The 1,153,433-nt window shown below is 38.6% G+C and overlaps 50 protein-coding genes, 4 long non-coding RNA genes, 2 other non-coding genes and 1 pseudogene across 94 annotated transcripts; 35 read left to right on the forward strand and 22 right to left on the reverse strand.

Annotated features, from left to right (window-relative positions):
• Positions 1 to 17,492: 17,492 nt before the first annotated feature.
• Positions 17,493 to 21,075, forward strand: si:zfos-1056e6.1 (uncharacterized protein LOC107988029 homolog). Of its 2 annotated transcripts, XM_059357646.1 has the most exons (9): positions 17,493 to 17,615; positions 18,997 to 19,064; positions 19,157 to 19,204; positions 19,362 to 19,426; positions 19,530 to 19,567; positions 19,732 to 19,811; positions 20,440 to 20,502; positions 20,597 to 20,647; positions 20,853 to 21,075. In XM_059357646.1, exons 1-9 carry the CDS (start codon positions 17,540 to 17,542, stop codon positions 20,904 to 20,906), a joined length of 543 nt encoding a protein of 180 aa, XP_059213629.1. In that variant the 5' UTR covers positions 17,493 to 17,539; the 3' UTR covers positions 20,907 to 21,075. The 2 variants fall into 2 exon arrangements, with proteins under 2 accessions (XP_059213629.1, XP_059213628.1); XM_059357645.1 differs by lacking the exon at positions 20,853 to 21,075 and having other exon boundaries at positions 20,597 to 20,834.
• Positions 21,076 to 21,580: 505 nt separating this feature from the next.
• LOC131992169 (probable E3 ubiquitin-protein ligase HERC1) lies at positions 21,581 to 73,371 on the reverse strand. The gene is made up of 80 exons (XM_059357644.1): positions 73,310 to 73,371; positions 67,170 to 68,172; positions 65,563 to 65,658; positions 64,905 to 65,087; positions 64,577 to 64,789; positions 63,612 to 63,710; positions 63,377 to 63,473; positions 63,119 to 63,262; positions 62,595 to 62,722; positions 62,074 to 62,218; positions 61,736 to 61,907; positions 61,340 to 61,474; positions 61,061 to 61,226; positions 60,342 to 60,467; positions 59,743 to 59,964; positions 59,456 to 59,608; positions 59,232 to 59,364; positions 58,533 to 58,736; positions 58,157 to 58,378; positions 57,240 to 57,401; positions 56,903 to 57,017; positions 56,668 to 56,785; positions 56,186 to 56,387; positions 54,954 to 55,254; positions 54,822 to 54,870; positions 54,700 to 54,745; positions 54,072 to 54,322; positions 52,997 to 53,194; positions 52,685 to 52,805; positions 51,132 to 51,372; positions 50,843 to 51,009; positions 50,573 to 50,725; positions 50,375 to 50,472; positions 50,196 to 50,288; positions 48,815 to 48,982; positions 48,477 to 48,716; positions 48,295 to 48,378; positions 47,844 to 48,069; positions 47,023 to 47,308; positions 45,952 to 46,649; positions 45,167 to 45,380; positions 43,797 to 43,966; positions 42,928 to 43,011; positions 41,875 to 42,061; positions 41,622 to 41,749; positions 40,733 to 40,938; positions 40,305 to 40,564; positions 40,091 to 40,143; positions 39,786 to 39,983; positions 38,244 to 38,409; positions 37,903 to 38,152; positions 36,862 to 37,090; positions 36,475 to 36,752; positions 36,028 to 36,155; positions 35,695 to 35,822; positions 35,207 to 35,434; positions 34,947 to 35,074; positions 34,578 to 34,777; positions 34,032 to 34,146; positions 33,704 to 33,835; positions 33,492 to 33,590; positions 32,983 to 33,156; positions 32,609 to 32,893; positions 30,588 to 30,653; positions 29,942 to 30,067; positions 29,707 to 29,845; positions 29,365 to 29,546; positions 29,059 to 29,214; positions 28,824 to 28,946; positions 28,518 to 28,620; positions 27,127 to 27,296; positions 26,887 to 27,025; positions 26,625 to 26,794; positions 26,297 to 26,466; positions 25,429 to 25,594; positions 25,244 to 25,320; positions 24,902 to 25,154; positions 24,656 to 24,808; positions 23,579 to 23,884; positions 21,581 to 22,167 (listed from the first exon to the last, which is right to left on the reverse strand). The coding sequence occupies exons 2-80, from the start codon at positions 68,139 to 68,141 to the stop codon at positions 21,982 to 21,984; spliced, it is 14,352 nt and encodes a 4,783-aa protein (XP_059213627.1). The 5' UTR covers positions 68,142 to 68,172; positions 73,310 to 73,371; the 3' UTR covers positions 21,581 to 21,981.
• Positions 73,372 to 74,703: 1,332 nt separating this feature from the next.
• esm1 (endothelial cell-specific molecule 1) lies at positions 74,704 to 77,030 on the forward strand. The gene is made up of 3 exons (XM_059358238.1): positions 74,704 to 75,249; positions 76,073 to 76,216; positions 76,401 to 77,030. The coding sequence occupies exons 1-3, from the start codon at positions 74,832 to 74,834 to the stop codon at positions 76,493 to 76,495; spliced, it is 657 nt and encodes a 218-aa protein (XP_059214221.1). The 5' UTR covers positions 74,704 to 74,831; the 3' UTR covers positions 76,496 to 77,030.
• Positions 77,031 to 91,842: 14,812 nt separating this feature from the next.
• On the forward strand, positions 91,843 to 177,075 carry arhgap24 (Rho GTPase activating protein 24). Of its 2 annotated transcripts, XM_059358213.1 has the most exons (10): positions 91,843 to 92,268; positions 105,907 to 106,134; positions 124,926 to 125,013; positions 163,062 to 163,184; positions 168,853 to 169,060; positions 172,432 to 172,564; positions 173,760 to 173,833; positions 173,917 to 174,038; positions 174,127 to 175,312; positions 176,152 to 177,075. In XM_059358213.1, exons 2-10 carry the CDS (start codon positions 105,922 to 105,924, stop codon positions 176,420 to 176,422), a joined length of 2,418 nt encoding a protein of 805 aa, XP_059214196.1. In that variant the 5' UTR covers positions 91,843 to 92,268; positions 105,907 to 105,921; the 3' UTR covers positions 176,423 to 177,075. The 2 variants fall into 2 exon arrangements, with proteins under 2 accessions (XP_059214196.1, XP_059214197.1); XM_059358214.1 differs by lacking the exons at positions 91,843 to 92,268; positions 105,907 to 106,134; positions 124,926 to 125,013 and adding an exon at positions 141,641 to 142,103.
• On the reverse strand, positions 168,767 to 170,567 carry LOC131992594 (uncharacterized). The gene is made up of 2 exons (XR_009396230.1): positions 169,866 to 170,567; positions 168,767 to 169,033 (listed from the first exon to the last, which is right to left on the reverse strand). It is a non-coding gene; the product is annotated as an uncharacterized LOC131992594 (long non-coding RNA).
• Positions 177,076 to 180,010: 2,935 nt separating the features above from the next.
• On the reverse strand, positions 180,011 to 225,226 carry mapk10 (mitogen-activated protein kinase 10). 14 transcript variants are annotated; one of them, XM_059357527.1, is made up of 14 exons: positions 225,023 to 225,226; positions 210,885 to 210,973; positions 208,237 to 208,406; positions 202,815 to 202,944; positions 202,285 to 202,343; positions 201,633 to 201,771; positions 200,611 to 200,776; positions 199,193 to 199,264; positions 194,575 to 194,757; positions 191,268 to 191,392; positions 190,425 to 190,451; positions 188,754 to 188,817; positions 188,518 to 188,595; positions 180,011 to 185,149 (listed from the first exon to the last, which is right to left on the reverse strand). In XM_059357527.1, the coding sequence occupies exons 3-14, from the start codon at positions 208,356 to 208,358 to the stop codon at positions 185,007 to 185,009; spliced, it is 1,308 nt and encodes a 435-aa protein (XP_059213510.1). In that variant the 5' UTR covers positions 208,359 to 208,406; positions 210,885 to 210,973; positions 225,023 to 225,226; the 3' UTR covers positions 180,011 to 185,006. The 14 variants fall into 14 exon arrangements, 10 of the variants coding, with proteins under 10 accessions (XP_059213510.1, XP_059213509.1, XP_059213505.1 ...); XM_059357526.1 differs by having other exon boundaries at positions 210,876 to 210,973; positions 225,023 to 225,222; XM_059357522.1 differs by lacking the exon at positions 199,193 to 199,264 and adding an exon at positions 196,302 to 196,373 and having other exon boundaries at positions 210,902 to 210,973; positions 225,023 to 225,218.
• Positions 225,227 to 230,780: 5,554 nt separating this feature from the next.
• Positions 230,781 to 277,409, forward strand: ptpn13 (protein tyrosine phosphatase non-receptor type 13). Its single transcript, XM_059357945.1, has 49 exons — positions 230,781 to 231,148; positions 236,911 to 237,030; positions 239,935 to 240,101; positions 241,237 to 241,302; positions 243,181 to 243,366; positions 243,627 to 243,714; positions 246,156 to 246,788; positions 252,375 to 252,467; positions 254,419 to 254,512; positions 255,247 to 255,463; positions 257,355 to 257,429; positions 257,549 to 257,720; positions 258,785 to 258,935; positions 259,065 to 259,203; positions 259,543 to 259,695; positions 260,168 to 260,350; positions 260,470 to 260,632; positions 261,034 to 261,469; positions 262,156 to 262,262; positions 263,085 to 263,138; positions 263,998 to 264,087; positions 264,264 to 264,371; positions 264,504 to 264,635; positions 265,340 to 265,824; positions 266,228 to 266,344; positions 267,587 to 267,680; positions 267,781 to 267,866; positions 267,963 to 268,131; positions 269,508 to 269,722; positions 269,818 to 269,916; positions 270,004 to 270,374; positions 270,479 to 270,638; positions 270,729 to 270,884; positions 271,441 to 271,612; positions 271,701 to 271,911; positions 272,036 to 272,121; positions 272,210 to 272,271; positions 272,466 to 272,621; positions 272,854 to 273,019; positions 273,180 to 273,269; positions 273,449 to 273,555; positions 273,644 to 273,699; positions 273,782 to 273,879; positions 274,187 to 274,335; positions 274,915 to 275,005; positions 275,116 to 275,453; positions 275,529 to 275,744; positions 276,619 to 276,681; positions 276,795 to 277,409. Exons 2-49 carry the CDS (start codon positions 236,916 to 236,918, stop codon positions 276,870 to 276,872), a joined length of 7,713 nt encoding a protein of 2,570 aa, XP_059213928.1. The 5' UTR covers positions 230,781 to 231,148; positions 236,911 to 236,915; the 3' UTR covers positions 276,873 to 277,409.
• Positions 277,410 to 279,692: 2,283 nt separating this feature from the next.
• LOC131992777 (uncharacterized) lies at positions 279,693 to 283,655 on the forward strand. Its single transcript, XR_009396247.1, has 5 exons — positions 279,693 to 280,162; positions 282,760 to 282,848; positions 283,142 to 283,223; positions 283,424 to 283,488; positions 283,580 to 283,655. It is a non-coding gene; the product is annotated as an uncharacterized LOC131992777 (long non-coding RNA).
• A 116-nt stretch (positions 283,656 to 283,771) lies between these two features.
• Positions 283,772 to 289,452, forward strand: LOC131992047 (ubiquitin carboxyl-terminal hydrolase 37-like). The gene is made up of 10 exons (XM_059357391.1): positions 283,772 to 283,820; positions 283,971 to 284,039; positions 284,371 to 284,502; positions 284,591 to 284,714; positions 284,808 to 284,959; positions 285,155 to 285,254; positions 285,371 to 285,447; positions 285,635 to 285,743; positions 285,889 to 285,949; positions 286,175 to 289,452. Exons 3-10 carry the CDS (start codon positions 284,399 to 284,401, stop codon positions 286,330 to 286,332), a joined length of 885 nt encoding a protein of 294 aa, XP_059213374.1. The 5' UTR covers positions 283,772 to 283,820; positions 283,971 to 284,039; positions 284,371 to 284,398; the 3' UTR covers positions 286,333 to 289,452.
• Positions 289,453 to 290,787: 1,335 nt separating this feature from the next.
• On the forward strand, positions 290,788 to 294,260 carry LOC131992560 (uncharacterized). Of its 2 annotated transcripts, none has more exons than XR_009396225.1 (5): positions 290,788 to 291,292; positions 293,255 to 293,375; positions 293,520 to 293,653; positions 293,738 to 294,044; positions 294,206 to 294,260. It is a non-coding gene; the product is annotated as an uncharacterized LOC131992560 (long non-coding RNA). The 2 variants fall into 2 exon arrangements; XR_009396226.1 differs by lacking the exon at positions 290,788 to 291,292 and adding an exon at positions 292,317 to 292,541.
• An 80-nt stretch (positions 294,261 to 294,340) lies between these two features.
• Positions 294,341 to 300,891, forward strand: LOC131992559 (G2/M phase-specific E3 ubiquitin-protein ligase-like). Its single transcript, XM_059358174.1, has 9 exons — positions 294,341 to 294,432; positions 294,575 to 294,608; positions 294,701 to 294,771; positions 295,015 to 295,101; positions 295,995 to 296,302; positions 296,378 to 296,559; positions 297,592 to 297,764; positions 298,185 to 298,392; positions 299,075 to 300,891. Exons 1-8 carry the CDS (start codon positions 294,341 to 294,343, stop codon positions 298,357 to 298,359), a joined length of 1,122 nt encoding a protein of 373 aa, XP_059214157.1. The 3' UTR covers positions 298,360 to 298,392; positions 299,075 to 300,891.
• A 365-nt stretch (positions 300,892 to 301,256) lies between these two features.
• Positions 301,257 to 308,810, forward strand: sdad1 (SDA1 domain containing 1). The gene is made up of 22 exons (XM_059358725.1): positions 301,257 to 301,480; positions 301,605 to 301,709; positions 301,954 to 302,052; positions 302,174 to 302,284; positions 302,896 to 302,967; positions 303,079 to 303,179; positions 303,264 to 303,321; positions 303,414 to 303,488; positions 303,586 to 303,687; positions 303,774 to 303,843; positions 303,938 to 304,041; positions 304,778 to 304,835; positions 304,915 to 304,973; positions 305,061 to 305,137; positions 305,255 to 305,352; positions 305,468 to 305,544; positions 306,437 to 306,566; positions 306,683 to 306,771; positions 307,197 to 307,387; positions 307,509 to 307,593; positions 308,321 to 308,482; positions 308,596 to 308,810. Exons 1-22 carry the CDS (start codon positions 301,391 to 301,393, stop codon positions 308,641 to 308,643), a joined length of 2,061 nt encoding a protein of 686 aa, XP_059214708.1. The 5' UTR covers positions 301,257 to 301,390; the 3' UTR covers positions 308,644 to 308,810.
• A 2,299-nt stretch (positions 308,811 to 311,109) lies between these two features.
• klhl8 (kelch-like family member 8) lies at positions 311,110 to 323,723 on the forward strand. Of its 4 annotated transcripts, none has more exons than XM_059358400.1 (12): positions 311,110 to 311,199; positions 314,800 to 315,019; positions 315,334 to 315,395; positions 316,535 to 316,700; positions 316,811 to 317,131; positions 317,343 to 317,529; positions 317,838 to 317,981; positions 318,871 to 318,982; positions 319,954 to 320,122; positions 320,207 to 320,366; positions 320,839 to 321,040; positions 322,331 to 323,723. In XM_059358400.1, the coding sequence occupies exons 2-12, from the start codon at positions 314,822 to 314,824 to the stop codon at positions 322,452 to 322,454; spliced, it is 1,845 nt and encodes a 614-aa protein (XP_059214383.1). In that variant the 5' UTR covers positions 311,110 to 311,199; positions 314,800 to 314,821; the 3' UTR covers positions 322,455 to 323,723. The 4 variants fall into 4 exon arrangements, with proteins under 4 accessions (XP_059214383.1, XP_059214384.1, XP_059214385.1 ...); XM_059358401.1 differs by lacking the exon at positions 311,110 to 311,199 and adding an exon at positions 311,352 to 311,505; XM_059358402.1 differs by lacking the exon at positions 311,110 to 311,199 and adding an exon at positions 314,084 to 314,131.
• Positions 323,724 to 328,278: 4,555 nt separating this feature from the next.
• Positions 328,279 to 351,766, forward strand: LOC131992357 (macrophage mannose receptor 1). The gene is made up of 49 exons (XM_059357915.1): positions 328,279 to 328,726; positions 328,805 to 328,917; positions 329,407 to 329,546; positions 330,550 to 330,773; positions 330,864 to 330,970; positions 331,051 to 331,169; positions 332,285 to 332,420; positions 333,599 to 333,681; positions 333,774 to 333,893; positions 333,984 to 334,085; positions 334,727 to 334,885; positions 334,975 to 335,057; positions 336,073 to 336,217; positions 336,307 to 336,351; positions 336,437 to 336,604; positions 337,719 to 337,838; positions 337,939 to 338,049; positions 338,154 to 338,186; positions 338,586 to 338,720; positions 338,805 to 338,951; positions 339,097 to 339,231; positions 339,345 to 339,502; positions 339,898 to 340,042; positions 340,318 to 340,372; positions 340,878 to 340,944; positions 341,044 to 341,177; positions 341,257 to 341,300; positions 341,383 to 341,556; positions 341,702 to 341,856; positions 341,988 to 342,101; positions 342,239 to 342,354; positions 343,153 to 343,307; positions 343,391 to 343,596; positions 343,703 to 343,880; positions 343,963 to 344,187; positions 344,298 to 344,467; positions 345,285 to 345,355; positions 345,503 to 345,603; positions 345,700 to 345,819; positions 346,787 to 346,924; positions 347,007 to 347,161; positions 347,317 to 347,416; positions 347,539 to 347,774; positions 349,040 to 349,232; positions 349,348 to 349,596; positions 349,743 to 349,913; positions 350,070 to 350,132; positions 350,313 to 350,458; positions 351,102 to 351,766. Exons 1-49 carry the CDS (start codon positions 328,532 to 328,534, stop codon positions 351,144 to 351,146), a joined length of 6,504 nt encoding a protein of 2,167 aa, XP_059213898.1. The 5' UTR covers positions 328,279 to 328,531; the 3' UTR covers positions 351,147 to 351,766.
• On the reverse strand, positions 351,490 to 377,265 carry aff1 (AF4/FMR2 family, member 1). Its single transcript, XM_059358638.1, has 21 exons — positions 377,260 to 377,265; positions 376,885 to 376,944; positions 374,579 to 374,637; positions 370,234 to 370,354; positions 368,840 to 369,670; positions 365,740 to 365,781; positions 363,196 to 363,285; positions 362,423 to 362,456; positions 360,855 to 360,912; positions 360,324 to 360,465; positions 358,516 to 359,529; positions 358,336 to 358,424; positions 357,976 to 358,192; positions 357,697 to 357,794; positions 356,437 to 356,500; positions 356,216 to 356,352; positions 355,961 to 356,032; positions 355,497 to 355,590; positions 355,311 to 355,345; positions 354,986 to 355,224; positions 351,490 to 354,461 (listed from the first exon to the last, which is right to left on the reverse strand). Exons 1-21 carry the CDS (start codon positions 377,263 to 377,265, stop codon positions 354,337 to 354,339), a joined length of 3,627 nt encoding a protein of 1,208 aa, XP_059214621.1. The 3' UTR covers positions 351,490 to 354,336.
• Positions 377,266 to 381,383: 4,118 nt separating this feature from the next.
• Positions 381,384 to 385,369, reverse strand: gsdf (gonadal somatic cell derived factor). The gene is made up of 5 exons (XM_059358502.1): positions 385,108 to 385,369; positions 383,847 to 384,004; positions 383,671 to 383,763; positions 383,451 to 383,581; positions 381,384 to 382,917 (listed from the first exon to the last, which is right to left on the reverse strand). The coding sequence occupies exons 1-5, from the start codon at positions 385,218 to 385,220 to the stop codon at positions 382,774 to 382,776; spliced, it is 639 nt and encodes a 212-aa protein (XP_059214485.1). The 5' UTR covers positions 385,221 to 385,369; the 3' UTR covers positions 381,384 to 382,773.
• Positions 385,370 to 393,352: 7,983 nt separating this feature from the next.
• LOC131992688 (serine/threonine-protein phosphatase with EF-hands 2-like) lies at positions 393,353 to 402,696 on the forward strand. 2 transcript variants are annotated; one of them, XM_059358348.1, is made up of 15 exons: positions 393,353 to 393,818; positions 394,250 to 394,304; positions 394,453 to 394,628; positions 394,723 to 394,837; positions 394,950 to 394,996; positions 395,168 to 395,334; positions 395,901 to 395,937; positions 397,395 to 397,544; positions 398,210 to 398,563; positions 398,656 to 398,841; positions 399,935 to 400,077; positions 400,254 to 400,360; positions 400,457 to 400,620; positions 400,710 to 400,797; positions 402,175 to 402,696. In XM_059358348.1, exons 2-15 carry the CDS (start codon positions 394,274 to 394,276, stop codon positions 402,357 to 402,359), a joined length of 1,950 nt encoding a protein of 649 aa, XP_059214331.1. In that variant the 5' UTR covers positions 393,353 to 393,818; positions 394,250 to 394,273; the 3' UTR covers positions 402,360 to 402,696. The 2 variants fall into 2 exon arrangements, with proteins under 2 accessions (XP_059214331.1, XP_059214330.1); XM_059358347.1 differs by lacking the exon at positions 393,353 to 393,818 and having other exon boundaries at positions 393,882 to 394,304.
• Positions 402,697 to 403,039: 343 nt separating this feature from the next.
• nup54 (nucleoporin 54) lies at positions 403,040 to 414,754 on the reverse strand. Its single transcript, XM_059358349.1, has 15 exons — positions 414,691 to 414,754; positions 412,616 to 412,726; positions 411,569 to 411,652; positions 411,358 to 411,393; positions 410,754 to 410,840; positions 409,394 to 409,552; positions 408,405 to 408,631; positions 408,127 to 408,314; positions 407,496 to 407,692; positions 407,353 to 407,407; positions 406,307 to 406,400; positions 405,610 to 405,717; positions 404,924 to 405,043; positions 404,364 to 404,474; positions 403,040 to 403,615 (listed from the first exon to the last, which is right to left on the reverse strand). Exons 1-15 carry the CDS (start codon positions 414,731 to 414,733, stop codon positions 403,487 to 403,489), a joined length of 1,749 nt encoding a protein of 582 aa, XP_059214332.1. The 5' UTR covers positions 414,734 to 414,754; the 3' UTR covers positions 403,040 to 403,486.
• Positions 414,755 to 416,727: 1,973 nt separating this feature from the next.
• On the reverse strand, positions 416,728 to 442,109 carry LOC131992246 (lysosome membrane protein 2-like). 2 transcript variants are annotated; one of them, XM_059357746.1, is made up of 13 exons: positions 441,614 to 442,109; positions 433,716 to 433,873; positions 432,588 to 432,735; positions 432,224 to 432,415; positions 430,992 to 431,083; positions 430,213 to 430,332; positions 424,632 to 424,810; positions 421,425 to 421,543; positions 421,048 to 421,121; positions 420,893 to 420,944; positions 419,996 to 420,148; positions 419,807 to 419,848; positions 416,728 to 418,998 (listed from the first exon to the last, which is right to left on the reverse strand). In XM_059357746.1, exons 1-13 carry the CDS (start codon positions 441,734 to 441,736, stop codon positions 418,888 to 418,890), a joined length of 1,563 nt encoding a protein of 520 aa, XP_059213729.1. In that variant the 5' UTR covers positions 441,737 to 442,109; the 3' UTR covers positions 416,728 to 418,887. The 2 variants fall into 2 exon arrangements, with proteins under 2 accessions (XP_059213729.1, XP_059213730.1); XM_059357747.1 differs by lacking the exon at positions 419,807 to 419,848 and having other exon boundaries at positions 441,614 to 442,108.
• A 9,704-nt stretch (positions 442,110 to 451,813) lies between these two features.
• LOC131992219 (basic proline-rich protein-like) lies at positions 451,814 to 470,856 on the reverse strand. Its single transcript, XM_059357708.1, has 3 exons — positions 468,737 to 470,856; positions 453,229 to 453,317; positions 451,814 to 451,969 (listed from the first exon to the last, which is right to left on the reverse strand). The coding sequence occupies exons 1-3, from the start codon at positions 470,036 to 470,038 to the stop codon at positions 451,957 to 451,959; spliced, it is 1,404 nt and encodes a 467-aa protein (XP_059213691.1). The 5' UTR covers positions 470,039 to 470,856; the 3' UTR covers positions 451,814 to 451,956.
• An 851-nt stretch (positions 470,857 to 471,707) lies between these two features.
• On the reverse strand, positions 471,708 to 475,116 carry LOC131992221 (uncharacterized). The gene is made up of 2 exons (XR_009396202.1): positions 474,980 to 475,116; positions 471,708 to 472,082 (listed from the first exon to the last, which is right to left on the reverse strand). It is a non-coding gene; the product is annotated as an uncharacterized LOC131992221 (long non-coding RNA).
• Positions 473,576 to 488,478, forward strand: amacr (alpha-methylacyl-CoA racemase). Of its 2 annotated transcripts, none has more exons than XM_059357709.1 (6): positions 473,576 to 473,988; positions 474,982 to 475,238; positions 476,414 to 476,557; positions 478,897 to 479,057; positions 485,773 to 485,959; positions 486,813 to 488,476. In XM_059357709.1, the coding sequence occupies exons 2-6, from the start codon at positions 474,992 to 474,994 to the stop codon at positions 487,220 to 487,222; spliced, it is 1,149 nt and encodes a 382-aa protein (XP_059213692.1). In that variant the 5' UTR covers positions 473,576 to 473,988; positions 474,982 to 474,991; the 3' UTR covers positions 487,223 to 488,476. The 2 variants fall into 2 exon arrangements, with proteins under 2 accessions (XP_059213692.1, XP_059213693.1); XM_059357710.1 differs by lacking the exon at positions 473,576 to 473,988 and adding an exon at positions 474,057 to 474,769 and having other exon boundaries at positions 486,813 to 488,478.
• A 12,583-nt stretch (positions 488,479 to 501,061) lies between these two features.
• On the forward strand, positions 501,062 to 521,422 carry slc45a2 (solute carrier family 45 member 2). The gene is made up of 7 exons (XM_059358361.1): positions 501,062 to 501,740; positions 504,551 to 504,727; positions 511,976 to 512,343; positions 515,479 to 515,622; positions 518,210 to 518,333; positions 518,912 to 519,117; positions 521,139 to 521,422. The coding sequence occupies exons 1-7, from the start codon at positions 501,281 to 501,283 to the stop codon at positions 521,358 to 521,360; spliced, it is 1,701 nt and encodes a 566-aa protein (XP_059214344.1). The 5' UTR covers positions 501,062 to 501,280; the 3' UTR covers positions 521,361 to 521,422.
• Positions 521,423 to 528,428: 7,006 nt separating this feature from the next.
• rxfp3 (relaxin family peptide receptor 3) lies at positions 528,429 to 530,107 on the reverse strand. The gene has a single exon (XM_059358300.1). It carries the CDS (start codon positions 529,897 to 529,899, stop codon positions 528,670 to 528,672), a length of 1,230 nt encoding a protein of 409 aa, XP_059214283.1. The 5' UTR covers positions 529,900 to 530,107; the 3' UTR covers positions 528,429 to 528,669.
• Positions 530,108 to 542,398: 12,291 nt separating this feature from the next.
• btc (betacellulin, epidermal growth factor family member) lies at positions 542,399 to 549,291 on the reverse strand. The gene is made up of 5 exons (XM_059357260.1): positions 548,973 to 549,291; positions 546,852 to 546,959; positions 543,770 to 543,890; positions 543,423 to 543,569; positions 542,399 to 543,228 (listed from the first exon to the last, which is right to left on the reverse strand). The coding sequence occupies exons 1-5, from the start codon at positions 549,010 to 549,012 to the stop codon at positions 543,081 to 543,083; spliced, it is 564 nt and encodes a 187-aa protein (XP_059213243.1). The 5' UTR covers positions 549,013 to 549,291; the 3' UTR covers positions 542,399 to 543,080.
• A 3,529-nt stretch (positions 549,292 to 552,820) lies between these two features.
• On the reverse strand, positions 552,821 to 555,108 carry gng10 (guanine nucleotide binding protein (G protein), gamma 10). The gene is made up of 3 exons (XM_059358595.1): positions 554,490 to 555,108; positions 553,074 to 553,201; positions 552,821 to 552,970 (listed from the first exon to the last, which is right to left on the reverse strand). Exons 1-2 carry the CDS (start codon positions 554,568 to 554,570, stop codon positions 553,076 to 553,078), a joined length of 207 nt encoding a protein of 68 aa, XP_059214578.1. The 5' UTR covers positions 554,571 to 555,108; the 3' UTR covers positions 552,821 to 552,970; positions 553,074 to 553,075.
• Positions 555,109 to 556,735: 1,627 nt separating this feature from the next.
• On the reverse strand, positions 556,736 to 557,893 carry alkbh1 (alkB homolog 1, histone H2A dioxygenase). Its single transcript, XM_059358594.1, has one exon. The coding sequence runs from the start codon at positions 557,891 to 557,893 to the stop codon at positions 556,754 to 556,756; it is 1,140 nt and encodes a 379-aa protein (XP_059214577.1). The 3' UTR covers positions 556,736 to 556,753.
• Positions 557,894 to 558,767: 874 nt separating this feature from the next.
• Positions 558,768 to 562,207, forward strand: nxnl2 (nucleoredoxin like 2). The gene is made up of 2 exons (XM_059358106.1): positions 558,768 to 559,467; positions 561,370 to 562,207. The coding sequence occupies exons 1-2, from the start codon at positions 559,166 to 559,168 to the stop codon at positions 561,536 to 561,538; spliced, it is 471 nt and encodes a 156-aa protein (XP_059214089.1). The 5' UTR covers positions 558,768 to 559,165; the 3' UTR covers positions 561,539 to 562,207.
• Positions 562,208 to 566,710: 4,503 nt separating this feature from the next.
• Positions 566,711 to 603,261, forward strand: csgalnact1a (chondroitin sulfate N-acetylgalactosaminyltransferase 1a). The gene is made up of 8 exons (XM_059358105.1): positions 566,711 to 566,865; positions 578,600 to 579,871; positions 583,289 to 583,505; positions 586,699 to 586,800; positions 596,728 to 596,906; positions 597,868 to 597,962; positions 598,174 to 598,255; positions 600,608 to 603,261. Exons 2-8 carry the CDS (start codon positions 579,061 to 579,063, stop codon positions 600,895 to 600,897), a joined length of 1,776 nt encoding a protein of 591 aa, XP_059214088.1. The 5' UTR covers positions 566,711 to 566,865; positions 578,600 to 579,060; the 3' UTR covers positions 600,898 to 603,261.
• A 1,656-nt stretch (positions 603,262 to 604,917) lies between these two features.
• plpp1a (phospholipid phosphatase 1a) lies at positions 604,918 to 621,906 on the forward strand. Of its 2 annotated transcripts, none has more exons than XM_059357275.1 (6): positions 604,918 to 606,140; positions 612,262 to 612,413; positions 615,523 to 615,803; positions 618,752 to 618,809; positions 619,705 to 619,881; positions 620,615 to 621,768. In XM_059357275.1, the coding sequence occupies exons 1-6, from the start codon at positions 606,083 to 606,085 to the stop codon at positions 620,732 to 620,734; spliced, it is 846 nt and encodes a 281-aa protein (XP_059213258.1). In that variant the 5' UTR covers positions 604,918 to 606,082; the 3' UTR covers positions 620,735 to 621,768. The 2 variants fall into 2 exon arrangements, with proteins under 2 accessions (XP_059213258.1, XP_059213257.1); XM_059357274.1 differs by lacking the exon at positions 612,262 to 612,413 and adding an exon at positions 610,546 to 610,700 and having other exon boundaries at positions 604,920 to 606,140; positions 620,615 to 621,906.
• Positions 621,907 to 622,056: 150 nt separating this feature from the next.
• On the reverse strand, positions 622,057 to 643,895 carry mtrex (Mtr4 exosome RNA helicase). Its single transcript, XM_059357272.1, has 27 exons — positions 643,742 to 643,895; positions 643,216 to 643,356; positions 641,988 to 642,054; positions 641,608 to 641,670; positions 641,223 to 641,335; positions 640,941 to 641,115; positions 640,708 to 640,798; positions 639,669 to 639,793; positions 639,416 to 639,514; positions 639,018 to 639,135; positions 638,785 to 638,916; positions 634,477 to 634,556; positions 633,886 to 633,996; positions 633,078 to 633,179; positions 631,724 to 631,849; positions 630,914 to 631,064; positions 630,260 to 630,432; positions 630,101 to 630,169; positions 629,896 to 630,021; positions 629,701 to 629,811; positions 629,405 to 629,593; positions 627,426 to 627,589; positions 626,266 to 626,371; positions 625,160 to 625,216; positions 624,908 to 625,070; positions 623,570 to 623,674; positions 622,057 to 622,330 (listed from the first exon to the last, which is right to left on the reverse strand). Exons 1-27 carry the CDS (start codon positions 643,840 to 643,842, stop codon positions 622,278 to 622,280), a joined length of 3,111 nt encoding a protein of 1,036 aa, XP_059213255.1. The 5' UTR covers positions 643,843 to 643,895; the 3' UTR covers positions 622,057 to 622,277.
• dhx29 (DEAH (Asp-Glu-Ala-His) box polypeptide 29) lies at positions 643,871 to 659,182 on the forward strand. Its single transcript, XM_059357271.1, has 28 exons — positions 643,871 to 644,228; positions 645,122 to 645,195; positions 645,396 to 645,509; positions 645,604 to 645,733; positions 645,823 to 645,962; positions 646,045 to 646,188; positions 646,658 to 646,784; positions 646,861 to 647,013; positions 647,378 to 647,558; positions 648,713 to 648,833; positions 648,923 to 649,306; positions 649,392 to 649,658; positions 649,783 to 649,926; positions 650,596 to 650,772; positions 650,915 to 651,055; positions 651,142 to 651,286; positions 651,381 to 651,501; positions 651,598 to 651,682; positions 651,901 to 651,989; positions 653,006 to 653,134; positions 653,263 to 653,338; positions 653,708 to 653,932; positions 654,792 to 654,928; positions 655,876 to 655,966; positions 657,106 to 657,408; positions 657,578 to 657,709; positions 658,248 to 658,344; positions 658,719 to 659,182. Exons 1-28 carry the CDS (start codon positions 644,075 to 644,077, stop codon positions 658,763 to 658,765), a joined length of 4,128 nt encoding a protein of 1,375 aa, XP_059213254.1. The 5' UTR covers positions 643,871 to 644,074; the 3' UTR covers positions 658,766 to 659,182.
• A 347-nt stretch (positions 659,183 to 659,529) lies between these two features.
• Positions 659,530 to 671,236, reverse strand: pstpip2 (proline-serine-threonine phosphatase interacting protein 2). The gene is made up of 14 exons (XM_059357273.1): positions 671,122 to 671,236; positions 669,488 to 669,588; positions 667,096 to 667,170; positions 666,084 to 666,118; positions 665,869 to 665,975; positions 665,722 to 665,784; positions 664,856 to 664,954; positions 663,849 to 663,894; positions 663,491 to 663,570; positions 663,308 to 663,406; positions 661,419 to 661,515; positions 661,179 to 661,263; positions 661,062 to 661,093; positions 659,530 to 660,505 (listed from the first exon to the last, which is right to left on the reverse strand). Exons 1-14 carry the CDS (start codon positions 671,152 to 671,154, stop codon positions 660,450 to 660,452), a joined length of 1,008 nt encoding a protein of 335 aa, XP_059213256.1. The 5' UTR covers positions 671,155 to 671,236; the 3' UTR covers positions 659,530 to 660,449.
• Positions 671,237 to 676,622: 5,386 nt separating this feature from the next.
• On the forward strand, positions 676,623 to 676,860 carry pmaip1 (phorbol-12-myristate-13-acetate-induced protein 1). The gene is made up of 2 exons (XM_059358640.1): positions 676,623 to 676,635; positions 676,736 to 676,860. Exons 1-2 carry the CDS (start codon positions 676,623 to 676,625, stop codon positions 676,858 to 676,860), a joined length of 138 nt encoding a protein of 45 aa, XP_059214623.1.
• A 1,309-nt stretch (positions 676,861 to 678,169) lies between these two features.
• On the reverse strand, positions 678,170 to 686,211 carry LOC131992669 (Golgi phosphoprotein 3-like). Its single transcript, XM_059358306.1, has 5 exons — positions 685,805 to 686,211; positions 685,195 to 685,326; positions 684,125 to 684,239; positions 682,172 to 682,332; positions 678,170 to 681,114 (listed from the first exon to the last, which is right to left on the reverse strand). Exons 1-5 carry the CDS (start codon positions 686,015 to 686,017, stop codon positions 680,851 to 680,853), a joined length of 885 nt encoding a protein of 294 aa, XP_059214289.1. The 5' UTR covers positions 686,018 to 686,211; the 3' UTR covers positions 678,170 to 680,850.
• Positions 686,212 to 707,041: 20,830 nt separating this feature from the next.
• Positions 707,042 to 763,835, forward strand: itga1 (integrin, alpha 1). The gene is made up of 30 exons (XM_059358381.1): positions 707,042 to 707,306; positions 728,028 to 728,148; positions 733,122 to 733,231; positions 737,321 to 737,409; positions 739,111 to 739,225; positions 740,811 to 740,938; positions 741,625 to 741,773; positions 742,825 to 742,975; positions 743,255 to 743,429; positions 743,858 to 743,931; positions 745,552 to 745,699; positions 746,462 to 746,607; positions 747,183 to 747,326; positions 747,784 to 748,035; positions 749,017 to 749,147; positions 749,744 to 749,919; positions 750,432 to 750,583; positions 753,005 to 753,115; positions 755,208 to 755,284; positions 755,972 to 756,098; positions 756,186 to 756,263; positions 756,354 to 756,430; positions 756,546 to 756,635; positions 758,668 to 758,770; positions 758,906 to 759,022; positions 759,687 to 759,782; positions 760,921 to 761,025; positions 761,161 to 761,256; positions 761,362 to 761,475; positions 761,762 to 763,835. Exons 1-30 carry the CDS (start codon positions 707,267 to 707,269, stop codon positions 761,816 to 761,818), a joined length of 3,549 nt encoding a protein of 1,182 aa, XP_059214364.1. The 5' UTR covers positions 707,042 to 707,266; the 3' UTR covers positions 761,819 to 763,835.
• A 1,589-nt stretch (positions 763,836 to 765,424) lies between these two features.
• On the forward strand, positions 765,425 to 775,935 carry kcmf1 (potassium channel modulatory factor 1). The gene is made up of 7 exons (XM_059358708.1): positions 765,425 to 765,621; positions 767,802 to 767,969; positions 768,213 to 768,352; positions 770,973 to 771,074; positions 771,195 to 771,378; positions 772,078 to 772,372; positions 773,805 to 775,935. Exons 1-7 carry the CDS (start codon positions 765,606 to 765,608, stop codon positions 774,067 to 774,069), a joined length of 1,170 nt encoding a protein of 389 aa, XP_059214691.1. The 5' UTR covers positions 765,425 to 765,605; the 3' UTR covers positions 774,070 to 775,935.
• Positions 775,936 to 781,289: 5,354 nt separating this feature from the next.
• Positions 781,290 to 802,566, reverse strand: ntrk2b (neurotrophic tyrosine kinase, receptor, type 2b). The gene is made up of 18 exons (XM_059358554.1): positions 801,859 to 802,566; positions 799,049 to 799,123; positions 798,887 to 798,958; positions 798,727 to 798,795; positions 798,493 to 798,644; positions 798,188 to 798,324; positions 796,070 to 796,202; positions 795,317 to 795,625; positions 795,210 to 795,227; positions 795,090 to 795,098; positions 794,962 to 794,996; positions 794,490 to 794,589; positions 793,327 to 793,515; positions 792,090 to 792,220; positions 791,811 to 791,983; positions 789,819 to 790,059; positions 784,269 to 784,427; positions 781,290 to 782,409 (listed from the first exon to the last, which is right to left on the reverse strand). The coding sequence occupies exons 1-18, from the start codon at positions 802,053 to 802,055 to the stop codon at positions 782,224 to 782,226; spliced, it is 2,385 nt and encodes a 794-aa protein (XP_059214537.1). The 5' UTR covers positions 802,056 to 802,566; the 3' UTR covers positions 781,290 to 782,223.
• A 4,879-nt stretch (positions 802,567 to 807,445) lies between these two features.
• Positions 807,446 to 825,872, forward strand: hnrpkl (heterogeneous nuclear ribonucleoprotein K, like). 2 transcript variants are annotated; one of them, XM_059358257.1, is made up of 16 exons: positions 807,446 to 807,580; positions 809,465 to 809,572; positions 810,688 to 810,785; positions 810,898 to 810,954; positions 811,737 to 811,780; positions 814,103 to 814,175; positions 816,135 to 816,248; positions 816,365 to 816,493; positions 816,622 to 816,929; positions 818,197 to 818,250; positions 818,497 to 818,536; positions 820,693 to 820,708; positions 821,143 to 821,175; positions 821,303 to 821,370; positions 821,485 to 821,654; positions 823,208 to 825,872. In XM_059358257.1, exons 2-16 carry the CDS (start codon positions 809,512 to 809,514, stop codon positions 823,236 to 823,238), a joined length of 1,296 nt encoding a protein of 431 aa, XP_059214240.1. In that variant the 5' UTR covers positions 807,446 to 807,580; positions 809,465 to 809,511; the 3' UTR covers positions 823,239 to 825,872. The 2 variants fall into 2 exon arrangements, with proteins under 2 accessions (XP_059214240.1, XP_059214241.1); XM_059358258.1 differs by having other exon boundaries at positions 809,468 to 809,572.
• A 146-nt stretch (positions 825,873 to 826,018) lies between these two features.
• LOC131992631 (guanine nucleotide-binding protein G(q) subunit alpha-like) lies at positions 826,019 to 840,818 on the forward strand. 2 transcript variants are annotated; one of them, XM_059358259.1, is made up of 8 exons: positions 826,019 to 826,382; positions 826,571 to 826,727; positions 830,884 to 831,068; positions 834,885 to 835,039; positions 835,320 to 835,448; positions 837,919 to 838,048; positions 838,530 to 838,683; positions 839,422 to 840,818. In XM_059358259.1, the coding sequence occupies exons 2-8, from the start codon at positions 826,592 to 826,594 to the stop codon at positions 839,610 to 839,612; spliced, it is 1,080 nt and encodes a 359-aa protein (XP_059214242.1). In that variant the 5' UTR covers positions 826,019 to 826,382; positions 826,571 to 826,591; the 3' UTR covers positions 839,613 to 840,818. The 2 variants fall into 2 exon arrangements, with proteins under 2 accessions (XP_059214242.1, XP_059214243.1); XM_059358260.1 differs by having other exon boundaries at positions 826,019 to 826,307.
• A 4,722-nt stretch (positions 840,819 to 845,540) lies between these two features.
• Positions 845,541 to 855,898, forward strand: LOC131992632 (guanine nucleotide-binding protein G(q) subunit alpha-like). The gene is made up of 7 exons (XM_059358261.1): positions 845,541 to 846,028; positions 849,741 to 849,925; positions 851,130 to 851,284; positions 851,515 to 851,643; positions 852,017 to 852,146; positions 852,289 to 852,442; positions 854,156 to 855,898. Exons 1-7 carry the CDS (start codon positions 845,908 to 845,910, stop codon positions 854,344 to 854,346), a joined length of 1,065 nt encoding a protein of 354 aa, XP_059214244.1. The 5' UTR covers positions 845,541 to 845,907; the 3' UTR covers positions 854,347 to 855,898.
• A 176-nt stretch (positions 855,899 to 856,074) lies between these two features.
• On the forward strand, positions 856,075 to 873,601 carry prune2 (prune homolog 2 with BCH domain). 3 transcript variants are annotated; one of them, XM_059358465.1, is made up of 12 exons: positions 856,105 to 856,174; positions 856,611 to 856,838; positions 859,169 to 859,235; positions 859,350 to 859,550; positions 861,322 to 861,498; positions 864,496 to 864,598; positions 868,114 to 868,245; positions 868,399 to 868,485; positions 869,700 to 869,798; positions 869,901 to 869,939; positions 870,389 to 870,439; positions 870,559 to 873,601. In XM_059358465.1, the coding sequence occupies exons 3-12, from the start codon at positions 859,181 to 859,183 to the stop codon at positions 870,590 to 870,592; spliced, it is 978 nt and encodes a 325-aa protein (XP_059214448.1). In that variant the 5' UTR covers positions 856,105 to 856,174; positions 856,611 to 856,838; positions 859,169 to 859,180; the 3' UTR covers positions 870,593 to 873,601. The 3 variants fall into 3 exon arrangements, with proteins under 3 accessions (XP_059214449.1, XP_059214448.1, XP_059214450.1); XM_059358467.1 differs by having other exon boundaries at positions 870,562 to 873,601; XM_059358466.1 differs by lacking the exon at positions 856,611 to 856,838 and having other exon boundaries at positions 856,075 to 856,111.
• A 643-nt stretch (positions 873,602 to 874,244) lies between these two features.
• On the reverse strand, positions 874,245 to 910,624 carry pcsk5a (proprotein convertase subtilisin/kexin type 5a). The gene is made up of 37 exons (XM_059358692.1): positions 910,227 to 910,624; positions 907,918 to 908,022; positions 906,204 to 906,377; positions 905,919 to 906,062; positions 905,561 to 905,625; positions 905,228 to 905,316; positions 904,962 to 905,134; positions 904,584 to 904,790; positions 900,920 to 901,020; positions 900,679 to 900,782; positions 900,165 to 900,285; positions 899,727 to 899,915; positions 898,020 to 898,156; positions 897,758 to 897,877; positions 897,467 to 897,569; positions 897,012 to 897,202; positions 894,384 to 894,468; positions 893,834 to 893,937; positions 893,571 to 893,709; positions 893,247 to 893,362; positions 892,154 to 892,256; positions 890,883 to 891,019; positions 889,335 to 889,535; positions 889,128 to 889,196; positions 888,930 to 888,972; positions 888,594 to 888,736; positions 887,029 to 887,229; positions 886,016 to 886,099; positions 885,683 to 885,881; positions 884,491 to 884,705; positions 883,663 to 883,905; positions 882,283 to 882,519; positions 881,986 to 882,163; positions 880,600 to 880,817; positions 878,969 to 879,063; positions 878,341 to 878,548; positions 874,245 to 875,141 (listed from the first exon to the last, which is right to left on the reverse strand). The coding sequence occupies exons 1-37, from the start codon at positions 910,374 to 910,376 to the stop codon at positions 874,654 to 874,656; spliced, it is 5,679 nt and encodes a 1,892-aa protein (XP_059214675.1). The 5' UTR covers positions 910,377 to 910,624; the 3' UTR covers positions 874,245 to 874,653.
• A 9,742-nt stretch (positions 910,625 to 920,366) lies between these two features.
• LOC131992683 (mucin-2) lies at positions 920,367 to 951,267 on the reverse strand. 2 transcript variants are annotated; one of them, XM_059358323.1, is made up of 3 exons: positions 947,424 to 951,267; positions 943,775 to 943,846; positions 920,367 to 921,292 (listed from the first exon to the last, which is right to left on the reverse strand). In XM_059358323.1, the coding sequence occupies exons 1-3, from the start codon at positions 950,537 to 950,539 to the stop codon at positions 921,103 to 921,105; spliced, it is 3,378 nt and encodes a 1,125-aa protein (XP_059214306.1). In that variant the 5' UTR covers positions 950,540 to 951,267; the 3' UTR covers positions 920,367 to 921,102. The 2 variants fall into 2 exon arrangements, with proteins under 2 accessions (XP_059214306.1, XP_059214305.1); XM_059358322.1 differs by having other exon boundaries at positions 943,775 to 943,849.
• Positions 951,268 to 969,827: 18,560 nt separating this feature from the next.
• zgc:73226 (uncharacterized protein LOC402792 homolog) lies at positions 969,828 to 978,117 on the forward strand. The gene is made up of 6 exons (XM_059358015.1): positions 969,828 to 970,059; positions 974,032 to 974,182; positions 974,441 to 974,522; positions 975,296 to 975,369; positions 976,109 to 976,255; positions 977,364 to 978,117. The coding sequence occupies exons 1-6, from the start codon at positions 970,017 to 970,019 to the stop codon at positions 977,410 to 977,412; spliced, it is 546 nt and encodes a 181-aa protein (XP_059213998.1). The 5' UTR covers positions 969,828 to 970,016; the 3' UTR covers positions 977,413 to 978,117.
• Positions 978,118 to 987,939: 9,822 nt separating this feature from the next.
• On the forward strand, positions 987,940 to 1,007,443 carry thbs4b (thrombospondin 4b). Of its 2 annotated transcripts, none has more exons than XM_059358574.1 (22): positions 987,940 to 988,203; positions 991,717 to 991,914; positions 992,917 to 993,167; positions 993,283 to 993,411; positions 993,553 to 993,621; positions 993,734 to 993,785; positions 993,904 to 994,055; positions 995,251 to 995,388; positions 995,601 to 995,678; positions 995,793 to 995,945; positions 996,042 to 996,146; positions 996,243 to 996,350; positions 997,244 to 997,403; positions 998,656 to 998,774; positions 999,506 to 999,558; positions 999,666 to 999,859; positions 1,001,611 to 1,001,789; positions 1,002,640 to 1,002,688; positions 1,002,773 to 1,002,969; positions 1,003,116 to 1,003,288; positions 1,006,249 to 1,006,388; positions 1,006,654 to 1,007,443. In XM_059358574.1, exons 1-22 carry the CDS (start codon positions 988,125 to 988,127, stop codon positions 1,006,710 to 1,006,712), a joined length of 2,835 nt encoding a protein of 944 aa, XP_059214557.1. In that variant the 5' UTR covers positions 987,940 to 988,124; the 3' UTR covers positions 1,006,713 to 1,007,443. The 2 variants fall into 2 exon arrangements, with proteins under 2 accessions (XP_059214557.1, XP_059214558.1); XM_059358575.1 differs by having other exon boundaries at positions 993,283 to 993,385; positions 993,539 to 993,621.
• Positions 1,007,444 to 1,013,959: 6,516 nt separating this feature from the next.
• LOC131992665 (urea transporter 1-like) lies at positions 1,013,960 to 1,018,872 on the forward strand (annotated as a pseudogene).
• Positions 1,018,873 to 1,031,589: 12,717 nt separating this feature from the next.
• zgc:122979 (uncharacterized protein LOC641576 homolog) lies at positions 1,031,590 to 1,035,338 on the forward strand. Its single transcript, XM_059358582.1, has 4 exons — positions 1,031,590 to 1,031,775; positions 1,032,408 to 1,032,666; positions 1,033,024 to 1,033,571; positions 1,034,526 to 1,035,338. The coding sequence occupies exons 1-4, from the start codon at positions 1,031,668 to 1,031,670 to the stop codon at positions 1,034,757 to 1,034,759; spliced, it is 1,149 nt and encodes a 382-aa protein (XP_059214565.1). The 5' UTR covers positions 1,031,590 to 1,031,667; the 3' UTR covers positions 1,034,760 to 1,035,338.
• A 1,696-nt stretch (positions 1,035,339 to 1,037,034) lies between these two features.
• hwa (huluwa) lies at positions 1,037,035 to 1,040,482 on the forward strand. Of its 2 annotated transcripts, none has more exons than XM_059358584.1 (3): positions 1,037,035 to 1,037,921; positions 1,039,158 to 1,039,344; positions 1,039,910 to 1,040,482. In XM_059358584.1, the coding sequence occupies exons 1-3, from the start codon at positions 1,037,334 to 1,037,336 to the stop codon at positions 1,040,074 to 1,040,076; spliced, it is 942 nt and encodes a 313-aa protein (XP_059214567.1). In that variant the 5' UTR covers positions 1,037,035 to 1,037,333; the 3' UTR covers positions 1,040,077 to 1,040,482. The 2 variants fall into 2 exon arrangements, with proteins under 2 accessions (XP_059214567.1, XP_059214566.1); XM_059358583.1 differs by having other exon boundaries at positions 1,037,036 to 1,037,921; positions 1,039,155 to 1,039,344.
• Positions 1,040,483 to 1,042,063: 1,581 nt separating this feature from the next.
• Positions 1,042,064 to 1,049,425, reverse strand: atp5fa1 (ATP synthase F1 subunit alpha). The gene is made up of 11 exons (XM_059358532.1): positions 1,049,293 to 1,049,425; positions 1,047,911 to 1,047,986; positions 1,047,653 to 1,047,822; positions 1,046,421 to 1,046,594; positions 1,046,080 to 1,046,246; positions 1,044,744 to 1,045,044; positions 1,044,433 to 1,044,657; positions 1,044,254 to 1,044,361; positions 1,044,019 to 1,044,163; positions 1,042,359 to 1,042,509; positions 1,042,064 to 1,042,268 (listed from the first exon to the last, which is right to left on the reverse strand). The coding sequence occupies exons 1-11, from the start codon at positions 1,049,350 to 1,049,352 to the stop codon at positions 1,042,190 to 1,042,192; spliced, it is 1,656 nt and encodes a 551-aa protein (XP_059214515.1). The 5' UTR covers positions 1,049,353 to 1,049,425; the 3' UTR covers positions 1,042,064 to 1,042,189.
• A 1,378-nt stretch (positions 1,049,426 to 1,050,803) lies between these two features.
• ark2n (arkadia (rnf111) N-terminal like PKA signaling regulator 2n) lies at positions 1,050,804 to 1,062,788 on the forward strand. 4 transcript variants are annotated; one of them, XM_059357762.1, is made up of 5 exons: positions 1,050,815 to 1,051,060; positions 1,051,938 to 1,052,849; positions 1,057,617 to 1,057,787; positions 1,058,252 to 1,058,366; positions 1,059,556 to 1,062,788. In XM_059357762.1, the coding sequence occupies exons 2-5, from the start codon at positions 1,052,006 to 1,052,008 to the stop codon at positions 1,059,743 to 1,059,745; spliced, it is 1,320 nt and encodes a 439-aa protein (XP_059213745.1). In that variant the 5' UTR covers positions 1,050,815 to 1,051,060; positions 1,051,938 to 1,052,005; the 3' UTR covers positions 1,059,746 to 1,062,788. The 4 variants fall into 4 exon arrangements, with proteins under 4 accessions (XP_059213747.1, XP_059213748.1, XP_059213745.1 ...); XM_059357763.1 differs by having other exon boundaries at positions 1,051,941 to 1,052,849; XM_059357765.1 differs by lacking the exon at positions 1,057,617 to 1,057,787 and having other exon boundaries at positions 1,050,813 to 1,051,060.
• Positions 1,062,789 to 1,067,742: 4,954 nt separating this feature from the next.
• On the forward strand, positions 1,067,743 to 1,086,497 carry ark2ca (arkadia (RNF111) C-terminal like ring finger ubiquitin ligase 2Ca). 2 transcript variants are annotated; one of them, XM_059357792.1, is made up of 8 exons: positions 1,067,743 to 1,067,854; positions 1,075,871 to 1,076,171; positions 1,077,009 to 1,077,134; positions 1,077,282 to 1,077,411; positions 1,078,257 to 1,078,361; positions 1,078,678 to 1,078,773; positions 1,079,094 to 1,079,194; positions 1,081,584 to 1,086,497. In XM_059357792.1, the coding sequence occupies exons 1-8, from the start codon at positions 1,067,794 to 1,067,796 to the stop codon at positions 1,081,699 to 1,081,701; spliced, it is 1,038 nt and encodes a 345-aa protein (XP_059213775.1). In that variant the 5' UTR covers positions 1,067,743 to 1,067,793; the 3' UTR covers positions 1,081,702 to 1,086,497. The 2 variants fall into 2 exon arrangements, with proteins under 2 accessions (XP_059213775.1, XP_059213774.1); XM_059357791.1 differs by having other exon boundaries at positions 1,067,751 to 1,067,854; positions 1,078,681 to 1,078,773.
• Positions 1,086,498 to 1,087,559: 1,062 nt separating this feature from the next.
• On the reverse strand, positions 1,087,560 to 1,120,520 carry loxhd1a (lipoxygenase homology PLAT domains 1a). 2 transcript variants are annotated; one of them, XM_059357548.1, is made up of 42 exons: positions 1,120,408 to 1,120,520; positions 1,117,778 to 1,118,905; positions 1,114,460 to 1,114,574; positions 1,112,021 to 1,112,101; positions 1,110,152 to 1,110,336; positions 1,109,181 to 1,109,279; positions 1,108,623 to 1,108,771; positions 1,108,408 to 1,108,531; positions 1,107,984 to 1,108,234; positions 1,107,771 to 1,107,906; positions 1,107,054 to 1,107,214; positions 1,106,851 to 1,106,937; positions 1,106,489 to 1,106,624; positions 1,106,217 to 1,106,371; positions 1,105,966 to 1,106,126; positions 1,104,338 to 1,104,414; positions 1,104,034 to 1,104,230; positions 1,103,757 to 1,103,949; positions 1,103,116 to 1,103,276; positions 1,102,471 to 1,102,804; positions 1,102,174 to 1,102,325; positions 1,101,589 to 1,101,722; positions 1,101,013 to 1,101,164; positions 1,100,737 to 1,100,841; positions 1,100,518 to 1,100,646; positions 1,100,261 to 1,100,428; positions 1,099,986 to 1,100,167; positions 1,099,706 to 1,099,822; positions 1,098,541 to 1,098,703; positions 1,098,035 to 1,098,189; positions 1,097,676 to 1,097,885; positions 1,097,096 to 1,097,225; positions 1,096,752 to 1,096,960; positions 1,096,430 to 1,096,615; positions 1,095,655 to 1,095,782; positions 1,095,441 to 1,095,558; positions 1,093,046 to 1,093,223; positions 1,090,254 to 1,090,439; positions 1,089,706 to 1,089,876; positions 1,088,777 to 1,088,906; positions 1,088,347 to 1,088,502; positions 1,087,560 to 1,088,269 (listed from the first exon to the last, which is right to left on the reverse strand). In XM_059357548.1, the coding sequence occupies exons 2-42, from the start codon at positions 1,118,508 to 1,118,510 to the stop codon at positions 1,087,789 to 1,087,791; spliced, it is 7,275 nt and encodes a 2,424-aa protein (XP_059213531.1). In that variant the 5' UTR covers positions 1,118,511 to 1,118,905; positions 1,120,408 to 1,120,520; the 3' UTR covers positions 1,087,560 to 1,087,788. The 2 variants fall into 2 exon arrangements, with proteins under 2 accessions (XP_059213531.1, XP_059213530.1); XM_059357547.1 differs by lacking the exon at positions 1,120,408 to 1,120,520 and having other exon boundaries at positions 1,117,778 to 1,119,404.
• Positions 1,120,521 to 1,121,657: 1,137 nt separating this feature from the next.
• st8sia5 (ST8 alpha-N-acetyl-neuraminide alpha-2,8-sialyltransferase 5) lies at positions 1,121,658 to 1,141,447 on the reverse strand. Of its 4 annotated transcripts, none has more exons than XM_059357550.1 (9): positions 1,140,682 to 1,141,447; positions 1,134,368 to 1,134,475; positions 1,133,925 to 1,134,014; positions 1,130,915 to 1,131,007; positions 1,127,697 to 1,127,783; positions 1,125,662 to 1,125,806; positions 1,125,456 to 1,125,568; positions 1,124,531 to 1,124,623; positions 1,121,658 to 1,123,923 (listed from the first exon to the last, which is right to left on the reverse strand). In XM_059357550.1, the coding sequence occupies exons 1-9, from the start codon at positions 1,140,825 to 1,140,827 to the stop codon at positions 1,123,461 to 1,123,463; spliced, it is 1,338 nt and encodes a 445-aa protein (XP_059213533.1). In that variant the 5' UTR covers positions 1,140,828 to 1,141,447; the 3' UTR covers positions 1,121,658 to 1,123,460. The 4 variants fall into 4 exon arrangements, with proteins under 4 accessions (XP_059213533.1, XP_059213532.1, XP_059213536.1 ...); XM_059357549.1 differs by having other exon boundaries at positions 1,127,697 to 1,127,855; XM_059357553.1 differs by lacking the exon at positions 1,133,925 to 1,134,014.
• Positions 1,141,448 to 1,148,435: 6,988 nt separating this feature from the next.
• rpl37 (ribosomal protein L37) lies at positions 1,148,436 to 1,152,061 on the forward strand. Its single transcript, XM_059358719.1, has 4 exons — positions 1,148,436 to 1,148,588; positions 1,149,348 to 1,149,483; positions 1,149,745 to 1,149,829; positions 1,151,749 to 1,152,061. The coding sequence occupies exons 1-4, from the start codon at positions 1,148,478 to 1,148,480 to the stop codon at positions 1,151,816 to 1,151,818; spliced, it is 402 nt and encodes a 133-aa protein (XP_059214702.1). The 5' UTR covers positions 1,148,436 to 1,148,477; the 3' UTR covers positions 1,151,819 to 1,152,061.
• On the forward strand, positions 1,149,194 to 1,149,273 carry LOC131993024 (small nucleolar RNA SNORD72). Its single transcript, XR_009396274.1, has one exon. It is a non-coding gene; the product is annotated as a small nucleolar RNA SNORD72 (small nucleolar RNA).
• Positions 1,151,092 to 1,151,171, forward strand: LOC131993023 (small nucleolar RNA SNORD72). The gene has a single exon (XR_009396273.1). It is a non-coding gene; the product is annotated as a small nucleolar RNA SNORD72 (small nucleolar RNA).
• Positions 1,152,062 to 1,153,433: the final 1,372 nt, after the last annotated feature.

The raw sequence follows: 1,153,433 nt of genomic DNA on the forward strand, positions 1-1,153,433 counted from the left end.
AGCTGAACAACCTGCAATCAAGGTACGCATACATGCTAGCACGTATGCGTACCTTGATTGACTTGCAGGTTGCTCGGCAGGTGTACAGGCAGGACTTCAACACTGTGCCTCTACCATCTGATCACCTCTGCCGAGACTCTGAGGTGCAGGCGCTGACATTTTGTGCTGGTGTCATCATTTGGACCCAGATATATTTGTTTCATTTTTGTACAGTGAGGAAGTGGAGTTGCATTGTCCCTCTTTATATCCAGACTAGGGTTCTTACTCAATTATTGTCCAGATATTCTAGAGCTTTCATGTAAATATTCTGCTAACTAAATATGTACGAACATATTAAGAATTAAACTTTATATGAGGCTCTTGACCTGTATTGACCTGCTTTTAAAGAAACATAATGTGGATCTTTAAATCCTCAACAATTACAGACATTTTTCTAAATTACAGTTTTTGTCAAATGTTCTTGAGTCCCTGGAAGTAACAAAATCAAACAAAAAAAAAAATTATTTCTACTTTCTGTAACTTAGCCAAATGTTTAAGTTAACTTAGAACAGAAAATCCGCTTATTTCTCTTCTGTTTGAAAAACAAAACAAAAAACATTTGACAGCACATAACTTGACTAAGTGTCTTCAATTCGTGTTTTACTCGTGTTGTAAGGCTTGGCAAACTTTCTTCGGCATGGAAACAAAGCTGTTTTTCTGTGGTTACAACATTTGATGGATTTTCCACTGTTATAAAGTAGCCAAGGAATTGCCATTTTGATTAGTTATTTATTTTGTTTCTCTCTTTGGGGATGGTCAAATACAAGTCCAACAAGCTATGTACCAGACACTGATTAATAATGAAAAACGGCCCTACAATTTAGATACGTGTTGAAATCATTTTGGTCAAGATTAGACAATTAAAGCCATTTCTGGTGTGCTAGAAAATTTTGTACTTCCAAAAATAGTTGGAAAATGTGAACCAACAGTTTGTGGTGACAAATCAATCAAGACTGATACAAATACATTTCCACACGCAATAAATGCTGTTGGGGACAGTGGATAGCATTTACTGTGGGATAGTGGATGTTCCTTTTTTCTATCATCTACAGCTTTCCCGTCTAAGCTTGCAATAAATCTGCTTTGGCGGGACACACTATGGATGACTCAGTCAGTCCACCTACTTACATCACACAGTCATGCATCACATGTGAAAAAAAACAAAAACCTTTGGCTCTGCAGCTGTAACCCCATTGACAGAAAGCTATCAAGTAAAACAGGAAGGCTCCAGCTGGGTGGATACGAACTGACGCTGTATTTCAGAGTCGGCGGTGGCGGGAAGCTGGCAGCGTCCCGTCATTGACTAATGTTAAAACCATGAGGAGGCTTTCAAGAAAATGAGGTTTCAGAGCCAGAACATACAGGCAGTGATGGATGGCTCTCAACTTTGCACCTTTATGGACATCAGGGCAGAGGGTTCCTTCCTCTCCCTTGTCCTTGTAATTCAACGCTCGAGTTGATTCAATAGAAGGTCAGTCTGAAGTCCCACTAAAGCAGAGTGGTGTGTGTCTCTGCCCAAGTGGATGCAAAGATGCACAGTCACAGCCATACATTTGGATCCCAAGGCGAAACGCCATGTTCCAAAGCGATGATGTAAACTCGCCATAAACCCGACATAATGTTCTGCAGAGCGGCAGCAAAAAAGTAAACAGCAGCTGTCTGGGACATGTGACTGAGCGACCGCCACGCAGGGAACGGGCTATATCATGATTGATAAGCCCCAACATTGGCTTAATTGACCACATTGTGCCAGCCATGCATATCAGCCCCAAACAAACACACATTTGTACACACTTTATGCATGACACACACTTTTCTCACAAGCACTGCCATTCATTTGCCGTCTGCCTTCACTTTCTTTTTCTCTGACATTTCCACAGCTTTTCCTTCTTTCTGTGGCTAACAGAAATCCCTTATGCAACAAAAAGCCTGTGTCCATGTATTATCCGACTTCATCATCATACTAATAACGCAGCCAGTGTAACACGTGGTGGACAGCTGGTACAGCTACCAGTCCAAATGCAGCCAGTTCCCACCCCCAGCATCCCTCTGCCAGCTTCCTTACCCCAGGAGGTCAGCTGTGCACCGTTCCCCTGGTTTCATCTCATTATGCAATTCTGGCTATTAATATGCTTCATGGTGATTCCAGGGTTTTCTGAGAGAGACATGAGACAATTTGTGCAATGTTAAACAGTTGTCTACATCTTATAAAGAGTGATTCTGTTGCTCTTTTACATGATGCAAAGTCTTTTTTTTTTTTCCATATAAATAGCGACCAATTAGAATCATCTAATCCCATATAATTACAATAATAAGGTTATAAGGTAAGGTTGTGTATCTTCTGTCACTTAAGAGCAAACACACACATGTTCTTGTACTTCTATGTCTGTGAGATCCCTTCACTGACATAATGCCCCGTACCCTAACCTAATTGTTACCTGATAACCAAGTCTTAACCCTCAAACCAGCCTTTAAAGAAGTGAGGACCAAAATGTCCTCACTTCCCAAAATGTCCTCACTCTATTGGTTAAAAGCATGGTATGGTCCTCACAATGTAAAAGGTACAAGTACACACACACACACACACACACACACACACACACACACCATTCATTATGGGAGGTCAGCTGTATGTAAACAAAACAGGCAACAGTTTCTTATCAGATCAATATATGTATAATATGACTTTTTGCCCACTTAGCTGCCATATTATTATCATTGTCACAATAGATTATGTCACTGTCACTGATACATTGTTATAAAAACAACACAGGTTAAAGTCACTTTAAGGTACCTACATAAACCCACAACAAGAAAAAATACTGCATCAAAGTCCTGAATTACCATAAAATTCTAAAACACATTCCATTAGGCTGAAAAAAGATGTGTCCCAGCACGGACCATTTGTCCATTTTAATTAACAATGTTATACTGTCCTTTATTACCAAGACATGATAGTTAGAGCACGGTAAATCCACTTTTTAATGATGAATGAGGGAGCCTTTGCTGTTGCTAATGGGCACAAGTGTTTCCTAGTTAGCAATTCTGTCTCCACAGACACTACTGGACCTTTGTGTGAATGTGTGTTTGTGTATATTTTGTTTCTGTGTATCCAGTCTTATTCTCTACTGTACATACAATGTGACATTTCCTCATTAATGTAAGCATAAAACTGCACATTTACATGATACATTACTGTAAGTTTGTCTACTTTAAATTCATTGTGTGTAAACTGGGAGACAACAGTGTGCAAGCTTAACTCTATGAGTAATGAACTAGAATTGTTTCTTCTGGAAAGGTGGGCAGAAGCTCTTGAGTTTCACTGTGCCAATTCTCTCTGTCTACGAACTGGGATGTGTTTACAAGTGCAACCAGGGCACCTGACACTTTGTGTGTAACACTAGAACAGTACCCACAACACTCACACCAGCACTGCAGGGTAAGATTTGATCACAGACAGCTCAAGTGCAAAGAAAGGACAATCCATCTCAGTGGAGACAAAATCTCTGGAATTGTAAAAGGGGACCTTTAAACTAATTTTGAGGTACATGCTTGTATTTTGGGTTTCTAATGTTTGCATGCTTCAATGTTCATAAAACATATCATTTTTTGTCGCTCCTTTGTAGGGCCTGTCTCTTTAAGGCCCCATCCAGGAAAAGCCCAGTCTGCTCTAATTGGTCAGTGTGTCCGGGTTTTCTACATTTGCGCTCTCTGCACCATCATTGCAGCCGGGGAATTATTGTAACACTGTAGTAGCACTTTCTACCTTTATATAGTATAATTGTAAGAAAGTCCTGACACAGTTTCTAAACCAAATCTGTGTGCATTTCTTTATGGATTGAGCTTTTTTAATACTTTTCCTGCCCAACTGCAACAAACAAAGAAAAAAAAAGATATAAATCTTACTTTTTACAATATTGAACCTATAACAAACAAATGCTTTATGCATGTGGAATTTAAATTTTTATATTTATACTAATATAACTTTTATGTGGACCAAAAGTGATTGTGGTAAAAATCTGCTTTTTTGCTCAGTTATTAACAGTCAGTTTTATATTATTTAATGGGCCAAATGCTTGAAAACTGCATGTTTAACAATCTCATCAACATCCACTGTAAACAAAAATGAGAAAACATGCAATTCTTCCCTGCAATATTTCTAAATAAACAAGTGCGTCACAGGCATGGGTTTTTTTTTTTTACATGTGCAGATTTTAGATCATACACGAGGCACACACAGTCCTCTGTATGATTAATATTGCAGTTAACCAAGAAGCTGAAGATAAATCACAGGCACTGCTTAAAATATAATCTTCGAGGCTTTGATGTCAGCACAACTGTATACAACGACTTTTATGTAGGTCAGGTTAATAAATTGTATTTTCATGGATATCTAACATACAGTGTAGGATCAGATCTGGAGGAATAAAGTGGCATTATTAAACTGTATATTCTCACAAAAAAAAATCCAATATGTTTGCTGAGGTTTGTACCTTTGCACTGTAGAGTCTACATTTGAGTTAACAGTACTAAAGTGCAACATTATAAAAAAGGAGGATTGTTTTTAATTTTTTAAAGAAACATGATGCAAAGCTGCTATTACATTAATTGTTCCAACAGTGCCTTGCTCCACCCACGTTCTCATACATGTTTTCAAGCAGATGCCTGCTCTGTGCACACACACATACACACACGGCAATGTTTGGTTGGCATATTAACAGCACACTCAAGTGAATATACAGCCCATCTCAAGCCCTCTTGACCATCACTGCTCTTTCCTGCTCTTCAGGCTGACACCCCAATGCAGCAGCCACTTGTACGTTCTGCACCAACACTCACTGAAGACACATTCATCTGCATGTTTATTTCTGCTTTTCTCATTCTACCATTAGCCAAGCATATTTCACAAACAATGCATATTTAGACCAGCAGTCTGCTACCAACATCAAAGTATATTCTGGTTACATTAGCACTGAGTCTGTATTTGGAATTAATTGCATAGAGTAAACATTTTTACTGCATGCATCTGCTGGCAGTCCTCCACCTAAGATGATGAGGTGTTTTCACATATAGCTGTAGTGTGCCTGCAGTGATGCATGTCGTCATGCAGCACACTGTACATTCTCTGTGCGTTTGTCACACACACTGTATGTTTGCACATACACAAACTGCATTGCAGCACTCCATACTGCCACCTCCCCAGCAGAGCCTTTGATACTCAGGCGTTCATTGATTCATCTCTGATGCTTTTTTCCTTTGGTTGTGTTATTTCGTATGGTAATCCTTATGTGCTTTTTTTTCTTTAGACTTTTAATTCCTTTTAAATGGCTCTGCAGACATGATAAAGTGTTGTTTGCTAATTTATGCTTATGTGGATGTATAAATCATGGATCAAGTGTTGAGCTCATAGAGACAGGACAGTGTGTTTGAGGTAATAGAGTCGACAGTAGTGAACGGTGTGGACTGTAAAGGAATATAAATGATGCGAAAGGTTGATACTCAGCTATTTCAGTCTGTATGATCGCCCTGCAGACACAGATTGGCAGCTGGAGCCGGCTGTTTCACAGCTGATTGTATGTGAGAGTGTGGCATACTGTTTGTGTGTCTGTGCTGTATGTGCATTATCCCAGGTGTCAGGTTTATACTGTATGATACAGCCCTACTTTGTTTGGTATTTTAAGCTCACAGGGAGCTTAACTAGGTCCCTCGCCGACACATCCAGCCCTTCCTTTTCTCCTGTGTCATCATCTCTCTGTCCCGACCCCACAGTATGTGAATAAAGGGTTGTTTGTGTTGTAGTGGAGATATATGGGCTTGTGTTGTCCCAGAAAATATATATCTCTGAGGGTCTTGAAGCCAGATAATATTGAGACACATCAAAGCATTGCCTCATTTATTTTTGCTGCCAAAAAACCCTGAGTTGTTTTTTTTTTTAATGTCCAACCCACCAAACAAAAGTACAAAAACTTTTCATTCATATAACACGTCACCGCCTGTGCTTGGAAATATTTTTACGTCACTAATCTGGTAAAAATAGCTCAGCCTAAAGCTTGTTCATTTATATGTCTCTCTTTTTTTTTTACTAATAATCATGGTCAAGCCCATCAGACAACAACATGGGCAGATGGCGCACACCAGATGTTCATGATTACTGAGAATACAAAATGATTCCCGATTTCATTAGCAAATAAAAAAATGACAGCGAGGGAGGTGGGTGAGAGAAATTCCTGTTTCTGGCTCAGGACCAACAAAGCAAATAGGAATGCCCTTTCGTGTTTTGATCCCATAGGGGGAGGTATTGATGTAATCACTGCTTTATCAAAAAAAAAAAAAAAAAAAAAAAAAGATGGGCTGGTGTCACAAGGTCCCTTGCCCAGATGCTGTTGCGTAATAGCTTATTGAAAATTAAAGCTCTGTTGTTTAGTATTGGCTTCCAACCTCTGGGAGCAGCCGGCCAGCTTTGGCTGTACGAAGCTGAGCCGATGCCCATTGCCAGCCGCAGGAGGGTAAAGCCGCAGCCATTGATGATGAACTGCCTGTAAGCCGAAAGGATGGAAGGACACTCTGCTGTGCAACGTTTGTAAGCCCCGAGATATTAGACAACTATATCTGCAGCTTCATACACATTTAGCAGATAATGATGTATCAGAACGTGGATTTGGGTTTCTGTGTCAGTTGCATTCAGGATGTCACAAACATTTATTAGAAAATGGACAGACTATAGCCTCTTTCAAATTAAAATAAATAAATAAATAATTTACTGGGAAAGATGGCAAAGCCGGAAGAGATGGCAAGGGACAGTCCTGCAGTAATGCAACACTTAAGAATGCCAACTGCCATAAAACCAAACGCAAGAAGAAGAAGATGGGGGAAAAAATGGATTTATGTGTGTGTGGTAAAATATGCCTTTTATTATTTGTTTGGTGTCATTCTTTAAAAAAAGATTTTGTATTGCTTGTTAGTTATCAAATCACCCATAAAAACATTGGCTTAAGTCACAGATTCAAAGCCGTTGTCAGCAGAGTCTTGTGATTAGTTCACTTACGATATGTGAAAGTGTCATATTTCCTGAAGTGTTATGAGGTCCTGAGGTGGGAAATTGGCACCACAGATTTCCCTGAATATCGATCCCTGCTCCCGTTCACACACAACCCCATGCAGGAAATGTTCCTGAACATTTCAGGGGTGGACTGTATATCTGAAAGGTGAAAAGGCTGAAAGGCTGAAGCTGGCTTAGACAAGTACCTTGACAAATGCTTGTATAGCTTAAAATGGAGAGAAAAAATTCTGATGGGAAATGATGTTAAAGCATGCTGAAACTGAAATTATTAATTTGTGGATCATCTGTGGGTAGTTTAAACAAAAAAAAGACAACGGAAGACACTGTTCATAGATTTATTTCATCTATGCTCCACACTGGAAATCTGAATACAATTAGATTTTGTATAAAAAGTTCATTTTGAAGCCATCTGAATTGACATTCAGTGTTTCATACAACTGCCAAAGTAGTGTGGCAGAGGAGCATCACTCTTTGGATGAGATTGCTCCGATGACCCACATGAGAAATTAGACTGTAGAAGAAGTAATGGTACTGAGCGGGAAAAGACAAATATAAATACAATGTACTGTAAATGCTGCAATGTAAATTATGATGCATTGTGACAGAAAGAGTCACACTAAACTAAAAATAGCAAATAATTTAAAAAAGCCAATAAATTAAACAGGTGCACCTGATACAAGTGTTTTAGAGACCTCTTTTGATTCATTCCAGAAAGGTCCAGCTGTATGAGGAGATTGTGTTGCTCCATCAGACACTGCTGCATTATTTATCAGAGCAGTCTCACCAGGTTCCCACCTCACGCCACTTAAATCCTCCTTAAGTCTCAAGACACACCTCTGCTTTTCACTCCACGGGCCAACCGAGGGGAACTACAACTAGAGAGCAAGTTAGTGCTACAGCACTTTTGCTCAGATAAGATTTTTTGTTCGGCTGTTCACATTACTTTTTTAAATGTGGCCTACATTAGACTCCAGTGTCAACTGTTCACGGGCCTGAACTGACCTGAATGCACAGAAGAACAACAACAAAGAGGTCACATGCGGCAAGCTGTGTGCAGAAGTAAACATGGAGGCTGCTGAAGTCAGCGTTTACAGTTTCATTCTAAAGTTGTTGTGCAGATGATAGCGAGGAGAAGGATGAGGAGAAAGAGAGCAACATTTTTAACGATGGCTTTTTGCAATGCCGTCTAAGCCTGTACAGACTTAATTTCTTTCAATATGCTTTCGTGCACAGACCGGTTACGATACGTACCCTCAAGTTTAGCTTGCACAAAAGTGTCACCCGAAATACTTCTGAAGGCTAAAATCTCACTGTCCTTCCACTGACCCCACAATGAGAACTGTGAAGATTGTCCCTCTAGAGTGACATAAAAGCAGCATGAAATGCACCATGACTGTTCTATTGTAGTCCCATTTAGCCACTTGTTAGCAACTGCATTCTATGTAAAAACTTCATATTCACAAGTGGGGGTATTTACTAAATATTTTATGAAGTACAACAAAACAAATTTCTTTAGCTTGTGTAGCCACAGACCTTAATTCAGGAATCTAACCACCAACCTATTCAAAATCCTCATTACGTATGAGGGGATAGACCCCAGGGCGCTAAAATACTTACTCCTGGTTTAAGAACTCATTCCTTTGGCGCCATATTATATTTTGAAAAAATGAAAGGACATCTTGAGTTTCTGAATGAGGTTAGACTGCCTGTTAGAGTGGATGGCAAGCTAATGTTACTTGAAGTTTTTTTCCCCCAGTGCATATACAGTCTATGGTATTTACTAAGCGTTACAGTAAGAACGTTGGATCTGCCTTCAAAATACAAGCAAACACATGTAGCTTTCAAAATAAGAACGCATGGATGTGTTAGCAGAGTCCGCCACTGAATTTACAAGAAGACTGTTAAAATATGATGCCTTGAATAAAACAGAAGAACCATTATTCTCCTTCACAATAGTGCATTAAAATATACAATGATTAAGATTGAATAGTAGCATTAGAATGTGCGAAAGGCACCAAATTTAGGGTTTAGGGCGAAAATTTTCTCCAGGGGGGCATGCCCCCGGACCCCCTTCATAGTCTCAGAAAATCCTGTGGAAAACACCGGTTCTCACGCTTGTTTTGCAGTAGAGTGTCTTTTTTTGTACTTTCACAATTTCAGATTGATATTTGCATGTGCACACAATCCAGGGGACAAATAACCCTTTAACCCTATAAAGCCTGAACCATTAAATAATTGCCAGAATTTTTTTTTTTTTAAACTTGAGTGTTTATTGAACCTGCTGACAGATAATTTAAAAAAAAAATCCAAAAACAATAGGGATATATGATTCTAATTTGTATCATATTTGATATATCAGTTCTTTTTGTGCAATTTGTTGCTCAGTTTGTTTTTCTTGAACTAACAAAAACATATAAAACCCAACATTTTTAACCTTTTAAGGCTTTACTTTCTTTTAACATTTTCCTCAAACATGCAAAATATTTTTTTTCCATATAACACAACATCATACATCTGCTGATATGAAGTTTCCACGCAGCAATGACTGATCCACCAGTGGAACCTGCATATAATTTTTGCTATATCTTGTATTTTTGTGCAATTTGTTGCTCGGTTGTTGTTTTTTTCAACACGTCAGGTTTTTCAGGAAAAAAATATCACACTGACGATGTATAGGTCTCAAAAACTTGTGTATCAAATATGATACACTTGGCTTTATAGGGTTAAACACTGCATTTACACCAACTTATAAGTGTATTTCCCAAAATGTCACACCGTTCTGTTAAGGTTTCTTTATGTAGGCTGTTACTGTAAAGATACTGTACTTCCAAGAACTGACATTTAGCCAACTGTAAATCACACTTTAAAACCTATCACCATGTCCTCAGATTCCTTCCTGTTGTCACACAACAGCCTGAATGTCAGTTGGTAGGCAGACAACCACGTCCCTATCACATCACCGGCTGAAACCGTACCAGAGTTTTAAGTGTCTCTGAGGTAGACGGGTCACACGCTGCCTGTCCTGTAATAAGAGAAGAGAGGGTGCCAGCCGGGACACTCAAACAAGCCCTTTGCCACCCAGGCACATATCACATCAGCGTGTTACCTCAGCAGTCCACTGACCCGCGCCCAAGTGCCCTTGTTTTCACAGCAGCCCTCATCCATTCACTGTCTACATGAAATGAGCTCTTCTGATTTAGGAGGGGAGCGGGAGGGTGCTGGGGGGTGGAGGGTGCTGGGGGGTGGAGGGGATCAGGTGACCAACCACATTCCTGTGGAGCCTCAGTGAGACTATGTAGGTCACACCCTCCTTTAACTAATTCAAAATTCAACATGGAGAGACCTGCTTCTTTCTCCGTAGACGTGAAAATTATTGTACTACAAATACAAAATATAATGTGTTTTGCAAAACACAGCTGTTAGTTCACAACAGGTGGCAAAATCTGTCAAACTGACCTAGATACATCTTAGGTAAAGCAGCAAAAAAGAAATGTTTACATTTTTTTGCCTTATTCATATGATATGTTAAGTATAAAAAAAAGGAATGAAATGTAGCTGCATCACTTTCTGACAGGAATTTAGCATAATATTACAAGACAATAACCTCTAATAAAAATATAATTTTCATAAAACTCACAATCAACCTCAGCCAATATAGCGGCCAGTGTTTCACAAACTTTTTTCTGGGGACCCAGTTTTTAAAAAAAATGAGGAACAATCATGACCCTATTGCCAAATTGTAAGTGAATTTGTGTGTAAATAAACTATTTTTGTCCATTGTTACTGCCCTTTCTCAATCATCTTACATTATCTTGAATGGGTTAACCAGCCAGTCAAAGATTGATTAATCAGAGTTTGTTTTATGCAGATGCTTAATGTGTTTTTAACGACAATTCATGTATTTTTTTAACTTATGTTAAATACCTTATAAATCAGCGTCGGCTTGTTTTTAAGTGCAGCTGTTGTTACCAAACAACCAATTAATGACATCAGGTCTATTCCACATCAGATCATTAGATATAATTTTATTCACAGCTTGCTAATGTGATGCTTGCTTTATAATATTGCACAATGAAAAATTGCTGGAAAATTATTGGACAACCAAATCATTCTCCTGCAACCCATGTTTGGGTCCTGAAAAAATCTCTGGGAATGACTGGCCAAGGTAACGCTAATTTAGTTTTCATTCTAGTTTTCCACAGTTTAATAAATGTAAAAGTAATGAAATAGAGAGACAAATTACACTAATAAAAGCAATTTCTTGCATTTAGTTATGACGATAATGATCAGATTATCTTCTATATGTGTTCCACTTTAGCTTCCACATTATTACAATTGAAATGACTTCATAGGCTTCAAATATTGACTATAAAAGCTAATGCACAACTTAAAAAAAAGTGAGTAGGAGTAAATGTCCAAATAGAAAAGGAGAGAAAACTCTGTTACAAACAGGTTTTTACCTTTTACCTGAGGAAGGCAGGAGGGTTTTTTTTAATCTTCTTTTATTCTTCAAATTAAAAGGTGTTATTTAAAAGCAGTTTTATAACAAAATGTTTTTCTATTGACACACAGGCAAACTAATGAGAGCTAAAGAACACTAGAGTGTGGAAGGAGGAAAGAGAGCCAGATATGTATTATTCAGATGACTTTGCACTTCTGTTGGTGGTTGTGTAATTTTATTTGGACATCTCAAAGATAATAGCATGCTCAGTGAAGCAAACTGGATCCTGTTTTTTTAATGCCCGGGGTTATTTTTCATGGCGAACACTTCAAGATGGTAGATGTTTATGAAATAAAGGAGGGCAACTGAACATGGTGATATTCTACTGTGATAATGCATTAATCTGTTCATAAACAGCTAAAACACAGGAGAATGAATGAGGACTGTTAAATGCAAAAAAGTGAAATTTGACTGGACATATTACAAGCGCCTAAATGAAGAAAGACAATAAAACCTCTGTTTAAAATGTTATTCCATAATATATAGCATACAGATACATTTAAAATGTAAAAAATACTACAACTGGTCTTTGTGCACTGGATGCCTTGCACAATATTTCTTGTACAAGCTGTGACATTATTATTTTTTAAGCATCACTTTAAGTCTTGTGTTTACCAGAAATGTGTTGATAAATGTCTTGGAAATAAGACATCCAGCTGGCCTGGCATCGGCAGGCTGATTCGCAAATGAATATTAGTCTGGAATCTCTCAGATCATCTTTGATTTCCAAGGGCTGTTATCAGCAGGTGCAGAGAAAAATACAGCTGAGTAGATCTACAACCAATCTGAGAAATAAACATGTGATGTAGCGCTGAGTGACACATGCAGGTACGGGCGGTCCCTGGTCTGTTCTGAAGCAGGAGAAACATGGCGGCTGGGTCACAAACTCTCAAATTACAGCTAAACAGCAAAATGTGTTTCTAAAAAACATTTGAGGCGACAAATACGCAATGCAGTAACAGAATAATGATTTATATTTGATCAGCGCTGTGGAGTTAAGCTGGAGGTCTATCCAACACGCTAACTGGCCCAATGGAAATCAGTCTGAGTAGTAGAGTGCCAAAGGAAAAATAAATGAGCTTGGTAGATTTCTCTGGGTTCCAGGCCAACATCCAGCATGAAGAAAGAATGACTAATCAATAAAAGACTAGACCAATCTGACCGATAAGTGGACTAAGCGGCCACTACAATATATATGTGATTTAAATTAATCTTAGACCACCAGCTAGTGGTTAAATGATTTGATCAAAATGCGTCTTGGACCCTGTTTTCACTCGAGACACATTTTAAAACCAAGTGTAAAGAGGTTCATAGTGACTAAGAGGTAGAAAGGGCGATATATTCTACGATATAATCATTAACATTGTTTTGACGATGTGCAATTGTACATTACTGCGTATTTATAATATCTCAAAAAGAAAACAAACGAAAGGCCACTCATTTGCTCATGCTTGTATGCTGCACAATTTACCTCAGGAGAGAGAACCTGAACGTTACCTATTTAATGTCTCTACATTGAAGTTTAACTGGGAGTCTCTTGAATGCTTAAGTTTAAAGAAAATAAACATGAGCTGGTGTTCTGAAACATTGTATCCAAGTGTCTTTAAGTATCATGTAAAGCGCTCTATAAATAAAAAATGTATAATTATTATTATTATTATTATTAATATTATCCATAGATGATCTGGTAAGCAAGCATTCTAACAGCTTTTTTTTGTAAAGAAATCACATTTTAAAGGATATCGTCAGATTATCGTTATCAGAAAATTAAAAAGAATAATAGAGATTTTTTTTTTGCTCATATCGCCCACCCCTACTAAGAGGGGGGTTTCCATTCTTTATGCTAAATTAAGCTTATCAGCAGCTGGCTGTGGCCTCATTCAAACATACAACAACAAGAGTGGAAACAATCTTCTCATCTCAAAAACATGTGTTACCTGAATGTCACACTGATCCTGTAACATGGTAACACCACAGTGTCATATTGTACGCCTGGTGATCAAATGTGTTAGATGCAGAGTATAAATATGTAGGTTCAGTGATGTGATATCTGCATGGCAAATGAAGACAGACCCATGAATAGCTCATTAATTAAAATTCATTTTCAACATATGTTGGCAACTAAAGGGAGCTCGCTTCCACTGAGCACATGCTGCACTGCTGCCACTGTACTCATGCTGAATTGCTTCCATGCAGTGTGCTAAATTATTATGTCACCCCCTCCTCTCTCTCTCTCCACGGTGCTGCTTTAATTCATGCAGCCCACTTTATAACAACAAACACGCCATGCTGAAGGATTGCTCCCGATGATGCAGGTCATGGATCACGCTGCAGCCTTGGCTTCACAAAGCTGAATCTCTGTGATTTTTAATGGATGAAAAAAGCCGGATAAATCAGGAGATACCCATGTGCCTCTTTGAAACTGAGCAAAGGCATTTTTTTGTGAATTGCACCTGGGTTGAAACAAACTGAGCTGGCCTAGTTAGAGTGGTGACACGCGAGCAGTCCTTGCTTTTTGGAAAAAGTTCCTGATACAAAAACTAAGGCCAGCTGCACACATTTGGCCAGAACTGGAACATCTCCATCCAAAGAGATCTATGTTTAGACAAACTTATTTTGATAATCGATTGAAATGAAGCGAAGATTCAAATCTCGAATATGGAGATTTCCCTTCTTTTTTTTTTTTTCCATATATCATATGAAATTGAGTTTGATCTGCCCAAGAAGGACGTTTGAACAGTTTTCTGACGTGTTCTAAACCAAACAATCAGGGAAATCGACAGATTAATCAATAATGGAAACACCGTTAGTTGCAGCCCTGGTGTCAGTGTACTCAGGTTTTAAACGGTGTAGTATCGGAGTAATTCGACCACGAACTGTTTGTCATCCAAGTACGTTGTCAACTATTTGTACGGATCAAATAGGCTGATTGGGAGGAACAGGGTGACAGAGATTAGCTGACAGTGATGTGCATCATCAGCTATACTGGATCTGTGTGTGTGTGTGTGTGTGTGTGTGTGAGAGAGAGAGAGAGAGAGAGAGAGAGAGAGAGAGCTTATTCTCAGTGCTCTCTTGAACTTGCTTTGTGCAGCAGTACATCTAAGTGCAGTAGCCAGACTGCCCTCCTGTGGGAACACAAAGTATTACATATTCATAAGCAGCTCTGTTCCCACTTTGATAAAGCAAGTCTGACAGTATGTCAACAATATTGATCTGCCACTCCTAATTACTTTATAGTAAAGATTCTGCAGATGTAGGAATATTAAATGTGGTTATATAAAATATGAAGTTTAAGACTTTGGCTTTTATGATTAACAGAGATCTGCTGAGTTTATAAGAAGTTTCCTATCTATGTTGGTGCTTTTGCACATTGAATCTGAATAAGAAAAAAAAAGTTAGAAAGCTTATGCAAGTCCACTTTTGGTGAAAAAAAAAAAAAAAGAGGTCTAAATTGGACAGAATTATGTATTTTTTAAGCATGTAATTCCAGCCAGGATTTGTTTGTGCGGCTGAAATAGTGTGTAGCAAAATCCTCTCCAGTCTCCCTGAATGACTCCTTTATCTGAACACAATTGCAGCAGGGTTTAATATGCAATAGCCAAAGGAATCTACAAAATATTTCAAACAAATTCCTGACTTTTTTCTGCCTTGGCCTTTCTAAATGTTGTGCACTTGTTAAGTTAATAGATGAGGGTTATATTTATCCGTGGTGAGGGCTCTCATGAAGAAGCCCCCCTCTCTCAGCTGCAGGGCTGCTGACTGCAGGTTGAATTCTGCCTTACTGGCCACAGCGCACATAGGGAAACAGATGGGTAATAAGGTCACAGCAGACGTACCTCTCAGTAGCACAGACAAATTGCAGACGCACCAGCTGTGCTGACTCAGGACAACATTAGACTCGGGAATTGAATTAAGATCTCTTTTTGTGAGGAGGGAAGTTGTTGCTTTGTGTTATTTGCCTTTCATGTGGAGGCGCCCGGGAAATGCAAATGTAATGAAAAAGGCCTGAAAACCTGTTTTCTCAATCAGTTTCTTTAATCTGAGTGCTGATTTTTCTACATAAACACGGTTTTCAGCCAAAGTTGCAAGAGTTTCTCATCTGAGATAGAAAAATAAAAGCACCACCAGCAGGTCACGGATCCCACTTTAGTGACTTTGGTACAGATATTCATGGTACCCAGAGGATGATCTGAAAAACCTCTGATCAGGATCAAAATGTGTGTTCATCCAGAACTTTATAACTAATTAGCAGCAGAGCTCATAACATTCCTACCAGCCCAAGCTGTTAACTGTGTTTATTGCTTATTAGCAAAATATACCAGCAAAACATGAACACTTATATACAGGAAAATAAATGTGAACTTAAATGAGAAAAAAATACAATCCATGTTTACATTGCGACATTATGGTATATAACAAATTTTACATAATTTGACAAAACTTTAGAAAAAAAATTGTTGTTTTAAGAATTTTTTTTCTCAATATTGATGAAATGTGTAAATGTAGAAATACTCGGAAATATGTCTTTTTAAAATGAAGTAATTATAAGTCCGCTTAAATACACTATAGGTGGATAAAGTATATTAAGTTATGTTAAGATATTTATCATTCTTTTGTGGTTACATCATTTGACATCTTGCCAATCCTTATTTGTCACTGAGCCACATACACAATAAAATAATCAGTACAACACCAATAAATATTTTTTTGCATCTCCTGAATAACAGCATTTTCATTTTTACTGCTGTCAAATTCAGAAAGAAATGTATCCCCTGTTAAAAGATCATGTTTGCAAACATTTAAGCATTCTATGAATCACTATTACTATTATATTTTTTGGTATTTTGAGTAATTTTCAGCCGATTGTCGAAGCTCAAAAAATAGTGTCTACATCACTGCTTTCTCCTTTTATTTCTGAAGTGCCCTCATTTTTGGGGCATTAGATTTAGAGAAGATTACTACTTAATTATTTATTAAGTACACTTGAGTATTCCATTATACAACTTTATACTCCTCCACTACATTTAGAGTCAAATATTGTACTTACTCTACTACATTTAGCTGCCAGTTTAAGTTGCTTTGCATACCTGAAGTACATTTGGATGCTGGCAGCTGTCAGTCAGTTGTTTTTTTGTTTCTATGAAAATATTCATTTTCAATTGTTTTTGATCTCAACATATAATGAATTATATATTTGACCTACTAAACTAAACTAAAGAATTTAACAGTATGTTATGAGCTATTGGTCGTTTTAAAATTATGATGGTGCAACAAGTAATTTGCACAGATGCAAAACCAGAAAATGACACAATTTTCCATCTGCAGTATTTCCCACTTCCCACAGTTTAATGGGCGATAATCCAGCTGAGCACATACCTGTTCTCTTGCTCCAGGTGTGCGCTGTCAGCTTGGGTAGCTTTGTTTACCTCGTTGTCCTGCTGCTTTCGTGTTTGCTATCATCTCAATAAGATGATTGAGATCCTGAAAGCCTGTTCTTGACCAGGTAGCATCCTTTCCGAGCACAGGAAGAACAGGCTTCTAGTCCAAAAACAAAAAAATCTTTGAGCACTGGTGGCACCCTCCAAATAATCGTTATTACACAAATTGTAGCAATTGCGTTGCATGTTGTAAAACAAAAGTAAAGTACAAGCAAGTTTCTAAAGTCATGTGACCATAGACTTTTTTTTGTTGGTTTTCTGTTGTTTTTGTCTCAAAAATACCAAAAAGGTGAATACATATCTTTCTCAAATATTTTATAATTGTTGTTGTTGTCGTTATGATTATGATTATTATGATTATTATTATTATTAGTAGTAGTAGTAGTAGTAGTAGTAGTAGTGTAATGATATAAATGCAGCATCAAAACACTTATTTTGAAAGTCAACGACCGGATGTTGCAGGTAGGCTACTCTGGGGTCTCGTGCTGCCGTGCGGATAAAATGACTAACGTCAGTTTTGATAAATCACCGCGTGTATCAAAGGCCTGGATCGCTCTGAAACGACTTGATAAAAACGGTTCGTAGGTTTCTGTAAGTTTTCCCACTTGTTATATATACTTGTTTTTATTGCAGCCTCTGTTGTGCTCAGCTTGTTCCTATGTGTCCATGGCAACAAACCACTTATAAAGACTTAATGTAGTTTATGCGCTCATTGTACAAATTCATCAGCATTATTAAAACACGAAATATCACTTTTGACTTCAGCATGTGGCCAGGTGATGTTGATGTCATGAACCTAATATCCATAAATGGTGAAAGAGGAGAGCAACAGCTGTCTGTGACTGCTGAGTGTTTCTGTCTGCAGCACACAGCTTAGTTAAGTGATACAAAGAGGGAATTAAAAGCCTGTTTATTATTCCTGCCAGCTTAATGGCTGGTTTGTGCTTGATTTTATTATTATTCTTTTTTTAATTCTCTTTTTATTGAAAATAGAAATTCACATTCATACATTTGTTGTCATATATTGAGCACATAGTTACTACATACTCTGGTACAGTAAGACAAATGGTGAGACAGGAGATGGAAAAATAAAATTTTAAAAAAGTAAATAACATAAAATGTGTGCATATTTAATGCTGTTTATATTATACAAAATATGGTTCAAAGCCCAAATTAAAATAAACAAATAAAATATAATAATAATAATAATAATAATAATAATAATAATAATAATGGAAAAAACAAATAATAATATATTATATATATTTAGTCTCCTAGTCTGATTTTGTATCATTTGAGGCAGTTGTATTCTATTCTATTTAGTAAGCTTAACAAGATACATCCAGAGACAACAAAAATAGTACAAAAAAACAACATTTTTTGTAGCTAATTTCTACTTTTCTTTTTTACTAAAGAAAAAAAAAATCATTGTATTTCTTTAATAAGGATTTTAGATGTTCCTTCAGTTTGATATTTTTAAAATCGGGTCTCAAAGGCTTCACATATCGTACCCATTTTCTCTATGTCGATGAACAAGTCCACCTTCAAGTTCACAGGGAAAGCAACCCAACTTATAAATGTCCATTGTCACATCTATCCAGAGAAAAAAACTTACTTAACCATCAGCATGCTTCAAGTATCAGTCAAGATGCATAAAAATATCTGGTTTGAAAAAACAATTTGTGATTCTTTCTTCCCCACAAAAACAGTGTTAAAATAATTTAAATCAGATTTACTGTTTCTCCCTCATTGAAAAATCCAGAATTTATGAAAAAGGAAATATTTTTTATTGGATTTTTTAAATTTTTACTTGACTTGACACTTAAATGTGTTGTTGTCCAGATGCCCTGCAGATTTTTTAAAATAGATGATTTACGATGCCATTAGTTACCATACATAAACACCTTTTAAAGGGCGACATTAGAAAGTGGAATAATCTCGTGCTGTATCTGTTGCAGACGACAGAGTGGTGGCTCTCCGAGAAGTGTCCATCCCTGCAGCAGCTGACGTCACCATGATGACGCAGGTGTGCAGTCCAGCTGTTGCTTTTTGTACCTGCCTTGTATGTTCTGTGGTATATTTCGATATTATATCTTTTGATATTTCATCTCTTTTTAGATTATCACCACTACCTTCGGGCTGAACTCCTCTGAAGTCATATTCAAGGTACATTTACTCTTTTGCCCTCATGTAAGAGATGCAGCTCTTTTTCTGAATTTTTCTAGGAAATGCATACATCTACAGAATATTGTTGAATAGAAGGGGGGGGGGCTGTTTTTACTTACAAAAACAGGCTAAAATTGTCAAATTGGTCTGTTTACAGATAAGAAACCACCGTGGCTGTCTAATCCCTCTGAACAGCTCAATCCCTGCTAACAGCAAGCACGTGTAAGGAGACAATTTGTCCTGTAATCTTTTACATTTACTCTGTTCATACTCCATTTATAAAGCACTTATTAATGTCAACATTGGGGTTTTTTGGTCATTACAGGCCTTATGTTCTTGAGGTCGTCAAGACTTTTCAGCATGGTAAGAGCGGATTCGCCTGTATTCTCTTCAATGTTTTTAAAAAAAACATTTAACGTCATTACTTGTGCATGATCAGTTATTAGCCATATCCATTCCTTACACAAGTGGAATAAAAAAAGGAAAGTTTTTAAAATCTGTAATGATTGCGATGTTGCTGTTCCCAGTGTGTCCAAAGCCCAGAACTGTTCCCATGACTGTGATCAACAAGAGCATGAAGACCAGGCTGCAGACTATTGACAGGAGGGTAAGACACAGTAACCACATAGCGCTTATACAATGCCTAGTGGTTTGGTTATTATACAGCATGAATGGTTAATTTACATTTATTCAGCAGGGCTGCTTCACAATAATACATTACCTTTTGAAATAGCCATTCAGTATGTTTTAATGTTATAATGAGCAGCTGAGAATAAAAGAATAATGCATCATCTCTGGTAAGGTGGAAGTAGTTTTCCTTCAGACACATATTTTTTTAAATTTGGGGTAGATCCAAAAAATAAAACCGACAGGAGACACACCATAACAAAAGAAAGTGCCAATTAAGGATAATTAAGATGTGAAGTGTGGATGTCTGTTGTGTAAGTGTACATGAGTGATAGATGTGTGGGTGTGGGTGTGTTGTAAGATACAAAACAAAGCATAAAATAAACTTGAGTAGAAAGCGAGAGAAATCTGCAACAGCAGCAGAACAGCAGACAGAAGTTCACCTGCAGAGTCAGCAGGGAGGCAGGTGAATCACACAGCAAAATGTATTGCAAAAACAGAAAGAAGCATCAATAAAATAACAATAAATAGTTAACAAGCAACATTAACAAGAAATATGAAAAATATATACAATCTAGAAAAACTCTATATATAATCCTGTTTTACAGATTCAGAGACTGGAGGAGTTGCTGCCTCAGATCAAACTCAGGCGCAATGAAAAACTAAGCCAGGTATTAGTGTGTGTTATCATTAAACCACTATTTTACGTTCATACTGTATTCATCTCTACATCCACTTGACCATGGCCTCTCTGTCCTATCTCAGGAGATTGACAGTCTCAACCAGAAGTTGAGGTTTCTTCATAAGAGAATGCAGGTGAGTCAAACAATAAAAACACATTTTAATCTCATTTACAATCATTGCAGCTCAATTATCACCTATATGTTCTGAAAAAAATTGCAATCTACAACAGTCTCGGAAACACTTATATTTTCAGGTATTCTTCAAGTCTCTGCATTGTTTCTGCAGTCTTCAAGTCATTCTTTTTCCTGTTTGAATGAACTGCGCTGCTGTCTTGCAGGTGGCTGAATCCCACCACTGGAAGGGCGTGCTAACCAGAGCCCCTCTGTGGTAAACTGGGAGTAATGGTTCTATTCGTCATTCACTGGAGATTTTATCCTGTCACCACATGAGGATGATGATCTGGATTTTTACGACTTATTTCATAAATCCATGTGTGCATGAAACTGTGGTTAAATTGTATTAGTATTTTATAAATACCGTACTGATGGGAAAGTTTTTCAGTAGATTAACTGCTCTTTATTCGCTGTAAAAAAAAGAAATATTTTCTTGATATAATTAAGGAACAACAAACTTTTTTGTCAGGCTTTACTAGAATGTTTTCTTGTGTGTACCGTGAAATCAATTAAATAAAGTAGATTAAGTGAGATTGTATTTTCTTTCTTAATGACTGAGGTAAAGCTTCAGATAGCAAAGTACCATTAGTATTTGTACTATTAGTAGCTGTGCTGCTTCATCAGTAGTCACATTATCATCTTGGATCTCTAAGTTACTACATTTAGCTGTTACTTTTCAGGTCAAGATTTAACATGAAAAAAAAACCATCATTTAAAATGATTATAAAATTTGGCTTAAAATTTGCTTCACATTTGAATGGAAACACAACTTTTGAAATTCCGCTGAGACAAGCAAGCTCTTGTATGCACTTGCTTAATATAATAGTCACTCAATTCCCAGTGTGAATGTATATTCTTCTCATGTTTATATTTTTCAGAAAAAAAAAAATAGAATTCTTATTTGAATGCAGAGATTTCGAAAACAATACAACAAAATCCTTATTTAAACACTCTTTTATTTTACAATAATACTGTCTGTGTGGGACAGGTCATTAAATTATTACATATTTTCAAACAAACAGGCACATTTACTCCTTTATTGTGGCTTTGTCACCTATATTTTTTTAAAAATCTTATTTTGTATCCCTGTAGTTTTGATTCATAGTAAGCACTGCAATAATTACAACAACTTGCACAGTTGGAAAACCAAAACTACACATATCTTTAAATCAACCAACATATAAACAGTACACTACCTTACAGGTTTGGCGAATAAAAATCTGTGTTCAGTGCATAATGTGCATGGCATGGGAGAAGATACATTCATCACCAGGTCGACCGCAGCTGGACGCTTCAGTCCTCGGTGTCGGAGCTGTCCGCTGGGTCGGTGTTGTGGGTCAGCATGTAGTTGTCCATGTCGATTGAGGGACAGTTGTGGATGGAGTACCGCAGACGCTCAGCGAGGATGGCCTGGCTCGTGTACGGGGGCAGGCGGAACAGGAAGAAGCAAGTCTGAGCTGTCGGGAGGCCGTTGACAGGCTGAAATAAAAACAAGGAGGAAATGTTTATTGAACAATGAACAAGAAATTGAAGAAAAAATGGCTGGTCAAATACATCTTTTCCAATACTGTACATGAAACACCTGCAATGCAATATTTTTCTATTCTTTGAAATGTTTTTTCTTTATTGTTTTACTATTTATTCTGTTTGATTTGAGACACATGTCTATGGTGAAACCAAAGAGGAATTTCCACTCAGTGGATAATAAAGTTTTCGTATTCGTATTATTGCTTGCAGTGGTGGAATGTAACTTAGTACATTTACTCAAGTACTGTACTTAAGTACAATTTTAAGGGTACTTTGAGGTTTAGTTATTAAAGGAAAAAATAAGAAAAGACAATGAAAAACATTTCCTTCTTCATAAATTCTGGATTTTTTTTAATGAGGGAGAAGCAGTAAATGTAATTTTAAGAATTTTTATCACTGTTTTTGTGGGGGGAAAGGAAACAAAACGCTTTTTTTTTTTTTAAAGCAGAGCATTTTCATGCTTTAAAACATGTCTTTTTAAACATTTACATCTTGACTGATACTTGATGCATGCTGGTGATTTAGTAAGGTTTATTTTTCTGATTGCTTATTAGAAAGTGAGAGACTTATAACCCTTTACAAATGACTAATTAACACTTGTATCTGCAGAACTGAGCATTTATTATTGACTTATTGGTTTGTTACGGTATAATCATTATTAAATTATTTATTAACCAATAAAATGCCACCATTAGTTTCCAATGGATGTAACTACTGTACTGAAGTACAATTTTGAGGCACACTTTGAGTATTTCCACAAATGTAACTTTATACTTCTACTTCACTACATTTTAGGGGCAAATATTGAACTTTTTACTACACTAGATTTAGCTGTCAGCATAGGTTACTTTTCAGGTCACGATTTAACATGAAAAAATAATAATAATAATTATTATTATTATTATTATTATTATTATTAATAATAATAATAATAATAATAATAATTTAAGTAATAATACATTCTATAAAATTATTTAAAATAGTTATGCATGTTTATAGAGCAAACCACATACAATTATATTAAGTAGTTAAATTAGCCCTACCTGGACAACAGTATGCTGTTTACATAAATGCATGAAAAATAATAATACAATATTACATTTAGAATATATAAAGAATGTATCTGAGTGGGGCCATTCTGCATAACAAATTGGATTCTTGAAGTACATTTTGATACTGATATTTTGTACTTTTACTTAAGGTTTTAAATGCAGGACTTTTACTTGTAATGGAGTAATTCTGCAGTGTGGTATTGATACTTTTACTTAAGTAAGGGATCTGAATATTTTTTCCACAACTGGTTGTTTCTACTATTAATATGTCTTTATGTACAGGTTTGTTATTTTGTGAGTGATGACCTCACCCGATCAACCTTGATGATCTGGAACTTCTGCGTGATGTCAGCGGGGTTTGAAGGCAACCTGGACCGGCCAGAGACGAAACGTAGGAAAAGCACTCGCTCCTCATTGGTGAACTCCTCCAGGCTCTGCCAGAACCAGCCAATAAGCTGGTGGCTCTCTGTGATGTCACGGTAGCGCACCAGCTTCTTCAGCATCTCGACGGACACCTCTGGCAGGCCGCAGACCAGCTGCTCCACCTGCTGCGCTGTCAGCAGGGAGAGGAGGGGCACGGGGATGATGGTGGACATGCCCTCTCTGACTGCTGCCACCTGGACACAACAGAACAACGTCAGCTTTGATACTTCTGAGGACCAGATAAAGGGAACAACAGCAGCACAACAGTCTGTGTAGTGAGCACTAATGGAAACTGGTGGGCAGACTCTGTGTTTAAAATGGATGAGTTTCAGATAGAGTAGAGAGGAATCCACACCAAAGTGTTTATTGTACAGGAAGATTGTATGTGTGGGTTTGTTTGTTGAATTTTATTGAAAGAAATTTGTTTAAAGTTAATTTGGTTCCTAAAGAAAGTATATGTATGCTTACAGGTTAAGCTTGGTATACAGTGTATGGCTTTAGAAATATTGTTTAATTTAGGGCTGTAACTAATTAATATTTTCAACATTGATTAATCTGCCATTTTTTTTTCTAAGTGTATAAAATGCCAGAAAATAGAGAAAAAAATCCATTCCTGCTTCTTGAAGTCCAACCTGTCTTTAATTGTCTATTGTTTTCTTTTGAACAACTCATGTGCTCACAGTCTGATCTTTAAATGCCAAATAGAAAAAATCGAAAATAACTGTGGATCATCTGTGGACTGTTCTGGCTGCTGATCAAAACTTCTGACATGTTAGAAATGAATTCAAATGGCCAGTTGGAGGCAGTTTATCCTAGCAGGATCGCTCTATACTCCCACCTGTACACTGCACAGTAAATGACATCCAATAAAGCTGGCTGAGACGTACAGTGCATGCTTAGCTTTTAATCTTAACAGGTCTGCTAAAAACACCAATATAATTCTCCTACAGTTCAATCCTTCAAACCTGTGAATCCATTTCATGCAGCCTGTAGTCCAGAGCTCTCTCCACATATTCAGTGCGGTTAGCAAAGGTCAGAGAGATGTTTTGACCTCCAGGAACGATAGGTACCAGCCTTCCATCTGCACTGTGGGCCATAAACGAGTCCAGTGGGATCATCTTTAGAGGGAGAAATGAAGAAAAAACAAGAAGAAAGGTTAGCATAGAAAAAGGAAGTGATAATGAATGAAAAGGTAGTAATTCACATCTCACCACATGGAAATTATCCTCTGTGATTCCACTGTTCTCCAGGTGAAGGATGCCTTGGAGGGTGCGGTAGGTGAGCAGGTCCACCTCTTCCAGGTCGGGTCCTCCCAAAGGCATAGAGCAGAGCTGTTTCCACACCCAAGGAGCTAGATGTAAGTCCAGAGGTTTCTTGGTGCGGATAGCCACGGCCATGAGAATGCCCAGGAAGCGAAACTGGACCATGTGATCCTCGGAGAGTGCCGCTGGGTTCAACAGGAACCTGTGAAGAAGCCAAAAAGAAAGATAGTTTTTTATGTTTTCTGTTCTTTAAAAGGTACTGTTTCTGTTTGTGACTAACACAATGTGCACCTGTCAGTGTTGCTGCCCACATCTGCAAAGCTGTTGGGAGTATGAATCAGAAGTTCCACAACACCAGACTGCAGCTCCTGGTGAACACACAGTTTAATCTGTCAGTTTAAGAACAGCCTAGAATATTGCAGCCTGCATTTATTCACTGTTGCCCTTAGACCTCCTCCGTGTGGTTTTCATCCTACCTGGCACATCTCCGTGATGGTGTCATCAAACACTCCTCCGGCATCGTCAGCTCCCTCTCCGACAAGCTTGACCTTCCAGGCTCTTGATGGAAGCCGCAGATCCAGAGGATTCAGACTCACCACTTGCTTTGCAATCTGCACAAAGATGGGCTTGCTCGAACGCCCTCTGTGGGAGAATAAGGGAGGGGACATCAATCAGAGTTTTGATTATGGCTGTACTGAATCAAAACAATGTTTTCATGTGAAGCTTCTATTGAGCTTCTGATCTGAACTCATTTAATCACATTATTCAAATTTTAATTTGTCTTGTTATTTTTTATTACATAAACTTTCTTTAATTAATATTACTCATCATTTTGCTGCTGGACCGCCTCATGAATACAAATGCTTGCCTACCTTTGTGTTTAAAAATTTTTTTTTAAACACAATGAAAACACTGTTTTTGAAAGACTAAATACCTACAATTATGGAATGAAATTGAATATTTTGTGGGACGAAAATGTGTGAATTTTGGAAATTATTTAATCTTGATTTCTTCACTTAATTTTGACTTTTGGACAACACTTTGGAGGTACTGGAAATTACATCAGATGTAGCACCACTGCAATTTATTTCTACAACTAGTATAATACTAATAACATTAGTGTAGTCAAGGCAACTGTGCAGAAATAGCAAGTTTAAACATAATAAAAAAAAAGATTTTTTTTTACTATCAGATAAAAAACAAACTGCAAATTGCGCTACAAAGAACAGACACTTGTCCTGTAATGTAAATAAGCCCTGCAGGCCTGTTACAAACGCAGCCATTATTTTTATTTATGTTTTTCCACTAGCTGACACCTGAAGGTGAACTGATGGTCATCCTTACCTTGTGGAAATCCGTTTCACAGTGATCTGTGGCCCATATGTTTTGCCCTGCGTCATTGTTCTGCCAATGGAGCGTACTAGAGGCAGCGTGTTGACCTTGGGTGATAGAAGACCTCTGAGATCACCTCTAATGATGGCTGTTGTCCCTGAACTATAGCGTGATGTGGACACCTGTAAGGGGAGAGGAAAGGGGGGCATTAATGAAGCATCACAATGAAAAATATGATAGTGAGGCAAAGAGAAGACAAACAAGCAGCAGGTGCAAGTTACTAGCAGGAATCTGTTCTTTAAACATGTTAAAAAGGGCAGGAAATGGGATCAAAGATTACCGGATTCTTGGCGTCCAGGTTGAGCAGCCTCCAGGATTTGTACATGAGATCAGAAAAGTGGTAGAGGATCCTGAGGCGCATGCTGAGGACATCAGGGCTGCAGTCTTTCAAAGTGTTGTACTGGGGAGGGACTGACTGGGGAAGGCCTATCTGGAAACTTCCAGAGCCACCTGGAGATGAAGGTAGCAAAGTCCTAAGTCTGTTCTCTTTCATGCAAAGTGCATTATGTCTGTGTACATGTAGTGCAGGACTGTGTGTGTACCTGAGTTTTTCATCGAGGTAGAGGGGGTGGTCCATGCTGCGCTGTGGCAGCGGCCAGCAGAGATCTGTCTGATGTTTTTACCCTGGAGGCTTGTTATGAGCGTGGGTTCCTTCACTGGGTTGGAGTGTCCAAGGCCAAGCTGGAACACACACATAAAAGACGGCAGAGCCTGTGAAGTGAAATGTATGCAAACTTGAGATTGTCAAAGTGTGTAATTTTATAACAGAGGATGTTGGCTACCTGTCCCGCACTGTTGAAGCCCCAGGCGTAGACGTCTCCAGTGGAGGACAGGGCGAGCACATGTTCACAGCCCACAGCTATGTCTTCGATGAACAGCCCCTCCAGAGACGGCACCACCTGAGGGCTCGATTTATTCTTCAGCATGGAGTCCGGCAGGCCGATCAGACGCTCTAAAGGAAGAATAGAAGGAAGCCAAATAATACAATAGCATATACAAGTCTGCTCAAAAATAAACAAGAAAATAAAATAAAAAACCCTGCATGCAACTCTTACGGTGTGTTCAGACCGGACGCGTAGCGAATATTTCGTGCGACAAGATTACATACAAAGTCAATGCAAACAGGCGAATAGACGCAAATTTTTGCCGGCGACGCAAATGACGCGAATGTCGCGGCGCGAATGAAACAACGCGAATTCGCATGAGTTCAATAAATTCAACTTTGGTGAAATATTCGCGTGACGCTGTGTCGGGACAGCCTATCAGCGTTGAGATTCTGGATGACAGTGTCCGAGATACATACATGAGAGAGAGGAGAAAAGAGGCAGGAAGGAGGAGTGGGTCGGCAGGAGGGAAAAAGGTTGAAGTACTCTGCGGTCCTCTCTCCGTGCTGAGTGCGCCTCCGGATGATGTCACTCACCCAGACACGACGGCGTGTTTTCCGACGTATCTCGGACTTCCAGAGCAGGTACAGGGACGCTATGCTTGTAATGTCAGCCATGGTTGATGACAGAATGAAATGGAGGGAATTATTTGGCGCTAAATAGTCTCTTGGGCGAAAATTCGCGAGTTATTTACTCGCGCGAGTGACGCGAGTTAAATTCAACTACCACGACGCGAAAATTCGCTACGCGTCCGGTCTGAACACACGGTTATTGTGCCAAGTCAGATGGTAAAATGATTTAGAAAAGATCACTGAAGGTAAGTATCAAGTAGAAATTTTGTATTTGATGAAACAAATCACTTTTAATAATCTGAAATATCCAATGTGACTCTAAGTATTAGTATAAAAAAGACAATCCATGTTTTTACTCCACTTTTTAGATAAAAAAATATATTACATCTTCATGTGTGTTTGTTTATTTATTTTTTTTTACAATATTTAGGTCTTATATATGTGAACAATTTAACATGAAAATATGTACATAAATAGACAAATAGAGATAATAATATAAAAAACTGATAATAACCAAGATAAATAACAAATATCAAAACTAAACATGGGTAGACATACTTCATATTAAAAATAACTATGTTTTATTTTAATAAACATAATTAAGTATGTGTATTTTTGTAGTGACAATGACACAAGAAACTGCAGGTTTTTATAAAAATAAAAAAATTAAGACAAAATATAACATTTTCACAATGCACTTTCAACGTTAAAACGTACCTTGTCCAAATGTGTAAACATGTCCATCGCAGGCCAACGCCACCGAGAACTGAGCTCCACAGCTGACCTTCTTAATTCCCTTGTTGCAAAGCTGCTCCACTTTCTGAAAATAGAGACAGCAAAAAATAACGTTTCATTTCATTTTATGAAAATATGTGAATAAATACTTAAAGCAATGGATACAAAAGAGGGAATAATAAGCATGATTTTTGGTATTCTCTGTTGCATTTTCCAGCGAAGCAAACAGGTGATGAAAATCTGCATTTTGCCTTTAAAAGATTCCTGAATTTGAGCCTTTGAACTTACCTGAGGGTAGTATTTTGCTGTAGAGGAACCTGTTCCCAATTTGCCGTAATCCCCATCTCCAAACGCCCACACGACCATGCCATCAAGGGACACCACTAGTGTGTGGTTGAGACCACACGACACCTGAGAAAGGTAAAGAAGGTGAGCTTTGCTGACTTATATCTGTCTTAAATTTTTTTTTTTTATATAATTTCACTGTGGAGACTTCATCACCATCAAACAGTCTGTTTCTCACCTGTGCCACATGATATCCCTCGAGGGCTGCCACCCTTTCAGGCAGCATCTTGTTGGATGTTGACCTTTGACCCAGACGACCAGATTCACCACTGCCGAAGGTGAACAGTTTCCCATCTGCTGTCACCACAGCAGAATGCCGGAAACCACAAGCAAGCTGGGAAGAGAAAGCAAAAAAAAACCCATATGGAAGTTTCAGAAAATGTAGAGATCAATAGTCTAAATAGTTTTACCAACACTTCAATTTCAGTTCTTTTTGATTCATATACAAAAGGAGTTTTATCTGACAGAGCAGCTTTATCTCTACCTGAATGACCTCCTCTCCTTGTAAGGCCTCTATTTGTTTGGGTCTCCTCTGCCTTTCACTGTTGCCGTGGCCCAGTTTTCCAAAATCTCCGTCTCCCCAACTGAACACCTCCCCAGTCTCAGTCAGAGCCATGGAGTGTCCATCGGATCCACAGGACGTCACTAGCTGAGTCACCACATAACCTGCCCACACATCAAACAGTCAGTAAAGCTCAACTTCTAAAACTTAAATAGAAACAAGTCGGTCATACAACATACATAAACATTATCTCCCCTATCTGGATAAAAACATTGAAGCAAAACAGCTCAGATTGGGTTCTTAGTCCTTAGATGAAAACTGTACCTTGGAAAGCAGAGATGATGGTGGGGATATAGAGGTCATCAGAATTCCCCTGTCCCAGTCTGCCATATTGTCCTTCTCCTACAGCCAGTACTGTCCCATTAGACTGGACCAGGAAGGAACAGTTCTGTCCACACACGACCTGAATGACAATGGAAAAACACCCACGGGGAGGGAAAATGAGAAAATAGTAGCAATGAAGGGCAAAGTCTGTGCCAAATAAGGAAAATGTTACTACCTGTTGTGTCTGTAACAGAGAGGGTGCAAGAGTCGGCATCATGAGGTTAGTTCCCATTCCTGCCAACTGTCCGTAACGTCCGTTCCCCCACAAGTACACCTCACTCTTACCCCCCAGCTGCCAGTCCTAGGACACACAGCAGGTGATACAGAAATTATAATCTATTATAACATTCACCAGAAATTGAATTTATGGTGCGTAACCACTGATATTTTACCATATTAATACTGTGTAACAGCGATCCCACAGTAATGAGCTCCGAATCATTATTGTGTCTCTACCCGTTCAATTTGCAGCCAAACAATACTTAAAATCAGTTATTTCTTTGTTAGAACAAAGACTAAAATCATACAAAATACATCAGAAGTATTAAAGTGCCGCATAAACTTCTGTCAGACACCAGAATTTTATTTTCCCATGTGGTTCGTGATGACAAAAAAATCCATCAGTCTGTATAATTTCATGTTTACTCCTCTTGGTTTGTGTTTTAAAGTCACTTTGAACAAGAACCTGATCAGAACCAAAATGCAACATTTTTTCCCTTTGTCCAGACCAAATAAACTGAGTTACAAGTCTGAAAGCACCCTTAAAGAATTAATCTTTATTGTGTGTATTGTGTACTGGTTCAAGAGGGTTAAGCTGTTACCTCGGGTCTGGTGGTGGCCCACGACATCAACTGTTCATCCATCCTGAAGCTCCACTTACTGTTGTCCTAGAAGAGAAAGAAGTCTCTTTACAGATGTCTACATTTGGGAAACGTGTGAATATTGTATTCATCATTTCCTTTATAAACAATATCACAAAGACAATTATCGAGAGTTACGTATGTAACTACAGTTCTATGAATTCTGGATGAGCGCCAGAGGCGGTGCTTTAAGCACTGGATATTCCATCTCGTGCATGCGCAGGTCGAGTAGTTATACCAACAAAGTCACCAGTGACCCCTGAATGACCCGGGAACATCTATAAGTTCCGGTGTCACCAGAGGATCTGTTCCAACTGGATCTTCTTGCAAAAATTCTCTCTTCTCTTCTCTCTCGCAAACAGAGATCCGAGTGACAGAGAACTCTGGCAGTCATCCAGAATTCATAGAACCGTAGTTACATACGTAACTCTCGTTCTATTTTATTCTTACTGACCGCCAGAGGCCGGTACTTTAAGCACTGGATGACTAATACCAAAAGGTCATGAAGATACTGACCAACTAGGGGCCTGAAGCTGTCGACAGGACAGCCGTTGCCACAGGATAAGGAGCAGCAACATTCACTCTGTGGAATCGAGCAAATGTGCACGATGAAGACCAGCTAGCAGCAGCACAGATGTCTTGAAGAGGAACCCGCTTCAAGGCTGCCTATGATGTGGACACACTCCGAGTAGAGTGGCCCCGCACGTTACTAGGCGCAGGTAGGCCCTGCGATCTATAAGCATGTAAAATCACCTCAACAATCCACCTAGAAAGCCTCTGTTTTGACAGAGGCTGACCTTTCCTACAACCCCCATAACAAACGAACAGTTTGTCAGATTTACGAAGAGGGGCTGTAGCAGCCACATATGCCTTGAGAGCCCGAACAGGGCAAAGTTGCTCTGACAGCACTGTTGCTTGCTGTGATGAGCTTGGTGGATTGGACGCTGCCAACTCAATTAGCTGACTTACATGTGAGGAAGGCCCCCTCTTTGGCAGGAAGGAGGGATTGGGTAGGAGTCTAACCCCCAAACCATCCGGATACCAACGCATACACATCTGGCTCACTGACAGGGCGTGGAGCTCCCCCACTCGCTTCGCCGATGTGATCGCCAGCAGAAATGCAGCCTTTGCAGACACCCACCTGAGTTCTGCCCCTCCTATGGGCTCGAACGGGGGCCAACACACTGACCTCAAAACCAAGGTCAAGTCCCATGACGGCACTACAGTGACCCTGGATGGCCTACGCCTCTGTGCGCCCTTCAAAAACTGACTAACCAGATAATATGACCCCACTGTCTGGTCGTTCACTCTGGCATGTCCTGCGAAATGGCCGCTGCATATACCCTCAGGGTTGACGCACATCTGCCTGCGTCCAATATCGACTGCAGGAACCGCAGAACCATGGCCACTGAGCAGGTCTCCCGCACACTGATCGTGGCCGTCCTCCGTTTGGAGGGGGGCCATACAAGAGATACAGACAGACAAGCTCAACATCTCATAAAGTGGGACAGCTTCCAGAAAAAACGAACAAAAAATGAACATGGTTGACACTATGCTGCACAATTACCAAGATAGTCACAGAGGAAACACTGTGCTGCACCCCCAAACAACAATAAGGTACAAACGCAACCGGAGTGTGTCTTGAGAGACAAGAGAGTGAGAAAAAAAAAAAAAAAAAAAAAAATATATATATATATATATATATATATATATATATATATATATATATATATATATATATATATATACTGTATATATACTGTATATATATATACACTGTCCACCTAATGGCGTGTTTATCTACTGCCGCTACAACCCACCGAAACGTCAAACAATGCAACGTGTAACATAACATGCGGCGAAAACACGTACAAGCTCAGCGAGCCGCAAGCTCCTAGCATCGGCTAACAATTAAAGCAATGTAGCTTACTTACCTGTACGGAGTAATTCATTCAGTATTAATGAAATAGAACAACACTCACTAGTGCCTTGGTGTTTTCAATGATGTCCCCCTCCTGGAGCTCTGACAGACTGAAGGATTCTGGGAAGGTGGTACCGCTGGCAATAGCCTCAGCACTGCGGACAGTAGTGGCGTAAGTGGCGAGCCAGCTCCACTCTGACGGGCAAGAGTGGACATCAGGACTTGTGTGGTGAGGAGGGCGTGGGTAATGGCACAGGTGTTTCTCTAAGGACAGTCCGACAGTCAAAGAGGCCAGGCTCTGCAGGAAGGCACTGTGGACTAGCTGGTCACCGGCTGCCACGTGGGTCTGCGTGAAAAGATGAAATTTAAATTCACCTCTCTCCTGAGGTCCATAAAACAACACAAAAACAACTTTTTCCAAGTTTCAATAATGACCCGCTCATAGCTGTACTGCTCCTGCAACAGCAAGGGCAGCCTCTCCAGGAAGACGGCCAAACAAGGAGCTCGATTTAGACCCAGGATGTTCTGGCTTCTGAGGACCATACGACAGGAAGCCAGCACGTGATTTTGACTGATCCAGTCAGGGGTGCAGCAGATCACCAAAACATCCTGGAAAAGAAACAATAACAAATCAGAAGTGTAGAGTGACACAAGCAAGAGAAAATATTATATGACAATAAGGATAGATATTATATATATATATATATATATATATACATATATACATATATATATAATATCTATCCTTATTGTTATAAACTGACTAGGTTTATATAGAATTTAACATTACTATAGAATAGTATGAACAAAAGTACTGTGATATTCTCTAAAACTTCTGTTCTTGCTTTCTTGAAAAGTAAAGATTGATTGCTAAACCAGGAGTTAGTTTAGATTAACTTAAGTACTAGAAACAAGGGTTGGAAGTTGTGAGAGATCCAGCTTACCTTTGATCTCCCAAAGCAGGCAGCTACACCGAGGTTCGGTATCCAGGTAGTACTGACGACTGAACCCATTCCTGTAGCAGTCTGTAAGACTGAACCATCCTGCAAGATGCACAGAGACACAATAATGGTCATTGTCTGGTAATGTTGATTTTTAAGTAACTGATCTTTGCACCAACTTCAGGTCAAGCAAGCAGTGAATGTTGTTTGCTGACCTGTAAGGACCAGATGTTGAGCAGTCCCCCTATCCCTCCAGAGACCAGAGCCATCCCACTGGCACAAAATGAAAGCGACTTTACTGCCGTAATGTGGCCATGAAGTACAAAAACACACTTTGTACTCTCCTGCTGTAAAAAACAAAACAAAGTTGGATAATTAGAAAGAGTTAAAATCAGAGGTGACTGTTGCAAACACCACCAGGCAAAATTAAATTTAACAAACAACTTGCACACAAATTCCTGATCAGATTTAATCATACCAACATTGACAGATATTAGTGAAACCAGATCTGCAAAAAGGAGCTCCAAGCAGATCCAAACTGACCTTGACATCAGTGCTTTTATCCTGGCCCGAGGAGCTGTTCAATATGTTGGGCAAAGATACAAAAGTTCCCCCCTGTGGCAGCGTCCAGACATGCACAGAGCCATTCTGACAGCCTCTATAGGAACATTGAGAACATTCAATGAGATCCTATTACATATTTCTATAAAAATATCACAGAATTTATTCTCTGGGCAATTCCATTTATTTGTATATTGCATTGTTACTGTTTTAAAGGGAATATTAAAGACCCAGCCAAAGGATTCTGACAGATATAATCCTGAGTCCCTGTGTTAAGTGATCATTTATCTCAAGTTATATGTCCACAAATTAGTGAGTTGTAGTAAAAGTAGAGTATTTTTACAGAAATCCCTGTGTTTTCTTTTCATGTAAAACAATTTGAAATGTTTGATGCAACTAAGCTTGCATTCAGGGGTGTTAAAAAAAAGGATGTGACTTTGATGATCTAACCTCTTTGTCACTGGGACTTAAAGAAAGAGAGTGAAAATTCCACAGAGAAAGAAAGACAAATTAGTTGTGTAAACTCACACAGCCACCATGAGCCTGGGGTCCGGTGCTCTGCCAGCGACTGGGCACCATTCAGCGATATTAACAGTGCTACTGTGGATGAGGGAGTGGAGGGTCACCCAGGTGCCCCCAGAGCGTCCCAGTATCTTCACCATCTCTGACCTCCCCAAGCAGAGCAGCAAGTGACCTGTGGGGTCCCATTTCAGAGAACTCACACTGTCCTGCAGATTGAAGGGAGGGAGAGCGGAGTGGTCAGTAACAGAAGAGTGGAGGAGGATTCTGCTTAGTTTTAGTGTCACAATTTGCAAGTCACACAAGTCAATACGGTGTAAATTAAATACAATTGTTTCTCTTTTACGTTGTTGTCTGATGTGCATTTTGCACACAAACCTGGAAGACAGACAGCACCACAGTCTGCTCATTCTCATAGGTCTCAGTTGTGGCCAAAAGGATCTTTCCATCTGTGTAGCCCACTGCAAAAGGCTCGTCCTCACTGTGCCAGGCAACACACTGGGGAGCTAGGAGACATCAGACAAGCAGATCAGTCTTTTTAACGAATAGATTGACATTTTTAAAGATGCATTTGCTCAGAGTTAGATGAAAAGATCAATACCACTCTCTAACTTATACTTTTCTAGAAGTCTCCTCACCCTCTTTCCTGTGGCAATGTGTGAGTTCAGTGCTCTTTACATTCAGGTCTATCTGCTGCATTGTGACCTGCAGCCAGCAGAGGGAGCCGTCCAGTCGTCCCACCAGCAGACTCTCGGCAGGTCTGTTCTTACAGGCCGCCAGCTGATCAAGAACCCACAAGCTGAAGGTCTGAGCCCAGCAGACGGCTGTGACCCGAGACACCTGAGCCTCCACGTGACAGTGAGATCCTGTGAAGTGTCAGAAAAATTTGAATTTTAAAAATAACTGTACTAATTATTAGCCAACTTACAACTCTTAGTAAAAAGTGAAGCTCTCTTTGGATAAATTTGGGTTGCTTAAGCTCAATGAAACAGAAACATTTCATGTTACAACCGAAAGCAACCGAAAAAAAGTTTTCTTACAAACATGAGCCCAAGCACGACCCTATCAGTGGTAATGAAATGAGGAGATATGCCGCAGTAGTTAAGAGACGAAAAGCCAGACGTACCCCTGATGTTCATTATGTTAATATGTTTGTTCTCTGGGGCGGCCAAAAAGTTTCCCCCTGTACTCCAGTAAACAGGAGACATGTGATGACATCTACCGGCTCGTTCACTGCTTGATCTGTCCGTCTTACTGAAGAAGAGAATCAGAAAAAGGGAATGTTTACATTTGAAAACAGTTATAACAAGCTACATTACAGTTGGTATGATAGTGAAACCATCAACAACAATATCAAGTTCAAGTACCCACATACATAAATGAAAGTGACCTTTGTGGACAGCATTTTACGGTTTCATGCTTATTGAAAAACACTCACTGGAGATACAAGCAGACAAACCTGGTAATGCAGGAGAAGGTGGTCTGTAACTCCACAGTGTTCTGGCTGATGCTCCACAGTTGCACCACTTTGTCCTGAGAGCATGTAGCCAGCAAACTCTGGTCACTGTTCCAGGAACAGCTGGTCACCTGAAAACAACAGAAATAATGCAGAGCTTCTTTTAACTTCACCTCTCATGTCTCACCTCTCTAGAATGTTACTTACCCGCATTAAAATGTCTAAAAATGACTAGATATATGTTTATGTTATAACCCAAGTATTCCTAACAATGTTTAAACCAAGAGAAACCAATACATTTTTAATGGTCATTTTTAAACTGAACCTAAAAAACAAACCAAAAATCTTGCTGTTGTGAGAACAAAGGGCACATTGTTGGGTCAGTACATTTACAGCAAAAACGTTAAACAAAAGAAAGTTATGATTCAGATTCCATTATGAGTCCCTCACCTTGTTGTAATGTCCTTCCAGTCTCTTGAGGGGACATTTGCGCAGGTCCCCAGCCAGGTCACTGTATGTTTGTGGCCGATTAGGACCTTCCCTTCCTGTGGCGGCTAGAGCCTGCACCAGCTGCTGCGCTGCCCACTGGCGGTGCTTACTGGTCAGCCTGGCGGAGAGGACACATGCTGCCAACGCATTCGCCAGCTCCAGAGGGCCCACTCTGGCACTCAGGTGGGGTAAAGGGGAAGGAGGCAAGGACGAAGAAGACACCCCTAGGTTTCCTGCATCTAGGTCACAGAGAAGAGCGATTATGAATAATAAATGGCAAGATTTTAAACACTGTAATAAATAATTACACATAACAACACATCTACTTAATAATCTACTCCTGTTCACCATTAGCCTCATGTTCTGTCTTATCTGGGCTGTAGCAGTGAACACCCTTCTCAGTGAGCAGGGACACCAGGTTCTGTGTGACCAGGAAGGTCGGTGGCGTCTGCTCGTGGTAGTCCTTCTGCTGCTGGGCTCCCTGTGCTGCAGCTGTTAGACTGGAGTTCAGACAGCCTCGCTGCTGTGGGTCAGTGATGGCCCCAATGTTCACTCCTGTAGCTGCTGCCATCAGGTCCTACAGGCAGCAATATTAAAAAGACATCCAGATTTTAGAATTTACATAATCATACATCATACATAATCATTTTGGATATTAAGGCTTAATAAACCAAATATAATTACAAATATTGCCTATTACAGACCACCAAAAATTAGGGAATAGTGACTTACTAGTACTTTTTAATTTCAACTTTTTTATTTGTATTTTGTATTATAACTTCAGCCTGCTATAATAAGTCTAAAATAAACTGTGTGGCAAAAATAAAGATGCTCAAACTCTTAAAGGGATGATTCACCCCAAAATTACCTCCTTAAATCAACTCAAGGTCATCCACAGACCTTCTTTTGAGCAGTTTCATGTAGCAACTAATATCACTGACATATTCCAGACAGTGGAGAATGAAAAACTTCCCCCTAGCATCTAATTTACAAAAAAAAATTGACATTTTTGTTGTTTTTTGTATAAAGTGGTATTACGGGAAAAAAAATTGAGAGTTAAAGGGTTTAAATTGTAAACATAAATTCATATTTGGTAGTGTTGATTAAGACTGAAAATGGTTTATATATGTTTTTTTGTTTTTGTTTACATGGACATTTTTTTCCTCCATCAGACACCTTTTTAAAGGGAAGAACAAGAGATATTCAGAAAAATGATCAAAAAGTAAGCCAGCACAAACATTTATTTAAAAAAGTATTTAATTTATTGCTGTCAAATACAAATACGACACTGATATATTATTGTGATGTATATTTTTGATCAAATTTCCCACCCATAGAATTAACTGTATTCAGTATTTATTATTAGAGGATTAACTGAAGAAAACTGACCTGAGTGCAGATCTCCACCAGCTGCCTGTACGCAGCAGGGCTGTGGGCCACCACACTGCCGATGGATGAGGTAAGGAAACTGAGGCAGGTGGAGTTGTTTCGCTCTGTTGTCAGCCCCTTCACACCAGTCTGTCTGTCCACACAGGTGTGAGCCCGGCCCCCCGCTGCTAGAGTCATTAAACGAACCAGGATACGGATATCTGCCAGGCCCAACGACTCGAGTCCGTTGGAGTGGCTGCACACTGACGCACTGCAGAGGAAGATAAAAGGAGACTCTTGAAACCACATTGAACAGGTGAAAAATCCACATCATCAAGGCTTTATATTCTTGTGAAATGTACCTGGAGGCAGTCTGAGACAGCGCTCTCATCACCATGCTGTAAGCTAACAGAATCTGGGCTGTGGAGGTGACTCTTCTTAAAGCCTTTAGTCTATCATGAGAGTCCCTCAGTGATACCGCCTGCTGTCCAAGACTCAGAGTTGTCTTCTGCTCAACAAGAGCATTTCCTGGTGATGAAAAACACACATAATAATATTACTGTAAATAACAAATCCCTGATACATCTTACTTAAATCAAACTTTTACACAACATTTTATGTAGGTATGCAACAAAGACAAAACACTGGATCAAATGGGACAACTGGGAGTTACTTTCTGTGTGCAGTGATGAATAAATGAGTGATGAGTCACTCTGCTGCAGTAAGTTTGACTGTGGTTGGATTCTCCTGCTGCCAACAAGCACAGAGGGAATGTGGGTGTGTGTTACAACAAGTTGGCTAAATCTCTCATCAGAGATAAAGTTACAGAAACATTCTGCAACATGAACAAGAGGACAGTTCACTACCAAGTAATTCCTACAGATATGGCCAGCAAAGTCCATTTAGAGCTGTGCAGATAACAGAATATTAATTGTGGTTGTGGGTGGTTGGTTGGTTTGAGGTCACACTGTCCTAGACGAAGGGTGGACCTGCAGAGAATGACTAAAAAATCATGCAGAGGCATTGTCAACCGATGCAAAAGTGTGCATTTTATTCCCATTAATATCTTTATGTTGCAGAAAACAATTCCAATCTCAACATTATTTTCCTCAGTGTTCCATGTTCAACATGAACATGAACATGCACTTAACTTGCTCTCTTTGCACAGACCAGATCGACACATATGGGTGCTTTGCCAAATGTCAAGGTTGCGTCCATTTTTGGGGTAACAGAAAAGTGAAGATCATGTAGAGGGCAATGTAATTTGATAGGTGTTTAAATGCCGCTACACTACATATCCAGACAACTATACATATTTGTCAGCCACAGTCTGATGCTGCTATACTATGACTGTACTGCAGCAGCCTCCCACTCAGGCTACAGTAGCTATTCATCAGTGGTATCTGTCACCAGCATCATCGAGTGATTCACCGCATTGACAGTGAATATTCACTCTGTATGCAGTTTATTTGTTTCACAACTCGCTACACAACAGCTTTCCGGCGTTTTCCTCTCTTTCTCTCCATATGTGATCATGTGATTTTTTCCCCTAAAAAGGGGGCAGCCTTGGCAAAAAGTGCTTAATGGTGCAAAGCCAGTCTGGTCTATTGTCCTTGAAACAACCCCTGCTCTTCCCTTTAAAGAGGATACTGTATGTCTGTTCCCTAATGAATAAAAAATGCATAGAACTGTTTTTTTCCTTCTTTTCTCCCCAGTAATTGTATATATCATAAATATTACATTTTATGCACAAGTTTCAAAAGGCATCATTTTCTAATCTTTGGCAATTCTGTTTCATCTACAAACATTTTTTTCCTTAATATTTTAAGACACTTTTGAACTCAAAGTGATTAAAATACATTCACTTGCAAGGACTTGGGTCTTTCTATACCAAAGCATAATACCTTTGGGAGCTACTGCTCTCGTGGAGTCAGCTGAGCTGTAAACCAGGGCTCCGAGGGGATCTGGCTCAGTGAAGGCGATGGGGTCTGGCACCGGCTTCTTCTCAGTCAGCCCCAGGGGTCTCAGCAAAAGCCCAAAGTCCTCCAGTCCTGTCAGCTTGTCTGTGTCACACTCATCTTGGTGGCTCATTTCCCAATCATCTGAGCAAACAGAAGCATGGTTCATATCTTAAAAATTATTTTATAACATGATTTTAAAGTTGTTTTGTTGTACATTTTTCCTCTATAGTAAAAGTGACAGTCCCCACCATCGGAAGTGCTGTCCACTTGGCCAATCAAATCAGATGTCAGACCTTTAATCCTGGGGCAAAAAGACAACAACAGTGATAAATAACAGACTCTATAACTAGTTTACTTATATATAAAAAATTTGAGAAGATAAAAAAGCCTAGAAGCACCATTATTGATCGCTATGTCTAGTGTGTTGCATGCATCCATCATTTCCTGTATTATCCACTTTACCTTTCATATTTAGAAGTTGGGTCGCTCAGGTTTGCAGCCAGATACTTTTCTCTGCAGGAGCTGCAGAGAAGGTAGAAGGGGAAGTTGGAGCCACACTCCCCTTTGAACCAGACATCCACGTAGGCCCCGGTACTGTCGTAACCCTTACGTGCAGCGCTCTGACCGCAGCCTGGGTGACGCCGCTTTATGTGATTATTAAATTGCAGGGTAAGGGTGTTGCACAGCTCGCATTTCACCATCTGACTGTGTTCTTCTCCAGCCTAGAAGGGTGATAAGGGGGACCAAGATATTTCTAGTAATAAGGACAATGAGCGATCAGAAAATGTATGTTTCAAACAAACCATGAAATGAAAAGAAATTCACAGGCCAACAAGCGACAAAGTGAATGATTGCTGTATTGTATTTCAAATAATGAGTTTATTTGTCACCTCCACTATCTGCAGCGTGTCTCTCTCCAAGCTGAAGAATGAAGGGGTGAGCAGGTCCTCGTAACTTTCTTCATGGTATGGGTCATCCATGTAGCCCAGCTCCGACTCCTCAGCAGAGTAAGGATGAAACTCCACCTGCTCTGGCCAATCACTGACCGAGGTGTGCGGTTGGTACAGCTGCGGGAGCGGGTTTGGTGATGGCAAGTCTGAAAAGACCGTGTTTGCATTAAAACTTATAGTCAGGGTTTTATTGTGAGTCACAAAACAAGTTGATCACACATTTCAATCAGGTAATTGGCTCAATACCAGCATATAGACATTAGTGTTGATTTTTTTCCTTTTTTAACAATGATTTTATAATGTCTTCTTTTAAAGGTGCAATGTGTAAGATATGTCTAAGATATGGGCAGAAAAAAATAACCATTTCTTTTAAAATACCTTAAGTGCAACTAATGACAACACAAACCACACCAAAAATCATCCAAAATTGTGAAAGTTATAATGTAAAGTATAGGCCGACACCACACGCTAAGATTATAAGTCGGCAGTGTTATTTTGACCGTCTCTCAGAGTTTGGGCAGATTTTACGTATTCTTGACCTAATGTAAGTTAGTTATTGGCTTTTTTATAAATGATGACAATACATTTATATTTGTGCTGATTGCATTGTTGTTATGAGATGATGTAGAATAGAAAGGCTTGGAAGGTTACTATATGTTTTTGAGGACATTGCAAAGTTTATTACGCATGTTTAGCTGCACACAGACTGGTACATTGCTGCCCCCTTTGGTTTGGAGCGTGTGGCAGGGTATTACATGTTGCACCAATAAATCAACAAGAGTTATGATGTGCATATTTTCATTTGTGCTATCAAAGCTGTGGTTCTGACCTGCCCTTCTGAATGAGGTCCTCTGAGTCGGGCCTGAGCGTCGCCGCCGTGCTGGAGGAGGTCTGTTCCTGGTGAGGTGGACATCCAAGAAGTTCTCCCTCTCTATCCAGTCCAGCCCAGGCAACAGACTATAAACACAATAACATAAAATACATAATTTTACTGTTTGCATTTGTAGAAATTATAATAATACCATAATGCCATTAGCAAAAATATAGTAAAAAATATCATTATGTTTGGCCAAACCCCTGACCTTTCAGTGGGTTGACTTGTGGGGCGCTCAGGGCATTGTACGGTCTCTGGCCCATCTGGCGACGGGGTGTCAGGAGCACCCTCCGGTCTCGCTGACTCAGCTGCTTGCTGCTCCTCTGTCAGGGGGTGCTCGAGCATCCAGCTGGCCAACACCTCGATAGTTTGAGAGTCCAAGTCACCTGCTACATCTGGGAGGGACCACAGGGAAGTTGAACTGTCAGAGTTCAAAAAGAAAAGATGGATCATGGAGTGTTGCATCTATAATTTTTGTTGGACATCACCACCAGATGATCATGCTCCTGTCTACTGTCTGAGGTCAGACAGGCACATCTGCTCTGAGGTTGCAGAGTGTGTGACAAGAGTCAGTGTGGGAAATAGTGAGTGCGGGAAGGAAAAAAGTTTGAATAATGTAGGGAGTGTCAATAACAAAAAGTTGATCTGTGCCATGCGTGAGCAAAGAATCAAAATTTGTATTCCTTTACCATGTGGTGAAATCTGCCCATATATAAAGCCGATATTTTCAGTTTGCAACATTTTTGTGAGAACTGGATTCCATGAAAGTCAAAATATACTTGGGTAAAAATATGAGCCAAAATGCTTTGAGGCTTGGATGATTTTTATCTTCCCTTTTCTCATGAGGAGTGGGTAAAATCTGAAAACTATCAAACAAATTGCATTGCTCCAGGAGGTACGGTCTCTGAGGTAAACATTGTTTTGAGGCAGAAAAACAGCAATAACAACATGAGCTCTTTCACACCCTACTAACCATTATACACATCAAATATAATTAATATAATATAATTCTAATTTGGTACTTGTTACAGAAGAAAATAGCAACATGAACTGTCTTATACAACTGGGAAGCCCCAGTTGATTTCCACTATAAGTAACAGCAACATGTTAATTATTAAACTAATCATTTCTAATGAATTTTACCTTTCTGTATACCCGATACTACAAAAAGGCTGCAGCACACAGTGAAGGACAGATGTTTAAAATAGAAAGCACATGAAGCAAAAGATTTAGCGATATCAGACACTCCACAAAGCAGTACCTGCTGCCTCCATGGCCCAGTAGATATGTCTCATAGAGAATCCCATTTCTAGCAACCGACTGGTGACAAACATTTGTGTCCGCTCTGGTGGTTGAGGAGAAAAGAAAAGGTACACAAAAAACAGAAAACAAAAACAAGCCCACAGCTCCATTTTTAAATGTTCATACCGTGTAGACTGCAGTTAATTTTGTCAGAATAATAAAATATTTTCACATTTAGTTTGGCTTGTTCCTCTTGGTTTAGGCTCCCTTTTATTACTTTATACTACAAAAATCCACTCCATCTGAAGTAAATCTATTAAATTAAGCTCTTATATCCACTATAAAGACTGATTGAACCTACCAATGAAGTACACTGTTAACCCCAATGTATCCTAAGATATAAAAGTCAGAATACCTTTACTTTAAAGCACTTCCCAGGACTGTTAAAAAATAACACCAACATAACTGATGATGAAAAAAATAGTGCCATTCAAGCATGTGATTGCACAAACTGTGTCATGCATGCATTCAATAGTTTAAATATCATATTTATCCAATAGCAAAGCAAAACACATGCTGTTTTGAGACAAATAGCTGAACATATAGGACCATGCATGAGACAGACAGATCCTACTGAGAAATCATGAATCTATGTGTTTTACTATAACTTAATTTTCAAACGATATTAGTAGCTTTCTGAATAGGATGTCAGCATGGGGAAAATGTTTGTTAAAAATGAACTGACCTGCAGGACTGCAACGGTTAGCAGAGCTATCCTCTTTAACATAGAATGACGTTTTTTTTTTAATTAGAGAGACATTCTTTTTTTTTGTCTATGTATTGATGACCAACAGGTTTTCCCCAATAAACAACTGCAGTTGTTCTTACCCAGGCTGCTTCTGGCCTGCGTGCTGCAGGGACCTGGTTCCATGAAGCTAGTCTGCTGCTCTGTGAAGGCATCACAAGAAGCAGAGCTGGCCAGGCTGAAGCAAGGGTGCAGCACAGGGGGATCGCTAACCAGGCCGGTAAGCGTGGGGAACCGAGTTAAGACCATGTGCCTGGAGGGAGTGAAGATACAGTATATACAGTAATAACACAGTGCAAGAGGTGCTACGCTGTCTACCGAAATATTTGAAATAAAACATATCTGATTGAATAAGGTGAGTTTTATTTAAAACAACTATAAGGTACTTTCATTTTGTGTGATTTTGGTTGCCCCTGTGGACAAAGGTGGTAGTGTTTCTGACTCGTGTTGTAAATATCTTCTAGCAAGTATGTTTGTTTCGGAAGCAAGTAAAGGAAAAACGCAACTTTTTTTTTTATTACTTCTTATATCTTTTTAAAACCCTGCTGTTTACAGGATGCACAATTTTAATCTTTTAAAATTCTGCAAATCTTTTGAATGGCCAACCGGTTGACTTTTTTTTGTTTTTCTGCCCCAGTATCAGCCATAACCACATTATTAAACATCATAAGTTAAAAAAAATAAATACTCACTGCAAAACTTGTGTAAAAATCTAAACATTCTCCTCCGGTCTGTGTCTCATTATTTGTTTCATTTGATTTTGAGGGGAATGGGACCCAGGGACAAAAATAACCGTGTAAATCTCCTTCCTGATGGTCTCATTTGCTGCTGACTGTCTCATTGCCAGTTAAAAACTCCTTGTAGTTGCTTTAACCTAATTTTACACTTGGAGAAGCTTAAAAATCAAAATAAACCCTTAATGTATCCTTATATGTCCATTATTTGAATCTCATTTTGCTCAAGCCTGGTATTCGTTGTTGTGGTAACAACTCCCATCCAGAAAAGGTGGCACAATATGTGATTTGCACTGTGAAAGTTTTTGGCAAAGGGCTTGTTGCTATTACTGTCAAAAACTCTCCTCGCTTGAGGGCTTCGATTTTTAAGTTCTGTTTAATCATATAGCATAGCACTGAGGCTGTTTGCCTCTTGAAAGCAGGAGTAACACTGACACTGTGGTCAGCTGGCTGGGTTAGGAGAAGAAAAAGCCGGCGGAGCTGCAGCTGAGGTTAAAGACAGTGCAGGCAGAATCTTCACTCTCTTTTATCAAATACATCCTAACTCACCCATTCCCTGGACTTCAGAATAGCTGCTGCTGCCAAAAGATACAGGTCTGTAGCAGTCAGTAACAACATGAGGACTGAAGGCAGCTCTAGTTATTGTGTTTGTGTCCATTCAAAATGTTTCTGAGAATGTGCTGGACTCAACCAACAGCCGAGACCCATTCTATACTTACTGGAGGAGACTGATAGGAAAGAAAGGGTTGAAATTATCGAGGGCATCTGCCTGCAGGATTGTTGGCAGAGAGCAGGCCAAGTCGGTGTTAGAGGACGAGGCTGAGGCTCTGTTTGATTGGCCAAAGATGGCAGTGCCTTCTGAACCCGCGCTGTACAAGGACACAGAGCTGGAGGACTTGGAGATGGGCTGAGAGGAAAAGTGGTTGCCAGAATCTGCAAGGACAAGAAAGAGAGGAAGGTTAGATTACAACCTTATTATTATACTATATATATTATTTTTTGTCTGTCTGTTTATTGACCCTGTCTACAATACAAAAAAGAGCTGTTTTTAAGTATGTCAGTCCAACTCCTGGAGTTGATTATAAATGTGTCAAAGTATTTCAACATTTTCCTTTAAAAGTATACAACTGAAGTTCCAAAAACAGAACGTTTTTGGAACTTCAGTTGTATTCAGTTGTATACTTCATACTTCATATAAATGTTCTGACCTTGTCTAAATTGTAAATAAAACAGAATGCAATAATTTGCTAATCCTTTTAGACATATATTCAATGGCAAACAGTAAAAAGACAGTTTTTTTAATGTGAATTGTGTACCTAAATCATCCTAAATTCCTCCTTTCAAGGTAATCAGATTAATTGAGAAAATAATAAGCGGATTAAACAATAATGGAAATTTAAAAAATCATTAGTTGCAGCCCTAATACCAAAGAGCTCTGCAGCACACTATAACAAACTAAAATAACCATCAAAGTATCTTCCATTTAAACTATAAAAATGGATACCTTTGTGTTCTTTGTCCTCCTGCAGTCTGCTGAGGGCTCCTTTGTAGATCATGACCTGAGCCCGTTCCAGGTCGACAAGAGACACACTCTGCTTGATGGGGCACGGCCTGACGGCCCACTTCACCATGCTCTGCACCACATACTGCAGCACCGATCTCAGCTCAGCACTCTCATCCCACTGCTTGCTGCTGGGCTTGGCCTGGTCAATGTTTGGGCTGGAGAGGGGACTCGTGGTGGAGTTAGGAGGGTCATGTTTAGGCACTAGGAGCAAATCAGATAGCTTCTCACAACTAAAAATGACAGTCAGGGTTTTTAAAGCTCCAATGAGAAGATATGAGACTCTAACTGCTCTCAGTTCATGTGCAAAGGCATCCGCTTTGGAGGTTTGGGCTGTTTGGGAAGGTTGGGGTGGACAGGTCATCTCCTGATGGTCACCGATCTTTGTGGCGTCTTTGGTTGAGGAGGGTGATGGGAAAGGGTCTGTCTCGACACTGCACTGCATCTCACTCTCTTTCACGCTCTCCTCTGAGTAATTCCTTTTGGGGTTGGAGCCTGGATGAGCCCCCAGCCACCCCTGCTCCTCCAGCAGCCCCATCAAATAAATCAGGTCTAACAACACTGTTGGTTTGAGGCCTCCGAGCGAGGTGACATCACAGCAGGATATGTCACAGGGCTCCAACGAGATGATCGGCGTGTCGCTGGGTGACCAAGAATTCATGGAGCTTAGTTATTGGGAAGGATGGGAAGAACCCACAGATACAGCATGGAGTGACACCAGGACGGATTCAACAGGGGTTAATGGATTTAAGAATGAAGAGGAGGAAGCAAAAAGAAAGTAAGATCAGGTGGGTGAATGGTGAAAATAAAGTAAGATGTTAGACAGGTTACAGAGGAGGAAAAATAAACACTAACAGAAAAGAATTATACAGAGTAATAAACATGCTGAAAGGACCAAGACAGGAAAAATATAAGAATAGTTTAATGGACGTTAATGAGATTTGTCATTTAAGAAACAAATGCAAAGATCATAAATAATGAGGCATATATTGTATGAATTTGTATTTGTAATACCTGACAGAGAGGTCCGCTTCCTCCCACTGTAGCTTGGCCAGGGAGCTTCCTTCTTTCAGGACTCCCAGCAGAATGGCTCTGCGCCCGCTGGGCTTGTGCATGCACAGACCTCCAGCCCGGAGACCGCTGTCCACTCCTCCGAGCAGGGCCAGTACCGGCCACACCTCAGTGCAAAGAGCAGCCAGCTTGGCCTCTGACAAGTACCGACGATGCGCCAACAATTCCCCTGTGTCGTCACCAGAGACCCTTTTATTCTCTTCCTCCTCAAAGTGTGTGGGACTGAGGCCTGTAGAAGGATGTGAGACAGTGAGAGGAAAATAACAAGTAATAGGGTTAGATATACCAAATTAAACACAGCTGGTTTCCATCCACCTTTACTTAACGCCAACCACTCATTACTTGGTCCACTGTAGCCCTTTTGTGGTGGACAGGGATTGCCTACTTCATTTTCATCATTGAATGATAATGTGAAACCTAATTTGGTCAAAGATAAAATTAAACTGGGTACCTCAGGGAGGGTGCTGTATCTATTGTGATGGATAGGCCTATTAAAATCTTAAGTGGTAGCATCACACAAGTCTGACTGACAAGGAAGTTCATTTAAGCCTGGTGAAGGCTGATGCACGATTTAGGAATACTGAGTATATTTGTAATAACACATTTGCTTTTCTGTTGATACTGTGAATTGTATTTGAAAGACAGATGAAGACATAAAGATTTCCTGTGCTGCAGTGTTTTTAATTAAATATAATCAAGGTCTTTTAACAAACAAAAACAGGCTAAACTTGCCATAAGTGACTACTGCAATAGTGGTTTCTGACCTGGATTGAAGATTCCTAAGTCCTCCTCTTTCAGCAGTGGACCGATGAGTTCCAGGTGGGTGTGGATGTAGTGGTTGATGTGCGAGGTCCACTGGTCACACTGATGGAGCCTCCGGAGGAGGTGCAGCGTTGACTCCAGCAGCACCGTGGTGCGAGGGCTGCACAGAGGCTCCCCTGGAAGGAGGTTACTGGGCATGCCTCGCATCTGGAGGTCCCGCAGCGCCACCTGTTAGAAATATGGAGGCACAGTTATGCTGCACCTCAAAATATTGTCAATAAAATCACTGTATGTGGAGTTTTAACTACTTTTCCTGGAACACCAAAGAAAACCCATCTTCTTTATTTTACACATGACTAAGCAAAATAGAAACCCACTGTATGATACACCCAATGCCTACATGTAGATTTCAAAGATGGGGAGTAAGTGTCTATAGTATTGTATTTAGAGTACCTTCTCTCCAGGATTACTGCTGTAGAACAACACACAGGGATACAGTTCAGAGGCAACCACACCTTCAAATGCCAACTTTGGCTCCTGGCAGAAAAAACAGAAAAAGGCAAAAGATTGCTCAAAAACCCGGACGTCAATAAGAGTAAAATCCCTAAATTCTGACTATGAATATCTATTCAGACCTTGTCATTCTTAGCAAATGATATGGTGTGAGCCTCCATGTCCAGGACGCAGGTGATGGTGTCACCCTGGGTGAAGGAAGGAAGCGTGCGGACCAGTTCTCCTCCATGGTACAGGTTGCCACTATAGGCCCGGTATAGCCACATGTCCGTGGTGGTGTGGTGGTTGTGATCTCTGACCGGCCAGCGTGAAACACCAATGCACGTGCCCTCATTGCCTCGGTTCTCTTTGGTAATGTAGAACTGAGGAGAGAAGTTTTGGTTATGTTTATGTTTGGTTATGATTAAAAGAAGAATAGCTGTATGAATGTGTTTTCATTGATGTAGATACTAGTCCTTACCTTCCAGATGAAACAGCCAGATGTGATGGCAGTGGTTGCCAGGCCGTAACCTTTCCCTCCTGAGCCATGGGACAGGATGTTCCCACTCTCCAAGGAACAGCAGATTATCTTGTGTGGGTCAAAGGAAAAATCTCCAATGGGAATACATTCATCATAGCTGCCAGGGTTCTGCAAAACAGGAAGAGAGTGGGGTAAAATGCACCGTTTAGCAGCATTCTTCATCAACTGAACGAATAAATAAAAATTGCAATGTGCAATAGCATAGTAATAATACTTTGCAGTTTATAAAGTACATTAAGAGCCTTACATGAACTTAAGTCTGCTACAATAGTGTCTTTGAAAAACAGTCTAAATACAGAATTTATCACAAGCTTTTACTTCTGTTAAGTGTGCTGTAAACAGATAAAAACATATATTTAAGAAACAGTATTATGATTATTATTATGATAGAATTTATGAATTACAGACACCAATAGAATGTAAAACCCTGACAGTCAAAAGAAAATGGAAAGGCTTACAGATTTATAAAAACAATTATAACTAACTAACTGGCTGACATAGTCTGAGTGTGAATAAATTAGCAGTGATTAGAAATAATAATTATCACATTATACTGTAGGGTTGTGTTTTAAATTCATGCTCTTTGTAATCTGACACTAATTAAATTTGTTTTTTTTCCCCATCCTCTCCCACGTGTCCTCCCACCCTCACCATGGAGAACAAGCCCATCTGTTCTAGCAAGTCGCCCTGCTGTTTTCAATTTCATTACTGCCAGGAGAGAATTTCACTTCTTCCTAAACATTGCATTCATTTTCTAAGTCTTGGATTCCTGCGATCATTCATAAATGTCAAAAAAGATCAACTCCTCCAACTCCTGGTATTCTTATGAGGGTTGTGATTGGCTTGTTATTTGGAAACATTTTGATGTAAATGTGAACACAAAGCTTAGGCTAGCAGGTAATTTATACCATTTAAATTCAAGAAAACGGGAGGAATTAATCAGTAACCACAACTTAATTTAAAGGGTTTGCAGGAAAAATTTGTCTTACTTTTACATAAGTTTAATGTTGGAATAGCTCAAACCTTTTCATATGAAATTACTGTTTGATTTTAGCCGATTTTTTTTTCTAGGCCAAAAATAAGTGACAATGTGACAACATGTGTGCAGATTATTATGCAAGACATGACTGTAGTGGTAGTTTGCTGACTGTAGGTAATACACCGACTATGGATATCTATACCATTCCACAAAAAACCCAAACTATTTCTTTAAATGTTATTATTACTGAAAGAAAGTCTCAGGAACTTGCAGAGACCACCGAGTGCTCATATTAGGGAATCGAGAAACTTTTTCCACAGTTATGAAAAACTACTGCATTACCCCCTTTTCTTTTTCAGCCGTCTCCTCGTGGTTCTTCTCTAATGGTTCCTTCCACATGTAAACAGACACAAGCTGAAAGAGTTGTTTAACAATCTGCAAGAAAACAGAGAAAAGAAAAAATGTCATGGATAACATCTTGATTATCACATTCACAGTTGTGTTGAATGTATGAATCATACCTGTTGAATTTGAACAGGTTCAGAACAAGAAGGTAACAGTCTTTCTAAAACATGGAAGGCCAAAAGCTTCGTTCGAAGGTTCTGGAAACAAGGAGATCCTGAAAAAAGGACAGGGGTTGTGAATTAAAAGGATTTAAAACAAACTATTCTGTTAACAACATCAATGCTGTCTTTAATCATTATTTTTAGGTGTCTTACCTGAAGAGCACTTGTGTGAAATAATGGCCATGAGTGGATCAATCCATTTGACAAAAGTAGAAAGTCTTTTCATTACTCTTAATGACAATACACGTCTTAAAAACACCAAGAAATCTGCAAGCTGGGATTCAACCACTTTGCTGCTTTCCACTCCTAAAAAAAGAGAACAAAAAAAAAAGCTTTACAGAGGCAACATCTGTTAAAAAAAAAACATATTTCATTGTGGTCTTTGTGACAAATATTTCAGTGAAGTTGAATATAGCTAAACACCAATTAGATTTGCGCTCTTGCTGCTGGAGTCCAGATCCGTGCCCTCAGCTGTTCCTCTCTCTGCTGCCTGCTGTTGGTTGAAAGTATACAGGATATTCTGGAGCTGCTCACACATCACTTCCATCAGAGCATGGGATACATCCATAGGCAGCAAATCTTCACAGGAGCTGAGAGCACAGGAACATTTGTTATGCAAATGTGAACAATTGTATATTGTTAGTGTATAGTGTATTTTCAATTAGTTATTCACACTTTATTTTAGCCATGTACGTTTTTTTTTCATTCTTACCTTGCAGCCACAGTCAATATCTGAAGAAGACGGGCACAAGCTAGTTTAACAGCCCCACTTAGCAGCATGGATCCAGATTTAGAGGCTGCAAACCAGCCCTGGTTCATCAGAGCACAGCTGTTGTTGGTCAGCATGGAAAGGATTTCCAGGATGCCACATTTGATGACCAGTACCAGGTCCACTGGCTGGTAGCAGAAATTCAGTGCAAACATTGTGGCAAGGAGGAGATGCTGGCAGGAACCTGGCATGATAGAAGCATAATCTCAACTACATGCAAAACTGCTGAGACAGGGAGTTGTACAGGGAAGTACGAATGAAAGCATAATGGCCGTCATTTATCAAACGAGCGTATGTCAGGAAGTGAGCGTAAAGTGGGCGTAAGATCATTTCTATGCAAGCCTCGGCATTTATCAATTTGGACGTGAGCGGAGGGTACGATCAGATCTCACGTCTGCTCTCAGCTCGTGTACGCAAATTTGAGTCAGCGTGAAGTCGACACGTCAGAGTCGGAGAATTGATCTTAGACTATGGTATCGATGCCTGGAGCTGATCAAACTCTTTGGCGTTTTGTTTTTTAATGGTGACAAAGCAAAACATGTTTAGACTACATCATGTATCATTTAAACATAATTTAAAATAAATACACCCTGAAATTCTTTAATCAGAATAAGCGCCGAGGCTATTTAATGTTGTCTTCTGCTATTTACCGTTATTATTATTATTATCCTGCTGGACACCGGAGCGTCAGCGTCTCCTTCACCAGCGGTGGTGCCCGAATAGAAACATTTCCAATCACGCTGCCACACACACCTCTGACTAGGACATCATTCTTAGTAAATGTAAAGAGGTGAATAAGATATCTCCGTCATAATAATAGCAATATTCGGATTTTTATATAGATTATTAGGCTTTATATATCACAGTGTATTAATTAATTACTCAAACTTCGCCGGGAGTTTAATAGTCCGCTACTCTGCTGACAGCAGCACTGATTTACTTCCTTTTCGCTTTTTATGCTGCCAAACAAAAGTGTTATGTACTTTAAAACATTGTTTATCTCCTTCAACCAAAAAGCTGTGAAATGTTTAAATCCATGCTCCAAATGTAAAAAATATTCAGTGAACTTGTTTGAGTTTATAACTATAAGTACTTTTATTTCATAAACCTCCGTCGCTGTGTATTTCTGTAATATGTCTATTTTGCCTCTGTTGTTATTTGTAAAGGTGCACTTTGCTAATAAAGTTGACTTTAGGAGGGGAAAAAATCCTCTTTTTGGCCGTATTGTGTCCTTTGGTGTCGTAAACTCTGGAGGCGAGCCATCTGAATCAGGTATATATTAGGGCGTGGTATTTAAAATACGCTTGTTTCGAGCTGCCACATTTATCAACAGCCGATCATTTTTACACTGTGATTGGAGAGATACGAATGTTTGATAAATCCCACATGAACCCTGTCGTAAGACCAAATAAACGATCAGATCTGTGCTCGTTTCTACACTTGTTTGATAAATGAGGGCCAGTGTGTTTAAACGTGTGAAACAGTAACAAACAAACCTGGATGTTGTTTCTCCAACAGGACCCTCTGTTTGAGGACACACACCACCTGCTGGTAGAAGGTGTGGGCAGCAGACTGCAGCTCTCTTTGTGTGTCCATAGAAGCTGAATGTGTACCAGACTGGATTAAAATAAAAGGGATTAGAGAGTCATTTATACAACAAAATGTTAATGTGGAACAAACATATCAAATGAAACAATATTCAGCAATTCTCCTCTTTCCATCTGGCTTAAAAATAAATATTCATTCTTTCTTTCCAGCTTTCATAAACATCTACGCAAACATTGTGACAGCATGATTACTAGATGTACCATGTAATGCTGCATCTCGTAATTAACTCCAGAGTGAGAGCCAATGATTTGAGTTCCCAAAGCAAAGCATCCAGAGAGGAACTGAAGCTGCACGGACTGCAGCAATGCAGGAAACTGAGGGGACACGGTGAACCCGCTGCTCTTTTCCTCCATCTTAGACAGGAAGGACGACATCTGACACAAGGCCTCCAGACGCAGCTGATCACGACAAAGAGGACAGTTGGGAATTAGTTAAGACCTTGAAGTGCATTCATAGGACACAGAAATACTCTAATTCCCAGCACTGCAGTTTGCATTGTTCTTGCATAGTTTTAATTATTTCCACATATACTAAAACCAGTGTGGCTGATTACTTCGATTACATTAATAAGATGAGACAGGAGCCTTGTGCCTCATGACAGACATTTTTAATGTAATTTTAAAATAATGTGTGACTTTCTTTCCCCTGATTTTGAAATTCCACCCTTAGCTCAGCATAAAATCACACATTCTGTTATATCAGGCTTATTAATATGTGGCCCTGGCTTCAAAATTGTAGTTTTTTCAAAAATATTTTCCACCAGATTGAGCCATTTTCTCATTTTTGCCCAATGGGACAAAAACATTCTGTTTCCCTGAAGTTGTATTATGAAGTGCTGCAGTGTTTGGTGCAATGTATCAAAATCAATGTTGTTTCTCATCATTTGTTTATCCCAGACTGAAAAAATATAAATTATCCCAGCATTTCCCCCTCGTACATTAAATATCAATAACAATTTCATTTTTGTGCGTCTGACATTATCTTAAAACTGGCATTTAAAGAATTACAGTTACTAAAATGAAAATTTACTTGGCAGTTAGGACTGAAGTTGGTTAAAAAATGTAACTCCATGAAAGTAAAATATAATATTTATAGATAGTTCAAGAGCTATTTTGAAAGCTTTTATCCTCCAAGAACATCATCAACAACATTTTTAATGTGAGACACAAGGGTTAAAACACTTAAAACAAGATGAAAACCGACAAATAACAAATAACTGCAGGTGTGTGAAACACTTGTAAAATGTTACAAAAAAAAAAAGAAACATTTTCTTACCTCAGCCCTCTGTTGCTGTTGCAGTATAGCAAACGTAATGGCCTTAGGATCTGCATAACTACAAGTCTGTCCACTCGGTAATGTTGGTGAGGGGGACACAGGGATGAGGCTCCCACAGACAAAATGGTACACCTGGTTAAGAATAGGCAAAGTGTTGTTGCCATAGTGGGACATGTTGGTGGTTGGGCTGATACACTGCCGCAGGCGATCCCAAGCGTCTTTCATGATGCCCAGAGAACAAAGAGGTAAACCTGAAACAGACAGACCAGAAGAATTAAGGCCAGTATTTTATTATTTTCAACACCTCTTACATCGGTTATCTTTCAGTATTCATTTCTGCATGAAAAAACTTGGTGTGATTTTTCTCACTGACAAAAAAAGGAAATTAATCTAAATAAGTTGTACTCAAAACAGGAAATGTACAATAAGAGACTCATTTAAAAATGTTTATCTCTGTCTATTCTAAGCTAACCTTAGTTGCTGGCTCAAGCCTTATAGCAGACATATATCTGAGAGTGGTATTGATCTTCTCATCTAATTCTCTGCTAATATATTCCTAAAATGCATGACTGTAGTTTTCAAATGCATGAACAGATCAAATATTTAGGAGTAAACATATTCCACCTACCCATTTTATTCTTGGAAGTTCCCACTGAGTTTTTGGATTGGTCAGACTAAGTAAAACAAAGACAACACATTAGCGCTGATATGAAGGCGTGGGGCCAAACTTTGCTTCAGTATAAGACTCACCTGTTTTCGGCCATCAGCAGCCGTCGTTAAGAGTTCTGCTTGTGATTTCCTACAAGTGATGCAGACAGTTAGTGCAAAAAACATTTCACAAAAAACAACAAAAAAAACAATGCTGCCTTACACTAACTCTACCTTGCTCCAGTGTTTACAGTTGGACTGTTCTCCCTTTCGCTGGGCTCCACACAAGCTGGCCTGACCCCAAGCAGGAGGAAGAGACAGCGGGACACCACCAGATGGCAGGCGGCAGGGAAAGACAAGCTTTCCTCAGACTCCCTCTGCTTGTCCCATTGCTGCGCGGGATCTAGCTCCCGATCGGGGCTGACGGGGCTCTCCATGCTGCTGGGGAGGGTCGAGGTGCCAAACGATTCGTACACCGTCACGTTCTGCTGTACTTGCATGGCCTCCCGGGTGGCCATGAATGATTCCAGGACTTCTGCAGACACAGGAAGGACATGTAAGGATCACATGTGTCTGAATGACATGAATGACTTGTGTGCATGTGTGTGTATTTCTGTCATGGTCTGTCTGCCGATACGTATTAAGATACCAAAATAAATTAAAGCAACTACAAGAAATATTCATTTGCTGATGATTTTGGCAGAAGATCTTAGCGATCTGGTTAGCGTATGCTTTTGTTTAGGAAGCCAGCAAAATAAAGACAACATACTAAAACGCTATTTTTTCTTTTTAAATCCAGCTGCAGGACACATGGCATTGAGTTAATGCATCTATTTGTGGCTATAGAAGATTAATAACTGCAATATGATGATGGTGAAACAAGCAAAATTGTTCTGGCCACCAATGTAAATTTATATTTTGAAGAAAAACAACATCTTGCAATGTATTTCAGTAATAAAAAAAGACATTTTGCATACCTGTCTAGGAGGAAAAGGGCCAATTCAGAATCAGTTGTGAATTCTCTGAATATCGAATTATCCGACAATAGATTGCGTTCTATTACTGTCGGGCTTTTTTTTTGTTCTTCAGTCAACTCTTTCCTTTTTCTGTTCACTGATCCTGCCCCAATATCAGCCATAACCTCAAAATGTAACGGCAAAAATAAAATTCTTGAAAAGAAAAATCTCCTCCTGCTTCCTTTTTACTGTCTAACGTATTACTCACTGCCAAAATTTGCTTTGGAAAATGAAAACAAAGGCTCTTTGTGTCTGTGTGCCGTCAGTTGTTTTGTCTAACTTCACAACCCGGGGACAGGCATTAAGAATAACCATATACAAAAAGCCAGCTTGCTCACTAATGGTCTTGTTTGCTCAAGTAGGAGACTGTTTCCGAACCAGTCAAAAGCTCCTTGTAGTTGCTTTAACATTGCTGTAGAAAGGTCAGAAATAGAGATATACATTTCTAACCTGACAGGTACATACGGCTGTTGCCAAATGTGTCCTCCTCTGTGACCTCCTCCTGGTTGTGGTTTGCTGTGGGGGACTGGGGAACCTGGACCTCCCGGCTGCAGTGACCTACTGACTGCTGCTCATGATCCTTTCCCACCTGCTCCACTGAGGTGCCTGGCTCCTGCATGTCTGCTTCGGGACTTTGTGGAGATTGGGGGGTCTGCAATACAAGAAATGTGTGAACTAAATGTAACCATTTTTTCCCATTTTACATCACAATATATTATTTAGTTTAGTGGTAGAATATATAATGAGAAAATGGCTTTTTAGTAGTAATTTTAATCAATCCAACAAAGCACTATTTTGCTGTAATATTTACAGAACAATTATTAAACTATATCTTGGTAATAAATCCCTCTGTTTTGTTCTAAAATAGTTTAACAGCTGCATTACATACAATTTGGTTATGACATAAAGTGTAGTCATTTTATTTATGGTACCTGTTTGACAGCAGTCTGCACTTGTGACATTCTTGGGGAGTTTTTGTGGGTCAACAGAATGCTACGGATTTTGTAAACAGTTTCATAGACATCCAACAGAATCTCACAGGGCTCATATCTGTTTCAAGGTAGAGTGGATACATAAAGTAGACAGAGCATTGATCAGCATTGCAGTATGGATCTTACACAACGGGAACAGGCATTTCAGTAAAGGTATTACATTTGTGTAACTGACCTGTCCTGCCAACAGGCCCCGTTCTGCAGTCCAGTGTGTTTCAGAAGAGCAGCCAGACTGCAGCGACAGACAGTCTGCAGCAAACAGTCGCCTGAAGAGCCTCCACTCTCCCATTCTGCTTTCACAGCACAACAACACAGCTGAATTACAACAAGGTCACAAAAAGACACACAACCTCAAGACCTAAATATAAAAAATCTAATTTATGACGTGTCATGCAGCAATTATCACAGCAAGTATGTGTATACAGATGCATAATATTAATCATTTGTCTGTTTTAATTTACATTATAGACTCAGTCAATCTCAGTCAAACAGATATGTGCAAACCAAAGTACCTTTGCTGTGAGCATACTCCTCCATATTCCGCCACAGGCCACCTGCAGCTCCTCTGGAGGATCCAAGCGCCAGTTCCAGTAAAGTCCTGGTTTCATCATTCACACTGAGGTCTGCCAGCCTGGCATCAGTACTACCCAGCAGTACCACCTCAGTCAGCCAGTCTGCAGGACAAAGAAACATATAGGACACAGAACAAGTAAAACTTAAACACTAGATTTAGAAAAGTTTATTTCCTCATTTGTATAATAAAATTATATCTCATGGTAAAGATGTCCTTTATGCCATCCCTATGTCCTCATGGTCTAAATTGTATACAACATGAGGTAAATTAGGTTACTTCCTTGTTTGTCACCCCCTTTGCTATATCCCCATGTTTCTTGTCTATCTCTACAGTCAACTAGCTAATAAAACATTAAAAAAAATCATAAACATTGCATTAGTTATTAATACTCATTGTTAAGGTTGTGAAAAGTAACCATACTTCCAAACTTTTTCAAAATCACATTTAAAACAATACAATCTCCGTTAACAATAAATTGGATAGTATTCGTTTACAGAAGCTAGGTAAACTAGGTTGCAGGTTTTAAATTTAAAAAAAGAAAGAGATTATTAAATTTTTTGTTTGAATTATGTTTTTTTTAGCCATAGTATCAAAAAAGATATTCATTGATATCATTTTTTTATACCAGTACTGTGACAAGTTTAAAATCTGGTATCATGACAACCGTAGTCTCTGTCACATCCTCTTTCCATCATTGGCAAAAATTGTGCTTTAGTTATTAGTGCCTCCAAACAGAAGCACTGTGGGCATTGTGCAATATTTTTCTGGAGACAGACATTGCATGCAGTCAATATCTACTTGGCAAGACATTGGCTGATATCAAATCATGGTGAGCAAGCTGTATGTTTTTCCTACCCAGCTGTTCAAAGTCCATTTCAAGCCCGTTCCTGAGGAGGACATTTGATAGCCAGAACTCTGATGTTTTCTCCTGAAGTGAGGGCGGCGGGCCTTGCAGCATACCACCAAGGCAACGGCCGACTGCCAACGCGACAGACCGTTCCAGATCCAGCAGCCAAACCCACATGGACTCCTCCTCCTGTTGCTGCTGTCCAAGGCATGTGTTTTCTTCACTTTTATCTGTGCGCAAGATCAAATGTTATTTTTAAATGTATCTATACTATTGTAAGTACAATCTTAAGTGTAAAAATGTGTCAAACTATACCTGACTGTTAACACGAACAAACTAATGACAAACTTATGGGTCAAGAAGGTAGATCAAAGTTCCTCTGACCTGAACAGGGTTTCTGAGCCTCCACCCCAAGTTCTTGTTCCTCCAGTAGTCCTGTCTCTGGCAGCAACCTGTTGAAGTCATTGAGTTGCTCCAACAAGGCCAGTAAATCGCTCAGGAGTGGCTGAACCGTGCCCAGGGGCAGCAGCAGCAAGGAGTACATTACTTGGCACAGCAGGCTGCCAGCCACTGAGTTGTACAACACCACTGGGACAAGAGTTGAGACAAGAGATGGGTATTAGATTGACTGATGATAATAACTGTGTAATACAGACAGACAGTAGATAAGAGAAGCAAAGTAGAAGATTAAATCATGTCTTTTTAATAATACAATAAATCATTTGTAGAATATATGTATGTGCTTGCCCTTCTGACACCGCAGCTTTGAAGGCATAAAATCTACAGAAAATAATTAAATTCAATGTGTTGTGTTGTGTTTTTTTCCCTCATTGGCAAGACGGTTCTTGGTTAAACGATTTCACTCAGTGAAAGTGGAAAATAATCTAAATATATAATTCTATGTTACTTTGTTTTACTTGGCCAATTTTGCCCTCTAAAGACATCAGAGGAACTATTTTTCAGGGATACATTTTGTGAATATAAGCACTTTGTGGTACAACTTGCATAACAACAAAAATATGTGGGACAGTAGAGTAAATTAGGTTATGATTACGCAAGCTTATTAACAGACATTCTTCTTACTGTGCAGTTTCTTGATTATTTGTTTATCCAGGAAACTCTCCTTCAACAGTTTGGTGGATCTCTTGAGTGTCTCGGCAGCACAGGGGAGCAGCAGGTAAAGATGCTCACGAAGCAGCTTCACACTGCTGTCATCCTACAGAACAGTGAAATTAGTGTGAACATAAACATACTACAGAGCTCTGGGGAAAATATTAGGGTTTGAATGTTTGTCAATAGAAGTGTACTTCAGGGCTGGAATGGATGAAGCAATGGGCAAGCAGGTGTTTGTGAAGTCCAGACAGCAGCTGGTGGAAGTGACAGGGAGGATCAGTCTGTCCCTGGCTTTCACTTGATAACTGTTTGTCACTGTTTTTCTCCAATTCCCCAAAGGCCCGCTCCTGCATGAACACACACAAAAACAGAAAGTGACTGAAAGAGTAGGAACATCGGCTCTAATTAAATGGAAACAACATGCACCAAAGTATGCAGAAAACATGGGAATATTTGTATAAAGAGGCCACATTATCCATACCGTGTAAAAGCCTATGCTGAGGAGCAGCGTTCTGAGCAGCACCTCTGCTAAGTGCAGAGGGTCATAGGCCTCTACAGAGCTGGAGGAGGGTGGCCGGACTGACATAGCTGGTGTCAGGGGGGGTCCCAGGGCTGTCACTTCCCCAAAATTGCTGTAACCCAGTAGAGAAGCTACATGGCTCTGATCCTGAAGGCTGCTGAGGACCATGTCTAACTGCAGACGCTTTTCAACATACAGAGGAAAGAAGAAGACATAATTGTTTGGTATTGGATCGTTTAAAAGAGAGGTCACCAAAAACATCTCTGCGGAGAAATACATTTTCACAACATTCAAGCAGTCTTCAACACACATTGCCTCCAAGTTGCTGCTGTGCTGTTTATAGCCAACCATCTGGAATGAGAAAAGCCATGCAGCAAGGTAGCTTAAATGTAATTGTTCAAATGTGTTCTGTATTAACACAAACATCCTAAAAAAACACATTCCTGCGTAATAATTTAGTGAGGCACAAATGCATAAAAGCCATGTATGGTCATGATAACCAGCACAATTATAACCACACATTGGAAATGTTTAACATGGCACATTAGGGATCTACATACCTGTCCTTTGGAGAGGACATTCAAGCTCTGAGGGCCCTGAGGAAGGAGGGACAGGAGCAATTCTGTCCTTTCCCTCAGTGGAGGGAGCAGCAGGGATGCACCAATGGACAGCGTGTTGAGAACTGCCTGAGGATGAAAAGACATCGGATATCAATGGTTAGGACGGACCCTGAGAAAGGCAGTGCTTGCAATCATTTTCTTTTATGACGTTATCATAGAAGATCTTGTTAATTAAAAAGAGGTAATTTCCTTCCCGACAGTCGTGACAACGACACTGAAGGCTGAAATAAGGTGTGATCAAATCAACCAGGCACTCATTTTTCTCCATACTGTAATTATTTTTGATATCAAGAGAATAATAGTCATTCTTTAATGAAATAGCATCTAGAGATCTGCATTTTGTTGTCTATGTATAGACATAAATTAATGCATTTCACTTGAAAATTAACTTTGTTATCTAGAGATAAAATAATTAGCCTGTGATCTCAAGATAACGCCATTAAAAACTGCAGGCACAGCCATTTTCTGCTTCCATAGTTTAACTTATGACATTATGAAAGCAACAAATAAAAAATATCTCACATCCTGCATCACACATCAATTAAGGCACAAAACCACCTTTTTTATCTTGGTTTTTACATTCCCAGACGACACCAAGAATTCCTCCAATTCCTCCTGTCATATGTCAACATTAGAATCTAGTAAGACTGTAAGTGTACCTGTTGTATGGAGTCTGGCATGTTGGTATCTATGAGCCGGAAGAGCAGGTTTCTGAGGGGTCTGCCCTGAGCTCCCAACACCATGGCACCAGTGCCCCCAGCATGGGCCAAGGACAAGTGGATGGATAGCAGCTTCATGCACAGCAAAAGAAACTGATGGTGGTCCCTGAGAAATGCATGCAGAGCAATAGGAGTGTGGATTAAACAGTTAGGAGGAGTGGGAGTCCATGGATCTTCTGTAATAGGTTATATTATCAAAACAGAGTGCTAATTTCATACCTTTTACATAAGAATGGGGCAGGGGGTGTGTCATCCCCGATGCCGTCACAGTAACTTTCTAAGAAGTTGCGTAGATAGGTGAACGTGCTCTCTTCCAAGTCGACACAAAAGGGCCTGTGCCATGCCACCAGTTGCCTGGAAAACACAAACAGGGAGTTAAAAAAAAGCTGTGCAAGCACAAACTTGTCAGATCTAAGATGACAGGGAGACGAGAAAACCAAAAGTTCAGCAGTATAAAACAATGCTGATGGAAAAAACACAGAGATACCATTTGAATACCAAGTGAATATGTCTCACAAAATGCAAAGGAAACACAGCTACAAAACAGTTACAAAAAGCAGACATGGACTTAAGAAAATAAAAGCTTAAATGTGTTTCAGATGAGTTGAGCGTTACCTGTCGGTTGGTACTGCAGTCCAAGCCAGACTGTGAGAAGTGCCAGCAGTGATTTGCTGGATGGACACTCCCTCCAGACCGAGCACCTTCTTGGGTTTGGTAATTGGTGTTGAAGTGTGACCTTGCCCACACTGGCCCATGGTGTTGTTCCCCCAGGCATACACCTCATTCTCTGATGAAAGTAGAACAGCATAACTTATAGACAGAGCATATTCACAATTTGAATACCCCATTAACAAACCTATAAAATTCTTAACCAAATTTAAAATACAATTCTGAAAGCAAGGTTAAGTTTTTCTTTAAACTGATCATCTGAATAACTGTTGAAGGTCTCTTACCATGCGTCAGAGCCAGACAGTGGCTGTCTCCACATGAGATATCAATGATTTTGGTGATACTCAGGTCTTCTATGAACCTGGGTCTCAGAGAGGTTGTCTCAGAGGAGCCACATCCTAAACACGAGCCACAACCCCATGCAAACACCTGCAGAAAAAAGAATGAAAACAAATTTACTTATCTCCTTTCTGTCTTTTTATTCCATCCTTATATCTATTTATATTTAGAATAGCCTGTTTAAATTTATGTTGGGGGTAACTGAAGACATTATCTATGCTCTTTTCAAAGCTACCAGACTCCATTGAGAAAAACAGTAATTTTACCTGGCAGAACATGCAAGTTGCTGGTCTACATTTGCCTTAATTGTTCAGTTTCTCTTAGCGATGTTAATATGCTTTTTCAAAATAAAAGCCTTCCACAAGCTTAAATTTGCTAAGCTGTGCTACTTAAAAACTGATGAGATATTTTGACTATTTTTCAGCTTTTTTGTCAGTTTTAGTTGCAGTGAACATTGAATTCTCACCTGTCCTGCAGAGGTAAGGGCCAGAGATGACTGGCTACCAGCACACACTTTCCTGATGATGAATCCATGCAGGGCCTCTATGACCTTGGGGCGATATACACGATTGGTGTCTCCATGACCAAGTTTACCTGCACGGGTGAGTCATGTCAGAGCCAGAATTAGTTCACACTAGCTAAAGATATTTCTGTTCAGATACTGTAGAGCACAAATGTTGCTACTATGGTACTATCTTTTAGATAAAGAAATGGACATGTGTTTTCTTTTTGGATACAATTTAAAACCTTTAACTCAATGTGTGATTTGCACCAGTTGACACAGAGCTTCATCATAAATGATGGGCTTAAAGCATTACACATTAGGAATAACTATATAGAAACACAGTAGCCAATCATCCCCCTGATGGTCCTGTTTGCTTATGTAGGTCATATAGAAGCATCAGGATTAAATTGAGGCAGTTTTATAACCAGAAAAAAACAAAACTTGTATCTGCTTAAAATCCAATTTTATATCATCTGTCAACATACCATTGTCCCCACCCCCAAATGACCACACGGTGCGTCCATCCTGCGCCACAGCAACAGTGTGGGAGCTGCCACAGGCCACCTGTCCTACACCACTGATGTCCTTCACTAGCGTGGGCACGTTCCGACTCTGACTGTCACTGTGACCTGATCAGGAGAAACACAGGACAACAGAGGTTGTTGCTAACACACCAGAGGAGGGATTTCTCTGAATATATTGAGACAAATGAGCACAAGAAACGTGAGAAAAAAGGTGCGTACCAAGTCTGCCAAAGTCGCCTTCTCCCCACGTATAAAGCTCTCCATCATTAGTCACAGCAGCACTGTGTCTGTAGCCAGCAGACACACAAACAACAACCTGGCAGAGACACCATAACATATGAAAGATTATGTAAAATCCCATGGCTTTTCAAATAAATATGTATGAATATAAGAAGAAGGCTTAAATTCCCCATCCATCTTTTCCCCCAACAAGCAGCGTTTTCTGCATGCTTACTTTGCCAATCAGCGGCCCTTGAATGATTTTTGGGTATTTCTGTGTAGCACTGTTGCCATGACCCAGTTTCCCATATTCTCCATCACCCCAGCTGAACACCTGAAAGAAATATTTTCACAGTTATGACTCACACCAGAGAGGAAGAGGAAGTGAGTGAAAAAGCAGTGTGTAAATCATGACTTTCACACCCTTTCAGTTAGTTTGACTTATTTAGCATGGTTTTGTCACTATTAAGAATTTACTGTAAACTAGTTATTTAACCCTCTGAACCCCACAGCCTGCCAGTAAATTTGAAAGGCATGTTTTCCTTTAAAAAAAATACTAAAATAACACTATTACTACTTTTAAATGATCATGTGTGATGAACACATCCATCATGCATAAATTCTGCACTCCTCGGCACAACTTGGAAGCCATACGTGACTCAGCTAAGACAAATAGCCACGTGAAAAAAAATAAAGTGATAGCTCCACAGAAATTTCGTCTGTTTAGAGCAGAGAAGAGAGGGCAAAATAGGTCCCAGTGAGTAAAATGTGACAGGAGCAAAAAAAAATCCCTAAAATTGCTTAGAGTTCAGAGGGTCAAAACCTTTGGGGAAATAGTCTAATTTGTGATAAAAAAAAATATCAGGTAGGAAAACTGTCCAAACTACTGTCTGCAGACCTATAAAATCTGTTGCAGGACAGAGAGATTCAAAAGATCCTTCGCTCCTACAGCCATCAGGCTGTCTCATTCTTCAAGAGCTAACAGACTAAATGAAATTCCCCTCAGGGAAGAATAATTACATTTTTGTATTTTTTTTAATTTAACCTTTATTTAACCAGGAAAGTCTTATTGAGATTAAAAATCTCTTTTACAAAAGAGTCCTGGCCAAGGCAGCAGCACAGTTTAAGTCATTTTGAATTTGAATTTATTTGAATTTGAAATATGTAACAGTACATATATAAGTCATTTCAACATGTTACCTCTCCCTCTACAGTGATGGCCAAGGTGTGACCATCAGAGCCCTTTGAGGAGGACACCTTCTTCATGTTCCTATGTGGCTCCAACACAAGTTTCTTGGGCATTGACTGGTTGTTGGAGTCCCCCAGGCCCAGACGGCCATAGCTGCCTTTTCCACATGCTTTCACTGAACCATCTGCAGACACTGAGAAGGTACAGTACTGCCCTGCCTCAATCTAAAAGAAAGACAAGGTGGATCAAAATTAGGACATTAAAATACAAATAATATCATGGATTATTATTTTTATTTAAGTGGAAAAATGTTAGTGCTATCCTTATGGGTAAGCATACCATTTGAGCATCACTGAAGCCCTGTGTCAGCTTTGGCAGCAGGATTTTCTCCAGAGTTCCCTCTGCCAGCTGGTGGCTGCTGTTGCTGCCCCACACATACACCATGACTGTGTCGCTGTCTGTACCAGGAGCAGCTGCATCAGTGCTGCAGGAGCACAGGCAGTAGGATGCTAGGTTACAGATCTGTCAAGAGGGAAAGTGAGGTCCATCAGGTGAGGTTAGTCACTGGAAAGTAAGTTTTTATGATCTTGTAACAGTTCTTAAAAGAGAAATTTGCCACCTTTAATGTGGATGTCCAATCAGTGCTCAATTGAAGCCATAAATTCCTCAGTGCACGCTACTGTATTGTACTGACTAAGAAACTGCTGCAAAATCTGTTGTTCTTCCTGCATCCAGTGCCTCCATTTGACGTGACAGTGAGAAACTTGGAAGCAAGAAGGGTCTATTTTTAGTTTGGACAGATGCAATGCATGCCGGTACATGTACACACGAATCCACAAGCAGGATAAATCAGCTTTCTCACTCAATATAGTATGCATTATTTCTACAATTAACTACATTTACTACCAACACTCCCTGGACGTCCACATAAAAGGTGTCATTTTTTTCCTTTAATAGTGCCCTATATGTTACAGCATGTGACTGAAATCTGTCCTACCTCCTCAAACAGGCAGAGAGCTGCCTGTGATAGTCGACAAAGTCCATCTGCGTCCTTCTTCAGCACCTGAGTATTGATGGAGTCCCCACGGAAACCCTGGGAAAAGCAAAAAAAAAGTTAGGTTAGACTTCAACGAACTGTCTGTTTTTACTTTAACCTATGGCTCACTGTGTGTAAATATTACATTGGTTTGGACATCATTTTATTATATTCCTAACTTGCAATTGCAAAAATGTCACAGCATGATCAGACAGAAGACGAAATCAACAAAGACATAAAGGCAAAAATGTTTCTGTTCCTAGTTCTTAAGTAGGCTTTATGTTGTTAAATCTCTCAGGACTTTATTTATTTACCGCAGAGCTCCAAATTATGCGTATGGCATACAAAATCAATCATAAGATTGTTGGCAATACCCAGCCCTTGTTGTCGTTTGTCCAGAAATATTGCAAAGCTGATTAGCCTGCTAAAGGATGACTCAATGTGCATATAGAGGGAGGGCAGGAAGGCTGGCTCAATCTTAATCCTTATCTGCACACTGATGCATCACTACAAGCTTGAAATGAGACTGTTCGAATAAAAAGAACAGCCTGCAGCGAGGATGGATGTAGCAGTGAAGAGCAATTCTCCCATTTTATCAGTCTGTTCATGAATGTGCATGTAAGTCATCTCAAATTACTTTGGAAATAACCACAACACGTCAATGCAAAATTACCTATTATAGAACAACCACAAAGTCTATTTTTCAACAGGCAGAAAACACCACTCATGTTGAGATGTCAGTACTTCTGAATTCCTTCCATGAACCATTGTTTGCCTTTCTCAATAATGCATCCATATTAGAGAACATGCTCTTTTAATAATTAAAAATGATGTGATGTCAGGACAAAGTAAGTTAAAATAAGTGGTAGCCTGACAAATGCTGACATCAGTCTGTAAATCAGATTACTGTAAATAACAACAGTAATGACTGAATAGTTAATTGAACATACGGTTAAAGGAAGATTATTCCAATAACACCAGCAGCAACAACAGTAGGGCTGCAACTAATTTTAATTTTCATTATTGATTAATCTACCAGTTATTATCTCAATTAATTGTTTTGTCAATAAAATGTCAAAAAATAGTGAAAAAAGCCCAAGGAGATGTCTTTGAATGGTATGTTTTATCCATCCAACAGTCCATCAATCCAATGTTATTCAGTTAAGTATCATGTAGGAAAAAGACAGCAAAACGAGTAAATGTTTGGCTTTTTTTTTGCTTAAAAATTGAGAAAAAAGATAATAGTGTTATATCTGGCATTTGTTTTGACATTTTGACTTTGTAGATGATAAGTTGAGAACATTTTCAGCTTTATGATAAGGAAAACAATCATTAGTTGCAGAGTTAAATAAAACAGCAACAACAGAATTTATGGTGTCTGTATAATAGCCTAGAATTAGTGTTCTAGAATTAGTGTTATATATTAAACTAATCAAACAATCTGATCCATTAAGAATCACATTCAATGATCAAAATAGTTGCAAGTTAACTGACTGATCAATTGATCGACTCGTCATTGCAGCTCAAAACATGAGACAAAAAACAAAGGTCGAATATTGAAGACATACCGAATATTGCTTCATTTGGAGAAGCGTTTGATGGATGACATCAAAGCCCACACCAGCTGAGTGCTGGGAGCTCAGTGAGGAGGTGGAAGACAGTGTAGAGGTGGATGAAGACATTGAAGCAGCCAAGGCTACCTCCACCCACTCCAGCAGAAACTTTAGAGAGCCTCTCTGCATGGCCAAGCCAAGCAGCAGCTCCAGCGCTAACCTCCGACCAGTCGGGTCTGCCCCGCCGGTCCCGCTGCTCACTGACGTCTTCTTCAGGAAGTCTGCCACCTGAGCCAGGCAGTCCAGCCCAACAGACGGGATCTTATTCTCATTGGCCAGTGAGAGCGGTGGCAGAGAAGTGAGCACAGAAGAAGCTGTGGCAAGCACATCGTTGCAAAGCACTGACTCCGGATGCACGGAGGCTGCGTACCTCCAGTTCTGCTGCAGTAACGAGAAGAGCAGACTCAAACCTGTCCTCACGCCCATCTCTATCAGAACATCTGTACCCGACTTGACTTTGGATGCTGCCCCCGGCAGGCAGGGCTCTGAGGCCAGCTCAAGTTGCCCACATTCGGTGCCGCTGTCTGTGGACTGGGAGGGCAGCTGCACACGGAATTTATCATGGTATTTGCTGTGGAGTGCGTAGTAGATCCTCTGGAGGATGACCAGCCTGTGGTGGAGGCCCAAGGTGTAGGAGGTTTGCGTCAGCATCCGGTGAGCCAGCCATCGCTGGCTGTGAAGCAGGGATGACAGGTACTCTTCTTTCTCCGCTGAGGCACTGGACTCGCACTCGAAGTCTGGCAGGCGTGGGCCGATGAGTTCTTGAACAGGTTGAGCCAGAGTCACTACTTCCTTGTTGAGAAGGAGCTTACTGTAGAGCGCAGCAGCTTCATGCCTCCTGGCTGTCTGTACACTGTCTTCCGCTGCCCAGGAGCTATTGAAGTGCTCCTGCCACTTCAGCAACACATGGGTCTGACAGGGCACCATGTCTGAGCATTATCTATACTCTGACATACACCTGGAAAAAACAGAGAGGAAAAATGATTAAAAGGCTACTTAATGATCGCTGTCTACTGGCATTGACAAAATTCACACATATCATTCCCACACGCTTGATTAACATAATGAAATGGCCTTTTTTTTTATCTTGGTTATAAATTTACAGGCAGCATTTGCAGCTGAAAGTCAATCCTCTAATGCATTTTCCTGCCAAGTACATTCAGAGTAAAGGTGTCAGGTTTCTCCTTAGTGTTGGAACTTTTCCAGCACACAGTTCATCCAGGCTAGTGGCATAGGCCCAGTGGGTATCACTGAAATAGGTCAGCTCACCCTATGATAACAGCTAACCAACACACCCACACTAATGAGGAGACTTGTCTCACAAGATGGTTTGTTGCACAATACAAAGGGGTTGATTTTTGTTTAATAACACTTAAAAAATATTTTTTATATTATAATATGGCCAGTCCATCAATTATTTATTTAACATCAATGTTAAAAGGTTTAAGGACCTGGCTAACTTCTTGAGTAGGCTATAATGAAGGGAATAAAGGTAGATTTTTAGTCCTGGTTTGAAGATATTAACTACATCTGCCTCTTTAACATGAGACGGAAGGTCCTGTGGGCAAATGCTCTGAAGTCAACAGATTTTTTTGTTAACTGAAGTAATGTAAAGAAGATCAGCATTGAGAGAGTGAAGATGGCATGCTGGTGTATATGGTGTAATGAGTTCAGATAGGTAGGTTGTTGCCAGACTATGCAAGCAGGCCTTATAAGTTAAAGAGGAACCTACAAAAGGAAGGCCAGAATGTGTTACGTGGTTAAATTTGATATTTTTTGTCAATATTTTATCTGCAGTATTGTACATTGTCATCTTCTCCAAAGGTTGTAAGCCCAAAGATGAAAACATTGCAATAATCAAGTGAAAAATACAAATGCATGGATTATAGTTTCAGCATCATACAATGATAGATTAAATCCGATTTTGGCAATATTACTAAGATTAAAAAACGCTGTCTTGGTAATACACTTGATATTGAAAGAAAAAGAACAAAACCTGCTTTGAGAGATTAGGTACACAAGTGATAAAAATCTGATCCTTCTTCCTATTCATTCATATTATCTGTCTCAGTCAAAATGCAGTAGTCATAGTCATCGTCTCCAAGTTGGTCCCCTGACGCACTGAAATATAATCTTCCTGCAAAGACCACTGGAGCTCCACCTCGCCCCCATGTCTGACTATCTGACTGTCTGACTGTCTGTCTGTCTGTCTGACTATCTGACTATCTGACTGTCTGTCTGTCTGTCTGTCTGTCTGTCTGTCTGTCTGTTTTTTAAACACATAAAGGTCAAGTTTGTTGCTGCTGTTCAATGGAAATCGTACATATTCACAGAAACATTTTCTTAGTGAATATTGTGCAGGAATGGAACTTAAAAATGATTAATATTCTATTAATACCAATACCATTATTGATCTTGCTTATCAGTCCAATTCTTCCCATAAATTCCTTTATTGATTCTTAATCAACTGTGTGGGAAAAAAGTAGGCATAAACCTATTCATGTTTAGTTTTGTTTACTGTTTTATTAACACTACATGAGTCTTAATAAAATTAGGGAATATTTTCACAGCATCTGTTTAAGAACCAAACCAAGTAGCCATGACACTCTGCTGTAGAGTGTCAATTACTTGAATTAAAGCCCATGTTGTGTGAAAGGTGTTTTAGCATATTGTTGCCGTTTCAATCCTTACTTGAAATTATGATTTTACAGACACTGCTAACAGCGCTGTTGTCAAAAGTTTCCAGTGTAGACGCATGAGTTATAAGTCATTGTTTTGCAATGGGCAACTTTCAGAAAAACATTCCAGTATTGATAAAAGTAACTGTAAATGTCTTGTAATTAGTCATCAATTCCTATCTCTATTGATATGAGTTTGACTGGATTTAACCCCTTGATAAACATGCATACAGGTTAAAACGTGCTAGTCCCCATAACAATCATAATACAGAAGTCAGCATTCATATGTTAGCGGGTGATTTCATGGGAATATCAGTTGCATGACATTCCCATGGCATTAGTTAAACCACATTCGCTCTACCAGATCTAAACTGTATAGAAGACTAGAGCTGATGAAAGAAGTAATTTGTCGTTCCTATTAAGCAACACACACACACACGCGCGCACACACACACACACACACACACACACACACACACACAGGTTGAGGATAAAATAACTGAAACCAGCTGTTCCGTTGTAGAACAGAAATCTGCAGTCTTCTTGGGTCATGGCTGGGACTTCTTCTATGGTTAAAACTTGTGTAAAACCGTTATGACTGACAGAATGCTAGTTACAGGCTGCTAAACATGCAAGCATGCCACCAGAGTCCACAGTCATCTCTCTTGCCTTGCCTGAAGCCTGTGGGGCTATATGGTTTCCACTCTGGCCAAAAATAACAGCAAGCATTGATATAGCAATGGGCTCTTCGGGTCAGACAACCACCAGCGAGCAACCAGCAGCAATGTAAGACGCAACAATCGCTGACTTATTGAGTATTCTCTCTTTATTCTATCTGCATACTGAACTTTAAATTTGAGGCTTCTTTTTAAATACAGTTGTTACAATACTAATCGGCTATAGTAGCAAATGCTCTTCGTTGGACCACGACAGTTAATAAAAAGTATGAAATATATTTAAATCTTGGCCGCAGCTAATAGGTGTTTTTTTCTTTTTTTGATTAATCATGTCTGTTTGTTTCTCTGTTCATCAATAGAGCTATACCGATTAGTCAATGAAGATTTCCTGCTTTTTTATTGTTTTATATCATATTAAACTGATTATTTTTGGGGTTTGGACTGAGAAAACAAGACATTCAAAGACATCACCTTGGACTTAAATAAAAAACTAGGATGGACATCTTCTAAAGAATTTTCTGATATTTTATAGACCAATTATCAATCTCTTCTAGAAGGGCTGCAAGATATGAAAAAATATATAATCGCGATTATTTTGACTGATATCGCACTTGCAAAGTAAATTCACAATATTTGAGGGAATGATCAACATTCACCATTATAGTATAATCATGATGTGGGACATCTTGCAGCACCACAAAAAATTGGAATAGTATTTTGACACATAATTTGCCCATGACAAATAAATATAGTAATAACATAAGATAATAATATTGCATCTTCCTGTGATTTTGGATATTGCACTAGTCCATTTTTGAGTAAAATTGTAGTTTAATGTGTAGCACTAATCGAGAAAATAATCAGCAGTTAATCTATAATATAAATATTCCATAGTTGCAGCCCAGTTTATTGAAGACTCTTGTTTGAAAATAGTGAGCTTCATTTCTTATTAATTACTTATTTTGTCCTACAAACATTCAAAGACCAAAAGATATTATATTACTGGAAAAAGACACACAGCTTTGCAATGTTCTTACCCGTACCTGTATTTGTTTAGTGTGGCTAAGATTAGAGCCTGACAGATATATTGGTTGACTGATATTATCTGTATATGCTGTCTGATATGAAAACTTTTTTCACATAATATATAATGTTAGCTATTCTTTTTTTAATTATTTTTTTCAATAGTCAGCAATTGACTAAAATTGAACAGTAATTATGTTTATTTAGCTATTTATTTTATTCCTATTTATTCCTTTTTTTCTTAGTTATAATTTATGGAATTGCCTGACCTTGTTTGTATAATGTGTAATAATGTATAACAATGTTAAATATTATTTAAGAAAGTTTTATGTTCGACAAAGTAGCTCTCTGGGTACCTTTGCGGGGTGTTGAAAAATCGGTGCACAATCCACATAAAAAAGGTCTATTTTCATTCCACCTCAGAAAATGACTATCAATTAATTTTCCCCTTTTAAAATCTGTATCTGCATCGGTCTCAAAAAAAAAATACACTGAAAAAAAAGATTTTTTTGACCCTGTAATTTTTATTTCAATCATCTATATAAATTCTACAAAGAAATATGAATTCAGTGCTTTTACTTTAAAATAGAATAATTCGTTCCAAGTAATATTCACTAAACCAGTTCATTGGCTTGATTAGTTGATATTTTCAAGTAAAATGTAATTGAGGGACATCAATGAATCTGCAATTTACTTTGTACTTTCATTAAAAAAAAATGATTCTATTAAATAAATATTACTTAGAAACAGCTTGAGTAAAGATCACACTTTCTGTGTGAAAAAACTTGCCAAGCTTTTTTAAGTAAATGTCACTCCAATTTTATTTCAGTGTATCAGCTAGAATTACATGTTTCTTGAGTATACCTGGCCTAAATCTACACACCAGTGAGAGGCTCAGGTATTTGGGAGGACCTCTTCCCCTGACAAGGACCAGCTGGAGGTTATCCACAATAAGCTGGAGGAAGTTGCCAAAAAGACGTTTGGGCTGCTCTGTTGCCACAACAACAGTGACCACAATAAGCATTAGACAATGGATGCATAAATGAATGGCTGTTAATCACAAACCGTGCTAATATTAGCACTGGATGGATGAATTCAGCACAATATGAGCTGCATAATGTCTGACAGCAACTTCATTATTATCTCACGATGCTGGGGGGGAGACAGTGAGCTAAAACACACCGTTATTATTATACAATGTCAGAAGTTAGAGCGGTGCATTCATGCTAATAGCATTAGCAGCAGGGATAATTTAATTAATGTAAAATTATCCTGCCTTGCTGTGTGGCTTCTTACTTTGAATCGTCTGTGAATATTTTGTAGCCTTATGTGTTTTTCATCCCTGGCGTCAGATAGCTTAATGTGACATTATAACGCTAGCTGTTCGCTACACCGACATAAACAACCAAATGTGTGGATTTAAAACGCAGTCCCCGCCGTGTCATTGAAAAACACCGGTAACAATATTATTGCATCTGCGGTGACAGCTGAGCTAACGCTGGCTGCAGTGCAGTTGCTAGTCTGCTCCATGGCTGTCAAAGCCGACCAAGCCCCTCCGCTTCTTGGCTGACAGCTCTCAGCAAAACACTCCCGTGGCTCGTTAGCGTCGGATTAAAATACTAACATGGTTATTATAGAACAAATAATAATAAAACCTAAAGACATGAAAGTTACCTTGGCTGTAAACCCCCGCAGATAAATAAATGGTTTGCGTTACCTGTCCCGTCCCGGTGAGGTCTCCCTTGGACGTGAATATCATATCAACCTTCTCCGCTTTCTTCTTCTTCTTCTTCGTCTGATGGAGATTTAACAGCTGATGGCAAACAGAGCTGGAGGACCGCCACCTGGTGTTTCGGAGTGAGGATAAACCATCATCATCATCATCATCATCATCATCATCGTCGTCTTATTCTTATTCTCATTCTCATTCTTATTCTTATTCTTATTCTTATTCTTATTCTTATTCTTATTCTAATTCTAATTCTTATTCTTATTCTTATTCTTATTCTTATTCTTATTCTAGCCATCCATATTCATCCAAAATCATACTTCAAAACCAACAACTATTTTGTTATCTTTGTATTGAACTTTATGATTTTTTTTATCTTTTCAATTTTTTTTATTGTTGTTCCTTTTTAATTATCACTCAATCACTTCTTAATCTGCTCTACAATAATTGGTGTGGGATTTATAAAGTATTGTCTTATCTTATCTTACGTTACCTTTCCTTATCTTATCTCACCTTGTCTTATCTTCTTATCTTATTTATTGCACTGCACACTGCATAAAATCCAGATAATGAAGAATAACAAATATGTCAGGATAGGTCAAGATCTCTTAGCCTCTGCTGCTTTGATTTTGACCATTTTGATCTTTTTAACCTTGTGAGTCCCCCAAACTTTATGGAATTGCAGTACTAAATGTGAAGGGCCCCCTTTAATGTAATGTTATATTTGATTTATTGTATATTTTATGCCCCAATAACATTAACAAAAAGCAAATTTACCAAGGAGTAAATGGTAAAAACAAAATCAAAATAAGAAAGAGACAGACTTTTTCTTTTTTTACACTTTACTCCAGATTCAAATGGTATAGCATGATGATAGCATGTTTTATTTTGTAATTTCATTGTTATTATGGTTACAGTATTAAAACAATAATGACAAATATTTGATTAAAATAATAATTTGCAGCTTAATATACAGTTAAAATAAGCTGTTAAGTTTCAAAACTTCATGTTCTTCTTTTTCTGATCAACCTTAGAGGCTTACAGATATTTTATTTAACTTTATTTTTTTACTGTCACTTTTGAACTTTGGACACAAGCTTAATTTATGAAAAGTCACCTCATTTATTCTTATGTAAGCCTTTAAGATTAATTGATTAAGCCAAAACTGATTTATATTTTTATACATTGTCAGTATGAATTCCAATCAGAGGATGTTGTGACTAAAAAACATCCTAACATCAAATGTGACTCTTCAAAGCTGAGCCAGTCACGAGGTTTGGAGAGGTTCCGTCAGTCACTAACACAAAAACAAACCAAAGATAACTTATGACATCAGGTCACACGAATTTCAATTCCTGGATGGCGGTCCAGAGTTAATCCCACTTCCAAGCCGGATTTCTAAAAAGGGGGCTGACTGGCAAAAAGGACGACAACACCGGAATGAGGAAATTGACGAGGGCAAAGCCATGTGCAAAACAAAGTTGTTCATCGCTGATAACCATACAACCTGATGAGCCGGAGGTCACTCCGCTCAAGTCTCCCAGAGGTGCTCCGCTTCTCTGTCTCCTCTTCCCGAAAAGACAGCAGCACCTTCCACCAGCTCCGTACCCTGCACCCAGTGATGTCTCTCCTCCTCATCACAGTGCTGTCTTCACTCATAGTGCACGATGCGGAGGCGTGGAGCGCCAATGTCAAGTACGCGGTGAACTGCCCGGACAGATGCAACGCGGAGCGGTGCGGCGGGACGCAGCGGTGCACACGGACCGTCCTGGATGACTGCGGCTGTTGTCAGGTCTGTGCAGCCGGCAGAGGGGAGCACTGCTACCGCACCGTGTCGGGGATGCACGGGGTGAAGTGCGGACCGGGATTATTCTGTGAGTTCTACAAGGATGAGGACGATTACGGAGACGAATATGGGATCTGCAAAGGTAAATTCACGTTCAACATTTTAATGTGCTTTGTGTGCTATTTTTGTCTGTATGCTGCGTTTTCAATGTGGGATGCCCTGCTGCACCAAATGCAGTACCCACGGTGTTATTGTCTTTTTGCAGTCTGATTATCACATTAAGAGCAGCATTGCCTTATAACGAGTGGTTATAAAGGCACATGTGCACCCTTGCTTCATAAGATTTAACTTGATGATCAGCTCATCAGAGGCTTGGAGTTCAGACATCCAAACATCAATGCTGATGCAACTATATTTGCAGTTTTGTGTCTAGGGTCCAGTTCTCTTGATGATAATAATGATAATTAATTTATTGGAGTTGTATCATGATGAAATCGTAGATCAAGATATCAACAATTATGTTGTCAAGCACATACTAACTCAAATTTCTCAGAACATCTAATTAAAAATAATATGAGGTAATATCATTTGAAGATTGCAATATTATTATTTTTTTTACATAAAACTTTACATTACCACTCACAAACTGGACTTGCAGTACTTTTTATTTGTCAAGTATCTATTTCACATACGGCTTACAAAATAGGCTTTGGATGCTTTTATATAGACTAATGACTTGTTTTACTTACAGAAAACATGCTATATTGTGAAGTATATTATGACTGAGGTATGAAATTACTATATTGGGATGGAGGATTTTGGCACCCTACTCTTGATCAGTGATTTTGACTGTGAAGCTGTAACACTATACATAATAGGGTGCCATATCAGATCAATTTCACAATCGGGATTTAACTGCTTCTGCAAGACCAAGCACTCTAAAATGATGTTTCCTTTTTTCACAGACTGCCTGTATGGAACCTATGGGGTCGAGTGCCGCAAGACGTGCAACTGCAAAGGAAGCATATGTGACAGGGAGACAGGAGCTTGTCTCACCCTCAAATTCTTTGCCAAAATCGCCAGCAAGCTCAAGACTGAGCCTCAAACAGGTAAAAACAGTTAGACTCCTTAGAATAATGATTCCTCATTCCGTTGGCTTTTTAGTGAATTCTCAGTAACTAAGCCGTAAGTCTTACTAGATGGACTAAATTAAGATCTAAAAGGATGTAATTTGTGAAATTGCACAGTTGCTTGAATTGAATGAGTAATGGATTGTTTCACTTGTATCTTCAGGAGGAGAGCTGGGCTCAGGAGAAGTTAGCGCTGCCCAGAGCACAGATCAACACACTGACAGATCCACTGCTGCAAAGCGGCTCATCCCTCGCTGACAAGTGCTGACAAAACTGAATCTGTTCAGTGTAAATGTAGCATTAACTTATAAATGTACTGAAAGATATATTTTATTATGTTAAATGATGAAAAAACTTTTTTACAGCATTTGGAAGTTTTATTTGGTCCTTGTTTGACACAAGCATCTTTTCTAATGAAATATGCGGACTATGTTATTCTCTCTCTTCTTCTTTCATTGTTCTTTATCTGTTTTTGAGTAAATTAATAAAAATGTGTCCTAGTTTGTTCTCATGAGCATCGGTGTAGACCTGATTGTCTCATTTAGTGTGCCTTCATTCAGTATAGTTGAGAAAACGAGTTACTGTCACAAGACAAGAACTTGTATTTATTTTCAAACTTGATACAGCTATTGTCATTCATTAACACATTGTAGTCCACTTACTGTTTTAAAGGTTTTTTTTTTTCCATAATGATATTTTATTTGTACTGTATATATGAAAATCAGACATGGAAATATCATGTATATGACACCAGCCAATGTAAAGAATGCTTTTACAATTAAACCAAAGTTATCACTGACCCTTGAAATGCTATCAATAACTTTGTAACATTGTTTTGTTTCAGGCAAAAGTTAATGGCAACTAAACAGACTTGACATTATACTGTGACTTACACTGTGCAGTGAAACAATAAAAGAGCTGTAAATAATCACCTGAGGGGAAAGACAAATAATTAATAAGTCAAGTACAAAATCAATTAAATGGGAAAATGCATGCAAGCATTTAGAGACTTGCAGCAAAGCCTCTCCAGCATAGTCTTGGTAGTACTTCAGTTTATTGTCACGTTACTGTAAAACAGATATCTTACATCAATCACAGGCTCTTTTCAAGGATCTTTGGTATTTTCTCTCTCATATTATCCATGTGATATCATCAGACAAAATGCTGGAATTAAAACCAACAGATAATCGTTCATCTCATAACAATTATATTTGCTCTAACTCTTTTACTTTAAAGGCCTGGCTGTGTGAATGCTGTGGAGACTGATGTCTGTCAGTTGTGGCATAAGACAGTAATGACAGACCTAAAGTAGTTTGCATAATCAGTATCATGATCAAATAGAGACTTGACATTGAACTTTTTTTTACTATGTAAAACACAATTTTGATAACAAATAAGATTGCTCAAATTAAAAAAGAAAGCCACGATGAAGCAAATAACACAATTTTAAACTAAGGGGAGTTATTTAATTGAAGACAGGTGTATTTTTTGAGGTGGAATTCTAAATCACTTGCAAGGGCCCTAATTTGCCCAACACATAGAGGGCTTGGATTCTCTACGGGCTCCCCTGAACAGCCTCCACCGCCAAAATTTACACTGCCATCAATCAGACAGACTTGCTCTCTTCAGAGGAATTTGAGGCCCTGTTGGGAAACAAAGTTCTCACTTAAATATGTTATCCTATGAGTGAATCCATGAATAAATCAATCAAATCAAATATTGGCTGACTTTAACCCATAAGAACCCATGGTGACACCCGTGTAACAAACCCCATTCTCCCATATTCAGCTTTATGCTTCACATTAACTCATTAAATCCCTAAGCGACGTAAACTCAACACCCTGGTGTGGTGGTTATGTGACTGTGACAAGAAGTGACTTCTCCAAAATGTTTAAACCCATTTAACAATTCTAATCCGTTAATAAGGTGTCCTGTATTGTATTAAACTTGTTCTGACCATATTTCTTGAACAAATTAAAGTCACAATTTTGATATATGTTATGGAGATGCAAAAGAAAAAGGCAAATTTGTGTCTCTGTAAGCAGAAAATGTGTCTAGTTTAAAATAAGAAATATCATTATCATAAATACCATAAATGCCCATTGTAACGTATATGTCACATCACAGATCTTTGACATTTAGGGGTAGTATATATTTTTTTTAAAACATCAGAAATGTGTTCTATGTAGTCCAGTTGTAGAACACATCCTTTAAGGATAACTGGCTCTGGGTTCTTATGGGTTAAGTATCTCTGACATGTGTGCTTTAGAACTTGTGTGTGCACTTAGCTATTTGCAGAGACACCTGGCACCTTTGAAAACCATGCAGACTCAGAAACTGAGACGAATTCAAGTCTGAAGAGAAGTTCTGTGGAAAAAAAGATGAGGAGACAAAAAATTATGCAGGATTACATTAGAGGGATTTATTTATGGGAAGAAATTTCTCTAAACTATGTAAAAATGCAAAGAAGTCTGGATAGAAATATGTCCTCCAAATAGAAGGAAGTCTTGTTTCCCAGGATGATGTGAAGTGGTTCATGAAAACTCAGCAGCAGAAAGTGCTGAGAATTTTTCAGGCATCCTTGACTCTTAAGTCGCCCTACTTTCTCAACTTCCACAAATGGCAAAATATTCTTTGTTCCCATGCAGAAAACATTTCTCAAAATACTTTCACCACTAATAGCATAAGAAGAAAAAGACTGGCTTTGCAAAAAAACCACAGGCGGGAAAGAATTAGGGGAAGTTTCTGTGTCTATGCAGCTACACAGAGAAGCTTCTCAATTAGCCTCAAAACAGAACTTAAATTAGCCAACATAGGGGAGAAAAATAGTTATTAATAGAAATCATTTAAATTTGGAGATATTGCTCAAGGTCTTTCTTGAGAAATGCACACATCATTTCCTTCCTGCAGGAAAACATTTTTTAAAGTCTCCCTGCTCCACTGAGAGTTACATCTTACACAGTGGAACTAAAATAAATAATTTTCCTGAGTGATCAGCCTAATTGTCCTCATATTGTAAGAAATGCATGACAAGGTAAGAATAGAAACTACAGCCATGAAGAATATAACCTTCAAGTGATTCAAACTGGTAAGAGATTCATAAACTTTACATATTGAACATTTATTTACCACTAGACCTATTATGTTATATTATAGGAGCAATCCCTGACACATGCTTCAAAGTCAGGTGTCAAGTCATTAATTGGCTTTGATCAGCTCCTATGAGCCTCATATTTATAGGTTAGAAGATACCTGCTCTTTAATATATATATATAATAATTACTAGAAATTGGCAACAAAGAATAAACAATAAATAAAACAGCCCATTTAATAGGCCGTCAGCATCCTTCTGGATCTAATACATATCACCGTAAGATTACCAATCTGAAAAGATGAATTCTATGAAAATGAAATCTAACATTTTTATGTTAGATTTTGTAACATTTTTATATATTTTATTGTATTTTTGGAGACTCCTCTCTATATGGATGTACAGCATGCTATGTTATTTTCCAACTGTGAAAAGTTTAAAGTGTAAAATTTTGAATGGACTCCACATAGAGAGACTGTGGTGTCCCTTTTTCTTCTTTTAATAAATGCACTCATATGCATATTGGTCTGTGACAAATGCAAAAATAATAATCTTTTTTTTTTGTTTTTTTTACTTTTTAAAGGTTATAATGAAACCTCAGGTCATCTGCGATCAAACATGATATGTGGCTGTTGATTACAGGAAGAGTTTCCTCTTTTACTACGTCATCCTGCTGTATTAAACATTTAATTGAGATTAAAATCATATTAAACATTATTGTCGAAGGTTCAAAGTAATCCTGTCCCAGCTAAAAATATCTCTTATTAGCCTCACCTCTGATTCTTACTGGTACACAAATGTTTTCCAGTATTCAGCTTGTTTATTTCCTGTGCTTCCTGACACCTGTGAAAATGGCCCTTCTTCCTGTTGTTGTTGTGTCTACCCAGGCAGGAATTTAAAAGCAAGGATTTTTTGTTTTTTCAAGGAACACTCTTGAAAAAGCCTGGAATTTATAAGTGACACACAATTGTGAATGCTCTGTCCTTTTGCTGAGAGATAGAAGAGGACACTTTTTAGAATTCGTATTCAAATAAAAGCTCAACGACAAAAAAGCTGTAATTTTTTAAATGATTTTTCTTTTTTTCAATTTTATTTACAAATGCACTGATGGCCAACCATTTTTAATCTTATCTATATATTTATTTAGGCTTTTTTTATTATTCTTTTTTTATTGTCACTATGTTGTATTTTTTTATGTACATGATTTCAATGAACAACAGTATTGAAATATACTTTAAAATACTAATAAATCAGATACAAGAGTTATAGTGTTTAGTGTTACAGTTTTATATTTTCACAAAATAAAAAAATAAAAATAAAGAAATGATTCATTGTCAGCTACAGCATCAAACTTTGAATTAATGTAGGTCATGTTTTGGTTCTCATATTGACATAATAATACAGTGATTATGAATTAAAACTGGGCCATTATTGTACTTCATTTAAAGTCGTATAGAGGATAAAGTTCTCTGAATTCACTGCAGAGATATATGTCCTCAGCCCAAGGACAAGGTGACGCACGCACGCACACACAGTGATGCAGACAGGTATGGGAGCAGTCTGTGTACGAGTGCAGGAGTGCTCATAAGTGCTCGGTGCTTAAATGTTCTACTCGTTCCCCTGAGAACAGACAGGCCGAGGCCTCGCAACCAAACAAAGGACCCTGGAAAACAACAGGAAAGCGTTGGTGAGAAATACCCTTTATCTGACTCCCTGAACACGTCACTGCCGCCTCTGCAGAAACAAAGGTGCGTGAACGGAGTAGTAAATAACACTGATTTACTGCAAATAGATGTCCTGGTATTTACAGTTTGTCCCTGCCTCAACAGGTTGTTTATTGTAGATGTAGCATGACAAGGCTCGATAGAGACGACACGTAAACACTGCAGACACGGAAATTAAGTGGTGAGATTGATTACATTGATAGCAGATATCTAAACTGAGGCCTGTGAAATGTAACAAGAAGCACTTTAACTCACAGGCTGTCACGTCATTCAAATAGGGCACAGCCTTAATTAACTCTTTAATGCAGAAGTCCGGCTCCTTTTTTTTCTCAGGAACATTCTGCAGTAAAGTGGAACAACAAGAGTTTGAAACCTTGACCTCAGTGACCTGACAGATGCCTGACCCCTGGAGGAATTGTCTTGTTTCTTGTCAATATGACGTGAGAAGGAACAGGTTTATTATCACACATCAGAATTACGGAAAGTTACACTGTCAGTAAAGGAAGCCAGTCAAAAATAAATCTACTCTCAGCTGATCTTCAGGTATTTGTACTAAGTTAAGCGTGGTTTCTTGTTAGAGGAATACTTCCCCTTAAAATTACTATTTTTTAATAAAAATGTATACTCACCCTGTGTTACTTGAGTATTTTAATTATATGCAACTCTATACTTCTATAACACTACATTTAGCAGACAGCTTAAGTCAATTTTCAGGTCAAATTTAAATTTTAAATTTTAATTAAAACACTACGTAAATGCAATAATACAAATCATCTAAATTTATATTTAGAATATATGTAACAATCTGAGTGGGTCCATTCTGCATAACAAGTACTTTTACTTTTGATACTTTAAGTACATTTTGATGCTGATACTTTTACTTGAGTAAGTTTTGAATGCAGGACTCTTACTTGTAGTGGAGTAATTCTGCAGTGTGGTATTAGTGCTTTTACTTGTGATCATAGCCACACAGGGAGAGCAAATCAATTATGACGACGGATGTTTTTATATTTCAAAAAATTGTGTCAAGAAAATACTTGACAAAAAGTGTTGTAAGCTCCATTTTATAGAGTTTCTTTACCCTACTGGAGACACTTTTTTAATATCGTCATGCTGATAAAATAATCACCTATTGTCAAAAATGTTTTTTTCCCTAAATCACCTCCTTATGACGCCGGCCACCTATGGTAAAATCGCCTACATCCTCAGTTGATCAGCTCATGTGATTTTACCCCTTTAAGAAAATGGCCTATGTCAAGTGTGTGACTTAAGCGGATTTATTATGCCTAAGTCAAAATAAAATGTGACTTAGGCAATTTTTTGAACATGCCTTTGTGACTTAAGCAAGATATGGTAACACTTTATTTTGAAGGTGTCTACATAAGAGTGACATGAGCGTGTCATAAACATGACATGGGATGTGTCATGAACATTAATGACAATTTGAAGTAACATTAATGCTCATGATACTTGTCATGTCATGTTTCTGACAGGCTTGTGTGACTCTTATGTAGACACCTTCAAAATAAAGTGTTACTATATCTTGCTTAAGTCACAAAGGCATGTTCAAAAAATTGCCTAAGTCATTTATTTCTCTTAAGTTACATAATTTACACACAGTGTTATTACTATGCCAATAGCCATCCTTTGTTACAATATTTTTGATTGAAATGATCAATAAATGTCATATGTTACACTTTTGGTGAAGTTTGTTGTGTTTCATGCAAAACTTGAGTTAGGCGAATATTTTAATTGGGCGACGATATTATTATATTATTATACACTAATAGAGCTCCAGACAATACGCCTCGTCTTGTTAGGTCACCACTTTAGCGGGAAACGTTGTAAAATAACAGTTAGCTATCAGCGTTCACTCTCAAGTTATAGGACATTAAACACTATAATGTAAAACTTGTTGGACCTGCATTATTCAGACGTCTACATCAACTTTCACTCGTCCTACTCTGGAGAGTCCCTGATAACCTACAAAGCCTGGGGGGATATACATGAACAAAATGAGGATAATATTCAGCTTTGGAGTCTACCGGCTAAAACTGCTTGTGGTCACCAGAAGGTAAATTTGCCTAGTTACCGTTAGCATTAGCAACAGTTGCTGGTGTGCTAACTTGTAAGTAGCCTTCAGCCAGAGCTGCCAAGTGTCACGCTTTGAGTGTGACAGTCACGCAATTTAACCCATTCTCACACCACACGCCACACTTGACATTTCTCATGCTTATATTTCCCCATTCAATACTCTGTATTTATTTTTTTCATGATAATAAACTTTCGTCCTCGCGGCTTGCCGTATCTCGAGTAACTCTGATTGACTGACCGAGATAACCAATCCCAGACCAATCCATCAGTCCTTTGTGCCTAAATCTAACCAACCGCGGAAGGCACCACGCAATATAAACCAATCAGAAGCAACGAAAGGCGGGTCTTGGCGTCTCTAACTTTCTTTCACACACAACAGCGCCGACATTTAAAACCCACTCGACGTTGCTTGAAGACAGATGGTAATTAACTACTCAATTTTGTTGACAGTTGATTCACTGTTTCTCCTTGAGTTTCCTAGTTAATATGTACTGTTTTAAGGCCGCTATAAGTCTATCACTGTCCTGTATTTGTTGCAGAGCTGTGTAACATTTATTTGCCTCTTCTCTTGACCAGTTCACACTTGAAAAAGAGACTCTAACGTTAGTCTCAATGTGTGTGTGTGTGTGTGTGTGTGTGTGTGTGTGTGTGTGTGTGTATGTCAGAGTTACAGACTTGTGAATATCAATTTAGACCCCCCTAAAGCAGTGTTTCTCAAAATTCTAAATTTCAAGGTCTATACTTAACTCTGACAGTGTACAAATGGAACCAAATTAGCTTTATTGGCATGAATGGTATCAACCTTTGTTGCCAAAAGCAGAACATACATACAGACATGCAATTCAATTACAATACAATTAATACAATACATTAAATATTAATACAAACATATTAAATATTTTACATTAAATAAATTTCATATTAAATCTCTCTCCTTCGCGCTCTCTCTCTCTTTTGGCAAACATGGCGGAAGGCGGAGCAGACACGCCCATAGACAAATAGACGCAGCATCAGCTGCTGTGACGCGAGAAATTCGGCCGCCGTCTTGGAGTGGTGATCCGCTCCACTCAGTGTAATTAGTTTGACAGGAGCATATAACTGTCAGCGCATTTAATTAATCTTACCTCACTGAATACTACTGATTTTCACGCGTTTTTTTGTCATACGTGTAGCTATGATAAAGGACACATGTTTTGGCATGTTTTATTATTCATAGTTGGCTTAACAGTAATTGAATATTCTTATATGCTATAAGTGACCAGACGTCTGAGATAAAAAAAAAAAAAGACACAAAATAACTAAAAAAATCACACAAAATGACAGAAAAAAACCTAAATTACTTTAAAAAAAAGAAAGAAAATGACAGAAAAAAAGACACAAAATTACTAAAAAAAGACACAAAATGACAGTAAAAACCTGAATTACTTTTAAAAAGACACAAAATTACCTAAAAAAGACACACAAAAAAACAAAAAAGACACAAAATAACTAAAAAGGACACAAAATGACAAAAAACTAAATTACTTAAAAAAGACACAAAATGACAGAAAAAAGACACAAAATAACTAAAAAGGACACAAAATGACCAAAAAAAGACACAAAATAACTAAAAAAGACACAAAATGACCAAAAAAAGTGCCAAGGGAAAGAGAGAAAGATGGCCTATATTTTGCATTTTGTTGTCCAAGTAGCTGTTACTTTGTTCAGTGACAATAAAGTTCAATCTAATCTATTCTAATGACTGTTGATTGAGGGTGTGTGGTGGCAGCGGGGCTCAATGGGTGCTCAGCAGCCCTAAAGCTCTGACCCTCGACTCGCCCCTGGCCGCTGGCATGTAGGTGAGGACATCAGTCTTAAGGAATAAATCAACGTTAAAAGGCCAAAGTCATCATGGTGCTAGAGTCTCACTCTTGTCATTTTCTGAAACTTGGCAGCCCTGCTTCAGCTAACAGTTAGCTAGTCTGTATCTTCGATAGAGTTACCTACATTGTTAGTGTCTGAATTAATTTCGAAAGGCAAACCCTCATACATGAAATCATACCTTTTTGATAAACAGCAGCTATCATGAGAGTACCATGAAATGTTTACTACAGGTGAATAATCTTGCGAAGATTTAACCCTTTTGAGTCTGGGGCTATTTTGTCAGTTTTTGACTCTTGACTCTCTATGCTGCTTTGTTTCTACGTTGTGACGTCATGAAGAAGTCGTGCTCCGGTGGACTCCAGGCAGTTAATGTGCCTTAGTTGAACTCATGAGTGGTGATCAGGAATGATGGGATTGTGTTAAGACCATATTAAGTCTGTTAAATTAAATAAATACAATATTTTCATTAGTAAGTGTTGTGTTCTGTACCTGCTATACTGACTACTCAATCCGTTGCTTGTGAGGTCCCAACACTCAGTTTGTTTCCAGCTTGTTTCTCTGCAATCAATTTGCAAATCAAAGGTGAAATTACTCATTACGCAGAATGGACCCACTCAGTTTGTTAAAAATTATTCTTAATGTATTGATGCATTTATGTAAGCAGAACTTTTATTTAGTATATGACTCTACTGAATATACTACTATGAGGTTAAACTAAAAAAAAAGTATAATCACTTTAAATGTATCATATTTTTTAATGTTAAATCTTGACTGAAAAGAAACTAAAGCTGCCACCTAAATGTAGTGGAGTAAAAATACAATATTTGAAAAAAAATGTAAATGTAATTGTATAAATGAAAATACTCAATTAAATTGCACATACCTCAAACTTGTAATTAGGTACAGTACTTGAGTAAATGTACCATTGCACATGCCAGTTAATTTGGGTGTCTGAATAATTATAACAAAAAAATATCCAAATACAATTAATATTAAGATGTTTGTCATGTCAACAATAGTAGCGTTTCATTGATAACACAAAAGGTCCTGACAATATATTTCACAATGCAACAAGACCACTCTGCATGATCTCAGTATCATACCTTTGGCATTGGTGTTCAGTTTAAATCATACTGTGCTGGACGAGTAAGACCTCTGCATATCCCAGGCAGTTTTTATGGAAGAGTGTGTCATGCAGAGGCAGGTAGCATTCATGATGTGGTTGGTGAGGTTACTAATTTAAATGTGTTTTTTTGTTTTTGTGATACATTTTTCATATTTGGTGCATACTCTGGTTGCACAATTATCACACTTACTTAAATCAAATTTTTGGAAATCTTTTTTGAGTTCCCTTTGTGCTGTGATACATGGACCTCTGGTGGCTCCTTGATGGTACTGTATCATATAGTTATTTTGTATTTATTTGCCCTTTAGTTTTTTTGTGAAGCTCTGACAAATACAGCAAATAGAGATTTTACTTTGATTTTCTTAATTTGGGTTTATGTCTGTCTATTTATAACAAGTACGCTAAGGATTTTACAGCACCAGCCCCATGGTAATTATAGGCTTAGAACTGTTATAATGTCATACTTTCTTATACCAATAATGTATTCGAATAGAACATTAACAGTATGAATATAAATTCATATGCAGATTTGAAAGATAAAGAGCAACATCATAAACAAGCTTGTTTAATCTAAAGACAAGAGTTTTACAAGTCACCAGCAGAGAGCAGCATTGTATCAAGAACAAGGAGGAGATAAAATGTTTGGGTTGGAGGGAAGCTTAAACTGCTGTTTCTGAAGAATAGATTAACTTTTAAAACTCTGATGGACAATTGGACTATTGCAGTAGTAAAGATCAGACTTTATATAAGATCATTATAAACAAACAACTAAATACTCTTTAGCATGCTGTTATACAGTATATTGAAAATTAATGTACCGTTGTATTGGCATCGGTAGAGGTTAAGAGATGTTTGCAGTTTATGGAAATCAAAGTCAGCTGGATTTTCCGATTCAGTGAAGACAGGAGGAAGGAGGGTGTGTTTGCATTGACCTTTTCAAAACAAATGTCAGGAAGTTAAGAGAAGGAACTGCAGCCTTCCTATGATATGTTTCTGTCTCCTCTGATGTCAGGAGATAAAATGAAACAAGCAGTGACGTGAATGAAACAAAGTTAAGGGTGACCTTAAGATTGACAAACAACAACATAATGTTCTACTCCACACGGATTGTTAACATTAACAATCTCAATCATGGATGATAATGACCTCTCACTTTATACATCAAACTTTATAGCTGGCTTATGGTGGCATTAACTGTTGCACTTAATGCTTTTAGAGATTAGAGTTGACAATATATATCGCTGACAGGAAGATGGGGTGAACAAATGGTCCCAACCATACTCTGTTTGGGTTAATGGTTGGCACCTTAAACCCAGAGGCCACCAGAGTGCCTCCAACAATAATGCATGTTTTTTTCACTTCTTCCAGCTGTGCTTGTCTTGTGACTCTTTTTCACCTTTTTGGATATTAAAACTGCAATAACTGATTGGCCACTTGGGGGGGCACCGGAAACAAGCCATAAACACAACATATACTTATTTATTAACTAATTTAAAGCTGTAGTTTGGGACCTTTCCAAACCAAAGAACGCCCCCATTCATTCAAACCCTCAACAACAAACAAGTTCACAAAATGATGATTAAGCATATGGCCGCCAGGGAGTGCTCTGTATTTTCACTTCACAGCTGTGGTGTCTGGTGTCTGTGGCTATTTTCCTGTGCTGGCACCCTGGAACTATCTTACTGCTCTTGGACAGGTTGGTATTTGTAAAATATTAGTCTAGAGCCTGTTCAAAACATGCTTGTTTTGAAGTATTTGCAGTGGAATATTTGCCCTCCGGGTGGCGAGGGAGAGTGTCACATGGGAGAGACAAAAGTTTCTCACTTAAGTTTTAAGTTACAATATTAAGACTTCTAGTAGATATGGAGAAACAGGCACCAAATACTTTGGAGCCATGTTGGTGTCAATTTATGCTATGCCACACATTAGAATTGAAGTAGTATATAGTAGTATATTGAACATTTACTTAAAGCTGATAGTACAGAGCAGCAAGGGGACAAAACAAAATACCACATATGAATGAACACATATTAGAAGCTCTAAAATCATGTAATCAAAGTAAATAAGTTCCAGTGGCATCCCAGTCCAATGGGAAAGGCTTCCTGTCTGTCTGTCTGCTACAGGCCTCCAAAGATTCTCATTATCTTCCCAGAAGTCACCAACTGTCCGAAACCTCTGACTGCAAGGCCATGAGAACAGCAGATCCACTGAGAACATTTTAATTCCCAGAGGCTTCCTCTGTGAAGATTCATCTTTTCTAATGCTATGAGTTATCTCCTATCGGATAAGGTCCCCCACAGTATCTCATGGGACTTGATGAAGCCCCAGTTTGTTTACAGATGGCCACTTCTCACGTCACAAGGTCACAGTGTTTCATGTTCGGCATTCCACGTCCTGCAAATATAATAAAACATGCTGAAGGATGGCTGAGGACAGATGGCTCAGAGCCTACTTTTGTTTGTTCTCAGTTTTTCATTTAATCTTTATTTAATCTAATGAGGCTTTTCATAACACCTAGAAAACTCATCTTCTGTGTGGAGATTAGACTTTATTAGGAGGAATAGATTTTACTGTGGTCCCACTGTTGGCTGTTAAATATAAATATATTTGCACAGCTGCGAATGAAGTAAAAATAATGATAAATTTTAATGACAAGCCTTTCATTATGACTTTTTATGGGGAAACAAAAAGTAACAGAGGATTTTGTAGCCAAAAAGTGATTCCTGTGCATGAGCAAGCATGAGTCACAACAGTTACACCAAAGTCAGTATGAAAAACTGTAGCAACAAATGGACAGCCAATTTACAAATAACAAGTGCTATCCATTACATTTAAGTAAGTCCTGGTCTCATAGCGGTGGCTGCAGAAGAATTTACTCGGGTTAGTGCCAGGAATTATTTAGATAGTTGATTCCAAACTCTGACAGGTCTCAGAATGTTTAAACAAATAGCTATATATTGTGTTATCATTCACTGTTTGATACCCTAGGAAAGTAATGTAAATCTTATATAACACACAGCCTATTGCTACCCATATTGGCATTTGTTGTTAGTGACCTCTAGTGGCCTTACTAAGTATTGACCGGAGCAAAAGAGGAAGTGAGCACTTTGAGTTGCATTTATTTGTATGAAAAGCGCTATATAAATAAAGTTTGATTGATTGATTGATTGATTGATTGATTGATTGAAGTGAAGCGAGTTATTTTAAACACTGAGAAAAGTCTGTATAGGGCAGGTGGGACTGGTGATGGATGGGTCAAACAAACACTTCACATTAACCCACTAACCTCCACCCCCATTGAGAGCAAAAAGATATTCTTTCATTTTTTTTACACTTTTGCCTTTATTTGATGTGCAGAAACAGAGATGGGAAATGGGGATAGAAGGGTACGACATAAAACAAAGATCCCAATGCTGGTATCCCATAATAAATATTGCTCGTCATTGCCCACATGATGTGCAGTATTTACTGACTGAAATACTTATTTTAACCAACACCCTGATTCGTAACCATAACCATGTAGGCTTGTTGCCTAAACTAGCTAAACTCTGCTTTACAGAACAGCAATTGTGTCATATGTGGTAAGATAATGTACAAACTGTTATGCATATGTTTTCGTAACATATCATACAAGCAGCTCATGAGAATATGTTGTGAAAAATATACATATATCTTGCCCAAAATTGTATTTATTAACATTTTGCTAATGTGTACTTTTTGTGAAATACTGCATACAACGGGCATTTGAAAATACTTAAAACAGAACAATATCAGAAGGAAAAATTACTCTTTTTAACTGTTCACATCACACATACATGTACACACATCAGTGATAAGTTGGTGCAGGTTAACAGTGATTTGTTTTAGGGAGGGCTCAGAAGCCAAACGTTGGGAACCACTGATCTAGATTGCTTTAAAGACTGTGCTGTAACAGAAAAAGTAATACATATGAATATTCCATCATTGCAAGGTGTCTAAGACTACAAGTAGTCCTGCTAAGTTAAACACTGGAGAAAATGTGGACAGATTTATCTGGCCAAAATCTTTTTATGGTGTGATCATTCAGAAAGTGTCAGTTTGAAGCTTTGGGCAGATTCATGAACTGCTGCTGCAGCTTTGATCAATCATTTGACGGATGCTAATAGAAGATCCAGATGTAATGTTGACCTCACTCCTGCCTCGCTGCTTACAGTCTGCCTGTAGATCAAACAAATCAATAATTCAGCCTGACCCCAAACTTGAACCTTCAACACCTCAATAACCCAAACAGGTTGACACCTCCTCCATATTCAACAGCATATTTCACAATACACACACTATCCAGCCATTCTCATATACCGTATGTCATTTTCTAAATGAACTAATTCTCATCCTGATTTGATTTGGAGAAGTAATTACTGTTGACACACCAGCCACCTCCTACATGGATTGGAATTTCCCTCCCTTATTAGTAATGAGTGTAGGAGCAGGGGATGTGGCGGACACGTGCCAGGGATACATTAAGGTTGTGTAAAGATTTTGTGTGTAATATCATACACGGGAGCTTATAATATAGATAGTAAAATAGATGTATTTTGGTGGGAATATTCTGATTCTTGATGCACTTTCTTGCCTTGTGTTTGACATCATATATCATTATGAAACATTAAAAAAAACCCTCTTTCATTCTTCATCATCTACATTAAAGTGTCTTCCAACCTTTTAACTTTGTATACAGTTCTTTCTCTTCAGTGAACTTTTTTTGTTGCATATAATTATACATAATCACTTAAAAATGTTTAGAGCTTGCATGACAGCCATACATTAAAACCTGTAAGAGAGTGAGATTTTTTTAATTTAATTTTGCTGCTCTCTTGCCATAAATCAATAATCATGTCTGGTGATTAAGCAGGTTGAGAGGAGTCGATAAGGAGCTTAATGATTGCATGATTGAGCTCAGGAATGTACTACATGTCTGAGTTCCTCAGTTGGTAACAGCAGACACAGTAATTTGCTGAAACTGAGAAAGCCTCACATTTTTAACTATAGCATAAAGGCTTTACCTATATTATCTCCATTTATCATACAATTCCAACAGATTTAGTTTTCTACATTACACAGAAAATGAAAAATGCTCCTACTCAGAAGGAACCACTGTGGGACTACAGAATAGGAACACATTTTAGACCACTCCCAGGTAAACAAGATGCACTTTCCACTGGTGTGTATACAGCTGGGCTTGCACCAAAGTGAGGATAGTGTCACTAAATAAATGTTTGTGGAGTTGCATGCACGCACTCATTTGTATATGACATCTTGAAGACTCCTTAAAGCTGCGGCAGCTTTCTGTGTTTGTGTGCGGAATTACTCACAGATGATACATGAGAAACTCTGGATTTATATTCCACATTATGAGCTGAGTTTGGGAGTTTCTTGGCTGTTAATGTTTGAAGAAGAGTGGGGCACAGTGTGAATGTTTTAAAACTGCCGGTTGCTTGTGTGCAATCTGAAATACAAGAGAAAGTCAGCTGCACTGCTGGAGCACTGCTCAGTCAGAGCTCAAGACTTCCTAAAACATGCTCACACACACACACACACACACACACACACACACACACACACACACACTTTCCCCTCCCTCTCTCCTCCCTCCTCCTCTCTGTAACCAACATACACACACACACACTCTCCTCAGACTGAGTGTGAGCGTCTCACCAGCCAGGATGACTGGAGGACTGCATAGGCTGCAGTGTTAGACTGTGTGTTTGTGTGTGCATGTGGGTGTGCATGTGTCTGGGCGGACTCCCGCTGTAATGCTGCCCCATGTGTGACTGTGCTGACCGCGACAGCCATCCTGTTCACAGCGGAGACTTTCTCAGCATGCAGATGGTGTGAGCAGTCAGGGGAAAAGTTTATAACAGCTCGTCTGAGCCTCGGCTAACTCAATCCACTCTGCACACACTTTGGTTTGTTCAGCAGGGGAGCAGCAGCAGCAGCAGCAGCAGCAGCAGCTGAGCTGGAGTACAACTTCTGCTCGTCTCAGCTCAGGATCTCTGTTGATGTTGATTGATTACCTGTCACTGGATTGGATACTAAAGGTGTGCATCACCACACGTCAGAGCTGAGGGATTCAACCAGGCTGCTGATTTGACAGGTGAGTCTGCTCTTTGAGTTTTATAGTATGTTTACGCCTCTAAAGTAATGTTATATATTCATGTTTTTTTGACACCTAATAGGAATGTGAAGATGCTTTAGGCGTCTGGCCTTACTGACTGCTTCAATCTTAGAGGGGTTAAGTGACAGTTTATGTTATGTAATATATATTTTAAGCAGGTATCCCTGAAACTGAACTTTATATAAAATTACAGAAGTAACAACCCAGTCTGTAGCATAGCAGTTTATGGTGGGTGTGATGACAGTTGGTGGCCTTTTGAGGGATCTGTTTAGTATTTTTGCATGCATTTAATTTGCTTGCACATCTGATCCCCGACCACAAACAGAGGTGGTCAGCATGTGTCTTCAATTTACTGAACAATGGTAAGACATCAATGCTTTTGGTAACTAAATTGGCCTTTTTTTCAAACCAACTTGCAGAATCTCTAATTCTCTCAAGCATTTGATCATTGAAGGTTCATTAATGTGATGTATTTCCACTGTGTTAAACTAGTGACTCCAGCTGTGCCACCAGCAGTAAGCATCATATTGAGATTGGAGTTGAGATGCACTGGAGGAAATAAGTGCATCTCAACTCCGTTTAAGTGACTCCGAAGTTTAAGTGATGACTCACACCAGGGTGGCCTGCTGGGGATCTGTAAGACATATAGTGAAAATTAGTTAAAGCTGCAGTCTTTATCTAAAGCATAACCACTCTACTATTTGCCTGTAGGTGCATACTGTAACTGAAACACTAATTTACTATAAGTCACAATAGCAATACTTGTTGGACAGCTGGGAAGCATTCATTTTCTGTTCTTTACCTTTTAGGTAATCATTTAAATAATATTCAGTGCACTCATTGTGCTGTCGCTCTGTTAGGCCAGCACTTTGCAGGGGCTTGCTAATTCTGGTGCAGACATACAGATGGCGAGACCGTTGCATATGCCATCCAAAACACTGACCCCCTGTCTGTCTGTCTGTCTGTCTGTCTGTCGGCTGGCCAACCCAAGAAGGAAACTCAATTATGTCTAGATTAATGTGCTAGTTATGCCACATGTACAAGGATGTCCCTGACTGTGTACCCACAATGCACAAGGGCTGCAGAAAATGACAAAGAGATAAGATTTCCGATAATGAGGATGTAAAGATGAGAAGAAAATGCCAATGATGGGCAGTGTTGATAAAATATCATGGAGGGCAGAAGAGACATCTTTGCAACTTGTGTCCCCTACCTGGCACATTCATGAAAAAGGAAGATGTGAAAGAAAACAAGGGATTGCTGAGGTAGGAGGAAGATATGATGACCCCCATGTGCCAGGAATGTCTGCAGCACACAAGCTGTGCTGCTGGAAAGACCAGGGATCAGGTTCCCCGTGTCAGCTGCTGCACTCGACTGTTCCCAGGTCTAACTCTGTGATATCTGTTTATTGGGAGAGAGAGGGGGGAGCGATGGAGACGAGCAAGACTGAAACTGCAGCAAAACTGCAGTAAAAATTCATAGGTAAAAGCAAAGTGTGACATTTTGAGAAATACTAATTTTACTTTCTGGCAGACAGATGAGAAAAATGATACCAGTCTCATGTCTGCCTGTTAAATATAAGGCTACAGCCAGCCGCTGGCAGCTTAGCTTAGCTTAGCATAAAGACTGGAAATGGGAAACATCCAGCTGTCCTCTGTCAGAGAGTAACAAAACTAATGCTCACTAATTAAGACATTTGCTGCATCAGAAATTCCACACTAACATGCTATTACATACACTTAGACAGTATGGGAAAGTTTTATTAGTTTTATTTAGTTTACCAATAGTAAGTTGTTAATATGCTAATCCTTCGCGACATATATTTAGTTAAAACTGTACACAGACATAATATTTACTGTTTGAATTGATAAACTTTTGTTTTTGTAGATATTCACTTTTAATTCTGAATTTGATTTACATAGCATCATAACTTTTTAGGAATCAGGGTTGTACAGTATGCAAACACTGAATACTACGTCTACATAAATATCCCAGAATGCAATGCGGTTGTGAGGACTAGTTCAAATCAGACAATGGTGGACAGTGACCAAGACATGATTTATTTATTTTGCATTAAATGTGTTTCCTTTTTATTTATTCCTTTCCTGCTTGGCACTGCTAAAAGTATGTTTAGCTGTGAGTATCTGTCACTGGTCTAATCATCTGTCTCCCATATAAAGAGAAGCTCTTGTCTGAGGAAAAATGAGCGATGTACTACAAATATGAAGTAAGTTAATGATGATGGTCTTTACAAATTAGGAGATATTCAAGGACCCTGATACCTTTCCACCTAGTTTGGTCACTGATGTTGGCGCCCATCTGGGATATGACATCTTTGGAGGCTCATGTCTAATTTACAAACAGGTGGACAAAATAACTTTGACAATTGCCAACTTACTTACATAATCATCTAGACAAAGATAAGATAACTATTGTTAAGCTAACTGATTGGTAACAAACGAACATGTTGGTTAATCATAAATAATGAATCTACTACAGCAAAATGAGACGCATTACAGTAGCCTACCTTTATTTCATATAATATCTTGAATCTTATTCAAGATATTATTCAATCTTATTGTTTTTGTTAGTTCAGCAGTTCTTTTGACACTTAGGAAACAGTCATTGGATGGCACTTATCCTCCACAAATGGCCAACTTGCTTCTGATGTCAAACTTTTCCTTTAAAATCTGTAAGTTCACCCACAGAATCTGCAGTAAGGTGACATTTATGAAGGTTAAAATGTGGAGTCAGCTTTCCCCAAACTGCAACAGCAACAAGAACATCTCTCAGGGGAAAATGACTATGATCACAGGTGTGATTTTCACTTCGCCCTCTCACTTCGTGACCGCAGCATCTTGTCTCTTATTTTGTCCTGAAAATATCCTACAGTATCATCATTACCAAAGATAGCCACATCAACAGTATCATTCACTCAGCTATAGCGCCATGTCCAACACATGTAGAATGAGTCAATGCGAAGTCTTCACACTCGTTTCTCCACTGCTCAGTTTCCCAGACATACTGTGACACATGGCGTGGAGGAAAATGGAGAGGGAGGGGTGGAGATGCTGGTGATGGGGTAACGAGTGTATCATACCAAAAGGGCTGCATTGTAGACTATGAAAGGGGGCCACATATGGCGTCTAAATCGGTGTGTAGACAAAATAGACACTGACTCATCACGTTGATTCATGCAGGAAAGCCAGGGAGTTTATTTGCCGTTGAAACAAAACGGAAAATTTATCTCCAAGAACTTATCCTTCTATGTTTGTGATACATTATATCACCCACCCTCACCTCCCATCCTCTCTTCCTGCTTTGATCCATCCACCTTTCTCCCCGTGACTCACAGTCGGCTGTGTGGGAAGAGACTGACAGTGGACTACCACGTAATAAAGAAAAGCTTCTGAGATCGCGACCTCACTTTATCCCCCTTCAACATTAAATCATGACAGACCTGAGCTGTGTGTGTATTGGATGGAGAAATGGATCAGGGTTTTGTTTTTTTCCGTGTGTGAGTACTTCCATCTGTGACCGCTCTGAAGCCCTTCCTCTTTCACATCCTATCCAACGATTAGCACACCAACAGCACAGCAAGAAACATGCCCTCCTCTCACCTCTGTGACTTTTCAGCAGGAGTCTAACAGAAACAGACCGCTCTCGAGGTAGCAGCTTTGGTAGCAGAGGGTTATATTTGTCTTTAACACATGTGGGTCACGGAGGCCCTACTGTGCAGACTTTAAGGGGGAAGGCTGCTTGGGGGATATTTAAAGGATTGACAGCACTGACTGGCAATTAGAAGTTCATGTTTCCTGTGTTACTTTCTTTTTTTTTTGCTGTTTGCAGAGCACTGTGCACATAAACAAATGAAAACAGGGTATTTGTCAAATCTGTTGGCTTTGATCTGAATATGCCTCAGAGGAATGGTTGCTGATTAAAAACACAGACAGACTTTATGTCATAGACGGGTGGATTCAATCAGCTGTCAAACATGCTGACTTGCATATGCTATGAAGTTGGCACATCCTGCCAACTTCCCACATGTCTATCATATGTCACTGCCAACTTTGTGGTGGTGTACTGGAGGAGAGAAACATCTGATGAAGTTTATTTCCCAGGAGCAGAAAGATAAATAATTAATGTGTTGCCATTCAGATAAATAGATGGATAGAAATATGCATTTTGGTGCTTCGTCGCATGTAGATCAGAATTTTATGGCTTATAACATCAAAGTGTCAGTTATCTTGTGTAATTGGGGACATGGCCAAAATAGCGCTGGTCCTTACCTTGCTAACATGGCTTGAAACATGTTTTCATATAAATGTCTTCACATAATTTTCCTGCTAAATTGAGGAACAGAGGACTGGAGTGATCAATGCATCATCCAACAGGGTAGCCTTTTAGAAATAGCAACATGTGTTTCTTTGCTTGATTAGCAAGCATCTCTTTGTTTGGTATAATCTTGACAGCACTTGAACTGACAGCGAGATTATTTTTAAAATGGTGCTTTTTTGAGAAGTGACAGGCCCAGGGACTAGGCCATAGATAGATATAACAATTCTAAGTGTCAAAAGATTTTTGTCAGACTTGATGAGGCTAAATGGTAGCACTGTTTTGACCCTCCACAGTGACTTTTCTGCTTAATGCACCACTGACCTTTGCATTATCCAAGGAAAGTTGGCACAGGCTTTACTGGCAAGCACCAGGGGCAATGTGGAGAACAGCAGCTGCTGAAAATGCAAAAACTGCAGACTGAAGACAGACAGATGGTAATGGGTGCTGTCTGCCACATGTTAAAGGACACGAATAAATGTCTGCTATTCATCAGTGAATCATTAAGCGTCAAGCAAGAGATTATTTGCATCACTCTGATCACTGATAATCTTTAATGTGAACACACAATGCACATTACTGCTGTGAGCTTTGAAAAAATTGTGACTTTTTATATATAGTCCTTGGTGACTGTTTGGCAAACCCCTCCCCCAACAACTATTGTCCAATCCTTACTTAGCAATCGCATGTCACAATCTGTCAAAGGGCAAGAGCATCCTAAGAGCAAAATACTTACTACTTTTTTAGTCTTTCTGAAAACCAAAAACTCAACAAAGAAAAATATGGAGATAGATATACAGATATGGATTAAACTTTCTGCTTTAAATTGAGCCTCTTTTAGCACAATACCATGTATAGGCATCGAGTGCATATTTAAGGCACTATTAAACTTCAAAATTACAGACGGAAACATAGAAACGTCAGCCAATCAATTAATCTAACTTAATTAATCAGCCCTGATTGCTTCCAAATTGGGTCCTGTTTACTGTGTTTCGGAGAAGAGTCCATATAAAAATGACCCCCTGTTTTGGTATTTATCACCTCAGAGGTGAAATTTTTCTGAAAGCTCATAAAATAAGATTACTTTATTAATCCCACAATGGGGAAATTCAACCTCTGCATTTAACCCATTCTTTTTTACACACAAGTGAACACACCATGTGAGGAGCAGTGGGCAACACATTACCGCGCCCGGGAAGCTGTGCAGGAGGGTTAGGTGCCTTGCTCAAGGGCACTTCAGTCCTTGACCTGTCAGTACTGGGATTCGAACCGGTGACTCTCCAGTTACAAGCCCGATTCCTAACCTCCGGACTGCCCATGAGGTGTGAGATGTTTTCAGAAATAGCGGAGGCCATTGAAGTTAATTTCTGTGTGTATGGTAACTTAATATATTGTAATTTTAGTGTAGTTGTTTAGTTCTTTTACTTGGTATATGTCTGAGGAAAATGTTGATATATTAGACTCATCTTGTTCCTCTTTCATTATGCCTTATCCTACATTATGCTACTTACTTGCTAGCATGCTAAATTGTTAGCCTCGGCAGCTTCTAAACGCCAACAGTAATGTTAATGTTCAGTTGCCCAGCAGCGTTTCTCATGACTTTATCACTTGAACACCAAGCATATTGTGTACACGACTTCCAAGGTCGTAACCACAAGCTCATGAGTTGCTTTTGAAGGCTGCAAAAGTTACAAATTTTTTAAATGTTGTACATGATGTCTGTAAAATGCACTTAGCACGTTCATGCGACCACAGGATGGGAAAGACAGTAGATCCAAATTTGTTGAGTGCACTTTTCCCTCGACAGACTGCTCCCATGCGGCTGTTGTGACTGGCCACTTCCTGTGGTCCCAGAAGATTTCCTACCACTGTCCCTACCCGACACAAACATTTTTTGACAGTTTGGGCAACAGTCTGTAAAGTCCCAGTTACGGGAATTGAATGCCCTTCTTTTTTTGCAGCCCAAAATGTATGATTGAGGTAACTGTTGTATTTTTACCCCCCCAAAAAATCTTCCAGAGCAAACTTTAATTTCCCAAAGGATGAGCCAGATTCAATATCCTTTCCTCCAAAGCAGCTCAATTCAAACAAAGCAGTGTCAAGCAGTAGTTCAGGCTTTCTGTGAGCTGTTGCTTCAGTACTTTCCCATATGGGGAACAAACACTCTGTGCAAGCACTGAAAAGTAGCAACCTCCTGATGCTGTGAGACGAGTCCTGTATTGACAAGAAGGTCTGCGGGATCACATCAAACCTTTAGGTATACTTATTTACAATTTTATTCATGATGTTGCCTCCATATGGTGCTTCATTTACACAAGGAAAATATTTTACTGATGTGCACATGCTGCTATCACTGCATGCTGAATTATCCATGCCATAGCAGTCGCCAAAACACAGAACCCCTTTGTTTTATCGTGAAAAGGTTCATCATCACAAGTATCAGTTTATATCAAATGTTCGTGTCCCAGGAAACAATTGAAAATGATTTATTGGGAAATCCAGTGTCTCCTTGGCTGCCCTGAGTACGACCTTCATCACCGAAGACACGTCCAGTAGCTGTATTTTACGATTTCACTGACAGACGCATTTTTAAAGCAACAAGGCGTTGTCCCTGATCCAGAGACGGCCTGGCTCAGAATTCATTTTCCTGATGGTCACAGACAGACAGAGAATACTAATACCTGCGTCCAAATGGAGACAAACACTTCTAGTGGAGTGAAAGATGTTTACCACTCACAGAAAAGTCAGACCATGCCTTTTTTCTGTTACTTGTGGAATTTATTCCATTTTATTCGGCTGCAGCAGAGCCACAAATAAACTGCATCCTGCTAAGAAATTACAGTGCATGCCACAAAACCTTAGGGGGCTGATTCGTGACTATCTATCAGTGTTTGTGGTATGTGTAAGTGCATATGTGTGTGTGGCCGTGTGTGCTGTTGTTTTTTATAGTGAAGGTCAGGTTGTCTCCTCCCACTGACTTCTTACTATGGTCAAAGTCCTCAGACATGCTGTGAGAAAATTCTGGGATATTCTTAAACTCAAGAGACAGAGTCAAGTGTTGCTAGACAAGAGCAGATGGCAACGCAGAGCGTTAATTGCCACTTTGGAGATGAAATACTCCATCAAACTGCCACGTTCATTATTCTAGAGCTCAGAGTTGATGTCATCACCAAACTTAAAGAAGAAAATAAGCCCCCATGTTGCTGTTTACTTTTTCTGTCTAGTGTGTAAAGAGTTTCATGTCAAAATTAGTTCTCCTACAGCAATTTTGAATAAACAAATCTTGTTTAATTTGAACTGTAACATACATTTGTAATACTTTTTCTAACAAGGCTGTTCAGTTGAGTATCATTTAAAAAGTTTTGATAACAGCAATAATACAAGTACCCTTAAAAAGTAAGTAACCCTGCTTTCCCTGAAATAATCCTTCCACATTTTATGCATTTATTTCTACCACACACAGACATGTAGTATAGCCAAAAATTTGAAAGTTTTGGTGCTATCTTGTACGTTGAACTGCAATCTCAATTTTACAACACCACAAACTGTGCGATTTGTAGTGGGCCGGTCATTGGCTCATCAAATTAAAGGACACTTGAGGTGATTGGCTGCATTGTAAACTAACAAATAGTCCTTTTTTTTCTAGATCTGGGTCATAACGGCTCGCCTTGTTAGCCACCTGTCAATCAAAGGTAGTCATGCCCCAAATCATACAATTCTTTATAATTTATTTTCTTCTAAATGTGGCCCTTATTTGAACTGTTAACATCCAATTGTCTTGAAGAAGAATTTTTTTACTAGCGATTGAGACTATAGTGTTATCCTAAAAAAATTTTTTTGAGGTAATATATCAAGTGAGAAGTTTTCTAATTTTTCACTGAAAAGAATGGACAGAATTTTTTTGCAGCCAAACTTAGCGCCCCCTGCTGGAATTTTCGGTAGAAAGCAGGCTTAAGGCACTTCCTGGTTTGCCTCCATGCTCAGACCCGGTGGATGCCGCCTGATCTGGGTACAAAAACAATTGGATGTAGGTATCTTTTGACTGGAGACTACTTGGTTATTTAGGTTGATACCTGAAAAGTATTGATCCCTTACCCAGCTACCCAGCCCTTGTTTTCAATTCGTTTGCACCTTAGAAATCTTTAATTTGCCTTGTAAAGTAGGTTTCTCTTTGTTTTAGTGTTCCCTTTTCAACCTCATTATGATGGGAAAATATTATACACTGTATATAGTATCTAGTTCTGCTGCTTATTTTGAGGCTCAAAGGGACAGAAGCAACACTACTGCCACACACAAAGATACAGTACAGACACACACCTGCACACGCAGGTGCTTTACAGTGACACATAATGCGCTTCTGGGAGGCTGCTTTCAAATGTGCTGAATAAACAAAACATTCAGGTAGTGATGTGTTCTTCACCATGGAGAATTTGCAGTTGCATCATAAAAGTGCTTACAACCACATCTGGCATCATCAGGAGGGCCACTGGAAAGTATCTGCAAAGAGAATGGCTACATAAAAAAATTCAGGTTTGAAAACCAGGTCAATTATACTGTTTTGCCCTGAACCCTGGTTGGGTTGTTGCTTCAGAAAAATCTGATAAATTCCCTTCAAAAAACTATTTGCTTTGCTAGCTAGCTCATTGGCCTGGGAAAACATCCTGTGTTATAATGACTTATAGTACAAACATATGTGCTTTGGTGCAAATGTGTTTATAATAAGACTATAATAGTTGGGCTGGTTATTAAACTGTATAAAGTAAGCAATTATTCAATAGAGCGAGCCAATGAGGAAGTGATCAGTTCCCTGTCAGATACAGCAGATGTTTTCTGAGACATTTCTGAACTGCTGCAACCTGTTCTCACTCCCAACTCCCAACAACACTCCACAATTCATGTTTTAAACACGTAGTTAATGTTGTGAACTGGCACCAAAACGACTTGGTTATGGTAAAGAAAAACATTTGGGTTTGGGTTAAAATAATAACTTGTCTACGTTTCAACTGGATGTAGTTATGTTTGCGATGTACAGCGTGATGTAGATTTTTGCTACCAATAGGTTTACATTGGAGTTGGTTGAAAGCCTGGTGCGTCTTTAACTGACCCAACGGATGTCAAAAACATTTCAAAGTATCTATGGTTTGCAAATAATACAATGCAACAGTTTGTCTTTCAACTGGGAAGCCAGACTTCAGACAAAACTGTTAATTGTTCTATTGTAACATCAGGGGATCATCCTCAGGGCACCACAAATATCTGTGAGAAAGAAAGAGATATTGGTCTAGACCAAAATGTCTCAACTAGATCCACACAACATGCCGAAAAAAACATTAGGTTTATTTGTTTAGCATTTCTTCCTTTATTTGATAGTGCAGAGACAGAGTCCGGAAACAGGAGAGAGAAGAATAAGACATGCAACAAAGGTCTCAAGGCTAAAATCTAACCAAGGAAGTAAGAGTAATGTGGCATGCACTGTAACCACTCGGCTGCCAAGCTTCTCCTAAAAAACAACATTGAAATGAATTACAAAAAAAGTACCTCTCCTCTATGTAATCTTAATATTCCATCATAAAAGAAGTTGCTTATTCCACCACAATTCATCTGTTGTGCATAAAATATAGCATTACTTTATGGCTGTTGTTAACACATCATTTCCCCGTGATTCTGTAAGATATGTCTGCTCCAACCCACAGACTGACTCTTAGCGGGAACATAAAATTAAAATGAGTAAGTTTCTAAAGGTCACAATTCATCATGTTGGCCAAAGAGCTGCTAACTTTTCTACTAATCTTACTCCATTTGTCTGTTGATTTATAGATTTTGTAATGATTATGCCTTCTATCCCACTATGACAATTTATTACCCCTGTACTAGACCTCAGTGTAATGTAAATTTTAAATAGTGTTTCTCCACTCTGCTAGCTCCAAGTTACTTACATTATGAAACCTCTCTCTCTGTTATTTACCATTCCACTTTGCAACAGCACAGGCCAGTCCCAGCAGTGCTGTTAACTAGACCCTGTGCAGGAGGCATGAAATTGTAAAGGGGCTGTGGCACCAGACTGGCAACACAGCAGGTGACTCCATCAGTAGATGGGTGTATCAACCCTAGACTGATTTATGCTGTGTGTGTGTGTGTGTGTGTGTGTGTGTGTGTGTGTGTGTGTGTGTGTGCTTACAGATTATTTAAACTAAGAGGATCAAGTGTGTATGAAGCACCAGGGATATAGAGGTTATTCTCTCTAATATTAGTGTTAAATGATCCCACAATATGAAGAATTTTCCGTAGCTCCGATGATAGCTTTTACCGCTGTTGAAATATGAACACTGGCCCCTTTTTTTCCCCACATTGATCCAGCAAGAAAGTTGAGCAAAGACGAAGTAGAGATGGACAAGACCTCCACAATTCAGAACAATTTTCTTATAGGAATGCAGAGCGTGTTTGTGCGTGCATACAGGACACGCTTACTTGGACTGTGTGCAAAGAACCGGAGGAAGTTTTGAAATCACAACAGCAGCCCCTGTGCACTTGCTCCGCTGCTGCCTGGAACACTGCTGGGCTGCATCTGGTCCTCATCTGGACCTGTGGGCTGTTTGGACTTTCACCAAGCCAAGCTCAGCCAGAGCCACTGATAACATGGCAATGCTTAAAGCTGACAGCAGCAGTCTGTGTGCAGCAGGGGTAGCATATGTGACTGAATGATGCAGATCTATTATGTGTATGGAAACTATGTGTAGGGTGATTTATTGCATGTGCTGTATTGTTTGTGAGTCAACCCATGTATGTATTGACTTGTGTGGAAGTTTTGGCTCAAGGAAGACAAGGATATTTTGTTGCATTTGTCTGTATATGTAACCATAAACTAACTTTGGGGAAGCAGGGAGAGCTGATTGTTAAAAGGACCACCCTTTCTTCAGAGGTCAACTTCCCACTTACATTAACAGTGCTTCCCCTGCTGATGTGCCTTTAAGCTAAGAATCGCTGCTAGGAGCCCTGGTCTTTAGGCAAGCCTGACATTTAACTCTTTAGTTAAAAAAAGGGGCATGTAAAAACAGGATCTCCATTTGGAGGATCAATGATGAGTTATCCGACTTTTATGAACCTCTGCCGGCAGCCTAATGCACAATCTCAGCCAACACTGCACTGGCACTGTTTTTAAAAATACAAGGACTAGACAGGAGAGTCTACAGCTGTTCTGTGGCTCAATGAAGCTGCACTTAGACACTATAGCATTGTTGCCATCATATCATCAGTATAATTACCTTCATCTTGCCAACCTACCAACTGATCTTCTTTTTTGAGTGTCCTTGTTCTGTTCTGTGTTTTTTTTCTATTGTTGTTTTTATTTATGCTACCTCAGTATTTTATTCAATTGTATTTTATTGTACTTGAGTACCGGACTGCTGTGACAACCGAATTTCCCTTCGGGGATGAATTAAGTAATCTATCTATCTATCTATCTTAGGCATATTGGTGCTTTTACCGTACAAGCTATACATGCAGTGATGCAGTGGACAGCTTTAGAACTGATCTGTCTGTCTGACATAGAAGGAGGAAGTTAGAGGCTCTAGAACTTCACATGTCTTTTTAACAGCAGATTTGTTGACAGGTGTAACTGATGGCTCTGTTCCATGCAAGTGACCCAGGAAATAAAGACGGTTTTCCAGCATGCACAACAGCAGGTTTATTTGTTATGAGTAACACCTGTGATTTTTCCTACCTAATGCCAGCTCATAAAAAGGCCTGTACAGTGAGCTGGTGGTTGGTTGTGGTGAGTGGGTCTGCATAAAGGTGCATCTATACATTAGAATATCATGGAAAAGTCCATTTTCAGTAGTTCAAGTCAAATAGCCCCAACCAAGTATTGAGTGCATATATGGACATACTTTTCAGAGGCCAACATTTCCATATTAAACATACTTTTTAAAATTGGTCTAATATTAAACATTTTTTGAGACACTGAATTTTAGGTCTTCATTAAATGTAAGCCATAATCATTATAATTAGAAGAAATTAATTAAATTAAGACATGAAATGTTTCATTCTGTGTGTAATGGATCTATATTATGTGTTATTTCCACTTTTTCGAATCGAGATCGAATCGAATCGAATTACTGACATAAATGAACTTTTTATGATATTCTAATTTATTGAGATGCACTTGTACTTACAGGTGCTGGTCGCCACAAATGTAATCAGTTTTGCAGGTACTTGGTCATAAACCAAAGTGTGGGATAAATTAAAACAGATAAAAAGTCAGGAGGATCACCAAATGTCTTTAAATTCATCCTGAGTGTGGTAATAATGTTAATTTCTTGACAACCCATCCAATGGTTGTTGAGACATTTCACTTAAAACTACAAATGTCAAGCTGGTGGTGCTGGAGGGAAAGTCAGCAGAATTCACCCTTTCATGGGGTTGTTAATGTCTGTGCAAAATTTCATGGCAATCCGTCTAAGAGATATTTCAGTTGGAGCCATGACCGAGATTTTTCACAACCTTAACAATGTGGCTTTAACATAACTATGCACTTACCATACAGCACAGACTCTAGATCTGATTCCATCTGCTTGAATAAAAACTGTTCTGTCATATACCAACTTCAAAACAGTTAAAAGGTTCAAAGAGACAGAGAGGCAATTTGTTACTCTGAGACAGGAGAGACACTGGCAGGCTGACTTATGTAGGTGGGTGACACAAGAAACAGATAAAAGAGATTAGAGGTTTGGCCTGTGGTCCTCTTATCTGGTTTATGAATTCCGCCTCCCACTTTTCCTCTGCTGCCCTTGTCTCCTCGCACTCACTCAACACTCAGCACTCTGTCTGCCTCTCATTCCATAATCTTTCTGCTTTAGCAAACCAAAAAAACAGCCCATAATATTTCTCCAAATCACAAAAATTAAAAAATTAAAAAAAAAAAATTTCACCTCAAGTGGTATGTAGCAACTGAGATAGTTTAGTTATTATTTTATGAGGTTTTGAGGAAGACATTTGATGCATTTTAGAACTGAAAATGACCTTCTAGAAACTCATTTGACAGGAAGAACTCTACTGAAAGTCTTTCTTATTAAAATAAAGAAAAGCTTAAATGAACACATTTATGTCAGACTGTGATAACTGTAATTATTAAATTCTCCCTATCGCACAAGTGCAGAAGAGAACATTTATAAATTCTGCAGCATCTGTTTGCAATATGTTGCAGGTTGTGTTGTTAAATGTTCACCCTTTCACGTCTTGGAATCTCCATCTTCTTTAAACAAATGTGAACTTTCCTTTCTGCAGATAAGAGTTGCTGTAATGGACGACCAGTGTGTGTCCCATAGCAGTCCCCAGCGCAGCGGATGTCAGGCCAGCAGCACAGAGATCCAGAAGCAGGGGCGGCCGAGTGTCATCAGATGTGGGTGGCTCAGGAAGCAAGGAGGTTTTGTGAAGACTTGGCACAGTCGTTGGTTTGTTCTGCGAGGGGACCAGCTTCATTATTACAAAGACGAGGAGGAGACCAAGGCCCTGGTAAGACTGCACACATAGTGACGGTGTTTACATGCACACTACTTTTCTGTTATTATTTCAAATGTGACAATATTCTCAATATTATTATATGGAATTTGATTCCTTTTGGTTTTTCTGAACATGGCCTTATTCTGAATGCAGCATTTTCTGATTAAGACATGGGAAATGCCCATATTAACCAGGTTTTATGAGCATTCTTTGCATATTTTCACAGTCCATTTTGGAATTTCCATCATATTTGGGGTTTTTATGCAGTTTGTGACACTGTCTACTGACGACACAGGTGTCTTGCCGGTTTAAGGGCAACTATGTGCATTTCTATATTTGTTGAAAACATAATGACTAACCAGTAGTTTGGGGTAGAGATGCATGCACAAAAGATAAGGCCATATTTCTGCATCAGAAAAGAAACACACCTACTTTAAAACATTATGAAACATATGAAGTGGATATCAACAGGTATTGGGGCATGCAAAAAAAGGTGGTTTAAAGAATGAAAGAGGGAGGCTGTGTTTATAGGGTAAAACTAACTTTGAAAAAAATCCTATTTTGATGCAATGAAACAAAATAGCAGAAGCAATTCAACTTGTCTTTGACTAAACATGTAATAAACAACATCTTAGGGACGAGAATTCAGCTGTTGATTTGAGTGTGAACTACTGCATTTCAGTGGGAATATTAGTGCGGTATTTATTTTCATGAGTAAACAGCTTAGTAGGAATATCCTGTGCAAGAAAATGTAATAAAGAAGTAAAGACTAGCTAATTTTGAAATTATGGAATCAAACATCACAAATTTCAGACTGCTGTGGCTCTCTACATGCCCCAAGTCCTTTAATCATGCAGGAACTTGTATTAGCACTATGAATATTCACATTAATCCATTTTGCATGATCAAATGCCAGAACTAAGTGAATGGAAATACACTGGGCTGCTGTACAACTATGTAATGTTGACAGATTAATCAACAAGTCAGTTTAATCTCCTCTGAGCTGATCAAGCTGGCAAACTGAAGTGGCTCCAGCAGTAAACTCAGCTCGTTAGCTCTTGAACACTGAGCAGTTTATCAGATCAGGGAGGTGAATGCTGCAGGTGGAAATATTTTGGTGCTGTGACAGCTGCTGCACCTGTTCTCAGTCGGGATAATTGATTTGGAACAAGTTAAGCATGGCCGCTCGCCGGCACATAAAGTCATAAGAGGGAAAGAGTCGCATCTGGACACACAGCTCTTTGTCCAGTCCAGAAGTGTGTGTGATTAAATGTGTTTTAATGTTAAAAAGCCAAACATTCATGAAAGCCAGGAAGTCCTAGAAATTAGGTCAAAATGATTACACACCTCAGGACATGTCCAGCCATCAAAGACAACACGTTAACAGATACAATCTGCATTCTCTTCAAGCAACAAGATAATCTGTGTGAGCCATCAATCACATCTCAGCCTCACACTGCAGATTTCATTACAGATAGCCGGGACTCCAACATGTGCCTGTTTTTTTAGTGGGTAAAATAATCCTCTGTGTCTGCAGCCAAAGTCACCCCTCCTATTACAGATAGTGTCTCTAGCCTGGATTTAATGGCATCAAAACAAAGAGAAAGATACAGCTATTTAAGGTAAAGATAAAAGTGATTTTTATTAAGACAAAAATGGCTAAAACCATATATATATATATCATGTTTTATTATGTAATTTGTAGCAAGTATTACAGTATATTTTCCATATTGAGGACAATTAAATTAGAATAAATGAAATAGAAAATGTGTGCATAGTAGCAGCATTATTACCAGTCCAAGCTTGAAGAAAAACGTGTTTATTTAGAGGTAAATAATATAGAGCTTGATGGCTTTATAAATCTTATTCAAATCACTCTCCAAAGACCAGAATGCATACTGGTTAATAATCAAGTATCTGGCTAATATCCTCTCAATTCTATGAATTTAAAATTACTTTTCTGTACTTTTGCAAACAAAGTACCATCTGTCGCCATCTAAAGCTTCACTTCCTGTAATTATGTTATTATGTTGTGCAGATTTGAATTAATATGTCAGAAAGTTTGTGTGAATGCTTTGACTTTCACATGGAAATGAGTCTAGAGACAAATTCTGTTAATCTCAAACACTCACAGAGTGCCTTGTCTCTGAAACAAAGGACACCTGGGGTCGACACGCACCTCGCAGCCAAATGAGACAACAAGATCCGACTCTGATTCAAATGAGCCTTGAGTTTGTTCTGACTGTTAGATGAAAAGTCAGAGTAAACTGTTGTGAGCTTGTTGTCTCTGAAGCCAACACATGGCGCTCTCCTGAAAGAAGAGGAGACAATGAGTGATGCAGACAATAAGGCTGTCTCTAACGTTACTGTAACCGGGCAGCCGCTCTCACTGAGCATGTGTAGACCGGACAAAGACGCAGACAGACAGACTTTGATTCTCATTACAGCGAGAAATCACAGACATGTGGAAGAGAAGGGATTCATTTCACAAGATTAGTTAAATCAGGGATGTTTTCTGCATGTTCTCTGCTGAGGTTAACTGACAATTAGAATAAAGCATACTTCAGTTTTCAGGCTGCTCGGGGATCAGTTTGCTGGGATTGAGTGTCAGGCAGCCAGGGACAACTGAATACAGAGTACAAGTGGTATTTAAAAAGAAGTTTTACAATTTACAGTCTTCTTTGCTTTCTTTGCAAAGTTAAAAAACACTTTTATACCTGCTGTTTGAATATGGAGCTGCAGCCAGGAGACGATTAAGACTGAACGCAGAGGTAAACACTAGAAGACCTTGAAAATACTTTTTAAAGATTAAAGTCTTTCACCCACTCACATGTGAGTTTTTGCAAAGAATCTGGATCTTGTTTTGCAAGACTAGATTCCTTTTGTGAATTTTTCCATCCTGTTTGTTCCTGCTGGAAAATATTACAAACTACCTTTAATAAATGCAACATATTAGTAATTCTTCATGTGTTGGCAAAATTCTATAACTCTAGAGACACAAGATAAACAAGGTCATATTGTGCAGTATTCCTGTCACCTAAGTGTTAATATGATTCATAAACATAAGCATATAAACTTTACATTTAGGATTCTGTCACCTTAAATTGCTACCAGCCTCCGCTGGTTTGCTGCGTTATTTTAGTGGAAAAAGATTATGAGAATGAGAGGCAAGCTGTTTAAAAATCAAGATTTCTCACTAAAATTATTGTCAGTGGATCAGATACACGTGGAATTAAACACCAACTCATAACACCGTCTTGTTCACTCCACAGTTCCACCAGTTTCTCCTTGCTTGCAACAGTCCAAGAGAAACGAGACTTGTTCACATTCTTGCACCTCCGACCCCGAGTTTCCTCAATGTTTACTGTCTACCAATTTACTGCTTTGTGATTGGTGCTTGGAAAGAGCGCATCTGTCGGCTGTTGACAATGTTCACATGACTGGATAGTATGAGTAGTATGAGCCGAGACTAAAAACGTACTCTTATCTCATAAATAAGATTTTATCTGAACATCAAGGGGAGAAAAGACTACATTTTTATGAACACCTTACACCCAACAACTGACATCATAAGAGCGTGTCACAACCTTCAGCGAAACTCTCACGATGCTATTCTGAAACTGTAAATTTATCTGAAATTGCTCGGTGAAATCTGTGTTTTTTTACCTTCAGACAGAGAAAGGCTTGTAGAACCTGATAATGTAATAAATTCCCGATAATGTAATAACCCCAATAATGTAATAAAAATCTACACTTGAGTCCATTGAAAATGTAATAAAACCTGATAATGTAATAACTTCCAGATAATGTAATAAAGTGCATTTCCCAATAATGTAATACACTTTTTTTTAACCAATAATGTAATAAAGCATAACATTAATGGAGGTTATTACATTATCAGGTTAGCCTTCATTTCGCAAGTCCTGATAATGTAATAATTCCCCAATATTGTAATAATTTAACAGCAGACCACCCATTACTTGATTTCAAGTGGTGATACTGTGTAGGCAACTCTAGCTCAAGAGCTCTAGCGCCACCAACAGGTCAAAGTTGAATGTTTATTAACTTTTGACCCGTTCATCCGTTTTTCACAAACAAGGTATCCATGACACACGAATGCATTCAACAGCTTCTTGAAATCTGCTTGGTGCTTGGTGTTATACTTTATTACATTATTGGTAAAAGTGTATTACATTATTGGGAAATGCACTTTATTACATTATCGGGAAGTTATTACATTATCAGGTTTTATTACATTTTCAATGGACTCAAGTGCAGATTTTTATTACATTATCGGGGTTATTTCATTATCTGTAATTTATTACATTATCAGGTTGTACAAGGCTCTCTGTTTGTACCAGGTTCAAGTCTTGCCAGTATGCAGATTTATAGATATCTAGAAGATACAGTATTATATTTGATTCAAAGTTCATCACAGTCAGCCTGTTAATTAATTTCTATTAATTAGCAGTTATTCCCTGATTTTCCCCCTAAATCTATTGGTAACTCCTTACTTATTTATTGTGGAGTGTTTATAGAAGCCAGCTGTTTCACACCAGAAGCTCTGTTCTTTGTCTGCACAAAAAAATACACAAAGGACCACAACCATTTCTAATATCTATTCCACTCAAACAATATCCTCTTTTTCCAGAGGAAACTGGAAAACACTGGAGCACAATTGAAAACTTCATTCTGCTCCTCTACCCACACATCTCTGTCTGGCTGATTTCCCAGCGAGCTCAGCTCAGCCAAACCCAAGCCACACCAGCAGCCCAAGTCTCTGAAGGTTAAAGCGTTCGACCTGAAGGTGGGACACTGGCCAGATACAGGGAGAGGAGATACTCCTCGCTGCTATTTCTGGGCAGCTCCGGTTCTTAATACAGAAGCACCAACAGTCTTGCTTTAGTTCTTGGTGCTGTGAATATCCTCAGGGAATGATGCTAATGCTGTGAAGCAGTTCTTGATAATAATTTACAGACAATGACAGGAAACAATTTGTTTCCCTTTGAAATATTCTTGCCATCTATATTTATCCACCCAGAAATATAATTCATTAATGTCCCTACAACTTCAGCTACTCTTCCATGTTTTGTAACTTTCTGTTCTTTCCTACTTCAGAAACGAAGCCAACATAAATTTCACATACCTAGAACTGCAGAGAATGGGAAATTTCAATAAAACTAGGTCAGACACAGAGCAGTGTGTTCAAAGTCCTTAAATCTTTGTGACCTCCAAAGCGGAGCAGGATGGAACAGCACAGAAACAACACCCTAACAAGACACAGTATCCAACAGAATGCAAGATAACTAGACGCCCCGAAAACATGAGCACATGTAGGGCAAACAGGAGAGAGAGCTGAAGAAGTTCCCGGTCTCTAACACTGACATTCAAGATCAGGGGACCATCCGTTAACTTAGAGTGTGAGCCTAGAGTTAAATCTCCCTGTCCTGAACCACAAAACGCAGGCATGTGAAGCCATATTTAGATCAGCTATTAATTAATTCTCACACGTGCTTTGAAGTCTCCATTTGTTACCTGTCACATTAGCCTAATTGCTGCTTCCTCAGTGGGAGGAGGAACATCTGCCCCTCTCTGTTGCCTATGAAAACACAGAGACCAACAAACCTTGGACTGATTAGACACAAAACAGTCACATAAAACACAAAAAGCCACAATTTCCTGATAAGCCACCTCTTGTAGTCATGCAAATAAAGACTGTTGTCTCTTAAGCGAATACGATACTTTCCACGTCACTGAGTTGCCTATAGTTGCCTACACAGAGCTAATACTCACACAGAAACAAGTTTTAAACACAATACATGTTTAGCTTTGAAAATGATTCTGCAAACTTGTAAGAGTGCAGTTGCCAATTTACACATGCAGAAAATATAGTGAAACATCAACCGATGTTGTGTTGCTAGCCACCTGCACTGCGTATTATTTGTTTCTTACGAAGATAAAACAATTTAGATTTAAAATTAAAAAAAAAAAATTTCTAAATAAAAAATTTAGAAGTGTTAGATAATTTATCTTGTTTTAAGAGTTAATTTCTTATTTTAAGCGTTCAACATGCTTATTCCTAGGTTTAACAATCTTAATTTAAGAAATCTTGTCAAGTGAAATTATCTGTCCATGCAGCAAGATCATTTCCATCAGATTGAGTGTTTTTATCTTGTTTTTAGACACCCCTTTTCTGCAGTGTGGTGACTGTACGTTTATCTCTGTTTTTGGTCTCCACCAACTCCCTAGGGAAAAAGTCTGGCTCTGAAGCAGCTAAATTAGGGCTAAGCAACCTGCGGCTCTGGAGCCACATGTGGCTCTTCAGTCCGTTTGCAGTGGCTCCCTAAGGCTGTGACAAAAAAACTATACAAAATGAAACAGTTGTTTAATTACATTTTAATTTTAATTTATCTTTGGTTTTAACATTTTAGTCAACAAAAACACGAAAACATGCACCAAGTCTAGTTTTGAGTTTCTCTGGCACACATTTCTTCGGTGTCCAGCCTTTCATTTGTACTTGGGTCCTTGCTGCATTCTGACAAAAACAAATTAATAAATGCTCATTATGACCTATAAGTAATGTTGGTAGGCTGATTTAGAGTTAATAGGCTGGTTTATCTTCATAGTAAGGCTTATAATAAGGTTTGTGGCTCCACAACATTGTTTCTCTTCTTTTGGCCAACAATGACTCCACTATTTTCACTAGCTAGTTGCTTACTATGTTCATCTGTTGTTTGGTGGGGGTACAGTGGGATTTGGTTGCTTTTTTGTTGAAAATAAATGCGTTCTTCCTTTTAAACAAGAACAGTAAAGGTACAACTGATGCGGCCAAAACAATGAGCTAAAAGAAGCTAAACCTTCGTAGAGTGGGGAGGAACTGTGGAGTCTGGTGATAAATCTTTGTGGGTTTGTTACTAATAGTGTCGTTAGTCATTTGAGCCTTTGTTATTATAAGAATATTGATTATAGCTGCTTAAAACTTACTAGAATGCTCATATGAATTGTTTTTGTAGTGGTTGCATGGTTTGTTTTGGACTCAGCACTTACAAATTCCTACCAGTAGGGGGGCATACAACAGGTTGTAATGGTAATAATGTGAGCTAAATGATTCTCTCCAGATTTAAGGATTTAATTTAATCAATTACTGTGTGTCTTATTGTGCAGGTGTTCATTATGTTGTTTTATGTACTTGTATGTACAATACACATCACATAGTAAACATACTGTACTAAACTGGTACTAATGAAATAAAGCGCGACATATACTAGCAATAAGTAACTTAATATATACATAAGATGTTTTAAAATGTGGCAGCTCAAAGGAATTGTGATGTTTGCAGATAACTTTATTAGCACAAGCATATTATTACTGTCAATACAGGGGACCATGTTGTGTCCCATACAGTCGGGGCCAAACCTCTTAGAGCAACTTGTGGAATCTGAGGAATGGGAGTCAGATGGAGGTGAAGGGTCACCCAAAAGCATGCGCAGGGTACGGCACGTGTGGGCTTAGCGTCAACATGCCATCTGCCTGCCCTTACTCGCCCATGGAGATGTATGCACGCACAAGCATGCATGTACTCACTCACATTCTCTCACACACACATACACACACACACACACACACGCTCAGATTTCATGTGGCACAGCCGTAAACAAAGACAGTATTCATTCAACGGGCAAAATGGTATGATTATTGTAATTTAAACCACTTAGCATCATATCTGTATTCCAGTGAGCGAGGTAGCATTATGAATGAATGACAGAATTGTGAATGAATACATTGAACCAATTTAGTATTATTATAATGTATTAGGAAATGAAAGACATATTAGAATGTGATTAGGATATTACGATTCTAGCCACAACAAGTCTTACAAGTTAGTCTGTTAATATTCATAGCACGAGGGGGCCGAGTCGGAAATCAGACAAAATGATCTGAAGGAAAGTGCTTTAATGAGAAATTGCATGAAATCAATAATGCAACAGTGCAATAATGCACTGCTTGAGCTGGAAACCGTTTGACCTTGGCATTTAAAGGGAGTAAATAAAATGCCACTGTGCTTCTGTAATTATTCATGCTGCAAGACTGTGTCGTCTTGCTGCTGTTTTGATGAAACATCAACACTGTACCGTTTGTCTGACCTTCGCCCGCTGCAGTTACTCTGTAGTCACTTTTGACACTGACAACCTCTTTTACAGCAGAATGTATGTGTGCTTGTGAGGTGTGAAGGTTGCGGTGAGTAACATTACATCCAGGCGTGATCTGACTTGAATGTCAGAGGAATGTGGACAATAACGTGGACATTATCCAAACACCCTCTTGTTTGCGTCAGTAAATGCACCCCTGACATCATCTTCTGGCTCCAGATCCAAACACAGACCTTACATGTAAGTGTGACAGTCAGTCTGAATGCTTATTTACACATGGCTGTGTCACAAAAGTCGACATAGGTGAAAACCCAAATACTGCATCTTTTCTTATTCCTATCATTATTTATTGGCATTATTTTTTTCTTCAGCAGGCTCAAAACTTTAGAGCAAGAAAAACTAAATTGTTACTGTTCTGGCTGTCAGTATTCCTCGTACGCACACAGACTAAATGCAGAGACTATTCCCGGTGTGGTGACTGCATGTCTAATAAGCTCTGTATTGACGGATGGAAAAGTCAATTAACTCTCCCTGGACTTGCAACAAGTTCCTGCAAGTTCTGTTTTCTGAGCACTTTCTCTGTCTCAAGAACCTTTAGGTGGGTACTACTATAAAGTTGAGGTATGTGCAGGTGTACTGGTATTTGTACAAGTGGGAGACCATGTTTCCTCTCAAGAATTGAGTATGCAGAGAGCTGCACGGATTCACATCAGAATTCTTCAAGCACAACAGCGGTTTCAGTTGATGTCCGCAGGCAGAAGACCATGTCTGACTTAAGATACTTGACTTTCTGGTGGCTACGTGCATTAGCCTGTACATTGTCCTACAGAATAGAGCTGTCAGTAGTTTCTTGTTTCCATACACTTTTTTATGGGCAGTTTGAAGAACTTTTGTAAAAAGTTATATGAAAATGACAGAATAAAAAAAAAGTCCTCAACTGCACAAAAAAGGTTTCACAGTTTTTAAGAGTTTATTTGCTAAAAAAAGATATGAAAATTCAGAATAAATTCTGACTGAACAGCTGTTTTCTCCGTCAGAACTTTCCGGAAATCATATTAATTTGTCTTCAAACAGCATGAAACATGACCAATAAATGGTGACAAGAAAGAACAATTTAAATTTGTCCAGTTCAACCAGATTCCGGAAGACTTCTCTCCATATTTCCCCCATAGAGAAGTATATTGACCAGGGTGATTCTTTTATTTCCAGTTTGGAAACTCTTTACTCTATTTGCGGAGGGATTACAACCATGTGTAGCTTATAGCAACTTCTCTTTACAAACTCTGCTGTAGACTTGTATTTGCTCTAAAAAACTTTGCTTTTGATACCTGAAGTTACAAGTTTCAAACCTTCTCATTTCTATCCGGCTGATGGTTTGCCAGATTATAACTTAATAAAATTAAATGTGGACACGCTAAGAGACATTTTAAGGTTCTATATTTGAACTTTGTGTGGCAAGCCACTGCAGTCAGTGACAGAAGTGACCTGTCAGACAAAAATGTGTATCAGCAGTATCAGTTCATGCCATATAATCCACCCCACTGTGTCCTCTGAGACGCCCTGCAGGGAGAGCTGAGTGCAGAATCAGGTATCAGAAACACAAAAAGATATCTGTTATAGGTATGGAGCCTATACATTTAGTTCTCAAATCGAAGCCTCAATAAGGTTCTCCACATCATCAGCTTAAGAGAAAGCTTAATGTGTAGCAGGAAGTAAAAGGTTTATATTACCACTAATGGTACATCAAGGTAGAGCATATGTGCAGAAGGACATATCAATACACACTATATGCACACATGCAGACAACTAACATGCACAAGACACAAATTAAATCCATTAACCAAATCCAATCTAAGTTAACACGTGGCCTTGCTGCATAGCAATACATGGTTACACAATTCACCAGAGGTGTGGACTCAAGTCACATGTCTTGGACTCGAGTCAGACTCGAGTCATGAATTTGATGACTTTTGACTCAACTTGACAAAATGTAAAGAGACTTGCAACTCGACTTTGACTAATAACTCCGGACTTGTGACTTCACTTGGACTTGAGCCTTTTGACTTGAAAAGACCTGCTACTTTCCCCAAAACCTAAAGATTAAAAAGTCTGTTACTAGGGACTAGTAACAGACTAGGCTCTATCTCTCTTTGTGTAAATATGTGCGTCTCTCGCTGTGTGTGTCTGACATGTGCTGTTGGCACAACATCCAATCAAATTCGATCCACGTTATTTTGATCCGACAGCATCCATCCAGTCAAATTGCAGGACAACCAAGGAAGACTGGAAACTGTCAAAAAATGGCGCCAGTTGGCAAAAATCATACCAAAGAAGAAAGAAAGAAAGTTTGTTCGGGTATAAAAACTATGAAGTGGTAAAAAAAAAAAAAAAGGAATTGCAGTATGCTCTTTTATGCACTTGATTTTTTTTTCAAATGTATTTGAAGAATGTTCTTGCAAAAAAAAGATTTGATAAATAAATACAGATTTTAAAAGCATACATGATCTGTGTAAATATTATTACTCTGTTGTTAAAAGGGCTTGAAACGATTCGAAACTCAAACTGTAGGATTTGGGACTTGACTTGGGACTTGACTGGGACGTGAGGGCTAAGACTTGAGACTTACTTGTGACTTGCAAAACAATGAGTTGGTCCCACCAACTCTTGAGGGGCGGCTGTGGCTCAGTTGGTAGAGTCGGTTGGCCCCCAACCGAAGGGTTGGTGGTTCGATCCCTGACTGTCGCAGCCTACATGCCGAAGTATCCTTGAGCAAGATACTGAACCCCAAATTGCTCCCGATGGTGTGTGAATGAATTCCCAATGGTGGCAGGTGGGACCGGTAGCCTCTGCCACCAGTATGAATGTGTGTGTGAAAGGGTGAATGAGCGCAGTCTGTAGTGTAAAGCGATTTGAGTGGTCGCAAAGCGACTAGAAAAGCGCTATATAAGTGCAGGTCCATTTACCATCCACCACAATAATGCAAAAGCATGCGATCATAAAATTCCTATTTTTATCTGGAATGTTTACTGATATCTCTGTTGCAAAGGGATTATATTATTCCCTGTAAGCAATAACTGACCCTTTTTCTAAGGGCAAGCAGATAATGAATGAAGACACCGGTATGTCAGTACTTTAGGATCTTTGAATCAAAGTAAAGTATAAAATTATGAAAGTAGCCTACTGGGGCTTTGCTGCATCTAGTACTTTGCAAAATAGTGTAATAAAATACAAGATATCAATATGGAAAATGAATAGTCACATTGAATCCCCTGTTGGTATTCATGCTCCCCAGAGGAAGAACTCTTCATAATTTGCTCAAAATCTCCTCTAATCTGTTTCCTGAAACTTTACCAACAAAATATTTATTTTTTTCATATTTGATGAAGGTCATGTTGCTCAAAATCTGTGCCAGTCATTTCCTTTGGTACACCCAAACTAAATGTCACCACATTATCATTTCAGAAGATAAAGTGTACACGAAGACTTTATTCTGGCCTACTTTTTTTTTTTTTTGGTCGCCGGTTAACTTCAAGTCCCGGGGATGTTTATCATCTGAGACTCCAGGCAGTCTGCTTTGAGATGTCACACAAACAGTATGGGACACCACCAACCTACAGTGGAAGAATAGTTAATGAACAGGAACAGGGTTTCTCTCTGTTCTGCGGTCGCTGCAGCTGTGCTCTAGTTTTTAAGGTGGGACTGTTACTGTATCCGAGGGTCCTGCTGAAACAGCTTCAAACTAATTTCACTGGGAAATAGTTGATGAGCAGGAATACGCCTCCTGCCTGTCCTGTGGTTGGTTATTTGTATACTTTGCAAGCCAAAGCAGTGATGCCTCCTGCAGCTGTGCTCTACTTTTAAAGGTGGAAGTGAGAGTTCAGCTGAATAAGCTGTAAACTTATTTCACAGAAAACATGTGAGATTCATATCTAGAATGTAGAGCTAGTACATACAGCATATGTTACATGTTGCATATGTTTTGATTAATAATATATACTAAATCAAGACTAATCACCATAAACAGTGTGATAAAGTTTACCCTTACAGTGACGCATTACTTTATATCTGAACATGTTTTATATATCATTGGCATCAGAAGAACATTAATCCATAAATCACATAAAGTTAAAGGAGCACTCTGACTTTAATAACATTACATAAAGACATTATTTATATATATATATATATTTAATAAGGTTAAATAAAGTCATTTAAAAACATTCTGCATGGCAAAGGAGGATCCTCCATTAGGGCGATATTCAATCCATCCTCAGAGTGTACATTTTGCCCATTTATATAAAGGATTGTATATAAAATGACAGTTATGCAATATTTTGTCTTGAAGCATGTCAAAATATGAGCAATGTATCCCACAAGGTCAAAAATCCTCATCATTTTTAATGAATTAGGTAAAGTTATTAACATTCTTGATCCATTACTTTCTTACTCTCTTCAGGTTTTATATTTCTACAGAGGACTTTCTACCCTTCAACTGCTATCATTTTAGTTTTTGTAAGATTTTAAAGTAATTGCTTTGACATTTTATTCTCTCTTTAAAAGGAAAAAAGAAAAAACCTTTCCGATCTCATCTTTCCTTACATTTCATGATTTGAAAAAGCTCAGACGAGCAGAGGCAGAGAGGGTGTTTTATGAAACTTTATATATGGGAGTTCTTCTTGGATGAAGATAAAGGGCCTCTGTGTCAGACAGGCAGCAGCAGTGACAGGTATTCCAGCAAGATAGTGACAGGACACCGTGCCTTTTCCAGCTGCTTGCACATACATCACTGTAGTCTTTCTTGTTTTTTAGGGATCTTGTAGTTTTTGATGGATTTGCTGTGTGAGCCCTTGTTGTCTGCCTCTGTAGCTCTCTGTCCCAGATTTTATTGCACATTGCACAGTTTTTTGCAAGAAGGTCCAGTATTGTGTTTGTATTTAGTGTGCCTGCATTTCAGCCAGACTGTAATGATTCACATACTTCAGCCTCAGCCTTAACCCTCCTGTTATGTTACAGGTAAATATTTAGTATAAAGTATTTTCGGGATAAAACTTCTTCTGCTTGGCTTAATAAGTGTAATCAACATATAAAATGAAAATGGTTCATTTTGAGATAACTCAATGTCAAGTAAAATCATTGTATTTTTATATGTAGGTCTTTCCAATTAAAACAAAAAAAACGTTTTAGCATGCTTTTTTTTTTTTTAAATGAAAGACGAGGGAATTATCCTCATTGAACCATGATCTGTGAGAGGTAAAAGAACACCTTAGCACTAAATATTGATTGAGATGGTAAGTAATGGAGTTACTCATGAAATATATTTAGATTTTTTGGTCTGACACTTTTGGATGAATAAAAACATGCCCCGGGTCAAGTTGACCCACCAACATTATTGCTGATCCTGAAAAACGAACATAACAGGAGGGTTAATGTGACAGTTTATTCTTCCTTAGTTACTGTTTTTAAAAAGCAACTTTTTTATTCCCCTTTTGTTCATTTTCGCAGTTTCATCTCCTGCTATTACACGTCTAACTTCTCATTCACTCACAATTAATCCGCAGAGTAAATAAAAATTTATGGAGAAGTCCTCTATTCTGTTCCACCCTATTGCGTTTGACTGGCATATTAATATTTTAGTGAATGTAATGCAGTCGCAGCTGTGGGTTTACTGAGTGTTTTAGTGGCTTTTGAATGAGGCTCAGCCAGTCCGAGCTGAACATCAGAGCTACCTGTTTTATAACTGTGAAATAATGATGACATTTATTGGATTGATGGACTCAGTGGAGCGAGCAGAGCAGAGCAATCGTTAGTAACTCTTTGCGATTTGAATAGACAGGTCTTATAGAGAAAAAGTAGAGATTTGGGAAGTGAAAAGAATATCGACAGACACATGCACTTACTAGTCCACACAGGCAAAAAATATAGGTACCGTCTCCAGGTCTCCCGCTGAGTTTGACTTCCTGTGTCTGAGAGGTCACTGACTCTGGATAACAGTAATTATTGGATAAAAGGACCCCTGATCAACCAGCCAAGGTTTAATGAGCACTTAAATGATCTATTACACCAATAACTTCTGGCTAATTGACTTCAGTGTCAGCATTTATCTGTTTGCAATCTGAAATCAATTTCTGCCCCACAATATATTGCTGGGTATTTCATTATTGGGCCACATGTCCCGTCATTCATCAAACCAGATCATTATTTAACAAAACAAGGTTATCTCTTAACTTAGACACAGTCACCAGGGGAGATTCCAGGGGCCTAATATTTACAATTCTTAAAGCTATAATCAATATTTTTATATTAACGATGGATCACATGACTACCTGAGAATAATCACCCAATTCTGCACTTAGCCTTTATAAAAAATCTACACTTTATATGTTATAGTTCACGCATATTGCAATAAACTACACATCTATAATTCATAACTTTAAATATTGAGTAAAGTTTAAAGTCCCAAAAAATGAACTAGTTCACGTTTATTTCTTTGTTTAAGTATTTATTAGTTTGTGTCTTTAAAAGCTGCTCCAAAATCACGCTTGAACTCGAGGTGTCATTTCAAATCCTTTGCCGATGCGGTTGACATTCAGTCCAGGTCAGCCTTGTTTTTTTAGAACAGATATTGTTTCAAAGACTGTTCTCTGGTCAAAAATTTGTTTCTCTACGGTAAAAATTATGACTAGCTGCTGCATTAAGCATTTGCTGCAAAAGTGGCAGATATTTCCACCAGGAGTTAGTGGAGACACAGTGGCCAGAAACACCTCTCCAAATGAACCATAATGTAGCTTTGTGCATATAAATAGACAACGTTTTAAAGCAATTTCCCCAAATGACAAATATTGCAGGTTTAAAGAAACATTACAGTGTTTTTCAACCTGTACCATAATCACATTATTGTGGCCTTTCTGTTGGGTTATGCTAACTCATAGCCTCCATTGAAAGCAATATGGGAAACAAGGATTTGGATTTAGGCAAAAAAAGTACTGTATATAGGTTTCAAGCTGTGCAAGTCTCCGAAAGCTTTCCAAGAAAACTTTAATATTGCAAGTCATTAAAAAAAGTCATTAAAAAGCATTGTTGCAAATGAAAACATAGGAAGTTGCCCAATAGATTAGCTAAGGTATCTAACTGCATAGGGATTTACCCAACCAGCTGCTTATTTACCCTTTGGACTTTCAGCATCTTCTTTAATATTTAAATGACATAATGTAATGGTATATGATCCTTAAAACAACATGTAGACATTCACAAAGGACAGCCTGTCATATGCCATGGTGTAAGACCTGGTCCCACTGTGTCTTCTTATCATTTATTGAGAAAGAATAAAGGCCACTTTTACATTGACTCTATAACTGTCAGTATGATCCAAACACACTTCTGTTCACAGTAGTAAATTGTCTGGTTTATGCCTAAAAAGATGTCATTAACTAACTGAACAGAGCTGATGTCACAGTCAGTATTCTGGTATTCGCTTGCAGTCTAGGAAAACTGTCCAAATCTGATTTCATACTGTTGGACACAGCCTCAGAAACAAGCTGGACTGCTGCTTCCAAACCTGAGCCTCCTGCTGTCGCTTTTTCTCTAACAGATTCCTCTGAGCTTCTTCCATCTCGTGTGTGTGTGTGTGTGTGTGTGTGTGTGTGTGTGTGTGTTTGTGTGTGTGTGTGTGTGGAGCTTTTTGGTTGAGAATAAAAGATAAGTGGGTTTGTGTCATTACACTGTTTCCAAAAAATGACCTCATCCTTGTAAACGACAATATAAAAATGCAGAGAACACCCCAAAATAGTTTTTTTTTGCCCCGATGGGTTGGGCCAGGCTGCTCTTTGCTTGGTAAATATTACTCTGTCTGTGGTTGCGTTTGTCTGCAGCAAACAACAGGCCACCAGGGAGGACGTCAGTATGGAAAGTGTGGCTGTGGCTTAGAAACGGATGGGAGGAATATCAGTGGTGTTGTGGCTTTACAATATTGAGGGACTACACAGTTCCTTTTCTTCTCTTCCTAAGAATACATACAGTCTATCTCACCCACACACAATTCATTTAAGTCATCTCATGTTTCCCTGGAATCAGTACATGACAAAAAGATCTGTGTTCACTGAAAAAAAAACTTCTTAAAGAAGCTTTAATCCCAAGATACTGAAGCTGAGCAGATTCTCTCGCCGACAACCACATCAAACAACTTTCTGTCCCTCATCCCTCAATTCTGGAGCATGTCTGTCCCGTCTTTATAACCCCCTTTAAAGCATTTCATCTGGGGGCCTCAGGTAGGGTTTCCACTTCCTGGTTGTCACAGTTATAGCTCATTAAAGAGCTCTCCCTCTCAGCAGGAAGGAAACTGACTCCCCTCAGATCCTGTTAATGTGTGTGGGTCCTTAATACGGATGCTGTCACCGACGCACATCTTGTCTGCGTTAACATTAACCCTGATAGAGGGCACTCTAATGACTGTCAGATGCTGCAGCGTGGCACTGATGTCCGAGTTGTTAATCAAGTGAAAAGTCACTGTTTGGATGCATAAAGGGTCGGCTGGTTGTGTTGTAATCTTTTTTATAGTCACCCTTATTAGGAGAAGATTGAGTGAAGTAAGCCACTACTTTGTAATTCTCATACAATTAACACATGCAAGTGCTTGATAATTTAGTTTGTAAGGTTACGAAATTGCTAATTGTGAGCTGTATCCAGTTTAAGGACTTCTCTTGTTCAGATCCTTTATACTGAACAGTCTGACAATTATATTTTTTTAACTTTTTAACTTTTGTCAATAAACTGTCAGAAAACATTAATTTGTTGTGAATCAAATTATGTTCCAAACTCAAAAAATATTGTTATAGTGGATTTATCATCAGAATACACTCATAAATCACATTCAAATACTTTATTTATTTCTGTTAATTCCAAAAAACAGAGAATCAGAACCTAAGAAGCCACCCAATAAGAAGTAATAGTCTTATTAGACTTTTTCATGAATAGTTGACTCATATCAATTAATAAAGAGATGTTTTCAAACTAATTCATGTATATTTTGTAACATTTAAAACATTTTAAATTAAATTTTAGAAATATTTATAAAATTAAAATTTTTAAACCCAAAAGTATTCAGTTTGCAATCATAGAATACTAAGAAAACGTCCATAAATGTTTAAATAAATGCATTAAGAAATTATCAAAGCTGCTTTAAATTAATTTTATTGTTTCAAGGATTATTTTTTTAATTTAAAATGAAATAGATGGCCATTCCATATTTTTATTTTTATTTCATAACGTATTACCATTTGAGCTTTCTAGTTTAATTAATAACAATGTATCACTTATAGGATGATCATATGTTTTGTCAGTAAAATGTTAATCAGAAAAGTAACTCATAGCTTTTTAAATACTGTTGCTGTTGAATGAGAGTGAGAAAAAAAATGTAGTGAGGGTACTTAAAACTTAAAAGTACTTAAACAGAAGCACATCAGATGTATTTAAGTACAGTACATGTAAATTAAGTCAAGACTCACATGCACCCGCAGAAATATTCTGTGACATTTGTTAGTCCAGATATATTAGAGGTAAATATTCAGACATCTTGTGGTAAGATTAGTGCTCTGTGAAGAATAGATACATGCAGTAATCTGCCCTCAGCCTTACTTACAGACAAGAAGTCTCGACAGTAAGGTTATTGAGAGGTTGGTTGCCTCGGGAAAAAACTGATGCTGATGCTCCTGCTTCTTTGGCCTTCAGTGTCACACGGATGATGCATCATTGTTGACAGAGCTGAGGCAGAGAGATGGTGATCCTCTATAATGCTGCCTCTTTGCCACATTTTATAACAGCTCAGCTCCATCATCCAGAGTCGTCCGTGGGGACCGAAGCACCGCCGTCTCTGCTGACAGAGATGCTGATACATGTGACAATGCAGAATCTTTGATAAACATGTCAGTGTTTTGAACATATTTTTCCTGTGATGATGTGTGAGAGCAGGTGTGCTGAGCTAAGGTGTGCTGCTGGAAAGGTCATGCAGAGGGAAACGGTTATAAAATGAAGGGCAAATTAAAATGATTAAAATGCGAAAATTAAATATATTGTGTTCATTTTCAGGTTCATACTTTGATTTGGGGTTTCTACTACAACATGCTTACATGCTTTCATGGGGGTTTTTGTACTCAACCTCTTGCTGAAATGCTCCATTTCAGCGCCCCTCTCTTTAAGTCCCCCTCTCAAAAAAGCCCAGCTCTGATTGGTCAGTGTCTCCTGGTCTTCTGCAGCTGCATCTCGGAATATGTGCACCATCATTGCATCGTTCACTGTGACAGCACTGTAGCCACACATTCGACCTATATAGTATCGTTGTGACATCACAACCTTAAAGAAATCCTGGTGGCTCATTTCAAGGCACAGTTTCTGGATAGTTTCTCCAAGGACTGAGCATTTTGATACTTTTCACAGTTTTTTTGCTTTATAATTTTAAACTTCTGGGACCTTTAAAGATGTGTCATTACGTGAAAAAAGACATTTAAAAAAAGTGACCAAAATTATTTTTTAAGAGAATATTTCCTTACAAAGCTAACCATGTTCACTAACCAAAATACAGTAATTTAGTTGGCATGTAGTCATAAATGGTCTGTTTGTCATATGATAGATTGTGATAATTCTGCTCTTTGTTCTCCACAGGGAGCCATTTTCTTACCTGGAAACAAAGTTTCAGAGCATTCGACCAGCGGTGATGAAGGGGGGAAATTTCTCTTCGAGGTCATTCCAGGTAGGAAAGTTGAGAGCAACAATTGAATCAGTTTTTATCTTTTACTGAGGACAAACTGATGATGTCAACGTCTACTGCTGCATGAGGAGGAACAGAAACATATGGTTTTACTCAGTCTTATCTGCAGGAAATACATTTGGGTGAATTCTTAAACTCTGAGAATCATGCAAAGAAGAGTTTTGCCATTGTCTGATTATATTCATGTTACTTTCAGATGCAGTCACAACAATTATTGACTGATGTTTATATAGTAGGATTGCATATACGAGGAGTTATAGGCTTATAAAATAATGGACTTTGACATATGTACTGGGAGTAATTTCTCTTTAAAGGGAAATGTTTTGAGGGCAATATGCTTGTTTACTTTCTTACCAAAAATTATTGAAAAGAAGATTGATACCACCAGGGCAGGAATTTGACCATGGCCCTCGTGCCCTAGCAATTTGGCCTCGTGCCCTTAAAAAACATATCTACCCTGAGGCCACTTTCCTGTCAACACAGCTTTGACACCTGCGACTTTTGAGAAAAAAAGCATCTTTTGATGATATTCATCATCAGCGGTGGGTTTGATTCGAGCCTGGCATGAACCACTCAGACGGGCTGTAATGACAGTTCGTCACAAACCTATCACCGGCCAAGCAAGGAGACTTCATCAAACGCTCATCTGTCCCGCCACAGTCTCATGTGCTGTGCTAACGTCACATTTCAAGCTACTGAAAGTTTTTTTACATGATCTATAATATAAAGATATTTTGTGTTGTGTTGTGTTGCCGTTGCTCAGCAGAGTGTCTGTCACCCGTCAGTCAGTCAGAACCCCGACCCACCTCTCGGTCCTGCTCCGAGACATGACAAGTTGTTTAAATCACACTAAACTGTGACTTACTGTTTTGAATAACTTCCTGTCGCTAAACGCATGCAGCCTTCAAAGAGATTGATGCATTTCACTTTACAAGGAGATGTTTCTTTACCTGCTTGACAGTTTCAACGGAGACTCCAAACTTCCTCAGAAGCGTCATTACTAGTCCTTAAATTAGTTTCAATATGAACGTGGACTTAAAATCATTGTTTTATTTTAGGGCCTTGGTGCCCTGGCTTTTGGCCTTTGTGCCCTCAAAAAATTGACAACACAAAAGGCCAAGTGGCCTTGCCCCGAAAATGACGAAATTACAGGCCAAAACATCTGCCTGTAAGCACACCTGTTTGTTAAATGCACACAGATGTAAAATTTTATGACTATATTTTTTTTAATAAAATTTAAATGTAAAACTGTTAAAATTTGGTTTTACAGTAATATAACATTCCATATAAACCCTGTTTCCAGTCTTTATGCTAGGCTAAGCTAACTGGCTGCTGGAATTATATTTAAGAGACAGATACGAGAACGGTATCAATCATTTCATCTCAACAAAACGAATAAGTGCACTTTCCTAAATGTCAGACTTTTTCTTCAGTTCAGAAGCTTGGCTCAGAAGCTGACTTCAACACCAACCACACACACATACACACACACACACACTCTCTCCCACACATAAACTCAAAGACTAACACATGCACAGACGCCAGGAGACTGTATGGAAACATGGTGGAATACAACACAAAGGAATAGTGGGGTATTTTCCCAGGCGGAGCGATGCCAGGAATGTCAGTCTATGGAATAGATATTTAAAACACACATGCACACAGGGGACACAGACACAGCTGCTAAAAGATACAGTAGCAGAGTGCAACAGGCGCACCAGTTGATCCATCCACATTAAAACACAGAAAGCACCGGATGTCTGCAATAACTTGCATTTTATTTATTTTTTTCTATTCCCTTGGGTGTGTGCGTCCACTACAGAGTTTCTCCCAGAGGAAAACAAATATTAGGTATCAAGAAATGTCTCACTTGATTTATGGCTCCCAACAGACAAATGCAAGCTTAAAAACAGAGTGACCTGGCAGATAATGATGCAAATGACATTTTTCAGTAAACGGTCAATTAAAGGCTGCCCACAGTGATGAGTAATTTGGGCAGTTGGTCAGAAGCAACAGACAAGAAGTCCATGTCTGTCACAGGTTCGCTTGAAAGACTCTCGTGGTGTTTTTTTTTTTTTGGATGCTGATGACCTTCCTGGTTTTTGTAATAGTTTCCACATCAGATGAGGATTAACAGTTCCCTGCAGAGATAATTTCACGCACTTTCAGTCGCTTCATTTCAACGCAGCCACATGTTCACATTGAAATGAGGCAAAGTCAACTTGTCAACTTGTGATTAATAGTTCTTCTGCTTGGAAGTGGTTGTGTTACAGAGAAACAATACAGCAGTTTAGTTTCCATATGCGTGTTTGCCTACATGGCATGCTAGAATACACTTTGATGTATCAGCACACATGTAGTGGAACAAAACACAAAACAGCACTCATTGTCTAAAGCATTAGCTATGAGGTGATTTGATGCTGTTTTTGATACTGTTTAATCATTTCAAGCCTAATTTACACTCCCTTTATGTATGAAAATAGGTACGTCCATTTCAAACGATGTAACCGTCACTGCTGGCATACTTTAATGTCTCTTTTGTTGGCATGGAGGGAGTTTGTGATAATGTGTCTCTTAAAGGCAAAAGCAGAGGCAGTGTGTAGACAGCGATGCTCTGTGAGGCCATTTAATACATAGATGGACAATTTTTTTCCACTAATATTTCCTCCAAAAGTCCCAGCATGCTAAAAAAATGTCATCATTGTGTCCTATGGACATGTCTTGCTTGAACTAAAACTCCACTGCCCCAACAGTTTCTGGTGGAACAGCTCTGTTTCATCTGTGTCCATAAACTTTCAGAGAAAATCCATAAATATGGACAAAAGTAAGGCAGAGTACAAACCACGCAGCAGCAAAGTGCTGCAAGTCGCAATGCAATGTGTAAGGAAGATGCAGCAGCCACTCTGAGCTGCAGCCATTTGATTCTGCAACAAATTGCAGCCAGCATGGGGAAACCTTAAGTTTAAGTGGCAAACTGCATCAGGCAAATACCAGCAGCCAATCGGTAAACAGAGTCATGTGACTCCTAGGATGTGTTGACCCATGGTACAAAGAATTTCTTTCGACCTAAAACACTTAAACACACGTTTCATAGCCACAGAAAAACATAATTATTGCAGCAAGGTGAACTTTGCCTCTGTTTGGTGTGTTTTTGTCAACACAGGGAGGTATCAGGTGTTGCTCAAATATATTTTTGACAAGACATGTAGCTCATGATACACATATTAGTTGCTGTAAGTTTTCAAACCTGCAGAGTGTATCCACGTAACAAGTGATGCTTCTGAATTTCTTGCAGTGTTTGGCTTCTATGGTTTGGCTACATAAAGCTGTTTTACAAAAAAGATAAACAGCTTTTGTTTTGTAAAAAAAAAAAAAAGTCACCCAAAGGAGCAAGAGGGGTAGTTTCAAAAACAAAACTTTATATTTTCACTTCTCTTTTTACTACGCATGCACTCTTTTAGAAGAGGCGTTTGTATGCAATGGCCATAACCATAGTAGCTACAGAGCGGAAGTTTATGGGAGAATCAGTGTGTGGCATATTATATCACACCCAACATTATTTAGAAATGCATCACCAGAACATCTGGTCTTTGAAAGCATTAGTGTCGTGATACATTTGAACAAACTTTTCCCCAGAATCAATGGTGAAATATTTTGATTACTCTCTGATCTGTGCCAAGTTCCCAGTTGCATCACTCTTATTCCCATACACTTTGTAGTAAGACTTTAAATATATTAAAGAATCAATCACATGCCTCACTGACTCACTGTGCCTGCATTCAGTCTCAGTTTCATTTCCCCCTTTTCAGGTGCTGCTGCATGAGCTGTAACATGTGAAGCATGTGAACAGAAATTGTGTGTGTGTGTGTGTGTGTGTGTGTGTGTGTGTGTGTGTGTGTGTGGTTACATAAAGCAGTAATTTTCCTCTGTTGGAATACATGGTGTATTGACAGCTTTTCAATTTCTCTTGACTTATGAGAGTCTGTGTTTTCCAGTCTCCACCTCTACAAACAGTTTTCATTTATTTTTTTTCCCTCTGTTGGACCAGACTATATTAGCTTCTGTTTGAAAAAAATAAATGAAAGAGGAAATTTGAAATCCAGTGACTCAGTTTTCTCTACCTGCAGCGCCAGTCATAACACAATTTCCACATTTCACCGGGTGCTGTTTCCAGCTGCCATTTTCCTCTTTACTCACCTCAAAAAAAGGTCAAATGTTGGAGTATCTGGTGATCGACTGTATGATGGTTAAATTAAGCAGCTTATTGAGTCTTTTGTGGCACTTTGATGTGATCAAAAAATCTGTCAGGGCAGTTTGTTAAGCAGCTCACCATTGCTTCAGTACTAAATGGCTTTGAGGCCATGGGGACAATTAATGGTCTAATATTTAATACAGTTACTGTAAATTAAATGTAAACCATGCCTATGTAATGTTCACAGTAACTTCATTGTATTGTTTGATGCTGGGGAAAGTAAAAAGCCATAATACCAACGGATTAAGTACTTTGAATATAAATAGTATATCCTTTTTTGGTCTCATATATGAGGTATATGAGACAATAATATCTTAGTTACCATGATGGAATAAATAAAAACAGATGTTTTCCCTCAAGCTTGTATCCTAAAGTGTTCATGGTGCGTTCAAGTTCAAAATTCAGGGGCAGTTACCTGTAGGATGCCCAAAATAATTAATGACTTCACCTTCAGATCTCTGTTTTTTTAAAACGAGGTCAGAAGTGAGTGATGAGGCTTTCATTATTGTATATGTAACTTTTTCACACTTTTTTCCTTATCTTGTTGGCATGTGTTCTTTTCCCTTTTTTTGCAGTCTTTTTTAGCATTTCTAAAGCTCACTAATTAATAATATCTCATTGTTTCATCTGTATAAAACAATGTGTAAAAGTGAAAAGGAAAAGAACACGGCAACTAGATAAGAGAAGTGGTATCAATCTTCTCATCTATCTTCTCACAAATGAGCAAATGTCCCAAAATATCAAATTATTCCAAGTACAGCTGTTGGTATTAGGTTTAATCACATCTGTATTTCTCAGATTTACACACAAATTCCACATTTCACTCAGCTTGCCACAGTGTCCGTAGTAAACTTCAAACTTTTCAAAGCCTCGGTTTGTTATGGTCGCCTCTCAGATGCCGTACACTTACTCATGCACACCAAAAACATGTAGATTAAAATGTTACTACCCGCATGTTCCCTGCATGGGCCTTGAGGCTTGTCAAAACAACACAAGCACCAAAGAGACTCAGATTCTTTAAAATACCACTAATACTTCCAAACTGTTTTTGCCATTCTGCAGCATCCACTACGCCCTGACGGAAAACAAGAACATGACTTGTTATGAGACGTCAAATAAAGAAGTCTCAGAGAAGCAGAGAGAGAGAGCAAATGAAAGGAAAACACAACACATATATTCCACTGGTCTAAATGGAGCCGTGCAGTTTGAACACAACACATGGACAGTATCTGGCAGACGGACAGACGGGATGTGATGGGGGGTGGGGGGGTTCGAGTAGGGGAAATGGGGTGGAAGTCAGAGTTGTACAGAGATGTCCGTTGTCTTGTTAGGGTGCTGGCGGGCTCTGAACACGAGCCGGGTGTCGGGTGACTGCCAGGGGCTTGAATAGAAGCATCGGGACATCTGTATGAAGAGACACTCTGCTCTCTGATCAACACATAACTGTATTTTTCAGCTTTTCTGGAAAGTTTTACTGTAGCTTAAAAACTTGAATATTTTGCACAATAGTTTTATTCTGTTTAATTCTGTTAATGTTGTGCATGCTCTTGTTCTTCTCTCTTGTCTCTTTCACTACACAAATCCACATCTGGATGATGTGTGTTGAACCTGCAAAGTGCAAAACAGAAGGGCCTCATAAAGCAGATTTACCACACGGCTAACAATATTTAGTCTGGAATCAAGGTTATGTCTTTATATTTAATTGTCTGACAGAGACACTCAGGTACAGACACAATAGGGCTTTTGTTTTGCTCACCCACACCAAGAATTTAAGCAGCGGTGATGTTCTTCCGTCACACTGACACGTTACAACATGTCCAAGCACACAGGGCTGGGCTAAAGGGAGGAGGAATAACAATAGAAATGCATGAATACAACTGTCATTAAATATCTACAACTCAGATTCCAAAAAAGTTGGGATGTTGTCTAAAATGTAAGTAAACCAGAAAGCAGTAATTTGCTCTTGCCCTTTGTGACATAAATTAAATTGAAACTATTCAAAAGCTGTTTATTTAACCTGTTAAAAAGGGTAGACCAAAAAAGCTTTTTGTATTTTTAAACTGTTGTAGTTTTGGTTGTGTTTTAGCCACGTGCTAAACAATAACCATTGCAGAAACTAGAAACGTTATCATTCAAATGAAGCCTTATTATCCTAATTGCCTAATTATGACCTAATCCTATCGGTCCCCTACTGCTCAACCTAACCGGTCAGGTGGGTTTCAAGAGGTTAATGTTCAAACTGACAACCTTTTGTTTTTTTAAATATAAACTCTGAATCCTGAATTTTATAAATTGTGTTTTTAATGTATGTTTTACACAGCATCCCAACTTCTTTGGTTGTGTTTTGCAGATTAGGACATTTTAATGCCATGCTTGAGGATTACATTACAACAGAAGTCATGTTCTGTTAAGCCATATTTGGATGCACCTGCAAACTATTCGAAATTCTGATAATTCCAAAGGGATCACAGAAAAAGTAAGAAAAAGTAGCTTCTTTACTGTAAGAGTATCTCTCACACACTGCCAGCACTGACAGAATAAAAACTGTATTCCTCTCAGTCCATATATCGGGAATATATATCAGAACATCCTGCTGCTCAGCACCAGCCTGCAGCTTTATCTGATGGCGGTGAATCCTCCAAAGAATGTCAGGTATGATCTGAATACAGCTGTGTGATATAACATAACTCTGAGGCTTATGAGACTGCAGTGCAGCGATCAAGCAGAGCCTGCCTTTAGCAAGAGATGAATTCAGACAGACTGTCACACTCTTCATTCATCTACCTGTCAGAGCTGAATACATACCTGTAACTAAATGTCACTTCCTGTCGTTCAACTGTGATTAATCAACCCACTCCTGTAAAACAGGAATCAACACTGGGAACACTCCCTGCTGTGTTTTTGATGTAGAAACATTGTGCTCCTCTATCCCCAAGCTCTAATAAACACATGGCTGTAGCTGAAGAGTTCTCTCTCTCTCTCTCTCCGCCCCGGGCTCAGTCTTTTGCTGTCTCTCTTTCTCTCAGTTTCTCTTGGTAGCCGGGTTAGAGTGGCTGGTCAGGCCACAGCAAGTCACTGTTGATGAATTACGGGAATATTTTCCTGCTCATCCCCAGAGATGTTTGGGGTCATGCTGCCATGTGCAGGTGGACAGCCTCAAGCCCTGTAAACAGTGTCTAAAGAGTAGAACCGTATCAGAGATTATGTGTGACTTCTGCTTACTGGACAAAGTAAAGCGTAGGTATCATCTCATTTTAAGTGTGAGCTGACATAGTTTTGAATGAAGTGAGGATGAAGTGAAGCTTCAGAGCTCCTGTCTAAATAAAGCTGATAGTGCCCTCATGTGGTTTTCTGAGTCACTGCAGTACTGGAAGAAGCTTCTATCAAGTCCTGTCTACAAGCCTGTAGCTGTTTGAGAAGTCAATACAAATCTGCTTTTTGACCTACATTCAATTCAAACAACAGTACAAAGACATAAAGACATTTATTGTTCTAACTTTTGGTTATGGGATCTGAATTCTAAATTTTAGTCTTTTTTTATGTTTTTGTACACAGCATCCCAACTTCTCTGGAATCATGGTTTTATGTTAATATTTTATGCATTGAATAAACTGTATATCATCCCAGAAGGAGGGCTCATAGTTGTGTAATTTAGTCTGCATTCAATTTGCAAGATTTTAGTCAAGTTTTTGTGCTGAGTTCATGTGAGTTCATGTCTAGATATGTCTATATATTTTTTATCTGAATTTGCTTAAGACTTAGATTAAGAGTCACATTTACTGACAAAGGTTTTGTAGAATAATGATGTGATTGCTTGTATTATATTCTGTTGGAATTGTTGTGGGAAAATAGTTAAATATATTTATTATTCAGCTTTAATAACTCTATCGCTGATTATGAATGCAGGATGCAGTTGAGAGCTCAGGAAAAAGCTACTTACTGGTCCTTGAGTTGTAATAATAATAATAATGATAATAATGATAACAATAATATTCTTCATTAAAACATTATGCACTCTAATTTACATATTTATATATTTTATGGTTAAAACTGGATCACAAACAATTCAGGTCTGTAATGGACTCAAAATATGATCATTAAAATAATAATAATTAAATGAAAATAAATGACCTTGAATCATTTTTTAAAAATACAATGAAAGGCATTAAAACATTTGTGAGATTTGTTCAAACTAACTACTGCATACCATTGTTTCATTGCACTTATTTGCAGCCTTATTTATTATTATTATTATTATTCAGAATTAGTAATTACCATCAGCACAAATCTTGTTAGTGATAATATTTAATGTATTTAATATGTAAATTCGTTTTTTATTATTTCATCTTTTGATTTAGTACATCTGATCATGACATGCATGCGTGATGGTTTGCAGCAGGTAGAGACCTCAGTGACCTCTGCAGTGACTTATGAGTGTCGTATGTCACTGAGGTGAATTTCTTATTTACACAGTGTGACTTGTGTGATTGAGTTATGATAATCACAATGTAAATATGAGTCAACAGGCAGGCCAGAGCGAGTAAATCAGACTCAGACGTACACAGATGGGACTGTTCTTATCGTAGTTATTTTGGTTAATGAGTGAGAAGTGAAAACTAACTGTCCAGGAATGTGCTTTATCAGGATATCATGCTAATCTTACCCACCTCTATATGGTCAGACTTCTAATTAAAAAGCAATGACTGAATGATCGCTATTGGAGGGTGAAGACAGAAATGTAATTATAAGAGCACAGACCTGTACTGTTCATTATGAAGAGGTTACATATAAGCTGGCACGTAGAATATAAGCACCTAAAGTTGATGATGGGGAGATAGATGGATGAATTAAATTTAAAAGAAAAAATGTGCCAAAGCCAAGGGGAGGCTTTAATAAGCCAAACAATTATTCCACTTGTTCATAGAGGGTAATAAATATGAGAATATTACCCTCCAGGCATCAGCATTTAAGGTTAAGGAAGTTCCCAGTAGAGTAATTGGGAGAGTATATTAATCTATGGCGCTGACACTTCAGTGTCAGGATGTATGGAGGTGGTTTTCAAATAGGCCCCCATGTCACATTAGTCATGGATAACTTCTGCTGCTGTCACTGGCTGTATGTGTGGATATGTGTGCCTATTTGTATAAACAGGTTCAGGGACCACTGGTGCAGCTTCAACTGTAATCATGTTTATTTTCTACTGTATTCAGTTTTAGCATCTGTAGCTTCACTCTGCACACATTATAATGGTGTTTATGGAGTGCCTGAAAGGCTGTGGACTATCTTAATCCCACAATAGGCTCACAGCTTCATTTGCACTTCTATTTATAAGGCATGCTCCAGAGAGAAGCAACCGGTTTGCACACTCTAAAAATCTTTGACTTGTTATTCTATATAAGAATAATATACAATACTTATTTATGCATTTACAATGCAGAGTTTTAAAAACAAACAAACCTCCTGCAACTCTCCCCTCTCTGTCATTAGCCCCTCGTACTAGATGAGCGCAGGCATATACTAGTTCTAGTCATTCATTTCAAACATGCTGATCCTGATCCATTTATATAACAGCAATCATCCTGTTTTCTTTGCAAACTTGAGGGCCTCTAAAGCCCTTAAAAAACTTACTCAGATTTGAGGCTCTAGCTTGCAATACATGTCAATATCGGCTGCAGCAGTGACCCTGTTTACACTTGGTTTTAAAATGTATCTTGAGCGATCGGATCACAAGTGAGACACATCGCTGTTTACACCTGTGTGTATCGTGCATCTCCAAGGGTGTCCAGCTGACCACTTGTGCTCAGATTTTGTGTCTAGCTGTGCCACTTCTGCTAGAAGGTGAAAGTGCCCCGCACACATTTATTGCATCGGAAAACAACAACAAGAACTGGAGTCCCTAGATGCTATCTTGCAAGTAATACCCTTGTAAACCGCCCTTTAGACTGAATCTTCGGCTCAAATCAAGATGATTAAACATCTTGTTTCACTCATACCCCAACAATGTACTTCACTGTTCCTCTCAATTTTTATTGCCGTTGGCGCTCTGTCATCAAAACGACCACCACACGGCCTGGAAGTGTTTTATTGTTGTGTCCTCGTCAGGGACACATCGGTGTTTACTTGTGGTGAAATGTGTCCTAGACCACCTAGGCAAGTGGTTTGAGTGATCCGATCAAAATACGTCTTGGACCCTGTTTACAGTTGTTATCCAATTTCTCGAAACACATTTTAAAACCAAGTGTTCACAGGGACAGGGAGCCTTTGGCTACATTTAGCTGAAGGGAAAGCCATTAGCAAAAATGTTCCTCCATTCTGACACACTTCCTACGTAGATATTGATATGTATTTCATGGCATTTATTGTCAGGTCTCCTTTAGACTCTTATTTTGAAAAGTCTAATTCTCTTTTTTTGGGGTTGCTTTAGCCAGTTGTTATTGTCAATGCTGTAATCGTAACTTTTTCTGCAGGAGTTTCACCATGTCAAGTGACATGCACATGCATCAGCATTTGAAGAACAGCCAGTGGGAAGGCCCTCTCTCTGAAATAAGATAAAGATAAAATAGCATAAAATGAATTGAACAGGAGAATTAATATTACAGCCCAGCCACAGTGCAGATAGATCAAATGCATACAATTATAATAAATCAAGCTAGAGAAGGTTTCAAAGAAAAGGGTCTGGCAGTGCAAATACGTTGTCCAAGATCAGCATCACATGTTAAAGGAAAAGAAAGATGATAAAGCAAATAATAATAATAATAATAATAAAAACATAGAGAAAAAAACGATACAACTAAAATGAAATACACTATTTCACAGCAGGCTCTGCTGTCAGACTCCAAGGAGCACAGAGAGAGAGAGCTCCACCCAGCTCTAATAAATGAAAATGCTCTAGGAAATAACATTACCTCCCAAAGAAAATATATATTAATCCATACACAAGTTTGATCAAATTAATCTGACACAGGATATAAACAAGAAGCAGCTTTCTGTTACAGACTCCATGTTGTGATATATTGATTCAATTAGCAGCTGGATGTATAGTGCACACACAGCTTCTAATGCATCATAAATCCAGGAGGAATAAAGCAGCAGTATCAGGGCATGCAATAAGAGGGAGAGCAGTGGAATTTATGGATATTACTTTGATAAAAATGACAAAGCCGGAGAGGCATGAGTGACAAGACTGTGTTTTCCATATAAAAGTGTCGGCAATCTTCATTTCTCTCTCAAGAATTCGCTTTGTGATATGACATTTTCAGAAAAGGTCAGCAATTGAGCCCCTCTCTGAGCCTCCTCCATGTGTGTTTGTATATGTGTGTGTGCGTGTGGCCATGTTTATGCACATGCATGTTTTCCCAGCATGCATATAAAGTCAATAACCTGCTGTCTGTGACACAGCAGCATATGGCCTCCTGGAGGAGTCGTGGCCCAGCAATCTGCTGCTGTTGACATTTCTTATGTGGGAGCTCAGAGATTCACATCCCTTGTTGTTCTCTTGATATTTGAATTTATGACCCCAGCTTAACGCTTCAAAGGAGCATCAGACGGACATATACAGCAGCTATCAACATCCTGGCAGCATGAAGTGATAAAAAAGTAAACACAAGTTTTTTTTATATTGAATTAGGTCATGATGACAGCCAGTTTTATATGTCTTTATATTCTAAACCCACAATCCAATCACTGTACAGTTTCCTCAGGGAAGATGTTTGAGATTGTGAGACACTGTGTTAACATTTCGGTAAACATACATTGTGTGTGTATTTGGTCCAGATTGAAATATCTCAACAACTATTCGACAGATTGTCAGGAAATTTTGTTCGCACATTGATGGTCCCCAGAGGATGAATCAGACTGACTCTGTTGATCCCCTGACTTTTCATTAAGCGCCATCATGAGCCTGGATTTTTTGTTTTTTATAGGGGAATATCTCAACAACTATTGGATGGATTGTCATGGAAGGTAAAACACAAAGTCATAGTCCCCAGAGGATGGAGTATAATGACTTTATTGCCATAAGCAGGTCAAACTTTTCATCTATCCAGTGCAATATCCCTTTTCAGGTGTCCTTTTTTTCAGCACTGACAGCTATGGCATTGATGGACTATGGAGTCTTGATTCAGTCAACATCTCAATGTTTTATTTTTCGCCTGACATATTTTCAAATTCTTCTCTAAAATCGTCAAACCTCTACTCTATTGATTTAACAGACCAGTCTCATTCCCAGGTCGTCAAATACAGTTTGTCACACCCCTCGGCATCTGTTATGGACGCACTTTCCACCTTTATGTCTGTAGAGACACCAGCTAACCTTTCAGCAAATTAAAAAAAAAAAAAAATTCTTTATACAGTCTGTATGCGACTATGTTTGAAATGACTATAACATGGTTGGACTTTTATGATCCCTTAACTTCTTTATCAACACCATCAGGTCAAAATCTAAAATTCATCCAGTTCTGCAAAACCCAACATTACCATTATCCTCAGCCGCACTTTGTCTTTGTGTTAGAAAATCTTAGCATACTAACACTTTAAACTATGATGGGCAACAGCTTGAAAACTAATTGACACTTCACCCATATTATTGGAACTAAATCTTTTAATTTGAAAACAAAGACGCAGCTGGATCCCAACCGAAATGTCTCTCACATCCTTCCTGTTCAAATATCTCTGCCAGGGAAGTGACTAATTGGACTTGGTGGGAGTTCAAAGTGCTGCTGGTTGATACCAGTGAGGACCAGTTCTCTCAGTCTAAAATAGGACCTCTGGACCCAGTTGGTACTCCTTATTCTGAAAGTTATTTGCAGGCCAGCAAGGCTGCTGCCAAAGCTGAAGCTTGAGTTGGGAGCAGATAATCGAGGCAGTGGAGGATGACTTTTACATGTTTCTTATCAAGTTCTGGAAAACGATTCAGTGTCCCGGAAGGCTATAGAGGACGTTGTTCAGTGTGTCTTTGCAAAGACGGGGAAATGTTGATTTTCAACTGGGGAAAAAGTTGGAAGGTGTAAGAAGTAGTTTGGGAAAGAAACCCCAGCGGACACATCCTTTATTCAGGAGAAAAATGTCTGAGTCTGAGAACATTTCCTTGGCAGAAGATACTGAGATAGTTAGAAAACACATTAATATCAAGGCAGTTGGCATGCATGAAATCTGTCTGGATAATGTTGGAATGTAGTGATTGAAAAGTGTCTTCACTGTCACACAGGGTTTAGGAGAAGCTTCACAGTACTGGCAGAAACTGGAAGCAGAACATTTTGGGGATTGTGTCGTCGAACAGATCGCAGACAACTCAAACTCTGTCCTCTGAAAGCCTGTGACAAGGTGCTGGAAAGAAAACTGGCTGACTGTCAAACGGATTTAAAACTAACAATGTGGACTCCTGTTGGTTTTCAAAGCAAAGGCAACATCCTTTTTACCCTCTCACAGATTGTTGAAAGGTTCAGAGTTTGCTAATCCTGGCTACATGTGGCTTTGTGGATTCAGGAAAAGGTCACTGACCAGGTTTCCCAAAGGTATCATTGCAGGAGGTGCCGCTGGGCTGCAGCAAGCTATTCAGTCATTGTAGACTCAAAGAGGAGATTCTCATAATGATCAGGTTTGTTATAAAGGGGGCAGTGGACTCTCGGAGAAGGAAGCCTCCCTTCTGTGTGGGATTCTGAGTGCTCATTAAGACAGAAGCTCTGGAGAGTGTTTAGTTTGGTAACAGGTGGGTGAATTTTCCAGTTTTTAGAAAATATTTTCCTTTCATGTTTGTCACATCAGTGTTTTTCTTGGTGAACACATGATTTTGCAACAGTTAATAAAGGTCATGCTGTGATTCAAGGCACCCAGCATGACGGTGTTGTGTCGAAGTTTGTTCCCCTGTGGAATAGTGTTTCCCTCCCATAGTTTCCTCCTGTTAAAATGATGTCCTGTGTTACAGTTTAACAAGTGACCTTGTTAACTGCTGACTCAGCTGAATGCGCTGTGGCTGCTCGGAGTGTCCAGCAGCAGTAAAAAAACACCAACAAAACATGTAAGAGTCCTTGTAAAAGCCTTTACTTGAATCAATTGGAAATCTATACTCATTTGTGGTAATCATCAAGGCCAACCGTATTACGAGCAACCACAGGCACTTCCGGCTTAAACACCGGCAGCCAAACGTACTTTTTAATGCAAATTGAACCCAAATTGTCAGTCACATCTGCAATGATTTTGAAACAACCAGTGGTGGTGAAAGTATTCAGATAAAAGTTAACAATTAACACACTGCAAAATTACTCCATTACAAGTAAAAGTCCTTCATCCAAAACTTACTCAAGTAAATGTACAAAGTATCAGCATCCAATTGTACTTAAAGTATCAAAAGTTAAAGTACTCATTATGCAGAATGGACTCATGGACGTTCATTTTATTCTATGTGATGTGAACTTTGAGGTTGTGAGGCAAAAAATAAGCGTTAATCTCATTTTATGTATAAAAGTGAATTAAAAGAGTGCTGCAGGAGTCCTAAAACCCAGAAACTAGTTAGAATTAAGCATCCAGTTCCTTCTTCTCAAAGTCAATGAATGAATATGTTTTTGATTAGATGCCTGAAATAAGTTCTGTAGTTAAGAGATTGTCACCTACGACATAAAATATGTGAATTTTCAAGCTTTTATACGCTTTTAAAATGCAGCTGCTAACAGGTGGCTAAATGAGTCTACAGCAGTTTTCTGGGACATTAAATGGCATCATCAGCTTAGTGGTGACGATGTTAAAGTCATGCAACTGTAGATCATTAATATCCTCACATTTATGCTTCATTATATATCTTATGATATATATGTTGTCCCTCATGTCTGCACACAAAGGATTTTACATTTTACCGTTTAACTGGAAGGCAACAACTTTTTAACAGCAAATAAATATGATTGATGGTTTTATATGTTGTGGTCTTTAACGGCAGTCGGATCAGTGGTCCTCTTATGTGTCTCTGCAATAGCAGAACGTGCAGTTTATGTATTTTAGTGATGGGACCAAAGCTCGTGGGAGCTCACATAATGGCCCAAACTGCACAGTGGATGATGAAGGCCATTTTTCATAAAGCCATGATTGATCAACCACTAAATAGAAAAAGGCAGCTGCAATAACCACACGAGAGGATAACGTGTAGGATGAGTGGACATCCAATGTTGCCTGCTACACTTTTTATATTGTGTATCATGTGGTTGCAAAGTATTCACAGAGCTGTCAGATAATGAAAAGATGATAAAGTAGCAGCTTGTGGTGGCAAATGGTTTCATATCTGAGCTGTGAAGGACAACGAATGGGACATAAAGTGTTGAACGAAACACAACCTTGGAATTTGACCCGTGCATACATTCTTTGTATCGCGAACAGACTCTTTTGTGATGAGCTGCTGATTGAAAAAGTTACGTGACAAAAAGCAGGAGAGCGGGGAATTCAGCATGTCCAAACAATAAGCTGCATATCTTTTGTATGTGGTAAATGTTTGAAATATCCGCCTCACTCTCATGAACGCTCCTGCAAGAGAATTCCAGGTCTTCCTCTCTTGTGCGTTATTATTCCTGTGTGTGTGTGTGAGTAAGATCCTCTGGAGGAAATGCACTGAGGCCTGCAAACAGGCCAAGGAGAGAGGAACAGGACAGGAAGCCTGCGATGCTTACATAACAGCCTTATTGAGGGGATCGGTATTTGACATGTCACATAGCAATGTCCACCATTAGCCTCCCGCGCTAACCCCCGTCCACAACCCCTGCTCCCACATGTATCAGGTTGGTCAGGTCTCAGCGAGGGCACATTTTGGCCTCCTGATGAAGTTTCTGCTCGGCTACTACAGCATGTTTGTCTGTTGGGGGACACTTGACTTGAATGTTCAGACCAGTGGTATGTAAACTGATTTCTGTCTGGATAAATATTTAGATATCTCCCCACAAGACATTTTTCCAAACCCTACTAAGTTAAATCCAACAGGTAGTGCTAAAATTTATCGCCCTCTCGGTTCAAAGGGCCGCTCTTTCGTTTGATGGAAGCCAATGATGTGTGGTTCGCCTTTAAGTCTGGGTGAGATTGAAAAACGATAAGGAGGCTATTAAAGACCTTCCTCCAGCAGGGAGAAACCCCAGTGTCTCAGGGTTTCTTGGCCACCGGTAGCAGCAGCCTCGTCGACCCTGCACGGCTGTATTTATAGAGCGCTGTGGATGAGTCATTTGGCCGAGCGCCCACTCTTCGTTCACCAGATTTACAGGTCCCCACTTTGGGGAGGGCTGCTTGATTTACGATGCGCCCCCTCCCCCTCCACCACCACCTCCCACCCCACCCCTCTCACTTCCTTCAGAGACCATCTTGCCTTCGACTTGCTGTCTCACTCGGTTTCATTCGGCTGCTCTCTCCTACACTGTGACTCTGTAATATGCTTCCTCTGCTCTTTCAGCTCCTTCTGACAGAACTGTATGCAGAGGGAAAGGCTTCCTGAGAGGCAGACAGACTAGCCTTAGCCTGACCTTCCCAAGTGCTGCTGATTGGAGTGTCACATTGACCTGCCTTTGACTTAACGAGATGAAGTTTTAGGTGAGAGAGTTATATGAGGTGGAGGAAAGCGAGAGGCAAAGGAAGGAGGAGAAGGAGAGCAGGAAGGATTGCAGTGAGTGTAGCGGAGTGTGTTTTTGCAGAAACAGAAGGAGATAAGTTTGTCTGTGGCACCGAACAAGAACAGATGAAGAGGTGGCACCGGGGGGCCGGCGGTCAGCAGCGACAGCGTGGCTTTTGCTCCCTAAACTTCCAGCTGAGGAGGGGGCACGTCTCCGTCTGCACCTCATGGATCTTAACTCCAACCCAGGTCTGTCTCTTTACAGAACAGTAATGCATTCTAACACGTTTCATTGCGATGGCGGTGATATTATTAGACTTTGTTTTAAGTTTTAGTTCCGGCTGAAAGAAGGGGTGGAAGGATTTCTCACATAGCTTCAATTGTCTTAAACTCACTCTTCCTTACTCTGTGTTCTTACTGAGGAAGTGTCTTTTCCATGTGCGGTCCATTCATCATGTCAGCAGATGGGTGTTTTACAAGTTACAGTGACAGTATGTTTATTGCAGCTGTGATTTCAGATGAGCAGTTAATGATGCTTACATTCCTGATTTTCCTGCAGACATCGCTGCAGGCTGCTTTTTATTTGCCCACTATACCAACATCTGCAAGCATGCTGCGTGAGTTATTACTCCTCACCAAAGGTTTTCATTTCATTAATGTCTTTTTATCGAGCTCTGTGGAGCTTTATTGATAAGAGGGGAATGACCATCAGTCTCTTGGAGCTTTCTGAATGGATATGATCCATTCATCTTCTGTTCATTTTAATTTTCAATACATTACATTTTCTACGTAGTTGCAATGCAGTTTAATTTAATTTTCACAAAGAAGATGATAATATTTGTTGTGACTTAAAAACACAGAAACATTTGAGCACATTACAGATTTTATAATACCAATAACTGCATTCAGCATATGAAAAAAAAAAGTTCACAGCCTTAAAAGAGTACTCCACTGATTGTACTCCTATAACAATGTTGGTTTCAAAATGGGCAGTTTTAAAACCAGAGATATTGTACACAGATGACCCAGAAGTTCCTCTTCCTCGTCAAAACTACATTTCCCACAACGCAACTTGACCACCAACAGTTTGGTGAGAGGCTGCGTTTCATTTTCCTCTAAAGTCAAAGCTGGGAATGTCATCACACAGAAGTTGCCCACATTTCAGTTGAAAAAACAAGCAGCAACACCAGTTCTAGCCAGGTTAGCCAGATTAGCCATTGTTAGCGATATCACATGACAGTACTGTGTGTACAACTGATTGAATGAGACACAAATAAAACAAAAGTTCTAATAAACTGCTACTGTTGATGCGTCAAGAAGCCATCTTGCATTTTGAGGTCAGAGTTGGTTTCTTCCAACTTTCTGAGTTGGAAATCCAACTTCAGTGGGAATTCCGCGGAAATTCCAACATCCCTGTTCAAATGTAACACACCTCCAAGTCTGTAATACTAGTAGCAACAAATGTTCTCCTCATGCAGAGAAGAATCTGATAAGTTCACATTTGACTAACTCCACATCTTCAGATTGTTCAACTGTCAAACGTGACGTCTTCATTCCCAACAGACACTAAATTACAGTCATGGAAAAAAAATATTAGACCATCCTTGTTTTCTTCATTTTATTGTTCATTTTAATGCCTGGTACAACTTAAGGTACATTTATTTGAACAAATATAATGATAACAACAAAAATCTTTCATAAGAGCTGAATTTAACAGCTGATTTCTAGCCATTTTCCATGGTTTTCTTGATAATGATTTTGGTTATTATCAAGAGAACCATGCATGGTCTAATATGTTTTCAATGACTGTATGTGATGTTCCTCTACAGCCTTAAAAGGTTTTATATTACTGCAATACCAGAGTTTACAGAGTTTTCCTTTAACACTTTCTAATATTCCAAAAGGAGTGAATATAAAAGCAGCAGTCTGTAGCGTTAACTTGCTGCCACGGCAGTGCAAAGATAATAAAGCATTTGCCCTTGTTAAATTACTTCCCCTCATTGTTGCTCTTTAGTGAAAATGCCATTAACCAATTGGGTAATGTGATTGCAAACTATTTGCTGAAATGGAATGCTGCCAGCCGGGTAAGAACAAACCACAGTGACATTTCTCACTAGCTAGTACAGAGTGCATCTCTAGCAGTAAATTCTGAGTTTTCTCATGTTTTACTGCACTGCACCCAACTGATTATGACATATTTCAACTTTAGGTTTAGCCGTTCCTATGTACACTAATAACTTCATAGTATTAAGCACCACTGACATCAGTGAAATGATGTGACTAGGATTTAACCAACTGAGCCATTAGAATAACTTGTATAATAACATAAGCTTTTAAACCACATATGTAGTTTAAAATGCCACCCAGGTGTGGTTGCACCAGATAAGTAGCTTTAAAAAAATCTTGCCAGAGGAAAGAAAATTATGCGAAGCAAAAAAGCATTCTCAAAGCTGGGTCAGATTTCACTTTGCTTGGCTGCTCGAGGCAGATAACAGAGCACACTCCTGAATTCATGGCTCCCAGCCTGCCTGTAAAACCATCCTGGTAAAGATGTTCTCATGCTAAAACGTGAAGCAACATATGTGAGAGGAAGAAATGCGGTGTATGTAGAATGTTGGAGCAAAAATTAGATTTAAAGAGTTGTTGATGGAAGTGAGGAGGAGGGTGAGGTTTTTTATGTGTTTGAAAAGCTGAACTTAAAATACTAAATGTGTATAATGTCAGTCTATGTGATGGTAGGAAGGGCTTTAGAATAATCTGCTGTTGAAATCGCCACATTTCTCGCTCGTTCACTGCTTCTGACGGTAGCAAGTAAAAAGTGACTATAATAACACTAAATGATGGGCAGTTATACTGTTGATCAGCTCTATTTGATATTTAGGTTTTAATTTTTGACTGCAAGTGAAACAGTGTGGCGGCGTTCACATGGTCAGATGGAGTGACACTAAAGGTTCAGAAACATCAATATCTGTATCTTTATTCTCCGTGTCTGTTTTTGGATAGAAGACGATCCTGCCCTGCAGAGGCAAAGTGCAGCAACTATGAAACAATGACTTCAAAGTTTGATTGCTGTCCCAACAAATTAGTACACATATGATAGATTATGGTTTCTGGCTTGCCATGCAATCATTTTTATCCAAGTTAAACCCAATATTCATACTTCCAGTTACAAAACTGTGCATAAATGACGTCATTGATTTCACTACACTTTAACTTAGTAGGGCAGCGTAAATTGGCGAGTTACATACTAGAGTCATGTTACATCGGGCCAATATTGATTGGCAATTTTTTTGTGACTTCAACCATCAACTTTAATATTTACATATAATTCATTATAAAGAGTATTTCCTCATATTGTATTTTTTGTTGTTTCAAGAAACACAATGGCTTTTTTCCCTCCGAATAATAACTATGGATATAAAAAATATCTGTTTCCGTCATATTATTTGTGCTTTTCTTAATAACATATTGTTTGAGTAACTTTTTGAGCAAAAATGCCAAAACTTACCGTTGTCTTATATGTCTTATAATATTGAATAACTTTGGTGTTTTGTACTGTTTAACTATTTGAAAACATCACTTCGGGGTGTGGGAAATCGTCATTGTCATTTATTTTCCAGGTACCAGATGATTAACTGATTAATTGACAAAAGCAGCAGATTAATCAAGACCACTTGCTACTAAAACCATCAACACAATATATACTGTGATCTCTCCAGTTAAATAAAGCAAAAAATAATGTTATTCAATGCAACACTGCGAAGCATATACTCTGATTTAAAAAAAAAAAAAAACTCTACATGAATGTGTGATAACTAAGTAATTATACCAGTGACTGAAGTTAATGACAGCGTTATTCAAGCTTCATAGCACAGGTCTGAATCCAGAAAACTGACCCAACAACATCAGCAACGCACACTCAGACACACAAAGAGCCAACCACATCATCAGCATTTCTGTGTCTCTCCACTTAGATCACCACCAATCTTTCTCTTTGACCCAGCTTTGCCTGCACTCCCCCCTGCACTGCAGCCCTCTCAGGCCCACAGTGCTTCGGCCAGCTTTGTCAGAGAAAACAACGAGGATGTGGAGCAGCAACGCAGACAGGACTGCTGCGATGGCCAAAATGAAAACGTGCTTATCTTGCCGAAGCTGTCTGTTGGCTGTCTAAATAATTAGGCGGCAGGTCAACAGGTTTTCATGGTGCATGCCTCACGCAGATATCTTCAATGTGGGCAGAAACACACTGAAAATATCTGGTACAAAGAGTTTATTACACAGAGACACAGAGGCTTCTGCTTCAGGAACACTTTCATCATTTCTGCATCAGAAATGGTGTCATTTATTTTCCAACTCATCAGTCACTCAGTAGAAATATGAAATGGTAGGAAAGGCTCTATAAGGTGATGATTAATGACTATCTCTGCTTTCTATCAGCAATAATGTTCACCCCGACAAGCCCTTCAATCTCCTCAAGCAATCAAGATAATGAAAATGTTGATTAATGCTTCTATGACATATAAGAGTGAGTTCATTCTGAAATTACTTCAGTTGAATATAATCACAAGAAACATTTTTCTTAAGACCCAGCTGTCAGGATTATTTTTCTTTAAATTTTTGTTGCATCTCTCGTCGAATGTTGCTGGGGGTTTTTTTACTCCTCCTTCGTTGCTTCTTCTCTTTGGTTTGCATGGGGGAAGACAGAATAAGTCACACAATAAACCAAAAGTCGGGTTTCTATAACCCTGTCTGAAAAGTTCAAAGGGCTTACCCAAAGGCCTGGCTGACTCAAACTACCAATTTTGGCTGTGGGGAGTGCAGGTGTGCATCTGCCCTAAGGCCCTCATGAGCACTGAAAGGTGATATTAGAAGGTATTAGTGAGCACAGCAACAGGTACTTTGTCAAGTCCACTCCTTGATTCTTTCTCTGGCCTGGATAAAGGGAGGTTCAGTCCCTTTGCAGAGTGCCAGGATGTTTGTCTTATTCATTGTTAGATGAGGGCTGTAATATCTAAAACATTTGTAAACAGAGAGGCAGATTAAGGTCTATGACGTGTTGTTCTGAAGAAAGAAAAAAGCACTTAATGGGAAGGTTTGGATATTTTCTGAAGTGGAGTTGTATGAGGTACTTATCCATAGTCAGTGTATAACCTACAATAGACACACGCTCAGTTTGGCCTGCTGTAGACATGGGCAGCAGTTAAACATTTTTTAGGAAACTCCCACTTTAAACAAAAATCAGTTAATTTGTACTTTAAAGTAAGAATATTTTCATAACTTTGCTTTTTCCCCAGACAGCCCTGTGTATGTGGAGGGGAAATTAAACTAAATTAAGCCACCAGACTCCATTGACAAAAACAGAAATTTCTACCTTGCAGAGCTTGTGGGTTGTTGATCTACTACTGCTTCAATCATTAAGTTTGTGTACGTTTTTGGGTGACTTTGGTGAATCTGAATTAACTTCCTAAATAACCAAAGTCACACAATAACACAAACAATCCAACGCGTCGAGACAGTAGGCCAGCAACTGCCAACTTCTGCAAGGTAAAATTACAGTTTTTGTCAATGGAGTCTGGTGACTTTGGCGAGATTATCAATGGCTTCAGTTCCCACTGCGTAAAGTCACACAGAGCTGTCTGAGGCTGTAAGAATATTCTACATATAGTGTACACTTTAACTGATTTAGAGTTTTTTAAGGTGGCTAAAATGCATAAACTGCTGCTCCTGTCCTTAGCAGCACATTGCTTAATTCTAGCAGTAGCTTCCTTATCTGCATCTGTGTGTGAGGTTTAGCACTGACAACATCCTGTATCTAAATCATAACAAATTTGGACATTGGACAAACATCGTAGGAGATTTTGGGTCACAGAGTACACAGTGAGTATGAATTCCTGGCATGTGTGATGACCCCTGCATATTTACAGTGTCAAGGCCGAGAGTGCATGATATATACTCTCTTCCAATCGGGGATCTGTCATAGTGAGATATGTTTACATAACCGTAAGGATGCCGACATGTTTCACACATACACACAACATCACATGTGTGCTACAGAGCACACACACAGCACAGGAAAACCCCAGAGAGTTTCAATTTCTTTGGCTGTAAATAAAAAAACATAAATTATCTGACAATATGGTGATGATACCCAGCTAAAGCTGCATTAAAAATGACTGCCAGCTTGACTTTAGAGAGGTTTTTCTCTTGGATCTGTATGTACTGCACCTTTCCAGAAGCTTCCTCTGAAGTATCAGTCTGCTTGTATCACTGATGTAATGTTTCAGCCTCCCAGCCTTGCGTGCAAGTGTTCAAGTGACAACAGCTGCCAGCCCTCACCAAAACCCAACGCTCCTAGCATTTTAATGGGATATTAATCCCCCAGTCAGTAGTCACCGAAGCTGTCAGTGGTCTTAATGGTTCACTCGTAAGGATTTTGGTATTTTAACAAACCTCAAAGTCTCGTCACGCATACTTTAAAAGATGTTTGGACTTAATCTCACGTTGTACTGCAAGTCACCACAGAAATAAACAGGTTGAAGTGAATGTTTGTGGTTTCATACCAATGGAAAAGAGCTTCTATAAATGTCATTTGCGATTTATATTTACAATGTCAGTTTGTGACTGTTAAGACTTTAAAACCAACTCTAATATTAAAGGATCACTCCAGGGTTTGTTTGTTTTATTACATTTACTAAATCACACATTCTTTTTCACTCCATCCAGCCATTTTCCGATGCAAACTGAAAAAACTCAAATTTCCTGGCTTGAAGGCTGCCACTGGTTTCCATTTCAGTGAAGTATGAACACCAACTTAAGGAAACCTGAAACTATCTTAAGATACAGCGTATAACCTGTCATAGTTAACTTGATGGACTGTTTTTTGTCACAATGGAAAAAGAGGAATGAATATAGTAAAGAAAATGCAGGTAAAATGATTCAATTCATTGTACAACTCACTTTTCCATCTGTATTTTAGTCTCTGGTCTTTATAATTATCACACCGAATTGTGTTCCAACACAAACGCTGGACTTTAAGTCAGGTCTGAGCCGTGTTTCCTTTTCCTAAAGTTGAAATTGATTCCACTTACATAATGGTATATTTACAGCCGCCTTGGCAGGACACACAGACACAGCTCTTTATTTAGTTGGCATGAAATCAGAACGGAGACGCTTGGCTTTTTGACAGCTCGGTGACCTCCCAGAGCGTACCGCTTCCCCTGTCTGTCCTCATGACAAGCCATTAAAACTCTGTTCACTCAACAGCAAGGTATCATGTTTGCCTTTCAGCAACCAAAGAATACAGAGAATTAAGAGTTGATGTGGCCATTATTCTCCATTTTTTGGTGCCATTACCTTCTTCCCTATGGGCGCCCGTAGAGGGACAGTAGAGCCAAACAATCCTTGTCCCCTTTGACCTCCTCACTTCTATTCACTTTGTTACTCATTCAGCATCAGATGGTAATGGATAGCCGTAGTAACTCTATGGAGGCTGTGTTCTCCACTAGACAATGTCTTTGGGGAGGCTAATGTTGTGCTGTCTGCCTTCAGATTATGTCGATTGACAGGCAACGACCACCGTGACACCAGGAAGAGAATTAGCCATCGATACCTTACTGGGGGTCAGGTGGAACTGGACACTCAGCACAGATACATGGGAAGATATGACTGCAAAAAGAGGAGTTGTACACCAGCAGCATAGAAATGTATCAGTTGTATGGAGAGTTTAGGATTTTGGGGTATGAAAGGGTAATATTTTGATTATTTTGTACTTTTTATATCATTACAGACGAATATATTATCAAATGGTAGGTGTATGTCATTTAGAGCTGAAACCAACAATTGGTTTCACTATCAATGAATACGTCAAAACCCATAGCTAGTAAATTTGCAATAATCTAGAACAGAAAAAGTAAAACAAAAATATTCAGTTGGAACTGGAAAATGTATTGTGTGTTTTTTAAAATGGTTATTTGATTATCAAAGTACTTAAAGTAATAATCAAAACTAATACTAACTACTATCAATCAGCCAATCTATTAATCACCAAATCATTGCATCTTAAGCATCTTAATGGGACATTTTTGCTGTGTAAAGCTGCAAGCCACCATTGTTATTCATTATAAACTAAGTTGTTTTTTTGTTGTTGTTTTTTGTCTAATTAAGTAAAAGTTAAATCCAATTCAATAATTCACAACCAGGGCTCCTGGGACACTATGGGTACTTCTACACTTACCAGTAACATGGAAATATCCTGGTGTTGTTCAAATGATTTTAAAACAAAACATATACATGTATTGTGTTAACTGTAACTTGAGTGCTTTAGTAGTTTGCAAGTGAGAAGAGAAGTCTAAACAGTTTGCTAAAAGAAATGTGTAGATGCTTACAAAGTAGCTAAAATAATAATTGTCCAATTCAAATAATTAGCTAGCTAAAATAATAAACATTGACTAATTGTATGAAATACAATATAGTAAAATATTGCAGAAAAAAAAATTGGGGGGAAAATAATATGAAATCATGATGAATACAAATTAACACATTAGTCCATTAAATGTCAGAAATATATATTGTTTGTTTTGTTTGATCAACAGTCTGCTGGTGCAATCAGACATAACTTTGTCTACATTAGTTTAACTTACCTATTGTAGTCTGTATGAACTGTTTAATAGTTTTTTTTTTATAAAAAAAAAAAATAATAATGTAAAGAAACATACTATCCATGCGATCATATTAATAATAGCAGAGATAATGCTGTATACGCTCTCACTCCCACATGCAAAAAGTCAATATACTGTCATTATGGTGCTCTAAACAGCTTGAGGTTGAATGTGTTAACAAAGCATTGCAGTGTGAATGGGACATCCCATGTTTGCTTATGGGGTCATGCCCCGAGTCAAACCAGTGGCCTTTCTAAAGCCTTCAGAGAGATCTGCCTATTGTTCCCATTACAGTGTTAAAGAGAACTATGTGAGTTTGTGGGTGAGTGTGTGTGCGTGTGTGTGTGTGTGTGTGTGTGTGTGTAGTCCCCAACCCCCTCTCCAAATCTCACCTCCCTCACCTCACCTCCCTCCCCTCCTTCCCTTTCTCTTTCACACCCTCTCAGCTGTGCTCACTCACTCATTCTGAGCCGGGCCAAAAAACCTGGCAGATCGTCTCCTCCGTCAGGAACTCCCGTCCTCAAGTTAACCCAGGCGGCCGGGACTGTACAACCCACTCAGGGAGCTTTTTTTGTGGACTGCCAGAGAGAGGAGTGTGGGGGAGACATGGAGGTGGTTCATAGTTTACCACAGTATGGATTATGTGATTTACTATCCTCAAATCAAGGTAACAAATGACCTGTCTTATTTGACTTTTTGGAGCTTGTTGGAAGCTTTTTAATCTAATTTTTCACACTTTAGTCTTTACTTTACACTTCTCTGTTGCAACACCAGCTGCACTTAGTGGAGCGATGAGATCATATGGAGGTGATATCACTCATGAATGAAACACTCTGTGTAAACCAAAGATGAAAATACGGTAGCTGTTGTTTTTTAACTTTTAATCCTCATCATCATTCCGCATGAATGAACAAACATTTTTGCATTGTCGCTGCGTGAGTGACTTCCTGTTCTGTTGGAGGTATTTATGATGTGTGGACTTCTGAGAAGACTATCATTAGACACAATATTGAATCTCAACTTGCCCCTGCTTGCATGCAAACAAGAAGACTCTTGCAGACAAGAGAGAACAGACAGTGATGAAGTCATTTAATCCCCCTCTGCAAACACACACACACACACACAGTCACTGGGAGAGTTATGACACATATTTTTGTCATTTGAAGCTAAACAAGGTAGTTACAGTGTCTGTATTGTTTTCTGGGCCAGCTGCAGCTGCTTCCTCCACTTGGCAAACAGCACAATCAAAGTCTGGAAGAACTTAACATTTTCTCCCACAAAATGTATTCCACTTTTCAGGGTGCTGAATATTTTTCAGGTAGTTTCTAATCCTTAAACATACTCCCCTTTTGAACTGCTTGAAATGAAGTGAACATAAGGGTTTATCACATTGTTGGATTGCTTAAAAGTTAGGAAGACAGAATATTTTCAGTTGTCATGGAATGACCATGTCAAAGGGCTTGTTTTAAATTTTGGAAAATGAGCAAGGCTTTCTGCAAAAAGAAGTTATTCAGAGTTATAAAAGAAGATATAAACCACTGTGTTTGTCAGATAAATATGAAGCTACAGAACAGGAAACAGCACAACAACTGAGGAGTCAAGTCAACAACTTGTAGCTTGACTGCGGGGACAAGTACTAGGCTAAGCCAAGCTAAGCATCTCTTGGCTGTATAGTTTCATATTTAACTGACACATTCAAGAGTGGATTAAATCTTATCACCTCACTCATGGCAGGAAGGAGAATAATTGTAATGCCAAATTAATTTCAGCAAGAAGACTCCAAGCCAGTGGTTTTTAAAGGAGTCAGCAAAAGAAGGAGTCAAATATTTACATTTTTATGACGTTTTTTGGAACAACAAGGAAAGAAACAGAGTCGGCCTTTCCGATTAATGATAATTTAACGTGATGCTAGTTTCTATTGACTGACTAGAAGATAAGACCAAATTATAAATTAATAATTACTCAGGGGGATTCCTTAAGACAAAATCCTCTCTGTGGGTTCTCCGTGATCTACTGAGTGTCTATTCTGGTACAAAAAGTGTGGAAACCCCTGTTCTGTTCTAAACAAAGCATACAGTTTGCATGTTCATATGCAAGATTTTAAACTACTGCTCTAGTGGTGTCGCAAGTACAACACCGTGTGGCCTCCTGTGGCAGTGATGGTAAAAGATTAATACTTTTATCTGCACAGAATGATTCCTCAGTGCATCACTCTGCATGCTTTAGAACGGACGCTGCATGTTGTTTTAAAGGACTTACTTACAGAGGTACAGTTCAGAGTGAAGTGTATCGGGGCTCCAGGTATTTGTGAGCAATTACAGCACAGTGGGATCCTTTGTTGTCTCCCACCTGTTTTGAGCCATTAGTTAAAGACCAGTCTGCAGCTGGGTTTGGCCACTTATTAAGACCGGTGGTCAGAACTGGAATGAACAGTTGTCGGCTGTTTGAACTCCACTCAGACAGTAACTGTGACACACACACACACACACACACACACACACACACACACACAGGGGGCAGCTGTAAATAGTGGAAGTTAGAGCTAATTAGCTATGATTCAAGGTTGTCAATGATATGTTAGGGTTTTGTCAGATGTGTTTAATTAATATGCTTTAATTAATACAATGGACATGCATTTTATTTTAGCAATATTTTTCTTTTGTTTGAAGTTGAAACAGGCAACTTTTCAGCTTTTACCTCCCTAGAATTTCCAAGTATACCAAGTACACCGGACACACTGCATTTGTTTTTTTTTTGTTTTTAAAACTGCACAATGGAGACTTTGATAGCATATTTTATGTTGATTTTCATAGGAACAATTAGATCTCCCCAGGCAGGCTGCTGATCCATTAACTTCTAATAGCAACTTGGCTACCGCTAACTGCCTTGCTGCTGTCCAGATCAAGAAATAAGTGTAAGTATCACAATTTAAGCTAGAAACCCTGATCTCAGTGATATGATAAAGACAAGTCAAACAGTAAAACACCTGGCAGGTTTAAATACTTACTCATAAAACTTAGTAGAAAGAACATGTTTTATCACTCTAGTGCTTTGCCTTCTTTTAATCTTTTTGCCAAGTTCAACAGTACTCAGCAAAAGGAAAATAATGTTACCTGGGAGCTGTTTTGTTGAGTTGCCTCTTAGCAAAATGCTCTCTGGTGAGCATGATGCATGTATGTCTAGGGCTTTTATTGTGAAAGGTAGGACTGGAAGGAGTGAGGCTGTAATGTGATTTGCTCTTCCTGTTTTATGCCATAAACTGAGCTTTTATTTTCCTGGGAGATCCAATGGGTGGGAAACAGAATTGCATGGTGGAAGTTAGGCTTATGGAGAACCAGTATAAACACGATGGTGTCATTATTCTTTAGCCATTACATCATGTGACCTACATTCCCATAATGATGATAAGTTTAAGGGAAAAAATGTGTCTATTGCCACTTTAATGCTGTGAACAGTTTTGAGGTTGATTGAATTAACCATCTGTCTGTGGCTTCCTGCATGTTAATAGCAGAATTTAAGTGCAAACTAAGTCGTCGTATTACACTGTAGAGAGTGTTGTCAAGTGAATTAAAGTTGAAATGTGAAAAGGCGTGGCGTTTTCTCTTTTCCTGAACTTTTTTCTTGGGGTCTTAGTCTCAAGGTGAATAAGGAATCCTGGTTTAATACAAGCCGTCCTCTGAAGTCCCAGTCTGCACGCCTCTGTAAAGCTGACAATTGTTCACCGCTGGGTTTATAAAAGTTTGGAGGGGTTGTGTGCTGAAGTGTGGCGAATCGGGGGAATTGTGACAGCTGTCACGGTTGTCTCTTCAGGTACAGTCGAGCTTTAAGTGAAGATCCTCGACTGTCTCTGGCAGCGAACTCCTGCTGGGATTGGTCTCATTTAAGAAGCAATGATTTAGAGCTTTTTTGAGACGCAGTGCCAGTCACAGAGAATTGTGTGGTGGAGAAAAATACCTGCAGGCGGCATCACCACAGCCAGTGAAGAATCTGTCAAAGGGGAGCCTCGAGTTATTTTATTTAATGGACCGATATGGAGAATTTACCTACAGGCAACAAGATAATATTTGAGCTAAATGCTTTTATCTCTCTGCTGCTGATGCTTAATTGACCAAAATCTGGACGGCTTTGAGAGTTGCAGATGACAGATTGAAAAGCTAATATTTGTTCTTCACAGGAATGTGGCCTCACTATTCTGTGATTGCATCTGATGGTTGTTTGATCCTGGAGACAAATCATTGATTGACCTTTGTGTGTGTGACGTCAGGAGACAATGCTGCAGGAGTTTATCTGGGAATGCTGTGTGTTTGTGATTAGGCTTAACATGAGTCTCAAGATAATTAGCACTTGTGCAGTAAAATTATTTTATTGCATCTGGCTAAAAAAAGGTCCCATAGAAATTTTTTTCAACTTAAAATCATCTTTGCCAAGTATGCAAATGGAACATTATTCATGAAAGCCTGGAGCCGTTTTTAGCACTTACATCATTCACAAACTCACGACTGAATCACTGCAGCTGCTAGATTTGAGTCTGTTTTTCCTATAAACCCCTTTGTGTTATAAATTCAGCTCTTGGGCACAAACACACACATCTCTGTCAGAGACTAAAAGTAACTGTCTGGACGAGACTGCCCTCTTCCAAAAGATGACTTCATAGGTCACTTGTACAACAAAGGACCCATATTTACATGTATTGTCAGGCTGCAACATCTAGTGGCTGTAGTAATTATAACATGGGCAGAGGAGGAGGTCAGGTGATGTGGTATAAAGAGCGACAAAGCCCATGTCAGGTTGATGGATGAAACAAAGAAAGGACTTTAATCCAGGAGTCCACTATTTGTGTCCCAAGCTAAACCAATGGTTCAACTTAACAGCATAATTAAGTTAGTAAGTATGTCACAAGCGTGAATTACAGGTGTCTGAGCACTCATGATGCATTGCCGTTACACTGAGAAGTGGTCTTGGCTGCAATTTACCAGTTTCTTTTAGCTTTGTGTACATGAATGTGTCCTGGGAGACATTAAAGACCACCTACTGTCAACTGACATGCTGCTACTGCTGTATTTCTCATGTCACAGAAACCACCAGTGTGAATTTTGTGTATTGAATGTTACTGTCATGCTGTCCTTTGTAACATAAGCACGTCTTGTTTTGTTCAGTTGTTCTGCTGATCTGATTTCTTCCCCGGCTCTCTGTAGCCCTATGCACCGTAAAAGGCAGCTGTTTCTCGGGGTACGTCAGTCGACAATAACCTTATATTTTGAGGTTCATAAAATGTACTTGAATTCATGAACATGTAGGATTTTACTACAAAAATTCATGTATTCTTTCCCGTTTAATATTCTCCGTATTAACTTTGTGTTTACTTTATTTGAGTATAGAACTCTGAAGTGAGATCTGATCACAAGTGGTCACTCAAGATGCATTTAGAAATATTTGACAATATTAGTTGAACATACTTTGAGCTGCCTACTTGTGATCAGATCATGTTAATGCAGTTCTGAACAGGAAAAAAACGTCCTTTGTTAAACCAAAAGTCAACTTTGACCTATTTTAACTTAACATAACAATGTGCATACTTATGTTAATATGTACTTATGTAGGGACGTGAAGTAAGGTAACAAACTATTTTACCCCAAACTGTGATGTCTTTCTAATCGTGCCTAATGAAATCTGTCTAAACTTGGACTTTTTCACAACGTTAGCCACGTGTTCAAAACTGTGACGTATGTTTAGGTATGAGCTGTGTTGATGATGTTGATGTTTTTAAGGAAAACTCTTGTAGGTCATATTAGGCGGTAGGAAGAAAGGATCTATGTGGCATTTATACTAGTAATAAAGGTTACAGGGCACTGGATGACATGATATGTTCCACAGCTAAAAAGAGATCTCAGGAACAGCTCTGTCACAGGTTTTAAAGGTTTTGTCTAAGAAGTTGTCTGTGTGCTAAGTAAGTTTGACATTTCTCTCGTCTTTATAAACAATGTGGCCAATTCAGCCACTGTGGAAGAAAGCTGAGCATCAACAGGAAATGGCAGGGGGAACAGGAGTGTGTTGTAATAGCCGTGGTATGCTGTATAATCCTGTTGCACGCTTGTTTAACAGCTTCACAACTGTTGTTTCCAAAAGGAAATACTGCCTCTCCATGCAAGTAATGGAAACAGAAAGGGCTGATTGATTTTAAATGTGGACAAAAGCACTCACAGGGGGACCAGGGAATCACAATTACTTTGCATGACAATCAATGCAAATGTGACTGAGAAACTTTTGCGTGCCAGATTGGACAATGTGACGAATTGTTGTCACTGTGGAATCCATCAGAGTGATCCACTTAACTGGTAGACACACAAGCATCAGTCTGATGGGGTGAGGGAGATGACATTTTAACCAAAAGTGTACAAAATGGTTTGGCATAGAAAGCAGGAATTTCAAGAATTTTCTGAAAATGTTGTCATCTTGTTGATACTGTCAGTTTGCTCTGTGGTGTTACAGCTGTGCTTTATGATGAAAATGAGGTTCTTTGTGATAGAAAATGAACACAGGAAACTTTTCATTGCACATGTTTTGCAACAAAGTGTTTTTCCCACGCACAGCCTAATTACTGCAAAAATAGCCTGCACCTGCTGTGACATGGTAACCTGAGAAGTGAGTTATAGCCAAACAGACAGAAGGCTTCCCTAATTGATATGAACCTTACATCTTTCTCTCAACGAGCCCAGAATGCAAAATATATCTCACTGTCATCATCATTTTATTCATTTTTTTAGGTGGCTTCTTTTTTTTCAGTGATTGTCTTAATCTAAATATTTTACAGGTGTTGGATCACCTTAAATATTCTTATCCACACCTTCTATAGAAAATGTTGCTCCACATTTGGAAAATATTTTTTTATTATTATTATTAATAATAATAATATATTTTCTTTTGAAGAGAACAAAACTATGGAAAGTATTAAGTAGTATTCAGTGGTGGAATGTAACTACTCCAAGTGTTGAGTAGTATATATCAACTTTACGTCAAAATGTGCATAAAAATATGAATGGAAACACGACTGATTAACTACTGTATACTCTAGTGGTGGAATGTAACTAAGTACATTTACTCAAGTACTGTACTTAAGTACAATTTTGAGGGCTTGTAATTTACTTGAGCATTAATATTTCTATGTAACTTATACTTCTACATTTTAGAATCAAATATTGTACTTTTTACTCCACTACAGTTACCTGCCAGTTTTAGTTACTTTTCAGATCTAGATTTAACATGAAAAACGTGATAAATTTACAATGATTATCATTTTTATAAATTAAACCACAATACAGTATATTAAGTAGTTAGAGTGAGCCCTACCTTTACAAAATTAAAGCACTGCTTACATAAATGCATCAATACAAATAATCTAATAATATATTTAGAATATGTATATAACATCTGACTGGATCCATTCTGCATAACAAGTACTTTGAATTTTGATACTTTAAGTACATTTTGATGCTGATACTTTTACTGAAGTTTGAATAGTTTTATATGAATGGCACTTTAACATGTTGTGTGTGGAAGGTCCCTTTAATTACTTTTTGGGGTAATTTTGTGTCTTTTTTGGTAATTTTGTATCTTTTTAACAATTTTGTGTCTTTTTTGGTAATTTTGTGTCTTCTTTTTAGTAATTTTATGTCTTTTTAAATAATTGTGTCTTTTTTTATAATTCTGTCTTTTTTTGGTCATTTTGTTTCTTTTTTTAAGTAATTTAGTTTTCTTTCTGTCATTTTGTGTCTTTTTTGGTCATTTTGTGTCTTTAAAATAATTTTGTGTCTTTTTTGGTAATTCTGTGTATTTTTGGTCATCTTGTGTCTTTTAAGTAATTTAGTGTTTTTTCAGTCATTTTGTGTCTTTTTTGTAATTTTGTGTCTTTTTGGTCATCTTGTGTCTTTTTCAAGTAATTTAGTATTTTTTTCTGTCATTTTGTGTCTTTTTTTTTTAGTAATTTTGTCTCTTTTTTTGGTCATTTTGATACTGCCTCCAGCGGCCCCCAGGTAATTTGAGTTTGAGTCCCCTGCTGTAGGCTATCCTCCTTGTGCTATACCCAGTACAGTGTCTTGTGTTGATGAATCCACTGCTGAAAATAGTCCCCAATGAATTCACATGTTACCCTTAATAAATGAATCTAAAGATTTATTAAATATTTGCATTTCCAGTAAGAACATTGGTGCTTGGAGCTGATTTGCTTCGGACCCTTAAAAAAGCTCGTCACGTCCCTGTCTGTCTCACACGGTCTCCCTCTCACAGTGGACACATCGATATCCTCCTCTCCCTCCCTCTCTCTCTGGATTAAAGCCTTTTTTTATGTGAGAGGAGTTCTTTACACGGAGGGCTTTAGGTTGTGAATGTAAACGTGAAGTCTGTGTGAGGCGGAGCTGTTACACCGGCTGAAGGAGCCACATGTGCGAATGTAAGTGAGCTGCTTATTCTCCGGTCGATCAGTGCGTTGCTTTGCTCTCGTTGTTGACAAACCGGTTGATTGGAAATCTGTTGCGCGTCGCAGGTTGAGGATAAAAAAAAAAAAAACATCGTGGGTGTGATTCCTGCGCTGAAGAGGTGAGCTGAAGCTGCCCCTCTCTTTAAGCTTTAGTCATAATAATAGTTTGAATACAAATGTTGCTTTGTAAGTCTCAGGATGGAGGTGATTAACATGCTTAATCAGTCGTGTCTCCATGTGAGCTGTAATTAATGGCACCTCTGAGGCTTAAGTCAATACCGGGTAGTGACTAATCACTGGATCAGGAGCAGAGGACACTAGCCACTATTGAGAGGAAGGACTTGCTTCCTGCCCATTGATTACAATATGGGTCCAAACTTAAATCTCTGCAAGCTTTAATTTGACATTTTCACTGTTATTTAAGGCACAATGTGGATGCATTCAATGATGAATGCTGCATGAATTGCAATATTTTGCAACCATTCATCTGGTTTACAATATAATTTAAACGGACTTTTCAAATTTCATCTTATCATGAACAGAAAATGTCATAATTTCTCTGTTAACAAAAACAAAATCAGATTCATAATGGATCAGATTGTTTTAATTAGTTTAAGTGCAGAAACGCTAATTCTAGGCTATTATACAGACACCATCAATTATATTGTTGCTGTTTTATTCAGCTCTGCAACTAATGATTGTTTTCCTCATCATAAAGCTGAAAATGTTCTGAAGTTATTGTCAACAAAGTCAAAATGTCAAAACAAATGCCAGATATTACACTTACAAAGATATAACACAAATACAAGCAGCAAATCCTCATATTTAAAAAGCACATCAGCTTACTGAATAAATAATCAGGCTCAGTGGAGAAGTTTTGTAATGCTGAGAATGACAAGTAACAACACTATTATAAAAAACGACTGAATATTTAAATCTGTTTTCCTCCTCAATACAAACTTGTTTCCTTATTGCAAACACAAAAAGACACTGAATCACCTGCTGATAGATGCTATTAGCTCCACCAGGTGAGGTATACAACTCCATAAACAGGCTGTTATGTGTTGCTTCATGATGTGACAGTAGAGCACCTTGCAGCAACTTAATGATGCTGAGAAAATTACATTTCTTCATGTTGCAAAAAAAAACAACTAAGAAAAAACCGCAACATGACATTGAATATCTGACATCAGCTCCAGTTACACTTTTATAAAGAATCTGAAAGCTCTCCTGACTCTGTGAGACATGTTGGCTGTGTTTGCTGTAACTCGATCATTGCCACAGAGTTTACATTGTGTGTATCTGTGGAGTGGATAAACATTGTGGACATGTAGGATGCCACGCAGGGCTAACGCTGGCATCTGCTGCCTGCTAATGAGATCTCATTAAGACTGACAGGGAGCGTCAATATCACTGGCAAAGTTTGGCTCCGAATCCTGGGCCATGTGCTTGATAAATTGATAAATTGACCAGATTTAATGTTGATAATTTGACATGAATCTGACATTTTTTGGTTCCTTGAAGCTGAAAAATGTTAGAGCAACACATTTTTAAGCATAAACCTGCTTTTGCGTACTCTTTGATAAACAGGTGGATCATAACAAAGACTCTAAAGGCTAAACATTATGTGGCAATATTCATTTGGCAAATGCATTTGTCCAAAGCTATTTATAAAATGTGCATTCAAGCACCCAATTCGAATGTTATCAGATGATTGAATGGGTGTTATTAGTGGTTATCAGCGCATAAGTGTTAACGAGTAGAGGCCTGCTCCACCTACTGGTAGGCAAGTAGGTCGTTATCAGCCCATTGAATTTGCTGTAATAATGAATGACGCCAAGGTGGAAGTGATGCTACGGAGACTGAGACCAAGGTTCATGTATGAAGTAACATCAGTTAACGGCGTGCATTACGCTTTTACGTGACCAGTGTAAATAATTCCCTTCTCTTCCTCTTAACACCTTAACTCCTGGCATTTATGTGCCTTTATTATACTTTTTAAACTATCTTTTATAACACCTAACCAGGAAGTCTGGTGCCCCCCACCTTTAGAGAAGTAGTTTTATTTAGAAAACTGCAGCCTTCCAACTTGTCTCCATACTTATGGGCTGATAACAGCTGATATCGTCCATTCAATCATCTGACATTACAATATTGTACTAACTAATCGATAAGTTGATTTAATGTACTGAGTCCTCTCTACAATTTTTTTTTTTACAAAATTACCACTTTAAATCTTATGTTTTCAAGGGATTGGTCAAAGGTTTCTGTTTTTCTATGTGTTTTTTTTTTTTGTTTTTTTTAAAGAAAGATGACATAAATAAGGGCTTGCAGCCACTGACATTTAATTTGACAAATTCACCTTAATTGCACAGCATTCAAAATGAAAGAACTTGTGTTTTATTGCTTTGTTGACAAATTGGAGATAATAACTTTTTCTGGGGAAAAAAATAATTAGAAGATTAATGATTAATGTGTGTCTGCTTGTGTAATTAGTGTCTAAAACTAAAGCGATTTCACTTACTAACTTACCTGCATTTTGGTTTGCATCAGAACAGTTTAATGTATCAATTTGTGCTTCATTTCAAGTCATTGAGACTTGAGAAACTAGATCCCTCACCATGTCATGCTGTGTTATGCAGTCTATAAATATTTTTTATATGCGACAGGCAGATCTCCTCCTGAGATACAATCAATGGAGCAGGATCCCTGGTGGTCAAAGTCATGCATAATTCAACAGTTTGTGTGGTGCACCATTCGTCTCTTAATAGCTCATCTCTCCCGATAATAGAACAGGTGCATCTCTCTGAAATGCCAGAAGCTGTTTGTTTGTTTGTTTGTTGCATCTCAACAAAGATGAAGTGGAGCGGTACAAATGGTTCTGTTGTCATAGTAATCGCTGCAACCAGATTTGTTATGTGAAACAGGACCGAATCCTTCGCTCCAATCTGTCCGGTATCACATGACAGTAGAGTGCTCGTGACCATTATGCTCAAGTAGAATCAGGATAGCTGAGCCTCTAATGGAACACACACTTCTGCCCCGAGATATAAACATTTCTTTAGATGTATTACTGTGGCAGAGTTAAAAAGGCGGTGTGCGAGTCCAAAATCATCCATTTTTTAGAGGCACTTTGTGTAATTTAAGAACATTTGAAGTAAAAGCTGTGATGGTAACAAGGAGGTCAAAATCTGGTTGGAGCTTCCTTAAAGGCATAGTTAGGATTTATTGACCTACCTACAGTAGATGACAGGCAACATGCCAACAGTTTGGAGAAGCGGGAAGGAGTACCGGCACAGGATCTAAGTAAGGTACTGCTGTGGACGAGGCAGAATGTAATTTAGCCACCTAAAAAAATCAATATTAGTTTAAGTGTATGCTATAATTTTTTCACTACTTGCCGTCAGACATCCCTGTTTAAGTTTATGCAAGGGGAACTCATGTCATTATCTCTGCTCTCCTTAAAGCCACCAGACTCCTTTGACAAAAGCAGTCATTTTACCCCACAGAACACAGGAGGATCTGTTCCATCGCTGCCTTCATTCAGTTTCTTTGTGTTACTGTGTGACTTTGGGGGTTTGAAGGGTTAGTTTGAATTAACCAAAGTCACACAATGACACAAACAAACTAACAGATCGAGGTAGAGTTAGACCAGAAACCCCTGAGTTCTGCAAGGTAATTTTTTTTTTTTTTTCTCAAAGGACTCTGGTGGCTTTGATGAGAGCATTGCTCAGCTTCACTTCTCCATTGGAACAGGCTGTCTGTCAGCAGATTTGGGATTTACTGTGCAGAATATTGTATCTTTAGAGTCTGATAGTAGAAGGATCTTTTTAAATTCAGCATGTCTGGAGAAGATTTCTACCTTCTGAAATGTGTTGAAAGTGGCTCAGTCCCATAACTCTTGATGGAATTGGACACAGACATCAGATTAGCAGAAATGCTGATGATTTCTCTTTGTGTTTGACAGTTTGATTCTCCACAAACTTACAGTACAGTGAGTTTTTTTTCCACTGAAGAGACTTTGGCTGCTATCCACAGGATGTTTTATTCATCTATGTCTCTGTTTTATCTGAACAGGGGGAGACAGAGAGCGGATGACAGCCAACCATGAGACCTACCTTCTTATGGCCAGCACCCAGAATGACATGGAGGATTGGGTGAAAACGATCCGCAGGGTCATCTGGGCGCCTTTTGGTGGAGGTCAGTACACACACAACTACTCACTGAATAACTTGTTGATGTTAGTGAGAGCCAGTTTGGCATTCAACTGGATGATTTTTAAAGTTTCCAGTAGCGTTGCTGGAGGATGGATAAGTGTGTGTATTCAATCTGTGAGCAAAGCCATCAAACTGCTGACTGTGTGGTCTGATCCCCCTGACAGAATGCATCCTTTATGTTGCACAGACTGTGTTTAACGAAGGATTGGAAGTACAAACCTGAGTTGCCTTGTGCACAATGATAATAGTGTAACACCAATCCATTGGTGGGTGCATGGTAGAAACGGGGACTTAGCAGTAATTTGCAGGTACAATACTGCATTTATTTATTTACACAATGCTAGCTAGATGTGGTTACATGTTTCAGGTTTTGCTATTTTGAATGGAGGACTACAAGACACATCATGCCACAATATTTTTATCCTAAATTTTATTGTACTGCGTCAAAAACAGGTATGTTTTCTGGGTTTGTTGATAGGCAGTTTTGGAATCCATTGACTATGGGACCAACCCCCATTTAGCCTTTCGGGACAAAGGCCAAAATGTTTTGGTGTAACTAGCGGATATCAGGATAACAGATATGCAGGCTATGACAATCTCTTTTGTGTGCCGGTCATTGTTTACAGTCTGATTAGCAACCTGAGACATAATAATCGAATCAGAGTTGAGAGGCAAAGTATAGGAGTAGGAATACATTCATTCATTATCCGTTTAACCGCTTATCTGCACTCAGGTCGCAGGGGGCTGGAGCTGATCCCAGCTGACATTGGGCGAGAGGCGCACTCACCAGACTATCACAGGGCTGACACATAGAGACAGATAATCACTCTCTCATTCGCACCTACGGGCAATTTAGAGTCACCAATTAAACCTAAGTGCATGTTTTTAGACTGTGGGAGGAAGCCGGAGTACCTGGTTAGAACCCCCGCTGACACGGGGAGAACATGCAAACGCCACACAGAAGAGCAGCAGGCCGTAGTCGAACCAGCGACCCTCTTGCTGTGAGGCAAGAGTGCTAACACTATACCACTGTGTAGCCCAAGTAGGACTACAGATATATTTAAAAAGGATAAATCGTTGTTCGACGAAAACAAGATTTCACTTGGTCCAATGCATTCCACCTCTTTTGCCGTCCACACTGGTTTACTGTTTATATGCATGCAAACAAAGCCCACTCAAACATGAATAGTCAGTATTACACGGACTACAATATAGATAGCCTTTATTGTCATTGTGTATGCATACAACAAGATTAAAAATAATTATCTTTGGTGCAACATAGAAACACAATACATTGAATAGGAACATAGAACAACAGAATAAATGCATCCTAAAACTAAAGTATATAGATCATAAACTCAAGTGCATAGATCATACAATAAATTTGCTGATTTACAAACAGAAACTACGCTTCTGATACCAAAGTCTTGCCCCTTTGTCTGCACTTTGCAGAGATTAGTCAGCAGGTAAAGCAACAGATTGTCTCCTCTTTTCCTCCTCCATTTTTGTCTCCACATGGTGGGAGTCCTGCTACATGTTGATTGCATCACAACAATGACTGACTTTACCATGACTTGATATATAGTGAGCTTTAGTCCAAGAAATATTGGCGGCACTAGTTTAAATCTCCACTCTCATGTTGGTGTTATCATCCTCTCCAGCCTGTTCATGCTAATAAACAAAGGAAATTAATTTGTCAAACTCACTTACGTGTCAATTAAACCAACAAACAATGGCGAAGCAGTAATCATCCAGTACCCTGTGAGTCATAGCTGAAGTGCATGATGTTGTAATTGCTCTCATGAAGTTGTTCCTGAGATCAGTGTGATGATTACCGAGTGTCCCGCTGCGCTGCTCCGGCCTGTTATTGACTTTACTGGCAGACATTGGCCTACATTGTGAATGAGCAGGGCACAAGTGCGGCATTTGAGACCGGACGGGCAGTCCAGGCAGCTCTCTGTGACATAGTGAATGGATGAGGCTGAGCTGGCCCCTCTGTTTTCAGTGCAGGCAGTTTGATGTCTATTGCAGTTGACTGCTCTTCAAAAGGACGAGCCATTTGTCAAAGATGCCACAAGAAAGGTGGCTCCAAGTTGGAGCGGAGCCGGGCTTTCACACACACACACACACACACACACACACACACACACACACGTACACATATTCCAGGCTTTCACATTTTGCAGTAGCAGCAGAGACCAACTGAACCCTGATTGGCTGCTGAAGTGTGATTACAAATTTTGTGTTCAGAGGGTGACAGGCAGGGAGGTGAACTCCCAGAACAACCCACAGAAGAGCTCGGAGCCCCTAAAGGTTTGCTGTCATGTTGTGCTGAACACTTAATTAATTACTGGCCAGTTTGAACAAACAGTTGGACAAGAGAAAAGTTTGAGAAATGTGCAGCTGTGGCCTCTCTATCTGGATCTTTGGAGATTTATTTCATGGTAATTACCAACTGTCCATTTTTTAGTTTTAAGAGTTTTGATTTTAACTTTAACTGTTGTTTTTGTTGGATTAATGCCATGTAGATAAATACTTTTTTAAATGCTAAAACACATGCTTTATATATTTATGTTCTTTTTATTTCCAGTCATATTTTGTATAGCTCTATTTTAGAGAAAATGACCCGTTGTCCTATTTTCTTTTAAATGCTCATACATGGAAATTGGAATTAAAATAAGTGTGCGGAAATGTATTTCTTGATTTTACATTGATTTTTTTGTTGTTGTGAACCAAAAGTTGTTTTCACAAGCTTGACGTGACGGTCACAGGCAACAAAAATCATTTGGCCCTCACTTACCACAGTTAAAGGTACTTCACAGTAATATATGATGTTTATCCACCTTCTTGTTGTGGATCAAAGTTCTTGACTTGCTCAGATTTGTTTGTATCAGTATATAAACTCAGTTGAGACTGTTTTGTTTCACTGTGAAGATGCAATTGGAAAAGTAGGGAAAGGCATTAATATCATGTTAATATGACATATTTAAGGGTTATTAAAATGCATCAGATTTACGATGCAGGTTGACAGCCACTGTAGTGCAAATCATTCCAATATAGTGGACTACATAGTGAATAGTGAGTGATTTTGGATACAAGGAAGATGAGATAGGAAGCCCCCAGAAAGGGAAGAACCAGATTGTGTGTGTGTGCAGCTGACAGAACCTGAGAGTGTTGAAGGAACCTGCTGAGTGTTTGCAGAGCGGAGCTGAAGTCTTTGTGGTTGTGGTCGGAGCTGGTGCAGTGGGAATAGCAAACATACATATAAACACATGCGCACACTCTTCATAAGCTGGTCCATGCACACAGTTACATGTGACCCAGGGAAAACATTCCCAGACTCATGACCAGAACGTCTGGAGGGATGACCTCGTTTTCATTCACTCACTTTCTCTCATTTGTTCTCTGATGCTCTTTTCGATTCATGAGGATAGTCGTCATTCTTTACTCCGGTTGAGCTTGATTTGTCTTTATTTCACTCTGATCCTGGATTTGGGAAATGGATAAACAGCTTCAAATATTTCTTTGGAATTTGCCACTATTCACTTGTTTTGTCTTATTTGGGTTGCTGTAAAGATTGAAGTGGAAAAATCCCTGAACCGACTGACCCTGAGGACAAAGAAAAGAACACAAGACTCCACTGTTAACTTCTGAGCTGCTTCTTTTCTACGGAAAGATGATTGAAAAACACTTTCTGAGAGATGGAAATGAAGAGAGTTTGACCAACCTGCTATGAAACTGATGCATCTCTCTTATTTTTGCATGTTTTTTGTTTTTGAGGCTGTTTGGAAAATGTTAGTATGCAAACACTTTAAATTCTGCACCTCTGGTGTGTTATCTTATCACAAATTTATTAATAGGCGTTTTTTCCGGAAGCTTACAAGTTGTGTCAGGTTCAAGAGAGGTGAGTATGACAACATGCTATTATATTTGTGTCTAGTATTGAAGCATCAGTTTACTAGTTTTAATGTGATGAAATAATAAAGCTGTAGAAAAACTGCAATTCAACATAAATGCCCGTTGGTTTTAAATGCACAATGTAATTTCCTGCTGCTGCTGTAATTTCCCAATAATAACAATAACAAAATACAGAGTTTTTAGTTACAGAGATGTCATAAAGCAGCGTTGAATCATGGGATTTGTTGTTTTCACCACCATTGCAGTCAGTTCATTGTTCAGGAGGTTTTTACCAGGAAACAAATTATTCGCAGAGGTCTCCTCCTCCAAAACAAATTGCCCCAAAAATGAATTAAAACTGGTAAAAACACAGATTAAAGCAGTTTCACATTTAAAAATCAGCGTTTCTCTGATGTTTTTCAGCAGTCACAGGACAGAGCAGAGTGGCTACGAGCTGAGCTGCTGCTAACATTTGTTCAGCTTGTTTCAGTGATAACTTATTATAAAGATGTGCAGGAGGTTTTTACCAGCAGCCAAATTATCTGCAGTCTTCTCCTTCTCCAAAACAAACAAAACTAGTAGAAAAAAGTAGCGTCACGTTAAAAAATCAGTGCCTTTTTTTGGCATAAACCGGTTGATAAGATAGACTGCAAATTGAGAAACCGCTAACATTTACTCAACTTTTTTCTCTGATAACTTACGGTCCAGACTAAAATCTTTCATCCAGTTAAAGTGGATTCAAAACGACAACTAGCTAAAAAGTGCAGTGGAGAATTTTATCTTAAAACTTGATAAAAAGACCATTTATGACAGCTTCTGGCAGATAACCACAATGCTAACACATGACGCCATTGACAGGCAACCATATGAAATGAAACCTTACTTTGATTAAAATTGCAAATTTTCTGGGCTTAAACACTGTTGGAGACATTTAGGATAATGTAGGCCCACAACTCAACAAAACACAAGTATAGTCATTTTAATGCAGAAAAAGTAACATAATATACCTTTAATCTATTTCTTGCTGTGTCAACTGTTGTCAGAAGCACGTGGATTGTGGTAAGCTCGGTTTAATTCAGTCGGCATACGGTACCTTGTCGTACCACGTGTGTGCATGTGTGTGAGTAGCCTCTGTCTGTCTTTAGAGACCGGAAAAGTATGCAGATCCAAATCTCTCAGGAAGGCTGCCTTAATCCCCTCTTGTGTTGCATCCACATGAGACGGCTGCAAATGGAAATCAGTCTCTCTCTTTTTTTTCCCTTTTTTTTTTTTTTTTTTTTTTTACGGCGACTGCCTCAGACAAAAGGCAAGAGGTGCTCAGCAGAAAGTTAGAGATTTGATCATCAGACTAAGGCTTTGTGGGTGTACATATTTTTGCTTGAACCGTCTGACCGGCCTTATCAGAATTTATTTTTTTCAATCGATTTAACCGCTCTCTTTGATGTTCGTTAAGCTGCAGATGCTACGCTAATGTTTTTTCTAATTCTTTGAAAAGTGCTTCTTTCACTAAAGAAAGTAAAACCGTATAGGACATTAAACAGTATTGATATTTCAAAGGATGAATCATCATTTCAGAATCATGCTTTGAATAATTTAGCCTTAAAGAGAGACTCAGGTTGAATATATCTGTATTAAAAACATCATTAAAGCCTGGAGAATGTTCAAATATCGGGTAAAAACAATGCTTATTTATTGAAGCATTGCCATTTATCAATCTTTTACCATCTTTAAACAATTTTTCTTGTGTTTTTCAGGGATCTTTGGTCAGAAGTTGGAGGAAACTGTGCGATATGAACGCCGGTTCGGGAACAAGTTGGCCCCTATGCTGGTCGAGCAGTGTGTGGATTTCATCCGGCAATGGGGCCTTCGGGAGGAGGGCCTATTCAGGCTGCCAGGACAGGCCAACCTGGTCAAAGAGCTGCAGGACGCCTTCGACTGTGGAGAAAAACCTTCTTTTGATTGGTAAGGAAACAGTAAGCGTAACCGGCTGCTTGGATTTCACTGCATTTTAATGTGAAGTTGATACATTCAAACTGTTGACTTGTCAAGTTCTGCACCTCTGGATCCACATGAGGGCTCCTGTAGGCCTGAAGCCCTCCATACGTTGATAAAAAAACTGAAGTGGGCAAAATGTTTAGTTGCATTTAGTCAGACTTGAATAGTAAAGGTTTTCAATACCAGTTTTGCATTTGAAACCTGTTTAACAGAACAAAGACATGAGGAAGGATCCCTTTTGACAAACCAAGAAACACTGGGAAAATTCTGAAAATGAAATTTAAAAATATTTAAATCTGGCTTCCAAATTAAAGCACAAATGTATGTATGTTGTGTTTGCTTACTCAAACAAAAATACAAATGGTAAAACTTAAGTTGAAAAAGAAAATTTTCTCAAATCTTGTGCACAAATGTATTTAAGGCGCTCTCGGGAGAAAACGAGAAAATATTTTATCAGATGTTTTTGTTTAGACGGCGACACCGTTTTTGGGGCTTAAAACAACAAAATTAAACCACTTTCAGAGTGCGAATCTTAGTAACACTTCACTGTTGCATTTCCATTTAACGGGTTGAAAATGTAAAAGTGTCGCGTACATGTTTACGTAACATCCATGTGCAGTCCAGGCAAACGACAACAAACATGTCAGACTATTTCCATCAGTCAGACATTCAAGTTGCCCTAGCAGCTCTGATAACTATCCAGGAGTCATTTCAGCAGTTAAGCAGAATTACCACAGATAATATGACAGAACAGAGAAAATCCATTAATTACCTTGGGCATTTTTTTTCTTTTTATCATTTTTTATTCCTATTCTATTTCGCTCAAGGAAGAGAAGTAGGAGAGAAGTGTCAACGTATGCGTGAGCTCTTGGTGGTGTTGTTTGGCAGTGCTTCACAGTACCACCTAGCCACCTGCTGCGCATACTACATAGACTTTTGTGTCACCATATGCACGCAGATTTCCCCCAAAAGACACTTGTTTAAACGCGGCATAAAAAGTGAAAACGCAATGCCACTTTTGTGGTTTCTGTCTTGATCGTCTCCATCCAAACAAGGCTTGAATCTGTGAGTCTACCAAGATAATCCATCCAGCTGACAGGTGTGACAAATCAAGGTTCTGATTAAACAGCATGATTGCACACAGGTGTGCCTCAGGCTGGTCACAATAAAAGGCCGTTCTAAAAACAGCCTCTGGTTTCACTCTGCCTCTGTACTGTGAGGTGTGTAGGTGGCCGTGCTGAGACACAGTGCTGCTTTTTAATGCGACAACCTTCATCCATAACTCAGGATGACACAGAAATGCATGAGTGATAGAACATGCCACCTCCACACTTCTTCTTCTCTGCCTCCCTCTTTCACTCCCACCATGTTCTCTAATGACCATCAATAAAACCTGGATAAAACCATCAGGATCCTGGACATGCATCAACACCTCACCACTCCTGAGAAACACAGGCTATGTTATCATGTTATACAACACAACTCATGTCATGTGGCACCAGCTCCCCCCTTCTCCGTCTCTACACATGTATTTAGTCCTTAACTGTCCCTCACCTTGCTGCTGCCCTGCTGCCTGCCTCACCAGCTGCCCCTCATTGGCTCATTAGTGTCTCTGAGCCTGCAGTGAAAATCCTCTCGCCTTTTAGCAGATTATCTCAGATGCCCAGTGCTGCTGTTGTTGTCCCCTCTGCGTCTCGTTGTTGTCTGTCCGTCTGTCTGTCTGTTGTTGTGTCTTGTTTGCTTTCTTTAGTTTGCTAAAGACGACGATGATTTGTCTGCATAAAATTCTTTAAAGCGCTGAAATATCTCAGTTTAAATCGTAATTTTTGGGACATTTTGATGAAGGCCAAACCAATTAACTCCATATTTGTACGTATAGTTTCTACTGTTTATATATATATTTTTTACACTTTTCATATTTTTCATTTCACATTTTTTTCATTTGACATATTCTTCATATTTTCTATTTATGCTGCTGTTTTTTGACTCAAAGTACTTGTTTTCTTAATATATATTTATTTTTATTTATATTGTATATTTAGTTCTTTTGCACCAATACACCACAGCAAATATATTGCAATTAAAATGATTCTGATTCTGATCTGGCACATAAGCCCCTGTAAAAAACTAAATTTGTAGTTCTACACTTTGATTTTTGAAGGAATCACACAGCAGGGTTTCTGTTGTTTTCAACAAGTACATTTAAGGGCTTTAATGGCATTTTAAGACCATTGAAAATGCAATTTTCCAATTTTATAGCAATACTGGCAACCAAAAAGGTTTATGAAGAAAAATCAGAGTCCCAGAATGACTTGTAAATTGACAGACTTGGCCCAAATTGTCCAATGAGCAACCCCTTATTTTTTGTTGTTGTTTTTTCTCTCTAACGCAATCTCTACTTCTTCTACTGTTTAGTGATGGATTAGCCTACAGCAATACATTACACCTCCATCTTCTGATTAAAGTATGTTTATGGAGCTATGTTTATTCACTCCAAACCAATTGATGGAAACTTCCCTAATTACATTTTCTTTAATGGAACATTTAAAATTTTTGCTTCAAATTTGCTTCAACTTGAAACATGGTTACTGTTCGAATCAGGGAACAGTGTCTGAAACAGCTTACACATGTCTTCATTTACATTCACTTCTTTTATATGACTGATGTTTAGCTACTGTGTGCAAAACTCCACATCAACTCCAGTTCTAGATTAAGATTAATTACTTTATTAATCCCACAATGGGGAAATTCAACCTCTGCATTTAACCCATCCTTTTTTACACACAGGTGAACACACCATGCAAGGAGCAGTGGGTAGCACATTACTTTATTATTAATTATTACCCGGGAGTTAAAGTGGAGAGTCGGTCGCAATGGGGCTTGACTTTGGTGACGCTAGCAATGTGAATAAAGGAAAAATTTTGGGTGATGGCAGGTGTTTGCTAGTGGCTTTTTGATGGCTTCATCATGTGACTCTAACACCTTTATTCCCACTGATCCTAATTTGGGGGTTTCTAGCTGAGGCTGTAGCAGGTTTCTAGCTGCACAGTTCTCAATCCAGATCTTAATAAACTTAAATAAAAGTTACACAACACACTTGCTGGCTGTGCTCTGACTGGGCTGCACAGTTTGCATTACTACGTATTTGTGTTGGTTTCCATGATGGTTTCATTTTATAGTTTTGCTACGGTGTAACCAATACAAGTTTTTCCGAAAAACAAATTTAAAAGCAAGACTGAAGTCAGTGTGTTTGAATTCAATTATGTGTGTCTGCTTCAATGACATGCACCCAAAATAAATGATAACCCTCTCCCGTCTCTGTCTTTTCCCTGCTGCAGTAACACAGACGTGCACACAGTCGCCTCTCTCCTGAAGCTGTACCTCAGAGAGCTGCCGGAGCCAGTCGTCCCCTTCCACAAGTATGAAGACTTTCTGTCCTGCGCCAAGCTCCTCAGCAAAGATGATGAAATGGTAGGAAAGAGCACTTGAGGTGTTTCTCTTTACCTATACCTTACATATTTTATTCAGCTACATAAAGTTTTTCAAAGGTTCAAATTGTGTATCACCAGGAGCGAGAAATGAAAAGCTCTCACATAAATCATCCTGTTCTGTGACATTACAGCTGCTCTCCTGGGGCCACATTCTGCTTTACTCTTTTCTCACACAATGAATTTGTTGTTCTGTCTGGACTTCTAATGTCTAAATAGGATTGTTTTCACACCATAAAGACAATGCTTGGAAGCAGCGGATGAGTCTTTCCCACACTGTCCAAAACATCTTTCTCTCATTCTCACTAAGAAGCTCAAATTTGTGCCTGTAATTCTGGGAGATTGCTTCAGTATATAAATCATCATTTTGTTTGTCGTTCGGTTGCCGCGAGCTAACATTAGCTAACAGTTAAAGTTGTTTTAATCACACTAAACTGTGACTTACTGTTTTGAATAACTTCCTGTCGCTAAACGCATGCAGCTTTCAAAATAAGAGCACAGTGTGTTAACAGAAGTGACCACAGAATTTACAAGAAGACTGTCAAAATAATATGCCTTAAATAAAATATACAAGAACCTTTATTCTCCTTTAAAATAATTCTTAAAATATGCAATGATTAAGATGAGTGTATATGATGGAATAGTTGCATTATAATGTGTTAGAGGCACCAAATTTGGGCTTTTATGGAAAAAATCAGAGCCAGCTATTTTTCCACGCTGGCTGGCTACTCCATGTCCTAGTGGAAAGCATGTTGACAGCAATTAAAAATGACACAGTATAGGATAACAAAGATTCTATAATACGGTATCTCCTGACTGTGAAAAATGTTATGTGAGGTGTTTGCTCTCATTTAGCTCTCAAAGTGCACAAGATTGATGCATTTTAGTTTAGGAGATGTTTCTTTACCTGCTTGACAGTTTCAACCGAGACTCCAAACTTCCTCAGAAGCGTCATACTAGTCCTCAAATTAGTTTCAATATGAACGTGGACTTAAAATCATTGTTTAATTTTATGGCCTTAGTGCCCTGGCTTTTGACCTTTGTGCCCTCAAAAAATACATAATGCTTACATAATATGCTGTAAACTCATGTAAACTCACACTGTTCATTGATTAGAACTTGTAGGAGTTCATATTGAATATTGTTCTCAACATTAAAAGCATCTACGTCATCTGCAGGGTATGAAGGAGTTGAAAAAGCTTGTGGAAAATCTACCTCCAGTGAACTACAACCTTCTCAAGTACATCTGCAGGTATTCATTTATAGTTAAAATCATTTTTTTCAATCTGGGATTGTTATCGAGCCATGAAAAGTTGACATTTGCTTATTTTCCAGATTTCTAGATGAAGTCCAGTCATATTCAGGTGTGAATAAAATGAGCGTCCAGAACTTGGCCACAGTCTTTGGGCCAAATATCTTGAGGCCGAAGGTCGAGGATCCAGTCGCTATTATGGAAGGTCAGTTCTTGCTTTCTGACATTTTGTTTGTAACGTTGAGCTCAATCGAACGATCGTTTTGTAATGATTCGTGGTCTCGTGTTCTCAGGTACTGTTCTGGTCCAGCAGCTGATGGCCGTTCTGATTGGTCGCCACGACGTGCTGTTCCCTCTGGATGAGGACAGCCCCACGGCCCTAGAGCTCGCCAACAACAACAACATCGAGCCACAACGGCGGCAAACCACCACAACTACCTCCGGCATCACCACGGTGTCCCAGAACGCAGAGAACAACAACACGCAGGTGGTGCGGCAGTGTGTCTGGGAAGCGCCTGAGTCTCCGTCGCACCGCCAACATGTCGACAACAGCGGCTCCCCGAGGTCAGCGAGCCCTCGCAACGGTGTCATAGGACGCTTTGACATCACCCGCAGCCCGCCACTGACTGTTAAAAAGAACCCAGCGTTCAGTAAGGGCAGTGGGATTGTAACAAACGGTTCCTTCAGCTCCTCGCCGTCTTCAGACCCCAGTCAAGAAAAGAGCCAGACTTTGACTGGAGGTGGGAGTCTACCGATGAGGCGCAGCGGAGCGCTCAAAGGCCCTGGCACAAAAATGGGCACCAGTGGCGTGACAAGTGCAAACAGCTCCGGAGGGAACGGGACCGGAGTTGTGCGTATGGGCATTTCCGGCACTGATGTGGTCACGGGTTTGAACGGCCGTAATGGTCTTTGGGTACCAAATGGCTGCGTCACGTTACGAGAAAACAACAAAACACGTGACTGCTCCCACGGGGATCACACATCCAATCAGAACCGTCTGTCCACGTATGACAACGTCCAGTTAAACCAGCAGAACCAGCAGAACCACATCGCCAACACATGTCTGAACAGCAGCTGCGAGGACAAGCAGAGCGTGGACAGCGCCACCTGGTCCACCTCCTCCTGCGAGATCTCTCTTCCGGACAACTCCACTTCCTGTCGCTCCTCCACCACTACCTGCCCTGAGCAAGACTTCTACGGAGGTCACTACGAAGACCTGGACGGACCAGCGCAGGACAACGAGGCCTCACAGTCCGGAGGAGGTGGAGGAGGAGGAGAGGGGGAGGGCAGGAGCAGCAACAGAGAGGGAAGCGGAGATGGAGCGGGGCGGAGCAGCCGGGGCACCAGCAGCAGCGATAACAGTGATGGTTACACTGTTGGTAACGGACCCGGTAGTCACAGCGCTCTGCACAGCTTAGTGGCCAGTCTGAAGCAGGAGATGCACAAGCAGAAGACCGAGTACGAAGCCAGGATAAAGAGGTAGAGACCTGTCTGTGAGAAATAGTGGGGGATTGAGTGAGAGCATTCAAAGATACATTAAAACAAAAGGCAAATGTGGTGCTATATTGCCTTAATCTCTAATTACAGTATTACATTTTTGGATGACTACAATAGAGCATTTCCTTAAATATAACTGTATAAGGCTGGAGACATACTTGCTGTTTAACCAGGCGTTTGCATAAACAACCAACTGTGTGGTGAAAGGAATTGTTCACATACTTGCTGGTGTACAATGTTTGTTACTGGAGGATTCCACTAGAGGGCGTCAGTCAGAACTTATAGAATTACTGTATTTGCAGGATGTAAATAACAAACATGGCAACACTACAGGAGGTTATATCTCCAGACTAACTACTGCTAGATGTCGGTAGACGATTCATTAAGGGTAGTGACCACAATAACCCAAGTTCTAAGTAGTATCGAAACTTATCAAGTCAAACAATACCTGCATTTGATCCTTTTTCGTACCCAGATCTAGAAACAGAAATAATTGTATGGTTTTGCCTGCAGCCAATAACTGCAAGCTATCGATTTAATGTGATTGGCCTATTACTGCAGCAACTTTAACTCATAGTTGTGCATGGTGTATTTGATTGAGTTGGCAGTTCAGCGTGTGATGTATACATGTAAAAATCACATGGACAGAAAAAGAGTTTTGGTGGCATTTTTCACTATTAAATAAAGTATCAGTATCACTATTGTATTTTTTTAAACAATACCCAGCCCCGTGTATAACAATGAAACTTGACCTAGTTAAACACATATTACAGTTTCCTTTGCTGTCTCCCCTCTCCTCCCCGTTTCCTCCTCCTCTGCAGCTTGGAGCAGCGTAACCTGGAGCTGGAGACGGAGATGGTGAGCCTGAATGAAGAGCTGGACCAGGAGAGGAAGAAGTACACCATGGCGGAGATCAAGCTGCGCAACGCCGAGCGCGCCAAGGACGACGCAGAGCGGCGAAACCAGATGCTGCAGAAAGAGATGGAGCAGTTCTTCTCCACGTTTAGTGACCTCACCGCGACCGGCAACACCCCAGCCGCCGCCACCGACCCCCGCCGACCAGATCGTAACAACACCATCTGGATACAGTGAAGGGAGACTGGAAATGGTTTATTATACGACGTGAACGTTACGAGGGCTCCAAACAGGATTTGGCTGCTGGATGCTGAAGGAAAAGTTGGGAAGTTACAGTGCAAAAGGTTAAAAGGCATGTTTTAATTTAAGAAAAAGGAGGTGTCGGGCTAATGCGAACCACCTGTATAAAGGTAGACATCACCTGGAGTGATGCCAGACTGATAATCTGTAAATACAGCGTTATTTAAACAGCTCACAGACTCATCTGACTGAAGTAAAGGCACAGAATACCATTATTATTTTAATTTAGCTCCCAGAGCTGTAGAGGAGGAAAAAAATAAAATGTTGGACATGAAAACACATAAAGACTAATGAATAAACGCCTCCCTTTCTTAATTCTCTTAAAAATCTAACCAAAAACATCTTATTGTTCCTTGTAATTGTGTATCTGTACATAGAGGGAAACAGAAAAACACAGTGTCATATGTATGTAAAAAGAAAGTAATACTTAAATGTTTATCTGATATTTAAGCATCAATGTGCGATATTTTATATTAAGACTTCTCCTTGCACTTACATGTTTGTTTAGTCTCTGCAAGGTGGTACTGGATGTTCTGTCGGTCAATGTGTGTACCATTTAGATTGGACAATATACTGTATATGTGCCTGTGCTTCTGTGCTGTTTCATTTACCCCATGACCAAAAAAAAGAGCCTGTACTGTAAATATTTTATAGATAATCATAGACACTACTTGTTAGTCTGCACTGTGGTGTTATTCAGATGGACGTGGCACGGATTGCAGAATGTTTTGTAGCTTGTAAAGGTAAATTTTAAGACTTGCACGATGAGTTATTGGCTCGAATCCCAAATAAAATAAAAATGTCTGTCGCGAAATTCAGAAGTTCAGTTGGCAAATTGTCTCCCTCCCCATTAGCAGATGTGTAGCTGCTGTCTCTCTGTGAATGCTCTTGGGAATTTCCGTCTCTGAGCAGTTTTAAAAATACTCTCTTGTCATCTTCTGACAATTTATCCACCTGATACAACTGGTTTTCATCCTAAACTAGCACAGAAAAACAACACAAAGTTGTGTTTGTGGGTCATAACTGTGAAAAGATTACAGCATCAAGTGTGTCAACACTGAGGACTTTAAACAGCCCGACGGCTCGTTTCAGTAGCAAGTGGTGTGTGCATGATGGTGCATGAGTCTGTGCAGGCTGGTGTACAATAAGTGAATGTCTGTAAAGTGACTGCATATTGATGAAGTCTTTATGAGTGTATTTATGTAGCTTTAAGCCAAATGTATACACACAATGTGGATTTGCTGATGGGTACAACATTATGGAGTCCTGGGAGTGCCATAATAAAGAATAAATATGTAAAATAAATAGAAAAAAATTGTGGAAAAACCTACAAAAAAGGGATATATTTAAAAAATAATTAAAATTGAAATGTGGGAATGTTAAGAGAAATAGATAAATAATAATTACAAAACATGCAACGAAACACAAAATATAAAATAAGTATAAGCATTTTCATTTATTTTCACATTTATTGTTTAATATTTCGATAATTTAAGTTTATATTTATTCGGTTTTTGCTTATAAATTTGGCTTTTTTCTGTCTGTTTTTTTAATTAAAAATAGGGAAACGAAAGGTATGGAAAAAATAATCACGATATAAAAATAAATAATATACAGCAAAATTAGATAGTAGTTGAGTAATTAATGTGCAACAAAATGAAATAAATTAATAACAAAAAAATGAAAATAAACAAATATTCTTGGGGGTTTTCTTTAACTGTCCACATTTTTTATTCACCCATTTATTTTCATATATTTACAGATTTTTTTTAATTTTTATGGTACTCCTATGACTCTGTACAACATACGAGTACAGACCTGAGCTGGACTGCTGCTGGCTGCTCTTCCTCTGAACACCAGGTCCCATTTAAACCTGCTGCTGGTCAATGCAGGACATCTGGAATGTGCACATGGAGGAGGGGAGGAGGGAAAAAAGTGCCTGAACAACTGAAGGAGGGAGGGGGAGCCTGTGCTTCTCATTCTGCACCCTCCACCGGGAAGTAATAGGCTTAAGCCGAGCTGACAGCGGCACCTCGTTCTGTGAATTCCTCACAAAAGAGCAGATTACGGACACGGGGCAGGAGGGAGAGGAGAGCTGGGATTGTGGAATACTTTCATGACATGATACTTGATACACAAAAGAACAAAAAAAAAAAAAAAGACTTAATATGAATAAAAATGCATTTTCACGTGAGTCTCCCTCTGTTTTTTACTTTTTTTAAATGTGTGTTAGGAGTGAAACTTTCATTATTTCTCATTTTAATGGATGGTTTAGTTAATTACATCGAATTTACAATAAATTATCACATTTGAGAAGCTTGAGTCATCAAAAAAATTTAAAAAATGTTTTACTTTTTTTTTTTTGACGGTCTGGAATAATTTCCAGGTGATGCTGTGTGATAATATCTCAATCAGAATTTGTTTAGAATATTTTTTATCACTGAAAAGGCTTATTAAAGCTAAACAGCAGCAATTAAATAGTATGGCCTGTTTTGACTGGGGAAAATGACAGTCAATAATAACACTATAATGGCATACATAATTTTATCTTTTATCTCCATATTGATATATTGTGACACATTTTCTGGGCCATTGCACAAGGAGCATATATTATAATAATATACTTTAAGTAAATTGAAAGTAGAGCTGCAATGATTAGTCAATTGATTGATAAGTTAATCAACAGAAAATGAATTGGCTACTCTTTTGATAATCTAAAAACTGTTTTAGTGTTATTTTATGCAACAACAAAAAAGCCCCAAAATTTGCTGCTTCCATGCTTCTTAAATTTGAAAGTAACTGTTTTAATGTGTTTTTTAATGCTTTAATCAACAGAAAAGCTTTGAATGTTTTGGATAAAGCAAAGCATTTGAAGATTTTACCTTGGATTAGACCTGTCTGACTATTTTCTGACATTTTATTTAAAAACAACAATGAATCGAGAAAATAATAATAGTAGTCCTCATTTTGATCCTCACACTTCTGTACTTTCATTTAAGTTTTAAATACAGGACTTGTGACAGAGTGTTATTACGGTGTGCTGTTGCTATTTTCACATAAGCAAACCCTTAATTAATAGATATAGATTAATTAATACCACTGAATTCTTCTCTTCCTTAACAAAATTAGATAATTTCATGGTATATATCATTATGTTTCCCAACTCTAACATAAAAGTGGAAAAGGTCAGTGTCATTTTTAACTCCTTCTGTCTGAGAAGTTCCTTTAAAGCCTTTAAACTGAGTCCAAGTCTGAGTCCAGCAGACGTGAGCGAGCCTGAAACATAATTAGTGTGTGTGGGCGGGACTCAGCATCACTGTGACAGTTTGGACAGATGGTAGAAATAAAACACTGAACTACAAATCCACTCACAGGTAAAATAAAAAGGTACACCATTGTCCAAGATCAAAGATTTTGTTTATTTTCAATCACATACATATACTATTTTTACATACACAGTTCCTTTAAAATGTTGTGTTTACAGTAACAGCTTTCAGTATTTTTTTTCTTTTTCTTTTGCATTTGTTTTGACTTTATTTGAAACGCTATAGCCTGAAGCTTTGAGATCAGCGTGAAACAGATACAATTCCTCTTTTTTTTTCATCATTTTTTCGTTTTTTAAACCTGACAATGTCAAAAAAGAATGATTCATTAAAACAGCACGGAGTAAAAGAAAGAAGAGAGAAGGAAATCGTAAAAGAATCAAAGAGAACAACATCACCTGATTCAGATGAGCTATACAGGGTTTCATCATTGTAGAGTTCCACATTTCAAGACTCTAAACATTTGTAGCTTCACCTGACCTTTGCAGTAGCTTGCCTCCCTGTCTGAGTGCAATAACGTGTTTATTGCATTGTTGGATTGTTGTTATTTACAATATGACTTGAAAGGAAAAGGTGAAAATCAATAAAATGGGGGTCACAAGTACTGAGTCCAAAGATTTTACGTTGGCACAGCTGAGTACAAGATGCATCCTCACTTGTGACTTCACATTGGCAATAAAATGATGGCTGAATAAAAACAAAGAAATGGCAAACAGACATGATTTTGGCTAAATCCTGAATCCACGAGAGATTACTTTACATCCCTCGGGACAAAAATTAGGAGCAGGATTGATCGACACATTTCTAATTCTAAAGTTTATGTGACTGAACGTGAACACACACATGAACTACTTCCAAACACACGACCGCACCGACTCTCCATTAACATTCTTAGAAAGCAATCCTACACAAAACCTTTGCAGTGAAAGAAAAATGTGAAAACATGAACTTTTCAATAAATCTGTCCACATTTCCAGATCACATCTTCCGATTCAACCGTACAGACAGTTTGTGTTGAATGCTGGTTAATCTGAAATCACACACACACTGATGACAAAGCAGAGCAGCAACAACGTGAGTGAAACAATTAATTTTCTACATTCAGTGCTGACAACCCAGCTGTTGGAATCACCTCGACTTCAGGTGCATTTAAGAACCAAAAGCACCTTTTTTTATTACAACAGAATTGTCTGGAGGAATGTCTTATAAAAAAGATCACATTCAAAGAAAGAAAGAAGACAGATAATGTTGTGATGGTTAAAAATGCCCCTGTAGTAATATCTGCAACAGTACTGTGAGTATCTGTGGTTGTAGGAGTCGGCTCAAAACACTGAGACCCCTTTGTGAGAGATTTTCAAAAAAGTTGCACCCTGTTTTTTTTTAAAGATTGCCCTGGCCAGACCCTGAACAGAAAGCCAAGCTAGCCATAGCTTATTCTGGAGACGCCGCCCTCGCTGACCCTCTCAGCTCTGTGAAGGTGCTGTGGTTTACTGTACATGAGCCACAGGCAGAAAGAGTGTTAACAAAGTAGCTGTTAGAAGTTATGTATATCATTTATGTGGGGAGACATTTTCTGTACAGCGGCAGGGTGCGTTATGACTCCACGCATTAAAATAAACCAGACTTGGAGATACTCTTAGACTGTCAGATGACATGTTAAGAAACAAATATGTGAAATGTCCACAGTGCTGAAAGTCGACTAATCCATCGACGGAAAATAATCGACGACTTAAAAGTAAATTTTCATGCAAAAGTTGCTGTTTTCAGCCACTTGATTGTGGTGATTTCCCGCTTTTCTCTGCTTCATATCATTAAGTTGAATATCTTTGGGTTTTGGGCCGACACAACAAGACATCTAAAGACATCAGAGAAGTTTGATTTCCACTATCTTCAGCCGATTAATCAGTAATGAAAATAATTCTTCACTACATCCCAAGGATGTTTTAACAATGTGTTGACTGGGATTAAACATTTATTCGACAGTAGTGGACTTATTGTATGAGCCATGCAACTTCCTGAAGGAGGAAATATTTTGATATTCAATTGTTGTAAATGGTGTTTTGGCTTGTTTGACACAAGCAGATGTCTCTGTTTGTTTTTTAATTAAAGCTGGGGTAGGCAGTTTTAATTTGGTGTCATTTGGCGATTTGTGAAATGCTTATTGGGGACGTTTCTATCAACTGTTTTAGAGCGAATGGCAGAAGATGGTGAAATGTATTGCTGTAGGCTAATCTGTCAGTTAACAGGAGAAGAAATAGAGATTTTGCAAGGGAGAAAAAACAACAACAAAGAGGAAGTTGCTAATCGGACAACTTTGGCACTCACAAGAGAAAATGGAGAGAAGTCTTCAGGAGTTGGATCGCAACTTAAAATTGTTCTTTCATGTCAACTCATCTTGACCAAACTTATTCGGAAAAATCGCTTCCATCTCCTGTTTAGTGGCATAACTATTTTTCAAAAAGACAAAATCCACTTCATCCACTTCTTATTGAATTTTGTTGTTTCCATCAAGCTTTTTTGTCATGCGAATCTGCACATTTGTTTATGTAAACAACTGTTGCAATTTAAGTGGTCTGAGAGAAAACTAGACTTGTTCACCTCATCTTGGCTCTGTTTTTATGGTTTCAGAAAATCTAAGCTGTGACAAGAGACTTTGGTCAATAAAAGGTATTCTCAGAGAGTGGGCATTCCTATGGGCTATTCTCCAGATGCTTGTTACTTTGGGTAGCCTGACTCTGTGGTGGAAACTCCTGCAGAAAAAGGGAAGATGGACTTATCAAATAGAGTCTAACAGATAAGAATCTGACAGTAAATGTTTTGTGTTGATTTTTTTGTGCCTTTTCTAGAAAACTGCCTCTCCCAGCTTTAAGGGACAGTTTAAGCCTCTTTCAGTATCTAATTACCTTTTACTTGTATGTTGACATTTATCTGATTTATTATGCATAAAGCATAGATTTTGTTTTCTTCACACAAACACAGCTCACAGTTTCTAGAATGTCTTTCCATCTGACAGCAGAAATAATTTCTTTGCCTGTAAAATTGGATTTCTTAACCCGGCATCTGTTCATGGTTCTTTGCCCATAAACCCACACAACCTGCATGAGAACATGGAATATGGCAGTGGAAACCAAGAACATGAGAATTATTAAACCAAGGATAAAAAAACAACTCATACTGTAGATCTTCTACTTCTTGTTGGAAAATATTTTATCTGAAGTATTAAAGAAAGCTGTAGTTACACCTTAAGTGCAATCACCCATTGCATATTCACAACTGTAGTGAAAATATAGCATGTTTTGACATGAGCTGGCTCCTGGTGAAGCGAAAAACAGATTACATTACAAAGTTGAATGCATGTAAGTGTTTGTGCGTGCGTTGGTGTCCCAGTTTGAGAAAATCTGGTCACACGATGAAGATTCACTTTAAAGAAGACGTTAAATAAAACGCAGAATGTCAGAAAACCTCTCAAGTCACGTCTTACTCCATATAATCTGAACAAAGCAATTTGATTCCACACCACAAAATGTCACTGTCACCACCTAGAACCTAAAGATAAAGTGCCAACATCTGGCCCAACGGTGTTTTTTTATTCTCTCCTGGGGGGGTTGGATAGTTTTAAGGCAGAAAAAGAAGAAGCAGAGGGAAAAATACCAAAAATAATATAATTTCTGCACTTGCAATGCTTCTTTCCAAAAGGCACTTGCCATATTCAAGTTCCATCTATCAAAATAAATTAATCAATAAATAAATCTTCCCGCTAAGAAACAATGTAGTCAGCAAAACTGTTGGGTAGCAACTTTTACAGCTCCTTCTTTATTGTTTTTGTGTGTTTTGTGATGCAATGATGTACATTGCTACGAGGTTAACACTCATCGCCCGCCTTTAAACTTCCCGCTGCATCGTTTTCATCTCTTTCTAAAAGCTTTCTGTGTCTCACAGTCAAATAAATAAGAAACGTCTCCCTGTCGGGGACGCCACAGTGAAACAGACCGACCTCCCGTGCCTATGAGGGGTTAATGGTACACAATGACATGCAGGGCTGTGGGCCAGCCCATGGGGTGATGGAGGGACCGATCGTACACAGCCAGGAGAAAAAAAAGGGACATTACACACAAATCAGACTTTTTAAAAACCCAGTTAAAGGTCATTTTAACGAAGTCTGAGCACAATCAAAATAATTTATCTCAGAGTGTACTGACCCTTTAAGTCCCGAACTCGAGCCCTGACATTTGCTCATGTCATCATGGCTTGCCTGTGGTTAACAAACACACACACACACACACTCACACTCACTCATCCTTTCCTGTGACCAGACCCCCCCATGTCTGGAGTTAGTTTATATATAAACAAAAGTCTCTATACAGACTCATTTTAGCATACAGTGAGATTAGCATTGTTTTAAATCTAACCATGCAGGACTACAGCGATAGGCGGGGGGGCAACTGAGGTGGAAAGCGGTGATGTGGCAAGGTGCGCTAGTCAGAAAGAAACTCCCAGTGTACTGGCCGTCAGTCCCACTCTGTGTGCCCCTTCAGCTGTACAGAATTACATTATTTACAAGTAGAGCAGGGAGCGGTGCTCTGCGTGAGAGCAACTACATTTCCCTGCAGAATAACCACATAAAAACACACGAATCAGGCAACCTTACGTCAGGGTTGTGTTGGATTGGGGATGAGGGCGTCTAAGACCAAGCCTAGAGGTTAAAATACAGCAGTGTCGTTACATAAGGGGCTGGAGAGGAGAAGAGGAGGAGGAGGATGTATTGTACAATAGTGATGAGCAGAATGGCAGCCCACCTTGCCACAATGATTGGAGCATAAATGCTTTTGTAAGGAATTGGGAGACCAGCAGCCAGCCAATATGCACTTTACAGGAGATGCAAGTCGAAGCATTTGGTCGTCTTTGTTTGGATGCCATATACAAGATATGTGGGGTAATATAAGCAAAGCAACTAGAGGATCATTAACATATATCTCAGCTCATTTACTTCAGTTTAAATACCACTGCTGTTTTTGAATGACAATGCACAGGCTTTAGATGTCATCATTTCAGATTCTGTGTTTCCATAACTTTTTTGTTCTGAATATATTTTGATCTTTACTCTTTTTCCTTTTTTTTCTTTTTTAAACGTATTTTCAGTCGGTCGTTTGGGTTCTTCACCTCCGGAAGAACATGGGGTTGCGCAGGCAGGCGGCTAGTCACCTGCAACACCCCAGGGGTCCTGCAGAGGTCTCCAGGCTGCTGTCAGTGTCTGAGGCCAGGGTCTGGTCGGTGGACATGGAGGAGATGTCGTTGATGGAGGAGGAGGGAGGGAGGCTCTCGCTGCTGTTCACGGCTGCACCTGTGCTAAGGGAATCAACAGCAGCAGGGGGTTACAACGTAAAAGAGTCCCGGGCAAAGACACAAGCAGAAATACAACCACAAGAGATATTTTTGTCAAGTGCACACAGAGAAATGTTGCAGCTGCATTTGTTTAATGAGCAACAACAAGGTGAACAACAACCTGTATGTCTGTAATGAGACAGGGGTCAGTGAGGTCTGGGTCCAGTGGATTTCACAGGAAAAATTGTCAAAGGCTGCAGTGTCTTTGACTTTAACATTTACAGAACAGCAAGTTCAAGTATAAACCTAGACACTGTTAGGATTTTATCTTATACTTGCAGAAGTTATTCTGTTTTGATAACACAAACATGTTTCTACATTTATAGCAGCATTCATCAGGGGTCCGAGCAGCAAAGCTTGTGGCTGGAGCCCTATTGTTTTTGTTCTCATTATTATTCGTCTTTGACTTTTTCTTTTTCTTTTTCTTCCAGACACATACTATTATACTCAATGGTCTCAATGATCATATTTACGGCATAGAGTTAAAATTCTTCCGTCTTTTTCATCTACATCTTTGCACCAAGGTTATTCTCTACACAAAAAAATGTCAGAGTTTGTCAATCTTCTCAATTTTTCCAAATTCCTATTTTCCGAAGTCACCTTTTCTGGGATACAAAGGTCCAGGTTTTGAAAACCCCTAATTACTACTTGCCACAAATGTAGCAATTCATGCATGTGGTATGTTTTCAAGTGCTCATTGAGGTCAGCCTGCTTTGATTGCAGCTAAAATTCATTAATGCATCACTACAGTTGTCTGATATGACTGGGCCTAGTAAGATTTATAATTAGTTTTCTAATCAGACATCCACCCTTTCTTCAATTATAATCTGATTTTCTCATATTGATCTTGTTTTGAAGTCAAATGTGGAAGCATCCGGCAGTAAACTTTTTGAGATTTCATTAAAGAACTCTTAATCGAGTCTCAGCTGCTTTATTTGTCATTAGTAATGCGTTTAACAGTTCATTAAAGACCCTGGACTGCTCTGATTTATTTATTTTCTCGCATAAACTGTCTCTTTTTGGACCTAACATGGTAGATACGTTATTTCATCTTCGTTTTTTGCTTATTATTATACTATCTCTCTGATAGTGAATGGATCTGGGGTTTAAACTTGGACAGATCTCCATTTTCAAAAAAAAGTCAATGTACCAAACTGCTCTGTGGGTTCAGACCGCTCTTTCATTAAGTCCTCGCTGAGCACATTCTGCTCTCTTTGATAAGTTTATGAGCAAATCAATAGAAAAACGGGCACTCCGCTTCTGCTACAGGAGACGAGAGCTTGATAAAAAAGGACGAGAATATAAAAGTATTGCCAACATGAAGAAATTGCTAAAACAACAACTTTTACGTCCAAACTTCTCCTCATCTCTGTAGAGGACATGTACGGTGCAGGCAAACTGTAAATCTGCTGTTTGTGTCTGTTCCCTGTGGGAGGTAATTGCTTAATGGAGACTGGTGGGTACTTCAGCTGACCCAAAATAAAACGCAGAACAAAGCAGGATTAATGGCTGGCATTAACTCCTGCAGTCACTTGTAAGTTTACTTACAGTAAATATATCAGAAATATCTGTTCAAAGTCGGCACGCAGGTGCAGAATGCATTAAAATTAATTTATCTTTAAGATGATTTGAGCATAAACCACACTCGCAGTATTATAACTTACTGAAATGGAAGATTAATTAAGCCTTTACATCATGAATGAATTAAGACTAATTTAGGTGGAACTCTGGCCAAAGTTGTGGTGTGAGATTATAACTCTTGTGTGCTGCTTTGGCACCGTTTCTCCATCGTGTACTGTGCAGCTACACTCAGTGAACTACTTTTCCATCATCCAGGAATGATAATTAATGTGTTAATAATAATATAGATTATATAAGAAACACCTGCTGTAGCACCGGCTTGGTAATATCTCTATAAATAAATAATTACAGCATTAAAGATGTTAAAATTTCCAATATGTAGTAACATAAAAAGAGCTCCAGGAGCCGTCTGGTTCAGAGTGATGGCATCATATGTGCACTAAGCTCTCCTGTTCTCCTGCTGCAGTAAAACTCTGCCTTCTGCAGCTCTGCACTGCACTGTGTCTGCTGCATCAGATGCTCAGCCAGCCCTGCTGCTTAATTACTGGTCGATAGTAAAAAAAGAAGAAGAAAGATGGAGGTCAATTTGTGAGAAACAGAAGCATAAACATATCGTCTTTGTACTGTGTTCAATTGAATATCGATCAAAATGGATTTGTAAATCACTGCATTCTGTTTTTGTTACATTTTTCACAGTAGTTGTGGTGTTTGTGTATGTTTTATTAAGATATTTGTTTACTGAAGTCACTTAACTTTACGTTTACTTTGTCTAAGTTGATTTTAAAAAGTGCATTTATGTGGGAGGAAAAATTGTCTTTCTTTCTTTCCACCCTTATTATTATTTTTCCTTATTCAGTTATCTATCTATTTACCTTATTGTTTATTCTAGCTTTACAATGATTAGTTACTCACTATACAATACAAATTCACAGGAATGCTACAAGTATGAAGAACATGATATGTTAACTAATAATTTCTTTTAACTCCTGCAATAAAGTATGAAAAAAATAAAAGTTCATGGATTTCACTGCAGCTTAAGCTCCTCTTTTTGCACATGGCACTTCACCGACCCTTATTTAGTGTTTACCTATGTTAAAAAACAATCAAGATTGAGTGGGATTCTTCATTCAGCACATCGGGCAAATTTGGATGTTTCAGATGGTTTTGTGCATTTGGAGTTGACTCTTCTTCATTTCCCTTTATGTTCACTTGCTGTTTCTGCAGGATTTAGCTTTCGTCTGCTTTCAAAAATCATCTTCAATCCTCAAATTCACCTATATTTTGTTTTTAATGTATGCAATAAGTTATTTTCACAGAGATGTCTGTGTGGCCTGATCAGTGCGCTAACATGACTCCACACTGCCTCTCTGTGGCCAACTATGAGAACAGCGCTGATTGTAGTTGAACAGTATAAAATGTCAGCTGCAGCCGAGGACTGAAATGTCCTGTGATGGACCCCAAAGGACCCAGGACATGTTAAACACACACACATACACACTCATTAAAGTGCAAACACCATGTGCTATTAAATATATATTCAATCTTTGCAATTACTGATTAGCTGTCCAACAAAAAACATTTAACAAATACACTTGACACAAACACTAAACAACATTTAACTTAAGGAGATGCAAAAGACAGAGACACATGGTCAACAACACAATGGGTTTCTCTATTTACAATTAACTCCAGTAAGGTTATAGTAAATTCACTTACAGAGCGATTAGGGTTATGCACTGAGAGTACCTGAAGGTGAAGGCTGTCCCTTCACAACGCCATTCTTCGTTCTCTCCTCAAAGTTCATCACCTCTTTGTAAATAAGTTCTGCAGGGAGCAAAATTGAGGAGAGGGAGTCATTAAAATACATAAAGAAAACAGTCATTTAAACACACTTTTCTTCACTGGTTTTATTAGTCATTAGTCCTCTAATATTTCCTGTTAATGTACAGTTTTTTGTTGTTGTTTAAAGGAGTATTTCTCACCTTTCCATTCATCAATGGAGTGTTCTCTTTCATCCAGTTGCTTGTCGTAGATCTGAGGTGGAGGCTAAGTGGGAGAGAGTACAAACATTTTAGTAACATTCCAACATCCAATCAACAAAGATCCATTTAACATGACATGAACACGGCTGATATCACTGGATATCTTCAGGGCGGATAATCCACACAAAAACGTCTCAAGTTTACGTAACAATGCATCAAATTTAGCAATCTGAAATTGCTGACAAATCAATATAAATATGAGGATGAAAAAAATGACACCCGACTATTAATTTGACACTTTTTAACATGTACATGTACATGTACAAAGACATGCTGGGGTATCCTGTATGCACATGTGGATTATGAGGGAAATAAATAATGCAAACGAAGGAAAATAAACAGTCGTAACATGCTTTATTTTAGCCTTAATGACATAAAATGGTGATTCATTCATAATTGAAATATCAATATATTTGTCACATATATCAGACATATTTCAGAGGAATTAAACAACTGACAGATAGTGAGAAAAAGAACAAATCTGAGATATCTATGTCCTTCACCCACAGGATTGTCATTTTATCTAACAGGACACAAATATGCTGTCGGCACCCAGTCAACCCTGCTGATCCCGACCCAGACTCTGACACCATAATCTCAGTGCAGGTGACAGGACCACCCGTAAATCTCTGGTTTGACCTTGGAGGGACAGTTACATTCAGTAGCCACAGCAAGACAGAAGTGAGAGGTTTTCCTCAAAATATGCAGAGTGTATTCTTTTCTCTAAAACATGTATATTATGATAATTCTTTATTGTGATGTTACGATTTACAGTGCTGAACCAAATATGTACGAAAGCCCTGAGAGGCAAGTGAGAAAAAACATTCTGGTGATCTTTTTTTATATCTGATCTTAAGAGTTTTCTCTCCCTTGTTTATGATTTAGGAACAGGTGAAAATAGGGTATTGCCAGGATAATTTAATCACCTTTAACAGGTGGAAAAAATGCTCCAGCTTGTTCATATTTCATTAAACCAATCACAATTGTCTTGGGCGGTGCTAAGCCCAGGATGTATTGATGGTGCTCTTGCAAAATAGATAAAGGTGAGAGCAGAAGGGGAGGACAATGACATGACATTATGCCAGTAGTCTACATTGTACATCAGAAGTCAATAGTCAGAATAATAAAGAAATAAAAGCATTCATGTTGCTTTCTAGGTCACGATTAAAGTGCATTTCATCTTCTTCCCAAAGAAAGACATGACAGCAATGTCACATAAAGGTCTAACATACAATATATGTTCCTGTGTTTCAAGATCAAGAAGAAAGTTAAAGCTCACCTTGAAGAAAACAGAAATGTGTTAGCTCAATTTAGAAAGTGGTGCACTTCAGCCTCTTGTGGCCAAAAAGAGTACTACAACAACAAACACATTTTATTTTATTTTTTTAACCTGCCAATTTTTTATCTTGATTTTTTTTTACAAAAATTACCTTGACAAAACATTTGTCACCTGTTCTTAAGTCACAGTAGGAAAGAAAGCAATTCAGATCAGAATTTTAAATATATGTATTACCAATTTGTTTCTTCTCACTCGCCTCTCAGGGCTAAATGATAAATATGTCTCCTTTAATCTTCACTTATTTTCTTTGATGTAGGGCGGTTGTTATTTACCATGGATATTTGGATGAGATCTCTGGCCTTCATCAGCATGAGATGACATTAGAGAAAGGGAAAACAGCAGAAAATGTGTTGAAAATGCCATTCACAGCCATATCAAACATACCACATCAACTCTAACAACAATGTCAGCATTAAAAACCATCAACAACTAAACAACGTGGACAAGCGCACAGTCATGAAATCCTCTAAAAATGAACTACAATGGAGGTGTGTCGTGTGGCGTCTTTATAAAACTATTACTATACTATTTATTAACCAGCGGGGTAATTATCACTGGTCATGCACTCATATCGGTTTCTGTGCAACTATATTGTGCTGCAGATGGCTTTTTCCCAATCTCACTGTCACCTCATACTAATGAGGCACTGATGAAGAAATTAGACTTCACCAAATGGACCAGAAACACCACCACTCTTACATTACAAAACAGAACAATGCACTAAGCAAAGCAGCAGTATTAACTTTATCTAAGGAGTAGCACTATTGGAGGTTATTCTTACTGAACATAAGAGCTATTAAAGTTAGATATCAAGAATAAAACCATAAGTGAGAGAAAAATGAAAATGAGATGCAAACCAAAAATTTAAAAACAATCATAAATGCACTGATGCAGCAATTATCACTGACACAGCTTGTAGTTTATTGTTGTTGTAAATCACTATAATTGCTTTTGTTTAAATAAAAAATAATAATAAATATGGAAAGTTATCATCGTTATTCTTTGTACGCCAATGCAAATGTAAATGTAAACAATGCTGACCAATCAGAGACAGAAGAGAGAGGATTAAGCTCGGGATGGTAATCAATACACAGCTCTTCCAAAGGCCTACTTACCGCCTCCACCTCAGCTGGATCATACCACACGTTGATGTAGGGGTGCTGTAAGGCTTCGTCCACCGATATCCGTTTAGCAGGGTCGATGATCAGCATCTTAGACAGCAGGTCTCTGGCCTGGCTAGCTGTGTTTTGAAGAAAAACGGAGAGAAAAAAATAACGGTTTAGCTCATGAGGCAAGAAAATATTCCCTCTATGTCACAAATACATGCCAAAGGGAAACTGGAGCACAATAAGGCAGAAAGGGAGGAAGAGAGAGAGAGAGGAGAGAGTGAAATGTCACGGATTAAAGAGAATAATAAACAACAGCAGCTTTCAAAGGAAAGCAGAATCTCACAAAGCCTCAGTCACATTTGGATTAGGAAATAAACACGCCGTTTTTACAGAGTGAGAGCTTTGCACAAGATATTTGCTATGACAGCTGCTCCATTATGGCACAAATAATGATCACAATTATTTCACTCAATACTGAGATCACGATTAGTGAACAGGATAAGTCACTAACTCTGAAAACATCATGCCTCTATTTTAAAAATTGTCTTTTTAACTATAATAGATATGACTAAACTGAAAAACAAATAAAAATAAACATTAAAAAATATGAATAAATACAATTATAGGCTATATATGAATAAACATTTAAACAAAAAATAAAATAATAATAAATAATATGTTGTTAATGTAATGTCATTAACATATATTCAACATTTCATAAACTATATTAAATTATACTATATTATATAAAACAAGACAAAAAGGGGAGCATCATTGTGAAACAGAAAACAACACAATCATCATTTTATCTTGGTTATCTTGTGTAAAATAAAAAATTTTTTATAACAAACAAAATTTGATAAATCACCCACCCTGTTTGCTTTTGCACTACGTGATTAAAATGGACCATAGGCATGGAGTTCAGATAATTCTGCAACACTTTATTGACCATCCAGATATCTTTGCCTTTTTTATCTATCTAATTGAAATTCATGATCCTGGCTCGTTCCATTTGCTTACTTTTTATTTGTAATTAATGCAACATGTAGGTCTCTGTGCTGTTTGTAACATGCTGATTCAGTCTACTTGTCTGAAATAATGAATGAAATCTAAGAAATGCTCTCACTGCTGTAGTCTTATAAGGGCACTAGTGTGTAGAATGAATCACTGTTTTTTAATTTAATCATTTGGCTTCCAACAAAATGAAATGCCTTCAGCCTCAGCAGTCGCTCACTTGGTCAGTGTCTCTACCCTCAGGCGGTCTTGGACTGATCTGAATTTGAGAACCCTTAAACCACACAGCAGCTCTCTCCTACACACACTGACCCCATTATAAATAGCTCTACAGCAGCAAAGGACTGAAGAAACTGAACAGGAAGAGACAGATGAGTCGGGCGCACCCGCTGCATTCTGCCTCAGCATCAACTCGTCAATAACAAACGGATTGTGAATCTGTAAAACGACTCCTCCATCGCTCTCCTTCCACCTTTCCTCATTCCTTTCCCATCTGTCTTGTCTCTGTCCTACAATACTGTCTGTCTGTCTCTTCCTCAAACAGTTCAAAATAACCAAAGCCCAGAGGATGTCTGCCTCAGTTCCTACCTGTGACAGTACAAAACATACAAAACAGCAGCACTTCAACCCGCTCTCACACCCTCCCACACTCACTCTCTCTTTAGGTGCATTTCCTTTAACACTGTCGCTCCGGCAGAGAGCAGCCAGAATACAAAAGTGATTCATGAGAGGAGCTTTGTAGTCTGAGCGGGGCAACAGAAAAAGCATATTTCTCTGTATCTCAATGGAGGGATTTTCCACTTTTTGAAATACTGGGAAGAGCTATTCTCAGCTGAGACAAAAAGAAGAAATGGTGTGTTGGTTAACGCTCTGCATAAGAATAGATTTAATTCACCAAGGCCCAGAGAACGGGGCTCAAAAAATAGAGTTAATGTGGAGGCCCAAAGGCAAAAATGTAAAATGAAAGGTTTTTTGGGGGTAGAAGTTGACCAAACAAAAGTTTTTCTCTCTTATATATGAAATAAACCAGAAGAAGACTCTACCAAGCACTAACCTCCGGGTCTGAATTTAAACCTGTACTCTTTCTACTGGCCAGCAGGGGGCGACTCCACTGGCTGCAAAAAGGAGTCTCGAAGAAAATGACCCTATTTCTTACTTTATTGGTTACTCAATCAACATATTTATATCAGTTTATGGTCTAAATCTTTAGTTTCAAGTCTTTCAATACAGCATGATGTGTTTTGTACAATATAATCCCATTTAGAGTAAAAAAGATGACAAAGCAGGGTACGCTTTGGGGCTGGGCTACCTTGTGCTTGACAAGTCCCTACCATTGCGCAATATGTGTTTTATGTTTGAGAATTTTTACCCTTTACAGAGGGTTTTCCATTTATTTTTTTTTAAGTATTTTGCAGCCTCGGTTGTACTTAAAAACATCCTGAGCCAGCTGTTTTGGTATTTTTTTTACAGTTAGTATGTTGTATTTAAAGCCTGTTTTTCGCAGTGGTGGAATTCAACTTAATTCTGTACTTTAGTACATTTTTGAGGTATGTGTACTTTGCTTGAGTATTTCCATTTTATCTCATTTTTATACTTCTACTCCACTATATTTTGAGGAAAATATTGTACCTTTTACTCCACTTAGCTGGCAGCTATAATTACTTTTCAGGTCAAATTTTAACAAGAAAAACATGATCAATTTAAGGTAATTAGCCTTCCTCATAACAGTAATATTAAGCAGTTAAAATGAACCCTCCATAAAACCATGATTTCACTTAAAACCATTTGCTGAATTAATCTGTTGGTTCTGCTAAAGAATATCCACAATTTCTCATTTGACAATGCAACACTGCTATCCTGTCAAAGTGTGTCCAGGTGCTTTGAAGCAGAGGTAGTGAAACCTCTCCACGGCTAAATAATTTATTGAAACATTTAATGGACAGACATCATATTTCTCGTATGATTTGTAGCAGGCATTGTAATTTTAACAGCATCACCACTCATGTGTGGTGTAAAAACTTCTTTTTACAGTTGCCCCCCATAAACAACTTTATATCTCACATTTTTATCTTGTGTGTAAAAGTTATTATGTCCTATATGGGAGATAAACTGTAACTTTTTACACTTTATGTTTCAGGGCTTCTGTTATAAACAAAGATAAAAAATTCGAGAGAGCTCTGCTCTGCAGTATCACACTTTCTATACAGATATGCTGAGGGTTTAAATTCAAATAATCAACCAAGTTCATACACTGCGATCTAACAAAATGGTCAATAATAATACAGTTTTAGGTTCTAACCTTTGAGTTTGTTGTGCTCAGAGTCAGCAGGAAAAAGGCAGTCAGGGAAGAGCTTGGGGAAGGTGAGCCCTGCATACTTTGGCCGGTTCTCGACGTAGTTCCTCACTGTGGGCTGAAGCTTCTTCATGAACTCTGGTGAGGGGGTTCCCAGCTGCTCGATCACCTTGTTCCACTGGTCGATGTCTGGTGTGGATCAGGGTTAAGGGAAACAAACACGGAATATGCAGCATCCTGTACGTGTCAATGTCCACTCAGGTACTTCTCCCACACAATAAAAGAGAGTTTGAATTAATGATAATGGAAGTTGTGAGACCAAATAAAATGTAAAATAACTCAAGAAAGAAAGAAAGAAAGAAAGAAAGAAAGAAAGAAAGAAAGAAAGAAGGTGGTTTGTTGGCAGACTATCATCTGCAAAATACAAAAAAAATATTCTAAAATGCATGGTCACCAAGTTTTTATTTCTGATCTCAAAGCTGATTTCTGAAATAAACCACCTGTGACGGCACCAACCTGTCACTCAAAGCATCCAGTCCCTAATATTACATAATATAAAGGCTTAAAGTTATGCATAAGGGGTGATTATTATAGTAATTTACCGTAAAGTTGCCCTCAACAGGGAAATTAGCTATAAAGGCCTAAACCATTTGTGGTAACAGGCTATAAACATGTTATTTTCTGCTGTAAAGTCGAGAATTTTAACATGGCTGTCTATGGGGATTGACTCACTTTTGGAGCCAGCCTGAAGTGGCCATTTAAGGAACTGCAGTTTTTTTTTTTTTTGCATTTCTGCTTTGGCTTCATTTGTCAGCCTCAGAAGTTGGCGCTTGAAAATGACAAAAGGTTGGAGTTTGTCTCATTGAGTGAAGCAAATTATGGACCTCAGATCGATTTTTTGCTCCCCTTTGTTACTTCATAATTTCCTTAAAAAATCATATGCAGTTTTCTTGGGATTATTATTTATTCGGGTTTACAAGGACTCCATAGATCTCTAGTGATCTGTTGCTCAACAACACATAATTTTGTGCCTTGATATTATCTTAAAATGCATAAATCACCTTCTGTTTATTCCCCTTACAATGTTGATCTTACCTAATAAGCACAAAATAAAATGAGTTTTATGAGTTATAAAACAATAGACCTGTTAATGAACCTGTCCTGACATGAATTTGTACGAATATTTTATTAAAAAGAGACATGTAGCTGCTGGTTGTGTTTGTGTGTGCAAACATGGCTGTAGGGTGTGTCAGCTGGTGTTTTCCTTCACTGTTGGCACTTCCTCTCTTACCCGTCCACACACTCCGAATGCCCCCCCACCCCTCCCCCTGTTCTCACAGAGGATGCCAGTTGAGGCAGTTAGCTGCCAGGGCCACCAGAGATCCCCATTACTTCACTTTGCTGGAACGCTACACACTTCCACCTCCTTTTTGTCTCCATTGCACATTGGCTATGATCCACCCAGTGCTCCGAGAGGCATTTTTTTCATCCTCTAAGGTTCTTATCCATGGCTCTTTAGGAAGTTGTTGGATTCACTCAGACAGCTAGAGGTGTTTTTCCACAGTGTGTCAGTGCCAAAAGCATGACGCTTCACTGTGCTTGGAGTTATTCATGTCTAGAATCAGGGCATCATGCACCTGAAGGCAACTGCTCTCAGGTGGTTTGGGGTTTCTGTGATATTCAGGAGCACATGTGAAACACAGTGAGAGAGCAGCGGGGGGTCAGAAGGATACGGTCAGTCCCAGGGAACAGCACTGTCCCTCTTATCACCTCTCCAAAGATGCAGCCCACTGACCACATGTCCACTGGGGTCAAACACACACACACACTCACATTACCATCATTTGTAAAAAAAATAATAATTTAAATGTATTTTTTGTTCATTGGAAACCAGCTTTGCGTCATTGCAGCGTGTATATGCAGATTAACATGTTTGACATCATGCAGCTGACTTTTAGTGCTGGCAATATAAAGGAAATTACAACACCATTTATCTGTATATATTACCCTCACTGCAATGACACAAAGCCGGTTAAAAAGTTTCCCTTGAACAGTTCCTCCTAAAAACGTAAAAAGTAAACCTCCTTAATGACCTACATGTAAGTACATATTGTGTTTCCTGAGTTCTAATCCAGTATCCCTGTGTTGATTTTTTTCTTATTCATTACATGCTAAATATGTGACAAAGAGAGAACTTTCATATAAAAATAATAAAAATATTTTCGATGACTCATCTTGAACTCAGTAGAGTTACATAAACGTATCCAATTTAAATAACATTTGGAGAAATGTCCAACTGTGGACCTCATGTTTTTCAGTGGCAGATCAATGATTTAAGGGGGAGACAGTAGGGTCCCAAAACCTGAGATACGTCACTTCTTTTATGGTCAGTAAAAGTGAGGTTAGGTATTTTTAATGTTATTAATATTTAACTTTTTGAAAACAGTAATTTTGTAAAATAAATAAATAAATGTATAGGACAGGAATTATGAGTGGTTAGTTGCAAAGAATGTAATACCTGTTTTTGAATATCATATGTCATATGTTATGATGCAAAACAGACATGTTGAATATTTGTGTAAGACTATTAAAGTTGTTTTAAGTTTAAAAATTACTTAAAATTTTCTTTCAATCCTTAAAAAAACCTTTGATTAAACCTCCTAAAAGTTGAAGTTCATTAAATGTATTTTATTCTTATTATTTTATATACATATTGCCATTATTTTTTTCATTATATCATTAATAATAATGTCTGCTATATTCCAAAAATGCAGAAATACTGTGCTTCTTCTGTGACATGACAATTTGCATTTCATGGCATCACACAGCTGTGCATCATGAAAATGACTTCTCAATGGTCATGCAGCATGTAAGCCAAACACAAAATACAATTTGAATTCCCTTGCCATCACTCCACAGCCACTTACTTAACACACTGCGGTACTAAATGGCCATTGAGCAGCCAGTCACCCTGAGGCTGGCTGTGCTGTGACCTGTGCAGACAAACTGCTCTTGTATATCATCATTTGACAGACACTCAGGAAGCAGCAGATAAGTTGAGCCAGGTCAATACTTCAGGCCAAAAAGTCTATGAAGTAAATTAAGATTAGCAACGACAGGGTACCAGTCCACAAGCTGATCTATAAGCAGAAGATTAACAAAAGTGTGCATGACTACCGTTCATTGATCTACAGTGAGGAAAGATGGAGTGTTAGCTGGGTGATAAGACTTTCAGGTCGTTGTGAGAGCAGAGACAGAAGGGGAGAGATGAGCTCATTGCAGGGGTTTTCTAGTTCTCCAGAGCATTAATCTTTCAGAGACGGTATGTTGCAGAGACCACAGTGTTCCGCACAAACAGCTGCAGAATCACTCCTTATCTGCCTGTAAACAACTTACAGAGATATCTTAATTTTGAATGACAAGGATGCCGATATCAACTCCGCCAAAGAGGTGATGTTACTGGTTCCATTTGTTAGTTTGTTGGCTTGTTTGTTTGTCTGTTTGTCTCCAGGATAACAAACAAACTAATGACCCAATTTTCATGAAACTTGGTGGAAAGGTGTAGCATGGGCCAAGGAAGAACCCTTTAAATTGTGGAGTAGATCTGAATCATGTCCCCAGAACCCTGGAGTGACAAACAGGGTAAGTCCTGAAAATCCTTAAATCCTAGAAACTCCCTTGTCAACACCTGATCTGCAGTAAAATATCATATTTATCTGATGTATAGGCCTAGAGTCAATCCTTGTGCAGGATCAATTTAGCTAATATGTATGTTCATTAGAAAATAAAGAATTTCAAAGAAAAATAAGGTATGTTTAATATTTTATCATATTTTTATTATAAATGTTTATGTATTAACTAGCACCAGGCCCTCTGTCTTCTTACAAAAGTGGCCCCCAGGCAAAGCAAGTTGAGCATCCTTTTAACCTTTGAACTTTTCTTGCACCACCAAGTGAGTTCAATTAAGCTGCTATTAAAGATGCTCAAAACGAATACATAACTCCTTCATTATTAATTCACTGAATGCTTAATAAGTGTCTGACTCACACATGTGGGCACCCTCAGATGGCTTCACGTGTGCTCACATGTGCAACTCAACATGGGGAATATTTATCCAAATCCATCCTACTGAAAGAAGTTAGCCCTCCCTCGCTGCAGAACACACCAGAAACACCCCAAATAGCACCTAAATACTCACATATAAAAGGAACTTATTCAAGGCCAAAGTATGAGACTGAATAAAGCTTAAGATTCAGACAGTGAACAAGAAGTATGATGCTTATTTTGTGATGTTATTGCAGGTTAAGTTAAAAGTGTTAAAAGAGCATCAGTTGGAAACTGATGTGGACATCTGTGTTAAAAAGAAGCCAGGTGTGAGCATGGTTATTCACCTCAGTAACATTCAGAGAACATCAGGCCAGACGAATCATAAGAAACAAAAAATAACCACATTAAAAGTATATTTTAGTTATTATTGTATGAATAAAACCTTTACAGGAATAAACCAAATGGCTGCTCATATTTAAAACAAATAATAATTGATTTTTAAACCAATTCTTCATTAAATACAGCAGATATAAACCTAGGAACAAAAAGTAGTGTTACCATCAGATAACAAGGATACAGTCCCGCCCAGGGAAGAGGATTTTGTGGCGCACCATTTCTCCCATAATGCACCCCACCGACCATATATCCACTGCACGCACAGAGGTGACAGTAAGACGAAGAGGGAGCAAAAGAAAAGAGAGGAAGGCAGAGGTAAGTGTTAGACACATCAAGCTTTCTGGGAGAAGCAACAGTGATTCAGGGAGGGAGTAATAATTAGTGAGGAGCATGTTACACAGAGATAAACTTGAATGAAGCAGATATCGAGCAGAGAGCAGAAGAAGAAACTAACTAGCGGCAGGAAAATTCAAAGAGTTTTAGTCTGCAGGCTTCTCTCCACAGGAGGAATATGGCTAATGAGTCATAGCTTAAACTGCCATTCAATCACATGTCTGATGTTCTGGGGGCTTTTAATCTGTGACTCATACCTCCAACACTTGAGTTCACTTCAGCTCATTTGCAAAGTGCAAATTCACCAGATTTGTTTGTGAGGCTTCGTAGATAAATGGGACCATTAATGGAAAACACCTGTGCAATTTCATCTCTTTTTTTTTAAATTGATTATTAAAGGAATACTCCCCAATTTAATGAATCGGGTGTGCCTTCAACCTTTCTATTAAAAGCACTTCCACATTAACTGCCACACGCTTGAGTGTATGCTCACGTTTGCTGTTTTTAAATAGACTCCATTAACTTCAATTCATCAAGAATTTTCTCAGTTTTAGAATTATTCATTCACTGTGGAGGCATGACAGAAAAACAAAGTTTTCCTCACAAATTCAAGGAATATGTGGTGAGTTATTGACGTACAAAAGATCAAGTATTCCCTTTATGCTCACAAAAAGACAAACTTTTTACATTTCAGAGGGCAATATTGTACATTTCAATTTGCTACATTCATTTAACAGATGATTTGCATACAAGTATGATCAATTTATGAATGGAAACGAATTGGCAACTATATTTGGTAACTCAATTTTTCAAGCAAAAAAAAATAAAAAATGTGAGAATTTTATTATACTTTTACTAAAGTAAAGGATCTTCCTTCACCACTACATACAGCTCACATAGATTTACTGCTGCTATATAATGTATTTCATCTCCTAAAATGACTTTCAAAAGTTTTTTAGTTGACTACAGGTAGATGTTGGCTCCCCTCTTCACTGCCACAGCAGTAAAGAAACCATAAAGTAAAGTGCTGTTTAGGGGGTATTGAAACTAGCCCCAATAAACTAATTTAGTGATGCTCTAAAACAGCAAATACTGCTAAACATACACTAATCAAATCTCTGAGCTGTTTTAGTCGACTGTGGTAATTTTGGACTTAAAATTAAGTGTGCAATAATAAAATGAGTAAACAATAGAATGCCTCCAGTGTTTAATATATATGTCTGAATTTGATACACGCAAACACACTCCATGACAATGAATTCTCACCATTCTCTTTGTATCCCATGCCTAGGATCACCTCTGGGGCTCTGTAGTATCTAGTCACCACGTAAGGGGTCATCATGAAGCTGGTGCCTGCAGTCCTCGCCAGACCAAAGTCCAGGATCTTCAGGGTGCAGTCTGACTTCACCACTATATTGCTTGGTTTGAGGTCCTGGAGATGGGAAAATATTGGCTTGAGAAACTGTGACAATCTCGGTTATTTACAGTCTTTCTTTTCTTTTAACAGGTTTCAATGATTTCCTGTCCTGTTCCTGTCCATGGGGGAAAAAATGGATGATTGATTGACAGATATGTACAAACACAATATCAAATATTTGCTTAAAACTTTTACTACCTGTGGTTGTTTAAATTTGAATATTAATCAGAACCACCTGAAACTTTAAACAGTGAAACTGAAGGAAATAATTTGGTAGTACTCAGCTTAAATATTTTAAAGGGGTCATGTTATATATTTTTTATGACCATGTTTGCATTTTGGGTTTCCACTAAAACGTTTAAATGTTGACCAGTAAAACACTCACTCTGTTTAGCGCCTGTCTCTTTAAATGATAATTTAAAAAAAGCATCTATGAAAATAAAAAAAATCATATCAAGAAATATTGAGAAATATCTTATCAAAACTCTTTTTGCAAATTAACCCTTCATGTGTAAAATCTATACTGAATATGCACTTCAAAGAATATATAGCATATAGCATATTACAAATAATTACAATTAACATAATAGAGGCCAAGAAGGGACACTGGAAACTGATAATTATGTCACATTATATATTCAATGTGTATTTTATATACATATATATATACACATGTGCCATTTTAGATTTTACTTTATTTGAATCCATCCTTTAATTCTTAATTTATTTTGTGCTAGTTAGCATTCTATTAAATAACTTACCCTTTATGTTATTTATTTATTTTTTATTATGTACTGTGTGATATTAATAATATTAATATAAGACAGTAAATACAATTTTAAGGGAAAAAAGAGGTGTCTTGCTTTCTTACCCTGTGAATAATGCCGGCTGAGTGCAGATGTTTGATACCACACAGCATCTGGTAGAGCAGGTAGGACATTCTCTCGTGGTCAAGCTCCATCTGAATCACCTGGCACAAGTTGGCATCCATCAGCTCCATCACTAGGTACCTGAAAAAAATATTTAATTTGAGCATTCCTCTACCATTTCTGGCTTAATTTGTTTATTTGATATTAACAAATGCAGTAAACACAGCAAGCTGTACAACCAGTATTCTATGCAATATACCACAGGATTTATAGCTGCTGCTAATTTCCCAAGCCCCTTCACTCGTATGACCTTTAAAATACAACATACAAAGACACATAAATCCCTCTGCAGCACTGTTTAGTAAGAGATTGTTCTAAACGTGAACTCATTTATCATTCAGCATGAGAACCGGATACCTCCAGTAGCCTCGGGTTACACCTACAGTACTTTCACTCACTACACCCCAGCAGCTGCCTGCTCATCACTGCAGGAGTTAAAGAGTAATAAACATTTAATGCATAATAAAATCAGTCTACTTCTCAGCCATGAGATGAGATTAAATGGAAACAGGTAGCTTTCCTGTTACATGAGCTAAATTAATATTTCATTTTCGTAGAAATGTAATCATGCAAATAAGGGTTTACGATACTCACACATCCTGGAATTCCTCTAATGATTTCTGTGGTGTGAAGACATTTAATAAACTGATAATCTGGAAGAGAGAAGAATATGGAGAAGATAAACATATAGCAGTCATACTAAGACAAAATCTGGGTTACAGCAGGGGACGGGGATATGTCAGTAATGACCCTGGTGAAGGACACTGCTGAGTAAGAGACTGAGTAAACCGAAGAAGTGAGTTAGAACAAAGGAGTGGGGATAAATGTGGAGGAGAGGAAAAAGAGACTCAAACTGCAGCACTGGAGATTACATTCGTGCCTTGAAGTGCTCTTTGTTTCTCTCTCCTACCAGTTCGGTACATTTCTGGAGGCATCGAATTTAGCACGGTCACAATGTTGCAGTCGCTCGTCTCCTTTTCGTGGCGAAGGGATTTATCAGGAACCAAAAATAGACACTGACTGGGGTATAGTCTAAAACTGTGCTCCATTCTGACAATGGATACATTTTTATTCTTCTTCTAAATCCCTCCCTAACCTTGTCACCCCTCAGCTGAATCACTTACATTTTTGTGATTGACACATTTCATGAGCACCAACTCCCGGTATGCCCTCTTGGCATGGGTCTGGTTCTGGAAGGGTCTGCTCAGCTTCTTGATGGCTACATTTCTGTCTAGGACAGCATCATAGCCCGCACTGCAGGAGAAGAAAAAAAACGTAGAGAGGAATGGAGCGATTTAGTATTCACAGTTGGTTGAATCACTTTGTATGATGCGGTGACAATCCACTCTGAATGTCATTGGTCGCAAAAACAAAATGATTATTCGTCACATCTCCAAGAAAACAAAGACTCATGGAGACAGATGACAGACCACTTTGTTTTGAACTGATAATTTTATCTGGAAAACATTAACTTTTTCTGCAGAGGTATGATCTTTCAGAAGAAACAATGAAAACATATTCAGTACGGCTGTTAAAAAAGAAAATAGCACAGGCATTTATTCATCAATCACATAAATGTTTCAACATTTTGGATAATATGCTTAATCATGTTCTTAATGAAAGATGGATGAGAAGATTGATATCAATCAGGATATCAATGCAGTAATATTCATTCTATTCAGATACAGTTTGTCAGTTGTTTATCTCAATCTCGCGAGATCTGATAAGAAAGAAAGTGTTGGCAGTACCCCCAAATCTCGCGGGAACACATAGCGTTAGCCAAACTGTCAAAGCTGCTAACGAACGTCCTAGCTAACCACTTTTCGTAACGCTAAATGTGACTGTTAGCTGTGTAAATATCTATTGTTGGAAAAGAAAATATAATTAAATCATTCTTGACGTTCACGCTACTTTAAAACGAGTGGCGGCAGATGCGACCACGCCCACTTCATTAAGGGTAAAGCCAGAAGCTAACCACTAACTGCTGTTAGCTACAGTCAGCCTGTTAATTAGCTCACTTGTTGTGAGAGAAAAAGGCTGCAGACAGACGCCAAGTTGGACCTCTCGATGTTGGACTAACAAGTAATACCAGCTAGCTCTCTGTGTCTTGCGTTGTTGCTCCTAAGTAAGGCAATCATAACAAATTCACCTGTTGCACCTACATCCTAATTCGTTCAAAGTATGAGGACAAACATCATCTGGTTATTTCATAAAGTGAAAAACAATGTCAAACAAAGAGATAGAAGTCCAAATAGACACTTAACAGCAAAGGGGCGACGCTCGTCTATCATACAAAGCCGGTTAGAGTGATATGTTGTCAAGATATAAATCCCAGCGCCCTGTCAGTGCTTTCTGTCAGGCTCAGAGAAAACACTCTATGGATGTACGCCGCCTGGCTTTGTCGAGAACTGAAATAGCACATTTCTATTTCAAATGTTCCAATAAAATACTGTCATCACGCTCTCACATTTATCATAATTTTGTGCAGATTAAATTTGTTAATTAGCTAGCTTTAGAGGTGCCTGTAGGAAGATATGTTGTACCAGACTTTTGCCTCTGTTTCCAGCCTTTTTTGCAAAGCTAAGCCAACTGGCACCTGGCAGTAGCATTATGTTTGCAGTACAGACATAAAAGTGGCATTAATCTTCTCATCTAACTCTCAAGAAAGCCAACTTCCCAAAATGTCAATTTCTTCAATTCCATGTACAACCATTCAGGTGCTACAGACTACCATAAACACTGACTTCCTCTATTTCTAATTACAAGTAATGATCATAATTGATTATCATATCATTGACATTATTGATGTTGCTGTGTTATAAATGAAGCAGTGTATTGGCAAAAATAGTGATTACAATTTATTATACTGCAATACTGTATTTCTTTATTCTTCCAAGGGGTGCTTTTACGCTACTTCATGTCTACCTGAGAGTGGAAGAGTCAAATGTCAGAAGATAGATTACAACACTATCTAGACCAAGTATTCTAGTGTTTGGTGGTTTAAACACAACTCAGGGAATGAACCACTGTCTGCAGGAATCTTTGCATCAGAAATATTAACTATTTTCTTACATACTTACATAAGTTATGTAAGTTATGTAAAAATACTTTTTTTTTTAAACTCGGTGCAGTGAAATAGAGGGAGACAGATGAGGTTTAAGTAGATGGCTTTTCCACAAAGTGGCTCAAACCATTTTGGAGGTCATTACACCAAAGTGAGTTCTCTGCTGACTCGACACAATCTCAACCCCTGAGAACCTTTGGGATTTTTCCTCTTTGTGTAGATTTATGTTTGTCTGCAATGAAAAGCAGTATCTAGAGAAAAATGTGTCATGCACATCACATCTTCAGCTGTATCTTAGACTGCGCCTTTTCTGACAAATTCTCTTTAAACGATGCAACAAATTTAATTTCAATTCTGTATGCAGACTCACTGCAGCGCTTATCAAGATGACACTGAGTGGGTTTGTGGATGGCTGGGTGGGATACAACTGTGGTTCATCACGTCTCTGGAGAGACTGCAGGCCAGGGATGGTGTGTGACCATGGAAACAGTGGAGCCTTCATAAAAGCATTGATCCAATAGGGATTTGAGCCTGTCATCACTTTTCTGGCTGAGTGAAAGATGATGTCATGACCAGCTAAACTACTTAAAGCCTTCATCCCTCCTAAGATGCTTCTGAAAGCTCATCCAGGCCGAGCGCACAAGTCATAAGGGCAGAGATGTGCACAGATTGGGATGTTTGTGGGTGACAACATTGGCAGAGTGAGTCTGAGCCGCGCCAGTGACACAAGTGTTCCCTCATTATCATGTTCTCAGACTTTACAGGGGCAATAGTCTTCTGATTGCATAAGAAAAGCAGAATGCATACTCGCTGTATCACGTATGAAAATCGTTTTGATAAATCCCTGATAGTAAGTATTGTAATTTGCATACAAGCTGTTGTGAGTGCATGTATGTTGGTAGAAAGGAATTTAACTGTGCAAAGTCAGACAGATGTTTATGTAGATGAGATTATGTCATCCATTTGGGGATTATGCTGATTATAATGCACAGTAGGCAAGTCAATCTTAATTATTTTATCATCATATTATCTCAGTATCAAAATAATTCATGCAACATTTAAATGCACATGTCACGGTCTTGCTGTTGATATGCATGTTAACATCAAAATGACACTATTTCCACAGTGTGTCCCATTTGATTTCTATAATCAGTACAATATTATAACAGTCTTTGGGCTTTTACGTGGTTTTCTCGTGGTAATACCGTCACCATATGACACCAGATGACAGCTGTGGGGAGAGCCAAGCAGCACACAGCAGAGCAGGTTAAATTAGATTTGCACTGTCCCCCCTGCCATCCATCTCTACAATATCCTTCAAATGGGCACAATCCCAGCATTAGCAGTTACAGCCTGCCCAAGCTCCTTTGCAAATGCACAAAATTGCTTTGGAGCGGAAGGAGAGAAGGACCGAGGGCATGGGAAGCAAAGAAAGGACAATGAAAGAGGGCGACTGGAGGGCAAGAGGGGTTTAGAGTGTTGAGAGACAGTCGTTCTTGAAACGCCATATTAGAAACGCAGATATAAAACATGTCAACTTGGCTCATCTCAGGCTGCATCTCTGAGGCACCTATATCACTACTGTGACACTGCATTAACATAAATATAACTTATAGATGTGTTTGGTCATTTGACAAACACTGTAAGATGCATTCCTTTAAGTGGAGCCTTGGCAGCGGCACCACTGCATTCTGACAGGGCAGGCGTGAGATGAATTACAATGGATCAGGCCCTCGATGCAATCCGGATTAAGGATTCACGTAAGTGCCCATCCTGTTAGGCCCTTATGGCCCACACATCCATATACTAAATAACAGGTATGTCCTCCGCTCATAGAGCTGGAGAGGATATGGGCCCACCATGAATCCAAATAGCATAAGTGGCCATACACTCCACATTTAAATTATGCTGAAAATCCCTATCCAGATTCCTCTGCTGAATACAGTGATACAGTGTGATTATTTATTTTCTGCATAATAAGAGTTAATTTACAAAATCAGATACCTATGTTAGGATTTATAAATCATAAATCATGTTTTATTTTGGTTTGTTTTGATAAGACATCTCAAAATGTTTCTATTTTGTTAAATCATGCATTTTGAATATGCAATCAGTGGGAAATATATGAAATGTGATGGAAATAACTCTACAAACAAGTTTTTAATATTTATCAGCTTTTGTTGAAAAACACTTCTGATATTTTAACGATTTATTATGAAGCAATAATAATCTTTGATTTTCACTCTAATTTTCTTGTTGGCTTATTCAGTATTTACCCTTCTAACCTTCTAAATGCTAATAAAACATAAATATCACTGTTTAATTATTTCATAAGATGAAACAGGTGTGCTTCTCAGTTAAATGCTTTGCTTCAAAAAGGTCAGGCAGTCAGTTGCAATATTTAAATTCATCCAAATGACCAGGATGAGAAGAGGTTTTTCCAATTGTTATTGCAGCCATTTCCCTGAATTTGGTTTCGGAAACAAACACATTACTACTTCATTACTTTGTGGCTTTGCTAAAGGATAATCAGCATCTTAATTACAAGTATAATCACAGTAATAACTGAAGATGTTGATAGTTTTAAATAAGGATTTTTGTGCCTCTCAACTGATCATGTTCTAACATATTCCTCTTCATCAGCATCACAAAATGTTTGATATTACATGTCATAGACAGATATGCACTGATGATTGCTGGTTAATATGTACAGTCATGGAAAAAAATATTAGACCACTCTTTTTCTTCAATTTCTTTAAAATGATAATAACCAAAATCATTATCAAGAAAACCATGGAAAATGTCTAGATATCAGCTCTTAAATTAAACTCTCATGAGCTGTGTTTGTTGTTATCATTATATTTGTCGAATCAAATGTACCTTTAGTTGTACCAGCCTTCTAAAATAAATAAGACATTAAAGAAAACAAGGGAGGTTTAATCATTTTTTCCATGACTGTATGTTGATGCCCAATCTCAAGTCTCTATTGAGATTGCTACGAGGCAATACAATAAATGGCAGCTACTTCAGGCACAAAAAAATCTGCCAAGACTGACAAACTGAGCACATCTGCAATCTGAGCATATTGCCATCAAATCTTGTTTATTTTGCTGCAAAGATGAGTCACATGGTTGCATGCTGTGCTTCCAGATGCTATGATTGGTCAGGCATAATGAAAACACATCAGGGTTTTCAGGAGAACTGAAAACATGGCTTTCTAATTACCAAATTAATAATGGAAACTTTGTACAATTTTCTAAAATTACATTTTGCAGCCCCTCACTCACACAACACGGAAAACAATAAGCCGAGATTCTCCTCCCTTAATAATCTCCCACAGCAATAAACTAAAAGACAATTAGAAAAACAACAGCGAAATGAGATAATCACACATTAAATACTGCATTAAAAATCATATTAAATAGCGTGATATGATGTAAAACAGGACATAAAATTAAAAAAAACACATGTTGAGCACTTACCAGACAATTCCCTGAGCTCCAGAGCCAATGGGCTTTAGATTCTGGTAACGTTTTAAAACTGTGAAGGTTGAGTCTCCCACTTCCACACTGTAGAACTGGTTGTCCACTTTGCTTTTGCTCATGTTGTAATGTTTGGCGATATATGACACATCCACTTGTTTTCCAAAACCCTGCATGAAGCAAACACAACAAAAAAATCGTTTAGGGGTGATAAGACAGATTTATGTGTTTACTTACCTGGGAAGTATTAAAACCTCTGAAAGAGAATCGTCAAGTCCCACAATAACAGAAAAAGGTCAAATTCATATCGTGCATTTTATGCTTTTAAATTATTATTGTTAACCCTTGTGCCTCACTATGCACCTTTCTGGCTTTCATTTATTTTTTTACTTAAATGAAAGCATATGCATATGCTATAAAAACATTGAAAGCTCAACCTCAGTTTCTATAATAAGTCTTAAATTTATGTTGTAGCCAAAATACAGACACTTAAGGACAAGAATGTTCCCATTGGGGAAAATACAACCAAATGTTGTTTCCACTTAACATATCTCAGACATTAGAACAAAAGCCATAATATGAACTAATTAATTTAATTTTTAAATACAACTGTAGCACGCTTTGAAGAAACTCTTAACATTTTGTAAATGAATGAATATCTTAATTACCTTTGTGAAAATTGAAAATAATATACTCTATTTTTACAGAAGATTTAGGAATTAAACTTAATTTGTGCACAAAAAGGGAGGGTTCACTAGAGGGAGGTTTTTTTTATTTATTTGACTTTACACAAAAATAAATGTGACTAATCATTTACATTTCCTGACTGAAAAATAAAGGAAAATGAATTATTTTTAGCAAATGAACCCTTTGGTCTTCATGATCATGAATTAAGTTTTTGACCCTTTAACTCAGTGAAAGTGGAAAATAATAATAATATATCATTTAATCAGAGGAACTTTTTTAAAGTGAGGCACAAGGGTTAAATCATCAATACATCAATGAAAACAGTCAATATTATCAACGCTTTGTCTGCATTAAATGAGTTCATATTCATACTTTTCTAAACAATAACTCAGTGTGTGTTGGGGATAATTGGTCAGGCTGGAGAGGTAGACTAAACAGGACACGACATACAGTACAGCTGAGTTTACACCGTTTCCATGCAGAAATGTAAACTCTATAATAGCCATGTAATGACATTTGTGCCACTAATGTCTGAACTGTATTCACTTGACTAAAGACATATTTCTTTCATGAATGTGCACACAATAATAATCAGGCTATAATTACTTGGGCAAAGCCACAACAAAAATATCAGTTAATTACAGACGAGGTAATTACAACACAGCTCAAAAACCAAACACAGCTGTGCCACTGTGTCTCACTGAGGGGTAAAATTTTGAAAGACTTCCCAAGAACACCATCACAAATGTATACATTTGATGTAATACATCTAAATTTACCATGGCTGGCAGGTCATCCCAACATATGATCTGATTACTGCAATGCATTGGACTGCAGCCTTTACTGTCCCATGCAAATCACCTTAATAAGTTAAATAGCCTGTAGCAAACAACGCAGTCCTCACTCACGCAGACTTGGGATCTAGTTTACAAAATAATGAATAATTTCCCAACAGGAGTTTTGCATTTACACCTTTTACAACTCAAGTGGAGATGGGCTATTAAGCTTCAGCTCCAAGACGTGCACTTCATTTTATTGTCTTTAGTTGAGATCTCAGTGTCAGATAAACACTTGAGGTGTTGAACTTAATTGAAAAGCAGGTCTGCTTGAATTATTTTTTAGCTTTGCATGAAATTAATTATCAACACAGGGCTACAAACTCTTCACCTTCTGAAGAAAATGATCCTTTCCGCAGGATATTGACACTAGAACTCCTAATCACATGTGTTACATTAACAATCTAACAGGATTATGCTTCTTTTTATCTTTATTCTTAAAGGGAAATAAAGTATTTTTCAACCTGGGCCCTATTTCCCCATGTTTTATGTGAAATTGACTAATGGGGAAAACTATTTTTTAAATTGGGTCAGCTGCAGCCAGCAGCCGCAAAACATATATAAAACAACAAAAGAAATATATGGGGATATATAGGATTTCAGAATTGAAGAAGTTTCTGCCCCTGGTTGAAAATACTTACAGGTGCATCTCAATGAATTAGAATATCATGGAAAAGTCCACTTCCAGTAGTTCAAGTCAAATAGCCCCAACCAAGTATTGAGTACATATAGATGGACATACTTTTAAGAGGCTAACATTTCCATATTAAACATACTTTTTAAAATTGGTCTTTTGTAAAAAATAAAAAAAATTAGGGGGAATAATTAGAAGAAAATGAAATAAATGAAGACATGAAATGTTTCATTCTGTGTTTAATGGATCTATGTAATTTGTTATTTTCACTTTTTTAATTGAATTACTGGCATAAATAAACTTTTCAATGATATTCTTATTCATTGAGATGCACCTGTGTTTCCTTTTAAGTAAGTGTTGCTATGTTTTTTTTTTTACAACTCAAACTGTTCTTGACTAATGTCATTTTTTAGACACAAAACACAACAATACAACAACATACAGAGCAATGAAGGGGAAATGGAAGTGAATGTGTACTGTACCTTTTTTACCTGTAAGGAACACACACCTGACAAAAGGCTATCTTCACATCCAGGATTGGTTGGCTGCAGTTATATAAGAAATGTCTGCTCATAAATACCTGCAAGACACAAACAGAAGAGAGTCCGGGAGTGAATGAGTGTCATGCGGACACCAATAACAGGAACTTACTGTATGTGAGCTGCTTCTGTTTCTCACATATGTATAAATTGTAAATTAACTGATCCCAATATATAAACTGTATGAGATGGACAAAGACATCAAAGAGTAGTGGTATATTCATCAACATCTGGATTTACCCTGAAGCAATTGTAACACAATTCACATTATATTCATTAGAGCTGTTTAATTTATCATGAGTAACAGTGATTGAATAGTTCTTTGGGCTGTTGTACTTCCATCTTTGCTGTTGCAGGATTGAATCCGCTGCTGTGTTTTCCCTGCTCGGGGCCCCATCATTCTCAATAAAGTGAGAAAAACAACAACCACCTGCCACTACCCACTCCTCCATACACCAAGAATAAACCAATACAATCGATTCTTCATCTCGGTACAATATAGCCTGGTTACATTGACCAATGTCTTTGTGTTTCAAGATGCTTGTGTGACTTGGGTTGAAAGAAGACCTGTATGTAGTCTGTGCTACAGAGGAGTGAAAGACAATATGGTAATGTTGTTGATGGCTTCCTGGCAAGCTGAGGCCTAATATTTCTCCTCGTACTCTCTTTTATCTGCAGTAAGGCTGATATCATAACATCACGTCATCATGTAACTACTTTCCCTTTTTCTTTCTATTTTTTTTTTAGCCTAATTGTATTGGCATCCTTTTCACTTTCACTCTGAGAGTAAGATTAGAAGATTGGTACTTTTGTCTATTTGTTAAATATGAAACTATTGCTAGCAGCCAGTTGGCTTAGCATTAAGTCCACAAGGGGGAAACAGCTACTCTGGCTCTGTCGTAAAGTACTAAAATCAGCCTATCACCTATAGGTGTTGTTTGAACTCGGGGGGACATGTGCAATTTTGACCCCATCGCTTTTTAAAAGCATACTTTGTAATAATTCCACAGAAAACACCAAGAAATGTTAACTTCCAATATGGAACACTTTGAAATAACGTTTATTTGCACATCAGAAAACATGCAGTGCACTGAAAAAGACTAATGCACATTGTCTAAAACAAGTAACCTAAACTAAAAACCAACAAAAAAACATCCAGCTGATTCTAAAATGATCCCAAAACATGCATGCAGCAATAATTTCCAGCTTTGAATTTGATGCATATGGATGATTGATTGGTCGAAGTATTTTCGTTTTGTCGCATTTGTTGTAGACTACACTATGGCCTTTTGATGCATCATTGTGTTCAATTCTGACCTCATTCCGATCCTTCTATTGCATTGCTTGAAAGCTACCAGCATCTTGAAATCAAATAATTACTTTATATCAGGCTTGTTTCATTTGTAGAAAAAAATTACATGTAACAATAAAAAGTTATGGTTTTGCAAAAGATTATGTGCCCAATTTTTCATGCAGATTTTTTTCCATAGTGAAATTTAGAGCTGGGAGGTTAATTTTGCTTTCTGTCTTAATGCTAAAATAATCTAAGCTAAACTGCTGCTTTTGTAGCTTGATATTTAGCATGCAAACATGATAGTGGTATAAACCTTCTCATCTTATTCTCAGCATGAAAGCCAGTAACCATATTTATAAAAAAGGTTGAACTGCTCCTTTAAAATTTAAAGCTGTGTCCCTCTATTGTCCACTGAAAGGAATGAAATATGTGACATATGAGTTCTGAAACTACATTCATTTGTGAACTATTTCAATAATAGCACGAAAAAAAATTGGCCAACTGTGAGTAGTCTAATTTAAAGTTAGAAACTGAGGAAATAATACATACATATTAAATACAGGTATTATAATACATACAATACCATCAGGCATTGCATATGCATAAAAGTAGTGTTGTTTAGTTCTGGCAAAGCTGGAAGACTTCTACTGTCAAAGAGAAGCTAATGGGTTGATTTGGCTTAAATGTAGATTCCCACATTTTCTGGCGATTTGTTGTTGGCAGATCAGTTTAAAAGATTGCATGGGAGGAATAAAGAGGAAAGGAAGCTCTGAGCGACAGTGGCGCCCACATTCAGCAGGAGCTTTAGGCTGCAGCTTTCGCCCACAATGACTCTGACTTTAAGGCTTTTCCAGGTAATGAAGCTCCTGTTGTGCTAATGAACACGTTTTCTGAATGAATTGATAGGTGATGTTAATGTTGGCATTGAAAATAATAGAAAAGTGATTTATGCTAGCTCAGAAAGAGTAGTCCTGGGGTCATAAAAGAGCGACAAATGTCCCCAAATGATTTGCCATCGTCCACAAAGTCTAGAATAGCAGTTGAAAGGATGTGGCTCTCAGGTAAATCTAGCAGTTTCTGGACACAAATGTATCACTTAGCTCCACCAGTCCTCTTTTAATGTCACAATCATGGCTTTAGTGTCTCTTCTAAATCCAAATGGAGCAGGGCAGCGTTACAAAAGAGATGTGGGACACAAAGGTGTGAGATTTTTGGTTTGGCCTATTTAGGCCGACCTTTTACTTTAAACCTTTGCAGTGTTAAAGTAGAAAGTGATGGTCGATATTTCTACTGTCTGCATTTTACTATTGAGCATGTTGCATTTATATTAATCATATGCCAAGCAATTTGATTCATTCACTATAGTGCCTGTAACTGGAATAATCATAGACTGAAATGTGAGTAAAAGGGAAGAGGAGCGAAATAAAAAGATGAGAGGTCGACATGAGTGAGAAATAATGCACAAGGAAGGATACAATTATGAGGAGAGAGGGTTTTAGATTAGATTTTTATGCACAATTCAAACATTAGTTACAATCCCTCAAACCACTGTTGCAATTTCACATCACAGCTGAAGTTTGACATGACAAATATCACTGCCACCACATTAACCAGCACAATATTTGCTATTAATCTAACAGGTCAACACTGAAATAAGCCCTGCCACCTTAGCTACATCTGTGCTGCTTTAATCTTTAGCCATCTGTGTACATTACATATTAAACCTCTCACATGGACAAAATGTTTGTCTTCCAGCAGTATACACTGTAATAATTCAAACACCACCTGGATCATCTCGTCATCATCATCTAGCTGTAGGCTGCGTGGGCGAATGCACAGCACATAGTTTGCTAGTAAGCCGTTCATTCATACACGACGGGCAAACATTTCTGGTTTAGATTCAAATACATAATCATATTATATCCCCGTAAAACATCAAAATAAATGTAGAAATTGGTGATAATGTTGCTAAATTGTAACCGTTCTATTCAATAAATAGATGTTTTGTGATGCATTTTTTTTTTATCAGGATTAAAAGATTTGCGCTGACCTTTCACCACCAACAGGGCAAATACATATATGGGGGATATATGATTTTACCATATTGGATGTACTTATTTACAGTATAATGACACACATATTTGGCTGAGAGGACTGCTCTGGGTTTTTGAGTGGAGGATCATGCTTTTAGGTAGCAGAAAGTCCTCAAAAGTCCTACAAAAATATATAAGTTGATGGTTTTCAAAAGAAAGAAGAAAAAAAAGAATGCTTTGTATATTGTGTAGGAACCAAAATGTGTACTTTGCCTGTGTTGTTTATTTGTTTAGACTGTTCTTTTTGGTTTGTTACTTCTGGTAGTTGGCATACGCGGTTCACATTATCTCCCTTTTCACTTGCATGGCCAGATATAGACAAAGGCACATTTTTAAATGGAAGTGTGTATAATACTGAATACTCAAACAAACATCATTTGACACCTCTGTAGTTACATTTTTGAAAAGGAAAGATAAACATGTATTTGATTCTCAGAGTCTTTTTTATATGTTTCCAAATTACAAGTGGACTGGGTCTTATAAAATATGGAGCCCAACCATAAAACTAGGCAGCATCTTTACTATATAAACAATTTACCCAGTAGCTGTCCTTTTAGGAAAATGTACACAGCATAACAATAATGAGTTATGAAACATGTGACTGTCATACCATGAAAAGTTGATTTGTGTAATTACCGGGAACATTTTAATCACGAAGATGCGATCAAAATGACAAATCAAATCGCGCTGCAGTTATTTATTCTTTTTGTGAAGCCGACAGCAGATTCTGTGCTTGTTTGTTCAACCTTCTGACCAGATTCTGCTGATAGTGGTTACGCATGAAATGCTGCTCTGGTTGCAGCTCATTCTACACTCAGCACCATTCCTTAAAATGCCCATTTATCATTCTGACTACAATAAGTCTCATCAGTACAAGCCAATTTCAGGTGATTGAGTGCTTGAATTTCCCTTTTTTACTCCAGCTTATTCTGTGGTACAAGAGTGTGGGGAGTTTAGGACGTGTTAAATTATAGCCATAAATATTATAATGAAGCATTATTTACATTTATTGCCAATAAACTTCCCAAAAACTACCTACATATATAAATATTAGCATGTTTTAAACCAAATTTTAGCTGTGAATGTAACTTACTCTCAGTAAGTCAGGATCAGTTAGTATCAGCAGGTGGTAAGGTGAAGGTCACTATTTATTTATAGAGCACTTTAAAGTGCTTTTAGTGCTTTGCAACAACATAATTGAGCAAAAAGACTATGACAAGACATGCATACTTCAATACATGTATAAATCCATAATGCACACATACACACGCATACACACATCTTAATATCAATGCAGAATGCAACTTATTTCAGCAGAGGCAAGGGAGTAAAAATGGATTTTATATATATATATATATATTTTTTAGAAGACTATTCTTGGAGTTTTGGTGCAGCTTCTGAGAAGGCCCTGTCTCCAAAACTTTACGACGAGATTATGGGATGGTTAACAACTCTTGATCTGTAGTTCTGGGGGCTGAGCTTTGGGATAGAAGTTGTGTAATACGTGGTCGGTAGCGTAGTGGGTTACGCAGGCGCCCCATGTGTAGAGGCTACAGTCCTCGCTGCAGCTCGCCCCGGTTCGAGTCCCGCATCGGACCGCCCTTTACTGCATGTCCTTCCCCTCTCTCTGCCCCCTGTTTCCTGTCTCTCTTCAACTATCCTGTCCATTAAAGGCATGAAAAAGCCCAAAAAAATACATTAAAAAAAAAAAAAAAAGAAGTTGTGTAATACTGCTTGGGGTGAGACCATGCTTAAAACACAAACAAAAGAATCTTGTGAGAAATTTGATCGCAAACAAGGATCTACTGCAAAGATGCAAGAACAGCAGTCTGTACCAGCATTAGTAATTAGTATAGTAAAACTGTAAAACTTTAAGTTATGAAAACTGTGACAAAACCGTAGTGCAACGCTGCTCCATGTGGGGCTTCTATTGCCTAGAGGCAAGGCACTTTACAGGTCTTGTCAGTGCTACTACATTGTTTGTTTGGAAACTCTTGGAAATCATAGCCTTGTATTGCATTAAGTGCCCTGTGGGGAATGATACTAAAACAATCTTTTTTTAACAGCCCAGTCGCTAGAAAGAAATGTTTGCTTTGTACGTTTCTGTAAACCCCAGATGCATTGATAAGAACTGTTTTTGGACCCTTTAGCTTTATTACCGTGATGGAGACATAATATAACGACCATCGCAGTCCACGGATGGAGGAGGTTGAGACGGTTGGACGGGTCAAACAAACACTTGACTTCCACCCAGGAGACTGGTGTTTTTGTCCTGTGAGAAACCTAAAGTCAATTTTAAGTTAGTTTTGTTACACTTATATTAACTTCTATATTTAAGACTCTAGGTAACCTCTGTAACTGTGACCAGAGGTCATGCACCCAAATGTTATTTTTGTTTTTTAATCCTGATCTTTTTCCCAACCGGAACCATGTAGTTGCATTGCCTAAACACAAACCAATACATTTTAGTTTGAATTCACAACGTTAACTACATGACACACCACATGAAGTGTTTCGTTATATTTTTTTTGTTGTTTTTCTCGAAGAAATGATTCAACGTATCGGTTTGCAGAAACATACAATGCCAACATTTAATCTGGTGACTGGGTTCTTTATTGATACCTTACTTTTGGATAATACGTGTAAACCAGTTGATCTGATCTAAACAAAACCAAATTTTCAACTTTTTTTCATATTTTGTTAGACACAATTTGGTTAGGACTTAAATAGTTCTGAATTTCTATATCCAGTCTTACTCAAAAGTTAGAAAATGAAAAAAAAAAAAAAAGATAACATAGTGGCTTGATCTTCAGTGGGAAAAATCAAGGAGCATGATATGAGCATCAACTACAATTTCTAAAAAGTTTTCCCTCCTCTATACAGCTTTTGAGGCTTGCTCAAGTGTGTTGCTCAGTGTTGCATCAGAGTTTAGAAAGCAAAGAGGCTTCTGTGGGATGTGCAGGAGTTTGGACTCTTTGCAGTATAGATTGTATATGAAATTGCCAATTTGTAGCAGTCAGTCGGGTGAAAGTAGGGCTGCCATTTCCTTCTACTTTAATTGACTGTTCATGTCTGATAGTGGTTGTTTTAATTTACCAGCCTGTGATCACACATTCAAACTTGTTTAAAAGCCTGTGCCAAAACAAGACACTCATGGTCTCTGTCTTCCTTTCTCTCAAACACATACAGACCAATGTATTGCACAATACAGGGGTCTGTTACACTGATGAGACAACCATTATTAAGAAAAAACTAAAGAAACTCAAGAATCAAACAGAAAAAGACGAGAGAGGAGGTTTTAATTATCTTTAATGGGCTACTGCATATTACTGATACAGCAGACCATTAATCTCCAGTGCTGCATGGCCTCGCTGATGCTGAATTGTGCTGCTGCTGTGTGTGTGTGTGTGTGTGTGTGTGTGTGTGTGTGTGTGCTCTGCAGTTGTGGCTGGTCCTTGTATTTGGATCCTGGGCATTCTGTTACATCCGCCCTCATGGGCACAACAATGCCTCAGGCAAACCAATGATCACGCTGCACGCTGGGTCCCGTTGTACATCAGTAGCTCTTAATCCCAGCACGATCTACCATAGGACACTTTTAGTTTTCTGTTTCACCTGCTAGTTTACTGCACATGCCTGACAACCAAGGTGCATGGCAGCCTCTGATTGGATGGCTGGATGACAAGGCCACTACTATTAAAAAAATGATGCTGTGATACAATGTTATTTAACTGTTAACTGTGCCAATACACTAGTTTCCCAGACGTATTGCAGTGTATGCTGCTTTCACAGTCATACAACGTATTCTCATGAACAAGTTTGTATATATTAAAAGTACTTCTGCACAACAGTTCATATGATATTCTTAGAAATAAGATTGTTTTATTTAATGTTGTGAAACAGTTGTACAGCAGCTGCTTTAAACATGACATTAACTCTGTGACACAGATTTACTTGGTTAGGTTTAGGCAACAAAACTAAGTGGTTAAGATTAGGAAAAAAAGAGCAGGAATAACTACTTCCATAGACACTGTTGCGATTGTGTTGTATTCACGAATGGAAGTTTATTAACAAGTTCACATACAAGATCAGTATTTATATCTACTACATCACTTCACTTCCTGCTTCGCTCCCATCACTCTCGTCATAATTACCATGACCACCAGAGGTCGCTGCCTGACAACAAATAAGAATCGCTTCCAGACTTACAATTAGATGGGTTTCCTACTGATCAAAGTGCATTATTTTCTTGTAGGTATTCCTATAATGGCCAGAGTCCCACCATATATACAGCTTAAATTAGCTATTTTTGTTGGCTTACCAAATACTATAGAGCTCCTATTAAATAATTTGAATTGATTATAATATTGTTAATATTGGATCGTATTTATATATTTAGTAACCATCAGCGATGGGGGGCCTTGTAGCTGTGTTTGCAGCAATTTGTAGACACTTCTGTAGGTCTTACACAATGTGGAAGACATAGTTGCTGTCCGAAATTTGCACTTCTTCTTCAAATCTTCATCTTGGAGGCTGATATGAACCAGCTTCACCAACTCATCTCATAATTCCGTTAGCAACCATTATGTGAATGCAGCATTATAAAAAGAGGCCTAAAGCAAAACAGAAACGTTTTTTACAATACCCAGACCTAGTGATTGGATAAGAAATTCATACAATTATACACATGGAGAACTCACCATATCTCCATCCCTTGAAAAATTACACATTCCTTTCTAAATATTACATTACACACCAGATCTTGTCAGGCATTTCTGTATTCAGAAAGATTTCTGGCATTTTCATATAATGAAGCCCAATGCCTAATTAACAAGATCACAAGCAACATACTCTACAATAAAATTCAAGCCATCCATATAAAAGTTTTATTATGCCAGGTATGCTCGCCAACAAAGCTGTGGTTCTGACTATAATCAGCAGAAACACTATGACATCATACAAGACTAACATTTTCTGGGTTGTTGCAAATGATTCTAATCTGCTTACAAAATGTGACATGAAATGCTTACAGCATAGGCTTTGGCACATGTGTGTGGGCTAATTCAAGTGATTTAGAGTTTTTCTTAGTGATATGGTATTAAATAAATAAAACCTACACACTATTATTGAAGGACAGGATATGAGATATTTCCTGTCATGAGAGTCCATTTCATTACTTGTTGTAGAAGTGCATCCAGGGGACATGTTTTGCCAATATCTACTGAAAATGTCTCTTGACTGAAAGCTGTATTTGACTGGAAATTAATTTGGTAGCACTTTCTATGACGCCTGCGTCTGTAATGCATTAAAAAATATTGTTATAAAAAGAACTATATGGTGCTATTAGCAGATTATGATACATTATAGACATGTGCGTCATAGAGAGTGCTACCAAATTAATAAAGTACACATACATTTATAACAATAATCACAACAGGCCAAGATTAATAAAGCTTCATAATTCTCGATCACTCACTGACATTTAAAAAAAACTTGTAATGATCATAGTGTATTATAATTCTTATATACATTTTATTTTATTATAATCATTGTTATAATGCATTATAATGTGATTAGAAGTCTGATACTATGACACTTAAAAGTGATTGCTTTAAATGTGCTACAACTGTTGATATAAAGCATAATGGATAATCAAATTATAATGCATAAAAATAATGTTTATAATGCAATATAGACATGGGCATTACTTTCTTAGAAATATTAGCAGTGAAATATATATATAAAAAATATCAACTTCTTTCATAGATTGGTGAAAAAAAGGAATATCATGAGCAGCTACAGTAGCAGGTATATGAAATATACAACAGTGAGGTGCACATCCACTTCACTCTGCTTGCAGAATGCATTTTACAGACTGCTCCTGACTCAGCACAGTCCACAGTATATACAGGAAGACATGCCATGGTGTGTGTTTCATAGGATTTAAGCTGAGTTATGGATAGTGTTTTATGTCTGCATTAAATAGGCTGATTGACAGATATAGCACCAAAGGGCTACTGTTAAAACAGCCTGCCTGGCCTACACACCAGTGTTATTGTTTCCTGTCGTATCCATCTTTGTTTGCTCTCCTCCTACCACTCCTCTTCCCTCTGTCATGCGTACAGGCTTATACACAGTTTGTGAATGTCACAATGCGCACCACAACATCCTCCATCTATGTCTTCATTCTTCCCCCCATCCTCAGCACTGATGGTAGCCAGTGTTCTCCCTTTTCCTGCCTGTCTTTTGTCCCTCCCTCGCTCCCACCATTCCTGCTCCCAGGCTCCCAGCCTCGCTGCAACCGTCTCCCCTCCCCCTCCCTCGGAGCTCCATTGTGAGTGCTTGGTTCAGCAGCCTCAGCCTCTCCTGCAGTATGCAGCCTTGCCTTTACTGTGCAGCCCGAGCCAAACGCAGCACAGCCTCCCATTTGGGCTCAGGGGAGGGGAAGGGAAGCACTTCAAACTGCAGATACAGCCAGGAAAACAAGAGACGGCACCGACTCCCGAGCTCATCCACGGGCTGCAAGAATCTGAATGTTCACTGACATCTTATTGATTTGTTTCTTTACAGCTGAAATACACTTCTCCTCTCTGTCTGTGCTCTTGTCTGTCGTCTCACTCACATCCCCTGATTCACTTTAAGTACACAACGGACATGTTAGCTGAAAAACTGCTTACACTGCAATTTTCTGATAAGCTGCATGTGGTGCTTTGGCAGGTGCATGAGCACATTCGTCTGATTTACAGTCTTACAGATCCGAAAACACAGGTTGAGCAGACCGGAATATTGCTGTGCCTTCAGTGAAACAACCTCCTGAATATTCATCCATAACACATGACATGGTAGAAATATTTCATTTGACATGATCACAGAGCTATCCTGATGCCATGGTTACAGTAGAAAATGCTTTCTAAAATAGATCACTGTTGCAAAGGTAGGTCTATTCTCTTGACATGTTTTTACCACACCTTGTACTTGATGTATTAATATATGTTATTTGTCCAAACCACTCATATGTGTATCTAAAAAATTAGATTAACTTCAGTATTTGCTGCCAGTGTTTTATAGCACCAATGCTTAAGGAGTGTTCATTATGGGAAAGTTTGGGGATATAATGCATGTTTGCAGTATTGTATTTAGTCTGGAATTAATGCCCTCTCTAAAATCCTTTGATGGCCTCGGAGTGGCTCCAATATCCGACCCTTAGTAACTCTTAAGTCTCATTACAGATGTGCTGCGAGCAGATTGGGACAGAATCTAACACAGCTTAAAGTCTAGCACTTCAGCTATCTGCAAAGCGCAAATAAAAGCTGCATATTTGTCAGATCAAATCCAATTATGTAACTGTGCATCTCACTCTGCAAGCACATTTCCCTGTTTGTCTGTAGTTGTAAGCAACAATGCAGCCTCTGGGAATCAACTGTCGTGCAGCAAGAATTTAATTTTTATTTATGAGAAGTTGTATCGGTATGAAAGAGTTTCCAACAGCTTTAAGTTCAGTTAGAAAAATGGCCAGACAAAACATTAATTGTCTGTAATAGTTATAATAATTATGTGTAATTGAATGCCAGCAGTTATGATCATAAAAGCATTAAGAAGCACATTTTGATCAGGCGGGGTAAATAAAACTCAATTGCGTGATAAGATATAATACTGTCGCACTGTTTCTTCTGGTATCAATGTTGGTTTAATTATATGAACTGAGCACTACATCGGTAATAAAGACACACACTCCTGCTTATGCAAACACAGCCAAGTGATGCTGGATAACTTATCTCCTCACCCTCATAAACAGTTATTTCTCTCATACAACCTCCTTAAACAGTCATTTGATTCATTTGTTTTACTCCTTGTATAGTTATGTACCATGACACAACTGTTGATATTACCATTATGGAGAGATGGATTATAAAGACCACCAATACGCAGCAAGTAACAACACTCACTCAGGGACATTGTGTGATGACGGACTATGCCAGTGTTTCTCAGTAATCCATCCTCTTCTAATGACGACTTTGACCTTCCATATAATAATGAGAACCACGTCAGAATGGCCCCCAAAAGACTGATGAGGACATTTTAGTAACTGATGGTCAGCAAGAATTGTTTGGGGGAAAAAGTCCTGAACTTCTCAGCTTCAAACCTTCATAAGAACTACCATGAACTGGACTGATATTTAATTATTTGTCCTTTTTTTATGTGGTTATACTTCATGCTGTTATTAGTAATTCTAACTCCTTATTCCTTGGTTTATATTCTGGTTTTAATTGAAGTCAAGCAAATCCTATAGACTAATCCTTTATATTAGAGCCTGACCAACATGGGATATTTGAGACTGATACCAATTATAAAGGGGAAATATTCACAGATTAATAATATGTCAGCCGATTTAGGGAATTTTTAAGATGAAAAAAATGTAGCTTTTTTTGTGTAGATTTTGCACCAATATCACTGCAAATTTTCTCATTAGGCTGATTCCTTACAGAAAATATTTTAACATTACGATACATTTCTGAATTACATTGGCAATCAATTACAAAAATAAACACTGAAATAATAAAGGATTAAAAAAATAGCTAAATAAACATCAGTACAGTATGTTCGGTATCAGTCAGTTGCTGAACATTTAAATAAAGGATAAATAAAATAAACAGCTAACGCCATTTATAAATCAAGCACCATTTTCGCCATTATATGTTCTGTTCTGATGCCAATATATCTATGCTGGAACAATTAATTGATAATCAAATAGATTAAAGTAATTTTTAAAATATAAAATATTCAACACTCCCTATAATGTATCACGCTTCTAAGTTATGGGGATTTGTTTTTTTTGCCTGTTTTACACTATTTTAAAGTGAATATGGCACATTTTTCACTATTTCATGTCATGAACATGCCTAACAAATTATCAATTAATCAGGGAAATAATTGTCAGATTAAATAATAATCAACAGATTCAATAGTTGTTGGCCTACTCCTTGCTTTGCTGATTAATCATGCAATCCCACCATTATCTCATCTAAATACATTGCTTTGTTACATAACAAAGGATTAGTATACTGATGTTGCGAAGTCTGCAAAACAAATGGTATTAAAACGCAAGCATCATCTACTGCAAGATAACATTAGTCTGCTGTTGGCTATTTCCACTGATGATTCTACATTGGGTAAACAAGCTGCCTACCTAAAAATCAATATCAGTGACTATCACTTTGTGTAGACCTGCAGTGGCCATCTCAAATAAAACGGATTGTTTTATAAACTGAAGCTACTTCAGCAGAAATACTGAAGAACTCACAATTTGCCACGGGCTGATAATGATGAAGAGGATGCAGAGACGTAACCTATTTATCTATTACAGTAAATCAATCTCGTCAGCCACTGCAGAAACACCCATAAAAAGCTTTGTTTAATTGTTAAGCGTGTTCCCTGCAGCACTTTCACAAGCATGGAAGCCTGCTCCTGAATTATTCAGCAGCCAAGGTCACAGCATTAAAACCTCTCTCTTCTCCGTCCTGTACGCGGAGAGTTTGTTGTGACTCCTTTAAAACCTTCACTGACTCACTGCCGGCATGCCACAACACCAGTAATTAGTCCATGACTGTGGGCATGCACCAAACAAGCACGTGGGGGAATGTGAAATTTTAAAATAAATGCAAAATAACAAAACCAAATGTTTTGTCTCAAAGATAACTAGAATCTCAGTTGATGAAACGCCTCTTTATTATACCCGTGCAATCAGCATAATAGGCAAGGCTGTTTTCCAATAATTCATGTACAGACAAATGCCAAACACAAATTTAGAGACATTACCATCCTCTGTGTCTGCACCGCTTTTAATCCAGTGTGCAAAGAATATAACCCACAATTGGGTGAATAACATCCCATCCCTTCTGCATTGAGGTTAATTTTAATGACAAAGACAACAGAAATCACTCCCAGTATCAACCACCACCATCAAAACACCAATATTAATCAATAAATCACCATTTATTCAGATTCTTTGCCTGAGAACATCTGCTTTTCTGGCACTTATGATGGATCTGAGGCTGGCCCCACATCCCCGGTGAAGTAGTGATGGACTGCATAATGCACAAGGTGCGCAGCTGACTTCTGAGGAGGAGGAGGTGGAGGAGGAGGAGGAGGAGGGACAAACTCTGCATGTAGGCCTACAGTATGTAGCCCATGTAAGCCTTCTGTTTTGAAGAGCATCATCCATTTGCACCACCCCTGTACTTCTAATCAAAAATGCATAACGTGCTTCTGAACAGTGTTTATTCGCCCTATAAAACTAGTCAGAATATGTGGATACAGTCCTTAGAAATAAATGTTACAGATATCAAAGTCAGATTATTAAATAACAAAAGTAGCCTGGATATTAGCCTATTATGTGACTGTCACAAATTAATGATCATTGCAGGTTGGCTGTGGATGGAGATTTTGTCAGGTCAAGACTAACGCATAATGAAATCCTCTGTTATAAAACAACATGCGCGGTGGTGAATGTATCAAGATGGAGTTGATTTATTCTTTTTTTCCTTTTTTTTTGGTAGCTGTCCCTTTCTCACCAAGGCATCGCTAGTGGACTTCATTAACCTTCCCTTGCGATCAATATTCATCACTCCACCCTCCTCCAGCAGGCAGCTGGGGCTGCAAGCATCGCACCCACATTAAACAAACCCACCCGGCCCTTTACTTACCATTCCGTGCCAGCTGATGACGATCCCAGTCCGGTGACAGTCCTTTTTTCAAAACATCCCGACGAGAAACGTTGCGGTGACCATAGCTGGAGGCTTTTAAACGTTCATAAAGATGGCGAAGGGTTGTTTAAAAAAAAAGAAAAGAAAAAGAAGACTCAAAAAAAGACGATGAGGAAAGAAAAGAAGCAGAGGTGGACGGAACCGAGGTTTGCTGATGCTGGCTGTACCATTGTGGACCTACGAGAGCAGAGAGGGAGAGAGAGAGAGGGAGGGAGGAGGAAGGGGGAAATATGTTGCCATAGCAATAGGAGCACGTCTGACGTCAAAGCCGGAGCACAGAGAGGGAGAGAGAGGAGAGAGAGAGGGGGAGATCACATGGATGCTGTGTCTCCGGATAGGAGGGGCGTGTAGGAGCATCTCTGATCCATCCTGCACCGTCCCGCCGCTGCGATCATGAGCCTCAGTGGTGTTATTGGTTAGGTTTGTGTCGTGGTTCAATGTAACTAAGTACATTTACACTGTAATTATTATTTCAATCATGTAGCCTATGAATTCTACAAAGAAATGAATGAAATTAATTCAGTGCTTTTACTTTAAAATAGCAGTTTTTCATGTAGTGCATTACTCAGTAATTGTTATTATGTATCCTCAGTTTTGTATGTAAATCTTTTTGTAGATGTGTCTGGATCAACAGCAGCAATAACATGCCATTGGCCCTTAAAGCCTCAGGTCACATCTGTACAGGTCAACAGGGTGTTAGTGTCGACCTGGTAGCCTAAACTAAATGCAAAATATAATTTTGGGTTTGGGTGTTACAAACTTTGTATGTCTGCTGTTTGATGTTGAGCAGGTAGACTAGGTAGTATTTAGTCTAGTTGCAGCCTTGAGTAAAGTTATCACTGTATGAAAAGGTGAACCACCAGCAGAGGAGCTTTTCACCAAATTCCATTAGGTGGAACAATAACAATGCATTAATTAAAAACATGGCAGCCTGAAGAGGGCTCAAAATGAGGTGGAATGATAATTGTCTAAAGTCAGGCTACAAGGTTGACTCACTGCCAACAACGAGATACATCCTGACCTCAGTTTAATAAGAATATTAATAAAAATTGTGACATTGTTGACCTCTACATCAGCTAGGGGTAATTGGAAAACATTTTTCTATGGTTTTAAAGCTGATTCCTCCTCCTCAGTCTGCTGCAGGCTGAATGTGTTTAAGTCTTGATTTGTTGCTGTGTCACATTTATTTAAATGACCAACATATATTTCAGGTGATTGTGTGCCATAAATGCTAGCACATCAAGTAGGGCAAAAGAGATAATCTTTATTAAATCTGTGCTCCTCCAGCTAGCACCAGAAAGATTGTAAACTCAGCTACACCTAGCCCAAGAGGTCAAGAGGGAAATGACCTGAAGAAGCAAAAGTTGCCAGATACCGACTCTCAAATAACAGTGAACAACCCTAATTTTTTTAACAGATAATTTATTTTAAAATATGTATAATATACAGTAAATATCTGTATTTTAACAATTGTATGCTGTATCTGTAGAATCACTAAAAGTTTATTTTTTCCTTATATTATACACATTTTACTGTTCTTTATGATTTATTTTTTATGTATTATTGATAACATTTTACATTAAATTTAAAAGTTTAATGAAAGAAGAAGTTTATATTATGAAAAAAATATTTAAAAAATGTTAATTTAACATTCAGACCATTAAACAATTGAATAATACTAAATAATCTATAATGTCCCATTATATTAATAAACAGATTTCAATGTCAATTTGTTTGCTTAACATTTGTAATAAAAACATTTACATTTTTTTATGGAGTGTGCACTTAATGTATAAAATACAAGGAACCCTGTAAAAAAAAACAGCAAATTGTTGGAAAATAACTTTTTTTCTTTTTACTGTGTATCTTTTGGCAGAACTACAGAACCATGACACCCAGACTGAACTAAGGAATGTTAATACTCAGCCAGCAGCTCCAGAGGGCAACGTTTCAGCGAATCATAGCCAGAGGTTAATGCTTGTTTGATTGATTGTAGCCTCATTCTCCGGTGACATAAGCCACTGGAAGAACTGGTAAAACAGTGACCAGTAGAGTCAGCCCATCTAACATGCCTCTGATTACAGACAGCAACACTAAGCATCAGAGTGGGAGGATGTCTCAAGTGGAGTTGGCTGCTTGAATAAGGCCCTATACATACAAATAAGCCTTTTGTAGTAGATTGGATTTATTGAAAAATATAAATCTAAAAAAACTCAGCTGCAGTGACTATTTCTAGAAATCATGACCTGGTTAGTCAAGATAAAAGGCAAAAGCAACATTACAATTGTGATAAATAATAACTATACATAAATTGTATGAATTATTCCACAGACAGCAATTTCATGTAGGAATCCATCTCTAGATAGATTTCACTTTCTAATGGTAAAGTAACAATCTAACTGAGCAATAAGCGTTCTTTAAGCTTTTTATTACAGAATGAACCCCAATGAGATATTGAAGTCTGTAATAAGATGAAAGTCATTAAAATGGTGATTAGCATTCAAAATTGTATCATGTAATTCACAGACATTGTATTGAAAAGTTTACAAAATTACAAGGCTGGTGGATTATCTTGAGTAACCGGGTCATGACTTCTGGAAAAAAGACATTGCTGTTTATTTTCTCAAACATATTTTTTGTGCAATTGTATTCAAGAAAAGGCAGACAACACTCTGCAACTCACACCAAAACAATCTAGACTGATAAAGACCACCACAGGTAAGGGGTAAAATATTTTTTTTTTTCTGGGAATAAACTTCACCTTTGAGGTAGGACTCACAGTTTTTATTTGAACTCTCCACAGACCGAGGAACTAATATCAAAGGCTCCAGGAACATTTTCTAATGCTCTCCAGCTGGACCCAAAGGCTAAACTCACCAGTCAGCAAACCACATGACTTCAATCCACCAGGTGCCCCACATTTTCAGGACTGTCAGAACAGACACAGCTTCTCTTTCACCCTCGGGGCTCAGACCAGCACTGATGAGGAGGTATTAAGGATATTACTGACAGAAATAGAAGGAAGAAGTAATCCCAAATTCTGAACCCCATGATTGCACTTTATGAGACATTACTTACCCAGACCCTGATAGCACCATCAGTCTCATGGTGGAGTATATTTGCCTCAGGTAATGAGCAGAAAATAAACATATTTAGTCAAATTAAAAATTTGGAATAAATTCACAAGCTCGCCAGAAGAGAAAAGCTAACTAAAGCCAATCCCTTAAAACAAGGATACTCAACTTGCCCTGCCCGGGGGCGACTCTTACTAGATAATAGGAGGCCAAGGACCAGTTAATGAAAAACATTAATGATCAATGCTGCATGAGGAAAAAATATCTTATGGCTATTATCATGATTATGATCTAGATGGCTGGGGGTTTGTGAATGTACCAAACACTTTGTTTTTTTAGGTGTGTAGAAAAATGTAGATTCGTAGGTTGGGACATGTTTGGAGCACCACATTACTTTATTCAATGTGATATTTTTACACATATTCTGCTTTTAACATGTCTGCTATGATTGGGCATGAATAAACACTAAAATGCCCATAATGCATCGGCAGCAGCCCCGTACATGTCATTGTGATTTAGAAAGTGGTCTAAGAGCCTCCTGGCACCATTGGGTGGGATCAGTATCACTGCCCTAAGCATTAGACATCTTCATAGTTGTAACTCACTAGCTACCAGGACAGCTCACATACCACGGGTAGGACCTAAAACTACCCAGTGACTCAACACATTCTTCTACTCCTTTCTTTGGAAATGCCATGACCTGGAGATGAGGAGGAGATTTCAAAATAAAGGTCTTGAAGCAAGAACACTTATAACATTTTAATCATTCATCCTAATAGTGAAGTGGAATGCCATTCACGCACCATCTGCACTGTGCAGTCTCAAATAAGTGTTAAAGCCACCTGCAAAGTTATTTGATGTTTGAGTTTTGGTTTACAAGCTGAGTCTAGTCACCAGTTTTAAATATAATGATGTTAAGAAATAAAAATCTTATTACAGCAAATCACATGTTTGGATTTGTAGCTATAGACTCCACTTGCTAAGTCTAACATTGTGAGTTGTTCTGTTGTGTTGCGTTGAATTGAATTGATGCAATAAATATAAATAAATTTGCATTGAGGAGATCTTGTGGTGTAGGTACAAAGTGCTCACATGTGCCTTTTTGCACAATTCCTATTACTAAATGTAGGATCTTAGAATGGACCTGAATAGTAATTGCTACCAGGAATGGCTGTTAGATTACAGTACAGATTAAAGTGTTACATCCGAAATGTTGTGTCCTTATGCAAAAGTAAGGACACACATAAATGTCAGACATCATGAGCAATAGCATCAGCTTCTGAAAAGTTTAAGAAAGTGAATATCAGATGTCATCTAGAGAAAAAAATCTGGTGTTAATCAAGTAATCCAGTCTTATCATTCCAGCCCATGATTGGTGATAATAGTCATGCCTTTCAGCTCTGGCAGGCACAGGCAGCAGGCAGAGATAACCTTTTCAACACAGCCACTTTTTTTTTAACATGAGGCAGCATGTAATGATGCCTACCAGACACTAGATGGCACAACATCGACCATGAATAAGGCAGCTTTGAAGTGCACCATAGGAAGGAAGTATTCAGCAGTGAATTGCTTCCTGACTGACTCTCAAGCAACTTTGATGTTGTGGGAAATGCTGAAATATAAGCAAAGCTGAATTTTTTAATGAGTTTGGAAAGTGTCCGCACCTTTACAAGAACCCAGGGGGGAAGAAAAGATTAAATCATACACAAACTGATACATTTTCTGAGTATATAGTGTATAGTGTAATAGTGTAATGGTGCATAAGAACAAACTTACTACAAAATACTACGAAATAGTAGTATAGTATAAAATAGTAAATATGAAGAATTGAAAAATTAAACATACAGAAAATATTTTAAAATATATAAAAATATGAACAGCTGAAAAATATGTAGAAATATGGAGTTATAAAAATTATAATCATATATAATCATACTAAATTAAGAGTAAAATTGGTTTCATTTACACCCGCACCTTTTTAACATATATGAGCATTTATTTAGGGATTGTTGCCGATACAAATGTTGGGAAACTACATAGGAAATATTAAAAGAAACTCCAATATCCAACCCCACTGAACACTTAACTCCATGGGTCTCAAACTCGCTGCCTGCGGGCCAATTGCGGCCCACGTGACGATATTTTGTGGCCCCCACCTTGATATGAAAGTTCAATGTTAGTTTTATATGAATGGCACTTTACCGTGTTGTGTGTGGAAGGTCCCTTTAATTACTTTTTTGGTAATGTTGTGTCTTTTTTGGTAATTTTGTGTCTTTTTTTAATAAGTGTGTGTCTTTTTTAATAATTGTGTGTCTTTTTTGTTAATTCTGTGTCTTTTTGGCAATTTTGTTTCTTTTTTAAGTAATTTAGTTTTTTTCCCCGTCATTTTGTGTCTTTTTCAGTCATTTTATTTCTTTTTTGGTCATTTTGTGTCTTTTTTTTTTGTTTGTAATTTTGTGTCTTTTTGGTCATTTTGATACTGCCTCCAGCGGCTCTCAGGCAATTTGAGTTTGAGACCCCTGCTTCCCTCCCAGTTGTGTGTGTTACTATAGAGACAGTTAAATGACAGAGAGCCAATGGACAGCCATAGTAAGGTGTCTAGTTACTCCCAGTCAGCCCACGCTAGCTGGGCTAAAGGAGGGGTTATTCCGCTCCTCGGCAGTAATGGTGACTCGGCTGCGCTTGATGGGAGTTCAATGCTGTGTTGTGGCCATCCAACACGACTTCTGAGCGATTCCCGAAGGAGAAATTTGTTGTTTTGCCGCCAGTCAGATAACAATTCGTGCCAGTGTAGTGGATTTGTGTTTAAAGCTAAATGCGTGGTGGAGACCTGTTGCTCGCCTGCCTCGCTGCTGCTGCTGCTGCTGCTTAGTCAACTACTCTCCAACATGTTGCTTTGTGGATGGGATGGCCTCTGGTCCCGCTTGTGTGCGCTCTCATAGCCTCGTCGGAGCTTTTACATTTCAAGTGATTTTGTAACTCTTCTCGACTGGTAAGTTTTAAGCAAAGTGAATGTGGAAAAAGTTAGCTAACTTTAGCGTAAATGTTGACACTGACCGCCCGTCCCCGGGAAAACTGTCTCAAACGTCGATCAGTCTTTTATCTAACGTTAAAAACACCCGCTGACAATGCGGTTAGCTGGCTACTTTAATGTGCTGTTTGTTGTTAATCATGTCTCGACATTACAGTATCGTCATATGGTGTGTTAACGTCTCAACAATAATGCTCCTACTGACGTGGGGCATCTTTGCCCACACCAGTAACTGTATTTTAAGTTTGGCAGGGAGGAGACGCCACTACAGAAATAACAGGGTGTCTGGCTAGCTAACCACCACCAGCACTATTTGTGCATTTTTGAGGAAAATGGCCAACATTTTTGTCTGAGCTTAACAAAGCCTTTTAGAGGCATTATGTGTCAGCACAGGCTGAAGGTTTTATGGGGGTTGTAGGAAGGCATTTTGTACCCCCTCCCCCTTCATTACCATAGAAAAGTAGTAAAGTTAGCTCAAAGTCAAAGGTCACGAGGGTTTTGAATATGCATAAAAGGAAAAGTGGGGAGTCTGTGTGATTGAGTAAGATGAGCATTCTCATCTAAAGTGGTTATGATGGAGGTGGTGTGAGCATCATCATAGGAAAAAATGGGGAAAATAGGCAGTGGGTTGGGTTTGTGTGTGTTGGGAAGAGGGGGGGTGTGGAGTGAGGTTTTGCAAAACCATGCTCTGCATGTCACGGTACTCATAGCAACCCTGTGATTAACAGAAATGGAGCGGATGAGGTCGAGACCAAAATGAGAAATGAGGGCCGTTGGTCCAGAGCTGGGCTGATAATCATGGAATAGTCATGGCTTTCTTTCTGGCTGGTCCTGACCCTGGTTGAGCTTGAAAAACAAAACACCAACAGCCAGGGTGGCTTATTGGTTCGGGAAATGAGTCCTCCATAGCTGGAAGTTAGCAGGTTCAGTGTAATGTAATTGCCAGTGTCTGTCAACAACCCAGTGTTCAGCTCATTGTAAAATAATCTGGTAAAGCATGTTGGCTAATTGACTGAACTGTAAGAGGGTTACGATTAATGAAAACCAACCATCGGGTTCCCCCTTTTATTTATGTGAGTCACTGTCTATTTTGTTCTCACTACTAAAGACATTTTAGTAGGAAACAGCTGTGAGGTCATTCACAACCCCTCTACTTGCAGTAAGGAAGAATACGTCACACATTGATTCACGATAAAGGAGAAGGTTATTTATATGTTTTCAGTATATCAGTCTAATACTGTAAAGTCTGGTTTTAGTTTGCAATATACCTTCTGAACACATCAGTCCTTACATCATCAGTCATGTTGTTTTCAAAAGATATTCTGATCCAGGCCTTCCTAGACATTGTGTGTGTTTTGAATTTGAATCGTGTGCTTGCAGGCTGCATAATACAGTATGATTCTGGGAATAGAGGTTCACTCAGAGTTTGTTGTTGAATTTTCCTGGCATGGATGACTTCAGGAAGATTTTCACCTCAGTGTTGGCGAAGAGGACCTCTTCTCATCGGCTTCTGTTCCAAATGTGTTTGCCAGCTGAGACCACAGTTCTGATGTTTGGAGGATATGAACAAATTCCTTCTCATATCTTATGTTACGAGTTATGCTTTTGGAAATAGAAGTGGAATCTAGTGTTTTTATGGGTGATTGCCTCGAAAGGGAATCTGCTCCCGTTTTTAAAAGCTTTAGGATCAAAGTACAGCTTAAAAGAGAAAGACATACATGTTTTGTTCCTGGCAAATATCAAGGGATGAGCAGTGAAGGAAAGCATCAGAAACTGAAATGATTTGTACCCTTACGGTACAGCTGAAGTGCAATTTTTTCAGGGGATTGTTTTCAAATCCATTTCATGGGTTGTAGCTGTGTCACAGACAGGAAGGTGGGAGGAAAGGAAAGCTCTACCTAAGTGCAGAGTAAAGAGCACTATCACGTTTCCAGGATTATTTTTCTTTAAAATCCTTGTGACTGTGGCCAAGACTTTCAAACACTTAGCAGCAGCAGAATAAGCCTTGTTTAGATTTTTTTTTCTTTCAAGCTATAGTGTGGGAATACCTGGGAACAAACATCCCCACTGTTTGAAAAAGAAGAAGAGAATGAGGCGCTGAAGTGGTGAAGGCTGTCTGCTCTCACTGTTTTGGGCCGCTGCCTCCTAAGCCCCCTCAATAATGAGCAGGACCATAGTCCAATGCGAGAGGAGCTGGCCTGCGCAGCAGCCTCGCTGCGGATAAAAAACATTCCACTGTAGGTCTCTGTTGAAATAACAAGGGCCGCAAAACAATCAGTCTTCACAGCACCCGCTCTCCCCATTCTCATGGGTAATGAGCAAGATGGGTAGTAACCCACTTCGCCTCAGACTTCACGCCTCCCATTGACTAGAATGGTTAACCTGCATTCCTGCATAAACATTTAGGCCTGTGACATGCTTACTCATTAACTCTCTTCTCCAAACTACGATTAATAGAAAGGATGTTCTTTCACATATTGCTTTCCAAAAATAAAGCCCAACACTAATGAGGCAGCTGACCCAGTTTATGTTAAAAGTTTATGGATGAGTGAAATGCTCAACTTGCTCAACAAAATGCTCAACTCATAATGCCAGATACACAACAACATTTGTGTATTGCTTCTTTAAAAAACAAAAAATATTGAGTCAACTTTTTTACTCTTCAGCCTAGCTAGCAATTTGGCTCTAGGGATAGCAATGTTTGCCTGTCATTCTGTCTGTCGAACATAATTGGCACAAAGTTTAATACTGACAGTTATGGTTCCTGGAATATATCTGCTTTTTTTCCCCATCTTTTTTTCCCCATACCTATTGTCTGAATATGCTTTTGCAAGCGGGTCCAGTTGCCCCATGATTATAAAGATAGTGATATAGCAATATTTACACTTTTATCAATAATATTGGATTATTGAATCAACAATCAGTATAGATTGCCATATTGTTAAACCCCTAGCTTTGTGTTTTGGCTTTACCTTTGGAAAAAAAAGTTGGATGAATGTGTGGGGGTTATCGGAAATGAACGTTGATGACATTCATTTTCATGTACTCAGGCATGAATTATGCTTGGTTGAACTTGCATATGAATTATGCCTCATGTCATGTGTTTTCATATTCTATGTTTTTGTGTTTGATTTATAATGTCCTGAGTAAAAGCTTTCCAAAGCTGTCCTAGCAAGTCCAAATATACTCTGTGCTGTGTTTAGTGTGGGTTTGCTCGAATTTGTGGGCAGAAGAAGACTGCAAAGTTAAAAATGTTAGAAAATCTGTCAAAATTTAAAATATGGATTTGTTTTCGTACAAGGTATCCTCGAGTTTCACAAGCTTTTTGGCTAAAAACAGTTTTGTACCATGACTGTCTGTCAGTGTCATATTTTATGGCTTAGTATTGGGAAATTTAGAAGATGCACACTATGTTTTGAGTCATTGAGGGCTAGATCATTGGGCAGGAGGAAAAGTAGAGGAAAAATAAAAAGGCTATCACTGACAGTAGGTTGCATTATGATATACTACAGTATTATCATGTATGATCCTTGAGGAAGATCATTTCAGAAGTGAGAAAAAATTTCGTTGACTTTTGTTTGTTAGCAAAATCAAATCTGGCAGTCTGGGTTGGTACAGTTAATCACGACTGCAATATACTTCTCCTCAGTCTTGTCTAGCACGTTGTCCTCTGTTAAACTTTTGCATTGTCATACACATCTGCAGAACTTATACAGAATACAGAAGTTTCCCATTTTTATATACTAGGAAAATTGTGACACCCACCTACAAACCAGATCAATATTCTCTTTAAATCCATATTTCATTGCTTGTAAAACAGATGTATTTCTAATTCTTTATATTTCCTTTTTAGTTTCCCAAAATTATTATCCTTTATTGGGCACCTGTAGTCTTTTTTTTTTTTTAACACAGCCTTGAGTATGCCAACATGCATTTCACTGCACATATTGTGTGAGCATGTAACAGATACAACCTTTCGATCTTGAAAGCAGGTGTCCTAACCTTTTAATTTTTTATACCCACCTGCTTTGCAGAGTATTGTGAAATAGCAGACTTGTTTTGGTTGGAGACGTTCCTTGTGCTCTACTATTGTGAAATTATGTTTGACTTGGTCCGAATGCACCAGTTTTGGTTGAAGTACCAAGTGTAATCAAAACGAAGGTATGTGTGGGCTGTCAAATGATGAGTTTCACCCCATTTTTACACCTTGAAATGAACACGGATCACTTATAATACAGATTGTCTGATGCAGCTACAGCCACCTTTGCTGCAATTCTTTTTATCTGCTCTATTAGATATATTTTACAGTCACCCCCCCACCACACACATTAACACCTACAAGTATTGTATGTGTGTGGATGCATGGCAGGTAGTTTCTGCTAATAGTTACTGCTCAGTAAGAAGTAGTCTGTCAAAACTGGAGCTTCCTGTTCTGCTCACATTTGCATCATGCCATGGGCTGGATTCTGAAGATTAAAACTCACTGACGCTGCAGCCCAGTAACTGGGGTTTAGAGAGAAACAGTGATAGATAAAAGATGAACCCAGCATGTGTCATTTTTCATTCTAACGACTTACGGCTGGTTTATGGCATTTTAAACCACAAATCCCCACTTAATTTGAAACACTTGTTTGGTTTGTAGACAGTTACAGCTGATAAAAGCCACCAAAACCTAAAAACGGATGTCTTACCTTTGTGACTTCATTTTAGAACTTATGGAAATCCTTTTCAAATGAAATCATATAAGACAGCCAGCTGTGGGTTACATGAGTTCAAAGTTTCACCCGTAGGCCAAGTGTGTTGTGACATATGTGCAATCTATATTCATGGGAAGCACTGTAGCTAGATACTGTCATAATATTATATTTGCATAAATTCCATCGTTGAAGTTTTTTTTATTACTGCCGTCCACAAGACAATATAAAGTACCTAGCTTGAGCTTGACCCAGTTATAGTTTTATGACTTATGACATGTTATCAGGAAACATAAGTTATTACTCATTTGTAGAGCAGCAAGCAGCTTTAAGACCACACTAAAAAAGTTGTGTTTTCTTTTTCTAGATTAGTGTCTACTTCAGTTGGAAGCTGCTGTCTTAACTCTTAGAAGCTTGTAGAGGCTCTAAGTAATAAATTGCTACTTTGTTGAATGGAAGTAAGTAAAGCAGGGTATGTGTCTATGTGTGCATGTGCGCATCATGTGCTTGCACTACAGTACGTCCTTAGTTGCAGACAATGATAAGACGATTTACGTTTAGATGATGTGGGAGTTTGCCCAGGGCCACGAGAGAGAGAAAAATGCGGATGTTAAGTGCGTTAATGCTCAGAGTTCTTGTAGTGATATGGCAATGTGGGCTTATTGGCTTTCATCTTAGACTGTCAGGCCAGTCAGAACAAGTAGGGTGTGGATTTTACAGGATTAGACTTGTGTTAGGATTATAATTCTCAACTGAATTAAAATCCATGTTTATTTTCAGTTGTTCATTCGAACAGAACATTTTGGCACGGTAATCAAAATTCAAGATTTGCCTCGGAAATTGAAGATTAAAAGTCTGAGGTATATATTTTTCTGATTAGCACACGAGTTGTAATGTGTAGATGTACTGGCCTGATTTGCCCTTGCACAAGGGGCTCCTATCATAAAGAAAGCATGTGCCCTTAATTCTGTATTCATGTGTGTTCATTTTGTGGTATAAATCAGCTGTTCTCTTTCTCTGCCTGCACAGGGAAGATGCATGTGTCTCTGGCAGAAGCCCTCGAGGTTCGAGGAGGTCCTCTCCAGGAGGAGGAGGTCTGGGCAGTGCTCAGCCAGAGTGCTGAGAGCCTCCAAGAACTCTTTCACAAAGGTATGTGAACATGTGGAATCAAGGCATTTTCTCCAAGTTACTGGCGGTACACACAAAAAAGAGCTCACTCTTATTTATCTTAATCTTACATACCACAAACTCTCTAAATCTGTCCACACTACTTTTTTTTTTAATGAAAGGGCTGAATGAAAATCTTCTGGTGTCCAGATCCCATGAATTGCAGGTGCCATTTTGTGCTGATAAACTGATGGGATCACTCACTGTCTTTCTCCCTCTGAAATGATTTAGTATTGTTTTTTTTTGCTGCAGTCCTTTAACTACCCTAACCAATCCATTATACATTAATGTAGAAACCAAAAGAAGCAACTCAAAACAAATAGAAAAAACAAGATGATTGTTTTCATAGTGGCTATATTTTGTTCTTCTTAAATTATAGATTGATTTAGTCACTCTTGGACTCTAAACTTTGTGGCTGCTGTCAGTGAAATCACAACATTGAATCAGTGCACTTCTGCATCACTAGTACAGTAGTTTGAACATTTCGTTTTATTATCACTTGTGTGAGTCATATGTGCCTGTAAGTGTCCATGATTGCCCTTGAAGCCAATGGGAGATAAGTCCGTCTTTGCAACTAAAGTAAACTTCAGCAGCGGATGACTAAGTGAGGTTTTAACTCTGGAGACACTGGACAGGATGTGAGTCAGCAGGCAGTGGCACAGCAGTGCCCTCTTTGTTGTCACAAAGCTTGGGTGGTGCCTGGTCTCATACGAAACTCCAATTGCACCTGATTGTTTTGGCTGTAATTTTGTACATTTTTTTTGGCTGTGTCATCTAAACTGCTCACCACTGGCCTGTGAATTTCCATGAAGCAGTAACCAACTTGACCTTAACTTCCAGTTTTGCTGACTGGTTTCAATGCAGACAATCTTGGCATGCTTTGGGAATTCCCTCTCATCAATGTGGCCTGTAAATATGCCTTCTATGCTGAGGTCACATTCACAGCAAAAGATTTTTTGTATAAATGCTCTTCAGTTATCGAGGCTTCTGAGATAAAATTCTGAACATATTAAGAACAAAATGCAAGGCTGGATACTTTGAGTTTTTAGATAATTTTACTTTAATCTTCACATGATATTGTGCTGCAGTTACTGTGATAGTGAACACTTTTTTCTTTTTCCTTCAGAGTGTAGTTGTGTAGCTATACTGAGTGAATTGTGGCCTATCATGTGTACAGTTTTAGACTGCTGAGTGAAGCTAAAATTTCAAGAGCAGATGTTGGAACCAGCTATTATAGAGTCACTGAGCTATGTAAAGAAGTGTGTTTACCACAAGAGTGGATAAATAACAGTAGCCAATTATATTTAGATAATTTGTTAGATTTCCTGTTCAGCTATGAAAAGTAATGGAGAAGTGGAGTTTTGTTACTTTATCCTTCAAAAGCATAAAAACAAGAAAAATCTGTTTTACTGAAGCAGATGAAACGCAGTAAATTTCATACTTTAGATGTATTTTGTCCGTGGTGCGGGGAAAGTGATTGCTAGGTTTCCTAATGCATAAAGGATGCAAATGTACTATTGACTTAACCCAACCTTTACCTTTTCAGACACGTTTTGGACATTGTCAAACACTAAACCACCAGCACACTTTTTTCTTGTATCTAAACAGTAGTGGTTAGTTTCTTTGTTTGTATAAGAATGATTTGTTTGAACAAGCAGTGTGTGAATATTTCTGATTTATTGGAGGAATTGCTCCGCATATTTTGTCCGTAATATATTTTAAATCACTACAAATGAGTTTCCAAAATGAAGTGCTGTTTTTGCTGTTTGTCTCTCTATCTGCTCCTGTGTTTGGTACTCTGCCGAGGCCATCTACTGCTCTATGTCTGCCAGCCTGTTGCTGTAATGGCATGTTTGCTGTGGCATTGATTGAATTCATGGTACACTGCACAGTTTGTAAGCATCTACTGTTAGAGAGCAGCCTCTTTATATAATAGTTCAGAGTTATTCCATGAGTTTATAGCTCAGATTGTAGCTTATCAGACTGATTGACAGACTGCATTGTTGAAGGATAAAGAACTGGTATGATTTGCTGTCCTTTTGAAGAGAGTAGAGAATTAAATGGTGCATGAACGAGTCATGTTTTTTTCTTTGTTTGGTTGAACATTCAGTTTTCCATCAGATATGGTTTCTGCTTGTATCTGCAGTTCATTGAAGGTGTTGATTAGTTTGTTATCCATCAAGGAACACATTTGCTCAGGCTGAGTCATGCACTTCTGCTCATCTTTTTTATTGCTTATTCAGAGCAAGAGTTTTGTGTGGGATACATCGTAACCCAGTCTCCTCTTGAGTAAGATCTTCTAATGTATGGTCACACAAGTTTTAAACAGGAAACTTATATTTACTTAGTAAATTCCAGCTTTTGAAAGCAGATATTTGGTGCCTCAAATCCAGTTCCTCTGTTCGTCTCACTGCTCTTCTCGGATCAGTCGAAGAAAAGAATTTTGCAGCGCTGCTCAAACATTCCTTTGTATATTTTTAAAACGTTCCCCAACCATAGCGCTGGCTGTGGCTTTGTAGGAAAAGAGAATTACGCTGTGTAGCCATTCCTTTCTGCTTCTATGCCTCAACAGTTATTTTCTTGCAGGCTAAGAAAGCAACATGTGTTTTTGTTTACTTCAATCTTCTTGAGTTTCCATAAACGCTGAAGCTTTAGCGAGAAACATCCACTGTGGTTGGATATGTCTACAGATGCTGCATTCAGGCTATAAATGCTTTGACAAAATCTGATGCTAGTATTGAGCTTGAAAACACAGTACTTCACTTTAACACTGTGTATGTGCACTGTGTGACAACGGCTGGGAATTTAAATCATTGAAGTGTTTGTTTTCTTGTTTTTATTCCTGATCATATCTCCAGTGGTTGAATTGTCTATTTCCCTCTCCAGACCCTGCAGCCATGGGCTTCATCATCTCTCCCTGGTCTCTCCTGCTCATGCCTTCGGGCAACATCTCATTCACAAATGAGTATGTCACCCAGCAGGACCTAAGAGCCTTCACTGCTCCAGAGGTCCTGGAAGGAGTCTCCTTGACCAACATCTCAGATATAGAGAAGGTATAAACCTTTACATAACCCATTTTACCCATAAATGGTTTAGTCTACGTCTTCTAACGCTTCACTGGTGTGAGATTTAGCACCTTGAGTTAGAGCTCAACTCTCTGTTTTCAGCAAAACCCTGATGGTAACTTGTAGTGTACTACATCATTAAAAGCACTGGAAATTTAACAGGCCCTGATTTATTTATTACTTTATTTTTCAATATTTGGGGTGGTGGTGTTGCTTTAATTGTTGCTTATAACAGGTGTTGAATAAGTTCATAGTGGCTTCATTAACACAATGCCACAAGAGATACCTATTCATTGTTTGCAGTTCTGAGTATGTTGTGCGATTTCAACATTCAGAACTGAAGTCTACGCAACCATATTATTTCCTGCAATGCTAGACTTCTTTTATATATGCACAGAACCACGCCTCCTCTCTCCGACTCTGCCCCTCTGGTAAGAAAACTAAAATCTTGCATGACTGGATTCCCGTCTCTGGCATGGCCCCACAGACCTCAACACAGTTTTGTGCTGAGTCAGTTTTCCAGCCCTGGTCTCGTCTCCCCAGCTGAGCTATTTCAGTGTAGAAAATCTAATCTGTTTCTGTCATTATCAGAGACTGTGGGTAAACATACGTCAGCTGTGAGTGCCACGATTTTCCTCTCACTTTTTCAGCATTCGGTGTGGTGTTGTTGCCTTTAATGGATGGCTTTTAAATTTCCACATTTTTTGAGAGTGAGTGTGTCTTTAAGTTTTGCGCTCAAGCTCTGTTCCTGAAAGACCTTGAAGGCTATGTTGCATTCTTTGGCAATCCCTGAATTATTCTTTCCTCTACCAAGCCCAACATTCAGGGGAAGTGATTTCTCTCCCAAGCAATAAGTGCAGAGTAATAAGGAGAGGAAAATGGAAATATGTTTTTGGATTTAGGTTTAAAGCCCCTGTCTTTTTCCGATTCAAATAAGACTGAATTCAACTTTTATTACACCCCAGCTCTAGCCTGGGTGCCTCTCTTTCTTTCACACAGGGCAGACTTTTGATCTTTTAATAAGGTTCAGTGCGTAGTTTATCTGAATAAAACAAAACTTCTGTAACCTAAACTTTCTATGTGGTCACTAATAAATGCTGGTTATGTGATATGTTTTTCACAGATGCACATGTACTCTCTGGGGATGACCCTGTTCTGGGGAGCGGACTATGAGATCCCCCAAAGTCAGGTAAATCCTTAACAAAGATTCTTCATTATGAATGAATAGGGGTTATAATATCTCAAACAGTGCTGAACCATCATATTGGTATTAAGTGATAATAAAGTGGTGAGACTGATGCTTGTGAGATTTGAGTGAATATGCGAGTGTCAGCTGTTTAACTAGCACACTTGGCAAGAATATAGAGTTCACTGGAACAGCCACACCCAAAGTACATTTTTGTCAAGGTTTAACAGTATCATGTTAGTGACTGCATATACATAATTTCCACTGCATGATACGGTTAGACTCAACTCAGTTCACTTTTGGTACAAGGTCCTTATCTGTACTTCATTTTCCACTGTGGATAGTAACCTAGTGCAGGCGGTTGCAATGCTGTGAGACATCATAGTCAACACAACACTTGCTGAATAGTCATCATTCTGCTGCAAACGAACACAGGAACGTCTGAACACGGTCAATTGTACAGTGTAGTTTTGCAGGCTTCCATTTTAAAATGTGTGTGAAGTGATTTGAAGTATTGCTGTTGCTGTTGATGGTAGATTGGTTATTAGAAAAGAAAATTTGTGCAGATGTCCCGTGTTGCACTACTGACGATTCGCTCTGATATCAATCAGTGATCTGCAGTGTTTAAACTCCCCCTTCTAGAATTGTTTTAGCTTGCTTAAAACCTTGTCTGATGTTTTATTTTAAAATGCACCATGTACTATCCACAACTTTTGCTGAAACAAAAACCAAGAAGAAACAGCACGTCGAGCTAAGTAGAGCTGTGCCATACCATGCAATGGAAATACAGCAAAACATTTCCAGTCATGTTGACACAATGAGGAGGTGGACAGTGTCCTTGAAGGAACAACTTTTAATACTTTTTGGTACTAGTCATTTAAAGGAGGAACACATTTGAATCATGCCTCATGATCACACTGAAAGCAGACATTGTATTTGTGAGGGGAATCTACCTTTTTAGAATGAGATTTGTGTCTGAATATCACATCTGGGTAAGAAAAGATACAAGCTTTTATGCACTGTGGAATGTATTTGTAGCTGCCAAGATCTTTGGAGATGTTTTGGCTCACAATACGTTCATATCTCAGCAAGAGGCAGCCAGGTGTAAACACAAAGTGTTCACATTCGTGAGAAGGTACCATGTATAGGCGAGACAGCATGACTCGTAGTCAAGCAGCTTAGCGTCTACTTCGCTTCACTGAAAGGCTCAGGCCACATCCGTGAAGGGGGGGCTTATAGTATTGCTCATGGCAGCTGTAAAGTTTGTAACAAACAAAGGTTTAAATACATTTTTGTGATGCATGGCTATAAAGTGTCATAAAAGACATGAAGTAGACACATTGCTGCATAGATAACCTCACACCCACTGTTTATTTTTACTTACAGTGCCACCTCAGTTCCGAGAGCTTTCTTTACATAATGTGCAAGGAAAACATTTAATCTAATTACATTCTTTGTATTTACATGTTTGTATTCAATATAACCTATAAATGAGGCCAATGGAGCATGGTGGTAGAGAAATCTGACAGTTCAGAGAAATCAGAGAAATATCTTGGAGATAGTGATTCAGTTTAGCATGACATCAAACACAAACTCTTGCTTTACCACGCTTTTACATATTCGGCAGTATTTAAGTATTTAACATCACTTTGAGTGAAAATAGAGGCTTAGCTTAATCTAAAACATGTCGTAGATGGATATCTAAAGAAGCTAATGGCTTTGTGCCATGCTTCCAAGGCTTAGCTCTGCCTCCTTTTCTCAACATAATGGAAGTCAACATGATAGTACAGATATCAGATTCAGAGATACCAAAAGAGCTTAATACCTTCTGCTCTTGTCACTGTTTGTATGTTAACTGTGTTCATTCTGTTTGCTGTGCAGCCTATGAAGCTGGGGGAACACCTAAACAGCCTGCTTCTCAACATGTGTGATGATGTTACATTGAGTCGAATGTCTTTGCGCACGGTGCTGGACATCTGCAGCAAACACATTAGAAACTCTAGTTGTGACCCTCCCTTCTCCTATATCAGAAAACTGGTCCGGTTGGTACTGGGCAGCCTTTCCCAGGTAAGCATTTTTTCCATGTGGGTCAAATACAACATTCTTGTCTATTTTCCAGAAAGTCCACACTGTAAACTTAAAAGGCAATTATGTGCTCTGTTAAAGCTCAGTAGGTTTGCTGAATTACGCAACAATAAAGGGGCACATGCTGATAGAACATCGTCTCTTAGGATGGATGACTCAGAGGGAATGACCCTCTGACTCCCCCCCCCTGCTCTTTGTTTTTCTTTCACTCTTACTTCCACTCGTCACTATCTTTCTCTCAGCTGGACGGTCTGCTGACTGACAGAGAGTCTCTTCCGGAGCGGAGTAAGGAGATTCGGGAGAGGCTGAGGGGAAAGGGCTTGCCCTCAGGTAAGATGACCTGCGTTGACACACACACATTGAGCACATAGCTGTATTTAGTTGTTGTGTTGTCAAAGAAACTTCTCTGTGGTGTAGAAATAGTTCTTTATTTACACAGTGATTCAAATTTCTTGGCTTCTAACACTTCATGATAACTGGTTTCTATTAGTCTTCAAAAACACTTCATATTTTTATGTGGGAAGTTGTTTACTTACTTTTATTCTGAGAGAATTAGATGTAAATGCCTTCCCTCGTTGTCAAGCTATTCATAACTTACATCCTCACTTTCTGAGTTTGTGGGAAAGAGGCGAAAGTAGACGAGGAACAACGCGCTGCAACCTCGAATCGGATTTAATTCAGGAAAATATGACCAAATCTTCCCAGTGGTTTCTAAGAGAACTCCGGCATTTTTCCAGGCCATGGAAAGGAGAGCGCAGCACAAATATGGCTGTCGTCCGGATTATGTAAGCACGGCATGGCATTGATTACAGATGCATATTTTGGAGTCACCAGTGAAGCTGCTGGTCTGCTGTTTGTATCAGTGCTTTGTTTCCTTGGTAGAGGACCAGCCAGCCCTAGGGAAAGTACATGCAAAGAGTATTACTCAGTTCTTAAGCGCCTCTCTTTCCAAGAAGCAGCTCTCTAACCTCCTGTATGCCAGTAGTTCCAAGTTGTAATTGCTTCTCAGGAAACTCAGTCATTGTCATTTTTTTATATTTTAGATATTTTGTGTTGCCATTTCTTCCTTGCTGTAGTCCACACAAGGGCTACACAACACCAGTATTCGCTGAAAAACTTGTGGCAACAATTGACTTCTTTGAGAAATAAAAGGCATTCTGTTGAGGAAAATCTTTCTCTTTTTTTCATTTTTTGCTCAATCTAGTCCTTGTGTGCTTCCATGAGTTCCTGGAAGACAGCCTGTCTGTCTTTTGATCTGTTTCCCTGTTAAGACCGAGCATATGCTTTGTAGATTAAAACACCACATGCAGCGTTTTTACAGGACTTATCATCTCCCCCTGCTCTCTCATTTTTGCATCTCTTCCTCTTGTTTTTGCTCCTGCTCATACGCACATGTTTGCCTTCTGTTTATCTCTTTCTCTCTAAAACGAGAGCTGTCACTGACAAATTGTTTGGAAAGGCAAAATCAGAATTTATGGGCAGTTGAAGAAAGCAACATTCGTTATTCAGTTTTAAGAAAGACACGGTGATAGATGGGTTAGACGGCTGTGCCAGAACTTGTTCGATATTGTGATGCTCCAGGCTCTATTGTTTGTTTTTAAATAATGGGGGAACTTATCTACTGAACAACACTATATAACTATATCAGGAAATGGATGGTATCCCTTAAGGTCAAGAGTAGAATGCTATTTTTCTTAATTTGCTTTTCCTTGTGCTGTTGTTGGTTTACTTTACAAATTAATTAGTTTTGCTTGCCATTACTGGTCACTGCAATTCCACCCATGGGGCTGTAAAACTTAAACTATTGCTGCTACTTATGCTAATTAAATGGCATCCAATCCAACAACTGATGATGGGGAATTCAGATGGGGCAGATTTAGAAACAATTTAAGGATTAAAAAGGAAGGAAGTATCTATAATCAGGCACTAGGCACACATTTTCTAGCCATGTATCACATTAATTTAACCACCATCATAACTTACAATATCATATCCTACGTCTCTTGGACAATTTGGGGACATACTGTATGCCTTTCGAGTTATTCATTTACTTTAGCTGGTTGTTTAATCTCTTAGTAGAATGTATGGGAGAGGCCTGCTGCAGGTGCTCATTCTGTTGAGGCCAAACCAGGGTATCAGAGCAAAGGAGAGGGAGTTTACAGCCGACAGCGCTTGTTTAGCTGTCATGTCATGCTGATGCTGTCAGAAATGGATGCCAGGTTGGACAGGCACTTAGGCATAATGAAGCGTGCTGTATTTATTTAAATCAAAATCCTTGTTAATCCTGCTTTAGGTCATCCTCTCATCATAAATACCACTTTCTGTATTGATTATAATGATGTGATCCACTTGGAATGATGTGCAATTAAGATTATCTCTCATAATGTCTGTTTTGAAAATATGAAAGATAAGAAATTATATCTGTTTGCAATCAGTTTTTTTTCTTTTGAATGCCTGCTTAATATTGTTGCACAATTTGGAAAAATATGTAATTGTGATTTTTGCTGATATTGCATTCTTTGCTATGGTCATTTGTGCATCGCTCTTATTTTTATCGAAACACGGTTTGATGCAATTTGGATGTTGTACTAGTCCGTATTGTGATTTTGATAAAAAGTTTCATTAATTTTGCAGCCCTAGTCCTACATAGTTTTACTGTGCTGATATTCAAGATGAAGATTGTGTGTTATTTGTGTTTTGAGGCTCTGAGTGCTTGTAGTGTGAACTGCTGCTCATTGTTCAATAATATGTTGGTTCTCTGCTGTTCTCAGGGAGGAGTGCCGCCCCCAGGGTTCTGGAGCGCTACAGAGCCAGGACTCAGGAGCAGACATCTCTGAACCGGGGACTCAGTCGATCTATGGGCTCTCTGCCAATCCAGGACCTGTTGAAAGGGGAGGATGGGGCGGCCCTTCAGTATGCCCCATCTGACTATCACCCCAACTCCGAATCCCCCACAGAATTCTACCCCAGACCGCCCTCACTCCATCACCAGCACTCCTATCCTTACCTGCACCCCCTTCACCCCCAGCAGAAGGGCCGGCCGGTGGAACTGGACCGGAGGTCTTTACCCTTCCACAGTGGGGACCTGGGCCCCAGTCAGGCAAGAAAGAACTGGGCTTCCTCTGTGGACTTGGCTTACATTGACCCAGAGGCTCTACGTTTTGGGGCTTTGGAGGATGCACGGAGGGGCAGCAGTGCCATAAGTACCCAATCCATAGGCAGGCGCAAATCGCCCTTGAGGGCATCCAGGGAGAGGGATTCTCACTTCTCTGAGTTTGCTGGTCTGAAGAGTAGGAAGCCTCATCACCACTCAGCCCTGTCGGTAGGCTCGGGCCTCACTGGTGCCTATGACAGGATAAAGGAGAGACAGAGGAAACTTCAGGTGCTAAGACAAGCAGTGGATGGTGAGTATACTTTCTCAACATACAAGTGCAGTAAAGAGGAGCTGAGCTAAATGTGCTCATAAGTTTTTTATTTGACTCCTCGAGTTGACTGTAAGGTCTTATGTGTTAATGATGTTGAAATTCCTTATACATTAAAATTTAAAAAGCATGGCTCATGTTACATGTATAAAAATCAAACTGTTGTATACTTTTGCTTACATGGCTCTTGCTTCTTAAAGCACCATGTGCTTTCTTCACATTTTTTTGATGGATGGTAGCAAGGCTTCAGACCAATGGCTGAATTTGTGGGTCTTTTTTGTCGATTTCTGTAACTTTTCAAAATCGGCAGTCTGACAGCTACACCCCCCTCAGGCTGTGACTGGCCAAGTGTGAAGAGGTGAAAAAGTAATCATGTTTTAAGCATCAAGCTCTCTTTTTCATACTTTACACAAATATTCCTGTCATTTTCATGGATACAACAGAGTGCATCTAGGAATGCCTTCCAGGATAAACTGACAGAAAATGTGTGCTGTGTCTCTGCCTTTTTGTTTTTTCTCATTGCATCATATTGCACTCACCTGGCCATAACTATATCAGGACAATGGGATTCTGGTGACAGGTCAGAACATGCAGTGAGTAGACTTCAACATTTAATGATGCAACATCAATATTATGTTTGATGTGGCACACAATTTTAAAGGCATAAAACCTCACTGAAGTTCCCAGCTTTACTCTGCTACTGAGACAATGAATAAAGTCAGTAAAATACAGCCTTTCAAGGTCCCAGCTTTGTCTTTAAGATATATAGGAAATGACAAACTGGGTGGTAAAATGAATTTATCAGGCAATAAAAGGGGGTACCGCAGCTTGGGTGAAAAGCCTGCAGGGAGCCATCAGCTGGGCTGATCTGAGTGAAAATGTGACAGCGATGGGATGACGTGAGCATTCAGACACCCAGACTAGTTACAGGTTGTGTGTCCATCTGTAACTACCATGTGGGATGGGAGCTGGGTGCTGGCTCGAATGGAGTATCGTTGGTGGTGGCTGTGCAGCAGTGTTTGGACAGAACGTATGAGTCACTGGTACAGAGGTTTCCAAATGGCTGATTCTAATTACAGACCCGCTTAATTCTAGCCTGCTGCTAACTGTCACAAATGCTATATAGCCAAGACTCTTTCTCTTTTTCCCCCCTCTAACATATGACTGTAAGCACACATACATGCAAGGTATTTACAGATTTAAAAAACAATCTTTGTACAATCACATGCTTAGACTGAGCACACACAACACAATTGTTTAACACCTCAGCAGTCAGCCCCAAGAGCTTTACATTTCCCTCAGGAGCTTATTGAATTCTTATAGGCAGGCTGGTTTTATGCAGAGTCACAAGTGCCTATAAGGGCCTGCTCTCCTGGCCATCTGGGGACAGTGGAGGGCACAAGGGATGAATGGTTTCATATAATAAACTGCTGTCTTCTTACCTCTTCTTCCCTTTCCTCCTCCTGCTGGTTTCACATACTCCCCACTCTCCAGCCCCCTCCAAAATCCAGCCTCACTGCTTTTCTGGCAGCTATTTTTAATGCTGACCGAGCCACCAACCGACGGCATTCTTCTCCTCGGCTGTGGCTTTTTATCCCCTGCAAGTCCTGCCTTCCTTTGCTTCCCTCCTCTTTGCCTTTTGCTGATTGTAATCAGAGGCACTTGGCATTTTTTAGTTCAGATCGTGTGTAGAGAGGATCTGAGCTTCAGTCAAAACAAGGACATTTGAATTCTGGATTGCCCTTGTCTATTGTCCCACCTTATCACACTGTATATGTATGCTTGTGCTTCCTTGGTTAAAATTGATAGGATTATCTTTGTGTATTTTTTGTGCTTCGGATTAATGTGAAATTATGGTTGATGTTAGACAAGTTACTGATGCAAAGGAATGTTTACGCCTATCAAAACTGACTAAGCTCGACCTCGAAGACAGATCCAAAATATTTTTGTATTCCATCTCGGAGCTATTTCCCTATAGCATGAATGGGGTCTAATTGAGCGCAGACCATTTGCAGGGCCTCGTGAATGTGTTACTTGGCAGAGACCTCCTTTTCTTCCCTTTTCTCTTACTTTTTTCTGTTCTTTTCTGCAGGAAAGTGATGGCGCAGCAGTGGTCAGTGCTCTCAGGTTTCACCCAGTTACACACTGGTTCTCTGCCGTCTGTGTGTGTGTGCATTTTGCAAAATCACGTTGAACTGAATACGTATTACATCAACATAACTAAACATTGTGTGTGTGCATGCCGGTGTGTGCATGGGCATGTTTATACCTGGTCCCCTATGTCTCACCCCAGCGCGTCCGCTACCTCCTGCCCCCCTCCTTGTTGGTGCCAAGGTGCTTCAATCAGTAGAAACTTTCCTTGCTGACCTAGAGGCTGTAATTGGAGTCATGCGTAGCGGATGAGGGAATTCCAAACATTATTGGACTTTTCCGGCACTTGGCAGCGAGTCATGTGGCTTTGGGCCGGGTTGGGTCCAGCTTGAACAATACAGAACTCTACTGCCTCAAGGGAAAGGGAGGTCTTCACGAAAGCAACCAAACCCCCAACTATTCATAATTATATTACAGTTTGGTCGTTGACTCCATTGGTTGCAACAGTAAAAGATTATAGTAGTTTATTGTAAAAAGAAACCTTGACCATTAGGATTATTTATGATCCATTTTTTAATTAACTGCCTGACTCATTTCCTCCTCATATTATGCACAATGTCTAAAACAAGCACTACGAAGGTTAACGAGTAGTGTAGAAATTTTATGAATAGACACTTATTTCCATAAGTGTTTTTCTTCTGAGTCATTTTAACTTTTCAGGGGAAACTTGAGGGTTTTTGTAAGCTATTATTCATTTTAGGGTATGCTTGAAAGGAAGTTCCTTCTTTCTCTCTGGGACCACCAGACTTTAAATAACCTCACAGTCTGAGTTTGTGTCTCTTCTCAGCTTGAACTGCCCAAAAGGCCATAGCCTATAGAAGCTGTTTGCTTACTCACAGAAAGCTCATGCAGAACTGTTGGTTCTGCAAGGAATCAAGCGGAGGGGAGAGAGGAGCAGGGATGTGGGAGAGGAAATGATGAGATAAGGTGAAGGGAGGAGAGAAATTAAGAGATAAATGCAGGTTGCATTACTTGTTCCCTGGAAATAACACTCTTACAGTTAAAAATGTGAACAGACTGTTTTTCTTTGTATGTCACTCCCTTAACAGAGAAAAAGACATGATAGAGCTGAGAGAGTGAAGTTGAACTTAAACTATTGCTTGTTAAACCTGACATGTATTTAATTTCTACTAAAACATGCTGACAGTGACTAAAAATGATCCTCTGTTATTTTCTTTCAATGTCTTTTTGTGAAATTATGTGTGTGTGTGCGCGCATGCTTGCTGCTTACCAATTGTACTCATTTTAAGGTAAAAAAGAAGTATATATTTATATTTTCTGGGAATGAAACAATAGCAATTCTGCCCGCCTGCACACTTAGTGAAACATTCACATAATCTGCAAGATATCATTGTTTATCTCTCTAATTAGCTGTGACCTTCTTCCTGTTGCTTTCCCCTCATTGCGTTGAGGTACCGTAGATGTTTTCTGGTTGTGATGAAGATTTATTTGGGCTTTCTCTTCCCCCTCAGGTTAATTGTGACTCTTACCACATTAGACTTGGCTTGACCAGAAACAAAAAATTTGCACACAGGTTGAAACAACATTTATAACTTTTTTCCCACTGTTTTTTGGTTCTGTGCTCTCAATGTGCAACAAAATGTAATGCAATTTAAACCCCCTGCACTATATTTCATAGTGTAGGCTGCGTACTTGTGCACAATAATTACATTTTTCTGCAGCCTGTTCATGTGTTTCAGTTCAATTCATCGCTAAAAGTTAAACTATCCCCAACTTTTATTTTGGCTTTCCATGGCTGCTCACCACACTTCACCGACCCTTGCTGTGTTTTCGGTGTTATTTACAAGGACAAACTACAGCATTAAAAAAGAACACCCAAAACCACTGCAGAATAAAACAACGCCTTAGACGTCTACAACAAATTGAGCTCCAACTAACGTTTGTCTGTTGTTTTGTTCAGATGTTCAGATCCAGGACACTTTAACTTGTATTGAGGTTAATGTTCTTTTAGTGCAATATATTTCCTCTTTTTTTTTTTTTTGCATAATTTTAAATAAAATCACCCCCAGATACTTTCTTGTATATGACAAGTATTTGAGAAATTTATAGTGAAGATTGATTAGTAGGTGTAAATGCATTTGCTATGTTGCTTAAATAAAACACTGCTGCACTTTTGTGATCTTTTAATATACTTTTACAAAATAGGTAGAGCTTAAAATACTTAAATTCTCTGATGTGTATCTTGTTTCCATTTACTTTTCTTGCCAAGCTGTGGTGGGAGCATAAAAAGCTTTTAATTGGCCCCTTTTGGAAAATCCTGTTGTTGATGGTGAGCTGATATTGTGACAGTAATGGGTTTGATGTTGTTGTTATTTTCTCCGCATTATCTCTGCCCCACTTCACCCTGTAGGTCTCCCAATATTGTGACGGTGTATGACAGTTGACTGCGCATGTGTGTGGGTATATGTGCATGTATTTATCAATGTGGGTGTTTATGCAAATTTGTAAGACCCTAAGAAGGTGGATCTGTTTGACTGATAAATAAGAAACTGTTCCTTTTATAATGTAGATGTTTTCTCATGACTCTCCACCGGAGATGGAAAACTATTTTTTGTTACATTTGAGCTTCTTTCTAGGTTATAGATAATAGTTGCTGCTTGGCCACGATGCATTTTGCTTATGAAGTGTCTGTTTGATTGACATCATTATAAAGAGATTTACTGTGAAACTCTTCTGAACTAAAAGTGTCTGAGCAATGGCAGGGGAATGCCATTCATTCAAGCTATGTAGCTGATACTGAACAGCAGGACTTTCAAGTTCTGTGTGCTAGGCAGAGAAACACATGACATGTTGGATTAGGGTTCAGGAAGTGTTGTTAAAGGTTTCTGCTTTATCTCTGATTTTCAGCTCATTATTGAGTTTATAAAGCATTGCTCAGAGAAAAGTAAATCATTGTGGTGGAGCTGGTCTGTACTTGCTGTGGTTCATCCAGTCAAGCGAGACAAAAGATAACGCCCTCAACACGAAACTCTCAAACCTGACAGGAGGCATGCCTGCATACACTTGTGCAGAAGCTGCTGTTCCTTGTAGTCACATGCGTCTTTCATTAGGAGTGTTTACCAACAGCATGACTAATGCCTGCCTTGTGTTACTCAGTCTACTGGTTTAAGGTTGCCATCAGTCATGTAGGATTTAGAGAGAACACACAGTAGCTTGTCGGTTCACCTGCTGTCCAAGTCTTATAAAAAGTGTTGCAACTTCTGTGTCGCCTGAAACATTGAAACATATACAAACTTTTCTAACATCCCTCACAAATGGAAAACAAATCAATATAACCATTTTTAAGTTGTGTCATGTGCATGATTGAACCATTTCATTGTTTCGCTTTTATATTACTGCATGGTTCACATTATATTCTGTTTAAAAGATGGGCTGATGGTCTTTCTCTTCCCTCAGATCCAGTCCACACCCACCAGAGGTACAACAGTGATTACAGTTCATCCAGTGAAAGCCCCTCCGTGACCTCCTCTGATCCAGACTACAGACAAGGTAAATACTTCTGTCTGCGTTGTTTTTCTCTTCATGGACACACATAAGTCCTCTTGGTTACGTTCATGCAGCAGAAATAAAAATGAAATATCAAAGTATCCTATATATTTTTTTTGAATAGCCAAACATCCATAAAAAATGTTGCATAATAACAACAAGAACTAAATTACTCAGGGAAAAGAAGTAGCCGCACTAAAGCATCAACGGCACAAACAGTGCTTTCTTGAGCCCTTCTGGTTTTCATTTTTAGCCATATAATCTTGGATATTTTTACACCAGGAATGGATAGTGAATCATTTAACAAAAAAATGACAGTTTGGCAGCAAAGCCTGGGATTGAAAAACACTGGCTAATGTTATCAATTACTCTCGGTCTCCGCTGACAGTGGTATGTCCTACTCGAAGTCAGATTCCCTGATGTCTTATTGCCAAACCTTACAGGGAAATATGGGGAAGTGCACCATATTTCTCTCATGTTATTTCCAGGTAACTGCCAAGTCATCTGTTGGCAGTCATTTACCTGGGCTGCTAATGGGATTAGATCATGATTTAGCTGAGTAGGATTGCACAAGATAACATACCGTCACTGTCTGTAAAATGTTATTGTGTGTGTATGTCATAATAGTGGGAAACTTGAGGCTGGCTATTGAGCAAAACTCATCAGCTCAGATATCCAGAATGTCTCAATTTACTGTTAATACTGACTTTACCATTTCAATGTGGTACAACTTGTCACTGGTTTTAAAGATGTTGCATGTTATTCAAAACTGTATAAACATAGTGATTTACACACAGTGTCATGAGGTAGTTGTAAGGCTAAGGATACAATATACTTGTTATATGTACGGTAACTATAGGCATATTTCTATATAACAAAATATTAGGAATGTACCATATATATCAATGCCAATAATTATCAGCCTACAATATTATTCAGATACTAAAATTATCAAATTATACAAAGCCAAACTGTTTTTGTTGACTTAAGAAGCACAGGATCTACACACTCCGATACAGGAGGTGATGGTGGCTCGTCGGCATTGAGTGTTTAATACATTGACATATCTCATTTGACTGATTATTTCGAAGCACTTCAGCTTAAATCTTAGAGAAAATATTCTTTAAAAGCCTATCTTCAAGTGTACATAAACTCCAGGTTATTGACTTCTTTATAAAATACCAAAATGTGAAATTATCTGTATCGGCCATGAGAAGCAGGTTATTATCAGCTATTGGCATCAGTTGAAAAACAAATACAAAATATATAGTGGCTCCTATACTTATATATACTGTTTTACATTCAATGTGGTTTTGGATTCTGCTTTTGTTTTTATAATGGCGAATAATAAGGATGAATTTACTTACAATTGTCATTGCAGTGGGAGTCAGCGCTGACAAAGGTGAAAAGCAAGTTTGTTCAGGACGACCTAACACCCATACTCCATTTATCAATACGGATTTCCCCTCTGTACAAAAGTTTGACAGTGAGCTCAGACAGCTGTGCAGAGTTTAAACATACTAGTGGAAACGGTGCCAGTTTTATTTGAAAATGGCTGAAATAAATTAGAAATGTTCCATTAAGAAAGGCTGCAAAGTACAATAAGTCACAACCAGTAAGAGTTCATGGAAAGGCTGTTAACGTACTAGATGACTCAGTATATTCCAGTGCAGTCTGACACATGCTGTTGCTGTAATGCAATGAAGGCATTTAATTTAACATTTCAACTCAAGACAACAGAGATCCAACAGAGATTTGTGGTGCTGATTTGACCTGATTTCTAGAACTGCTCCACCTCCTCAACCACATGTTCATGCAGGTACATGTGCACTGCAGCGTGGGAGCCTACATCTGGAGGAGTGTGTTTAATTGTGTACATGTGAAAACAAAATGTCCTCCAGTGTGTGTGTGTGCTTATGTGTGAACACAGCTAATATTCTCACGTCTCTTCCAGCTAAAAAACCAAGTGAGGCGAGGAGGTATGGCTCCCAGCTGGCACTTTCCTCTGAGCATGATGCCCTGTCGTTGACGAGTCACAACAGACACAGGTAACACTCAAACAAACGCACACCTATATATACAGTCAGCAATTTAACAAACATGGTACCAATTTTATGGTTTATCCCCTCTTATCTTCAGGGAATCTTCATTCCAAACCAGTTTTATTTTACAAATTCAGCTTATGGATCACTGCATTTGAACTTTATAGGAAGTGGAACTGAAGCAAGAATAAATTAATGTGCATTTCACTACTTTCTCCATTGCACAGGAGTGTGTATGTCTTGAATCTAATGTGTTTGTATACGTTTGCTTCCTCGTTCGCTAAACAGAAGAGGGAAGCCACCGGTGGAGCGGTCCTGTTTGGTCCTCTGGGCCACACACAGCTGGTGTGGCACAGCAGGGTCAGCCCCATGCTTCGCTAGTGAGGTCATCTAATGTGACATTCACATTCAGCAATCTCTATCTCTTTAATCTCTGGCATTACAGAGAGCTGGTGCCTGCTGTTGCTATGCCTGCTAGCAGAAAAACCATGTTTTCACTCTGTCCCACTGCACAGAGCGCTTGTTTTCCCCAGACACTAAAGGAAGATATATTGGCTTGTATTTTGTGTCTTTTGAGCGTGAATATGTTGTCTAACATGCCCCCCTCATGCTGTTACTTTTTACAATTTTTTTTATGAAAAGAAAGAAAAAATGAAAGTCAGACAAATCTCACAAGGCATCCTACGTCTTGTTTCCATTCAGCTTTTTGGCAATATCAGACTGTTCTCTTCTACCTTTAGGCTGTATGAGGGGGCAGCTGATGAAGGTCTTGTTGGAGCAGAGCTGCTCCTCCAGAGGCAGGAGGAGGAGGTGCAGCGGCTCCAGGCCCACCTGGCCAACAGGCTGTCCAGGGCCAACCTCTACCCAACAGATGACCCCCTGGCCCCATCTCGCACTTCAATGCTCGATCTTCGAGACCCCCTTCACACGTCTTCTGTGCCGCTTCGCAAACCCAAGGTTCTTGCTTTTAAACACCTTAAAGGGATAGTTTGTTTTTTAATTTGGGTAGTATGAAGTGTTTACCCATACTAGGTGTATTACCTTTATTGGTCCACCACTGCCTCGATCAGTTTATTATTTGTGTTATGTGTGACTTTGGTGATTTAAAGGTTAATTCTGATTCACTAACGTCACACAAAAACTCAAACAAACATACCAGTCATGACAGTGGTAGACTAATAAGTCTGTGTTTTGCGAGGTAAAATTACTGTTTTTGTCAAAGCAGCATAGAGCAGAGAGCATAGATAACACTATCTGTGCCCTCTCGGAAAGGGCTATTTGACAGCAAGGTAAAGTGGAGAAAATATTCTTCATGTGGCGTATACTTTTAGATGGGCCTGTTTTTTTTTTAAGCTGGCCAAAATACATTTAGCTGCCGACCGCCACCTACTGTAGGTAAAACACTGACTATGGATAAGTACCTCATACAACCTCACTTCTGATAACCTGAACTGTCCCTTTAACAAGCTACATTAAATGCTTCAAATGATAATCTGTGTTTATTATGTATTATGCCAATATTGAGGATAATTTCAGTTATCTAGATCTAAGTTTCCTTTACAATGAATACTTGTATTTAGGTTAAAAAACATACTTTTTCCCTAAAGAGGCACACCAAATATAAATACACACACATGACACAGTCAACTCCTGAAAGTAGTTAAACGACTTAATTTGAAAATACAATCTGAAAGGGGAACTCCCTACCATCCAAGCTCTGACTACCCATCGCTTGAAGCTTGTTTATGCTGCCATATTTGATGATGGATGTACAATTTTAACTCACTTGAGCTCATTGGCAGCTGGGCTGTTGCTGTGCTCACTGGATGTTCCTCAAATACAAATTGTTGACTGGAAAACATAATTAATGTCAGCCTCCCTGCGATAATTGCAAATATGTGATTGTGGTACATGTGGACTTTTTTTGGAGCAGTCTCATTCATCCCACCTACTATCATGAAATGTGTTCACACAAATCCTAAACACAGCAGCAAATCTGCTGATGCTGGCAGTAAACCTCAAATAACGTTACTGTACATCAGTTATATTCCTATTGGATGATTATATTGTACTTGCAAAAGCGAGACATATTTGCTGTTCATGGTAGAATTTAAATTGATGTAATTCTGGCTGTGGGGGTTTCCAGTTGGTAAAACACAAACCTTTGAGCTGAAGCAAAGGAATCTTGCCCTTCCACTTCAGGTGAGACCTGAATACAGCAGAAAAGCAACAAGGAAGTGTGTGTGCAAGAGTAAAAGGCATCACATGAGCTGTTGTGTCATTTTCATGATCACAAAAGCTTTTTAAACAGGTTTAAACTTGTGAGTGTTTTTGTGGGAACGGAAGTTGGTGACGTGTATCACGGATGTTTTTGTATATTTAGTCATCGCTGACAACAAGAGATCACATTTCAACCCTTTAAGAAGTTGCTCTGATGTCCTTAGAGGACAAAACTATATTAACATTATAATTTTTTTACACTTTACATAGTATGTAGTATATGTATGTATATATATATGTATATATACATATATATATATATATATATATATATATATATATATATATATATATATATATATATATATATATATATATATATATATACACTTCTTAAAGAAGCTGAGGTTAAACTTCCACAATTGTCAGAATGTATGCTATATGCATTGACAAACCAAAATGATAAAAAATAAAAACGTGGTCATAAATGTCCCTAGTGATGCACAAGGGTTATACACAAGGGTTATACACAATCAGTTGTCATAATAGAAAAAGATATATGAAAGAGGGTAAAGGTTTGAAATCTGTGTTCTCACTATGACACTTCTTTTCTTTACACCAATGGCAGAACTTCCACGGGCCTGAGTTTGTCAAGATGGCCAGTGAGCCCTGTGTTGCCTTATCTGTTCCCTCTTCAATAATGGTGAGGATGCAAATTTAATGCCAATTTTTGAGCCAATCTATCCACTGTGGTGCCACAGAAACTTGCTTTATTTCCTAATTGTAATCCATTATTTGTTCTTTTCTCTCTCTGCCCACAAGAAACGTGGTAAAGTGGAGGAAGTGCAGAGGAAAGTTGGTGTGGTGCTGCTGAGTGGCCAAAAGCTGGAGCTGAGCTGTGACATCAAGGCAGTTTGTAAAGACGTCCTTGATATGGTGGTTGCCCACATCGGGCTTGTGGAGCACCATCTCTTCGGCCTAGCATACCTCAGAGGTAGAGTCTGGTTCTCCTGTGTGTCTGTGGTTTGAGTTACCTGTATGCATGTGTGTGTCAGGAATATGTAGGGGATCAGTCCTCTATGTAGTGTGGACTGACTTGTTACCATAGTTGTTATTAGTTAACCAGTGTTTGCTCCATTAACCAGTGATCAATGGTGACCTTAAAAAATTCTTCTTCCTCACAAAAGAAAACATTCCAGGAATCTGGTGCTGCTTGTAGAAGACCTTTGACATCATTTATTCTAGAGAACAGTTTGCCTTCTGGACCCTACAACCCGATTCAGGCTCATGTTTCTTAAAAAAAAATATCACCAAAGTGACCCATTTATCATAGCCAGAAACTGTAAAAACAGAAATGATTATTTTTAAAATATTACAGTAGACTGAATCATGTGTAACAAAAGCTTCAGTTAAGAAAGTTAAGAAATATAACCAAATCCAAGCTTAAAATAGTAGTATTTATTCAAAATTACCTTATTCTAGTTGTCTTATTTATGATAAATGTTGCCAAAAAAAATTGCAGGGTGTTTACATAGAGCAGAGGGGAGAGGACAAGAGAGGCTGTAAAAATGTAAATAGTTCAATATGTATAGCATGTGTAACCCCCGTCTTTTTACAGTATTGGTAATGCTTGTGGAAAAGTTATTTCAATTTTTGTAAAATAAGTTATCCAAAAATTCAACTTGCAAAACAACTTTGCCTTTTTTTATTCCTGCGACCAAGAGAAAAACATTTTGGAGTTCTCCCTACTTCTAGCCATCATTGAGCTGTTTACTTAGTGCACTTCTATATATCTATATCAGAATTAGTTAAATGGAACGGAAGAACTGCTTGCGGTTCAGAGGGTTAAATGCAAAGTATAAAACAACAAGATCTTGTCTCAAGTATATTACATGTTGTTGTTTTTTTGTCTAGAGGTTCATGTTATTTTCATGTAAATTAATTTTCTTAACATGATGTCTCATTAAAGATGCAAAATGTTAGAGACAGACATTACTGATTCATTCCTTTTCACTCTGATACCCCTCCCCTCTCCTAACCCTCTCCTCCTGAATACAGAAAATGAGTTTTTCTTCGTCGAAACTGATGCCAAACTGTCCAAAGTGGCCCCAGATGGATGGAAGGAGGATCCTAAGAAGAAGAAATCTGATGTGCCTTTTAATCTTTTCTTGCGCATCAAATTCTTCCTTGATGACGTCAACCTCATACAGTAAGTGTATATTTTCATATGTGGGACCCTAAAATGACATAAGTTTTATTTGTACAGAACAATGGACCTGTGTGTTGCCAAATCACATTAAAGATTACCAAAAATATATATTTTTTCTCTGTATAACAGGCACGCTATGACCAAACATCAGTACTACTTACAGCTGAGGAAGGATATCTTGGAGGAGAGGATGCGCTGTGACACAGAAAATGCCATGCTGTTGGCTTCACTGGCACTGCAGGCTGAATTCAGTGATTACCAACCTGAGGTACCGAATCTGATTCATCCATCTATGTGTTATCAGTTCGTTAAAAATACTTGTTTAAACTGAATCGTGAAAATAGCAAAAATGTTTAATTTTATTTTAGTTGGGGAAGTCAGGAGATGTGTTTAAGTTGTTACTTGTAGTGTACAAAACTGTGGAAAACAAGCATCAGAATGGTTTTAAGTATTCAGTATGGATATGTGCCAATACTTCGATGTTTTTGCACACTAATTTGTTGAAGAGTGTAAGGATAGATGCTTTTAACAACATTTAGTTATCCTATTGAATTAGGCTTCATTAAATGACAAATTGAGACCCAAGTTGTTAATCTCTGCGCTGCAGCTCCACGGGAAGACCTACTTCAGACTGGAGCACTACCTCCCGATGTCTGTCCTGGATAAGGTGGACCAGACGACCATTAAGGAGGAGCTGCCGAAGCTTCACAGCAACTACTACGGAGCATCTGACTCTGAGGCAGAGTTTGAGTTTCTCAAGGTCAGCGATCATGGTTCCTGACAGGAGAACCAAACTATTTCCATGTGTATTTTTTTCTGTTTATTTTGTGGCAAACACAGTGAACATTTTGTTTGCATAAAATACCAGGTGTTCCAGGAAAAAAAAGTGCCAAATAGTTTACTTTGTGAAAAGAATGTTTACATTTGAGTTTATGTTTAACAGCAAACCAAAGATTACACTGTTGGCTCCAAACAAAAGTCGTTGTGTCTTGCTACTGCATTTTATTCTGTCCTCAGTCTACTAAAGCAGCTCTGTTTCCCGTCCCTGACCCAAATTGAATAATAATATTTTATGTAATCAAATAAAAGTCAGTGCACTCATGTTGGATCACTGACCCGATGAAAGTCTTCTCTGCATGAAAAACACAATCACACCCCTCCCTCTTAACTCAGTTCTCTGTGGGGTTTTTTTTATTTCAAGACTCTCCAACTCTGTATATATTGTCTTAAAGGTGAGCCAGAGGCTGACAGAGTATGGTGTCCATTTCCATCGGGTGCTTCCTGAGAAGAGGTCCCAGACGGGCATCATGCTGGGTGTCTATTCCAAAGGGGTGCTCATCTTTGAGGTGCTCAACGGAAATCGTACCCCTGTGCTAAGGTTCCCCTGGAGGGAGACAAAAAAGATTTCCTTTACAGTATGTACTTGTCTTTATTATCCAAACTATGTCACACTATAGCGAATTGAATTGATTCACTCTCACGTAGCCCAGTTTGTTCTCACTTTCACTTAAACGTTTAACTTGTCACCCTGAAGAAAAAGAAGATTTGCCTCCAGAACACATCAGATGGGATTAAGCACCTGTTTCAGACAGACAGCAACAAGACGTGTCAGTATCTGCTACAGCTCTGCTCCGATCAGCACAAGTTCCACCTGCAGATGAAGGCCCGCCAAAACAACCAGGAACTTCAAGACCTAGGTAAGGGAAGAAGTGAACAGTCACATGTGCCTAAGTGGGAAGAGGTCACATGATATGCCCTGGCTCAGACAGATGGGAATATTTGGCCAGCAAAGAGTAGAAGATTAACACGATTATAAAACTATTTTTCACACAGCAGGTTGAAAAGTAAGATATTACAGTGTTCAGGAAACTGCAAATCTCCTGATGATGTCAACATCAAGCTACACTGTTTCCAGCCACAGCTGCATGTGTCAGCCATCCCACATATCCTCTCCAGATGATAGCCCACACATTTCCGTCTTTCAATTCACAATGTATTCACAAGTAGTTATTATACATGAATAGGCTCCATTGAATATTCCCTTCATTATTTGTATTATTAACTAACCAGTTGCTTCCATGTCTTTTCTGTTAATCAGAGAACTCCCCCTTGAGCAGTCTACAGTACTCCCTGGACCCTCGGGGTGGAGACGCAGTGGGGAGGACGGTGAGCTCCGGCAGCCTGGCCCCCAGCTTGTCGACGCGCTCTAACCCAGACCACCTGAAGAGGATCTCCTACTCTGAGGTGGCTCTCCACAAGGCACCGTCTGGCCCAATACTGGTCCAAGATGAGCTTCACTTTCCAGGTTTCAATCCAGTGGCCTCCACGGTCCTTTCCAATCCGCGGGTAATGAGCCGCTCCCACCACAACCTCGGACAAATGCCAGAGTCTCCAGAGCACCGGGTGGCAGAGTCATACAGTGGCCAGTCGCACAGTCGGTTGAGTCAGGCGCACCCAAACCAAGTGGCCCCTCACTTCCAGCAACACCAGCGAGCCAGCTCAGACACAGACTCACTCTCGCACCCACAGGACAAGTGAGTTGAAGAGAAATGTTAAGCAGGAGCCTAAATACACTGGTATATAAGAGAGAGTAGCTCTTAGTGGCTGTTATATACGCTGACGTTATTTCATGACTTTAACATCTGTCACACTAGAGAGGAACTAGAATATTTTATGCCTTTTTACGCCTTTAATTTCTCTTTTTACAATCTTATTTCATGCTCAGTTCAGGAAATGGGATCTTGTGTTTATTAGTTGGCCCTCTGTAAAGTCTTCAGTGCCAGAGTCTCCAAGCTCACTTCAGGACAGGCTAAGGTTACTAAGTGAGGACTTGTTAGTGGGACTATAGCTCTGCCTAACACCACAGAGACACAGAGAACTCTACCTCAAGCCTCTAATTAAACCTCCTGGGGTGTGTGTGTGTGAGTGTGAGTGTGAGTGTGCGCCCTTGTGTCTGTGTTTTTCTGAGATTGTGTGTGTTCCTATTCTAATTTAGTAACAAACCTGTTTTTCAGCTAGTTGCTCCCTCTCCTGTCAGCTTTACAGATGACATGTGTGATTTTTAAGTGGAGTAAGCATTTATATGCATAAAAACCAAAATGTTAGTCGTTAGTAGGAAAAGTAAGTACACAATATTTGGCTTTCTTCCTCTGCCTGCCCCTGTTCAATAAGGAAAGTTCCCTCCTCAGGCTAAATCTTTTGTACTCTCTCTTCTTCTCAGATCTTTTAGCACGGTGTCCCTCAGCAGCCCATCATGGGGTCTCAGCAGGTCCAAAAAGGAATCTGACTCTTCTTCCACAGAGGATGCTGGCCAGGCATATGTAGTAGGTAAGGATGCTGAGATTTCCCACCTGAAATGTGCATTTGTGCTCCTATAAATCAATGTCATGGTAGTTGTGGTAGAGAACACATACTAATATAATTAGTCAGATTAGTTAATATATTTCACCAACAGTAAAGATAGTTAGTTATGTGCAGCTCCAGCTGTCTTCAATGAGATAATGAAAAAGTGGCGTTTTTATGAGGTAAAGTTTATTGCCATTTTTCTTTCCTTTTTGAAGAAACCTAGCTCTAGGCATTGTGCAGTTCAGAAATAATAAATAGGCATAGCAACAATAGATAATAAAATATACAGAGTCAATTATAAAAGTAAATTTAAAAAAATAAAAATAAAAAAATAAAATAAAAAAATATATATATATATATAATTATTATTTAAGAAGTAGTAAAACAAACATTATTTATTAAAATACAAAACAAAGGCACTCAAGGTAACATAAGAAATTAAAGGTAAACAAAAAGATATGGAATACACCATTATTTCGACTTGGAAATATAGATATACAATTTCCCCATTTTGATTTATAATATTCCCATCTGTTATCTGTCTTTCTATAGGAAACTTGTTTATCTGAGGCCAATTTTCCAAATTCTACAAGTCACTTCTGTCAGTTTTAATCAGTTGTGCATATCCACAGTCCTGATCATGCAGCACTCTTTTGCTTGTGTTCATTATTTATGACAATAAATGTTTGTAGGAGACGTATTGCCTATAAATGTGCAGAGAGACAGACAACAAGTTGTTATTGTTCTGTTTAATGTATAATAACAAAGTACGTCCTTGCTGATCTCTTGTGTTTCTGTTCCCAGGTGTCAGTATGCACAGTTCCTCTGGAGCACCTTCAACCCCAGCCTCTGTTAATGGTATGTGTGAAAATGTCAGTCTTTAATTTCTCCACATACAAAGATTCTGGATGTCCATGATTTGAGTACAGAAAATGTTCACATTGCGGGAAATATCCGACCCCACCACCACTTATTCTGTAACACTTTTTAATCCCCCCCCCTTCAATCTGTTGAACCATATGCTGATCGTGGCACAGCCAAGTACGGATATACAAACCAAAAAGTCTGTTCTAAATCACAATTATATAAAGCAGAATTGAGTCTCTGTCCTCCTAGTGCCGCCTGCCTGTGGAACTGGCTCCGGTCCCACCATTTTAATAGCTTCATGCTTGGCACTGAACTCATGACCTTCCCTTTCATCCGAGCTTAACCCCGTCTTTTCAGGCCCATTAGCCAACAGTGCTAAAGTAGAAGCCCTTCAGCAACACAGTATGCCTGCCTGAGCTGATTAATAGTTACAGTGTACATACACTAATCCCCTCAGAGTAGCCTACTGTATATCCCCTGTGAAATTAATTTACCAAATTGACATTGATATGTATCAATCAGAAATGACAGCTAATAATGTATTTTATGTTATTTGTCAAATATGTGGAATTACTATGGGTGATGGTATGATTTTTTTTCTTTTTCTCTTTATTCTGTTGTTTGAGACTGTTATAATTGTTATTTTTATTATTTTTACAGTAAGGTCGTTTTGTTTTTTTATCTTTTTAAGTACGTTTTGATATTATATATTAAAAAATAAGAAAATATCGCCCTGCTTAGATACTTGTATAAATAATGCTTCACAATAAAGATATTGGAAACAATATAAATGTATTTTCTCTAAATTTCAGTAAATATAACAAATGCTATGTATCCTTGTGCTGCACAGATTCACTCAAGAAAAAGCTCATTGCCTTACCATCTCCAGAGAGAGAAATCACAACTGTAAACCTGAAGAAAGATGTGAAATATGGCCTAGGTAGGGGTGTATAAGCATTTTCCTGATATAGTAATATCTCAATTTCACACCATCTCTGCTGCCACTTCTCAGCTGTCAGAGCTGACAAATATTCCTTGTGTGTGTGTGTTCGTGTGTTCGTGTGTTCGTGTGTGTGTTTGTGTGTGTGTTCGTGTGTGTGTGTTCGTGTTCTCCAGGGTTCCAGGTTGTTGGAGGGGAGAACTCTGGTCGTACGGACCTCGGCACCATCATCAGCTCCATCACTCCTGGGGGTCCTGCTGATGTCAATGGCTGCCTTAAACCTGGTAAGCCAGTGTTTATATAGTCTAAAGTCTAAATAGATAGTGATAGATTGTAGATATAAATCTTTCTTTGTTATCTGCTGTTAATGCTGATAATGTCTCTGCTTGAGTGTAACTATTGTAATGTTGATGCAGGTGACCGGCTGATCTCAGTGAACGATGTGAACCTAGAAGGGCTCTCTCATGCTACCACAATTGACATTCTCCAAAATGCTCCTGATGACGTTACTCTGGTGGTGTTGCAGCCCAAAGAGAGGCTCTACAAAGGTAAAAGCATGGATATGTGTATAATGTTTTGTTGGAAACAGATCATCTTTTTATCCCTCTAAAGCAACGACAGCTGTCGTCAGAGACTTTATGTTTTCAAGTTGTCCATATTTAAGTAAACATGATATCTTGGGAAAACCTTGAGGGAGTGGCACAAACATCCACTTGAACTCAGAGATGAAACTGGTTAGAATTTCAAGTTCACTGTGACCTGACAAAATACCTTTTGGGCCATAATGCAATCATTCATACACTTTCCTTTGACAACATAAAAGTTATTTTCTGGCCATTATTCTACACAATTGTGCCCCTACAACCACCAGGCTGTCTAATTCTTCCAGAGATTCTACCAGACAAACTGAGTTTCCTCTCGGGGATAAATAAAGTAATTTTGATTTGATTTGATTTTGAACAGCAGAGCTAAGTGGTGTGCCCAAAATCTTCTATCCCTATATATAACTTTTTATATCTTATTAACGATTTATATCCCAATATTGCATGTTTTCTGGTAATGAATAGTCTACATTTAATAACCACATGGTAAAGCATATTTTTGCTATACTACTTAGTAGAAAAGTTCTGAGTATTTTTCTGTAGTTCGCTCCAGCTTTGCTCCCATGCACAAGAATCAGAGGATTACCAGTGTTTTCTCTTATGATCAGACATCCAACTTATGTCACTGTTGTTCTTCCTTGTTTTGACAGAATCTTCTTCAGGCTATGTCCCCTACCAGGCCAAGTCCGCTTTGAAGGCAGAAAACTCTGGTCAGAGACGGGAACTAGACTTTGATACCTCTTCAGAGGAGCAGGTGGGAACAGGAAGCCCCAGCCCTCCTCCCCACAGTGCTGGCACGCCGTCATCCACCTCCTCCCCAGTGCACCAGCACACCAGCCTCAGTTCTCAGGACTCCAGGACGAGCAGTGCTGCTAAAATCACCCCACCCCCTGCTAATGGAGTTCACCAGTGCCTGGAAAGAGCTAAAGCTGCTGCTTCGGCTGCAACCGTTGTCCAGCATCACAGACCAGAACCTAACGTGGGTTTGGATCCTGCGCCACCGGCTCTGCCACCCAAAACTAGAAAAGTGAAAGTGTCAGAAGCTCCCAAAGTTTCCGAGCACTCCGACTTTGGTGATTCAGACATGGATGAGGAGACTTATTCCAGTAGTCAAGAGAAACTCAAATTCAAAAAGGTGCGGCTTTTCTGTTTATGAACTCATTTGTGTAAATGGATCCTTTGCTTTTATTTATCATCATACAGAGAAGTTGTCTGCTCAGCAGGTTTTTAATCCTGGTGGAGCAAAAATTACTCACCTTTTTTTAACGGAGCAGGATAAAAATGGTTCTTCCGCAAACAAGCATCACACATTATCTTTCAGATGCTTGGCACAACTAACTTTACCTAACCTTTGCCTGTCATTACATTTACGATGTCAATGCGAGGCACTTTGTTACCTGTACACTGCATGTCGTTCCTCGGATATCATATCTGCTCATTTTCTTCCCGCCTAGTTCAGCTTCCTCACTCTCCCTTGATCCCTTTTTCTCTGCATGTCACAGCTTGTGATAACTTAATACCCTGTTCTCTGTTTGCAGGAATACATCATGGAAAATTTAAATGGTAATGCCCCAGGGGTCAATAGTCTCTGTCCAGGAGAACTATTTGACGTTGAGTTGTCTAAAAAAGACAGCAGCCTGGGCATAAGTGTCACGGTACTGTTCGGCAAGGTTTTCACCCTCTCTTTGTTTTGCCCCTTCCCCGCTCATTTTGTTGTCTGTTTGTGTTTACATGTTGCTTGGTTTGGTCTTGCTTTCCCAACGCTGTATGTTGTCAGTTCTTGTGGGAGTATTTCCTTTTGCATGCTGTCGTTTTTAGGATTAAAAAAAATAAAATAAAGTCACACAATAACATTAGTACCTTCACAGTCAGGACCATAAACAATTAAAACAGGACCGTTAGTGAGCTTTCTTACAGCTTTCCTTATTGCTGCTGACTCTAGAGTGACTCACTGAAATGCCACTAATATAATTTCTCTCTGTGGGATTTTGAACTCATTGATTGACCATTACACTCAATAACAAATCATGTGACTGCGTGTCATCAGACACATCAGAGTTTCTGTCAAATGATTGAGTGTGTATTGAGTGAGTGTTAACAATAAACCCATCATCAGGACCATTATAACCAAATGACCACCGAATAGAAATTCAGATTGTCTCTGATTATAAGGATTTAACCTTTCAGCACTGTGTCAAATAACATCACAGTGGAGGATTTTTTCATTTGGAATTAATTCATAATTGTGATATGATAAAAGCTTTGTCTAACAAGCTCGTCCGCTGACACAGGTGGGAAAGTTAGCGGGTGGCATTTTTAAACAAATGGCAACACTGTCTGTCCGGAATCTGAGCCAGCTATTTTTCTGTAATCCTGTTGACAAACAGACAAGCAAACCAAATCGAAAACATCACCTCCCTCACTTTTCACTTCAGGGAAATTTTGGTAGTGAATGTTTTTGCCAATTGGTTTTCAATTATTTTTCCTGTGAAGTTTGGTTGATTTTTACTACCACCAAGGAGGATATGTTTCGGTTCGCTTAGCTTGTTTGTCTGTTTGTTTACTTCTTTGTCAGCAGGATTGCAGAAAAACTACTGGCCCCATTTTCACAAAACTTGGTAAAAGGACCAAGGCAGAACCCGACATGAGGGTCAAACACAAAAAAAATATAAACTTTTCTTTTTAACATTGTAAGATACAGCATGGCCCTTTGGGTCGAGGCCTCTTATAATGTTGGTGTGTTATAAAGACTATTATCATATTATAAGACAAAGCATTTATCATTTCAATTACACTTGAAAAAAACCCTCCACACCTGCCATCATTCCCCATAGAAAACACATAAAGAACCACTTTCTCTTTGGCTGGTTAGACTAAGAGGTGTGTTAATTTCTTAGGGAGGAGTGAACACGACCGTTCGACACGGAGGCATCTACGTCAAAGCCATCATACCTAAAGGAGCTGCTGAGCTGGACGGAAGGATACAGAGAGGTGACTGTCTTAAGACTTGACTATAACTTGAATAGGGATTAATGGTGCAAAGATTTGGACTCTTTTTGTGTTTAAACTGCTCTATCTGTCCTACGTTCAGGTGACCGTGTGGTGGCTGTCAATGGAAAGAGTCTGGAGGGAGCCACTCATCAGCAAGCAGTGGAGGCACTCCGAGACACTGGGCAGGTGAGGGCTGACATTTACCCTCAACACCCTGCTGACAAGCTGTTTATTTGCTACCCAGCTTGCCGCTAACGCTAAGCAAATCATTTTCTCCCTCAGACTGTGCACTTGTTGGTGGAGAAGGGTCATCCACCAGCAGAAAGTGTCCATGCTCCCCTTACACCTCAAAGCACTCCACGAACTGCTGCCAACGGCCGAGACGAGGCCAGGAATCAAGAGCAGCCACATGAGGTCAAAGAAAAACCAGAGTACAGCTTTGTTACGCCAGGTGAGGTGACAACACAGTGCACGAGCAGCATCATTATACATGCTTGTTAAAGCAGCTATAAGGATTTTTTAACAGGTTAAGAAACAATCTCAATTTAATACTGATGCCTCTATACGGCCTACATAAGCAATGAAGAGCATCAGTGAGAAGACTGGCTTTTTCTGTGTAAAATTCCCGATAAAATCAGAATAAAATAATGAACAGCATGCAGACCGGAAAACCCTTGTTTACTTTTTTCTCAAAGTTCGGCCAGTGGAAGAGAAACAGGAGGTAATTTTTCTTTAGAAAATGTTATTTTTTATGTAATATTTTTTGGTTATGGCTGATACTGGGGAAGAATCAGCAAACAAATGTATGCGCGAGTCACATCAAGGTCTTAACATGACAAGGCGCTTTCCTGGTTTCAGATCAGTGTATTTTTTGTTTTGTTTCCAAAGTAGTTTTTCCTTATAGACCTCATCAGAACACTATACACGTACTCTAGCGTCACACACGACTGCATTTACGTTGGTCACGGAAAGATTCAGAAGTCGGCTTAAATACATGAGAACTTTAATCACAGGAAGTTGTAATCGATTTTGAACATGTCGTGTTTTGCAGTGGGCTGACAAAACTGAAAAGGTACTAATAAAAGTCTTTATTTTTTATACATATACGTTTCTTCTATCCCAGAGTGACAAGTTGTGATAATATCGAGACAGTATTTCAACAGTAAAATAAACATTTTTTTGCTCACTAGTTTTCTTCCTGATCAGTGTTGTTATCAGCAGACCACGTGATTGGTCTATACTCTTTAACACTTACACAGGACTAGATGTGCTTGAAGAGTCCACAGGGATGGTTATGACCGTATACAGGAAAACACTCATTTCATTTAGCTCATATATTCTTTAACAGTGTTGCATAAAGACATAAAGTTCTCTAAACAAAGTAAGCTGCTGTTGGTAATCTCATTTGAAAGAAAATGAGCATGTGTGTACAGCCCATTAGCTGCAAGATTATTAAATCACTTTTCCTAGAATTTTTATCTTGTGCCTGTGGTGTAGATGTGCTACGTTATGTCTCTATTTCTGAATTTGTATTTCAGTGTTCGCTACAGATGTTGTTTTCTTGCTGATTAGTCACTTAAAGTGGGAATTAGGTACTAATAAGATTGGAATTTTGAAAGATCCTCACTTAATTGAAGCCTCACATTAGCTTCGGCTGAACTTCAGACTCCAGTTTAGCTCAGAATAGAAACTGTGGCAGGGAACACACTGGACAGGTTGCCAGACTGTCACAGGGTGAACATGTCTAGACAGCCCACATTCACACATCACATGCTGGCATTTAAACAGCGTCCAGTTCACTGTACCTGCATGTCCTTGTTCCCACAGACAACATGTTTGAGGTGTGCCTGCTGAAGAACACATCAGGGCTGGGCTTCAGTTTCAGCCGAGAGGAGAACATCCCTGACGAACGCCCCGGCTCCAGCATGGTGCGGGTTAAGAAGCTGTTTCCTGGCCAGCCAGCTGCAGAGAGCGGTCGCATCAACGTGGGAGACGTCATCATGCGAGTCAATCAAACGCCCCTCAAAGGACTCTCACAGCATGTAAGCAGCAAATCTCTCCCTGCTGCAGTCACATGCATATAAATGGTAGTCAAGTTAGAAAAGTGAGTTGTATGTCGTCCCATTCCTTCACATAGGAGGTGATATCAGCCTTGCGTGGAACAGGACAAGAGGTCACTTTGCTCCTCTGTAGACCTGAATATGGGGTTCTTCCCGAAATGGACACTTCAACGTTGGTGAGTCAGCAAATAATGCTCTTTTTTTCCCCATTCCTAACTACTGTGTAGATATTTCAAATTTATTTTAAACTGATTTCCTCCCAGACGCCCATGCCATCCCCCAGAAAGGAGCTGGCGACCCAGGCAGAGTCCAGCCTGAGCTTCGGCAGGACGACCTCCCCTCTGGGTACAGAAGGCAAGAAGAGTCACGTGGAGGACGCCCTGGAGAGGCTGCTGCTCAAAAGCCCCGGCCGACACAACAGCTACAGCGACAGCACTGATGGGGATGAGGAAGTGGAGGAAGCCTTCAGCCCGAGCCCTGTGGAGCACAGCAGGCAAACGTGGGACAGGAGCGTCTACCACACTCCCAGCACCGGACTGGGACGCTACGACAGCACTGGACAGCTGGACGACACCACCAACTCTGCTTTCTACTCCCCGAACCTGTCGATGACGAGATCAGACCTCAGTAAGAGGTAAAATAGTGGTCACTTCATCTGCATATTCTCTGATATCTTATCGTATTATTCTTTATACTTTGTAATTATATGTAATTTTGTCTTTGTGGTTGTTTGAGAAGGATTCCATCATCCCCCGTGACAGCTGATCTGACATCATCACCCCTGCACATGGTGTCCTCTCCTTCTGCCCCTAGCCCAGACCCCCTGCCCCCTCCACTGCCTCTGCCCTTAAACCTCACAGTGTCTGGCAATGGACAGGACATTGAGGAATTTGTCCCGGTAAGAACTAAGGAAAGGAAAATGGAAATTTTTAAAAATGTATTCCGACTAAGGATTATTCCTCTAACAGAGATTGATCTCTGTTTTTAGGAAGTTGAGCTGAAGGTCTCCCTGGTGAAGTCGGAAAAAGGCAGCCTGGGCTTCACCCTCACCAAAGGTAATGATCATGGATGCTACATTCATGACATCGTCCAGGATCCAGCCAAAGGAGATGGAAGGCTCAGGCCCGGGGACCGGATGATTACGGTACAAATTCATCTATCTATACATGATACATGTTTTGTTTTTTTACATGATCTAATTAGTGCAAACAATTTATTTGTTAGACATGTAGAATAAAATGATTTTGGTGAAATGTAATCATTTTAAGCTTAGATTTTTTTTCTGACGAAAAACATGTATCACATATGATTAAATCAAGGACTGTCAGAAATTTGAAATGCAACAATAATTTGTGGTTTTAAAATTTCTGTTTACTAGTTGTTATTCTGTTGTGTTGTGTTTGTTTGTTTGTTTGTTTTGGGGTTTTTTTTTTGGGGGGGGGGGGTTGCTTTACAAACTTGCAAGCATAAGGGAATTGTAGAATATTTTTGGGAAATACGCCAATTCACTTTTTAGTGAGTTCAATAACAACAACCAAATGCTTCTAGTCAGACTGTTTCTTAGCTTTGAAGAGACAGACTAGCTGTTTCCAGTCAATATGCTAAGCTAAGCTAGTAGCACAGTATACATGAGAGTATGAATCTTACCATCTAACTCTCTAAATACATGAAGTATTTATTTTTTTATTATCTGTCTCTAGGTGAACAACACAGATGTGAGCAATATGGGCCACACCGAGGTGGTCAATCTTGTGCGCGCGGCCCCTCGTGTGGTTGACTTGGCGGTAGGGAGGGTCCTGGAGGCTCCGAAACCGCCCATTGAAGCCCACCTGCTGCCAGACATTTGTTTCAAGGGCAGTCAAGAACCACTGGGTACGAAACGACTCTCATTGACAACAAGCAAGCTTTCCCAGATTTACCAACACAAATGAGTACTAAATACTACATGTTCTATCACCAGGTTTGGTGCTGGATGGCGGCAGTGACAGTGTGTACGATGTCTTGTTTGTGAAAGACATCCTGCTCGGTTCAATGGCCTTTGAGGAGGGCAGCCTGAGACCACTTGATCTAATCCACTACATCAACGGTGCTCCCACACAGGACCTGACTCTCAGTGAGAGCACCAGACTGTTAGAGCTCTCCCTGCACGACCTCACACTCAAGGCTACAAGGTAGCCTAACAAAGAGCGACTTGTGTAGTCGTTGTGGAATTTTACATGCTAAGTTAGTGTCGTTATTTGATCTGAATGGCATTACAAAATGCTCAGCTTTATTTTTCTCCTTTTTTCCTGGAAGGGATGGAAAGCCTGTTTCTCCCGGGCAGAAGCGTGTCTCTTTTCTCAACAACAACACTGGCCCCAAGGTTTCATCCAGCATGAATGGTATGTTTCAGACCCTAAAGGTGTGGCATATGAAAAAAAAATATTGTGTCTATTATGTTGCATTATGTAACATTGTTTTCTGTTTAAGGGTTTCTTAAAGGAGAAGATCTGAGAGACACAGAGTGTCTTGCAGCACTTTGTCCTTTAGAGGTAAGTTAAGAGATACAGTTTATTTTTATTCAATGCACATTGTGCTTTGTATTTGCATTAGTAGATGGAACTACTTATTTTATTTGTTTTCATTTTTTTGTGAAGGAAACAGATGGTTAGCAGACAAGCATTCTTATTATAACACTGAAGATTTCCATCACAGATTGATCGTGTTTGTTTTGTTGAATCTGCAGGAGGAGATCATAAAGCTGGACCTGGAGAAGGCACAGTCAGGAGGTCTGGGTTTCTCTGTGATTGGAGGAGAAAGGGGGATCTTTGTTAAGTCCATCACACCGGGAGGAATAGCAGAGTCTTCAGGACAACTGCAAGTGGGAGACAGGCTGCTGAAAGTAAGTGATGTTTGACATCTACTGCTCTGAATTAATTGTTGTATTAATACATTTACTTCTTTTCAACAAGATTTAATCCATATTGTTCATTTATTGCTGTCCTCTGCCCAGACTGAACTCAATTTATGACAAAATATTCAATCTGCCTCACATATTTCTTTTCTGTTGCATGCTTTGTTTTTGTGGCCACGTGTATTTAATACTGTGAATTGTCTGTCTTTTTTTCTTGCAGGTGAATGAAGAACTAATGACAGGAGTGTCCCACACCAAAGCTGTCACCACCATCCGTAAAGCTAAAGGCCTGGTGCATCTCATCGTGTCCAGACCGCCGGACCAGAACCCAAACACTTACCTGGCATATCTGCCCATTAACTCTGACAAGTGCAATGGAAACGCAGGTACGAGCAGAGGCATAAAACATGGTATTTCTATATGTTTTAGTGGCTTTCTCTTGTTAGAAAGATCTAATTCTGCTCTATTTAAAACTAAACTGTGACTGGTGGTATTAATAATCTGACCTTTTCTCTCTGCACCCACTCTCCTTCATGTTGCTCTCAGATCTGAGTGAGGACAGCGGGGTGAAGACGAAGCAGTTCACTCTCCGTGATGAGCTGAAATCTGGCGGCTTCCCTCCCATACCACCAATAGGTAAAAACAGGCTAGAAGAAGTACTGGAAATCTCAGTAAAATTACACAACATTAAACGTTAATTGAACGTTAATTAAACGTTAAACGTTAATTAATTCTGCTAAGAACTTAATTAACTTGTAAATCAAGAAATACAAATGTAAGTATTACAAACTGGACAACATTCCCATGTTTCACAGATTATGAAGATGATCCACTAGAACAGAAAAGAGAGACAGAGCACAGCGCAGAGCTTTCCGAGGACACAGACTGTGATGGCTCTTCTTTACCTGAAGACTCCCCGGAGGTACAAATCCATCCATCAGACTAGATAAAACAGCAAATTTATACGTAGGTTCAATTGGATTAAAAAATATGTTGTTCTTTCATAACAGAGTTCCCGGAAAGTGGAATGGCAAGAGGAGAATGTTGATGATCCAAGAAATGAAAAGTAAGATTATTATTTTGGATTTACACTTACGTCTGTTATTATATTCATAAATATCTCACTGTTTCTGTTTTCCAATCAACAGCTATCTGCAGATGAGTGCTGGCCAGCCAGAGGAAGATGAAATCACATGGGGAAGTGATGAGCTGCCAATTGAAAACATGAACCTCAAATCAAGAGATGGTGAGAGCGCCTTTGATTTTTAAAATTTGAATTCTTCAAGACGAATTAAAAATGACGTGTGATAGAGAAGTTTACAGTTTGGGTCGGACTATGAGATCTAGATTTAAACACCTTATTAGTAAATGAGAACAGTGAGGATGAGGTGTGGATAAAGAGGAAGTGATAGGTCACAGAAATGTTAACCCATATGGTCTGGTGTGTTAACATAAGAAGAACATGTATTAAGTTTCAGATCTCCTTTGTTTGTTTTTGTATTTTATGAATGATGTTTGTAATTCTGTTTCAACTGTTTTGTTGATTCATTCAGGTGGGCCAATCATCACGGAGGATGAGCTGACCTCTCTGCCCCTGGTCAAAGTGGTCCCTGACGGCCAGTTCACAGGACCAAAGCTCAACACTGTGGTCCGCATGATGAGGGGTCTCCTGGAGCAGAAAGTCCCGCTGCAGGAGTTTGAAGTAAGAATCTTCTTTGAATCTAAAAAGGTGCTCTTTCCATCCTTTTGTTTTTATGCAAATGGTCAAATTGTGCATTAAAGACCTGAGTGGAAATGCCAAAAATTCGCAAAAATCATAAAATTATGAAAAACGTTTTTACGCTGGCTAAGGTGGAAAGTTGGTGTATCAATAAAAGTCAAATGTAATTATGAATAACATGAAGCATGTGGCCTCAACGTCTACTGAAGCTTCTGCTCCGTTGAAGGAAAATTAAAGTCTCCTCATCGCTCCACACAGATCTTCCTCATATTAATGATATAATTATATTTCAGCTGTGGTTTATGTATGTCATGTTGCTGCAGCCTCTTCTTCTTCAATGGTTTAATGGTTTTCAGATTGGAGAATTGGCGCCTCCTACTGGTTATCTCAATGCACCACCTCCTAATAATCGCATAAAGTTAGTGGATGGAAATATCCATTCATTTCCATTTTCTTTTGCAGATTTTATCAAAATTAGATTAAATGTTGTCATACATTTGGAAGGATACCTGACTTACATCTGTGAATTTATTGCAATAATTGTGTTTTTATTCCCAACAGAATCTGCAGAATCTGCAGCCACTGGACGACTGTTTGATCGGCCAGACGAAGGAGAACAAGAAGAAGAACCGCTACAAAAATATTGTTCCCTGTAAGAAAACTCACAAATGTTATATTTGTAGTGGATCATAAGAGAAAACCTGAATGGTTTTTAAATACATTTGGATGCTTAAAAGATGTTTATGTACGTATCTCTTCTAGTTGACACGACTCGAGTCGTGCTGGGCAAAGACGGCGGCTACATCAACGCCAATTTCATCAAGATGTCAGTGAAGGATGAGAACTACTTGTACATCGCATGCCAGGGTCCCTTACCCACGACTCTGGGTGACTTTTGGCAAATGGTCTGGGAGCAGAAGTCTAACGTGATCGCCATGATGACGCAGGAAGTCGAGGGAGGGAAAGTGAAGTGTCAGCGGTATTGGCCGGACACGCCGAGGACGGCCGTGATGGTGGACGACAGGTTACAGATCACGCTGATCAAAGACCAACATCTCGACAACTTCGTCATCCGACTCATTGAGGTCAAAGACGTCCAGGTCAGTTTATAAACAGATTTAAACTTTTATACACTGTTAAAAGCCACATTAACAGAAGAGTTTCTCCCTCCTCAGACAAACGAAATACAACACGTGACTCATTTAAACTACACGGGATGGCCGGACCACGGGACGCCCTCACAACCCGAGCAGCTGCTCACATTTATTTCCTACATGAGGCACGTTCATCGGTCAGGGCCCATAATCACACACTGCAGCGCAGGCATCGGCCGATCGGGAACCCTCATCTGTATAGACGTGGTGCTGGGTCTCATCAGTAAAGACGCTGATGTAAGTAGACAAACTTTATTTTTTATATAGTTTATAAGGACGCTTCTGTGTTTGACGCCAAATGTAAATATTCAGTTAAAATTTTGTAGTTGATATATTTTTTATATTTTGCTAATTTTCAGAATTTTCACATTCGCATTTGAGACAGAAATTAATATAAAAATATGTTATATGTTATTGTTATCAATATGTACATATGTGTAAAAAAAAGGGGGGGATTAAATCTAAATATTAAATCTAAAACTAAATGAATGAACTAAAAAAATTAAATGTAAATGTATTTTTTTATCAGTAAACAATTACAATACAATTTTAAATCTGAATGTAAGTCAAAGTAATTAAATCTAAAACTTGAAGTTAAATCTAAATAATTAAATGTAAATTTAATACTTTTTAAAATTAATAACTAATGGAAATATAAAATTTTAAATCCCAATAATTTAATTTAATTGTAAATCTTAAATCTAAATAAGATATCTAAATATTACGTATAAAATAAAATGTTAAATCTAAATATTAAATCTAAAATAAATGTTTTATTAATGTCTAATTCAAATTAAATCTTACATTTTTATCTCAATGTAAAGTCTAAAAATGTTTTAATTTATAATATACCGGTAAGTAATAATTACATTTTTATGTAAATTAAATGTAAATGTTAAATGCAAAAATAAAAATGTTACATCTAAAACTAAATGCATCAAGGCTTTCATCATATGGTACATATAACCATATTGTTAAGTAAGAACATGCTGTTTTACATGAATTTCTGTTTCAAATGTGAGGAACATTACCATAATGTGACACCCCAAAGCTTCCAGTCTTATTTTATTTCTTTCTGCTCAGATCACAATCTCACAAACACTTTCTACAGTTTGATATTTCAGATGTGGTGAGAAACATGAGACTTCAGAGACAGGGAATGGTCCAGACAGAGGTGAGTTTTGATGTTTGCTTTTAGTATCAAGTTGCTTAACGCTTCACTGTTTTGACTCGGCGCTTCTTTGGTTCATGTTTTCTCACACATTTTGCCCTCTTTTTTTTTTACAGGACCAATATATTTTCTGCTATCAAGTGATCCTCTACGTCCTCAGATGCCTTCAAGCTGAGGAAAACATCTCAGGATAGTAGAAACCACAAACTGCCATCATGTCGAGGCCCGGTGACCGTTTCACAAAAACAAAAACAATAATGGAGGAGAGTTGACACAGGCAGACATTGCCAAATTACACTACATGTTTTTAAAATGCCTTAAAATATTCAGTTCTTCGAGAGTAAATCCTTTAAAGAAGTCTATATTTTTATGTTTTGCTTTTTCAGTTCTCTCTCTTTGGCTGCTACTCCCTTTCAATGCATTTATGAGAACTGCTGATTGTATTTCTTATTGTCACATACAAGAGAACACTAATGTTTTTTTTTTCCAGATTCTTGGATATTCTAAAAATAATTATGAAAGTGATCAATGAGTTCATATTTTATGTGGAACAAAATTGTACTTGTGTATTTTGAATCCTACTTCGATGCTGGAACATGCCTTGACAGAATACTATGTCAGTATTTGCTTTGTAAATCTATTATACAGTAATTGCTCACTGCCTGAGGTAAATGATAAAATTAAAAGTGTACATATTCATCTCCTGAAAATTAAACTGGATACATTTTAAATGTTATGTGGAGGAAAGATTTTTTTGTTTGTTTGTTATTCTTTAAATAAGAAATATTGTCTTTGTCATTTGTAATTTAAGCCAGTGGTGGAAGGAGTATTCAGATCCCTTACTTGAGTAAAAGTACTAATACCACACTGCAGGATTACTCCACTACAAGTAAAAGTCCTGCTTCCAAAACTTACTTCAGTAAAAGAACAAAAGTATCAGCATCAAAATGTACTTAAAGTATTAAAAGTACTTGTTATGCAGAATGACCCAGCTCAGATGGTTTTATATATTATAAATATATTATTATGATGCATTCATGTACGAAGCCTTTTTAATAGGGCTCATTTTAACATCTTAATATACCTTTACAGGGTTTGTTTTTTAAAAAAATGTCTAACTTAAAATTGATAATGTTTTTATGTTAAATCTCACCCTGAAAAGTAACTAAATCTGGCAGCTAAATGTAGTGGAGTAAAAAGTTCAATATTTGCCTCTAACTGTAGTGAAGTAGAAGTATAATGAAGTTACATTACATGGAAATATTCAAGTAAAGTAGACAGAACTCAAAATTGTACTTAAGTACAGTATTTGAGTAAATTTACTTAGTTATGTTCCACCACTGATTTTAATGCATAACATTGTTTAACATGCTTTTGAAACACCTAAATTTCATAATTTACTGTGTAAAAAGGTAAGCACCACATTCTTAAAGGAATTGATCAAAACATGAACCTAATTCAGCTGTTTCAAGCTTGCTACTTAAAAAAATGCTGAAATTTTGAGGATGGCATGCTAAAATTTATAATATATATAAATGTGGATACATAGTGTTAATATAGGTTTATAAGTATAAACAGATGAAATCCAGTGATATATCCTTTAATGTGTGTTAGTATCAGTTGGTAGTTCAATTTATTATTATTTTTATTATAACGTTACAACATTCTGGTAAAATAAAAATGAATTAATATGCTATGGCTTTTGGTTTGCGAAACGAAACAAGCAAAGATGGATGGATAGAGGTAAAGATAAGGGGCCTAGCCTAGCAGCCCATTTAAAAGATTCACTAATCAAAAAAGACATTTAAGAGGATAAAAGGTCTTTTAAAAACTGCACGTAGAACTCCATTTGAATTAAGGAATATCATAAGAAGTGGTGCTAGAAAAAGGCTAAGTTAAAGAGTCATGTTTCTGAGTCAATGTCACTATAAAGTGCCTTTTGGTGTCCTCATCAGAATCACTCAGTCATCATGAAAATATAGCAAAAATAATGAAACTCTGAGGTCTTATGGCCAAACATTTAGACATATCAGTACAGTGATAAGTCTCCTCAAATGTGTTTCCTTCATTTTGTACTGTTTTTTTTTTTCATGGGATGTAGGCTACATGATTTTTTTTATTTTTGCATGTCCCACACTGTTCCACTTACTACAGTATGAGTAATTAGTGGTTAAATGATACTAATTTTATTTTTTTAAATGACATGGTTATTTGATCAAACGAGCCATTTTGATCATATATATTCTATTTTCATAATCATATCAAACATTTTTCATGAGTCCTTGAAATTGCAGTCCACCCTGTCATTATGGAGAAACTGCCCTTTTAAGAAACCCTAAGAAGCTCTCAGTGACATTTCTTTCTGGTTGCAGAATAAGTATTTACGCTTATATTTTGTAATTTTCATCACATTATGTGTGTAGCTGAATGTTGTCAAGCTTAACATGTCCACCCTGTCATAGTGAAATATCAAATCATATAAAAACCTTTCTGAAATGTGAAATATATTTGCTAAACAGTACACAATCAACTTGCTAACTGACTCATGTTGCTAACTGAAGGTCCATCCATGCTAAATTAAATGCGAAAATTAGCCAAAATGTCCCCCCTGTCATGAAGTCTCAAAGGCACCTCATGGTGATATTGACTCTTTTAGGTTCTGACAAATTCAGCGGACTTTGCCTCTAATATCTTTGGATAGGCTGTTCCACAGTTTGGGAACATATCATTATTATTATTTTTTATTATTATTATTATTAGAATTATTATTATATTATTTATTTTTCAAACAGCAATACAATGCACAGTTAGAAAGAATAAGAAACGAGTTACAGAAAGATAAACCATGCAAAAAATAAAATAGAAGTGAATAATATTTAAAAAATAAAATAGAAGAATAATTAAATGGAAAAGAATGAAACAAAAACAAATAAATTAATAATAAATTAAAAATAAACAGACGCAAGATTACATGTTAAAGACATTAAACGCAGTGCATATGTTGGCAATCTTTACAGCTTTTTTCTTTTGTAGACGGGAGAGTTGAGATATACTGTTCAAACTCTGACTTCAACAAAAAGATATTTGGTTTTTTACTTGAAAACTTACATTTGCATATAATATTACATATTATGAGATCTTTCTGTGTCTCAAAAGATGCACGTGCGTCAGTAAATGTCATGGAAACAGAATGACCGTCACGTCATGTAGGCCTATTTAAAGGCCAGCAGACCTATCATTTCTCACTTTGCACCTGAACCTGGACACGAGCTGAAAACCTCTTGACCCAAACTGTGAAAACTTTTAGAAACTTCTACAAAGCGGACCTTGTTGAAAAAAACAAAACTACTGCTTCAAGCACCTTTTGTGTAAAACCCGAAGAGCCTGAATACTGTCTTCAGTGGACCACCGGTCGCTGAGGACCACCTGCTGGTGGGGCCCATAGATAGGGCCTACCACCCAGAGGTGGACGCTAACCCAGCAGGTAAGACCATTTTTAATTAAATATGAATTCAGTTTCATTTTAAATTGTTTCTAGTGTTTAGTTATGATATAATTAGTGATTACTTTCATTTGAAAGTTTTATTCATCTAAAAAAATGTGTACATTTGTGAAATTTAAGCTGACTACGTTACTAATCCTGTTGGAAAAGCACAAATTGTGGGGTAAAAACTTTCACTTGACGATTTCTCCGTGGGAAATGATTATTTCTTGGGGGAAAAAATATAAATTTCCCGGGGCGGGTGTGGAATGTGTGAACAAGTAGTGTATTGGTTTGAAAACATTGTTATTTTGGTTTGATGGCATCAAAACATCCAAATTATACATTGAAATTACTCAAACAAAATGGCGACCGGTCAGTTTTTTAAATAATAACAGTAATATGCGTCAGGACGTCATGACGTACCGGTGTAACTAAAGAACTAAACCAACACTTAAGCTTGACTTATCTGTGTTGTATCTGGAGCTGATACAGAAATATCTCCTTTTGTTGCAAAAGTAATCAGATTAAATAAATACATATTTTGAGATATTTCCCACAATACCCCAGCACTTTGATGTTCTTTAGTTAAGGACATAAAGTAAAGGGTGTCTGAATGTTTTTGGACCTTCAACCTGAGGAACTGTAAGGGTGTCGTGCCAAAAAGTGATTGCCTGCCAGAATCTGATTTCTGGCCGCGGGAGCGCGCACGGCAGCCCGTTGAGCGATAGCGTAAACACGTCTGCTTTTCTCTGGATTAAACGGATAATGTAAACACTAGAGCTCACAGGACAGCTTGGAATTCTTTTAAAGGACCATTACAACACAAAATAGGCATTTTCATTATGAAGTTCATGAATGAGATCAAGTCATATTTAGGCAGAAATAACCTTTGAGTAACTGTATCTGGCCTTCAATCAATTTTTGGCAGGTGAAAATGCCTATTTTGTGTTGTAATGGTCCTTTAAAGGGATTCCAAGCTGTCCTGTGAGCTCTAGTGTTTACATTATGAAGCTCATGAATGAGATTAAGTCATATTTAGGCAGAAATAACCTCTCAGTAACTATACTATGCCTTCAATCAGTTTTTGCGAGGTGAAAACTGATTGAAAACTGCAACACACATCCAAACATGGGAAGCAAACGCTATGTAGGGATCAGATCAGATAAAAAACAATGCAGAGTCACGAGGATCATTGCAAAAGTTATCATATCTTTATTGAAACCCCACCAATAAATCATATTCATTATTGTCTAATTTCCAAAGACAGGGCTAAACAAAGTCATCAGACATACCAAGCAAATAGACGTGTCTATCACGTAGTTGCCATGTCTGATTTTGCTACAAACTACACTTCTTTTGGCCACAGTTGTAATAATTACGCAACAACAAACGTTAAACTTTCGAAGCCACATGCCTTTGCTATAATTACATTATAATACAGTTGTGTGTATCTGCATATTAAGACCGTTTAATCCAGAGAAAAGCAGACGTGTTTACGCTACCGCTCAACGGGCTGCCGTGCGCGCTCCCGCGGCCAGAAATCAGATTCTGGCAGGCAATCACTTTTTGGCACGACAAGTGTCTGTAAGTGCGCTTGCTGCATACAGTTTGTATCCATCTCCTACGTTTACTGTGTCATGTCTTCATGAGTTATGAAGACAACTTATTATATTTCCATGGTCTGGAAATGGGGCGATGTGGTTATTTTGGATAAACGCTGTTAGTGTGCTTGGTTTAGCTACGGTTTACTCTGCGGTAATGGCGCATGTGCTGAAATACACGATAAATACATTATACAGCATTTTGTTTTTAATACCTTTAACCCCTTACTGTTTTTAAAAATATATGTTACTGTGACTATATGAGAATCAAATGTCTAAAATTTCTGCATTTGAATTTTAATAACTTTGTTCAGCATACTTCAGAATATTTATTTGTCTCTAATGGCTTTTATTAATCTCTGGCATTGTTTTATTTATTTTCATCCCTTATTTTTTCTATTTATAAGCTTTTCCTGTTGTTTTTGTTATCAGCCCTATATTGTGTTGTGTACTTGTTTGTGTCTGACCTGACATTTACTTTAAAAAGAAAACATAAAGTTACAATACAATGGTTTGGTGCTACAAATGCCTTTCCCAAGTGCTCCTTCAAAAGTTTATTCTGTTAATTGATGGACTGAGTCATTAATTTTGTCTGAGGTCTGTATCTGGTCATTGCCATTTCAATTGTGATGGTTTATATACCCCCCTCCCCATTTTCTTATTGTTGTTGCTGCCATTCATGCCTACGATTTCATTGGAAGAAATTGATTAATAAAGTTTCAAGAAGATATACACTTTATCTGTCAAGAATAAATCACATTGTCACATTCATATCATGGAATTAGGTTAAAAAATATATAAATATATTATTATATAAAAATATATATATATTAATAATAAATATTTTATGGTCGTCCATGTATATCATGAATATCAGAATGTCTCTGTTTTCAGAAATAGTTTTAGGTTCTGTTGTTTCTGAAGCTGTTTGTATCAACTGTAAAGGCACATCATGTTCCTCACAATATACAATTAAATTTGATTTTATTTCTTTAGCCTCTACAGAGAAAAGGAGACCCAATTGAAGCAGTTGTGGTAAAAAAAAAAAAAAAGAAGAGCAGACCATGCTCCTTCTCTAGTGGAAGGTAAGTTCCTTATGAAGAGAGTAAACTGAGTGACCAAAAGAATATAATCACATGTAGAATGTAATGCATTCTGTTGTGGTGTTATATGAGATTATTATGTACTGAGTCTGGAAGCTCTGTTTTGTTCATGTCACTTACACATTTGAAGGAAAAATAGTATGAAATTTAAGCTATGCACTGCTTCCAGACCATATTGATCATTGACTGTGAATAATCCATTTTAATGAAGTCTGAATTATCCTGAATTTGAGTTCACAGTTGAAAAAACAAATTGTATTTCTGTTTGTCACCAGAGATGCTGATGATGCTCCCGCCGCCAAGACCTCTGCAGAAAAACGCATAAGGAGGTGCCATAGACTGCTTCATTGACTCCTGGTATGTTTCACAGGAAGAACCAGAGTTTAATCATGGAATTGATTTGAGTTATTTGTAGGACTGTAATTTCCCAGCTTGAGATGAATAAAGTATATCTATCTATCTAATGTTTAATATTTATTTGTATAATGTTTAGTTAACATAAATATGTTTGACATGGTTTATTCTAATGTTTGTTTTTTGTTTTCACTCTACAAAAGAGACAAATATTCACCAAAAATCCTGTGGTAGATGAAAGTGGACAGCAGTCTGACTCACAGCAGAGGTAAGAAAACCCCTCACCCCCCTGTCAACAGGGTATACCATGTCAGTATAGAAAGCCGAACAGTAGAATAACCAGCTGTGTTTGTCAGCAGAGTCGCCTCAGATGCTCTGGCCACCCCAGCACCACTCTCAGATAAACAACAAAAACCACAGAAGAGGAAGCACAAAGTAAGTTTCACCAGTGATTCACATTAGCACACACTCACCTGTCTAGACTAATGGAAATCAAGTGTTTTTATGTATCATTACACTGAGAGGGTTTTTCTTTCCTCCAACAGAGAAACAACATCATGTGGCTCCAGCTACAGCCAACCAGGAGACATCCTCCAACAGGTTGGTCCGCAACTACATTCACATTTTCTTTATTCAAAACCACAAAAAATGGCACTCATGAGTCCTTGGCAGCCAGACTCTGAGCTTTTAGAGCATCCTCGTTTTATTTATTAATCATATGTTTGTCTGTGTCCCTCTTTTTTTCTGTAGTACTTAATAAATCAATGTTGCGCCCATCACCAACTCCCAGAGTCTCGAAGGGCAGCGGGACTGGCTTGGGTGAGAAAATCTGTACAAAAACACACAGACACAAGAGACAGTGCAGTTGTTTTTTATCCTTTACAAATTCCTACAAAAGAAGCACAATTTAACTACAATTAACTGCAGCAAATAATGTGTAATTATCCACTGATGAATGAATACCGGTAGATGTTTGTTTTCAAGCTTCAAATGTAGGCATCAAGTCAAAATTCATTGAAAAGAGGAAATTTCAGAAATATTTTGGCATTTTTGCAGTTTATGCATGTAACAGGACATGAATCAAGCCAACAAAACCACATGTGATGAAGGTGATGTTGATGTGTGTTCTGATGTGTTTTATTTGTGTCAGATTTCCAAACCCAGCTCAGATCTGTTATATGAACTCCGGCCTGCAGAGCCTGCTCACACTGACGGACTACATCAAAGACGTCAGCAGCCAAGAGGTGGTGTGGTGTTCATTGCGTGAGGCTAAACTGATCAGGTACAGCAGACAGCAGACACACACACCTGTTCCGGGGGTCAAACTGAAATAGAAGCAGAAACTCACCAATTTTCATTACCTTCTGCAGAAAACTTATAGACATCTTGAGGTGCCACAGATCCGTCGACTCCAGCCTCAAACTCAAAGCACTCTATTGGTCCAAGAGGGCGGTGTCTAAACAGGCTCCTGAGTTCAGGGATCACCACCAGAAAGTGAGTCAGGTTGTTTAGTAGTGCTTGTTGTTCAAACTCCTCCTAATGGTTTCTTCACAGCATCAATCCCTTTTTTTCTCTCTGTGTGTTCAGGATGCTCATGAATTCCTTACAACCATCCTGGATCAAATCAGGAATTTGTCCCACCTACTGCAGGGAGTAGCTGCCTGTGAGGACAAAAGCTACACATGCCCTGTTGAGGACCACCTGGTCTTTAGGATGCAGAACACCAGGACCTGTAAAAGGTGAAGTGAAAGAGAAAACACAGCAGCAGCTGACCACAGTTTTAGTCTCCTCGTCCATCACTCATTTTACACTGTACATACAGGCTAGAGATGTGGCTTGTTTTGTCAATGTGATGGGAAATTCATCTGGTCCACTCATTCCATTGTTATGACTCGTGTTGCAGAATTTTTATATTTATTGTCCCTTTAATACAGTTGTGGTGCCCAGTCTACCAGACAGGAAGACTTCAGCAACCTGTCTCTGAATCTTGCACCTGGAGGTTCAGTCCAGCAGATGCTCCAGGATTACCTAATGGTAAGATCCAACTATCCCCTTCAATGACAGCACAACATGGCCAAACACTGTCTGTGTATGTGTGTGTAGTTATCCAGTACATAAAACTGACAGAATCTTGTCTCTGTGCTGTTCAGGAGACGGCGCTGGACTTCCATTGTGAATGCGGGGGCAACAAATCTGGCCAGCAGTCCACCTTTGCCACCCTGTCCAAGTAAGTCACATCACATCCAAAATCCAACTGTCTATCTCTGACCTCATATTATATCATGTGTACTTATTAACCTTTTTTTTCATTTAGTTCCCAGTCATTCCCTACAGTAAGAAAATGTATCAAATCAACCAAGTTGTGATAGCACCTCCTGTTTAATCCTCTTCTTCTGTTTGTTTTGTTTCTACAGAGTCTTGATGCTGCATCTGAAGCGTTTTCACTTTACTCCGTTTCTGCAGCTGGAGAAGCTGAGTGACCCCGTTGACCTTTACAGGGAGCTGTTGGTGACCTCCGCCCAGGTAAGAAGTGACTCACCAGATCAAATACACATACATATTTCAATCATTTTTATTTATCTCCTTTTTAAACACATTTATTCATTATTATTGCTATTTTGCACATCTTTATTGTTATTTATTTTATCTTTTTTATTGTTCCTTTCAGGCTGACGGTTGGTACAGTCTGGCGAGCGTCATCAGTCATCTAGGCTCTGGAGGGAATGAAGGTATGATGATCACATACTGATTGTCAGACTGTCACTTTGAGTAGCATTCTGTCAGACACATTGGAGACACATAACTGTCTGTTAGAGGTAGAAAGATCTGTTTACACTTACCCTGCTTTTTTGAACGGAGGAGCTTTTGAGGAGTGATGTTTATTTTGAATTATGTTTTTTTTTCAGTAAATTGTGTCCGTTAACCTACACCTTATGATTTCTCCACTATTATAGGACACTATGTAAGTGACGGGGTGCACCCAGACACGCAGCTGGACGACCCTGCTGACCTCTGGCTCACCTATAATGACGCAATGGTCACAGAGACAACCGGGGCCTCCGTCTGCAAAAACGGCAGCGAACGGCCGACGTGTTCTACCAAAGACGGGTAAGAGGACAAGACTGTCAACCAGACTCTGATGTTGTTTAAATATAATCCACAAACACATATTGTTACATCCACCAGCTCTGTGCTGACTGAGTATTTTGTGTCTCCAGTATTTTGGGACTTTGTGTCACAGGCTCCAGAAGATGACCCAGCTGCAGGCCAATAGTCAAAAATAATTGTCCTATATTCATTCACCACTGTTCTCCTTCACAGTTGTCCTTGACCTCATCAAACAACATTAGGTCAAGGACAACTGTGAAGGAGAATTCATAAGGACTTAGGAAAAGGCAACCACCGGGCTAGGAGAATCTGACAGAACTTAAACTAGGCGATGCAACTGGAATAAACCGACAATGTTCAGAAAATGGAACGAGTTAAACGCGTCTTAGATATATCGCCCTGTGTGTTCTTACCATATTTCTATATGCAGGCTAAATAAACAGGGACAACCTGCTGAAATCTGGTACTTGAAATTAAATACAATATACAAGCTACAGTTACAAAAGTCTGTCCAAATTACACCAAATTTGTCACATTAGGAATGGCTGCTCACACTTTTACTATGACTATAGAATAATTGTTACAATTCTGCAAAATAGGCTAAAAACATCGTGTTTTCGTGAACGACCGTATGGTGCGTCGCTTTAAAAGTTGCTGCAATTATTAATTGGACCATATTTTTTAATACTTAATAATATTTAATACTAAAACTACTACTACTGTAGCATACCCTCCGAAAGATGGTGGACCCGACTGATAGTTTTCACAATGTTTATTTCCATACAAGTTCCTTATGAAGTCCGTATATCAAAGTGAAACCAACGTGAGAACTGTAGTACAGAAAATAAAGAAAATACAGTTACATTCCGTTCTCATTACTGTATACACAAAGCAATACACAACAACAGCAGGTACGCAAAGGTAACTTAGCATAGCTTTCCAACACAAAATAAATATGACCATAAACACTAAACACTCTACCTTGGGCCTCCTCGGGGGGTTGCTATTACAGCCTTCGCCGTTTTATTCTTGTGTTACCATCACGGCTTTATTTTCCTTTTGTTACCTTTATTTACTTAAGCCTTTACTGCCTTTACTGTCAGCTCGTACCGTTGCAATTTCTTGGTTTTACCGTAAGACACAATACCGCCAGGAAGTAAGAAGAGATTTAGCGATCCTTCAAAACAAAAGCTCTTTACAAAACAAAAGCTCATTTCTAACATTAGCTCAAAAATGAACAATAGGCACATAAAAAACAGATGAATTACATTTTTACCATAAACTTAAATCATGAATAATATTTTTGTACCCAAATCATGTTAGAATGTATTTTAAACACATTTTTTAAGGACTTTTTAGCTTTTTTAACCCATAAAACAAACACAAGCTGCCCTCTGGTGGACAAAACGAGAAACAGCATTTCACAAACCAAAAAGTGGTTAGTTACAACTACTAATACTAAAATAATGTATTCATTTATTTGCTCCTGCAACACTATTCTATCCTCTTTCACTGCTAAAATTCACAACATCCACCAGCAACTTGCTCCCAGTGCCTCTTACAGTTCATCTCCTCTATTTCCATCTGTGCCCCCCTCCCAGTCTCTCTCAGCATCTACCCTGCCCCCAGTTTCTGTAATTACTGATATCAAAAGTCATCAACCTGCCGTCTAGACCGTCTTCCAACTGCTCTTGTCAAAGCCACCGTTCCCTCTCTGGCCCCCCTCATCACACGCATAATCCACACCTCTCTCACTACCGGAACTGTCCCATTGCCCCTCAAAACAGCTGCTGTCACCCCAATACTAAAGAAACCTGGTGCAGATCCCAATGACCCTAACAACCCCCGTCTCCAATCTCCAATTTCTCTCAAAGATTCTGGAAAAAACTGTTGCCACTCAACTCCATTCCCACCTTTCCCGCACACACTTCATCCAACTCAAATCATTCACATCACAACCACTCCCAGTCACCACATGGGGTACCCCAAGGCTCTGTCCTGGGGCCCCTCTTATTCATCATCTACCTACTCTCCCCCTTGGTTACATTTTCCGGAAACATCACATCAACTTCCACTGCTACGCGGATGACACCCAGCTTCACATTTCCACTGAACTTCAGTCATCCTTCCCTCCCTCCTTCCTCACTGACTGCCTCCTCGAAATACAGTCCTGGTTTTCATCCAACTTCCTGAAACTGAACAGTAACAAAACAGAAATTCTACTCATTGGCACAAAAATCACCCTATCAAAATCTCCCAGTTTCACAATATCCATAGACAATTCCAACATCTCTCCATCCCCCCAGGTAAAGAGTCTGGGTGTCATCCTCGACAGCACACTCTCATACACCTCACACATCAGCCACATAACCCGCTCAGCCTACCTCCATCTCCGCAACATCAACTGCCTCCGCCCCTCTCTTACACCCCACACAGTCTCGTCACTTCCCCACTTGACTACTGCAACTCTCTCCTGTTTGGACTTCCGCAAAAAACTCTTCACAAACTACAACTGGTACAGAACTCAGCAGCCCGCATCATCACAAGGACACCATCCAGTCACCACATCACACCAATCCTCCAGCAGCTCCACTGGCTCCCAATCACACACCGCATCCAGTACAAGACTTTACTGCTCACCTTCAAGGCCATTCACAACCTCGCCCCTCAATACCTCTCTGACCTCCTCCACACTGCCACACCTGCCCGCCCACTCAGATCATCTTCCTCCACCCACCCCTCCGTCCCCCCTGCCCGCCTGGTTACCATGGGGAGCAGAGCTTTCAGTCGCTCTGATCCCTTGCTCTGGAATTCCCTTCCCCCTTCCCTTCGTAACATTACAGTCAGTTACAATCAGTTCAAATCACAACTCAAGACATACCTGTTCAGACTTGCTCACTCCATCTGATCCTCCGCACCAACCTGCCTCCTTTATTGTAATGTAATTGTAAATGTTTTCTATGATATTTGAATATATCTGATTGTATTTTGTCTAATGTATTTCTATTCTTATTTTCATCTTTATTTAACAAATTGTATGATGTTCTGCTTTGTTTTATCCATGCTGTGAGGCGACCTTGAGTTCCTTGAAAGGCGCCCTATCAAATAAAATGCATTATTATTATTTATATTTTATTTATGTAGGAATTTTCATAACATAATATGCAGCTCAAACTAAATAAAACTGGTATAAGAAGCAAAAAGATAATGGTGGCATTAAAGACTCAATGAACAATAAAAAAAAATACATTTCTAAAAGAATAAAACTTGTAATATTAATGATTCTAATAAATAAATATATAAATTGATAATAAAACAAATTTAAAATAATAAACCCATAAAGTATGTGAAATCTAAAATATATATTTAAATTACAATGATAGAAAAATACGGAATTAATTAAAAGCAAAATGATAAAGAATATGTTTTGAGCTGCATCCTAAAACTCCCAAATCTCAACTTAAAATGCTGTTTCCCTCAATTAAAAAAAAAAAAAAAAAACTTGGACCACAGCCAAATGAGCAGCCATGGTAACGTCACAGGTAAGGTTGTTGTTTCCCTCCCTCCCTGTTGTCTTTCTGCAGGTGGCTGATCGAGATGGAGTTTTAGGAGGACCAGCAGCTCATCTCGTGGACTGAAGCAGCAGGAGGGTTCCCCAGCCCTTAGGAGGAGGGGCTTCACCCAGACAGCCTGGTTCCTCTCGAGGTTTCTTCCTCGCCGTTGTCACCTCTAAATCTGAACCAGACTGAATCAGAGACATCTCCTACATATTTTGATTCTAATTGGGCAACAAATTGGACTGGAACTCATTATGTGTTATTATCATGACTTGGAGATGGGTTTGTCTGTGTTCACTTGGCTTGCTCTCTGGGAAAGACTTAAACTCAATAAATAAAAAGAGGGAAGTAAATAACAACATTTGTGTTTCTTGTATTTTACTCTAATTTCCTTTTTATGTATCTATTGTCTAAATGGACCTCAGTGATGTGTCATCATTTTCAGTAATTTCTCAACAAAAACACTAAATATTCAACATTAGAGTTTTATGTTAACTAAAGAGAGAGTGAAAGAAAAAAAAAAGATGGAAAACATTTTTGTGTGGTCACAGGAGTTATGTTTACATGCTACCAAACAGTTTTGCCTATTTTATTTTGGAGGAAATTTTCTCTAGCTGACTAAATGTAACATTACTGGTAGTAATTATAATAATCAAAACTTCAGTTGCAATCAGGAATGTTTCATACAAGACATGCAGTTTAAAGTGCTCTCATTAAAAAACCAAAACAAATAGGAAACAAATAAAATAGCGATAAAGATAAGGTGCTAGTCTAGCAGTCATTTTATAAGATACACTAATAAAAGACATTCACTAACCAAAAAAAGACATTTAAGCATAAAAGGTATTTTAATAAAAGACATTCATTAACCAAAAAAAGACATTTAAGCATAAAAGGTATTTTATAAACTGCATATTACGGAATAGATAAACTTGCTGATATTAAGTATTTAGTAGCCATGTGGACAATGCAGTCTCTTCACAATATGATTCCATCAGACCTTATATCTACACTGTTTAATCCAAGCTGGCACCTATGCACAGTCCCATTATGTTTTGCAGAAATTTTTAGTTAACTAATAAGGCAAAACATGTTTATTGTGCATTTTGTCAGGCACTTCCCTCAAAACAGCCTAATTAAGCCTGAAAACCTAAGTTTATCTAACTTGTTATCAGAGATAATAAGTTGTTATTATCACAAGAACAGTGCATACAAATAAAAAAATCCATGGCTGTTCTTGGCATCAGTAAAAGACCACAACACATTACGAAAATCGATGAAAAATAGACCGCAACACAACGGAAATGTTTCCGGAGTACACTTACAGGTGATGCACACATCTGGACATGCTTGACAGCTCTCCTAAGGATCTCCTCCCGTCAGTGGTGTTGGAAAATGACATAAAAAGTAAGTGTTTTTGATTTATTTTATACGGTGGCCCTGAGAGCTCACAGCTTCTGCAACTCAAGAAAACACATGCAAAACACTAGAAAATTGAGAAAACATCTTCATCGATTTGACAACACAAGCGCAGCATTTAGAAAACGCGCTGCAAAGACCAAAACAACTAAATTAGAAAACGCGCTGCAAATAGACCAGAACACAACATAAGTGTTTCCAGAGGACACTTAACATGAAATTATCATTATCATGAAATAAAGTGATAATTTCACGTTATAACGTAACGAAAATCATTATCTTAAAATAACATGATAATATCAAGCGGTTCCAGATTGGTGTGCATCACTTTCAAGCGTCCTCTGGAAACACTTCTGTTGTGTTCTGGTCTTTGCAGCGCGTTTTCTAAAAGCTGCGCCTGTGTTGTCAAATTGATGAAAATGTTTTCTCAATTTGCTTGTGTTTTGTGTATGTATGTTTCGTTTCGTGTCCGTTTATTTCGGTCAATACATGTAATTAAAAGAAAAGTAACAAACCAGAAAAAAATATCGATCAAAGTAAACAATAAGTAAACAGAGAAAGAAAATTGATAATAGACATTTGGACCGAAAAGGCGTAGGCTGAAGCATAGTTTATTACGCCTACCCTGTTACAACAAAGTTAATTTAAAAATGAAAAATGTACAATCAGCATAGCACGTGTAACCACTCATTACTCTAACTTATATAATCATCCTGTTTTTAAGTTCTTTTTAAAAAAAATAAGTTAATGGTATTTGTTAGAAAAATTGCATGAGGAAACCTTGAAAATTGATAATCTGTCACCAACAGAAAAAAACTCACCATTTTTCTGCGCAGTTCGTTGATGGGGAAATGAAGAGCTGGAGACGTCCGAGTTCTCAGTTTAACATAGTTTTATTACAATACGTCAAAAAATGTGCACTTTACAGAGATTCTCCGGGTTCAAAAACTCATGTCCCTGAATACAAACAGACATGTTTAAGTTCGTGAAGTCTGAACCACGACTCTCTCCCTGAACCCATTAAAATACTAACATTTGTTTACAAAACATGCTGGTCGATTTCTTCCAGGAAGTCCAGCCTTCTTGATCGCTGATTCGCCAGTCCCAATTAACACAACGGCACGTCATGCCAGCTGGGCATACGATCTTGCTGCCCCGGACAAGGCCATCCTGACCTGGCCTCTTCTCCAGAACATTCAACAAAAAACCTCCTGCCTTGTTTTGTCTTCCAAAGATAGTATGTCTACAGAGCCAAAGGTTTTTCACTGTCTCACATAGATTCTAAAAGTCTAAAAAATATGAAACAGACAATGAAATATATGTAGTCAAAGTTTCTAAACCAAAATTAACACACAAACATAATCATTGTATCAAAATCATATTGTCTGACTTATTATAAATGCATAGATATATTTCACCCAAGGTTTGACCTTTGATAGTGACCTGCATCACACACAGAGACAGAGAACAGAGACAGACACCAGGGAGTCAAACAGAGAAGCAGAAATCAAGCATAAAATAATTTACCAATATAGAAAATAATCAATTATTTTAACATATTGCATGTTTTAAGTCATTCTCCAATTTGTTCATGTGTTTTCTTGAGTTGCAGCGCTGTGAGCTCTCAGGGCCACTGTAATTTTTACATTGTGACCGCATGATTCAGATATTAGCCTATTGCTGATATTTGCTGTTAAACTAACATTAGCCTTTGGCTTGTAATTAGCCAGCTAATTCAAATCATGTGATGAAATAAATCCACGCGGTTAATTGTGAAAACATAGACTGTATAGTGTGAAACATGCTATGTTAGCTGGCTACAGTCACCAAGTACCATTCAAGGACTAAAACAAATTCCAAAAATACAATTTGACAGCATGAATAAGGTTTAAAACTGAAAGAACGGACAGCAGAAGACAATGTAACATGATATATAAACATCTTTTTCAGATCAAAATGTATTGTCCTTTCTGTGGCGTTGGATTGGATAACACGCCAAAATTCTGCTGTTTCTGTGGACAAGATGTCGGCTTTATATACGAGGCAGCTTCTACAGTATCTAGGACTGCAGGTGAAGACCATGGGTCATCTCAAATTGTGCCCAAAGCTAACATTATCTTACTGAACTGCCTATATGGGTTATAATTGTACCGCATTGTAATGTGGGATCATGTTTTTAGCTGGGAACTACTTTTAATCAGTCTCTCTCTCTTAGGGACTGATGCATGTTCCACCCCAGCAGAGTCACCAGTGCATCGGTTAATGAGACACGGAGATCCAAAAGAAAGGGGAAGGAATAAGAGGAAGACATGTTCAAAACCGAAAAAGAATTCAATAAAAACAGTCAAGGTAAATTCATTTTGATGTTTGACACTGTTAAGTTGCATTGTCTGACACAATAGTCTTATCATCTGTCCCTGATTTCTAATCTAGATTTCTGTTGGGATCATGGTTAAGACCAGGCATGGCTTTAAGCCCATAAGAGGGAAAACTCTACCAATACATGTTAAACCTCAGTGGTCAACAGACCAACTTTTGCCAGCTGCCTGTGAAAAACTAAAAGTTTTCAACCAAGACATGAATGATGAAAACTGTGCCTTGCTCTATCCTGATGGCTCGCTGATAATACATATCCCTGGGACTGAGACACCCTTTACAATTGAAAAGTACAAAGAGGCCATTGGAAAACCATATCAAAGGATCACATTGTACATCTACCTCCTTGAGGACTGGCCAGAGGGTAAGTATTGACAGACACAATACATATATATGCAAAATAAATCAGATTATTTTTGTGATTATTAGTTTGAGTTTCTTGGATTCCAGCTACAGTTTAGTTGCTTAGCATGTACTTTGGGCATATATTTTCAAATGGAGAGTGATCACAAAATCTTTTGTAAGGTGACGGAGATGAGGAGGAGGAGGTCTTTGTAAGGGTGCCACCCAATATTTCACCTCTTCCTGACACAGTGGTAGGTACATCTCAGATTGATTTGTACAGTACAGCTACAGTAAAATGTTCTGGAGATTTAAGTTATGAGAATTAAGCTTATGAATAAGTTAGTGTTTTTATGTTTACACCAGCTATGGCCAAGTCCTGAATGCAGTACACCAGAGTGTAGTCAGTGGTAAGTAAACATTTCTGCTAACACGTTATTTTGGTCCCTGTTCCAGCAATATGAATGTCAGTATGTCTCAGAAAGCATTTTATGTTCTCTACAACACAATGACAATTTCTACTAAGTTAATTTTAATTACTTGTATTTTTAGGTCAACCACAACATCCCAGCCATCTAATGGACAGGTATGTAATATTCTCTATTAAACTTCTTTTTTTTGTTTTCAGGTTATGTGTGTGATGTTCTAACTTTTATTGTAATGTGATCAATGATACAGGCCAAGAGTCTGACAAGGCCCCATCAGACAACCACCTCAGAGGATCAGCTTACTTCAAGTGACTCTTACATGTCAGTTATAAAACATAAGTTTTTATTCTGACATCTTTAGTACAGAAAGAAAGTATTTGGACAGTGAAATAGATTTTTATTGTTATGGATCTATACTGTAGAACAGTGGATTTGAAATTAAACATTAACTATCAGGTTAAATTACTGCACTACAGAGCCAAAGCAACAAAACATCTGATGATATGATATGTATCCCATTGTTTTATTCAAAAGGCAATTATTCGTGTACCTTCCTTTCCACAGAACATACACCGATATCTATGCACCTGGCATCATTGACAGCAGTTCTTCAGACTGTGAGGAAGGAGAGAAATTGCCAGAGAATCACAGGTACTATCAGCCCATAGTTGTTTATCTTAAGCCTTTCTTTTTCTAACCCCTCAGATAAGATATTTACTGTCTCAAACCAACTTAGACATTTGGAGTTGTTTTCAGTATAGTCCTATGATTTATTAAGTCTTGAAAGAACTGTCGAGCTGGTTCTCCTCTGCAGAAGAATATGGTCATGTGGACCTCTTACCTCTTAATGTATTGCTTAATAAAGATAGTCATGTCTGAATTATGCTTATCATTTTTGAGTGATTTTTGACGGATAGCTTACTCTCGATAAAAAGCCCATATACAGCTCTGAAAAAAAATTAAGAGACCACTGCAAAATGATCAGTTTTGCTGGTTTTACTATTTACAGGTATGCGTTTGAGTAAAATGAACATTTTTGTTTCATGCAATTAGAATATTGCCATTTCGAGCATTTATTGGCAGAAAATGACAAGTGGTCAAAATAACAAAAAAAGATAAGCAACAGAAGAAGCAGCAGAATAATGCAAAGAAAACATGTTCATATTCATTTTTAAACAACACAACACTAATATTTTAACTTAGGAGTTTAGAAATCATTATTGGTGGGATAATCTCAATGTTTAATCACAGCAGTGGTTTTTATAATCTTCCTCATAAAATCAGATTTGGTTCAGGTGATCATCTGATTAGTGTCTCATTAAGTAGAATTAGGAGGCTTGTGTTGGAATCGAACAAACACTGGAAACGACTGGCTGCCATAGATGTAGAGATGCTGATTTAAGAAACAATTGTCAGAGTGGTCTCTTATTTTTTTCCAGAGCTGTACTTAAAAATAAAGTTTCAGTCACAGTTTGAATAATCCACACAACAACAAAGAGGCAGACCTTTTATTGCCTTTAACTGACACTTTGCTTCTTCTACAGTGATGGACTGACAGCTGCAGATGTGGTGTCCAATTTGTCTCTGAAGCTTCACTCACGATCCTGCAGCAGATTCAACATTAACCGGGCCAATGTCTGGGATGGTGCCTTAAGAGGGTTCAAGCAATCCACATATGACCCTACCTACACCATGCTGGTGAGATTCTCAGATGATGTTGGGCAGATAGAAGAGGCTTTGGACACCGGTGGACCCACTCGAGAATTTCTTACTCTTTTGATTGACACCATGAAGACAAGACGGATATTTGAAGGCAAAGACAATGCCAAATACCTCTCATTTGATAGTAAAGGTAATTCTGCTTTTTCATGTTTTTACAATGTTGTAAATTAATTTGTCCTAACTTTGCGATATTGACATTTTCTAGCTTTGGAAGATGATGAATACTTCCACGTTGGAAGAATGATTGCAGTCTCTATGGTCCATGGCGGTCCAGGGCCTCGTTGTCTCTCCCCAAACTTCTTCCTGTATCTCGTTGGTAAAGTAAAGGCAATTGAGGCTACAATTGAGGATATCCATGATGATGAAGTGAGGAAGGCCCTCCTTGAGGTATGTTGTTGGTTTGGGATGAAAGTAATTTCAAGAAATCATAAAACTGACTCAAACGTTTCAATAAGCTGCAAATCTTATTTTAAGCCTTGCAATGACAATAAAACAGCCTGCTAAGTCAAAACTAGCCTACCAGCTTTAGTAATAGGTTATAATGAGCATTTATCAAAATGATTGTGTCAGAAAGCAGTGAGAACCAAAGTGCAAATGAGAGGCTTGACACACAAATATCTCAGGAGATTTGGAATCGAAAGCTAGCCTAGCTAGGGAAACTCAAAACTAGACTTGAATTTGGAAAAAAATGTGGAGGTTAAGGTGCCAAGCAGTAGACTTTCGTAAGCTATGATGCACATTTAAGTTGACCAAAAGGTTTTTAAAAAATGTTTCAATGCTGTATATAAACTGCACATTTTTAAAATTGAATACTAATTGCTTTGGGTCTACACCAATGTTAAATTCAAATTTAAATGTAAACAAATCACTGTTTCATTTCGTATAAATGTTTTGGTCACAGCCGCACGGAGCCGGAAGAGCCACATGTGGCTCTGGAGCCGCAGGTTGCCTGCCCCTGCCTTAGTATCTGTACAAACATACTGTACTACTGCTGTACAGATACTAAGGAACTCCTGAACCCTCAATGATGAACACAAAGTATATATATGTGTGTGTAAAGTATATAACTGAGTCAACTTGCATTATTTTTTAATCTGACATTACAGTTATATGCTGCTCTTATGTGTTGGGAAAAGGCTTGTAGATAATCCCATCTTCCTTTTTACTGACATGTTAATCTGACCAGCAGAGAGAAATCACAACAAATGCCTTACCAACTATGGTTTAAAAATTGATGAGTGGTCCCTCAGCCTCAGTCATTTATATAAATGTATTGTGCTGTTTAACTGTAGTTGTTTTGTTTTTTATTTATTCATCTATTAATATTTAAACTTGTTTTTTTTATTGCCTGCATGTTCGAAATAAATCAATCAATAATGAAAATAAATAAATGTCATTGCTTTATATATTTCACTCTAGATAAATAATACTACATCACTAACGGAACTCCAGAGACTTGCAGACAAACACTCCAGCATGCTTCAGACAGCAGGCTGTTATCGCTTCATGACATCACTAGACGACAAGAAGAGAGTCAAAGATGATTACATTCAGTGGTATTTCACCTACCGGAACCATCTTTCCATCCAGAGGTATAACATTTTCTGTCTATTTTGTGGGTCTTTAACATTTTTTTACATAGTTCTACAAATGCAAAACTTCATTGTATCACAACAAATGTGCTGGTCAGTGGAAAAACTGTATGAGGATGAGCTGAAAAAATGTGGGACTTTATCCATCATGGTTCATCTGTTCAATTATTTTCTTTTTGTTGTTTTTTTATTAGGGTTGATTTGTTTAGGCTGACCAAGTTAAATATCATGGACGCTGATGGCTGTAAATTGGAATTTTATCATGATGATTAGCTCAAGGTGGTGTCAGATTTTAAATATGTGGGAAATTTTTCTAGTCTATATATCCTCCAGTAATTGTTTGTATATCCGCAATGATTTTTCGTTTTTTTCTCTTCTTTTGAATTGTCTGACTGTCTCACAAATCTGTATGTTTTGTAGGTTCAAAGAGGGACTTGCAACTCTGGATTTTCTCAATGCCCTGGAACAGCATCCTGCACTGTTCATGCCATTCATGTGCTACAGTGAGAACTGTGTGATGTTGTGGAGAGCTTGTTTCATGTGCAGCTCAGTCCACCTGGTAGCACCATGCGTCAGGAGGAGACCAGAGCACTGAACTACTGGCAAGACTATCTGCTCTACGTTGAAGGTACAGTACTGATTATAATTATAAGAAATATTCAGAATCATCACTGCAACTATCAATGAGAAAGATATCGTTGGAAGACATCTTCATGTTTGGAACTGGGCTGAGGGAAGTCCCTTCTACGTCAATAAATCTACAGCCACAAAAAGCTTTCCAGAAGGGCGCAATTTGATTTGAATCTGAATTTGATTTTAATATTTAATTGGTCAGGTTTACGTGACCCAAAACTTTTACTGCGGTCAAGTGAGCCGTGACTCACTTCTCCGTAGTCAAACCAGCCAGCCGGCCCTATATATGTAGTGATATTGATGGTAAAGTCATTGAAACTGCTCCAAGTGAGCTGATATGAAGGAGAAATACTTAACTCTCATTCTTTTTCACTTTTTTTCAGTATAAAACTCTTACCCGCAGAGAGGAGATGAAGTATTAACTTGACCACGTGAAATAATTAAATTGCGTCGAAGTGCGGTTTTCTGTTTTTAGAATAAAGTGTTACACAGCCAGGCCCAAATACCACATAAATATGGATTTATTTGCGAAAATAATCTTGACCCCCCCCCCCCCCCCATTTATCTAAACATTATTTCCATAAATACCTTAATGTCCTGTGTGTGTGTGTTACTTACTACATACAGTGTTTACTCTGTGGTGTGTAACTCTGGACATACTTTTCTGTGTTTTCCAGACTGCTCGATGGACTCCACTTGGTCTGTCTGTGTCCCTGCTGGCATTTCATGTCCTCCTGCCCCAACCCCGGAACCACAGTGGGCATACACTGTACAACAGGATCACCATTATTGCAAGACGACCAGCGAAAAAGCTGGAAGAGATGGATGGATGGTGTATGCTGTGCGCTACACTGGCATTGCCCTGAACGTGTTTGACATCATGTGGCGACGGTGAAAGGACATGCCAGTGATGCATTCCCCATGTCTGTGCGAGATCAAGTTTTCATGACACTTATGAAGCTGAAGACCAACCGTGCCAGGAGTCATCACTGCTTGGCTGCTGGGGAGACAGTCCAGGGCAGTCACTGTCCACCCACAGCTCAAATGCTTACCAGTCAACTACAACCTTCCTAAATTTCTTCGATTTCTCATTGTGCGCTAATTGAAATTTTAGGCAAGTTGGTTAGTGCTGAAGCTACCCCCAGTTGGAAATCCCATTTTATCCCACAGATCAAGCTGTTCACATGTCCACTCACCATATTTTTCATACATAAATCTTGCTGGCCCAGCTAATGGAATTAGTTTTGTATTTTTTCCCAGTTAACAACCCATTTTCTTTTTACTTAATTTGATCACTAACCTTCTGCCCTATACATCAAATCAGGACAGACCTCACTTATTTACATGTTCCCCTCTCACATGGTGTTATCAGAGTTAAGTTCACAGTTTGAGTTTCCACAAGGCCTTGCTTCTTACATATCAAGTAGGTCGCCACCTACTTCATGTCCCACCATGACAGGAAACACCAAATTTTTCCTTCACACATTAAATCCACCACTCCTTGTGTTTTGTTCCTATCCATTTTTTTTACCATCATAGATTTTATCCAACCATCCATTTTCATATTGCAATCTGATATCACAGAACCAAGTGGAAGGAGATTTTTTGCTGCATTTTGCTGAACATGATTCGATTACCGTGGGACTCAAGTGAGAGGCTTGTTTCTAATGATACGGTTCACTTCCTGTCTTATTACATGGTTGTCTCAAACAGTCTCACCGATGTAGCGCCTCTTTTACTACCTCCGAAAGCAGTACAGAGCCGGGATCATTTGGTCCCCCCATTAGACTTCTGGGATGTTCAGACTGAAGGTGAATCGTCACAGAAGCGTATATGTCACGGCTTGAAACGCTATCTATCTAGCTGGCTGGCTGTCTATCTTATAGATTATAGATTGAAAATTGTTCGGAACAAAATACAGCTGGCACAATACCAATTCTGAATCGAGAATCTATGGCAGCTTTCAGTTTTAAATATTGAAATCAAAAGCAGTATTGGCAAAATGGAAAATTTCACAACAAGGCCTTAGTGTGGTACATTCCAGAGAAATATGGCAGGTTTATCACGTTTGGTGCCACGTAGCCATCAGACAATAAAGTTCTATCTTTAAAGAAGGGCATAAAGTCAATGATCTGTTGATCTTTATAAATCAAGATTCCTTTCCACTCCACATTATTACATTTTGTACATTATTTTTGTTTACATATTTATTAGTGGCATTATGTTTTCATCTGTTTTCATTTTTTTTTTACATTTGTTTAAGCAATAACTTGTTTTGTTTGGGACATTACCTTGGAAGAAGTATAAAAGATTGTAGCTGCTTGCACTATCAGCTTTTTACATATGAAACGTTTCTATGTGAATGTTTTTGTACTTTATATTTGCAGTAAAATATTGTGTTACAAACAAGTTGTACATCCTGTTTTTCTAAGATGAATCGACAGTGATGGCATGTTTGTTTTCATGATATTAAAAGAAAGTTATAATATAGACAGCCCAAGTTATCAAAAATTACATTTATAACATAACATTTATCATTGTGCCGCTTTAATGTGCAGCTGTGCACTAAACCTCGACCATTATCTAAAAGCTTCCTTCATCAAGCTTAAATCGTCCTGCAGTGTATTCATTTACAGGCTGAGGTAGCATCATGGAGAAATAGAAACGTCTTAAGTTCTTTATGTGCTTTCCTCACAAATGCGTCATCTTACTCCACAATAAATAAATCATGCTCTTGGTCATAGCTGGGACTGTGGCACATGCTAGAAATATATAACAAGTGTAATATAATGACGTTTAAATAATTTAAACGCTCAAAAACTGCAACTAGAGGTAAACACAAGCGTACGTGATGACGACATGACCGGAAATGACGTACGGACGTCACATTGCTGCGACCTAAATGGCAGCCTACACAACTGCCACGCTTGCCTTGTAAACGGTGCCGTTTTCTTCCATTTTATCTAATATACAGGAAAAAAACATCTTTAACAATGTCCGGGAGACATAACAACAAACTGCCAAACAATCTGCCACAACTGCAGAACCTTATTAAAAGAGACCCGCAGTCATACGTGGAGGAGGTAAGTGTTGTTAGCACTGGATGCTAAAGTTGTTTAGCTAGCAGTAGCTGCTGTTGTTTTCTGTCAGTTTAACACGAATAATTTAACGTACTGCAGTAATTAATCGCTGGTGTTTTCTGCACAGTTTCTGCAGCAGTATCGACACTACCAGTCCAATGTTCAGATCTTCAGACTGCAGCCTGACAAGCCCAACAAGGAGCTGGCTGATCTGGTCATGTTTCTGGCTCAGGTACCTACAGTACTGTGTGTGTGTGTGTGTGTGTGTGTGTGTGTTCAGGCTTGAATTTACTACTGAGACTGATGTGCAGGGGTTGTGTTCAGATCATTTACTGTAATAAAAGTACTCATACCACGTTGTAAAAATACTCCACTGCAAGTAAAACTCCTGCAAAACCTATTATTATATGTAAGTATTGCTACTGCAGTAAAAAAATTCTGTCAGTTTTGTAGTTAAAATTGTTCTTGTATTCCAGGTGGGTCATTGCTACCTGCAGCAACTGTCCACTTTTCCACAGGAACTGTCTGAGTTATTAATGAGTCACCACACAATGCTCGAGCCAGACCTCAGGATGGTGAGTCCGTCTGTCACTATCCATATTAAGTGATCATTTGCAACATGTGTTTGTTGATATTTTTTTTTTGCATATGTCTTTCAGCATTGAAATGTTTTTATGTGTTTCCTGTGTTTGTCAGACTTTCTGCAAAGCGCTGATTCTCCTGAGGAATAAAGATCTGATCGACCCCACCGGCCTCCTGGAGCTCTTCTTTGAGCTGCTGCGATGTCATGACAAACTCCTCAGAAAGGTTAGAGCATTTTACTGCGGTTGACAATCGATGGATTGGTGCTCTATTGCTTTGCACAAACAAACATGTACAACCCTGACTCCCAAAAAGGGTTTGATGCTGCGTTAAACAAATAAAAACAAAATGCATCAAAATCAGAATGAGTGCATATATTTACAGAAGAAAAATACCTAAATGGATTGTTTATGAAACAGTCGTAATTAAATACTGAATATTGGTTCTATGTAGTTATTCTTACCTGTCAACACTGACACCATGTTGCTAGAGGCCCATGCCGCATTACTGGGTCCAGTGGAGGGAAAGGATGCATAGGAGAACCAGAACCAGGACTGAGAGGCGCAGTCTGTTACACCCTGCTGCAGTAAAATAGAAGGTTTTTTAAAGGGAGTCTGGCAGCAGTGTTGGGGTTCATGTTTTTCTCCACAGCAGCCACCAATATTGACAAGAAAAGAAAATTATTTGTAGTAACTTCAAGTAGTTTCAATTTTAGCTAGAGAGGAAACCACTGGTAATAGTTTGGAGTTGTTTTCTGTATTGTTTGTTGACATGCTCTTCTGTTGTTTCTCTTGTTACCTGTCAGAAGTAAACATGTGATTTTACCCTTTCCGCAGACTCTGTACACTCACATTGTAGCAGATATCAAAAACATCAATGCCAAGCACAAAAACAACAAAGTTAACACAGTAAGTAGACACACTCACATGTGCTGCATGCTTCATGTTTGACTGTCTGTAATGTTGTGGGGTTACAGCAGATTTAAATAGTCTCCACTCACTGTCCAATGTCTGTTTTAGACTTTACAGAACTTCATGTACACAATGCTGAGAGACAGTAATCCCATCGCAGCAAAGATTTCTTTAGATGTGATGGTGGAGCTTTACAGAAGGAACATATGGTGGGTTTATTATTATGATTATTTTACAAGGAATACTGATCATTTTTCACTTTTTTAATCTGATTGTTTTTGTTTTTGTCACAGGAATGATGCAAAGACAGTTAATGTCATTACAACAGCGTGCTTCTCCAAAGTGACAAAAGTATGTTTTCTCACATTCAAAACAATGCATTGCTTATTATATTGTATTATGTTGAATATTCTACATCCTCACCTGCCTCTCGTCCTGTTTAGATCCTTGTTGGCGCTCTTAAATTCTTTCTGGGCAAAGATGAGGATGAGAAAAATGAGAGTGATTCAGATTCCGAGGCAAGAAAAAAAAAATAAAGTAGTTGGAGAAAGGATACTTTTCTCAGTCTATAAGGAAGATATAAAAATGTGCTTAAGAGCGAGTATTATCTTTCAGGCCGAGGGACCATCAGCCCGAGACCTCAAGGTGAGATTCAACACCGGCAAGAAAACCTCCAAGAACAAGAAGAAGCTGGAAAAGGCGATGAAAGTCCTCAAGGTACCACTCTTCTCACCACCACAGAGGCATCACTCATATTGTTACATTTGTGCTCAATAAATCATTGTTTTTAACTCTTTGTGCAGAAAAACAAGAAAAAGAAGAAGGTAGAAGTGTTCAATTTCTCTGCTATTCACCTGATTCATGATCCTCAAGGTGGGCTCACCTGTCCTCTCTACAACAACTACAGCAGAATGATTTATTTACAATTAAAAGAAAAGTTAACAATGAAATATCTCTGCTTGTTAAGATTTCTCAGAGAAACTCCTGAAGCAGTTAGAAGACTCTAAAGAGCGCTTTGAGGTGAAGATCATGATGATGGAGTTCATATCCAGACTGGTTGGAATCCACGAGGTGAAGTGACATGACTCTTATCATTTACAAGTTATTTAAAATGGCTGTAATCCATATTTTTTACATTAATGAAAGCTCACTTGTATATCAAAGAAATCGCTTGTTGTAATTAACTCACATGAATTATCACCCGACTCCGCACTTCCAGCCATATATATAAAATTCAGCTCATTGTTTTGTTTTTTTGGCTTTCAAAAATGTTCTAGTTCCCCGTTTAACAAACTCATAGCATCTATTTTGGCTGCAGCAAACAGACACTTTAGGCAACTAACTGATGAACCAGCCTGATATTTCCCTCAGGAGGTGGTGGGGATTAAAAACAGATAAAAGAGTAACTGTTGAAATTACAAAAATGTGAAGAAATGCAAATTAATTCTAATGTTGCTTTGTTCCTCTATTTGCTGAATGTTTAAATCGACTGTTTACTAAGAAACTAATACTCGTATCATATTTTTTATCATACTTTTCCTATACTTTTTAGATGGTTGTAGAGTAAAACATATTAATGATGATATATCAGTGTTTTGTTTACAGTTTGATGGAATTACATCTTGATGGCTGATGTTCAGAATAATCACTGCAAACATTTCTCATGAGTAGCACTCGGCAGTAACGGCATGTAACAGTGCTTTGGGTTTTGGGAATCATGCCTTGGACTCTGCACAATATTTAATATAAGTATAAATGAGGTATGAATAAGATTTTATACTGAGTATTTTACTTTCTTCTTTTCCAGCTGTTTCTCTTCAATTTCTATCCCTTCGTCCAGAGGTTTCTACAGCCACATCAAAGAGGTAAAAATAACTCCCAATGAAGTAAAGGAAGTCTTCTGACATGTTGATGAGACGTTTAAAACAAACTTTGTCTCTCTAGAGGTGACAAAGATTCTCCTGTGTGCAGCCCAGGCTTCACATCAACTCGTCCCACCAGAGGTACGTTAAGACCGAGAGAGTTTTTCTGTTAACATATGTGGATTTCATAAAGTTTGTAACACGGCTGCTACGTTCCCACTTGTGCAGATCATTGAACCTGTAATCATGACCATCGCCAACAATTTTGTGACAGACAGAAACTCCGGGGAGGTGATGACTGTGGGGTAAGGAGTGGCCTCTTCTAACTTTATAGTTTGTTTGAAAATGTATTTCAAAGTTGTTTTTTTCTCCAAAGTATTTCTTTACTGTTCTAATTATTTTACCCCCCTTTTCCCCTCAAGAATCAATGCCATCAAGGAAGTGGCAGGCCGTTGTCCGCTCGCCATCAATGAGGACTTGCTGCAGGACCTAGCCCTCTACAAGACTCACAAAGACAAGAGTGAGTGACTGCCAGTCGTTTTTTTTACCAGTGTACTTTTGTCACATCTCTCGGACGAGGTGTGCATGCATGATCCCTCACCAAACAACATGTTTGTGTCTGGATTTGTGTTCAGATGTGATGATGTCTGCCAGAGGACTGATCCAACTGTTCAGGAATCTCAATCCACACATGCTGCACAGGAAGGACCGGGTGAGAACGCTGTGACTTAACTGGAAAAAAATATTGAAAAAATGAAATAATGTCTTTAAAAGGCAAAAGGTACAGGTTTTGGGCTATTTTTCTCCCTTCTTCTTCTTTCAGAGTATTGAAAAGAAAACATCCAAAACAAACATTTAGGTGTATTTTTTTACTAAATTTGATCTGTTTGCGCCTGTAGGTTTGTCCTGAATTCACTAAAAGTTAACGTTCTATTGTAGCGTATAGTACAGCGTGTGTAGTCTAAACCTCGTCATCAGAGGCATCGTTAGAAAGCTCCCACTCTCCTGCACAATATTATTTGTTTTAAATGTTCTATATTGTTGTATAAATTATATTCAGTATTTTGTCTTGTAATAGTCATCTCAATTAAGAATATATGAAATCTTTAAAGGCCGTTTTCTCATGCTCTGAGCCATAAATCTCAACTTCAGCTCCACTTACAGACACCAAACATAGCAGTTTTATTCCTAAATATATTCTGAAGGTTTTTATTGAGGGGTTTCTCTATATATCATTCATACCCTGATTTTGTTTCCTAAACACATGATGAAAATTGACTTTTTATGTCTTTTGACAGTATTCTGATTTATGAAATGATAAAAAGAGATATCCTAATAGCCTTCGGTAAAAACATTTAAAATATATGCAAATTGGCTCCTATTTAATGGGTTCACACCTAATTTGCAAATATAAACATAACATTTCAGAAAACTTGTAATGCAAAAAAATATTGACTTAAAGAATAAATAACAAACTGCACAATTAAAAACAGTTATAATCACAAAATTAACTATTATTATTATTTTTATAATTCTGATTAAGCACTACATCAACATGTCTATTTGAATGCAAATAATGGAGAACTCTGCCATGTTTTGTCCAGGGGAGACCCACAGAAGCGTCAACAGAGGCCAAGATCAAAGACTACGGAGAGCTGGAGGCTAAAGATTACATCCCCGGAGCCGAAGTCCTGGAGGTGGAGGAGGAGAAAAAAGAGGGAGAGGAGGATGAAGGTGAGCAGCTGCTGTCAGGCGTGATCTATAAAACAGAATCCAGTTTCATATAGTGTGTGTGCAGAAAGAGATGATCATTACTAATATGCGTAATATGTTACCATTTTGTCCAACAGGCTGGGAGAGTGCCAGTATCAGTGATGATGATGAGGATGGGGAGTGGGTGGATGTTCACCACTCGTCTGATGAAGAAACGGGAGAAATGGTGAGAATGAATCTGCTCTAATTTTACCCTCTGAAACCCACAAACCACCTGCAGGTTTTTGAAAGGTTTATTTTTTAAAAATGACACTTTTTATCTTAGCCAGAAACTATAAAAGCAGAAATTATTGTTTGATTTTCACATTTTGCAAATCTAAACCTAAAATATTGATATTTTATCAAATCACTTTATTGTACATGTCTAATTTGAAATTTTGCCAAAAATAAACTCTTTGCACTAATTAGATCCTGTAAAAGACGTTAAATTCTGCACTCCTTAGCACAGCTGTGAAGACATGAATGACTCTGCTGACACCAACAGCCACGTGACAAAAATTCAGTGAAACTTGGGATTCAGAGGGTTAAAACCTTGGTTAATTCTGTACAGCATCTTTGTTTCATAAAAGGAGTTTTGTGTGTTTGGGTAAGGCGGAGAAGCTTCAGAATATGCCGGCTGAGGAAAGAAAAACCAAAGCAGCAGCAGTCAGCGGCAGCAGGCTCCTCACTCAAGACGACTTCAAGAAGATCCGTCTGGTTCAGCTGGCCAAGGAGGTCAACGCTGCACCAGGGAAGGGCCAGAAGAGGAAGAATGTGGATCTTGACGAAGAGGACGACAACAGGTTAGAAAACTATGTGAACAATAACAGAAAGCATTATTTGTAAAGATGAATTGTCTTTGGATTTTTTTGGGATTATGATAGATGATCACACTGAGGTTTTTGCATGTTTGTTTTTTATCAGAGGGGAGCTGCTGACCTTGAGGAATATTGAGAAACTCCACAAGAAACCCAAAGCAGACAAGGAAACACGTCTGGCAACAGCAATGGTAAAAACCTTACTCCAAATGTTGGACTATTATGATTGTACAGGTCCAGTCCTTTCGTCTACACTTGCATATTTGTCACGCTTAACTTTTTCAGATCTTCAAACAAAATTGAATATAAGACGAAGACAACCTGAGTTAACAGAGAATCCAGTTTTGTAGTAATGATTTTATCTGTTGAAGGAAAAAAGTTATCCATCACCGAAAAAAGAATAAGCCAAAACTCCTGCAGTGATCTAAAAGACTGATTATCAACCAGTTATCAAATTCATGAGGGCAATTACTTTGTATAATAACTTTTTTGTATTTAGTCAGAATGTATTTGTCTTCTATTTGATTTGGTTTAAATCTCTGAAATAAATAAGTGTGGAAAATCTGCAAAAATGGAAGGAATCAGGAAGAAGGCGAATTCTTTTTCACCGTAGTGTATATCGGGACAGTAACTAATGAGAAATGGGCTGCAAATAACTTCCGATATCTATTAGACTGCTGATTATTTTCTTTATGGATTGTTTGGTTAAAACATTGTCAGAAAATGATACGAAAGGAAAATCATTTTATCATTGAACACACAAGAAAATCGGAAAATCATTGTAGGAAGCAGAAACAGATAATTTATGTGTTTTTTCATGATTAAAACAGATTTTGAATGTATTTATTTTTTGTTTGTTATAAACTAAACTCCTAATGCTAACCATTTCAGCCCTAATGATGCGTTTAAATTTTCCAGGCGGGACGGACCGACAGGAAGGACTTTGTGAAGAAGCGGACCAAGCTGAACCCACACGCCAGCACCAGCAACAGGGAGAAGAGGAAGACGAAGAACTTCATGATGATGAGACACAGTCAGAACGTCAGAACCAAAGGCAAACGCTCCTTCAGAGAGAAACAGGTAAGTTACAACCTGTCGGAAAAGCTGCTGTATTTAACTATGGACATACTGATTTTTTAAATTAAATATAAAGTTGCATTTCAACTGAAAATATTTTATTTTTTCTTATCCAGCTTGCTCTACGGGATGCTCTCCTGAAACAGAAGAAGCAGTACAAGTAAAACATACAGACATAAAGTTGTATTTGCCATCGGATCACAAACAATGTCAAATAATAATGTACATCCTTTAGGTAGCCTGTAAAACATGATCAGTTTGTTAATGTGTTATTTTCAGTGGATATTGCAAAGATTTACACTGTTCTCAAATAAACAATCTTTAATAGTTATTGTGTGGACACTGGGTCTCATTGGTTTGTTTTGGTCTATTAATGCTGCATCTCTCACACTGAATTTACAAGAAGCTGATGTATCTCAGTTATTAAAAGTATAATCAAGGTTCTGAATTTTAATGTGGTCTTTTCAAGGTCTAAAAAGTGCCTGGGATTTGAATAAAGTGCTTGAAACTGCTTGAAATATAGGTTACACATGACGGCAAGAACAAACGTGAGACATTTAAAAATAAGCAGAATGATGTCATGAAGTTTTTTTGTTGTTTATAGCACAGTAACTTCTAATTTAATGTGAGGAACAGTTAAAAATATCAAAACATTGTATACTGTAACTATTGTATGAAAAAAATGCAATTACCACAGCTTTTAGGTGCTGGAAAAGCTTAAAAAGTGCTTGGAAAAGGTGTAAGAACCCTGATTGTCCCTGTGTTATTCTGGACAGCTACCCTTAAAAAAGCAAATAAACATAGTATCACTATATAAGAATACACTCCAGTTTAATTGGTTACATATTAGGCAACAGACACTGACAGATTAAATCTTTACTTTTAACTCCAGATTTTTTTTGCCAAATCTTTGTTCTGATATGATCCCATATAAAGAAAATTATTATTTACTCAACCTACAATATTTTTAAGTTTCCCAGTAACTATTTTAACACTGATTGTTGTTTCATGCAAATTGTGATATTTCAGGCACATTTGTTTTATATCTATGTCTCACCATTCTGTAGCTATATATATATATATTTTGTATAATTAATTGTAGATTGAGAATTTCATCCATGTGTATGGGTATCAAATCTGTCCATATTAATGTTCTGTTTTTAAGATTTCTGCTTTGTGTTTACAGCATAAATATGCAGACGCTGCACTGATGTATACAGTAAATAGAACTCAATCGGGATGTGAAGGTGATGTTAATGTGTAATTTCAGCAAAGATTTAAATGGCCAATATAGTTATATAACAATGCAATTGCAGTTTTACATTTCCTTACTTTGCACATTACTCTGGTTTAGTGCCTTATTTTGAACCTGTGGGTGTTATTTACTAGAGCTTATGTTCACAGACGGGAAGTTTCAATAAATCATGATGTGATAGGTAAGAGAGAAGAGACGGGTGTCTGTTCTGATCATGTACTTGTTCCTTTGTATTGGATACACAAATAAATAGTAAGCAAGTCCCATTTTACATTACTGCATGCCCTTATTTTAATCAGAATCAGAAATACTTTTTGATTCCCAACCTCTTTTGTAGAATAGATATACTATATATTTAGAAAAATATAGAGATAAATTATAAAAAAATATATAAATAAGAATATAGGTTGAAATGTGCAGTTTAAATGAATAAATACAGTCCCAATCCAAACTAATTATATAAATACATTGGACAGTGTTTTACACTTTGATGAAGCTGTCAGGCTAATCAGCTTCAGATAACGTCACACTGTGAAAATAATCGCCTAAGTCATTTTTTGTCAAAATTGATTTTTTTTTGCCTAAATCATCTCCTCATGACGCCGGCCACCTATGGTAAAATCTCCTACATCCTCAGTTGATCAGATCATGTGATTTTACCCCTTTAAGATCATCACTTCTTTGACAATTTGCCACATTCATAGGCATCAGATAAGAACCCAGCAAAGCTAGAGGGAGATTGTTTAGTTATGAGTTTAGTTTATCAGTGTTTTATTGTTGACACTAATATTGGTAACACTTTACTCTAAGGTGTCTACATAAGAGTGACATGAGCGTGTCATAAACATGACATGGGATGTGTCATGAACATTAATGACACTTTGAAGTAACAATAATGCTCATGATACTTGTCATGTCATGTTCCTGACAGGCTTGTGTGACTCTTATGTAGACACCTTCAAAATAAAGTGTTACCATTATCTTGCTTAAGTCACAAAGGCATGTTCAATAAATTGCCTAAGTCATTTATTTCTCTTAAGTTACATAATTTACACACAGTGTTATTACTATGCCAATAGCCATCCTTTGTTACATCCTTTTTGAGTGAAATGATCAATAAATGTCATATGTTACATTTTTGGTGACGTTTTTTGTGTTTCCTGCAAAACTTGATAAATTGAGTTAGGTAATTATTTTAACAGGGTGACGATATTTGAATTTGAATTTTATTTTCTCCAGTCTTACTTCATTATATTTGAATCACTTTGTAATTTTGTATATAAATAGTTATCATCGTTATCATTATTATTATTATTATTGTTTTTATTTTGTTAGTTCCGCTATAGTTCAGGTAACGCCTTAAAACTACAATACCCATGAAGCTCCTGGAATCACAACAAACGTGCCAATGCAAAACATTCCGCTCAATGAAACACCGGCATCTTTATTCTTGCTGCGACATGAGGTACCTAAATTAAACACTTTTGACTGATCGAGACGATTATCCGATGTTTCACACTCATCTGTACCCTTATACGCTTAGTGTTTTCCGTTAAATGGTTCCCGTTGCCTGTCCGCTAAGGTTAACGTTAGCTCGCACACGGAATGCTAGTCTGCCTGCTAGTTACTGTTAGCAAACAAGCTAACCGTTGAGGTTAATCTCATCCCTGTTATTAGCTTAAATAGCTTTATCGCCCTCTCTAGAGTCGATAAATGTTGTCTGGTTTCAGAGAGAAAAATCAAAATGTCATTCAACGTAAAAAATGCGACGGTATGCAGCTATTTCAACTACCATAATCCCAGTTTGTCTTCACAGGCTGTTGACGTGTGGTTGTGTGTGATGTTTTAGGTTTTTATCTCAGCTTTCTGTCAGTTGTTGAGTCGGAAATTATGTAGCTACTTACTTACCTGCCATGACTGGGTTTTGGTCTCAAACCCTAAAAGTAACATATTGAGACGTCAAATATAATTGTAGATGGCATCTGAAGATGCAGCTAGCTAGGTATGAGTGTTATTTGTAGAAACGTTACAATATCGTCACCCTGTTAAAATAATCGCCTAACTAATTTTTTCAAGTTTTGCAGGAAACGCAAAAACTTCACAGAAAGTGTAACATATGACATTTATTGACTGATAACGAAACAATCTCCCTCTAGCTCTTCTTTGCTGGGTTCTTATCTGATGTCTATGAATGTGGCAAATTGTCAAAGAAGTGATGATCTTAAAAGGGTAAAATCACATGATCTGATCAACTGGGGATGAAGGTGATTTCACCAAAGGTGGCCGGCGTCATGAGGAGATGATTTAGACAAAAAAAAAAAATTGACAAAAAAATGCGATTATTATCATAGTGTGACGACATAGAATTTATCTAAAATATCTGCATCCATTAGCTCTTCTTTTGATATGGTATTGTTCCAGGAGTAGCTGTTAAAGTCCCTTTGTTACACACACATGGGTGACCTTATTGCACATTTCAGACGTGCAAGAACAAGTAGCCTGCACACTTTTATACTTGACTAATTGACATGTTTGGCACATAATAGATAAGAAATAAAGGCTGGTTTGTAGGACTGCCGTCAACTAAATAAATTATCAGTCTTCTTCTTATCAACTAGTGGATTTAATTCACGGATGAGTTTCCCTTGAAACAATCAGGAAAGCGTACCAAGAAGAAGAAATCTTTCTCTACTAATTCAAGTAATTCATTAAGAGGGGGAAGCCATACTAGTTTAGTTAATTAGGACTAAAGATGCACCACTTTCAGACAGCAAGTAGAGCTGCAACAATCAATCAACTATACTAATCAATTTGTCAATTGATGGCAAACTATTTTGATAATCAAATAATTATTGGGGATTTTCAAGCAAAAATGGCTTAAGATGCTATTTTCAGACTCAACAATGTGGAGATTTCTTGCTTTACTCTGTTATATATCATATTAAACTAGCTTTTGGGGTTTGGACTGTAAAAACAAGACAGATAAAGACATCACCTTGTACTTTGAGAAGCTGCAATAGACATTTTATAGACCCAATAGTTGAAAAGAATCAGCAGATTAATTGATAATGAAACCACACAAAACAATTCTGTGGTGCTGCTTATACGATCTGATAAACAAGGTCTTTGAAGTGCAAAGATCAAATTATAAAAAGTGCATGTGTGACATGCAATGTGAATAAATACAACAAAAGGTGAAATAAATGCACAATGTACTTTCAGCTGACTACATAATAAAAGGTTCCCTTGACTTTTATCAGTCTTGCCTTATCCACAATCTCTTAAAAGGTGGTGAGGGAAATATAGTCAGTATGCAGGAAGTAAGCTCATTAGTTAGGTAATTACTGTCACAAACAATACTCTGATCAAAGGGCACACCACAGAAGCAAAGCATTAAATGTAGTTACTGCATGCTGTTGGAAGTGGGTGAAGTGATTTAAGTTGACAACAGTAGGTTCTCACGAGTGCACGCAGGTCTTCTGGGTACCTCTGTACCTGATGTGGTGTCCTGGTTACTTTATGGGAGGCCCTTTTGTACACAGATGCAGAGAATAACATGTATGCATTCAAAAACAGGATGCTGTTGCCACTTTTATTTTCCAGTTTGTACTCAGCAGAGTCGAGCAGTTGTGCAATACGTCTCTTTTGTTAAATTATTGACTCTCTCACTCCTCATAAATAATACAGCATGACGATGTTATCATCTTTAGGCCATGAAAGCGTTCCCTGAATCTGTCGTTGATTTAAATGGATATTACAAAGTCCCTACATGTGGTTTCAAAGATGAAGTCGATCCAGGACCTACAAAGTAGAACAAAAGTGGAAAGAGAGCCTTTGATCACTAGTGCATATGATGGGACTTGATGTTTCTGCTCTTATAGCTGAGAGGACTAGTGATGAGGGGGCGATACACTGAGTCTATTCAGTGTCAGAGACGTAGCTTAAAAGAGAGACACTGCATCATCTGTAAGGTGTGGGTGGAGCTTTGGCCTCTGTCTGTCTGCTCGGTTTCTGTGTAACATACCAACTGTGGAGATTTTTCATCCGAATCAGCAATAGGTAGGAATTTTTATGGGTTTTATTGCACAGTATTGTCTGCGTGGTGTGCCATGTTAGCTTGGAGGAATCTGCTTGTCCTGTTGTTTTTTTTTACATTTGGCTCCAGTCTCTGCTGAATGAGTAAAGAGGAAGTGACACTGAAAGGGGGAGAAATACTGACCAAACTTGCTCAGCTGGCAGGCAGTGTCCCCCGCCACTAATTTCCCTTTTGTTCCCTTCATTGAAGCCTTCAGAATGTTATTTGCACTGAGTTGGGCTTTCTGTTTCAGACAGCAAGTTATTCTTACATGATGCAGTCAAAGCAAGTGAAAGTTTTCTGTGCTTATCATTAGGGTTGGGTAATTATTCTTTTTATTCATAATTTATGTCATAGCTTGTTGTTGTTCGGACTATGAAAATGCCAGTTGCAAGTACCCAAAATTGAAGATGTGTTCAAAACACTCCAAATCCAACAATATTTTATATCAGTTGTTGCGGATTTATTTTCTGTTGATGCTTTTGATTGAAATGCTTATTTCAGTGTAATCAAGACTGGTGGTGAGTCTGTTTGTCTGTCAGGAAAAAATAGGTTCTTTTTATTTATTTATCACCTGAGAGACCTAGGTAGAGAGTGCACTTCAGGTTTTGCTCTTAAAAACTCAAATCTTCACCACTGCTGACACAAATATAGGCACTAACAATAGTTCAATATTTTAAACTTTTTTAAATTCTTTTTTTGTTGTATTTTTATCAATGATCAGTAGGTTTTATTTTCCCTCTAATATTGTATTTTTTCTCTTTTTTTTTTACTGTTATTGAGTATGTTTTTTAAAACATTTTATTTTACATAAATGATGGCACTCTATCCCTTTTTATGTCAATTTCATGTCTATTTATGTCATGTAATTCCCTTATTGTAAAGCACTTTTTTGCTGCATTTCTTGTATGAAATGTGCTAAACAAATCAGGGTTTTTTACTTTTATTATTATCATTGATTAAGCTATTCTTGAAATGTTCTCATGTCAGGTGTAGTTACCTGTAGCCAGCTATGGCACCAGGGGATGTGGTGCCAGAACATGCCAAGCAGCTGAAGCCCAAGGAGAAGCGGCCTGGAAACAGAGCACCGAAAGCAGACTGCGAGCCTGATGGGTCTTTTGTCTTTGAGGCTCATGAGGCTTGGAAGGACTTCCATAACTCCCTCAGGCATTTCTATGAAGTGGGAGAGCTTTGTGACGTCACACTAAAGGTAGGTCACTCGGACCAGACTCAAATGAAGAGAAACATTTGTCTGAGCTATATTTATATCTCAGCTGATCTAATTATTCAATATTATGAGTGGAGTGTGGTGGTTAGATTAATTTCCATTCCCTAAAAAAGCTGCAAAAATCACAGTACAGGCTGTTTAAACAAACTATATATATATATATATATATATATATATATATATATAGATATATATATATATATAGATATAGATAGATAGATATAAATATTATTAATAATAGTGAATACAGATGTGCCTTGTTTTTTAATATATTTTGTATTTGTCTCTTTTTGTAGGTTGGCAGTAGGTTGATACCATGTCACAAGCTAGTGCTGGCCTGTGTGATCCCTTACTTCAGGTATGAGACACTTTTATATATTTATATTTTTTCGTTCTAACTGGGCCCATAAAATACATTTTCAGTGGAGTACAGGCAGATAAAAGTACCTAGTTTTACTAGTGGGTGTATTTAATCTTCATTATGTTTCAATGGAAGCTGTGAATTTATAATTTTGTTTTCTTAAAGCCAAATATTACATGCTAGATAGTTTTTGTCACAGTCTGACTCAGAGTGAGGGTAGGTTCCCGTTTGGCAGACTGGAAAAATTCCTCCAAAAACCAATTTGTAAGGGAAACTAACATAAAAAAGAAATTTAAAGTGGGAAAATAATTTTTCCACAAGGGCAAGTCAGCACAGCTCAGCAGTCCCCCAGCAACTACCATAAGCAAGCAATACTTATATTATAAACCCTAACCTCCTCCCTTTGAAACAGACCATTTTAGGCAAATAATATTAATTCATGATTAATGTATACAAAACACTCAAATATTTCAGGCTTAAAAAGACATGGTAATACATATTCTACAATAATACTTCTACCCATAAGCCCTGAAACAAAGAGGAATAAAAGAAAGATTGGTTTAGTACAATTACATCCCACATTTCACACAGGCAGATAAAAGGGCAGCATTGAGTGTCCTCAGGTCCTTTCATGCACCAGGAAGTACTGCGGGCAGTAAGAAAAGAATGCATGGCAACAACTAAAAAAATTTACATTAACCGTGTTCAAAATAAATGTTGCCATAATTTCAGTCAGTTGTTGAGTTTTGTTTCTAAAGTTTGTCATGTGAGTCTGTAAATGTACCATTTCAAAGGTGTCTATCATAAGTGTCTTAAGCCTCAATGTAAGGTTCCATCATGTTCTGTTACATTATCAATATAAAGATGCTTCTGTTCCCTTATGTATATTAACATTTGGGTGGAAGAAACAGAACAGTTTGAACATGTGGTATTTGAAAAAATACCATAGTATAAAATAACAATATATGCCCTGTATGGGCCTCAAAACTTGATCCATGGACACCAGTGAAATAGTCCCTTGAAAGCTTCAGGACAACATTTCTACAATACTTAAATCTTTTTGCAGGACAAAAAGCTTTGTGGAAGGTGTTTCTCCTTTTTCTTTTCTAAGTGGCTCCTTCTTCCTCTGTCCTCAGGGCGATGTTCCTCTCAGAGATGTCTGAGGCTAAGCAAGAGCTGATAGAGATCAAAGACTTTGACGGTGATGCCATTCAGGACCTGGTGCATTTTGCCTACTCCTCCAAACTCACATTAACTGTGGACAATGTCCAGCCACTGCTTTATGCTGCCTGCATCCTTCAGGTAAACAAATGCAATCAATCAACAAGCCATGCAGGCATTTTATTCTCCTTATTTTTCAATAAGAGGTTCTGCATTTCTCCAGAATATCTCTATTACTGCTTGAATTAAAGGTGGAGTTGGTGGCGAAGGCCTGCTGTGAGTACATGAAGGCCCACTTTCACCCGACCAACTGCCTGGCGGTTCGCACCTTCGCTGAGAGCCATAACCGCGTGGACCTGATGGACATGGCCGACCGCTACGCCTGCGAACACTTCACAGAGGTAGTGGAGTGTGAGGACTTCACATGCGTGTCGCCCCAGCACCTGCGCACATTATTGTCCTCCAGCGAGCTCAATATTCACTCGGAGACGCAGGTGTACAATGCAGCTGTGAAATGGCTGAAAGCAAACCCGCAGCACCACGAGGCCTGGCTGGACCAGATCATGTCTCAGGTTAGAGTAAAGACATTAAAAGCATTATAGGGTGATGTCTGATAGCTCCAAAGGTTTTGTATTTGTGTTTGTAAGTACTTCTGTTTGTCTTTTATGCTTTACTGATTATCTAAAGGCTTAGATACATAACTGCATGTGTTATATATGTTTACTGCTTCATGTAATCACTTTTACAACCACGACACAATGTGTGTGCTGGTCTCTCCTTCAGGTGCGCCTCCCTCTGCTACCTGTAGAGTTCCTGACAGGAACAGTGGCTAAAGACGAGATGATTAACGGTAACCTGAGCTGTCGCGACCTGATGGACGAAGCCAGGAACTACCACCTGCACCTCAGCAACAAGGTGGTACTGGACTTTGAGTATACAGTCCGTACTATACCCCGGAAACACACTGCAGGTAATACTTTTATGGCAGTGTTTGGCTTTGAACATTTAACTACTGATTTTATTGTATTTGAAGAAACCTTCAACTCTTTTTCTAATATTCCTAAAAAATACACAGCTACATTTATGAAACCAAATGTCTTTCTGGGTGTCTCATAACACATTAGCAAATTCACAAAAATTCCCTGTTTATAGAATTTTTGTCATATCTTTGTATATCTTTTTAAAATATGTTAATACTATGGTTCTGTGGGCATAATGTCTGATGTGTGTTCTTCCACTTTACCAGCGGTTTGGTTTTTTTCCCTTTCATTTCCTCAGGGGTTTTGTTCTGTGTGGGTGGCAGAGGAGGTTCCGGTGACCCATTTCGCAGCATCGAGTGCTACTCCATCACTAAAAACAGCTGGTTCTTTGGTCCTGAAATGAACAGCAGGAGGCGACACGTGGGTGTAATATCTGTGGGAGGTAAGAAGGTTATAAATAATATATATGGCTACAGAAAGTAAAAGAAGCGACATGGAAAGTCTAAGCACTTGGGTTTAAATTGTACAATTAAAAAGTACAGGGAAATAGTATAACATGTTATACAGTTAGTTGCCAGTTTATTATGTACACTTAGTTTAAATGTATACAGTGTAATACAACAGTCTTTCAATAAATCCTCCACTCCTGAAGGTTATGATGTTCAGTTTTCAACAATATTGAAACGTTTATTTAACTTTGTAGTCATTTCAGACGCTTCAGTTTGTGATGTTGTATCACATGATACAGGGAGTTTCTATTATTTACATCTGGCTACTGAGGGTATACAATATAGACACTTTCTTAACCATAATATTTGAGTTTTGTTAAGATAGTTTAGAAAAAGAAATATTTGGATCAGTCATTTTTTTGCAGTATCCATCTGAAAGTTGAGTCAAGCCTTAGTTTGTTGTCACAGTATCAAGAACCATGCACTGCACAAAGTCAGCTGTAAAAAACAAAGGCAATAAAATCGGGGGAATATTACTTAAGATAAGCAAAGGTATCAGCCAACAAAACAGGAAAAATTCACCTACGAGTAAAAATATGTAGACGGATAGAACCAGCAGAAATCTTAAAACTAGTGCAGCCAGATAAATAACAAGTACATTTGTCTGTATATGAAGTAAAGATTCAAGAATTATTTACTAAATGTAAATGTGTACAGCAACACTAAAACAATTGCATTTGTTTATATACAAATAAATATTTAATGGTGATTTTGTCAATATGAAATAAATAATAAGAAATAAATGGAAAATCATTTGTAATGACTGTTGACACTTGATCATAAAGACTCATCCTCACATCTGTCTGATGGTGGTTTCCTTAGGTAAGGTTTATGCTGTTGGGGGCCATGATGGTAACGAACACTTAGGGAACATGGAGATGTTCGACCCCCTCACCAACAAATGGATGATGAAAGCCTCCATGAACACAAAGAGGTACACAGATACTGTGATATACTGAACATGTTCTTTGGCTTATATTCTGAAAGATGGTGCTATCTTAATTTTAAAAAAGCTGCTTTTTCTCTCCACTTTGGCTTTCCTAAGCCTGTGCTTTTCACACAAAAATCGCTCTCCAGACAACAGTCTTTCTTGGTTTGTCGTGTATATCACCAAAATATAAATAAATTATTTGGTGCTGGCTGGTTGTAGTAATGTTAAAAAGCCACATTTTTACAAACATCTTCTTATGTGATCTCTCAGTTTGAGCAGAATTGTCACAACAGCCTTCCACAACAGGGAATAATTCACACACTTGAATTGTAGTTGCAATTTTCTGCCTTAAAACTGTCACTATTTGACCGTTTAAAAGTTATTGTTTATTATTATTTTTGTATTTGGGCAGTCTGTGGCCTAGAGGTTAGGAATCGGGCTTGTGGAGTCATATCCCAGGACTGACTGGTCAAGGACTGAAGTGCTATTGAGCAAGGCACCCAACCCCCAGAAATGTGCTGTCCCCTGCTAAGCATGGTGTGTTCAAAAAGGATGGGTCAAATGCAGTGTTTGCATTTCCCTATTGTGGGACTAATACTGGAATCTTAATCTTAATCTTATCACTAAAATTAGCCAGAGCCAGTAGGATGATTGTCTCAGAGGCCAAATCCACTAAGATGACCAAAGTAATTTAAAATATGTAATGTAAAGAAAGCCTAATAGTCCTTGACACTCCAACAGCTGTTAGTCTGAGTTTAAAACTCTGCTGTTGATCTGTTAATCCTAAATTTCTGATTTAATTATCTCCTTTGGACTTAAGAAATTTAATTTTTTTAGCTCTTATATGCTCAGAAAAACAGATTGAAACCTAAATACTTCCAGTGCACCTTCACTATCTGCTGTAGTTACTGAGCTTGGAGTATTGGATAAATAGCAGCAATGCTGCTTTAAATAACAATATGTGTGTTTCTCAGGAGGGGAATAGCCCTGGCAGCTCTTGGAGGTCCTATCTACGCTATTGGAGGTTTGGATGACAACTCGTGCTTCAACGACGTGGAGCGATACGACATCGAAAGCGACTGCTGGAGCGCCGTGGCTCCGATGAACACACCCAGAGGAGGAGTGGGATCTGTGGCACTGGGGGTAAGACCGCTAAAGACGGCCAATCAGCTGTGACTGATACGTGAAATCTACTCTGGGCTTCACTGCTTTTACGCTCTTTGCCAGAGTTATGTGTACGCTGTGGGAGGCAACGATGGCGTGGCGTCGCTGTCCAGCGTGGAGCGGTTTAACCCACACCTAAACAAGTGGACGGAGGTCAGCGAGATGGGCCAGAGACGGGCTGGGAATGGAGTCAGCAAACTCAATGGCTGCCTCTATGTAGTGGGTGAGAAGATGAATTCTAACCACCTATAATCATCTATTAACAGAGTCATATTGTTAGTTTCAACCATAAGTTGTGGATGTATTTTGTCCACATGTGATTTTACTGCTGTGACTTGAAGTTCTGTATTTGATACACCCAGGTCACAAGCCTCCTACATACACACCCTATGATTTTACACACAAATGCGTGAATCAGGGAAGACAAAAGTTCACGTTTTGTGAAACGATCTGGTAACTGATTTACAGAGCGTGAGGATGAGCTTTTTTATTGTGCCACTTGAATTTTAAGATCATCTGTTGTGACTTTTTGCCTGGTCACTAGCTCTTTAACATTAAATCTCTTTACAGCAACATAATAAAAGTGTTAGTGGTTCTTTCACCTGAGCATGTAATTATTTCATGTAATATCAGTGTCCTGTGTGACCCTCAAACTTTTTTTACAAAACAAACTTTCTCTCTCGTCTTTCCTAAAGGTGGATTTGATGACAATTCGCCTCTGAGCTCTGTAGAGCGCTTCGACCCACGGATGCACCGTTGGGAGTACGTGTCTGAGCTGACCACGCCACGTGGGGGAGTCGGGGTCGCAACTGTAATGGGAAGAGTGTTTGCAGTCGGGGGTCACAATGGGAACATCTACCTGAACACGGTGGAGGCTTTTGAGCCTCGAATGAACAGGTGAGGACATGAATGAAGACAGTGGAATATGATGTGTTTGTAACATATCAAAGTGGGAATTTAGATTAATTAAGTCTTATACAGACTTGTGCCTGTATGTGCAATAATTTAAAGGGATAGTTTGGATATTTTGAAGTGTGGTTGTATGAGGTATTAATCCATAATCAGTCTGTTAACTACAGAGAAGCAGGCAGGAGTTCTGACACAGAAGCAAAGCAATGTACTGCTGTGGACGGGAAAAACAACTAAACACATTTTCAGCACCTAAAAAACAGTTTGTGTGTGCTACATTTAGAATATTTTCACTACTTTACCTTTCTAACGGGGAACTGAAGTTGTTATATCCATCTATGTTCTCTACAAAGCCACCAGACTTTGCTGTTTTAAAGGTGAGTTCCAATTCACCGAAGTCACACAGGCAAGACGAGGTAAAATTGCTGTTTTTGTAAATGGAGTCTGGTAGTTTTGATGAGAGCAGCTTCAGTTCTCTTAAACTTAATCAGGGCTGTCTGACGGCAAGGTAAAGCAGGGAATTCTGCTCGTTAGTTACAATAGTAGCTAAAGAAGAAAAGCGTATGAAACAAACTTTAATTAACATTCACCTGTTGACAACACAATGCTCATTTAAAAACAATTAAACCCTGTTACATGCACACTGCACAACAGGAGTTAAATATGAAAAAACAATATTCCAGATTAAAGATTACTGTGCCATTTTCCAAAATAAATTCAGAATTTCTGTTTGTAGCAATAAGGACAAAGACACTCAGACTCTTTGCACCCAGCAGAAAGGGGGACAAATATTAGACAAATAACTTGAAATAGATCAAGGAAGTATGTAAAGCATTGAAGGTTATGTGCAATAGAAATTATATTTAGATTTTTTTGGAATAAAGAAGAAAAAAAACTGGATGAAAGTTAATATTACCCTGGACAGCAGCGCACATTTGAAGCTGGTGCTATATTTCTTTCCTGATCCTGAAACACACTCTTACTTAAATAATTACACTGTTCTGATTTAAACAGTTTATATTTTGCATATACAGACCTAGCTCAAAAATCCTGCTGCATTGTTTGGGACTGTCACTCCGTCTTATTACAGTTTTGTTGTGATTCTTTAACATATAGCACTCCTGTAGCAATGACAGTTAGCTCTTAAAGTTCTGTACTTACTTGATTCCTGTGGTCTATGTCTAGTCCCATCAGGTTGAATGCACTTATTGTATGTCGTTTTGGACAAAAGCGTCTGCTAAATGACATGTAATGTAATGTAATGTTTCTGCTGTCCAGATGGGAGCTGGTGGGTTCGGTGTCTCACTGCCGCGCCGGAGCCGGAGTCGCTGTCTGTTCGTCTCACGTCAGCCAGATCAGGGACGTGGGCCAGGGCTCCAGCAACGTGGCCAACTGCATGTGACCGCCGCCCCGCTCCTTACCAGGTGACTGCTGACTGCCAGCTCCCCGTCAGATCTCATCACTGCACAGAAGCACGTAACACAAAGCACACAAAACGGTGACGGAGTGAATCTCGCCCCCCCAGCAGCTTCATTACCGTCACAACTGTCTGAACATCAGCCTCAATCACTTTCAGGCTGGTGCTCAGTTTGCACACAGTGATCGAGGAATATTAGGGACTGACTTGAAGTGCATGAAACGACACATTAAAGGCGTTTTTCTTGACTCCTGCTGGTGTTATTTGCAATCAGTGATGTAGTATTTTGTACTGTATTTTCTGCTATTTGACTGCCTTGACATAGTTTTTTTTAAGGGAACATAATAGCTGAGCCTATTAGAATTTAATACTAACATCGAGAATGAGACGTGAGTTTGGATTCAGTACTACTAGGCGAACTGCACATTATAAATGTGGACTGTATAATAGGCCAGTATGAACGCATTTCAGATATTTCTACCTTTGATTTTGTGAGAGATTTGAACAAAACACCTTCTTTGCAGTTCAGCGCGTGTGGTTATTAATCATCAGTCAATCTGAAACGCGGTGTGAAGATGTCAAATACATTTCCAAGACTTGTGCGATCTTATGCTGAGTTCAGTAACAGCATCTGTTCGAGGAGAAGTTGTTAAAGGTGCGTGTGAGAATTATTCTATCTAAGCTGGATTGTTTCGCAGCAGTTGTAGCTGAGATTTGCCTGTAATTGTGTTTGAACAATCATTTAAGGCTGATTGGGATAAATCAGTCAGAGCTGACGGGTCGGAGGAATTTAACTGCTGCAAGTGCCAAACACGAAACGTGTGCGTCAGCTGTTCTCAGAAGCTGCAAAACGCCTGCTGAATCCCGATTTACCACCTTTACCTTGACCTCAGAGTAGAGAACGGTTTCCTTCCTGACACTAAACCTGAGAGTCGAGGACCAATCAGAGCAATACGGCGCACCTCTCCAGTTCTTTTTCAGTTTTTCATTATTGTACAGAGATGTGTTCGAACTGACAGGGACAGTTATTCAAATTCAAGAATTGTGTTTGACGATAGCTGGACTGTCAGAAATCCTTTCAGATATGTATGAGAAGCAGCTGAGGTTTGTCTCTGCAGATGGTTGCATTATATTTTAATATATGGACATTTTGTATAATAATATAGGTGTATCTTTGGTATTATCCTTTACTACACTATCTAATCCATTGCTGTGCACTATTTTCCTAGATTAGATGTGAAGTCTGAGTATATTTTTGTCCTGAATGGAGATTTTCATGTTATAATTCATGTTATAAGTTTTAAGATGTTTATTTAACACTGCCATATCTATAAAAAATGTTTCTGGCAACAGTTTTCAGAATAGGCTGACTTTAAAACAAATGTTATGTACAGTTTATACTAGAAATATACATATAATATTGCACAGTTTGCATTCTGCCGGTATTCATTCTAGTGCATATTATCAACCTGGTACATCATTTCTACACAATGAGCCAGAAACTTCTTTTGTAAGTCTTTTGTAAACTTTATTGTTCTTTGTGTTGTTCTTCCTCCTCCCAACTGCTTCCATCTTGTGCTTTTTGTTTACATGGTATTGGTATAAATTCGTAAAATAAAGTTGCGTAAAGTTTATTGGTGGAACTTTTTTTCCTTCTTTTTTTCCTGCAACATTTTATGAACTTTTGCCTTCCAGTCAGTAATGACTATATGCTGTGCGCAAAAAACAACAACCCTTCAGCAATCAAGTTTAAAGTAAGGGCTGCTTGATTATGGCATAATCACAATAATTTTTGTCAATATTTAAATTAATTTAAGTATTTTCTATGTTTGTTTAACATAGAAAAGGTGTTTCTATCAGTTGATTTTCTTGAAATTTGAATATAAGACTAAAAAATAAAATTTAATTTTGAGATAAATGTATATATTTAAATAAATAATACAAAAATATACCGTACATTTAAAAAAATGTACATTCAAATAAATAATATAAAAATAATAAATAAGATAAACTATGTTTTAACATTAATTCCCTTCCACAATCTACAGAAAACCACTAAACATTTATTATATATTAATATATATATATATATATATATATATATATATATTTAATAAATGTTCAGTAGTTTATTTATATATATATACATAAGTCTGACCTAAATAAATTTGATCAAATATGTAATAATGCACTTACTGAAAGTAAAAAATATATTTTTGGTTACATTTTGATTCAAGATATTCACTTTTTACATTTTAATCTTCATTGTTGTTTTTCCATAATCATTGAAGCCAAAAAATAATAGTTAAAAATGCAATTAAAATAGATTAAATTTCACTTTCTGAAATGTAGGAATCAGAAGTTTTCCCAATTCTGATGTCTCTGTCTGCTGAGTAATATAACAAATGAATGAGAATTTGATATCAAATTTGCGTTTATCGTTTTGTAACAACCTACAATAACCAAGTTACACAGTAACAGGAGGCAGAGGTTTGGCTGCATAAAGTTTATTGACAGTTGACATGTGGTTATTGTAAATGAGGCCTTCTGGACTCTGTGGTTTCACTGTGTCAGATATGATGAGCCCACGCCCATTACCAACGTGTTATGGGTTTGGGCTCATCACATCTGACACAGTGAAATGTAATGTTATGGGCAATAAACGTGTTAAAGATTCTCCAGATTGTTTACATATCATCATAGTATGTGATGTTAAAGAAAGTATTTGTATGACCTCCTGAAGGTTTGTATTGTTTTGTAATCTGTGTGATATGACCCACAGAATTTCCACCATTTTCAACCCTTATTAATTCAGAAAAATGAAATGACACAAAAAATGCTTTAATCATAACATTACTGTCTATAAGAGGCTGAATGGTGAGGGAAAATTTGAAATGGACATTTTCAAGGGGGTCCCTTGATCTCTGACCTCAAGATATCTGAATGAAAATGCAGGGGTTCTCATGTAATATAAATGTTTTATTTGTATTTCAATGTTTCGGCATACTGGTGTCCCTAAACATAAATTGGGTATCACTGGAAACCTGAGACACTTCAGTTAGGCCCCACGGTAGCCAGTTCAATGCAATGAGAGCATTTTTTTTTAAAACTTGACCTCCCTGTATGTTATTACCTGATGTGAATCAGAGGATGTTTGGCTTTAGTAGGCATATTAATAATAAGGGGGTTTCTCAGCAGTTTACAAATAGAAGTGCTTACCATCCAATCACCAGAAAATGCAATTGATGAAGAAATCTCCAAAATGTCTAAAGTTTTTAAACCCAAAAGACAGCCTGAAATCTTCAGTGGTGTTTCTCAGGGTCTTAGTATCTTAATGTTGTATTCTGGAGGTATTTTTGTCTATCTCTATCCATTTTCTAGAGGGCAAAAATGTTTTAGGTTAGCACCAATCCTGTGTAACAAATTGTATCAAACCAAAATTGTTGCAACAACTTATGAGGCAAAATTGCCATTTGAATTGTCATCATCAACATAATGTTTTCAACCCTTATCCACTTTCCAAATATGAATAGGTACCTCAAGAAAACACAATGTTTATTGCAGATTTATGACTAGAAGAACTCAATATACAGTGCTGAACTAAAGATCCCCCGTCTCACCTAAAAGTACAGAAATAGGGTCTATGGGCTTTAATATGTCCAGCCTCTTATGAGGTAAGTGCATTTTATTTCTTTATTAATTTAGCAAGAAGTAATGTAGGAGGATATAATCATTTCCATCTTTGTTATGTTTTTTGGTTGTTGTTGTTGTTTTTATTTATTTATTACCATAAAAGATACATGTATTTTGCATTGTCACATTTGTTTTGTTTTTTGTTTGTTTTTTTTATTCTAATATTTTGTTCTTACTGTTACACATTGTGGAATCAAAATACACAACTCTGTTTTTAATCATTTAAGTTTTATTTGGTGGCAAGCTACCGCAGGTTGTAAAGAAAACAAAATCAAGAGTCAAGAGGTCGAGTGTTTGTCATCTGTGTTTTACTGCTTCCAGTCTTTGGACCCTGGACGGATGCTGAAAAGAGGAGAGCCACAGAGTCGATTCTCAGAGGTCTGATAACTGGGAGGTAGATCACATCACTCACACACAGTCTGCAGCACTCAGAGGAGAAACTTAAAGCTATTAGGATGCAAAGATACACACCTTGAAAGGTGAAAAAACTGCAAAAAATAAAAATGGACAGAAGACAGAGAATGCTTCTGCAGCTTCTCAGCTTTGCGGCTCTTCTTGCTTGTGGTAAGTTTCTTTTTACATTCATTTGTAGTTCTTGTCACCTGACCCCTGAGAGTGAAATGTATAACAATGCTGACCACAGGAAGGTCAAAGCCTTCACCTGCAAGGACTCGTTTGAGTTTTTAAATCTTTAAAATAAAGTCACAAGTATTTTTACTTTGGAGAATCATATGAAATATCAACTAAAAGTTGTGGGGTTTTATGCATGGTTTGATGTGAGGCAGCTTTTGAGGACATTACTTAAGTGGTTTTTGCTGTATTTTTAAGAAATTATTTAAAAAATATCCACATTTTATGCTCATGGAGCACATGATGTGCAGACCAGAGGTGGTAGGGAGATTTTGAGAACCAGAATCTTGTCTTGAATCTAAAAGTAATTTTTAAAAAATTGGTAGAAAAAAAGGATTACATTTTCACAGTTAAAATAATGGGGGAAAAGTAATAAAAGCAATATGGTCACTCATTGATATCACAGACTCTTTACTTGATTTATTTATTTAAAAAAAACAAAAAACTGATATATATTGTTGACATGAACCATACGATTAATAGTCGCCTTTATCAGAAAAAAGAAATAAAGGTATTGTTCAAGACACTTTGAAATGTTTAGTCCTTTGTTTTTCAACTATCAACTGATCTTGGTTGCTTCTACTACTTTGTGTTATAATCTTCAATAAAAAAAATCAGTTTCTTATGTTTAAACGTGAAGAAAAAAAGAAAGTGTCTCTTCGACACTGGATTATGTTAAAACATTTTTTAACAATTGTCTTTATAGTTCAGAAATTGTTTAACTGGCAGAGGAGTGTGATACATTTTGAAATAATCAGAATATTTTAACAGTCTACATATAAACTGAACAATGTCTGTTTTTGGTATCTGATGTTTCAGATGGAGAGATTGTGATTGTGAGGCTGTTCAACTTTGCATCAGTGGTGTTTTTTTCTTGAGGTCTTTCAACCCAATTACAGATGCGTGCAAAACATGTGATTCTATAATGTTTTAAAGTTGTTAAAGTCAAACATTACCTGCAAGATTTGTATGAGAGTGGGGTGAAACGGCTGGACTGTGGATCTGTCATGGGACTTTTACGACTGATGGGCATTCAAATGATTCACAAGCTTGTGACATACCTCATCAACTGGGCAACTTTTTAAACTTATCAACCATGAAAAGTAATCAGAGTGGTTTTATTGTACTATTCTTGCTGACTGTGAGATGTTATTACATCTTGTAATCTCTGTAATGATGTATCATTTCTGCATAAATCCATATTTAAGGCAAGGCAGTATAGAGAGGTTAAAACAACAAAATACAAAGATTGAACAAACAAAAAAAGTGAAAGCAACACAGTTTTAAAGAGCAAAATAGTATGTAAACATAAAATAAAAAATAGAGTAAAATAATACACAGTTATAAAAATATAGATAATATATAAAAAATATAAAAATGATGATGATGGTACAGTAAAAATAAGTCAATACTTATTTTAACAATAATAATAATAATAATAGTAGTGGATCTTTGTATTTTAAATATATATAAAATTCTTAAAATATATTAAGCAGCAAAATAATGTCTGGATTTTAAAAACCTGCAGTAGTTGGGCATTTTAATATTTAAATTAAAAAAAACAAGATTTCTTAAAGCAATGTAAAATCTTGATTGACAATAAACTAAAATCCTAGTCTTTCAGTCAGAAGCATTGTGGTATTTGGTGAGTAGCAGGAGGATATTTCTAATGTGCTGTGTCACATATTTTCGGTGTTTCGGTGTTCTTTCGTAACATCTTTTTTTCTATTCAGTATATCATGTTTAGTCGTGTAACATACCAACATTATGTTGTTTTGTTGTTTTCAGCACATTGCCAGTGTCCGTCAGGCTGGAGGGAGAATGAGGATAAATGTTACTACTTTTCATCTGACACAAAGTCGTGGATGGAGGCTAACGCATTTTGTTTGGCACAGAACAGCAACCTGATGAGCATTCAGGACATTCATGAGCGGGTGAGACGACACACAGAGATCTGAGGAATGTTCTCTTGTCAATTCACACACTGGCTTAATTTATTTGTATTTTTTTAGTTGTGGGTGAGAACACAAATCGGCACAGAAATCTACTGGATGGGCCTGAACGACCAGATCGCAGAAGGAGTCTGGGAGTGGAGTGATGGAAGTCCTTTCATAGAATACTTATCGTACGTAACACTGTAAACACTCAAATTCATATTCAAATTCATCATTGATTGAGAATTAATTTGAACACAAAATAAAAGATGAACAATTAAAAACAAATGAACAACAATAAATACAAGACAACAACACAAAATGAAACAACAACAAGACTCAACACTTATTTGTGTTCATAAGGAGCCATTTTTATCCCTATATCGTGTGAAGACATGCTCTTTATATTTGATTTTGAAGTGTTTAATGTTTGAACATTGTTTTAATTCTTCACACATCCCATTCCATATTTTTACTCCGCTGAATGAAATGCAAAACCTATTTGTACGTATTTTGATGACTTTAAAGTTATTTGACCCCCTCAATTGATATCCCCCATCTTGACCCTTAAAGAAGTTTTGCTGCTTTGTACATTATTTGTGCTGTTTGGAATTGAATTCTGTCTGTTAGTTTTAACTTCACACTGAAGTTTATCCAAACTGATCTCTCTTCTGGTTCAGATACTGGATGCAAGGCCAGCCTGATAACTGGGGCGATGACCCCGGGGAGGACTGCGCTCAGGTGGTCGGATCCAGCTTAGGACAGTGGAACGACGAGAACTGCAACGTTAAGAGGAAATACATCTGCAAGCACGTCAATCGTAAGTTCAGTAAATACTGTCAGTATAGTTTTACATTTGGATCTTGTTTTGTAATGCTCAAGAGCTGAAACTCTTAGGCTGTTAAGTTTCTTCTTCTTTTTTAAAGAGACAGTTTGAATTTTTTGGAGTTGAATGAGATTCTTTTGCATAGGCGTAGTACAGTGGTGGAATGCAACTAAGTACATTTACTCAAATATTTGAGTACTTTACTTGAGTATTTCTCAGAGTATTTCTATCTATTATTTTAATGTAACTTTATACTTGTACTTCACTAAATTTAGAGGCAAATATTGTACTTTTTATTCCACTACATTTAGCCGACGGCTTTAGTTACTTTTCAGGTCAAGATTTAACATGAAAAACATTATCAATTTAAAGTGATTAGAATTTTTTTTTTAAGTAGACCCATTCAGATTGTTATTTATATGACCAATATATTATACCATTATTTGCTTTTATGCATTTATGTAAGCAGTGTTTTAGTTTGTAAAGATAGAGCTCATTTTAACCATTTAATATACTGTTATGAGGTTTTATTTAAAAAAAAAAATGTATCGTGTTTTTTTATGTTAAATCTTGACTTGAAAAGTGACTAAAGCTGGCAGCTAAAGTACAATATTTGCCTCAAAATGTAGTGAAGTGTATAAAGTTACAGTAAATGGAAATACTGTATAGTAAAGTACACATACTTTAAAATTGTACTTAAGTACAGTACTTGAGGAAATGTATGTAGAGCGGGTATGTAGAGATACCCAGGCTACTTAGTTATTAAGTATTAATTAGTTATTAAGTATTAACTTATAAGGGAACTTTTCATCCTTCAGCTTATCAGAAACATCAAAATTGACACATTCTGAGATACATTATTTTCACTGGAAACGAAGGGTATAAAACAATGATTGTCTAGTAAAAGTAAAAAGATGCATAAAATGGACCTCGACTTTGCAAAGTAGTTGAGTAAATGCACTTAGTAACATCCAACATATCTTTCCCTTTTTTTTAGCCAACCCTGGCCCTCACTGTGACTTAGCCAACGGCTGGATGACGTATGGCTCCAACTGCTACAAGCTGTCGGCCGATATCAGGAAGAGTTGGTCAGCAGCGAGACATGACTGTGTGGAGGAGGGGGCAGACCTGGTGTCCATCACCTCTGCAGCAGAGGAGCAGTTCATCACAGGGACACTGGATGGATCGTGGGTGGACCTCTGGATCGGGCTTTCCACTCTGGTGAGAGGAACATAGAATAGTGTGGTATCAAGAAGTATCTGTTATTTTATATTGAGTGCATCAATGTGAAGATGAGCTTTATTATTCCAGAAATGCAACAAGATTTCATGCCAAGTTGAAGCAGGAAACACTCAGTACGCCTGGTCTGATGCTCAACAACTTGGATACACAAACTGGGCCGCCGGTGAACCGGCAGGGTGAGATATCATCATGTTGTGTAGCATAGATTTAAATATTAACCTGTGTACTAGATGTTAAAACACATGTTCTCCAACAGAGACACACAGGCTGGCGCGTGTGCTGCAATCATCAAAGATACAACAGAGGAGTTTGGGAAATGGAGATCTCATGTGTGCAGATATGAGCGACCCTACATGTGTAAACGGCCAATTAACAGTAAGCTGGCTCGTTTTATTAACCTCTTATTGTTCAAAGACCTTTTTGGTGGTTGTGGGCAGTGGATGTTTAGGGGGAGATAGCAGGTCAACAATAAATGCCACAGTGGTGAACATCATCTGAAAGCTGTGAACCTTAAGATTAATTTGAGATGCAGCTCAGCACTGTGTGTCAAGTTGTTCTGGTCAAAAATATTGAATTAAAATTACTTAATGAATTCATTATTTATTCATTGAAGCCTATTATGGTGTATAAAGGGTCATACCATTAGGGTAGGCTTTCTTAAGTCCAGTCCATGTTCAACTATGTCCCATAAGTTGTTGCAGCAATTTTTGGGTTGATACCATTTGCTCCACACATTTAAAATAAAAATGGTCAGAAAAACCCTCCAGAATATAACACCAATATGCCAAGACCTTTGGAACAACATAGAACAATCCATGCTGAGATTTGGGTTCAAAAACATTGGTCATTTTGGACATTTCTGTATTTTCAGTGATTGGATGACGAGCACTTCTGTTCTTCAAAATGCTGAGAAACCCTCTTATTGTCAATATACCGGAAAGCTGAATATCCTCCTTCTAGGTCTAGGCATTAATGTTACTTCAAAGTGTCATTAATGTTCATGACACATCCCATGTCATGTTTATTTGCGTATTTGCTCATGTCACTCTTATGTAGACACCTTCAAAATAAAGTGTTACCATATCTTGCTTAAGTCACAAAGGCATGTTCAAAAAAATTGCCTAAGTCACATTTTATTTTGATTTAGGCATATTAAATCCGCTTAAGTCACACACTTGACATAGGTCATTATCTTAAAGGGGTAAAATCACATGATCTGATCAACTGAGGATGTAGGCAATTTTACTGTAGGTGGCCGGCGTCATGAGGAGGTCATTTAGGCACAAAAAAAAACAATTTTGACAAAAAATGACATAGGCGATTATTTTAACAGTGTGACGATATTTAGTAAACTCCTACGAATGAGCCCGCTACGCCCTCCGAAAAAAAAGGACATCAGAACACAAAAACATGATATCTTCATTATAAAATTATAAAAATGTTGTCTTCTTTTTTTTTTTTGTGCTGTTTCTCCAAAACCTCTCCTCCAGCCATCTGCCCTATTGGCTGGATGAGCTTCGCTGGCAGTTGTTACTGGATGGTCAGTAACATTAATCTGTTGACCACCTGGCACGAATCTGTCACCACGTGCGACGGTATGGGGGCCCACCTGCTGATTATAAACAGGTAGGAGAAAAAAAAGGCCTTTCAACCACTTTGTAACTTTTAAAAGAGGAAATAGCGCAGTCTTCCTGTTGTAAATAAGAAGTTGGAAACGTTGCTCTGATGTTAGCACCAAAAGATTGCTATAAAATCATGTATTATTTTCCACTTTCCCTGAGTCAGCCAACAGATATAAATTATTTTTCATAATGTCAACCCTTTAAATGCCAGTTTATTTGCAATTTAAAATGATTTAATTTTACACTGGATGCTCGGAGGAATTTCTTTGTTTTATTTTTATGATATGTCAACAAGCAACAATATTAAATTGAAAAACACTGCTGTCCTTCATACATAATACAACAGCAAAAACCCTAGTGGAAATAAGGAAAATAGCCCCATAGGACAAATGTGAGAAAATGGCTCAATCTGGTAAATAATTGTAAAAACCACATTTCTGAAGCCAGGGCTCTAGATTAAAATCCTGATATAACAGAATGCATAATTTTATGCTGTAAAGGCCGTGGGATTTTAAAAATGTGCTTTTAAAGAGTTTCAGTAGGTCTGAATCTCTGCATTTTAGCTACACAGATTAGTACTGACTTATGATGAGAGTTGAGGTCCAACTTAAACATTAAATTAAATAAATAGACAATAAACAGCCAAGATGATTGAAGAATTACTGTAAAAATTAATATGCACAAGGGTTAAAGGCATTACCGTGTGAGTTTTGTTCCATTGTTTGATTTTCTGACTAGATATTCTGACCAGTCACAGTTACATTTTTCATGTTTTCTTTTATCAGAAAAGTTAAAATTATAGTTGAATTCAAGTTGAATACACAACACTGACACGGTATTTCCTTCATGAAGTTGCTATAGTTTAGTGTATAGTTACTGATTTAAAAATTAAGCAGATACAGAACAATGAGATAAAGGTCGAATATTCACCCTCTTAGCTCTGTTTTTGGTCTCCCCCCGCTTTTTACCAGCAAAATGATCCTCTCAGTTCACAAACAATCTTTTTTTCTGTTTGATGTTTATTGCTCGGTAGGTAGATGCAGTAGTTTTATCCAGGGTTTTTTACTTAAAACTGAAAACCAAAACAATGAGCTGAAAGAGGCTCAAATCTGAGCAGGACTGCAGGAGATCTGTATAAATCTCAAAATTGTTTGTTTCTTTAATCCCATTCCTCGTGAGCAGTGAAGAAGAACAGTTCTTCATAAATGGGAAACTTCCAGACTTTCACCAAGTGGATATACCTGACATCTGGATCGGTTTATCAGGTACTTTATCAGGTTTTTTCCTTTCTTTTTACAATAAACATGATTTCTTTTAATGCACTTTCCATTAATTTTTTGGTTTGTGATGTCACCAGATAAAGACAAGGACGGGAGTTTTGATTGGATAGATAAATCCGCGGTTACCTATTCCAACTATGGGCCCGGTTGGCCCCAAAACACTGTCGGCTCCTGGGACTGCGGGCAAATCTTCACAGGTAGAATTAACCACTCTGGCCCTAAACTGACACGCTCATATGTTTTCAGTTGAGGCCGGCATTATAGCATCAGTTTATGTTTTCTTTCAGGAAATTATGAGGGCAAATGGGAAACAACTAACTGCTTCAAGAGCCTGGGTTACATCTGTGAGATGACAGGTGGACAGAACCCCAGACCAACTACAACTCCTGGTCAGTCAGACTTCACATTCTGTCTCTGAGCTCCTTAAAACCCACCTGTCTAACCCAGCATGCTATAGTCTGGAGAGATTCAGCAACTAATAACTCTCTAGCTCCCATATAGTTAGGCCACAAAGGACTTTCTAGTTATTGTTATTCAAGTATGAGTTTTTATAGATGAGGTTTAAAATTACCATGTTTGAACTGTTCTAGTAAATAGAGGGTATTACCTTCAAATGAAGCCTGATACATGCATTTTGGCCTTACAGTTCCTCTGTTTTAAACACAGCCTGAATGAGATATGATTTTTGAGACTGATACTAATTTGAGAGGGGGAAAATTCACAAATGACAGATATGAGTAATTAAAAATAATCATTTTCTTCGTGGATTGTGCACCAATTATTCAGCATTATGACCATGCAAAGGTACTCAGAAGGCTGCTTTCTGATATTATACACCATTATACATTATAATACAATGTATCACAGTCAACAATTTCTGAAAAATAAAGAATACATTTTAAAAAACAAAAGCTATATAAACATAAGTACATATCCCAAAACAGGTGAAATTTTAAAATAAAAAAGGATGGGTGTTAAAAGGCTGTCTAAAGTTTTACAACTGTTAATATTAAAAAAATGTTTTATTCAGATTCCCACTGTGACGGTGGATATTTGTTGTACGGGGACTTCTGCTATCAGTTTGAGACTGAGGAGGTGAAGAACTGGCACGATGCCGAGGCTCACTGTGTGGGTGAGCAGGCTCACCTGGCCAGCTTCCACACAGAGGAGGAACTGAGCTTCTTAACGGGTGAGCAGAACAAAGCACTCATTTTTAATTATTAATGTAAATAAATTGTTTGAAATTGAAATATACTTGTTTCTGTCTTTAATCTGCAGCTCACATGCCGGGGGAAGCCTGGGTGGGTTTGAATGACATCAATGTTGAAAACCAGTGGGTTAACATCGATGGAACTCCTGCAGTAAGTGATAGAAACATGGACTTAATGTTTGACACCTTTAAATTATTATCTATTCATCACCATGACATTTAATTATCGTCTCCATAATTGAAACATTTGATAATCATGGGATTATTTGAATCATGTTCTTTCCTAAATGTTTAAGGATGGGTTAATGCAGCAGTGACTTAACTCCAACTCAATTTCAATTAAATATCACCTTTCATACAAACATACAACCCAAAGTGTGTCACAGAGCAAGATTAAACAACGCAGCCAAAAATAAACAATAGTCGACAATTAATACAATTTTGCAAGACCATAACCGGACACAGTAAAATGTAAGAAATCAACAAATACATGTCAATTACCAGGAATAAAAACAATGTCAAGGCAAATAATTTAAACTTAAAAACTAAGGCTGTAACATTACTACAAATTAAAAACTTGATTTAAAAACAGTATAATATAATATTATAAGATAATATGATGTAATTTGATACCTGAGTAATTTCTAATGGCACATTTCGAGTTTCCGCCTGAATATTCTGTTCTAAAACCTCACTAATTTTTTCTGCTTCACTTTATTAGTATAAAACTTGGCATTTGTAATATTTAGATGTTTTGATATATATATATATATATATATATATATATATATATATATATATATATATATATATATATATATATATATATATTTAGGCAGACATTAATGTTGTTTTATGCTGTGTTCTTACTTAATTTACTCTGACACAGTAACATATTTACTTATACTTACACCTCTGAATACAATTTCACAAGTGTCCCATTTATTATGATACCTTGATTATTTAAGTCGACCTTGTGTTTGCAGAGATATACTCAATTAGTTAGAGGCTCGTGATGAAGAGGTTGAGGGATATGAAAACAGAAGGCCGGAACATATAAAAGAAGAGCGATGGAAGACCTCAGGAAAATAAAATGTGAAAGGAGAACAGATGACTGAAGCTGCACATGTTAAATAAACTGTTTGTTTCCTTTCTTTGGATCTCAGGACCTTCTCCCATGGGCTCCCAACCAGCCAGACAACTGGCAGGGCAACGAGGACTGTGCTCACCTCCGAGGGATGACACACCCGGAACCTGGGAAACTCAATGATGATTTCTGCACGGCCACGAAGGAATTTATCTGCAAAAAAGGTCTTATACATTATATATCTTATCGATACCCCTCTTGTGATGTATTCATGCTGTATTTCATGGTGATTCTCTGTCTTGTCCCTACACAGCAAAGGGACAAGGACCTCCACCCCAGCCCCCAACATCTGGACCAGGTGACACAGATCAGTACACTTTAAGTATGATCTGAAAATTATATTATGTGTGTGTTTATCTGGATATATATTGTATTTGTTACAGGATGGAATGAGAAATGTGGCTCTTGGATGTCGGATCCTTACAACGACTACTGCTACCTGTTCAACTACCTGTCGATGAGGACGTGGGCGGAGGCTCGAGCCGACTGTGTGAACCAGGGAGGAGACCTCATCAGCATCACCGACCCCTTCGAACAGGCCTTCATACAAGGTGGGAACTTTATGTCTTTAAATATTCTGACGTGTGATTTGACTTACATTTGTTGTTTATTATTTATTAATTTCTTAAAGTATTTGTGTTAGTCCAAATATATTTTTTATTTCTTTTGTTTTATTATTATTTATTTATTTATTTATTTATTGATATATTGATATTGATATATCAGCAGGTAGAGGCTGAAAGTTGACTTGAACCACACGACATGTTAAAAGATTTAACTACTTCAAACTGCTAATTAGGGCCAAAAATGTTTTTGTCTTGCAATAAAAAATAACAAAAATTAATAAATAAATAAATATATATTGTGAGAAGAGAAATTTCAGTTCTTTAATATGTAACATTTCTGTATTAAAATGTCTAAAAACACTTGGCTGATGTTATACATTCTGTTGAATTGTGTATATACATCATCCAAATGTTTTGAACATGTTTGAAAACTTTTGTTTTTTCAAGAAAAAAGTTTATTTTCTAATACTTGAGTGGGCTGTCAGCTTTTATGTTTCATTCATAAATTCCTTATCAACATACAGAATAAAATTTTTTTTTATCAAAGTATTAAGATTTCTTGCTTGTAAAAGATGGAATTCATTATTTTGAAATGTTACTTTTTTTCCCCTAATGCTGATTTTTTTTTAAATTTCAAGATATTTCTACTTATGGTTTTTAATATCTGTTTTAAATAACAGTGACCCAAAAAATATTTTGTTCTCTAACTAGTTAAAGTGCAGTACATGGAGTTTTATATACTAGCAATAAACCACTTAAACTTTTGTGGTTGCTTTAATTTTGGTAACTTTTATAGCATCTTTAAATGTTTCTGATGGCTTTTGTTTGTAGAAAATTATGACAATTCTGGTGAAAACTGATCAAGTGTATGTGTTTCTGTTCTATGTGTTGTGGTGTGGTACTGGTATCTGCCACTGTGTCTTTTTTTAAAACCACCACCAGGGGGCGACAAAGAAAAAGGCTCAAGTTCTGCATATAGCGCCTTTAGATGCCTTTAAGTGCCAGGTTTTAAACTTCCTACTAGACCAAACTTTCTCTTGTATGAAGAGAATTTTCTGGATCTATTATTAACCTTTTTTGTTTTGTTGTTTCATCTCAGGTATCATCCAGCTGAGTCCCACAGGTATCTCTCTGTGGATGGGCGGGCACGACTCCGTCACTGAAGGCGGCTGGGAGTGGACGGATGGTTCTCCTTTCAGATATATCCGCTGGAATGCAGGTTAACATGAAGCTAAATATATTCCCAGCATCTTCTATTTAAAACAAAACACATTTCGTGTTTCCACAACTAAATTCCCTTTATTCATGCTTTTTCACAGGTAACCCAGATAATTATTATGGTGAAGACTGCCTCTCTATACTAATAAACAACGGCTTCTGGAACGACGACAACTGTCAGTACAAAAGAGGATACATCTGCAAACGGAGAGGTGAGATATGTTGTTGTTGTTGTTGTTGTTGACACAAATAGAGGACAATATTACAATAGTGTTAATACATGTTTGTAACATTAAACTTGTATTTCTTCTTCCAGGAAACACACCTGAGCCTCCTCCACCTCATGATGGTAACAATACCTCACTTTCTGACACAGTGACTTCTTTCTTTCTTTTAAAATTTTAACTTTTTATTTATTTTTCATTTTTAAAAGAACAGAATATTCCCTGATACAGAAACTTGTAAAAAAATATATTGAAAAATAATAATAATGATGATGATAATAATAAATAAATATATACTTATTTATAAACAAATAAATACATATTTAGTTTTTTTAATTTATTTTATATATCATGTATATATTTTTGACTGATACAAAAACCTCCTAAGAATAAAAATAAAATAAAATAAGAAAAAAACAATAAACTACTTAATAAATAAATGCAAATATATATGTATCAACAAAAATAATGTAAGTGATAGGCAGTGACACATTTGTCTTTATACAAACACTTTCCTGCTGTAGGTTTTATGACGGGTCTCGTGTGCCAGGACTCCTCCGCTGTCCTTCACTGTCCAGCTGAAAGTGTGATTAACATCCAGTCGGCTTTCTACGGACGAAAGAGTGCTGACATCTGTCCACACTTTGATGGATCATCAGGTGCACAGAAGTCTCTCTGTCACGAGTGTCATTAACTGTAAATATTGATGTATGTTTAACCATAAGATAATTGTTGTTCTGCAGGAAGCTGCACAGTGGAAGGTGTCCTTCCTTACTATAGAAAGACCTGTGACAACCATCCATTCTGCTTTGCGTACGCCCATGTGGACCCGGACCCCTGTCCCACTGTGTCCAAATACCTTGAGATCGTCTTCAGCTGTGAACAAAAAGGTGAGCTCTTCTTGTTCTTTGATTTATTTTAGCATCTTAAAATCTAACCTCCATGTCTCGTGGAGGAGAATCACAAAATGCCCTTAAATCTTGTACAATCACAACTTACGGTCAATCTTTTGTTTTGTGATGTGCCTGCTCACAGTGTGTCTGCAAGGCCTCGGTGTTAAGGACGGGAACATTACAGACACTCAGCTCTCTGCTTCATCCTCCATTGGTGGCTTCACTCCCAGCCAAGCCCGTCTGGATGGATCATCCTGCTGGATGCCTTCAGGAAGCCGTACGTACCAACCCAGCTGTCACACATACAAAATAATATTTTAATCACAGAATTTTGTCTCGATGTTGAATTGGTGCACTTACATTATTCTCATCTGATGTCCACGCCTCCAGCAACTTCTAGCTGGATCCAAGTAAATCTGGGCCAGGTCAGAAAAGTGACAGGAATAGTGATCCAAGGTTGTCCTCAAAATGACCACTGGCTCACCAAATTTAAGGTCCAGCACAGTATGGATGGAGCCACCTGGACTGATTACACTGCTGACGGGCAGGTGAGGACACAGAGATGGCCACCTGCAAAACTTAAACATGACCGGTCAAAACCAAGTTGTGGGGAAATAAAGGGGAGGAAAGTTAGACAAGAGAGGGAGAAAAACAACGGAAAGAAGGAAAGAAAGGGATTAAAAATCAGCAATTAAAAATCCAAGACCACTTTTTTTTCTGATTTAAACTTATATTTTTTTTCTTTTTCTGTCTGTTCTATTTCACATTATTACAATTGTATGGCTTAAAGGGTTTTTTTTAGATTAGTATATTGTTTTGGAGGGGGTAAGAAGTTACAGGACTTATTTCTATGTTGTCAGAATTGTGCTTTTTTTCTGTTTTCTGTCTGGGTTTTTTGTCAGTTAGAAAGCAGGTTGTCATTCTGAATTTTCTTGTTTTCCAGTTTTTTCCAGGCGCAACAGACAGAGACAGTCCTGTAACTCAGCTGCTGGGGACACCTGTGTCCACTCAGTACGTCCGCATCCTCCCACTGGAGTTCAATGGCCAGCCAGGCCTTCGTTTCGACGTCTTAGGGTGCACACCAGACTGTAAGAAAACCACTTTAGTATTGTTACAAGCCTCTCTACATAAAAACAGTTAAAATTAGCAATGTATATGTGTTGACATCACTAGATGGCACTCTTGGCTTAAAGAAAAAGGCTCAAAGATTAGCAATTCAGTGTGCTTTCAGCCCTTTGATGAACAGAGCGCCATCTAGTGGACTCAGAAAACAAAGAAAATGGTTCATGAAGCTTAATTTGCCCATCACTAGTTAAAATGTGCTTTGACGCTGATGTTCAATAATGAAAAACTGGTTCAACAGATGCGATCACATGCGCCAATAAGCCGAACTTCAACTTTGCCAACGATCGAATGACGTGAGTTAAACCTGAAATATTATTTTTTACACATGTAGTGGTGTATTGAATATAAAACATAGCATTTGTGTCCTGTAATATAAGAAAAGAGATAAGATAATCCTTTATTAGTCCCACAACACGGACATTTCTAGTGTTACAGCAGCAAAAGGTGTATAGAAAAAATAGAAAGAAGCGTAAATAAATGAACAGTATTAACAAGAAATATAAAAGTTTTAAAAATTTTAGCAAGAAGAAATATAAAATTAGAAACAATTTATACAATACAGACTGGCTCAACACCATTACACAGAAAAAATATTTATATTGCATTATAATACACCTGACTGAAGTATAGGTAGTTTGTATACATTAAAAGGCAGTTTTTGTCAGTTTTGGTGTTTGTGGTCTACTGGGAGCAGTGCTGGTTGTACAGTCTGACTGCTGCAGGACGGAAGGACATTATTTCTGTGATTTTTCCATTCATCATACACACTGAAGCAGCTCATTCTTGTGTGTCTTTCAGTGTCCACTGTCCAGCACGCTGTGCCAATGCTAATTATAATGTATACGGCTCTACAGTATATCGTGGGGTACGTGAGTGTGTTGTCTCATCTGTATCACAACTTCTGTACAGATTTTTTTTTTAAACTGTATGTATAATATTCTCTCTTCTCTGTCTCGTGTAACAGGACTCAAACATCTGTGCTGCAGCCATCCACGCTGGAGTGATATTAAACGAGGTCGGAGGAGACTGTACTCTGTTGAAAGCTCCAGGACAGAACTTCTATGCCGGCTCCACCAGGAACGGTATCACCTCAAGACAGTAAGCAGACAAACTAAATCCTTCTTCCCTGTGTAGACAGTCCTGGGAGGCTAATTCAATACCACTTTTCCCCCTGCAGATATGATGGAACCTATGCTGTGTCTTACACCTTTGCAGATGGGGGTGAGCTGCAATAGATTTGTAATTTTGCAAGTGTACTTTTGAGTTTGTGATGATTTTACTGATTCTGAATTCCCCCCTACAGAGCTGAGGTGTTCGGGGCCTGACTGGTACGAATTTGGAGAGTTCTGCTACAAACCTTTTGGAGACAAAAAGACATGGCACGATGCCCAGGGTAGTTGTAGGAGGTTGGGCGCTGAACTCGTATCCATCCAGTCGATGACGGAGCAGAGCTGGCTGGAAAGCTATCTCTACATGGGTATGGATCTAAAAAAATAGGAGGCTAAAGATGCTTTAATGATTAAAAAAAAAAGCTGATAGAAGGTTGAAGGAGAAGGTTTAGTTAAGCTCCTATTCACTCCCATATTTGGGTGTACTGATTCAGGTCTTGTCTGTTATTACAGCCACCAGTGACGTGTGGACAGGTCTGAATGACCTGGTTGTGCCTGGTATGTTCACTTGGTCTGATGAACACATGGTGACCTTCACTTACTGGGCTCCAGGGGAACCCAACAACCACGACGGGTTCAATGAAGACTGTGTTGAGATGTTACACCAGGTGGGAAAGATGCAGAAATCAGTCATTTTATTCCACAGATACGAAGCCAAACGACCAAAGTGCATCTTAATTCATTATTCCCTTCTTTGTGAGTGGTGGTTATTTTGATGTTAATTTAATCTTTGTTCCAGACTGGCCGGTGGAACGATGTGTCCTGTACAGAACTCAACACCTACACATGCAAAATGCGCAAAGCACATTACCCACTGCCCTCTGTACAACCCACTGTGTACGGATGTCCTCAGGTAGGACAAACACTAGACATACATCTCATTTTCTGTTCTGTTTTCAAGCTCAGACCAGAGTTATAATGCTTTTTAAGAGTGCATGTTGTGTGTTGAGATGGTCACTCTAAAAGCCTCACCTCTGTGATCTGTGTCAGGGCTGGGATGCGTATGGCTACTCCTGCTACTGGATGGAGGAGACCACCAGGAGCTGGTCGGACGCTAAAGCTTTCTGTAAAGACCTGGACGGCTCCTTGCTGCACATCGGAGACATGTGAGTGACGACCTATCCCAACTTCCTCAGGGAACACCTTATACTCTTTATATCATACTGTGTGCAAATTTTTTAATGGGTTGAGAATATCGATTATTTATTTTTAAACTATATCACTTGCAGCAGAAATTGTTAAAAACATTTATGCACACACTTTTCTGCACAGCAAGAGCATAATGCAGTTTTTTTTGCAGGGGCACAGTTGTATTTGTTACATCTTTTTAAGAAAGAATTTTTTGATGTTTGATTGATTGATAAGTTAAAAGGTATGCAGTCTTTATATTATTTTCACCCCTTTTCCCTTGCTCTCAGACAGCCTTGTTTAAGTTAAACGCAGGGTAAACTGAAGCTGTTATATCCATCTATGGCAGACTCCATTGACAAAAATGGCAATTTGTTAGTTTGTTTGTGTTATTTTGAGACTTTGGAGAATCAGAACTACACCTTTAAAACACTAAAGTCACACAATAACACAAATAAACTAAGTGATTGAGGCAGTAGTAGACCAGCAACTCCAGTGTTATGCAAGGTAAAATTGCCCTTTTTGTCAATGGAGTCTGGTGGCTTTGAAGATAGCATAGATGGAAAGATTTCACCTTTAAAGCAGTGAAAATATTATAAATATAGCACACACTAAAAAAATGTATTTCTAAAATATGTTTTGCCTCTGCTCCCATATTGTAGATAATACACTGAGTATGGATTAGTACCTCATACAAGCCCACTTGAAAAAGTCCAGACTTTCCATTCAAAGTTCCTGTCATAATTTTCTAATTTACTTTTATATTTGTGTTGCAGTTATGAGCAGGCACATTTTACAGTGACTCTGTCAGGAAAGACCGGTATGTGGTGGATCGGCCTGCGTGCTCATGGAGGGGCAATGGGAGGGGTCGACTACTTCTGGGACAACGGCTTACCTCTCACCTTCACTCATTGGGACAAGGATCAGCCAGGTAAAGGTCTAGCTCTAACCTTAATATACGCTAGACAAGATAACCCTATATACATATGGTAAACATGTCATTTTTGTCTTTAGATAACGGGGATGGTACTTGTGTGGCGATGACAACGGGTCCGATTGGTGGTTTCTGGGATGACAAGCCGTGTTTAGAGAAACACGCCTTCATCTGTGAGAAAGCCAGGCCCGACATCTCCCCACCCACCAAGGCCCCGACTCCTCCTCCTGCACAGGGCTGTGCTGAGAGCTGGACGGCTCTTCCTCACTTCAGAAACTGTTATAAGGTGCATAATTAGGTTGATTTAACCGCAAAATACACTATTTTCTGCAGCGAGAGTGAAGGCAGTGGTCAGTTTTACAGCATTGATTTATTTTGCTGATTTGTTGCAGCTCTTCCACAATGTGGACTGGTCCCTGAAGAAGAGCTGGGGGGCAGCTCACGAGGACTGTGTCGCCAGAGGAGCTAATCTGGTCAGCATCCACAATCAGGAGGAAGAAGAGTTCTTGGCTATGTACAGCAAAGGCACCAGCAAGTGGATCGGCCTCAAGCACAACCCCACAGAAGGAGGTGAGTGTAATGTGCGTTTTATAGAGTGGACCTTGGTGGAAGATAAGTGCGATACAAATAAAGACTATTCCCCTCCACGTAGGCTATTCCTGGAGCGATGGTACACCACTCTCGCACACCAACTGGGGTCACGGCGAGCCCAACAACCACGAGGGCCGTGAGGAGTGTGTAGAGATGGTGAGCAGCACCAACGGGACCTTCGCCTGGTGGAACGATCTTAACTGTGACGCTCACCAGGACTGGATATGCATGATTATGAAAGGAAAGAACCCCGTCCTGCCCCCAGTGCCCCCACCTCCAATCCCAGGTATCACAAGACACCTACAAGCTTTTGATTTCCAAATGTCAGAAAACCATTTCCTTTATTGGAGTCGTGAAAAATGCAATAAACTACACTTTTCATGTGTCATCCCTCAGCTCCTGACTGTGGTTCCAACCCTGGCTGGAGGAAGAACAACAACATCTGCTACTACTACAACGACACAGACGTTGTGGACTACCACACGGCCATGAAGCGCTGCTACGCTGAGAAGGCCTCACTCGTCTCCATCCTCAGCAAAGATGAACAGGCATATGTCAACACCATGGTACGTCTTCTTTTCTTGATTGATTGATGTTTATTTAGAATGTGTAAATAAATACATAAAAGGTTGTGCTTGAGGCCGAATAATAATAATAATTATTATTATCATTATCATTATTATTATTATTATTATTATTAATAATAACAATAATAATAATAATAATACTTATAATTTTAATAAATAAAAAAGAAAAAGAAAGCATACAAATTCATACAACCAAAAAATTACATGCAAGCAAAAAGAAAAAGGAACATTAATTCATTTGGTATACATATTCGAAAAGGAGTGGGAAAAAGTACAATTTATTTAATCCCACCACTTTTCTGTAATTATTAATAGTTAATCGTATAATTATGTAATTATTTCAGCACAATATATTGTGATATCACAGTCATAGTTTGGTGTGTCAACATAACTTTCAGGGGAATAAAAGGTCATAGTATAATATGTGAAAAAAATTCATGAAGAAAACAATCATAGTAAAGGACGTCATACATTTAATTAAAAACAATATAGTATAGTATGTTATCAATTTAATGAAAAAAATGGTCATAGTATACTATGTGAAAAAAACATTGAAGAAAAAAAAGCTCATAGTTTAGTATGTCATAAATGTCATGAAAATAGGCATATTATATTATTCATTCATTTTATTTAACCACTTATGCAAACTGGGGTCATGGGGACTGGAGCCTATCCCAGCTGACATTGGGTGAGAGGCGGAGTACACCCTGGTCAGGTCTTCAGACGATCAAAGGGTTTTGTTGTGATGTGTTACAGTGAAATATGTGTATATGTTCATGTTGTGCTGCTCTTCCAGGTGGGGACGGGCAAAGTGGCTGCAGCTTGGATTGGAATGATGATGTTTGGCATTGCAAATGGACAATACATGTACGTTTATTTCAAAATAAGGGGAGTTGAGGTAAACACCTCAACTTACCTTTTACTTGTTTCATCTGATCATCATCATTTTGAGGATTCTTCTAAGATGTACACATTAAAGATAAATACCAAGGCTTCTCTGTTTTATCTGCACAGATGGTTGGACTCCTCCCCTGTGACGTACACTCACTGGGGTCCAGGTGAGCCAAACAACGCCAACGGGGAGGAACAATGTGTTCAGATGAACAGACATCAAGGTACTGAAATTCCAAACAATTGAGACGATGTGGATCTGTTTATTTGCTATCCATTTTTACTGAACTGGAACTGACAGTGAACTCTGGTTTGTTTAGGTGGATGGAACGATGCCAACTGTGGTCGGGCTGGAGCAGGTTACGTTTGTAAGAAGTACCCAGGAGCTGACCACACCCCTCCTCCACCCACACAGCCCTGGGAGGGCAACTGTCCTGCAGGTAACACACACATATACATACTAATAGGACTTTTTTATGCCAATTTGAACCGATACTATGACTTTTTTTGTTTTTTTTGAAAGACATACTATATTATGACTTTTTTCAGATTTTGGACGACATACTATACTAGGACCTTTTTATGATTTCCAATGACCAATGATTTTTACTATGACCTTTTTACATTTAAATACATACTATAATATTATTTTTTACGTTTTTTTGAACGACATACTATTTTATGACTTTTTTCAGATTTCGAACGACATACTATACTATGACTATTTTATTTTGAAAGACATACTTTGACTTTTTTTGTGATTTAGAATGACACACTATACTATGACTTTTATTCTATTAAATTCATGATCGTTATGCCAGACCTCAGGAAAACCTGCGCACAGCATAAAAGATGACTCCCCCTTCCCCACTCCCAAGCATGACCAGTGCCAAAGAGATTCAGTCCAAACAGAATCAATTTATTTACATAACTCAAGGTAAACGTCTTCAGGTAGAGAATTGGCCAACACAACAAACAAAATCTAATTTTAATCAACTAACTTATCTAGTAACCCAAAAGAACTAAACAAAAGAGACAGTCTCCCTAAGCAACTAAAACAACAAAACAGGAGCCAAGAGGTAAAAAAAAAATCAGATGTTTGGACTATATTATGGTGTTTTTTATTTTAATGTAATTTTGAACATAGTATATAATTACTTTTTCGTATGCAATGTATGATATTCAGGGTGGGAATTATTGTGAATATTTTAATTCATACCAAACAGGACTAAAGTAGACTGACATTTTTTTAATGAAATATTATGACATATAATAGTATGACTTTCCTGGAAAAAAATGTGTGGCTAACTATTGTAAGATATTCCTCATGACATTTTTATGAAATGCTATACTTTATATACTCCTCAATGAAATATGATACAAGCCATTTACCTTTCCTACCTCCAGGTTGGATGCGTTTCAAGGATAAGTGCTTCATGTTTAAAGGGAAGGAAAATGACATTAAAGCCAACTGGTCTTATGCTCGGACCTGGTGCAAAGAACAAGGAGGAGATCTGGCAGTTATTGATAGCCAGTACGAGAATGGTAAGATAGAGTTATGTAAATTAATCAGTCCGGGGGCTGCAGTTCAGCGAGACCACTCTTTATAATTTATCATCTCCTCCAGACTTCGTTGCTAGTTACCTCAGGGACCTGAAACTTCCGACGTGGATCGGCCTGTCAGATCTTCTGTCAGAGAATCAGTATGCCTGGAGTGACGGGGTCAGCCCTGTGAAGTACACCAACTGGAATGACAAGGAGCCCAATAATGCAGGAGGAGCGGTGAGGATCATTTTCTTACACTGCAGTTATTTATATTTAGAGCGAAGCAGGTGGGAATCATTGTGAATCTTAATAATCACAAACAAGCAGGACTAGAGTGACGTGTGCCATGTTTATAGTTAGACATCTTTAAGCTTTCTTGTCTTTCCCAACAGGAACACTGTGTGGCGATGGCGCACAACCACCTGGTGAGCGGCAAGTGGAACGATGATGCCTGCCACAAGCAACATAGCTTCGTCTGCTACAGGAAGAAATGTCAGGAAACACTAAAATAATATTGATTTCATATAGTTACAGAAATTACAGAAAACATAAAGCAGCTAAATCCCTGTTCAGGCCTTACTTAAAAGATATTTTTCCATCTGCTTCCACAACAGCGAGCAGCATCGACCCTCCACCCCCGACCCAGAGCCCCTGCCCTCCTGGCTACATCTCATGGTACAATAACTGCTACAAGTTGGTGAAGGAGCCATTGACCTGGGACGCGGCTCAGACGGCCTGCGAGAAGGAGGAAGGCAACCTGGCCAGCGTAGACATGAGCTACGACCAGGCCTTCATCGCTGGAGTGGTGCTGCAGGGCGGAGAGGACGCCTGGATCGGACTCAGACGGAAGGTGCTGTCAGAGAGGGAACACACAATAGTAAACCTGAACTACCTGAGAATTGAAAAGACTTTAAAATCCTGAAAGTAAACCCAAACTATTCATCTATCAGTAAGCAACGAGAAAAGTTAAAAACATCCTTAGGTTGTATTTTTTTTTTTTTATTACAGCTAGTTTCAGGTCAAACCAAACAACCTTCTGTATTTATTTTTTCTAATCTTATCTTTTTTGTGAAAATAATTCAACCTCTTTGGGCATTAAGATTATTTAAATAATACCATGTAAAAAGCTTAGGGTGGGCTTTGCGATTCTTCCAAAACCTTTTCTTTGTAATTATCAGATCTGATAATTTAAGTACGGAAGCAGAGAATGACCATATGGCCATGGATTTTTTTATTTTTATGCACTGTTCTCCTGATAACAACTTATCTCGATATATCCTCGCCACGCAGACACACACTGCAGTCAATTCAACGTGACAGCTAACGTTGTAGCCTGTAATTGCAATTAAACCTTAACTCCACTCCACTTTGACAAGCAAATAAATCGGGGAGTGAAGTGAGACGCTCACAGCTCCATGCGCAATTACGCGCAGACAAAGACAGTGTTTAGTTAATAGCCAGTGTCAGGAACAGTCCAAGCATCCACACACCAAGCATCCATGACAACTTAACATGTTGACAGTCTCGCATACACACACAGACATCTGACTTGACAACTAATGTTACAATATAGCCTGTAAGTGCAATTAAACTTCACTACACTATTTCCAGCTCTGTGCATCATTTTACATGCAAGGAGATACAGTAAGCAGTGTTTATCTCTTGCATCCAGGTGCATCATATACACATTGGGTAGGTTTAGGCTGCCTGCAGACACCTTGATGGTCTACATAAATATTAAGTAGCCATGTGGAATATTAAGTAGCCATGTGGAATATTAAGTAGCCATGTGGAATATTAAGCAGCCTTATATCTACACTGTTTAACCCATGCTGGCACCGATGCACAGTCCCATTATGTTTTACAGACATTTGTAGTTAACTAAAAAGGTAAAACGTTATGTTGCATTTTTCAGGCACTTCCCTCAAAACAGCCAAATTAAGAATCAAAACCTACATTTATCCAAATTGTTATCATGCCATAACAATCTTTGTTATATTGAGATAATAAGTCGTTTTCACGAGATAACAGTGCATAAAAATAAAAAAATCCATGGCCGTTTTCGGCTTTCATATTAAAGTATTGAACCCAAGCTTATATTTTCTTGTAATGCAGGATGATGGCTCCTACATGTGGACGGATGGCTGGCCAGTTTTTTTCACTCAGTGGGGTCCCGGAGAGCCCACTAATACCAAGGACGAGGGCTGCGTGAGCATGAGGGATACACGTGGGTTCCACGGGTTCCACGGGACCTGGAACGACACCAAGTGTGAACTTTCTAAACCCTACATCTGCAAATACTCCAAAGGTTTGTAACGAAAATTTAATTTTTCTTCCTTTCTGTTTTGTCTTATACGTTAAAAAAAAGCTTAATTTAGAATCCAAATTTTGAAGCATTGTTGGTGATGTACATCGTCTCTCAGAGCAACCTCCGCCGACTCCCGCCCCTGGAGATGGAAAATGTCTGCCATTCTTCCAGCCCTTTGGCCACTACTGTTACTTTGTGTACAACGGTCAGAAAGGTTACTCTTGGGCGGACTCCCGACTCAAATGCCAAAGCTTTAGGGCAGACCTGGTGTCCATCCACAGCAGAGCGGAGATAGAGCACATCAGGAACCACAACTACACCAAATACCACCACGTCTGGATCGGCCTCACCAGGGACAGCCACTGTGAGTGTAAAAAGCAACAATAGGACAATGATACCAATGTTAATTTATGGGATTGTTTGGATCTGAGCTTTGAATTACACATAAATATATATATATATCAATATGTGGACTAACACTTCTGATGGAATACTTTGATGATTTTCTAGTTGGCTGGGGCTGGATAGATAAGACCCCTCTGGGATTCCTCAACTGGGCTCCCGGTGAGCCCAATACAGCTAACTTCGGCGAGGAGAACTGTGTGGAGATGTACCACGACGGACGCTGGAATGACAACAACTGCCTGCAGGAGAGAGGCTTTGCATGCCGCCACCGCCAGTGTAAGTATTTTTTTCTTTTAAGTGTATATTTTTATATTTAGATGGAGGACGGCAGGCTTTTTTTCAAAGCTCTCAGGAGAAAGAAAATTTAGAAAAGATTCTAACAGAGATATGACAAGCAGATTAACAGCTTCTCTGTGTGAAACCCTTTTTCAGACCATCACACAGACCCCAGTGGTGCACCCATTTTCCCCACTGATGAAGTACCAGGTGACGACAGTAAGTGTGACAAAATGTCAAATACAACTTTCTTAATCTTCATATTTTTACCTTCTATGTTGTTGTCAAACTAGAGTAGATGTCCCACCAGAGACACGTTTGAATGTTGAGAAACGGTTAAAATGAAAAATATGTTTTAACTCCCCTGCTGACACATCTGCTGTATCTCTCTTTGTACAGGTGCAGCGGTGATAGCCGGTGCCATCATTGGAGCTGTTGTGGTTTGCACCTTGATAGCCGGACTGCTGTACTACGTCGTCAGAGTGCGAGGGTATAAACTGAGCAGCTTGAGCCTGCCAACAAGAAAAAACACTCCTATTGATGTGGTGAGTTTTTGATTAGCCTGTTATGTCGAGCTGTTCTGAATAGTCTGGCGCTTTGTTTATAACGCTGAAATTTGAATTCTAAAACATTGAAATACTTAACAGATTCTTTTTTTTGCATGTAATAATAATGTTACATTTTAAACCAGATGTTTCTCTAAAGTTGCACGCTACACTAATATTATAAGTTGCATGTTTTTTGTAGAATAGACTCCAGTGGACTTGTGTAACCAAAACATTTCCAATAACAAGTCTAATATATATATATATTTTTTTGTTTGTTTGTTTTTTTCTCTTTAAGAAAATGTAATCACTTCCAAATTTGGCATTTTTATCTGTTGAAATATTCTGCTTCAATTCAATACATCTAGCAGCAATTTAACAGCACCTTAAAATACATTTAATCTGATGAACAACTTGATTCATTTTGAGGATTTCCTTTAAGGATTTAAAAAATATATATTTAGAGTTTTATTATATTTATATTTAGGAAGCTTTAAATGTCTCAGTAGAAGCTTTTAATGTGGGAAAAAAATTACATTATAAAAGGGCATTCAGTACAGTTCTACTATTACTTGATTGGGTGTCAACACTTCAAGTTTTTATGGGACTGTAAATGCTGACTTGTGTCTTTCTTCTGTTGCAGCCTGCTTTCACCAACCCCAACTTCCCAGGAGAATCAGACACTTAAACCATCACTCCAGTTTTGTACAGTAAATTGAGTTTTTCTTAAAACAAATCAGCAACAATTTGGTTTTAGGTCTCTAGACTACTATCAAATTTAAGTCTATTGTATATACTGTAATACACTAATAAATATATGATGTATTAAAACGGTTTCCTGTGTTGCACCTATATTTTTGAAGTGCAACAGTTTTGTAATGTTTACAACTGCATGACCAGAGTAATTCAGAAATGTTGTGCATGTAATTCACTGTTCATGTGTTATTCACTGACCTTTACCATTAAATTGTGTTAGTCTTGTTTCCTTTGAAAGAAATGCAAGTAAACAACAATAAATTAAGGACAATAAATTGATTCCCAGTGTTTATTTATCTCTGTACACTGCAACACAAATTCTTTACATATTTCACAAAAGGAAAAAAAGCATCCTTCAAAAAGCTTTCTGAACATTTTTCTAGTAAATAATTATTTGGACAAGAAGTGTAAACTTGTTGCGGAGTAATTCATAAATGAAGCACAGACAATCAAGGATTATGGAAATAAAGCCAAAGGTTGAAAAAGACAGGAAAACCATTGCATTATTCATGAATGTCAAATGCCAGAATGACCTTATGTGCAGTGTAGATGTCTACGGTAAGAAACTCTAAAGATCATTTTTAAAGCAGCCTGCTGATAATCGGTACATAAAAATAACCTCAAACGCCATGGCACCAGTGTACTCGCTCCGTACTTAAAAAAATATCACGATCATTTGTGTGAGAAAATAAAGTCAGGAACACTTTGTGATCCTCGTTTAGCCCTTTTATTGTGTAATTGCACACAGACATGCCAACTGAATTAACAAGCGAAACATTTCAAAACCAGAAATGTGCTATTTAAATGCACTAAACTACAGTAATGTTCCTTCTCCAACATCACTAATTTCATACTGATTATTTTGGAAACTCCCGTGAACTTGTGATAACAATGTCAACACCTCACTAAAAGTTTTGAACCAACAGAACTCGTGCTTTATTGCTTTGAATCAATAAACAAAGAGTAAAGACTAGCACAGTCCTGACGGTCTTCTTGGGAACATGGTGTTCTTTTTGTCCATCGAGGCTCTGAAATTAACTACAAATACTCAACAAAGTGCATTATTTTGTAAGCAATAGTTTGGCCTTTTATTGTACTCCCACAGTTATAGTAAACGTATTGCAACTCAATATTTGCTACTCAACAAAAGTGTGGGAAACAGAGGAAAGCAGCTTACTGGTGCAAAAACAAATAAAGTGAACACTACTGAAGTGTCATATCTGTTGAACGACCGGTAGTCCCGCTATACTTGAAAGGTAACTCAAACTCATGAGCACGACCAATGTCCACCACTACATCTACCACTATACCTACAGGAAAGTAGGGGATTTAAATTGACCTCCCCTTTTTTGTTTTTGCAAGTAGTAAAAAGGGAAGGTGGGATTTTTTCTTTAAGTGCTGTTGTATGAGGTACTTATCTACAGTCAGTACAGAAGATGGTGCTCAGCATGCCCCCAATCTGGAGAAGCGGGCAGGAGTACTGACACAGAAGCTAACGGATGCAGCAGCAGAATGTATTTCAGACACTAAAACAAACACACTAAAAAATTATCAATATCAGTTTAAGTGTGCAAGAGTATTGTCAGCGCTTTATCTTACTGTCAGACAGCTCTGTCCAAGTTTACAAAGGGGCGACTGAAGCTCTTATCTATGTTTTCTTCAAAGACAGCAATTTTACCTTCCAGAACACAGTTGATGCTGGTCTACCGCTGCCTTGATCGGCTAATTTGTTTGAATTATAGTGCAACTTTTGTGTTTTAAATGGTTAGTTCAGATTCACCAGTCACACAATAAAACAAACAAACTAACCAATTAAGGCAGAGGTAGACCAGCAACCTCTATTTTCTGCGAGGTAAAATTGCTGTTTTTAGCAAAGGATTTTGGTGGCTTTAAAGACAACATAGGTAACGGCTTCAATGAAGTGATGAAAATATTCTAAATATAGCATGCCAACCTCCATCTACTGTAGGTAAATAACTCATACAACCCCACTTCAATAAACCCAAATTATCCTTTTAAGTTGTTTACTTCAATTTGATGCTTCTATAACTTCCATTAGAAGGAGGGCACAAGTGCAATTTTTCTTAACAGAAGGACAAGAATAAAATCTGCTTTGGTCCAACAAACTAGTCACGACTCGTCATTATCAGCCAGATCCTGATCTTGAGCTGCAAACTATCAACCATCATAACAACAAAACCATGTGCCATCAGAATCTTGAGTCTGGCAGCTCTCAAAAACATTTCCAATCATCATTCGTAGCAACATGGACAAGACCTTTTCAATTAACAGTATGAACCTCACAGGTAAATCTCCCCTGAAGTCATATAACCTTTCTTACTCTGCCTCCTTATATCATTATTAATATCCAGATTTATCTTTGTTATAGGCAACACACTCAATCCATAATTCAACCTACATTCAATTCAGTATTTTGTATGGCACTTTTTAAAAATGATTATTTATAACGCACTTATTATTGCACAAAAAATGTGTTCAATCTTACCAGAGCTGTGTAAACACTCATTTGAAAAACTGAAAATACAGATGCCAACAAGGGATTAGTTTAAAATGAATCTGTTTAAAGAAAAAAATAAAGAAAAATCATGATCAGTGTCTTATAGAAACATTAGCTAAAGTGGTCATAGTAAATACGATCTGTGTCAGGACTTCCTCCACAACCATGTGATAAGGCAAGAGAGAATTATAAAGTTACCAAATGGCACTTCTGGTTGTATTTAACCTGCTTCCATCCAAATTTAGTTAAGGTCACCCCTGGATAAAAAAAAAATGTGATTCCCAAATTATTTCAAAAGAGAAACCAGAAGATACAATGTACGTGCAAGACATGAAATATGTGGATTACAGCAGACGTAACCCAGGTTTATAAAAGTGCCAGATAGACAGAGAGAGACAATAAATAAGAAGTGCAATGATTACATGAGATGACATCTTTGTCTACCTTCTCAATGAGATGAGTTGACGTCCATGAGAAGAAATGAAAACTGGGAAGAGTCTGAGGGACAGTTCATGTGGTTATCAGAGTCACACGCTGAGGTGAAGTAAAGGTAATGGGAGGCAGCTCTGAGTCTTCTGCAGGTGTTCAGTGAGCAGGTTGTTGGTCACTTTACCTTTTGGCTGTCCAGCCTCAGCCAGTAGACGCCTTGTCTTGTGTAACGGACCATAGAGCTCATACTTGACGTCAGGCTCAACGGGCCCATAACGGTGTCCAGCTCCGCCAGCAAACCTGAAACATACAGACACATTAAAAGGATTACACAAAAAAATAATCATGAGCAGTATGAAAACACCCTCCATAAAGTCAAACGTTGTTCTTCTTTTAAAATCAACTTTGGCTCTAAACTATCTAGAACACCGTCTACAGCTAGATCTAAAGAGAGCTTGGCGTCTGCTGCAGCCATGTTGGATCTGTAAGAAAACTACAAAACTACAAGCTTCCGTCTGTCGAGTAGTACGCGTCATCGTCTTGCCTTCCCTCCTGTGATTGGATCCCTAAAACAGGGCTAAGTAACGGCCATAGATTCCAGACTGTCTGCAGGTTTGAAATGAAATCGAGCCCGCAAGGCAGTATGGGTATACCCAGGCTAGCACACAGCACTTTGATACTTTGTTTTTGTAAGGACCTATACAAATATAAATTGTTGACAAGCCATATAGCAGTTATTTGGGGATCAGTAACAGTAAATTGTCTTAATTCACTGCATGTTAATGTTGTCAGTAGAAATATCAACACATTTTAATTCAGCTTACCGCTGCCTCTTTGTGCCAACTCCTCTGCCTGCTCCCAGGCCTCTTGAGAGTTCAAGAACAATGTCGTGATTTTGACGTAGGTGAATGCTACTTGTCCAATGGCCTGAGGAACTGCCACAGTACTGCAGACAGGGTCCACAACCAACCCGCTGCCACTGTGGTTGGAGGCGGGAGCTGCACTGGTAGATGTGTTGGCTGGAGACGGCATGTTGGGCTTGTAGGACGGGGTGTCTGTGACCCTTAAAGGAAAGAAGAAAAGATGTTGGCTTTTTATGACAGCTTAGTGTAATATTCCCAAATAACTGGTGGAACATGCACTACTTACTTTGGTGTTACCACAGAGACATCGTGACTTGAGTTCTGAAAGGGGTCCAAATTTAATAAGAACAACACATTAGTAATAATCTTTCCAACTCAGTAAAACTACTGAATCAACTTTGGTGTTTGTTCGATATCATTGCAAAACAATTACACTTGCTTTAAAGAGTTATGGTATCATATTAGTACTTACACTGAAGTGATCAGCGAGGGTCTTTGAATACTTGAGTGCAGTTTTGTGTTTGTGGCGAAACATGGCCATCTGCAGTAGAGACTGGCACTTCAAACTAGAAAACATAGTTCAGTGTTAATGAAGCATTTGTTATTCACAATTTGTTAAACAAAAAAAAAAGAACAGGATTCTTTAATGTCATACTATTGACATTTTTTATCACTTTTTTGACATATTACACTATGGCATGTTATTATGACTTTTTTTAATCATAATTTTTACCGCATACTACATTATGACACTTATTTAAGGCATAATGTACTCCAGAATGACAAGTGATTAAAAAAAACAATACTGAATGACAACAAATGAGAATTTGAATTGAATCAAAGTCTCCAAATCTGTTCTCACCAAAATAAAGCTAAAGAAAAAACAAATATAAGCACTAATGTTACAGGCATTAGAAAGTATCATCTACATCTTACCATAAAGCTAAAAAGTCCTTTTCAGAGGGTGTAATGGAGGCGTCCATTGAGCTTTTAAGCTTCTGCACAAACCTGTGAGGGTGAAGAATGTGGCAGTGAAACTAATGCATGAATCAAATTCAGTTGAGAAGCCAAAAAGCTTTATGGTATAGCTCGGAATTTAACTAAGACATATATATAAAAAAAGACTAAATGCACCATTTCAAACCTGTAAAATAATAACCACAGATAATAATGATAAAAGGGGGTTCGTACTTGAGCAGTTCCACCGTATCTGCAAACATAGTGTAGAAACCCTTTGAAATGTATGGTTCTTTTTCCATCGCAATGCCACTTTCAACGAAGAACATGGCTCCATCCAGGTAGTTGAAAGCTTTACTGAGCTTATCAGACTAGAGAGAGAAAAATAAACACAGCTTAGTTATGAGTTACTCACATAATTGCAGCCATTTTAATTAATAAAAGAGACTACCTACCTCTGCATCTGCTTTGTGCTTCAGTTTTTTGGCTTCCTTAATGTAATGCTTCACAGAATACTGCCTACAGATGAGAGAAGCTTTATTAGATGACTAACAACAATGTTAAATTATTACTTCATTACAATAGAATTTGTCATCACTGATGACACAGCTTTACTTAATAACAGTGTAACAATTTGGCAACAATTAGTTTTAAATCAGAGGCAATGAAATGTTGCAGTTTTCTCTTTGGACTGCTCCCACAGAAGAACTGGCATGCAGTACTCTGAGCAATAGTGTCCTTATTAATATATCAATTGCTAATTGCTGAAGAGACCTTAGTTTTTTTAAGACCACCCACTGTTTTGATTCTGGGGAGAGCTTGACACATTAGCTGCTACCTGTGCACCTGTGGGGAGGTATTGTGGGGAGACAAAAGACTGAATGTGGTTTTGTTACACACCACCAAGAACTGTACATACACCCTTTTAAACTGAACAACTAAAAAGAAGAGAAACACCAACACACTGTCTTCACTTGCCTAATAAAGATACTTTAATACAACGTTTCAATCAAAGACCTTCCTCAAGTGTGCAGGTGCTTTTACGCTGTGTCTTCTCCACCAACACACCTGTCCCCAGAACTTTTCAGGAGTGCAAGAGAATTTTCTGATGATCTAAACAACTACAAAGACGAGTTGACGAGAGCTGCACCTGAGAGGAGTTCTGCCTAGTCACTCAAGCAGAGAGAGCTGGTTGCTGAGACCCAGAACAGTGGCCAGTTAGTGAGTCAACCACAAATCACATTTTTTGCTAAAACGGCATGGTAAAGCTCAAGTTAAAAATTCTGTCCATAAATTATCAAACATGCAACACGAATGCTGCCTTGAGTCTGTTCATCCTGATGTGTGAGCTGTCCAAATTTAGAGGTTACTTACATCCAAACCGAGTGTGGAAAATTGGTCTCAAGTATGACGCACATTTGATCAAACTTGTAAAGTCATTTTGCCACTTAGTGTAGCTTTTAAAAGATCAGCTGGAGAGTTCCCATTACATAGATGGCACCAAGTAACTCTAGAGAGATCTCACATCTCTGTTCTGTGAATTTTCTCTTCCGATTCGAAAATTGACACAAAACTGACAACTAGATTAAGTCTGGACATTCACAGGAAAAAAATCTGGACTATGTCCTGACAGAGGACCTGCTCTGAGTGGACATAACAAATTAAAATCTGTGTTTTAATACAATTTAGAAAGCTTAGCAGAAGAAGAGGCTTACCGGTCGTCAAATCTCAGCAAGGGCCTGTTAGTCAAAGCTTCTCTGGGGGGCTGTGAAGATGATGGGACAGCGACATGGCTGCTCTTTGGGGGTTTCTGCTAGGATTGCAGAGCAGACATTTGGCTACAATTTGAATGGTTTCCTTTTCATGTACTGGTTCATTGTTAAGCCTGTTTTATTGGTAACAATCACCCAAACTATAAAATCCAACAGAATCTTGTCTCAGGAAAATAGGCAATGCACAAACATACTAAAATCAAGATGATTATATCCTGTTACCTTTTCTAACTGTGGATACTCAGTTTGCTTCCCACTGCTCTTCTTGTGCTTGCGTGCATCTTTGACCTTTACAGCCTCCTTACCGGTTTCCCCAGAGCTGCGCTTGTGAACCTTTGTGCCTTTAGCAACATCTTTGGGTGTCGGGGGATGCTGCACAGGAACAGGGTTTTTCTTTACCTTCTTTCGCTCTCTGTCCTGTTTTGCGTTGCTGGAACATCTGAAGGTGACAAAAACAATTTTATTTGACACACTTTCACAGCAAAAACAACATTTAATTTGTTAAAAATACTATTGTTATGCCTGGTAAAAAAAAGACAACAAATAAACAAGTATGAAATGCCTCTGATTTAGGGAACCTACTCCAGTTTGACAGAAGCAGGAGTTGATGAGGTATTCTTGTTTTCCAGCCTCGGTTTCTTTCTGGGAAGAGATTTATTGTCTACCTCAACCTGCAAGACAACAAATCAACACATTAAAATAAAAAATATAATGCACATGTGTATGCTAACTTTAACAGGCCTGGATCCTGATATTCCTCACATTTTGAGATATACTCTTTTTGCTGGTTTTGGAGAGTTTGTGTTTTTTAGAAGCATCACTGCCCCCTCCATCTTGCTCTATGACCAGTGCTGATCTCTTTGCTTTGCCGGGTGTCTCCTGGTGGTTGCCGGAAGTCCGTGGGACTCTTGAAAGTAGACTTAGATCAATCTTAACCAGCAGGGATCTAGGAGGCCTGTCCTGAGAAGTCTTGGCTGTCCGCCCAGTCTTCTCTGAGTGTTTGTGGGTTGTTTTGTGAGGAATCTTGGTGCCCTTCTGGCAGATGGTCTCTGACTTTGGTTTACAACTGATTCTGAGTGGCGGGGCAGGAGGCAACTGGTCAGGCTGAGCAGGACTTTGGGTGGGGCAGGAGCAGGGTTTAGGACATCGGCAGTGACCACACAGGACCTGCGTGACTTCAGGCTGTGATCCAGCCTTCCACTTGTCAAGTGACGCGTGTTTAGAAGTCCTCTTTCTGTCTCTTTTAGTGTCACTGTTCTCCTTGCTTTTCTTACTATGTCCTGTTTTCGTCTTTACCTTGGGTCTATCTGTGAAACAGGGGTCTTTGTCTCGTGGAGTGACAACTTCCTCAGACTTCACACTGATAGCTGCTTCAGTGCGATCTGGGCAACCGGTCTTCACTGGTTTTGAGGAATGCGTGTTGCATGATAGTTTCCTGGAACTGCTACAGCTGTTCAGATCAGCAGACGAGGATTTTTGGCTACTTTGATGGTTGTAGTTTTCCTGAGGTCTTTCACTGTGCTGCTGAGGTTTTGCAAGCCTATCAGTGAACTCCTTCTGCTGAGAAGAAGGCTGAGGTTTGGACTCCCTGGCGGGGTCAACGACCTCTACACTGAGTGAGCGATTGGAGCTTTGAGTGGGCGGTGGCGGTGGTTTGTGAACAGAGCTCTCAGAGGCATAACCACCGCTTTGATTTTCTGTGCTTGAGGTCTGCTGGCTAGACCTGATCCAGTTCCCCAACTGCCAGTCGCCATGGGTCACTGCTGGAGCATAAGGCTGAAACAACAAACAAACAAACAAACATTGTCATTTTTAAGAATGAGGGAGGGCAAATAGCTCAGAGAATACTGGAAGACCAATTCTGACAGTGTGATTTTTAAATGCGAGTAAAAGGTTAGAGTTAAAAGGTGCAAAATGTGATTCTGGAGTAAGATAGTTGATTTCTGAGTCTCATTCCCAGGTCGCCAAATACAGACCAACCTAATGTGATAACTTGGGAATAAGGCTCCTGAATCTCAGACTGCACCTTTGAGCCATTATTTTATAAGACATTCTCTTGCAAAAGTTTATCAGAATTACTTACATAATGCAAGATTTTAATCTTTCTGGGCTTACATAGAAAATGCATGTTCAGTTTAGTTTATTAAGAAAACAAAGCAAGTAATAAAAAAATATATATAACAACAAAGATAGTATAAATAGTGCAGGAGAGGTAAGAAACCACACAGGGCTTATAGTAAAACCTCCCCTTTAGGATTTACAATTAATCCTATTACCCTGGATATTTGTTACTTTAACGAAATGTTATATAATGGGGGGAAAAGTAGTAGTACTAGTAATAATATCAAACTCAACATGGCAGTGGCATTACAAATAAGACTGAATACAACACAAGCCAATAAGCAAACACACAAACCTAGTACAGTAAATATGACACAGGTGTTTTTTTATGTTACACTTGGACTGGTATTCCAGAGTGATGGTCCTCTGTATTTTATGGCATATTGTCAAAGAGGGTATGTGTCCTATTAAATATGAACAGTGTAAGAAAGGGACAAGCAGAAAATCACCTCTGTTTTAATGGAGATGCTCATTGGGGGTTGAGGCGGCTCTTCGATGGTGCTCTCACTGTCCGACTCTGACCTTGAGCTACTGTCTGAGTCGCTGGAGCTGGCGGACTCTCCCCCTCTGGAATGTGCTGGTTCAAATGAACTGCAGCGCACATAAAACACCACAATGATATCACACAGTAGTGTCATACAGAAAAGATAGATTAATCAACTTTTTCTTTTAGTCATTTTTAAAGCAAAAAGGGTTCCTAAATGTGCAGATTTTTTTTTTCTAGCAATACATTTATCTCTGGGTTTTAATAATAAATTATAAATTATTTGAATAAATCTTTGGTTGTAGGAAATTATAAGACATTTCCCTTAATTCTAAACACTGAACAGTTTGTCAAGAAAATAATCTGCAGATTAATTGATGATGACAAAAATCTTTAATTGCTGCCCTGATTGGTCTTCGTGTTGGCAATTCACAGTTCAGGTTCCAGTCTTGTTTTGAAAATATGGGGAGAAAATGTCAAAAGCCAGGTCACTTACGAGGAGGAGCTCTGCTGGATGAGCTGGGGTGGATCTGCAGGAGGGGACTCAAAGATTTCTGAAATGAAACGTCAGGGAAAACAAACATTACTCCAACAAAATGTATTATGCCATTGTAAAAAACAACAACAACAACACACATTCTAATGTGAAGTTGGCTCCAAAGCGTTTCAGCTGACCTGTTTAAAAAAAAAATGACTTGAGCTTTAAGACATCCCAGGGACTGACTCCTAGCACACTCAAACACACACTTTACTACAACTGATACGGACAGTCTATTTCAATACAAAATCATATGCACAGGGATAAAAGCAAGAAAAAAGTAAGAGCCAGAAAAATTGTCCAGGAGGAAATGTGTATGATGTATTGAATTAAGTATACTATGAATTTAAAACTGCTCTATGAGTGAAATCAGTCATGGTGTCTGAGAACTTCAAGTCCTGTATGCATCATGTTGTAAAATAGAAAACAGCATCATTCATGTAAAACAAAAATCGTACTGGTGGTTCAGTCTGTAATCATGACACAGTAACTTGCTCACATTTTCTAGACTCAAGAGCTTCCTATATTTCATACCTTTTTAAAAAAAATTGCTTATCCTTCTCAATGTAATATAAATAGAACACAGAGCAGACATACTTTTTTGTGTCATGCATATAATAGCCAAAGCAGCCACAAAAATACTATATAAACATTGGTAAGATAACAGTTCAGACAGACAATATCATGTGATATGAAATGAATTTGCTTTAGGAATGAAAGGTTAATATCTGACAAGTGACCAATAATCTAACTTCTAAATCCTGTCACATCCATTATTTACAGCAACTTGCACGTATGATGGACAATGCATTAACAAACAGGTGCTTTAACATTGGGTTGCACTTAACAACTATTTTATGTTGGTAAAAGACAGACAGCTTCTTGTGAACTTAAGGCAGGTTCTTCGAAAGCCAGCAGACTAATAACAGTAGTACTGACTGATGTTTTTAAAGACAGAAGCACTTAAAAGTAAATTAATTATTAAAATAACTCAAGGGAGGTAAGGAACTAGCAGAAATAGGTAATGGAAGGGTGAAGGGTGAAAACCAGTTATTGGTAAAAAAACAAACAAACAAACAAACAAACAATACATTGGTAAAAGAAATGGCCTGAAAACAGTGAGAGATCCCCCTTCTCTTATCCTTCTACGTGACTGCTTCTAACTCTTAGTGGAGGTTAATTTAAGATAAAATTATAGGGTAGTTTCCCTCCACTGGTATTTTGTGGCTAGTTCACAGAATGGGGCACAGTGGTTGTACTGTTGCCACAGAAACATTGCTCTGAAGAAAACATGGGAGAATTTGTACATCACAACAACTTTCACAAATGAAACCTCCCCTTTTATCTACATGCTGTACAGCAGATGCTTCTGATGAGAGATCCATTTGTCTGCTACCAACATCAACTCCAGACAAAACAGAATATAGTCCTGGTTTGCATTGATTTTCCATGACACAGTAACAATGTGTCTTTTTATCATCATGTTCTGTGCCTGAATTGTACAGAGTTGTTCCCTCATTACTCACTTTGTCCTTGACATGAAGAGACATGCTCTGCTTCCTGCAAAGACAGAAACATATGTTTGATTGAGATTTGTACATTTCCATCTATATTTACTAAACTTGTGTACTAATCAGTACTCTATATGCACGACAATCTTTAGTTAAGGCCTTATAACCTGATCATTTTCTTTTTCATCTTGGAGTTTTCACAGTAATGAGGCCATAAAACATTTGACTTGAGACTGGTGGAGGTCATAAGGTCATTAAAATCAAAATCCCCTGAACATGAGGATCCTCGTCAAAATGCATAGAAATCTGACATTATGAGATATCCTGTGTGCAAATTACAACATTTTACTTGATGGAGGAAATTAATATCCATTTTATACTGAATTAAAGTCCAGCCATACGTGAATCCATTTTCTGTGTAGCTTACAATCTGATCTCAATATGATACCAGAGGAAACCAAAACGGAAAAGGTTCAAGGTTCATCCTTGGGGGAGCATGAATGAGTTTGGTAAAGTTTCTGATAATGAGGAATGTTTAGATTTTTGCACTGCAGAAGCTACAACTTTTTTTCAAAATCCTACTTGGGTTTACTAACTTATACTAGCTTCAATTAAACATTAAAACACTGTTATGTCCATCACAAGGATTCCTCACTTAAATTGGCTCTATCTTAGAAAGTAACGCAAGTAAGGAAGCAGGAATTCTGCAACCAGGAAAGTTCCAGTGAGCATAAAATCAAGATGGATTTCAAGAATTCTCAAACTCAACTCAAATTTTTATGTCTTACCTTGGCTGGGAACGGGGACTTGGAGGATGGTTCACCTGTGCTAGGTGTGTGTATAGCTGTCAGGAGAGGGGGCCACGAATGGGTCATTTCCTGTGGAGTGTAATAAAAAGAGTTTGTCCTCTGGACATGGCACAACTACAAAATGTGAGAGTGTATCTCTTGAAATAATTCAAGAAATAATTGAGGAAATAAAATGTTATGAAATGTCAAATAACTGAACATTCTTTACATTCATAACTGCCATTGCTTCATACCCAGGAACACAGTGATAAAGAAAATACTGAAGATCCAGAGCACAAGACTATTATGTAGAAAAACCACAGAAAAGTTCTGCCATCCAGAAACAAGTATGTTTGCTCTTCTATTATTGAAATTGCAACATGAACACAGTCAACATTTATTTCTACAGCATCAGCATCAACATGGCAGCCAAATGCTCTCATATCTCAGTAACAGGAGATGCTATCAATATATTTTTTAAGAAAAAGCAAATCAATCCCTGATTACAGGCCCAACAATCCCCATCAACAATCGCACAACATGACTTGTACACTCCCAGGTTATAATGCAGTTTTCAACTAAAACCTTTTCAACAGTACCAAGTAACTGACTGTATGATTAAATATTGCCATATGGACATTTTCAGCACTTTCTTGAAGGTTCTAAAATACATTGCGTTCCAAATTATTACGCAAATTGTATTTGAGTGTCATAAAGATAACCTTTTTTGTTTTTCAATTAAACTCATGGATGGTATTGTGTCGCAGGGCTCTTTGGATCACTGAAATCAGTCTCAGACACCTGTGATAATTAGTTTGCCAGGTGAGCCCACTTAACCCATTGAAGCCTGGAAAGCGGATACGTCGTTTTGTAGTATTTGTATAAGCTCTCAAATACTTTTTGAATTTCATTTCTATCTGCTACAGAGGCTGAAAAATCTATTATTTAGTCGAAGTGTTGACACTTCTGTTGAATTTCCAGAAAAACCTCAGGTTTTAGGGGCTTATTTTAAAATTGCCCAGAGGTTTTACAGGCGTTTCAGGTGTCAATGGGTTAAGGAAAAACTACTTAAGAAAGGCGTTCCACATTATTAAGCAGACCACCATTTCCAAGCAATATGGGAAAGAAAAAGGATCTCTCTGCTGCCGAAAAGTGTGAAATAGTTCAATGCCTTGGACAAGGTATGAAAACCTTAGATATTTCACGAAAACGTAAGTGTGATCATCGTACTGTTAAGATAAAGACAGATAAAGGCACAATGAGGAAGGTTTCTGCCAGACAAAAACATCGGATTAAGAGAGCAGCTGCTAAAATGCCATTACAAAGTAGCAAACAGATATTTGAAGCTGCTGGTGCCTCTGGAGTCCCACGAACATCAAGGTGTAGGATCCTCCAGAGGCTTGCAGTTATGCATAAACCTTCTATTCGGCCACCCCTAACCAATGCTCACAAGCAGAAACGGCTGCAGTGGGCCCAGAAATACATGACGACCAATCGTCTGTGAGTGCCGTGCAACCCTGGATGGTCCAGTGGATGGTTGGTGGACGGCCACCATATCCCAACAAGGCTGCGACGTCAGCAAGGGGGTGGCGGAGTCATGTTTTGGGTTGGAATCATGGGGAGAGAGCTGGTCGGCCCCTTTAGGGTCCCTGAAGGTGTGAAAATGACCTCTGTAAAGTATGTGGAGTTTCTGACTGACCACTTTCTCCCATGGTACAAAAAGACGTACCGTTCTTCCCGTAACAAAATCATCTTCATGCGTGACAATGCACCATCTCATGCTACAAAGAATACCTCTGCATCATTGGCTGCTATGGGCATAAAAAAGGAAAGAAACTCATGGTGTGGCCCCCAACCTCCCCTGACCTCAACCCTATCAAGAACCTTTGAAGCATCCTCAAGCAAAAGATCTATGAGGGTGAGAGGCAGTTCACATGCAAACAGCAGCTCTGGGAGGCTATTCTGACATCCTGCAAAGAAATTCAAGCAGAAACTCTCCAAACACTCACAATATGATTGAAATAGCTTTTGATTTCAGTAAATATGACATCGTAATGTAGCAAATAAAAAAAAAAAGAGCATTTTCAGTTCTTAACAACCTATAAAATGTTATAAAACTCTGTCGTGCGTAATAATTTGGAACAGTGCATTTTAAGTTTTTTATTTTTGAAAAAATACTGTTATCATTGGGAGGTTTGTTCAATAACATTAGAATCCATTAAACTAACGGTTAATGACTTGGAAATTATGCTGACTGTCATTTGCATCGACTATTAAGAAAATCAGAGAAAAAAATAATTTGCATAATAATTTGGAACACAGTGTAATAAAGAAGCAAGAGGAACAAGAGCTTGAGTGAAGTGGTTTGATTAATAAGTGAAGGCACTTTAAACAAATGGGCTACACAGTATATATCAAACAGCAATCATGCATTTTTTAAATATTAAAGATTTACCTTTTCACCCCTTTTGCCCAACCCATTTTTAACATGATGACAAAATTCAATAGCCAACTGTAATTGGGAATTTAAAAATCTGGACTTACCCTCAAGATGTCCTCAACACACTGAACTTCATTTGTCCTTGTCTGTGGAAAGGAAAGGAATAATGATGAGTTCCCAAAAAGAATGAAAACCTGCATTCATTTATAACCCGAAGAACAAACAGAGAAAGATTTGTTTAGGGGCTAATATTTAACAGAGAAATCCATTTGCAGTATTTTAAGAAAAATAAATTTGCCTTCATCCAACCCTCATTTACATCGAAGATTGTTCAGTCCTTGTTGACAATGTGCTGCATGTGGTGAATGTAATTTTATCTAAACTGCATAGAGAGATATCCATCCCTTCTAGGGGTATTGCCAGTTGTAATACCAGAGCTGTCATTTATTTTAAAACCTGCAATGTGGCAAGTCATCTGAAGGCATACTGCAACTTTTGGGGTACTGAAATAACAGACAGTACAGCAGAATGTTATATATAAAATGCCTCATTAAAAACAAGGCAAACAAAGAAAAACGTTAAATACGACACACACCATTATATGCATTTCATTTTAATGTATAAATTTAATGTGTCATAACTAAATAAAAAAGAACAGTTATTGCTTTCATTCCCCATCCCACAATAAACTTAAATCTTAACATAGAAACCCCAGTGAAGAGGTGTATAGCATTTCAGTGCTGTCCAGCAGAGAGCAGCATGGACCTGTGTGAAGAGGTGCAAGGGAGCTTCTTCCTCCTTGAGATAGAAACAGATGCCATGTCAAAAATCAAGTGTCCAATCAAATCTTGAGGGAAGTAATTTGATATAAATGTAATTTGGCAAATTTATGTCACATTAAAAAACAACAAATTCTGTTATTAAAGGAATAACACGAAATAATTGTCCTTTTAACATGTTTTCCACATGTAATTATGGCACAGTAAATGTTTACATAAAAAAGGGAAAAATATTACAATGTGTATCATATTTGTTTATATTTGATTTGGGTCCCTACATGCCGATAACACAAGTCTCCATCCAGACAGAAGAAAACCAACAAACCAATTTAAAAAACCTACACCCCACAGCCTCAATCTCTAGACAAGTGACGCAATACCTTGTATCAGGCAGCAACATGGTCCAACCCCCTACATCAGATAAATACTGTGTGTGAATGAATGAGTCAACAGGCTGCATTTCAGTTTGTTTTCAGGCCCGTCTTTCAGTTTTTCCCTCTGAATGGACAGTGTTTGAGATATGGTCGGAGTGAATGGGTCCCTAGAGAAGTTATGTAAGTTGGTGACAAAGCTCATTTATTGTTCTGCTGCTGAGCCCAGGGGTGAAGTTATCAGAGGCAGCTGAGGTCACACACAAGCACAAACCACAGGCTGCTTGCCACATATGCCATGATATGCACCTGAGTAAGACATGACACTACATGCTCACAACTGCATTCTGGCAAAATAGTATTATATCAACAGGAAATAGTGATACTAAGAGGACAGTACAGTGTCAAAACAACATTTCTCAAAACACAGAGAAAACATCAAAATCCTGATTTTTATTTATTTGTTTCTTGAAAGTTTTTGTGAAATGTTAACACTTCAGGATCATCACAGTGCAGGGGTCTGGAGTGTCACTAAACATTTTCACATTTGTCACAATGATTTATCTGCCTTTGTCCTTGCTGTGTCTACAAAAGCATGTCTGCTCTCTGAACCATGACACCTCTGTATTGACCCGTGTGTAGGCATAACACATACATTATTTTATGTCCCATTAGTTTTGAAGATAAAGAGACATTTCTGTTTATACTAAATGTACAAAAATGTCTTATTGGAGATGTGCAACTAAACTCAGGAGTGAGTGATAAGTGAGAAATAAGGGAATGAGTAAGTGCCAAGATATCCTGCACTGGATTAGTCCCAGCAGCATATTCAGCACTGCTGAGCTGCTGCAGGAGTGGTGAGGGGGGAGGTGTGGAGTGCTGCATGCAGGTGCAAGGGTTGTGTGTGCATGTATGCGTTTATGAATAGAGTTGAACTGGAGTTCAGCCAAAGTCTCCCAAACAAAGCAAGTCCGGGATCTTTTTAAATGCCTGAACAGTTAAGCATGAATATCAAAACTATGGAGAGGTTTCAGAGAACATCCTGAGATCAGCAGGCACACAATCCTCTAATCCCACAGTATATTCATAGCCTGGACAACAGTGCTGGGAAATAATAAGTAGGACTTCCCTCGTCCTATCACCTTCCCCACAGTCCCGAGAAGCACAAACCAGAGATTCATTGGTATATGATATTGTAAGACAACTTCAACTCTGCAACTAAAATGATCGTAATTAATGGAATACATTGACTTTGATTTTGGGAAACATACTTAATTGCTTTCTTGCTGGGTGTATAATGTTATAACAGACCTTGTAGAACCTGATAATGTAATACATTCCTGATAATGTAATAACCCCAATAATGTAATAAAAATCTGCACTTGAGTCCATTGAAAATGTAATAAAACCTGATAATGTAATAACTTCCCGATAATGTAATAAAGTGCATTTCCAAATAATGGAATAATGTAATGTAAATAAATAAACAATAATGTAATAAAGTATAACATTACCTTATCATTGCATACCTTAACATTACATTATCAGGTTAGCCTTCATTTCGCAAGTCCTGATATTTTTCGATATAATTCCCTAATATTGTAATAATTTAACAGCAGACCACCCATTACTTGAGTTCAAGTGGTGATACTGTGTATCAACTCTAGCTCAAGAGCTCTAGCGCCACCAACAGGTCAAAGTTGAATGTTTATTAACTTTTGACCCGTTCATCCGTTTTTCACAAACGAGGTATCCATGACACACGAATGCATTCAACAGCTTCTTGAAATCTAAAGGTGCTTGGTGTTATACTTTATTATATTGTTGGTAAAAAGTGTATTACATTATTGGGAAATGCACTTTATTACATTATCGGGAAGTTATTACATTATCAGGTTTTATTACATTTTAAATGGACTCAAGTGCAGATTTTTATTACATTATCGGGGTTATTACATTATTGGGAATTTATTACATTATCAGGTTCGACAGACCTGTTCTTTCAATAATATGATATTGTATTAAAGTTATGATATCTAAGAAAATATACTCACCTCCAAATATTCTGGCAGTATCTTCGTTTTGCCCAGGTCAGATTTGGTGATTAACTCCGGTAGAGGTACATATGGCTCTGGTGAAGGCTTCAGCTCAGGTGACTCGCTGACCACCTGGTCTTGACCATCCATGGGCCGCACATACGCTGTTGGCTTCTGGGTCATGACTATGCTTGGCTGCTTGGACGACAGAAGTGAAGGGAAGGTTTGGGAAGGTAGTGCGCTGCCCTTGTTGGCTTGAGGCAGATATGCATCTTTGGGGGACTGTTTCAGGTTAAATGTGGAAACATCCATGGTGCCAGTAGAGTCGGAGGGGTGATCTGTGGACCCTTGAAGCGTATGTCCATCAAAGGTGTCCTTAGTGTCCATGTCAGTGTTATCACTGGAATGTGGGAAGAGCGGCGGCTTAACATCAGGAGACTGAGAAGACATTTCCTGGGTAAGGCTGACACAATCCCTGAGATCTGAGTGGACTTCACCCTTGATTTGTTGATGCGCCAAGAGGGTGAGCGAACTGTGGTTCAAAGTGGCATTTGAGAAAGTGGATGAATGTCGATGGTGGTTAGGAGAAGATGAGGGAGCAGGCATCCTCACAGGCTGAGTGGAGTAACAGTCACTAGAGGGGGCTTTCTGACTTTGGGTGGATGAGTAATGGACCTGGTTATGGAATGGAGGCTTATCCGTGTTAAGCTGACCCTGATCCGACTGTGAGAAGGCCACATAAGAAGGAATGGGTAAAGGCTCAATGGCAAAGGGATACGGATTATTCACATCTTCATAATTGCCCAGCATCCTCTGGATTCGATTGGAAAGCTCATCCCCTTTGGTTGTCTGCAAAAACAAGGGGTAAACAACATTTAGTTATGTTTACAGAGGACAGATATTGCAGTTTACAAAACATATGTTAATTCTCTGAAAACAGTTCTGCCATCTCTTCTTCGTGTTTTTCACAAAATATATATATTTTGAACGCAAAGATTGCTAGGTAGCTAATTTTTGTTTTATTTGTGATTCTACAGTATTCACCAAATTCAGTGCCCAATAATATTTTCCAAGCTACTATAGCTGTCATATTGCATTACATGACCCGTACAATGGTGGTTTTCCTGGGATCACAGCTATCTAGGCTTTTGTCCCGGTTTGTCACTCTGCCTGATAAGAAAGACTGTACTAGTACTGCTGTATATCTGGTTTTCGAGATTTTGAAGCAAAATTTTAAAATGTTGCATTAAAGACAATGTGAATTAGAGAAGTTTCCATCAACTGGTTTGATACAACACTCATGATACTGATCCTTCACATTTTTTTAAGAAATCCAAATAAGCATCTTTTTACCCATAACAACTACAGCAGAAGCCATGTCATCACTAAATCCTGTTAAGTTAGTCTTTTACCTTGTATGGTTCCTTAAAGAGCGGCACATTCTCAGTGTTGAGTTCTTTGGTTTGGCTTATTTCTTGGTTCCTCAGTTCCCATGCTTGGAGGCGAAGACGGTTCCTTTCTTCATTGTATACACTGCAGAAATGAAAGAAAGACAGATATTAAGTCAGTTTTGCATTTACATGTGCATTATTTCAACTGTAAAACAAAATATTATTACCCATTTAAAAGAGGCAGAAGAAGCTGTAAACATTAAGACTGAAATTGGTGGCATGCTCGAATGGTGGAGCACAACCTATTCTATGTATACAGCTCTAGAATTTGGATTGGTTTAGCTTTTCTATGATTGTATACAGTTACAAACCCAAGAATAATCTTTGTGACTAATCTTTACGATGAACTCCATTTGGTTAAAGACACCAAAAAATTTAGAGACAGCAAATTTATGGCATCTTATCACAGATATATCAACCCAGGGGGCAAAGCTCCAGGGTCTAATGGGAGAAGACAGTGCCAAACATATGAACAGACAACTTTAATTAGACTCACAGACGCCATGAGGATTCACCACAACGTTAACATCTGTTCCTTCTAGTCCCTAAAGATGGCATGCAGCCAGTGCAGACATCGAAGGGATACTACTAGTCCGAATAGGAAGCCAGTGGCAAAAATAGCTTGTTCACTGTAGTAAATTACTTTGTGGAACAACAGCAGGAAGAGGTCCTGTGTAAAACTTTAAATATACTAAAGTAAACTTTACATTCATCCACATTTGTAAAATTTTGTAGTTTTCCTCCCAAAATGCAGTGTTGATCTTCCTCACCGACAGCAACCCCAATGGGATGCATCCATGGCAACAAACTGTAGCAGCACAGATTTGGGACTGCGCCAAACAGATGAGCACTTACTCATTAATAGAGCAGATGCCAGCCAAAAAACTACTAGTACAGCACACACTGGCACTGCCCAGTCCCAGGTACTACCCAGGGGGGAAAGGAACATACTGTGCCTGTATTAAATTACACTCTAGTCTTCTAACATGAAACATACATTTTGTCAACGGTTTTACATGTTGATAATGTTAAACGAGCACACAACTGATAGAAATACAGAAACAGTGCCTGCTAAAAATACCAGGGGTTTGATTATTGACTTGACTTGGACAGACACTGTCCAGAATTAGCACTGATACAGTGGTTTAATGCTAATATTGGCTCCACCTCTGATTAATAATTGATCACGTCGGCAAAAATATTTAGTCCAAAGAAGTTAATGTTGAGCTTACATGCTAATGTCAACTTTTTTGAGCTTTTCAGTCCCAAGAGCGATACCTAGGTTTCAGGTATACATTGAGACAAAGTACCAATACAACAGCAGTGTTTAATTATTATGATTTGGCCTCACTGTTGAGAAGTGACTGAGGTTATTCTTTTACTTGTATGACAACATCAGGCTTGATTTAAACATTGCTTTCTGACAAATACATAAATATAAATATTAGATAATATAAAATAATGAATTGGAACCAGCAACTTGATAAAAAAAAAATTAACAGGAATGACAATTCAAGTGTAAACCTTTAAATGCAGCAACAACTTGGCCAAAATTTAAACAGGAATTAAAATTTAAATAGATTGGCCCCATTGTCACATTACCTGATCCTGTAAGCCCATTTAACTGAACTGCAACCACTCACCGCACACTCTTTCATCACAAGTACAGATAATTTGCCAGTGTCCCATTAAATAGGAATTCAGTAAAAATACAACCCTCTGCATGCACAGTGCATGCTCGCATGGCATGTGCAGCCCACACTACAGCACAGAGGAACACATGCTTTCATGTGAGTTTTTCATTCTATCTCCGAAGTGAATATATATATATTTTTTATATTAAAATATTGATTTGTTATTTTCAAGGCAGAAATATTTGTCTTACACACATGAAGCAACAACTGTAATATTCAATAAACTGTCAATTATTTTTTAAATTGTTGTCAAACTTTCTCAGTTTCTGAAATGTGAAGATTTGCTTCATCTCTCTTTTGTTTTTTAATCACTGGTTGGACAAAACAAGCTATTTGGAGACATCTCTTTGGGCTTTCTGAACCTGTGATTTTAACCATTACATGATCATTTTTTAACGTTAAGATTAATTGAAAAATGAATTGATAAATTAAGAGACGATGAAAAAGATCTTTAGTTGCAAGACTAAAATGACCATTTAACAGACTGACAGTCTAAGGAACCGAATCATCAGTTATGTTGATGTCATACTGCTCAAAAGATAGCGCACATTTTTCCTGTGTTATGGTTTTCATACTGTGGTCAAACCGGTTAAACAATGAAAAAAAGTTTTTTATAATGATGCTCTACTTCCCGAAGATGATGACACATTTCTGAACAAGCAACGCAAACTTGTGAACAGTTTTGCTGCCAAGTGCACAATCTGCCCATGTGGCTGTTACCCAGACAGAAAATGTCTCATCATAAAATGGCCAAGTTGTGACAATAAACATGATACCCAGCAGGATTAGGTTTGTAAACAGAGAATATAAATCTGAATGTTACCCTACTCTTATCAGCATATTATGTAAATACATGTGACTAACAATCTAAAGCTATATTCTACTTTTATTTGCCTTAAAAACTTTAACACTCACTTTTTATTTAGTCTGCAATAGATGACCATGATCTTCTATGCTGCCAGTCTGCCTGCCTACCCAGCAGTCTCAATAAATCTCAAGCTGCCATTTAACTTAACATTATGCAAGGAGCTTAAGACACATTATTATATTAGTAAATAAGAACCATGTTGAGCTTAATTTTAATGGCCTTAATGGGACAGTTCAAAATTAAAAATGTTCCTGTTTCCTGTTGCGCTACTCATCAATCTAGATTATTTTTGTGTGAGGTGCTGAGTTTTGGAGATACAAGGCATAGAGATGTCTGCTTTTGCTCAAGTTTAAGAAAAAACTAGATGGAACTTCGTATGTGGTGTATGTGGTGTTTGTTATTCCTTGGACCCTTATTTCTTTAGATATTGAGTTGTTTTTTATATGTTAGTATTTTATTAAAACTCGAAATTCTGGTATAAAGACTACCTTACAACAGGATCTGGATTATCTTAACCAGGTCATGATTTCTGGTAAGAGACATTGCTATTGAGTTCTTCAAATTCTTTTTGTCCCCCAACTTTAACCGCCACAAGCCAGGTACCATCTAGTCTCATTATATTTGAGAGAAGACAGACATCCCACAGCTGATATCTTAAACACTCTGCAACTCACACCAAAACAATCTACCTTGACAAATAGCACTACAGGTAAGAAAAAAGTAAAGCAGTGAAGTGTGAGTGAAGCACAAGTTTAAGGTATCTCTCCTGCGCAGGTTGTCATAAACACATCTTTCAGTGATTTTACAGTAAGATGACAAGAGTCAACCCTTTTTGTAGTTGTTCTCTAACTTGTTACGCAAAATCCAGGTTATTCAAAACACCAGATGGATGAGGTTTCACAGATATTCAATGTAAATATGCATAAAAAGTGCATTAACCCATTTAGAAGATAACAGTTTTTTTTTGTTTGCCTTATGTATTGTCCTCTGAGTATTCATATTGGTATGGTTGTATATATTAAATAATGTAGGCCAAAGTCACACTAGAATAACATTCTAGCATAGTTGGAGACTACCAGTAACAGAATTCTACATTTGTTAATAAATGGAAAGGGAAATATAATCATTTTTATGACTGCATAGGAGAAATATGTTAATGTAGTCTATAAATCAAATCAAAAAAATCAAAATAACTTTATTTATCCCCGAGGGGAAATTCAGTTAGTTTGGTAACTCTGAAGAATGAGACAGCCTGATGAGTAAATGGTAGATACAACATCTTATCCCACCAGTCACTATTGTGACCGAACATAAAACACACTTTTCCACCTATTTTTCCATTAAAATCTTTTCAACTAATGGTTGATTATTTCAAAGGAGTACTAGTGACACATGATTTGGATATTTTAATGTCTGGGAAAAAAATTGGGATTAAATGGGTTAAAAACTGTTAACGTGCATAATCTCGCTTGTATAAACACAGCAGCCCCTTCAAACCAGCTGGTAAAAATCACACCAGCCTGCTCTTTCCAGCTGATTCCACCTCTCCCTCGAACTGCTTATCAAAGCTAAAACCCTGCACGTCACTTTGACAAAGAAACCCACCAAACTACGTTTACTTCTGATACTTTGTTAAGAGTTTCGAACTTTACTTGTGTCTGCTGGTTAACCGTATCTAGCTAATTAACTCTAGTTCCCCGGGCAGGCTGTGAGGCTAGCAGCTAGCCGGGCTGGTCTCACCTACCTCGGCTCAGATGCCATGGTGCGCCTCTCACAACAACCAAAGTTGGTTGTCGTGTGTTTCTGACAGTCCTCGCCAAGGGTTTCCCTCACACTCGGTCACATTTTCTTAATTTACCGCTGAGGAATTAGTTAATTTAAAGGGCTGTTGTTTGATAGTTGTCTGCTATACGTCCGTGTTTGGGTCGTCCACTCTCTCTCTGCCTGCTGGATTGTTCTACTCTATTCAGCCACCCGGGGACCAAAGCACAGTTTTATACACTCAATGCACTACAAACTTGTCACTAAATAGCTTTACAGCAGTTGTGTTAATATTAAACAACTGAATACAAATCAAATATAACAAAAAAGCCCATTAAGACCTGTATTAATCACTGTTTTTCCCTCATCGCGACAGTTTGACCCAACTTTAAACTATTCCCCCTGTGTGACAGACTTGGTACAGTCATCAGTGTTTATGTTTTTACTGCTGTTCATGAGTCCAGCTGGAAAGTTTTAAAAACGGATTTTAAAGCCTATGCATGTTTGCAAATCATCTTACTTTTAAGTAACAGTTTGACCCAACTTTAAACTATTCCCCCTGTGTGACAGACTTGGTACAGTCATCAGTATTTATGTTTTTACTGCTGTTTATGAGTCAAGCTGAAAGGTTTTAACCCATAAGAACCCATGGGGACACGCATGTAACAAACACTTGTTGTAGAATCTCCCATATTCAGCCTGTGAAGCCGAAATGTGAAAAAGTAGCTAATTTCAAAAAGCTTACTTTTTGTTACTAGGCTAAGTTTAAACCCATTTAACAATTCTAATTCGTTAATGTCCTGTATTGCATTTATCCTTTTTTGACCATATTTCCTGAACAAATTAATATAAAAAAAGTAGCAAAAATATAGCTGTGATGTATACGTCAGAAAGGTGTCAGAAAGGTGTCTAGTTTATTTATTTTAAAATAAGAAATATCATAAACATAAATTCCATAAACGCCCAATGTAACGTTAATGTCACATCACAGATCTTTGACATTTATGGGTAGTGTTGTTGTTTTTTTTAAAACATCATAAATGTGTTCTATGTGGTTCACTGGTCTGTGGTATATCCCCCATAATTTTCCTTCAAGGATAAAAAGGTCTGGGTTCTCATGGGTTAAAAACGTATTTTAAAGCCTATGCATAATCAGTTTGAAATGATGACAAATTTTCATGTTAAATCTGGAACTGAAAATTAACTAATGTTGGAAGCTAAATGTAGTGGAGTAAAAAGTAAAATATTTAAATAATAAAAGGAGCTATGATATAAGATGATATAAGATAAGGTAACACTTGGGAGTCAATAAAACAAAGGAAAAAGTCAATGAGTGATTAATAAAAATTAAACAAGAAAAAAACTAGACAAAAATACAAATAAAATAAAATAGTTATATACACTAAATACATCTTTGATTTGATTTTGATCTTTATTGTCCCCGAGGGGCAATTTGTTCTGCATTCAGTAGTTAAAAATGTCACACAACAAACAAATAATCATAATAAATACAAAACACAGAACATAAAAACATTAAAGCATAAAAGCATATGGGAGACATCATGGAATATAATCATTTACATTGCTTAAGAAAGACAAAGCTACTACCCTAGTTTGTTTAGGAAGCCAACAGCTGAGGGAACAAATCTTTTACTTAAACAGATATGTCCTTGATGGATTATTGCACACAGTAATTGCACTCATATTTGTAATACACACATTGAAAAACAAATGAATAAATATAAGCTGCTTTGTTTAAAAACAATTGGTGTGTGTGTTTTGAATATAAAGCACATTTATTCTCTGGTACTCCATTCTGATATCTGACAGAATTACTTCCCTTTCTTTAAAAGGAACTTTTTAAACTTATGCAGCTCATGTTTTGGTTTTGTTATGTTTTTGGATAATCCTGTAGACTGTTTGGATGGACATTTCATGACTTTAATATGCTGCAGGACATGCTTTGAAAAAACACAGCTGTCACTTGGCATTTAATGGAACATTTTAACTTCAGGGGACACAAGAAAGCAACGAACCCTGGCATGGTAATCATTTCATCTTGGTTTGGTGGAGGGATTTGAATTGTGGATACAGCACAAAATACAATTAAACAAATATGGTGCATTCTGAAATGAAGACACATCGTTCACATCCTTTTACGACAGGCAGTTGATGCAATACCTTACCTTGATTACAGCTAAAAATCAGGACCTCTGGAGCTGGCACACATTCACTATTCTGCCCAGAAACACTGAAGCAGAGCTCATAAAGTCGTCTGACTCACTGTACCACCTTGGTGCCAGTTTTGCTGAGTGGGTTCAGATTTGATGACACAGTGGTTGTGATGGCCTGCAGCAGAAAAAAAGACAAATCATTTAAAACATTTCAACCAGATGTATACTGTATAGCTGAACATGCTGATAAAGTGCGTCACATCAGAATCGAGCAGCCTGTTCTTGGAGCACGTGTATGATTTAATGCAGGCCTGAGTACAGACTGTGCAGGAAGGTCTGTTATTGGACACTCACCCTGGGTGGTTATGTTATTCTGCTACTGGCTGTCTGCCAGCAGAGCACACCAACATCATCTTACTGCATTTAGATCTAATGGAGGCTCGGAACAGCTGAATAGATCAAGAGAGATTTTAACCATCTGCATTCTTACAGACATGTTTTTGCTTTGCATTTCATTTTGACTCTGTTACTGCATTTGGCACACATTTTGGAATTAAACCTCAGCTCCTATAACAAGTCTATAAGTCCGTGGCCTAGAGGTTAGAAATCGGGCTTGTAACTGGAGAGTTGCCGGTTCGAATCCTGGTACTGACAGGTCTAGGACTGAAGTGTCCTTGAGCAAGGCACCTAACCCCCCTGCACAGCTGCACACCCGCAGTAATGTGCTGCCCACTGCTCCTTGCATGGTGTGTTCACTTGTGTGTAAAAAGGAAGGACGGGTTAAATGCAGAGGTTGAATTTCCCCATTGTGGGATTAATAAATTGATCTTCTTCTTCTTCTAATAAACTGTGTAGCCAAAATATAAAAATGTCCTCATTAAAAACATTTTAAAAAATCTCACAGCATAAAATCATGCATTATTTTATATTAGGTGTTCAAGCTAGAGCGCTGGCTTCAAAATTGTAGTTTTTACAACTTTCCACCAGATTGAGCCATTTTCTTGTGTTTGAGGCTATTTTCCTGCTATATCGTGGAGAACTGCAATGTTTGATGCAATGCCAATTCAATGTTTTTGCCCCCCCATATAATACAAATTTTTATAACACAACCCAGCATTTAAATAGTAAATTAATGAATGTTTGTTTTTTATGATCAGGACTGAAGTTGGTTAAAAGATTTTAACTGAGTGGAAGTAGAAAATAATGTTAATATATTTTTATAGCAATTTTAGAAAGAGGACATTTGCAAGTGCACATTGTTGTTGTTGTGATTGTTGTTGTGAATTGCATCAGAATCAATATTGATGGCAATCATTGACATATCCCATGTTGGGATATAAATAAATAAATAAATAAACTTCCCCCATGCACTTAGTATATATACAATGGTTTGAAATATACATTAGAAAAACCACAGTACCGTTATGTAAACAAACATGCGCTTAAAGGGTTAAAATTCAAAAAATGAATAAATATTTGGTAGTTATAATCAGGACTGAAGTCCTCTTAGGTAACAAGTAGGAGTTTTTGTTGTTGTTAAAATGCATCAAAATCAACATTGCTGATGTTGACACAATCATACACAACTGTAAAAAGAAAAGGAAAATAAAAAATACCTTGCATATAGCATACAGAAAATGAAATATATATTTAATGAATAATATTTGGTATTATTTGGGAAAATAATTAATAAGAAGTAACAACACACACACACACACACACACACACACACACACACACACACACACACACACACACACTTGTAACAAATGATGGTGTGCAGGATTGTCGTCTGATACTTTTACAAGTTCCAATAATAACCAGTAGGTGGCACACTATGTGATTAGAATAGAATAGAAAAAAACAGGCAGGCTTCTTCTAAATTACCCTTAAAAACACATCTTTCACAGGGTTTATGGCCTGAATTTAACTTATTTTGGTTAAGGCACTTCTTAAAATTAAATTACTTAAATTAAATCATTTTATATTGTTTTATTTTAGCCATTTTACTAAGGTTCCAATGTAAATAAATAAATAAAGTTCATTTTCATGGTTATTATTTCTTTATTTTCTTATTATGACCACACAACCAAGAGCAGGTGAAATGGTGTAATGGTAAATGTATGTACATTATACAATAAGACCAGCACATACTTGCATAATACACTAGCTCACATACAGTACTGTATCTTATCTCCAAATACAAAACACAACACACATGTGACTGCAAAAGTAAAATAAAAATGATTTAATATTGTTATAACCATTGACATCTCATATATACATGCTGCACTGAGCCTAAAAGAGAACCTTAAACAAGAAACTAAATGTTAAGTACCATAAATCAGACCTAAGGACAGAAAATTTCTTCTGGTTCTACAAACGGAAAACCATTTGAACTACTGTTCGCTACCAACGGATAGAGTATATACTTTATCATTTCACAATGCCCTGCAAATTATTAGGTTGGTGTGTTAATAATTAGATATGTGTATTAATGGTGCATAAAATCCACCCTAATAATCTAAAAAAACGACTGTACTTAAAGTAATAAAGAATCTGATCACAAAGAAAAACTTAAAAAGGACATTTGAACTCTGGAAAACAGCTACAGAGTAACAATTTTACTTACACACTTTTATATGGTTATTATACAAGCAAAGCATACATTCAGATGAGGTTCTAAGTATTGTAAAAATCATATCAAACAACCAATATACCGATGGTCATTGATTGTCATATATTATAAAGTGGTGGAATGTAACTAAATATATTTACTCCAACTACCATACTGAACACAAATTTGAGGTACCTTTACTTTATATTTAAAAATATAAAAGGAGATAATTTGTTACAGATTATTAAAATCGATCTGAAAAAATATTCAGAAATTTAACTGGTTAACAATCTCATTACATTTTTAAGTACTTATTACGGTTCAAGCTTCACAAAAGCTTTTCTGCTTTTGACTCATTATTTTGATGTGAATTGAAGGCGCGTTAAGGTGTCATTTTGGGTTGTTTTTCACCATTTTCTGAAGCTTTGATAACCAAACAATTATGAGAATAAGCAGCAGATAAATACATAGTGAATAAACTCATTAACTAACAGTAAAATCCTGTTTACACATTAAGGCACGTGTAGTCACTTTTATGCACTGAGTTCTTTTTTTCTTTTATTACTTCACAATTACTATTTTTCTGATTATATTAACTTACATTTTCAACGCAGATTATTTTTACAGTGTGATATTAGTACTTTTATCCGCCACCTTCTTGGTTGGAATGAGTTGGTTTCCTCTGCCAAAAGGTGACCAGAAAGGGAGGACATTTAAGGACTTTGTCCCCCAGCACGTCTTCCAGGGTGAGTACCTGCACGCAGAATGACGTCCCCGTCTTCTCTGTGCTGAAGTGCGGCGTTACGTCATATCGGAGGCCACAGCTGTCTGCGATCGTTGTCGAGCTGTTGTGTGCGAGCAGTGTGGTGGCAGCGGGGACAGTGGCTTTGACCTCCAGCCGGTCGTGTCCAACTGCAGATATGTCCACAGGCAACACCACATAGGCGTGCCGGAAGGTCTCTCCGATGGTGCACTTGAGCTCTGTAGACCAACAATATTCCCCAAGGTCTCCTAGGAAGAGAAGCCATAAATCAGTGATGGACTGAACTGATATCTGTCTCCACTTTTATTTCAGGTCGAGGCCGGCTCTACGCAGGGGCAAGGGGGGGCTGAGCCCCCTTAAATAAATGTCTTGCCCCCTCAAATCACCATTTTAGACACCCAAGTTGGACAGAGGCCTAACAAAGTGCAATCCACTTCTCCAGGTTGGGGTTGGACACATAGACCCCTTTCAGTGAAGAAAGCATCGTTACTATTTAAGCACAGAAAAAAAGTGCTGGAGCATGATGTGTACACATGATGCCCCCTTCCCATTTCTGACAGCCCCTTCATATACGCCTGCCTAAAACCGGCCCTGGTTCAGGTATCATATTTACAGCAGGAAATGTGACTTAGATGCCCCTTACCTTCAGTGGAATCTGTAAGCCGTATATTATGATTGTCCTGAAGTTGCAATTTCTTGATGTACGTCATCCCGGTGCACTCTATCAAACAGTCCGTTAACTGTGTCACCGTGTTGGGGATCGGTTTCACCAACGTTTCCTTCTCTGAGCATTCTACTGCCCCTACAGCCAGCAGAAAGGAGGAAAGTACGCAAAAAGACACCCACACTGTGAAATATCCTGACATCGTCTCCCGTATCAATAAAACATCAAACTGCTGCCAATGTTGTGCAACTGCCCCCTAGTTACTGCTGTCCTCATGTAGTTTATTCACTGTAGTCCAGGATCAATATATTGCACGCATAATTTGACAACCTTGAGTTAAAGTTCAAATGCATGCAGTGCAGCTGGAAACGGTGAAGAAGTGCGCAAGTTGTTGCTCTACCCCTGACCAGCATCTGGTTTCCTGGAGGACAGTGCCAACATTTCTTCCTCTCTTATTTTCCTCCCTCTAGACTAGACATGCAACTGTGTGGAAGGGATGAAATCATGAAAGGCTGGCACAAGGAAACAATAAGAAAATAATAATAAATAAATGCTGCCAGAGAAAAACTGTTGATTTCATTCATTTTATTCATATAAATTGTGAGCAAGAAATCAGGAAATCAGTACAAAGGATTAGAGTAAGTAAGTACATTTGTAAAAAAACTGTGTCAAATATTTAGCATTTAATCTAAATATATTGATTTAGTTGAAGTGAAAAATACTTCAAAAAGTGAAAGGTGAGGTAACTTTGTAACGTCAGTGTTGGCATATACTATAATGACAAAACAAAAACTTTAATTATGAAAAAAGAAAAATACAAACTCATATGCAAATAAAAGCACACATTATGTAAATAAACAAAGTGTTTTGTATTCATTCAGGTCCTTACAGAAAAAAAATAAAAAGAATATACTGAAAAGTTTTAAAAGTTTAAATAGGTAAAAGTTTTTAATCACAATAAGACACAATTTCATAGGGGTTATATTGTCTATGTGACTTTAAATAAATCCCTTTAGTGTAAAATGCAATATAACAAAGCATGTCAAGAGAAAGTAGTAAGATTTTATTTATTGGTTATTTTTTTTACACCTTGTTGTAGTAATGGTTTATCCCCCCAAAAAAATTCTTTTAAATTAAAGTTACAGTTTATTTTTCCACCAATTGAAACATAAAAATGGACTTTTGTGGAAAAGCACAGCACAGACGTTCATACTCAGGGAAAAAAACTTTAGGTTCAGGAAGTGAACACATTCTCTCCCTGCATAAATGTTTTGAAAAAAATGGCAAGCACATACACAATCTAATTTATAGTGAGTTGTAGATTTTTTTCCACATTCACACACACACACACACACACACACACACACACACACATTCATTTATATAATTTGATAACTTGCCCATTTGACAGATGAGAGAGGAGCCAACTAGCATGTGCAAAGATTTGGCACTGCACAGTGTCACATTTTTGGAGGGAACACTTAGTAACAGTTAGTAGCTTTAAATAGCACTATGTACTCTGGCCTTTCACATCCAGCTCTTGTTGCAAAAGAGTGTTCACTAGAAATGCATTTTTATTGTCCTGCAAAATCTAAGTTGTTTGGTTTAATAATAAACACAATTGCATTAAATTGTATATTTTAATTTGAGATCAATAATGTGTGGTTAAGATAAACCACCATCAGTTTTACCATTAAAATAATAATTGATAAGTTTTCTGTTTGGCTGACTGAACACATCTGTGCTGGCACATTCTGGTTAGAAAGGAGAAACAGGAATGCAAAACTGAGACTTTGCTTTGGTTCCCATGCTCAGTGTTGAATACACACAGTCAGGATCTAAGATAAGTATGGAGAGTTAAGATACACTGGCATATAAATGAATTATCTACCTTTTCTGTATTTAGATGTGTTTGTGGCTGCAACAGGTGGCTCACATACTCAGGAATATGAAGCAAACTTTACTCTGTGCCGGGCTGCTGGAGATTGCCCGACCCACAGCCGCAGCTGCGGGTCAGCTGCACAGAGGAAATTACGAGGGTGCTGAACTCATCCACGTAGAGGACGGGAACCATTTCCTGGGAGGTGGGATGACAGCATGGCACCTGGAGAGGAACAAAGAGAGGACGGTGTGGAAAAAAATTACTTGTGTTTAAGTCTTCTTCTTTTCTCTTCCAAAGTATAAAGTTCATTTTATTTAACCAAACGTAAGTGAAGACAGCCTGATGAAGTAAAAGTTGGCTGCAAAATAGAACATTTGTTGCATATAATGAAGGTTTAACATACACAGTAAAGAAAGAAAAATATAGATTAATGAAATAAAAACCATGCCAATAACAAGTAGAGCATAATAAATGTAGCACACACCTGCTGCCAAACTGCATTCATTTCTGATTGGCGAGGTTTGGGGAGTGTCCTGACTTGTATTTGGTACATTTGTACATTTGTGTTGGCAGAAGGAGAAAGGCTTATCTATTGGCAGCTGGTTCTCCTCCAGAACATGCCAAGGTAAACTACGTGCTGTTTGCTGCTCTAAGGCACTAACATTCCAACACAGTGATGGAGAGCTGATAAAGGCATAGGAGGGAAAAAATGCTATTAAAGTGTACATGTCTTGAAAGTCTTTTAAGAAATCTACCTGTGAGTCAGCACCCTGCACATTGGTATGGGATGATGGACATTGCAGTGTGTTAGCTGCAGGGATGCAGGGTGAACACTGAACGATAGTGAGGCTGGCAGGATGGATCACCCAGTTGTCCCATCCCAGATCTGACAAAAAGGAGAATGCATATTAAAGTAAATGCAATATGATATTTCTAAATGCATGCACACAATTATGGATACAGATTGTTGCATACCTTTCATGAAGACCTCAGAGGCTATGGAGCAGCACTTCAGGCTGGCACTGTTTGCAACATCAGGTGACGCAAAGTATCCAGAGGCCACTGGAACTGCAACGAGAAAAGTAGAACTTAGGTTAGACATTTTGGTTAACAAATTTATGATCTTTTAATAAATTCTGGATTTCACTCACCTGCAGTGTCCTTGGCTCTGTGAGTGAGGGAGCTGAAGGTGTTCCTCCATTGCTCCCTGATAGCGTCCAGGCTTCCAGCAGGCAGCTGTGGCTCAACCTGCAAGTTGAGAGCCTCGAGGAGATCCTTCCTGATGGCCTGCAATGACGCAGCCTGGCACCTGAAGATCAATTATCAGTCAGGTTACTTCAACATTGAAAATTATTAAACTGAAACACACAGGAATCCCAGACATCTCACAAAAATATTGTGTTAAGACTCTAATTTAAACAAAAAAAGTGCGTTTGTTAGTAGCTGCACATGCTGGACTCGCTCTATGAATACACTCAATGAACCGTGGAAGCGTTTGGCTAAGCCAAGTTAGAGGAATCTTATGTGCAAGAGTGATTGATGACATTGCCGAAGCTTAAACAGAACAGTGTGTTACATGTCTACACAACAGTTTAAAAACTGGATGGTCAAAGTGACCTTGATTCAGCACGCAGACATGTAGTGATATGTAATTGGATAGACAAGTCCAGAGCACTGAGGCTATTTTTAAATAAACTAACCTCTGTGACTTAAAAAGATATTGCATTATTATTGGACAATTGTTTTAAATTTTCCCTGCATGCAAACCACACCACTACTAAGAAGAACATTGCATAGGTACACTGCAAAAAATATCTGTAGATTTTACGGTGAAAAACTGCTAAACCATGACAGTAAAAGACCGTAAAATGATAAACGGGTTAATTCAGTTTCAGTAACAATGAAACACCGTAAATGTATTTATCAGCCAAAACATTATTTTATACATTTTTATTTATTTTTTAAATACATTACTCCACTGTAAAATGCACTGGCACCGTGTTTGTAGCAAAAAATATGATGTACAAACCATCATTTTTGCATTCATTTTTTGTAAAAAAAATGTTTTCTCTCTGTTAAATGTACTAAACACCATATCTCCAACAGAAATAAACTGTAATATTTAATGGTAAAATCTTTAATTTATGCAGCATTTATAAAGTATTCTCTTGTCAATTATATGGCAGAACAAAGTTTCTTTTGATGGAAAAACTTTTTATTTATACGGTAAAATATGGAATAAAATGGCAATCTTAAACGTGAAATCAACAGTGCTAATATCATTATACCGTAATGTTACAAAAAGTTGCACCGTATTTATTACGATAAAGTTCTGGCAACCACAGCTGCCGGTTTTTTACCGTAAAAACACAAGTCTTTTTTTTTACAGTGTACGCAAAGTTTGATACTGACCTGTGATAGGAAACAGGAGAGGCTGCAGGTTCTTCCTTGAATGGCTGCAGGACAAATGCAATCGCCACTGAAGAGCCCAGAAGCAGCATCATGCCAATAAACGAAAAAGACATGGTGCATGAGGTGGATGGTCAATCTATAGATTAACTGTTTTCAGAGTCAGATTCGAGGTGGACTAAGGCTGTGGTTGGTTCTGTGTGTCTGGTTGGAGGAGAGATAGGAGTGACCAGACAGTGATGCTGCACAAGGTATTGTTTGTCAGTGCCTGGGAACCTGGCTTTTTATCTTCTTTTACCCCAGCGTGGCCTTGAGATACCCAACATTGTTGTCTTGTCCACTGTTGTGTGTGAAAGAGTGCTCAGAGGATGAACCAGGAGAGAAAGAGAGACAGGACAGACAGGAATGAGAAGGCGGGAAGGAGGCTAAAAAAAAGAAAGAAAAAAGAATGGTATATAATCATAGCACTTTATGTCCTGCATTATGTTTGCACGTAACAAAATAATGTAATGTAATAGACTATAAGCCCACTATCAGCCAACCAAACTTAATGCAATTTTTTTACTCAATTTCTTCCTTTCTATTATACAGTTTTCCTCTTCTGGCGCCCTTCATGCAGCTTAAAGGTTGTTCAAATCACATATTACTCCCATTTTAGCTTATCTTCATTGACTAACAATCAATTTTGGAATTGATTTAAAGATATTAATAATAACTTTTAAGGCCTGAGGTTCCTCAACCAAGGCTCATTGGCCATTCAGGGTGACTGGGCCTTTTCTGCCAGATCACTGATCAACCTCCCCGAGGAGATCTGACTGCCCAGCTAACTTACCCTTTTCTAAATCCATTTCACATTTAATTTCTAAGTGTACTTTCATAGGGTTTGGGCCCTGAAATCCACTTTTATCAGATAAATCACTTTTTAAAACCTATTTTTATACAAAGGCATTCTCTTATTTTTTTCCCATCATTAATTAGATTGATTTTCCTTCCGCAATCGTGTCCCCATTTCTTTTTTCAGTGTCCGAACTATTTAGGAATCACGGTTTTTACCTTTTTTTTTTTTTTTTACTATCTTTAATAGGCAGCTCCTCTGCTCAATGGTGTATAACTTAATTGTTTTTTCAATATTACTATATTTTAATAGTGCTAAAGTAAATACAAATATTTTTAATAATATTTACAGAGCTCTTTATGCTCAGTATTTGCACATTAAATTGTGTTTATTACTGAGCTCATAGTTAATGGTGGTGTTTTACTTGACATCATTTTATTGAGAGGTGTTTCTAGAACAGCTGCATTCAGTTTCATTAGACTGTGCAGGTGTTTCTATTAAACTGGACACAGAGTGTAATTGGTATCAGCTTGTTCCAGCTCTTTCCTGATCTAAATATTCAACTGTTGCACTGTTCCATTAACCGAAAATACTTATACTTTGCATAATTTTATACATATTTCCCCCAGATTCTCCCTGATTTATTTGGTCTTTCTGAAAACTTTAATGCACAACATGTGGCTGTATAGCGTGCGTTTGTGGTGTCACCCACTGGCCTCTGCTTTTCAAGAGGTTTTAATTCAAGAAGTTTTAATTCATTTATTCACAGAGGGTACAAGCCACCAAAGCATTGGAAACAGATGTTTCTTGTGTAAGTGCCCTTTTCCCCATTCCCATTCATTTCTGCATATGTGCAGTTATCTTAACCTTCATTATTTTGGCCTGACATGAAAGAATCTCCCCTGAAAAAAAAAGAGCAATATAATTCGCCTGCAGTTGTCATTCAAGGATGAGAGCCAGAGGGAATTAAATGCATCACAAGCACCAAAATATACTGCAGGTGATGCTGATATCTGAGAGCCCAGAGCCAATCAGCTTGGCAATGCTGACAGTTGTGTGAACCAGTGGTGCTCAGTGGCATGTGAGTAATGGTAACTTCAAGCCTCTCCTCAGAGTCCTCGCTGAGGCCTTAACTGGATCACAGCAAACATTCCCATGCAGCCCAAAATAAACAATTTATCTGCTGCAGAGTGTATCAAATTATTATTATTATAATTATAATTATAATATCTGTGGGCCAAAAATGCTTTTCAATGGCAGAGGTCAGAGAGAATCACGGGCCTGGTTGGAGATGAAAGAAAGGCAACAGTTACTCAAATAGCCACTCGTTACAACCAAGGCAGAAGAGCATCTCTGCATGTACAGAATGTCCAGCCTTGGAGCAGATGGGCTACAGCAGCAGGAGACACACCAGGTGCTACTCCTGTCAGCTGAGAACAGGAAACTGAGCTACAATTTGCACAAGCTCACAAAGATTGACACATGATTAAAAAAAATGTTGCTTTGTCTGAGGAGTCTCAAGTTTGGCTGCAACACTCAGATCAGATGTTTAGAATTTGGCAAAAGGGGCCTTGTCCTGCATGTCTTCCCTTTTCAATACGTATCTCTCACTGTCAAAACTGGCCAAAACATTTACTTTAGGAATTTGAATTTGGCATTAACAACATGAAAGCATGGATCTATCCTGCCTTGTATCAACGGTTCAGGCTGGTGGTGGTGAAGTTATTCTGTGGATTTTTCTTGGCACACTTTGGGCCCCTTACTACCAGTTGAAACACCTCAGTCTTACTTCCAACATGCAAATGAGTTCCCTGCAGCAACAGTGTGATGCTCTCAAAATGTTTCCAGCACCTTGTTGAATCTAGGCCACGAAGATTTAAAGGAGTGTTGAAGCTGAAGGAGGTATATCTGTTTGGAAACATTAGCTCTGCAGAGGTGTCTGAAAGCCTGACAGCCGACTCCTTGGAGTGTCTTTAAATACAACTGGACTCTGAACAAGACATATTTAAATGAACAAAATCTTCAGATAAACTTTCTTGAAATGAAAACACATGGTGAAAGGGTCAAAGTTCGGAGACAAAAACACGACAGACAAGTTCACGGCTAATAAGATGTTTACAGTGTTGTGGATATGCATTGTTTTGCTTCTCTCCTGATTGACAGCTAATGTGTTAGCGACCTGTCAATCAAAGGTAGCCACGCCCAAAATTGTGCACTGCTTTATCTTCTATTTTCTTATAAATGTGACCATTGTTTACACAATTAACCACATATTGTCTTGAAGAAGTCTCATTTGGTATTGAGATAGATAGGACTTGAGTTCTTTTGCAACCGATGTTGGCGGCCCCTGCCGGACTTTTGAAAAATTGCAGGCTTAAGGTTTGCTTCACTGCTCAGACAGGGAGGTTGAGAAAGTTATATACTCCAGCCCTCTCAGATGGTTTCATTGTAACAATTGTTTGAAGTCCAGATAGGTTGATTTATCCAATATCTCACAAAAAACAGCAACAATTAGAGAAAAGTCCATTTAAAAAAATTCTTTACAACCCCATTAACAGTCACGACTAGGGCTGTGTATTGACAAGAATCTGGCGATACGATACAGGGGTGACGATATGATGTAATGTGATTTTTTTTCCCCCACCAAAAAGGGAGTTTTTAAAATAACTGTCATAGTAGAAAGAACACACACTGTTGTCAGAGTTCAGAGGCTTAAATACAAGACAAAACCAATGTTACCATGTAAAATATAAATAATAAAATATCAATACATCGTTTCAAAGAATCGATACAGTATCACGTCATGAAATATTGGTTATTTTAGTGTAGCAATACTGTTTTACACCCCTAGTCACGACCCCTCTGTGTGACCATTTGGGGCCTCATCCTCAGGTTTGGAGCCTTCTAAAGGATCAACAGTACGTGTACATAAAAAAAAAAAAGATAATGATAATACTCTTGTGCTTTGAAGGACTTTTACAGTATTTGAACAGTGTGCTTTTACTCAATGGAAGAGTATGAAAACATCTTCCTTCGCCGTCAAATCACTTTGTGTCCTTAGTAACAACCTATCTTGGCATCATGACACAAATATGTAATACGATCTTGGACAAGATGTTCTTCGCGTCTCAACAACACCATAATGATCTCAGGTCTTCTGTGCTGGAACACTTTCAGAAATGACAAAATCTCTGACTCAGTGTTATAGCTCAGCTTTACTTTCACATGACTTCATCATGTTTGTGGTCCTTCAAATTAAGTGGTGATTGGTCCATTTTATTAACAACATACAATAAATAGTGGTGCAGTGGTGGAATGTAACTAAGTACATTTATTTAAGTGCTGTACAATTTTGAGTTACTTTACTTGAGTATTTACATTTTATGTAACATTATACTTCTACTCCACTGCATTTAGAGGCCATTATTGTACTTTTTACTCCATAACAATTTAACAATTTAGCTGACAGCTTTAGTTACTTTTCAGGTGAAGATTTAACATAAAAAACATGATCAGAATTTTTTTTTAACAGTATATTAAGTAGTTAAAAAAAGCTCTATCTTACCCTGCTAACATGAAGGCATCCATTTAAATAATCTAATAATATATTTAGAATTTCATAAAAACAATCTGAGTGGGTCCATTTTGTGTAACGAGTACTTTTACTTTTATTTTAGTGGAGTAATTTCATAGTGTGGTATAAACACTTTTACTGAAGTAAGGGGTCTGAATACTTTTTCCAAAACTGTGTGTTAACCATTTCTTGATTATGAATTAATCCTTGACATTCCTGATTCATGTCAGACCTAGATATCTACAGTAGATATAGATTCTCTGCACACTATTAAGGGTTAAGAGTATGAGGAAAGTCACGTTTAAATATTCACTCATACGGCAAGAGCCAGATCAATGCGGCAGCAACCTCATGCTGGAAATAACATTTAAGTTGTTTGTGCTGTGTGAAGTGCACGCCTACGACAAAAGCCAGATCAATTAATTTCTTCTTTGTCTTTTGGGGCCCTGTTTTTTTTTTATCATGTTAGGTTTGTATTATTTTGATGTTTTTAATCGTCTCTATAAGTTTGTTTTTTTCTTTTGAAACACTTAACTAAATCAAATTATTATTATTATTATTATTATTATTACTATTATTATTATCATAAATAATGTCTGGACCCAACGCCTTTCTTTTTCTTCATTTTATGAATTTATTATTATTATTTTATTTAAAAAAATATATAGATTTTTTTTCCCCTTTTACATCTTTATATACACAACATATGTACATATAGTGCATGTGCAAATATTGTGAGATGGATTAAGCGCACTTGGGTGAACCCTGGTGTGTGTGTGTGTGTGATACTCACCTTGAGTATCACACACACACACCAGGGTTCACCCAAGTGAACCCTGGTGTGTGTGTGTGTGTGTGTGTGTGTGTGTGTGTGTGTGTGTGTGATACTCACCTTGAGTATCAGACGTCTCCCACCACTTCCTTGTTATAGTACCGCTGGGAGTCAGGCCACTGACAGCTGCGGCTGGCCGCGATCACAAAGACTCTTTATAAACAGATGAAAGCCTGCGGAGGATGAGAGATGCAGATGTTCAACAAGCAGACAACACAGAGGACATTCTTGAAATGTATTTCAACAAACCGAAATATATTAATAATAAACAGTAGCAGGAATCAATGTAACAAGACAAAGAAGCTACAGTAACAGAAGCTCATCTGTGGGAAATTTTACTATAGAGATAAATTTCAAAATGTACAAAAAGACAAAACAGAACACACACGGCAACAGTGTAATACAATGTTACTTTGGAGTTACTCTTGTTGATCATAATTTTCTGGTTTGTAATCGCTTCGTTTAATTTATTGTCCAATACTGTTTCACATTTACTATTAGTGAAAAACTCAAAGGTGATTTTCACCTTTATAGCAAGTTTATTTAGCTTGCTGCATAGCTGTGCACCTACAGACATGAAGAGGAAGAAACTAACTGTTTCTGTTTGCAACATCTTAATTGGTTTCATGTCTGAATGTTTCTTCATGTGTTGCTAAAATGAGCAGATCCCAACAAACCAAATGTGCGTCAAAAAGTAGGTTAATGTGGGACAATGAGAGACACATTAGCAGTGGGGAAATGTAACCAAGTACATTTATTCAAGTAATGTACTTAAGTAAAATTTTGAGGTACTTTACTTCACTTGAGCATTTCCATTTTATGTTACTGTATACTTTCAATTCACTACATTTTAGAGGCAAAAAATATACTTTTAACTCCACTACATTTAGTCCACAGCTTTAGTTACTTTTAAGGTCCAGATTTAACATAAAATCAAAAAAGAAAATCAATTTAAAGTCATTACGCATGCTTACGAGTTAAACCACACAACAGTATATTAAAAAGTTAAAATTAGCCCTACATGGACAACAGTGAAATGCTGCTTACAAAAAAGCATAACAAATAATCCAATAATATGTTTAGTATTTTAAAAAAAAATCTTAGTGGGTCCAATCTGCATAAACAGCACTTTTACTTTTGCCACTTTAAGTACAATTTGATGCTGGTACGTTTGTACTTTTACTTCAGTAATTTTGAATGCAGGACTTGTAGTGGAGTAATTGTGCAGTGTGGATCTGAATACATCTTCCACCACTGATTGTGTTCTAACCTCAAAACCATCTAAAACCCAATATGTGATTTTTGTTTTGGATCTTGTCACTACTCTAGGAATGGAGGTCTGTATAATATTTTGTATAACTTAATTTATGTTTATAAAGAATTAACGAGTCTAGACTACCCACTAGGCAATTAACCGAGATAATATTGACGTTATTATTATTATGAGTCACAGCGATGACACAGGTCTTGAGCCGAGACCAACACAACCTCCTGTCAAAGCAGATGCTGCCCTTTATCAGAGCCGTCATCCATTTATCCATCGTAGATGCCAGCCGTAGTAAGATTTAATCCTAATCCACTTGTTTTGTTTAAGTGGTCACGGGGTCTGTCCAAGACACTCGTCTCTGCTGTTCACAAGCCTTTTAGCCAGTGTGTGTGCGTGTGTATGTGTTTGTGATGGATGAGAGTGTGTAGCTGCAGAGAGGGGACATCCAACTACGACATTACAGCCGATGGGACCTGTGCTTCTGTGCTGCTAAGCCTGGGAAATGGAAAAGTCCAAGTGATAAAGCAGGATACTTTTTTTTTTCTCAAATTGTTACTGTGTGGCTGACAAGTGTGTAGAAAGAAAATTACAAGGCTTCTTTAAAGGTGCAGAAGAAGTGAGGGGAGGTAATGAAAGAAAGGTGACGTGGCCAGGTAAGGTACCTTTGCGCCAATCCGGTGCTTTATTTCTGTATCTGTTTATTCTTCTGTTTTACAGTAGGTTTGGTATCATTAGCTTTAAATAGACCCTTTAAATTAAATGCTATATATGTTAATGCTAACCATATGACGTAACATTCAGTAATTATAAGTAATAAGTCAACCAAAATGATTAAGATTTGATTATCCTGTTAATTTATTACCAATAACAGAATGCATGTTAATGGTTAATAAAAATGTGTATTAACATAGATTAAAAAAAGTGTTAGAAATCTATTATTACATTTTTTCCCCAAGGTTGCAAAACACAAGGTCAGACATGAAAGTATCTTTGTCTTTGACAGTGAAAACAGCAAAGGGTCATGGGATGTGGCATGGGAAAATCTGAACTAAAGCTGAAGAAATGTGACAGAGGTGCGGCCTTTATCTAAACCATTGCAGTGAAGAGTCAAATGTTCCTTTTTATTGCAGTAATTTAATCTTTGTTTCTTAACTATTTTCTTTATTATTCTAAGGGAGCATCTCCGTTCCAGGTAAAAATGCATTTTAATCAATTTAACAGAATTTGTGAGGGGAAAAGTCTCAAAAAGCTGTTTCTCACTTTCTCAATCCCTACTCATTTTGTCTGCACTCTGTGAAGCTGCTACTGGTAAGTCTTCTAGTCTACATCTGACATAGTGAACGAATATGTTTGTGGTGGGAGACACTGCGTACATCAGCAAGGCTGGGACAGAGGTTTCCCTCTTTGTTCCCAATCTTCAAGCAGTGAGAGCAAAAACATCACATTTATTAGTGAAACACTGACAGGAAACTACTTTTGTCACTTTACGTACATGTTGCTGATAGTGATGTTGCTGATTTACTTAAAGGGAGTGACTGCAGGACTTTTACTTGTAATGGAGTATTTTTACAGTATAATAATTGTACTTTTATATAAGTAAAAGATCTGAATACTTCTTCCACCATAGTGGATGAAATATTCTATACATATATTATGTTAACCATTTAAAATCAGCAAAATGTACTTCATGTATAAAAATTAATGCAAAGTGTTTTTTAAGTGTTATACAGTTACATATTATATTATTGTATCATCATTGTAATGCATAAATGTCCAAGTTAATCTGGTCACAGTGCAGCTACTTAACTGCTTTTATGTGGTGTTACGTAAAGTGATGCATCACATTTAGAATGCTCATTATGTTTGTACGTACAATTGTAAACTGTGATGTCACTCCTAACTACAACTGTCAAATAAATGTAGTGGAGAGAAAAAAAGCATTGAGATTTAATGCTGAAATGTAGTTAATTAGTGTGCAAAGTAGCATCAAATAGAAATTATCAAGTTGAGTAAAAAACTACATTCGCTTCAGCTTTTACCTCATTTCGAGCTGAATGCCTTTACTCCCAATCTTTAAGCAATCAGAGCGGCTCTGCTGATCCAGCGCTGGTACCGTCAGTATGTCGCCCGGCTGGAGGTGAGACGCAGGTGCACATGGAACATCTTCCAGTCTATTGAGTATGCAGGAGAGCAAGACCAGATCAAGGTGAGCTCACACTGTTTTGAACAGTTTCAGCCATTCTAGCAGCATGGCCTGTTGGTCAGTAAGAGATATCTCAACAACTATTCAAATCTCAGTCACTACAAAAATAGATTGCTGTGATATTTTATATGGACATGTATTGTAATGCACAATCACTGGATCAAATGTGTCAGTTTTGTTCAAGACCAAGTGACATCCTCCAGGCCTGATAAGTAAAGCCGATGTGAAACTTAACATGCATTCTTTCTAATGAACAGCAGGGGGTGACTCCACTGGTTTTTAAATAGAAGTCCAACTGTCGATAAGTCTATTAGTTAATGACCTTACTTCTCACTTGATTTATTACCTCAGTTAAAGTTTTCCTAATGACTTTATGCGTTAAAGCAGAAGCATTTGTTAAACTATTTTGTTTAATTCCATTTTCCTTCCTGCAGCTCTACAATTTCTTTGGCTTCTTGATGGACCACTTCACTCCAGCCAGCAGTGAAAGTAAGAACGACTCAGCTCCTGTTTAATTAACTCACCTATAGGTTTCATTAGATCACTGACAGTGAGCTAATCTGAGCTCAACCACTTTAGTCTGTGCTGAGAAACGTAAAGTGGCACTGATCCATTCCTCTCTCTGCCTTTACCACAGGAAACCTAATATCTCACATCTTTCGAGAGAATGAAATCTGTCGTGACACAGAATGGGAGAGGTATTTCTGCTACAAGAGCATCGAGGTCCCTGACAGCTACACCGGCCCCCATCTGACCTTCCCCGTGACCTTCTGTGGCGTGTCGAAGCTGGTGGAGGCGTTCAAGCACAAACAAGTAAGTACACAGTCACACAAAGTACCCTCAAGGCAGACACATAAGTATCTAACAGCTTTGTTCTGTGTTCTGTTTTATATTTTTTTCCCAGTAGCAGCTTCACGCTCGGTATGTTCTGCAGCTTCTTGGAGAGACATGGAGACTTCTAAGAATTCTTCCAAACATCAGTCAAGTCTCCGCCTGCCACAACAAGCAGATTACCATATGTGGTGCGCAACAGCAGGCCTTTCCTCGAGCCATTTTGCTCTGATATTTTGTTGCACTTTTTCTTTCTTGCCCTTAGCTTGCACGAATATTAATACATTATTCATCCTGTCTCAGGAGATTTACATGGCCACCTTGAAGACCTGCTGTTGATCTTCTATAAGGTATTTATAACATGCAAATCACAGCTCAGTTGTTAGAGCTCCTCTGATCGAAAGGTCGGTGGTATGATCCCAAGTGTGTGAATGGGTGTGAATGGGTGAATGCTGGCCTGTAGTGTAAAAGAGCTTTGAATGACTAGGAAAGCACTCTGGGATTTTTGTCATTCTGTCCAGAATGGTTTGCCATCCTCTGAGAAACCGTATGTCTTCAATGGCGACTTTGTGGATCGCGGTAAAAACTCTTTAGAGATCCTGCTCATCCTGTTTGGGTTCCTGCTGGTCTATCCCAACGATGTTCACCTGAACAGAGGGAACCATGAGGACCACATTGTTAACCTGAGGTAGGATAGTCTTCCCTTGTTATGAACTTGAATATAACTCAACAATATAATCACTTGTTCTCTCAGTTTTCTTAGTATTTATGGTTTTGTAAAGTAGAGGCCGATATGGGTCTTTTGAGACTGATGCAGATACTCATTTTAGAGGGGGAAATCCATCAATAGCCGATATTACCGAATAATATTTAGCATTGTTATACATTATTATACAAATAATGTAATACATATTACATGTATTACAATTCTGTAAATGATAACTGAGAATAAACAATATATAGGAATAAAATAAATAGCTAAATAAACATCATTACTGTTCAGTTTTAGTCAATTGCTGACTTTTTAAAATACAAATAGCTATCACAATTTCTAAATCATGACAAGCAACATTTACTGCATTATATATTGTGTAAAAAAGTTTTCATAACAGCACATATCTGACAGCAAATACACTGATATGATATGTCTTTGCTAGGCCGACTTCAGACGATAAAATCTGTCAACCGATATATCTGTCGGGCTCTATTGTAAAGTCAGATGATCTGATTATGTTCGTTGTGTGTTTTCTCCAGATACGGTTTCACGAAAGAAGTTCTGGGAAAATATCGGGTAGGTCTTGGGTATTTTGCTTTAACCTTAAGATTATACTGTTCTCAGCCAATCTCACACTTAGAATCGGAAGAAGTATGTAGGTCCTTTACTTAAAAAGAATTAACAATACATAGTGGTGGAAAGTAACTTAGCACATTTACTCAAGTATTGTACTTAAGTACAAATTTGATTCTTTCAATTTGAGTATTTCTATTTTATACTTCTGCTCCACTACATCTCAGAGACAAATATTGTGACTTTTGACTAAATTTGTCCGACAGTTAAGTTACTTTTCAGCTTCCTGTCTAGAGAAAACTATACATCTGCAAATATGGTGATTTTAACTTGTCATGGAGTTTTCTTACAGTAAAACCACAATTGATTAAAATACATTATGTTAAGCATTTAAAAGTAAAAGTAATGCAGAAATGTCTAACTTTCATTTTAATGTAATAGCTGGTCATGGTGCAGCTACTTAACTGCTTTATGTGGTGTTACTTAAAGCTATGCATCATATTAAAAAAAAAACATGTTGACGTACTATCTGTGATATTACTTGTAACTACAACTGTCAAATAAATGTAATGGAGAAGAAAAAAAAAGTCCATATTTAATGCTGAAATGTAGTGAAAAAGTGTGCAAAGTGGCATTAAATGGAAGTAATCATGTTGGGTAAAAAACCACATGTACTTTTATTTTCACCTCATTCAAGCCGGCATGTGTAAAAGTAACCTTCAGGTGGTAACTTCTTCAGTTCACGTGATGTGGGTGTGTATACGCCACATGAGGCCTGAGAAGAAAAAAATAAGACGGACCGCCAGTAGCACTTTGATACACCATGTCTGACTCCCAGCCTGGGGGCTACAGTAACAATGTGTGTTAAACAGAATCACTTTTATTGTCCAAGTATATGAACATAACAAGGAATTTGACTCTGTTCTTTGGTTGCTTTCAATGCACTGACACAAAAAATAGACATAAGTAAATCTAAAAACATGGATGAAAAAGTTATACATGGTTAAAAAAAATGTGATAACTATGAACAGATATAAATATGTATTAAAAAAGTAATAGCTCAACTGGACACAGGCAGATTAGGATGAGAGCAGGTTGTCCACAGCAGCTGTGATGGAGCTGTAATCCTGTATATATATAAACTATTCTCTTAGTGCATTTGTCCAGAATTTGTAAATAAAGAAGTTGTAGTAGTACCTACACTCGGAGGTAGAATTTTTTAATTGGATGATGGATTAAAAAACATACAGAAAATACAGACTTGTTGGTGCGCAAAGGCTTTATGTGTGATTGCCAAGTTGAGTCGGCAAATTGAAAAATCTAAAATATGGACCTCATGGTAGAGCTAGAAAAGTCACAAGGATTCATCGTCTTTGGACCATGAGTTGTTGAGATATTTCAAGTGGATAATAGTAATAATTCCTCCAACTGTATGTGAGTTAACTTAACTTTTTCTGCAGGTGCATGGCAAGAAGATCCTAAAGCTTCTCCAGAAGATTTTCAGCTGGCTGCCTCTGGCCACAGTGATTGATAATAAGGTGCTGATTGTCCATGGGGGGATCTCCGACACAACAGACCTCGACGTAATAGCCAGAGTGGACCGACACAAAGTAAGAGAGGCATGCAGCATTAATCAAATGAGAATAATTGGGGCATTTTACAGGCAGAAAATCCAGAAATATTACAGTGATCATCATTTAAAGTGTATTTAATTGTGGTGGAAGAAGTATTCAGATCCTTTACTTCAGTAAAAGTATGAATACTCCACTACATGTAAAAGCTCTCACGACTTATTTAAGTAAAAGCACAAAAGTATCAGCATCAAAATGTACTTAAGGTATCAAAAGTGAAAGCACTCATTATGCAGAATGGCCCCATTTAGATGTTATATATTCCAAATCTATCATTGTATTATTATAATTGCTGCATAAATGTAAAAAAAAAAACACTTTAATGTTGTCAAGGTATGGTTGATTTTTAAGGACCTAAAATACAGTTTAATTTATAAAAATACATAATTTTAAATAGATCATGTTTTTCATGTTAAATCTCGACCTGAAAGTAACTAAAGCTGTCAGATAAATGTAGTGGAGTAAAAAAAAAAAATAAGTACAATATTTGCCTCTAAAATTTAGTGAAGTAGAAGCATAAAGTTACATACTAAAATGGAAATACTCAAGTAAAGTAAACATACCTTAAACTTAAGTACTTGAGTAAATGTACTAGTTACATTTCACCACTGGTATTTAATCTGTTTTTTTCTCAATGTCTGCAGTATGTGTCAGCTCTCCGGCCTCCTAAGCCGACCCATCATCCAGAAAATGTCAGTATGACTCAGAGAATGAACAACAGGAACAGGGGGGCGGATGAACAAGAGTTAGGCCGGCGTCGAGTGTATTCTCTGACTTACCTCGGCTCGGCCCCGGGGCACAGGCACCAGGCCCCACGCCGCTCGCTCCACAACACGCCCGTGAGCGGTCAACTCAACTGGTCATTGGAAGAGGAACTGAAAAGGAGGCGCAGGCTGGCGGGGTTTGACCAGTCCTACGTAGAAGTGAAGATGTCTGACTCAGACTCAGACCCGGAGTCTGGAGAAACAACACAGACAGATGTGGATGAGTGGAAACAAGTAAGTGACATATGTTCCCATAATGCAAATATTTTAACATTTCCTGACTATCTCTAGGTTGACTATCTCTGCGATTGATTTGGGTCACCCAGATAGTGGACGTGTTATGGAGTGACCCAGTGCCCCAGAATGGCTGTTTTCCTAATGAGGTGCGAGGCGGAGGATGCTACTGGGGGCCTGATGTCACTGAGGAGGTGCTGGGAAGACACAGCCTCCAGCTCCTCATCCGCTCCCATGAGTGCAAACAGGATGGCTACGAGTTCTGCCACAACCGCAGGGTGAGCACAGAGAAGTGGTGGAAAAAGTATTCAGATCCCTACTTAAGTAAAAGTACTTATACCACACTGTGAAATTACTCTACTACAAGTAAAATCATTCAAAATGTACTTACTTAAGTATTAAAAGTAAAAGACCTTGTTATGCAGAATGGACCCACCTACATTGTTTTATATATTCCAAATATAGTATAGTAGTATATATTGCTTTAGTATTATTGATGCATTTATGTAAGCAGTGTTTTCATTTTGTACAGGTAGATTTGGTTTTAACTATATGTTAAGAGGTTACATAAATAAAAAAGGAGTAGAAAGTACAAAAGTTGCCTCAAAATGTAGTGAAGTAGAAGTGTAAAGTTCCATAAAATCAAAATACTCAAGTAAAGTACAACACCCTCAAAACTTTATTAAGTACAGTGCCTGAGATACACAGGAGGTGGAGTTTAATGTGGAATATCAGGTGATCACAGGTGTTCCACGGCATTTGACACTTTGCTTGCATAACAGCACTATTTATTTATTTATGGGGCACTTTTACATTTATATTTATAATGTTTTATATGTGGGTATTGTTTTATGCTGGGAACCATGCACACGCACAGGTACCTAAGCACTTCACTACTGGTTATACCTGTATAATTGAGTATCTGACCAAAAAGGTTGAATTGAATATTGATAATGGAACAGAGATTGTATAAACAAGTCACCCATTAGTTTGTGGACTACTGCTAAGAAGCCTTGAGTTTGGCCCTTCTTTTATACGGTTTATGTTATGCAAACAAGTATTTTTAGCCTTTGAATGGTTTTATGGTTTATGTATGACAGGAGATAAAAAACAGAAGAGCAAAAACCTGCAAAATGACTAAACAGACTGACACAGCTCCATCATATAAATATCACATACATATGTATACATAATGTTTCTACCATTTAATTTTTTGATTTAAATTGTATGTTGACTTTTTCTATTCTTCTATTTTCTATTTAAGCTGCTGTTTTGGGACGTACATAAATGCCTTAGTCCATAACTATATTTTAGTACTTTGTGCTTATGCACTGGGCAATAAAAATTATTCTGTCATTTTTTTCTATTTAGGTGCTGACTATATTTTCAGCGTCTAACTACTACGAGGTGGGCAGCAACAGAGGAGCCTACATCAGAATGGGCCCTGATCTGGTGCCCCACTTCATTCAGTATCAGGCCAGCAGGACATGCAGAGAGCTCACCCTGACACAAAGGTACAAGTTTATTAGGAACATTTAAGCACTTTGGGCTAGGTGGTTTACAGGGCAAAATGGGTTTAAAAGGGTTAGGGCATGGGTAGCTACATTTGGTCCTACACATAAATTATGACCAGTGAGTCCAACATCTATGGAGTAGAAGTAAAAACGTTTCTCTACCTGTTCTTTGTCAGTGTCGGCTGGACAGAGAGATCAGCACTGCGAGCTCTGAGGGAACAGTTGTTCGTACACAAGTCCGATCTCATCAATGCCTATCAGGAGTTTGATCCTAACAACAAAGGTACTGAGCAGCAGTGATTCATTTGAATACAACAGGGGAAAGTTAATTGCATCAGGATGTAAATGACTTCACTGTATACCTCGGTTTATGTCTCAGGGGTGATCTCTCTGAAGGACTGGGCCAGCGCCACAGAGAGAGTTCTGAATCTGGGTCTGCCCTGGAGGGTGCTGCGCTCTCAGCTGGTCAGCAGCACCCAGGATGGCATGGTGGACTACAATCAGTGGATAAGGGAGCTCTCCATCACTGAGCCCAAACTCGAGGTCAGCCTTATTTTACGAGTGTCTAATGTGTTTCCTTCTTTCCAACAGTGTTGCAAAATCTTAATTGATTTGTCTCTGTTCCATTTCAGATCTCAGATAACAGCATCCTGGAGACGATGTACAAAAACCACTCCAACCTGGAAACCATCTTCAGAATCATAGACACAGATCACTCAGGTTAGCAGGCAACTTCGGCTGATTCCCAGACGCCAGATCCATGTCTTTCTCTCTGTGATATATCCCAACAACTATTTAACTAATTGCAACCCATCTTGGGTTGCAATTACATTTTGTGTACATTCATGATGATGAAAACTTACTGAGTTAGACATCCGCTGACTTTATCATCTTCGGAATCCAGCAGGCAAAAGTTCATCCAGCAAAATTTGTCCAGATCAACTCAGGGTAGGCACACATGCATGAAACAAAAACTACAGAATATTCACCTTCCGTTCACTCATATTCTATACTAGCAAAAGGCAAAAAAACAAACAATCGCTTTTGGTGGCAAAGCAAACTTTGCTGAAGCCACTTGACTAGAAACCAGACAACTGACTTCTATGTGCATCTTATCTTGCACTGCCCAAATTCTTGTTACTTTGTTGGTATTTTTATGTTTTGATGATATGCAAACCCACAGTTAGCCATTTTGCCATGGTGTGAAAACAAAAGACCTGGTTAATGCAAGTTTAGCGAAGCATGGTAGATTAAGTTAATTGTAGAGTTGCCTGCAGAATTCATTGAGAACTCGGAAAGCACCAGGTTAACATCTAAGAACTGAGTCCTCTTCAAGACTTTTTCTTGTTGGATTTACCTTTTTTCCGCCACAAGGATACATTTATTTCAAACAAACACCTGGAGTGTTACCAAACTGCGGATCTATGCGAACCCTGCGTGGGAGTCAACGACATTTGTGAAGTTGAACAGGAGGAATGTATCGTTTCTTGAAACTAACATTTCTGATTCCTGCAATCGTCATCTCACAAGGTAAAACTAAATCTATTTTTTAGAAGATTTGTTGCAGACATGCATGCTGCAAAGCACAGCTGCGGGTCTGGAAGGAAACCTCGAAGAATTCAAATTAGACTCATCCGAAAATCTTTTGTAAGGCGTGCACTGCCAACTCCAGCATGTGTTGTTCCTCCAAATCTTGAACAAAGTGGTAAAATACGTACTTACAATTGCTATATTTTCCAGAGGCTGTTACCAAATAGGTACTGCACACTTTATTTTATCTGTAAACTAAATTATACTACTGTAATTACTCTGATCAAACGATAGTTGCTGGTGTTAAAATTGCCCCCTTACCAAACGAAAAAAAGAAACTAACTTTTATGGGTTGAAAATTGCTTAATACACCATCTATTGTAAATCTGACGATATGTCATCGAATTTGAAAAAAAAATGTCACTGAGCAAATCCTACCTCACACATTAACTTTTAACTGAAAGTAAAACAATGTAAAAATGCATGAACTCAAACACAAGACAGATTTTCTATGCTATAAATTCAGGAAGTGTACAACTCCATCCTCCCTCCTGTGTTTCCTTCCAGGTTTGATCTCTTTTGAGGAGTTTCATCAGACCTGGAAACTCCTGAGCTCTCATCTTAAGACAGAGATCAGCGACAAGGCCATCGCAGACCTGGCACAGAGCATCGACTTCAACAAGGACGGCAGCATCGACATCAATGAGTTCATGGAGGCTTTCCGGCTGGTGGACCTCTCTGCACACACCTGAGAGTCTGGACCAGGCCGTGAAGCTGTACCTGCTGATCTGCTACATAGAGACAGTACAGAACTGGTAGACTTGGAGACACATCTGTGGAAATCCAAATGTTTAGTAGCATCTCATCCCTTTGACCTGTGTGGATCAATCTACATCTTAGATTTCAGTTGTTTTTTTTACCTTTTTGTATTTATGCAAGAAGCTGGTGTATCATACAGATTTTCAGTGCATTTGCTTGTTTAAAGTACAACAATCATGCATCAATGTATGTGTATGTTTTGTATGCAAAATCTTATCCTGCACAACTCTATAGTAATCAGTCACTACTTCCACAGCGTGCTTTCCTTCTACCTGTTATTTAGACCCTTGGGATATCAGTGACTCTACAGCACGAGGGGATATAATCTTTGGAAAAGCTGCTTAATCAGTTCAACTGCCTGTCAGTCTGAATCCAGGACATGAATCCTATCAACTCAAGCCCTACTTTGATGAGATGTTGGAAAAGGATATACTGAAGGTAAACACAGATGACGTAAGATGTCCCACATTAATGGAGCTGTATTCAACCTCATCGGGTTAAAAACAGGAAGCAGAGTAAGGGGAGAGAAATTGGCATTGTTCGGACAGAAATACGGAGAAAAAAAAGATCACCTTTAGAGTATATACACAAGAAATAGGATATAGTGAAGAACTTGTTTTCAATTTAAATGAAATTTATTAACATTCTAACAAGAGCATAAAAAAGAAATACAAAGTTATATATACAATGTAATCACTCACAACACACACTCAGTTCCACAACTTGTTTACATGCGAGGCATAATCATAGCCTCATATCCATAATCTGATTGAACGTAAACAAAGCCAGCTATTTTTAGGCGATGTTTCCACAAAGCTCTCCATATCAGTCCAGAAACCACGGATTAACACGTCATTGCTTTGTTGGTAATGATAGCGGGGCACAGTCCTGATAAAATAGTGATGAAGAAAGCAAGTACTCCAGATTCAGACGCCTGTCTGTGATCAAAGCTAATCAAGATTACTCCAACACTGTGACAAAAAAAGTCAAGTTGACTCGTCTCGGTGACAGGCAGAGGATTGATAGAGCGTGTGTGTGTGTGTGTGTTGGTAGAGTAGACTCAGCTCAGGATGCCTCCTCTCATGTGTCCACTGTCACTCAGCCCGTGCTCTATGAGTTTGATGTCTTCCAAGTCGTCTTTGATGACGCTGATCAAATGACTTAAACCATCCTGCTGCTGTTTCAAGTGCTGAAAAGGACAGATGAGGAAAAAGAGTTTCAGTTAATGCCCAAAATCATAAAATAATCAAATCATATTCAGAGGATTCAGAGGTCTCAACCTTAAAAAGCAGGACACACACCCTCTGAATCCAACCCCAAACCTGCTAGCTGGTTCAATAGAAAAATCTAAAAACGGGCATTTGTCAGATTTTTTACTTCCCATCTGTGCTTGAATGTTCATATGTGATGAACCCCTTGATACAAGGCTTAAAATTGTCATATTTCATCAAAATCACTTAATGCAAAAATTACTTAAATATTTAGCCCCCCAAAAAACTGTTTGCACTAACCATATCCTGTTAAAAACAAATTCTACACTCCTCTGCACTAGCTGTGACTGACCCAGCTGAGACCAACAGTCATGTGACAGAAATTCAGTGAAAATAGACAGAATTGCAGGTTTTACACAGAGCAGAGAGGAGCGAACAAGAGGTTCTAAAATGTAAATTGTTCAATATATATAGCAGGTGGAGCCCCAATTTCCCCCCCAAAACTGTTAACACTGGAAAATGCTGCATGGATTCTATTTTATTCCAGTTTCTTTTTAAACTCTAAAAATTAAACTTTTTTCTATCGTATGACCTATGGCATCGAATTTGTCCAGCATGTAGCACAAAAGACATTTTTGACATCTCCTTACTTCTTGCAAAATGTGACAGGAGGAAAAGACGCTGCTTGGGGTTCAGACGGTTAATGGTGTAAAAGTGCTGACTCACTTGTTTGATTTCCCTGAGAAGATCTGCATCAACACTGTAGCGCTCTTCTGATCTCACAGCTCCAAAGTGATTCTGCATCCGGATTTGGGACATTAGTTCATTCAACCGACCCTGGAAGAAAAGAGGACACTGAGGACTTTGTCTCAAAAGGTGGTTTGATCTCTAACAGGCAAAACACGATCAGACAACGGACATTAGTAATAGCTTTTGCTCCGTACAGCAGCAGCAGCAGCAGAGTTGTAGGAGTCCGAATTCACTAGTCACATAAGAGTAAGTTAAGTTAAAACGCTCTACAGATACTGAGGGTCATTGACAAATATCTTTTCAAATTCAATAAGGAGTTTCAATGTTATCAGATAGGATTCCGAAATAATATCTGAAATACACAGAAAACAGAAATACCCAAAATACTGTTAAGCAATAGTGTTTACTGAATTACTTTTTTTTTTAGCAAACTACCACCTGGTCTTACATAAATATTACACAGAATTTCAAGTCTAATAAGCCTCATGGATGAGAGAAAAAAAAGAGCACAGTTGGCTGCAGTTTAACACACTTACCTTGAACTGTGTGGGAGCATTGAGTTCAGACTGAATGGTGTCCAGCTGCACCCTAAGGTGCTCTTCATCCACTTGGATTGCATAACCACTTTTTCTCTGAATCTCCTGTTTGATCAGCACCTGCCATGGAGGAGGATTCAAACTCTATGAACTGTGGAGATGACCTTACAGATTATTACACTGTTCTTGGAAACCTACAACAGCGTTTCAATTAAAACCTTTGTAGTTTTACTCCTGGGACTACTTTACAAGGCACTACAAGGCTATTATAGGACATTAAGACCCAAAATTGGGGATACTGAGACGTTGTCTAAAATGCAAAAATCATTTGCTGAGGCTTTTTGTATGTATTCAATTGAAACTTGAAACTGAAATAAATATATGTAAATAAATATGCAGTGAATTCTGAACCTTCAGTTTTGTCTTACGGCAACAACATTTATCTATGCACAGTGGCTGAAATAAATGAAATCCAGAGGAGGAAAATAAAACTAAGAGCTTCTGTCTCAACAGTTAATTATCTGTTGAGTATTTGAAGGTTATTTATAATGTAACCGCTGTGAAAATAATGTTGTATTCCCCGGCTTTCTCATAGCACCAGCACTGGGTCCCAGTCCCTGGGGATATCCTGCGATTGAAAAGGGGTCTAGTATCAGTGAAAAAAGACAGAACGACGAGGCAGCTACCTGCAGCACCCTGTGAGAGAGATCCATCAGCTTCCTCTTGTACTGGGCGATCTTGGCCACTGTTGTTGCCTGGTTCTTCTGCAGCTCACTGATGTCACTAGAAATAATCTGCAAATCCAAATGTGTGTGTATATGAGTGAGTAAAAACAGGAGGAAGGGAAATTGTTAACATTTTTCCACTTCTTTCAAGTTGTATTTCTTAGACCTATCAACCTGAAAACAATCCCTGCCCTGTTGCCATACCAGAGAAATCTTTGTTTTTGACATTTTGCTCCAAAACATACTGAAGTAGAACAGATGCATGGTTTCACACAAGTTTGATGTGGCATAGTAACCCAACCATACTACTGCCATCCTAATAAAGTAGTCTTCGATTTTATTTAGGTTTTAACTGAACATTTCTCTTTCTTTGAGAGTTGTGTTATAATGTCTCAATTGGAGGTACCTATACAAATCATTTGATGCAAGCATATGCAGCCGTATCTGTAATCGTAATTTCAGCTGTTAAACTGTTGGCAGCTAGCATGAATCGGACATCTGTGTGTGTATTCTGTCCTTGACACCACAGAATCTGTTACAAAATACCTTTGTTGAAAATCAGAAGGCGTGTGCATGTGCACACTTTAAGATTTTTTTAATTTTTTTAAACAAATTAAGAGAACCAAGACTGGCGGTGACAGAAAGCAGTTTCACTTACATCCACTCTGGTCTGGTGCTGTTTGGTCATCTGCTCCTGGATCTGCAGTCTGCGAAACAGCTCCTTAAAACCCACCATGGGCACTGGTATTAATCTGGAGACAGCAGACAATAAAAAGAAAAAGCTTAAATTATAACATGCCTTACCACAGAAAATTTACAAACGGCCAATAAATGCAGTGGCATAATGGACATCGGTCAGGAAACAGTCAGCGCAATCTTTTTGTGTGAAAAAGTCTCTAGATGTGGTTGACAAAGTAAATGGCGTACATTTAACTTTAACCCAAGACCTATGTCTGCCTACTTCAAAACAACCTCCCAAAACCTGAAACACTGCACAGAATGTCAACGTTTCCTAAATCATTTATTTCTCAGCCTCTGTAGCAGATACATGAAATAAAAAAACATTTGAAAGCTTAAACCTGATTGTGTTGCGTTTTAAAAAAAATCTATCAACACAACAAAAGCCATAGGCACATTATAGTCTGGGTCGTCGTCTGATTTAATGTCAATAATATTGAAGTCAGCCTCTATGTTGCTCCCTCCCTCAGGCCGTACCCATTAAGGTGAAATTTGGGTAAATCAAAATGTAAAAGGGGGCTACACGCTGGTCATGTGGTTAGCACTCTTGCACAGCAAGATTTTCAGGTTGCCGACTCCGGTCTGCAGCTCTTCTTTGTGGATTTTGCATGTTCTCACCGGGTACTCCGGCTTCCTCCCACAGTCCAAAAGGTTGCACTTAGGTTTAATTGGTGACTGATTGAGTGTGATTGAAAGTATGTGTCAGCCCTGCGATAGTCTGGCAACCTGTCCAGGGTGTACCCTGCCTTTCGCTAATCCCATCTGCTGGGATTAGCTCCAGTCCCCCTCGACCCAAGTGCGGATAATCGGTTAAGGATGATGAATGAATAAATAAATGAAAATGCAAAACGACCCAAAGACCTCGAGGATCTTCCTGTCTTTTTAACTGTTCTATCCTTCCTTACATTATTTATGTACCCCTCTTTATTCCTTAGGTCCTGAAACAGATGTTCTTAACCAACTTACTTCTCTGGGTCAGGATTATCCTCCTTAGCCTGCTCCCAAATGATGGGGTCCACACCTAGTAAGAAGAGACAATATCCTCAGAAGGTAATCACATAAAATAAACTGTTGAATTCAGCAAGAGGACAACACACAAGTGTGTTTACCTGCAGGTGCATTTTGCAGCAGCTGTTTGAGCTGTGCTGGGGTCAGCTCTGTGCGCGTGACAGACATGGCCACTCCGATCTGAGTGAGCTGGACCTTGATGTTGGCCTGCTCCAGATAACTGAAGAGTGTGGTGGCGGGGATCCGCTTGGAGGTGCCATTAGGGGAACGCTCCACCACGTAAACTATCACCTCTGTCCTGAGGGACAGAAAAAATCAGTTTAGGATTAATTTAAATTATCTATTACAATTTATGAATATTGAACAGAGCTATAATAGTTTTCAGTTAGTTTCCGAAGAAGATTTGTTCATTTCAGTTTGGTTGACATTTATAAAAGAATGTTTAGTTTTAGATGAGTTCTTACTCATTTCAGTGTTTTTGTAGTTTTTTCTTTTTTTCTTTAAATTCTTATATGGGGGATTTCGGGTTTGAAAAGCATGTTTTCTTAGAATAACAATACTAATGATATGTTGTTTTCAAATATGACTAAACTGACTAAAACTGGAAATTGATTTTAGTTTTAGTTAGTTTTGTAAGTACACAATATCGTTAATTCAATTAACATTTTTTCACAGCTAGTTTTTGTTTCTAGTTAAACTTTAGTTCAGTAAGCTTTGCACAGAGTGACTTACTGGTCATTGGGCAGGGCTTTGACACCGTCTACATTAACGGTGAGTGTCTGGTTGCTTCCCAGGACCTTGTGGAGGGACTCCACCAGCTGCTGCTGCTGAGCTCGTACGTCAGCTTCCCTTTTATTGAGAAGCAGGACCACTAAACCATCCTCATCCTTACTCAGTGGGACGCAGCTGTAGCCCACCGCCTAGGCAACAAAGGACATGGATGAAACCCATTTGATTCAATTCAGATGAACCCTCTTCCAACCACTATATAATCAACTGTCCATTATTACCTTGAACCGGCAAAATGGGTTCTCCAGTGTGAAGTCAACTGGTTGGCTGTTGTTGCTGTAGTAGCCCTTCCCAGTGCCCCAGTAAGCCTGCAACTGGTTCCATTTGGCTAAGATGGAGTCACGCTCATCTCCTAACAAGGTGGGAGCTGACAGAGCTGTGACCTGCTGGTAAAGCTGCGTGGGCTGAGCCTGACCCTGTTGCTGGGCCTGCTGGCCAAACAAGCCACCTGGTAGAGGGAAGAAAAAGCCAAACAAAAGATTAGATAGTCTTATTCTTGACACGTTCTCTGCTTGTTGTCGCCCTCTGCAGTGATGGAAGGTGTACAGCACTGTTGGCAGAATTGTTGTGGAAAGTGCGCGTGTGTGAGATGTCAAATGTGTTAACCATGATTCTGCAGGACTTGCACTTAGTTTTGAAATGTGTGTTTTTTCTTTACATCTTCTGAAACATATGTTCTGTTTTCATCGGGGAAAACTATTGATTTAAATTATGACTTTATGATATGAGTGAAGTCAACAATATGTTTTCCAACTTCATACACCTAACTGCACAGTCTTATATATTTGGCTGCACACTGTTGGACTGAGGATGTTAAAGCTGAAATCTGCTTTTTGTCACCCTCTGATAAAGTGTACAGCACAGTTCGTAGAGTTGTTGTTGCAGGTTGTGTGTGAGCCTGTTGTGCAAAAAGAAAAGGAAAAAACCTTGCGAAAATGTTGAAACCATGATTCTGCAGGACTTACATTTAATTTTAAAATGGAAAAATACAAACATGGGATCTTTTCACCAACCGTGTTAAATGTCTTTATTAGTGACTTTTATCACGATCCTCCAAATAACAGGAACTTAAAATGAATCATTTACCAATTTAAAAACAAATTACAGCTATCAGCTTTAATGTTCTGCAATGGCTGTGTTGTACGGGTCATTATTTTCTAATCTTTACATGGAAACACTAAAACTATAATTTGGAAACACAGGGTCTCACCTGGTTGCTGCTGAGTTGGCTGGATATTAAAGCCTCCAAACCCACCCAGGCCAGTTGTTCCTAATCCAGTTCCAAATCCTGTTGTCCCAGCAGCGGTCCCAGCACCAAGCCCCGAGGAGAACCCAAACCCTTTGTTCTGTGTGTTACCAAACAGGCCTCCTGAAATGGAAAAATGTGCAAACACAGTGAGAAAATATCAACATCAATGCTACTAAACGCCAGGTAAGTCTAAATATGGTGCAGCTTTATAGAGAAATCACTGCAAGAAGAGTGCCATCTTATGGCAGCTATCTGTTTGCATTTCAACACAAAGCTGACTGCACAGGAGCATGCAACAACACACTCTTTGCAGATTAAAAAAATTATTATTTAAAATCTTGAAATTTTATTACAAAACAATTAATCCTGATCTACACTGGGCCTTGCGCAGGACTCAACCCATGTTTATAATCTATTTTTAATGCAACAAAGAGCTTGTACTTTTACACCTTAAACATGAAACACTCAACATCTATGCATCTTGCAGAATTATTATTATTCATTTAAAAGGCATTTGCACTGGTCCCTGACTGTCTCTAATATTGGGCTGCTCCAACGGTTCTTTGGCTCTTCCCTCTGCTTTACAACAAACCATTGCAAAACGGGTCATCCTTGGGAGTGGAAGTCCGCTTTCTCTCCCTGCTTCAAAGGTGGCTGAATGATATGGTTTCCTGTTTACACCTTGAAGAAGTTCAGTTTTCTATGTCTAACTCCCAAGATAGGTTTAAGAATATCTGGGGCCCTTTCAGAGGCAACAGCTGGGACCTGAATGCACTGCTCCTTTTTAGGGCGGTTTTATCTGCCGTTTTTCTTGATATGTATCCATACTACCAGACTTTGCTGTTCCCCTCTGGCTCAATCTCTGGTCCTTTTCCTATGAGCGGCTATTCTGGGACATTTTGTTGGATATACATGTATATTTGTACATTTTCTTTTAACGTTAATGAATAATATTTTTTTCTGTTGGTTTATTTATTTATTTATTTAAATTATTTTTCTGTTTGGTTTCTTATCTTTCTTGTATTTTATGCGTCTGCATATATATGTACCAAAAACTCATACATACTCAACATAAATAAAATGTACAAAAAAATGCATTATAGAGTAAATACATTTATTTTGTAATTTGGCCATCTGATGAAATTGTTCTTTTATTAAAACATGTGCCTTTTCAGAACAGGTTGACTGCTTGGCCTCTGAAGTGCTAAACTGCAGATACTCTCTTTAAAAGAAAAAACCCAAACAGATGTTATGTGCATGCACATAAACATAAAAGGAAACATAAGAAAGGTAATATACTTTGTTGAGCTACACAACTGACCTGCTGTGTTGGAGGGAGCAGCGAAGCTAAACGTTGACCCTGGTACAGTGGCAGCTGTTGTAGTTGTCCCAAAGCCACCAAACGCACCTGAGAAACAAAGAAAATCATGCCAAATGAGATACAGGTGAAACAAAGAAAGAAAAGAGAATAAAATTGCTGACTATTTGACAGATTGCAGAAGATAAAAATCATGACTGATTCTATGATTAATAAAGGGGATAACTGATTTTTTTTTCAATCTAGCATTATTCTTCTGTTTTATAAAGAGGGATATGAAAATGCAGTGGCGTTCCACAGGAATCAAATAAGATGAGTGCATAATTCAACGCATGCAAATGGAAACAACAATTTTATGAGACAAAGGAGCATGTAACAACAACAAAAAAAATCACTGCACCACAGAGATGTCATAATGGATGAAAATGTGTGTTTACAGACAGACTGTACTGATTTATCAATCACAAAGGTCATCTACCTGTGCTAGCCAGGCTATTACCAAAATTGAAAACAGTGCCAGTGGTGGTTGCTGTACCAAAGCACCCCACATTAAAGCTGACTGCTGCTGGGTTGGTATTTAAACCGAACCCCCCAAAACTAAACCCACCAGCCGTGGTGTTTCCAGCTCCCAGCCCCCCAAATCCTGCAGCCAGCGGAGGCAGGCAGCAAGAAAGAGAGAATGACACGAAGGAGTTAAAAGACAAAAGGTCAGGCCTTGAATGGGTTGATTAATTATTAAAAAAAAACAGTCTCCAGGAAACATTAAAGAAGCATGACTAAAAAGAAACTTTGCTTTATACATAACATGTGTATCTTACCAGTGTTGGTGGAGCCAAAACTAAATCCTGTGGCTGGTGCAGCAGCAGTGGTTGTGGCTGCACCAAAACCAGGGGCTGTTAGAGCTACATAGAAAAGGAAAACACAAGACAGGCGGTCAATTAAAGTTTACATACCTGCAGCTAGCTTACTCATGTAGTACAAATTTTCCCATATTTTCGCTTGTTGTATTTGAATACTTCAGTATACTAGGAACCCTAAACAGTATTGCAAATGCATTACTTGGGTGTCACTGAAAAGCTGGAACTCTTGAATATAATTGAGCTAATTGAATGTGATGATGTTATTCCCCATAGTAGTCCTTTCCTTGACATACTGACAATAAGGGGGTTTCTCAGCCGTTTAAAGAATATAAGTGCTTGCCATATAATTGCAAACAAATTCTATTCTTGCAAAAATCTCCAACGTGTCCAGATTTTTATTCCAAATGACAGCATGTATTTTCTATGGTGTTCATCAGGGTCTCTGTATCTTAATTGGAGGAATTTTTTGATCACTTTTTGCTATTCTTTAGTCATCATAAAGGGTTAAATTTAGCACCAAATCTGTTTAACAAATGGTATCAACCCCAAAACTGCTGCAACTACTTATGAATAAAACATACATAAAAGTGAGCATGGAAATAGCCATCATAAACTTCCATCATGATGCTCTATGCTTTTACATGTTTATTATTTTTATTACAGACTTAAGACTACAACAACTTGACACATAGTGCTCAGCTGCATCTCAAATTAATCTTAAGGATGCTACATTTAAGAAGATGCACAAAAAAGGGGAGCCTAAACCTTAGCCGTAACTAGTTTTTATTCAAGGTAGGGACATGCATTCACCAAAACATATAGTTAATCCTCACCCTTAAAGCTTACTGTCTTGTGAACACAAAATATACTGCTAATGGATGAGACAGTCCCAAATGGGGCTAACAAAAGCAGGTCCATCTCTCCAAAAACACTGATCAACAACATACTGCAACATACTGTCATGGGTGATGGGAGATGACCCCTTTAGTGAGGATCTGGACTTACTGCCGAATCCAGATGCGGCGGTGGTGGTGGTGGCTGGAGCTCCAAAGCCAAATGCTGCTGTGGATGCTGTGGTTTTGGCACCAAATGAACCAAATGAAAACCCGGAAGTGCCTTTACATGAACATACAGAGTGTGTATCAGTTAAGATCAGTTTATGGGACCCCCATTAGCTCCAGAACTGCAAAGCTTTTCTTCCTGGGGTCTACAAAACACTTAGTAACAATGCAACCATTACAATTTGCATCATAACATTATAAAAAAGGCAGGACAAAAGTAAAACACACACAAGTTTGTGATAACATTAATTCAATACTAAGTCAATTGTTTGTTATACTCATGTGTCCCTAACACTACAGTGTTGACATTGACCGTAATTATCATGCAGCCAACGTTAGGAGCTCACTTTTTGTCAACCATGAGATAATCTAATCTATGGGATAAACAATAAATTGTGAGGAGTAACGTTTACTAGAAAAACAAGACCCATTGGTACCAATTATGGCGTTATATCCTATCTAGAAGTGTATTCAATTAACTCAGTTGTATTCAAGTTCAATTCCCAAAGTAGCCTTTCAATGTCTTGAGAGGCTTTTAAACTTGACTTCACATATAAAATGGCCTGTCATGACAAAGCCTTGTGAAACTTTACAACCACAAACTACATACATAGATATTTAAAAGATGTACGACTTTCCTGCGTATATTGACACTAAGGGGGTTTCTCAGCAGTTTAGAGAACTGAAGTGCTTGTTATCCAATCGCCGAAAAAAAAAACCCAAACCTCTAAAATTAACAAAGTTTTGGAAACCAAATTAAAGCATGGATACTTTCTTTGTTGATCCAAAGGTATTGGTGTATTGAAGTCATATTCAATTTATCTATTCTTCCAAAGAAAAAAACAGCCTAATTCAGCACCAAATGTGTGTAACAAATGGTATCAACCAATTGGCCATGGAAACTGGACTCCAGAAAGCCATTATAGACTGTAATAAGCTTAATTAAGTGATTAATTCAGTCATGCCATTAGAGATATCATCACCCTGTAAAAATAATCGCCTAACTCATTTTTTTCCAAGTTTTGCAGGAAACACAAAAAACTTCACCAAAAGTGTAACATATGACATTTTATGATCATTTCACTCAAAAAGGATGTAACAAAGGATGGCTATTGGCATAGTAATAACACTGTGTGTAAATTATGTAAGTTAAGAGAAATAAATGACTTTTTTTGGGGCAATTTTTTGAACATGCCTTTGTGACTTAAGCAAGATATGGTAACACTTTATTTTGAAGGTGTCTACATAAGAGCCACACAAGCCTGTCAGAAACATGACATGACAAGTATCTTGAGCATTAATGTTACTTCAAAGTGTCATTAATGTTCATGACACATCCCATGTCATGTTTATGACACACTCATGTCACTCTTATGTCGACACCTTAGAGTAAAGTGTTTCCAATATTATTGTCAACAATAAAACACTGATAAACTAAAGAATCTCCTTCTAGCTCTTCTTTGCTAGATTCTTATCTGATGCCTGTAGGCGATTATTTTAACACTGTGACGATATTACCAAATTTCATCTTCAGATCCCCAGCTTTCAGGTGATGTACACCGCTTTTATGTAGCCTTTATTGTTGACATGACATCTCCACCTAATGATCCACTGACTCTCTATCACGGGTTAAAACAGGTCCATAGCATAAACACTAACTTGTGGGGTAACGTTCGTTAGCCAAAACAGCTAATGTTAGCCAAATGTGACCTGTAGTTTCATCATAAATACAGCCACGACATTAACCAGCAACCAAGCGTGGCTTTAAATTAACACATTCATTTAACATTTCACATATCTGGCTAAAAAGCTAACTAAAGGTCTAAAATTTAGAAAACAATATAAGTTTACCGACAGCTGGCCGATAACGTCAGATGATCAAGCCGTCATGACTGCTAACTTTATGGGAGGTCGGGGTGCGCTAACAGTTGGCCATTTATATTTATAGGTATTGTATGCACACTAAAATAATGTCACATTATTTCTAAAATACTTCCAAATTAAGTTAAACGTCCTTACTTGCTGCAGGGTTACTCGTGGCGCCGCCAAAACTGAACGCCATGTTGACTGTCTGGTACTTCTTCTTCTTCTTGGGACCCGGATGTTATCATCCGACATACCGGCTCACTGCCGCCATCTAGTCTGCATGAGAGATGCCTGCTGCAGGGATGGGCAATTGGAGGCCCGGGGGCGCATACGGCCCGCACCCTCACTTGAAGTGGCCCTCAGTACAACTACATGCACTTGAGCATGAAATCTTAAAAGCACAGTGTAATAATATGCAAAAAAAAAATACTTCTTGCAATTAATGTTGGTCTGCTGTTCTTGCACTAAAAAAAAAAATCAGAGTAAGTGGTTATTTTTTATTTGCTTGTATTCCCATTTATACTGTTAAACATGCATTTGAGCATGAAATATGTTAAGTTACTGCACTGTAAACATATTTAAAATTGCAGTTTCATCATATCTGGTTAAGTGCACGGTCCTATATGTGGCTAGCCTGGGTATACCCATACTGCCTTGCACGCTCGATTTAATTTCGAACTGTAACACAGTCTGGCAACGAAATCTGTTTCTTAGCCCTGGTTTAGGGATCCAATCACAGAACGGGAAGGGACGACAAGACAATGACGCGTACTACTCAACATATGGAAGCTTGTGGTTTTGTAGTTTTCTTACGGATCCAACATGGCTGCAGCAGACGCAAAACTATGTTTCGATCTAGCTGTAGACAGCGATTTAAATAGTCTAGAGCGAAAGTTAATTTTAAAAGAAAAACAACGTTTGACTTAAAACTCCTGTTTCACCACGAAAAAGGATGTTTTAGCCTTGCTTCCGACAGGATTTGGCCAAAGCCTAATCTACAAACTAGCCCCGCTACCGCTCGCTGCTGTAACGCCGGTGATCTCACTACGAGCCGGGGGACAGCGGAGCCGCCGAGAGACCCACAGCAGCTTATCTATTGCCCATAAAATCAGTGGATGTGTGAGGCTGAATGACATGAGGGGGGATAAGGCGTAAAAATAAATATTCTTGCAGAAAGTGAGAACTGGAGAAGCAAAGCAGCAAGCAACACACTCTCTCTCTCTCTCTCTCTCTCTCTCACACACACCAACACTGCCGGTAGACTGTGAGCAGCCAGAGCCAGAACATGCTGCAGAAAAACGTTGCAGAAGCAGAATTGAGCATTTTAGTCTCAAAGTAGAGATGAGCTAGTCTGGCTACGTAAACATCAATTTCTGTTGCTCTACATACGTCATCTGGTATAACTGATACGACTGGCTAAGAGCTACGTACAGACGCTGTTGATAGACATTCGTAGCGCCCAATAAACGGCTCTGGGGGATCGTAAACCACGCCTCCTCTACGGAGAAATGAATGGCTGGTTTCCAGACTAATCTCATTTGTGATTAGTCTGGCGTTAATATGTGGCCCTTGTGGTCGATAAAAAATTGTGGCCACCTCCAGCATTTAAGTTGCCCATCCCTGGCATATGGGGAAAATCAGTTAAAATGATCCCTATCTTTCCAAAATGAAAGCGCTGGTAACATATTAACAATATGAGTGGGGTCATAACAAGGACTTTTCATTTTGATGCTGATACTTTTGTACTTAAGTTTTGAATGCAGGACTTTTACTTGTAATGGAGTAATTTCAGTGTGGTATTAGTACTTTTACTTAAGTAAGGGATCTGAAGACTTTTTCTACCACTGTTCCCCAAACATTAACAGTCAATACGTTGATCTTTCATTTATACTGTTGCCATACTGCTGCTCACATCTTCTGGTTCCATTTTCCTATGTCCAAAACATGTCAGCTTGTGTTCAGTCAGGTTAGCTGGTGCAACTTTATACATCTAAATTAATAAGATAAATGACTTAAATTTAAATGATATGATAAAAATGATAAAGATAAATGACTTAAATTTAACTTTATCTAACTTTCTTTCATTTCAGCAGCACCTTCTTTAATGTTTATGGTTTCCCATCTACTACAGTATCTAAAATGGGAACCAAAAACTTTTTCAAAAAAATAGTTAAATGACAAAAACACACATTTACTGAAACTACTTTTATTTTTGTGTACACAGTAAAAACAGTATTAACAGTCAACATTTCCAAACAAGCTGACAATTAGAAGAATAAGTGGTTATAGCTGTAAAGATCATTTCAGAAAATATAATCTGTTATTAAAGTGTGGCACAAAATAGTACAGCGTTCAGTCCGTGTGATACTTTTGTGTTTTGGTTTTTACCAACAAAATAATTTAAACTTTTTAACCACAACTCTGATATGGTGTAATACTGTAGTTTTTGCATTAAAAGCATTGTTTCAACCATTTTTTGTCATTGATTTGTGATGACACATTAATATGGATTCCTTTTGAATTTCTTCTATTTTCATTGAGTTTTCTATGGCACACAACTGATTAAAGTATACATTAAAACACAAATAGTAAAAATCAAATGTGGAAGCAGAAATTTCTAAATGAAACAGCTTCTCCGCTATTGCCTGATAATATTTATTGCTGATTACTGACGAGGTGGTATGAAGTAACTCATTCATCCATAAAATGTTACAACTAAGAATAAGAGCAGTAATAAAAGCTCAGCTGAACACAGTCCAAATGCAGCAATTCTGCAGCATTCTACGTATAATACATTAAATGGCACCTGAAATCTAACATTTCCACCAGCCTTAAGTGAAAAAGCTGAAGCTCTGCATATAAAACAATCCGTCATTCAAGCAAAGTGTTTTCAAAGTGCAGTTTGACCCTGCCGGTAAGAAAAAAACTATAAAAACTTCTACCAGTTTTGTTTGGTATTTGGAAGGAAACAATATGCACTTGAGAGTAGATAAGTTGCTATGACAAGGTTTCACAAATATGTGAAAACTACAAATTCAGTAACAGTGATTCTTTAAAAAAAAAAAAAAGGCACAACTGCAGCGTTTCTTCATATTGAACCTTCATGAGTTTTGAGATGTATTGGCACAAATAATTGGAAAAACAAAAAAGTCTGTTTGGTGTATTCAGCACCAATAGTGTCAGTCAGGCCTCCAACAATAGCATCAAAGAAGCATATTTTGAAATGATAATAAACTGGATTACATTATAATGTGGCGGTTAGTTAATGTAAGCAGTTATGCAGGGCAAAAATACAATAAAAACACATAAATTCAGTACTGTGAATCATTGTCATGGCTGATAAAGGTGCTGCCCATTATAGCGCTAGAACACAACTGTGAAGCTCTAACTCAATATCTTCTTCATTCAAACATTTCTACATTAACATTTACAAAAAAACGAGATGGACTTCTTATTTTACAAAAATGAAAATATCCAAAATATACAGCGTTTTGTCTGATATTCATTCCCATCGCACACTAGGAGGAATATAATCAGCTCAACACACCTCTTACTGTATATATACAAAAATATACTCTGAAAGGTTGCTCAGGTGTGGTGCTGATGATGTTCGCAGATGTCCCTCTAAATACAGTGAAAAACAATAATGAGCTGTGAAAATGTTGCGTAACATTTAGTTAAGGATGCAAATGAAACGTAGTAATACTGAATTGATTTAAGGCCTTCACAAGGAGGAGACTTGGCGTGTGTTTAGCTTCTGCCCCCTTTCTTTAATAATGTTTAATAGAGTCTAAGAAAGCCCCTGAGAGTGACGTCTAAAAAAACTCACAGTTTATGAACTTCACTACCCTGGTCCCTTATCACCATCTATCCTCTGTTTTATAGTCGTCAGTGGCTAAAAATCTAAAGGCACAAACAGAGAATGAGGCAAGGCCACAGCACTGAAATCAAATTTATCCCACAGATGAGGATTACAGGGTGTTTTTTGTTTGTTTAGCTCTCCATCTCTACTTATTAGAGAGCCGCAGCTTTCAGCAACTGATTTAACCAAACAGCAAAATGTTGAGCTTGACACACAGTTTTTTCTGAATGAATGTCAAACTGTTTCTGGGAATACAGCGTGCTAGAAATGGACTTTTGGTAGTTTTTCACGGCTAAAATTAAGTACATACAGTACGGTATGCTTGAGACTAAAGACATGTTCCTGTCCATTGCCCTTCCCACCCCAAAGTTTTACAATCATAAAGGAGATATTGACAATTTTCTCTCTCTCCTGAAAACCCAAATCCCTATTTTTTATTCTGAGGGTTGTCCACGCACTAAACCCCCTTCTGACCATTCCCTTCCTCCTCAAACTTGTGGGTCGCCTTTAGGTGTCAAATCAATATAGGTTCCATTTTGAGGATCTTCTTTCTCCTTGTCACTCACTGGAGAGTAAGAAGTGTCGTCTTCGGTCGAGGTCTGTAGTGGGGGATTGAGGACAGAAAAAATTAATTAAAAACTCACTTTCTATAGTTATACATGTAATAAAAAAAGAATGTCTTCTTATTAGAATATATATATTATATTAAAAAGGGACTTTTTTACATTATTACTTGTTAATGTGTTAAAACCAGACAATACGTTTACTGTACAGCACCAGAATTACAGAATTATTTCAGAAGGGAACGCCATATTGACAATGAGATTAAATAAGCATTTGGACAACAAGGTGAGCCGTTGTATAATTTTAAATTTAAATTATGAGTTATTATCTCTCAGTTCATTTTTCATTTCTAATTGGTGCAGACTAAAGTATTATTAAATACTTCAATTTTATGTAACTTTTTACTTCTATTCCACTACATTTTAGATGTAAATTTGTTCTTTTTACTCCACTTCATATTAGGTGCCAGCTTTAGTTACTTAGAAGTTTTTAGTTACTGAAACCTATTGAGTAGTTAAACATAAGCCAAAATAAAAAATTAAAATTAAATTAAATGTAAAACGCTGCATAATGAGTACTTTTATTTTTGATAATTTAGGTACATTTTGATGCTGATACTTGTTCTTTTACTTAAGTAAATTTTTAACTTATACTTGTAGTGGAGTAATTTCACAGTGTGTTTTTAGTACTTTTACTCAAGTAAGGGATCTGAATACTCTCATAAACTCAAACTGTTTAATCTCGTACACTTGACCTAACAAAATTTTAAAAAGGACTTAATGAAATAAAGCAAACACAACACAGAAAAACAAATAGAGCAGCAAAATAACCCAAAAGACTTACAGCATAGAGAGGCTTGGTAAACACAGTGCGCTTAACTTCATTCTGCACAGAGATAAACACATGCACAGAGCAATTAGTGTGTGATTAAGCAACTGAATTAATTACTGAAAAAAATTAACACTTTTTGGGACAAAGCAAGCAAACGGCAAGCTGTTAGATTAAAATCAGGTTAAAAAAGTGTTGTAATACCTCCTGTTTGCGGGCCCGGACCAGAAGGATGATCAAGACTGCGAGCATGATGCCGCCCAGTCCCACAATGAAGAGCGGGAAGTTGGGCACTACCTTGACAATCAGCAGCAGCTTGTGAACTCTCGCTGCAGACGCATCATCAATCACCACGCTCTGCGGATCAAAAGACAGCAAAGAGCCATTATGGAAATTTGCATATTGCTTGTGACTGGTTAATCATCTTACTAACCATACTTTTTTAGTGATTTAGTCCTGATTTGTGTTGTCCAATGTCTTATATGTGGTGATTTCCATATTTCTGGCATAAAGCAAGTCCTAGTTATTGCTATTCAAATACAAGATATTATATATGAGGACGTCAAAAAACTTTTTTGAGCCATGTCTGAACTGATGTGTGTTTTAGCCACATGCTAAAGAAGCATGTTTTCAGAAACTAGAAGATGTAACCTTTCAATTATGGCTTCACATATAACGTAATACACTGTTCATCATTGAAAGAAACTGTAAAAACAACAAAACTTTAGTTCTTTCTGAAGATGACCTTGAATGGATGAATATATTAAAGCTTCTGTTAGAAAAAGTAACCAAAATGAAATGTCTCATTTAAAATGTTGCCAAAAATGAACAGTTTATAATAACTAGATCTTGTTAAACACATTCAATTCTGCTCCTCAGCGACACTGTGAAGCCATTAATTGATTTTGCAGAGATGAACGGTCACGTGACAAATATTCATTGAAAATCAGACAGCACTGCAGGCTGTTTACACAGAGCGGAGAGGACAGGACAGGACAGGACAGGACAGGAGAGGTTGCAAGTATAGTTTTTTTTATGATGTATGTCAAATTCGTCAAGAAAAACAGGAAAAACATGAATGATTTCTTTAATGATCCTCACCTCATTGAGGAACATGACAGGAAAGATTGTGTCGTTCAAGAGTCTCGTTTTCCTGTTGTGGACAGGATGAAAGGAGTGTGAGCCAATCATACACAGCACAGACACACACACACATCTGTTTTATAGAATAAAAGTGTTTGGATGCAGATACTCACGGGAATCCAGAGATTCTGTTCATCAGGATGTTTATCTGTGCTCTCTTGTTAGCACGAACAATCACTCCAGTAATCTGCAAGCAATACAATAAAATAAAATAATACATTAAATGTAAAGTATAGCTTTATATAATCTGAACAGACAGCAAAGTGGAATATTTGACTCTGGATTACGAGGGGGCTGCTGTTCTTCTTCTGTACTACCACAAGGTGGCGTAGCAGTATGCCTAAATGCAGCCTTTTAACACGGTTCAATGCACTCCATGGTGGACTGAAATGTGCAGCCAACAAACATGAGTCACAGCATGAATGTGACTAATTTTAACTGCAAGTACTATGTGCACTTGAGGGTGTTGAACTGTGGCCTGGTGGCTCACCGGGTTAAGGTCCAGGAACGTTTGGTGGTGCTCTCTTTGAGGGGACATTCCTTCAATGGCATCCACATATTTAGACTCTCCCAGGTAGAAATGAGGAAAGGAGGCGACCACTGGGGCACCTATGTGAGGAGAAGCGAGGATTCAGGGGAGAAAGAAGGAAGGAAGAAAGTGTTAAGCTTAAAAAAAAGCAACTAATAATTATGTATTCCTCCGCTGAAAAATAAACGAGTCACAACAAAAGAAGTTCTTCTTTTGCAGCTTTATTAAAACGACTAAATCTCAAGAATGAGAAATTGTGTGCTTCGTCCTCTGTGACCAAGTTGCCCTATCTCTAATTCGGGCTTAATGAGACTTGAAGTAATTCTGACAAGAGGTACTTGATCTCTCTATAATATATTATATGTATGGTTTTATTCACTAATTTTCCACATTCAAACATTAATTGATTGAAGTATTTTTTATATCAACATACACATCAGCACACAGCAAACAAGCAATCTTAAGATGACTTCGTGTTTCTTGAAGGAGTCAGTTAAAGGAGAATATCAGCCTTTATTTAATTATTACGCTCATTTGTGCATCAAGGACATCTAAAGTCAGCTCAGAATAGTTGCTCTGTAAAAGGAACCTGTAGAACAAGTATGTAGTATTTATAATGTTTCCTTCTTCATCGAAATAATGTATCTGTGTATGAGTATGTTGTATAGAAGCAGCATCATATAAAATAAGTAAATAAATGACTCAATTTATAAATAAATATGCCATTACATTTGACAAAAATATCAAAATGTAGGCATTAATTAATTAATTGCTAAAATGTGATATAAATTGATATATCTGCTTACTTATGTATTAATTTCCCTTTTTATACACTTTTATTTATTGTTACATTTTTATTTAATTATCTTTTTTATATATTTTTAATTTGTAAATATATTCATTCATTTTTAAATGTATTTATTTATATATTTTTCCCCTTTGCATATCCACCAAATTCTTTTTACAAAACACATTTATTTATGTATTGTTTTCTTTATACATTCCTTTGTGTATATTTCTTCCATTATGCAAATGAGATGGCTGAGATTTGGTTGTTATGGTATCAACAGTGTGACCTTATTTATAGTCTATGGGTGTGACATAAAAGCCTTGAGTTTGTTATCTAGTAGTAGCACAGAAAAACAACATCCTCATCACATTTCCTTCAGTTTGATGTTAGGAAAAGGAAAATAGCAAAACATTTAGGAAGAGTACTCATGAGGGTGATGATAAAATCTGGCCTCCATCATAAGTTATTTAAGGTCAATCCGCGAAAGAAAATAAACAAAAGGTACATAAATGGACCCCAACCCTCCTTCCATGATAAATTAGTGTCTGTATGTGATATCTGGATAAAGAATCATGTCACTCCTGTGAAGTTCCTTCCTCATATTGTCAACAGGAGACACTGAGTCCCTGCAATAATATGGTCTTGGTCATAGATAAGAAAAAAAGCAGTCAACATTTCTGGTTAGGTCCCACCTGTCCAACGGTGGACAAAGTCATTCTCTCTACATCTCAGCAGCAACAACAAAGTCAAACAGTGGTTCACTTAAAGGTCCTGATGAAGTGGGGCAAAGGTAACAGTTTTCCTGCACTTGTGTTTGGCAACACACGCTAGACAAAAACACTGGACACCCAGTCACCTGAGAGGCTGTTCCCGGGACAACCCACAAGGTCACTGTAGCACGAACACACACACACACACACACACACACACACCTGTATGAGTGTTATTATGAGCACCACTTAATCACTGTGGTCAACCATCTGCACACTCATTAAATCCTCCTCACCTCAGTAGAACAAAATGCCTGTTGCTGACTACTCTAAATTTGTACCATGATCTCAAAGCACTATGATTTGTTTTATTGCGTAACTTTAATGTGGATGTCAGCCATTACCAGTGGTGGAATGTAACTAAGTACATTTACTCAAGTACTGTACTTAAGTACAATTTTAAGGTACTTGTACTTTACTTGAGTATTTCTATTTTATGTTACTTAATTCTTCTACCTCACTACATTTTAGAGGCAAATATTGAACTTTCGAACCACTACATTTAGCTGCCAACTTCAGTTACTTTTCAGGTCGAGATTTCACATAAAAAATGTGATAAATTTAAAACGATTACGCGTGTTTATAAAATAAACGACATGACAGTATAGTAAGTAGTTAAAATCAAACCTGCCTGGACAAAAGTAAAATGCTACATTAAAAATAATAATATATTACTTTTGATACTTTAGGTACAATTTGATGCTGATACTTTTGTACTTTTACTAGTACTTAGTACTAGTACTTTATTAGTACTTTCACTGAAGTAAGGCATTTGAATACTTTTTCCAGCACTTACTTTCAATTTGTCTTAGTACGTTACGAACAACATGGCAAGTAAATAACATTATGTGTTTCTTCTTTGTCAACAGTATTAATTTTTTCTGCAATAGACCATGTGCTTATACTGTATCAAATCAATCTGCATTAAAATGTATTCACATTGACATTTCAGTAATGTAACTTTGACACAAAGAAAAAGAAGGCACTTGTTCGCTTGTGTTTGAATAACAAAAGTCTCATTTGCATGTTGTTACTAAAATGAATAGAAAGAAACACATGCCTCAAGCGTATTACAACTAAAACATTGGACGTTATTTATAGTAAATGTGTGTGAAATCTGGTATTGTTCTTTCTTTCTAATTAACTTCTTCTAATATTAAAGAAAAAAGGACAATCAGTGAACACAGGCACGAAGGTAGCGCCTGGTCATGTTCAAGGCCAGCATCAGGTGACAGAGCTTACCGCCCCCTCTGCTCCTGAGCCAGTCATGGTCAGATGGCACCCGAGGTGTGGAGAGGGCTGAGAGAGCTGTGTCACATGGGTCATTTAGAGGGTATTAGTGCTGGTGATAGTAGGAAGGAAAATAAAAGGAGGACTTGACCGATATAAGAATAAAAAAAAAGAAGTGGGCTGAGTAGAAAGAACAGGGTATGTGTTTACCAGAAAGGTCCAGTCAGAGTGTAAGTTCAGGGGCTTTCTGTAGGTCATACATCTAATTAAAATAGCGGGAGAGAAAAAAGTTGTGGGCGCACAACATGGTACTATGAGAACGGCATGTGAAAGTGCAAAGCGAGAGTGAGAAAATACGCTGCACAAGCTGACATTTACCTTTCCGACAGGGGCTGACTTTAAGAAGGCCAGTTCCCAGGCACTCCTCTGGGGTGATGCAGAATCCCTCGTTGGCTGGGTTCTCCCATTTGCTGGCCAGAACAGCGCGCGGTGGTGTGAATCGGTAAGCTGGGATTCCTTTCACCTCCACGTCTTTCTCAAACTCCATGTGGATAGACCTGGAGAGGAAGGAAATAACATTACAAAACATAATGAAATTAAATCATCTTTTTCTCTGTTTATCACTGTCTTATCATTTTAACATTTTTACATCTTTTTATCACTGTACAACACTTTACAGCCTGAATATTAGCATTCTCTCCTGAAGCTTGAGTGGGCAGCTTTCTGGAAAAGGCATTAGTCACTAATTTCAGTCATCAAGATGCAATTATATGGCAGTAATTCAATGAGAATTATCTTCTTTTCTTTTCTTTATTTAGAAAATTTTGGCCTTATAAAGCACTTTGAGATGACAAACTGTGATTATAGGCTACACAAACATAAACTTAGATAAGCCATGACCGTGAGCTTTTGGCTATTGCTAGCAGGAGGCTTAAATATATAATATACATATACATTACATTATTATTTTATACATTGACACTTTTTATACTTGCCTATCCCTGAGTGAAACGTTGTTATAATATCAAGGTAGCATTTCAACAGTAAAATGAAGAAAGTCCCCTGAGAAAGTAGACTTTTTTCCAGTTTTCTTTCGCAATCACAGTGTTCTCATTGGCATACGCGCATTGTCAAAGTCTGTATACAAATAATTGGTCAATAGGAACACCCTCTCACTGAAATAACCTGTGATTGGCCAAAGTCTCCCATCAGGAAGTAGATTTTCTAAAGCTTGAAAACAAAACCAAGTGGATGTGCTGAAGTCAAGTTTTCTCTCACACCAACAACTTGTTATTAAACTCTTAATGTACCATGTGCAACTGTTTGAAAATCTATGCATAAAACAGGAATACACAAGAAATATTATAAATATAGGGGCTGGTTGAGACACATGGTTACAACAAATGCTGTATGTCTATTAAAACATCATTACATTTCTTAAAAGTTTCTTTGCTGTAAAGAATAAATAAATCAAAATGAGAAAGAAGCACAAACCTCCACCAAAATCATACCCTATAAAACAATTCTAATAAAGGCGAATAACTATTTGTGCATTTGTCCCGTGATTTGAAATACTCCAAAATATATTGGGCTCTTCCTTGACCCCATGCTACACCATTCCATTTCATGAAATCCTGCTGACAAACAAAGAAGCTGAGCCGTAAACACAGCATGCTCAGCGGGGGCAATAAGTTCTGCTGGTGTTGGCTGCTGCTCCACATGGCTTGTCAACCATTTAGTTCGCTGATTTTACCTGTCTGTTGGGAACTGAGACACCTGTGCACACACACACACACAAACACACACATACACACACACACACACACACACACACACACACACACACACACACACACACACACGCGCGCGCGCGACCTGAAACTCACTTCTCCTGGAATTACTGTCAATTTCAAGAGAGAAGCCGGATGATTTATATTGACTTCCCCATTATGCTGTTATGCTGTTGGGAGTACTTCTTTCATTCGAAACATGAAGTGGAAATAATGCAGTATTGTGGTGTTGATCTTCTCTTTGAACTGGGGGTGGAGAAATGTCATATTATCATTAATTATATTTTGATATTTGTTGTGTTTTTACAGTTTCTGAGAGAATCACGTTACTGTGCGCAGTTCATCCCTGCTCTATGTATCTGCAGCTCTGTTCTTTCTAGGGAATCCTGACGATTCTCAGTGAGAACAAAGGAGTCCATACAGTTTCTGCCAACTGGCCGGGAGGATGCGGCCCATCGCTACTCAGCCCACCAATCGTGCAACAATACTGTACAGACCTTTCCCTTGACCTTTGTGAGAGAAGCCAAGAAAAAAGCCTTATGTGTTTCCTCACCAGAACAGGACTGTGAGAGCCTCTGCCTTGTACTGTGGGACATGAGAGACTGTTACAATGGGAATAATTTCAAATAAACTAAGCTTGTATCTAAATCCCTTCAATGTGTGGGGGCCAAAACTTGATGGGATGATGTGAGATACTCCTATTAGATTCGTAAAAACATTTAAACAGAATATAACAAGGAAAGACAGGGACTGTAGGTAGTGTTTTAGTGAAAATGTACATTGATGATGAAAAATGTACAAATGTACATTTTTTATCATGATTATGTTACAATTTCACTTAAGTTTGTAATGTAGCAGAGTCAAAGCAGTCTTTGTTGCTGTCATGATGGAAATAAGGTGTATTAACAGCAAGAACCCGAACATCAACTGGTGGGTTTACCAAGAATCTTTCTTTAAAAAAAATAAAATAATAATTTAATAATTGCCAAAATAACATTATTTATCATTGAAAGAAACTGTAATTTCTTATTACCAATCTGAATTAAGTATTTTGGTGCTTCTGAGAAGTTCTACGGACTATTTGATTGGTAGATATCCTCACAAAAAATCCCATGATCATTTCGTTTCATTTTTCAATGATAATGGAATTTCGCAAAAACAATATTTTCCCACAATACCTTGAATCCTATTGCAAATGCAATCACTTCAAATAATCATTATCATGTATTTTTTCTTATTTGTGCAGCCCTATTCTACCTACATTATACTGCACAAAAGACATATTGAGTTTGCTCTTCTTTAGCCATGATTGTGCAGAACTTAATGCAGGGAGTGAAATGTGACAGGAGCAAAACAGACTAGAGACACAGTTAAGTGTCTCTAGTCTGTGTCATGCTTCTGCTTTTTTTTTTTTTTTTTTGCATATCCAGGGCCCTGTGTTTATTTAAATGTATCTTTTGTTTTGGTTCACTTCTGTTTTGTTTTGTGAATATCTGGAAAACTGTCGGATGTTATGACAGATTCTATTCAAAATCAAATCTGACCTTCTAAATAGAGGATCATAGCCAGAGGAAAGATTAATGCATGGCAAAAGGCGAGTTGGTATTTGAACAATGACATCTGTCTGCAATTCGTCAAAATCTTGAGGTTTTTGTGGTTCAGCTGTCAGTTACTGGACCAAAGGGTCACTACCCTGTCAGGTCACAGATGGGAATTCAAGCACTTTTTTTATCCTGTAGATCAGTCCCAGATGTCGCTTAACTAAACATGTGTTCTACCACAAAGTGGAGCTGAGCTACTCTAACAGGGGCTTAAGGCTGAAAACATTTGGGCCAAACCAGCTGTGTGAAAGGTTAATACATATGGCCTAATGAAACATTTCCTCTTTAAATTAATAAAGTACAGGAAACAGGGAGGGAGCCTTCCCTTTAGTCACAATAACTCGGCCGTGGTGAAGCCACCAGGCAACTACTAAGTAGGGTAAAGTGTAAACATTTGGGAGAGGGGTTTTTGACACAAGTCCAATCAGAGTCAAAGGTACAACCACGCCATTACTCCAAGAGATTCTTTCCACGGTCAATCAAAAGGGTTTGCAGCAGCTTGTGTTTTTTTAGGTCAAGGTTCTTTTCTAAATTGGAAGCTCTCATCAGCAGGGGTGCAGATTGATCAGTGAGCCAGCATTAAGACATGGTATCTATTAAACTACAAACCACAAGGAACTACTCAGAGAATTTCTCGCAGGCATTTCAGAGAAACAAGACAAAAAAATGTCCAGCTGCAAACAGCCCATTTTCCATGGAAATAATAATTAGCTCGTTTTTTAGTTGGTCAAGCATAGAAACTTTTGTTTCCCATGATGAAAGTTTTTTTTATCTCTAAGTGTTTTCATTCTCACTCCCACGATTTGCCTTCCTCAGACACCTTCTATTCCCATCACACTGCAGACCAACATTCCTCTTGTATGTCTTTCCATAATGTTTCCTGGAAATTGTCATGTTGAGTCCTTCAAAAAGCACACACAGTATAGGCAGTAAAGCCTTGGTAAAGAACCAGAAGTCCCCTGTTGTGCTGTTTGTGAGCGATCAGGATGTTATGTTAACAATCCATGGGATCCCAGGCCTGTTAACATTATTTCCATAGCAGATATGAAAGCCTGCGTCCTGCCGTGAGCTCAGTCCAACATTTTCAGGCCAGGTCATGTACCAGAAAATAGATATCACTCTATCACCACACCATGCAAATGATCTTATATGGGACAGATGAGGGAATGCAAATCCCTGCTGCAGTCAGATTACTCTACTGATGAAATAGAACTAACATGTGATTACCTTTGTTCTTGAATACTGCCCTCATATCTAACTGAAAACAAGAGCAAAGCCGTTTTCATGAATAAACTATGGACAATGTCCCCAGCAGCCCTTTGCCCGTAGGCAGGATATGACCCGGATTACACCACGATCACATAAGAAGTTCGGGATTTCGTCATAAACAACCGAGTCTCTTGCTGTTCCATGAATCTGACTGTTTTGGCATCGGCCCTTACCAACAGAAGTTCAAGCATCAATAGACATTTTCGTTTGCGTTTTGATGTAAAGGACCTTTTTATTCTTCATGCTTCACAGACGTTTTTGTTGTTTTCAGTTTCACACCAGTGCCAAGATAGAAACATCATCAATACTGTCCACTCGCTCACTGTCAGTTCTCCAGACAACAACCGGCTCAATCTGACATGACTTTTTACAAGGGATCTGTCAGGGTAAAAGTCTGTTCAATGTCCAGTGCTACAAATTCAGACAATTACATTCTCACGTACAGCTCTTCCAAGTAATATCTAAAAAAAATCATAGTTGCAGTGGCTTAACCCTTTGGGGTCAGTGATCACACCGGCATGATCAAATCACATGACTCCTTCATGACTTCACAACGTAAAAGCAAAGCAAGTAAACTGACCTGAAACTCCATGCCAGTTTTTGCTTGATGATATAAGGCCAAGTAAAACCAGAGATAAGGTCAAATATATTTAGCATAACAATATAAAGCTAGATGTTATCCTCATTTTACCTTTTATATGCTATATTTGCCACCTGGGGCCACCTGTCCAGGGTGCAACCCGCCTCCCGCCCAATGTTAGCTGGGATCGGCTCCAGCCCCCCGCGACCCCGAGTGCGGATAAGCGGTTAGAGATAATGAATCAATCAATTTGCAACCTTTGTTCACATTTGCAACATTTCAAATTTTTTGTTGGGCATGATTGTTTTTTGCAAGAAAAAAAACATCATTTTGAAAATCAGTTTTTTTTTTGGTTCAAAATAATGATCCAGTAAGTCAAAGTGAAAAAATAATTACCGGGTCCTAAAGGTGAAGTTGTGCTGAAAAAAATGATACCAACAAGGCATGGTAAACATTTTTTTAAGTGGTGTATACAGGCAGAAAACTCAAAAGGGTTAAGAGTCTTTAAATATGCTGTGGACAATGCTGATCTGTGAGGCTATATATAAGCTGCCACAATGCCACAGAATGAAACAATCTGTCATTAACAGCCATTTCACACAGTGGTTCACAGTGTAGCCCACATAACAAAGCATAATAGCCATGGCAAAGTGTGGTGATTTACATATCTTTAAAAGAAGCCACATGGGCTGCAGGATGGCTGTGATGGTAAGCAGTACCTGCAGAGGTCTGGAGTGAAGATGTAAATGCGCTCATTCTTGTCCAACAGGGGATGGAAAGCACTTCCATCTGATCCATTGATGCTGTTGCTTTGGTTAGTCGACCAGAAGGTCAGCTGGCTGCAAGACATTGTTGTCACAAAAATGAGCATTTAAAAATATTTGATCAAGAGTACATTTAATTTAATGTTCATACAGAGGGTATGTCTTTGGACAATGATTGGATGGAGAAATGCATGTTGCCTGCAAAGCAGACTGAGGCAGCATGCACATACAAAAGCTCTAGATTTATTTAATGTAGACCAAAACAGAATAAAAACAATATTTCTGTTCCTTTTGGCTGGATATGCTGTTTTCAAAAGCCTGACTCTTAATGTCAACACCATTATCATCTCCATCTTAATAACAGTAAACTACAACAGCATGTTTTGATGATCAAACGTGTTTTTATCTGAAAGTCACAGTTGAAAAGAGTTTCCCTGGAGTAAGAAGCGTAATTAGAGACTGCATACTGAGGCAATAAAATGGGATAAGAAAGTTCACTAAGAAGCCATTAAAGCATTCAGGGTATCTGGATGTCCTGTCCTGTGCTCTGCACTGTGTGCAACAGCCCAGACTAACAGGCAAACAGACATAGCCTGCCAGCATGCACTCATTATTGGCAAGAAGCCGAATATTTGAGAAACCTTGTGAAATCCAAAGGTTACCCCAGAAGTTTCATTACAGCGGATGAAGACAGAGAGGGAGTGTGTGTTTGTATGAGGCTGCAACAGAGCTACCTTTGGCCTTTCCACGTTTCGACGCGGCCATAATCCATGTAGTTCTGCTGCCCAGTGTGGTAGATGAATTCTCCATCATTAGACCCGTTTTTCTAAACAGATCCAAAGATTTAAGTCATTAAAATGTGTTCATGTTTTCAAAAGCACTCAAATGTCTTTGTAAGAAGGTTCCCTTCTTCCTCTTCAAATGCTCAGATTCCCAACATTTCTTGCAGCAATCACTGTAATCAAGCTCAGTCAGTCAGACACAGGGTGGAACCATTAATTAGTTTGTTTAATTGTAAATCTAATCAATGCCATATTAAATTAAATAGGTTTTCTAAACAAGGTTTATGTGCTTGTCCGGGCAGTGTGTAATAATCATAATGATATTTTTGCGATTTGCCCTTTGTGGTCATTGGCAAGGTGGGCTGAAGAGAAGCGGATGACTGGTATTCTCTTCCTCTTTCTATGTAAGACTGCAGTCACACTTACCCAATAACAAAGACGTGTGTGTGTGTATGTGGTTGACCCCAGTTGGCTTTCAAACGACCTACAAACGCCTATCTGATGTCTGTCTGCCACATCCTGCACTGCCCACCAATCGCCTCAGGAGGATGGTCACTCCGCTGTGACGGCAGCCTGACAGGCGCTGTCGGCTATTAAGGGTGGGGAAGAATAGAATTCCTCCTCAGGGAAATAACTTACGGATAAATGCTGGTGGCATTCAGTTCAGTTCATTTATTTTCTTGTTCCGATCAGAGACCAGGTTTTAGTGAAAAATGTCCCTCTTTTGTTTACAAGTGTGGGGGCATTGGTTAAGTCTAATTAGGGTGGGGCCAGTGGGAGTATACATGTATATAGCCACTTAGCTATTACCTGTAGGAGCGTAGTTGTCAGCAGCTTGCTGTAAAGCCCCTTTTTTTCTTCGCTTTATTTTCTCTTTGCTAATTTTCCAAGAACTTTAGTTCTTCTTCTCTGTTCTAGTGTGATTTTTGGTTAATAAAACCACAACTTTTTTTGCATGGACTTCTGCTTCCTGAGCCATTCTGCCATTCTGCCAGTCAGCATCTTTTTTTCTGCTCACCTCCAGAGCCAGAGAGCCACACTAAAATCCCTTGTTTATGTAGAATGACTAACAGTACTGCTCCAGTCTTATAATAGAAAATAAATGCTGGAGTGATTTTCAAAGTGACTGGATCTCATGTGGAAATTAACTTATCAGCTTTTATTATTTGTAGAGCTGTACATGCCTTGTACATGAGGCCGAAGACCTTCTCCACATCAGGATTGGTGGGAGCGATACGTGCTAGCAGAGCATCTTCATAGCCCCACAGCAATTCATCTACTGTGCGAGTAGTGAAGAGGCCGCTCCCAATAGAGTTCATCCAGATGGACACCATGGACGATTTCCAGAAGCTACCTTTCACCTTGTTCATCACAGCCTTAAGAAGGAAGTAGGGGTGGGGTAGAGTAGAGAAGAGTTGGAAAAGAAACCAGGATGAGGTGGTCAGCATTGAGGAAACGATAAGCAAAGTAACAGGTCACACACTCCACTTTCCCCTACATTTGGATTTCAACTTTCCTCTACTTGTATGAGTTCAGTTCATGACTCACCCAAGCAGGGATGTTGACAGTGGTGATGCGATCCACAGCTGGGTCTCCCACAGACTTCTCTCTCAGGAACACGAAGCTTTTTGTGTTGTATGCAGACACCTTTTCTCCATCATCCACCATGCTCACATTGTCCTTATACCTGTACTCCCTGGAACAGGTAAAACAGTAAAGCACAAAATTATCTCTTTGTTTTTTTATAATTCTCACTTTGCTTCCTCTAACTCTGGATACAAATACACACCTCAGACTCAAAAGTGTTGCTGTTGTTGTTACATACATTAAGGTTAACATTACACATACATTTCGTCACAAGACGGTTTGCTTTCAGCACCATGTCAGTTTGAGATTAGGTAACTGGAGCAGGTTAATAGGATAATTTTGACATGCACTGTGGATGGTTTTGGTAATTCAGCAGTGAACCTTGATATTTATTTAAGGATTTTAGTGGGTGCATTAGAGGGCATTCAAAATTACCACATCCAGATCTACACAAAGTTTCCGATTAGGACTCACAAGACAGACTGCATAGGATATAAAAAAACATACTGTATATATCACCAATTTTTAAACGCTTTTATAATAATTTCTATAAAATGAGAGTGACTTAATAGACAGGAGAGGAAGTAGAGAAGCAGAAGCTGCAGTCTTTTGTCAGGTCACACTGGTGCTGAGCAAATACCGGTCACATTTCAACAGCACTGCAGGAAGAAGGCTAGTTAAAAAAAAATTCTACTTTCCAAAACTTTTTTTTAGCCCTTAGATTTTTTTTGTGTGCAGTGAGGCTCATGAGTAAGTCCAAATTTGAAGACAAGAGAATATATAGTACATGAATCACCAATGAACTTAATAAATATAAACAGTAACATATTTGGGGTTTGTATAGATTTTGTATCAATGCTATCACACTGTGTAGGAACATATGTTTGACATGGCCTTTTTAAATTGATTTTACAGTCAACACAGAGTAAAACTAATAAATAATGTTCAGCAGTATTTTGTGGTGGACCTATGTGCAAGCCTGCAAGCAGAGATAACCTCCTACTTATACAACATCATCAAATATTTGACGACATGTCTGGGTGGCAACCTGTGCACTTCTGTATGCACTGATGTGCTCTTGTGTCCTACCTGTACGTGTAGGGTCCGATCTGCTTGACCTCTGGCTTGGCTCCTTCAAGGAACTCAGCCTCATTGGTCACATTGAAGAAAAAGAACTCCATGTAGACAGGAGGGGGAGGTTTTTTCCATGAATCAAACACACGGCTGCCCTCTACCAAGACGATCTCCTGTTGAGACATTAAGTACATATCTCAGTTTATATATGGACGAAACAGTGGTGGAACAGGTATTCAGATCCCTTACTCAAATAAAAGTACTAATACCACCCTGCAGAGTTACTCCACTACAAGTAAAGGTCCTGCATTCAAAACTCGCTTAGGCAAAAGTACATGGGTGGGTCGGGTGGGATGGGTTTTATGGGCCCATCAGGAAAGCGTAATTGCAATTTGCTGCTTCTCCAGCACAAAAACAAGAGTGTTCAGGGGTGTAACCAGGACATACAATTACTGAGGTCAAGAGACTCAGAGCAGGGTGGCGTGAAGATTGGTTGCTGAGTTAACGTCTTTTTATAAAAAATGGGGTGTGAAAATCAGTGGTGGAAGAAGTATTCAAATCTATTACTTAAGTAAAAGTACAAAAGCACACTGTGGAATAACTTCGCTACAAGTAAAAGTTCTGCATTAAAAATATTACTTAAGTGAAAGTATTCGTTATGCAGAAAGGACCAACTCAGATTGTTTAATATATTCCAATTATATAATTTTTACTGATGCATTTATGTTCAAAGCGCTTTAATTTTGTGAAGATAGCACTCATTTAAACTATTAAATATCCTGTAATGAGGTTTAATGAAAAAAAAAAAAAGTCTAATCACTTTGAACTGATCATGTTTGAATGTTAAATCGACCTGAAAAGTAACTAAATCTATCAGCTGAATGTAGTGGAGTCAAAAGAACAATTTGACATTTTTTATACTTCACTACATGTGACAATGTAGTGAAGTATAAAGTTACATAAAATGGAAATACTCAAGCAAAGTACACGTACCTCAAAATTGTACTAAACTACAATACTTGAGTAAATGTACTTACATTCTACCACAAAATTAACTCACATGCATAAATACAGTTGCGGAAAGAAAAAATTCTGATTCAAATTCATGCAGAATCCCTAACTACACATACTGCTTGATTTGAAAAGTGTCTTTTGCTTTCAACTGATAATGCATTTGCTGCAAAAAGTTTTACAACACATGACCTTCTGGACAATCTGTCCACAGTAAAAACAACCCAGAGAAGAAAAACATCCTTGGGGGGTCGGGGAGGGAAGCTTCAGTCTGAGCGTCAGACAACAGCACTGGCTGCACACATGAATGGTATTAGGGGAGACCCTACCACAGCTCCATTGTCAGCGGTTGCCAATGGGGACACATCATGTGATGCAGAGAGCTGATTGCCCCCTTGTTGCGCAGGACTGCGACCTTAATGATCTGAGCTACATTCCTCAGCACTGGGCCTTATGTGGTCTTGGAATCGCAGGACAGGCAGAAACTTTTACTATCCTGTTTCATTACACAGTGTGAGAGAAAATTCTCACAGCAGATGTCATTGCCTCTGGACGAGGATAACCTGATTCACTGCAGGAATCTTTTGAGGGAAACACAGGGAGAGAGAGGAGAAGAAGAAGGAAAGGGGGCAAGAGGATTAGTATTTCTTTTGACAACACATCAAGAGGAAATCTCACTTTGGCCTAATTGTGTCAGCTTTGTATTAAAGTTAAAAGCAGTATTTCAGTATGAAATAAGCCCAGAAACAGCTGAACACTCCAACGAGTCCCATTATTTCAGGGGAGAACAGGCCCCCTCCTCCTTTGGGGTCCCTTCTACTTGTTCAGAGACAAAAGTTTAGCTGAGTAGCCAAGCACAATAAAGCTGTCACCTTAGATTGAGGAAGGGAGAGCATGGTCCTTCTATGTCGTCCTTTCATGCTTCGAACAATCAATATGGTGACCCTCCCAGCATGCTACATAAAATACAGCATGGAAAACAGGAACAGAGCAACTCTCTTATCTCAGTACTCACCACCGCTACTCTTACACCACTCCCTATTTGAAAACACATGTAGCAGGTGAATACACAATTGCCCATACTGCTACAGCTTTGATGTTGAGGCAAATACATAGACGTGAATAACACTTGGCGCAGCGAGAGGCTATTCATTAATCCTCCAGCCCTGGTGTTTAAGCTTTGCATACTCTCAATGGGTTTGTCTCAGTATACCAAACAAAGCTCTACCAGCTGAACTGAAGTCTAGCCCTGCTGTTACTGAACTCATCAAAGTTATATTAAGGTCAATTCAGTTTGACATTGATCATGGTCAACCTTGAGAAGTTTGGCCATCGACTGATACACCAAGTGGCTATAGTGGCAGAAAACTGGTTTGCACTCAATCAAAGAAAGGCAGATTGATTACTGTAAAGAACATCAATTACACTCATTGTGTAAAGATGTGTTTTTCTTATTTGTCTTCTGTGAATGTTTACTTATGCTCTATCAATCTGGCACACAGGATAGAGACTCTGGGGATAACCCTTCCGTTGGGTATGTCTCTCATTAGTCATTTTTTACTCCCCTTTGGCTGTCTCTGCTATCTTTTTTTCTAGGGGCACCGCCTTCATACAAACAAGACACCGTGCTGTGAACATAGGTCTGTAAGACTAAAGCTGTATGGATGGCAATATCAGTCTGTTGGTCCACCAAGTTGGCTTAGGCTAAAATATTTCAACAACTGTTAGATGAGGCATGAAATTTGGCACAGACACTCCTGGAACATCAGATGTAATCGTCTGACTTTTCCTCCAGTGCAACCAGCTGGTTTATATTTTTGCCTTTTACTGAAATTTCTTAACAGCCATTGAATTGATTGTTGTGAAATTTGACACGGATACGCATGGCACCCAGGATGTGAATCTTAAAAACTCTGGTTACCAAGTCCCTTTTTATCTAGCACCATCATCATCATCAAATACTTCAGCTTATGACTAAACACTTTAAAACTAATGACATCCCTATCGGCATTAGCTATACTTTGTGTTTAGTGCTTATTAGCAAAAGTGTAATCTTAGATGCAAATGTTAAACATTATACCTGCCTAACATCAGCATGTTAGCATGCATTCAACTCAGAGCATCACCATGACAGCCATGAAGACTTTTAGTCTTGTTATTAAAGGGGAACACCCCCTAAATGAAAAGTTCCAATGAGTATTTGTGAACATGAGCCACTCTCTCAAAACCAAAAACCAGAGAAGATAGTCTTATCTTGGTATCAGAAGCTGCTCCATTGACTGTCAATGGGAGACTGTGTTTGTGGACCAACAATGTGAATGTGTGTTTTCTTTCTTTTTTATAAACGAATTAGAATTATTCTGTTGTTTTGTTTTCTTGTCTAAAACAGAAAATGTACTTATGTACCTAGAACAATCCCCTGGGTACTCTCAGTGCCATCTATAACATCTTTCCCAATTCATTGTCTATGGAGCAGTTCCAGACTTTATATGTTACCACATCACAAGTTTGAGTTTGAGTTTTAGCACTCTAGTTTTGGGATTTGGAAGAGTGTTATTCACTGCTATGGTGGACTGTATTAGAAAATTGGAGTACTGTAAAAAGAAAAAAAAGGGTGTAGTTTGAGTTGAAGTGAGTTAAGAAGTGTGTGGTCTTGGTCCAGAGCCAGATATCATTCCATTTACTGGACATGACCATCATACATTTTGATAAGATTCTGCCAGAGCATGATACCAAATTATTGAGATGATGCCCTGACTTCTGACTTTTTGTTCAGCACAGCCATGTCGAAACCCTCCTTGATTAATGCTGTCCACACTCCACAGCACATAAATCTTGTAAGGATAGTCATGCTTCCAGGGTAAAGCTCAATGAATATAGCTAAATTATTTGTATGTTTTGTCAGTGTTAATACTTTTTGTCTAAGTACAAAATAAAAAACATTAAAAATGTTTGTGTCAAAGCTAAAACTCTGAAGGAAAGTCAGCAGACTACTATCAAGGGTCGGCAGCCGCTTTGTCTAGTCTATGTGAAATTACCAAATTCCTATTCAGGGACAAGTAATTTTTCACCATCACCTCATCAGCAGGTCATTGCATACTGACCCTGCTTGACTCACATGGAAGCTGAGGAGCTGCTCAACCAGCCAGTTTCCCAATAAATCTAACAGTGTGAAAGAGGCTTAGCACACAAAGAGAGTCTACTGCTGGGAGAGTATCTGTGGAATGAAATCCTTCACACTGGTGCAACTGGGGTAAGGACGTAACTTGATACAGCTGAAATATATCATACTGCCATGCCAGCAGATAACCATGTGTGTCTGCATTTGAGCGCTGTGCATGTGGCCAACACCCACGCATATATTTTACTGAGTTGCATTCTTTTATAGATGTCTGCCTGTTTGTGTAATTAGTTTTCTCGAGAGGCACAACTACTTTTGCAAAATCAATAGCTGGGTAATGCATCCTGTTTTTCTGTCTCTGCATGTGTACAATTATGTAAGAATCAATAAGACGGCTGATGAAACCCAAAGATTTGAAAACACGAGAAGCAGCATTCATATTTGAAGATTCAACACATTGCAGCTGAGTCAAAATGCCTTAAACATGAAAAAAGAAAAACAGGTCTTACTTGTCTCGGAATTTCATTCTGGGGTCATTAATGTGGCCACTGCAGCAACCAGAAATGTCACACCTCACTTTATGTTTGGTTAACCGTGGCTTAATCAATCAACTGTTGTTTGTCTGAAAAGTCAGCATGTATTATTACAGGGTAAATAGGATGTTACAATTTAGGTTGTTTTTTTAAGTTGTTTTTAAGACTTAATATAATAGTTGGGCTCTTACAAAAAAAGATAGTATGCATTGTTTTGCCTAGATTATACCCTGGCTACGAAAAAAAAGGATTTTTAATTTGATGATGAAAAAAAGTGTCAGTATGAATGGTTTTGATGCAAAATGTGTTGCATTTCACACCACCTGTGTTTAAAAACAACTTAACTCACCCACCAATCTTCACACTGCCCTGCCCAGAGTCTCTTGACCTCAGTCATTTTATGTCCTGGTTACACCCCTGAACACTCTTGTTTTGTGCTGGAGAGGCAGCAAATTGCACTTTCCGGATGGGTCTGTCACAATATCTTCACAAACCACAACATGAAAAGCTATTAACTTAGCCTAAACACTTGCAGAGCCCCGCCAGACTACTTTGAGGACACAGTATATTTTACCACAGTAGGTGCCCTAAAGTAAATATTGGACATGTAAATGTGGTTGTTAAACAGTCTGAACAGACAGTAATGATTTATTTTATCAATGACTCCAACAACTTGTAAGTCACATGGCACTTCCTGTTGTAGAGCATTGGAATCATTTCTTTATGTCCTGCAGCCATTTGCCTTAGAAACCAAAGGCTTAATTTCTGAAATTTTCTTTAAATGTTACAATTTTCAGCATTCCGATCAACTCCCAGCACTAGACAGCTTTGAGAGTATGTGCCCCGACCTCTAAAGTCAATACTAAACCTCTCTGATAAAAGTCATCTGATACCTGTTATGATGAAGCAGGTTTGATAAGAAAATAAGGATGAAGGTGTGCCATATGATAACACTGAATGTGGGCCAATGTGGCTGCACTGTTATCAAAGTAAAGTGAACCTTCTGGGAAGGTTTTTGACTTGACTACTGACTAACAATCTGAAATACTAGAAATCTAAGAGGTCTCTGGACTTAATAATGAAAGGTATGGAGCACATTACTGTAATTGTAAATATATAAAAAAAAATAAAAGAATGTTTACTGGTGTGAGTGTTTGTATTTGTGGTCCACTGACTTTACCTCTGGGATTGAAGATCAAATATCTGAGAACTGTTTAAACTACAGAGCTGAGTTGAACGAAAGGGAGTGTTAAGTACATGATGAATATTGATGTTCACTTAAGTTTAAACATCGATTTCCTATCAGCTTTAAATATCAGTGACGATTCACATAAACCAAACAACATGATGCAATGATAAAGCTGAAGAAAAAGTTCATTTTAATATCTTCAAACTTTCCATTATTCTTTCCATAAATACTTAGTCCGGGCAGATGGTCTAAGTTCTCTTATATCTTGCAGGACATACTTCAGTTTAAACTGACGCTGTCATCTCTAATAACTGTGTTATTTCATAGATGTCAGGAATCTCTCTGAGTGAAGCTCAGTGTGAATCAACCAACTTTGGTGTGTAATATGTGACCAGCTTAATAACTCTTCTGCACTGATTTGCTCTCAGCAGCAGATTCACCTTTTTTTGTGACATGAAACGCCAAGACCAAGAGCAAGCAATACTGACCCAGTCCTTACTTATTCTGAGCTGTGGAATTTCCCTTTGAACCATCCCGTCATAATGACAAGTATTGAAGGCAGAAACATCATACATCATTAAGATAGCTGGGAAAAGTCTTTCAACACAGTGCATGCTAATGGAAAAGGAACTTAATTTAACTATGGGGAATAGAAAGTGCTGATTGCACAGTGCTCGCTACTGAATGCATGACGGTTTGAGCTGCTCCTTAGAGCCACTCCTTCTGGGAGACAACTCAAAACCCATAACTGTCTTTTTTAAAGGAATACTTCAATCCAAAAATGATCATTTGGATATCAATTACTCACCTCGTTTTTCGTTTTCTAACCCAAAAACAAAGGAAATTGTTGAGGAATAGAAGTAAGTGGGGGCCACGTTTAACAATAAACTATATCAGATAATCGATAAACAGTTTACAAACTCTCACACAACTTGTATATTCAAAGTAGTACTAAAACTGTTTTATGCAAGTGTTTTAAATAGTAAGATTGTAGCAAGCATGCATGTGTTTGGGAAGTAGTGAGCACCCAACTGGAATGATGAAACTTGAAATATACTGCAACAGCTGTGTGAGATTTGTTATTGTTAAACGTTGCCCCCATATACTTCCATTAATAAAGAATTTTCTGTGTTTTGGGGATTCTTTGTTCACCCCGGAGGCATGTGAGAAAATCAATGTATCCTTCAAGCATTTAAGTTAACAGAGGGTGAGTCATTGATATGCAAAAGATCATTTCGGGGGTTAAGTATTCCTTTAACACTGAACTCCAATGGTAACAGCAATCATGACATCTCCTGATACATGATAAATAAAACAAACAGCAGCAGGTTGCATACTAAAGTTCAAAATGCTGCCAAACTTCAATAAAAGTTTGAACATTTTAAACCACAATTCAGTGAATTTCTGTGCTCAGTTACTGGTGTGCCCTCATTAATATGTAAATCTAATGACTGTAAGTGGTGTGTACTAAGGACAAGGCGTGACAGACATTATCACAATGTTTATTAACATTCAAAATAGACTCTCTACTTGTACTAGCAGTGTATTCAAAGGCAAAAACCCATGAACTCATGACATAATCACACTTTTAATACATTTCAGAAGATCAGAGTGTGTATTTTACCTTTTGAGGCGGTTTTGCACCGTCTTCAATAATTCAAGGTTACACAGGGTGAGCAATTGATATGCAACAGATCATTTGGGACTTTAACACTGAACTCCAATGGTAATAGCAACCATGACTTTTCATGATGCACGATAAATAAAACAAACAGCAGCAGGTTGCAAGCTAAAGTTCAAAATTCTGCCAAACTTTCTTAAAAAAAAAATACACATTTCAAATCAGTTCATTTTTGGTGTAATCTGTAATCTATTGACTCCTAATTGTTTGCACTAAAGATAAGGCGTAAATATAGACAATGTTTTCTATTATTCTCAATGGACTCTCTACTTCTGCCAGTAAATTCAAAAGCAAAAGTCAATGAACTCGTAAAATAATCACGTGTTTCATACAACTGTGTGTGTGTGTGTGTGTGTGTGTGTTTGTTTGTTTTTTTACCTTTTTGAGGCGGTTATGCATCAACGTGTGGAAAACTTGACCCACAACTAAGCCAATCCCAACGACCAGCAGGGTGGCGCAGATGATCCCGACCGCATAAATCGCGCAGGATCTTCGGGTCATGTTTGCAGGTGCTCGCACACACAGCGACACTCTTGATGGATGGATGGATGGATGGAGACGTTAGTGTTCCGTTAGGTTGAGTCAGCCTTCCGACACAACTCTTCGAAAGTTTTGCTGCAATAGACTGAGACACAGGCGCTCAAACCTTTCCTTCCCCGCTGCTTTTCTTCTTCCTTTTGTTGGTAAAGTTGAAGCAACAGGGTCGCTTTCTGCTCGCCGAGTAACGGTTGGAGATGTTTCCTCGTTACAGAAAGCTGTTTGCTCGTTGTTAATAATGAAGCGGCTTATCTGCCACGAGGTGCTCTGAGTCAGAGTTAAAGGACTGGCGATCTGAAGACGCACTCAATAAATAAAGAAAAGATCTGCCACGGAGTATTTGTAGCGGGCTGTAAAGTCTCTCACTCCCTCTTGCACGAGGAGAGCGCTGATTGGCCCTGGCAGTTTGTGCCCCTCGCGGGGTGATGAGTGTGCGCGTGAGTGTCTGCGCCGTAAACACGCACCGCCTGCAGCAGCACAGGCTGCAAGGACGACCAGTGAATCATGAGAGAGAGAGAGAGAGAGAGAGAGAGAGAGAGAGAGAGAGAGAGAGCTCTAAACTTTACAGCTCTGTTAATGCAGAGCTCTGACTCTCTTATACTACCATGATAATACGGTGTTATGATAATACTATAGTGTAACTGACAGGTGAGCAGCCTACAGGAAGTCATGAAGACAATATCAGAGGTTACAATAATTATTAAATAATGATTATTGAAACCACTTGTGGTGTCATGAGTTGATTCTATAGCCATTTTTCAGAAGTATATGTTTTTTCAATTTTTGGACATACGATCATGTAGTGCGTCACTCATAAAGTTGAAATAAAATATGTTTTTATCTCTTCCCATGAAATGATTGTGACAATGTGATTTATTCTTGACAGATAAAGTATATATCCTCTTAAAACTTTATTAATCAATCTCTTCTAATCACAATGAAAATGAAACCACATTAACAGAGGATTCTGTCTGAAAACAAAATTATTCCAACTTTATGGGCGACCGTGTATATATATTTGGACAAATTATTACCACGGTGAACGTACTCTTCTTAAGCATTTTTAGACATTTTTTGACAAACTACACTTTGACCATTTTTGACATTTTTCCACATACTATAGTAATAGTTTAAAAAAAAAAAAGATCATAGTAGCCTGAAATATGGTGGGTTTTTTACACACTAGACTATTACCGTGATCAACATACTATTCAAAAGTGTTTTTAGGCATTTTTGGACAAACGACACTACACAGGGATGAGAATATTTTGGATGCACCAGCGTACCGAAAGATTTCTAGGGCAGCCAATATGGCATCATGCATCATGTTTTTCAGTTTTAAGGCCATAGGGAGCCCTTCATTTAGTTTTCTTCTCTAGAGGGGCACCCTCGGTTGCACTGCATCACTGTTTTTCCATTTAAGGGCACTCTTGAGTGCACTTTTCTTCACTAGAAGGCACTGCGGAGGGCACTTTGCCATGTTTTGTCCTCTACAGGGGCATTCATGAGGGCATTTTCATCACATTTTCTTCATATTTCGTAGCACTCATTATTGCATTGCATTGCATAACAATTACAAGTATGTCAGCAAGTGGCTGTGTCAGTCAACAGTTGTTTTATTCTTAATATACTGATTACATTTTCTCTCAATGAATTTCAACAGATGGCAAAAATCCACAGTGCAGGGGTCAATTATTTCACACTTCTGGTGCAGCATTGCCATGATATCTCCTCTTGTTTTGCTTCTGAACATGTGCAACAACTAAAAACATGTGGTCAGAGGACCTGAGAGACCCAGGAAGGGAAAAAAAGGGCAAAGGAGTTAGGGATATTAGAAGATGTCAGCCCACTCAGTGCCCTCAACCATTAATCATTAAGATATACTCTTTACTGGAGAACAAAGACAATACACATTTGGCAGAACAGATAGACAAGTAATGAGATGGTGTAGCTTCCAGTCAAAACTTTTTTATCTATTGTGAAATGATCATTGTTTTTTTTTCACATTTCCACATCTGCACTTCAGCACAAACATATGAAAAACAGATGACACTGTGTAATCTCTTGCAGATTGTTTGGTTAAGTAGTCTCTTTTAACACAGAGATGTAGTGCTGCATTTCAGTTTGAGAGTTACTGGAATGTGTGTTTTATCTTCCAGATGAGAGATGCAATTTTGCACAATTCAAAAGTTAAAATCCATGATTTTGTTGTTTATTGTCTCACTGTAATCAGACATCTTAAATCAAACAACTAATGTCCAACTTGGGACTGTCATTCTGTGATTAAACTGTGTATTTACATTTATTACTAGTGTCATTGTTTCCTCAAACAATGGTAAATCAATGGAGCAACATCCTTTTGAAACTGAGCGAGCCACTGATTGCATTTTCCTGTTATGTTTAACATGAGCTTGATGTTTATTGATAGCTGTTTCTAGGACTTTTGGCTACTGCAGCCTATACAATGAAAACTGCAGGGGGAAAGCGTGAGACAATGGATATATTTCCTACAGTCTATTTATAAAATTAGGACAGCAGATGAAACAGGGTCCTGTTCTGCATTCAAGGTGTTCTTTGAAGATACAGTATATTTTTTCTGCATTTGCACCTGTTTACCAGCTGCATTATTTGCATCCTCAGAGCCACTGTGGTGATTAGACAAAACAGCCTCTGGTTTGACACTGGGAAGTAGTAAACTAATAATGGCTTGTCACAAAGGCGTGTGACCTTCAGTGTATAAAATTAATGAGTAAACGCTTCAAGGTGCCCCAGAGTTGGGACTTCCAGACTTCTCAGTGGTAAAACAAACTAGTGTTGGCAGCTCTCAGGTGTGTTACTGTATGAATGTGGGACAGGGCAGGAAAGTCTGCTCTGCAAATGTTTCCCAGATCAATAGAGGCCAGATCAAACATTGCGTCTGTTTAGAGTTCACCTTCACTGCAACCAGAAGTCTGTATTTGTTCAGCTCAGTTTATCCACTAGATGCCAAGAAAGGCCATGACTATAACAACGTTTTATTTCCCTGTTATCACAATGAGTAATGTTAATGTTGTTTTGATTTATAAGTACAGAATCTTATATTAGTGGTCCATATTAAAGGACAGGGTCATATTTTTTTCATATGTACATTTCACAACAAGATCTCCAACCTTAACAACAAAATAAGAAATAAATTAAATAAATTACAATAATATGAGTGTTTGTCAAAACGAGAGCGTTTCAGGGTCGGCAATACAAAGCGAAGCGGAACTTTGTAGAAATTGCACAACACTAATTTTACATTCACGTTCAGTTCGTGGTTGTAAAGAAAAGGCTACAGTTTCATTGAATTTAGGCTACAAATCACTGATCTAGTTAAAAAAGATTTAAAAATGTATGTAAATGCCGGAATTTATGTAATTACTAGGACAACGTAACTACTACATAAACGTGAGGTACGTTTAGGGTTGTTGTAAAGGGAAAAGGCTGCAGTTTTGTTGAATTTAGACTACAAAACCATTGATCTAGGTTTATAGCAAAAAAAAGAATAGGTTGTTTGCGAATACCACCCATAACGACCCATATGAGTGTTTGTCAAAACGACCCATAAGACTGTTTGAGGGTTGGTAGTACAAAGCGGAGTGGAGCATTCTAGAAATTGCACACACGTCATTGTACATACACATACGGATTGCAGTTGTAAAGAAAAGGCTAAAGTTTCATTGAATTTAGGCTACAAAACCACTGCTCTGTAGGTTTAGGGCAAAAAACGTCCTAGTAGGGCTTTATAAAAGTTTTTAAAAAATCTACGTAAATGCTGGAAGTGATGTAGTTATGAGGACAACGTGACTACTACATAAACTTGAGGTTCACTATTGTAAAAAAAAAAAAAAAAAAGGCTGCAGTTTTGTTGAATTTAGACTACAAAACCATTAATCTAGGTTTATGCAAAAAACTTGCTGGAAATGTCTTATGAAAGACAGTAAATATATGTACATTATGGAAGCATATCGCATTCACTTGAAAAAAAAAACAACTCATTTTTTTCTTAGTAATTTATTTTTTGGTTTGTTTTTTGGAGTAATTATTTCTGTTTTAATTAGTTTTTTTTTTCCTATTTTCATGGTATTAATTAATATTATTAATTAACAGGATTTTGAAGTACCTCGATATTTCAGGAAAAAGAAATTACCCCGAAAAACAGAAATAAAATAGCAGGGGGAAAAATGACTCATTAAAACTGAAATGATTACCCCGAAAAACAAACCAATAAAAACAAAAAAATAGAAAACACACACAACTTTCCAGTTTTGGTTTTCCCTCACTGCTCATAGTCACATTTTGGTCGCAGCAAGCAGCTTTTTTAAGCGAAAAAGTTATAATTGGACAGTTTTACAGCCGAAACAGTCAGGGCACAAGGACACTGGTTCAAATAAAAAAATTTAAAAAAAAAATTATTTTACAAAGAAATGTTAAACAAAACGAAAAAACCCAAAGCAACTGAAGAAAGAGTTATAGGACCCTTAAATAGGTCAACAAAACATAACCCATAACATGCAGCACGCAGCTACAAAATCTGTAGGCTTCTTGCATTTAGAAGTGAAAGAGACATTATTATAGAGTTGATAGAGACACAAAAGAAAAGTGAATAACGTGTCAACAGTCTTAGTTAGCCAAGACAAGAGCCAGTATGGACATTAGAAATAAACAGTAGCCATTGTTTTATTACAGAGCTGGAAAGTGGGAACCTGTCTTTTAATAGTATCTGACTGTGGACAGATGCCAGTGTGTTAGGGTTGCTGACACCATGTCTCATAGGTCATGTCCTCTTACCTTCCTCACACTAAATGCAGAAATACCAAAGTGTACAGATGAGTCAGTCACTGTGAGTCTGTTATGGAGGAGTGACTGTGGTCATCGTCTCATGGTTGACGTTTTGTTTTTTACTGTTACCTGACAACTGCCTTGTCAAACTGAAACTGCCAGATGTGTTGGCTGGATGTTGATTTTTTTTAGAGGAAGCCACACTCTTATCAAAAATGTAACCGCAGAACTTTCTACTCGGTTTGGTGAACTCTTTATGGTTGTCAAGAACAGGACTGTATGAGTGCAGTTTCAGCATGGTGTACCTAACAAACTGGCAACTGAGTAACACAACACTGCACATGACTTTCTCGAAAACCTGCATATTTTCCTTGAGTAAAAAACAAGTCCTGCATTCCAAAACGTTGCTTAAGTAATATACAGGAGGATTTTCAGCAAAATGTCTTACTCATTCTTCAGAAAAATGAGATTAGAGTGTTAGTGTTGTGTATACAGTAACTATTTTTATTATTGTATGAATGATGCAGTAGACTACAGGTACATTTACTCTGGTTTAAGTACAATGTTGATGAGGATGTTTTACCACATTTATTTAAAAGCTATAATTATCATACATGCTGATTGAACTTCCCAAAGCATATCCAAGTTTCACTTCAACCAACAATAAAGTTAAAATACCTCTTACATATTAATACATTGCTTGTAATGATCAAATGATAAAGCCTAATAGTATAAAGTGATACTTGATGCAAACTTTTGCACTTTTACTTGTACTACAGTCTTTGTATACTGTGATATTACAACATTTAGGCCCACAGGGGCAAATCATTTGAATACTTTTTTCACCACTGTGTTTTTATTATCATTACTTGATAATAAGCAGCACCAGGAAGTGTTGGGTAAATGGTGGCTTGACAGAAACGGATATCCACAGAGTAATGCATAAAATAGTGTGCGTGACTTGCTGCTGTTGGTGTGTTCCTGTAAGCTAATTACTTAACAACAGATTGACTGTGACAGCTGAATTAAGTCTATTTAAGATTCTCCCTATCTTTGCAAAATTTAAACAATGCTTACATAAATGCATCAAAAATAATAATCCAATAATATATTTAGAATATATAAAACAATCTGAGTGTGGCAATTCTGCATATCAAGTACTTTCACTTTTAAAACTTTAAGTACATTTTGGTGCTGGCACTTTTACTGAAATCAGTTTTGAATGCAAGACTTTTAATTGTAGTGGAGTAATTCTGCAGTGTGGTATTAGTACTTTTACTGTAGAAAGGGATCTGAACACTTCTTCCACGACTGTTTATGACTAGAAAATCAAAGTTTAGGATGTGGGATTTGAGTGGAGAGACTCCCAAAACAATGACCTGGTCCCATGTCTGGCTAGTAGAAATGTAGTCTGAATCGTATTGCCTTGGGCTTTGGCAACCTTGGGTTTAGAGTGTATGTAGATAGAAATACGAATATGAATATGCAGTCAAAAGGGCTGGGAATACTGCCCAAGGTGTTCCCAATAAACAACGATCCGACCAATATTGGAGGGGGCCAGCCAATCCGACCACACCTAGTGGCATCTGCAACACAAAGATAGCCAGAAGAGACGGGGACGCCCCAGCCCTTAATGTGGAAGCATTACTTAGATAAAAGTACTAGTACCACACTGAGAAATTACTCCAATTCCTTCAAAACCTTACTTTAGCAAAAGGACAAAAATATCAACATCAAAATGTACATAAGTATCAAAAGCAAAAGTAATCTCTATGCAGATGCCCCCACCCAGATTGTTGTGTATAAATTCCAAATATGTTATCAGATTATTATTATTGATGCATTTATGTAAGATGAATTTTACTGTTGTCAAGGTAGGGATGATTTTAACAACTTAATATACTGTTATGTGGTTTAACTGACAAAAAAAAATATTATTATATAATATTATTATTTAATTAATTATGATTTATGTTAAGTCTCGGCCTGAAAAGTAACTAAAGTTTGTTTGTGAATTAAGGAAAACCTTTATATTTCTATCTCTGAAAATCTTTTTTTCTGGTTCTAAATGAAGTAGAACAAAAGTCAAAGTAAACACACAAGTGAGCTTTTTCCCCACGGCCGCCAGGCTGCTCAACACAATACCCCACCAGGACTGAACGCACTGTTTGCACTTTTTTATTTATCAGTATCAGTATTATCACTTACAGCACCTATCAATCCATTGCACTGTCGTCTTGTCTTATCATGTCTTGTCTTGTATGTCCTTTCTGTCAACCACATCCATGCATGACTGGCTGTATAAAATTCCAATTGTGTGTACACTATATGGCAATAAATTGAACCTTGATCTTGATCACACTCCTTTTTCTGCTGTTCTGCTGATAATAAGCTCTGAACTTGTATACTGACCATTAAAACCACTCAATCACCTTCTTACCCCACTGACCTGCATGTGCAGAAGGGCTTGAATGAGTGTGATCCCCAGTCATGGACTTGAATCTTCCCACTGGGGACAATAAGGCAGATAAGGTATCGAAGGCACTGGTTCCCTTTCACACATCATCATGACCACTACTTCTTGTAGCGTGACAGTCAGAACATCCAGAATCAGTCTTTATCAGCCTTTGAAAGGAGTGTCTCAGTCTTCTGGCAGTGATTTAGGAAAGAGTCCACACAACTCCATTATCAGGCCAGGACAGCACAGGGAAAAACATTTCCCAAGGAAGATATGAAACGTGAAGGAATCGTGTGTGAGCGGTGGCTTCGAAAGGTTTATTTCAGCATTGTTTATCTTTGTTACACAAACAGCTGGAGTGTAATTTCCAAAGAAATGTCCTGTCCAAGAATGTGACAAGCAGATTGATAACAAGTTAAATTTATTTATGAACCACATTTTAAAACAACCCATGTTGACCATGATCATAAGCACCGGTCAAAAATTACGCACATCACAAAGACTCAACAGCAAGAGAATAAAAGTATGTTTTGAACCTGGAGTGAAAAGAGTAAATGGAGGGGGCAGATCTGAAAGGGAGGGGGTGCTGTTCCACCATCTAGGGTCTACCACAGGAAGAGCAAGGTTCTCCCTGAGTGCAAGCTTAGATTGTGGGACAGCCCCAACTCAGCCGACCTCAGTGACTTGGTGGTAAAATAAAAGATTAAAAGATCTGAAATATTGGAGGGGGCCAGCCAATCCGACCACACCTAGTGGCATCTGCAACACAAAGTTAGTCAGAAGAGACAGGGACGCTTTATTACAATTTAGGGCTTCAAATGAGAAGCTATAATCGGTTCTGAACTTGACTGGTAGCCAGCAGTGGTGGAAGAAGTATTCAGATCCATTACTTATGTAAAAGTATTAATACCACACTGTGAGATTACTCCACTACAAGTAAAAATCCTGCATTCTAAACTTACTGAAAGTATCAAAAGTAAAAGTACTCGTTATGCAGAATGGCCTCACCCAGATTGTTATATATATGTTATAAATATACCATTGGATTATGCATTTATGTAAGCCACATTTTACTGTTGTCCAGTCAGGGTTCATTTCTAACATAATTTTAAACTGATCATATTTTTCATTTGAAATCTTGACCTGAAAAGTGACTTAAGATGGCAGCTTAATGTAGTGGAGTAAAAAGTGCAATATTTGCCTATAAAATGTAGTGAAATCGAAATATAAAGCAACATAAAATTGATATACTCTAGTAAAGTACACATACCTCAAAATTGTACTGAAGTACAGTACTTGAGAAAATGTGCTTTGTTTTATTCCACCACTGGTAGTCAGTGAGGAGAGGCCAGCATAGGAGTGATATGACCCTTCTTCCCGGATAAAAAAGGCAATTCTAAACATCTTTGAATAAAACACCTTTTGGTGATAGTACAAAGGAAGAAACTGGCTTGAACCTGCTTGTCTAACTGCACTTCATTTTCATTTATTAGTTTATCTAACAGGTCCTTGCACATCAACTTTTGTGTCAGAGTTTGTTGCATCTGTGTTCCCCAGGCAGGAACATATTAAAACAATACAATACAATAAAATCAATATAAACATTTAGAAAACAGTAGGCCTTCATCACATACAAACAACATCTCCATGTTGGAAAACAGTTTCTTCCATACAAGGCTTAAATCAGTTATCACATAATCGAGTTGTCTTCAGCCATCTTTTTAGTGTTGTTTTAAAAATACTGAAGCTTGTGCAATCCCTGATATGAGTGGGAATTGAGTTCCATTTATCTTCTGATCTGACTGAAAATGCTGATCAACCAAAATAATTTTGGAGCTGAACCCTTACCTCTGACTGATGCCCGGCTCTTCCTAGCATTGTCACTGCAAAATGACTCACATTGTTTAGTGGCGGTGGAGCAATATCGCAAATCAATTTGTCATCAGGCACATTGCTACTAAAAAAAGAAATCTGTCAAAGGTCAATAAATTGATGATGGCAGCTCCTTGGTTTCTTATCTAGACATTTCTCAGATTGTTTTTAAAATATTTATAATGGATAATTATACACACATTTAGAGTGCCTGGGACCAACTTGTAGCACAGTAAGATAAATGCGAGAAAAGGTAGTTGATGCCTAATATGCCTACATACAGACGGTGTCAAGTATTACACCAAGGTTTTTGGCATGAGGTTTAATGGAGTGGACAGGTTGTAAAATATATATTACATCACAACCATTAAGAACACTCAAAGAAATGTCTCTATGTCTATTTAGTCAGTTTACTCATTTCAGTTACATTTAAAATTTCCATCTAATTGAGTCAGGTGAATCTAACATCACAAAAAAAATAATAATTATGAAATTAAATCAAATAAAACTGAGATGAAAAGACTATAAGAAAATGAATCTTACTATACAGTTGGCTAAATTTACATTAAAACAGTTTGTTATTAATTTAATGACTGTTAATGCATTCAATTCATGAATTTATTTACAGTAATTACATACATTTTTATCAATGTAAAATATGTCAATTCTATTGGCTATAGTTAGATACATTCCTTACAGCCTATAAATCTCTATTTTATTTTATTTTATTACATTAATGGTGCTTTTTGATGAACTTTTTTTTAATTACTTGACTCAATTGGATGGAAATTTTTATATGAAATTGGAATGAGTGAACCTGACAAAGTAAACCAGTAATTTATTTGAGTGAAGTGAATGGTAGCATTGTTTTAGCATGTGATTGTTTGGGGCAGAATGATCACAGTGAACATCACAGGGTGCAGCTATACCTGATATTTGGTCAAAAGTTCTTTACATTACCTCAGTTTAACTTTGAGGCGGCCGATCGTCCGCTGTACAGGATGTATCATGTCCTTGGCACGACAAGTATGCTTATCTCATTTCCCGCAGTTTATCCACGCAGTCTGAGGATACAGGATGGAAAGATCGGAGTTGGACCACTGAACACCACGCCCACCACAAACAAAGGAGACAGTTGTTTAACAGGTCAATCCTGACACCATAGCCTACTATATGTAACCTTTTGATAGAAATTCAGCTGTTTTTAATTAAACTGGGGAAACACATTGCTTATACCAATGCTCATTGAGGTGTTACTCTTGTGTTTGTATTGGCAATTAAATTCTTTAATTATTCCACCATATCGATTGACTGAATGGCATTTTTCTTGAGGTGACCTTTGTCTCCACTTGGCCTCAGACGATATTGGAAACAGCTGGCAGCATTGTAACACAATGTCTGTATTTTGGATTAAATATGTTCCAAGGCCAGTTCTTCAATTGTTTAATATTTGTTCCAAACAATGACTTAAGTATATCAAAGTTGTTATCTGCTGATGTAATGATATTACTAATAATAACAGTCAAAGCAACAACAAAATGATTAATTTGAGTACAGAACGGCTCGTCAGCTTGACCTTTTGTTCACAAAAACAAACAACAGCTCAATTAATTTCCAATCAATGTGCGATTGATGACTACATATCGGGCTTTGACTTGATAATAATTCTGTTTTAATAAAATATACGTTTTAGTAAACTACATCTTTAAGATAAGATAAGATATTCCTTTATTAGTTCCACAATGGAGAAATTTTCAGTGTTACAGCAGCAGAAGTACAGTGCAAAAATAGAAAGAAGCAACAATGAAATAAAATAAACAGTTTACAAGCAATGTGATAATACAAGAAATATCAAAGTATTAACAATTTAAACAAAAAGAAATTTATAATTGGAGAAGAGCACATTGTGACTTTAAGGGCTTGAAACTCAAAGTTTATGACTTGTGACTTGAGTGCATTGACTTGAAGTACAGTGTAGAAATACTCTGTTACAAGTAAAAGTCCTGCATGTACTTCAACAAAAGCACAATGTTAGATTTATCCAACCGACATTTAATAAGTCTCAAAATTATAATAAAATAAATAAAACAACAGTAAATCCTCGCATTTTAATTTTCCATAAAATGCTTTTGCATTAAAAGACAATAACTGATTTCATGTTTTATCTGCCAAATCTAAGTTTGAAGTGTACCTAGTAACTAAATATGTCAGATAAATGTAATGAAATGTAATCTAAACATCTTGACATTTGAATTAATATTTGTGAAAATATTCTCACTGTCTCACAATTTAGTAGAAATCTAGACAACAATCGTTTTCTCACCGGTGTGGACACAGGTGTGCGTGATTCACCATGTGGCAGCAGACTTTTTGGAGCACATCCTGAGCTCTTTCCCAAGGCCATGAAGTTTTCTGTAAGAACGACAAAACACATGAAAACAGCAGACAGCACGCTTATCGTCAAACCTCAAACAAGGAGTCACAGTTTTCATTATGTCAAACGTTTTAAAAAGAAAAGAAAAAGTCACGCATTGATTTTCTGTCCACAGTGTGACTCATGTAAGATGTTTATCTGTTTTCTGTCATTTCGAATGATTAAGTTAAAGTTTAAATTATTGTGATGTATAAAAAAGGTTCATGGTTCATTTAGTGTCATTTTACAGCACAGGCTTGCACAAGAACTCACAGCTGGAAAAAAAAAAGCCTGTGAAAAGGTCAAACATACTGTTTTAATAGTCCAATGTATTATTTGATAAAGATGTGACACACAGTTGAAACTGTTATTGTTGCAGCCTGCAGATGCCTTGCAGTAACAGTGACAGATCAGTGAAATAAAGGTGTAAAAACAGACCTGTAATAGAACTTTATGTATTAACATGATGACAAATGTAATGACAAACTAAAAGGTTTATACTTTAGATCAGCCATTCTCAACCTTGGGGTTCTGGGGGTCGGCAAATAATTTTGGAAAAAATATAAATGCACAAAATTAATGTTAAATTACATAATTTCACACAGGGAGATGTTTTAGTTGTTGTCTACGTCATTATTTGTCCAAAATTCGTCTAGCTTCGTCGAGTTTGTATGATCTGAACTGTGCGCGTGAGATTCTGTTCAGTGAGCACAGCGGAAAAAATAAACAAACAAAAAGAAGAGAAAAATGGCGCGTTGTTGCTTTACCGCAGCTGCAGTTTCCTCTCTATGTCTGATGCTGGAAAAATGGAGTGATGGCTGCAAAGAAAAGCTCCAGACTTGGGTCAGCAGCAGCAGCAGCAGCAGCAGGGATCCCAAGATCTACGACTACCACCAGAAAGCCTAACGGGACCACCACCTGAAAAACGGAGGGCAGTGGGGCCGACGGCTAAGCTCCTTAAATATCAGCCCGACTTTTTGAAGTATGGCTTTTCGTGCATGACAAAAAACAACACAGAATATCCACAGTGTGTCATTTGCTCTGAAGTGCTGGCAAATGAAAGCTTGAAACCAGTAAAACTGATGAGACAAGAGGGGGTGGGGGTTCACGGAAAACATGCATGTTATATTGGGGGTCACGACTCAAAAAGGTTGAGAACCACTGCATTAGATAATAAATTAACCTTTATGTTGTGATTTATTGTAGGACAAAGACAAAGGTGCCTCTTTGGTTTCATTGTAGTTCATTGGGCTGATGTAAATCACTGTCAACTGTTATTGTTTCTCAGACAAATATAGAAGAGATTCATCATCTTCTGGGGACCATGAATACTTCCTGCCAAAATACTGCTAACATGTTCTAATAACAACCATTAATATATGGTAAATTGGCAGGTAATTGGTAGTTAATTAAAATCTTCACTGTTAAAAAATGAAATGATATTTTTGATATATTTATGATTTTCAGGTATTATTAGTAAGGCTATAATTTGTGAACAGTTTATTGTTATTTATAGATGCTTTTAAAAATGGGCAATCAATTTAATATTTATAAGATATTAAAATGATCAATTGCTACTTTATAATAGCCACCCAAATAATGTTAATGGTTGGTTTTATTATTTAAAAATAAATACTCGATATAGTCTCTAAAATCTTGTGTGAAACAATAAAAAAAAACCCACAAATCATAGAATTACTAACTTTCATTTGTAATTGTATTGTTTGTTAACAGAGAAATAACTTTTAACAAAGTTTAGTTAACTACCAATGTACCTTTTATTATTGATGGTTATTTTAAAGTGTGACCAAAACACTTTTTGTATTTTTTTATTTCTGATTTTTGTTCTTATGATAACACTGCAGGAAATGTCAAGAAGGGACACCAGACTCTGTAATTCATCCTTTTGGGAACCAGACCAAGTTTTCTCTGAATCTAGTATTTGTTGAGGGAGCTCAATCTAGACCAAAGTTCTTGAAAGAGAGACAGAAACACATCCTGGCATTGTCTCTCTTACTCTCATCTGGTTGAACTCTTATTTTTGGCATGCTGGTTTGAATATATCTGTACAAGGAAATTGTTAAAATTGTTTCACTGGCTCTTCTGCGTTTTTAAATATTCACATTTTGGAGGATTGAAAACAAACAGATATGACATTTGTTTCCTGGTACACTTATGTATGGACAGTAAAAGAGGGCTTTTATCTTATATCTAAATGTCTGAAACCCCACAAAAAAAGTATATAACACAGTTTTCACACTTATTTGAAAGAACTGAGAAAAGCCATGGGTTTCGGGAAACTCAATCAAACTCAGTCAAACTATCACTAGCACTTATTGCTGCACTAATGGCTCTCACTGCACTATACCTTGATTGTTTGCTTTTTTCTTCCTGTAAGTCGCTTTGGATAAAAGCTTCTGCTAAATGACTAAATGTAACTGTAACTATATTGAGATATTTAAGTATCTATTTCTGCAACTTACTGAAGAAAAACAGCCACAAGAAGTGGAGGAAAACATTGGGTTGTGAAAGGTATGTGTGGGATTTCCTTTTCTTTCTCCCCCTGTCCAAAGTCCATGTTGACAGGTGCCATGATGCAGCAATAATTGCATTTGTGTGTTTACACAATGATTTACATCGTCACCTGAAGCAGCTCCAACGCTCAGACCTACAGACCTCTAATAATCTGTTAAACAGTAAAAGTCAATGTCAAATTTACTGGTGTTTTTAAATCCAATTAACATACTTTTCTACTGACAGACAGTAAAGTAGCTTTCATTTGAAGTAGATCTAAGTACTTGTATTTCAACACTCGACATTTGGAGACAAAAAACTCCTACAAAATATTATTTATAGACTGTGATGAGATATTAAGTGATTGAGCATGTGTGGGGCTGGAAATAGCTCTTTAGACGTTTGACTCTGGAATGCAAAGCAGCTACACTTTAGAAAAACATCAGAGAGGTCAGCTGCCCACTTGACCTCTTAAACAGTGTCAGGAATCATAATTTCACAGCAGGAAGTCGATAATTTCTGGAAAACAGAGCAAAAAACAGCACTGTCTGACATATTTGATCAAAATTCAGTTAAGACCATTATTCATCTGAAATTTTGCCATCTGTTTTACCAAAAAAGATCATTATATCATAAAAAAACAGCATTTAAAAAGAGAGAAAAAAAAAACTGCAGTGACGCTAGCTAAGCTAGTTGAGGTTAGCTGGTGAAAGCTAGTTTACCTGACAGTTTTCTGTGATTAAAATCAAATTTAATGTTACATAAAGACAACAACTTAAAGCAACAATTGATTTGAAATAAAGCAACAGCTATAAACGGAAATTAACTTGAAAAGTAATCTAAGAGCAGGTAAATCAACCGTGCTATATGCTAATTAGCCTAGCTTAGCAGCGAAGCAGTAACTGTCTCATTCAATTGAACTAAATTAATATTTATTGTCCGTGGAGGAAAATTCTGGTGCAACAAATAAACAAAAAACAGGAAAATATGGGAGAAGCGTACTGTTTTCCTATGTATGACAACAAAAACAGTATCAACAACAAGTAACAAGGAATATAGTGTAGCCTAAACGCTAGCAACAAAAAGACACAAGTGATGGCACACATCAAGTTTGCAAAGTGCAATGAGTAAAAAAAGTGAACATATAAGAATACACAAAGTTCACAAAAGATAGCCTGTAGTTCATGATCAATAGCGTAAATCAGTAGAGATGATAGAGGTTTGTCTTTTAAATATAAATCTGTGAGACATCTTAACTAACCAGGCCTTCAAACATCGACCCATTAGGGACGAGGCTCTGTTGCTCGGAGGCGTTGTCATGATGAAACAGGAAAGGTAATTCCCCAAACTGTTTCCACAAAACCTTATGATTTATCCTATTTATCTTACTAATGAATCAAGCCTGAATCACCACAAAAGCCATCACACTAATATATTGAGTAATGGTACAGTAGGCCTATGTGTGCTAATACACTGTGATATAGCAAAGTAAACTATAAAATGCCCCTCTAAGGATATATTTATGATAATTATTAGGAATAGATCAACACTTATTTGCTTTCTTACAAAGTTTGATGGGAAAATTGGTACCACTGAGTTTCTGCTGGTTCCTGGCAAAATCAGCAGCGATGCAGGTGTTGTACTAGACCGTTGTGGTGAAGAGGGAGCTGAGCTGGAAGATAAAACTCTCTCAGGGCACAACAGCTACAGCCATAACACTGACGATTCAACTGCTCCCCAATTGACTTGCAGTTTTGTACAAACAGTTCTTATTATACAACCATGTGTCATCCATATGTAACATACTATTTATCAGAACTCAAGGATTGCCCCCAAACAAATTATCTGGGTGACTCCAGTAGGTCACTAAACCCAGACGATACTCTCATTCAACACCCTTTAAAACCATGGATTTTTGCAAAGAATAAATAGTACATTAATTAGCTTTTGTTTCCCCCTGTTTCCTGTCAAGTACAGCTGCCTCCAGGCTGTAGCTTGATTAATGGACAGATATGAGTGTGCTATCGAACTCACTGTCTGCAGGAAAGCAGGAGAGAAAGTTCCCAAAAAAGTTAAACTATTTTTTAGAGAAAAAAATAAAGATCTCATTAGTTGGAAAATTGGGAATAAATTCTTTGGCAGTTAATTGTGATGACAAGGAACTCCCTGTATTTTATACAAATAGTTTCCAGGTAACTGAATTTGAATAGTAACAGCCTACTTTATCAAACACCTGTGGCTGCAAATTCATGCAAAACAGATGCTTTTTATGTACTGCACGTCACATGAGGCTTGTTAGAGTGACACCCACGGATTAAATTGGCCAAATCCAGTGGCAAGTGTCTTCAAAGACGTGTTAGTGTGAATCATTTCTCTATAGATGGCTTCCAGAAAGAAAAAAACTGAATAAAACACTGTTCACTAAAGTGTAAGCCTTTGATGATAAGAATGCCAAGGTACAAACTGTGCTGGTTAAATTTCTCCTTATTTGATAAATGCTACCAAAGCCGCCCCCACGTTTCTCTTTCGCTGGAGGGAATATTTCATCAAACATTCAATCCAAGCGTTAAAAAGCCTCTCAACGTCCCATTACGGACACATTTCACAGTGAGCTTTGAAGTTCACCTGCACACCTGGAGGTGTAATAGAGATAACTTTATATAGGAACACACAGCCATCAATACAGCACACTTCAGCAATATTAGTTGCTCTGACGTCTTTCTCAGACACAATCATCTGTGCAGGTCTTAACAGTCACGCAGTTGTTGCAGCTCAGTGAAAGCCACTGCTTGGTATGTATGCAGAGCCAACAGAGGGCAGCAGCGCTCTGCAGCATCTCCTCCTCCTTTCCAATTAGCTGAATAAGCCAGCCTCTGACCTGCAATATGCTTGACAGGGTGGATACACTCTAATTTGTGGCAGTTTTCGCAAGCGACTAAGCAAGGGGTATTAAGGCAAAGACTTTGCCCTTTTACTCTGCACTGGTGCTCATGCTTATTACTGAACCGACCAGGGAAAATGTATTGCGTCAGAGCAGCTTTTAACCAAAATTCACCCCCGCTTGAGAAACAAAGCGGTTGTTAAACAATCAATGTATCTAAATGAATAAAGGCTTCATAAGAAGTGATATGGTTGTGCAACATGTCACAAGTGACCTTGCTTCAGCTCTGTTGTTGCTTCTCTTTCTCTCATCCTCGCTTGTAGGAGTGAACCATTAATGTAGAGATTTTATCTCTTACAGTTATAGGATGCCTCACGCCAGAGCATCAAAAATGTAAAAAAAAAAAAAGGAAGTTACCATAAATGCTATCCCTCCCATGATATCAAATATGTAAGGATGAACCTGAGCAACACTTGTGTGGGTCTCATGGTTCAAAAGTGTTGTTAGATGGCTAACAGAATTATTAATAATTATCATAAATAATTATTAATTATAATAAATGATATGACTCGATTTACTCAGTCATCTCTTGATTGGGGCAAACAGAGAAAATATAGCCAGTACACTTAAATCAGTCTCATAAAGTTACTAATCTATTAATTTGGAACACTTTATTATAACACAATTATAAATTTAACAATAACCTAATTATTAACCATGTTCATATTTAGTAGAGGTTGAAAGAAATTTTTTTTTTTTCATTGAAGAGGTTGGCATATTGTTTAGGGTTCACAGTGTACAACATTAAATGGACACCATTTGTATTCCAAAAAGGTATTTATTCTAAATAAATTAAGTAAAGCAAACAAAAACACTCAATCAATGGAGTATAGAGAGCTACAACGTCTGATCTAAGGTTATTTACAGTGCAAGCTTGCAAAAGAGGAAGTGTGTGTGTGTGTGTGTGTGTGTGTGAAGCTACATGTCTTCAGGACAAAGGGTCGTCGCTGTGAAGGTTGGCCTGGGCCATATGTTGCTGTACAAGCTTCTACAAAACTGTGTGTTTGAAAGTAAATTGAAAACCAATTTAAAGTATATTGTGTGTGAACCAGTGTGTGGAGGGGGTGTCAGAAGAAGGTATAGTTGCAGGCAGTCTTCCAATAATTTACTGTCCTGCAAATTAAGTTTTTGCTCATTCTAGTTCGCTGAGGAAGTCTTTCTAGCAGTTGCGATGAACGTGTGTTCAATAATCCAACTCTTGGGTGTGCAGATTAGACTGGGAGTTGTTTCAGAATCCCTTGTTGGAGAGGGAGGTTTTCGTCAGAAAAGCCTCAAACCTGAGATGCAGGGGTTCTCTGCTGGAGGTGAGGAATGAGTGGGGGCAGGTGAATCCAGGCCTCTGGGTCCCCTCCTAAGGGAGATGTCACTGAGGTGTCACTGCCAGCAGGCAGAGTAGAGAAAGAGAAAGAGGAGAGTGGAGCTCTGGCTCTTTACATTAGACCACCTGTGGTGTCAAAGGTCTCTTGACCAGCGAGGTGATCTGTTGGTGTCATAAATGCCAATCATCATGGCAAATGACAAATGAACCCAAGATTCACATGTGGCAAGATCCCAACTCTAAAAAGCACACAGGGTCTGCAGATCAGGTAGCATTATGCTTTAGTGGTTTATATTACCAAACACATTTAATTAGTACAAATCTGTCAACATGCACCAAATTCTGAGCTTATAGGGCTTTTTGGATTATCTGGCCTCGGGATGATTGCATGCTTTGCTTTGTTGATAATCAGCCTTGATCCTGAGAAGGAAGTTCTCCTCTGTGCTTTAGACAGTTCTGTCTCCCAGCTGTAGATAAATCATTTTTTCCCTGTCTTCTATAATTAATCACTTTTGTGAAATGTGGCTGCAAATGATTTCTTAGCCCAAGGCTTGAACTATTTCAAGTTAGAGCAAAATATACTTGAACAAGGTGGGGAAAATAGGGAACAAAGTAACAAGTAATACAGTAACTTTCAAAGCCATTGACTGGATATTTGGCTTTGAGTGAAGCCCGGAAACATCTTCTGTTCCTCCACGGGTCAATAATGTAGCACACTGAGTACTAACAAAAGTAACAAAAGTTATTCTTTCACTAATACAGGTTATCTCAGTTTTGATTGCAGAGACAGTTTGTCATTGAGAGCTGAACAGGTTCAGGGCATACCATTTCGGCCCCCTTCACCAAGCAGTCCTGCACTAACTCCCCATCACTGAACAGCTTACTATGCTAAGCAACTTGATGATATACCCAGCAGTTCATGTGTTACAGCTTCAGTTCACAAATCACAAGATTTGTCAAGACTGACAAATAAGTCTTAGTGAAACTGTTGACAATGGCTTATCTTCTCAAGGAAAAATTCCACAACAGCAGAACAATAAATAGCTGATACACTTTCTGGCTAAATGATATTGCACTTCACACCCATATGGCCTTTACTATTATTATTAGTTTATTTAAAAGGGGACAGTGCAATTTCATAAAACACATGATTATACATGGTTAAAAAAGCCAGAGTTAGCCAGAAGGCTAGTTTTCATCTGTAGTCCCCTGGCCATGATGTAAAAAAGCAGAGAATTACGAAACAAAAAACAAACAAACAAAAAAAAAAAGAAAAAAAAACAAGAAAAAAAAACGTACAATATACAAAATACATATACAAACACTTACGATACGATTAAGAAAAAATACAACATCACAACATAACATTTTATCATAACATCAAAACAACACAACAGGCTTATCTTTTAGTGTTGGCAGCTGTAGGTGTTGATAAGCCACAATTTCAACTTTTTTGTAAAGGCCTTGTATGTTGTCAGCAGTTTAACCTCCTCAGGTACTGAGTTCCACACACTTGCACTCCTTACTGACCAGGCCGACTTACTGAAAGTGCTCCTGCGCAGAGGAATATAACAGTCACCTCTGACAGAGCCTCGAGTAACACGCTCAAGGCTGTTTCTTTGGCTGATGAACTCTTGTAGAGGATCTGGAGCCAGTTTATGCAGGACTTTATAGGTCAGTTTTAAGTCTGCAAATGTTTGAAGACTGTCCCAATTTAAAATACTGTATTTTTTAAAAATTGCACAGTGATGATAGTGCCTAGGTTTTTTATCCATAACTTTAATTGCTTGTTTATACAAGATTTCCAATGGTTTCTTTGAACACTGACCAGCCTGGGACCAGCTGGTTAGGCAATAGTTAAAGTGGCTAAAAATCATTGAATGCAAATACATTTTTGCAGCTTCAGTTGACATTTCATTTCGAATTGCACGAAAATTTGCAAGATTAAACTTGATTTTTTTACACAATTTGCCAATATGGGCTTTAAAAGAAAGCTCTGAATCTATTATTATACCAAGATATTTATATTGCCTGACAATTTGTAGTCTTTCTCCATTAACATGTATGTCGGGGTCAGATGATACTCTATTTGTTTTAGTGAAATACATGCCGACAGTTTTAGAAGTGTTTAGCTGCAGACAGCACTCCTGCAACCAAGTTGTAACACAGGACATTGTATTAATGAGTTTAGCAGCAACAGTGTCTTTGGTGGGACCATGAACAAAGAAAACCGTATCATCTGCATACATTAAGCATTCAGCCTCCGGACAAACAGTGGGCAAATCATTAATATAAAGACTAAATAAAAGGGGGCCTAATATTGACCCCTGAGGGACACCGGAGGTTAGCCTAAGAGAGTCAGATCGGCAATTATTAACCGATACAGATTGTGTTCGATCATGCAGATATGATTCAATCCAGCTCACAACGCTTTGAGAGAAGTTAAATTTTAAGAGCTTAGTAAGAAGAACAGAATGATTTACTGTATCAAATGCTTTCCTGAGGTCCAAAAACACCGCCCCTACAACTCCACCCTTATCGAGAAAGAATTTTATTTTCTCAATAAAGAGGCATGTAGCCATTTCAGTGGAATGCTTGGATCTAAAACCAAACTGCATGGCATGGAGAGAGGGGGAGCTGCTGTTTAAGTGATGGACAATCTGCTGTGCCACCCATTTTTCTGCGATTTTGGAAATAGCCGGAAGAATGCTTATTGGGCGATAGTTATGCAAGGAAGTTGAGTCACCGGATTTAAAAACAGGGGTGACAATAGCAGATTTCCAGGCCTTTGGGAAGTGACCAAATGAGATTGAAAGATTAATAATTGAGGCAATAGGAGTGGCGAGAGCTGAACCTAGATCTTTAAGCATGTTCGGGTCCATTCCAAAAACGTCCTTTGCTTTAGATGGTTTAAGCGATCGAATTAAATCGATAACTTTAGTCTCAGTAATATTTGTAATAGTAAAGGACTGCGTTGCAGGCAATGCTGTCAGGATCCTAGTGTTTCTCCCTGTTTTCCCTCCCCTTTTGTGGGCGTATGTCTTGTCTTGGTTTCCCTGTCTTCTGTGTGTGTGTTTGTCTGGAGCTGGGCGGAGCTGGAGTTACCACCTACCTGCACACCTGCTCACCATCAGCCATCTTCAATCAAGCCACCTGCCAACTATCAGCCACCTGCACACCTGCTCACCATCAGCCATCTTCAATCAAGCCACCTGCCAACTATCAGCCACTTCCACTCTCCCCTGGATATAAGCCTGGTTCAGTTCAGCACTCGTCGCCAGATTGTCAACTTTGCTCAGTAATAGTGAGACGAACTTTGGCTCTGTAGTTCTCGTTATTTATAGATATTCTTGCTTGCTAATCCCACCGAATTCTCTGTCCTCAGTTCCTGCCCTTGCCTGCTTCCCCCCCGGACTCTTACAACTACCTCTGCTCCAGCTCCAGCCCCAGCACTGCACCGCTCCAGCTCCAGCTCCAGCTCCAGCCCCAGCTAACTCCTTCACCTTCATTAAAGAGATTTTTGTTGCAACTCTTTCGTTGACTCAGTGTCTGCATCATAGGTCCAGTTCTAGTCAACCATGACAGAACAATCTGGCCATGACATGGACCCTGCAGACCTCGGCTCTGAAGCACACCCCGTCCAGCGAGCTGTCAGTCATCAGGGTGTGATCATTGGACAACACGAACACAGCATTCGCGTCCTGTCCGCGGACAACCAGGCTCTTGCGCAGCAAGTATCTTCATTAACCGCACAGGTTTCAGCTCTACTCTCCGCTTTTTCATCAGCTTCAACTGCTTCTGCCCATCCTGCAGCCTCTGCTCCACCAGCACGGCAGGATTCCCGGGCGACGGACCCAGATCCTTATTCAGGTCAGCCAAGTCTTTGTCGAGGTTTTTTGTTCCAGTGTACGTCTGTTTTTCAGTTAAAACCCACATCATTCACCTCAGACACCTCCCGGATTCAGTATATTTGTGGTCTGTTAAGGGGCAGGGCTCTGGCATGGGCTGAAGCCAGGTTTTCCCGGCAAACATTTAATGACATGAGTTATGGTGATTTTGTTGAGGAGTTTAAAGGTGTGTTTGACCACCCGGATTACCAGTCTGATGCCTCCATGCGCCTAATGACCCTCTCTCAAGGACTACGTCCAGTTTCCGATTATACCATTGACTTCTGGACTCTGGCTGCTGAGGTGGATTGGACTGATGATGCCTTGAAGACAGCCTTCAACACCCCATTAGGTCATTTTGAGTATTTAGTGATGCCGTTCGGTCTCACCAATGCCCCAGCCGTTTTTCAAGCTCTTGTCAATGACGTTCTAAGAGACTTCCTGAATAGGTTTGTGTTCGTCTATTTGGATGACATTCTCATTTTTTCTCAGTCCATAGAGGAACACCAGGAGCATGTCCGCCTCGTTTTGCAACGGCTGTTGGAGAACAGATTATTCATCAAGGCTGAGAAGTGTGAATTCCACGCCAGGGAGGTCAGTTTTTTGGGCTTCATTGTTGGCGAGGGACAACTTCAAACCGACCCAGAAAAGGTGAGAGCTGTGGCAGAGTGGCCAGTTCCAGAGAACAGAAAGCAACTACAGAGGTTCTTGGGGTTTGCAAATTTCTATCGGCGATTCATCCGGGATTTCAGCCGTGTGGTCATCCCTCTAACTCGCCTCACTTCCTCTTCTGTGCAGTTTTGTTGGACTCCCGAAGCAGACTCGGCCTTCTCCAAGTTGAAAGGTCTGTTCACCTCAGCGCCAGTCCTCATCCAACCTGATCCAGCACAACAGTTCGTCGTGGAAGTGGACGCATCTGATATGGGAGTCGGGGCGGTGTTATCCCAGAGGCGAGAGCCAGACGGTAAACTTCATCCCTGTGCCTTTTTCTCTCGACGTTTGACCCCGGCCGAGAGGAACTATGACATAGGCAATCGTGAGTTACTGGCTGTCAAGATGGCTCTCGAGGAGTGGCGGCATTGGCTGGAGGGATCCGAGCTGCCATTTATGGTCTGGACCGACCACAAAAACCTTGCCTATATCCAGTCGGCTAAGCGTCTCAACTCCAGGCAGGCCCGCTGGTCCCTCTTCTTCAGCCGCTTCAGCTTCACCCTTACTTACCGTCCTGGCTCCCGCAATATCAAGCCGGATGCTCTGTCTCGGCAGTTTAGTGCTGAGGAGACGTCAACTGAGCCCGAGACCATCCTGTCTGCCTCTCAAGTGGTGGCACCCATTACCTGGGAGATAGAGTCTCAGATCCAGGAGGCACAACGCACCCAGCCAGACCCCGGAGGAGGCCCTCCCAACAGGCTGTTTGTTCCTGATTCCGTCCGGTCCTCAGTTCTTCAGTGGGTGCATGCCAGTAAGTTCTCTTGCCATCCTGGAATCAACCGAACTTTATCCCTCCTCAAACGTCACTTCTGGTGGCCTACGATGGATAGGGATACTAGATCCTATGTCCTAGCCTGTTCCGTCTGTGCCCGTGGTAAAGCCTCCCACTCATCTCCTGCTGGTCTGCTCTGTCCTCTACCTGTTCCCGGTCGCCCATGGTCCCACATTTCTGCTGACTTTGTCACTGGTCTCCCAGCTTCCCAGGGTAACACAGCCATACTTACCATTGTTGACCGCTTCTCCAAGGCTGCACATTTCATAGCCATCCCCAAACTGCCCACAGCCAAAGAGACTGCTGAGATACTTACCACCCATGTTGTTCGCCTCCATGGCATCCCTGTTGACATTGTTTCTGACCGGGGACCGCAGTTTACATCACAGGTATGGCATGCTTTCTGTCAGGGCCTAGGTGCAACAGTCAGTTTAACCTCTGGTTTTCATCCTCAGTCGAATGGACAGACGGAACGGGCAAACCAAGACCTAGAGGCCTCTCTGCGCTGCATCACTGCCTCTAACCCCTCTGCCTGGGCTTCCTTCCTCCCATGGATTGAATACGCCCATAATTCCTTGGTCAGCTCTGCCACAGGTATGTCACCTTTCGAAGCATCACTTGGGTATCAGCCTCCTCTGTTTCCCTCCCAGGAGGAAGAACTTTCAGTTCCTTCAGTTCAGCATCATCTCCGTCGTTGTCAACACATCTGGAACAAGACCCGAGCCGTTCTTCTCCAATCTTCTGCCAAGACCAAACAAGCAGCCGACAAACACCGCCTCCCAGCCCCCCAGTATCACACAGGTCAGTCAGTTTGGTTATCCTCAAAGAATATCCCGCTCAAGACAGATTCCCGGAAACTGTCCCCCCGTTACCTTGGTCCATTCGAAATTGTCAAGATAATCAATCCCTCTGCTGTTCGCCTCAAGCTCCCCAAGTCCCTCCGTGTCCATCCCACCTTCCATGTTTCTCAGTTGAAGCCTGTCCGCAGCAGTGACCTTTGCCCTCCACCCGCTCCTCCCCCTCCTCCCCGGATCATTGATGATCACCCTGCGTATACGGTGCGCAGGCTCCTGGACGTGCGCCGCAGAGGAAGGGGGTTCCAGTATCTGGTTGATTGGGAGGGATATGGCCCAGAGGAGCGGGCTTGGATCTCTCGGGCCCTCATTCTCGACCCGGATATGGTGAGGGACTTTCACAATGCCAATCCTACCAAGCCTGGGGGTCGCCAGGAGGCTCCCATTGGAGGGGGGGTACTGTCAGGATCCTAGTGTTTCTCCCTGTTTTCCCTCCCCTTTTGTGGGCGTATGTCTTGTCTTGGTTTCCCTGTCTTCTGTGTGTGTGTTTGTCTGGAGCTGGGCGGAGCTGGAGTTACCACCTACCTGCACACCTGCTCACCATCAGCCATCTTCAATCAAGCCACCTGCCAACTATCAGCCACCTGCACACCTGCTCACCATCAGCCATCTTCAATCAAGCCACCTGCCAACTATCAGCCACTTCCACTCTCCCCTGGATATAAGCCTGGTTCAGTTCAGCACTCGTCGCCAGATTGTCAACTTTGCTCAGTAATAGTGAGACGAACTTTGGCTCTGTAGTTCTCGTTATTTATAGATATTCTTGCTTGCTAATCCCACCGAATTCTCTGTCCTCAGTTCCTGCCCTTGCCTGCTTCCCCCCCGGACTCTTACAACTACCTCTGCTCCAGCTCCAGCCCCAGCACTGCACCGCTCCAGCTCCAGCTCCAGCTCCAGCCCCAGCTAACTCCTTCACCTTCATTAAAGAGATTTTTGTTGCAACTCTTTCGTTGACTCAGTGTCTGCATCATAGGTCCAGTTCTAGTCAACCATGACAAATGCAGGGTATTCTCTCCTTTGTTTTATTGTAAATGTATCTGAAATTTCTGACACAGACTCAATGAAGTAGTTGTTGAAAGCATCAGCTATCACTTGAGGTTCTGTCAAGATAATTCCATTTAAGTGAATTTGCATTAGTTTTGTTTTGGTTTTTTTTGGGGAATCACCCAATAGTTTTTTAATATAATTCCAGGTTATTTTAGAGTTCCCCCTCGCACTATTCAACGCAGTGATAAAGAAATCAGCTTTAGATTTTCTAATTTCTTTCACTACCCTATTTCTCAACGAAATAAATTGGTGCCTGTTATGTCCCAATTTGACTGACAGCTTCAAAGAGTGATCTCGTTCTTTCATGAGTTCCAGAATAGATTTATTTAGCCAAGGAAGGCCATTCTTTCTGGCTTTTAGTTTAGTTATCCGTGTAAATTGCATAATAATTTGTTGTATTTTGTTGGCCATATTAGAACAGTCCATATCTAAGTTTTTACCAGTGAGCAATTCATCCCAGTTTACTTCTTTGATTGAATCTTGGAAATTTTGTTGTTCCTGTTTTGGTATTCTATAGAGTTCAGTAGCAGCCAGAGGTTTGAAACGCTTTTTATTTAATTTTCTTGCGACCATTATAAGATTGTGATCAGACATTCCTGTGACCATATTGTATGACTTCAAGATCCTTTCTGGCATATTAGTAAAAGTTAAATCAATCTGGGTGCTGGTGGAGTTTGTAATTCGTGTAGGGCCATTAATTACCTGAGTCATATCCATATCATCCATGACCTTTTTCAAATTTTTCCTAGCTTTGTTAACTTCCCAATTAACATTTAAGTCACCCATTATTATCACCTCTTTTGCAAAATTTAGTTGTTTCAATAAAATTTCCAGCTTTTCAAAAAAATCCACATTTGAAGAAGGAGGCCTATAAATAACTACAAGAATAAAAGACATTTGCTGTGACAAGGAAACAGTTAGTCCAGAAAATTCTAATCCAATCTCATCTGTGACATGTATCTCATTACAATTAAAAGTATCCTTTGCATAAATCATAACACCTCCTCCCCTTGAACCCTGTCTGTCTTTTCTGAAAATGTTATAACCAGGTACAGATAGTATTGCTGAAGGCGAAGATTCACAAAGCCATGTCTCAGATAGGCAAAGGAAGTCAATATTAGAGTCAGTGAGAAGGTGATGGACCTGATCACTTTTTGTTAGAATACTTCGTATATTTAAGTGTGCACAAAGAATGCCTTTTGGTTTATGTGTTGAATCCCATATTAATTTAGAGTTATTAACGGTTTGAAACACCCTGAACTTCCGGTGTTTTAATATTGCAGGATTTGGTAGCCTCCTGTTTCTTTTATGGGCAATGTTTGCATATGGCTTTGCACTGCTAGCTTCCACATCAGCCAAAAGACCTCCACCTACCGTTGGCCCAGTTAACAAGGGTGGATGCCCAGCTAACGGCAGTGTGGATCCAGGTAGCAAAGGTGAAAGCCTAGCTGGCAATGGTGAGGGCCCAGCTAGCAGTGATGGAGGTCCAGGTAGCAGTGGTGAAGGCCCAGGTAGCAGTGGTGAAGGCCCAGGTAGCAGAGGTGGAGACCCAGCTAGCAGAGGTAGAGGCCCAGCTAGCAGAGGTAGAGGCCCAGCTAGCAGAGGTGGAGGCCCAGCTAGCAGAGGTGGAGGCCCAGGTAGCAGAGGTGGAGACCCAGCTAGCAGAGGTGGAGACCCAGCTAGCAGAGGTAGAGGCCCAGCTAGCAGAGGTAGAGGCCCAGCTAGCAGAGGTGGAGGCCCAGCTAGTAGAGGTGGAGGCCCAGCTAGCAGTGATGGAGGTCCAGGTAGCAGTGGTGAAGGCCCAGCTGGCAGAGGTGGAGACCCAGCTGGCAGAGGTAGAGGCCCAGCTAGCAGAGGTGGGGGCCCAGCTAGCAGAGGTAGAGGCCCAGCTAGCAGAGGTAAAGGCCCAGCTAGCAGAGGTAAAGGCCCAGCTAGCAGAGGTGGAGGCCCAGCTAGCAGAGGTGGAAGCCCAGCTAGCAATGGTGAGGGCCCAGCTAGCAGTGATGGAGGTCCAGGTAGCAGTGGTGAAGGCCCAGGTAGCAGAGGTGGAGACCCAGCTAGCAGAGGTGGAGGCCCAGCTAGCAGAGGTGGAAGCCCAGCTAGCAATGGTGAGGGCCCAGCTAGCAGTGATGGAGGTCCAGGTAGCAGTGGTGAAGGCCCAGATAGCAGAGGTGGAGACCCAGCTAGCAGAGGTGGAGGCCCAGCTAGCATAGGTGGAGGCCCAGCTAGCAGAGGTGGAGGCCTAGCCAGCAGTAGTGGAGGCCTAGCCAGCAGTAGTGAGGGCCCATCCAGCAGTGGTGGAGGTCCAGATAGCAATGGCAAAGATCCAGGCAGCAACAGTGAAGGCCCAGCTAGCAGTGGTGGAAAGCCAGCTTGCAGTGGTAATGGCCCAGTTAGCAGAGGCAAGGGCCTAGCCAGCAGCAACATCGGTTGAGCTAGCAAAATTGTTAGCCCAGCTGCCCGAGGTGAAGGCCCCATTAACAATGATGTTGGCCCAGCTAGCGAAGGTGAAGGCCCAGCTGGCACTGGCCCAGGGTTTAGTTCAACATCACCAGCCAAAAGAAGTATCAGCAAGATATTAAAGATACCAGAGAATGGTTTGCCTGTAACAGCCTTTTCCTGCTCACCTGGGGGTAGCCTAGCATGGCCATAGTCCAGTACCTGTGTGAATAACATGTGCTGACTCCATTTGGCTGGATACAAGGTTAGAGTGTCCCTTTTTCTTAGACAAGTTGAACTTTATAGGAGATAAAGGGTTATCCAAGCAACAGAAGAATACATTGATAGCACAATCCAAGGTCCAATTTGCTTTTTGGATGACTTTTTAAGCAAACACTCAGGACTTGCCCAACTGTGTGTCTGCACCCTGGCAGCCATCTTCTGCCTATTTTAAATGAACATACTGAAGTATGTTCATTTAAAATAGGCAAAGCACTAGCTATTTTGGAATTTATGTTTCTTTTAGACTTACCTTTCTTTTTATACTACTATATAGTGTATACAAGTAGTCAATAAATAACAGGCAATTTACAGTTTGAAAGGGTTGTGTTTAGTTACTATTAACTTGAAATAAAAGCGTTATATTATTCAGTACACCAGTGGTACTGGAATTTGTTTACTGTGATATGCAGTTTTTGCTGACAGGCAAAATAAAGAGATAATTTTCAGAGAAAATAAGTTGATCCAAAAACTGAGGGTTACCTGCATGGTTGCACCCCTAATGTTTAAATGTCAGTTTTAGTGTGAGTGTAAGTGTGCTGTGGTGTGCAGCCGTTAGAAATCAACAGTAGTCATTGAGAGCGAATAGAGTGATAAAATATATTAACTCAAAAATTCACTTTTTTTTTTGCCAGAATTCATCACATGCCTTATTTCCAGCAACAGTGTTGCTTTTAGTTGTAACAATTATTCATATTCTTCATTGAATTGGGCATAAGGCTCCCAACTCTCCCTTTTATGTGAATGCACACAGAGCCTGAAGAGGAAAGCCTCGGTTATCTAAGAGAGTTGATAACCACCTTCATGATACCATTTATCTGAGATTACAGTGGTTAGGCTTAGTGAAGTAACAAAATATATCCTGGGTATGTTGCATAGTACAGGGCTCAGGTGACCTTTGATTTAGTGTTGAAGTAAATGTTTTATTTTTGGTTTGTTTAATAAGTGCTGTTTTTTTTAAATGAGACTTCAACTCTTTTTTATTTGCCAATGAAAATTTTAATATTTAATATATTTTTTGTGAAGAAAATTGTTGCTATTTAACATAAATACTGAAAGTAATAAAATACGGTGGGCACATACATACAGACGCATCTGCATTAATTGGGTGAGTAACTGAAACACAATAATTCTGTAATTATTTTGTGGGTGAAGTATTCCTTTAAAGATGCGTCTCTGGGGCACACAAAGAGGATTTTATCCACATCTGGTTTTGTTTTGCTCATTTGAAACTTAAGTTTCTTGTTACAGATGGTATCACTTGAGTGAGAGCTTTAGTTTCGTGACTTGTGAGAGATAATTTAGCTGCAAGCTGTAATCATCTGTTGTGTTGCTTAATGTGGGTAAGTGACTGTCACAACACAGAAGCCTCCTCTTCAAACGTGGAAATGTCAGCCGACAAATGCATCGTAACCCACATTTAATGTAAGCTGGCATTAATGAAATGATCCTCATAAATCTTGCTTGAAGCTGATATTCATGGTGGTAATGTTGCTCCACAAGTGAAGTGGCACAGGTGCTGTCAATCTCTGTGAATTCTTTAGAATTTTTAAATTTGACCATCAGTACATATGTCAGGAAATACAAGCTCAGTCTGATAAATAATACACACCAGGCACAGCAGTAAGACTTCTGTAATTGTTTAGGTATATTTTTTAAATGTGCACATCAACCATTGAGCCCAACATGGTTTACAAGCTCCAATCTGACTAGTTTAATTTCAGTTTTACAGTGTTTTATCATTAACTTATTTGTCTAAGTCTGAAAGCGGTCATTACTTTCAGTCAGCTCTTCATCCTGCATCCTGTTTGTGATATTGGTGGAAAGGATATTAAGGTTCAGCCGACACATGGAGAATGTGCAGTCTGGCAACGTTGTATCGGATGTTCAGGTCCTGTGTTGCAGCCAAGTGTGGTCGAGGGTCACTTCTCCTTTGATTACAAAGAACACAGTATTCCCCTGGAAGGAGGTGGTCTGTCTCGTCCAGGTGAGGGTGTAACAACTAGTGGAGGAGTTAGATTTAATTATTGCTGTAGTGGCAAGGAGAGATCTATGAGAGTTTACAAGTAGGCTATCATATTTAAAATTTCCATGAATGTCATAAAATATAAATAAACACAAAACAAAGAATTTCAATGTGTCTAGTTGCAATCAGTGTTGGGAATGTTACTTTATACAACTGCTCTTACTAATTATTTATTTTTAGTATGTACATTTGTTTGTTGTACAGTTGTTTTTGGACAGTTTGTGTTCAATATATTTTTCAATATTTTGTATGGTGTACTTGGTGGAATGTAACTAAGTACATTTAGTACTTTCATTCATCACTGGTTACATGATTAAAATGAATGAAATTGGATTGAGTTAGTTACTGAGAAAAATACTAAATTAACATACAAAAACTTGCATTAATTTGATTTCATAAAAAAATATTTGTTAAATGTACTTAGTTATATTCCACCACTGTCAGTTTTATGAATTACTGTAATAATAATTTCATTCATTCTGAAATAATAATCTCAGCAATACAGGGCATGCACAGAAACATCATTTCCCAGAAGTCGTCGCGCTGAGGTCACCATGAAGCAGGAAGAAACAAAATCAAGGTTGGCTGAGACAGGAGGGGGAAACCATAGATATATAAACTTTCTTATATATATCTATGGGGGAAACTATCGGTGACGACCATAAGCGGAAATGCAAACAAAATGCCTGAAGCTGGATAAAAAAACTTGATCTAAGCATGTCAGATTATTATTTTTTTAAACTCAATGTCTACTAGAGAGGACAATATAGCTGTTAGCAAGCTAATGTTAGCTATGTGTTAGCAAGCTAAGGCACAGGCTAACAGAACACTTTCTGATGTATCCAAATTCAACCACAACACAAGTAACATCTGGTCAAAATGTTTTCGCTTAACTTAAATAAATGTAGTCAAAGGAACTGCTAAAGACTCACGTCCCTATATGTTATATCCGTTATAGTCACGTTAGTCCTCTTAAAAACTTTTTGTCATCTTGCTAAAAGTTTGTCGTCTGTTCATTACCTTGGTGGTGGTGTTGTGTCCTTACTGGTTTTGCGAACTGACTGGTACCCATACTGGTGTGTGCAGCTGTTTTCTGCCTCATTTAGCAGATTCGTCACATATTTAATAAACATCTACAGTCATAGAAAAAAATATTAGACCGCCCTTGTTTCTCTGTGCTTTCTTGTTCATTGTAATGGCTGGTACAACTAAATGCACATTTGTTTGGACAAATATAATGATAACAATAAAAATAGCTGATAAGAGTTTAATTTAAGAGCTGATATCAAGACATTTAACATGGTTTTATTGAAAATGATTTTGGTTATATTCAATAAAAACATGGAAAATGTCTGGATATCAGCTCTTCAATTTAACTTTTATGAGCTATTTCTGTTGTTATTATTATATTTGTCCAAACAAGTGTGCCTTTAGTTGAACGAGGCATTAAAATGAACAAGAAAATGGAAGGAAACAAGGTGGTCTAATAATTGTTTTCCATGACTGTAGAGGTGATGGTTCATGAACAATTAAATTGTGTTGTAGTGAATTCGAATCCAGCTCTAACCGATCTCGCAAACATTATATTTGTATGCTTTCTTTTTATTTATAGGTGGCTGGTGATGTAGTGTTCACTTATACAACATTGGTATCTGCTGCACACACCAGTACGGCAACTAGTCAGTGTTGAAACCAGTAAGGACATAACAGTGGAGCTTTTCACATCTCAACAGTCAATACAAAATCAATGGAGAGCTTGATTGATTATCCCTCCGGTGGGGGTGGTGTAACATCGGCTTAAGGACACCTACAAAGCGAACTCCACTCAGCAGAAACAACACGTATCATTCAGGATTTACCATTGTCCGACTTGGCAGTAAAGGTAAGTTATATTTGGATACTTCTAAGGTTACAAATGCGGCAGCTAACGTTACTTCAGGTTGGTTTTGACCTCCATAAAGCTGTCTTTATGGAGCTTGTTTTGATCAGATTGTAATTCGCACAGTGATATTAGTCTGGTATGTCAGTATTTGGTATAGCTGGTACTGTTTTGTTTTAGACTCCGAAAGCAGGTTTATATAGCTGTTTGCACGTATTTGATCACATTGGACTTTCAAGTCCAAAAAGTAGAGAAAAAATAATAAAAAAAAGTAGATAAGTTTATTATTGTAACCTGTGGAACTTTGACTCTGAGTCTAAAGTCTAACTGCCATGCGATAAGACTGCTGTAGCTCAGCGGTGTTTACAAAGAAGTATTCAGATCCTTTACTCCACTACAAGAAAAAGCAATAAAAAGTTACTTAAGTACAAAAATGAACTTAAAGTATCAAAAGTAAAAGTATCTGTTATGTAGATTGACCCAAATATATTATTTGATTATTATTGTTGATGCATCTATGTAAGCAGCATTTTTATATGGTCAAGGTCGGCTTAATGTTGACTACTTTATTCGCTACCATATGGTTTAATTTAAGAAAATGTGTAATACTTTTAAATTGATCACGACCTTCTTGAAAAGTAACTTAAGCTGTCGGTTAAATGTAGTGGAGCATTTCACAGGTTCTAGCCCCTGAAATGTGAATATTGCTGTTTTTTAAAAACTCAAAGATAGTTAACTGAATAGCTGTCAGGTTTTGGACAGTTGACTGGACTATTTATGTACGGTAAGTCATTTAAATACTTGGCTCTGGAAATGTGTGACAAGCATTTGTGATAAGAATTAAGCAATAATGAATAATATTCTTAATTGCAGCCATAATGTGATTTGTTAAACTTTTTGAAATTAGTAGTTAGTTGCATACTCCTTATTAAATCACAATCAGTCACTCATCCACTCTGTCTTCTGGTTGTATTTTGTAAATATTTTAACCTACAGTTCTTTCATCATGGCACTGGCTGGACTGAAAGTTGTTGAGCTGGCCGGCCTGGTTCCGGCACCGTTCTGTGGCATGATCCTGGCAGACTTTGGAGCCAAGGTGATCCGAGTGGACCGAACTAAAATGGGCACGAGTATGGACAGACTAGCACGGGGGAAACGATCTGTGGCTGTCAACCTGAAGACGCCAGAGGGTGTAGCCCTGGTCAGGAAGCTCTGTGTCCAGTCTGATGTGGTCATTGAACCCTACCGTAAAGGTCAGAAACCAAACACTGTGAGAGCTGTCAGTAGCTCTGTAATACACAATAATTAAAATCAGTGGTGCAACAAGTGCTCATATCCTTTGCTTAAGTTAAAACACTAATCCATTTATATAGAAATATTGAATTAGTAGTAAGCAAACATTCAAAATCCTACTCAAGTAAAAGAGGAGAAGTATGACCAGCTTGTCTTAAAGTTGTACTTAAAATAGCCCCTGCAAGTGACAAAGTATATTGTATTACATTAGATTTATGTGATGTGAGACGATTAATGATAAATATTGAAACTTGTGTTGATTTAGGCTTTTCTCTATTTATTACTTTTTGTATAGTAATAAAGAAGTTAGTATCTCCCTGGGGTCTATTGAAAATTAGCCTATGGGATTTTTGCAATTGATTTCGGATCATTGCAGAAAATAAGCTCTGTGGCAAACACACATGTCTGATGCTTACGTGTTTGTTCAGCAGGATAATCTTTTCAAATGAACACAACTTTTATGAAGTTTTTAGGGCGTTAATGCAGCTGATGAAAGTAAACAGTATGCTATAGCTAACTACACCATGGTCACATGACTTCAACATTACTACCATTAAGCTTCAGACGGTCTCCGACAAGCTAACCAGCTTTTTTTTTAGACAAGCTAGCGAAACCATAGCCTCATAAATTGTTGATAACCTAATTTACAGTCTGCAAGAGTTTGCAAGAGCAATGAAATACACAACTAGAGGCTGTGAGGCGGCTTAGTGAGAGAGCTCCTATCCGTGTCCTGCATGATGACGTTTAAAGTCCCCGACAGCCACTGTAGTCTCATTTAGCCACCTGTTAGCACCTGTTTTTTTAAGGACACATAAAAACTTAAAATTTCACAAATTCTGGTATTTACCAACATATTTTATGTTGTACAACAAAATGTGAGCATCTCTTTAGCTTGTTTTTGCCACAAACCTTATTTCAGGCATCTGACCACCAACCCATTCAAAATCCTCATTGAGTTTTCGAGGATAGACCCCAGGGCACTTCAGTGCTAACTTACTCCTGGTTCAAGAACTCATTCCTGTGGCGCCCTGCAGGAAGGTTAACTCCACCATGGCCACACTGAATGAGGAGCAGACACTGGTTAATAAATGTTTTTGTAATATAATCACAGACTGACTTTTCTCTGACCACCCAGGTGTGATGGAGAAGCTGGGCCTCTGTCCACAGACACTGTTGAAGGAAAATCCCCGTCTGATTTACGCTCGATTGACAGGGTACGGACAGAGTGGATCTTATGCCACTGCGGCAGGGCATGACATCAACTACCTTGCCATGTCAGGTAATAAAACACACAGCTGTTAATGTTTCTAAATTGAATATTTATACACCTTTATTCTGCAGACTGATGGATGGCTTCAAATTATTATAAAGGCATCAAAATAAAAGTAAATTTATCTCTTCATGACTTTGTAAACATGTAAAAGAAAAGGTTGAACTCTGACTTTCATTCTGTAATCAAAATTGTTTGCTGTCACAGTGTGTGTGAAGTTGAACTTTTCTTCTACATGATTTCTTTTTCCAGCCCACTTGTTTACCGGGTGTGCATTAGATAGAACTTAGATTTACCTTAAACTATTCAAGCAACTATTCCAATACAATAAAAACAACTTATCAATTCCAACCTATTATAAACAGCCTGATACATCTATGTACCACCCCATAGATGCCCTATAAAAATATATATCATCCCTAAGTACAAATATTCCCAACAGTCATTAAGTTTCAGTTATTTAACTTGCAATACAAACCAAATGAAAGTGTTCTTCAGCTGTAATTACTTTCTCAAAACCCTCATAAACGTCAACATTGCAGGTTCCTGTGGTGCTTTGTTTTGAGCTTGCTCTTTTGTCCAAAAAACCTGCACATTCTTTCTACGATAGGCCCATTATAAATCCAGCCACAAGTGTATTTTAATTAACTTCACTTCAATGACTTAAATATTCATTTAAGGGAATTAAATAGTCTGTAATATTAAATAAAAGTATGTTTTTTTAGAACACACTCTGCTCATTAGTCTGCACTCTCTGTGTTTTGCAGCACACAAAGAGCCGAGCCTTCAAACCAATACGAATAGTTAGGTAGGTAGGCGTTCAGGTTTTCTATTAGACCCAAAGTATAAAGACTTACAGAACTTACTGTGGTAAGTTATACACAGACTGTGTTGAACACAGCCAAACAGAGGTAATGTGACTGTGATGACACAATATAAGATCTTCAATGCCTGCAGTCTGTACCGCCCTATAGAAACCACCAGTGGGTGATGCAGGTAACCCAATCATATGTTAATGTGGCATACACAAATAGATTGAAAACGTTTTAATTCCAAACTTACTAAGTTTTTGTAATGCAAGTTGTAGAGAGAGTATTAGCCTCCTCTTATTGTAATACAGCCCTCAGAAACTACAAAATTACAAATTAAAAGAGTAATCTGTGTTGCTTTATGCTGTCCTTGTAAATGTGCCTGTATGCTTACACCGATATAAATATGCAGCCATGGTTTTCCACTGAAATCCCTTTAATTTATTGGTTGCTACAATGAAACAGCTGGTATTTAATTAATTTTATGTGCTTGTTAGTTAGCCTGTGTTTTGCAGCACAAAGTGTCATGTCTTGTCTAAAAAGTAATAAAGGCAGTAATGACTGCAATGCAACATTGAATTACATTTTTTTTAGTCAGCTTGAACCCATTTGGAAGTTTAGACACGCACACACACACAAAACTGGAAGTTGCTTGCCAAAATGAAACATTTTGTTTGCAAGACAAGAAAGCAAATACTTTCATTAAACAGCACAACTTGTGGGCAAATTAATATATTCAATAATTTAACAATGGACAACAAAATGCAGGAAGCAATATAAACTGATTAAGTCTTAATTTGTGCTTTATGCCTGTGCCATTTGTCGATACTTGACAGAGTTGCATAGTATGTGCCATTGAGACAAACAAGCAACTCACAGCAGGAATTGTATTCTTTTCTCCAAGGATGACTTTACTAGAGGTGACTGCACTTGCAAGAGAGACAGATTTTCCCCCTAAAACTAAACTAAAACTTTCTGTCCACAGGTAAAACCAACAGTAGGCACTTTAAACAAGACAAGATTTGTACTGCATTCTTTATTCACCAGAGAACCAGTAAAAATAAAATCCAAGCTCAACTATTTGATCCATGTTTGCAAACAGCAGTCCAGAGTTGTGCAAAGAAGTGCATTAGGGATTTATGTTTGTGCAAATGTATTTGGTTTAACATAGTTAACATGTTGCTATCATTTTAAACAGGATGTTTTGTAGACTTTACAGTTTCTGAACCATCGGGCACAGTGGGTTTGCCTCCTTAAGCAACCACAGAATGTAGGATAAAAAACCCCATTTAACTTTTGAGAAAGTTGCTGTAACTAGCCAGCACTCTTTGTTCAAAGACCTTTAAAACATAAAGAGAAGGAAGCACAGTACAACATGAGGCTTTAACAAAGTAAGCAATTGTGTCAAAGTATAAAAAAAACCTCCCATGGTCTTGTGTGCCATCAGAGCAAAATTAATGAACTTTCACTTTCAGGGCTGGCCATTTGCGCCATTGTCCTCGACTGTCAAAACCTTTTGCCTTCTCATTTCTGTCGCAGGCCTCTTATCCCGGCTGGGTCGCAGCGGAGAGAAGCCCTGCCCGCCGTTAAATCTGATGGCCGACTTTGCAGGTGGTAGTCTCACCTGTGCTCTGGGGATAGTGCTGGCTCTGCTGGAGAGGGCGAAGTCAGGGAAAGGACAGATCATTGATGCCAGCATGGTGAGCATGTCACTCAGTTCTTTATATATTCAGAAATATGCAGGGATCAAGGCTGAACATCTGGCACACGGGTCACTTTCTCAGTGGGCGGATGTAAATCTTTATTTATCCCCCCCCCCCCTTTTTGGACTCGGTGCCTTCATTAAACAGCTTAACTTTTGCAAAAACACTGTCATAGCTACACAGGGGCTTGGATAGATGTGGATGTACACTAAAAGTTGACTGGAGTCATTCAGCTGTGAGGCAGTAGTCAACAAAACCTCTGCCAGACAACGGAGACGCAATTCCAGTGGGCACATTCAGCGATCCAGCACATATGCAACCGGCTGTCTTAGTGTAGGCGTATTGCTGCCGTATTGCTACAGGCTGTACCGAATATAATCCAGGTGGTCCAGGCTGAAGACTTGAAGTTTATGCACCTTAGAGGCAAGACTTTAAAACTCAGAAAAGTTGTCTAAGGTATTATTTCTGACAATGTAGAATGTTTCCAGATAATGATGCACCCATTGACTGTATGGGTGCACCACATCTTTTTACACTTTTAAGACAGGATCAGCTTTTATGGGGAAATTGATCAGTTGGACAGCCCTTAGCCAAGTTAGTTGAAAAGCGCATGAAAGTGTCTGAATCCTGCTGTGCCCTACACCCACTGGCTGTAACAAAGCTGGAAGGTTACGAAGCAGAGCCTCCGTTATGAATCTTTAGGGGGTGGAGTTGTGAAACTTTTAATATGGCAGCTCCATAAATCCTCATAAAAAGTATAAAACATACAGCAGGATGCATATAATACAAATTCTCCACACATTTTAGATTATGGAAGAGCTACACTTATTATTACACAATACAAACTGATCTTATGATTCTGCTGCACTGAGGCAATACTGTACAGTATCAGATGATAATTTATTATAACCAATGCATATTTGCTTCTGAAATTGCACAAAGAAGAAGCTTTGGGTTTTTTTTCTTTGGGAGAGAATTTAATAAGAATGTAAAAATTGAAGCAACAGAGTAGGGGTGGGCGAAAGGGCCCTAAAAGATTATCACGATATTTCAGAGTATTTTTGCGATCACGATATACTTGACGATATTAAAAAATACTGAAAAATATATAGAAAAATATTTTTTAGTCTTTATAAATAAATCAAAATCGTACAAAAAAATAAAAATCAATCATAAATCTAAATGTAGTGTAAATTGCTGATCTCAAAAGTTGCCAAATATAAAAAATTTACTCTTGACTCTTGAGTATTAGCAAATAATAAAAAATAACCATCTAGGGGGTCCGGGGGGCCCCCGGGAGAAAATTTTGTACATTTTATAGTATCATCAATCTCGTCCATTTTGAGAGCTAAATGTAAGCAAACAACTCACGTAACATTTTTGACAGTCAACAGGGCTTTCCACTAGGACATGGAGCAGTCAGACTGTGTGGACTAGAGAATTTTTTTCATAAAAGCCAAAATTTGGTGCCTCTCACACATTCTAATGCCACTATTCCATCATATACACTGATCTTAATCATAATCCATTTTAATTAATTATTGTAAAGGAGAATAAGGGTTCTTCTATGATTTATTTAAGGCATCTTATTTTGACAGTCTTCTTGTAAATTCTGGGATGCACACAGAGAGCAGGTAGGCACGGCAGCTTGCTGTATTCAGCGCGTGGGTTTAAATGTGTGAATGCGCGCGCATGTCTCGGAGGAGGATGGAGAGGTGCGGGTCGGGTGACAGACACTCTGCTGAGCAGAGACAAAACTCAAAATAACTTGATATTATGAATAGTGTAGATATACTTTCAGTAGCTTGAAATGTGACGTTAGCGCAGGACATGATACTATAGCGGGCCGCCGCAGTCTAGGTCGTTAATGGGAAATCCTTACACCACTACGTCAAGAAGTAGGAATGTTGCCAATATCATGATATGCATTTTTTTTACCCATAAAAAAACAATACGATATAGCACACCCCTACAACAGAGGCTAATATGTCTTGTAGTTGAGTAAAAACAGTCAAAAACAGTGGATCCCACAGTTTCATTTATTAAACTAATTTAATAAGAGACAAGGAAGGGTACAGCAGCATACAACTATTTATAAAACAGTGCATGTGTCATACAAAGCAATCAACATCTTAAGCAAAGCATGTTATAAAAATAAAAATAGCATTAGTAAAAAGGTGATAAATAAGTCATCTAAACACAGAAGTCATTTTTTTAAATGCTCGGATGTTTTTTTTACAATACATTGACCTATTATGAGTAATATTCACTCCACTGCTTAGCTAGTACAGTTCACCTGTAGAGCAGACAGCTACATTATAAAGCCTCATCACCTCATTTTTTAAATAAATTTAATTGGTCAGTGCTTTATTGCCAAAGTAAATACATTTTTTATTGATTTATTAGGCCGAGTAATGGAACGTTAAGTGTGACTGGTGTTCACTCTAGTGAACAAATAAAAGCTGAATCCCTTGCCATTTATGTCTGAAGGCTTTACTTATGATTCTGACTCAACCACTTAGTTAGCAGCATTTCCATTGCATTTTTGTCCTCCTTAGTAATCAGTGGTGCATCACGGCAAAGCCTGTTTTTCTGTTTAACACCATGTAATCATAATGGTTGTGAATGGCAATGCACAGTCCAGATAACAGACAGGACACCATCTGCCTCAATGCCATCAGCTGTGATGAGTTAAAGCCGGATATGTGTTTGCCATGACATCTAATTTTGCCTCAATGCCTGAAAGATTGAAAAGCATCAATTGAGCCTATTCAGTCAAAACCCTGCTGACAATCATTACCTTCCATTCAGCCATTTGGTTTCTGTAATAGCGCGGGCTGGAGCAAATCCCAACTGGCTGAGGCAGAATATATACGCTGCAGGTTGCTGCATTGCAGGCATGTCAAACTGATACATGAAAGGGTTGGTGTGGCTGCAGGTTTTTGTCCCTACCAAACAGCAACACAGCTGATGCAACTTACCAACTGGGTGAAGACAGATTAGATGATTTGATTCCTTCATTCAAGTGTACTCCTGCTTGGTTGGAACAGAAACCTGCAGCCACGAGGCCTTTGACAAGTCTATAAACTATTTTCTTTATTTTTTTAAAGGAAAATAATACCAGTTGTACATTCAAATTCACACTTAATGATTGAGATGTTTAAAGCAGCTATGATGACTTTTTCCCTATATCATCACTGTTAAGAAGGGGATTCAGTTGGTGATGATTATCATCATGGACATCTACATATAAAGATGCAGGAAACTGTTAAATCTTCAAAGAATTATTTGTCCTCATCAAGCTTCACAACAAAAACACACATGGATTGATGAAGCTGATAGAAAGCAAACTAAGGATTAGAAATTGATGTCATAAATCAAAGTTTCTCAAGTTCAACTAAAACAGGGGTAGGCAACCTGCAGCTCCAGAGCCACATGTGGCTCTTCAGGCCATCTGCAGTGGCTCTGTGTGGCTGTGACCAAAACATTTATACGAAATGAAACGGTTATTTGTTTACATTTTAATTTGTATTTAACATTGGTGTAGACCCAAAGCAATTAGTATTCAATTGTAGAAATGTGCAGCTTATATACGGCATTGAAACATTTAAAAAAAAAAAAAACTTCATTGGTCAACTTCAATGTGCATCATAGCTTACGAAAGTCTACTGCATGGCACCTTAACCTCTACATTTTTTTCAAATTCAAGTCTAGTTTTGAGTTTCCTTAGCTAGGCTTGCTTTCGATTCCAAATCTCCTGAGATATTTGTGTGTCAAGCCTCTCATTTGCACTTTGGTTCTCACTGCTTTCTGACACAATCATATTGATAAATGTTTATTATAGTTTAGACTTAGTAGGCTGTTTTATTGTCATTGCAAGGCTTAAAATAAGATTTGCGGCTCCATTCTGACATTTTTTCCCTTTTTTCGCCCAACAGTGGCTCTTTTGCCCATAAAGGTTGCCAACAACCTTTGACATAAAAGTAAAGAAATTAAATAGTGTGAGAACTCCTTGCCCCACATGAAGGTGAAAAGACTGAATGGGTGTGCAAGACTAAAATAGTGAGCGCTCCTGTGAACTCGATCGAGTAAACAAGCTGGGACAAAGAACCAATGAGTGGTGAGAAAAGGAAAGAAAGTGAGGGAGTGTGGGAAGCACATGAAAGTAAGAGCCTTCACTACGATCACTGTATAAATGTCTGAAATATACTGTAAAAAGGCTCATGTAGAGTGATAACGCTACAGAAAGTCATGAACCTGCAGCTTCCATTGGTTGGTTATATTGATTTTCTGCTTGTTTCTGTAACTCTAAATGCTCCCTTTGGGTCATTTTCGATTCCTGCAATCAGCTGTGTTCAGCGAAAAATCTCCACCGTTCTCTACCTGCTTCACATCAATGTGCAAACAGACACAGTTAACAACACAGCGGAGCATGGAGCAGCGAGGCCTAACTGCAGTACACGTCACTCTCGTGTCTCACACTGATTCTTTCTACAACGGACATGCGTCCGATACGCGTCAGAAGTAGGCTTAATTCATGAGAAAACTTTAATCACAGGAAGTGTTGTCATCTGGTTTTTATTTCATGTTGTGCGGTGGGCTGCCAAAACCTAAAATGCACTAATAAAAGTCTTCATTTTTATACACATATTTTATTTTATTAATTTACATACACATTTTTTTATACTTGCCTATCCCCAATGACAAGTTGTCATAATATCGAGACAGCATTTCAACAGTAAGATAAAGAAAAAGTCCAGTGAGACAGTCTTTTTTTTGTTAATATCAAAAACACACAAATCAAATGTATGAACCTATATTAGTATGCATCACAACCAAAATTAACAGAATGCATTAAATTTAGAATGAGTGTAAATGTATTTATGAAAAACAAAAGTTTTAAGTTTAAGCTTTATATATCTTGTCTTTGTCTCTTAATGCAGTATAGGTTAGTGTAGGATTTTTATTTTTTTTTCACAGCCGCCCACCTGTTTTGGAATCAATGTATAAAATCTTTCCACGTTTATTTACATTGTATTCTGCACTTATTCCTTTCCTTAGAGCGGAAAGAAATTTCTTATTATGATGCCATTTTTCCCATTCATGAAAAGAGGGCTCAACTGGGTTTCTCTGAGCGAGTACTGCAGCTTAAAGCCTCAGGCATTCACACAGAGAGAGAAAGCCTGCTTCACATCTCTATTGATTATGTCCCTTTTACTTGAGCTTCATATGGTTTCAAGTCTCCTGTCCAGTAATCCCATGTATTGATCTCAGTGACAAAATGTCTCTTTTATTAAGCTCAGCATGAGTTTTATTTTAGTGTGAGGCACACTTGCAAGCCACCCCCTCAAAAAATGATATCAAGAAAAATGTTCAGTTTTTCAGTGTCTATTATCTGTGCATGGATTTTTTTTTCTTTTTTTTTTATTATGAGTCAAAAGCACAACTTTCATTTATGGAACGGCCACAGCTTTGCCACAGACTCCATATTTCATGCATTAATGATGGGTTCAGCACAGTATAATTAAGAAAGTATAGAGTGTGATTTGTCCCTGAGGACTCACAGAGCAGCAATTTGCAAGAAGATAGTTGAGTTGGTTTAGAAAAATGTGTGCGCGCACCACATTGTGTTGCTACTTAATGTATTTAAGCCCCTTTTCTTATTCGAATGGTTATTATAGCACAAAGTTCACTCAAGGTTACAATGACTGCATTGATTGCAATCAGCAGTAATAGAAGTTGTAGTGGTTGTCTCCCCTGCAGCCTCACTACTGTAGCACGTCAGTGTCCTTGTATTTTCTGATGGTGACTGTTTGCAGCCCACCAAGGGGGTATAAATCAAGTTCATCATGCACTGTTGGATCAAGGTTTTTTATTAACTTATGCAGAATGTGCCCACATAGAGTTTAAAATGCATAATAAGTATAGGAAGCTGAAGGTAAATGTCAGGGAATTATCCTATGTGCAGTTTTTTTTATCTACCTTTATATGTTCTTCTCTGGAAAGGAGCAAGGAGTCTTACTCTAAAGCTATGCTGCTGGTATCTAATTAAGTCGACTTCTGCTACTGTGAAAAGCTGTGTCCTTGGACTGACATACAGCATGTGGGAGTACTCACAGGTGGTGGCTCGCCGTTTGCTCTTTTCTTAATGAATAACTTTCACAGAAACATACATGCTTACAAAATACGATACTTTATATGCATTTGGCTGACATTTATTATTTACACATGATGGAGTAATTTTGCATAAAAAATATATGAAATGTATATATACAGTCATGGAAAAAATTATTAGACTACCGTTTTCCTTCAATTTCCTCCTTCAAAAAGGTACATTTGTTTGGAAAATTATAACGATAACAAAAATAGCTTATAAGAGTTTAAATTAAGAGATGATATCTAGCCAGTTTACATGGTTTTCTTGATAATGATCTTGGTTATTACCAAGAAAACCATGGAAGATGGCTAGATATCAGCTCTTAAATTGAACTCTTGTCAGCTATTTTTGTTGTTATCATTATATCTGTCCAAACAAATGCACCTTTAGTTGTACCGGGCATTAAAATGAACAATAAATTGAAGAAAACAAGGGTGGTCTAATTATTTAATCATGACTGTATATTTCGACCCTCCTGACCTAATGTAATTCTTTTCTCCTCTCTCTCTCTCTCTCTCTCTCTCTCTCTCTCTCTCTCTCTCTCCCCCTCTTAAGGTTGAAGGAGCTGCATATGTAGGTTCATGGATATGGAAAACTCGTAACATGTTTGTGTGGGATCGTCCTAGGGGACAAAACATGTTGGACGGTGGAGCACACTTCTACAATATCTATGAGACGGCAGATGGGAAATACATGTCAGTGGGAACCGTAGAGTCACAGTTCTACACAGAGCTACTGAAGGGTTCGTAGTGCAATTACAGATTGGTGGCATTTTTGTTGATAAATTAAATCTCTAAGCCAGTCATCGACTACTGAGCCCAGCATCGTGATTTTAAAGCCCCTGCCCCCCCCCCCTCCACACCTACACCTAGGCATTTATTAAGTACTTAAAAAGTAACAATTAGACCTTGTTTAAGTTTTATAATGAAATTAAAGCATAAATAAGTACATCCTTTCCCACAACAATGATTTTTTTTTTCTCAAGAATATTAAATATTGGAATTGAAATGTGGAGAAGAAATATTAAAATATCCTAGATAAAAAAAAATAAATAAAAAAACTACAACTAAAACAAATACAATCGACTTTCAGGCTCTGTTAACAAAACATTGCAATGAGATAATCATGTCTTATATTATTTTATTATTAAAATAACATATAAACAGCTGTAATGGCTGCTTGGGAATTTTTTTTTTTTCGGCAATTCGTACTGCCTGTCAAACATTTGCAGCATTACTTTAAACACAACACAAAAAACCACAAAAGTCACGCATGTAAATGACAATATAGAGTCCAGAAAAAAAAAATGTATATTTACATTTTTATATATCGGACGATAAGTCGATATAGTAATTATCTTGACAGGCCTAGTAACAATTCTGATTTATTTCATGTTGCACAGACTGATTTCATGAGTGCAACTGAGGGTGCAGAAGATAATTTATACAAGTATTAAAGAATGCACTTATTTTGAGTCCACTTTGATTTTTGTTGTTCTGACTTGATTAATGAAAGTGAACACATTTCCTGTAAAGTGAAATACTTGGAACATTTCTCTGTTTTATATCTATCTTTTTGGTTATTTTTTTTTTTAGGCTTAGAGCTGAACGATGCAGAGTTACCTCCTCAGATGAGCTTCACTGATTGGCCAGAGCTAAGACGGGTCTTCGCCGAGCGATTTGCTTCCAAAACTCAGGCGGAATGGACACAGATTTTTGATGGGACTGACGCTTGTGTTACACCTGTGTTGTCTTTCGACCAGGTGAGCTTGCACCCACATAACCAGGAAAGAGGCTCTTTCGTGAAGGACTCCAGCGGGGAGGAAAGCCCCCGGCCTGCCCCGGTTCTCTCCCGGACTCCTGCGGCGCCTTGCCTTGCCTCTGACCCTGCTGTCGGAGAACACACAGTTGAGGTCCTTACAGAGTTCGGGTTTACATCAACAGACATTGAGAAGTTGCTAGCAGCAGGGGTCATAGAGTCTAATCCTGTAAAGGCAAAGTTGTAAACATATAATTGAGATCCTTGATTTATTAAAACGAAAAAGCTCTTTTGAGCACTTTCAGTCACATTGAAATCATGTCTGAGATCAGTTTGTTCTTTAATTAACTACACAGTAAAAATGTTAGGAAAATTCAAAATTTCAAGGGAACTTTGTGCACTAGATTTTTGGGTAACGCTTTATATTAAGGTCCTTGTAATAATCATAAATTAACAAGTAATAAGGCCCTTGTAAGTCCTTACAAGATGCTTATTAACATTACTGTGTTTTTATAAGCCAATATAAGTGTTAATAATGGCATTATAATACAGCTAATAGCAGGCTATAAGAGATTTATAATAAGAACATAAATAAAAGCCTCATGAGTATCTTATAATTCTTCAGTATTAACAGTAACAGTATTACACCCATAACCCACCCATTATGTCTTTGCCATGCCTTTATTAATCTTTTGTTCGCTTATTGATATTAAAATATACTTTATTGCTCATCTATTATAAGTTAACTATGCACTTGTTAACAGTAATGCTTTTTGCAGCTAAAGGGATCTAAAGCGAGAACAATGCCTTATTACTTATTACTTTTGAGGAGAACTAATTATAATTTTTTGTTTTTTCATATGTACAATAACTTACATTTCTGAGTTCTATGTAATAAAAATGTCAAATAAAGGAAGTTAATTCATTCATGATCCGTTTTTCTGACTTGAGTCACGGGAGGCTGGAGCTGGCTGGCATTGGGCAAAAGGTGGGGCTTCATTTGAAAAACCTCCATAGAAGTGTTTAATGAATAACAAAACCCCTCATAAATACATGTTTGTAGCTCATTTAGATTTTGAAACAGCTTTATGGTTAAACTTTAGCATGACAACATTTTTATTAACATTTATTCAGTTTATTCAGTGATGTTGAGATTATAAACTGATTTATTGGGAAGGACTGCCTGGTTTAAAGGTTGTATTTTGTGGGCTTCAGTCAGATTTCATACTCATCGTCTGTCAACAGAGAGTGGAAATGTGTGCATTAAAACAGTACAGGTGAAGAGAGACAACAGGTCCATCCTTTCCACTTTCTCTCACTAATAACCAGAGGTGGAAGAAGTATTCAGATTCCTTACTTAAGTAAAAGTACAAATACCACCCTGTGAAATTACTCCACTACAAGTGAAAGTCCTGCATTCAAAACTAACTTAAGTAAAAGTATCAGCATCAAAATGTACTTAAAGTATTAAAAATAAAAGTACTTGTTACGCAGAATGGTCCCACTCAGATTGCTTTGTATATTTTTGTATTTTTATTTTTCAAGTAAATTTCATGCTTCAGATATGTGAGCTGCTTTGATGGAAACATGGCGCAGCAGGGACCAGTGCACATTAGCGATTACTTTTGTTTTGATGTACATGTCGACCTCATGCATATAAAGTGCTACACAAAGAGTTAACCCTCTGGAGTCTCCAAAAGCTCCAAAGCATGACTTCTTCATCACTTCCAGACTAGAAAACAAAGCAGCGTGGAGCCCTACTGTTAATTTACCTCTAAATTTCTGGCTGTAAACTCCATGAGGCCAGTTTCAGTTTGATGATGATATACCAAGTAAAACTGGAGACAAGGTCAAATATATTTTGTATAAAACGATATAACTGGATGTAACCCTCTTATATGTCATATTTGACACCTTTGTTCAGATTTACAACATTTAAAATTCTTTATTGAGTATGATAGTGTTTTGAAAGTTAAAAAAAAAAAGATTCAAAATCACATTTTATGTAGGTTATGACTAAAGGACTAAAGAAGGCACAAAATTACTAAAAAAAGACACAAAATGACAAAAAAGACACAAAATGACTAAAAAAGACACAAAATGAAAAAAATACACAAAATGACTAAAAAAGACACAAAATGACCAAAAAAAGATCCATAATGAGAAGACAGAATGACCAAAAAAACCCACAGAGCACACAAAATGACAAAAAAAGAAACAAAAAAGACACAAATGACCAAAAAAAGACACAAAATGACTGACAAAGACACCAAAAGGATTCAAAAATGGACAATGGATAGCCCAAGACTCCATAGAGTTAAAATGGAATTTAAGATATAAATCACCTTATTACAATTGTTTTCACCACAAACATAGGCTGATATGTAATTGCATAGACTCCATATTACAGCCCTATTCTTGATAAGCACTGAGGCCTGGAGTAATGAAAGCCATTAAAAGCAGAAAATAATTGAAATACAGATAAGTATTAGTATTAATTATTCAACAGAAGAAAAACTCCTCAGCAGACAAACAAGATTGTTGTGGATTTTTAATTTGCTCTTATCGGTAACACTTTATCAGTTGTTATTAATTCAGTTGGTGGTGTCACCCATGCAATAGTCATTCCATCACTTCACTGGAGCCCCACAGTGTTTAAATGATTAAATACTCAGGCACTCTGTGGAGAGAGACCTAATGATAATTAATAACTTGATTTATGTAAATCAAAAGCAGTATGTCTGTATTTCAGTTGTTGTTTTTTTTTGGAAAGTTAAGCAAAACCACACATTTGCTCGAGTTTGGATTATTGAAACACCAATTCAGCCATATAATAATGTAAATTTAATCCTGGCCATATAATAATGTTAAAATAACAAAATGCATTACATTACCCCACTATGAGCACATGATGTTAAGGAGAGATGACTAAAATCAGGCAGCAGCCTGACACTGAAAGTGACTTTGTGGCTGAAAAGTAAGTTTAGGGATTTTAGGTAATAGGATATTGTGCAGATTATAGGTTTATTCCATTGTGCATATTGTCATGAGCCAATTTGTTTAAAGCTGTACAAGGTCAGCATCAATAACAGCATGACTTAAAAGGAACTGCCTCATCAGGAAACTCAACAGTAGCTCTGAAATGAGCACCAAATGTCAAAAATATGAATAAAAGAATGCACATGTTACTTAGATTTCAAGTCTGACTCAGCAAAGAGCTTGAAAGGTTTCAAAGGTGAGTTAAACTTTTTCTCCCTCGCCTCCGGTGGTATCTGGCCATGCAGTTGGTTTAGCTTTTCAAGGTTTTTATAAACACTCTGAGAGGAGGTGAGTGGAATTTGTGGCATTTAAACTGATCACAGAATGTCATTTCAAAAACGCGGCAGCAGCACATCTCATCGAGGACAAAGTGGAGAAGTTTCTGTGAATACATTAGGTTAATTATAGACTTTGAAGGAAAATCTTTGGTGAAGTTGTCAACTGTCAAAAAGTTGCTTCTCAAAAAGTTCTTAAGCAAGTCATTTTATCTTAGGCGAATCAAGTCATGGCACAGGTTTAAGGTCAAGTTAAGTCCTAAGAGAGTATATTTTGTAATATAAATAGCGCCAAAGTCTAGCAAGATGGGAGGTAGAACGGTCAAACAACCCCGGACTTTAACCCCAAGATAATAACTGTTTGTGTCAAGTGTGAAACCAAGAGTCAGTGTTGTCATTTGGAGTCACTCTGCCGACTGCGTCTGGGAGTTAAATGCAGAAGTAGTTGTTTTTAAGCCCAACCCTGTTCTTTTACCCGAACCTCAGTTGTATTGTGGTAAAGTTTATTTTGAAAAGCCAGGTAGGTAGCGGAAAGTAACACACCAACACACACATGCCAAAAACCAGCACCAAAAAGTGTTCTGTGTTTGTCTGTTTTGGACGTGAATCAGTTCCAGCAATCCGAAAAATCCAAAATTGAATCGGTTTTACCAAGTGTCATGGAAATCAGGCCAGTAGTTTTTCTATAATCCTGCTGACAAACATACAAACAACCTGGAAGAAAAAAACAGACACAAGAGTTGATTCAATATTCTCATGGAACTGTCTGCAAGAATAATAATAATTATTATTTGTATAGCACATTTAATACATGGAATGCAGCACAAAGTGCTTTACAACAAAGAAATTACAGTTCACACTGAACAGACATAAAAATGAACATATTTAAAATTACAACAGAGCAGCTTCATAAGTAATTTACAATTGTGTGTTGGATCTGTTCTGTTCTGTTTTGTCTGAAGCCACTGACTAAAGAGTCTTAGCGTCTAGACCAGTGGTTCTCAACCATTTTGAGTCGCGACCCCCAATATAACATGCATGTTTTCCGCGAACCCCCACCCCCTCTTGTCTCATCAGTTTTACTGGTTTCAAGCTTTCATTTGCCAGCACTTCAGAGCAAATGACACACTGTGGATATCATGAAAAGCCATACTTCAAGAAGTCGGGCTGATATTTAAGGAGCTTAGCCGTTGACGGACCCACTGCCCTCCGTTTCTCAGGTGGTGGTCCCATTAGGCTTTCTGGTGGTAGTCGTAGATCTTGGGATCCCTGCTGCTGCTGCAATCACTCCATTTTTCCAGCATCAGATATAGCTAGCAAACTGCAGTAAAGCAACAATGCGCCAGTTTTCTTTTTTTTTTTTTTTCCCCCACTGTGCTCACTGAACAGAATCTCACGAACACAGTTCAGATCATACAAACTCAGTTGATACGACGAATTTTGGACAAATAATGAAGCATTTATATTTTTTCCAAAATGATTTGGCGACCCCCAGAAATCATCTCGCGACCCCAATTGGGGTCGGGACCCCAACATTGAGAATGGCTGGTGTAGACGAACACAAAACAACAGACTGGTCTTGTCTAATCGAAACAATAATTCACCCTGGAGAGTCTTCCCACAGCTTAGACTCACAGGTTGCTCCATTTGGTTCAGTCCAGCATAAAACTGGCTCGGACCCTAACAGCCCAACCCCATCAACTGCAAGTTAAACTTGATTTTAAAACCTTAATGCAATCATTATCACATAATGTGATAATGTGTAAAACATATACATAAAATGCAAATAAGAAAGCAAGAAAGTTATAGATTTTGTGTTGATTTGATAGAATTTAGGGATTCAAAGAGCAAGTAAACAGGTTGCATGCAAATAAACAAACGATGCTACTGGTGGTCTAAAATTACATTTTACACACTAATATCTTTGTTACAGTTTGCAACATGTCTCAGCTTATAATTGTTTTTACAACTTTACAACAGAGCTTTTCACAGTTCTCAGCTTTGTTCCCCCAGCCCTCTGTCATTTCATGAATGTAGCATCATTTACGACAGTGTACTGTAGTAGTACTAGTAGTAGTTTGAAAACCTTAAGGCATGCAGGTATGTGAGGAATGTCAGTAGTGTGACTCCAAACATCTGACTCTCAGCCTGCTGGGCCAAACACAGGCCAACCGACCATAAAGCATATAACATGAGATTATTGCTTCAAACACTGAGCTGAATTGTGCAGAGCAGTTTTGGACTAATAAATAATGACCTCTTTTGTGGAACAGGTATTCAGTTCTGAGGACACATCCAAGTGTTTGAAGGTCTTAAGCTCTGATGTGTCATATTTTAGTAGGTGTATTATAGACTTCAGTGGAAGGTTGCTTGTTATTATGTGAAAGCATTTAAATGAAAAAGAGTGCATGAACTTTATTAACAAGTTTAACACGTATTTCTCACAGTTCTCATTTTTATTTGTCTATTTCAGTGCTAAGACCACTTAAATGGGCTGTAAATGGGATAAGCACTGTTCAATTGCATAAGATCGTCCCATGCCAGGCTACCAAAACTATTTCTTTCTGCTTTATTAAAGTTTTGAATGCTGTATACAGGACCTAGGTCAGCCAACAGACTATTTTCATCATTTGCCAGTTATTTTCTTGATTAATGACTGAATCATTTTGTCTATACAATGTCACAAAAAACCCTTCCATTATAATTTCCCGGAGACCTGAAATGCCTCTTTGCATCAGACCATCGCGCCAAAACCCAAAGATATTCAGTTTAATATCATATAAGACAAAGAAAAACATTGTCGCACATTATACTAACTATTCTAAATGTTTAATTTTTCAATGAAAAACTGTTTTTTATTTGGTTTAGTATAGTTTATTTAGTTGTTGTTGTTGTTTTAACTTTTTTGGCACACTCTATTTTTATTTTCTTAACTATAATTAGTGTTTTTATGACATTTTTAGACATACTATACTCTTACCATGATCAATGTACTATTCTGAATTGTTTTTAGGCATTTTTGGACAAAACAGTTTGGCTTTATTTTTTTATTTAACTTTTTTTGACAAACTATAGTTTGTTTGCTTTTTTAAATTTTGGACACCCCATAATATGATGTTCTCCTGTCATTTTTGGACAAACTATACTACTTAGTGTAACAAAATACTATAACTTTTTAACATTTTAAACATTTTAGGCATTTTTTATTTATTTATTTTTTACTTTTCTTCATACATACTATAGTTACTATACTATATTCATTTTTTTACATCCCATAAAATTGCGTTTTTCTGTCATTTCTGGACATATTATGCTCTAATATGTATCAACAGAGTATAACTGGGCCATTTTGCTTGAAAAAATGTCTTTGTGTGTTTTATATTTATGTTCATTGACTACAGGACCAAATCCATGGTGTGATAAAACAGTTATAATTTCCTACTTTTTTCAAGTTCAGAAGGATCAAACCAAATGACAGAACACATGGTGTACAGACATCTCCTCGGTGTTGAATCATGCGTCATATTTCATAGAAATGTATCCTGGCAAGCGTACAGGAAACAGAAAATGTCCTTTTCCTTGTACCTTTCACCCTTCAGTGCCAGCATCCCTTCCGGGGGATCACATGGATGATCACTTGATGCGTTTAAAGTGCTGCTGTAGCCGACCACATAAGAGCCCTTGTGATTTCATGCTTTGGGTACGATCTCATTCATGAGTACAAGTGGTTTTACGGGGGAAAATATAATGTGAAGATTTTTAACTTCAACTGCAGATGATTGTTTGCAGAAACTTGATTAATTAGAAGTATCTATCAATATATTGATCCAATGATTAGTGATCCAATATCATTGATGCAAAATGAAAGTATAGCTTCATGTCATCATCTTCAAGACCCTTTTATTTTGAAATTAACACCAAAATGTATTCTTCTCATTACAAGAGATTTTTATTTAAATGTCTGGAATCAGGAATTATATTGTGGAATCATTTTTTATTTTATTTTTTGTGAGTTGATAAACATATCATGGATTGTGTTAAATGTTAAATTGAATTGATTTGAAATCAGACTTCATATGATATCATTAAATATTGCATTGTTTCCCAAAGAATCAATATAATATTTCATTATGATGAAGCTTGTGATTCACACTCCTAGTGGTATGGAAGCTAGAAATTGCCCAAACAGTCAGTAAATAAGTTACTGTTAAATCTTGACCTGAAAAGTAACCAAACAAATGGAGTAAAAAATACAATAATTGCCTCTAAAATGAAATGGAGTAGAATAATAAAGTTACATATGTGCAAATACTCATGTACCTCAAAATAGTACTTAAGTACAGTACTTGAGTAAATGTACTTAGTTACTCGTGGACTTGTTTGTGTGGGAAATCAGCTGAAAACAGGTAAAATGCTGGCAGCACCGAACCATCTAATAGTTATATTTTAGAGCTATTTCAGTGTGCACCAAAGTGACATGGCTAAATAAAAAGAAGAATGTTATTAATATTGAAAATGGAAATGCCAGTAAGATAAGTATTGTCTGTTTTGATCAGAGTGGCTTCTTTCACTGAACTTTTCTTCAAATAAATAGTTTATAAGCCCCAGGGTGCAAACTAAGCCCCCTTACTTCTACTTTTAGACCTTCTGAAGCTCAGCCAAAGTTTTGTCTTGTCTTCAGGATCCCTTAAGATTTAAATCAAATACAAGAAAGTTTCTTATTATTTAAATTCTGCCTCTTTAATCATGACCTTCACAGAGAACACAAGCTTGCCCCCTCATGTTGACAGTACAGGCTTCCCTTATTTATCTCATTCAAGTGTAATTCTCCTTCAGAGCCTCTGTCGATCACAATAGATGGAAAAAAAGAGGATTATTTATCTTTTTAATACTCTCGCCACAGTACATATAAAACATTAGGCTTTATTTCTTATTTTTTTATCCAGTGCATACGAAACATGTTGCATTATAAATTTTTATATCACATGTACTGTGAGCTACAGTGTGTGTGTGTGTGTGTGTGTGTGTGTGTGGGTGGGTGTGTGGGTGGGTGGTTGGGTGGGTCGATCAAGAAGTAATTATTTCTCCTCTTAAGTTTAATTCAATCTCTGGTTACATTGGTGGTAATGTCAGCAGTAAAGCCGTGTTGCGTTCACCCCCAGAGTGTATAGTTCAAGGATTGTGTCAGTTTGAAGGGTGTTATTCTCAAGTATTTTTTTTTTCTATAATGCTACGGCACAATAGCTGTTGCCAGAGTTACGAATGACGTGAAGGATTAATGAATGGATTGTCATTTAACAAGGACAATTTCAAGATTCCATTCAGGCTTTTTTCCTCCAAATGCACTGATGTGAAGATAACCTTTCACAGTTTCAAGAAGGCGCTGCTTTTAGCTGACATGTTAATGTAAAATCTGTTTGTTTGCTTTTTAATATAAAAGACCTTTGGACAACAAAAGAACCATTACATTTCTCTATAGCTGTTTCAACAGTGTTTGTGAAATGGGATGCTGCAACCTTTTTAACCATGCTCGTACCGTAGTGTGGTCGTCCATTCTGATATCTCAACAACTGTTGGATGGATTGCAACATTCGTGTCCTGATCAGGAAGCATCATCGTGGTAACATTTTAATTTGTACTTACGTTTATGACCAAATAAAATGAGTAAAGATGATAAACAATTGCATTGAGGTGCACGGGAAAGAAGAGAATTAGGTGTATACCTGTGTCTACTGCAGCCAGATTATGCTGGGCTGGGTTGTGGGGGCAGCAGGCTAAGCAAGGCATTACTGACGTCCCTCTCCCCAGCCACAATCTCCAGCTCCTCCTGGAAGACCCAGGCCAGACGACAGATATACTCCCTCCACTGTTTTCTGGGTCTTCCCCGGGCCTCCTACCAGTTGGACGTGCCTAGAACACCTCTAACAGGAGGCATCCTTACCAGATCCCCAAACCACCTCAACTGTAGAAGCCAAACGTTTGTGGGAACTAGTGGGTTTGTGTCCAGTGGAAAAGTGGCTTTAATGGGCTTTAGAGGTGCTGTTTTTGTGCTCATTTGCTCTCTTCATTCATTCATTCAGTTGAGAACAGCTCACCTGGCCCTGAGCGAAAAAGTAAATAGCATATTTTCCAAAATGTTCAATTATTGGTTTAAGCTTACTCTTGTTTAGATTGCACTGAGGTCAGCCCTACACGCGGGTGTATGTTACTGACAGAGTGAATGATCACGCTTAGTTGGCTCTACTGCGCTATTGTTCAGGTTTATGATATCATAAAGGTTATCATTACTTGTTTGTATTACTGGGACAAAAGGATGCTAACTACTCTGGGCATATCCAGAATATTTACATCATAGACTCTAACATTAACCTTCCTGTAATACATTTCCCACAAAATCTTAATATCGCATTGACCAAACACGGTCAATCTTATACTCGGTTTTGACCTAGTCTTGTTTAAAGAGCAACGACACTCTGTGTGGTAGGACACTCCAGCCAATAATCCAACCCCATGAAGAGAGACAGACAGAGCAAGTTGTGCAGTTTGTTGTTGCGTCATGCCACTTTGCAGTAAAACCTCCTCTCATTAGAGGCTCATTCAGTGCCTGTGATTGATAATCAGACGTCTCTGTCCCGGCAGGCAGGAAGCCTTCCTCAGCCGTTCATAATCGAGATTGATGTGAATGTTGTCTGTTGTCCGGTTAATTGAGCTCTTAAATGTCAAGATGCTGCTTCAATGCCTGCAGTCAAACTGTTAAAGGATAAGGCTACTAATATTCTATATTACTGGCAAAAAATCCCATTAAAAGACCCAAACCAGCAATGTGTTAGCCAGCAGTTGGGTCCTGAAAATCTTTTTAAACAAGGTCCAAAATATAATAATAATAATAATAATAATAATAATAATAATAATAATAATAATAATAATAATAATAATAATAATAATAATAATTTCCTAAAACTGCTGGGTCCTGTCCTTTTTTGCAAACATTACCCAAACTAATACATTTGTTTGGGACAAGTGTCAGCTGTGGATTAATACACATTTTCTTCTCTGCAGCAGCAGAAAGATGTTTGTTGCATTATAAAAAGGTTGTTATTAGTATTACCATTTATTGGAAGTAGTAGTTTTGCCAACAGATGGACATAGATAGGTGGTCACAGTATGAAACAACAAAAACAACAACCCTCCCACCCACACCAGCCCCCACAAAGATAAAAATTAAATAAATACATACATATATAGGTCGACTAATTTAATGTTTTTTGTCTGCTTTTGAAGTAAAGCACTGTTTTTGTGGGCTGCAGTTCAAGTGGAAAATAATTCCAGATAGTAGGACCATAATGACTGATGGTAATTATAGCATAGTGGTGTGTTTGCCTGTGCTGTGAGTGTGACAAGAGTTAGTGGATGAACCATTAAGAGGTCCAGGCTGTGCAACCTTTTGGGGGATGGAAAACTGAATTCCCTATTACTATCAATGCAATTTGACATATTTTGAGATTATAATTATTTCCCTCTGAAATGTAGTGAAGTAGAATTATAAAGTACCACAAAATGAAGAAGCTCAAGTTCTCTAAAATTAGTTGTTATAACGATTATAAGTGCTTACTTTCCACCACTACAAACAGGTAATTTGAGTATTTTCTGTGTCTCACCTGTTTGCCATCATAAGTTGGACTAGTGTAAAGTGGCACATCACTGCAGGCTGTCCTGTCACACTGCTTATCACTGATTTCTCATCCAAGATTAATCCTTTTCCTTTTCCCTTTATTTTTTTTTTTTTTAAAAAGGATGTATGTGCAGAAAAAATGATCACTCAGCACAGTGAGACCAGATCGCTGCAAGAAAAAATAGGTCAGCACACTGGAGAAATGAGTACTGAATGATCTAAAAGTTAAGACGTAACAATGTGAGTTCAAATTTGATGAATGAAAGACAAATTGTCTTGCTTTCACAGTGTGTATATTTTTCTTCTTGAGTCTTAATGATATTCATGTGATTTACAAAGCCAGTTTGTTGATTCTGGGAGCAACGGATGTCCGACCTCAGTGTGACCCTTTTAGGGAAACTGTCTCTGGCAACAATCAGTTTTGACCATAATGAGGTTCTCTGTGAAGAGTCATGCTGCAGCGCAGGAGGTTACTAACAGAACAACATGGAGAGGAAAAAGCGTGATTCTCTAAACTTTTGTGGCAATATTTATAGTATATATACAAGTTAAGCAAATAAGAAACCTACAACATTTTATTGTTTCAGTTCTCTGTATCCAACAAAAACCATTCACTTTGAACTGTCACAAGATGATCTGATGACACATCACATCGACTCAGCTCTTTTAAATGTATTGATGTAGATTGGCTGTTTTCCCTGTAGCCCCGTGGAGTCAGCTCTATAAAAGACTGTTAAGAGTTCCCTTTTACAAACCACATGAGAAGAAAGAAAAAGTCTTTAATCACACACTTATTCTTGTACTTCTATCGTTGTGAGGACCATTCATTGACATAACACATTCCTCCACCCCTTACCCTAACCTTGACCATCACAACTAAATTCCTGACCCCAACTTTTTACCTTAACCCTGTCCTAAACCTTATTGTAACCAAGTCCTAACCCTCAAACAGGCCAAGAAGTTACAACCTGCCAAAATGTCCTCACTTCCCAAAATGTCCTCACTGTGTTGGTTAAAAACTACTATCGGTCCTCACTATACAGCTTTTCCCTAATCATCTCCTGGGGGCTACTGCATAAGAATTCAGAAATCCAAGATAAAAGAGAAAGACAGTGGCAAAAAAATGTCCCGGTAGGACGCATAAAAAACATGTTTATGAGTTGGACGGCCAGATGGTGACATATTTACAACCAGTAATGGTCAAATCATGCCCCTTCTTAAAAACATGGAAATAGTGTAATAGTGTCTTTGTCTTTTTTTAAATACAAAACCATTTGATTGACAATTTATTTGGTTGCAAATATTCATCATGTCATGTCATGTCATGTCTTTTATGTATACCTACATGTAAAATATATTCCTGTCTTACTCAGGCGGCAACCTCTGGGTCCGAGCAGTGAGGCAAACCAGGAAGTGCCTTAAGCTGCATTCTACCAAAAATTCCGTTAGGGGGTGCTGGAGATGGTGGCTGCAGAAGCATTTGGGTCCATTAATTTCAATACAAATGAGAAAACTTCTCACTTGATTTATTACCTAAGAATTTTTTTTAGGACAACACTGTGGTCTCATTTGCTAGTAAAAATCTTCTTCAAGACAATTTGATGTTAGTAGTGTAAATAATGGCCCCATTTAGAAGAAAACAGAAGATAAAGAATCGTATGATTTGGGGCGTGGCTACCTTTGATTGACAGGTCACTAACAAGTGAGTGGCGAGCTGTCATCAGGAAAGAAGCAGAACAATGCGTATCCACGGCACTCTGTCAATTGTATATATATATATATATATATATATACATATATACAAAGGACATCTTTGACCCTTTCACACTATATTTTCACTTAATGACATGTTTATTTGTTTATTTATTTATTTGAACGTTTTGTTCATTAAAAATGTCTTGTTCAGCGTTTAGTTGTACTAATAGATGCTCGCTGCTCATTTTTCTTTGGTAAATAACATACTTTTTGTTTTTGTTTTTTGCTAGCCAAAACTAACATCCCAATTAATGCTCCAGTTAATTCTAAAATGAATTAGCAGCGGCTTGGCTCGGTCAGGTCAGTGTCGTCAGATCCCTCTCAATCATCCACAGTCCAAATATGGTCTGCTCCCCGTATCTGAAACAAGATGGCGACAAAAGATGGCGACACAAGATGGCGATGAGTGTAACGCTGAACTTGATGCCTCAAACGGGCAGTCCACAAACTAATGGGTGAGTCACAGTTTTCAGCTTGGCTCTTCCACATGTCTGGGTTTATTAACTGTACAGCATCCAGCCAGCAGGGGGCGAACAAAATGTTTTGGCTTCACTTTTGGGGAGCTGTCAGGCCGTCCATCTTTATATAAAGTTTATGTTCTGTATCCTCATGAAGCTCATTTTTTTTCCGGTTCGTCTGCTTCTAAAACTCAGTTCTGGGTTCTTCATTCTGTTGGTAGTGCATCTCATCACACATCAGCTTTTTGGCATTGTTGTTGTTGTTGTTTTTCTAGCAGATGGAATTAACAAGTAGGAACCCCTCAGGCAATACAAAGTTAATGAATTGTGAGTGATTAATTGTTTTCCCCTCAGGTCGAGGCAGGGATTTAATGTGCTCTGTCTCTATAAGTGAACAGAGAAAAACCAACAAACAAAGACAGTTTCACTACACAACAAAACATTCAAAACAATAATCAACCCATAGAAGGCAATTTAAAAAGATCCTCTAAATGAAATGGAAGATCTGAGAGTTCTTGATGGGACATAAAGAGGCTTTGTTAATAAAAGTTTGTTCTGTCTTTTGTTTCACATTAGCTTTTTTTCTTTGTCTGTCCTATAGTGTATCAGTGTGTGTTAAACACTTTGTCACAGTGTGTTATAAAAAAGTGCTTCACAAAGCTATCTAGTTATCTAGATAATTAGGCGTCACACGCACAATCACATGCATGTAACACCCGAAACACACACAGTTACATTACTACAGTTCTTTAAAGAAACACTGAGTAACCTCTTAAATACACCCACTTCTGTCTCTCCTCCCCTCTCCCCCTGGTCTTCACTGACTCCCCCACTGCTCTGCTCAGACCAGGAGGCAGACCTTCACATGTGAACTAAAGCTGTGTGGATCCTGGACTTATTGCTCAGCTATGCAGTAGAGAGGAGGATTAGCTCAGGCTGAGCACCAGTGTAAGGACTGGGCATTTCTCCATCACCTGGTGGACTGAGAGAGAGACTACTATACTTTTTTTTCTTTTTTCCCCAGCTAAAACTCCTCTTCACCCCCTTATCATTGTCTCTCCTCCTCTCCTCCTCCCTTTCCACCCTTCCTTCCCCTCCATCAAACCATGACCCTTTTATCAGAGGACCAGTCTGTGAGGCCCAAACCCTGCCGGCTCTCGGAGCCTGGCAAACACATCAGCACCTCTTTGTACCCAACAGACTTCACCAAAGAGGACTACATGGACAGTGGGGAGAGCCCTGTGTTTGGAGTGGTGGAGCCCCCCAGGCGCTCCAGGGGTCGCCTCATCCTCCATGGCATGGTCATGTTTGGAAGGGAATTCTGCTACGCTGTGGAGGCAGCGTTCGTCACGCCGGTGCTCCTGAGCGTGGGCCTGCCCCGCAGCCTGTACAGCTTGGTGTGGCTGCTCAGCCCCATCCTGGGCTTCCTGCTGCAGCCCATCATCGGCTCGGCCAGCGACTACTGCCGCTCGTCGTGGGGCCGGCGGAGGCCTTACATCCTGACCCTGGGCATCCTCATGCTGCTGGGGATCACCCTGTTCCTGAACGGAGACGCTCTCATCTCAGGTGAGGGTTTGATTTAAACAGGGAAATGAAAGAGATATATTTTTAGTGTTGTCATATCAAAGCGACTGTGCCTTTGATTCAGAGGGATTAAAAGAGAATGAATGATCAGTTCTTTTCATCAGTGGAACACATCTTGATCATTTAATGTGTGCTCGGTGGTATATCACCACATCAGGAGCTGAGTGATTAATTGAATCGTATTTTCAATTATGAAAACAAGATAAAAGGGATAAAGCAATTATTTTGACACATTTTGACTGAATGAATTCTGTCCAATTTATTTCTATTTATTAATTTTATACATTGTATTTAGTGGCCTTTAGTAGGTTCTGGACTAAAGTTACAATATGATTTTATTAATTTTGATCTAGTTTTTTTTTTTTATCATTTTAAATAATTTATTTTCACACACACACACACACACACAGACACACACATAAATATCATTTTTAATTTAAAAAAAATGTTAATCTTATTTTTTTATTAGTTTCTCTGTATACTTATATTTTAATATGATTACTCATATATAAATATGGTGGACTGACAGAGAGAGACATTGTATATATATATATAGGACAATTTCTAGGTTTTTAAATTATATTATGATAAATCAAGTTAAATAATGATCTCAATATAATAATTGTGATTCTGATATTTATCATTATCCAGCAGGCCTCTCTCAACAATTACAAGACAAATGTAAAAGATATTCTGATCTAAAAAAAATAAAAAATTCTCACAGTGAAACACTGATTATAACTTTCATTTTCTGCCGTCAAAGCTTTCTCTTATCTCTTAGACCTTTACAGACTCAAACTGTATCAGTATCTTCTCATTCACAGATTGGGAAATAAGTGACACATTCATTAATAGTAAAATACATTTGTGAGAATAAAGGCCCTGAGAGGCTCTTATGCTCACACATCTAACTTGTGACTCAAGTCAAGTGTGTGACTTGTTAGAGTGCTCTCAAGCCGATGCCTGCTGGCACAGACAGATGATGAGGCGCTGCTGAGAAAATCCCACTCACTGCACCTCTTAAGTCAAAGTTGTAAAGCAGCTGATAACATTTAGACAACCCCGACTGTTTGCTGAGGATCCGACATGCAGCATCACGAGAAGTTCTCCTCACAAAAGAATCTGTGACCTTTTCTTGCTGCTGAGAGCTACAGAGCTGCTGTATTGTTCTGCATCAAAAACAGGGACAGTGTGAGGTTAACTGCATGTTCACTGATAATTAACAACCTTTTATAAATATGAAATTGTTTGATTGGAGGATAATTAGAGTAATCATCAGACAGCATGTTGAGTAGCACAAATGTTCTAACAGGCTGCTGTACATTTAAACAAATATATAAAAATAAAAAACACAATGAACCTGTAATGTTTGGTGTATTACACTAGCTGTGGTTCCAAGTGCAGGATCTTTATTTTAAATCTGGGGCTTAGGTCAACAGAAAATCTGGAATCAGCACATTTTAAATGCACTTTGTCACTTTTGAATGCTGCAATTGTTGAATAGTTTTCTATTAAAAAGGCTCTGGGCTTTGCTATAATCATCATACAGACTTTAAAGTACTTCTTTCTCCCCACTGACGCACGATAAGCTGATTATCTTTCCGTGTTTCTCAGCGTTGTAGTAAATGCCATGAGAAGTGTGTGACATAATGTTTGCATTGTTGTAACCCATCTCACGGTGAAGTTTCTTTTTCTTTCTGTGTACTGTAATTGCCAGACGAAGGTGTCTCTCTGCTAGAGTGCATCCATCATAAAGTTTTAGACGGAACTTTTAAACTGTTCTTGCCTATTTGAAGCAGTAATTTTCACACATCACAAACATGCACTCCATTATGTTCAAACTATGCTTGATTTTGCTTTTGTTATATTTTTAGCATCCTTTCTTCCTTTTGCAGAAAACACAGATTGGGCATTATGACCAATCTGCCAGCAGGTTTTACAATATGAATGTTACCTCTCAGACATAATTGTTGTTTTTTTAAGTGCTGTTTAGTTCCTCTGAGATTCTTTTTCCTGCCACACGCATCCCTACTTATCAAACTGAATATGCAAATTTGACATTTCAAGTTCAGTAAAAATGATCAGTTTATATTTTTTATGGGAAAACAAACAAGTAAATAAATAATAATAGAAAAAAAATAATAGTTGTAAGTAAATGCATAAGCTATTTGCCATGCTTTGTTTATATTTTAATGAGGAAAAAAATTGTAAATAAATAATAATAATAAAAATATTCATACTAAGTAAATAAATAAGCTCTTTGCTTTTTGCCTTGCTTTGTAAAAAAAGAATCTATGTTTTTATGAGAAAATAAATTAAAAAAAAGAAAATATATATTTTTAAAAGTAGTAAGTTAAGTTCGTAAATTTGGAAAAAAATCTTAAAATTCATTAAAGGAATAATGATTATAATACAGGTAAATAAGTAATATTAATGTAAAGTAAATGTAAAAAATATCTGCTATCCGTGTTTTAATCTGGCAGAAAGTAAAGAAAATAAATTAAATTAAAATTTATATAAATTCAAATATTTGAAAATCATTAAAATTATAATTATCACAATAACAGGGAAAAATATTATTCAAAAAAATATACAAAAATATTGGCAACGGAGTTATACATGATGCCTACTTTAATCTTATGTTTTTTGTCTCACTTTCGTTATACTGTTAGAGAATAATTTGTTTAATAATAATTAATTTAGAGAAATAAGTACATGTACTGTAGAGTTGATGTGGAGGTATTATTTGTTACTATGTTGTTGTTATTTACACATTTTGTTGTGTTTTGCAGAAATCGTCAGCGACAGGTCGTTGAGGAGTACATGGGCCATCGTGGTGGTGATGTTCGGTGTCGTGCTGTTTGACTTCTCTGCAGACTTCATCGATGGGCCCATCAAGGCCTACCTGTTCGATGTGTGTTCTCATCAAGACAAGGAGAGAGGTCTGCACTACCATGCTCTGCTCACAGGTCTGTACACACACACACACACACACACACACACACACACACACACACACACACACTGTTCGTTTTATTTAATGCTCATTTAATATCTCCTTGTTGGCTGTTTCCAACATGCATCTTGTAGGATTTGCTTTGAATTAATTAGCATTTGTAATGTGCTTGGTCAAAGTTTTGCTGGTGAAAGCTCACATAACACATACGAAGACCAGTGACTCTGAAACTGCATCTTCTCCTGGTGTGATACTGGTGGGTGGAGCAGCACATACTGAAGAAGGTGTGAACATTTCCATGAAGTGTTGTTGAGTTGCTGCCTGTGTTGTCTGCATGTTCAGTGAGACTTGCCAAGAGTTAGATAAAAAAAGATATATTATATCACCCCAGTGAGCCAAGGTCAAGGCTCTAAAGTAACTAACATGTTGTCATCCTTAGAAAAAGGAGTGTCAAATAACGAGTTGTTGTTTTATGTGGAGGTAATATGCCAGACTGTTTCTTGGCAAAGAGACTTTCCTCTGCAAGGTTGCCTGACAACCTTGCGGTGACAACAAAGACTCCAGCCAGTCTCACTAACTTCTGTGGCTGAGTCCAAAACTAGTCTCTATTTACGATATAATGCACTGTATTTACTGTCAACCATTGTATTTCATTGTCCAAGTGTGCGTAAATTTAAGATAAAGGAACATGAAGTATTATTCCTGTTACTGAATACAGTTTAGGGTGTTTGTAGCTTGTTTTTTTTTTTTTTTACATCCCACAACTTTACTGTTTAGGCTGACTCTCTCTGCTCTTATCAGTGTCATTTTCTCACAAAATGTGATAATATGTCATATTAATGTAGAAACGTATTTAACTCTGTGTAACATTTCAGCAATTTTGACACTGAATGTCAGCCAAAGACTGTATGAAAGAAGTGGACGTAGGAACCATGACATCATCCACTGGATTGTGGAAAACCATTTTGAGGCATCAAGTTTGGCTTGTTTTGTTTTTTGTTTTTATTTAATTTTTTTGGAGCCAGAAGTGATCATTTTTGGGCAAGAGGATGTTAGGCTACAAGCTAATACTAGTGCTAGCTAGCCAGAATTAACTTAACTGTGCTGATTTATTGGGATGCTAATTTTGGAAATTGTACTTACTGAAAAAAAAAATTAACAGCAGACTCCTTAGTGTCTTTTATTTTTATTTTTTTTGCAACAAATAATTACTTTCATGAACCGAAAACACACTGTGGAAGGGCTGAAGTTCTAAGACAAAAACACGGACAACACCCAAAATCAAGTTCATTTTCTCATAGCCTTCTATACAATCTGACTTCTTTTTGCAACCAGTGGAGTCGCCCCCTGCTGGCCATTACAAAAAAGAAAGAATGCAGGTTTAAGGCACTCGGCTTCACTTTCAGACCCGGAGGCTGTCTCCACTTCTTTTTATACAGTCTGTGATATTAGCCACATAATTTTTTCAAATATAACTAGATGAAAAATAGAAACATAGAACTCAGACACAATTTTGATAATTGTTTCACTAAATTGTGATTGCAATCTTGAGTATGTGAGTTTATCAGCTTCGGATAACCAAAAGAAACCACATGGCTCTGTTTATTATAAGTCTTTTAGAGAATTTCAGAGTGAGTTTGGCTCTCTCTATTTCTCTGAGGAATTTGTGAGTTGTTGAAAATGATGTTTCCGGCCCCAGTGTGACCTCGGAGTGGTTTTCGAAGGCCTTCTTAAAACTCAAATTGAGTGTTTTATAAGGTTTTCTTTGATGGATCAACTTATCTGCACTTCATCTGAAGGTCACAGACGCATGGCTGAAAGGATGAATAGATTTAGCACTTGTGCTGTCAGATACGGAACAAAAAAAGGGTAGACGTCTCCAAAGGTCACAGTTGTACTATAAAAAGAAATGTGGTGCTCTGGGTCAATAAAATGGAGGAAGACAGAATTGGCAGGTTATTTTATTTCCATAATTTTCTCTGGAGGGAGGTCAAGAGTGCTCCATTTAGCGAAGGTGAGCAAGGGGAAGTTGCATTTTTGACATCCTGGATAATTACACACCTTGTTCTTTTGAGATTTTTGTAGGATGGCACCCTGTGGACACATTCAAAAGCAAATATATTCATTTGTCTTTACTTTGGATGAGTGACCAATGCTAAAGCTTCGGGTTACAGGCTGAATATTTTGTGTGTAAGCGTCAGTGGTGCGCTCAGCTGTCAGCAGGCACCGGGTGGTGTGAGCATGCTAGTCAGGCAGTAATCCAGCCCTGAGCTAGTCATGTGCTGCAGTCATGGGTCTGAGCTGAGAGAGACAGAAGCCAGGCACATGACTCCTTCAGACGCCCCTGCCAACGCTGGTATGTGAGGTTTGAGAAAGAAGGGAGCAGGAGTTGTTGTGTGTGTTTCTCTGTGATTTGTGTACATTTTAGTGGGAGCTTTTCAAATCACATACTCTGAACATGTGAAACTGTGAAATTCAAGGTTTAAGGTGCATTTATTGTACAGCGCAGGGTTTAACAACCAAACGCAGTTTTAGTCCCTTTGTGCTCCACAGGAAAAATAAAGAAAAGGAACAAAAAATGGAGCATAAACAGCAGCAACAAAGAGAGTATTCGTAAATAATAACTCCGAGCGCCAAAGTGCACCTTGGCACAAACTGGATGGTTTGTGATTTCAGCCCTCTCATTTTAGTCTTGAGCATCAGATTGGATTTACAAACGCAGCCCCTAACACTGGCAGGGTATTTCCCATCATTATGTCTTAGGATTTATAGGATTTCCTCATGTAAGGGCACCTACAAGGCACTTTATAATTTTTTCCATATTAGAAGGGCACTCTAGGGGTGGTCCGTAGCGTAGTGGGTTACACAGGCGCCCCATTTGCAGAGGCTACAGTCCTCGCTGCGGCGGAGCTGGGTTCGAATCCGGCCTGAGCTCCCTTTGCCGCATGTCCTCCCCTCTGTCACCCCCTTTCTATCTGTCTCACTATCAATAAAGCCTTGAAAATGGCCCAAAAAAATATCTTTAAAAAAGAAGGGCACTCTAGAGAGCAATACTATATGAAGGCTTCCAAGGGGGCACTTTTGCTGCATTTAAAAAAAAAAAGTGGGGGCACCAAGTGGGGCGGTTTTCCATTATTTCCTGTTCAGGTCCTGTTTCATTCATTCCACTTTTCTGCTACCAGACATCAACCAGGAGCTGCTGGGTCTAAGCTGGCTGGCATAGCTTTTAAACCAGCTCTGCTTTGGGAAGAACTTGCTCCTTCTCCAACAATTTACATAATGTTTGCCAAGCAGTACTTTGTATTTGTTTCTGTCTGTGGTCCTGGAGGCCAAAGATGTAGTAAACAGGGAAACCACAGCAGTAGAATTATGAACTGACCCACCAGTAAAACAGATTTTGCTCTAATTTGCTTAAAGGTAAAATTGTTCAAATTTCAACCCTATCCCTTTTTTTGCAACCACTAGTCAGCAGTGACACTTCCTAATTTTTAAGCCACCCTAGAGGCACTTCATCACTTATCCCCAATTTAAGGACGGCCTAAAAGGCCGTCCTTCTCAATTCAAGGGCACCTTAGAAGGCACTTTATCATGTTTTCCATGATAGAAAGGTACTTCGTGCTTTTTTTTCTGGAAAGGCCCCAGAGAGGGCACTTCATCGTGTTTTATCCATTTTAGGAACCCATATAGAGAACTGTATCCTGTTGTCTTTACTAAATGGGCACCACAAGGGCATTTCATCAGGTCTTCCCAATTTAAAGGTTCCCTTAAGTGCACTTTATCACATTTTCTTAACAAAGTGCACTTTATCACGTTTTCTCAATTCATGGGCACCTTAGAGGGGACTTTATCATGCCATCACAATTTAGGGGGGGCTCTTAATCATGTTTTCTCTGTTTCTCTGAACTTTATCATGGTTTCCATATTAGAAGGGCACTCTAGATGGCACTACTATATGGAGGCATCCAAGAGGACACTTTGGCATTTTTTTTTTTTAAATGTGGGGGACACTTGACTCGCACATTGCTATGTAAAGCTTTTTGTCTGAATCATATAAAAATGAATGAGGTTGAACTTCTACTGTGAGTCTTCACAGTTCGGCAATGAGGACGGTGATTCAATAAAGTGATTTCGAGCAGATTCAGTTTTAAAAGCACTCTGTACATTTACAAAACACTGATGATGGTGAATCACCGCCTCACAGAGCTGCTGCTGTTGCTGTGGACTCCTATTCGACTTGTTCGCAATAAAGAAGCACTTTTTCAATTATATATTATTAGTTTCCATGAACCATTTAGCTATAATGTAGAAACCGCTTCAGTTTAATTGACACCTAATAGCCTTTTTACATCAAATTGAACCTTGCTCTTATTAAATCTCATCCCCTGTCATTTTATATCTCTCTGTGTATATTTTTGAGTCCACCCACTGTTTACCCACAGTCTCTTCTATGCTGTACCGCGCTGCAGTAAAAAGTTCAGAGTTATTGCAGAAGTAGCAGAAAGGTACACAGTGTAGGTGGCATATATGGCAAGAAAGGGAAGAGTGATTGATGTACACATACAGCAATGTCCCAGCTGTGTAGACACAAGTGAAGCATGACTCCTGAAGTGGTTATTACTTCACCTGCCAGTTGCTATAATGTAGAAAAATAGCATCCATTTCAGCAACAGGAGAAGATTTTATATCTGCTCTGGGAGCCACAGTCAGTCAGTCAGTCAGTCAGTCAGTTAGTCAGTCAAGCAACCAAAGAAATTAATTTAGTTTGGTTTTATAGTACCATGACACAAAGATCGTGTGGGATTGCTTTTGATGGAAGCATCAGTCAACAAAACTGCTCCTCTGACACCTGCAACAGTTTTATATTGCAGCATGACTGTCTCCTTTTATGGCAAGATTAAAATCTCATCAAAACAAAATATGATTTTTTATTTTTTATTGTCTGTGTTGCATATCAACTAGCAGACTGTTCACTCTTTTACAGCACATAGCTAAAAATATAAAGTGTTGCAGACTCAATGAGGGTTTTTCCCGTCAATTCACTTTCTCCCCTCCCTGAAGCTGTCAGCATTTAACTTTCCTTTTAGTGCAAAGAGAGGAGGCGGTGCTGTTCACAAAAGGTAGCCAGCGATGACTCAGTGACTCAAATGACTCAAATGATTCTAGATTTACTCTGAGGATGTAAAACCATCAGGATAGTGGATGTGTCCTGTTTGCCACTCACATAAAGGCAGGATGTGCTCTAATGCTGCTCTAAATGTCATGTTTCTTTCTACTCTCACTGGCTTTCATGAACAACACAGCTCTTTGCTATAAAAAGGAAGGTAAAGGCTGTCAGCTTCAGGAAAGGTGAGAGATGGAACAGACAGAAAAACCCTGCTGTTGCAGCCGAAAACGAGATTTTAAAAATGAAGAAAACACACATAACACATATTAATGCTGTATGATAACAAAAACATTATACAGCTAAAAACTCCTCTTTAAAAAGCATATGTTTTATCTCAGCATCTCTCTTGCTTTTAGGTTTGGGAATAGTTTAGATTTTGCATGCTTGAACAACACATTATACCTTGTGTTTCACCAAATGGAATCAACTATTATCTGTCCTCTCAAATCCAGTTTTTACTTTTATAACTGCAATGATGAAATAGCACAGATATTACATTATACAGCACTGTGTGACACAATGAAGACAGGTCATTACAATGAAACACCTTTTTGAAATAATGAGTTAGTATCTATATATATATGACTTTCTGAGGTACAAGCTCATTATTTTAAGTTTGTTGTTAAAATGGAGATAATGAGTCATTATTTTAAGAAAGTATCTTATTATAATTACTTACAGAATATGTTTTTCTTTTCATCAAATTACTCTAAATATGCTTCCATATACACCAGTGGAAAAATATGTTTAAAAAACAACAACGTGTTTTTATAACATGTTAATTCAAAAGAACCCAGGCGACAAGGAGCACAACTGGAGCACAAATCCACATTAATTAATAAACATCACATTTGTGTAAAAGAGAAGATTCTCATAGATGAGTTTATATTGCAGCCAGATCAGCACGGCAGTTAAACACAGCTGCATATCTTAGACAATTTTAATAATTCATGGAACAGAAGCAGGTAGCTGTTTTCAACAAAAAAGCTCTAAAAACCCACTGCACACATACCTGATCAGCAGCAAATAGCACAGTTAGCAACCAGCTGGTGAACATTGGAGCATTTAGCGGCCAGATATTGCTCTCAACAGTTGTTGGAGATTAAAAAAAACGCTGAAAAAGAGAGAATATTAGCATTTGGCCTAACTCTCTTGACAAAAAGCCAATTCAATTTTGGATTATTGCAGAAAATATAGGCTACTCAAACAGACTTTTTGATAGTTTTGTTGAGCAGGATAATTCTTACACATGAACATGTTATGATTTAAACGCAATCACCAGAGGTGGAAAGCTGACATTAGGCTGTAAAATAACTAAATCACGGTGGCTTGACTTCAAGGTCACCAGAACTGAGCTGACGATGATTTTTAATGTCCCTAACAAACTACAAATGTATTCTCATCTAGCCACATGTGAGCAACCATGTTTTGTGGGGAGTGGGATATTTGCTGACATATTTTATGTTGTAGAACAAAATGTAAAAATCAAGCTTGTATTACCAGAACTCATTTAAAAAACCCTTTACCTCGAGACAAGGAAACCGGTAGTGGAAAATGTTAACACATTTTCAGGTTCTGGAACTCATTCCTGTAGTTCTCAACAAACATGTGAAAAAGGACATAAATGTGCTGAAAGACGAAGATTATAGCAGAATTTGAATATTTACAGTACTTTTCAGTCTACAGTAGGGGTGTTTGTTTGTTTGTTTGTTTGTTTGTTTGTTTGTTTTAAATCTTTTTATTCTGTTTTTTCGCAGATAATACAAGATGGTGTATCAAATACAATGTGTACCAAAGCATCTGCACATATGAAAATTAGAAAGAAGGGAGTAGAAAAAATGATAAATAGAGACCCAAACCTAGCCTCACTAGGGTCCTCACTAACCTTCCCCACAACCAACTTCCCCAGTGGGTTATGGCTACAATAAGGGACTGATTAAATATATATTAACATACAAACACACAATCAGAAGGCCACATTGATATGTACCATGAAATGTGATACAAATAAGTAGATAAGTGAGTGCATAGAAATTAGAAAACGAACATCAATAAATATAAGTATCCTGTGTTTTAACCTGCTCCTATGTTTTCCAGGTCTGGGCGGAGCGTGTGGGTACCTGGTGGGAGCGATGGACTGGGGCCACTCCGTGATGGGTCAGCTGCTGGGCTCCGAGTACCAGGTCATCTACTTCTTCTCCGCACTGACCTGGGGCATCTTCCTCACCGTGCACCTTTTCAGCATTCCAGAGCAACCTTTGGGAAAGGACCCGTCCACCTCCGACCCCTCACCTCCCAGTGCCCTTCGCCTACTGGGCCCCCACAGCAACGGCTATGGAGCTCTGGCTAAAGAGCCCGTCTCACCTGTGGGGCCACCATCGGCCCCGGACCTCAGGCCGAGGTCGTTCTCTGCTCTCGGAGAGGCCAACTCGGTGACCTCCAGTGCCAAGCAGCCAAACAAGGAGGTATGTGATGTGCAGAACAATCGTGGTAATATAACTTGGAATACAGATTTTATTATGCCTCCGTACTGGAGATTAGATTTTGGTGGTGAAAGGTCAGAGGTCAGTGCGATATCTCAGGAACACCTGGAGGGAATTTCTTCAGATTTTGCACAAAAGTCTACCGAGACTCAAAGTTGAACTGATTAGACACTGCGACCTCACAAATAACATTTTTGAGCAAAAACCCAAGAATTCATGTACTAATTATGACAAACCTCAAACAAATGTCTTAGGACAATACAGTTTTAAACATTTAGACATTTTATATTGGCAAGGTCAACTTTGCTATGACAACATAATATTCTGCAAAAACACTTTTCTTGTTGTTATTCAACAACATAACTCAGAAACACAAGTCATTTGGTTGGACGCTGAAGAAGTGGTGACACTAATTTTACATAACCAGAGGGAGAATTTAATGTGACAGCCCAGAGATAATGGACCTGTAATGCAGTCTTAATGCCAGCTCTATTGAAAGCTAAATGTTTGGGAAATATCAGGCAGAGAGAAAGTGCAGTTGTCTTTTATTAAAAGAGCACAATGGTAACATGACAGGTGTGTATATGCTTTGCAGGCGTGCTGCGGCTTATAAAAGTTAACCTTCCGAGAGATGATGTTATCAGTGAAATGTGAATAAAAATTGTATTAGATGTGGAACATTTTCAGAAGATCTCATGGTGCAGAAATAAAGTGTTGACAAAAGGTAACTTCAGCATCCTGATTTTCCCTCAAACATCAGGTCAAGATTTAGCTGACCAGCCAAATTTGTTTTACAAAATAAAAAAGTACAACTAAGGATTAAAACTTTGCAACAAGAGAGTAGAATCAGGGCATAGAAACTAATTTCCACTCTCTCAGGATAAACTCTTTTTGCACCAAACCAAACTGGAGGGTTTGTTTAGTTTGAGTCACTCAGCATCACACAGAGACAGTCAGGGATTAGCTGCCTGCTGGATATGACGCTGTACAAGTGAAAAATGTCATCCCAGAAACTCTTGAGCTCGGAGCAGGACTTGAAAAGAAGACCTAAAGCCCCGTCACCCAACTTAAACTCATCACAGAAAGCAGAGACGGAAATATGGTTCAGTTTGGTCTCAGGAAAGTGCAGCAGACGGATGACTCAGCAGGTTGAAGTCTAATGTTGAACAACTTTGATCCTTTCCAACTGATTTCACCCAAAACTAATCCAAAATCTCCTCCTTAAGGGCCGTCACACCAAGTATAATAACTTTAATAATAACTATCACAGTTATCATGGGAGTACACAGATTCAACATTTATAAAGCTTGTGATTCAGCTTTAATTTATGATTGTTCTTAATAATAAGACCAGTGGTGGAAGAAGTATTCAGATCCCTTACTTAAGTAAAAGACCTAATACCACACTGTGAAATTACTCAACTACAAGTAAAAGAGTCAGAATCAAAGTCTACTCAATTATCAAAAGTAAAAGAAAAACTTGTTATGCAGAGGCTGTTGTCTGCTCTCAGATATAATCCAGATATAATATTGGATTATTACTTTTTGATGCATTTATGTCAGCAGTGCTTTAATTATGTAAGGATAGGGCTCATTTAAACTACTTAATATACTGTTATGAGATTATTTTTTAAAAAGTCTAATCACTTCAAATCGATCATGTTTTTTTAATGTTAACTCTTGAAAAGTAACTAAAGCTGGCAGCTAAATGTAGTGGAGTAGAAGTATAAAGTTACATAAAATGGAAATACTCAAATAAAGTACAAGTTACGGTGGCCCTGAGAGCTCACAGCGCTGCAACTTAAGAAAACACAATCAAATACACAAAACACAAGCAAATTCAGAAGACATCTTCATCAATTTGACAACACATGCGCAGCATTTAAGTTTTCTTAAGTTTCAGCGCTGTGAGCTTTCGGGGCCACCATAACAAGTTCCTCAAAATTGAGCTAAGGTACAGTACTTGAGTAAATGTACTTAGTTACATTCCACTGCTGCATCTTAGACGGTTAGGATGGAAAATAACTCAAAACTGCTCCTGTGGTATATTTCCTGCTGCAGAAGGTGACAATTTGCCATAATGACACACACACACGCACACGCACACACACACACACACACACACTCCAAGTGATGCTGTCATGATGTTTGAAAATAAATTAAAAATGAAAAATAAAGATTACTCTGACCTCCATGTGTTCTCCCATCACCACTCAGCCAGTAGTCTACAGGAACATTCATCCTTCAATATCCCTGAGGGAGTTCAGGATCAAATGGTTAATTAGGACATGTGCTGCAGACAAAATTCTACAAACAACCTCAGGAAAATGATGTACAGTAGTGTGAATATAATCTGCCCATGTGAGATGATTTGAGTATGATGAATTCTTTTTTTAAACCCTAACATCAATCAAGCGGTCAAACCGTCCCAACTGAGTCTCTGTTTAATGTCTCATGATGAAAAGAAGACGAAGCATCCATCAGAAGACTTTGTAAAATCTTCTCCTTATAAGAAACTCACTTTTGCAGCTTTGTGAAGACGTTTTGATAAATGATCTTTGATAGTCTTCACTCTAATTGCTCTGATTCTTTGTGTTGTGAAGCTCATTAGTGAGTTCATACAGTGAGTGGCCAAGGTAAATCTCATATAATATAAACAGAGAAATGGTGATGTATTACTGAAGACACATGCAGTGTTTTTGATTTATGAAAAGCAAAGATTTCACCTAATGTCTTTGAAGTGTTAATCATAACTGTAATATTTCTATAATTGGACGGTATACAGGCTGAGTCATCTTCCCTTCTGTGTTTCATCATCATCATCTCTCTCTCTCTCTCTCTCTCTCTCTCTCTCTCTCTCTCTCAACCCCAGAGCAGATTCTTCAATGTCACTCTGATCTTTATGTTGAATCTCTTCATTCATTGTAATAACTGCAAGGTCTTCAAGGGCCAGGCATCTGTTTTCAAAGCTTTTGAACTGTTGTTTAAGCACCTACAGCACTAGAAACCCAGGAGAATAAAGAAAAATCAGTTTTATTATTATCATTATTATGCTTTTACTCCGTGCATTATTGTAGCTGTTGGGGTTCATGTCTGTGATATCTGTGTGTGTCTGCAGGCCCAGAAAAGAATGACATTCAGGTCGATGATGAAAGCTATCATCAACATGCCAAACCACTACCGCCACCTGTGTGTGAGTCACCTGCTGGGATGGACGGCTTTCCTCTGCAACATGCTGTTCTTCACTGATTTTATGGGACAGGTATTGATCTTTATGTGAATACTGATGAGGTGTGCAGCTTATATCCCTGATCACAAGCTCCCTTATATCATTGTGTTGCTGACACCATTTATCCACTTTATTATAGATTTCTGTTTTTCTGACAGAAATGTTGTTTCAGTTTCTTAAACATGGCGATTTTCTGCTTTTCTTTATTATTTATATTTTTGTGAATTTAATGTAGATTCGGTTTGGACTATTGATCCCCCAAAATGAGACATTTTAATGTTTGCTACACAGTGACATATGGAAGCCCTGAGCGGCAACAGAGAAGAAAAAAAATAAATTTTCTTGTTAGTCTGATCTGAATTGTTTTTTTCTTCTGACTTATGGGCAGGTGGATAAAAAGTTTTTGCCAGGATGGTCTTTCAAGTTTTTTTTTCATCTGTGAAACAAATAGAAAAGAAAAGTTAGCAGGTGTTTTTTTTTTCTTCAGGATTATTTTTAGTGTTTATTGTTGTAATACTAATTACCGCCACAAGAGGCTGAAGTGCATTACCACCTCATGTGACTGAAAGCATTCGTGTTTCCTTCCAGATGAGTTGTAATTTCTACATAAAAAATACAAGTGCATGGACAAAATTAAAACTAATCTCTGGCAGTTGGCTAGGCTAAAAAACAAGATATACCTAGTCTGTTGCAGGCAACTTTCTGACCTTTGTCATGGTTCAAAAATGATAAAACATCTGGTCTCATTTTGAACCAGATTAATTAATACAAGATACGTCATCCAATGAAGTTAGGCATGTTATGACATAAATAAAGCACTGTATTTGTTATCTTTTCTGCTATAATGACTAGAAGGGTTCATTTATGCTCGACTTTAGATACCTATACAGATCCGTTCTGTTCTGTTTTCTGAAAGCTTATGGACATGGAGGAAACAGAGAGTACCACTAGAAATGGTGAGGACAGAGTAGTTAATAATTAATGTGAGGAGACATTTTAAAATGGTGGAACATTTTGAGAAAAATCGGGGAAATCCCAAGACAAAAATGATCTTTGGCGATGTATTTATTGGCCTAACAGATCACCGCCGTCTACACAACGCCTCATCTTTTCCCCTTAAGAGATACGAAACAACAGCCTCCTCCACCATTGCCATTTTTGTTTTTGTCTTTGAGCTGAGCTGCCCTCTGGTGGAAATATTGCTTGAAATCTATACCAAAATAAAGGACATATGGAAGTATGTGGACAGTGACGGTTACACCACAAGAATGAGAAGACATATGGAGCCAAATAAAAGTAAAGTAAAAAAACAACAACAACAAAAACAAACAGATGCGATAAAACTAATTATGGCAATTCAGGCATATGAAAGAAAAAGAAAATACTAGAACAAAAGCCTATTTCTTTATGAGTATTAGCCAATCACAGCACACTAGGGTGGGATAATTGTAGACAATAATTGATGAGATACAACTCAACCACTTTGTTTGGGAAAGGAGAGGGAGTTTTCAGTTTTATATCTGCTCCTTATCTCTCTGCTCCACTCCTCATCTCCCGGTCACAGCCCGCATCAAATTCAAAGCCTTGTCTCTTGCCTACAAAATAGCAACGGGCACAGCCCCTTCTTATCTGAACTCCTTTGTTCAGGTCCACAAACACTTCTGCCCACTCCGCTCTTCCAGTGAAAGACGTCTGGCTCCTTTACCACTGAAGGCCTCTGCATCTCAAACCAGACTCTTCTCCTCTTTAGTAACCCGGTGGTGGAATGAACTCCAAACTCCATCCGTTCTGCTGAGTCCTTCTCAATCTTTAAGAAGAGACTGAAGACCAACTCTTTACTGAACACCTTCACTCTTGATCTACACTGACGACTACGACAAGTATTGCACTGACCGCTCTTGCGATCTAAAAGCACATGTGTCCTAATGGACTCAAACTGAACCCACGGCACTTACTCTTGCTATGTTTCTTGACTTCATCCTTGCTTGTGCTGTATTTACTCTCATTTGTACGTTGCTTTGGATAAAAGCGTCTGCTAAATGACATTGTAGAATTGTAGAACATCATTGTAAATTGACTATTATGGTCTTTGATTGTTGTCTAAATTTGTAATTTGAATATTTCAGCATTGACATTTTATAATTGCAGCCCTAAATATGCCTCAGTGTCAAACAAGGCAAGGTGACAAAGTGAGACACATAAACAACACAAGTGAAGAAAAACAAAGCAGCAATATGTTTTTCGCTTTCAACCTCCATTAATCGTGTGTTAGTGTGGAGTGGCAGACAGAGAGTGAAGGCGGGGGTGTAGCCTCTTGTTGTGTGTAATCTCTTGTTGACATGTGTAATAATGATGAATGCCTCACAGTTTCACCGTGTGCATGCTGATCAAAGGATGCACTTCACACCAGTAGCCCATTCTCACAGATACGGTGTGTTAACACTCAAGAGCACGTAATGTTAACCTGCAGGCCTTGTTATTCTGGGTGAGGAATGTCTTGCCAGTGGCTTCCTGTTGAGAAAGAAAAGATAAAAGCGTGAATTAATGAGGGTAGCTTATTTGATATCCATATTAGTGAAGCTGTGTGCTTTGGCTCAACTTTTTTCTTTTTTTCTTGCAGATTGTTTACAAAGGAAATCCTTATGCGGACCATAACTCCACAGCCTACGCCACATACGAGAGAGGAGTAGAAGTGGGCTGCTGGGGGCTGTGTATCAATGCTGTGTCCTCTGCTCTCTACTCCTGTAAGTGACATTAGTATCACCATCCCCTGAACTGATCATTAGCTCCTCTGTGAGTGACAGCCCGACAAAGCTACTCAGGGAAACAGATGAGGAAGAGTGAGGAATTATAGCCTCTTTCTCTGATTTGTATGTAGATTACAGGCTGCAGTCGTTCATTTAGCTGCACAAATGAAACACATGATTTGCAAGAGGCACTCCGGGCTGACATTTGATTTAAATCCAATGGTAGCTATAGCAGAAGCCATGTAGAATAACAATGACATGTTAACAGGGTGAGACATAATGTGCTACATGCAAAGCAAATAATAATACAGCCTTATAACAAAGCACTGCCATCACTGCACCTTTGAGGGTGAATTTGGCTCTTTTGGTAGTCTGTTTGCTGAGAAAACTGTTCACATTGCTGCCCTTAAACAGAATATAGCCTGTCCAATCAGCTGCAGCTCATCTAACACACTGTGGAAGGTTTTATAAGGGGAAAAAAGACAAATCAGCTCTCACGTAATCCAAACTTCTTATGCATTTACTGCAGTTCTCAAGCGAAACTAATTCCCTCAATGTGACGTGTGTGTTTCCAGATGTGCAGCGCTTCCTCCTGCCATACATCGGCCTGAAGGGATTATATTTCATGGGCTACTTTGTATTCGGCTTGGGCACCAGCCTGATTGGCCTCTTTCCCAACGTCATCGCCACACTCATCCTCTGCAGCGTGTTCGGCGTCATGTCCAGCACGCTCTACACCATCCCATTCAACCTGATAGCGGAGTATCAGCGGGAAGAGGAGGTACAGGGCTGCCAGGAGAAATTATTCTAGAGGAAAAAAAACATTGTTGGGTTGTGTGCAACTTTAAGATAGCAGTTTCACACTGACACAATTCATTTGGGATGTTGTTTTATTCAGTTTTCAGTGTAAAACTTCAGTGTCTTCTTCAGTGTGCAGTTGTCCTTTACTTTTATGGTCGAGTCCTTTAAAACTTACTGAAAACTCACTTTTTCAGTCAAGTCAAGGAAAATGCATTTCTAAAAAAACACATCTAAAACCACATTACTTGACAAAAAACATGCATATATCCAAGCAGAGAAGATAAAAATGATGAGTAGGGCAATAACTAATAACCAATCATTATACAAGGCCGGTCAGAATTGCTTATGAACATATAATTGGGTTTCTGCGGTGCCTAACAACTCACAAACTGTGAAATAAGTTATATTTGAACAAATATAATAATAACAACAAAATAGCTCATAAGAGTTTAATTTAAGAGCAGATATCTAGCCATTTTCCATGTTTTTCTTGATAATAACCAAAATCATTATAAAGAAAACCATGGAAAATGGCTTGATATCAGCTCTTAAATTATACTCTTACGAGCTATATTTGTTATCATTATATTTGTCCAAACAAATGTACCTTTAGTTGTACCAGGCATTAAAATGGACAAGAAACTGAAGAAAACAAGGGTGGTCTAATATTTTTTTCCATGACTGTAGTTCACCAGAAACCTCACAAAGCCACTCTCCCAATGTTTAATCCCTTAAGCCTATCAATCAAATACTATAGCTATACAAAAACGACACATGAGAAAATCTTCAAATAAATAGATATCAACATATATTAATGTCAGCCGTGTTGGCAAATTTAAAACCATGTGTTGCACAGCTGCAGAAACCAATTTGAAATTAACCAGCAGCTGCTTTAATAATATATTAGTAATTTAGTCATAAGTAAAGTCAAGAAAACCCTGGATCCGTCTTTAAGTAATGCAACCAGATAGATTCTGTCACTAGATCCTTTCACTACCTGGTAAAATCTACATTTTCAGTTTGTGTGTCATGCTTTCTGTTGTACATTTGAAGTCTCAAACCAAAGCAGGAATGACCATGGGAAGTTCCCCCAGAGGCCAAAAACACATTACTCAGGCTGAGTGGTTCTCACTGTGAAGATTTAAATAACCTTCATGTGTGAAATTAGTTTAGTTGCTCTTTGATTCAATTTAGTTTATTCTGCCAGGGTAATCCACTTAGCATCAGTATTGTTCCAGGAATGACCCGAGTACATAGAATTAACAATAAAACAATCATCATCACAAATATATCAAATAATCATAACAGGCTGTCATTTAAGTGCATTTTCAGATTTGAGTTTACATTTTAATGGACATTTAATTTTTTTCCTTGTAGAACTTTGTAGGATGATAGTGAATGCAGCAGTGTTTCAAAGAGACTTGGATTCCAACTGTTAAATCACTTTTCTTGCTTCTATTTAAAGGTCACTGCCATCGAAGAGTGTTTTAATAGAAGCAAAGTGTCAAATCTGGAAGAGAAGGCGATTTTCAATTTCAATTTCAATTTCAGTGCAAGTTCTGTTGAATCAAATTATTTTTATCCAGAAGACAATATCTGGCAACTAACAGCTAGTCCTCATATTGCTGCACACTGAATAATCCAAACCTGTGAACTCATAAAGAAAATAATAAAATAAAGTGAAATATAATATCTTCCCTCAGGCTGTGGCTGAAAAATCAATTGTTAGTCACTCCAGATTCTTGTAGAGAATCATTTTTTTGTTTGTTTTGATGTGTCCTGACATGCTCGGTCAATACCTCATTAGGTTAGCTGGTGGTCAAATTCACATGGTGCCTGAGCAGAGCTTTATGAGTCCTCATGAAAAAAAAAAAAATAAATATATGAGGTGGTCTCTTGATATTTCCCAGAGCTAAATCTTTTTACCCAACTATTGATTGCTTTCTGCCTTAGACATTTCTTTAAAACAGAAATTGATGACATTTTTTCTTCTTCCTCCAGGAACTAATGAAGCTGCGAGGAAGCACTGGACCTCAGCGAGGCTCTGGGGTGGACTGTGCCGCCCTCACCTGCATGGTCCAGCTGGCTCAGATCATCGTGGGCGCGGGTCTTGGCGCTCTGGTCAACTTGGCAGGAAGTGTAATCGTGGTGGTCCTCTCGGCATCGACCATGTCCCTGTTCGGCTGCATTTTCATCGCCGTCACGATCAGATATGTGGACTAAATCTGCTAATATAAAAGTATTTTTAAATGGTATTGTTTTAATAAATACAGATTCTTTATTATATCCTTAAAATGTCTTTGATTCTTGTGCTTCCAATAATTTACTGACATGACACCGAAGACTGAAATGGACGTAGCCCATTGGTTTGTGGACTACTGTTTTGAAGCCTTAAGTTTGGCATTGTGGCCGTCCCCATCTTGGTTTTTTTGGAGCCAGAAGTGACCATATTGGGACGAGAGGTTGGAGCTGAGGAGGTTACACAATCAATATGCATTGCTTCACCTCTCTCCTGATTTAAGACATGGACGGTCACACATGCGCGAAATTAACACTGGTGAATATTCGCCACCCATTCACTTCCATTCTATGTGAGTGAAGGGGCGACTAAAACATTTGCTCACAGTGGCAAAGCTAATTTGCACCTTCACATGGAGTTCAACTTTGGTTAACTTTTACCAGTGAAATTACAGTTCTGACCAATAGTAAAGAAGCATGTGTGGTCAACTCCACTTGGCTGTCACAAGTTTTCTTAGTGAGCCGAGACATTAGTCGCGTTTGCATCAACAGATTTCTATGCACATTTTCACATGAGATAAGCTTGATAGAAACACCTAAATTAAATTAAATGCTAAAAAAAAGGCACATTAAAAGTTTTTATGCTCACTTGAAAAATAGTAAATGTACTAAATGGGAGATGAAAACACTTTTTCCGAATAAGTTCTGACGCAAGGAACATTTAACTCACATGACTGATCAGCTGTTTCTGCTCTGATATGATAGGTTGCCCCAATTGAATCCAATTCCTGACAACTTCTTTCCATTTTCTCCTGTGTGTGGCCAAAGTTGTCAGATTAGCAACCTCTCTTACACAATCTCTACTTCTTCTACTGTTTAATGGCGAATTAGCCTACAGCAATATATTACAGTGACATTTTCAGGCAAAAGCACGGTTATGCAGCTTTGTTTATTCGCTCTAAACCAGTTGATTGAAACTTTAAACTTTAATGCAACATTTTGCTTCAAAATTCACATTGACTTTCATGGAAACAAGGCTATCGATTGATTGTTACTGTGTCTAACCAGTTCGTCTCTGTCTCCTCCTCGCCAACAACAACGCCAGAATCTTTCTCTGCTCCTCAGTTTACACTCTCCTGTTGCAAAACCAACAACAAGACAACTCAAATGGACTACAAACCAGCAAACTGATGTCCATGTGTGACCGTAGCCTGACAGGTTGCGTGTGGTAACGACTTGTCATTCATAACGTAGCCACACCCTGAAGAATACCCTGTTTATCAACTATTTTACTCTAAATGGGATAAAAATCAACTAAATAATAAAAATTAACTAGAAAATTTCCTCTGGGGAAATTTTGAAAGGGCCGCGGGGGCTACTGCCGGTGTGTGTACACTATTCAGAGATTTCAAACAATTAATACTAGTAATGTTATGATACTATATAATATACAAGGAGCACACCTACAACAAACATTCCTCTTCGAGTATTTATTTGTACAGTAACCTATGCCCTTTAACCTCAAAATGTGTGTGTGTGTGAAACATTTGTATCTGGAGGAGTGTTCGCGCTTACGAGCGCATATGTGTGTGTGTGTGTGTGTGTGTGTGTGCGTGCATGTGTGCGTGCGTGCGTGCGTGTATCTTTAACTGTTATTACATTAAATGACCAGTGTGTGTGCGTGCATGTATCTTTAACTGTTATTACATTAAATGACCAGTGTGTGTGTGCGTGCGTGTATCTTTAACTGTTATTACATTAAATGACCAGTGTGTGTGTGCGTGCGTGTATCTTTAACTGTTATTACATTCAATGACCAGTGTGTGTGCGTGCGTGCGTGTATCTTTAACTGTTATTACATTAAATGACCAGTGTGTGTGTGTGTGTGTGCATGTATCTTTAACTGTTATTACATTAAATGACCAGTGTGTGTGTGCGTGCGTGTATCTTTAACTGTTATTACATTAAATGACCAGTGTGTGTGTGCGTGCGTGTATCTTTAACTGTTATTACATTAAATGACCAGTGTGTGTGTGCGTGCGTGTATCTTTAACTGTTATTACATTAAATGACCAGTGTGTGTGTGCGTGCGTGTATCTGTAACTGTAATCACATCAAAACATCAAAGCGTTGGGGTCAACCAATCAGAGCAGAGCAATCAACGGAATTAACAGCTGTGGAATCTTCTGGCACAGTGAAAGCAGCCAGAGGTGGGCAGAGTGAAATTTCTGGCCTCGAACACAAAGCATTTTTGGCAAAACCATAATACCTATCATTGATCCGACTTCACTTTGAGCGTCCTGAGTTCTTCTTGAACCTCTACATATGTTTTTTTTAAGAAAAATGAAAAAATAGCTTTGTTAGAGCGATCTAAAAAAAACAGTTAAGTCTCACTTTTTCTGAAATCTTCCTGCGTTTTTAATATGGGACCCAATGAGGCTGTTGGTGGTTTTGGTGGCGCATCTTTGCGTCGTACGCCCAAACTATAACTCTGACAGCTTTACCAGAGGATTGTGAGTGAGAAGACAAATTTTCCTACGTTTCTATGTATAAATTATTTCTGTAGAGTGGAATTTGCAGCCTGGAGCGCAGTTTTAAAATCTATTTTTTGACAGTTTTACCTCTCCCTCTACACTCTGAGCGATGACATCACACGCTCTGACGCGAATGTGCAATACACACCCATTATAATCTCAGAATTTCTCCAAAAATGATCATGGTCATTGAACAGGGATTGATAAAAAACTATATGACCTATCGAAACGTGGATTAATTCACCGATACACAAGACTTGTGTCTATTGTTTAAAGTTTAAATGGAGTCTCTAGGTGAAATAATGCTGGAGAAGTAGACGTTTAAAAATCTCCAATGATTGTTCTTTTTCGCTCATTTTTTGTCGGCTGTCCCATTCATTTCAATGCAAAATTTTGAGCAGTTTTTCGCGACTTACGTCGCGAAAAATTCGTATTCTGTAGAGAAAAGTAATAGCACACCGATCCCGATCAAACCGCACGTTTTGATATATAATTTGTCCTGCAACTCTTTAAGTTGTAGGACTAGTAGCGGGACGAAATTGCGTCCGGAAGAGGAATAAGAAGAAATCCACAGTATAACAGTAGTGGACTGGTCCCTACAGCTATTGCTGTATGGGACCAGTGCTCGGTGCGATTGCCCCGAGGCCCTAACTAAACATCATACTACACTGAAGAAGACTTGAAATTAGCGATTGTGACCATAAAGTCATTATTCATCCTTAAAAGTGAGAAGGAGGGTCATTTTTTTTGCTTGACTTCTATAAAGTTTGACTTCTTTTTGCAGCCAGTGGAGTCTCCCCCTGCTGGTCATTAGAAATAATGCAGATTTAAGGCTTTTCCACATTGGCTCCACTTTTCAGACCCACAGATTTCCATTTCGGTAGGACAGAAATGGTCGTTTGTTTAGTTTTTACCCGTGTGGTGTGATGTAGGATGCATTTGCTTTCTTGCAGAGAGTCAGATGAGGAGATGGGTAGCACTCTCTACTGTGAAAGAAGTATTTAAATCCTGTATTTCAGTAAAAGAACCAATACATTACATAATAATAGGAAAATAGATCTTTTACTTGTAACAGAGTATTCAGACACTGAAATACTGTTACTTTTACTTAAAATTAAGGAGTCACACTGAAATTGGAAAATATTCTGCATGTATTAACATGTATATTATAGAGTCTGCATTTTTTTAATGAGGGAGAAAGATGTCTTTTTAAGAATTTTGAACTAGGTAATCAGACTTTCCTTGGAGGGAAAAAGCATCAAAAACTAAATTATTATTCAAGGCAGACTATTTTTATATGTCTCAAAACTTGTCTGGTGAAGATCTTAAGCTGGCTGGTTTAGCTACTGGCAGGAATTGATGTCCACAAGAAAGAAAGGATAAGAGTGTGATGTCGCTAATGGGCTTCACCATTTTTAACATCCATGTATGTGTTTTGACTGATTCATGGTAAAAAAAACAACAACAATCAATCAAACCATAAGTTATCCTTGTTTTCTCCTCATTATTTCTGTTTCTACCCCCAGACTCAAAGCTTTCCCCTCTTGTTATTTATTGATATAATGATCACATCTGCAGAAGATGTGTGGGTGATGCAACCATAAATATTTCTGCCTACTTTTTACATGTTTTACATGTTTATCGCTGTACATCGGACATTTCACATCTCATTTTATATTTATGTAAATTGATCGAGAAAAAAAAACTGTGTCCCACATTAAATATCTTGGAAAATCTGTTTCCTAGAAATTCAAAAACACATCAAAGGCTCTCCTCCAGCGCCCCAGGAGATCAATAGGGACAAGCACTCTGGAGGAACACGCACTGTTACATTTGAATTTCTAATCATGATTTTGATTAATTTTTCTTCCCTTCCAAGGGGTTCTTACAAACAGATGAAATGCTCTTTGTGTATGTTTAATTGATGTGTGTGTTTGCACAGTGAGTGGCAGATTCAGCATTCACATTACATGATTCTGCTCATGTACCAGTTTAACACCACTGGTTCTTGTGCAATTATGCTGTTACTCTTGATGAGCCCGTCAGTATCTGCACAAAACGAGCTGCTCAGTTAAAATTATACCTATGGCATTTATCTCAGGATGTGACTGCCAGATTCCTGCCGTCCCATCTGTCAGATGTGCGTACGTCAGAATACTGAATTAGAGCTTAATTGAATCCTGCAATTTCTATTTGATCTGGGAGTTCAATTGTCTAGTCAATGCAGAGTCCCCATTAAAAAGAAAACACATCAATCTGGGATGACCTATTTAAAAAAAAAAGTTTTGCATGATTTGCATTATGATTTTATGATTTATGATTTTATGTTTTATGATTTTTCCTGTATCTCCTGGATCACAGATTACCTGACAGGAAGACCACAGTATGTCAGGTTGGGGAACTGTGTTTCTGGGACATTAATGAGCAGCACAGGGACTCCACAAGGGACTGTTCTGGCTCCATTCCTGTTCACACTGTACACTCCTCAGCCAGTGAATAAGTTGAGCAAGTTATAAGTATCTAGGTGTATACCTGGATAATAAGTTGGACTGGTCCCTAATCACAGACGCTCTCTACAAAAAAATGTGTCTTTTGACATCTGTAGTAAGATGCTGCAGATGTTTTATCAGTCTGTGGTGAAAAGTGTGTTGTTCTATGCTGCAGTCTGCTGGGGAGGCAGCATCAGACACAGAGATGCAAGGTGGTTGGACAGACTGGTCTAAAAAGCTGGTACTGTGAATGGAGCCTGGTTGGACACACTGGAGGAGGTGGTGGAGAGATGCACTGTCAACATTTTCGAGGCCATCCTGAAATATCTGGATCATCTGCTACACAAAACCTTTATGGACCAAAAAAACAGCAGTGGATGGCTCCTATCTCTGCGTTGCAGGACGGGGAGATGCAAAAGATCCTTCGCTCCTACAGCCATCAGGCTGTCTCATTCTTCAAAAGTTACCAGACTAACTGAATTTACCCTCAGGGATAAATAAAGTAATTTTGAATTTGAATTGAATTTGAATATAGGCCTCCCACACCTGGTCCACATCAGGGGCAATCAGACACACAGAAACAGAGAGAGAGAAAGACACACACACACACACACACACACACACACACACACACACACATAATAATTCCTTCACTTCTGCATGAATCAGTCCATCAATGGAGTAGAAAGAACACATTTTTCATTGAAATTACCTGAAGTTGAACTCAACTTGACATTTAAAACTTTGCATTTCTGTGAGTGTCGTGAAAGGATTAAAAGATTAAAGCAGTTTGATTGACACGTTCTGACTTTCTCATCAGGTTATTAAAAGTAAGCAAATAAAAAAATGAATGGATTGAAGTTTGTTTATTCCATCCAATAACTCTTAATTAAATTGAAGGGGGTTCAGCATTAATTATAAATGAATTAATATAAATGCAAGGTTTTTCGATGCAGAGATGTTTATACTGGTTCATGAATAATGATGTCTTCTTTATATGCAGCCATCCAACTTTTTTAATGCCGATGAAGATTCTGAACTCTAATAATTAATTAATATTGCAGATACCAGAGCTCCCTTTTCCTAAAATGGAATATATGTACCTCACTGTGAGCAGCTCTTTATTCATTCTCACTGACAACTAGTGGTGGAAGAAGTATTCAGATCCCTTACTTAACGAAACGTACTAATACCAGACTGTGAAATTACTAATTATATATTTTGATTATTTGTATTGATTTTTGTAAGCAGCATTTTACTGTTATGATTGTATGTAGCTGTAATTTTAATTACTTAAAATGCTGTAATGAGGTTTAATTTAAAATAGCGTAATAATTTTAATTTGATGAAATCTTGACCTGAAAAGTAACTAAGACTGCTAAAAGGTACAATATATTCCACTAAAATGTAGTGGAGTGCATGTAGAAAGGTATATAAAATGGAAATACTCATGTAAAAGTACTTCATAATTGTACTAAAGTACAGCACTTGAGTAAATGTACCAGTGGTGAAATGGAACTAAGTACATTTACTCAAGTTCTGTACAATGTTGAGGTAGCCTACTTGTATTTTATGTAACTTCATATTTCTACTTCACTGCATTCTATTGAACTTTTAACTCCACTACATTTAGCTGCCAGCTTAAATTACTTTTCAGGTCGAGATTTAACATTAAAAACATAAGATTAATTTATGAATCTTCTGCATATAGAATGATTATGCATTGTTGTTGTTTTTACAAATTAAACTACATAAAAGTATAATAAGTAGTGAAATTATCCCTACCTTGACAACATCAATACAAATACATATTATATATATTTGGAATATACAAATATAAATATATGTTTGGGACCATTCTGCAAAAGTATTTTTGATGCTTTAAGTGCATTTTGATGCTGATATTTTTATACTTTCACTTAAGTAAACTACTTCTACTTCCCACTACAACAACCACAAGAGCACCTGAGGGTTTTCCCCTCATGGAACAGCAGGCGTCTCACATACTGTAGATACACTTTACTTGCACATTAATATACATCGATGACATTTTGGAGCAAATTCAAAACACTGTCTTCTTTGTTCCTAGCACATGAGAAATGTTTTATTGTCAAGTAGAAAATTCTTGATTTTCACAGATTGTATGTCAGTGGCAATTTCAGCTTTTTATTTAACTAATACAGATCCAGCTGTGATTACAACTTTCTTCATGGCGCACTTAACACAAATGCATAAAATAGCAATCAAAAACTGTCCGTGCGTCAGTTGAGACTACGCGCTGTTCTGCGGCAGATCCCGCAGGTCATTGTACATAACGGCCCCCGGAGGATAAAACACCACCGCGGGCTCCTCGGGCGCGCTGATTGGCACCAGGACGCGCCCTTGCTCGTCCATCGCCGGCTTCGTGGTGGCTGTGAACGGCCTTATTGTCGGAGAAGTCATCCTCCAGAAGAGTTTTTTCAGCGCCTTCCTGAACTCCCGCCTCATGAGGCAGTACAGGATGGGGTTCAGGCAGCTGTTGGAGTGCGCCAGGCACACGGACACGGGGAACACGTACACCTGCGTGGTGTAGTACTCGTAACTGAAGTGCACCACGTTGAGTTTGATGAGGATGCCCCAGGCTGTGAGCGCCTGATTGGGGAGCCAGCAGAGGAAAAAGGATAAGACCACGATGGTGACAGACTTGGTGACTTTTGCGCGTCGTTTTGCGCTCGATGTGTTGATGTTTTTTGATGTGATGGAGCGTAAAAGGAGCAGGTAGCAGGCGGAGATGATGCCCAGCGGCAGCACGAACCCCAGCAGCACCTTCTGGGAATGATACAGTCCCAGCCAAAGCTGCGCGCTGCCGTTAGTTTCTGGGAATTTGACAAGACACAAGTCCTCGCTGGAAACGGTGGCGGTTGTGGAGTAAATCGCGTGCGGTAGCGCGGCGGACACAGCTGCAACCCAGATGAAAACAGTGATGCAGCGCGCGGAGCAGCACGGCGGCCGCCGCCTCCTGCCCTTGAGCGCAGAGGCGAGCGACCAGTACCTCGCCACGCTCATGGCGGTCAGGAAAAACACGCTGGCGTACATGTTCATAGCCGTCACGTAGGAGACGATCTTACACATCGCTTTGCCGAAGAGCCACGTGAAGTCCAGCGCGTTCTCCACCGCCCAGAACGGCAGAGTCAGCACGAACTGGAAGTCCGTCACCGCCAAACTCGTTACAAAAAGGTTGATGGAGGATTTCTTCCACACCTGCTTTGACTTCATCAGGTACAGGACCAGTAAATTCCCAACCAGACCCAGCGCGCAAACCAGCGAGTAGATGACAGAGATTATGATCCTCACAACTGCGGCGCCGTCTCCCACAAAATCAGTTTTGTTGAAGTCTGACGGGTGGAAGTAGTCGCTGTCGGAGAGGTTTGTGGTGTTGAAAACGCAGCTGAGGTTGAAGTTTGCACCAAAGACTTTCCCTGCTGAGCCTTCGTAATTATTGTCCTTAAATTCTCCTGACATTTTCACTTTAATCCCAGAGGATGTGTCTGAAAGTCATGCCTGTAGATCCAAACGCTTGAGTTTCAGGTCAGCCTCCATGTTACATAAAATAACACTCACTTGAAATATTTGAAATAAACCGCAAAACAGTCCAATGTGTCCCTGATGGCTGGAAGAGCTTGTCACCACGTCGTCGTGTCACTCTGAGATTTTTCTTTCTGTGCGTCTCAGCTCTCCAACAGCGAGGAAGCTTCCTGACGCAGCGCTATGGCGCAATCTGGCGCTGTCCTTGGTTCTGATGCCATGTGGAAATCCATCCTATAATGATTTCATGTGGAGAAAAACTGAATCTTTCTAAGTCTATGATAAAACTGTTGTTAATTCGATTAGTTTACTGTGTAAACCAACTGGCTTCGAAGGGACTGTGGGATTACAGCCATATGCTTTACGCACCAGATAAAGGTGGCGATCTCTCTCTCTCTCTCTCTCTCTCTCTCTCTCTCTCTCTCTCTCTCCCTCCCTTCCTCTCTTTCTCTCTCTCTCTCTCTCTCTCGGTCACTTTTTTCTTCTTAATTCAATTGAATTCAAAAGGCTTTATTGGCATGAATGATTGACGATGAATGGTCGAAATTTTTGTGTTTATTTTCATTGATATTTCATTGATGTGTGCGTGTGTGTGTGTGTGTGTGTGTGTGTGTGTTATATGTACTTCATCGTCAAAATATAGTTTGTCTACATATTTCCACATTACACAATAACAATAATATGAACAATAAAGAAATATTAATATTGATATAGTATATATTGTATGCATACCTTATAGCAATGCTATGGACTTTATTGAAAACAGAATCATTTTGTTAATTTGGCTTCACTAGAGTGAAAGTTACAAGAATAATGTCGCCATAGCAGCAAAATTGTTGAGTTGAGTTGTTGCCTTGACCCATGGATGTATTCTAAGAACTGTGTGGTCTTAAATGGCATCTATTCAGCTCTGTATTATGCGGCCAACTGATTGTGCACAACAGGACTTCTCCCACTTTGGCGCTGTATCTAGTTACAGTTTTTCTCGATTGCTAAGACACATTTCTTGAAAGCTGCTCTCCTTTTCTTTAAACTGTGAACACAAAACCCAATTTTCAAGCTACATTCACAAAACCTCAGACTCTTCTTGCAAAACCAAACTTTCACCTCAAAACAGTTCAATCTGTGCTCAAAACTGAACTATGTTGTCAAATCGTGCCCGAGTCAATCCAAATTAAAAACACTACTGAGCAGTCACTAAACACTACATAGAAAAATAAAAAACAATGCTCAGGACATGAAGCTGGATAAATAAATGTTCATTGTTCACTGTAGGCTAAATACATGTTGCAAAAAATATACATGGAATACTTGGCCTACAAACAGACCAACCCTCCATTACAATACTACAGTACATTGGTACAGTGATGTACTGAAACATATATTTACTTACAGTATATTGTGGTACAGTATATAGTATGTCTTACAGTAATTGCTGTCAACATTTACATACTGTACTATGATGTCAAAAAAAGGTAATTACCGGTTCTCTTCTCTAAATCTTCAGATTATGGAGAACACAGTGAATCTACTGATTTTTGGTTGTACTCTTTGTCCGGCCTCCCTCATGCTCGTACCATGAACAAGAACATGGTCAATCACAGAAGCTCTGAATTCATCAGATAATACTGTTCTTTGTCTTCACTGACCACCTTGACGTCCTCGACCACCTCGACCTCCTCTCACACAAACTCTTCCTCTCAGATTTCGATCCATTGTAGGGCCTCACAAACCAGTGCTCTCTGAACTGGCTTATATGTTCCCTCATATCATCAGCTACAAGTGTGATCAATTTTGAGTTGTTGTGTTCAAGTGGTGACACCTATGCTTTAATTGTGTTTGACTTTTGTCATCTGTGCTCACCATTATGCAGCACGGGTGCATCACTATGAAATTGTGTTGGCAAGTTGTGTCTAAACAGGTGAAAAGTGCTTATGGCTTTGCCAAAAGAGTGATTGATTCAATCTGTGGGTTCAGGCAACTGAGCATTTGGTTCAGACAATAGGGTTTAGTGTTTTAGCAATTGAGAAAAACTGTAATTCCGTTGACTATGGTCGGTGTTTGCAGTGCAGTGCTGCTGTGAGGATCGTGTGAGTGTTTCTGAATGGGGGCAGGTAGCCTCAGCATAGAGGACTCTTTTCTTTGAGGGCTTTGGAGTGGAGGGTTTCAAGGGGGCTTGATTTAAGCTAATTAAAACGTTTGAGTGCCCTAAACTTCATGTCAGTAGATCTGACTAATCCTGCTCTACATGCATTTGTGTAAAACATAGATGTAAAACCTATCTGCAGAATTCTGCATGCAGAGGTTCTCTCTCTGACACACACACACACACACACACACATTAATCTTTAACTGTAGTGAATGATGTTGTCCAACACTAAAAGCTTTCTCTACTTATAGGACTGCATATCACCATCAATTTACTCCTGACTGATTCCACTTCATGGTTGACTGTTTCATCAGCATTTTCCAGAGCTCTCCTGGTTGGATGAACAGGTCAGTTGGAGGTTGAGTTGAGGGGAAAATTATTAAAAAGGGGTAGAGAATAGAGGAAACTTACAATAAATACATACAATTGATTGTGATTAAATGTAACCCCTGAAACCATGCATTTATTTTATTGATATAGTTTTTTTTCCTTTATAAACAGTTTTTAAGAAGCATCTAATCAGGAAGATATATATTTGGGTTGTTGGGACATGTAGTTTGTGTCTAAATTCAGTCAGAAATAGCTACTATGACTATCACTATTACAGTTGAATGATATACACAGTTAGTATTCTGCAGCATTAAAGCAACCAGCCCTATCTTTATTCATGTATCCATGGATATTTTAAAGGTTAAACTGTACTGTAGATTAACTGACATTTTCTCCTGCACAAATACACATGGTAGAGATGTATACTACCAGCTACATGATCTGAATGGCAAAAACACTTTAAATGAACTGTTCTCAGCAGTAAAGTTGAGTTTGAGTCACTCTGCACATCTTAATGGGCTTGTTAAGGATCAACCAATCAGGTGAGAAAACCAATTTCCAGATCAGTGGCCTGCACAGTTTGTACTCTGCCTGAAGAGGTTTTATTTTGAGAGTCCTGTTGGAGATTAATGGGCTTTTTTCTATTATTATTTTTGTATGTGTTGCTTGTTGGTTTTGTGTCCCATGACTTTGTTCTGATTTGTCTAAAGTTTTAATAACATATTTTGGGCAATGACATAATCATACAACTTTGAATTTTTTTTATTATGTTAAATATCAATCTTTTATCAATAGTCGAAGGCATGATGTTATGAAAAATTACGGAAAACACTAACCCTTTGTTTAATAAATGTGAAATATATAATATATATGAATAATGAAATATATTATTATGCATATATGTGCATATCTTTAGGCTAATATTCAACTTGTTAAGAGGTCATAGGTACCAAATACTTCATGGTGCTCATTCTAGTTTCTGATTAATCTAAAACTTGTACTTCCTTCCATGTGATGATCCATTATTCACTCTAGTTTTAGCTCTAGTTTTGGTCCCCACCAACTACCAAAAGGGAAATATTTGTTTAGCAGCTAAATGCTTTACTATGTCCAAAACTGATGTTACATATTTGACAGCAAATGAGAACATGTTAGAAGCAACCAATGGAAACTATTTAAACTTTTAATTCAAACAACAGCCAGAAACCAATAAAAGAACATTTAATAGAATATCTGATCATTAAAAAATATATTTAAAACATTTTAAGCAGTTCATGAATAGGAATGTCCTATTATTTTAGCCATTGACTGCTCAAAATAAGAACACTACTAACAAAATTAAATCGTATTTACAACAAAATATAAATTATCTGTCGCATATGCATTTTCCTTGCATAATGTATTAGCTAAGAAAATGGTAAGAAGATTTTTGGCCCCATGGGGCTACTGTTTTTTCCTTAAATGTAATTAAATAGGATAAGACAAAGAACAGTAGTCCCATATGCCCAAAGACCAAATATAGTATGAAAGAAAAACTTATTTTCAGCCAAACATTTTGCAAAGTCAATTAAAGAAGTCAGTTGCTCGAAGGTTTGAGGATAATTAAGTGTGTGACAGAAGCAGGTGTTTATGTTTGAAGAAGATCTGCCTTTAATGTGAGATACCAACTCTTCAGTAAGTATGGCTGGAGAAATATATTATTAAATGAATGACAAATGTAATTTTCAACAATCAATCCTTACTAAAATATGTCCATAAAAAAACAATATTGTATTTTTGGATGGTAATATTAGAGAAAAGATCAAGAGAAAAATGAGAAGAGGCTCAGACACATTTTACTATGTCCTTTTTAAAAAAATATTATTATATAAAAAAAATACCCAGGTGTATATAATATAAACTGGAGAAAAAGGAAGAAAATGATTACATTTTATTATTTCTACTATTTCTCTCACATGGATTTAATTGAAAGCACTCTTGATTAATTCAGCTGTCAGCATTAAAACACAGGAAGAAAAGCAGTTTTTACTTTTCTTACAAAGGTTTATTTTTCATCTAAAGTCACAATAAGCAGCCAACCTTCAGAGGAGGTTGTCCAACTGCTTCGAGTACCTTATTTCCCTTCAAATTTTAATTAATTTTGACGTTTCAAAGAAAATGACATGCCCACACACACAGTTTATCTCCAACTGAGATAGTTTACGACTCTCATCTTATAAAATAAAGCTTCAAAATATGGGTCCACATTTTAATTAATATAAATGTGATGAAAGTTAATCTAGTATTATTCCCACCAACTCCCAAAAGGGAAATATCGGCTCTTTCGAATCTTATATATATCTTATTTGAAAATGTAGCTGATTCTAGTCTATTAACAGTAAAATAACTTCAGATTTTGCATGGTATGCATGGTGATAGTCAGGGTCATTCTGAGGTGAATTAAGAATTCAAATATAAAGAAAATCTAAACATTACAATGCAATTTTAGCTAACTTTCCCTTTAATTTCCCCATAAACTAATTTAATTCAGTTTGATTATAAAACATATTGCTTGATACAACTGCAGCAACAAAACGAAAGTTATATTTGAATTTTTTTTTTATGTTGTTACACATACAGTATTTATATAACTTGACCTTCATTTGACCTGATGCAAATCGGATCAATCGGGGAAAGAATATCTGAGCCCAAACAGATACGTGAGAAGAGGCACATATACATCCTGCTGAAAGTTTCATTGGATAACACAGAAAGAATCAACACAACTCCATCCCTGATTCTTTGTCACAAGCTCTCTGCAGAAATAAACATGTCAGTTCCCTGTGAAGCTCTGCAGCATGCACCAAGGGAGAAAAATGAATGTCAGGGAAAAAAATATCTCCTATACCACAGGTTTCTGATCGAATCACACACTACGTGCCTTCCTCTAATGGTTTTCTGATCCTCCTTCTGTTAGAGGATATCTTGACAGCTCATGTCATGAAGTGGATACATTTAGAGACCCAGAATCATACTTGCAGCATCCACACTATATTTACCCACCTAAAGCTTCCTGAAAGCTTTAAGATGAAAATATCACTTTGCTATAAAACACAAATAAATAAATTAAATTGACAAAAAGAAGCAGGGAGAATCAGAATCAGAATATCAATAGTGAAAAATTACACCCAGGGGGAATAATTATTTAGATGATTTACTAGTAGTAAAGTACAGAATAATAATAATACAACAGAGTAAAAATACTCTGTTCCAAGTAAAAGTCCTGTAGTTGAAATGTTTTACTCAATAAAAGTACAGCAACATTTTAAATACTCATAATGCAAGCAGTTAATGGAATACATCACTCTTAAAAAAATAAAAAATATATTTCCCTCAATAAAAGTAAAGCGACATTTGTTTCAAGTATCAACAGTAAAAGTACTTATAACAGAAGTGTGATGTTGAATAAATTGTTCCATGTCATCCTTGATTAAGTCCAAAGTTGTGTTCAGTATTTTAGCAGTTGTGATAGGTGTTCTGCTGACCTCCAGTGTCATTCATGCAAACTACAAAAAATAACAACAAAAACTGCACACAATTTGATTTGATTTTGAATTTTGATTTGATGCAAAACACATTTAACACTGCTTGAACATTATTGAAATTCGCTTGAGGTGAGTATTAAAATTATTAAAATAAATAGATAAGCAGATAAAATAAATAAATATTTATTTATTTCAGGGGACTTTTATTATTATTTAAATCAGTGGATTTTTATTTTATATTGTCACACCATTTATTTCAGAGGACTTTTGTTTCATTGTTTGTTTGTTTGTTTGTTTATTTATTTATTTATTCATTCACTCATTTCAGGGAACTGTATGTCAGGGAGTTGTATGTCTCTAAATGCTTTCAAAATGTTAAAATAAACCGTGTGTGGTTATCTTGCACATTTAGCGCAAGGCAACTATAGTGCACAGCCACTTTCCCACCATATTAACCATAGTATTTATAGTATTAACCATGTATTTATTACACATTAATATTTATCTATTTCATATAAATATGCTTTAACTTCATAGGCATATTCATTTATTTCCTATGAATATTTATTGATTTGATATAAAAATAATATGATCATATCCTATTCGAACAAACTTTGTGTGGTGCAGGATCTCAATCTGTTTGGCAGACACCCTGCGGCACAGCTGCCCAAGCCAGCAGCTTTCACACATTCCAGAGGAGAGCAGATGGAGCTGCAAGCACTCAGTGTCAAAACTGTATTGAATGACCCCACAGTCACACCTAAACGTCATCCAAAGTCTAAGTTCACACCATGAATTTATGAAGGAGATTTTTACAGCTTCTCCGCTCCAAATCAAACATCTCGAACAGATTGGCCGGTATCTGTCTCTTATCAGCCTGTAGACACACCCCTCATATAGAAACTCCAGCATTCCTCAGCTGTCACTCTTTTGAAGACAGCCGGGCACACAGTTCACCTGAAATTAGGTCAAAGATCCTGTTCATTGTAAACATAGAAGAGAATAGACGTCTATGTGCATAAAACAGAAAAAAACCACACATTTTGTAACTTCTTGGCAGTGTTTTGAGTGTATTCAGTGCATTCTAAACCATATTTCATTTCATAGTTGCCTTTTTGAATTTAGCTTCCTTTGTCGGGCAGTATTAGGCAATTCACGGTGACAAAAGCCAAACACACACCAGCCGAGCTCTGCCTGTGTGAAATGAATAAACGCTGGCAAATTGCACTTGTGTTTTGCAAATTGCAAAACACTTTCAGCCAAGCATCTGTTTTGTAGGATTCAGCTCTAGCCGACCTTGACTGCAACAATTCTTAAGGACCCTTTTCTTCTTTCTTTCTTAATAGGGATTCAAAAACATTATTGAAAAACTGAAACCCTGAAAAGAAACAAAGCAGCAGCAATAGTTGACAGGTCCATTGACAGGAAGAACAGTAAAGTTCAGCCTTTTGAGAAATAAATTAATTCTGAATGTCAGATGAGAAGATGAATCCCTCTTGTCATGTCTGTACCATAAAAATAAAGCTTTAGGTCTCTATATCAGTATATCAGCAGCCTGCAGACATGAGAGGGATGCTAATCTTTTCTTCTGACATTCAGCAAGACATACAAGAAGCTTCTTTCTTTAAATTACTGTACCTTACAGATACATCAAACATACTCTACCACGTAAGAACACAGCTTAGCCACCTTCCAGTGTGATGCTTACACAATTAAAGCTTCATAATTTGGATAGGAAACATCACTAATGTAGCTTCTTTTTTTATGCCTCCACACAGATGAAAGTTTTATGGTTGTTTGTCAGTTTGTCAGTCCCTATCTCCAAAGAGATTTAAAGCGTTTCTGGACCGATTATCTGTCCAAATGATCCTGTAGTGTGAAGGGTTTGCAGACATAATCTAAAAGTTAATGATAGGATCTTAGCGTCTGATATTTATGACTGAAATCCAGTCTGGGAAGCAACACCATCTTCATCACATCAGCATTGTCTTGTAGCAGTAGCTTGCACTAGCTTTGTGAATGAAAATATAAAATCAAAAAATAATCATAGAAAAAAACAATTAATACAAGAAAAAAAATACAATTAACAATAACAAATCAATAAAATAAAATAAAATAAAATAAAATAAAACATAATTCTTAGCTTTCACTGCGAAATGGATGAGCTGCCATCATGGTTTTTTTTTTAAATAATTTATCTCAAGTCAAGCCTTATCACACAAGTTTCTGTGAGATATTAAATTCCAGGAAACGTCTCTCCGAAATTGTTTGTATAAACACTAAGTGTTTGGTCCTGTGTCTCCATTAAATCCTTTTGGAACATCCTCTAACGTGCACCAGGCATAAAAGCATAGAATAATGACATTTTATCTGAAAGGTCAAAGATCAAATGCACTTTGATATCATAAAATAACATTTCTGGACGCTGAAATTCATGAACAGAAGGGGACATTGTGACCATATTTCACTTTTAGTGACACTAATCTTTGGTGCCAATTTGAGGGATACAGACACATTATTACTTGTGTATGTAATTTGGATGGTAAATCGCTAAAATATATTTTTTTCTGACATTATATTCATTGGCAATTGCATTTCTGTGCCATCAAAACACAAACTTGATTTAATATTGGCATTTATTTAATTCTAAAGTATATATCCACATCCTCATTCTGTACTTTTCATCATTTCAAGAAACACATTGTCTGATGATTTAATGATGGCTCCTTTCAACGAATAATAACATGCAACTTCAGATACAAAACATATCGGTTTCCGTCTGTGTTTTCCTGAATAACACACACACACACACACACACATATATATATATATATATATATATATATATTCAGTGGCAAAAAAAGTATGTGAACCCCTTGAAATTATCTGATTTTTTACATAAATTTGTCATAGGATGTGAACTCCTGACTCTAACTAGCTCTTGTTGGAGTCATTAACCCAAGGGTTCACTTACTTTTTCCACCAGAACTATGAGTGTTTAATGCATGGGTTTGATAAAGACATGGAATATTATAATTGTTTGTGTGGTATCTGGTTAAGAGCACATTGTGTTTGTCTATACTTTTGACTTACACCAAATTTTATGACAAATAAATGCAGAAAACTTGGTCATTTCAAAGGGTTCACATACTTTTTTTGCCACTGTACATATAGGAGGCTTACTGTACAACTATGAACCTTTAATTCTGGGTTTGTTTTAAAGAAAGACATTTGAAACAGTGTTAGAATCAAGGACAAGGAAGTTAGATACAAGATAATTTGGTTGTGCCAGCAGGATTAGTCACATTAAGTCACAGGACGATACTGTTTTATGTTCACACCCTCACACTGGAATTTGTTGGCTCCTGTGACATGTCACTGCTGACTCCAGCTAGTAATAAAGCACCATGGCAACACGACAACACAATAAAACTGTTCGGTGCAATCACATGAATGAGAGTATAATCACCACCTAATCTGAGCATGTCTTCCACATGTGTTTATGTAAAACTGCAATAATTCTATCATTGGTGGTCATAGGCTAAGTAAATTTTTTCTTGTACAATTCTGAAGTACATCTTCTTTCTTCTTTTAATTATTTCTTCTTCATGCTTTTACTTATATTCTCCACATTTCAGAGGGAAATATTGCACTTTTTATTTATTTATTTATTTAACAGGTGTAGTTGCTGCTTACTACAGATTCTAATTAGTTGATACATTTAAATAAAGTTGATAAATTAATTATGAAATGATGATTATGAAATATATGGAATCCTACTAAAGTCTATATTTATTAAATAAATTTGCCTATGCTATAAATAAATATTTAAATGAAATAAATAAATATAGCTATGGTAAATATGGAGAGGTGGCGACTGTGCACTTAGATGAAAAATGAACATGGATCATAAAATACAAGTCCCCTGAAATAAACACAAGTAGTCCTTTGACTCTTTATTTATTTATTGCAAGATGTATTCATTTTAGAATTTATTCTAAAGTTAAATGTATTTACTTCATATGCATATTTAGTTATTACATAGCCTTATTCATTTATTATTTTTTTCTGAATGTATCTATTTATTTAAGACATTCCATAGTATTATAGATTCAGTAATCCAGCAGTGTATCAACAGTAAATCCCCAGCTTTACTAGCTATAAAATTTTAACTTTACTATAAAACATATTCTTCTGAAATAGGCCATATTGCATAATGAGTTATTTTATGTTTTTTTACACTTTTGTACTTTTACTTAATTTTTTTTAATGCACAACTTTTACTTTTAACAGAATATCTCTTCGCTGTGGTATTTCTACTTTTACTTGAATTAAAAGAGCATTTGCTTAAAATTGAAACTGATAATGTGTGTGTGTGTGTGTGGGGGGGGGTTACAATAGTTCATAGAGACGTTTATCTCTGCAAGCTCTTGTGAACTTGAACTCATCGCTCTGTCTGTTTTCAGGTTGACAATTGAGTAACATTTCTTAGAAAACACCACATAACATTGAACAACACTACGTAATGTGGGTCTCTTTGCGGTACATTTTATCTTTTGTGTTAAAGCATTTTAAATGGACAGCACATATACAGCAGACACATTTATTAAAAGGTGACGCAAAGACATCAGGAGCAGACTTCACTGACTCTGCTCCAACTCTCTTCATTCTACATTTAGATACAGAGTTAATACACATACACATTTAAAAAGCCGAGTGAAAGGCTGGCAGTTTAAAAAGCATTTCATACAGTGGAGCACTTTCACCTCAGCTGAGCCTCTACACACAGACACGGCTGTTCTGCCTCCGTAGCTCCGAGGCTGCTCGGCTCCAAATATACAGTTCAAAAAAGCGTCCAGCACAAGTTCTCCTTGTCCTCCTCCGGCCCGGGAGTCCAGAACTGCAACCTCTTAGTATATAGACGGCTCTTCTTGCATTGCTGACGTTGATGAGTAACAATATTCTGTGTGAGTTTTCATGGAGACATTGTGGATAGAGGAGTGAGTGATGATAACTGTTGATTTTGTGAAGCAACATGACACAAAGATACAACATACTGATACAGCATATTGCATAATTCTGTACATTTACTGGTTTGTTTACTATACAGTGGAGTGTAATATCTTCACACAGTCTCCCATGTAGTAACGATTCTCAAAGTCCTGGGACCCATAGGCACTCTGCCAGGGGATCCGTGAAAAGTTATTAGATTCACTTTTTAAATGATCATGATATACTTTTTTTTTAAGGTTTCATATCTAAAAAAATCATATAATTAAAAAATCTATCATAGTTTATGGATTATATTTTGATCGAACAAATAACTCTCAAGGCCTTTACGGAATGGGATAATTTTTTTTTTTTATCATTTATTTTTAAGTGTTTTTTTGTTTTGTTTTTGTCATTTCACGCAGAATGTGAATATTACGCAGCCAAAAAGCAACATGATTTTTTTTTTCAGAATGAGATCGATTTATCTGAGCTTTATCTGGCAATGAGAAAAAAGGCATCAACCAATTAACGTAGCGTGGAACGTTATTATTACAGTCTGTGTGGAAACGGAAATATTCAGAACATGCGGTTACATTGTAACCTTTGTTCTCTGAGTGGAGCTACTGTGTACATATGAAATATGTAACGGAGTGGAGAGATAGTCTCTTCACTCAGAGAACCAAGGTTACATTGCAACCGTACGATCTACTCCTTCTGTTCTTACCTTTCACAATAAAAGCCCTATATACACTGTAGTTGTTACAAGAGGGAACTCCAATTCACTTGGAGCATTTTGGGAAAAGGAATCTCAATAAAATGGCTTATAGTAGCTTCTGCCATACAATTACTTACTCAAAAAGACTTTCAGACACTGCTCTTGGTCAATTATTGAAAAAGTGTTGAAGCTGTTGATAATTCACATCACTGCCAGTATGAATCGTCTTGATGCAAATACTCACAGGCGAGTATTTCACATTTTCATGTTATTTATTTACCAAGTCTGCAGTGTGTAAAGGCCTTTAAAATCTGCTAAAATATCTTTAATAAATGTCTAATATCTTTCTAATACTTATAATAATATTTTTATGTTGTTCTTTTACATAACTAAAACTATAGAAGTGTAAAAAAAATATGCTAGATAAAATTATTCCAAGGCTCATACATGAGGAGATGATCTGATCAACCTACAACCTCCCCAAAACGGCATATATGATATACGATCCATTTTAGAATGCGGAAAAGTCGTAGTTGAAAACACATGGCTAGCATTGTGAAACGAAACTACTTGGTGAGGTTTAGGCAACAACTAGTTTTAGGAAAAGATCATAGTTTAGGTTAAAATAAATATCTATGTAACTACGCGTGTAAGTTAAGTTACATACATAGGTCAAAATAACAAAACGCCGATTTTGTTGGTTCACACAGGTCACAAACAGTGATGTCCTGGATCAAAGTCCTGTATTTATTTGACCCATCCATCCATCCTGACCTCCTCCTTATGCAGACTTTGTCGCTCTTTGTACAACAACATCTGACTTTACTTGCTCCTGTCACAGTTGATACAGCCACTAGGGGTCACCGCCTAACAATAAACATAAATAAGGGTAGTAAAAAGCTGCTTGCAAAGACGACCTATACAGCCTCGTTTTTTTTCTTGAGGACTGCCTGGATCACCTGTTGTCATCAGCTGTCAGCTGGTGTCACAGCTTTTTCCAACATAGCAACAACTGATTTAGCTCACTGTAGTCAGAAGTGAAAGGGTACAAGTGCCTGTTGATCCACAGCTTTGGAAAAAAAAGAACTGTGCCAACATACAATCAGCTGAACACTTGTCTCCAACTTGTGTTTATCGTCCTCTTTGCCCTGAAGCTTCATTAAAGTTTCAGACAAGGCTGCTCTTAAAGAGGAGGCTGCAAACTCCTGTCCTCCTGCTTGATCTAACGCAGCGTTTATCCAGAAATGTCCCTCCTCCTTCCTGTGAGCCAGCCTCAGTCCTGTCCGACACAGAGGGACCTCCTATGTCACACTTGCGGTCCATGTGAGACAAAAGGCAGCAGCTGTCACATGAAAGACAAAATCCCTCATGTATAAACAATTCCCAGACTTGTCGTCACAAACACTTCTCATACGTTGGTGTGTGGTGGCTCTGTGGAGTCTGCCATTATGGTTGTGTGTGCCGCACTGGTGTCCATCATGCTGAGCTTCTCTGTCCCGTTCCTCGGTTCTTCCCTCCGTCTCGACCTGCGCCAGCATGGCGGTCTGTACCTACGACTGACAGAGATGTATCACATCATTTACAGTATATGCATCCGTCATGGGAAAAAATAGCTGTTCGGTAATCATGTTACCATTTTAAATAAACAGGTCAACACTGGGAAATATGTTTATTCACTTGCTCAAATAAAAAAATGAAGCTGCAGCCAGCTAGCCTAGCTAAGCATAAATACTGGAAACGAAGGACTTACTGCGAACAAATACAGATGAATGCAATGACAAGAATGAGGAAAACGAGCCCTGCAATGATGCAGGCAATTATGATTTGTCGTTTCTCTCCTATACGCAAGTCCAGGTCCAGATATTCACACCTGGCACCAATGTAACCTCGCTGACACCTGAGACAAAGAAAGGAAAAAATGAAAAGCTGTAAAATCAAACATCATGGGACTACTTTTTGTGCAACCTGTCTGTGATTAATCTCTGCAGGTAAAATATCAATCAAATATCAATAGCCTTTTTGAGAATCTATAAAGTAACACAATAACATTGCGATACTCCAGTGTATCAATATTTTCTTAGATTCCTAGTTGGTCACCTGCAAGATGGTGTTTTCTGTTCTTTAACGTAACGACACTCCCCGTGGATGCAGTAGTTCGTTAGTTCCTCGGGACATTTTGAGAAGTGGCCATTCCACTGTCCTGTATCCAGTGGTTCCCCTGAAGAAATTAAATGTCATTATTTTTGTTTTAGAATTATTCCATTCAAACAATAGTATAACAACATTTGAGTATATTAACTAATTAATAGTGAAAGTTATGACTTTATTGTATGATATATAATGTTTGAAGGAATTGCTGGATATGTTTAGCCTGCTTTCTCCAGAGTTAAATACGATCAATAAGATTGATGCTGTGGTGATGTGGGCCTCTTCAATATAAGGCTATAGCCAGCAACTGCTTAGCTTAGCTTAGCAAAGCTTAGCTTTAGCTTATTGTAAAGACCGGAAACAGTAGAAAACCAGCTAGCCTGGCTCTATCTGAATCCAAACATCTATCTTCCAGCACCTTTAAAACCAACTGTTTTCTCCTGTTTCCAGTCTTCATTTTGAGCTTTGCATATCATAAATGGGTTAAATGTTGTTTGGGCCACAGGGGGATTTTTTTGCTGCAGAACCACGAGTGGCCACCAGAAAAAAATTGGAAACAATCGAAATCCAAATCTTATTTTAGGATCACATTTATGAACTAAAAGCTGCCTACCACTTACATCTAAAGCTAGCTAATTTAAAGATAGACCAGCTGTCCCTGTGTTAAGCTAAGCTAACCATGGCTGTAGCGTTATATTCACATTGTCTGCATGCTAAATATGATGCTACCAATCAACCACTCTTCATCACTCAACTCACTCTAAAACCAAAACAAGCAAACACAAAAAGATATAATATGTCAATAAGCTAGCTTAGGGACTAGTAGATGTTTTTTATTTTAGTTCTCCTGTTAAGCTAAGCTAAACTTATCAACTGCTGGCTTTAGCTTCATGTTTGGTAAACACATTCTGGTGGTATCAGTCTTCTGGTGTAACTCACGTCAAGAAAGAAAGAAAGCTGTGGAACTATTTCTGTAACTGTGTCACTTTCTGTCAGCTTGCTTCTCTGACTTATACCCTCACCTTCTGGCATGGCCTTGATGGTATAAATAGACTGTTTGCAATATGATCCAAAGAGGAGTCCTAATGAATCATTGCCAGGAAAGGCCGGTGTCATCAAGGTCTCATTAACCACGTGTCGTAATTATTACAATTCCTTTCCTAATGAAACATGTGCTGAAGTGGGATAAAGTTAGAGTAAAATTCCCATTCTCCACCTCAATCTCTCCACCCTCTTCTCTTAAACTTGTTCCACAAAACACGCCCTCACACAGCTGCTAGTAGGCCATAATGCTGAACTTCTGACCCCCAGCGTTACACATAATGCTCCTTACTACATGCTGCCGCTATCTTTACAGCCCCAATTATCTTTGGAAATGGGCTGTAAAGGAATACTGCTGTTCAGGTGACATCAATGACAGCGCTTTAGCTGAAACATGAGATCTGCCTTGCTGCCATAACCTCATTATGGAAAAGGAAAATATCCAGTTACAAAGTTCAAAGGAATAGTTTGGAAAACATGTTTATTTGCCTTTGTGAAGAGTTCACTTAGGTGAGAAGATTAATGCCATTGTTATATATCTTTACTATCTAAAGCTAAAGCTAGCAGTTATTTAGCTTAATTTAACAGGTAAACAGCAAGCCTGCAAAAGGAATAAAAAGTCCACCAGCAACTAATTATATCAATTGTTTAATCTGTACAAAAAACATAGTATCAGAAATGATGAGTTATAGTTTTGGGGGAGTTGGCTAGTTTAGCTGATCTAAACAGAGAAAACAGCTAACATTAAAATAAATAAAAACATCTACCACCACCTAAGCAAACTGATTAACATGTTGTATCTAATTTGTGGACCTATTGTAAAATTGGTTTGTTGTAGTTCAAGAGAGATTTGAGTGATGAGTTACTGTCTTTTTCTAGCCTTTCTGCTAAGCTAAGCTTACCTGATAGCTGGTTATTGCATAGAATTAGAATTATTATCCTATTCTAACTCTGTAGTGTTAACATCTTTATATAGCATGGTCTGGGTGAGTACTCTGATTGGCTGCAGGGTGTTCATTATTTCCTGATAGTGGACACCAACCAAGTACTTCAAGTAAAACTGTCTGTTCCCTATTTTTAAATTAATTCGCTGACTATACATAATACCAACCTGTATCTAAAATGAGTAATGGTAGCAACAGTTATGCAGTTAAAGCGATATATTAATGAGCTAAATTAACAATTTTAAGCCCATAGCAGAGTCAAAGACTTCTCTGAGCTTACTGAATACAAAGATCGTCCTGGAGTAGAGAACAACGTTTCACTGTATAATAACTTTATGGGATGCAAATTACTGTTACAGGTATTAGTCAAATCCTCAAGTTTTACCAGGGAAATTGAGTTGTGACTTCTTGAAAACCCATCAATTGTAGTTGACCGTGGTATAATAACGAGAAAACTCTTCAAAGTGTCCATAATCAGGAATTAACAGACTTTGCGGATGCACATCAGACAGTTCTGGCCTTCCCGTCATCCATTAATCCTCATAATGGACACCTCATTGAGCATTATCCCTGACTAAACTAGATCTTGGCAAGAAAGCAACTTAATATATATTCTAAAATGTTGAACTATATATGTTTATATATAAGTGTATTTTGATAAAGCAGTCTTTAAATGCTGATAATGTTTTTTTCTCCTTTTATAGCAGTTAATATAACAAAAAAACACCTCAAGGAATTGATTTACAAGTACAAATTTTGTTCTAAGAAAACAGCAAAGTAAGTTACCCAAGAGCTTATGTATGTTTTAGAGTGAAATGAAGTTAACAATAACAATTTAACTAGCCTGGACAGCTTGGAATAAGTCTCCTCCACAGTTAACGGCCTCATTTTATTCAAGTTAAATGTTTCAACGTGTTTATATCCACATCTGCATCCACATATTTGCCCATTTTTCCATTTAAAAAAAAACTTCACCTTTTAAAACATAAAAGCAAAGCATTTAATGACACCGTGAAGCGGGCCCAGCACCTCATATCTGTCCATACCTGTGCAATTGTCTCTGCTGCCATGGTGATGACAGTGGGACACAGTTCGATTGGCGGACTCTTCGGTGGCATTCCCTTCTGCCAGCGAGTATTTGCATAAGGCCAGAGCTGCAGCCAGAAACACAAACAAAAAAAACAATCACACGCACGCACACACAACAAAGACGTACACATGAACAGTGATGGAAGCAATTCAGATCTCTAACTTAAGTTAAAGTACTAATACCACACTGTGAAATTACAATAGTTTAATTCAATTTCTCAGTAACACTGTTGTTACAAATATAATACGGTACTGTCCAAAAGTCTTACGCAGGTGTGATAAAATGCTGTAGAATAAGAATGCTTTCAAAAATACAAATGTTAAAAGTGTATTTTTATCAATTAACTAAGTGAACAGAAGAAAAATGTAAATCAAATCAATATTAGGTGTGACTACCATTTGCCTTCAAACCAGCATCAATTCTTCTAGGTATTTTTTTTACACACCTGCCTACGTATTTGTACATATCTCTACTTACTTCAAATGTAGTTTATATTTTCATATTTTTATTGTATTTCTATTTGTACATATCTTTATTTACTTAAGACTTAAGACTTGCATTTGTATTTATGTTGATGTTGTATATTTAGTCCTGCATTAAAAACTTACTCAAGTAAAAGTACAGTATCAGCATCAAAATGTACTTTAAGTATCAAAAGTAAAAAGACTCATTATGCAGAATGGCCCCACTCAGATTGTTAAATATATTCTAAATGTATTATTAGATTATTTGTATTGATGCATTTATATAAGCAGCATTTTAATTTTGTGAACACAGGGCTCATTCAAACTACTTAATATACTGTTATGAGGTTTATGTCTAATCACTTTAGATTGATCATGTTTTTTATGTGAAATCTTGACCTGAAAAGTAAAGTAAAGCTGGCAGCTTAATATAGTGGAGTAAACAGTACAATATTTGCCTCAAAATGTAGTGAAGTAGAAGTACTTTACTTAAGTACAGTACTTGAGTAAATGTACTTAGTTATATTCCACCACTGCATGTGAACAAAAACAATTTCTGACCACATTCCACATAAAGTAAAGTATCTACACTGAAAAAAAAAATGTGTTTGGCCCTGTAATTATTATTTCAATCATTTATATAAATTCCACAAAGAAATACGAATTCAGTGCTGTTACTTTAAAATAGCAGTTTTTCATGTAGTGCATTACTTTGTGATTGTTTGTTTATTATGTGTCCTCAGTTTTGTATGTAAATTGAATCATTCGTTCCAAGTAATATTCACTAAACCAGTTCATTGGCTTAATTAGTTGATATTTCCAAGTAAAATGTAATTGAGGGACATCAGTGAATCTGCAATTTACTTGTGTATTTTCATTTTAAAAAAAAGTGGTTCTATTAAATTAATTAATATTACTAAGAAAGAGCCTGAGTAAAGATTACAAACACTTTCTGTGTGGAAAAACTTGCCTAGCTTTTTTAAAGTAAATGTCACTCCAATTTTTTTCAGTGTACAAACAGAGATGGTAGGAAAAACACCTGATGAAAATCAGTTATTGAAGAATAGCTGCTGAGTCATGATACCAGCCAGCCTTATAGGGTAGGAGATTTCTCTTGATCACGCCCACTTCTGTCTCTCTCTCTCACACACATTTTTACTGCTCTCTAAAACCACATTATCTGCCCTGGTCAATATCAGAGCACACATACACTTCACCACAGATGATTTAAACCCCTACACAAATGAGAACACTGCAACACCATATTTAATTACACTTCAGGGAAACCTGTTTTGACAATGACTACTAATCACACTGGATAGATTGCTGGTGTATCCATTCAATCATTAACCTGACGTCTACTGTACAAATATAGCTCAGTCAGAGCGATGTCTATAACCCTGATGGCACATGGATGATGAAAAGCTGCGTCAACAATCAAAACAAAATATAGTTAACTCATACAGTGCCATTTTGACACTAAGTATGTCCCTTGAGAAGATAATTATCACTATAAGAACATGTTTAATCTAATAATTATATGTTAACACCACTCTGAGTTTATATAAAAACCAGTCTACTGTTTACAAGCAGGATAAAACAGTGAATCTTACCTGTTATTATCCCAACATAGAGTCTACACACCTTGGCCATCTCCTCACTTGATAAAAGTGCGTATTAAAGTTCAGTATCATTGACGAATTGAGATGAAACTGGATCAACCCTCTTTCAGAGGTCAATGACCTTTGCAGAAGGTGTGGACAAGCTGTGGAAGTTCCCCAGTCGTGTGTCGTATTGTGGTCCTTCATTGATGGCAGTTCGGTTCATAGTCATCCAGGAAAGCTTGAGGCTGTAACCAGAGCACACACACAGCCAAAGTGTCTCTGCAGACTGTGACTGGACTGCACCTCCACCACCGTGAGTGTGTGTATGTGTGTGTATGTGTCTGTGTGTGAGAACAGAAAAAAGGGGTGGCACTGAAACCCAACTCTGCTCTCTGCTCCCCGCCCACACCTTTAAAGGAGAATACGACTCCATTGAAGCTATGCAGGTTATTTTCCTCCTCTAAGAACAACTGCACCTTTCATACCTGGCTTTCCTTTTCTTTACAATGAAGCAACAGGCGGAAAAACTCATTGACAAAGAACCACAGCCAGTTTAACAACAAAGCAGGAGCCATTTATAACTCCTATTGTGTGTATTTTTTGGAAGGACATGCAAAAAGTCATTTATTTTCACAACTATTTGCAGGGTTTTTTGTTTGTACTGAAGTAGGACTACACATTTTAAGTATATGTCGTAATTGGAGTCTTCTCTTTTCATTCTACTCTCTACTTCTACTTCACTACAGTTTAGAGAGAAATACTATACTTTTTATTCCGTTGCATTTGTCTGACAGTTTTAGTACCTTTACAAATTTAGATTTTTACACACAAAACATATAACAAGTTTATAAAATATGATGTTTTGTTGGAGATTAAACTTCTGAATACAAGTACACATAATTAGTTGATTGGCAAAAATGTTATGGATCGTTTAGTTATTTTTCTTGTAAAAACATTTTGTGGTTCCAGCTTCTCAAATGTCACCATTTGCTGCTTTTCTTTTTCTTTTTACAAAAACAAATAATTCTGAATTTTGAATTATTTTATTTTTCATAAACCAAACACTAAATCAATTCCATTTTGAAAAGCATTAGTTAATAGTTTGAAATGAGCTGCACCTCAACCAACTACAACAGTAAAATTCTGTTTTTATATTAATACATGAGTAATAATCATCTTATTATATAATATATCATTGTATCACAGTTACAGGGGACTTTTTTCTACTTTTAATACTTTGAGTACATTTTACTTTTACACAGGTAGCATTTGAGAAGCAGGACATTTACTTGTAATAGAGTCATTTCACAGTGTGGTATTTAACTTTTACTATATTAACTCTAAATACTTCACCCAACACTGCTAACATGCTGCTGCAACATTTGGACTTCTTGGTGGTCTAGAACAAGGGTCTCAAACTCAAATTACCTGGGGTCGATGGAGGCAGTATCAAAATGACCAAAAAAAGACACAAAATTACTAAAAAAAAAGACACAAAATGACAGAAAAAAAACTAAATTACTTAAAAAAGACCCAAAATGACAAAAAAAAATACACAAAATTACAACAACAAAAAAAGACACAAAATGACAGAAAAAAACTAAATTACTTAAAAAAGACCCAAAATGACCAAAAAAATACACAAAATTACAAGAAAATAACCCACAAAATTACCAAAAAAAAAAAAACACGAAAAACACTAAATTACTTAAAAAAGGCAAAAAAGACACAAAATGACAGAAAAAACTAAATTACTTAAAAAAGAAACAACATGACCAAAAAAAGGACACAGAATTACCAAAAAGACACAAAATTATTAAAAAAGACAAACAATTATTAAAAAAAGACACAAAATTACTAAAAACGACACAGAATTACATAAAAACACACACAATTATTAAAAAAGACACACAATAATTAAAAAAAGACACAAAATTACCCAAAAAAAGTTATTAAAGGGAAAGGTAAAGTGCCATTCATATAAAACTCACATTAAACTTTCATATCAAGGTGGGGGCCACAAAATATCGTCACTAGGGCCACAAGCGATGTCTTTTAATGTCATGTTTTGTCAGTCCAAAGATATTCAGTTTCATATGATATAAAGCAGAAAAAAAGCAGGAAATAGCCTTATTTGAGAGGTTGAAAACAGCATTTTTGCATGAAAAATGTGTTTAATGATTAATCAAACTTCTGCCAACAACTACAGAATAATGCTATGAACACATTAATGCATCACTGATTAAGATCTTATAATAATTAAACAGAAATGTGCCTTTTTTATCTTTTTAAATGAAGTACTTTAACTTTTTAACAATATTTTACTGATAATACCTGAGTAATTTACCTAAGTCACGTTTTCAATGCAGGTTTTACATTGTTATACTGATACTTTTACTGAATACTGGGCTGTTCAGGGAGAAATAAAGTGTGCTGTTTTTGTTCTCTAGAAATGACCAGCAGATGGCATGAGTTCACACTTTAATAATTAAATAAATACTTTCAACATGTCCTGTTGCACTTGAAACTGTTTTAGTATGATTTTACCTCTGTGTATTTTATAGGCCTGCCTGTGTGTGGACAGCCTGACATACATGAAGATAACACATAACAGGTAAGTCATGATTAAGTTCTAATTAAACCTGCCTCTCTCTGTTTTTGCCAGTTAGTCTCATCACACGATTTTTGGTTGTTCTTTCAGTGTATTAAAATGAAGGCAGAAAATTGATTAGACTGATATGGTTGGGTGTGAAATTTGTTGTTATTGAACTTTTGCAAAAGCTCATAATGTGATTGATTTTGATTTTATTACAGTGGGGGAGTAAGCTGAGATCAATCAGTTTCATATTACTTTGATTTCTGTCTTCGAGATATTTCCTGCATCCCATTCTTATGCAATAAGTGTCAAATATGAGAAACACCTCGTGCCCTCAATGTAATATACAACAAACATACAGTCAACACACAGATAATAACCAAAATCATTATCAGGAAAACCATAGAAAGTGACTAGGTATCAGCTCTTTAATTAAACTCTTATGAGCTATTTTTGTTGTTACCATTATATTTGTCCAAACAAATGTACCTTTAGTTGTAGTGGGCATTAAAATGAACAAGAAAATTAAGAAAACAAAGGTGGTCTAATCATTTTTCCCATGTATTTTTTGTGAGAAAGGTTGTGAGGAAAGGAGGCATTAAAATGGGAACTATTGAGACTTGTCCCAGAACAGTGCACTGAGAGGAAAAGGAAGTGACACAGCAGAGAGGCGTCTCATGACTGGCTAGACCTTTTTCAGGCTGATGTAGACTGTTTCTGGGGCCCTTGTCTACATCTTCAAATGTTATATTTTATTTATTTTAAAATCTAAAATAAAGAAAATAATCACAGGCACTAACTTAAATGACTAAATGCACTATAGAATAGACAGCATGATTCATAACATCCAGTTCCCACACTCTGGTGATTCATGTGTTATTTCTAATATAAAATAGCCCCAAGCCTTGTAAATAAGGTCAAAATTCTTTAAGCGCTCCCAGGCTGAGTGGAGTGTAACTCTCTGCTGAACGTCTTTGCAGTTTTGAACAGGAAGACCCAGTTTCCTCTCTCTGGCTGTGCTCCTAACTTGGACTGAACATCAGGAAGCTCCGACGCCGAGAGATTCCAAGGCGTAATTTAGAGCCTGGCTATAAACATCCGCTTTGTTTAATCCATAGATGATGATCACTATTAGACTCTGCCACTGTGCACAAGAACAGAGAGATCAAACTTAGGCAGCATTGAAATATATTTTGATCTTGAAGGCTAAGAGCTTTCTGTGATGTCCTCTAATGTGTGGAAAAAGCAAACCTGCATACAGTAATGTAGCAAAACAACATTTATTTGAAAAATTATTTGCAAAACCTCATTTTTATATGTTTTTCATTAAAAACGTGTCAATAAAAATGGTTACAGAGAAAATTATTTTCTTCTGCGAGAGATGCCACAGTTGTGTCCACTTATTCCTCCTCTGCAAAGAAAAAAGAGTGAATGTTTTCATGCCTTCTTTTAAAAATCTACTACATTAACAATAGGTCCAATTGAATGCTTAAATAATCTTTTTGCATACCGACCTTCACACTACAGCACAGGAGCGAGGCTCTCTGAAGGGGTTGCTGCCTGTGGGGACTCCCACCAGCAGGGCGTCTTTGCCTGCGTTCTGCAGACAGTACTGCTGCAGCTCGGCAGCCGCCTGAGACACCTGGAACCACAGACACAGAGACAAGGGTCGCTGAGAAAATTCCTCTTTCGTGTGTCAAGGTAATTCAGATGTGATTGTTAAAACAACCCACCAGGAATAGGAACGACACAGCTGAGAGAGAAAAACATCTACACAATTCATTCAAATATTGAAAAAAGGGAAGTCAAAAATCTTTCTATTTATGATGGTATTTTTCATTATGAGTTTATAATCTCCTCATGTGAATAAGTGAAACAACTTCATATAACCAGTTTACGTCACTAAACTGAATTGACCTGTTTAACCTGCTATTACACTGTTTATTGAACAACTATAAATGCTGGAGGGTTCAGTCCTCCACATTTTGCATTGATTTCTCTTGCCCAATCCTTATTTGTACAGCTGACAGATACAAAATATGTAAAGTAAATTACAGATATAGCAATAAGCCCCTGACTCTTTTTCTCAAAAGAGAAAAGCAATTCAACAGTGTCTCCTATTAGTGGATCAAAAAATGAGAGCAACGTTTGATGCTTAAGAAGGAATTTTCACAACCTGGCAACTCAAATGTTATTATTAATGGTAAAGATCTATAAACGGTATAAAGGAATCATTAACCATTAGTCAAGCAATTCATCCATGCTTTTTAATCATTTACAAAGGCTTATTTTGTTGTATGTTGGCCAACAATAAAACAAACATGTAAAAGGCAGCTGAATGAAGGAAAAAAAGCTAAAAGAAGTAAAGAAAATGACATGCAGAGAAAGAAATGTGCAATGTACACTTTAAGCAAATAATAGCAGACAATAAGAAAATCATAAACTCACATTACAACACAGGAAACATAAATAAAAACCTTCACAATTACTTACAATTGCTAAAAATGTTTTGACATCATCCCATCATTCCCAGTTATACTTCCTGTGAATTCTTTTTACTTTATTCTACAAAACTCTAAATCTGACACATTTCATTAATGTAATAGTGTGTGGAGAGAACACACAGCAACATTTTTTGTTTTAATTTAATTTATTTTGAAAGTGTTTAATAAATTATATGCTACAGACTATATAATGTGCATAGTGTGAGGAATAAAAGTTTACAATAATGTTAAATGGTCGAGCTGTAATAAGACTAGTAGGTGGCTAATAAATTAACATTTTATATAAAACAAAAACAAAACTGATACTGTAAAGTCTTGAATCTAAAATACTAGGCCAATGCCTAATGTAACAAAGTTAAACAAATCAAGAAAAGCTCATTACTTAACCCTAAACTCTTTAAATGTGTAATCTTTTTCCGTCTTTACCTTGATTCTCTCCACACTGGCCTCCAGCTTCAGTTGTTCTACGAGCCGTCGCATGTTGGATAAATTAGAATTAGAGGTCATGTTGGTGGGAATTGTTTTGGGAGAGAAAAATTCCTTGTTTTTTTTAAAAAAAGAGAAAGTCCCCTTCAGTCTTTCAACACAGGAGCTGACTAACAGGAGCACTAATGGGCAGCAAAATGCTCGAGGAGAGCGAGGGGCCGAGTTTCTTTCCAAAGGACCTCAGTCCACTTCACTGAAGAGACGAGGAGAGCTGGAAGCACACAGACCTTCACACGTACCTTTACTTTGAAAGGATTTTGGTTCTGCAGTCTAAATGTAAAAATGGATTAAGATGTATTACAACATTTACACAAAGACCCAGAGCATGCCATAAAGTTTTTAGACACGTGGATTTTTGTAGATTTGTGGTCAGTTTGGTTTGTTTCCTTAAGGAAAGACACTTAAGGGTAAATAGGGTACATTTTTAAACTAATAGATATAGCCATGGAACTTCCCCTGTTCATTGCTTACAATAAGACAATTGTTTTTTGTATTACAAGTTTTCTTTAGTCTCATGTTTAAACATGCAAATGAGGCATTATCTAATGCTAACTTTTGGTGAATTTAGAAGAAATCTGCAGACACATTTATACAAAGTGCAATGAAACACATACCTAAATGTGCATTTTGGATATTTTCTTTTCACTAGTCTAAAAGAAGACTTGTATTAAAAGCAAAATAGCAATTAGCTGGGTACAAAAATAAAGTCAAAATGTTTTTACTAAGATTTGTCAAGGGGAAGCTAATTTACATTTTTCTTATATACTGTACCCAGCTGTGTAGTTAAATTCAAAACAATGATTTAATTTTTTTAAATTACATGAAATATAAATCAATAAGGCATCTTGTTGCTATAGCTGAGGTGAAAGTACAAAAATGTGCATGAAATGGAAATATGAAAGCAAAATAATAGAGCTGAAACAACTGGCTGATTAATCAGTGAGTCCATCGACAAGTTAATTTGAACTATTTTCAACTCATTGATGTTCACTTTAACATTTCAAGCATTTTTCAGGCAAAGAAGCCAATTATAATCAAAAACGAATCTGAACATTTAGCAATAATTAAAAAAAAAAAAAAGTTTCTAAATATATGCTCTTTTATTTTATGAACAACTTGTACACAGTGCAGTTCAGAAAAAAGTTACTGAACACATTCCAGGAAGACCAGTTCATTATTTATGCCATCTGTTGAGCTTTAAGTTGAAAATCTGAATCTGAATTTTCTAAACAGCTTTGTTACTCATAATACTATTAAAAGTATGAATAACAGAGATCGTATTATTTTAAACATGTGCTATCAAAAATATCAATACTTCTGAAAATCCTAAAATGTTATATGTAATCCAAAGGTTCCAAAATGATAAGATATTTACTGAGGAATTCTTTGTAATGAATAACTACGTGTCTATTAAGTCCCACAGAAGGGGGTCGGCTTTCCTGGTTTAAGTAAACAGACAGTTTGTGTGGACAAAATGTTGAGTACGGACGGCGTATTAAGAGCCCATCTAAAGTGGCAGCAAAGGTAACAAGTAATATAAAGTCATTACTAGACCTGTCACAATAATTAAAATATAATTTATTAACCTGAGCAAAAATCAGTCATGTCCGAAGCGTAAAATATCGCCCCTCTGTGTTTACATGTGTACAGCAGGGTTTTCCCGACCATTATAAGACCTGAGCCCCCTGGTGGCTGACTGCAGCATAGGTTATAAACCAGCCGCTACATGCAAGTAGTTTGTACATGAGAAAAACTAAAAGGTCAAACAAATTTTCCCCAGAGACGGTTTCTGTAATTTTAGGTAGTTCTTATTAAGCTGATGTTTGTTCAAGAGTGAATTTTTCTCATAATACGGTTTAAATACTTTTTTATGACTGTTAAAGAGGGCAGTAACATCATGATTAGCAGCTGTGATTGGTCAGGCAAGTGTTTGAGCAGGAACTCTGGCTCCAAATGACATCATCGGCCAAAGATGGCAGCGCCTGAATCAGGGATATTTTGGCTTCACCGTCCATTCTTTATACAGTCTATGTGATGTATCACCATTATATTTGTGGTATTATATTGTCTTAAAATGACAATATTGTTTTATTGCAATTATTTCTTGGCCAATATATTGCCCAACGGGACAGGACTAATATCTGTAGTAACACTACAAAGTTGTGTCCAAGTCTCCCAGTGTGTGTTACAGCAGGTGGTGTGTGTCATGTCTCTACAGTATCAACAGAGTCAACGCTACTGCTCCTCTTCCTCTTCCCGCTGTCTCCGTCTGCTGGTCTTTCGTGGTACCCATCCATCTGTCCTGCATCAGTCCTTGTCTGGTGAGAGGAGGGTGTCTCTGGGAAGCTCTGCCCCGGCCCCAGCACCTGTCTGACAGTCACGTTCACTCTGGAGCTCTGGATGTACCTGGAGCACACGGCCCAGTCCTCCTCTGACACCGGCTCCACCGCAGCACCATCCTGCAGGGAGGAGGACCAACTGCTGGGGTCCATCTCTAAAGTGGGTGCTGAGACGATGCGTGGGACAGCGTGATACAGGAGGCGGCTCTGTCCCGACATCACCATCACGTCCCCACTGTGCATGTACATGGCAGTGGGGGGGTCCTGTCTGTTGAGACCTCCCAGGAGAAAGATGGCTGACTGGCCAAAGCTCAAAGACAGCAGCGGGCGGCTGTGATCCAGCTCTGATTCATCCACGTGGATCCCCAGAGAGGAATCAGGTCTGTAGTAGTTGAGGATCCCAGCCTCTGCGGTGAACCCTGGGAACCCACAGGCGGCTGTGATGTGGGAGGACAGGGAGTGCAGGTCAGCTGGGAAAGGAGTGTAGTGGCTGGAAGAGTACGTCTTGGTGTCCCAGTTGTAGTGATACCCCAGAGTCACCCAGCGCAGCCTCTCAAGCAGAGTCTTTGCTTCTCTCTTTCCAGAAGGAGGACAGCTGAGAGCATGGACACTCTTACCCCAGATGTCCTCTGTGTCAGATGGGGACATGTGCATGTCCAGGTTGCACACATTGGGCTTCTGAGTGTAGGTTTTAAGACACTGTCTCACCCACGGGGGCTGGGAGCCCTGCAGGAACGGGTTGGAGATGAACATGAAGCCCGGGTAGCCCTGCAGGCTGAATGCTCTCCAGTCCCGGACAGGCTGTAACCCGACCCGGGCTGCCTCCACATCACTCACCGCAGACGGCTTCAGGACAGCTGGGACGATCCTGTCCCCCACTGCGCCTTTAGAGAAGTCTATGACATCGCTGAAGTCTGGCGGAGGGTTTCTTCTTTTGTAAAACTTGAATATGTTTCGAAATGCATCTTCTCCATTCTGCACCATGGAGGTTGCCATCTTGGCCATGACGTGAATGACCTTTCAACTCGGAGCGGAAGCGTTTTTTTTTCGCCCGAGCACAGCAAAGACATGACCCGCCCAACTCCGCCTCTGATTGGTTTATACTTACATTCTTATCCCAACCTTAACCAATCCAACTCCTTAGGACCAAATATTAGCCAATCAGAGGCAGAGTAAGGCGGGGGAGAAAGATGACTTCCAAAGGTTTCACAAAAATATATTAGCAAAAATAAATACAATAATATATTATTATTATATTATATAATACAAATAACGTTAGGCACAAACAAGGAAACACAACAATTGGAGAGTTAATGACAGCAAAAAAATGCAATAAGAGGCAAAAAATTTAAAATAAGTTGAAAATAAAACAATTATAAAATAATTTGATAATAATAATAATAATAATCATAAAAATTATAATAATGAATACAATACTAACTGAAAATCATCTGAATAAATAAATAAATAAATAAATAAGGAGAGCAATTAATTTGACTCCATCAATAACAAACTTCTTTTTTTTATATAAATGAAGAATATTCCCAATAAAATAATTATGATAAAAACATTGTTTTGAGGTTTTATACTCATATTGACAAGCAACAAATTATACTTTTAAGAGTAAAATAGTGAGTGCTAGATGGAGGAATTATATACTATATGAGCAATCCAAATTAGTTTTATTTTAAAATCAATGACTTAAAATGTGTAATAATATTACTAATATTACTACTAATAAAAATGAAAAAATATTTATTAAGAAAGATTATTATTATTATTATTATTATTATCATATTGTAATAATAATCATATTTTGTATTATTAATCATAGCGGTATTGTTGTTGTTATTATAAAATAATACATAAAAATAAATAATTTCTATAAAACGTTTGTCGGCTCTGCGCATGCGCTTGACTGGGCTGCCTGAAAGTGCTGTGAGACGTCGTGCCTGCTGGCCGCAGCTGAACTGGAAATTACTAGCATGCGAGCAGCGTTTGAATGCAGCTCTCGTCCCCTGAAACCCACATGGCTAATGAACTTCAACACTTGTGTCCTCATTGGTCCGCAGGTGATTAACAGGATTGGCTGTAAGTAGCTTTTTCCAAAAGGTAAACATTACAGGAAAGTGTAGGGGAGCCTCATTCAGAGAACCGACACTTCTTCTGGCCGACGTCGAGGTGTTGAAACGAGGAAATTATGAGCTAAAACGGCGCTACAAGCTGTCAAACCTCCGGGACTCTTTGATTCAAAGTGAGTCTGAGAGTTTAGCAGACATGGTGGAAGTGTTTACAGGACGGACACTTGTGAATAAAGACGGGGATTTAGTCGACCCCGAGGAGGCGTTGAGGAATAAAGTGGTGGGGATCTACTTTTCTGCAGGATGGTGTCCGCCGTGTCGAGACTTCACTCCCATCCTGTGCGATTTCTACACGGAGCTGGTTGAAGAGAGCGAACCTCCGGCTCAGTTTGAGATAGTTTTTATCTCCTCTGACAAGTCGACGGATGACATGGTTGAATACTACCATGATATGCACGGAGACTGGCTCGCTCTGCCCTGGACGGATGAATACAGACAGTAAGCACTAAAATCTACTGAAAAGTCAATGGAGTTTGGTCATGTGATGTATAAAGTGTATGAATGTTCCCTTGGCTCTTAGTAAAACATTTATAAACTCACTTGATACGTCAAAACATACTTAGCAGCACTTGGTTGCGCTTTATTTATCTTATATCTTATTAGGATTTAACACTGTTGGCTGTACAGCTCATTAGTAAGTGTCCAGCTTATGTAAAATGCTTATGAGGGTCACCCTCTCAGGGATTAGGGTTACAGGACAGTCTACAATAGCGGAGTGTTCAGTTTAAATTTTATATTTATATTTGTTTACCTCAGAATATCCAGATCCCATGTTACATTTAATATGTCTTTTATTGTCACATGCTTGTCCTCTTATATAATTTTCATTGGTGCTCAACTCATTTAATTAAATACAAGTCACAATAACACAATACAACTTCTGCATTCAAAATTTTAACTTGGGTAGAAGTCCAGATATATACCCAGCTAAAAGTATCAAAAGTACTCATCATGAAGGCACCATTCAATGCTGTTGGGTGTTGTCAATAAAGGCCTCATGCACCCTCCAACAATGTTTATTAGATAACAAAACAAAATAAGCAAGTAATGGCAAAATCTGAATTTAAGGCTAAAATGTAAAGTAATATAAATTAGATGGTATGCAGTGTAGACAGCAATGTAAACAGGAACATAGTAAACATATTTATGCAAAATTGGAAGTAAAGATTTGTATAAAAAAAGTAAAGGTTAATAAGGGTAAAGTGACCGTTTTAATGACTTTAGAGTTTAGGGTATACTCTTGAATTCTAACTACTTATGCATGAATGTGTAAGCAGTATTTTTATATTGTAGCTGGTCAATAATTAAGTTAACTTAATATTTTAAAAAATACAATGTTTCTTAGTTACACCAATAACCATGTTAGGGTTACAACTGACAGTGATAATAATATTAATTAATTTGCTTATCTTCTATGTAAATCCATTGATTGTTTAGAAACTGTTAGAAAATAGTGGTAAAATGTCTGATGTGATGTCTTCAGATGACTCATTTTGCCCAAAATATTCTGTTTACAGTCATTTAAGAGTGAGAAACCTAGCAAAAGGTATCATCTAAGATGGAGGAATTTTGGCATTTTTGCTTAAAAAATTAGATAAAAGCAAAGTACCCGATAAGTCCATCCTTTCTAAGTAGAACTGCTATAACTTTTCTGGTTCCAACTTGTGAATTGTGAGAATTTACTGGTTGTCTTCATTATATTTGATAATGAACAGAATATTTGGACTGATGGTGCGATAAAACAAGGAATGTAAAAATTACACGATTGTCTTTATAATATAAATTATAACAGGCATGTTTCACTATTTGGTGACACTTATAAACTAGTGATTAGTTCAAAAATTATTGGCAGATTCATCAACAACAAAATAATCATTGGTTTAGGGTTGTCACAATACTAAAATTTTCAACTCGATACCGATACTCAGGAAAATATTCAATACTCGATACCATTTTCGATACCACAAGGATAAAAACAAGGACCCCAAAATTTAACAGAAATATTTTTATTAACAAGAAAAATGCAACATGTAAAAATTAACAGAGCCACAGGTTAAATATTTATGATAAAAGTAGTGCAAATAGAAACTGCAACTATGATAACAAGCTTCAGGTCTGAGACAGTGCAATAACACTGACACTGTGTATACTGGGGGTATCGATACTTTTGAAAGTGAGTATTGTATCCGGATACGACGTGTACTGTGGAGATAAAGTTCAACCACTGTCAAGACAAGTACAAACTGTTTTATTGACAAAATTGAAGATGCAAAACAGCAGATGTTTAAGGTGTTATCTTGTTAAAAAAAAAAATTTCTTTGTCTCTCTTTCCTTTCTCAGTGAGTTGAAGCAGCGCTACAAGATCACAGCGGTCCCAAAGCTGGTGATCGTGAAGGAGAACGGCGACGTGATCACAGACAAGGGCAGGAAACAGATCAGAGACCGAGGCCTGGCCTGCTTCAGGTCCTGGCTGGACGCTGCAGAGATCTTCCAGAACTTTAAGGGTTAGAAAACAACAAAGAGGAATCGACAAGGAGGGTTAGAGAGCTGAACAGATCCAAAGTACACTTTTTCTGTTTACATTAGTTCAGTGATGAAGATGATTAAAGGGATATAAAAGCAGATTATATTTATATCTGTGACACAATTGTGTTTATTGATTCAGATTTGCATCTATTTTTTTGCTTTTTTCCTCATTAAATACTGCAATTCTTAATGTTTAAGCACTTTAAAATCCTTCAAATTAAACTATCTGAGAAAAAAATATCAAACTTTGGTCATATTGCTCACAAGTCATGCTTTGATGATTTGGTTTACAAGTAGATATGGATTAGTTTTAATAGGTAACAAGGTTGGAAAATGCTGCTTTAAACATCCTATGCATCTAAGACAAACCTCAGGCGTGTCCATTATGGTGAAGAAACTGTGCGTTCTATGAGTATAAAATAAAACAAGCTGGCTAATGTAGGTTTTATTTTTTATTGATGTTCTAAATAAGCTTCTGCACTAATGATAAACCCAGTTAAACTTTGCTTTTATTCAGTAGATATCTTTACGCTTTTGTATATTTAAGGTTTTACTTGTAGTTCTACATTGAGCTGCTTGTATATTTTTGTATTTTTATTTTATATGAGTTGTTAAGATGGTTGTTATTAAAAAAAAAAGTATATTCTTGCGACCTATTGTTGTCTGTTTTATTTCACATTTCTTTCAGGAGTCTCTGTATGTGTCCCATGCTTTATGAACAAACAAAACGACTCCCTGATGCCTCGTTAAGACGCAGAAAGCCCACAGGACAATATTTCCTACATGCTTGCACATTCACATCCATGCTCCTAATTGCCTTTTTTCCCCCCCTTGTACATGCTGGTGCTGCTGGTATCACTTTGTACATAAAACATCCAACAGGCATGATGACATTATGATGAGTCTGCAGGCCAGGCTCTCCAGTACCTGTCTGCTTTGTAATATCAAATGCTGCCATTCTTCAAAGAGCACCGTGTCGCACCAGGTAACGCCCAAAGGTTTCATTCAGGAATAAATTAAGCTGGAGACGATGCTTCTCCAGGGGGTTGGTTCAGGTGTACTTATGCCGCCTCTTCATCACAGGTCTCAGAGGACTCCTACATCTCACAGTCTATCACTGAATAAAATGATGCAAGTCCTCAAAGAGAAAGAGAGATGGAAAATTATGCCTCAAATTGACAACGTATTACCTGAACTGAACGATATTGATCTACTTTGAATTATTATTCATCATCATAATCCTCTGGTACACTTTTGTGGAAATTGCAGTTCCACAGCTCACCATGTGGGGTCGCTGTTTAGCCATATATGAGAATACTGAATTTTCTCAAGTTTACCTACTTTAAGGACAGTTTTCCCTTTGAGACACAAGTTATTAATCAAAGCAGTGTGTTATTTTATGTTTTAAAATGTGTTTGGAAGGGATCTGTAATGGTGATGTGTTCTGTTATAATCTGGTCATACACGGCTCCACGTATCCATGAACATTTCTTACTTATATCACATGACGTCCGTCTATCTGCAGTTGATGGAGCAAGTCAAAATAGGAGTAACATGCTATCTGTTCAGTGTAAATGTGTGCTTGTTATTGTATTATCATATTAACTCTAAGAATGTCTGAATGTGTTTGGATGTGAGGTCAAAGGTCAAAATTACACCCTTTATTCTGCCTCTATAGAACAAAAACATTGATGTAGTCCATCAATTACACGTTCCTAAGTTATAATTACTTAACTTAAAGGTAGACTATGCAGGAATTGTTGCCTTCTGTTTGTGAACACAATAAACCCTTTATAATTAATTTTCTGTCCATCAGCTAATCAATTAATTAACTAATTGCTGTAGCGTCAGTCCGATAAAGGAATGTGCCATGAGATGGATGGACACTTGACTACCATTTAATTAATTAATTCAGTTAATATAACCCTTTATTGAATTGGTCAAGTTATATACTGTTGTGTCCTACTATGAAATTGTTAAAAGGAAACTGACTTAATTTACTCAAGTACTGTACTTTTGTACAATTTTGAGGTACTTCTACTTAAATATTTCCATTTAATTCTGTCATACTCTTTTTTTTTTCATAATTTTTTAAAAACTTTTTAAACCACTGCAGTGATTAGATAACCTTGGTTACGTTGCAGACTTTGATTAATGATACAGAATGCCACCAACAAATGAATTACGATATAATAATTTAAGACTTTATTGATCCCTGGGGGGCAATTCACAAGCAAATTCACCAGCTAAGTAATTAAAATTAACAACCCCACCTTTACCAGTTGCAACACGAACGCGTTGATATACTTAACCCTGGAGTCACCAAAAGCTCCAAAGCATGACTTCTTCATGACATCCAGACTAGAAAACAAAGCAGCGTGGAGCCCTACTGTTAATTTACCTCTAAATTTCTGGCTGTAAACTCCATGAGGCCAGTTTCAGTTTGATGATGATATATCAAGTAAAACTGGAGACAAGGTCAAATATAGTTTGTATAAAATGATAGAACTAGATGTAACCCTCTTATATGTTATATTTGCAACCTTTGTTCACATTGCAACATTTAAAATTCTTTATCCAGCATGGTAGTGTTTTGAAAGTGAAAAAAGATTCAAAATCACATTTTATGTTGGACTAAAGGACTAAAAAAGACACAAATTACAAAAAAAATACACAAAATAACTAAAAAAGACATAAAATTTAAAAAAATTGTTACGCTAAACACACAAGACACAAATAAAATAGAGTCACACTAGAATAAAAACCAGAGCTGGATGACAGGATCACACACAATCACAAGATCACATTTATGTTGGTTTTTCTTTGTTTCTTTTTGGTTCAAAATGTTGATCCAGTAAGTCACAATAAAAAAAATTATTATAAGGTCATATAAGTGGAAAAGAAATACCAACATGGCATTTAAACATATTTTAAGTGGTGTATACAGGCAGGATGAAAAGGATTAAAAAATGGACAAAATAGCCCCAGACTCCATAGGGTTAAATGAAAATACTTGTTCTTTACTTGTTACATGTCTTGTCTATTACTGCTTCTACTTTTAGTACTTTTAGTGGAAGGAGATGGTAATGTTAATAAGGTAATTGAATCACGGGTCACCAGTTTCAATTGACTTCGACATGATTTTATCCACATGAGACTGAACTGATGAAGAAAATGTCTTATATTTTTTGCTTCCTGTCTGCTGCTTGATTGAACCCCCTCTCGGTTCAGATTTAGATGGATCTTTATGTCGACTCCGCATTAATTGAAGTCGGTCGGACTTCTTGTTGGCTTTAGAAATGAAAGGCAGTAGTGTTTCCTGCCGCTGTAACGGTGTCTTGAATCAACTAACAAGGCTGTCTTTATGTGAGAGCAGGGCGGGAGGGAGGCGCAGAGCTGGGTGGACCGGCGGACCCTGCACGGAAAGAGCGCTACTGTCAAGTTCAACACGGCAATTAAACAAACTTCCGCTAAAACCCTTCAAAATAAGACGCATATTTGTTGATAAATTGATGAATGGTGAAATCATCTATCTTTATAGAAATCCAAATTTTAAAGTAAATGGTGCCTACATATTTAAAGTTGTTTTAATTATCATTCAAGATAAACCCAATAAAGGCTACAGCCTGTTATTTTGGCTTGGCATAAACACTGAAAACTTGGGGAAACAGTCTGGCTCACTGATTAACATTTTACATCTTGTTTGTTTAAATCTCATGAAGGTCACTGCTACTGGCACTGCTATTGCAACATATCCTGGGAAACTAGTTGAATTTGCTTTATTGGACCAAATTAAGTCTATTTATTGAACAAGCCACATGTAGGTGGATTTTTATTATATTTAAGACATAACCATATTTTACTTTATATTTTAAAGAATTAAGGCTTCAGCCAGCAACCAGTTACCTTTGCATAAAGACTAGAAGTTGGGGCAAAGCAGCTTTGGTGTGTCCAACGGTAAGAAAATCCAGTAAATAACACAAAAAGAAAACAGCTAACATTAGACTGATTTTGCTAACATTAGACAGACCAACCGCCAGAAGTTAAACAGTTAAGCTGAGGTAAAGTGCCCCCCTAACTTTTATTTATTCATTAATCATAAAAGGGTACAAGAAACTTGAGGCCTGTGACCAATTGCAAAAAAAAAAGAACAAGAAGAGGACAACAGGTAGGCCACACATGCATTTAAATAGAATAACAATGTTTTAATTCTCGGCAAGAAAGCTAAAGAGCGTATAGCTAATAATAGCTCATCTTTTCTCCTAATATGTCAGCTATGGGTCACAGTAAAGACCACTACAAGACATGTCAAACCTGTAAAATATAAAAACATACTGTAACCCTCTAATTAAGTCATAAACCAATTTGAACCTAACTATAAGTATACATAGACTGTGGTTAAAATATCGTCACACTGTTGAAATAATCGCCTAAGTCATTTTTTTTGTCAAATTATATATATATATATATATATTTGCCGAAATCATCTCCTCATGACGCCGGCCACCTATGGTAAAATCACCTACATCCTCAGTTGATCAGATCATGTTATTTTACCCCTTTAAGATCATCACTTCTTTGACAATTTGCCACATTCATAGGCATCAGATAAGAACCCAGCAAAGAAGAGCTAGAGGGAGATTGTTTAGTTATCAGTTTAGTTTATGAGTGTTTTATTGTTGACACCAATATTGGTAACACTTTACTCTAAGGTGTCGACATAAGAGTGACATGGGCGTGTCATAAACATGACATGGAATGTTTCATGAAAATAATGACACTTTGAAGTAACAATAATGCTCATGATACTTGTCATGTCATGTTTCTGACAGGCTTGTGTGACCCTTATGTAGACACCTGCAAAATAAAGTGTTACCATATCTTGCTTAAGTCACAAAGGCATGTTCAAAAAATTGCCTAAGTCGTTTATTTCTCTTAAGTTACATAATTTACACACAGTGTTATTACTATGAAGTTTTTTGTGTTTTCTGCAAAAAAGAAAAAATGAGTTAGGCGATTATTTTAACAGGGTGACGATATTAATTTACTGTAATTAGTTTAGGGTTACTAAGAGTCAGTGCGTTTCAGTTTTATTTTGAAGGTGGCGCTCCTCATGTCCTGTTGACATTGTGTCTCTCAGGCAGACTTCACGCTACTCGGCGGTACAAGCGCTCACACCGGCTCCTGCACTCCGCATGTGTCGGCTGTTAGCCGGTCCGGAGGAGGGCTGCAGGGACGGGACCGCAGCACCGGGACAAAAACAAAACCTCCATGCTGGATGGACTGAAGCAGCGACTGCTGGAACAAGAGGTAAGTTGGCCGGACGAGAGTGCACGTTAACACTATTAACTATAAATTTAGCCCACGCTGATAGAGATAACGTGAAACATTATTATCACAAAATATTAGTAGTTGTGATGATGAGTTACGGTAATCATGCTTACATTGCTCAATTTTAACTTTGACATATTCAGCTACTTTTCGTGAGTGATCATGAAAAAAAGCTATCAGTTGTAATGAAACCAGGTCATATTGTTTTCCATAATGCACTTTTTTGGACACACTTTGACTATGACGGCAAAGACTGGCAAAATTGTGTATATGTGAGTCTAATTCAAGTTGTATGCTTGTTTTCACTGACATATGTTTTATTCAGCTATTGAGTGGATACACGTTTTTCTGACATATTTAATAAAAAATGAAACAGTCCTTATGGGCACATGTGATCAAAGACTAACCAGGTAATCAATCTGTGAGTCATGTTTTAGGTCACTTGAAAGCAAAATCACATGAAGGATTTTTTTTTTAAAATACCGCCCACAATAATTTCTAGTGGGTAGACCCAGATAATATAATTACATGCACTCTGTGAAAGTGCAGGCTTCTCTTCTGCATCACACTCACACACATGCACACAATACGCAGCATACTGAGCGAGCTGGAGGTTTTATCAGGAAAATGGTTCTAATCCTGCTTAGTGCATTCACTAACAGGCATCTAGCACGCTGAAATATTTGGTTTGCAAGCTGGCAGAGTTGTTTTTCTCATATTGGAAGAATGAAACTGGAGATTATGTGGGATTTGAGGGTTGTTTAGCAAGCAGGGAAGAGAAAGAGTCTGGCTGTAGAGTGTACACATATAGCATGCTCAGGGTAAATTACTGTATGATGTGATACTTGATGACATATATGTGCTCATTGTGCCTGGAAGATAAAAGTTGCCCCATTTTATTAGATGCTCAATACATGTGCATGTGTGTGTCCTATATGTGTGTGTAGTGCATGTGAGTGTGTGTTCTCACATTGTGTTTGCAGGCCGCATGTGCTCTCATGTTTCACAGATCAGATAACAGGAATCTTGCAGGACATGTTAATGGTACTGATGTAACGACCCTGCAGCATATTGACAAATTACCTCTGATGATTTTAGAGTTGCCCTAGCTCAGTTAGGTAATGCTGTTTTATAAAAATCGATTAAATTGAATGGAGAGGTTATGATTGAAGGGTTTATTGCCTCAAGGGCTGGCTGTCTGTTTCACTAAACCAGTATAAATTATCTAGAGCTAAGGGTGGAGCTGGTTTGGTTTTTGTCGTAAACAATACATGTTTCAACTGTTAAAATCACAACCTTTACACCTTTGCAAGATGCAACTGTTTAGAAATGCCACAGTTCAGTCTGTCAGTGTGGCAGTTAACTGTCCAGGGAGAAGAGGGAAGTAATGAGCTCTGGCTCGCACTGAACTTGGCTTGCACTTGTTAACGTCTTTCACAACTCATTTGCCAAGCATTTCCGTCGGATAATGTTGCACATGTGGTGAGAATATTGCAAAGGTGATGATGTGCAATTAAAATGGTGTGTTGCAGGTGAATGGCCGAAATGAACAGATGCGATTTGTGGACACGCTGGATTAATTTATTTGGTGTCAACGTCAATTTGTTTGCTCACTGTCCATCTCAATTATCCACTATTCATATATTCCCACTTGTAAAAGCACTGTCAGTAACTGTGAAGCATGTGGCACAGGGAGTGTCTTCCTATACAAACTGAGATTTATTATATTGCACCATAATTACACAGAGATGAGCTGTGTCCTATCAGAGTTGTATTTTGGTCTTTCATTGTGTTACTGAACAAGGGAGTGTCCACTTATTTCCCCTATCGGCACAGACGTTCTGTTTATAGAACATTGTACAATTGGTCGGTGTCTGTTATTGTGTTATTGGTTTATGGAGAAGATCAATCAGTTATTTTTTACTCCGACAGACACTAAAATCAATGCTTCTGTTCCCCACTGTTCATTTTGGCTAGAAACCACAGTTACTGTTTATGATTGCTGACAGACACTACTTCCATCTTTAAATGCTGACAAAGTATATTTTCCTGTTTAATGAGAGACAGAGAGATAGAGTTTTAAAGTTGATACTACTATCCACCTCTTCTTGTTATTTATGGTGCATTCACAAGCTCCTCCAGTGGTACTATTTCCACAAGTAGGGAAGTCATTCTTCTGACTTTAGTGTGTTCACAAACTTTAAGTCCTAATATGGAAACAACACGGACACTACAAAGAAGATGTGTTTGCTGGTTGTGTTTAAACAACATGTTAATTCCCTAAATCCACTATATATTCACTTTACCTGATGTGTTATCAGGGGTAATGCTAATGAATAACTTTTCTAACTAATCTAGGTCACACTACTTGGACAGCAACTAAAGGTTCGAACCAAATAATCAATTATCTGGATGATTAAATAAATGTCTGTGGTCTAATCTATCACCAAATAAGGTAGCTAAATGCTGATTGAGCTAATGGCCCAGTGATGAAAGCCTTTGCATTCACAGTACCGAGTGTCTGTGGTGACATTCCAGGGAAAAATCCCAAGCAGCGTGAAGTTACTGACCATATACAATCACCCAGCAGTGATTGCTCCACCACAGACAGCTGGCAGAGCTTTGGCGACAAACTCACTCAACAACTCACTTGTGTGCAAATCGGCGTTCTGTTATTTCCAGTATCTGCTGGCACTGCAAATTAACTTTTTCTATGGCCGAACAAACAACAAAGAGAATGATGACACCTGCCATGACAACTTGTGCCCCTTAAGAAAAGAGTATCAGCGACAGTTGTGGCCAGAGGCATTTTGTTTTTGGGTTGCCTGTTCGTCCCTCTGTCCCATTGTCCTGAACACTTAATTCATTTATTAAAATTTGTTGCAAATGTCCAATTGGACTCATGGATGAACTGATTAGAATTTGGTGGTCAAAGGTCAAGGTTACTGTGACCCACTGTTTGTCCTAACTAAAGAATTAATAAAAGGAAACATTTCACACAATGGTTTAATAGGATAAATTGACAGTGTTTTATATCTGAAAGGTCTAAGGTCAACTTCACTGTGACATCATAAGGTCTGCAAAAACACCTTTCTGGCCATTTTTAATGCCATAACATTTGTTTGGATACTGAGTTGTTGACACTTATATTGCATGCCCACCTTGAAACTGTGATTGTCTGGATGTTCTGCCGGGTTGATGTGTGTGAAGGAGCCACATTTTAGAATGTGTAGCCTCTTTGCAGCAACATCCATATTTGAAGCATTATTTACTGTCATGCTTCAAATGAGTCTTGACAGACATCAATATAAACTGCAACTTGACTGGCTGGTAGAGACATACAGACATATCTGTCTTTCTTTCTCTCTGTATATTCTGCTGTACATTATCTGCTGTTGCATTGACCCATTTTCCCCATGGGGCCCATTAAAGTTTCATCTGATACCATCTAACCTAACTGTGAAGAAATTGGAACACTTTGAGGACCAATGGAGAGAAAGGGAGAAGGGAGAAGGAGGGGGAGAAGGGAGGGAAGGGTGGTGAATATTAACACGGGCCCCTTGTAGTGAAGTAGAGGAGTGTAATGTGGGTTTTTTTAAGGGCCCTCCAGATGGCACGTCGACAGGAAGGTTCCGGGGGAACCGGCCCCTAATGAATGGGAGGGAGAATCACCTGAGGGGACAAGAGACATCAAAGAAACCTTTCTCTGCTCCTTCTCTCCTTCTGTCTCCTCCCACATGCTCACTTTATACTGACTTCTTCATTTTCTCCTCTCACACCATGTATCTGATCTACCCGCTTAATAGTTCCCCCAAGTAATCTGTGGGCATAGCTCCCACCAGCCTCCTTTTTTCCACTCATTTTTAAATTTATCTTAATTAATCTCTCCTCTCCTCTTCTCTCATGTCCTTCCTTCTCCTAGTTTTCCTCCCTAGCGGACATTCCTCATTTTTACAGTGAGATAGCTGCAGGGCAGGTTCAGACAGAGCTGTCTGAAAGGAAGCCCTGACATTCACTGAGGCCAACATGCACATAAGCGCAATAACATCCTTGACCTGTAACAAATACACAACCCACCAGAGGCTGCAGGAAGATGAATAGAGAGATTCAGACAGACAGCATGGAGTTAAAACATGCTTGGTTCTGTGGTTCATCAGATTGTTTGTAATAATCACAGAGGCCACTTAACAGTGGATGTGTATGGGAGGAGGGGGTTGTTTAAAAGATTAATGCAGCATGCTCTCTCATATAAACATGTGTGAATGATAGAATATTTGATGGAAATCTGGAAGTTTAAAGGGAAAGGCATTTTAAAGGACCATAACAGTAGTTTTGCATGTTTCAGCTAATCATTTTGAAAGCCACAGCAATTAAGAAAACTCAAGGTACTTTGTTTTAGGTATTTTAATCGAGTCCATTCTTTACTGTAAAATATAAAAATAAAAATATTTTAGTTTCTGTAAACTTGCTTTAATTGTAACGCATTGTCACTTACAACTCGTCACATACGGAGCCTTTTTGGAAACTTTTTAACACATTGGGTACCCCTTTAGTATCAGTTAGTCTGACAGGCTTCAACTTGTGATCAATTTGAAATCCCACAAAACATTGATTATGTAAGGTTATAAAACTGCTTGGTTAAGGTTGGCAAAAGGTTGTGGTTTGGGATGAAATAAATATACATTTGTAACAGTTTCATTGGGATTTGAGCAGTAGTTCTGAGAATAAATCCTGTGTTTGTTTGACCCATGCACTCTGACCTCTTCCTTCTGTGGACTCTTTATACTACATCATCTCAATACTGAGGGCAGATACGCAAGTCCAGAAATGAGGCTAAAGTGGTACCCTGTGAGTTAAAAAGTCACACCAAGGGCTTCCAACCCAGCATCAGTATGTGACTAGTTGGGAGTTTAAAACAGGCACGTCTGCATTCATTTTTTCAAGTTACATTACTGTGAGGCAACATGCAGACTGTTCAAACCAGTCAATTCAACTCTGAAAGGGGAACTCCTTTAATTTCACTTATCAAGATCAGTTTACTCATCATTGTTGAGTACTTCTCAGCCTGTGGAAACAGTTGTGTTATAGAGGAGCTTTGTTATAAGTTGTGATGATTTCATCAGGGGCTTATGTCAGCTTTAAAGACGACACGTTAAAAAAAGGCCTATGTTACAATCAGGGGGTCATGGAGTTTGAAAGACCTGGACAGGATCGGTTAAATTGTGTGAAATGTAGGATTAAGTGTTTTTGGAGCTTAACCACTTATAGGGCCTAAAAGTCAGGAGATCCTAATTTATATGATAGCTGATCTAAGGTGTTAATGAGATTCCCGCCATAAATACCTGACGCATCGATTTCTCATTACTAGCGAGACAGATTTATAGTGCCTTATCACACCGCGTCATGTTTTAATTACTTCTTTAATTTGCATTCTGATATGAAATCCACAGACCTTGGTTCATTAGTGATTATAAGACTATTACATGCAGTGAGTGTATTATGTTGTTTTGCTCACTAGCTGATATCTGTGCAGAGATCGCAGTGAGCAGCAGGTTTGCAGTGCAAATGCCTCTGCAAGATGTATGCACAACTATAAATCCTGCATTCTTAATTTTAATTTTTCTCTCTCAAGTGCTACACTAAATCAATGGAGTTCCCCTTTATACTGATTAACCTTGCAATGATTATGTAACTTTGGCAAAACTTAATGCAGATTGGATGTTCACTGTGATGAATTACACAACTCAAGCAAGTTTTATGAATCATAGATATATTTCATTTAATAGATTTCATATCTTTGCAGAAATGAATGATAAACAATGGCTCCTGAAAATACTTTTGAGCATGAATATGAGAGTGATCAGCAGGTTTTGAGTTAAAGGGCTAAAACCAACAAATAGATTAGATCATTCAAAGCAGACAGACAAGATATCTGTGGTTTTGGTCTTGTGGTCTTTTTTTCTCCTTCCTGCAATTTCTCCCACACACACTCAGACATACTCACATCCTCTCAATTAACGCATTTTCAAAGTGTGTCTGCCTGTGAGAACCTTTACTGTATGGTCTCAGCGCATACATTATTCTTTATATTCGGAATATATTAATGCCAGCAGCAGAGCGCAAAGAGAATCTGCTCTTTAAATCCGACAGCGAGGCGGAGATGCTACATTTGTCATGACGAGAGGGTCAGAAGGTTGCTTCTCAAATGCCTCAGACATTTAAAGGTTGACCTGTGTAGGCTGTAGTACACAGAGGAGCTCACACACACAGATAACCTATCACCTGTGTGTGATTTCAGCTGTACTGGTGTGACTGGCATTCAGAAATGAGGCAGAGAGCTGAGAAGAAGATTCATTCTTTCTTTTTTTCTTACAAGAAATCTCCTCCTCTCTCACACCCCCTTCTTTCCTTCTTTCCACAAAGATACACACAGCACTTGACAGTTCTTAAAGGGCAACATTAATATTATTTCTGCAAATGAACCAGACACATGTTCCCATATAGATACACAGTACTGTTATTGAAGCACACACGAACACACAGAAATGCCCCATGGACAGGAAGCTGCAGCAGGAGGGGAGGAAGAGATTTTGAGGCTGATCCAGATGCTGCAGAGCTCTGTTTTGGAAACATCCCTGGCCACCAGATACTAAATCATTCTCTTTCTCCTCTCTCCTTTTTCTCTTCTTTATGACAGCCTGATCATTTATTTCATCTCTCTCTTTCTGACCCTCTCCCACTCTTGTCCCTGCATCTCTGTTTCTTTTTCTAGCAGAGAGAATGAAATATTTGATAGGGGGGAAAACACATTTATCAGTTATGTCATCTCAGGAAGTGGAAGAAATGTATCCCCCGCCTTGTTTCTCTGTTGGTAAACAACCGTGACAGCGTTTATGTTGCGTGTAGATTTATTAGTGGAGTAATGCACGGAGGATTTTGGCAAACGCAGTTCCATAAGATATTTGATAGAGGATGTCCTGGGACGGTTAATGCTGAAACAAAAAGCAGGAAACTGTTATCAGAGAGGACACAATGAGAAAACAGGAAGTGTTGTATTTGATACCAGTGGTATCACTCTTGCTGCTGAGAACACATTTTAAAGACTGCAGTGATAGTATCTCAAAAACATTTGCTTAATGGGTGAAGTCAGGGCAGGGTGTTGTGGTAATGTCACACATTCAAATGATGTAATTTGCTCTCAGTTATAATTTACTGGAAATTTTGACTTTGGTGAAGCTTAACCCTTTTGCCCTGCTCAAATTTACTTCCCTCTCGTGACCTTTCTGGCCAAAAAAAGGCCATGCACCCAAAAACTGCTATTAAATCACCATACATCAATATTTTTTTCAGATTTTTTCATAAATCTCTTAAACAACTTCAGACTTTTTCAAAACTACCAAACATTAAATAATTTTCTGAATTTTAACTCTTTATATGCCAGTTTATATATTTGAATTATTCCATATATTCATCCAACAAAACTTAAAACAAATTTAAGGGTTAATGACAACAGATTTCAAAAATTTTACCAAAAAGAAAAGTTCCTGCAAAAATTCATGCCTCAAGCTGTAACAAAGCCAAAATGATCAACAAATGAAAATAAAAAAAGAGAAAAATGTACAAAAATGCCCAAAGAGGGCATAAGGGTTAAGCATCAACATAGTTTTCTGTGTTATATTCAAATAGCTATAGGGAAATTGCTTCACTGTGTAAACAAGAATAATAGTCCATAGACTAAAGGAAGTGTGTTGTATAAATATCACACATCAAACATGTGTTCTTTCATACTTTAAGATAAGCACAAGTGTGGTAACACAAAGCAGGAAATTACAGTCGCCTGTTTCAACAACGCGCCGCCAATAAAATCACACATGATTATTTAGGTGCTGGTGTTGGTGTTGGTGTGTTGCAGCCATGCCTTTCCCCACGGGGAGTCAAATGACCAGGACTGAATCAACTCTTTCATTCCTGGTGAGATTCAGTGGTTGGACTGTGACTCGCTGCTCGTAAATCTCAGTCACACCAGCCCCCCTTTCCAGCGATGAATCTTTCTTTTGTAACTTAACAACAGGGATTGACTCCTTTTGCCACAAAGGATCTGTTCCTTTGTCGTGATGTATATTTGATAATTGTCTCTAAAAGTGATACTTTTCAGCAGTGTCACAGAGGAAGGGAATACAGTGCTTCTAAGTGCTGATAGGCATGTTGTTGTATTGGTATCACGTGTGACACCAGCATTTTATATTTGCTATGTTTTATGTTCTTGCTGAAACTATTTGTCAATTAGTTGATCAACGGGAAATCAATTGACAGCAATGATTAATTAATTGTTTAAAGGAAAAAGTTCTTTATTTTGGTAAATAATCTCCTTCTTGCTGAGAGTTGGAGAGGGACGGAGAGGGATAACTTAGCTTAGCATTAAGGTTCATATCTTTGTATTTGTGATTGTTGGTCAAAAGGAAAAAGGAATGTCAAAAAGCCAACTTGCACCCTGACTCTGTTTCTTTTAGTGATATTTGTGTTTATGTAAAACAGCGCCCCCAATAGGTGCATTAGCAATAGTTCAGGCAGAGAGTGGTACTGCAGCGAGGGGAACTATGAGGAAGTTCTGTGGGAAGTTGTTTGGGAAAAAGAGGATCAGGAAGAGACCACAGGAACTGTGGAAGAATGAAAGAATTCTGTCAAGTCATAGTTCTGCTGTTCCAGGACAGTGTGTCTGGCAAGGGGTTCATGACCTCCTTTATTTTCCTTTTAATTTCATTTGTTTACTCCATCCCTGTGGTTAAAATCCTCCCCCTCCCATGAGATTTGTGTCAATCCCAGTGTAATTACACTGGGATTGACACAAAGTAATAACTTTTTGGGAGATACTTATACTTATACTTATATTTTATATTGTGCTATACAATGTATACTAGAGAGAGATGTCTGTGAAAAATTGTTTTAGTATTTGTTATATTACAACTATAATTGAAATTTGTCAAATGATTGTGTGACTAAAGGCATGTTGCTTTGCTCCAAACTAGCTGAGGTTTACTGTAGTTACAGATGCACAGGGGTGCATTTGTTGTCCAGTAAAAAGGCATATATTGACCTTCACAATGTCAAAACTAAGTGCATGCTTTCATTTGTTCAAATGGCTTGTGGTTCCCTTGCATCAGTGCCAGAATGTAGTTTGTAGGAAGTCATGAAAGCAGGAAAGTCAAAGTCATCTGGGAGAAGTGATGTAATTATTTAAAGGTTCCCAGCTTGTGATCACATGGATTCGAGACTAATGAGAGCCGCTTGTGAACCAACTGAAAAAAAGTTGGTCAGGTTCAAAGATTAAACTGCCACCACACCATTAATGTAATGCCATATTTATGCTCTCATATAATGACATCACAAAGATTTTCCCGTAATTGAAAGGATGATACTCCATCAAAGCAGCCATATTTTTGCTCTCAGCTCTCACTCACCCACTTTTCCCCCGAGCACCCTCTCGTCAAACATTTCCTAAGTCGGCAGTGGAGGTCCTGCTGGAGAGACGCCCTGTTTCTCTCCTGATTCAGCCGTCTGTTAGAGCACAGTCCAGTATTCACTCCTGCCACATACTAATCCTTTCATTAGGCTCGGCTTCAGGCAGGCCCGTCAAAGAGCTGACTGTGTGGGGAGTCAAGAGAGACACAGGCTGATACACAGAGATACATTTACAGATACAAACTGTAACTCAAACACTGCAACACCTTCCCACAAAAACACATATATGCTGTATATAAATGTATACTCAAGACTCACATTCATGCATCCAAATGCATCCTAATGTCACCTTTTCTGGACTGGTGTAGGATATAAAACAGCCTCTACCCTCTCATCCTCTTGTGGCTATATTTATTAATGACCACGCTATGATTCACTTTTTGGATGGGGCATAAAATTGCACAATGTCTACTCTTTTTCTAACATGGATTGATTTATTTTGAAGGACCTTAGATGCCTGAAGTCATACATAATGTTATTTTTCTCTCTTTTTCCCTTTCTTATCACCCCAAAATCAATAGTGCTTGCTTTTCTCCCTTACCTGTTGTCTTATTTATTAATGTGGGTTGTTTTGGTGTAAGTTGCAGAGAGTTGAAGATATCAGCCGTATCTAATGGACTATATGCCACTTGGCTTATAGCCTACTGTTTATAATAAGGTTTGTGGATTTTCTGGAAAGGGACACTGCTGTTAGTAATGAGTCACCGGCTCGTTCAGAAATATTTGAGGGAAAGCATCTCTGCAATATCTCCCAAACTCAACAGCTCACACAAAAACAACCTAGAATGATAAATAGAACTACAGGTAAGACAAACAAATACTTATTTTTGATTTTGGCTTGGTATTTGGTTTGTGACTGAGAGTTAGATGAGTATATATATTCCAATTTTAGGCCTCCACACTTAATATGGAGCTGGAGCTTGAATGTGTATTTTTTTGTGCAAGAATAAATATTAAAGTGCTTTTAACATTTTTTTTATGTAACGTTAGTAAATCCCCTGTCTGTATCTTGAGCTGCTGTGCGACTAAATTTCCCCACTGCGGGATAAATAAAGTCTTATCTCATAAAGTCTTATCTCACGTTCCACTGTCTACATGTGAGTCTCCTTCAGCCTCTCTCTCTCTTTAATTGTCATCTCTGAGCTTCTGTAAAGCCTGATACTTCTCTTTTGAAGATATCTAAGAGTTTTTACATCAATTAAGTTTGATCCATGCCTTAAACTATGCCATCCATGGGTCCTTGAATTTAAGAAAATTGGGCCTTGAGAGTCCTTGAAAAGTCCTTGAATGTGATATTTGACAAGGTATGGAACCCCTATAATTAATTAGCTTTAAAGGTGTTTCAAGAAGTATATTGTTCATTTGGGCAGAACTATGCTAACTGTTTATCTCTGTCTTTACGCAAAGCTGAAAAGCAACTTGCTACAGTCTTATATTCAAAACAATATTTCAACATTTTGGGAAATATGCTTTATTTATATACAGTCATGGAAAAAATATTAGAACACCCTTGCTTTCTTCAGTGTATTGTTCATTTTAATGCCTGGTACAACTAAAGCTACATCTGTTTGGACAGATATAAAGATAACAATAAAAATAGCTCATAAGAGTTTAATTTTATTTTTTTTCCATGGTTTTCTTGATAATGATTCAGGCATTAAAATGAAAAAGAAATTGAGGAAAAAGGGTGGTCTAATATTTTTTCCATGACTGTATATATAATATGTATAAAAACATAATTCAAGAAGAGATAATGCATTCAAGAGTTGCTGTAGATAAATTAATAAATAGAACACAGTCTAGCAGTATGGCACATTAAGTCACCCACTGTTCTGTATATATACTGCAGGTACACTGTATATAGAAAGATGTATGGATGTGTCCCAGTTTCCTCTGTATCCACTGAACACTCAATAACACAATGTCATCTTTACACTTGTAAGCACACACCCTTGCACTCTGCCTGATATTCTCACACATCAGGGACAACATTATTTTCCGGAAGCTGCAGTCCTGAAGTAATGCTGAGTTTGTCAAAGACAGTTAAACGCCATCCTACAGTGACATAACAAAGTGGCCTGGTGTGTCTCTGACTTTTACATTTATGTTATGTCATGTCAAAAGTTATATTGATGTAATGCAGTTTGGTTGATGCCACGGTGTTAATAATGATTTTCTCTCTTTCTCTTTTCAGAAAAACAACATGAAGACAACCACCCTTCACCACCCAGGATTTGCTTTCTCACAAAATGTAGCATTTTTGCTCCATCCGTCACACTGCTTCATCCAGACAGGCTGTGAGGAGGACGTTATGGAGTGACTGCGAACAGATGAATCACATATGAGTGATAGATGATGTAACAATGATTTGGGCTGAGTCGTCTAGCTGACCATGGAGCTGATTGGACCAACGGAGAGGCAGAAAGTGTTTTCTCTCATACATTCACTCTGCCAATGACAAAACAAGTTACAATCTCAGGCAGTGGAGAGGCAATGACCTAATTTAGATTAAATGACCTCATACTGATAAGTAGCCAGCCTCCGCACTGGGTGATGGAACACAATCACAAATGGACTCTTATCACTGTGGCTGGAGTGTGTGAGGTTACATGATACTTCTGTGTGTGGATGTTTAACTCAGAGGAGTGAGTTTTGATGCTACATGAAGCGATGTTGCGGCGAGGACTGCTAGCCTGGGTCTCCCGGGTTGGAGGCGTGCTGGTGCTCCTCTGCTGCTCCCTGTCGCTCCTCTATGTGATGACCTGCAGTCCGCCACTGTCCGTTGACCCACCGCTGAGCCATGCTCTCCCCCGTGCTGGACCCAACCACCCCAGCCTGGGAGGCACAGGGCCGGGGATCGGTGCAGGCACAGGTGGGACTGGAGGAGCCCGAGCTGCTCAAAACGGTGGACTCCCAGGTGTTCAGTCTTATCAGGTGCTCCTCCAAGAGCGTGAGGAGGAGCATCGCCTCCAAATCTCCTCCTTGAAGAAGCAGATAGCTCAGCTCAAAGAGGCTTTGCAGGAGTGTAGCCAGCAACTGAAAGGAGTGCAGGAGAGCCTGAAGAGAGCTGCTGGGGGCCCAGCAGAGGGACAGGAAGCTGGGGCCGGGTCACAGGGAGCGGGTCTCGGGGAGGCTCATGGATCAAAAAGCCAGCAGACGGACCTCCAGGAGTTCCTGCGGAGCCAGCTATCAAAGGCCGAGGTGACCGCAGGCACCAGGCTGCCCAGCGAATACGCGGTGGTGCCCTTTGAGAGCTTCACCCTGCAGCGGGTGTACCAGCTGGAGATGGGGCTGACGCGTCACCCAGAGGAGAAGCCTGTAAGGAAGGACAAGAGAGAGGCGCTGGGGGAGGTGCTGGAGACGGCGCTGCACAGTCTCAACACGCCATCATCACAGCAAGACAGCAGGAGCGCAGCAGAAAAGACTAAAACAAGCAAAGTGTACACACCGTCCGACTTCATCGAAGGTGAGAACACATCAAATGTCTCCGGGAAGATATGTTTGCTGTCTGATTTGAAGGGAACACAATGCTGTCTGGATTGGCTATTAATTCAAAATGTTACATTATTCACCTTTTACATGTATGGAAATTCATATCTTTAAAGACTGTTTTCTCATACTCTGAGCCAGAAATCCCCAATTCAGTATCACTTACATTCACCAAATTTTCCAGTTTCACTCCTATCTATATTCCCAAGGTTTTTAGAGAAGAGTTTGTTCATATATTATTCATAGCCTGATTTATATTACAAGCAAGCAAGTTTTTTTAATGACTGTTGACAGTATTTTCTGATAAAAAGAAGAATCCAAAATGTCCCTCTGTAAAAACCTTTGACACTAATATGTCAACACAAGAACTTTGAACCTGGATTTATCTAAAGTTTATATTTTTGGAAATTTTTCTGGAAATGCATGCAAATAAGCCCATATTTAACAAAATAATTCCATTTGCATATTTAAACAACATTTCAGAAAACTTGTAATACAGATAATTGTCCTAATGGAGGTAATGAACAGGGGAAGTTTTATGGTGATATCTATTAGTTAAAATTCTTACCCTACTCCCGTGTAGTGTCGAGCCCTAAGGGAATGATCGTGGTCTGCTTTAATACAGAAAAACATTCACAGTAACTTGAAGCATGAGACATGTGTTTATTAACATTTAACTGAAACCATGGTCCTCATCAGACTTTCACCAAATTGCTTTAATTGCATGAACTTAACCCACAGGGAAATGTGGTAACGGAAACCTCACTCTCCCTGCCCTGCAGATGCTTTATAAAATGTCCTGGACACGTTTTTTTCTACACCCAAACAAATTATACTCCACTGAGTTACCTTGATCTTTTTTTTTAATATACATTAATCCCTGGAAGGTCAAAATATGGTGGGTGTGTTTGTGTACAAGTTCAGCCAGGAAATCCTCCTAATTTGTTCTGCTCAGCTCTGATCACAACCTCAGGAAATGAACTCGGATGCTCGTCATTCACAGTGGAGCATCTCTTCAAACATGGTATTACTTGGTGTGTGTGTGTGTGTGTGTGTGTGTGTGTGTGTGTGGGTGTGTGTGTGTCTATCTGCTCTTTGAAGGTCACCACCTTCAGTGTGGGTGGGTGGAGGTTTTAAAGTGAGCGATAGTGGCACCTGTCTCATAGGAAATGATCCATAGGTCATTATATGGAGCTGGTGTGTGGTCCTGTGGACTCAAAGTGTGTTTATGTGACGGTGATTTTAATGGACGTGCATGCATTTGTGTGTATCTGAGCGTAAACAACCTCAACAGTTTCTCAAATAGGCAGCAGGAGAGTGCAGCTGGCTTTTAATGAAAAAGCAACTCTTTCCTGCTCATATTTTTTTGCACTTAATGCTCTTTAATGGACTCAGACATTGATTTTTTAAGCAACTCCTGAACAAGCAGCGATTTATCCAACTTGCAAGCCAGACAAGTGAAAGGCAGGCCTTGAGATGGCCAGACTGACAAAAGCATCTTCGGGGAGCTTTCAGGGCTGCATTGGCAAGCTAGTGAGCTGAAACTGCACACAAATAGGGGAGGTATGCAAAATAAACTTGCCAGCCACTGAGTTGTGTCCTTAGAAAGGGACAGAAAAGTGCAGTTAGATGAGAAAGGACAGAGACAGGAAGTGAAGGCATTTAGTCTAAATTACTCAAGCTATTTACTAAATGAAAGCTTATCATTTTCCATTACAGGAAGCTGGCCAACTTAACAGGAAGCCCCTTAACTCAAGATGCTATCAGCCTGTAAATCATTGCCCACAGAAATCTTTTCGCTTTCTAATTCATTTCCTTCTATATATCTGTCTGTCTGCCCTATTTCTGCCATCCAAGCTCTCTAATGTCTCTTTTGAGTATGTTTTCTTCCTCTTTTTCCTCGTCTGTTTCTATTCTCTCTTGTCTCACTTCTCGCTTTCTGTACTCCATTTCCCCTTTCTTTCAACCCCCACAGACCTCAGAAGGTCCATTTGCAAGTAATAATCCTTGTGATAGCAGAGTAATTGAAAAACAACTTCTCTCTGGAGGAGCAAGCTGACGTCAGGCCTGCAACAAGAAAATTGGTCTGGATGACCAGAATAGCTCCGTCAGTGCATGTGTGTATGTGTGTGTGTGTTATATGTGTATGTACACTTATGGCTCCTCGCCCAGCAGCAGCAGCAGCAGCAGCAGAGTGCATGCACAATGTCTCCTTTGGCCTCATCTGCCCTCCTTCTATCCCCCACTTATAAACACAGTATCAGCCTGTCCCAAGCTGATGCTAAAAAGGATGCTCCCTTCAAGAAAAGATGTTTCTTTTTTCAGATTTTTTCCCCAAGATTAGAAGTTAAAAACTAACAGGGAAAATATGATCCTTGGCATCGAGAAACACAGAAATTCTCAAGGGATTTAAACAAAAGCCGCACCCCGGAGAAAAACAAGGAAAACAAACTCACTGCGACAAAGAACATCACAGAGAAACTACAGGCACAGAAGCTAAAATCTGACATTATAACTCAACAACATACAACAAAAGTTACAGCGCTGTTGTTATTGCACTGGGTTACATCTACATCGTTATGACTTGTTGGTATCTAAGTTTGAGGGGAAGTCCTGATTTTTTAACTGGGGTTGTATGAGGAACTTATAAAACAAACTTATTCATTGTATATTCATTGTATAACCTAGAGTAGATGCATTCAGTTTGGAGAAGCATGCAGGATTATCGGCACAGAAGCTGCTTCTACTGTGAATGGTGGCAGCAGCAAAACAGATTTAAGCCACCAAAAAAAACCCAATATCAGTTTAAGTGTGTGCTATATTTAGAATATTGTCACAGCTTTACCTTGCTGACAGACAGTCATTTCCAACAGGGTATTAAAGCCATTATATCCATCTATGCTTTCTTCAAAGCAACCACACTCCACTGACAAAATCTTTCATTTTACCTCACAGAACACAGGAAGTGCTGGTCTGCTCCTGCCTTGATCAGTTAGTTTGTTTGTGTTGTTTGACTCTTTTTGTACTTTTTTCTTGTAAAGGGTTACTTTTAGATTCACTGAAGTACACAAAATAACACAAACTAAGGATTATCAAGGCAACTCCTGTGACCTGCAAGGTAAAATTATTGTTTTTGGCTTTAAAGAGAGCATAAATAACTGCTTTAGTTCCAAGGTAAAGCAATCAAAAATATTGACCTAAACTGATATGGATTTTTTTAGGTGGGCCTTTTTTAGCTGGCTAAAATATATTTAAATCAAATTATATCGATTGTGTTGTTTATAAACACAGCTGCAGATCATCACAGAAAAACATGCACAGTCAGTGGAACTGCTTTCTAAGTCATCTAAGTTTGTTTGGTCAGGTGTTTATGTCTCTGTGTCTCTCGCATCAGGTATCACCCGAACAGAGAAGGACAAAGGGACGCTGTACGAGCTGACCTTCAGAGGAGAGTCCAGTAATGAGTTCAGACGCCTGGTCCTCTTCCGTCCCTTTGGACCGCTGTTGAAGGTGAAAAACGAGAGGGTGGACACAGCCAACGTCCCCATCAACATCATCGTCCCGCTGTCTAAACGCACAAACAAGTTCAAACACTTCATGCAAAACTTCAGGTGAGACCCTGGTGATTAAACCTTTTCCTTAAATTTTGATTTCATTCTTCTGTTTCTAGCTGTCAACTGCAAAGTCGCAGAAAAGATGTGACATAAACAGAAGCACTACAATGAATTATTCAAGACGGTTTGTTGTGTCACACGTAACTAATTCAGGAAAATGTGATACTGTGTTATTCAAACCCAGCTTCAATTCCAGTTTTACATTTTAATTGGGGATCAGGCAGACAGGAACAAGAAGGGGGCGTGATTAGAGGAGAGAAAATTAACATCAGAGCGACAGATTTTCCTTTTTTTTTGATGAACATGTAATTAATATTTAGAAACAGCACACGCAGTGTTATCAGTTAATTTATTTTGGTGCTGGTAGGCATAATCAAAATGTAAACAAATCTGAGAGATTTAAACAATCCAGACAAGTGTATGAATAAAGATGGCCTCACAGATCCCAGCCCAGTTTTTATCAGTTCCTACATAACCACAGGAAACGTAATTTCACACTTATAAAATTTTAATGCACGAAGCTAATAAGCATCTCAAATATACCTCATTATATCACAAATAGAGAGTGTGTGTATGTGATAACACTATGAAGGATTTGGGTAAAGAAATACTATAAAAGGCTGATTCTCTAAAAGGGGAAAATAAATATGAATGAACTACTGCTGTCATTTAAAAAAAAAAATCACATTCTTATTTATATTGTAGCAGTCAAAACTCATCAGCTAACAGAAAAGCGTGCTTGTCTCTTCTCCGCCGTTCATCACCATCAGTTGAGGAAACATCCTTCTTAATGTCTGTGATTTATTTAGCAGCCGCTGCTGCTTATCACAGCTCTTTTTACATGGTAAATCCTGCTTAGTAGCAGTGTTGCAGGCCATTAAAATGCCCCCCTGGGCAGACCAGCAGCAGTTGATATACAGCATGGCAAGAAGTGTACTTACTTGAAAGACTCGGCGAGTCGCTGAGCAAACACTTTACCCTCATCCATATTAAAGGTGTACCAGGGAAAGTGTGTGTGTGTGTGTATGTGTGTGTGTGTGTGTGTGTTTAGGAGGCGATAACGGTGAGTAACTGCACATTTATCAAATATTCTTTATTCGCATTGACACTGGGAAATAACACTGTGATATATTTCCCAAGTGCAGAATATAAAGATAAAATGTGAATTCACACAAACACAAACAAACTGTAAACATTTTCAGACAGGCTCTCTGGAGTTTAAAAGACAATATTGCCCTTACTACATGATTAAATAGTTTTACTTGGGGTTTTTACTACTTTTTGGTCCCAGTGACAAAATGAAGAATGCCTCATTAGATCCCAACAAAAAAATCAATTTACTTCTAATAATGCTGGCATTTAGAGAGAGGGAGACTTTAAAGGCAAACTTCTGTTTTTTTCAACCTTTCAACCCAATTTCCCATGGTTTTTCTGTCTAAGTGACTAATGGGAACAATCATTTTTTAAATTTGTCCGGCATTGAGTGAGAGTGCTGCAGCTCGTAGCTGCGAAAACAGGCTCATTTTATTAGATTTTCATTGTCATGGCTAAATATTTCGCTGATTTCGACAATGTGGATGAGTCAAGTCCAGTTCATAACGACACTTCTGCTTTACCGAGACTTGATTTATACAACAAACCAACCATATCAAACTAAAGGTAAAATAAAATCTCACCTAGATACATAAACCAGGATGCATGTTGACACATACCAAGTTTTCTTTTTAGAACAACATCTAAAATTACAATAAAAATAGCTTTATACATGACGACTCCGTATCCTCTGCATGCATTCAGTCTTTTATAAGCATTTTGTGCTCATCTAGTTGTGTTTTATGTGACATTTTCCCCCATGCTTCTGGGGAAAACCCTGACAAATGTGTGTGCGTTTTGGGAGAGGAGGTGAATTATCTTCAGCATGTGCGTGATATATTTGACATTTCTCCATCAGAGTGCTTGCAGGCATCACCCACCTGGTGCCTCCTTTACTTGCATGAAATCTCTCCCCCGTGCTTTAATGTAGTATCAGAATGAAGAGAGCCAGAGAATTATAGCTGGGAATTATTTCCATTAGCAATCAAATCGTCTTTTTATTTTTTATTTTTACAAATTCATGTATACTTTAGACTATAAATGTCAGGAAACAGAGAAACAAGAACATTACAATCTCCCAGATCCAAAAGTGATGTCTTTATAACCCACAACCCACCGACGGGTTGGGAAAGCATGCTTAGTTTAAATAAATAAACGGCAAAATTACACCATTTGTCATAGTCAGAAACTGTAAAAACAGATATTATCTGCTGTTGGATTTTTACATTTCCGGCAGTCTTTTAGCTAATCATGTGTGATGAATGCTTTGGTCAGGTAAAAATAACCAAATCTGTGCTTACAATAGTGATATTTCATCAAAATATCTTTATTCTACATGTCTTATTTCAGATTCCACCAAAGATCTGTAAAAACATTAAATTCCATGCTCATCAGCACAACTACGAAGCCACGAATGACTTGACTGAGACCAACAGTAACGTGGCAAAAATTAGGTGAAACTTGGACTTAACTGCAGACTGTTTCCACACAGCAGAGAGGAGAATTCAATACACATGTGGACACATGCATGTGGAGCCCCTATTTGTTTTCCAATATAGGTAACACTTGTGCATGAATAAATTCTAGTTTTTCCGATTTTAGTAAATAAATTATCAAAGAAAACTTTTCTTGTTTATTACATTAAAACTGTGTTATACAGCACAAAAGACATTTTTGAGTTTACATTAAATTTAGCTTTGATTGTGCAATTACCATAGAGGTGCAGGACTTAAATATTGCTGTGGAAAAATTAGGCTGCAGTGAGTAAAGTGATACTGGAGTAAAAGCAAAACCTGAAACTGCTTGGTGTTCAGAGCATGTTTTATCCAACTAACCCAAAACATCAAGTTTGCAGTGCTATAAAAAAGAGAAAAGTATTTAATCTTCAATATTACAACAAGCAGAACCTTGAAACTTCATCTGGATGAATGATTTATGTGATTTGTCAATCTATTATCTGAGTTGTTTTTGGACCGATCATTCCAGCACAAAACCTCTAAACCAAGGTCTCCTTTTTTTTTTACAAAACTTCCTGCTCGGTTTGAGAATGCTTTCATCCATAATGACCCTTCCTGTGTGTGTTTTTGTGTACGTACAGGGAAGTCTGTGTGCGTCAGGACGGCCGGGTCCATCTGACTGTGGTGTATTTTGGGAAAGAGCAGATGAGCGAAGTCCGCAGCACTCTGGAGAACACATCCAGGTGGGTTGGAAGCACAGCCAAGATCAGATCTTTGAATTAGAGGCCACAAGCAGAATTTGGAAAGCAATTCATGTAATGAAATGAACGCTGTTGCAGTCACGCACCTGCTCTCAGAAGCAGACACTGTAAAAACATTTTTCCACACATGCACCAGAAACCTCTCTTCTCCACGTTCTTTAATATGTCTCTCTCTCTCATGGCACACACACACACACACACACACACACACACACACACACACCTCCTGGCTCGGCATTCTGCCACAGCCAGTCATCTGTCTGATGAATAATGGAGCAGCGTGCCACCCACGCTGAGGAGCTGAGAGCCACCAGCCAACACAGATAAATTACAACATGCCTGTGATCATCCCTGACTCATGCTAAACCTCTCACATGGACCTCTCGACACCCACATCTCTGGAGACGATCGCTGCTGGCTGATCAAGAGTCAGATCCACCGTGGACTGACTCCCCGAGGGGGTTGCTATGGTGATGCTTGTCGATTTTCCCAGCCCCGAAGGTTTTTGTGCGGCCTTGATACAGTCGGACTGTCTCTAGTATCACACAGCGTCTCTTTGTCCCTCTGTGTCCCTGCCTGCTGCTGTCACTGAGGGGGGTGGGATTGTGAAGATGAAAAAAGGCAGCGTTAAATACACTTGAATGGAGGGATAAAAAAAAAAGATCAGAAGAGAAGGAATAGAAACATACAACAAACCTGTAATTTTATCGATTTCAGTGTGGAAGAATTCTGAAAGGAGTGATTGAGAAGCTTTGAGAGAAACACGCTGAATGTAAAGTAAGTGGAGGTACAGTCAGTGCACTGTCCTGGCAGCCTTGAACCCTTTTAGGCTTTTTTGTATTCTCCTCACAGCCTACAGTAACAATGCATTCACCAGTTATGCAGCAGCTTATCTGGGGGTGAATCAGTGCCTATAATCAACTCTCTGCTGCTACTTTTCCCTTATCTAGCTTTAAGAGTGTGCTTGAAATGAATAGGAATCATCACTGGATGATAACTTACCTGTGGTTTCATTATCTGGGACTCAGGCAAACACATATAAAGTATACACACAGATACGATCATAAACTGCATATGGGAGTACAGAGGAAGATGCATGCATGTGTGCATGTGCAATCATGCCACAGCTTATCTATCTTTTTTTTTAAAAAGTTACTCCAAGGAGTTCTTAACTGGTAACTTGTATATGACCAACATTTACAAGACCATTAGTGAGAAGATTGGCTATTTCCATAGCCTATAGTTCTTATAGGCTGCTAGCGGATCCAATTCCCAGCCACATTAGACAAAACCATTTATGGCATGCAGGTTAACCAGAAACTCCTTCAGCTCAGGCTCAAGTGGGGACTCCAGCAAAAACCAGCCCACTATTGACAGACCCAGACCTGCCTCCTTCCACCTGCAGTCGGAGCTCCAGCAGAAGACAGAGAGCTCCACCCCCGGCAGCAGCGGTTCCTCCTTCAGCCACAGTATCAGATTGGACTGGGCGAAGATAAGGCTGTGGTCAGGAAGATATTTCACGTGGTCCAGGATGACCTGTACATCAACTTCAGTGGTGAAGCTGCAGGAGGGTCCGCCTGCGGTTGCAGAACCTGGAGCTCCCTGGGAGCCAACACTGACACCACGCTGCTGGAGGCCCAAGCAGGATAGCTTAGCCAACTGGAGGGAAGGGGGGCATTGGAGAGCCAGAACCAGGTGGAGGAGATTCACAGATTCTGCTGCTGTAAAATGAAAGGGTTTTTAAAGGGAGTCTGGCAGCGGTGTTGGTGCTCATGGATACACTATTGCTTTAAAACCAAGACAAAATAAAAGTTCCCTGTGGTTGCTAAACCAAGTCATGGTCGGACAGCACGTCACCCAAACTAATCATTTTTTAGCATAACCCAGCCATTCCCTTTTAGGTGATATTGACAACAGTGTGCTAACAGCTTTATTGTCATAAATCAGAGTAACAAGCTTACTGACATTTTGATACGATGATGACATCATGTTAAATTTCATGGCAATACATCAAAAGAAATGTACAACCCTGTTTTCCAAAATAGTTGTTTTGCTGCGAAAAACGTAATAAAAACAAAATGTAATATATTCGCAAATCCTTTTCGACCTACAATCAATTGAATTCAGGGGAAAAGACAAGATATCTCTTTTTCAAACTGATAAACATTTGCTTCTTGTAAGCGTTTGCATTTTTGTTTTTATGTTTTACACGGCATCCCAACTTTTTTTTGGTTTTGCTGTTTTAACTACAAAAATGTCAACCTTGTGGTGTTATTGGGATTCAAAGTGACACAAAACCAATCTTTGCATTTGCATTTTGGGTAATTTTCCTTTGATAAATTAAACAATTATCGCAGTTGTCTTTTATCGACAATCAAATCTGTTACACTAATTAATTGATTGTCACAGGAGTAGCGCACACATGCATGCAAATATGAAGAAATTATTATATTATTATTCAGCTCCTAACCTGAAATAATCCAAATACAAACATTAAATAAATAAATAATACGTCCTCACTTTGAAGGTCTAAAACTCCAATTGGTTCTCACAAAGCTGCAAGTGCAAGAACACACACACAAACACTCAGACACACACACACACACACACACACACACACAGCCACACACACACAAACAAGTCAATATCTGTTCCCAGCAGTGATGGCATCATTAAGGGGCTGATCTGATTCTACACTGCCCTTCCTACAAATTAAATTCACCTCTAGAAACTGGTTTGATTTGCGTCTGCTCCCAAACAACCTCAAGCTATTTGTCCTTTTTTTTTAAAATCACATGCAGTCACACTCCCTGATTTTTAGTAGCATAACGTCCCTGCTGCAGTTCTTTCAAAAGCATTTATATGAATATCACCAGCCTTTGCAAACCACTTGAGGCAAAGCAAGTTTAACAAGATCTAAATTGTCACGGATCTTAGCCAGCTTTTTACCCCTATCAACCCCTCTTGAGGTTAAAAATGAGTGTGGGTGTTTATCGCAGGTGATAATTATTTGGGTGTGTAAATCAAAGGCCAAACCAGTTCTGCTCTAACAAAAGCTACAACAGCCAGAGCAGAATATAGGAGATAGAAAAGCAGTGCTCCAGAAAATCAGAGCCTCCCTATTTGAGCATTCTGTCAGACACCAGGGATATCGTTTAAAATAGATAGGATCAGCTGCTGAACTTTCAAGTATATTGCTTACACATTCATACTTCAAAGCCTGAACTCAGGCTGAAACCGTCGGGGGGAATGTAAGTTTCTGAGCCTTACATGCTCGAGAATAATGATTGAGAAGAACGTGAGATAACGAGGGGGAGATACAGATAGAAATGGGGAGGGAAACTGTGTGTAACAGAGGGAGAAGAATGAATGATCTGTTTTAAAGAGATACTGGTCAATACATATGAATAAGTACTGTGTTAGTACTGCGCAGGGAGGAGAGAAGGCTAAGGGGAAAACGGTGAGAAAGGAAGTTAGAGGAGAGGAGTAAAGATAAGATGGGAGGGCAAGTAGGGAAAAAAGCCAGATTTTCAGAGGATGGGAAAAGAGCAACAACATGATATCAAAGGAAGTGGTACGTTAAGATGAAAGAGAAGGATGAGAAATTTGGGCAGACAAAGAAACGAATGATGAGATCATTCTGTCACTCATTCAGCTACAACCCTTAGCTCAAGTTGTGACAGCCTCTTAGACAAGCCTTTCATGTTATCGTCTCATTCCGTTCGGTTCACAGACGGGTCGACAACTCTCCGACGAGCAGCTCTGAGGAAGTGAAGGGATAATGTCCAGCAGAAGGTGTCTGAGAGATTACGAGTGGATGAAATGATAAACAAATCATAAAGGACATTTGAAACCTGTCCAGCATTCATTTTAAAGAGAGTCTTTACAAATCACTCGCACCCATTCTGCAAATTACTCACTGCTGATAACTCGTGTAGCTGTCGAGCCTGAGGGCTCAGCCTGAGAGTGATCTCAACAAGTCTACATTTTTTATAGCTTGCACTTACCTCTCCATTACATGCACAGCCTGCTGATTCCCCAGCTCACTGTAAAGCACAAGCTCTTTTTTTATTATTCCTCTGTATAATAGACCAGAGAGGGTACACCAGCCTCTCTGCTCTGTAAACAGCTGACAGGTGACACAGACAAACAGGGAAAATTAGTTGTTTAAAATTTATGGCCATTAAAAAGTCGCAGGAATAGAAGAGAGCAACCAGCTGGAAATGCTGCGTTGGAAGACATAAAGGGAAGTTGAGGTTAAAGCAGGCTAGCCTTTCTAGTTGAAATGCACTAATGAGGCAAAAACTGAAGGAGGTAAATGCAACTTAATTTGCACAAAGTTGAACATGTTCAACTTCTATGAAATAAATATCTGGATCGGCTGGCTGCAGTATAGATTGTGCTAGATGAAAAGTTAAAGATGAGAACAGAGTACAGTTCATCCTGACGGGGGCATGAATGTCCAAATCAGTTTTGTTGTCACCTGAGGAATAGACAGGGGATCACCAACGTCGTTAGAATTCTTCTGTCTGAGGACTATGAATATTTTTACAAACTTTTGTGCCAGTCCATCCAGTAGATGTTGAGACATGAATATGACTTAGTGACATTTTCTACCTAATGATGGTTGTTTTGATGTTTTACAACAACTTGATTATTACAACAACCTTTCTAATAAAGGTCCACATAGGAAGGAGGTTGGGGTGGATGGATGAGTCAAACAGACATAGGACTTTCACTCAGGAGACCGCTGTTCCAGTCCACTGTGAAACAAAAAGGCTTGTTTATGCATAAAAAAGGTAGCTTCTTAAGCTGCCTAGACCTAACCAAACCGTACTGTTTCATAATGTTCACCATGTGTTAAACTGTGACCATAGTCCAGGACAATGATTCTTTGAAATTTAATTAAAAATGCAGTTTCATTTTATGGGAATTCATTTTTAAGAGACAATGTTATGACAATTAGGAGTTACCCTTTGGGGAACATAAATGTTTCATGGTAATCCATGAAACAATTGTTGAGCTATACCTCTAGAGAAATGCCAATAGCACAACTAAAAAGCAAGAATGTTTTGCTTGTATCTCAGAAACGTGTTGAGACTGAAAAGAAGCTGATATGGCCACATATACAGGCTTACCACCGAGACTTTTCACATTCAGTAAGCACCAGTCAGTCCTCAAGCTATAACCACACACACGCAAATACATGCAAACAGTTACACAGAGACACAGATTCACAGAGAAAGAAAATCTGGTCCCTCTTTCCTGTCCTGAGCAGAACTAACAGGATCAGGACTGCTGCTGAGACACAACATGACAGCTCTTAACAGGCTTCTCTCTCTGACACAATTTCTACAATTTAGCCCCTTTTAGGTACCAGCCATCACGCCCACAGTAAACAAATTGACTATTTTAGGCCATAATAAGGGTGCTAATGCCTGCGGGGGAAGAGGAAAGAAAAAGAGCAGCATATAAAAAGTAATTTAGAAAACAAGGACGTTGCAGGATTTGGGTGGACTTTTGCACTGAAACACAATAGTTGTGCCTGTTCTCATATGCTTGGGCTTACCTTTTTGAGACTCAGGAAATGTGGACACACAAACATCTGAGAATTATTTAAACAGTTAGCTAATGCACACAAATGTCGTACCCTTATGAATAATAGATTAACTTTGGCTCTCTGCAAAAAGAGACAACTTTTTTTTCTATAATAATAATCAGCAAGGAAAAACCTTGCCTGAAACTCCCCAAAAGTAGAAATATCCTCCTATTATTTAAGACACCCTGTATCTTGTTTGATGCATTTTAAAGACCAAAATGTAGAGTTTTACCTTTGAGCCCAGCTCGCTGTTTCCCCCCCAGCAGCAGCATATATCAGCATATCTCACAGCCCTGTATCCTCCGTAAATTTATTGAGGAATATTGGCTCTCAGAAAAAGATTTACATCAATTTAGTTTCCCTCCAAAGTGAAATCAATTAAAGGCTGCAGGGAAATTTAGAGCGACACAAGCATGCAAATGCTTTCACTCAACTGAGCCAAATGTGAAACAAGGCTCCAGGAAGACCAGAAATCTGTTTTAGAGGGAGAGATTGACATTTTGGGAACTTAATGGCTTTCTTGCTAGATTGATACTCTCATATCTGTACGTATGATCTACAGCAGGGTCATCCCTTTGTCTCCAGAGTCCTATGTTCTTGATATAATCGAACATTGTAAGAGATTGCTAAGAGCTCTTTGCAGTTAAAATTTTAAAAAATGAAGAGATGGATGTTTCGACTGCAGTTTGAATAGTAAAAGTCCACCCAGCCAAATGGAGATAATGGGGTCTAAAGAAAAAAATCTCACCTGCAAATTAGAGAGCATATGATTCAAGGAGTGTACCATCGAAAGCTGTCGGTGCGTGATTTTAACATTGACCAAGAGAAACATTCATTTCTGAGAGCTGAAAACCCTGTGAAAGGTCTTCTTATGTGACAAATTAAGAAGAGAAATCCATGTGGTTCTACCACCTCAAGTAGAGCCATGGCGTTACCAAATATGGTTCTGTGCCCAATAAAGTGTTAAGCTGGGAAGCACAGGACCCTGGGAACATGGATTTGTTTATCCATGCTAGCGGCATTCTTACAAAAAACATCAATTTGTACATATACCAAATGTCTTTTTATGCTAAGCTATGCTAACCAGCTAGAATGTGCGTCATTTTTAGTCATTTAGTTGCCTCACTATGGGTCTGACCTTAAATAGCCCCCATCCCTACATTAAATAGTTGCTAATTTCCTGCATCATAGATTTGAAGTGGCCAATCTGGAGATATTGACAGTCAGAGGCTGTGTGCTGGGTGGTTTCTGTCAGTCAAAGTGATCATTGACTGACTGAGTGAACAGCCAAATGAAATGCAACTGGGGGAACTGAACAGTTAGGCCACAGTGACGCTCTAGTGCTTCCAGATGACAATAAGACTGCCCATTAAGCAGATGCCTTTTTCAAGCGCAATAAATATAAATGCAGTGGAGCAAATAGATTTAGAGAGCAAAAGACACATAACAGTACCATGCAAGCCATGTGCTTTTGTTTGCTTGGTAATTCAGTGTCTAGGAAAAATGTGGCTCAGAATACATTTAATAAAATACTTTTTTCACACAGCGTGCTCAATAACAGCAGTCTCACCATGTTTCAACCGAAGCTGATGTGGAAAATCCAGTAAATGAGCCATATTCTTATGCATGTTCTCTGCAAGCATAACAATTAGAGACTGACATTTTTTCAGGAATGGAATGGCACACTAGGTAATCACCTTGTGACATTAAAAGTTTTATATTGTTACAGTCATTTATCCCGTTTTAACATAAAAGGTTTCGTGTTATGAAGATTAAGATTTCCTTTATTAGTCCCAAAACGGGGACATTTCAAGTATTACGGCAGCAAGGTGGATAGCAAAAAACAGTAAATAGTAAACAGCAATATAAACTAGAAATAATAGCAAATGAACAAGTAAAAATATTATAAAGTATTAACAATTTACAATATAAACAAGTAGAAATATAAAAAGTATTAACAATTAAAACAAAAATAAGATTTAAAAAAAAACTTTAGGAACATTATATGCATATAGACAGAGTCAGCAGTTGGATATGGAGCATCATATAATGCAAGATGTTAGTGTATTGTAATACTGTGAAAATATCTTGTTTTAAACTGCAACGTTTCATGTTTTAAAAAAAAAAATCCTCTAAAACTAAATTATTCTCAGAGCAAAAAAAAACATAAAACCACAGTTTCATCACTTTTGTTCTGTGTTTATGCTTGTGTTTGCAAGAAAAAGGCAATAAATTTCAGCTGCTGAGATGCCCCTGAAGTTTCCTCTTCATCTCTGACAAATGAGCTTCCCGCCCTGTTGCAGTTGAGACTGAATCAACAAGTGAATGTAGCTGCTATTGCATCAACATTGTTTGAGACAAACAGAGCCATTGTGCTTCGTCTCCGCCATCTGTGGACACTTTAGTGCCAGCGGGTGGGTCAGGCTCCCCTGGGACTCTGTGCAGACTGAGAAACAGATCGACTCTGTTTGGATTTATAAACTGTAGACAGACGGGGAGAATAGACTGCGGACGTATTGACTGACAGCACATAAACACACATGGACAGGTACATCAAGACATCTTGTAATTGTTTCTGATATTTTACTACAAAATAAGACGCTTATAAGTGGCGACATGTTTATGTTTTTCCACTTGCACCAGGATTAAATCGTCTTACTGTGTCTTATTTATGGGAGAAGCTGAAAGGAGAAAAATGTTTTTATACAGTGATACACATGAATAAATATGCTGGAACACACTATTCAGACTCAAACACACAGCAGTTGAATGGAAATGTGGGAAGCATGATTCAAGCTGCCTCTGGCAAAAACAAACAGACAATGTTTCCTCTGGTCATCCTGGTTTCCTGTGACAAAGCTGTGTATGTCTACCTGCTCTCCCATGTGTTATGTCACCCAAGATCACATGGATGAAGGAGGTTAAATCCTGTTTGTTCTGCCTCGGGTAGAGCCTGTGAACCCCTTTTTTCCTCTGTATCTTCCATCTGAAGTCAATACAAATGTATGTGTGAGTGTCAGTGTCTGTGTATGTGCATGCATGAGTAACGGATTAGTCACTAGCAGTGTGAATTGTTATGGTTAAGAGGAGAAAAAACCCACAGCTGTGTACATCTGGATGCAGCTGTTTCTCCTTACTCCCACCACATCCTTAGAAAGCTTCACAGTCGGGATTGAGGAAGCTTTGTTGCCCTTTGCAATTAATTTTTCGGTTCCAGTTAAAGCTCTTTTGTATCATGATGAGAATCAGACGGGAAAGAGCTGTGAACATGTTTGAGGAGTGAAATGAAGCTGGTCCACAAAGAAGCTGTGCTGATGTGAACTTTTTGAGGTCATTATATTAAAATATTTGGGTGGAAAATACTAAAAGCATAAAAGCCAGAAAACAGATTATTTTCATGGCTAAATTAACCAACCAGGGAAGCCAGGAGCAAAATTGTACCGTGGGCCCATAATGACCTTCAGCTTCCTCCCAATCTGTTGCAATTTTGAAGGTATAATAGGTAACTTTTTACTCATTATTTGTCTAAAAGTGACTGGAAAATGTTATACATTTTGTGGAGTTGTGTACTTACATTATCCCAAATGTTTTACAGAAATCTGTTAGCGGTATGTTTCATTTGGTTCCCTGTCAATGGCATCATATCCACTTGGTGCATGCATTGTGGTTGTCTGCCACAAACTGTCATAAATTGACTTTTTATTCTGTTTTAAGATACATTTTAATGATACGCTTTTTAGCTCTTGGTTGATTTTAACCAAACCAAAACATTAGTGGCAGATCAGCTCACAGCCCACCCAAACAGCATAGACATTTTTAATGTGAAACTGCTTTATTTAGTGTTTTTACTAGTTTTAATCACCAGGTCCATTTATTTTGGAGAGGAGGAGACCTTTTTAAAATGTATTTATTTATTTATTTATTTTTTGTTTTCATTTATTTTTAACCTTAATGAAACAATCAAACATGTCTTTAAAATGTTTTTTCTGTATTTTTTTTTCTTTCTTCTTCAATATCTAATTAAGGTGGCTGTGATTCAAAGTTTGTCATGGCATGCTTTCAGCTTTCACCTATTGGTTGATCACATCAAAGTGAATGGATCAACGAGTTCGAACAAACTCATTTTGTTTTGAATAAAATTGAACCCGAGTTCAGCTAAGCAGTTAAGGATAATGAGTAAATGAATGAATGACTGAAAATGTATTTTAATGTATTGATATATTCATTCTGAGGGCGTTCTGTAAGAAATTTACTTTTGGTTCGCTGTCTAACCTCTCTCTCTCTCTCGCTTTATCTCTGCTTCTCTGCAGGGAAGTTAATTTTAAGAACTACACACTGCTGCAGCTGGATGAGGAGTTTTCTCGAGGACGGGGTCTAGATTTTGGGGCTCGAGCCTGGAAAGGAGGAAATGTGCTGCTTTTCTTCTGTGACGTGGACATCTACTTCACCGCTGACTTCCTCAGCTCCTGCCGACTCAACACGCAGCCCGGTGGGAAATACTTTTACTCTTTTAAGTTTGACGGTGTTAATTTAAGATATCTGCAATGCATGTATAACTAGTTAAACCTTTAAGTCAAGATATACACTCACCAGCAACTTTATTAGCTAGCAAGGTGTTCTAATAAAGTGGCGGTGTGATCATCTACTGTTGCCTTTTCATCATCTTGAACCATTCTGACCATTCTCCTCTGACCTCTGGCATCAACAAGGCATTTTGGCCCAGAGGATTGCTCACTGGATATTTCCCCTTTTTCAAACCATTCTCTGTAAACCATAGAGATGGCTGTGTGTGAAAATCCCAGTAGATCAGCAGTTTGTGAAATACTCAGAGCACGCTGTTTGGCATTAACAACCACACCACGTTCAAAGTCACGTAAATCACCTTTCTTCCCCGTTCTGCCTGAATGCATTGAGTTGCTTCCATGTGATTGGCTGATTAGATATTTGCCTTAACAAGCAGTGACAGGTGAACCTATTACAGTGGCCAGTGAGTGTAAACAGTTTGTAAATTAAATATACTGTCTTTGAACAGATATCATTTATACCTTTGGTTATTATCAAGAAAACCATGGAAAATGGCTAGATATCAGCTCTTAAATGAAACTCTTATGAGCAATTTTTGTTGTTATCATTATATTTGTCCAAACAAATGTACCTTTAGTTGTACCAGGCATTAAAATGAACAAGGAATTGAAGAAAACAAGGGTGGTCTAAAAAAAATTTCCATGACTGTACAACAAAAACGATTTGCACATGTATTAATTTCACATCCATTTCACAATTTATTTTTTCTTAGCGGAACAGGATTTCTGACTAATCCAAATCTACTCGCAGATTTTAATAATCATGATTCTAACTGGTTAAACTGTCAGATGTTATTAGAGATGGTCAAAGGGAAACCATCAAATCACTGCCTCATATTCTGACATTGCTGTCCTGCTCCCTCTCAGGTAAAAAGGTGTTCTACCCGGTGTTATTCAGCCAGTACAACCCCACTCTCATCTACGGAGGTCCTGAACACGTCCCACCTGTGGAGCAACAGCTGGTAACTCACACCAATCAAATTCTCCCTTTTTCTATCTCCAACACTCTGCAGGCCACTTGTGGAAAATATCATATTCAGTGCTGTGCTTCATCGCTGGGAGGTCTCAATCTCCAGGTGCTACGAATCCACAGAAGCAGGCTCCCGAGTGTGTTGAGCTGATATATATTTCTGTTTGTGCGTGCTCTACGACTTGCAGTTCTCTTCTCTGCAGGTAATCAAGAAAGACACGGGGTTCTGGAGGGACTTCGGTTTCGGCATGACCTGCCAGTACAGGTCTGACTTCCTCAACATCGGTAAATATTTACACTGCAGCACGCCCATCATACCATCTTAGCAATGCAGGAATTCAGAAACTGTTGCTCTTGGGGGTTGATTATCGGTGCAGAAGCATTACATAACCCAGGGTAGAAATTGGCTTCCTCTGCTATGGTAATAGTGCCATAGCTTAATGGATATGAAAAACATCAGAACACAAATGGTTCAATATTACATTACTTTTCCTAACTGAGAGGACATTCTATTATATTACTCTGCATGAAACAGCTCTGAGCAGCAGCAGCAGCAGCACACATTAGCATATCTCACTGCCCCATGTCCTCTCCATCTGTATTAGTTGAGGAATATTGGCTCTCAAGACAGATTTACATCAATTTAGTTTCCCTCCAAAGTCACATCAATTAAAGGCTACAATGAAATTCAAAGTGGTTTATTGTTTAGAGCCCAAACACACACACACACACACACACACACACACACACACACACGTATGCAAATGCTCTCACTTACCTTTGCGGAAATGTTAAACAAGGTCCAAGAAGGCAAGTGCCATTTTTGGGAAAATGTTTCACTTTGTTACCAAGAATTATATGCAAATGTATGTATGTATGTATGTATGTGCATATGCATGACTTACATTACCTACATACATTTCCACTCAGAAATGCGTTTTTCTTTTCTTGTGTTTATATCACCTAAAACGACCGACCTTGACCTTGTATCTGTGCAAAGTTTGTCACTAGAGAAGTGTTTTCACATTCCTCTGATGAAAGGAAAGATATCCATAAATAGATCCAAACGTAAAACCGGGCAAGCAAGATTTGGTACGTCACAACTTTGGAAAGCCAATCAAAAGCCTGAAAAGAAACCTAACACCTTCAATGCAGAATGAACAGAGAGGAAGAACACACTTTAACATCATAGTAGATATTATAAAATAAATAGGTAGCTACAGCCAGCAGCAGGTTAGCTTAGCATAATTTACAAGTTATTGGAGTTGCACTTTGTTTATGTGAAAGGATTAAACAAACAGGATAGTATGTGTTGATTAGTAGGATTAGCAGTTTTTTTTAACTATAGATACAGAACAAGGCTAGCTGTCTTTATGCTAAGCTAAGCTAACCAGCTTCTAGCTGCAGCTTCATATTTACCAAACATGTCAATGTACTCACCTTACTTTTGGCAAGAAAGGAAATATTTGCAATCCATTGTACTCAGAAGTCAGAAAAAATGACCTGATGTCCAAAAAGGAAAAATGGTATGGCCATTCAAGTATGAAAATCAGACCGTAGCTCCATTTAGCCCAAGCTGCACACACCGTGAACCGTGCCTTTTTATTTTTAAATTTTTTTTATCTAGTGTTTTCTATAGTTTTGTGGTTTGTGAAAGGGGACTGATTTTTGCTTGACAAAAGTCTTTGCAAGCATGCAGGACTAGCCTACATCTATTTGAACAGGGTTTCTGCATATCCTTACAGTAAAATGTCCTAATTTATATGTCAGAATTTCATAAAATGTCTTTAAAAAAGTTGTATTTTTAGCTTTGGTAGATCTTACATTTTTGAGGTGATGCCTTGTTGCATATATCTCCCCACAAGATTCACTCGTTGTTAATTTAAAGATTGTCGTGACTCAGTCCAGCTGAGGTTCTCTGTAGATGCTTGTGACGCTCAGAGACTTTCAAACAGTTGGCTGCAGGCGTCCGTGTTTTCTAGAACAGATGCACTGGGACGCATTTAGATCGGAAGTCGGAAATATAAAGTCGGAATTATCGACTTCTGACTTGAAATGGATTGCAGCGTCAGTATGTTCTCCTAAATTATTGGAACTAATCCTTCAAAAGCAAACAATTCTGCAGAAACGATGACGCAGTGTGCTATTTAGGCCACAAGTTAATGCACATAAACAAATGAACAATTCATCTGTTGGGTTCAAGTTCCTGCCTTATCTCTGTTTAGCCCTGGAGCGTGAGTGTTAAACGGGAGACAGAGACAGACGGAATAATCAAAAATAAAACTGCAGAGAGACACAAAGTATGAGCTAAAGCAGACAGGGGTAGTTCAAACGTAAAGGTGCAGGTTTAAACATGCCTTTTTTGCAGCATCAGTCCAGAATGTCCTCACCGCCTCCTCATGAAACAACAAACCAGGCCGAGTGGAGGGAAAACTGATTATGATCACATACTGTAGACTCTAATCAGGATTTCTAATCAGCGTCCCTGTAAGAGGAAGTGCGCAGAAGACATAAATTAATAGAAATGTTTGCACATCAAAAGGTTTCAAAGCTGCATTTTACATAACAACACATCCCATGATGGTATAATAAAGTTTTATAATAAACTGAGTCCACTCTCTGCTTTTTAAACTCCAGGAGGTTTTGACATTGACATTAAAGGCTGGGGCGGCGAGGATGTCCACCTGTACAGGAAGTACCTCCACAGCCAGCTCCTGGTGGTCCGAGCGCCGTCACGAGGCTTGTTCCACCTGTGGCACGAGAAACACTGCGCTGACGAGCTCCCTCCGGACCAGTACCGCATGTGCATGCAGTCTAAGGCCATGAACGAGGCGTCGCACGGCCAGCTGGGGATGCTGTTCTTCAGGCACGAGATTGAGGCTCACCTCCGTAAACAGAAACAACAGCAAAACCCCAAGAAGACATGAAGACTTAGAGATGGTGGGATGATAATCACCGCAATGACTGCAATCAGTTGAAATGACACGGATGATCAACTGATCTGAACTCGATCCGATTTTACAGGATTAGTTCAACATTTTGGAAAATATGCATATTGGATTTCTTGCCGAAAGTTAGAAAAGAGGATGGATACAACTCTCATGTCTGGACATGAGAGTACATAATAAATCTAAAGCCATAAGGTGATAACATTTGCTCAGCATTGAGACTTGAAAAGCTGCCTACCTTAGACATTATATCTCTAAGCCATACAAAAAGAGAAGATTTATGGTGTGTTCATACCAGACGCGAAGCAAATTATTCCCGCACATGATGACATGCAAAGTCATTGCATTCACATGACACTAATAACGCAAATACCCAATTTTCGCCTCTTCACGACTTAAAAATGTTCAACTTAAGTGAGAAATTTTTGTGACGAAGTCTCGTGAAAGCCTATTTCACACTGAGATTCTTCTGGATAGCATAGGCCGAATTCCAATCAGAAAACAAGCGTTTAAAAGTTGTTTGCTTGTTGTCTTGCAGAGAGACCTGACAAAGCATGACTTTATACTTTTTACACATCAGCATTATGATGTTGTCATTTTCAAATACTTTTTATACGTTAATTGTGGTTAAGTCGCAGCAAAATCTGATTATTTTGCATTCAAACTCACGTGGAAGCTTCATACAGTCATCCAGACGCAGTGAAACTCATCAAGGTGTGTGCACCTTCAGATGATGTTATCAACCCACACACCATTGAATTAGGTTTCCAACATATTCGGGACTTTAGCAGCAATAGTGGTTCAGTCAGCTACAGTTGATGACAATTAGAAATTTAGTTGTTGCTTACACCAGAATGCCTTGTGCGAGTATTTACGCGTTGTGTCACGAAGTATCACGAGGCAAAAATTATATCTGGTGTGGATAGGAGCATAGAAAATGCAAATTTTGGCATAATGGGTGGTGTGAATTTGACTATTTCTTGAAAGTATGGTGAAGAAATAGAATGATATTGGAGTGAGCCATGCTGGTTGTTTCCCTCTGTTTCCAGTCTTTATGCTAAGCTAAGCTAACTGTCTCCTGGCTGTAGCTTCCTATTTATCAGTCAAATATAAAAGTTGTATCAATCCTTTCATCTAACATGCAGCAAGAGCGTGAATAGGTTAATTTCCCAGAATGTTAAACTACTCCTTCAATGGAAAATGTGAAGACTCCTTTATTTGCTGAGGAAACAGAGCACTTTGTTGCTCTGAAAAGGACAAAATACATTAAGATGAAATCACACTGCCTGGAGGATTCATCAGCACAACTGGAGTTGGACAGCAGACCTCCTGTCTCAAACATTCATTTTTAATTTAATGTTTCTTTGTTTTTTCCTCTGTAACTGCAGCAAGGCCATACAGAAAGAACACACAGCACCTAATAATAATAATAATAACCTACATTTGAAAGTGTTTCTGAATCGTGTGCCTTCTGTTAATAAAACCTGAACACGCGTCTGTTCAGGGCGGCCAGTGAGAAGTGAACATTGAAGTGTTTAGGTGTAGGGAAACAGCGCCACCTGGTGGACTGAAGGTGAGCAACATGTCGGTGGATGAAGGACTCATTTAAAGCCTACAATGGCCTTGTAAAACATACTATTTTTTATAAATTGTTCATTCTTTTATTTATGTTTGCTATTATTTTTGTAAATGCCATGATGGATAAGGATTGTTATTTTAGTATCATAGGTGGGCCATTCACAGCTATAATAAATGGTGCTGGGTTCAATGAATGATAGTACCTAAAGGTTTTTGCCAGCAAAATAATATTTTTTCTCAATAAGACTTCTAAATATGGGACATATGTTTTTATGCCCAAAATGTAACTTAAGACAAGTTTATTTTTTAAATGTTTCATTTAAGGAATAAAACCTAATGTAGACTAATTTGTGCTCTTTGTCCCATCCATGGACACGTAATGGATAAAGAAAAAGGAGTATTATGTGACAGTACACTGTTCTGACATAGACGATGACTTTGCAAGTCAGAATTAGACTTAAAACTTAATATTTTGGTTTCTGTCAATCAAAATACATGACATGTATTACTGAGCAGTGACAGAAACTGAAGACGTTGTAAGTTAAGAGATGTAACTGCCTTGATTGTTTCGGTATATGTGTTTTAATAGCTGTACTTTTGGTGGATGACCAAAGATGTGAAGAGAGGCACTTTTTGAAACATGTTTTCATTGTTTTTCATTTGAAACATTTATTGTAAAATAAATACATGGAATGACTTTGAAATGTAAATTTCAAGTTATTTTTTCACTTCATGTAAATGAGTTGAATAAAACATATTTGTGCATTGAAAATGTGTTATTAGGATTTGTCTGTTTATGCTGTGCCACAATGATCAAGGCTTTTCCAGTTTCAAGGTAGAATATAAGAAAAACTATTAGAAAATATTTAGAATTTTTATTTATTTATTTACGATTTTTGGCTGATGCTGAAAACATAGAAATACAACACTTACAAACAAGACAACTACATAATATTACATGTTTTTTAAAATATGACTAACAATATTTTCTTATAAACATTTTACTATGCATTTTCTTAGTCCACTTGTATATATTATACTCCAAATTCATAAGCATTTAATATCATAAAGTTGAATTTTCCAACAAATTCCTATACATAAAAAATCATTAAATTAAAGATACATTTTTTTAATTGTTTGTGTATTAAAATTATAATTGTTTTCTTTTTGGCAAGCCAATTATGATACAAGTTATAATACATAAATGAAATAACATAATGAAATAGAAAAGGCATAATCAGACAATAATTAAGAAAGACAAAATAGGAAATTGAAAAAAAATGAAATTGTGCAATAATTCAAGACAAGTGTTAAATATGACATTATTCTGCCTATTATTTATTTTTTACGATAACAGAGTTTCTTGAGGAGCTCATTTAATTTCTAAAGGGCTTTTTTATCGTAATTTTGAAGTTTTTCTAAAGCCTTTCTTAGTAATCTCACATTTTTCCTAATGGCTGTTAATTCATAAAGACACTGTTAATCACAAAGTCTTCACCTGTCAGTCAAGACAAACAGGACAAAGAAGTAAGAGAACAAAGGAAAAGATTCACTCAGGTTCTTTATCAGACTGTTAATGGTTGGTCCACTCACACAGGTGCTTTCAATCACTTTAATTAAACCTTCTGACAGCACAGTGTGGACGTGCTGACTCTTCTTGATTTTCAAAGTTTCAAGTTTATCTTAAAACAAAAGTAATTTAAATATATTTAGAATATGTCCTCCTGTTCATAATGGGCACACTAAAACATCCCTTTCATGTGCTTTTTTAATGTGAGTGATGGGAGACTAAACCCAGTCTTTCTTCTGTGTAAAATGTATTTAAAATATGTCCGAATAAGGGTTTAACAGTCTGAGCAATACAATTCTACAAAACACCACAAACTGCAGCCTCCACCATAAAGTTGGCTGTAAAGTTAAACGTAAAACCTCAACATTTTAATGTAGAAATAAAATATTCCATGTATGTACATTACACCCCTTATGAAAGTAAGATTGATTGCTGCATAAGACTGAGGTTGTTTTTGTGTATCTAATTAACTGGTGACTGAGTGTGTGTGTGTGTGTGTGTGTGTGTGTGTGTATATATATATATATATATATATATATATATATATACATATACATACATATATATATATATATATATATATATATATATATATACACATATATATATATATATATATATATATATAGACACGCAATCACACTCATCTCATATATATATACTTATATAATACTCAAGTTTTTGGACTAATATGTGTTTTATTTATCACATTTGCCAGAACATTTCTTGAGTAGTGTAACTGAACCTCCACAGCACCAGATGGCGTCAGTGAGCTAATAACAGTGTCAGTTGTGATGCCTGCTGCTGACCTGCTGACCTCTTTGACCCTGAAGTGCACATGTCATGGTAAGTTTGACCATCACATATAATTAAATATTACTGTACAGACAGTTCAGTGTATGTGAACATTATTACATTACATTACATTTCTTGTTGGATAAATAACCTTAAGGAGTAAGCTAACAAGTGCATTTTTGTCATTCCCATTGAGTCATTCAGTGCTTACTTACTTACTAAACTTACTTTAATTAAATGAATGGGACCTTGCTAAATCCTATAGCTCTACTCCAAATACTTTTTTAGTAATTGCTTTTGGAGCTAATTTGTAAAATAATATTTGGGATTCTTTTGTGTATTCTAAGTCTCAAATTTGCATTTAGGCTGCAACAGCAAAGTCCTCCATGTGACTTTGAATTTTAAAAAACAAAACAAAAAGTAATTATAGTAATTATAGTAATTAAAGCCAAGTGAAATAAAAACTAGATTACAAGTCGGATAAAAAGACAAAACAAGAATAGTAATGATAACAATATAATGCAATTAATTAAAGACAAGACTAAAAACTAGATAAAACTGATTAAAAAAATTAATATCAAAAGGAGATGCATCACTCACAAAAACAGAAAAAAAACGTGAAGGAAATACAGGCATTCAGTATATAAACAAGACATACAAAGAAAAAACATCTAAATCAGCGCTCAAATGAGGTTAAACTTCGTATTTTCCGATATTTGTGCCGGCACCTGAATGTAGCAGCAGGCCCTGCCGCCGAGGTCGCACTCGGCTCTTTCCGTATCCGCCAAACGGCTCGTGCTCCGATGGTTAAACACCTCAACAGTGGGGGCAGGTGTCCGTCCAGATGAACCGAAGAAGTTAGTTTTTATTTATTTATTACCAGCTTTTTAAAAACCCACCATGACAGTGGTGTGGAGTTATGGGCTCAGCTGCAGTATTTCACCGCCCACAAACAACAACAACAACAACAACAACACCACGAAGCTAACCTCCTGATATGTGCCGTCCTGCCGCGACCCGGGCGGTCTGTCGGTTCCGTACGAGGGCGTCGACGCTTTATTGTGTTTTAACATCGTTTACTACCGGTTTCTGATCTTCCCCTCGATCGGAAACAACCGCAGCAGCAGCAGCGACGTACCAAGGAGGGGCATCCATCCCCCTGGTGTTTATTACAGCACAGGACGAACCAGGGAGTCGAGTCCGAGACAGACAAGAGCAAACATGTTCGAGACCAGAGGAATCCCCTTTATCCTGCTCGACTTAGCCTGTCTCATCCTAGGTATGTACTTTAATGTGTTTTACACTGTTTGTTGTCGCTATTGTTGTTTTAAGCCGATTTGTGCTCTGATATAATCCTACAGTTGGGATATTTAACGGCTGCCGTCACGTGAAGGGAGTGGTGAATGTTCAGCTGCACGCGAGTGTTATTTACTGTTTTTATTTTAACCTTTAATGATAACTTGACTTAAACATTTGTACAAAATAAATATTTCGTCACACTGTTAAAATAAAAGAAATCATCTCCTCATGACGCCGGCCACCTATGGTAAAATCGCCTACATCTTCAGTTGATCAGCTCATGTGATTTTACCCCTTTAAGACAATGGCCTATGTCAAGTGTGTGACTTAAGCGGAATTATTATTTTTATTTATTTATTATTTAATTTTTTTTAACATGCCTTTGTGACTTAAGCAAGATATGGTAACACTTTATTTTGAAAGTGTGACATGACATTTTGATATAAGAGTGACATGAGTGTGTCATAAACATGACATGGGATGTGTCATGAACATTAATGACACTTTGAAGTAGCATTAATGCTCATGATACTTGTCATGTCATGTTTCTGACAGGCTAGTGTGACTCTTATGTAGACACCTTCAAAATAAAGTGTTACCATATCTTGCTTGAGTCACAAAGGCATGTTCAAAAAATTGCGTCATTTAAGTCATTTATTTCTCTTAAGTTACATACTTTACACACAGTGTTATTATTATGCCAATAGCCATCCTTTGTTACATCCTTTTTGAGTGAAATGATCAATAAATGTCATGTTACACTTTTGGTGAAATTTTTGTGTTTCCTGCAGAACTTGAAAAAATTAGTTAGGTGATTATTTTAACAGGGTGACGATATGCAGCCTTTAGTTGCTATAGTGTTTTTTACCTTTTTTGTTTCAATTTTATGTAAATATGTGCAACCTCTTAACGCCTTTTCAGTTGTTTCAGATGCTCCCAGGGATCTAATGGTTAATATTAATGCTGTTTTTTTAAAGGGTTCTAAAAAATCGGCAGCCAGGCAATAACCACATGATAGATAAATATAAAAAGAAAAAGAGATATGGCAAATTATGCCAATTGCTAGACAGATCACCAAATAATTGGTTATAATAATGTATGGTAGCTTTAATGAGACTGCATTAATGTAGAAAAACTTGGGGGATGATTTAGCAAATTTAGAGTTGTGTTTATGAAATTTACCAAGTATCAGACTGGGTAAAAAAGTGGGATTAAAGTTGCTTTAGTGTTTTTGCCTATTGTTCTTTAGTTCTTTTGTTTCCATTTTGTGCAAATTAGTGCAACCTCTAACGTCTTTTCAGCTGTTTCAGATGCTCATAGGCATCTAATGGTTAGTTATAATGCTGTTTGTTGTTTTTTTAAAGTAACTATTAAGAGTTATAAGAGCAGGCAATAACACAATTGAAGAACCACAAGAAAACCACAAAAAAGAAACACAAAACAACAAACCTGGACAGCAAATGAACATAATATAATGTATCATAATTGTTTTTAGTGGTACAAGCTCCAGAGACTGCAATAATGTAGAAAAACTTTTAAACAGGGGGATGATTTAACAAATTTAGATTTGAGCAAGTAAAATTTACCAAGCATCAGTCAGTGGGAATGGGTAGATAGATCTAGGTTAGACCTTGATTTTTTGAGCAGATGAAGTTGCAGTTGTATTTTAGCCACATGCTACACACTGCAGAAACTACAAAGTGTTAGCTTTCAAATGAAGCCTCATACATGTATTTTGGCCTCACAGTTAATTTGCAATTAGATATTATTTTCCAAATCATGTAGCCCTATTTTCCATCGTTGAAAGCTCTAGTCACTGTATTTTGGCCATAGTCAAATTTTAAATCTATATATATGCATGTCTATAAACAGATTTTTACTAATTGAAACCAAACATGTGGCATTTCTAACATTGATTCAACACGTTACTTTGAAACGATGGATATAAATGGCATGCCTATCTCACAGGCTAATGTTTTAAAGCAATCAGCTAAGTTTCCTGGTTCATGTAACCACATTTCCCCCTCAGACGGTCTAAATTCGTTACATGGGAGAGCACCTACTGTATACTCATCAGGCCTGAAACTGAATTCATTGTTCCAGTAGTTCTTACATCTGTTTCAAATGTTAAACATTATCTGAAAGTGTGTTGACACATAGATTGAATTTTCTTAGTTTTTCCCCGTCTGAAAGTGACCTTAAACCATTCTGTAGATGCTCAAAGGGCTGTAAAGTTTCAGTTTTGCAGTGGAGGCTTAAATGCTTTTAAAATCTTATTATGAATGATTGATACGTCATACACACCATGACTCATACAGTAGTGTCTTCCCTTGCACTGCACAGTATATGTTAACATTACTTATTTGCTTGTTTGATGTGATAAATATCCCCTCCAGACATGTTTTAAATATATTCAAATATTGTTAGTTTTGTAAACATCGGAGGCTACAGAAATCCTTTATATTACACAGTTTGGTGCAGTAACAAGCTGGTGCAATAACAATGTTATTACCAAACTATTAGATTACAAATAAATGTCTGCAGTAGTCTCTTTCCCAACTGAGTGTTTTTCACAGAGTCATGCCTGGCTGCAAGTGATTAAACATGCACATACATGTAGCAAGGTTGGCCTTCTTTGCTTGATAAACGTCAGAACAGAACAGAACAGAAAGAGGTTTGCTTACACAGCTGATTTAATTTGTTATTTAACACAGTTACTGAGCAGGCAGCCAATGTCTCTTCATGTATTTATGTTAAACTATTCACATTTTTCTCTGTCAGTGTGTTTGTGTTGGGAAGTGTTTTAGTTGCACAGTATGAGAACAAGTTAAAGTGTAACACGGCTGCTTTGCTGCAGTCATAAAGTGACTTGAGGGTCCTGACGTTGCCCCCGACTCTCTGGCATTTCCAGCTGTTGTAGCCGATCAAGTTAGGATGGCACAGCTGACGGTGTCAACAGCTGCAAAAATGGCAGACAGAACAGAGTTACCAGACTGAATTAAAGGGTAGTTTATAAAATGTTTATGTATCTTCATGTGTTCTGTGGATGTGGCTCAATTATGTGCATTACTGTTTGTTTTTTCTTGTGCTTGAGTAGACAAAAAATGTATTTTCCCTGCTACACAATGGGCAGAACAGTCCAAGCAACCATAGATATGACATCACCGTACATTCAGACTTTGACCTGTCCTCACCTATTACCATAATCTATTATCTTTATGATATTTAACTGCAGGGAGTGCTTAGCCTTAGTCCTCCCAACTGAAAAACTGCACAAAGATAACATGTTTTGGTGTGAAGTCGCTGCTGTCAAGTGTGACGATGCATAATGTTGCAGAGTATCTGACTGAGCACAGTAATGCACATTTTGAAGCCCAGGGTTAAAGGATGTGACTGGCATATTTTTCTCATTGTCAACAAATACTGTGAAAAGTCTACATCATTCTAACATGTCTTGTCTGTGTAGCTGGATGTAGCTTATTTTTATGTGCAATTGTCATCCAAATACTATTTTAAAAAAAAGAAATTAGCTGCACTTTTGCACTGGCTGGCATGTTTCATTACAAAAAACAGCGATGAGTTGATCCAACCTTCATGTCATGTCATTGTACTGTACATGCTCAATACGGAACCAAATTCATGGCTGAAAATTTACCAAATAAATGCACTATTTACTATTTTGAGTACTATTAGTGCACAACAGGTTAAGGAAATCACAATAAAATTAAAATATATCTTATATCTGTTTTTTAAATATTTACATCTTCAGTAAAGTTCAGTCTTACTGTACGTCTGTATTGGCCTACCTGAAAAACTTCTCTTAGTTTCAAACAAATTCTCTTTTACTTTGGATTTGTTCGAACTTGATTTTGACAAAAAAATTAAAGGCCCGACCCTAATGTCCATGACCACTTCTGTTGTGTCAGTGAGGCACTTGTTGGCAGTTGAGTATTTTCTGACATATTTTATGCCATAGAATAAAACATGAAAATCTTTAAGCATGTTTCAGCCAAGTGCAAAAATGCAAATAAAATTCCTGGTTTCAGGACTAATTCCTGCAGCATGCTATTGAAAGACAGACACATTAATGATTTGGTCTTTTCATTGAATTTTGTGTAAATAGGAGAATATATAATAAAGACAGCCGTATCCTTTAACTGCACATTTTTGGGGTCCTCATTTCTGTCACTTAGATTTAATTTGACTCATATTTTTGCACTTTTGCAGTTTGTGATGACGCTAACGATCATCCTCTAATGTCAAAAATTAACTTTTATCTGACAGATTTGAAAACCTGAAAAACACTTTGTTTCATCACTTTCTCTGCGGTGCATTTTCCTCTCACCTCCCCCAGTGGTAACTCCTCCCGCTCTCTTCGTCCACAGGGGGTCTGCCTCTGGCAGCCTTTAACCTGGGTAAGATCCGCCCTTATCAGAGGGGCTTTTTCTGTAACGACGAGAGCATCAAGTACCCTTTTCACCACAGCACAGTCACCTCCACAGTGCTCTACACTGTGGGCTTCACCCTGCCCATTAGCTGTGTAAGTAGGAAACACTCCCCGACCTTTTTAATGGCAAATATGTTGACTTGTCAACCGCAGGTGTAACCAATAACTATAATGCATTCCAAGGTGTGCCAGGGCTTTGGCTGTGTGATCCAAGCAGGTTAATTGGCACACCTACATGGAAAGCAGCCATTATTATTGTTAACTATAATTGTGCTTTTCCTGCAATGGCAAGTCAAAAATATTTGCTGTGAAAAAGCTATGTTGGGACCGATACACATTTAAAAACACATTTCCAGAGCCTAAATTTGAGATAATTATTCATTAGCTTTTAACAATGGCACAGCTACCTGCTATTGAAACCAGATATGCACAGGATGTTTAATTTAGTTAGTTCTGCCACTGTGTCTCATGCTAGTGTGAAGCCTGTGACATTATGAGGCATTCACAAACATCAACTGTAACAGGTGTGTATCAAAAGCAAAGGAGGATGTCCACTTAAAACAAGTTTATGGTGATTTTAATCATCCTGCCGGTCAATTATTATTTCTAATGAACAATCCAACCCCTAAACATTTGAACCAGCCAAACACACAAACTCTAAACCAAAGATTAATTTAGCTATATCTATAATTTCTAATTCAATTCAACATAAAGAATGACAAAAACGGTTCTCGCTCATAACCACATAATACGTTAAACAAAGTATTAAATGGATAGATAACTCATGTATCCATAAAAAAACACGAAAGCAAAAAAAAGCTGGTTAAAATGATAGCCCTCTTAAAGAATATGATTTAGTTAAATGTTTATCTTTCGGGTGAACTTTTTATCCCTGTCGTGCAGCAGCTGTGCAGGCTGCGTGCTGCGTCTCTCTGCTCCTTAAAATAGCTGGAATGCTCTTCTGGAAGCGAGCGATTGTTTTTCTGAGAAAGACAGATGAGAGAACGTGATGCTGCTGTCGTGTGTGTGTGTGTGTGTGTGTGTGCTTCTGCTTTCTGTTTGTTCTTTGTGGTATCAGTGATGTATCTCTTCCATCTTTTGTCTGCCGTCTTTAATCTAACATGAGTCATAACGACACCAATGTGTAATACTTTTATTGTCGTCTAATATTTAACAACTCAGTTCAGTGTCTGCCAAAGGAGGGTGGGAGAGAATATGTGGAATTATGAGAGTCGTTATTAAGTGATATAAAGAAGAAGTATTGAGAGGAAGTGAATGTGAATGTGTGTATTGAGAGGAAGTGAATGTAACGGACAGGTGAGGCTCCAGTTTCCTGTCACTCGCTGTGGGTTCGTTGCCAGGAGTTCAACCATAAGAACTGAAGCCCATCTAGAAACACAATTCCTGACGTCTCACTCTCTGGGCTCAATAACCTTCAGAAATGTCACATTTGTGCTCTTATGTTTGACTTTTCTCTTAACATTAACTCCTTATCAACTGTCTTTGCCGTGCCAACACTTTTAACCACTAATATTTGCATGCTAAAGTTTCAGAAAGTTGGCGAGGACTTTCCCAAATAGTCCGAGGTGCACTGACATGTTCTTGTAATTAGTATTTTTTTCTTTTGTTTTTTCTCTCATTGCTTCCCTGCTAGCTGGACTCCCATTTCTAATACTCGAAGTGCAAGACAAAACTTTTCACCGAGGCTTTTTCTGTAATGATGATACAATCAAGTACCCCTATAAAGAAGACACAATTTCCCCTCAGTTGTTGGGAGGTGTCATGATTCCTGTCACAATACTCACTGTAAGTCCACCTGGTTTGTTTTCTGCTCACGATTCTCCTTTGTACCCGTATTTTACTTCTTCTGACTGCTTTATACACTTTTCTCTTGATGCATGTTTGCTGCTAAATACATTATTCTGTAATAATGTATGTGAGTTTTTAATTGCTTGCCATAGCCACCACTACTATTAACCTTTAGTTAAAATGCTAACTGCATGTTGTGGAAAAGCTGTTACTTTTGAGGATGAAACAGAAATCCTGAGGCAAACCTTTATTTTGAAATTCAACAGCCCTCAAATTCAGCAGCCGATGTAGAAAGAGAGTAAATGTGACAGATGTGAAACTCTTCACAGGCAGTGACCTCGGTCAGTTGATGCCGAATGGGACTGAAAAAATGTGACGGCACTTCAGTACATAAACAGCGAAAATATTCTTTTACTTTTAAGAGTTTTACAAAAACACCTCTACGCAGCAGGTTTTATCTTACAAAAGAATTTAAAAACTTTCCATTTCACAAAAAACTTTAGCTGCAGTGAATGAGGTTAAATTAGCTCTTCAAAAAACAGACAACTTTAATCTTTAGAGACCAGGAGTTCTTCATTTCTTTTCTTTTTTAAAAGATTTTTAAAAACAGCAGGGCGATGACAATAAGTGCCTATCAACAGCTTTTTCATGTGAGATGAATGTAAGCCCTCTGGGCATTTTTCTGTTACAAAACAAGCACCTTCACATGCGAATGAAACACGGCAGGAATTCATGAGTCAATCTTGTGATGCGTCATAAAGAATGAACACGTACGTCCTTTTACTATGAGATCTAATTATTTAAACTCTTAAACCCAAGAAACAATGTATTATTTTAAGTGGACATCATCCTGTAACTATTACATTTTCAACATTGACTACCATCTGTTTGTCAGGGGAGAGTTTTGATATGGAGATTGTATTTAAAGGAATAGTTCAACATTTTGGGAAATAAGATTTGTTTTCTTGCCGCGCTTTGGATTAGAAGATCCATCATCACTCTCATATCTTCAAGTTAAATATGATGCTACAGCCAGGGAATGATTAGCTTAGCTCTGTTTAAAGGTTAATAAATCTGCCTACCAGCTAACCTACCTAAAGCTTATTAATTCAAATGTTGTATCTTTGTTTCTGTAATCTGTACAAAAACTGAAGAGATGCTGGTAGGCTGTTTAGGGGAGCCTTAGCAAAATTATATATTGTGATTATTTCTTTTTAATCTAATTTTAGAGCACACAACTCCTGCACACTGTCCTCTTAACTTGAGAGAGAAATTCAATATTGACATTTCGGTGCTGTGGAGAGGACAGTGTGTGCGGGAGTTTGTTGTTCAAAATTGTCAACCTCAGGTCTTCTCATACGCACCTGTTGACCTACATGTTTGAAAAAACTTTACACCTCGAAATTTAAATTTAGAAAAACTGCCATAGCATAAAGAACCCACCACCACATACATAAAATATAGAGTTTAAAACAACAAACTTACTTACTTATTTATGCAATAACAGTTGCATTTATCAATGTCCCAGTAATCTTCAACATAATCACTTTTTGTTCAATCTGTCTGTAAATTAGGGGTGTCAGTTCAATTCTAAATCAGATATTGATCAAAATAAGCTTTCAATTACAATTACCCAAAACAGAAAAATTTGACCATATGACTTCATTGTGGTACATTCCAAAAATGATATCGCACTTGATACCATGTAGCTGACTACTTTTTTTTAATGAAGAATTTAAAAATATTTATGACAGCAGTCGGGGCATCAAAACGATGATCTGTGGACTTGATAGTCTTACAATATGCAGTTTTGTCAGTGCGGACAAAACAAACATTTAATTGAATTCTGACCTTAGAATTTGAATCGTGTCACCCCTAAACATAGACTGTATATAAATAATGGACGTAGTCACCGTGATGTCACCCATTGGTGTGTGGACTGCCCGTTGGAAGCCTCGAGTTCAGCGCTGTACACGTCGCCATCTTGTTTCCGATACACGGAGCAGACCATATTTGGACTGTGGAGGAGCGAGAGGGATCTGACGACACTGACTACAGCCTCTCTACACCTCAACCTGACTGAGAGAAGCCGCTGCTAATTCATCTTAGCATTAATTGGAGCATTAACTGGGATGTTAGTTTTGGCTAGCAAAAAACAAAAACAAAATGTTCGTTACTTACCTCAGAAAACTGAGCAGCGACTCCTTGGAGTGTCTGTTAGTCCAACCAAATGCTGAACAACGTTCAAATAAACAGTGAAAATACAGTGTGAAAGGGTCAAAGTTATGAGACCAAATCGGTAAACGTCCTCTTTTCTATCTATATAACGTTATATATACCTTTATTGACTCGTTGCAATGGATATGCATTTCTCTGCTTCTCTCCTGATGACGGTTCGCCTTGTCAGTGACCTGTCAATCAAAGGTAGCCACGCCCCAAATCATACGATTCTTTATCTTCTATTTTCTTCTAAATGGGGCCATTATTAGAACTATTGACATCAAATTGTCTTGAAGATGATTTTTTTACTAGCGATTGAGACCATAGTGTTGTCCTGAAAAGTTTTTCTGAGGTAATAAATCAAGTCAGAAGTTTTCAAATTTTGCACTGAAATGAATGGGCAGATTTTTTCTGCAGCCAAACTTAGCACCCCCTACTGGAATTTTCGGTAGATTGCAGGCTTAAGGCACTTCCTGGTTGTCCTCCATGCTCAGACACGGAGATAGCCGCCTGCCCCTAAACTATTAATTGCAAACAGATACACTGTGTCTGAGAATCAAAACAATATCACAAACCTGATATTGAGATCGTCGAGTGAATCAGTATTTTCTTACACTCTTCACAAGGGTATTGTCCTTCTCATCTAACTCTCGGCAAGAAAGCAAATATGCATATCCCAAAAGCTTAAACTTTTCTTTTAAATGCTATCACACAAAATTGGTGTAACAGCTGATTTTAAAAAAATGAAACTCATTATTTTAGACCCAGTTAGTGATGTTGAGATTAGAGATTTTTGCAGGCTCTGATGTTTCCTTTCAGTTGCATGTTTTCTTTTTATTTGTGTCTCTGTACAAACCTAACTCTGTATCTTTCCCCCCCGTTACAGATGATCTTTGGCGAATGCCTTTCAGTTTACCTAAAGCGCATCAAATCCAAGTCCTCTTTCGGCAGCTATGTTTCCTGTGTTTACAAAGCCGTCGGTACCTTCCTCTTTGGTGCCGCGATGAGCCAGTCTCTCACCGACATAGCCAAGTACTCGATTGGCCGGCTCAGGCCGCACTTCCTCGATGTGTGCAAACCTGATTGGAAACTCATCAACTGCTCAACAGGGGTTTATATCGAAAACTTCAGCTGCGAAGGAGACGAAAGATTGAGCAATGAGGGCAGGTATGTACGGCTTTATGATCCTTTATGATAATGCATTAATTCTTTTAGTCATTTTTAACAGTATTTCTGGTTCCAGCCTCTCAAATGTGAAGATTTAATTCCTTTCTTTGTCATATATGATTGTAAACTCAATATTTTCATGGTTTGGAATCTCACTATTGTATTTATTTACTATTTATATATAGTAACAATTCAGATGTGATGATTAATGCTTACAAAGCCATATGCGCCTTGTAATGAATTGCAGGCCTCGATGAATGAATGAATGAATGAATGAATGAAGGAATTGGCTCACTGAGTTGTGAAATTAGCTCCTCATTTAAATGTGTAGCAGTCTGGGTTTTTGTTTTGTTGCTAAAGAGATTAACAAAATCTGACAAAAAGCTCTAAACGTCTGTGCTCTCCATTGTTTTGTAATATGCTTGTGGTGTAGGTACAAAGAGCAAAGGTTAAATGTGTCCCTGAACAACCAATAAATACTAGGAAATAGCAGAACTATTATGGCATTCCCTTGTGCAGTTGTGCAACAATTTAGTGAATATCACACACAGATGATGCAAGTGTAAGTCATTTTTAGCTTTAAGAGATGTAGTTGGAACCATTTGCACTACACGAGACCAGAAGGCTTGAGTAATATCACAGGAATGTAAAGCTTGTTTTGGTTTAAGGTCTGTATCCCTTATCAGCTCAGAGCAGGAGGAAGTATAGAGGGAGGAGAGGATATCCACTTCTCATTCTGAAAAAAGGCACGGCTACAGAGAGCAGCAGTAATTATAGAAGCAGAGGCCTAAATAGTGACATCAGCTGTCCTGATTTTATCATCTTTAAGAAGGGTTTATTAACAGGCTCAGAGGCACTTTCTACTCTATACAGTTCTACTTTACTTTATTGTAAAGTAGGTTGTTCTGGCTATAAGTAAGTGTATGTTTTCTGGCTCTCGAACAGTTTCCCTCAGCTAAATGCCTCTCCTCTAGTGTTTCTACTGTGCATTTAGCAGGGTGTGGTGCACCGTTGTTGATATTTCCTGGAGCCCCATCACTGCTCTGCAGCTTGATTATTTAATGTAGCATAATGAGATGAACTATATCAGCAGGCCAAAAGAAGGATCCAGTGATTCGAGGCAGATATCCAGGGTTTTTAAGATAAATGGCAGACCACATTGTATTTCTAGCTCCTATGAGCTAGATTTGAGGTGGCCTGCTAGTCATTAATAGAGATAATAAGCAGCAGGAGGCGAGAAAGTAGCCCAGGCAGCCTGCTGAGGGTCATCTTACTGTAATCTGATTCTACCTCGGCTTAGTTTAACCTCCTAGGAGAGAGGAGGCTGCCGTCTGAGCTGTCTGTTTGCATTTTAGAGTTAAAGTTGGCCCAACTGTAGGTGAAAAATATTACTTGTAAGGATCATTTTCATCCTGATGAATATCAAATGCATAAAATAAGTGGAGCTCTCACAGGGTTTGACCATCCTGCAGTTTTAACGTGATGCCACAGTGGATGTATAGAGGTCGTCATTATTATTTAATTTGCCGGTTGGGTTTTCTTACCAAGGTGTTTGATCCGCATGCATCGTCCACTAATGAACACTGTTGGTGCCAAACAGTTACTTGAGTAACTGATTAACTTAAATTAAACCATCAAAAAATTACTTGTAACAAATTCCAGAGACTTTTTGCTTAAATATCTTATACAAAGAAATCCTCTATCATTAGCTGAAACTTCACAAACTGATCAATGAAGATGAGATCAACTTTATTGAGCCCACTTTGAGTAAAAGTTATGAGTAGAATGGATTTCAGCTAAATTGCTGGATCCAGTTAGCCTGGGTATACCCAGACTGCCTTGCGCGCTCGAATTTAATTTCGAACTGCGGCGGAGTCTGGAAACCAGGAAGGATTCTTAGCCCTGTATTAGGGATCCAATCACAGAGCGGGGAGGGACGGCAAGACGATGACGCGTACTACTCGGCACTTGGAAGCTTGTAGTTTTCCGGATCCAACATGGCTGCTGCAGACGCGAAACTCTCTTTAGCTGTAGATGGTGTTTTAAATAGTTTAGAGCGAAAGTTGAAAGGCGAAAGGTCTCTCGGCGGCTCCGCTGAGATCACCGGCGTTATGGTAGCGGGGCTATTAGCGTCACTAGCGGCTATTAGTGCCGCTAGCGGCTATTAGCGACGCTAGCGGTTAATAGTTAATAGCCGCTAGCGGCTAATAGCCCCGCTACCGCGGGCAGCGGAGCCGCCGAGAGGCCCGCAGCACTTGTTTATTGCCCATAAAATCAGTGGATGTGTGTGGCTGAATGACATGAGGGGGAATAAAGCGTGAAAATAAATAATCTTGCAGAAAGCGAGAACTGGAGAAGCAAAGCAGCAAGCAACACTCTCTCACAGACATACACACAACAAACATCCATTTCTGTTGCTCTACTACGTCATCTGGTATAACTGATCTGATTGGCTAAGAGCTACCTACAGACGCTTTTGATAGACATTCTAAGCGCCCAATAAACGGCTCTGGAGGATCGTAAACCACACCTCCTCTACGGAAAAATACATTGCTCGTTGCCAGACTAGCCCTCATTTGAGAATAGTCTGGTGTTAGCCAGGCTAGGATCCAGTTGGATTTTTTTAAATGGTGTGTGTAGAGAATTTTCTCCAGAAAAAGAGGAACTTCAATGATAATACAGTTGAAATATTTCATCCTCTGGGGAACAACCAAAATGTGTGTGTGCGTGTGTGTGAGAGAGACTAAGGCCGGAGGGCAGGCTGTTTCACATAACTCGGCATCACTATCAGGAGTCACTTCACGCAAACATCGACTCCACCCATAACGGGGAGTTCCAATGGAAATTATATTTAATTAACAGGATGTGTCAGTGTCTTATAACTTGTTTTTTTAATTAATGAAGCACATAGCAGAGTGTTGAGCCATGCTTTTGTCTTTCTGTTGCAGGCTGTCCTTCTACTCCGGCCACTCCTCTTTCTCCATGTACTGCATGCTGTTCCTGGCTGTAAGTACCTGAACCGTCAAGTTTTTATAGCCAGAATTCAGTTAGCCTAACTTATCATAAAGACTGGAACCATGTGAACCGTTTACACTTTTTTTGTGCAGATTAAACAAACAAGATCCAATGTGTTAAGTGAGCATTATAGCTGAGAGCTTTACTTTATGACAGTTATGATCGTCGCTGTTCGGCGGCAGCATCTTTGAATACCCTCTGTTGTTTGTTCAGAGCTGATTTTATTGCCTGCCCTGATAAATTTTATAGGCTGCTGATTCATTCAACACCAGCAGCTATAAATAGACACAGGGACAAAGTCCTGGCACCAACATAAAGCTCCCTCTCCCTCTGCATGAAGTGGACGTTGAAGTATGAGAAACAGCAGCTGACATTTAAACACTGACCTTACAAACCCTGGGAGTGCTTTCCTTTTCTTCCCACAATTACACGACGATAGTTTGCATCATGAACTGTTGCAGGAAGAGAAACATAACTTGTTTGCCATTGATTTGAAAAAAGAAAATTTGTTTTTAGTTCGAACAGGATTTTTGAGTTACTGCCACAATGGAACATGACGCTCAGCTAACGAGATTCTTCCATGATAACTCATCGTGCTCCAGAGGTGGTGTGGTATTTAATTATCAGATTAGATTGTCAGAATAAAGAGTCCAAGGTCGAGGTTATGAAAGGTCAGTTTGATAAAGCCATATGTGGTGTGCAGGAAACATTGAAGAGGAAGTAAATAACACAATTAAGAAGGACAAAAATCCTAAAACATTTTTATTCCAGTTCCTTGTCACAATGGATGTCTTCGTTGGAAAGACACTGAGTCATCTTCCTGCCTGTCTGAAAGGAACATTGAGTACTCCAATCCAATAATCCATGTGCCCTTTGCGTCCCTCAGCTCTACCTGCAGGCTCGGCTCCAGGCTGAATGGGCGAGGCTGCTGCGACCCACAATCCAGTTTTTCTTGATTGCTGCCTCAGTGTACACAGGACTGTCGAGAGTGTCTGATTATAAACATCACTGGAGCGATGTGCTGACTGGACTCCTGCAGGGAGCCCTCATGGCCATCCTGGTGGTAAGTGATGTGACTTTAAAGGAAAAGCTGTTTTAGTGCCTTTGGTGCACAAGCCATGCTCCCACTCCCACATGTAGCTATAAATGGATGTTGAAAAAAACACCTTTAAACGCCCCTTTTCATGTCGCCTTTTTTTTTTTTAAAAACAAATTACACATTGACTATTTCTGACATATTATAGTATGCCATTTTTTCCCCGTTTTTCGGACAAAGTATCATATGGTATTTTTGGACAGAATATACTCTTACTATGATCAACATAGTATTCTAAAGGGTTTTAGGCATTTTTGGACAAAAACACAGTTTGACCATTTTTAAACTTTTTTTTTTAACAAAATATACTAAGACCCTTTTACGCCATGACATTTTTAGGCAAACTACACTCATTTAATACTACACTATTGCCTAAAAACACTTTAGAACAGTACAATTATCGGGGTATTTTGGACGTACTGGTACATTTATAAACAATCTACAAATTATAGTATGACCTTTTTTGAACATTCTATAATTGTGTTTTTGTTTTAAAATTTCATGGTATACTTTTCTATGACATTGACAGTCATGCTAATCATCTTCGTATGTAACTTCATTTAAGAGAGCGTAGTTACTAAAATTAGAAACTTTCCCTCTAAATTTCCAATTGCTCTTGAAAGATGCTTTTTTAAAACAAAGCAAAGATGTAAATAATTAAGCTTTACTATCCCTTTCATTTTTTTTGTGTGTTTTGCAGGTCTTTTTCGTGTCTGACTTTTTCAAGCCACGCGAAGATGTCCGTAAAGAGCCCGACATCCCACACACAACCCTGCAGGAGACCCCAACAAATGGAAACCACTTTGAGAGTCCCAACTAAGCTAAACCAAGAGGTGGAGTAGGACACCTCTATTCTGTCCAAACGCACAGCTCTCTAGCCTTTAATCTTACACAAATTCTCATCCAATACCCTGCATGGATACACAGTCGATGACCATGCATCCCAGAAGAAATTTTTGGAAGCTACACCTCCGGCCTGTTCAGATAATAAGACGTTTTTTCAGGCCATCTTGTCCATCAATTCTGCATCTGGAAGGAAAGCGGTGTCCACACCTTGCAGATACAGGTTCGGGTCTAGAGATTCTGCAAGACCGGAACCATTTTTAGCATGTATCCATCTACTGAGCTGGTGGGAACTCTTTACTGCACGTGCCCACTAAAGGGTCTGACCACTGCTGTGAGAGAGAGAGGAGGGTTGGAAACCTGTGAATGTAACCTTTGCTTTGTGCTTTTACTGATCTGGAGTCGGTCCGCTCCAGGATCTGATCTAGGGTCAGTTTCAGCTGGACTCATGCACCCTGAGAGACTGCTGAGTCTCATCACTTTGCTGCCTTAGGTCCAGTATAATTTAAAAGGGCTAATTATAAGAGGAATGTTGCTTCTCGAGGCTAGAGCGTGCTAGAGGCTAAAGCTGACCCTAGATCAGAGGATGGTGCTGCGGACTCCAGGTCGCTGCTGTCTCACTCTCCAACTGTCTAATCTCATAATCGAGGAGGAAGCTCGATTTGCATCATGTTTGGTTAGAGAGCTGGAGAGTGGACGGTCAGTTTTAAGTCCCGTGCTGCCTTTGCTGGACTGCTGCTATCACAGCTCCTTGTGTATCTAAGAACTAATATAAACAAGTGAACAATGTACTTTTGTATAATCTGTATGTAAAACAACAAATCACCATACAGACTTTTATTGAAAAAAATATGTACAAATGTCTAAAATAAGAAAAAAAGCCATTTTACTTATTAACATGAACAGAATTTAACATGTTTGTATTATGTCATGAGCCGTCATATAAATGAAAGCATGACTCTACTTTCTCAGCCAGATATGTCGAAATAATGTCATTATGAACCACTTTGCTGATGTAAACAAAAATAAAAGCATGAATGTTCAATGTATTCTGTCCACACAGACATATTCACATAATGCATCTCACTGTAGATAAGCCAACAGTACAATGGGGTTTCTGTATTATGCAGCCAAGCAGAATAGGTTTGAGAGCAAAATTAACAACACTGAGTAAAATTTAAATGTATTGCTACAAATTTAAAGAATTGTTTGCAAACCAAAACTTCAGAATTTGCCTTGATACACTTAATTGCAGTGAGCAAGGGTTTGCTCCCAAACCTGTCCTTTATTTTTGGCATATTTAAAGTAACACCATACCAGAACACAAGTTCAAATTTTCATGATGGGGGAATTTTTTTTTTTTTGAAAAGTGATCTAGAGGACAAAAATTAAAAGCCAATTAAACCCCAAGGTGACAAAACATAAAAGGGAACAGAGGACAAAAAGATCCATCAGGGGCGTAATCAAAACTAAAAAAAGTCAAAAACAAAATGTTTCGTCCAGCGCTGCCTGTTGGGTCATTAAAGGTAGAGACTGGCAGCAAATACAATGTCTCTCTTGATCTTCGTTATTCCTGCAGAGACAGAAATTAAAAGTTAATTAAGCGTTTAACTGCATAATTTAGAAAAGTTGTTTTTCACCAAGCGGGTCAAGAAGAATTTACCAAAATGCATTTTTGCCGTTACTGATACATACTGTAGTTTTTACAGCCTTTAGGATGATGACGGTCTATACTAATATGACTAAAACATGCTTAAAAAGGTTGTGATGAAATTATGGCTTTAACTAACAATCAGTTTCATAATTTATTAAGGTAAAAAATACTTTACTAACCCCTAAAGTAAATATATCTTGGGAAATAGTACTACACACAGTTGCCATTAGGGCTGGGTGATGGAGAAAATAAATTCAGGATATTTTTGACCAATATGATATTGTAGGGTTTACTATTGGTGATTTCATAATATATACACAATAATATTTTTGATAAATATGAGAAATGTGGATATGATTAAGTGGGTAAAGTATATTATTTTACTGAAATGCAGCCTTTAAAAACGGTCAAATACGACACTTATTAGGCTAGATATCAACTTAGATTTCGGGTATCCTAATCCTGGCCTAACACAATTGATATAATGTGGATATATTGCCCAACTCTAGATGCAATCAACATACAATACATATCCAACAAAACACTACAGGAGTTAAGACTGTCCATGACTAACAAAATTCTTACATCAATAAATCTGTAAAACCCAATTTCTCCAAGAAAAAAATATGCAGAATACAACTTTTTATCTTGTGTTTACCAGAGATGTGCTAATGCTGCTTGGAAATAACTCATTCAGTATGCAAAATGACTGAGTGGGCAGCCCTAGTAGCACTACAACAAATACTGCACTTCCTAAAATACGTTGGCATTATACAAATGTGGAACGAATAACAAATCATAAATTAAAATGCATAAAACTAAATGCAACAGTGTGTTTTTGCTAATGCTCTCTGCTGATAACATCTACCTGAAAGTAATTAATAGTTTGTATTCAGAATGTGTGACAAGTCCTTCACAATTCTGTGTGTGTGTCTTACAAAAGACTCGTTGAAAAGATCAGAAAATGGAAAAAAAAAAAATCCAAAGTGACCCCTTCAAATGTCTTTGTTTGTCCAACAAACAGCCCCAAACCAGAAAATATTCAGTGAATTATCATAGAAGACAAGCAGCTAATGTTAAAAAGTTGCTTTAACAACCCCCTATTAATTTTCTGTTGATTAATCTTTTCAGCTGTAATAAAAATACAATCTTTCTTACCTTCAGCAAACTTGTTCTCCAGCTCTGTGTTGCCGATGGCCTTGGCTGCAGAACACATTTGTCTCAGGACTTCTTCAAGGCGACGCATGCAGCGGATGATGCTCCCTACACAAGACACACAGACATTTAGTGAATGTTGTTTTAAACATTTTTACTGCCATAATCCAACATCACTTATTCTGAATGTTTTAAGGCAGAATAAAGATCTGTTGGAGGAATGCATTCTCACACCTTAAGTTTCCGCTGATTAACTTGATACTAATTATGATGGTGTTTATATTGACAAGAGCGTCCTATAGTCATTGCAATTTGTCAACAGGAAAACATACAAATTAACATGTGGAGAGCTACATTTCCAATGATGAATCAATTGATAAATACTTTGGCTTAAGAGGAGCGTTTCGTTCAAGGAAATTATATTTTTCCCGACAATAAGAGACAAAAAGACACAGGCCTGTGTAGTGTGCAAGTCTGACGCACATGAGCAAAACTAACACTCCCTCTAGTTTCTCAACTCAACATTACGATGATACGTAATGTTTTACAGCTGAGGTCATTGTTGGGAGTCGGAGACAGAAACTATGAGGAGACTTCGGACAGTGTTCAAATCAAGCCGCACATAATAAATCAGTTAGTGAGAGGCAAACAGTCAAATGAATATGTGAGAGTGAAGGAATCATAGGTGAAAAGCATTTGTTAAGGCCAATGTTACATCCTGGCAGTTGTCTAAGAAGTATTTTCAGCAAAATATTCTTAAATTATTTAAAGTAAAAAGTACCCATTCTGCAGAAAAACTTTTACTTTTATAATTATTATAACTGATGCATTTACTGTTGTATCTTCTCAAGGTGAAACTAGTTTTATAACTTTATATACTCTTACTACTTACTATACTATTACTATAAAATTTGAGGGTCATGAGATGATTATTGGAATATGGATTTGTTTTTGGAAATCAATTGATAATTAAACCTCTGTGAGCTTAGTTCAGTTAACTTTGCTTTTTGGGGGCCTTAAACAATTATTTAAATTAAATAATCTGAGATGTTTTGAGGGGAATTCACACAAACTGATAATTTATAGACTACTAAATCTTGGCAAGGAGCACAAACTGTCACAAGCCAAAATGGTTAATAAACGGGTTTAATCTTTTGAAATGCAATGTCTCATATTAGTTTAGAATAGTTTTATCTAAATCCGAAAAGTTTCTATAGATGTCAACCTTATGTAGGGAAGTACAACATAATTGAAAAGGTCAAATTAAACACAAGTACCTCCAAATTTTAACACATTTTAAATTCCTGTCACATTAGTTGGATATTATTATGAATGACGCACCTTCAAAGACGTCTGTCATCTTGCAGACTTGAGCAAACGTGGCGCCGTTGGCCCAGGCGTACACGACATCCATCAGGTGAGGCTTGAACTGGTTTAGATACGTCTCCTCGTCCACCTCCAGCTTGGCGTCTGCAGAAACTTTGGCTATCCGCTTCGCACACTCCTGAGAGAAAAAATAAATTACATTTACACCAAATTAAAACTACTGTTTGAAACCAATTGTTGGATTAAGATTGTTGTATGTCGTCTCACCTGCATTTGTCTCAAAGGAGCTGCTAGTTGTTCCGTCAGTTTTGGCATCTCACTGGCCTGGAGGGGAAAATTGCCTCATTAATGCTCTGATAGGGAAGTTCAAATATTTGTTTTATGTTTTATTCAAAATAATAATTGTTAGTCAGTGAAAGTTACCTACAGCAGCTTTAGTTATTTGTTTTAAGACTTCATTTTGCAGCACTTTTCTGTTTTTTTGCATTTGTTTTGGCATTTTATTTTTAAACTGCATAGTTTTTAAAGCACATTTCTCCAAATGAAAAATGTAAAGCCCCTGTATCGTATCTGCTCTTGTCGAGTTAGTAATTAAACCAAATCATACTTTTTTTTAAATACCTCACTTCAAAGAATATAAACAGCCAACCATTTCAAATGTTTAATATGCACATTGCCTGAATAAAACACAGTTTACAGTTATCTAAAAAAGTAAATATCTGATCAAAGAATAACTAAACATGACAAATCTGCCTGTGTGATCAGTATCAACTTCTGACCCTGTATGTCACTGGATCGGATTATAAAAATCAACACCGGAGTGAAAGTGACTCTTTCCTGTACTGGTCAATATCATCAAATAATAGATTGCAGCTGTGTTATTTTAGAAATATATTGTCATCTGAGGTGTGGAATACACACACACAGGTTGGGTGGTTTGCAGTCATCCCGGGCTAAACTAGCAGCAGGTGCTGTTTAATGGCAGACGACAGCTGTGCCGACACACACACACACATACACACACACACACACACACACACACAGACACACACGACAGCTGCTTGTCGTCGTCCCCTCCTTTACACAGAAATGTGTCCTGGTGCTCCGGGCTGATGTCGAGCCAATGAAAAGCTTTGTTAAGCCGCCTAACGCTGGATTGCCTCATTGAGAGAACAGGCTTCATTAGCAAAGAAAAACACACAGAAACCTCAGGTTTCTGTTTTGGTTGCAGAGCAGAGGACAAGACCAAGAATGCAAGTGTATGTGTGGGAATGGGAATCAGCGGTTTATGTCAGTGTTCGGGAAAAGGCTTGATATCCGTTTGTGTGCAGAATTAAAAGGAATTATGTGTGTTTGTGTATGTTTGCTCGTACATTCTCCTGGAAGACGAAGCAGGACAGCAGGGCGGTGGCTTGTTCCACCGTCAGATCGTTGAAGAGGCCGTTGAACACCATCTCTGTCAGCAGGAGCTCGTCTGCACTGGAAGAATTATGAGAGGATATTTTATTACTTTATCAAAATGATCTGATACGTCTCTCTAGTGTAAGTAACTCTGCAGAAATGTGGAGCAGATGTTGGGGTAAGTAAGGTCCCATCATGTTTCAGTCTTGGCAGGACTCAAAGTTGCCCTGAATAACAATACATAAAACATTTTATTTTAAGCGATTTTGCCAGAAGAACTGTGTGATATTATGTCCAAAATGCCACTGAAACAAAAGTTATATTCTGCAGAACGTAAACATTTAAATTTAGTCCATGTTCAACAGAATTGCTTGATTCTTTTTTTAAATTAATGTTAACTCTCCCACAACAGGATTTGAAAAGCATCTTTTCTTAAATTAAATAATTTTGTCTTCTTTTTTTTATCATAACCAGAAACAGTAACAACATAAATGTTCATGTTCAATGTCCATCATTGGCTTATCATATTCACAACTTAAAATAATGAAATTTCATCAGAATCACTTTATTTTACATGCTTCATTTAAAAATCGGCCCGTTTGTTCGAACAACATCCTGGAAAGTCACTATTGACTCGACTGAACAATTCAGTTAAACTGGCTGTGAACAGCATGCTGTTTACACAGAGCAGAGAGGAGAGGACAAGACAAGAGGGGTTCTAAAAATGTAAATAGTCGAATATGTTTTATATGTGGAGCCTCAAAGGCCTGTCATAAACGATTTCAGACTCGTGCTTTAAGGCTGATTAACCTCTACATTCACACAGACTACTCTCTTCTGTTGGACTGGGCTGATAGAGCTGACCCAAACACCTCTGCTTTGTTGTCAGTGTCAACGCGTTCAGTTCCACTCAGCAAATGCAGTAATAACGGTGTAGGTAAAAAATAATAATAATAATAATAATAATAATTTAAAAAACAGCTGCCAAATTTGTCTATAGGCTAAAACAACATCAGAGTCAACAGGCTTCAAAAAGGGCTGACTCAACACTTCAGGAGGCACACTTGATAAGCAAACAAAAACAAAACCAGTTAAACAAATCGTGTGGTGGGTGTGCTCTGTCCTTCCATACCTGCTGATTTCACATGCGACCCGCCCTTTCATCTCGATGACATCAGACGGACTGGCGAAGCCGAGGCGTCGCAGAACTCTCTTCCTGCACTTCAGCTTGTCCATCTGCAGGACGGTCCGAGCTTTCTTCAGCTCCCGCTTTGCCGTTCGTACGTCTGCTGCGATCTAATACACAGAAACACACAGACATGTATTGGTAAACCTTTACCTCATACAAACCTGGAGAATGGCTTTCCAGCATTTCCAGAAAACACTTTATAATTTTAAAAGCACTGTGAATACATGAGCTGTTTTGTGCATGAGATAATTTGAAAAACTGCATTAACTTTCATAGTGGAGTGAAAACATCTGTGTTATCTGCCAACAGATGTTCATCTTTCCTCAATGATGAACACTTTCCAATTTTAACCTTTACCCCTCAACATTACAACACACCTCAGGGCAAAAGAAGCCAACAAAGACATTTCACCAGCACGGCGTATTGCTCAAAGAATTATAATTCAGAGGAATTTTAGGCTAATTTCTCCGAACTGGTGACTCCACGTGAGATAGTGAAGAAATATTTCCGACATGCACACAAAAGCTGGAAAGTTTCAACTTTCACAACTGCTTGTTCTCCCTGTAGTGAACCACAAGTATCAGAACGAACACTGTTCCAGCTTTAGTCTACATGGAATCAAATGGGGTCCAACAGCCACGATGTGGTGTGCGTAAGGTGCTGAGACTTGGTAAACAAATAAGTTCGGGGAGGTATAAGTACTGACAAGGCCATGGCGGAGCTCAAGCAGCAGAAATGAGATTGGAGATTAGCTGCAGAGAAATGCCAACGGAGGATCAGGTTAATCTCTTACTCTGCCAATTAAACACAAAGTAATCCAGTTTAAACTGCACTGTATACCCTATCATTTCACAACAAACAACACCACAGAGGGATGTAAATGTTTATACAAAGTGTCAAACATGGTGTGGTTTGCTCTAACCCAATATGAACTCAGTAAAGCTTAACTGAAAAGTCCGACTTGATTAGCACAAACAGATCCCATAACATGCATGTTGTTGCGCTGTTTTGAATAACTTCCTTTCGCTAAACGCATGCAGCTTTCAAAATAAGAGCGCAGTGTGTTAACAGAATCGACCACAGAATTTACAAGAAGACTGTCAAAATAAGATGCCTTAAATAAAATATACAAGAACCTTTATTCTCCTAATTCTTAAAATATGCAATGATTAAGATGAGTGTATATGATGGAATAGTGGCATAAGAATGTGTGAGAGGCACCAAATTTGGGTTTTTATGGGAAAAAAACAACCCTAGCCAGCTATTTTTCCACACTGGCTGGCTGCTCCATGTCCTAGTGGAAGGCATGTTGACAGCAATTAAAAATGAATTAAAGCAATAAAAAATCAGTAGGATAACAAAGATTCCATAATTCAGTATCTCCCGACTGTGAAAAATGTTATGTACGGTCTTGCTCTCATTCAGCTCTCAAAGTGCACAAGATTGATGCATTTCACTTTACAAGATGTTTCTTTACCTGCTTGACAGAGACTCCAATCTTCCTCAGAAAGGTCATTACTAGTCCTTAAATTAAATTCATTATGGACGTGGACTTAAAATCATTGTTTTATTTTATGGCCTTTGTGCCCTTAAAAAATTGACAACACAAAAGGCCAAGTGGCCTTGCCTCGAAAATGACGAAATTCCAGGCCTGATCTGACCTATAACTGAGGGTGAGGCCCTGAAAGACTATTGTCCCCGCTTTCTTCCTGTGTTTGTCTCTATGAGTATATCTGGCAAAAGCCGACCTGCCTGGCAAGAAAATACAATGAAAGGTCACATATTGTATTTAACCTAAATGTAGCCAATGTAACTCAAATTAGTTACGGTTGTCGTTAAATGGTTTCAGGAAGGTTTGACATAGCAGGCTTTATTACTTTTAACTCTCCCACAAACTAAAAGACACACACAGAGTTTCTCACCAGAGCTTTCTTCTCACAGAGAGAATACACAGATTCCAAGTTGGGGTCGCTGTGCAGGGGGTGAGAATACATGCGGTGCTCAAAGGCCTCCACTTTCTGAATAACTTTCTTCAGTGCAGGGTCTTTGATGCCCATGTCGTCTATGGGGTCGAGCAGGGGAACTCCATCTGGGAAACGTTTCTGCACCTCCTGCAGACAAAATGTTTGGAAGCAAAGAAAGAGCAAAATTTTACTTGATGCTTTCAGTTCAGTTCTACCAGTTTCATAATCGTTGCCTCAACATCGCTTCATTTTACCTGTATAGACTTGAGCATGAGCTGTCTGTTGTCAAAGGGCCTCAGGTCTTTGGGGATGTAAAGACGAACTGAGCTGATAGACGTCAGGAGATGGAGCATCACTGGGACCACCTGGACAAAAACAAGAACAGAAGAGTTGTACTCAACCTGACGACAAAGACCTAGTATATTTGGGAATGTGTTTGTCCCACCCACCTGCATCTCTCCAGTCTCGCCTGGAACAGCAGGTTTAGCAGCCTCGGTCGCAGCATCTTTTACACTGTCCTTACTACAATGGACCAAAACCTCCACCACATATAGCGGCTCTGACTCTGTAGTTGTCTAAATCGGGAAATGCACATTAGTCACAGCCACATGTCAATGAATTTACATATGAATGACACTGGGACACTCAAATTACCTTCACGTTAGACTTCTTGCAGAAGTTTACAACAACTCCCCAGCCAAAGTCAGCATCGTCATTTTTTACCTGAGGAATCAGAACAAAGAGCCATTAAATGATCTGTTGAAATCAATAATTATAGTCCTGTCATCAAACTGCAAGTGCGAGAAACTCTACCTTGACAAGCCGCCCAGGCTGCAAGAAGGGCAAGCAGTATTTGGGTTTGTGGATGAACTCCTGTATCTCTTTACCCAGCTTGGCCAGCTGCTGTCTGATTTTAAAGTACGTGACCACCCCCTCTTCATTGGGAATCTCAATGCCGTGGTACTGCTCCTCATACTTCTTAATTTCTGCACAGAAAAATCCGCAATATGATTCAAGTTTATACCAAAAGATAGGCCATTATAATTGTATTTTTAACATCTTCCAGTGAAATACATTTCTTGAAGGCATTCTGCACATCGACTTCTTGACAAGGAAAATAATTCATACCAGACTCCTAAAAATGAAAGATGCTGTAACTGTGGAATCAGTATCAATTTGAAGACACAACAATCAATACTGTGTTTGTTTTAGTCTTTAGCATGTCTCTTCAAACAGAATTGTTTTGCCATTACTTAAATGAAAAATAAAAATGAAATACAGCCTCTGGGAAGCTGTCAAGTAGCATTAATCGTTTGCAGATTTATGCCTCTGCACAAGTTAGAGAAATCTCATGCATGCTAATCAAGAACGCAAATAGTTATTAAGTATTATTAGAATCTAGAATAGAGTTCCTTTTTTGCTCAATCGGCCTGGAGTGTGCGGTGTAAAATATGGAAAAGGGCTTACTCTCCACAACACCCGGCAAAGCCCTGTAGTGCTGGAACTGGTAGAATGACTTCTCCAGCATGTACTCTGGGTTGATCTCCTCCACACGCAGCAAATTGAGCACCATGTTGTAGGTCAGGTGGAAGGCACTGTTCAAAGGGTCTGCTGAGCCCTGCACAACACAGTAAAAACCAGACTGAATTAAAATAAACATAAAAATAAATGATTTCATTATGATAATAGACAGCTGTCGTTAATTATGTGTTTTGATAATGTTAGCAACTATACTTGCCAAGAAGGTATGAACGAGATCTGAATAAATGCAGGCCGAATTCGCTTTTCCCAAATTAAATACTGAGAGGGATTTTGCAATCATAAGCTCCAGAAACACATATATGAACCACAGCTTTCTCCAAGACACCCTGGGAGTTGAGCACTGTGACAGAGCCAACAAACAGTTTTACATTAACACAACCTCTTTCAAAAGCTATGCAGATACATATTTATAGCAGCAATAAATGTGTCAACTCAAAGACCAAAGTATGAGAAACTCTGGCTTCACCCTGTGACTGTGTGTTTTTGACAAAGCACCAAATGGCCCGATGATCCACAGAAACTAAAGAGCCACTTCAGACAATTTCCATTCAACCGTTCACACAAATTCTCAGCAAGACACCAGGGAAATATTTTTCATTGATGAAATGGTTGGACTGTTCTTGTAACAAAAAAAATGTGTAGACAGCACTGAAGAGGTTTGCAAAGATGTGATTAATGACCATCGAGAAAAGTAGTGTGAACTTAAAAACACCATAGCAGCCATATTCACAGTACCTTGAGCAGCTGTTTGCCCACAGCTGGACTCATCTTCTCATCCACCATGAAAATAACAATTCCCCTTTCGTCCATTCCTCTCCGACCAGCTCGCCCAGACATCTGGATGTACTCACCTGATGTAATCTAGACCACATAAAACACACAAGACATGAAGAAAAAAGAAGCTAGTTAGTGAATGTTTCTCTGCCCCTGTAACCTGTTGATATAACAAAGGTTGAAAATCACTGAGCGATGAGGTTAAAAACATATAAAAGGCAAGGACAGAAGTGTTGTGATGATGTATTACTGCATGTTGAATGATATATGATGAATTTAACTAAATATTTAGAAAAATAGACAGGTATTTCTACAAATATCATTATCAGAATTATCAGCCACATATCTGCATTACCAACATAGAGTAATCTAGATGATAAAATGTTCTTTTGAGAAAGAGACTGAACCAGATCTCCACAAACCTCTAGGGACTATTCTCTGCACCACACATGGTTTTTATTAAACACCAAATTTCTACTGGTTTTTGAGCAATAAAAAAAAAAAAAAAAGGCTGATAAGATTATTTTTGTGTTGAAATGATCCAATGCCATGGGATCAGGTCTTGATTTGAAACACAGTGTGTTTCAGGAATGAGAATCGTGTGTATTTTAATGTGTGAGTGCCTGCGTGGAGCTTTGGCACCATCAGAAGCACCAGATGTTCCTGATGAACGTCTTGGAGGGCAGTTTCCTTCCCTCTCACATTCTCCTCAAGCCTTTGTATATGCAAGCTGGAAATCCATGTGTATAAAGTGAAGATGAAGGGTGCTTCTAAATGACGGCAGCTCCACACACACACAGACACAGCCCCCAGCTCATATAAACATTACGTGGCTGTTTATGTGGCGGTGCAGGCTGCAGGACTTGAAGACCTTATAAAGGCCTCAGAGCAACACACTGTGTGACAGCTCCACACTGCTCACAGGCCAGAACTGTTTTAAATAGATAGTTTAGAGGGAGATTTACTATTTTGTTGGCTACTCATTAAGGTAAAGCAAGATTAGCTTTGCAGCTCGCCTCAAAAGGCAGAGAAACGTTTCCAAAGATTGTTTTCCTATTTTACATAAATGACACTTTTTTGGGCTCATCTTGCTGCTCCTTTTGTGTGCCCAAAACCACAGCTATGGAAATTGCAAATCCCCAACATAATGTACTTGTTAGGGTGTTGCATGTAACCCAGGCTGAGGGGGAAGAAATCCAATCAATTTCCTGTGAGAATTTCCTTTTGACAAGATAGCTTTATTGGCTTTTTATCTGACAATAACTTTGTGTGTGTGTGTGTGTGTGTGTGTGTGTGTGTGTGTGTGTGTGCTTACAAAGCGGTGATTCTTGCCATCAAATTTGCGTGCGCTGGTGAAAAGCACAGTGCGAGCGGGCATGTTGATGCCCATGGCGAATGTCTCTGTAGCAAACAGGGCCTGAAAAGAGTAAAAAAAACATTAGGACTAGACAAGTTATTTTCAAACCAGCCTTTAAAAAGTCCTGCAGGGTTTTCTTGTAAAACAAACAAATTCATATTTGCCTTCCATGCTAATATAACATCTGGAAAGCTGATTTTTAAAAGGTCTAAAAAGGTAGTAGTGTACTCAATGGGTAATTCTAGGGATGCACTAAAACAAATGTTGGTAAAGAAAATATTTTAGTGAGAATACAATTAAATACTTCTGCAAGTCCACAAGATATTGCACAGAAATTCCCTTGCCCAGTATCTGCATTAGTGATACAGAAATCAAGTTGATGCAACATGAAGAAGAGATTGAACCCAATAAAATAAAAGGTGCAAAATCTACAACAATGTGTGTCTGTGTCTGTGACATTAGTTGGTAACTATCGGTGACTCTGTGTGTGCCACGTGAACCATCATGCAGCATATGCTTTGACTGGCACAGAATTGGCTACATCTGAGACGGAGTGACTGGTCACCGGCCATGGTAGATCAAGTGGTAAATCAACCCTTTCCAGTCACTGTCTGATTTATATGTGCATCTCGAGTGATAATGTAGGATGAACATGTCTAAAACATCTTGACAAATCAAGTAACTGCAGCAACTCTGCTGAGGGAAGAATCTAATATATATCTAATAATGTGTCTTGATGAGCATCAGGATGTGCAGACAGTGGTACCTTGATGAGGCCTTCAGAGAAAAGGATCTCAATTGTCTCTTTCAGGATTGGCAGCAGGCCTCCATGATGGATTCCTATCCCCCTCTTCAACAGTGGCAGCACATGCTCCACCTGAGGAAAACAGAGAGCATTGAGGCAGATCAGTGTTTGTAGTATTTGTATATAAAAGGTTTAGTGACCGTGCAAATTCACAAGGCTGTTCATAAGACCACAGCCATCACAAGCAGAGAAACAGAGTGGAAAAGCTTCAAACCCTCGTAGTGGAAAAGTGTGACGTATGGTTGGCTTTGCCGGTGCTCTTGCCGTAGCGGTCTACCCACTAACAACTGTTACCTCAACACGGCTGGTTTTCATAATGTTACTCAGCACAGTAGGACAGAATAACACAGTATTTAAGCCCATGTTGATAATATGTGTGAAGCTATTTATATTAAGACATATCAACCGTCTTATCTGAACAAAAAATATTTCTGAAAAAAATGCAGAGGCCTTTCTCTCTGGGCTTTTACAAGGTGGCAGCGCTGCGTTCAATAACAGGAGTGAGAGGGTTATTAAAACAGGACAGGAGTCGAGGGATTCAGTTCTCCTCACCTGAGGGAGTTTCTTGTCCTCGTCTGACAGACAGTCCACCGCATTGTTGAAAACTTCCTCCACCAGACGTTTCTCGTCATCTGAAACAAACAGTGTATTTTTAACGACATCGTCTCAGAAAACATTCTAAATATGAGCACAAAGCCATTTTCTATTACATCCTGACGTTGTGTGTCCCAACTACTCTTCAAACTCTCTCACACATACACACTTTTGGGTAATTTTAAAATGTTGCTTCAAACATAATTTCTCTTGGCATGTGCGGTTAATGTGGAACAACTGGGAGGGTTTTTTCGGGAATTTCTTGCAGGAGAAGTTTAACCACCCAGGGATTGAGCAAGCAAATGATGCTGCTACTTTTGCTTCTCACTGTTAACTTTAGATTTTATCAGTTTTTCTAAGTTGTGTTATTTTTATAAACATCTTATAAAGTTCTTCAAAGATATTTACAGATGTTAATATTGTTTAACTGAGAATTGATTCAAAAGATTAAAGCCGACAAACAATGTCAATGTGCAGTTGCTGACACATGGTTAACCAAACTTAATTATTGTGATCCATTGTATATGAATGCACTGACTGTGCCACCACCACCACCACCACCACTGTGTCTTATTATTGTGCTAATCACATTACATTGTTTACTGTGGCCGGTTGGCTATCTCCGTCAATCTCTGTCCCTGTGGAAACTTAGTCACAGGTCTTTCAGAAACTATTCCGGGAAACCTTCCTCCTTATGACTGCATGTTAGTCACAAACTTGGACTTCCACAGAGTCTAATGGGCCAGAATTTATTTTTAATGTAAAATGACTTCAGTGTCAATGAGAATTATTTTAAAAGGTTTAATAACAAAGCAATAGCACAGTCAAACACACAACACACACTTTTACGTTGGGGCCAACGTAAAAGTGAGCCAAGCCCATGCTATACTCATGGCCCCCAGTAAAAAAAAATGTAACAACAACATTTCAAACTTCATATCAAACATTCTAGTAGCAAGCAAGAAGTCAAGTTTTTCCTGAGGGTGGGACAAAAAGGAAGCTCAGAGAACATCCAAAAAGGAAACTGTAAAACCTCTGAGGAGCATGACTGTACTTGGTAAATTTTGTGGCAATCAGCCCTTTAGCTTTAGATGTACAACAGGAAAAAAAATCATCCTGATGATGGTGGAAAAATAAAGGCCAAAAACAGATATACTTGTATCTGCAGCAAACTTCACTGCAATCTGATAAGTAGTTACATAAGGGTAACAGAATTATGTTCACACATGAAGATGGGTTTACTAGTTATAAAAAATGCCTGTTAAAACTGTTGGATAACCTTCTTTGTGACACATTTGTAGTTGCCAAGCTTGGGCAGAAACTTTGCATTGAAAACTGTGGGATTCTAGTTTGAAAATCTTAGGTATAAACCAGTCAGGAAGTGTCTAATGAAGAAAGAAAAAAAGCTGCTGTTCTAAGTCGGGATATCTCAGTGTCTTCTGTATCATTGCTCATCATCGCAAGCAATGCAAAGGGCTAAAAAATTGACAGCATTGCTATCATAAAAATGCAAATTTCTCCTTGACCCAATTATCAGTGCAGCAGTAGGACTATAAGAGCAACTGCAACCGCCAATGGAGGCTGACCTCATTTATTTTATTAGCAAACATAGATTTTTACTTGCATATGGCGAGTGGCATGTGGTAGTTTTGGGCCCTGCTTGCAAGCCCAACTTTATGTGTAAAACTTTATTGGTAGAGTTCTCCTTTAAGTCAACAAACAGTCCTCTGTGGAGCATGAATATGCAAACCAAATTCACAACTATGTGACTGGTAATTGCTGAAATATTTGGCTCTGTACCAAACCGCTTGTTGGACAGACTTCATCAACCTCAGGCTCTACCCATTAGTGGCAAAAACAGCTTTAATGCTGCTGTACAACCGCAAAAATACTACTGCTCTATGTCAGCACCCCAACAACACAACCTGGCTCTGTGTCCGCAAGTTAGTCTTTGCATGAACCAAGCAAAACTTCTATAACTTGTCTGTTTGATGCTGCAGTGCTGCACTTGGTCATTTGGTTTGTGCTTCGGCACCAGCCGGTCCCCTGACTCCAACACGGATCTGCCATTCCACAAACACTGCCCAGAAACTATGTGTCACAGCACACAGCAGGAAGAGAGAGAGGGGAGGACTCTGTCTTTAGTGTTCATAAAAACAGAAGGAGAAGAAAATGTGGAAGGGAGAAAGAAAACCCAGTAGAGAAGGTAAAAGAGGGGGTTTAGCGGGTGGATAGGAGCTGGTTGACAATTGACAGAAACCAAGAGAGCCACGTGGCTCCCTCTCCTCATTATGACCTACCCACAAACACAAACAAAGACTTCATAACACCAACAACCTGCCTTCAAACACGCTGGTTAAAGCAATCTCGACTGTTTGGTAGAGAGAATTGGTCCCTGCAAGTTTCTAAATGATAGACATAAAGAAGGAAAACGTATATCTTTTCAAACTGCAAATGGTTGCAACTGCAATGTTTTCAGCAAAAATTGGGATACAGTGTTTTTTCTGTAGCTATAAAACATGAATCATATTTTCTCATTATGTTTTTGAATTACTAAACATGTCAATGGAATAATGTAAATCCTTTAATGAATGACATTACTTTATTTCAACATATTTCTTCAGTCTAATTCAATTATCCGACTGCTATTACTGGATGCCTCATTTTCCTAGAAACTTCAGTGTGTTCAAGAAAATTCTGAAAGTACATGAAGCTATTTGAAATGACCAATTATCTTTGGCAGAGTTTTACCCAATTTTTCTTCAATATTAATGAAAAAATTGACATGTTGACAGAAAAAAGGCTTTCAGCGTTGGACGAGCTCAGCATTAAAACAAACCTCCTTATTTATAAGAATGTCACAATGCAGGAAAAACAAACCAAGATGAGGGAGGAAAATGTTTCCCAACTAAGACTTCATAAGCATGTTTTATTTCACTGAAAAAGCCTGAAGCAGGTGGATATGAGCCAACCTACTGCTGGATTATCTCCCATTGTGAAGAGATTTGTTCTCATGAAGGAACCTCGCTTCTACTGGACCGAACTGCTTCACCAGCTGCGAAGCCACATTCATGGCACCCACTCAGGGGAGGATTCACTCAGTTTGGATTCCAACAATTTAGCATTTTGGTGAGCGGTTGCGCTTGCCCAATTTCAACTCCCTCCATAATGCTCACAGCAATTTGTCACAAAAATGTATTTGCTTTGGACAAGACAATCTGCTCACCAACTCTGAATCTCCGACAATGTGTTCATTGTTAAATGTGCTGATAGTGTGACTTTCTATCTGATGATGACTAACAAACCTAGTGAAACAGTCATGTTTACATGGAGCATAATATTCCGATTATAACCTGTTTAAAAGCCTAATCAAATAAAAATGCTGTATAAAGACACCTCAATCAGAATAAACTGGCCCAAAACAATGTAAAATAGGTTTCACATTTCATAAACTGATCAATGGAAAAATTGTACAATGTGATTAGTGATTGCTGTATGTGTTCTTTCTGCCATGCCCTCCGCAATACACCACTGCAACATCTAGTCTATCAAAACAAAATAGAAATAAGAAATACAGCCTCTGATTTGTCAACAGACTCGACCAAATGCATCATTGAATATTGATTTGTATAGTGAAAAAATCCCATCATAATTTCCCACAGGCCGTACTATGAAATGTCAAATTTTTTGTTTAAGGTCCAAAACCCAAATATTTTAAACCATAACCCAACCCATGTACGTCAAAGACAAGCATCAAATTTTTACATTAAAAATGCTGAAACAAGCAAATGTAGGATGAGATGCAGCTCTTGAAAACATCATTAGATAATGAAACCTACAATCGGTGGGCTACAAATCAAGGTTTTCAACACATCTCACAACTATATCTACATTAGAGTGAAATCACCAGAATGAATGCTTTGTAAACACAAAACTAATTGATCTACATCATCCTGAATCCGCTTAACACACAGTATGACCTTACTTAGTTTAGCAAAAAGAAGAAAATATCAGTGATGACCTAATGCCAAAAACACTTCACCTGCTATTGATATCCTGGTTTAAGGCTGCCGTTAACCTTTTAATATGCACTCATTCAAAAAAATTAACTAAACAACTGCTTGCAGGAGTTTTGCATAGTCATGCTTGACATGCTCTATTTCAACTCAAGTTGTAAATCTCCAATGACAGCACGTGTATACATAGGTTTGTAGTGAAAATAATTAAAAACACACGTATGCTAAATGGCAGCACAAACCAACATACCTGTGTTAAAGTCCAGCTTGGCCACCTGCAGAGCGTAGGCCTCACATTCTTTCTTGCTGAAGCTAAAAATGATGACGGGCTGGAAGTTCCTCTCCATGATCATTTTCACTATCTTGAAGACGCTAGATGGACCTGAGGAAATCATACATGTGATTATAAATGAATAGGCATTCTAATGTAAATGACTGAATTGAACACATTTTAACCTCGAAAACTGACACACACACACACACCTTTGGTGCCTCCTTTCCGTCCTCTAGGGTCCCACTTGCCCCCTCCACTGCCCCCAGAATCCCCTGCATCTCTCAGCACCTGCATAGCCGTGTTGAAATTGTCGTCTCTGAAGTCTCCCTGAAGAAAAGCAAAACACATGTGGTGTTATGTATCATGTATAGGGTGCATGCACTGGTCCAATGATGCAAGATGGCACCAATTGGCTGGCAGCCTGTGACAGCAGGTCTCTCCTCTGTTTTGTCCCGAGGGGTGCATCAAAAATTTAGTAGAAATTTAGAAGAGAAACAGTTGCCTTGAGCTAATATGGGACCAAACAAATCTAGTCTGTGTCTAGTCTAGCTTTTTTTAAATGATTTGGCCAACTCTCTTTCATAACTCAGTGTTTAGGTGTCCTTACATTCTCATCAACAACAAGGTGGAGTCCATCGCCACCTGCTGGGAAGATGTAGTGTTGCAGCGGAGTGGGGCGGTACTCTGTGTAGACAACATGGCATGGCTACAAGAGACAGAAAAACATCATTCAATATGTAACAAGAAGGGAAAAACTGATCCTCTGATATATACAGATAATTGTCACCATCCCATATTAAATACAGGAGGAGGGACACTAACCCTTATGATTATAATAAATGCCAGTACAACATCCCTACCTGTTTATGTAGGTGGCAAATCCACTCAGCAAACTGTTTAGCGTTGGGGATGGTGGCCGACAGGAAGACGTAATGCACATTATCAGGAAGAAGAATGATGGTCTCCTCCCACACCACACCACGCTCTGAAATACACAGAAAGCAGGAGGATTTGTTACAGGCAAGAACATGTTTGTTATCTTATCTCAAATCATTTTTTACTCATACAATTGGCTCAAGCCAGATTCAGAAAACCTTTTAAACTACACAAATTTGTCATGTTAATTATATTATAAAGTCTTATCTGTAAAGTTGGCTCAGTCCTTATGTATCAGACACCATTTTTTTCTTTTTGACCTTCGTAATTTGTCAATTTCTTAATCCAACCTGATAAATGAAAACAAGTAACGCAATGTCAAAAGTCCTATTAGAGTAGGGCTGGACGGTATATCGATATAAAAAATATATTGATATATTTTCAAATGTGATATGGAATTAGACCACATCGCATTTATGGATATAGCTCAAATTGTTTTTTCTCAAATTTTCTTTATATATAAATGCTGCCCTTACTAGGGTTTGTCATATTTAGTTATTTTGTAATATTCATTATTCTTTTCTCATATAAATATATATTCATATATTCATTGTCCTATTTTATTTCATAGGCTATTTTTATTTAAGATTTAAAGATTTAAAGTGCACTTTATGGAGCTTTGATTTTTTTAAAAAAAGGTTATCCTGTTGTCATACAGTATTTATGTTCAATAAAATAAACAGTTTCAATAAAACTACATGTCATATTTGGCTTTGTCTTTGACTGAATATTTGCTCTCACTTTGTGATAAAAATATCGGGACATATATCGTATATCGATATTCAGCCTAAACATATCAGAATATGACTTTTGGTCCATATCACCCACCCCTATATTAGAGGAGCCGAAAAAATGAAAAAATGTTAATAATTCAGCTGCCAATGATGTGTTACCAGAGCAGCTTATTTCAAAGCAGTCTATCACCTATATAAGAGTGTGTCAAAGCAGTTTGTATTTACTCACCTGAATCTCTCATGTAATGAATTTCATCAAAGACAACCCACGCCACCTCCCTCATGATCTCAGAGCCTCGATACAGCATGCTCCTCAGGATCTGAGAGAAAAGCAGTTTATCATGTCAGATCAACCACTCAGTGAGGCTTCTAGTCCCCAGCTCCACACTGTACCTGCAACACACTCCATAGACAAACCTCCAATAAAGTTGATATTTGACGAGTCTAATAATTACGTCTTACCTCTGTTGTCATGACAAGGCAGGAGGCAGTGGGGTTGATGGTGACATCACCAGTCATCAGTCCCACATCCTGGAACTCCTCATACATCTCTCTGTACTTCTGGTTGGAGAGGGCTTTGATGGGGCTGGTGAAGATAACTCTCTGCTTCTCTCTGAGAGCCAGTGCAATGGCATATCTGCAAGAGGAGGAGAAGAGATTATTTGACATGAGTTAATAATGCAAGTTAAAATAAGTCTAAAAAAGGTAAAACAAGTACAGTAAGCAACTACTGAAGTTACTCACTCAGCACAGACAGTCTTGCCAGCAGAGGTGTGTGCAGACACAAGCACAGACTCATTGTTGTCGATACACAAGATGGCCTCACGCTGGAACGGGTCAAGAACAAAAGGGTACTCCTGCAAGGCAAGCAAGACATGTCAAGTCAAAAGAAAAGAAAAACAATCCAGGTGTAATACCAGCTCTTGTGAATAAACAAGTGCACAATGCACGATACAATTTAATTAAATTGCCCATATAGTCAAATCGTAGCCAATTGATTTAGCTCTCGGACAATATACAAGATATCATACCAAAAATAACACATTTTAAAATATATTTCAGTGTATTTGGATGCACTGAACAAACTAAATTGCAAAAATAGAGGACCTGATCTAATGGCGCATTATACCTTGGCTGCTTTCCCCACTCGTGGTTTAAGTGGTTTGTATTCATCATTTGCAGGCAGAGCAACCTGTGAGGGAAAGACAGATTTTTTTAACTTAACAATCAAAGTTTTGACATTTGAAATGAGAAAAATCAGACAGGTGATAGATCAAAGAAAAACCTATAGACCTATAAGTTTCGTATAAAAATAATCAGTGTGACAAGTTAGATAGCGCTTTCCACCACAATAATCAAAATCAAATGAAAGAATATATTTATAATATATATATTACAGAATGTGGAAGATGCACAGCAGCTGTTCTGGCAACTTGTGGTGCACAACACCTTACTGTTTTTTCCTTTTATTTATCTATCTTTCAATTTGCTTTGTCTTGCTTTCCTTACCTCATGTGAGCATCCTTCCACAGTCTCAACTTGCTCCACCTTCACTTGGGGCATAAATTCTGCAAGACTGAAGTAAACAAAACACAGTTAACTGTTTTCAATGAAAGTTAGTGCATGCATTTCAATAAAGCTGTCTGGTCGAAGTGGAGCTAATTTTAAGTAACATTACTATGTATATACTGCTGAGTCGTTTACAGAGATTCCTGTGGAATCATCTCCCAGTCTCAGTATGGGAGACAGACACCCTCTCTTTATTTAAGAGTAAACTTAAAACTTTCCTCTTTGACAACGTCTATAGTTAGGACTGGCTGAGACCAGCCCTAGCCCGGGCCTGCCTTGGACCAGCCCCTAGTTATGCCGCTTTAGGTCCAATGTGTCGGGGAACACGATACACAGGGGCCCCTCTTTTCTTCTCTCTCTCTGATGTCCCAATAATACATGGCACAAGCTTTGTTTTTCCCAGAGGACTCGCACTTTTCTTTGCTCTCTCTTTCACAGGGTGTCGTGCTGTGGTCCTGCTCGGCATCACTCCTGCTGGTCTCACTGCCGTGGATCTTGTTCGGCCCCAGATGGGAATGCTCCTCTCCTGGTCCACTCTACACTCACCGCATCTCTACTGGCCAATGGTGGCGCTTCATCACCTGCTGCTGTGCCCCTCCCAGAACTCCTGCTCCCCTCTCTCTGTCTGTCTCCCCCTAACCCTCTCTCTCTATCCTCCCTCTCTCTGCCCCTTCAACCTCTATCTAATCTTTTCTACTTTGTTGATCTGCCCTGCACAACGACATCTATTGCACGTCTGTCCGTCCTGGGAGATGGATCCCTCCTCTGTCGCTCTCCCTGAGGCTTCTTTTTCTTTTTCCCCTGTTAAAAGGGTTTCTGGAGGAGTTTTTCCCTGGCCGCTGTGAGGGTCTAAGGACAGAGGGTGTCGTACCATGTACAGTCTGTAAAGCCCTTTGAGGCATATCAGTGATTTGTGATTTTGGGCTATATAAATAAAATTGACTTGACAGTGTCAGTAGGTTAACTAAAGCTCTCAAATGTAAAAAAAAAAAAAAAAAAAAAGTCCCTTTGTAGTGAGGTAGTATCAAATGTAAACACTCAAGTAAATCATCTCACAATTGTACTCAAGTACAGTACTTAGGCAAATATACACAGTTACTGTCCATTAGTAATAGCATATAACTACAGAGACACATTGTTAAGATGTAACTTCGCTAACTCATCTTACTTTAGGTCGTTAGCAGAGACTGCCTCATGACGAGCTTTCTTCCCAAACACCACCTCCTCTCCACCGTCACTGTCTGCCTCCCTCTTGGCCCGGGCAGAAGGACCAGCATCCGTGTCGGTGCCATTTTTACTAACAACTTTCCTGGAAAAGAGATAAAACACAACAAAACAAAACACAACTGTTGTTAGCCGAGACCTCATTCAACGCTAATGTATCGTTACACTTGAACGTCACACTAACGGTTAGCTAAGCTAGCTTGATTCTTGTAACTTTGAACGGCCCCGTATCATTAAATAATGGCTGGACATTATATATAACACAACGAAGACAAAAACAGTTCTACTTAACGTGTATCAGCACAACCAGGTGTTTTACCTGACGTTTCATTAACGAGTTACGCTATTTTCTAACGAGCCGTTTGACGTTATAACTGCCGGGCACGCGCAGGCACAATGCTATGTTCAGGTTATTTCGAACTACTTGCTTTAAAAACACCAAACATTAAGATGCACAAAAAATAATTTACCCTATTTCTGGTGTCAGAGAGGCGGGTATCTTTTTGCTTGAGGTAGTTTGTTGTTCATCGTCAAACACGCTGAACAAACCATCTCCAAAGGCGTCTGCCATGTTTGTTAGGGGCACACTTCCCACGATGCAACACGAGGTTTGCTTCTCGGTATGACATCCGGTACGGTAGCTGGGTTGTCCCAAAAGTTACCAACCCGACAAGCAGAGGAATACACATTAGCGTAATTGTGTGCTCTCTATTCATAACTATACTCTTTAATGACTTTGCCGATGACTTGGGACCACATAGCCGCATAGAGGAGCCGCAATCAGGCAGTATTTAGGTGACATAATGGGTGGGAAGAAGAAGAAATCAGCGGCGCAAGTGGCAGCTCCGGTGGCCCCGGCGGTAGCAGCAGCAGCGGCGGGCAGGCTTGGTGCTGCTACTGCGGGGAACGGCGTGGCAGACAAGACTGCTAAACCAGCCAAAGAGAACAAATCAAAAGGTGGTATTACCCGTTTAGTTTCTTGGATCCACAAACATCATTGTAAAGGTGTTGATATGGTCAGTCAGACAGCAGCAGCAGCAGCAGCTGTAACCACAATGTTGTGCTTAACCCTGTATACAATGACTTAATCATGGTTATTCTGTAATATGACATGTATTGGTACCTTTTAAACATGGTATCTCTTAGTTTTCTCATTCTATTATTCATTTAAGTTTGTCAAGTGAAAATACAAAAAACGTTTAGGTTACAGCTTCACAAATGCCCCTCTCATGCTTTTTCCTATCTTATATTATTAAGGACAACTTGCTGCTGTGTGTCTGCAGCTTGTCAGGTGTGTAAACAAACTTAGGGCTCTGGTAACTTGTGATGACAGTTGCCTGTTCATTAAACATTATAGTAAACACTTCCTAAGTGTCGCCTAATCTGCATGAGAGTGGGTGCCAACATATCTCTGATGAAATCTGAAAATAAAGCATATTTGTTAAAAAGAAAGAAGATCAGTCTGTTAAACATGACAGTGAACACTTTGGCTTCTTAACACGGATGATAACTCAACTCATTTTTTGTTTTGGTCTTGGTCAACTCACATTTCTTGTGTTGATTTTTCATGCTGAGTGACTTATTTCAAAAAGCACATCTCTGGTAAACACAAGATTTAAAGTGATGTTTTTGCATGGTTCTTTGTGGTTCTTTCAGTTTTACTGATCTGTCGATTAAATAAACTAATCAGTTTGTCTATACAGTTATATGGGTGTTAGTCAACTAAGAATTTCTTCAGTCGAGGACAGTCCTTGTGAACATGATGATAAGGAGAACATGAAATCTGGCTCTGCATGAACATACATTGCTCTTAAGTGACACAATACTGTTTTCTTTTCTCTTTCCTCCAGCTCCAAAGACCTACAGTCTTGCCAACACTGCCCAGGTTGACACAGGTGGAGTCGCAGACAAGTCAATTCTTAAAGTAAGTTGTTGGATCAGAAACTTGTCTTACCTTATATTTTTCTGTCTCCTTGACTAGCTTGTAACATATTAATATACTATACAGTGTGAGATAGTCCACTATTCATCCAGCTGTAAATCCAGTTTATTTTTTAAGGATGTTTCATGTGAAAAATATTCAAAATGCTACGATAATAAATGTGATTTGACTCTTAAACGCAGGTTTCTATCCAAGCTGACCTGGAGAAGAAGATCATCAAGCTGATTAATGACTTCAGAGATGAAAATGGGGACAAAGGGCCCATATCAGGCAGACTTACAAACAAGAAGTTGCTGGTAAATGTCAAAATTATTCCTCTTTCTCATCATGGTTAATGCACAAAGATAAAATGTTGTATTTAGGTTGGCTTTGTCCTGTGTGTGCTGGCAGGATCTGTACACAGCTCTGCAGAAGTTCAACTTCAAGAGAGAACACATCGAGGAGGCGATGAAGAGCAGTGTGCTGTACGGAGGAGATCTCCACTCTGCTCTCGACTGGCTCTGCCTCAATCTTAAAGACGGTAAGAGAGCGTCAGCAGATGTCACCACTGTGTCGCTCTTGAGGACACAAGAATGTTTAAACTTTCTTGATTTATTCTTCATACACCAGATGAGCTGCCAGATGGGTTTACCCAGCAGATGCAGGAGGAGAGTCAGAAGAGTAGACCCAAGTTTCAGCCTTCTGCTCAGGAGAAACCTGCAGCCCAGAGCCCCAAAGCACACAGCAACACCCGCAAAGAGACCACCAAGGTTTCTGTCTCTCTATTTACAAGTATGTGTTGGCTAGAAAGATGTGGACTGTCACTCTAAATTGAAACTTGGTGTTTCTCAGACTGCAGAGAAGGATGAAGCTGCAAGCATGAAGGATTGGATCTTACGGTATGCAGAGCAGAGCAGCGATGAAGAGGAGGAGGAGCAGGAGGAGGAAAAGGGGAAGAAGAAGCACAATCCTGAACTGGATGAAAAGTTTGATCCAGTAAGTAACATTCAAGCAACTTTTAAAGCTTTAAAATTAAAGGAATAGGTAGATAAATATATCAAATATATATAGAACTGATCAGAAAACAGTACTACAGCAGATTAATTCATCATGAGTTGGAATACACATACACTTACATTTTGATTATATTAAAATTATGTAAAATAATTCCTCAGAGAAAGGCACAATGCAGCTGAAGCAGTACATACAGAAACACTAACAAAATAAAACCACATTGCATGTGGAAAGTTTTTAATAGGTGGAGATCAAGTCACTTGTAACTGTGTTTTTGGAATAAGGGGGATTTTTCTGCCTTTTTTCTGTAGTTTGGGGATAACATGGAAAGTTACCACATTTCAGCTCTGAAATGTGTCTTTTTTTAAGCTTTTGTATGAAGTTAGAATATGTGATAGTGTCGTAAATGTAGCACTGTGTAATAACTTGCATGTTTTTTCTTGCTGTGTAGAACGACAGGTATTTAATCCTTACTGCTCAACTGTATGACACAAAAGAAATGGCAGCTGCCGCCAAGACGAAAGGAGACAAGGCGGGCCAGAGGATGGCGCAGGACAGGATACGCATCATACAGCAGGGTGAGTGTGCTTTAACTAACACATGCACACATTAAACACTTTCTTCCAACTCACTAATGACTGTTTCTGTTTCCAGAAATGAAGCCGCTGGAGTCCCACCCCATGTTTAATCCTGCTCTGAAGGTGGTAGACGCTCCTCAGAAGGAAAAGAAGATACTTCCTGTCAGCGAGGAGAAGGAGGTTCCCAGTTTCAACTTATTTGAACAAGCTGAAAAGGCAGCAGCGAAAGGTTTGCATATAGGAACACCAACTGAGACAGTTTCAATTCATCCATCATGAGACTTGAACAGGATGTAGGAAATATAAAACATAACATACTGTTGTTTCACATCATTGCACATTTTTTATTTATTTCTAAAACGAGTAATATCGTTTTGTGAAAGCCATTTCATTTAAGTTCACCTCTACAGTGGCTAGTAGCCATATTATTTATTCAGTTTGTGGGAGAAATATATTAAAAAGTTTAATAATTTCAGTTTGATTGCAAAAAGTCAAAAAATAGATGAGGCTTTGGGGAAAAAGTCTTAGTCTCAAAAATAAGAGATTTACAGACTTTTTGCTGATCCTTTTGTCACATTTTGTTTTTGTTGCAGCTCCAGCTCCAGCTGTGAAAAAGAATGAGCCAAAGGACATTCGCGATTTTGACTACACGGCTCGCAGCTGGACAGGAAAGTCCCCCAAACAGTTCCTGATTGACTGGGTCCGAAAGAATCTGCCCAAGAGTCCAGCTCCGTCTTTTCACAAGGTTGCTGCTGGTAGACACTGGAGATGCAAGTGAGTGTGTCTGTGTGTATAATTGTGTGTCCTTTTGTACATATTAAAAAAATGTTGAATGTAGCTCTGCAGAGGTACACTAGTAAAGAGAGAAATCTTAGAGATGATTGCAATGTGCTTAAAATTCACTTCAGTTGATGCCTCATACTATAAAATACACTGGTGGGAAGTACATTGTGACCGCTATTCTAACTGTTTTCTGATTTTCTACAAACCAAACCACATAAAAAGTAGTTAAAAATGAGCTCCATCCCAACCAGCTACAGGAATAATCCTGCTTCTACATATACATGAGTAATAATAATTCATTGTACACCAGTCAAAAATTTTATGAATTTTTTTTCATATTTTAATACTTAAAGTACATTTTCCAGATGTTATTGACACTAGCGTAGTGCCCATAGGAAGTATGTACTGAAGTTCGTACATTACATGCCACACTACAACGTCTGCAACTTCATAAAACGCTTACTTTTCATAAGGTACGCACACCATCCAGCACATATACATTGAACATTGATTCGCTGGAAACTATTTGAATATTATTGGAAAATCGAACCTTGTAGCGCACTTTAAAAGTCCGAAAGATAGGTAGGCTAAATAGACTTACAGATGAGATGAGTCAGGCATGGAAATCTAGAGCGAATTGACTGACCAGGTGTAGGCCTATTACACAATGGGGCGGAGCTCCCCTAAACGGCGTCCGATCGGAAACAGTGCAATGCCGCAACACGTCCCACGTAAATAATGATACTTTGAAAAATTAATTAAAAAATCTTCAAAATCGAGGATGCACACATTTGTGCCATGCGCAAGCCACATACAAAATCTTAGGTCAGCCTGACTAACGGTCAGCGAGATATGCCCTACACACACACACACACACACACACACACAGGCGCTTCTTGCTTTTCAATGCAGGACTTTTTCTTGTAAAAGTATTTGCACAGTATATTTTAGTATTGTTACTTAGGTAAAGGACCTAAATTCTTCCACCATGACTGCAAAATTGTCAATAATTTCTGCTACATCAATTGAAGAATGAAATGACCTGCAGTAGCACTCTGTTTGGGATTCTTTCACCCTGTTTATAATCAGCATATAACTTAAGTAAGAAGTATTTTGTGTTTATTTAATGTCTTTGCCTCCATCAGGGTGCGTGTTCAAAGGCTAGAAGATGTTCTTGAAGTTTGCCCAAAGATCGTGACAGAGGACAGCATGCAGGCTCAACATCTGGCAGCCACTCTGGCGCTCTACAACCTTGTTAAAGGACAGGTAACACACGCAGATTTTCTCTGTGCTGCTTGGCCTCACATTTTCTGTTTTATCCTTGTCCATTCTTATCCTACATCTCTCACTCTCAGTCAGTGCATCAGCTCCTTCCTCCGACCTACAGAGATGTGTGGCTGGAGTGGAGAGACAACGAGCAGCAGCAACAGGAAGAGAGCCGCACTGCTGCCAACAAACCTCGAGACCAGTTCATCTCCCGGCTTCTGACCAGGCTCAAACAGCAGCAGAACCAGAACCAAAAGCAGGAGTCTGGATCCCAAGGCCTGCAGGGGCTGGTAAGTGCTGGAGATGAAGAGCCCGAGGAGTCCTGGGAGAACCTGGCTGGTGTTGATATTGGGGATGGAGGAGAAGAACTGGAGGACAAGAGTGAGAAAAGAGGGAAGAAGGAAGGAGCACTCGAGGCATCCAGAGAGCTCTTAATGAAGTCAAGGAAGTCCTCACTTGCCCAAAAACTGAAGGTAAATACGCATTGTAAACTTTGTCATAGCAAGGGATTTTAATTTTAAAGATGCATGAACTGAACCAAATAATTCAACCTTCAAGGCAGAGCGAGAGCAGCTTCCTGTCTTCCAACACCGCCATCGTGTCCTGGAGTCTCTGCAGCGCCACCCCGTGGTGGTGGTGGCTGGGGAGACGGGCAGCGGGAAGAGTACCCAGATTCCTCAGTTTCTCTTGGAGGAGCTGTTAACGGGAGGTAAAGAGGCGAAGCCGTGCAACATTGTGGTGACGCAGCCCCGCAGGATCTCTGCCATGAGCCTGGCCTGCAGAGTCAGCCAGGAGATGGGCTGCGAGGATGGACCTGGATCCAAGGTGGACAAATATTTTTGCCTTGATTAGATTTAAAATGAAACGTTTAGCTTATCTATTGTATAAAGTAGGCTGATAGGATGCACTGTCACCTGCTTTAATGAATATGTTTCGTCTTGTGTTCCAGTCATCGCTGTGTGGATACCAGATCCGGATGGAGAATCAGTCCGGGGAGTGGACCCGCCTGCTATACTGCACTACTGGAGTTCTGCTTAGGAAACTGCAGCATGACAAACACCTCAGCTCCCTGACACACATCATCGTAGATGAGGTACTGACTGTTATTGATTCTGTCTGATGCCATGCTGCATGGCAAATTGCAAGCTTTTTCTTTTTACTTTTAATACGTTCTCCAGCTTCCCTTACAAAGTGTTTACAGTTGCATGCAATATGTTTACAGTTAGACATATTACCTCATCATTACCTCTTGCTTACATATGCTGCAGTTTGCAGTTTAATTTTATCAGAATTAGATTTTTGATGCTGTTGATTTTTACACTATTTGTCAATTTTGACCTCTTGTTGCCTCATAAGCACACAGACAATTTAAAAAGTTTTGTATTCTCATCTAATCCCTAACAATCAAAAGACCTTCAATCAATGAGGTAGTGCATGTGACTAACAAGACAGCGTGGTTGCTAAGTCCCTGATCAGAGAGAGTCCTTTTTTCAGCCTGCAAAGCACACTGCACTGTTTATTTTGTTGAAGCTTACAATTAAAAAAAAAACATCTTTTTAATTGCTGCTAGACATCACCTGTCCTCTCAATCCATCTAATTGGACAAACAACATTGGGCGCAACTGAGGCATTGCTGCAGTGCATAAACAGCAGGCAAATTGCTTCACCTCCATTGAAAACAATTACAAAAAGCTGCCCCAGGCTGCTAAAAAACGCTCTGTCTTATCAGAGCCTAAATCTGTTCTTACCTCCATTCTGTCAGGTCCATGAGCGCAGTGTCCAGTCCGACTTCCTGTTAACCATCCTGAAAGATGTTGTCATGAGGAGATCAGACCTGCAGCTCATCCTCATGAGTGCCACCGTGGACTGTGACAAGTTCTCCAACTATTTCAACCGCTGCCCTGTGATCAACATCCCCGGAAGGACTTTTCCAGTGGAGGTAAGAGGAGCTTTAGCTTCTAAAGTGTAGAAATTAGGGAAAAGCTGCATCTGTTTTTGCATTAAGTCCCATCACTGGTGTATTTCCATGACATAAAAAGGCTGTGTCAGAGAAAATTAATGTCATGTGGTTTTGTTTGCAGGTGTCCCACTTAGAAGACATAGTGGAGGAGACGGGATACATCCTGGAAAAGGACTCGGAGTACAGCCAGAAAATTCTTGAAGATGAGGAGGAAGTCAGCATTTCTGTCACACAGAAAGGCGGCAAGACAATGCAGCACCAGGTAATGTTGTCTCTCTGCAGCTGTGGTACAGTATATGTGGTAGTGGTGCGTTATTTATGAATGCAACCTGCTTTTATCTGTTCCAGGAGATGATCTTAAGGGACTCGTCTTCCGGCTGGGACCTGGGTCCAGATCTGGACCACTTCAGCAGCAGGACTCGGCAGGTGCTGCAGTACATGAACCCCAATAAGATCAACATGGACTTACTGCTCGACCTCATTGACTACTTGGGTACAAACACATCATCCTGCTCGTTTCAGGCATGACAGAGTACATATACATAAATGTTTGTGTGTTAAATTCCTGTATTTTTACATTCTGCCAGACAAATCCCCACAGTTTGCAGAGATAGATGGAGCCGTTCTCGTGTTCCTCCCGGGTCTGGCTCACATCCAGCAGCTCTACGACCTGCTTTCCTCAGACAAGAGGTTCAGGGGCAAAAACAGGTGCTGTAATCCAGTATACAGTCATTATAGAAACACACAAACTGTACTTTTCGCTTTCTCAGTAGCCTCACTGTGAGTTATTTACGGCTCTTTCAGGTACAGGATTGTACCTCTGCATTCAACTCTCACTTCAAAGGACCAGGCTGCTGCCTTCACAGTGCCCCCTGCTGGAGTCAGAAAGGTAACTCTGACTTTGGTATCACACAGCACAGAGGAATATGAAAAGAGAACAATAAAGCTAAATAATAGGATTAAAGAAAGTCCTTTTGTACATAAAACCATCTTACAGTAAAACTCATCATTTAGCTTGTTTTTGAAAGAAAATAGGATTTTGATGCTACGTAGCCATTAATTTGACTGAACAAATGTATTCACAAATCTGCTTTTTTTGGCTTTTAGATTGTCTTGTCAACCAACATCGCAGAGACAGGTGTGACAATTCCTGACGTCGTGTTTGTCATCGACACTGGAAAGACTAAAGAAAATAAGTAAGAGGCTTGTTAACAGTACCAGGGGGGCTCTTTTATAGAAACTTCCTAAAGCTGAAATTCCATCTTATCTCAGTTTAGGATGACATTTAGGATTTTTGGTATTATAGTAACTTGCATTCTAACTTATTTCAGGTAAGACTTTTTTTTTTCATTTTATGATAGGAATTTTGATTCCACAGGACTATCCTAACTTGCGGATTTTCCCAAGTTAGGAATTCTCTATCTTAATGCAGACTAATTTAGATTTCCCAGGCCATCTATTAATGGGTGTATACTGACTGCCAAGATTATAAATATAAATGAAATACATCAATTAATTAATTAATATATTTTAATTTGAATGACAATTGAGAAGAAAACTTCCCAAACAGAAAAGGATTTGTGCTTCGGACTCCTGATAGGTCAAATTTAACACTTGTCTTTCTGTGTATGTATTGAAGAATCAAATTATAGTTATAATAAGTCTTTCTTAAGTTAAGACAGAAAGTCTGAGATGGGATAAGACGAGAAGTGAGAAGTTTGGATATCTCCCTAAACTGAAGAAAGAAAACTCATTTTTCTGTCATAAGACCTCAGAAAAGATATATGCATATTATAGTAATAAAGTGAACATTGATGCTGTTTGAATGGGAAGTAAATGTTGATATGCATGTTAAAAGTCAACCTCATGGTGGCGCTACAGGAAAAGACAGAGGATCACCAAAGTCAGTGGGAAACATTAACACCAAATTTCATGGCAATTAATTCAGTCTTTATTGGGATATTTCAGTCTGGACCAAAGTAATAAACCCACTGACAGGCATTCCCATCTCTAGAACTATATGACATACACGGCTTATAATGCCAATAATAGGAAAACACAACTGAACTTTAACTTTAACGCTTATTGATGCACTAATGGCTCTTATTGCACTATACCTTGATTGTTTGTTTTTATTCTTCCTGTAAGTCGATTTGGATAAAAGCATCTGCTAAATGACTAAATGTAAATGTAATTTTGCTGTGTCATTCAGGTACCATGAGAGCAGTCAGATGAGTTCTCTGGTAGAAACGTTTGTGTCCAAGGCCAGCGCCCTCCAGAGGCAGGGGAGAGCAGGACGTGTCCGCAGTGGTTTCTGCTTCAGACTCTACCCAAAATTCAGGTATGGAGTTCAACATTCTTTCTGCAGAGATGGGAATGGGAACACAAAGCAGGAAAATAAATTATTTCCCATAAGATATAAAGAATGTGTTCTTCTATTCTGCTGTTGTTTAACGCTCTTCACCTCAGGTATGACGCCTTCATGGATTACTCCATTCCAGAGATACTACGGGTCCCACTGGAGGAGCTCTGCCTCCATATTATGGTATATATTCCAGACTCATTCACACAATTCACACTTTCCACCACATATGGAAACCTCTTAGCTCTAACATAAGAGTAAGAAAATGGTAACACAAGGTTTTCAGAGATTTAAAAAAAAAATACTAAAAAATAAAAATAAAATATGTATTAAAAAAAAATGTATATATATAATCAAGTGATATATTTATACAAAAATAAATTAATAATAAATTAATTTATAATTAAATATGTAACGAATATGTTTAATGTTTTCATTAAAGTGTGTGATAATTTATTTTATTAATGCCATGCATCACTTTTAAATATTAAAATTATTTTGTTTTGGAAAAACAGTTATTTTTTATTGTTTTTCTCCACTTCCCTCTGGTAGAAATGTCAGTACGGCTCCCCAGAAGACTTCCTGAGCCGGGCCCTGGATGCTCCTCAGCCTCAGTCGGTCAGTAATGCCGTCAGCCTGCTGAGGAAGATCGGTGCGTGTCACCCCGACAATCATCTCCTCACCCCTCTGGGACACCACCTGGCTGGTCTGCCCGTCAACGTGAAGATTGGCAAGATGCTCATCTATGGAGCGATCCTCGGCTGCCTGGAGCCCATAGTACGTCACGATGCCTCATTTTTATAACGCTAACTGTCATTCTTTGGAACTGCTACTCAACTCAACTCAACTCAACTTTATTTGTAAAGCACTTTAAAACAACCACAGCCACAACAAAGTGCTGTACATAAACAAACAGAACAAGAGACAATAAAATAAATAAAACAGGAATAAACACTAAAATACATAGATTCATTGCTTTTTAAAACAATATAAAAAACAATAAATAAAAGCAGACCATAAAAACACTAAAACAAGAGCAGAGTCTCATGCGTGGTTAAAAGCCAAGGAATAAAAATAGGTTTTAAGATGAGTTTTAAAAATGGACAGTGAGGAGGCTTGCCTGATGTGCAAAGGCAGCTCATTCCACAGTTTGGGGGCTGCAACAGAGAAAGATCTGTCCCCTCTGAGCTTCCGTTTAGACCTCGGTACCTCCAGGAGCAGCAGATCAGCTGACCTGAGCCACCGAGCAGGAGCGTAGGGGTGGAGGAGCTCAGAGAGGTACAGTGGGGCGAGACCATTTAAAGATTTAAAAACAAATAAAAGAATCTTAAAATGGACTCTAAAATGCACAGGCAGCCAGTGGAGGGAGGCCAGGATGGGAGTTATGTGCTCCCTCTTACGAACTCCAGTTAAGAGGCGAGCAGCCGCGTTTTGCACTAACTGGAGCCGTGCGAGGGAGGACTGGCTGACTCCAAGGTACAGTGAGTTACAGTAATCCAGCCGAGATGTAATGAAGGCGTGGATTACCGTTTCAAAGTGCTTGTTGCTAGGGGATTATATCTCAGTATTTTATTTCATCTCGACAAATGTTACCATATGATGTCATGATTATGTATTAATAAGAGATTTGTTTCAGGCGACCATCGCGGCTGCTATCTCAGAGAAGTCTCCTTTCTCCACACCGATGAACAGGAAGGAGGAGGCCAACCTCGCCAAAGCCGCCCTGGCGACAGCCAACTCTGATCACCTGACCATATACAATGCATTTCTGGGGTATGAACTTCTAAAGGCTTGACTTCAAACACACACTGTGGATTTATTCATTAACAAGCATATTTAAGATTTTTTAAGTCTCTCAGATTGCTCACACAAATTGATTATTATCACTGCCCTATTTTTATGAGAATCCAAGCTATCCCTTTAATTATGGGAGCGTATTATGATGAGAAATATTCTCAAAATGATGACTTTCAAAATCATGAGTAAGCACAGCTGGGAAGTACAGAGCAAAATGTGATTAAAAATGTAAATTAATGAATGTAATTAATAAGTGAAAAAAGCTTTATTGTCCCTGCTGGTTATTAGATCCTTTACTTCAGTGAAAGTACTAATACCACACTGCAGAATTCCCCCACTACAAGTAAAAGTCCTGCATTCAAAACTTAAATAAAAGTACAAAATTATCAGCCTCAGAATTTACTTGAAGTATCAAAACTTACAGGTACTCATTCTGCAGAATGGCCCCACTCAGGCTTTTCTATATATTCCAAATATATTATTGAATTATTATTTTTAATTATTATTTTAATGCATGTAAGCAGCATTTTACTACTTAATATACTGTTATGAGGTTTAATTTATAAACATGCGTAACCATTTTAAATGTATCATATTTTCTATGTTAAATCTTGACCTGAAAAGTAACTAAAGCTGGCAGCTAAATGTAGTAAAATAAAAAGTACAGTATTTGCCCCTAAAATGTAGTGAAGTAGAAGTATTAAAATATGTGGAATACTCAAGTAAAGTACAAGTACCTCATAATTATACTGAAGTACAGTACTTGAGTAAATGTACATTCCACCACTGGTCACACTCAATTTATTAAACACTGCACTATTTTTTATTTTGATTAAAACAATAAATTATGTTATTAGAAGCTGTGCATTTCTCTCTCTTTCCTCTCTTATCACCTATTTTTCTCTGTTAACCTGTCGCTGTAGGTGGAAGAACTCACAGACAGACGGACAAAGAGCAGAAATGTCCTTCTGTAGGACACACTTCCTCAATCGTACAGCTCTCATCACAATAGAGGTAACACATTCAGTGAATACAGTCGTGGAAAAAAATATTAGACCACCCTTACTGTCTTGTTCATTTAATGTCTGGTACAACTAAATGTTAGCCTGGCTAACCAGCCATTCATTTCTCCGTAGAAGAGGCGTGGTTTACGACCCTCCAGAGCCGTTTTTTGGGCGCTACGAATGTCTATCATAAGCGTCTGTACGTAGCTCTTAGCCAATCGTATCAGTTATACCAGATGACGTATGTAGAGCGACAGAAATTGATGTTTACGTAGCCAGACTAGCCCATCTCTACTTATGAGACAAAAATGGTCAATTCTGCTACTCTGGCTGCTCTGTAGTTTCATTTCACAGTCTACCGGCAGTGTTGGTGTGTGTGTGTGTGTGTGTGTGAGAGAGAGAGTGTTGCTTGCTGCTTTGCTTCTCAAGTTTTCGCTTTCTGCAAGATTATTTATTTTTACACCTTATTCCCCCCTCATGTCATTCAGCCACACACATCCACTGATTTTATGGGCAATAGACAAGCTGCTGTGGGTCTCTCGGTGGCACCGCTGTCCCCCGGCTTGTAGCCAGATCACCGGCGTTACAGCAGCGAGCGGTAGCGGGGCTAACTTGTAGATTAGGCTTTGGCCAAATCCTGTCGGAAGCAAGGATAAAACATCCTTTTTTGTGGTGAAACAGGAGTGTAAAGTCAAACGTTGTTTTTCTTTTAAAATCAACTTTCGTTGTCCCTTTTTGTCGTCCCTCCCCGTTCTGTGATTGGATCCCTAAAACAGGGCTAAGAAACGGCCTTCGTTTCCAGACTGTGTCACAGTTCGAAATGAAATCGAGCGTGAAAGGAAGTATGGGTATACCCAGGCTGACTAAATGTACATTTGTTTGGAAAAATATAATGATAACAACAAAAAAGCTCATAAGAGTTTAATTTAAGAACTGATATCTAGCCATTTTCCCTGGTTTTGTGTTTTGTTGTTATCATTATATTTGTCCAAACAAATGTACCTTTAGTTGTACCAGGCATTAAAATGCACAAGAAGTTGAAGAAAACAATCATGTCTAATCATGGTCTATTCATTTTTTCCATGACTGTACATTGAGATGATCTCTCTCTACCTCCTCCTGTCTAATCTCATGTGTTTCTCCCCCCAGGGTGTGAAGCACGAGCTGATGAGGATGATGGAGCAGGCGGGTTTCTGGTCATCTCGCTCGTCCTCCTCTTCTCGCTCCAAGCTGCAGTCGACGTCGATGTCCAAGCAGCAGATCTCCATCCTGAACGCCGTGCTAACAGCTGGGCTCTACGACAGTGTGGCTCGGGTCTTGTGCACGCCTTCTGTGGACGTGCTGGAGCGAGTGGTCTGCACGGTGGAGACGCCCCAGGGAAAAGCTCAGGTCCACCCGTCATCTGTTAACCGCAACCTGCAGACACACGGCTGGCTGCTGTACCAGGAGAAGGTACGGGGGAAGAGTGTGTGTGTGTGTGTGTGTGTGTGTGTGTGTGTGTTTGTGTGTGTGTGTGTGTGTGTGTGTGTGTGTGTGTGTGTGTGTGTGTGTGTGTGTGTGTGTGTGTGTAACGTCTGATCATCCCACAGTCACATTTGTGCTAATTATTGTTTATCCACAGGTGAAATACACTAAGATCTACCTGCGAGACACCACTCTGATACCTCCTTTCCCCATGCTGCTGTTTGGAGGAGAGATTGATATCCAGCACAGAGAGAGACTCATCACACTAGACGGATGGATCCACTTCCAGGTCAGAGGTCAAAGGGGTTGATCTGGAGTTTTTTTATTTGCTTATATAGTATCAAAAAAAGAAAGCATAAGGCACTCACAGAAATAGAAATAGAAATAAATAAATAAATAAAGGCATGAACTATAAGTTCTCTTCCAAACTTTCAAGATATTCTTGTTTTGATGTTGTTTTATTGTTTTGTGTGGAAGAAATAGTTCCATTTCCTTCATAAATACAAATAATTTATGTTTGTTGTTCATACATTTTCATTTGTGTGGAATTTAGCATGAAGTAAGATTTGATTAATCAGGAAAATGCATTAATGTTTTTGTCACTATAATAACGGCATCCAAATATAATATTTCTATAGTAAAAAGTAGTTGCAGCTCTGGAGTTGTCGCAGCTGTTCTTGACTTCCTGTGCCTCTTCCCTTCCCTTCCCTTTCCTCTACTCTTCCCTCCTGCAGCAGCAGCACTTGTGTTCTAGCACTTTGTAGACCAACATAATGGATTTAGTTTAGAAGTGAATTTAATGTTATCCATGTCGTTTACTCTTACAGGCTCCTGTTCGGATTGGTGTGATCTTCAAACACCTGAGGAAGCTGATGGACTCTTTGCTTGAAAAGAAGCTGGAGAACCCGAGGATGGATCTCGAAGGTAAACTCAAGCAAACAAATACAACAAATGGCATTTTTTAGAGCAGAGTTAGCAGCATAAAATGAAACACTTTTGTTCAGTGGCTGTAATACTTAATGGCTTATATTTTCATGCATTCTGATACAATCAGTAGGTAGAAGGCATTTCAGTCTCTCTTGCTACAAATTTAAAAAATCATGCATTTACTTTTTCAAGCCTTATTTAAGCTGTTTTATTGTTTACAGGTGGAATACTCTATTTTAAGTATTGTAATATAGATTTACATTTCTTAAATACACTACATAAAATCATATTAATATCACAGGGCTATATATTTTTAAAGCAAATATATCTGCAGGTAAAAAGATGTTACTGATCCCATCTTTGTGCTGTAGGTGAGAGGACCATTCAGCTGATTCTGGATCTGATCAAATCAGAGTGATATTGGACCACCAAGAGATCTGAACCTGCATCAGACCTCTGTGTCCAGTTGACCTGGGGACAAAGTGCTTCCTATTAGCTTTGGTTGGTATTCAGGTGAAACGCCTGCAGACGGAATGTGGGAATCCTGAAGATGAACTGATGGGTACGGAGAACTCTGACTCACATTGAGGAGGACTGTGTCATAAGAAATGCAAAAAAATACATGCTGAAATTAGAGAGAAAATAAATAGAAAATCATGTTGCCAAATGTGGTGGAAATAAAGCTGTACACATTTTTATTTGAACCTTTCATTGTGTCATGTTTGTTGACCGTCAATATATTGAATATTATATAAAAAATAAAAAGCAGGTGTGAATGCAGACAGAAGAGACTAATAGTAAGTTAAAGTGCAATTAGAAATAAGGAACTATGAATACATTTTGTCAAAAGTAAAGATTCCTTCAATACTACATGTTTTAAACGTTCTTTGTTATTTATACATCTGATAGTATTGAAAAAATAAAAGCTATAAAAGAAAAATCTGACAAGATTTTTCACTTTTCTATGCTTTCCAAGTAAATGGAGGAAAGACAAGTAGGCAGCTATATGTATATATATAGATTGAAATTAAATGAAAACAATGATCCTGTTTATGTGCCTATGCTGTTTTTTTGCTTTTGCTGTGGTATCAAAAGAAGTGTCAAGTATTGTTTTTTACAATCCTGGTAATGTAATAGCCTTAAGTATAGGAACTTAAAGTGCTGAGAACAGCAACTTTATTGATAAAAAACAAACACCAGGTCACCTGCACAGTGAAATCTTTACTGCTGCAGTTTCAAACTTTGTCACAGTTTATAGCAATTTCTACAAATGATGTGAACATAAATAAAGCAAAATCAAAGTGCAACATTTTCAAACAACCTCAAGAAATCTGGAAGTATTTTATAAAAATCATCACACATTTCCATTTTAATTACCTCAATGTCATTTTAGGACTTTCTTACATTAGAAAATGAGCCTGTTGTTCAGCACATAAACTAATCAAGACTGTTGGGATACAGGACTTTCATGGAAAGAAATAGGAAAAGTTGTACCCAATGTACTGCACACAGAAAAATGACTCTGTGTGTGTGTGTGTGTGTGTGTGTGTGTGTGTGTGTGTGTGTGTGTCCTCCAATCACAAGATCTCTGTCAGCTGACATGTTACTCTCGCATCTAAGAGGAAATGAAAACAAGTAAGCAGACAACGAAGTACAGATTTACAAAAATAAATACAAAACAGAACATAACAAAACATTATAAACATAATAAAAAGGCTCTATCTGGCCAGTGGGAGTGACTGAAGGTTATACAGTAATAACCTAGACTGTTTTATGTTTACAATCTAATTTTACAGAATGTCTTTTTCATTAAATACTGAGCAGAACTCATTTTAGTGCGCATTTTGATTAAAAAATATACACACATTAACCTAAGAATAAAATTATTCTGTTTATAGCACTGTGATATTGAAAATACCACACGACCTCATCTAAAAATATGTGCGTGCACAGTTACGGCGCTTATTTCCATGTGGGGAGACTGTATCGGAACAGGAAATCACAAAGGAGGAAGTGAAGAGACTCGTGTAACGTTTGATGTCCGTCACAAAAGCTCCTGTGCTGGACAGGATGTACAATAACTCTGGCAGCTGGTCTGTGCGTTAGTACTGGATCACACTGTACCCTGCGTCCTGCACTGTGGAGTAGATTGTATCATCTGAAAGTAAAAGGAAAGATCAAAACAATGAGGTGGTTCAGTATATAACTGGTGGAAAAGTATTAAGATCCCTTACTTAAGTAAAAGTACTAACACCACACAGAATTACTCCACTAAAAGTAAAAGTCTGCATTCAAAACTCAAAAGTATAAACATATACGTACTCAAAGTATCAAAAGGTAAAAAAAAGTACTCGTTATGCAGAATGGACCCACTCAGATCGTTTAATAATGATATATTTGTATTATTAATTTTGATGCATTTATGTAATTAGCCTTTTACTTTTGTCCAGGTATATAATATACTTTTATGTGATTTAATTTTTAAACATGTAATCATTTTAAATTCATTGTATTTTTCATGTTACATCATGACCTGAAATATTTGCCTAAAAATGTAGTAGAGTAGAAGTATAAAGTTACATGTGGAAATATTCAAGTAAAATACAAGTACCTTAAAATTGTACTTAAGTACAGTACTTGAGTAATTGTACTTAGTAACATTGCACCACTGATGATTGTACTGTATCTAAGTAGAAAAAAACCTATTTGCTTACTGTTTTGTGTTGGATCAGGTAACGGCCCTCTCCTGCAAATTCATGAAAAAGCCATTTAGTGTTCAGTAAATGTGATTTAAATACTACATGGAAGAACAGATCTATTCTATTGTTTACCTGGTGATTGGTGGAGGCAGCCGGGAAGGTGGAGCTCCAGCTGGAGGCCTCTGACTGCTGTAGAAGTTCTCATACACAATTGGAGCTGTCAGAGAGGGAGACTGATTCACATACTTGCAGCTGATAAAAAAAGGGCGTGTTTGTGTATTGTCTGATAACTACATTCTTCTGTATGTGTGCTTTCAGCATTCCAGCTCTGGTTAATTATTGACACGATATTGTGAATTCATGATTTCATACCTGGTGGTTTGTCACCAGTCCGTCTGAGGTTTACAAAGTGTTCAATATCTTCCTGGACGGCACAATTCTCCAGAGACTTCCTCACTTCCTCATACAGCTTTGTACACACACACACACACACACACACAGAAAAACAGAAAAAACAAGGGCAGAGTCCAATTAAGTGGGGTCTTCATAGATATGCCTGGAGGTTTGTTTGAAACAGTATATAAAAGTATTTGACCTCACGTCAGGAGTAGAAAGTTTCTTGTTACTTTTGTCATTTATAGGAATAAATGAGTCAACTGTTTGGCGATTGCTGCATAATGATTTGGACTATTTCTAACATGTGAGTCAAGCAGAGCCCTGTTTAAGATGGCACAGTTCAAATGAAATACAAACAACAGGCCATAACACTGTCTCTCATAATAATACATTTTAATAAGTAGGTGTGTGGATGACTTTAATAAAAAGTGTTTAGCCATTTCACACCTACAAATCAAGGTCTAAACCATAGACTGTATTAATAAACACAATACTAACATATAATCACCTTTTCGAGCCCTTATGAGAACATGACACTCTAGCACCTCACACGCATGGTAGCGCCCACACGCTGGTTGCAAAAGGTGTCAGAAGTAGGCTTAAAACCACAGGAAGAGGAGTGATCTGTTTTGAAGATGTCATGTTGTGTGGTGGTCTAAATAAAAGTCTTTATTTTGATACATATACAGTCATGGAAAAAAATATTATTTACCACCCTTGTTTTCTTCATTGCGTTTGTCCACTTTAATGCCTGGTACAACTACAGGTACATTTGTTTGGACAAATATAATGATAACAACAAAAATAGCTCATAAGAGTTTAATTTAAGAACTGATATCCAGCCATTTTCCATGGTTTTCTTGATAATGATTTTGGTTATTATCAAGAAGATGGCCATACTATGGAAGATAGCTACATTTCAGCTCTTAAATAACACTCTTATGAGCTATTTTTGTTGTTATCATTATATTTGTTCAAACAAATGTACCTTTAGTTGTACTAGGCATTAAAATGAACAATAAATTGAAGAAATAAATGCTGTAATATTTTTTTCCATGACTGTACATTACATTATTATTCTATACATTTTTTTTTTAATTCCCAGAGCAACAAGTTGTTATAATATCCAGACGACATTTCAACAGTAAAATAAAGAAAGAGTCAGTGAGAAAGTATTATTTTTTGCCAGTTTGTTTTCTTCATGTTCTCAGTGTTCTTATTGCTGGTCCCTTTTTTGGTCTATAGGTTGATATACTGTCGCCTGTTTATACATCAAGCTGCTACGGAGCAACACCAGCATTATTTTCCAAGTAACTTTTCCTGACTAGACCTATGTCATGTATTTTTACTGGGTTGTGTACTCGCATTATCACAATGTTCCCAATAATTTTCAAACTTAGAAAAATTCATCATTTCAATCAAGGGTTGTGGTTGTCTGCCAGAAGCTTTAAATTGACTTTTTATCCAGTTTTAAGCCACATTTTTACAGTACACATCTCAGATCTTGGTAGCTTTTAAAGCAGCAACAAGGAACTTTTTTATTTTGTGTTGAGTTTGTTATTTAGTTTTGTTGTTGTTTTGATTAAGAGAACCCTAGCTGCAGCAAATTACACATTGTACATTTATTGTAACATCTGTGTCTCTCTGATGAATGTAAGTCCAATATACACTCTCCTTTTAGCTCTGTTTTTGCTCTCCACCAACTCTTGAGGGAAGTTTCTAAGTCTTCAGCCACTAAATACCCCACTGTCTCCACCAGCAAGACTCTAACCGTATCTGTCTGGTGACTGCTTAACAACATATCAACAAACCGCAGAGAGATATTATAAGTTTAGCTCTAGAGTTTCTGTAACTCCGGGCCTTACCTCGTCACTGGTCACACACTGCTGGGAGAGCTGGTTGAGGTGAGTCCACACTGTGTTTCTCAGAAAGTTAATACGCTCCATTGCCTGTTTCTCAAACGTCTGTGAAAGAAAACAGAAACATTCAGTCAATTTACATGATGAATATTGAATTTAAAATGCTGTAATGGAACCAAAGAGTCTCACCTCACAGACTTTGATATGTTCCTTCAGCCATTCATCTCTAGCCTTTCCCACTGTGAGTACATTCTGATGGTAAAACCTGTCTGCCAATCAAACACATACATCAGTAAAAACAGTATAAATCTGGTTATTGTTAACTAATACAGAGTCTTTCATGTGATGTGGCATAGTAATAGCATGTTAAAATAAGCCTAATTTTGTTTGTCAGACAAGCAGTTTTGATTAAAAAAAACTACATAAATGCAGTCAAGTCCATAGAAACTTAATAAAAATTAAGTTAGCAAAACTATGATAGCCTTGGCACCCACAACATGATGTGGTGCAGATGTCTGTAGCAGGTATTTTTTCTTCACAAACTTACCTGCTTCTTCTGCATTCTGTTTTGCTTGTTGTGCTTTTGCGTAGAGCTGATGAACAAAAATCATATATAAGTACAAGGGTGGGTCTAAGGTAACATGAGACATCTAACAAATACAGAATTGATAAGGTCATATGAACATCATCAGTCTGGTGCCTCTCAGATAACAGTGACCTGATACACACAGTGGCTGGAGGAAGTCTGAGGCCCACAGACAAAACATTAATTGTTCAAACTCACTGAGCTAGACAGTACTCCACAGAGCACATTCCCCCATCATTTCTACATTCTACCATCTTTTTTTTGCAAAATGATTTGTATTTAATTTCTTCTGACAGTGTGTTAACAGCACTTCTGATGTGTAAATAAGCTTTCCAATACTGCAATGTTGTTTTATTGGCCCGATATTACAGTTTACACCCCCTTATGGATGCAACTAACAACCTGTATTATTAATGATTATTTAGTCTTTAAAATGCTCTTGCAAGTTTTCAAATGTAAAATGATAAACAATGAAGCAAAATAGTAAATGATGCTGATTTGACATTTCTAGTTTTCTTCATCATGCATTTATTGTACAAAAAAAGTGGATTTTGTTGAACTTCAATTTAACTGAGAACAAAAACAAGTATTTTTTTTACATAATGTGTGTATGTGTATATATATATATATATATATATATATATCAACAATGTTGTAATGTAAGTGCACTTTCCCATGTTACTGAAATCTATTATTTAATAAATGAGACCAAAATAACCTTTGATCACATATGTTTCAGTGTGATGCTACAACCTACTGAAAACTCATAATTTCACCATTGTATATTCCAGTCAGCAGCTTAGAAAAAACAAGGGAAAGCACACTGCTTTATTGCACAAGACAAAAGGAAAGCATTGGTGTGAAATGACTGTGGCACAATAAATAATCAAAATTCCTGATTATCTTGTTTTCCTCATCTTTGAAAGCCAAAATCATAATTCTTCCATCAGTGAGACGCTTCACTGTACCTTCTCCATCTGCTTGGTGTTGTTGGTGTTGGTGTTTCGGTTCACGTTCTGATCTGCTTCTTCTTTATCACGGCACTTCTGCTCATATGTCTTCTTTGACTGGGGACGGCAACACAGTAAGCGTTAAAGCTTTTTAATGCAGTGTGAAATGTTCACCATCACCATCACCACAAATGCTGCCGCAAAACTTATAGGAAATAAGTAAACAGAACTGGACTGAAAGTGTGTCAGAGGACCTTGAGCTGCTTCAACAAGCTCTCATTTGAATATGGCATGACAATAACTTCTTCTTTTGCTACTGATTTTGAGGGTGTTTAATGACACCCCGTGGTTCACTTCCTAGACTGGTCAACACAACTTCCCCCCACCAAAGAGGAAGAACAGAGGAGGAGTAAGAAATGCGTTTTCACCATTTTTCACAACACAACTGAAACTCTGACATGACTCACTAGAATAGAATAGAATAGAATAGAATAGAATAGAATAGAATGCCTTTATTGTCATTGCACAGAGTTACAAGTACAAGTACAACGAGATAAGCCATCAGCCCGTCCAAACGAATAAAACACCCACAAACAGTATGACAGAGGTAAACAGGACAGGAAGACAGAGTATGAAGAGAAAGAAATACAGCACAATGTCAACAGCACAACTAATGACCTAAAATAAACCTGGTACTACCACTTTTAGACTTTCAGGTGTTTGGACTTTGGTTTGGCAGGTCAATCATTGTATATAATTTATTCTGCATGTGACTGGTAGTTTACATACACACATAACACATTACAAGGAAATGATGCAGAATAAACTCTTGATGGTATGAAAGTGCCTTTGAAGGTGAGCCTAAAGATAATTATTTTACTTACATCCATCGTCTTCTTAAACTGTGAAGCCTTCTGTTTGTGGAGGGTATCCATCTGTTGTTCCAACTGAAGTGACAAGGTCATATCTGGTAAACAACTTGCAGACATATGGCAGTCACCTTGGTGAATCACAGTGTTGATAAAACCGACCTTTTTCCTAGCTTCCTTCTGTTTTTCTCTGAATTCTTCCAGTTTCTTGGCCTCTTCCCTCATGCTCTGCGCCAGTTGTGAGTGTGACAAACTCACATGTTCAGTTTCTGAAAGGAGTGGTTTATATTTTGAGCTACACAGAAAACAAACTTAAACTGTAAATAATGGCAGGTGAAAGGCAGTGTTATTAAGATTTAAAAATGTTCAGCACTTACGTAATTTGAACATGTCCAGGGATCTTTTTAATGTGCTGAAAAAGAAAACATTACAGATTACAGAGCGATTTCATGCATTACAAAAGTACATAACTTCAATGCATTCATAAAACATACAAGAAAATATTAAAGCAACCCTGTGGAGTTTTAGACCACTAGTATCACCATGGAGCAATGTTTTTAAAAATGTGTACCCCCTTTGTATGCCTGTTTTTCTTTTAAATAAAATCAATAAAAATAATTCGGAAAGAAAAGTGGGTCCCCGTTTTGTTTTGTGCACACGGCTGTTGGTGGTAGTGTGCTTAAAAAAATGTATGTCAGCAAAGGCAGTGAAGAAGACTGACTGGCATGTAATCTCTACACAATTTTAAAAGTGAAAAAATTAGCTTGAGAAATATTTTATGAGGAAGGAAATGCACTCAAGATGTTTATTAGCTCTACACTAGATACATACTCTTTCAGCATAGAAAATGCACTGAAACTGTATCATTAACTGAGGCTTTTCAAAACATGATCCTTTTCTCAAGATATCACACCATGCTTTTTGTTTAGAAACACATAACAAACATAATAAACATAACTTCTGTTTGTTATAAAATAACCACAGGGTACCTTTAATAATACAAGGATTGTTAATAAACCACAATGGTTTTATTAAGCAAATTATGTTCCTTTAGTCTTTCTTCCTCTTCAGAAACAGAAACTGACAGCAGAAGCAAAGTCACACTGATCATGTATCAGAATGGGAACTAGACGCGCTAATACAGAAACAACGTGTCATTGTTATTAAGAAATTGGGGCAAAAATTATGCAATCTTCATTCCCACTATTGAACTGAGTGTTCAATACAAAATGTTCCCACACTTAGTGATGAGACTCTGCTTGCATCTCTCTTTCTACATAAAAATGTCACTTCTGCAGAGAGAAACTTGTTTATTTCATTCTTTAGTCTCTCTATAAATAGATCTGGTCAAACATATAATAATAACATCTCAACATTGAGGATGCTTACTTCATCTCATTGTGTCCACACACCTTCTTGGACAAACCAAGGAGATCTTTGGCATACTTCTCTTCAATTGATGCCCTGAAAGAAATGAGCAGAAACAAAGAATGTAGGAGGACAAACAGGGTAATCATTTAGCTGATAAAGTGCAAATTCATTTACGAGACAGTCGTAGTCATAGTTTACATATACACACAACTTGGTAATCCCCATCCACCAGTAGGCAACACACATTTGCACCTAATATGAATTTATGACAAAACTGCATTGGAGTTACACAAATAGAGAGTAAAAATAACCTAGTAGCATGGAAAATGTAAATTAAAATCAATAACAGTTACACAGGTATGGAACAAGATAAGGTAAGGAAGCTAGAAAATAACTGGAGCTCATATTTTGACTTAAATTGCTTCATTTGACTGAGTTTGCATAATAAGAAAATATTAAGTTGCAAAAACCGAATACACAACACAGCTTTATGTGTAACTTTGAATTGAACACAATGCTCATTTTTGCTTTATCTATATAACTTCTCATTTATATATATTCAATTCATATACTGCAATTGATTTCTACAATAATGTTATCCGTGTGAGATAATTGTGTTGCAGTGTTTTGGAAATTCTTGTGCTTTCAGAAAGTGCTTTTCATTCTCACATGAGGAAACATTTAGTTGTGTTATTATGTAATATCCTCTTTTCCGTGATCGGTAGCTGTGCGCTTCTATTCTAATTATACTGCAATCTAAGCAAATTCAATTTACAGTCCGCAAACTGGTGTGTGTGTGTGTGTGTGTGTGTGTGTGAGAGAGAGAGAGAGAGAGAGAGAGAGAGAGAGAGAGAGAGAGAGAAAGAGAGAGAAGGAGATTGAGAGGGAGAGAGGACAGATTGCTTATCACATGAGGAAGGAGGAAATCAAAATTCAAATGTCAAACCTTGTACTGTATGACTCCATAATAAAATCTATGTAGATGAAGCTTCACAATAACCTTCATTATTTGCTATGAAAGGCTCAGGGCTAAACTGCAGTAACATGCAGGAATAAATGCTGATTTACCTGCAGATTTAATGTAGAAGTTGAAAAGGTCAGATCAGAATATTGCTATATCAGTAATACAAATGTGCTAGGGCTGGGTGCTTAATCAAATTGGGTTTTTTGTTGTTGTTTTTTTTGTTTCGTTTTTACAATTTTGGCCGATTATGAAAGATTGCTCTATGTCCACCTACACTTGCAAACAACAACTTTACACAACAATGACCACAGGTCATGTTTGTCCTCTGTCTCAGCTTTCATTTTCACCTAACTCTCTTCATCTGACTTCATCTGTCAAACCTTGCAACATTAACTGTATATGCTGCAAAACGTTTTTATTCACAGCTAAGTTCAATGTGATTCTGATGAGACCATCAAGAGAGCTGCTAGAGTGTTGCTGACCTGGGCTATAGAACAGAACTATCATACAAATACAGTAGAAACCTTATTTTAGTGGGTGATAAGCGGGTGATTGTTATAGCCATAATTGGCATTTCAATATTTACCCTGGATTTTATTGACTGTCAAAAAGCACTACAGCTATTTCAAACCCTTTTGAAATTACATTAGTGTTCAGAATAAATTGCTGTATTGTGTATATGCTTACGACAATACAGTACCGTATGCCCGCTCTATACACGGTAAAGCTAACTATAGTTCAAATTATAATGAGGCTGTAGCCTAAAACAGTCAGTAGTGCATTTAGGTCACTTAGCCACAGCTTGCGGTGGTTTCAGTGCTTTTCTAAATTTCTAACCTGAAAATAAACTGCAGGCTATCAATGCTAAAGTGGTTAACAGAATTTGAAAACACTGACAGATTACTGTTAGGCAAAGTATCACTGGAATAATGTTAAAAAAAATAGAATTAGTGAAGTTTTACATTTTTCCCACATGTTTTCATATATATATAAAAAAAACACTGTATTATTATTTAAACAACATTTGTATCAGAATTATTCTGCCCCAAGCTTTTTTATCCACATAAGTCTGTTTCCAGTGTATTTTGCATCACTAGACCCACTTCATGTATACAAAGTAATCTAGTACGTTACACATCTACTATTATTCCCATTGCACTATTTGAATTTGTTTACAATCTACCGAATACTTGACTTGTATACAGACATTGTTTTTATTTTCTAATGTATATACACCAATTTGTTCACCTACCTGTATGTACATAATAGTCCTTGTTCAGCTTTACTGCGTGTGGGTTTATATTTAGATCTGTTTTTTTATCTTCCTGTAAGTTGTTCTGTGTGTGTAACATTGAGAGAAACTTAAATACAAAGTCTAAATCCTTGTATGTGTACGCGTACTACCAATAAAACTGATTCTGACTCTGATAAAGATCATAGTATTACCTGGCCTTCATGAACTCCTCCACCTCCTTGCATGTCCTCTTGCCATCATTGAGATACTGGATGATAGCGTCATAGCCAGCAGTGCTGGTCAGGTCAGAGTTCTGTCAATACCAGTGACATGGAAAATATTTAATTATGTTTATCTTATTTGGTTTTAGAAATAATACAGCTGGGTCCATTTGTTTGGATGGTGCCTAGTTTGTACATACATATAACATTATACGAATATTATTATTTAAAAACAGCAACCTCAAGCTGCTACTACAGCACAACCTTTACTACAGTTTGTGAGACAGACAGGCTCCGTCTGGACTTGTTTTACTCTAAATTTAAACTATGAAGTTGCTACACACAGACGCAAATAAACACTTTAACATTAAGGTATTTGACACAGATGTAAATTGATGTTTTGAGTTGCACTTCGCCATGATTTAGGTAAGCTGCTGAGGGTAACTGCCTATTATCATGCTCACCGTGTAGATGTCAAAATCAGCAGGTTACTGACTTTCTATCTCTTTAAAATAAATGGGAAATCAATTTTTCTAAAGGCAAGTGTTGGCATTAACTTTTATTTAACTACTGAGTATTTCCATGCTACTTAATACCACTACTATGCTACATTTCCGGGGGAATATTGTACTTTTTAATTCACTATCTGACAGCCACAGTTACCACAAGGTAATAACTATATAAAGTATGATGTATTGTTGGACTTCCCAACAGTATGTAAAGTAGATTAAAATTACCACAACTTAATGAACTCCAGAAATAAAATGCAAATTACACATTAACGCACCAGTTAAAAAATAAAAATAATATGTCATAGAATAACACTTGGGGCTATTTTTCTGCATTAATTACTTATTTATATTTTGTTATGGTAACTTATGTACTTTTACTATATTACTATTACAGTGTAGTATTATTACTTTTACCACTGCCTAAAACACCAACCAAGAGCTTTAAGAAGTACTCAGATCCTATTTTTTTAAATAAAAGTAGCAATACAGCAGTGTATCTCTGTTACAAGTAATAATCCTGCATTAAAAATATTTTTAAATAAAAGTAAAAAAGTATTAAATATAATTAAAATACCAAAAGAAAAAGCACTCATTACACAGCCCATTTCTGAATAAATATAATAATAATAATATATAATTATTGATATAACGTGCTCATCACATTCATACATCACATACTGCTGTGGAGCTGGAGGACCAAAAAAGCCTTATAGAAAAAACCAAAATGTATTTATTTATTATATATTTTGGATTATTAATCTGACTCTGCAAAATTACTGGTGACTTTAAATGTCTAATAAATGTAGTGGAATAAAAAGTAGACGTTACTTCTTCTACCACTGCATAAAACACCAATAGCTGGAAGTGAAATCTGCTTGAGATGACGAAAAAACAAAAGTATTTCTTATTCCCATCAACATAACTCCACTTGAATAGAAAGAGAAACTAGCGTTACAGTTAAACACAGATACTTTAACTATAACGTTAAAGTTAAACGCATCTCTTTTTTTGACTGAATTTACGAAGGAGCTTCACCTTTTTCCGAAGAGTATTACAATCTTTTCAAAATGAACAGTGAATAAATAAACTGAACACACTACAGCAGAAACTCACCCAGAAGAAATCCTTGAAATGAAGGTTTTTCATAACTGTTAATTGCACAGAGAGCAGCGCTCTGGTCTCTTAGCTACCTGAGAGAAGCGCTCAAGTTTGCTTTTTAAAGCAACTGCTCTGGGCTGGTCATCCGCGTCAGTTGACGCATGCGCAGTGATAATAAATAAAAGCACTGTTAAGTTGTTAGCGTCGTGACGTCAGGATTGTCTGCACGTGCACTTTGTATCCATCCTCTATGGCAGGCACGGGCAGCTTAAATCCTGGAGGGGGCCACACTTTTTCATCGACACTACCTCAGGGCCACATATAGGACAGATATGAAACTGCAATTTTAAATATGTTAACAGTGCAGTAACTTAACATATTTCATGCTCAAATAAAATAAAAAAATAACTACTTACTGTGATTTTTTTTTTTATCAGTGCAAGAACAGCAGACCAACATTAATTGCAATAACTAATTTTGTGCATTTTTAGACTGCACTTTTAAGATTTCATGCTCAAATGCATGTAGTTGTACTGAGGGCCACTTCAAGTGAGGGTGCGGGCCATAGGCGGCCCCGGGCCTCCAGTTGCCCATCCCTGCTCTATGGTTTTGACAATATTAGACATAAAGGTTGTTAAATTAATAATAACTTTAATAACTAAGAGTTTTTAAATTTTTTATTATTATTATTTTTTCATAAAATAGTAAAGAAAAAAGGAAAATAGTTCTTGTGATAAAGCAATTTTTACAATGTTTAAATGTTTTGTTTATTTAATTTATTGTATGTGTAACAAATATTTTTAAGTGTTACTAGTTATAGTTATTACAAATACTTTTTAAAAATGTGTTATTTTAGCCATAAGTGTCATTTGAATATTTATTTATAGATTCACCATTTACTGAATTTTATCTACTGTCAAAATGGACTGCAGCTGTTTCAAACCCTTTTTGCAATTACTGTACTATACTGAATAAATTACTGTATTTTGTATAATGCTTACCATAATACAGTAAGGTACACCTACCCTAAAAAAAAGTATGGTGCCGTTTACAAATACAGTCAGTGCATATAGGTTACAAAGCCACAGCGTGGCGGTGGTTTCTGTGCTTTTCTAAATTTCTAACCTGAAAATAAACTGAAGGCTATCAATGCTGAAGTGTGAATAATAAAAAATAATTTAAAAAAATTAGGTTTTAAGTTTTTCTCATATTTTTTCAGATATAAAAGGTCACAAAAGGAACACTGTAATGAACTGTATTGAATATATTGTATGTCTAACAAATATGTATAATTCCTATTATCAATAAAAGTAAATGTAAACTTGACAGTATGTTTATTGTTTATTCTTACCACATAAACCACACACACACACACACACACACACACACACACACACATACATATAAATATAAATATACATGTGTATACACATACACACCAGTCATGCTGTGTGGCAGTAATATTTTAAATGGGAGTAAAATACAAAAACAAAAATATATTTTACATTAGAAATAAGCTAAATATGGAAAAAATAAAACATGAAAAAACTTGATATTCTATTAAATTCCAACTATTCAGTTAAGCCCCAATAAAATAAAGAAGAGTAAATTAATTCATAAAACTTGTGAAATTAGACTGAAATTACTTGACCTATATATTACCTATCACATATACACTGGTGTATTTTTATTGAATATAAAGCTTCCTGCATTATAATTTTTATCAAATGCTTCTTTGTGTAACATTGCAGTTGCATTCTCTTTGTTGCACTGCACTGTGTGTACTCATTTTATTCTTATATGTGCTTATTTGTTATTGCATTTGCATTTTATTGTTCTCAATAAAGGTAAAAAGAAACTACCTTGTACCCATATCCTCAGCACTGTCCCAGTATATTCAAATAAGCAGCAGGTAAAGACACAAACTATGCAAACTATGCAAAAGCGTTCATACAGTCATTTGACACTGTTAAATGATAAACAATTACATTATAAAAACAGATCAAGTTATCACATTATCACATTGCATTTGAGTGTGCTGCCACCTGGAGATTGCTGGAGGTATGTGCATGCTTTGCAGCTTGCTTGTCAGGTAAAGGCCTGACTAAGGAAAATTAAAAAAAAATGGGGGAAAAGAAGCAAAAGCACGCAGAAAAAATCAGCCCTACATTCCAAATGTTCCTTTTTTAGACTATATTTGTTGATGAATTAAAAGAACTATATGTAATAAGACAACAGAGTCTCAATGGCTACGTACAGAAATTCTACCAAAAAATATACAACAGTAAAAGTACTCTTAATGCTGCATGACCTTTCCTGTCAATTCTGGTAAGTGTAAAACATTGTTATGGTTAATATTTCATCATTTGTTTTTTCCCATAAGCACAAACACACCCATATCCAGAGGAAAATGCATGACATAATTGTTTCCAGAGACGTCTTGTATCAGACAGTTTCATTACGACAACAACAAGAAAACAAAGTCTGTTGACATTCAGAATAGCACATGACTAAACATTGTGTAGGTACAGTAACTCTGATAAGCATGTTCATAGTGCATTATATTGAAAACACCCTTCTCTCTCTCTCTCTCTCTCTGTCTCTCTCTCTCTCTCTCTCTCTCTCTCTCTGTCTCTCTGTCTCTCTGTCTCTCTACTTTCAGGATATGGCAATACAAGAGGACCAGGGAGGACACAGTGTTTTATAACACTGTTATCAGCGGCGAGACCTGCGCCTTTTCCACCCATGTGATCATTCTGCAATGCAGCTAAATAAGATTGCGCAATTTACTTTAGTTTCATGCTGGTTTATACTTCTACTACACTACCTTATTATATTCAAAATAGTAAAGGTTTAACACCATTAAATTTTCTGACAGCTTATAGTTATCACTTTTTGCAATCATTTTACATGCATTTGCAAACTATGTAAGCCTATTTAGCATATTATTGATGTATCCCTAATATAGTTAAAGTAGTTTAAACCAGCCTAATACTGACCAGCAACACAACAGTGCTTTTACATTTAAGCATTTTTATATCAGTATAACCAATCAATTATTTTAATAATTGATTGGTTATACTGATTAATAATTTAGTATTTTTACATTAGTGTATTGGTACTTTTACTTTAAGGGACTGTTCAACTCAAATCAAGAATACACATTTTCATCTTACATAGTGCTTTTTATCATCTTGACTGTTTTAGTGTTAGTTGCGGGAGATATCAGCTGTAAGGATGTTTGTATAACTTTATGACACTTTGCTTATGGTGTTCAAGCTCCAAAAACATACATAACACAACAGCAGTTTGTCCAGAAACCCTGACCTAGTTACTCAAGATAATCCACAGACTTTATTGTGAGCAGTTTCATGGTAAAACTAGTTTGTTTCTAGTAGATTTCCAATTTTTTTCTTCTCCAAAACAGGGGAACTCACACCAAAACAATATAGATTGATTAATAGCTACAAGTACAAGGAAATATGTACTGTGTTAGTTTTGACATGCACTGTCCCTTTAAGAAAGGGCTTTATATTTCACTTTATTTCCTCCAGCTTTAAGTGATTAACTTCCGCTTACGTTCTCCTTTTTTGCGTAAAAGAAATTCCTTTCACGGCCTTCTGCAATCATCCTCATCTGTCTGTTACACTTCCCTACATAGAATAAACCTTCATGTTACAGTAACTCAGACAGCAGAGCTCAGGTCACCTGACTGCAGAGCGCTGTAATTTCCCTGGTACTTCCCTACTACTTCAGAAAGGAAACGATAGTTGCGAGACAAGTCTTAACATGTTTATGATGCCTGTGCTGTGTAGAGTATTGGATCTTCATGCAAGCTCCTTTTTTGGAGAAGAATGATTATAGTTGAATTAAATGCATTGCACATAGAGTATAAATCTCTGTCATTACCAAGGTTTTAGCCAGCTCACGTTTATTTAGGTCACCGCCCTGTGTGTAATAGAGCCTGCATCTGAATGAAATGCCTCTCTCATGTCAAATGAATACAGTCAATGAAAGTTGTTGTTCTTTAATTGTCAGCAGCTGCACAAAGAGCACAAAGCTGAGCATGTTGTTGATGCAAAATAATATAGCACACTGTGAAATTCCTCTGATACAAGTAAAAGTCCTGCATTCAAAATGTACTTAAGTAAAAGTACAAAAGTATCAGCATTAAAATGTACTTAAAGCATCTAAAGTAAAAGGACTCGTTCTGCAGAATGGACCCACTCAGACTGTTATATTTATTCTAAATATATTATAAGATGATTCGTATTGTTGCATTTATCTAAGGAGTGTTTTAATTGTGTAGAGATAGAACTCATTTTAACTACTTAATATACTGTTAAGTGGTTTAATTTAAAAAAGGTCTAATCACTTTAAATGGATCAGGTTTCATGTTAAATCTCGACCTGAAAAGGTGGTAGCTAAATGTACTGGAGTAAAAAGTACAATATTTGCCCTAAAATGTAGTGAAGTAGAAGTATTCAAATATGTGGCTATACTCAAGTAAAGTACAAGAACCTCATAATTGTACTGAAGTACTTGAGTACTGCGGAGTAAAAAGTATAATATTTGCCTCCAAATGTAGTAAAAGTATAAAGTTACATCAAATGTAAATACTCAAGTACAATTTTAAAGGTACAGTACTTGAGTAAATGTACTGAGTTACATTCCACCACTGCATGATGTTAAACTGAATAAACACCGTCTTTACAGTTGATCAGTACAATCAGTACAATCGTTGATCACATGAGATGTTGGTTATTTTGAATAACCAACAGAGTTTATATAATCCCTGAAATGCCATGATATTGTGATGCCTGTGCCTGTGACATTCTGGATAACAACCACTATCTTATCGCTATCAGGTCATTAGGACACAAAATCAGCCACTGATGCTCCCGAGAACTGTTGTTGTATTTTCAAATCTTATACTCATATAATAAATCTTTATGGTGGCATTATATAAGTGTGATTTCATTCTTAAAATTTTGCCTCTTTGCGTTGAACAGCGTGGCCTATTATGATGAAATCTTGCAGGATGTGTCGTGTTGGAGCTTGAGCCGGAGAGCTGTTTTTACTTTCTATTTTGTGTAAACTAACTCGTGACCTCATGTCATACCTCATACGTGTTATGTGCTCACGTGAGCGCCATTGTGTTGATCAAAACTTAAAGTACAAACACCAACAACCTTGCACAAACAATACAGGCATGTGTCATGTATTACAATGAAAACAGGTACACATTGTATGTAATACTACTGATTAAATGAGCCCCATAACAACATTGTAAAAGGAGAAGTATACGTAGGAGTGGGAGGAACTTGGCATCAGCTGACGGGGATTCCTCTGCCATAAAGTTACGTCACGGGCAGTATTTAAACTCTGCCTACTATCATTAGTTCAAACCTGTTCCTTCTTGTCAGTACACAACTGCTCAGCTTTAAAAACTCAGAGGGAGAAGAAAAACTGAATCTTTGAAGCTACTCTTCGCAAACAAACAAGAACTATACAAAATGGCCAGCCCTGGTAAGCGACTAAGAATTTAACCTGGTTTTAATTGAGCTTAATGAAATTATATTGTGTTAGACATAGATAATCAACATGTGTGTTCTCTCTTTCCCTTCAGATCTCACTGCCACTGTTGAATTCTGCGCACTGGAGCTGCGTCAGGTTGGAGATGGGCTTTTCTGGAGATACAAACTGCTGGAAATACTGATCAGGAACTACAAGACTGTTACTAAAATCAAGTGAGACGTGACAGAATGAAAGAGGAAATTGGATTTTTTTTCTAAAATGAATGGCAGAAGAGTCTTGGACTCAACCCTGGAGGCAACCAACTGGCTCTCAAATGGGATGTGAGCTGGTGAAAACGCCCTGATTGAGGCGTTGGATGTGAACTGTCAGTGGACTGTCAATCATGTTCAAGACCGGAGCCCTCCAGAGGAAAGCCACATGTGTGGAACGCTGCTGAGCCACAGATTCAGACCTATGGGTGACTGGAACTAAAGAGGGACATCTGAATGGAAGTTATCTGCTGAAGGACGCTGAATGTCACATGTTCTCTATACATACTTTTGTATATAATGTGGACATTTATTCATGTTAAGTTCTATCAGCCTGACACATATATGTTAACTGAAGAATTCAGTTACTTATGTACTCAAAAGTCTTTTCATATGGGAAGTATGTCATGAGGTGATAATTAAAGATGCATATTCAAAATGTTTGGTATCTGGTCATGTGTCCTGTAGTGGTGAATGCTGATGAATGTAAGGCTACAGCAACACTTGGTTTCTTACCACTTAAAGGAATAGTTTGACCTTTTGGGAAATGTGCTTATTTGCATTCTTGCTGAGAGTTATCTTTTAGCTATATGTTTTATGTAGCTGTAGGATAAAGACACCTTAAGAAAAAGTTGCTCTGATGATCTTAAAGGGCAAAAAAGTATTAAAAAATATTATTTTCCACATTTACTGATTTAAATCTTCAAAACCAACTTCAGTCTCGACCATAACTACCAAATATATATATATATATATATATATATATATTAAATGTTACACTCTAAATGGCAGTTTGTTTACATAATGAAATTAAAACTATACAAACTGTTACATTTTCTGTATACTAAATATGTATAAACATTTTTTGTCTGGGATATGTCAATGATAAGTAACTTCATTGACTTCATGCATTGCATCAAAGACTGCAGTGTTTCATAATACAGCAGCAATAATCCCAGTAGAAACCAGAAAAATTGCATGTATTTGCCTCATGAGGCAAACATGAGAAAAAGGCTCAATCTGGTGGAAAGGAGTAGAAACGTCAATTTTGAAGCCAGATTGAAAGGCTCTAGATTGAAAGTCTGATATAATAGGATACATGATGTGATGCTGTAATGCCTCTGGGATATATAAAAAACTCTTTTCATGTAATTCTCTTCAAGAAAACAAAGAAGTGTATTCGCCCAAATGTCAAACTATTCCTTAAATCAACAGATTAATTCTCCAACTAATCCTTGAGTGAAAAATAGTCCCAAATCCTTCCTCAACTCCTAAAATAACATCTTCAAATTGCTTTATTTGTTTGAATAACAGTGCAAAGCCAAAACATCTAAAAGAAGCAGAACAGCAAGTTTGTAATAAAAATGACAACATGAACAACAGTGCTAAATTCAGGCACTTAAAGGATCCTTACTTTATTTTGTGTGGTAATACAAAAGCATACAGAATTATAGAGGATAGGAGAGAAGATCCCTTTCATTGAATTCCATTAGATCGTACACATAAAATGACTAATAATTACATACAAGCCTTTACTCTGTAGCTACATCCACAAGTACCCCAGCCCTCCACCGATAGCATGCATGGTCTCTTTGCTGTAAACGCATCTCAACAAGTTCTTCATACCTATTTTGTTGGTAGAAAAAAAAAGAAGACAGAACTATAAGTATGCCGTGAATCAACAGGTGATGTAACTTCATACAAAGATCACACTCATTAGACCAGAATGATGTTTACGGTTATAATTTTATATTGAAACAGAAGCATTCCCAGATCTGCTCTGAAGCATGACTGGAGATCGTTTTTGTTCCGATTGCATGTTGTTGAACATTTTCAGTCTTTAATAACAAGGATTCATCTGGGGCCCAAGTCACCCTCCCATCACCTGCATGTATGAAACAATATAAACACGCCCGTGTGGGCCTAGCAGATAGAAATAACATCTAATTATGACATGACATAAAAACTGAGAGATACAATATATTGCAAGAGGGAAACCTTAAAAGGATCGGTTCACCCAAACGACAGAATGCACTGTCTCGCCTACCTCTGCAGGTATCTGGTGAGTCACCGCTCACCGGGAGGATCTCTTCTGTGCAAAGTAGTTCTGAAGAAAGCTGTTTACAGGAAAGACTGAACTTTCAGGAGTATTTCTTCTGATTTTTACTGCTGAACATTGTCAAAGGAAATTCCATTTACCCTCATTGTATTAAAGGGAAAGTTCACCCCAAAATATAACAGAAATAACATAATTGTTTTTTCCCTTTTACAGACCTTATTGTGAGCAGTTTCATGTAAGTACTATATGAGGAAACAAATAGTTCCTACAGAAAATTGCTAACAACAGGGCCATGGGTAACCAATTCATGAAAGGAAACAAACATTGCCGTTTGTACTTTTGGAGACTTGAGCACCACAAGCCGAGTACTTTTTGTTCCATTATATCCAAGAGAAGGCAGACATCTCTAGATTGATAGATAGCAGTAAAGGTAAAATGAAAAAAGTGATTTTGGGGTGAAGATAAAGACAAATATCTTTGAGAAATATTTCAAAACCTAAATAAAATCAAGAGTAATTCCATGACTAGATACCACTAATGGCAAGTGAGAGAATTTTCCTTTTTTTAAAAAAGAAAGAAAATATTTGGGTGAATCGACCCTTTAAATTTTTCTGAATTAAAAGTAGCCACTTTGGCTAACATTTCCCATCCCATTCCTATAAGTAGCCACTGATGATCATATTGTAAATCTTGTGTAGACTGCAATCCAAAAATAGGAAAAGATTGGATCGCTTTTTTGATTTTACATCTTGACTCACACTAACAAATATGAGCTTTTTCTTTTTTAATCAGAGGAATGATTTAAAAAGTATTCATGAAGTTCAATAGCTGTAGACAAAATAAGTGAGATCGTTTTTAAAATTATGGTTGTTAATATTCATAAGTGTGTTACTCAACCCAAGAAAGATCCCCATAAATACGAACCTACCTACAGGGCTATTGGCTGTGCAAAATAGTTAATTAATGACAGGCTACTGCAAGCTTCGATTAGCAACATGAATAGAAATGGAAGACTAGTCTCATTCTATAAGTACAGAATGGACCCATTGCAACTAATAAAATACAGAGTTTTGTTAGACTCCAGGTTTAATTCTTCATTTAAGTCAGGGTCTACAAGGGCCAAATTACCTGGCTCCCTCGTAAAAGATGCAGGTGATAAAGCGTTTTATTTGTGTCCTCTGTTTCCTTCTGATAGATCAATGAGGAAGGAAGGAGGAGGAGAATTTAAAGAGAAAACAGAGTGACTCAGTGAAACATTCAGGTAGTCTATTCTAACAGTAACCATAAAGCATGTACTCCCAACACAAGTGGGAATGAACAGGTGGAAGCAGGGTGCTTGCACAAGTGCAAAGAGCATCATTAGCAGCGTGATCTGCTATACTTATCTTTGCATAAGTGTGTGGGAGAGTATGGAGACGAGACCGGGGTGTCTGGCCCGATCTTGTAGTAACGTTGAGATGATGTTTCCTTAGTGAAGAAGGGAAACTTGGCCCCAGTCAAAATCTTCATATTCACCATGACTACTGCTGCTACCTGCTTTGTTCTTTGATGTCATCTAACTTTAACAGAAACCCATCTGTTTGTAGTGTTGGTACGTGCATCCAGCCTCGCAGCAGCAGATAATATACCTCACTGTGTGAAAGCAGCCAGTCATTTTTCTTTTAGAGACCGTTCCAACCAACCAAATGTTACTTGGTGAAGCCCACCACCAATCAGATTGCACTGGGTTAATATGGACTGCCACCAAAATGTCATCCGGAATAGATGTACAAACAGGCTCCCCAACCAAAATAGATTGTCTCATTAAAGTGAAGTCTGTCTCATTAAGTGAAAGTCCTTCAATCAATTAAATAACACAGACCATTGCCAGATCTTCCAGTCCAACCAATCAGGTGTTTTTCATTTAGTAAACGCCGCCACCACAGCCCACATAAGTTCGTTGACGTTGGGCTTTGCGCTCTCTTTCTCTGGCTCCAGCTCCAGCAGGGTGTGGACTCTCTTCATGCCCAGGTCGTACTGGTCGTCCTGGAGCGGGGCGAAGGCATTCTCAAGAACGTCGGATGAGTGGGCGAGGAGGATCAGGGCCAGGACCCGTTTGTCCATGCGGTGAGGATCGTTGACCCACTTTTCCAAAACGGACTCCTGGACCTTCTTGACGAGGCGCTGTAGGTAATAACATTAACATATGTCTTTATATACATCACATACTATATACTTTTACCAAAGTTAAAGAACTAGAAACAAACAACTTTAAAAGGGGTACTTCAACATCTTGTAAAATTCACTCATTCACCTTCTCATATCTGTTAAATATGAAGCTACTGCTGGCTGTAGAAAATCACCTTATCTTAACACATTATGTCATGCTTGTCATTGCTACACTTGAATTTATGAACAAAGATGGTGTAACACATGAATTCAAAGGGGTTATATATGTAGCGCTTACATACATGTTTTGGTTGTTTTTTATTGCCAATGAGTGAACGGATTGAAAGGTAACATAAAAACATGAAACCTTTCCTGACTTTCTTTGTTGCCTCTAACACCTCGTTTACCGATTTCTACATGGCAGAATGGCAGGGTTTGAGCCTCTGCAAACACTGGCCGAAGGTCCATCTCCACTAAGCTACCTAAGCATGTGTGTATGCCGTAGAAGATGAAACTAATTTCAGTTGGACTTTAGCAGGATCCAGTGTAGCTGTGACTATGCACATGCAGGTCAAACTTGTAGACAATAAGTTGAGGCTGCATCAGTTACCTTCACTCTCATAAATCTAAATATTTGTAGACTGAGCATAAAAATATGGCTTGGATCATAGCATTTCTACCTCTCCTGTAAGAGTCTCCAACAACACTCATATGAGCCATTATTTGTAAAGTTGAATCAACTTGATTTTATAGCTAAGACCCTTTTTACACTTTGTTTTAAAATGTGTTTCAGTGATTTAAACACAAGTGGACAGCTGAGACATATCACCGTGCACAACTGTGTCTATTAGGCATCTCAAGCTGATTGTGTTCGCTAGAAGGTCATAGGACCCCACATACAGTTATTATGTCCACACTGGTGCATGTTAATGTCCTTGTCTTGGATGCATGAGGATACATTAGCATTTACAATACAAAAGATATGTGGACAAATGCATCCCAGACCACCTGATCACTGAATATGTATTTTAGAAATGGGTGTAAAGAGACTAAAAGTGTCCCCACACTTTACCTGTTTAATGGTGCTGTTGGTGAGCGGATGTGTGGTCATGTCAAAAAGCAGGAAGTTCTGTTTCTCTGTGGTGAGGACACCTTTCTCTACCAGGTTTTTCGCCAGACGTTCTCGAACATTTCTCAGCTGATAGTGCAGCTTCAGGGGATTCCAGGTCTCTCCTAAAAGACAACATAACATCAATGTTAGGATATTAAAAAAACACTGATGCAAGATTTGAATCAAGTGAGACAGAGAATTCAGATATTACACAAGAGCAAAAACAGCTATCAAAATGAATAAATGTCACCCACATGTGCAACAGGTGAAACAATCAGGGTTTCTGCAGGTTTCAACAACTTTTTAAGGTCTGACCAAGACCAAGGTCTTAAAAAGTCATATCACTATGAATAGAAATTAAGAACTGTGGAAAAAAGTATGACAAACATGAAGGAAAATCTGAGCCCGAGAATTACTTGCAAAGTAAATGCATTTTTACATTGAACATTCAACTGAACATGACTGCGCAGCACTGTGTGTGCTTCCATATGACTGATGTCTAGCTACTGTGTGTAAAGTCCAGAGCTCCGCTTTTATCAGCATAGATCCAAACACTGTTCGGAGGTCACTTACTGGAGTTAATGTTGGTGTATCCTATGAGTGTTTTCTTACACAATGTGTGGAGGGATGTGCAGTTCTCAAGCTAGACCATGTTGAACTTACCCATACTGGACAAAAGTAAACAGAAACGAGTTAAACTATTTATATCAAAGTTGCTATGTTTTTGATTAAAAAAGGATTCCAGGTTAACCCACAGACCACACCCCGACACACTTGCTGGGTGTGCCGTGGGGAATTTTAACCACATTGGGGGTAATTGGTTCCATGTTGGTTTTATTTTGTAGTTTAGTTCCAATGTGATCTATACAAAAATAATACATATACAAAAAAAACTTAACCTCATAAGCCAATTAAGTTTGAAGACTGGTCAAAATTTGTATTATAGAGACAGAGGTCAGTTCGTCATTCTCTGAAAACTACACCCACCGAGAGGGACAATATGCAACCAAGGGCTGAAAGGCTAAAAAAAAGCCTCTATCTAGCTAAAAACATTACATTTATTTGTCAAAAGATTTTTTTAGCACTCTAGGTCTGTCAGAGGAGTTATGTTAGCTGTTCCCAAGCTATTGTTAGCTATGTGTTAGCAAGCTAAGGCACTTGAAAACATAATACTGCACATAGCTTTCTGATTTATGTACATTCCACTGTAAACACAAGTTGCATACAATCAAAATGCTTTAGCTTAATTTACAGAAATAGCCCAAAACTTACATTATATTAAATTAGATATGACTTATATGGGTATCTATAAACTAGTAAATTAGCTATCACCTCAAAGAATATGAAATTTTGTCAGGGAATAAGACCAACAATATTGTTGATCTTTACGAATCAAGACTCAAACAATGAAATAGCCTTTCGTGCTGAAAAAAAAAAAAAACTTTAAATAAAAAAAATTGAATCCAATTATGACCTTGACACTGAATGTCTTAATGAGTAAATGATAAAATGCTGCACACATCATGTTTGGCATACTGAGTGTCAGGATTCCACAGCTCTCCCATTCTCACAGTTCATGTCTGTATACACCTGTATCCACTTTTGTCTTCTTAAAAAGCCCTGCAGCCTAAAAAACTTAGTTCCGGGTTCTTTACTCTGTTGGTAGTACATTCCACCAAACAGCAGCTTTTAGGCATTTTCTCTGTTGTTTGCTAGAAGACAGAATTGTCAAGGAGGTACCTTCTCACAATACAGTCAATAAAGAGTGATGAATTGTTATCCACCGATATGGGCGGTTTTTAAATTGGCTCCGTCTCTGTTTGAATGGACTTTTTGAGGACCTACAGAAACTCTGAACAATGAGCAGATTGCTTACTATGGCTTAGTTAGCAAACTTGATATGTGTTATCTCACCACTTAGCAGCTCTATCCAGCTCTGAACAGTCTCTGGAGGCTGGGTCTCTTTAATGTGCTTCAAGGCCTCATCCAGTAGCACATCTCCGGTCGGAGCATCTGACTTGCAGATCACCTTTGTAAACAAAAGGACACATATTTGAACTAGGGATGACAGGTAACTTCCTGGTACTTACACCTACACTTACATCCTGTGTTAACAGGAAAATACTAAACACTCTGATTCAGTGTGTGCTTGTCTGCAAAAAAAAAAAAAGTTAAGCAGAGGGATTAATTTCTTGGTAAGAAGACTATTGCTAATCCCTACAGAAGAAAGTAATCCTTCTGCTTCCAGGAACACACTGAAGGATATCAAGTGTCTTGTACCATATCGTCACACTGTTAAAATAATCGCCTGTCATTTTTTGTCAAAATTGTTTTTTTTTTGTCTAAATGATCTCCTCATGACGCCGGCCACCTATGGTAAAATCGCCTACATCCTCAGTTGATCAGATCATGTGATTTTACCCCTTTAGGATCATCACTTCTTTGACAATTTGCCACATTCATAGGCATCAGATAAGAACCCAGCAAAGAAGAGCTAGAGGGAGACTGTTTAGTTATCAGTTTAGTTTATCAGTGTTTTATTGTTGACACTTTTCTTTAATGTGTCTACATAAGAGTGACATGAGCATGTCATAAATATGACATGGAATGTGTCATGAACATTAATGACACTTTGAAGTAACATTAATGCTCATGATACTTGTCATGTCGTGTTTCTGACAGGTGTTACCATTATCTTGCAGGTGTTACCATTATCTTGCTTAAGTCACAAAGGCATGTTCAAAAAATTGCCTAATTCGTTTATTTCTCTTAAGTTACACACAGTGTTATTACTATGCCAATAGCCATCCTTTGATACATCCTTTTTGAGTGGAATGATCAATAAATGTCATATGTTACACTTTTGGTGAAGTTTTTTGTGTTTCCTGCAAAACTTGAAAAGATGAGTTAGGCGATTATTTAAACAGTGTGACGATATAAGAACATTTTGACAGCTTCCTCTATCACATCAACACAAAGCTCACCTTCCTGGAGAGCAGGCTTTTCCTCCTCACGCCGCAAGGCTCCAGCTGTAACCTGCCCCTGAGGGCCAGCTCCACCAGCATACATCCACGGAGGCCGGAAGAAATACAGTCGTTCCAGAAAGACGTGTAGCCCTGAGAAGGTAAAGGAAAAGGTGCAGCAGCGGTTGTTAACTTAGCTGACGTGTTGGTCGGACAGTCTGCTGTGTGAGTACTTCCAGGTTAAAATGTCTATGCTGGCAAGTTGTCAAGAAAACTACCCAGGTAACGCAAGCTACGACAGCTACGAAAGTAAATTGGCTAATTGACTTAACGCCAATAATCGCTTTCATTCAGTTTACCGTCTGCTTACTAGCAACACCTTAATGTAGCGATAAAATCATTTTGGCACGACGTATTTTGGTTAAACACAAGCTACTTTGCTAACCACTTTAGCAGCATTTAAACCAGGACACGTCAAAGCGCCGTGGCCAAACAAAACAGGGAGGTAAACTGGCTTGAATAAACGAAGTTAACTTTGTAGTCACGGTTGGAAACGTAAACAGTTAACGCTCGGTAGACCGTGCTTGAAGTTACTAGCTGGCCTTGTTGACGGATTAAAAGCAGCCCACACCTCTCGATCCTTGAGGCCCAGGAGCAACACCTCCTCCATCAGTGTGAGTCTGGTCTCCTTCGAGTCCCCCTTCTCGTCGTCGTCTTCCTCCTCCCCGCGGCGCGCCTCGTCCTCCTCGTCGCCGGACTCCCTTTCCCTGTCGGCGGCGGCGCTGCGGATGGCCTCGGTCCTCCGCTGGACGAGGCCCGAGCTTCTAAGCGTGAGAGAGGTCATAGCTGCGGCTGGAAAACGAGCAAGTCCGGAGAAAAGCGCCTACCTCGACCGGCCAGAAAGCCACGCAGCATGTAAGCTGGGTGTTAAATAGGTGAGAACGGTAAAACGGTCGACCGATGGAACAAACACGGCCGTTGACGCGTAGCTCAGCTCGGGATTCCTGCTTCGGCTCTGCCCACTTCCTGATCCAACATGGTGGCAGTGACGTCGATTGTGGTCTGAACTGAACCGTGAACGCATCTCCGCTGTTGCCTTCAGGTGCCGTCGGAAATACTGTAAATAAAATCGTCACCCTGTTAAAATAATCGCCTAACTCATTTTTCAGGTTCTCAAGTTTTGCAGGAAACACAAAAAGCTTCACCAAAAGTGTCACATATGACATTTATTGATCATTTCACTCAAAAAAGATGTAACAAAGGATGGCTATTGGCATAGTAATAACACTGTGTGTAAATTATGTAACTTAAGAGAAATAAATGACTTAGGCAATTTTTTGAACATGCCTTTGTGACTTAAGCAAGATATGGTAACACTTATTTTGTAGGTATTTTGAAGGTGTCTACATAAGAGTCACACAAGCCTGTCAGAAACATGACATGACAAGTATCATGAGCATAAATGTCACTTCAAAGTGTCATTCTTGTTCATGACACATCCCATGTCATGTTTAGTAAAGTAAAGTAAAGTGTAAAGTGTTACCAATATTAGTGTCAACAACAAAACACTGACAAACTAAACTGATAACTAAACAATCTCCCTCTAGCTCTTCTTTGCTGGGTTCTTATCTGATGCCTATGAATGTGGCAAATTGTCAAAGAAGTGATGATCTTAAAGGGGTAAAATCACATGATCTGATCAACTGAGGATGTAGGTGATTTTACCATAGGTGGCCGGCGTCATGAGGAGATGATTTAAGCAAAAAAAAAACAATTTTGACAAAAAATGACGTAGGCGATTATTTTAACAGTGTGACGATATAGTAAACACTGTTAATAATTAAATTTTAGGAAAAGAACATTTTTACATGGTTTGAAGGTAAATAAATATTATAAAATGTCATGAACACCTAATTGCGTAAGTAAAGATATTAATATTTATTTGGTGTGATTTGAATAGTTTTAAAATGGGATTGGTAACAATAGCAGCAAAAATGTTAACTTTATATTTAAAGACACACATTGTAATAAAATGTAAAACTCACTGAGTAAGTGTTCCTACAAACTTTCTGTCGTTTTGCTTAAACAGTGTACAGTTCATAGCAATACCCTTAATCTAAGACTGTGTAAACCATATCTATGTGTGCACCGTGTGCAGCTATATGTTCATGTAGGACAGGGTGTTCTTGAAAAAGGTCGAAGCATTGTTTTCAGTACCCTGGTAAGAGACCTGACACCTCCAATTTGTTTTATTTTGAAAATTTGATCCAAAACACAAATTTATGCTGACCTAATGCACATTAAAAAAAATGATATAACAGTGTTGACACAAGCACCCCAGGTGTAAGTAGTAACATGATAACCTCTTTTTTTGTTGCTATATAGAATATTGAATACATTCCCATTTATATATCAGCTTTATATTCAGAAAGAGGAGCCGTCCACTGCATTTTTTTTGGTCCATAAAGGTTTTGTGTAGCGGATGATCCGGGTATTTCAGGATGGCCTCGAACATCTTGACAGTGCATCTCTCCACCACCTCCTCCAGTGTGTCCAACCACCTGGCTCCAACCAGAGAACCAGCTCCTTTGACCAGTCTGTCCAACCGCCTTGCATCTCAGTGTCTAATGCTGCCTCCCCAGCAGACTGCAGCATAAAACAACACACTTGCTACCACAGACTGATAAAACATCTGCAGCATCTTACTACAGTTGTCAAGAGATCTGAGCTTCCTTAAGAAAAAGAGGCAGCTCTGCCCCTTTTTGTAGAGAGCGTCTGTGTTTAGGGACCAGTCCAACTTATTATCCAGGTAAACACCTAGAAGCTTATAACTTGGCACCCCCTCAATGTCCACCCCACAGGTATTCATTGGCTGAAGAGGGGGCTTGAACCTGCATAAATCTATGATCATTTCCTAGATCCCTATATTCAGATTTCTGTCCATTCCTGATACACGCCACAATAACAGTGTTGTCCGAGTACTTCTGGATGTGGCAGGACTCAGAGTTGTATTTGAAGTCCCCTGTGTACAGTGTGAACAGGAATGGAGCCAGAACAGTCCCTTGTGGAGCCCCTGTGCTGCTCATTAATCTCCCAGAAACACAGTTCCCCAACCTGACATACTGTGGTCTTCCTGTCAGGTAATCTGTGATCCAGGAGATAAAGGAAAGATCCACTCCCATCTCTGTGAGCTTGTTTTTGAGTATGTTGGGTTGGATGGTGTTGAATGCGCTTGAAAAATCAAAGAACATGATTCTCACATAAGCACCAGTTTCCTCCAGATGAGCAAGGGCACGGTGAAGCATGTAGAGGACAGCATCGTTCACTCCCATGTGTTGTTTGTATGCAAACTGCAGGGGGTTGAGTTTGTCTTCAGATGAGCAAGCCACGCTGCAATATAGATTGTGAACACAAGGTGGCAGGCTATGTGTAGGAAATGTAGCTGACTAGTCTGATATTCCTCCTCTCCTTTCTCAACTACTATACCAGGAAACAGATAATGCTAAATGTTCTTTCAGAGAGGCACATGCAGGAATATCCTCTCCATGTATTTAGTCTATTGTTGAGATGGGAATAGGGAGTGCAAATCGCAACCACTGAGAATAAATCCGAATTTATATTTGTCTGAAAACAGACTTTAAATATACTCAAAAGAAAAAATATATACCATTAATATATGCCCTTATATCACACCAGTGTTATTTTGTAACTAGTGTAAGTTTAGAATGCAGCTGTGAGGTTGCATACTGTTGGCTTAAGCTGACGGTTATTGTAAGGCCACTTTATCATTGGCAGAGGTCCATTTATGATGATGACGTAACAAATACACTCCCAAATGCCCTCCACTTAACCTCATGCTCCTTCCATCTCCTCTGCTTCTGTTCTCTCCTCATGTTGTCCAATTTACTTTGCAGTATCAGGCAGGAAGGTTAAAGGCAGAAGGCTTTAGAGGTCTTTTTGCTTTGTTGTTGCATTAAAAGCACAGGCGTAACTTGTGATATTCATGAGCCAGCAAGCACAAAACATGGGCCCTAAAAACTGGAAAAACTAAAGGAAGTGCAGCCGTTATTAATGTTATCAGTTACATCTGAGTTTTTTTTACAATCTCCTGCACACGTTATTAGCAATCTCATTATAATAGTCTTAATATTTTTCAGTCTAGCTCCAAAACTCAACAATTGCTGGTATTTTACAGCGACAGTGCATTACACATCAGTAAGAACAAAAATAAAAGATATGAAAGCAGTCCAGTAACCTTGAGTGGCCTTGCTAACTGTTTGCAGGAATTTGTATAATGTAGTTTTCATGTTTTTAATAGCAGTGAACAATATTGTCCTGCATGGCTTTAAACATTACAGAAGTCAGTATGTTGCAGGCGCTTCATTTCTGCAGGAGCCTTACAATCAGGAGTAACACAGTAATAACATTTTATCATGTGTTGTATGATCCCTAATGCCCAAATAACTAGTCTAAATGTAATATATTATTACATTAGTGAAAATCGAATTAAGCTTTGGTTTAACTCATTACTTATATGTACCATGCCTCTATCTTAGAGTGATTCTGATATTATTCTTCCCTATCACTGAATCATACATTGTGAAGGTTTTAGTTACTTTATACACTAATATGTGCAGCCATTTTGCACAAAATTGCTGTATATTGTTATAAAACTGCAATATTCCACAAAAAGTGGAGTAGAACATAGCCAAAACCATTTGTTCCTTGATGGCTTAAGGAACAAATTAGAATAATGTTTCTCAAGGTCTCATATGGTTCTGCTTTTGAAGATGCTTTCTCAGTGTTTCTGAGTGTTGCTTCTGCGAGCATCGAGCCTGCATTCAATCAATCAGTGAAGAAGAGTCCCACGCTCGCCTCGGGAGGCGTAGCTGTCCTTGTATGGTCAGTTGTGTCAGGTACCAGGGGCTCAATCCCCAGCAGATGTGGAACATTTACACACAAGAAGATCTGTAATGTGCACTGGGGACTTTTCACTACTCCATTTATTGTTATGATGTTTCTGAATGAGTTTTACAGCACCCCTAAAATGGGATTTAAATCTGGGAGAAATTAAAAAATAAAACAATGATGACTTAACAGGATCCAAGTTCCTGAAAACAAGAAAATTCAGCACAAGCCTTATAATCCAAGTTTCGAAATGGTAATGATTAAAACAAACCAGCTGTGTTAACATCTTCAGATCTGTCTATATGTGTTACACACATGTTTGAGTCTATACCCCCGTACGTTGCATATTGTTTTATTATTAATACTGGAAATCTTTGCACATCCCCAAGAAAATATAATTTCACTTTCAGTTACATAGCAGAGTAATTCTTTCTTTTCTATATCTATGTTTCTTGTCAATGCACTAAAACAGCAAATCTAATTACTTAAAATATTTTGCAATTAACTGGAATTCTGGTTCTTATTAAGAATGCACTCACTTGAAGGAGAAGAAGTGTGTAAATAGCTGTTCACATGCAACGACAACAACAACTACAATAACAACAACAACAAATCAAGAAAAAGACGATTTAATCAAGAGATAAGAAGAAACTGTTAATCCCTGTGGGGAAATGAGATCAGTGCAGAAGCAAACAGTGATTTAGTGACGTTAAAGATTAAGCAATCAGCTTTAAATAAATGTGGAGTAATTAAGACACAGAGGTGAAATTAGGGGGGAAAAGTTACTTTTTAAAATTATGTTATGGTGAAAACTGATGCAAAGTGCACTGATGGAATATCAGGCTTGGTCTTGAATAAATTAATGCTTAATTGATGACAGAAAGTGCATAATACCAAAAATGCTTAGCTCATTTTCAGTGTCCAGAGACATTTCTCTTTATGAATTAGCAGGTGTGGTCTATAAAAAGATGTTCTCTTTGCCAAGACACCTCATGCTCATCTGGGTGTAATAAAACTGAAAACCACAATCAATTATTGAATATTAAACTGGCCGAATTACAACCAATATAAAAGGCAACACTAAATTGTTTTTATCACTGTGATAATTATCCAGCATCCCTCCTTTTATTAGAGGTCTAGATGTCTAATCCTGAATAAAAAACTGCTCCTGGTAGGTTTGGTGTGCAGCATAAAGTTTAAATAGTGGCAGAAACTTGAGCTTCTTGACACCTAAAGCAGCTAATCCTAAAAGTAAGCTAATGAATTGTTTTTGTTGTTGTAGTATACATTTGATATATAGTATGTCAGCTACACTGCATATAAAAAACTGCATCTGTTCGTTTTTGCTGAATTAGCCTTCTTGCAAACCTGGCTAATAAGCTTAAGCTAACCTCCCTGTAAACTTTACTTCACTTAAAAACGTTTTCTTTCCCGTTTTTGAATGAATTATGTTATTGTTAACAGTGTAAGCCTTTGCACAGTTTCCCTTAGCTTGTGGTTTACTACAATAACTTGGCTTCCTTTTTTAGCTAACTTTAGGTTTATGAGAAATTAGCGTGTAATTAGCATAACAAACCACCTGCCGAACAGCTCAGAAAATATTAGCCTTTGTGTTTGGGACATTTCGTGGCCTAGTAGTGACTGTGGTAGCAACTTTTTTTTGTTTTCTAAAATAAAAACAGATTAGAGAAAACGTAATATTAAATGCAGACAAATGGCCCCTGTGAAGAATACTGAGTCGTCAATGTTAGTCAAAAGTAGAATTTTACTGTGGTTGATGGGGTGTTCAAAATGTAGTTTAAGTTGACTTAGATAATGTACAGCTGGAGAGTTTAATCTAATTTGACATTGCATCATATTTTATAAGCTCGTATATTTTAAATGAGAAATCCTTATTTGTAAAGTAACTCTTAATTGCTGCTGTCAAGTCAATGTAGTGCAGTAAAAACTAAATTCGCCTCTGAGTTCTAGTTGAGTAGGAGTATACACAATAAAAAAGAGAATACACAAAGAGAGTTTACACAATATGAAAAGAGAGTGTACACAATATACTTATCAAGTAGCCTACCTTAAATTGTTACTTAAGTAACCCCGAGTGAGCAAAGCCATTCATTTAATCTCACAAAATAGATTAAGATTTCTTTTCAGCATGTATAAAGAATGTCCAATAAATGAACAGTAAACATATGTAACAAATTCTCATTAAACAAAATGAATAAAAAATATGTAAAAAAAACAAGTAGGAAGAAATACACATTTATATTGTCCTACCCCTTTTCTATTCTATCCTATGAAATAATAATGTTTATTAATACAGTAGACACATAAAGAATTGACTTAAGGTTGATCATATCCAGTGTAGCTTAACTTTAGTGTAAATAATTAAGTTATACAGATGTAAAACTGTGTAGAAAGTTTTAATATTGCAATACCAACCCAAAAAGTGATTGTATATACTCACTGCTTGCATCACATAATCTAGTTAAACAATCTGTACTTTGTTCGTCCTTGATGAAACTCATGAAAGTCATAACACATCACAAACAGGCTACAAGCAACACACACTGTCTTCTCCTCTGACGTTAAGGAGCCCATAAGTGTGACCCTAAAAATTCCTTGGAGAGATAATTCTCCAGACGGTTGGAAATATGCTCTGTGTAAACAACCATCTCTGCTACCATCACAGCCAAGACAGTCGTCCGACACTCTGACCATTTAGGTAGAATATTTGCACGCAGTCCAAGATGAGCAAGTATTACAGCATCAGGCCTGGAATAAATCTAATAAATCTCCTCGTGCTACAGTCTGTGTAGAGATGTACAAACTTTATAGAGCAATTTAATATTACAATATCAGACTAAAACAATAAATTCATTTTAGCAGATTCCAAAAAAATGTTTATAAAAAGCATGACATCTATCAGTTTAAGAACCCCCATCTTTTTAAAATGAAAATATCAGACTGGACATAAATCTTTCTTGACATATCAGCTCATCATCTGCTACACCACTGACACTATTAATAAACCTTTGGGTCACTGTGAAGCCTACCAGAGATCTATAGTTTCAAATGGGCCGCACAAAACATCTGTATTTTTCACTTTGTACATTTTCTCACTGATCCTGCTGTTCTGGTCCTGACAAGAGGCCTAAATCACTCCCCAGAGCCTTGAAGGAGGCCACACTCAGGCCCATATTGGAGCCATTTCCTGTCTCTGGAGTGGGCAAAGAGCTGACCCTCAGTGCCCCCTCTATATAAAAGCACAAGAACACACTCACACACACACATGTATGCATGCTTTTAAGACAACACCCCCGCAGAGAGAACTAGGGGAGTCACTTACCATTGCACTGCAGTAAGTGAATTACAGAATCCCTCAATTGGACGCCACGCCGCATCTCACTGGAGAATAATGGCTGAGAAAATATAATTATATTTAATAGCTTGTGATATTCAAAAGCCCCAGTGACTAAAAGAAGGCTGAGAAAAAGCAGAATCACAATTTTGGGATCATGTGTAGAGGGTTCAAAAATTGAAGATCAGTTTTTTTGCAGCTTGTTACAATAATCAGAAACAAGATAGGAAAAGAGGCCAAACTGTGTGGAAATAATTGGAGAATTAAAGGTCACATCTGCACATTTCTCTGTTTTGAACTGGTGTGAAACAGAAGCTTGGTGCAATTTATAGTGCGATCATGATAGCAGCATGTTCAGGGACGGGCTGGCTGAGAGGCCAGTTGGGTAAAATAAGGCTGTGTGCCGTATACTAAGAATACCAAACAAAAAAGAGAGTGAAAGACAAAGAATAATGAGGTGAAAGAAAGAAAAGCAGCAAAATAATGTCTGTTTCAACATCTGCTCTAACTCTGCACAATTACGGGAAGTGCTTCGCCTTGGACCCCATTCACAGTGACATGAATAATAAACATAACAATGAGGCAATACATCTACAGCATATAATGCAATTGAGCAAATAGTAATTGGACTTCACAGCAGAGGTTTGAATGCATGTATTGAAAAGACTTGTATCTGGGACACGGATCAGTCAACGGACCAAGGAAGTCTTTTATCACGTGTGTTCGGCTGAATGAAGTCGTTGTCTCAGGATCAGACAGATACAGAAAACATGAAGCTTGAAAGATGAGTTTTAACTTTTAACATTTACATTTGTTTTTTTTTTAAACTTGGGAACAATTAAAGCCATTGTAAAGCGAGAGCTAGCTTGAATAAAAAAGTATTTACTTCAGGAGTTGGAGGAGACCAAAAACAGAGCTACAAGAGAGTGAAAACTGAACTTCCATTTATAAGGTGGACACATAACTGTAGCCTGGCCTAATTTGACTAATTTGACAAACGCATATCTGTCTGGAACCTCTAAGTTAATTTCCAAGAAGTGTTATTAATAGCTGCAGACCAAGATGCCTCTGAATAGACCTAGAAACATTCAGAGCAACCAAGTAAGGCTGAAACAGCCAAAAATGTAGTGACACATGTCATTGCTTAGAAATTTCATTCGAAAAAGGAAAGACATTTTGTGTGTGTTTGCAAGGCCTGATCAGTATATAGGACCCCTTTGATTTGCATCGTATAAAATAATAGTCATTATTATTTTTGCAACCAAGAAATGAAAATGTTCTTTTTTTGTATTTCTCCTCCAGATTTGTGTGATCCTCCCAATGTGATCCTCCCTTTCCTCTGTTCTCCCTGGTAGATTTCTGCAGGAAGCCTTTAACAATGGGACCCCTCCAGAGGAGCTGAACTCCAGCTGTAAGAAACCACACACACACATACACACAGTAAGGACACACGTGTGACCTCGTTTATATTTGCACGTATACACAAATCTACAGTACGCACAGTGAGAGTCAACGCGCAGCCATCCATTAACGTGAACATTAAGTAGAACCTTCCATTGTTAGTGTGATAAAACCACTGACTTGACAGAAGGCCGACCTTATTCTGATTAGAGGCCGGGAACAGCTGATGAACCAGCAGCACTGCTGACCTCATAATGACTATTTGGTTTATTTGCTCAGCAGCAGTGATGGAGGAGTCAAGACACCCCTGTTCAGTTCAGGCAAAGCAATCAGTGGTAGAAAGTAACTAAATGCATTTATTCAAGTGCTGTAGTTGTACTTAAGCCAATTTTTTGAGGCACTTGTGTTTCATTTGAGTGCTTCTACACTTCTGCTTCACTTCATTTCAAAAGAAAAACATGCTTTTTACTCCACTGGATTTAGGTACTTTTCAGATGAGAGATACTACACACTTAAAATGATGACTTGTATATCAATTACTCACCCCGTGTTACTTTAAATTCTTGAAGAATTATTTTTTTCCTTGCATAGCTCCACAATGAATGAAGAATCCATGAAGAGTAATGTACATTTTGGAAGTACTGAGCATGCAACTTGATAAATGAGACTTGATTTATATGGCATTAGTTGTGTGAACCACAGTTTGGTTCAATTCCTCAAGAATTTACTCATTGTGGAGGCAAGAATTCAAGGTAACATAGGGAGAAATAATATAGAAATTGTCATTGTTGTTGTCGGTAAAAAGCACAATGTTCTCCTTTGAAATATAGTGAAGTAGATGAAGAATGAACAAAGTATATTCCATTAAAATGGAATTTTAATGGAATACTGCGTGGAAATTTTGAGTGGACATTTTTAAAACGTGTGCATCTTCTCAAACATGTTATACTATTATAGATAAACTTGCTCAACAGTAAATAATATCAGCTCCAGCTTGATCAACTACAAAAATAAATGCTACTTTCACATTCATGCATTAATAACAATCATTGGATACTCTCATAAATAAGAATATAGCATTCACCAGGCCTGTTAGTCAACATGAAATATACTCCAGTTCCCTTATGAAACATCTCTTTGAGGTCTGGACTGCAAAACTTATAATGCAGTAAATGATCTAGATACTTCTTGCACTGAAAGAAACATTAAAGTGCCTTAAGTGTTGAAGCCACCTTGGTTTTCCACAGCTGTAGCCGGTACAAGCTATTAATCCTGACCAGATGACTTCTTGAGCTGTTCACTAGTTGTGGTCAGAGGCCAGCCGATGTTCACCCCCGAAAAATGGGATTTGCGGTCAGAAAAGTCAAGTCAAAGTGAACGTGATGAGGAGGCATGGAGACCTTATGATCTTAATCATCATCTGGTTACTGAAGGGAGATAGATCGCAGAAGGGTCAACACACACATGATCACACACATACACGATATTCCCACTGAGTACCACAGCATATACCTGATGAGATTCGACCCCCTGAGGGCTTGAACCGGAGCACTTGTGCCCTTCTCAGCCTCTGAATCTGTAGTCACCACAGGAGAGCTGTCAAAGCGAGCAAAACTAAATCTGCCAAAAATTAACTTCCTCACAGTTATGACATGAGTATTCATAAACAAAAGGTAAACTGGCAGCAAGCTAAAGCCCCGTGGCCTCTAGTTTAATCAATGCGAACTGTCACTTCTGGCCGATGCCCTGCAGGATGTTTCACTCAGAATCTCCTGTTCACTGTTCTTTTTCATATGGTGTAGTGTTCCTCATGTTATGAGTATTTCGCCGAGCGTTCAGCTTGACAGCCAACTGGTAAACAAATCTCCTCCCTGCCTCTGGATCTTATGGACGGACTGAGCTGGCAAACAAGAATGTAATAAAAGTCGGGAGCATACCTTGTACAATTTAAACAGTCAGGATAATATTACAATGAAACCACATGAGGGAAAATACCATAAACGTACTGTTGAGTTGCTTAAACAGTACAGTATGCTATTATATAATACTGTGAGTAAAACTACAATTTTATATAGTTTTACTGTATATTACTGCTACCTACAAAACACATACATATGCAATATGTGTACATAAATACATACAAAAGATTTGGGGCAATCTGAGTTGTAGTATGTCTTCCTGAATTTGCGGCAACTTGTAAAATCAGTAAATCATTAAACAGCCATGTGTTACAAAAAGTAAAAGTGTTACTTTTACCATTAATGATGTATCTGTTCTATTCAAGTGATGGTGCGAGCCATCATTAATTGTGTTATTTACATATGTAAACACAGCAAGATTTTGCTTCTTGTGGTGTTTGTGCAAGTACATGCTCGATATTTGTAAAACACGTGTGAGTGACACGTTATGTTTCACCATTATACTGATTGTGCTGTGTTTCCATTTTATAAACAGCGGACTATAAAGCCACTGTCACGGTCACTTTATTCAAAATTGGACCGTGCAGAACTCTTTCCTGTGCTAAATTGTGAACATAGCTTTAGGAATCAACCTTGCATGACCACCCCCACTTGCGTCCCCTCCCTGCTGTCATGTCAAATGCCATGCCGAGAAATTACTGCAGTCCGAGATGAATGTGATATCCTCCAATCACAATGGCTGTGCAACACGCCAGGAATGTGATGCCACATGCTGGAAACAACTGTGCATGTGTGTGTGCACATAAATACATGCCTGTTAATATACGTGTAAGCATGTCTGTCCACTGCGACAAAAGAGGAAAGTCATTATAGCTGTTTATTTATCAATTATGAATTCTCACAGTATCAAAGGTTATAGGCTGAAGCTTTTTGAAGGGAAAATTGGTATGAAACAGTCCAGTTTTTGGCACTCATCATTCTCTAGACAATCCAGTCCACTGAGCAGAGCCCCTCCAAACTTCCTGTACACTGACACCAGGGTCTGGGGACAAACTTTGACAGAAATCACATTCCTGTCATTGTTCGGCAGTCAGACTCATACGCAGCAAAACCCAGGAACAGAATGGCTTCCACAACAATGCTGCTTAGTGTCAGAGGACGCAGGAAGAAACAAAAGTCTACAGTCATGTAGTGGCTCTGTGAGGTTCAAATTAAACAGGATCTTTCTTTGATCTGAATGCTACCATCAGAATGCTAACAGGCTCCCAATGAAAATTACAACATGCTGATGTTAAGCATGTAAAATGTCTACTATGTTCACCATCTGCAATTCGTGTTTTAACATTCTTATAAAATTCCAGCTGAGTCTAATGGAAATTCTGTTAGTTTTATAGATATTTGATCAAAAACCAAAGTATTGGACACATTAAAATGTGACCTGATAATGGGGGGCATAGATGTGTATACCGAATTAAATTTCAAACTTCACTCTGTCATGAAGGCACTAAAGGAGAATTTAGGGTATCAACAAAGTCTGTTGGATTCATCCTCTGTGGGACATAAATGTCTGTAACAAACTGTGTGCCAAAACATCCACTAGATGTTGAAATATAAATATATATATATATATATATATATATATATATATATATATATATATATATATATAATATACCGGTATATATATGTGTTGTTCTCCCTGTGTCAGCGTGTGTTCTCCGGGTACTCCGGCTTCCTCCCACAGTCCAAAAACATGCACTTAAGTTTAATTGGTGACTCTAAATTGCCCGTAGATGTGAATGAGGGCATTATTTTTTGTCTCTGTATGTCGGCTCTATGTCTGGTGACCTGTCCAGGGTGTACCCTGCCTCTCGCCCAATGTCAGCTGGGATAGGCTCCAGCCCCCACGACCCGAGTGCGGATAGGCATTTAACGATAATGGATGGATATATATAAATCTGAGTGGCAGCTTCCAGGTCTGCAAAATGAAGCCAACCTGCAGTCTTTCTAATGGCCAGCAGGGGGCAACTCCACTGGATGCACAAAGAAATCTATAGAAGTATACATGAAAATTATTTCTCACTTGATTTATTAACTCAGTAAACATATTCCTGATGAGTTTATGGTCCCAATCGCTAGTTTCAAGTCTTCTTCAATACAGCATAATTGCTTTAGTGGCTACCATGTGATTGACAGGTTGCTACGAGATCACACTGTGTGTTGGACCCCGTCACAGTGTGTTTCTTAGTTCAAATCGCTTGTAACATTTTGGTTGCCTAAAAATGTCTTTCGGTTGTACTAAAAGACACTTGAAGAAGTCAGCTGTTTATTTTGAATTATGGATGCACCTTGCTAACCAAGCTAGTTCTAGTGTTGGTAACTTAGATGGTAACTTAACAGGCATAACATTTCATCCTATGGGCACCATGGATGTCTGTACCAAATTTCATTTTAACCCATCCACCTGGGAATCTTGAATGTTGGTGCAAAAGTTAATGGTTATCCATCTAATTGTTGACATATTTCTGTTTGGACCAAAGTGTTGAACTACCCAACCAACCAACCAACCAACCAACCAACCAACCAACCAACCAACCAACCAAATGTATATTAATGGCAAGGATGCATGTTAAAATAAAAGTAAGGGAATTGTATTGTTATGCATGACTATCTTCAGCAGAGAAGAAGAATTCACCACTGGCAGAGGTGCCCAGTTTGACTGTGGGAGACAGAGAGCCAGTGGCCAGGCTGTAACCGACACTCCGACTCAGTGTTGATAGAGTCAAAGGGTCGAGACCTTGTTCTGGCCCTCTGCAGAGTGAAGTGAAGCTCCAGGTCCTGTCAGTAACACAGAGAGGAGGAGACTGAAGGGACCTCTAATTTCTGTCCACATGTGTTAGATTGTTGTTTTCCCCTGCCTGGGGGGGACTGTAGGGTGACTTTGAAGATCATGCTAATTTCCATTCACATGCTCCTGTGCAGGCATCACAGTCTGAATTAGGGATGAAAAAGAAAGGGATTGTCCATCTTAATCTTGTTTTTCATAGCATTTATTGACACCCTCCATTAACTTTCTTGACTTCACATTTCATGGAGTTCTCTAATACAAGAAAGTTATTTTAATGCATTTCTGTCCATTCTCTGTGCTATTAAATTTGAAGGATAGTGTACTATGAGCCCTAATGGTCTGATACAAGGCCACATCTAATACCCAGGAAATAAAGCACAGATGCATATATCAGATTGGTTTCCTTCTGCCTTTTTATAATGAAGCATTTCCTGTTTGTTAATGGCTGTCCAAACAGATGTTACAGTCACATCATTAGTATAAAAGAATAAATAAAAGACCCCAGTGAACAAGAAAGAGTTCGGACCATAGGTGGTTTTAAACTCCCCTTGGTCTGGTTAATGTTGGAGTTCAAAACATAGTCAAATGCTGTTCTCATCAAAGAGGAATCAGTGAGGATGGATCTGCTTTCTTTCACTCTGAGCTGTCACTTCTTTTTCCCCTGAAGTTCATCCCCCAGTGGTATTGCTAAGTCACGCTTGCAAGCAACCACCCACTGCCAACAGGGCTCCACAGTCACGCAGCACAAGCATTATAAAAATAGTCTTATCTTACACATTGAAAGCCTTAACTGTTATTTGAAGATTAAGAAACAGGAGCTAAAGTCTTATTCTAAAGCAGTATAAAGCCACAATGACCTTATATAGCAATGAGCTGCTCTTTGTCCTTTCATGAATACAGCTGTTGACTGTCGATGTGAATAGAAAAGAAACTTCAGCCTTGAGTATCTTTAAATTGCTATTGTCCACATGTTGTATTTATCTTATCAAATACTAACTGCTCAGGAGATTAATAACATGTCGGATTAGTTTGACAATATCCAAAGATAAATGATCTGTCACCAAACAACATTAATTTTGCTTTTGAACGTGTACTTTTTTTGAAAGGGGTAGTTCATGGGGTAGTGCTTTTCATCACAAAAGTCAGTTGACTTGTCACGTGAAGCCTGTGAAAACAGTTGTATATGTTTGAAAGCTCTGGAGGACTCTTGTCAAGTCTGGGAAAACAACGCCTGAGTTTTTGATCAGGGTGCTCTCATCTTGGAAAGGACAAAGCTGAGTTACAAACTCACCTTGTAAAATTTATAAGACGAGCATTAACCACACAGTAAGGGTTTAAAAAAATATTATTAGTTGTTTTATAAGAAATATGAATCCAGGGTCTTCATTCATATTGTAGACTAAAACTCAGGACACCTACTTGTGCTGCTTTTTTAAAAAGCTGCATTAATAGATTTTTTTTGGCCACTTGGGAGCAGCGGAACATGCTGTAAACACAGCACAGACAGACATTACCTTTAAAGTAGCAAACAGCTTCCCTTTTACACATCCAGCAGCATACACAACATTACTCAAACCACACTATCACAAGATCCATTGTTCCCTCTGCCAAGTAGGTTATGTTTTCAGCTTGATCTATTTGTCTGTCTGTGAGCAGGATTACAGGCAAACCGCTGCCCTGATTTGCTCAAACCTCGATGGAAGGGTGTAGCATGGGTCAAGGAAGAAGTCATTAAACCTTGTAGCAGATCTACATCATGGGACTGATACATGAACTAATTTGAACTTCCATTAACACTGCAAGACAAGGCAATTGTGCTGCATTCATGTGGTGTCATAATAATTGGAAAAATTCACCTGAACACTCCCTCAAGTCAGAACAACAACTCACCTTTTCTGCTTAGTTTCCTCTTCATTGTCATGCAAATACTGGAAACAGCAATCAACTTGTTTTTAAACGCTCTGAGCAAATGCATCTCCTTTTAGTGTCCATTTTCTTTCTAAATTACGACTTAAAACTTATGAACACATTGAAGTCAGAAGAACGACGGTCTGTGCTCTCCAAGCGTCATTGAACATTGAAGTGCAACTTTATTCTGTCTCATTAAAGACTGACTAACTGGCTGTTGATTTTTGGGATAAGCCTGCCATTGGCCACCTATTTTAAGTTGCATTCTTCTCCTCTTTTACTATTTCCGCTATCAATTTCACAGGGGAATCGCAGCCAGACCTTTCTCTAGTGCGAGACTAGTCTCTTTTGAGACCCCCAAGTTCATGGAAGTAAATTGCTGTAATACCACTTGAAGCGGTTAATTTGTGTCAACAGATATAATATAAAAATAGTCACAATTTTCCAGGTATGGCATGATAATTCATTGTAATAACAGAGAATACCATACATAGTATTTGCTTACCGTGAGCTGTCATCTACTTTAACACACAAGCACCATCCTCTTGTGTACATTAGAGATTCCTTAGATGCACACTGTAAATAGCTTTCACTGGAGGGGGGGATGGTTGTTATTGGGTGAGGAGGGTCTACCACTCCGCTTTAGTACGACCTAACGATTGTCTCAGTCTGCAAATACATATTGTCTGTCAGACTCTATGAACCGAGCTAATTTCCTTCACTTAAAGGGATTTACTGGGTCTGGGATACAGTTTGTCTTCATTACCATTGGGCCTTACACCACAAAAAGCAGTTCATAAAGCTACAGTGATTGGAGGATGGAGAGCATGAATGTTTTTCAGTTCATTAGGGACCCTGAGAGCCTTGTATCTCGTATGCTCCTAATGCTCTCTTCCTGTCTGAATGTATACAGACGGTTAAAGGGGTAGAAAGACGAAAAACGCATTAGAATAGATGTACATAGCTTATAGAGAATATAGTATGTCAGGGTGAAAGACAGGGGACAAGGGAAGAGGAGGAAACTGTGTTGAGGTAAAAAAAGAAAATATTTCTTCACAATTGATACATTGGAAAAAGGCGTGTGAGTGGGCTGTGGTGTGTAAGAGGATGAGGAAAGGGGGAAGATGGGTGTGGAAGGGTCTGTTGCACTGAGAAAATACATGGAAACTAATCAGAGTCTTCCTGCGTCTCGGTCAGATATCTGCAGGGCTGAAGACAGGAAGGACTCCTGTAAACTGTCTCATTCACAGGGAGTTCCTGAGATCCGGGCTGATACACATGTGTCTTTGTGTACACTTAGAGTTTGCATAGTTATATAATGAGGAAGGTTACAACAGGATACACTGTATGTATAGTAAATATTTCTGCATGTTAGCAGATGGAATGATCTTCATGCTTGTAGTTCTTTGTATAAGTGACATTCATAATATTTAGACACAGAAATGGAGAAGGATAACGGGACTTCTACTCGGTGATTGAAGAAATGGATACATGTAACCGGGAGTGTGTGGGGGAGTGTCTGCGTGTGTGTGTGTGTGTGTGTGTGTGGATGGGTGGGTGTGGTGTGGTGACTCAGGCATACAGTCCAAATGATTGTCTCAACGTTGCATGAAACCAATGTGCAAGAAAATTGCAAGGTAGAGCGTAACAAAATATCAGGCTGAAAAGTAACTTCAAAGAAGGGAAAGCAAACAATAATATGAGACATTACGTGTGAGTGTGCTACGTGTTAAGTCATCACTAGGGTGTGACAGCTGATGTGTACAACAGTGGATGCAAAGTGATTAAATTGTCTTTAGAGGAGTTTTACAGGGACACGTGGAAATCTGCAAACTGTAATTTGCTTCTGCTGTCAGACTGTCCTACCAAGGAAAATGACAGAAACAGATGTTTCAGTGACATATGATTAGGTTCAAGTGACAAAACCGTCTAGCAGAGATATTATATAGAGCGACACAGTCTTTGTTGAGAGGAGCTCATGGAGGATAGATGGGTCAACGTAGCAAATCGGCTGTTTCCGCTCTGCCGGTCAAGGCAAGCTGACGTGAAAGTTGAAGCTGAAAGCTGAATCCAATTCCTGAAGACTTCTCTGCATTTTCTCTCATGGGTGGACAAAGTTGTTTAGATTTGCAACCTCTTTATTGTTTTGTTTTTTCTCTCTCGTGCCATCTCTACTTCTCTGTTTACTGACGGATTAGCGTACAGCAATACATTACACTGCCATCTTCTGACAAAAGTATGTTTATGCAGCTTTGTTTATTCGCTCTAAACCAGTTGATGCAAATGCCCCTAATTGCATTTTCTTTAATGCAACATTTCAAAACTTTGCTTAAAAATTCAGTCAGACTTTAATGGAAACATGGCTACTGTCTGTCTGAATATACCTATACCTGTACCTGAACTCTCTGGTTCAGCACTTCCTCTCTTTATTCTATTCTATTATCTTTATCTTCATAAATTTTTTTGCGATTATAGTATAAAAAAAGGGCTGCAGTTTTGTTGAAATTAGGCTACAAAACCACTGATCTAGGTTCAGGGCAAAAACCTTCCTGTTTAGGCGTTATAAAAGACAGTTTAAAATGCAAATAATGTACGTAAATGCCAGAAGTGAAGAAGTTATGAGGGTGACCTGACTACTGGAAGTGACATCGTTATGTAAAAACATGATGCACAAAACGTGAGGCACGGAAGTCCATTGATGTTTGAATCACATTCTTTACTTTTGTTTTCACATTGGACAAGAACCCCGTTCTCCTGGGTGAAAGTCGATGTCTGTTCAACCTATAGGGTCGTTTTTGAGGGGAGACCAAGTTGACCAGTCTTAACTGAATAGTTAAGTAACTATTGGTCACATGTGACAACACCTTTAATGTAAAACAGTGATAATAAACCACAGTAGTCAAAGAACTGGAGAAAGAAATATCAACATCCAGCACTTCTTGAAGAATGTTTTTGGATGTATATACTTTTTTGGCATGAAATTCTTGACAGTATTTTCATGAAACTATCTGCTACTGGTTACTAGTGATATTAGAAGACATTTGGGAGGTGAATACTGTTGGTGTTAGGGTGTTTCTTACTTGTAATCACCACTAGGAGTTTGATACCAGTAGATTGACGTGCTGTAAACCTGTCATCAGAGGATTTGTACGGTCTGCTTGTGAACTATTTCAAGATGTTTATAATAACACCAAACTAGTGCAAAATTGCCAGGCTTCAGATAATTTTACAGCTCTATTACAGGAAGATGGAAAGGACTGTAAAAATTACTGCTCAGAGTGTTATTTTTCAGTGCACCTCCTCACTTTGAGCAGTTAAAATACTGTTAATTTATAGGATAACGTTGCACTTGTATAGTTGGTGCTAATCAGGGACATCTGACCCCCTCTGTCCACCACCCTTCCTATAATAATCCTGTGATAATCTTCCTGAGACTTTTGCATCCTCTCCAGCTGTGGGTCTCTGGAATTGGCACCACTTTTCAGACTATTTGTAACCCTGCACTTTTTGTAACAATATAAGCCATCAGGGGCTGAATTAGTGGTTATTCCAGTACAGGAACTGAGCTTCTGGCTAAAGACGAGCAGCTGAACAAATGCATCTCTCACACTTGTTTCTTTCACGCTAAAAATCCGATTTTACCATTATTTTTGGTGCCTTGTCGTTGATTGAATTAGCCTTTTAGCATTCCGTCTGGGTTTTCACAGTTTTTTTGCTTTCAGAGCCGTAGCAGACTCAGTTTTAATGCTACAGAGAAGATATTATAAGTTATTGGTAGCATGTCACAATATCTTTTCTGGGGTTGTCCAAAGTTAAGTTATAATTAAGCAAGGGTTAAATGATAGACTGGCCTCCCCTCAAAAATGACCCCAAAGGTCATTTGTACTGGCAGCAAAATACGACCCATATTCACGTTTTAGACTGTCCTCCCAGGAGAACGGGGTTTGTGTCCCATGTGAAAACAAAAGTGAATGATGTGATTCAAACATTACTGAACTTCGTGCCTCACGTTATGTGCATCACATTTTTAAGAGTGGTTTCCCCTCAAAAAAATATAAGGTGTTTGTACAGGCAGCAAAATACGAATCACATTTACGTTTTAGACTGTCCTCTACCATGGATGGGTCGAACAAACAGCAGACTTTCACCTAGGAGAACGAGGTTCGTGTCCAATGAAAACAAAATACAAGGAATTTACCTTTGATGTAATTTGTAACTGTGTATTACGTAACTGCGTTGCATTTATTGACTGTTTAAACTGTCAATAAATGACACAGAAAGTTTTTGTTCCATAAACCTAGATCAATGGTTTTGTAGCCTAAATTCAACAAATCTGCAGCCTTTTTTTATTATAACTAAATGAATTTGAATTATGGTGTTCAACTGACAGATTAAAAACATCTTTCAGGAGCTGCTAAAACTGCTTCAAACTTCTTTTCTATACAGTCTAGTGGCTGTTGAGTAAAGTCATGCATATCAGTGAGTAACTTTCAACACAAAAGCACAGCTGGTAAAAATGAGAGTGGACTCCTGGGAAATTATATGGAGGGTTGAGTGCCAAAGGGGCATAAGAGCGATTCTTTTATTAATGTTATTGGAGAGCAAAAGCAACAATGTTGAAACTCTGCTCTGCTTTTCTTTGAGTCTGTTTACTGCCATGAACTTGAGTCACACATTTGATGCCTTTTAGATTTGATATGACAAAATCAAAAAACATTTGTAACTCAACCCAGACTTTAACGCCAATGACTCATGACTTGACTTGACTTGATTCTCCAGCAAACCCAAATATTAAAAAGTCTCTAGAATCCAATAATTTCCTTTCATATCCTGAATAAACTAACGTTTGCGCTATTGATTTCCCACGATTTCTCAGTATTCCCAGTAAGTTAATTCCCCAGATCCACTTTGTTCAAACCAAACACATTCATGACTTTGTATATTTAATTTATTAGTCTGTTGTTTAAATAGCATTTGATTTGGTGAAAAGTAAATTATGACTTGTTTTAGTACTTAAGACTTAGTTGTAATGTGTTAAACAACGACTTGGTCCCAAGTTTTTATTGAGTTTAGATTGTTACTAATATTTAATCGTGATTTCGGGGAGAAAATTTAACTTTTCTTCCACATAAAAATAATTTTCACACATTGAATGGCTCATAATTTGGCCAGTTTTGTGATGCACTTTCACCCACTTACATTCTCTGACATGTAATTATAATGTCACTAATCATAATAAATCAAAGTTTTCAGTCTTGAGGATTAATTCAGGCTGTCACAAGCTGGACTCTGTGTGTATTCTGGTCTAATTGTTTAATGCTCGGTCTCCAGACATCACTACGCTGCTGACTGCTAAGATTTTCCCATGGACTGGCAGACCAAGCCCCCGCAAACATACTGTAGCTTATAAGGTCCTGAGCATGAGTGAAATCCTTATAACGCGCCCGCCCTCCTCCTCCTCCTCCTCCTCCTCCTCCCTGTTTCTGCCTGTCCCGCTCCGGGCCGCTCAGCAGAGGCGACACGCAATGGAACAGAGCTCATCCCGGCTGCTGGAGGAGTCAGTCTGAAAGTCTGACAGTTCAACTGCGGATGCTTGCAGCACAGGAAATGCCTTGTGGACTGTTGTTTGTCATTTAGCGATTTCTCTTCTCTGGGGGGATCTCTCTTGTTTATCTGATCACCGATCGTGAGAGGGGAAGAAAGTCCGTGGAATAACTGAAGCTACGGGACATCTATAGCCTACAGTGCGCCGGGATGCTCGGGATCAGTCATTTCACTTTGGCAGCAGCTGCTGGTGAGTAAAACCAATTTGTGAGATGGCATACAATGAGTGACAGGCGCCGTTTCCAACTCGTCTCCAGCGCGTCTTTTTGCGCACACGCTAGAGCGGCTTAGATCATGCACTCTGCATAATTGACGACTAAAGCGACTAAAAGCATCCATTAGGTGTGTCACTCACATCGCCTGCGCGCCCATTAAAAAGGTGGTGGCACCACCAGTGTCCTCGTAAACTACCCCTTAAATACTTTCCGTCCGGACTGCCCAGATGTTATTTATTCTGACTGAGGGAAAACCGCAGAGCACTTAATTGTTTCTACGTGCAGCTGAAGCATGGCATGGAGACATTACGGTCAGTCAAACTGGCTGTATGGTGCTCTAATTGAATGTTGCGCATGCCAGTGTTTACACACCAGTGTGTCAAGACTTCCTGGGAAAGTTAAGTTTTGCAGTATCATGTTTTTCCATCATGTTTCTGCAGAAAATGAGTATTTGCAAAGCATGAGTCATGTAAAATTGTGTCTAACCTTATGGTAACACCAGCCCTTGAATGCATCTTTGGATTGAGGAGGGTGGATTTTCACAAGCCTTCAGTCATAATTTAATTTTAATTTTTAGGTGGTGGAAAGTGAAATGAATATTGTCTCAACACCAGCGTTAAGAGGCTGTCTAATGGATATCTGTGTTGGTGCTCTGTGGAGTCCCACCGGTGATGCTGTGTGCTCTCAGGTTCAGCTCCAGAGCAGCAGAAGTGAATTAACTCCTAGGTCATGTTCAAGTAGTTCAAACATGATGGAAAGTCCCGACCAAGTTAAGGGAATAATCACCCCTGTGCAGTTTTAGGGGAAAGAAAAAAGAGAAGCAAAGTAAACAGTGGGTGTCTCTTCTCTGATTCCTGCGCTTACATGTGATACTAGCTTGTGATGTTCATTAGAGAATTGAGTTAGAGATGGGGATGGAGATAAATGTGTGTGTGGAGAGACATCAGCAGAAGCTCACATAGTAAATCATGACCCTCGCATTAAAAAAAGTCAGGTTTTACTCGTCCCATCCTGCACTCTGGACCTGGTCTGGTAATGTAGGCTGAGCTGTTGCAGTATGACCTCAGCTGGGTTACACGGGGGTGGAAGCGATCTGGTTTGAGTCCATACTGGGAGATCCCATGTTGTGCTAACGGAGCTCCCTCTGCCTGCCTCAGAGGCCCACATGTGGTTATTGTAGTGGCAGCATTTAATCTGTATAAATTCCTAACGGAGATGGGGCTACAGGTGGTTTGAGTTTGGTGCTGCCGAGGAGGAGAGAGGCATCTGGCTTCAATCAGTATGTGTCAGACCAGAGTGACCGAGCTTACTAAGGACGTGAACAGAATGAACACCTTAACTGAGACTATAATGATTATATCCATCATTGATTCATCTGTTGTTTTGATTAATTAATTAATTAATTAATTAATCATTTAGGCTATAAAATGTGAGGAAAAAATTTGGAAAATGCCCACCACAGCTCCCCAGAGTCCAAGATAATACCTTAAAAATGTTTGTTTTTTCAGACAAATGATCCAAAATAAAGCTGAAAATATAATTTGAAGTTCAGAACCCAAAGATATAAAACAGTAAAAGAGTAAAAGTAACTGAATCTCACAATTTAGAAGCTGGGAAATGTATATTGATGATGAATTGAGTAACAAAATGTTGTCTTAATATCTTATTCATCAACTGAATGTGCTTATGAGCTGAATCTGTTTGTCTGACCTCCTGAATGCAGTGAATGCATCACAGAGAACACACATGATGAGATGTTTGTTTGTCAGATGTGACAAACTGCCATGGTGCGTTTTGAAGTTCATCTGGTTCATCAACACACGAGAAGCTGCTGTCTTGTCTTGTATAGCCAGCTAATAGACTACATGTTCCTCTTACTTATTTAACGTCTTTGTAACTTTACCTGCTACAAAGATGGAGACAAAAGGTGAAGGGTTAGTCCAGTGGTTCCCAAATTTTTTCAGCTGGGCCCCACTTTTGTAGATAAAACACACACACACACACACACACACACAAACACACTCGCCCCTCTATGTCTTTTGACATGTCATAAATGCACCTCGCGACAGTATTGTCTGACAGCGCAATGGTAAATGGAGTGCACTTATATAGCGCTTTTATCCAAAGAGCTTTACACTACAAACTACGCTCATTCACCCATTCACATACATATTCATACTGGTGGCAGAGGCTACCCTAAACGGTGCCACCAGCCACCATTGGGAATTTATTCACACACCGATGAACGCAGCATCAGGAGCCATTTGGGGTTTTGGGGTTCAGTGTTGGCTGTTGCTTCATCTATCAACCATATCAATAGCGGAAGGTAGTATTAATTCCTCCGCTAATGTGTGCAGCTTTTTACACTGAGCAACTCTGTACGCTACTTTGTAGAACGCGAGTTGAGCATTTGCAGGTACAGAAGCTGCTTTAGTAAAGCAACTCTTTTGTGGACGACAGTTGACTAGTTTTTTTCTGAGGAAATCAATGGGCTTCTCTTTGTGTTCGGGATTTTAAGTCTCTAAGTGGCGTTGTGACTTGTTTGGCTTCATACTGTCAGAAACTTATATTTTGAGGCACACAACACACTATGGTCTCTCTTCATCACCCATCGTTGTACTGGTGAAGCCGAGGGCGAGATATGCCTCATCATATTTTCTTGTCTTTGTTTTGATAGTTGTGACATTTGGTGTGGATTCATCTTCTGCTTTACTTTTACCTGGCAGTACTTACACAAACTTTTTTAATGATTTGCTAGCTGGCAGTGAAGAAGAAAAATGCATCATATATATTTACCCTCACCGCGCCCCCCTGTCATGACTCCGGGGCCCCCCTAGGGGACGCGCCCCCCAGTTTGAAAACCACTAAGTTAGTTGAACACAAACTGATATGGACTCCTCAACATTCCTTCAAGACTTTATTCCTGCAGTTTCCCACATCTCAGATGAGCGTATGTTATGCTGCTTTGGATGGATAATGGAGTAGATGGTTAATTCATTGAAAGCTGTTAGGTCAAGAGATATAAGTCTTCAGACATTAAAGCTTTCTAAATTGAATTTATGAGCTCGAGTAGTGAACCCGGCCATCTCCATCATTAGCAGTAAGTCTCCTCCTCCTCCTCTACTATCTCTACTATCACTTGACTCAGCTCACTCCCTCGGCCGCAGTAATCAGCACTAATTTGACACAAACTGTCTGCTGGCAGCGGCAGACAGATTCACTGGAATGGCATGTAATCAGGATATGAGTGTAATGTTTATTTCAGTGCACTTTTAGCATCTTTAGTTTTCTAATCAGTGTAACTGTTGTTTGAAGTTCTGCCATCGTCACTGAACACTGTGAAGATGTGAACAGAAATCAAGTTTATTGTCTTGACTTGTGTTGGCTGCATTAAATAGCACAGTCAGAAACCTGTCTGTCGCCATAACATCTCTGTTTCCACTGAGACTGATGCTCTGCAGTCACATGCATTGGGGCTGGAATATCTCAATAACTGCTGGATAAATCCTTCTGTCTTTGGGCAGTACAGAACAGAAATGTATTTCTAGCAAGTTGGGACATTGTCTGAAACCTGAATAAAACAAATTGTGATTATTATTTAATCCTTTGTGACATATATTGAGTTGAAAACTGGACAGTCTGTTTAACGTTCAGATTGACACATTTTTGTTTTTGTAAAAATACACTGAATTCCTTTTTTACACTTTTTTTAGTCAGTAAGGTTGTAAGAAGTAAGAATAAAGTTGCAAAATCAAGTCACATTTTCTCATTTTCTAGATGACGACCACATTAAAGTTTTCTGCCAGATGAAGATCATGCGCTCACTTGCATGAGAGCAGCGGCATCCTGCCCAGTTAAAGAAACATTTCCTCATCTTGATAAAACTAGAGAAAAAAAAGTCACAGCATGTTTTTCTCATAACCCCTCTGCCTGGTAGTTTCTGGTACATCTGAGCGGTGCAGGTCACACTTGTGATAAAAATAAAAAAGTCTGCATACCAACTAACACTTACCTCATGGTTTACATTTGAGGTTGACTGTGAGACAATCTCTGGCTGTGATAAACAGACTGCAGTTCACAGCGTTCTCTCAGAATCGTCATCTATCTCAGATATATTAAATTGAAAAAACTATTGCATTGATTCCACCAGGAGCTCTACTCATAAAACATATTAATGCTGAAAGCTGAAGTGTCTGAATAAAGACAAAGCCCTAACAATAAGAGGTATTTCAGTCTAAACCTTAAGACTCCTGCATTCTTGGTCTAAAATAATACAATGATAATAAACTTTAAAAAATTATATTTTGACAGAAGTCTTCAGTCTGCTCACCAAGTACTTGAAACAATCCAATAACAACAGAGATGACGGATTGTTACTTGGATGCAAGAAAAATGCAGTTTTCAGTGCTGATTATGAGTTTGATACATCTCAACTATCTGTCAGTTATTCATCAAACCAAAGCTGAGCTCTTCAGACTGTACTTCAACAGATTCTAGAAAGTGGAGTTAAATCACAGATTGAGATTAGTCACAATAATCGCACATGGGAAATCCTGCACAAAGCTGACTATCTTTAAATAGCCAAGCTACATTTGATCGCCTGCAAACATATGCCATGGTGAAGATATACCTCTGTTTGGTTACCGATGGGTTGAAATAGAGGATGGAGGGTTGGAGCAAAGTGAAACATATCGAGAAAATCAAGAAAACCAACATCAAGTCAAAATGATGCTAGATCTGTCACATCAAGATATGAGGATTAGTCCTGGAACAATGGTCAAATGTTCCAAACATCATCATGTCGGCATTGTTTGCACCTGCAACTTTCTTTAGATGCTGTCAAATCAAATCAGAAAAGAGGCGAGTTGAAGTCAGGAGACTATTTATTTTGGTTTTCAGGGGTCAGAACCTCTGAATAAAGAGAGGAAACCGTGCTGAAATACAAAGATCTCTGGTGTCAAACAGCAAAACAGACAAAGATATAGAGTCACCTGTAACACTTCCTGTCTGTCTTGGCAAAGACGAGATAGGAAGAAAACAGGAAGTTTCTTTTCCTGACTTGTGAGAGCTGAAGCTTCAAAGAAATGAGGATTCTCCAATATAAAACACATAGTTAAAATATAGTGCAGACGATGACAGAAACGTACTGCAGTGATTCAAGTTATGGAGCAGTTTATGACTGAGGATGTATCAGTTACGTGTATCCTTTTTGGTTTTCATGCTGTTTTTGAGATAAAAGATGAGCCTCATGATAGTAACTCTGCAACATTCTGGCACCATCACAGCACCCATCAAACTTTGTAGTCAGTCAGTTGACACAGTACGCTCTACTTAGTCACTGTGTTAAAACATAGTGGGACTTGACTGTAGAAACAGTAGAAAATTGGTGGAAACTATTAAAAACAGCATCTATTTTCTGACATTTTATAGAGCAAATAAGAACATGAAATTGATGATAATTTGCAGCCTTGTTAAAGTATTTGGACAGTCAGGGTGACATATTTCGGCTTCCATGAGTACAGAAATGGTCAACAGTTCATTTACAACGCTTAACTTCATTGAGCATCACATGAAGCTCATTAAGATGAAGATGAGTTTGTGCATCTCGGGTGCACACAATGGTGATTAATGTCAAAGTCTTGCCAGTGTGACAGGAAGTAACACTGCATGAATTGATGCAAAACAGAAGAGCATATATCTTGTTGAAGAGCAGTGATAGTCAATGTGACAGTCATAGCAAGGTTCAAAGATTCACCCTCGAGGCTGTGAAACCGCAAACGGCCACCCACATGACTTGGTTTCATACTCACTACAGATGTGTAACTGCTGTCTCTGCAGCATGTGGAAACCATGAAACCAGCATTTACAAAGTGAAGAATGTTCAAGGTAAAGCTGTGTGTTTTATAACATCAGTCATGGCATCACTGACACCATTCTGCCTTTCATCCTTCAAGTCTTGTCATTTAGAATGGCATATTTACTTTTTTAAGGATTATTTTTGTGGCATTTTGCGCCCTTATTGGACATCCCAACATATAGATATGAACAGGAAATATGGTTGGAGGGAGAGACAGTGGTATGACATTCAACAAAGGCCCCGAGTTGGAATCGAACCAGAGGCATTTGGGTTTAATGGTATGCATCTTAACCACTAGACCACCGGATGCCCTCAATTCTACAGTCCAATCTGTTCTGCATCACTTACAATTAAACTTAACACTTAGTCTCGACGTCATTTTCTGTTACTGACGCATGATGGACTGTCTTGTTGAGGCCCTTTTTTCTTAGTGTCACAGTGTCAGTGAATACATTGTTGCATGTTGTAGACTCCTTTGTGGAGGCACGAGGACAAACTGAATGGTGGATAATTTATGTAAAGGTTGAGGCTTACGCATAGAAAAAGATAACTGTTCAGGCTATAGAGTTCTTTGTGACAGTGGCTTCGAAAAACTCCTGTTCCTGTCAACCTTGACAAAAGCAGCACATATCAGATCCACTCCTTCTGTGCTTACCCTTCACAATAAAAGCCAGACACATATTCACTGCGTAGATGTGAACCATCCCTCCATCCATTATCCCTAACTGGGTGCCAGTCGTGGTTGACATTGGAGCGACATCCTGGACAGGTCTCCAGACTAACACAAGGTAGATACATGGATACAGACAACCATTCACGCTCTCATTCACTCCTACTGTGGTAGGAAACCAGAGAGAACCCATTCTGGCACGGGGGGAACATGCAAACTCCACACAGAAGAGTCACAAGCCGGAGTCGAACTGGCGACCCTTTGCTCAAATTTTCTGGAAGCATTTCACTGAAAGGGAACTCAGTAACTTAACTTAAGGATCCATGTATTTGGTCCTCTGCTGTCAAAAATTCAAAATGCTGCCAGTTTGAATAGTTTTGCGTCATTTATTTGTCATGCTCCTAATGTGTAAAGGCCTTTAGCCTTGTCTTGTCTTGGCAACATTTGTATTTAACAACCAAAGTTCAATGCTGCTCAGTCAGTCAGTTGGTGCACTACTTTGGTCCAACTTGGTGGATTGACAAGACATTTTATAGACACATTCATGGTCCCCAGAGGACAAATCCTGCTGACTTTTGTGATCTTGTGACTTTTCCTCTAGCCCCAGCAGCAGTTTTTTTTGTAGAAAAAGTAGAAAAAACTTGCAGTTTGGTGCAGACACTCAAGTTCTTTGTGAACTTATCTAACACCATCATCAGGTCAGAATATTCAACTTGTTCTATACTTTGGTTGAGTTTCTTTCTGTTTACATTGAGTATTACATTCTCTCATAACTGCCAGCGTGGCTGTAGACTCTTTGTCTTGTTACAGTATAATTTGCAAATAAATAAAATGAATAATGTCTCTCTTATGTGTATTAGAGGTGACTGTCAGTAAAACACAACCGGTTCTGGTTCTTCCAGAGAACTGAGTCATCTCTGAATCATTATGTTCTGTCTGCTGCAATTTCTACAGACGGGGAAGTGAGAAAGGAATAAAAGGAAACTCTTGGGTTGCCAAGGTTGCCTGCACCAAACATTTTCTGCTTTATGACTGTGAATGTGAAGTCATCGTCTTATGGTTTTAGCAGTCACATGCAGAACGGAGCTTGAAAACTAGGCTAAATATACTGGATATATTGAATGTAATGGTATTTTTTTCTGGCTGTGGATGTAAATAGTTCACATGTTCTATGAGATGTTAACTGTACCATTATGCCAGAGTAAGTGAAAGTTATTCTTGTTGTATTTGAATAGCAGGGCCAATCTCCATGAAGTGTTTGAAAACCTAATCTTCCTATAAGTGGCCCCTAAGCTCAAAAATAAACACAATAGTGAGATAAGTGCAGGATAATCCCCCAAACTTCACCCAACAGCACACACACACTTTGGAGAGAAACCGATATCTGTCATAAAAGAGCTTCAAATAAACAAAACGCCCGTGAAGGTGCGACATCACATGTCGTTTCAGCTTACGTGGGTCTTAACCTCTGAGGAAGGTCGAGCCACACACAGACACACATGCATAAACACACACTGAACATGTTAAAGCATTCGGCATGTGTTTCACACTTCATCACTTGTCAACACTCCTCTTCAAATGTTACATTTTAGGATTTTCAGGAGCATCCTCTTAACCCTATCACACCTTGATATAATTGTTTCCATGTTGAATAAATATTGAAGATTTGTCTGAAACATTATATTATTATATCCTAAGCTATTAAGCACATATAAATCACACCTTTTTAAAAAAAAATCTTTTTGACATTATCTCAGCCCAAGTCCATCTTTCTGCAGATAACTGGTTCATATCTATCTCTCCAGCCTGCAACATTATCATGCCCACAGATAATTTGTGCTGAGGTATTTTTCGGTCATGTGACCACACAGTTGTTGTGAGGCATCAGGGGCAAAGAGGAGGGCGGAGGAGGCAGCGGGGCAGGCAGGGAGGCAGAGGGGAGAGTGTAATGGAGGTTGTCTGAGAGAGAGGAAAATGCTGCTGGGAGGAGAATTTGTTGTGGGAGGAGACTGCATTATCTCCAGTTTGAGCAAAAACAAGAAGAGGAGTGAAAAGTGCAGAGGTTAAAGAGAGAGCGGACAACCACTGCTTCTGTTTTTCACACAAAGAAGCGGGTTAGTTATCTCTGCAGCTTCTTTACAGTGGTCAACAAGTTTGTCAGTGGCTCCCAAAACATCTGTTACCTCTATAGTAAAGTGGTAGTGTGGTGAAGTAAGGGTCGTTCCTGATCAAACAAACTTTGTTCTGTTTGCTAGTGTCATTTAGTCCCTTAGGGTTTTAATGGTGCTCATTACAAATTATTTCTTTGTGAAGACAGATGAATGATGTGTGACTTGTCGTTGTTTGGTGTTTGTAAACATGCAGTATTCAAAGTTGTCCCCTCATGTCAGGGAGGAGAAAGAGACAGGAGTGGTGGTCGATTGAGCTGGGGAGTGAATGAGAGAGGGAGCAGCCTCACCAACAAAGAACAAAATCAGAGGAATAAAAGTTAATTTTTTGATATTTTCTGATTGTTTGCCATGTTGGAAACATGAATAATGACATTAGCTATTTTACCATTGTTGTTGTTAGTGATCCACTATTTGTTAATAATGCCATGGATTGAGTCTGTCAGCCAATCAGAGGCTGTGTTACTGACTGTGCTGACATCCACAGTGCTGTAGCTGATTCGATACAGTTCTTGTGTGGGGAAAAAAGTTGAGCTGAACGTTCTGCATAAACTATTACATTCTATTTAATCATTTAATGACTTTTCAAAAATTAAAAAATCATGACCCATCCCCATACATACTTCCTTCTTTGACACGGAGAGGGTAAAGTGATGATTGACTGGTAGATTTTGTATGATGATGACAGTTTCACTGGTTTTACTGCAGCACAGCTAGTGTTAAACTTCTCCTTTCTTTGTGTTAACTGTTGTTTTGGGTGTAGTTTGTGATAAAAGGATTTTCTTTTCTCTTTGTTGAACAGGATTAAGGCCTGTCTCGAATCATTTCCTTGTTTTTGCCAGCATGTGCCAATCAAGACCCCATAACGTCTTGCCAGAAGAAACACATGAAGAGTACTTGCACACATATTTGTACTCCTCCGGGGCTCCTACTACCTGCTAAGTGCTGATAGCCTCAGATGTTGAATGCATGTGTTTCTGTGTGTGTTTGCAGACCAGAGCAATGCTGCATCTGTGCACCAGGCCTGTGCAGCCCTCCACCCCCTCCCCTGTTACTCTCCCAGGCCAGCAGCAGGCCAGAGCTATCCATCATACTGGCATCATACAGGGAGCAGCAGAGCAGTGGCGTCTGCCTGGGGCAACATATTCACATTAACCTCTCCAACAAGAGGCCAACACCAAACGGCCACGCTAGTTGTGATGCTCTTCTCCCAGACTAAAGTTTCCTGGGAAAAGAGTGGCTGTAATGTTTCACTGTAACAGTTCGCTGTAGGTCAGAATGAGGCTGATTATTCTTTTACCACTGTGAATTATATAATGGCATCAGACTAAGAATAAATCTAAAGGGAACTGTACAAAATAATTAATCTAAAAAGAGAATACCTACACCTTTAAGGTCAGCATAAACTTGCCTTGGTTTGTCACTACTTCAAAATTAATGAGTTGTTATTGTTTATGTATGTATTATTATACAGCTTTACTGAATAATTGATTCTAATTGGTCAGTTACAGCGGTTTACAGTCTGTCATTCCTGAACAGCAGACTTCTGCTATAAAGACAGATCTGAAGCAGAAGCAAAAAAAAACATTTTTAGATAAAAATCATAATTTTAAATGAGTATTTTGTGTTAAATTATTGTTTTCTTTCGTAAGTAGCCATGTAATTAGTGGGATAATGTACAGTGACCGGGTCATTGTTGCTAAATAAATCCCTTCAGGGTGATTCAAGACCCCTCCATCGTTGTCTGCATCATCCTGTTGGGATTCATATCCCAATAATGACCCACTTACTGTATTATTTCTTTCTTGTATATGTGTATTTGATTTTAATTAGTTGAAAACCACCAAACTATCTAAGCTAAAGTAATATTTGGGATCTTTACTAGACAATCAATGTTAAAAAAGCAAAGCAAAGTTTATTTTTCTATAGATTCTATATGCTGTTGATCGGAAGTCTGTGTCGTTAGATAATCAATATTAGATGACTCATCTTGGAAGCAGTTGATCCACTGAAACATTTAATTTTCAGAGTTACATAGAATAAGAGCACAGACATGAACATAATTACAAGTGAGTAAACCTTTTCTACCAATATACCTGCCCTGCTTTGCATAGACTTATCCAAAGTTCTAACAAAGACAATAACACAATTTTTTTTATTTTATAGTAATTATTTCAAGCAAGATAACTTTCTACTACACTGACTGAAAAACACTGTGAATGATTGAATTCAAGTACAAAACACATATCTTCCATCTCTTGACATGAATTGACCAGAGGCCTATTGTCCATCACTTTTTAAAATATACAAAATAAATGAAGTAATAGATCAGTTGATACATATATGTTCAACTTCTCTTGAAGAATAGGTTCCTTCTAACTTCCTTGAGTGACGTTGACTGGAGTTGGTTTGTTAGCTGCATTGCAGAATCAAAGAGAACTCTTGACATCAGACCTGACATTTACTGATGATGAGTTTTAAGACTTTTGAATTTTTCAGCTGTAGCCGCTGGCAGAAAGTATTTTGAGGAGGCATAAAATCATTATTTTTGGCTTCTCAAATGCAAGAATAAGATAAATATTTTGGAAGTTTCTCAGGAAACAGAAGGAACTATGTGGTTCATACCAATAGCAACATTTCACAAAGCTCTCATGCAGACATTTTTCTGGGGTTATTCATGTCATGTTCATTTTGGTTGCAAATAATAAATCTTTTGGGAGATGTTTTAGATACAGTGTTGTCAAGCTTGTGAAACCATTAATCTCCATCAATTTATGCAAATAAAAGATAATTCTTCCTGATGATATAGAAACCTCCAGGCCTGATCTTTCCAGGATAAAAAGGCTGCATCTCTCTGTGTACTCCTGGCTTGGTATTTTGCATGTAAAGGGAGCAGACTAAAGTTGGCCACAGACACATAGTGAGAGGGAACTCATTCATGTGACAAAATCTTAATGGCCCCGGGTAACTTTTGGTTTTTGGTTGTGAGAAAAGCTTGATATTAATGGAACTAAGTGAAGTGATTTGAAACTCACCAGTTTTTTTGTATCTGGATGAATTTGTCCTGTGTGATGTTTTTCCTTACTGCTTTTGAGTAGACTTGAAAAACCGCAGTGGTAAACAAAACATCAAGGGAAGTTGTGTGTGTGAACACATCTTTGTGTCTGACAGGGCGAGGGAGTGTGTCGACAGGGTGGGATTCACCCCCGCTGAGTTTATGTCCACACTCACGTGGATACATTTCAAAAAAGGTTCTTTTTTCTTTTCTTTGAGCTTCAACAGTAGTCTGGAGGGTTTATAGGGCTCTCCTTGACTAATGGGATTCATATTGAGTAACACTCCTATGATTTTGTGAACTAATTGATTAGTTGATTAAATGGACAGGACAGTAAAAGTTTCTGTGCAGAGAATGATGCAGAAGCTTTAAATCTTGTGTTTATTAGAGATGTGCTCTTAAGTTTATTGGATAAACGCCATTCAGCATGAAGAAAGTAGAAAAAAAGACTAATCTACTGAAGAAATCTTAGTCAACAAAAATCAAAACAACAATTAGACAACTAATTGACAAAGAGGGGACAGTTTTTTTTTGTTAAAAAAAACCCAAACCCAAATATGTTCCCTTATTCCGCAGTAAATTGACTTAATTGACATGAATTTAAATGGAAATGATTACTTAAGCACTTAAGTAAATACATGTTCAGCAACTAATTTCCAAGCAGAAAATAGTCATGTGTTATGCTCAAACTCTCCTGCTCAATGCATAGGACTTATCATTTCTGAATCTTTATCACTTTGAATCTTTATTTGTGTGAATAATTATCTTGATCAACATTAAAACTAGTTTTAAAGGGATAGTTCAGGGTTTTGGACATTAAGTTGTATGAAATACTTGCCAGCTGGCCTGTACTCTGTACCTGGCTTTTTCAAAAAACAAAATAGTGCACAGAAGGGAAGTTTCTGATATGCACAAAGACTTTTGTTTTGTGGTGGAATGGGTAACCTTTTAGTGTAGCTTTGTGGAGTAAAACCTTGTAGTTTCATGACCCTGCCAGCTTGCTGGATCTATTCTATGATCTTAACCAAACTCTGACACCAGAGCTCAGAAAATACGCTAATAGCGTTGCATCCACTACACTACGGGCAAGTTTTTCATACAACCTAATGTCCAAAATCTTGAACTATCTTTTTAAGGTGTCAGCACTGTGCAGGCTCTTTAAATAACAATGTGTTGCGATTCTAAGCATATAATTGTAAGCTTTTCCCTCTCAGTCTTGTTTGGCAAGTGATATATTGACAAAACACCTCTCAACTAACAATTAGATTAATCTGCTGTTATGATCCACGCTACACAAAGATTTCAGAACCTTGCAGACGGGCTGAAGAAAGATGGGTGTGTTTCTGTGTGAACTGACCGGGCGGGCTGTTTCCCCCTGATTTTGGAACTTTTGGAAAGAAAGTGCTGAACTATTCCTTTTAAGAGCAAGATCTTTTTCCTGGAAATGGTCTGATCAACTTGACAGATAAATAGTGAGCCTGTGATTTAGCTAATGCTCGCTTGTTTTTCCTATAAATTAATTGCATCGATCCACATAAACAGCGGGCAGCGAGCTGGAAGCAGCTTACTATTTGTGTATTCTTCTAGGACTAATTAAAATTTTAGGAATATAAGTAGATGGTGCAGATCAATGTTAAGTGGGAGTTTGGCTAAGAGCCTCAGTATCACTTCATTATTAAGAACACACTAAACATAGCACAAATAAATTGTACTGCCACTTTGTAAAGCTATAATTAGAGTATTCCCGTTGTGGTGTGGGTTATTAACTATACCCAGCATGTTATTTTAAATGTGATGTAGTTATTTTTATGTCAGAATTGTTGCATATACTCAAGAAAGTGTTCTCTGTTTGTGCAAGATAAGTGACAACAAACTACACTCCTTTTTCCTGTTCATTGGATTCCCATTTGTGTGTCTGTTTTCTTTAAAAGTTTCACTGACTTTGCAAAATAAACCTGCAGTGATGTTTTAGGAGTTGTAGGAATATGGAGTTTACACATAGGCTCATAGTATTTGAGGCGTAGCGTGATTATTTTTGCTTGTTGCTTATTGATTCTGGACTAAGGTCATTCTTTGACCCTTGGGTGTGTGTATTTTTAGTTCCTCGGGAGGTGTTTGATCTATCCCAGCTGCTCCCTGTATGTTAAAACGGTTGTGATCAGCAGATTTAACAGACATTGTGTGTGTATGTGTCTGCTGCAGGGACATGGTTAGGAGAGTGTCAGCCACCCCTGCAATATACAGTGAATTGGGGGGGGATGAAAGCTTTGACAGTCGTCTGGGGGGATGATGTCATGCGTGGGTCTCTGCTTGTGAACCTGCATGTTTTCTGCACCAGTGAAAAAGCAGAGCTCTGGAGGATACATCTGGAAGTTTCAGAGTGGAATCTGACACTGTGGAGCCGCCACGTTCAGTCAATGAATGAAAGGATGCCTGAGGAGTGGAGCAGCGAGATGCTGGAACGGGAGGTGGGAGAGCAGGAGGGACAGAGATGAATGGAAGCAGGAAATAGTGAAGAGATGGATGACGTTCTTGAGGGAGAGAGGGATGACAGAATGAATTAATGAATGGGTGGAGCAGAGGAAGCAGATTAAATTGCGAGCAGAGTTGAAGGAGATGATTTTTGACAATTTTAACAATGCTCTCAGGATGACAATGTCTTAAATATCTCAGCAACTATTGGACAGACTGCCGTGACGTTTTTAACATTCATGCTCCCCAGGATAAAACCACTGCTGCAGTTTTTGCCCTCTGAGGTTGAAATTTGGCATGGCAGTCAAGTGCTGGTGTTAGAAGGTGTGGGACGGTTTTCACTGGCTAAAAGGTGGTGTGGCAGTGGGACTGGCCCATAATAAATAAGGTGCATAATTCCTAGATGGATTCATTTATCATGTCCAAACTAATAAACTGTTTGCTGTAAACTCTTACATAAGTCACATGGATGTGTGCATGTATGTGGACTTATGTAGTGAAATATCTCAACATCTTCTTCGACTGGCACAAAGACTTATACGCATTCATGGTCAACTGTTGCAATGCCTTTTCATCTATAGTGCCGTCATCGGGTCAAATTTTAATTTTGCCCAATACTTATTTGATTTACAATGCTTGCAACCTGTGCATTAGTATGCAGGAGGAATATAAGATTGGTGAATTTTTCTGCAATTTATGCGTGACAAATATATGTGACAGGATACTGGCACCATTTGCGATTTGCACACATTTCTTGCAAAAATACTCCTGGCTTGGTATTTTGCATGTAAAGGGAGCAGAATAAAGTTGGCCATAGAGAAGAAACACATAGTGAGAGAGAACTCGTTCATGTGACAAAATCTTAATGGCCCCGGGTAACTTTTGGTTTTTGGTTGTGAGAAAAACTTGATATTAATGGAAGTGAAGTGATTTGAAACTCACCAGTTATTTTGTATCTGGATGAGTTTGTCCTGAGTGATGTCTACCTGCTTTTGAGTAGCCTTGAAGAACCGCAGTGGAGAAACAAAACATCAAGGGAAGTTGTGTGTGTGAACACATCTTTGTGTCTGACAGGGCGAGGGAGTGTGTCGACAGGGTGGGATTTGCACACATTTCTTGCAAATTTCATGTTAGTATTGCCATTTTGAGCATGTTAGCATGCTTAGTTAGCACATAGTTCAAATAACTGTACAACCCATGGGATGTATGAAGAAAACTGGATAGAAGTCCATTCATTTCTATGGAACAAGTGCACCCGTGTTTCACTTTAACCCGCCTCCCTCGATCTCAGGCCCATTCATAAAAAAGGAAAACATTTAGCTTTTCGGACATAATGACTTACTTATTGATTTATTTGAATATTGACTTAGTTAAGTTGATTTACCTCCATAAAAATGTCCTACTGATGTAAAGACATATCATTAATAATGTAAGTCTTTTGGGAAAAGTCTCTTTGGGCCCCTGGCATCATGTGACGTGACGGTTTGGCCGCTATGTTGAATTGGCTTCAAAGCCCGGCGTTTTTCCTGAGGGCTTGGTGCAGCCTTACAGACCCTCTGGCTGCAGACCCATAGTCTTTTTCTAATCAGGCTGCAGCTTGTCTTATTTATCTATATCGTTCGCTGACATTAGTACTAAAACTCGCAGGAATTTGGCCCCCTGTGCTCCCCCGTGCATATGAAGATACAAACCGCCTACATTCATGACCTCTTGTGTCTACTGCACACCCACATACTGCACATTTGCCAAGAAATAAGCAACAACTGTGAAGTCTGACAAATGAGGAAACTAAGAAACAGTCAGCGTAGCTAAAACCTGCCAGAGGCTCAGCTCGTGATAACCGTCCGTGGAGTGATTAGGGAGGAAAGTGGACACTGCTGCAGCTCAAAGCAAAAAAGAAATAGGCTGGCAGTCAGAGGAGGATTATGGGAAAATAAGAAGGGAAAGCTGAGAAAGAAGGGCAGTGGAGAAGAAAAACTGATAAAAGAACAAAGGCGGAAATCTGGAAATATTTCAGTTTCATAACCTGCCTACAGCCATGCCAGAATATGAAGCTTCCCTTCTTTGCCAGTCATGTCTGTTGTTAAACACCAGCACATGGTGCATGAAGGTCCAGGTCCCACCCAAAGCCCTTTTTGGATTAATCCCTTTTAAGGGTCAGACACCATACCATCATAAAACATTTTTTCACTGACATATCATTAACATTATCCAGTTTCTGTTTGTTCACTTTAATTTTAGAGGATTTGTTTTAAGTGCCTGTCTTGGATCAACTTTACAACTGACGCGTGTTTCTTACGACGACTGATTAAGGTTGAGTTTCAGGGTGACTTAATGACTTTGCTACCCACAGGCGCTGATTTGCTCTAAGCTTTAAAGCTGATTATAGTCGGTTAGATGTGTTACAGGTGAGCAGGTGCCAGTCGGGTGTGTGTTTTTATTGTAGCAGAACGGGGCTTTGAAGACTACAGGTGCTGACTTGAGGTCATTTTTATAGGTGGTTTGACGTCTCACAGGCCAACAGGTGCTGATCTGTGCTGCTTTCTTCCCGGGATGTATCACACAGATCTAACTTTGGCGACTCGGTTTGATGTCTCACAGAATTGTTAAATGCTGAAATGGAGTCGTTTGGGTTTCAAAAACTAGCCGAGAGGGCAGCAGGGTTTATTGTGGGTTAGTGTGGCTGACAGACTGCCAAGATCAATCAGGACCACATGGAGCTTGACTGAAAACAGACTCATTGGTTGTTCATTGTAGTCTTAAGCCTGTAATATTAAAGCAAATTTTTAATAAGAAATTTCTGGTGACTAGATTTTTCTTATGATAAACAATGACATAGATGGACTGTATTTTATCTGCCAGTCCTCTTTTTCTGTTACAAAAAAAAAAAAAAATAGAGTCTACAGCTCTGCTCTTAGACACATGCTCACAATGCCAATGCTAACATGTTGAGGATTAGCAGGTATGGTATACAAAATGTTCATCATAGGACATCAACCTAATTACCACTAAACACAAAGTACCGCTGAGGTTGATGGGAATGTCATCAGGCCCTGATTACACCAAGTTGCTCACCTATTTATCAGGATAGTAAACTGCATTATACTCACTGGAGAGATTCACCTGACTATTTGACTTTGAATAACAGTATTATAGTAGTGTATTATATATATATATATATATATATATATATAGTATTATATAGTTCATCGTAATGAAATACAGCTAATATCAATAACCTATCATCTGCATTTTTCGTCTACATCATAACAGGTAGGTAATGGTAAAGTACCATGGTAAATAAAAACTGCAAGAAAAACTTAATGCATGGTGCAAAAGAGTAGCACACACCAGGGACATGTATTACAGGAAAATAATTAGATTTTGCCTGCTGCATGTTTCAAGCGATGCGTTTCTAGTGATTTGTTTCTTTAAATGCTTCTTGGTGTGATCAGGGCATTAGCTTTTAAGTATATAGTTACACCAAAGTATTGGACACATTTAAGTTTTGACCTCATGTTGGTGACAGGAAAAGAGTCAGTTGATCACCACACTTCTCACAACTCATCTAGAGTCTGGACCGAAGTGGTGGACTGACCTGCCATGCCACTAGTACGGCTAAAAAACACTACAGTTTCTGCTCTGCTCACCATGTGTATCAGAGCACTATATGAACCCTCCAGACAGTGACTGACAGCTTTATATGCCAATACCTCAGAGGCTCTTGAGGCCATTTCCATCCACAAAGGGAGAAGCCCGGCTTATTGGTTTTCCAGGGCAGATGTTCACCCAGCTCGCGAAAATAGCCAGTTACATAACTCGCTGGTTTTGATTTGAGCGGAGCGGAGCCAGGAGACACCACATACAGCAAAATGAGATTGGTATACACAAAAGACGGCCAATAGACAGAGGACGTTCCTGTTTAATTTACAGCTGAGGCCAGTGGTGACTCTGAACTGTACTTGAGCTCAGTCAGTGATAAATGATAAAGGCCTCGCTGGCTTAAAGCCATCTTAAATCAGCTAAATTGGCTGTGTGTGCGCGTGTGTGCGTGCGTGTGTGAGCATGCGTGCACCTGTGGATTTGAGGGGATGTCCATAATCAGGTTAATAGAAACAGGAAATGGAGCTTCTCTGAAAGATGGAGAGGGGCAACAGAGGAAGTAGAGAAATGAGCGAGGGAGAAACAGGGGGGATAATATTTCTTGGCTGGGATTCCAGTATATGACTTTGCAGGTCTGCTTGTCTCTCTCTCTCTCTCTCTCTCTCTCTCTCTCTCTCTCTCTCTCTCTCTGTCTATATCTCTTTACCAGAGGGGAATGTAACAAGCGAAACCTTTTGTGAAATCTGTAGGATCAACATCTAAACATGACTGGATGATGACTGGCAGCAATATGCTTTTTTAAGTCCTCTGTTTATGAGAAAGCATTGAGAAATGCTGGTAACAGACCTGATTGCATGTAATTTAATGCATCTAAGCCTGTGTGAGTTATGGCCCACATACAGGCACTGATCCCTGTTTGTATTCCTCTCTCTGTCTGTCTTCTACCGAGCATGTCCTGTTGACATGATGATACTACACCACAGTCTATGGTACAGCCCGACCAATGGGATTTTTGAAACCAATATTGATGGGAACTGAGGGGGAAAAGTCACTGGTTACCAATAATACAGCTGATAAAAGGAATTTTTTGGACAGTTTTTGCATCAATATGATTCTGTAAAGGTGCTTAGAAAGCTTACTTTACTTTATTTCTTAAAGTATATTTTTACATGATTGTACATTATAAATACACATTGTTACATACTACACCATCTTTGAAGTTGTAGTTCAACACCTTACTGCCAGTTTTCTGTCGCTTTTCAACCATCTATAGGTAATCGAGGAAAGAACATTTTATTTTACATTTGATGATGACCATTGCTACATCCCCACGAGCATAGTTTTCTGCATTCTCTATAAAACAGAATTTTCATATCTGTGCATGTCAGACAATATATATGCAGATACAGATAGATCTATCTATCATAAACTAATATCAGCCAATAAAATCTGCCAACTAATTCATGGGTTTTGCTCTAAATTCATGATTTTATTTCCAATCTGATAGTCTGGAAGGATGATTGGTGATGTGCAATTGTCAATCAATTCATAGATTTATTAAGATTTTTATACAGTGATACATTTTTAATCAAACAAAATGTAATAATTGCTCATCCTTTCTGCCATATATTCCTTTAAAAACTGTACAAAGAGCCCCGAATTAAGAATACAATCTGTTTCTATATACATTTTACTCGAGATGAAAGGGACAAATTATCTTTTTGAGGTTGATTATTAAAGAACAGAAGATCACCAAAATTATTATCCATCTAATATCGTTGAGATAATTCACTCAAAACTACAAATATCAACCTTCTGGTGGCGCTTGAAGACAAGTCAGGTGAATACCAAAGTTGTTAGGATTCATCCTCTGGGGAAAAATTAAAGTCTGCACAAAATTTCACAGCAATCTTTTCGATATGCTTTGACTTATTTCAGATTCAGACTGGACCAAAGTGGAGCACTGACTGACCAAAACATCCAGCATTCTTCAGCTGCACCACTTCCGTGGCTAAAAAGTCTATAATTACTTTGGTGGCACAGTCCAGACAACACATGGGATCTCTCTATTGCCTTTCAGTTCACACACATTACTTACACATCATCATCATCAAACAAATAGCTGCTTTTTACTTGTGTCTCCATGTATGTGGTCTGTGTCTGCACGTTCTTTTTAAAATCCGACTGTTCTTGTACTCCTCTTCGCTCCCTCACAAGTCCGGGAATCGAATAAATTATACCGGAGGAATTCCCTGGCACAGTAGATATAAAGAGTGTCATTGTAGTGCAGGCACAATGAGACATGGATGGATTTATATAGAGCCTCTGTGATATATACTCAGCTCAGTGACAGACAGACGCAGACTCGGCAGAGTGCAGAGAGGAAGCCATTGTCCTGCAGGTCAGACTGGACTCTGACCAAAGTGCTTCACATTGATGTTTGAAATTCCTCCAGTGGGGTCCAAAATGACTCTGTGTGTGTGTGTGTGTGTGTGTGTGTGTGTGTGTGTTTGGTTCACAGTTCACCCCTCATATCTGTATACTATCTATGTTTTTGATACAATTACAATTATATAAATATTGTGGCTAAATTAATTAAATGCCCACTATTTATTAAGGTAGTCTATTTCTAGATGTGTTTGTTTTTCATTTTCGGGGTTGCATCTTGAATGCTTTTTAAATTAAATTTACTAGGATGGCTCACTTTTATATGAGAAAATTAATACAAGTCTCTTATTACAGGATTGGATTATTTATTCTTAATGAGATTATTTATTCTAAAATGTCTCAGGAGAGCAGTACAGTAGCTAGTGCAGGTCTAGTAAACAGTCTCTGTTCTGTATAAACTTGTCCTTCCCTTCTGTCCTGCAGTGCTGCTGTCCTGCGTGCTGTCCTTCAACGTGGACCAGAAAAATGGTTTGTCATTCAACGGGCCACTGGAGGACATGTTCGGCTACACTGTCCAGCAGTTTGAGAACAGCGAGGGGAAATGGTGAGTGTCATTAACGTTCATCATCTTTCACCATTTCCTCCTCATGTCACAAATGCTTGTTGAAACACGAACCCGTTTCAGACGTGCACCATGTGATGGCAATTAAGCATGATGTTCCATAAAACTTCCAACATGGCACAAATCTGAAGTGAATGCGGTCAATTTTTTATACATTCCAGCTGTAGAGAATGTGTTGGGTTTTATTGATGTTCAAGCTTTGGCGTTGAAGAACTAAAGCTAATGTTTTGGAGTCAATAAGTGCATTTCCATCAACAATTTTTTACACACATTATGCAAAAAAAAAAAAGGGGGAAATCCCAAAAAGTTGTGGGAAAGCTGTTGTTTTAATGAAAGCAAACTGCAACAATGGATTACAGATTCAATAATGACATACATGAAGTATGCAACAATCACATTTTCTATGTTTTAGTTCATTTGAGCTTTGACTGGAACTCTTTTAATCACTTCTCATTGCTTCTTCTTCTGAAATAGTTTAATGGCGCCTAGAGATTTAGTGCCACCAACTGTTTATATTTGCATAACGGTAGTTGATGGAAATGCACATTAATTTGTATTTTCTTTGATCATATTCTGGTAATCTGGTTAGTCTGGAACAGACAATTTTTGAACTTGAAGTGATATTATTGTTGGTGTCGCAAAGACGACCAGATAACTTTCCATTTTCTTTGGAGCTGCCAACCCCACAGGAAGCACTGTTGGGCAGTTTGTTGGGAAACAAATGCAAAGATGGTGATAACATAATCTAATCATAGTCTGTTGATTTTCATATGAACAAATAGATTGTTCCAGTCCAATACACTTTATATATTTATTAACAACATGGCTACCCCTGGAAGCCAGGATACTGTCCAAAGCAAGAAACAGATGCAAGAATCCCAAATTTGAAATGGAAATTTGAAATTTGCTATTTAAACCTGAGTGCTAGGATAGAGGGAGAGTAAATCACATCAGTAACACATAAAGTAGTCAGGTTTTGTTATTTATTTTATCACTCTCCCTCTTCAACTTCTTTGCCTCCTCCTACAGCAGGTTTTTTTTTCTTTTGCTGGGCGGAGTTCCCACCTGACTCTGATTGTTCCACCGTGCAATTACGCTACCTGAGGATAGTTAGTGTCGGTTTTTTGTTGAGTTGCCTCTTACCAAAATGCTGTGTGGTAAGCAGAGATCTATCACAGACCTTTCTGGTAAAAGTAAGAACGGAAGGAGTGAATCTGTATAATGACATCAACTACAACAAGTACAGGCCCAACTCAAGCACTAGCCTCTTCCTGTTTTGTTTATGTTCAAGCCTTTATTTTCCTGGGATATCAGACAGAACTGCATAATAGTGAAAGCAAGGCTTATTGGAAGCCAATCTAAGCACAGATGGTGTCATTATTCTGTAGCTTTTTCATTGTACAGTTAATATTTACTTCATAATAATAAGTTTAGGTAGAAAACTTGCCACCTTGCGCTACATTCTGATGTATCTTGACTACAGTGTGCAGATGAAGTTCTCTAACAAGCAGCATCAACTCTTTCCTCTGGTGGTCCTCATCGTTCTTCATCAGAAAATCCCAGAAGTATAGTTTTGGAAAGCTTCACAAAAAGCTTCCTGTATAACAACACTTTATTATACCAACTTCAGTTTAATTTGAACCCTCAGCACTGACAAAAGCGAGAAACCTTTATTAACCTGTAAAAGTAAGTGAAGGAGAGCACACCAGCTGCTGCTGTAATGAGTCTCCTTGCCTTTACTACTCTAGCTGTTAACCTTAAACTACCCACCAGAGTATCCACATACCGAGCCTGTAAATACACTGAAACCAAGCATCCGTGGCTCCTTGCTAAAAGTGTCTCCAAGCACAATTTTAAAAACCCTGTTAAATGCTATTAGAGTGTGGTTAACGGCTCTGTGGGTCTACATATCTCCTTCAGTTACTCCTGCCTTTATTTTCCTGTTTGCTGCTCTCCAACCTGTTGCAACACCACTGCTGGTTCTTTCCCACATGACTGTACCTGGTGCTGATGATCTTATCAAGCTCATATGAGATCAGTTACAATAATTTACTCACCGCTAATCGGTGAAGCCAGCCGTGACTGAACCTCGTCACTGCTCTCTGGAAACACATTAGCTTTGTTGCGTCTCCAGATAGCACTATTTTGTTCCAGTTCAGAGAAAAGTATTACACAAAGAAGTCCAAAAGATAAGGGTCTGGTTGGAGAAGGCTGAGAAACAACAGGGGTCAGGCAGACAGGCAGATATCCAAGCAGTGAATGAAAACAGATGAAATAAATAAAATAAAGAGATAAAACATTGATGGTTTCGAGAAAATGAGGAGGAGGGGCAATAAAATTAGACATGATTTGTAGTCCTCAGTACATCCATGAAGGAGAATATTATGGAGGAAAAACATGGCGACCATGAGGAGATGTAACACGCAAGTTGCCATAAATGGGTGGACACTGATTAGTCACAGATGTCTTTTCCGGACCTCTGCCCTTTAGCTCTTCAGTGCACCTCAGTTTGTTGAAAGGTGGATCAACTGCACAGAGAAAATGTAATGCATGTGGCAGACAGTACAAAGAGGCATCCCTCCACTTTAGATTCTAATACAGTAACTTTTCTTCAAAGACTGCCGGGATAAATATCAGAAAATTGCCATGTTGTTGTTGAGTCAACTAACTATGCTGCAAGAAATATCTCCTTCTATAAACAATCAAATGAATGCATGTTTTTGTAGAGGAGTCATAAGAAACATTTAGCTAGTATAAAACAAAAAAAATCTGCCAGGGAGAACAAATGACCTGATAAGATTTGATGAAACTGCTTTCATTTTCTGACCTTGAAAGTAATGTATGATAACCTGCCACATGCTCCAAACCAATAGGGGGCATCGTTTCACCTCTTCCTACTTAGACTGTGTACAGTTAAACGATAGACTGTATATAAATAGTGGATGTAGTGACTGTGACGTCACCCATTGGTCTGTGGACTGCTCATTTGAAGCTCTGAGTTCGGCGTTATGGTCATCGACATCTTTGTTTTTTGAAACCGGAGGGATCATATTGAAACTGGGGAGGAGCGAGGGGTGGATCTATGGGTGGACCTGAGAACCGAGGACATTGCACTCGCTGTGTTAGAAACTTGTCAAAGGTATCAAAGGTAACCACACCCCAAATCATGCCCTGCTTTATCATCTATTTTCTTGTAATTGGGACCATTATTTACATATTTAACTACGTAAGACTTGAAACTAGCGATTGAGACCATAATATTGGCACAATAATTTTACTGAGGTAATAAATCAAGTGAGTATTAGTCTCATTTTGTATTGAGATAGATAGGACCGGACTTCTTTTGCAGCCAATGGTGCAGACATAACTGCCTTTGAATAGACCAACAACCAATCAGAGCGTAAAAAACGAAATGTGGGATGCAGTGCTGAGTGACACATGCATATTGGGGAGCTGTTTTCTCAAATTACAGCTAAACAGTCACTTAAATGTGAATGTGTTTCTGAAACATTTAAGGCGAGAAAAAGGCCTGCTTGACAGTTCAATACAATACATAGACAAGGCATTTAATGTTCAAACTGATAACATTTTTCGTTTTTTTTGTAAATCTCTTCACTCTGAATTCTGAATTTGATGCATATTCTGTTTTTTGAAAATGGGATTTGTTTTTTCATTCTGACGAGTCTGATCCGTACTGGGAGCCACACTGCTTGTATGGCTAAAAATCAAGACTATATACCTTGAAGCAAGTTTAATAATCTGATTTAGAAAAGTATGTCTGACAAGGTTAGTAAACATGGATAGAAAAAGAAAAAGATTTTAATAAAAACCTCCCTGAAATGACTTTCTTGCATTAATGCATGTTGAACTTATTGAAACGAACAGCCGATAAACCACACAGTCAGTCACTATCATTCATTTAAACATCATACAGTCAATAATGTTGCTGTTTTTCTCACAGACAGCTGAGTGGACGGAGCAGTTTGTGTTGTTGTTCCACTTGTGTCTCGCTTTAGATGACCAGGGCCCATTAGATTTCAGGAATGTTAATAAGCCGGAGTGTTTAGAGGACTCTTTTTAGATTACTGACGGAGCGACACGATGTTATGAAACTCACACATGGACATGTAACACAATCAGGCTGCACAAGAAATATTGTTTTCTTACTGTCATTGCGATGTCGACGTGTGCAATAAACACACCATAAAAGACGGTAATTTTGCTCTCAGGGTTTTTTTTGGGGGTTAGTTGGGAGTTTCAGTGCCTTCAGTTCAATTTGTTCAATAGATGTTGGAAATAATTTACCTTCTTTTTTATGTTAAAAATGTATTTGTTGTATTTTAATGGCAGTAAACGCAGCAGAAAAAAGGGCAATTTAATATCTGTTAATTTATTCTCTTATTCATCTAAATATTATTGGTATATTCAGCAACATTATTGCCATGACTGCGCACCGACCCAATTGCCTTTTCAGGGGATACCAAATTTTAATACCTCAAGGTATCAGTACCAGAATCTTCTCATTATCATGTCCATTGCTGACAAGTTTCACACACACTGTACAAAGAGTAATATACCTCTGTACCAATTTGCAAACATCTGCAACATATCATACATTAGTGTGTAATGAGGAGATAATTAGCGTTTTTTATTGAGTTACTCCAGTGTTATTTCATACCACAGTTTCAGGGTGATAATAAAATAATATGCCAGTCAAAGAATCATTAGCCATTCATAATAAGCTATAACAGCTTTATCAGTCAGTCTGAACCTGCTGTTTATGTTTAATTTAACAATGTCAGTATAATTAAAGTTTCCAAAATGCCAGCTCTTAATTTCTGCAGAAACATTTAAGTTGTGCTTGTTATCACAATGGTGAAACTGTGACTGTGGTGTGTGGTTGTTGGCAGTGTTTCTAACCAACAATCCCGACTGTTCTTTATTTATTCATTCAGGGTTCTTATTGGTTCGCCCCTTTCTGGCCAGCCGGCGAAGAGGACAGGAGACGTCTACAAGTGTCCTGTGGAGGGAGGGCCCGACGCCTGCGTCAAACTGGAGCTACCGAGTAAGAACGTTATTTGTGTGCTGAAACAATCAGCCATTTGATCAATTATGTGATCAAAATGTCAAATGCTTTTTGGTTCCAACTTCTCAAATGTGAGGATTTACTGCTTCTCTCATTTTTAAATATAATATATTTGGGTTTGGGACTATTTGTCAGACAAAACAAGACATTTGAGGCATTTCTTACCACTAGGGGATATCTTATTTAAAACAATAATTTGTGAAGTAGTGTGGGATCATGGGAGTTGTTGTTCAGGAGGTTTTTACCACGTGACGAATTATCTGTAAAGTTCTCCAAAACAAACACACCCAGTTATTAAATATGGTAAAAAGACTGATTAAAGTGGTTTGTTAACAGTTATGCTACTCAAGCACTGTTCAGTGGACAAAAGACGTCCTAGAGCATCAGCGAGACGAGTTACCCCTAATATTAGATCAGCTTGTTTCTCTTGATAACTTAAGACCCAGATGTCCGATAACTAAAATCCTTTATCGACTTTAAACATAGAGTTTAAAATGTAAAAATGTATCAGAAAAATGTGGCTTTAAACTCACTCTATAACAGTTTTTGCACTCCATGTAAAAATGAAACAGAGCATTACCTTGATTACAGTTTAATTAGGTGCATAAATCAACAAAATATAACTCAGGTCTGGTCATTTTTAGACGTTTTATCGTGGAAAAGCTACATATTTTACCTTCAGCTGAAAATATAATCTATATATTTTGTGACTATATTCTGTAATTGTACCACTGTGTGTCTAAATCTTCTGCACATTTAACTGGGTCTTGCAGGGAGGAAGTCAGGCCCAGCAGAACAGGAAGGCAGTAAATAAACACGGTTTTAATGTTTTATCCTTCCAATTATATCTTATTAAACAGATAAACATAACTTTGCTCCTGGTCAGCAGTCTGCAAAGCCTCTATTAATGTTTGTCTGTGTGTCGACGCTGTGGGCTGCAGGAGTGTGTACAGTAGACCTGCACACACACACTCTCAGCTCAGGAATTGATACTTCTCAACACAGCTGTTTACACCTCCGATCTGTCATGTAACAGGAGTTACAGCTCTCCTGCTGCTGGTGAATTATTGGCTGCTGTGCTGAGGATTTTATATGCATGGAGAGAAATGATGCTCCTCTACTCACCGCAGGCGAGTGCTCTATTTGTTTTTATCTTGGAAGAGCAAAAGTTTAAATTTCACAAACTCGGGTTTAGTCTGGAAAACATCCACTGGGAATCAATAGAGCCTGGCAGACGGAGCCAGACGACTCTGCAAACAACTGGGAGTGGTTTAGATGACGGCAACAACAGTGCTGTATTTTAATTTAAAGTGAAACTGAACAAGGACAGCAGGAAGAGTTCATGTTGATGTTTTGTTGAAGGGTCCAATCTGATGATCCCTGCAGAGTCATCTCGTCCATGCCCACTACGACGCCTTCGTCTGTCTCCATACGAGGTCTGCATTATTGCAGCGCTGCAGAGAGATATGCCAAACCATAATGAGCAAACTGAAATCTATGTGGTTTTCATGTTGTAATTCTTAATCATGGTTCCGTCCGACCTATAAAACTGAAAAGGTGGTTATGCCAGGATAATTATGTGTGATGAAAAACTGGCGAGAAACTCCCAACATTCACAATCTGCTAAACAGTGCTGCAATATGTTTACATTCTGTTTGGAAAATTGAACCCAAATGACAAACAATAAACATAAATAGTTGGTTGCACACAATTGCAATTTCAGGCTGCAGTCATTCAGGCTGAAGAACTACTCATAAGATCAGCATATTGTGACATCCATCACTGCTGAGTGTAAACGTAAAACATTTTTTATGCATATAGTGTGCATGTAATTATAGATTATCATCCTGATAAACTGAAATGCTACATTTATTATGCGTTTGTCTACATATGACAAGACTTACTTAAGTAAAAGTAGCAATACCACAATTTATAAATACTCTGCTACAAGTAAAAGTCCTGCAGTCAACATTTTACTAAAAGAGAACATGAAAAACATACTTTTTCAGTGCTCATGCACATACATTGGGTTATTTCAGGTGGCTATTTCACAATTTTCATTAACCTGGATCAGAACTACCAAAGTCGACCATATTTTTCTTGCAAGCCAATCAGTCGTAGAATGGGCTTTTTAGGGAGAGGAGCTTAAAGAGACTGTTTAAAACAGAGGGTTTCAGACAGGCGGTGCTTACAGGTATATTCAGACAGACATTATGAGGAAAATAATGTGTTTTTTGAACATTAAAGCATGTAAATGTGTTGTAGTAGAAAGTTTGAACCTGAAAATGAGCATAATGTGTCAATAAGTAGTATCAATGTATCAATTAATTAAAAGTATCAATGAATTAAAGTGTACTTCACTTGAATGTTGCAGCTTGTAAAGGTTGACCTTATTTGTTTCATTTATATACTGCAGGGTAGCAAATGATCTGTAAAGTCTTATCTTATCCTATAATAATACATCTTCCATTATTTGTGGATTGTATTTCATATCATTAATCTGAATCTGCAAAGTGACTAAGGATAAAAGTAATTAAATGAATCTAGCGGAGGAAGCTTTGCAATGTATATCAATATTGTGTCAAGTTAGATATCATCTTCGTAAGTGTTTTCTTTTCCTGCTTTTAGAGGATGCAGTACAGTAAAATTATTATCACATACCGAACAATTATCACATTCTATTATTTGCCTCTACCCACTCGTTATATCCACATGACTGATGATTATTTATCAAAAATCTCCAGTATTTCCAAAAGAAAGCACCAATAGTCAACCTTAAAATATCGTCACAAAATTGATGTTGAGGTGTTTGAAAAATATATATATATTGTAATATTTGTTTTTCTCCATATCGCCCAGCCCTAATGAAGTAAAATTTTTACCTCTGAACTAAAGAAAAATAGTAGTATAAAGAAGCAGAACATGGAAATACTCAAGATCAAGTACCTCAGAGTTGTACTTAAGTAAATGTACTTAGTCACTTTGCACCACTGGTTATTGATTTACTACCACCACGAAGTAATCACTGGTTATAATGGTGACATATTTTAGCAGAAGCCACTTTGAAAACTCTCATTCTTTGATTTTCAAGAGGTCATTTGAGACTTGGAGCGCTTGTATGATAAGTGTAATTTGTTCTGATAGCTATCTGGAGTTCACAGTTCACTGAGGACAAAGCGTGTATTCTCCTCTGCAGAGCCACAAAGATGCTTTCAGTCCCACGTGGACGAATCATGAGGTGCCGGATCTACGTCCATGTCACTCATTTTATCACATATTTAAGAAAATAAGGAAAGAAACCAGCTTGTGTTCACATCAAAATTTGCTGTCTGTGCATGAGAGAAGACTGTTTAATGTGCATGAAAAACAAGGTATGTTAGAGTCATTAAAAGAGCTTTTAATTCTGTGCTCTCTTCAGTATTTTCCAGTTAGCATGAAGACAGGAAATAGAGGAGGGATAGAAGGAGAAGGTAGTCAAACATAGATGAAAAATTGGGTGAAACTGAAGCTATTAAAGGTCATTACGCCTCACTACTAACTACGAACAGTTCTGTTGCATGCTGGGAACATAGAACAGCTGCTAATGAGAATCAGAAATGGTTAAATATCAAAAATCCCCTCATGGGAGTTGGTAAAGAGTTGGACTCAGAATTGAACCGGCATGTGAATGAGTTTGTAAGAATACGTGGGAAGAAAAGTCGATCCAAAGCATTCCCAGGGTGAACTTTGTCATAACATGCTAATTTTAGCCACATGTTGTGATTGCTTAATGATTCCTCTATTTCTTCCTTATTGCAGCTGGGATGTTTATCAACAAAACATTTTGTTTAGCGCTCTGCTGCATCCTTTATTAATTGCCATGAGCTACAATCGGAGGTGAAGTAATGAAACATGGCATATTAAACCACATCTCAGTGGTTGTTACATCTTCCTGGGGCAGTGAGGAAGGAGGGTGAGAGACTCTCTTCCTCTGGGAAAATACAGAAGAGGAATTTGTCCAGCTGCTCTTCCTCTGTACTGTTTGTCTCACTCTGTTTATTCATCCATATTTTTTTTTCTTTCTCTTAGAAAACACAACAGTTCCCAACTTACATGAAGTCAAGGAGAACATGACCATGGGAACCACGCTGGTGACCAATCCCAACGGAGGGTTTCTGGTAAGGGGAAGTTGCTTTCTATAGTATATGAAAGTGCTCTATCGTAAATTTTCCATACTAAACACAAAAGGAAGAACTGAACTTTGCATATTTTCTGCAAGAAACTGGGCCGAAAATGTGTGTTCACTAGACCTTTGGTCTCGATGGAAACAGTGGGCCGACCCTCCCATGTCTCTCAGTGAAGCTGCATGTCCTGGGAATCTGAATCAACTGTATAAATACAGAAATGCATGTAGGAGGTGACAACGCCTATTATATTTTATGGCTATATTTTATTTGTACATGATTATGACATTAGCAGGGTGTGAAAATGACAGAAACAAATGGACTTGTGGTTGATATTTTATGCAACTTGTAATTTGGGCCAAGCAAATAAAATAATGTTTGACTGTGAGGGCAGATCCTGCACAGCTGCAAGTTTTACTGAAGTTTTAACCCTTTAACCCTCTTGTAACACTTAAAGGGACATCTTGTATTGTTTTAAGTGGGATTATATAAGGTATTTATACATAGTCATTGTATGACCTTCAGTAGATGGTAGTTGGTACACTTCCAGTTTTCAGAAGCAGGAAAAGTGTCGCACTGCTGTGGACGGTGCAGAAGCAAAACCTATCTATGTAAGCCATGTAAAATAATCAGTTTAAGTTGCTATATTTAGAGTATTTTCATGCTTCACCTTGCTGTCAGACAGCCCTCTTTAAGTTGGCGCAAGAGGAGCTAAGGCCATTCTCTATGCTCTCGTAATTTTACCTCACTGGTCACATGTTGCTGGTATTACAGCTGCCTCAGTCAGTTAGATTGTTTGGGTTTATTCTGTGACTTTGGTGACTCAGAACTAACCCTTTAAAACACCAAAGTCACACAATGACACAAACAATCTAGCTGATCGCAGCTGTGGTAGACCAGCAACCTCCTTGTTCTGTGAGGTAAAATTACTGTTTTTGTCAATGGAGTCTGGTGGCTGTGGCGAGAGACAAACTGGGGGCGTGCAAACCAGCATCTACTGTAGGTGAAACAGGTAAACTATCTTGTTAAAACTTCAAGTGGTTGATGTTGATGCAACTTTTGCCTGTGTTTATATCCTTCAATTTAACACCCATTTAACTTCGTCCAGAATATTTATTTTTTTTAACTCATCAAAAGTCAGAAACTGGGTGAAAGCTGACGTGTAGATTAATGTGGCTTTTTGAAATGTTACATGATAATTTCTTTCTTATAACATTCCCATCAGCCTCAGTTGTAATTTGTGTTTGTTGCAAATTAGCAAATGTTAGCATACAGACCCTTAGTCATGCTCTTCAACTCCAGTGTGCCTACCAGTGTGAGGAAAGCCCTGATGCTGGGGAGCATGCAGGGAAATGTAAGGAAATGAGGCTGAAAGATTAGTAGATATTTTTTTAGTTTTCCAGTTTTTGTTGGTATTTTTAAGCCCTACTTCCATGCAGTCTCAGTTTCTCAGTTTCCCTCTTCTCCTTTTCTCTCTGGAGAAGTTTCTGAAGGGATCCATGGCGGTTTTTAATAATCTGTGCGTAATCCTTAGTTTGAGTAGTTCTTTCCTCTTGGTTTCTGTCCTCGGTAGCCCTGAACCTCCTCTCACCCGTGACCTCATACTGGTGGAAAGCTAACCAGTCACAGCCTGTGAGTTTTACTTTCTCAAGCAACTAGAGTTTGTTTATATGTGTGTGTGCCCTGTCTCCACAGGCCTGTGGTCCCCAGTACGGCTACATGTGCGGGCAGCAGCAGTACATCTCAGGAGTTTGTGCGAATGTCAGCGATTCCTTCCAGATCCTCAACTCTGTGGCACCGGCTGTGCAAGGTACGGACAGAATGAGACACAGCACATCTCCACAGGACGGGGGCGGCGTCTGCACAAATTGCCTGTTGGGGATAAGAGATTATAATCTAATCCTCGCTGTTGTACCACCCAAGACCCTGACATCAAACTCACCCTCCCTCAGCAAGGAGAGAGATTAGAGCATTCTTCTTAATGTAAACTTGTCTGCGACCCCCATCCCTCTCTGGCCCGGCACAGCCCAGCCCTTCTGCCGCGCTGTATGCCCAAGTTAGGAGACAGTTTACTGGGCCTGCACTCTGTTTCCCAGGAAGGAAACGGCCTCGAAAAGAACCGGAGAGTAAACAATCTACAGCCATTTTCTACTTTCTCTGCTTTTAAACTGATTTGACAAGTAAACGTAACAATTGAGAGATCATAAGAGATTGCATTGCCTTTAGTGACTTTTATTTTGGCTTTCTTGACTCTCATTAGACAGCAGAACTATTATTTCAGGTCTGGATTTTGTTGTAGGGCAGATATGGGATTTTTCTGAGACAGACACCAAATTTAGAGGCAAGAAAATACACTGAAAGTTTTTTTAAATACTTTATTTTCAGATTTTTTAATAAGTCATAAATAACAGAGCAAAATACAATTCACTAAAGAAACCCCAGTCATTATCCCCTACTAACAGAAAAACAAATAAATAAAAAAAGTCAGTGTGATACACAAAAAGAGACAAGAGAGACACACTAAAACACAGTCCTCCCATGTGGATTGTGCTTTGATTTTGCACCATTATAACTATCCATATCACTTTATTAAAGAATATTTAACATTAGTATTCATTATTATATAGATAGAGCTGGAAGAAAAAAAATTATACAGTACAGTCTCATGATATTTTTGATAATCCAATAGCAGTTTTTATACATTTAGTAGAGCAGTAGCAGGCGGATGCCCTGCTCTCTATAGCTCTGTCCCTGCAGAATGAGGAACATTGTTTTAGTGGGGGTGCAAGAACATAAATTAATTTGTACATCAAGCAGCTTTAGTAAGGAAATACAACTTCTGCTATGTGAAATATGTGATACTCTCTACTTCTTAATCTTGAATTATTATCCTCTACATACAGTAAGAGGTGTAACATGTTAAATAGTGAACTTTAGAGTTCAACTACTTCTTTAAAATACCTTAAATTATACAGTAATTCAATTAAACAAAATAAAACAAATTGAGTAAAACACAACAAGTTTGTTTTTACATTAAATATCCTTTCCTGTTAGTAATCTTGCTACCCCTTCAGATTTGTGACCCCAGGTCTGGGAACTGCTGCTCTACATTATTACATTTTGATTGTGGAGCTACTGTTGTTTTTCTGCTGTGGGCACAAGTAAACAGGAAGAGGACCGGATGTGTTGCTTAATCTCATTTATTTGGGGGGAAATCAGCAATTTAGTGACCCAAGCTGTCTATCGTTAGCTGTCCATTATTTCAAATAATGTGTATAAAATAATGCCAATATTCTCTTACAGCATGCATAAAAACAAAATGTATCATAATTAACTATATATACATATATATATATATATATATATACATAATTACTTTCTGGCTTTTCTTCCAGAGTGTGCGAAGGAGCTGGACATTGTGATCGTCCTGGATGGATCGAACAGTATCTACCCTTGGACCAGTATCATCGATTTTCTGCGACGTTTCATAGAAAACATTGAGATTGGGCCCAAACTTTCGCAGGTCAGTTGCATGAATTAATGATTTTCATGGATATTGTTTGTTTTTGTCTTAAACATTTGGGTGTACATGGTGTTAAACATCAGATCGTGAATGGATAAATGGGTTATATAAGATTCCACTAACATTGAAAAAGGATGAATGAAGGAATATACTATTCACTGCCAAGTCTTTTTTCATATGATATTATATTTGATGACTTAAGTGGCCTCCATTATGGAATTTTCCGCACAGTGCCAACAGTGAGAATAGCTGCAATATGTCCTTCACAAAGCCGACTTTATGAACTGAAGCCTTTTTAGACTTTAAAGTAATTTTAGCCTTTGCCTTAGTAAGTTATACCTTGAGTGTATTTCTGTCCCCTTGGATCGCTCCTCGAATGGGTGGTTAGTTTTTATTATGGTTACATTGATCTGGGCTGGAGCTGGTGGAGTTTTCCAGTGGGGAAACACTGGAAAGTCTTCTCACAGTGGAGCCCGGTGGTTGTAAGTCACATCTTCCATGGCTGCTGAAGTCCTCTGCCTTCTGTATAAAGAACATTGTGTCATATCAACCCCAACAGACCCAACCACATCCTCAGCAGACTGTCTGGGAGGGGAAGCAGAGAAGAGACGAACATAGAAGGAGAGAGAAAAGGAAAAATAAATGTTAATGTAGGATAATATTTATAGGAATGTGTGTGTTTCCAGGTGGGGATCGTGTCCTACGGTGAGACTGTGACTCACCGTGTCAATCTGAGCCAGTTCGACAACACTCGCAATCTGCTGGATTTCGTAGAAGAACTTCCTCAGCAGACCGGATTCAAGACCATGACTTTCCTGGGCATCGATACTGCCAGGTATTCAACATTAACCCCTCCCCTCTCATTTTTGGTGAGGCTGGCAACGCAGAGCCTCAATTATTACTTGAGTCATCATGGTTTGGCAACGTTTATTGGGCATTTGAATGGGATGGCTGGACAATGGACTCCTTAAAGGGATAGTTCAGATTTTTTGAACTAGGGTATGAGGTACTTATCCATAATTAGTGTATTGTCTGGAGCAGAAGCTTAGCAATGTACTGCTGTGGACAGGAGAAGCAGCACAATGTATTTAAGCCAACAAAGAATCAACATTAGTTTAAGTGTATGTGTTATATTTAGAATATTTTCACCACTTTACCTTGTCTGACAGGGAACTAAAACTGTTTTTCATCTGTTTTGTCTTCAAAGCCACCAGACTCCATTGACAAAAACAGTAATTTTACCGTGCAGATCACAGGTAGACCACCAACTCCTGTTTGTGTTTGTATTATTGTGTGACTTTGGTGTTTTAAAAGAGTTAGTTTGGATTGACCAAAGTCACGCAATAACAGAGACAAAGTACCTCATCAACATTTTTTTTTAAACAGAGTCTGGTGGCTTTGAAAAGAGAACAGCTTCAGTTCTTTCTGTGTGAACTTAAACCAGCTTTCTGACAGCAAGGTAAAGCAGTGACAATCTTCTATACTGACATTTTTAGGTGGCTAAAATACACTTTGCTGATGTCCCCATTCACAGCAGTATATAGTGCTGTCATTAGTCAGATTTCTCCTAAACTATCCAACACACCTTCCCTGATTGGTCAAACAAGTATGTGGTCAGGCACAGCGAATGTTTTCCAAACCTAAATCTTGTAGCGAAAGCTTAGCTTAAAGGAGAACACAGCTAAATCTATCAGCCAAACTGTTTGTGGTCGGGTTGCATTGTTGCTAATAAAGTAGAAAAGTGTACGAAATGAAAAAGACCTCCTGCCAATCTCATGAAAGTGAAATGGCCAACATAGGCTATTCTATTTTTAAGGCCCTGTTTCAGCAGGTGCTGCAAAAGTTATGTTTTTTTGACTGAAGATTGGAAATTTTGCACCATTCAGGAAGGAGGCCTTCATGCCGGAGCGTGGTGCTCGACCTGGGGTGAAGAAAGTCATGGTGATTGTGACTGACGGAGAGTCACATGACTTCCATAATCTGGAGAGGGTCATCGGAGATTGTGATGATGATGACATCGAGAGGTTTGGCATTGCTGTGGGTACAAACTGTTTCTCAATATGCATGTTAACATGTATGTATAGTACACTGTGTTTTCAGATCCTAGGAGCAAATTTGGGGTTTTCAGTCATCCTGCCAGTAAATCTTATTCAAATAACAAGACGGATCAAAAAAGCAGAAAATTTAAAATCAAAAGAAAAGAAAAATGTACTCCACAGTTTCTTAAATAACTGATAAACCATCATTTAAATCAGTTTGTCACTCAGTCACCTTTTAAGCACTGAGGTTCTTAGTATTGTTCATTTTTCTTTTCAGGTTTTGGGAGACTACAATCGTCAGAACAAAAGTGCAGATGAAGTGCATAAGTTCATCCATGAGATTGAGTCGATCTCCAGTCAGCCGTTACATGATCACTTCTTCAACGTGTCCGATGAGGTGGCGCTGTTGACCATTGTGGATGCTTTGGGAAGCAAGATTTTTGCTTTAGAAGGTAAATATTGTCCCTGTAAACACACATGCACATGTTCAATTTCATTAGGACACATACAAGAAATAGTTCAACATTTTGGGCAATACGGCAATTTCAAAGCCTGGCTCATGTTGTTTACCAAGAAATAGTTACAGCACAGAACTCCCTGTAAAAAACACAAGTATCACTTTGTCACTTCTTTTTTTGTTGGGATTAAATTTAACTTTATATTTAGTGGTATCCATTTTTTTTACTAAACTAAATCTCTGCAAGAAAGGGTTACGAATAAGGATATTACCCAAAATGTCGCACTATTCATGTAAAGACAACAGTATTTTAAATTTCTAGACGTAAACTCCTGATATCCAACAATTAATCATCAATGTTACGATCATTATGTGCCATTTATTTTTTATATAAAAGATTAAAAGTGCTTTTTTTTTCCACAGCTACTTCCGGCAATTTCACCTCCTCCTTTGAGATGGAGATGTCCCAAGCAGGGTTTAGCGCTCATACTGCTAAAGTAAGTCTAATTATTTATGTCATTCGAATACACAAATACCATAAAAAGTAAAAGCGAGTGACTTGAAGCAGAATCCCTGAAGCACGAGTGCATCGTATCTTTAGACCACAGCTATGTTTCCATGCCTGTTGGCGTTTAGTTTAAAAGGCACTGTTTATTTTATGTGCTTGCGTGCGAGTTTATGTGCTGGCGTGGATGTTCGCTCAACTAATGAACTCGTCCAGACCAGACACAACGCCACAGTGTTATCTCTGGTGCATCTTCAGCCCCCTTTGGTGATTCACCTCGGTCAGTAGGAGTTTCCAGACACAGACGCTCTCTGTCGTCACGCTGCTGCAGACTGATCGTGTTTGGGCCGATTGCATGAGAGTGTGCGAGGCAGACAGACAGAGATCAAAAGGCAAACATGAGGCCTGTTCTGCACAAGAGACAGCGAGCGAGGGTGAATCAGATGTTTGTTCAATACTGTAAGAACAACACGCCTGCGGACTTCATTCATTAGGTATTTCCTACGTCTATTTAAAAACATACTAGCGGCTCGGGCCTCTCTTCCTGCTCCTGACTCACGTTTATCACCTCCTGCATTACTGTGTACACTATCTCTCAATCAGACACAAGAAACTTAAACACGCGGGGCCTCACTTTAAGGGTCAGCAGCGGGAAAAGCCTCTTGACGCAGTTCATTGTGACTAATGAATGATACATGTTATGTCCTGTGTGACCCCTCCCCTTCCTATGAGATAACTCTGTTTCCTGCAGACAAGAAAAAAGACTAATTGACGAGCATTTTTTTCTGCTTTGTGTCATATTCTACTATATTTTATTTCATTTAATAATTTTTCTTATTAATTAGTTGTTTAGTCAATAAAATATAAAAAAATAGTGAAAATGCCACTGAATGTTTGTAAGTTTTCCATGATAAATAACTTTTGAGTGATTAGCAAAATTCTTGTTGATTCATTTTTTTAATAAATGTTTCATCGCTTGTTATACTCCTGGGTCTTTCTGAATAGTGGTGGTGAAAGTAACCAAGTAATTTAGTCAGATACTGTGCATTAGTACTATTTTAAGGTACTTGCAGTACTTACACAATAGTATTTTTTTATATTTTATGGCACTTTTTTACCTCATGTCTACATTTCATAGGAAAATAATGTTCTTTTGTTCCCAACAATAAATATGACACATATACAACATGACCTGTTGAGATAAATCACATTTATTTATGTTATTTATGTATTTTCCTGAAATTTTGTGCAACTAGAGGGGGAAAAGTTTATAAGACACCACCTTGAATAAATGACTGATTTCTCTAGGTTCAAAAATTGTTGAAATCATTTGGAATATTTTAAGTACAAGTTTTTGTTTGTGTTGTGTTGTTTAGTCTAATTGTTTAGACATAAGAAATGTTACGTATTTTACCTTGATTTTGAGATTTTGTTTGCAGAACTTTTAATTGTTATTTAATATTTCTTTACATTGTGTTAATGTCTTGGATTCAAGCACACTGTTGGACCTCATAAAGTTAATTTTCTTTATACCACTTACTTATAAAAGTGTTCTAATTGTTCTAATCTGATATCCAGCTGTTCCTAACATCAGCTCTGTTGTGTCTTGTAGGACGGTGTGTTACTGGGAGCAGTGGGAGCGTATGACTGGAACGGGACAGTGGTAATGCACACTGCTGGAGGAACAATCATTCCAGGAAAGACTCAGTTCTTCGACCCAGAGACTGAGGCCGGGTACGAAGGACTTGCTGGGTACCTCGGTGAGTTGACCTGTAACAAAGGCCCAGAAAACATATTTCTCAATCAGCTTTTTATAGATATTACTATAAGTGAGAGGCTCCACATGCTTATTAACGTTTTTTCTGCTGTCCCTGCCTGCTTTCCTGTAAAAACACAAAAACATACACCTGTTAGTAAGCTGAATGAAATACAGTGTTTACATGTGCATAAACAACTCTGTCTGAGCTGAGAGTTTTGTGCTAAACAGAGAGAGAGAGATGAACTAGATATTTCAAGGGATTATGTGAAATTTTACAGCTGCAGATTAAATATAGAGTTGCTGTTGCATGGAGGAGTAAGATATGTAATTTGTCTAACTCCGACGGCAGATGCCTCCCTCTCTTTGTCACATAAATAATATACACAGGCTTTTCTCTCCGTCCTGCTGCCTTTTATGGCTCGTAGAGCAACCGCAGCATCTTAATATCAAGTTATTTAATCAACATGTCATTAGATAGAGGACTGGTGGGTCCAGGCTCCTGTACTGTAAACTCAGCTGTTGGCACATGCTCATACCTAATGGCCTGACTGCAGACTTTGTAGCCTTTGTGGCCCTGTCTGTGAGTGTGTGTTTGTGACAGCTTCCAGTGGTGTTTTATAGTTTCCCCCACACAGTGAGACGTAAACAGCCGGCTTAAAGCTTTTAAAAATAACCTTCAAAGAGAGATGTTTTTCTCACAGCATCCTCAAGCACATTGCTGATTTTGCCTGTTTGTGTGTGCATTAAATATATGTCTCTGCAGGCTATGATGTTCAGTCAGCGTCCACCCCTGATGGCGAGCTGTACATCTCAGGTGCACCGCGGTACAACCACACAGGCCGGGTTGTTATCTATCGGCTGGATAAGAAGAACAACATTGTCGTGTCGCAAATACTGAAAGGAGAACAGGTGGGTCTATTACTTTGTGCTGTCTGGGCTAACCTCCATCACTTTCTGAGTTTTTGCAGAGAAAGCATCTTTAATCAAACTTCACATAAGTCTGTATTGACCCCCAAGGAAAAATTATAACAGAATCACAGGGAGAGGCTAAGATATAAAGCTGGTAGACTGTAGATGTGTCTCCAGGTCCTTCCACTGTACACGAATTAAGCCAAAATATCCTCGATACTGGAACTGACATGTTCCACCTGACCAATCCTGAATTCAACTGCAGCTGTCAATCATGACATCACACCCTTATAGCATCAAATTACTAACTAAAACCAAATCGGAAAATTGAACACTTAAAGATACATCAGAGTGGCAAGAGCGACCTAAAGTGACAGAAACCATCTTTGGAAAATTTTATTTAACATGTTACATTGGATAATTGGCTTTATTTGTGTGTCTTTTATATACAGTCTATTGAAAAAACACAATAGGAAAATGTAATTTTTTTGTGTTTTGTGTGTTATGTTTAAGTATGTTTTTTTGTTTTGTTGTTTTCTGTTTTGTGGCTTCGTTAAATTTGTCTTGTGTTGCAGATTGGTTCGTACTTTGGCAGCGTCCTGCAGACCGTTGACGTGGATGGAGATTCTTACACGGATCTCCTCCTGGTCGGAGCTCCAATGTACATGGGCACAGAAAGAGATGAGCAGGGACAAGTCTACGTCTACAAACGAAACCAGGTACAGTAGATAATTTCAAAAGAAAGTAAGGTATTCTGTGTGTTTCTCAGGGCGGAGCCAGATGGAAACATTTCAGGCTTAGCCCAAACCTGGGGTCCTGGGTTCATGCTCCCCTAGAGACATTTTTTGCACTTTACGGCAGCTATATTTTACAAGTCTTTTGTGTTCATAGAATGCCTAAAAATGTGTCCATCATTTGGGCAAAATATGATAGATGCCAATTAAGAAAATCATCCTATAATCATCCTACATTCTATAATGTAGTATCTAATTGTTCTCCAACTGATGGACTCCAACTTAAAATATTTAAAAACCTAAAGGATTCAGGACTTTGGAGGAAACAAACAACGTTTGTGTATGTCTGTGATTGAAAAAGTTTGTGTGAAATTGTGAGGATGCACCCACTGATTGTTGTCTCTCCTCGTGTCCTTGTTTTTTGTCTCTACTCCATTATCAGGACTTCCAGTTCATGCACGAGTTCACTCTGAAGCCTGTCAATCAGTCCTGCTGTACGGCCCACTCAGCCACCTGCACTAATAAAAATGAACCGTGTGGCGCTCGGTTTGGTACGGCCATTGCAGCCGTATCGGATCTCAACCTTGACGGCTTTAATGACGTGGCGATCGGTGCACCTTTAGAGAACGACCACCGAGGGGCCGTTTACATCTACCACGGAGATAAGACGTCACTGAAAGAGAAGTTTGTACAGGTGAGAACAGTGTCAGTGCCACTTAATGATCCATAAACCTCTGAACAAACAGTTTCAGGGTATTTTTAACTCGTTGTTGCCTTGTTTTTTACAGCAACATGTAAGTCCTGCACCTCTATGGAAACAGCACAACCATGGCAGGAGATAGAGATAACTAAAAATGCATTTTGTTTAGTATAACACTTCATAAAAATATAAATTAAAGTACTTTACAAACGTGTTACCAATATTGAACAATGGGGTGACTGACTGTCTTAGTCGAGTCACTTATAGGTTCAACTTTGCACAGGAGCTCAGAATCTAAAATAATAGAAAAGTTTGTCTCACATACATCATTATAACCAGTTATTTGGTGATTAGTCCAATAGATAATTGTAATAATTATAATCTTAGCATTCAAAGTCTGTCATTCATCTTTTTTGATGTCTGAGTTTGTACCATTATACTTTCTTAATAAACATTTAGTTTCTTTACTGACACATGCACACACATGATTAGTTCAGGGACCGTTCTAAAGTTGAAAAACCAACAATAATGATGTTTCTACAGTTTCTGCCTGTGATAAATTGTGTAATTTTGTTTTAGTTTTTTAAATTAAAGCACGCTTTTCAAAATGTACTGGTGGGATTTTGGGGTTCAGAGGGTTTATACCAAAAAAATGTGTTATTGTTTATTAAGATGAAAGGAATATTCTGGTATATTTCATCCTGGCACTCTTCCCATAAATGTGGGGGTCGTGCTACCTTTGAGCGCGTTAACTCCTTTTTCTTTCTGTGTTTACCTTCTGTCAGACTCGGAGACAAGCTTCTAAAATAATTCATGTGAAGGTCATGTTTATTTGGAAAGCTGTAGGGGGCTCTTCAACAGAAGTGTAAAGTTGACCCCCAGAGAAACAGCTGCCACATTAAAGGGAAAAATGCCAGGTTGAATTAAAGGGGAATCTTCCTTTAATGTGCTTTAATTGGTTCTGTTTCTCTTCAGCGTATCCCTGCAGGTGGTGACGGTGAAAAGATGAAATTCTTTGGTCAGTCCATACATGGAGTCATGGATCTGAATGGTGATGGGATCACTGATGTTACCATAGGAGGTTTAGGAGGGGCTTCTCTATTCTGGTGAGACATCCTCAAAAAAAACATTCACTCCTAAAATTACACATTCCCCCTGAATCATTAGCAGCAGCAGGAGGAGACTTCATCTTACATGTCCGCTTTGCATTGTCTTACTCTGGTTTAGACAGCTGTGCGCGTCCCACTGGGCGTGTAGGTTTGAGACCAACAACTTCCTAATGATCTCTCTGTTACAACCCCTTTTTGGCTGTTGGACTCCAACCTACAAAGTTCTGAAACTTCCGCCCACACCATGATTTAACTTCCCAGGCAGACCTTATCCCACAGTCTCTACTGGCAGAGGCTCAGCCAAGCTGTGTGAAAACTCCAACTCCCAAGTGGCTTAGAGTTTAAATAGGATTTGGCAGCAGGCGGCTGTTCTTCCTTTACACTTGGCTCTGTTTTAGAAAGCTCAACGGTTAGATAGAGAGGGGCCAAGTTTTGGACTCAAGATGCATCCGTTTCTTGTTCCTCCCTTTGAGAAAGTAGATGAATGTGCACAGTTCAGCACACACGCACACACACACAAACTCACACACACATTACAATGACATATACAACTGTGTTTCCTAGAAGTTGGCATGTTTGTTTTATTTCACCAGGTCCAGAGATGTTGCGGAGCTCCGTGCCAACATGACTTTTGATCCTGTTAAAATCAACCTGCAGCAGGCTCAGTATCAGTGTGACCACAAGGGACGCAAATCTGTGTGTGTGAAAACCGAAGTGTGTTATGCCTACAGTATCAAATCCGACAAGAAGGACGTGAACACTGCTGCAGGTAAGCCATTCAGAATCCCATTCATTCATCTGCCTCCTCACTAGGGATGTCACGATACCAGATTTTGAGGAGTCGATACCAGTTTCTGTAAAATTCCACAATTCTCGATGCCACGATAAAAAACTAAAACAAAACAATAAATCCTATTTTAATCCTCCTGACCTCCAGAATGCATAGAACATCCTTTTTTTGTGAGTTATTCTCCTTTTTTTTCCTCCTTTTTGTTCACCGAGTGCAGAGCAGAGAGAAAGGTCCAAGTTGTTGCTCTTGCTGCCAATATTAGCTCCTCTGTTTCAACAATGTTATTCTGAAAAAAACGGCTATGGTGTTCTGTTGGGATTGAATGGAAATGCACTCTGTCTCTCCCTGCCACGGCGGTTCTTGTAGGAAAGCGATTATCATCACGTTTTCAGAATGTCTCCATCGACTTGGAGGTATTTGTTCTTGTGACATCATTGTGAGAGTTGCTGTGTTTCAACACTTCACGTTTTCTTCTCTGTTGTGTCCTGCAGAGATCCGCTACAGTCTGACTCTGGATGCTCTGCGTGCGAAAGCCAGGGCCTCATTTATCGACTTGGATGATAAAAGTGATCGTAAGATAACCAGGAACTTAACCATCAAAGACAGAGAGCAAAAATGTGTGCAAGAAACCTTCATCATGTTGGCAAGTATTCTGATCTTTATGATGCACACATGGGGTTATTTATGATGTCGTACCTGTGCAAAATCAACCCCAAAACTATATTTTCATCACCGAATCTATAAGACACAGTATCAAGATCAACTGGGTTCTTTTAATGACTGTGACGTTCATTAGTGAAAGTTGTATTCTTGGCTTGTTGGACATGCAAATGGTGGTTTGAGCCAGAAAGGAGACAGGACAAAGCTGTGAGAAGTCTAATGCAGAGCAGGAAGACCCTGGTTCTAACATGAAACAGACTTGTCCTCATCAAAGCATGCCGAGTACAGCCCCGTGCTGCTCCGAGTGATAAATTATCTGCAGCCATTTGGAGAGAGAATGAGAAAAAAAAAAGAATGAAAAATGTGACAAAGTGACGTTTCAGGTCAGGAAATCTTTCTAGTGACCTAACGAACACATCACAGCCTGTTCATCACAGCTGAAAAACCTGTGTGCGTTACAACGACACCACCTACCGTAGACCTGAGCCGTCTCCGGCAATGTGACATTTAAAGCCATGTGCACAAAGTTTCTCGTTCCAGCCGTTCACTGCAGCAATGCATTACTCTGATTAGCTGCCTCCAGGCGAGAGAAAGAGGAACTAATCAGTGGAAACAGCTGTTGTTGCTGTGTGTGCTGAGCATGAATACCTGCTCTGTTCAAGTGTGCCGGTTTGTGCACAAACTTCCCACACAGTCCGGCTCAGAGAGGTCCTCGAGGGTCAGGAAAGTTGTACCACAACTGTTATACCTGAGTCCAACATGGAGCGAAACCAAATTCTGAACAGATCTGAACAACTGTCAAACCAAAAGCAGATGTGTCAGAATTGAATACAAGTCCAAAAAATGTGTTTAATATTCGGTTTCTGCTGAAGCAATACCTCCAGTTTGTGAGAGAATCTAGCTCCAAGTCAGTAATGTCCCTGACTAAAGAAGTGGCATGTGTTCCTCATGTTTCTCAGGTTTAATCAAAATTTGGCACAGGATCTAGAAAGACTCGTATTTATGCCTTATTATACCGGTACAGTACACGCCATACTGCAATGTGAAGCCTTTATTTCAAACGTTGTCTTCACATTTAAAAAAAAATGTTTTTAAGGCCCTGAACCCCCCCCCCCCACAGGTTTTTCCAGTTATTCTGGTTGATTAGACCTCTTTAAAGTCTATGAATGGCTGGTTTGATGGTCCATCACTTTGGTCCGGATTGAAATATTTCAGCAACTACTGAATAGATTCCTTAGCCTGGCTAACGCCAGACTAATCACAAATGGGATTGCAGGTTCGAAATGAAATCGAGCGCGCAAGGCAGTATGGGTATACCCAGGCTATAGATTCCTATAAATGATTGTACAGTCACAGTGTCCAGAGGATGACGCATTCTGACTTTGGTGATCCCCGGACTCCTCTAGTACCACCATGATATTTGTGGTTTTGCATGAAATTTTTCAACAACTATTGGGTGGATAATGGTTGTGCGATGTCCACAGTAAAACATTGTAATGGATGATGATATTGTCTGCACCAGTCATCCTCACTGATCCTGTCATATGGCCACAAAACCCATTCCTGAAGCTATACCAGCCATTACGAATAAAAGGATGTCTTATAAATTATATTTCGCTTCAAAATTAGTCCATTACAGAGACTATGGATGTAAAAGTTATTTAGTTTGAACTATTTCTCTTTTAATGGTCCACACAGTAGTGCAGTAGTAAGCTCTATCACCTCACAATGAAGACTTGCTGCTCTTCTGTGTGGAGTTTTCATGTTCTCCCCGCGGCTTCCTCCCATAGTCCAAAGACATGCAAGTTGAATTGTTGACTCTAAAATTGCCTGTAGAAGTGATTAGGAGTGCAAATGGTTGTCTCTGTCTCTGTGATAGTCTGGCGACCTCTTCAGGGTCGACCCCGCCTCTCACCCAATGTCAGCTGGGATCAGCTCCGGCCCCCCATGACCCGAGTTTGAACAAGCGGTTAAGAATAATGTATGAATGAATGAGTGGACAATATTGCTCTTATACTTCACTCAAACTTGATTTTGGGACAGCCCTTCAGTTGCACTTGCAAAATCAATTTGCGCAAAGTTGATAAATTAGAATTGGTACTGTTTAAGAAAAGGTAGGGGTCTTCAGGACCACACAAACATAGACTCGCAGGGTGAAAACAATAGTGGCCACATGCTGTCGCAGCTGGCAGCAAGAGAGTGAGGCAGCTGTAAATCTACCATGGTCTGTACACGCCCACGTTGTCCTGCGTAGCAGTCTAATCAGCCAAATAAGTAAAAACATGTGGATGGGGACGGACCACTGGGGTGTAGGATCTTTAAGTCCTTACAAGCTTTTTAACCATCTCTCTCCTTCTCCTCTCTGTCTTCTCTCTGGATCCACCTGTCCCCTTTCCATCAACAGGCCCGGCCAGACTTCCGAGACCCATTGTTGGTGTCTTTAGAGTTTGCACTCGCTGATGAAGAAAAAGGCCCTGTCTTGGATGAAAGCCTTCCCAGATCCATCAATAAAACAGTAAGACAGTATTACATATCACATGTAAGAGCCTCTCTCAGCACTTTAGGTATGACCTGCCAAATATCAGTAAGCAGAGGTTAGACACAGACAGGAAGGATTTGAACTCATCATCTTAAACATCCTCCATCTGTCTGTCTTTATCATCCAAGACTGAGGGCTGGGGTGTTCTTGTCTGGCTCCAAAATGCTGCTGTTACACTACATTAGCATCTGCAACAGCTGACTGCCATCCTTCAGTGTTTCCTCAAGGCTGAATTAGGGTTTCAACACCAGCAGCCAGGACAGTCTTCCCACACTCCCACATGCATAGTTGTTCTAACAAGAAGGTCTCCACATAATAATTGCAATGAGTGATATGTCCAGATAAACAGGGGAAAATTACATGAGAAGCTTCAACGGAGGTTTGATTAAAGCCTGGGTGTGTGAAACACTGAGAAGCTACAACACCTCCTTCCCTCTCTTCTAAACACAATATGTGATGTGTTTATGAGCCTTGACACATCAGTAGTGTCAGATACCGTCATAGCAGCACTAACACAAGCAGGGAAACGTTATTAGGACCTCTCCTGTTATTGTTATTGTAAGGAAGAGAAGGGACACACACACACAGAAAGGGGAAGTCATCAAACGGAAGTTTTTCTTTTGACAATGTGCTGCACATGATATTCTCTCGTCCTTTCTTGGGAGAGTGGACACTGTTGATCCTAACAGTCCGGTGGGAGAGCTCTGAGAATGGGAACAAATTTGACTGTGACCCTCAAAACCTCTGGGGGAAAAGGCAAGGGAAATTAAGGTCATCGGGCGCACCCTTTTAGCCGGTGTTAAGAAATAAATAAATACACAACAACAGAAGCCGGTTTTCACTCTATTTCTTCTGCAGAGAAGCTTCTGAAGACTTACTGCTACTCCAGTATTTTTAGAACCTTTTACTAAATAGTTTTAAGCCATAAAAAGATATTCTGCCTTGAATTATAAGTTTGTTTGAGAGGCAAATATTTCTTACAATCTATTATACACTGTTGTAATAATTTTGTTTTCAGACACAATCTTTGTTTATTGCGGTTTCATTTTCATTGTAATATGTTTGGAAAAGATTGATCAATACAGTTTTGAGAAGATATACACTTTATCTGTCAAGAATAAATCACAATGTCACAATAATTTCATGGAAACAGGAAAAAAATACTTAATTCCAACTTCATGAGCAACAGTGTATCTTGCAATATTTGATTTCATATTTAACCTGCAGTATGTGATTTACTGCCGCAAGGGATTTCTTAGTCAAAACACTAAAAAGAGACGAAGCATTGCTGTTTTTCCTTCAGCATTCGTCTTTCAGGAGCTGAACTATCCACAGAGGTCTCCTCCTCTCCAAAACAAACAGACCCGGTGATTAAAACTGGTATAAACACAGAATAAAGCAGATTCACATAATAAAATCAGTGTTTCTCTGACGCTGTTTGGTGGACACAGGACATCCCGGAGGAGCTGCTACTAATGTCGGCTCAGCTTGTTTCTCTGATATCTTAAGATCCAGACATCCGATGACTGAAACCCTTCATCTGGTTAAAATATATGGTTAAAAATGACCATGATCTGTCACAAAAATGTGGCTTAAAACTGTATAAAGAGTATATGTCTTTTGGCAGACAGCCATAGAGCTGACACATGCGTAAAAGGGATTTTATGCCATTGACTGACCTGGCTATATATATGTCAGTGATTCATGTCTCAGAATATATTTCTATTTAACAACAACAGCACATACAGACGAGCATTGAGACCAAGCAAGTAATCAATCTTGGCTTTGACATGTTACCTTTACAGTTTATTTTCTGCACAACAGATGTCTCTAATTCACTGAAATGTAATGTAAATGTTTAACAGATTTTGTGGGTTTGGAGCTCCAAACTAGTTGTAATATCACAGAATCATGCTAGTAAATATGCATGTGATCAGCTTTCTTAACTCGGCACATCTTTCTGCACAGTGGAGCTCAAATATCCAAGTAAAGTAGCACGAAGTAACTGCTTTTTTTACTGGAGGAGGACCTCAAGATTTGACTTCTTAAGCCTCTCTCTCTCTCATAGATTCCTCTTGTGGACTGTGGAAGTGATCAGAGGTGCATCGCTGACCTCTCTCTCAAAGCCGTGCCGAGTGTCAAACAGTAAGTGAAATTGGAATTAAAGAAAATGTTCAAACAAGTTTGAAACCTACCTATACAGCCAAGCAACTAAATAGGGGCTTGTATTATCCTACTGACTCACTGTTTTTGTGGAGTAACATTTTACATTACTTAATTTTACTTGTTATTTTATCACTCTTTTTTAATGTTTCTATTTTCTCAGTTTGATCTAGTTTTAGTCTAGTCTTTTATTGCATGTTATTATTATCACTATCCCTTCTTGTTTTGTATTTTTATTTAATTTGTCATCTCATTTTTATTTCTCTTGGTTATACGATAATTGCTTCTTATAGCTCAAGTGTTTATTTTCTTACATTTTTATTTTCCTTATTTTTAATTACATTTTCATCTTTTCTTTTGATTTTGTGCATTGGTCTCTCGCTTTTAAATTGCTTTTGTCTTTTCTTTGATTTTATGGTCTTTACTTGTTCTGTCTGGTTATCGGCTGGTCAGTCACTTTGAGCTGCACTAACCAGTATAAAAGTGTGCTTTACAAATAAAGTTTGATTGATTGATTGATTGACTGTCTGTCCATTGAAAGAGTTACAAGTCCCTCTAACTTCCCCCTTCTGTTATTTAGTTGTTATAGTGTCACTCACAGCGTGACTGCACCCTTGTGGGGAGACGTGTGCATCACATCCAGCTGACAGTTTCCGTTTACTTCTACAGAATGTTGATTAAAACAAAGAAAGACATGATCGACGTGAACATCAACGTGAGAAACAGCAAAGACAATGCGTACAACACTAAAGTCATCCTCAGCTTCACACCCAACATCAACTTTGGCAAAGTGGAGGTGAGCTTCTTCTGTCTGCATCATTTTTGTGTGTTTGGACTGAACAATGTGTGTGATGATGTTTGTGATGTAATTTCGTCTCATCAGCCGGAGAAGTCGTACTCTCTGGAAGACACAACGCTGGAGTTAGCTGTTGGATATCCCTTCTTGGGAAGCAATATGGAGGTTAGTTTCAGCATATGTTACATTCTACCTGCTATTAGTCATTTCTTATCTTTACTACTCCTAATTCAAGATGTGATCTAACATCCACAGGAAGATTTCAAAGTGAGATTTGAGGTAAATCGCCTACATATCCAGGAGGTAATTCAGATCAATGTGACAGCTACAAGGTGAGAGAACCAGTGCAGTATTTGTAATTCCATTTTTAACTTTTTTTTGCCTTTAAAAAATTATGTTTCTGTTTGTGTAATTGTAAAAAAAAAAAATTGTTTATATTTCCTACAGTGACAGCGAAGAGCTGAATTCGACTCTGCATGACAACTCGGTGCAAATCTCCATCCCTGTGAAGTACGACGCTGGACTCATATTCTCAGTGTGAGTAGATGAACTTCTCACTGATCATGCATACTGCTCCTCATGCCTGATCTGATCTGTGTGGTCACTTTGTGCTGGACATTTTGTCTTCAAAAGCAGGAAAAGCGTCTTTCCAATAACATTAATGAAAGCCCTGTTTCAGTCATGTAAATGGCTTGTAGTCATTATTTATGTTATCAGTTACACCTGCGTTTGACAGATCAAAATGTCTAAAATAGAAACATTTTGATGTCAGTTTACAATGAAGCATTGGCGTATATATCCTGAGCTGAAGCTAATAAGGACTCTTTCCTGGATATTTTATTGAGGTGGCTAAAATTGATAGTTCTAACTCTGCGAAGGATGTCATGTTTTCAGTGCCTGTTTGGCAGCAAGATTGCAGAACAACTACTGTAGAAAGGTGTAACATGGAATAACATATTCAATTTTGGAGAAATACCGATTCACAGGGCAGATACTCAAATTATTTTGCACTTTTGTTGACATTGCAAGATAGTGCTGTATATGTGCTGCCGGAATTTTTTGGAAAAGTTAGTTCCATCATAGTTCATGGCTCACTTGTTTGTTTCTTTTGCTCTTTGTTGTCACACAGACACTGAAAACAATTATTTATGTGTTATTCAAACAGTCTGAGGAATAAACTGTGACACATCTTCCTTGTAGTGTCCAGTGTTGGCAAAAGTATTCAGATCCCTTACTTGAGTAAAAGTACTAATACCACACTGTGAAATTACTCCACTACAAGTAAAAGTCCTGCATTCAAAACGTACTCAAGTAAAAGTACAAAAGTATCTTTACAAAAAAGTAATTAAAGTATCAAAAGTAAAAGGACTTGTTATGCACAACGGACCCACTCAGATTATTAAATATATTCTGAATATATTATGAAATTCTTTGTATTAATGCATTTATGTACGCAGTTTGAATTTTGTAAAGAAATCAGAAATACCGTATTTATCCCTGGGGGCAAATTGCTCTTTGCTACAGTTTCTGCTGTGTAAGAATAGAAACTTCTGTAAACAAATACAGGTTAAAAAATAAAAAGCACTCTACACTAAATTTACAACAATATGAATACAAATGCCAGTCTTAAGTAAATAAAGATACAAATAGAAAAATAGAATGTAGAGTAATATTTGCCTAAAATGTAGTGGAGTAGAAGTATAAAGTTACATAAAATGGAAATACTCAAGTAAAGTACACACACCTCAAAATTGCACTTAAGTACAGTACTTGAGTAAATGTACTTAGTTCAATTGCACCACTGGGTGCGTCCATGTTGTTTCAACTTTACGACTCACAACTCAGGAGATAGCACCATCCGGAAAAAAATAAAATAATTTGTGTATCTGCCCTGTGATCCACTGTAAAATGTAACGAGTTGTTCCTTGGCCCATGCTACACCCTTTCACCAAGATTATAATTATATTAGGCCAATCGTTTTTCCGTAATCTGCTGGCAAACAAACAAACATACTGAACTGAATAAAGTAAATATGAGCGGCTTAAGATATGTAAACAGAGTTCCTCTTTCATAAGAGTGCCTTATTCTACGACCAAGACTTTTTGTTTGATGGTATCTAAATTTGATATTTGATATAGAAACATGCATCTGTATGTGAGGCTGTGATTGACAACAGAAAACTTGGTAACGCTTTAGAATAAGGTCCTTAATAACCATTAATTAACAAGTAATAAGGCATTGTTCTCGCTTTAGATCCGGAAGTTGCAAAAAGCATAGTTAACTTATAGTTAACTTATAATAGATGAGCAATAAAGTAGATTTTAATATCAATAAGCAAACAAAATAAAATTAATAAAGGCATGGCAAAGACATAATGGGTGGGTCATGGGTGTTTGTAATGCCATTATTAACACTTATATAAGCTTATAAACACACAATAATGTTAATAAGCATCTTGTAAGGACTTACAAGGGCCTTATTACTTGTTAATTAATGGTTATTACAAGGACCTTAATATAAAGCGTTACCGAAAACTCTAATACAAGCTTTTTAAAAATGCATCTTGCAGGCGGCATGTGGATGAACACATCGTGGTAAAAGAGGGTGAACAGTACGCTACTGAAATCAATGACACCTGGATGATCGGAGAAGAGGTCAACATCAGCTTCACGGTAACAGAGATCATATCTGCTGATGTGTTCATATAAATGTAGAGGATACAGCTGCATGCAGATGTGGTTTGTCTGGTAATTCAGACATATATACTTATACATTTCTCTGTTTCACTTTATCTCACATCTGTTCAGGTGGAGAAGTCAGGTGATATGGTGACTCCTCCCCTTGACCTGACAGTGATGTATCCTAACATGTCGCCTCGGAATAATGAATTACTGTACCTGACAAACATCACCACCAGCTCAGAGGTACAATCTCTCTCTCTCACACACACACACACACACACACACACACACACACATTCTTGTTCTTCTATCTTTGTGTGGGCCCTCATTGTAATAGTGAATTCCCTTGCAATTTTTGTTTTCAAATTCAGTTAGTTTTAATGAGTTTTTACAGTGAGTTTGCTAGTTTTAGTTTAGTATTTATTTTTTTTAAATGCTTTAGTTTTAGTTTAGTTTTTATTAGTTTTAGTTTTTTGTAAAGGGGTTATTTGTTGGGTGGGAGATTAAAAGAGGTCACTGTAAATTTTGCCTTTATTTCCTTTGCTTTATCCATCTTCATATGTATGAAAAAAGTTGACAAAGACGAAAATGAAGGACATTTTCATGATAATTTTAGTTAATTTTGTAACCACACAATACAGTTTCAGTTAATTATCATTATCATGTAACCTTAACCCTTAAAACAAAGTCTGAAATCTCAAAAAAGCCTTGAAAGAAGTGAGGACCGGCCGAAATGTCCTCACTTTGCAAAAATGTCCTCACTCAGTTGTTAAAAAATGTGTTGTGGTCTTCACTATGTAGGAAGTACAAGAACACACACACACACACACACACACACACACACACATACAGACATGTATCATAACAGACAGACCCACCTTCACACCTCCGTCTCCTTTCTCTCCAGGTCGTCTGTGACACACGGTGGGTCAACCCTTATCATATCAACCCGGAGAATAGATATCCCAATCCAAAGAAAGAAACACTGAGTGTGTACCTGCTGGTGAGTGATGCATCTCTTTGTGGGTTTATTTTCTAAAGAAAGATGACCTGTGGGGTGTCTCATAAAGCCAGATTAACAGTGGAAACAAGCTCATGTCACTAATTAAAGGTTCATTTTCAGGAAGTTGTTTCATAAAGGAGGTTTAATTAAGTCTGACTTGTGTCATTGTGGAAACTGATCCCTCCAGAATCATTTCAGGTTGATCTCTGCATTCATTTGTTTAACAATCATCAGACTCAAATACTGTTTTTCTCATTTTAACATATAGCACACGTTCAGTGTATCACATTGAGACATAAACTCTTTTCCAGTCTTGAAGGAACAAAATTTACGTATTTTCTTTTACCTGTATGGCTATTTATCAATCTAGATAGTTTTGGTGAGAGTGCCCGAGGACTGGAGTTATCAGAATCAGAAATACTTTATTGATCTCCGGTGGGAAATAGCTTTTGTTACAGTTGCTGTTGTACAAGAAATAGAAATAGAAACAGAAATAGAAACAAGTAAGTATGTAAATAAAATAGAAATAAATAAAGGGTGCTATACTAATTATACAACAATATAAAATACAAATACAAGTCTTAAGTCTAAATAGAGGTATATATACAAATAGAAACAGAAATATGGAAATATAGAAATACATTTGAAGTAAATAGAGATATGTACAAATATGTTTGATATTTATGTATCAACAGTGTAACTAAGTGATCCGCCTTAGAGATCAAACTCTGCTTGAAGTACACAAAGCACCAAAAAAATCATAATTCAGAAAACTTAACAGTAATGTGTCTTTCCAGGAATCATGGTCCGGTTACGCAAGATAATCCTTAGACCTTTTTTGAGCTGTTTTATATATGAACTATTTTCTTTTTATCGAACTACAAGCGTGTATCACTGTGCATAAAGAAGCAAAAAGAGTCTGCTACTCATTCAGGATTTGAACCCACCATTTATGTGATCAGTGGTTGATGTCTCTGGGCTGCGTTTTAAAGTCAATAAACTTTGATCGCAAAATGGGTAAAGAATAAACCAGATGTGATTTAATCTAATCTCAGGGGCAGAGTGCATGTGTGTGTGTGTGTGTGTGTGTGTGTGTGTGTGCTCCTGTCTGACCGTGTGTGTTTGATTCACCCCACAGAGCTGTGAAAACCTCGACTGTGCAATATTTAGCTGCTCCATCCCAGAGGCTCACATCAGTCAGGTCAACGTCACATTCAGAGTGTGGAAACCTACGTTCATCAAGGTAAGTTTAAAGTGACACGTTGGGGCTTTTTTCTTTTTAGCTGCTCTCGGTTGTTTGGTTTGTCAAGATGAAGAACAGCTAAGTGAGTGATGGATAGACAGGAAAACAAACATTTAAAGCAGATTTAACTCACAGGGGGAGTTTTCCAGTCTGCACATGTTGGTGAACGCCACGCTGGGGATCAGAAAAACAGACCTGTTTGAGCTGAACAGCAGTGACAGGACACGAAGTGTAAGTCACGAAGGTTTTTGTATTGCATGCTTGTATTGTCAGTATATACTTGTGTGTGTCTACATGAACGAGTACATTTACTTTATGTATATGTGTGCTAATCAGGTGAAGATCCAGGTTTCGAAGGAGAGTTTAGGAGGAATCCCTATTTGGATCATCATCATCAGCATCCTGATAGGATTGCTGATCTTAGCACTCGTCATCTTTGTTCTTTGGAAGGTAATACGTTTCCTGAGTATTTAAAATCTTCAAATAACTTATAATACATTGCAGAAGAACATATGCAATAGAATATAAAACATGCCATGACTTTAAAGGAGTAGTTCAACATTTTGGGAAGTAAATAATTTGCTTTCCCGTGGACAGATAGATGAGAAAATTTAAACCACTTTCATGTCTGTATATTAAAAATAGTAATGCTCAACAAGAAAGTTGATAATAACTATTTGTTTGTATCATAGACGAACTGTTGATAGCTTTGTAACCGAGTGTTGTTCTCCTCCAGATGGGCTTCTTCAAGAGAAAATCCACTGACTACTCAAAGGAGGAAATGATGGACTGATGCATCCAGACGTTCAGCAGCAAGCAGCCATGTGACCGACTGCTTCCCCAGCCATCAGCTCGCACAAAGTGATGGGCTGGCTTTAAAACAAAGAAGTTGGACAGACGGAGGAGACGCCAACAGACCCACAGACACCTCATCGCTACGACACAGTGACGACCTGGAAAACCCAAACCTGGACCTCAAATAATGTTTGCAAATACTGCACATGGTTACAACAATGGGGCTATTCAGATGGTCTTATACACAGAGAGAGCGCTGTAACAGACACTTTCTTCGTATAAAGTCGTTGGCACTCATTGTATTTGCAAATACTATTTGTCTTTCCTGCAGATATACAGTTACATCAAATCCGGTCAAGCAGTTCAAGAAGAGGAGCAAGAAATCACTTACCAGGCATCTGTCGGCCAAGTAGCATCTATCTGTATTACATACAGCAGTTTTACACAACCATAAGAGCTACAATAGCTGCATTTCAGCTTTAGAGGAAAAAAGTACTCAGGTTTTTTTCTGTATGAAGATCCAATGTCGCCTCACATACTTTCCAAAGGTCTCCTCGCTTCTGAGGCACACATTATGTGAACTTTACATGTGTTGGAGCAGCCTGTCTGATTGTTTTAAAGCTTGTGTGCTTGATTAGTTTTATGAAACACTGTATCTTTTGGCATTTTATATAATTTTGTTTTTGTTTGTTTTGCTGATTTTTAACAGTATAACATGGCACATCCTTCATTTCAAAATGTTCGCTAAAGACACTGCCCTGATTTACTTCAAGCAAAGGTGCAGTCTGTATGCTTTTATTTTTATATTTTTAATCTTAGTTAACCAATTCAAAAACCAAAAAAACAATCTCGTCCCAACTCTGATGTTAAATGTTACTGAGGGATACAGAAAGCTGCGCCTTCAAGATCCAAAACTTCTGATTGTACTGTAAATATAATGCTCAAAATGTAAAGCTTAAAAAAATGTACATATTTGTGTTTGCTATAATTCATGTAATTTAAAAGATGTTATCCTTTTTTTGTGATCAGAGAAGATGATTTTTGCTCAGGTGCTACAAGTATCATGAATGATGACATTAACATTTGACATATAACAAAAATGATCTGGCCTATCTCACAATTCCAACGCTGATGCAAATATGTAAATATTGTTATATTTTGATGAGAAAAGTATAATTATTCTGTACTGAAGATGAGGGTTTGTATCCACTACTTTGGTTTTATTTGACTGAAAGCCTAATGAATGACTGTGTTGAGGTGAGATACGACTGTATTTTGAATTTTATTTGCAAAATGGAAGGTAAAACTTCTTCAGATGTAGAAATTTATGTCACTATTCACCAGCAGTTGCCACAGATTAATTCACTGTTAGGTGGTTTGTAGCATAGAAAAACTACATGTACACAAAGCATTAGCATACCGTAGGCTTAATGTCACCCCGTATGCGGTACACAGTACCTTACAAAGTTATTCCTCCAGGTTTTCTGTCTTGTTTTTGTGTCCAGAAGTTGCACAGCTACACTAAGAGATTATATTGATCAGTGGGGAGACTGAGTTTCTGCCTCTTTCTCCATTTTCTCCCTCGCTGTCACACAATTGCGCTGAGGGAAGACGGCAAGAAGAAAAAGAAGAGGCAGCTTTTTGATATTTAAATACTCCTCAGCTCTCACTCTCCACTGTCGACATGAAGCACATGTAATAAATTGTATGTACAGAATGTGTAACTGTTGTACGGCTACATCAGGCTTATGCACGAGGGTGTAGTCATGAGTCTCTCTTTGTTCACTTGAGGTGGTATCAGATTGTTTTTCTCAGATCTTACACCTCGATTAAGTTCTGAGAAGTAGTAGAAGCACAAAGTGAGAGTTGTGAGCTCCACCCCAGCCTTCTACACTGCTGTGAAGTCTTCATTGTAATGCACTGGTTTGTCAGACTGTATGCGTCCTCATCAGCACAGAAATTAACTGAATCTTATGTACAAAAATAAAGACTTTTTACAAAGAAGTGCTTGATTGTCAGTTATTCTGCTTTTGTTTAGACAATATTGAATTTGATATATATTACATGATATATAAAATCAAATATATTAAAATGTAAAAAAAAAAATGCTGCTTTTAGTTCTGTCAATTTAATGTAAATAAATACCACCTACATATCTCTCACTCCTAATAATCAGCCTTACATGAAAAGAATAAACGGAATATATTTTTTAATTTATGAATAGAGTTTTCATTATTCATTATTTTCAGTAAGTAGTGGTAAAAACTACAAATTTTAAGCCTGATATAAAGCCTGATTTCATTCTGTAATGACCACTAAATCAAAACATTAGATTTTAATTGGTTTCAGTGAGGACATTGCTTTTCTTAAGGGTCTGAGTGTATTTTAACAACACAGTTTATCATAGACATATTACAGGAGATGAAATTGAACTTTCATAATTTGGGGGGAAAAAAGAAAAAAAACTTAGACTCTACTTACACTATTGCAAAAAGGTATGCATTAACACAGCCAAAATTATTATTTTTTTAAAAGTAAGAAAGAAAGAAGCCAAAAATGTCCCTAGAGATGCAAAGAGTAGATATAGACTCAATCTGATCATCCTCAGCTGATCAGATCATGTGATTTTACCCCTTTAAGATAATGTCAAGTGTGTAACTTAAGCGGATTTATTATGCCTAAGACAAAATAAAATGTGACTTAGGCAATTTTTTTGAACATGCCTTTGTGACTTAAGCAAGATATGGTAACACTTTATTTTGAAGGTGTCTACATAAGAGTGACATGAGCGTGTCATAAACATGACATGGGATGTGTCATGAACATTAATGACATATTGAAGCAACATTAATGCTCATGATACTTGTCATGTCATGTTTCTGACAGGCTTATGTGAGTTTTATGTAGACACCTTCAAAATAAAGTGTTACCATATCTTGCTTAAGTCACAAAGGCATGTTCAAAAAATTGCCTAAGTCATTTATTTATCTTAAATTACATAATTTACACGTTGCGTGTTATTACTATGCCAATAGCCATCCTTTGTTACATCATTTTTTAGTGAAATGGTCAATAAATGTCATATGTTACACTTCTGGTGAAGTTTTTTGTGTTTCCTGCAAAACTTGAAAACATTAGTTAGGCGATTATTTTAACAGGGTGGCGATATTGCTGGAGGCAAGATTCCTGCAAGGCTACAGCACGGGCACACATGCCCTTTTCCCCCGGTGGAGTGATTATATGTATCAGAGTATGATCAGACAGTCTATGGTATTAGAGCCATATACAGTCTATGGTATTAGAGCCATATACAGTCTATGGTATTAGAGCCATATACAGTCTATGGTATTAGAGCCATATACAGTCTATGGTATTAGAGCCATATACAGTCTATGGTATTAGAGCCATATACAGTCTATGGTATTAGAGCCATATACAGTCTATGGTATTAGAGCCATATACAGTCTATGGTATTAGAGCCATATACAGTCTATGGTATTAGAGCCATATACAGTCTATGGTATCAGAGCCATATACAGTCTATGGTATCAGAGCCATATACAGTCTATGGTATCAGAGCGCCGCCTGGTGTTCACCCGCAGCACTCCGCCATAAGTGACTCTGGGAGGGGAAGCAGAACAAACTGTAAGCTGCTGGCGGATCCATCTTGCTCGAAAAAGAGGCGAGGGTGAAGGCTTTTCTCCAGTTTAGCGTCTAAAATACTGTATCGTCCCCCATTAAGCGCGCTGGGGAGCCCGAGGAGGGGCTGTGCCGCTGTTTGTAGGATGTCCCGACATGAGGGTGAGTTGATAAACAGGCTCGGTGGCTACATTACCTGAGCAGCTAGCTCCTCGGCTAGCTCTGCTAACTGCTTATTCAAGTCAGGGGGGGTGTTGCGCCTTTCGCGGCTTGTTTTCAGCCTTGTCTCAACACACATATTCACTGTCAGTAGCTGTGGCGTACATATACCTTTGAAATATCTTAATTTGAAGCAAACGGTTTTAACTCCTCCTTACCAGCTCGCAATGATACGGCAACATTGCGGAGCTTAGCAGTTAGCCGTTGCTAGGTGCTGCGTTACCTTGCGTTAGCTCGGCTAGCATGCTAATGTATGCTAACATAAGGAGTCGTTGGTGAAGCTGCCACTTAACTTTCCTTGTATTTGCTCTCATATCCCCATTATTTATCCATTACGACATGTCCCATTGTAGCTATACGCATCTTTTTCTGATATTTTGTGTTAGTTTAAGAGCCCGTAGCTGTAATGTTAGCGCCATAATGTCCCGTCTGGTCACATAACCCACTGTTGTTAGTGAATGCACTGTCATCAAGAAGAAAGTCTGAGGCCTCAGACCATAAACCAATCACTAACTTAGCCAGCTGGCAGGCTACTAGCTAGCTAGGGTTAACTTACGTTATGTTTAACTGCAAACCAAATGGGAGTGTAAATTCGGCTCACTTTATTCACCACATAATGTTAGTATTGTAGGCCAGCAGGGGGGTTATCCAGTTTCAATCACCACCTCAGAAGTTGCTAAGGTGTGCTACAATGCAAACATGAGCACAATACAGTAAGATAGCCCCATTAGGACCAAATGTTTAAGTGGCTTTCTTTACATTGTTTAAAGTAGGACGACAAAGGTACTTGGTAAGTTTGTCCCAAGTGAGCAACCTAGCTACTTGAAATGAGGACACTCCAGACAGTCAAAATTCATTGTGCAAATGGAAGACAGTTTTTTTATTCCACTCAGGTGATACTAACACCTCCTGTTGCTCTGTAAAACCCGACGTGGTGTGACCAACCTTTAATCAACACTTAAAGCTGATAACTGCACATTTCCAGTTGATTTACATTGTTCAGACCTGGGTTTGGTCATTAAATGTAGGGATTTTCCCTTTATATTTTGAACTTTTTTGTGGCAAGTCTCAACAATGGAAATTTCCACAATTCTTTTATACCTACTCTCCAAGGTTGGCCAAATAAGGTGCTTTTCCCTTCAAAGGAAATGTCAGAGAAGTAGGAGTTGGAATATTACGTGTAATGATAACTGTGATCATCTCCTTGAAAATAACTGGTTGTGTCTGCAGAGTAGTGAGCCACGGCCTGAATAGTTCTCCACTGTAATCATGTAGTAAAGAGTGGACAAGCAGAGAGATGCAGTAATAGTTGATGACTTGTGAATAAACTATTTGGAGAATATAAAAATGGCTGGCATCAAGTCTTCTGCCTTTGGGTTGGCTCCACATTACTTTATCTTTATCAATTTAGTTCAGGTTGATCTAGATCAGTTTTACTCAACTTATGGCCAGTGACCCTGATAGGGTGCCAGGTGGCCCACAGTCCATTTTCTAATTCAATAAAAAAAAATAAAAAAAAAAGATTCACGCTAGGCTGTTTTTGTGCTTTGAATGTAAATAAGGTGCAGAGTGCATAAAAAAACATAAAAATAGAGCTTGTTTGTCAAATAAACCCCCAGGGGAAGATCTTCCGGCCCTCCGTTGGAGGTCTGGCCTTAGCTCTGACTGTCCTTAAGTCTTACGAATGCCAGTGTGTACACCTGACCTGTGTGGGGCTTTTTGCTTATTAGCTGGTCCCTTGCCTCCTTCAGTTTGGGGCAAAGCAAGTTGAATATTTCACATTTCGATAAATACAATGTGCTATGCAAAGTGTGGACAGTGCTATAAATTGGTAACCAAAGGTGTAAAATGAAAACAGCTTTCAGATGCATCACAAGTTTGTGTCATGCCTTAGAGTTACGTCTTTGAGACTTAGCATGTGAAGTTCACTGGAATGCCAAAGTTCTTCCTTGCTGGCACTTGTGGGTTGGTGCCACTCCAAAACACATGCTCATGTAAGTGAGACTGGCTTGCAGATAGAGATTGCTTTCTCACAGACTTGCACACGCAGTTATAAGGAATTTGTTACTTTATTGTCAGGTCCATGTATTTGACTTTGCATTCCTATTTTCCTCTTTTTGCAGGTGTGAGCTGTGATGCGTGTTTAAAAGGGAACTTTAGAGGAAGACGATTCAAGTGTTTAATTTGCTACGACTACGACCTGTGCGCATCGTGCTACGAGAGCGGAGCCACGACAACAAGGCACACCACAGAGCACCCCATGCAGTGTATATTAACCAGGGTAGACTATGGTAAGGACAAACCTGAAAGCTCAGACAGATACTTGTGTGGCTTACTGATCATTCACAAATTCATTATGTCTGCGTCATGCCTTGATTAAACTTTATGACTCACATACAATTCATTATGATGTTAGTTATGATTAATATAATTTGATTTAGTGAAATGTTGTGCTGAGGTTATTATATTTGTATTAATGCATAAAATATTGAATAACAAACAAAAACATTTGCTCTGTTTACTGTCACTTGCAGACTTGTATTATGGAGGAGACACTTTTTCAGTAGAGCAACCCCAGTCATTCACATGTCCTTACTGTGGCAAGATGGGCTACACAGAGACGTCCCTACAGGAGCATGTTACCTCAGAACATGCAGAGACTTCTACAGAGGTGGTGAGTAAATTGCACACATTTAAGGGACACTTGGAAATTTGGAATTTTATTTGTAGTGGGGTTTTTATGAGGTACTTCAGTTTATTACCTACAGTAGAAGGTGGTCAGCATATCCCCAGTTTGGTGAAGCAGGTATGAGGTACTTGTACTGGAGCTAAGCAAAGCGTGTTTCCGCCAAGGCCCACCTAAAAAATCAATATCAGTTTAAGTGTATTATGTTATATTTAGAATGTTTTTTACTGCTGTCAGACACCCCTGTTTAATTTTACACAGGGGGGGAACTGAAGCCATTCTATACTCTCACAGAAGCCACCACACTCCACTGACAAAAACGGAAATATTACCCTGCAAACGAACCATGTAAAACTCCTAAGTCACTCAATGGTACAAACACACTTAACGATTGAGGCATCGACAGGCCAGCAACCCCCTGCGCTCTGCGAGGCAAAATTACTGTTTTTGTCAATGTAGTCTAGTGACTTTGACCAGAGTGTAGAATTGCTTCAGTTCCCCTCACATTAACTGCATATGTTGGAGATTTTAAACCTCAATTTTAGGGATTCTTCATCACTAATGTCCACAAAACACAAATGTTGTCTTTATTGCTTTTAGCAGCTCCATCTGATGTATGCAGCTCCAGCAGCAGTCCATATATTGAAGTCATTTGACAGAGAGGCATTTTTTTTAACTCATCTATTGGCATCACTATATTTCAATCTGCTATTGCTGTTGGGCACTGCACTTCAGTCAGCTAAAATAACTTTGTAGAATGTACAAGCAGAGGAGATTTATGGATTACTTGTTGTCAGAGAGGGGTTTTTATGAGCGCTGTTCATTGCTGAGTAAACTGAGCGAAGGCAAGGCAGAGCAGCAGGTAGTCTGTCGAGCATCAGCAGCTCCACTAGCAGTGACGGTGGGAAAAACAGGACCTTGTAGTCTACAGGGAGAGCCAAATAGTAGTATGTGTACTCCAGTTCACCACCTATGCCAAGGGAAACCAAGTCACTTGCTGCGGACAGAGTGTGTCATTGTGTTAATATCAAGTCCACAGAATGATCAAAATCAACAAATATTCCATAAACCAATATTTAACGACTTCCCAACCCTGTCTATGCACTCAGCCCTGAGGCCATCTTCGCCTCATGAGGATGTAAATCTTTTATAACTGCTCATAAATTTATAGTTTACCTTTTTAGAACAGCTAAGTCATTTCCTAAAACAGCTGAGCAAAGTAGTTTTCCAGCAGATGTTATTAAAACAGAAGTATATGGTGGTTTGTTTGGGACTATTTTTAGCTGTGGATTAATTTCTGCACATTTGGAGCACTAATGAGTATTTACAGCAGCAGGATGGTGTACGTGGGATCGACTCAAAATAAACTATTGTGGCTGTGCTCATTATAATGAAGAAACATGTCACCCAGTGCAACAATGACGCTCATTGATGTGTTTTTAATAGTTTTTGACAACAATGGAGCTCTATGGCACAGAGGAATAAGATATATTCATTCGTTGACAATAAGGAGAACAATGCGGTTCTTGTCTTTTAGATAATTTTTCATAAATTTACTAAGAGAAAACACTTCCAACAGAAACACAGCAGTTAAAAAGGAAGTATTTCTGTGACCTTTAATGTACAGGCTCTCATTTGCTTCAGTATATACATTCAGAATTTGATTGACAATAGGTACTAGTGTGTGGAGTACATGTTCTGATACAAGCAAGATATGGTCTGCCAGTAGTGCTGCCTTTACACCTTGTTCTATGTGTTTTGATTCAGGGCTGCAAATATTTAATTATTGATTATTCTGCTGCTTATTTTCTTGATACACTGTTTTGTCTATAAAATCTCAGAAAACAAGAAATTGCTGCTGTAAATTCCAACTGACCATGAGCAAATTGCTTATTTTATTTGTCCAACAGTCCAAAACTGTATGTTGTGTATTATGTGTTCAGTTTACTGTCAAATATGACAAAGAAATGCATAAAATAAACTGGAATTGGGGAATATCTGTTGTTTCTGCTTGAAACTTGGTGTTTAGCCAACTATCAAAATTGTTGCTGAATTAATTTTCAGTTGATCAGCCAATCAACTAATGACCAAGACACCCTGCTTTGTCCCATGTACATTCTGCTCATTTTGGTACATTAAGCATTTACTCATTGCCCAATTGTTCTTAAAGGGGAACTCCACTATTTTTACACATGAAATTCTGTGAACAGGTGTTGGGGATACTAGGGTTGGGCTACGTCTACCAAATTGACAGAGTCAAACAGAGTCACAGTCAAACAACACGATGGACGATGATAACGTCAGCACGAGTCATTCAAACTAATCAATCATATGGACAAAACCCACTACAGAGGGATGTCAGAGAAAGTCTGTCATCTTATTATTTCTATCACCAGAAATTAATAAGTGCATTCTTAAAAGTTTTCACAATTCTGGGGGTATGGAGTCAGAAAAAAAAGAGCTTACTAGACCTTAGCTGCTACTAGCGCCACACTGAATTGTTGGCCCTGTAATATAACCTTTCCTTTTAGTAAGTATGTACGGTAGCTGCTTTCAGATGTGCCACGTACTAACAAAAAAAAACCTCTCACTGTTTCTCACGTTTCAGATCTGTCCAATATGTGCTGCCTTGCCCGGAGGAGACCCCAACCACGTCACAGATGACTTCACAGCTCACCTCACACTTGAACACAGAGCGCCAAGAGATTTAATATCCTTTCACTTTAGTGTCTACATAACGATATGTTTACATACAGTATATTGTTTAAAAAAAATGTTGATGCCATACTGTGTCACCGTACTGCATTTACCCTTAACGGTCCTCGTTTACGATGAGTCCAGCAGTGTTCGGCATGTACGCAGGATGTTCCACCCTGGACGAGGACTGGGCGGTCCCAGAGCACGACGGACAAATATGCACTTTACTAGCGGCTCCACAGGCGGACTTTCATCCTCCTCATCACAGAGCTCCACTTACACCCCCAGTAATAGAGAAGCAATGGACCCAATTGCAGGTGAGAATCATGAGTACACTGGTGTAACCCCGGATGCGATAAATGTTGGGATGCTACGTAAAACGTAAATAAACACAGAATCCATCTTAGTGTATTTTTACAAAAAACAGGTTGAATCATTTTGTACATAAAATGTGTGTGTTCTTGACCAATCAGCACAGTCATCCGTGCAAACCCCTTCCTGAATGTTCAGGAAGCAATACCCCACGTCCAGGGGTGAAAAGGGGTAAAATAACCCCAGAAAATTTAACTGGAACATGATTTAGACCCTGGTCCATGTGGACAAAACACAATGAGTTATGTAAAAGGTCCCGAGTCCTTCAGGAGAGGGTCAGTGTCCTATCATAATGTGCCATTTGAAGCAGACAGACCCATTATCATATTATCATTTTGTTTTTGTCTTTAACCCCCAAATTACTGGGCCAAAGCCGTTTAACAAAGTCTCTGTTGAAATCACATTTTTGGCACATTTTTCTCAGTGTGCACACAGGCTAAAGGCAGCGACTGTGCAATCAGTCTTTGTTTGAATCTTGTATTAATAGACATTAATTATTTTAAAGTAATCTACGTTTTAGGATCCCTAACCTTCTGATTTTAAGAAAAACAAAAATATATCTACAGTTTTGTCTTTTGAAATCATGACTTATTTAGAAACGCGTCACCAAACGTGACGCATGCTTTTGTTGTTGTCTCCTGCAGAGCTGTTGTCTCAGCTGTCAGGCGTGCGGCGTGCAGCAGGGGGACAGATAAACTCATCAGGGCCTTCAGCCTCTCAGCTCCAGCAGCTCCAGATGCAACTACAGCTGGAGCGGCAGCAGGCTCAGGCAGCACGACAGCAAGTGGAGACGGGCCGCCACGCAACACGACGCAGCAACAACCCAGGCAACACCGGCACCGCCATCCCTCCACCCAGCACAGCAACTGCCAACACCGCCACTGTGGGTGAAAACAATCCCTCATCCTCGTCCCACAGCTCCCAGTTCCTATTAGCACGGTGAGTACGGCCAGTCGGTCTTTAGTTATTGCAGTTGTGGCTAATAATTGTTCATAAAATGTTGGTCCAATGTTTGGTTATCAACTGGTGAATAAATACCCATTTATAAACATGTGAAAAACTCAAGGACCAAAAACCAGTCCGGAAACTAATTTCAGCTGCTGATTTAGTGCGCTATGGAGTATTCACTGCCGCAGTGTTTTTGTGATTAAAGTAAACCGCAAGTGAGGCTAAATAAAAATGATGCATTTTTCTTCTTCACTGCCAGCTAGCAAATCATTAGAAAAGTTTGTGTAAGTACTGCCAGGTAAACGTAAAGCAGAAGATCAATCCACACCAAATGTCACAACTATCAAAACGAAGACAAGAAAATATGATGAGGCATATCTCGCCCTCGGCTTCACCAGTACAACGATGGGTGATGAAGAGAGACCACAGTGTGTAATGTGTGTCTCAAAATATAAGTTTCTGACAGTATGAAGCCAAACAAGTCACAACGCCACTTAGAGACTTAAAATCCCAAACACAAAGAGAAGCCCATTGATTTCCTCAGAAAAAAACTAGTCGACTGTCGTGCACAAAAGAGTTGCTTTACAGTTCAGCTCAGTGTAGAAAGCCGCACACAATAGCGTAGGAATTAATACCGGTACTACCTTCCGCTATTGATATGGTTCCAACTATGATAGATGAAGCAACAGCAAGAAAACTAAAGGCTATTGGGGTGGCTGTGGCTAAGTTGATGGAGCAGTCACCCACTGATCGGAAGGTTGGTGGTTCGATCCCTGACCATGGCATGATGGCCCAGTTGAAAATGTTTGGGAACCACTGGTTTAAGATGACTTGTTCATCATGTGAGATTTGAGAACATTCTTAGTTTTTGTTTGATTAACTGTGTAAGGATTAATTCATTTATATCTGCCAGCAATTAATTGTGTTGATTATTTAGTGAGTTTCTGTGCTGGTTCTGAAAGATTTCAATGTCCCGGACAAATGGAATAAAAATTCCAGTCAATTACTTTCTGTTTATTGAGCATAAAAACAACTGAAGGGCAGGCTATACAATGAATGATGTCATTAAGGAATGTAAGATTTCACAGACGGTGAATAGCAATTCTTTTTAAATCCCCATAAAAATCCTTATAACCTGTAGCTGTCTCAAAGAAGAATTATTTTTACCAGGCACTTACCGGAGAGATTTAAAAATGTCAGACTTAAACATATTTACCCGGTCAAAGACCAGTAAGTACCGGATAACAGAAACCCTGAACCTGAAGGTTGTTTTTATTACAATAACTAGTTCAAGCTTCTCCTTAGTATCACAACTTATCACAGGAAATTGACTGACTTATGTTCCCTTTATATTTGAATTAAACATTTTAACTGAAGCAGTGTTTTATCTAAATGTACTTTTGCAATAATTTATTTTCTCCAGGTTGAATGAACCTAAGATGTCTGAAGCAGAGCGGCAGTTTCTAGAAGGAGAGCGCGCGGACCGCAGTCTGTTTGTCCAGGAGCTGCTCCTGTCCACGCTGATGCACGAGGAGAGCTCTTCTTCTGACGAGGAAGAGCGCCGAGACTTCGCCGACTTCGGAGCCATGGGCTGCGTGGATATCATGCCTTTAGATGTGGCGTTGGAGAACCTCCAGCTTAGAGAGAGAAGCTCTACGGGGAAGGAGCCTCCGCCGCCTCCTCTTTGATGTCCGAGCATCAAGCAGACTGTGTCCTCTCTGCTGCAACTGTCAGTGATGGGCAGCAAACAGCAGCAGTCCTCCCTGGCCTCACCCCTACTTTTTCCCTCCTCTATTTTCTGAGTTTGTTTTTGGTGATTGTAATTTCAGGCCTGTCACCATTTTTGTTACATTGTAAACAAAAATAAATGAGAGCAAGTGGGATAAATGTGCGAGTGCGCAATAGCAACTGAGTGAGCGAGCGAAAGAAGAGAAATATATAAATATATATATATAAAATATATATGAAGTTGATAATCAATCCACATAACGTTTCTTTTCTTTATCAGGTAAATGTTACAGGCAGCTGTGGCAGACCTTTGCTTCCTGTGACATGCAAACGGCTCTCCATATAAATACTCCACATTCAAAAGTCACGAGGGTGTAGGCTCCTCTGATGAAGCTGCTGTGTGTGTTTATGACTATTAATAAATAAAAAGTGCTTGGATGGGTTACCATAACTACTGCATGCAGTTATTTGCAGCGTGCATGACGTTTAATGACCTTGTCATTAAAACTTTTTAAAAAATATCCCAAAGCTTTCAACTGTTTTTAAGTGGCTATTTCAAAAGTGGAAATTGAGTAGTTTACTAAACTGACATGCAAAAAAAATTAACTCTAACAATATGTTTTGTTAGGTTTTCTTTGAATGAGTCTATAATGAAGAGAAAATAATTGGATTCTGCTGCAACGTCTTTTCCCTGTCTGAGTTGATGCAGAGCTGCGACCACATGCATCAGATGAATACTTGGAGCAGAAGAAAAGATTCTTTTCCTAGCTGTTTATGTTTAGTGATAAGCTGTTTAGGCACAGTATAATTTATAGATACGTACAGACGCCCAACTACAGTATGTCCATCACTCCTTCACACTCGCTTCTGGCCTTCATTCTGCTTACGTAAAGGCCTGGTGTCAGACCACATGCTTCAGAAGGCTTGTTTGAATTTCTTTGCTGGGTAACAGGAGCTTGAGACTTTTCACACTGCAGTTGTTGTTTTTTTAAGAGAAGGCATTCTTATTTTTCTGCTAAGATTAGCACTTTCTATTTATTCATGTTTGTTTGTTTTCTGATTCTTTTTTTGAGCCTTGATATGAATCATGCCACCTTCATGCCTATACTTTTACCCTCTATGTAAAATACAATGAGATGTATATTGAATTTGTGCGTTAACTTTCATAATGGTTCTAAGACATGGGCAGACATCTTTTTTTAAATGTAAATTTAGAATACAATAAATCTAAACTGCGCACAGCTTTTGATGAAACCAAGAGACCATCACACTTTGGACCTTGTGTTGTTGTTCTTCCACAGTAGGGCTGCAACTCACGATTATTTTTTATTATCGATTAATCCCCTGATCATTTGCTGGATTAGTTGATTATTCGTTTGGTCTATAAAGTGTCAGAAAATGAGGAAAAATATTAATCCAAGTTTCTGAAAGTGCAAGATTGTCAATCCAAAACCCAACGGTAAAAAAATGAAGCTAAAATGGCATTTTTGTGTAAAAAATAACGCAAGATATTAATTGATCAATATAGTTGGCAATTGGTTTAATCATCTGTTGGTACATGAACTGAAAATCTTTGTCTGCTTAAAGCGAGAGGATGGGAACATTTGCAGCTCCCTCGCTTCTAAAATGTGACTTTAACGCTCCTATTTAGTATTTATCAGTATTAAATAAGTGTAATTGTAAGCAGATATAAATCTTGTATGATGTATTTGTCACCAACTATTATGTAAAATATGTAATAAGATATAGGGTTGTAGTTGAGATTGGAAGAATATCCCACAAATCAAAAATATATGTAAATATATAAGAAAAAAAGCAACTACCAAAGAGAGGAACATTTTTAAAAATACATTTTGAAAATCATCTATATAAAAAAATTGGTATATATGCCAAATAAAAATGACATAAAATATATCAATTTAAAAGGTTAAAAAACAGTGAAATATGTCTTCCTGGGTGAAGTTGACAAAAACTACATTAACAAACATTTCACAAATGCTATATCTGATGACTATATTTTAGTGTTATAAAACCATTTATTACTCACTATTTACAGCTTATACATACTAAACGGAGGTGGTAAAGTAAAATGTTATTCATCAATATTCTGGTAGACAAGATCAGTACATTAAATAACATAAAATCTTGTATGAAAGCAGACACAATCAGTATGATCAAACCAGAAGAGTATTGGTATTTTTGGTTAATTTTGTGGTGGTAATGCATGCATTGTGTTTTATTATGTATTATATTTATTCTCCCTGCAGCAGACACACTGAAGCTTCCCTCAGAGTGTCAGTAGGTGACCCCCTCATGATTAATCTGTTCAGGAAGACGCCCTTGATGGTGTGTCCCAGCAAATGTTGGCCAGTCTCCATGTGGAGCTTCTAACCACTCACACCACAACACAACAAGGTACGTTACAGACCACAAAGTCTCATTATTTGCTGTCCATTAACGTGTGTTGATGTGTGGCAACTGTGACCACAAAAAAACACCTCGGCATAATATGCAGTTAAATAGTTGCTGCTGTTTGTTCATGTGTGTGAAGTCTTCAGTACAGCTGTCCCCGTCAGTCCTCTGTGGTTATTGTTAGAAACAAATGGTGCCAGTGGGATACCTTTCATGACACATGTTGGCTCTCTTTAAAGTCGCCAAACAGACTGGATGTCAATCACACCTTCACAGACAATCTGCTAGTGTGTGTGGTGTGTCCAAGGCTGGGAGAGGAAAAACTCAGTATGTTAGCAGGAGTTAAATGTGCTGACTGACTGGGATGGTTGTAACAAATACAGCACTATGCTCAGCAAAATCCTGCAAATTGTACCAATGCATCAAAAGTCTTGACAGAAAGATGATTTGAAAGATTACATTTTCAGGTTGGTCACAATTTACAAGAAAATCAGCAGGAGTGGGAAGTAACTAAGTACATTTACCTGAGTACTGTGCTTAAGTACAGCTCTTAGGTACTTCCAGTATTTTAATTTTCCTCTATACTTCTACTACACTAAATGTTAGAGGCAAATATTATTTATTCACAACATTCATAGCCTTTGTATGATCAACTGTGTAAACCTAAGTGGCTTTATGTCGGCCAGCAGTTAATCCTGTTGATTATTTAGTGATTACCCTCAGAATTTCTGTAGTTGGTCCACATGTCCTGGAAAAATTCTATGAAATTTCGGTAATATTTTCTGTGTTTATTGAGCATAAAACAACTGATAGGCAGGCTATACAAAAAAATGATGTCATCAAGGCATGTGAAATTTCAAATATAAGTCCTGTCAACAGACGTGTGAATAATGTTTTTTTAATAAAATAAAAAATCTATTAAATAACTTAAGTTACCAGTTATTTTGCTAATTCTGATTATAACTACGAACATGATTGATTAATTATAGATTAAGCTACCCAGCAGTAAATAAAGTGGTTAAAATTAGCTTCAACTTTACCAGCTGCAACAATAAAGTGATGATTACAACAATCCAATCATAGAATATATTTCATCATATTATTATTATTATTATCTTAGTAATTGTTCTGTAGAATGGGTACTAATTTGTGGTACTTTGACTTGTAACTGATGATTTCTATTACTTTTATTTCAGTAAAATATCTGGTTACTTCGTTCACTAAAGATAATATAATATTAGCATATAATTAGCATTCCTACAATGTTTCTGTATATTTTATATTTGTATAGTAAAAAGTTAGTATAGTGAAAGTAAAAAAAAGAGAAGAAAAAATACTAGCATTAAAATAAAAAGAATGAAAAGGTTGAGGGAAAAATATGGTTTTATCTTTAACAATGCAGTGCCGTTTATAAGCTTAATGTGTTTTTTTTAAATGGGAAAATCTTCATTTGTAAAGTAATAAAAGCTGTCAAATATTTATTGTTGAGTGAAAAGTACAAAATGTGGTGAAGTTTAAAATAGAATAAAAAATTAATACTAAAGTAAGACCTTTATTAAACAAGAAGCTGGTTTTCATGGAGACAATACAGCTTTTGACCACAGGGGGCGCCAAAACAACACAACAAGAAAGCAAATATGTTCTTGTCAGACCTTATTTATATACAGTCTATGTGCAAGACACGCAGTTGCTTGAAAATGAAATAGATAAATAGACACAAAGAGTCGTACGGACACAAAGCATATTGTAAGACATACCACCTTTATTAAATGCACAGTATCACAAGGAACATTTCCATTAATTGTGGATAAGCTACTCACATGATGCACAAAGCATTGAATTGATTGATAGAACTGGCTGATTAAAGCAGGATTAAATCTGCCAGGAGAGCACGCACGCACACACGCACGCACACACACACACACACACACACACACACTCTTGCATACAGATGTATGTGCAAACACACACACACACCATCTCTTAGACTTTAGTGTGACACACACACACACACACACACACACACACACTTTGTATTCACACAGTAAGTAAAATTTGTTATCTGCACAGGAATGAAAACTGTAATCTTTTTTTCATTTACCATATATTTACAAAAAAAATCATTAACGCCCCCCCCCTCCCCTCGAGATAGATTACATTCAAAAAAGGTCCCGACCCTTCTAGATTACATTCAAAATAATATACTATTCATGATGCAAAGTCACAGTTATTCATCTGAAAGAGGATCAAAATAGGCTACAGTCAGTCAGAGGTTGTGTGGTGGGGTTGGCCAGGAGGCGACCTTTGACCTCCTCGCCATCGGGCCACGCGTCTGCTGGGACGCCTGTCAGCTAGGAGCGATCTTGATGTTTTTAATCAGATCCAGAGTCTATGGTCCTCCCGCAGACAGACAGCATCTCAAACAGCCTCTGTGTCAGCTCCCCATCACAGTGGAGACGAAAGAGGAGTTTTTTCTTTATTTTTCTCTATTTTTTTTCTTCTTCTTTTTGTTTTCTTCTTCAGAGAAAAAACACATTGTTCAAATAAAGTCCTCTGTAGATCAAAAGTTGCCAAAAAAGGATTGTATTCTCACTGGTATTATGAACGAGCACAAAGAAATTATACAATGTAGCACAAATAAAATCGTATTTACATATAGTATGTATTGCCAGTGGCCCATAACACTTCAATAGATGTCACACGGTTTTTGACATGATACCTGCTTAAAACAGATTATACTATTAAACATAGCCTACTATTGATATAGACAAATATCAGAACTGTACAGAATGGACAGCAATTTATGTACAGCCGACACGTGACTATTATACAGAACTGACAAACTGTAATAAAAACATAGAGGAATCTTTTTCATCAAGGACAATGTGTCAGAGTTGCTGCAGTCAAGGGTGATTATTTTATTTTTTACTTTTTTTTTTGTTATTAAGTGCAGTTGAGGTCGAGGCGGAGAGTGGTCAGCCGCTCAGGTTGTGCATTTGGGGGTTAAGAAACACTACAAAGTGCACTTAACTTATTGTCTCAGCAGAGAGCCTTTACTGCTTTATGACTCCGTTTGGAAATACATGACGCTCAGAATGAATGACTGCTCTTTTTGCAAAGATGAATACAGAAGTTTGTACGAGACACTTGGACCACCACGTTTGATTTAATATTTTAGCCTTTTTTTAAAAGTCAAAATAGAGATATGGAAATTAAGAGTGTATTTTAAAACCTTTTTTTTTTCCTACCAAGCAGTCTGTGCTTTAGCGATGCCCGAAGTGATGAGCAGCCCCAGACGCCGCCCGGCTGACTGGGGCCGCTCAGAGACATGAAAGCACCCCTGGGACACTTTAAGGGCAATCAGACTCTTAATTAATCCTTTCGCTGCGGCCCTTTTAGCCTACTATGCAGAATTAAAGAGCTTCACTCTTGTAATGTAAATAAATGACAAATAAAATAACGTCAATACGTACAAAAACCAAAGTGCTGAAAACATATAAATCCTCATTATATTGAATAAGTGCACAGTAAACTGCATTAAAGCGCCCCGTCAGTGCCTCAAAACATGAATCTGATCTGAATCTCACAGCCTGCCTCTAATGATGCATACAAAACCACGTCACTTACAGATATGGGCCACCGAACAAAAACAAAAAATCTGCTAAATGGCATTTTGCTGGTGAATGAAAAGAAATAAAACAAAACTGTGCTCATGTTTTTTGTTTTTTTGAGCTCAACAGCTCCCGATGAGTCCTCATTCTCTGTGCTTTAGATACATCAAATGAAAAGATTGTGAAATGCACTCCAACAACGTTTAAAACATCACTTTGTAAATATAGATGACCTTGTGTGGAGATATTTACACAAAATATAACACATGAAGATGATTATTTTTAAAATAAAACTTGTAAAATGCTGTATGCCCTTGTGTTTTACAACCTCAACGTTGATTTTACATCCGGAAGTCCTTTAGTGGACTTGAGTCAGTAACACTTCATAATAACCATCATTAATTAACGGTAAATTGATAGTTAATCAAACTTTAGCTTAAAAAGTTATTTTTCTAAGAGTTTTTTTAACAATGACAGAGTTAGATATGTTTACTAATTATTAATAATCCCATAGTTTATTCTTTTAAAATTTCCTGTTGCACACATTTAAACATTTTATATACTATATTAAGTATTTGTTAATAATTACTAAATTATTTATAGAAAAAAGAAAAACTACTCCTTTTCGACATTAAATTTATTTGAAACTTTATTATTTTGTTTATTGTGATTTTGCAAAATTTCTGCAAAAAAGGGTTGCTTGCTATTCTTGTTTGTATTATTTTTATTCTATTTTATTTCATTATAATTGTTTTGTATTATTACTATAAATATTTTGTTTGTTTTTAACATGTGCGAATAAAGAAAGATCAATCAATTTATAAAACTTTAATAATTGTTTGCAAAACATATATAAACAAGTGATGATTTTAATATTAATGTTATTCAATGGTTAGTAAAGCATCAAGTTACATTACTTTGGCCCCATTCAATAATTTATTGATGATCTGTAAAAGAGCAAATATTTGTGCACCGATCTATATTAATAATGTTTATAGATCCTTGATTAATTATTTATGAACTATTTAACAAAGTGCATATAAAAGCCATCCAAGTAATCTTCATATATGGTTGTGTTATATTGTGGCAAAATTAAACAGTTGAACAAAATAAATTAAATTACTATATATATATATATATATATATATATATATATATATATATATATGGTTAAAATATAAAATTATATTATATTACTAATAATGAATTTTATTATTTTCTTAACAGAGAAATAATTTACTGAAGTTTGATTAGCTATTCATTTACTATTTTTTAATGATTGTTGTTATAAAGTGTAACAGAGTATATTACAGACACAGGCACCTATGAGAATCTATATGGGTTTTAAATTATTTCTTAAACGTACGCGTATTATAATATAGACGTATGTTTAAAATGCAAACAAGCAAAAGTTTCTGTAGATGACTCAAAAACCACAGGTTGAAATCAACAGCTTTGAATGAAAACAGAGTCAACATTTATAAATTCTACAAATATTAAAATAGTCTGTGACATATAAAGGAAAAAGCTTCAGCTGTAACTTGAGTATTTTTTTTTGTCTTCCTGCAGAGTGTGTCTCTCTGTGTGTTGAAAGGAGACAAAGCTCTATCTACAAAGTCGTGTCCACACACTGTTCATTATGGAGACACATTATTTTCCCTTTCAGAGATTATTTAACGCGATGAATGCAGACAGAGTAACCCAGTAATCGATGACTGATTATTTTTATGCCTTTCACATATAGGAGAGTTGATGGATTGGATAAATTTACATAATCCTATATGCATTTTGGTTTCCATTTGTGAAACATGCCTCAGTAACATCTGTAAATGGATAAATAAATAAAAAAAACAAGAAAAAGAAAAGAAAACACTCAGAATTTAAGGCTTTTCTCGATGTAATGAGGAAACGGACGATAGCATTTACAAGAACATTTACAGCCAGGTACTGTACACAGACTCACAGTCGCACAACCTTCATTTCCTCCTCTCCTCTCCGTCTCATCATGTGCAAACAAACACCCCCAGCTCACACACACACACACACACACACACACACACAATCATGCACGCAAAAGTACATACAAGAGCCTCAGCCTAGTATGTCCAGGTACACAGGTGAGGCCTTGGCGAGGCTCTGGAGCATGCTGTGGATCTCCTTGATGTTCAGCCTCATGTAGGGCTCCCTCTGCCAGCAGCCCAGCATCAGGTCATACACCTCTTTAGGACAGGTGCGAGGTCGCTGCAGCACACGGCCCTGCGTGATGCACTCTATCACCTGCAGGATACACAGAGTCCGTATCTGTCACTCAAATGAAACGTTAGACAGGTTGAGCGTTTTCATTCTCACTTTATAGATGGGACCAGCCTGAAAAGGTTTGCTGCACCTTTTATGTAGTGGTGGAAGAAGTCTTCACATCCCTTACTCCACTACATGTAAAAGTCCTGCATTCAAAATTCACTTAAATAAAAGTACAAAAGTATCAGCGGCGAAATGTACTTAACCCATAAGAACCCAGACCCAGTAATCCGTAAAGGAAAGTTATGGGGGATATACCACAGACCAAGTGGACCACGTAGAAAACATTTATGTTGCTTTTTTTTTTTTAAATGTCAAAGATCTGTGATGTGACATATATGTTACATTTGGCATTTATGGTATTTATGTTTATGATATTTCTTATTTTAAAATAAAAAACTAGACATTTTCTGCTTACAGGAACACAAATTTGCCTTTTTCTTTGCATCTCCACAACATTTATCAAAATTGTGATTTTGTTTAACAATAAATCATTTTTCAGATTTGTTTTTAAGTAACAAAATAAGAATAAATCAATAATAAATAAAAACAAATATCCATTTGCCTTTTTGTTTGCATCTCCATAACATATATCAAAATTGTGACTTTAATTTGTTCAGGAAATGTGGTCAGAACAAGTTTAATGCGATACAGGAGACAATATTAACAGATTAGAATTGTTAAATGGGTTTAAACTTAGCCTCGTAACAGAAAATAAGCTTTTTGAAATTAGCTACTTTTTCACATTTCTGTTTCCAGTCACACACATATTTTGGAGAAGTCACTTCTTGTCAAAGTCACATGACCACCACACCAGGGTGTTGAGTATACGTCGATTAGGGATTTAATGAGTTAAGGTGAAGCATAAAGTTGAATATGGGAGATTATAGAAGATTTAAAGTGTTTGTTACATGCGTGTCACTATGGGTTCTTATGGGTTAAAGTATCAAAAGTAAAAGTACACTTTATTCAGAATGGACTCAGATGTTTTACAGATTGTTTTATTCTAAATATATTGCTAGGTTATTTGTATTGATGGATTTATGTAAGCAGCATTTCATTTTGTAAATACAGGGCTGTTTTATATATACAGTCATGGAAAGAGTCTTCTTTAATTTCTTGTTCATTTTAATGCCTGGTACAACTAAAGGTACATTTCTTTGGACAAATATAATGATAACAATAAAAATAGCTTATAAGAGTTTAATTTAAAAGCTGATATCTAGCCATCTTCCATAGTTTTCTTGATAAAAACCAAAATCATCATCAAGATAAGATAAGACTTTATTTATTCTGCAGTGGGGAAATTTAGTCGTCAAAGCTGCTCAAGATACAGACGTATAGACATATATATTTAAAAAAACCTGAATAAAGAATAAAATAAGACATACTCATATATAGTAAACATATTATATATGTCTGATTGTTTCTTGTGTTCTGCAGATATTGCACATTATAGAATAATATAATTCAGCATGTTAAACAGGTTGTTGTATGTAGTAATATATTATTATAATATTGGCTTTTTGATGCATTTATGTGAGCAGTATTTTACTGTTGTAAAGGTAGGGCTAATTACTACTTAATACACTTTTATGTGGTTTAATTTATAAACATGCATCATCCATTTTAAACTTATCATGTTTTTATGTTAAATCTTGACCTGAAAAGTAACTAACTTCTACTCCAGCTAAATGTAGTGGAGTAGAAGTATCAAGTTTCATAAAATGGAAATGCTCAAGTAAAGTACAAGCTCTTCAAACTGCACTTAAGTGCAGTACTTGAATAAATGTCCTCAGCATTGACTAAAGTGTCTGCAGATGTGGTGTGACTCTGACCTCATTGTTGGAGAGCTGGTACCAGGGCTGCTTTCCATAGGTGAAGATCTCCCACAGCACCACGCCGAGGCTCCACACATCGCTCTCTGTGGTGAACCGCCGGTACATGATGCTCTCTGGGGGCATCCAGCGGATTGGCAGCATCGTATGACCGCCCACCTGCAGAGAGACACAGAGAACCGGCTCAGAGCTGCTGCACTGTGGATGTTTCACCACTCTGATACATACTGGAATATCTCAAAACATACTGAAGGTTTTACCAGGAAGTCTGGTGCAAGTTTTTAATGCTTGAGTGTCATAAGGACTGTCTAGTTCCTTGTTTGTTTTATCTGCACTCTCCTCCCACTCCTCAGACCTGCCATCCTCAAGCCATGCACTAGATGCCCTCAGACTTCCAGACTTTTCCCATCAGCCCTGCAGGTATTCACCAGCACATTTCTGCTTGTTTCCTGTCTGATTGTTTCTTGTGTTCTGCACTTAGACTGTTAAAAAAAAAGTGGATATAGTCATAAAAACTACACCTATTGATTTGAGGTCTACTGTTGGGTTTTAACTGTGTATAAGTAGCTAGATGACATGTTTTGGCAAGTACAGGACTCAGAGAGCACTAAGTTACCAGGTGGAGTTTAACTTCTTTACTGTTGTAGCCTCAAGTTTGCTGTTTTAGCCAACGCCATCATGGGTTTTTTGGAGCCAGAAGTGATCATATTTGGAACCAGAGGAGACAATGCACACCATGTGTACCATCAACCTGACTGCCCCAGACTCTGTTGCTTGTTTCTAACACTTTTTGACTAGAGTTTATATTGCTTTATATTTAAAAATGTACCTAGGCCTGTCACCATAATTACTATATCGACTTATCGTTTGATATATAAAAATGGACAAGATAGTTTTTTCCTGGACTCAATATATTGTCATTTACATGCATGACTTTTTGTGCTTTTTTTGTGTTGTGTTTAAAGTAATGCTGCAAATGTTTGACAGGTAGTACGATGTGGCGGGAAAAAAAACGAAATTTCCCAAGCAGCAATTCCAGCTGTTATTTTTTAATAATAAAATAATGCAATACATAATGATTACATAATGATTTTTTTGTTAACAGAGTCTATTTAATTTGTTTTGGTTGTAGTTTATTTATTCATGTTTTATTTATCTAGGATATTTTAATATTTCTTTCCACATTTCAGTTCCAATGTTTATTATTCTCAAGATTTAAAAAGTCATTGCTGTGGAAAAAGGATGTACTCATTATTCTCCAATATCGTTATAAAACTACAACAACATCGATACAATGATACCGGAAAATATATCGTCCTAAAAAATGTGTTATCGTGAAAGGCCTAAATTGACCTTTCGTTATTGTTATTCCTGTCCCGTCCCAGTTCAGTGATAAATAGTTAATTTGACTCTCATCCTACAGGAAACCCCCCCAAAAAATGGCGGCCTTAAATAGGCGGACAAATAATAATTTGTTCCTTTTTAAATATAAGCAACACTACACACACTGCTGGGACTGAAAAGGTCACTTAACACATACTAACACATTTGCAGTAATATTTATATTAGTTAAGATTATAAATAGGCCCAAACATTCTTTATGCAGTTATTATTTCCTTTATGTTATTCCCTTTTTCTATAGCTTCCATAATGTGAGGTAAACCAAAAACAAGTTCACAGATATTTAAACGTGCACATTGCTGCACCTCTGTACTGACAGGTCGTTGTTAGAGACTTGTTTCTCACAAAGTAGCCACGCCCTGAAGCACACTTTTGTAAATCAACCATAATTTACAAAATGAACATAATTTATCCAGTAATTTTAGCTGTCTTAACTGTTTCTTCTTTACTTTTAGCTCGTCATTTAAACTGTTTACTAACATATCTCTTAGCTGCCTGTAATATGTCGATATATTATTTTAATCAAATCATAATTTCTATGCTTTTTTAATGTGTTGAGTTACTCTATAATCTTGAATATTCCACCCAATAATAAAAGGTTGAATTTCTGAACATGGATGAATATTTAGCATAGTAATTAAATATTAAAATAATTAATCATATTATTTGTATAGCACTTTAGAATGTACTCAAGACACTTTAGTAAAAAAATGTTTGTTAAAAATGTAACCAAGTCAAAGCGGAAAACAATATTGATATATAGAAAGGAAGGGACATTTTTGTCTTCTAAGTTACAGTAACAAGCACTTTAAAAAAGTAATTTCATAACAGTGCCATTATGTAAACAAACTAGCATTTAATGGATTCAGTTTCTTAAAATGTCTGAATATTTTGTACTTATGATCAGGACTGATGTTGGTTAAAAGATTTAACTGAGAAAAAATGGAAAATAATATGAGTATATAATTTTATAGTGTGTGTGTGTGTGTGTGTGTGTGTGTGTGTGTGTGTTTTTGACACATTTGTCCTCAAAGGACATCAGTTACTCTACAATGTTTCAGTATGTGGCTTTGTACATCCCATAATACAAAGAGTTGTTTCTATTATCCATGGATTCAAACTGTGTGTCAGTCTAACACAATACAGATAAACTTCACCACAAACTGCACCCTCACAATGATCATACAGCTGGACGCCTCTCTAAAACAATTTCAACATTTAGAACCTTCTTCAGACTACATTACTTTTAGCAAAGTGTACCTAACAAACTGGCAAATGACTGTATTTTTCTATCTAGAGCAATTAAGTTTAGTCACTCTGCATTCCCGCAACACGCCTGTTATTACATCAAAACCTTTTATCCAACCAGCGTCTTCATGTCCATCAGATATTTCCTGTCCACTAAATACATTTCCTGCTCTCACTGTCTCCTCTTTTATCTAATCATCATCCTTTCACGTTCATCACCTCACCTAAACTCTCACACTCACCATCATATATACACTCTGTAACTCTGGCAGATCAACAGTGGTGCCAGGATGTCATTCTGTATCAAGGTTTTCACCATATCAGAATTTCAAACTTCCTGCCTTAAATCTTTTCAGCAAAAGGATATCACACTCCTACAGAAAAAACAAACTTCAGTCCCGTCCCGATCCAAGAAGAACAACTCCTGTCCCATTTCTTTGTTAAGACCAAAAGGCACAAAAGGGCAATGGCACAAAAAAATAAAAACTCATTGGACAGGGGCTCTTCAATTTCTTTAATGAGGGGCCAGCTGCTACATCCCTGTTTCTAACACTCTTGGAGGGCTGGAGTCTATATTTCTTTATGTTTAACCCTAACCCTACCAACCCCACAGCCAGAAAAGCATGTTTTCTTTAGAAGATCCCTAAAAATTCACCATTTATCAAAGAACCTATAAAAACAGGCATTATCGTTAGATTTGAACTTTCCAACAGTCCTTGAATGGATCATAGGTCATGAGATGTTTGAGACAAAGATGGGCTTGTGTTTTATTATAGTTTTCTAATTCTATTTATTTCTATGTACATTTTTGAGTTATAATTTTTGCAGTTTTATTGTTGGGTGATCTAATTACACAGAATAACTACATATTTTGGTATATTTAACTTCTTTTAAAATGTAAGGAATGTGTTTAATATCTGGAACAGGCTATTTTGTTTATGCTACGAAAATGGCGTAGTCACTTTAAAAGAGCCACATCCAACAAGAAGATTCTGTGGATTTACCTGCTTGTGACACATGAGGAATAAATGTTCATCTTCTCACTCTACAACTGATGTCGAGTGGATTTTGTCGGCTCGGTGGGACATGTGTAGCCGTAACCACTAGTTATGTCGCTTCTGCAGTAATACGAAAAAGCTTAAAATTTTGATATTTCTATGAAAATTACTTTATTCTATGTGTCTCATTTAAAACCTCACCAAAAATAAACTGTTCAGAATAACCAGATCCTGTTAAAAATATTGAATTCTGCTCCTCAGCGACACTGTGAAGCCATGATTGATTCTGCTGAGAGGAACGGTCACGTGACAAATATTCACTGAAAATCAGACAGAACTGCAGGCTGTTTACACAGAGCAGAGGGAAAAGGACAGGAGAGGCTATAAGTACAGGTTATAAAAATGCAAATAGTTCAATGTGTATAGCATGTGGAGACATGTGTATGACATTATATCTGTGTTATTTTGGACAAAAGACATTTTTGAGTTGTTTCCACTTCTAGCCATGATTGTGCTGATTCCGTAGAGCTGCAGGACTTTTATATGGCAGTGAAATACAAGGCCACAGTGAGTCAAATGTCTCAAAAGAATGGCCTCCGTTGACTTTTTTTCCTCTCCCGTCCCATTCCTGGGATAAATAGTGAAATCCCACAGGAATCCCGATTTCTCTAATCAGCAGACAGCATAGGATAATTTGTTTCTTTTTATCAATAAAAAACCTGTAAACAGTGCAGGTACAGAAAAAGTCTCTTAACACATATCAACACATCTGTACTCATATTTATAGTAATTTACATTATTAATGCTATTCTTAATTGTTGAAGGCCTACATATTCTTAATGCAGTTATTTGGGTTTTTTTTTAATATAATGTTTAACGCATCACAAGTTTCCTCTGAATAAGTAATTTTCTTTCTTTCTCTCTTTTTAAATAAAAGCAGTGGAAATCATATAGTTCTAAACATGGTATCAAAACAGTATCCGGGTATCTTTACTTTCGACAACTTAACTCTGACTCAAGTTTAATTCACCACTAAACTAAACATGAGGCCATCTCATCCTCTAACTGTGAGGTTATGCAGTTATGTTCCTGGTTGATCTAATTTATTACATCACATGATTTCCTTTGATTTGCGAAATGAAAGCAGCATTATAGCAGATGCTTCAGATTGCTTGTCATGTTCATGCTGTTGCTCCCTATTTGATAAAAAGGACTGATATCAGGAGTTGGTGACAGGCCGAACGTATCTGATGAAGGGAAATGGACTGAATCTCTGAGTTGTTTTTGTGTGTATAAATTTCTAACTCCTCATCCAGCAGCAGAGGGCACTGTGGGATTCAAGCTGGGATTTTAGACAGAAATGATGAGGGAATCAAATACATCCATCTGTTCCTCAACACAACAAACTAGTTTGTTTTTTTACTGGCCTGTATTTTAGCATCAGAATGTAATCCATCAGTGTGTCACACTATATACCATCCCATAACTGCCCTGTCTTTAATATGATGCCAGTCATGTAGAGTGAAGGGACGTATTAACTCCTTGCCCAGGGAAAAAGAGAAACTGTCGATGCATTTTTGCACTGTTGGCCCTTATTACCATGGAACAGTAATTTTATGCAGATTATAGAATTTGCATTTAAATGGTATTAAAAATAGATAAAATACCCCTGGTTAAAATTGTCATTTCTGCAGCTACACAGTTATTTCTGGCCAAAACTGGAATAAAATTCTAATTACATATTTGAGACTGTGCGTATGTGGCTTCGTTTCCATATTTCTGTATATATATCAGAGGGTTGTGAGTGTGTGTGTGTGTGTGTGTGTGTGAGAGAGAGAGAGAGAGAGAGAGACTGGGGGCAAGAGGAGGTGAGAAAAGGGCAATAATTAAAAAAAATACTCACTCTGTAGTAGTCTGTGCTGTAAACGTCTCTGGACATGCCAAAGTCTCCTATCTTGACCAGCAGGTTTTCTCCTACCAGGCAGTTTCTGGTTGCCAAGTCTCTGTGGACAAAGTGCTGAGAGGCCAGGTAGACCATGCCAGCCGCAATCTGTTGGGCAATGTGCAGCATCTGGGACTGGGTGAGCTCCACCAAGATACTGTGTTGACCGTCTGCCATTAGCACTGCATCAGGACCGTGAGACCTGCACTCAACACAATCAGAGCCTTAGAGTCTTTGTAACAGATAATAATAATATTTATAATATTGTGCAATACTGTAATCATTTTTGAGTGGGTAAACATACCATGAAAATCTACCAACGCTATCTCCAACTAAACTATATTTTCCTCATACAATTTGGCAATTTATAAAAATAAAAAAGTCTGGAAAATATCAGAAACTAGCTTCAGATTGCATGATTTATCTGATGAACGACCCCAAACTGAAGGTTATTAAATTTACAATTAAACTAAATGGACAAAAGTAGCAAATTTTCATATTTAAAGGTTAGAACCAGAAAATATTTTATAAACTATATTAATGACATAAACAATTATCATTTTATTAAAAGATTCAACACATTGATACAGCACTAATTAAAAAAAAATCAAAAGTATGCTATCAGCATCAACATTTGTTATCAAATCAACATGCATGCTAGAGCTGTGTATGTCATGATAAGATACATATCAGGATCCAAGAGTTATGATTCAATATATATATTATAATGCCAAACATCAAATATTCACATGTAAGAAGTTTTTTTTTTGCCAAAATAATTTCTAGATAATATATTCAGATGGGAATGTCTGTTGTTTTCTACTTCAGGGTATTAAATGTCTGCAAATCTGAATCATGCAAAATACATCTAGAATTGCAATAAAGCAGCAAGGATCATATTGGGATCATGATTAGTTAACACAATTGTTAATATATAGTACACAGTATTTTCTTTCACTTAAAAACTAAAGCGGAAAACTTCAAATATATTATTATTTATTCATTATTATTTAAATTAAATTATTATTTTACAAATGTTTCATAACAGTGGAATTATGTAAGGTTACATTTCTAAACTTTGATGAATATTTAAATCTAATTTACTATCACAACATATATATATATATATATATATATATATATATATATACAGGGCTGATGTTGGTTAAATATTTAACTCAGTCACAGTGTAAAATAATATTGATATAAAGCATTTTACATCAGTTTTAGGAAGTGGACATTTATCTCTTCTTTTTTTTGGCACTGGACTTCTTTCATAACAGTGCCATCATGCAAACAAATTAGAATATAATGGATAACATTTCTAAAAAATGTATGAATATTTAGTTCTTATGATCAGGACTGATGTTGGTTACAAAGATTGAACTCAATGGAAAATAATATTAATATATAATTTTATTCATTTATTCTTTTTTGACACAGGCATGTCTGTCCTCTGTTATTCTGTTCAAAAACCAAAGTTTAAAGACAACAATCTGTAGTGTTAACAGGGATTATATGACAGACAATTTCTTGGCTAATAGCACTGACTTCCTGTTGTCTCCACTGGTGGCCTGGCATAAACCCCAATAACTATGCATTCATCATTAACCCCAGATATGGGCTCAACCCGTCATATTTACCAGCAAGGCAACACTAAACCAGATCTAAATTAAAAATGAAAGATACATTTTTTAAGACTTCTTCTAAAAGTAATCTGTAAATGTTGAAAGTGCTGAAAGGGTGTTTTCCGCCAACAAAAACAACAGAATCCAGGAAGTCACTGCTCCCAGCTAAGAAATACTGATATTATGAAAACCACATTGTCATTTTTACATTACATTTAGTTCTTTGTACGAACTAAACAAAAACATTTTTACCCGAAATATCGACTACTCTACAGCTACATTATCGATTACTTTAAAACATGTCTAGAAGTGAACATGAACCTACCTGAGGAACTTGTTCAGGTCTCCATGTTTCATGTACTCAAACACCATGATGAGCGGGTCGCTCTCGACACACACGCCGTAGAAAGTGACAATGTGTTCGTGTTGCAGGTTGGTGAGGAGCTCGGCCTCTCTGTAAAAGTCAGCCCGGCCGCTCTCGTTGGCTTCTTTCAGAGTCTGATGAGAAACAAAGACAGAGACGAGGTGAGGAGCATTATCTACAAGAACGTACATGTAGTCACTAGAAACTGAGTGACACATGCATTGATTATTAGATCTGTACCTTGACCGCCACGTGGAGCTTCTCCTGGTCGGGTGTCAGGTTGTAGCACTCGGCGAGGAACACCTTACCAAAGGCGCCCTCTCCCAGCTCCCGCTTCAGAACGATGTTGTGTCTCTTGATGTGCTGGACAACTTAAATGCAGAATACGACAAATCACTCTCAAGGTCATGGATACGTCTTGGTTATTTGGTGGAAATTTTTGCATGCATATAAAAATATTTGCTGTCTTCAGTGAAAGTTAAGATACTTCAGGAATGTATCAGTTACAGGTCAAATTTGCAAGTCTGCAACAAGAGTTTCCCAGTATACCATTGTATGAAAATCAACAGTATGTATAATAGTATAATACCAGTAGGGTATTATACTATTATACAAAACTGAGAATTTTTTCATTTATTCTCATTATAATGTTCAACCTTTTGTTTTAATTCATTTAAGAGTCATTGTAATAGATGATTATAATAATAATAATAATAATAATAATTGTGTGATATGCCATACTGCAAAAGACATTTTCATTTCTAAATAAGTTAACATACTGGGAAAATCTGCGAACCCTAGCTCCAACTAAACTATATATTTTTTTACAATTTGACAATTTATATAAAAATTGGAAAATAGTAGAAAAAAAGCAATTATCATCACATATACATACATACTCAACATAACACAAAAAATATTTAATTAAATAAATACAATATACATTTAAAAAAATATTATAGATATGTTAACTAATTTTAGGCAAACAGTCATGGTATAAAGAACAAACCCAATGCCTAAAGTCTGACTAAAAATGTGTTTTTAATGCATTCAGAATCTGCATTTGCACTTATATTAAATCCATGTGTCATCCAACAACATAGTCCTACTTTTTGTGAAATCTGTACAAATATTTGCATGTAAACGTAATGTTATTTAAAAACAATAGTGTTTCTGAGAACCTATATATTATTCCTATACTCAAGTTTATCAGTGTATCACTATTTTCTTCTACCTCTACTGTAATGTGTGTTTGAGAAAGAAGAACATTCAGGATTTTTTCTGCTGAGTTGAGCTTCTGTAAACAGGCTTGTGTTTCTGACTCGTCTAACAGTCCAGTTGCCCTGCAGAGCAGGCATCACTATCACAATGCAGCAGGATGCTGACAATAAATATGGCGTCCGGCTGTGACCCCTGTATGGATTTATCAGAAAAGGTCCGGGTTACCGGTCATTTCTGGAGCGAGACGGTAACTCACACGTGTCAGATTTCAGCATGCTGCCGGAGTTACGGAAGTACTGTGGGTTCTCAATGACAGGAATCTTTGTCATCCCAATGATCACTGCGTCTGGACCCATCTCCGAGGACGACGGGGTGTTGTTGCCATTGGAGACGTGATGAAGAGGGCTGGCAGAGTCATCGTCATTACTGATGACTGAGGAGGAGCCTAGGGAGCCACAGAGGAGGAGGTGGAGAGGAAAGAGAGGCAGGAGGACGACATGTGGAGAGAAGAAAGGAAATCGTGGTCAAACAGGAGGAGAAAGGAGACAGAAGCACTTGTCAATACAAGTTGTACATAATGACAAAAAGACATCAGATCTTAAATCAGCAGATCAGAGCCCTCAGAACAAAGAAGGAGTCACAAATTCCTGTGGTCATATTTATAATGAAACAGCAGAAACTGAAATGAAATTTGAATGAATGATAACACTTCCATGTAGAGTGGAAACAAAAGACGTATTTTTTTAGGCCAGGAAGGTAGCATCACTATCGGGTCTATTGAGAATTCACCTATGGAATTTTTGCATTGGATTTTGCATCGTTGCAGAAAACAAGCTCTGTGGTAAACACATTTCTGATGCTGACAGAAGTAAATAGCAAACGTTATGTTAAAGTCCATGGTCACGACTTCTGACGATCTCCAACAAGCTAACTAGCCATTTTGACAACATTTTGAACGTTTAGAGGCTGTGAGGAGGACTACTGAGATAGTTCCTGTCTGTGTCCGGTGTGATGACCTTTAATGTGCCCGACAACCACTGTTGTCTCATTTAGCGACTTGTTAGCAACCGCCTTTTTAAGGACAGGTGAAAACTTCAAAATGTACAAGTGGGGGTGTTTACTATGATATTTTAAACGTTTACGTTCACGTTTATAACAAAACGTGAACATTTCTTACACAGGCAAGTAAGTGTATGTTTATGTTCATAACGCAACTTATTGTCTATTGGAACACGTGTTTAAACAGCAAGTATATCTCCAGCCTTAGAGGATAGAAACAAACGACCCGTGAGGTTGGGTTGCAGGACTTGTGCTCATCTAAGATAAAGATATAAGAGTGCTATCCATCTTCTGATCTAACTCAAGAAGAAATGGACTGTATATTTCTAAAAAATTATTCCTTTAAGACAATTAGTTCACCTTTAATCCCAAACTTGGAGTTTCTTCCATATTTCAGAATGATCACCATCAGAACGCAGCCGGTCAGGGCGACTCCTGCTATTCCCACAACTACATAAACCTGAGAAGACAATCACACACACAAAAAAAGAGTTTGAAACAAAAACAAAAAATCTGGCACCCTTTTAGATCAGATCATGGGGTTAGGGATCCCAATGAAATGTGAGAACTCACATGATTATTTGATGATAGGAAGGCAGAAAACAAATATTTATACAACAAAAAATTGTGTTTATCCTCTCAGACTTCCCTCTAAACTTTGCGTTTTGTTTTTTTAAGATTAGCTGGAATTACAAAATAATTTGGGCGTTTCTCGCCTTTAAAAAAATCACTCAAACAAAACAGTAACAGAGGATAACAAGTAAACATTTGTTTTAAGGGTCACGAGCCAGGACAGGAAGCTCTGCTTTGAATAGTGAGGAATAATGCTTACTGCAACACTGTCATCCAGCGGAGGGAGTGGAGAGTCTGAAATATAGAAAATTGAACAATGATTAACTGCATAGAATTACGTTTTTAATGCTCACTGATGAGTGTCATGTTATATCATGTGTAACCTACCGGTGGTGTCTGAGCAGCAGCAGGATGCAGGCAGAGGACAGAGGAGGAGAAACAGATCAGCTATTATCAAGCTAATAAGTATAATTATTGTTATTTTTATAAATCGGAGTCATTACTTACAGTAGTAGAAGTCTTCTGCTAAAAAGAAAAGAAAAAGTATGTAAGCAGTCTGCTTTATGAAGTGAAATGTGCTGATTCTTGCTGAATGTACTGCTGTAAACAGACACCTGTGTGGTCGATGTAAGGCGGGTCGATGAACTGGGCAGACACCTTCTTCTCGTCCCGGCCGTACTTATTCTTCGCCACCAGCCTGTACACACCGTTGTGGATGTGCGTGGGGTTGACCAGCTGCAGGCAGCCGTGGTACTCGCTCTCGGTGGAGACGTGGATCATGGTGCGGATGTAGTCCTGCTCCTTCAGAGGGATGTTCTTGTGGTACCACTGCAGCTCCGGCTTAGGGTTCCCCGTCACGCTGAAGGGGATGCACCAGTGGTGGTCCCGCTCGGGCCCCAGCAGCTGCTGGATGGTGGGGGCAACTGACACGGAGGTAGAGGAAGAGTAATAACGGGATGATAGGAAATCAACACCAGGAGTAAAAGCCAGTAGGAGAAGCAACATGTATGGGCTCAGAGAGGAGATGCAGTTAGGGGGTGAAAAGTGACGTTTAAACGCTGACATCAGGAAAACAAGGAAAAGGAGAATGAGGAGAAATGTGGCGCTAAGGCATGAGGAGCTTCACAGGAGGAAGAGTCATGGACAGGAAACATGGAAAGTCAATAAGATTTGCCAAGAGACAGTAATGATAACAAACTGAGGAGCCTTGTGCTTCCACATGAAAAAAACAAGGTTCAGAAAAAAAAGCATTTAACAGATCATGAGAGGAAATTAGACACAATAAACTCACCAGTAAATGTTATCTCTAAAGATGTATGCAACAGTTTGTTAACATTAATAGACAATAATAACAGAAATGTCCTTACAGAGAATATTGAGCTGCAGAGTGGCCTCCGTCTGACCGACCATGTTCTCGGCGCTGCATATGATCACCTTCCCATTATCATCAGGAGAAAGGTCTGACAAGCTGAGGCTGCTCTCTGTTTCCGAAGGATCAATCTGTAAACATTATTTTTGCGCTATATGTCATACTACAGTATGTATGTAAAAGTGTACAATAACCAGACAGTACAGTATATCCTCAATAATACAACTAAGAATATGCAAGTCATTTTATATCTACTTTTTCTTAATATCAACAGATCCTATGAAAAAAGAAAAAGGAGAGGCTCCATTATCCTTAAACAACTGGGACATACTACTTTGTGCCACGAACTTTGACCCTTTTTCTCATATATTCTGCATGGAGGATCGTGGGTAAGAAGATGCAGGTTTGCATACTGCAAAATGTGACCGGATGCAATAGGAACTCTTGGTAAATTTGACATACTGCATTTGACATACCATGCATTGGGACATACTTTATCTTTTTTTGGCTTACTTATTAGCATGATATCACACCGCACCATCAGTATGTCCCAATACAAGCCAAAATTACCAGGATGTCCTACTGCATCCAGTCACATTTTGCATTTTGTTTTTCTGGCTAATCTTACCCACAATCTTCTGCACAGCGAAAGACATATCACGGTGTCTGAGCCACCAATGTTGAGCAAGAGGGTCAAAGTTCAAAGCCAATGTTATGACAATTGGATTTCCCAATTGTTTGCATATTGCATGCAACAGGATGTGCTTTGTAAGGGCAGCTGAAGTATGTACTAAAAGAAAAAGTCTGCCGTTTGGACACAGCACAAGACAAACAATGTTTGTCTTTTAATAATTTTCTTGCTTTATTTGACAGAAAGATACAGAGTGAAAGAGGGAGACAGAGGGGAAGACTTGCAGGGTATTGGCCATAGAGATGTCTACCTTTTCTCAAACATAATGGAACTAGATGGCATTCAGTTTGTGGTGCTCAAAGCGCCAAAAACATACATTTGTAAACCTCAGGAGCAACCTCAGTCTCTTTACAGGAATCATGACCTAGTTACTGAAGGTAATCCACAGACTTTATTGTGAGAAGTTTCATGGAGGAACTATTTTCTTTCGACTGAACTACTTTCTACTGTAGCTAACTGATACTTCTAGCTCACGAGCACCACTGAGCTAGTTAATGTTAAGGCTCAGCTGAGGAGGAGCCGTTTATTAGGGGTGTAAATCGCGGGCTTCATCACAACACGATATTAGATCCATTCACTGGACAACAATATGATATATGCCAATATCATATGCCCATTTAACACAACCTCTTACATTCATATCAACTCTAAAATATGATTTTACTATTTTTTTTCTAAGCTCTTCCAGATATTTAAATTAAAAACAATCCAGTCAGTTTTTATACAAAGAATAAGAACATCTATACAGCCGATATCTACAACACTACATCTATAAATACAGTAGCAGGTAAGAGGAAAAACCTGTATTTTTGATTTGGGGTTGACTGGTTCTTTTAATTGCTGTTGACAACTATGGAACGCTACGAGAAGAGAGTAAGATTTTTTTTTGTCTGATCAATCTGGTATTTGGTCTGAGTCTCAATTTGTTGATGTATATTTTATTTTGAAATGGACGTACGTTTGAAATGGAGTATGTTTATAGTACAATATTCCTACATTTGCTTTATTTACCACTTCTTTAACTACAAAATGAAAAAAATAAGTAATAATTTACTTAAGTATTTCCATTTTATGCTATTTTAAACTTCTACTCTTCTACATTTTATTGTACTTTTTCTCTACTTCATTTATCTTGTCACATCAGTTAATAGTTACTTTGCAGATTGTAACACAAGTAAGAGTTTTAATGTAAGGAATTTGTTGATGATTACAAAAATATAGAGTCCGAGCCTTAACACCACTACTCTGTCGTAACCTTCGAGCTACTGTAGCTCACAGCTCTGAAGCTTCATTGGAGCTTCATTTTGTATGTGAAATTTTAAAAAAGATTCCTCATCTTGTCCACTCCACTCAAACCCTAAAAAAAATCAGTAATGGACCAGAACCAAAGGTTTCAACAGGAAGTTGTGTTGTAGACCGGCTCACCTCGTGGTGGGTCGAGAGCCAGTCGAGGTTCCACACGATCTCAGGGGGAGGGGAGCCCGTGGCCCTGCACACAGCTTTGACATTACTCCCCTGCATCTCCGTGAAGGTGCTCGGGTTGACCTCTACTCTGGGAATCACTGCGAGACAAACAGCAACATTTAACATCCGACCAGAACTTTACATATTGATTCACTTGTTTACAGATTTATTTCCGTCTTTCCGGCCTCCATTAAAAGCGATCATCTCTCTTAACGTTCAATAATCAGAGCCCCCGCGTTGCTTATTATAACATGGTTTCACATTACCACAGTCTGGTGGGGTGAGTGTGGAGAAGGCCTGTGGCGCTCCTCTGTCGTCTAAGCATTTCAGGTCCTGACTGTCGAGGTCTTCTAGGAGCCTCAGTTTGATCCACATGTTCTCACAAACACAATCCAGAGGGTTACCGGCCAGCAGGAGCCTGAGAATTAAAAAAAAAACACAGTATGTGGGAAACTCTTTGGCCGCACACACTGAAGAAAATGCATTTTCTGTACACTTACGGGAATGTTGTGTTTAAGTTCTGAAATGTTCTCCATGACAGCGTTGATAGGTTATTGTCTCTGAGATTTCTAAAACAGGAAAAGGGGAAAAAAGCAATTTAAAATCCAAGCAAGGCTTCTCTTGCATACATCAATGACTAAAGAGTAAAATGCTTCTTACACATATTGAAGTCTTGTATTGTTGAAAAATGCATCTGATGATATAAATGTCAATCTCGTCTTCATCACCGTTCTGTTGTGAGGTTAAAAAGTAGTTATAAGCTAATCTAACAAAAACTGAAGCAAATATGTTGTGATTTTATGTAAAAGACGTGATACTTACAGGTTTCTGAGGTTTATGTAGTGCCTCAGACTGTTGTCATTGATGTCAAACAGTCTGTTTTGATTAGTAATGTATCTGTGAAAGAATAAGAAAGTAAAGTCAGTTTTAGAAGTTGGTGGTCAGCTAAATAACTTTATGTATGTTTGTGTTATATTCTACAATGTGAAACAAGAGAATCACTTGTGTGTATTTTTAGGAAACTAAATACCATGACAGTGTTTGTATTTTCCCCATTTTGTAGCCATAGTCAGCTGAATGTGATGTATACTGCCCACACAGCTGTCATGTTCCTTCACTGAGGGAATCTGGTCTGCAGGATATTTGGTTATCAATATAATGTAAACCAGTACAACAGCAAGTATCTGCACACTGGCAGGATGTTCACTGACAGAGATATGCTTTTGTATTGTTGCAGTTATTGTTCATATTATTTTCTTTTTTAATGCAGATCAAAATAGAGCTATTTTTTATGGCCTAATAATGCCACGAAATATAAAAAAATTGACAGACTCACACCATTAAATGTGTATTATGATAGTATCTGGCAAGATAAGTTAGTAATCAGTTCCCATTTATTCATCTTTAAATAAACAAATCAAAACTCAAAACCCTTTGAAAAAAATGGGGACCAGCTGAACTTATTTACAATGTTTTCCAGATCATTATAGTGCAAAGCAGACATTTTATAACACATTTTAAAGTGGATTTTTTTCACCATATTAATTAGAAGTATATGATTACATAAATTAACTGGTAACTGTGAAAGAGCATTTTAAAGTAAACAAACCTTTCACAGCATCAAAAAAGATCAACAACTTTGATTTAGATGCCTTAAAAATTTCTGAATCTTGTAGTAACAAGATGTTCAGTTGTTGGTGGCTGGGAGATTCTTTGTTTACATGTGGACAGTGGTGAAAGGTAACTAAGTAACTAACCATTTCATTCTACTTTATACTTATATTCTACAACATTTTGGAGGCAAATATTGTATTTTTTACTACATTGATCTTGAGGCTTGGCATTATTTTCTAGTGTCTTTTCAGATTTAGATAATTACCCGGCATTTTATAAGTAAGTTGAATTAGCTTCACCTTTACCAGCTTCAATATATAAGTTGCATAACACATGAATGCATTACTAATTATAATCCAATAATTCTCTGTATATTTTATTTTGAAACTGACTATTCATCTGAATATTTTTACTTTGGTAACTTTAAGTACACTGATACTTTTGGACTTTTACATAAGTATGAGTTTGAATGCAGGACTTTTACTTGCAACAGAGTATTTTTACACTACAGTATTGCTACTTTTACTTAATTTACTACTTTAACTGAATGCTTCTTTCACTACTGCATGTGCATTAACGACACAAAGCTGCAATATGTTACAGGATAAAGTATCTTTAAGGGTCAGTGTTGCATCAGAAGTCAGGAATTACGAATAAGGCATTTTATTTTTCTCTAAATTCATGATTATATTGTTAGAAGGTGCAGCTGAGAAACCTGATCTCCATTGATTTATAAGACACAACTGCACATTTTACCCACAAAAAAGATGTTCTTTTACACTTTTTTCATCTGCAAAATGAACAATATAATAATTATTTAAGTATTTACATTTAATGCTAATTTAAACTTCTACTGAACAACATTTATCTTCATCTATCGTAACATATGTAAGAGTTTGACTGCAGAGTATTTTTACACTACACTATTGCTACTTTTACTTAATTTACTACTTTTACTGATTGCTTCTTTCACTACTGCATGTTGATTAACAACACAAAGCTGCAATATATAGGCTAAAATATTTAGTATAAATGTGATTCAACTTATATATAGCCAAATCTTCATTGAAATGTTCTTTTCCATATTATGCTTCATATAAATGATTTACTAGCCACAGCTGCACACTCTACCCACTAAACAGATGTTCCTTTACATTTCTTTCATCTACAAAATGAGTAATATAATATTTTTGGACCGGACTACAGTAGACGCCTATAAACTACATCCATGACACCTATAGTTCCAGTCTGTCTGCTTCAGTAAAACTCACCCAGTCTCCCCTCCATCCATCCTCCACTGGGTGCCATGCAGTTGTACACTTGTGCAGGGTTGTAGCAGGTACACTCCGACACAAGCCTACACACTGACGCAGATAAGGCTACATAACTGTGGATAGCCTATCGCTGGCTGTATACAACTGATGTGATCTCATGTGTAATCTGGCAACAATGTGGTCATTTCTTTTTTTTTTCCTTTTTCTTTTTTTCTGTGTGTGTGAAATGTTGGAGGTTATATCACACCGCCACACAAAAGCCGAATTAACACCTCGGATGCTGCGTCGGGCCTAAACATTTACTCCATCACTACCTCTGGAGCTGTTTTGTAAAGGAAACACCGACTAATCCAAATAAGCCTGACGCGCACTCTCACCACCATTACGCATACACACACACTATCGTCGTTAGTGGCACGCGCGACCTCCATCTCCGCCACACAGACATACACACACGCGCGCGCACATATACTAGGCAACATGATCTGACAAACCCAATGGTTATAAGAGAAAAATCACACGTTTTGTGTTTGACATTAAGCGCAGAAGACAGATCGTCATTGATCTTTAATCCACGGGGGGAAATAATATCAGGCCTGCTGTTATTATTATTAGTATTACCTTTATTATTATCATAATCCTAGCCCCTGGGTATTATTGCGACCTACGATCGAAGGTAGTTATTTACGCATTGCATCCTAATAAGTTCATACGCTGTCTGCACGATCATTTTCATACACTTACATCTCGGTGATGTTTTCCATGTCATCTAACGTGAGGACAGGGAAATCCTCGATCCCTGGTACAGAATCAATACAAACAATTCTTGAGATGCTGCAAGTGCAAGATGCGGGGCAAGCATCGCTAAATCTCCACAGCCCCATCAAAACCAAAAACAATCCAAGACGAGCCATGCCATATTCCCCCGCGCTGGAGTCCATCGCAGGTCCAATGATATCCCACGAATCCCCCAAACAGAATTTGGTCAAATTTAATTATTGTTAAGATTTCCTCCCTCGCCGCTTCTTCTTCTTCTTCTTTTTTAATATCTGGCCAAGTTAATCCTTTCGACTCCGCAGGGGGGAAAAAAGACTACGCCGTCGGTGAGGAATGCGCAGAGCCCACGGTTTTAATATCAAGATGCCATGGACTGGCCTTCCCGTCTCCGCAGAGCTGGTATCACACTACTGCATATCGATGTCGTGAAGCAAGGTGTCAAGTGGTCCGTCCTGGTGCTGCTGCTGCTGCTGCTGTCTCACTCCTCTATCTCGGGCACAGACGCTTCGCCTCTGCCTTGTAAAACAAATATGAGGTGTTCCAGATGTTAAGAGATCAATAGGCAGGGCCCCCACGAGCGATTTCTCATATGTGTGGTGATGGGGAGGCAAATAAGAGAGACTGCACAGTGGAGTAGGGATGCGTGGTGATGCTGCGTGTGTAGGGAGGAAGGCTACCTGCATGCGTCTATCGATTATCGCCGAGGACGAGCGCATCTCCGCCAGCCATCACTGGGATCGGGTTTATAGGGGAGATGGTTTGCGATGATACCCTGGAGATGTATTCATGACAAGTTGTATTTATAGGAATTTCTTTGAGGGGATTGTTTTTTTTATATCACCCTAAAAAAAAACAAAAAAAAACATCACATGCTGCAGTCTCATTGGGCTGCACGAGTGGCCAGCTGTGGGGTCAAATGCCCTGTTTGTGGCGGGCACAACAACAATATGGATGTAAACTCTTGTGTTGTAGTTGCTCTGAAGCCATGCATTGGATGAAAGCAGCGCTTTTTCCACACCAACACTGTTGTACGGTTGGCCATTAGGCCTTTAGTGTGACGTACGGTTGACGCACAAGACGGGGTGCATCTATGAAAAATAATTACCTATACTATGTCTGCAAGCTTCAAATGGGTCTCACTCCAATCACTGGTCAGTGAGCGACATAGGAGCTAGATTTTTTTTCCCATTGTTTTGTTTTTAAAAAAAATCTTAATTTTCTATCTCAAATAGCCTAATGCCTTTTTCTGTGAAGTTTGGCACACATAAGAAAACATATAATTACGTATTTTTTATAGGATTTATTTGTAGCACTGGCATATTTTTTTATCAAATGTAATAATCCTTAAATATATTTTAATTTGTCAACAATATTCAGGTGCTTATTATATGATATACAGGCTCTATTAGTAATATACACATAATTTAGACCAACAGTAGCCTGTAGTTGTTGTTGGTGTTGTTGTTGTTGTTGTTTTTACCTTTAATGACCCAAATTAAACAGAAATCCTTTATTTTCCACCCATTTTAGAGATACAGTGCAACACTCAACATCAAGGTGATAATATGTTTCAAAATGATCAAATAAATCCCTAAATTTCACTCATAATGAGGAGGCACACTCAGTGAGAACACATGATCTATGACACAGCCTGGATGGTTAGTGTCGCTATGGTGACTTGCTTTTTACAAATAGCGCTGACAATGTCAAGTGTCGCTATGGTTGCAGATGAAAATATGTACGCAGGCTTTTTTTTTATGAGAAACATCAAGAACTGAATTATATCTGTCTCCATGGTAACCTCAGAGTATAGGAGAGGGAAGAGAGCTTTTATTTTGAAACAGATCCTCGCCTATATCTGAAGGAGCATGACAACACTACGAGAGAAAATGTGGAGGGGAGGGGGGTGTTTAAAATAGATCAAGTATGGACACAAGTCAGGCTCCTGATTTGCAATAAATGGATAGTGAGGTGGTGGCTGCAGCTGCTGATGTCACATTTGTGCATCTGAGCTCATGGCCCCTAGATTTGTGATGTTTGTGTCTGTGCACTTGATTATTTCAAGCATAATTTCTTTACTTCAATTAAGTGTAGATGTATCTTTTTGCAGTGGTGTAAAAGTATTCAGATCCCTTACTTCAGTAAAAGTACTAATACCACACTGTGAAATTACTCCACTACAAATCAAAGTCCTGCATTCAAAACTTACTTTCGTAAAAGTACAAAAGTGCCACCATTAAAATGTACTTAAAGTATCAAAAGTAAAAGTAATTATTTATATTTATGTTTTTCATGTTAAATCTTGACCTAAAAAGTAACCAAAGCTGTCAGCTAAATGTACCTAGTGGAGTAAAAAGTACAATATTCGCCTCTAAAATGTAGTGAAGTAGAAGTATAAAGTTACATAAAATGGAAATACTCAAGTAACAACACATATATCTCAAAATGTTACTTAAGTACAGTACTTGAATAATGTACTTTTGACATCTTTTTTATTGTTAGAAGCCTGTATGATGTTCTAAGCTGGAAAACAATCAACAAACAACTTCCTTCTGTGGAATTACAAATTTAACACTATACAATTTTGTTTTGTTGTAGGTTCTCTGAAGAAAAAACAGACCCAGTTTTATGATTCAAAATAATTTACTTACATGCAGCATTGAGACAGCAACCCAGCTCAGTTGTGGATTTAAACCATCAAGTTACAAAGAAGCCCATGTGAACAGCAGCAGGAAAACACTACAGAGCCATAAAACCATAAAGCAATGAAAACAGCAAACTATCAGATGTTCCTCACATGACAGACAGCCTGATACATACATCAAATCCAACTTATTCTCCATAAAATGTCCCATTTCCCACACCTTCTGCATCATCCAGCTCTGCAGCTCCTCCACCTCTGCTCCTGCCTCCTCCTGAACCAGCTGGTGGCAGACTTGTCTTGAACCTTGCGTACGGTGATGCAGCTGTGACTCAGCCCACTGATCTACATCCTGTACTATCCACTGTCTCTCAGTGTATGGATCATCAACACTGTGCATGCTCTTACACTATACCTTGTCTTATTTGAATGAATACAAACAATAGTTATGTTTCAGACACAACACATTTTTAGACCATTCTGTCTTTCCAAAGTAGTCAAGAGTCATAAATTATATTTTATTGTGGAATTACCACAGATTTTTTTTTTTAATCCCTAGAGGAAAAACATTAAACCTGCCTTTATCCAGCATGAACATCGCGAGGATGAAATAAGTCTGGTGGTAGGACAGATTGAATTCTGACTGAGAGTTAAGAAGATCCAAGTAATAATTTTAGATATCTTATACAATTGTTTATTGTTGCTTCTCTGTAGTTTCAACTTCACACATAACTATTAAAAGGCTTCAGGTTTAGTCACTGACAGTGGTGGAAAAAGTAATCAGATCTCTTACTTAAGTAAAAGTACTAATACCACACTGTGAAATTACTTAGAGTCCTGCATTCAAAACTTACTGAAGTAAAAGTACAAAAGTATCAGAAAATGTACTTAAAGTATCAAAAGTAAACATACTCATGCAGAATGGACCCGCTCAGATTGTTAAATATATTCTAAATAGGCTATTATTAGGTATTTTGTATTGATGCAGTTACCATCTTAACCTCTTAATATACTGTCATGAAGTACATTTACTCAAGTACTGTACATAAGTACAATTTTGAGGCAAATATTGTACCTTTTACTCCACTACATTAAGCTGCCAGCTTTAGTTACTTTTCAGGTCAAGATTTAACATAAAATATGGATTTAAAATTATCCATTTAAAAAAATAAATAAATCTCATAACAGTATATTAGTTAAAATTAGCTCTACCTGGAAAACAGTAAAATGCTGCTTATACAACTGCAATATTTAGCAGCATCAAAAGATAATAATCTAATAATATATTTAGAACACATAAAACAATCTGAGTGAGGCCATTCTGCATAAAGAGTACTTTTACTTTTAATACTCTAAGTACATTTTGATGCTGGTACTTTCACTGAAGTAAGTTGTGAATGCAGGACTTTTACTTGTCCGGAGTAATTCTGCAGTGGCATTTTAAGACTTTTACTGACGTAAGGGATCTGAGTATTTCCTCCATAAATGGTTAGCCTCAGTAGCATAAATGTGGGCTGTTGTCTTGACACATCTGCCAACTTTTGCTCTTTAGAAGTTCCTGCTTCTGCACATGAGGCAAAAAGTGCAGCCGTTTTTTTAATGTATCCAAGGGTTAAACTTGAAATGTCCTGGGTCAGTTGAGCACTGGTCTAATGGAGAGAGCCCTGTTTTTCTGATCAATGGGGTCACTGCTGAGGACACTGTGGTCTTTACAAGTGCATTTCTATAGTGCTGGGGAGACATCTGGCCAACAAAAGTGGAAGCATCAAGTTCCTTCAACAACTGCAATTCACTTCGAAGCACCAAAGATGTGCGGACCAAAAACTACAATGCACAAGTAAGCACAGTACAACACCCAAAGCCTGTTGTGGTTCTTGCTGAAATACTATGTGCAGACACTAGGGGTGAACATGAGCACAGGTCAGGGAGAAACAGCTAAATATTGCAATTGCATTAAATGTGGGCTGCAACTAATGTCGCAAAAAAACAAAAACAGAAAAATAATGTCACCAGCCCAAGGTGATGTCTTCCTTCCAAGGTGATCCTTATAACTAACTGTCCTATTCACTTCTAATCTCTTAGTTGCATCTTTTGATTGTTTGTCATCCGCCGGGAGCCAGGTCCAGCCCTCAGGATGACCTTATTTTATTTAGATTTTTTTTACTATTACTTCCTGTTAACCCTAATGTTAGCCTATACCTTGGTCCATCACAAGTTGATAATGAGCAATGAGCTGTTTGGCCTCAGTGGGGGAAAACCCCTTTTCATATTTTTGGTGAAATTATGTAAATGCCAAATATAAATAATAATCAAGTATGACATTTGGGAGTATCCTAAAACAAATGGGAAAGTAGCAAAATAAGATACTGGGACTGTCTCTATTTTGAAAAATCACAGAGGACATCCCAAAACAGACAAATTCTCATCAAAAATTATTCTTTTCTAACAATGTATGGTGACTACCACCACCTCACTTGAAGCTATATAGAAAACTTCCCAAGCCCATGATCTTAAATTTGTGCCCAAGAATACCTTTATATCTTAAAACCTACTTATAAGTCCCTTGCCTTCCAGAAGCATATTTCTTAAATATAGTAATATGGGTATATATACTGCTACTACATACACACATACATACATGTAGGTGGGCTCCAGCTATGGAGTTCTATATCTTTAATGTAACCTGAGAGTCTGGGTTCAGGGCATAAAAACCCAAATAATAAGGCAGTGGTTGATGGATGGGCGTGTCTGTCTGAGGGGGCGGGGCTGCCTGTGAGCTTAAACTCAGGACCAAAGTACCCAAAACATAAAGGGAGCGTTCGACTCCTCGTTCTACGTGGCCAAACGGAGACATCATTCCTTTCTGTGAATGCGATGTAGCTTAGCCCCGCCCGCCCGCGCTAACTCGATAAGTGAAAGTAACAAACCGCCGGGTGAGTGTCGACGAATCGAGCTCATCCACAGTGTCTCCTCTCCATGCTGAAAACGTGCAAACGTTTCGGGGCGAGGAAACCGTGGAGCACCGCAGTGAACGTGGCTTTGCTGCAGGTTTGTTTTTCTAACAGTTATATGTTGTTAGCATCTGCGTTTAATGTTTTGCAATCAAGCCTGTTTGCTAGAAATGGTTCATATAATTCGCTTTCATCGCTGACATTTACAGGGATAGCTGGATTGTCCCGTGTTGTGTTTTTGTTGTTGCTAGTGAGTGTTTGTACAGTCGCAACGTGTACACTGAAGCTGGTAGACACCAGACACGCCTCGCAAAACACACAGAAAGCAGCTGGATAGCTTAGCAGAGCTACTAGCTTAGCAAAGTCATGTCAACTAAGCCACAGAACTAAGCAGACAGGCTAGCTAACTTCTGTTTTCAGCCAGGTGACAAACACGTTTCCGTTTGAGTGTAAGAAATTGCGCAGTTTCCTTTCATGCACAGGTTAGCTGGATTTAAGTGAAGATAAATGCAAAAATGGATTGAAGTGCGCAATGAGCTTTTTCCACAAACGGCTGATTTGTTTAGTGATAATGCGCCTTAAAATATATGTTTTTTCTGGAGGACCTTCATGCATGGAGAAGCTATAACTGCTCTGGTAAAAACCCATGGTAGTTAAAATGGGTGCTGCAAATTCCTTAGCTGTGTAGGCGTCTCCAGCATCTCCTTATAACTGAGTACAGTGAGATGCTTGCAGTAGTACAACCTGCCTTTGCAGATTTTAGCTAGCAACAGTGGGCAGTGCATGTAGGTGGACTGCATGCATGTTACAGTAGAGTTCATGCAGACTATATTTAAAGTGTTCAGTCTTCAGATCCTGACTCTTGATGTTGAGCTGCACAGACAACAGTTATGCTGCTGCATGCATACTTGACAAGTGATTTGAATATGATTTGTCTTCATTAGCCTCACCTGTCAGCTCAAGTAAATTTGATTTATTTAACCAAATATTACAAATCACAAACTGCCTCAAGGGGCTTTGCATGTTGTACAACATAGGATATTTCTGATTTTCAAGGAGTTTATCTTTCCCTCATTTAATGTGGTAGGAGACTGAATTATTATTGGGCAATATTGACAAAATCTTCTATCCTGATATAGGTAATTTCATAGTTTGATAATGATATATATCACATTGTTGCATGTTTTCTATTTCAATAAATATATAGTCTATCTGAAATAACCATATGGTAAAGCCTATTTTTTTTTAATTTTCCTGTATAAATGAAAAGTTCTGATACATTTTCCATTTAGTTAGAATTTTAGTGCAAAATAGACATAAATGTTTCAAATGAAAGCATAGAAAAATAAAGAAAACAAACACAGACCTAGCCTATATCTTATTTTATGGGACAGGTGGCAGACAATAGGGCCCAAAATAATTGTATATGCATGAACACATTGGTCCAACTTCACTGAAGGTGCATTTAGCCTACATGACCTCACTGATTATTATATCATTGGTTATTATAACTGAGGTTAGCTGTAGAAAGAAGTTATCCCTCTGGTGTTTGACCAGCTTTGTTTATATTTGGTGTCATTGCAGTGTTCTGGTAATGAACATGTAGTGTGAAAGCGTCAAACATTCATACCAAACGGAATTGCACAACTTCACATTTAATTATCATCTGTGTTATCTGGAAGCATGCATGCTTCTCCATAAATATATAAATATATTTTTTTACTGCTATACATGGGTATATTGCTACATTAGCGGCCACAAAGAAACCATAAGTTAAACACGGGTGTAAAAAGGTGTTAAAATATAGAAAAATACATATAAAGAGATTATGCTTTGAGGATATAAAATATTGTCACCATCCCTAGCTTGAATATTTTTGGGTTTTAGACTGTTGGTTGGGAAAAAAATCTGAATATTTGATTGTCTTTGCATGCACCATCTGTAGCCAGGCTGGTTGTATTATTGCTGCCCCCTCTTTTAGCAGATCCAGGGAGAGGCCTGTTTGCATTCCACTGCAGGTGCAAAACAATGGAGGTGAAACTCGACCAGCAGGACGAAGATCTCGCATTCAGCAACACTGACACTAATGGTAAGATCATGCACATCTTCATGTTGATTAGCCAGTCATGACCATCATGTAAAATGCATGATTTAACTTCTGTATTAAGTAGAAAATGCATTGAACCTGTGTAGTGATATATCCAAGTTGAACTACACTGTGTAGATGTACTGGCTAATTAGTTCACTCAAGGGAGAATTAAAAAAAACCCTGAACATTTCTGGCTGGCACTACATAGCATGTGGACATGTCAGATGGTTGAGGGATTCTCTTGTCCAAGATACTGCTGTTTGGTGGGCCCTGAGCAGATCTGCCCGTGTTTTAATCCAGGAAGGGTACATGGTGGTGCTGGACATCCTCCAGGGTACAGTTGGCGGCAGAATGAAACCCATTCTATTTGTCACTTCTGTTAACCCTCTAGTTAGTGTGGAAAGTAATGATATTTTGGTTTCCTCTGGAACTTTTTTCTGTAAATATTTAAGTGTCATAGTTTTTTAAGGCAAAATTGGAATTTGGTGGTGTTAAACCTTTGGACCCCAAACACTTTAAGGGTTTTGTTTTTCCTTTTTTTTTTGCTCCTGTCACTTTTTATTCACTATGACCTTGTTTTTCACTGCAATATTTAAGTCCTGCACATCTATGTAAACAGCACAATCATGGCTAGAATTAGAGGAAACACACAATCATGGTTAGAATTAGAGGAAACTGTTCATCTGAATTTTCTCAGATTTTTTTCATGTGACTGTATGTTTCAGCTGAGTCAGTCATAGCTTCCCAGTTGGGCTGAAGAGCTCAGAGTTTTTAAAGAATCTGGTTCGTGCAAACGGTTTATTTTTGCTGAAATTTCAAATGAGACGTGTAGAGTAAAATGTCACTTTGTCGAGTTGGTAACTTTTACTGTTGGAAGTGTTTGTCACACATGATGTGTTCAAGGACTGCTGGAGAGTTGAAAATCTGATGATAATACCTGTTTTCACAGTTTCTGTCTATGATAAATGGTGTTATTTTGGTGCTTTTTTTTGCTAAGAAAACTCTTTTCAAACCTACCACCAGGTTTTGTGGTTCAGAGGGTTAAAGTTATTTCCTAGACATCATCCACAACGACTGTCTGGCTCTGACTTGACCTGAATCGTCTTCCCTCTCAGGTAAACGTCCAGCTGAGGACATGGATGAAGAGCAGGCCTTCAAACGTTCTCGCAACACAGACGAGATGGTGGAACTGCGTGTGCTGCTTCAGAGCAAAGTAAAAACTCTAACACTCAGTGGGCAGCATTAAGTTTAGGAGCACACTGCTGTTTCTTCTTATTGATCAAAGCAATTATTATTTCTTAGGAAAACCTTCTTTTTCTTCACAGAATGCGGGTGCTGTTATTGGAAAGGGTGGCAAGAACATAAAAGCCCTACGCACAGACGTGAGTAAAAGGATCAAATGCGGCTATTGCCTCTGCAGCTGAGGAGCAGATTTAGTTATAAAGTTGAAAAGGTTCAGGCCTAAATCCCAATTAAGTCAAACCCCGTATTCATTGATTTCACACAGAAGGAATACCATGCACTTTTAGTCAAAGATCAGTTTTCTATAACAGTGAAACCAGGTTGGCTCATGTGGACAGAGCAGGGAGGCCTCGTTAGTCAGATCAGTTGGATTTTGTTTCCAGTCCTCTTTCAACGTGACTTCAGTTCCCCTCACACGGTTGAAGCAATGTTTGACCTTGAAGTGACAACAGGTGCCTGGAAGCCTGAGTGGAAATAGTCTCAGGGACATACATCTCCAGATTGTTATTTATCTTTGTCCAGGTCACACTTCCTGTTCTTCTTCACTGACCACAGTTCTCTCATTTCACTTTTGGGAAAAATTATAGCGTGTATTCAATTAAAAATGTATTCCTTCTCCCCCTCTTCCCTTCTCCTTTACTTTGTTGTTTTTATTTTTGGCCACCTTCCTCCGTTGCCCATGTACTGGATCTACATGCCCCTCCTGCGTTGCCCACCTTGACGTTGGCCCAACCTCCGCCCGCCCCTGAACGCCCGCCCGCCCACCTGACACTCCCGGTTGGCCCCGCCCATAAACCGTGCCCCTCCTTTAACGGGCACCTAACTTGACATCTTGTGATTGAATGCCCCTGCCCAATGCCAACCTCCTCCACCACAACCACCACCACAACCACCACCACCACCACCACCTCGGCCCATGCAGTACAATGCCAGTGTATCAGTCCCAGACAGCAGTGGCCCAGAGCGGTATGTCCCACCAGTTATTGCCTCACTGCCTGATTAGAACAGTGAAACACATGTCTTTGATAACTTGCCTTCTGTTTCATTTAACATTTTTTATATACAGTATTCTCGCCCCTCCCCCAAACACCCCCCCCTGCTCCACTTGTAAGAGACGTGTATTGTTCCTTTTGATTTTTCTGTCCATTTTAAAGCAACTACAAGGTATTTTTTTATTTTGTCTCGATTTTGGCGACCCCTGTAGACGGAAGCGGCTGTTCTGTTTCCATGCACACTGCCACCATGTGTTGTAAACATCTTGCAGACTGCAAGACTGCAAACTGTTTGCAGCATGCATATCGTCAGGCCTGGGCCTCTGAAAAGCTCAGGTGAACGTATAAACACATGCACATGCCGTCTTGTCTAGTTTAGACCAGTACATTTCTCAGGTCATTTGGCCCATGTACAGTTGTGTAGAAAAAAACAGAAAAATACAATTTGCAGAGAAGTTTTCATTATGAAACTGGCCTCATTTTACCAAACCAACAACAAATAAAATGTTTATTTTTTTTAATAACGCTGAATATTTTCGTTCAAAAAAAAACTTGGTGATCATTGCTTAAGTTAACGATAAATATGATTATTGCTGGCCCCCATGGGCCCTACTAGCTGCAGGGCCCCAAAAGCCTTTTACCTGCATAATGGCGGCCCTGCATAATGATGAGGTAATGTATCTATTTGTTCAATTAATAACTGTAATATGACGATGTCGAAAGAAAGTAAACTTTGTTTTAGCCACCAATGTAAATTCATTTATTGATGTGAAACCGCTTTCCCGATCTATTTCCTAAATAATAAAGACATATTACATATGTGTCTCTGAGGAGGAGGGACAGTTCAGGATTGGTTTTGAATCCTTTACAGCGATTCTCTCCATCTGTTGAATGACAAAGGTTGACTCCTGTTTTTGTCCCTTGTTAGGTTTTGTTTGTTCTTCCGTTAACTCTTTTCTTTTTCTCAGTGTTGATCCCGCCCCAGTATAAGCCATAACCACAAAATATAACGACCATAAAAGAAGAAAAATCTACTCCTGATTCCTTTTAATTTGCTTACCTAAACTTCGCCTGAGATAATTCAACAAAGGCTCTTTTTGTCTGATTTCGTGGGGAATAGGACAGACAAATATAACTATACAGGAATAGGAATACATCTCATTGGCGGTCTCGTTTGTAGGTTATGTAGGCGTCACTATTTAACACAGTGAAAACTCCTTGTGGTTGCTTTAAGTATCTCCATTGAGTTGGACTTTTTGTCATTACTGTCCATACAGAGAATCACTGACAACCCACTACCAAGTAGTTGGTATTTAATGGTTAGCAACACAGCTGTTGGATGTTGTTTTTCCTTGCTGTGATGTTTAATTTGACCATGAAACTTGTGGAAAGCAGACATCTTTTTCTCGCTCTGTCCTCTGTGGCCCACCTGGCCCCCCCCCTTACCTCCGACCCCCCCCCCACCCCACCCTTCCTCCAACCCTCTCTCCCCCACTGTTGTCAGCATCACTGTCCATGATTTCTAAGAGAGCGCTGGCTCTTGTCTGGAGGCTCCGTCCCCCACTCTGTCACTCATTAATGTTGTGTCTTTATTTCATTGTGCTGCATCCCTTCTGTTAAATCTGTCTCAGGCCACATCGGATCAGAGCTGCCTGCCAAACCTTTCATAACCCCCCCAACCCCTCCACCCCCCGCTCCTGTCCTGTACCACAAAGTAGTTGGCAACCACTCGCATTTCCTTCCCCACCTCAACCCCTCTGCTCTGTTACTCTTCTCTCCTGCCCACCTCGTCTCCTCCTCACCTCAGCCCCTAGCCCCCCCCCCTCCCCTTCCTCCCCACCTCCCCCCTCTTCCTTAACCCCTGGTCACAATCAGAAGGTGTGCTGGTGGCGCAATTGTCATGGCAAGCTTATGTTTGAGTCTGTTACATTCATTTTCCCCAACTTGATGGTGGTGGGATGGTAATAGAAGATCTCTCTCTTTCTCACACCCCCTTCCCCCAACTCTGTGTGGCCAGTCTCACGTTAATTTGAGCCGTTCTGAAGCTGCCCATCCTCCCAAGACTTCTCCTACTTTGAAAATAATATTAGAGTGCATGTCATTTATTCAGCCTAGTGTTGGGGAGGAGTTCTAATTGTGAGTATGCAGTAGTTTTAATTTTTCCTTTTCTAGTTGTTTGTAAGTTTGTCTGTTACTGTTCGCTGGATTTATTTATTTTATCGGGCTGTGTTTGTGTTCTACTTTTTGTCCCCCTTGTAACGTTTTGCTTCCTTTTGGCCAAAATGGTTCCTGACAGGATCCTGAGTGTGAATGCCAGCATCGACACTATTGGAGAGATTCTGCTGAAAATCATACCAACACTAGAGGAGGTAAGCTGCCATGTTAATTACTGTGTACATGGACAGAGGGCAGCCCAGGGTGATTGATGACATTGCCTTCGTCTGTTGGAATTAATGGAAAAGTAAAAAGTAGCATTATGCAGAATATAAAGCTCACTTTATAATTAAGTTCTGCACAGGTCTTAAAGGGACCCTGTGAAGCACACGCACATCCCTTCTTTGGGTTTGCACTATTTCACTCTTGACAGTCAGCAATCTCTGAACCCATCGGCCATTGGTCTGACCACGATTTAGCATTTCAAACATGCTGATGGTCAGTACTACTCGGACTAACATCAGCAACCAGGGCACTTCCAATACCGTAATCTTGTCACATTGCCTACAGTATCTGCATCCATATACAGATATGTGTATATAAATATTAGACAGTTGGAGACGTGCAAACAAGGTAGCAACGTGCCAACAAAGGCAGTGAAGGACACTGCCACAAGCTTGTGATCTAGACAATACAAGATTCAAAATATTAAAATAAAACGGCTTTGCAAGTGTTTTAAGAAGGTACAACATTTAACACATTTGTTCTGCAGATTTAAGCGCAAAAATCATACGATAGGGTTCATGTGTGATTCTTGAGGCTTTTGCATCTCGTCCGCACAGTGTAAGAATGATTGGGTGTTGATGAAATTGTTGCTGAAAACAAGCGTCATTTTAATATCACGCCCTGAGATATGCCCAGTCTGCTCGCCTCTAGTGTTTATGTCATTGAAAGATGCATTACGCCAAAAAGAGGATTTAGAAATATGATAGAAATTGATGTGCTGACGTCCCAAGTGCAACAGAACCAATTGGGTTTTTTGGGCAGTCTAAAAAATGGCATCAAAGGGAAAGTAAAAAATTGGCTTGTAACACAACATGTATGCATCCAATTACCAAACCCAACCCGAATTTTACACAACGAAACTCCCACTAACCCTTTACTTTATTGAAATGAATTGGCACACATTATAAGTCTATTGCTCCAGGTTTTGTGTGCATCATAATGCATTATCTTCTTACTTCATTTGCCTTGAATATATTTTCCAAATAGCATCTCGACCATAACTACTGCCTTTTTGAAGCTCACAGTAATTAGCTTTTGTCTAGACTGTCACAGAAATGTAATCCAGTGTTATTTTTGAGGTTGTTGTTTTTTGGTGATTTTCTAACTACTCAGTCAAATCTTGGTTTCTTTAATGAGCTCAATCTTTGCCACAACTGCTCTTCTAAACCAGTTTTTCTTGTGTTTGGCAAACACTGTCATGATTCACTGAGAGTTTCTCTTGTCATATGATAATTTTTGAGACTGATGCAACAGCAATTTCAGTGCCAATTATTTGCCGTCTTTGTCAGTTACCCCACGTTGTTTTAAAAAACCCATCTCTTCTAAAACTCGAACATGCTGCTTATTTTACTACTGTTTAATATTAGACGTGTGAGAATTCGCTCATCTGAAATGGTGTTCTTGGCTAAAACAAGTCCACATAGATGCGAGCAGCGTACATCAGGCAGATGCGTGGTGCTCATCCTGACATAATATGGATATTGATAAATCATCCAAAAACAATAATTTTTCACATTACCTTATATTTTGTGTTTGTTCTAATTTTCCTGAAGCAAACTTGTTTACTTCCTTATCTATTTGTGTCATTTTTATATGTTTCTTCAGTTATAAATGTCATTATTTCAGGAAAGTGTTTAGTTCAACAATAATTTCTAGCTATGATTTAAAAAAAAAAAAAAAAAAAAAAAAAAAAAGAGAGAAGAAATTGTGCCTCTCAAACCTGCCAGTGGGTTGTGGGGTTCCGAGGGTTAAATTTGTATACATTTGCCATGATTTTCTTTCACTTTCCCAACATAAAGTATCTAATAAAGTATCTAATTGCAAAATACTTTGTTAATCAACATTTCCGGCCCTACCGACATCACTGAGCTTTCTTTGTGTTTCTCTAGTACCAGCATTACAGTGGGATTGATTTTGACTCCGAGCTTCGCCTGCTGATCCATCAGAGCTTGGCGGGGGGCATCATTGGGGTGAAAGGTGCCAAGATAAAGGAGCTGAGAGAGGTAGGACAGAGTCCAGACTAACAGGCGCCTCGTCACGATGCTCTGCAACAACAGTCGGCCTGCAGATGAATCGTTGTCTTGGTTTAAGTTTGACATTTCATGTTTTCATGCACTAGAACACCCAGACCACCATCAAGCTGTTCCAGGAGTGCTGTCCACACTCCACTGACCGAGTCGTCTTGGTGGGAGGAAAGCCAGAACGTGTCATCGAATGTATAAAAGTTATCCTCGAGCTGGTGTCAGAGGTGAGTTTACGTCTCTGAGATCTGCTGAAAGCTTCAACAAACTTTTTTTGTAGCTAATTTCACCAGTTATTTCAGAAGAGAGCAGTCTTCTACAATTAATCTTTTAATTTTTTTTTCAAATTTGTCAGGCACCAATCAAAGGTCGTGCCCAGCCTTATGACCCTAATTTCTATGATGAGACGTACGACTACGGCGGCTTCACCATGTTGTTCGAGGAGAGAGGCAGACGACCCATCGGTGGCTTCCCCATCCGTGTGCGTGGGGGTTTTGAGCGCATGCCCCCTGTCCGTGGCAACAGACCCCTGCCTCCCTCCAGAAGGGACTATGACGACATGAGCCCCCGGCGGGGTCCTCCACCTCCGCTGAGCAGAGGTGGACGAGGGGGCAGCCGAGCACGTAATCTGCCTCTTCCCCCGCCACCGCCGCCAAGAGGAGGGTGAGGAGAGGCACGCTTACTGCTTACTGTAGATGCTTTCAAACCTCTTGCCTGTTTGATTTGTTAAAATTAACTTTGGTGCGTTTGCCCTCGTGTTTTGGTTCATTGTAATAAACAGTGATTATCCTTCCGTGGTAATAAGATACAAATGGCCCTTTTCTTAATCATATATAAGGTCCAGTTTTGAAATGTCTGTTCCAGTTAGATTGCTTCTTAATAGCCCGACTCCCATTAACCGGTGACAAACGGTTACATTTTTAAGACCATAAAGGCAAAATGGCGTAAAATACAAGTAAATGGTAAATGGGGTGCACTTATATAGCCTAGCACTTTACACTACACTCTACGCTTATTCACACACACACATTCATACCGGTGCCAAGGCTACCAGGGCACACTGGTGCCACCTGCCACCAGTGGGAATTCATTCACACACCGATGAACGCAGCATCGGGAGCAATTTGGGGTTCAGTATCTTGCTCAAGGATACTTCGACACGTAGGCTGCCATGGTCAGGGATTGAACCACCAACCTTCCGATCAGAGGACGACCCGATCTACCAACTGAGCCACAGCCGCCCCACAAGTATAATTTTCCTTTTAGTACCATGCTCCAGTTCAGCTTCATGGCGAGGTTGTCTGATCTGTGCCGGATGGAGAAGCTCTGAGTGAGGAGCACGCTAGAGTTTTAAAAATAAAGGTTTAAAAAAGTTGACAAAGTCACACTTAATTTAGTTGTGATGAAGCTTTCACGTTTGAGAGCTTTCAGTGGTCAGTGGTCAGAGCTAGCTTGACCATTAGTTCATCCTTTCTTACCCTGTGCATATCATTATGTGCACCTTGGTGATGCACAAGCTATAGCTACTATTTCTGCTATTTTTTGACAATTGACTTGTTTTGCTTTTGGATGTACTTTTAGAAGAGGAGAAATGGTGAGCCTTTATTTAATATCAAAGCATGATTTGCAGGATTAGATTTTCCTACACGGATCCTTGTAGCAATGATGATGCAGGAAGAAAGTTGCCAAAACTATCCAACCAGTAAGTTACCAGTCAGTCCATATGACTTTGTGCTCACGGCTCTTGGTTAGTTTGTAAAAGTTCCGTTTGCACATGAACCGGACCAGAACTACAAGGCATCAAAATATGATTATATTCCACAAAATGAAAAAAACGAAAGGCGTGAGAGCACCCTCACATACTCAGCTGTTCACATACAGTTTATATTTTAATTTTCCAACACACGTTCCTTCATTGTTTTGTCTGCAGGGGCGACAGGTTCTCACATGGCAGCTATCATGGCGGCATGGACGACAGACCAAGGTGAATATGGAGCAGGATTGTCAGTAATTACAGATAGATATTTGTGTAAAATTACTCTGTGGCAGAATGTCAACCCAGCAGCCCTGATTCAGAGTCCGATCACAGGTCATCTGTAGAGTCTGCATGTCCTTTCACACTCACAGCTTTCTAAATACCAATCCATCAGCGCTGACCTGCCTCATACTGTATTGTTAGTTGTCCTCTAGAGTAGAGAAACCATACTGATGCATAGCTTTTTGTTTGTAGTGACAGAAGAGGCAGAGGAGGAGACCGTTACGACAGCATGGTGAGTGTTTACAGGTGCTGCTGTGTGTTTGTGGCTCACTGTGCAGTCTGTGAATTATGTTTCAGACGAGGGTGATTGGAATTCCTCTTTCTGAGTGTAGCACAAGCACGAAGGCATGGACACTGTGCTGCTTTTTCACCGTGTATGCACACTGATCTAGGCCTGTTGTTGCCTGGCAACAGTTGTCTCCGTGGTTACCACAGAGCAGCTGAGTACGTAGTCCGGAGATCCACCGGGCTCACAAATGAACTTGAGCTGAAACCAAAGCAATTCCTGAACAGGTTTCCTTCAGGTCTTAGCCGCAAGCAAATAGTTTCAATAAGAAGGTAAATAATACATTTGACCAAATGGACACCAATAGATCAATTCATTTAAACTTTATGTCCATGGAAAATCAGACATTTGTTCATTTCAGCAGTAAAAACTTCTAAAAGACAATAATAAGACAGTGTTAGATCATAAATCTGAGTTAATGACAAAAAGAGTATCACTTTTCTTTATTCTCATCAAAGAGCTATATAAAGACAGTTTTACTGTTTGAAAGGGTTGCATGCTCAAATATGAGCAAATATGTTTGTGTTTTTTTTTTAATTTAGGCTGTAGTCCATAGACTGTATAGTCTCACCCTTATTTCCACTGCTCTATTAACAAATAAAGGTGACTTTCAGGTCTTAGCTGCAGGCAAGTAGTTTCAACGAGAAGGATTTGACCAAATAAACGCTTATAAATCAATTAATTGGAACTTTATGTCCATGTAAAATCAAAATGCCAATGAGTTTTAACAGTAAAAACTCCTAAAATATGATAAGATGGTGTTAGATCATAAATCTGCATAAATGATCATAATAATGGAGAGAAACCTTATTTGTATAGCACCTTATATACATGAAATGCAGCACAAAGTGTTTTTCAACAAAGAAATTACAGGCAAGTCCTTCACATTGAACGAACATAAAAGTTAACATTAAAAAATGTTAAAAACATTTAATTTATAAAATGGAAATGAAAAAAATGTAGATGATGAAATTGCAGAGGAATGACTTAAGTACTTTACAATTGTTGGTGTTGGGTCTGTCCCATGTGATGATAATAAAAGAAGCATAACACTTTATACTCATCTAAGAGCTTTATAAAGAGTGCTCAAATTTGTGAGTTACTTGAGTGTGCAAACAAGAAAACAGATGTTTGTGTTTTCATATATTTAGGCTGTAATCTTGCTCTTACTTCCACTGCTGTTAACAAACTATTACTGTGCATTTTAGTGTTCTAATTATGAGCAATTCATTATTTGACTAAATTATAAAGTAATATCCCAGATTGCTTCTTCTTTTGTTACTAAAAGAGCTCAAGTACTAAATCGGTTAATATTTCGACTGCTTCTTAATGTCTGACTTACCACCTGTCAATCACAAAATGTAACTTTTAGAACACCCGAGCTAGTGAAATAATTTAAAAATTGTAGCCCTAACACTCATTGCCTGCAGAAGCTTATCCTTTCCTTGCCTGTAGATGGCACACAAACATGTCAACACTTGCATTTCTTAACTGCTTCATGTGTTTGCCAATCTTGGCCTGACCAACCAATCGTACATGTTGGACTTGAATTGCAGGTCTAACTGCTGGCACATCCAGGTGCTTTGCATCAAAGACGGTGTGTCCCTGTGGTAGTAAGTTGTGTGGTAATATATCAGCGGTTTGGTGCTGAGCCAGCGGCTATGCTAACGCCACCACAAACAGTCCTAGGAGACCCCATGGGTTGGGAAAGCCATTGTTCTACTATTGCTAAACAGGTGTATCATTACATTGTCGTTGTCCGCTTTAAAAAAATAAAAAAATAATTCCTTATCTCAGGGTGCTCCCAAAGTTACTACAGATTGTTTCAGTAGCCAGAAGCCCTCAAATTTAAACCAATAATGTGCTTTCAGATAAAGTGGAATGGGATATTTGAAGCATGAATGTCACTGAAAAGTGTGCAGGGACTGCTTAATGCTGTGGGATCAGCACAGATGCAGATCAGTGCCTATGAATCCTGTTCTGGATACAAAAATGTTCTTACCCAGTTCTGGTCAGAAAACCTTTAAAAGGTAGTTATAGTGTTATTGTCATTAAAACTATTTGTTTGATTTTTTTCTCCTCCAATTGATCCTGAAATGCAGAGTGGAGGTGGATATGGTGAGTGTTTTTGTTTTTATTTTTTTAACTTGGTCTTATTATTACAAGCTGCTTTAATTGAATTGACATCTATGTCAACAAAAACTAAACCTTTTTCTCTGGAAAGGTTTTGAATGACTGAGCTAAACTGACATTTGCTAAGTGGATTAAAACCTGTCTGACTGCCTGATCACTCGTGTTGCTCACCTCTTTTAAACTCTGTTGTAAGGTTTTTTCTACGGGTTGTGACATGTCACCACATCCCAGGATCACAACAGTGAAAACACATTTCCTTTGTTTAAAACTACAAAAACATAATTTTCCATGTTTGTTAAAGCAGACAGAGTGACATCTTATGTATTGGGTGTGTGTTTTTGCCTGTTTTGCTTGTTTGCTATCACACTATCTCTTGTCTTTGTATTTTTATTTTTCATTTTCTTGTTTCTTTTCCAAAGACAACAATTCTTCCTGGGAGCACTTTCAGTCTGGTGAGTGGGGATGGACTATTATTGTCTCAGTGTCTTGTTTCCTAACCTAAAGGGATTGTTTTTTCTTCTCGTATGCTTTAGTTAAATATAAATCAACTTAAATATTCTTTCTCACCTCTAACTTTAGGTGGTAGAGGCTCATACAGTGATATTGGAGGCCCAGTCATCACAACACAAGTCACCATCCCAAAAGATGTAAGTGAGACATCTATTCACTCTTAGAAAACATCACTCTTGCTGTACAGACTGACAGGAAAGACTTTTCACTCTTCAATCCATTTTCAATTGGCCTGTGTGGTTGTTTTGCAGCTGGCTGGCTCCATCATCGGTAAGGGCGGCCAGAGGATCAAGCAGATACGCCACGAGTCTGGGGCATCCATCAAGATTGATGAACCACTAGAGGGCTCTGAGGACCGCATCATCACCATCACAGGAACACAGGACCAGATCCAGAACGCCCAGTACCTGCTGCAGAACAGGCATGTGCTCCTGTGATTCACCCCAATCGACTGCTCTCACTGGAGCAAAGTGGTCTCCTGATGGCCTGTATCCTCATCCACCACTGGGTGGAAGTAAACAGTCCTTTAGTTGCTGCAGAAAAAGTTCACTTAGACTTATCTTTATTGTACCCCCACTGCCTGAGTAAAGCTCTTTTGCAACCAAGTGAAACCCATACAGACTTAGAAATGATATGCACCTAACATATAATAAGCTTGTCATCCATTGTTGGTCTTATGTACTATACATACACTGCACTATTATGACTACTTTCTCAATTTTTGGATCAGAAATGGACCAATATCAGCCACAAAAACTCACACCGGATTGCTACTTATTTTGCCTGGAGTTTAAACTAATTGATTAATTCATCAACACAAAATAAAATAGCAACTATTTGGATAATTCCTTACTCATTTTAATTATTTGTTAAGCAAAGATGGCAGACCTTTTTTAATATAATAATTTGAAGTGTAAATACAATGTCTTTGGTTTTTGAGCTGTTGGTTTTTCAGTTCAATTTTTCAATTAAATTGTATTTATTTAGCCCACAGAAAAGGAAGATCTCACTGTCCTTCTGGACCTTTGTCAAGGGTGTTACAGACAATACATACTTTGTTGATCTAAAATGAATAATGCTCCGCCCGTTCTGTGTGCACAGGTGTGGGACAATAATTATGCTGTGGGGAGTGTCTCTCAATAAAACAGAACATGTCACGAGTCTCTTACATAAGTTGTCACATCGTCATATGCAGACACACCAAACCACACGTAAATAGAAATACATTCGTCCCCATGGTGAATTCGAATAATAGTTTGTCAATAAAAGTCACACAAATATTGCATCTAATGAATGAAAACATCAGCTTTACAGCTAATATATGTCATGTGACCTGCAATCACTGTTGTAGCTTGAGTTCGCCATGGTATTTCCTCATTTAAACCTTTGGCCGATAGAGTTTGTGAGTTAAATGTACAATATACTTCTCTTTAATTAAGTATTTCATCAATGTTGCCACCCCTATTTGGCTGAATCACCATAACATATATAGCTCTAGAGGGCTTTTCTTTATTATACAGAGCATTTTTAACTATTTTTGTGACTTTTTTTTATTGAAAAAAAGTACTTGCTATGTTAGATTGTGAAAATAATCATTAGCTACAGCTCTCCTTTTAAAAAACGTTGTGCAAATCTGATGTTTTACTGAAATCTGTACGTTACTGCCTTTGAAAAATATTTAAATTTACCATATTACGCCAAAACATGTTTTTTTCTTACACCAATGTTTCATCTTGAAGAGCTTTTCAGTCCTAAGCTGGTCTTGGCAGTCGTAATGCTTCTTGCAGACATAATTTATTTTCAGCCTTGACCTTGGCATACTTTTTTATAACTTACAATTGTGCCCCGCATGAATGTCTTATAGTTAAACACATACAGCATTAACAACTCCTGACTCATGTGACATTATTGTTTAAATAACTGTTTTTATTGTTATCATGAAATGCCCCTTACATCCATGTATCCTCTTTTCAGTGTGAGGCAGTACTCTGGTCGGTTCTTCTAAGACGAGGGATATGAAGAAGAAGAGTGAAGCCATGCTGCCATACTGTTTCCTCCTCCGATTCAGAGCCTACATTCCTCTGCTTTGCCTCCTCCCCTCACTATCACACACACTACACCATCTATCTATAAATTGCAATTTGTATTTGGAGGAGTTTTGAAAATCTTAAGCTGTCAAACAGCCAACAAGGAGTCAACAACATGTTTTTGTGCTGGTGTAATTATTTTTAAGGAGATTTTTGTGCCGTCATTGGAGTAAACTCATCTGTGTGATAACTTTCGGTGTTGTTAGCCGCCCCGGGCCCTTATCTCTCCCATTTCAGTACAGCATGCAGAATGTAATCTTTTTTTGTAAGGAACATTACGTGAGTTTGAGTTTAGTTTTTTTTTTTTTTTCTTCCCTCAAAGCACACTCTCTTAATGAAGATGCATGGTCTCTGAATGGTTAAACAACCATTTAAATATAAACTTTTATTTTCACACAGCATCCAATCCCTTTTTCTCTGGCAAATGAAGTGCTTTTTTGTAAGATGGGCTCTAATGGAGAAGTTTGACATTTTGGTTAATACCCTTATTCGCATTCTGGCGATGAGTAATGATGCATTCATGTTTTTGGGATGGTCCCATTTCCCAAGTTGGGTAGTCATTCTTTTGACTTTGGTGTGTTCTTGCGCCTTAATTTATAATGGAAAATATAGTGCATAGTGGAAAATGACATGGACACTTCAAAGATGTTACTTGTTTAGAGCATTTAAACAACACGAGCATTCCCTAAAACCATTAAAATGTTGCATTAGCTGACTTGTTCAGGGTTAATGCTAATAGATAACTTTTCCAACTTACTAGGTTGACTGCCAATGGTTATAACCTAGTATATTACATATATGTGCGGAAATAATTGATGCGCAATACTTGAATAGGTAAAGTTTCTTATTATCCACCCAATATTTACTTTCATCTGCCATGTTTCTGCGCAATTTGAATTCAAGTTGGCAAGTCCTGTAGCAAAATTTTTGTTGACTTTTCAAGTTGTTGTTCCAACTTGAGGGGCATTCACATGAATTGCCCAGTCGGGAACTAATTTTTCCCATTATTCCTAAACCACATGAATGTAAGATGAAATAAGATTTGATACCACTCTTGTGTATATATTCTTTTCACTCAAAAAGGATGTAACAAAGGATGGCTATTGGCATAGTAATAACACTGTGTGTAAATGATGTAACTTCAGAGAAATAAATTACTTAGGACATTTTTTGAACATGCCTTTATGACTCAAGCAAGATATGGTAACACTTTATTTTGAAGGTGTCGACATAAGAGTCACACAAGCCTGTCAGAAACATGACATGACAAGTATCATGAGCATTAATGTTACTTCAAAGTGTCAATGTTCATGAGACATCCCATCATGTTTATGACACGCCCATGTCACTCTTATGTAGACACATTAAAAATGTCTTGCTTAAGTTACAAAGGCATGTTCAAAAAATGGCAAAAGGCATAATAAATCCACATCCAAACACACTTGACACAGGCCATTATCTTCAAGGGGTAAAATCACATGATCTGATCAACTGAGGATGTAGGCGATTTTACCATAGGTGGCCGGCGTCATGAGGAGATGATTTAGGCAAAAGAAAACAATTTTGACAAAAAATGACTTGGGCGATTACTTAAACAGTGTGACGAAATATGAAACTACAGCCACCAGCTAGTTAGCTTAGCTTAGCACAAAGACGGGAAACGGAGAAACAGCTAGCATTAGAGTAGCTCTGTCCAACAACATATTCCACCTACCTGCATCTCAAAAGTGAACTAATAAAAACACCTTAAATATAATTATATTACGTTTTAAACGTATAAAAACCAATGTATTTTAGTTCTTACTTTACTTCATCTAGTCTTTCTGTCAGCCAATATATAGCCCAACAGCTAAACCCTTAAAAGAGCAATTTGGTTTTATAGGAATTGAACAAATGACTAATGAGATATAACATGTTAATTAGTGATCTTTCAAGGTGCGTTTACTGTAACGTTAGATGGTCAATTTCTCAGCTACCGTTATCTAACACTAGAAACTGAATAAGCCTATTTTCCAAAAAAAATAAAAATGTTGCTTTAAGTTGGGATAAATGTGCCAGTTTGATATAGAAGAAAGACATTTTTAAATATTTTTTTGTTTTTCATAGAAAGACAAGGAGCTGTATAAAGTGTCTCTGTGTATATATTTACATATAAACAGTAATTTCACGATGAGTTTTGTTAGCTAGGCCCAGGATATTTTCTACTTTCTTGGAAGGATATGGTGCCATAAAACAGGTTTGGTAATCTTTCTTTTTTCTCTTTCTATTTCTTATTTGACTTATTTTCTGCCACTCATGACTCGCTGTAATGCAACCTTAATATCTGATCTAGTTATTCTTGCACAAGTATGTTTTAATTTTGACAGTTTGGAAGCACTTTTAAACCCTTTTTTTTTTCTTTTTTGCTTAAGATGCAGTTTGATGTGAAGAGCATACAGCTTTGTGAGTCCATGAGTGGCGTTTTCTGTCCGGTCATATCTGTATCTCTGTGTTTGATATCTGTAAGTTAGTACCTGCAGGTGATTAGTAAATAAAGTCTGTGTCACAGTTCACCAAGTGTGCCTTCTACATTATTCCAAGAGAGGAAACTGTCCATCTAGTTATGGTTGTAATTGGTTTGAGTGAATTGTGTCAGCCTGTTGCTGTAACTGTCACATGCATCCGTAGTTTTCGAGTTAACACCGGAAATGTGTTCCCATAATGTAATAGTGAAAGCCCACACGATTTCCCATCAGAGACTGCCCTCTGCTCTGTCACATGGTGCACTGTTGGTTTTCACCCAGGACAAGAGAGGACGGGACAAACAAAACTGGACACAGAGAAAGATAACACCGAGCTTCACCTTTTCTGACACAAAACCTACCCTGAGCATCCTTTTCTTTGCCCGGGAGAATTACTTTTCCCCAATTTTTGCATTGTTTTTGTAGCGCTATGAAGTGAAACTCCGCCATATTCAGCCCACCACGCCCGCAGCACAGCTACCAGGGGTAAAGACTCGCAGCTTCACAGTCTACTTAAGTTGTTGCACAAACTTAATTTCCTCTTCACAGGAGAGGAACAAGGTAATACAAACAGCCTTGAGACTATCGACTTTACTTCCTTAAATTTGCATTTGTTAAACCTTGTTTCTAGTTGGTGTACGCAGTGGGGGTTCTGGATGGGTTCATATATATAAATATTGACTCCAGGATACTCAGGGATTTTTATTTCTTGTATAACACACATTATCCATGTGTCTGTGCCTTGGAAGGTGAAGTGTTATCCAGGAGTAATGACTCTGAGCTACGTGGGTGCTTGCTGCCTCAGCCCAGAGGCCAAAGAGGCTCGCAGGATCAACGATGAGATTGAGAGACAGCTCCGCCGGGACAAGAGGGACTCCCGACGGGAATACAAGCTCCTTTTGCTCGGTAAGAGATGGAAAATACAGCCTTTCTGTAGTACTTGTATCATAGGAAGCAAACAGTGGTGAAAGAAGATTTCAGATTTAAGTAAAAGAAGCAGAAGTAGTTGGATGTTGTAACAATACTGTATTCAAAATATTAACATACCTAGAGTATCAAAAGTCTCTTTCAGAAATTTCAATCTTTATATATTTTATTATTGGATTATTATCACTGGTGCGTTAACATGTAGGGAGCATCTTGCTGTTGTTACTGGTCAAGTAAAGCAAATTTCAAGTATTTTATGAATATGATTCAATCAATATGTCAATATCAATATGTTTCCAGTCAAGTATAATTAGCATAAAATTGAAATACTCAAGTAAAGTACAAGTATATCAAAACTACTAAACTCGAGTAAATATACTTAGTAACCCCACCATCCGACAGTATATGCAGTTAAGATTAGCTCCACAGTAACAAAACACATTAATCTGCAAGTAATCTGCTGTATATTATGGTAAATAGAATACTCTGTATGGGTCCATGACTTAGGCTTTTGTTACTCTCAGTACATTTTGGCTGATAATACTTCTGTATGTTGACTTAAATATGATTTTTAATGCAGCATTTTACTTGTAGATGAGTATTTAATACAGTTGTATTACTACTTCTACTTGAGTAAAAGATCTCAGTACCAATTCCACCACTATGTCAGAGAGAAATTATTAAAGCTCCACACACAAAAATAAATAAATATACATATAATTGCTTGGGTCCCAGAAGTTCTTGAGTGTATAATGATGTGATTGTGGTTGAATGTGATCAGTTAATGTGCATCGTAAAATGATGCAGCTGTGTGGTCAAAGAAGAACTCAACAGCAAGACTACGGCAATACCACAGTTTGTAAAATATTAATCATTATAAGCATTGTAAGGATTGAGATCTTATACCTTAATATAACAATGTAAAATACTCATTTACAAGTAAAAGTCCTGCAGCTTTCTCTTAGTCATTAAGTCGACAAATTAGTTGTTAAAGTCTGTTGTTTAACTACGACTTCTTAGTTGATGCGTTAGTTTTAATGCTTTTTTCATGCTGAATGATTTATTTCCAAGAAACTTATGTGCCCTTTTGCATGATTCTCTGTGGAGAAATTAAGTTTCACAGATCTGTCGATTAAATCAGATAATCAATTAGTTGACTGTTAGTTGATATCTATAGTATTATTAGCTACATGTAAAAAGAAAATGAATAAAGGTACTAAAGCAGGGAAATGTTCCATGTGAGAGTTACTGGATAAATTTTTGGATTATTAATAGTGATACAGCTTAAAATAAATAATGTTTAGAGAGTTTGATAGTTTTATCTTTAAAAATAGATAACTAGTAACGACAATATATTAAACTACTGATGTTTTTCTCTGCAAAATAATGTCATAGTAGAAGTAGAAAAGTAAAAGCACCTCAAAACTGTCCTCAAGTACAGTAAATGAGCTTCCATCACTGATTATAAGGAGCCATTGAGTAGATACACATTTGTCCCAACTGGTAGATAGATGTATGATTGGTGTATCATCTTGGGAGGCCACATTTTATTTGTGTTACTTGACAAAGGATGCATCAGCATGTAGTGAGTACATTTAAGGTGAAAGGTGGTCACGTTGGTTGTAGTTATTCTACTTTCAGGAATGATTGACTCATACTGAATGTATAATCACTCTTTTAGGTTCAAAAGTCAGATGTGTAGCCGGACTGTGCTTTCCAAACAACGACCACACACTTTGGATAGGTCTTACATTTTTAAGCTTATTAGATTTCAATTAATTATAATACTTATATCAAGTAAACCCTTTAATTTATTCACCCACTGTTCTTCCAAGATGTCTTCTATTCACATCACTCTGTCTGCAAAGTACTCTGGCTGATGTTAATACATGCTTTCATTCCAATTTTGTCAGCTACAGGGGAAATGCTGCAACTTCTTCTAGTTCAGCTTTTTACAGACAGACACTGGTGAGGTGACAAAAGAGTGTTAGTAAAAACCTGACTCAAAGAATAAACATAAGACCCACGGGGCCCAAGAATAAGACAAAACCCAGACCAAAGTAATAAATGTACAGTAAGTCCAAGATTGCATAAGAGTGAGACGTGAAAGTGCTTCACACAGACACATTACAGGCTGGTGATAGTGTGGATTTTTCACATTGTCAACTCATCCCTTGAAGAGATCAAAATCAGCAATAAATTGATCTTACTGTCAAGTATTGCCTCTGTAGCAAAAGCACGATGTAGCTAATGTCTCTGTGCCAGAGCCCATTGCACAGTGGTGCTTTGAGCTAAATGCTAACATCAGCATGCTAATGTGCTCACAATGACTATGCATAAATGGTGCAGGTGTGATGTTTGCCATGGTTAACATTTTAGATTACATTTTTAATTAGACTAAATGCATAGAACAGCTGATGTTGATGGAATATCATTAGTTATCATTTTGCTGTCATTTTGTTATAAACCAAAGTTTCAAATAAAAAAGTTATGACCGAATGATACGACTATATAAAAAGCTACAAGATCACCAAAGTTAAGTTTTGTAGAAGGACTGATGGATTTCTGGTTTTTGCTTTGTTTTTCTAGAATAATGCCAGCCTTATCCTTTAAAGGGATAGTTTGGATTTTTCAGAGGGGGTTTGTTTGAGGTACTTATCACTGGTCAGTGTATTAACTACAATAGATGGCGGTTGACACGTCTCCAGTTTGGAGAAACAGACAGGAAAACCAGGCATGAAAGCTAAGCAAACTACTGCTGTGGATGGGGGCAGCAATAATATGCATCTTAGCGACCTAAAAAAATCAATATCAGTTGAAGTGAACTCTATATTTAGAACATTTTCACAGCTTTGCCATGCTGTCAGACAGCCCTGTTGAAGCTTACGCAGAGAGGACGTGATGATGTAATCTTTACTTTCGTCAAAGCCACCAGACTCCTTTGTCAAATACAATCATTTTACCTTCGTTGGTTCACAGCTCACTCGGTTAGTTTTTGTCATTGTGTGATTATATTGTTTTAAAGGGTTAGATTCCAGTTTGCCAAGTTCACACAATAACCAAACACAAACTAAACATTTGAGGCATTGGTTGACCAGCAACTCTCGTGTTCTTCGATGTAAAATTATTGTTTTATAAATAGAGCATAACAGCTTCAGTTCCCTGTCGGAGAGGGCTGTCTAACAGTGAGGTAAAGCATCGAAAACATTTTTTAAATAGCATACATACAGTAGTGTTCAATATAATAGCAGTCCAATTTGATTAACCAGATTAATCCAGGTTTTTAGTATATTTTTTATTGCTACATGGCAAACAAGGTACCAGTAGGTGCAGTAGATTCTCAGAAAACCAACAAGAACCAGCATTCGTGATATGCACGCTCTTAAGGCTGTGCAATTGGGCAATTAGTTAAAAGGGGTGTGTTCAAAAATGTAGCAGTGTGGCATTCAATCAGTGAGGTCATCAATTTTGTGAAAAAACAGGTGTGAATCAGATGGCCCCTATTTAAGGATGAAGCCAGCACTTGTTGAACATGCATTTCTCTTTGAAAGCCTGAGGAAAACGGGTCGTTCAAGACATTGTTCAGGAGAACAGCGTACTTTGATTAAAAAGTTGATTGGAGAGGGGAAAACTTATAAAAAGGTGCAAAAAATTATAGGCTGTTGGTTAGGTTGGTTTTCTACTGGTACCTTGTTTGCCATGTAGCAATAAAAAAATATACTAAAAACCTGGATTAATCTGGTAAGTCACAATGGACTGCTATTATATTGAACACTACTGTAAAACAAAACGTGGGCCCTGCTTTCAGCAGCTAATTACCTTTATTCGTAATATCTTGTTCTGTTTGTTCATGTACAGCACTTTGTTGTGGCTGTGGTTGTTTTAAAGTGCTTTACAAATAAAGTTGAGTTGAGTTGAGTTATCTGCTGCCCCTCGTCCACAGCAGTACATTGATTAGCTTCTTTGCCGATTCTTCTAACAAACTTGGAGCATGCCAATTGCCAAATACTGTAGGTAATACACTGACGATAGATAAGTAGCTCATACAACCACCAAATCTGAACTATTCCTTAAAGTAGATATGTGCAATGTACTATGATATGTACTATAATGTTATTTATTTGTTTTTGGCTAGGAACTGGTGAAAGTGGGAAGAGCACTTTCATCAAGCAGATGAGGATCATCCATGGCCGTGGGTACTCTGAAGAGGACAAGAGAGGCTTCACCAGGCTGGTCTATCAGAACATCTTCACAGCCATGCAGGCCATGATCCAGGCCATGAGCGCATTAAAGATCCCCTACAAGTACGGATACAACAAGGTACACCAGACTATTGTTTCTTTGTCCTGTCTTTGCTGCCTACCACAGACAGATTGGGAAATATATTTTACCACACGCTTACCAACAGTGTCCACGTGGTTTACTGTCTCAGACACTGGCAGAGCCTCCAGTGTGTATTATGGTGAAGTACTTCTGGTAATTTGTAATGGTGTTTAGTTTTGCAATCCTCCATGTCTACTCACAGAGCAGAGGGTCTTCTGGAAAGTACACATGATGTTACACTGTAGACAAGAAAGAGACAACAGAGGAAAAGAGACAGAGAATTCCCCATGAATCATACAGGAATCTGTCTGTGTCATACCAACAGCAGGGTGTTATTAAACACACAAATTTGCTGGTGCACACATTAATCGTTAAAGTTTCAGGTAACGATTTTAAGAGTCCACTTCCTGTGTCCTGTGGTTGCTGTGGACCTTTGGCAGCATTAACTATGTCTGAGTCAGCATGTGGGTGACAACTTTTTGTCTTTTTCTCTGACTCTGAGTGAGGGTGATGTTCTGTGCAAGCTCACAGGATGACACTGTTTATCACTGAGTATTCAGATATTAGGACTGGAGTGTAGAGTGGCTGCAGGTCAGAGAGGTCAAGAAGCCAAGTGACCATCCACTAAACTACACTTAACCAATGACACACCAGATGGCTTTTAATTTGAAACGGATGTTTTGAAAAGGATGTGATGACTTTGTATAAACAGCATAATACAGTAACAAATATTAAATGAATGGGGCAAATGGGAACAGATCAGTCTCTAACATGAGCTTGTTTCAAAGGCCAGATGCCCTCTGCACTTAGGTAATTAAAATCCGGAGCCACTATTTGATAATTTACAGTATGTGGTTGTGTGAGAATGGAAAGCTTAGCAAACACTAAATTGGATGCATTGAATATTTGCTAGAAGTGAGACTGAGCTTTTAGTAAATTACTAAGATTTGTTTGATTGATCTCAGGAGCTCAGACAATGGAGAGACAAGATGCAAAAAAGAAACACTGATGCTGGCACAGCAGCACAGGGATTAGGGCTTTGCGAACTTTGATACTTTCGTGGCACCAACCAAATTGCTTCCTTGATAACACATATTAGTCTCACATAGTCATGCTGGTCTTCATGGTGCTGTGTCAGCACAGGAGAAAGGGGTTGTTTGTAATTCTTTCTTTAAACAAATTTCAATTGTCTTGGGTGGGACTAAATCCTGGATACAGCGATGTCGATTGCGGAAATAGGGGAAGGGGAGGAAAATGCTGTTTGAAATAGGCGATCAATGGCAGGTTTATCCCAACATGCTACAGCTGTTGAGTCAGACTAATCAAGGATTAAAAAATGCCTTGTCATTCATTTCCAAATTTTAATACTTGAGGAGTAAATGTCATCAGCGTCAGTGAGCCAATAAGCATGCAGCATGCTTGTACCAAGATCTAATGTGAAATGTCGGAGAGGCATGCTAAAAAAATGTTGCGCAAAAAGACAGGGCTTACGAATGTGTGTGAGTGTGTTTGTGTTGTATTTTAAGAGGCTTAATTACAGAGTGCGTTGCATGGGTGTAAAGGTCAGAGATAAAACCTAAAAATAGATTTGCCAGCAATGCCTCATGGTGGCATTTCTTTTTCATTAAAATGGATTTCATAAGATTGCTATTGATAAAAGTATTGTTCTGGAACCGGTATTGATGTCAATGTATTGGCATCAATATTTTTTAACCATACTCAAATCCCCTTAAATTTGTTCCCTCATTTCTCCAAAGAGGAGATATGGAGCATGAAAGTGCTGAAGCAGCAGCCATGAAATCAGTTTTTAAAGATGCACGAAAAGGGAAAGGCGTTTGAGGGTATGGCTTCCTGCAGAAATGTAAAAAATTAACTAAAAATAAACTTCTTAGGTTGTTTTGAACACACGTATAATCTCTGGCAGCAATTTTCCAGTCAAGCAACTGAAAAATAGAAATATTTCCCTCACTCCTTCTAATACTATGTTAGAGATATGACAGCAAGCAGCTCTTCAGAAGGTATTGGTTTTACTGGAGTTAACAGGGGTGTAATAAACTGATTAAATCCATAAACAGTGTTTAAACATGTATTTTATGACATTGGAATTTACCACAATATGGCAGCTCATATGCATTTGTCACAATCTCCACTTTATTATCATACTGGTGGAAGAAACCATCAGAACATCAAACACAGCTTCTTGTCAACAAAATAGCATTTGCAGTAAGTCTTCAAAAGCACATAGTACAATAAAGCTGTTTATTGGTGAGTTTCTCCTCCAATGAGATGATACCAATGTCCCAGGAGCAGCAACTGAGAGTACTGAGAGTAAACAGACTGAACAGAAGTAATTGTCTAACCATAAATTACCATAAAAGTACTCCAAAAAGCTTGTGTGATTTTTACAAGTGTTTTCTGGCTGAACTATTGCACTGTGGTCACAAGTGGTGTAGTCAGGGAAATATTTATTAATAATCGGACAGGAAGGCAAAAAAATCACACTACGTCACTTTTCAAAATCAAAAGAACACAGAACAGCCTTTGTACTTTGTTTAGATTGTTGTGTCTATGAATATGAATATGAATATGAATATGAATATATGCAAATGAAAGAAAGTAGTTGTGTGCAGTACATTGTTGGTACATCTACTGTCAGTTTATTGTGGAGGCTTGTGTTCGAGGATTACAGCAGGAGTCAATGGAAGCTTAAATGAATAGTTCCTCCGTTGCTCATGCTGAGCATAAGACAGTAGTTTGGGTCGTAATCGTACATTTTTTTCTATGAAGATTCTATGGAGAGTTGTCCCATGTCATCTTTAGATTGTGGTGTAATTTGTTCATGTTAAGTATAGGTTTTAGCCAGTAAAAGTTAATTGACTATTGAATAATCTGCCAGTTATTTTCTCCATTAATCGCTTGGTCTATTAAAGATTTAAAAAACCGAAAATTACTCATCACATTTTCATAGATCCTGAGTAGTTGATGCCTTGTTTCGTCCGATTCTCATTCCAAAACCCTAGACATTTAATTTAATTTAACTTAATGTTAAAGGCACACTATGCAGGAATTATCGCTTACTGTTTATAAACACATTAAAACTTTGTCTCCGGCTCAATGAAAGCGAAAGCAAACGGCAGATTGTAACAAGCTTTGTCCACTTGTCGTGTCACCTTGCACTGTGTCTTCTATTTTTGTAGCTTTGTGCCCAAAGGGTGAATGCAAAACTTCCCGTACACAGCAAAATGAAAAGACAGGAGAAAATACAGGCAGAGGGCAGAGTCTCTGCATACAATTAACGCTGTGAGGAATTAGTCTTGTATGAGTCAATATGTTGTTTTTCAGGAAAATCCTTCATGTGATAGCATTTGGAAAAAGTTAAAGCAGCAAATCTGACATGTTAGAAACTGGGACCATCACATGTTTGGCATTTTTGCTTGAAAAATGACAGAAAGGCCTGTCTGTGGTCTGGTTGATTTATCATTTACAGTAATCTTTGCAGCTTTTGTCAACAGTGATCCGAGTTTCGCCGACGAGTCAGTACTGAGAGCTCAGCTTAATCTTATAAGTGACTGTTAAAAAAACATCCTGAAGGAAACTCAATACACAGTTACTGTGGAATTAGACTAATTATGTTATCTCTCTGGAAACTCTCTGTTCCCATGTTTCAGCCTTTTATGAATTGTATCTTTCATAACAATACAATAACAATGCACAAGAACACAAACTTGGCATCATATTTATTATAAATTCATCTGTATATTTGTTCCTGAAAGGAGGGAGCTATGTCACTAATTTCAGTGTGTCCTTGTTCAGGAAAACGCCATTATTGTCCGTGGGGTTGATGTGGAAAGAGTCACGACATTAACAAAGCCTTACGCAGACGCCATCAAGAGCCTGTGGAGCGACCCAGGGATTCAGGAATGTTACAATCGTAAGAGGGAATACCAGCTCTCAGACTCAACCAAATAGTGAGTGTAAACAGAAACCAATAACTCAAACGTTGCCAAATAGTTTCCATTGTTTCATCTGCTAGTTGTCTGTTTAATGCACTGAGAAGGCTCAGTGGTTATTCCATTTAAGGTTGTTGACAAATGCTTAAAAGCAAAGAAACACTTCAAATTCTCATTAATAGTGAAGTGAGTGAAACTGAAAAAATATTTTACAATAAATGCCTTTTGCTTATTCTAAATCACTTTATCTAGCTGGTTTTCATTCTCTTAACGCTGTGTTGTCCTCCTGTCTTAATAGCTATCTGAATGACTTGGAACGGATTTCTGAAAGTGGTTATCTGCCAACCCAGCAGGATGTCCTGAGGGTCAGGGTGCCCACAACAGGTATTATAGAGTACCCCTTTGACCTGGAGAATGTGGTGTTCAGGTGAGTAATTTATGCAATCGTTATATTTTATGGCATAGATTTACATGTGTTTTTTTTTGTAAAATGTCTCAACAACTACTTTATCAATTGCTATGAAATTTGATGTACAAATGCACAAAATTACTCAAACCAAATAATTGATTATAAAGGAAAATAGTTGGCAATAATTTAATATTTGACAATTAATCTATTATTATTTTCATCTTAAATTGAGACTGTAAACTCTTTATGAAAATGTTTTCTGGGGTGATAAATTAAGTGAGAAGTAGGGCTGTTTTCTCACTTTCATATAGTCTGACTTCTTTTGCCACCAGTAGAGTTGCCCCCTGCTGGCCATTAAAAAGAATGCAGTTTAAGGCACATCCATATTGTCTTCACTTTTCAGACCCGAAGGTTGCTGCTTGCATGAAACCCATCAGCATTTTTGCATTGTCATAGTGAAGGTTAGCAAGCTGATGTTAGCATTTTGCTAAAAAGCAAACCTGTGCTTAATTACAGCCTGACAGAGCTTTTAGCATGGCTGCAGACTCTTAGTCGGGTTTCTTCCTGTGTCCTCGGACAGGACTAAAAGCATTGTTGTGAAAGTAGAGACACAAGTTGGAATCCATTATGTCTCCTTAGTCTTTAATAGTCTTCCTCGAGCACAGCTGGTCTTTGCTTAATAATTAATTATCCGAGGTCAATGGTCCTGTTACGCCCATTTCCACTGTAGTATCACTTTATTTTCTTTGGAAAGCAGCAGATTATTTGGGGAAGTGAAAGTTTCTATTCCCATAATTTAACGTTGGTGCCATGAGGGGAAATGCTGACAGTTTTCTGTTGACATAAGAATGTAGTCAAAGCATTTCAGTATTTGATGTAATGACAATAATACAAGTGATAAAACTAGGCAATAATCCGACACAATGTCAATACTTATGTTGATATTAGAGTATAATAGAAGTATAATATATAATTTGGAATTTTGGTGATACTAAATAATAGGGTTCACTGGTCTTTCAGTATTCTGAATGAAAACTATAATCCATTGCCCTGGTTATTCATAATGACGACATTACTAATGGTCAATTCTCAAAAAACTTGCATTATTAGGGCCCAAGCAGGCAACGACCTGCGAGGTCCCTATTGTATTTCGAATGATTATTTATTTATTTATTATTCTCGTACCCAAATGATCGCATTTTTCACTGCCTGAACATACCCAAAAACTCATGAAACTTTAAATATAAGTCACACCTGGCAAAAAATTGTACAATCTATTGTCATCCTGAATTTCCACCACTAGGTGGTGCTATAATAAAGAAAAGTGCGTTTTGGCTAATAACTCCCACATACTTTATCGCACATTCAAAAACCGCATTCACTGAGTTGTGCTGAATCTCGTGATATAGGCCACGCCCATTGTCGCTAAAGTTTTTTTTTCCGCAAATTCACGAAATGTCGTAAACCTACTTTTTCGAACTCCTCCTAGGCAATTTCATGGTTGGCACCAATCTTTGCACACAGCATCTATGGACCCTCATGACAAAAGTTATTAAAATAATTTTGATAACCCAAAGACTACTCAAGTTATTAAATAACAACTTCCTGCAGGTGGCGCTATTATCAACACAAAACACGAAGTGTTGCCTATCTCCACATTGGTGTGTCTGAATGACATGAAACTCAAGATCCTACTTCCCCATGAGCCCCTGAGGCTCGCTGCAAAATTTTGGGCGATGACCACTAGGTGGCGCTCTTAAAATTTAAGTATTTTATATCTCAACATTAGGTGGTCGGATTAACACCAAATTTGGTATACTTATCGTCAATGCCCTCCTGAGGATAACCCTTGAAGATTTTATTGATCGGCCCCTAGGTGGCGCCAGTCTAATTTCATATTTGACACCGTGGCCACACCATAACACTTAAGGCAATGAATTTCATAGACGTGGTATAGACTGGCCCCTGTAACGCACACACCCTGACAGCAGCATGCCCCAACACGCGTGGACTGCGAGGGCCCGTTCAGTACTGCTTGCAGTACTAGTTATTATTATTATTATTATTATTATTATTATTATTATTATTATTTGTATAAAGGGATTTTAAGCTCCCATATTTTGTTTTATCATAAAGCAGGTCAAGGTGCTATATTTATAGAAACTGTGCCTTTTAATGAGCTGTCAGGAATTCCATATACTATTAAAAAGTAAATAAAATGCAGTTAAAGAAGACCCGAAAACACTGACCAATCAGAGCAGAGGGGGTCTTAAAGAGACAGGCGTTAAAACAGAGCATTTCAGATGGAAGGTGAATACAGCTATATCAAGACAAACAGTATTAAAATATAAAATGTCTTTTCAACATTAAAGCATGTAAACATGTTCTAGTAGAACCCCCAGAAATACATACACATACTAAAAATGGGCATAATATGCCCCCTTTAATGATTATGTATTTTGATTATGGCTTGAATGTGTGGCTGTAGGATGGTGGATGTGGGTGGCCAGCGTTCAGAGAGGAGGAAGTGGATTCACTGTTTTGAGGAAGTGACTTCCATCATGTTCCTGGTGGCGCTCAGCGAGTACGATCAGGTCCTTGTTGAGTCCGTCAATGAGGTGAGATGTGGGCTTCTTCATTTGAAATAATCAGTAGCAATTACAAGCTACTCCCTTCTTCTTTAGTCCGTATATGGGAAAGAAAGAGGATAATCATGAATTAATCGGGAGGGACAAGAAAGGGACTTTGTTTCTTTTGTTTAAGGCCACATCGAAAAGGTAGACGATGACCTAGATTTCTGAAGATCCAGCAGTAGTCTCTTTTTTCCTCTCTCTCTCTCTCTTTCTGGTCACAATGATAAACCTCATCCTGACCCTCCTTTGTGGCAGTGCACATAGTTCATCTGCAGGGGGAGCTCTTTAGTCACTCTGTTCAACAAAGTGCACCACTCAGAGAGGCTTGTTCACTTGATGAGATTACAGCCAATTGAATTTGCTCACACAGACAATTGCTGCTGAAGTACTGCTGTCTAACACTATGTCTCATTCCATATTTCTGCTAATTCTCACATGTTTGTGTCATGTGGTTTTTGCTTTAAAGAATCGTATGGAGGAAAGCATGGCCTTGTTCCGGACAATCATAACATACAAGTGGTTCAAAGATTCCTCCGTCATTTTGTTCCTCAACAAGATAGATTTACTGGAGGAGAAAATCATGCACTCACATTTGGTCGACTACTTTCCCGAGTATGATGGTAAGAGATAACAGCGAATTCTTGGCAAGAAATATCAGAAATGCAGCTGAGGACGATAATATTTATGTTTTGAATACAACACTACAGTGCCTTAATAAAGCATCTCTGTCTGTGTTAGTTTATTTAGAATTACTGTGTCTTAAAAGGTACAATGGTTGTATTGAACTGATCAAGGGTGTGTTTTATTACTATGAAGGTAAACTGATTTGGAAGTGTGGACGTTTGTTTTCTTTCGTCTGTTAAAAGTTACATAAGGCATTTTCTCAGTTACAGTTAGACATTATTTTGTCTTCATCTCCAGACAGCATGAAACGTGACCAATACTAGCTGACATGAAAGAACAATTAATACTTGCCCTATTTAATTAAATTCCAGAGGACTTCTCCCATTTTTCTAGCATATATGGGTTTGTGACCAAGCACTACCTCTACATCTATTTTTACTGACAGATTACAGCCTATAGCACTAACTTCTGAAGGAAACTACACTGTAGCCTACTTTTAGGCCTCCAAACCATACTGTAGATGGGTGGATAGCAACACATCTAATTCACATTTATTTTGTGACATTTAAAAAGCTTGCTGGAAATTTGCTTGAAAACTAAATGGAAACATCACTTAAATGCTGTGCAACTTCTATATAACTAGCCTGTTTTATATTCTTGAGCTTTTATATAAAGACTGAAAATATGACAGTGACTTCCTTGTGCTGTTTCTGCCCTCTGTCTCTCTCTACCAGGTCCCCCGAGGAACGTCAAAGCAGGACAAGATTTCATCTTAGATATGTTTGTGAGTCTCAACCCGAACGAGAAAAAAATCATCTACTCCCACTTCACCTGTGCCACAGACACAGACAACATTCGATTTGTGTTCAGCGCGGTGAAGGACCACATCTTGCAAATCAACCTGGAGGTCTACAACTTGGTTTAAAACTGTAGTGCTGCTGATGTAATTCAATCGGCTTTGTACAGCTGGCAGACCAGGGAGCTCTGCAGTGATTCAGTTTGCCTCACACTGCTACTGAACACTATAATCCACAACAGGAAATTGAGAAGCTACAGAGCTTGTAGCCAAATGACTCTACTACTGATGTATTTCAAATTTCGCTGTTAGGCTCTTTGAAAATGGATGTCTCCAGCTATAATGAAGTGTGTCCTGACAATTAAAGTGCTGCCTTAGTGAGGAGTCTATTATAGTATGCACTCTGAAATTTATGGAGCTCTTTGTGAACGATTTCAAGCAGCAACGGTATAAATGCACATGGATGGATTGAGAGGGAAAAAAGTATTTCAAGTGGCCTCAAAAAGCCGCCAAGGACTTGTAATGTACTGGGTCTCTCCTTCAGGGAATCTGTGGAAGTGAATGTAGAACTGCAATGCAGCACCTCACATCACTAACCCAAGTTGTTGTTTTTTTTAAGTTAAGAACAGTTTTAAATAATCTAAATGCTTAGTGTGTGTCTTGACTTAATGGGAAACGAGTAATAATTAACACTAATGACACACTTTATTATGTTGGTATTTGTGCTGCGATTCTCTTTGTGTGTACCTCACTTGATTGGGTATTATCACTTCAGCCTCATTTCAAAAGATTTTGACATAATTGTCTGTGATGGCATTATTCAGTCTTAAACCACTTCTTGTGAGCACTGCATTCATATATTTGTACGTTATTTCTTTTGTTGTAGAATCAAGTGTTCATGCAGTTCAGGGACTATTTGATTGGATTTTATGTAGTTTTCTTGCCTTAAAATGATTTGCTAAAGCAGCCGTAGAACTTGACCCATTATTTATCTGAATGCCTATTGTAAATATCACACGGTACATTAATGGTACGCATTTTTCACCTTTGCTTGCGTCAAGGTAAGTGTTAAAAGGCTAACTGCTGAAGAGGGAGCCGCTAAGTTCTCTTCTTCATACGCTGTTAAAGGGTATTAAATGCATGAATAAAAAGCTAATGAGAGCGTATCCTCTGCACTAATGTTTACACGACCCTTTTCTTCTCATTAGAAATAATTGCAGCCTAGTGTGAACGGTTTAATTTATGGTTACATTTCACTGTCACTGCGATATCTTAATGCAGTCTTAGAGGTTTTTTTTAATCTGATTGGATAAATAAACAGACATTTGCTGCTCAGTTTTTCATTCTTTGTCTGTGTTTACAAACCAGCTCCAGCAAACTGTTGGTTTAGTATTCAAGTGTTTGTCTTCTTGGCTGCTCCGTGGGCTCATGTGGAGCCGCGTTGGTCCTGAAATCCTCCTCTGTGATACTTCCATCTGGCTGGAGGCTGCAGCAGCACTTCTGTTAGGGCTCCATAGTTTTAGAGTTGTACACAGAGATGTATAATGTGCCACAGGACCACAGCAGGCACTGAAAGTACTGTGGCAGCAGCACATGACATTAGAAACAACATGATTAAGGGAGGACACTACAGGTGAAAAGAGTATTTTTTCAACTTATAGATTTTACCCTGAAACTTCCTCAGTTGCATTAAAAAAATATATTTTGTTGCATGACAAGTATTTTATGTTTAGCTATGCAAATGAGGTGTGAACTAATTAAGTATGAGATAATGTGCATATATTTCCAGGAAAGAAATCTAAACATTGGATAAAGCAAATTCAAAATAAAAGTTATTTTATATTGTTGATATTAAATTAAAAGTCTTTTACAGAATATTTCTATTTCATAAATCAGAAAATACTAAAGTCTATCTATTTTTAGGAACAAAATGTTGTATAAATCAGGGTATGAAGGATATATAAACAAATCCCTCTATAAAAACTTTACAGAATATAGTACTGAAATAGAGATTTATGGGCTTTAACGGCCTTTACAGATATCATACATTCTTAATGGAAATTACTATTTGAAGACAAAATATTGAATCTTAATTCAAAGCAACAACAACATAGAACATGTAAAACACAAAATATTGTGCAGGAGAGTTGGAGCTTTCTAACGACGCCTGTGATGACGAGGTTTAGACTACTTCTACTGTACAACACACTGCACACTAACTTATTGAATTTAGGAGAAATCTACAAGTGCAAAATTGATCAAAAATAGTAATAAACTAAAAGTATAGTATAAGTTGTGTCTTGCCTTAATAGGTACATATTATTTGTATACATTATTTGTTGTAATAAACAAATTTAAACATTGTAATTTCTTCACTTCAGTTAGTGTACAGCCATGGAAAGGTTATTAACGGGCCCTGCACCCCTCCTACATAGTCTCTAGATGTAGGACACCCAAACTTAAAAGACATTAAAAAATGACAAAATCACTTCAACTGCATTGTTTGTAGTCATTTTATGTTTTCTTTTCAGTTATTTTGAATCTCTTTGCAGTGGTTTTGTAGCTGTTCTGCAGCTCTTTGTCACCTTTTTGTGTTTCTTTGTAGTTGTTATCGTCTGTTATTGTCTCTTCGTTGCTTTTTGCATCTTTTTGTGGTTGTTTGTTTTGCTTCCCTTTGCAGTTGTTTTGTGTCTCCTTTAAGCCATTTTGCATCTCTTTGTTGTCGTTTGTTGTTTTTCCTTCTCTGTTGTTTTTTTGTGTCATTATGCATCTCTGTGGCTGTCTTTCTTCTCTTTTCAGTAGTTTTTCATCTATACGTGGCTGTTATGCATCACTTTGTGGTCTTTTTAGTCAGTTTGCTTCTTTTTGTGGCTTTGTTGTCTCTTTGTGGTTGGTCAATTGGAATTTCAGAAAATAAATGTAAATAGTCACTTCATTTAGAGACTTGGTCCAGCATCTTGCAGGGTAATTTGTGATGAGTGTCCCTTTGCACAGGGCCCACACTGTTTGGTCAGCCATGACTTTGGCAACAACTGTCTTGGATCCCTTTCGCCTGTTTGTCAGCCTAACTTGATAGGATGGGCAGACATATAGGATAAAGGGGAATATTTGATCTTAACTTGAGTGAGAAATTTGCATGACACTGTGTCGCAAAAGCCTATCATTGTCCTGAATAGCATAACCCTGATCAATTCAAACTCTATTTAGAAAACAAACATTTTAAAAGTTGTTTGCTTATTACAAATCAGCAACTTGATGTTTTTTTTTTTAGCATACTTTTGATCCGTTTATTGCAATTAAATACAGCAAAATGTGGTTATCTTGTGTACACGCCACTGTGGGAGCACCGTACAGGCAGTCATCCAGGTGCAGTTCTTGGAAAAGGCGGTGAAATTCACAGAGCAGATGATGTCATGAAACTAGACATGATGGTGTTTGGTTTTCCTAAGTATATAATTTGCACAACAGATACAATGCAGCAACAGTTATTATTTCAGCCATGGTGGATGATGAAAAGATGTGGCAGGGTTGTTTACATTAGTATCCCTCGTGTGAGTAAACGCAAGTTACACAAGATGAAAATTTGCTTTTGGTTTGAATCTTAACAGAAACCCGTTATGATCTGGAGGGTAGACATTTAAAGATATGGTGAAGTCAGGGGGAATGTGAATTAAATATGCTATTGATTTTCATAATGGGAAATGTAGGATCAAGCATTTCTGGGTCTTTCCGATAATGACTAAATGTCAGGATATTTTGGCCTTGGCTTTTTATCATCAACCATGGCTGAAATAACACCAATCTGTCTGGTTGGTCATAACATCATCTGAAGGCGCACACAGCTATGTGAGTTTCACTACCTTCTCCAAGAACCGCGCCTGTATGACTGCCTGTATGACTGCCTGTATGACTGCCTGTATGGCGCTCCTATGATTGCAAGAAACAGATCAAAAGTATGCTGATATAAAAACATCATGCTGCCAATTAGTAAAAAGTCTGAATTCATGCTTTGTCAGGTCTGTTTGCAAGACAACAAGCAAATATTTTTTAAAATGCTTGTTTTCTGAATGGAGTTTGGACTGATCAGGGCAATCAGGACTATCCAGGACAATCTCAACAATGATAGGCTTTTGCGACACAGTGCCAAAATTGCAATACACAGATCAAAAGTAAAATAAATATTTTGGCCTTGACTGCTTTGATTCTGACCATTCTTTAAAAAACTGGCTCTTGGGAATTCCTAGACTTAAATCTCATCAGTATGCATTGTTGCATGAACGGTGGTGTCACTGGGCGTTTGGTGTAGATCAGGGATGGGCAACTTAAATGCTGGCACTACCACAGGGCCACATAAAGGACCCTGCACTTAACCAGATATGATGAAATTGCAATTTTAAATATGTTTACAGTGCAGTAACTTAACATATTTCCTGCTAAATGGATGGATCACCAGATCCTCATCTCCACCCTTCACCACCTGGGAGTATCTGGCTCTGCCCTGTCTCTGCTCAAATCCTACCTCAAGGACCGCACCTTCCGTGTAACTTGGAGGGGTTCTGTTTCAGAACCCTGTCTACTCACCACCGGGGTCCCTCAAGGCTCGGTCCTTGGTCCGCTCCTCTTTTCGATTTACACCAACTCCCTTGGCTCCCTCATCCACTCGCATGGCTTCTCCTATCATAGCTATGCCGACGACACCCAGCTAATCTTCTCATTTCCCCAGTCTGAAACACAGGCAGCAGCACGTATCTCTGCATGTCTGGCCGACATCTCCCAGTGGATGTCCTCGCACCACCTCAAACTCAACCTGGGCAAGACCGAGCTACTCTACCTCCCAGGGAAGGGCTCCCCCACCACTGACCTCCACATCACTGTCCAGAACACAGTGGTTGTCTCCACAGAAACCGCCAAGAACCTTGGCGTGACTCTTGACAACCAACTGTCCCTCAACACAAACATCACCGCTACCACCAGATCTTGCAGATTCTTGCTGCATAACATCAGGAGAATCCGTCCGTTTCTCACTCAGAAGGCAGCTCAGGTCCTGGTCCAGGCACTGGTCATCTCACGCCTGGACTACTGCAACTCCCTCATGGCAGGTCTGCCTGCCAAAGCCATCCGACCTCTGCAACTCATCCAGAATGCAGCTGCTCGATTGGTCTTCAATCTTCCCAAATTTTCACACACAACACCCCTCCTCCGCTCCCTGCACTGACTACCTGTGGCTGCTCGGATACGCTTCAAGACTCTAGCTCTGGTGTACTCTGCTGCTAACGGTTCAGGTCCTACTTACATCCAGGACCTTGTCAAACTCTACACCCCTGCCCGTCCTCTCCGCTCTGCATCAGCCAAACAGCTGGCGACTCCCACCCTCCGTGGGTCAACTCGCCTCAAAACCTCTTCCAGACTTTTCTCTATCTTGGCTCCCAAATGGTGGAACGAGCTCCCCACCGACATCAGGACCTCAGACAGCCTGTACATCTTCCGCCGCAGGCTGAAGACCTATCTCTTCCAACAATACCTCGGTTAAGCCATGGTCACCTAACATATATATATTTAAAAAAAAAAAAAAAAATTTGCTCTTCTTCTTCTTCTTTTCTATTCTTTTCTTCTTTAACATATAGCACTCCTGTAGCAATGACAGTTAGCTCTTAAAGTTATGTACTTACTTGATTCCTGTGGTCTATGTCTAGTACCATCAGGTTAAATGCACTTATTGTAAGTCGCTTTGGACAAAAGCGTCTGCTAAATGACATGTAATGTAATGTAATGTAAATAACAGTAGCCAGTCTAGTATAACAGCATATAGGAATACAAAAGGTTTAAACCAAATAAAAAATAACCACTTACTGTGATTTCTTTTTTTTTCAGTGCAAGAACAGCAGACCAACATTAATTGCAAGAAGTCATTTTGTGCATTTTTACACTGCACTTTAAAGATTTCATGTTCAAATGCATGTAGTTGTACTGAGGGCCACTTCAAGTGAGGGTTCGGGCCGTGTGCGCCCCCGGGCCTCCAGTTGCCCACCCCTGGTGTAGATTAAACAAATAAAAGTTGTTGAAGTTGTCAGGATAATGTGCCTGCCAGCCCTCTATTATGTTTAACCACCTGCAGTGATTAATTGTGGGGGGGGTTGAAACTCAGCGGCCCATGGGAACATGGAGCTGTAAGCAGATACACACTCACAGCGCCTTGAAGTGAGTGTGAGCCTCTCCGCCTCTCCGCCCGCCTCCCCAGGAATGTGGAATGCACCTGAACTGGATCCTACGAGGAAGGATGACTGTTGAAAGTCGCCAAACCACCTGTTCCGGGACAGAAGTTTCCTTAGCAGGTTCGAGAAAAATCATTATCCATTCATTCTGCTAATCCCCGTCAACTGTGTGGCGCAGTTCACCGAACAGCGGCTCGTAGATCTGGACAAACATGGATGAGTGCTGCCTGCCTGCTGAGGCAAAGGAGAGACGCCGGGTACACAAAGAGATAGAGAAACAACTGCGTCGTGATAAACATGACTCTCGCCGGGAGCTGAAGCTGCTGCTTTTAGGTGAGTGTCACTTTAGTCTGTAAATTAACTTCCACACGTGTTCACTGTCTAGAAACAATTAATGACCACATGCTCACCTTCAGAAACAAACAAATACTAATAAATAAATAAAAATGTGGCATACAAAGTGACTTTAAAGTTTGAACTACTAATTACCAGCAGTGGTGGATGAAGTACTTCAATAAGTGAAAGTTAAAAAGTATCAGAATTAAAAGGTAAACGTTATGCAGAAAGAATCATTTCATAAAAATGTAAATCATAGCCTACAATTCCGTCTAGACCACTACTATTGGGATATTTTTTTGGTTTGAATATGAAAATAAGTACGTGTGAAAGTCTTGAATTTTAAAAACCTTTTCCCAAGTAAAAGCAGAAAAGTATCAGCATCAAGTACAACATTATTAAAAAAAAAAAAAAAAAAACTTGTTTTGCAGAAAGGAACATTTCATTACAATGTCACTATTAAATTTTTGTGTTAATTGATTGACACTGTTGCAGTTGGTAAAGTTGGAGCTAACCTTTTATGATTTATGGTAGCTAAATATGTAGTTATACATCATAATTTATTGGTTAATCGATATTTTGTATTAAAAATCTGAAAGTGACTAAAAAGGTATCAAATACCTTTCAGTATTTCTCTCTGAGATGTACCAGAGTAGAAGTATAAAGTAAAAGTACATCAAACTTGTTAAGTAGAGTACTTGAGTAAATGTTCTTAGTTACATTCCGCCACTGCTGTACACTTCATTTCATGGTTAATGCATAAGTTAATAGAGGTCATTATTTCAGATAAAAGGTGTTTATACACAATATACATAAAGGGCTTACTTTCGTACATTTTAACCTCCAACCCTGGGTCCCACATAAAGTTTTGTAAGTTCAAAAACTAAGAAATATTCATACAGTACATTCATATCCAATTAAGTACACATACATGCAAACATACACCACCCAAACCACAATGCAATAATATATATATAATATATGATGCATGAGTCCACACATGTACATGTACAGATACATGTACACAGTGGTTAGGTTTGTGATAAACCAATAGAGAATGCAAAACAATGGCACCATAAATCATCTATCATACAATGACTGGTATTTAACAGGGATAATATTGGCCACACTCACCATCATTTGGCAGCAGAAAAAAAGTTTATATTTAGTGGTAACTTACAAATTTATAGATCATTTATAGAGTTGGCCGATGTTGGATGATTTTATAACTTATTTTATACTTTATTTATGTATGTATGTATGTATGTATGTATGGCACCACTGGCACTCAAAGTTGATTGCACAAATTTGATGCCACCTGGGGCTGATCGATCACCTGCTACCAAGCTGACATTTTATTGTCTGTTTTCCAAGTGTGGTTGTTGTTGTTGGCTCGCCGTTGACAGAAGTTTGTTTTTCTTTTATAGATGCTGTTAACTGAGAATGATGTAGATTGTTACCACAGCACAAACGTGAAAGTCAGCCAAACATAGGATAAAACATGATACATTCCAACGCAAAAAATGAGGGTCAGCATAGGTCTGTTGCTATTTATTAATGATAAAAAACAGTAGAAACGCTCTTTTAGCAAAACATGATGATGATGATAATGAATGTGTGTGCCAAATATCATGGTAATAGGTCCACTAGTTGTTGAGACTTTTAACTCAAAACCAAAAGTGTCAACCTTTTGTTGGTGTCAGGTGAAAAGTCAGGAGTTATATTCAATCCTCTGGGCACCACGAATATCTGTAGTTCAATTGTTGTTGCAAGATTTCAACAAAAAACTAAAATTGCATAAAACCCACATGTTGGTGTGAAGGTTTTGATTAGTTTTGTCTTTATTCACTGTATCGGAGCAGTTTCCTGATAGTGGTGCAACAGACTTTGGGTTTGTGGTTTATAACTTTGAGCACAGAGGGCTCCTTTTTCAGAATATCACATACTGTATAAAAGTGGTTTTCCACTTTAAAAGCAAAAAAAAAAAAAATTGCCAAATATCTTCTGTCCTGTCAGATAAAAACAAAGTCTATTTGTAGAAGCTGCACAATGTCTATGCATTCCCTTAAAGCACATCACTGAAATATATTTTCATCATTTCATTATGATGCCTTAAAAATTGTTTAAAAGAATTTTGTAATTCTTGTCTGAATGATTTTTGTAAAATGTTTGTATTTAACATTTGTAGATTTTTCTTTTTTGGAGTCCTGAGTTGGATTTTTGTACACAGTTTGAACAATCAATCAGAGTAATGACTATTACATTTCACTGTAATGTAATGTTTCTCCTTTTATCTTCAGTTAAACTGGAACATGGTACTTAATGGTAGTTGAGTATAAACATGTTGAATTTAAAGTATATACTCTTAATTGTTGACTGGAAAAAAATCACACTGTGACTGTTCTTCACATAATAGAGCATTTTTTTATTGCATATAAATTTAGCATCAATAAAAGGTAAACAATTTAAGTTAAAAAAAAAAAAAAACTAAAATTGCATCCTCTGGGGACCAAGATCCATTAATCAAAAGGTTCTGAGATATTTATGTCATTCCAAACTGGTAGACTGACCATTTCAAAGCACTGAGGTTCAAATAATTAGGGTGAGCTGCAAGTGTAGATCGATAGATAGCAATGCTTTGGTATGTAGTGTTATGTAGTTACAGGTTACCTTTTGCATTCTTCAAATTGTTGGTGAAGCCCTGCTTTTGTGCTGTTTGGTTAGGACATTTGCTCACAAGAGAGTCACCAATAATAGCTCTTAATTATGAGAAAAAAGCCATATAAGGTCAAAGCACACTGTTGTCTTCTTTTGTTTTGTTTCTTTTAACTAATATGTATACAATGCATTTAACAGCTAGGTTAAAAGTGCAGAACATAAAAAGAGAATAAAAGTGTCACCCAACCGTCATGATGAGTAAACACCAGCTGTATGAAATATAGCGCAGCTCCACAGGAGGCCTGTTTCTTTTCCCCACAACCATCACACATCCGACTAATAAAAGCTTGACTGTTGGAAAAAATGCATTGGACATGAAGGACTTTGTTTAAAGGTCAGCGCTACTTTAAACTTCAACTTGAGTTTGCAGATTGGAATATTCTCCTGTAAAGGTCAGTGTAATGGTTAACGTTTTTAGGCATTTTAGGTGCTTAGCTGACACTCTTATCGAGAGTAATTTACAACCAGGCAGCAGGAAACTGTTTTCCTTGTTTCACTCAAGGGCACATGGCTGTTGATTGACCTGCACAAATGAAACGCAGACCTTCCGTGTACCTTTCTTTTATTTCATTTAATCTTCTGATTTGTTAGTTTGTATCTCTTTTTATGCTGTTAAGTGCAAATGCATAGAAATTAAAATCAAAAGCGAATAACAGTGAATGCCTATATGCTCTTATATCTGAGTAATGACATTAGTAATGGGTGTTTTTATAGAAACAGTTTAATGGTTGGCAGCTTGCATACACCTGAAGAAATTATATGCACCCACTCACAAATTCACATCTATAGCTTGGGGGGTGGGGGATATAAAAACCTGTGAAACTTGAACTTTCCTAAGAATACAGCCTTTTTATTGTTTTGTCAAAATACTGTTTAGCTGCAACTGATTGATGTTGAGACAATTTTTTTTTGGGTGCTTGTCCTATTTCCGGCATTGCTTTGATCTCATTCCATTTTTCATCCTTTGGTCTCATTCATCTCATTTGCCTAGGGACTGGTGAAAGTGGGAAGAGCACTTTCATCAAACAGATGAGGATCATCCATGGCAGCGGATACAGTGACGCCGACAAGAAGGGTTTCACTCGGCTAGTGTTTCAGAACATCTTCACCGCCATCCAGGCACTGATCCAAGCCATGAAGACTCTACCGATCGACTACATCGATGACCAGAACATTGTGAGATACTGTGCAGGTTTAACAGAAAGACAACAATAATGTTTTACGTAGCAGGTCAGTGTGTCACTGACAGGTCTAGCTGCTTTGTGAGGCTGAGCTAAATGCTAACGTCGCCATGTTTTCCATGTTCCTCCTATTTTGGCACGTTAGCATGCTAACATTTGGTAATTAGCTGTAAACATAACGTACAGCTGAGGCTGATGTGATTTGTTTTCCAGGTCATAAACCATAATGGACAAATTAAAAAATTGACCTGATGATGGTGTAAGAGGGACACACTTTGTCCAATTCCTCTTTTGCTAGTTAAACAGAACTTAAATTGGGCACAAAGCAAGGCACAAGAGACAAAGGGGTTGTATAAAGTCTTAATTATTAATAAGTGTGTTTTGGTGGTAACATGAATTAAATCCGTCAAAGTATAATCTCCCTATCCTTTTAAAAACGAACAGAAATACGCTGGTGTATTGCTACTTAAATGGCAGATTCTGCTAATTGAATAGGTGTGTGTTTCTTTCTGTCTCACCCATCTCCTTATCCTCTCTCCCATCAACAACTTAAACTACACATGAGCATATACACCAATAATACACTGCTGCACTGTTTTGTGAACCAGCATATGTAGGTGCATCTTGCTGTCTAAACAATGTGCACAATACATTGCGAGACAGTACTGCACTGACTTTAGACCAGGTTTTTGTTAGTCAATGGTTGCATACACTTCCTGCTGCCTCAATGTGCCAACAATGCACCTGGCCACACATCATTTAAAGACAAACACACCCATGAGCTCACAAATGGATGAGTTTATAGCATGATCAGACATTTCACCCAAAACTCCGAATGTCAACCTTGTGGTGGTGCTAGAGGAAAAGTCAGAGGATCATCAAAGTTATCTAAATTCATAGCCTGGGACAACGAATGTCTGTAAAAAGTTTCATAAGAATTGATAGTTGTCGAGATATTTCAGTCTGGACCAACGTTGTTGACTGGCCAACTATATAAAACATATAGATGTTCGCTAATGGCTACAAAATTTTCTTCCTTTAGGCCACCTTTATTACACCAGAGTTTCTGTTGGTTTCCACAAAATAAACAACCCAGTTCTGTTGCAGTTCCACTCCTCCTAATGGTCTATTAATAAGTCAGTCAGAGATTGAAAGTTTGTGTTTAGAAAAATCCCCTGTGTGTGTCTCGTGTGTGTCAGCGCCATGCACAGAAGCTGAGTCAGGTGGAGGTAGAGCAGGTGTCCACTTTGGAGGCTTGGCAGGCGGACGCCATTAGGCGAGTGTGGAATGACCACGGTGTTCAAAGGTGCTACGACCGCAGGAGGGAATTCCAGTTATCCGACTCTGCCAAATAGTAAGACTTTTATATATTGTATATCATTTACATAAACCAGAGGCTCCTCCAGAGAGCCAAAGCTTTAGCACTGCTTCATTTTGCATTAATCAACTCAAATTTAAGAGCGTGGATTCATACTGATAAGACTAAGTTAATAATGTGCATAATAAAGGAGCAGGTTTCTGTATCACAGCCTCTTTTATCTGGTCAGGATATTAAATGTGGATGCATTGTTGTTAACTTTTCAGCTACCTGAGCGACTTGGACAGAATCTCATCCCCGTCATACCTCCCAACCCTGCAGGACATCTTGAGGGTCAGGGTCCCCACCACAGGGATCATAGAGTACCCCTTTAACCTTTCTAAAGTTATCTTCAGGTAGGATGTTTAATTACATGCAACAGCAAAAATATAAGCAATCCTGGAAATAAAAACAGGTTTTCGGAATAAAACAACACATGAATAAATAAGTAAATATACACAAGAATTGTGTCTGTCAATTTGGTTTCAGCAGCCAACAGTGACCTCAAATAGCCATATTTCCCTTGAGATCTCAGATGATTTGGCCCTATAACATATTCTGTTTAAGTTATAGTTTAAAAACAGTTTCCACCACCGGTTCAGCAAAAATGCAAGATTTAAGAATAGATAAGTAAACTGTAAAAAAGTAATAAAAAAAGTTAGTATATTCTAAAAACTATTCCTTTAACAATCTTTTCTTTTTGACTTCAATAAATGTTTATGTCTCCAGGATGGTGGATGTGGGTGGCCAGCGTTCAGAGAGGAAGAAATGGATCCACTGTTTTGAGAACGTCACTTCCATCATCTTCCTGGCGGCCCTCAGCGAGTACGATCAAGTCCTCTACGAGAGCGAGAATGATGTAAGGTCCAAATGTTTCGCTCTGCTGCATGATTTTCATTTGATTCTTGATTTTTTTTTTCTTGATTCACCCATCAGCTTTAACAACTGTTATTTACATACATAAGTCATTTTTACAAGACATTTCTCCCTTCCTTCTTCAGAATCGACTGAAGGAGAGCCTCGCCTTGTTCAAGACCATCCTGACGTACAATTGGTTCCAGGAGACCTCCACCATCCTCTTCTTGAACAAAACAGACTTGCTCGAGGAGAAAATCACACACTCTCATTTGGCAACCTACTTTCCGGCCTTTACTGGTAAATCATAGAATTTTTTCTGATTTTTGTTAAAGTAATGCTTCAATCATAACCGGATGTACAAAGCCCCAATCAGACAAAGTGTGTTGTGTTAGTGAGGTGAACCACACTGCCTTTCTTGTTTGGAAATGCCCCGATTTGAGACAAAGTGCTGTTTTTCTCATCGTTTTAATGCCTCATCGCTGGCGACAGGCAACCACTGAATCGCCTGTCTTAAACCTGTTGTTTTGTTGTGTTTACTTCACACCAATCTGTAATACCTTTTTAATTTCAGTATAAGAAACGGACGGTCGGAGGGTGCTTGTTCTGGCTGTGATTGAGGGTGAAAAGCTGTTTTTTTAACCGTATGTTTTACAGGGAAATGTAGATTTGTGTGAGTAATTAGACAAGGTGCTAAAAGCGATCTGTGTGATCGGCCCAAAGCCTGCCACCAGCCACATCTCTGACACAGCATTCTCCTCCCCTTTACAGTCGAAGAATGGTTGTAATTGGTTTAAAGAAACACAAACAAGCCAAAGCATTTTTTCCCCCAAAGGAGAATGGTGATGGTTGCAGCCATGTGTGGAGAAAGGTCTGGCTATGCATGACCTACTGTGTGTTACCTTGAGTTCCTGAAGAAAACTAGGTGAACAGAGAATTGGAAAACTGAGAAAATTCTCACACATGCATTTTCGCAAAAATCTTGTGTCCTCATATGTGGACATTTCATTTTAGGTTTGCTGGACCTTATACTTAATTCTGCTTAACTATAACCTCAGTGGTACACACTCTAGAAAAAGCACAATACATCAGTCAGTGTAAAAATCAGATGGCAGCATCTTAGTAAAGTTAATCAACAGCTTATCTCCAGACAAAAGTGGACCAGGTACAAAAGCTGATCAGATTTATTGGTTAAAACTTGTTTATTTGTGCATAATGTTTGTAGTTTGATATTCTGTACAAGTTTGACTATTTTTAGCAATATCAACAAGCTACGACCCTGCTAATCAGGAAGTGTTCATTTGAGAACGAATAGACTTTAATTAAAATATAGGGAAATAAAAAGTTTTATACACTGGTGAATTAATTGTGTCATACAGTAAAATGAACCCATTATTTTTTCAAAAACTATGTCCTGTTCAAAGTAGTGGTCGAGCGATACAGGTTTTTTAAGGCCGATGCCGATACCGATTATTTTGACATCAGTCTTAACCGATCCCCGATATGTGCAGATTTTTCTGGGCCGATTCTTGAAGCCGATATTGCCTTTTCTCCCTACATTTACATGATAAAAATGACAATGATAACAAATTTTAAACAAAAAAAATTTTTTTTTTACAACAAACAAAACATATCAACAATTGGATAGCAAACAATATGTATGTTGTTATAGGCCTCGAGGTCGTGGCGCCTCAGATTAGTCTGCAAATTTGATGTGTTTTTCACATCAGATGTTGCACCGAGCCTTGCCTGGTGTTGGCTCAGTGAAATGGGCTAATTGATCGGCGAATGCACGCACGTATCGGCTGATTGACTATGCTTAGTTTTTGAACTTATCAGGTCCTACTAATCCGAAATATCTAGGAGAAACTAACAATACCAAACAAAAGCTTGGGTCTCAGGAGGTTAAATCGCTTTTGCTACTACTGTTTGAGGCTTACACAGGCTCGCTGAGTCTGGATGGGCAGCCTTTGACTTAAATGATCTTTGAGAATACAATTTTTGCCTCCACAGGGCCTCAGCGTGATGCTACAGCTGCAAAAAAGTTCATCTTGCAAATGTTCGTGGAGAGGCACACTGGGCATGCCAGACCCCTTTACAAACACTACACCTGTGCCACGGACACCGAGAACATCCGGGTCGTCTACAAAGCCGTCGAAGACACGATCTTCAGAGAGAACATGGAATTCATCAACCTCCTATAAGGAGGTTGCAGAACAAAGTGATGGTTTCACCTCAACAGTCACATGTTGTAACACTTTTATGGACATTTATATCTGTTATGTGCTGCTGGTAGCTGCAACTTGTTGAAAGTCATCAAAGAGAGGCAATGAGACAGCAGTGTCAGGTAAGGGACATTTATCTCAGCACTGTAAGACACAGGCTTATTAGAGGTTAGGAAGCATATTTGTTATTGCTGCAGGAGAGAAATCCACAACAGCAATGACAGTTAATTGTACAGAGTGGTTATGCAACTGCTGTTTGATAGACAGTCAGGAAATGGTATGAAACTGGTTAGACAATGGCTATCTACTTAGAATGCAACCCTCCCTGACTTACAGCTCTGGGAGGAGGAAGTTAGCCTGGGGGGGAACTACCGTGCCTTAATTTCGGCTGATGTTTTTACCTTTTTTTTCCTTACGTAGCCTATAACTTTAAAGCAACTACAAGGGACTTTTATTTTCTGTTCATTTTGGCCCCCCCTGTGGACAAAAGTGGTAGTACTTCCAGGAGCCTCCATGGAAGCCAGCAAAAGAAAGACACATTTTTTTTTAATGTTTATCGCATTTAAACAGATGTTTATATGCAGGATTAATACCTGCAATATGATTAATTCATATATTAATGTAAAACCACTCTATGCAATATATTTCAATAATTATATGGACATATTACATGCCAGGATTGGTTTTGAATCCTTTCAAATCCCGCAATTCCCTTCAGTGGCTGAATGAGCATTCATTTCCCTGGTGTTTTAGCCCAAGCTCAAACAGACCCCTTTTAAGTTTTTTTTGTTCCTCAATCAACTTTTTTTTCTTTCTATTTTTTTCAAAATATAACATTAGAAATAAGATCTGAAAACTGACAATTCTCCCCATGTTTCCATACAACTCACTGCCAAACTTTGCCATGGAAAGTATAAACAGTAGTTCTTTCAAACAAATCATTCATAAATGAACCAAACTGAATCACTTCCTGAAAACTTCAGTTGAGCTCTCAGAACTCCCATTCAGTGTCTCTCTCTTTTGGCCGCAAGTGTCAAGTAGCGTGAGCACGAAGTTGGAGCTCCCTCTGCTGTTCTCACCAATGGTAAACTGCACTGTATGTGCTGTAAATTGTTTCTTTAGATATTTGCGAATATCAGACTGCGGCAGCTGTTGAAAATAACCATTTAGCCAGCCTCTTCTGATATTTTTATTTGCTTATTTACAAACCCCAATTTAAAAACGCTGCTTAAAATGTAAAATTACAACAGAATTAATCATATTCAGTGTGTGTATTTAGATAAACAAAGGTTTATCTGTTTGAACAGAAAATAAACGGTGTAGTTTTCAATTATGTCACAGCGGATATGCAAATGAGCAGGTTCTGTCTTATGAGATTGTTTCATTACCAGTTAAAAACTCCTTTTAGCTGCTTTAATTATAGATATTAAAAACATGTATACATTGTGTATATAAATGACCTGACTTCTGCGCTTTTCCTTATCTTTTGTCACTTTGCACAGAACTTTTTTTAATTGAAATAAAAAATATGTAAATGAAACTTATGATCCATCTCATGATGTATGACAGCAGCTGCGTAGCACTGATTAACCTAAAGCTTTGTTTGACTGTGACTGTGTGCTGGAGTTGCAGGCGTGGTTACCCTGATTGGCATGCTGTGGTAGCAACCTTTGTACTAAACAATGTGCAAAGGTCTGACAGGCTGCTCTCTGTCTTCCTGTCTCACCGTTGGGACTGAACAGTGGTAAGTGAAAAGAGTCATTCAGACCTGTGGGACAACAATGGCTGTCTAGGAGAGACTGTCTAGGTACTATTGATTTTATCTGCTTTGTGGCTAACAGTAGTTTGCTTGTTTAAGGGTTGAAAAGTTCATTGCTAATGCAGAACATAAAGGACACATCTGAAGTTTCCTTTTAGACAGTGGAATGGTACGCATCAGATATTTGCTTTGGATCAGTCACTGTTTTCTTACCAGCATGTGGTAAAGTGTGTGAATATTACCAGCACATGAAGCTGACAATGTTCTCATTTCTGACTCTTATTGCTTTTTTAACCCTGAAGGCTAATAAAATCTTGTAGCTGCACAGTCAAGCTCACAAATCTACTGTCAGGCATTAATAGCCGCCCCACATTTCCTCGCGGGGAGTAATAACACAACGGCGCCTACACGTACGCGCAGAGTTTATCCCCTCCAGTCGAGGATAATGACACACAAACACAACTCCTCCTATATCTCCATTCAGTTGCACTGCCTGAGGAAGCTGCTGTGCAGAGAGCTGTTATAGCAGGTGATCGCCCTTATTTGGTAATGGCCCAGATCATGTGACCACAAAATGGTGGAAGCTGTGAGCTGTTTGTAAGCTGAGCATCTCCACCGAGAGACTGGGAGAAAAAGGAATTAGGCAGGGAACTTGGAAGAACATCCATGCTCTGAGACGCAGAAGGACAGAGATTCCCGAGCCCCAGCAGTGGTGAGTAGATAGCTTTTATTTTGTGAGGATAAAAAGAAGAGAAAGAGGAATATGTTCTATGTATTTTCCCCCCTCACAGACAGGAAGCGAGAGTGAGGGAGGGGCTGCTGTCATCAGCACTGTGGGTCTGAATCAGCTCAGCATCCTCCATGGAGGATACACATAACAGCTGATGCTAATTTTGTTATTCTGCAATGTAGGAGTGTGTGTCATTGTGTGTTTATTCACAGAAACGTGTACAGTACATGGACATTCCTGTGAATAATCAGCATTTTATCATGTGTACATGAGTCATGAAGCCATTCAGCATTTTACTGTTGCAGCTGTTCATACAATCACATCTTCCTTGTTCCAGAGTCTCCCGAGGAGGAACAAGGATGTTTCTTTTTGTCATGCGAATGAGCGCACGTGACTCGCTGTGAATTTGCATCTCTGCCCAATCTGTGCTCATGCAAGCGTGCAGTCATTCGATTTGAATCAGCACTAGAAACAGAGACAGAGGAGGGGGAATGAGCTTGTCATGATGTAACAAGCCCCCCCCCCCCCCACCCCCCCCCCCCCACCCCCTCCTCCTTCCAGCCCTCAGCATCCTCCCTCCTCCTCCAGTTTGAATGGGAGGATTAGTCACAGGGAAAGATGACCTTTAACCTCAAAATCTTTCTCATTATTCTCATCCCTCCCCCTCCTCACACCCCTTACTACATTACCACTCTTATCTGCACTCCCCCTGTTCTCTGATTATAGTGGATATCTATCAGTAAAACAGATAAAAATGTAAGTAAAATCAATACAGCATGTGTGAACACAGGCTGCTGCTCATGCTTTGTACTAAAGATTAGGCCGGTTGTTGCTGCATTTTTAAGGCCAATGCTAATCAGATTCTTTTTGAAGGCTATATGAGCTACTTATCCATTGTCACTGTAATACCTACATGGTGGTCAGCACAGACGCAGTTTGGAGAAGCAGACAGAAGTATTGACACAAGCAAAAAAGCCAGTAAATGTAAGGCTGTAAACGGTGGTAGCAGCAAGATGTAGCTACTTTAGCCCCTTACACAAAATACAATACTTGTTCAAGTGTATGCTGTATTTTAGTGCTTTAGTTTGCCATCAGACAGCCCTTTCTGATGGGGAATATATCAAATATCTTTATTGTGAAGCGTTATCGACATAAGTATCTGAACAGGGTGATGATTGCTTTTTCCCCTTAATAAACATAAAATATCAAAACATACATCAGGATAAATATTGTATCAGAAAAACGAAACACAACAGATTTGTCTAATTTAGCAAATATAAATACAGTCAGGCCAAAAATTAATTATTAATTTAAATTTCAAACAACAGAATTAAGAAAAAATAAGTAAATAAAAAATAAATCAATGAATAAAAGTGTATCAATATCATATAATCATCTATAGTAATTCCACCTATTTGACAAAATGGGGGGGGGGGGGGGTTAAAGGGTGCATTCACAACCCAAAGTTTAGTCAGTTTCTATCAAACTCTGGTGCAGTTAAATCCTTGTTGTTATGGTTCGTTTGTTCACTTGTAAATGCTCCAATCATACTCCAGTGAGGACCAAAACAACTGGTCCATTTCCGAACCAACCCTAGTGCGATTCGACTGCACTGTGAATGTAATCCAACCCAATTACAGGAAATAAACCAAAACACATACATGAGATGCTGAATAAAGTCCACAAAAACAATGATGTTTAGAAAATCATTCGCCAACATTTTCCACCGCCAACTTTCCAACCAATAAGAAATAACACTGCAAGTATATTTTCAGCCCTCCTTCTTGAATTCATTCACGCCCTTTTGCAAATCTTTCTTTAAAATTTGATCCGTACATTTATGCACTGTTAAAGCAAACCAGACTAAATACAAAACGACCCAAAAGTATCAACTTCTCTCTGATTCAGATTAACAAATCAGACTTGGGTTGTGAAAGCGTCCAAAGAGAGCATAGATATAACGCTGTTAGTTTCCTGTTGGAAAGGGCTGTAAAATGGCAAGACAAAGCATTGAAAATATTACAAATATAGCATCATATATTTTATATTCATCATAATATACATTATAATCATATCCTGTAAGATAACTTGTCACTAAAGCTTTCAAATAAATGTAGTAGAATAAAAAGTGAAAATGTATAGGAAATACATTTCAGAGACAGATGCACTTAGTTTTAAGGTTTGGTCTTTATAAAATCAGAGGAACATTCAGATGTGAGGAATCACAGGTAATTCAGTGCACAATAGTCTGGCAACTCTCCAGGTTTGTTGTTGTAGCATAAGGAGTAATGACTATAATTATCTCCTCATAGGTCCTCCTGCGGATGGACCTGGCATCAGAGAGTAAAATGAACTCTGAGGGGGGCGAAGGCAGACCAGGTGAGTCAACCGACGCTCAGATTCACAGCAAACCGACACTTATTCACTAAGAAGTGTGAAGACATTGTTCCAAGTGAATAACTGTGTTTATGTGCTGTATTTTTCTTTTTACAGTCCCTCCTACCTCTCTTCCACTGCAAGGAGGTGCCACCCAGAGAAAAAAGCTATCCGCCCCTCGAATCAGCCTGTCACTGGACCAGAGTGAGGATGACTTGGGGGAGACGCCAGATGATCTCGACATTAACGTTGACGACCTCGACACTCCCGATGAGGGGGATTACCTCGACTACACGGACCATGAAATGGACTGGGAAGGTGGGTCACTTAAGATACAAACAATACACATAGTCCTGAATTACAATGATTCACAGTAGTAGCAATAGTCATAGTATGGAATTTAAATGATAATATTGCAGTTTCAGGATTTCCATCTAGTCTCTTATTTTGTAAAACCAAAAATAGTAAAAAGACGTATTTTTGGATGGATACCATATGATAAATATGATTAATTAGGATATCTTTTTAGTCACTGTAGGTGTACAATGAATTGCAGCGGTGGAAGTATTTGGATCTCTTACTTGAGTAAAAGTACAAAAGTGTCAGCATCAAAATGTACTTACAGTATCAAGAGTAAAAGTACACGTTATGCAGAATGGACCCACTCAGATTGTTTTATCTTTTCTAAATATATTATTTGATTTATGTTATTGATGCATTTATGTAAGCAGCATTTTAATGGCGTCAAGGTAGGGATCATTTTAACTACTTAATATAGCTACTGTGGTTGAATTTATAATCTATAATCTAATTTTAAGTTGATCATGTTAAATCTTGAGTAAAAAGTACTATAATTTCACCAAAAATTTTGTAAGGTAGAAGTATAAAGTAACATAAAATGGAAATACTCAAGTAAAGTACAATACTCAAATACTCAAAATTGTTAAGTGCAGTACTTGAGTGAATGTACTTAGTTACATTCCATCACTGGAAACCCAGTTTAAAATACTCCAAATGCAAAGGCTTCCATCATTGGGCTGTATGGTGACAAATAGTGACTGAACAGACAAATGAATATCTTCAGTTTTCAGTGAAGACTTTTTTTTTTACCTATACCAGTAGGAAAAGGGTTGTCATGGTGGTGCAGTGCTCTGGGTTTTTTCTGGCTTCCTCCCACAGTCTAAAGACTTGCAGGTGTTAGGTTAATTGGTGCCTCTTTCTGTCAGCCCTGTCATAACCAGGTGACCTGTCCAGGGTGTCCTCCGCCTTTCCCCAGTGTCAACTGCAGCCCTCTCCTGTGACCCTAGTTAGAATAAGTGGTTACGGATAATGAAGGAATGAAGAGTGGGAAAGACACAGGTGTTAATAAAACACATTCTAAATGCCTAAATTCATTATGCTGCTTCGGTTTCAGAGTCCTGGTATGCTGGTTTAATGTCACATTATCATGGTTTACTGGGACACTCGAACACAACGGAGCCATCACTGTACATTTACTCAATTACTGTACTTAAGTACACATTTTCGGTTCTTTACTTGAGTATTACCATTTTATGTAACTTTATACTTCTACTCCACTACATTTTGAGGGAATATTGTCTATTTATTGCACTATATTTAGCTGGCAGCTTTAGTTACGTCTCAGGTCAAGATTTAACAAAAAACATGATCAATTTAAACTGATTAGTCATTTTTTTCAACAGTATATTGAAGTTAAGTTGAAATGAGCCCTACCTTGAGAAAATTAAAATACTGCTCACATAAATATCCTCAATAATATATTTAGAATATATTTAACAATCTGAGTGGGTGCATTCTGTAAAACAAGTCCTTTTACTTTTGATATTTTAAGTAAATTTTCCGATACTTTTGTACTTTTGCTTAAGTCAGTTTTGAATGCAGGGCTTTTACTTTGAGTGGAGTAATTTCACAGTATGGTATAGTCATTTTACTTAAGTAAGGGATCTGAATACTTTTCCACCACTGAAGGTGACAGTGAGCTCCAAGTAGATAAAGTTTTATTTAAGTTTATGATAATGTTCATAACATCTGTATCTATAACACAGTATTGGTCTTTTCTTATTACCAGACCCCAATCCAGCCAATCGGAGCGGGTCAAGTGAGCCTTACAATTCAATCCCAACGTACAGCGCTGAGGAGGAGCGTCAGGACGGCAAACTATGGAGGGCGGTGATCATTGGGGAGCAGGAGCACCGCATCAACATGAAGATCATTGAGCCCTACATGAGGGTCATCTCCCACGGAGGTATTTATTTATTAAGTTAAAGAGCCAGTTTATGTCCGTCTTGAACATTATCTGAATTTACAAAAGCAAATATATACTCAATAATGTCTTAAATAATCACTATGCTGGCTGTCCAGGTTCAAATTCTTTTAAACAACACTCATACTTATCAGTGAGGTTGTAATTTTCACCGGGGATGGCGCGACATGTCCGCCTCTTCTCTTTTCAGAATCATATTTGACTCATTCACTAAAATCTCTCTGAGCAGTGTCCTCTTACTGTCCACCCACTAAAATTTAAATGGGAAAAGCTGAGATGATCAAAGTGGTAATAAATTGCCTTCAGTATTACGATGCACTCGCAGCAATTAAGCTTCAGAGCAGTTGTGAGTGATTTGCAGTTTTTCTTTGCCCCCATTTTTTTTTTTTTTTTACCTCTGAGGCTTGGATATTTTCTTGAAAGCAGGTTTTTGTGGCTGTATGCATCCTGAGAGGAAGACCTGCAGACAATACTCACCTCCATCTCCTTTTGCTTTTTCATTAATCTGTCTTTATTAAAATTCACAGAAAAGATGCTTGAATTTGGAGCAGTCCAGGCCAATAAACTGTGTAGTAAAGGTGGAAATGCATACATTCACATATAACATTATTTGAGTTTAGGCTCTTTTTTGATGTTGCAAATAAAAATCTGTCAAAGTATGAGTTTAGTAGCTAAATTGTGCATTAATATTTCAGCAATTCATACAGCATATTGCATGTTATTTTGGGGTTTCTACCATTATCCACTAGCTCAAAGTTCAGTATACACAGATTAAAATTAACAATAGTTCATATTCATATTTCACAGCTTAGAATTTTTAAGTTAAGTAAATATTTTATGGTAATTTCTTCCTTTTTTTAAAGCTTCAACTTGATGTATCATTTTCATTTTGTTGCCACTTTGGCTGATGTTCTAACTTTTTTAAATTCAGAATCAAATTTGCATAAAAATATGATTTTTTTCCCCCACTGGAATCGTTACTCTTTTGTTCATACGATGCACAATACTGTCATTATTATGAAAAGCTTTATACAAATTTCATCATAATTTGGTATTGGCATCGTTAATGCAAAAAAAAATATTTTATTGTGTGCATTTCCCCTCTTGCTTCGTTCGTTCCTTAGCTTCAGCTGAACTTTGGATTTTGGATTTTGTCTCCATGTCTTGCATTACTTTTCATTGTTTTAGAAGGAGATGTTTTTCGACAAGTATGGACAGGAGGATCAGTAACAGCAGCCAAAAACTGTAGCAATGCACATGCGAAAATGTGAACCTACCCTTTAAATACCCACCTGACAGTACTCTATATTTCTGGCTTTTTCTGGCAAGTTTTGTGTTTAGTTTATCACAAGTCAGTGATACTGGCACAAAGAAACAGAAGTAAACAACCAATTGGATTGAAAGTATCTGGAACTGACAGCATCTATTCAGCAGAATTAATACGCGATTTGTCATTGTTTGAGCAAGTAAACATTTGTCCCTTTCAGTTTAAAGCGGGCCTGAATATCTGATTCCAGAAGTAACAGCTTGTTGTAAAAGTCATAATCTCTGGTCTGCTGTGTCACAATCGGCCATTGTTTTCAAACTGGCTTCTGCCACTTCTCGGCTAACGAGACGGCAGAATGATGTCTCATTTTGGAAATGTTTCATCTTACCTTGGAATCGGGCCAAGCAAAAAATGAGGAAGCACAGGCTGCAGTCGAAGCCAGCTGACGAGTGTTAACAGCATCCAGCGGGCAGCAGAGAGGGAACTCTCCACAAACAAAACATGGTGGAAATGTTCACCTCCTCTGCACATCAGAACAATTGGATTCAGGTTGAAATTGGGCAAAGTGGCCACTTGACAATAATACACCCTGTGTGTTTCATGAAGGGCGGCTGCTGCTTTCCCAAACAACACTCTAGCGGGTGCAAAGGTGACGGATTAAAGGAAAACATGAATAAATAAGTGGAGAAATGGGTGCAGATGCTTCCATGCAGGACATAATGCATCACTGAAAGTATGAAAATCTTCTCTCCACAACCATATGAAACACCACGGCTGAAACTAACGCTTACTTTCATTACCAATAGTTAGCGGGGATTCGCGTAATGTGGGACACTTGGTAATGTGGGACACTTAAGGTTTGGCTGGGTCATATAGCGTCCCAGTTGTTTTTATCATTTTTCTGTGAAGCGTGACAAGCTAAAACTGTTGGGAAGCACAAGATTAGTCTTGATAATGTCAAAAAAATAAATGAATGCAACAAATTCTCACATTGGAGAAGCTGAAACCAAAATATTTTGGATCAAGGATATCTTTATTATAAATGCCATATTATTTTTCTGTCAAGCAACTAATAGTTTCAGCTCTACAAAACACAATGGAAGCCAGGGAGCATTGAAACTTCCCTCATGGTCGACACTTTAGGTTGCCTTTCCTTTAGTTTACTGCATTAAGACTGCTGGAGGACTTGAGACTTTGGACACTGAGTCACACTATATTAGTTTCACAGGCAGGGGACCCATCTCTCTCTTTCCTCTCTGTGGGGCCTCCTCTAAAATCCTGTGTAACTAGCGAGCCTTAAGTAATTGCGCCATATTACCGTTATTGGTGGAAATGTGACCCTTAACCAAAGCAGGTATTGCAATATATTCCCACTGTGCTGTGGGCTTAAACACAGATGTCTGTCACTATAAATATCACAAGCTCTGTCATTTAGATAAAAGACCCTCTGTCTGAGTGACGCCAAATCTGGTGATGAATGGGTTGGGGAATAAAAGGAAATTGCATTAATATTAAAAGTAGTGAGAAGAAACAGGACACAGAGACAGTCAGACAAAGGAGACACAGATTGGCAGATAAATTGAACAAAAAGAGGAAAAATAAGTGAGCAATCAAATTTTGAAAACTATGCTAATGAGGGGTAAGCTCTTACCAGCAACATAACAAGGTCAGGCTGACTCTTATTACTTTTGTTTTTCTGTGTTTTTATCAAGGCTACTATAGCAATGGAGTGAACGCCATCATAGTGTTTGCTGCCTGTTTCCTGCCAGACAGCGACAGAGAGGACTACCACGAGATAATGGAAAACCTCTTCCTGTGAGTTTTACACTGCAATGACACACACACACACACACTGCTAACATACGACAACATGCTGATGTCTACCAGGTATATATTTTTTTTACCATGTTCAGCCTCTCCGTTGTGTGGTAGCATGTTAACATATCAGGGGAATGTCACTAGATTTACAGGTATAGAGAGGAAATGAATGACGTATTTTTGTAGTCCAACCCGGAAGTTAGCATCACCTTGTGGTCTATTGAGAATTCGCCTATGGGACTGTTACGTTGGATTGTGGATGATTGAATCCAAATGGATCTTCAGGCCATCTGTAGTGGCTCCCTGTGGCTGTGACAAAAAAAATAAAATAATGATAATTATATTTTCATTTTCATTTATCATTGGTGTAGGCCCAAAGCAATTTGTATTCTTTAGTCATAAAAATGTGAGGCTTATATACGGCAATAAAGCTTCTTTTTTAAAAACAAATTAGTCAACATAAATGTATATCATAGCTTATGGAAATCTTAATGAGGCCTTAACCTATATTTTTTTCCAACTTTAAGTCTATTTTCTCTAGCTAGACTAGCTTTCGATTCCAAACTCCAAAATCATATTAATAAATGATCATTTTTGACCAATTTGTCATGTTGGTAGACTAATTTAGACTTACTAGGCTATTTTATTTTCATTCAAAATAAGGTTTGTGGCTCAATTCCGAGAATTGATCTCTTATTTTGGCCAACAATTGCTCTTTGTTAGTAAAGGTTGCCGACCCCTGCACTAGTTTCTGATGCTTACGTGTTTTGTTCAGCAGGATAATCTTCACAAATGAACTTTGTTAAATGTTTGAAGCGTAAATGCAGCTGACAGAAGTAAAAAGCTAACGTTATGCTATCTCAAACTACTCCACAGTCACATGACTTCAACATCGCTTCAGATGGTGTTCAACAAGCTAACCAGCGGTTTTGACAAGCTAGCAAAACCGTAGCCTAATGAATAGTTTTGCAGGAGCACTGAAAAACACTACTAGAGGCTGTAAGGCCACTAGTGAGAGAGTTCCTGTCCGTGTCTGGTGTGATGATGTCTAATGTCCCCGACAACCACTGTCGTCTCATTTAGCCACTTAAGGACAGATAAAAACTATTTACTAATGCATTTTATGTCGTACAACAAAACAAGAACATCTTTTCAGCTTGTGTTAACCATAGACATCTAACCACCAACCCATTTAAAATCCTTATTGAGTTTGAGAGGAGAGACCCCAGGGCGCTAAAACTCACACCCATAAAAGTATATTAGGTAGTTCAAATTAGCCCTACCTGGACAACAGTAATGCATATGTATATGCAGTATATGCAGTAAATGCTGCATATAAAAATGCATCCAAAATTATAATCTAATAATATATTTGGAATATATATATATAACAATCTGAGTGGGGCCATTCTGCATAATGAGTACCTTTACTTTCAATACTGATACTGTTGTAAGTTTTGAATGCAGGACTTTTACTTGTAGTAATTCTGCAGTGAGTTATTAATTATGTTACTCAAGTAAGGGATCTGAATACTTCTTCCACCACTGCGTCTCACAGAGCTGCTAGCATTGCTGAAGACTGTTTTCATGACACATCTCAGGTTGTATTTCATTTAAAGACCCAATGCAATGAGACCTCGCTCACAAGAAGCTTTTTTCATGCTCTATAAATAGTTTTTAGCATGACGAGGATGCTACTTTAGTCTTTAATCTGTCATCTGTGCAAGGAAAACTCTCCAAATAAAGTGCCAGAAATAAACTAATAGCCTAGCTTGTTTGTGGAGACCTCCCATGTTGATATCTTCACTGTGGTGCTGGCACAGTTACACTTCATGCTTGGACAGTGTGATTGGGATCCCACAGGCTGTTCTGTGAAAGATATTGAGTAAGCTGGCATATCTGAGAGTTTTGGATAGAAATGAAAGGAGGTAAACCACAGTGTCTGCACTTTCTGATGCCAGATGGCTTGAGGTCTGAATCCTTGCGAGGAGGAGTTAACTATAGCTGGGAGGTGGACGGTATGCAGCTTGATGTCAGTGGGAGATGATCACAATAGTCACGAAACAGAGTGGATCAGCAGTGTTGATTTGAAAGCTGGAGAATGACATTGGATCAGAAGGAGAGGGAGAGTCAGAGTGAGTCCAAAGTCATTGAAGTTGAAGGAGTTATTGAGGAAACTGTGTTAGCCGAGAATATTGTCAACTATTTTCAAAGGAGGTGACAAAGTTCCCCGCTGACTGAGACGAAGGAGAGAAGGTGGGGGGGATTGAGGAGAGAAATGAGAAAGAGATAAGTTTCTTTTGGTTTGAATCACAGTATTGGATTTTATAAAGGTAGCAGTCTGATTGAGCTGCTGCGATGGATGCAGGAGAAGGGAAAAAAAAGAAATTCAAAGCAAAACAGCTCATCCATGAAGCAGCGGTTGTACCAGTTTCTCAGAGCTGACATCAGAGGGGAGAAATATCTTAAAATGATGCCAGTTTTTCAAACTGAGGAAGACAGTATGTCTGCTATTTCTTTATATTGTTGGCATTCAGAGTCACAAAACATAGTTCAGCGTTTCTTGCTCTTGCATTTCATCATTTTGACATAAAGACAAATACATGACTAATACAGTGAAAGAAAAGGGAGAGTTTTTGAAAGAGCTACTTTATTCTCAAAGATACATTGATGAATGGAGCTTTTGATCTGTGCTTTTTGTAAATTTTGTCCATCTTTTTGCGGAAATGGATTAAACATAACGGTATTATTGGAAATTGTGGGGGCAGTGTAGCGAATACTTCATGTGAAACATGACTACAGGACACGAGGAAGGATTTTTAAAAAATCGCTTTTTGAGGAAATACTGATAAAATATATCTGTCCACATGTTGCGATGTATTTAATAGAGCCCGACAGATATGGGATTTTCAAGACCGATGCCAATACTGATTTTAAAGGGGGAAAATTAATCGATAATCAATATGGTGGCTGATAAAAAAAAATAGACCACTTTTATGTGGATTGTGCACTGATTTTTCACCGCTCTCTGGTTACATTTGCACAAACATAAAACGTTATTAAATACTATTTAACATAATCATACATTATACAAAACAATGCATTACATTGTCAGCCAATTCTATAAATGATAACTGAGAAAATACAGAACAAATAGGAATACAATAAATAGCCAAATAAACATCATTACTATTGAATTTCAGTCAATTGCTGACTATTAAAAGTATGAAACGCGAAGACCAGCCAAGCAACATTTTCTGCATTATGAAATACAGAAACATTTTCATAACCGCACATAATGAACAGCATATACATGGATACCAACAGGCCAATTGATTTATCTGTTGGGCTCTAGTATTTAATATTCTAGCAGACTGCTTTTTTACTGAAGTATTTGCGATTGGTAGTGTCACTGCACCATTTTTCCCCAAGAAAAAAAAGAAAAAAGTTTTGACCACAGCTTACGGTCTTCAAGCTTTTAAGTATTTAACGGTTTTCACGTTTGTCTTCAGCTACGTGATCAGCACACTGGAGCTGATGGTGGCGGAGGACTACATGATTGTGTACCTGAACGGAGCCACACCCCACAGAAGAATGCCTGGCCTCGGCTGGCTGAAGAAATGCTATCAGATGATTGATAGAAGGTCACTTACACTTTTTTATGTGAAAATATGATCTAATGAGTGATAACAATAGCATGACCTGTCATGATGATTCGTAACTCCCATTATTAAGAAAGTGAAGTTGCAACGCGGACATAAAAACAGCTAACACCTGATGCATTGTGTTGTCTTCAGGCTCAGGAAGAATTTGAAATCCTTCATTATTCTCCATCCATCGTGGTTTATCAGGACCGTTCTAGCTATCACCAAGCCCTTCATCAGGTAAAAACTATCCCTTCTTATTTCTAGGGAGTGTTTGCCATCCACCAGTGACATAGCTCGTCAACTTCTCACTGGATTGCTCTGAAAATTTGTACAAACAATAATAGTTCCCAGAAGGTGAATTGTAACAACTTTGGCGATCCCATGGGTTTTTCCTCTTCATCACTATGACATTTGTCTGAGCATCTATTATATGAATTCCCACGAAATTCAGTATAGACAAGTATGTTCCTCTCAGGATGAATAATTTTAGTGATTGTGACTTTCCTTCTAGTGCCATCATCAGGTCAAAGGTTTTATATGTCCAATAATATATATAAGGGAGCAGAAACACTTGCACCTGCATAATTAATAAAATCCCTTCAGTTGTACTTTGTGTTTAGTGCTAATGAACAAAAGTTAGAATGCTCTCATGCTTTTGAACACTATACATGTTATACCTGTATGTTAGCACTGTCATTGTGACCATATTAGCATGCTGACGTTAGCATTTAGCAGAGGTGTGGACTCGAGTCACATGACTTGGACTGAAGTCAGAAATTTGATGAATTCATCCTGGACAAAATCAAAAAAGACTTGCAACTCACTTTGGACATTAACACCAATGACTCGTGGCTTCACTTGGACTTGAGCTTTTTAACCTCAAAATACTTGATACTTTCCCCAGAGCACAAAGTAGGTCTCCAATAAATTAGTATCCAAAATCAATTAACGCAAACACTATTCAATCCAAGCATGCTTCAGATGCACTTATCCAATCAAGTTGCAGGAGAGAACCATAAAGAACTAAAGTTAAGTTACTGGGCAGCAGTTTAAAAAAAAAGATAACTTTGTTGACGTACAAAAACTACATGGTGGTCTAATTCTAACCCTAATTTATGAATAACTTTAGTCACACTTGTTTCAACAAAAAGGATTTTTTTTTGTAAATTGAATATATTATTATTATGTTAAAGTTTAATTACATTTAGTGAATATCAAATCAAGACCAGTTTAGGACTCTAGTCTTACAAAAGCAATGGCTCTGCCCCACCTCTGGACTTTAGTTTGAAGCCTCACAGAGCAGGGAGGAAGGCTGTAGAAGTGTAATGTTGTTCCTTCAGAGTTAAACTACTTTAACAGTTTCACTTTTAAAAGAAAAATGGATGATAATAGTGTTCCTCTGATGCCAAGTCGGTTACTCTCACTCTGTGTATATGTTGCTCTTGTCACAGCACCAAGTTCAGCAGTAAGATTAAGTACGTGAACAGTTTGGATGAACTGCAGGAACTCATCCCCATGGAAAGCATCCAGATCCCAGAGTGCATCATTAGGTGAGTCCCCTAAACGCTGCACCTCCGCCTCCTCCTCCAAGTGCTGAGTTGTCTTATTAAATGACTTTATATTCATCTTGTCATTTGAACTCTCACCTCCAGACTTGACAAGGAACTGAAGGAAGCAGCAGAGAACTCAAAGTAAGCATCGTCTCTCCTGCCTCTCATTACTTCCCTCTGTGGAGGCACTGGCCCCTGCCTCAGTTTCATCCTTGGCTGGAGCGCTCATTTATCAGATGGCTCACTTTTAGATCACAGGGACTCTTCTGCTGGATGAGGACCAATTGGATTTGGCTATCGTTGCAATTACAGGAAGGGCACAGGGAAAAAAAGTTGCTAAAGATGCTAAATGCATCTCTTTTATCTCATTTATCATTACAGCAAAATAAATGAGCCAGTCCTTATTGCAGAGTGATCTATTACGCTGAAAATAAATGTTGGAACGACACTGTAGAATCAGGCTGATTAATTGTTCATCGAATCATAATTTGCATGTCTTCAATTTTTTTTGAAATACTATTGCATTACATCACTTCACAACAATAAATTGTGCTCTAACAACCACTCTATTTTTTTCCCTTTCATTCAAGAATGAATAGTTTTCTGCTGGGAGTGGAGCCAGCAGCAGCAGGCAGAACAGAGTAAGTCCTCTAAGACATTTAAGTTCACACATGGAAGAGAAATGGCCTGTTGTCAGCAGTCTGTCACCCATACATAAACATACCCGTCTTTTAATGTCTCTGTTTTTCTGTCTTCCCAGCAGACCAGACGCAGCCGGTGCCAGCAGCTCTTAAACCCAAACATCCTAAACGGATGGCTCGTCTCAATGTTCTCAAGTCACTGTCGTATTGTACGGGTGAAGCTGGAAAACAAAGTCAAGGCTTGTAAAGCTAAGTGTGTGTGTGTGTGTGTATGTGTGCGTGTGTGTGTGTGTGTCAGTGTCAGTGTTTGTCAATTAGACACCGAAGTTAAGAGAGACAGTTCACCCCAAAAATGAAAGATACATATTGTTCCTCTTACCTGTAGTGCTATTTATCAGTCTAGCCTGTTTTGGTGAGAGTGTTGGAGATATCAGCCGTAGAGATGTCTTCTGCCTTCTCTTGAATTATTGGCTATAGATGGCACTTTGCTCACAACATGTTCAGTGGATTATGACAAGCAGTTAATTTTCTTTCTACCACCCATTCCAACCGTATCGCTGCACGAAAAGAAGCGAGCATCTCCTTATGTACTTTGCCAAGTAACCTTAAAGCTCAGCTGAAGAGGACACCATTCTTGTTTACATCGAGTCTTTTGCCCATGAACTTGCCTCTGTGTGGTGATGCGGTCGGTCGATGAAGTAGGTAGAAAGTAGAGCCCAACAGATATACAAGTTGACAGATATTATCGGCCCATACCAGCATCGGTGGTGCTGTCCTATATGTGCTGTTATGAAAAACTTTTTTTTTACGCAATAGATCAGAAATGGTGCTTGGCTTGATATAGAATTGGTGTTAACTATTTTTTAAATAGTCAGTAATTGACTCAAACAGAACAGTAATTATTTTTATTTAGCTATTTATTTTATTTCCATTTATTAGACTACTTTTTTCCCCTTATTTGAAAAGGGGGAAAAAAGCGAATAAAAGCTCTTTATTTTTATTTTCTCAGTCATCATTTTCAGAATTGGCTGACAATTTAATGCATTGGTTAATGTACGACAATCTTTAATATTATTAAGTAAGGTTTTATGTTTGAGAGAGTAGCTCTATTTACATTTCATTCCAGCTCAAAAAATTACAATAATGGCCACCATACAGGCGGCAATCTCCGTGTCTGAGCATGGAGGCCAACCAGGAAGTGCCTTAAGCCTGCAATCCACCGAAAATTCCAGCAGGGGGTGCCAAGTTTTGCTGCAAAAAAAATCTGCCCTCTCATTTCAGTGCAAAATTTGAAAACTTCTCACTTGATTTATTACCTCAGACAATTTTTTCAGGATAACACTATGGTCTCAATCGCTAGTAAAAAATCATCTTCAAGAAAATTTGATGTCAATAGTTCTAATAATGGCCCCATTTAGAAGAAAATAGAAGATAAAGAATCGTATGATTTGATTGACAGGTCACTGAAAAGGAGAGCCGTCATCAGGAGAGAAGCAGAGCAATGCGTATCCACGGCAACATGTTAATAAAGTTATATATAACATTATATAGATAGAAAAGAGGACGTTTACCGATTTGGTCTCATAACTTTGACCCTTTCACACTGTATTTTCACTTAATGACAGTTTATTTAAACGTTTTATTCAGTAAAAATGTCTTTTTCAGCGTTTGGTTGGACTAACAGACACTCCAAGGAGTTGCTGCTCAGTTTTCTTTGGTAAGTAACATACATTTTGTTTTTGTTTTTTGCTAGCCAAAACTAACATCCCACTTAATGCTCCAATTAATGCTAACATGAATTAGCAGCGGCTTTGCTCAGTCAGGTTGAGGTCTAGAGAGGCGTGTAGTCAGTGTCGTCAGATCCCTCTCGCGCCTCCACAGTCCAATTATGGTCTGCTCTGCGTATCGGAAACAAGATGGCGACGCAAGATGGCGACGAGTGTAACGCTGAACTTGAGGCTTCCAACCGGCAGTCCACAAACCAATGGGTGACGTCACGGTGACTACGTCCATTATTTATATACAGTCTGCCATATCAATAAAATTCCCCCGCTAAAATCAGTATCAGCATCCGTCTCAAAAATCCCATATCGGTTGGGCTCTAATAGAAAAATAGTTCTGACATGAAACTGCTCACATTAAGGTCTGTGGATTGTCTTGACTAACCGCTTCATGATTTCTGGAAAGCGTACTTTTGGCGATTTGCAAAGTGACATCTAGTTCCTTTATATTCTAGAGAAGGCCAACATCTCCAACACTGAGCAATTCACACCAAAACAATCTAGATTGATTAAAAATAACTACTTGTAAGAAGGAAAAATGCATTTGATTTTGGGGTGAACTGTCTGATTTAATATGAAAACACAACTTGCAATAGTTCCTGTTAAAACTCAAGAGTTAATCTCATTCTTTATGGCTGCTGTAGCATCTACTGTACCCTTGCACCTGTACTCCAGAGAACTATACAGTCATGTGTGATTCTGGCAGCACCTACAGAGTAGCATCATCGTTCACGGTAGGGCAGGAAATGCAATTACACACGAGACAGTGCACTGCGCAAATCCATTTGTAGAGTCTGTAGTGTTGTAGCTGTGTGCATGAGAAGCAGTGAAGCAATAATATCACCCTTTACTGGTCCCACACTCTCAGTATTTCAGATAAAAAGGCAACTTGTGTGTCAGCAATGTACAATAAAAGCACATGGTGTGGCCAAAAAACCCCTTGTGCCATAGATGATGACCAACTACTGCATTTAAGCAATCCACTCCTTTGTCTTAATACTTATTCTAAACTAGGAAAAAAAAAGATAGAAATAGCTATTTAATCTTTAAGAGTCTATCTGGAATTAAAAAATAAGTTAAATATGGAACCAAGTTATCAGTGCAATGTGAGAGCATGTCTTTTTAGCTGAGCAAATGTGTGTATGTTTTCAATCTGTTTCTGTCTGAAACTGGAAATCATCAGGAAGAAACCTCAGATTAAATATAAAGAAGGGATATCTGTAAAGCACAATATCTTCTGTATGTGTTTGTGCACCACTGCATGTCCCCTCATAGATAACTGATGGTCCACGAACCCATTCTGCTATGGTGAACTGAGGATGTGCAAAGAAATTTATGGATCACTGTCTAGTAATTAAATAAAAATGGATTTAAGTCTGAACGCTGGTTTCAATCGTGATTTGTTAATTGTACTTGATCAATTGTTAAGCAGCAGTTTTCATCATAGACTGCAAAAGAAGTGGACTACCCTTTTGCTGGCAATGTGTTCAAAGTTGCTGCTGACAAAGTTAGCTTCAGTAATTAGAGGTAAACCGAAAATAACACAGTTATTAAAATGTACGCACCTCTATCCTGATTTACTGATTGCAAAGGTAGCCGACCTTCGCCCTAAAGCTTTTCTGTTTTATTATCTATTTTAGTCTAAATTGGACTATAATTTACAAAATCAATATCATGCTGTATTGAAGAAGACTTGAAACTAGCAATAACAAACCGTTAACTTATTAGGAAAATGTTTATGTATACATCTAGACTTCTTTTTGCAACCAGTGAAGTCGCCCCCTGCTGGCCTTCAGAAAGACTGCAGGTTAAAGACTTTTCAGTTGCCGAGGCGATGTCCACTTCTTTTAAACAGTATATGGTTTGTCACCCTGTGAAAGCTCAACTTTTTACTACATGTGCATTCTTTTAAAGACTTTATTTGAACAGAACACATTCATAAATTGAAATTCAGTGACAGCAAACCACGGAATATAGAAATTAATAAGAAATACCATGATTAATCAAATTGAAAATGTCAAACCGCGGAATATAGAAATTAATAAGAAATACCATGATTAATCAAATTGAAAATGTTAATCCAACACCACAACAATTAAAAAGATGATTAATTAAACTGTCAAAACTTGTAAATAATGATAAATAACGTTATATATGCTGGGAAGTCATCATACTCCAAACAAAGTCCAGAAAAGCAAGTACATTTATGTAAAAAGTCATTAAGAATGATAAACAACATGGAATATTTCTGCAGCACATTTTGTGAATGGATAGTTGTAAAATGCTGCTCATTATAAATAGCTTCTAATGTCTCACTTGGTTCGACTCATATTCAGTGAAGGATGAATGGGTCTGTCCCTTAGGGCACGGGGAGATAAGCAGCACAGAAAAAGGAGAGGCAGAGAAATGTTTCTTTAGAAATATTCTTACACTTCACCGGAACGTGTAGCTCTCGTCATCGTACTCCAGCTCGTCGTCGTTGTCCTCTCCCAGCTGTCCGTACCGGAACTTCCTGTACACGGTGCCATCCTGGCCCATGTAAACAATGTCCTCATCTTCATCATCGTCGTCGTCATCGTCTTTACTCCCCGAGCGGCGTTCAGCGATGTCCACCAACTGAGCCTCCTGGAACCGACCGCCGGAGGAGCTGGCGCGGCCGCTGTAAGACGCAGAGGAAGCAGAGCTGTAGCCGCCGTGTCTGCTGCCACCTCCGAATCCCCCGCCGGAACCCAGTTTCTCGTAGCCACGAGGAGTAATGTCTGGGGGCGCTCTCTTGGACCGGGAATGTCGGATGAGGAAGACGACAGCCACCAGCCCCAGCACCAACAGTATGCAGGCGACGATGAAGATTGCCAGGTTACCTCTGGCCTCCTCTTCCTCCTCATTCCTGAACGCCAAGTTGGTGCTGAGGACGCACTCTCCTAGAAACACACAGGGATGGTATGTTTTAGACACATTGTTTCAGCACTGTTAAAGTGCTTAAATACTTGATTAATCCTCTGAACCCCAAGGTGTTTCAAGACCATAAATCACAAAAGAAAACAATGTTGAAAGTTGTTTATTCTACATTTAAAATAGTATTGAGCATGAATTATCACAAATTTAAGCTTAGATTTGCTTATTTTTGCTTATGGAAGCTTTTGTCAGATATGAATATGTTCAAGGAAGTCGGACAATTTTAATGATACAGTTTTAAAGTTGCAGAATTTTTTTCTTTCAATCCTATCATGTAAGCTCAACATTTCTGTGGGTTCTACATGATAATCTGGCCTTTCCCCCGATGCTTTCAGTGGGCGGGAGTAATTGCCAATCGGCATACCAAAATACGATACCATCACAGGGAGCTTTTCAGTGGATTCATGGGATAAACATTGGATTTACCCAGTCTATGGCTACATACAGATTTTTGGCAAATCAAGTTGGTAAAACTGTGAAAACGTCTTTATCTCCAACAAACTCCGTCAGAGCATCATCATATTTATTTTTAATGGTTGTTATTGCATCTATTTCAGCAATAACTGTATTTGCAGCTGCTACTAGTGTTAGCACTAGTCCCTCCTAAAGCCACTGTTTGGTAAGCAGGAGACCGTATTTTACATCTTCATCCCTGATTGGCTCATTGAATTGGCTCAAAAGATTGATTCATCCCTGATCCCTGATACATTTCTACATTTCTTGAAATGAGGTGGAATGGGCAGACTGTCATATGATAGGATGATCTTACTAGGCCCGGGGTTCAGAGGGTTAATTGATTAGTCAAAGGGCATACATTTGCCGTCTCCAGCATCTCAAATATGGTGGTTTATTTACAGGGTAAAGTTCCTAAGAGGCAGAAGGGGGATATGAACCCTTCACTTTTCAAAATCCTATTTCTGATTTATTCACTAAAATCTGTCTTCTAACTGACAAACTGCAGATGAGAGAAAAAAGGAGCTGATAAAACATTAATATGCTGATCTGAGTCACCTTCAGTTATTTCCATGCACTCACAGTGATAAGCTTAACAAGCAGCAGTGATTTACAGGCCGTTTTCCCCTGGGTTTTGCCTCTCAGGCTACTTAAAGGCTGCCCTATCCTATTGACCTTATTCTTTGCCTGAACTTGGGAGCTTCCATATTGCCACATTCTGTAATTTTACTTCGGTTTTAGTGCGAAAGCATCATTACCATTCTTGGAGTTGTCAGCTTAATTATCCTTTACTTGCCAAAAAGCTGTTTTTAAGCTAAAAAAAAAAAAAAAAAAGAATATTACGAAAATATTATTACAAATTTCAATTTATAAGTATTATTAGGATAAACTGATCACATACACATGGGAATCAAAATGTTTTACTTTCTTGGCTGGAAAAGATTTTTTACAAGTAGAGGATGATTAAGCTGGTAATGCAATCACACTTAAGCACTAAAACAGAGGTAGGATTTCAAAATGTGGAAACATTGAAACTCCCTTATTAGTATTAAAAATGCAAATTATTTTAAGTATCAGACCTCAAACCACTGAAAGTCATTCTCTGAAACACTTATGGGAGCCTATTATGCTTTTCCTTATTTTTAAAAAATCATTTATATTAGTTTACATCGTCAGATGTTCATAATAAACATGGCCAAAGTTTCAAATAATACAGTGCGCTTTGTAAAAGTAATGCTTTTGAGCATACCGTTACCATGCTGCTTATTACCGTTAATTTTTGACATTTTTTTTCTATTCTCGGCTAAAGTTAAAGTCAGCTTCTGCCAAAATTTCTATAGATCTAGATCTTCTGCTCCAGGCACATTACAAACACTGCTAGGTGTAGCTACATGCTAACATCTGGGAAACCTCTAATCTTAGACACTGGTTTGTTAATTTATCCATCAATTTTGGATCAGATTCATGCTGGAACTTGTTTGATTGTTTCTGTGGGGAGTAACGGGCAAAAGTAGCACTATTTTTTACCAAAAACTACACAAAGAGTTTACAATAGATGCAGAAGACCTGGAAACGCTAACAAATCTGAGCAGACTGGGCTTTTTTCACATAGGCGTCTTAAAGTGACAGGCACTTCAACAATCTGTTTCAGACAGAGCGGGAATATAGAGGCAGCAGCCACTATGAGAAAAAGTTTTATAATTTTATGAAAATTAAAGCATGTAAACATATTATAGTAGAAACCAAAAATGAGAGTATGAGCCTGAACATGAGCATAATAGGTCCCCTTTAAATATTGAAACTAATTTAAGTATTATTTAATAACAGTTAAAGGCACATAAACTTTGTCTGCTTCTTTAGGACTGTGTGGTTCAGATTTGATTGACAGTGGCCCGCCAACCCACCAACTGTTATCAATGTGAGGGAAATGTTGCCAGATTCTGATTGGTGCACAGAACTACATGACATCCACCTTTTTATAGACCGAGTCCCGCCCACATCAACCCAGTGAGAAGAGGACAGATTTTAATGTAACCTCACCAAAACTGTTCTAGCTTTGAGTAATGGGCTCCTAAGAAAAATACATCATTTTCTTAATTTGAAGATTAGGAAGCTGATGGAGAAAGTTTTAAAAGTAGTTTTTTTGCAATAATAATGCAGCAAAACAAAGCATTTTTAATTATATTTTAGTACCAGCATAACCAATTTCATTATATTGTTTGTTGACCAGATTGATTAAAATTCATGCAAATATTTCCCCTACAAACATACACATTTTTCTTTATTTGCATATTAGGAAGCTGACGAAGACAATACTTTTAAAAGTAGGTTTATTGTCTTATTAATGCAGCAAAACAAAGAAATTTAATTATTTTTTGTTATAGTACCCGCATAGCTAATTTCATCATATTTTTTGCTGACCAGACTGGTTTCAAAAATAATTTTATACATTGATTTCAAACCGACAGTACTCCTTTGTTATCCGTCACTGGAAATTTTATATTTTTGTGACTTCTGGTCAAACAAAACAAACAACTTTTTTTTTTTCATGTCTTCTGACATTGTATAAACCAAGTGAGTAAGTAATCTAAATGTTGGTGTTGACAAAGTTAATCAGTTCTAGAAAAATAATCACTTGACACTAAAAACCCAGTCGTGCCTCTCCATCCTCCTCCATTTTCCTTCACTAAGCCAGACCGACCCACAGCCTACCTCGAGTCTCAGTGCAGTTACAACAGTCCTGTTGCTGCATCGCGGCCATCGCCGCCTCCTCCACCTCCTCTTCGTGGCGGCAGCAGAGCAGACAGCGCCCTCCAGCTTCTAAGATGGCATGAGTAGGACACATGGTGCAGTTGGCTGGACCGGGCCCTCGACACTCCATACAGGAGCTGTCACAGTCTTCACAGACGTGGGCTGAACCCTGATGAGGAGCAGGAGAAAGGACTGAGACTGAACAGACTCACGACTACTGATTCTTTGCCTCCAAAGTTATGCAAAACTTTAATTTCCAAAAGGACTGAATATAAGTGATGCATTGCCTTCTCGCTTAATCAATTAACATGCATCTACCTGCCAGACTTTTTCAGTCAGTTGCCTCACAGCGAGAGCCAGGAGATTTATTTTGAACACAGTAATAACTTTCACTCTGCTGTTTGAGATTTCTCCTGGTGCAGTAATAAGTCAGTCTGAATCACATTATTTGATACCCGGGGCCAAAACATTAGTAATAATTATTTTTGGTGAAGCAAGGACAGGGGGAGCAAGGATTTCTTGTTTTTTTGATTAAAAAAAGTGAATATTTGTGAAATTAAAACGTACAAAAAATAAAAGGTGTAGTTACCTTTATCAAAGGGTACAGGCCGATGTCGCACATGGACTCACACATGCCGTCTGAGAGCAGGTATCCAGGGAAGCAAGAGTCACAAGTGTCTCTTCCTGCAGAACAGTAAAGCACAGTATGTCACTCTGCCACTAGGTGTCTCTATAACAAAACATGACTTTAATGACGTTGTGTAATAGTGCAGGATAATGGGAGTTGTTAACTTCATTGTTAAACAACAGCAAAGCTTCCTCAATTGTGATTTTTGCGCCAAATGGGTCACGTCTTACCTGCTATTTTAATATTTTATCTTTGTCCCCAAACAGCATGAAACATGACCAATACTAGCTGACGTGAAAGAACAATTTAAACTTGCCCATTTTAACCATATTCAAGAAAACCTGTTCTATTTATCTCTCATAGATGACCTTGCAGACCTGCTTTGTTTCCTGTTTGCAACCTCTACTGCTTCTACTCTGTTTACTGGCAGATTGCAGCTGTGTCTTCAGTGCCAACTTCTGATGAACCTATGCTATAACCTAGTTTATTCACTCCGAAACCAATTGATGACCAACATGGCTTAATTCACATTTTTGCAACATTCCAGAAGTTTACTTAAAATTCACTTCCACACAAATATTCCATGATTTACAATTATTCTCTGACGTATCATTTGGTATTTCCCTGGAAGTTAGAGCGACTGCCGCGTTTCCATTAAAGTCAAAGCCAATTTTGAAATGCTGCATTAAAGAAAATCTGAATTAGGGATGTTTCCATCAACTGGTTTAGAGTGAATAAACATAGCTGAATTAACGTACATTAGTCAGAAGATGGCAGTGTAATTTATTGCTGTAGGCTAATCAGTCAGTAAACAGTAGAAGAAGTAGAGATTGTGCAAGAGAGGTTGCTAATTAGACAACTTTGGCCACTCACGAGAGAAAATGGAGAGAAGTCTTCAGGAATTGGATTCAATTGGGCAACTTATAATTATTCCTGTTACCTATTACTCCTGTTTAACGTATTAACTATTTTTCAAAAAAGACAAAAAACACCTCAATCGACAACTCAACTTTCATGCGCATTTTCGAAAGTTACATTGAGTTTTGGTGTTTCCTTACAGCTTTTCTCATGCAAATCTTCAAAATGTGCATGAAAGTTAGTTAATGGAAATCCGACTATAGAGAGGCGACCAAATAAAACAGAGCACTACTTTGAATTGTTATAATAACAAATACTATATTTACTCCTTAAATTTTCTCACATCTAAAAGTGCCAGTTCTTTTAGTATTTTTTTTTATATATTCAGGTTGTGTTTTTAAAGATTGAGGAAATAATAGGTTTGGAGCTCACAGCAACACAAAGGCCAGAACAAGTCCAAAAGTATTCAGAGACGGTCTAACACATGTTGCTCTCTTCATGGTATTTGTTGATAGTAATAGAAATGTAGAACATCACCAGCCTTTAGATTAGATAATAGTTTAATGATCATGATAATGTCCTTTTATAGGAGATAATACAATATTACTAAGGTCAGAGCAGAGTCTGAGCACTTTTACATCTGCAGTCCATGGAGAAAACAGCAGCATCAATATCTCATCACCTATGTGTGTGTGTGTTTATCTGCATGATATCAAATAACTGCTGAGTCGTACCGGAGCATGTGCTGCAGCTCTTGAGGCAGAGCTCGCAGGTCCTGTGCACGGCGTCGTGGTAGTATCCCTGAGGGCATGAGGGAAGGCAACGGCCTTCTTTGCGTAAGTAGACGAGACCAAGAGCGCAGCTCAGGCAGCTGTCCTCCCCGCCCCCGATACACTCGCCACAGCTCGGGTCACACTTCTCGCACATCCTTGAGCCCGTGTTTCCATAGTGACTATCGGATAGATGGTGAGAAAGTTATGATAGATTAGATTTAATTAAAGGAGATGAGATTAGAGTTTTGTTTGTCCTCAAAGGAAATTTCTTTCCACAGCCACTCAGTCACATACAGCTACACACGACCGTAAGTACTCAGACATGACACAGAGCAGGACGCCGTGACAGAGGGAGCGCAGTCATAACAAAACACTTGAAACCACTGCTGAGCAGAGTGAGACACAGATCCTGCTGTATGAATTCAAATTGATATTTCTGCTATATGCTGCATTGCTCCCACAAAGGTTTGAAAATATAAAGGGTGCAGTGGTGGGAAGTACACTTACTAAGTACTGTACTTAAGTACAATTTTGAGGTATGTGTACTTTACTATTTCCATTTTATGTAACTTTATACTTCTACTTCACTACATTTAGAGGCAAATATTGCACTTATTACTACATTTAGTTTTAAGTTACTTTTCATGTCGATATTTAACATAAAAACATGATTGATTTAAAGTAATTAGACTTCTTTTTTTAATTAAACCTCATAACAGTATATTAAGTAGTTAAAACACTGCTTACATAAATTCATCAATAATAATAATAATCTAACATTATTTTATATATTCTACATATAATATATATGGGGCAATTCTACATAACGAGTATGTTTATTTTTGATACTTTAAGTAGATTTTGATGGTGATACTTTTGTACTTTTACTGAGGTAAGTTTAGAATGCAGGACTTTTACTTGTAGTGGAGTTATTTCCCAGTGTGGTATTAGTATTTTATTTCAGTAAGGGATCTGAATAATTCTTCCACCTCTGGTAGGGTGGGACCGGAATAAATAGCCTTTGTATCCCTTTTGTTTTCTCTCGAGTATTTAACTGCACATCAATTTAACGGCACATTAATTTAACTCTCTCAATCACCGCACCCCAAATAAAATCAATTCTAATTAGCATTTTACAGGCCACAAGAAGGGGTATTTAAATCTCAGGCTAAATTAGCTTCTCCCTCCAAACTGCAGCCCTGTCCAGCTAACTGAGGAGAAGCGATGGTTTAGTGTCCACAGTGACATTATGTGACTGGGCCGATCTTTTATTAATGGCACCACTGTGTGACAGCGCTTAATGTGATGGATGAGCTCTGCAGCTGGGCGGTGAGCAGGTTAAACTACCTGTGCTGACAGGTCTCCACACACTCTTTGCCCTCTCGAAATAGGTGGGTTTTACAGGTGAGACACTCGTGGCTGTGCTTTCCAACGCAGGACTGGCAGGAAGGGTGGCAAGGTTCACATCTCTGCCCCGACTCGTCCTCGTAGTAGCCTGTGGGGCATTCATTCACACAGGTGCCATCTGTGCCAACAAACACACACACACACACACACAATCATGCAGCTAAACAATCAAGTCGCAGATGCTTGAAGACCTTTCCAGCATATTTCTGAGAATTCACAAGCAAAGACAGAACTCACTGAGCAGGAGATGTCTCTGATTGCAGGTGAGGCAGTGAGTCTTGCTGGGACCTGAGCAGCGGTGGCAGTATTTGTGACACGGGTGGCATTCCCCGTCCTCGCCTGCGTACTGGTGAGGCGAGCAGTTGTTGACTGACGGCACACAATGGCCGTGGCTGTCTAACCTCTGATCCTCTCTGCAGCTGGTGCAGGAGCCGGCATGGGGGCCGAAGCAGGTTAGACAAGATGCATCACAGTCTGGAAACACAAGGAAAAAGTAGCAGTCCAAAGATTATCACACCTACAGTGAAGCACATGAAGGACAATCTTTTCTTTTTTTTATCTTGACTTAATATCTGATATCTAACATGCTGTTAATTTCCCTTTAGTTAACCTTGGGAAATAGGGCATTTGTGCTGCATTCATGTGCTGACTTAATAATCTGAAAAAGAAGCTCTTAGAGTGTCCTTCGTTTTCCTTATGCTATCTTTCTAGGAAACATCTTGAAACATATGCCGCTGCATTTAAAATATATAATTAACATATAAAAACAGATTTACTTCTATAGATATCTACTGTAGTTATGTAGATAATTTGCCTTACGGGTAAACTATATGAGTTCCTTATATTTTATGGCTCAACTGATTTGTTTCCTTTTAAAGCGGTTTCTGGCATTTGCATGAAAACAAAGAGCAGTGTGTTGTTTAAACGCAGTAGGTCACTTGTGCTACATTCATTGTGGTGTAGGAAGAATCAGTTTCCTGCTTATATTTCATCACTGATCCGTTTCCTTTGCTCTTTGTTGGCAAACACTGGAAACACCTATCAATGTGTTGTTGAAACACTTTAAGTAATACAATACAATTACGACAAAGTGTAACCTGAAAACAGTTTCTGCACCCTTTTTTTTACTTCAGATGAAAATAAATATTAAAAATCACCCATTGTCCATTGTGCTGTGCAGCAGTACACTTCCTTTTAAATGTCTTACCGCTGGCAGCTACTGTATGTAGCAACAAAAGTGGGCTTCGCCTACAACATTTTTCCTGGGAGAAACACAGCATCCTCTGTGTTTTTGAATAACAAAACCAGAGTGCGTCTTTCTCCAGGGAACTGTCTTTGGCATCGCTGTTCTGTTTTCAAGGTTTGACAGCTGCCTGTTAACCGTCTGAAAAGCGTTGCTATTTTAGTCTGAGCTAAAGTCAGGACTCAGGCATAGTAGAGAATATAATTGAAAAAATGTTGCATCAGTGAGGAGAAAATAAAGTTTTAGGGGAAATGGAGCATCTCTTACTTGGAGATGTGACTGTATAATAAAAAATGTGTAAAAATAAATGGGTTTTGACTTGATCAGAGGAGTGTGTGACTCAGATAAATGTGTGCTGTATGTTTCTGTTGTACCGTCACATTCTCCTGTTATGGCGTCTCTATAGGTGTTAGAGGAGCAGACGGTCAGACATGCCCCATTGTGCAGAGTGGCCTCAGCATCCGTACAGGCTTCACAGTCATTGTTGTTGGGGCCGTCACACAAAGCGCAGTCAGGGTGGCAATGCAAACACTCCCCTTGGTCTCTGTCCTCAAAGAACCTCTCAGGACAGTCAACCAAACACAGCCCCTCATGGAGAAAGTGATACTCCTCGCACCCTGCACAAAGAACAGCTTTTAGCACTGCATGGTAGAACAATTTAGCACAAGTAAGTGAAACTATACTAAGCACCCTAAAGTCTCAGGAATGTAGGAATGTAGGAGAGGAATGTAAGAGGAAGAAAAGTCCTCTGACTGGCATGGATTTCACTTCCTTTCAAGAAGTGACAAGACATGAATGAAAAATAGAATTGAGACAGATGAGTCAAATGTTGTGCGTTATGACAAGCACACTCTTGTACACAGTTCTTGGAGAAAAAACAAACATTTCTGACATTCAGCGAGTGGAGAACAAGACTGAGTTACAGCAAGTTGTCAGCAGGATAACATGTTCGGAATAACAATGCTGGTGATGATCAGCATGTGTGATGTTAATGCTCGTTCCCCAATTATGATGGGAATTAGTTTGCAGGCATTTGGTTTTAATCCAAAGTAGTGGACAAGTGTTGATAGCTCTGCAGGTCAGAGAAAATGTATAGCACTGTGCAAGGACTAAACTACAGAGAGATAAAAGCACATTCTGGATGAGACAAAAGAGGCTGTATAACAGCTGAATCTGTCCTGTTCCTCATTGTGTTTCAGTACCTGTGCACTGGCCGAGCGGGTTGCACTCCTGGCAGGCTGAGGGACAGTGTTGGCACTCCCTGTCCCGGAGCGTGTGCTCTGGAGGACACTCCTCCACACACTGGTGCTTGTGTAGAAGGAGAGGTTCTTCACAGCTGAGGCAGTGGGTGGCGTTCTTCTCACAGGACGCACAGCCTGCTGCACAGCTACGACACACCTGGCCCGCAGGATAACCCCTGAGAGGAGCCACATAGACATCAGCAGACTCATTATGCATGTCTACTTTTGCACTTGCATCCTCGTCGGGTTCAATTGAACCAGGCTGCATAATGGACACGAATTAGATCAACAAACAGATACTGAGATAAGTCTGAAAAAGTGACTTTTATGTGATGTTGTCTCCTTTTTTACGCTTATTGGTTCTACCTATTTATTGCATTTTTGTGCTTATGTATTATTTTCTGATAAATCTTGTTTCAATTGTCTTCTGTTCGCTCTGCTTTTGCATTTTTGTCTCTTTGTATAAATTTCACCCTAATTTTGTCTTGCTTCTGTTCGGCCGCACTAATTAGACCTCTGTTGTTACATTATTATTATTATTTTCATAATGGCAAGTATAAACATTGTTGTAGAGTCTCTTAATGAATTGATTATTTTTTTCATGTAATATGTGTCAAGCTTGACTGCATATATTTTTATTTTTATACCATGTGAAAAACATTTAATATGGGGTACTGAATGTGCGTGCTGCTGCTGGGGTAAACAAGAGAAGTGACATTTTGCTCTGCTCTTTGCTTCAGTCTAAAGAGGACAACTAATCATCCATCCAAACAATCATGTAGTACTTAGTGTTAAGAAGGGAATTTGTAGCTGGTAGCAAAAAAAAAAAAACGTCATCTCTGTGCTAATGGAGCTTCAAGAACCTCTTCAGTGAGGACAAGATATTCCCTCAAACTCAAGGACATCTAGTTGGAACATCAAATCAGGGCCAGCAATTACAACTCCTGACCTTTTAGTTTTGGGTCTTCAGAGAGCAAACATCTGGCCTACGTCAAAAGATGTGATTTAAACTGTTTTGGAGTCCCCACAGTGTTTCCAAATGGAGAATAATCAATTTCCAGATAGGGCAGGAGCACACTCATGTCCCAGTATGTAAACAGAATGTAAATTGTAAAGCACATTTACATTTATAATTATAGGACTGACCCCTGACCTGACACACTGCTGGACACACTGTCCGCGCTGCAGGAATAACGGAGCTCTGCGAGTGCTCTGACAGCGGATGCAGTGCTTAGAGTCCACACACTGCAAACAGCCTGAAGGGCAGGCCTCACACACACTGCTCAGCCGGCTGGCAAAGAAACCCCCCGGACACTTTGACACACATGTTTGCTGCGTGGTCAGAAACCGCCCTGCAGAAAGAAGAAAGAGTAAACATCATCACAGCGCTGCAAAATAACCGTATATGCTGTGATGCAACCATGAAGACATGAAAGTGCTGCTGCAGATCTGAAAGATGCCAAACACGTAAATATGACTGACAGACCTATTCCACATTTTGTACACTGGTTCTTTTCCTCTCCAGAGCAGGTCTCACAAGTCGGGTGGCATTCCTCACACTCTCCATCATCTGGAGGGCAAAGAACATCGTCAATTAAATTTTGATGCCATACTATACTATGCCCCCTCCCCCATTTTTGAATAACATACATATATGACTTTTTTTGTGATTTTGAATGACATACTATACTATGACTTTTTATGCCAATTTGAACAACATACTTTACAGAGGGTGACAAAAACTGCTGAGGACACCACCAGGATGAAGCTGCTGTCTCCACCCAGCAGTGCGACATGAGGGCCAAACTGATTTTCAGGGACCCCAATCACCCCAGCCACAAACTGTTCTGTCTGCTTTTCTCAACTTCTGCACTATATATTTTTAATATATTTATTTCTGATATTCCCTTTTCTTATGTGGGTGATTTTACTAAAGGAATGATTTCACAAACACTTTTGGACCTATATATATATATATATATATATATATATATATATAGTTAAAAGCACTCATAAAATCATCTGGCACTTCCATAGAAGCCCAATTGCATCCTGTAACATTTCAAACAAGGTTTGAAGCTTTAATCTGAGCTTTTGTAGTTGCTGAGATTAAAAGTTTAAGAATAACTTTACTTCTGTGTGTTCATTTTCAACCTTTGTATAAACCTATGTACTTTTCTCAGAGTTACTTTAGTTCCTATAATTAAGATGTCTTGCCTCGCACTAATTACCATATGTTGTTTTAATGTCTGTCCAACTAAATCTTGGGGGGAACTAAATGTTCAGCATATACAATCAATTATTTCAAAGTCTGTATCAGGCCGACGTTCAGTACCTCTGCCTGTTTGCAGTACTTAAGTTGGTACGAGGTTCAGGGACGATGGCACACAGACCAATTACCCTCCAAGATTTATTTTCTGCCCCTGAGAAAGTGCCCAAATCCCTGATTCATTATAAGCAGACAGTTGGATTAGTGGAATACATAAGTATTAGTCTCACCGCCGCGAAAGGTCTTAATGGGACAGACCTCATGGTCGGACACACACTCTCCGTTTTCCAGCATCTTCCCGTCCTCACACGACAGACAGTCATCGACCGCCGGCCCGTCACATGTCACGCAGTCCAAGTGACACTCCTCACAGACGTTGGTGTCTTCATCGGCATAAAAACCATCGGAACACACTGAAACACAACTCCCCTCTGGGAAGAAAAGTTTCTCTGTTTATTTTTAAATGAATATTGCTTGTAACACACTCAGCTGGGCAAGTTCTGGGCATTATTAGGTACTTGACTTTACTTTAAGGGAAACCCAAAAATGTCAAAATCCAGTTTTAACACCCTTAATAGACAGATGATATCGAACATTTCAGACAAACTTGGAATCACAGCCATCTTTTTCTAGTTTTATTATTTTGGCTATAGTTACTTGTCGCTTTGGAAGTTAAATATTTGAAAATGTGTGGAAATTATGACGCACTGCCAGACATAAAATTACAAATGAGTTAAAGTTAAAAGTTCAAGTTAAATTAAAATGAGTTTGATCCGCTGTCACATTTAAATGCTGCTTCAGTTCTAATTCAATAAATCAACCTTTATTTTAACTCAGTAATACACTGAGGTAGAGGCCTCGGTTACAACATACATGGCAGAGTAAAATATATAAGATGCTAGGCATGAAGAAACACATATCAGAAAGCAAAAGAGTGAAAACTATAATAAGCCAAATTAGTAAATTGATAAAATATTAAGAATAAATAAAGCACACATTAAAAAAGAGCAACAAAGCATTTTAAAGGGGGGAAAAGGCTGTAAAAAATGTTTACTCAAGTACAAATTTGAGGTATTTGACTTTTTCTAAAAAAGTATATGGAGTATTTCCATGTTCTGCTCCTTTATACTTAGGACACTACATCTTAGATGGTTCTGTTCTTATTTTAACTCCACTACATACCTTGACAGTTATAATGACCAGTTAGTTTATTTTACATACAAAACATGTAGTTATATGATAAAATATGATGAACAACCCAACATTATATATAATTAAATACCAACTACAACACTAAATTCTACTTACACATTAATGCATCAGAAAAATGCAACTTTTGCAAAAATTGCCAAAATGTCAACCCCATGCTTTATGTTTTTTTTTTTTACCAAATGACAGCATGGACTTCTCTACAGTGTTCCTCAAGGTCTTGGTGTGGTATTTTGGAGGAATTTTAACCATTTTTAGTAAATTCTTGAGTGGTAAAAAACCTGGTGGCAACTCCAAAATTGCTGCAACAACTTATGAGACACAACTGCCTTCATATACTTCCATCATAGTGTGCTGAGGCCCTTTTGCTCTCTAAACTTTCAAAAATTTAACAGGTGCCTGAGTGTTTATTACAGATTTATGATGAGAACAAGTTGAAACAGTGCTGAGCTGCATCTCAAATACATTTTTAAGTTCCTGTTTTTATGTGGCATCTACTGGTGACCTGCTGGTGGGTCTCTAAGGGTTAACTAAAGGATCTGAATAGTATAATGCTGCATGTCTTGACCGAGTGGGGCAGTTCTACCTGATAAGAAGAGGTCGGTCTCACACCAGTAACATTCATCTTCATCACAGCTCACACAGTTGTCGTCACATGGAACGCAGGTCATCTCCTCGTCCATGCTGTACGTCTTAGCCGGGCAGTTTCTATAGCAGCCATCCTGAAAACTGATAAAGCAACAGTCTATACCTGCAGATTTACCACACACACACACACACACACACACACACACACACACACCACACTCCACTCTCACAGCAAAAAGGGCCCTTTTCATTCTATTATGGCAGTGAACTAAAAGGCAGAGCGAGTGCAGAGAGGCGAGATCACACATGGCGACAGCGAGGCACACAGCCTTACTTGTAAAAGCCCTCAGTGCAGGAAAGGCAATGCCTGGGGTTATCTGTTGAAAGCAGACAAAAAACTCAGCTCTCCTCTTAAACAGGAACTACCAGGAGAAACCCTTGAACATGGTCGGCAACACACTGAGGAGGAGAGCTCATCTGGCGGCGTTCATTTCGCGAAAAAAGTTATTATGGCTACTGGGCCGTGACTTACACAAGACACACTTCCTGCAGCCCTCCTCACAGGCCATGCACTCGTCGTAATCTGGATCCTCCACCTCCCCTGGGGAAAAGAGAGAGTGTGAAAGAAAGACGCAGGGTGAGAGAGCGAAGGGACAGGTGTGAGACGATGCTTTTCAAGGTCATCTTTGACACTGTGTAGACAGAACCAGCTCATAAATAACGCTGTGACCTTGTTTACCTTCTCCACACTCCAGCTTCGCACACACTCCATCAGAGACGTAGTAGGAGGAGTTACAAATGAGGCAGTGTGTGGGGCTCGTGCAGAGCCGGCAGTGGTCTGAGCAGGGCTCGCAGCTCCTCTCCTTGGTGTGGAAGAAGGCCTCGGGACAGGAATCCACACACAGGCCTTTATACAGGTAACGCTCCAGTCCAAACTTATCTGGAGGACAAATCATAGTGTGGAGAAATATGATGTTAAACTTCCTGGCTGTGAATACGTCTGGTTTTCCACAGCCAGATCTATTGGATTTCAAAGAAACTACATTCACTATTGAGCTATATAGAAAATAAATAATCTACCAAGCAAGTCTAGTTCTTATATATACTCTAGTCAATATGGTTGCCGTTAGGGATGCACAATATGGATTTTTTTTTAGCCAATACTGATAAGAGAATTTCAAGAAGTTCACAACATGCAGTTTATAGACACCTGAAGGGAAGAAATGCTAAGATGTTGTGAGAAAAGATGAAATTAATTTTAAATAGCTCTGACTGAAACATGTTCAACCTCATTTTAAGGAACAGTTCTGACTCTTCAAATGTTAATAAACATTTTTTCCTGGTCTGGTACATAAAACCGCTTACTTTGGCCTTTATATAATAATTATTTGATATATATTCAATATACTCTGACATGTCTTCGACCACTGAACCCAAAATCGTGATTTAACAGCCCCTGCTGTTTCACTGTGTACGTCATCATATGCCAATTTGTTAGACATAACCAAAACATAATTCAATACATAGTGACCATACATGCATGTGACTCATAAAAACACCTGAAGAACAAGTACAAGGTTTCCTGTTCCCCAACAAATGAACATGATCAACAATATAAAGAATTATAGACAGAAGACAGTGGCCGTATTTCCGTCAAAGTCTAAGCGAATTTTGAAGCAAATTTTTTGAAATGTAACATTAAAGAAAATGCAAATTTGGGTCGTTTTCATAGACTGGTTTAGAGTGAATAAACAAAGCTGTATAAATGTACTTTGGTCAGAAGATGGCAGTATAATGTATTGCTGTAGGCTAATCCATCTCTAAACAGGAGAAGAAGTAGAGATTGCACGAAAGAGGAAAAACAACAACAAAAAAGAGCTTGATAATCAGACAACTTTGGCTACCCAAAAGACAAAATGGAGAGAAGTCTTCAGGAATTGGATCCATGTATGCAATTCATAATTGTTCTTTCATGTCAGCTCGGAAACAGCTGATCAGTCAGGTGAGTTAAATGTTCGCTACATCAGAACTAATTCAGAAAAAGTGTTCCTGTTTAGCACATTTACTATTTTTTCCCAAAAAAGGCAAAAACCACCCCAAGCTAGCAAAAGTGTTATTGAATTTTTGTGTTTCAAACAATCTTTTCTCATGCAAATCTTCAGAATGTTCAGAGAAAGCTGTAGATGCAAACACGACAAGTGATAAATTGTAAGGCATTCTCTCTCCCCAACACACACAGTGCATATAGGCTCTAACACACAGCGTGATTTACTTATTCAGTCCTTACCAGTGTCGCAGCTGGTACAGTTGGCAGGTCCTGCATCCACACAGGTGGCACAGGTGTGGTCACACAGGTGACAGCGGCCTTCTGACTGGTACTTGCCCTTTGCACACTCAACCACGCAGAGGCCCTCGTCCAGAGCCCTGCAGCCCACAACAACAACAACAACATAATCATCATAGCCACTTTTTCTGCTGCAAAATCAACAGATATGAATCATGTTGATGCAAATGAGCTGAAGTCATTTACATCCCAGCATGCGACATATGGCAGAGTTACACAGACGAAGCTGAGCGTGTTGACACAGAGAGCAGAGGGAGATGGTTGGTTAAACTTAGAGGAAATGAGAGATTTTTAGACACTGATGCCGATTACTTAAAAGTCCCACCATTTCTTATGTACAATTGAGCTGCTAATGTTTATATATATATATATATATATATATATATATATATATATATATATAAGCTTCACTCCCAGCAAACAATAAAGTTTCTGTTCTCTGTTGGTGTTTTTTAAGTTGTCTGAGTTTCCCTTTTATATTACCTTAGGTTTTCTTGTAGGTTTTTAAAGTGCTTAAAAAATATTTAAATAGTTATTATTATTCCTTTTATTATTTCCTTCATTTCTACTGTTGTCATTTCTATTATCATTATTTCTTTTATTACATCAACATTACTGTTTTTGTACCTGCAGTGTTCATTGGTTACACTTTCTAATTATGTAGAAAGCAACAGACCATAAATGCCTTGTTTTATGCTTTATTCATATTTAATCCAATTAGTCTGCCATTTGTAAAAACATTACGTATTAATTGTTTAGTCCATGAACTGTTAAAAAACATGCCCATCACAACTTTCCAGAGCCCAAGGTGGCATCTTAAAATATCTTATTTTATTTTGTACTATTTTTGTTTGAAATCTACTGAAATGATGAATCAATTATTACAATAGTTGCCAATTATTTTCTCTCACTTGTGTCATCAATTAAGTGACAGCTTCTTTTCAGCTCGTCATTATTTTCTTAAACCAGAGAAGACTTTGATTAAAGCTAATTAAAGACTGGAGAAGGTTTTAATAACTTACCCAGATTATTTTAATTTATGCAGATTTGGTCAGCATCTTACTGGCTTTAATTGCAGGGAAACTAAAACATCTGTGAAACAGTATCATCTATCACTTCACACCATGGTGAAGCACCATTTTTTTCTCAGAGAAACAGTGAGATGTATTAATTTCCCCTCTGACCCTGAATCTAAAAAGTCAAGATCAACTCACCGTGAAGAAACACAGCTGATGCAGTCTTCTGTTTGCGGCCCTGTGCACTTCAAACACGTTGCATCACACGCGTGGCACTTCTCGTTACTGTCCTGGTACTCTCCTGATAGACATGCAGCAAGAGAACGAAGCTGACTCAGAGATGAATAACCATCTGAGGCATATATACCAAAGGATGCAAGATACATATACAGCACACCAAACAGCTGACTTATGGTTGATTTATATAACTCAGAGAGAAGAGCGATAATAAGAATACATATCATGTTAATACACACATGCTGGATATATAGATAGAAAATGTCTATTAAAAAAAATGAATATAATGTGAAAACCTAAGCCTAAGGAAATAACTGTATTTCTGAGGATAAACACACAATGTTTCTGTCTCTCAAACAAAAAACTTGTGGTGGGATTGTGAAGTAGCGTGGCATCATGGGCGTTGTTGTCTTTATTACTGTTGCAATCATTGTGGTCAGCTTTGCCTAGTTAGGATTCCTTCAAAATTCAGTGTTCAGAATTTTTTTACCAGGAGCTGAATTTTCCGCAAAGGTCTCCTCCTTTCAAAAACAAATGCACCAGGTGATTAAAACCAGTAAAATCATTGAAAAAAGCTGTTTCACTTTAAAAATCAGTGTTTCCTTGATGTTGTTCGGTGGACAACAAATGTCCCAGAGCGTCTGTAAGCCGAGCGGCTGCTAACTTTTGCTGTGATACCTTAAGATCCTAACATCCGGAGACTAAAATCCTTCTTCTGGTTAAAATATATGGGTGTAAAAATGACAATATTAAAAGTGTATCATAACAACCTGGCTTAAAAGTGGATAAAAAGTCAATTTATGGCAGAAAACCACAATGCTTACATGGATATGACATCATTGACAGACAACCAAATGAATGCATCACATTTTTACCTTGACTAGAATTATATGTTCTCTGTGTTTGTTGGAAACATTTGTGATTATGTAAGTGCACAAATCAACAAAAAAAAATATAATGTAGAAGAAATAAGAGCTAAATGTGTTAAAGCTGCTTTTGTTTATCTAGCAGCAGTGAGCCGACACGTGGCAGAGGAAGAAGATGGCTGACTGACCGTCTGTGCACACAGTGTTAACAACACACGCTCCCTCCTGCAGGCTGTGACCGCTGGAACAGCTGCTGCAGCCCCCCCGGCTCGGACCCACACAGGTGAGACAGCTGGCGTCACACCTGAGGAGGAGAGCACAGAGACTTAACACATGCGCACACAAAACACACTGACCATCAAAAAAAACAAAAAACAAAACATCCATACAACTACAAACAGCATGAAAACGAGCACAAACACACGCACACACGGGAGCCAACCACCAGAATAAGGCCTGCCATCAGCAGATAAACAAACCACCCACACCTGAACACACACCAGTGAGCTCACCTCCTACATATCCTGTGCCCATCAGCTATCTCTGGGTTTGGCTCTGTGGCGTAGAAGCCAGCACTGCAGGAGGACACACACCTCCACTCCTCCGTCATGTAGCCTTCGGCGCAACGGTTGCATGCTGCAGCACCTGAACCTGATGTCACATGATGCAGAAACAAATAGATAAAAGACACAGAAGACTGCTATAAACCAGTCCATGTTTCAATGGCATTAAAGAGGTTTTAATACAGCTCATGACCTTTGACCTGTGCTCTCACCTGCACAGGTAGCGCAGGCCTCGTCACATTGCATGCATTTGCCTTCCTGTTTGTCATGGTAGAATCTGGCGGCGCAGCTCCGCTGGCACCGATTCCCCTGCAGACTGCAGAGGGCGGAGAGAGCATGTGGCACCGTGACACACACAACCAATCATGTGACACCGTGAAGATGACTCATTGCCTTTTAGACTGTAGACTCAGTTTTCCAACCCACAGCACACCACCACAAGTACTTGATGATCTGAGTCAGTGAACACAGTATTCCGGAAACTTCTAACTCAACAATATGTTGAATTTGACAAGGATGTTTTGTTTTCTTGTCATGATACTGCAAAATGGAAATGTAGATGCATTTTTCCTTTTTTTAGCTGGGTGAAAAGGGAGGGATTACACATTCGTTTGCATACAGAGTTGAAAAGCTTTTTTTCTGACTGATATGATGCTGCAGAGGGTGTGTGCACGGGGAGAATCAGTATTCTCAGCGGCTGGAAGAGAAGGAGCAGTGTTTACAGAGCAGTTAATTTAAGCATCATCTGAGAATTTGTCTCACCTTGTGTCTGGTTTGCATTCTGTGCAGATGCTGTAGGAGGTGCACTTCAAGCAATTTTCACTGCACTTTCTGCACATATTTGCATCTGTGGGGAAATCAATACAATACACATGGAATACACATCACAGTGATTAATCAGTCTTACTCACACACCCCCCAACTGCAGTTACATCAACTGACTATTCATTAGTGGGCTCATATGCAGCTGTTTCCAAGCAGCTCTTCAGAAAGCCATGGATCCTTAAAGGTTCACTTGGGAATGTTCTGTGTTTTTGAGTGCAATTATAAAACATGTCACAAAAACAATTCATGAAAGCATGTTTTAAGGGATGGATTGGATTTTCTGAAGTGAGACTGTCTGAAGTACTCTTCTATAGTTTGTGTATTACCTTCAGAAGTGGTTGGGCATGCTCCCAGTTTGGAGAAGCAGGCAGGAGTACCAGGGGGAACTGAAGCTGTTATCTGTGCTGTCGTCAAAGCCTCCAGACTCCTCTGACTAAAACTGTATATTACATTGAGGAACATGAGAGTCGCTGGTCTACCTGTGCCTCGATCAGCTAGCTTGTTTGTGTTACTGTCTGACTTTGGTGTCTTAAAGGGTTTGTTTGGATTTGCCAATGTCACACAATCACACAAACCAACCAACCAATTGGGGCAGCGGCAGACCAGCAACTCTGGTTTTCTGCAATGTAAAATTACTGCTTTTGTCAGTGGAGTCTGGTGGCTTTGAAGAGAGCATAGAACAGATTCAGTTGCCCTGATGGAAACTATAATGGGGCTGTCTGATGGCAAGGTAATAATAACTAGAAAATTTCCTCTGGGGAAATTTTGAAAGGGCCACGGGGGCTACTGCCGGTGTGTGTACACTATGATGAGATTCTTCAGAGATTTAAAACTATGCCCTTCAACCTCAAAGTGTGTGTGTGTGTGTGTGTGTGTGTGTGTGTGAGAGAGAGAGAGAAACATGTATGTGGAGGAGTGTGCGCGCATACGCGCGCATTTGTGTGTGTGTGTGTGTGTGTGTGTGTGTAGCGAAAATCGCATAAAGTTACCTGTGTGTGTAATTAAAATCACAAAGTTACCTGTGTGTGCGTGTTTGAAGCAGGTGTATGCATGTGTGAGGAGTGTGTGCACTTACGCGCATGTGTGTGTGTGTGTGTGTATCTGTAACTGTAATCACATCAAAGATCAAAGGCAATCAAATCAAAGCAATCAACTGAATTAACTGACACCACCTGTTAAAGTTCAGAAAGAGTGACAGCAGCCAGAGGTGGACTGGAATTTCTGGCCTCGAACAGAAAGCATTTTTGGCAAAACCATAATACCTATCATTGATTCGACTTCACTTTGAGCGTCCTGAGTTCTTCCTGAACGTCTACATATGTTTTTATTTCAGAAAAATGAAAAAATAGCTTTGTTGGAGCGATCTAAAAAAACATTTCCATATCCCTTTTTCAAATATCTCCCTGCGTTTTTAATATGGGACCCAATGAGGCTGTTGGTGGTGTTGGTGCCGCATCTGTGCGTCGTACGCCCAAACTATAACTCTGACAGCTTTACCAGAGGATTGTGAGTGAGAAGACAAATTTTCCTACGTTTCTATGTATAAATTATTTCTGTAGAGGGAAATTTGCGGCCTGGAGCGCAGTTTTAAAATTAATTTTTTGACAGTTTTACCTCTCCCTCTACACTCTGAGCGATGACATCACACACTCTGACACGAACATTCCGTGCAATACACACCCATTATAATCTCAGAATTTCTCCAAAAATTATCATGGTCATTGAACAGGGATTGATAAAAAACTATATGACCTATCGAAACGTGGATTAATACACCGATACACAAGACTTGTGTCTACTGTTTAAAGTTTAAAAGGAGTCTCTAGGTTAAATTATGCCGGAGAAGTAGACGTTTAAAAATCTCCAATGATTGTTCTTTTTCGCTCATTTTTTGTCGGCCGTCCCATTCATTTCAATGCAAAATTTTGAGCAGTTTTTCGCGACTTAAGTCGTGAAAAATTCGTATTCTGTAGAGAAAAGTAATAGCACACCGATCCCGATCAAACCGCACGTTTTGATATATAATTTGTCCTGCAACTCTTTAAGTTGTAGGACTAGTAGCGGGACGAAATTGCGTCCGCAAGAGGAATAAGAAGAAATCCACAGTGGATTTGTGGATTTCGCACTGGTCCTCGCACTGGTCCCTACAGCTATTGCTGTATGGGACCAGTGCTCGGTGCGATTGCCCCGAGGCCCTAATAATAATAATAATATTACATTTAAATTTAAAAAATACATGTATCTACTGTAATACACTGAATATGGATAAGTTCCTCATAAAACCTTAAAAAAATCTGAACTATGCCTTTAATTAGATATTAACATCAGTATTGGCCTCAAAAACTGCAGCATCAGTCAGGCTTCAGTACAAAGCATTAGCACAAGAAGCCCCCAAGCAGCAGCATGTGTTCACACAGGCTGTATTGATTTTACTTAATCAATACAATTTTATCTATTTTTTCTTATAGATTTCCAGGGGAGTAAGGAGGGGGATGGGATCAGGAAGAACATGTCGAAACACACTGACAATGGATAAAACCTCAAACAACATCCCTGAAAACTCACCGTGGTCGAGGTAGTAGTTATCCCCGCAGGTGGCTGTGCAGGTATTGCTCCCCTCAGTCAGGTGATGACCAGGTTGACAGGAGGTACACTGGTCACTGCGACTCCCAATGCAGCTCTCGCAGGAGGAAAAGCACCTCTTACAACGGCGCCGGTCGCCCCAGAATCCCCTGGGACACTCTGATACACACGTTCTATTGGACCGACACGGACCAAAGCACATAAAGGACAAGAGGTGTAACTCACTAAATGAGTGGGGGTGGAGAAAATGACAGCCTGGGTCCACTTTTGCCAACATAATGTAAAACTTAATGTGTCTAGAATGTGGAACAATAAACAAACATTGGACTGAATAACAGCTTAATGTTTTAATCTGCCATTTGTGAGAGTTACACGCTCTGCAGCAGCAGGATACTGTACTCTGTGTTCTACAAACTGTACTGTGTAATCGTACTAACCTTGTGTTGTTCTTGAACTTGAGAAAAAAGTGTAAACACGTGACACACTGCTGCGGGCTGGGCCCCTCACAACCATCGTCACTGCATTCTGGGTCGCAGGGTCCTGGAAGGGCAAACACTCGCAAAGTCACTACTCATCGGCAACAACAACAAAGTTATTCAGATTGCTGATTTAGAGCCACATTTACATAAAAAATGAACTGACACAAACTGTAACTCTGCATTAGAGTGCATTTAGCTGCTGTCTGAGCTGGATTAAGGGGCAGCTTGATACCAGCTGACATGACTCACCGCTGTATTCTTCAGTTAGGTCATCCATCGGCATCTCAATGGATCGTGCTCGCTCGCGATGCCTGGGATACGGCTGCTCTGCGGTGCCATAAATCACCAGGGACCACTCCTTTAGCGTCCCTATGAAACAACACAGAAAACAGGAAAAGAATAAGATCAGAGGCCGGTCCCGGGAGGCCTGCACTGTATTTTAGCTGCTGTTCTAGTTGAAGTTCAATGTATTTGTCTCAATACTGTGATGTTACAAAGAGGAAGAGCAGACCTAGTTCACTGTTGACTCTCTTCTGAGAGGAAGTATCCTGGATTTTCAAAGTCCATTCCCCTGCTGCCTGCTCCCCCCAGCTGTGAGTTGTCATGAATTCCCAGTTTTGAAATCCCTCGGTGGAGTCGTCGAGAGGCCTGAACCAAAACATTACATAATCATGATAACACTACTACTACGACTACTACTACAACTGCTGTGATTACTGCAACCCTGAACCAAATAATGTTGGGATGCTGTCTAAATAAGTGCAACCGTTTGCTAATCCTTTTTGACATATCTCAACACAACAAAATAAACTGTACAAAGACAAGATATTGAATGTTCATAATGAATTGTTCATGTACATATGAACCTGATTTCTAATTTGGCCATTTTCAAAGGGGTTCCTTGATCTCTGACCTCATATGTGAATGAAAATGGTTTCTATGGGTACTCGCGGGTGTCCCCTTTTACAGTCATGCCCATTTTATGCTAATTCCATTTAGAGGGGCAGGAAACATGCAGTTTTTTTGCATGCATTAAAAAAAGGGTTATTTTCATTTATTGCATTTGAACGTTTCTGCACACTGGGACCTAAACATTCTTGGATTTGCATATATTGGGTAGCACTGGAAAGTTGAGACTCTTGTGGATTCAGTGAGCCCAATCTTATTCATGTGTCCACATGTGTAGTCATTGCAGCGAGAGCATTTCTTGAAACTTGACCTCACTGTATAAAATAAACCTGTTGTGACATCTATGATAATCGCAGCCTCATGAAACTTTACAACCACAAACTAGAGCCCTAAAGCATTCATTATTTGTTTGGCTTTCGGGAGAAAAAAAAGAAAAGAAAAATACATTTCCAAAATGTCTAAAGTTTTTTAACCAAATCAAATAACTGAACTAGGAACTAGGTTGTTCCTCAAGGTCTTGGTGTCTTAATGTGGTATTCTGAAGGGATTTTGCACTGTTTTTATCAATTCTCAAATGCTAAAAATGGTTAAAAATGTTGCACCAAATCTGTGAAACAAATGGTATGAAAAAAATGCTGCAACAACTTATCAGACATTATTGTGCATGGGAATGGCCTTCAAATACTCCCATCATAATTTTCCAAGCCCTTATACGCCTTCACAATTTTAATGAAGTAATTAAATTATTAATTAACACATTTTTATTGCAGATTTATGAGCTAGGATAACCTGACACACAGAGCTGAGCTGCATCTCAAATTAATCATCAGGTTCTCAGCTTTCAGATGGTGTACACCACTTCTATTTAACATCTACTGTTAACCTGGTATCTGCTCCTAAGGAGCCCCTGGAACCAGCTAAAAAGACAGAATAAGGGGAGGGGTGGAGTGGAAGAGGTTAAATCACATCTTTTTCTTGCTATTAGCTGTATTTTGGGGATTACTGTTTGCTGCATATGGTTGAAAATTGGTTTAATTAATTTTGGGAGAAACTCATACCAGTTCCCTGAAACACCACATGAGCACGACTCCTGCGGTGTCCCAGTAGTGTTTGCCAAAATCTGAATTTTTTCTCTCTAATGTGACGAACTGAAGGAGGATTTTGCTGCATTTTAAACGGTTATGAGCTCTGCTTTAGACAAAAAAGTTCCTCATCACTACATTACACAGAAACGGTGTGGTGAAGCTATAGGAGAGGACGGTGTATTCTCCACACACTCTGTCCGTGATTGAGCATTGCTGTTAGTTACCTGTTAGCTAGCAGCTGCGACACGGTGCCCGAAGGTGACATGAGCGTAATGGAAAGGTCGCCGCGTCGCCTGTGAGTGATGGTTACACGGACAACGACATGCTCCACATAAACAACGTGCTGCAGGGGCTCGCTGGAGCAGCCTGAACTCTCATACACAGACGCCAGCGCCGAGCCTGGATGAATAGTTCTGTCATGAGACGGAGACGGGAAAAGAATAAAGACACATAGTGAGCGGCAGAAGATAAGAGAGGAGGCAGGAAAGAAACAAAAGAGAGAGGTGCAAGGAAAGGAAACAACAAATAAATGAAAGAGAGCGAGAATCAATGCGAGAGAAATCCATGTGAGACAGAAATAGATAAAGTGTGATAAAAAGGGAGGAATCAAGGGAAGCCCTGACTCAAAGCAGAGATGTCTTGCAGAGCAGTTGGTGTGATACCTGCTCAGCTGGATGGGAGCCTCCTCCACACACTCATGCTGTGAGGGGACTTGTTTCCAGCGTTCAGCCTCCTTCACCATGCTCTCAGCATCCAGCAGGCCAAAGCCGTACAGGTGGCTCACTGACACACACACACACACACACACACACACACACACACACACGCACACACACACACACACACAAAGCACATTAGCTGGGGCATAAAAGAAAATGTAGCTTATAAAAAACATCACGCACTCCTGGGACTTTGTAGGCGTTTATTACTGTTCTGCTCACAGTATCTCATTAGTTTGTACGCTCGCTGCTTGATAGTTTCCCTAAAAAGAGCTGAGAGAACATTTACCAAAATATGCTTATCAAGCGTAACTTATCTTTGCTCATCTTCTTTTATTATAAGTTTTAGGAAGATTCAAAAGACATCATGTAATTATTCATTTTCTCTAAACTACTGAAAAATACTGGAGAAAAAAAAACAGTGTGTGAAATTAGAAATTTATTCCAAAGGGAACACCTTTGTATCCGGCTCCATTAACGCTCCAGTCAGGAGCAAGAAGATGATGAGTTTTTGATGTCCGGACAATAATGTGCTGCACATCCCTCCAGGTTAGTAAAGGGCTGAGGAAAGGTCAAACAGAGAAAGAACAAAACACATCATACCCTCATCATCCGATCAAACCTATTAACGCATGTATGGATTCTGTGTGTGTGTGTGTGTGTGTGTGTGTGTGTGTGTGTGTGGCTGAGCTGCTTACTTGGCGTCCAAAGTGAGAGTGATAACTCCTGCAGCCATGGAGGAGGAGAGAGAGGCGTCTGAATCAGCCCGGGTGCAGCTCTGATGTGGACCCAGCGTTACCTGTCGAGGACACCAGATCTGATTCAGAATTTAACAGAATTCACCTGCTTCTCTTTATGTTTGATGGCCTCAATCTTGTTTTTTCCTGTTCCTATTTTTTTCCTATTTTCCTGTTTCCTATTTCCATGACCAAATGATCGGTCAGAATACATACAATCTGGCTTTGTTTGTGTTTTATATATATATATATTTTTATTTTTTAATTTTTAATTTTTTCGAAGGTATTCATACCAAGACAGGGGTATAAAATTATAGAAAAAATGCGTCCTGTTTTGTTCTTTTTCTAAAAACAAAAGCAGCAAGACTGTCTCTCAATGGAAGGCAAATAGTAGCATCCGATAAAATTTTGCTTGGATAGATGGATACAGTGTATAGCAAATAACTAATAACATGAGAAAATAAAAAATAAAAAACAATAAAATTAAGTAAAAATAAATGGATAACTAAATAAATAAAACAAAATACATTTTAATTTAATTTAATAAATTACAATAATAAAAATAATAATAAAAAAGGGGGAGGGGCATGATTAAGGATGGGTGGGGTGGGATAGGGGGATTAGTCAGGGGGCAGTGTTAGTAAGGATTCAATATAGTCTATGAAAGAGCCCCATTTCTGATAAAATTTGACGGAACTGACTTTCGCCGCAAAACATCTTCCCATCTGGATAAAAGACGTGACATCTTTGAGCCACATAGAAATAGATGGAGCTTTAGGAGACTTCATAGGAAGTAGGATACAACGAAGAGAGGTGAAAGCCAATATTTATGATTGTAAAGAGTTAACCACAGGAAAATCAGCTGGGACTCCGAATATAGTGCATTCGCTTTAAGTAAATAACAGCAGGAGACTGCACACATCTAATAGGCATCAAAAAGAAAAAGTAAACTGACATTGTGACAAGCTTTAGGTCTCAGGAATATGTGAGATGACTCATAGACGCAGAGCCAACAATGGTTTATTAAAGTAAATAATGCAACATAAATTAACCTAAAGGGGTTTGGAAGTGATGTAAGAAATAGCGCAGTGTTGTGTGGCATGTTGTCAGGTGTGCTAACAAAGAGATTCTGCAGAAGGAAAACCCCACAGTAAGCCCGAGGCCACAGGAGCAGCTCAGTGTTCACCCAATTTACTCTAATGAGCCACCCAACTCGGTTTACCCATGACCCCTGCAGATTACATGGAGTGAGAGACGTATCTGCCATCGCCTGCCCTCTGAATCTAAATTTATTTTCATAGAAAACCTGAAAAATATACGATTTAAATCAAAACATTAAATAAATACACTTAATAAATGTGTGGCAGCAACCTGCAGGTGTTACTTGTTTTATTGATAACTGTTTTCCGAGCACCTACAATACATATAATTACACACTGTGGAATTACAGTGTTTCGTTCCTGGGGGGTTGCCATGTAAAACACAAAGATCACTGCCAATCAACTGGGCAAAATAAAGCAGAAGTAGGTAATTAGGTATTCCATAGGAGGATCTCTCTTCCGACTTTAAGAAGCTCGTCATTTGGCCACATTGTCTGTGCTGGCATGCTACAGTGGGCCTCCTGAGTGTGGGGCTTTCAGGATGTTTACAAAGGTTCCTACTGTATAATTAGACAACTGCTGAGGTGCCTTACAATGCAGCTCCTCTTAAGCCTTTTTGTGCAAATGAACGAAAGGCTCCAAAAATACTCAGCGTCTGTTAAAGTGAATAGGAAAATTCCATATTCCACATGAGATTATAGACTCTATAACCCTGTAAAACAGCCTCTAACAGGCTAATTTCACTGCTTCTTGTGTCTTGAGGATTTCAAAGTTCTCCCAGAAAGAAACTTCACAGGGAGTGTGTCTGGGGCGTATTTGCTTGATTGACAGGTGTCTCAGACTATCACACTCAACTGCAGAAGTTGTTGCTTGCTCGCCCCAAACACTGCTCCACACAAAATGTGTATTTTGTGGCTTTGAGCGGCTTTAAGCAGCTGGATTGTTAAATTCAACCACAGACATCCTCTAAAGTTCAACCAAAGTTACAAATGTCCTCATCAAAAATTATCATGCATGTTGTTGTTTATAAATATATTAGAAATCCTCGTCCAGCCTCTGGGAGTGTGGCTGTTTTGTCCCCAGAGGCTCAAAAGCAACAAAATTAATAACATAACAAAAACATAACTCTATTTATTCCTGTATATATATATTAAAATTGTAACCTAATCATAGTGACAGTTGTTTTGGATGGACAGAACTGACCCAAAGCATTTTCAAATTTGATATGGTTTTATTTGGAGTGGAAGGTTTGATGCCAGTAGAAAATGATTTTAATATTTTATGGCCGGTTAAAATAACTTATTTTATGAGTCAAAGTTTTTTCTGATTTAATTCGAAACTAATTATAGGGAAAACAGGAATGTCCTTGAAGAAAAAGCTGAATTCAATCCCAAGTGAATATTCACAAATAATTAATGTACTATTGGAAACAGAAAAAAACAGATATCTGCATATGAATGCTCTACATCGGAACCCCAGAAATATTATATAGCTCTCGCCCCCATAGGATAAATCATCATCAGACAATAGCCAATTATTATTGGACATTTAGTAGTTGAAGTCTTTATAATTAGTACTAAATTATATATTTCTTTCCAGAAAAAAATATTAGAAAGTTTTCTGGAAATTAAGTGTAAATCATTCATGAAATTATGCTGCTGCATCTAAAAATGAAATAAATTAAAAAATAAATAAATATCTGGTTTATGTAGATAACCTTGAATTTTAGATTGTAGCCTCCAGTTTGTTTGTTTTTCTTTTTTGGTAAAATTTGAGCAAAGCAACCCTTAATAGATCGATAACAGTAAACAAGCAATTTGCTTATTAATAGGCCTTTTCGTTCTGTTTCCACAAAAGTGCCTTGACGAACTCTGCAATCCGGCATCACAGAACAAAGTGGGAGAAGACGATAGTGGCGAGTAACAGAGCAGAGGCAGTATCTGTACAATAAGCGACAACAAAGGTGAGTGTATTCAAAACAATAATGCAGAAGAACTGCCCGTTGTGTCGTGTCTCGCTGTAGAGATTCTACAGACAAGCTAAGTTGTTCTGCATTCTGCTGAACATGATTAAGTTACTGTCGGACTCAGGTGAGAGGTGAGTTTCTGATAATACGGTCCACTTCCTTTCTTATTACCCAGATGTTTGTGGCACAAATTGCGTATGTCACATTCACATTGATCTCGAACAGTCTAATCAATTTAACGACTCTGTTACTCCCTCTGAAAGCGGTACAGATCCGGGATCACTTGGTCCCCCCATTACGACTCTGGGATGTTTCGCCTTCAGTCTTAAGGGGTAAATATCGTGGCTTCAAACGTCAGTCTGAAAGGGGCGAATGTTTGAAACTGGTGACTGAGAAGGGGAAGCGTTATCTTCTGATTCATACTGTACACACACCATTATTTAGATGTGTTTTCTTAGCCACACAGACTCCACTCAGCACATCACTGCTTGTGTATCTCCTTTGGTACAGAACTATCTCACTGAGGATGTTTCTTATTCTACTCACAGCCTCTACTCACCATTTCCTCTGTCTCCCCACCAGTGTAAGCTGTCGCAAGTGTGGAGGAGCAGCGCTCCAGGTAATCTGGCTTGCTTCCACGCTGGGTGCTGCTGCTCATAGAGATAGTATAGATACTGCTGCTGTAGCCGTCACAGGAGCAGTGGTCACCTCTTCGCCCTCCGTTCCCAGACGCCCAGACATAAATGGAGCCCCTCCCGTGCCGGCCCTTGAGATTAATTGGGGAAGCAGACAGAGGTGATTCATTTATTGATGATATTTACACGTTGATTAGGGGATAAAGATATGCCCTTGAAGTCAATAAACAGCCGCAGGTAGGACAAAGACATAAACAAACGGCCAGCAAGCCTTTTTCATACACAAACTGCTTTTCTCTCACTGTTTTGATGCCATTCTGTAAAGCAAGATGAGTCAGGGGTCCGGGTCCCTCCAAAGTGACCCCGTCGTCTTCTGGCCCCCAATTAGCTAAGTATATATCAATATACTGGGGTCTGAAGCTGAGTGATTGGGCCTCCACAATGTCTGTCACATCTCCATCCAGCATACGGATGCCTACGGGGGAAGATAACGTTTGAATCCATTGTATACAAAACTTTAACCTCCAGAAGTCCTTCAGCATTCTAGTTTCACGTCACTTGGACTCACCGCCTATCCGTGCGTGGAAAGAGACTCCAACCGTGCAATGAGAGTTATTTGCAGCTGCGGCAACCATCCCTGCACACTGTGTCCCATGGCTTCAGAGAAAGGAGGAGAACATCAGAACATGAGGTTAGATGCATATGCATGAGGAGAAGACGGGCTATTTCCGTTACATCAAACCAGTGAGAAGACAGAATTCAGACTGGGGGATTTGCATATCCATATATGCATGTAATTACTGGGAAAATGGAAGTGCATTAATTAAAGTTACAATCACGACAGGGAAAGGAAACTGCAAAACAGGTGCAAAAGAGAAATCTAGGAATAAGAAGCACTCACTAGTTCTTCTTATTAGGAGAAGGGTCTTCGTCTTGTCCGTTCACATCATAACTGGCGAGAGGATCCTGAATCAGATGGATAGTAAGTAGCAGCACATTATGAGCAGCCGGCGGCTATCTGTCTCAGTTTCATCAGACAAATCACAAAGAGCATTATTCACCAGTCCACTGAACAGTTAAGTGGATCAGACGTTTAATGTCCATTCCAATACTGTTGGCCGGCCTTTCCGAACCTTTGGCCCAAAAGCTCTGCCTGCAATATCTGTCTCAGCTCTGCGCTCTTACACTAAAAGCTCTGCCAAATACTTTATGATTAATGTCCCCTTCCTGAGAACAGTGTCCCATCCCCGGGCACTTACATAATTTGGCTTCAGATCCGGATGCTCTCTCTCAATGCCATCATCTAGGACAGACACCACCACACCCTTCCCAGTATACCCCCTCCTCCAGGCCCCTGCGATGTTCATGCGAGACTGGCAGTCTTTGGACTCATCGCTGCAGTGCTGTGGAGCAAACAGTGGGACATTGAATTTGGCCCCTGGGAGTAAAGAATAAATCAGGGTCTATTCTAGGATCTGTCTGTCTGGGTTTATGTGTCTGTGTTTCAGACTTTGGCTTAGTAAAAGAAAAAAAATCTGACTCACAATGTACCACAGGCGGCTCCACATTGGGTCGTTATAGTGCAGCGTCTGGGTGTGGTTGGTCGGAGGAGGAGCAGTGGGAAGGTGTTCGGTCTTCATGGTAATAGAGTAGACGTGACTTGCACCGGAGTTCCTCCTCGCTCTTCTCAGGACCACCTGCTGCTGCAGCCATTCCACCTTAAAAAGAAAAACAATCATTAACCTACCACCCTCCTCTCCATCCTGCAGTAGCAGAGAGAGAGAGCAGGAGCAGAGGAGTTGAATATGATATGATGCAGTCTGCCTTACTCACTGGGCCTCATGCAAGAACATTTTCTTGTCTTAGTAGTTCATTTCGATCATTTTCAACAGAATCCACATTAAACATTACAAGTAAAAGAATCTTAAGGTGACCAAAAAAGGTGTAGCTGAAGTCATTATAGCTTAAAGGTGCCTAACCTTCCTACATTGCATTATAATGAACAAAAAAAAGCAGTTCAAAACCCCCCATAAATAGACAAAATCTAAACAAACAATATATATATAAAATAAACAATATTCCATACATAGATCCTAATCTATTAGTCAAATAATAAGTCAATCACTTAATTTTGTCAATAAGTCCATCAATCCATTCTGTACTTCTCAAGAATTTTCTGCTTGTACATTTTAATATATATATATATATATATATATATATATATATATAAACATATATATCACATTTTCAAACTCTAGTACCTCTCAAATCAAACCCCCCTCCCCCTTTATCCATGAACAATTTTTTTGTATCCTGCCCAGAGGTAAATTATGTCTTGCTTTATACAGTATTTGTGCAGTTTTTCCAGAGTTCCACTGAATCCACACATTTCAGTGCCAAGTTTCTTTTACTTTCTAATTTAGAATTTTTATCATAACTCGAAATTGCTTTAAATTAATGGAATATACAATCAAATAATAAAACACTGCACTCCTACAACAGGTCTGGACCACTCGTAAATTGTGTTTGTGCCTAAAAGGAAATTAAAAATATTAGAAAATGGGTCAATGGGGCACGTTTACTTGATTTCTCTTACAAGCCACTTAAGAATGACAAGTGGTTCTTGCACGAGGCCCATTAATCTGACTGAAGTTTATTCAACTTAGAATCTATCTAAAACATCAGCAGCTGAACTGTGCTGTGTATTGTTAGATCCATGGTGCTGTCCATGGTGCTGAATTAGTAGACAGATTTGTAAATTGTGACTCTTTCTTTTCAGGCCTTCCCTGTCCCTGTTCACAAGTCATGAGTGAACTAAACCTGTCTAGTCTAGTCCCAGTCTAAATATAGTCTCTCCCGGCTTCAAAAACAAAGATGGCGACGGATGTAAAGCAAGATGGCGACAGCCGTAACGTTGAACTTGATGCCTCAAATGGGCAGTCCACAAACCAATGGGTGACGTCACTGTGACTGCGTCCATTATTTATATACAAGGATAAGGAATAAATTAATTAATGAATATTATTACTCATTGAAATGAAGGCTAAAGCTACAAAATGAGGACCACACTTAGAATAAACCACATTTTAAATGTAATGTGTGACTCTTGGCATGTTGAGGTTTTGTGCTTGTACGTGTGTGATGACGAGTGTGTGAAGAGGCCAGTACATGAACATGTGTGTGTTTGCAGAGAGGGAAGGAGGGGACATGCTGCTGATTAATAATCCAGCAGAGACTCCTCATATCCCATTACTATACCTCGGTCTCCTTGGCAATGCTAACAGACACCTCGTTGTTGGACACATTGGACCTCTTGGCCGTCTCGTGGTGGCGAAAACTGTAATAACTCTGCAGGTCTCCGATCTGGTGGAATAGACATCAAACCCTGTAAATTAATTTGTTTTCAGGTGGAGGCGTGTTGCTCGTCCTGCTCCATCGCTGTCCTAAACAGCTGTTAAATTATGAACCTGACTCTGGTGTGTTTCATTAAGGTGGCTACCTTACACCTGTGATAGTTTTTCAGCCAGCGGTAACCTGAGCCACAAGCCTGCAGCCGCACTGCTGCTCATGTGTGCGTCTGTGTCCATAAGGTCATGACGTAAACAGATTTTTTTTTAATACATAAGAAAAAGAGCTCAGGGGTAATTTATGTTTCATATAAAAAGTGTCATCCTGCTTTTTCTGTGACTGACAAGAATAAATTATGGGTCTAATTTATTCCCAGATGGTTCTGTTGTGAAATCTGCTTTTTGACTTCTGACCTAAGCAATAAAATCTAAGTATCAGAGAGTCTCCAGGTTCATATCACCCGTGGTGAAACATGGACCAGGACCTGCAACTTTCATTACAGCACCTTTCCCCGGGGAGTACATGTGCTGAATTTTATGGCTCTGGCCTCTAAAGCTCGCTCTGTTTTATTTATTTGCTTTATTATTTATTGATTTAGTTTTTATTTGGTCATTCTGTGGCTGTATTGACATCTCTGGTCTGATTGATTTCTTTTTTTTCTATTTCTTTTGTGCAAATATGACTGAAATGGCACTAAAAGTGCTGCATCTGGGTTCTTCCAGGTTTAACAGTTCAGATAATTAATATTACATGATTAGAGTCACAAAGAGGAAGTGAAGGCAAGAGGTGAGAGAACAAAAAGTGACTTTTTTTTTGGCAGCCTCTTTCGTATCCTCCTCACACTGAAACATCCCGGCAGGCTTGTAATGTAGATGAGCAGCTGCCGACTTCTGATATCAAAACTTCTCCAGGACTCCTCACAAGTAAAAACTTTCAGTGATTAAAATAATATTTTAACTTTATTCTCCAGCTGCTTAGCGGCAGTTTAGCACTACCTCCACCAGTTAGGCTTATTACCTTTTTTATAATTTGAGACCTAATCATCTACAGCAGCAATAAAAATTACTCACGACTGTCAAGTGTGATCACAATTTTCTTAAATCTTGCATAGAAATTAAACATTACTCTTATTCCTGACAGCCAGATGGCAGACAGTGAATTGCAACACAATTTATTGCACTTAATCTCAAACATAATACAATTACTGCACTTCCCCTGTTGGATATTTGTAATAATACAGTTTTATAACACTGCAGATGTAGCAGTATGTTAACTGGCTAAATAGGGCACTAATAATGTATTGATTTCTCTGATAAAAATCTACATTAAAGTTGTCAAAAGCATCTATACTTTTTAGATGCCATGTGTTTAAAACTATTTGATATCTGAAACTTTAAAAACCAGATCTACAATCAAACAACAGGGTAAAAATCAACTAAGAGTACGAAAGTATCCTATTTGGTGTTTTCTTTTTATTGTTATGTCAAAATAGGCAGAGAAAGTCGTCTTTTAAAAAGTATTTTGTTTTTGTAGTGGTGGAATGTAACTAAGTACAAGTACTGAGTACTTGAGTATTTCAATTTCATGTACCTTTATATTTCTACTCCACTACATTTTGAGGAGAATATTCTGGTTTTTACTCCACTAGATTTAGCGGACTGCTTTAGTTATTTTTCAGGCCAAGATTTAACATGAAAAACATGATCAATTTAAAGCAATTAGACTTTTTTAAAAATTGAACCTCATAACAGTACATTAAGTAGTTCAAATAAGCCCTATATTTACAAAATTAAAACACAGCTTACTTAAACGCATCAATTCCAATAATATATATAGAATATATAAAACAATCTGAGTGGGGTCAGTACTTTTACTTAAATGAGTGATCTGAATACTTCTTTCACCACTGTTGTCTTTAAGTTTAAAACTCTGGAATATGAATTATAGTGGAGAGTAAGAAGATAAAGGATTTTGTCTGGGATTGTTGAATTTTGTTTCAATTAAAGGCATTTCCCTGGGATGAGGCCTAACCTGCAGCTTGTTGACTGACAGGCCTACACTCTGAGTTTCCCTACAGACCAACAAAAACTGTGACAGACTGAGGGATTTAACACTTGAAAAGTAGATTAAAAGCTAAAATACATCAATTAGAGTAAGATTACATTAAGTGCTCAGTGTGTCCCTGTGTGGTGCAGTAGGCTATATTAGATGGTACTCACCTGACCCATATTAGTAAAGCCATACTTCTCTGCTATCCTGTTGACAGACTCACGACCCCCTCTTATTCTTAACGCCCAGTCGTTGGTGTAAATCGTTGCATGACCAAACTGAAGCAGACTTCCCAGACACAGCAACAAAAAACGCACCATGACTGACTGCAGAGATAAATAAAGAGGCTTCCTCTAATTAGACTGCGCCCAGGTGCTTCATGCGTCCCTGCACACCGTCTTCCTACAGGAAATGTCTGTCATTTGTCCGAAATTGAAGTCCCTTTTACTGTCGCGAAGAAACAAGCTTCATGAGATGTTCAGCAGGGAACGGAAGAATCTTTGCCGGCTGAAGTTGTCAAGACTTGATGCTCAGTCACCGGGAACAAGCAACTATCAAATTACTGCTTCAACATGGGAGCAAGGGATCAACTGTCCTTCATGAGGATCCGACCTGCTGTGTTTGCAGCCCAGAATCTCCTCATAGTGCAACTTCATCTGCATGTTACAGCTTTAATTAAATAAACCGTATTTTGCCTCATTAACTGTATCTGTGAGTTACTGTAAAACAGCGCAGCATGGATAAGAAGTGGCCAGAGATACTGCAAATTAAAATAAACTGTCATCTTTATTCTCCTTTGTAATTGAATAATCATTTAAAGGCAACATATTATGCTCATTTTAAGGTTAAAACTTGCTTTGGGGGCTTTCAACTAGAACACGCTTTAATATTCAGCTAGAAATGTAAACACAGTAAAGTGAAGTGCAGATCTTCGACATGTGTCAAGGCTATCCTGCATGCTATAGGTCTAATCGATCCGAACGCTTGTCGTCTGGCTGACAGATCTGACAAAGCATGAATTCAGACTTTTTACAAATCTGCTTAATGTTGCTGTTTTTTCGGCATACTGTTTCGTTGTTTGCAATTAAGTCACATCACAAATGAGTTAATTCTGGGTACATAGGCTACCAATGTAGCAACTCGGCTGTCACATAGCCTACTGACAGCCTGGACCACCAACACGTTGTTAACACTGGTGTCTTGCAAGTAAAATAAAATAAAAAACACAGATGAAATGAAATAGAGGGATAAGATAATTGTCAGAAATGCGCTGCAATTGGCCGGAGGAGTCAGCCGTCAATGACAACATAAAACAATTAATAAAACAGGTTTATCATACTATTTATGAGGTCAAATTGAATATGTAGGCTAGTGCATTCACACTGAATTGTATGCAGACCTTGTGTCCATGAGAAATACCCAGATGTAGTAAAGTACAAGTATCTAAAATGTTAAGTACAGTACTTGAGCAAATGTACTTAGTTACAACAGCATGAAAACCTGTGTGCAATCTGCTCTAATATGAACCACATACATGAGGACACTCTCAGTCATGAAGTCTCTGTGTCTAAGCTGATTGTGTACATGGCCTGTGTGTTTTCAGTAGAAAGAGGAGGATGTGTTAAGCAGTTTGGGGGAAGAATAATATTTAAAAATAATATTCCCCTCGAGGCAATGGGATTTTTTTTGTATTATTTTTTTGGCCGAATGCCTTTCCCCTTGGCACCACAGCAGTCAGTGCATTGTGAAGCGATATCCCTGCATTTAAAAATTCACTGCTTTAACTGGGTCAATCTGAAGCAATCAGAAAAAAATCCTTCATGGTGTGAAAGAAGACCATCAATTCTTAAATTTTAATGTTGCAATTCTACACAGATGGGGAAGACTAGAGAAACTTGAGTGGGTGATAAACTGCAGCTAGTGAATTGAGAAATCTCATACAGTATATATGTGTGGGACCATGTTTATGCGACATGAACAATATAATATTTACTCTATAATGCAGGAGAAGATTGGCACAAGAGAGGTGTATTTTATCTAACTATCCACTTGAAAGTGAATAACTATATTTCCCAAAATGTCAGTTGAATCTGATGTTTGTGATCTGAGCAGCTCTGTGTCTTTTAGCTTGTTCAACTATGACACCGTCTTATGGTGCCCACAGATCTCATTCATTTCAATAAATAAACACATAAATAAAGGAATAAAGTCAATGAAACTTGAGAGAGCTCTTCAATCAGGATTTTCTGCACAGAGTTTTAGGAAAACATCTGTCTGTCTGTCTGTCTGTCTGTCCGTCTGTCTATCTGTCTGTCTATCTGTCTATGTTTATTTTTCTTTTCTATGTTTTATTTTCCTTCACAGAGACCTGACTTTTGATAAAATAGTATGTTTATGTTGTATAAGATTGATAAAATATTCACTCCTCCATCTCCAGTGAACCTTTAAACTCGATAAATAAAGCTGTATTTTCATCTTCACTACAAAGAGCCCTGTCTTTTACTGCATTTTCTTTGATTATTGTAGTTCTAACCTCTTTGGATAATTAAAAAAAACTCAGAAACTGCTATTGAAGAGGCACATATTAATAAAAACAACTTGTTTTGCTTGCAGGAGAAGCTTGAGGAAGAGGTGAACTAAATCAAATCCTTCGTATGATCTACAAAGCTGGCGAGTTTTGTTTCATCCCATGATGTTGTAGCATACTACAGAGAAATCCAATCTTAACTTCCAATCCAGTTCCAAAGTAACTTAATATTGCGTGTTTCATGCGCAACAGTACTGTATTACACGGATAAATGGCTGCAGTTGATAGGAGTCTGAAGAATATGTGATGCAATATGTCCCAGTATGTTAATTTCAGTTGGATCTTTGAGCCTGACTCGAGAAGAACTGTTGCCTGTTTTGCACCACATCAGACCGAGCCTGGTGAACACGATCATGATAATCATCAGTACACATTGCTGTTATTCTTACTAATGAAATTCTTCAGGGGCAGTAATTGCAATTAATGCCACAGCATTAATCGTATAATTATGCCACTGGAGACCTTCTATGTGTGTGGCAGGTATGACGTCCATAATATGATGTGTATTGCATGTTCTCAGAGGATCGGCTACTTAATTAAGAGGAGTTGCAGGCATCAGACGCTTGCTGCTGATTTGATGTGGTGGGAAATAAAGGCATGCTACATAACCACTGGTCCTGTGCCAGACTTTGTATCAGAATAGATGCAAAATAATATTTAAAGCCAATTTGACATAGAGGCAAGACTGTGGAATTACAGCTTTAGATCCGTCACATGGTGCCATCGGTCCCCTAATCCATACCTTTATCAGCACCATCGTTCTTTGCATGATTGATTTGACCCACCCTGACATTAGGGCTGTATGTTATAACTTACGTCTTGTATGCAACCTAGTTTAACTTATGCACGTGACTTAAATTGCATAACAAATGTAATTATTTAAACCCAAACCATGACCTTTTCTAAACCTAAACAAGTTATTTTATTTGCATTTTTTTAATGCTTTATTCAATAGCGACAGAGAGGATTTTTGTTAGTTTGTTTGTCCCACCACCTGGCGGAGAAGAGCTCTCTTTATACATGTAGGTTCAGAGGTAATGAGTGAATAAGGACACCTCTGTCTGTTTCATTGGTTGTGAGATGCCTGGGAAAGGCACACAGTTTGAAGAGCTTTTTTTGAGAAACTATAATAAATTGCATTTATCTTCAGAAATCATGGACATTTTATTTGGGCTAGCATAAAAGTTTTCTCACTGTGGTGGTGGCGTCAATTTTAGATTCAAACTCGGACCTGCTGTGACAAGGACTGATCCAGTGGTACGCACTCTACCAATGAGCGACTATGACAGTCCATTTAATGCCTAAATCTAACCAAACTGCAACCGTTTGACAATGTTTAAAACTGTGAAAGTTACAGTTTTTCTCAGTCACTTTAGTGCATTTCTCAACAGTTAGTTAAACTTCCACAACATTTAGTCATATGTGCACATCATAGTAGCAGTTTCTCATTCCTTCCAACAAATTGCAAATGCTTTTGGACATGCATCAATTGCTTTCATTCAACTCTCTGTTGTCTTATAACTTTATCATTTGCTTATGTCATGTCAGTCAATATATATATGTCATATATAAGCAATTTGACTATCTTGTTCATAAACATGGTGTCAGGACTTTTCATCTTGATGTCACTGACACATTTATTGACACGATACTTGCTTTTGAGGAATGAGCTATCCATTTTGAGCAAGTGACACACTTTTGCAGGTTATCCAGTAGGTTTTGCAGTTTGTACGAATTGTTTTGAGAAATGCATTAACTGCTGTTGCAAATGTAAATAGTGCTGTGAGAAATGCACCAAAGCGACTGAGAAAAACTGTAAATTTAGGCCAGTTATGAGGATGTGCTGATCTTCCACCACTGGTTGGTGCACAAATTTAGTTAACACTCCTGTCACATCAGAAAGTAGGAACAAACAACCTGTGTGTTGGAGGTGTTGTTGATATAAAACTTCAACCAACAGCTGGTTAGCTTGGCTTAGTTTAACAGAAAGGCTGGAAACAAGGAGAAACAGCTAGCCTGGCACAGTCAAAAGATATGAAAAATTCACTCATATTCACTCAATTCACTCACCTATAAAGCTCAATAATTAACCCTGCTTTCAGGCTTCAGCGGTTCAAACGTTTTAAATGCCTTTAAATCGATTCATCCATAACTTAATAGCACTTAGATACTACCTTCGTTTCCAACAAGGATGGCCTGGAGAAAATTTTATCAGGATACGTTCGAAAAAGCAAGATATTGATCGCTATGACCGCTTAACAAGTGAATGTGTTACATAAGAATCATAGGTAAATGCAAACAGCCACAGCAGTAACTATTCAGTTCCGTCTTCTCCATAATGAACCATATGATCTGAGAGAAAAACAGCAATCCTTGGACAAGATGTCTGTTGTCAGAGGATGAAAAGCCTGAAAAGTCTTCTGATCAGAAAGATAAATGAACAATGCAGCCAGAGAAAAATCTGAAGAAAACCCAAGTTTCAGAATGTCAATAATAATTCTGTTCTATCATCACGTACCGATTCAAGGCGAGCTCTGAAAAAGAAAGAAAAGAAATCAGCAGGAAAATAATCTCTCCAAGCGTCTTGCTTGTATACCAAACTGTCAGAATATTTTGGTGTTCATGTTCATTGTCCACTGCGACCTTGAATCGTAAATTACAAAGAACAGGTTCATGACGCAATGTGCACTCACAGTCTTTGTCATCTGCTCCACAACGGAGTAGAAAACAAACTAGCTGAAAAAAAACACAAAGGAAAAGCACCTCTCGGCAAAGCAGTCACAGGACTTTGAAGTTATCTAACATGTCTTCAGAGAGACTGACTTTGATGTTCAGAAAACTCCTCTCAAACAGTGACACATTCCCCTGGAAATAATTGTCAAACGTGTTCCTGAGCACACAGGCTGCCCTGCAGGCAGCACAGGCATGAACTCTTATTTTTCTTTGTTTTTTTTTTTCACTGTTTTATAAACTCTCATTGTTTGGCAACATGAGTTCTGCTGCGTGACATGTCACGGTAAGTAGTTCACATTCTGAAGCTGTGAATGCTGTCGCCTTGAGTGTGGATTTAACAGTTTTAGTTCTTTTGTTTACGAACTGTCAGATCTTTTACTTCTGTGTTGGGTCAGTGATTAACTGACAGTACAGTATGTTGACTCAAAAACAACTCTTAAGTTACATCACCAAGTGTTGTAACCAGCCTCAAAATGATGTGCGGTAGATTGAAACACAGAAGAGAAGGCGGGGGGCTGCGGTGGTGGCGGTATGATGTGTCTGGCCCTGTTGAGATGACAACAAAGGATGCAGGAAGACCAATTTGAGAAACAAAAACATGAATTTAAAGGAATTATTCAGCCACAAAATTATCATTTGTATATCAGTTACCTACTGCCTTGAATTCTTGAAAAAAAAGTTAATATTTAATAAATTTCTAACTTAAAACCGCCTCCATTTACTTTTCTCTTACCCAAATTTCTTCTAGAATTTAATGCAACAAGGGACAAGTAATTGCTAGATGAATGGTGATTTTGTGGCTGAAGCTTTGCTGTAGGCTTCAGAGACTCCAAAACAAGGGCCAGCAGGGGTAGACTCCACTGGTTATAAAAAGAAGTCAGACTGTATAGACATCTATGAGAAAATGACCCTACTTTTTACTTGATTTATAGTCTCACAAAGCCAGACCTATCTTCATAGCCTTGTGTCAGTGCTGGAGAAAAGTTTGGCTCCACCCATTATCATTCTGCACAAGAAGAAAAAGCTCTGGCTTGTTTTTACTTCTTTAAACTAATCACAATTGTCTTGGGTGAAGCTGAGCTCAGGATGCAGAAACGTTGGCCTTGCAAAATAGACAACAGCATCTTAAAAACAGTTTACATCTGGTTTTAAAATGCGTCTTGGACAATAGGATCACAAGTGGTCAGCACTAAATAAGAGTCCAAGAAGCCAAATTTTAGGCTCCAAAAAGGTCATAAACCAATGGGTGATGTGATGGCAGCCACATCCTTATTTTAAATACAGTTTATGGTTGGGAAAAAGGGGAAATTTCATAGAATCAAAGGAACGATCACCCACACGCAGCTTGCAGAATCATGTGTCAGCCTTAAGATTGACTAAGTGTACACCGTGATGTTGCGCACATATTTTTGCTGTAACACGCAAGTCATTAAAAGTAAAGGAATGAGCACACAGTCGAAACTTCACTCACAGCTCAGCTCCTGCGTTGAGGTTCATCCGAAAGCTCCATTTGGGAAGTTCTTCTGATTCTTCTGAACCTCCTCCAACATCTCTGGTTTGAATTCAGTCTGGGCCCTTGTCGAAAAATATCATCCCACTCTTTCTTAAAATCTCTGCTGTATGTATGTGTGTGTATGTGTCTCTGAAGTGTTCTGTGAAGGCAAAAAAATGTCCAAAACTATTTAAAACTTATGCAACTTATTGACAAATTCAGCACACTGTAATGTTTTTCCCACCCAGCCTGCCCGAGGACTCTTTTCATGTGTGCCATGTACATTTGATGGAAGGTGTTGCCTCGTATGGAGAGCTGTGGTGCCGCAGTGTGGTCTGCAGCCTTTTGGTGTCATCCTCAGCCCAGCCGCCATGTATTTACATTTCATTGCCCATTTTTGCATCAGTGACAGCAGTGGCAGGGGAGAATTTAGCTCATATTTTATTAAACCAATCTGCAGCTATCGCAGTTGACTCAGAACCTTGGCAGGTCGTTATGAAATGGGTACTTTTTAATTCATTATTTATCATGTCCCAGTGACACAAACACACACACACACACACGCGCATGCACGCACGCACACACACACACACACACACACACACACTCACTCTCACTGCTGCAGTGCTACACATGTAGATATGACCGGAATATTTTGTGTGTGTGTGTGATTCCTCTGAAATCTAGAGAGCCGAGCCCGAGGATGTGCCCAAGCATTGTGTCTGTGTGTGTGTGTGAGATGTGTGTATGTGGGTGTATTTTTAATTTGGATCCCCTGGTCCACATTCAATCCATATTTTTCTTTTATTTGGTCACTAATGAGGCTCCTATCTCAGTTCAAAGAAAAGAAAATTCTTTCAAGTATCATCGCAACTTTGGGGCTTGTTTATCGGCATCATTATTAAGTCACTGAGAAAAGACAGTTTATGTTGCATCATTTATTGCATTAGCCTTCAAATAATATTATTTCTGCGCTGGGTTGGACGCACGGACAGGTTGCGTCTCCAGCACCTCTGACTTCTATGTCTGATTGACTGTGAAATGACCTCTTTAGTTGTAATGTGGTAAAGTGAAACATAATATCTCTATAGCAGCCTAAGCTCAATGACTCATGCAGTATTAGCTTTGCTGCTTCCTCTCAGCATGCAGAGGCAGTTGTAGTTGTTTTCACATGCCCATTATGCACGCTTGTTGATGCCTCAAGACATGGTTATTTTTTTCTCCTTCATTTTAAGTCGAGCCTCGACTGATGTTGCACTGAATTGCGTGAGCCAACTTTGACCCTTGATGTTTCTTTGAAGAGGCCTCTAAATAGGTTTGTTCTCTCTGCTGCTCTGCAGGCCTCTGCGGAGCGCCATAATGACCGGAGCCCATTTACCTGACGTGTCACTGTGACACACCGGCAGCCAGGGTTGCTTTCCATGTAAGGCTTTTCTCCCTTTTGTGTGTGCCAGCATTCTTGAATAGCACTGCAGCATTGCTGACAAAATAGTTACCTACCTCACCCCAGAATCCCTGCACACACACACACACACACACACACACACACACACACACATGCCTGCACACTTCCTTTCTCTTTATGGATTCAAAGCCAGTCTTCTCTGGCTCCTTTGTTCCCCACTCCAGGCTGGGCTCAGATCCTCTCTGCTCTCTGTAAGCCCGCTCTGCTCTGTCATCAGGATTACAGGCTGTGCTGTAGCAGATTAATGACTGACAACTCTACACTCCTCTCAGCATTGCGCGGCACACACAGAGCTACTAGGAGGGAGCGTGTGCCTGGTTGTGAGGGAGAGAGAGAGGAACAACTGCGGAGGAGATAATGCATTGTGTTGGTCTGAGAACAATATGTTAGCTGTGTGATTGTGTGTGTGTGTGTGTGAAGTGGAATTGTGTGGTTGTGAGACAGCAGGGTTTGTGTGTGAATGTGTTATTTTGGAGCTGTGGAAGCAAAAGCTTTTCAACTTCTACACCTCAGTGCAGCACAGCAGGACACAGAGTTAAGTTGGGGGCCTCAGTTAAACAACCTATGGTGTGTATGTGTGTTTGTGTGTGTGTGTGTGTGTGTGTGTGTGTGTTGGTGTACATATGTATGCTTGTATACTGAAAGCCCAGCCAGAGAAAGTGGCAGTTACAAGTCCAGTACATAAGGGGACTGTGCCTGACACTGATGCATATTCTCTCCAAATAACAAAACAGAGTCTGTTTCTAACTGCTTTGTTTGAGGCAAAGTGGGAGCTGGCAGTAGTCGTACAAATCCAAACAAGCAGGCAAACAAACTGAGAGCTAACACTTTCCGAAGTTTAGAATAAATTAGGCCAGGATCTCATACCACCTCAGAGCCTCATAGAAGCAGCTTATGTGTGTCATGAATTACTAAGTAGTAATATTTGGGGCTTCTCACAGCCATCAAACAGCTGAGGCTTAATTTCCTGAGACTTGCCCTGAAGTGTCCAAGAAAGTGGGCTGTCTGAGCCGCCATCTGAGGACTCAGCGGCGTCCGCTCTTTGCATTAGGCTGTGATATCTTAGAAACCTATAACATGTTTTCATGTCATTTACCAACCATTGTGTCCTAAGAGTGGCTAATTATAACAGCCAGTGATGAATTCAGTTCACCTAAAGGAATGCTTCACCCGTAAAAACCATTTGTGTAACAATAGCCAGGTTTCTATACATGTGTTTTTTAACAGGATTTAAAACAAAAATGTACACACGAAAATGTGAATGAATGCTTGTTTTCATTCAATGCCCATTGAAAAACCATTAAACCATTATAGATATAAGAGGTTAAAACAACACCAGTTGAGGCTCAAGTGGTAAAAAACAATGTAGGAACCCGGATGGTAATATGATATTTAAGTTTGTATCATTTCCCTGTCTTTTAGAGTACAAATAAAACAAGAATTGGCCTATTAACACACCTTTGCCTCACTCTCTGCCGCTGGAGACTTTGACTTTAGACTCCTGCCATTGGGGTCATTGCTGGCTTAATTGAAGTTGCTAATATGTTGGCAAATGCCCGTTTTCCCCTCTATGAGAAACACTGCACATGCTTCCTCCACGTCATTATTTATTCACAAAATTTGTTTCCATTGGACTTTGTAGCATTTCGTTTTGATCGATACACCAACATTTCCACCTAGGCCAACTGTTTGTTGCAATATTTCAAGACTTTCCAAGCATTTTAGACTAAAGTTTTTATGCATAAATTGAAAATGCACGCAAAACAGCTGGATGGAAGCACACAACCCCCATATATTTAAATTCATTAAGGATTTTTTTCTCCATTTTCGGATTCTGAGTTCACTGTGGAGGCGTTAAAGAAGAATTCTTTAAGAATTCTTCTTCTCTGACTCACTACTTTTCTCTTGCATTAAACATTATACATGTTTATAGAAAGGGAAATATAGATTTCTTTAAATAAAGGATCCCCTTCCCACCACTGATAGTGGTTTAAAACATGCTGAATCCAGAATAAAAAACACACAAACCCATCTGTGGTAAAATACTTTTATAGAGCAGTAATCCATATCTGAAATATAGCATTCAAGCAGAATAGCTCTGATATCTACAGAACTCAACTCACTCATTTTCTCAATTTTATATATGCATTTTATGTAAATATGTCACTTCATTTCTTAATGTATGTGTTTGTGTGTGTGCTGTATGTGCACATGTGTAGTAGTTTGTCATCAATTACAGTATATTAAAACTTTTAAATACACGTCATAATAATTCTTTTTAAATGTCTCTGGATATAAAAGCTGGTGTTCTGACCCTCATTAGTCCATTAATGAAGATGAATCCTTCCTCTGTATTTTTCTCTCTCTGCCTATAAACTTTATTCCCTTCATCTTTTATAAATACTCTCCATCATCTCTGCTGTATTGCCTCTTGTACGGTGCCCCTTGCCCCATTCCACCTGCTATATATATATATATTCTCTTTGTATTTCCTAATTGTTTCCTAACTGTGAGTCATATTGTGGACTGAACTTTTACTTCCAAACCATTCTCATCAACTTCAACAATAACAGCGAAAATCATCACCTTCGCAACCCTTCCTCCTCCCACAGTTTCATGTTTGCATTTTAATTTTCCAGTTCATTCCACACTTGTCTTTTATTCAAATCTCCACAGTTTATCATTTGTTGTCTGTTTTTTTGTCAAAAGAAAGGTACGCAGTGCATTAAAGTATCAAAATGTCTTTTTTCCCTCTCCATCCTGCAGCACTCAGAGGAACCAGAAACATTTCTTCCTGTTCTTCTTGGTGGTGGCAGGGGGTCGCACCGGCTGAGGGGAGTCTTGTTGGTTGGGGGTGGAGGGCTGGGGAGTGGGGGTCTGTGGCGAGCCCTCGGGTGGGTCGCCCACCTTCCATGTGCGTACCACCTGCCCTTCCTGCAGACGAAAGTCATGCTCTACGCTAGAAAGAGAAAAAGGAAAGACAGACAATGCAGAAACCTGTCAGTTATGTGAGTTTAAACCTGCAATAAGGGATTTCACTGATTCTTTTAGCTAGTGGCGTAAGGTAGTTACGACAGGCCCCAGTGCACACTACTTACTAGTTATGAAGCACACGTACACACACCCACACAAACACTATTTTCTTGTCTTTTCTTACTGCTGCTTTTATGTTTGAAAGGCATGACTGCTCGCTCGGCTTGCAGGTGTGCTCAGCTTGTCAGTCTTGACAGATTTTGTGCCGAAATTAGCTACCAAATATGGAATTTGTATCATCACATAATCAAATAGAGACTTGACAATGGACATTTACATACATGTTACCTAATAATAATCATTGCATATATATGACAAGAATACCAATGGCATCTGTTGTGTAACGGCCTGTTTCTCGACTAACACAGTGTTGGACGGCTCGCTTTCCTCATGGGAGTTACACCCAATAGGCCTCAGTGCAACCTCCCTGCCTGCATGGTTAATATTAACGTCCCTGCTTTTAGCTCAACTTTTGGTTCCCACTTACTCCATTTGGATAAATCTAGCTCAAAGCTGCTAGAAACTCCTCTTGCTCCCCCTATGGTCAGTCACTAACTGTGTCAGTCCACTGTTTGGTGCTGAACAGATAAAGCTTTTTCCTTCTGCAGTCGAAAACAACGCTACAAGATTGAACCAAAATTGCATGCCATACAGCTAAACAATGAGCTGAAATGCACTTAAAAATGGTCTCACAACAAGAAAGCATGGATATTCATCTGAAAATGCTTGAATACCCCTGTGCAACATTCATGTGGGGAAAAAAGCATTCAGATGGATTCTGGCCCGCAGAAATATATGTTTGGCCAATTAAATCCTTTGTTCCAAATGATGTCATACCTGCCAAAATGGAGGTACGTCTTAAAAGTTTGTATGGCTGGAACATGGAATATAGAATATTAAGACATTATATAAAGATGCTGACTTACACAATACAGAAACTAATCTGAACCCAAATTTGACGCTAACGTCAGCTGTTGTGGCTAGCCCTGTTAGCTAGTGCCCATCATCTACATTACTATCCTCATTATATCCCAGTTTCTTGGCGATCTCAAGCTTTTTGTTGTCGCATTTTGGTTGTGGGGAGCGGATAATGGAACATGGCAACGCAGTCAACTCACACTGGACCTGGTGTGCATAATTGCCTGCATGCAGATTTTCTATATTGCTGCAAAGCATTTTCACATTGCACTGGTGAGAAAGCTTTAAAGCTCAATAAAGCAGAGGGGAGCTGCAGCTCAGGTGATAATTTTCTGTAGGTTCATCACAACGAGCACATTACAAAATAATGTTATCGCCACTTTATACATTGCAGAAATAAAGAAAATAAACTTAGGATACAAGAAAGAACTGTTGTGAAAAGCATGAAAGAGAAGCAGTGAGGACTCCCTCATCTGCCACTTCCTAGTAGACAATAATGAAGCTGTTGACAAAGTGAATCAAGGGCTAAAATGCTGAGTATCACAGAAATGTTGCAGCACCAGGAGGGATCCCAGGACTGCAGTTGACACACACACCAAACGAAAAGTCAGCAAAGTGCATTGTCAGTCACATGACAGAATAGCTCAGGGGCTTCACTGGCAAAATGAGATGTGAACTCTGATGCACCTCTGCAGAAGCTATAGGTAAATGTAAGCAATAATAAATGGATGCATCTGCAATAAAGGAATAAGGACAATATTTGCTTACTGAATTACTTTTGTCAGCAGTTACATGTTGAGTAAGCTTTCCCCCCGTGAACTGATTCTTTTTCCCCTCTTTTCTTTTTTTTTTAAATTCATTTTTCTTTGCTGCTATTCTTGCTTATTATGCAGTGGCCTAGTTAGCTGGTGTTTCTCATCACAGCACAGATGCTGGAAATAAAGAGGACTCCCTCGGTTGTGGAGTGCTGCAGAGGAAGCAAGGAGGACTGAGTTCAGCAGCAGCAGCAGCAGCAGCAGCAGCAGCAGCAGGGCCTGGAGTTTTCAGTCAAGAACAATGAGGACTCTCACATTCATATCCAACTGGCTTCATAGCTCCCACTCCCTCAGTCACTCAGCCACTTCACTCTGGATGCCCACTGTTATTCTAATGCACAAAATAAACAAATGAAACATTAAACTCCAGACAGGAGCACAGTGCAGGCAACGGGTACGGACAGAGTAAACAGTAAAACAGTGAGTGGGTACAAAGAGCAGTGGAGAGGATTTCTTCCCTCCGCAATATTTACAGCAGGTAGGATAAAAAGCCACTTCAACTAAACCTCTTTGAGGCAGCTGGGACTGCTTCACAGCTTGAAACAAACCTCCAAAGCTGCGTAAAATAAGGCACGAGTCAGTAGGAAAGTAAGCGATGGAGTCTATCTCTGCCGTTCTACCCCCATGAAATGAATAGAGTAAATAAAGTACTCTGCTCTCACATCTTCACTGCCTCCCTATTTGTGCCACCATACAGCTCAGCTCCCTATAGAGCTCCCCAGTGGCTTCTGCCCTGCGTCCGCTGTGTTTCCTCTTTGTGAAAATGAATAGCCCTGGTCCACATCTCTGGCACAGTGGCGCTGCAGGGAGCTGTCCACCCTCAACCTTAATTATCTGCACACTGAGCCCACAAACTGTGGCAGGCAGGAAGCTGTGAACCCAACACAGAGCTTTCCGCTGCTCCTCTTCAGTCCTCTGCTCATATCTACGCTTTTTTTGGCCATAGGCTGCACCCCACCTCAGGGCCTGCCTGTGGGCAAATTACAGTAGGTGTGTTTTACAGATGATGCAGGCCATAACTCAAAAGTAGAAAGTCAGAGCTGTGGTTTATGCAATGTAGGTTTCAGGCACAGAGTGTGGGAGGGAACGATCGTGCTGTTGTGTTGACCTGAGCTTACAGGTGACTGCTGTAAGCTCATTCTGACACTAAAGTTTAAAGAAATGTGTTTTCGCTGAAGTTTCACAATAATTGCTGTGTGTTCCCCTCATGTTCTGTAATAAAAATCAGAAAGCCTTGCAAAAAAGGTCCCCTCCAGTCAAAAATGTGTTATTGTTACTTAGATGCTTGACCTTCACTGTGCAGAATGATGCATGTGCAGAGTTTGACACCAGAAGGCTGTTTACACATTCATCCACTGAATGAGGGAAAGTTTCTTTGTACCAGCCTTAAATCTTAGATGCGTGCGTTCAGGTATCATAGCTAGTGTTAAAGTCAATCATGATCCAATGGCAAAACTTAGCATCAGTAAGAGCTCCAGTGATTTTATTATTAATGCTTGACCACACCTGGTCTTTCTCAAGGCAACTTCAATACAAGTGTCAGATACAGCTTTATAAATAGACATCGCTCACCTGGTGGTAATCCACAATCAGTGACGTCAGCAACAAGTTATGAGGGTGCACCTCAAGTAATCACATTCACTAGACATGTCTCCATTCAGCTATCAGTTTTTAAGTTCAAAATGTTATTTTTTTTAAAAAGATGGTGGTTTTTTTTCCCTCCAGAATGCAACTTGCAGAAGTGACTGAATGTACTTTTCAGCTAAGTAGGAGACATCTTGTGTTGAGCAGTTAAAGTTTTTGAATAAAAAAATACTGGCATTTTCATAGATTCTGGATTTTTCAATTAGGGAGATGGAGTCGACGTGATATGAATAATTAATGGTCTTCGCATTCACTTAGAGGAGAACATTTAGAGCTGTGATATTTTGTTGAAACTTTACAAAAACAAGTTTTATAAAAATGTTCTGTTTATTAGCTGTCCATGCTGTTTATCTTATTTTTCTTTTATGTAAATAAAGTCCCTTATCTGTTAAATAGAGATTGATAGAGATAATAACGGTATTATATACAACAAAGACTAATTTGATCACATTACTAGTTGTGCACACTGACACAATTCACTTGGCCCAAACTGTGTATCTAGATATAGGACAAGATGTGGTTTGTAGAAACCCCCTAAAATAAGATCTAGCAGATCCACATCCTGTTGTGCTCTGTGTGATCTGGTTTTATGCAGACTGGGATGCAGATTTTAATATTATATATTATATAAGATATTAGATAATGTTTGTTTTTTTTATTTAAAGAATGTTTTATGGTATAGGTAAAAAGTGTCCTACTCCACATCTTTACTCATCACTCTCATGTGTATGGGCTGGCTGTGGCTCAGTTGGTAGAGAGGTCATCTTTTGAACGGAAGGTTGGTGGTTCGATCCCCAAACATGGCAGCCTACATGTCGAAGTATCCTTGAGCAAGATACTGGACCCCAAATTGCAGGTGTGTGAATGAATTCCCAATGGTGGCGGGTGGCACCAGTGTGCCCTGGTAGCCTCAGCCACCAGTATGAATGTGTGTGAATGGGTGAATGAGCGTAGTGTGTAGTGTAAAGCGCTTTGGATAAAAGCGCTATAAGTGCACTCCATTCACCCTCTGTAAATACATATTTATTTTTTCTTTAATGGAGAAACTTTTATGCTCTGTGTTGGCATGTTATGTTTACTATAAATGGACATCTCTGCTGGAGGCTCAGTATTGAGCGTCAATTGAAAGGAAAATGGAAAAAATAAAATAAATATATATTTCTATTGCTTTTTATTCTCGGGGTGACCAGTACATAGAAATCCTTTTTCAAAGTAAAGTATTTCCATGTGTCTTATATCATGATCTTCCTTGTGTATGTAATTATATTACACCTCTAAGTCTTGGTGAAACACAGACCTCAGAGTTTCAGTGGGAGGATCAAAGTGAAAGCCAAAGTCAACTACACATCAGCTGTAAAGTTAATATATTTTGCTGTAAAACATGTGTCAGTATACTATCCATTCCCACTGTGTGACCTTACTTCACTGCACGTCATTCCATCCTCAGAGATTTACTGTTTAAATCTCCCCTTTTTTAATCATTTAATTTGGGAGACAGCGACCTTGCCCAAGAGCACTACCCCAGCGCTTCTCCAGAGGGGACTGAATCAGCAGATTCGTAGTTACCAAATCATTTGTCTCGAATCCAAGGTTATTTAAAACTGCCAATTTAAAACAATAAGAGGAAATTAGCAGCAACATTTGAAATGTTAGTAACTATATTACTGGTACAGTAAAGTATATAGTGCTTTAGCTTTTACTGCAAGTGTGCTGGTGGTCAGAAGAAGGAGCTCGCACTTGTGTGTGAGTGCAGTCAGATTGGATACAGGCTGAAAGTTTGACAAGCTGAAAATAATAGTCTAAAACAGTATTTTAAAATAATATAAGGATAGAAGTTGAGCAGGGCTTCATCTCTTTTTTATCCCTCCATCTATAAAACATTCATACAACAGCACCAGCAGGAGATCATCATTTCTCCTCCATCGCAGCTTTTGCTGAGTGGTGGAGGAGACACTTTCAGCAGAAATGTAGCAGTGCAAAGGCAATCAGCTCAAAATATCTTTGCAATTTTCTTTCCTATAGGCTGAATATTCTCCTTTTTTTTAAAGAGAGAGAACATTTTATTTCGGCAGGAGTTACATGAGCAGTCAATCTCCGTAGAGAGGCAACACGCCCAGTAAATGCATGTATACGCCAACACACAATACAGCAGATAAATGTGCATGTGTGCACGTAGACCCCATCTCCTGTGACCCCCCAACTCCAACATCCACACACACACACACACACACACACACACACACACACCAACCTTCCTATTACTACTCAAGACAGGCTGTACCCTGAGGTATTACACTCCCCTTGGACTATTATTCTGAGATGGTCCCACCAGCTGCTTGGCTGTCACACAGCGTCCCAGACTGGTCTACCTTCTTCGATACCTGCATTGACAATCAGATTGCACTGATTTGGAAGCATGATGTAAACAAACGTGTGTGTACTTAGAATTTTGATTCTTGCGCAGGCAGGTAATTTGAATCACCAGTGTGACTTCGTTCAGGTCGTACATTTCAATAAACACTGCAGCATTAAATACTGATTCATGCTGTGTTATTTAGGCGTGTATGTGTTTGTATATGTATGGTATATTTGCACAATGTGTGATCCAAACTGATTTCTGTAGTTTAGCCAGAGTGCAAGCCAAATGTTACCCTTGTTCTTGAGGAAAGAGGTAAGGTATATAAAGCCTGAAACTATAGGAAAAGTAGAGTTGACAGAGTTGGTGTCCAGCATTGATTAGCACCTGAACAGTCATTTAAGTCAGTCAGGTCAAGTCTTTGTCGGGCAGAAACTCTGTGGACATCATTTAGAAATATTGGACTGTAAGGGTAATTGTATTTTTCAGGCCTAGATTTCGGCCAAACAATTAAACCTGACTGGACAGAGAAAAGATTCAATTTGTGTTAAAACAATAACAGCACAAGAGTGAAATCATGTGCCAGCTCCCAATAAAGATTTAACAGCACAACAGAATAAAACAAGAGTGTGCCTTAGTACATCTCTGGGGGGTTGCACTTTGGCACAGCAGTGCTTTGGGTTTAATGCTAACATCAGGGTGCTAACATGCTTGCATTGACAATGCAAACATTATGTAGCAGTTATTGTTTACCATGTTAACCATTTGCTAATTAGTACTACACAGAAGGCTTAGGCTGATGGGAAAGTATTTCAGTTAGCTGGTATATTTGGTCAAGTATTGGACAACATGAAATTCAGATTTGATCCAGTAGTAGTTGAGACATTTCACTCAATAACACAAATGTGAACCTCACTGTGGAGACAGAGGAAAAGTTGGCCAATCACAAAACTCTTCACTTTTCAGTCTGGACCACAGCGGTGGACCCAAGCCATGTGGTTTTGAAGCCAATTTGACAACTTCCGGGTTATGGAGTGATGCCATGGGCCCAAAAAAGAGTTTTCTCAATAGATTTAGATACATTGCAAAAGATATGTCACAAAATGAGTGATTACATTACTTAAATAGCCCTTAATTTTCAACTTTTCCTATAGGTTTTAGAATTCACTTAAGGCCAAATCCTGCGTTCTCATCCTTCCTCTGTTCATGTGAATGAGATCAGGCGGGTGGGGGGCTGGGTTAAAAGAAACGCTCGTGTGTTCTTCTATGGCATTCAGCATCTCGGATCCCATCGGCTATTGGTCTAACGACAATTTGGCCTCTGGTGGCAAGAGTCAATATTTGTGTTGTTCCTGTGTATGCTGCAGATATCTGATTTCCTTTTCCATGCCTTCTTGAGTCACAACAATGGAGATGGAGTTGGGAAATGACTGTTTCTCAAGTAGTCAGTTTAGTTAAGTTATTAAGATAATATAAGGCTAAATCATCGTCAGATTGCAGCTTATGGGTTCCGAGATCACATTTTGATCTCTTTTTGACTGTTTACCTGCAGACAACAAAACCTGCTCAAACATGATTCGTCAGTGTTACTCATGCATCAAAGAGAAACCAGAAATATGGTGCCTACACGTATTCATATGCAGAATCTGTTTTCATATGCAGGATTTTTATTTTCATATGGAGATTCTGTTGAAGAGATTATGGCCCCCACAGATGAGGAAGATCTTGGTAATTTTATACATTGAAGCCACTGAGTAACTTTCATAGGAATGAACAGACCGTGCCTCTTTATATATCCACGGGTGGACTGACAGACCTCAGATTGACATTGCCACGGCGCTAGCATGGCTCAGTAGTGATATCTTAAAAATGATATAATTAATCAGTATCTCAGGATGACAGGCTTAAAAACTAAATGTGAGCTCCAGATGATTAAGCTGTGATCATGAGAAATGATGTCTTACATCTAAAATTAATGAGATAATTAAGGTGTGTTCTCAAGCCAGACACGCAGTCAGCTTGGCTACACGTTTTGTTGTTGTCAGGTTCACTTTATTGACAGCTGGCTGAGACATCTTTAGTCTGATGGCTTGAGCACAGAGTTAAAATCTTGCATATCCAACATGTTCATTCATCATTCCAAAAGAATACTTAAGATAAACAGAAGTCTTCACTGAAAAGACCCAGGCAAGAACTAATGGAAATTGATGTATGAACAGAGATGCAAAGTTCAGTTTGTATCGCTGGGAGGAGATTGTGTGACTGAGCAAGAAAAGAAAGACACTGACATAGTAAACATGACTAATACCTTCAGGGACACGTCATCGAGTGATTTATGCTATCCACGTAGGGTTTGACTATGCGATATAATTTATGTTAATCATAGGATGCTAGAAGCTTAAATGCACATCACCAGCAGTCAGATCACATTACATGAAAACGCCTCTCAGCATAAGACAGAACAATATATTGTATTGAAACGATGTGCGCTGGGATACAACTTTGGCCTTTTTCAAGGTCAATACATTTGGCTTCATAACTAAGTGCTGAAGTGCTTGGCAGCCATTCAGAATAAACAAAGGGAAACCTTTTGTGGAGGATTTTAAATAACCTTGTATAACTTTAAAGTTACTGTCTCTCCCTCCATCTCTGTCCTCTAGCTGGCATATTTTTTCATTGCGCGATTATAAATGCCTAATATTTACATTTTCATAGCAATTACCCACATAGATTTTACTAATGTGACCTTATTAGGGACCTCTGGCACTTTCCACAGAGCTTTGTTTTTCAAAAACCAACAGCACAGAGAGGGTGCCGACTTTCACCTTGTTTGTATTTCTCCCCCTGTGCATGAATAAATAACATTAAATGATATTTATTGAGGAGACCAGACGAAGGACCTGAAAGATTCAAGATCACAGAAAATCCTCTGCATCAAATAGCTTCGTAAATAAGGAGCAAGTAAGGTGAAGATTGATTACTGGGGAAGCATAAGCTCAGGATGAGGGAATAAAAGCAGATGTAGGCCAGGAGTTTACAGTCCCATCAGAGTTAGCCTGTACCAGCTTATGACCTGACCTGCTATTGTGGTCTAACTCTCAGAGCTTTGTTTACCCTGTAGAGCTCATTGTACCATGGGAAGATGCTGTACAAAGTGGTTAAATGAGACAAGTTTCCATACAGCCAGCAGCCAAAAGCGAGCCTGGCAGTCCTGAGCATCCAGAATCTGCTCAGTGGGGAAAAAAGCTGTTCACTGTGAATTCTCACTCGTTACTGGTTTACTTTGGGAGTTTAACTCTGCATGCATGCTGCTATCACCTAACTGTGTCTGTCAGTAGCTGCTTTGAGAGAACAGATTATTAAATGTAGCATAACAGTGTGTAGGTGAGATGAGTAGTAGCATACAAAAATGAAAGAAACAAAAAGAAAAGAAAACAATGGTCACTGACTTCTTAAAACGGCAATAATTTATTTATTTTTTGGTCACTAGGGGGCATTAGAAACAAGCTGTAAACATTAACTTTATCAATTGTTAAAGCAGTAGTTCGACATTTTGGGAAATGTTTGTTAGATGACAAGATACCGCTCTCATGTCTGTATGGTAAATATGAAGAAACTGCACAGGGACAACATTACAAGGAAATTACTGCATGTGTCCAAGAATAGCCCAGTAATAATTAATTAATTAATAATTGTCTTTTTTCTTTCATTTCTTTTTTGTATGGATTGAACTAACAACATGAAATTAGTAAATGTAAATTATGCAAATCCTACATCGATTTGCATCCTTGCATTGACTTTGTATGTTATCATGACACGCGAAAAATTGCTTTGTGTTTGGTGTGAACACAAAATGGCAAACTGTTCCTGTTACGCTGATATGGTGAACTCGTTTGAAAACAATTTCTTGTTTACACTGAGCAGACACAGAGCAAATTTATCAATTTGGACTCTTGTCTTGCCACCTGATAAATACCGATCCAACAATCACTCTGCTTCAAGCTCTGCTATGGCCTCCACCAACTCCATTTTGGAAATATCTGTCTATTGAGCTGCTAAATGCTGCACTGTGTTCACCAGGTAGTTGTAAACTGTGTTCATCTGCTGTTGGTGCTGAACAGGTAGTATACAGTGGCTCATTATAGCTTTTATTGTTTTGCTAAGACAGGTGCCTCTTATAACTGTAAACAACGATATGAGGGTGGTGAGAGTGAATAAAACAGTAGATTAAACAGCAACAATGAGTTGAAACTTTTAAAAATGTTTGTACAGTCGAGGAGATCTGCAGGAATAGTATCCTGTCAGCAGCTTTTCTTGTTTCTCAACTGCTGAGCAGGAAAGTGTGAGCTAGCATGGTTAACCTGTTAATATGGGCCATGAAGCTGAACTTTAAGTCTGCACTTTCATAGTTTCAGTGCAGTTCGATTCAAGTCAGTGTAGACCTGTGTCGATAATAACTGTGTGCTGATTTTGAGGAAGTTGGACTGAAATTTAGTGTTCGGCCTCCCGGAGCTGTTATGGGCCAAATTTAGTGCAACATATGTGCTGAGGTGTGCTTACCCAGTCTGTCCTAACACTCAAGCCAGGATTTTTCCTCAGCAGACGCCCACAGTGGATATTTATCCAATGCTCAGCGATGGGTAGACACAAAAGTACTGCAGAGTTTCTGTAAGTTGTAATTTGTTACAGTCACCTGGATACTGCCATGGTAAATGAACTGTACAGTAAGTCAGCTAAGGTGAATTAAAAGGGAAAAGGTGATGGCTGGTTGCACGCAGTACCTGTTTGTCCTCAGCACCACTGAGATATTGAGTGATAACTGCTGGAGCGGAAGGCTCTGATGGATGAGTGGCTATTGAGGAGATCTTAGAGAAAGGGGTGTGACGGCACGGTGGCAGTTTGCCACCTGAAGAAAAAAACCCAGCAACTAGCAGTTATGATCCATCTATATCTGTGTAGCAGCCATTCATAAACACAGAGTAGCATATGGAGGCATTCTTCATAGTTTTCTTTGTGTGAAGGGGGAGTGTTTATGTTTCACCTCTTGAGCATTTGGAGGTAGAACAGATAAAGACAGACAGTCTCAAGGGGTAATGAAGACTTAAAGCTAAGCTAAACTGTGGGGAGGATCATCAGAAGACATGTGCATAGATGCATAAAATAGAGAGCAAAATAACCATGGTTATCTTTTTTTTACATGAATGTTTTTTTTCAGAGTGACTATAGAGGTCAAAATATGACAGGCATATCTAACAGAATAACAGTGGTTTGACTCTCCAAAGACATGCAGGATTTGTGTCTGTTTGCTTTCTTGATAACTTAAGATCCAGATGTCTCAAAACTAGAATACTTTATCTGGTTAAAATATATAGTTAAAAAAGACCAAGTTTTAAGAATTGTATTGTAAAAATGTGTCAATTTATGTAAACTTCTGGCAGACAACCACACCACTTATGTATGTGCAAAGGCTATAAGATGCTATTGACATATCATAGCATGTTATTGATTAAAACTAAAGATGTCTGAAGGTTTCAAAATTGCCAAAACATTTGAGATTATGTAACTACACAACTCAATAAAAATATATAACATAAGTCGAGTTGTTTTTAGACATTGGGAGTAAAAGGGTTACATATTACACTTTTAATTGATGTAAAAATGACCTTATTTAAACACCATTATCTTTTCCTCAACCTAACCAAGTAGTTCTGATGCCTAAATTCTGTGGGTTGTATAAGAGGTTGGGAACAAACAAAAATGGAGGAAATAATAAATCCCCAAAGTGTAAGAACACCATGGAGGTGAGAAAGTTAGCAAAATTTGAACGTAATCTTTCTAACTGTTACCGTGTCTTCAAAGATTGTCTGAAACTGACCACCGTCCTCCCAACTTGAAAAATAATTGTGTCTTTGTTTGCCTGCAGACAGTGTGAGGCGACATGTTGCACAAACTAATCCATTTTAACAAACCCCTTCTTCGTGCAAAGGGATTTCTCACAACCTGGCAACCCCCATCAAAGAAAGAAGCTCATTACAACCATTAGGAAATGATTTATTAAGGATTAATGAACACGTGAGCATTCAGAATTTAATATCTCTTCTATCGATCATCTCTGATAATGACATAAGCTCAGTGCCAAAGCAGCGAGGAGATTGAGAGTGGGTGCTAGTGGAAGAGCTTTAGGGATCTAATTTAGCTGTGGGTGTGATTCCAGCGTGATTAGTATTTATATGACACATCATCCACATTAGGCAGTGCTTCCCTGTTCCACATGCCACTCTTGATCTTCCTCTCTCCTCCCCGTTTCAAAGACATGGCACAATGGTGATGGGCACCATCTGGCACTCACTGTTGGCACGAGTTCGGCTCTGTGATTATTGCCAAAAAGCATGAATAAGGGTTCTCGCTCTCCCTCTGTTTCACACCCAGCCCTATATCTGTCATTTCTTCACACAAACAAACTCCTGGGTGGATGGATACACATTTGTAAGGACATATACGAATTTTACGGTTTAACATCTCCAGTGAATGGTCTGAGACGAATGCAGCTTTTATATGTATGCACTGCTAACACTTCACACAACACTGTGCCTGGTTTTAGTGTGTGTGTGTGTGTGTGTGTGTGTGTGTGTGTGTGTGACTGTCGTGCTGTCAGCGGTGCAAGGGGGGAAAAAAACAGAGAATGTGGAACAAATAATACTCGTCATTTCTATTTGCTTGTTTCCTTGCTGTGAAAATCTCGTGCTCCTGCTGGCTGAGCATTTCCTCTGTGTAGTTTCATATGAATGAGAGTGATGCCTACAGTGTATTTTCTCCCTCTCCCCTGTGAGGTGCCTGTTGCTCCGTGGCTCAGCCCTGAAGTAAAGATGGATTACTGCAGAAGAACTGCCTGCCCTGCCCTTTACACATTTCACACACACCACTTCTCCATTATCAGCCTCATCCACGGGGGAAGGCGCTTCGCATGTGCACATCGCGCGCATGCACACACACACACACACACACACATGGACGCTCGCTTGCACACGCACACACACACCACACACACATGCACACAGGTCTGAAAGCTCTGACAGGGTTGTTAGCAAAAGGTCAGAGTCAAGAATCTGACAAATCTTTCTTTAGAGAAACAAAAACCTCTCATATCCAGTTAAACTGAAAATACACCCACTCTTATTTTCCTCTCTTGTTGTCTTTCAATCGGTTTCTATTTATCTCTGTCTCTCTCTGTTTCTCTCTATTTTTGGTTTAAGATACACAGCGAGGAGTAAATCTGTTCGTGCTCTGATCAATTTCCTGTCAGATACGGACAACCTGGTGATTTGAAATATCAGTGAGAAGTAAATCCAGGCTCTGCAGTCTGCAGATTATCCTGATGTTGCCTGGCTGAAGGGACTTAACCTCAGGGTTCAATAAGTGCATTATTGACTGAGCTACGTAGTTTTGAGTATTTGGTGTCTTAGATTTATACAGCTTATTTTCTTTCTTTTAAGTGTTTCAGCTCTCAACAAATATCAACCCTCATTCTGCATTTTTCAACAATATGTTTTTACATTCTGTAACTGCCTCTGTATGATGCTTTTTATCTCTATATGGTACTTTATGCCTCTATATATGGGCCACCTACCCATGTGGGATTGAGTGCCCACGCACAAGGGATTTAGAAGAAATACAACAATATCTCAGAGGATTTACGTTTCTATACAACTAATTTGCAACAGCAAATATGTTTTGAAGGAAGCACATCCTGGATTACATTTTCCAATAAAGTCCTCCAGCCTTTACGACCCCACACGTCGTTTGTTCCTACACTCCAATCCACAGGACAAAGGAAAACACTCCATGCAAACACTGGACTTTGACTGGACTTTTATGTGGGTAAGATCATCACATATTTACGCACTTCATTGACTTTACATAGTAAACATACTTATTTTAACCCAAGCTATGATCCTAAAGTCCTTTTGGCTGAGAAACCTTAAAACCTTTTTAAGCATGAGACGTGTTGATATTGTGCCACCAGTAGGGGCACTAATTTACGACATGGTGCTTCATAGTTACATATTTGACGTACTTACACATTTTACGGAAACAGAATGTTATAATAGCCGTGTTTCTATTAAAGTCAAAGCGAAATTTTGAAATGTCACATTAAAGAAAATGCAAATTAGTGACGTTTTAATCAACTGGTTAAGAACAAATAAACAAAGCTGCATGAACATACTTTTGTTAGAAGATGGCAGTGTAATGAATTGCTGTAGGATCATCCGTCAGTAAACAGTAGAAGAAGTTGCACGTGTAAGAAAAAATATATAAAAAGGGTTGCTAATCGGACAAGTTTGCCCACCCAGGAGAGAAAGTAGAGAGAAATCGGCAGGATTTCAATTGGGGAACTTATAATTCTTCTTTCATGACAGCGTGGAAACAGCTGGTCAGTCATGTGAGTTAAATGTTTAAGTCAGTACTTATTGTTATTCTCCCATTTTTTTTTAGAAAAAAGACCAAAACCACCTCAAGAGAGCGTGAAAACTTTTATGCACATTTTCACAGAACATTTTGTCGAATTTTGGTGTTTCCATCAAGGTTTTCTCACGCAAATCTTGAAAATGTGCAGAGAAATTTGTTTTGGAAACACGGCTAATAACTCAACACTGACTTTTGGCTTCACACAGGACTATGCTGACTTTGTCACTCCTTATACTGCATGAGAGTTCCTGCTCCCGCAATGATTACTATGGCCAGGTTGCTGCCACAATAAATGCAAATATGGCTTGTAATAATTGCAAACAACCTATGGGGAGGTAAGTCTCACACTTTTTCATAAAATGAGGAAAGACGCAAAAAATTGGTATTGAACGTATCAGTAAAATGTTCACTGACAATGTGAACAAATTGTTTTTCCTACAACATGGTCATACTATGTACTTAAATCACTTGCTTCAGGTCAGGGAAATATTGTGGTTTCTGTGAATAAACTCAATGACCTTCACATTTTATATTTCTAAATAGAGAACAAACTTTTCCTGCACTGATGCTGAACTTTTAACACTGAATGGTATATTGTGAAGTACAAAATAGTCCAATATAAACTAAATTCCTGTGCATATAGGATGCCTGATTTGTTTTTTTAAAGTTGCTTTTAAAATTCATAATATGACTTCTCTTTAGCAGACACACACACACACACACACACACACACACACACACACACACACACACACACACACAGTCTGTCACTGCAACAGACTCTGTTTCTTCTTTCTGTCTCTTTTGCTTTGTTGCTCCCTCAAATACAGATGCACTTTCTCTCTCTCTCCTCCTTTTTCTTAACCTCTGTATCTTCCCGGGAATTCATTTTATATTCTATTCAGTCAGGTCTTTTCACTGCCTGTTATGATAATGGCAGAGAATTGTCAATGTTTAATGAATGGCTGGAGGCTGGATACAGGTACAGAAATATCCTTGTGACCGTGAACATGAGAAGTTCATCTATAATTTGCTCACACATCACTGTGTTTCAGAGGGGCTCAGCTAAATGTGCACACACCGAGGCACAGATTTATTTTGGACAAGTTTCTGCTCATTTGCACACTGTATGTTATAGTGCAGATGTTGGTTTCCCTGAATAAACTGCACAGAAACACCTCGGGTTCTGCTTCATTTGGCTGTGGAAGGGAAAGCAAAGCTGTAAGCAGCTGCCTAGGCAATCTTTCCTCCTCACCTCCTCCCTGACGCTCCTCTCACCCCTCTCTCCTGCTGCTCCTACACCCAATCCAGGGCTATGAGTTTGCACCACTTCTCCTCATCCCCATTTAGGTGTGAAATGTATTTATATTCAAAGCGCAGAAAAATGGAGAAAAGGGGGGAGAGAGCGGAGGAAGTGACACAAGCAATCTACTGGAAAAGGTGCCTCTTTCTGATGTCTGCAAAGTACCGTATTCCTCTGGATAAAACCAGGACAATGAAAATCTGTCAGAAGCTATAGGCCAGTGTTGGGACCATGTGGAGAGGATTTGAATTGGACTGCTATGCCCTTCTGGGCCACATGAGAAAGTGAATCAAAGGCGGTGAAAGGAAAAGTGAGCCCAAGCTGAGGAGTAGCACTCTGGAGACATGGAAGTAGACAGAAGCACATTATAGAGGGCAGGAGTAGTGTGAATGAGGGCTCCATGCACCACAGCCCTCAGCGCTTAACACTGACTTGAGTGACAGCAAAGACAATATACATTCTTCTTACCAGATTCTCCACTTTAAGAGTAAAGACTTCTCAATATTCCCTTGACTCTGATGCAGAAAAAGCTGCTTGTTATTTCCCCACACGCTGTTTTTTTTAACTTTCTAAACGCACAATATGTAATTTTCAGCCGTTAGTGCAATTTAAAAAATAACAAAAGAGGGAGAGCAATGCAATCATTGCAGCCACTTTCACCCCTTTAAGATTCCTTCAGGAGGGTTTTACCAGCAGTGGAATTACTATCTGTCAATAGTTCTGTTTCCATCAATGAATTTCTCTGTGCATTTTGAAGATTTGCATGAGTAAAGCTTGAAGGAAACATTAAAATTCGATAAAAACAGATGTGCATAAACATTTTTTTTTTTGATCACTTGAGGTGGCTTTTGCCTTTTTCCGAATAAGTTCTGTCATAGCAAACATTCAATTCACATGACTGATCATGTTTTTAGGATCATAGCTTGATCACATGTTCAGCATGTCGGCAGAGGGCCTTCAACCCAATCTGTTGCTAAAATTGCTAACTTAAGATCCAGCTGTTGTTTTTTTAACCAGGAGCTGTAAAGGACCAGTAAAGGTCTCCTCCTCTTCAAAACAAACCAGATCAAGTGAATTAAACTAGGTAAAACGTGGTGTAAAGCAGTTTAACATTAAAAATGTGTTTGTCCGACAATGTTTGGCAAGCCGGTGGAGAACAGCTGCTTAGACGTTTGCTTAGATTGTTTCTCTGAAAATATTTGAAAAAACTTATAGTTAAGACTTAAAAATTGCATCATGAAAAATGTGGCTTTAAACTGGACAAGAAAATTATTGTATGAAAACTTTAAATAAAAACAGAATTATACCTTGATTAAAATTACAGATTTCTCTAGATTTGAAAATTGTTGGAACATTTGGGATAATGTAAGAAACGGACTCAACATAATATATAACATAGGTCTTGTCGTTTTTATAGATTTTATTGCGCCTATTGTACCTTTAATACCCTCTCAAACTTATCAGGCTACATTATACTGCCTGTTTAAACATGCAAGACATGCAGCGCTGCTCCATCATGGGGATCTATCGGACAAACGTGTCTGGCACTCATCCTTCACCCGCTCCGAGCCAACGGTGAGATGTCTCCAGGCCTCCTTTAACACTATAATTACTTTTTAAAATCTTTTAAAGCCGCTGTGATTCATTTTTAATGTGGATGAATATTTCACTGCACACTGGAGTTAGGCATTTGTTTAAAAAAAAAAAGGAAGGAGTGGAGGAGATATGGAGAGTGAATGAGAGATACATGGTGAGAGGAGTTGGAAATATTTAGATGCATAGAGAGTCATCCCAATTTCCCTCCCCGTTTCCAGAGTCTCTTATGCTCCACCAACTCACTCTCTGGTCTATCGCAATCGAAGGACAGCGTGCGAGTATCCGGTCCCGTCATGCGATGTTGTGTCAGTGGAGATGTGTGTCAGGAAGCGCTGATTCATGATGGGTGTGTGGTGAGAATGGCGAATGTTGAGTTGTTTCTGTAGGCGCTGTCACAAAATGTTCGTCTCAAGTCCTCCCAATGGATCAGTCTGCTGCCCTCATCCTACGAGTCTTGGAGACTTGGTAGAGGAATCCTCCACCCTACCACCACCACCACCGCGCCTGGCATGCATAGGCATATAACTGATGTGAGGAGGCATTCATTGACAAATAGGATGCTTTAAAGAGTCACCACAGACTATGAATGAGAGAAAAACAGAGTGAAACAAGGCCACAGTACGCATATCAAACAAACGTGAGTGGCGTCCCCACAGATAACAGTGAGCTCGCAGGAAAGAGAGAAAGAGCAGGAATGCTTCCTCAGCAAGCTTTTTCTCAATTATCTGCTGTTCAGCAAAGGCGATGACAGATTGTGTTTGAAAAAAGGAAAAAAAACTCTTAGTGGACTTATAGTTTAGCTGAAAACGTATGGTCCGGAGAGTCATTAATCCATCTCAGAGCAGCAGCCCATCGAGCTCCTCCAGCGAAATGCGTGATCGAGCAATAGACAGAGCAGCAGCAGAGATAAAGCAGCAGAGTACAGATCTGATTAGGCTGCCGTCTCCGCAAACTCCTCGGGGATTAAGCACAACAGTTCCTTGTTAGACCTTCCTACTTTGTTCCATACAGCACATTCGCCATTAGCAAAAAGAAAAAAGAAAAAACTCCACTCATTAATTAACGCTCCTGCACGGTCACACAATCACATGGACGTATTAACATGCAGTAAATGTGCCACTGGTGCCGGATAAATAACATCAGATACATCATGCATTATTCTTCATGTAATATGAGACCCTTAAAAACCAGAACAAATGAAGCACTTATTTCTGAGTCTTGGTTGGAGTACAAAATGTTCATAATGTTACGTTCTGCAGCCACTAGTATTTACATTTGCTTGTTTAGTGTCATTAGCATTTTTATATAAGCTTTGCCCTGAAAGATGCCCTGAAAATAACTGGAGAACAAAGCTCTGTGTGCAAACAAACATAGACACATTCAAACACACATGTTTCATAAGCGCTTTGTACTTAACATATTAATACACTGACTTTTATTTGTCTTATTTCACAACAAATATCCACATGTATGATGTTATCGTACATGACATAAATTTGTGCCCAAGGTATAATGCTAACATGTGTTCAATATAATTAAGGCAGATTTTATTAACGCAATCATTTACAACTAATGCAAATATTCTTTATGTACTGTGCAGAATTGTATTTAAAGGATTTTGAACAGAATTTAAAGCTGCATTCATTGATTTTCTCTTTTTGGCCACTAGGGGCAGCACAACAAGATGTAAACACAGCATAACATCACCTGATGAAGTGGAAATGGAACTTAGGAACTAAGGAAGGTTTTAGGTGACGGAGTATAAAGAGCGAAAAAGTCATTTTAACTACGAAACTGCGGTTCTGTCTGGTAATTTTACGTATTTGGACAGGTAGTATATAGCAGATTTATCAGGACTTTTTCCTAGAAAACTAGGTGTGAAACTACCTGTATCTGTAGATGTCACCAAAATAAAGCGTCTGTGTATTCATATCTATACAGGTAGCAGACATGGCTTACATTGTTAGAAGTTGTTTTAGTTGCTTTTATGCTTTAAATTGTTTTATACAGACATTTATACACTTAAACACACACACACACACACACACACACACACACACACACACACACACACACACACACACACAGTATAACAACAAGGTTAAACAGTGGGAAAGTTATTTTGCAACTAGAGAATTACATTTTACATGCATGTTTTTGCATCTTTACTTGATACTGAATATAGTGTTCATGTATTTGTTTGATTTCTGCCTGCTGCAGCCGAGAACAACAATATGAGATCTGTGAGCGTGAATTTAAACATCAAAGTTGTTAAAATAAAGAGCTGAAAGATGGTAAAATGCTCTGCAGAGCTGAGGGGAACTACAGAATCAGATATAATGCATTTGGGTTCATTACTACTGTACAAGTGATCACTTTCAAATTACACATTTGATCTATTGTTAATATGAAAATATTGATTATAGCAGCTTTAAAATGCAGTTTTGTGACTTAAGATTTACTCAGGTCAAATTTTTAGCAGCATATTGGGCAAGGACAAATATTCTTGCATGAAAATGATTTTCAATTTTCTATATAGTATATTGCTGTCTGAGCTTTTCAGCTAGATTGATACTGTGCGATGTGCTGAGCTGTGCTTTTCTTTGAGGGCTAAGACTTCTTCAAGAAGCTTTTTAATTGATGGAATCTGTCCTGTCAGATTTTATGGCTTTTCCATCACTCACTCCACTCGGGCTTCACTTTATCTCCCCTCCTCCCCCCCAACACCTTCTTCTCTATTGCTGCCAAATTCTCTTTTTAGATTCAGCTCAACTTGAGCCTCAAAGAAAAGAAAATCTCCTCCTCTTTCAAAGCGGGAAAATCCTCTTGTCACACATGAAAGAAGCATGTCGACGTGAGAGGTAGATTGAGCGATAAGTCCTCATCTGACCATAAAACAGTGGCTTGGGAATGTCGACTGAGCACTGTAATATCAAAGGTAATATTTCACTTTCACACGTCGCTGTCTCTGTACAGTCATCATCTGTATTTCGTATTCTCTTTCTTCAAGACGAGGAACTTTAGCCGCTTCATGCATACATTCCTGAGCAGTAACCCTCACTGTAATATTCTAATCTTTCAAGATGAAGCTGTATTTAGTTTCTGAATGAATCATTGTCTTTATGGGCTGCTTCGCCCTCTGTTCTCTCTCTCTCACTTTTCATTTCTAAATCTCAGATCTTTTCCCACTGATCTTTTTTCTCTCTCTTATCCTCAACTGTCTTTCTTCTCGTCCTCCCCCACTGTCTTTCTTCTCCTTCTCTGTTTCTTGATTGAGGAGGTTTGTATACACACTATAAATAAATTACTGAAAATAACCAGATTAGACTGAATCATTTATGTGGTGTACAGTAATTTAAACTTCAGCAGTAATATCATTAGTTTGACAGTCGGGTTAATGCAGAGGTGGTGTTGTTGCTACAGGGAAACACCTTATTAGTGCTACAGAGTAATAAATAATAAATGAGTGAGTAGGCGAATATGCACAATCAAATCACTGAAAGCAATCAGTTTAAGGTGTATACACGGCACATTTCACAGCTCCAGTCTACAATTAAAAAGACTGATGATGAGTCTTGGCCTGTTAATTGGGTTATGCTTTCTCAGATTTATGACATAATTTGACATAACCACTCTAAGGTGTTTACATGAAAGCTTTAATAACCAGAAAATAACCTTAACTCTACAACGCCATTTGTATCTGAGACTTCTACATCAACAAAATCAATAATTTTATGGCAAACCATTTGTATACAATAGGGCACAATTTAACTGCCCTCTAGGGGATTATCAGTGCAACACAGTAACTAGACCGTTTTTCCCCTTCTAATGTGACTAACTCTGCATTTAAGTGGTGTCGGAATAACCCAAAAGTTATTTTCCAATTCATGTGTGCCTCGGAAAGTTGGTGAAAATGTTGGTACACAACTAGTTTATGTCATAATACACACAAAATTGGCAGGCGAAAGCAGATTTTAGATTCATTGAGGGTTGATTTTAATTTTGTCTTTATAGTATAATAGCATATAATGCAATATTTGATATTATAATATATATTTAGTTTTTATTTAGTAATATACTGGAGTTAAATATGATATAATAAGATAGCAACTAATAAATAAAATAATTAAATGCAGAAACATTTATATATGTATGTAAATGTATGTATATGTATAAAATATTAATTTAATATGAATATACATGTAAATAGTATTAAAATATAATAATAGTACATTAAAATATCATAAAATATGTAGAATCAAATAATATATAATTTAAAAATAAGCATAAAATTACAAATAAAAATAAAGAGAATATAAAATGTATTTTTTTCTATTTAAAAATCCCATTTGAGGTTAATAAACAGCCATTACAGCTGGATGTATAACATGTGATGCAAACAGAAAATCACATATGCATATGCACATATTACTTTAAAAATGAATTAAAGTTGCATAATGTATTTTTTTTCAATTCTGCCAAAAGGTTCAATAAACACCTCAATTAAATAAATAAGTATATAGATTCAGATTTCTCTGATACCTTTTTCATGTGTCTGTCTTTTCAGGTTTATTCAAGCAATAATCAAATAATATTTGTGCATGTAAGGACTCCAATTGTCATCCGCCCTCTCTCTCTCCAATATTTCTTGCTCTTCTCCTTCTGCAAGATTTGCTTCTTCTGCTAATAACCCAATTTTGACATTTACAACTAAGAGACAGGGATTTCAATTTCATAGCAATCCAGACTTTTCTTTTTGCCTTTCTTCACCCTCCTGTAAACTGTGAAATCCTGTTTGTTAATTGATTGATTTCAATTCAAATCTCAGAGCGGAATGATTATGCAGTAACTCTGCGTGCGTGTGTGTTTGTGTGTGTGTATTTGACAGTGTGTGCATCTATGTGTGTAAAAGAGAGATAAGGAGAAGAGTAGAGAAATGAAAAGAGTAGAGGAGGGAGGGACCCAAGTGGGCACACGATCTGTGTTGGTGTTCACCTCATTAAATCTGAGAGAGAGAGAGTGTGTGTGATAAGTCTTAATAAATAATAACTTTGTTAAGTGATCAAACCTGCAGCGGCGTTGTGTTGCAATGTGTGGCCATACTCAAAGTGCTGCACCCGGCTGTGCTGTCACACAGAGCAGAACGACAATCCTACCGAGCCATAAAACTGAACTCCCAAAACTGACGTGATTCAAAATGACAGCGTGATGCACATAACTGTGCGCCGAGACACGCACTCTGCTCTCGGTGCTCACATGTAAAACAAGCGATAAATATGCAGAAACTCTCACATCCTTCCATCCACATACCTGTAGATGATGCAGGCGCAGTCCCTGCAGGTCCCACAGTTCTCAATGTCCTGTCCGGTCCTGTATGAATGTCTTCTGTTGAGAAGCACGGAGATGACATATCAGGGGTAAAAGAGTGATGTTTTGTGTGTGTGTGTTTGTGTGAGACCCACAAAGACATATTCAGGTTATGGTTTCCCTTGCTGAACTGAATTTCTGGCACACACTATTCCTGCAAATACACCAATCTAATCCTCTCTGAAATCACCCCTGATCATTTTTTAATGAACGATACCCCTTCCAACAGAGCCAGGCTGTTACGTAAAACCATGAGTCACTATATCACTCCAGGCATAAAACAATGCTTATGAGGTAAAAGTCAAGTCTGCATGCATTAGACTTAGCCCCATCACTGAATTCTTATACTGGAACACGCAAGATATGTCACTTTATGAGACAGAAGGCCGTGCAGTCGCATGTTCGGATGTCTGCAAAGTATAGTGCTGGAATTAGTGTTAAGAGTGTGCTTTGGATTACGCTGCTCAAATATCAGTCAAGCCTTTCCATGGATTCACAGACACGCATCCATCTATGTCTATCGTGTCCTCTCCAAGAGTTCTCTCGTCCCCAAATCATGTACTATTTTGGTGCGATAAGGCAGGAGAAATTACTAAGCAGCTTACAATGTAGGAAGCAGATTAATTAAAGACTTGATGAGAATGGTAAAGGGTTTACACTAAGAGGCATGGCACATCTGAAACCACCAACATGATGACAGCCAAGTGCTGATCTCTATCTATCCCCGCCTGCTGCATACATGCATGAGGGAAGAGCTGCTGAGAAATGGGTGCAACCGAGCCTCCAAACCGCTCCCTGTGGTCTGACGTGACATCAATTCTTCAGCATATCAGCAGCTGAGATTGAGATCGAGAGTTGCATGACTGACATGAGACTTCATAAAAATAACTACAGAAGCTTCTCTGCCTTCTGGGTTGAGTCAGGCTGTTCTCATTCACTGTTCGTAGTTATACCCTTGAAAAGTGATGCACTCTGAATCTTATTTGAAGGTTTGTGAGCTTGGAGGCGCAGTGGCAGAGACCTCTAGTGGCCGGAGTAATTATAAAAGGAGGAAAGGAGAAAGTGAAGAAGTAAGGCGACGTATTATAAAGATCAATAAAGTCTGTTTAGAATAGGCAGGAGCGGTGCAAAGACAGGGGAGGGTCAAAGGATACAGATGACCCTAACACAAGGTCCAGGTGGGGCCCATGCAAAGGGCGACAAAAAAGCAATTTTGACCCCTTGTTCATAATTCTTAATGTTAGGTTTAGTACTTTAACTGGTATTTGTGTCCACCGTAAAACCAAAAGACAATATTATTCTTTAAATGTAACCTGCAAATTAAACTACGTATGTAAATATGCCACATTCTACTTCATCTGAAGCCTTTTTCTCTTGTTTGCAAACAAACAAAATGGACAAGAAAGAAACCTTGACGCGAAGTAATTGGATGGCGCATGTGCTGTCTCCAGATGTGGCCAATGGAAAACTTATCCCAGCAGTCTACGTCCGGTGAGTCAGACTAGTCTTGTTCCATACATTTCACAACAGTACCCACATGTTAATAACAGTGATTGTGCAACCATTTCATAACGTTAAATAAAACAATCATATTTAGTAAGATATCATACATGAGGATACAATGGTTGAGTTTAATCTGGTATTTCTTCTTCTCTGTGTCCCTGGCCCTGCTGTTTTAGCCACCTCTGTGCCTCTTGCCTTCTCATTCTAACCAAATTTACATTGTGTTCTGTCTGCACAGCTTTGTTGCCAAAGTATTTACAATGCTTACAATGCTGGGATTGGCTATAAATAGAGGAGCTGCATAACAGCAAAGCTTAGGCACAACAACCATCTATCTGTAATATTCATAGCACATGATACAGCGAGGTTATTACCGCTGGGTTGTGGATATTCCCTTTTTGAAGAATATTCTGCCTACGACAACCCACTTGTCCTCTCGACTCCAGGAGAGAGAAGACAATCTCTTAGTGGAAAGCTATGATCACATTATAATGCCTAGTCCTCTTTTGTTTTTGTGTGTGGAGAGAACCAGATTCTCACTTGAGAAATTAACTGTCTGGGAATAAAACAGCAGGCACTTAGGCTACATGCTGACATTTACTTTCCAGGTCTCCGAAATACCAGGCAGTCGTAATTTTTGTAGTCCCTCTGTTATCTCCTTCTCTCTTTCCCTGTTTCTACTTTTATTTATCCATCTATCCATCTATCCATTTTGTGTTTAATAAGGGTTAACAGAAGACTGAATGTTAAAGTTGCCCACAGATTATCAGATGCCTTTTCACACTTCACTTGGGCCTGGGCTGAGAGCGCCTGTTAGCCCTGGGTTTACAGCTCTATTAGCCTACGGCTTCCAGTCATTTCACATTTACAACTTCAAATGTGGGATAGCTCCTCTTTTGGCCCAGGGCTTTCACACAACATTTAAACTCAGACAAACCCCTTTCAAACCCCTTGGGCTCTGCAACATTTTACAGCACTGTTAACCTTACCTTTGGACACCACCTTGGACATAAGTTGTTAAAAATAATACTGTGATTCTGGGTCCACCCTTGGAGGTGAAATGTAAAAGTTTTTAACCTTTTAAATGTAAACCCAACTCCTGAGCAGGGTTATCCTTCTTTAAGGTTATCACTGGAAACACATTTAAGAAGACATCAGTTCAGTGAAGATGGCTCTTGTTTTATGGTTTCAATCAAATTGTTGCGGCATGGTTTCTGTGTGCCTACATTATGTGCAGTGGGCCCGAGAAGACATTACAGTCCTCAACATTCTTGGAAAACAGCCCTGCATTAAAACAATACAAGAGGCTGCACTGGTGTGGGTGGGTTGTTCAGGTACTGGTGAGACAATGAAATACAATCCGGAAAGGCATGTTGGAGTAGGAGATCCATGAATTTAAAGGCTTATCAGAGCCCAAAACACTTAATTGTATAATACTATAAAAGACAGGATTTTATATCTCTGGAAAATTATTTCTAAGGCAGTACACGTTTAGCCCAGTCGCCAGAAAAAAAGGTTGACATTGTACGTTTCTGCAAAACATTGATATAAAATAAATCTGGCAAAGTATCTGTAGTTTTGTTAGAATTTACAACATTAATCACGTGTTTAAAACCGCAAACCAGTGTAAATATGTGACGAGTAGCGGACTGGGTTGTTCATGTTACAAAGTAATCCACCATGAATAAGCACTTGCACATATTTGATTGGCCACCCAGAACCTACTGGGATGACGTCACATTGCAACCCCCCATGTTTGCTGGAGCTGTCTGCACCCTTGGCAGTCCTGGCACTGTTTCGACGTGTTGGCCAAAGTCGTTCCAAACATGGCCTCAGGTCAGCCCAGGGCTAATTTAATGCGTGTGAAAAGCGGACAGAGCTACTAATGCCAGCAGTTGGATATTTATGATCGTATAGTAATATGGGAAGCGTTCTATTGTGTAATGTAATATGTATTACGACCTGACAAAGGTCTGATGTAGCTCAAAACACTGTTGATTAAAATGGATTTGTGGTATGGAGTCAGTGTGAAGGCATTACCTTTTAATTCCTACAATGTAAACTGCCAAAAAATGAAATATTGCCTCACCCGTCTCTCTCAGCCTCCTTCTTCTCAAGGTCTTGAATGACATCCAGCAGGACCTTAATGGTGTTCTGGCTGGTCTCCAGGACCCCCTCCAGACTGTGGAGCTGGGTCTGCAGGCTACGAATGTCATGCAGGGGTCCATTGGGACCGAGGAGCTTTTCTGTCACCCTAGATGGGTCCAGTTTACACCTGGCACCAGACACCAACCCTCCCAGGATTTCCTGGACCTGTCTTAGTGTGTCAGCCTGGGTGGCAGTCAGGGGCCCGGCTGTAGGCCGCTCCCCAGAAGCAGAGCAGCCCCTGCCTCCAGAGCAACCCTGCTGGTTTGGAGGAAGAGGGTGTTGGCTGTTGGGGTTGTTGGGCCTGGCGTTGGGTCCTGAGCAGAGCATTTTGTGTAGCACCCCAAGCTGAGCCTGGGCTGAGCTGAGACAGCTGGACTTAAAACAGGCCTTGGCAGGAGAGGAGGAGGAGGACTGCCTCTCTCCCTTCATCACAGAAACTGGCGGAGTTTGAGCTCTGTGCTTCAGAGAGCTGGCTCTCTCACAGAGCTTGGGCGAGTCTGTACATTTTATATCCTTTTTTTCCTTCTCATCGTCTTTATCTTTCTTGCTGGCCTTGCTGTCTGCCCTGAGCATGGGTGTTCGGATTCCAGGACCTGGTGGATCATTTCCCTTTTTGCGTGGTGTATAAGGTGGAGGTGGCGGGGGTGGAGGTGGAAGTCGAATGCCCCTCTTATCCTGAGCGTTGTAGGGCGCCTGAGAGGGGGGCGTGTATGGTGGTGCAGCACGAAATGTGGAAGAATAAAGAGGAACAGCTTTAGTTGGTGTTGCACATGACTGTGCATTTGGAAGAGTGGACACATATGTTTTCACAAGTGGAGGTGGAGAAGTACAAGATTTTAGTTTGGGGACTGGGGAGGAGTAGGGTGTTATGCCTGTGTTGGCAGAAGAGGTATTTTGCAGAGCTTGACATGGGATGTTGCAATGAGACACAGTTTGTATGAGAGTGGCATAAGAAGGTGAAGTAGAATTTGAGTGAGGGGCATTGGGGCTAACCGAATGTGTGGTAGAGTAATATGTTATGGAGGTGCATGACAGGGCAGTTTGAGTTACAAACGTACAAGGTGTTATATTTGTTGGGGCTGTAGCGTTTGAAGCACTGTATGGTGGCGGATGTGTTATGGGTAAAGCAGTGTTTAGATGTTTAATGGGGTCAAGCGGAGTTATATTTGGGGTTACAGCTGGGGTAGGGGTGGAACAGGTTAGAGGAGCTGGGGTAGGGGTAGAACAGGTTAGAGGAGCTGGGGTAGGGGTGGAACATGTTAGAGGAGCTGGGGTAGGGGTGGAACATGTTAGAGGAGCTGGGGTAGGGGTGGAACATGTTAGGGGAGCTGGGGTAGGGGTGGAACAGGTTAGAGGAGCTGGTGATACTGTGTTTGGAATAGGGGAGGTGCACTTTGGGGTGGGGCATGATGGTGCAGTTGAGGAAGGACTGGAGCAAACAACAGCTGTGCAGGGGGTTGTTGGTGGTGACACGACAGTATAATAGGGGATTGGGTGTTGGACAACAGTAGGTGCAGAAGTGGAGCAAGGAATGGACAGGGCTTTGGGTGGAGGTGGGGTGACGCAAGCTGGCTTAGCTGGAGAGAAGCAAGGTGGTTTAGCGCAGTGTTCAGGGGTCTGTGTTGGTGCACTTGTAGGTTGGGGAGAGCTACAGTAAGGCACAGTAGTTATTTGGGTGTTGGGAGGGTCTTGAGTCGGGGATACAGGACTCTCCGATTGAATTTGCATTGAGCTCAGTGATACTGCCAGAGGTGGGGAAGCACAGGGGCTGCACGTTTGTGTCTGGGTAGTGCAAGGTTCATGATTTGGAGCTGAGTGACAGGGTGAGTCTGTTTGTATTTCAGTGGTGCACTGTTCAGTATTTGGAGGTAGGGCTGGACGAGAGTTGGTGATTTGAATTTGAGTTGTGCATTGTTTGTCACTTGAAGGTGGAGATTTATGTCGTCTCTCAGTTTGACTTTGGGTGGTGCAATACTTTGAATTTTGAGGCGGGGAAGGGTTCTCAGTTTGAACTTGAGTGGTGCAGAGTTTGATATTTGAGGGTGGAGGGGATGGACAAGGGCTTTCAGTCTGAGTGGGAGTAGTGCAGTAGTGCACTTCCTTTCCAGGATCGCTTGTTGTCCTGTTCAGGCGTTTCCTCCTCCTGACCACTGACGGAGTGCTGCTTCCCTGACGCTTAGGGCCATCTCGACAGGATACAGCGGAGCAGTGAAATGGCTCAGTGTTGAGAAGCACTGAAGGAGGGCAGCTGTGCCTGGAGTTTTTGACCACACTAACAGCGGACTTAATGTCTGTCCTGGAGGCTTTAGGCCTCCGTTCCAGCACAGCTCGATCCCCGGGAACAGGTGGACCGTTCTGATCCTTGGACCCAGGCACCAACACATGGTTGTGCGTTAGGAACTCATCTTGAGAGTCATGTTCATCATCCCCATCCATGCCCACTGAGTCCCCGAGGCTGTGGCTACGTGTGTGGGTGGAAGAGAGGGACTGGGGCTTTTTCAGGCATGGGGAGGTCTGGATGGCTGTGCTGGTGCTCGTACTGGGCCTACGTGTCATTGGCAAGGTTAGGGAGTTACTCTGTGGTGGTGCCCAGCATCGACGAGTGGGACCCGGTGTCAGTGGATGAGGAGGGGCCCTGGCTAAGAAAGCAGCCACCACCTCTATAGTACTTGCCATGTCCCCTCGCACAGCCCCCACCACGGAGGTTTGACCAGGTAGACTGTGAGTCCGTGGCCCATCCCTGTCAGTCCATGGCTTAGGGGACCTGCTGCTGTGTTTACGAAGAGGATGTGGGCTGCCACAGTCTGTGACAGGCCTCTGATGGCTATTGTTTTCTCCTGTCCCACTGTTGCCACTGCTGCTGCTGCCATCCTCCAGGTCTTTGAAGCGGACCTGGTGGGTGCGGTTTCGGCGACGCTTGAGGCGGCTCTCGATATCCGGGGAGTCTCGATTGAGCAGCACAGAGCGCACAGTCATTGTCCCGGGCAGCTTGTCCGCCAAGGTGCTCTTGCCGTTGGTTTGGCCTGTGAGCAAGTGGTTGGGCTCTTTGCTCACCATTGCTCTTGTCTCTCTCGCTCCCCCAACATCCAAAGGCTCTGCAGGCAGTTTGATGTTGTGAAGGCCTAGTTGTGTCAGTGCATCAACAAGGAAAGTGACCCCCCCTTTTCTATATATTCATTATAACAGTGAGAGATCTGTACAATTGATTGACTGAGTTCCAGTTTCATCACAGAACAAACTTTATAAGATTAACGTCTTTATAGGATTGTGTGCAGCTGCTCTCAAATCTATACATCAAGGACTTCCTTTGCAACTAAGATTGTCCTCTAGAAAGGATGGATTACCATATTCACAGTTCAAGGTGTATTAATATTCAGCACAGCGAGTAAAAATTAAGTACAGATCACTGTGATAAATGCTAAACTCTTGCATTTATCTTTCCCTCGTACAAAAATAAATATATGCAGCATCAAATACTCTTTAAAATGGGCATGAGAAGTGTCCATAATCTCCTCTAAAGTTGTGCACTTTTGCTTCCTATTTCTCTTTAACTTTCCAGGGAGACAGACTCTGGATAAGGCCGGAAAGGTTACCAGCAAATGAGCAGGTAGGAAGAAAATGCAGCCTGTCCATCCTTTCCATGTCCATCACATTGGCTTGTCTACTTGGCGGCCCCTCCTTCTCTGCCTGCTTTGTCCCCTGGGCCCTCAGGAGATTGGATGGCCAAAGTGTGGGATGGGCCTGCGTACTTCCCCATAATGGCCTATCCGTTTCAACTCCTTTTCTGTTTCCCCTCACTTCCTTTCGATTTATCACTCTCTCACTCTTGGTTTCTTTCTTTTCTCAGCTCTTCTCTCAGTGACTCACTCTCTCATGGTTGAAGACAGCGTGAGTTCCTAAAGAGAGCAGAAACACAAGGAGAGAAATAAAAGGAGGAAGAGACTGTATTTGTTTCCGTGTTATTACATTTCTATTGAAACACAACATGCCTGTTCCTCGGCATAATGAAGCAGATATAAGATAGGCAGCTATTTTAAAAATGCATGAGAGTGGGGTCAACACAGAATGGAGAAAGAAGACACCAATTCAGAGAAAGTAATGAAAGCATGTAGGTGGTAAAATAAAAACAGAGTACAGGAAAAACACCAGTTGTATCATCAACACAAGCAGAATATCCACAAAAAAACAAGTGAAAAGAGATTGTAATTAAAGCCTATTCACATTGGCTGAAGGCGATACTTATGGTTTATGTGTATTTGATATTCCTCTCTGTGATTCCCCTCTTTTTAAATACTTATGTAAATATCTAATGCTTATTCTCTCTTCTACATATGCATGCACTAGGGCTTTGCAATTACTCAAATTATACTTTTCCAACTATTATGAACGAGTTAGTTGAGATGAAAAAAGATTATTGTGCCATATTTGATCTCACAGAGATGCTCTCGTTATGTCTTGTGTTATAAATCCAGTGCACCCTGCCTTTCCTTTACAGCACTGCGTTGCTGACTGGAATATGTTGAATATAGATGAATATATGTTAAGTAGTTTTCAGTAGGTTGTGAAAGCGCAATATTACAATATATTTTTTATCAAATTTATTTTTAATATTTTGTTAATTATTTAAATTAATACATACTTCTAGATTATATATAACCCTTTTCTGATTTATTTCATTTATTTATCAGAAAAGAAAATCCACTGCCTTTTTTAAAGTTTAATAAATCCATGACTTTTCCAAAGTCAATGAGTCATGAAGTTAAAGAATCGTGATCTCAGTATTGACCAAAATATATGTTGAGGAGTTGTCAGTAGGTTGTGGCAGTGCACTGTGTACTATATTTGATATAATTTATTTTGGTCCTATTATTTCTACATATTAAATATAGTTTTCAGTAGGTTGTGAGAGTGCAATTATACGTTTTATTTCTTTTTTTATGTTATTTATTTATATGTATATATATTTATGTAATGTATATATATGTTATGTTATTTATGAATTATTACATTTTTTTACATCTATTGTTTTATTTATTTTTCAGTTTAATTATAAGTACAACAAAATAAACTGTAAATATATATTTTTTGTTTTCAGTAGGTTATGAAAGTGCAATAAGTTTTTATGTATTTATTTTTATGTTATATTATATGTTATATACGATTTATTTATCTTTTTACATGTATTATTTTATTTATTTCTTTATGATTTTATTTTATTTATTTTTCAGTTGAATTATAAGTTTAACAAAATCAACTGTCTCAAAATTATTATTTTTTTGTAAATGTCAAAGGAATGATATTTCCAAGGGCAATGAGTAATCATGTTAAAGAATTGTGATCTCAATATTGAATAAACAATCATGATTTTTTTATTTTGTCCACACTCAAGCAGCCCTAGAATGAACCAGCAGCATTATCGTTGTTATAGCAGCTGTAGCGGCCGCAGCCGTTCTGTTGGTATTCAGTATTATTCCTGCTCATAGGCGCACACTGTGATTGTTATTCCTCATATGCGTGTGTCTTACAGATTTTTCTTTTCCTCCATGTTTAACAGTCTGCGGCCCTGTTATCAGTCCTTGATGATCTGCCATGGTGACATCCTTTCTGATTCATCTGGTCACTGTGTGACAGTCTGTCTGCCTTGCTGTATTTAGTAGTATGTTCTCGTCACACCAATTCTGCGGCCTGTTTTTGACGATCTACGGCCTTGATACGTATATATATCACTTCCACTTCCTGTCTGTGCCACTGGCAGTCGGGCGTGATGCTGTCGTTTGCCTTACACGATCTATGGATCTGTGCCTTGTTATCTCTTTGTGATAGCCCCTGACACTGACAGGCTCAGGCTAATTCTGTGTGTGAGTGTGACTGGCCGTTACTCTGCTCCCCTCTCTTCTGTGGGAGGGGTAATTAGTGACTCCTTCACAGCTCCCAGGTTATTTAGGGAAAGAGATACCCGAGGGGCTGCCACTTTTATTTACGTCCACTGTTTTCCTCTCTTTCCCTCCTTTCTTTCGCTGGCTCTGAAGAGGAGGATCTTTGTCACAACCGTGCCCCCACCGTCAACCCCTTAAAAAACATGGTTATTAGGATTAATTATGATTAAAGTCACAGCTGACAGAGCCTTAAGGGGAAATATCAACCATACACACTCAGATATATTAATGGATTTAGAAACAAACCACGGGATTTCTTCTCATTTTACTTTCTTATCACTGTATGTATAAAGATGAGCTGCTTATGATTCACACAGAACACTAAATGGGGGATAGTACGCTACAGAGTAAAGCCCGACTGATATGGGATTTGTGAGACCGATACATATTTTAGAGGGGTATGATTCTCATATACCGATATTATGGTGAATAAAGTGTATTATTTTTGAAAACATACCTTTTTTTATGAGGACAGTGCAGTGATTTTGCATATGACTAGGTAAAGGTTGCAAATTATATTATTATTATTATTATAGCCTCAGAAGGCTGCAAATAAATTTAAAAATTCAATATCATTAGTCATTATTGTTCTATAAACAATTCTAGAAATGACCGCTGAGATAATACGGACTAAATAAAAATAAAATGAATAGTTAAATAGTTCTCTATGTTCAGTATAAGTCAACTGCTGACTATTTTAATAAATAAAAAAAAATGAATAGCTAAGTAGTTCTGTGTACTTAGTAACAGTCAAATACTGTCTATGTCTACTGTCTTTATATAAATAATAAAGAAAAAAATGTATATATGAAGGTACATTTCAGTACTGTATGTTTAGTACCAGTTAATTGCTGACCATTTAAATAAAGAATTAATAAAAAATATAATTGAAATATAAAAATGAATTTTTTAACATTTAAGAAAATAAATAAGTAAAATAAAATGAATAACACCAACAATTGTTTTCTGCATCATATGTTTTGTAAATATGGTTTTAATATCAGCACATATCTGAAAACAACTTCGCCTATACGGATAGATAACAATATGTCTGTGTTGGGCCAATATCAGTCGGGCTCTAATAAGGAGGACTGAATCCTGATCTACAGACGCTAAAAAAAGAAAGCAAATGTATATCTATAGCATATTATTGATCTCTATTGTCTCTTTGACCTTGAAGATTTTCTCCCTGGATAGAATGTTTCCACTCCTCCTATTTTTCATTAGAATCCCATTTCACACCATCGTCTTCCTCCCCATTTCCTGTAAGAAGCACTCTACTCTCAACATTCAGCCTGACAGATTTTCCTCTGAGTTTCATCCACCACTCGCAGCACCATTACCTTTACTCATTCTCTGTGGTGTCACCCTGATCCTACCCTCTTTCTATCTATCTTCCATCTGCTCCCTGTCCTTTTCCCCCACCTCTGTCACTTATATCTTTCCTCCTTCCATCACCATCACTTGCTCCGCAGCAATTTCCCCCCTCGCTGCCTCTTTTTTGTCCCACATCTCTTCCTTGCCACAGTACCTCCCTCTCGGTCCGCAAACTACCCTCAGATCAAAATTTACGCTGACAGTTTAATGAATCCAGACCCTCTTAATGCTGCATGGGCTCACTCCTGGGGCTGAGGCCAGCTCTTTCCCACATGTGACATTTTCATGTTGAGCTTTATTGGCAGACAAGAGATAAATCACCAAGCAGGAGGAGGAAGGTGTGCTACGGCATAATGCCGGCAAGGGTCATAACTCTTTTTGGTTATTATTTAAGATTTACCACAGCCTCCTTGCTAGCTGCCTACGTCTCTGAGAAGGCTTTACTGTGAATCTCCTCTTCCCTGTGTGTGTGGTTTTACGAGTGTGTGTGTGTGTGTGTGTGTGTGTGTGTGTGTGTGTGTGTGTGTGTGTGTGTGTGTGTGTGTGTGTGTGTGTGTGTGTGTGTGTGTGTGTGTGTGTGTGTGTGTGTGTGTGTGTGTGTGTGTGTGTGTGATGACAATGCTAAGGTCACATCTGATCTCCCCATGCTAATCTGTGCTGACTCTGAGAAACATATCTGATGCATTCAAAATACAAGAGTCTGGCTGTGCGGATCTAATAATATTCAGAGTCTTTCAGGGATGTTGAGAATTGCATGCATGCCAATAACACACCTTTGGGCCTCACTGTGCTGAGGAGGTGGAAGGTGTTGTGGATTGAATTGTTATGTAAAGGCATGTCAGATCGGATTGTCTAGGCGCGCTTAAATTTGTCAGACAGGACTGAGATGAAGAGGAGGCACAGAGAGAGGAAGAGGAAGGAAAGGAGGTAGACATGCTCAGTTATATTTAGAGATGCTATGAGACACGTAGCAAACTGAGAGGAGTAGGAATCTGAATAAGTAGGAGGGAGAAGAGGCGGAGGGAAACAGGCAGGCGGAGGTAGGGGGACAGGGAGCAAAGCAGGAGGGAACAACCCCTGGCAGCAGAGGAAATGTCATGGTTAGGGTTCAGTGAAGTGGTAAATCAGGAGCATCAGCGTGTCAGGGCATTTAAGGGGGAACTGGAGAGGAACTAAGAAAAGCTATATGATCAGTTATTGGCCCCTGTGAGCTAAAGGAAGGGTAAGAGTTATACCTGCGCTCTGTCAGTGGGATTTACAACGCAGTCAGCTCACAGAACAGATGTAAAGTGCAGGCGCGGTTGTGCTGTTTGCATTCTTGTCCAAAGAGATCTCAAATTCAGGAACGGCTCCCCAAGAGTCGCCCGTGGATGAATATTTTGCTGGGTAAGCACTGTGTGTAGCACGGCAATGACTCAAACAGAAGGATGTTTAGTTTTATTTGATATAATAAAATCAGCAAGCACATTAAAAAATGCAGACGTAAGCCCATAAAGGACTAGGTGGGCACCAAGATTTGTTTGTAAACCGATTCCATTCGCAATGCGGACCATGTCAAACACAACCTCGCTTTAAGGGGAGAACTACAGGGAAGAAAGGGTTAAAAATTCACTCCAACCCAGATTCCCATAAAGCTGGGACGAGTTTATTAGTTTGAACATTAAATAAACTGGGGGTTTTAATGAAATTTCCCAAGTTGATTACTTAGGACAATCATTTTGTGTTACTGGTTTTCTTAAGTATGTTGGAAATATGCATATTTATCTTATTAAATGTGTTCTAATTTGCATACATTAACAGAAAATAAATCATAGAACATTGGATGAAGCCAGGTTCAAAATTATTTTTGGAATTCTCTTTTTATCACTCCATAAACAAGTACATACTGTAAAAAAAAAAAAAAAAATCGATTTTCGCCATGTTTTTGTAAAATGTTCTATAAATCAGGCTATGAATGATGTATGAACAACCCCCGCTGTAAAAACCTTGAGAATATAGATTGGAATGAAACTGGAAAGTTTGGTGTATGACAGTGCTCCTGAAGTGGAGACTTCTGGTTCAGAGTGTGAGGAAAAATTAATTTCGAGAAAACTGCCTTTTAGGATATATTGTAAAATTCCATATATTTTACAAGACATTAAAGGTGAATAAGGTAAGAATTCAATCGAATTGATATGACCATTAACAATGCCCAGTTGATTATTGACATCAAGACAATACTTATTTTGAATTATAAGTTCTGTGAGATTACATTTTTAAATATGCAAATTAAGTATTCTCTCCCTATTTGTGAATTCAGGACAAATCTACAGATGCAAATAGACAAAATGAAGTAAAAATAAAACACCTAAATGTGTATTCTGGATATTTTTCCGACCACTACTCTAAAAGAAGAAATGTTATAGAAGCAAAACAGCCCAAAATCTCTCAATCGAGTGCATTGAAAGTGTCTTGTCTTAACAAATTGGTATTAGACATAAGTAAGGGAATATGTTAAGTACATTAAAGGCATAATTTTCACTGGTCTGGGATCTGCTCTTAAGAAAAAGAAACTCCTTCATTGCTGACACCCAGAGCTTGAAACAGTGTTACTGATGCAGCTGCCTCTGACTGATGAAATCTTAAGCCTGATCATGCTCAACAGCAAATTAAATTACACAAACAAACACAAATTAAATTACGATTCTTAATTCATTATATACCCGAGGCAACGCAGTGAACACAACCATTGTTATTCCTGTCAGACACTTGTGTAATAGCAGCAAGATGTAAATGCTGGTTTGTTTGCTTGTTTATGACTTTGTGTACTGGCATTCAGCTTGGCCAGTTACAGTCAGCCATCACAGCGAGCCATATTTCACCAGGCACTCGCTGCAGCAGAAGAATTCAATTAAATAATCAGCAACTACAAACAGAAAGCCTTGGATGTTATAGCTTTTTTTTTTTCCTTCATCAAAATAAAGTTATTACCCCAGTGGTTACCACCATGGCTGAGCGTGTCAACTTGTGCTTCAGTTTTGCAGCTCTTATCACAAACAATAGAAGACACAGACACAATTAGTGACAATCTGGTTGACTCAGTGAAGCGTTAAGCACATAAAGAGCCAGATATTTTTCTCAGGAGTTGGTAGAGACCAAAACAGAGCTTAAAGTAAAGTCAATGTTTATCCATCAGGTGGCTAGAAAAAATGTTAATTGCTGATCTGGATGTGTAATTAGGTCAATATTTGCTAGTGAACTTCAAAGTTGAAAGTGACAGTTTTTACAGCCCTTCAATGAGGTCCATATGGTACATACATTTTATATGCTGCAAGACCAAAATAAGCTGACCATTTCTTCTTTGGGGTACCAATGAGAGACAGAGATTCAGACCTGGTCTCATACCATATACAGTCTGTGAAGCCCTTTGAGGCAAATCTGTGATTTGTGATTTTGGGTTATATAAATAAAATTGATTTGATTTGATTTGATACGTCACATACTTTAAAAAAACAATCCAGTCAATTTTGCAAGGTGGGGCTTTCAATATCATGAAGTAAAGGGTAAATTATCAGACAAGAAGCCAGGTAAAGATGAGTATTGATATGTAGCAAGCTAAATTTCACTATTTTAATTGCAGAAAGGTGTTTATATAATATTGCATCTTTGTTGTACAGATACAGATATTATTGTAGATCATTGTAGACATATTGCATGTTTCATAGCACTAGCTGTGTAAGCCATTGCCAATTACAAACTATTTACAAAGTAACAGAAAAAAATATATATGTATATATGTGTGTGTGTGTGTGTGTGTGTGTGCGTGTGTGTGATTTCGGTGCAAAACAAAAAAAATCGGATGAAGATGAAGCGGGCTAGAGAAGTGCATGTGACAGAATGATATCTGTACAAATCACTTGGGAAAGTTTGTACACATGCTGGTTTTGTCAAATGACTAAAAGTAGTTTCAAAATTAAAATGAATGTCTAATTGGGCACATATTTGCTACTTAGGGAGTGCAAACTTCAATGCTCAGTATCTCTGGACTTTCTGAGACAGACTCCCTTACTTTATCAGTATTTGTAGGATTGTGTCATTTCAATACGACTGTAACACTCTTGTAACAGCACAGGATGCAGATATTTCAAGGTTAAACAACGTTTGCACTGTCACACAAATGTCAGCTTGCAAAGTCACCGGCCAGCTCATCACTTAAGAGGACTGTGCGACCACCCTATTGGTTACACTTTCCTTGAAGGATGGCGGGATTACTTTTTACTTTTAGAGTTTGAGTGCCAGAAATGATTTGTTCCATCTGTCCTCTTTTGACCAAAATCCTCTGCCTAATATGAAATCCTGATATGTAGGCCAATGGATTGTGATAAGCATACTCAGCCAACTGTGAGCAAATTTGAGGATGTTTGAGTATCTGTGAAAGAAAGCCAGAGTAAACATTGTTTTCTTTCTTGCACGCATTCTGCAGCCTAATTGTCTTGTTTCTTTGGCTGATTAGTTATTTTATGTGTGTGTCTCTTTGCCACAAGATCCAAAGAGGTTAAATCTCGCAAAGGACTGTATGAAAATTCAGCAGCCAAACAGAACAGGTGGCTGACTGACATGTCCAGTGCCCAGCAGTATGCTACATGTAGGTACATACAGCGCAGCCCGCTCCCTGGGGGTTACTTTCTGCTGGGCTGTCGTGCTGCAATGTCCCTGTCTAAACTAATGTCCCAAGAGTACATCATAGTCTGTTACCTATAAAGCCCAGCTGCTGTCAGTCCAACAAAAACAGATTCACAAAGCATGGAGAAAGTGACAGACAGTAAAAGTTTAAGAGAGGAATACATTAACTTCTGTTGAGAAAATTAAGTGGGGGAGACAGAAGACAGATTTATAAGCAATGTGAGAAAAGGATTAAATGGTAGATAGGGAAGAGGAAGCTGGGAGATGGAGATAGCTGACCCCTTAAAAGACACGCTGATGAGATAAGATAAAAGGGAAATATAGTGTAGTGTAGAGCAGAGGGAGTGAGAGAACAAGAGCAAAGAGTTGTGCGACGACAGACAGGATTAACAGCACAGCATTTCTTCTTCACACAGCAAATGTGTGTGTGTGTGTGTGTGTGTGCATGTGCAAGTGTGCGTGACAAGTGCACGCATGTGTATTTGATGGTGTGCATGCACGCATGAGAGTACATGTGCAATTACCTTTGTATCATGCGTGTCAATGACAAGATTGCTGTGAGATAAGTTAATTGAGAATCATGAAGGATGTGCAAATGTAAATGCATAAAGCACATTAGTATTACTGAAATGCATTAACAATTTCACACATTACTTGAAAATTAAATGTAGCCAGAACAGCATGCATTGAACCCTGATACACACACACACACACACACACACACACACACACAGATCCATACAAATGGAATTCCCTCACTCAGTGCCTTCTCCTCCTCCTCAAACTTTCTGCGTACACCCCCCACCACCACATACACACACACACACACACACACACAGTCCTGCTCATGACAAATATGCAATGAAAGTACGCTGCTGGAATCTGCAAAGCTACATCACTGACAGAACAATCTAAGCTCCTCACTCTTTAAAGCTTCTCATAAAGCTGCACAATCTCGGAAAATAACTCCCACACCTGCAGTTAAGCAAATCCCAGTATCCAAAACACACACACGTACGCTCCCATTTCACTGGATTTTTCACACACACACACACACACACACACACACACACACACACACACACACACCCACACACACAGGCACGCTAGGAGCACATGAACACACCCCCATTGTCAGAATAAATATGTGCACGTACACACACACACACACACACACCTGCCAAACACATAAACAAAATGTATGCATGCACGTGTGTGCACACATGCAAGGACGCACACTGCCTTTTCTTTTCATTGTACAATTCAGCAGAATGTAAAAAGAGCCAAAACAAACCAGTAAGTAAAAGATGCGTCAACTGCTTCAAAAATAAAAACAGATACTTGTGTGATGTTTTGAAATCTGTCCTCAGCTCTGATCTTTCTCACTTCGTTATCTCTATGGTGATGCTGAGAGAAGGCTGATGGGGAGATTGCTGTACTATCTTCCATCAGGACACAGAACTGAGTCACACATACCACATCTCTCTTCCTGTTTCCCTTCTGTGTTGTCTCTTTCTCCCACAAACGCTCGCTCCTCTTTTCTCTGCTATTCCTTCACGTCTCTTCAGCCCATTCTTCCATCCCTCTGGCGTTCATGTTTGCTCTTATTCCCACCTCTCTGTCACTGCTGCTTGGTGAGCTTCACACCGTTTCCTTTCCTCTGTGTAGAGTCCATCTGCTCCTCTCTTGTCTCCCTTTTCCTCTCCTCCTCCTCACCTCTTTCTCCTTTCCTCTATGCTTCTTCTATCTCACTCTCCTCTTCTTCTGTGGATTCATGCCTTTCACGTGGGAACCTTTTTATCCATCCCTCAGAGCTCTGTGCTCCGCTGTGCCTACCTAGCTGTCTGAGCGTTTGTGCTGTGAGTGGAAGTGAATGGACAGGAGGGGGAGCAAGAAGACAAGAGTGAGCAAACAGGCAGTTATCCTCTCAGATGCTCCTCTCAGTTCCCCCTGTCTTGTTCCTTTTTCCTCTCTCCCCCTTTCTCTCTGCGTCGCTCCATCATGACCTCCTCTCCGTGTCGCCATGCAAGCCCATGTATCCTTGTATGCAAAGAGAGGGGAGGGAGGGAGAGAGGGTGGGTGGGATGGAGAGTAGGAGGCAGTCGGAGGTGGAGCTAGTGAGTCGGTCTAATTAAAAAGCAGAGTATGTACAGCTGCAGAGAGCAAAGAGGGAGACAGCGAGGAGAGGAGAGGGGAGGAGAGAGGGGAGCAAAGTGATCCAGGGGGCGGAACCAAGGGACAGGGAGGGAAGAAGCAGTCAGTAGGGGGTGGAAATGAGGGGCACGGGGTGGTTAAGGGGGGTGGTGGTAGAGAGCAGCTAGTAGTGTGAGGTGGGGAAAAGGAAAGAGCTGACAGGACACCAAGGTCAGCTGGGGAGGAATGCAGAAAGGTCATGCATAGAGAGAGGGAGGAAGAAGGGGGAGAGAAGGAAGGAGAAGGAGATAGGAACAGACAGGTAGAATTATTCTACAGATATCTCCCATGCGAGTGGGGGCAGACCCGGGGAACCGTGACCAGCAGGATAATAGAGACACATGGACAATGGCCCTCTGAAGCAGAGGCAGATCCACAGTCATCGAAGGTTAAACCGCTTCAGTGTTTTCAGCCCTCTCTGAATTAACATCCGTAAGTGTTTTGCATGCAATTATAAGGCAAAACACCAATCTGTGTTAAATTAATCACATATTTTTTGCTCTGGTTGTCTTTTATGTGAAGTTCTGAGCAGGTTGTTTTTGTCCAGGCTTGATGACTATAACAAATTGATTTCTTTTTTTTCCCTTTTTCCCATTGTTGAGCATCGACCCCATCATCACTGCACAGGCTGCTGTCACCTGAGGCTGGTTAGTAGAAACAACTCTATACAGCGGAGATGGAGAGATAAAGTCTATACCTAAGTGCCTTAAGGGCTGAGACATCTCATCCCATTTTATCAGCTCTGATCACTTATCTTGTCCCATCTCCTCTCTCTCTCTCTCTCTCTCTCTCTCTCTATCAGACTTACATTAACATCCCAGTGAATCTTGTTTTTACATCTCTCAGATGTTCTACTTTTACACTTTCAGACCTCATTTCTGGGAATCATCATTTGAATGGATTTCAAATACAATTTCATGGAAAGAGCACAATTACTCCCACGGAATTTACAGTATTAGGAGCTGAATGGACTGACGATCCACTGCAATACTGATACAAAATAGGATATACCTATGGAATACATGGAGTGCACATATTAGTTACTACAATATCCCATACAACTCATGTACTGCATATATTAACATACTCAATCCTTACACAGCTATACAGCATCACAGTAATTCTAATACATATCATGTTATAATGAGGATCATACATTTTTTATGAGATATGCTGACAAATAATGAGGCTGTTTTGTGATGTCACAAGATATATATAAGAACTTGTTATTTAACATGAAAATGATCTTGTAAAAAATTAGTTTGGTTATAACAAAGCAGCCACCTCTGGCTATAAGTGAAGCCAATACTGTATCAAATGACCACTAGGGGGCGACACCACTTGTTGTTTTTTTGTCTAAGAACTTTGACGCTTTCTCTTCATCAAACTTCACGATCATTTTAAACATTAACCCCTTTCTTACCAAGCTAACTAGTATTAGATGATTCTGTATTGTCATTCTAGCTCCCAGTATGTTTTGCAAATGTGCTAGTTGTAAAAAAAAAAAAAAAAACCAATATGGCGATGGCCTAAATGCTGAATTCAAGACTTCAAAAACTAATGCACAGTAATGCACCACAAACCTTAAAATATTCATATAAACATAAACACTGACTGTTTGGTTGCAGACCCACACTCCTGTTCTAAAGGACAACAATCCTTACAGGAGGACACACAAAAATGATTGCTTGATGTAGAAACTAATATCTACCATGTAAACGTATCCAGTTAACTCTGGAACAAGCCCCAGGACCTGCACCTGCAGCTGGGTTGAAGCAGAGTGACGCACTGGTTGCAGGGTGTTCAGGGTCATGTGCTGCACTGAGAGCTGCGCTTTGCGCGGCTGCAGCGACTTTGACGTCTGTGACGAGTTGACAGGCGAGTGATGTTGGAATCAATGCATGTTTGTGGCTGTTGGAGACTGTCAGCATGGTGAAGCAGCAGGTGGAGGATAATGAAATGAGGAGACTCTGTGAGGCTCCTAAACAGGCGGAGCAGTCGATTGGCTACAGGAAGGACCTTGAGTTTACAGACCACAAAGAGCTTCTGCTTGCACAGTTAATAGGTGGTGTTTAGTTTATCATCCATTATATTTTGACGATGTTTGAAGCCCTCCACCATCTCAACTGTCCTGCTGGTGATTATTGAGGAGTTGTGTGAGGGTCAAGTCATCTTTGAAGAGCTAAAAAGCAGTTCTTTATAGTTTTAGAGACACTCAGGCACAGACGCTGTAGCTGTCTGGCACATTTCACTTTGTGAGATGAAACAGAAAACAGAATGCTAATAGGAACAAAAGACTCTTGATGACAGAAATAAGAAGATTACTTTCTTTGATGAGTCTTTAGAAACAATATTAGTTTTATCATAACAGTTCAAGAGCTGGAAATAAATGCATGTTCTGGTATCATGTATTACATTTTTTGCATATTGTTGCTGTCTAGTAAAAACATACATGCTAATGTTCCTACTTCCTATTAAAAATAAACCCAAATGGATTCGCTGAAAAATGTGTATTCAAATGTATGCAGATGTTCATGGTCCCAAGAGGATGAAACCAATTTGAAACTTGATCTCCTTCATAGTACCGGCCTCAGCAGGCAGTAAACTGAGCATGGACGGTTCGACAGTCATAACTGTTAGTCAGTTTATAAAGAAAAATAATAATATGTAAATCATTTTTAATATTGCTTATTAATAATGCAATACTTGGGTTTGGTACTGCGACAAAACATGAAATTTGGTATTAATGTCCCTCTTAGGAGGAATTGGAAACAAATTTGGTGATCTCCTGACTTTTCATATAAGCTCAGATTTTAATTTGTCCACTACTTACCCGGGCTCCAAAATAGGTTTTAAAAATGTTGTAAAACATGAACAAAAACAGACTGCATCAAATTTAGTATATTTATTGACAGTTTACCAGTTTGAATAGTATATATCTTTTACATATTTATACTGTATGGTTAAAAAATAATTTGCAAATCTGCATTCTGATTTAACTCTTTTTTTCGGACAGGATCCCAACATTTTTGGAAATGTGATTGTCATTAGCAATTCTTGGGATGATGACACACGGGATATGAGCAGCAGTCATCCACCCTGACCTTTTTCCTACACCGACTTTGTCGCTCTTTATACTGCACAGGACTTCCTTCCAGGTGTGGCTTGATACGTTCACTGTTGTTTTAGATCTCTTTTCCTCTCTGTATCTCTCCCTCAGTGTCTCTATCTTTGTGGTGTCCACATGAGTCAGTCACCATCCTCTCGGGCTGAGCTCAGGAACTGTAATTATTATTTATCAAACTAATCCAAAGGCCCCTGCACATAGCCAATCAGATCTTTTCCTCACAGTGCCCACAGAGCCACCAAAAGAACACCACTAGTTTCACCGGCACTCATTAATCAGCCGCTGTCGCTGACCGGCTCCAAAAAAAAAGTGAATTTTAAGCAGATCCTTTAATGTACACTCAGATCAAGTCATCAATCACAGCCTAATACAAGGTTGTTGGATAGGGGACGTGCCTAATGGCGAGATCTAACTGTGTCCATTACCTGAAAAGGTTTTATTATTTTGCTATCTCAGTTTCAAGCATGATGGATGAACGAGGTGGGCAGTCATTTGCCGGACCTGACTACAGCTGGCGTCTCTGTCTTTGATCTGAGCCGGGGCCCAGGACATTGTCAAAGATCTTAAGCTCCTTTGATGGATGAGGGAACTTTTCCTGCTTTGTTTCTGGGCCGAATAATGACTTTCCATGTCCGTCCTCTTGTCTAGAAACAAGGCTGGAGGTCAAAAGAGAAACGCTGCTTGGCAACATAATAAATGGGTGAGAAGATAGACTGTGAAAGCACAGAGATTTCTGGCTGCTGCTATGCACCAGAAGGCACTAACAATACATTGCATAATTCTTGGTCTTCTTGTCGACTTCAAATAAAACTTAGAAAGTAGCTTACAATAAAAGTTGTAAAGCAGATGTAGTTAAAGCAGTATGGAGTTGTTTAGCATGAAAGTTTTAATTATGATCCTGTACATAAAATTGCCTCAGGAAAACAGTGATTTTTGGTTGTTCATTCCACCAGGTGGTGATGTTGTTCTTAAAGTGTCAGGAAAGGTTACAATACACTTTCCATATGATTTAGGAGAGAGAAAATCTCTTATTTAATCCCTTTTTGCTCACTGAATTGTTAATTATTTGTAAGTAATCAGTGTGAAGGGGTAACAACCTTATGTTGATGTGAATACAGTGTGCATCCTTCCGTGTTGTGTCTCTGGTTGCTCTTGGCTACATAAACAAAATCCATCTCTTAGTCAGTGCGCTGCTGATGTCACCGATGCCAAAGCGTCTTACAGGAATGTCACAGAAATGGATGAATCACGATGGCCAAGGGGCTTAAGGTTGCAAAGGGTCTGAAAATCTCTAGCAAATTTCCAGGGGAAAATTAAAATTGGAATTTTTGCACAATTTCAATATAAAAATTGTACCTTTACCTTTGGCGGTGAAATACCCATAAAAACCACTACTGGGTCATGTTTTGGTTTAAAGTACACCCATTTGATTCAGTCTTAATCATGCACTGCATTAAGGTTGCAACAGTATGAGATTTTTCAGGTGCCATAATAAGAAAATATCACAGTTTCACAGTATATGGTATTGCAATTATTATTAGCAGTTTCAAGGGCCAAATAAGGAAATATGTATTCAATACAATTTAAACTTTTTTTGTTTGCAAATTCTTATTTTGAAAATAAATAACACAGCATCACATCTCCTGCTTGAACAAAAGCAAGTATAAGGGGAAAAAGGGAGCAGGACCTTTAAAAACGGTAATTTCTCCTTAGAATTGGAATCAATTATTGCTGCATGTTTGTGGTGCAAGCTGACGAGTATAACAGGTGATCACGGAGAAAAGGAGATGGACACGCACAGGTATACTGTGAAACTGGTATACCGCTGCAACCCTACACCGCATTCAACAGATCATTATTACTTTAAATTACATTGTCAGCTCAAAATTTCAAAGTACCTTTCATTAGTTAACTTGTTTGCGAGCTAACTTACTACATGACACATTTCTCAATTCATGTATTTGACAAATTCATGTATTTATTTTCTGCTTATGATGTGGTAAATAGTTCATTTCTATATGAATATGACATCCCAAGAAGAAGCCCCCCGTATAGCAATTTTATATAATTATATCCAGTTAATTTCCATGAAAACTTTCCGCCTTGAATATTCCTGAAACCCTAATAGGGCTCATTCAATACAGATACAAACACATTCTTGATCTAATTCATGAAAAAAAAAATATATATATATATATAATATCGCTTAGATGTAGTTCAAATATAGCAGCGAGCTCTCACATGTTCTCCAGGTATATGATGCTGATAAAGTGATGATGCTGCAACCATGAACATCCTAATCTTCTCTGATCCATTTCATTTGATGTTTTTAAGGCACACATCAAAGGGTAAACTCTCCAGCCTATATGCAGCTTGCCAAAGATTAAAAGGGAAGCGCTTTTAAAAATATATATTTTTTAGATTTTGGTAATAACCTTAATAATTTGGCTTTAGAACTGCAGCCCATTAGAAAGATCTTTAATTAGGACATTTTGCATGGACCAGAGAGGTGAAATCCTTATTTTGTACGATTAATCAATTTTATTTATTTTTTTTTTAAACAGGCTGTGTAATGTGGAATATTTATGATATTCAGTACAAACTGTTCCCTACCTATGAAAAAAGATGATGTCTAATTTTATTGTAGAAATGTATGTAAGAAAGAATACAAGTTCAGATCTCTGTATTTCATGGCTGGTGTGAGCAGGGACAACAGGGACAGGCAGACTGATTCAGTTTAAGGATTTGTGGCCATATTAAGGTATATATGGGCTTACAGGCAGGCAGGTAGAGGAATTATGATGTAGGCAAAGGTCCTGGAAAGACGTCCACACCATAGACTGTATAAAGGTCCACACAGACAAATAAATCCAAAAGGGCAGACAGGAAATCTGAGAGATCAGAGTATCAAGTTCCAGGTTTTAGTCAACACATAACTGGTTACGGAAGACAGATTACAGAGGCTAGAAAGCTGAGGTGAAAACACATGTCAACGTTGATGAACTAGCAAGGTGTGAGTGCAATAGGTCTGTGTAAATTACTATCTGATGAGGAGAGAGGGAACAGGTGAGCAGGTGGGTGGAGTAGGTCAGGTGCCTGGGGCTGGAGGGAAAGGGGTTACTGTAGGGCAGGAGGGAGTTGCTGGGTGGGACAGGAGAAAAACTGGTGGACAGGAAGAGAACTGCAATGAATAAGACAAATCATGTTCTTTGCTCATGAACAGATCTGTGGTTTTGTTGGATTTCCACAACAATTTGTGTCGACATTCGTGGTCCTCAGAGGATTATTTCCAATCATTTTAGTTGCAACCGTGAAAAAAGAAAATGATTGACCAACAATTTGATCCTAACCAAACATCGAAACATCTGGTTTCCTGTGAAATGTGCTGTGAAATATTATATGTTGGTAACCCTGCCTGATGAAACCATCGGACCAGAATTGCTACTAAAACAGGCTTAATTTAATACAGATGCCTCTATGTGACCTACATAAACAAAGAAAATCATCAGCGAGAAGACTGGCTAGTTCTTTATTGTCATTCTTAATGCCTGTCCCCAGGCTGACTTTCTGCGTAATCAGAGGAAATTATTGATGTAACGCAGACCAGCAAAGCCTTTGTTTACATTTTCCTAGGCGGGATTTGGCACCAAGTTGTACGTTAGCCAGTTAAAAGGATGCAGGAGGAGATTTTTATGTTTGATGTTATGTTTTGTTGTTGTGGCTGCAGGATCAGCAAAGAGAAAAAGAAAAGATTGGAGAAAAAAAGCAAGAAAGGGACAGAGATAGAGTACAGACAAAAACAGGAGTCAACTGGTCATTCAACAGATGGAGAGATATCTGGGATTTAAAAGGTTTTAAAACTTATCCTGAATTGGCCCTCTTCTTTCTAGACAGATATGCCTGTTTTATTTAATGACTACATTGCAGTATGTGGTTTTACATTAACGTATGAATTTACATGGGCTTAAACAAAGTAATCTTGGTTCACCATTGTTATCTTACAATTATTTATCTTATATAGCCACAAAGAGATACTGTACCTCACCACTATTACATGCTGCAAAAAGATGTGCTTACATTTTTTTAAATATTATAAAATAAGTTGTGGTCCTAAAGTAGAGCAAGGTCAAATTTCAGTTTTTCATTGATTATGAAAGTGCAGATTGTCATCTTTTAAAAATGATTTATTGAAATTGAAATCTGATAATATCTGAAGATAGGTATGCTGGAAATGACAAAGTTGAGAAAATGGGTCTCCAAGTTTCTTCTTCTGACTGCCGGGTAATTAGTGGAGCAACTCCACCCCTAACCATGTGTTAGCTTGCCCCAAAAACAAATTTGCAGGGCTGACATGTTTATATTGCTAAATGTAAATTAAAATAAACTTTAGTGGTAAGTGTAAGCCCCTCAAAAATTAGCTTTAAAGCCAAATTAATTAAGTGTATTAAGTTTTTAAGGTAATAGACATAGTCATGGTCTACAATAGAATATTCATTGAATCCAGGGGCTAGCTAGTCCAAGGTAGTTGCATCTTTTGTCCACAGGGAGCGCCAGAATCAACACAATATTACAATGTCTTATTGTTGTTTTAATATATCCTTTTATTAAAGTTGAAAATAAATCGACTATTTTGATTAGTAACTTGCTGTTATTACCACACATAGAAAGGGGTTGTTATTAATACTAAGTTACAGGAGGGTGAGTGTTTCTGTACTTTAACACCATACATTTTAAATAAATTAAGCCACTCTTTTAAAATTGCCTGGATCTTGTATGCTATTGTATGCTTATATGCAAAATTACTTTATCCCCGAGGGGAAATTCAGTTAGTCTGGTAGACTATATCGTCTTATAGATAACTTTTTAGTAAATGAAAACTTGTTATTTTACAAAACTTCGTGTTTAACAGACATTTTCTATGACAAACAACCGCTGCTGCGTCATGCCCCTCGTTGTCGGTGCATGTGGCCTTTTACCTGCTGAGCTTGTTTTGTTTACCTCTTCGCTCCCGACACGTGGGAAAAGGAGGGGGAGGGAGGGAGGAGAGGAGGGCTGGAGGGAGGGGGGATTAGCGCAGCGTCGATGCCCAGTGTCCTTTTAAGACTACAACAAACACAAGACTTGATTGAGAGAAAAGCGTACCAGGCAGAACATCATTCGCACCTGCTAGTCCTCCTCGGCCAGTGTTAGCATCTCTCCGCGCGCTCTCTCTCTCTCCATCCAGACCCCGGCGATCAGCATGTCTCTGTCCGGCTCACAGACACCAGAGGACGGGCTCTACGGTGAGTGATGGTGGTACAGGGACCAGGCCGTTTGTTGTTCTGTTACATCATGACGTTTAATATTTATTTGCTTTACATCCATGACGTAGCCTACACGTTTTTTGTAACTAAACAGCTAACCGACATCATTATCAAAGCAGATCTGGGGTCTGTGTAACCAGATAATTTCCCTAATGCAAATATCAACAAACAATGTGGGTAAACAATGTAAGCAATAACCCCATGCATCCCCCCCGTGTGTCTCCAGATATGTGCAGATACTATCATTAGGGCAGACATGAAACTAAGTGCATGTGAGAATGACAGCAGGTGTGAGAGGACGCCACAGAGAGAAGAAGGCACTGCCAGTTTTATTGTTGTTGCCACTGGCACTGTTATTGTGTAAACGGATTCCCTGACTCACCTGTTTGTATCTCTATAAGCCAATTAAGATGTGGAGATTTCCTGACGCTTATAGCTCCACTGTGCTGCCTGCACATTGCTTGGCACATAGGATGCTGGGTAACAATGTTGTTGGGAGCAGGACATTAAGGGACCGTATCAAAAATAATCCTGATGCAGGACAGGTTATTATAATTTATAGCCTAGCTGGGTATATTTAAATGAGAGTTTAAAGGTATAGTAGTATTTTCTGAAAACATAATAATTGTTTTTTTTTTTTACATGATACACATACTGAGCAGGACATTTGAAAGCAGAAATATCAGCTTGTCAGTGCTCTCTGGTGAACAAACATTATGTAATAGTAATGCTGGTTCTACATTTCTAAATTAGTTTGCCATTTCTTTAAGACAATTACAGAAACACACTGCATTTTACACAATCAGCAATCACAATTTTACTGATATACACCTGATATACACACCCAAAACTGATTCATAATGCAAAAATTCAGGGTGTTTATTTTTAGAATGTCAATGTACACATGCTGTCCTGTGTGCAAATGGCAATAAATCCTGAATCTGCATTAAGGTAGTATCAGCTGATATATCCGGCTAATTTATTGGCCTTGCTGTGTGATCAAATTTTGCTTTGATTACCACGTTTGACTTGAAAAAAACGTAACCCCCAGTTTAACATGGCAGTGGGATGATATTTTTTATACAGCCTGAATTTCACATTATAGATGGAGTTAGCAGGCCAAATAAACAACAAATGTGCCAAATGTTTACTGAGAATTATAGTTGCTCTTTATTTTTTAACTAAGAGCTACTAAATCTTTTTTTTAGTTTTTATCACTGGACAAGTTTATATCCAAATGTAACACAGACTATCAGAAAATCTGCAAAATAAAATGCAAATTGATTAATTCACCATAGTGATACGATTATAAGTAGTTTTTTGCGCTTTAAGATTAATAGTTGGTGATGTTAATTCTCCAGTTCTGTGCCATTAAATCACTGTAGAAGTAGATTTCAACTTTTTTTCTCCTCAAATATCCAGTGTCAGGAATCCGAGGCAAGAGAAGACTAACTAATCTCACAAAATAAAGCAGCTACCCTCCTTCAGCAAGCATTTCGCTTCCTCGGACCGTAATCATTTCTGCACAGTCCCTAAACTGGAAGCAGACGTTTATTGCCGGGCAAATCAAAAATGAGCCTGTTGTGCTGCAGTTCATTGAGTCTTTTAGCATCCAGCTCTTGTCCACATTACATAAAGCTGATTTGGCAGAAGCACAGATGAATGTGTACAGGATTGCACCACAGAAACTGATTCAGTGCTGCAGAATGGCGACAGATAAGTCAGGCAACAAGGCAGTTGTTATGTCATAACTCCCCTCTGTACAAAAAAATAACTAGGGCAATGGCACAGTTTCTCTGCTCTCGCCTCCCCCCTCCCCTCCCTCCAGCTCTGCCCCCCCTCTGCTGCTGTTTGTGTGATTACAGAGTGTCAAAAACGCGGGTAAAATGAGGATTAAGAGAGATCAGATGAGAGGGAAGGACACGTTGGTAGGCAGATGAGGTGTTGATATTTTGTAAATGCTGCCTATGTCACAGGGTGATACAGACAGCATGACAAGAGAGAAACAAGGGGGAGGAAGGGAGAGGGTGAATGGCTAATCTGTAACAGAAATAAGATCTTACGTAAGCAAGCATGCTGTCAGCCTGAGTTAGCCCTGCCCTACTGTTTGGCTGTGAGTGTGTGCACGCCATACACACCAGCGTGCATGTGTGTGTGCATGTGTAAATCTCTTCCTGCTCATGTACCCAATGAACCAGTGTATCCATTCATTCACAGGCTGTTTGTGTCTTCATAACTCATTGAGAGAGAGAGAGAGAGAGAGAGAAAGGCCTTCATCCTTTGTCTATGTGTGTTTGTGTGTTTTTGTACATGTGTGTAACACAACACTGTCCACCCGGATGTCCAATCTGCCGTCACCGTCTCACAGGTCATCCGATGTCACCTCAGGACATCTGTGGTGCTAATGATAACTCACACCATATGCCAGCGCACAGCAACACACACCTGGGCACTCCACACTACAATAACATTTGAGAAGGAACCACCTGGCTAATATGGTTGAAATAATAATACTGCATTATTAGAATGGTTCAGATAAAAAATACTCATTATATATGGGAAATATGGTTCCCTACATGCAACATTATGAGTTTCAGAATAGGATTGGTGGGTTGAAACACCCAAAAATGTAATAATTTCCAGAATATTTAATAAAAATGTGTAATAAACATGATAAATGTAATAAAAACCCAATAATGTGATAACTTGATCAATGTCAGAAAGATTAACCCATAGGAGTGCAGTAAGTGAAGAAGTCTCTACTTTTAAATAGACTTAAGTATTAAGGTCAACTTTGATTTGAAATTCTTTTTGAATGCAGAAATTTCACTAAAATCAGGTAAGTCAAAGAAAATACTTCCTAAGAGAAGAATCACTGTGGTTGAAAACGAACATTTGAGTCAACAGTTTTGTGTACCGTTAGCCATCTTCTGCAGCTTTTGTCATCTTCTGATGGCGTCTAATCTGAAATCAACTCTTTTCTAAAAGACGATCCTTGCAAAATGAACAATCAGCATGAGTATGGGCAGCTTTGTTTCCCACTGATAGAGATTTTAGTTGAATGTATATTTGCCTGATAACCACGCACCACTGGGCATCTGTTGTAAATTTTAAATTCTACATAAAGCCTAAAGTTTACATTTCATGAACATGAAATCAGCCTCAAAATGTTTTTCGGAAACTAACAGTATTATTAATTTTGTATACTTTTTTTCTGAGAAAAGAGGGTTCTTTTAACATTAACGATGGAAAAAAAAATACAATACATTTTCAGGAAATTATTACATTATAGGTTCTACATGGGTAAAATGGAGACAACAAAAGCTACGATGGTCAGTAATTTAAAGAAAAGTATTCAAATGAGTCAAACAAAAGCGTCACTAAATAAAATAAGTAGAGTCGCAGGGGCGCTCAGTACAAGCTGATACTGGGCGATATCCGCTTGCTGTGAGGTGAAATTGCAAACCACTTCACCGATATGCAGGGTCACACCACCGTGCTGCCCACTTTGATTCATTCATAAGAATATCCTTCATGTTCTGTGACTGAAATCCGACAAAACTCTTTACGCATATGGAACAAAAACAAAGATTTTCATTACAAGTACTCAGCAGTCAGTAGCCTAGTCAGAATCATGGATACAGACAGCTGTATAAAAATACAATATATTGAGCTACACAATTCAGCTGTTTTTTATTTAATTATTGCCCAGCATTTATGTGCGGTCATATTTTATTCAGTGACAGATCTATTCTCAGCGGAGCATGTAGTTAAACAAAATGTGACTCAATGTTATCACTAAATAAAGGCTTTGTTGTCTTACCTCATCATCACTTCTTTCTGGCTCATCACAGTCAAACATATGTGCAGGAGGCCCCAGCATTGTCTGCCTCCTTGCTGGCTGCCTGAGCATCATTACAAACTCTGCTGCTCGTATTGTTTCCTCATCAGGCTCCTGGGTCGAGCTGGAGGAGCTGATCGCAGCCGTGAGCCGCAGGGAGAGTCTGACAGGGCCGCAGGACAGCATCTCCTCCGCCCTGCAGGGGGAGCTGGAGAGGATCCTTCTGGAGGCACAGCTGGAGTGTGAGAGGAGTAGAGACAGGTAATGGTGCTTTTTGTTTGTGTGGATTTTTTTGTTTTTGTTTTGTTTGGGGGTTTGAGCTGCACAGCGAGGTGTTGGAATAATTTGCACAGTAATGAGTTTCACTCTGTGCTCAGTGGAACTTTGCTTGTTTTTCTCAATAATTGTTTACTTTCTTTGTGTTTGTTTGTTCTAACAGAAGTGTAGAATTAGTAAATTGCAGTCTGTCCATGTCTGGATACTAAACCCACATTGTAAATATATGTTTGTTGCCCACAGTCCTACACAGGTGGGGACTCCAAAGTCCACTGGTTCCCCAAGATCCAATAGTGAGCAGGACAGTGACTGTGTCACTATACAGGTAAATTAATCCCCCTTTTTGTAATCTTCAATGCAAAACAGATAAATCAGCTAAAAAAGACAACATGCGAAAGGACCATACTGTTGGATTATTTTTAAAGCCCACTAACTATAAAACAGTTACAGCATACTTTCAGTACATTTTATTTTATGTAATAAGAGACCATTTACCAAAGCACAGATTTGGTTTTTGTTTTCATCAGGATCACATTTCTGGGTGTTGTTGTTGTTTTAATACTCATTTTGTCCACAAGAGGCCGGAGTGCACCATTACGTTATTTTCTAACTTTTACCTTTTTTCATTTTTTTCAAGGTGAGATTTAATTTCAATAAATTAAGCATGAAGTAATAAAAAACAACATCTCTTTTGAGAACATGGGGTAGCAGTGAACTTCAGCCTCCAAAATGAGTATTACAACGACAAACGCTGAGACTCAAAAAGGGAAAAAAAGAAAGTTATAGAACTTACAAATATAATCCTGACAACACCTTTTATATCTGTTCTTAAGTCATAGACCTCAACATTTTAGATCAGACATAGAATATGGATCACCAGATTTTGTTTTCCTTACTTGCCTCTTAGAGTTTTTGTCAATTCCCCTCAAAGATTAACAAGACATATGTTCAAAGTCAAGCTGCAAGTGAATAAGTTACTGATATTCACGTGCACGTAAATGTCACTCTCTCTGTTTGGATTTTGTCCTCCGGGTCTGCTCTGCTCCCTCATCTTTTTAACACAGTTGCAAACCATCTGATCCTCTCTGTATGTTGCAGGAGGAGGCTGAGCGGCGAGTGGACACTGACTGGGTGTGGGACTGGTCCAGTAGGCCTGAAAATATGCCCCCAAAGTAAGACCAGCTCTAGAAAAGTCATTGATTTTCTTTTATATTTACTTATGTTTGCTATATTTTTTTAATACAACTGATAACTGTAGGTACTTGCATAGATGTATAGGTGTTAGACGGTTTTAAAGAAATAGTACATTCTTGCTGGGAGTTAGAGAGAAGATCAATACCACTCTCATGTCTGTGCGATAAGACTGGAGCTGGAGGCTATTAGCATAGCTTAGCATAAAGAGTGGAAGCAGAGGAAAACAGCTAACCTAGCTCTCTCTAAAGTTCAAACTCTGCCTACCAGCACCTCTAAAGCATAGTACTGCAAGTTTGTTTAATCCGAACACAAACAGAAACATAAAAACAACAATTTTTGTGGTTTCATGAGGAGCTTCAAGCTGTAACAAGTTCTTGGTGCAGTGGGTCTTGTCATCACCGTGTCTCTTCAGTTTAATTTTGACAGCATGTTCCAATGCTGTCTCTTAAATTTTGTTTATGGATAATGCCTTTGAGTGTTGCGTTGCACATGAATCACATTCATTTTTTATTTATACTGCCACACTTGACATTTAATCTTCTGCAATACAATAAGTCTGTCTGACAGGTAGTAGCTCTTAATGGTCTCTCAGTACTTCGCTACTTTTCTTGCACTCTCAGTCTTCTCTCTTGTGTTCTCATTATCTCTTGCTTATTTTATTTTTTTCTTTTCTATCCTCTCTTTCCCTGCACCTTTCATCACTCGTTTTCTCTGCAGAGAGTTTGTGTTTCAGCACCCGAAGCAGCAGGGCTCCCTCAGCGTGAGGAAGACAGAGGTGATGAAGAGAGGAATCTTTTCCTCCGACGTCCTCCTCATCCTTGTTCCCTCTCTGCTGGCTTCACACCTGCTCACACTTGGAGTTGGGTAAGAGACACACAAACACACATACTTAATATCTGTAGTAGTGGTCTTCATAGGTCCAAAAATATATGTCTGAACCCAAAAAGACCCAAAATGTATTATCCAAACCCGTATACTACTTGAAAGCTGGGACCCATGCAGAACTGAAAAATGTCTGACCAAAGCAGACGCGATTTCACAGCTAATTGCTCTGATCAAGTTAGTATTAATTTACAAAATAAAAAGTTTGGGTCTAAACAAATATAATAAGAGCCTTTTCCTCTGTGCCTGGCTGTAAAGCATAAATCCATCCTGGTAAAACACATTCAAGTTTTTTTCTATTTTGCTGATTGAAACAGCATAGCTAATCCACTCATTATTTCAGCTTAAAAGTAAACTTGCTGTCATGGTGACTGCCTACAAATGCGACTTAATAAGAATCAGCTTTGTAGTTTTGTTGCATCCAGATAACCTTGAACGGCCCTTTTGAACTTTAATAACAATTAATTGTTCCACGGCTGCTAACATTTGCATTGTTCATTTATCATCTATGCTCATGGCCAGGTCTTCTCTTATCCACAAGTATTACACATGTTAAACAGACTCAGGACCCGTAGTGTCCTGATTGATCATATAAACCATGGATCCACACTCGTAAAGGTCCTAGGTAGGGTTGTCACAATAGTAGAATTTCAAACTTGATAACGATACCCAGGAAAATACTCTAAACCTTTTTCGATGCCACAGGGAAAAATGACAAAAAAAATTAAAAAGGCATAACTTTTTTTTTTATAAAATTAGACAATACAAACAATTACATCAATGACAATACAGTACATAAAAGACAGTAACATAATTGTAAGGTATGACAAAAATATATAAAAGGTAGTTCAAAAACCAAAAAAAAAAAAAGGGGTGCTGTTGTGTATGTGAAGTTATGTGTCAACTAGAGGAGGTGAAGATGGCACTACATCAGGTTTTGGGTTCTTGGGTTCGGTTGGGCCTGTGAAGACGTCTAATCCAAAACTGGAAAGGCCAGCTGAAGCTAGCTACAGTTGCAAAGCTATGACTGGACAATTACTGTTTGGGGGAGGGGTTTAGCAAATAATCAATTCCTGTTTTCTCTTTTTAGGATCTACATAGGAAAGCGATTGGCCGCTTCTACAACTAGCACGCTGTGACGACAGCTGTAGCCCAGTGCCCCCATTCGCTAACAGTCCGGCCAATAATGTCAGACTGTTACTGCACTAAATTGCCTCCTTCCTTCTTCGTCATGGGGCAACCTTAGGACCCTGCCCGTCTGTACCTCTGTCTCTCTGTTCATCTGTCTACCCAGCAGCACTCTGCCAGTCTGTCTCTCTGTCAGTCTGTGCTTGTCGTAAAAGCCCGGAGAGCGGATGGATGCCGACCAATGAGTCACACTGAGGTCACTTTTACTCTCCCGGAGAGTAACACTGATCTCAACCAGCTAAAGCATAATCAGAGAGGAGAGATTGCCCAGATACAAGAGAAAGGGGAGAATGAGAGTTTTATCCAGCTACAACAATAAATCCTTCTGATAGGAAGAGATGAAAACGGTTATTTGGGAACAGTGTGTTCAGACGAAATGAGAAAGATAAAATGTGGTAGCCTTTCACCCAACCTTTGAAGAAGCAAAATGTCTGTCATTTGTCAAAGGTAATGACCCTCTGTAACACTGAGCTGCTGAAAGTGGTGCTTGGTTTTTTTCCTGCTTCAATGGTGTATCTAATGTAGAGAGTTTTAGTTGGCTGAGTGAATGTAGGAGTGGCTCTGGTTGTGCTTTTTCTCCCGTAAACCAATTAAATATTTGACCTCCGACAAAGACAACTATGATCCCATTAAACTTCACTCCTCAAAACCTTTAATGTGCCTCTTGGGTCTTTTATTCCTCTCGTACAGCCTCATCCTGGCAGTGTTTCTGTACATATGTTCATCTTGTTTAATATATGTAGGAAAAGTAAAGCCAGCAAAGCAAGATGTGCTGACTTAAAGGTATAATGTGAAAATCTTCTGCATAAAAATGACCAGACCTATGGTATATATTTTGTAGTTTTATCAACTAATTGATTAGTTGATCAACAGATCTGTAAAACTGAGTTTCTCCACAAAGAATCCTGCAAAACACCACTTTAAATGTTGTGTTTACAAGAGTTGTGCTTTTCTCGGAAATAAATCATTCCACATGAAAAAAGCATTAAAAATGATTAATCGATTACTTGAGTAATAGAGGGGGCATCCCTAACATTTATGACACACTTTTTAGATCTTGATTTTATTTAACGATATATTTTAACCAAATAAAGGATTTTAGTCATTGACAATCTGGATCTTAAGTTATCAGAGAAACAAGCAGAGCAAATTTAAGCAGCAGCTCAGCTCGCAGTCTCTCCTGGACGACCTGTGTACCAAACAGCTTTAAAGAAACACTGATTTTTAACATGAAACTGCTTTATTCAGTGTTTTACCAGGTTTAATCACCATTTCCGTTTGTTTTGGAGAGAAGAAGACCTTCGTGGTTAATCCGGCTCTGACGACAAACCTCCTGAACGTCTGGATCTTAAATTATCAGAGATCAAGCTAAGTAAATGTTTGCGGTAGCTTGGCTCACAGCCCCTCTGGGAGATCCTGTTTTCAACAAACAGCATGAGAGAAACAATTTTTTTTTTTGTGTGAACTGCTTTATTCAATGTTTTTACAAGTTTTAATCACCATGTCCATTTGTTTTGGAGAGAAGGAGACCTCTGGATAATCAGCTCTGACTACAAACTTCCTAAACGTCCGGATCGCAAGTTATCAGAGGAACAAACGATAGCAGCAGCTCGGCCCCTCCGGAATCTCCTGTATCCGTTACAGCAGCAAACAAACACCAATTGTTCACGTGAAACAGCTTTATTCAATGTTTTTACGGTTTTTAATCACAGGATCCATTTGTTTTGGAATGAAGTGGAACTGTGAGGAAAATTCAAAAAAGCCTCCTGAATGATGAACACCAGGAACAGCTGACTACAATTGTGGCAATGGAGCAAAGAAATAACTCCCATGATCCCACACTTCTTCACAATATCACTAAACTCTTTCTTCTTGTTACTGTTTTGATTAAGAGACCCCTAGCGGCAGAAAAATTACATACTGTGTGTTTGAGCTTATGCCGGTACTTTATACAGTATGTATTTTTAATTTCTGTCTGGAAATTATTTGTAGGCAAAAAAACAACTCTAAAAAGGAAAGACTTAGACAACCCACTCTGTTGACAACCTGCAAATGAACCAGCATCTGTTTAAAATTTACTCTTTTTCCATATGAGGTAAATCACTGAAAATCACCCTGTTGATTTTTCCCAATAAGCTCTTTGATGTATTTTTTTAACAATTTTTTTTATATATATATACCTGATCTCCACCAGCGATGACTTCCTGACAGAGCTCTTGATGTTATGACATCACACCAGCCTGTCTCTTTCCATCTGCCTTTGTCATTCCTTACCTCACACAAGTCTTTTCTCTTTTTTTAACAAGCTGCTGCTTTGACCAGTCAAGGATTTTTACATTTTATTGCTTTCCCATAAACCATAAAGCTGTTTCCTCTTAACATCTCATGAAAATAGCTGGCCTGGGTTTAGGACGGATGGTCTGAGAAGAGGTTCTGTCACGCTGCCTCAAACGTAAACGTGCCCATTTGTTGTCCGGCCTGACCGAAAACCCAATGACTTTATCAGCCATTAGCAGGGTGTTTGATGTGAGGGGTCCTGCTGAGCTCGTTAAGCTACTTCTAGACATACCGAGCTGACGGTGCAACAACAAGCCTGCATTGGCAGAGCACAAAAGCACCTGGTTTCCATTCACAGACATAAACACCTAACCTCACCCACATTCACACGTGCAAAGTGTTCCTAGTTACTAGTACATGTTTTGGCATCACTTCTACACAACAAGAAATAACAGGAAGTACTTTGCCGGTAGGTGAAATGTTAACATGTGCTCAGGAAGTGTCCATTCATCATTCTTGACTACTGTGAATCCATTTATGCTTTGTAATGTTGCTTTGAAGTTTCGGTATATTGGTTAAATTTGAGTTCATAGCAGCATCACAACTTCTGTGTCATTTTTATAGTTTTTCATAAAAATAACATATTATAAAAAATGGAAGAAAACACGAACCAACTGTCCAGACTTTAATGAGAATTTATGTGATGGGGGAATTATGTGAACGTCATTATGACTCGTGATCCACCCGCCGGCTTATGCCACTTCACCGTTTCCTTAAATAGTAAGCTAAAAGTAGTGGATGAACAGTCGATTATAAATAGTTAAAGTAAAGTAAGTAATAAACGCTGACCAAGCCAGCCTAAATAGTGACAGTTTAGTTGTATGAAAAATTAACAATATCCACTTTTATTATACATTTGGAACACCCTTTACATCGAGAATTGATAAAGGTGTAAGTGAGTTAATCTGGCAGGGCTGTGGAGGTATGCCAAGCCAAAAAGATGAGAACCACTGCTTTAAACTATGAATTTTGGCCTATGGATTGGCCCGGATTCATCCCCCCCCAAACCGTTTATCCCCAGCTCAAGGCTAACAGACAGTCACAGGTAGCACAGGCTGTTGTTAATCACCATGTTCTCACACAGTTATATCCCCTGTGGCTGTGAACCTTAGTGACTTCTTCATAGCAGGGGACTGTGTTAAGATCTGTCGACCCTGTAATGTCCTCCCTGAAAAAAGGGGACAATTACTACAGAGAACAGTCTTAAATGCCATATTTAATTTTTCCGAGCATAAACTTGAAGTAGCAGACGTACAGATACATGTGGAATACGGGGATCATCGAGAGTCTGAGCATTTGGTGTTATGAAAGAACTTGTAGGACATTAAGGCTGAGACAAAATGTGAAATAAATCTATTCATTTCCTGGACTCCACATTAAAGATTGGACATCTGTCTCTCTGGGAAATGCATCATCTTCCAGCTCCTATACTGCTGACAGGAAACAGAGTCCAGTTTCAAAGAGTGTGGATGTAACAAAGAACCTCAGTCAAGTTGGCTCGGCGTCCGTGCCTGAGCATTCAAACAAGGTCACCAATCGGAGCCTCCGTCTCAAGTAACTTCACTTTACCACATGGGGCCCACTTCCCCCACTTATTATAAGGAATAGTATGTTATAATTCCACAGAACAGAATGACGTCCTCCCACTCAGACACATAATAACACAGAGTGTATAGCACTCTACTACTAGCACATTAGAACTAGCACACTCCTACATGAGAAAAAATCTTTTTTTGTTCTTAAATAGTTGCACAGTAAAAAACATTCATCTCCAATATTTGATGTTTGCTTGAGTGAAAACAGAATAATGTTTGTAGGAGGAGATCACTGTTCAGATGCGATTTGACTTTCAATATGAACAGTGAATGCCCCCGCCAGAAACATTTTCAGACAGTGATTCTTGCATTTTTCAAACTCTCTGTCACTCTTGAGAGAACAGCGGCAGTTCGACTGTGTCTGAACAAATGACCCAGTGTGCTCTCCCACTATGTGCTGTTTCCCACCGTATGGCGGACCTTTCTAGCCCAGACACGCTTGGTCTCAACGTGCCAGAACTATGCAGGATTAATGAGAGCACCTGGAATAAAACTCAATGGAGCACAATGCAGTGCTGTTTGCACTGTGTAAACAAACTGCTCGGTATAGTGTAGGTGTGTTTTGTCCTCACAGCCTGAAGCAATTGTTTGATACATGTTTTTCTATGTAGAATCATTGTTGTTGTTGAGTTGAGTATAAAAGGACATTCAGTATTTTCTTTTTTACATTTAAGCGTATGTAGGTGGATAAAAGATGCTTAGGAAGCTGCCAGTATGCTTCATTAGAACTGCTCGTGGGATAGACAGACAACTTTTGAGACCTCTTCCCCCTCACCCCCTTACAACACGAGGATTGTCTGCATGACAATTTCTGCAACTTCTGCCATTTCTTTCACTTATTATGCTTTTCCACAGACACTTTTGGCCGCACTGAGTCAAACAATGTTGGGTCAAGTTCGGCCAGAGATAAACCAACTCCAGAGGTGAGTCTAAGGGCACCTGGCTGCCTCTAAGTGGGTTGTGGTGATGCCAGATGGGCTTTGTCATCATTAAGGATTTATTTAGTGACACGTTTAAAGAGCCTCTGCTGCTGTAAGTGATATGTGATAAACAATAAGTGGTAGATGACAAGCAAAATCGCAAAAGAAATAGCCTGAAAATCCATGGTGATCACAAAAAAGAAGCAAAAAAGGGTTTGCTTTTAAACATCTTTAACCTAAGACAAGCACTTCATCAGTTACACACCTTTAAGCGGGTATTCCTGTTGAAATAGAGATGCAAATCCCTGCCGCACCGGGCTGATGTGACAAGTCAAACAGAGTCAAGCCAAGCCATCATGTGTAAGGAAAAGAGGATTTAGTTTAACAGGTTTTAGCAGGCTAACATGTGCTAAATAACACTAAACACAAAGCACAGCTGAGACTGATGGGAATGTCATTAGTTTTACAGGTATTTGGTCATAAACCAAAGGAATTTTAAAAATAAGGCATCACCAACGTTTCTGCAATTCATTTTGAGGGAAGCATGACTGTCTGTACCAAATTTAGTGGAAATCCATCCAAAACTTGTCGAGAACTCACATAGAATCTCATTCTCACGCTTGAGGAAAAGTCAGGGGACCACTGAAGTCATTAAGACTCATCCTCTGGGGAAAATGAGTGTCTGTACAAAATTACACGGCAATCCATCCAATAGTGGTGAGATATTTCAGCCTGGATCCAAGTGGTGATCTGACATTGCCATCCCTGGAGGCATGCTGCTAGTGTGGCTAAAAAAGTGAAAGGAAAGAGAGAAAGGTCAGAAAATTAGGACAAGGTAGCACTGGGGGGGTCGGTGTAAAAAACAGAGAGGGGGGAGATTTACAGAGCTCCGTGGCTGACTTGGTGTCAGATATCTACTGCGATGATTTACAGCAGTCTCCAACTACACTATGAGGTGTGTAGGTGTAGGTGAGACAAGATTTGAGATGAAGTGAGTGAGTGTGAATGCATCCAGCTGGTTGAGTGACTGAAGGAGCAGCTGGATAGTCAGAGAGTGAACTCACAGTTTACACATGGCAAAACCATCAACCGCAACTTCAACCAGCAGCTTTGCGGGCGCCTTCATTACGTACACTTGCATAATACTGAGCAATGTAGTGAGACACTGAAACCACATTGTTGTTTTAGAAATGATACGTTCCCCCCACCTCACTGAGGCTATTCTGAGAATACCTTTGAGCACCTATCATCAATCTTCTAGTGTAATAGCAATGTTTTTCCAAGAAGTGTGTTAAGGGTTTATGTTACAGCGTCCACAACTGAAATCATTTTGAGTGATTTAACAGAGAGATGTGGAGGCGGCCGATTCCGTCAGGTAAATGGAATTGAAAAAATAAAGCAATGGTTTCTTTTGTTTCCTGTAATTTTCCAAAGCTGGTTTTCTAAGGATAACAAAAATCAGTTTTTTTTTCTCTACACAAGCCAGACTAATAGCCACATACAGTTCAGACTATGTTTGCATCAATTTGTTTTAAAAACCTCAAGGCCAAAGACTAAATAAATCTACAATAGTAATGAGAAGTGCCCTCTTTTTTCAAAAGATTTTCTGTTCTGTATGAGTCCAGAATAAATTTTCTTATTAATTTTGGATCTATAACATTTGATGTATAATTTGTATTCATGCCCTCCATGCTGCGTTAGACGATTCCAGGAACCTCAACAGCTTTATCCACCATGACATACCAATTTGGCTCAAGAGTTTGCAGTCTAAATATGCTGCAGGATGTGGGTCCATTTATTAAGCCTCTGCCTTGAGTTCAGAGTCACAGTCTGTCTAATACCAAAAATTCAGGCAATTTAATGCTGTAATTTTGGTTTTGGAGTGAGTCCCCTCTACCAGACAGGGTGGAGGTTTTGATAGATGCTGCAGATTTAATGAGGTGTTGGATCAGACCTCTCTGACTTGCTGACTGGCTGCTGTTACGTAACTTCATCAGGTAAGACAGTGAAGAGCTTGTAAGACTCAGCGTCCCACAGTGTAATGAGCACTTAACCACTCAGCACCGGAGCAAGGAGACTTATGGTCACCTCCAGCTGTGGTTTGCTGTGTTGTAAAAGTCTGTGTCCATTCCTCAAACACAAGGCCACTGATGTAAGTCGTTTTATGAAAGAACTTCTTGTAAAGAGCAACCTTTATGTGGTGAATATAATTATTTTCTTTAATATTGAGACATAAAACATTTTTTTCGCCACACATTCAACATCTGTAAATCTTTTTTAATTATAGCAGAAAATGTCACTGAAGATACCAATTATATATTTATGTTAACCCTTTTTTAAATATAGTTTATACTTATGTGTAAGGCAATATGAAGAGGCAAAATACTTAGCGTGGCAAGTGGGTAAAACTACAATAAATAGTCTGTAAATAAATCATGCTCACATTTCTACACAGCCTACCAGTAGCGGTGTTTCCATTTGCCTATTTCTGTGCAAACTTACGGGTATCACATTAGAAGAGCTGGAGAAACGGCAAAATTTGATAAAACGTCCACAATTGAACTAAAAAGTGTTTCAGCTCACTTGAGGTGGTTTTTGCCTCTGTCAAAAAATAGTAAATCCGCTTAATGGGATATGGAAACGCTTTCATCCAATAAGGTCTGATGTAGCAAACGTTTAACTCACATCAGATCAGCTGTTTCTGCAGTCAGCATCTTGATGGATATACCCAAAATGCAGAATCATGTTATTAATGTGTCTTCATTTCTGGAAAGCATGACACATGGACAATAATAGTTGACATGAGAGAAGAATTAAAACTGGCCCTATTGAACCGAATTCCTCTCCCCATTTTTCTCTCGTAGATGGGTTAGATGCCCAAGGCAACTTGTCTTGTTTCTGGTTTGCAGCCTACTTATTCTAATCTGTTTAAGATTTCCTTATTAGTCCCACAATGGGGAAATTCATTGTGCCTTTATTTTAACCCTTTGACACACCAGTGAGGGTGGTTGGGTACTTGACCTTCAGCCCTTGACCTGTCAGTCCTGGAATTCGAACCGGCAACACTACAGTTTCACGCCCGATTCCTAACCTCTAGGCCACGGACTTTATCAGCATATTACAGCTGTGTGTCACCTAAAATACCAACTTCTGATAAACAGCGTTGGGTAACGTTTTAAAAGTAACTTGTTACATTACAGCATTACTTACTGAGAAAAGTAACTTTTTATTGAACTTTTCTTTTGGCAAAAATGAAATCCCTTTCTTGTGGTTGTTGGTGATATTGTCCAGAGAGCGCCTGTCCACCTTTGAATATATTGACTCTTCCGGTGGGGCCTTGTCTACAGCCCATAATCTGAAACAGGATGACATGTAAAAACATTAAATTACTTTAAGTCCCCCGGTAGGAGCCTGACGTTGTGGCTGGGTATTGGTATGTCTGGAATACTTTGCTTAGCCTGCTGCCCTCGCAACCCAGATCCAGATAAGCGGATGATAGTGGATAGATGGATGGATATCTGAAGTACATCAGAGTAAACAAAAATCAAGGGTACATGAAAGAACCTGGGCAGCTTCAAGCTGCTAACAATCTGACCGCAATCTTGAGAGAGGCATATTAGGCGCAGCTGCCTCCATTAAAATCATAAAACACAGACAGAAACAGTTACCTGTTAAAGCTAAAAAACTATCTTAGAAAACCAGTTACTTTGAAAAGTGTAACCCCCAAGCCTATTGTATTTATCTTTATTGGTTTTCTGTGAAGAAGAAGCTAATTTTTCTGATTATACTGACACCACATGAATGCAGCACAAATGCCCTATCTCACAATAGTGACATAAGTGAAAAACAATGTTGCTATCTTCCATGCAATCTGGATCCGCTCCAAAATGTATTGGGTTCTTTCTTGGACCATGCTTCACCCTTCCACCAAGGTTCCTGAAAATCAGGCCAAGAGGTTTTCCATAATCCTGCTGAAAGACTGACAGACAAACTGAACAAAAACATACATTTCTTGGCAGAGGTAAATCTTCGTAGGTCATGCACATTTCCCTTTTTTGCTTCTTAGGATTACAGAAAACATCTTCCTTTGTTTATCTATTAATGTGCCACATGCTTCCTATTATGCACCTTTAATCACCGTTTCTGAACAGTTTGTTTTTTTCTTTTTCGGTTCAAAGGTTTTGAAAAATGCTAATTGTCAGACCTCCGCCGAGAGCACGAACAGTCCTAACTGTCTTTTTATGCTGCATGAAACCACTGCCTCAGGTTGGCTGCGTATTACTCATTGGTAACCCAGTACATTTTGTTGGCATTGTGGGTACAGCAATGCTATAATCTTCAGTGTCTGTTACCAATGAATCATGCAAAAAAAAAGCTGAGTGTGAATGTCAGAGTCTCAGGATTCGGTCATATTGGTATCGCGAATAAAAATAGTCCGGAGATGGTGTCAGAGACATTTGGGATTTGGTTTTTATCTCAGAGCCAGCTGCAGCGTTCACTGTCTGACCTCATCAACCACACCATGATGTGACTCAGCCCAGGTCCTCCAGCAGACTGATGTGGTCTCTTGAGCTCCTGACCGCAGCTGCAGACCATGCATGGAGGTCTGTGGGGCTTTCTGTGATCCAGAACCCAAACGCCTGTAAAGGCTCACTCTGAAAACCAATCAGATGGCAGATAAAACTCTGGGAGTCCTGTTGCTCGCTGGAATGATTCCATATCGGTAAACAAACCAAATACCGGGGAAGTGGTGTGCAGACTAACCACAAAGAGCACCTGTGGTAGACATATGGAAACTATGACTCATTTGCTGCTGTTTGTTGCTATAGATACTTACTTAAATACTACGTGTTTAGACTTGTAAGTGGGAACACCAATCGTACAGCCACTGGATTTTATTGAATTAGTGAAACCTCATTAAAATAGATTTGGAATTTTTTTTGATGCTCAATCATGGAACAGGATGTAATGCGCGAATAGGAAAGGAAAAACAAACATCATTAAGACCCGAGCCTCCTCATTTCTGCGAAATGTGGCAACTCGTGGTGCCAGACTTGCTGACGACCTGGAGGCCGTGAGAGCCAGCGGCCTGTCTGAAGCTCTGCTGGCTGGTTAACACCGCTTGTTAAGGCGCGGTTGCTCCAGAACGCTCATTTCCTGACTTTGCCCCAGGACGGAGGGGGGAAATGAGGGCACATGGGAAAGGTGTCACATCTGATCCCCGGAAGGAGAGTGAAAAAATCTCCCTGTGTTTCAGACAGAGTGTGAAATAAATTATCAAAGTCTAATTGCTGTAGGTGGGAAGCACTTTTTTTAAATTCACCCCAAGCATGAACTCAAGAGTCTAAAAATATTCCAGGCTCAATTTGTTGAAACATGATTTCCGTGGCCAAACATGGGTTCTTAGACTGGATTATTAGCTACTCGTGTAGAGCACATTTGTGTAAGAGCCTGTGGGAACTGGTAGCAGCCAGTAGGAGCCAATGCAAAGAGTTTCTCAGGTCACTCCTTCTCTGCATGGGGCCGTCTGAGGAAGGTTTTAAAAGCAGGTTCTGGCCTGATGCTCCTCCCTCAGTAAGACTCCAGTGATCTTCACATTCAAGCACCAATTCAGACGCACAAAACAGTCGGCAGCTTCAATCAGGCTTACCATGACAGTGTTGTCTAACTTCTGATTCAAAAAAGGAGACCAGGACGCAAACGTGCCACTGACAGCAGGCACTGTTTCACATACGGGAAACCACCACTGTGTCACTTACTGATAATTCACTACAGAGAAACTGCTAAACTGGGACCAGCTGGAGGAACAAAATGGGTTTGTGGACAGCCCTGATTCTGGCCTCGCAGCTGCTATTAAAACTGAGCTTACACGTGGAAGCCCAGTTATTAGGTGAGTGTTATTTGAAGTGTTTTAATTTGCTTTTTTTCCCCACATCAATTATTTAAATGTCATTACAGTTTTAACAAAATGTGTCATTGATTGGTAATAACCTATTGGAACAGCTGTGGATGCTGCAGGGGGATGAGAACAATTCAAGAAAAGAAAATCATCTTTTTAGGTTTAAATTTTAACACACATACAAAGAAAGATGTCTTTGATTTCATTTGAATGCTGCATTTTTCTGACATCCTGGCTGTGATGTAATCCTCCATTTTCATTACCTGTCAAAAAAGATTTAATGGCTCCACCACTGGGTATTTTAACACACTATGTATGAGTTCAATGCATAATGGATAAAGCAGACACTGTGAAAGAGAATATCATATGCAGACCCAAAGAACACAAAGGATTAGACATGCTGTATGATACTCACTGAGGTACGAATAAAATGCTAAATATCCCCGTCAGTTCAAAAAGAGATGAGGCAGCTGAATAATTTTTTTGTGTTTGTGACAGGAGGCAGACAAAGATAAAGAATAAAAGTAGACATCATTCTGCTGAAGTAAAGTCACCCTGCTTTTCATATCTATCCGGTCAGATCTGCTTGATTACTTCAGCTTCAGGAGGTTCCGCTTTCTGGCTCGTATTAATTCAAGAAAAGTCCCAGCTAGGTCACACACATGGGAATAATCAGAGATGATCTGGGCGCAATATTGAACTTCAAGTCACACATACGCATAAACTCTCCTCCTCCTCTTCTCTCTCTTTCTCTCTTCTTCTCTCACAGTCACACACACATTTTTTTCAAGGTCACACAAAAACCAAAGCTGCAGATGACAAGTAGAAATATTGGTGTTGATAGTTTATCAGCTTCTTACAAATCACTCCAGTGATAGATGGCATACCTTTTATGCACCCATTAATCCCTACAATCTCTGGGCAATAGCTGCCTGATGTTGTGTATAAAACAAGTCCAGTTTAATGAAGTTCATCATCTATCATTTCCCTTGCAAATGACTCATTGTCTGCATGACTGGAATTGTTCAAAAGCAGAAATACCAATTTAAAGCTGCGGTAAGTCAGATTTTAGTAGCACAAAACAGCCATTTTATCTCTGCAAAGGGTTATTGATCAATAATAATGTCTCAAGGATGACTTCACCGGGAGCGGAGATTACCGGAAACTCACTTTCTACTCTGGGCACAAAGACTCCTTGCTCAGGGACAAAGCACACCTTTAACGCAGCTTTGATCGATATTTCTATATTAACAATGTATCAAATGAGAATGTGAAAGGAGTCGTTTGTAGAGACGAACCTACAGAGAATTATCAGCTGAATCTGCAGCTCCTCTTGGCTGTACAGAGCTTATTAAGAAATTTCAGCTGTCTAGCCCTCAACTTTTTGGTTCACTCTTGCTGCTCTCATAGCATATTTTTCTGCAGCAGCAGGCCGCTTTTTTTCTTTCTTTTTTTTTTAAGTGAAAAGGCTGTAGAAACTCACAGTACACTACCTGCTCAGCACCTAACAGCACACAGATACAGTTACCAACTAGCTGGTGAGCATAGTAGAGCATTTAGCAGCTAAGGAGACACATTTTTACCTCTACATTTAGTTGGTAGAGACCAAAAATGGAGCTAAAAGACGTAGAAGAGTAAATATTGGCCTTATCTGATGACCAGAAATGCGGCTCAAAATGAATGATAAATTTGCTCCATAACTGCTGGATGTGTAAATAATTAACTGTTTGCTCATAAGTTCTTCATAAATGATGATGATTATAGCAATGTTGCCTAAAAACTTGTTTCCACTGCCCCTAAGAAACAAGTTATTGGATCTATATGATCAACCCTTTATTTACCATGTAGGCATGTGAGAAAAGGTTTTCTCCACAAATTTAAGATAACACAGGGTGAGTCATTTATATACAAGTGGACATTTTTGGAGTGAAGTATTCCTTTAAATGGAACTGAGAGCATAATATTATTATTACACCATTTTACATCATGAACTCTAGCCATGAGTAACCTTCCTGATAGAAGCAGAGATCCATTAATGTGAGAATGTGACTTCACCGTTTATATTAATTACATGCTGATGTAGATGATGTAATTCCTTCATCATTACTAATGGTTGAAAAGGTAACTCTAAAACATAAAACTATAATACATCACAGCTTTCAACATGGAAGAACTCCAAATGTGAAGTATTTGTAAAGCAGTAAAATGAAGAATGCTGACCATTTGTACACTTTATAGTACACTGTAACTGTGATAGATTTATACTCTGGTGTTAAAGAGAGGACAAGACACTGGATTACTTTATGGCTTTCAGCTGAACTAGTTTTATGAAGCTTGAAATCGGAGGTTAATCACAGGGTGAAATGAGGCACTTTCTCAGGATCTCTGGTGTAAGACGACCCTGACCCCCACAAAGCCCTCTGTCCAGAAGATTTATGAACAGCAGGACTGTGCAGCAGCTTCATATGTGCGTGTTTTTGTGGTGTTACAGTAACTCTAAAAACATGCATTAGGGTCCATTTGTTCTCTTGTTTTGCTCATTTTTGGACTTTTGTCAATTTCATGGACCGATGATTCACATTGAGTCAAGAGAGATCTATCTGTTTGAGCAATACTCAACAGGTGATCTTGGCGATGACGAAAACAAAAGACTCATCTCCTCTTTGGTGAAAGGGATGTTGACAACTGTATGTAAGCAGGCATTTCCAGTGGCTTAGTCACATTTAACATCAACATTTTTTTTAAAGCCCCCGTGTTTTGCTGAAAAAACATGTGACAGTGGAAACACGAGGAGAGAGTTAAAAGAAAAAAGGAGAGACCTCATCTGGGGATCATGCTTCGCAATCTTGGCTGACAACGGCAAATCTCTGGGAGCATTTGGGAGCAATTTTGCTCCCTCATGACTGTGGGCCTTCTAGACTGCTTTCAGGGTGCTTGTGTATTCATGATGCGTGCAGATGGCTGACTAGAAATTCACTGCACATCCTCTCGTGGCCTGCCCAGCTCCCAAGTCACTTTATTAAAGGAGGACTCTAACCATGAGCGCAAGTGTACAGCGTCCCTCTGGCTTTTCACACCCACTAAGCAGCTTGTCAGTAGATATGTCTAAAGTCTGCCATACCTATGCCTGTGAAAACAATGAATGAATTGTGGCTGAAAATAAGAGCTCACATATCAGCTGAGAAGCTTTGGTGTGGATCTAATAAAAAAACAATAATAACAACACCAGACATTAACTGTCACAGTACATAGCTCCAATTTCCTTCAAAGTCCACATCTTTCTAATTTCTCTGAGCCAACTCTTCCTGCCAAGTTTGTGCTGACTGATTGACACATCGCCTCGCAAGAGCAACAAACACTGGGTCAACATCATCATCTTCTGCTTGTCGACTCAGGATGTGTTTACTCAGGGATCGGAGCGTCTGCAGGTTGTAAATATTCATATCTCATCATCCATTACTCATGTGCATTACCGCTTCTCTCTTTTCCCATCCCTGTCAACAGTCTATGATCTGCTCACCTCGCCTGATTGCTTGCCAGACCTGCTGCAGGGGGGTCTGGCTGAGCAAGGGGTGAACGAGGCTTTCATCCTAACCTCCTTCAAGTTGCAGCCGAGGACCGGAACCACTGTGTTTTCCCTGTACAACCCCAGGGACAACAGCAAGTACTTTGAGTTTACTGTGATGGGGAAGCTCAACAGAGGTAGGAGACCATGAGAGATGCTCCTGTACAGTTTGAAGCTACGCTCATAAATGCTTCCACATTAACAGCGGGTTAATGACTTGCTACTAAGTCGGGTTGGGCGGTATGTTACATTTTTTATACTGGCCACTTCAGCCCAACAACCAAATTATATTTGCTAGACTGTCCACTCCCAAAACTTGACCCCCTGTGTTTTGTTCAACAGCTAATTATGGCCCATATTTGCCTTTGCCAGGCGCCCTCTAGTGGCCACAGTAAATATAATGGCAGCCAAGACGGAAGTGAGGCTACAAAGTATTAAGAAAGACAAGGTCCATTTAGGGCAGGTGGATCAGTGAACAGTGGATGGGTTGAACAAATACAGGACTTTTCACCCAGGAGACCAGTGTCCCCAATGAAACCAAAAGTCAATGTTGTCATTTTAAGTTACAAATACAATTTGCGTAGCTACATCATGTTTTACGTCATGATTTACCTCAGGAAGCTACTGTAATGACCTAACGTACCTCACATCTAATAGTAGTTATTTTATGCCAAATTATTTTTCCTAAGCCTAACCATGTAGTTTTGTTTTGTATAATACTAACCAATTATTTTTGTTGACTAAACATAACCAAACTTTGACTGCTTGGAACAAACAAACAAATAAACTACAAAAGTAACTATTCTTGCGCCCTTTTCCTTATTAAACAGAAAAATACAACCATACACTTTAGCAGACCATTAAATAAGTAAAATAAAGTGATAGAAATTGCCAAAAATACAAGCAGTGATATATAGTGTATTTTTGTCCATCGCCCAACCCTATTGCTAAGCCAGTGTTAGCATGCTAACATAATAAATTAAGTGGGTGAACATGGTAAACAAGACGCTTTGCCTTTTTCTCATTTGAATGAACATTCCTTTACAGTTATTGCTTCCTGTAAATCCTCTCTTCTATTTCTCACTATTATCTCTTTTTGCCACCATTGCTTCCTTTTCCCCTGCTTTGCCTTCTCAAAGCTGTGTTACGTTACTTGCGGAGTGACAAGAGGATGAGCTCAGTAACCTTCAACAACCTGGTGCTGGCAGACGGCCAACAACACCGACTGTTGTTCCACCTGAAGGGGATGCAGCAGCAAGGGCCAGGCGGGGTGGAGCTGCATCTGGACTGCAGGCTGGTGGAGACAGTCAGGGATCTCCCTGCTGTCTTCCAGGGCTTGCCAGCAGGCTATGGTTTGGTGGACCTGAAGACCATGCAAGCAAGAGATCAGGTGACCCATCCTTTATAGCATTTCCATACAATAATGAATGTCTCTGTCCCAATAATGGATCTAAAGGTTTCCAAATGGCTTAGTTGTCAACTTTGACCTGTTTTCATTCTAACAGGAGAGTTTAGATGAGCTCACGCTGGTGGTTGGGGACACGTTTGAGAATGTTGCTTCATTGCAAGACTGCCATTTCCAACAAAGAGACTCCGTTCAAACTCTGGGTGAGATTCTTTCCGTGGAAGCAAATGTCCACAGTGACAGCCAAATGTTTCTCAGAAAAACAAGCGGGGTGTTAGGAAAACAATAGCCAGTGTTTGTCAGAAAATCCCCCACCTCTGCGGCAGTTTAACTAAATAACAGTCCCTTTCTCATAGGGGTCAACACGAAGCAGCTGTCCAATCAAATGCTGGAGTTAACGAAGGTGATAAATGAGCTGAAAGACGTCCTCATTCAGCAGGTGACTACAACTAACAGCTCCTCTGAGTCCACTTAATCCCTGCTTCCTCACCCCTGACCTCCCCGACAGCTTGCCTGCCCATATAAACTTGTTTATGTTTGACCTTTTCCAGGTCAAAGAGACCTCATTTCTCAGGAATACCATCTCAGAGTGTCAGGCCTGCGGTAAGATCATGTCCTCCAACAGTCATTGCCCCAACTAGGACATATGATGCTAAATGAATACTTTTGGAAAGTTTAACAAATAAAATAAAATGTTGTGTTTTTCCTCTATGATTTAAAGGTCTGGGTGGTACTGAGATAGTGAAACCCAGGTGTACCCCAGGTGTCTGTTTCCGTGATGATATGTGTATAGAGACAGCGGATGGTGTCGAGTGTGGACCCTGTCCTGATGGGTACACTGGGGATGGTTTCAACTGTGATGATGTGGATGAGGTAAGGCTGAGTGTGTTCTTGTGTCTGTATTTCTACTCTTGTTAGAAACAATGAGTTTAAGGCCTGCAGGGTAAGAACATTTTTATGACGTGTGGCCACTTGGCCCAACCTCAATTCTTGTATTTTTTGGGCTATAATTTGGGTTTATTGTTAAGATTATGTTACAATTAAGTTAAGATTGGTAAAGTTGGCCTATACAGATAACAAATCCTACACACTGTATATATTGCCAGATGACATCAAAGTAGCATATTCATATTCTGGCTTTGGATGCATATGAAAAACATTGTGAGAACTGAAAGGGCATTTGGACAGCACAGACTTCTGCTAAGGACATGTCCTATTTTGCAATGTTAACATTTAATGGGTCCTTGGCCCAAGTTACACCCTTCCATCAAGTTTCAAGAAAATACTCCCCCCCAAAAAAGAACTGAAAACGTAACCTTCTTGATGGATGTAATTAACACCTTGTTAAATTCACTCTTACCGCAAGCATAAACTTAAAGTTAGGTGACAATGGGGTTCCAACAGCCAACATCCATTGTCTGTTCTCTCTATTTGTTGCCAAAAAGGAGATAATTAGCCATGTAATGGGAGGGTGGGTAATGTGCAAATTTTGTTCATTTCCCATGAGGTAAGTGTGGGCCTGAGGCTGTTTTTCTGTTCACAAAATCTGTATATTCCACACATAAACTCTGCCACTGTGTAGACAAACCAGTAAACTGGGCCTGCGGTGAGTATAATTTATTTTGGATGGTCTGTTTTAAATTATTTTGGGGCATTTTGACGTTATTCAAACGCAGGGAGCACAGAGGTGACAGGAAATGAGGTGAGACAGAGGGAATAACATGTAACTTCCCAGAAGCTAATACTGTATATTGGGGTTTAGGAGTGAAAGCCACAGATAAAGGTAGAAGTCTGGGTATTCAGTTAAAGTAGCATGACTGTTAATAAGGTCCTCGTGAGGGCAGAAGTACAAGGGTGTGTGTGTGTGTGTGTGTGTGTGTGTGTGTTCGCCTGTCTTCTCGTGTTTGCACTGACCCCTTTTCATAAGGACTGGCCCCATCAACATTCTCTTTTTTGCATGAGCAAAAGTGTCATCAAACCTAAAAGCTTTTGGGGAGAAGCCCTGTGAGAACCATATACATTTTTCAGCTTCAACAGAGCTCATCTCCTCCTTTCTTCCTTCCTCTAGTGCCAGTTTAACCCATGCTTCCCTGGAGTGAAGTGTGTGAACACCGCCCCAGGCTTCCGCTGTGACGCCTGTCCGCTGGGCTACACAGGCCTGGCAGTGGAGGGTGTCGGCGTTTTGTACGCCCAGACCAACAAACAGGTAAAAGAGCAAATAAGGACAGGCTAAATGTCTAAAAAAAGGGACACATTCAAATTACAGCACTGATCAAAAAAGACACAAAGTGTCATTGTGTATTTTATACAGTTTATATTGGAAGTTGAAATCGGAATAAAGGAAAGAAGGTAAATTGTCATGAAAACAAAACTTTGGATGATTTCATGCCTTATTAATATCACATCATATGAATTCAGGTCTGTGATGACATTGACGAATGCAAAGGACCCAACAACGGAGGCTGCGCTGAAAACTCTCTCTGTCACAACTCTGTGGTAAGACCACAGTAGAAAATTATCCGAACACTACACATGGCTCATGTTATAGGACAATTCATATTTCATTTGTGTGGCAGTCCAAAGAAACCAGATGTCCTCATTCCTGCACAGGGCTCTTACCACTGCGGCAGCTGTAAGACAGGTTTCACAGGAGATCAGGTGAAAGGCTGTAAGCCAGAGATCAGCTGCGGCAACAGCCTCACCAACCCCTGTGACATCAACGCCCAGTGTATAGCAGAGAGGGACGGGTCAATCCATTGTCAGGTAGGTTTTAACACTTTCTTCACTCACTCTTACACTCACTATCTACACACACATAAGCACAACTCCATAAACAGGCTGTCTAACTTTTCTTGTCAGTGTGGAATTGGCTGGGCTGGTAACGGATACCTGTGTGGGAAGGATACAGACATTGACGGATACCCAGATGACAAACTCAAGTGCAAAGATTCAAGCTGTAGAAAGGTATCCAAAGTGCAAATTGTCAGCAGATGCAACTTTTGCTGTGATAGGAGGACTTTTTAAAAATGAGTTTACTGCAACGTCAACATCTCCTCACAGGATAACTGCATGTTCGTTCCAAACTCCGGTCAAGAGGATGCCGACAGGGATGGCCTAGGAGACGCCTGTGATGATGACGCAGATGGTGACGGTATACCAAACGAGCAGGTTGGTGGAAGAGTTTGAACAACGGCTTTTTAGATTGATCAATTAATCATTTAGTCTATAAAAGGTCAGAAATAATGAAATGCACATCACCATTTTTTTTAAATGCAGAATTTTCACAAAATCCTTGTTATTAATGACACCTGTGGCTGTGATGTGAACTGCAGTCAGCAGCCTGATGTTTGAATGCCCTGCAGATATTGACTCTAGTAAATTCTTTCTTCTTTCACTTCATGCATTTCTAACAGTAATCAACAATAGAGGAATAAGGAATATAAGTAATTACAAATAAGGAAAATATGCATTTGCTGTGATACAGTAGCAGAGATATTGCACTTCTTCTCTATTGCAGCTTGGCGGAGTAGTAGTAAAGTAATACGTCGTTCTGTGACATTTCGTTCACACATTGGCAAAACCTAAGTCATTAATAAATGTAAACTGCTTCACAAATTACCTAACAAAGATGTTTAATTTACAATCTTATACAACAAAGAAATGCTGCACATCATTGCAATTAGGTAGCTGGAATCAGAGAACGTTTGCGATTTTTCTTGGCTTAAAAGTTCTACATTTGAGAAATGAGCTCATTTAATTTCTCGCTGAAAGTTATATTAGAAAATCGATACCACTCTAATATCTAACTGTCTGTTAAATATGAAGCTACAGCCAACAGCTAATTAGCTTAGCTTAACATGACAAATTGAAACAGAGGAAAACCGTTAGGCTTGTCCAAAGGTAGAAAAATCTGCCTATCAGCACCTCTAAAGCTCACTAATTATTATACTTTTAATCTGTATAAAAGCATATAAAACTCTTCTACACACAAGCTTGTCCATTGACAACACACTTCCAGGAATATATTATGAATGAGACTTTGTGTTCCCTGTTTTTCTAAGGATAACTGCTGGTTGAGGCCCAACGTGGACCAGAGGAACAGTGATAAGGACAGCCATGGAGACGCCTGTGATAACTGTCGCATGGTGGAGAACCCTGACCAGAGGGACACGGACGGTGACGGCAAAGGGGACGCCTGCGATGATGACATGGATGGAGACGGTATGGAAATAAATTACATCACTAACACTGACGCTCATGCTTATATAACCAGTATCACTGAAGGCACTCACTGTTATGACTTATTACTCTGTTCTCTCCTTCACATTTTCACCCCGCTCTTACATTAAATTACACAGTGATCTTACAGTACACATCTCTCTAAATCATGTTATAGAAATATATCACTGTCTAGTAGCACGAAGGCTTTTATAAGCCGGCTGAGGCATGAGAAATAGCACTGCAAAAAAAATAAAAAATTGAAGGCCAATAGCAGTCTGACCCCTGAGCGAACACAAGCTTTGATCATTCACCAGCATGATTACACCTCAAAAAACCCCACAGGAGAGAAGATAGTTTTTCCTCTATCGCTGCTGCTTGACCTTTATGCATTTGTGGTGCTGTTGCTGCCTCCCTGTGAGGAATAAAAAATAACATCTGAACGCAAACTGGTGTTCACCTACATAGCAAGTGCAACAGTGCAACCTAGTGACGGAGTGATAAATTACACACCAAATGATCATCCAGTTTATGAAAACCATAGTGTGCACATTAATTATGTGAAAGGAATGCATTTAACAAATCTTTTAACTATGAACAACAAGCAAGTTATTATCGCCACTAATTGACTGGTCCATAAAATGACAGAAAATGTTGAAAATGCACTAAAGCCCAATATGGTCTCTTCAAATATCTTGTTTTATCTGACAATTGGTCCAAAAGCCCAAGTTATTCACATTTCTATCACATAAAAGAAAAGATGCAGCAATTCCCCACAATAACAAAGCTGGAACTGTTATTGGGTTATTGGTGAACACGTGATTGTGTTTTATTCTCAAAGTTTTTTTAAGATTAATGTTACACCTATCGATTTATTGTCACAGCTCTAATTTTAAAATAAGAAGAACAAAAAAGGGCTATATTACACTTCCAAAATAAACTGCACCCACATGCAAACTGGAGCACCAGTGGCTCCACAGTCTGGACGAAAACAGGACAGCTTAATTCAGGGTCAGCCAAGCCTTGAATAATACCATTTTCAGAAACAGACAGCCTGCACATATAACTTGCATACAATTTTGTATTATGGATAGACTTTGTAATCATAAAAATACCCTTTGTGAGAGCCAGAGTGGTAGTAAACAGTATTTATTCTACTACAGTAAATATTCTCTAGATGTACTTGCTTTTTCCAATTGTACAATGCACAATGCTAAATAACACCAACCAACTCCTCTGCTTGACTGGCAAATAGGCCTGAAGAACTTCCTGGACAACTGCCAGCGTGTTCAGAACAGAGACCAGCTGGACCGGGATGGAGACGGAGTGGGAGACGCCTGTGACAGCTGCCCAGACATCCCCAACCCAAACCAGGTCATTCAGAGCCAGATAGAACATTTACTCAACAACTTTTTCTGTTCCATTTCTATTTTATACTAACTTATACTTCTATTCCACTACATCTCAATCTCCAGTTATCCGACAGCTAAAGTTACTAGTTACTTTTGAGATTAAGATTTCACATAAAAAATATATGATCAGCTCTTAAGATACAACACACTGTTAAGGATTAAACCAGTAATTAAAACATTTTTGACATCCTACAAAAGAAACCAGTCTATTTGTTATGGGTCTTTTTTTATTTTCATTATCAAGTTTGTTTTATTTTCCATCTTAGATTATATTCATGATGTTAAGATTAATGGTGTCATGTTATTTAGGTTTTTATTATGTTCATTCTATGTCTATTTCTGCCACATTATTATTGTTGAACATTTTGTGCTGCATTTATGAAATTATTGCATTAAAGGTGCTATCGGAAAAAGAAAGTTTAGCAGTAGTAGTAGTAGTAGCATAGTAGTATCATTATCAGTATCAGTATTAACAATTTATATAATATTTTTTAAGACATGGGTGATTTTAATGGGGAACATGTGATTTTACTTTTGTTTAAGTACACTGTTCTGCTGCTACTTGCTGCTACTATGCAAAACCCATACTTTGGAAAATGTTCAGTGCATTGGTACTTGCACTAAAGCAAATTAACTGAATACTCCATGTGTAAGAAAATGGTGCTTTTAGTGAACTTTCTGCTCTTGTTTCAGTCTGATGTTGACAATGACTTGGTTGGGGACTCCTGTGACACAAATCAAGACAGGTAATAATATTGTCACAGTCTCTATGTTGTGTTTTACAGCTGTTTTCTCTACCACTGCTCGTACTACAGCTTTTATTAACGTCATGCGATTATGTCACTTCCCCTAGTGATGGAGACGGTCACCAGGATACCAAGGACAATTGCCCGTTTGTTATAAATAGCTCCCAGCTGGACACGGACAAAGACGGGCTGGGTGACGAGTGTGATGATGACGATGATAATGATGGGATCCCTGACACTATGCCACCAGGACCAGACAACTGCCGGCTGGTACCAAACCCTGAACAGATTGATGACAACAGTGAGTGCTGGTCTCAAATACACAGCACTTCTTTATATAACAGTTTGCAGTAGCATTCAGATATGATTGTTGAGATCTCAATCTCACTTCAAAATCATATTCTTCCTGAACTGTTCCTGAATTATCTTTACATGCAATTTTTGGACCCCATTTTCACACCGACACAGGTCAAACAAAAGCATCCCTTACCACATTAGGTGGCAATTCTATTGGATAAAAGCTTGCACCCATTTGTGACTCACTGTGACATTACTTGGAAAAAATGTCTCCGAAGTCAAGGAGAGTGGAGAGTTACTTCAAATCAAGTGGGGCAATGCAGTTTTTGTTGGCAGTCAAGGACAAGTGATGTAAAGTGGAGCCAAAAGTTTGGAGTATACGTAAACATGGAAAGCTCATTTACAGTTAAGTTAAAAAGTTAAGATGCCCGAAAGACATTCACACAACGCCAAATTAGGCATCAGTAGCACATATTGAAACTTTGATGCCAAGAAGCACATTCACAGGGTTTTTAAAGGGATCATTTGAAATGGGGTTATATAAAGGTACTCACCCATAGTCAGTGTATTACCTGCAGTAAATGGCAGTCTGCACATCCCCACTTTGGAGAAGCAGGCTTGAGTACTGGCACGGAAGCTGCTGTGGATGGGGGCAGCAGTAAAATGCATTTAAGCCACCAAAGGGCTACATACTTGCTATATTTAGAGTATTTTCACAGCTTTACCTTGCCCTCGGAGAGCCCTTTTTGAGTTTATGTGGGAGGAAATGAAGCTGTTATTTATGTTCGCGTCAAAGACACCAGACTACTTTGACAAAAGCAGTAATTTTACCTTGCAGAACACAAGAGCTGCAGATCTACCACTGCCTCAATCATTTAGTTTGTGACAATCAGACAAACTAAACGATTCAGTGGTAGACCAGCAATTCCTGTGTTCTGCAGAGTAATAGTTACTGTTTTTTTATATTCAGTCTGGTGACCTTAAAAAAAGCATATAATAGAGTATGTTCTCTGTTGGAAAAGGCTGTCTGAAGGCAAAGCAAAGCAGACTTTTTAAAGTGGCCAAATAGAATTTGCTTTCATGGTGGTTGCTTTCACTACCTATGGATAAATACCTCATGCAACCCCACTTTAAAAAATCTGAACTATTCTATTAATAATGTATTATTACTCTGACATGGGTAAAAACATATCTCCTTTCATCTATCTTTATATACAACATCAGACCGATTCAGAACTGCACACGACTTACTACAAGAAATAACACCACCAAATATGCTAGTGAAACTACAACATGGAACTTTTTAGCATGATAAATACAGCATTTCTAATCCTGAAAGCACACTCGCACAGCAGGGTGCAGACTAGAAAGAGCCCCAATACAATTCATTTAAATTAAACAAATGCAACACACAGCTCTTGTTCTTTTGTTAAAATGTGAATAGTCACTTAAGAAAGCAAATTTATTGCACTTTCAGCAGCATATTTGAGATGTTTTGTATTCAGGCCTTGCTGCTCTGCAGCTTCTGGACATCAATTTCCTTTGGAGTCAGGCCTCTTTGACATTATTATTAAAGCCAGTCTGAAGTCTCCTTGTCGTGACAAGAAAGGGAAAACACTGTTTTTTAAAGGCTTGAAAGGCACTGATAACTTTACATAATGGACACAACACAATCAAGAACAAACAAGTGTTTGCTTTTACATTATTTAAATTATTTTTAATTTGAGTCTAAGTCCCCTCTTTGTTGTCCCTCAGATGATGGAGTTGGAGACATTTGTGAGTCCGACTTTGACCAGGACAAAGTGATTGATAGGATTGACAACTGTCCTGAGAATGCTGAGGTCACCTTGACTGACTTCAGGGCCTATCAGACGGTGGTGCTGGACCCTGAGGGCGACGCCCAGATTGACCCCAACTGGGTTGTTTTGAACCAGGTGAGATTACCAAGTATTGAAACTTCCCTCTTCATGTTCAGTGGCTATAATGTAAAGCTGCTATAAACAATATTTTTTATTGATATTCCCTCAATCTGCACTTCCACTGACTTTTAAAGAGAGTTTCAGCTCAAGGGGCCTTAATCACCAATATCTTCCCAAGTTTTTCTTGAATTTGTTCTTGAAAAATATCCAAAGAAAAGTCAATCAGATTCATATTACCATGGTACATCACTAATTATTTGATTGCATATTTCCCTATTAGCATAACTGATGTGAATTGAACTGTTAGTCCGGATTGATTTTAAGGCAACATAATGCTTTGCAAAATAAGGGAAATAATTGCTAAAAATATTTGAAATGATATACATTATTGTAATTTAATTTATATAATATCATACAACTGCAAAAGAAGAAGAAGAAAACATAACTAATTATTTTTGCACAACGATGTCAAAACTCAAATTTCAGAATATTTTTAAAAACTGCGTAAGTAGATTTTAAGAAGACATTATTCTCATGAAGGGTTGATGAATGTAGCCTATTGCTAAACTGACCAGTTGGTTCAATTTCGTGTTTTTAGCAACCAAGCACCGAAAAGCAGACAGACACGGTTGGTGGCTTGCTGGTGAACATAGTTGAGCAGCGAGATATTTCCCCCAGCTGATGGGAACAGTGTTTAAAAAGAGCACGTCCACTGACCTCCCGTAGCCAATAAAACGAATCACTTGCTAAAAAAAACTAAATGTACAGTAAATGTCAAACAAATGTAATAGACGAAAAATATCAGTTGCAGTTAATTACTTTGATCAGACCTCCTCAATAACAATGCTCTCTCTTTCTCACTCAGGGAATGGAAATTGTTCAGACCATGAATAGTGATCCAGGACTTGCTGTTGGTAAGATATATATCCTTTGAGTTCAGAGAAAACAAATCTCAGTGTGAACATAAACAATATACTGATGACTCTTTCTGTTGACAGGTTACACTGCTTTCAGTGGAGTGGACTTTGAGGGCACGTTTCACGTAAATACAGTAACTGACGATGACTACGCCGGCTTCATCTTCGGCTACCAGGACTCATCCTCATTCTATGTGGTGATGTGGAAGCAGACTGAACAGACCTACTGGCAGGCAACACCCTTCAGAGCTGTGGCCGAGCCTGGCATCCAGCTTAAGGTGAAAGCACAAGTCACAAATCCCTAGAGGCACTTTCATCCTATTTTTATCCGTCGACATATTTTCCACATTTCAGCCTTCCTCTCGTCTGTCTGCTTCCACATCCCCCCCTCAATTTCTCTCTGCTATCTGTCACTGTTCATCAGGCTGTGAAGTCTCGATCGGGCCCCGGGGAGCACTTGAGAAACTCACTGTGGCACACAGGAGACACCAACGACCAGGTGCGACTGCTGTGGAAAGACCCCAGAAATGTAGGCTGGAAAGACAAGGTATCCTACCGTTGGTACCTGCAGCACCGCCCACAGGTCGGATACATCAGGTATGACGAAATGTCTTCTAAATATTCATCTACATGTTGATTTAATGCAAGCACATATTGAAATTGTGTAATTGTTTCTCCATTGTTTCAAGAAATAGTTCAACATTTTGGGGATTACACCCTCTACACACTTTCTTTCTTATATACAATGAGAAGAGAAAATTGATGCCACTCCTATTTATTTTATTATTTATCAGTTAATCTGGTTGTCTTAGTTTAGCATAAAGCCTGATGTAACCCCAACCCTTTTTCGTTTAACCTTACCCTAACCTTAACTCTTCATAGCTGCCAGCTGCTAACTTTGGTATGTCAGTTACCTTCAGTTACTAAAACCAGTGCCAGATAATTGAAACTGGGTGTGCTAAAGGGGGCCGGATTGTTTATTGCAGGTGCTAATTAACTTTGACTTAACAAAATAAAAAAAATACTACTAAAAAAAACATCCACGGCTAAAAGGCTTCATAATCCAGTAAATGTTTAATGAACAAATGCATAAAAAAGGTTTACTACAAGAAACACAAGCAAACAATCACAAGCCAAAGTCACCACAGGAAGTAACTGTGGATTTACAAAATTCTGTAGCTGGGAGCAAAAAACAACTTGCACTGGTTGGAGATGAATATGGTAATACAGAGCCATGTTGTGTTACTGCAGCAACTCTATTTAGGTGTTGTTTAGAATAACGGAAATTACTGATGTTAGAACCACATCAAGCATCAACAGACAAGAACTTACAAATAGCCTATAGACATACTTACATACTACAGATCCATAAACCCATTGTTCACAGAGGGACAAGTACATAGGCTAATCAAAAAACACATATAATTTAAGCAGGTGTTATGGATTTACCAGTGACCCTGTCAGCCGTTGAAAACAGTGTTTCCCTTTTGTTAAGAGCTGAATATCTCATCTACGGGACACACACATACCATAACAGATAATTTTGACGGTGTAATGAAATCTTAACAAAGAGGCCAGTTATATGTAATTTTCTAATTTTAACAGATGCAGGTGTTAAGGATTAAATAGTGGCTGTGTTATCTGGCGACTTGCAGTTTGCCATTGGAAACAGCACTTACCCTTTTTACTAAATAGCTCCTCTACGTGACACATGACTCAAACAAAATAAATATAATAATAAGTTTGAAATTTTAATGGAAACTAAACAAAAAGGGTAGGGTTTTCATCAGCTGTCCTCAGTGGCGGTTCTAGACCAATTTTACTGTGGGGGCCAAGGAGGGGCCAGTGTTTAATCAGAGGGGCACATTAAAAATCGTCAAAAATGATATTTAAGCATTCAAAACCTTTATTTTAGCTCAAATTCTCATATTTGGAAGAACTACATTGATTGAAGCAATGGGACTTACCAACATTAACAGTTATTTTTGTACGACAATGACAATCTCATTTTTGTGCACAATTACTTTCTTTTATTTTGAAAGTAGCTTTTATTGCACAATTAAACTATTATACAATGCACACATTCTGGGTTCCTTTTGTGTACAATGAGATATTGTTTTGAACAAAAAATAGGTAAGAATTGTTCCGTCGTTCATTGTTATGAATTGATCATTTTATTATTAATTTGACACAGGGGCCACAGCAGGGGCCAAGGGCTTCTTCACAGAGGCAGTGGCCCCTGGAGGCCCCTGTGTAGAACCGCCACTGGCTGTCCTAACTAGGACAATGCCACAGCCGCATCTGGCTGAAAGTCACCATTTAACCGGTCACTTGATAAGTAAAACCAGCCCACAAACCCAATTTGCACAGCACACAACACACCCAAATTAATTTTTGTAACAAAATTACCAATGTGAAATTACTTTTCAATAATAATGTCAACCTATTCGGTGGCAACTTGTAACAAACCAGATGCCTTACCTTGACTTGGGTGCTGTTTCAGTTATATTAAGGTGACTTGGCGACCAGACGTTGAGTAGATAACGTTCCTTATTGATGTCCAGAGCGTTCAAGGTATCTTTATGGCCAATTTAATAAATGTCCACTTGTTATACCAAACTGGTCCACAATCACCAACGAAAAACCAAGTTAGACGGCTGAAAAGGCTCCTTGAAAGCAGTTAGGGTGCTAAATCCCAAAGCAGTGACAGCAGCATCACACGGAGGAACAACAGACTCTTGGTGGTGGTTACCGCAGTTGGGGTTTCAACGTATTCTACTAGTTGCAACATGCTAGCTAACGTTAACGGCCGTTGACTAGGATGTTTGACGTGTGACTGGCATAAATTTCTCGCACTGACCCGGTTATTAAACCGACTTAAAACTTAAAACAGTACCGATAATTAAAACAGTACGGAGAAACATACAAACGTGTCGCAATGTCTTGCGCTTTTACACAACTCTTTATTATTAGCACTTAGTTTACGTCAACAACTCTATTAGCAAGTAGTTTACGTTCCACCAGCGGGCCCGCCCTCCCCCTCTCCTCCACCAAACACCGCCAGGCACACCTTGTGATTGACAGACAGCTGGAGGCTGCATTCACGCAGTGTCGGAATAATCCTGAAAATCAGTGACAGCAGAATCAACATTCCCCTGGAAAATGTATTTTTTTTATTAATTAATTAAATTATTTTTTACATAATTACTCGGGGTTTGGGTTGTTACTATGTTAAATTGATACATGCAAGCATTCTAACCAAAGAAATATGCAATTAAACAACACATTATATATAATTTGTTTTAATTACTGGGATTTAGAGGTGCCGGTTGATATTTTTTTCCTAACCTTTGGACAGAGCCAGGCCAGCTATTTCCACTCATTATGCTAAGCTTAACTAACTGGCACTGGCTCCACCTACATAATAACAATGTAAATGATGTCATCATGAGAGTGGTAGGCTACAAATATTCTCATCTAACAATCTGCAGGAAAGTGAATTAGCATATTTATCTAAAAAAAGAAGATTTAAAAAAAATATCTTATATTTTGTTTAGGGCACGGTTTTACGAAGGGACTGAGCTGGTAGCAGACTCTGGTGTGACCATTGACACAACAATGAGAGGAGGAAGACTCGGTGTGTTCTGTTTCTCTCAAGAAAACATCATCTGGTCCAATTTGAAATATCGTTGCAATGGTAAGGAATGAACACTTCATCAAAAATCCACATATTTCATTATTTTTTTAAATATTTTGATATGCTGTGATTGCATTCTATGCAGCACTTGTCTGTTTACTGTATCTTTGAATACTGATATTCATAATGTGTCTGAAAAGTGGGACAGTAATAGATTTTGTGTTGTTGTTGCATAAACACTACAGCTGTGAAAAGATTTATTTTGGCCTCGCTTGGCTTCAGATTGTGAGTTTGTCTCATGAAACCTGACTCCTCTCTTTCACAGACACCATCCCAGAGGATTTCCAGGAGTTCAGCACTCAGCACGGCGTTGACTCACTCTGAAATCGAGATGAAAATATGACACCAGATCTCTGAAGACTGCTTCTGTGTGTGAATGTGTGAGTGTGTGTGTAAGTGTGTGTGTGTGTGTGTGTGTGTTTGAGTCTATCTGTGTATTGATGTGTACAGTTTTAGTGCATATATGACCACAATCTTTGTACTATATGTGCTTATTATCACGGTTGTTTCCTTTTCACAATTGTGTCTTCCTGTTTAATCATCTCTTAAAGATTCCAGCTGGGCTTGTCAAGCTGAATATTCTAAGTTGTGATTTTTATGATCCAAAGTGACACAAGAAGAAAAACATGCAACATAAGATGACATACTGCAACATAACATATGGCTAATAATGGACAGTTTCCCATATAGTTCCAATATATTTTTAAAGTAAAACGTTTTCAGTTCATGTGAAGCATTATAATCATGTTCAAACAACTCAACAAGAAAAGTAATTGCTTTGGATCAGCTTCATGTTGACATTTCCTACATTTTTACCACAAACAGGTTGTATTTGTTTAACCATCAGTGGTGTACTTTTGCTCCTTCTATGAAGAGGAGACCAGGTTTTGTATGAAATTCCCGACTGTGCCTTGTGTCACTTACTGTAACTTAAAGCTCAGTGTAATCATGTTTTCTCTTTTCATCATTTGATACTCAACAGCTTGATCATTTCATATCGTTGTAGTCATGAACCTGGTCAAAATAAAGGGCTTTGATGTTGATTTAAAAGGTGACATTATCACGTTTCAGGTTATTTTTCTTTAAAAAAAAACAAACCTCTTTGCATGTATTGTTTGGACACCAATCACATATTGACTTTATTAGTCAAACACATTGAATTACCAGCAGACAGGTAAGAAACCATACAGATAAGTGTCAGGAGTTATATACATAGGTAATTGGTGATCTGAGGCCGCTAGGTGCACAAATGAGTGGAGTTGTGCTGGTGAGGGGGGAGAGGTTGGCAAGTAGGGTGTTGAAATTGTGTTGAAATGGCCGTGAGAGTGAGTGTGGAGCTGAACTGTGACATCACATTCTGGATTATAAATGTGTTTTTTATATAATCCATTTTTTTGCTTGAAGGTACCAAGAACAAGACATCATATAGCCACATATGCAGGACAGGCATTCCACAAATAAACCACTCAAATGCATGATGATTATACCTCTCATAACAACCCCCTACTTCCTCAGGAGATTGGCAAATTCTCAACAAAGGCCACTGGTTTGCAGCAGGAAATTTTAATCAGAACATTCTTATCCCTGATTAGCTGCAGAGATGAATAGAGACTCCAGGCAGGGGGCTCTCCGTAAAAGAGAAAAAGATTAGGGTTTTGGGGGCTTTAATATAGACAAGAAGAAGCTCTGAAACATTCTGCAGATTCCTTAAATGTATCTGTGCCTTCATTAACTCAGCTGATGGATAAAAGAGCTGTCATTTATCCTCAACTCAGAAAGGTAAGAAAAAATCCCCTTTAAAGTGGCTATTATATAAAAGGTTAAATGACTCACATGTTAATGAACAGACTGAATAAGTGCTTCTGTGTTAAGGGAGACACGACAGGTGAAGAGGGTAAACATGTTAGGCTTAACTATAACATTTCCCCTGTATGTTACTTACATACGTTTTCTGACATTTAATGTTTAAATGTACAAATGAGGCATTATCTAATCTAAAAAAATACCCATGCAAATAGAAAAAATGTAGTAAACACGTAAATGTGTATATGTGTAAATGTTTATTTTGGATGTTTTCTTTCCACTAGTCTGAAAAAATAAATCTTATAGAAGTAAAATAGCCCAAATTCTCTAAATTGACCATTGTATGAAAAAAATATGTTTGCCTGTGTAAGTGTCTCACCTTAATCAGGAATAATAATGCAACTGTCAAATTCAATAACAGCCCAATATTTGCCTATCTGTATTATTTGATTGTATGTTGGGAAAATGTATAGATTCATAATCAAACTGACCAGAAATTAATAAATCAGTCACGTCTGGCAAATACTTTGCAGCTTGTCAATAAAAACTTGAAATTTTTTTGAACTTCTTTACTTCTTACAGATATTTTAGCCTGAAGAAGAAGAACCGCTTTGAGAATTTGTCTTTAGATTGATTCATTGGTTGATTGAAAAATAAGATTGATGTTATATTGGAGATTCACTGTTGAACCTTTAAAAAAGAGAAAAAAAGAGAGAAAAAATTTAAAAAGCGAAAGTAATAATAAATAAATAATAATTATAATAATAATAAGTTAATTAATGTATTAATTAATTAAAAAGTCAAAAATATATCCCTATAGTAACTAAAAAAAAATACATTAACATGACCAATAAACATACACATAACAGGTATTTTAGATTTTTGTAAAATCCTACTCTTCACTGGAGCACTAATTTACTCATTTCATGTTGTGTTCTGCTACTTTGTCATGGTTTGTAGCTATTTCCCCCAAGAAGATATTGCTATAGTATTGTAGGATAGTATATAGTTGTACTGCCCTCGCCATACATGCTGTATTCAGCTAAGCAGTCAGATAAACTCCTTCCAAAATATCACAACTCTGAAGACCGTTGACTGTTTCGTTGTCCACAGGTTTAATGACATTAGGAAAGGTGAAACTAAAACATACAAACAAAGTATAATCAGCACTATGCAGCTTTAAACATGTACCGATAAACAACTTAAATGTGCCAGTTCAAACCCTCACATGAATTGAATACCATAGCTTTTTACTGCTTATAGGTTTTTTACATATTTATTCCTTTTTAACAACAATGTAAATATTTTAACCCACCAATTACCTATGTATATATCTGTTTGTATTTTAATATATCAACTTAAAATGATCTAGGAGCAATGCAATCTCGTAACATAAACTTCACAAAAAATATAATTTATCCAGGAAAATAACCATGTGCAATCATAGACAATAAAACAAACAATACATACCAACAATGCAATCAAGGGCACACGATGTATGTAGATGCTGCTGGATCAGCTCAAGATAAAATAACTCTTGCTCGCTCTGAACTAGACTGACTCACTCACAGTCACGGAGGTCACATGACTCCTCCCGCAACCAACATGCTGCAATCCCCAATGTGGCCACAGGGAGACACAAAAACTAGTCAAAACAGAACAATAGTTGTTGTTTTTTCAAGGAAACTTAGATTCGGATAATTTCTAGATTGAGCATTAAGTATAAATATTTTACCCAACAAAATAATTGTATTTATTATCTGGGAACAATTTTCATCCAGAACCCCAAAAATAATGTTACATATTTGTACAAAGTGTCCACAGCTCATTTAGGATTTTAGTCGACAAACTTGCACCATATGAACAATCGAAAAACAAATTGACTGCTCTTACTCTTCATCATTGCATGATGATGCTCAATGTTAAGTTGTTTTTTAGTACAAGTACCTAATCTTGTAAGTATAACTTGATTTAATCAACTCAGATAATCAGACAAAGTGCGACCATCACTCAACAAGCTACATGTTTATCCTAATGAATAGGCACTGACCCTGCACCTTCTATTCAAGGGTTAATGACTGTGTGTGCTATTGATTGTGTGTACACAGTTTGTAAACAACCACAGTAATTTGCAGTACAGTGAGAGGAGAGAGCAGCTCCCAAAGGCCATATAAAAACACTGAAACAAAGGAAACAGCACAAAACAAAAGATGCTTAACAATATGATGGTTTGAAGATAACAGTCTCATGGTCTGCACCACCTCTGGACATAGCAGGTTACTGATTGTTTATATTTGATCACACTCACAAAAGTTAGTGCAGAGTTGTTTTCAGCAGCTTCCATATCTGTTGATTTTTAAGAAGTATTGTGGCTCAGAATAAAAGAGGCTGCAAACAGAACTGAGAGATCAAGAGGTTCGGCACTCACTCAGCAACATAAACACACCCGGCTTTCATGCAGAGAACTGTGACTGGGGATGTTGACGGTAACTGTGGGAAGCTCTTCGGGAAGCCCGCTTTGATCACTCCTTCAAAACAAGAAATTAAAATAAAAAGAATAGAAAACGATGTGGCAAACTGGCACTGAAGTTTAGATCTTAGCTCACTCTTCTCTGCTAGAATTGTTTCCACCTCAGGGAGTGAAGGGATTCATGTTCACACAGATTTAGTTTGTTTTCAGGGAGGCGTCGACTCGTCTGTCTGTGAATAGCAGGGGAAGGGTGCATGACAATAACTGACAATATCAGGGTTTAGATTACAAGTATAACTAAACACACTGCAGAATATGTGGGCTCTAGAAGCATGAAAGCAAAATAAGACTTTACCTTCTCAGCTCTCATGTGCATCCTCGATTCCTTTCCTTGCCTGCTCTTCCTGGTGTAAGTCCCTCCCACCTGAGTGGAGAGTGGAGGAGGCGAGAAAGAGACACAAGGAGAGAGGAGTAAACGAAACAGGCCTTAAACAAGATGAGTCATCCGTCATTTTAAAACGACACAGCTGGCAATATTTTAAAATATCTGTCAGATGAGCATAACTTTTATATTTACTTTTCACCATGGTTTGTATATTCCAGCTGTGTGTCACACCTCTTACATCACAGGTGCCAAAATACTTCAGCAGAGGATACACTTGGATCCTTGTTTATGGCTCCTCTGGCAAGTATCCTCTCAGCTACAGGTGCATCTCAATAAATTAGAATATCATAGAAAAGTTTATTTATGTCAGTAATTCAAGTCAAAAAGTGAAAACACACAGAATTAAACATTTCATATCTTACTTTATTTCATTTCTTCTAGGGCTGGGTGATATGGACCAAAAGTCATATCCTGATATATCTAGGCTGAATATCGATATATGATATATATCCCGATATTTTTATCGCAAAGTGAGAGCAAATGTTCAATGTTTTCTTAAATCAAAGCTCCATAAAGTGCACATTTTAATAATGCAATAAAATGTGCCAATTTTTTTCTGAAATAAATATATTTATATGAGAAAAGAATAACAAACATTACAAAAGAACTAAATATGACAAACCCTAGTAAGGGCAGCATTTATATATAAAGAAGTACTTTTTTAAAACTATATTGATATATGCGATATAGTCTAATTCCATATAACATTTAAAAACATATCGATATATCTTTGATATTTATGTATCGTCCAGCCCTAATTTCCTCTAATTATAATGATTATGGCTTACATGTAATGAGGACCTAAAAATTCAGTGTCTCAAAAAATTTTAATATTACAAAAGACCAATTTTAAAAAGTATGTTTAATATGGAAATGTTGGCCTCTGAAAAGTGTGTCCATCTATATGCACTCAATAGGCTACTTGGTAGGGGCTATTTGACTTGAACTACTGGAAACTGACTTTTCCATGGTATTCTAATGTATTGAGATGCACCTGTAAATGCATTTTAGGAATCATCCCTTTACCTTATTTTGCATCTTGTTTTTGCTCATATGCATCTCTTCCCCATGTCTTGGCTCTGCCCTCACAAGGATGCAATGGAGAGATGCAAGGACACAGGAAAGCTTAGTTGGGACTCAAGCAGGCACGTGCAGAGGATGAAGATGCTTGAGCAACCGGCCTTCAGTTGATGTCTAAAATGCCCATTTATCAACTTTATTTTATTTTATTTATTTGTGCAGGCCTGAGAAATTGAGGCCCAACCCATCCAATAGCTGTTGAGATATTACAGTCTGGACCAGAGTGATGACCCGGCTGACAAACATCAACATCTCTAGAGAAGAATACACAGTATTTTGTTGTATGTTTAATATGTTGTCATTTTTGTACGTCTGTTACCTTGGCCATGGCTTTCTTGTAAAACAGATATTTGGTCTCAATGGGATCTCCTGGTAAAATAGAGAATAAAACAGCCAAAAAGACTTTCTGCGTATAATTAGGACGCTAATATAACCTGCAGCAGTGAGTCTAAACCAGCGGAATTACAGGGGGTCCTCAGAAAATCGGGAATAGTTTACTTCTATCGTTTAATTCAGTATAAAAAAAAGTAAGTAAGAATTATGATCATATTAAAAATAATAACAATGATAATATATAACATTTTATTTGTATGACACCTGCTATACAAAACAAGCAGCGCAAAGTGCTTTATAATAGAAGCAAATAAACAAGCGGACAGAAAAACAAGATATGATAAGAATAATAATCAAAGAGATACAGATTTATTTATTTTTTTAAAAGGAAAAAATAAAACGCTTAGCATTATAGAGAAAGAAAATTGTTTATAAGATCAGCTAAATGGAAGGCAATTTAAAGACATAAAAAGTAATTTAAACAGTATGTGGGATTCCTGGTGAGGCATTTGTATTGAACATTGTCATGAGTCTCACTTCCTACACAGTTTTCTCCTCAACTAAATTATCTGTTATTTTAATCATATCGAACAACCAAAATCGTTTCTGATTGAGGTCCCTGAACCAAAATATGATTAAATGTGACCTTTTGTGTATAAAATGTAGGGTTTGCTAACCATGTATATACAGTATATTATCTGTTGTATCATATATTGTACTAAAATAGCAACTGTGTTAAACTCTGATGACAGCAGAAATGGAAAACAGCAACCGGCCTTCACATGAAGAAGCTCCAGCTCGTTCTGTCCTCTGCAGAGTCCTTTCACTGGAGACATGCAGCTCTGTAGAGAGTGGGTGAAAAGTAGGTGATGATCTGTCTAACACAGTCAGTCAGATTGTTTTATATATTCCAAATATATTAATGGATTTGGAATATTGAGGCATTTATGTAATATATATGTTTTTACATTTATGTTTTAAATCTGTTACTTATATTTTATATTTCATGTTTATTGCTGTTTGCATCGGGAATAAGAGGGAACCGCAATTTCAGTTCTCTTTATGTCCTGTACATTGATAATAAGGTTGACTTGACTTGACTGACTTGAAGCAGCATTTTAATTTTCTCAAGGTAGGTAGGTCATTTTAGCTACTTAATATATTGTTATGAGGTTTAATTTAAATAAAAACTCTAATCACTTTAAATGTATCACGTTTTTTATGTTAAATCTCTACCTGAAAATGAACTAAAGCTGGCAGCTAAATGTAGTAGAGTAAAAGTAAAAAGTATAATATTTGCCTCATGATGTAGTGGAGTAGAAGTATAAAGTTACTTACAATGGAAATACTTAAGTAAAGTATCTCAAAATGTAACTTAAGTACAGTAGTTGAGTGAATATATATGTTTCAGTTTGAAATTTCAGCCTTTTGTGTCCCTCCATGACAGGACAGTCTCTGGTCATCCTGCTGGACTGGATTCTCCGTGGCGTGGCACAGGTCATGTTTGTGAACAACCCGGTCAGCGGGCTCCTCATCATGGCTGGCCTCTTCCTGCAGGACCCTTGGCTCTGAACGGTCTGCTAGGTACCTCCGTGTCCACTGTGTCTGCTGTCTTGCTGGGATAGAACAGGTTAGATTCGTCTCCTTATCCTTATTCGACTTCATCATGGAAAAAAAGAAACATTTCCTCCCATCACGGAGCCATTATCGCTGTCTCTTCCACTTATATTCCCTGGGGCTACCCTCTCTTTATCTTTCACACTGAGCTATTTTCACAGTGTGTGTCTTATTTAAGTGTGTTTTGCACATCTGTCACATTCACCGCAGGGAGGCCATATCAGCAGGTTTATATGGCTACAATGAAACGCTGGTCGGCATACTGATGGCTGTTTTCTCCGCCAGAGGAAGCTGGTACTGGTGGTTGTTGTTGCCAAACATGTTTATGTCCATGTTGTGGTAAGTGTTCTCTCAAATTTCATCTGATTCAATTGATTGCACACACTTGAAATTCTGAGTCATTTTTGAAACAATGTGACAGACAGAAAAACAAAAGCAGCCTCTTATTTCTAGCCAACAATTCATTTTTTTCTCCCGCTGAAATGACAACTGACTAATCTACTAAAATTAGCTTCATGTTGAAAACACCAACACCGACTCACTCAGGTCCCATAAATAGTGAGACTTTTTGATTATACATCAGGCTTAGGTGCTATATAAATACTGTTAAAGTATCAAAGCACTCAATCAATGAAGAAGTGACACAGCGGACTTCCTTAAGGTTGTGATGTCATATCTACATGTGCATCTAAATAAATTAGATGGGAATGGAATGGAAAAGTCCATTTAGTTCAAGTCAAATAGCCCCAACCAAGTATTGACTGCATATAGACGGACATACTTTTCAGAGGCCAATATTTCCATATTAAACAAACTTTTTATAACTGGTCTTTTGTAATATTAAAATTTTTTTGAGACACTGAATTTTAGGTCTTCATTAAATGTAAGCCACAATCATTATAATTTGAAGAAATTAAATGAACTAAGACATGGAATTTTTCTTTGTGTGTGTGTATTGGATCTATATAATGTGTTATTTCCACATTTTGAATTGATTACTGACATAAATAAACTTAGATGTGGTATAGGGTCTGCTATAGTGCTGTTGCAGTCATTCCCCGGCTAAATACAGAATACAGGTATATTAAGACAGACAGTACAAGAAAAATATGTTTTTTATATATACAGTAGTGTTCAAAATAATAGCAGTCCAATGTGACTAACCAGATTAATCCAGGTTTTTAGTATATTTGGCAAACAAGGTACCAGTAGGTGCAGTAGATTCTCAGAAAACCAACAAGACCCAGCATTCGTGATATGCACGCTCTTAAGGCTGTGCAATTGGGCAATTAGTTGAAAGGGGTGTGTTAAAAAAAATAGCAGTGTCTGCCATTGACTTTACAAACATAAAACTATTGTATGACCACAGGTTTTTTTATAAGTGCTTCACATCTGTGTGGCATGGATGTCTTGAACGACCCGTTTTCCTCAGGCTTTCAAAGAGAAATGCATGTTCAACAAGTGCTGCTCATCCTTAAACATAGGCCACCTGATTCACACCTGTTTTTTCACAAAATTGATGACCTCACTGATTGAATGCCACACTGCAATATTTTTGAACACACCCCTTTCAACTAATTGCCCAATTGCACAGCCTTAAGAGCTGCATATCACGAATGCTGGGTCTTGTTGGTTTTCTGAGAATCTACTGCACCTACTGGTACCTTGTTTGCCATGTAGCAATAAAAAATATACTAAAAACCTGGATTAGTCTGGTTCGTCACACTGGACTGCTATTATTTTGAACACTTCTGTATAAGCAAGGTACCATGTTCTAGTAGACACCAAAACTACAAGTATGAACCCAAAACTGACTTTAAACTTTAAAAACAAAAATCCTGACATTTTGTCCAGTAAAAAGGTTGAAAAAGTCTGTAGTATTACGGTAGTAGTATTTTATCTGCAATGAACTAGCTAATTGTGCTGTACATGTATTTAAATTCTTACATAGAGCTCCACTCTTAGAGACCTGATGCCCCGACAGACTAATGCCACAATATCAGCAAGAGGCTTGCATGGACTTACATGCCAATTAAGAACAATCCACCTATACCTATAATTGTTGTGTGAGCCGCGTACTGTTGTCTACGGTGTGTGTAGTTTTTATGCAAAATGAATGGACAACAAAGTAATCTGAATCTGAATGAAGCACATTTGATTCACAAATTAAAATTAGTCTGGAACCTTTGAAAAGACCGACAACCAATCAGAGCAATGAAACGTGACATAGCACCGAGCCTAGTCACAAACTTTCTCAAATTACAGATAACCAGTGTGTCTGAAAGCATTTGTGGGGAGAAACAGACAACGCAGTAACAGAATTGTGACTCATATTTGATCAGCGCTGCCTAGTTTGACAGTTTGAACAGAGTTTTGTGAGTTGCGCTGGATGCCAGTCATCATATCAAACTTGCAGCCTTATAAGATGAATGGTGGTAATTGGCTTGCACAGGGCCAGGACAGGGATGTAAATCAGTGTGAATAGGAGAGTGACCGGAGAAAATATGAGCTCAGCAGATACATCTATTCCCAGGCTCACACCCTGAAAGTAAACAAGGCCAATCTAGGAGGGAACATGCTATAGATTGCCTTTCCGTCCAATAAGCAATCCATTTACTGCTTCTGTTCCCAGCCCGGTAATCTCCAGTGCTTTGTCCTCAGTTGCCACCAAATGGGACGTCCCGATGGTCATCCTGCCCTTTAATATTCTGATGTGTGTACATGTTGCAGGTACAGGAGCCAATCACCCCTACTTTCCACAGGTCAGTCAAACAGCCCTGCTATGCAAACAAGGATGCACACACACAGTGCTGAGCTGCAAATGAAAATGTAACCTACTTATACTGCAATTTCAGGTGGACATCCAGCCAAGTGACCATCTGCACCCTCATAATGACTCCATGCAAAGCCTCGATATCTCTCAGGTATTACAGGATTGTTATTGGTCCAGAAGCTCTTCTTAAAAAATCACATAATCTAAATCTATACACATGCCATATTGCACATGTAATAGTTTTAAATGGTTTAAAATGTATGTAAATGGGGGCTCTCCGTGTGCAGCTCTTCCTGTCGGTGCCAGTTGGTGTTGGCCAGGTGTACGGCTGCCACAGTCCTTGGACAGGAGGTCTCATCCTTCTGGCCCTGCTGCTTTCCTCACCAACTATCTGTTTTCATGCCATGTGTGGCTCTGCTGCTGGCATGCTGTCTGGTAAAAAGATTCTCCCATTTGCATAGAAATATACATAATGTCTGCTGAGGCTACAGCAGGAGCTTTTCTCTTCAAAGGGCACTGTGGCATTATGACGAATGAGCCATGGCATGTTTACTCAAATAATGCTGTATAACCTGTGTATGTTGATTCTGTTTTTTTCCCTTCAAATCTGACATTTGTGCTATTGTTTGCTGTTTAATAATGAATTTTATGGTAAATATTGAGGTCGTCTCTGATGTTTGGTGCAGGATTTGCTCTTGCAGCTCCTCAAAGGGACATTTACTCAGGACTGTGGGGATATAACAGCGCTCTGTCCTGCATCGCCATTGGAGTGGTCTTCTTTGTCTTAACATGGCAAACCCATCTACTGGCTCTAATATGTGGTAAGAGCGATGAACAGCATGATCAATTTCCACCTTCAGGTTATGGAGGACAGAAGCTGCAAAAATAAATAAACATAAATAAATAAACAAATGTTAGATAGATGGATAGGTATTAAACCATATTAATGAATAGTAATAATAATAATTGATCAAATGTGACATATATGTAGATTTTTTTTTATTCTAATTCTTCTTTATTTATTTAGTTTCTTATTTTTTATTAATAATAATAATAATAATAATAATACAAATAATAACAAATGACAAATAACAATTAAATAATAATGAATAATGACACATTTAAAAAGAAAAAATACAGGGGGAAAAGTTTATGGGAGTAAATAGGAAGGCAATGTCTAGAGAAATAATGAAAATAAATGCATACATGATTACATTTAAAAACAAAAATAATATTTAAAAATGAATTACAAATGCAATAGTAAAATTAATGAATGTAAAAAAAAGTATATGAATAAATTAACAAAAAATAAATAAGTGAATAAATATGGGAATAATATAAAGGAAAATAAATAAAGATGCCAAGTAAAACAGAAATATCAATCTATATCACATTTGCCTGAATGCCTACATTTATTTTTTAATATTTTAGCCCATTTGATGGCATCATAATTCATTTATGGACTCTTTTATTCGTGTTTTTTACTGTTTCAGTCATATCAGTTAAAATTGTTAAATTATGTTTCTTTTCAGCACTTTTTTGTGCATATATGACTGCAGCGATCTCAAAACTGATGTCTTTGGTAAGTAAGGAACTTTTCTTCTAAGTCAAAATCTATAAACGTAATCTGAACACCCAAATTTCTCTCATATCATGTGTCATGCTCCCCCTCTCCTATGACATCCCCTTTCAGCTTGCATTACCAGCCTGCACGTGGCCTTTCTGCCTGTCGACTCTCATCTTCCTCCTCATTTCCTCTGAGATCCCGGCCATCTGCAGACTGCCTCTGTCTGTGGTCTCCTACCCCGAGGAAAACCGGCGCTACCAGAGACAATTAAAGGCCTCAGAGAAAGCAGCTCAGCACAGTCAGCAGAGCAGCAGCCAAGAAGAGGCCAAGCTGAAGGAGAGCCCACGGCCAAACGTCCAGTTGGTGGTGAACAGTGGCTGCAGTGAATCTGTGTGATTAGAGGAGATGCTCTTTTGTCCTGACATTTACCTTCACAAGTGTTAAATTGTGCAAAAGGGAAAAGAAATAACGTGGTGATATACACTCTTGGTATTTTCTCTCTTACATAACAGTATCAGTTATATAAAATGGCTGGCATCGTAATATTTTCTGAAAGGGCAAATATTATGAAGTAAAGCTCTTCTACACAGCAGAGGGCAGCATTTTCCAAGGAAAGAACCACTGCTGCTATGTGTAAATATTATATTACTAAAAATACTGAGCAGATTTCAATGTAGGAATGCCTTCTCTTGCAAAATGCCACAAAAGGAAATATACACCATACATGAAGAGATGCAATAGGACCACAAAGAGACATAAAACAACTACAAATAGAAGCAAAACATGTTGCAAAGAGACAAAGGGGTAAAATAGCCACAGAGACCAACAAAATGACATGATGCAAAGATACACATAACTTCTACAAATAGACTCAAAATGACCACAGAGAGAAACAAAACAACAGCAAAAAGAGGCTTAATAAACATGTAGAGATGCAAAACAGCTGCAAGGAGACAAAGAGACAAAAAGCTACATGTACTATAAAAAGGGGCAAAACAGCCACTGACAAAGTATACTAAGAAAAGATTAAAACCATTACAAGGTGAGTCATAACGACTACAAAGAGACTCAAATGACCATAAAAAGAGAGACTAAGTGACGATATAGAGATGCAAAACAGCTGCAAAGAGACACAGAAAGACCACAAAGAGACTCTCAATCACTCTGACAAGGGGCAAAACAGCCACAAAGACACAAAATATGGTTACAAACTGACACAGATATGCTAAATGACTAGAAATAGACAAAAAAACAACAACAAAAAGAGCCGAAACAACTACATTGTGATGTAAGATATCTGCAAACAAACAACAAAAGGACTCACATCAACTATAAAATGGGCAAAACAGCCACAAAGACAACAAAATAATGACAAAAATGGTCCAAACAATTGCAAGGTGACACAAAAGTACTAAAAGGAGATACAAAACACCAACAAAAAGTGGCTAAGTAACAACATCCAGATGCAAAACAGCTGCAAAGACAGACAGAAAGACCACAAAGAGACTCACAATGTCTATGAAAAGGAAAAACTACCACAAATACACAAATAATGGCTACAAATGGACACAAAACCAAAGAGATATGCTTAATGACTAGATAGAAGCACAAAAAACAACAAAAAGAGCCTGAACAACTACACTGTGATGCCAAACAGCTGCAAAGAAACAAAAAAATGACTCACAATAACCATAAAAATGGACAAAATAATCACAAAGGCACAAAAAACTTTGGCTTGTGTGTGTGTGTGTGTGTGTGTGTGTGTGTGTGTGTGTGTGTGGGTGTGTGTGTCTTGCTTCTATAAAGTAGAGGTGGTGAAGCCTTTTGTATGTCTACTGACTCATAATCCCCCATGTCTGTACATCCACTCTGTCTGTAATTATATATATTATATTAAATGTGTTCTTGTGCTGAGACTGTTGTTCATTAACTGTCGCTACAGTAAACAGTCTCTCCTCCTGTCTCAGTGCTACAGTTTGGCTGCGAGTTGATTTAAAATGCAGCGGAGCATTTCATCAGACAGACAGTGAGCTGTAGGGGAGATTTCATAAAGTGCTCCCCCAGCAAAAACACCCTTTTCTCTGCCAGCCATAATCCATCTCTGCCTTCTGTACTCCAATCTGTCCTCTTATCGCTCCTCTTATCGTTTCTCTTTTACCTCTCTTTTGCTTCTCCCTCGGTCTGACATGTTTTTATAAACCCTTATCTGCTCCTTCCCCGCTGTCCTCAAACGCCCTCTTCTGCCATTATCTGTCCCCCTCTGTCCTCATCTCTCCTTTTGAGGAGAATCTTTTCTCCTCGAACAAGAAGATTTCCATCTCTGTGAAAAGAAGCCACCAAGATGTCAGCTGATGACACGTATACAGAACTCTGTCTGGGTCTGCATTTATATTTACATTTATGAGTAAATCTTTGTTATTGCCATCTGCCTGTCTGAGTATCTGGTGCACCGAGGCACATGGCGTTAGTCTAGCCGGCACTACACTTAACAGACAGTCACACTCCCAGACATGTGTGGGAGTTGCAGTACATCGGGGGAGAAGGTGCGAGACGAGGGAGGGAGATGAAGTTGAAAACGAGAACATCTCATTTTCTTGACTGGTGATAAAATATGACTTGTTATGACAGATTTTCTAATGTTTAATGTGTTCTCTTTTTGCCCTGCATTTGAACCGAATGCCTCCTCAAATCCAACTTTATATTCTGAAGTCATTAGAGACACTTTCCTCAAAGCTGTCTGTGTAATTTCTTTAACCCACTGCCGCCTGTAGGTAGAGGTGACCTTTGTCAGTGGATTTTTCCGTGGCCTTTTACACAGCGTTGATTCATCTGGCAACCTTTGAAGGACAGGATAAGTGAAGGCAGTGGGATGGTGTGAGATGAGGTTAGTGTCACTTCCCCAGTGCCAGCGCTGTGTGCTCACAGCGGTGTGATTCACCTTGCAGAGTCCCCTTCATGCAGCTCCTACTGCTCCCACAAAACACAACTCAGTAGAGAGAAAAAGAGAGAGCTGGAGCTGTGAAGGATGAGTCTCTCCTCTGATGAAGATGTGTCTCTGTACCGGCTGTTTGTCTACTGCAGTGTCTGTCAGGTAAAAATAGCAAGTGTCACATAACTAAGTAGGCCAATGTATTTTATAACTGCAGTTAAAAATGGTTCGTTATCAGCAGACAGAAGATAAGGACAGGATAAGTGCAAGAACAGGGGATTTATGGAGTCTACATGCTAATGGAAAGGTCATGGACCTCTGACGAATCATTTCTGAGACTACTTCTCTTGCTTTCATAAGATGGGAGCAATGTGAGACTATGCCTATAAGAGAAAAAGAGATAATGGTTCTACAGCGGCAACAAAAAGATTGAATTCAAAGCACATTATCTAAGTGGTAATAACAGCTTTCATTTTTAGATCTAGTTTCCAGTGGTAGAAAGTACATTGACCCAAGTACTATACAATTCTGAGATACTTGTACCTTATTTGAGTATTTCTATTTTATATAACTTTATACTTCTACTGCACTACATTTAGAGGCAAAGATTGTCCTTTTAAATCCACGACATTTAGCTACCAGCTAGTTACTTTTCAGTTCAAGATTTAACATAAAAACAGGATCATGCCATATCTTTACAAAACTAAAACTCTGCTTACATTGCATTACTAAACGCATCGATACAAATAATATAATAATATATTTAGAAGGTATAAAACAATCTGAATGGGGCCATTCTGCATAACAAGTACTTTTACTTTTGATACTCTAAGTACATTTTGATGCTGATACTTAGTTACTGTACTTAGATACTGTAGTTTTGAATGCATGACTTTACTTGTACTGTAGTAATTTCACAGTGTGGTATTAGTACTTTTACCTAAGTAAGGGATCTGAATACTTTTCCACCACTGGTAGTTTTTATAGACGGCTCTACAGCAAATATATGAGGTGCTACAGACTCCTGGGAGGTCCTCATGATCACATGTTCAATCACGTACAATTGAAGACACAGATATTAGGTCCTCTGTACTGGTGGACACAGGGAACAAAAGTATTAATTTAAGTCCCTGTGGTAGGTAAAACATGATAAAGTGCCCTCTATGTCACCCCTTGAGCAGAGAAAATGCGATCAGGTGCCCTCTATGGAGCTTATCCAGTGAAGAAAACAACATGTAGTGCACTGTTTGCATTTAACTTTAGAAAACTTGATGCAGTATCTTTCCAGTGCAGAAATACAATGAAGTGCCCCAGAGGGTGGCCTTAAAATTGAGAAAACAAAGGCTGCCCTACATGCCGAAAATGTGCTAGTGCCCCACTGCATGCAGCTGGTGCCATTTTTATTTTTATTGTTGCAACTGAGACAGCCTGAGTCCACCACTAGAGCAGTGTATCTTTTCCCTCTCCACAAGAGCTCACATTCTGCATTATAAACATATATATACAGAGGATGTCAGGGTGTTTACTCATGCCGTATAAGAGAAGGATTCACATTGGCCAAACAACCAATTATTTTACCCTCTGCCAACGTAGATGTGTTGTTGTAGGTGTGTAGTAGTTATGCTAGATTGGAATAAATGTTAGTGGTAGCCATTTGGATAATTCTTGTCGTTTAAAGCTACTATAAGAAACATTCATTTAGTGTTGATTTTGGCGCCCCCTGTGGATAAAAGTGGTAATGTTTCCATTAACATGTCATTAAGATCTTGGCTAGTGAGTGCATTTGTTTGGAAGTGAGTGAAGAAAGATGCATCTTTAGTCCATATACTGACATGAAACCATGTCTCATCCAGCATTATATAGATAAAACAGACATATTACACACCTGTCTGGAAGGAAGAGGACTAATTCAGGACCAGTTTGTAGCCCTTTCAAATCTGTCAATTCTCTCCATCGATTGAATGAGCGACCAAGGTTGACTCGTGTTTTTCGCCCACGCTCTATTACTGTCGCTTTTAAGTTATTACCAGCCTCAATGACGTGTGGCTGGAATTGTGTTCACCTTGTGAGTCTTTGTTTGTTTCATCAAATCAGGTCCTGGAGACACTAACTGTAGCAAGAACTACCATAGAAAGAGTTTGGACTACTTTGCCAGGTGTTTATGTCCTTTATGTCCTATTAGTCTGTTGACAGATTTTGTCACAGTGAAGGTGTCAAAACGATGCAAGATGCAGTCATGAAACTTTACATGCGTATAGTCAAGATCAAAAGTTGTGGTGATGGTTGTGGTCCAAGAAAGGGCAGTGGACATGGGGTTACACACACTTTATCCCTATGGTTCCACAGCTGGTGTGATCCAATCATAAGACAGTCTCTTGTTTTTGTTCTTCGGTCAGTTCTTCTCTTTTTCTCTTTACTGATCCTGCCCCAATGTCTGTCAGGATTCCCACTGTCAACTATGACAGTTTTGAAGTTTGTTTTTGTTTACACAGCGATGTGTTTTAGTCATGTGCCCGGGGCCTCGCCCATGTCCTTGTTCTGCCATTTTCTCTGTTTCACCTATCTCTCATTTGTACCAATCAGTGTGAGTATTTAAACCCTGTCCGTTAAGTTGAGTTTGTCAGATCGTCACAGTGTGTATCGTATGTTGCCTGAAATCCACATGAGTGAGACTAGTACTTAGTTTAAGTTTATACTGGAGAGATTTAAGAAAGTTTTTGTTCGGTGTTGAATCCTGGCTGTTTTTTGAAGTTATCTATAATCTATCTATAATGTACAAAATAAGAATAAGAAAAATCTCCTCCTGCTTCCTTTTAACTGAATAACATACTCACTAGCTCTTTTCATACTGCAATTCCACAGTGCTGTAACAAGCTCGGCCGGCATTTCGCCATATGACATTCATACAGATTCCCAATGTTAGCGTCCATTCACATTGCAATCGGGCGTTGCGGAACCAACTGGGAGGACATGGTAGTGCTGTGTAACACAGCAGCAGTAGTACGTGTATAATAACCAACGTCATCGGCGAGTGAATTCAAAACAGTGATGGCGGAAGAACTGCCCACCTGCCTACAGACTCAAGCAAAGTTGTTCTGCATCTTGCTTAACATGATTGGATTACTGTCGGACCCCAATAAGAGGTGTGTTTCTGATGGTACTGTCAACTTTCTTTCTTATTACCCGAGTGTTGGTCACACATATAACATACTAGCCTGGGTATACCCATACTGCCTTGCGCGCTCAAATTTCATTTCAAACCTCCAGGCAGTCTGGAAACCAGAGAGGTTTCTTAGCCCTGTCTTAGGGATCCAATCACAGAATGGGGAGGGACGGCAAGACGATGACGCGTACTACTCGGCAGACGGAAGCTTGTAGTTTTCTTATGGATCCAACATGGCTGCAGCAGACGCAAAACTCTCTTTAGCTGTAGATGGTGTTTTAAATAGTTTAGAGCGAAAGTTGATTTTAAAAGAAGAACAACGTTTGACTTTACACTCCTGTTTCACCATGAAAAAGGATGTTTTAGCCTTGCTTTTGACAGGATTTGGGAAAAGTCTAATCTACTAATCTACCTACTAGCGATGTACTAGCGACGCTACTAGCCCCGCTACTAGCGTCGCTAATAGCCCCGATAATAGCCCCGCTACCGTAACACCGGTGATCTCGCGACGAGCCAGGGGACAGCGGAGCCGCCAAGAGACCCGCAGCAGCTTGTTTATTGCCCATAAAATCAGTGGATGTGTGTGGCTGAATGACATGAGGGGGAATAAAGCGTGAAAATAAATAATCTTGCAGAAAGCGAGAACTGGAGAAGCAAAGCAGCAAGCAACACTCTCACAGACACACACACAACAAACATCAATTTCTGTCGCTTTACATACGTCATCTGGTATAACTGATCTGATTGGCTAAGAGCTACATACAGACGATTTTGATAGACATTCTAAGCGCCCAATAAACGGCTCTGGAGGATCGTAAACCACACCTCCTCTACAGAGAAATGAACAGCTGGTTTCCAGACTAATCTCATTTGTGATTAGTCTGGTGTTAGCCAGGCTAATAACATACATCACTACTTTTCCGTCTTGCAGTTCCCCCATTTCACATTGATCTCACCTTGAACAGTCTAATTTGTTACTCCATCTGAAGGCAGTATGGAGCCGGGATCACTTGGTTCCCCCATTACGCCTTGGGACGTTCAGATTGAAGCTGAAATGTCACAGAGGCGTTAATATCATGGATTGAAACGGAAGTCTGAAAGGGGCAAATGCCACACTTTGGCTGGGCAAATGTAAAAGTTGTTTCATTCAGTCTGTGTGCCATGAATCGTTCCATCTGATTTCACGGGGAATCAGACCCAAGGACAATAAGAATAATCATATAGAAATAATCAACCTTCTTGCAGATGTCTTGTTTGCTCATCTAGGTCATATAGATTCATCAATATTAAAATGAGAGTGTTTCATAACCAGTTAAATCATCTTGCTTTAAGAGTTGGCATGCATGATTGCCCTGTAGATGATTTATGTTTTCACAGCACTCCTACACAGTGTTAGGTGACAGCTGTTGTATATATGGGCATAGTATGTAATGAGATAAGCAGGAGATATGTTATCTAAGTTACAAAACATATTTGATTACAAAAAAAGACATATTTATCCGTGCCGTTAAAAAGCCGGGGGCACGAACAAAAGCAGAGACGGCGGCTGTTCAATACATCTACTACTGAGAAGACCAAACAACATCACAAGAACACTGTAAGCTGTCCACCTTCTCACCGCCTAACAATAACGGTGTCAGTGCAGCTTGGCACTTTAATTAGTATTATTTTATCCGAGACTGACAGGCAACTTTGTAACTGTTTCTATGAGAGAGACAGAGTGAATGTGTGAAAAACACACAGTCAGACTGTTCCCGTGGGCAGGGAAGAATGAACACTGTGGCGAGGCTGTTGTGATTCACTCCATCTCGCTCAATCTGTGAATAGTATGTAAGAGCTGCTATCTGGAGCGTGACGCTCCTGGCTCGACATGTTCAAACCAAATTTGTCCGTGTTTCCTGTAAGACGAAAGGAGAATCCCCAGGAAACTCCAACCCCCCATTGGATGTATGAAGCATCACAAGAGGAAGCACTGCCATGTATGTACGCTCTCTGACACTCATTTCCATATCCATGGCTGCACTGCCGGCTGCACACTCCACTCTGTGTCGTAATCTCATAGTATGATCTCTAAATAGACTCGTTTTCAATGACAGCAAAATATGACTTAGTGAATGTTATCAACAGAGTAGCCTTCATGGAGTGGTGGTTTGTTAGTCAGCAACATTATGTGGGTATGTGAGATATTTTTAGATATTTTCTCACATGTTTGATTTATCATATTATTATATTAAACATCACACACAATCTAATAACTAGACTTAACCCCAATTTCTTCTCTTATCTTTATAAAGTATCTTCTTGGTTAGGGACTGTACAGACATATCTTAGGGATGTGGGGTCAGAAAAGGGGAAGGGTTATGTAATGTTTCTTTTGCTGAAAGGATTGGTTGTTAAAGAAGCACAACAGTACTTTTATTTTTTGTTTGTTTTTTAATTTAATCTTTTTTGACTACAAAGAAACACAAAATGACTACAAACAGACACCAAATGACTACAAAGTGATACAAAATGACTACAAAGAGACACAAAATGACAACAAAGTGATACAAAATGACTACAAAGAGATACACAGTAACTAAAAGGAAATGGAGAACCCCTCCAGATGTTTTGTGTGTCTTTCAGAATGTATCTACATTAAGCTGATTAAATTTGAAACACATCTCTTTCTCTCCATTTCAGCCCATTTTCACAAACAACCTCTGAAGTTGTGTAATTCATAAAACTCTGACTAGGTGTTTAAAGGATCAGTTGACTGAATGATGACATATTCTGTCTTATTCTGGGCGTCACCATTGAGCTTCATAACTACACTGTGGTAAAGTTAAAAGTATAATAGGTATCCTGTGATATGATATAATACATGTTCAGCACATCACAACCTAATTTTTACTGATTCAGTGACAAACTGTTCACAGAGTAGCTGTTAGCTCAACAATAGACAGCAGCTTGAATGGCCTGTGAACAGGAAGAACATTTGTTGTGTTTTTGCACCCCTACTGTGCAATTTGGGCTACATAAAAATTAATTGTTTCATCAACATATTTATCTTGAAAGCAGGCCGACGCAGTAGGCGATTTGTTAATTTTTAACAGGGGGGAGATGACTAGTGAAACCATCCCATAAAAGACTCTTTTTTAAAGTAGGTGCAGATTCAAGTTATGCAATTTAAAGGTGTTAAAAATCTTGTTACGTAAGTGTTCACTTTGCTTGCTCCTGTGAAAATTCAAGCTATCACCTAAAAAACATGTTGATTGACTGAAGAATGCTGATTGCCTTCCCAGAAACAATTATGAATAACAAAGGATTGTGTGAAAACCATTGGGCCAGGGAGAGGAGTTAAACCTTATATAAGACCCAACTTTTCCCCTTGGTGATTTAAGGGGGGGTGATGTTATTTTCTTTGTTAGCAAAATGAAAAATGCATGCCACGTATTAACCTGCCACCTGACCTTCCTCTCCATCTCACAGTAGCAGAGAGAGTTCCGAGGAACAGGGGTTGAATATATTAGTCTGGTCTGAATCACAGGTCCTTTATCTTTATCTATCAGAGTTTGTGCAAGTTACAATCTATGGTCTCAACCATGGCTATGAGATATCTGTTCCTAACTGTGCTGTATTGATAAATGAATGGTGCTGTCCATGGTGCTGAAGTAGCAGACAGATTCGTCATTGCCTGACTTGGACAGTTTTGTCTTGGACCTTTGATCAACAAAAACCAAGACATAACTGACAGAAGGGCGAGATTACAAAGCTGTCTGGTACTTCAGCACCACAGACAGCTCCATAACAATACAGAGCACAGTAAGGCTTTTGTTATGTGGCGATGTCAGACTTGTAAGGATATTTCAGTTGCATCGTCCGTGCACCTCAGTCAGATAGAGGATCAGTAAGTCAGGCAGAATAGTCTGTCATGTAAACACCTCCACGGGAATTTTAGACAATAACAGTCATGGATGTAGTGCAAGAAGTGTGAAGGATCGTTCAGAGCGAGCTGTAATGGAGGCTGACGGGTCGAACAAACCCCAGTTTTGGACCCAGGAGTCCAGTTTTTGTTACCTGTGTGATAGCAAGAATCAGTGCTGTAATTTGGAGTCGACCTGCATAACTGTGTCCCTTAGTTAAGAGACCGAAGTAGTTGTTTTTAAGCCCAACCCTGCTCTTTTCCCTAACCTTAGTCAAGTGTTTTTCTTGCCTTAAGTTAACCATTTCCTGTGAACGTTATTTTAAAAAGCAACAACGCATGTAACTAGTGGAAAGTGACAGAAATGGTCTCAGGCCCAGTTGTATCTCAGCATTACTTGTTTGAATGAAGCAGTCAGACCTCTTCAGTCATCTTGGACAGATTCATTCAGTGCTCCCAGGATCAAAACCGAGCAAGGTGAAGCTGCATGTAGTTTCTCTGCTCCTCACCTGCGGATCAAGCTCCCCGAACTGTCGGTTCATTTGAAGCAGGGCTGAAAACTTTACTGTTTACTTCAGCTTTCTCAGAACTACAATAGGTATCCTTTTTAATAGCTTGTTTCAATTGTTTTTATCATCTCCTAAATACACCTTTTATATGTCAATTCAGCTTATTTTGAGGTCTGTTGTATTTTTCATGTATTTCTATGCTTCTGTAAAGCCCTTTGACTCACTTTTTGTATGAATAGTGCTATACAAATAAATTTGCCTTGCCTTGCCTCTGTTCTTCACTCACTCTGCTACAAGGAAAGGGGGATGGCAGGTCAACAAGTGGCATTCATTTTGGTCATTTTGCTAAAAATGGGGATGCATCCCCCTTCAAATTACCTTGTGGAGAAGAGTCTTGCTGTTTAAGAAATGGAACATAAAGTTCAACTTCTACCCCTCCTCTAATAGTTTTTGTACATTCCGTATTATGACTCATCAGACTCTGAAAAAAATGTCATAATTGTTTCTGGCATGGCAATCAGCCCCCTTCTGTCAATCAACATGATTCTGAGGAGATGTTTTGATTTTCACAGGAGCAGGAACACTTACCTAATACAAGGTTTTTAGCACATTTCAATTACATAACTTGGAGCTGCCCTTTTCCTTCCACAGCTGCTGGCTATAAAATGGCTCATTTGCATTTGTTCGCATTTATTGTCTGTCGCACTATACATAATTGCTGTGCAGAACTACGGGGGCAGATGCATTTACACGCACACCTGCACAATCTAATGGATGCAGAAGCATTCAATAAATACAGCCTCTGTGAAGCTTATTGACCTTTTCAGTGAAACTCCATTAACAGAACAGTCGGGGTCCGAGTTTATTTCAGCTAAAATTAACCAAAATATATTTAGGATGTAACACAATGTGACATTTTTAAGGTTGTAATTTGCTGCACATTTGTTTTGGATTATGCTAAATTATAAAGTGCAGATTTTCACTCCCACATATCTCAGTTATATTTAGAGGAGTGGAAATACAATAAAAATCCAATATAACACCACGACAATGAAGGCATTACAAAGATGTAGACTTCATCAGTATTTTGCTGTGCTCAGTGGTGGGAAGTAACAAAGTATAACACTTTAGTACAATTTTGAGGTAATTTACTTGAGTATTTCTGTTTAATTTTTTTTTGTTTTACTTTATACTTTTTTCCATTATATTTCAGGGAATAACATTGTACATTTTACTCCAATACATTAATTTTACAGATAAAGATACTAGTTACTTTTCAGATTAAGATTTTCTTTTAAATTACATTTAATAATCTTATTCACTAAATACTGCAATGTTTAGGTTAAAAGAGTGGTTCCCAACCTTTTTTGTCCTGTGACCTTCACCAGAAACATTGTAGCTGAGGCCCCTCGAATGGTTCCATTATCATCCAAGTTAGGATTAAAGAAAAGTCTAAAAAATGTATATACATTTCTGTAGTGGATTGGACTAAAATACCAAGTTGTATCTACAGTAAGACAAGCTTAACAATCAGTAAAATGCTGCTTATACATTTGATGCATCCCTACAAACAATCTAACAATGTCATATGAAATAATATACCAGTAATTTTTTTTGCAGAACAAGTACTTTATTCATATAAATGTTCTCCTCCACCGCTGCTGGTGCTGTTTCATTGAATGCATGAAAATGTGTAGGCGTCTGTGTTATCGTTTACACCCAATTTAAATTCTAATTGATCATAAATTCTAACCAGCTCCTTCACACATGGCTGTTAATGTCAGTGTAGAATTGCAAACCACAAAGCAGTATATTAAGAAGTTAAAAATAACCCTACCTTGACAACAGTAAAATTCTGCTTACATAAATGCATCAATAATTATAATAAATCCAATAATTTATTTGGAATATATATAACAATCTGCGTGGAGCCATTCTGCATAAGGAATACTTTTACTTTTGATACTTTAGGTAAATTTTGATGCTGATACTTTTGTACTTTGCATGGTATTAGTGCAGTAAAGTATCTGATACTTCTTCCCCCACTGTTTAGAAATTCCAATGCAGTCCTCATATGTTGAAAACATTGGTATATTGAGGGTTAAAATAAATAAAATCTAAAATAAGCCTCTGCATTCTCTCCTCCACAGCTCAGCTTTATATCCTTTATGTTGTAAAAACAAGTGGGCTCATGTTGAAATGTACAAAATGGACATAAAAAGTCATTTGAGGACAGGGGGCTGTCTGGTGTTTGTCTGGGCAGCCAGCAGGGAATTTTAACTGCAGGTCTGGTTGTTATGTTCTGTCTGTGCAAGAAAAAAAAAGGAAAAAAATCAGTCTCTGTACTGAGTCGTGACTGTCTGCTCAGCTCTGCCTTCAAGAAGTCCGGAAACAAGTCTCGAGATGGAGAAGGAGGCTGCAACATCCGCGTGATCATCGCCGGAGCACCAATGGCCTTCCAGCGAGCGATCTGAGGACACCGGCATCCCCTGCCGTGCGTGAGGAAATGGGCGGATCCGGGGAAAGCTCGGTCACGCTGCGTGGGTGGGTGAGCGTGTAGTAAAGGAGCTGCCGCGGTGGTATTTAACAGAGAGCCGAGGAGAGCTCAGACAGGACGAACCGGAGCGATTTCAGCACCAGGACAGCGACACGTAGCCCTAAACAACCAACTTTCTAAAAATCCATCATGGTTCTCATCTGGACTCAGTTCGGTGTTAAACACAAAAATGTCAATGTGAAGTGCAAAGTGCGGGTTATGCACAGAGGTGACAGCTCAGGCTCATCATCATCAGCGGTAAGTACATTTTATAAAGTTTTTCACCTTTTTTGTAATCAAATATGGCATGTTAAATTTACTGCTCAATACTTTTTATATCATGTAGATTATATAAGTAAATTCGCTTTGGTGTAGCGGCATCTCTCTGTATTCAGTCATTGATTCTCTGTTGCTGTTGGTTCATTCAAAATGCAAGAGTCGCTAAGTCGCGCTCAGCCAATCGCTGCAGAGGATTTGAGTTGTCGGGGGAAATCTTTTTTTTTTCCCCCTCACGATTTTCCCCTCTCTCACGTTGTGCTGTGCACCAGCCTATAAAGATGCATTGGTATGCAGTTGCACAGCAGCAGCAGAGAGATAAGGGACTTTTCCCATAAAGGGTCTTAGCCAGGAGGGGGGGCAGATTTTCTGCATATTAATAGATTCTGTGCAGCAGTTGGTGTGGAGGATGTGCAGTGCATGAACCATCCTGTTTTGTAATCTATAGGGATGAATATTTGAATTAACATGCACATTAGTTATTCAACATTAGCCTTTTTGCAGTATGCACCATTGCCACTATGATAAATGTATATGAAAAAAACAAGATTCTTAGGTTTTTATGAGTGGGGATATGATAAGTTAATAATGTCAGGTTGTTCTTGTTTCTTCAGGAAAGCACCAAGTCCGAGCAGGAAACACCCTGCCTGGCCATCAAACCCACAGGCAAGGACTTCTACAAAGTCCTGGGTGTCTCCCCCGACTCCAACGAAGACGAGATCAAGAAGGCCTACAGGAAGATGGCTCTCAAGTTCCACCCAGACAAGAACAGCGATGCAGATGCAGAGGACAAGTTCAAAGAGATCGCAGAGGCCTACGAGATCCTGACCGACCCCAAGAAGAGAAGCATCTACGATCAGTTTGGTGAAGAAGGTGAGTTCAGATGAGTTAAAGTAGCTCAAATAGTAGCTGACATCTGGTTAATTAGTGCAGCCGAGGCTATTGCATTAACTATTCATGTCTTCATTAAGGCTAAATACTGATGTGCAGTGGAAGGATTAAGACTGAAGCATTTCTTCCCCTATTAAAGCAGCTAAACATGTGCAGTACAGACAGCTGTGGGGCTCATAAATTATTCAGCGATGTAAGATTTTTCCTGAAAACTCCTAAATTGCTGATGTTTAGTAAAGCTTCTAGTGGGAGAGGAATAATTGGCATTAAATAAACATAGATTAAGCTGCAGTTTTTAATGAATTTAAACTAAATGTATCTGTTTTTTTGTGTTTTTAGGTCTGAAAAATGGGATGTCATTGGCGGGCCAAGGCAACGCTTTTCGCAATAATTTCCACACTGACCCCCACGCCACCTTCTCCACCTTCTTCCACGGCTCCGACCACTTCGACATCTTCTTCGGCAATGAAGGTGATAGCGAAGAAGACCTCTTCAACCCCTTCAGACGGTTCCCCTTCAGCCACGTGGGCGGTTTCAACGAGGGCGGCCTGCGGAGAGGTCAGCGGCGGCTGCAGGGCGAAGAGGTGGTGCATGACCTGCTGGTGACACTAGAGGAGGTGATGCAGGGCTGCACCAAGCACGTGAAGATCACCCGCAGCCGCCTGAACCCCGACGGCCGCAGCGTACGGTCCGAGGAGAAGGTGCTGAACGTGGTGGTGAAGAAAGGCTGGAAATCAGGGACAAAGATCACCTTCCCCAGGGAGGGAGACGAGACGCCCAACAGCACCCCCGCAGACATCACCTTCATCCTCAGGGACAAGGAGCACACACAGTACAAGAGAGACGGCTGCCACATCGTCTTCACCGCAAAGATCACCCTCAAGGAGGTGAGTTGGTGGATTGTTTAAAGGTCTAGATTTTGACTCATACAGAGGCCATCAGTGCTGACTTATTATGAAACATATGACAGGTCTATAAGTATATATACTATGTAATTGCCAACCGCTTACACCTACTCACAACATCATCCATCCACCACTTCTTATCGTTTATATAACTGGTGAATGATGCATTCACTGAAATATCACGGTAAATCGATTACTCAAAGTCCTCAATAAGAAAGGAGCCAGAAGGTACGATGGCTGCCAAATTCAGGGAGGATGATATCTTTGATTATAGTTTGAGGACAGAACACGGTGTTCTGTTAGACCCAGTTTACAATGGGCTTACAGAAGAGCAGCAGCAGCCTGCCAACGCCTGCGTTACCTCATCAGCCCCTGCAGAGCGAAAAAGAGAGAGAGAGAGCAGGAGCTAAATTTAGCCACAGCCTCCACAAATCACACTTCACTCTCCCTCTCAGATACTATGTGTGCTGCAGACTCCTCTGCCTCTACTCGGCAGGCAGAGAGGCAGCTTTTTTTTTGGCCTGGCTCCATCTCTGGCTCTCACTTCTATCAACCCACACACAGATTAGCAGGGTAGCAGTCACACAGTGTGGCATTTCAAAGAGCTCCCTCCATCTTCCTATGGCTCCCGTCAGTCACTAAAGCACTTAACTCCCACACACACAGCCTGCAAAATAGGCCAGCGATTATAACATCTGTAACACCGGTTTGTTGCATAACACAGAAAATCGTTAAGTGTTCTGAAAGACAGACGTTCCATATTTACCCGTTATGTAACTTGACACTTTTAAAGAGCAGGCATTTTAATTGATTTTATGTTCCAAGTGTGTCTCATCCCAGTCATAACGAGGCCATTCAGGGAACATTATGAAACCTGTTCTTAATATAACATGTCCACAAAAATAACGTTTCTCCTCCTTTTGTTTTTCCCTCCAGGCTCTTTGTGGCTGCACAGTTAACGTCCCAACACTTGACAACCGGATGATGCCTCTACCATGCAGCGATGTTATCAAACCAGGTGCCGTGCGGCGGCTGAGGGGCGAGGGTCTGCCCCTGCCCAAGAGCCCGTCCCAGCGGGGCGACTTGGTGGTGGAGTTCCAGGTGCTCTTCCCCGACAGGATCCCACCGCAGTCCCGCGAGATCATCAAGCACAGCCTGGCCCAGTGCTAACCTGCTTATGACTGACACAGCTTCACCATGTGTGTATGTTGTTATCAAACACAGCCTTGCCTAAGGTGCTAATATGACAACCAATCACAACCTCTTATTGTGTTTGGAAATGGCAAACCAGCGCTTAAGTGAGTTGTAGTTCGATGAGGAGGCGACTTTCTGCAGGCACGACGCACAACAACTATGATGCCACCTGAGCAGTGAGTGTAGAAGTGAAGAATGGGGTCTTTGGCGACTCCACAGCCTTTCTTGAGTGAAAAGGGCATCTGTACTGTTATACTAGCAGGATATCAGTGTGCTATTCGAGTCTGTATAGACTTCCTTAAACCTGAATGGTAGAAACACGTGAAGAAAATAACAACTTTATTATAGTTATATGGTGCTCATATGACTGATTTTTTGCATTGATTTATTACAATAGCATAATATATACTTGTGTACAAGGATCTACTTTGTGTACAAAATGCAAACATATTGTCTCTAAGAGAGATTCATCTGTCAAATGTTCTATTGAATTATTTGAAATGTTTGTATATATTCCGCATGAAAAATAAAAGAAATAAAAAAAACACTATCTGACTTTTGTTCTCAGCTGTTCTTTGTGATAAACATGTACAGTGTGCATGTATAAGTGAACTATGAAAGTCCTCAATAAACTATCAGACAAGTCCATAACCAAAAATTAAAACTGACATGCCCATTTACAAAGGGATCCCTTGCCCTCTGACCTCAAGATATCATAATAGAGATTGACTCTATGGGTACCCATACGTCTCCCCTTTAAAGACATGCCCACTTTACAATAATGCAATGCAGTTTGGGGGCAAAAAGCATACAGTTGTTCTCATGCAGTAATGTGCTTTTTTCACCTCTTGCATTTGAATATTTCTGCATACTTGGGTCACTAAACAGCCTTAAAAATGCATAAATTTGATATCACTGGAAAGCTGAGACTCTCTTTTTTGTCCAAGTGTGATTATGTTAGTCTCCACAGTAGCCATTTCATTGCAGTGAGAGCATTTCTTGCCATTTGACCTCTATCTTTCACCTGCATAGGGACTACGGGTGTAAATAAGCGAGTACAAAGTATCTTTTCTCTTGAGATTGATTTATTTTTGTACATGGTCCCTGATAAAATAAAATAAAAACTACATTTAAGAAACTAAACTAAACCAAATAACTTGTAGAGGTGTACAGAGACGTAATTATCTGTATCTGACTTTTGAGAGAAGACAAAAATCTAGTGTGGTTTAAACCAGAAGTCACATTAAATCAGGCAAATGTTGCATGTTTTTAACCAAATTTTCATTGGCATTGCAATTTTTGTGCCTTCAAAGCATAAAATTGATTTAATATTGGCATTGGCTAAAATTAATTATAAAACATATTTCCACATCCTCATATTCACTTTTCATTTTTTCCAGGAACATAATAGCTGACAGACAGATGTGTCAATCATGGCTTTCCCCTCAGAATAACAACAAGCAACTTCAGACAGAAGAAATATCTCTTTTCATCACATTATCTGTGCTTTCCTGAATTACTAGTCTGATTTGGGTGCATCCTACCTGTTGTGACCTCGAGGACAATCACAGGCAAACATAAAGTAGACACCCAGAGCATTCAGAGGTTGTTTGGGTTTTCTAGGTATACTGACAATAAGGAGGTTTCTCAGCAGTTTCCAGAACAGAAGCGATCGCCAAAAAAGCATTTTTTTGCAGAAATCTCCAAAATATCAGATGTATTTGAAACTAAATTATAGCATGGGTTTTTCTATGGCGTTCCTCAATGTCTTGGTGCATCAAAGTGGCATTTTGGAGGGATTTTTTTTAGGAGTTTTGTCCACTCCTAAGTGGTCAAAATGGTAGAAATTTAGCAACAAATCTGTGTAACAAAGGGTATCAACCAAAAAAAAATGCAGCAACAGCTCATATCATAATGTTCTACGCCCTTATACACTTTCACAATTCTATTTTTTCATAATTTCTGATTAAGAATCAAGACAACACAATATCAGACTGCATCTAATATTAATCCTCCAGCTCCATCTTTCAGATAATGCACATCACATATATGTGACCTCCACTGTTGAGATTACATCTACCCCTGAACATCTCCTTTCTCCTAACCTCTAAAATAGAGGGGGGGAATCACAATTCAGAGCATGCATCTCCTCCCTGCAGAGCTTCAGGTGCTGCAGGAGTCTGACCACCTGCTGCCATCTAGCGGTGATTGGCTGCTACAACAACGCCAAACCCTCCTGCACATAATAGGACACACCTGTTGATCTGTAATTTGCGTGGCTGCCAACTGAGTGAGCGCTGCACAGTCATCTCAGATCAAAGCTTTGCTTTGTTAACACTGACAGTCTACAATGATGCAGAAAGACAACATTCCCATCTGCAGACTGTGTGCATGTAATAGGGAGACTGGCATGTTGCTGTCACATAAAAAATACTTACAAAGTCCACATTGATTGACTCACCAAACCACCTGCGCGTCCAGAGGCGACGTGAAATCTCAACTGAGATCAGCAATTATCCAAAAGTCACCCTTCATGTCCTCTGGGATGAAATGTCGCAGATAAGTCAGAGCACACCATCACATCTGGCTGAAGGTTACCCTGTGACTAACTTGACCTTAGTCGTGCTTTTGCTCATACCCTGTGTGGTGATCCTGCTCCTGCTGAACTGCCTGTTCCTGGGCTACAAGTTATTGATCCTGAAAAAGAAGAACAAGAAGCGGGAGGACACAGAGGAGATGCTGCTGCACTCCACCCTGCAGAGAGTCGGGAGACTGTCCGACACGGCGTTCCCCTCTCTGCAGGACGGGAGGAGAGCCTACATGTCCCTGTCGGAGCCGATCCTGCCCCATCCCTTCACCTCCTCCAGGGCTTCATCCAGGGAGAGGGCCGGAGGAGATCACAGGATCCGGCTCCTGAGGCCAGATGGCGCCACCGGCTCACGGTCCCTGAGGGCACCGAGCACCATCCGGGCCACGTCCTCTGCGACTGGTTTCACCCCGAGACTCGACCTGCCCTCTGGATCGCGGACCTACAGCGCCAGTAAAGCGCGTTGGTGCAAAAGTGCACCGGTTCTACCGCAGTCCAGTGACTCAGAGGCTGAGACCAGAGTGAACCTGGTTCCGCCAAATTCTCCAACGGTGAGTGATCCAAAACCCAACATAAGCAGGAAGAGGCCTCATGAGTCCACTGTGAAGTTATGAGGGAGTGGAGATTGACTGATTGGTGAGGAGATATGTAGATAACATCTAAACCAGGAATACTAAACCAAACAACTTTAAGATGCAGTTTGGGGCAGTGACCATGCAGTTTTTTCACCTCTTATATTCTAATATTTCTGCATAATGGAGTCTAAAACCCAACTGATATTTTGAGACCGATGCCAATACTGATTTTAGAGGGGGGGAAGTATAGTCATTTTCTGAGCTGGAATGAAAATAGACCTTTTTTATGTGGACTGTGCACTGTTTTTTTTTTATCTGCAAATGTACCCAGAGAGCTACTTTCTCAAACATAAATCTTTATTGAATAATATTAAGCATTGTTATACATTATACAATTATTATTAAAAAATAACTGAGAAAATAAAGAATAAATAGGAATAAAATAAATAGCTAAATAGACATCATAACTGTTCAGTTTCAGTCAATTGCTGACTATTTTAAAAAAATAATTATAATATAAAAAATATAAAAATAGTATAATTATTTTCTGCAATATATATTGTGTAAAAAAAGTTTTCATAACAACACATACCAGAGAACATTTACACCGATACGATAGGCCTTCGATAGGCAGATATCACCTGATGATATTAATCGTGCTCTACTGGCATCCCTAAACACTCTTGGAATTACATGGATTGGATATGACTGGAAAGCTGAGACTCTTGTGGATTTTTCATGTGTGATGATGTTAGTCCTGATAGCAGCATTTCATTGTAGAGGGAGCTTTTTTTCTAACTTGACCTCACTGCATAGAATGACCTTCCACCTACCCAGGGACTAAAGATGGAAATAGAAGAAGTACAAAGCATCTTTTCTGTCTCTTTCTGCAGGTGGTACTTGGCTGTCTGTGCGTATATACCTACCTCACTCTGCTTATTTGGTTTATTCCAAACAAATGGGAAAAGAACACCTGCATTGTTAACACAACAGGAACAGGAAAGCTTTCATTATCTTGCAGCTTAAATCAATGTGATGTTCCAATACAGAGCCAAGAAGAACAGTGAGCAAGAAATGTGTGCGAAATTGTCAGATTATTACTTTTAAAATAACAAAAATGAATGTCCACCCCAGATCTAACCTCTAATATAAAGCTTGAATTTTATTTCTAAATCCAGGTTTGAGGTGTATATTTTTCTCTGTTCACAGCAGGAGACAGAACACCTGCGTCGGAGCAGTACTCACGAGATGATGACGGATGTGAACCCAGGTGTTGCTGTGCTCGTGTTGGACAAAGTGGACATAGAGTGCGAGTACGCAAACCCGCCTTCAGAGGCGTCCTGCCTGCACTCATCAGCAGTGGGACCTGGACTGGACAGCGACTTCGGTGCAAGTGCAGGTGAACATCACTTCAGTCTCCTGTAGCTGCACTGAAACCAACAGGGCAGTCTTTAAGAACAAGTAGACTGAGGGAACAGCATTTTGAAAAAAACGTTGTTGTCTTGCTTGGACAAATGCTTCAGTCCCTAGTTTTATGACAAATAACTAAATAATTCAGATGATATACTTTAATGTTGGCTGCATTCAAAGCTTAAGTAAAACTTGTAAGTATCAGCATCAAAATGTACTTAAAGTATCAAAAGTAAAAGTTCTTGTTGTGCAGAATGGACCCACTTAGATTGTTAAATATATTCTAAATATATAATTAGATTATTTGTATTAATGCATTTATGTAAGCAACAATTTCATTTTGTAAAGATAGGGCTCGTTTTAACCTCTTAATATACTATTATGTGGTTTAATAAATAAAAAAAAGTCTAATCATTTTATATTGATCACGTTTCTTATGTTAAATCTTGACCAGAAAAGTAACTAATGTAGCTTTACACATTTTTTTTATATAACTTTAAAACATGTCTGAAAGAGATCTTTAAAGTTCTGAAATATTTATGATTTCTGTTCAGGTGTCTCGCTGCGGATCCTGTCAGGCGACAGTGACGACCTGTCCAACGGCATCCTGTCTTCAGCCCTGGAGTGGGACTATTATGACCCCTGTTATGTCAAACAGAACAATGTCCACAAACACAAACACCACAGACCTGCGGTGCACACCAAACAGTACTGGGTGTAATATGTCCCAGCTGTCAGTGTGATGACAAGTTTTAATGTATATTTATTTTTTATTTATTTTATTTAAATAACATGCATGTTTTAGTCTTCACTTATTGAGTTTGTCTCACTAATAATCACAAGTTTAAACCGACACATTTTTGAACATGCACTCTGCCACTGAATTTGTTCAAACTGTGAAATATTTACTATGCACCAGCACTTTTACTTTACTCTTTTTTTCACTTGAGTTATGAAATGTTCACTATGCACTTCTTCACTTGTATAATATTAATTAGTCACACTTTCATGTTAACAGGGCTGTCCAGCCATCATTCATAAACACTCACATTGAGTTTTATATTCACTGCTATTTATTTAAATGTTTTTGATTCACTCCAAGTAATAAAGACTAATTTATAATTAAACATTTCTTGATTATCTTTCCATTTAAATGAGGAACTCAAGGGTAAGTGCAAATTACAGAAATTATAGAAAAGCATTTAAAGGACATCTGCCATGTGCGACTTCTCACCAGCAGAGGGCACTGTAGTTTGTCTAAACCCTGTTTAGGTTTAGACAGATGAAAATAAATGACTGATACTGCCTTTATTGTAGGCTATTACTGCCAGTGGTGGAATATAATTAAGAACATTTACTTGAGTACAATTTTGAGGTACTTGTACTTAAGCATTTCCATTTTTATGTAACTTTATGCTTTTATTTCACTACATTTCAGAAGCAAATGTACTTTTTACTCCACTACATTTAGCTGCCAGTTTATTTTTCAGGTCAAGATTAAACATAAAAAATATGATCAATTTAAAATATATATTTTTTAATTAAACCTCATAACCGTTCATTTAGTTAAAATTAGCCAAAATTCAACAAATACTTTTAATTTTTAGACTTTAAGTACATTTTGATGCTGGTACATTTGTACTTTTGCTGAAGTCAGTTTTGAATGCAGCAACTTTAAGATACAGCAACCTCCAGGAGAAAGAGGACAAGAATATGGCTACAAGAAAATACGGATCACATTTTTATAAAGCAAGTCAGTATCTTTGCCATTTTCAGTTGAATTTCTCATTGTAAGATTGCTGCCCTAATCACCATCACATTGTTCCTCGCTCACACTGGCAATTACTGCACATGCTTGTCCACAGTGTGAGTGATCTGTGGGATTAGTCAAGTATCATTAGGTGTCATGACATAAAAGCTTGTAATCTACCTCCATGTAGCATTGCAACCATTTTAATTATGCAAATCAACTAGTTAAGTTCCACTGAGCCTCTCTAGTTTTTTCACTTCCACCAAGAGTTGTCAAATCAGCATCAGTCAGTGAGTGACATCATCTATACAAAGTCCCATGTGCTTCTGTTGTTTACAAATTTATTTATTTTTGGGATTGGTGATCTGCTTAATTTCATCAAAGGAAGCAAAGACAGTGACTCAGACAGCATCACACCATCTGCTTCTCAACTGTTCTGCTCAACAATTGACAGGCAGGATTTTAAGAAACACTTTAGAGGTTTGGCTCTGGATCAGTGTTGGACATTTACAAGTATATTTACTCATGTACTGTACTCCAGTAAAATTTTTAAAATACAGCTTTAATTATTAAGAATACATAAAACAATCTGAGTGGGTCCATTCAGCATAAGGGATAAGGTTACTTTTGCACTTTTTCTTAAGAAAGTTTTGAATGCAGGACTTTTACTTGTAGTGGAGTAATTCCACAGTGTGGTATTAGTACTTTTACTGACGTAAAGGATCTTAATACCATTTCCACCACTGCCGTGGACTATATCAGCATTCATCAATATTTATACAGAACCTGCAAATTGTGCTGCGAGACAATTTTCATACTAAAAGTATAACATACTGCATTTGACATACAATGCATCGGTATACTAATTATATTTGCATGTCAAATGCAGTATGCTTAGACCACGAGGAGGTCCTATTACATACAGAGGCAATTTGCAACCCACAAAGAGACGATCAAGTCAACTCGTTGGAATACTTTATTCTCTGTTAAGAGATATCTGTACATTAAGGATCAAGTGCCACTTCTTTTAAAGTTCATACAAAGAATAACTGACGTTGCACTATGTGAACATGAAACAACCACTTTACTCAAAGCTGGAGACGAAATTCAACACAGTCTGCTTGAGTGTAGCATCAGAGGACTCAGAGATTTGGCCATCAGCCCTGCAATAAAGAAGAGATTGGTTAGAAAATGCATGCAGAACTTAAATTATAAGGCCACAGTTTAAATGCAAAGACGCTCTTTACACTTACCTAATAGCTGCCAGCAGGTCTTGGTGCTGGCTCAATATGTGCTGCAGGAAAGCCTTCTCAAACTTGGTGATCTTGTTAGGCTCCATTTTGTCCAGATGTCCCCTCACACCAGCATAAATGACTGTGACCTGTTCTTCAATGGCCATTGGACCTGAAATATCAAAGCATACAGTTACAAAAGACTACTATAGATGGACGATATACTTGACGATATTAAAAAATACTGAAAAATATATAGAAAAAGATTTTTTAGTCTGTATAAATAAATAAAAATCATACAACAAAATAAAAATCAATCTTGAATCTAAATGTAGTGTAAATTGCTAATCTCAACAGTTGCCAAATACAAAAAATGTACTCTTCACTCTTGAGTATTAGCAAATAATAAAAAAAACAACCATCTAGGGGGTCCGGGGGGCCCCGGGAGAAAATTTTGTACATTTTATAGTATCATCAATCTCGTCCATTTTGAGAGCTAAATGTAAGCAAACAACTCACATAACATTTTTCACAGTCAACAGGGCTTTCCACTAGGACATGGAGCAGTCAGACTGTGTGGATTAGAGACATTTTTTTCATAAAAGCCCAAATTTGGTGCCTCTCACACATTCCAGTGCCACTATTCCATCATATACACTGATCTTAATCATTGCCTATTTTAATTAATTATTGTAAAAGGAGAATAAGGGTTCTTCTATGATTTATTTAAGGCATCTTATTTTGACAGTCTTCTTGTAAATTCTGGAGTGGATTCTGTGCAGGTTGATAGGATTTAGATTGGCGCACGCAGATGCACACAGAGAGCAGGTAGGCACGGTAGCTTGCTGTATTCAGCGCGTATGTTTAAATGTGTGAATGCGCGCGCATGTCTTGGAGGAGGATGGAGAGGTGCGGGTCGGATGACAGACACTTGCGCCAAAACGCAAAATAATTTGATATTATGAATAGTGTAGATATACTTTCAGTAGCTTGAAATGTGACGTTACCGCCGCACTTGATACTATAGCGGGCCTCCACAGTCTAGGTCATTAATGGGAAACCCTTACACCACTACGTCAAGAAGTAGGAATGTTGCCAATATCATGATATGCATTTTTTTTAACCCATAAAAAAAAATATATACCGGTATAATCGTGAACGATACGATATGGCACACCCCTAAGATGGATCCTTTTTTCCTAAAAGATAAGCCTATAAGACCAATATGGGATTTTTGAGACAGATGATGATACCGATTTTAAAAGGGGAACATTCATTGTTGAGATCTGGTGGCCGATGTAGTCATTTTTTGTAACCTTTTTTATGTGGATTGTGCACAAAGTTCTCACCACTCTGTATAGGCACCCAGAGAGCTACTTTCTCATAAGACAAAACTTTATTCAATCATATTTAAATAAAAATAAATAGGAATAAATAAATGGCTAAATAAACATAATTACTGTTCAGTTTCAGTCAATTACAGACTTTTTTAAGAAGAATTTAAAAAAATGGGGGACTCCATTTCTAAATCACGCAAAGCAACATTTTCTGCATTATATATTGTGTAAAAAAAGTTTTCATAAAAGCAGACATTATGTAAACTGATACCAATAGGCCTTTGATAGGCCAACATTGAACGATGATATCTGTCGTACATTTAATACCAAATGTAAATACTCACAGTACTGTCCCTGTTTAAGGAGCTCAGTCAGACGAACGCCACGGTTCAGCAGCTGCTGAGTGGCAGCGTCCAGATCAGAACCGAACTGAGCGAAGGCAGCCACCTCACGGTACTGGGCCAGCTCCAGCTTCATGGTACCAGCCACCTGGAAATGGAGAGAAATCAATGGGTCAGAATCAAAACCCATTCATTCTGGTAAAAGCTCAAAGATGGGTTATTAAGAAAGAAGGCTAACCTGCTTCATGGCTTTGGTCTGAGCAGCAGATCCGACACGTGACACAGACAGACCGACGTTGATGGCTGGACGAATACCTTTGTAGAACAGCTCAGTCTCCAAGAAGATCTGAGCAGGAAGACAGCATTTAGACACTGGGTTTTCAGTTGGGATGAAGCAAGAACGAGTCGAGCGCTCACCTGTCCGTCTGTGATGGAGATGACATTAGTGGGAATGTAGGCCGACACGTCACCAGCCTGCGTCTCGATGACGGGAAGGGCTGTGAGGGAGCCGCCGCCAAATTTGTCGTTCATCTTAGCGGCTCTCTCCAGCAGACGGGAATGCAAGTAGAAGACGTCACCAGGGTAAGCCTCACGACCGGGGGGGCGGCGCAGCAGCAGGGACATCTGACGGTAGGCGACGGCCTGCAGAAAGAAAACAAAGTTGTCCTTTATAGAAAGCTTTCTCTACATTATAATCACCTCCAACAATCAGATGAAATAACACCCACCTGCTTGGACAGATCGTCATAGATGATGAGGGCGTGCTTGCCGTTGTCTCTGAAGTACTCTCCCATGGAGCAGCCGGAGTAGGGAGCCAGGTACTGCAGCGGAGCGGCATCAGAGGCCGTAGCAGACACCACGATGGTGTACTTCATGGCGTCGGCATCGGTCAGCCTCTTCACCAGCTGAGCCACAGTGGACCTCTTCTGGCCGATAGCGACATAGATGCAGTACAGCTTCTTCTTCTCGTCAGTTCCTTCGTTGAAGCGCTTCTGGTTGATGATGGTGTCGATGGCAATTGCGGTTTTACTGCAACACAAATTTAAAGAGTGAGCAACGTGGACAAACGGACACAAAGATCCATGTCATACAGAAATGAATCTCTGTTGTGTTTATGTGTTAATATTCAAATGCAGGGTTCCTACACATTTTCAATTTCAAAATTCCATCCTTTTCCAGACTCAAATGTCCAAACTTCTCTTTGAACAACTCCAGAGGAAATGGACTCCAAATAAAAGGAATAGACAGGTCATAAAGTAGACCTAGATCAATAATTCAAGGGATTAATGGTGTACTGAGAAAGCAGCGCCCCCTTATATTTTGTTTGTTCTTTAATTTAAGGATTTTGCTGAAAATTGCACTGGTGAGTTCATTACTTGTTTTGGTCAGTCTTGGTCTCTCATGGGTTTATGCGAAAACAGTACTTTTAGCCTTGCATATGGTTTATAATTTCCCATTTAAAATCCTTAGCCAACCAGGCTTTTCATTAAACATAATTTAAGCTAGGCCTCAGAAAACTTGGATTTACCCATTGTTTGGCAGAGCTGTTTTTGCAGGCAATGGAGCACAGGGGTGGAGGCAGTTTAGTGTGCGTTCAGTTGCTCACTCTGACTCGTGCTCTCACACTGTGGTAAACATTTTGGCCTTACTGGCTGCCTGCTCCAAAAGGCATCAAAAATAAAAATGAAAAAAAATCACTCTTTTCTTAAAATAAATTGATGATACAAAGAATCAAAGCAGTAAGCTGGAAAGAAATATTTTATAGTCTTTCCTTTTTCCATATTATGCAAACTTGGAAAATCAAATTCCACAGTGTGTAGGAACCCTGCAAATCTAGAAAAGCCACAAACTGCAAGAAAGGCTTAACTGCCAGAAAACAGCCCAATAAATTGGCGTAATAAAAGCATATTGCAATAAGCTGTAATCACAGTCTATTGCCATAATAATTTTTTTTAAACCACTCCTTGTCAGCATTAGCACTTCCAACAGCATTTTAATGTCACTAGGAGAAACATCAAATGCTGCCGTGTGTTCTAGTATTCACTTTGAGCAGAGTCCTCTCACCCAGTCTGCCTGTCTCCAATGATGAGCTCACGCTGTCCACGGCCGATGGGGACCAAACTGTCCACGGCTTTGATGCCAGTCTGCATAGGCTCCCTCACAGAGATACGAGGGATGATGCCAGGGGCCTTCAGACCCACACGCCTGCGGGTGCTGGCACCAAGGGGACCCTTTGAGGAAAATAATGGAACAAAAAGATCAGAAGTGCCATAAACTGGTGCAACTAATAGTGCTATCCAGCTAGATAACAGGATTAATTCCTTTTATGTAAAGTACTTTGTGATGCATTTTGTGCATTAATTTTTAATGCTTTAGAAACGCAGACAATTATGATTATCATTTACCTTTCCATCGATAGCATTTCCCAGAGCATCAACGACGCGGCCCAGGATCTCCTCACCAACAGGCACGTCTACAATAGCTCCTGTTCTCTTGACAATGTCGCCTTCCTTGATCAGCTTGTCGTTACCGAACACTACAACACCAACGTTGTCAGGCTCCAAGTTCAGAGACATACCCTGGATAAGAAAAGAAACAACAGTTACTATCACTGAAGGAAAAATAGTGTTGCACTGACTTTACTAGATGTTGGAAGTAAAAAAAAAATCTGGATAGGATAGGGCAAGTTATCATTAGGAAGATTCTTTGAGTAAGCTTCCATTAAAATTATGCTGGACATGGGTTTTTTTTTTTTAATGTATTCTTAATTAACAGTAACTTTGTACCACATTTCTCTTCAGTTAAGCTAAAATAGTTAACAAATAAAAATAAAATACAAACTTGCTAAATTAAAATGCTGCATTTATAATTTTACGTTTATGCCCTCACTCAGTCAAATCATTGGTCGTTTCAGACTTTGCTGACAAAGATTTCTTTAGTTGATCTGTAATTTTTCTGCTTTTTTCCCCAAGATTTAAAGTGGTGCTTTTGATTCCTTGAGGAGGAACTCAGTTTTTTCTGATCTTGATGAATGTCAGTCAAATAAATCACATGTACTGATTTAGATAATGATTCTTTTTTCGCCCACCAGAGAAAATAATCAGACTACTCTATTCTAGCAAATCCTTTATATAGTGTATTTACACATTGGTACTAGTAGAGATGAAACAGTATTTCATATAATTATTATAGTGACCAAAATTATCATGGTTATCAGTATTATTGTGGTATTGCACTGCATCTAGCCTTTGCCATGATTTCATTGATGCATGCATTGGTGTTTACATCTGGAAGACTACCTTTGTTTCATGCTGGACACCATTTATTGTGAGTTTTTCAAAGGGCAGTAATCAACCATGGTGTAATGATTATTTAAATCTAAAACTGTAATACTAAGCACTGGGAATTTTACTGTGGTTCATCAGTGAAATAGTAACTGCCTCATCCCAAGGTACTACAAGTGCCACCAGTGACAAAGTAACAGTGATTATGTAGTTTCCTTGACAGTAGTTTAAGAGCTAGCGAGCATTGCAATTTGCCCATAACCTCTAACTACAAATAATTTAAAACCTGGTAGAGAGGCATAGACCCATTCAGTGAAAAGGTCAGCGTTTAAAGATTACATCATCAGTCTTACCTTCAGACCAGAAGAGAATTCCACCATCTCTTCAGCCTGCACGTTCCTCAGCCCGTACACTCTGGCAATACCATCCCCGATGGACAGCACGCGGCCAGTCTCCTCCAATTCAGCGGTGGTGTCAGCTCCCATGATCTTCTGCTCCAGAATGGACGACACCTCGGCCGTGCCTTAATGCATGTAAATGTGCACTAATTAAAAACTTTTGAGACGCTGTTGGATGATTAATTTTCTTAGGCAGTGGCCTGAAACACTGACCTGTTTTCTGCAGCCATGGACGAGTTGTATGTAGATTCTTGACTCCGACACAGGCTGCAGCGACGTTCTTGGATACCTTTTTAAGACAATGGGAACAAGTAAAAAAATCTATTTTATACAGATAAGTACAGCATTTTCCATTTGATCACCTTTAGAAAATCTGCAAGATAAAATCAAATCGGAAAACATAGTTTGGAAAAAATATCTAATTGTGATTAGTTTGAATGATATTTCAAATGTGATAGGATTCATGATATTGAGGGGAATTAAATTTTTTTCATTATTCTCATTTTCATAAAATATATTAAAATGATCATATGATTTTTTCCTCAAGCCTCCTCCACAGTAGGGAAATTGGTTTACACTACAAAGCTTAATTCAAAAAACACATACACATATTGCACATCCAAACACGCTTCATGTCAACATTGATGATCAAAAAGTATCAAAAAAACAACAAGCAGAAGAAAATATAACAAAATAGAGAATACTCATTGAATTTCCCAGTGACTTGATTGTAGTGCTATGAAAGATAACTCCAAGGTTAGGATATAAAACCGCTTTTATCCTGCAGCGAATTGAATAGCTTATTTATTCAGATGGTAAAAAGAGTCTTTGCGTATTTTGAAAACACCTGCAGAAGAGAAATAAGTGTTGTTTAACAACTTCAAATATTGCCTGGAATTTAGTTTTCAGAGATACATATACTCTGCTTTGTTACTTGAAATGTAATATTAAAATATAACAAGTACAAATTGGGATTAATCCAAATGTATGTTTTCTCATTTTTCATTGTAACACTAACAGCTAAAACAAATATGAGAACATGTTATTTCTGTAACATGAGTTGGGTCTTATTTTAAAATGTGAAAACATTGGAGAAGGGTCACAGTGTACAGGGTCACAGGACAGTCCAAACTAAAAAATTACAAGCCAGAACACTATAATATCCAGCCTAATTTCATCCCATAAACATAAGCTATTTAAAAGTTTAGCAGGGTGAATGCATTTGCAACGAAACCTAGCATGAAAGCTAAAGTGAGACAAACCTGACCTTCAGTGCCAAAATACACTCGTCATTTCTGCACTTGAGCTGAGTCACGGCCGCGGAAAGTGAATTCACACATCAAGTATAGCTCAGATATTAATTTTATCGTCTAGTTAACTTTAATAATTTACTTTGCTAGCTTGTAGCCGGCTTGTTGCCGTTTGTCAGCTGCAAAAGTTAACAGCGGGGACTAGCAGAGTGAAGGGCCCGGTGTCCTCCGGCGCAAAGACGTGCGCATGCACAACACCGCCATGACTTTTAATTTGAACAAATTCGCAGCTTTCTGAAGGAGAAGGTGGCACATTATAGCACAAAGTATGTAAGAGTTGCTTACAAATCCAGCCCGTCGAGGCAGGGTGCGGGCAAGAGCCGCTGCGACGCGTACTGACAGCATGTTGGTGTTCTGCGATGTCTGTCCTGCTCCCGGAGCCGAGAGAGAAGGATGGCGGACACGGCTACCGATTTGTAGAAAGGTCACAGTGACCCGGAAGTACTTCAAAATAAAACCCTTTATTTATTTTTATGTTTTATTTTTCTCTTTCTATTTTATTTTTTTACATTTTTACACCTTTTCTAAATATCACATGTATGTGTGTGTATATATATATATATATATATACACACCATTTAAATATGCCACACTAAGTATAATAAGACAGTGAAATAATTACCAACTAATTAATTATATTATTTCTAAAGGAATTGCTAAATATTTGTATTTAAATTTTATGTGTGTATTGTGTTTTCAGGAATAAGATAAGATATTCCTTTATTGATCCCCCATGGGGAAAATGCAGGTGTTGCAGCAGCACAAGTACAGAGTAAATAGATTAAGATAATAAAAAACAGAATAGACTAATAAAATAAAAAACAATAATATAATAAAGATAAAAAAATAAATAAAAAAATAGTATAAGATAAAAACACCAACAAACAAGACCCTACATCAACTAGTTGTAATGTTAAAAAAATTAAATAATGTATTTACTTGTGTTTGTATTTATTATATTCATTGTCGACTCAATAAATCAAAAATAATTCAGTTTCTATATAAAGATGTGTATCAACTTTTATATAAATATATCATTATAGCATGATCCGTGGAAGTAATATTTTCATGGCAAAACCCCTTTGTCTTACAGTATACACATAGGTTGTATAAATCAGTGGTTCTCAAATGGGGGTATGCTTTCCCCTGGGGGTACGTGAAGGCACCCCAGGTACGTTAGATTTTAAAGTATACATTTAAGTATAAGAAAATATAAGTATAAGTTCATAAAATTAATTTATATTCAGTAGGCTATTCAATTTCATTATCCTAAAAACACAGAGTCTCCCCCATACCAGGATGGTTCGACCCAACCTGTCATATGCCACCTGTCAACCACTTGAAAACTCAAAGATGGAGTCGTGGTTGAAGCGCAGCAGTTATGGTTTGAAATGGTTATATGGTCACTGTTTGTACTACATTAGTTTTAATCACTACATTTAAGTGATAAGAAATATTTGAAATACATTTAGCCATGGATTATTAACATTTAAAATGTTTGAAATAGTTTTTTGTTTTCAAATGTTTGAATTTTGTATGTGTTTATCAGTTCCAAAGTTTAATAAATCAGACACTGATGGCACAGCGCTCTGTTTTTAAGTCTTTTTTTTTTCAACCAAACATGCTTTGCCCTAGTTAGGGGGTACTTGGCTGAAAAAAATATTTTAAAGGGGGTACATCACTGAAAAAAGGTTGAGAACCACTGGTATAAATAATATACACCACTGCTCTGTCTAGCAGTGCTTCCCCCTCCTGCAGTACCACTGTCTGGCCCACAGTGGCGCTCGACCGAGAGGAAACGTCCGGAAGTGGCGCATGTATCTTTGTGAAAGACGGACGGCTGATGGAGACATTTTAAAATAAACACACAGGTCTTTGCTAACGGCTAACAGGCGCACTGCGCCAAAAACGCGTTCAAATTCTTCCAAGTTGCAAAAAAGTAAAGTATAATCCGCAGTGCACTTTTTATGCATCGTAAATCAAAGAGGCTACAGATTACCGAAGATGATGAAAACTGTGACACTGGGAGAAGAAGAATATAAGTAACGCCGCGGTAAGTTGTACTGACCGATTTAAATGCTAAGTTGAGGCTACCGCTCTGACTCAGATAACGTTAGCCGTTAGCTGCTGCCATTATCCTGCTTGTTAAGCCTCTGGGTGCCAAGATACTGCTTCCATTTATAGGATCTTGCGAGGCAGCTGCCCTGCAACCCGAACATTTCCCGTGACTTGCCTTGTTCTCGCCAAGTTTTGCAGGAGTGTAAGGTTATGACCGAGGTTAGCTTCACTACGCAGCTAAAAGTAATGTCTGGATCCGAGACTGTGCTAGCTTCAGCTAGCCGCAGACACAACTAACTAAAGTCGTTAATTTAATCACAGTATATGTCTCGATGTACGCACACCTGGTTTAATGTGGCTGAGGGGGTTTAGCAGACTTTAATGAAACGATTCATATGCTGTCTTGGAACGTAAATGTAGAACAAAACAAAATAAAAGTAACGTTCAATGCTACTACGCTAGATGCTAACCGACGGTCATTTCTGAACAGCTGTACCGCTAGTGGGAATTTCTGGCCAAATTGTTGCATAAAATGTAATCAGATTATTAGGTGTTTTGGGGATGTGAACAGTCAGTGCTTGTAAAACATTTTAAATCGGTACAAAATGCAAAGATTAAGTTTATAGTCGTGTTTTATTAGTGTTTATAACGGAGGAAAATTGCTTGAATATGATACCCTTGCTAATCAATAAAGTTGAACTGGAGGTCTACATCTTTAATTGAAAATATTTCATTTTGAGACCATTTGATGGTAATTCTTAATGTCAACTATATTTAAAAAAGGCCTCTAAATATTGCGTATGCTGTCAGATATCCAGCCTCTTGCACAGATGCACCTGCAAACTGGAGTTAGTGACGTGTTTTTCTTCCAGCAGGTGAGCTCCTGTCCAGGCACATTGGTCCATGTTTGTTGGACCTTTGGGCTCTGGGCTCAACTAGCATGAAGATGGCTGACTCAGACAAGGCAGAGGAATTTGTGGATGCTGAGTGCCCCCCAGAGTGCCTTGATGAAGCACAATCAGCCACAGGCTGTGTTCAGGGAGAGCAGGATGAGCATCTGAAGACAGAGACCACCACCAGTACCAGCTCACCGCCAAGAGAAAAGGAGGGAGACAGCCCCCTGAACACAGAGGGTGAGCAGAGTCTCCTCTCAATGCCATGCCTGATGAAGGAGCTCCGCAGAGACTCCCCAGAGTCCCAGCATGCCTCTACAGGGAGTGACAAACCTGTATCTCATCATATCTATGAGAGTGACTCCTCAAACCCCTGCATGCTCTCCCCCTCGTCCAGTGGCCACCTTGCTGACTCAGACACACTCTCCTCAGGGGAAGAAGGTGCCGCTCCTCCTGCAGGAAAAGAAGAAGAGGACAACATGGAAGCTGCAAATGATCCTGGTCAGGCAGCAGGAATACAATCATCTGCCACAGCTACAGGGGGGAGAAAGTCACGGCGGTCACGATCCGAGAGCGAGATGCCACCTAATGCAATGGCTGCAAAGAAAAATCGCTGCCAGCCCAGCTCAGTGGTGGCAGCAGCGGGCGGGCAGGAAAAACAAACCAATGGCAAGCTGGCAAAAGGGAAAGGTCACCGGAGCCAGAAACACAAGGAGCGGATGCGTTTGCTGAGGCAAAAACGGGAGGCGGCAGCACGGAAGAAGTATAACCTGCTGCAGGACAGCAGTACGAGTGACAGCGAGCTCACTTGTGACTCCAGCACCAGCTCCTCTGAGGATGAGGATGATGACACTTCAGGAGGTAGCAAGACAATCAAGACAGATATTTCAGGTAACAACCAATGTTCACAACACATGCTTATAACACATTACTACTAGTACAGGGTAACAGTAGCAGCCCTTTAAATATTCCATGTAAAACACTGTCACATAGTGATAGAGTACTCTATAGGCCTACTGTGTATGACTTCAAAGATAACTAGCCAGTACCAGACAGTAAGAGGCTGCCTGCATGACGTAAAATATTCAGGCAACCCAAACAAAATTGCTCACTTGCCACATATAGTAAGAACATGTAATGGGGCTGTGGAAAGACTTTGCAATGTCAGATCACTACTAGCAATGTTTTGTCTGTCTTTCAATCGCTTTTCTTTTTTATTTGTTCTTTTCTCACTCATCTCTCTTCATTCACCCTGTTTTTAGATACTCAGACTGTGTGTTTAAGAGGGCCTAGGCCCGGTCATTTCTAGTGATGCATTCTATGTTTTGTTAGAAATTTGTCTCATCGTTTGCATGTTGTGGAAGTCTAGTGGACATTCTTCAACTCATGCACTGATAGAAACAGGAGTTTTGTTAATCTAACCTATATTGGAAGCCCTGCATTCAACAAGTGAGCCATTTATATCCTCAGCCTTTGCTGCAAATAGACAATGAATGGTGTATGATCACATTGTGATGTGTGTTAGACTCTGCAGTTGCTGTTCAGAGTTGGTGTGCTGGTAGCAGTATAGTTTTATACCTGCAAGTTTAGACTTACAATCATATTTAATGTCCCAACATTATCAGAATTCTAAATTAAAAAGATTTATATTTTATTAATGTTTGTAGCGCCCGGAGACATTGTCCTTTTCTGCATGTTTTATATTAGGTCTATATCATACATGTTACTGTCGACACAGGAAGCTTTTTAGAATTTCAAACGGGTGGTTTTCCTCTTTAAAATGGGTTCTGTAGCACCTTTGACGTGACACTTGGCACAAAAATATATTGATGCATATACAGCTCTGACTGAGGATGACTGTTTGCTGAAAACTAAACTTGGGCAAAGAAGTGCCAAACACAAATAAACACCAACAATATTGTCTGCACATGGGCCCTATGTTTGTTCCCTTAGTTAATCTAATGTTTCCTGATGATTGTAGAAATCTCTCGGGTGAGTTGAGTTCTCGATAAGTAGGTACAAGCTGGGTGGTATTTACAGGCCTTCTGCTGCTGTTGAAGTCACTTCATTTGTTTTAGGCTGATCTTTTCATAACATTTTAAAAATATAACTTGTTGGGTTGGATCTGGAAGGCAGATTCTTGAGTTTAGCTGGTGGTGTGTCATGGTTTTTATTTAAATTAATTATTTAAGTCACATAGTAGGTTTCCAGAGTGGAACTAGTGTATCTAATGCTAGATTATTGTTCAGGAGTACTATAAAGGTATTGTACAAGATGCCTATAATGGCTGAGCCTTAACACTCATTTTACAAAGATGATCTAAGTTTTAGCAGAAAATATGGTTAGACATATCAGTCGCTCATGGGTTTTTTTTACCTCAAGGTCTCTCCAGTTAACACAATTTACATAACCACGGTCATTCAATTCGCTCGAGACATCCAGTTATCTTCCTTTAGGGCTCCGTACTACATGAAATGTTTTCAACCATTTTTACATCACGCACACAGATATGAGTGCTTCAACTGCATGATGTAGTCCATCAGCATGAAAGAGTTGATCTGCACGTAACCAAAAAACAAACTGTCATTTTCTCTTTAATACAAAAGTCCACCTCCGAAGCATGAAAGTGCTACTGTATTTTCTTATGGCTTGGCCTCAATGTCTTTAAAGCTGGCTTCAGACGTGCATCGGAGAGATCCAGAGTGGGCGCCCAGATTCATGGGCTGCTGGAGACCAGTTCGTGGGACAGGAACGGCATCGGCAGCGTTCTGGAGGAGGCCATGACGCGATTTGCTGTGATGCAGCGCCAGACCGAGGAGCGCTTCCGCATCTGGATGGAGAAGCTCGCACACCTCGACTCGGATAACGACTCATCCAAGCGATCAAGTGATGCCGTAGAGGGGCAGCATCCCTCCCAGGGGGTACGCCCGTCCCCGCCCAGTTCCTTCTTGCCATCGTCAGAGTCTTCAGAGACTATGGCTGCCTACATGTTGGCACGAGAGAACAACAGTCTCACCCCCACCCCTATAAACAACAACAACATCCTACCTGAAGTGGTCACTCAGAATGGAAATCTAGGTGTTCCAGACCCTGGTCTCTTGAATGTTTAGATTTCACTTCTACACCACTCCTCGCTGTTTCATTCTCTGATCTTACAAAGTGTAGAACTAGTTGATGCAGAAAGCATGGCAATGGGTTTTAATAGGTAAATGATGCGAGGTCACTAAACGGACACACCATCAAGAGCAGCTGGGCCCGAGCTGGTCATATGAACTTGACTGTGTGCAGACCCAAGGCCCAGTGCATCTGCTGGCACTGAATCACTGTGAGACTTGACTTTCAGAATAATTCAACTCACCCGTTTGATTTCTGCAGCATCTGTGACATGGACACGGGGCATATCTCAATAGACTTGTTGAGTCAGGGCTCTTATTGTATTGCTTATCGTATGGCTTGTTTGTTTTGTGTACCAGCTGTACACACACACACACACATACATACGTACACACACACACACACACACACACACACTACATCAGAGAAGCTGATTATGACATTCGTACAGACTGTGCTTTACAGCACCTAAGCAGCCATCACAACAGTGCTAGGTGGGGTGCTGCTGCTTAATAGCATGTGCCTTGTCATTCTGACTTCATGCTGGGAATGATAATTAGAGCATCATAGTACTATTTCTTTAGAAATTAGGTTAAACACTCTACATTACTCTTCTTTCTCCTGAACTATGTTTGCACTTGGTTCAGGGCTTTAAAAAAATCTTGTGACAGACTTTTATTTTGGTGTTATAGCTTTATTCCCATCAAAACATTTACAGAACAATATATTTGCCTATAAATATAAACACAATATACTAACCCACACAATTTCTTGCTTTTTAGAATCCTATCACGTTATTAGATTAGATGTGTTTACATTTTTTATTTTTTGCCTTTCTGTTACATTTGCTGCTATTGCTGCCTTTGTGCAGCAACAAGAAACTAGTGAGGGAGGGCTGACTCCCAATGTTTATTTTTAGTAGCCTATGTATAGATTATGGACATCAGATAAGGCATGGGTTCCTATGTTGCAGCTATTAGCAGCAGCGTCAAGAGCCTCAAATCTTCACTCGTATAATATTTGTTAATTTTTTTATTTGCACTGGTCTGCCAGCTTGGCCTATTTCTCCACAAGACGTTGCGTGCCCCGCAGCTTGACTTTAAACTGAAAAACCCAGGCATCACTAACAAATATACAGCAGTAATCCAGCTGCAGTATGGTGCATGGCAATGTTTACTGATTTCCTAAAAACTGACTGATCAAGTGGCCTTCTCTGGTTCAGATCCTGTGGTCTTTGAGGTGAAAACACTCCTTAAACTACTATACCTATGTTAACGACCGTAGTGTCACAGTTCTTAACACTGCTAACACTAACCATCACAGACATCGATGAAGGAATCTTTGGCCTAATCATATTTATAGATAGGATGTTTAAAAAGTGTTACATTTTCTGTATGTGTATATGTAGCCCTATGACTGTCAGTCTACAAAAGCTGGAGGTCTCGTCTCCCCCACCTGTTTGCATGTGGTTATATTAGTGTATAGAATGTGCAAGGCCAAATTAGTTTTCATCAGCAGCATGTGTGCAAGGTATAGCTTTGCTTATGCTGATCAATGGTGACTGACAGAACATATTTTATCTATTTTGTTGTTTTTTCTTGGCCTAATGGTTTTGTTTCAAAAGTGTGTGAATATCGGTGTTTTTGGTTCATGGTGCATAATAACTTAGATTTGAGTTGAAATGGATCCAACGACTGCTGTCCTGCATTTGAAATTACCTTTAAATCCACTGTTTTGTCAACATTGTAAAGGGAGCCTTGTGCATACAACCACAAACTGTGTGCATTAAAAACAACACTTAAGGACAGTCCATTGTTTACCAAAGAGACTATCCTGGTTTACATTAGTCCTTTTTCTATCTTTAATACATGGCCTTTACATCGGCATGTCCTCGGTTTCTCTGCTAACCCTGGTACCTGCCTATTTCAGCCCAATCAGCTATTCATAGGAAGTGTTCTCGCATAGTACATGCTGTTCAGACGAACCTCCTCACACACACCCACAGACACGTCTGGATGATAGCAGCGTGTGTGTGTCTCTCTCTCCCAGGGACTCCTTTTACAGGGTAGAACAAAGATACATGTTCCCGCTCTTCCACAGAGTTATTCTTCTCTTGTTTGGCTGTTATTATCCCACTACATTTCATTCACGGAGTAAGATCATTTTGAAGTGTTTTGTAATGACTGTATTCTAGTGTAGTTTTTATGTGAATGGCTGTTATTTTAAAAGCAATAAATGGAGAGAAAAAAAACATGCTTTCGCCAGAAGGGGTATTTCTTTACTCTCGTAGTATGAACACTTTATTAGTGCAGCTTTAAAAACCTATTCACAGTGGGGTGTTTCTGTAATTGTTCATTTTACAGCCGAACTGGTGCCGGAATGTTTCACATCACTATTAGTATAAACTTTTTTATAATGGGGGAAAAGGCTGTTTCCTTGTGCATATTATGGATGCTGCAGCTAGCAGGACTAAAGATGCAGTGTCCAGTCTCCAGATTCCAAAGCATGATTTGAATAATGAAGTGTTCTCTTTGTTTTCTGCAGACGGGCTTCCAGTAGTGGGTCACTATGATATTTCAGACACTGATTCTAACCAGGAGAGTATGAGTGTGGAGACAGTCCGGCCCACGGTGATAAAGCATGAGCTTAAAACACACAGAGGCCAAGATATGGCATCTTACTCTGGGTGTATAAGAGCTCTGTGCTCTATCTCAGGTCAGTTACAAACCCGCTGAATCCAATCTGATAATTTCCACTCCTTTCAGTGAAGACAGGACATTTAGAAGCATGGGTGCGAGGTGCTATGTGGTGAAACGGTTTTATTAATCTCAGCAAGACACCTTTGAAGTACTGCTGCCTTCATCCCACACACCACTGGCTTGCATTGGGGTGCTATAAAAAACTCTTGCTGCCTTGCTTTAAGTCAAAAGAATTGACCTTTTATGACTGACTAGCTGGCATTGTCAAAACATGAATATAAGGTCCACAGTTTATGTTTTGTCCAATGTGTTGCTCCATGCTATCCAGTCAGCCTTTCAAACACAAGTGTCAGATTCATCATTGTTTTGTTGTTGTCTGTGTCAAAGCAGCTGCAGTCTTCATGTATCAGCAGGGCCTGAAGCTCTAACTGCTCTGGTCCTCCTCACAATGTGTGACTCTGTCCCTCTTATTTGTTTCAGGCCACGCGGAGGCAGAGCTGTCGCACAAAGAAAGTTCTCAATGCAACAAGGGCCAGATTAACATTGCTTCCTCTGACAGCGAGGTGGAAATAGTCGGAGTGCAGGAGAAAGCACGGTAAAGACTTGCACAGGGGAAATACAATCCATTTTATTTTCACTGAAAGTTTGAACCCCCTACCTGTTTTAAACACTTGAATTTTAGTGGTTTTAAGGGTTTGCAAAGTGCTTGGAAACATAATTTTGCTTGTTTATAGTACATTTAACATTTAACAACATTTAATTTAATGTGATGCAGAAGTGAAAAAATATATGTATGTGCTGTATATACAGCGTTCATACAAAGTCTTAAAAGCTTTGAAAATGCTTAATTTTAGCCATCATTTTTTCAAGCATAATAACACAAGCATTCATGTAAACCAAACATCTTTTAATATTTGAAAATGAAACAATCCCATAGTTATATTTGTTTTATTGTCTCCTGGCATCCCACACCAGACAAGCTAAGCTCACTAATAGGCAGATAAGTCTCTGTTGATCCCTGAGTCTGGAAATTACCTAGCATTAAATAATCATGAACAAACATGGAGTCAAAGTTGATATAAACAACTGGTTGAATAAACAAAGTCTCAATATACATTGCTTGCTGTGGGTGTAAATTATTTCTTGCAAAAGCATTTACAGGAACAGTTTCAGGGTTCATACAAAGTGTTGAAAGTTTGGAAAATGCTTCATTTTAACATTTATGTCTTCAAGTTTAGCAATATGCTTTAAATATACTCCTTGAAAATGCTTGATTTTTCTTTTTTCAACATTATCTGGTGTTTTATCTACACAATCACTCATGCAAACTACAAGTCTTTAATATTTGAAATTAAACAAACACCAGAGTTGGGCTAGACTGACTGAAATGGGCGCCCAAAAAAGAAAAAGGGTGTGTCAATGTTTTTCCATTCTGCTCTAAAGCATCTTGATTCTGACCATCTGCTGTTTTCACAGTTACATTTATAGTAACGGTTTAGATGGGATGATGATCAGGGCTTTGAAAGTCTGGAAATTTTTGGTTGAAGTACCTTTAAAGTTCTGTATGAACCCTGGAGTTTGGATATGATGATAGCTATGATGGCTATATGATGGCTTGGAGAATTTTTGGTTTAGGTGCATTGAAAGTTTTAAAAAAAAATTGTTTTACCTAAAAAGCTGTATGAACCCTGTATATAAAGGTAATCAATATTTATCACAGCTGTAAGATGCTGGAAATGCTTGAAAGTGCTTTAATTTTATTTCTCTTTTGTTTGTACATCCAGATGCACCCACCCATGCGGAGGGGTGATAAAGAGCCTGTCCACCTGGAAGGAGAACTCAGTGGAGCAGTTAAACAGCACAAATCAACCACAGCTCTGGACTACTGTTTCCCCTCAGTCCAACTGGGTGTCCCCTCCTGAAGTGGTGGACCTCACACTGGACGAGGACACCGGACACAAATACCTACTTTAAACCACCCGTACACTGAAGACTCCTTATTTCTCCCTCTCACTCGTCCTCATCCCTCTTGCCTTGCCTCTATGTTACGGCTGAAATCCTTCCTATAGTTGCGGCCTCGCCTGTAACCGCTCGTGGACTTCCTGCTCCAGAGTACCGTTTGTTTTTTGACTTACTGTTAAACAATCATGTATCAAAGCCATTCTACTGACGTGATTCCCTGATCTTGGCTTGTCGGCTCTGAATTTAGTTGTAATAAAACGGCACAGCACTTCAAGTGCAGGTGGAAATGTACGTAAGAGTGATTTATCTGTTAACGATAGCAATATCCTACCTTCATTTAATACCTCAGTTACCCCTTGATAACGGATGTAGGTTGTCATTTTGTGTTGTGTGCTTGCAAGCTGTACAGTGAAAACTTCAAGTTGCTGCTTGAGAGCAGGTCGATATCATGACGTGGCTGTTGACCTTCTTCACTACACACTCTGAATGGCTTATTTTCAGATTCAGCATTTTTATCTGGAGTCATCTGTGGTCAAGGCATGAACGGCAGCTGGTACACTTTCTGTTGTACAGTAGACCACAAAGTTTGCTTTGTGCCGGTCTAGGGTCAATTATAATTTCAGAAGTCTCACCACTGGTTTCACATTTTATATCAATCTGCATTGATAGCTTTGCTTCACTAAACTCTGTCCTGCATAGGTCCAGCCTATGATTTGGTGCTGTCAGGGAGAGTTTCTGTGTATTTTAAAGGAATAGTTTGAACATTTGGGAAATACGCTTATTCACTTTTTTCTTGCAGAGAGTTAGACGAGATGACGAGACCACTTTTGTATACGTCTTTAAAAAACAGTGCTGCAGCCAGAAGGTGGTTGGCTTAGCTTGGCACAAAGACTGCAAACGGGAAACACCTAGCTTGGCACTGTCCAAAGATAAGAAAATTCACCTACCAGCAGTTTTAAAGCTCTCTAATTGACCCATTGTGTGTTGTTTGTTTAATCCACACAAAAAACAATTGGCCAATCCAAAGTCCTGCCCCCCTGAGTGACTGTTGTAAGGCTGGACAAGCTTGACAAAAAGAAACAAGGCCATGCTAGTTCTATTTAGCTGGGTGCAGCAATGTGTGTTAGTTTCTGGGCCTGAAGTATAATAGCTTCAAGAACTCTACAGCAAAGAATACAGTACTTATCTGGTAGGGATGAGTTCAAATTATTCAGAGATAATATAAAGAAAGGAATTTGGACCATAGTCTTTTCTGGATAATTCATGTCATCTTAAAAATGTCTTTCCCAAATCTTTTCACCACAGAAATAAGTTTACTGAAGTTCTGCTGGCTGAGTTTTCTTAACTGTTATTGGCACCCCGAACAAAAAGGGATGGGTTTTAGGATTAGCTCTTTTGGGGGTGTTATGTGCCTGATAATTTTAGAGCAAGAATAACCGTTTCCCTGTCTACAGACTTGTTACTAAGCTAAACTAACTGGCTGCTAGTCGTAGCTTCATATTTAGCTTCTCATCTTGCATTAACTCTTCACCACAAAGAGAATAACCATATTTCACAAAATATCCTTTGATTTAAATCCACAGCTTTTGTTTCTGTTACTACCCTTTTATAACATTAACATAATACCACTGGTTAAACTCAGACTCTGAAGGAAAAGGAAAAACACTACAAAATGCAGCTCATTTCCTCCACAGCATTTCTATACATGGTGGTGTTTTGGCAATAGAAATTCTGTATCTTTTGTTTTCAGACATATTTCATGTTGGAAGCCACAGAGTCTGCTGTGTTGCTACAGAGTCTGAGAGTGTCCCAGGTGACGTAGTTATCAGTGAATGTATGAGCCTGCTGTGCTGACTGGGTGCACTTATTGTTTGCATGCTTATCCTGAGTGGATGCAAACACCTTTAAACCTCTGGGGACCCCTTTATAACAACTGAAGAAATGTATCTTCCATTGAATACTGCAAAGCAAGATGGCCTGAATGCCTTGAAATGTGCACTATTTTCTTTTAGAATCGTATAAAGCTTATTCTTTTACCTTACAAAGCAGTGGATTTTGCTATCTCAACAATAAATATTTTAATATAGATGTGAATATAGCACACACACAAAAAGTATAAGTGGTGTTGACTTTGTGCCCACATGTTGGGGCGTTTATAGATGAAACTTTTACTGTATGAACTGTTTTTACCCTGATCCTCAGGGCCTGCTTGCTCTCTCTCCCTGTGGTCTTATTTTTGTCTTCATGCAGTACTGCAGCCATGCTGGTAAAGTTTTTATCAATGATCCAACTTCACACACACTGTTTTAACACATAAGATTTATTTTTATTTCATATTGAATAACATCTACTTTCACAAGTGATGCTTGATAATTGTGGAATCAAATTATTTGACTTCTGCTGGTCACAGAAGGGAAGGGAAAATCCTAAATATAACGAACTAAACCAAAGTCTAAATGGAATTTATGTTTTTCTTTCTGGATTTGAAATTTGCTTACAGCTTATTTCCTTTAAATTTGCTCTGTAAGTCTAAATCTTTTTATTTTAAGGTCGATGCATTTTTTGTGAAATGAGGTGACTTGAATCCTGTTTCAAACTCGAGATACAGTTTAGTAAAATGTGATGTTTTTGTTTTCCTTTGGCCAGTTCTTTCCACTAAATGCAGCTATCACTGTTTGACAATTATTTTACCAGACCACTTCTGCTTGCAAAATCCATTTTGCTATCGTTCCTTAGGATTATTATGAAATGTTAGTAAGACTCCTGCCTTTAGTGATAGAGGTTTGGTAGAGAATTAGGGCAGTGATGCTCGACTATGGTTGCACATAGCATGTTTGGTCACATCTTTAACCTCAAGTCAGATATTATCCTCATTACCAGTAATTTAGCTTTGCTCTTCTGTTATTATTGTTTTATTTTAATGTCAGTATTTTAAATTAACAAAAAAAAGGTGTTTATTTTGTTGCTTCTGCAAGTCCTTGACTTCCTTGAAATTATGTCTGTAGAACAAAAAGAAACTATTTTAAAACTAAATAAATAGAGCGTTATTTAATGAGCCTATTGTACAGCAATTTATTTCTTTGTCTTGAGAATACACTGATTCATTTTACAAGCAGGCTGTGTCTTTTTTGTTCATGTGCTGCGGTTGTTAGGATGTCAAATGTACAGTGAGAGGTTTTTGTTTCATTAAAGTCTGATAAATCATTGTCTACTTGCAGATGTGGCCAATTTTGGCTGCCAAAAGCAGTCTAATGGGGACTGGAGTCTATGAACTGAAGACGGTGACATTTTACATGTTTTTCATCCTTTCAGTCAACTTTTATTACAACTTAAGCAACAGTGGGCCTCACCCAGGAAACTATATACGAACAAAAATCCTCTTATTTTTGTTTGTACGCGATTTGTTTTTCTTTGTTAGTACCCATGGACTCCTGGGATTTACTAATGTTTGAATGTTTCTGCTCTGCTCCCTTTGAGGTCAGAGTTAGAGTTGCCAAGAAAAGGAAAAAAAAACATTTTCTCCACAGCCACTAATTGTTTGTCCAATGCAAGAAAACACAAGTATTTCATTTGAGGAAACTAAAATAATGCATTATTATCATATGATCAAATTTATATTATAATTTTTTATTTTATTCATTAATTATTATTTTGCTGGGATTTTGATTTTCCAGTAACTCCAGTTTTGATGCTCTGAAGTTTCTGTTGATTTCACGACTAGTTCTTCGTACAGCCTTTTTTTGGTGACATCCCTCCAATTCTTGACGGCACCACACCTGCATTTTCATACAGTTTGCGGGGCATTACCTATGCTTATAAACAATCATTAACAGTGGGATTTATTATTCAGAACACTGTATAAAAATCAGATTTGAATCGTTTAAATATTTGGCTAATCTAGTTTACTTTTCTCTTTTTATTAACAGAAAATATAAAGAATTTAAGAGAATGTTGCTGCATGAAGCCAGATGTTACTTCAAAAACTTCTCCCTCAAATTTAAATATTGAAATAATATGGCATAAAATGGCAGCGCACTGTTAAAAAGCCCAAAGTCCTGTCTTTAAAAAAAGTGTTTTGCACACGTATGTGTGAGTGAGAATAATTGCCATCATAGGTACAATGCTTAATGACACGTCTCATTGTTTTCTTTTATCCTGTTGCCTAACAGTCTAGACAACTGCCTCGTCATGAACAATACAACTTCACCCTCACCCACAAAAGTAGCATGCCGGGTCAGAGGTCATACTGTGACACCTGCCGCTAGGGGGACATATGGAGTTCACATGAGAAGGACAATGAAGGAGTGGAGCAATGCAGTCTGCGGGGCCCTTCTCTGAAAAAACACCAAAGCCCTTTAGCCAGCTCTTTTCACCCTCGGGGCAGAACATCAGCTGTATGCTAATTTTTACAGGGCAGTGATGGCCTCACAGAGCAGCAAGTGTGCTGGCTCACTCTCAAAAGCCAGAAATAAGTATCCTGCCTCTCGCAGATGTCTTTTTAGTCTGAATGACGCAGCTTTAGATTATGTGTTGTACAAGTGCTGTTCCGGGTTTATTCAAAATGACAGCTCGCTTGTTAATGACTGCTTCAGCCGCCACCAGAGGGCTTTACACCAACAAAAATCATGCATGTGACTACTTCTAATTACCACTGAGGAAAAACAAGTTCTACTTGCATTCTCTGCTATAGATACTTACATTTTAGCTGTTTTCTAAGTCTTCAACTTCCCTCCGTCGTGCATCTTACGAAAAGTAAAAAATAAACATAAATTTAGATGCGAAATGATCTGTCAACTAATTGATTAGTTGATGGACGGGAAAAAAATCTGCTATTTTGATGATCGATTCATTACAATGCTCTGATTCAAGCTTTCGAATGAGAAGATCTTCCACGTTTCTTTGTCACATCATTGCATCTTTAAGTTTTTGAATTTTCGTGAAACAAAACAAGACATTAGATGTTTCCTCTAGCTCTAGGAAGCAGTGATGGGTTTTTTTCCATTACTTTTCAGTGGTGAAACAATTATTCAGAAACTCAATACTAAAAGTGTATAACAATAACATTGTAGAAATACTGTTACAAGTAAAAGTCAATCATAATATACTAAAAGTATCAAAAGTAAAAGTACTCATTATGCAAAATGGCCCATTTCAAAATAATATAAACTGATAATTTTATTATCATGATAATGATGCATTAATATGTACACACTTTAATACTGCAGTAAAGAAATTATTTTTAATTACCTAACTTACAGCTGGGTACTTGTTTCTCTAAAAAAATATATCATAATGTATTTGTATTTTTGATTAATTTTCTGATTCTGCAAAGTAACTAAAGTTAGCAATAAATAAAATAATAAAATAGTAGAATTAAAAAATAATGTCTGTTTTTTGAGATGAAGTGGAGCAGAAGTATTAAACAGCATACAATGGAAATATTCAAATAAAATACCTAAATAAATGCACTTAGTTGCATTCAACTACTTAAAAAAGATTCTATAGATTGATAATAAAAATAATTGTTGGATGCAGCTCTGAATATATTAAACAATGTGTTGATGTGTTGCACTGAAATAGAAGAAAATGAGGAAAGAAAGGATTTTAAGAAAATAAAACATTGCAGTAACTTCTGTTTTCATATTATGTTCTATAAAGCATAATATGACATCATTAAAGGTCTGTTCTATGTGCCAGCAGTTTGACCTGCACTGATAGTAAAGCATTGTTAGAGGCTCTTTGTGTGGCACGGCAGGCTTAAAGCATTAGATGGTGGGAACTGGAAGACAAGGACATATGGGACTAAGAGTTTTGTGACCCCCTCAGCCTCCCCATGCCCATCTGTTCCTTCACCCTTCAGGCTTAACACTAAAGACAGTGTGGTTTTCAGCACACAGACAGTTTTGAGTAGGAGAATGGTTCAACATAGGGACAGATATGGACATTACTTAATGTTCTGTAGCAGATTTAGTTCAGCTACATTTCTCTGATGGCTGTGATTGTTGGTAACTTCTCACTGAGAGATCCTGGCTGGGACAACTGATCTACTGTGTCCCAAAGTGAAGTGTAATAAGATTAATTCACTGTAATGTGTTTTCTTGTCCTTGAAAAGTACTCCCATTACAAACAGGCTGTCTAGTCTTATGTGTTAAGACTGACAAAGCGTGTCAGATGTCCAGTGTGCTTGGGGAAGGGAAATTAAACTGGTGAGGATTTTTCTTTGCCATTACATTGAGGCCTGATACATGAATTTAATCTTCTTGTATTGTTTGTGGCTTTGTGTATGGATTGAAAACACCTGTGTGGGTACGCAGGCCTTTAATGTTACATAATACATCATATTATATCAGTTGATTGTATGTTTTGTATGTACAATGAAGGTAACTGGCTGGTAAATAAATGTAGCTGAGTGGCAGTACAAAGAAACATTAATAAGTACCTCAAAGTTGTATTTTAATACAGTATTTGAGTAAATGTGCTTAGTTGCTTTCCACCACAGTAAATTCAATTATAGTTTCATCTCATTATTTCTGCTTTTAGCACCCAGTTGATCATCTGTTCCAACAAGGACTACTCAGTGAGGAAATGTTGAATATTTTGTTACAGATTATATTATAATGTTTCATTTTCATTTGAATTCATTTTCAAAAGCAGGTCCTTATTTCTAATTTATACATGCCAATGCTAAAAAAGGAGACTGACGACCTCATGTGAGTCCTATCATAGGTCAAACATGAACAGGTTTTATCAGCCACAATAACTAAAAACATCTGTATGGGTAGACTTTAAAGCCTTTAAAGGAATGCCTCACCACGAAAATGGTCATTTGTTTATTAGTTACTCACCCTGTGTTACCTTGGATGTGTGAAGAAATTGTTGTTTTTCTTGCATGCCTCCGTGGTGAACGTAGAATCTAAAAACAGAAAATTCTAGATGATTTAATTTAACAACAGCACAATCTCAATTATCTCATTTATCCAGTCGTGTGCTCCCTACTATCCAAACAAGTGCACTTTGGCTAAAATCTTAGTATTTTAAACATGTGCATGAGACTGTTTAAGCAGAAGTGTTTTGAACGGTAAAGTTTTAGCAAAAATGCATGTGTTTTAGAACTGAGCATATAACTGCATACATGAAACTTGCATGATATAGGACAAAATGTGGGAGCTTGTAAACTGAATTTTTCTTCACAAACCCATCGTAAAGTGGTGAGTAACCAAATTATCCTGTTTGGGATATTCTTTCCTCTTAAATACTAAAAGTTGATCACATAGTTAAAAAATAATGATATATAAACTGTATACAGTATGTTGCTCGCTGGGATGCAATCTAACCAGATGTCGAATTGAGGGTCCCCAACAAGAAACCAGCACCACTAGTTTGTTTTTTTAAAGTTTAAGTTTAAAGTTTTTTTATTTATGTCAAACAGCAATACAATGCACAGTTACAAAGAAGAAGAAACGAGTTACAGAAAGATAAACAATGCAGAAAATAAAATAGAAGTAAATAATATTTAAAAAAAATAAAATACAAGAATAATTAAATGAAAAAAGAATGAAACAAAAACAAATAAATAAATAATAAAATAAAAAGACAAAAGATTACATGTTAAAGACATTAAAAGCAGTGCATATGGAGGCAGTCTTCACAGCTTTTTTGTTTTGTAGACAGGAGAGAGTTGAGATATACTGTTCAAACTCTTACTTCAGCAAAACTAAATTTGTTTTTTTACTTGAAAACTTACATTTGTGTATGTGGTATTTGGCTAAAAGATAACCAGCACCACTAGTGTACCGGTACCTTAGCTGGGCTGGTGGATTCAGTAAAGGAGGGGGCGGGCTGTCCAAAACATAGACATCCCCGCCCCGGCGCTCCTCCCATTGGCGGAGCAGGGTGCCAAAGCCGGAGGGTCCTGATCGGAGGGGTCCTGCGATTGGTTGCTCGGGTCTGTGTGTGCTTGCAGCGCAGCCTGTCCGTTTGAATGTGCTGGGGACTGGAGGGGATCATTTCCATGGACCATCTGTCTCACTGGCTGCCCACACAACAAAGAAGGACCCAGGATGGTGTTAGTACATGTTGGATATCTGGTTCTCCCCGTCTTCGGCTCAGTTAGAAACAGAGGTACGACTAGCTCTATGTATCTTCTTATCCTAATAACCCTAACAAATTTCTTGGCTTTTCCTTCTTTCTTTTTTTAATGTCCTCAAATGATGTAAACAGAGCTGACACCTGCTAGCAAACGCCAGCATAATAGAGACAACATTAGCAGCCGTGCTAACTGTAGCGTCGCGTCAAATTGGCCGTGAAAGACCGTTAACGCGTGGTTACTCCAACTGGAGACGTTTAATCGTAAATAAAAAGCCATTGACGCTTTATTTTTAGGGTATTTCTGGGCCTGTTAACCGCACCAAAATGACTGCAGCTGTCAAATGGCAGCCTCTCATTTCTTTTATCCTCAGCTGTGCTAGCAGCGTGTGGTTTATCTTTCACTGCGCGGTGTTTACGTGCGTTTTTGTGAAGTCACCGCTAAGCTAACGTTACCGAACAATACCAGTAGCTTCATCTACTAGCTGAGCTTTCGCTCATAATATCCGACAGCCTTGCGTAGGATTTGTCATTAATTTGGTTTTAAGTGAGTATCTGAATCGAAGCTGACAGCTGATAACATGACAAGGGATGTTTGTCCCTTTGTGTGCAACTGGCATGGAGTCTGTTGATTTCCTTCACTCTCTCTTCTCTTTTTTCCCTTTAACCCTGAGTTATTTCAATTAAGGAGTCTACCGTTAAAGCCATGTGTAGTAATGACCAGATTTAGAGGCTATGGCTGGTTACTTGAAATAAAATAAAATGGTGCCTTAAACCTCAAATGTTGGATGCACAACGTCAAATGAAACCTGCAAAATTACGCTGCAGGTGCAGTGCAAAATCAGAACAGCATAAATATTAATAATCACTCGCTCAATTGGGCATAATAACTATAATCATCATCCACTGCAGTAGGCTATCTGTGTTGATTATGTAATAATAATAATAGTAGTGGTAATAGTAATAATAATAATAATTTGACGTGCATTGTTAAAACTACATGCAGTAGCACCAATGATTTCATTGTGCTTTTATTTGTGTTCTTTTTTCCTGTTCCATAGTATCGAGGCTGGCTCTACATTCCGCATTTCTCAGACCTTTGTCCCCCTCCATTGTGTAGCTAACGATCATCTGCTGCTGTCTGCCGTAGCCTCTGCCTGTTCTCTGCATCTAGCTGTATTGTGAACCCCTTCTTCCTCATTTCCTCTTTCCATCTGAAGACGACATTGGCATTAAAACCGAGTTCTCACTCATACCGTATCCTTCTGTGTAACAGACTAAAGAATAACACCTTTTGTAGAAAACAGTTTGTCTTTATTTAAACTGTCATGTTGCTCTTCAGTGAATAACCCATTGTAGCATTAGACTTTACTACAAACTGTCATTGTGATTCTCCCATTCAGTGTGGATAGACTACATTCTGCTGTAAATTTCTGTAAAGTGGATACATTTTGACCCCCCCCCCCTCCCCCCCATTCGATTACAGCCAGGCTTGATCGAACTCTTTCAATTTTGTCTCCATCCCCTATTTTTTTACAAAGGTGCAGCTTTTGTAATCATTAAAGCACTTGTATGATCACCTTCTCTAAACGATTTTACCAATAATCGTGTTATCCTAACATTCACCAACTGGCCAATACCTTTTGATGGTCTGCTGCACCTGTTATAGTGGCGTCCAAACAGCCGGTCATAATCCTTTCCATGTGTGAAAGCCTTTGTTCCTACAACATAAATTGATTTAGTAGGTCACAATAAATTGGCAGGTCTAACTCATCTTGCCATTTGAAACCCCCCCACTATCATGCACAGCCCCCTTTCTCAAGTCTTTCCTCAGACACCACCAGAATGCTATCCATTTTACAGGGATGTGTATATCCTGCACTGCTGTAGAACTCCTTTTTAGAATGAAAATGTCTTTTATTCTTTGGTTGTGGTTTTCTACCTTATGTTCTTGTATTAGATCCTAATGCATGGTCATTTTATACTTTTGTTTTTTCCACATTGAACAGCAGATTCCAATGTAAACTTTGTGTAGAGATGTCCCTGCTATACTGAAATGTGCTGTAAGCATACACATCTACTCATTGGATGCTGCTTCTGTTCTGTTAACCCTACAGAGAGCATGGTCGGGCCTTGCCTTTGGTCTTTATTTGCATGGTATTATTATGGTTATGTAGGATATATTACTCTTATTATTACTATTATCACACAGTGCCACACAAACTAATATTTTCCAATAAAGACTGTAGTTTTCTTTCTAACCTTCAGTGTGCTTTTTGCTGATTTCCATGTGTTCCTCCCCTCCTCCCTCCACACTGTGCTGTCACTGAGACGGTCCCCTCACTCTTTATGTGCTCTCATTTCTCAGCTGTCTTTGACAGAGTTTCGAGTTGCTGCTCTGCTTACTTTGGAGTAAAGGGCAACCAAATTTTCTATCCATTTAAAAAAAAAAAAAAAAGAAAAGCATGTTTATACTGAAACACACTGGCATAGATTTTTAATGTCACACGCTGTCATTCTTTCCTAATCCATACACTGTTGTTTACAAACAAAACACAACCTCCCTCACATTCACTCATTGGTGTTCATTGGTGATGAGTTAATATTTGAAAAAATTGGGCGATATGGATTAAATCCTCTATTTGTATTCTGAAGTCAATATATATGGTGACAGACAATTTAATGAACAAATCAATATCCAAAGTGAATGTTTTTGACTAATCTAGCAAAACTCCTTGCAAAAATCATAACAAGCCAATATTGATTTTCAGCATTGCAAAATTGTTTTCAAACTTTCGTTCACCACGGTATAACGATATGACAAATTAATCGTCTCATGGTATAGGCCGGTGGTTCACACACTTTTTTCCTCAAGGGACCTCTTTTCTATCATTGCGTAAACTGACAATCCCCAACGAAGGAAGGTATTTTATGGATATTTCATTTTATATTCAATGCATTACAATAACACTACAGAACAACTGATAAATTGAACAATTAACTCAAATAGTGACTGCAAGTACGGGACAAAGTTTGTGTAAAATGAGCAATTTTAAACAAAGCGATTGAGCTTATGGTTAGTAAATATTGGATAGTTATTTAATAGGCTTTCTCAAACAAATTGAGTGTTTTCTCCTCCCTGGCGTTTGGCCAATTTTCTCTTAGCTCTTTGGTTGTTTTAACTGTACTTTCCTAATGCAGGGTGAGGTTGTTAAGCTTGTTTAGAGGTTTATATCTTAAATTATAATCCAAAAATAACAGTTAAATTTAAGTTTTCTCCAAAGAAATGAATGACGTGCTGAGAAACAGGCCAACTGTATATATGCATCTTTTTTTATAAAGTTGTCATACACCACTTAAAATCAAGTAGGCTCCTGAATGTTTGGTGACACCCAGCTGTGTCTGGGACCACCAGGTTGGGAACCATTGGTTTAGACTATATTCTGGTATCGTCCGACTTTATTTTGGGGTATTGACTGCTTGGTTTCCTAACAAAAACACCTTTTGAAATCTCTCCTGGTTACCTGTCTATTAAACACTGGGTTACATTCTTTTGTAGGTTGCACAGGACTGTCCTGTGTGTTATTAAAGGAATATTTCAACATTTTATTTTCCATTTGGCAGAGAGTTGGATCATGTACATGAAACACAAAGCTCGACCAGCAGCCAGTTAATTTAGCCTAGCACAGAGACTAAAACGGAGAAACTGCAAGACTGTTTCTGTCTGAAGGCAACAAAGACTTCCTACCAGCACCTCTAAACTTCACCAAGTAACACATTATCAGTTTGTTTTTATTTATGCAAAAAAGTGGAATGTCGGCTTGTAGGGGAATTATGTGCCAGGCTATTTTTTTTGTCTGTCTTGACTGGCACTTTACCACACAACAAAGGACCATTAACCTGAACGCTGCAACACCTAGTTGACTGACCTTATTTGATAATCTATAAAATGTCAAAGTAATTTTTTAATGCAAACACAGCAGAAATGCTGTGTTTGCATTAAATATATGGAGGTTTCCTGCCTTTCTCTGTTTTATATCATATTAAACTTAATTTTTGGATTTTCTAATGATAAAACAAGACATTTTAAAGAAATCATGTTGCACCTCGAGAAACTGGGATGGAAATGTTAGAATATTTTCTGACATTTTATGTCAGAAAATATGGTATTAATCTTGTCATCAAACTCTCCTCCTGAATGTCCAATTAACAATTGATTAAGAATCTCAGAATGTGTAACACAATAAGATATCAACTTGGTTCAATCATCCGATGGTAACTATTTAATCTTTGAGGTGTCACATCTTCAGCTGTATGTAATATAAAATATTGGCCTTGTAAATCCAGTCATTTTCTTGTGAATAGTAGAACAGACCTTGACACAGTTCTAAAGATAAAATCACATATACAGGCATGTCGTTATCCAGTTTTAAAAATAAATTCCTACAATGATACAGCCGTGCTTGTGTAGCCTGTGATTACAGCACAAGTGCAGATAAGGTTTTAGATTATTTATTGCAGAAAGCCAGTAACAGGGTTTTTGTTAATGAATAGAAATGTACTTTATCTTGTCTACCAAAACACTTTCATTAATTACAAGTTCTGAATGTTTATATTAGACTTATAAAATGTTTTGGGGTTTTTTTATTCAAAATTTCTTCAAGTTTTTTAATGTGCATTTGGTTTAATAGTTGCTCTCACATTAAAAAGATGCTTTGAAAAGCTTTTGCTTCAGTGAAAACTTTGGGAAGATTGGTCACAACATACATCACAGGCTTTGGTTTCAGTAATTTCAAGCACTAAGCTGCACATTTTAAATATAAACCACTCTAAGTTTTAAAGTCTGGGAACATCTTGCTGTCATGATCCAGCCACTTGAGCCTTACATTTGTTCACAGCTTCTGAAATAGTCTGAGTTATTTATGTGCAGACACAAGGTGTGTTTGAGGCACAGAAATGTGTACACGGCAACTTTCTTCACCGACTACAGCAACAGACTTTTAAATAACTCAACAGCTGTAATGCCTAAGTTATTTCACTGTAGCTGCACTGGTACAGACCACATTAATATCGGATGCTTTGTCTTCCATCATGTCCTTGTTTGACCGCAGATTTGCATCAAGGTCAGTGAGTGCTGTGCAAGCATGTGACTTTGTATGCAGGTTTTCAGCTGTGCAACATACAATCTGATTTCCCTCATTAGTCCCTCACTCTGTGTGCCAATCAGTGATATCAGCTTGTGTGGTGACAGGTTTTCAATGAAAAAACTGCATGCACAAGGCTAACAGTGTCACATGATGGAAGACCACCGCACCAGGCAGGAGACAGGATTATGTTAGAGGGGAGGTACGATTGTAAAGCTGCAGTGATGGAAGCAGATGGGGGAGGAGGGGAGAGAGAGAGAGAGAGAGAGAGAGAGAGACAGGTTTGATGTCAGACTGCTGCAGTCGCGGCTGGGCAGGGCTTACGGGCTGTCACTCACGCAGGGACACCATGCCGCAGCCACACCGTGGGGGAGGGGCTGCCTGTGCAGCAGCTCAGGGGTGAAGAGAGGTGGATGGGTGTGTATGAGTGTCTGCTGCATGTGTGTATTGATGGGTGGGGGTCTGTTATGCACCAATCAGGCATTTTATGTCTGCAAGTAAAAGCCAAAGCAGAGACGTAACAATAACATCGGGGCTGTTGCTGGCAGCACTGCAATATGTCAAATATTAATGTCAGCGGATCATGCTGTGAAAAAGCCCAGAGACAAATAATTTGATATTTACTTTAAGCTTTGCTTTGAGTCCAGTCTTACCAGGTCACAGGATCCATACAAAAGTGACATACGGCCTTTTACCAATCCAAACCAGCAGTCTGCCATTTCTGCTCTACTTCCTCAGCCAAATGATGTTTTCAGTTTGCTCATGGCTCTCAAGGTTCACTGGCTTCCCATGTCCTGAGGCTATATGCAACGGAGCAAAACAAAAGTCAGGCAAATATGTCAATAATTAAAAGAATAGTTTGACATTTGGGGAAATATGCTAATTTGCCTTCTGGTGGAGAGTTAGATGAGAAGATGGATACCATTTTCCACAAGATGTAAGGTGTTATTTAGTGAGTTTTCATTACTTTTGGGAGACCCAAGCTAGTAGTTTCCTCCTGTTTCTAGTCTTTGAGGTAAGCCAAGCTAAGTAGCACTAGCTCCTGGGTATTCATATGTTCGCCATTTCATCTTTGGAGCGCTCTTACTCTAACCCTAGACATTTTCCTATCCTGTTTGGTGATGACAATAGAAAACTACTTTGATTTCCTGTCCCTAAAATGCGAAATATTTTTTTTTCTCTGTTCTACCTTTTCTTTTTCTTTTTCCTCTCTATGAAATTGGCTGACTAGTTGCCATTATTTTAAATTTAAGGCTCAAATAAGTGACTTGTTCTCCAAAGGACACCCCCCACCCCATCTGGGAGGTATCTATGAATGAAAACTCACTAATTAAAACATTTAATCGTGTTTTAAATACACAAAAACCAATGTGCAGAAGTGACTTTTTCTTGGCTGGGACCAGTACCTCCCTAATGTTTCCACTGAATGCCTGGAGACTGTTCAAAGCCAAGTAACAGTCTATCGCTTAACGCCCCATAAAACAACAAATTGTTGTTTTTACACTTTGGTTTTATACAGATTAAATAAGCAAAATACAAAATGTTAATTCTTGAGATTTAATAGTGCTTGAATGCATTTATTGCAATTGTTTGACAGAGCTAGGCAAGCTGTTTCCAGTCTTTATGTAAAGTTTAACTAACCAGCTTCAACTGTAGCCTTATAACATACAGCTATTAAAGCGTTACTGATCTTCTCCTCTGTCTGCCAGAATGTCCCACTATTCTTTTCAAAATGTGAAGTAAGAGAAGGCATATAAGCAAAATGTTGTAGTACACTGTTAAATAAATAAAATAAATGTCCATATATTTGTAGGATTTTGTGTTAACATAAAACGGTTAGACTTGAAAATGTGTTAATTAGATCTCAGCTCCATGTACAGCTAATTCGATTTTTCAGCGATTTACTAAATATATCACAAACCAAATCCAAGCCAAATCATCTCTGTTCTTCATATTAGACATTGTCACTCCTTATTACTGATTAACAAGTCCAGCTTTAATCGGCCTGACTCAGCTTGAAACAGCTGACACAACAGCAGATGAGACAGTTATTTTTCCCAACCATGCAAATGCAAAATAGTCCGGTACTTAGTTTCACACAGCGCACAGCCGATCCTCCAGACCCTGCAGTCTGCTCCCTGTTCCAGAAAGCTAGAAAGCTGTAATGGGCAGCTGAAGTAGTGATTGTTTGTCCCCACCTCGCCCTCCCCCAAGCCCTCCTTTCTCTGAGCTTGGAGTAATTTGTATTGATTGTTTTGTGCAACTTGATACTGAGGTGATTCAGTGGGACTACCACACAACCCCATGTCTCCTCCACCTCTAATAGGAAGGGTGGGGGAAGGTAGAAATATAGGCGGATAATCTTTTGAGCCTGCTTCAGTTGCTGTGGAGGGTTTTAATGAGAAATCTACAGTTTAATATTTGTTCCTTCAAACGGCAGGCATAATACACAGCCCGAATCTATTAAACTGATTAGCCATGGACCAAAGACAACCCTTTGTGCTGTAGATCTTCTTGGAAACAGACCCGGCTGTTAGTGAAGATCCATCCTTCCTGCTGGCTGCACTATGGCAAGTGGAGAGGCAGGCCACTGGGTGCAATCTGTGTGTGGGTTTAGATTGTGCTCTGCAGGGGTCTCAATGTCTGTGTCCTCCATCTGCTGTTTTTTCTGTCTTGTCTCGTATGTTCTTGTGTCATGTCTCTCCTATTTTTATGTTCTCTCTGTAATTGGTTCCTTTTGTGTGCATTTGTGTGTGTGTGTGGGAGAGAAAGTCAGAGAGTGCTTGTTTTTGCAGTTATGTGCGTCATTATGTCCTCTTCACTGGTTTGTCTGGGTCTCTCTGTGTGAATGAAAGTGATCTCAGGCTTATCTGGCTCAATTCTGATGACTTGCATTTATTTCCCATAGGAGCACACTTCACCAGGCATCAACACAGCCATGCTACCTCCTGCCGACACTTTCACCTGGGTGCTCCCCAGGCACCCATCTCAGCAGAGTTCCCTCTAGGACATGCCAGCCAGCCGCCTCAGACCGGCCTGGCCACCCACCTGCCCCCGGCACACCACCCGCCCCTCACTGCCCTGCCTGCACCCCCTCAGTTTCAGGATGTGCCAGGGCCTCCATTCCTACCTCAGGCCTTACACCAGCAATACCTCATCCAGCAGCAGCTTCTTGAAGCGCAGCACCGCAGGATTCTCCCACACTCCAGGTAGACACTAGCCTGGGTATACCCATACAGCCTTTCGCGCTTGATTTCATTTCGAACCTGCAGACAGTCTGGCAACCACGGCCGTTTCTTAGCCCTGTTTTAGGGATCCAATCACAGAACGGGGAGGGACGGCAAGACGATGACGCGTACTACTCGGCAGACGGAAGCTTGTGGTTTTCTTACGGATCCAACATGGCTGCAGCAGACGCGGAACTCTCTTTAGCTGTAGATGGCGTTTTAAATAGTTTAGAGCGAAAGTTGATTTTAAAAGAAGAATAGCGTTTGACTTTACACTCCTGTTTCACCACCAAAAAGGTTGTTTTAGCCTTGCTTCCGACAGGATTTGGCCAAAGCCTAATCTACAAACTAGCCCCGATACCGCTCGCTGCTGTAACACCGGTGATCTCGCTACGAGCCGGGGGGGCAGCGGAGCCGCCGAGAGACCCGCAGCACCTTATCTATTGCCCATAAAATCAGTGGATGTGTGAGGCTGAATGACATGAGGGGGGAATAAGGCATAAAAATAAATAATCTCGCAGAAAGCGAGAACTTGAGAAGCAAAGCAGCAAGCAACACGCACACACACACACAAACACACGATTGGCTAAGAGCTACGTACAGACGCTGTTGATAGACATTCGTAGCGCCCAATAAATGGCTCTGGAGGATCGTAAACCACGCCTCCCCTATGGAGAAATGAATGGCTGGTTTCCAGAATAATCTCATTTGTGATTAGTCTGCCGTTAGCCAGGCTAGGTAGACACACTACCTGCATGCAAACACAGATAAACACAAAACCATGTCAGATATTTTTAACTTATCTTTATCTCATTGCAGAAGAACCCAGGAGCGACTCCCTCTGAACCCCCACCGACTGCGCTCAGGCTACGAGTACTCCCCTCCCCTCCATGTCCCCCAGCCAATGACACAGCAGCAGCGGTACCTGGCCGAAGGCACCGACTGGTGAGTCACTGTCGGAAATTAATGAGAGTCCTGTAGAGTCAAGAAATTATCCACATTTTCATCTCTGCACCCATCTGTCTGTCTGTCACATTTCCTAGCATGGGTGATGATGTTGATTTAGTCTCCTGTCTGTCTGTCCGCCTGCAGGGATCTCAGCGTTGATGCTGGCCTCCCTCACCACCAGTACCAACTCCAGCAGCTTCCGCAGCACTATCAGCATTACCTGGCCTCCCCTCGAATGCACCACTTTCCCAGGAACACATCCTCTGCACAAGTGGTATATATGGCACCCCTCTATTTTCAATATTCACTTTATTAGCAAAATTGTTTTTAATGCCAGTGACAGCTGTGGCCGGAGGAATGCCTGGATGGAACTTTTTGAAAATTGGCACAAAATCCACTCTCTTACTCAAGGATGAAGTAATTAGACTTTGGTGTTCAAAGCTGAAGGTCACTGTGACCTCACAAAATAATTTTTTTGGCCATAACTCCAGATTTTGTATGCAAGATAAGACAAAATTGTGCACAAATGTCTAATGGGATTAATTGATGAAGTGATGACACTTTTATATCCAAAAGGTCAAAGGTTCCTTTCTAATTTAGGAATAGAAGGGGAGTTTGTGACCTGATTTCACATTTAGTCAGATACTGAATTGCTTACACTAATCTTAGGTGCCCACATTGAGACTGTGATTATAAATATATCTTATGTTGTGCTGGGTTGAAGTTGTATATGAATCATCTAGATTTTAAAATTTGTAGCTTCTTTGCAGCAACATTATTTATTTGAAGCATTATCTACTGTCTTGTCTGCTTACGAGTCTTGACAGACATGGATGTTACTGCGAGGCAGTAATTCTAGTTTGTCCTGTCTTCTAAAGATAGCAAAAGTAGAACACAACTGGCATATATCCATTAAATCAATGGAGAAAAACCTTAACTCATAGGTCAAGATATCTGCTTTTGCTGTTTTGAAAACAGAAACACAGCTTTGGGGTTTGTGTCATGTTCAATATCCTCAAGAATGAGTCTTTTATTTCTAACAATGCAACAAAACAATGAAGAGAAACTGTGTTTAACAACTATAGTGCTGTTATATGATGAAGAGTTCTCTTTTGTCAGGTTGTGCATGAAATCAGAAACTACCCGTACCCCCAGCTGCACCTGTTGGCACTGCAAAGTCTGAATCCTTCAAGGCACGCCACTGCTGTGCGGGAGAGTTACGAGGTAAATCTTTCCACTCATTCATCTACGACTCTATTCTGGTTGAAAAAACATCTCACCTCAAGTTTCATATAGTAGCTGTTTCTGGTGCTTTTGATCATTTCAAATAAACCTTTTCAGTTACTCAGTTGTCATTGTATTATTGGGGGATTAAGTGCACTTGAAGGACTTTCTGTCCATGTTGGCTTGAAAACATCAGTTGTACAAAACAATCTCCTCTCGTGGTCTATTTAGTAGCTGTTCTATTGTTTGTGTTATTGTTAGTATTCTATTTATTCTATTCTATACGATTCTCAACTGCACGTCCACTTTCCCAAAGGAGCTGCTGCAGCTGGAAGACCGGCTGGGGAGTGTCAGTAGAGGAGCTGTTCAGACAACCATAGAGAGATTCACCTTTCCACACAAATACAAGAAGGTAGATAACTTGATATTGATATAATCTAAACATATGATAATACTATAATCATCATCATCATAATAACATTCTTTCAATTCTTACTTTGTTATGTATTTATGGCTATTGACTCTCTCTCCACCTCCATATGCTTGTAATTTGTGGGTAATTAATTTGCCAAAAAAAGTGACAGATATTGGCTCTTTGGGCTATAATGATTGTTTAATGAAAATATGATATTGTGGCAACTCTAAAACACACAGAGAGAGATACAGAGAGATTTTTTTTATGTTCTTTTTTGACCCTGCTTTTTGTGTCTCTGTAATCTTACCTGCTAACAGAGAAAGCCCCTGCAGCTGAAGATTGGGGAGGAGGAGGAAACAGATGTGGATGAGAAGTGCACCATCTGTTTGTCCATGCTGGAGGATGGAGAGGACGTCAGGTCAGAAACGCTTAATAGCCCACAGAAACACCCTTTTTTCCAGTGGTGGAAGAAGTATTCAGATCCCTTACTTAAGTAAAAGTACTAATACCACACTGTGAAATTACTCCAATTAATCCACTACTAAAAGTACAAAAGTATCAGTATCAAAATGTACTTAAAGTATCAAAATTAATTAATTTATTAAATTAAGTACTAGTTATACAGAATGGACCCACTCAGATTATTTCCATTGATGCATCTATGTAAGCACAATTTAATTGTTTAAAGATAGGGCTCATTTTAACTACCAAATAAAAGTTACATGAAATGGTAATACACAAGCAAAGTACAAGTACCTCAAAATTTTACACTACAGTGCTTGAGCAAATGCACTAATTGTTAGTTACATTATACCACCGCTTTTCTTAAAAAGACACTTGAAAAGCTTAAAATATAAGTTTGATCTTTTGGGAAACGCACTTATCTGCTTATTGCTGATGACGCTAGCACTCCAATGTCTCCTGAACATGAAGCTAACTTTGCTGCTAACAGCTAGTCAGCTTTAGGTAAATGACTTAAGCTTCACTGCCAAAAGCTACTTATTCATTCAGTGGAAATGGATATTTTTAAGTTAGTTCAGATTGAATATTTGGTATTAAACATTTGTTTGTTCCTCTACTTGGCTGACCTTGGCTGGAAACAGAAAACCGTTGGCTTAGCTTTGTTTAACAGCAACATTCGGATGTTGCTTTTCGCGGCTAAGACAAATAGTCCATTAAAGGAAAACCCCGTTAAATTAAGAGTTGCTATTTTTACACTTCAGTTTGTGTACGGTTTAAACAAAACTGAGATAAATATTAATTAATTGCCTTTAGCGGTGCTTCTAGGAGGCTTTTGTTATCTTAGGATAGAGTCAGGGTAGCAGTTTACCCCTGTTTTCAATCTTTGTGCTAAGCTAAGCTAGCCAACTACTGGCTCTGGCCTTGTTTAACCCTCTGGAGTCTTCAAAAGCGCCAAAGCTTGACTTCTTTATCACATCCAGACGTAAAAATAAAGCAGCGTGGAGCCCTACTGTAAATTTACGTTCTGGCTGTAAACTCCATGAGGCCAGTTTCAGTTTGATGATGATATACCAAGTAAAAATGGAGACAAGATCAAATATATTTAGGATAAAACGATATAACTGGATGTAACCCTCTTTTATGTTATATTTGCAACCTTTGTTCACATTTAAAATTCTTTATTGAGCATGATAGTGTTTTGAAAGTAAAAAAAAAAAAAAGATTCAAAATCACATTTTATGTTGAACTAAAGGCCTTGAAAGACATGAAAAGGATTTAAAAATGGGCAAAATAGCCCACATCTCCATAGAGTTAAGTTACAAATTTAAGAGCGGCATGACCTTCTCATCTAACACTCCCTTAGAAATAAAACACATATTTATATTCCTTTAAATAAGTTAATATATAGATCAATGGTGTTGCAATATCCTGGTATTGATGATTACTGATTATCTAAAAAGTGAAAGATGGATTATAATTATGATAACATTGTCTTTATTCTTTCATTTTTCTTCGTAGGTAACAATATTGTTATCATGAATTCTTTTGGCCACGATAATTGTGGAGTGAAAATCTACTATCTATACACTACAGCTCTATAGATGTACATGGGTTTAAGGGCTTCTGTGGGGTTTTGAGTTTACATAAAAGGAACCATCTGCTGTTAAATAAGCCTGTCAGCAAATGCTAAATATATCACAAATGATCGACAAATAGCCAAATAATTGCTCTTGTTCACATTAGACATACAGGGAAACCGGGTCAATCCATTTTATAACACCTCCAGCTTTAGTCTGGTTGAGTCAGCTTAAGCAGTTGTCACAACAATAGATAAGACAATTAGTAAGTGGAATTTGTTAGTCCTACAGAGCCAGGGTAGCTGTTTTTCACCTGTATTCCAGTCTTTGTGCTAAGATAATTTAACCAGCTGCTGGCTCTACAGTTACATTTAACAGACAAACATGAGAGTGGTTTTTAATTCTCTCATTTAAGTCTTCGCCAGAAAGCAAATATTTCACAAAATGTCAAACCGTTCTCACTATTCTTCTCGAGCAACGACTTGAGCATGTGCACCTTCACATGAGTTGGGGTGTGAAATTCAGGGGGTAAGAGCTGTGCCCTGGAATGAAGAAAGGGGGTCAGTTTACAGCATGTGGAGCCTCAGCTGTCTGAGAGGCGTGCAGGATTGATGACTCAACAGAAGCCGTCTCTACGTGCCTGGATGAACTAAATTAACTCCCTGCTGGTTTTTAGAAGTCCTTTGCAAGCACATAACTGTACTGTACTGAGAGAGTCATGCTTGAATCAACACTGACCCCGTGTCTCTCTGTCTCTCTGTCCTCCAGGAGATTGCCCTGTATGCATCTCTTCCACCAGGGCTGCGTGGACCAATGGCTGGCCACCAGCAGGAAGTGTCCGATCTGTCGAGTTGACATCGAAACACAGCTGAACCCTGACAGCTGATGAGATTTCAACCCCCCTACTCCTTGTCAATCACCCTCGTGTGGTTCCTGCTTACTTCCACCCCGGCTTGCCGGCCCTCTCCCTTCTCCCCCTGTTGGGTGCTTTGCCAAATGTCTCCAGACTTCATGTGACATCACCACCCTTCTGACTCACGCTTTACTGAGCCAAGCCAGGAAAACTAACTGCACGAGAGGCAGCGAAGGTCTCTCTTTATATAGAAGCACATCCCTCTGGAGGCAAAAGACACGCAGACACACATACTCATGTACACAGGGTTTACTTGTAGCTTGCTGGTTGTAAGTGGGGTGTTGTTGCTGTTGTGGTGTTGTACTGTAGGTAGCCCCGGGCTGTGTAGCATGTCCTCAAAGCCATGACTTAATGTCCTGAGAGTGGAAAAACACATAACCCCACACTGCTGGCTACTTTCTCTCTTTTTCTCTCTCTCTTTCTATATATATAAATATATATATTTCTCTCTTTTCCAACACACTTCAATCAAAGTGAATATTCTGCCACACAAGAAAGCTTAACAAATGCTCTGATGCCATGTTTACCTAAAGATCATTTGTGGTCGTAGTAGAGTAGCAGTAACCAACAAGTGATATCCGATACGCCGTCGCCTTCTTGGGAGGGGGCGAGCAACGGCTAGCTGAGTGTTTTAATTCTATCATGCAGCTTTGACATTTTGCAATACAGTTGTACATTTACCTTGGGTTGGTGTCATGTGAGATGGTGTTATGTGAGTAGGTCTCCCTCACTGCCGTGGAGCCCGGTGATTGAGTCTTTGTGTGTTTTAAAACATAAAAAAAAAATAGGTAGAAAGTGTTTTTACCAAAATGCATTTTGTCACGGTGTAGCTTGAACCTGGTTCACGTGTGTGTGTGTGTGTGTGTGTGTGTGTGTGTGTGCGTGCGTGTGTGTGCTCTGCCCTGCTGTGTGCGACTTTAAAGAATGTGTCTAACAAATGTGTGAGTGCAAATATGTTTCAAGGGTTCGAGGCAACACCAAGACGTTAACTCACTGTAGGTTAACGGCATGGCCACTTGAGAGCTTATACAACACAAAGCCAAAAAAAAGGGATGAAAAAAAAAGGAATCAGGCACTGCAGAGTGAGGTGGGAGGAAGACTTAGCTGTCTTTGTACCTGTATCTTCATCTGGCGCAGGGCCAGCGGCAGAGTGTACTAAAAATGCATGTTTCATCGTTGACTTGGGCTGTAAGCTTTGGTAGCCTTTCTTCAGTTTAAAAAGGTACAGAGATGGCTTTGCATGACTTAGTTAATCTGAGCTGTGACTATCTTCTCAACACTAACAAACAAACAAAAAAAAACGGTGTCAGTGGCTGCTCCCCTGACTTGTAGCGTGTGTTCATCCTGTCCCCTTTGGTGGCAACGACGGGATCCTCTTTTTGATGTTTACCTTATTGCCTAAAGAACAAGCACATGTGACAATAGTTATAGCAACAAAAGGTTTTTCCTCGGTATTGCATTTGCGTTGGTTTATATTTAGGTATAGATTCATGCAGTGTTTCAGCAGAGAGAGGAGCTTGCGTATTGATCTTGTGTATTTGTGACAGACCTCCCCTCGTGGTTGCTATGCTGGTTGCTATGCTGTATTGCTAGAACATGTAGAACGTGGTGCGACGGAGGCAGCCTCCCTCTCGCAGTGCACAGACACAACAGCAGGAAAACATTCAGGCTGTTAATACTGACCAGTTTTCACTTTTTTATTTCAGTTCTGCAGGATGCCTTTAGGACCCTCACTGTCCTATGCACTGTGATAGTAAAGGATAAACCCAGAGACTCTTTTTAGCCTTTAAGGATCAATTAACTCGGATTACTGTCTCCCTGTCTTGTGCACTGCCAGTGTCGACACTGCCTCCTCCTGTAGTGGAGTCATCTGTGATGAAGTTTTCATAGTTTACACAGGGTGTTGTCAGTTGAGATGCCTTAAGTATTTAACAATCATAATTTATTACTAACTGTAGATATTGTGGGTATGTATTTAATTTTATATAGTTTTTTTGGGGGAGTGGGGGGGGGGGGCGACTGAATCATAATTTATTTATTTAGAAATAACACAAAATGCTATGAAAAAAAACTATTACCTCATTTTTGCATTGTTTTAAATGGGAATGCTTTGCATGCAGTTGTATTTTTTGGAACACTAAAGTTAAAGAAAAAAAAAAGATCCCTGCTGTTTGATCTCCACAAGCTGGCTGTGCGATGTTTACTGTCCAAGGCTGAGCTACTGAGCCCGCTCTCCGTCTCTCTCTCTCTTTCCTCTTATAGGAATGCTTCACCGGTATACTGATCATTTGTCGATTGCTCATACTGTGTTACCTTGAATTCTTAAAGAAAACATTGTTTTTCTTGCATACCTCCAAGTGGAGTACCCAAAAATTTAAAAGATTTCTGACAAATTAAAGTAAATGGAGCCGTGTTTAACACCTGCAGAACTATATAAAAACATCAATTTTCAAACACTCAAATTGTGCAATAAACTAAAGTCTCACTTATCCAGTCGTATGCTCACTACTTCCTAAACACATGCATTTTTGCTAAAATTGTTCTATTTAACGGAGCCATATGAAAAACTCACTTTTTCAATGCTTGTGCATATATTTGGATATCTGAAGTGGCCACCAACTCATAAACTGTGAAATTGGACAACCCAGTCAGTTTTTTTGTGAGCTACGTAGATCAGAAAACATGAGATTCAACAAGCCAATTATATCTGGCTCCCCTTCCTATGTCAGACATAGCCTCATTAGAACTGCGTATTTCCACCCACATATTGAGACCTGATTATGGCTAGAAAGATCTGTCTTGTGTAAATATCACGGCACATTCTTATAATCGGAATGGCTTGAGGCATGAACATGCCTCTGATTAGCTCACTCTGATATTCTTACTCTAACCTCAACCAATCTCACTCCTCATGACAAACTCTTGTGAGAGTTTTAGACAAGATGGGACATATTTTTCTCTTATAGATACACGCGCTATACAGGCCCTGTTTATTCAGGTTTATTCAGACAGACAGTATGAGAAAAATAATGTGTTCTTTTTTTTTACTATACAGCATGTAAACATGCTGTAAAGTATGCAAAATGCTAATACAAACTGGACAAAAAATAGCATAATATGCCCCCTTTAAAACACTAAAACCAGTATGTCAGATAGCTTATGAGGAAGTGTTTTAAATAGTAAGATTTTGGCAAGAATGCATGTATTTAAGTACTAAGCATACAACTGAATACACTGAGTATACTGCACAAGTGTGTGTTAGAGGTTGCAAAAAGGGGTTTTGATATAGTGTTCCTGTTGTTAAACGCGGCTTCCATTTACTTACATATTTTAGATCCTTTGTTCACTTTGGCGGCATGAAACAAAAACAGTAGTAAAGTTCTTTTCTTCAAACATCGAGGTAGGACAGGTTGAATTATTCATCACACAGGGTGTAATGGTACAAATGGTCAATTTAAGGATGATTTATTCCTTTAATCTCTCTCTATCTCTGTCTCTTTCTCATGTGGTGCTGTGGATCTTGGTTACATTCCATTCAATGCAATTCCTCTGATCCCCCATGCTGTGATGTAGTGGACGAACTGCAATGAAGTGATTTTTGTTTTTGTTTTGCACTCACTTGTTTAAATATGGGAACCCTCTCACTGGCAAAAAAGTTAGTTTAGATAATTTAATATTATCACTAAGAACTCAAGCTTTTATTTCGTAATGCTCTGCTTCTCACAATGCACTATGGGTCTTAATAACGATCATCTGTGAAGCATGTTCCTTCGCTTTAACTCGTTGTATCTTTTGATTTTCATCTCTCTGGTGTTTCTCTTCAGTTTGTAGATTTAAGCATAACAAGTGCCTCGCTTTAGGAGATATTACCATACTACTGAAACCATTAATAACAATCAATCCATGAAGCCACCATGCCTTATTGGTTGCATAATTAAAAAGAGTCGTGAAGGAGCTATGACCACATATGACAGGTGTCTACAAAAGCCATTATCCTCGAAATTGAAGTCAAACTGTCCAAACTAGTTGTTGGTTTGTAGAACTGGAGCGTTAAATATTGTGGAAATTGTTCTGTCTATGAAGAGGCATGTTTCACTGTGGGCTTTACAAATACTTCAGTAATCCTTCTTTAATTATGTTTATCTTCTATCTTTTTTTTTATTTTACCGTCCATCTCTCCTCTCAGAATCTATCCTCTGTTTCCTTTCACAGTCTAAAAGGAAGGCAAGGATTTTAAAGCACAACCTTTTCTAAAAATGCATGTTTTCTCAGGTTTCAATATAGTCTCAATGGTTTAATATTATATGGTGAAAATATATACAAAGAATATAACTGAAAAAAATAAATTAATTTTTGCTGTTTGAAACTGAAAAACAAAACTGAAGAGAAAATATCCCAAAAAGTGCCAGTGAAAGGGCTGCCGCCATCCTTGTATGAAACTCTGCTGTTTAGCTGTGACTGCGCAATGTTTTTCAATATAGGATATTTTATCTGAAAATAGAACTATTTATCATTAATATTAAAGCAATAGCGCATTAATGGTGATGAGTGTGTTGATGAAGAAATGGATGAGCATATTATGGGTAAATGTTAGATTCACATGTGGTGGAATTTTGTACTTTATTTATTATTACTACTAATAATAATGATAATGATTTCGAAAGTTGCATTGCTAAACCCAAACTGTTCTGTTTTTTAATTTTAATTTTATTTCATGGCTTGTATATTATCCTTTTGTATGTGCTCTTTTTGTAATAAATTGGATAAAACGGACAAGTTCTTGTTGTTATTTCATTATATTCTGGTATGATTTTGGACTTTTTCTCCCTAGATGATAAAATGTGGTTCAAATTTGACCTTTTCATGCTTAACCTGTAAACCAAAATAAGAAAAAAGTAAAAATGCAGCAATCTTTGTACTTCGTGTTTACATCAGACGTAAATATCGATGTATTTAGTATAAATTTTGACACATTTTTCTGAAATTCAGCTTCACATATTTATCTATTTAAGAAATGTCATTCGGGTTTTTTTTTACCACTCAGGTGGAGCAGAACAAGCTGTTCAATAAAAAATGTATTATCCCCTAATAAATGTGTGTGACTAACACATTAGCTAACTTTTGGCATTTGACACACCCAACAAACACAGAGCACCCATACGCCTCATTTCTACACAGTTTATCTAAAATCTGCCAAAAAAGTTCAAACTTTTAAACAAAATCAGACATTAGCATTTATTTGGAGACGAATGCCAATTATAATTAGCTTTGGGTTTGTTTTAAGGGAAATATGTGGCTGCTTGGAATCTAAACTAAGCTGGTGTTTTTTTCACCAGCTAGTTAACTGTCTGCCATTTGATGTTAGGCAGCAAGTGTACAATGTTTTTTTTCCCCTGCATCAATCAGTTTCCAGCAGCTGTCTGCTGCTGGAAACTGATTGATGAGAGTGCTGTAAGTAAACCAAAACAGTAAAGCTTCAGGCTGTGAATCCAAAACGCTGAGTTAAAAGATGCTAAAACGTGTTGGAGAGCTGTGATGAACTGCAAAGCCGGCTGATAATTACCTGTGGGGTCGTCACGATGAGTGACTAATTCAACGTGACACACAGTCTGTAAAAAACATATTGAAACATACTGAATGTATTGATTGTGGAGTGCAGATTTAAAGTTTAAGTTGTGTAGGTGTGTATGTTGTTTGTAAGAACCCACCAGTCAGTCAAAGCTATATTGAGTATTGCAAAAGAGTTTAATATTTTATAAAACCTAAATTATAACAAAACAACTGAATAAACCATCCCTGACATATGAAACTTAAAAAGAATGGCACATTCAGTTTCCTGACCCAAGAAGATATTGTCACAGTATTTCATTGCAGGCTATATTCCCACATAGTATTAAATATTCAACTATAATATAATATTATTAATAAAAAACTAGGATTGTAAAAATGTGTCTCACTTCCTGAGATATAAACCTGCCAGAGCAGATTCTCTTTGGTCATTACTTTTAAACACGAGATCTCGCTGCAAAGGGAGTTCTTGTATAAATAAATACTTTCTTGCTAGTATTTCGGGTAGAAGACCCTGGCGATCTTCCCGTCGGCCCTCTTAGTGTCCAGCCACTTCCCACAGAGGAAGATGGTGGTGACGCCGTTGGCTGTGTTAGTCACTTCCACGCGATCCAGCAGCCAGCCAGGGCTCAGACCCGAGTTATCGTGCTCCACCCGAACCTTCTGCAGCTCTCCCATGTCCAGCATTTCCAACAGGAAACGGTCCGTCTGCTCGCGTTCAAAAAGGTTACGAAACTTCTGCCGCAGTTGTCGACTGCCTGAATCTCCATTGGAGCCGAAGATAGTGATGAAAACATTGGCATCTGTACCTGCTCCCTTCTCGTCACCCGTGATGACGATGATCTCGTACTTGACGGGCACCAGGCTTCGAGCTTTGCTGGCAAAGCTCTCGATTGACTTTGTGCACTCAAAGGTCAAGAAATCATCCCTCTTTGGAGAGAGAGGGATGAGGGCGTTGCAGCTGAAGATGTACCTGTAGGAGAATGATTTGTTAGTAATAGTGAAGCTTGGATGCAGATGTATGTCACTGAGAAGTAACTGATGTCTTACTTGTTTCCCAGTTCCCTTTCAGTGACAACAACGTCCTCCACATGCCAGTAAACCTCCCCCTTTACTTTCTTTCCATCTTTGGGTGTATGGCCCAGGCAGATACCAGCGATGTCACCCAGGTTCTTGGAGGAAAAATCAAACCTGTCAACATTTCCCCTACAAAAAGAGAGGAAAGAAGATATTAGAGTGAGTAGCTGTTCGCCTAAATTGGCCCACATGCTTAGAATTCATGTCACTGCCAATTTGTTCTGGATGGTGTAATGTCATCATCATGGATTGCAGCAGTGGTCTGAACTCAAGTGCTTGGTGCTGGTGGGATTATCATAACAAGTGTAAAGGCAGAATTAGAGGGAGAGAAAGCACATCTCTTTAAGCTTTTTCATGTAAACAAGTTGCAGCTCATTAAATTAATCTTGCACCAAGTACCTACCGCAGAAACCTCTTCTTCTTCGAGGAGTTCTCCATTACGAATTCTTTTGATCGGCCCTTCCTCCCCTCAAGTACAATCCAGGCATTTTCTTTGGTTTCGGTTTCTCCAGTTGTGATACAAATTTCGTACTCTTTCAGAGAGAAAACATGATGTAAATGGTCTCAGTTGTCCTCAAACAGACACAATCATTTCCACACAGAATATACAACACACAGCACAGATTTTCATGAAATCACACCCCATTTTTGAAACTGTTTGGCATTTCTCTATATATAGATGCTTTTATTCCCACACTGGAAAAGATGCACATAATCTAACTTTGTCTAATTGATATCACAGTTTTCTTTAAGTTTGTAAAAATCTTTGCAATCTATTTTTTGGACCGTGATGGCTGCGCCCTGAGATAAATAATTGTTTACAAGGAACAACAAATCACAGCAGGCTGGTAACTTTCCCTTCTTCTGTAAAAAACAGTCTCCTCTAAGTATGGAGTACAAAAAGCAGAGAAATTGCCCTATTAAGCCTGCAATCTTAAATCTTGCCCCATCAAAACAGAGCCCCATGATCAAACAATAAAATTTACTGTATTTTTTGGTAGGATGGAATGCACTGACAAACAGCAATTTGTATTAGCTGTGACCAGCAGCTCAAAACAACAAAAACTACCCCACCCTCTGGAAGCCAGTTTTTGCCATTGGAGGCTAAAATTTCCCCAAGAGGTGAAGTGATTTTGAGTGTGTGTGTGTGTGTGTGTGTAAAAGACATGGATGCGTGGTTGCAGATATTGCTAACTCTCCCTTCTTTCCCTGCTTCCAGGAAAGCGGCTTGTGTTTTTCCAAGCAGTAAACAATGTGTCATGTGTTCCAGACCTTGATCCACACTTCAATCAATGCTTACAACATTAACTGTGTCGTATGTGCTGGCCTTACTTGTCTTCTCGTTAAGGTCCAAGCAGTCGTTGTTAGCACACGCCAGTTCTCTCATTATCTGTCCATCGTCGTCATTCTTGGCAAGCCATCGGTCGCAGGGGAAACGAAATGTTTTGTCCATGATCTCATCCTTTACATCAATATAATCCAAGTGCCATCCTGGGGAGGGACCTGGGATTAATGTGATCAAGAAACAAAAAAGAACGAAAGTTAAAATGTTGCCAAGAATGATGAAACAGGAGTGATGCAGGAATCTTTCAGACCAACAAGTAAAGAGCTGCGCCACCGCTTCAGGTTTCCTCAAAGCCAGACAGTGATGTGGCTGCAGCTCCATTAAGTCATCAACTGTTCAGGTTTCATCAAAATTAGAGTGATGATTCAGACATGTCCTATGGTGTCAGACTAATGAATCTGTGCCAGATTAATCTGAGGATGAGTATTCATAAATTTAGCTGTGACTTCAGTAAACTTAATTTAAATAGCACTTTTCACAAAGTGCAGGTTTAATCAGGCCACCGTGCAGAGTGACTGTTTATCTGAGGGCTGACCTGAGTTGTCGTGCCAGACTCGTACTTTAGAGAGCTCTCCCATGCTGAGGATGTCGGAGAAGCGAAATGTGTCCACCTGCTTGCGTTCAAACTTGTTGGACTTGCTGCATTCTTTCAATGCCAGCGTCCCTGTGTCTCCGTTCTCTCCAAAAATAATGATCCACACGTTGGCATCAGTGCCTGCCCCTGAGGAGACAGGAGAGAGTCGCCCAGTTAGAAACATTAATCAGTGTCTGCTTCCCTAAAAAAACAAAAAAAAAACACGCTGAATTAAACAAAGAACAAACTCTGAGCTTGGTAATATAGTGTGAAACAGTCAGGAATAGCAGAGTAGTTTCATTTATGTAATGACATTGGTAATAATATATTTCTATATATATTATCCCAAGTATTAAATGGATAGTTTGGATTTATTGAAGTGAGGTTTTTATCCAGCTACTGTAGGGAATAAATTACTATGAATAAGTACCCCATACAACCCGACTTCAAAGAATCCGACCTATCCCTTTAACTACAATAAATGCTCTTATTTTATACAGTTTAATCTTGAACTTTAATTTTTATTGCAGACCTTATACACAACCCAGCTCAATTAATGTAGGGATTTCTTGAATTGCCAATAAATCCTGAGACTGCAAAGCCCTGAGGAAACTGATCAGCTGACAACCAGCCCCGCTATGCAAAGAATAAAATGAGCAGCAGAGGAAGCTACGCTCTGTGAGTCAGACAGCACATCTATAATCCCTCAGTGCTTTATTATTTCATTACAGTGAGTTAGACACTAAGTGAATGTGTATTAGGCGATGGTGAGCTCATTCAGTCTGTACCATTTTTTCAGTGTCCTACTTCTTCATGTGTCTGTACTATAAACTATAAATGTTATATAATAATTAACAGCCCTGCAGTTTTAACGTGCAATAGCTATCTTTAGGAACATAGATAATAAGAATTGCATTGTATGTTGTTTTTTCTTTTCATATACCTCCCTACATACTTGACATTCAGTCCCTCTTCACATATACATGCAGATCATTCCATAATAATCCCAAAGGAGACCATTACCTTATGCACAGCATCGCCTATGTGATGTTGTCTGTGTGTGTGTGTGTGTGTGTGTGTGTGTGTCTATCAGCCTGGCTCATTATTCCTCCCAGAGCCTCAGTGGTGGTGCAGGGCTACATCTTAGCTTCCAGTAACAGCCAAGGGCAGAGAGCACTCCTTTGAAGTCGGCTCAGACTTCTTGCCACGCTATCGTATTGATCAGCAGCAGTACTGAGCTATAGAAAATACTGCATGAAGAAATGAGGGAGCAAAGCCATTCGGACGGTTTCCGAAGAGGATTTCTTTCATTACCACATTGGATTCATACATGAATTATTCCAGCTTTTCTCCTCCTGGAAAACACAAAACTCTGCACAAGGGCAGGTCAAATGAGGATAAGGAGCGATGTAGCATATCTATGAAGTCATCCTCCAGCTTTGGAGAGTGTTTGAAAGAATGAGATTATTGACATAAACAGCTCTACAAGGTTGTAGCATTAATTTGGCATTACAGGGTGAAGAGTTCACTCATCTGAGAAATATTAATCACCATCCACTTTGGAATAAAGCAATTCAAGCACCTGCAGGTTACCCGCAAGTGCCTTGTTCAGAGTTCAGAAAACAATCAAGAGAGGTGATGGCAAGGTGGACCCAGGACACAACTTGACAGATGAAATCTCTCGTCTGACATCCGAGTTCTTCAGGATCCCCCAGGGAGAGCTGGAAGATGTTACTGATGAAAGAGGATGTCTGAGCTGCTCTGCTCACACTGAGCGTTGCTGCATCTGACCTGATGCTGACCCAGAGATGAAAGAGGTGGATAGATGGATGATGTCGGTATGTCTAATAAGTGGACTTGTGCGTGCCCTGCTCTGTTGACTGCATTTAAACTCTTCGCTTCCTCTGCCTCACAAGTCTGATCCAAATATACACATATATATATATATAATAATAATTTAACTGGGTAAAGACTCCCATGACCTGAACATTGTAACAACAAAAAACAGAAAAAAAACAAAAAGCAAACAGACAAATATAGCTGCCACATACTAAACATGAGTGAGCACACTATCTGCTTAAATGCAGCAAAAAGACAACAAATATAATGCATAAAAATGTATCATTTAAAAAAAATGTGTTTTTATTAAAATCACTACTTTTTTTTTCATCCATAAAAAAAAGTAACTTAAATTCCCTCATAGTCATCAGCTCTAGCAATTTCCAGTCATTCTGTACATTATTCCACGAAGGCTGCATGTTTAAAAAGTGTTTTGCTAGTTAATAAAAGGAGTTCCCATTCTTTTTTGCCAATGTTTTAAAGGTGATATCAAGAAGACATGCTGGCTATGTAAATGCACAGCTTGGCAGTGGCATTCATCCTCCCACAGCACTCATTGGATTGACTGCCTTTTAAGCGAAAACATGCTATTTCATGTCCTGGTGCCAGACGAATCAGTCAACTCTGTGGAGTCGGCGGATTCAAAGGTACAGAACCAGCCAAAGTTAATCAATAATTTTTTAATTTCAGGCTGCTAAAAAGTCTTCCAATAAAACTAAACAACAAGCACTGACATATGCAACCTGGGATGATGTTTGGAAGTAGACAAAAGTTAAAGGTCATTTTCACAGGGAACATGAAAGAAAAAGCAGGACAGGTCGCTGTACATTCATGTTTTTCTATGAGACTACGTGATAGACTTAAAAGTTTTTCATGAGCAGGCTGACAGCACACAGCATGTGTTGAAGATTTACCTGCACAATCGCTGGTCTTGACCTGGATAATATAGGTGGTGATCTCCACCATCATCTCCTCGTCCACCACAGCAGCCATCTCGCAGATCATGGTTCTCTTGGGTCCATGTGTCCTGGAAAGCCAGTCCTCATAGGTGAACACGGACACCTCCTCTGTTGTTAGGTTACGCATGATCACCTGCAGTACAGAATTAACAGTTAACTCTTAAAATACAATATCATACTTACTCCAAATGTTATTCATAATTCTGAATTATCTGATAGCCAAAGTTAAATATATATAAATATCTATCTGTGTTCACATGCAAACATTTCAGGGATAGACTGAACCAAACTATTGGTAGTTGATAGTTCAGATTTTGACGTGATGATAGCACTAGAACAGGGATGGGCAACTGGAGGCCCGGGGGCCGCATACGACACGCACCTTCACTTGAAGTGGCCCTCAGTACAACTACATGAATTTGAGCATGAAATGTTAAAAGTGCAGTGTAAAAATGCACAAAATGACTTCTTGCAATTAATGTTGGTCTGCTGTTCTTGCACTGAAAAAAAAAGAAATCACAGTAAGTGGTTATTTTTTATTTGCTTCAAACCTTTTGTATTCCTATTTATACTGTTATACATGCATTTGAGCATGAAATATGTTAAGTTACTGCACTGTAAACATATTTAAAATTGCAGTTTCATCATATCTGGTTAAGTGCAGGGTCCTATATGTGGCCTTGTGGAAGTGTCGATGAAAGATTGTGACCCCCCTCCAGCATTTAAGTTGCCCATCCCTGCACTAGAAGAAAAGTTAAGGGATCAACCTTATCGATGTGAAAAAAATGCTTCAAATTCATCCTGTGGGCCACATAAATGTCTGGACCAAGTTTCACAGCAATCCAATAGTTGTGAACTTCAAAGTCGATAGGATTTCTGCTCTTTGTCATCAAGAATGTACAAAAATTCATGTAAATACATAAAACAGTTGTTGAGATATTTCAATCTGAACCAAAGTGGTGGACCAAAATTCATAGAGCCAGATTATAAAGCGTTGTGTCATGCATTGTCATATTATGGACACTAATGTGTCAACAGCGTGAGCACAAACCCTGCATAACCCTGAAAGTCTGATCACGCGCCCTGGGAAACATTTCATTACTAGACAAAGACTCAGCCCAGGCAGCCACACTTGTATTACCTCTCCACTCTGCATATTTATTTGGGCAGATTACTATGCTGGCAGTCCGCCCGGTGCGCTGTTGTGTCCATTTCAATACATAGACCCAGCAATCCATAAAGGCAGCACATCTGCTTGTGATGCTGAACACACAATGCTCTGTGCAGGGTCAAGTCAAGGAGATGTTCGCAGTCGCTGAGTCCCAGGCACGGACGGACAGGGCTCGGTATTGTTCCTGACTGCTCTGCTGCTCTGCAGGCATGGTGCCTTTACCAGAGAAGACATTTGCATAGGAAATGTGTTCTGTTTCATCAAAGCGTTTGGCCTGAGACATCAGACTGAATTTGGAGGTGAGCAGTGATGTTGTCCTCACAGGGTCAGCCAAAGAGAAAAAGTACTGAATCATTTTGGGAAACTGTGTATGTTAACGTAGTCGATTATATTGCTGGATTACGCATTAAAAATAGTGAAATTTGCACTTCCACACACACATACACATTTTCTCTTTCTATTGAATACAGAAACACAAAATACTCATTACTGCGTGTTTATGTGCGTGCATGTGAGTCCTGTATGTGTGTGTGTGATGCCAGAATGAACCACATGGTGAATAAAATGCGTCAATATGCTCACTCCAGGAACTCTGGGCCCTGCTGTGTATGTGTGTGTCTGTGTCTTTGTGGGTGGGTGAATCATTGACCATGTTCCTGCAGGCAGAGATAGATGTGTGTGTATTTGTCTGTGTGCTGTGTGATATAATAGATTGAATGATCCTATGACCTACAGCATACAGTGCCAGCATAAAAACACAAACCTGTGGCTGCTTTGTACTATTGATTTTGGAAGAAGCTAGCAGTTAGTGTTCTGCTTTTTATGCTCCTGGATTTATGTTTCATGGATGAGATTTGCAGTTTCTTCTTCCTAAGCAGTTACCTCTTGACCAAATTTAAGGAAACCTGTGCATCGTGCATGATCAGCTTATTCTGGACACTTTAACCTGTTTTAAGCTTTTCTAAGCTGTCATTTTTTACATATTTTTTGCATGTAAACAAACAATTGTCAGACTCATGATGGACTGAAAAACAATATTAAAATTGATGCAGCAGAACCAGAGACAAAACAAACAGTCTTTGGTTCTAACCATACCCACCGATGGGCAGGTGGGTTTTCTGAGGTTAAACAGAGTTTGAGGTGTAAAATCGGTAAAGTTCTCCTTTAAGGTTAGCTAACCTTATCCAGAAACCAGTCGGGTCGACTGCCGGAGCCATCAATACGAAGCCTCATTTTCCTCAGTGGAGCAATGTCATCAATCTCCATGTTGAAAGTGTCCTCCTGACCACGCTCAAACCTGATATCCAGCACACAAACAGCACAGTTTTTAATCTGGAGCATATTGAAACTTTCTCTTTAATTACATTGTTTTCTGATGTCCATGTTTGACTACCTGTCCTCATTCTTCTGCAGCAGCATCTCCTCTGTGGTGCCGTTGGCTCCAAACACAGACATGTAGATCAGGGTGTCTGTTCCAGCGTTCTGCACGTCTCCTGTTACTACGGTCACCTCGTAGATAATCTGACATGAAAATATTTAGTCATTTTTAGTTTTTTCATATACTCACGGTAGCAGTAATACCTCTTAAGATGCACCAGATAAGAATGTGAATTTATCCTGCAGTAAATAATCAACATACATACAGTCAAACAATTATTAGACCACCCTTGTTTTCTCCTTGCTTTCTTCTTCATTTACTGCCTGGTATAACTAAAGGTACATTTGTTTGGACAAATATAATGATAACAACCAAAAAAGGTCATAAGAGTTTAATTTAAGAGCTGATATCTAGCCATTTTCCATGGTTTTCTCGATTATGATTTTGGTTATTATCAAAAAAAACTTGGAAAATGGCTAGAAATCAGCTCTTAAATTAAACTCTTATGAGCTTATATTTTTTATTTGTATTTGTAAACCAATGAGATTGTAAATAGTAATTAGAAATGAATGTTTATTAATGTTTAATCATGATTCAGAGGGACTTCAGGTTATTGGATAGAATTTTATATATGTGCATCATTTTCTTTCAAGTAAAGAGCTCCATTGGTTTTATTACTGACAGTATGATAGAAATGAACTCATTATCACTAGCGTGTTGTGGTAACTTGATTTAACTGTGATGTATTTTCTCAGCTGTGTGACTGTGCTTTTGCTCCCCTTTTACATACCTGCTGGCAGATGGAAATGGCCTCTGCATCCAGCACGCTGAATACTCGAGCAGTCAAACCATCTCCTCGATCTTTGGCCAGCCAGCACTTGCAAGCAAAGATATATTTGACCCCTTTGGTTGGCACAGCAACAGACAGCTCATCAACCAGCCAGCAGCTCTCAGGAGTGGCCCCATCATGACCGAGCTGCAGGGAGGACGAGAAACAATCACTTCAAGCAACGTGGGTGTATTTTTCTGCATGTTCGTGCCTGTGTGTGTATGCGGATGCGTGACAGTGCACGATCATCACTGAAACTCTAAAAGCTTCCCCCCTCCCTCACCTCGACCTTTTTGATCTCCCCCACATCTGAACCGAGGGGCTGAAAGCTCTCCAGAGAGCCAGCCTCAAAGCCCTTCCTGTTGTCCGGCATGTCCAGCCACAACCTCTCTGTCTGGGTGTGATTGGCCCCAATAATGATCACGTAAGCCCTGCTGGTGGTGCTCGCATCCCGCTCCAGTCCGGTACAGATGGTGATGTGGTATGGTATGACTGCACGGGAAGGGCACAGCACTTATTCATTCAAGAGCAAGAGATTATGTAAAAATGTCTGTGTTAGAATATTAATGACAAACATTCAAAAAGCAGGGGGTGAATCCGGAATGCAATGCTGAAGATTTCTCTTACTTGGGAGCTCAATTTCTTCTTCCTCCTTCTTCTTTTTGCTCTTTTTGTTCATGTTACTGTCGACACTCTTCACTGTCAGGGCTGAGTTCTTCTTTTTGCTGTTTAGGCTCTCTCTAACTCCTTCATAATCCTGAAAGAACACAATACACACAGTTATAAAGGCGAACACACTCACACAGATACATGCTGAGATCTGTAGAAATACATAAAGTCTATCTAGGGCCTTGTGGTTACATGAGCTTAAGACATTCAATGCAATGAAAAATTGCAATTAAACAGTCAGTTTACCCAAAAACAAAACCTATATATACAATAAAGGGTGCAGATGGCTGCAGTTTTGATTTATTCATATGCAGGGCAACCGAATGTCAACATATGATGTCATCAGCCCAAAGAAAACCCACTTCCATGAGTCATATTTGATGGTAGGAACAAAAAGACCTTCATGGTCATATGGTTTAGAGGACTTGCTTAGTGGTTTGTGCAAAAACATTTTGATTAGGTTTAACTGACTATTCTCCTTCCTTCTATTGTGTTTTATTCTCTCTTTTCCTTGATTTGTACAGATGACCACACATACCTTAACATAGAAGACTCTCTCAATGCGCCGGTCCTCCCTCTTCCTGGACAGCCAACGTTCACACAAAAAGAGAAACACCTCTTCCGTGTCCTCGTCAACCACCTCCACCTGGTCCAAGTACCAGTCTGCACTCATCATACTGTTATCATGGCGGATTTTTATCCTGAAAACCTGTCCGAGGTCGACGGCCTCTATATTGAACTTATCGACCTGTGGAGATGAAACATGAACACTGCTGAAATAATAATCAGTAGAATCATGCAGTTTTAGTTATAATTCAGTTTCCTTTGAAAAGGCTGCTTATTGTGTCAGAATTATATGTCTCATTTCATTGGATAAAACACAAAATGCTTTCTTACAGATCCGCGTTCAAACTTGTTGCTGTTTGTCTCCGACTTGCTGAGTTTCCTCTCCCCAGTGTCCCCCAGGTCCCCGTAAATCGTGAGGAAGACGTTGGCGTCGGTGCCGCCTCCGTACACATCACCTGTCATCACTGACACTTTGTATGTGTGAGCTGTAGTGTGGACGATAATCACAGACAAGCACACGGGGGAACAGTTTGAGTGCAATTGGCAGAAAATAGAGTGAAAAGAAAGCAATTTTCCATCGCTGTTTGATGCCGCTGTCATAACAGAGGCTCACTCGGGGATTAGAAAGGACCTGAAGGGAAAACTATCTTGTTTTTAAACTATCGCTCAGTAAGGTGGGGAAAAAAACAGGGCCACAACAGGGAGAGAAACCCTGCACATATGTCTGTAGGTGTGTTTGTATGTGTGTGTGTGTGTGTGTGTGTGTGTGTGTGTGTGTGTGAGTGTGTGTGTGTGTGTGTGTGTGTGTGTGTGTGTGTGTGTGTGTGTTCACATACTCTCTAGAGCATCTTCCACCTCCACCTCGGTGACTTTCAGGCTTCCGTCTCGTGAAAGTTTCTCAGTGATGATGTCAGAGGGCACCAGCTCCCTTATTGTTTCTCCATCATCCTCTGACTTGGCGAGCCAGCGCTCACATGGGAAGATGACAGTCTCTGAGCCCTACAGAGAGAGAGAGAGAGAGAGAGAGAGAGAGAGAGAGAGAGAGAGAGAGAGAGAGAGAGAGAGAGAGGTGGGCACAGCGATAAAGCACCTACATTTAACAGATGTCTTGTCTTTGTCTGAGCCTCAGCTCAGTATGTGGGATAAAAAAATTAAATCACAGTGCTGGATAAAACGTATCTATCTGTGAAGAGAACATCTCCACCTAGTGACAAAAAATGGTGTTTGTGGTTCACCAGTCGATGTAAGTAGTAAGATATTGGCAAAGACAAATTTAAATTTACAACAAAGGTACAAGTACTGAAATCAATATCAGTTGTTTTTTAGGCACTTTCATTTTTGATTTACTTTGAAGTTGTGCTCCACTATAATTCCGAGGCAAATTTTTTAACATTTTACTCCACTACATTTATTTGAAAGCTTAAATTACTAGATATTTCACAAGAATTTAAGATTTTCCATACAAAATATGATCATGTTATAAAATATCATTGTTATTGAAAACGAATCAGTATATTAATGTATCGAAAAAAACACTACAACACTAAAATGCTAATATTATAATATAATATTAACCCAACAATGTAATATATAGTAGTATAACACTCACTACATTTTTCTAATCCTATGTTTTTACTTGTAATACTTATTACTTGTAGTACTTTTATTTTCAATACTGCAAAATAAGGCAGAATGAGTAGGATTTTTTAATTAAGTAATACAAAAATAATTCCTCACAATCATGACTTGTGACGACATGGAAATGTGTGGCAGTGTCTATATCTGCAGTGAACCTGCCCTCTGCCTGTTTTTGTCTTTTAATTTCATGTGAAAGGCTCGGCCAAGGCACATAAGGTGTGAGGGCTGGACTCAATAAAAATGTAGCAACCAGGTTCCAGATCATAAGCATGTATCCAAGAGGAAGTTCCAAAAATGGTGGAAACAGTGAAGAAAAAATGCAAATATTGCAAAACTAAATGATCTGTCCTTGGTAGGCAGTACCTTTCCCTTTCTAAGCAGACGTCTGATCTCCACTCTGTCCAGATGCCAGCCTGGGTTGACCCCGCGGTTGTCATGGCCGATCCGAATCTTTTCCAGTACATCCCCCACATCTTCTAGCTGCACAGGAAGCAGAAAAAAAATATTAAAAGAATGTTGCATTCAGTATTGTATTTACTACACTGAATACACTTTCTGTTCCTCACGGCCCTGGTCCCCTGAGCTTTATGAATGTATCGATTCTCCTTTATTTTACCTATGACTATGTACACTGTTATTGTACCTCAACAATAAACATGTCCTCAGCTCCTCTCTCAAAGTACATCCTCCTCTCCCTCTTGTTGACACACAGAGACTTCTGCTGGGTGCACACTGCATCTCTCCCATACAGGACAATGGAGACATCTGCATCAGTTCCGGCTCCAAACACGTCACTTGTGAAGGTTTTGATTTCATAAGGAACAACTACAAAATTAAAACAAAAGAAACAGACCCAATTATGTGCAGGAAATGAATGATATCTTATTTTTTGTAAGTGTGAGGTTAATGATGATTTACATGGTGTATAAAACTCGGTCTGAAGAGCATTAGGGAAAAGGTCCCTGACGATGGCCCCGTCATCCTCCCCTTTATCCAACCAACGACCACAGGGGAAACGCAGTTTCTGTCCAAGAGACTGGGCATCAATCTCCACCCAGTCAAGGAACCAGCCTGCTGATCCTCCACCTTAAACATTAACACAAATGATTGTAAACTCAAATCTAGAATATGTTTGAATTAGTGACTGCACAGGCTGGGAGTCTGTCCTACTGTACCACGGTTGTCATGTCCAATACGCAGCTTCTTCGGTGGTCCAATGTCCACAGATTCCACAATGAACTCATCGATCATACCCTGCTCAAACTTATTCTTATGAGTCTTTGAAGCCTTCAGGTTAATTAGTCCTGTAGATTTGCACATCACAGAATAATTAAATCATTTAAATACAAATGCACACAGATATAAATTCAGTATGGCAGAGACTTAGGTATTACCTGTGTCATCCTTGGTGCCGTACAGGATCATAAAGACATTAGCGTCAGTTCCTGCATACTTTTTGTCACCAGTTTTTATTCTCAGCGTGTATGTTGTTGACATGGCTGTAATAATAACAAACCAGAATCAATTCAACATTAGACATTAAGCATTATTATTTCTATTCATTCATTTAAAAAAAAAAAAAAAAAAGCTAAACATTTCCTTAGAGGCCACTTTGATTCTTCAGCACAGTGTTTCCCTCTCTCTTAGAGCAGCCATAATGTTGCCCCCACCTTTCTGTTCCAGACCAAGTGTGGCTTCAGAGTCTTCCTCATCATCATCATCTCCTTTCTTCATAAAGGCCTCGTCCACAGGAACTAGCTCCCTGGCAAGCTGTCCATCATCCTCATCAGTAGCCAACCAGCGTTTACAAGGGAAAAAATACCTAAAACACAATATATAATATATAACATATATATAAATGATATTCAAATATAAATGTCTGCATTGTACTGTCTGCTTCGTACCAATACAATAATATCTGTTTACAACTATCAAATGTTCTTGTCTCCAAAAATGGCCATTTGTATTAGAATTGATCACAAATCTCCACAGACAGAATGTGTCAGAGGACCATTTCAGTACCATTTCACGCCACACAGTGGAGCTCTACAGACATTTTATGTGCAAATGTTCTGCCTATGTAGGATGTTGTTGTTTTGTGAAACATGAGGCACTGATTTGGTGTCTAGGATGACTTCTCTATAAAATACATGATTGATTAAGTATTTTTTGTAATTCATTTGGAGATTTGTGTGAAGATGCGGTTACACATGTGATGTAAAGTGTAAAGATCTGTGCTGACTTACGTAGTGTCATCTTTGTTGTCTACAATTTCCACTCGGTCCAAAAACCAGCCGGCACTGGCCTGACTGTTGTCGTGTCGGATCCTCAGCTTCTTCAGGACCCCCAAGTCAACCGCTGTGATGTTGAAAATGTCCTCCTGTGTCACACATGAGCAAACCAAAGGGTCAATAAATGTCACAGGGCTCAGTTTAGCAGTCCATGAGAACCTCATTGTTTATTAATTTGATCTGTATTTAACCTGCAAGCCTCTTTAGATCCAACATGTGTTTAACAATAGAGGCTCAAACAGTATCATTTGATAACAATCATCAAAAAAATACATTATACATTGTGAACAGTGGAAGAATATCTGCTTGCCCCAATCCTATCTTTATGCTATGGTTAGTGTCTCTTGACTCTTGTCTTATCATACAAACATTACCCAAATGTCAAACTACTCTTTTCCTATGGAAAATTTTATATCACAGGGGGAGATATATTGTGTTATAACTGTATCTTTGATTTAGTACAATACAAATGACACAGAAAAATCTCATTTACTACATCATAAAATGAACACATCGAGAACTGACATAAACAAAGCTTACCTGGCCTTTCTCAAATTTGTTCAGGTTGTTTGCCTTCCTGAGCTGACGCTCCCCCGTGTCGCCAACCTCTCCATAGATGTTGACGTACACATTGGCATCAGTCCCCGCCCCAAACATAGTCCCAGTAAACACATGGACCTCATATGAGTTGACTGAGAAAACGCAGACAGGGCACATCATAAGTGACATTTTAATATCTAATTCAACATTCATTCAAAATGTCACAGTTAAAACAAACAATCTAGCCCCTGGAAGGAAACAGCAGTGGGTCAACAGATTGCATTAAGCTCCACTTACTCTCCAGGTCTTCATTGTCGTCAGTCAGCAGCTCAACCACAATCTCCCCATCCTCCTCATCTCTGGCCAGCCAGCGGTTACAGGGGAAAGTAAAAGTCTCCACCACTTCCTGCAGCTGCTCAACTATCTCTACCTCCTCATCTTCATCTTTCTTCTTCTTTTTCTTGTCCTTCTTCTTGTCTTTCTTGGTTGCCTCCTTCTTCACCTCAACCTGCACCATAGCCATCGTCAGCCGCTTGATGTCCACCGTCTCCAGGAACCAGCCGTCTCCAATACCCTTCCCATCATGGTAGATACGTATCTTGTAGATCTTACCGACATCCAGAGCCTCAATCTGGGTTGTAAGTATGAAAGAATGATCAAATATGGAAACATGGAACTTTAATGTCCTGAATACATAAACACAATACAAGCTTTTTTTTATTATTATTATTTTTATTATTATTAATTTAAACAAAACACAACATAAGTCACCAATGGACAAACACAGTAAAACAAAAACAAAAAACAAACAAAAAAACAAAAAAAGAACGACAACAAAATCACAAAACCAACCTAAATAAATAAATAAAACTACAATAATAAATAAGAACTTTAACACATAAAAACTAAACAAGACACAAACAATACAAGCTTTATACAGACCCTGAAGATCTCAGTGGTGCCCCGTTCGAAATTGTTGGAGCGACTCTTGAGAGCGAGAACTTCAGTTTTTCCCTCATCACCGTAGATCTGACAGAAGACATTGGCATTGGTGCCACCTGCACGCAAGTCCCCTGTGACCACTGTTACTTCAAAGTTGATCACTGTTAGGCAAGAGGCATTACAGTATTATGACAGGAGGAAAGATAATATAAGCAGAGAAATATACTTCAACTCATAATCACTGTTCCTGCATGGGGATACACGTCAGGTAACAGAGTAAAAAATTCTAGCTAACAGATATTAACATGAAACTTCTCCAGTTGACTACTTACATTAAGACAATATTATAACATCATAACAATTTGTATTACAAGTTTCAAGACAAGAAATGTTATGTTCAATGAACAAGTTGTGCATTATCTAATAGTAACTATTGGTGAATTTAGGAAAAAATTATTGACATGAAGTGCAGTTAAAAAAAAAACCCTTAAATGTGTATTTTGGATTTTGTCTTATCCACTAGTCTGAAAGACGACATGTGGACATATGGAAGCAAAATAGCCCCAAATCTCTAAATTGAGCAGTGTAATGTTTTTGCCTGTAATGTCTCCTTTTAAATATTCTTAAATATTGTTATTTACATTGTTCGATTTCCAAGATCTCACTGGGATAGATCTCAACCTCCACTTTTCCATCAGCCTCGTCTTTGCAGAGCCAGCGGTGGCTCGGGAACATGTACTGCAACCCATGAACTGGTACAGAGATCTGCACGCTGTCCAGAAACCACCCAGCCCGCAAACCCTCGTTAGTGTGACCAATCAGGAGACGGTTGATCTGGAAGCAGAGAGGACATGAGATGATAAAACCGAACCATAAACTCTGTTCTCTGTGAAGTGTGTTCATGTCTGAAGAACTTGCCTTTCCGATATCAAAGGTGTCAATAGTGAAGATGTCAGTTTGTCCCGTCTCAAAGTAGTTCCTGAGGTCGTTGTCAGACACTGCCAGTATCATCTTGCTAGTATCACCCTTTTCCCCATACAGTTTGACAAACACCCTGGAGTCCGAGCTGGCCCCATTCACACTGCCTGTCTTGATTGCTATGTGGTAGCTGACATCTTGGGAGGATGGATGGAAAGAAATACATATTTTTTCTATAAATATGAAGATTTTTTTTCATTTTGGATAACCTTTCCCTGTTTTAAAATGTAATTTTTGCACTCACTGAAAAGCTGCAGGCCATCACCAGCTGGGGATAACTCGCGGACAATCTGTCCATCGTCTTCATTACGGTCCAACCACCTGAAGTAAAACACACAGACAAACTGAATCCTATAGCAGTAACATGTGAGTTCAGCCCTACCGATAATACAACATAAATACTTAAATGTGTGGAAAGAAGATAAAATGTCATTTATTTATTTATTGATAGCATATGAACATGGAAACACAGTTTAGGACTAGGGAAGGAATGGTAAAACCCTATATATATATATATATATATATATATATATGGTATTTATATGTTTATATATAAGTATGTTTTCTCAAGTACGTAAGTGTGCTTTTCAGTGTTCTACAACTACAGTAGCTTGTTGAGAAGCCGTCAAATGAGGCAGTGTTATTTATATTTATTTATTATTGATTTATTATTATTTTGTTACTTAAAAACAAATCTGAAATGGAATTTGTTGTTAAACAGCACAATTAATGTCACAATTTTTATATATGTTGTGGAGATGCAAAGAAAAAGGCAAATTTGTGTTTCTGTAAGCTGAAAAGGTCTCTAGTTTATTCATTTAAAAATAAGAAATATCATAAACATAAATACTATAAACGGCCAATGTAACATATATGTCCCATTACAGGTTTTTTTTAAAACATCATAAATGTGTTCTATGTGGTCCACTTGGTCTGTGGTATATCCCCCATAATTTTCCTTCAAGGATTACTGGGTCCGGGTTCTTATGGGTTAAGTAACCTAACATTAGTGATCTTTTTGAGGAAAAAACATCATCATATCACCATTATTCTGAACAGACAAAATTGAACAGCTTTTTAATTTTGGTTGTATTCAAAATTGGAATCAGTTAGGTTTATTTTTTATTGCTTTCATCCAACTACAGGAAACATGATAAGTATTTAAGGCTTCTGGCCTTCCTTGCATATTCTGTTACAATTTATATACTGTATTTTTTTGTTAATTTGCCTTTACATAAAACAAAACAAACAAGCTACCAAACATTTCCCTTTTAACAAGACAGACATACAGACAGACAGGAAGAGCTTCTCTCCACATGTAACACTGCACCTTCGCCTTGTGGTTTGGCTCCAATTACTGAGGAGAGAACTGACTAACCGTTGTGCATTTAGTGCCTATTTGTAGTGGCAAACTCATCCATCAGCTGCCTAACGACTTAAACACATGCCACTGGAGAACTAGTAAATGCAAGCATGGCCAATTTATGAGGCTTCTGGAGCAATGTTACCCAGCTGTTAGATGTTTTGGTGGGTTACTGACTTAAAGCTTCATTCAAAAATGTAACATAGTTATTTGCTTTCTTGAAAAGAATTAGATGAGAAGATCAAACCCACTCTCATTTCTGCACAGTAAATAAGAAGCTACTGCCAGAAGCTTGGCATAGAGACTGGAAGCCCTTCTTGCAAAACCACAACTTGCCATTTTTGTATTTCACTGTTTTATGAAATAAATATGACAAATATATGACTACAGCCATTATGTTCATTTACCGCATGAGTGTTATTGATCTAATCACACAACTCTCCACAACAAAGCATATAACCATGATTCTAACAATTCCTTCAGTCATGTGTAAAGTATTATTGCCTTGCCTGAAACAGGGGAACTCAATGGCCAAACTCTCTGGCTGGCCCTCCTCCCTGACCATCACCTTATCAAGGAACCAACCACAGCCTCCACCTCGGCCATCATGACCGACACGCACTTTGCGCACCTGGCCCAAGGACACAGACTCGATGAGAAACTCATCATGCTGAGGAAAGACAGAGAAAAAACTGGTTTAAGATGCTTGCAGTGTATTCTCCAGACTTTTTTATTTTGTGTGTATTAATGACGTGCTCACATTGCCCTTTTCAAATTTGTTGACATTGTTTTTGCTCATAAACATGAGTCGCTCCCCTGTGTCACCCAGGTCACCAATAACATTGAGGAAGACACTGGCGTCAGTACCACTGCCACTGACGTTGCCGGTGCAGATGGTAACACGATACTTTATCACTGAAAAAAAGTAGTTATTCACTTATTATATTAAATATATGCGCTGACTGTCATATAGCTTGTATGTGTTTAAAATCAACCAAGCACATTTGTATGTGTCCTTTGTGTTTTTCTTACAGGGTAGAGGCTCATCAATGAGCGCTCCAGTAGCTGGAAGCTCTCTGACGATCTCGTTGTCGTCTTCATTGATGTCCAGCCAACGGCCACATTCAAAGGAATATTTCTCCATCGTCAGGGTCTTGAGCAAAGTGACCTGCAGAAAGCCACAGTCTCATGTGTCATCATACACGTCTTCAGCTCTGGTTCATGAGCTAACCTTCAGACAAATGAAGACTGAAGTAGTGACATTAACAAGCATTTTCCAAACAATTAACACATTAGAAACAAGATTAAACAATTCTAATTGTCTAATGTAGTGCTAAGAAGGGGCACAATCCAACAGACCTAACAGATCAGACAAACAGAGCAGTGGGTCTTACCTTTGCTAAATGCCAGCCGGAGAATGGGTGTCTCTTTTCATGCCAGATGCGCACCTTCAGTAGTCTTCCCATGTCTGGCAATTCAATCTGCAGTGATTAGATACAGATATCACTTCTTAGGAACTTATTGTCGATCACTATAGGAAACTTAACAGTAAAAAAAGCTGTAATGTACCCAGTTTAGCAGATAATCAAAGGCTTACCATGAATTTATCCAGCTGGGCCTGTTCAAAACTGTCTGAGTTGTTTTCCAGCCTGATCTCATCAGACTTGCCCTTCTCTCCATAGATCTGCAGGAACACCTGGGCATCTGTCCCAGCCCCCTTCACATCTGATGTCCAAATCCACAGGGACCATGGGTACTCTGCAGTAAAATAATAGGTTTTAATGTTAAATTGGTTACCCTAGTTTTTAAGAATTCAAAATTCAGAGGCATTGGTTTGAGAATCAGTTAATAATTCGATAAACGTAGGGATGTGCTGGTTCATCAACTAATGAAATTAGCATATTAGGTGACATTGATCTATGACTGAATTTGTAGTCATACAAAGACAGTGAAATAAATGGCTGCCTGTATGACTTTAAACATCAGTTTGTATACTGAAGATGCATTTGTTTCCATGGCACAATAGATGAAATAAAAATAATAATAATAATTCAAAAAAAGCTTGGCATAGAGAGTGGAAGCCCTTCTTGCAAAACCACAATGTTTTATGCTGCTTACAACCATTATGGGGAAATAATTAATAACAAAAACAACAAAAAAATGTCTTATTTTAAACATCTGTATTGTTGCCCAGGATTTCACAACCTATGTATTTCTAAATTAAATGCAACTTGATTGATTTCTTTGGTAAAGACAATTTAAGTGATTTGCTTTTCTTTCAACGAGGAGAGAGCTGTAAGTTGAATGAACCCACTCTTCTGTTTTTTCTGCCTGAGAGAGACCATCTCGTAGAGCTCTCTCTCAATCAGTCCGTCCCCCTCGTCCTCGTCCAGCCACATCCCGCACGGAAATGTCTGCTCCACACCAGTAAATGGACAATATACCACCACCTGGAAGAGAAACAGATTCTTGGTGGGTAAATGACACTTATAGAATCCCTCAGTTGCCAAAAACAGAGTAGTAGTACCTTTTCACAGTACCATCCAGCACCAACAGCGCCGTTGTCGTGCCCGATGGTGACCCTGCTGAGCGGGCTGATGAGCTCACAAATCTCCACGTTGAAAATGTCGATGAGACCACGTTCGAAAGCACCACCCTCCAGAAAGACTTTACCGCTGTTCTTCAAGCCCTTGGAGCCATGCATGACCATGTGGATCTTAGAGTTGGTGCCTGCACCCCTCACATCTCCGGTCATCACTTGCACATTGTATACGATTCCTAAGTAGATGCAGGAAAATACACACATTTTTTAAAAAAATCATTGTATCACTTAATTAAAATCGAATAAGATGTGATTGTGACAATATGTACGATCAGCACATTTTAATTAATGGGGAAATTTTAATTTTTACTTATTTCTGCAGTGAAATAGGGGCTTGTGTTGTTCTCACCCATTGGCTGCATGGATCCAACCAACACATCTCTCTGTATTTTGCCATCACACTCATCCATGGCAAACCAGCGATTAACTGGGAACTCATACACTTCTTTGTTCCCCATGTCATCAATCACTACCTGGAGAAACGCATTATGCACTATCATGAGCATTATAATAAATGTGTGCACGTCTGGACAGATTGTTTGTGCATGTGTAGATGGTACATGCCTTATCTAGAAACCATCCAGCTGATGACCCTCTGTTGTTGTGGCCAATAGTGATTTTCCTCAGCCTTCCCAGGTTTGGCGCCTCTATCGTAAACTTGTCCTCGGACCCACGTTCAAAGTTGTCTTTGTCACTGTCCAGTCGTCTCTCTCCTGTCATTATAAAAGTATTTTGGAATTGAAGTCACACACATTGAAATCACAGTGAGCACATACTGTAACTAAAATCGGGTAAAGTGACAATAAATATACGACAGTCCAACATATTTGTCCTGGCTGATGGAGGTAAATAGGACTTTCCTGTGTCTAGCTTTGTAATAATTAGTCAATTAATGTGATTAACAGAAATGTAATCCCTTAGTTTTCTTATATTCAACTGGTTGTTTATGTTTATTACCAAGTAAAAATGTTCCAACTTCACAAATGTGAGGATTAACCGCTTTATATTTTTTATCTTTTGGACCATTTATGGTCTCTAAATAAAAAAATAGGCCAATTAAAGATCATTTCTTGACCTCTGAGAAATAAAGGTATTTCATTTTTCAATGTTTTCTAACCCTACCTGTGTCACCATTCTCTCCAAAGATGTTTAGAAAGACATCAGCATCAGTTCCACTTCCCTTCATGTCAGCAGTGAACACACTCACTATGTATTTATTTGCTGCAAAACATGAAATACGAAACAGGAAGTCAAGAATACAGTGATTTATGTGAACAATACACCAGAAAAGCTAACAGTGTAGTATTTCATAACTAATTTCCTTCTTCCTACCACTGTTCAATAATATATTCTTGGATTTTTTCTTTTGTTATTAGGTAGCTGCCTTGCTAATCCACCCAAGTTAAATATTCATAACATTGTGTGTATGTGTGCATGTGTGTGCGTGTGTGTGTGCGTGTGTGTGTGTGTGTGTGTGTGTGTGTGTGTGAGTATCAGCCATATTGCTTTGACCACTCCCTCACAGCACAGTGTCCTCGTGTCTTGGCTTCACGATGCTCTGCTTGATTGACTGCAGGTACTGAAATGTTAGATCACATTGCAACAGAGGACACATGGGCTGGTTTACCTGAGGATTATACTCTGATGGAATTCAATTACAAAATGAAACAGTAGGAAGATCTGTAGGCTATTAGACACCTCTGTGTAAACCTGGCCAGACACATGGTACTAACATTGGCAGGTTTCTAAAAAAATTTTTTTTTTTAATGTCATGGCTATACATTTGTTATCTGGAGAACTACTTATTGTTATTAGTGTCACTAGTGTCAAATTGATTCTAAGAAAACCTGGACATTAGCATAAGTATTAGCTGAGCTCTTAGACTGTCATATAAACTGTGGGCTTTCAAGGCTTATGTATATTGGGTTTTGTTATCTTAAGAGTGTAGCCCTTCTGGTGACATTTTCAAAACAAGTTATTTCTCTGCAATGTGGTGGACGTATCTGGAATTTCAATTAACTATAATTTTGTTTTTACCCTCTGTGAACCTCTGTGTCTGCTTTGTGTTACGTGTTTGTCCCAGAGTGACCTACATTTTGGGACGTCCATGGGGTTCATGCTGCCCAGCAGGTCTCTGACAAACAGGTTGTCAGCCTCCTCCCGACTCAGCCAGTTGTTGCAGGCGAAATAGAAACGCAGATGGGGACGGTTCATGTCGGTCACCACCACTCTGTCCAAGAACCAGCTGGCGTTCATCCCCGTGTTGTCATGCTCGATCCTGGGGAGCCAACCGTCATAGTGTGACAATAAATTTACCCTGAAGGTTTTCGCAAATTAGTTTTCAACATCATATGCTTTTCTTTTTCTTTCCTTTTTTATGAATCTTTGCTGTGGTAAATACCAAACAATGGAGACTATTTTCTTGAGGAGTGAATAAGATGTGGTAGCATAACACAATTAAGTAGAGACAGCGTCCAAGCTGATTTGGCATATATGGATAAACTTTTGAAGCATGAAAGTCACTATGTGACGTCATAAAAGACAGTAGGTAGAAACAGGAGGATTCACACACAAAGGTTCCTGAGCTGGATACAAACCAGTTATATTAGATGTTTGGGGGTAAAAATCGTTTGGGAATAGTTTGATGCCAAAAATGGCCCTCTGCTAGCCACATGCAATAAAGAAAAAAATCCAGCCAAACAGGAGAATAATAGTGCTTGCCAGCTCTCAGATAATTAAACGGGACAATTCCAAAAGGCTTCTAGCACCAACATTGTTTAGACCCTAATAAAGCACTCAGTTTATGAGGAGCAACCAAACCAAATGTAGATGTACAACCGTATAAATTGTAAAATGCTTCTATTAACTTTAGGACGTGCTGCTAATTTTGTTTGAAGATCACTGAAGGTTAACATGAGTATAAAGGTTTCCACTCTCCAGCGTTGATGGTAGGTTAGTACTCTAGAGTTGTATTTGTGAGGGAAAAGCCTTAGTATCCCCATCTGAGTTCATAATATCTGCTATTACTATATTGCCTAAAATAATTTGAGTAAATGGATGGATTCAGACTCCTCTGGCAATGTCGGCAACAATATTGTAGAAGCAATCTTAATCTTGGAAGTAGTAGTCGACTTTCTAGTCCTTTCTGAAGTGTTCAAACATATTACATGATCTTTATCATGGGATGGATTTACTCAGTTATCAACTCTGCCAAGGAGGTTATGTTTTCTGGTCTGTTTGTCAGCAGGAATACAGAAAAACTACTGGTCCAATTTTCATGAAACTTATTGCAAGAATGTAGCATGGGTCAAGGAAGAACCCATTACATTTTGGAATCAAGGGGCGGATACACCAATTATTTTTCAGTTTTGTTAACATTGTGAGATAGGGCATTTGGCTTTAGCACACTGTGTTCTCCATGCACCCTTCTTGTTATATGTAGATGGATTTAAAGTGGGAGATCAACAGTTTCAACTGTTAAAGAGACCTTGAAATGCTGGTATGTGTGCATTGAGTTAGGATTGTTTTGTTTTGTTGCGTTGTTTCTTTCTGAGCCACAGTGAAGAATCTCTACTTTTTGCAATCTCTGACTAAATGTTTTCTGCTCCCTCATTTCTCTGTCCTTGTGTGGCGGTTGTGATGTAACTCGGCCTCCTGCAGTAAGACACTAACTCCCAACAGATGGGGTTTAACCTTCTGTCACTGGATGAAATCCTTTGATGGCCAGCAGCACAGCTGGAAAATAAGTAAGAATTTTTTTCTGTGTGATCCTCTCTGAAAGCTGCTGTTATCCTGTGTGAGGTATACTTAACTATGAAGCATAAATGTGATATTTTCAGTGACCTTTATCTGTGCATTCTAGGTATCTGCTGCAGCCATGCAAATGGGCATTAAAGTATATTTATCAGAAACCACATTCAGTGCTGTGCGATCGCTGTCGTATTCAATTTGCTGTACGGTACCTCAGCTTGTTCAGGGGCCCCACGTTGTGTGTTTTGATACGGAAAACATCAGTCTTATTCTTCTCAAATGCAGTTCGGCTTCTGTAAATTGAGGAAAGAGAAAATGTCAGAATTTGGGCTGAAGATAGCTTGAGTGTATGTGTGTGTGACAGAGGAAGAGATGTGCTTTATTTGATCGACAGAGATAAAAAGGGTTAAAGAAACACAATCCAGACAATCAACTGAACTGAACTGAACTGAACTCTGGAACAGTAAGTTATATCTCCTGACTGATTCAGCTTAGGAAACTCTGGTGGTCTCTTGGCAGTTGTATAAGCTGAAACCTCCTGAGGCTCGGCCACTTCAACACTACCCCCTCTTCCTCCTGCTCACCTACTTCTACCCCTCGCAGAGCCAGGCTGAGCCTGTTTGTACACAAGAGCCCCTCTGCCAACTGCAGCGAATCAGACACCCGCTTTTCCATTAGCAGAGAATGCCTGCCTTTGTCTCTGACCCACATCTCCATCTGTTCTCATCTCCCTGCAATATGCAAACCACAGACAATGCCAAGGCTGGCATAATTAAAGTGCACAGTCTCATATACTGTAAAAAAAAATCTGCCAAGAATGAAATACTGTCCAACACACATGAATGCATGCCCTCGTTCTCTATTTCCGTGTAAAATCACCTGTAAGACAATGATGGGGGAACATTGATTATGTGAAAAAGCAAACGCAATGCAAACTTTAGAATTCATGCAATTCAAATTTGCTATAATCACAATGAATTTCCAAAGAGTTGCACTTTTTTAATCTGCCACGATTGTTCAATCGGGCAAATATGCTTAGAGACATAGAAACCCTCCCTTACCTGTATCATGTTATAAAGTTTTAATCATTACACAATACAGGCAGGACCTAATATATATCGGAGTAAGGTGAAACTCCTTACTATGAAATACGCTTATTTTATGATAAAAGTGACTCATCAACGTCCATGTATGGTATTTCATCTGCTGAGCGACACTATGGCCACACAGCATGAAGATACTGAATACATAGCATGTTGATGCTGTCCGAAGTGGATGAATGGGACCACCACAAGGTGTGGGTGACATGGTCCAGTGTGGCTTACAATAAGTTGGTATATCCTATACGCTGCACAGGTAACCCTATCTGTCAATCAATGTGTGAAGAGATAAAGGGAGCCTGCTGCTGATAAGATCCCCTGAGAGTCATTTGATCATCCACAGAAATGACATCGTGGTCTTCTTTCATTTGCTTCTGAATGGAAAAGAAGACCGGCCATGCCACATAGTTCCCCCTTACTCCAGATATTCTGTGTCCGACATATTAATTGACTGTATAGGGGAGAGATTCCTGCTCCACAATCAAACCTTTATGAACATGCTTCTCTGACATCAATTTCTAAGTTTCAGGTTGATTCAGTTTTGACTCTCTCAGCAGCTCAAAGAGATCTTGAGTGTAGAAATTGATTATGTCAGGCATCAGGTTAATGTTGAGCAGGCATGCTCCCCCATACAGTGTTACATACACAATAAAACTCAACACAAGGACAGAATCATAACCATCCTTTAGCATACTGATTAGAAAATACCTCTTTTCTGTGCTGAAGGATCACAAAGGAATAGAAAAGGTAAACAATTAACAGGTGACACTGAAAAAGTACTAGTTATGCTTACTTACTAATTATATGAACTTAAACAGAATGAAATCTACAGAGGCTGAGAACAGACATGCTTGCAAATTCGTTTTTTAAATGCTCTTATCTTAATATCAAAAAATGTTTTATTGTCTTCAGATAAAGGGTTCATTTATGTCTATTCTCCAGAAAACAAAAAGCCATTTCTTGAGCTGGCAAGACAACTTATCACAAAAATAAGACTTTTGTCTTCTCAAGATTATGGAATAATTATTGTGAAATTTAAAAATGAGCCTTCGGTTAATTTGCTCACAGCTGATATCAGCGTTCGCTGTCATGAACAGTAGACTTATCAGCACCACAGGGGCCTGGACAGTTCCGCTTCAGGCTAAGCAGAGATAAATTATTTATGTGGGTTAAATACTGTATATACAGTGCCAAACATGTTAAGATAACCTGTGTATGTTAACCCAGATAGATGCAGGTTGTAGGTTACATCCTTGATCTGACATTAAGGGAAAACAACCTTTTGGGGTTTTTTTTTTTTGGAGATATGGGGTTGATTATTTTGTTTTCTTGAGATAATAATTTAACCAAAATGTGATGAGATAACTGCATTTTTTTAAAATGCAAGCATGGCCATTGTCAGCTTCTGTATAAATCCAGTTGACCATAAGCAACATCTAAAACCTGATATAATTAGTGAAATAACAAGCAGAGTGAGTCGCTGAGACCTGTGTTATATATTTATCAAAGCATACTATAACTCAATGATGACATAATCCCTTTTAAACTCACTTGCTGGCCAGGTGAACCTTGGGAGTGACGCCAAAGTCTCCAAAAAGGGTGACAAATACATTAGCATCTGTCCCAGCTCCCTTAACATCACCAGTGATAGTGACCACCTCATACACTGAAGGAGAGAGGAGAGTGGAGATTAGACAGCGAAGGAGAGGAGAAAATGTGTGCCCCGTTGGCCATGCTGCAATAAACATCAAAAATCTGAGACAAGAAGAGCACGTGTAGGGAATACATTCTGTGAGGTTGAACCGGGAGTTAATATTTTAAAAAGTAAAAGGTTGAATAAAAGGACAGACACAAAGTCACATCCTCAGACAGTGTCCAATAATCTATAAACATTAGGGAGCATTATGTTTCCTTCCATGCACCATTGCCAGGGAATTCAATGCGGCGAATCTGCAGTGAATCCATGTCTGGTGCGATACACCAGCCAAGCCTCTCTCACATTTCACAAATGTGTCTCTTTGTCTGACCAAGCCACTGAGTTGATGGGAAGGTAAACAGGATGGAAACTCAGCAGTGTGTAAAACCTGCCCCAGTTCGTGTCATTTAAGGTGTTACTGGTCTGTCAGTATCCTCCACCACTTTGGTCCTGACTGAAATGTCTCAACAGCTACTGGATGTATTGCAATATTTTGTAGAGACATTAATAGTTCCCAGAAAGATAAAGCCTGGTCCTCCAGCACGACATTTTTTTTTTTTTTTTGTGATGTCTCAATAACTATTTGATGGATTGCCAGAAAATCTGGTACAGACATTCATATGCCTCACTAGATTAACTGTAATCACCACTTTTCAATTACTTTAGACTATGACTACATGCCTGTGAAACTAATATTACCCTTATTAGCCTCAGCTAAACTGTATGTTTAGTGCTAAGTGGCTAATGCCAGCATGCTAACATAAATAAGGAGAATATATAACACAATATACCTGCAAGATAGCATTGTCATTGTGAGTATTTAGAATTTAGCTCAAAACACCACTGTGCACTATTTAGTATTACAAAAAAAGGTTAAGTATGTCCCATTAGATAGTATGTCAAATGCCAAAAATACAAAGATGTCCTATTGCCACATTTTGTTGTATGCCAGACAGAATGCATTTCCGGCTACTCTGACCCACAATCCTCTGTGCATCATATATGAGCAAGAGTTAAAAGTTCAAGACATGGTGTTACTACGAAGTAGTGTCCCAATTGTATGCATATTGCATGCAGTATGTACCACGTAAGGGCAGCTGCAGTAAGTATGGGATTTTGTTAAATGATGTCGCCTGTGCTTCTGACTATTGTTTACCTACTAATGTGCATCATGGTCAATTGTGTGTCACTTTTCACTCAACTGCTGTCACCATGTATCCTATGAGCTGATAATGACTCATCAGATTACTTGTAACTCCCAACACACAAACAAATAATTCTTTTTTTGAGAGGATTTTGAGAGTCACACGTGTGACTCAGCCTGTGTTTGTGTAACAGTAACAACATTAAATCTTCAGTAGGAGATTAGTCAGCGATTGGCTGTTGCCTTTGACTCAATAGTTGTGCCTATACAGGGGTAATTCTATAGTCCTGCTGCATTACTTCACCTAAATGTAAGCTCCTCTTGCCTGTGGTTATGTAAGATGGACTGGATGGTATGGGACACTGTCTGGGATGGAGAACAAAGCAATGTCCAGTCTGAACTGAGGTAGACTGTGTTTTTTCAGGCTGATAGACTTTGTTCACTGGTATCCAGGGTGAAAATGAGTTTAGATTGAAGAAATGAATATGTTAAAATACTCATTCATTCAAAATATTAATTGAGGACTGCATTAAGGAACTGGAGTATAAACTGGATGAGGGAGACATGCAGAAGAAAGCAGAGAGGGAGAGCACAGACAGATAACCCAAAAACATCCAGGAGATAAGGAGGAAAGGCAGAGACCTGAAAAAGAGCAATTTGACCAAGACATGGATATCTAATTAACAGTAAATTGAGCTATTAAAGCCAGATTAAAGAGAAAGAGAGACACCTGATAAAATCAGATAGACAGTGGCCTGGTAAAACTGAGCCTTGATAAACTCCTCAGCGTGTCAGAGACCAGGGTGAGTCAGAGAGGCTTCAAAGACTTCTACACATGCATGTACCACTGCTACTGATGCTAAAGATTCATACTTGCTGCTCCCTTCATAATCTACACAAACATCGGGAGCTGAAAGTACATTCACCTTAATCAACTACTTAATGGTAGTTTTTATCTGGCAGTGAAAGTGCTGGAAAATATGCTGAGATATCACATTCACGGCACTCACTCTGACAACATAATGGGGGAAATGACATAAAAACCTTTTAAGTTCAGACTTATGTATTTATGTGCAATTTCCTCATCCAAAACAGCTTTGAATGAAGCTGAGTGCTGCATTTTCCAAAGGCTTATTTATGGCAACCCAGTGTCATAGATGTTACATTATATACTGTATTTAAAAACACTTTTCCCAAGAAGAAGCTTTGATGCCAGAGACCAGTTTGCATTCTGAGTACAGTGTGTGGTTGGGTTTTGGCAGCTAAAGCACTTTGGTGAAGGAAGGAATGTGGTTTTGGTTTATTGTTAATAGAAAAAAACACTTTTTGTGTCATCCTTCAATTCACTGTGGACTTATTGATTATTAGACCACATCTTCTCTAAACCATAAAAATAATATCATCCTTTAGTTCTGGTAGCTTTTTTTCTCTCTCAAGAAGCATTAGTACATTATATTATTTCTTGGAGGTTGTTTATGGGCATGATTTGCATGGATATTAATTCTTGAGCTTGGGAACAGTACTGTTAGAGAGTAGTCTTAACTCAAAAGTTTAGTTGCTCAGAACAAGGTTGATAAAAGTAATTGTAACAATAAACATGTATCCTATTTACGTCTATTTATTTATTTATGTCATTTCTCAATGCAAGATTTTCATTGTTCGGGTTGTTAAATACTTTTTTTTTATCTATCCCATTAATCCCCTTCCTCTAACCAAATAAAAAAGTACTTTTCAGCCTCCTGCAGGATCTGGTTCCCCTGTATGAAAACCTCTGATGTGCTTCAAGAAAGCTCCTCTGGCTCCAAGCCCTGCCTCTGGCCTGGTGGTTCTCCCAGCCTCAGAGACTGGGACGGCACCCAGCACCTGTCTGCCCCCGAGCTTCTGTTTGGCTTCATTCATGTGGAACATAACTGAGCCTTCACCCAAGAACAATCACAGAGGGATTCCCCGGGGTGCTCCTGCTTTGGGCTGAAGGGAACTGGAGGAACTGTGTCGCTTCTCTGTCTGCTGTATAATGTCAAAATCTTACCTTTCTTTTTGTAGTACTCATCCTCATACCCATCAGATGAGTCTGTGTGGTAGTTCAGCAGCTCACTCTGGTACATTGCAGCATAGTCCACCTGTTTATTTTTGGATTTTTTCCCCTTTTTCTTTTTATCTTCATCACTGTCGGCCGATCCCTTTTTTGCCTTCTTCTTTTTCTTTTTCTTCGAATCCTCCTCCTCCTCCTGTTCCTCAATCAAGGGCTCCTCATCATCATCATTATGAGACTTCTTCTTCTTCTTTCCATCTTTTGACTTCTTATCCTTGGATCCCATCTCCTCCTCTACCCCTGGATTCTCTGTGGAGGATTTCTTCTTCTTTTTTTTCTTTTCCTCCTTAGCTCCCTCAGTCACTTCCTCTTTGAGCTTCTCTGATTTTTCCTTTTTGGAGTTGGTTCTGGGGTCATTATTGTTCTGCTCACCCTCCTCACCTTCATTTTCAATCACAGCACCAGCTTGAACGTCATCATCTGGTTTCTTTTTCTTCTTTTTCTCTTTTACCCTCTCACTCTCTTTTTTCTTCTTCTCTTTCTCTGGGCCCTCCTGATTCTCAGAGCTCTCTGCGCTCTTGTGTTTCTTCCGACTCTTATCTTCTTTTGTGGTGTCCCCACGGGTCACACTGTTACTCCTCTCCTTTAACTTTGGCTCCGTTTCCTCCACTTCGTCATCAACCTCTTCGGTTTCTTCTGAAGCTGTGGATATTTTCTGTTTGGACGGCATCTTTTATTCATCCACTTCCCTGCCCTTTAGTTTCGTAAGTGCTGCCTTGAGTTTCTAATGGTGTAAGACAATTCATTTGACCCTTGGCTGCAGAGAGGTTCGGGGATCGTGGGGTTCAGAGCAGCATGGGTGTGTTCGGCGGCAGGTATACAGACTCAGGACATGCAGAGGGTGCAACGACTACGTGGACGTCTCCTACCTGGGCAGTATATGGCCATATGACAAACACACGCCACTCATGAAAAATTACTGTCACCTCAGCACTCACGTGACCCACAGGAGAAAGCCCTGTGAAAAAGGAGCCTTGCACAGAGAACTTATCCTCTCTGCCACGCCACTCTTCATTATTCATGGTGTTAGGATCGCTTTACGGGCCGGGGGTGTCTCGCTTTTACCTGCAGTCACACGTACAAAGACAGACAGACAGACAGACAGACAGACACATGCATAAAACACACACACAAACTCTCCCTCCCTTACAACTGCTTCTCTCTAATTCTGATAGGACAAAGTGTAGCAAATCACATTTTAGTAAACAAAACAGATGGCTGGCAACATACTACTCTCATATATGTGCGCTCAAACTGGGAAATCGTTAGCCTGGTTCTGTCCAATGAAACTATCCCTTACAACTACAAGAACTTCCTTTAAAGAACCATGCAGTGAGAGGATACTGTTGTCTGAAGAAGTAACATTTTCCCGCAAAATTAGGATTTAACAAGATTTACTAAGACAGAGTTCAGTAGCTCACTGACGTAAGTTAGCAGAACTTTAATGTCTTGAACCTTTCAGTTCCTCGTGAATGTAAAACCTAACTTCCAAAAAACAATGTTGAGTTGTTCATCATCAACGCTAAAATATAAGAAAGACAACGGAATAATTTCTGCGTGTCTTCAGTCACTATGCATGTCTTCGTAGCACAAATTCCCTTAATGCAAATTTCTGTTACTCCATCACACTGGCGTACACATCTGCACTATGAGCCAAATCATCCCATTAGCCTTATTGCTGCCACCTGACACCTGATAATGCAGGCATCAAGGGGAAGGGCAGAGTTTGGTCATATTGATCTTTCAACATCAGATTACCCAACCCACAGATGACAGCAGAGTCAAGCCTCATTTGACCCACAGTGCACTGAAGAATTATTCCCCTAACCTAAAAGACTAGATGTTACATCATTCCTGACAAATCACATGTATAATATTCGTGCAGTAAGATTGTTTAATTCTGAATTCCCTGCAGATCATTGGCAAACTGACTTTAAACAGAATTAGTTTATACTACTGATTATATATTAACAGTGTATAATGTATTTTACTCTCATCTATTCATCCGTACACTTTCAAAAAATTAATCCATTACTTTAAGACAACTATTTCAACATTTTCTCCATTAGCTACTATCATTCACCTTTAACATTAGCTAATAAAGTGCCAGTTACTGTAGCGTTAGCCAAATATTTCAACCATTCATCCATTAAGTTACTTTTCAATAACTTAATAGCTAACTATTACATTTTTAAAAAAAGTTTATTCCTTATTTATATAGTTGTTGGTTTATCCATTATGTAACCTGTAGCTAACTTTTTCAATTGTTTATCCATTATAGCTTAGGTCAACTAACATTACTTTTGCTTACTATTTCAACCTTGTTTTTATCCATTACTTTCAGTTTCAGCAGAGAACGTCAACGTAATGTTAGATTACTGTTACGCTAACTATTTATACTGTTTATCTATTACCTTTAAAGGCTAGATAACTAACGTTACTTCAACCTCAACTTTTAGCAAGCTATCGTTAGCTGTTTCAACCGTTTATCCATTATGCTACTTTAAGCAAGCCTAGCGCTAAGTATGCAAGCCTTTCATCCATCACTTTAAGCTAACTATTCCAACCGTTTATCGACTCCCTTTAGCTGTTTCAACTTTTTCCGCTGGCTTGTGAGCAGCAGAGAAGCTGCCTTCCTGCAAGTGCGAGGTATGTAGCCTAGCATAGTTTAGGTGAAAATGAAAAATGAAAATGCATTACCTCCCTGACCACAGTCTATGTTCTGGTTCTGACCACAGTCTATGTTCTGGTTCTGACCATAGAACGTATAAAATTTTGACGGACGTGAAGGTGTTATGATGAGTTGTGCCTGCCTGTCAAAATATGCATGCACCACACGGGAGCCCACACGGCATAAAGCAGAAGTTATCTCGACATAATAATTTCAACAGAAAATTAAGATTAAAGAATGATTTTATTTTCTTTGAGGGCCTCATCAATGGTTTTAAGTAATCTATAAGAAGTCTATAGTTTATCAATGATTAGACTTAGTGACTATTGGACTCAGTGTTTCCTTGATACAATTGGTCAGTTACAGTTGTACTTAACTGTTCTGAAATGTTGAAATATTCAAAGTGGATCAAACAAAGTATGTGCTGACAACACCATATGATTACAGTTGAAGTGTTTTAGGCAAGGCCAGACCAGGCAAGTTTATTTATAAGGCACATTTCAAAAAACAAGACAATTCAAAGTGCCTACCAACATCACTTACACTTTTTTTTACCCATCTGTGAAAAAAAAAAGTTTTATGAATTGCTGTACAATTGTTCGTATGTGGTCAGATTTGCTGTACTGATGTAATGTGATGTTTTTATTGTATCTGGAAAGGCCAAAGATGATTCCAGTCTTGAAGGGACAATGAAATTGCATTCTAAAAACACATATGAAATTTGTCTTAAATCTTAATTCTAACTGGAGTCATTCATTTTTCTTGTGTTTGTAGACAGAGTAGGAATCAGGGAGCTCAATATATAATGCAACTCAAATATGATCTGCCATATTCCCTGTCATCCTTTGCTGAGTCAGTCAGTGAGAGAACACTGACACCGGCCTCTGCTTAATAATTGAGGTGTCGACAGCAGCTTTCCTTAAAGAGTTAATTGGAAGAGGCAAACCAAAGGTTAACTGGTCTGAAATGAGACGGTTTAATTAGCATCTTATGTCCTCTGTGGCTCCAACAAACCCACTGCAGTGTGCTCCAATGCAATCTCCATTCAAACTAATGCACACACACACACACACACACACACACACACACACACACACACACACACACACACACACACACACACAATAATAAAAATAATTCATAAACTTAAGTGAGAAAATCCAAACAAGTTTATTTACAAACACAATACCATTATAAAGAATGATCAGTCAGTTAAGAAGCACTGTGTTATATATTACCTCCATTCACTACACAGACAGGTTCCCTTCCTTTCCCATTCTTGATTCTTTGTTGTGTCTGTGCAACAATTTAGTGGTCAAGCCAAAAATATTTTTGGTGTTCACATTTGAACTCATATCTCTTATGTATAAACACAAAAAGAGTCTGTATAAATGATAAAAGAAACAACATAAACGTATATGCAATGATGCCATTTAAATAAAAAAGAAGGAATGAAGTGCACAGCAGAGCATGAACAGAAGAGTGACAACATATTATTTTACAGTCTCTTAAAACCTTTTGCAGTGTACAACAAAATGAACAGTAAAAACCTACAGATAATTCCAGTGCTTGAATGCACAACACTTGCAAACTGAATGTTCACAGTTCAAAGGGGAAGGTGAATCATTACAGTAGTATTAAAAGTGTCGTAGCACTTCACAAAAGGGCAGCAACCATCTGCATTCGTGCATCTTCAATCAACAAGAGCCGCATCCAGTATTATACAATTCAACGAAGCCATTCATCTTTCTGTGAAAAGGTTTCGTGTATATATCTCCAAAAGCACTGTGAGCTCCAGTTGGAGGCTTTAAGTGTAAACATATTTCAGTGATCATTGAAGCAGGCACACACAAAGCCAAGTATAGAGTAAAGTCATGCAGAGCGTTACATGATTATGAATGGAGTTTACAGGGAGGAAAGACTTTGCTAATTCCAGTGGAATAGAAGAACCGCACATGAATTTCTACACCTCAGAGAGTCTTAAGTGTCCTTCGATTCAATAGAGCAACTAAGATTTAGTTTGATGTTAATGTATTTTTAGATAAGCAAAACACATGGGTGCATTGCATATCATATAGAGGGGTTGGGTATCTCATAAGGCAGCATGGTTTAAGACATGAATGACAAAGAGAGGCTGGGTCGCTAAACAGTACTTTTTAGCACTGTGTTTCTTTACAAATTGGACAGCCTTGAAAGTTTACTCAGGTGGTGTCATTTCAAAATATTTGCCTGGCTTTTGTCCAAAAAAAACAAGAGGAGGGGAAGAAAAAAAAATCGCCTCTTTTCATACACGCTTTTTTAATACCAGAAATCAGAGGATATTTTAGATGCAGGCCACAGAAAACAGGCCTATTCAAGAGTGTTTTTCAAATATTCACCAAGTGAATCTGGTGAATCAGAAGTAGATTACAAAAGTAGACAACTGGATGTTACAATTTCTCTATTTTTTTTTCTTATTTTTTTTTTTCAAATAATAGCTTAATATCAAGATTTTGTTTTACACAAACATTAAAAGCTGCCACGCCCACAGAGTGTCCAAGATAAAGAGAGAAGACAGAGGGAATGAGGGGGCACAAAGACACCCACTGCGGCCCATTTCAGCGTAAATATCTGTGCAACGTTGAGTAGAAAACACCAGCGGAGCCACTAGAAAAACTTCACAGAAACAACATCACTATGAAGACCACTTTTCACATTAAAAACAAGCACCCTATGATTAGAGTCGGAGATAACCGTAGTGATTTGATTGACTAAGTAAACAACTTAAGTTGCACACCGAAAGGAGGATGTTGGCAATTAAAGCAAGCAACTTTCACTGTGTCGTGGAATAAGAGAGAGCAAAGACGCTCTGAAGGCCAACTCTCTTTTTAAACAGGGAGAAAATAGTCTGAAATAAAACACAACCTCACTTAAAACAAACTAACTAAACCACAGTAACGCAGTGATGGATCACGTGCACGGCCCTGTGTGTACATTGATGATCCCGCGAGTGTGCATGTGAATGAAGTTGAAAATTTCATGCGGCATGGCGTGGAAGCCCGGCCGCGGCTTGACGTTGTCGTAGTAGTGGTGGGTGATGAAGATGCCGGCGGGGTTCATGGGAAACGCCCAGAAACCGTAGAGGTGCACTTCCTCACACATCTCCAAGGCGGCGGTCACGAGCATGAGGCCGCTGCTGACCCGCTTGGCCCGAACGCCCTGCACCGCCCAGAAACGCTGCACATTGAGCAGGTACTGCGGGTGGAAGAAGAACACGCCCCTCTGGGAGTCGAAGTCATCCAGCATGTACTTGACTCTGAATGATACGTCGGTGTTGCGGGTGTTGTAGAAGGCGGGAAGCACCACCGAGGAGTTCTCGTAATTCTGGAGGACCTCGTAAAACGGTCGCCGCCATTTCTCCAGCTTCTGAAACCTGCAGAGGAAGAAAAACATTATTTTTTCTTTTTTTTTTTTAAATTGTCAATTATCGGTATTACAAACATGATTATGATTACTGCTACATATATATCAACAACACAATGTCACTTAAATAAAATATAAATAAAATTGGTCTGCTAAGGGGTTGGAATAAATTTGAAAAAATAATCGTAATTTTAATGTTTTTGTCAATTTACAATTATTGAGTTTAAGGTTTTCAGTGATATTAAAATACATTTTTAAATCAGTATCTTTAAACATTTTAAAGTAGGGCAATTTTTTGGAGCCAAATCATTTTATGGGTATAATATTTTATGGGTATAATATTTTGCTAGTGTATTAATTGAGTTAATTACATAGGTTTCATGAACTGTGAAATTAGGACTATTCAAAATATCATTTTTTAAATTTTGTTTTTTATACTTTTTTCGAACATTTCTGAAAAAAAATTCTGTAAAATTTAACCAAAGGGAGGTAGCACAAAACAACAAAAACAAATACATGTTCAATAGTAAGAATAGAAGTAAAACATGAGATGCAAAAAGGAGACCAAAAGGAGAAAGGAGGGGCTGATTCTTCGCTCAGAGCCATATTTGCAGTACCTCTCAGTAATAATGCTCGGATTGATTGTCACCAGATCTGTCTTAGTGCCGACATCAGCTGAGTACTTCTCGTTGATGGGTGGGATGTTGCACCTGCAAGAAAAGAAAGTCAGCTGAACGTGTTTGATTAAACCTGAAACAAATTAGAAAGGCTGGTGAGCTGCACAATTAGTCATATAATAGTTATGATTCTACAATAAATACGACTGTTTGCTAAACCCCTCTCCTCAAAAGCAATTGGCCAATAATAGCCTAGCACCCTTAACTAGGCAAGACAGGTTAATTGCTACAATGTATTCACTGAGTGAGTCACTAGGATGGCCTACACATGTCCCACCCTGTTCTACACGAACCTAACCTTTTAATGTGTCGCTCCTGTGGTCGGGAGCTGGCATCCACCTGTTTTTAATTGAACTCAAGCTAACATTATGAACTCATTAGCTAACCAACTACAGCTGATGGAACCATCAGACTACAATTTTTTGTTAGCTGATCATCCCCAGTGGCTACAGGAGCAGCAAGAGGGTCCAATCCAGCTTGTGGCTCTTCTTCCCACAGCTCAAAAACATGCACCTTAGGTTTAACTGGTGACTCTAAATTGCCCGTAGGAGTGAATGGTTGTCTGTCTCCATGCGTCTGCCCCGTGATAGTCTGGCGACCTGCCCAAGGTGTACCCCGCCTCTCGCCCAATGTCAGCTGGGATCAGCTCCTGATTGACTTCTTTGGTGCCAATTTAGGTGTTCCCTATTCACAGATAAAATTCTGCCCAACCACAGACAAGAGAAGTTTAACAAGACTGGCAAAAGTTCAAGCCCAATCTTATGTCTTTTTGAGTGATTGCAAGCTCTGTTAGCATTGTTCCCAAGTCCAAGTTTTGTATTCAAAGACAACAATCATAAACAATGAAGCGTTGTATCCGTTATACCTAAACACAAAATCTGCCGAGTCAATTTCCTTCCCACATTTGGTGTTCTTGATGATGCCGCCATTTCCAATAACAGCACATTTCTTGTACTGTGATTTGGAATACGGCATATCCTGGATGAGACAGACACGTTTTGTTAAATGCAGACAGGCAACATTGTGCACATCAAATAGATCTCATCACCAGGTTTAGTAGCACAGACTTACATCTGGGAACATCTTGAAGACTTCAGTGGTGATGGGAAGAATACCACTGGTGTCCACCTCGTACCTCAGCTTGGTCCCTGCTGGAGTGTTCCTCTTGGTGGTGAACAGAAAGGAAGGAGCATTACAGCAGCGGGACAGAGACATCCTTCAGGAGGACACCAGAGAAAAGACGGGGGGTTAGTTTTCAGAAAAAGACTTTCACATTAGAATCAAGACCAGAACTAACTTAACCATTGTGTTGTGTTGATATTTGCTTTACCTCCTCATTGTTTGGGGTCCCATGGACCCTGCTGTGTAAAAATAATCATTGTAAAATCAACCTTTTTTTTAATTTTATTTTTTATGCTTTTAATATTTGTTTTATTTTTCTTCCGATCTTATTAAACCCAATATGTTATATAAGTATTGAAGTAGTGAACCATCCCTTAGTTGTCTTTTAATTAATTTTAACTTTTTAACTCTGAAGAAAAAAATGGATGATAAAGTTGTGATCTTAGAGGATTCATGGTCAATTAAGAAATAAAATACATTAAAAAAAACAAAGAATACCTATTAAAAAAAAAAAACTTTTGCTACAAAATGGGCTTTCAAATTTAATCAAGGTTAAATAATATAGAAATGACCACGAAGCATTGTAAGTAAAGTAAGCATTTCATGTTTATTACAGTTTGTTACAGTTCTATGCGTGAACAAATATAGCTTATTTTTGTTGATCAAAAAGTAATTTGCAGATGAAGGAATATACTTAATGACGGTACTGACTGTATGTCATTGTTCCTGTTAGAGAACTCTATTAACATAAATCTAAATAGACTAAACACCTACATAAACACTAATTACAGATATGAAGAGTATGTAAATCCAGTTTTACAGCTGGAGTCTCTGAGACTTTAAACAAAAATGATGTGGGGGCCTTCTGAATTGTATACTTATTTCAAAATCAGGTTTGTGAACAGCTCTTGTGTCTTTTCAGCTGAACAGGACCCCAGTGAGAACACGGCTTTAATGCACAGACACAATGAAAAGAAGAGAAATGTGCAGAGTACAAACCCCGGGGGTAACGAAATTATGTACAAGATTTAAAGTCCATGTGAAACAGACGTGAGAGCATCTTCAGCTTCTGTACTATGAGGTATTTACAGTTACAATGATTCAAATCCTTCACAATTGATTGGATCGATAAAAAGAGGGCGCACTTAAAGTTTAGTACGATTTGGAGCTGCAGTGTTGGCTCCACACAAGAAATTTTGCCAATTTCTAACCAGCTTCACGTCACTGCAGCACGGCCAAACTCGTAAAAAGACCTGATATTGATTTGGCAAATTTTATTCATTCTATAGCCAATGGTTGAACAGTTTGTTCATTTCATTTTAGTCTGTGAGGCTAAATTAATTAAATTAAGGAATCAATACATTTAATTGTATTTCTAATTTGTAAAGCTGCATCAAATTAGTCACTTTAAAAAGGGGATTATTTTCTACCAGAATAGTCATTGAATAATTTAATGTTAGTTACTTATAAATACACATTAAATAAATATATTACTTTGATAAATGTGATTTAAAATGATAGTTTAAAATGGATGAAAAGCAACATATAATTCCATGATTCATTTAGATTGAATTATCTGACATATGACATAGAAGTGTATTCTTTTTTATTGTTTTTTTTTTTAGGGAAATCCAGTTTATAACTTTCGGGAAGATGAAAAAGAAGATTTTGATCCTGTTCAAGTGAGGAAGCTGTTCAAATGCATTAAGGAACCAGACAAGCACACACAGATAAGAGGTGATTTGTGATTTTGGGCTTTATAAATATAATGTAATTGAATAGAGGAAGAGAAGGGATGTTTATATAAAAATACTGATATTGATTTTTTTATCGTATATTTTGGCCCATATTAAAAGATAAATTGACAATTAACACAGGGATACAGGATTAAAAATGGGAAAATGCATCTTTTGTTTCACAAGGACTTAGAAAAACAACAACCCAGACACCCAGAGGAACACTTCGTCTGCTGAGTAATGCTTACTTGAAGTTGCTCGTCTCCTCTTTGTTCTGCTCCCACCTACACACCTGCAGGTTTCGCCATCTCTCAAACAGGTCTGAGGTTTTCACCCTGGCAGACAGGCAGAGAGACTTGTGGAATGAGGAAGGATACCCATGGCCATGTACTTTCCGATTAATGTTTCTACAGGGGTAGCAAATTGAAGAAGCATCAAAAAACCACTCTAATAGACAACGAATGGGCAGAGAATTGCAGTGGTTACGCTGTGATGGCTCCGCTGACGCCACAGGATCTCGACTTCTTACTACAAAGACAGCGGCTCCATCGAGCGAGTGTCTAAAATAGCTGCCCTTGAACTGACATTTCCTTTGAGATGATTGGGAGATGTGATTTGCTCTGGGAGGCAGGGTGGCACCATTACTCTGGCTCAGTGACAGCAGCGGTTCTCTGCCTCACGGCCCTTCATCAAGCGCCCAGAATGTGCTTGACATTACAATTTGGCAGCCTGAGGGGCACACACAAAAGGTCAACGGACAATGTTCACATTCATACAAGTGGAAATGTGCTGCTCGGACTGACTTATTGGGGAGTGTCAATTATCACATCCATAACATGATAATGTGTGTGTTGTGGTTAAACTGACAATAAAAGATGAGCGCAACAACTTTCAGCTGAAAAATGTTGCCAATAAGTGGTGCTGTTTGTTTTTTTTGCAGTAAGCAATATACTCAAGCACTGTACTTAAGTACAATGTTGAGCTCCTTGTACTTTACTTCAGTATTTACATTTTATGTAACTTTAAACTTCTACTCCACTACATTTTGAGGCAAATTTTGTACTTTTTACTCTACTACATTAAGCTGACAGCCTCAGTTACTTTTCAGTTCAAGATTCAATATAAAAAAACATGATACATTTAAGTGATTAAACATCATAAAAGTATATTAAGTAGTTAAAGTGAGCCCTGTCTATATAAAATTAAAATGCTGCTTACATAAATGCATCAATACAAGTAGTCTAATAATATATTTTGAATATATATTACAATATGAGTGGATCCCTTCTTCATAACAAGTACTTTTCATGCTGATACTTTTGTTATTTTACTTGTAGTGGAGTAATTTCACAGTGTGGTATTACTACTTTAACTTAAGTCAAGGATCTGAATACTCTTTAAACCACTGCTTTTTTGTATATTTTGGGAATTTTCTGTGAAAAACAGCAAAATGTTTCATTTTTATATTGCAAATCGAGGTCAATTGAGTCATTATTATTATTATTATTATTATTAGTCTCTTTCCCACAGCAACCCTAAATGGACAATAACACATCATTTGCATCCATCACCACTTTATCTTTATTATCTTTTTAGATATTTATTACATATGCGGAATGTCTGAATGTCTTTTTTAAAGCACCTTATATATGAGAAGCACACATAAATTTAGTTGTATACTTTTTTAATTCAATGACAATAAAGGAAAACTTGAATCTTGTATGATTTACTGATTGGTCAGATGCCTCAGTGTCACTATCTGTGATGTAGAAATCCATGTGGTTCTATGACCTCAAGTTACCAAATATGGTTCTTTGCCTTAAAAAAGGGTTAAATATTTGTGAGCTGAATGTTTGCTCTCTCTGTGATCACCATACATCATCTGGAAACTAGCACTCAATTTTTACTAACTGGGGTTCAAAGTATACATGATAATCAATACTGCCAATTATATATTTAAACACTTATGTCTCCTACAGCGTGGCTCTAGACAGTTGGTCCACCACATCTAAACTGAAATAACTTGGCATCTTCTGGATGTAAAGCCATGAAATGTCATGCAAACATTCCTGCTCCCCAGAGGATCCATTCTAATGACTTTTGTGATCCCCTGACTTTTCCTCTAGTGCCACCTTGAGGTTGACATTTGTGGTGTTGAGTTTAATGTCTCAACAACTGTTAGATGGATAACGAGACATTTGGTTCATTCATTCATGCTCCCCTCAGGATAAATTGTAATAACTTTAATCTAGTGCCACCATCAGGTCAAAAGGTGTTTTTTGTCTTGACCAGATACCTGAAAAACTAATGACATTCCCATCAGCCTCGGCTCTACTTTGTATTTTGCAATTACCTAATAAGTTAATTTTAGCATGCTAACTCGCTAAACTAAAACAGTAAACATGGTATAAAATGGTAAACACTACACCTGACACAAAGCAACATGTTAGCATTCTAATGGTAGCATTTAACTCAAAGTGATGTTGTGTCAAAGAGCTATAAGCATTGTTGTCCTCGTCCTTTTTGAACATTAGAAGAAAGTCTTTGGCTTCATTAAGAACTCAAAAAATGTCAACACGTTAAAAGAGTACTTCACAGTTTTCACTTTACACACACAAAATATTTGTCATTCTTTTTCGATGATTGAAAGGTTATGTTGTTTGCCAATAACTCCTAAAACAACATGACAGTTCTATTAAACGTGAAACAATTGCAGTTTTGAACACATGGTTAACACTGTAAAAAGCAACTACTTGGTTAGGTTTAGGAATCAAAACTACTTGATAATGTCTTGGATAATGTCTATTTTATTTTATTGTTTTTAGTATTTTATTGTTTTCATTGTTTTTATTTATACCTATTTGTGTATGATTTATTCTATTGTAATAACTGTACAGCACTTTGGTCATCTGAGGTTGTTTTTTAAATGTGCTCTATAAATAAACTTTGACTTGACTTGACTTGACTTGGGAAAAGATTATAGTTTGGGCTAAAATAAGTTGTCAAAGTGACCTGGTTATGTACTGAAATAATTATATACATAAGTTAAAATAACTCTGTTGACTTTTGGTTTCATGAACAACAACCTCCTGAATCAAAGTCCTGTGTTTTATGACCAATCCATCCACCTCTTTCCCGAATGGACATTGTCAGTCTTTATACTAGGTTACCTGACTTCCTCGTTACGGTCACTAGAGGTCGCTGCCAAACAACAAACGTAAATACGGGTCATAAGACAGTCTTTCTAACGTCCCACAGGCAATATTTAAGTTGTTATTTAGGATAAAGAAGACATTTTTTTTCCTCAAACCTTAAAGTTATTTCAGAACTTAAGTATATTAATCATCATGAGTCAGCTGGCGAGCTTTCTCCCTACCTGCCTGATCAGAGCTTGAGGGAAAAAAAGATGTTATTGTTAATAAGGTTGTACAACGCAGGTATGGGCTTTATCACAATAAACACTCACATTGTCAAGACTTTGACGTCCATAATCTCCTGCCTGAGCTCCCTGCATGCAGTGGAGTTGAATTCATAAGAGCCATCGTAGTTTTCCAGATACCTGGAGGGATAAACACAGTCATCCTCGGCCTAAACCTCTCCGCACAGAGAGAATCAACAGAATTAACATTTAAAAAGAAACTGTGTGGATAAAATGCAATAAATATATTTAAAATAGTGTGTTGAAAAGACACGATAAAGGAAAATAGCTTACAATTACTACAAAATGTCTATGAAAATACTAGAATATCAGTGTGGCTTTGTGGGATGACAAATGACAGCAGTGATGCAACTGATTTAAGGCGTCGCAGGAGAGTAACATACAGTTTACTGGACACTTGCACCAGATTCTGTTACATCTTAGTCTAAACCAATGTGAGACACTACCTGAAGAAAAATATACCTCTCATATTTTCATTTATTTTACTGGTTATGATGAGAACTTGCATGGTTTAATACTGGTATACTGTTATTAAAAACGTTTAAATACATATGGTGTATATTAATTTAGAAGAGAGAAATAGTCTGGAAGGGAAGAGGAGTTGATTACAGTGCATAGTTTGTTATAATTCAGAGTTAGATAGATATAACAGTGTAGACACTGGTGGATATGAGCATGAAAGTGTCTCTGCTTTTGTGTGAAGCAATACAATATATTTAAACATTTATATAATGAGCCGCTTTAAAGTAAAACCTATTCTATGTCATTAATGAAATAAACATGACATTTAGACTATTATGAAACACATAAACACAGGAGGAGGAGGCAATAGTAAATACGATTTAGAGGATTTAATATTTTTCACCTTGAGCTAGACTCTGATTGATCTATTTTACACATATGAAACAATCATTACATTGAAATGGCAACATTAACCAAACAAAATAACGTCTTTGGTATGGTGGTGTGACTGTGTTTTTGTCGACAAAATGTTTTTGCAACTACAGTTGAAAAGATTATAAAATAATGTCAATGTGTCAATAAGTTGCCATTTGTGCACTGATGCCTCATTTCTTGCAGTACAACATTGTATTTACATGCAATAAGGGTGCAATTTTTCTGCATTCATATGCAGAGAAACAATCCGGTTGTGGACGTCATCACTCAACCTTGAGTTCATTCTTTTGTCTAAAGTATCTAATCAGATTGTAAACAATATAAGCGGGGGTCACCCAGAAGAATCCATCCTCCAAGATTGACCTAATACTACAATGTAACTAAAATAGGTGCTTCAAAATACAGTCATGTGAAAAAATTTTTAGACCACCCTTGTGTTTTTTCTCTAATTTCTTGTTAATTTTAATGCCTGGTACAACTAAAGGTACATTTGTTAGGACAAATATAATGATAACAACAAAAATAGCTCACAGGAGTTTAATTTAGTTTGTTTTTTTCTTGATAATAACCGACAACCACTCTTAAATTCAACTTTTATGAGCTATTTTTGTTGTTATCATTATATTTCTCCAAACAAATGTACCTTTAGTTGTACCAGGCATTATAATGAACAAGAAATTAGAGAAAACAAGGGTGGTCTAATCATTTTTTCCATTACTGTGTAACTGAAAAGGCTGTAAAAGTCTGGAAAAGGCGATTGAAATGTTTTCAGCTTGCATGTAAATACAACATTGTTATAAGTCATGTTACATTGCAAAAAATGTGACTAATGTACATTAAGTTTTTTACATCAGCCAAATTATTTTAGTCCACTTGTGAATTGTCTCGCCGCCAATGGGTTTCCCTCTTTAGCCCTGATCTATAACTTTCCTTTTAGGTTTTGGCAGAAGGCCACAAATAAATGTATTTTATATAAATAAAGATATTGATTCATGAAGCTAATTTTACTTTTTTACTTGTTTTTATTCTCATTTTAGTCTTGGAATCTTGGGTGTTAAATGTTGTGAAATAGTATTATAATACATGCATAATGCTTGACGGAAAGGTAAATCAAGCAACTGCAATGTGTGTTTGTAAGAATGAATGTTGGTTTTGTCACATCAGAAAGAGAAGATGGAGCATGTTGTTTTGGAAGATGGATAATATTGCAGAATATTACCTGGTAAATGAGGCGAGTTTCAAAAAAACAACTCATAATAATTATAATAAAAGAATACAACGAGCAATACAATGGAGGGATGCATTAAAAGGAACAAGATGCTTGGATGAGATCGTACAAATTAGGAGCAATGAAACTGGTTGTCTACATCCACCTGATGATGCAGTGTATTTCTGAGGGGTTTTTTTTTACTGAGAGCAGCATCTGTTTTCTAGTAAACATCTGACGCTTGAATTCATGCTTGTTTTAGCTAAGATGATGAAACCTTTGCAAGTGTTCTCGGTTCAGTTCTAAAAGCAAGACTTCACTCTATGAGATGAATTTCATCTCATGTGGCTTCTTACGTTTTACTGTACAATGCTGGTTCAAAAACCAATCCAGAATGAGAAAGACTAACCAGCATTTTTATCACAGATACTAACATCTGCTGATCAGTGCAATTTGGATTTGGAGCTTTTTGGGGAGAGAGAAAAAAAATCTGGTCTTATCATAGGAGAGTAAAGTGGAAAAGGGGGTAAATCCAGGTCGCAGAGAGAGACAATGCAGATGTGAGAAGGGGAGATAGGGGGAGCAGAGAGAAGTGTCCACACTATGTACATGGCATACACACAGAGCTGTGCAGAACACATGAGACACAGATTGAGCAGGACAAGGCATTCGAAGATGGGTGCTGGATGGGACACAGACGTACGAGGAGAAGCCGGTACATTAACAGGAGACCGTGGTTCAACCAGCTTCTGAAGGGGGGGATGGGGATCTGGGGTCGAGGTGGACGGGATCAGACAACATGCAAGAGCAAATCTGAAGTGCAACCACCACTGAAAAAATATGAGAGTTTATACCTTTCAGAGTAATGAAAAAGAAATAGGCATTCTTGGGTTTCTGTGAAAATACTTAAAAAATGCCTTAAAACTGGCCTACCTTTTTTTCTTCTTCTTAATATCGGCTAGGCAGGGTGTGACTATTACGGAGGTGATGTGTGAATCTGGCTGAAATGTCTGACGGAAACATCTGTCAACATGCAGACAGATTATGTTAGAGTTAAATATGTGTTGGAGTCCACCCCTGCCAACTTCCTAAACTTGCAGATTTAATAAAACAAGTAAAGAAAAAAAAGTGTCCATGTGCTGCAGCTTGTATTCTGTCTAAAAGCATCTGAGCTGTGCGTTACAGTGGCCCAGTCCACACATGCAGGGCTGGGTCGTCAATATGATGTATTTGAAACTCTCTTTCACTCTCTCTCTCTCTCTCTTTCTCTCTCTCTCTCTCTCTCTCTCACACACACACACACACACACACACACACACGCACGCACACTCTCTTTTCTCAGAGGTGTTGTGCAGTCAGTCACGCTGGAAAGGTACCTTTTCCTTCCATTTCTGGCAGGCTTCAGAGATCCATCATCCGAGAAATTAACGGGACCGGTCCAATTTCCTGTCTCGTCCCCTTTGAGTCGGCTAAACTGTTGCGCACTAGCAAGAAAATGGGTAAGTTTATTGTGGGGTTTATTGTCCTTACTGTGCAGATGTCAAACACATACAACCACGCCCATGTGTTCACTCACAAATTTACACTCTCGCACACATATATACTGTACATTAAGGGGGACCAGCTTTTTGGCTCAAGAAAAACAAGTCAAAGCAGACACCAGACATGGTTAGAATGACTTTTCGGTTCATGACATCCTGGTTTGAATGGTTTCTTTTATGCTCTGCTGGGCTGTTGCCACTAATCCTGGGTGTGATTCAGACATTCACACTCTGCAATATTGGCCTGCAGGAGTGTTAGACTTTTAGTTCAAGTCGCAGTGATTTAAGGGAAGAACAATGATCGTTGCCAGTGTTGCCGTTAAAGTCAAATTACTGCTTAAGAGAGAAGAGATGCCAACAGACTTGTAAATAGAGGATTTGGGCAATTTAGACCACATTTTCAGCCAAATATTACTTTTAAAAGGTGATTTCTTCCGCATTTGTAACACAAACTTGTCTGTGTCTAAAAAAAAATGTAGCATCAAGTATTTTCCAAGCTTGAATGAAAACTATAAATATATCGTTTTAAAATTGTTGTAACTAGAGCCCATTCGATGCCAATACAGATTTTAGAGGGGGGAACTGACATGGCAGCTGATATAGTAATTTTTTGAGCTAGAATGAAAATAGAACTTTTTTATGTGGACTGTGCACCAATTTTCACCACTCTGTAAATGTACCCAGAGAGCAACTTTCTCAAACATAAAACTTTATTCGATAATATTTAACATTGTGATACATTATACAAACAATGTATTACATTGTCAGCCAATTCTATAAATGATCATTTATAGAATTGGCTGACAATGAATTTATAGGAATAAAATAAATAGCTGTGTGTTGGCTTCTGCAGTATCTACAGCTGCTGTGGGACTGGGCTTAAAATAAACATCATTGTAATTAAGGAAAACGTCCCAGAGTGCATCAGTGTGTCTCATTTATGTATTTTAAATTGTTTTCGTACAACTATGGAGGTCTATGGAACATTATTAGACTTCTGAAACACCTGGGATCATTTTTGGTTTTTGTTTCAAGGTATTTGTTGTATCCTTTAAAAATCTGTTTATCATATTAAAGTTTAGGTGTTCTTAAGTTTGTGTTCATTTACATAAATCTAAATATCCGTGGGTGTTCAACTTCTCCCATTACTGACTAATTATTATGCAAGTATTCATGCGTGACTCATTTCTGAGAGTGCTCTGTGGGTGTTGCGCTAAATTCAGCAGGCAAACTGAACTCAAAGAGCCTTTCTGGGTGAATTATGTGATCGAGCATTCATCATCGGGGGACTCATGTCAATCCTGACTCCCTTAGTGCCTCTTCAACACCTCAATAACACTCTGAAACTGGCTGCAGAACAGAACACACTAAAATCATAGACAGAGATTGAGATATTTGTGCTTAAAAGAGGACAGTTTTTATACAGAAAAGCTCATCAAACCAGCATAAATTAGCGTTGTTTTTCATCTCCTTCTGGTCAATTTGTCTTTTGGTGATAATTTTACATATCTTTGTAGCTGTTTTGTGTCTGTTTGTGGTTATTTACTGTGTCTTTATATTTTTTTTGTTTCTTCATAATTAAGTTGTCTTTTGTAACCCTTCTTGTCTCTTTTGAGTTGTTTTGCAACTCTTTGTACTTATTCTGTCCATTTGTTTTTATTTGGCATGTGTTTGTAGTGGTATCTCTTGTAGTTGTTTTGTCTTTTTTTATTTTTAATATTTTTGTAGTTGTTTTGCATCTTTTTGTAGTTATTTTGTGTCCATTTTTTATTCTGCATGTTTTTGTGGTTGTTTTGCATCTTTTTGTAGTTGTTTTGTGTCCTTTTTTTATTTTGAAAATTTTGTAGTTGTTTTGCATCTCTTTGTAGTTTTGTGTCCATTTGTATTTATTTTGCATTATTTTGTAGTTGCCTCTCTTGTAGTTGTTTTGTGTCTTTTGTAGTTGTTTTGCATCCTTTTGTTTGCTTTGTTTTTATTTTGCATTATTTTGTAGTTGTTTTGTGTCTCTTTGTAGTTGTTTTGTAGTTGTTTTGTCTTTTTTTGATTATGAATCTTTTTGTAGTCATTTGGCACCTATTTGTAGTTGTTTTGTGTCTAGTTGTTTTGTATCTCTTTGTTTTTATTTTTGCATTATTTGTTAGTTGCATCTCTTGTGGCTGTTTTGTGTCTCTTTGTACTTGTATTGTCTTTGTTTAATTATGAATCTTTTGTAGTCGTTTGGCACCTCTTTGTAATTGTTTTGTGTCTCTTGTAGTTGTTTTGTGTCTCTTTTTTGTTGTTTTATCTTTTTTACTATGAAGCTTTTTGTAGTCGTTTTGCATCTCTTTGTAGTTGGTTTGTGTCAATAGAAGAGAACACACAAAACCATAAACAGAGATTTAGATATTTGTGCCTAAGAGGAAGCTTTTACACAGGAACGCTCATCAAACCATCATAAATTAGTCACTTAAACTATTAATCTTAATCATCACCAAAACATTATGTCCATTAAAGTGTGCCTTGATCAATAACACATAATGCAATATTGATATTTTCCAATAAAACCCTCATCAATCTTACGTGTACCCACTCAGATCAATCCAGTGTCTTCAGCTCAGACATTAAGAGTCCATTTATCTCCCATTGACTCAATTATGGAACACAGTTGAGACAGTAATCTAAGCATTAGATCAGACAAACAACAAGCCCAAAGTTGCTCTGCAGCACTAATGTGCTCTGATTCTGCCCTTGAGCATCGTTAATGGGAATTGAGAGCGGGCAGGACTTTTATACTATTAGATTTTGTGACTTGGCTGGTTTCAAGGGTAGGCCTGGCACATTTACTCAGATGTACATTTATTATGTCCAGGGGTATTTCTTGTAACGACCACAGGCTCCATACGCTCAATAGATAATTCACTGTCCTTATCAAAACAGGAAATGTACCACTGTTTTTTGTTTTGTTTTTTTCAAACAGATGCGAGCTCCTCTCTGTCTCTTTCTTGTTCTCTCGCAGCATTGTCTTTTAACAGGGAACCACTCCTGTAAATGGTCCTGTAAAAACCGGTGTGTCTTATAAATTATGAACGAGCGGTTCCATGCGCTGCTATGCGCTAGAATCAATATATCCATGTACAGCTCGAAACAAAACAGAAAGAACTCTCAGAATTGCGGAGATAGAACAACATGATACATACTCCATCAAAAGGGCTCATAAACAGTCAAGTGCAAATGTTTTTATGTTATTTATCAAGCAAGAATGCCAAATATTTGGTGGTTTCAGCTTTCCAAAGAAAGAATTTTCTGCTTTTCTTTGTTTGATATAACCATTGATTGAGTTTCTTGGACAGTTAATCAGACAAACTAGCAATTCAAAGATGTTTCCTTGACCTCTTAAAAGTTTTTTCAGATGTTTTATGGATATAAATGATCTACTGATTATCTGACAATAAAGATAATCTACGTTTTGAATGGTTCCTAACTATCTCACTCCAGCCTGGGGCCCTTGGTGCTACTCTTTCTCGCTGAGAGTATTTTTAGAGATAGCCCTCCTCAAGTCAAACAGAGTTGAAAGTTAATAAGTCTTCATTTACAGAAGTGTGTCACTTCTTTAATAAGCTCTCCCTTTTGAATCTACTCTGCCATTTTATAATCCTATTGTACATTCTCTGAAGCTTCATCTTAATGTGAGTGAAGGCGGGTAGCGAGCTGATTCATGTGACACGATAATGTGACTCCACGGAAAGTCCAACAATGTTCATGACTTAGCTTGACGTTAATGGCTGTCCTGGTGAATTTAGAGGAGGAAGCGTTTGGCCTTTGGTCATGTAGAATGGACAACAAGTCCTCCAACCTGTACGATCATACAGGCTGTAATGCCCGGGCCACACAGCCGCCCTGACGTTGTTAAAGGCTTGCAGTTTGACACACTTTACAGTTGTCAAGCCTCGTTTTGTTTTTGTTTTTTTTGTGTCACTTTATAAATGTTTTGATTATTTATGTGATTTGCCCCTTTTTGTAGTTATTATAGTAGTTATTTTGCATCTCTTTGCAGTCGTTTTTCATCTTCTGGTCAATTTGTGTCTTTGTAGTCATTTTACATATCTTTGTAGTTGTTTTTTGTCTTTTTGTGGTTATTTACTGTGTTTTTACATTTTTTTTGTTTCTTTGTAATAAAATTGTGTCTTTTAGTTGCCAGTTTGTGTCTCTTGGTAGTCCTTTTTCATGTTGTTGTAGTTGTTTGGCCCCTTATCTTGTCTCTTTGTGGTTTCTGTTTTGCATCTCATCATTTTTGGTCTCTATAGTCTTTTTGTGTCCCTGTGTAGTTTTTAAATGTTTCTTTGAGGTCATTTTGCATCTCTGCCTGATTGGTTTGTGTCTCTACGAGTGACATTTTGTAGGTGAAGGCCAGGTGGAAGGGGGGCCCTGGGCGAGTGCTCATTAAGCCTGTTCAGTAATCCATCCATGGCAGTTTGGTGAGGTTTAGGCAACAAAACCACTTGCTCAGGTTTAGGAAAAGATCATGGCTTGGGTTAAAATAAGAATTTCTGTTACAAGGATGGACGTTTTCACAAAGTGAGTTGGTGTAAGATTGATGAAACTGTTACTCCCTTAGCTTCCTCACTATCTAGACTGTCTCCTCTGCTGATGTTTAAGCCTAGAACCCTCTGGTTATTTTATAGAGATGTTTTATTCTGAGAGACACAACAGAAATCCTCTGCCAGCATGTTCTCTGGGTGTGGCCAAACCCATGTGGACAACGACTTCTGCTTGTTTACGCTTGGAGAGATGTCATAAGATGACGTCTTCCCCCTCTTTTTCTGCATCACCCCCGCACACACACATGCAAACACAGTCATTTCATCACTCCCGTCTCCTTTCTCTCTCTCTCTCCCCCACTTTCACTGAGGTGTGTGTGCAGACAGACTGTAGCAAAATGGCTGCCGCTGCATGAGCCCACTGGTTTCTGCTGTGTGGCTTGTTCCCCCCTCTCTCCTAAAAGAGGGGCACAGGCGAGGAAAAGTGTATGCGTGTGTGTATGTGTGTGTATGTGTGTGTGTGTGTGCCTGGTCTGAATTCATGCATCTCGCCGCAGAGGTCGGGATGCCATGAATCCACATTGAGTATCATCAGACCAGCCCAGCAGGGTGGCAGGGGAGGGGTTAGCTGTGAGGAGCTTTCAGATTGCAGCACATGTATGTTTACTTTGAAGTTAACATATATGTGCTTTGTGTAAAATATCTGGAGGTGGGGATAATATTTTCAGATTGTTCCTTTTAGTTTGGAGTGAGATTGTATTGGGGTTTTTTGTGAGATTTTTTTTTTACCACCTAAGGATAAAACATCCCAGCTTCTCAGCATCTGCTCGTCTCACACTGAAATTTGTCTCAGAATGTAAAAAAAAAGGGCTAGCAGGGTTAGTGGATAAAACTGGTATAAAATGGGGTTAGATGAGTGCAAAAGTGGACTTCCAACCAGCTCAAGAACCCATATGAGGGAGACAAATATGTTGCAGAGGTCTTATAAAACATGGCTCTGCATAGGCTGTGTGTGCAGCCTGGGAAAAATTACTTATTTATCAGGGACCGATAAGAAATACACATCATCTTTCTCATCATGTTGTAATCATCATCATCATCAGCTCCATAGCTTTCAGTTGCATTCTGATAATCTGATGCCTCTGCTGTAAGATGTAGGCTACGACCAGTCAAGAAGGCTGAAAATCAAATAAACATCTCTGGAGTAAAGAAAAAAAAAGAAAAAAAAAAGAAAGGGAAAACATTACCATACACAGCTGGAGCACTGTGTATGGTATGAATGTGATGCTTCGTTTTCGGAAAATATCGAAAAAAATAAATCCAATGGAAATAGTTTCTATGTCACTGGGAAAAAAGATGGATGGTTAATTGCTATTGTTCTTTTCAGCCATGAAAGCTTGTTTTCCCCCATGCGTCCCCACATGTAGTGCATCCAGACTACTCCCATTTATACTGAGCAATTTATTATTTTATTTATTATTCACAATTCAGGCATTAACTGAGCAATAAATCTCACACAAAACTAATATGAATGCATGCTTTTCTTAATTAAAAAAAATACAACAACATTATCCTTACAGCAAGGCCTGCACTCTGAACACCTATTATTAAACAAAAATAATCGACCCTTACCTCTTAATGTAGTTTTTTCCATAGAGAATCTGTTGCAATAGTGTGACGAGTCCAAATGCGCAAATAAATATAAAGCAAAGAGATCTGTTGCCGAGTATATCTTTACCCGACGAGGGGTCGACATACCCCATCCTTCGGCGCAGCATCCAGGGCTGACGGTGACACCCGGTTAGGTGTCTCTCTGCGCTGCATTCAGGACCAGGATCGCAGGGGTCGTGTGCCCGCCGGACAGGACATAGTCCATCACCTTTTCTAGGCTATTTTACTGCTCTCGTACTGCAGCATCATCATCATTGCTTTTGGGCGATGAGCATCGCAATGTGTCACCAGCTGAGACCTCAAATCATTCACGGCCCTGTGTCCACGCCTCCTGCCAAAAATTATTATATTTTTTATATATTTTGCAAACGGACGCGTGTAAAAACATGAAAGATCCTGCAGGAAAATGTTATGTCGGATATCGTGCGTTAATACTCGAGATGCAGCTGCTCGCTCGGATGCAAAGCACTGCAGATTATCCAAAAAATGACGCGCTCACAAGGTTATTCCAAAAAAATGATAAATCAGATAAAGCAAAAGCGTCGATGCGAAATGCGGGTTTGATCCCCTCTGTCTTTAGATTACTGATGCGAGCTGCGGCAGCGTAAAAACACACACACACACACACATATCGTCCATGCATCACCTCAAATCTGAGCAAAGCTGCGTGACTGCAATGTAAAAGCAGCAGGATGATGCGCCTTTTCTCAGCCAGCCGGGGGCGCGTTTCATTCAGCTGCTCCTCACTCTGCCAAAGCCCAAGGTCACCGTCTCCTTTACGAGGATGCACCTGTGCTCTGGAAATATAGGCTAAAAATTCATCTGAGTCACCTGACTTCCTTATAGACTGGTAGAATCATCAGAGCCTGCCTCTAAACTGTAGATTACATCATCTGCAGGTATATTTTATTACAAATTCTACAGAGCTGATATATAGATAGTGTATAGATTTATAAATAGATAGTTCATTGTCCCATAAGGAAATCTGTTTGGGGCTTATTTTTTCTATTTTCAAAAAATAGATTATACAATACAGTATATATTCATGCAATAAAGCCAGGTATCATCACACCAGATAATAAATAATTAAGATGCAACATCTTAGTCCACAATAAAACCCTTCTTATAAAATTCTACCCAATATTTTTGATAGAATTGGAATTAACCAATGAACCAGTTTAGTCTGCAGTTTGTCATCCTAAACCATTGTTGATTGTGTTTTTTCCCCCATTATGGTTCATGTCAGCGTGAGACAAAATTATCACATTCATTAGCCTAGATACAAAAATGTTGATACCGAAATTGTCAGAATTGCGGTCAGAGGTCATAAGAATTGAAACTCACTAACTAAAGGAAAACACATCATGATATCCTAAGTAAACTGCTTACCAAGTTGTTATTTTGGATTTTTTAAAAGCAGACATTTCTTTAAATCCACTCAAAACCAGCACATCCTTTTAGCTACTCTGCCTTCTTGTGGCATAAAAGATGCACTACCTACTATCCTCCCTGCATCAAACTCCATAAACTCCATATAACTTCTTAGCAGACAAAAATATATACAGACCTACAAAGCTCTGAGGTACAAATCAGTACTAAATACTGAAAAGATTGAACACAAAAAATCTGATTTAAAGTTCCATCCACATCAAAAAATGTTCAATGCATGTATCAAACACATCATCTTACTACAGCTAATGACTAATTATACAGCACAACTTCAATGTAATCCAGGAAAAGTCCTCAAAGCTACCAGCAGACCTGCACAGACTCATTCAACTAACACAAACATACAGCTGATTGAACAACAAAGCACATAATGAGACCTCCAAACCATCAACCACTGCACAGCAACAAGTTAAATACAGGTGAACATCACTGTGAGTCCTGTCTGTTGAACCAGCAGTCTGGACCGATAGTATGTTGCGTAATGACGCTGCATAACACACTGTAAATAATACGTGATCAATCACATAAAATTCACCATCTAAACGTTGCCACTGTTCGTCTGCAGCGTCCTGAGTCACAGCTGCCAGTAGTGAAGCAGAGGCCACATCACATGATGACCTTTCACCTGCCGCAGGTCAAATACGTGACGTAAACCAACTGGTGTCAGCCAGACTAGTAAATACTAAAAAAAAAAATAGTAGAAAAAATGTTCAAATGTATAGCAATCTTTTTTTGCAGAGGAATAATGTATTTTTTAACCCTCTATGGTACGGTGTTGCCCTCAGGCAACATACCCATTTTTGGCCTAGCAAATTTCTACAATGAATGTTTTTGAGTGATGCGATACTTTCAAAAAGAGGAAAGGGTATAGGGAACCACTAGCAATTCTTTAATTCTTCACATGACCTCCAGGAGGCCATATTGAAACCCTATTTTGCAGACTTTTCCAAAGCTTTGCCATTTTGCCATTTTACACCACAAAAAAAATCACTCAAAAGGGGATTTCCTGGTCCTTTTCCATCTGGAAAAAATATATTCCTATTGATGGGTGAGTAAACCTTCATTTTTTTATATTTTCATACACTTAGACTGTTCAAGACAATCATTTCAATGGGTCATTGGTTCAATGGTACCTACAGGCAACATTAAGACAAGAAACCAGTTTAGTTCCTTTATGTTATAAAAGTTCCTTTTATAATGTTTTTAAATTTAAAAAGTTATGTTATGTATTGTTCCCTGTTGAAGCTACTAAATCTTTTACACATTTTTATTAAATAAATGAGTTAAAATTAATTTTAAAAGCTTCACTTTCACTTGTGCATCATTATGGTACAATGTTGCCTGTTGGGAACTTCCAAAAAATAAACAAAATTACTTCAGATTATGTTTATTTACTCTATTTTAAGACAACAACAAAAACACCAAACTTTTTTTCCTCAACTGCCATCATAATGCGTACCATAGAGGGTTAAATTATAATTTAATCTATTTGTCACAACCTGGCTCTGTGGGCCATGACAAAACCAGAATTGCGCTGTTTTCGAAGGTTAACATCTTTCTTTATTTAACTTAAAACAACGGAAAAACAGACCAAATGTTACAAGTGGGATGTGGACGTCAGTATTATCAGTGGTGTAGGATGTGCATGTGTGTAAATTGTAGTGGATGTGTGTTGTCAAGTTCATTTAACTAAGAGGAAAAGGAACAGTTAACCCTGTGGCTGCCTCATCACTCCACAGACGTCTGCTGGGGAGAGAGAGAGAAAGAATGAATGAATTGTGGGCCTTTATAATCTCAGAGCACTGGGCCCAGGTGCCACAATCAACAAACCCAGCCCACAGACTGAAGTCACACCGGAAGGCCGCTGTCTCAACAGCAGGGGTCGCCACAACTTCACTTCTATTTTTTTAAATATATGTTGTTAATTAATTAGTCTATGTAATGTTATTTTCTTGTTTATCTGTATTCTTTATATTGAGCGCATGTCTGCAATGTTTGTATATTTTAATTTTGTATCAAAAAAGTTTGATTTATTTTATATAAAGTTGCAACAAAAAGTAAGTGAACCCTTTGAAATTACCTAGTTTTTTGCATTAATTTGTCATAAAATGGGATCTGATCTGCATCTAACACCCAAGTATAGACAAACACAACATGCTTAACCTAACACCACACAAACAATAATAATATGTCATGTTTTATAGATCACATCCATTAAACATTCATAGTGATGGTGGAAAAAGTAAATGAACCCTTGATTTAATAACTAGTCGAACCTATTTTGGCAGCAATAACCTCAACCAAACGCTTCTGATAGCTGCTGATCAGACCTGAACAACGTTCAGGAGGAATTCTGGACCATTCTTCCTTACAGAACTGCTTCAGCTCAGTCATATTCTCAGGAAGTCTGGTGTGAACGGCTCTCTTGAGGTCATTCCACAGCATCTCTATTGGATTGAGGTCTGGGCTCTGACTGGACCACTCCAAAAGGCAGATTTTATTTTTTGAAGTCGAAGTAGAGTTACTTTGATATTTAAGGTCATTGTCCTGCTGCATCACCCAACTTTAACTGATCTTCAGCTGGCAGACAGCCACTCTGACACTAACCTGTAAGATTCCTTGATAAAATTGGGAATTAATTTCCCCCTCAATAATAACAAGTGGTGTAGTCTCTGAAGCAGCAAAACAGTCCCAAATCATGATGCTCCCTCCATCATACTTCACTGTTGGAATGATGTTCTCATATTTGAATGCAGGGCCCTTTTTACACCATACATAGTGCTGCGTGTTCTTCATGAACTATTCAGCCTTTGTTTTGCGGACTGATGAAACATTTCCCCGAAGTGTCATGGAGTGTGCTCTTTGGCAAACCTCCGGCATGTAGTGATGTTTCTTTGGAAATCAGCAGTTCCTCCATGGTGTCCTGCCATGGACAACATACCTGTTCAATCTTGTGTGTGGTAGACTCATGATTAGAGATGTTAAGCAGTTCCAATGAATCCTTCAAGTCTTTACTTGTTGCTCTGGAGGGTTTTTTGAGGGTTTTTTTTTTACATCGCTAAGCTTTCTGTGTTGGGCCTTTGGGGTGAACTTGGCTGGGCGGCCACTTCTAGGGAGAGTCGCCACAGTACTAAATTGTCTCTTTTTTTGGACAATTTGTCTAACTGTGGACTGGTGAATACCTTAAGTCTTTGAGGTTCTTTGCAGTAATTCGGAGAGATCTCTTTTTTGTAAGGCATGATTCACATGAGCAGATGCTTTTTGTGAATAGCAAACTCAAAAAGTCTGAGTGTTTTTTTACAGGTCGAAGTATCTCTACACCTCTCTTAATTCTCATTCCATTGTTAGGACTTCAAGTTTGCTAACTCCTGACTCCAATTAGCTTTTAATGGAGTCTAGCTAAAGGGTGCATTTACTTTGTCTACCAGCATTATGAATGTTTCATGGATATATTCAATAAAAACATGATATATTATAATTGTTTGCATGATATTAGTTTAAGCATGTTGTGTTTGTCTATAATCAGGACTTAGATGCAGATCAGATCGCATTTTATGACAAATTAATGCAGAAAATTAGGTCATTTTAAAGGGTTCACATACTTTTTCTTGCAACTGTATGTAGCTAAATTGTTAATAATTGTTAAATATTCTTCTTGATAAAGGACACTGGCAGGCTTTCACAAAAAAATAAAAATAAACTTGATTAAAGAATTGGAATTTGCCCATCCAGTTTTCAGTGAGGAGCACTCAATGCAGGCGATGTGCTGATGCATTTCAATGATATCAAATTTTTAAATTTATGTTTTAGATTGCTCCCATTTGATCTTTCCCCATTAAAATAACATAAGGGGATATCATACCTATTGTGAGATGTCAGTATTTACCTTGTTAAGTAGCTTTATATTTTACCCATTTAATCAATATTTATGCTATCTATTTACTGCACATGACCTGTTTTCTATTTGTCCATGTATGTAAACTCATTACTGTTTATATGTTTGTAATGTTTTAGATCATTTGTATGGAGTATTCTGTGTGTATTCAAAATGTGTGATGTGTGACTTGTGATATGTTGGACTGTACTGTTTCTCTAATATTTTGGATAACTTCTATCTGGTATTTACTGTTTGTTTGCTATCTAAAACACCAATAAAACAAAGAGCAAAAACAGCTATTAAACAAAAACAACTCCATTCCTACCTGACTCTTTTGTTTTCTATTACAAATGAAAAGAGTGTCTATTAGGATACAGTTTTTGAGGGATTCAAATTAAAGTAAAAAGTGTGACAACCAACCAAGTTCTCCACTCTCTATCTTCTATTTAATGACCATTCGAAATTCAGTGACTCACACTACTGTTTTAGGGGCCTATGGACAATTTAAACGCTTATAAGCAACACTGTGTTGAGCTAAACGCCGACAGCCTGACAACAGCACCTCGTCAGAGCCAAACTCCTGACAGAAGTCAGTTGATCCTGATAGCACCGGTGCTGATAACTGTATTAGTGTCATTGATTTCTGCCAGTGCCCCCTTTGACAGCTGTTTTAATGTGTCATCAAAGTCCATCTGGTGCAGTCTGTGCTTCTCCTGCAGCGTGCATTAACGACTTTTCAAGCAGCAGAGTCGTAGGTGGATGAAAAGAAGAAATACCTGTCAAACCATCATATGATCATAAGGGTGTCAGTGGAAGAGATCTGTTCTGTCTGTGTGGAAGCGATCAGTGAGTGCCTTTGCAAACGTGTTAAACCTTTCACTTTTATTGACACATATTCCATAAGGGACAGTTTCATAATTTTAGCAGTGTTATGTAATCTGCATCACTTAAATATCTAGAAATCAAAATAATTTTTTGCCACTTAGCCTTTCTGGTCCAGGATGTAGAGGCAGCAGGCTCAGATGAGAAGCCCAGACCTCCTTCTTTAGAGCCATGGTCCTCAGGACATGCAGCACTCCCAGGCCAGACTGGGTATGAAGTCCCTCCAGCAGGTTCTGGGTCTGCCCTAGAGCTCCTCCTAGTTGGACATGCACAGAATATTTCCAAAGGGACGTCATCAATGCTCAGGGCTTTTTATAATGGCCTTGGAACATATTTATGGCCAATATGAACTGACACTGGGATAAGAAATTCACTGTTGTGCCCTACTGACCCCTGCTTACTCCAATTTTTGTGTACAGTGTATGCAATCTGTATGTATTCATTTATGTATAGGCGTACAGGTCTATATGATGACAACTGATCCATCTCCACAACACACAAGCAAATTCAAGATGTGAGACATGGTTAAAAGCTGTAGAAAAGACAAGACTTTTCCTAAATAAGGTGAATATAGCATCAAATCTCATGCAGTACCTGCATGTTTATTTAAGACTATTGTAGTGGTTAGCGCTCTCGCCTCACAGCTAGAGGGTCGCCGGTTCGCCTCCTGCCTGCGGCTCTTCTGTGGAGTTTGCATGTTCTCCCCGTGTCAGCGTGGGTTTTCACCGGGTTCTCCAGCTTCCTCCCACAGTCCAAAAAACATGCACTTAGGTTTAACTGGTGACTCTTAATTGCCCGTAGGTGTGAATGAGAGTGTGATTGTCTGTCTCTATGTGTTAGCCCTGCGATAGTCTGGCGACCTGTCCAGGGTGTACCCCGCCTCTTGCCCAATGTCAGCTGGGATAGGCTCCAGCCCCCCGCGACCCGATTGCGGATAAGCGGTTAATGGTAATGAATGAATGAATTGCAAAGCAGCAATGTGTTTAAGATGTTAAGATGGTTTGTAAAATGGCATCAACAAACAAATGTAATATTGTTTTTAGAAATATAATACATTGCCCTGCAACTTTCTGTAGCAAACACTATTAGAATACTTGCTTCGAGGAATTGTGAGTTTATATGGACTTTCTGTAACATATGATATGTTGCTGACATTAAAAGTGTATTTTAAAAATATACATCTAACCTAATCTTTCCAACAAACATCTTTCTATCAAATATATAACTACTCTACTCTATATGTGTGTTCTGTGATACTAGAAACAATGCTACATTTATTTTATGAATGCATTTACATTAAATTCCTCATTAAAGTTGAACATGTATTTGACATGTTAGTGGGCGTGTAGGACAAAGATTTTTACCAAAAAAAGGACGTAATTTATTATTTATTTTATGATATTTTATTTATTTATTTTAATTTCAGATATTGTCATTTACATTGTAAGTTTAATAACCGTGCCTGCAAATTGTCTCAATTATAAAAAAGGTTTTGGGGAAAATGGAAATTAAAAATTCTGCTTTCGGTGAGTATTAGCATATTAGCAAAATGCTACATGGGGACACATGTCGATGTTACACAGGAAGCAGCACGGATGTGATTTCATGCGGCGCATGCTCCTCTTCCGGTCTCTTTTCCCTTAGCCACCGGACGAAAATGGTAAGCTGAAATGCTGGCAGTCAGAAATCGCTTAACATCTGTATAATGTCCCGTTTATCTGACACGGACTGTTGGTGTTTCGATGTCGGATAAACATAATAACCGTTTGGGTGAACTATTTTTACGATTAAGTTTCATTTTAATAAAAAATGCGTTTTTCTTCTTGTACTCATCCAGCATTTAGTTGCTGCTAATAGCATTGCAGTTCAGGCTACAGAATGGGCCTATGTTAGTCGGGAAAAGACCATTTAACGCTAAAATCACTCTGGATATTTTCGAATATACCTGAAAGTTTACCACAAATAAACTAATGTTATTACTCGTCTTCAGAAGGTAATGGTAGTAAGCTAAATGGCTTACGAGCGTTTCTAAAGCGGCTAGCATAACTGGCTAATCACTTCATGTAACTGAATGAGTGTGGTTCCTTTTGAGTGTACACACTGTCGGCATGCAACAGTAGCAAATGCGGACATGCAAACCCTATTTTCAACCATCGTTTTTCATCCAACTGGATGAAAAGTTGCCTTATTTTGTATTAATGTAGATATGTTGGGTTGTGCTGACCGTAAGGCACCCCTCACATCCAACATCAAGTGGTTGTTGCTGTCTTGTCAGTGATGTTTTCAAACACAAATGTCTGAACAAATGATATCCTATGATTCATTTTTCTGTACTGAGACAAGACTGATGGCTGTGACGTGTATTGTAAGTCTCTGGGAATTGTCCCTGACCTTCTATTTAATATTTTTACCCCCTCAGACGAAGGGAACATCCTCTTTCGGTAAACGCCGGAATAAGACGCACACCCTGTGCCGTCGCTGTGGGTCCAAGGCCTATCACCTGCAGAAGTCCTCTTGTGGCAAGTGTGGCTACCCCGAGAAGCGCAAGAGAAAGTGTGAGTAACCTAATGGTTTTACCTACTATAAAGATGAGTAAAATCATTACTTGTTCATTGGTAGTTGAGTAGAAATATCTGTTGCGTTATATAGCTTTGTCCCCAGTTGATTCGGTTCAACTTGTTTTCCAGCATAGGTTGACATTAACTGAGCTAGAACTATGTTAAATGTTCTTATTGGAACAGAATAAGGAACAATTCAATGGTTCAGACCAATCTAACTGGGCCTGGCTTGATGCTTACTGATGTTTGTTTCTGTAGACAACTGGAGCGCTAAGGCCAAGAGGAGGAACACCACTGGAACTGGCCGTCTGAGACACCTGAAGGTTGTCTACCGCAGATTCAGGTAAGATCTTTAGATCTAATACACTCGGCTTAGAAGTCTGAGAACACATCTTGTGGTGTTTCTGGAATTTGTTGCTTGTAATCTGTTGTTGGGAAAAATTGTGTTTGCAGTCTGTGCTACAGTGTAGGGTTAATGGGTTTTTATTGCCTTGGCATAGAAATATATGGGATGAATTGTCATCTTGTGGCTCAGACTTTGGACATTAATGGTATTAACATAATTCAGAAATTAGGCTGCAACAAAGTTATTTTCTATCTATTAATATGCAGAATTTTTTTTGATTAATCAACCTATCAAATATTAGAAAATACTGACATTTCCAGGTACTGTCTTCAAATATCTTGTGTCAGTCCAAAATCCAAAGATATACAGTTTAATAATATATAAAACAGACAAAAGCTGGAAATCTCCACATTTTAAAGACTAAAAACAGAATTTTCTGCCATCATAAAGTAAGAAATTACTTTAACCAATATCAAAATAGTAGGAGGGTTATTCTGACAATTTGATAAATCGTTTGCTTAGATAGAAGTCTTAAAATTTAGACAAGATAAACCTGATTGTAGTAAATGAATTTGATTCATTAACTGCAAACATTGAGTCTGCTGTTTTGTTGACATATTTCCCAGTGTGGAGTATAAGCAAGATTCCTCTCTTTTAACTGCCAAGAGGAAGCTGTTTCCACATTTTCCAATTCAGATAGTTATATTTTCTGGCCATGATGTGAAACGGTCACAAGAAATCTTAGACTGGTATGTTTATGAAAACCAAACAAACGCTGGATTATATTTCCATATTCTAATCAGCATTGGTGACATTGTAAAATGAAAGGCATGGTGCTTTTGCAAACAACAACTTGAATGTTGGAGTATAAACAATTTTTAAACTGTTTACAAAAACACAAGACAAATGTCATTACTGAATTCACCAAACAGTACAGGTTTTTACTGCAAGACTATAAACAAGAAGCTGTACACTAAATATCTGTTGGGACATCGCATGCGTACCTCGCATAGACTTTTTTTGTTTTGCTCATTTTTAAATGGGTAACTCAAAAGAGGGTGTTTTCCCCTCCAGGGTTAATTAGTCTTGCACAGGTTTATTCCCACTCAGAGAAAGAACGGAGAAAGATAATTATTTGCTGGCTTGTAATGGGTTTCCTCCCATTTGTCAACATATTTGGCAGCGAAATGTTTGTTTATGCCAAATACAGTGGGGTTCTTTTAGCCCGTCTATGGTCTGGTTTTAAGTCTCTTCAATGCTGCTTACCAATGATGGTGAAAAAATAAATGTCTGAACAAATGATTTCAAAATGATATCAGTATTTTCTCTGAGGTAAGCATCATTGGTAAGACAAAATCAAATCACTGTGTAATGTTTTATTAGTATATTTAGCTTGGCATTAATAGATTTTGCCATTACAACTTGCATCCCATTGTGCCACATGAATGATGGATAACTAACAATAATACTACCCACATTTCATTTAGCTGTGCCAGTTCCACATACCCTACTGGTATTGTTTGCTCGTTGACTGAAGCACTTCAGTGGAAATGAAAATAACCGTGATGGTTATCAGTTAAACCTTTTCTTTCCCTGATATCACAAAATGTGCTTTTAAAAGGGTTTAAAAAAGCTTTTTTAACAGTTTTAAACAAGTCAAGGAGAATTAAATATTTATGGTTAAGAATTAATCACAGCTCTTTTAGCTGATTACCTCACTATGTGGCAGACCAACCTGTAACTACTGGCAGACAGTAAACTGTGGCATTAAGCTTTTAGCACATATTTAAAACAGGGGAAAGGCCATGGATGTAGAGCGAGGGACAGTATAATGAGTTTGTGGATGTTCAAATATGTATCTTTTATTTTTTAAATGGCGTTTGTCTACATTAACCTCCCTTCTCCATATTTTCCAGGAATGGTTTCAGGGAAGGCACCACCCCCAAACCCAGACGTGCTGCTGTGGCCGCCTCCAGCTCATCCTAAAAGACACATTTTTTGTTAAATAAATGTGATGTTAAACAGGAGTTTCAGTCTAGTCTCTTGAATTTTAAGCCTTATTGTCTGGCCAGTGAAAGCAAAAGACAGAGGTGATGTAATGAACACATTAAATATACACAGGGTGATAAGACTTCAATCCCACTTGGTTAATTTGTGCAGATTTTGAAATATATTTTTTGTCAATACTCGACACAAACCTGAAATAAATGGACTTTTCAGAAACCTGAACTACTGTTTTAATATTGGTTTTGTAATAATCAGTCAGTGGGATCTGAGCTGCTTGAGTTAAAATATAAAAACTACTTACAAATTGGCAAAATTAACCCATTGAGGCCTGAAAAATCGCTGGGCGATTTTAAAATAAGCCTCTAATTTTCTGAAAATTCTGGGGAAAGTGTCAACTCTTCTACTAAATAATAGATTTTTCAGCCTCTTTAGCAGATAAAAATGAAATTCGAAAAGTATTTGAGAGCTTATACAAATACTACAAAATGACGTATCCGCTTTTTGAAATGGTATAAAACTGATATTTTTGCAGAAATATTCTTGTAGCTGCATGCAGGGCAAGTGGTTTGTGGGACAGGGCTGAAGATAAGTGAGCTAAAAGTCTGCATCAAGTGTGTACATAGACAGGATTCAGGTATAAAATGGTAAATGGACTGCACTTGTATAGCGCTTTAATCCAAAGCGCTATACACTACAGTCCGAGCTCATTCACCCAAACTGACAATATATATAATTGGGATCTAATCAAAAGTAAGATGCCCACAACTATTGTGGTTGAGTTGGGTCTCTTATCCAGAGGTGGAATGCAACTGATCATACAGTTTTGGCATACTTTGCTTCAGTATTTCCATTTTATTCTGCTTTATACTTCGGTACATTTTTGAGGTAAACTTTTTACTCCACTCTATTACATTACTCAATACATACGGTTGGTTACATAAACATGCTCCTATGGTATGATGCATTTGTGTAAGGCATCATAAATTAGCTCCATGTAGACAAACATTAAAATTGTTTTATGCATATTTGTTAGTGATAAACTTGGAAGTACATTTTTCTGATAAGACTTGTGTACATCTCCCACTATCATCCATATCTATGTTCATTTATCTTTTTTTGCTGCAACTGGTTAAATGCAATGTACAGAACTGATGCAAAACCATTTTTTCATATAGAATCGCTTGTAGAAAATTTCAGGGGCCCACCTTAAATCGCCCTGCAACGCAATTATTCACATTAACACCATTTTAACTATTTAAGGCCTACTAATAAATGCTTCGGTAATAAATAAACAACTACTTTAAGAAAATTACAAATATTTAATTTTATTTTAAGGTCACAAATAAAAAATAAAATCATTTTACATCCTTAAGAGTTCAATATGCCCCTTAAATTTTGTGAAAGGAAGTTCTGCCTTAGCAATAAAATAAAATGAAATAAATAAGCCTCCTCTGTCTCGGTGGGGCTGTATGGTATGCCAGTTGTACAGCACAAGACAGGAAGGACTTGGCCCGGGTGGTAAGAACAGCACAGGATTGTGGGACGACCACTCCCAGACCTGGACTCGGTCACAGATCCTGCCGAACCGGGTCGC

Source organism: Centropristis striata, chromosome 19 (assembly GCF_030273125.1).
Source record: "Centropristis striata isolate RG_2023a ecotype Rhode Island chromosome 19, C.striata_1.0, whole genome shotgun sequence".
In the NCBI taxonomy this organism is placed as follows: Eukaryota; Metazoa; Chordata; class Actinopteri; order Perciformes; family Serranidae; genus Centropristis; species Centropristis striata.

Bases quoted from the DNA above. Each gene is read 5' to 3' on its own strand.
- si:zfos-1056e6.1 (XM_059357645.1), top strand. From the start codon at position 17,540: ATGACTAACGTCAGTTTTGATAAATCACCGCGTGTATCAAAGGCCTGG. The intron at 17,616-18,996 runs GTTCGTAGGTTT...TATCTGTTGCAG, and splicing joins GAAACGACTTGATAAAAACG to ACGACAGAGTGGTGGCTCTC. The intron at 19,812-20,439 runs GTAAGACACAGT...CCTGTTTTACAG, and splicing joins TGCAGACTATTGACAGGAGG to ATTCAGAGACTGGAGGAGTT.
- LOC131992169 (XM_059357644.1), bottom strand. From the start codon at position 68,141: ATGGTGCCCTGTCAGACCCATGTGTTGCTGAAGTGGCAGGAGCACTTC. The intron at 38,153-38,243 runs GTACATTTCACA...CTTCCTCTGCAG, and splicing joins CTGTCTCAGACTGCCTCCAG to TGCGTCAGTGTGCAGCCACT. The intron at 26,467-26,624 runs GTAATCTTTGAT...CTCCCCTTACAG, and splicing joins ACCTGGACGCCAAGAATCCG to GTGTCCACATCACGCTATAG.
- esm1 (XM_059358238.1), top strand. From the start codon at position 74,832: ATGAGCCGGAGGTCACTCCGCTCAAGTCTCCCAGAGGTGCTCCGCTTC. The intron at 75,250-76,072 runs GTAAATTCACGT...CTTTTTTCACAG, and splicing joins CGAATATGGGATCTGCAAAG to ACTGCCTGTATGGAACCTAT. The intron at 76,217-76,400 runs GTAAAAACAGTT...TTGTATCTTCAG, and splicing joins CAAGACTGAGCCTCAAACAG to GAGGAGAGCTGGGCTCAGGA.
- arhgap24 (XM_059358213.1), top strand. From the start codon at position 105,922: ATGGACGACCAGTGTGTGTCCCATAGCAGTCCCCAGCGCAGCGGATGT. The intron at 106,135-124,925 runs GTAAGACTGCAC...TGTTCTCCACAG, and splicing joins AGGAGGAGACCAAGGCCCTG to GGAGCCATTTTCTTACCTGG. The intron at 174,039-174,126 runs GTCAGTTCTTGC...TCGTGTTCTCAG, and splicing joins TCCAGTCGCTATTATGGAAG to GTACTGTTCTGGTCCAGCAG.
- mapk10 (XM_059357522.1), bottom strand. The intron at 191,393-194,574 runs GTTAGAACCTAA...TTCAAAACACAG, and splicing joins TGAGCACAACAAACTCAAAG to CTAGCCAGGCCAGAGACCTG. The intron at 188,596-188,753 runs GTGAGAAATACT...TGCTCCCTGCAG, and splicing joins CTCCATTGATGAATGGAAAG to AACTTATTTACAAAGAGGTG.
- ptpn13 (XM_059357945.1), top strand. From the start codon at position 236,916: ATGCATGTGTCTCTGGCAGAAGCCCTCGAGGTTCGAGGAGGTCCTCTC. The intron at 254,513-255,246 runs GTAACACTCAAA...TTCTACCTTTAG, and splicing joins ACGAGTCACAACAGACACAG to GCTGTATGAGGGGGCAGCTG. The intron at 255,464-257,354 runs GTTCTTGCTTTT...CACCAATGGCAG, and splicing joins TGCCGCTTCGCAAACCCAAG to AACTTCCACGGGCCTGAGTT.
- LOC131992047 (XM_059357391.1), top strand. From the start codon at position 284,399: ATGAACTCCGGCCTGCAGAGCCTGCTCACACTGACGGACTACATCAAA. The intron at 285,255-285,370 runs GTAAGATCCAAC...TGTGCTGTTCAG, and splicing joins TGCTCCAGGATTACCTAATG to GAGACGGCGCTGGACTTCCA. The intron at 285,448-285,634 runs GTAAGTCACATC...TTGTTTCTACAG, and splicing joins ACCTTTGCCACCCTGTCCAA to AGTCTTGATGCTGCATCTGA.
- LOC131992559 (XM_059358174.1), top strand. From the start codon at position 294,341: ATGAGAATTAAGCTTATGAATAAGTTAGTGTTTTTATGTTTACACCAG. The intron at 294,772-295,014 runs GTCAGTTATAAA...TCCTTTCCACAG, and splicing joins ACTTCAAGTGACTCTTACAT to AACATACACCGATATCTATG. The intron at 297,765-298,184 runs GTATAACATTTT...TATGTTTTGTAG, and splicing joins AACCATCTTTCCATCCAGAG to GTTCAAAGAGGGACTTGCAA.
- sdad1 (XM_059358725.1), top strand. From the start codon at position 301,391: ATGTCCGGGAGACATAACAACAAACTGCCAAACAATCTGCCACAACTG. The intron at 303,322-303,413 runs GTATGTTTTCTC...CGTCCTGTTTAG, and splicing joins GCTTCTCCAAAGTGACAAAA to ATCCTTGTTGGCGCTCTTAA. The intron at 305,138-305,254 runs GTAAGGAGTGGC...TTTCCCCTCAAG, and splicing joins GGGGAGGTGATGACTGTGGG to AATCAATGCCATCAAGGAAG.
- klhl8 (XM_059358400.1), top strand. From the start codon at position 314,822: ATGGCACCAGGGGATGTGGTGCCAGAACATGCCAAGCAGCTGAAGCCC. The intron at 315,396-316,534 runs GTATGAGACACT...CTCTGTCCTCAG, and splicing joins TGTGTGATCCCTTACTTCAG to GGCGATGTTCCTCTCAGAGA. The intron at 317,132-317,342 runs GTTAGAGTAAAG...TCTCTCCTTCAG, and splicing joins TGGACCAGATCATGTCTCAG to GTGCGCCTCCCTCTGCTACC.
- LOC131992357 (XM_059357915.1), top strand. From the start codon at position 328,532: ATGTTTAGTCGTGTAACATACCAACATTATGTTGTTTTGTTGTTTTCA. The intron at 328,727-328,804 runs GTGAGACGACAC...GTATTTTTTTAG, and splicing joins TTCAGGACATTCATGAGCGG to TTGTGGGTGAGAACACAAAT. The intron at 343,597-343,702 runs GTGCATAATTAG...GATTTGTTGCAG, and splicing joins ACTTCAGAAACTGTTATAAG to CTCTTCCACAATGTGGACTG.
- aff1 (XM_059358638.1), bottom strand. The intron at 359,530-360,323 runs GTGATTTTCTGC...TTGTTGTTTCAG, and splicing joins GCATCTCCATTAAAACAGAG to CCTTATGCTCCAGCAGTGAC. The intron at 357,795-357,975 runs GTAACAGGATAT...CTGCAATCCTAG, and splicing joins AGTATCCACAGTTAGAAAAG to CAGAAACCCCCAAAGAGCAG.
- gsdf (XM_059358502.1), bottom strand. From the start codon at position 385,220: ATGTCTTTTTCGTTTATTGGCATGATGCTGCTTCTGGGCTCTTCAGTG. The intron at 383,764-383,846 runs GTGAGTGAAATC...TTCTCGTTGCAG, and splicing joins CAGAGCCAAGGACACTGCAG to TTCCAGTGGCCTCTGGATAC. The intron at 382,918-383,450 runs GTAGATTTCTTA...GTTCCTCTCCAG, and splicing joins TGCAGGGTGCTGACTCACAG to GTGCCATGCTGTCATCCCAC.
- LOC131992688 (XM_059358347.1), top strand. From the start codon at position 394,181: ATGACTTTATGCGTTAAAGCAGAAGCATTTGTTAAACTATTTTGTTTA. The intron at 394,838-394,949 runs GTGCGCAACAGC...ATCCTGTCTCAG, and splicing joins CAAGCAGATTACCATATGTG to GAGATTTACATGGCCACCTT. The intron at 397,545-398,209 runs GTAAGAGAGGCA...CAATGTCTGCAG, and splicing joins CCAGAGTGGACCGACACAAA to TATGTGTCAGCTCTCCGGCC.
- nup54 (XM_059358349.1), bottom strand. From the start codon at position 414,733: ATGGCGTTCAGTTTTGGCGGCGCCACGAGTAACCCTGCAGCAA. The intron at 412,727-414,690 runs GTAAGGACGTTT...GTTCATGTAAAG, and splicing joins CACGAGTAACCCTGCAGCAA to GCACTTCCGGGTTTTCATTT. The intron at 407,693-408,126 runs GTAAGTCACTCT...TCTGTCCCTCAG, and splicing joins AAAGCCCTGCCCAATGACCA to GACAGAGGTGATAGTTTACG.
- LOC131992246 (XM_059357746.1), bottom strand. From the start codon at position 441,736: ATGACCCGAAGATCCTGCGCGATTTATGCGGTCGGGATCATCTGCGCC. The intron at 433,874-441,613 runs GTAAAAAAACAA...ATGTCTCAACAG, and splicing joins TGCATAACCGCCTCAAAAAG to GAGATCGTCTTGGTAGAGGG. The intron at 420,945-421,047 runs GTGAGTATCTGC...TGTCCACAACAG, and splicing joins AACAGAATCTCTGGATTCCC to GAAAACGAGACTCTTGAACG.
- LOC131992219 (XM_059357708.1), bottom strand. From the start codon at position 470,038: ATGTTATTCACACAGGTACTGGACTATGGCCATGCTAGGCTACCCCCA. The intron at 453,318-468,736 runs GTAGGTGGAGGT...TCGTTCTTACAG, and splicing joins CCTTGTTAACTGGGCCAACG to AAAACTTCATGGCCTTGGGA.
- amacr (XM_059357709.1), top strand. From the start codon at position 474,992: ATGGCACTGGCTGGACTGAAAGTTGTTGAGCTGGCCGGCCTGGTTCCG. The intron at 479,058-485,772 runs GTGAGCATGTCA...CCCCCTCTTAAG, and splicing joins AGATCATTGATGCCAGCATG to GTTGAAGGAGCTGCATATGT. The intron at 485,960-486,812 runs GTTCGTAGTGCA...TTTTTTTTTTAG, and splicing joins CTACACAGAGCTACTGAAGG to GCTTAGAGCTGAACGATGCA.
- slc45a2 (XM_059358361.1), top strand. From the start codon at position 501,281: ATGACCCTTTTATCAGAGGACCAGTCTGTGAGGCCCAAACCCTGCCGG. The intron at 512,344-515,478 runs GTATGTGATGTG...GTGTGTCTGCAG, and splicing joins CCAAGCAGCCAAACAAGGAG to GCCCAGAAAAGAATGACATT. The intron at 519,118-521,138 runs GTACAGGGCTGC...TTCTTCCTCCAG, and splicing joins AGTATCAGCGGGAAGAGGAG to GAACTAATGAAGCTGCGAGG.
- rxfp3 (XM_059358300.1), bottom strand. From the start codon at position 529,899: ATGTCAGGAGAATTTAAGGACAATAATTACGAAGGCTCAGCAGGGAAA.
- btc (XM_059357260.1), bottom strand. From the start codon at position 549,012: ATGGCCAAGGTGTGTAGACTCTATGTTGGGATAATAACAG. The intron at 543,570-543,769 runs GTGACCAACTAG...TCTTTGTCTCAG, and splicing joins CAGAAAACACCATCTTGCAG to GTGTCAGCGAGGTTACATTG. The intron at 543,229-543,422 runs GTAAGTCCTTCG...CATCTCTGTCAG, and splicing joins TTCATCTGTATTTGTTCGCA to TCGTAGGTACAGACCGCCAT.
- gng10 (XM_059358595.1), bottom strand. From the start codon at position 554,570: ATGACCTCTAATTCTAATTTATCCAACATGCGACGGCTCGTAGAACAA. The intron at 553,202-554,489 runs GTAAAGACGGAA...CTGTGGTTCCAG, and splicing joins CCAGTGTGGAGAGAATCAAG to GTGTCTCAGGCGGCTGCCGA.
- alkbh1 (XM_059358594.1), bottom strand. From the start codon at position 557,893: ATGGCCAAGATGGCAACCTCCATGGTGCAGAATGGAGAAGATGCATTT.
- nxnl2 (XM_059358106.1), top strand. From the start codon at position 559,166: ATGGTGGAAGTGTTTACAGGACGGACACTTGTGAATAAAGACGGGGAT. The intron at 559,468-561,369 runs GTAAGCACTAAA...TTCCTTTCTCAG, and splicing joins TGGACGGATGAATACAGACA to TGAGTTGAAGCAGCGCTACA.
- csgalnact1a (XM_059358105.1), top strand. From the start codon at position 579,061: ATGCTACATGAAGCGATGTTGCGGCGAGGACTGCTAGCCTGGGTCTCC. The intron at 597,963-598,173 runs GTAACTCACACC...TCTTCTCTGCAG, and splicing joins CACCTGTGGAGCAACAGCTG to GTAATCAAGAAAGACACGGG. The intron at 598,256-600,607 runs GTAAATATTTAC...TTTAAACTCCAG, and splicing joins GTCTGACTTCCTCAACATCG to GAGGTTTTGACATTGACATT.
- plpp1a (XM_059357274.1), top strand. From the start codon at position 606,083: ATGTTCGAGACCAGAGGAATCCCCTTTATCCTGCTCGACTTAGCCTGT. The intron at 610,701-615,522 runs GTAAGTAGGAAA...CCCCCGTTACAG, and splicing joins TCACCCTGCCCATTAGCTGT to ATGATCTTTGGCGAATGCCT. The intron at 618,810-619,704 runs GTAAGTACCTGA...TGCGTCCCTCAG, and splicing joins ACTGCATGCTGTTCCTGGCT to CTCTACCTGCAGGCTCGGCT.
- mtrex (XM_059357272.1), bottom strand. From the start codon at position 643,842: ATGGCAGACGCCTTTGGAGATGGTTTGTTCAGCGTGTTTGACGATGAA. The intron at 641,336-641,607 runs GTATAATGCGCC...CTTGCCTTGCAG, and splicing joins GAGTGGGGAAAGCAGCCAAG to GAGTACCCTTTTGTTCTTGA. The intron at 641,116-641,222 runs GTGAGTAACTTC...CTCCTCTTGCAG, and splicing joins GGCAAGACTGTCTGTGCTGA to ATATGCCATTGCACTGGCTC.
- dhx29 (XM_059357271.1), top strand. From the start codon at position 644,075: ATGGGTGGGAAGAAGAAGAAATCAGCGGCGCAAGTGGCAGCTCCGGTG. The intron at 647,559-648,712 runs GTGAGTGTGTCT...TGCCTCCATCAG, and splicing joins GGTAGACACTGGAGATGCAA to GGTGCGTGTTCAAAGGCTAG. The intron at 651,056-651,141 runs GTAATGTTGTCT...TATCTGTTCCAG, and splicing joins GCAAGACAATGCAGCACCAG to GAGATGATCTTAAGGGACTC.
- pstpip2 (XM_059357273.1), bottom strand. From the start codon at position 671,154: ATGAAAAACCTTCATTTCAAGGATTTCTTCTGG. The intron at 663,571-663,848 runs GTAAGTTTGTGA...TTTGATTGGCAG, and splicing joins ACAGAATGCAGAAGAAGCAG to ACAGGTTTTACCATCAGAAT. The intron at 661,094-661,178 runs GTAAACAATAGA...ATGAATTTGCAG, and splicing joins CTGCCTCCACCAATCACCAG to GAGAGGGCCGTTACCTGATC.
- LOC131992669 (XM_059358306.1), bottom strand. From the start codon at position 686,017: ATGACCTCTCTCACGCTTAGAAGCTCGGGCCTCGTCCAGCGGAGGACC. The intron at 684,240-685,194 runs GTGAGCTTTGTG...TTGTTTACAAAG, and splicing joins AAAGCCTGCTCTCCAGGAAG to GTGATCTGCAAGTCAGATGC. The intron at 682,333-684,124 runs GTGAGATAACAC...GTTGTCTTTTAG, and splicing joins CTGGATAGAGCTGCTAAGTG to GAGAGACCTGGAATCCCCTG.
- itga1 (XM_059358381.1), top strand. From the start codon at position 707,267: ATGCTCGGGATCAGTCATTTCACTTTGGCAGCAGCTGCTG. The intron at 743,932-745,551 runs GTAAGTCTAATT...TGTGTCTTGTAG, and splicing joins TTAGCGCTCATACTGCTAAA to GACGGTGTGTTACTGGGAGC. The intron at 759,023-759,686 runs GTACAATCTCTC...CTTTCTCTCCAG, and splicing joins ACATCACCACCAGCTCAGAG to GTCGTCTGTGACACACGGTG.
- kcmf1 (XM_059358708.1), top strand. The intron at 771,075-771,194 runs ATATCCTTTCAC...GTCCTCGTTTAC, and splicing joins ACAGAGCGCCAAGAGATTTA to GATGAGTCCAGCAGTGTTCG. The intron at 771,379-772,077 runs GTGAGAATCATG...TGTCTCCTGCAG, and splicing joins AGCAATGGACCCAATTGCAG to AGCTGTTGTCTCAGCTGTCA.
- ntrk2b (XM_059358554.1), bottom strand. From the start codon at position 802,055: ATGGACTCCAGCGCGGGGGAATATGGCATGGCTCGTCTTGGATTGTTT. The intron at 798,325-798,492 runs GTAATGTGAAAC...TTTGTCTCGCAG, and splicing joins ACTCACCCCACCAGACTGTG to TGATTCCCAGAGTAGAGGTC. The intron at 795,626-796,069 runs GTAAGGACATTT...CCTCCGTGTCAG, and splicing joins TCTGCAGCTCAATATTCTCT to TTGCCCCCACCATCCAGCAG.
- hnrpkl (XM_059358257.1), top strand. From the start codon at position 809,512: ATGGAGGTGAAACTCGACCAGCAGGACGAAGATCTCGCATTCAGCAAC. The intron at 810,786-810,897 runs GTAAAAACTCTA...TTTTCTTCACAG, and splicing joins GTGTGCTGCTTCAGAGCAAA to AATGCGGGTGCTGTTATTGG. The intron at 821,176-821,302 runs GTGAGTGGGGAT...CTCTAACTTTAG, and splicing joins CTGGGAGCACTTTCAGTCTG to GTGGTAGAGGCTCATACAGT.
- LOC131992631 (XM_059358259.1), top strand. From the start codon at position 826,592: ATGACTCTGAGCTACGTGGGTGCTTGCTGCCTCAGCCCAGAGGCCAAA. The intron at 835,040-835,319 runs GTGAGTGTAAAC...CTGTCTTAATAG, and splicing joins CTCTCAGACTCAACCAAATA to CTATCTGAATGACTTGGAAC. The intron at 835,449-837,918 runs GTGAGTAATTTA...GTGTGGCTGTAG, and splicing joins CTGGAGAATGTGGTGTTCAG to GATGGTGGATGTGGGTGGCC.
- LOC131992632 (XM_059358261.1), top strand. From the start codon at position 845,908: ATGGATGAGTGCTGCCTGCCTGCTGAGGCAAAGGAGAGACGCCGGGTA. The intron at 851,285-851,514 runs GTAAGACTTTTA...TTAACTTTTCAG, and splicing joins TTATCCGACTCTGCCAAATA to CTACCTGAGCGACTTGGACA. The intron at 852,443-854,155 runs GTAAATCATAGA...TTGCCTCCACAG, and splicing joins CTACTTTCCGGCCTTTACTG to GGCCTCAGCGTGATGCTACA.
- prune2 (XM_059358466.1), top strand. From the start codon at position 859,181: ATGGACCTGGCATCAGAGAGTAAAATGAACTCTGAGGGGGGCGAAGGC. The intron at 859,551-861,321 runs GTGGGTCACTTA...TCTTATTACCAG, and splicing joins CCATGAAATGGACTGGGAAG to ACCCCAATCCAGCCAATCGG. The intron at 869,799-869,900 runs GTGAGTCCCCTA...TCTCACCTCCAG, and splicing joins ATCCCAGAGTGCATCATTAG to ACTTGACAAGGAACTGAAGG.
- pcsk5a (XM_059358692.1), bottom strand. From the start codon at position 910,376: ATGGTGCGTTTTTTGTTGCTGTGTCTGGGAAGTCTGCTTCAGTTTGGT. The intron at 893,710-893,833 runs GTGAGAGCACAG...ATGTGACATCAG, and splicing joins GGCCTGCGCTACCTGTGCAG to GTTCAGGTGCTGCAGCATGC. The intron at 893,363-893,570 runs GTGAGCTCACTG...TCTCCTCCTCAG, and splicing joins GGGCACAGGATATGTAGGAG to GTGTGACGCCAGCTGTCTCA.
- LOC131992683 (XM_059358322.1), bottom strand. From the start codon at position 950,539: ATGGTGAGCAAAGAGCCCAACCACTTGCTCACAGGCCAAACCAACGGC. The intron at 943,850-947,423 runs GTGAGGCAATAT...GCTTCTCAACAG, and splicing joins AAGGAGGCTGAGAGAGACGG to AAGACATTCATACAGGACCG. The intron at 921,293-943,774 runs GTATGTGGATGG...TTCTCTTTCTAG, and splicing joins TGCGCCTGCATCATCTACAG to CGTAGAGCATGACTTTCGTC.
- zgc:73226 (XM_059358015.1), top strand. From the start codon at position 970,017: ATGTCTCTGTCCGGCTCACAGACACCAGAGGACGGGCTCTACG. The intron at 970,060-974,031 runs GTGAGTGATGGT...TTTCCTCATCAG, and splicing joins ACCAGAGGACGGGCTCTACG to GCTCCTGGGTCGAGCTGGAG. The intron at 974,183-974,440 runs GTAATGGTGCTT...TGTTGCCCACAG, and splicing joins TGTGAGAGGAGTAGAGACAG to TCCTACACAGGTGGGGACTC.
- thbs4b (XM_059358574.1), top strand. From the start codon at position 988,125: ATGGGTTTGTGGACAGCCCTGATTCTGGCCTCGCAGCTGCTATTAAAA. The intron at 988,204-991,716 runs GTGAGTGTTATT...CCCTGTCAACAG, and splicing joins CGTGGAAGCCCAGTTATTAG to TCTATGATCTGCTCACCTCG. The intron at 993,622-993,733 runs GTGACTACAACT...GACCTTTTCCAG, and splicing joins AAGACGTCCTCATTCAGCAG to GTCAAAGAGACCTCATTTCT.
- zgc:122979 (XM_059358582.1), top strand. From the start codon at position 1,031,668: ATGGTTCTCATCTGGACTCAGTTCGGTGTTAAACACAAAAATGTCAAT. The intron at 1,031,776-1,032,407 runs GTAAGTACATTT...TTGTTTCTTCAG, and splicing joins CAGGCTCATCATCATCAGCG to GAAAGCACCAAGTCCGAGCA. The intron at 1,032,667-1,033,023 runs GTGAGTTCAGAT...TTGTGTTTTTAG, and splicing joins CGATCAGTTTGGTGAAGAAG to GTCTGAAAAATGGGATGTCA.
- hwa (XM_059358583.1), top strand. From the start codon at position 1,037,334: ATGTCGCAGATAAGTCAGAGCACACCATCACATCTGGCTGAAGGTTAC. The intron at 1,037,922-1,039,154 runs GTGAGTGATCCA...CTCTGTTCACAG, and splicing joins TTCCGCCAAATTCTCCAACG to CAGGAGACAGAACACCTGCG. The intron at 1,039,345-1,039,909 runs GTGAACATCACT...ATTTCTGTTCAG, and splicing joins CGACTTCGGTGCAAGTGCAG to GTGTCTCGCTGCGGATCCTG.
- atp5fa1 (XM_059358532.1), bottom strand. From the start codon at position 1,049,352: ATGCTGTCAGTACGCGTCGCAGCGGCTCTTGCCCGCACCCTGCCTCGA. The intron at 1,047,823-1,047,910 runs GTCAGTGTTTCA...ACATGCATTAAG, and splicing joins TCCATGGCTGCAGAAAACAG to GCACGGCCGAGGTGTCGTCC. The intron at 1,046,247-1,046,420 runs GTAAATGATAAT...TTTTCCTCAAAG, and splicing joins GAAATGCTATCGATGGAAAG to GGTCCCCTTGGTGCCAGCAC.
- ark2n (XM_059357762.1), top strand. From the start codon at position 1,052,006: ATGAAGATGGCTGACTCAGACAAGGCAGAGGAATTTGTGGATGCTGAG. The intron at 1,052,850-1,057,616 runs GTAACAACCAAT...TGTTTTCTGCAG, and splicing joins AATCAAGACAGATATTTCAG to ACGGGCTTCCAGTAGTGGGT. The intron at 1,058,367-1,059,555 runs GTAAAGACTTGC...TTGTACATCCAG, and splicing joins GGAGTGCAGGAGAAAGCACG to ATGCACCCACCCATGCGGAG.
- ark2ca (XM_059357792.1), top strand. From the start codon at position 1,067,794: ATGGTGTTAGTACATGTTGGATATCTGGTTCTCCCCGTCTTCGGCTCA. The intron at 1,078,362-1,078,677 runs GTAAATCTTTCC...ACTTTCCCAAAG, and splicing joins CTGTGCGGGAGAGTTACGAG to GAGCTGCTGCAGCTGGAAGA. The intron at 1,079,195-1,081,583 runs GTCAGAAACGCT...TCTGTCCTCCAG, and splicing joins GAGGATGGAGAGGACGTCAG to GAGATTGCCCTGTATGCATC.
- loxhd1a (XM_059357548.1), bottom strand. From the start codon at position 1,118,510: ATGCCGTCCAAACAGAAAATATCCACAGCTTCAGAAGAAACCGAAGAG. The intron at 1,101,723-1,102,173 runs GTAAGCTTTGTT...TGTGTGACACAG, and splicing joins ACAAATTTGAGAAAGGCCAG to GAGGACATTTTCAACATCAC. The intron at 1,098,190-1,098,540 runs GTATGTGAACAC...TCCACACTACAG, and splicing joins GGTGGAAGATGCTCTAGAGA to CTCACACATACAAAGTGTCA.
- st8sia5 (XM_059357549.1), bottom strand. From the start codon at position 1,140,827: ATGCTGCGCCGAAGGATGGGGTATGTCGACCCCTCGTCGGGTAAAGAT. The intron at 1,125,807-1,127,696 runs GTAAGCATTACT...GTCCTCCTGAAG, and splicing joins GAGGAGACGAGCAACTTCAA to GATGTCTCTGTCCCGCTGCT. The intron at 1,123,924-1,124,530 runs GTACTGCAAATA...CTTCCTCTGCAG, and splicing joins CCGAGCATTATTACTGAGAG to GTTTCAGAAGCTGGAGAAAT.
- rpl37 (XM_059358719.1), top strand. From the start codon at position 1,148,478: ATGCTACATGGGGACACATGTCGATGTTACACAGGAAGCAGCACGGAT. The intron at 1,149,484-1,149,744 runs GTGAGTAACCTA...TTGTTTCTGTAG, and splicing joins CGAGAAGCGCAAGAGAAAGT to ACAACTGGAGCGCTAAGGCC. The intron at 1,149,830-1,151,748 runs GTAAGATCTTTA...CATATTTTCCAG, and splicing joins GTTGTCTACCGCAGATTCAG to GAATGGTTTCAGGGAAGGCA.